Source organism: Mobula hypostoma, chromosome 17, assembly GCF_963921235.1.
Source record: "Mobula hypostoma chromosome 17, sMobHyp1.1, whole genome shotgun sequence".
NCBI classification, from domain to species: domain Eukaryota; kingdom Metazoa; phylum Chordata; class Chondrichthyes; order Myliobatiformes; family Myliobatidae; genus Mobula; species Mobula hypostoma.
This window is the reverse complement of record NC_086113.1, coordinates 66,607,148-67,760,580: the sequence shown is the minus strand read 5'-3', so window position 1 is coordinate 67,760,580 and position 1,153,433 is coordinate 66,607,148. Positions and strand designations below refer to the sequence as shown.

Sequence of the window (1,153,433 nt, the reverse complement as noted above, 5' to 3'; positions counted from 1 at the left end):
GAAGAGAGACGTTAGAACATTTAGTGACAACTGGAAAGCTGGAAGGAAAAAGAAGCAGAGACAGATAGAGAATGAACGACAGATGGAATAACATCATGCTTAGAAACAGGGGAGGCAACAACTACAATTCGGAGAGTCAGGGACCGTGATGGATGGAGAGACATGATTGCCCACGCCGAACGGCAAGGCACCTGATGAATGGCTTTTAGTTGCCTTCTGTCGGTTTTTAAAACATTTTCCAATTCTCTAACTTCCCAATAATTTTTGCTCTATTGTATGGCTTCTCTGTTGATTTTATGTTGGCCTTGACTTCCCTTGTCAGACACAGTTGTGTCATCCAGCCTTCAGAATACTCCTTCTTAGTGATGTATCTTCCCTGTGTCTTCTGAATTGCTCCCATAATCTCCATCCATTGCAGCTCTGTCATCATCTCTTTTAGCCCAATTAACTTTGGCCAGCTCCTCTCTCACACCTTCCTAATTCCCTTTACTCCACTGTAATACTGATGCAACTGACTGTAACTTCCCCCTCTCAAATTGCAAGGTGAATTCTTTCATATTATGATCACTGTCTCCTAAAGATTCCTTTACCTTAAGCTCCCTAATCATTACATAGCACCCACTCCAGAATAGCTGATTACTACAGAGTGTACTCAACCAGAAGCTGCTCTAGAAATTAATCCTGAAGGCATCCTGCATATTCTCTCTCTTGGGATCCAATGCCAACCTAGTTTTGCCAATCTATCTGCATGTTGAAATCCGCTATGATAATTGCAGCATTGCCATTTTGACATGCCTTTTTTTATCTCCCATTGTGATTTCTAGCCCACATCTGGATATTCTTCGGAGGCCTGTATATAACTCTCATCAGGTCTCTTTATATTTTCAGTTTCTTAATTCTACTCACAAGGGTTCTACATCTTCCAATCCTATGTTACCTAAGGATTTGATTTTATTTTTTTTACCAACAGAGCCCTGCAACCTCCTCTGCTACCTGCCTGTCCTTTCAATACACTCTGCATATTTGGATGTTCAGCTCCCAACTATAATCTTCCTTCAGTCACAACTCAGTGATGGCCACAAAGTCATACCTGCTAATCTCTAACTCTGCTACAAGATCATCCACCTTATTTTGTATACTGCACACATTCAAATATAACACTTTCAGTCCTGTATCTGTACCCTTTTTGATGTTGTCTCCCTTTTACATTGCAACTCATCCTGCTGACGGTAATCTTGCCTTATCTGCCTCTCCTTGTAAACCAATAGCCCTATCTGCAGCCCTATTATTTCGGTTCCCATCCCCACTATCAAGTTAATTTAAACTCTCTGCCACAGCTCTAGCAAACCAACCTGCAAGGATATTCTAAACGCAAACACGAGGAATTGTGCAGATGCTGGAAATTCAAGAAACACACATCAAAGTTGCTGGTGAACACAGCAGGTCAGGCAGCATCTCTAGGAAGAGGTACAGTCGATGTTTCAGGCAGAGACCCTTCGTCAGGACTAACTGAAGGAAGAGTTAGTTAGAGATTTGGAAGTGGGAGGGGGAGGGGGAGATCCGAAATGATAGGAGAAGACGGGAGGGGGAGGGATGGAGCCAAGAGCTGGACAGGTGATTGGCAAAAGGGATATGAGAGGATCATGGGACAGGAGGCCCAGGAAGAAGGAAAACGGGGGGGGGGGGGGAACCCTGAGGATGGGCAAGGGGTATAATCAGAGGGAGAAAAAGGAGAGAGAGAGAAAGAATGTGTGCATATAAATAAATAACGGATGTGGTACGAGGGGGAGGTGGGGCATTAGCGGAAGTTAGAGAAGTCAGTGTTCATGCCATCAGGTTGGAGGCTACCCAGACAGAATATAAGGTGTTGTTCCTCCAACCTGAATGTGGCTTCATCTTGACAGTAGAGGAGGTCGTGGATAGACATATCAGAATGGGAATGGGACGTGGAATTAAAATGTGTGGCCACTGGGAGATCCTGCTTTCTCTGGCGGACAGAGCGTAGGTGTTCAGCGAAATGATCTCTCAGTCTGTGCCGGGTCTCGCCGATATATTGAAGGCCACATCGGGAGCACCGGACGCAGTATATCACCCCAGACGACTCACAGGTGAAGTGTCGCCTCACCTGGAAGGACTGTCTGGGGCCCTGAATGGTGGTAAGGGAGGAAGTGTAAGGGCATGTGTAGCACTTGTTCTGCTTACACGGATAAGTGCCAGGAGGGAGATCAGTGGGGTGGGATGGGGGGAACGAATGGACAAGGGAGTCGCGTAGGGAGCGATCCTTGCGGAAAGCGGTGGGGGGGAGGGAAAGATGTGCTTAGTGGTGGGATCTTGTTGGAGGTGGCGGAAGTTATGGAGAATAATATGTTGGACCCGGAGGCTGGTGGGGTGGTAGGTGAGGACCGGGGAACCCTATTCCTGCTGGGGTGGTGGGAGGATGGAGTGAGAGCAGATGTGAGTGAAATGGGAGAGATGTGTTTGAGAGCAGAGTTGATGGTGGAGGAAGGGAAGCCCCTTTCTTTAAAAAAGGAGGACATCTCCCTCGTTCTGGAATGAAAAGCCTCATCCTGAGAGCAGATGCGGCGGAGACGGAGGAATTGCGAGAAGGGGATGGCATTTTTGCAAGAGACAGGGTGGGAAGAGGAATAGTCCAGATAGCTGTGAGAGTCAGTAGGCTTATAGTAGACATCAGCAGATAAGCTGTCTCCAGAGATAGAGGCAGAAAGATCTAGAAAGGGGAGGAAGGTGTTGGAAATGGACTAGGTAAACTTGAGGGCAGGGTGAAAGTTGGAGGCAAAGTTAATAAAGTCAACGAGCTCAGCATGCGTGCAGGAAGCAGCGCCAATGCAGTTGTCAATGTAGCGAAGGAAAAGTGGGGGACAGATACCAGAATAGGCATGGAACATAGATTGTTCCACAAAGCCAAGAAAAAGGCAGGCATAGCTAGGACCCATATGGGTGCCCATAGCTACACCTTTAGTTTGGAGGAAGTGGGAGGAGCCAAAGGAGAAATTATTAAGAGTAAGGACTAATTCTGCTAGACGGAGCAGAGTGGTGGTAGAGGGGAACTGGTTAGGTCTGGAATCCAAAAAGAAGCGGAGAGCTTTGAGACCTTCCTGATGGGGGATGGAAGTATATATGGACTGGACATCCATGGTGAAAATAAAGCAGTGGGGGCCAGGGAACTTAAAATCATCGAAAAGTTTAAGAGCGTGAGAAGTGTCGAACATAGGTAGGAAGGGATTGAACAAGGGGGGATAAAACCGTGTCAAGGTATGCAGAAATGAGGTCGGTGGGGCAGGAGCAAGCTGAGACAATAGGTCGGCCAGGACAGGCAGGTTTGTGGATCTTGGGTAGGAGGTAGAAACGGGAAGTGTGAGGTGTGGGAACTATAAGGTTGGTAGCAGTGGATGGGAGATCCCCTGAGCGGATAAAGTCGGTGATGGTGCGGGAGACAATGGCCTGGTGCTCCTTAGTGGGATCACGATAGAGAGGTAAATAAGAGGAGGTATCCGCGAGTTGTCGCTGTGTCTCGGCAAGGTAGAGGTCAGTACGCCAGACTACAACAGCACCCCCCTTATCGGCGGGTTTAATAATAAGGTTAGGATTAGTGCGGAGGGAGTGGAGAGCAGAGTGTTCGGAAGGAGTGAGGTTGGAATGGGAACAAGGTGCGGTGAAGTCGAGATGGTTGATGTCCCGTCAGCAGTCAGCAATAAAGAGATCCAGAGCAGGTAGAAGACCAGAGCGGGGTGTCCATGAAGAGGAGGAGGGTTGAAGACGGGAGAAGGGGTCATCGGTGGGGGTGGAGGAGTCCTTGCCGAAGAAGTAGGCTTGGAGACGGAGACAGCGGAAGAAGAGTTCCGCATCATGGCGAACACGGAACTCGCTGAGGTGTGGGTGAAAGGGGACAAAGGTGAGGCCCTTACTGAGGACAGAGCGATCTGCCTCCGACAATTGAAGGTCGGAGGGGATGGTAAAGACCCGGCACGGATGAGAGCTGGGATCAGAGGGGGGAGGGGGGAGGCTGGGGGTGTCAGTGGAGAGGGGAGGGTTGGGGTGAGAGGAAGATGGAGCCTCTGAGGGTCCAGGAGCTGACGGTGGGATCAGAGGGAGATGGGATTGCAGAGTGGTGGTGGGGTAAGGGGAGACAGGAGTCACAATAGCAGCACGTGAAGACCCGGCCTGGAGTTCAAGGCTGGAGTCGCAGTTGGTGGTTGTACAATCGCTTTGACGGTGTCCGTGGTTGTTGCTGGAGTCCGGGTTTTGAATATGCCCTGGAAATCCCATCTACTTTCTGGATTAGTTTTTCTTCATGAAGATTCAAAGATTCAAAGATTCAAAAAACTTTATTGTCATTCTAACCATACATCAGCTCTGCAGGGCAGACTGAGACAGCGCTCCTCAGGGGCAGTGTAATCATAACATAACAAACGCATAACTAAATAATAAACATAACAAAAAGTAGTAAAACACAACAGCCACGTGTCAGTTAAAATCAGTTATAAGTGTCCAGCGCAAGTTAAAAGTGTCCAAAGCAGAGTCAGGTAGAGCAGCTATTTAGCAGTCTGACTGCCTGTGGGAGGAAGCTGTTTTGTAGCCTTGTGGTTTTAGTTTTGATGCTCTTGTAATGTTTGCCTGCTGGTAGAAGAACAAACAGTTCATGGAGAGGGTGTGAGGGGTCTTTAATGATGTACCGTGTCTTCTGGAGGCATTGACTCTGAAAGAGGTCTTGGACAGAAGGTAGGGAGACCCCAATAACCTTCTCTGCTCCCTTAACCACCCTCTGCAAGGCTTTTTTGTCGACAGCACTGCAGCTGGAGTACCAGGTTGTGATGCAAAAGGTCAGCACACTCTCAACCACGCCTCTGTAGAATGTAGTTAAGATGTTAGTGGGGAGTGATGCTTGTTTAAGCTTCCTCAGAAAGTGCAATCTCTGCTGGGCCCGTTTCACAATCCCAGTGGTGTTCCTGGACCAGGTGAGATTGTCCGAGATCTGCACCCCAAGGAACTTGATGTTTTCCACTCTCTCCACTGTGGAGCCGCTGATGCTGAGGGGTGTGTGCTCAGGCTGAGACCGTCTGAAATCGATGATCATCTCCTTGGTTTTGATGACATTAAGCATCAAGTTGTTATCCCTGCACTAGTTCGCTAGGTGTTTGACCTCCTCCCTGTACATAGTTTCATCATTTTTGGTGATGAGCCCCACCACTGTGGTATCGTCTGCAAATTTAATGATCAGGTTCTCCTTGAATCTGGCTGCACAGTCATGTGTTAGCAGTGTAAACAGCAATGGGCTAAGCACACAGCCTTGTGGGGATCCAGTGCTCAGTGTGATGGAGTCAGAGATGTTCCTGCCAACACGGACTGACTGTGGTCTCTCTGTCAAGAAATCCAGAATCCAGTGACACATGGCAGTGTTAAGGCCAAGCAGCGACAGTTTCTCCACTAGTCTCTGTGGGATGATGGTATTGAACGCTGAACTGAAATCAATGTACAGGATTCTGGCATAAGTGTCTTTGTTGTCCAAGTGAGAGAGAACCGTGCGCAGTGTGGTGGATATTGTGTCCTCCGTAGAGCGATTTGGACGATAAGCAAACTGTAGAGGATCCAGTGAGGAGAGAAGGCTGGCTGTGATCTGAGGCTTGACAAGCCGTTCAAAACATTTCATCACTGTGGGGTCAGGGCAACGGGAGGGTAATCATTCAGACAGGCTACAACTGATTTCTTTGCTACAGGGATGATTGTGCAGGTTTTGAAGCATCTGGAGACAATAGCTTGACTAAGGGAGATGTTGAAAATGTCTGTCAGGACATCTGCTAATACATCAGCACATTCCTTGAGCACACGTCCAGGGATGAGTTACAGGGAATGGTAGGCCAGTCTATGTCTTTATTCCTTGGAACATAGGAGAATGAGGGATGTCCTTAAAGAGGTGTATAATCTCATAAGGGCATAGATTGGGTGAAAGATCACAGTCTTATTACAGCGTCCAAAACTAGAAGCTATAGATTTCGGGTGAGAGGGGAAGATTTGATAGGGACCTAAGGGGTAACAGTTTATCAACTGTTTTTGAAGTTTTTGAGCTAGATACAATGGTACCACTTAAGTAGCACTTGGATTGCTACATGAAGGGGTGTGGCTGCGATGGAGATGGTCATGGTTGTCAGCATGACTCATTAGACTGAAGGGCCCATGTTGCTCTATGACTCTATAATTCTATTATTGGTATACACACTGTGTCAAAAGAATTCGCTGTTAACATGGTATGAGGCAAGGAAACAAATCATGGGATCACTTAGCTCAAATGTATGCTAACAGCATAGCATTTGCTGGTGTAGGACCATGAACATTAAAGGTCAGGAAACTAACTGCAGGATGACACAAACAGACTAATAAACAGAAATAAGCAATAACTAAAGCTGCAAGGGATGCAGTAATTAGCCATGATTCTCAAAACATAACATTAATTAAATCAATAAAAATGAGGGATGGCCATTGAGGACATGAGCAAGAAAGTAGAGTGGAAAAAAAACCTTGGGTCCAGGATGTGGGACTGACCATGTGAAATCACATCTGCTAGTATGTGGGAGGTCATACATATGAAATCACATATGCTAGTACAGGTATGTGGGAGGTCATACTTTATACTTTTATACTTTATACTTTATTGTTGCCAAACAATTGATACTAGAACGTACAATCATCACAGCGATATTTGATTCTGCACTTCCCGCTCCCTGGATTACAAATCAATAGTAAATATTAAAAATTTAAATTATAAATCATAAATAGAAAATAGAAAAATGGAAAGTAAGGTAGTGCAAAAAAACCGAGAGGCAGGTCCGAGTATTTGGAGGGTACGGTCCAGATCCGAGTCAGGATCCATTCAGCAGTCTTATCACAGTTGGAAAGAAGCTGTTACCAAATCTGGCCGTACGAGTCTTCAAGCTCCTGAGCCTTCTCCCAGAGAAGGGACGAAAAGTGTGTTGGCTGGGTGGGTCGTGTCCTTGATTATCCTGGCAGCACTGCTCCGACAGCGTGCGGTGTAAAGTGAGTCCAAGGACGGAAGATTGGTTTGTGTGATGTGCTGCGCCGTGTTCACGATCTTCTGCAGCTTCTTCCGGTCTTAGACAGGACAACTTCCATACCAGGTTGTGATGCACCCTAGAAGAATGCTTTCTATGGTGCATCTATAAAAATTTGGTCATACATGTGAAATCACATCTGTTAGTATGTGGGAGGTCATACATGTGAAATCACATGTGCTAGTATGTGGGAGGTCATACAATGTAGGATTACAAATGACTAGGGCTGAGACAGCGCAGGAGATTATTAGTTACCATACTAAGTTAAAGAGAAATACATATAAAAGTGTTTAATTTGAGAGGGGGAGGCACCAGGATGAAGAAATCTTGTGGAAAACAGAACAGCAGAGAGATAGAAACTTTGGGGTGAATTGTTGAGAGTGAGAAGATCAGACTGTGACTCTTGTCTTTATCTAGTAATTCTTTGTAATGAATACAGCTCAATGAATTGGTTATAAGCACAAGGTACACACTATAGTTTGTTGTGGTCACAAATAGATCTCTTGAGTTAAGTTAAATTGAATCTTAGAAAAAGAATGAACTTGCAATTGGCAGAATATTACAAGTGGAATTAAAGAAATTACAAATTAACAGAGTTAGTGCATCTAATGCACAGATGTTTATTGACTTGTTTGGAAAAATACAATTAGTCTGTCACTACTCTGCTTGGGGTTGAAATGTCCATCATTCAAAGCGAGTGACTTACATTGGAACATGACCTTAATATGGTTATGTTCCAGGGTAAGTCACTGGATTTACATCACCTGCATTCTTAGAAACATAGAAACATAGAAAACCCACAGCCCAATACAGGCCCTTCAGCCCACAAAGCTGTGCCGAACATGTCCTTACCTTAGAAATTACCTGGATTACCCATAGCCCTCTATTTTTCTAAGCTCCATGTACCTATCCAGGAATCTCTTAAAAGACCCTATTGTATTTGTCACCACCACTGTCGCTGGCAGCCCATTCCACGCACTCACCACTCTGTGTAAAAAAACTTACCCCTGACATCTCCTCTGTACCTACTTCCATACACTTTAAAACTGTGCCCTCTCATGCTAGCCATTTCAGCCCTGGGAAAAAGCCTCTGACTATCCACAAGATCAGTGCCTCTCATCATGTTATACACCTCTATCAGGTCACCTCCCATCCTCCATCGCTCCAAGGAGAAAAAGCCAAGTTCGCTCAACCTATTCTCATAAGGCATGCTCCCCAATCCAGGCAACATCCTTGTAGATCTCCTCTGCACCCTTTCCATGGCTTCCACATCCTGTTCTCTTCTTCCCTTTTTTTTTTACAAAAGACATTGACTCATTGATGGGGAGCATCAAACACCCTCTGTAAACTTTGTATCTTCTAGCTCATTTAGTTATCAGGAATAGATTTTATCTTGGATATTATTGAATCTAAAAATCTCAGCAGTGAAGTCAGTGCACCATGACCAAATCTGAAGTGGGCGACACATTGCTTTTCATGACCGCTGCCTGTACTTCTGATTATCCTCTCAGCTCAGCTTCATTAACTTTGCTTAGTTGAGGCACCAGATTTGAGTTTTCATGATCTCAAAGACTCAATTCTACACTTAGTCAACAAGGCTTGTGGAATCAAAGTCATGTTGAGAAATGAGCAATATTCTCTGGTTGAAAGGCTCCTTCTGATGAAGATTAAAGATTCTTTTAATCAATTTTTCTGACATGTGTAGAAACCCAGCATCACTGTCCCAATAAGCCAGGAATTCTGGTTTTGGAAGGTTCTGATCTAGAGGTTTAGGGAGAGAGTTAAGGATGAACCATTTTGCTTATCAACCCTAGACATCCCCAGCACCGAGAAAGACAAGGGCAGAACGTGGCTGGGAATACCATTGCCTGCAGGTTCCTCTGCAAGGCTCACACCATCCTGACTTGGAAATATATCATTTGTCCCGAATGCTGGGAGTCCCTCCCCAACAACATTGTTAAAACATTGTTAGTTGAGGACTGCAGTAGTTCAGACAAACGGATGCACACGGAAAACTTGGGAAGGCAACAAATGCTGGCCTTGCCAGGCTCCCAGCTTCTGGAAATGAAGAAGGAAAATCCCATTAAGGAATGTTGCTGTTTTTTTCAGTCCAGGAGTCCTGAAACTCTATGTATCCTGTAGTTTCCATCCAAATCCTATAGCAATATCAGTGTAATGTGTCTGGAATTAGAAGGGACAGGAAGAGCATGGACTGACACCCACAGCCAGACTAATGTATGCGAACGTATCTATTCTTGCTGGATGGCATTGTCCACATCCTGGGCTCCAGCCACGGCCTGGAGACACTAGACTGCAGATGCTGGAATCTGGAGCAACACATAAATAAAATGCTCGAGAAGCTCCGTGGATCAGGCTGCATCTATGGAGGGAAATGACAGCTGAAGGGTCCCTCCACAGATGCTGACTAACCTGCTGAGTTCCTCTTCTATTGTTTTGTGTGTGGCTACACCCTCACCAGCCCCAGAATCTTGACTTCCTGTATGTTTGTGCTCAGAATCTCGAGCCCCTATGGGCACAGGAATTAATGACTTTCTCTGCCAGTAGCAGGAGTCCTTTGAAACAGAACTCGTTTGTCTTTCTCCTACAGTACCTTTAAATTGACATCAGACTAAAGGCTGATTTATACTTGTGCTGATTTATACTAGCCTACGCAGGTGGGCTACGTCGTTCTGAGCACTTATACTTGTACGTTGGTGTGTCTGCATTGCTCTGCAATTCACCGCCAAAATGCTAGTTGGCAGTGGGGTTTCATGCCACTGTGTTGGGTTTCTTCCTGTTGAAACTCAACACGAAGAAACTCAAACTTCAAACAATGGCGACTGAAACTGAATGAGGGTGAATTTTCTGTGCTTGTCCGGCCACTGAGAGACATGGACGAGGAAATGCACTTCAAATATTTTCGGATGGCGGCAGGTAGATTTGACGATTTGATTCATCGCCTCCAACCATTTATTTCACATCAGTGTACGCACAGTATACTCAGAGACTGGCAATCACCATTTGAGTTTTAGCTTCAGGTGGAAGTCAACAGGCTGCAGCAGCTAGCTACAAACTGGCGTCAAGCACAGGGTCCTCCATAATTTCGGAGGCCGGGAAAGCTTTATGGAAAGCATTGCAGCCAGAGTTCCTTCCCTGCCCGTCAGTCGCCCAGTGGGAAGCTATTGCAGCGTAGGAGGAAATGCGATGCTACCGAGTGGACCAATCACAGTAGTTGCGGTCTGTGATGCCACGACGCGTAGTTACATTTTGGGAGAGGTGTGCATTAGGCTACGGCGTACGGTTTGGCGTAGAGTACAGCGTAGGGTACGCCGCTACGCCCGTACCTACGGCGTACGGTTTGGCGTAGAGTACAGCGTAGGGTATGCCGCTACGCCCGTACCTACGGCGTACGGTTTGGCGTAGAGTACAGCGTAGGGTACGCCGCTACGCCCGTACCTACGGCGTACGGTTTGGCGTAGAGTACAGCGTAGGGTACGCCGCTACGCCCGTACCTACGGCGTACATTTGAAGCACAAGTATAAATGAGCCCTAATCTGTATTCTATCAATTACAGTTGAGCTGCAATAGCTGTGGGGTTGGAATTACCTGCTGACTAACTCTCCCATGTACCAAATGGATTGAAGTAGTTAACCGAAGCCAATTAAAATGGAAGGCCAAAGCTATTAGCTCAACAAGCTTATGCCATGGTACTTCCAATTCTTTTCACTTGATGCTGCCTGATGCTTTGTGCAGTCAACCAGTGATTGATAAACCTGCCTAAAACTGCTGAGCATGTTAGTATTTAAGTTTGGATTTATGTTGATGAATTTTGCAAGACTTTAAAGAAGTGAAGTAAACGTGAAACCCTTGGGTCCCTTTGTATAAAGGCTGAGCAATTGGAAGACTTTTAAATTGCGATACTAAATAATTGGTAGTCAGGGAGCATTTTAATTCTGTGACAATAATTCTATTTGTTTTAAGATAGTAATGGAAAATGATTAAGGCTTGAAGCTGGGGCAGGGCTTGGGGGAGTTAGGTTGGATCTAGCAGAAGTCAATTTGATGAGCCTGTTTGAAATGAAAGGAGTGCTCTGACAGGCCACATTGCTGTCTGATATTGGGGTGGGGGTGGGGTGGAGTGGTGGCCACTGCACAGGCTCGAAAGGAGCTACAGAAAGTTGTAAAATCAGTCAACTCCATGTCGGGTATTAGCCTCTGAGGTATTCAAGACATCTTAAAGGAGCAGTGCCTTAGAAAGGATATGTCCATTATTAAGGAACCCCATCATCTAGGACATGCCTTCTTCTCACTGTTACCATCAGGTAGGAGGTACACACTCAGCGATTCAGGAACAGCTTCTTCCCCTCTGCCATCTGATTCCTAAATGGACATTGAACCCATGAACACTACCTCGCTTCTATTACTTCTGTTTTTGCACTATTTTTAATTTAACTATTTAATATACATATGTAATTACTGTAACTGGTTTACTTATTTTCTCTATATTACCATGTGTTGCAGTGTACTGCTGCCACTGTCAACAAATTTCATGACATATGTGAATGATATTAAACCTGATTCTGACTCTGACTCTGAACGGTGAGTTGAGGGTTTTAAAAGTCAGACATCAGTAGACAAGGATCAGCATGTTCCTGCTGGGTTGTAAGGTAAACCTGGCAAGTTCAGGGAACCCTGGCTGATGAGAGATGGCTCCTGTCAAGAAAAAACAGGAAACCCAAATTGGATTTAGGAGATCAGGGACAAATGAATTGCCTGATAATTATAAGCAGATTAAGAATACATTGAACAGGAAAATCAGAAGGTCAAAGAGAGGGTATGAGATGGATCTGGCAGCTAGCAGCCTGTCAAAAAAAAGGAAGTCCTAAGAGGTTCGATAGTTATATTAGGAGTACAAGAGTGGTTAGGGAAAGAATAGGTCCCCTCAGAAATTATTAGGGCCACCTACATCTTCATCAGCTGGGAATAGGTGTGATTTTTTAATGACTGTTTCTCTGTGTTCTACTGGGCAGAAAATCATAGTTGCTTAAGAGATAAGGGAGGCAAACAGAGATGTTTTGGAGAACATTCATATTACCAGGGAAAAGGTGTTTGCATCCTTACAATGCATTAATGGGGATAAATCCTAGGAACTAGCTAGACGTCTCAGGTCTCAGACTTTGTGGGAATCCGTGCTGCAGATCTTTCAACTTTCACCCTCTCACCTTAAATTTGCAATGTATAATCATCAGGGTGAAATTTTGGTTCAGTTTTATCCATGACCTCACCACAAAAAAAGGCCTTTAAGTGCATGTGGCAAGACTGAGGCAGCATTCAGACATGGGCTGATAGATGGCATGTAGTTGTCATGTCACTAAAATGCCATCTATTGACCATCTGTGATGAGAGTTCTCCATTGCCATCATTAAGACCCCACTATCAATATCCAGTTACTGTACTGGATATCTTAACTGGATTGACAACACAAATTCCATGGCTACTAGATCAGTTCAAAAGCTGGGTAACTTGTCATTTGGTACCTGCCTCCTCAAATGCTGTGTGTCTTGCAGGTGGCACAAGTCAGGTGTGTGATAGAATGCTGTCCACTCACCTGGATAAAGTTGCCAGACTTGACTGGCATCTTAAATATTTATATCCTCCACCACAGGCACACAGTGGCTGCAAAGGCTACAAAATGCTTGAAGTTATTCTCCTACGCTGATCTGTCTGTAACACCAAGCTCATGACCTCTGTCACCAAGGACAAAGGCAGCAGGTACAAAGGAAGTCGGCCACCAGCTGCAAGATCTCCTCCACATTGCATATCATCCTGACCTGGAAATGTACTTCAACACAACTACACACCATCTGTCCACCCGCAATAAAAATAAAGTCATTATTAAAGCCTGGATCCCAATAAAGGCAAGTGGAACTGGATGAGGTTAATGAAGGCGTGGGCCAAAACAAAATGGAAATTTCCAGTGAGACTAAATCCCTCACAAACTGACAACTTGACTCTTCACCAGAAGAGATAGAGCAGTTCAAGAAGGCCACTCAGTCCCACCTTCTAGTGAATAACTGTTGATGAATGTTAAACGTTCACTTTGATTGGGATTTCCAGATCTCAGAAAGTAGTAAACTTAAAGACCAAAAACCGTTGTTTCTTCCCTGATATTGATTTTACTCTTTGCAGTAGGCACACTATATAATTGAGAAACTTTTGCTGCATTAGGCCATAACATCAGTTATATGTCAGAACAGAAACATAGAAAAATGTCAGATATGTACATAAGCAACACACATCAAAGTTGCTGGTGAACGTAGCAGGCCAGGCAGCATCTGTAGGAAGAGGTGCAGTCGACGTTTCAGGCCGAGACCCTTCGTCAGGACTAACTGAAGGAAGAGTGAGTAAGGGATTTGAAAGTTGGAGGTGGAGGGGGAGATCCAAAATGATAGGAAAAGACAGGAGGGGGAAGGATGGAGCCAAGAGCTGGACAGGTGATTGGCAAAGGGGATATGAGAGGATCATGGGACAGGAGGCCCGGGGAGAAAGACAAGGGCGGGTGGGACCCAGAGGATGGACCCAGAGGTATAGTCAGAGGGACAGACGGAATATAAGGTGCTACCCAGACTGAATATAAGGTGTTGTTCCTCCAACCTGAGTGTGGCTTCATCTTTACAGTAGAGGAGGCTGTGGATAGACATGTTAAAATGGGAATGGGATGTGGAAAATGTGTGGCCACTGGGAGATCCTGCTTTCTCTGGCGGACAGAGCGTAGATGTTCAGCAAAGCGGTCTCCCAGTCTGCGTCGGGTCTCGCCAATATATAAAAGGCCACATCGGGAGCACCGGATGCAGTATATCACCCCAGTCGACTCACAGGTGAAGTGTTGCCTCACCTGGAAGGACTGTTTGGGGCCCTGAATGGTGGTAAGGGAGGAAGTGTAAGGGCATGTGTAGCACTTGTTCCACTTACATGGATAAGTGCCAGGAGGGAGATCAGTGGGGAGGGATGGGGGGGACGAATGGACAAGATAGTTGCGTAGGGAGCGATCCCTGTGGAATGCAGAGAGAGGGGGGAGGGAAAGATGTGCTTAGTGGTGGGATCCCGTTGGAGGTGGCGGAAGTTACGGAGAATAATATGTTGGACCCGGAGGCTGGTGGGGTGGTAGGTGAGGACCAGGGGAACCCTATTCCTAGTGGGGTGGCGGGAGGATGGAGTGAGAGCAGATGTACGTGAAATGGGGGAGATGTGTTTAAGAGCAGAGTTGATAGTGGAGGAAGGGAAGCCCCTTTCTTTAAAAAAGGAAGACATCTCCCTCATCCTAGAATGAAAAGCCTCATCCTGAGAGCAGATGCGGTGGAGACGGAGGAATTGTGAGAAGGGGATGGCGTTTTTGCAAGAGACAGGGTGAGAAGTGGAATAGTCCAGATAGCTGTGAGAGTCAGTAGGCTTATAGTAGACATCAGTGGATAAGCTGTTTCCAGAGAGAGAGACAGAAAGATCTAGAAAGGGGAGGGAGGTGTCGGAAATGGACCAGGTAAACTTGAGGGCAGGGTGAAAGTTGGAGGTAAAGTTAATAAAGTCAACGAGCTCAGCATGCGTGCAGGAAGCAGCGCCAATGCAGTCGTCGATGTAGCGAAGGAAAAGTGGGGGACAGATACCAGAATAGGCATGGAACATAGATTGTTCCACAAAGCCAACAAAAAGGCAGGCATAGCTAGGACCTATATGGGTGCCCATAGCTACACCTTTAGTTTGGAGGAAGTGGGAGGAGCCAAAGGAGAAATTATTAAGAGTAAGGACTAATTCCGCTAGACGGAGCAGAGTGGTGGTAGAGGGGAACTGATTAGGTCTGGAATCCAAAAAGAAGCGGAGAGCTTTGAGACCTTCCTGATGGGGGATGGAAGTATATAAGGACTGGACATCCATGGTGAAAATAAAGTGGTGGGGGCAGGGAACTTAAAATCATCGAAAAGTTTAAGAGCGTGAGAAGTGTCACGAACATAGGTCGGAAGGGATTGAACAAGGGGGGATAAAACCGCGTCGAGGTATGCAGAAACGAGTTCGGTGGGGCAGGAGCAAGCTGAGACAATAGGTCGGCCAGGACAGGCAGGTTTGTGGATCTTGGGTAGGAGGTAGAAACGGGAAGTGCGGGGTGTGGGAACTATAAGGTTGGTAGCAGTGGATGGGAGATCCCCTGAGCGGATAAAGTCGTTGATAGTGTGGGAGACAATGGCCTGGTGCTCCTTAGTGGGGTCACGATCGAGGGGTAAATAAGAGGAGGTATCCGCGAGTTGTCGCTGTGCCTCGGCAAGGTAGAGGTCAGTACGCCAGACTACAACAGCACCCCCCTTATCGGCGGGTTTAATAATAAGGTTAGGATTAGTGCGGAGGGAGTGGAGAGCAGAGCGTTCCGAGGGAGTGAGGTTGGAATGGGAACAAGGTGCGGTGAAGTCGAGATGGTTGATGTCCCGTCGGCAATTAGCGATAAAGAGATCCAGAGCAGGCAGAAGACCAGAGCGGGGTGTCCATGAAGAAGAGGAGGGTTGAAGACGGGAAAAGGAGTCATCGGTGGGGGTGGAAGAGTCCTTGCCGAAGAAGTAGGCTCGGAGACGGAGACGGCGGAAGAAAAGTTCCGCATCATGGCGAACACGGAACTCGCTGAGGTGTGGGCGAAGGGGGACAAAGGTGAGGCCCTTACTGAGAACAGAGCGTTCTGCCTCAGACAGTTGAAGGTCGGAGGGGATGGTAACGACCCGGCACGGATGAGAGCTGGGATCAGAGCGGGGAGGGGGAGGCTGGGGGTGTCAGTGGAGAAGGGAGGGTTGGGGTGAGAGGAAGATGGAGCCTCTGAGGGCCCAGGAGTATGTACATAAATTAGGTAAAAAAGCTCCATTCAGCAGTAACATTTTCTTACACCTGTGAAGAGGGGCACGTTATGAGGCTATATTAGATGTGATCGGTAATGTTCTCTTGCTGAGAGTGACTGGCTGTTAATTCCTTGAACTTGAAGCACTCTGGGAAACGCTGGGTTCCAATGAAATCTCCCTCGATGACCGCTGTAGCTCGAGTTGAGTTTTTGCTCAGTTTTATGCATCACAGTGAAAGTGCTGACCCTGCAAGCACAGATATTGATTCACCAGAGGGCACTTACTGCAAGCTGCTATCTGCAGATCGACTTCTAGCATAACCAATCTACTCTTTTAAATATAAATTCCAAAACTTCAAGAATTGCTAATGTCCTTACAATCTACATACAGGTCCTGGAGTGAATGACTGTTTAGCTCGCTATCTTTTTGTGGCCTTGCACCTTATTGGCTCCCTGCACTGCACTTTCTCTATAACTGTAACACTTTATTCTGAATTCTGTTCTAGTTTTCTCTTGGTATTACCTCAATGTACTAGTGTGATGAAATTAACTATATGGATGGCATGCAAAAGTACTGTTTACTGTACCCTGATCCATATATCAATAATTAACCAATTACAAGTACCAACATGTCCCCTCTGTTTGCTGATCTGGGTTGCTGTTGCCGGAGAGGGCTGTATTCTCAGGAGGAATCACACTGGCATTTTGGCTCTCATGCTGAACCAGAAACCCAGGGGCCTGATGAAGGATGTCAGGTTCAAAAGTTCAAAATAGCTTTATCATCAGAGCACGTAAATGTTACCATATACCACCCTGAGATTCTTTTCTTGCAGGTGTTCACAGTACAGCAAGAAATACAATGGAATCAATGAAAAACTACACACAAAGACTGGCAACCAACAAATGTGCAAAAGAAAACAAATTGTGCAAATACTTAATGATAATAATTAATAAATAATTAGAACATTAGTTTTAGAGTCCTTGGAAGTGAGTCCATAGGTGGTGTTCAGTGATCAATTCAGTGTTGAGGTGAGTGAAGGGTAATAACGGTTCCTGAACCTGGTGGTGGGGGATCTCAGGCTCCTGTACTGCCTTCCCGATGGCAGCAGCGAGAAGAGAGCATGGCCTGGACAGTGGGGTCCTTGATGATGGATGCTGCTTTTTTGTAGCAGCACTCCTTGTAGATGGGCTCAGTGGTGGGATGGGTTTTTCCTGTGATGAACTAGGCTGTATCCATTACTTTATGTGGGCTTTTCCATTCTAAGGCATTGGTGTTTCCATACTAGGCTGTGATGCAATCAATGAGGATACTCTCCACTGTGTATCTATTAGGAGTTTGTCAAAGTTTTCCATGACATACTGAATCTGTGCAAACTTCTTAGAAAGTAGGAGTGCTAACATGTCTGTTTTGAAATGGCACTTGCATGCTGGTTCCAGGACAGATCCTCTGATATCGTAGTGCCATATCAGAGTACAGTTACTAAATCAAAGGAACTGGCTTTCCACACCGCCAATCCCCTAATGAAGACTGGACCTCTGACTTCTTCCTCCTGTAGCTAATAATCAGCTCTTTGCTTTGTTGAGTGAGAGGTTGTTGTTGTGGCACTATTAAACCAGATTATTAATTTCCATCCTATAGGACAATTCGTCACTACCTCTGATTCCGCCTACAACAGTCAGCAAACCAAAATATGGTGTTGGAGCTGTACTTATCCTCACAGTCATAAGTGTGGAGCGGGTCGACAGGGTGATAAACACACAGCCTTGTGGTGCACCCGTGCTGAAGGTGATTGTGCAGGTGTTGTTGCCAGCTGGGGTTTGCATGTGAGGAAGTCGAGGATCCAGTTGCAGAAGGAGATACCGAGGCCTGGGTTTTGGAGCTTACTGATTAGTTTCAATGGGATGAATGTGTGGAATGCCGAGCTGTAGTCAATGAAGAGCATTATGATGTATGGATATTCATGGTTCAGATATTCCAGATTTGAATCCTACAACTGGGAAATTTCCATTCGGTTAATTAAACAAGTGAACTTAACCCGAAGGTAGTGCAGGGTTAAAGCAAAATAATTGGTAAAGACAGTGAAGATGACTATGCAGATTTACAGAGGCATTCTGATTAGCTGTGTAAGTGGGCCGAGGGATGGAAAATGGAGTTTAATTCAGATAAGTGCAAAGTGTTGCATTTTGGGAAGAAAATTATGGATAGGAATTACACAGTGAACAGAGGGTCCTGGGGAGTGGAGGATGGAGAGACCTGGGCATGTCAGTATAAGGCATCGCAGATAGACAGTGTTGGAAAAAAGGCTTTTGAAATGCTGGCCTTCATCAGTCAGGCATTGAGTACAGGTGCTGGGTTGTCACGTTGCAGTTATACAGTGTTAGAGAGGATGCATAAACAATATTGTGTTCAGCTTCTCTCACCCTGCTGTATGAAAGATGCCATTAAGCTAGGAAAATTGCAAAGGGGATTTAAGAGGATGTTGCTAGAACTCAAGGGACTGTGTTATGGAGTGAGGTTGAGCATGTTGAGACATTTTTCATTGGAACCTAGGAGAATGATGGGTAATCACACAATAAAATCATGAAGGTCATAGATAGGGCCAATATGCACAGAATTTTTCCGAGAGTTGGGGAATCAAGAACTAGAGGACATAGGTTTAAGCTGAGAGGGCAGGGATGTGATAAGAATTTGAGGGGCATTAGAAACGGGAATGGTGCCAGAGAATTGGCATATTGCTCATGTGGTTCCATTGTTTAAAAAGGGTTCTAAGAGTAAACTTGGCAATTATTGGCCTGTGAATTTGACGACATTGGTGGGTAAATTGATGGAAAGTATTCTTAGAGATGGTATATATAATTTTCTGGAAAGTATTCTTAGAGATGGTATATATAATTTTCTGGATATATTCTTAGAGATGGTATATATAATTTTCTGGATATATTCTTAGAGATGGTATATATAATTTTCTGGATATATTCTTAGAGATGGTATATATAATTTTCTGGATATATTCTTAGAGATGGTATATATAATTTTCTGGATAGACAGGGTCTGATTAGGAACAGTCAACATGGATTTGTGCGCGGAAGGTCATGTTTGACAAATCTTACTGAATTTTTTGACGAGGTTACTAAGAAAGTTGACGAGGGTAAGACGGTAAATGTTGTCTATATGGACTTCAGTAAGGCCTTTGACAAGATTCCACACAGAAAGTTAGTTAGGAAGGTTCAATCATTAGGCATTAATATCGAAGTAGTAAAACGGATCCAGCAGTGGCTAGATGGGAGACACCAGAGAATAGTGGTGGATAACTGTGTGTCAGATTGGAGGACGCTGTGTAGCGGTGTGCCTCAGGGATCTGTACTGGGTCCAATGTTGTTTGTCATATATATTAATGATCTGGTAAATTGGATTAGTAAGTATGCAGATGATACTAAGATAGGTGGCGTTGTGGATAATGAAGTAGGTTTTCAAAGCTTGCAGTGAGATTTAGGCCAGTTAGAAGAGTGGGCTGAAAGATGGCAGATGGAGTTTAATGCTGAAAAATGTGAGGTGCTACATTTTGGTAGAACTAATCAAAATAGGACATACATAGTAAATGGTAGGGCATTAAAAAATGCTTTAGAACAGAGGGGTCTAGGAATAATGGTGCATAGTTCCCTGAAGGTGGAATCTCATGTGGATAGGGTGGTGAAGAAAGCTTTTGGTTTGCTGGCCTTTATTAATCAGAGCATTGAGTATAGGAGTTGCGATGTAATAGTAAATTTATATAAGGCATTGGTAAGGCCAAATCTGGAGTATTGTGTACAGTTTTGGTCACTGAATTATAGAAAGATGTCAATAAAATTGAGAGGGTACAGAGGAGGTTTACTAAAATGTTGCCTGGGTTTCATCTCCTAAGTTACAGAGAAAGGTTGAACAAGTTAGGTCTTTATTCTTTGGAGTGTAGAAGGTTGAGGGGGGACTTGATAGAGATATTTAAAATTATGAGGGGTATAGATAGAGCTGACGTGGATAGGCTTTTTCCATTGAGAGTGGGGAAGATTCAAACAAGAGGACATGGGTTGAGAGTTAAAGGGCAAAAGTTTAGGGGTAACATGAGGAGGAACTTCTTTACTTCTGGTGGCTGTGTGGAACCAGCTTCCAGCAGAAGTGGTTGAGGCAGGTTCGATGTTGTCATTTAAAGTTAAATTGAATAGATATATGGACAGGAAAGGAATGGAGGGTTATGGACTGAGTGCAGGTTGGTGGGACTAGGATAGGGTAAGAGTTCGGCACGGACTAGAAGGGCCGAGATGGCCTGTTTCTGTGCTGTAATTGTTATATGGTTATATATGGTTATATAGGGGCAAGGATTTCCCCCAGAGGATGGTCAGTTTCTGGAATGAGCTTGTTGACGCAGATAGATTAACAATGTTTAAAAGGTACTTGGACAGAAACTTCAATAGGAAAGGTTTAGAGAGATATGGGCCAAACATGACCACATGGTTCTAGCTTTTAAGGCAAGGTATAATCATGGCCTCTCAGTCTCCATCTCCCCATCGATCATGGCATTCAATATGTTTATTTATTTATTTTATCTAGTGGTACAGCATGGAATAAACATTTCCGGCCCTTCGAGCCACACCGCCCCAATTTAACCCTAACCTAATCATGGGAAAATTTACAATGACCAATTAAACTACCTGGTGTATCTTTGGACTGTGGGAGGAAACCAGAGCACCCTGGGAAAACGCATGCATTCCATGGACTCTTTACTGATGTCACCAGAATTGAACTGTGAACTCCTATGCCCCGAGTTGTATAGTGGCACTCTAATTGTTACATCACTGTGGCACCCAAATTCCCTACAAAAATGCAAGAGATTTGGTCTAGAGTCATACAGCACATACAGCCCAGTGGCCCAATAGATTGCTGATGACCAGGATTCCCATTTTAAATTATGCACCATAAGATGTATGCACTAGGAAAAGATGAATGTGTTGGATCTTTGATTGAAAGAAAGAGGCTGAAGATGATTGAACTGCGATCTATAGATAATGAAAGGTTCTTAAAGAATCACTATGAAGCATTTGCCATTGAGGTGAGGGTTCATCACTATAAGGGGGACACTAAGAAGTCCTAAGAGGCAGAGATTGTGGAAAAATTAAGATGAACCTGGTAAATATTTGGTGAACAATGAGGCAGGAGATAAATGAGAACAATGGCATATGACTGTCAATGTGCACTGATTGAGCTAAATATCCAGTGGTTCTGTGCTGAAAGTTGCATAACTGTTTAGAACTGAACTGTTTGTGTATTTTCAAACATTTAATACAGCAACATGCCTGACTATGCTGCAGACAGCTGAGGAAGATTTCAGTAGCTTTTGTAAATTGACTTCGGCCACTTAACGAGACCCACTAGGAAAGTACTGGAGTCCTTGGAGATGACATCCTCTCTCTTACAATAATGTGATATTAATATATTAACTGTGATTGTCTGAGCCACCGCAATTAAGTACAGTGTGCCAATCTGACTGTGATGATTTCAGATATAATCCTGATTGAGCAGTTTAACAGCTTTTAAACCCCCTGTCAGTATCAGTATAGTACCTTTGCTTTGGAATAATTGGTCTTCTGTGTTTCTTTCATATGGGTTTCATATTTCAACTTATTGTAAAACATGGCTTTTATAATCTGAGTATAATAATTTTAACAGAAGGAACTTTGTAAAAAGCCTTGAATTATTTAGTACTGGCCAATTACTACCTGTGAAATTGTAATTTTCCTGACTGCAAGTGCATCTTTATTCATTTTGCAACATATAAACTGCAAGCTATTACAATTTTGAAATGATTTTCTTTATTGTCTATTGGCGAGTTGTCACTTCAACAACAAACAGGAGGAGCTCAGAAAGCTAAGCAGAATCTGTAGGAGAAAAGGAGTTGAAGCCCAGCATCAGCACTGAAATGGCAGCAGTTCCTTTCCCTCCACAGATGCTGCTTGTCCTCCTGAGTTCCTCCAGCACGTTGACAGTTTCTCCAGGTTTGTTATTCCAATGTCTACAATCACTTGTATCTCCCACATTTCAGAGCAAGATCTTGCTCTGCTGAACTTAAGCAGCAGCTCATGGGTTCTCCCTGTCAACAGTCCCAGGCCTTGGACCACGGGTCTGCCTGACCATCCCAATTTCACTACATTGGATTTTAACTGGATGATGTGGGCATGGGGAGGATTAAGAGTCACCATGAGGTCCTGTACCTTCACTGAAGCCGTGCTGAATCCTGTACCCTCTGCCCAATGTCAAGGCCACCAATCTGAGCCTTCTGCAGGGTGTGAATGTAGATCATTACAGGTGTGCAGTCCACCAAACCTGTGTGGAGGCTCATGCATAAATTCAGGAATTTGCAGAATAATAATATAGAAACATAGAAACATAGAAAATAGGTGCAGGAGTAGGCCATTCGCCCCTTCGAGCCTGCACCACCATTTATTATGATCATGGCTGATCATCCAACTCAGAACCCCGCCCCAGCCTTCCCTCCATACCCCCCGATCCCAGTAGCCACAAGGGCCATATCTAACTCCCTCTTAAACATAGCCAATGAACTGGCCTCAACTGTTTCCTGTGGCAGAGAATTCCACAGATTCACCACTCTCTGTGTGAAGAAGTTTTTCCTCATCTCGGTCCTAAAAGGCTTCCCCTCTATCCTCAAACTGTGACCCCTCGTTCTGGACTTCCCCAACATCGGGAACAATCTTCCTGCATCTAGCCTGTCCAATCCCTTTAGGATCTTATACGTTTCAATCAGATCCCCCCTCAATCTTCTAAATTCCAACGAGTACAAGCCCAGTTCATCCAGTCTTTCTTCATATGAAAGTCCTGCCATCCCAGGAATCAATCTGGTGAACCTTCTTTGTACTCCCTCTATGGCAAAGATGTCTTTCCTCAGATTAGGGGACCAAAACTGCACACAATACTCCAGGTGTGGTCTCACCAAGGCCTTGTACAACTGCGGTAGTACCTCCCTGCTCCTGTACTCGAATCATCTCGCTATAAATGCCAGCATACCATTCGCCTTTTTCACCGCCTGCTGTACCTGCATGCCCACTTTCAATGACTGGTGTATAATGACACCCAGGTCTCATTGCACCTCCCCTTTTCCTAATCAGCCACCATTCAGATAATAATCTGTTTTCCTATTTTTGCCACTAAAGTGGATAACTTCACATTTATCCACATTAAATTGCATCTGCCATGAATTTGCCCACTCACCCAACCTATCCAAGTCACCATGCATCCTCTTAGCATCCTCCTCACAGCTAACACTGCCACCCAGCTTCGTGTCATCCGCAAACTTGGAGATGCTGCATTTAATTCCCTCATCCAAGTCATTAATATATATTGTAAACAACTGGGGTCCCAGCACTGAGCCTTGCGGTACCCCACTAGTCACCGCCTGCCATTCTGAAAAGGTCCCGTTTATTCCCACTCTTTGCTTCCTGTCTGCTAACCAATTCTCCACCCACACCAATACCTTACCCCCAATATCGTGTGCTTTAAGTTTGCACACTAATCTCCTGTGTGGGACCTTGTCAAAAGCCTTTTGAAAATCCAAATATACCACATCCACTGGTTCTCCCCTATCCACTCTACTAGTTACATCCTCAAAAAATTCTATGAGATTCGTCAGACATGATTTTCCTTTCACAAATCCATGCTGACTTTGTCCGATCATTTCTCCGCTTTCCAAATGTGCTGTTATCACATCCTTGATAACTGACTCCAGCAGTTTCCCCACCACCGACGTTAGGCTAACCGGTCTATAATTCCCCGGTTTCTCTCTCCCTCCTTTTTTAAAAAGTGGAGTTACATTAGCCACCCTCCAATCCTCAGGAACTAGTCCAGAATCTAAAGAGTTTTGAAAAATTGTCACTAATGCATCCACTATTTCTTGGGCTACTTCCTTAAGCACTCTGGGATGCAGACCATCTGGCCCTGGGGATTTATCTGCCTTCAATCCCTTCAATTTACCTAACACCACTTCCCTACTAACATGTATTTCGCTCAGTTCCTCCATCTCACTGGACCCTCTGTCCCCTACTATTTCTGGAAGATTATTTATGTCCTCCTTAGTGAAGACAGAACCAAAGTAATTATTCAATTGGTCTGCCATGTCCTTGCTCCCCATAATCAATTCACCTGTTTCTGTCTGCAGGGGACCTACATTTGTCTTTACCAGTCTTTTCCTTTTTACATATCTATAAAAGCTTTTACAGTCCGTTTTTATGTTCCCTGCCAGTTTTCTCTCATAATCTTTCTTTTATAGTATGAGGAAAGCTGAAGTATTAAGTGTGAGAGCAGAAATGTCTCAAAGCCTTATGTTGTAAACCTGAATATTGGGTTTACCATGAAGCCCATTGACGAGTGAGCCTCATCTCAGTACTGACGACAGGTAGCGCCACTTCCTTCAAATGGGAGAGCAAATCTAACTTGAGGAATCAGATTATCAAACACCCTCCTTCTGTTTGAAGGACTGAAACCCACTCCTCAATGCAAACATGAAAATTTTGGCCTTGAATTGTTTTACTAACTGCACATTCTATTTTATGGAATAAGTTCATCCACCAGATTCTCAATCCTTTTGCTGGGCTGGACCGTCACACTGTTGGCTGCTGACACACTCTTTGCTTTATCTAAACCACATCCTCTAAGGGGGATTATTTAATTACCCCTACAGTACATGCCTTTGTTCAGGTTTCAGAACATTTAATAAAACAGTCATGGAAGTTATTTAGTTAATAAGCCCTTTGGCCCATCCATTCTTTGCTAGTACCATCTAAGTAACCATCTAAGCTAGTCCCATTTGCCCACGTGTGGCCCGTATCTCTTTCCCATCCATGTATCTGTCAAATGTCTTTTAAATGCTATTATTATTATTATACTTATAGAAACATAGAAACTTATAAAATAGGTGCAGGAGTAGGCCATTCGGCCCTTCAAGCCTGCACTGCCATTTATTATGATCATGGCTGATCATCCAACTCAGAACCCCGCCCCAGCCTTCCCTCCATACCCCCTGACCCCCGTAGCCACAAGGGCCATATCTAACTCCCTCTTAAATATAGCCAATGAACTGGCCTCAACTGTTTCCTGTGGCAGAGAATTCCACAGATTCACCACTCTCTGTGTGAAGAAGATTTTCCTAATCTCGGTCCTAAAACGCTTCCCCTTTATCCTCAAACTGTGACCCCTCGTTCTGGACTTCCCCAACATTGGGAACAATCTTTCTGCATCTAGCCTGTCCAATCCCTTTAGGATTTTATACGTTTCAATCAGATCCCCCCTCAATCTTCTAAATTCCAGCGAGTATAACCCTAGTCGATTCAGTCTTTCATCATATGAAAGTCCTGCCATCCCAGGAATCAATCTGGTGAACCTTCTTTGTACTCCCTCTATGGCAAGAATGTCTTTCCTCAGATTAGGGGACTTCAGCTACTTCCTCTAGCAGCTTTGTGTTGGCCATGGAGGTCATTGTGATTGCTGCAGAATCAGTGGGACCAGGTGTTGTACTTGATGGCGGTGGGGAGTTACCACCAATACGAGCGTTCATGGACGATCTGACCCTTTTGGGTCCTAGCACGGAGGCAGTGGAAAGTGGACTATCTAGACTCGAGGAGCTAATGGATTGAGGAAAAATGAAATTCAAGACCAAGAAGTCAAGGAGCCTTGTTCTTAGGAGAGAAAAGCTGGTTGACTTTCATTTCACCCTTTGTGGAGAGGAGATTCCATCTATTCAGGACCAACCAGTGAAGAGCCTTGGACGATGGTACACAGAGGAGCTGAGAGACACCAAGTGGGTTCAAGAGACAGGAGAACAGATCAGCAGGGGTCTGATGTCTGTCAACAAGCGTGCCTTACCTGGCAAGTTGAAGTTGTGATGCTTGCAGTACGTACTGATGCCACGGATAATGTGGCCACTAACTGTCTATGAAGTGGCAATGTCCCATGTTGAGGCAATGGAACGGAAGATCAACAAGTATGTGAAGAAGTGGCTTGGAGTACCGAGCAGCCTCACCAATGTTGCAATCCACAGTAGCCAGACAAAGCTTACCATCCCAGTGCAATCCCTTATTGAAGAGGTCAAGGTAGCCAAGGTAAGATCATTCTTGATGCTTCAAGACTCAAAAGACCCTGTCATCAAGAACACCCAGCCGGATGTGAGATCAGGCAGGAAGTGGTCAGCCCATGTAGCAGTTGATGAGGCAGAGTCTAGATTGAAGCACAAGGAGACGGTTGGGGCTATCCAGCTAGGCCGCCAGGGACTTGGATGGACAACCCACAAGTGGTGGTCATCTTCTACAGGTAAGGAGCACCGTGAGCTTGTAACACAAGAAATACGAGAGGGAGAAGAGGAGAAGAGGAGAAGAGGTTAACTAAAACAGCTGGCCTGGCCAAACAAGGGGCTTAGACCCAGTGGGAAAGTGTTGAACAACAACATCTATCTTGGAACGTTCTGTGGCAGATGGAACCGCTCCACATTCCTTTTCTATGCAGAGCAGCGTACGATCTGCTCCCAACACCTGCCAACCTCAGCACCTGGTATGAAGATAAGACAGACAGGTGTGCAGCTTGTGGTGAGAAGGGAACACCTCAACATATCTTGAGTGCATGAAGAGTCAATCTTTCAGCGGCATGTACACTTGGAGACATAACAACGTTCTCAAAGTTGTAACAGAAGCGGTTGAGCAGAGAGTACTGCAACACAACTTATCTCATGCCCCATGCTGCCCAGAACATCGTATATCATTTGTGAAAGAAGGCTCCAAGTCAAGGGTGTACAGCATAGGCTCACGATCAAGCATACTTTCTTCAGCCAACAGTTGGTGTGTCAAGGCTGACCTAGGTGGGAAAGGCAGTTTCCCGGAGCAAATAGCTTTCACCACATTGCGTCCAGATATAATCGTATGGTCTGACACCAGTAGAGAAGTGGTTATTGGTGAACTCACAGTCCCCTGGGAAGACAACATCAATGAAGCCCATGAGCGCAAGTTAACCAAGTATGCAGAGTTAAGATCAGAGTGCAGAGACAGAGGGTGGAAGGTCTCATGCTATCCATTCGAAGTAGGCTGCCGTGGGTTTATTGCATTCACTTTCCAGAAGTGGCTGCGTGACCTTGGCTTCACTAGAAGAGAGATCAAGTCAACCAGCAGGGCTGTAGCTGAGGCAGCAGAGAAAGGATCAGCATGGGTCTGGATCAAGTATGTCCAGAGGGGCAGATAGTCAGACAGTGTATACATATCTTGCAAACCCTTCAGTAGTTGCATAGACACCTGAAGAGCAGACTATCTGTTGGATGGAAGTGACCAACAACTCTGATAGAGGCAGATGCCAAGTTTTTAAGCTCACCAGTGGGAGGTTGTGCTTTAGCACTGCTGGCCCACCACCTCGAGGGAGTCTTGATCATAAGCCAGCAGAAACTCCTGAAGACAGGTGGAAGATCAACTGACGATCCCACTGGTGATAGTTAACATCTTAGTCCATATGTATTTTCAATTCAATTCAGCTACTTCCTCTGACAGCTCATCCAGATATAGACCACCTTCTGGATGAAGAAGGTGCTCCTGAGGTCTCTTTTAAATCTTTCCCTCTCACCTTAAACTTATATCATCTAGTTTCTTTTTTGTTCTCCAACCCCAGGGAACATCAATAAAACTAAAGAGCTGATTGTTGACTTGAGGAAGGGAGAGAATAAGCGTACACCAGTCTACATTGGGAGATTAATTGTGGAGAGAGTCAGCAGCTTCTAATTCCTGGGCATTAATAAATTGGATGATTTGACCTGCACGCAGCACACAGATGTCATTACAAGTAAGGCACAAGTAGGGTGTCTACGTCTTTACTTTCTAAGGAGGATCACCTTGTTACCCAACACTATTTCAAACATTTAGAGATGTTCTGTTGAAAGTACCCTGACTGGTTTCATACAGTGATTAGAATGTGCAAGAACATAAGAAGCTGCAGAGAGAAGTGGACTTCCCCAATACATCATGGATGATACATGCCTCCCCATTATTGCTAATGTCTAAAAGAAGACAATATCCATCATCAAAGATCCCCACAACCATTTTCTCACAGCTACTATCAGGTGTGAGGTACAGAAACCTGAAGTCACATACCACCAGTTCAAAAGCACATGTTTCCCTTCAACTATCTGGTTCTGAACCAACCAGCACAAACCCAGTCATTACAGCATAGCAACACTGTGGCTGCCTTAACCTGTTTACACTGAAAATTGATTTGATTTTTTTTTTCTAAATGTCTTCTTTCCAGTAAAAATTGTGTATCATTTATGTTTAACATGTTTTTGTGAATATTGTTTATATGCTGCTCAACACCTGTGATCCTGTTGCAATTAAGTTTCTCACTGCAATTGTGCATATAAACTCAACTTTGATTTCGATTTTAAACCCTTAATCAATGTCTCACTGCTTTTACTCCATAATCCAGAATGCATCAAACATCTATTGCTCAGAAATGCTTAAAGAGGAGATTCAGATTTTGTTTGAGCCTCACCAAATCATAGTCATAGTCATACTTTATTGATCCTGGGGGAAATTGGTTTTCATTAGTTGCATCATAAATAATAAATAGTAATAGAACCATAAATAGTTAAATAGTAATATGTAAATTATGAAATAAGTCCAGGACCAGCCTATTGAATCAGGGTGTCTGACCCTCCAAGGGAGGAGTTGTAAAGTTTGATGGCCACAGGCAGGAATGACTTCCTATGACGCTCTGTGCTGCATCTCAGAGGAATGGGTCTCTGGCTGAATGTACTTCTGTGCCCACCCAGTCCATTATGTAGTGGATGGGAGACATTGACCAAGATGGCATGCAACTTAGACAGCATCCTTTTTTCAGACACCACTAGAATACTAGAAAATGTTCTTGCTACTGTCCTACATAATGGGCGATTTGGGATCTGGTGAAATCTCTGCTTTTATATGGAGGGAATGCTACTTGGGATAAGCAAAGCAAGTCGGTGAGGCAAAGCACTACCTGAATATGGATTGTGAAGCCTTATAACATGGAAATACACTGAAGGTTTAAAGCTATTAAACATTCTATAGTGTTTCAGAGGTTATAAGGAATATGGTTCTAAGACAAGTAGAGGAAGTGTGCCTGGAGTTGGAGGAGGTATGCAAGGCCCTTAATGCTTACTTTGTTTTAATATTCACCAGTGAGAAGGATCTTAACAATTGTGAGGACAGCGTAAAACAGCCTGATATGCTGTCGGAGGCAGAACGCTCGGTTCTCAGTAAGGGCCTCACGTTTGTCCCCCTTCGCCCACACCTCAGCGAGTTCCGTGTTCGCCATGATGCGGAACTTTTCTTCCGCTGTCTCCGTCTCCGAGCCTACTTCTTCGGCAAGGACTCTTCCACCCCCACCGATGACCCCTTCTCCCATCTTCATCCCTCCTCTTCTTCATGGACACCCCGCTCTGGTCTTCTGCCTGCTCTGGATCTCTTTATTGCCAACTGCCGACAGGACATCAACCGTCTTGACTTCACCGCACCTTGTCCCCATTCCAACCTCACTCCTTCGGAACGCTCTGCTCTCCGCTCCCTCCGCACTAATCCTAACATTATTATTAAACCCGCTGATAAGGGGGGTGCTGTTGTAGTCTCGCGTACTGACCTCTACCTTGCCGAGGCACAGCGACAACTCGCGGATACCTCCTCTTATTTACCCCTCGATCGTGACCCCACTAAGGAGCACCAGGCCATTGTCTCCCACACTATCAACGACTTTATCCGCTCAGGGGATCTCCCATCCACTGCTACCAACCTTATAGTTCCCACACCCCGCACTTCCCGTTTCTACCTCCTACCCAAGATCCACAAACCTGCCTGTCCTGGCCGACCTATTGTCTCAGCTTGCTCCTGCCCCACCGAACTCGTTTCTGCATACCTCGACACTGTTTTATCACCCCTTGTTCAATCCCTTCCGACCTATGTTCGTGACACTTCTCACGCTCTTAAACTTTTCGATGATTTTAAGTTCCCTGGCCCCCACCGCTTTATTTTCACCTTGGATGTCCAGTCCCTATATACTTCCATCCCCCATCAGGAAGGTCTCAAAGCTCTACGCTTCTTTTTGGATTCCAGACCTAATCAGTTCCCCTCTACCACCACTCTGCTCCGTCTAGCAGAATTAGTCCTTACTCTTAATAATTTCTCCTTTTGCTCCTCCCATTTCCTCCAAACTAAAGGTGTAGCTATGGGCACCCGTATGGGTCCTAGCTATGCCTGCCTTTTTGTTGGGTTTGTGGAACAATCTATGTTCCGTGCCTATTCTGGTATCTGTCCCCCACTTTTCCTTCGCTACATCGACGACTGCATTGGCGCTGCTTCCTGCACGCATGCAGAACTCGTTGACTTTATTAACTTTGCCTCCAACTTTCACCCTGCCCTCAAGTTTACCTCGTCCATTTCTGACACCTCCCTCCCCTTTCTAGATCTTTCTGTCTCTGTCTCTGGAGACAGCTTATCCACTGATGTCTACTATAAGCCTACTGACTCTCACAACTATCTGGACTATTCCTCTTCTCACCCTGTCTCTTGCAAAAACGCCATCCCCTTCTCGCAATTCCTCCGTCTCCGCCGCATCTGCTCTCAGGATGAGGCTTTTCATTCTAGGACGAGGGAGATGTCTTCATTTTTTAAAGAAAGGGGCTTCCCTTCCTCCACTATCAACTCTGCTCTTAAACGCATCTCCCCCATTTCACGTACATCTGCTCTCACTCCATCCTCTCACCACCCCACTAGGAATAAGGTTCCCCTGGTCCTCACCTACCACCCCACCAGCCTCCGGGTCCAACATATTATTCTCCGTAACTTCCGCCACCTCCAACGGGATCCCACCACTAAGCACATCTTTCCCTCCCCCCCTCTCTCTGCATTCCGCAGGGATCACTCCCTACACAACTCCCTTGTCCATTCGTCCCTCCCATCCCTCCCCACTGATCTCCCTCCTGGCACTTATCCGTGTAAGCGGAACAAGTGCTACACATGCCCTTACACTTCCTCCCTTACCACCATTCAGGGCCCCAAACAGTCCTTCCAGGTGAGGCATCACTTCACCTGTGAGTCGACTGGGGTGATATACTGCGTCCGGTGCTCCCGATGTGGCCTTTTATATATTGGTGAGACCCGACGCAGACTGGGAGACCGCTTTGCTGAACATCTACGCTCTGTCTGCCAGAGAAAGCAGGATCTCCCAGTGGCCACACATTTTAATTCCACATCCCATTCCCATTCTGACATGTCTATCCACGGCCTCCTCTACTGTAAAGATGAAGCCACACTCAGGTTGGAGGAACAACACCTTATATTCCGTCTGGGTAGCCTCCAACCTGATGGCATGAACATTGACTTCTCTAACTTCCGCTAGGCCCCACCTCCCCCTCGTACCCCATCTGTTACTCTTTTTAATGCACACATTCTTTCTCTCACTCTCCTTTTTCTCCCTCTGTCCCTCTGAATATACCTCTTGCCCATCCTCTGGGTCACCCCCCCCCCGTCTTTCTTCCCGGACCTCCTGTCCCATGATCCTCTCGTATCCCCTTCTGCCTATCACCTGTCCAGCTCTCAGCTCCATCCCTCCCCCTCCTGTCTTCTCCTATCATTTTGCATCTCCCCCTCCCCCTCCAGCTTTCAAATCCCTTACTCACTCTTCCTTCAGTTAGTCCTGACGAAGGGTCTCGGCCTGAAACGTCGACTGCGCCTCTTCCTATAGATGCTGCCTGGCCTGCTGCGTTCACCAGCAACTTTGATGTATGTTGCTTGAATTTCCAGCATCTGCAGAATTCCTGTTGTTGATATGGTTGAACATGTGCAAGAAGTTTTGAAAAATATTAGGATAGATAATTCCCCAGGGCCAGATGGGGTATATCCAGGGTACTATGGGGCGTGATGGAAGAGGTTATAAGGAATATTATAGGTTATTGCTGCACTCTTGGCAATGATTTTTGTGTCTTCACTGGCCACAGGAGTAGTACTAGATGACCGGAGGGTGGTAAATGTTGTTCCTTTGTTCAAGAAAGGGAGTAGGGATAACTCTGAGAATTATAGACCAGTGAGCCTTACTTCAGTGGTGGGAAGATTGTTGGAGAGTAACTGGAGAAGCAGTCTGATTCAGGATAGTCAGCATAGCTGATGAAGGCAGGTCATGCCTCAGGAGCCTAAATAAATTCTTTGAGGATGTGACACAGCACATTGATAAAGGTAGAGCAGTGGATGCGTTATATGGATTTTAGTAAGGTATTTGATAATGTTTCCCACGGCAAGCTCATTCAGAAAGTCGGGGGGCATGGGATACAGGATAACTTGGCTGTATGGATAGAGAATCGACTTGCCCATAGGAAACAAAGGATGGTAGAAGATGGAGGTCAGTAACCAGCGGTGTTCCAACTGGGGTCTGTTCTGGGACGCCCAATCTTTCTGATTTTTATAAATGAATTGGATAAGGAAGTGAAATGATGGGTTAGTAAGTCTGCAGATGGCACAAAGGTTGATGAAGCTGTAGATAGTGTGGAGGGTTGTTGTAGGTTGCAAAAGGACACTGACAGCTGTTCTGAGAAGTGGCAAATGGAGTTCAATATGAAAAGTATGAAGTGATTAATTTTGGAAGGTTAAATTTGAAGGTAGAATACAGGGATAATGGTGGGATTACTGGCAGTGTGGAGGAACAGAAGGACCTTGGGGTTTATGTGCATAGGTCCCTCAAAGTTGCTGTATGAATGGTTTTTTGGTCTTCATTAATTAAGGGACTGAGTTCAAAAGCCTTGTGGTAATGTTGCTGTTCTATAAAACCCAAGTTGGACCATACTTGGAGTATTGTGTTTAGTCCTGGTTGCCTCTTTATAGGAAGGAATGTGAAAGCTTTAGGCAGGGTGCAGAGGAGATTTACCAGGCCCCTGATTGGACTAGATGGCATGTCTTAGGCTATATGAACAAGGGCTTTTCTCTTTGAAGTGAAGGAAGATGAGAAGTGACTTGGCAGAGGTGTAAAAGATAATGCATTAGACAGAATGGATAACCAGAGATGCTTCCCAAGAGTACACATGGTTAATTCAAGGGGGCATAATTTTAAGGTGACTGGAGGAATGTATGGGGGGGATGTCCAAGGTAAATTCTTTACACAGAGATTCGTGGCACATGAAATGCCCTGCCAGTGCTGGTGGTAGAGACAGATAGTTTAGGGATTAAAAAAATACTCTTAGATGGGCTCATAGAAGAATGGAGGGCAATGTAAGATAAGGTAAGGCTGATCATAGAAAATGTTAAAGGGTTGGCACAACATTATAGGCTAAACGGCTTGTGCTGTGTTGTATATCACGAACCAATATCATGGTTTTAGAAGCAGGTCAGAGGCTGTGGATCTTGTGGTGAGTGAATGCCTCAGTTTCTGATGCTATGTTGGTTTTCTACCAACTACATGTTAGTTGGTATGGTTCCCATCTTTGTACTGATGGAATAGTTCCCAGCTGCTTTAGTGAGTACAATTCCAACTATTCTCAGGAAGCTTGACCTAGACCAGGACAAAGCACTGGGCTTGATTAGCACCACATTCTCCTCTCTGAAGACTCATTCTCTCAACCAGAGGTGCACAGTGGCCAAAGAATATACATTCTACACAACCCCCTCTAGACTAGTGTGACAGCACTTGTCAAACCTTTGACCACTACTGCCAAGAAGGCCAAGGACAAGGACTTCAGACTGCAGACCACAGGTAGTGAGTGTAGCTTCTCTTGAAGACCTCAAAGCAAGATAGCAATATCAGAAGGTTATCAGGGACTGCTGTGCTTTGCTTCACAGTGGGAAGGTTCACCCCTAGCATTCTGGACACAGTGTTTCTGCTTGAGGACTTCACCTTCCACAGCATGGACCAGGCAGCAAAGCTGGTGGCGTTTGCTCTATGTGTCTCATTGTGATGGTTCTGACTCAGTCCTGCTCTCCATTCTGGAACATCTGGCGATCGTTTCATCCATTCTATGTACAGAGCAAGTTTTCTGCTGTCCTTCTGGATGCAGTGAACATTCCACCTGTGGCCGACATCAGTCTGTACCTCCCTCTGCAACTGGATCCTTAACATTCTCATTAGGTGAACATAGTCCATGCTGATCAGAAGTAACATCTGGACCTCTGCTGAGAATCGACGCAGGCGCACCTCAAGGATGTGTGTTTATTCTGCTGTTCTGTTCTCACTCTACAGTTGACAATGTGGCTAGGCAGAGCTCAAAGAACTCAAACACTATCTATTTATTCACCAATAACACAACTGTTGGTAGCAGAAAGTCAGGTGATGAGGGACCATACAGGAGTGAGGTAGGTCAACAGCAACCTTGCACTCAACATCAGAAAGACTGAGGAATTGATTGTGGAACGTGAAGTCGAGGGATTACACACCAGTCCTTATTGGAGGTCAGCAGTGAAAAGGGTAATCAGCTTCAACTTCCTGGTGCCAACATCTCTGAAGATCTATCCTGGGACCAAAATATTACAAAGAAGGCACGCCAGCAGCTATATTTCATTAGGAGTTTGTGGAAATTTAGTAGGCTAACAAAGACACTAGCAAATTTCTACTGATATGACATGGAGAGCATTTTAACTAATTACTTTCTTATTTGGTTTGGACATGCCTATACAGGGGATAGGAAAAAGCTGGCTTTCTTTTACAAGCTCAATAGCTTCATTATGGCCAATAGCATCGAGGATATTTTCAAAAAGTGATGGCTTAAGTAGGTGGCATCCATCATTAAGGACCCTCATCATTCATGGCCTCTTCTCAACTACTGCCATCAGGAGCGTGTAGATGCACACTGAACATTTTAGGAACAGCTTCTTTCCCCGCCATCAGATTTCTGACGGACCTATGAATCCATGAATACTACCTCAGTATATTGCTCTCTTTTTGTACGACTTATTTATGTAAGTATATTTCTTATTTTAACACAGTAATTTTTCATGTGCAACATTGCAAAACAACACATTTCATGGCATATGACAGTGATAACAAACCTGATTCTGATTCTGATAAAGAAGGTGGGTGAAAGGGAACACCAGCACCTACAGTTTTCACTCCCAGTCACACACGAGCTTGACCTGGTGATATCTGCATTCTTCATCACCATTGTGTCTAGATCCTGGAAGTCCCTCCACAACAGCATCAGGGGAGGACCTTCACCAGAATGACAACGGCAGTTGAGGAGGTGGCTCTCCCTCACCCTTATCGAATGAGGATTGTCAGTGATGCCCAGATGCTGAAAAACAAATGACATAAATAACCTAGATAATGGGAACAGGATTTGGGAGGAGTGATGAAGAAAGCAGACTTAAAGAATGAGCTATGATATCTGGAGCTGCTCTTCCATCTATTGACTAGAACTTGTAGTATGTCAGGTTTCTAACATGGCTTTGGGTCCTCTTTTTGACAATTGCACAATTTTAGTCCAAGAATGAGTGGTTTGTGGCAGAGATTCCAGTTTCATAAACAATGACAATTTAGAGATTGAGAACAGCTTGAACATTAGAAAGGACATGGAGATAAAAGGGGCAAGGAACCTAGTATTATGGTGAACAGGAAATAGGTAGCATTTTCCTCTGCCCCTGCAATGTGTTACTTAGATCTTCCAGTTCTTGTGCTGTTGACTTTCATTTTCCCACTTCAATGGGAACCTTGGATATTTTCCAGATGGCAGAGCAACCACCTACATTAAAGAATTCTGGTACGTTCTAAATCAGGAAGCAAAAAGCATGATTTTCAATTTGTATATAAATGTTGTGGCAGAACTTGAGATGGTGATGAGAAGGCGCACTGTACACATTCACTTTGTGTGTCTTTATTTCCACGAGGCTGCTCGACATCTTCTCAGCCCACTCTGTCACCTGGCTTAGAGGTTTTATGCACTTGCTCTCATGCTCAGAGTGACAACAAACCACACCTATGTTATAGCTCTCAACTTCAGGCTGGTAAATTAGGCCAGTTTTGGGCAGGCAGTAAATCTTAGACACAAGAGATTCTGCAGATGCTGGAAATCCAGAGCAACACACACAAAATACTGGAGGAACTCAGCGGGTCAGGCAGCATCTATAGTGAGTTGATATTTTGGGCTGAGACCCTTCATTACAATTTGAAATACAAGGAAGAAGCCAGAATAAGGAGGTGGAGGGTGGGTAAGGAGTATAAGGTAGGTGAGTGGGGGAGAAAGGATGAAGTTAGACGCTAGGAGGTGATGGGTGGAAGAAGAGCTGAAGAAGAAGGAATCTGAGAAGAGAGGAGAGTGGCCCATGTGGAGAGGAAGAAAGGAGGGGCACCAAAGGGAGGTGATGGGCAGGTGACAAGAAGCGAAGGAATAGAGCCAGTGTGGGAAATGGAAAAAGAGAGAAGGAAGAAAGGATAGATGGGAGAAATTACAAGAAGGTAGAGAAATTGATGTTCATGCCACCAGGCTGGAGGCTACCCAGACAGAATATGAGGTATTTCTCCTTCAACCGGAGAGTGACCTTATCGTGATCATCACATGTTGGAATGGGAATGAGAATGGGAAGTTGAATTGAAATGGGTAGCCACCGGGATATCTCAGCCTTTATGGTGGATGGCAAGAAGGTGCTCAACAATATTCACACAGTGCTGTGGTATGCTGCCTCCATGCATTGCAGGTCTTTGCTTTGCTTTGTTTTGTGGTACAGGTCTTTGACTTGCTTGGATCTGTGTTACAGATCTTTGACCTACCTGGATCTGTATTACAGGTCTTTGACCTACTTGGTTCCGTGTTACAGGTCTTTGACCTACTTGGTTCTGTGTTACAAGTCTTTGATCCGCTTGGTTCTGTGTTACAGGTCTTTGACTTGCTTGGTTCTGCTCAATATCTTATTTATCCCTGGGCTTTCTTCAGCTGATTATCATTCCAGGACCTATTGAAAATTGCACCCTTTGTAATCAAAGTGATCATCTGAAAAAGCACTCCACAGAAACTGCCTGACCTCTTGAATCCTTTTAGCTTCCATTATCTCTCCCTTTTGTTGTAACCTTATCTTTTTTTTTATCTCCAGCTCCTCCAAAATTCTGATAAAAATTTATTGACCTGAAGCACTGACTCTTTCTATCTCTAATGCTGCTGGCTGACTTGATGAGTATTTCTGGCATCTTCTGTTTTTACTTTGGAGAGCTACAGTATAATTGTTAGATTATATAACTGGCAGATTTCCTGCCCTACAACTGGTGTGAAACAAAAGAATTTCTACAGAAGCCCGGTCACTTAATGGTGTCGTGGTTTCTCGTTTCTCACAAACGACAAGGAGACGCAGAAAACTCGCCAAGACGTTTTAAACTTTAATTTGCAAATCAAAGCTGAGACAATCAGAAAGCTAGTAGCTGACTGCCCATCGAGGCTTGTATACAACATTTTATAGCAATTTCCTATCTTAGCTACATTATCATATCTAGTTGGCCTGTGATTACATATCATCAATATATCCGCTCTTGACTTTCCACTATTATTTTACTCCCCAACTTAATTATGTCCTAGTTTACATTTTAGACCAGGTGTCTCCTCATCCCTAACCACAGTTATTTCTTAATTAGTCTTGTTGTGACATACTACCACGTATTTCATTACCTTACTCGCCAGCGTTATCTTTCTCCTTGGTTTCATTCTAGTTCTCTTCATGAATTAATAGTGATTAGGTCAAAAGTCATGGCTACATAGTGAATACCCTCTATTCAGCTAGCAGTGGTTACATAGTAAATATAGAAAATACAATGTGTGCATTTGAGTGAATACTGAAATACTGTTGAGTAAATACTGTAATACATAGAAAATACAATGTATGCGTTTACATTTTCCAATAATGGTCACTATTTCTGAGAATAGCTTTTTGTTTCAGATTTAATTGTTCATCAAATGTACAGCAAGTTCCCCCAGCTGCTATAATGGGAATTCATGTCCAGAAACATATTCACCATGGTCGAACAATGCAAAAAGCCCTTGGAAGAACTGAATGGGTCAGACAGCATCTATGGAGGGAAATCAGCAGTCGATATGTCAGACTTAAAACACCAATTGTCTATTTACCTCCACCTGCTGAGTTCCTCCAGTAATTTTGTGTTACTCTAGATTCCAGTATCTTCAGTTTCTTGCGTCCACATCCACCACAGTGTCCTGCAAGATGGTAAACCCACAACTTCCAACTTCATTTCAGCTTTTTCTTGACTTCTACCTTCTTTCATTCCACCTTCTTACTGTTCCATGTGTGAAAGGCTCGGATTATGTTTGCGTTCAAGATTTCGAAGATTCAAAGTACATTTATTATCGAAGTATGTATTCTGTATACAACCCTGAGATTTGTCTTCCCCACAGAAAGCCACAAAACAAAGAAAACCATGCAACCCATTCAAAGAAAAACATCAACTCACCCCCCCCATGTGCAAATGGTAACAAAAAATAAAACGAGCGAAAAACACAGAATATAAAACACAAAACTGAAAGAGTCCAGGGATATCCAGTTCAGCTCAGTTACATAAGAACATCAGAAATAGGAGTAGGAGTTGGCTATCTGGCCTGTCAAGCCCGCTCCGCCATTCAATTAGATCATAGCTGTTTTGACCATTGACTCATCTCCACCTAGCTGCCTTTTCCCCCATAACTATTAATTCCCCTACTCTGCAAAAATCTATGCACCTTGTCTTAAATATATTTACTGAGGCAGCCTCCACTGCTTCATTGGGCAGAGAATTCCACAGATTCACCACTCTCTGGGAAAATCAATACCTCCTCATCTCTGTCCTAAATCTACTCCCCCGAATCTTAAGGCTATGTCCCCTAACTCTAGCCTCACTTACCAATGGAAACAACTTTCCTGCCTGTATCTTATCTATCCTTTTCATAATTTTATATGTCTCAATAAGGATTCCTCTCATTCTTCTGAAGTACAGTCACAGGTGACTCAATCTCTCCTCATTGTCTAATCCTCTCATCTCTGGAATCAACCTGGTGAACCTCCCCTGCACCACCTCCAAAGCCAGTATATCCTTCTTCAAGTAAGGAGACTCGAAATGCACGCATTACTCCAGGTGTGGCCTCACCAGTACCCTGTACAGCTACAGCATAACCCCCCAGCTCTTAAATTCAATCCCTCTAGCAATGAAGGCCAACATTCCATTTGCCTTTTTGATAGCCTGCAGGCTACCTGCAGGCCAACCTTTTGTGATTCATGCACAAGCACTCCCAAATCCCTCTGCACTGCAGCATGCTGCAATTTTTAACCATTTAAATGATAATCTGCTCTTTTATTTTTCCTTCCTAAGTGGATGACCTCGCATTTACCAACATCAGCAAATTTAGATGCACTACACATGGTCCCCTCTTCCAGATCGTTAATGTAAATCGTGAACAGTTGCAGGCCCAAATGATTGCCAACCAGAGTAACACCCATGTATCCCAACTCTCTGCTTTCTATTAGTTATCCAATCCTCTCTCCAAACTAATACATCACCTCCAAATCTATGCATCCTTATCTTATGGACAAGTCTTTTATGTGGCAGCTTATCGAACACCTTCTGGAAATCCAAGTAAATAATGTTCATCTGTTCCCCTCTATCCACTGTGCTGGTTATATCCAGTGGTGCAGAGCTAGCCAGAGCGCGTCTGGCACATCTTTAAGAAGAAAGACGAAATAAACAAGCTAATTAATTAGGTGCCGCCCGGGGTGATTTGAGTATCTCAGAAACTGCTGATCTCCTGGGATTTTTATGCACAACAGACTCTGGAGTTTACAAAGAATGGTGCCAAAGACAAAAAAAATCCAGCGAGTGGCTGTTCTCTGAGCGAAAACATCTTGTTAAATCCACTGGCTGGATTTTTTTTAGTTTTTGGCACCATTCTTTGTAAGCTCCAGAGTCTGTTGTGCATAAAAATCCCAGGAGATCAGCAGTTTCTGAGATACTCAAATCACCCTGGGTGGCACCTAATTAATTAGCTTGTTTATTTCAGCTTTTTTCTTAAAGATGCTCCGGCTACCACTGCACCCCTGATTATATGCTCAAAGAACTCCAGTAAGTTTATCAAACAGGACCTGCCTTTGCTGAATCCATGCTACGTCTACCTGATGCATCCATTTCTTTCCAGATGCTTTGCTATTTCTTCTTTAATTTCATTTTCCCAACTACAGATGTTAAACTTTTTGCCTACATCCTTTTTTGAACAGTGGCGTGACATTCGCCGTCTTCCAATCTGCCAGGACCTACACAGAGTACAGAGAATTTTGGTAAATCATCACCAAAGCCTCTCCTATAACTTCTGCCATTTCTTTCAGTACCCTGAGATGGATTCCATCAGGACCAGAGGACTTCAAGCCCACGGGTTTGCTCAGCACTAGCTCTTTAGTGATAGCTATTGTATCGAGGCCCCCTTTCTCTTTAGCATGTTAGATGTATCCTCCACCGTGAAGACTGACACAAAATAATCATTTAAAGGCTCTGCCATTTTCTCATTATCCAATATCAATTCCCCCTTCTAGTGCTCCAAGGGACGTACATTCACCCTTTCCAGCTCTATATGATGATAGAGCCACCCTTTACAGCTCTATATAATTACAAAAACTTTTACCATCCATTTTCTATATTTTGTGCTAGTTTATTTTCATAATCTAGTTTCTCTTTCTTTGTTGTTATGCTTAGTGGTACTTTGTAGTTTTTTAAAGTTTTCCCAATCTTCCAGTTTCCCACTACTCTTGATGACTTTGTATGCAGAGCTTTTAGTTTGATGCCTTCTTTTATTTCCTTAGTTATCCAAGGCTGGTTCTCCCCACCTTTACTGTCCTTGCTTTTAACTGGAATATACTTTTGTTGAGCACTGTGAAAAATCTCCTTAAAAGTCTTCCACTGTTCCTCAACTGTCCCACCATCTAGTCTGTGTTCCCAGTCTACACTAGTCAAGTCTTTCTCATCCCCTTCTAGTCTCCATTGTTCAGGTATAATACACTGGTTTTAGATCGAACTATTGCACCCTCCATTTGTATGAGAAAATCAATCATACTGTGATCACTCTTTCCAAGAGGATCCCTAACTACAAGATCTCTACTTTTACCTGTCTCCTTGCACAGGACCAGATGATCAGATCGAAGATAGCACGTTCCCTTGTAGGTTCAGTAAATTATATCCTCAAAGAATTCCAGTAAGTTTATCAAACAGTACCTGTCTTTGCCGAATCTATGCTGTGTCTGCCTGATGGATCTATTTCTTTCTGAATGCCTTGCTATTTCTTCTTTAATGATAGCTTCAATCATTTTCCCGACTATAGATGTCAAACTAACTGGCCTATAGTTACCTGCCTTTTGCCTACATCATTTTTTGAACAGTGGTGTGACATTCACCATCTTCTAATCCACTGGGACATGCCCACAGTCCAGAGAATTTTGTTAAATTATCACCAAAGCCTCTTCTATAACTTCTGCCATTTCTTTCGGTACCCTGGGATGCCTTCCATCAAGACCAGGGAACTTATCTATCTTCAGGCCCACAAGTTTGTTCAGCACTACTCCTTCAGTGATAGCTATTGTATTGAGGTCCTCACCTCCCATCTCATCCATAACATCTCTCTTTGGCATGTTAGATGTGTCCTCCACCATGAAGACGACACAAAATAGTCATTCAAAGACTCGGCCATTTCCTCATTACCCAATATCAATTCTCCCTTCCAAGGGACCTACGTTCACTTTAGCCACCCTTCTCCATGGTAAAAACTTTTGATAAAAACTGATGATAAAAACTTTTACCATCCATTTTTATATTTTGTGCGAGTTTATTTTCATAATCTAGTTCCCTTTTCTTTATTGCTTGCCTAGTGGTTCTTTGTTGCTTTTTAACCCATGTTCCCAGTTGACACAAGCAAAATCTTCCCTCATCCCATTGTTGTCTTCATTATTCAGGCATAATACACTAGTTTTAGATCGAACTATTGCACCCTCCATTTGTATAAGAAGCTCATTCACACTGTGATCACTCTTTCCATGAGGATACCCAACTACAAGATCACTAATTTTACTTGTCTCACTGCACAGGACCAGAACTAAGATAGCACGTTCCCCTGTAGGTTCAGTAACACGCTGTTCAAGAAAGCCATCACAGATGCATTCTATGAAATCCTCCTCAAGACTGCCCCGACCAACTTGATTCACCCAATCTATGTGCAAGTTAAACTCCCCCATGATAACGGTTGTTCCATTCTTACATGCCTCAGATATTTCTCTGTTTATTGCCTGTGTCACTGTAATGTTATTATTTGGTGGCCAATAGACAACTCCCAACAGTGATTTTTTCCCTTTACTATTCCTAATCTCTACCCAGATGGATTTAACATTCTGCCCCTTCAATATTGTATCATCTTCACTATTGCCCTGATCTCATCTTTAATTAAGAGCACTACCCCACCTTCCTTACTTTCCTGCCTATTTTGCTGTATTACCTGATATCCTTGGATATTTAATTCCCAATCTCCACCCCACAACCACATCTCTGTTATGGCATCATATCCCTTCGTACTGGTTTGAGCCATTGGTTCACTGATCTTGTTTCGAATACTACAGGTATTCAGATAAAATGCCCTTAGACTCGTCGTGCTTTTAAAATCTTGTAATCTTTTTCTCTTTTACACTTGAGTTTTCTTCACTTCATTCCTATGTTTCTCTATTACCTGCAGGCCGAGCTGATCAAAATGATCCAAAATAGCAACAAAAACATGAGCGACCAGAAACCAGAAATAACGTGAACTAGAGTCTCAATCCACAACCACAGCCTGCCCAAGACCCAGAAGTCTGGCACCACCCTCCAACAGCATCAAGGGAGAGAGACCATTCGAATTCTGAGACCTTCCTCTGGGAGCAGCGAGAGAGGCGGGGAGAGAGAGAGACCATCACACCCAGACACCGTCCTCTGGCAGAAATGAATGAGAAGTTGGTAGGTGGCATTGAACATCCCTCATCTTCTGCACTCGCCTTGATGATTTAAATCTTCATTAGCACTTTAATTGGCAAGATCGGTGAGAAATGGAGTCAATCATGGACTCATGCCCCATCTTCAGGCATTTTGGCCTCCAGTCTGCACATTTCATTCGAAGCCTCACAGAACGCCCTCGGAGACAGCAAAATGCCAGTTCACTCTTTTGGCCCAAAAACACTCAACCATAATGTAGATCACATGCTCCAACAGTAGCGGGACATATTTCAAAGAGAAAGAAGTAGTAAACTAAGTGAAAGAAGTAGTTTTGTGAACCTCCTGGAGGATATCACCCTTGGTTGCATTGTTCGCTGGCGCCATCTTCTTCTGGCAATTGAATGGGAAAAATCACTAGGTTTCTTTTCCTTTGCTGCCTTGTTTCATGAACAAGTTTTCATGTTTCATCCTGGAGACAATCCTCATTTTATCTTAATCTTAAGTGCTCTACTTCCAGGGGACTGTGATCGACATCCCCTTGGATTCTCCAGCTGCTGCAGTGGTGACCTGCTTACTCTCAGTTCTTGCTTTATGCTCAGCCTGCACGTCTCAGCATAGGTTGTATCTTTTATGTGGAGCCTATTAATGCTCTTCAGTTGAGTAATTTCATTTCTCTTGAGCTTTTTGGAAATACAATAGATTCAGTTAATTGCAACACATTGGGACAAATACATTTTGGTCCAATTAAGAGGCTTCCCCAATTAGCCGAAGTTTCATAGAGATAGTTAAAATGTATTAAAAAAGACAAACTGCTGTAACAAATTATGTATTTAAATAAAATACAGAACAAATTAGAACACTACCAATACAACACTATAAAACAGTACATTAGTTCCTAGTGATTATCAGCAGAGGAACTTGTCCAGGGTATGCTGCTATATTCTTTTTACTAATTGTCAGTGAACAAAATCAGTGCAGACATCTAATGTAAATAATGGACTGCCTTTATTCAATGCATTTGATGATTGCATTCTCCAAACCTTCATTTTTATTGTAACTTTCAAAATGATTGTCAATACATTCAAATACATTGTGGTTGCTAATTGTTGAAGTAGTGAAATCAATTCATTGTTACTCCCAGCCATTTCTGGCATTTTCAAGCCTGAGTGCTTGAAACCAAAATGAGCAAAACAGTTCCGGATTATCTTACTGCTTATTTATCTCCAGCTATCTGGGAAAATCACTGACTTTTGTACACAAACACACACGGCTGACTCTGTTTAAAATTATTTGCTCTAAGCACAACATAGTGTTCCAACGACCACACAAGTGCACGTGACTGACACTATTTAGAAACTGTTCAGCAAAAGTCTTCTGTCCCAGTTAAGTAATATAGTGTTTCAATAAATGACTACAATTCTGGCTATTTTTTCGATTAGTTTTGTTCTTTAAGAGTTGTCCGAAACAAGTGGCTGCTTTGATTAAACAATGGCCCAATTAACCGGAATCCACGATATCTTTTAATACGTATAGTATGTTCAAGAGTATTCTTCATTGGAAAGCACATAGAGTCAGAAGGACATTCATTTCAGTTTCAATATGTTATAGGGAGGAGGATTAATAGGTTAAGGGGGATAATTAAAATTTATCAACGGTATTCTCTCTACATGATAGTTTTGTCAACTAATGTGAAAATGTGAAGAGTAATCACTGGAGTGCTAGAGTACAACAGCAGAGATAATGCCCTTTGGTGAATAATCTGTCCAACAGCCTCACTTTTGACTAATGTGGTTTGAGGAGAGAAGCTGGCACTGAGACAGTAAATGGCAGAAAGGAAAGAGAAAGGAATGTTGTGCCTGTGGACAGGGCGAAGAGGAAGAAGGCATTTGGCATGCTTACCTTCATCGGTCAGGGCATGGAGTACAAGAGTTGGAATGCCATGTTACAACTACACAAGACTTTGGAGAGAACACACTTGAGGTATGGTATGCAGTTCAGGTTATCCATCTATAGGAAAGATGTCATTTCGCTAGAAAGGGTGTAGAAAAGATTCACAAGGTTGTGACTGGGGCTGGAGGACTTGAGTTACAAGGAGAAGTAAAATCCCCTGGAGTGTAGGAGGCTGAGGAGTCTGTAAGATCATGAGGGGCTGAGATGAAGAGGATGGTCAGTCTTCTTCTCAGGGTAAGGGGATCTAAATCTAGAGAGCATAGATTCAAGCTGAGAGGACAAAGATTTAAAAGGGACTTGAGGATGGTGATTTTTTGGAACAAGTTGCCAAAGGAAGTGGTAAGAGTGGGTATATTTATATTATTTAAAATAGACTTGGACAGGTACATGGATAGGAAGGGTTTAGAGGGATATAGGTCAAATGCAGGCAAATAAGGCAAGTTCAGGTAGATATCTTGGACACTATTGATGAGTTGGCTGAAGGGCCTATCTCTATTCTACACTGTATATCACCTTGACTCTATGACTCTAAATTCAAAATATCCCAAAGACCTTTGCAATTGTTGATGTGGTCATGAAGTGTGGGCAGTAATTTGCAGCTTCTGACTCATTTCTTCTTCACCTCTTGATTTATAGATAATCATTGAATGCTGTAATTGTTCCTTCAAATTCCGGTGAAATTCTTCCTCCCACTGCATTGGTTGTGGTTACCTTTGTGTTCTCTTTAAATAGATACAATCATTGAATTCCTAATGATTATATCTCATATTGGCCAGAGAGACAGAGGTGGAGGTGGAAGGCACTGTTGATGCACTGCCCAGGGCTGTCCCATTCTGGACACAAGCAGTAGTAAAAATTGCCAGCTAATCAGAGATTTGGAGAGCAGGAAAGTGCAGGGTCTACCATGGGATATCATCTTTAGTCAGCAAAGCCCAACAGTAGCTGAACTCTCTTGTGGGAGTCTTGCGTGTCTTTGAGGGACATGACTAAATGGGTGATGAATGGTTCAATTTCTTTAATCACACCAACCCCCACCCAACTTCCCAAAGTGCGGGGTGGAGTTGATCTGTTCAAGTCCACTACACTTATCAATCTTCAGCTGAACCTACCCTCACCAAAATTTGAGTCAAAACACCCTCTCTCTCTTTTTCTGTCTTTCCAACTCCCTGTGAAGAACTTCAGGGCCTGGAATACTTTAAGTAAATTTGGTTAGATATGAAATATGCAGATTTATGCATCTCTCCTGTTAACTAAAAGCCAATGCACCAATATTCGTTTCTGCTTTGGTGTTAATTCCAATGATGGTATCAACAGGTTACTTTAAAAACGACATCTCCATGGATAATTAAAAGACAGATTGAGTAGAAAGTTCAAAAGCAATGAGCTCCATGATTCAGGCAGTGGCTCCCAGAACCCCTCTCAGTACCCTGACAAAGTAATTGCTCAGTACGCTGAAAGGTGTTCATGTCTTCTTGGTCAAACTGTTTCTCCTAATTTTGAAACAAATCTATCAATTTAAATAACTGATAATTAAAATTTCTGATGAAAATGGAACTCAGTGAGAGTTAAAAAAGCAAAGTTATAAAATTGTTCTCATTGCTGAATTGCAGATGCATGGCAGCTAAAACTTAATGTAAAGACATATAAAGTTTAGTGAGAGGAATGATGACTGATGATTAAAAAGGACACAACTGGAGAAGAAGGACCTGGGTTATGGGTACAAAAGTCATTGAATGTGGCAGGACAGTCAGAGAAACTGTTCAATATGATGCACACAGTTCTAGGCTTCATCAGTAGAAGTTTGGTTCTATAAGATGGGTTTCTGGAATGAGCAACAGCATTAAAAGGGATGGAATGGGAAAGCTTTGGCTGTTTTCTTTTTTTTGGGGGGGGGGTGATAGATCAAGGACCTGAGTCACAGGAATTGCACAAAAAAAGAAGAGAGATGGGAGAAATATTTGAAAAAAAATGGTGACCCAGCAAGTCGGTGAATCTGAAATACATTGCCTGTAGATGTGGTGGGGCTGATTCCACTGTGGTCAATCAAATCTACTGATACTGTTGCTGGAAGTAACCGAGATTGATTTAATTCTCCAATTTTGATACAGCTATGTTCCTACCACTGGATTTTACTGGGGAATTGCTTTCCATCTACTGGCAGGAGTTATTGATGCTTTCTGAATGAACTGTCTTTGCTGTAAGAATGGCTGTTGGCTGTGAGATAAAGCAATGTCCCACCGACCTTCAAATCATTAACTGACCTGCTGATGTCAGGAGACACATTTTTTTATGGAGGAACTATTGTTACAATTGTTGTGGGACCTCTTCCTTCAGGGTAACCCACCTGGTACAGCTCCCACTACATCAGAAGCGATTGTTCCGCAAATCTAGCTCCAAGGCTGCATCTTAGAGACAGGTTTGTGCAGACAACTGGGAGTGAGGTTTGAATGTTGGAGAGCTTAGGCAATAAAACACTGGGCTGAAAATACCTGCAGGGAGAAGAATGGGGCAACAACTCACTTTAACAGCACTTTGTGAGATTCTAGTTCAACACCTATTAAAGCAAAGATGTGATGCTGAGGTTTTATAGGACATTGGTCAGATAAAACTTGGAGTATTGTAGGCAGTTTTGGGCCTCTTATTAAGAAAAGTTGTGCTGGCGGTGGTGAGGGTCCACAGGAGTTTCACAGGAGATTTTGGGAATGAAGGGATTACCATATGGGGAGAGTCTGATGGCCCTGCACCGATAGTGTGTGGTCTAGGACTAAAAGATACAGCCTCAGAATACAGGGATGTGCATTTAGATCAAAGATGATGAGGAAGTATTTTAGTCAGGGGTTGCTGAACCTGTGGAATTCACTGCTACGATAGCTGTGGAGACTAAGTCATTGAATATATTCAGATTTGAGGTTGACAGGTTCTTGATTAGTTAGGGCATCAAAGGTTACAGAAAAGGCAGGAGAGTGGGTTTGAGAGGATAATAATTCAGCCATGATGGCATAGAGGAGCGGATTTGATGGACTGAATGGAATAATTCTGCTCCTGTGTCTTATGATCTAACTTCAGATGATATTTCTCCTTTATCCATTCACATCTCTTCAGACAAGTTAAGAAGTGTGGCAGTAGGCCATTCAGTCCCTCTAGCCTTCCCTACTATTCAGTATAATGGTGGCTGACCTTTGTTATCCTCAACTCTTCTGTGCTAATTCCCCATAATGCAATTTGTATTTTCTCTCAAAATTATTTCCCCCCACTTTAAAGACTTATAATGATCAGACCTTTACAACTCTCCAGCAATACACCACTCTCTGCAAAAAAGAAGCTTCTACAGATTTATGTTTCAACTAACTGGTCCCTTGTAAGCATGTCCACTGATTCAAAAGTTCTCCCTTGTTGAAAACATCTCCAAACCTTACATTGTCAAGATGATGATGATCTTTTACGTCTTGACATGATTATGCCCCTTAAACAATACAGACCCAATCTGATTATTTTCTCTTGATAAAACAAAGATCCACCTGTGTTTCTTGCCTTGCCTTATTACCGTACTCATCCTCTGTTAGTTATTGAATATCGTCCACTCTTCACTCCATCACAGACCTTCCCTCTGGTTTTGTCCTCTCTGTTTGCTTTAAACATGATGCATATTCCAGTTCTCACGAAAATCATTGACCTTTCAGAGGTACTTTGTTTCTGTATAAAGGGTTATCTTTTTGATTGCTTTGGTGGCAATGGAAACGTATTTACCTTCTGCTCAATTGCCAATGGAGTACGTTAGGAAGAGCAGCATCTGGTACAGACACAGATTGATTCTGAGGTAAAATCTGTCCTCCGTTTATCTTGTGTCAAGTGTTTACAGTAGCTACTGCAAGATGTGTGCAGTACAACTTGAAGTGAGGACTGAGCTATAGGGGACAGTCTAAGACTACATTCCTTTGACTGTCGGAGACTGAGAGGTGATCGTATAGAGGGGTGTGAAATCAAGAGGAGAATAATGGGCATACAGAGGAAGTTTCAGATACAGTTAGATAGATACTTTGTTGATCCCAAACGAAATTAGTGTCACAGTAGCATCACAAGTGCACAGATATACAAATATTAGAAGAGAAGTAGGAAAGAATAAAAATAAGTTCCCTCAAGCAGTCTAACAGGAGGGGGTCATCACTTCCCTGGCTACAGGTTGACTCATTATAGAGCCGAATGGCTGAAGGTAAAAGTGACCTCATATGGTGCTCTTTGGAGAGTCTAGGATCAGAGAGTACATCCCCAGAAAATAGAAGGCTGTCCCTCTGGAACAGAAATGAGGAGAAATTTTTTAGCCAGAGGGTGGCAAATCTGTGGAATTCTTGCCACAGATGGCTGTGGAGTCCAAGTCATTGAGTATATTGGTTAATAGGTTCTTGGTTAGTCAGGGCATCAAAGGTGATGTGAAGAAGGCAGGAGAAAAGGATTGAGAGGGACAATAAATTAGCCATGTTCGAACGGTGGAGCAGACTTGATGGATGGGCTGAATAGCCTCATTCTCCTCCTATGTCTCATGGTATTATGATGTGAATGAATTCAGTCTTGGGGGAAATTAAGAACTGATAGCATAAGTTGAGGGTGAAAGGGGTAAGATGTAATAATTGAAGCAGCAAATTACTGAACACGATGGATGGCACGTACCTATATATGGTATGAGCTGCCAGAGGAAGTGGTTGAAGCAGGTACAATAACAATTTTTACAATACTTGGACAGGTACATGGATTGAAAGGTTTGGAAAGTTATGGGCCAAATGCTGGCAAATGGGACTGGCTTGGATGGTGCATCTTGGCTGGAAGGAACCAGTTAGGCCAGAGGGTATACTTCCTAGTTATAACTCTATCAACGCAAAATATCAGCCTGAGGGGGCAATCACACGATCCCTGCACAAATATATTCCAATGAGGTGGATGCTTAAGCCACAAATTTGGATACTTTGCCTACGTCATGGGCTCCCCCATCTATCAGAGAGGTGCAAGGTGGCCTGCATTAGCTGCTCTCCTTTGAAATGGCCAGATAGTTTTGAAATTTGCCAGTATATGTGCATTGCAGGCACCTAAAACTGATGCCACTGGATGAGGTGGTTTATTGACACAAGTTCACCTGTCTTGCAGGTGGATGACAGGACTGAAGGATTTTGAATACAATCAGTATGCAGATTATTTTCAAAATGGGGGAAGAATTCAGAAATCAATGGTCCAAAGGCAGTTGGAGATCCTGGTTCAGGATTCCTTTGAGGTCAATTTACAGATTAAATTAGTAGAAAGGAGGTCAACTAATTTGTTAGCATTGATTTTGAGAGCATTAGAATGTAAAAGCAAGGATGTATCTCTGAGGCTTGATAAGGTATTGGTCTGACTGCATTTGTGAGCAGTTTTAGGGCTTCTATCTAAGGAAAGATGTGTTGCCTCTGGAGAACGTCTGGAGAAGGTTCACAAGAATGATCCCAGGAATGAAAGGTTTGATGTATGAAGAGAATTTGATGTTTCTGGGTGAATTCCAAAAAGAATTCAGAAGGATGAGGGGGAAATCTCATAGAAACTTACAGGATAGCGAAAAGTCTGGATTGATTGACATGGAGAGGATATTCTCATTAGTAACAGACCTTAGGATTTATAGGCACAGTCACAGTATAAAAATACACATTTAAAACTGAGATGAGGAGGTACTTCTTCAGCCAGAGGGTGCTGAATACGTGGAATTCATTATCACAAAGGGCCATGGACGCCAAGTCATTGGGTACACTTAAGGCGGAGATCAATAGGTCCTGATTGGTAAGGGAGCTGAGGGTTACAGGAAGAATGAAAGTGGAGTTAAAAAAATACAGCCACATTTGAATGTTTGTTGTAGTACTGAGTGGAACTGAGCATTGTTCTCCTTAGGTTTCATCTTCCGGGTGGGTCCTCAGATGACCTGGATCCACACATTCTGGTGCTGTGTGGGCGGAGGTAAATAGTGGTTGTGGTTAGTGGTTGAATGTTTTGGTTGCTCATTCTTTCCTGTTGTGACTGCCACTTGTTCTTTTGGTTGTTCTCATGCAGCACAGCTCCATCTTGAACAAATTCCCTTCAGGTGAATCTGTTGAGTGTAAGGTCTTCTCAGATTTTAGATGTAATGCTGAATTTCTTCAGGCTGATTTTGATGTTATCTTTGAAGTATTTCCTTTGCCCACCTTCTCTCATCTGGGTGTAAAGGATCTGTTTGGAGAGATGTGAGTTAAGCATCTGAATGACATGGCCTATCCATTGGAGTTGGTATTGCTTTATCTTGGAGGAGATGCTGTTCATGTTGGTCTCATCCAGTGAGCTTGTGTTAGTGGGTCTGTCCTTCCAACCGATCCTTAAAATGCTTTGTAAGGATCTTTGGTGGTGTTGTTCCAGGGTTTCCAGGAGCCTAAGGTAGGTGGTCCATAATTCAGTTCTATACAGTAATGTAGCAAGGAAGACTGCTCAGTAAACCAAAGGTTTTGTTTGGACCTGGTCTTCAAAGACTTTTTTCCTCAATCTCGCATACCTCCACTAGCACTACTCAGATAGTGGTTGATCTTTGAGTTGACATCTGCTTTGAAGAAAGGCATGCTGCTAGGTTAGGGAAAGTGGTCTACGTTTTCATGGACAATATTGTCAGCTTTTATGGAGGGCTGGATAAATAACTGGGTGGATGGTGGCTGATATATTTAAGACAAGATCCAGTTCCCTATATTCTTTGGCAAAGGCATTCAGGATACATTAGATGTCTTATTCTAAGCATACCCATTGTCATCCACATACTGAAGCCCTATGATAGTAGTGGTGGTGACCTTGTTCTTGGCCTTGAAAGGGTTAAGGCTGAAAAGCCTGCTGTCCATTCTGTACATGATTGGGATTCTTCCATCCTTCACCTCGCTGGCCAAGACCTGCCACAGGGAATCCCAGTAGAATTGAATTGTGGAGCAAACCTGATGGGCCAAATGTCTGATTCCACTGATAGATATTAAGCTTTTATGTGATTGCCTTAGAGGAAAGCAGGTTGGAGGGAAGGTGGAGGTGTCTTTAAAGTGGTGATCTTTCCGTATTTCACGAGCCTAGGTGTTGAAAAGTCTCCCTGTATTCTGGGAGTATTTATTCACGGCATTTTGAAGCATTTGGAAGGTAACATATTCTGATTGCAAGGTCTTTAGAAAGGCTCCTCTTCCAAATGGCAGAGTGATCTGAAAATGGACGTTGAGAAATCTCATGATTAAGGTGTTCCTGTAGATGTTCTGACAAGCTTCAGTACTCTGCAGTCATGCTTACAACTCCACAGGGAATCTGTTCCATTTTAAGTGCCTCAGTTGAACAAAAGAAGTGATGTACAATGTTGAGCTGCCAGTCATTTCCAGCACCAACACTCAGTCAAAGCTCTCAGACCCTAACAACACTAATTTAAAATACTTCTGAAGAGTTTTTTAAACAATTTGTAATGTCTGGAGTGCAATTGAAATATTAACTGTCAACTCACAGATTTAGAAAAAATCTATTATTTATGAACTGAAGGCTGTGATGAATTTGGGCAATTAGATTTATCTGAATACTGGCTGGTGCAACATGCAACTTGTAGCAAAGGCTACTTAGCCTGTTCACCCCATCCTGATGTGTGTGTTCCACATGTACCTCCTCCCAGACTTAGAGACGTCCGGGCATTTCTCCCCTTAGCTTACTTTGCTCACTCTTTCCTCTGGGAAAATCCAGTCCATGACTAAAATTTAGACTTTATTTTCACATAAGATCTTTCTGTACAACTAAAGAGATATGTCATGAAGATCTTTGAAATGTGAAGTACACTGAAAGAGAGTATGTGAATGCAGTCAATGTTTGAGTAAATATGTCATCCACTTTCAGGAGAGGGAGGTATACCAAAAGAGCCACAGGTGATTTCTTCATTGCTTAGTTGCTCTGTACTAATTAATTCAGAACTGGTATGACTAAGGATAAAATTAAATTTGTATTGATACTGTATCTTCACTGTCAATGTTAATTGTTAGCTTATGGAACGAGGGAAGTTATAAAACAGTTTCATAGCAATAATGAGGGTAAGAATAAGATGATTTGGCAGATGAATGTGTGGCTGAGGAATTTGTGCAGGGGGCTGGGGTTAAGACTTGTGGATTATTGGGATCATTTCTGGGAAAGATATGCTTTGTATAAAAAGGATAGCTTACACCTGAACTTGAGAGGGACCAGCATCCTTAAGGACCGATGGATTTGCTAGACCTGTTGGGGAGGATTTAATCTAGCTTGGCAGGGGATAGGGACCAGAATGATAGGTCAGAGAATGGAGCATTTGGTGTACAGGTAACATGAGAAACGATGAGCAGTTGATATGGCAAAATTACAGTCAGTGGGATGAGTTGAACTGTATATATTTTAGTGCAAGAAGTATCAGGAACAAGGGTGATGAGGAGCACGGGTCAGCACGTGAAGCTCCGATGTTGTGGCCATTATGTATACTTGGCTATCACAAGGGGAAAGAATGGCCGATGGTTGTTCTGGGGTTTAGATATTTCAAAAGAGACATGTGGGGGGGTAAAAGATGTGAAGAGTGGCATTGCTGATCATGGATAGTATCACAGCTGTAGAAATGGAGAACTTCCTAGAGTCAGTGTTGATGGAGGTCAGAAATAGGAAGGGAGCATTCACCCATTGGGAGTATTTCATAGAAAACTAATACAAACAGAGACTCTGAGGAACATATTGGAGGGGGGACAAATTTTGCAAAGGTGCAAAAATAACAAGGTTGTTGTCATGGGGATTTCAACTTCCCTAAAATTGATCGGAACCTCCTTAGTGAAAAAGTTTAGATGGGACGGAACTTGTTAAGTGTGTCCAAGAAGGATTTCTGACAACGTGTAGACAGGGCAACTAAAGGAGAGACCATCCTGGATATGGTGCTAAGCAATGATCCCTCAATAGCAAACCATTCCGGAAAGTGATCGAAACTCCCTGACCTTTACTGTAGGTTTGGACAGGCATAGGAACAGATGGCATGGGGAGCTAATTAATTGGGAGAAAGGGAATTATAATGCCATTAGGCATGAACTTGGGAGCATCAATTGGGAATGGACATACTCAGGGAAAGGCACAATAGAAATGTGGCGGTAGATGAAGAGGGACTCATATGGAGTTCTGGATGGTTTGTTCCATTTTGACAGGGAAAGGGTGGCAGGGTGAAGGAACCATAATCAATAAGAGATATGGAACAAATAGTCAAGGGGAAGAAAGAAGCTTATTTAAGATTCAGGATGCAAAGATCAGTCATAGCTCTAGAGAGCTACAAGATTGCCCAGAAGGAGCTGAAGAATGGACTTAGGAGAGCTAGAAGGGGGTATGTGAAGGCCTTGGTGAGTAGGATTAAGGAAAACTCCAAGGAATTCTACACCAAAGTGAAGGACAGGAGGATGGCTAGAGTGAGGGTAGGGTCGATCACATGTACCTAGAGTTGGAGGAGGCAGGAGAGGTCCTTAATTAACACTTTGCTTCAGTATTCACCAGTGAGAGGGTCCTTGACAACCTTGACCTTTGTGAGATTGCTGCACCTTTGGTGATGATCGTTGCATACTCGCTGGCCACAGAGTCGTGCCAGATGACTAGAGGGCAGCAAGTGTTATTCTTTTGTTCAGAAAAGGGAGTAGGGATAACCTTGGGAATTATACAGCAGTGAGTCTTACTTCAGTGATTGGATAATTATTGGAAAAAAGTTCCTTAGAGGCAGGATTTATGAGCGTTTGAAGAAACATAGTCTAATTAGGGATAGTTCACGTGGCTTTGGGAAGGGTAGGTTGAATTGAATTGATTGAATTCTGAGGCTGTGACAAAGCACATTGGTGAAGGCAGAGCAGTATATGTGCTGTACAGGAATATGGATTTAATAAGCTGTTTAATAAGGTTCCCCATAGTAGGCTCATTCAGAAAGTCAGGAGGCATGAGATCCAGGGAAATCTTTCTGTGTGGATGCAGAACTGGCTTGCCCATAGAAGGCAGAGCCTGGTTCTAGATGGAATACATTATGCCTGGTGATTAGTGACCAGCAGAGTTCAGCAGGAATCTGTTCTGGGACCCTTCTCTTTGTGATTTTCATAACTGACTCAGATGAGAAAATGGAAGGCTGTGTGAAGTAATTTTGCAGATGACATGAAAGTTGTTGGAGTTTTGGATAGTGTGGAGGGTTGTCGTAGGTTGTAACAGGACATTGACAGGATGCAGAGCTGGGCTGAGAAGTGGTGGCTGTAGTTCTACCTGGAGAAGTGTGATTGAATCACTTGGATCACTTTGAAGGCAGAATAAAGGGTTAATGGCAGGAGTCTAGGCAGTGGAGAGGAACAGAGGGATGGTGGGGTCCACATCCATAGATCTCTCAAAGATGGCATGCAAGATGATAGGGTGGTTAAGTGGACATATACTTAGTGTGTTGATGTTCATTAGTCAGGGGATTGGGTTCAAGAGCCATTAGGTAATGTTGAAGCTTTATAAAACCACAGATAGACCACACTTGGAGTATTATGTTCAGTTCTAGTTGCCTTATTATGAGAAGAATGTGGAAGCATTAAAGAGGGTGCAGAGGGGGTTTACTATGATACTGCCTGGACTAGAGAGTGTGTCTTATAAGTATAGTCTGTGTGAGCCAGGGCTTTTGTCTTTGGAGTGAAGGAGGATGAGAGGTGTCTTGAAAGAGGCCTACAAGATGATAAGAGGAATAGATTGAGTGAACAACCGGAGTAATTTTTTCCAGGGTGGAAATGGTTACTACGGGGTGACAGTATTTTAACATGATTGTAGGAAAGTATAAGGGATTGTCAGAGGTCAGTGTTTTACACAGAGAGTGGTGAGTGCATAGAATGCACTGCTGGAGTGGTGGTAGAGGCTCATACATTAAGAGCATGTATGATTGAATGATGGAGAGGTGTGTAAGAGGGAAGGGTTAGGTAGATAGATAGATATACTTTATTGATCCTGAGGGAAATTGGGTTTCATTACAGCCACACCAACCAAGAATAGAGCATAAATATAGCAATACAAAAACCACAAACAATCAAACAACAAAATGCAAACTATGCCAGATGGAAAATAAGTCCAGGACCGGCCTATTGGTTCAGGGTGTCTGACCCTCCACGGGAGGAGCTGTATATTTGACGGCCACAGGCAGGAACGACCTCCCGTGCCGCCAAGTGTTGTATCTTGGTAGAATATGGCCGAAGTCCAACAGTAAGAAGTTCAATATCCAGTCCGCAAACACGTTCCTCGATCGTAATGTGACCCAGATTGCACCATCTGTTGTTAACCAGAACAGTAAGCACCCAACTCCTTTACGCTTACCGCTCTCAGTGCACTTCCGGTCAGCCGGAACGGTCTGGAAGCCGTCCATGGAGAAGTTTTGATGGGGTATGTCCTCATGCAGCCCCGTTCTGGTGAAACACATAACACTGCACCCCCGAAATGTTCTCTGATGCCTGGCTAGTGCCGTGAACTCGTCCATTTTATTACCCACTGAACTCCTCTTATCCATAAGTCTCTGTTGTCTCGACCTGGTCCTCTTTCCTCGACTTAGTGATCCCCTTCTGCATCCTCTGTGTGTTTTCCTCCAGATTTCAGCAGGGGTGTCCGCCGCTCTGCTCGCTAAACCGGCTGGCATTAGTGCAAGTAGCTGGTCCCTGGAATGAACAATGCGACCATGCTTCTGTCCCGCGTGTTGGGATGTAACTATTTCCAGCGCTAAAAACCCAAATAAAACTCTCTACCAGCATGTTAGAGAGGGTGCAGCTTCAATGTGTTACCGTGAAAAAAAAATACAAAAAATAATGTGAGTTAAAAAGTAAGAAGAAAAAAGTAGGAATACTGATCGGAACGGCTGTAACAGGCTGCATGCACGACCAGCGCATGCGCACTACAGATTAAAAGGTTGGCATAACAAGGGCCCTAAAGTGTTTTCTATGTTATATGAAATTATTTCAGCCATCTATACAGTAGATAGAGGACATTTTCATACTGGATGTTTTACTGACCATCTTTTAGAAATGGTATTAACCACAGACCCTGGACAAGTACAGAAAGAAACACAGAAGACTGGAAATGCTGGAATCAGGAGCAATAAGAAATCTCAGAAGAAGCTCAGCAGGTTGAACAGCATCTGTGGGGAAAGGAATCACAGCGTTTCAACCTGAAAGGTCTAACGCAGAGCCTCGACTCGAAATGTCAACAATTCACAACCAGAATCGGAATCAGTGCTATTAACACTGACTTAGATGAAGTTAAAGTAGTCATTTTGGGGCAGCAGTACTGTACAAAATTTTTCCCCACAAATGCTACTCATCCAACTGAGATTCTCCAGCAAGTTGCTTGTTGTACTGGATGCATTTCCTACGCTCTCAAAATCTACAGGTGCGTGGTAGGGAGCATTCTGACTGGTTGCATAACAGACACGTATGGAGGCCGCAGTGTGGAGGACTGGAAGAGGCTGCAGAAGTTGTGGACGCAGACAGTTCTGTCACAGGCACAAGCACCTTCGAGAGTCTGCACCTTGGCAAGGTGGCACCCATTACTATAGACCAGGGATGGCCAACCTATGGCGCATACGTCAAAGGTGGCGCATTGGATGATTAGTAGTGGTGCATTGCACCCCAGTGATAATAATAAAAAAGTAAGCCTACTCATGCAAGAAGTATTAACCAAAAACCAATTTGTAGAAAAAAGTCTATAACAGGAATTCAAGTAGCTTAGAGCTAGACATGGGTTTTACTGAGAATAAATCTAAAACTTAGCAATTATTTTTAGCGATTTTATAATATCGTGCACATCTTTTGGCGAATGTTATCTTCTTTCACATTAATCTGTTTTCAATTAAAAAAAAATGTTCAATGAGTGAAACTAGGAAAGAAGGACTTTTGTTCTGCAGTTGTTCCATAACTGTTCAATACACGTTTGACACTTGTTTGATCCTGAGGCGCCAGGCGTCTGCACCAGCGGTGTGTCGCAGGTTTTTGCCAGCCAGTTTACAATTGACACTAATGCACTATGGAGTTGTGCTTTGTTCGTCCTTTGTGAACATTTGCAGTTTTGTACTTTTTCGAAAATTAAGCCTTGTTTTTACATTCAGTTACCCATTACAGTGCAAAAGAAAATGAGGAAAAGAAAAGCAGAAAGTGATAGTAATCGTGAACTCAATGAACAGTGGAAAATGAGCTCTTATTTATAGAAGGTACATCAGGAAAACTGTTGTGCATTGTTTGTGAAAACACTTCCTCACATAATAGAAGACATGAACTTAATAGACACTATAAAGCACAACATCAGACTGAAATAGAAGGAAAACTGAAGCTAGTGCTTGGGTCTGAGTTATGGAGAGAATATGTGATTAAGAAAAAGGAAGAAGTCAAAAGAAGACAAATATATTTGTTAAAAGTCTCATTAAGGTAAGTAATGTTTATCTTGTTTTTATATTAAATCAATTTATCATGTAAAAATGCTAAATATGTCTATATTAACATATTTTACAAGAAGCAGCCAATAAGGTGCAATGCCACTGTGAGGTAGACTGAGAGATTAGGAGTTAATCTTCATCATACAATAGGTCTGCTCAAGTCTTATCAGTGAAATAGAAGTTATTCTTCAGCCTGCTGGTGTGTGTTTTCAAGCTTTTGAAGCTTCTGTCCAGTGGAAAGGGGGAGAAAATCCACTGATATTCAGGGGCATTGATTATGCCCAGTGGAAAGGGGGAGGGAGAGGGAAATCCACTGGTGTTCAGGGCGTTGATTATGCCCAGTGGAAAGGGGGAGAAAATCCACTGATATTCAGGGGCATTGATTATGCCCAGTGAAAAGGGGGAGAAAATCCACTGATATTCAGGGGCATTGATTATGCCCAGTGGAAAGGGGGAGAAAATCCACTGGTGTTCAGGGCGTTGATTATGCCCAGTGGAAAGGGGGAGAAAATCCACTGATATTCAGGGGCATTGATTATGCCCAGTGAAAAGGGGGAGAAAATCCACTGATATTCAGGGGCATTGATTATGCCCAGTGGAAAGGGGGAGAAAATCCACTGGTGTTCAGGGCGTTGATTATGCCCAGTGGAAAGGGGGGGGGGGGTGGAGAGGGAAATCCACTGGTGTTCAGGGCGTTGATTATGTTAGTTATTTTCCCTAGGCAATGGGAAGTGTAGGCAGACATTTGTTTTTGTCCAACAAAGATTGTGTCCCAATTCACACTAGGGAAATAAGGGCAAAGGTTTTGCCAAAAGGGCAGGTTTTAAGGAGTATCAGTATGGAGAGAAAGAGTTGTTAGTGGTGGATGATCAAGAGGCCAGATCTGAATGTACAGAGATCTCAGTGAGTTGTTAGGTTGGTGGAGGTTACAGAGTTAGAGATGCTGAATATTATTGGGGGATTTGAAAACAAGCTCAAAAATCTTAGACTCAAGCCATTATCGAGCAGGGAGATGTACATGCCAGCAGATAAGGGTGAAAGACACTGGATATGAGTAAAAACATGGGAAGTAGAATTTCGTATCAGTTGTGAATTACAGACAGCAGGTCTCATTGGGTGGTTGGATTGCTGGGAGGCTTAGGTGAGAGTGGAAGATGTCCACCAGGATGCTGCCTAAATTAGAGGGCATTTGCTGTAAGGAGAGGTTGGAAAAATGTTGGTTGTTTTCTCTGGAATAGCAAAGGCTGAGGGGAGATCTGTTGGAACTTTATAAGATTATGAGAGACATAGATAGTGTAGACAACTGGGGTCCTTTGCCTGGGGTCAAAATATGTAATACCAGAGGGCATGTGTTAATTTGGCACAATATCATGGGGTGACCAACTGTTCTTGTGCTGTACTATGTTCTACATAATCACAACTCGTACTGGAATATTGAACTTTTTAGAATGCTGGAAAATATATTTGCTGTGAAACTGTCATTAAGCAGAGAAAATAACTTCTGGGAAATATTTAGCACACTGATCTCCCTCATCTGAGAAAGAACTAAATTTCAAGGCCATAATGGTAGGGTATTGAGGAATGCAGTGGAACAGAGGGATCTAGGAATAATGGTGCATAGTTCCCTGAAGGTGGAATCTCATGTGGCTAGGATGGTGAAGAAAGCTTTTGGTATGCTGGCCTGTATTAATCAGAGCATTGAGTATAAGAGTTGGGATGTAATGTTGAAATCGTACAAGGCATTGGTGAGGCCAAATTTGGAGTATTGTGTACAGTTCTGGTCACCGAATTATAGGAAAGATGTCAACAAAATAGAGTACAGAGAAGATTTACTGGAATGTTACCTGGGTTTCAGCACCTAAGTTACAGAGAGAGGTTGAACAAGTTGGGTCTTTATTCTTTGGAGCGTAGAAGGTTGAGGGGGGACTTGACAGAGGTATTTAAAATGATGAGGGGGATAGATAGAGGTGACGTGGATAGGCTTTTTCCATTGAGAGTGGGTGAGATTCAAACAAGAGGACATGAGTTGAGAGTTAAAGGGCAAGAGTTCAGGGATAACATGAGGGGGAACTTCTTTACTCAGAGAGTGGTAGCTGTGTGAAACAAGCTTCCAGCAGAAATAGTTGAGGCAGGTTCAATGTTGTCGTTTAAAGTTAAATTGGACAGCTATATGGACAGGAAAGGAATGGAGGGTTATGGGCTGAGTGCAGGCCGGTGGGACTAGGTGAGAGTAAGAGTTTGGCATGGACTAGAAGGGCCGAGATGGCCTGTTTCCGTGCTGTAATTGTTATATAGTTATATGGTTAATGCCACATGACGTTCTGACAACATGTTACCTCCAACACCATTGGATCAATGCTACATAGGAAGTGATTAGAAGCTGTTGGAGTCAACCAATCAAATGTTTGAGTGGTGGGAGGTAGCTGCCACAAGTGTTTGGAATGCTGGACTTCATCGGTCAGGGCACAAAGAATAACATTTGGGATGCTATATCGCAGTTGTACAAGATGTTGGTAAGGCTTCATTTGGAATAGTGTCTGCCCAGTTATCATTAAGATAGAAGGAGTGCAAAGATTTACAAGAAAGTGGCCATGGTTAGATACCCTGAGTTATAGTGAGAGAGCAAAGGAGACTGACAACAAGAATTCTGCAGATGCTGGAAATTCAAGCAACATACATCAAAGTTGCTGGTGAACGCAGCAGGCCAGGCAGCATCTGTAGGAAGAGGTGCAGTCAACGTTTCAGGCCGAGACCCTTCGTCAGGACTGACGTTTGACCTTACAGAGGTGTATAAATAATGAGGGCTATAGAGTGAGTGCACTCAGTCTGTTTTCTTCCCCAGAGAAAAGGAACCAAAAATTAGATGACATCAGTTTAAGGTGAGAGGGAAAGATTTAAGGTGACCTGAAAGGCCATGCAGAGGGTGATACCTATATGGAATGAGCTGCTAGTAGTTTGAGCAGCTACATTAACACTTAAAGGACATTTGGATAATTATCTAGATAGGTAAGATTTAGAGGGATAAGGGCTAACATGGGCAAATTGGATGAGCTTGAATTGGTCAGAGCAGACCTTTTTTCTGAACTGTAAAACTTTATGACTAGAGAAGGCTTGGGACTCAATTGCTTTGTTTTTGATCAGTTCCTACGTACATGCAAAATTGAGACAGAATTTTTTTGTTTGTGAACTGATTATCTGCATGGGGTTTCACTGATGAAATTGTTCACAAAAGTGTTCTTGGTGTCTCCAGTGATGTGTTGGACATCGCTGTGTCATACCCATCATCAGCTAGGCACAGGATTGGAGTTGGATAGTTGCACAGCCTCACACTGGGAAAGATCCCAAAGTTAAGTTCACACTGGGTTCTGGGTGGTCAGAATAGTTGAAGGGAGTGGTTGAGGGACACAAGTCGCTCAAATTAAGGATCTGCAGAGACAACTGGTGAGACAGTAACCTGGGTTTGGCAGTCAGGAGTGTAGGTTAGTGAACTGTGAAGGAGAATTGTAGTGAGGTTGACCAACCCATGCCAGAGTTGGGCTTGCATCTTGGTGCATTGTTGGGATGTGATGTTGGGGGAAGGCTGGCGTGATTCCCATTGAGATTGTAAGCTTTGAGGGAGCTAGGAATTGGGAGATTGGTGCTCAGGACAGTGTTGAGTGACTGGAGAGGAGGTGAGGATAGCTGGAATCTTCTATGCCGCTAGTGAGTTTGCGGCTGAACACGGCTGTTAGATAAGTGTAGCAGCACATGTGTTGGCTCCAAAGGTAGTCATAGCCGAAGGGTGGTAGTGAGGACGAGCTCCCACTGCTAAACAAATGCTTTTCATGGCGTGCGTCTCAAACAGCCTCTGACAACCAAGTCCAACTCCTGGCCTTCATGTTTGGCATGGTTCATATGCCCGGCGGAGCTGTTCTCACTGACAGGAGAAGGGGCAAAAGCGGACCACTGGCACCTTAAAACCAGTTGCTCCAGGCAGATGGAGCTCATTAACCACAGATGGTAGCTCATCTAGGAGAGGGAAAACTCCGATTTCAAACCTCCACTGCCCTGCGGCTATACCCGCTCACGGGAAAGACTTTGGGATAAACCCCAAGGAAAAATCCGGAGTCAGAGTCCTGTTACGTACCCCGTAACTGGGTTGCCAAACCAGCAGAAATGGATCACTCAGTTGGAGTCTGGAGTACTAGAACTAAGAAAGTTTTATTAAAGAAACAAGCAACACAGTAATCGAAAGGATAATAAATGCAACAGTTCAGCGATGATAAACACACATGTGCACAGAATTAAGATAACAGCATCAATCAAGCTCTATCGTTGTCTAGGGGTAAATGACCAAATTTCAAAGTGACTCAAAGTTCAGTCCAGTTTAGTAGTTCAGTTCGCAGTAATCGTTGCCATGGCGATGGACAACGTGGGGGGAAAGAGAGAGAGAACAGGAACAACTGATCATTCAGAACGGCTTCACTCACAGACCGGCGAGATTGCTCACGAGCAGCTTTCGGGCGGGTCCTTTGTGATGTCACCTGAGGTCACCGACTGTGACCCCTCCTCCAGATGTGGTCGATCCTCTGCAGTGAACCCGGCACCCAGGCAAGGGCGGACACACACCGGGTTCCCGCTGATCGTACCTTTCCACCCTTGTCGTTGTCTGGTACTTCTCACCGACTCGTGAGAGGCGTACCGCTTCCAGGGTCTCGTTACCTCGGGTGGCGTGTGTCTCTCTTAGCGAACCTGTCCCTTTTTATCCCCCTGCTGGGGTATCGCCTGTCCATCACTTCAAACAGTTCAGGTTCAAAGCGGGGAGCCGCTCCAGACAGCTCTCTCTCCCCCGTCCCTTCATTACACATCTCCAGACACTGCTCCATTGTTCCTTATCTCTCCTTCCCCTGGGGACAGGTGGCAGACCACTTGCTGATGTCACTGATGCTAACCCAGGCCAGCAAACATCTTAATTTTATGTGTATTCTCGTCACACTTCCCCCCTTTTAAGGATTTTTACCGGGAGGTAAAAATTACAAACATGACTACATTATTTGATACACACACAAATATACATCTTTATCAGTTATTTGGCTAATACAGAGAATTTGAAATTGTCAACACCTTGACAGACAGTCAGCGATCACATTTTCCGTGCCTTTTATATGTCTAATTTTTATATCAAATTCCTGTAGCATCAGACTCCAACTTAGCAATCTTCTGTTTTTATCTTTCATAGTGGCCAAAAACACTAATGGGTTGTGGTCAGTGTAAATTACCAGTGGTTTCCGTGCCGGGCAAATATAAACTTCAAAATGTTGTAATGCCAGTATGATGGCCAGTAACTCCTTTTCCACAGTGGAATAGTTCCTCTGATGGGTATTAAATTTCTTAGAAAAGTAAGCGACTGGGTGCTCAACCCCCTCTTTGTCTGTCTGCAACAGCACCGCCCCGGCAGCTTCGTCGCTAGCATCTGTTGCTAGGGAGAAGAGTTTTGAAAAATCAGGCGCATTTAGCACAGAATGGTGACACAGAATCGCCTTCAGACTCTCGAAGGCTTGTTGACAAAGGTCGTCCTACACAAACTTCGCATTCTTTGGCAAAAGCTTAGTGAGAGGGAGAGTAATATCCGCAAAGTTTTTGCAAAACTTCCTGTAGTACCCCACCATCCCCAAGAACCTTCTCAGGGCTCTCTTGTCTGTCGGGGTGGGGACCTCCGAGATAGCCCGCACCTTAGCCTGCATCGGAGCCAGCTGCCCCTGTCCTACCACAAATCCCAGATAAGTGACCTTTGCGTGGCCGAACTCACTTTTTGCGAGGTTCACTGTCAGGCTGGCTTCAGACAGCCGTTTAAATAGCTCCCCCACCGCCACAATGTGCTCCTCCCACGTGTCACTCCAGACCACCAAATCATCAATATATGCTTCTGTATTCCTGAGTCCCTTTATTACTGAATTAATCATTCTCTGGAAGGTCCCTGGGGCGTTTTTCATGCCAAAAGGTAGAACATTATACTCGTACAAACCGGAGGGGGTGACAAATGCCGAGATTTCTCTAGCCCGGTCGGTTCAAGGGACACACCAGTATCCTTTCAGCAAATCGACCTTGGTGATGTACGTAGCTCTCCCCACTTTATCGATGCAATCGTCTACCCTTGGGATGGGGTAAGCATCAGTTTCTGTGATGGCGTTCACCTTTCTGTAATCTGTACAGAATCGGATGCCCCCATCGGCTTTCGGGACAACCACGCAGGGAGACGCCCATTCCGACTTGGATGGCCTAATAATATCAGTGGCTAGCATGTACTCAATCTCTTTCTCCACTAGCTTGCCCTTCTCCAAGTTCATCCTATAGGGGTGCTGTTTAATAGGCTGGTCTGAGATGACCACAACATCATGCACCGTCCCTTTGCATCGCCTCGGGACATCGGGACATACATCTGTGTGCCGTTTAATTAACTTTATCAATGGCCCGCTTTGTTCGGGGGTTAGGTGAGAGACCTTGTCAGCAAGATTAGCCAGAACAATAGAGTTCTCCAATCGGGTCGGCACCATATTCACCTTTTCAAGATGGGTTTTTCCCGTCTCATTCGACACCCCAGTCTCAGTAATTTCCGTGATAACACCAACCGGGTTTTCTTTCTGATCGTGGTAGACTTTTAACATGTTAATGTGTACCAACTGTGTGGGTTTGCGCCTGTCCGGCGTTTCGATAACATAGTTCAAAGGGTCTATCTTCTTAGTTACCTTGTACGGACCGTGGAATTTGGCCTGAAGGGGGTTGGCTACCACTGGGAACAGAACTAAGACCCAATCGCCCACTTGGAACTCTTTTTCGAGGGCACGCCTATCATACCATTTTTTCATTTTAGTCTGGGAGTGTCGCAGATTTTCTTTGGCAAGGTCACAGATCCTTTCCAGCCTCTCACAAAATTTTAAAACATAATCAATCACATTAACTTGAACTGCCGGACTGGACCATTGCTCTTTCAGTAAGGTCAGGGGTCCCCTGGGCCGATGACCAAAGACGAGCTCGAATGGGCTGAACCCCAATGACTCTTGAACCGTGTCCCTCACGGCAAATAGCAGGAGGGGCAAAGCATCATCCCAGCTCCTAGCGTTTTCTTGACAATAAATTTTAATCATTGTCTTTAAGGTGGTGTGGAATCGTTCCAACGCCCCTTGTGACTCAGGGCGGTACGCAGAGGCCAAAATCTGCTTTGCTCCCATCTCATCCAACATCCGTCGGAAGGTGTGAGATGTGAAGACACTCCTCTGATCCGACTGGATTTCCCTGGGCAGCCCTACCGTAGTGAAAAATTTCACAAGCGCCTTTACCACGGCGGGCGCCTTCACGCTTGCCAGGGGCACAGCCTCCGGAAACCTGGTGGCGGCGCACATCATGGTCATCACATACTCCCGCCCACTCGCAGTTCTGGGCAGGGGACCGACAAAATCCACAATGACTCGGGAAAAAGGTTCCCCGAAAGCGGGTATCGGTCGAAGGGGCGCTTTAGGCAGGACCTGATTTGGCTTCCCTACTACCTGACATAAATGACATCGCCTACAGTATTCAACAATATCTTTCCTCATGTTTGGCCAGAAAAAGTCTTTCATAATTCTGTCGACTGTCTTCCTCACCCCAAAATGTCCACCGAGGGGTACCTTGTGGGCCAGGTTAAAAATCTCGCCCCTATAAATCTTCAGCACTACCACCTGGTGTACAACTCCCCATTTCTCATCTGCGGGCACAGTAGGTGGTCTCCATTTCCTCATTAGTACTCCCTCCTTTACATAATAGCCTACTGGCTCCTTTTTTAATTCTGCCTCGGAGAGAGCTGTCTCTGCCAAATCCATCAGCTCCTCGTCCCGCTCCTGTGCCTGTATAAAGACTCCCTGGCTAATGCTAAGTCTGCCTCAGCTCCCTCACTTCCTCTTGTTTCATTTCGTTCCGTCTTTTCACTTTCTATTTCCCCCCCGTACAGGGTGGGCAGAAACGTTTCAGCTAAATTTATGTCGGCCTCTGCAGCTTTTCTCGCCATCCGCCGAGTTACTGCGCAAACGGGATAAACCTGCGAGTCCATGGGCGGGGCCTGCATGCTGGCAGGCTGACTTGTCAGCCTCACGGCGGGGAACACATTTCCTCCCGCGAGGTCATTTCCGAGCAAGACTTCCACGTCTTTCATTGGTAACTCGGACCTCACCCCGATCGTGACTAGTCCAGAGACCAAGTTGCTTTGTAGGTGTATCTGGTGCAAAGGCACGGTTTCAGTCCCTTGTCCAATGCCCTGTATCACACTGACCTCCCCAGTCTCAGTCTCTGAGCTAAACTCTAATACACTCTTCAGTATTAGTGACTGACACGCTCCCGTGTCTCTCCAGATCCGCACTGGAACTGGTTTTAACCCCTCCTTCACTGACACCAATCCGGCCGAGATAAACCTCTCACGCCCTTCCTGAACTTTATCAGACCTCCTCCCCCTTGGGGGTGGGTTTGCCGGCTCAATGCAGCCAGTCGGAACCCCCGTCCCCGTGCAAAGCACCCGGACGCAAAGTGTCCGACTTTTGGGCAGGTCCTTGGTGATGTCACCTGAGGTCACCGACTGTGACCCCTCCTCCAGATGCGGTCGATCCTCTGCAGTGAACCCGGCACCCAGGCAAGGGCGGACACACACCGGGTTCCCGCTGATCGTACCTTTCCACCCTGTGCGTTGTCTGGTACTTCTCACCGACTCGTGAGAGGCGTACCGCTTCCAGGGTCTCGTTACCTCGGGTGGTGTGTGTCCTGCCTTAGCGAACCGGTCCCTTTTTATCCCCCTGCTGGGGTATCGCCTGTCCATCACTTCAAACAGTTGAAGGTTCAAAGCGGGGAGCCGCTCCAGACAGCTCTCTCTCCCCCGTCCCTTCATTACACATCTCCAGACGCTGCTCCATTGTTCCTTATCTCTCCTTCCCCTGGGGACAGGTGGCAGACCACTTGCTGATGTCATTGATGCTAACCCAGGCCAGCAAACATCTCAATTTTATGTGTATTCTCGTCACAGTCCCGAAGGCTGCTGACTGCTGTACCCAGCACCGGCACGGCAACTCCTGCGATGCTGCTGGCACCAAACTGTATCGACTTTTCTCGTTCCTTTGGACCTGTCGTCAGCATGGGAGGGGGGGGGTGTCCCACTGCATGGGCAACAGACGGATCTCCATATCAACTCTGCCCTGGCTTGCGCCCTGGAGAGGCCACTCCCAGTGACTACCAGAGGCGCAGTACCCATGGTCGACTACGACCGACGAAGGCAACACACACGGTAGTGTGGTTACCTCGCCAGTAACACAGGTTCAATTCCGCCAATGTTTGTAATGAATTGGTGCGTTCCCCCCAAGACCACATGGGTTTCCTCAGGGAGCTTTGGATTTTCCCACATTCTTAGGGCATATAGATTAGTAAGTTAATTGGTCACATGGGTGTCATTGGCTAGCGTGGACTTATTGGGCTGGAAGCGTCTGTTACAGTGGCATATCTCTAAATAAAAACAAATAAATAGATGCCCAACACCAATTGTCCTTGGCACACAATAGCGATCCCAATCAGTAAGAGAGCATTGCACTATGAAATATATCATTATGTCCATACATGCAAAGAGATTCCAAATGAGGAATATCACCCACACACCATTGGTTTGTTTATTTGCAGTACTGACAAAGCTGTGGATGATCTCACATTCCTTCTGCAACTTGAGTTTATACCAAACTTGCAATATGTAAAATCCCCCTTGATGTTTCATAGGAGCATTAATCAAACATGGTCTGACACTGAATTCTGTTTGGAACCACAAGTTCAAAGCCTGGTGACAGCAATCAGCTTCAGGGTGCCTTTTAAAGGAGGAAAAATGTGGAGAGCATCCCGGGGTGGAGGTTCCCGAGCTTGGCACCTTTGCATCAAAAAGCAAGGCTGCAAACAGTGGCGAGATTAAATCCAGGGAAAATTATAGGGGAACAGAGTGTGATCTTGGAAAGTTATAGGGCTGGAGTTGGGGGGGGTGTGCGGGTGAGGTCTGGGCCTGATGTCCCGCTCACCCAGGGAAAGTGCACGCACAATACATCGCCTCTCCTTTCCCGGCGTAGTGATCGCCGCGTGGTCACTGTCTGGCCTGCTAGGCAGGAGGCCACTGCAAATGGCCTCTCCTACATTACTGTGTCTGTAGCAACACCTTCTCGTCGGTGCCCCCAGCTCCCACTGAGCTTGCTACGTCATAGTGTGACCGAGTGTCCGGCGGTATAACTGGATGGGTAGGCTGAGCTCGTTAGTCTTGGCTGGCAGCCAGCCTAAGAGAAGGACAACTCTGAATCCAGACCCGGGCAGATGGCGGACACTCCGACGTAAATCCTACGACCCGAGGACCTCGCTGGCACTGTCCCAGCTTGCTAGGCTATGGCAGATGAACCCTGGGTGTAAAGGGTGGGGCCAGTACTGCACACATTAAAATACCATTGTGCAGGCCGAAGGACACACCCCTGTCCATGACCTTCCTTTGCAGCCACAGCCGGATCTGCCTGTCCCGTATTGGCGTCATCAGCCACCAGCGAGCCTGCAGCAGACGTGGGCAGCCCCCTTCCTAAATCTTCGTTTGCGAAGCCAAGCCATGAATGGATGAATGAATGAAAAATAGGGCTGGAGGGCATTGCAGTGACAAGGCCATTGGTAAAAGGTCATTGACATGACACATCAACTCTGTTTTTTAATGCCTTTTATATTAGTTCAAAGGACATGGGTTTCAGCGGCTGAGCTAGGATTTCATTGCCCATCTTTAAATGGCCTTGAGAAGGTGGTGCTTCTACAGCCTGTGATGTGGGCATACCCACTATGTTTAGAGACAGAGTGTCAGGATTTAGACCTAGTGATAATGAAGGAGCAGCGATATATTTTCAAGTGAGCATGATGCATGACTGGGAAGGGCTGCTTCACCTTCCTGTATAAACAGTCCGTGCCTCACCTGCTGAGTGTTTCTGCCGTGTTTCAGATTCCAGCATCTGCAAAATTTTGCAAACTACTTCCTTGCACTCCAAGTTTAAGCTCTTCCACTAAAATTGATGAAATATTTGGTGAATCTTTTGAAGTTGCTGCAATCCCACAATCCACTTGTGTTCATCTGAACTCAGAACCATGAACTGTGATGCACTGCCTCGCAGCTGTGGAGACCTGGGTTTGATACTGAGCTTGGGTGCCGTCTGTGTGGAGTTTGCAGGCTCTCTCTGTGAGTGCGTGGGTTTCTCTGGGTGCTCTGGTTTCCTCTCACACCCCAAAGATGTGCTGGTATGCTCATTTGGTGACCAAGTAGCAAAGGAGTGGAGGGGCAGGCGATAACAAAGAGGATGCTGGGAGTACAGGAACAGGGAGAGAGTGGATGAGATTGGTTCATTACTGTCACACATACTGAGGTACAGTACCTCATTTTACATGCCATCCATGGGAATCAAATTAAAGAGGCTAGGCGTGAGGAGGTTAGTTCACAACAGAGGGATGGGAACCAGTGTAGAGAGACAGAGGGGTGTAAAGTGAGCATAGAAGCAAAAAGAACAAAGGAGAAAAGTAAAAGTGGCAGGCCGACAAATCCAGGGTAAGCATTAAAAAGGGCCACTTTTCAACATAATTGTACAAGGGCTAAGAGAGTTGTAAAAGAGCGCCTGAAGGCTTTGTGTGTCAATGCAAGGAGCATTCGTAATAAGGTGGATGAATTGAAAGTGCAGATTGTTATTAATGATTATGATATAGTTGGGATCACAGAGACATGGCTCCAGGGTGACCAGGGATGGGAGCTCAACGTTCAGGGATATTCAATATTCAGGAGGGATAGACATGAAGGAAGGGGAGGTGGGGTGGCGTTGCTGGTTAAAGAAGAGGTTAACGCAATAGAAAGGAAGGACATAAGCCGGGAAGATGTGGAATCGATATGGGTAGAGCTGCGTAACACTAAGGGGCAGAAGACACTGGTGGGAGTTGTGTACAGGCCACCTAACAGTAGTAGTGAGGTCGGAGATGGTATTAAACAGGAAATTAGAAATGTGTGCAATAAAGGAACAGCAGTTATAATGGGTGACTTCAATCTACATGTAGACTGGGTGAACCAAATTGGTAAAGGTGCTGAGGAAGAGGATTTCTTGGAATGTATGCGGGATGATGTTTTGAACCAACATGTCGAGGAACCAACTAGAGAGCAGGCTATTCTGGACTGGGTTTTGAGCAATGAGAAAGGGTTAATTAGCGATCTTGTCGTGAGAGGCCCCTTGGGTAAGAGTGACCATAATATGGTGGAATTCTTCATTAATATGGAGAGTGACATCGTTAATTCAGAAACAAAGGTTCTGAACTTAAAGAGGGGTAACTTTGAAGGTATGAGATGTGAATTAGCTAAGATAGACTGGCAAATGACACTTAAAGGATTGACGGTGGATAAGCAATGGCAAGCATTTATAGGTTGCATGGATGAACTACAACAATTGTTCATCCCAGTTTGGCAAAAGAATAAATCAAGGATGGTAGTGCACCCGTGGCTGACAAGAGAAATTAGGGATAGTATCAATTCCAAAGAAGTAGCATACAAATTAGCCAGAGAAAGTGGCTCACCTGAGGACTGGGAGAAATTCAGAGTTCAGCAGAGGAGGACAAAGGGCTTAATTAGGAAGGGGAGAAAAGATTATGAGAGAAAACTGGCAGAGAACATAAAAACGGACTGTAAAAGCTTTTATAGATATGTAAAAAGGAAAAGACTGGTAAAGACAAATGTAGGTCCCCTGCAGACAGAAACAGGTGAATTGATTATGGGGAGCAAGGGCATGGCAGACCAATTGAACAATTACTTTGGTTCTGTCTTCACTAAGGAGGACATAAATAATCTTCCAGAAATAGTAAGGGACAGAGGGTCCAGTGAGATGGAGGAACTGAGCGAAATACATGTTAGTAGGGAAATGGTGTTAGGTAAATTGAAGGGATTGAAGGCAGATAAATCCCCAGGGCCAGATGGTCTGCATCCTAGAGTGCTTAAGGAAGTAGCCCAAGAAATAGTGGATGCATTAGTGATAATTTTTCAAAACTCATTAGATTCTGGACTAGTTCCTGAGGATTGGAGGGTGGCTAATGTAACCCCACTTTTTAAAAAAGGAGGGAGAGAGAAACCGGGGAATTATAGACCGGTTAGCCTAACGTCGGTGGTGGGGAAACTGCTGGAGTCAGTTATCAAGGATGTGATAACAGCACATTTGGAAAGCGGTGAAATGATCGGACAAAGTCAGCATGGATTTGTGAAAGGAAAATCATGTCTGACGAATCTCATAGAATTTTTTGAGGATGTAACTAGTAGAGTGGATAGGGGAGAACCAGTGGATGTGGTATATTTGGATTTTCAAAAGGCTTTTGACAAGGTCCCACACAGGAGATTAGTGTGCAAACTTAAAGCACACGGTATTGGGGGTAAGGTATTGGTGTGGGTGGAGAATTGGTTAGCAGACAGGAAGCAAAGAGTGGGAATAAACGGGACCCTTTCAGAATGGCAGGCGGTGACTAGTGGGGTACCGCAAGGCTCAGTGCTGGGACCCCAGTTGTTTACAATATATATTAATGACTTGGATGAGGGAATTAAATGCAGCATCTCCAAGTTTGCGGATGACACGAAGCTGGGTGGCAGTGTTAGCTGTGAGGAGGATGCTAAGAGGATGCAGGGTGACTTGGATAGGTTGGGTGAGTGGGCAAACTCATGGCAGATGCAATTTAATGTGGATAAATGTGAAGTTATCCACTTTGGTGGCAAAAATAGGAAAACAGATTATTATCTGAATGGTGGCCGATTAGGAAAAGGGGAGGTGCAATGAGACCTGGGTGTCATTATACACCAGTCATTGAAAGTGGGCATGCAGGTACAGCAGGCGGTGAAAAAGGCGAATGGTATGCTGGCATTTATAGCGAGAGGATTCGAGTACAGGAGCAGGGAGGTACTACTGCAGTTGTACAAGGCCTTGGTGAGACCACACCTGGAGTATTGTGTGCAGTTTTGGTCCCCTAATCTGAGGAAAGACATCTTTGCCATAGAGGGAGTACAAAGAAGGTTCACCAGATTGATTCCTGGGATGGCAGGACTTTCATATGAAGAAAGACTGGATGAACTGGGCTTGTACTCGTTGGAATTTAGAAGATTGAGGGGGGATCTGATTGAAACATATAAGATCCTAAAGGGATTGGACAGGCTAGATGCAGGAAGATTGTTCCCGATGTTGGGGAAGTCCAGAACGAGGGGTCACAGTTTGAGGATAGAGGGGAAGCCTTTTAGGACCGAGATGAGGAAAAACTTCTTCACACAGAGAGTGGTGAATCTGTGGAATTCTCTGCCACAGGAAACTGTTGAGGCCAGTTCATTGGCTATATTTAAGAGGGAGTTAGATATGGCCCTTGTGGCTACGGGGGGGTCAGTGGGTATGGAGGGATGGCTGGGGCGGGGTTCTGAGTTGGATGATCAGCCATGATCATAATAAATGGCGGTGCAGGCTCGAAGGGCCGAATGGCCTACTCCTGCACCTATTTTCTATGTTTCTATGTTTCTATCCAGACTGACCATTCCACTGAGGCAGTAAAAGGAAAACAACACTAGAATGCTGAATACAGAACATAGAGCAGTACAGCACAGTACAGGCCCTTTGGCCCAGGATGTTGTGCCATCCCTTTAATCTACTCCAAGGTTAATCTAATGCTTCCCCTCAGTGTACTGCGGCCCTTCGTTCTTCTGTTATCTGTAGTGTTACAGTTACAGAGAGAGTGTCGGGCAGGGAGAGGAGTAAAGTGCACAGGCCATGACAAAGTTCATTAGGAGATCAAGGGTTCACCTTTATTGTATAACAGGTCATTAACAGTGGGACAGAAGCTGGCCTGGACCTTGACGGAATGTGCTTTGTTTTCAATCACTGTCTGACGGAGGAGGGAAAAGGGAGAATGTCCAGGGTAGGTAGGGTATCTGATTATGTCGGCAGCTTTACTGAAGCAGCGAGAAGTACAGACAGAGTCCATGAAGGAGAGGCTGTTTTCTGACATGTGCTGGACTGTGTCTACAAACCTGCAGTTTCTTGTGGACGTGGGTAGAGCAGTTGCCTTTACTGAGGTAATGATGTACCAGATAGGGTGTATCTGTAAAAATTGGTGAGGGTCAACAGGGAAATATTGAATTTCCTTAGGCTCCTGAGGCAGCAGACAAGCTAGAGTGTGTTTTGAATGTAACTTCACATTGTTAGACCACAACAGATTGCTGGTGATATTTGCATGTAGATTCTTGAAACTGCTGGGAGCTGGCAGAGACTGGCTTAGCTAAATGGAATCGTCCTGTCCTGATGTAAGTAGGTAACTCCTGATGTCAAGAGTTGAGACCTAATGCATTTGCTCTGTCAATGTGTGAGGTGCTGGAATATCTCAGAAGAGGCTGGTCAACCTTTGTCAGCCTGGCTGCGCTCGAAGGCAGGTCGCTGACTGTCAGAACCAAAAGGGAATGTGTGGATGTCTGCCCTGGGCTGCAACAGTAAAGCATCATTCTGTCACTATCACTGATCCTTTCAGACAAGCTTCCTTCCCTCCTCAGGCTGCTTTAGCGAGCTGAAGGGGAGAGGTTACTTGTGTAGAGAAATCCTTCACAATCTATATTATTTCGAGTGACAATCAAGGGGAAGCTACTAAGTGACAATATTCTGGATCAGGGTTTGCTTGACTGACGTGTTACACACAGGGATGGATTGCCAGACATCAGCGCCTCTCCCAGGCCCGACCCCCAGATGCACGTCCCCAGGCACTGCTGTCGTTCAGCCATACCCTGGAAGGGAGGTCCTGATCAGGGAGGTGGGGCACTCTGAATTTGTAAGGAGGCGAGAGGAGTATTCTTGGCTTCCCAGTTAGGATTCAGTTCTGCTCTGAACCTCAAAGCAAAGTGGATAAATTGTCTTTTGTGCATGGCGAGGGACTTGTCCAGCTCCTGCTGAACAGGGGCAGTGAATTCGACTCTTGCCGCTTGGTCAGAGTGCAGAAAGTCTCCGGGTCACAACAGGTTACATTCCTGAGAAATGTCTGCAGGAAAGCATGAACAAATACAGTGTATGGGAGAGGATGACAGAAACTGTGTGATGGGAGAGAGAGCGGGTCCGGAATCAACTGCGCCAGCCGGCCTCCCTAATTCAGTGAGTGAGTCTGCTCAGAGCACTCGCTTCGCTTGGCTCCTCTTGGCCCCTGATTGTTGTGGTTTGAAGAGAGAGAAGGAATGTGAAAATGCCCTATTGGAACCCTGTAGAAGGTGTGTCCAGCCTTGCAGCAGCCTGCAAATCCATCCGCATTCATCCCACCAGTGTCCCAAATGTTCTTTTGTGCGTACAAGGTGTTCATAATGCAGAGAGGAGGTGTAAAAAGAAAATCTTTAGATACTTTTATTTGGTCCTCCTTACTTTAGATACTTCCATTTCTAGAATTTTCCTTGGTCCTCCTTAACACAGATAGTTAAAAAATTCTGAATAGACAGACAGCTTTTTTTATAACCTCCTAACGTCCATACTTAAACGTTCAACATATAAGGGAAGTTTGGATAAGTGTGTGAGTGGGAGGGGTATGGAGAGCTATGGTCCAAGTGGGGGTTGATGGGACCAGGCAGAATAACAGTGTGGCAAAGACTAGATGGGCTGAAGGACATTGACCCTATGACTATGATTGCCAGGCTTTGTAACAGAATGGCCTACCTCAGCTACTTGGGTAGCACACTTGTTTCTGAGGAGTGATGGGTCGAAAACCCCTGTCAGGGACTTCTGCACAGCAAACGAGGCAGAGGTGTTCCACCTTACACTCCGACCCTGTCTGTCCTATCAGTGAGTCACTCTGTCACATAGCACAGAAACTTCAGCCCGGCTTCAGTGCATTCTGATCGATTCACCCTTTGTCACTAATCCCATTAGGCTCATATTGGTCTTGTTTCTCAACTTCAAAACACAAAACTAATTGAAAGAAAAAGACGTGAGCCCAGGAGAACATGTATGTTTCATTTTTACTTTTAGTGAGGTGCGCACATTTGACATGGTGATGTAATGATGTACTCCATTCATGTTCTTTTACACATAACCTGTAATGAATTATGCAAACAAGGAATGCTTAATCAAACAATGTATTTAGAATATTACTCAAATATCACTGACATTAGATGCAGAACACTCTTCTATGCTTAGCTATAAACTCCAACTCAATAGAAGATTTTGTACTTGTGTCCTCCAAGAAACAGGGCCCATCTCTGCACTTGTGCTGCTGTTGTTAGGGGAACCCCCTTCCGTGGATTGAAAATGGGCACCAGTGTTTGATGATCAGTAATGAGGGTAAACTCTCTCCCATACAGATACTGGTTAAAATGTTTTACACCCCAAACCAGACTGAAGGCCTCTCTGTCATTTGTGCATAATCTCTCCTTGCAGTGGTAAGGGAACAGAATGCAAAGGCTATGGGGCGTTCACTTCTATGACTCATACCATGTGACATGACTGCCTCTATACCATGTAGCGAGATGTCACAGACAAGCTTCACTGAATGACGTGGATCATAACGTGTGAGCACAGTGTCTGATGTCACCATTTTTGCCTCTTGGAAAGCCATCTCATTCTGCTTTGTCCATTGTTATTTCTTCCTGATTTGTAGTAATGTTCAAGGCACAGAGCACAATAGGTACATTTGGCAGGAACCTGTTGTGGTAATTGACAAATCCTAAAAAATGACTGCAACTGTGACATGTCCTTTGTCCACCAATTGTATTTTCTCAGCACCCTTGTGCCTGGGCAGCCTTGCAGCTCCTGGTCCATGGCTTTCTGCCAGAGTACAGGAGCAGATGCTGCTCCAAAAATAAGCCTATTATAGCAATAAAACCCTCTGTGAGTTTCTATGGTGAGAAACACTTTGGACACTTCTTCCATCTCCATCTGTAGGTAGGCTTCAATTAAGTCTACTTTGCTGAAGTGTTTCCTTCCAGAAAGGTTTGCAAAGATATCCTCTGTCCTGGGCAGATGGTATTGATCTACTTTCAGTACTGAGTTGATGGTGATCTTAAGATCACCACAGACTTTGACAGACCCATTCTTCTTGGCTATTGGAACCATTGGCATTGCTCATGCATTCCAATCAACCTTGGAAAGAATTCCTTCAGCCTCCATGTGACTTAGCTCATTGGTGCTTTATTATGATGGTACAAGGAAATGGATGGGCTTTGTAAGACGTGTGATATTTTCATTTAACACTATTTTACCCTTGATCTGTCTGACTTGTCCAATGCCATTGTTGAAGACTCCTCTGGCATCATCCAGTACCTTTCTTAATTCACTTTCAGTTGACTCTGCTTCAGGGAACGTGGCATCCAAATAGTGGATCGATCTCCAATCAAGTTGTAGTTGTCTCAGCCAATCACTCACCCACAATGCTGGCCCTCCTGCTTTCACCATGCACGAGCCCAGGGTGACTTGTTGGTTGTTGTATTTCACTGTTACAAATGTCATTCCCACAGGAATTATCATTTCTCCAGTATAAGTTCTTAGTTGGATACCTACAGGCTCAGTTCAGTACCTTTGAAATACTGTTGAAACTCATTTTGTGAAGTGACTAGAACAGTCAAGCTAATCCGATTTCATTTTAATTAATGTGCTGTTCACTTCTGGTGTAAGCTATATGCTATGTCTCTTGTTAGTTTTGAAAATCTCAAGGCAACATAGTCATGTATCACTCTCCTCATTATTAGATTTTTAATCAACAATATGCATATTGAAACTTGATTTCTAAAATTTTTACCTTTTCCCTTGCAGTCCATTTATTTTGGTCTGCTGAACATGCTCTTTGTATGCGTTCTACTTTGTTGCATTTTCTGTAAGTTTTGCCTTTAAACCTGCAATGGCCTGGTGTATGTGAGCCCATGCCACAATAATTACACAATTTAGTTCAGCCAGGCATGTTTCTGCTTCGAACATCGCAATTTTGTTCACACTCATTTTCATTCCTGATTGCAACTCAATTGTGTCTCTATCTGTGGTTTCTATTAATACAGCGATTTCAACTGCTCTTTTAAATGTGAATTCAGCTTCTGTTAGAAACCATTTGTGAACTCCTTCTTGTAAGATTCCACAAACTAAACAATCTTTCAGTGCATCATTAAGCCCATCACTGAACTTACAATGTTCAGACAATCTCTTCAATTCAACCATGTACGCTGAAATGGGCTGCCCTTGCTTTTGATTCTGTTTATGAAACCTGATGCATTCTGCATTCAGCAATGGTTTCAGTTCTAACTGTGCCTGTACTACTTTCATGACATCAGCAAAGCTCATTTTGGCTGGTTTGGTTGGAGCAGTTAAGCTTCTAAGCAATCTGTGTGCTATTATACTCCGTAAAACTGGCACTCGTTTCCTCATTGGCTATTCAGTTTGCTTTAAAATACTGCTCAATTTACTCAGTATACAAAAACCCAGTTATCTGTTGTGCAATCGCACACATCTATCTTTCCGATGTGGCCTGCCATTTTGCTTTTTAAAGATTAATTGTTATCACCTAGTACTCACTGTTTATGAACCCATGAACTTGTTCATTTTCTGCCTTTCTTTTTGAACTCAAACGTCTTGCTGCGCTTGGAACAAGTTTGTATCGGGTCAATTTAAAACCTACTCTTGTCGCTGTTATGCTTTGTAACTGCAAAAAATAAAACTAATTGAAAGGAAAAGATGGGAGCCTTGGAGAAGGTTATGTTTTGTGTTTACTTTTAGTAAGGCAAGCGCATATGATGTGGTGGCATAATGACGTATATCATTCACGCACTTTCACATATAAACCTTAATGAATTAGTTATGCAAACAATGAATGCTTAATCAAACAATATATTTGCAATATTACTCAAATATTACTGAAAAATTAACACAACAATATCATGCAATGTCTTGCTGGGTTAAATGTCTGTCTAAATGTATCTTAAATGTGGTGATTGCATCTGATACCACCACCTCCTCTGATAGTGCACATCAACCACCATCTGTAAAAAAAAAACCTATCTCTTAGGTTCCCTTTAAAACTTTTAACTTGCACCTTAAACCTTGGCCCTCTTGTTTTTGATACCCATACCACGGGAAAAATATTCTACCTATGCCATCTAGGTCTCTTCTATAGGTTTTTTCAGGTCACCATTCGGACTCCTTCATGCCAGGGGAATGAGCCCAGCCTATCCAAGTACTCCCCATAACTAAAGTCCTCCAATCCAATTAAAATCTTGGTGAATCTCCTCTGCACTGTCCGCATCACAATCTCATCTTTACAATAGTGTGGTGACCAGAACTGCACACAATACTCTGACTGCCTAAACAGTGTCTAATAAAATTGCAACATAACATTCCCCCCCCCACCTGTCTTCTCTGTCCCTCATCCTTCACTCCTCCTCAGTCCACCTATCACCTATAGCGCCATCCACCCCAGGTCCTGTCACCCATAATTGCTGATCAGCTTACTGAGTTCCTCGAGCAGTTTGCTTATAGTAACTGAGGCTTGATGGAGTTTGCTATTAGCAAATTGGCTGCAATGTTACTTATGTTTATGATTCAGTCTATGGTCCAAATGCTTTGATTATTTGGATGGCACTTTGGGAGATTATGAATACCACTATAGGGATGAGTCCTGATGAAGTGTCTCAGCCCCAAACATCAACTGTTTATTTCCTTCCATAGATGCTGCTTTATTTGCTGAGTTCCTCCGTCATTTTGTGTGTGTTGCTTTGGATCTCCAGCACCTGCAGAATCTCTTGTGTTTACCATAGGAATGTAACTTTGTTGTTTTGTAACATGAGGTGGGAATGGAATAGAGTAGAATGGAATGGAACTAAATTCTGGTTGGATAAATCCCATGGAGATGCCAACACAGAGCTGGTTTTCACTTTGATCATGTGCACAATTCAGCTTACCTGTTACAGTGAGCATAAGAATATCTAGGAGCACTGTGGGGAGAATGAAATGCAAAATGGTTCACTTAACAAAGCACAAGCTTAAAGGAGCTGGTTCAAATTGAACCATCTTAAAAGAGAAAATCAGTGCTGTTTCTATCATCACTGTAAGTAATTTAGCACAACTTCTATTGATATCTCAGTGGTGTTTTTTAGACAGTCAGATCCAGTGGAGAAGGCTTTAATGATGCTGATCTGTCAGTCATAGTTACGGTTCACATCTTTCACTCCACAGCTCTGTATTTATATGATCAAGCTCCTTGCCAGCAGCAATTAAAATAATCTCCTCACAGGCAAAGGAGTCTAGAAAAATAAGAAACCAGTCAGTTATACAAAGCACATTTACATTCTTAGGAGGCTCAGCTTGTCAAAGACACTCTATAATAGATGTACTGTGGAAAGTATCGTGATCTTGTCTGGCAGTACATATGCACAGGGACATAAGAAGCTACCATGAGTAGTGGACTCTGCCCAATACATATTTCCCCATCAATGGCTGTATTATAGGAGATGCTGCCTCAACAAGGCAACATTCATCATCAGAGTTCTCCACCATTTCGGCCCTGTGCCCCTCAGCTATGTGGAGTACTTCGCCATGTATTCAACCTGAGCCTGAGGCTCCGGAGGGTTCCTGTACTGTGGAAGACATCCTGCCTCGTCCCTGTGCCGAAGACGCCATGTCCCAGCGGCCTCAATGACTACAGACCGGTGGCATTGACCTCCCACATCATGAAGACCCTGGAGAGACTTGTTCTGGAGCTGCTCCGGCCTATGGTCAGGCCACACTTAGATCCCCTCCAGTCTGCCTACCAGCCCCGACTAGGAGTTGAGGATGCCATCGTCTACCTGCTGAACCGTGTCTACGCCTACCTGGACAAGCCAGCGAGCATTGTGAGGGTCATGTTTTTTGACTTCTCCAGTGCGTTCAACACCATCCGCCCTGCTCTGCTGGAGGAGAAGCTGACAGCGATGCAGGTGGATGCTTCCCTGGTATCATGGATTCTTGATTACCTGACTGGCAGACCACAGTACGTGTGCTTGCAACACTGTGTGTCCGACAGAGTGACCAGCAGCACTGGGGCTCCACAGGGGACTGTCTTGTCTCCCTTTCTCTTCACCATTTACACCTCGGACTTCAACTACTGCACAGAGTCTTGTCATCTTCAGAAGTTTTCTGATGACTCTGCCATAGTTGGATGCATCAACAAGGGAGATGAGGCTGAGTACAGGGCTACGGTAGGAAACTTTGTCACATGGTGTGAGCAGAATTATCTGCAGCTTACTGTGAAAAAGACTAAGGAGCTGGTGGTAGACCTGAGGAGAGCTAAGGTACCAGTGACCCCTGGTTCCATCCAGGGGGTCAGTGTGGACATGGTGGAGGATTACAAATACCTGGGGAATTGAATTGACAATAAACTGGACTGGTCAAAGAACACTGAGACTGTTTACAAGAAAGGACAGAGCCATCTCTATTTCCTGAGGAGACTGAGGTCCTTTAACATCTGCCGGACGATGCTGAGGATGTTCTACGAGTCTGTGGTGGCCAGTGCGTCATGTTTGCTGTTGTGTGCTGGGGCAGCAGGCTGAGGGTAGCAGACACCAACAGAATCATCAAGCTCATCCATAAGGCCAGTGATGTTGTAAGGATGGAACTGGACTCTCTCCCGGTGGTGTCTGAAAAGAGGATGCTGTCTAAGTTGCATGCCATCTTGGTCAATGTCTCCCATCCACTACATAATGTACTGGGTGGGCACAGGAGTACATTCAGCCAGAGACTCATTCCACCGAGATGCAGCACAGAGCGTCATAGGAAGTCATTCCTGCCTGTGGCTATCAAACTTTACAACTCCTCCCTTGGAGGGTCAGACACCCTGAGCCAATAGGCTGGTCCTGGACTTATTTCATAATTTACTGGCATAATTTACATATTACTATTTAACTATTTATGGTTCTATTACTGTTTATTATATGGTGCAACTGTAACGAAAACCAATTTCCCCTGGAATCAATAAAGTATGACTATGACTATGCCTCCTTTTTGCAGCAGGAGGTGCAGAAGCCTGAAGTCCCACACCACCAAGTACAAGAACAGCTACTTCCCCTCAACCACTCAGTTTTTGAACTAATTGGAAAAACCCTAAAAACCTAACCCTGGTTTAGCAATACCAGAACTACTTCAATCGCTTTACTCTAAAATGGTCTTCTTTTTCTTCCAATTGTGTTGTTTCATAAAAGTTACATATGATTTATGTTTTTCTTGGAATTGCTGTTTTTATCAAGTCAAGTCAAGTCAAGTCATTTTTATTGTCATTTTGACCATAACTGCTGGTACAGTACACAGTAAAAATGAGACAATGTTTTTCAGGACCATAGTGCGACATGAAATAATACAAAAACTACACTGAACTATGTAAAACAACACAAAACTACACTAGACTACAGACCTACCCAGGACTGCATAAAGTACACAGAACAGTGCAGGCATGTACTCGTGCCGGTATATAGTGATGCTATATACCTGTGATGTTTGTCATTACAATGGTGCATACATGTACTTGTGCATATGACAATAAACCTGACTTTAACTGCTTACAGTCCGAATTTGGCCTTCCAGTACACTACAGCATGGGAACCACCTCTTTGCCCCACAATAACTGTGCCGAAAATGATCCCAAACTAAACTAAATCCCCTGGACATGATCCATATCCCTCTATTCTGTACTATCCTTCTATTCCCTGCATATTCCTGTGTCTATCTAACAGCTTCTGAAATGCTTACCTGCTTCTGTCACCATCCTTGGCAGCCCATTCCATGCTCAGTCTAGCCCTGCACATCCCCTTTAAACTCCCCCCCCACTTTAAATGCACGGCTTTATATTTGAATCAAATGGTTTTACAGCCAAACCACCCACAACGGACCCGTAGTTTTGCTTCTTGTAGTGCTAGAGGTTTGTTTCGCATCTATTTTCTTTAATTTATCATCTATTTAAATGACTTGAACATCAGCTTACAGGGATCTGGCAAAACACTGGATGTTATGTTTGATAATATAAAAAAGTTTGAAATCAAACAAATGTTTAAAGGTGATGCTGAAAATGGCACTCTTAAATATTTCTCAAATTTATAAAAGAATTTGACAGATAATAACATTTTTGAAAGGACATACATTCAGAGCTTTCCAATGCAATTTTTGGGCTTATTTGTTTCAGCTATTGAACAATTTTTTTTAAGATTCACTAAGTTCAGGTCACTTGAAGAAATTACAAAATACATAAAAAAAGCGAACTGTGCAACACTAGGGAAACTGAATATGGAAATGTTGCAGTGGATTGATTTTGATAACCATGAGAAAAGTAGAGGATACAGCCCAGTCCGTCGTGCATAAAGCCCTCCCCACCAATGAGCACATCGACATGGAGCTCTGTTGCAGAAAAGCAGCATCCATCATCAGGACCCCACCATCCAGGCCATGCTGTCTTCACTCTGCTGCCATCAGGAAGAAGGTACAGGAAGTGCAACACCAGGTTCAGGAACAGTTACTACCCCTCAACCATCAGGCTCTTGAACTAAAGGGGATAACTTCACTCACTCCAAAACAAACTGTTCCCATAACCTATAGAGTCACCTTTAAGGGCTCTTCATCTCATGTTCTTGATATTGATTGCTGATTTACTTATTGTTATTATTATTGTATTACACAGTTTGTTGCCCTGTGCACTTTGGTTATTTGTCCTTCTTGTGTGTCGTCTTTCATTGATTCTATTGTATTTATTGTGCATTCCCACAAGAAAATGAATCTCAGGGTTGTATGTGGTCGACATGCATGTACTTTGATGATAGATTTACTTACAACGTTGTACTTTGAATTGATTTACAAAGCAGCTGAATTCGGAAGCAAAGATTTGTCAACTTAAGACTTGAACTAGAAAATATTGGCAAAGATCAGCTGGTGACTCGGTCAAAGAATAAGAATACAGACAGTGAGGTGCTAAATATCTGGAAATCCATTCCTGAAACTTTTAACTGTTAAAAAAATCTTGCAATGGCAATATTATAAACACAAGAGATTCTGCAGAAGCTGGAAATCCAGATCAACACGCTCAACGTGCAGGAGGAACTCAACAGATCAGGCAGCATCAATGGAAATAACTAAACAGTTGATGTTTTGGGCTGAGACCCTTCAACAGGACTGGAAAGGAGAGAGGGAGAGGCCAGATTAAGACAGAGGGGAGAGGGGAAGGGATACAAGCTAGAATGTGATAGGTGAAGCCAGGTGGGTGGGGGGGGGGGGATGAAGTAAGAAGCAGGGAGGTGATAGGTGAAGACAGGTGGGTGGGGGGGGGATGAAGTAAGAAGCTGGGAGATGATAGGTGAAGCCAGGTGGGTGGGGGGCGGGATGAAGTAAGAAGCTGGGAGGTGATAGGTAGAAAGAAAAGGGCTAGAGAAGAAGGATCTGATAGGAGAGGAGAATCGACGATGGGAGAAAAGAAAGGAGGAGGAGCACCAGGGCGAGGTGATAGACAGGTGAGGAACAGAGAAGTGGCCGGACTGGGAGATTGAAGAAAAATTAAGGGGGAGGGTAAAAAATTACCGGAAGTTAGAGAAGTCGATGTTCATGCCATCAGGTTGGAGGCTACCCAAATGGAATATGAGGCTTTGCTCCTCCAGCCCGAGAGAGGCAGTAGAGGAGGACATGTCAGAATGGGAATTGAAATTGAAATGGTTGGCCACCAGGAAATCCTGCTTTTTATGGATGGAGTGAAGTTGATTGGCAAAGTGGTCCCCCTGTCTATGCTAGGTCTCTCCAATGTAGAGAAGTCCTCACCAGGAGCACAGTAGATGACCACAATAGATTCACAGATGAATTGTTGCCTCACCTGGAAGGACTGTTTTGGGTCCTGGATGAAGTTCAGGAAGGAGCTGAGTGGCTGGGTGCAGCACTTCTTCCACTTGCAGGGATAAATGGGGAAGCACGAATGGACAAGGAAATCACGGAGGGAGCAATCACTATGGAAAGCAAAGAGTTGGAGGGTGGGGGTTAGTAAAGATGTGTTTGGTGGGAGGATCCTGTTGAATATGGCGTAAGTTGCAGAGAATCATATGTTGGATGCAGAAGTTCACGGGGTGGTAGGTGAGGGCAAAAGGAGTTACCGCTGTCAAGGCAGCAAGAATATGGGGTGAGGACGGATGTCTGGGAAATGGAAGCAACTGCAGATGATGGCAGTATCAATAGTGGGAGAAGGAAAATCCGTTCTTTGGAGGAGGAGGAGGACAGCTCTGGTGTTTTGGAAAGGAAGGCCTCATCTTGGGAACAGGTCTAGCAGAGGTGAAGGAACTGAGAAAAGGCAATGGCATCTTTACAGGTGACAGGGTGGGAGGAAGTATAGTCGAAATAACCACGGGAACTGATAGGTCTTTTAAAAGATAGCTGTAGACAATTTGTCTCCAGAGATGGAGACAAAGAGATCAAGAAAGGGGAGAGAGGTATCAGAAATAGACTACGATGAATTTAAGGGCAAGATGTAAGTTGGAAGCAAAGTTGATGAAACTGACGAGCTCAGTATGGGTGCCTAAAGCAGTACAAATACAGTTGTCAATGTAGTGCAGAAAGTTTTGGGGAGAATTAACAGGGAAGTCCAGGAAAATGGATGTTTCTAGATCGGGTATTGAGCAATGAGGAAGGGTTAATTAGCAATCTTATCGTGAGAGGCCCCTTGGGTAAGAGTGACCATAATATGGTGGAATTCTTCATTAAGATGGAGAGTGACATAGTTAATTCAGAAACAAAGGTTCTGAACTTAAAGAAGGGTAACTTTGAAGGTAGGAGACGTGAATTAGCTAAGATAGACTGGCAAATGATACTTAAAGGGTTGACGGTGGATATGCAATGCCAAGCATTTAAAGATCACATGGATGAACTACGACAATTGTTCATCCCAGTTTGGCAAAAGAATAAATCAGGGAAGGTAGTGCACCCGTGACTGACAAGGGAAATTAGGGATAGTATCAATTCCAAAGAAGAAACATACAAATTAGCCAGAAAAAGCGGCTCACCTGAGGACTGGGAGAAATTCAGAGGCCAGCAGAGGAGGACAAAGGGCTTAATTAGGAAAGGAAAAGAGATTATGAGAGAAAACTGGCAGGGAACATAAAAACTGACTGTAAAAGCTTTTATAGATATGTGAAAAGAAAAAGATTGGTTAAGACAAATGTAGGTCCCCTACAGACAGAAACAGGACAAGGGAACAAGGACATGGCAGACCAATTGAATAACTACTTTGGTTCTGTCTTCACTAAGGTGGACATAAATAATCTTCTGGAAATAGTAGGGGACAGAGGGTCTAGTGAGATGGTGGAACTGAGGGAAATACATGTTAGTAGGGAAGCGGTGCTAGGTAAATTGAAGGGATTAAAGCCAGATAAAACCCCAGGGCCAGATGGTCTGCATCCTAGAGTGCTTAGGGAAGTAGCCCAAGAAATAGTGGATGCGTTAGTGATAATTTTTCAAAACTCTTTAGATTCTAGACTAGTTCCTGAGGATTGGAGGGTGGCTAATGTAACCCCACTTTTTAAAAAAGGAGGGAGAAAGAAACCGGGGAATTATAGACCGGTTAGCCTAACATCGGTGGTGGGGAAAATGCTAGAGTCAGTTATCAAAGATGTGATAACAGCACATTTGGAAAGCGGTGAAATCATCGGACAAAGTCAGCATGGATTTGTGAAAGGAAAATCATGTCTGATGAATCTCATAGAATTTTTTGAGGATGTAACTAGTAGAGTAGATAGGGGAGAACCAGTGGATGTAGTATATTTGAATTTTCAAAAGGCTTTTGACAAGGTCCCACACAGTAGATTAGTGTGCAAACTTAAAGTACACGGTATTGGGGGTAAGGTATTGGTGTGGGTGGAGAATTGGTTGGCAGACAGGAAGCAAAGAGTGGGAATAAACGGGACCTTTTCAGAATGGCAGGCAGTGACTAGTGGGGTACCGCAAGGCTCAGTGCTGGGACCCCAGTTGTTTACAATATATATCAATGACTTAGATGAGGGAATTAAATGCAGCATCTCCAAGTTTGCAGATGACACGAAGCTGGGTGGCAGTGTTAGCTGTGAGGACGATGCTAAGAGGATGCAGAGTGACTTGGATAGATTAGGTGAGTGGGCAAGTTCATGGCAGATGCAATTTAATGTGGATAAATGTGAGGTTATCCACTTTGGTGGCAAAAACAGGAAAACAGATTATTATCTGAATGGTGGCCGATTAGGAAAAGGGGAGGTGCAACGAGACCTGGGTGTCATTATACACCAGTCATTGAAAGTGGGTATGCAGGTACAGCAGGCGGTGAAAAAGGCGAATGATATGCTGGCATTCATAGCAAGAGGATTCGAGTACAGGAGCAGGGAGGTACTACTGCAGTTGTACAAGGCCTTGGTGAGACCACACCTGGAGTATTATGTGTAGTTTTGGTCCCCTAATCTGAGGAAAGACATTCTTGCCATAGAGGGAGTACAAAGAAGGTTCACCAGATTGATTCCTGGGATGGCAGGACTTTCATATGATGAAAGACTGGATCGGCTAGGGTTATACTCATTGGAATTCAGAAGATTGAGGGGGGATCTTATTGAAACGTATAAAATCCTAAAGGGATTGGATCAGGCTAGATGCAGGAAGATTGCTCCCGATGTTGGGGAAGTCCAGAACGAGGGGTCACAGTTTGAGGATAAAGGTGAAGCCTTTTAGGACCGAGATTAGGAAAAACTTCTTCACACAGAGTGGTGAATCTGTGGAATTTTCTGCCACAGGAAACAGTTGAGGCCAGTTCATTGGCTTTATTTAAGAGGGAGTTATATATGGCCCTTGTGGCTAAAGGGATCAGGGGGTATGGAGAGAAGGCAGGTACAGGGTTCTGAGTTGGATGATCAGCCATGATCATACTGAATGGTGGTGCAGACTCAAAGGGCCGAATGGCCTACTCCTGCACCTATTTTCTATGTTTCTATGTTTCACGTAGCCAATGAAAAGGCAGGCATAGCTGGGGCCTATGGATATACCTTGGGGTTGGGTTTTACATATTGGTACCAACAACATGGGTAGGAAAAGGGAGGAGGTCCTGAAAGCAGACTACAGGCAGTTAGGAAGGAAGGTGAGAAGCAGGGCCTCAAAGGTAGTAATCTCAGGATTATTGCCTGTGCCATGTGACAGTGAGTTTAGGAATAGAATGAGGTGGAGAGAAATGTGTGGCTGAGGGATTGGAGCAGAGGGGAGGGTTTCAGATTTCTGGATCGTTGGGACCTCTTCTGGGGCACGTTTGACCTGTACAAAAAGGATGGGTTGCACTTGAATCCCAGGGGGACCAACATGCTGGCAGGGAGGTTTGCTAAGGCTACTGGGGAGAGTTTAAACTATAGTTGCTGGGGGGTGGAAACTGAACTGAAGTGACGGAGGAAAGGGCGGTTGGCTCACAAATGAAGAAAGCTTGGAGACAGTGTGAGAGGGAGGATAGGCAGGTGATAGAGAAGGGACGCGCTCAGACTGATGGTTTAAGATGTGTCTATTTTAATGCAAGGAGTATTATGAACAAGCGGGTGAGCTTAGAGCGAGGATCAGTACTTCGAGCTATGATGTTGTGGCCATGACAGAGACTTGGATGGCTCAGGGGCAGGAATGGTTAATTTGAGTGCCAAGCTTTAGATGTTTCAGGAAGTATAGGGAGGGAGGCAAAAGAGGTGGATCATGGCACTGTTGACCAGAGATAGTTCACAGCTGCAGAAAATGAGGAAATCATGGAGGGATTGTTTACTGAGTCTGTGGGTGGAAGTTAGAAACAGGAAGGGATCAATAACATTACTGGGTGCTTTTTATAGATGTCCAAATAGTAACAGGGACATCGAGGAGCAGACAGGGAGACAGATTCTGGAAAGGTGTAATAATAACAGAGTTGTCGTGGTGGGAGATTTTAGTGCTGAAGTCTGGGGAGTAGAACATTTGTCAGTCTCCAGAGCCAGTTAACCTTTAGTTGTCCAGCAATGGCTCACATCACTGTGTTTAGTCCATGTCCATATACATAAGCAAAGGGTTAAAGGTTAAAGGACACAGAATCAGGCCCTTCAGTCCAACTTGCCTATGCGGACCAGGAACATTTGAGCTAGTCCCACTTACACCATAAGACCATAAGATATTTGAGCAGAATTAAGCTGTTCGGCCCATCGAGTCTTCTCTGCCATTCAATCATGGGCTGATCCAATTCTTCCAGTCATCCCCACTCCCCTGCTTTCACCCCATACCCTTTGATTCCCTGGCTAATCAAGAACCTATCTATCTCTGCCTTAAATACACCCAATGACTTGGCCTCCACAGCCACTCGTGGCAGCAAATTCCACAGATTTACCACCCTCTGACTAAAGTAATTTCTCCACATCTCAGTTCTAATCCTGAAGTCGTGCCCTCTTGTCCTAGAATCCCCTATCATGGGTAATAACCTTGCCATATCTAATCTTTTCTGGCCTTTTAACATTCAGAATGTCTCTATGAGATCCCCCCTCATTCTCCTGAACTCCAGGGAATACAGCCCAAGATCTGCCAGATGTTCCTCATACGGTAACCCTTTCATTCCTGGAATCATTCTTGTGAACCTTCTCTGAACCCTCTCCAATGTCAGTATATCCTTTCTAAAATAAGGAACAAAAACTGCACACAATACTCCAAGTGTGGTCTCACGAGTGCCTTATAGAGCCTCAACATCACATCCCTGCTCTTATATTCTATACATCTAGAAATGAATGCCAACATTGCATTGGCCTTCTTCACAACTGACTCAACCTGGAGGTTAACCTTTAGGATATCTTGCACAAGGACTCCCAAGTTCCTTTGCATCTCTGCATTTTGAATTTTCTCCCCATCTAAATCATAGTCTGCCTGTTTGCCTGGATTTGGCCACATCTCTCTAACCCTTTTATAACGATGTAACACACAAAATTCTGAAGGTCAGGCAGCATCTGTGGAAAGGAATAAAGAATGTTAAGGCTGAGACTTCATTGGGACTGGAAAGGAAGCGGGGGGGGGGCACCAGAATAAGAAGGTGAGGGACGGGAAGGGGAGGAGTGCAAGCTAGATGGTGACAGGTGAAGCCAGGTGAAGGGGAAAGGTAGGTGGGTGGGGGAGGCGGAAAATGAGGTGAGAAGCTGGTTGGTGGAAAAGGCAAAGGGCTAAAGAAGCAGGAGATTGAACCATGGGAGAAAGGGAAGGAGGAGGAGGGACACCAGAGAGAGGTAAAAGGCAGGTGAGGAGAAGGGAAAAAGGGAGCCAGAAATGGGAATGGAAAAAGAGTGTGCAGAGAGAGGGGAAAATTACTGGAAGTTAAAAAGATGGATGTTCATGCCATCAGCTTGAAGGCGACTCAGAATATGAGGAGTTTCCCCTATAACCTGAGAGTGGCCTCATTGTGGCTGTAGAGGAGGCCATGGACTGACATGCTGGAATGGGAATGGGGAAATGGTTGGCCAACATAAAATCTGTTTGTTGCAGATGGAGCGCTGGAGTGGAGCAAATCGGGGCTGAAATGGCTAGCACGAGAGGGCACAGTTTTAAGGTGCTTGGAAGTAGGTACAGAGGAGATGTCAAGGGTAAGTTTTTATGCAGAGAGTGGTGAGTGCGTGGAATGGGCTGCCGGTGATGGTGGCGGAGGCGGATACAATAGGGTCTTTTAAGAGACTCCTGGACAGGTACATGGAGCTCAGAAAAATAGAGGTCTATGGGTAACCCTAGGTAATTTCTAAGGTAAGGACATGTTCGGCACAGCTTTGTGGGCTGAAGAGTCTGTATTGCGCTGTAGGTTTCTATGTTTTTATGTTTTTATCTAAATACTGTTAAAAATAAAATCTGCCTCTATCATTTTCTCATGTAGCCCACATATCCACCACCTTCTGAGTGAATAGGCTGTAATATTTTCCATCACTTTCTAGCAGTACTTGCCAAAGACTGGAGGAAAAGACGAAGATGCAATAAACTTCTGTAGAAACTCACAGGAACACCGAGGGAGATGCAGCAAAGTCTCTGCCAGCTTGAGCTTTATGCAATTTCTCCATAGACTTTTCCATTTATCAGACAGTCAGAGGCTCTTCTTCAAACACTCTGTCCAGCTGTGTGTTCTAGGCACTGGATATAAAAGGTCCCCTTAGATCCTCTCTAAATCTCCTACCCCTTACTTTAAAACTATGTCCTCTGATTTTATGTCCTATAGCTTTGGAGTTACTGCAGTCTACCCCATCTATACACCTCATAATTTTAATTACCTCATTCATGCCTCCCCTCAACCTCCTCAGTTCCAGGGAAAACAAAGCCAACCTTTCCAGCCTCTCGTCTTCACTGAAATGTTCTATCTCAGGCAACATCCTGGGGAATCTCCTCTGCATCCTCTCCAAAGTATCAAATCTTTTCTGTAGCATGGAGACCAGAACTGCATGCAGTATTCCTGCAGACATCTGACTAATGTTTTATAAATAGAGAGCATAATTTCCCTGCTTTTATATTCAGTGTTTTGCCTAATGAAGGCCAGTATCCCAATACTTTCCTAATCATAATATCTACCTGCATTGCCGCATTCAGGGATTTTCGGATTCATAAAGCAAGGGCTCTCTGTTCCTCAGTGCTTCCTAGGAGAAGTTACCATTCATGGTGTATGTCCACACCTAAGGTATACTCCCAAAATGCTTCACCTCACATTTATCAGGATTAAGTACCATCTGACATTTCTCAGTCCATCTCACCAACGCATCAACCTCCACATCATCAACACCTTCATGAGTTGTGTTATCTGCAAACCCTCTGATCATGCTTCCAATGTCCACATCCAAATCATTCACATATATTATAAGCCGCAATTGTCCCAGCACTGATATCCCTGGAACATCATTACTCACAGGCATCCAATAACAAAAGCAATCTTCCACAATCACGCTTTGTCACCCATCACCAACCAATTCTAATTTGCCCTGGATCCCATGGACCTTTCCCCTTTAAAACAATATCCCATGGTAGATTGTCAAAGGTCTTTTTGAAATCAGTGTGAACCACTTTCTTATCTCTTCAAATTATTCCAGTAGATTGATTAGGAAAATTCTTTCCAAGTTATCATTAGAACTGCCCCTCATTTTTTTTTCCAAAAACACCCCTCCTATTGATGTTAGAATTATATGCTACCCATCTTGAAAAGGAGGACCACATTTACCATCCTCCAGTCATCGGTAACTCACTTGTGACCAGCAAAGTTTTAAAGATCTGAACTACAGCCACGCCAATGTTTTCCCTTCTCTCCTCTTGCAACATGGAATATATCCATCTGATCCTGGTAATTTATTCTTCGAAAGGAAACAGCATCTAATTAACCAACTGTGAGCCCACACATGCCAAAGCTCACTGATTCAAAGTTTAGAAGCACTCAGTGGCATGTCAGAGTATAATCAGGGCACGAAAAGATTGTTAGAAGGATTAGATATGGATCATTGTCATTTTCACAAAATTACTGAGCTTTTTCTAATTGCCTCTTGCATCAAAGCGTCAAACACCTCTTTCAGATTAAGCAAGAAAAGCGGAAGTGTTGATCTTGTTTCAGGAAATGATTTCCCTTGTGGCATTTAGATTCAGGGGACAATATTTGCTTCATTTTGTTTTCCATTTCAGGAAGGCTGTGTGTCATCAGAATTTATTTCAAAGGGAAAATTTGAGCCAAAAAGGATTAAAGTAGGAAAGTATTTTTGTCTTCAATTTATTGTTTCAAACTGAGAGTTTGCTCAAGTTTTGTGGGCACTGCAGTTAATCCCAGCACAACTGGGTAAAGAAATTATAGTTGTTGAAAAGGACAGCACAACTGGGTAGAGAAATTGTAGTTGTTGAAAAGGACAGAATTAGCATTATTATCACTGGCTTTTGTTGTGAAATTTGTTGTTTTCTTTAGCAGTAGTACATTGCAATGCATAATAAAAACCTATAGATTATAATAAGAAATATAGAAACCAACACACAATTTCACTGACACTCAGAAGAGTTGCATATACATACAAAGGCACCAAGTAAGGGAAGATTCTGCCGAAGGGTCTCGACCCAAAATGTTGACCGAGCTTTTTCCCATAGATGCTGCCTGGCCTGCTGAGTTCCCCCAGCATCTACAGATTTTCTCTCATTAGGGAAAGATCTTGCCTGTTTTGCTCTTATCCCTATTGGGAGGAATTCTTAGTTACTGTGCAATTTAAACACAGCTGCTCATTCTCTCTTAGCCGTTTATCTAGTAGTATTTATTCAGATGTATATACAATTTCATTAAAAAATCAGTGACATTTGTTTGCATTAAATGTATTGTCACTCATTGGGTTGAGTAATTGCTTACTAAAAAGCACACAATGATTGTTAATAGAATGGACTTGGAAACTGGCTCTGAATTGCAATTGGTTTATTTTGTCACACGTGCAGAGGTACGGTGAAAAACTTATCTTGCATACAGCTCGTACGTATCGATTCATTTACTGAAGTAGCACAAGGTAAAACAATAACAGGATGCAGAATAAACAGCTGCATAGAAAGTGCAGTGCTAGTAAACAATTAAAAGTGCAAGATTATAATCAGGTAGATTGTAAGGTCAAGAGTCTATCTTAATGTACTAGGGAACTATCCAATAGTCTTATAACAGTGTGGTTGAAGCTTTCCTTGAGCCTGGTAGTATGTGCTTTCAGGCTTTCGTAAGGCTTTGATGCCTGATGCTGAATGGGAGAGGGGAAGAATAGGTGGGTGGGGCTTTTGATTATGTTGGCTGCTTTACTGTGTCAGTGAACCCAGTATAAACAAGTATAGACTGAGTCCATGGAGGGGAGGCTAGTTTCCGTGATGTACACAACTCTTTGAAATTACTTGCAGTCATGGCAGAGCAGCTGTCATGCCAATCTTTGATGTATTCAAATAGGATGCTTTCCATGCTGCATTGATAAAAAGACGCTCAGAGTCAACAGGGAAATACCAAATTTCTTTATCCTTCTGAGAAACATAGAAACAAAGAAAACCTGCAGCACAATACAGGCCCTTCAGTCCACAAAGCTGTGTCGAACATGTCCTTACCTTAGAAATTACCTAGGGTTACCCATAGCCCTCTATTTTTCTAAGCTCCATGTACCTATCCAGGAATTTCTTAAAAGACCCTATTGTATCCACCTCCACCACAGTCACCAGCAACCCATTCCACGCACTCACCACTCTTTGTGTAAAAAACTTACTCCTGACAACTCATCTGTACCTACATCTAAGCAGCTTAGAACTGTGCCCTCTTGTGTTAGCCATTTCAGCCCTGGGGAAAACCCTCTGACTATCCAGATGATCAATGCCTCTCATCATCTTATACACCTCTATCAGGTCACCTCTCATCCTCCATTGCTCCAAGGAATAAAGGCCAAGTTCTCTCAACCTATTCTCATAAGGCATGCTCCTCAATCCAGGCAACATCGTTGTAAATCTCCTCTGCACCGGTTCTATAGTTTCCACATCCTTCATGTAGTGAGGTGACCAGAACTGAGCACAGTACTCCAAGAGGGGTCTGACCAGGGTCTGATATAGTTGTAACATTACCTCTCGGCTCCTAAACTCAATCCCACAGCTGATGAAGGCCAATGCACCGTATGCCGTCTTAGCCAGACAGTCAACCTGCACAGCAGCTTTGAGTGTCCTATGGACACAGACCCCAAGATCCCTTTGATCCTCCACACTGCCAAGAGTCTTACCATTAATACTATAGTCTGCCATTAGATTTGACCTACCCAAATGAACCATCTCACACTTATCTGGGTTGAACTCCATCTGCCACTTCTCAGCCCAGTTTTGCATCCTATCAATGTCCCACTGTAACCTCTGACAGCCCTCCACACTATCCACAACAACCCCAACCTTTGTGTCATCAGCAAATTTACTAACCCATCCCTCCACTTCCTCATCCAAGTCATTTATAAAAATCGTGAAGAGAAGGGATCACAGAACAGATCCCTGAGGCACATCACTGGTCACCGACCTCCATGCAGAGTATGAACCATATACAACCACTCTTTGCCTTCTGTGGGCAAGCCAATTCTGATCCACAAAGCAAGGTCCCCTTGGATCCCATGCTTCCTTACTCGCAATAGCCTTACATGGGGTACCTTATCAAATGCTTTGCTGAAATCTATACACTACATCTACTGCTCTACCTTCATCAATGTGTTTAGTCACATCCTCAAAAAATTCAATCAGGCTCGTAAGGCATGACCTGCCTTTGACAAAGCTATGCTGACTATTCCTAATCATATTATGCCTCTCCAAATGTTCATAAATCCTGCCTCTCAGGATCTTCTCTGTCAACTTAACAATCACTGAAGTAAGACTCGCTAGTCTATAATTTCCTGGGCTATCTCTGCTCCCTTTGTTGAATAAGGGAACAACATCTGCAACCCTCCAATCTTCCGGAACCTCTCCTGTCCTCATTGATGATGCAAAGCTCATTGCCAGAGGCTCAGCAATCTCCTCCCTCACCTCCCACAGTAGCCTGGGGTACATCTCGTCTGGTCCCGGTGACTTATCCAACTTGATGCTTTCCAAAAGCTCCAGCACATCCTTTTTCTTAATTTCTACTTGCTCGAGCTTTTCAGTCCGCTGTAAGTCATCCCTACAATCACCAAGATCCTTTTCTGTAGTGAATACTGAAGCAAAGTATTCATTAAGTACCTCTGCTATCTCCTCCGGTTCCATACACACTTTTCCACTGTCACACTTGATTGGTCCTATTCTCTCACATCTTATCTTCTTGTTCTTCACATACTTGTAGAATGCCTTGAGGTTTTCCTTAATCCTGCTCGCCAAGGTCTTCTCATGGCCCCTTCTGGTTCTCCTAATTCCATTCTTAAGCTCCTTCCTGCTAGCCTTATAATTTTCTAGATCTCTATCATTACCAAGTTTTTTGAACCTTTAGTAAGCTTTTCTTTTCTTCCTGACTAGATTTTCAATAGCCTTTGTACAGCATGGTTCCTGTACCCTACCATCCCTTCCCTGTCTCATTGGAATGTATCTATGCAGAATACCACACAAATATCCCCTGAACATTTGCCACATTTCTGCCGTACATTTCCCTGAGAACATCTGTTCCCAATTTATGCTTCCAAGTTCTTGCCTAATAGCTTCATATTTCTTCTTACTCCAATTAAACGCTTTCCTATCTTGTCTGTTCCTATCCCTCTCCAATGCTATGGTAAAGGAGATAGAATTGTGATCACTATCTCCAAAATGCTCTCCCACTGAGAGACTTGATACCTGACCAGGATTATTTCCCAATAGCAGATCAAGTACAGCCTCTTCTCTTGTAGGCTTATCTACATATTCCTAACAAACTCCACTTCATCTGAACTCCTTGCTCTAAGGGAGATGCCAATCAGTATTGGGGAAATTAAAATCTCCCACCACGGCAACCCTGTTATTATTGCATCTTTCCAGATTCTGTCTCCCTACCTGCTCCTCAATGTCCCTGTTACTATTGGGTGGTCTATAAAAAACACCCGTTAAAGTTATTGACCCCTTCGTGCTCCTAACTTCTACCCACAGAGACTCCATAGACAACCCCTCCATGTCTTCCTCCTTTTCTGCAGCCGTGACACTATCTCTGATCAGCAGTGCCATGCCCCCACCTCTTTTGCCTCCCTCCCTGTCCTTTCTGAAACATCTAAATCCTAGCACTCTAAGTAACCATTCCTGCCCCTGAGCCATCCAAGTCTCTGTAATGGCTACAACATCCTAACTCCAAGTACTGATCCATGCTCTAAGCTCATCCGCTTTGTTCATGATACTCCTTGTTTTAAAATAGACACATCTCAAACCATCATTCTGAGAGTATCCCTTCTCTATCACCTGCCTATCCTCCCTCTCACACTGTCTACAAGCTTTCTCTACTTGTGAGCCAACCGCCCCTTACTCTGTCTCTTCAGTTCAGTTCCCAGCCCCCAGCAATTTTAGTTTAAACTCTCCCCAACAGCCTTTGCAAACCTCCTCGCAAGGATATTGGTCCTCTTGGAATTCAAGTGAAACCCGTCCTTTTTGTACAGGTCACTCCTGCCCCAAAAGAGGTCCCAATGATCCAGAAATCTGAATCCTTGCCCCCTGCTCCAATCTCTCAGCTACACATTTATCTCCACCTCATTCTATTCCTATACTCACTGTCACATGGCACAGTCAGTCATCCCGAGATTACTGCCTTTGCGGTCCTGCTTCTCAACTTCCTTCCTAACTCCCTGTAGTCTGTTTTCAGGACCTCCTCTCTTTTCCTACCTATGTCATTGGTACCAATAGGTATCACGACCTCTGGCTCTTCTCCTTCCCATTTCAGGATATCGTGGACGCGATCAAAAACATCCTGGACTCTGGCACCTGGGAGACAAACTACCATCTGCATTTCTTCCCTGCGACCACAGGATCGCCTGACTCACCCCTAACTATAAAGTCCCTTATCACTGCTGCCATCCTTTTCCTTTCCCTACTCTTCTGAGCCACTGGGCCAGATTCTGTACCAGAGGTGTGGCCACTGTTGCTTCCCCCAGGTAGGGTATCCACCACCCCCCCCCCCCGCCAGCAGTACTCAAGCAGGAGTACTTATTGTTAAGGGAGACAGCGACATGGGTACTCTCTAGTATCTGACTCTTGCCCTTCCCTCTCCTGACTGTGTCTCCGCAGGCCCTGGTGTGTCTACTTGCCTATAGCTCCTCTCTATCACCTCCTCACTCTCCCTGACCAGACGAAGGTCATCGAGCTGCATCTCCAGTTCCCTAATGCGGTCCCTAAGGAGCTGCAGCTTGACGCACCTGGCACAGATGTGGCCATCCAGGAGGCTGGGAGTTTCCCAGATATCCCACATCTGACACCCAGTACAGAACACCGACCTCACAAACATACTTCCTATTCCTATTCTTCACAAGTAACTTACCTCGCCTCGACCCGTTATCGCCAAAACCCCGTTGAGCCAAAGCCCTCCTGATCATTCTGACTCCCTCTACTCCGTTGCTCGCTCTATAAAGCTGTCCTCCTTTTAAACTCTTCCCGCCCATCTAACTCGCTGATGTCCACGCACCTGCACAGTCGTTCCTCAATCAAACCACATCTTAGAAAGTAAATGTTGGTGAGATTTAGCCTCTTGTAGTACCGAAAACCTTCAGCAGGTTGGGCAACATCTGTGGAAAGAGAAAGAGAGTTTCATGCCAAGTTCTAGTCACTGCATTGCAGGAAGGATGTGGAGAGCGTTGGATGAGAGGGCAAGTGCTCCAAGGAGAGTTCGGACAAACTTGGATCATTTTCTCTGAAAGATCAGAGGCTGAGAGGAGGGCTTGATAAAAATGTATAAAATAACAAGAGAGATAGATTCTGTTTCCCAGGAGAGAAATATCAAATACTGAAGGACTCAGCTGTAAGGTGACTGGGGGACATCTAAAGGAGATGTGCAGGGCAAATGTTCTTTTTAAAAATAGAGAGGTAGGCACCAGGTACAGGCTACCAGGATAGGTGACGGAAGCAGATATCATCAGTTTTAGAGAGGCATATGAATGTACAGGAAATGGAAGATACAGATCATTTGAAGACAGATGGGTTTAGTTTAATTTGGTATCATGTTCTGCACAATAGCATGGCCACAGAACCTGTTGCCCGGCTGTACTATTCCATGTCCTATTACAGATGAATGACCTGCAATAGAACTGGCGGATTCTGGTAAAGTGAATGAGAAGTACTAGATGGTAAAACTGGAAGGTGATATTTACCAAGGCCTAATAATCTAAATACCATTGTTTTGAAGAAGGTTACTGGAGAGGATTTTCTAGTAAAAAATCTTCCAGGGTTCTATAGACTCTGGATAGTGCCTGTTAATTGGAGGTTAACGAATATAACACCAGTATTTAAAAAGGAGAGGACAAAGAAACGATAAAGGTATTCGGCTAACATCAGTGGTAGAATAGGGGATGGAGATTCAAGTGCAGGATGCAAAAGCAGGAGACATTGAAAAGAATGGTTATAACTGAGCAGAGATGTATGGACTTAATGAAAGGAAAATTATTTTCGATTAATTCCCTGGAGTTTTTTGAGGATGTGCCGGGTAGAATAGATAAAGGGAGAGCAGTAGATGAGGATTTTACTAAAGTCCCTCACAGGACCATTGTCAACAAGGTTAAAGTTCACAGAGGCACAGATTGAGAATTGGTTATTGGACAGAAAGTAAAGAGATGGAACACATGGGTCTGTCTCAGTTTGTCAGGCTGTGACGAGTGGGGTGCCACAGAGAATGGTGCATGGGGCCCAGATCATTAATGTGGTTGAAGGGATCAGATGTCATTTTCAAGTCTAGCAGTGGGATTGTGAGGTGGTAGAAAGGGATATGGACATGATAGAATATAAAGTTTGAAATGTGAAGGTGCACGAAAACAAAGCATGTTTTTTATATAATGGTGAGATCAGGGTGTGTTGATGTTGAAATGAACCTGGGAGTACTTGTAGAGAAGTTACTGAGGACTGACAGCCAGAAGCACAAATGATTTAGGCAGACAAATGGTGTATTACCCTTTATTACTTTTTAAGTTCAAGAACAAAGATGCCTTACTGCATTTATATAGGGCCCCAGTGAGGCTGCACATGGAGAATGATGTAGTTTCACTCTCTGTCAAAAAGGGATGCGTTTTCTCCAGAGAAAGAGCAGTGATAGGTTGCTGATTAGTGGAAGGATATCTACAACTGAGTCACTCCAGGTGAAGCAGTGACATTCCTGTACTTCATCCAGTCTGCAGGGTTAACCCTAACCTATCACTTTAAATTCTCCATTCCCATTCCCAGTTTAATCTAAACACAAAATAATCTGCTGATGCTGGGATCAAAGCAACACTCACAACACGCTGGAGGGACTCAGCAGGTCGGGCAGCATCAGTTGAAACGATGAGTCGACGTTTCGGGCCGGAACCCTTCGTCAGGACTGAAGAAAGAAGGTGGGGGAGGGCTGGAAGAAGGCTGGTAGGTTCAGTTGAAAAACAAGTAATTTGAAAGACAAAGGGGTGGGGGAGGGGAAGCAGGCAGGTGATAGGCTGGAAAACAATGGGTAGTAGAAGGAGGTGGAACCATGAGGGAGGTGATAGGCAGCTGGGGGAGGGGGCAGAGTGAAATAAGGATAGGGGAAAGGAGGGGGAAGGAATTACCGGAAGTTGGAGAATTCTATGTTCATACCAAAGGGCTGGAGACTACCTAGATGGTATATGAGGTGTTGCTCCTCCAACCTGAGTTTAGCCTCATCATGGCAGTAGAGGAGGCCATGTATGGACATATCTGAATTGAATGGGAAGCAGAGCTGAAGTGGGTGGCTACCGGGAGATCCTGTCTGTTGTGGTGGACGGAGCGGAGGTGCTCGACGAAGCAGTCCCCCAATCTGCATCGGGTTTCACCGATGTAGAGGAGGCCGCACCGGGAGCACCGGATGCAGTAGATGACCCCAACAGACTCACAAGTGAAGTGTTGCCTCACCTGGAAGGACTGTTTGGGGCCCTGAATGGTGGTGACAGAGGAGGTGTAGGACAGGTGTAGCACTTACGCATACAGGGATAAGTGCCGGGTGGGAGATTCATGGGGAGGGATGTGTGGATGAGGGAGTCACGGAGGTACTGATCCCTGTGGACGGCAGAGAGGGGTAGAGAGGGAAAGATGTGCTTAGTGGTGGGGTCCTGTTGAAGGTGGTGGAAGTTGCGGAGGATAATGTGCTGGATCCGGAGGCTGGTGGGGTGGTAGGTGAGGACAAGGGGAACTCTGTCCCTGTTGTGGTGACGGGGGGATGGGGTGAGGGCCGAAGTGCGGGAAATGGAGGAGATGCGGGTGAGGGCATCATTGATGACGGCAGAAGGGAAAGCACGATCCTTAAAGAAAGAGGACATTTGAAATGTCCTGGAGCGGAAAGCCTCAACCTGGGAGCAGATGCGGTGGAGACGGGAGAACTGGGAATAGGGAATGGCATTTTTGCATGTGGCGGGGTGGGAAGAGGTATAGTTGAGGTAGTTATGAGAGTCAGTGGGCTTGTAGAAGATGTCAGTGGACAGTCTGTCTCCAGAGATGGAGACCGGGAGATTGAGAAAGGGGAGAGAAGTGACTGAAATAGATCAAGTGAATTTGAGGGCTGGGTGGAAGTTTGAAGTAAAGTTGATGAAATTGACGAGCTCAGCATGGGTGCAGGAAGCAGCACCAATGTGGTCGTCAATGTAGCGAAGGAAAAGTTGGGGAGCAGCACCAGAATAGGTTTGGAGCACAGACTGTTCCACATAACCAGTGAAGAGGCAGGCGTAGCTGGGGCCCATGCGAGTTCCCATAGCTACAAAGTAGTTAGTTAGTTAGTAGTTAGTTCCCAGTCTAATCTATTTGTGTGCAACTTTCTGCTTTGTTACGATGAGGCTAATACAAGCTCAGTGAAAAGCACCTTGACTTCCACCTGGGTATGTTGACTGCAGAAGACTGACAACCTCACATAACTCACTCTGTTTGACCAGTCATGATCTCGGTCATCAACTTACAATATTAGCTCAATATTTCTCTCTCCACCAGCACAGCTCGTCCTGCTCAGCATTCCCTAGAGTGCTGTATTTCACAGCTAATCAAAGTTCAAAGTAGAATTTATCATCAAAGTACATACATGTCACTACATACAACCCTGAGATTCTTTTTCTGTGGGCATATTTAGCAAATCTATAGAACAGTAACTGTAAACAGGATCAGAATCTGTTAAAATCAGGAACTGTAAGCTGTAAACAAACTGTGCAAATGTAGGTGTAAATAAATAGCAATGAATAACAAACATGAAATAACAGAAGTGTCCTGAAATGAGTGTAGTTATCCCCTTTTGTTCAAGAGCCTGATGGTTGAGGGGTAGTGACTGTTCTTGAACTGGTGGTGAGAGTCCTGAGGCACCTGTACCTTCTACCTGATGGCAGCAGTGAGAAAAGAGCATGGCCTGGGTGGTTACTGACTCTCTCCACCTCCGATCCTCTGATGATTACTGGCTCATGGACCTCTGGTTTCCTCTCCTGAAGTCTATAATCAGTTCCTTGGTCTTGTTGACCCTGAGTAGGAGGTTGTTATTACACTACCCAGCCCAGTTTTCATTCTGCCTCCTGTATGCTGATACAGCCCACATCAGCAAACTTGTATATGGTTTTGGAGCTGTACTTAGCCACACAGTCAGGCGTAAAGCTGAGTGCACATCCTGCAGTGCCCCTGTGCTGATGGAGGTTGTGGAGGAGATGTTTTTGCCAATCCAGACTGATGGGTGTACCAGAATCCAACTGCACAAGGGGGTATTGAGGCCCAGAGCTTGGAGTTTACTAATTCAACCTGAGGGGATGATGGTGTTAAATGCCGAGTGGTGATCGATAAAGTTTATCCTGATTTATGCAACTTTACTGCCTAGATGTTCCAGGGTGCCAACGAAATAGCATCTGCTGTACACAGACACAGCCCGTCACTCAGAGTGATGGAGACACAGAGAGGGTCACAGCCCGTCACTCAGGGCAATGGAGACACAGAGAGAGTCACAGTCGTCACTCAGAGTGATGGAGACACAGAGAGAGTCACAGCCCGTCACTCAGAGTGATGGAGACACAGAGAGAGTCACAGTTGTCACTCAGAGTGATGGAGACACAGAGAGAGTCACAGCCCGTCACTCAGAGTGATGGAGACACAGAGAGAGTCACAGTCGTCACTCAGAGTGATGGAGACACAGAAAGAGAGAGTCACAGTCGTCACTCAGAGTGATGGAGACACAGAGAGAGTCACAGTCGTCACTCAGAGTGATGGAGACACAGAGAGAGTCACAGCCCGTCACTCAGGGCGATGGAGACACAGAGAGAGTCACAATCGTCACTCAGAGTGATGGAGACACAGAGAGAGTCACAGCCCGTCACTCAGAGTGATGGAGACACAGAGAGAGTCACAGTCGTCACTCAGTGCGATGGAGACACAGAGAGAGTCACAGTCGTCACTCAGAGTGATGGAGACACAGAGAGAGTCACAGTCGTCACTCAGAGTGATGGAGACACAGAAAGAGAGTCACAGCCCGTCACACAGAGTGATGGAGACACAGAGAGAGTCACAGCCCGTCACTCAGAGTGATGGAGACACAGAGAGAGTCACAGTCGTCACTCAGTGCGATGGAGACACAGAAAGAGAGTCACAGTCATCACTCAGAGTGATGGAGACACAGAGAGAGTCACAGTCGTCACTCAGTGCGATGGAGACACAGAGAGAGTCACAGTCGTCACTCAGAGTGATGGAGAGACAGAGAGAGTCACAGCCCGTCACTCAGAGTGATGGAGACACAGAGAGAGTCACAGCCCGTCACTCAGGGCGATGGAGACACAGAGAGAGTCACAGTCGTCACTCAGAGTGATGGAGACACAGAGAGAGTCACAGCCCGTCACTCAGAGTGATGGAGACACAGAGAGAGTCACAGTTGTCACTCAGAGTGATGGAGACACAGAGAGAGTCACAGTCGTCACTCAGAGTGATGGAGACACAGAGAGAGTCACAGTTGTCACTCAGAGTGATGGAGACACAGAGAGAGTCACAGCCCGTCACTCAGAGTGATGGAGACACAGAGAGAGTCACAGTCGTCACTCAGAGTGATGGAGACACAGAAAGAGAGTCACAGCCCATCACACAGAGTGATGGAGACACAGAGAGAGTCACAGCCCGTCACTCAGTGCGATGGAGACACAGAGAGAGTCACAGCCCGTCACTCAGAGTGATGGAGACACAGAGAGAGTCACAGTCGTCACTCAGTGCGATGGAGACACAGAAAGAGAGTCACAGTCATCACTCAGAGTGATGGAGACACAGAGAGAGTCACAGTCGTCACTCAGTGCGATGGAGACACAGAGAGAGTCACAGTCGTCACTCAGAGTGATGGAGAGACAGAGAGAGTCACAGCCCGTCACTCAGAGTGATGGAGACACAGAGAGAGTCACAGCCCGTCACTCAGGGCGATGGAGACACAGAGAGAGTCACAGTCGTCACTCAGAGTGATGGAGACACAGAGAGAGTCACAGCCCGTCACTCAGAGTGATGGAGACACAGAGAGAGTCACAGTCGTCACTCAGAGTGATGGAGACACAGAGAGAGTCACAGCCCGTCACTCAGAGTGATGGAGACACAGAGAGAGTCACAGTCGTCACTCAGAGTGATGGAGACACAGAAAGAGAGTCACAGCCCGTCACACAGAGTGATGGAGACACAGAGAGAGTCACAGCCCGTCACTCAGTGCGATGGAGACACAGAGAGAGTCACAGTCGTCACTCAGAGTGATGGAGACACAGAGAGAGTCACAGTCGTCACTCAGAGTGATGGAGACACAGAAAGAGAGAGTCACAGTCGTCACTCAGAGTGATGGAGACACAGAGAGAGTCACAGTCGTCACTCAGAGTGATGGAGACACAGAGAGAGTCACAGTCGTCACTCAGACTGATGGAGACACAGAGAGAGGCACAGGCGTCACTCAGAGTGATGGAGACACAGAAAGAGAGTCACAGTCGTCACTCAGAGTGATGGAGACACAGAGAGAGTCACAGTCGTCACTTAGAGTGATGGAGACACAGAGAGAGTCACAGCCCGTCACTCAGAGTGATGGAGACACAGAAGGAGAGAGTCACAGTCGTCACTCAGAGTGATGGAGACACAGAGAGAGTCACAGTCGTCACTCAGAGTGATGGAGACACAGAAAGAGAGTCACAGCCCGTCACACAGAGTGATGGAGACACAGAGAGAGTCACAGCCCGTCACTCAGTGCGATGGAGACACAGAGAGAGTCACAGCCCGTCACTCAAGGCGATGGAGACACAGAGAGAGTCACAGCCCGTCACTCAGGGCGATGGAGACACAGAGAGAGTCACAGTCGTCACTCAGAGTGATGGAGACACAGAGAGAGTCACAGCCCGTCACTCAGAGTGATGGAGACACAGAGAGAGTCACAGCCCGTCACTCAGAGTGATGGAGACACAGAGAGAGTCACAGTCGTCACTCAGACTGATGGAGACACAGAGAGAGGCACAGGCGTCACTCAGAGTGATGGAGACACAGAAAGAGAGTCACAGTCGTCACTCAGAGTGATGGAGACACAGAGAGAGTCACAGTCGTCACTTAGAGTGATGGAGACACAGAGAGAGTCACAGCCCGTCACTCAGAGTGATGGAGACACAGAAGGAGAGAGTCACAGTCGTCACTCAGAGTGATGGAGACACAGAGAGAGTCACAGTCGTCACTCAGAGTGATGGAGACACAGAAAGAGAGTCACAGCCCGTCACACAGAGTGATGGAGACACAGAGAGAGTCACAGCCCGTCACTCAGTGCGATGGAGACACAGAGAGAGTCACAGTCGTCACTCAGAGTGATGGAGACACAGAGAGAGTCACAGTCGTCACTCAGAGTGATGGAGACACAGAAAGAGAGAGTCACAGTCGTCACTCAGTGCGATGGAGACACAGAGAGAGTCACAGTCGTCACTCAGAGTGATGGAGACACAGAGAGAGTCACAGTCATCACTCAGTGCGATGGAGACACAGAAAGAGAGTCACAGTCATCACTCAGAGTGATGGAGACACAGAAAGAGAGTCACAGTCGTCACTCAGAGTGATGGAGACACAGAGAGAGTCACAGTCGTCACTCAGAGTGATGGAGACACAGAGAGAGTCACAGGCCGTCACTCAGAGTGATGGAGACACAGAGAGAGTCACAGTCATCACTCAGTGCGTTGGAGACACAGAGAGATTCACAGTCGTCACTCAGAGTGATGGAGACACAGAGAGAGTCACAGCCCGTCACTCAGAGTGATGGAGACACAGAAAGAGTCACAGCCCGTCACTCAGAGTGATGGAGACACAGAGAGAGTCACAGTCGTCACTCAGACTGATGGAGACACAGAGAGAGGCACAGGCGTCACTCAGAGTGATGGAGACACAGAAAGAGAGAGTCACAGCCCGTCACTCAGAGTGATGGAGACACAGAAAGAGAGTCACAGTCGTCACTCAGAGTGATGGAGACACAGAGAGAGTCACAGTCGTCACTTAGAGTGATGGAGACACAGAGAGAGTCACAGCCCGTCACTCAGAGTGATGGAGACACAGAAGGAGAGAGTCACAGTCGTCACTCAGAGTGATGGAGACACAGAGAGAGTCACAGTCGTCACTTAGAGTGATGGAGACACAGAGAGAGTCACAGCCCGTCACTCAGAGTGATGGAGACACAGAGAGAGTCACAGTCATCACTCAGAGTGATGGAGACACAGAGAGAGTCACAGCCCGTCACTCAGAGTGATGGAGACACAGAGAGAGTCACAGCCCGTCACTCAGAGTGATGGAGACACAGAAGGAGAGAGTCACAGTCGTCACTCAGAGTGATGGAGACACAGAGAGAGAGAGTCACAGCCCTGCGGGAGATACAGAAAGAGAGGGTGACAGCCCTGCACATTGAGCGATGGAGACAGACACAATGAGTCTGCACACAGAACAAGACTGTAAGACATAAGAGCAGTATTAGGCCATTCAGGACATCGAGCTTGCTCTGCCATTCCATCATGGCTGATCCTAGATCCCACTCAATCCCACACATCTTCCTTTTCACTATAACCTTTAATGCCCTGACCAATCAGGAAACGATCAATTTCTGCCTTAAATATCCCCACGGACGTGGCTCCCGCCGCAGTCTGTGACAGACCAATCCACAGATTCACTCCTCTCTGGTTAAAAAATGTCTGTTCTAAAAGGTCGCCCCTCATTTCTGAGGTTGTGCCCTCTAGTTCTGTTTACCCCCACCAGGGAGAACATCCTCTCCACATCCACCATATCTAGCCCTTTCAACGTTTGGTAGGTTTCAATGAGAACCACCACCCCGCCACCCCCCCCCACTGTATTCCAGTGAGTACAGACCCAAAGCTAAAATACACTCCCAAAATGTTAACCCCTTCATTCCCAGAATCATCCTTGTGAACCTCCTCTGAACTCTCTCCAATGACAACATATGATTTCTGAGATATGGGGCCCAAAACTGTTGACAATACTCCAAGTGCGGCCTGACTAGTGTCTTATAAAGCCTCAGCACTATCTCCTTGCTTTTATATTCTATTCCACTTGAAATAAATGCCAACTTTCCATTTGCTTTCTTTACCACTGATTCAACCCGTAAATTAACCTTCTGGGTGTCTTGCATGAGGACTCCTAAGTCCCTCTGCATCTCTGATGTTTGAACCTTCTCTGCATTTAGGTAATAGCCTGCACTATTGTTCCTTTTACCAAAATGCATTATCATACATTTCCCAACACTGTATTCCATCTGCCACATTTTTGCCCATTCTCCCAATTTGTCCAAGTCCTGCTGCAATCGCATTGCTTCCTCAGCACTACCTACCCCTCTACCTATCTTCCTCAGCACTACCTACCCCTCCACCTATCTTTGTAACAACGACAAACTTTGCCACAAAGCCATCAATTCCACTATCAAAATCACTGAAAAACAATGTGAAAAGTAGTGGTCTCAATACTGACCCGTGTGGAACACCACCAGTCACTGGCAGACAACCAGAAAAAGGCCCCCGTTTTTCCTAGTTGTTGTCTCCTGCCTGTCAGCCATTCCACTATCCATGCCAGTATCTTTCCTGTAATACCACAGGATTTTATCTTGTTAAGCAGCCTCATGTGTGGCAGCTTATCAAATGCCTTCTGAAAATCCAAATAAATGACATCCACTGCCTCTCCTTTGTCTGCTTGTTACTTCCTTAAAGAACTCTAACAGATTTGTCAGGCAAATTTCCCTTTGCAGAAACCATACTGACTTTGGCTTATTTTATTATTAGTTTTCAAGTATCCTGAAACCTCATCCTTAATAATAGACTCTGACACTTCCCCAACCACTGAGGTTAGGCTAACTGGCCTATAATTTCCTTTCTTTTCCCTTCCTCCCTTCTTAAAGAGTGGAGTGACATTTGCAATTTTCCAGTCCTCTGGGATCATGCCAGAATCAAGTGATTCTTGAATATAATGACCAATGCATCTGTTATCTCTTCAGCAACCTCTCTCAGGACTCTGGGATATAGACCATCTGGCCCAGGTGACTTATCCACCTTAAGACCTTTGATATAGCCTTGCACTTATTCCTTTGTAATAGCAATGGCACTCACTCCTGCTCCCTGGCACCCATGGACCTCTGACACGCAGCTAGTGCCCTCCACAGTGAAGACAGACCAAAACGTACCCATTAAGTTCATCTGCCTTTCCTTTGTTCCCCCATTACTACCTCATCAGCATCATTTTCCTGTGGTCCAATATCAACTCTCACCTCCCTTTCACTCTTTATATAACTGAAAAAACTTTTGGTATCCTGCTTTATATTGTTGACTATTTGCTCACATATTTCATCTTCTCCCTTCTTGTAGCTTTTTTAGCTGCCTTTTGTTGGATCTTAAAACTTCCCAATCATTCAATTTCCCACTTACTTTTGCTACCTTATATGCCCTTTCCTTGGCTTTTATGCCATCCTTAACTTCCCTTGTCAGCCACGGTTGTCTACCCCTGCCTTTTGAGAATTTCTTCTTTTGCGGGACACATCTATCCTGTGCCTTATGAACTATTTCCAGAAGCTTCAGCCAACTCTGCTCTGCTGTCAGCCCCACCAGGATTGCCCTCCAATCCACGTCGGCAAGCTCCTCTCTCATGCCTCTGTAATTCCCTTTATTCCATTGCGATACTGATACATGTGAGTCATGCCTCTCCCTCTCAAATTTCAGTATGAATTCAATCATATTATGATCACTGCCTCCTAAGGGTTCCTTTACATTAGCTCCCTAATAAGATCTGGGTTATTCCATAACACCCAATCTGAGATAGCCTTTTCCAGAGTAGGCTTAAGCACAAACTGCTCTAAAAAGCCATCTCATAGGCATTCAACAAATTTTCTCTCTTGCAATCTGACACCAACCTGACTTTCCTAATCTCCTTGCATATTGAAATCGCCCATTATAATTCTGCCATTACCCTTATTACATGCCTTTTCCAGCTCCCTTTGCAAAGTCAGCCCCAGATCTTGGCTACTATTTGGAGGCCTATATATGATTTCCATTAGGTGCTTTTTTCACCCTTGTAGTTTCTTAGCTCCACCCACAAAGATTGAACATTCTCTGACCCTACGTTCCTCTCTCTAAAGATGTAATTCCATCTCTTATCAACAGACCCACACCACTGCTTACGTCCTCCTGCCTGTCCTTTCGATACAAAATATATCCTTTGATATTAAGCTCCAAACCTCTTTCAGCCATGATGCAGTGATGCCCACAATGTCATACCGATCAATCTCGAATTGCGCCAGGAGCTTGTTCACCTTATTCCAAATGCTACACACACTTAAATACAGCACTTTCAGTCCTGACTTCTTCATCCTTATGAATTTTGCTTCTGTGGTACAACTTAACTCTTTAGTCTGTCTGCATTTGTAACCAATAATTTGCTTGTCCTTAATGCGTTCATGTTATATCCATCATTTACTTGTTACCCCGCTGGCTCATCCTCTGCAACCTAATACTGGTTCCCATGTCACACTACATTAGTTTAAACCATGCCCAACAGCTCTAGTCAACCAGCCCACAAGAACATTGGATCCCCTCAGATTCAATTGCAACCTGTCCATTTTGGAGACACAGACACAGACATTCCCAGCCCTGCACACAGAATGGTGGAGAACAGACACAGAGATTCCCAGCCCTGTGGCGGGTCATGCAGACACAGACACAGAGAGAGAGATTCACAGCCCTGCACACAGAATTGTGGAGACACAGACACAGACATTCTCAGCCCTGCACTCAGAATTGTGGAGACACAGACACAGAGATTCCCAGCCCTGCACACAGAATGGTGGAGAACAGACACAGAGATTCCCAGCCCTGTGGCGGGTCATGCAGACACAGACACAGAGAGAGAGATTCACAGCCCTGCACACAGAATTGTGGAGACACAGACACAGACATTCTCAGCCCTGCACTCAGAATTGTGGAGACACAGACACAGAGATTCCCAGCCCTGTGGCGGGTCATGCAGACACAGACAGAGAGAGAGAGATTCACAGCCCTGCACACAGAATTGTGGAAACACAGACACAGAGATTCCCAGCCCTGTGGTGGGTCGTGCAGTCACAGACACAGAGAGAGAGAACCACTGCCCTGCACAGACTGACATGGAGACAGAGGCAGAGAGAGTCATAGCCCTGCATTCAGAATGATGCAGACAGAGTCACAGAGAGTCACAAAGCAGAGTGATGGATACAGAGAAACATAAATACAGAGATAAAAGCCCCACGGAGTCACAGATACACAAAAAAACAGAGAGTCACTGCCTGCACACCGAGTCACAGAGACACAGGAACAGAGTCACTATCTTCACAGGGTCATGGAGGCACAGTAACAGTGTCTGCCTGTACCGATTCATGAAGACACAGTGCAGATTGAGAATCTTCAGCCCTTGACTCCATGTTGAAAATAGACCTGTTTTTATAGCACTCATCCTAATTAGTTTCATTTCTAACAATTCTCCCCACAGAATTGTAAACATTCCCCTGGTTCATCCCCATCAGTTGCTTATGACAGCTGACATTTCATCCTACATTGCAGGGGACATGTTTATCCAGAGTGAAGCTGCACAGCCAGAGGGAGGTATTGCCATCTCCACTCCAGCATCAGCCGTGGTCGGCACTCAGCCTAGATTTCTGCAGAGCTTACTTGCTTTGTCATTGCATCTTGCCAGCCCTACTTGGAAATATACCTCTCATCCATCACTTTCACTCTTATAATCCCAGAACACCCTCCCAAAAGCACTATGAAATCAGTTTGGGGCTGCAGTGGTTCGTGCAGGCAGTTCATCGCCATCTCCTTGAGCAGTTTGAGTCAGGCCTCAGTTTGCTTGTGAATATGAAAACCAATGCTCTTTTGTATCATCGATGGCATTGGCTTCATGTTCTGATCATGCAAAGCTGTGTTATCTCTGTTTCTCTGTGGAAATAAATTAGCGTCCTATTTGGGAAGGAAGGAAGGACATAGTGATTTACTAAACACTTTGTGCTCTCTCTGATGTTGTTACATCATAGAATCGAAGTATATCTTTCTGCTCTTTAAAGGAGGTATCTATTAAGTTTCAAATTCATCATGTAGCACGATTTACCACAGCCTTACAGCCTTTTTAATTCCCTGGAAGTGCTTAAAGTGCAGGATAGATTTTGCTTGAAACTGGGCTCTTTATTTCGCTAATGTTGAGGCAGCTATTATCAAACCTATTCCTGATGTCCAACATATTATTCTCCGTAACTTCCGCCACCTCCAACGGGATCCCACCACTAAGCACATCTTTCCCTCCCCCCCTCTCTCTGCATTCTGCAGGGATCGCTCCCTACGCAACTCCCTTGTCCATTCGTCCCCCCCATCCCTCCCCACTGATCTCCCTCCTGGCACTTATCCGTGTAAGCGGAACAAGTGCTACACATGCCCTTACACTTCCTCCCTTACCACCATTCAGGGCCCCAGACAGTCCTTCCAGGTGAGGCAACACTTCACCTGTGAGTCGACTGGGGTGATATACTGCGTCCGGTGCTCCCGATGTGGCCTTCTATATATTGGCGAGACCCGACGCAGACTGGGAGACCGCTTTGCTGAACACCTACGCTCTGTCCGCCAGAGAAAGCAGGATCTCCCAGTGGCCACACATTTTAATTCCACATCCCATTCCCATTCTGACATGTCTATCCACTGCCTCCTCTACTGTAAAGATGAAGCCACACTCAGGTTGGAGGAACAACACCTTATATTCCTTCTGGGTAGCCTCCAACCTGATGGCATGAACATTGACTTCTGTAACTTCCGCTAGGCCCCACCTCCCCCTCGTACCCCATCTGTTACTCATTTTTATGCACACATTCTTTCTCTCACTCTCCTTTTTCTCCCTCTGTCCCTCTGAATATACCTCTTGCCCATCCTCTGGGTCAACCCCCCTCCTTGTCTTTCTTCCCGGACCTCCTGTCCCATGATCCTCTCGTATCCCCTTTTGCCTATCACCTGTCCAGCTCTTGGCTCCATCCCTCCCCCTCCTGTCTTCTCCTATCATTTTGGATCTCCCCCTCCCCCTCCAACTTTCAAATCCTTTACTCACTCTTCCTTCAGTTAGTCCTGACGAAGGGTCTCGGCCTGAAACGTCGACTGTACCTCTTCCTACAGATGCTGCCTGGCCTGCTGCGTTCACCAGCAACTTTGATGTATGTTGCCTGATGTTTATTCGTTTATTCTCAAGGGATAGGCATAGTCTTGCTGAACTTGTACTTGTGAGGACCGTATCCCTGACTTCAGAAATTGCTGAAAGAACAGAATGACCTAATTTTCCTTCCACAGGTTCTATGAAGGAACATTGACCAGGTACTCTCACAGGAGCTTTCGCTGACCAGCCAGTTAATGAATTTGAGTTTAGGTGAGAGGGGGACAGGTAAAAGGAGATGTGAGGGGCAATGTATTTTTACACAGAGAGCTGTAGGTGGCTGGAAAGGACTGCTTGGGTGCATGTGGAAACATATGCAATAGTTGTCTTGAAGAGGCTGTTCGATACATACATGACTTGTGATGATATTGAGTTCTCGCATTTGACAACGCTAACCTTAAGTCAAGATTTTAAGTCCCTTCTGGTATGTTATAGGTTTCCGGATGTTCTCAGTTTAGGGATTTATTGTATCGATCTACATTTCAAGGAATAGTTTGTTTCTCTGTTTTAGTCTCTTTCTGAAGGAACCTACCTGTTAATAATCACTAGTTCAAGCAGTGGGTCACCCTTCACACGAAGGATGAGATACTTGCAGCAGATTAAACAGTTTGTTTTAGTGAAGCATATTTAATTTCTGAGGAGTCATTCTTAACAGAGATTTATAACTTGCAAAGAATTTCCAAGCACAAGTATAATCCTTACCAACTAGAAAAACATACCAAAGCATTGCAGATGAATGCAAAATCCAAGTCTGAGGAATGAATTCTGTATCTTCTCTCTATCACTCTTACCTATCCCAACAGCCTTCTAACATCGATACCAGTTTAATGAGGTCAACATGGACACCATTGTTTCCCTTGCTTAAATCAAGATGGGAGCAAAGAATACTAGTTAGAAGTTTAACTTATTGGACAGCCAACATCTTGAAACTTGGGCAATTTCTGTTGTTATGCTTGAAAGACCTTTTGGGGCCAAGAAAGTGTATATCCATCACAGAATATTCAGGGAATGGAGGGGTATCAATCTTGTGCAGACAAAAGAGATTTAATTTAATTCAGCATTGTGTTCAGCACAAGCATCTGGGCTGGGGCAGACAGCACTGTTGTCCTGTTGTATGTTCTATGCTGCTTGGGGAGAACCTTGCAAAGACTATTGCAAATCCATCACTGCCTTTGCACTGAGGAGCTCACTAGGTATAAGGGGGATTTCAGTGTCAGCCCGCTTGTCAACAACTGTACTCTCTGACTGTACAATAGTGCTTCAGTATTTCATTGACATTTGAATGAGCTCCTATAGAACAGCCGGTTCTGATAGGAATGTATAGTTCTGATAGGCTGCCACACTCTGTAAATTTGGCTATACTGTTTCTCAGCCTCAGAATTTTGTCTACAGAGTGCCAATGCTGCCGGCAATGCTGGTGTACAGTAAATTGTCCATCTGTAGTTGAATTCACACTTCTTGCCATCTACTAGCTGTTGGGTTGGAAGCTCCAGGATTTAGATACAATACTGATGAAGGACCAGCAATCATATTTCAGGATTGTGTGTGATCTCAGATTGAGATTAGGTCCATATATGCACACCAACACTAAGAGCATTGTTCGGTCCTGTGAATAAAGGGATAGACTTCATTTGCTTAGGAATTAGGAATGGAATCGAACATTTACAACCATCAGTAAACCTCACCATTTCGATATAGATTCATGCAACATGGGAACAAGCCCATGGAAAACACCCGACAAAATCATCATTTCACCACACCACCCCCTCCCCCAATAGATGCTCTATCAAATTGGTGCACATTCCATTCATACTGAATTCACACTGACCATCATTCAGCCATTTATTATAATCTTACTCTAATCAATTCCCATCAACCTCCCACAGATTCTGCCCTCTCCCTTGTGCATTCCGAACCTTCAGCTCTATCACTCTAGTTCCCATCCCTTTCTACATTGGTTTAAACCCACCTGAACAACTCTAGTCAACCTGCCCACAAGGATATTGGACCCCCTTGGGTTCAGGTGGAACCTGTTTGTACAGATCTTCTTCTTCTCTTCTTTGGCTGTCCATCGATTTTTGACGTTGACTGAGGCCTGGGCAAGGTTGTATGGAAGACCAGCAGTTGCCCACGCTGCAAGTCTCTCCTCTCCACGCCACCGATGTTGTCCAAGGGAAGGGCACTAGGACCCACACAGCTTGGCACCGGTGTCGTCACAGAGCAATGTGTGGTTAAATGCCTTGCTCAAGGACACAACACACTGCCTCAGCTGAGGCTCGAACCAGCGACCTTCAGATCACTAGACCAACGCCTTAACCACTTGGCCACGTGCCACACTATACACACACTCATACAAACGCACACACACGCACAGATACAGACACATACACACAAACACGTGCGCACGCACACACACACACACACACACACACTCACAAACACACACAGATACAGACACACACACACACAAACACACACACACGCACACAAACACATACACACTCACACACTCACATACAAACACACACGCAGACACACTTGCATACAAACACACACACACACACACAAACACACACACTCACAAACACACACAGATACAGACACACACACACACAAACACACACACACGCACACAAACACATACACACTCACACACTCACATACAAACACACACACAGACACACTTGCATACAAACACACACAGATACAGACACACACACATACACACCTGCACACACACATATACACACATACTCACAAACACATCAGATACAGAGACACACACACACACTCTCGCACACAAACACACACACACCCACACCCACACACATATACACACATACTCGCATACAGACACACACAAACACACATATACACACACACTTGCCCACAAACACACACACTCACACACAAACCACACAGATACAGAGACACACATACACTCATGCACACTAGCACACGCAGAGCACATACACACAACAGCCAAGCTGTAGAGCAAGGCAGAAGTTTGTACATTTTATTCTGAAGAGTTAGTGCTTTATAAATATAAAAACTACTTAACTGATCTTAATCAGTGACATCAGGTTTTAATTTTTATTGAAATTTTTCATTAGACTTTTTGCAATTTACTTAAGACATTTGCGGTTCAATATCAGCTCATTCTGAGCAAACTTTTGTCACAATAGTGAGATCAGAGAATTATTTGGGTTTATATTAAATAATCTTAATGCATTTTGAGTGGCAAGTACCAAAAAACCCTGGCTGTCAGAGTAATTTGTTGCTCTCTCCTTCCCCAGACAAAATATGTCATCTTAAATATCCATTGTCAGGTGTCATCAATCTTGTGATATTGCCAGTAACTGAGAGCAAACAGAATTGTGCGGCAGGGGAAGTCATTTATCTTTCTAACCCAAATGAGTGACAGAGTCGATAGGTGGGGAAGATCATGGTAAGGACAACAAGCAAAATGTAATGTGACAGAATGAAGTTTGATTGTGTGATTTTCTCTTCATAATGACAATTATTTGGAAAGAAACACTCACATTAATAAGAACCAAAATATTAATTTATGAACACAAGAGATCCTGCAAATGCTGGAGATCCAGAGCAAGCTGCACAAACTAATTTTGTTAATATATTAATCCCTCTTTGCACAACATTGACAACAGAGAAATGGCTACCATTTGCTGTCAGATTTTTCTACAGACATTTATGAAAGAAATTTGGCATATCCCTGTTCACCCTCATCAGTTTTTATCCGTGCACCAGAGGAAGCATCCTATCTGGATGCATCGCAGCTTGGAATGACAACTGCTCTGCCTGAGACCGCAGACAACTCAGAGTATCATGGAAACCTTGCTCCCCTCAATGGGCTCTGTCTACCTCTCCTGTTAGCCTCGTAAAACAGCCAACATATTGAAAAATCCCACCCATATTCCTTCTTCTCCCCACCCCCATCATGCAGAAGACACAAAAGCCTGAAATCATGTACTATTAGACTTAGGAACAGGTTCTATCCCATGATTAGAATATTATTGAATGGCCCCTGCTGCAATAGGTTTGACTCTTGCCTCAAATTCTATCTTGCTTTGGCCTTATGCCCTTGGTCTGCATTTTCTCGGTGACTGTAACATTTCATTCTGCATTCTGTTATTAATTTCCCTTGTACCATCTCAATATTCTGATGTGATGAAATAATCAGTATGAACAGTACACTGGCCAGGGTTTTCACAGTACCTTGGTACATCTGACAATACTGAAACAATTTACAATTAATTTCTTTTTAGAGTGTCCCATTCCAATGAATCCGCTGTTAATTTTCCAAGAAACAATCCATATTGATGCAGCTCAGTAATGCACAAAGTCTGCTGTCCACCTCTCAATTGAGTTAGCATCAGTTTGGAACACAGAACACAGAACAGTACAGCACAGGAACAGGTGCGTCAGCTCTCAGTGTTGTGCCAAAATCACATTAGTAATCAAATGGCCATCTTCCACTTATGAAATATCCAAATCCACTCTTTTTCTCACATTCACGTGCTATCTACACGTCTTGTAAAAGTCCCTAATGAATCTCTCTCCACTACAAAGCCAGGCAGTGCATTCCAGCCTCCCGCCACACTGTGTGTACAAAACACCACACTCTGTGTAAAAGTCCCTAATGAATCTCTCTCCACTACAAAGCCAGGCAGTGCATTCCAGCCTCCCACCACACACTATGTAAAAAACTTATGTCTCACATCACCTTTAAAATTACCCCCTCTCACCTTAAATGCATGATCTCTGGTATTAGACATTTCAACCCTAGGTAAAAGATACTGTCAGTCTTATCTATCTAAACTTCTCATAATCTGAAAACACCTATTAGATCTCCCCTTCGTCTCCAACGCTCCAGAGAAAACAGCCCAAGTTTGCCCAACGTCTCGTTATAGCACATGTTCTCTAATTCAGGCAGCATCCTGGTAAACCTCTCCTGCACCCTCTCCAAACCTCGACATCCATCCTGTAATGGGGTGAAGAGAACTGTATGCAGTATTCTGGATGCAGCCGAACTAAAGTTTTATAAAGCTGCAACACAACTTCCTGACTTCTGAATTCACTGTCTTGACTAATGAAGTCAAATATGCATGTGCCTTCTTGACCACCCCATCAAACTGCATAGCCATTTTCAGGGAGCTATGAACTTGGACCCCAAGATCCCTCTGCTCATCAATATTTTAAATGTCTTGCCCATAACAGTGTACTGTCTCTTTACATTTGACCTACCAAAGTGCAACATTTCACATTTGTCTGGGTTAAACTCCATCTGCCATTTCTCCGCCCATATCTGCAACTGATCTATATCCCCCTGTATTCTTTCACAGTTGTCGACCTTATCCACAACACCACCCATCTTTGTATCATCTGCAAACTTACTAACTCACCCATTTACATTTTCATCCAGGCCATTTATGTACATCACAAACAGCAGAGGTTCCAGCACAGATCCCTGAAGGAAATCTGCCAGTCACAGACCTCCAGCTAGAATTAGTCCCTTAAACCTTCACTTTCTGTCCAGTTCAGAATCCAAAAGGCCAATTCACCACGAATCTCATGCATCTTAATCTCCTGGGTGAGCCCCCCCATGAGGGACTTTGTCAAACGCCTTCCAAAAATCCATGTGGACAATATCTACAGCTCTGCTTTCATCCATCATCCTTGTCACTTGGTCAAAAATCTCAATCAAGTTGGTAAGACATGACTTATCCTGCACAAAGCCATGCTGACTCTCCTTAATTAGGCCATGGCTTTCCAAATAATCATAAACCCTATCCCTAAGAATTCTCTCCAGTAACGCCCCTACCACTGGTGTGAAACTCGCCGGTCTATAGTTTCCAGGACTGTACTTGGTCCCCTTGTCATAACCACGGACGGCAGCACAGTAGATACGGCAATTGCACTTGTAAATTTGCATGTGTCAGCTAATTATTATTTAATCATGATAGTATTTAACTCCATTGCTAGTGCTTGTCAAGACCTGGACAGAGCACAGCAACACTTCCCTTTTGTTTTGCATCGACTTTGCCTGAGAAACTGGACTGTGGAGTCAACAGACTCTGAAGACTCGCGGTATTCGTTTAATAATTAGACATCCTTTTCAGCCGCAGTGTAGGCTTGAGAGTTTTAGTTAATGGCCCTATTTGGCCAAGGGTTTATTGTTTTAATTTCTCTTTAACACTGTTCGCGTTAAAGTTTTGTGAACTATCGGCCTGCTTCAGTGTCTCTCACTCCGCACTTGGGCCATATCCAAACCGGGTAACAGCAAGTCTCGAATACACAAAGATGGACCCAGCAGAGAGCGAGCAGCTGACCTTGGCCATGAGGTTCATTGGTCAGGTAGGAGACAAGCTACAGGCAATGGAATCTGTTCTCAGTGAAGTTACAGAGGCAATGAGGCAGATAACCTCATGCCGCCAAGCCCAGTCTCACTTGGAGGAACAGGTATCATCCTGAGCCACAACAGTTCAACAGATAACCAGACTCAGGTGTCTGCGATATCCACACTCACAGCTGCCATCCACGAACTTACTGTGAACAGCCAGCATCAGCTGACAGCCATTGACGTTCTCGCCAGCTCAGTTCAGCAGATTCAGGCCACCTTAGTCTCACTCCCAGCATCTCACAGGTCCTTCTTTTCTGCTGCCATACAATCCCTGCTAATAATGCTCCCGCTCCCAGACCAGAGGTGACTCCCTCATTCAGAAGCCCACAGACTCCCGCGTCTGTACAAGAACCGAGTATTCACCACCAGGCAGATATTCTGGTGATCTCGATGGCTGCAGGAATTTTATTACCCAATGTGAGCTGACATTCCAAGCCCAGCCTGATCGTTTTGGTGATGCGCGAAAACTGACATACATGGTCAATCTTCTTGATGGCCCTCCACTCAGCCTGTTCAACTCTTTACGGGAGCAAGGATACCCCGCAGCCCAATTGTTTCGCCATTTCGTGGTGGAGTTAAGGAGGGTTTTTCATCTTCCAGTACGTGGTCAGGAGGCTGCCCACTGACTCTTGGACCTATCCAAGACAGAGGAACGGTGGGAGCCTATGCAGTCATATTCCGTACTCTTGCAGTAGAGATGGGATGGAATGAGAGATCTCTCATCACTGCCTTCCAGCGTGGACTGAATGCAGGAGTCCGGCAGGAGATCACTGTCCGGGACGAGCAGGATAGTCTGGATGACCTGATTAATCTGGCTATTCGAGTTGACGACCGGGTAACTGAGTGGCGCAAGGAAAGAATGTTTCAAACTTCCTACGCGCCGCCTGATCACCATCTTTCCTCGCCCTCTCCCTCTCCCTCACCTGATCACCGTCTTTCCTCAGCTTCTCCCCTCCCTCACCACCCAGCACCCAGCCCACAGAGGAGCCTATGCAAGTGAGGCGCATGTGCCTGTCTCAGGAGGAACGAGAGCGGTGCTGGAGAACAGGTTCCTGCCCCTTCTGTGGTGATCCAGGACACTTCCGAGCGGCATGTTCCAAGCGTCCGGTAAAAGAGAAAACCTGTCAGCAGGGAGGAGAATCCTCTTCAGTCAGCTTCCCCTGATTCTGTAATGCTCACAGCTTCCTTGTCGTGGAGGTCCAGACCCATGAACTTAAGGCGTTTATTGACTCTGGTGCAGCCGGGAATCTTACGGCCACCTCTCTCGCTCAAGGATGGGGAGTTCCAACTCAGGAATTAAGAGAAAAGATCAACGTCAAGGCGCTGGATGGTCGACTTCTGGGAGCCTGCGAGATCCACCTTTCCACCCAACCCCTCCAACTGGTGCTCGAAGGCAACCACCATGAATAAATATATTTCTATCTGGTTAATTCACCTGAACTGCTCCTGGTACTCGGTCTCCCCTGGTTATCCTGACATAACCCACGGATCGATTGGTCTCTGAAGGTACTCCAAGAGTGGGGACCGTCATGCCTGTCTCCCTGTCTGGGTCCAGCTCAAGCTCCATTCCATGAATCCCTCCTGTGTCAGCTAAGGATGTGGACCTGTCTAGGATTCCGGCTGAATATGCGGATCTCCTTGATGTTTTCAGTAAAAGAAAGGCCACCACCCTGCTCCCACACCGGCCATGCGACTGTGCCATAGACCTCCTACCTGGCACTAGTCCTCCCCGGGGACGGCTCCTTTCCCTCTCTTGTCCTGAAACGGTGGCCATGGAGGAATACATTAAGGAGGCATTGAGCATGGGGTTTGTGAACTTTTATTGCCGCTTCATCTGGAATTTTGGCTCTATCGAGGTTCCAATTAATGCATTCACAAAGAAGACCTCAGCAGGATTTCTTTGGATGGTGTCAACCAAGCATTTTCCGAGCTAAAGCGACGTTTCACCGCTGCCCCGCTGCTGCAACACCCAGACTCATCTCAGCCATTCATTATCGAGGTGGATGCATCCGGTGTAGGCATTGGAGCTGTCCTCTCTCAGTGCTCGTCTGCGGATAGCCGGCTGCACCCTTGTGCCTTTCTTTCCGGTCGCTTGACTCTGGCCGAGAGGAATTATGACATTGGGAACTGGGAGCTTCTGGCTGTCAAAGAGGCTCTGGAGGAATGGTGACACTGGCTGGAGGGGGCAGAGCATCCGTTCTTGGTCTGGACAGATCACAAGAATCTCTCCTATATTCAGGATGCTAGGATGCTAAGAGACTCAACTCTCATCAAGCCCAGTGGGCTCTCTTCTTCACACAGTTCAAATTCATCCTCACTTATCGTCCCTGCAGCAAGAATACAAAGGCCGATGCTCTCTCTCGGCAGTATGACGGATCTGAGGACAATGCCAATCCAGAACTCATTCTTCCTCGCTCGTGTATCGCTGCTCCGGTGAGCTGGGGAATAGAGGCAAAGGTGAGGGCCACCCAGCAATCAGATCCAGGCCCGGATGGGGGACTTCCCAACTGGCTGTTTGTTCCTGCTGCGGTGCATTCCAAAGTGTTGGAATGGGGTCACTCCTCCTGTCTGTTTGGACATCCGGGAATTCAACGGATTCAGGAGTTTATAAAGAGACACCTTTGGTGGCCACCTGTGTCCCAGGATGTCCACGACTTTGTATCTGCCTGTCCCACCTGCACTCGGAACAAGACATCACGCCAGCTTCTTGCGGGTCTGTTATGTCCACTGCCTGTGAACCACTGCCCCTGGTCCCACCACTCAGTAGATTTCATCACTGGGCTGCCGCTGTCTAATGAAAACATTACCATTTTGGTCGTTGTGGATCGATTTTCCAAGGCTGCCCACTTCATTGCCCTCCCCAAGCTCCCATCGGCTCATGAGACTGCCACACTCGTGGTTCAACACGTGTTCAGGCTCCATGGAATTCCTCAAGACATAGTGTCCGATCGTGGGCCACAGTTCACTTCCCGCTTTTGGAAGGCTTTCTGCTGTCTTGTAGGAGCCACGACCAGCCTCTTGTCTGGCTTCCACCCCCAATCTAATGGCCAGACTGAGAGAGTGAACCAGGAGTTGGAGACAACCCTGCACTGTCTTGCCTCTTCCAACCCCACATCCTGGAGCTCCCAATTGTTTTGGGCAGAGATCACCCACAATAACCTCCAGTCGTCCTTCACCGGTATGTCTCCCTTTGAATGCCAGAAGGGATTCCAGTAAGGCCATTCAAGCCAGGAGAGGAGGTCTGGTTGGTATCAAGGGATCTTCCCCAAAAGTCGAGAACTGGAAATTGGCACCGTGCTACGTGGGACCGTTTGTAGTGGAAAAGGCTGTCAACAAGGTGTCCTATAGATTGCGTCCACCAGCATCACTGAAGATCCACCCAGTATTCCATGTTTCCCTGCTGAAGCTGGTTACTACCTCTCTCCTGGCCCCAGTCACCTCCACCTCTTCCCTGCCTGGTAGATGGTTCCCTTGTCTATACTGTGCAGCACCTCCTGGCATCTCGCCGGGTACGTGGTAAGGTCCAGTACCTTGTAGAGTGGGAAGGGTATGGCCCAGAAGAACATACTGGGATCCCGGCGAAGGACATCTCGGACCAGTCGCTGATCCGGGACTTTCAGCGGACACAGGTCTGTGGCGCCTCAGAGGCTGCGCCTAGAGACGGGGTCCTGTCACAACCACGGATTCACCAGTGCAGTAGATACTGCAATTGTGCTTGTGAATTTGCACGTGTCAGCTAATAATTTAATCGTGATAGTACTTAACTCCATACTTGCTGTTGTAGTGCTTGTCAAGACTTGGACAGAGCACATTTACATTTCGCTGCTTGTTTGCATTTGGCCTTGCCTGAGAAATTGGACTGTGGAGTCAACTGACTCTGAAGACTAGCAGTGGTCGTTTAATAATTAATGTTCTTTTCAGCCACAGTGTAGTCTCCGTTTCCCGTTTGAGAGTTTCAGTTAACGGCCCTGTTTGGCCTGGTGTTTATTGTTTTTTTTTCCTTTAACACTGTTCACATTAAAGTTTTGTGAGCTATCGACCTGCTTCAGTGTCTCTCACTCCGCACTTGGGCCATATCCGAACCAGGTGACACTGAGTGTGTGGCTTCAGGCTTCTGTACCTCCTACCTGATGGTAACAGTGAGAAAAGGGCATGTCCTGGGTGCTGGAGGTCCTTAATAATGGACACTGCCCTTCTGAGACACCGCTCCTTGAAGATATCCTGGGTACTTTGTAAGCTAGTACCCAAGATGGAGCTGACTAAACTTACAACTCTCTGCAGCTTCTTTCAGTCCTGTGCAGTAGCCCCTCCCCACCAGACAGTGATGCAGCCTGTGAGAATGCCCTCCATGGTATATCTTTTGAAGTTTTTGAGTGTATTTGTTGACATGCCAAATCTCTTCAAACTCCTAATGAAGTATAGGGACAGTAGAAGAGTTTCAAAGAGATTTTTCACGGTGCTCAACAAAAGTATATTCCAGTTAAAGCAAGGATAGTAAGGGTGGCCATCCTTGGATAACTAAGGAAATAAAAGAAGGTATCGAACTAAAAGCTCCTGTGTACAATGTCGCCCTCAGTAGTGGGGAACACAACAAAGAACCATTAACTGAACAATGAAGAAAAGGAAGCTAGATTATGAAAATAAACTAGCACAAAATATAAAAACGGATAGTAAAATTTTTATCATTATATAAAGCAGAAAAGGGTGGTTAAAGTGAACATATGTCCCTTGGAGGATGAGAAGGGGGAACTGACATTGGGTAATGAAGAAATGGCCGTGGCTTTGAATAATTATTTTGTGTCTGTCTTCATGGTGGAGGACATTTCTAACATGCAAAAGAGAAGTGTTATGGATGTGATGGGAGGTGAGGACCTCGATACAATAGCTATCACTGAAGAGGTAGTGCTGAGCAAACTTGTCAGCCTGAAGATAGATAAATCCCCTGATCCTGATGGAATGTATTCCAGGGTACTGAAAGAAATGGCAAGAAGTTATAGTAGAGGTTTTGGTGATAATTTATCAACATTCTCTGGACTCTGGGCAGTTCCTGGTGGATTGGAAGATGACGAATGTCCTGCCACTGTTCAAAAAAGGATGTAGGCAAAAGGCAGGTAACTATAGGCCAGGAAGTTTAACATCTGTAGTTGGGAAAATGCTTGAAGCTGTCATTAAAGAAGAAATATTGAGGCACCTGGAAAGAAATGGAGCTATCAGGCAGATGCAGCATTGGATTCAGCGAAGGCAAGTCCTGTTTGACAAACTCACTGGAGTTCTTTGAGCATATAATGAGCACAGTGGATAGAGGGGAACAAATGGACATTATTTATCTGGATTTCCAGAAGGCGTTCGAAAAGGTGCCACATAAGACTTATCCATAAGGTAAGGATGCATAGAGTTGGGAGTGATGTATTAGCATGGATAGAGGATTGGTTAACTAATAGAAAGCAGGGAGTTGGGATACATGGATGTTACTTTGGTTGGCAATCACTGGTAAGCAGTGTGCTGCATGACAAGGTTGGATAGATTTTTGCATAGTAGGGGAATTAAGAGTTATGGGGAAAAGGCAGGTACGTAGAGTTGAGTCTATGACCATATCAGCCATGATCTTATTGAATGGTGGAGCAGGCTCGACGGGTCAGATGGCCGATTCCTGCTCCTATTTCTTATGTTAATTTGCAGATTGCGTCTGTAGTGAGGAAGGCAAATGCAATATTAGCATTCATTTCAAGAAGACAAGAATATAAAAGCAAGGATGTAATGTTGAAACTTTATAAAGCACTGGTTAGGTCTCACTTGGAGTAATGTGAGCAGGTTTAGGCCCCTTATCTTAGAAAGGATGTTCTGAAATGGAGAAGCTACAAAAGAAGTTGATGAATATGATTCCAGGATTGAATGGGTTGTCATATGAAGATGGCTGAAGACTCTGGGTCTGTATTCACTAGAATTCAGAAGAATGAGGGGTGACCTCACTGAAAACTGTTGAATGGTGAAAGGCCTTGATAGAGTGGATGTGGAGAGGATGTTTCCTATGGTGGGTGAGTCTAAGACCAGAGGACACAGCCTCAGAATAGAGGGGTGTCCTTTTAGAACGCAGATGAGGAGGAAGTTCTTTAGCCAGAGAGTGGTAATTCTGTGGAATTCATGGGTCGCTGTGGAGGTCAAGTCTTTATGTATATTTAAGGCAGACTTTGATCGATTCTTGATTAGTCAGGGCATGTTGGGATATGGGCATAGGGCAGGAGATTGGGGCTGAGAAGTAAATTGAATCAGCCATGGTGAAATGCCAGAGCAGGCTCGATAGGCTAAATGGTCTAATTCTACTTCTATATCTTATGTTTCAGAAAAGTGGAATACACAGGAAGTGTTTCCAAGGTTATATCGGAAGGGGCTGAAACTGCTACCAGTTGTACAAGACTCCAACCTGAGGATTTAATAAATAAGAACAGATCTGAACTGCTTATTCTGTGGTAAGAAAACCATAAAATATAGGAGGAGAATTAGGCCATTTGGCTCATTGAGTCTGCTCCACCATTTTATCATGGCTGATCCACTTCTGTCTGAGCCCCGATCTCCTGCCTTCTTCCCAAGTCCCTTCGTACCCTGACTAATCAAGAATCTTTCACCCTTGTCCCTAAATAAATCCAATTATCTTCCCTCCACAGCTGCCTGTGGCAACAAATTCCACAGATCCACCACTCTCTGGCTAAGGAAATTCCTCCTCATTTCCATTCCAAAAGGTTGCCTCTCTGTTCTGATACTGTGTCCTCTGGTCTTAGACTTCCCCAGTATAGGAAGCTTTCTCTCCACATTCACTCTGTCGAGCTTTTTCAACATTAGATAGGTTTCAATGAGGTCACCCCTCATTAGAAACATAGAAAAACTACAGCACAATACAGGCTCTTCGGCCCACAAATTTGTGCTGAACATGTCCTTACCTTAGAAATTACTAGCACTCTATTTTTCTAAGATATAGCCCTCTATATTTATATAGCCCATATTTCCCTAAGCCCATAGCCCTCTACTTTTCTAAGCTCCATGTACCTATCCAAAAGTCTCTTAAAAGACCCTATCGTATCCGCCTCCACCACCATTGCCGGCAGCCCATTCCATGCACTCACCACTCTCTGAGTAAAAACTTACCCCTGACATCTCCTCTGTACCTACTTCCCAGCACCTTAACCCTGTGTCCTCTTGTGACAACCATTTCAGCCCTGGGAAAAAGCCTCTGACTATCCACACTATCAATGCCTCTCATCATCTTATATACCTCTATCAGGTCACCTCTCATCCTCTGTCACTCCGAGGAGAAAAGGCCGAGTTCACTCAACCTATTCTCATAAGGCATGCTCCCCAATCCAGGAAATATCCTTGTAAATCTCCTCTGCACCCTTTCTATAGCTTCCACATCCTTCCTGTAGTGAGGTGACCAGAACTGAGCACAGTACTCCAAATAGTCTGACCAGGGTCTGATATAGCTGCAACATTACCTCTCGGCTCTTAAATTCAATCCCACTCTTGATGAAGGCCAATACACTGTACGCTGTCTTAACTACACAGTCAACATGTGCAGCAGCTTTGAGCGTCCTATGGACTCGGACCCCAAGATCCCTCTGATCCTCCACACTGCCAAGAGTCTTACCATTGATACTATATTCTGCCATTGTATTTGACTTACCAAAATGAACCACCTTACACTTATCTGGGTTGAACTCCATCTGCCACTTCTCAGCCCAGTTTTGCATCCGATCAATGTCCCTTTGTAACCTCTGACAGCCCTCCACACTATCCACAACACCCTCAACCTTTGTGTCATCAGCAAACTTACTAACCCATTCCTCCACTTCCTCGTCCAGGTCATTTATAAAAATCACAAAGAGTAAGGGTCCTTGAACAGATCCCTGAAGCACACCACTGGTCACCAACCTCCATGCAGAATATGACCCATCTACAACCACTCTTTGCCTTCTGTGAGCAAGTCAGTTCTGGATCCACAAAGCAAGGTCCCCTTGGATCCCATGCCTCCTTACTTTCTCAATAAGTCTTGCATGAGGTACCTTGTCAAATGCCTTGCTGAAATCCATATACACTACATTGTTATGTACCCCTAGGGTTCATATTTTCTATGGGCTATACCTTTAAAAAGAGAGAGAGAGCTGCACAACACCAACACCTTGCTAATAAGAGAGAGAGGCGAAGATTGCTCACAGTTTGCTTGGAGATGGTGTTATGGTTTCTCTGCAGCATGTTTACACTTTTGCAAGGACACTGCCATCTTCTGTTTTCCTACAGAGAGAGAAAGGAAGAGCTACTTGATGGACAGCTGGTGTTCAGCATGGTGAGATAAATAGAAGGTGAGCTGGTAGACAGACAAACACATGGTTTTGGACACTGGATGAGCTTTGTTGTGCCCATAGAAAGGTGGCTTTTTGGAGGATCAATCAGTGCTCTCCAGTGGCTCTCGCAATGTGGAAAAGGTGTGACCGGTGGGGAGTTATTAGTGTGGCCAACCCTCGCCTGGGTTGATAACTCCACCACAGAAAACAGTCCCCTTGCTGTGGTCACATTCGGTGACTTCTAAAGGATTTCAGAGGACAACGGGAAGAATCAACAGCATCGGCTTCCTCGAACAACAACAACACCTCTCTCTCTCCAACAGTACTCAGCTGAATACCACGAACTAAACTGAACTTTACTCATCACTGTAAGACTGTATCCATTTACCCCTCGGCTTGAAGAAGCTTGGTTTCTATATTTCCACACTTATATACATATAATCTTTGCTAACCTGTTTGATATATCTGAATTTATATTACTGTATTGTGTAGTCACTAATAAATAGTATTAGTTAATAGCAATACCAGACTCCAATGTGTTCAGTCACATCCTTAAAAAATTCTATCAGGCTCATAAGGCACGACCTGCCCTTGACAAAGCCATGCTGACTATTCCTAATCATGTTATACCTCTCCAAATGTTCATAAATCCTGCCTCTCAGGATCTTCTCCATCAACTTACCAACCACTGAAGTAAGGCTTACTGGTGTATAATTTCCTGGGCTATCTCTACTCACTTTCTTGAATAAAGGAACAACATCCACAACCCTCCAATCCTCCGGAACCTCTCCCGTCCCCACTGATGATGCAAAGATCATTGCCAGAGGCTCAGCAACCTCCACCCTCGCCTCCCACAGTAGCCTGGGGTACATCTCATCCGGTCCCGGCGACTTATAGAAACATAGAAACATAGAAAATAGGTGCAGGAGTAGGCCATTCGTCCCATCGAGCCTGCACCGCCATTTATTATGATCATGGCTGATCATCCAACTCAGAACCCCGCCCCAGCCTTCCCTCCATACCCCCTGACCCCCGTAGCCACAAGGGCCATATCTAACTCCCTCTTAAACATAGCCAATGAACTGGCCTCAACTGTTTGCTGTGGCAGAGAATTCCACAGATTCACCACTCTCTGTGTGAAGAAGTTTTTCCTAATCTCGGTCCTAAAAGGCTTCCCCTCTATCCTCAAACTGTGACCCCTCGTTCTGGACTTCCCCAACATCGGGAACAATCTTCCTGCATCTAGCCTGTCCAATCCCTTTAGGATCTTATACGTTTCAATCAGATCCCCCCTCAATCTTCTAAATTCCAACGAGTACAAGCCCAGTTCATCCAGTCTTTCTTCATATGAAAGTCCTGCCATCCCAGGAATCAATCTGGTGAACCTTCTTTGTACTCCCTCTATGGCAAAGATGTCTTTCCTCAGATTAGGGGACCAAAACTGCACACAATACTCCAGGTGTGGTCTCACCAAGGCCTTGTACAACTGCAGTAATACCTCCCTGCTCCTGTACTCGAATCCTCTCGCTATAAATGCCAGCATACCATTCGCCTTTTTCACCGCCTGCTGTACCTGCATGCCCACTTTCAATGACTGGTGTATAATGACACCCAGGTCTCGTTGCACCTTCCCTTTTCCTAATCGGCCACCATTCAGATAATAATCTGTTTTCCTATTTTTGCCACCAAAGTGGATAACTTCACATTTATCCACATTAAATTGCATCTGCCATGAGTTTGCCCACTCACCCAACCTATCCAAGTCACCCTGCATCCTCTTAGCATCCTCCTCACTGCTAACACTGCCGCCCAGCTTCGTGTCATCCGCAAACTTGGAGATGCTGCATTTAATTCCCTCATCCAAGTCATTAATATATATTGTAAACAACTGGGGTCCCAGCACTGAGCCTTGCGGTACCCCACTAGTCACCGCCTGCCATTCTGAAAAGGTCCCGTTTATTCCCACTCTTTGCTTCCTGTCTGCTAACCAATTCTCCACCCACACCAATACCTTACCCCCAATACCGTGTGCTTTAAGTTTGCACACTAATCTCCTGTGTGGGACCTTGTCAAAAGCCTTTTGAAAATCCAAATATACCACATCCACTGGTTCTCCCCTATCCACTCTACTAGTTACATCCTCAAAAAATTCTATGAGATTCGTCAGACATGATTTTCCTTTCACAAATCCATGCTGACTTTGTCCGATCATTTCTCCGCTTTCCAAATGTGCTGTTATCACATCCTTGATAACTGACTCCAGCAGTTTCCCCACCACCGACGTTAGGCTAACCGGTCTATAATTCCCCGGTTTCTCTCTCCCTCCTTTTTTAAAAATTGGGGTTACATTAGCCACCCTCCAATCCTCAGGAACTAGTCCAGAATCTAACGAGTTTTGAAAAATTATCACTAATGCATCCACTATTTCTTGGGCTACTTCCTTAAGCACTCTAGGATGCAGACCATCTGGCCCTGGGGATTTATCTGCCTTCAATCCCTTCAATTTACCTAACACCACTTCCCTACTAACATGTAGTTCACTCAGTTCCTCCATCTCACTGGACCCTCTGTCCCTTACTATTTCTGGAAGATTATTTATGTCCTCCTTAGTGAAGACAGAACCAAAGTAATTATTCAATTGGTCTGCCATGTCCTTGCTCCCCATAATCAATTCACCTGTTTCTGTCTGCAGGGGACCTACATTTGTCTTTACCAGTCTTTTCCTTTTTACATATCTATAAAAGCTTTTACAGTCCGTTTTTATGTTTTCTCTCATAATCTTTTTCCCCTTCCTAATTAAGCCCTTTATCCTCCTCTGCTGAACTCTGAATTTCTCCCAGTCCACAGGTGAGCCACTTTCTCTGGCTAATTTGTATGCTACTTCTTTGGAATTGATACTATCCCTAATTTCTCTTGTCAGCCACAGGTGCACTACCTTCCTTGATTTATTCTTTTGCCAAACTGGGATGAACAATTGTTGTAGTTCATCCATGCAACCTTTAAATGCTTGCCATTGCATATCCACCGTCAATCCTTGAAGTGTCATTTGCCAGTCTATCTTAGCTAATTCACGTCTCATACCTTCAAAGTTACCCCTCTTTAAGTTCAGAACCTTTGTTTCTGAATTAACTATGTCACTCTCCATATTAATGAAGAATTCCACCATATTATGGTCACTCTTACCCAAGGGGCCTCTCACGACAAGATCGCTAATTAACCCTTCCTCATTGCTCAAAACCCAGTCCAGAATAGCCTGCTCTCTGGTTGGTTCCTCGATATGTTGGTTCAAAAAACCATCCCGCATACATTCGAAGAAATCCTCTTCCTCAGCACCTTTACCAATTTGGTTCACCCAGTCTACATGTAGATTGAAGTCACCCATTATAACTGCTGTTCCTTTATTGCACACATTTCTAATTTCCTGTTTAATACCATCTCCGACCTCACTACTACTGTTAGGTGGCCTGTACACAACTCCCACCAGCGTCTTCTGCCCCTTAGTGTTACGCAGCTCTACCCATATCGATTCCACATCTTCCCGGCTTATGTCCTTCCTTTCTATTGCGTTAATCTCTTCTTTAACCAGCAACGCCACCCCACCTCCCCTTCCTTCATGTCTATCCCTCCTGAATATTGAATATCCCTGAACGTTGAGCTCCCATCCCTGGTCACCCTGGTTATCTAACTTGATGCTTTCCAAAAGCTCCAGCACATCCTCTTTCTTAATATCTACATGCTCAAGCTTTTCAATCCGCTGCAAGTCATCCCTACAATCACCAAGATCCTTTTCCATAGTGAATACTGATGTAAAGTATTCTTTAAGTACCTCTGCTATTTCCTCCGGTTCCATACACACTTTTCCACTGTCACACTTGATAGGTCCTATTCTTTCACGTCCTATCCTCTTGCTCTTCACATACCTGTGGAATACCTTGGGGTTTTCCTTAATCCTGCCCGCTAAGGCCTTCTCATGGACCCTTCTGGCTCTCCTAATTTCCTTCTTAAACTCCTTCCTGTTAGCCTTATAACCTTCCAGAGCTCTAACATTACCTCGCTCTCTGAACCTTGTAAGCTTTTCTTTTCTTCTTGACTGGATTTAATACAGCCTTTGTACACCATGGTTCCTGTACCCTAGTATAACTTCCCTGTCTCACTGGAATGTACCTATGCACAGCTCCGCATAAATATCCCCTGAACATTTGCCATATTTCTTCCATACTTTTCCCTGACAACATTTGCTCCCAGTTTAAGCTTCCAATTTCCTGCCTGATAGCCTCATAATTCCCCTTACTCCAATTAAGCGCTCTTCTAACTTGTCTGTTCCTATCTCTCTCCAATGCTATTGTAAAGGAGACAGAATTATGATCACTATCTCCAAAATGCTCTCCCACTGAGAGATCTGACACCTGACTGGGTTAATTTTAAAATACCAGATCAAGTACAGTCTCTCCTCTTGTCGGCTTTTCTACATGTTGTGTCAAGAAACGTTCCTGAACACACCTAACAAACTCCACCCCATCTAAACCCCTTGCTCTAGGGAGATGCCAATCGATATTTGGAAAATTAAAATCTCCCATCACGACAACTCTGTTATTATTACACCTTTCCAGAATCTGTTTCCCTATCTGCTCCTCGATATCCCTGTTACTATTGGGCGGCCTATAAAAAACACTCAATAAAGCTATTGATCTCTTCCTGTTCCTAACCTCCACCCACAAAAACTCCGTAGACAATCCCTCCGTGACGTCCACCTTTTCTGCAGACGTGACACTATCTCTGATCAACAGTGCCCACCCCCACCTCTTTTGCCTCCCTCCCTGTCCTTTCTGAAACATCTAAAGCTTGGCACTCGAAGTAACCATTCCTGTCCCTGAGCCATCCACGTCTCTGTAATGGCCACAACATCACAGCTCCAAGTACTGATCCATGCTCTAAGCTCATCCGCTTTGTTCACAACACTCCTCATTCTTCTGAATTCCAGTGAATACAGACCCAGAGCCATCAAATGATCTTCCTATGACAAGCCATTCGATCCTGGAATCATTTTCATGAGCCTCTTTTGAGCCCTCTCTAGTTTCAACACATCCTCCGAAGATAAGGAGCCCAAACCTGCTCAGAATACTCCAAGTAAGGCCTAACCGGTGCTTTATAAAGTTTCAACATTACATCCTTGCTTTTATATTCTAGTCCTCTGGAAATTAATGCTAACATCACATTTGCCTTCCTCACTATTAACTCAACCTGCAAATTAACCTTTAGGGAATCCTGCACAAGGACTCCCAAGCCCCTTTGCACCTCAGATTTTTGAATCTTCTCTCACCTAGAAAATAGTCCACCCTGTTACTACTTCTACATAAGTGCATGACCATACACTTCTCTGCTTATTCTCCTAATCTCTCTCGGTCCTGCAGTCTCTCTACTACCGTAAAACTACTGCCCCTCCACCTATCTTTGTATCATCTGCAAACTTTGCCACAAAGCCATCAAATCCATCATCTATCATTGACATATAACATAAAAAGAATTGTTCCCAAAACTGACTTCTTTGGAACATCACTAATCACCAGCAGCCAACCAGAAAAGGCTCCCTTTATTCTTCCTGCCAATGAGCCAATTCTTTATCCATGCCTATATCCTCCCTGTAATTGGGCTCTTATCTTCTGAAGTGGCCCTATGTGTGGCACCTTATAAAAGGCCTTCTGAAAATCTAAATACACAACATCCACTGATTCTTCTTTGTCCATCATACTTGCTATTTAGAACCATAGAACCATAGAACCATAGAACATTACAACACAGAAATAGGTGGCCCTTCTTGGCTGTGCTGAACCATTTTTCTGCCTAGTCCCACTGACCTGCACCTGGACCATATCCCTCCATACACCTCCCATCCATGTACCTGTCCAAATTTTTCTTAAACGTTAAAAGTGAGTCCTCATTTGCCATGTCACCTGGCAGCTCATTCCGCACTCCCACCACTCTCTGTGTGAAGAAGCCCCCCCTAATGTTCCCTTTAAACTTTTCCCCCCTCACCCTTAACCCATGTCCTCTGGTTTTTTTCTCCCCTTGCCTCAGTGGAAAAAGCCTGCTTGCATTCACTCTATCTATACCCATCATAATTTTATATACCTCTATCAAATCTCCAATCATTCTTCGATGCTCCAGGGAATAAAGTCCTAACCAATTCAACCTTTCTCTGTAACTCAGTTTCTCAAGTCCCGGCAACATCCTTGTAAACCTTCTCTGCACTCTTTCAACCTTATTAATATCCTTCCTATAATTTGGTGACCAAAACTGCACACAATACTCCAAATTCAGCCTCACCAATGCCTTATACAACCCCACCATAACATTCCAACTCTTATACTCAATACTTTGATTTATAAAGGCCAATGTACCAAAAGCTCTCTTTACGACCCTATCTACCTGTGACTCCACTTTTAGGGAATTTTATATCTGTATTCCCAGATCCCTGTGTTCTACTGCACTCCTCAGTGCCCTACCATTTACATTGGATGTTCTACCTTGGTTTATCCTTCCAAAGTGCAATATTTCACACTTGTCTGTATTAAATTCCATCTGCCATTTTTCAGCCCATTTTTCCAGCTGGTCGAAATCCCTCTGCAAGCTTTGAAAACCTTCCTCACTGTCCACTACACCTCCAATCATTGTATCATCAGTAAATTTGCTGATCCAATTTACCACATTATCATCCAGATCATTGATATAGATGACAAATAACAATGGACCCAGCACTGATCCCTGTGGCACACCACTAGTTACAGGCCTCCACTCTGAGAAGCAGTCCTCCTCTCTGTGGCTTCTTCCATTGGGCCAATGTCTAATCCAATTTACTACCTCTCCATGTATACCTAGCGACTGAATCTTCCTAACTAACCTTCTGTGCAGGACCTTGTCAAAGGCCTTACTGAAGTCCATGTAGACAACATCCACTGCCTTCCCTTCATCCACTTTCCTGGTAACCTCCTCGAAAAACTCTAATAGACTTGTTAAACATGACCTACCACGCACAAAGCCATGTTGACTCTCCCTAATAAGTCCCTGTCTATCCAAATACTTGTAGATCCTATCTCTTAGTAATGTTTCCAATAATTTGCCTACTACCGACGTCAAACTTACCGGCCCAGATTACTTCTAGAGCCTTTTTTAAACAATGGAACAACATGAGCTATCCTCCAGTCCTCCAGCACCTCTCCCGTAGATACCGACATTTTAAATATATCTGCCAGGGCCCCTGCAATTTCAACACTAGTCTCCTTCAAGGTCCGAGGGAATATCCAGTCAGGTCCTTGGGATTTATCTACTCTGATTTGCCTCAAGATAGCAAGATTTCTTCAAAGAATTCCAACAGATTTGTTAAGCAAGATTTTCCCTTTGAGGAAACCATACTAACTACCCTATTTCATCATGTGCCTCCAAGTTTCTAAAACCACATCTTTAACAATTGACTCCAATATCTTCCCAATCACTGAGGTCAGACAACCGACCTATAATTGCCTTTCTTCTGCCTCTCTTCCTTCTTGAAGAATGGAGTGACATTTGCAATTTTCCTCTCCTCTGGAACCATGACAGCATCAATTGATTCTTGAAAGATTATTACTAATGCCTCCACAATCTCTTCAGCCACCTATGTCAGAACCCTGGGGTATATACCATCTGGTCCAGATGACTTATCTACCTTCTGACCTTTTGGTTACCCAAGAGCCTAGCAAAGGGAACTTCACACACTTCTATCCCCTGATACTCTCAAACTTCGGGTGTTTCCTTGCCCCAATTACCATATCTCCAGGATCATTTTCCAGTGTCCCAATGCCTACTCCAGCTTCTCTTTTACACTTTGTGTATCTGAAGAAACTTTTGGTATCCTCTTTAATATTATGGCTAGCTTACCATCATATTTCACCTTTTCCTTCTGAATTACTATTTTTTAGTTGCCTTCTTTTATTTTTTAAAAGCTTCCCAATGCTCTAACTTCCCACTAATCTTTGCTCTATTATATGCCCTCTCTGGCTTTTATGTTGGCTTTGACTTCTCAAGTTAGTCATGGTTGTGTCATCTGGCCTTTAGAATACTTCATCTTTGGGATGTATATATCCTGTGCCTTCTGAATTGCTTCTAGAAATTCCAGCCATTGTTGCTCTGCCGTCATCTCTGTCAGTAATCTTTTCCAATCAATTTACACCAGCTCCTCTCCCATGCCTCTGTAATTCCCTTTTCTCCACTGTAATACTGCTACATCTGAGTTTAGCTTCTGCTTCTCAAGTTATAATCCATTATAATGTGACTTGGCAGATAGCAGTAATTCAATGTAACTACAGCCTCCAACATCATCCTCCTCTGAGTTACAAGTTTAATCATGTACACCCATTGCCGGTGGATCTCGTCATGTCGTGTGGTGACTGTCCGGCTTGTGCTTTTCTGGCTGTTGCTCTTCACAGGTCCTTCTGAAGGGTCTTAGCCGGCAATGTTGACTGTTTATTCCTCTCCATAGACGCTGACTGACTCGCTGAATTCCTCCAGCATTTCGTATGTCATTCATATTCTTTGATTTTCCTAATATCTATAAATCTATCAATGTCTGTTTTAAGTGAAGTCAGTTACTGAAACTCCACAGACCTCTGGGGTAAACAATGCCAGAGGTTCTCCACCCTCTGCATTAAGAAAATTCTGCCTTGTTTTCAAACTGTGTCCCTGATCTGAGAAGCCAGGGAAATTATCTTGCTCTAACCCACCCATCGAACCTTCCAGAGGTTTATAAGTTTTCAATCAAATTTCTACTCAGTTTTGTATATTCTAGAGAATAAGGTCTTAGTCTATCTAACCCTGCCTCGAGGTTCAAACCTGCCATCCTGGGGCAATGTACACAACAGAGGAGGAGATCAACGGGGCAGCCAGCATCTGTGGGCTGATCTGTTCAGTCGACGTTTCAGGGTGGGGTCCTACATCTGGACTGAAAGATTAGAGATAGTGAGTATAAAAAGGTGAAGGGAAGAGCAGGAGCAAAAGCTGGTAGGCAATGGATTTATCCAAGTGAGGAGGAGATGCGTTGTGACATTGAATCCTGTCTGGGGCCAAACTGGGACACCTGGAAGCAGCGTTGGAAACCACATGGAATAATTTATCGATGTAGAAAGGCACCCTGGAAGGGCATATGACTGTAGTAGCAAGTTTGGTGAGCACTTGTCAAAGGGCAGGAGAGCAGAAGAGATCACAGTGGGGAACAGTGAGAGAGCGTCTCATAGAACTCCTGTTGAAGAGAATGAAATTTTCATGTAAGTGGGTGTACCTTGAAGAGATTGTGCAATGGAGTGGCAAAATAGAACATAGAAAATGGAAGGGTACAACATGAGAACAGACCCTTCAGCTCACAATGCTGCACCAAACCAATTAAATTATACAACCAACCTGATCCCTGCTCCCTACACTGTGTCCATATCCTCCATTTCTGCACATTCATGTGTCTATCTAAGAGCCTCTTCAATGCCTCTGGTGTATTTGCCTCTGAACTAACCCCAGGCAGCACATTCCAAGCATCCACCACAAGAAAAAACCTTGCCATACCTGTCTCCTTTGACTTTGCACCTTCTCACATTGAATGCATGAACTCTAATATTTGACATTCCAACCCTGGGGAAGGAAACTGTATGTCTACTCAATTCTATGCCTCTCCTTATCTAAAAAAAGGTATCAGATCTCCCTTTATCTTCGCCACTCCAGAGAAAACAAGCCAAGTTTGTCCACCCTCCCCTTATAGCACATGCCCTCTAATCCAGGTAGCATCTTGGTAAAACTCTTCTGTATCCTCTCCAAAGCCTCTACATCTTTCCTAATAATGGAGCAGCCAGATACTCCAGATATGGCCTAACTACAGTTTTATAAACCTTCAGCTTGACTTCTCAACTCTTGATCTTGGTCCTTGACTAATAAAATCAAGCACGGTATTTGCCTTCTTTCCCTCCCAAAGAAACCGTACAGCTACTTTCAAGGAGCAATGGACTTGGATCACAAGATCCCTCTCCACATCAGCGCTATGAAGGGTTGTGTACATTTGATATTCCAAAGAGCAGCACTTGACCAGTTGAACTCCATCTGTCATTTCTCCGTCATGTCTGAAACTGATCGATATCTATATCCTTTCTTCCACACTATCCATTTTTTTTTTGTATCTAACATACACTTACGTTTTCACCTGGATTCCTGTGGAACATGGACCTCCAGCCAGAATAAGTCCTTTTGACCACCACCCTTTGTCTTCTGTGGGCAAGCCAATTTTGAATCCAAACAACAAATCACTGCGGAACCCATGTACCTTAATCTTCTGAATCAGCCTTCCAGGAAGGAGCTTGTCAAACACCATGATGAAATCCATGTAGACACCATCCACAGATCTACCTTTATCAATCGCATTTGTCTTCTTCTCGAGAAACTTAGTAAGACACGACTTGCTACACATAAAACCACCAATAACTGTACCTAATTATATCATTGTTTTACCAATTACTCATAGATTTTATCCCTAAGAATTCTCTCTAGTAACTTCCTTACCACTGATGTGAGACTCATTGGTCTATAGTTTCCCTATTTTCCCTTCTTGAATAAAGGAACACTAGTTACTCACTAATCCACTGGGAGCTCACCTGTGGTTAAAGAGTACTTAAGGCACAAGCAATCTTATCTCCTACCTCTCTCAATAACAAGGGTATATTTCATCTGGCCCTGGGAACCTACCCACCTTAATTTCTCCAAGACACCCAACACTTCCTCCTTCTTTATCTCAAATAGCCCCAGCAAATTAGTACATTCTACACCGATCTTCCTGTCTTCATATCCTTCTCCTTGGTAAATACTGATGCAAAGACTTCATTTAGGACCTCACCCAATTTTTCTGCCTTTAAGCACATGTACTGTCCTTTATCCTTCTTTGGTCCTGCCTTCTCGCTAGTTATCCTCTTGCTCTTGATTTATGTATGGAATGCCTTGGGGATACAAGAAAATGAAGATGATGTAATCTGGAGCTAAACACAAAATGCAATCTTCACTGTACTCACTCCAGAAAATATATATTTTCTTAAGTAAGGAGATCAAACTGAACCACAATATTCAAGGAATACGTTCACCTCGACCCTGTATAGTTGTGGGAAGACATTGTGTACTCCTGTACTCAAATCCATTTGTAATAAAGGCATTTGCCCTCCTAGCCATTGGTTGGTCCCACAGGTTAGCCTCCAATGACTTTATACTTTATTGTCACCAAACAATTGATACTAGAATGTACAATCATCACAGTGATATTTGATTCTGTGCTTCCCGCTCCCTGGAGTACAAATCGATAGTAAATATTAAAAATTTAAATTATAAATCATAAATGGAAAATAGAAAATGGAAAGTAAGGTAGTGCAAAAAAAACGAGAGGCAGGTCCGGATATTTGGAGAGTACGGCCCAGATCCAGGTCAGGATCCATTCAGCAGTCTTATCACAGTTGGAAAGAAGCTGTTCCCAAATCTGGCCGTACAAGTCTTCAAGCTCCTGAGCCTTTTCCCAGAGGGAAGAGGGACGAAAAGTGTGTTGGCTGGGTGGGTCATGTCCTTGATTATCCTGGCAGCACTGCTCCAACAGCGTGCGGTGTAAAGTGAGTCCAAGGACGGAAGATTGGTTTGTGTGATGTGCTGCGCCGTGTTCACGATTTTCTGCAGCTTTTTCCGGTCTTGGACAGGACAACTTCCATACCAGGTTGTGATGCACCCTAGAAGAATGCTTTCTACGGTGCATCTATAAAAATTAGTGAGGGTTTTTGGAGACAGGCCAAATTTCTTTAGTTTTCTCAGGAAGTAAAGGCACTGGTGGGCCTTCTTGGCAGTGAACTCTGCTTGGTTGGACCTAGTCAGGTCATTTGTGATATTGACCCCAAGGAACTTAAAGCTTTTGACCTGTTCCACTTGTGCACCACTGATGTAAATTGGGTCGTGTGGTCCGCTACTCCTTCTGAAGTCAACAACCAATTCCTTCGTCTTGCTGACGTTGGGGGATAGGTTATTGTCTTTGCACCATGCCACCAGGTTCTTAATTTCCTCTCTGTACTCAAACTCATCATTACCCGAGATACGGCCTACAATTGTTGTGTCATCAGCAAACTTATATATTGAGTTCAATGGAAATTTGGCTACACAATCATGGGTGTACAGTGAGTACAGCAGGGGGCTGAGTACAGAGACTTGTGGGGCACCGGTGCTCAGAGTGATTGTAGAGGAGAGCTTGTCCCCTATTTTTACAGCCTTGGTCCTGTCTGTGAGGAAGTTGAAGATCCAGCTGCAGATCTGAGTGCTAAGGCCCAGGTTCCGGAGCTTAGGAATCAGTTTATTTGGAATGATGGTATTAAAAGCAGAGCTGTAGTCAATGAAAAGGAGCATTACATATTCGTCTTTATTCTCCAGGTGTTCTAAGGAGGAATGTAGGGCCAGAGAGATGGCACCTGCCATTGACCTGTTGCTTGGTAGGTGAATTGCAAAGTGTCGAGGTTGACTGTGGTTGATGTGTGCCATAACCAATCGCTCAAAGCATTTCATAATAATTGATGTCAGAGCCACAGGTCGATAGTCATTCAGGCATGCCACCTTGCTCTTCTTCGGCACTGGGATTATCGTTGCCTTCTTAAAACACGTGGGGATCTCAGACTGAAGCAAGGAGCAGGTGAAGATGTCAGCAAACACTCCAGCTAGCTCACTTGCACAGGCCCGGAGAACCCGTTCCGGGACATCATCTGGGCCCGTCGCCTTCCTTGGATTTATCTTCAGGAAGGCCCTTCTAACATCCTCCTCGGTGACGATGAATCTCGATGCCACCAGGTCTGGTTCATCCAGAGGGAGCAGGACGCTCCTCTTCTGTTCGAATCTTGCATAGAATACGTTAAGTTTGTCAGGAAGAGAAGCGCCACAGTTATTGATATTCCCAGCCTTTTCTTTGCGCCTGGTGATCTCATTTAGACCCTGCCATAGTCTACCGGCATCCCTCTGGTTAGCCTGGGCTTCCAACTTGGCTCGATATTGCCTCTTGGCGCCCTTAATGGCTTTCCAGAATTCACGCCTGGATTCCGTGTAGCGACTGGTATCCCCGGACCTGAAAACCACAGCTCTAGCCTTCAAAAGGAGTTGACCTCATAATTCATCCAAGGTTTCCGGTTAGGGAATACCTGGATCATCTTGCGAGACACACAGTCCTCCGTGCATTTCCAAATAAAGTCCGTGACAGCTGAGGCCTACTCATTGAGGTTAGCTGCCAAGTCCTTGAATACTAACCAGTCCACCGATTCAAAGCAGCCACGGAGGACCTCATCCGTTTCCTCCGTCCAACGCGACACTACTTTTGACACCGTGACCTCCCGCTTCAGTTTCTGTTTGTAAGCCGGGAGGAGGAGTACGGCCTGCTGGTCCGATTTTCCGAAGTGAGGTCGTGGAATGGAACAGTAGGCATCCTTGACTGCTGTGTAGCAGTGGTCAAGTATATTCGGGCCTCTAGTGGGGCAGGAGACATGTTGGTATAACTTTGTCAGCGCCTTTCTGAGGTTGGCCTGGTTAAATTCCCCGGCTGTAATGAGCAAAGCCTCCGGATACTTGGTCTCAAGTTCACTGATGTTGGCATACAGTATGTTCAGAGCACACTCCACGTCCACCTGGGGGGGGGGAATGTTGACCACTGTCAGTATGACCGAGGTGAATTCCCGTGGCAGATAGTAGGAACAACACTTCACCGACAGGTGTTCCAGGTCCGGGCTGCAGGAGCTTGTCAGTGCCACTGTGTCCGAGCACCACGCAGTGTTGATCAGTAGGCAGACACCACCTCCCCTCGTCTTGCCCGAAGATGCCGTGCGGTCCATCCGATGGATCGAAAATCCCTCTGGTCGGATGGCACAGTCGGGGATGGCAGGGGAGAGCCAGGTCTCAGTGAAACAGAATACACAGCAGTACTGCATCTCCCTGCAGTAGGTGAGTCTCCCTTTAAGATCATCCACCTTGTTCTCTTTGGCTTGCACATTAGCTAGTAGGATGGTGGGCATAGGGACCCTGAAGCCCCTCAGCTTCAATCTGACCAGCAGCCCAGTTCTTTTCTCATGCTTCCTCAGTAAATAGTGCATCTTTCCAGGTTTCCATCGATGCAGTGTGTTGTTGTCAGCTCTTTGATGTTGGTGGATGCGTACCGCGGGGATCGATCGGCTGGTCACGTCGTCGGATGCTGCAGGTTGGGTTGAGTAACGGGGGAGGCTCCGCTTCCACTTCCAGCTGCCGGGGGCCCAGGCTGTCAATTGGGTCGGGCCCTGAAATGGACATTTAATCCCGGAGAGCCGGGCTCCTGGCTGAAACAAGTCTGTAAACTGAGTCACTGTGGAGGAGGCCTCCACTCCAGCCGAGCCTCGAGCTCAATTTCCAAGGTCGGCGGCAGAGGCCTCACTTCCGGCAGCTGTGGATGTCCACCAACGGAGCTAGCTTTACGGTGGTCGCTCCGGGGAGGCGTCTGGGGCACCTTGAGGTCTCCGACGTCACTTCTGTGTGGTCGTCTGCTCTGGAGAGGTGCTGGTCGGAATGGGCCGTGTCTCCAAGTGCTCCGGCACGGTAGCAGACCGCGGGTCTCCGGGAACGTGGTGGGCCTCAGAGCAGGCCTCACTGGTCGGGTCCAGGTGCGGTCCAGAGTTTAAGAAGCAATTCTGCCGCGGTGATCTCCAGCTGGGTCAGTAGCTTTGCCAGGGTGTTGTTGATCTTGCTAGATGTAGCAGATTGGAGGTTAAGAAGGGTTTCTCGGGTATAGGATAGTGTAGGGGGGCAGTTTGCTCGGGAGAGCACGTGCTGAGTCGCCAGTTACTGGCGCCATCTTCTGTGCAGGTGTCGCAGATCCCTTTGAACATCTGTGCTTCCCAGTCTCTAACCAATTGATAAATACTTTGGGTATTATGTTTTATTCATCACAGTACTTGAGAGCAGACGGAGCATCTGTTTAATTTCTAAACCAAGAGGTTTCCTCTAAAAGTGCAGCTCTACACTGGTGTTTCTCGAGTAGAATTTGAATTTATGATCTAGTGACATGAGTGAAAGATCTAGCAGTTAAACTGGACAATAACAAATTAACCCAGAGATTTTATTGGCCAATGTCTCTGAATTGCTTGAGTAGATTCATGGTTTGCACATAAATGAATGAGAATTATGAATTGCATAAAAGTTCATCTCACTAGTTGGCATTCCAGAATATCGTGTTTATTGTGAATTCTTTGTACCTTGATAATTATTCTTTCCCTCAACCTTTAGGTGATGTATTACACATTTTACTAGAACTGTACTGGTTCAATAAAGCTGATTGAATGATCAGCTTATTAAATTACAGTATTAATTGTGAAAGCACTGTAGTATAAAGGACGATCAATATTAACAATGTTACAATATACAATCTCTTCAAATATACCATCGACTATGACCTTTTCATAAAGCTCAACCTGAATTCTTGAAGATTATCCTTTGGAAATACTAAATAGATGTAAGTGGTCCAGCTGGCAGAGCTACAGACTCACATCTCCAGTGACCTGGGTTTGATCCTGAGCTCTAACGTTGTCTGTATGCTGTGCGCATAGTCTCCTTGCGTGCTCCTAGGCTTGTTGTGAGATTAATTGGCTGTTCTAAATTTACTCCTAGTGTGTGGGTGACTGGCAGAATCTGTAGGGAGCTGATGGACATATGGAGAGAACATAATTGGATAAGCATAAATTGGTACTTGAAGGTCAGCCTGATACGGTGAGATAAAGGGCAGGTTTCCATGCTGTATGTCCGCGAGTTAAAAATGACAGGTGTTAGTGGTGATCTGTTAGGAGGAGCGACTTTCATGTTTGTGGTCACAAGACAAAGAAAAGCACATCTGAGGGATAGAAGAGCTCACATCAAAGGGAGAGTTGAAGGATTATTTTATATGCTGGTTTGAAGGGAGGAGTTGGAGACTCACCATAGGGATTTCCCAGCACTTACGGATTGGAGCTTTGCTGTTTTGGTGCTGTTATCATTTGCATTGTGATCTGCACGATGATGCCAAATTCATGGAGATCTGGGGTTGAAATTCATCTCCGGTGAAAACCAGCTTTAACATTACCTGCCCTTTCTTCTTTCATCTACTCGAGCCTCAGAACTCTCTGTGCTCTTCCAGTGTCTGAGGTACTCACATTTTATCACCACACTATGCATTCACCTTGTAAGGCTTCAAGATTCCTTCCCTGGGTGTCGTGATAGAAGCTGATATGACAGTAGCATTTAAAAAGCTTTTTGATAGACACATAGATATGCATGGAAGGACAGAAATAAATCATGTGCAGGAAGAAGGGATTAGTTTAATTTGGCATCATGATTGGCACAGACATCATAGGCTAATCTGAGGTCATTAACGTTGATTTCTCGAACTTCCAGTAATACCCCCACCCCTCACTCCCCTTCACCACTTCCCATCCCCTGTTCCCTCTCTCACCTTATCTTCTTGCCATCCCATCACCTCCCTCTGTTGCTCCTCCACCCTTTTCTTTCTTCCATAGCCTTCTGTCTCTTTCACCAATCAACTTCCCAACTCTTTACTTCATCCCTCCTCCTCTGCGTTTCACATATCTCCTAGCCTTTCTCTCTCCCCTCCCCCACCTTTCAAATCTACTCCTCAGCTTTTTTCACTCCAGTCCTGCTGAAGGGTCTCGGCCCAAAACATTGACTGTTTCTTAAAACTTCTCTGATGATCAATATGTTCATAGACTCAAAGATACAAGGAATATGCAGAAGCATTATACTGGCTATATTCCACTTACATTCTCAATCCTGATATAGGGTCTTGACTGGAAACATTGCCTCCACAGATAATGTCTGTCCAACAAAAGTCCTATGAAAGGATGTAACTAGTAGAGTGGATAGGGGAGAACCAGTGGATGTGGTATATTTGGATTTTCAAAAGGCTTTTGACAAGGTCCCACACAGGAGATTAGTGTGCAAACTTAAAGCACACGGTATTGGGGGTAAGGTATTGGTGTGGGTGGAGAATTGGTTAGCAGACAGGAAGCAAAGAGTGGGAATAAACGGGACCTTTTCAGAATGGCAGGCGGTGACTAGTGGGGTACCGCAAGGCTCAGTGCTGGGACCCCAGTTGTTTACAATATATATTAATGACTTGGATGAGGGAATTAAATGCAGCATCTCCAAGTTTGCGGATGACACGAAGCTGGGTGGCAGTGTTAGCAGTGAGGAGGATGCTAAGAGGATGCAGGTTGATAGGTTGGGTGAGTGGGCAAACTCATGGCAGATGCAATTTAATGTGGATAAATGTGAAGTTATCCACTTTGGTGGCAAAAATAGGAGAACAGATTATTATCTGAATGGTGGCCAATTAGGAAGAGGGGAGGTGCAACGAGACCTGGGTGTCATTATACACCAGTCATTGAAAGTGGGCATGCAGGTACAGCAGGCGGTGAAAAAGGCGAACGGTATGCTGGCATTTATAGCGAGAGGATTCGAGTACAGGAGCAGGGAGGTACTACTGCAGTTGTACAAGGCCTTGGTGAGACCACACCTGGAGTATTGTGTGCAGTTTTGGTCCCCTAATCTGAGGAAAGACATCTTTGCCATAGAGGGAGTACAAAGAAGGTTCACCAGATTGATTCCTGGGATGGCAGGTCTTTCATATGAAGAAAGACTGGATGAACTGGGCTTGTACTCGTTGGAATTTAGAAGATTGAGGGGGGATCTGATTGAAACGTATAAGATCCTAAAGGGATTGGACAGGCTAGATGCAGGAAGATTGTTCCCGATGTTGGGGGAGTCCAGAACGAAGGGTCACAGTTTGAGGATAAAGGGGAAGCCTTTTAGGACCGAGATTAGGAAAAACTTCTTCACACAGAGAGTGGTGAATCTGTGGAATTCTCTGCCACAGCAAACTGTTGAGGCCAGTTCATTAGCTATGTTTAAAAGGAAGTTAGATATGGCCCTTGTGGCTACAGGGGTCAGGGGGTATGGAGGGAAGGCTGGGTTCTGAGTTGGATGATCAGCCATGATCATAATAAATGGCGGTGCAGGCTCGAAGGGCCGAATGGCCTACTCCTGCACCTATTTTCTATGTTTCTATGTTTCTATGAAAGCTTGCTTTTGTTTTGCGAATAGAAGTTAGAATAATTCCACTGGTAATTTACTCAAGGAGATAGTTCACACAGACATCACCACTACCTGAAGGGAAAAGACTTCTGGCCAAGATGACACCTGCATCCAATGCTCCCTTGGTCAAAATCTTCATGATAGATGAAAAGAGGATGGCTTCTACAACAGGATAATTATCCTAAACACACCTCAAAATCCACTACCTCTAGAGGCGCAAGGTGAAGGTTTTGCCATGGCCCTCACAGTCCCCTGACCGAAACATCATCGAGAATCTGTGGACAGACCTCAAAAGGGCAGTGCATACAAGACGGCCCAAGAATCTCACAGAACTAGAAGCCTTTTGCAAGGAAGAATGGGGGAAAATTCCCTAAACAAGAATTGAAAACTCTTAGCTGGCTACAAAAAGCGTTTACAAGCTGTGATACTTGCCAAAGGGGGTGTTACTAAGTATTGCCACGCAGGGTGCCCAAACCTTTGCTGCAGGCCCTTTTCCTTTTTTGTTACTTTGAAACCGTAAAAGATGGAAATAAAAAAGTTTTCTTACTTAAAATATTGAAGAAATATGTCACCTTTAACTTCATGCCTTTTGGAAATCAGTTCATCTTTTACTCACTTAGCTAATCACAGTAACAGAAATTTTGACCAGGGGTGCCCTAACTTTTGCATACCACTGTATACTGCATCTGAACTTTGCTTAACCACAGAGTCATGAGTATTGAGAGACAAGAGCAGTGGGCTACGCATGCATCCTTGAGGCGCATCTGGGTCAGCGAGGAGGTGTCGTTATTACTGATCTGAAGTGTCTGTGGTCTCTCAATAAAGAAGCTGAGGATCAAGCTGCAGAGGGAGGTACACAGGCCCAGGTTTTGAAACCTGGTGATTAATAAATTCCCACAACCACCATAACAATTTTGGATTTAAGGATTTCTTCAACGAACTCTGTAATGATATGATGATAGTTAATGATAGCTGTTCACAAAATTTATGGACCCTTTTATAGATTCACTGTAATAGGACAGGGCCATTCAGAATACAACTCCATGGGGAAAAGCTTCCGAAATGTTAAATAATTAGATTTTGTGTCCATTTTGCCCATTTACAACTTTGATCTTTCTTGTGCACCTTCTAATTGTTGTTAGTTTTCCATAAAGCACTAAATCTGGATGATAATCTGATTTCTTTTTAATGTTGGTAACCAATGTATAATTAATGCAATATAATGGGTTGAGTGCACCTGCCTTACACTACCTTCAAAATCGAAACATTGCATGACAGGAAATGATTTACAATTGTGGCACCTGCTATCTGCTGGGACAGGTCCAGTGTCTAAATAAAATTGTTACCTATAATTTATAGCTTCTTATCAGATGATGTTGCTCTTGGTAAAAAGCCAATCTCAACAGAAAATGGGTAATACTATCTGTTAACTAAATTGTCAGGCGACACAGAAAGGAAGCAGGATTATTGAATTGTTCCTGAGGGTCAAGGCTTCCATCCATTGTATGTATCTCCTGATGCATTGGTGGCTGTTTGTTCCCTTCTCTACGATAGTTCCCAGTATATATGTGTTCCCTACACCCATACAGGGAATACAGGTGTTCACTATATGGACTGTATATGTTGCCTGTATCTACATGTTGTCTGTATCCATGTCTCCCCTATATCCATAAACTCCATGTATCCACATGCTCCTTTTATCTGAACAGTCTCGTGTCTCTTAGACAAAGATATAAAAGTCAAAGTCAAAATCATAATCAAAGTCAATGTAAATTTAAAGATCGAAATCTTAATTACACAACATCACTAACTCCCAGAGAATGGAGTAATACTTGCTCCCTTGATCAAGATGTTTATAATTGTAAAAAATATATATAAATACTTGTGCAATTGACAATAAATTTGACTTTACATAGCACAAACTTTGCAAACTTGAAGTCTGCAATATCTGGAACCAGGGGTCACAGTATCAGAGGAAGGGGAATCCTATTCAGGCTCTGAGAGCAGATGTTTCTTTCACTTGATGGTGGTGGATCTTTGAAATGTATTTTCAGAGACTGAGGGGTGCAGGGACCCTGTATCAATGATGTAGAGTGATGCTGAGTAAAAGCACAGTTGAGCAGTCTACCCTTGTTTCTCTTTCCAGAGTTCTTAAGCTGCACTTTAAGATGCCAACAGAAACACACAGGTATTGCCAGCTGGTGGCGTAGTGGCATCAGCGCCAGACTTCGGAGCAAAGGCTCCCGAGTTCGAATCCAACCGACTCCCTTGCACGCTTTCCATCCGTGCTGGGTTGAGCGTCGAGCTAGCAACTCGGCCTCATAAAAATAAGAAAGACTGCTAAAAAAAAACATCACGACAGCGTCCTGATGACTCCACTCCTGTATTTGCCACTGTGTATATGTTTACTGTCTGTCTTGTCCTGCCACTTTGGGCACTCGGTTTAGATAAGTACCTGTAACTGAGTTTAGCTTGAAGGGTTTATTGAATGCTCAATGTATGTTTCATCCAGTAAATAAATAGTTAACCTACTTACTGTTAGTTAGTATCTTCCATCCACACTCACTGAACAAGCAAACCTGATTTCCAACAACATTCACGTCTCTGCTCCCCCAGTAAGCAAAAGAAATTTAATATGTGCCCTTGCACCTACACTAACTTGTATCGAAACACCATAGAAAGCACCCATTTCTGGGAGCAACACAGCTTGAAATGGCAACTGCTCCACCCATGACTCTAATGAACTGGAGAGAATTGTGGACACAGTCCAGTACATCACGGAAGCCACCCTCCACTCCACAGACACTGACTATGATGCTCGCAGCCTCAAGAAATCAGCCTGTATAATCAAACATCCAACTCACACCGGAATTTGTCTCTTTTCCCTACTCCCATCAGGCAGAAAGTGCAAAAGCCTGGAAGCATACAGCACCAAGCACATGGACAGTTTCTACCCTACTGTTATAAAATATTCAACAGATCCAAGTGTGATAAGATGCACTCTTGACTATACAAAATATCTTGTTGCGATCTTGCACCTCATTGACTACCAGCCGTCCCCTTCCTCTACAAATGTAATACCTTATACTGCACTTTTCAGGTTTACCTTAAACTATCTCAAAGCACTGTTGCAATGAATCAATCTCCATGAACAAAAGAAATTACAAGTTATTCAGTGTATCTCAGTACATGTCGCAATAATACACCAACTAATTAATAATTTGACAACAATATCATCTTCGATGCCTTATAATGCTGGACTTGTTTCTCTGCTGCATGAATTGCACTGATGGACCTGTTTCTATTCTGTATGAATTGTACCGATGGACCTGTTTCTATTCTGTATGAATTGTACCGATGGACCTGTTTCTATGCTGTATGAATAGTACTGATATAACTGTTTCTATTCTGCATGAATTGCACTGATGGACCTGTTTCTATTCTGTATGAATTGTACCGATGGACCTGTTTCTATGCTGTATGAATAGTACTGATATAACTGTTTCTATTCTGTATGAATTGTACTGATGGTCCTGTTTCTATTCTGTATGAATTGTACTGATGGACCTGTTTCTATTCTGTATGAACTGTACTGATGTACCTGTTTCTCTGCTGTTTAATTTGTACTGATGGACCTGTTTCTATTCTGTATGAATTGTACTGATGGACCTGTTTCTATTCTGTATGAATTGCAGTAAAAATACTGTTTCTCTGCTGTATAAATTGTAGTGATGAATCTGTTTCTCTGGTGTTTAATTGTACTGATGGAGCTGTTCTGTATGATTGTACTGATGGAACTGTTTCCATGCTGTGGAATTGTACCAATGAATCTGTTTTTATTCTCTATGAATTGTACCAATGCATTTGTTTCTATTCTGTATGATTATACAGATGGACCTGATTCTATTCTGTATGAACTGTACAGATGGACCTCTTTCTATTCTGTATGAATTTTACAGATATGGACCTGTTACTGCTCTGTATGAATTGTATTGATGCACTTGTTTCTATTCTGTATGAATTGACCTGATGGACCTGTTTCTCTGCTGTTGGAATTATACCGATGGACCTGTTTCTATTCTGTATGAATTGTACTGATGGACCTCATTCTCTGCTGTTTAATTGCACTGATGGAGCTGTTTCCATTAAACCATTAAAGAAGGCGCCGGTAGCTGGCGACTCTGCGTGTGCTCTCCCAAGCAAACTGCCCTCTCCACCATCCTATGCCTGAGAAACCCTTCTAAACCAACAATCTAGCAATATCAAGATCAACAACACCCTGGCGAAGCTACTGACCCAGCTGGAGACCACCACGCCAGAACTACTTCTTAAACTTTGGACTGCACCTGGACTCGACCAACGAGGCCCACCTCGTTCCCGGAGACCCACGGTCTGCTACAGTGCCGGAGCACTTGGGGACATGGCCCATTCCGACCAGCACCTCTCTGCAGCAGATGACCACACAGGAGTGACGGTAGAGACCTCAAGGTGGCCCAGACGCTTCCCCGGAGAGACCACTGTAAAGCCCCGTTGGTGGACATCCACAGCTGCCAGAAGTGAGGCCGCTGCTGCCGACCTCAGAAATTGAGCCCGAGGCTCGGCTGGAGCGGAGGCCTCCGCAACCATGACTCGGCTTACGGACTTGTTTCAGCCGGGAGCCCGGCCGTCTGGGATTAAGTGTCAGCTTCGGGGCCCGACCCAATCGACAGCCTGGGCCCCCGGCAGCTGGAAGTGGCAGCGGAGCCTCCCCCGTCACTCGGCCCGACCCGGAGCACATGACGACGCGACCAGCTGATCGATCCCCGTGGTACGCATCCACCAACCTCAAAGAGCTGCCAACACCACACTGCATCGATGGAAACCTGGAAAGATGCACTACTTACCGAGGAAGCCTGGGAAAAGAGCTGGGCTGCTGGTCAGATTGAAGCTGAGGGGCTTCAGGGTCCCTATGCCCACCATCCTACTAGCTAATGTGCAAGCCATAGACAACAAGGTGGATGATCTTAAAGGGAGACTCACCTACTGCAGGGAGATGCAGAACTGCTGTGTATTCTGTTTCACCGAGACCTGGCTCTCCCCTGCCACCCCCGACTGTGCCATCCGACCAGAGGGATTTTCGATCCATCGGATGGACCGCACGGCGTCTTCAGGCAAGATGAGGGGAGGTGGTGTCTGCCTACTGATCAACACTGCGTGGTGCTCGGACACAGTGGCACTGACAAGCTCCAGCTAGCACGTTTGCACAGGCCCGGAGAACCCGTCCCGGGACACCATCTGGGCCCGTTGCCTTCCTTGGATTTATCTTCAGGAAGGCCCTTCTAACATCCTCCTCGGTGACGATGGACCTAGAACACCTGTCGGTGAAGTGTCGTTCCTACTATCTGCCATGGGAATTCACCTTGGTCATACTGACAGCGGTCTACATTCCTCCCCAGGCGGACGTGAAGTGTGCTCGGAACATACTGTATGTCAACATCAGTGAACTTGAGACCAGGTATCCGGAGGCTTTGCTCATTACAGCCGGGGACTTTAACCAGGCCAACCTCAGAAAGGCGCTGCCAAAGTTATACCAACATGTCTCCTGCCCCACTAGAGGCCCGAATATACTTGACCACTGCTACACAGCAGTCAAGGATGCCTACTGTTCCGTCCCACGACCTCACTTCAGAAAATCGAACCATCAGGCCGTACTCCTCCTCCCGGCTTACAAACAGAAACTGAAGCGGGAGGTCACGGTGTCAAAAGTAGTCTCGCGTTGGACGGAGGAAATGGATGAGATCCTCCGTGACTGCTTTGAATCGGTGGACTGGTTAGTATTCAAGGACTCGGCAGCTAACCTCGATGAGTATACCTCAGCTGTCATAGACTTTATTTGGAAATGCACGGAGGACTGTGTGTCTCGCAAGACAATCCAGGTATTCCCGAACTGGAAACCTTGGATGAATTATGAGGTCAAGTCCCTTTTAAAGGCTAGAGCTGCGGCTTTCAGGTCCGGGGATACCAGTCGCTACACGGAATCCGGGCGTGAACTCCGGAAAGCCATTAATGGCGCCAAGAGGCAATATCGAGCCAAGTTGGAAGCCCAGGCTAACCAGAGGGATGCCAGTAGACTATGGCAGGGTCTAAATGAGATCACCGGGTGCAAAGAAAAGCCTAGGAATATCAATAACTGTGGTGCTTCTCTTTCTGACAAACTTAACGTATTCAACGCAAGATTGGAACAGAAGAGGAGCGTCCTGCTCCCTCCGGATGAACCAGACCTGGTGACATCGAGATTCATCGTTACCGAGGAGGATGTTAGAAGGACCTTCTTGAAGATAAATCCAAGGAAGGCAACGGGCCCAGATGGTGTCCCGGGACGGGTTCTCCGGGCCTGTGCAAACGTGCTAGCTGGAGTGTTTGCTGACATCTTCAACTGCTCCTTGCTTCAGTCTGAGATCCCCTCGTGTTTTAAGAAGGCAATGATAATCCCCGTGCCGAAGAAGAGCAAGGTGGCATGCTTGAGTGACTATTCACCTGTGGCTCTGACATCAATTGCTATGAAGTGCTTCGAGAGATTGGTTATGGCACACATCAACCACAGCCTACTGGTCAACCTCGACGCTTTGCAATTCGCCTACCGGAGCAACAGGTCAACGGCAGATGCCATCTCTCTGGCCCTACATTCCTCCTTAGAACACCTGGAGAATAAAGATGCATATGTAAGGCCCCTTTTCATTGACTACAGCTCTGCCTTTAATACCATCATTCCAAATAAACTGATTCCTATGCTCCGGAACCTGGGCCTTAGCACTCAGATCTGCAGCTGGATCTTCAACTTCTCACAGACAGGACCCAGGCTGTAAAAATAGGGGACAAGCTCTCCTCTACAATCACTCTGAGCACTGGTGCCCCACAAGGCTGTGTACTCAGCCCCCTGCTGTACTCACTGTACACCCATGATTGTGTAGCCAAGTTTCCATCGAACTCAATATATAAGTTTGCTGATGACACAACAATTGTAGGCCATATCTCGGGTAATGATGAGTTTGAGTACAGAGAGGAAATTAAGAACCTGGTGGCATGGTGCGAAGACAATAACCTATCCCTCAATGTCAGCAAGACGAAGGAATTGGTTGTTGACTTCAGAAGGACTTGCGGACTGTACAACCCAATTTACATCGGTGGTGCGCAAGTAGAACAGGTCAAAAGCTTTAAGTTCCTTGGGGTCAATATCACAAATGACCTGACTTGGTCCAACCAAGCAGAGTTCACTGCCAAGAAGGCCCACCAGTGCCTTTACTTCCTGAGAAAACTAAAGAAATTTGGCCTGTCCCCTAAAACCCTCACTATTTTTATAGATGCACAGTAGAAAACATTCTTCTAGGGTGCATCACAACCTGGTTCTATTCTGCATGATTCTACTGAGAGACCTGATTCTATTCTGTATGAATTGTTCTGATGAACCTATTTCTTTGCTGTATGAATTGTACTGTTTCTATTCTGTATGAATTCTACTGATGGACCTGATTCTCTGAGGTTTGTTCGTATTGATGGACCTGTTTCTCGGCTGTATGAATTGTTCTGATGGACCTGTTTCTATTCTGTATGAATTGTTCTGATGGACCTGTTGCTATTCTGTATGAATTGTACTGATGGTTCTGTTTGTCTGCTGTATGAATTGTACTGATGTACTCGTTTTTATTCTGAATGAATTCTACTGATTGACATGTTTCTCTGCTCTATGAATTGTACTGAGAGACCTGTTTCTCTGCTGTATGAATTGTGCAGATAGACCTGCTTCTCTGCTGTTTAATTGTACTGATGGACCCGTTTCTATTCTGTATGAATTGTACTGATGGACCTGTTTCTCTGCTGTCGGAATTGTACTGATTAACCTGTTAATATTCTGTATGAATTGTACTGGTCCATCAGTACAATTCATACAGAATAGTAACACATCAATCTGTTTTTATTCTGTATTCCATGTGAATTGTAGTAATGAACCTGTTTCTCTGCTGTATGAATTGTACTGATGGACCTGTTTCTATTCTCTATGAACTGTACACATGGACCTGTTTCTATTCTCTATGAACTGTACACATGGACCTGTTTCTATTTTGTATGAATTGTACCGATAGACATGTTTCTCTGTTGTAAGAATTGTCCTAATGGACCTGTTTCTATTTTGTAGGAATTGTACTGATGAACCTGTTTCCATCCTGTATGAATCATACCAATGGACCTGCTTTCTGCTGTATGAATTGTACGGATCAACCTGTTTCTCTGCTGTATGAATTGTACTGATGGATCTGTTTCTATTCCATATGATTGTACTGATGGACCTGTTTCTAATCTGTATGCATTGTACTGATGGTTCAGTTTCTATTCTGTATGAATTGTACTGATGGACCTGTTTCGATTCTGTATGAATTGTACTGATGGACCTTTTTCTGTTCCATATGAATTGTACTTATGGAGTTGTTTCTATTCTGTATTAATTGTACTGATGGACCTATTTCTATTCTGCATGAATTGTCCTGATGGACATGTTTCTATTCTGTTTGAAAATTACTGATGGACCTTTACATATTTCGTATGATTTGTACTGATGGACTTGTTGCAATTCTGTATGAATTGTATTGATGCACCTGTTTCTATTCTGCATGAATTGTACTAATGCACCTGTTTCTCTGCTGTATGAGTAGTACAGCTGGACCTGTTTCTCCTCTGTATGAATTGTACTGATGGACCTGTTTCTATTCTGTATGAATTGTACTTATGGACCTGTTTCCTGGCTATTTAATTGTAGTGTTGGACCTGTTTCTCTGCTGTATGAATTGTACAGATGCACCTGTTTCTATTCTATATGAATTGTACTGATGGACATGTTTCTATTCTGTGTGAATTGTACAGATAGACCTGTTTGTCTGCTGTAAGAGTTGTACTGATGGACCTGTTTCTCTGCTATTTAATTGTAGTGTTGGTCCTGTTTCTCTGCTGTATGCTGGAACAGGTCAAAAGCTTTAAGTTCCTCGGGATCAATATCACAAACGACCTAACTTGGTCCAACCAAGCAGAGTTCACTGCGAAGAAGGCCCACCAGCGCCTTTACTTCCTGAGAAAACTGAAGAAGTTTGGCCTGTCCCCTAAAACCCTCACTAATTTTTATAGATGCACCGTAGAAAGCATTCTTCTAGGTTGCATCACAATCTGGTATGGATGTTGTCTTGTCCAAGACCAAAAGAAGTTGCAGAAGATCGTGAACACGGCACAGCACATCACACAAACCAATCTTCCGTCCATGGACTCACTTTACACTGCACGCTGTCGGAGCAGTGCTGCCAGGATAATCAAGGACACGACCCACCCAGCCAACACACTTCTCGTCCCTCTTTCCTCCGGAAGAAGCCTCGGGAGCTTGAAGACTCGTACGGCCAGATTTGGGAACAGCTTCATTCCAGCTGTGATAAGGCTGCTGAACGGATCCTGACCCGGATCTGGGCCGTACCCTCCAAATATCCGGACCTGCCTCTCGGTTTTTTTGCACTACCTTACTTTCCATTTTTCTATTTTCTATTAATGATTTATAATTTAAATTTATAATATTTACTAATTTTAACTATTTTAAATATTCTTAATATTTAATATTTGTAATCCAGGGAGTATGAAGTGCAGAATCAAATATCGCTGTGATGATTGTACGTTCTGGTACCAAATGTTTGGTGACAATAAAGTATAAAGTATATCAACCTGTTTCTATGAATTGCATAGATGGACCTGTTTGTCTGCTGTATGAATTGTACTGATTGACCTGCTTCTCAACTGTTTAATTGTACTGATGGAACTGTTTCTATTCTGTATGAATTGCACCGATGGACCCGTTCCTCTGGTTTAGGAACTGTACCAATGGACTCATTTCTATTCTGTAGGAATTGTACTGATGGACATGCTTCTATTCTGTTTGAAAAGTACAATGGACCTTTTTGTATTTCGTATGATTTGTACTGATGGACCTGTTGCAATTCTGTATGAATTGTACTGCTGGATCCGTATATCTGCTGTATGAATCGTTCTGATGGACCTGTTTCTATTCTGTATGAATGGTACTGATTGATCTGTTTCTTTCTGTATAAATTGCACTGATGGAACTGTTTCTTTGCTGTTTAATTGTACTGATGGTCCTGTTTCTATTCTGTATGAATTGTACCGATGTTCCTCTTTCTCTGCAGTATGAATTGCACTGGTGGACCCGTTCCTCTGGTTTAGGAATTGTACCGATGGACCCATTTCTATTCTGTGGGAATTGTACAGATATACTGTAACTGTTTCTATTCTGTATAAACTGTACATTTGGAGCTGTTTCTATTCTGTGTGAATTGTACTGATGGACCTATTGCTATTCTGTTTGAAAAGTACTGATGGACCTTTTTCACTGCTGTATGAATTGTACTGATGGACCTGTTTCTATTCTGTAAGAATTGTACTGATGGACCTTTTTCTCTGCTGTATGAATTGTACTGATTGACCAGTTTCACTGCTGTATGAATTATACTGATGGATCTGTTTCTATTCCGTATGAATTGTACTGATATAACTGTTTCTATTCTGTATAAACTGTAAATATGGACCCGTTGCTATTCCGTATGAATTGTACTGATGGACCTGTTTATCTGCTGTATGAATTGCACTGATGGACCTGTTTCTATTCTGTATGAATTGTACTGATATAACTGTTTCTATTCTGTATGAATTGTACTGATATTGTACTGTTTCTATTCTTTATAAACTGTAAATATGAACCCGCTGCTATTCTGTATGAATTGTACAGATGGACCTGTTTATCTGCTGTAAGAATTGAACTGATGGACCTGTTTCCCTTCTGTATGAATTGTGTCGATGGACCAGTTTCTCTGCTTTTTAAATGTACTGTTGGTCCTGTTTCTATTCTATATGAATTGTACTGATGGACCTGTTTCTATTCTGTATGAATTGTACTGTTGGTCCTGTTTCTCTGCTGTATGAATTGTACTGATCAACCTGTTTCTATTCTGTATGAATTGTACTGATGGACCTTTTTCTCTTCTGTATGAATTGTACTGATTGACCAGTTTCACTGCTGTATGAATTATACTGATGGATCTGTTTCTATTCCGTATGAATTGTACTGATATAACTGTTTCTATTCTGTATAAACTGTAAATATGGACCCGTTGCTATTCCGTATGAATTGCACTGATGGACCTGTTTCTATTCTGTATGAATTGTACTGATGGACCTATTTCTATGCTGTTTAATTGTAGTTTTGGAACTATTTCTCTGCTGTATGAACTGTAAGAATTGAACTGATGGACCTGTTTCCCTTCTGTATGAATTGTGCCGATGATCCTGTTTCTCTGCTTTTTAATTGTACTGTTGGTCCTGTTTCTCTGCTGTATGAATTGTACTGATGGACCTGTTTCTATTCTGTATGAATTGTACTGATATAACTGTTTCTATTCTGTATGAATTGTACTGATATAACTGTTTCTATTCTGTATGAATTGTACTGATATTGTACTGTTTCTATTCTTTATAAACTGTAAATATGGACCCGCTGCTATTCTGTATGAATTGTACAGATGGACCTGTTTATCTGCTGTAAGAATTGAACTGATGGACCTGTTTCCCTTCTGTATGAATTGTGTCGATGGACCAGTTTCTCTGCTTTTTAAATGTACTGTTGGTCCTGTTTCTATTCTGTATGAATTGTACTGATGGACCTGTTTCTATTCTGTATGAATTGTACTGATGGACCTGTTTCTATTCTGTAAGAATTGTACTGATGGACCTTTTTCTCTGCTGTATGAATTGTACTGATTGACCAGTTTCACTGCTGTATGAATTATACTGATGGATCTGTTTCTATTCCGTATGAATTGTACTGATATAACTGTTTCTATTCTGTATAAACTGTAAATATGGACCCGTTGCTATTCCGTATGAATTGTACTGATGGACCTGTTTATCTGCTGTATGAATTGCACTGATGGACCTGTTTCTATTCTGTGTGAATTGTACTGATCGACCTGTTTCTATTCTGTATGAATTGTACTGATATAACTGTTTCTATTCTGTATGAATTGTACTGATATTGTACTGTTTCTATTCTTTATAAACTGTAAATATGAACCCGCTGCTATTCTGTATGAATTGTACAGATGGACCTGTTTATCTGCTGTAAGAATTGAACTGATGGACCTGTTTCCCTTCTGTATGAATTGTGTCGATGGACCAGTTTCTCTGCTTTTTAAATGTACTGTTGGTCCTGTTTCTATTCTATATGAATTGTACTGATTGACCTGTTTCTATTCTGTATGAATTGTACCGATCGATCTGTTTCTATTCTGTATGAATTGTACTGAAATAACTGTTTCTATTCTGTATGAATTGTACTGATATAACTGTTTCTATTCCGTATGAATTGTACTGATATAACTGTTTCTATTCCGTATGAATTGTACTGATATAACTGTTTCTATTCCGTATGAATTGTACTGATATAACTGTTTCTATTCCGTATGAATTGTACTGATATAACTGTTTCTATTCTGTATGAATTGTACTGATATAACTGTTTCTATTCTGTATGAATTATACAGATGGATCTGTTTCTATTCTGTAAGGATTGTTCTGATGGACCTGTTTCTATTCCGTATGAATTGTACTGATGGACATGTTTCTATTCTGGTATGAACTGTACTGATGGATCTGTTTCTATTCTGTATAAATTGTACTGATATAACTCTTTCTATTCTGTATAAACCACAAATATGGACCTGTTTCTATTCTGTATGAATTATACAGATGGACCTATCTCACTGCTGTCAGAATTGTATCGATTGACCTGTTTCTATTCTGTAAGAACTGTACTGATGGACCTTTTTCTCTGCTGTATGAATTGTAGAGGGATAACTGTACGGATACAGTTAATTACAGGGAATGACTACGACCAAGATCTAGGATAAGAGGCTCTGAGTGTCCAGTGTGTTGGTGTGGAAGAGCGTTTTCCAGCATTAAAGGCTTACGAGTCCACCAAGCAAAGTTGGAGCACTATCCCATCCCGGTGGATGAAGATGAGATTACTTCACCAAGCACAGATGATGTGGTCTTTTCAACCACTGGTTCACAAGCCACAGCAATTCGCTCTGGAGAGCATGATCATACTCCAGGTCAGACGTGAGATAACCCAGGTCAGGTTTCAGATCACAGTACCCAGGTAGATCCTTCGCATGATGGCGGTGGTGAGGAGGTAGAGAAGAAGAGGAAGGTCAAGTGGCCAGCAATGGCAGATGAGAAGGCTTGGCGTGTATTTGATGAGGATATCAGTATGATGTTGGAGAACACTCTCAGGGGAACATCAAAGAGAAAGTTGGAAGTGATGGGCGATATGATTTACAATGTTGGAAAGTACAGGTTTGGTTTGGTTGAGTTGAAGAAAGCAAAGCCTACACAGCAACCAAGCAGGCGCCAGAAGGAGATTAGTAGGTTGAGGAGAGAGCTTAGATCGTTGAGACAGAGGTAAAAGGTAGCAAGTGAGGGTGACAAGCCAGGGCTTGCTGATCTCCGAGAGCATTTTTGAATAAAGTTAGCATCACTCCGTCATGCAGAGTCACAACGTAAAAAGAGAAAGAAGAGAGAGAAGGCAAGAAAGTCGTTCTTTGAGAACCCTCACGAGTTCACAAAGAAACTGTTTGAACAAAGTAAGAGCGGGCAGCTTAACATCTCTCAACAAGAACTTAAGGATCACCTGGCAAGCACTTACTCTAACAAACAGCGGGAGGCTCCTTTGCTTGACATTTCAGGGCTTGTGAAGCCTACCAAGCCAGGAGTGAAGTTCGATCTGTCAGAACCCAAAGTGGCAGAAGTTGAACGGTTCGTCAGAAAGGCAAGGTCAGGCTCAGTGCCAGGACCTAATGGAGTGCTGTATAAGGTGTTCAAGAAGTGTGAACAGCTGAGGAAATACTTGTGGAGATTGTTAAAGGTGGTGTGGAGACAAGGTGTTGTTCCTTTGTCATGGAGTGATGCTGAAGGAGTATACATCCCGAAGGAAGAGAATTCTTCTACATTGAATTCAGTTCTGACCAATTTCACTCCTGAATGTAGGGGGGAAGATTATGTTTGGCATTCTGGCAGAAAGAATATCTTCATTTGTGATAGAGAATGGATTAGTAAATACATCTGTGCAGAAGGCAGGAGTACCAGGCTTCCCAGGATGCCTTGAACACTCCAGTGTGATATGGCATACCATCCAGGAGTCAAAAAGGTTGAGAAGAAATCTGGCTGTAGTTTGGCTTGACCTGGCAAATGCATATGGTTCTGTTCCCCATGTCCTGATTGAGTTTGCGATGGAATTCCTATGGATTCCTGCTAAGGTGAGGAACTTTGTTATGCAGTACTACAACGATTTCCGGATGAGGTTTTCCACTCAGCAGTTTACAACTAGGTGGCAGAGCTTGGATGTTGGAATCCCAATGGGATGTGCGATTTCACCTATCCTTTTTGTGTTAGCCATGGAGGTTATTGTGAGGGCTGCAGAATCAGTGGGACCAGGTGTCGCACTTGATGGTGGAGAGGAGTTACCACCAATACGAGCGTTCATGGATGATCTTACCCTTTTGGGTCCTAGCACGGAGGTAGTGGAAAATGTACCATCTAGACTCAAGGAGCTAATGGATTAGGGAAGAATGAAGTATGAGACTAAGAAGTCAGGGAGCCTTGTTCTCAGGAGAGGAAAGCTGGTTGACTTTCATTTCACCCTTTGTGGAGAGGAGATTCCATCCATTCAGGACCAACCAGTTATGAGCCTCGGTCGATGGTACACAGAGGAGCTGAGAGACACCAAGAGGGTTCAAGAGACAGGAGAACAGATCAGCAGGGGTCTGATGTCTGTTGACAAGTGTGGCTTGCCTGGCAAGTTGAAGTTGTGGTGCTTGCAGTACGGACTGATGCCACGGATAATGTGGCCACTAACTGTCTATGAAGTGGCAATGTCCCACATTGAGGCAATGGAACGGAAGATCAACAAGTATGTGAAGAAGTGGCTTGGAGTACCGAGCAGTCTCACCAATGTTGCAATCCACAGTAGCCAGACAAAGCTTACCATCCCAGTGCAATCCCTTGTTGAAGAGGTCAAGAATGCCAAGGAAAGATCATTCTTGATGCTTCGAGACTCAAAAGACCCTGTCATCAAGAACACCCAGCTGGATGTGAGATCAGGGAGGAAGTGGTCAGCCCGTGTAGCAGTTGATGAGGCAGAGTCTAGATTGAAGCACAAGGTGATGGTTGGGGCTATCCAGCTAGGCCGCCAGGGACTTGGGTGGACAACCCACAAGTGGTGGTCATCTTCTACAGGTAAGGAGCGCCGTGAGCTTCTAATGCAAGAAATATGAGAGGTAGAAGAGGAGAAGAGGTTAACTAAAACAGCTGGCCTGGCCAAACAAGGGGCTTGGACCCAGTGGGAAAGTGTTGAACAACGACATCTATCTTGGAATGTTCTGCGGCAGATGGAACTGCTCCACATTCCTTTTCTATGCAGAGCAGCGTACGATCTGCTCCCAACACCTGCCAACCTCAGCACCTGGTATGAAGATAAGACAGACAGGTGTGCTGCTTGTGGCGAGAAGGGAACACTTCAACATATCTTGAGTGCATGCAGAGTCAATCTTTCCAGCGGCATGTACACTTGGAGACATAACAACGTTCTCAAAGTTGTAACAGAAGCGGTTGAGCAGAGAGTACTGCAGCACAACTTATTTCATGCCCCATGCTGCACAGAACTTCGCATATCATTTGTGAAAGAAGGCTCCAAGTCAAGGGTGTACAGCACAGGCTCACGATCAAGCATACTTTCTTCAGCCAATGATTGGTGTGTCAAGGCTGACTTGGACGGGAAAGGCAGTTTCCCAGAGCAAATAGCTTTCACCACATTGCGTCCAGATATAATCGTATGGTCTGACACCAGTAGAGAAGTGGTTATTGGTGAACTCACAGTCCCCTGGGAAGACAACATCAATGAAGCCCATGAGCGCAAGTTAACCAAGTATGCAGAGTTAAGATCAGAGTGCAGAGACAGAGGGTGGAAGGTCTCATGCTATCCATTCGAAGTAGGCTGCCGTGGGTTTATTGCATTCACTTTCCAGAAGTGGCTGCGTGACCTTGGCTTCACTAGAAGAGAGATCAAGTCAACCAGCAGAGCTGTAGCTGAGGCAGCAGAGAAAGGATCAGCATGGGTGTGGAACAAGTATGTCCAGAGGGGCAGATAGTCAGACAGTGTATACATATCTTGCAAACCCTTCAGTAGTTGCATAGACACCTGAAGAGCAGACTATCTGTTGGATGGAAGTGACCAACAACTCTGATAGAGGCAGACGCCAAGTTTTTAAGCTCACCAGTGGGAGGTGGTGCTTTAGCACTGCTGGCCCACCACCTCGAGGGAGTCTTGATCATAAGCCAGCCGAAACTCCTGAAGACAGGTGGCAGATCAACTGATGATCCCACTGGTGATAGCACAAGACAGTTAACATCTTAGCCCACGTGTATTTTTAACACTACTGATCGTCCTGTTTCCATTCTGTATGAATTGCACTGATGGACCTGTTTCTATTCTGTATGAATTGTACTCATGGACCTGTTTCTATTGTGTATGAATTTTACCGATGGACCAGTTTCTCCGCTGTTTAATTGTACTGTTGGTCCTGTTTCTATTCTGAATGAATTGTACTGATGGACCTGTTTCTATTCTGTATGAATTGTACTGATGGACCTGTTTCTATTCTGTTTTATGACTCTGTGTAGAGTAGTGAGAAGTTCTACCTTTTTTAAAAACGATAGACAACCTATCACTCCAAGTTCCTCTGGGCGTTCAGAGCAGGACTTTCCCCTAGTTTGAATCTGAAGTTGAGTGTCTCGCAGGTGTTCAATTGGCCTTATTGTTTCATCCCTCCGTTCAAATCCCTTGCAGACAGTATATCGTGAGTGCTGAGTCTGTGCAAATATATCACAAGAGTGTCACTGTGCGTTGGATACTGTTTTCCTTCAGTTGAACATGGTTAGCAGAACTCAGCTTGCCCTGGTGAAGAGTCTTTGGCCCAAAATGTCGGCTGTTTACTCTTTTCCATCGATGCTGCCTGACCTCCTGAGCTCCTCCAGTATTTTGTGTGTGTTGCCATGGAGAACTGAGAGTAGAAATGGAAAAATGCTACTGTTATAAACTGGGGTGGAATGGATATATATATATATATAGCTGGGTGCAAGTATAGTATGTTTGTTTGGTACTTATACAGTCAATGGTCAGGCACCACACCATATTGATAAACAGAGGGACCTTGTGGTTCAGTATTTATTTCCCTGAAAATGGAACATATACAGTATATAGGGTGGTGGAGAAGGTGTACAGGATGCTCGTCTTCATTGACTGGGGTGTGGAATAGAAGAATTGAAATATTATATCACAACTGAACAAAATACTAGTTAGGGTGCAATTGGAAGTATTGTGTGCAGATCTGTCACCACAACATGCCGTATGTATGGCAAGGATCTATAGGCAGGCGATCACCCCAGGACCACAGGAGACAGAGAAGTGGGTAACAGTTAGGAGAGGGTAGGGCAAGAAGCAGGTACCAGAGAGTACTCCAGTGGCTGTCCGCCTTAACAACAAGTATTCCTGTTTGAGTACTGTAGGGGAGAGACAGCCTACCTGGGAAAGGCAAAAGTGGTCGCGCCTCTGGCACAGAGTCTGGCCCTGTACCTCAGAAGGGTAGGGAAAGGCGAAGGTGGCAGTAATAGGGGGCTCTATACTTACGGGGTCAGACAGGTGATTCTGTGGACGCAGGAAAGAAGCACAGATGATAGATTGCCTCTCAGGTGCCAGGGTCCAGGATGTTTCTGATCGCATCCACGATATTTTGAAGTGGGAAGGAGAACAGTCAGAGTTCGTGGTACATATTGGTACCAACGACATAGGTAGGAAAAGGGAGGAGGTCCTGAAAGCAGACTACAGGGAGTTAGGAAAGAAGTTGAGAAGCAGGACTTCTTAGTATATTTTCTTTTCTTGCTGGCGGTTTGATGTTTATTTTTAGAAGCTTTTTGTATGACGCACGGCTCCGGGGTTGTACACCTAATGGGTTCTTTTTTTTCTCACTTTTCTGCGTAGTAGGTTTTTTCTGTTATCACAAAATTTTTTTTCAATCTTTAAGATAATGTCTTTTTGAGACATTGTAAGTATTGTTACTTCAATGTTCTAATGTTATTTTTTCTGTATAATATAACAATAAAAAGATTTGAAAAGAAGGAGAAGCAGGATCACAAAGGTAGTAATCTCAGGATTACTGCCTGTGCCACGTGACAGTGAGTTTAGGAATAGAATGAGGTGGAGGATAAATGTGTGGCTGAGGGATTGGAGCAGGGGGCAGGGATTCAGATTTCTGGATCATTGGGACCTCTTCTGGGGCAGGTGTGACCTGTACAAAAAGGATGGGTTACACTTGAATCCGAGGGGGACCAATATCCCGGCGGGAAGGTTTGTTAAGGCTACTGGGGAGAGTTTAAACTAGAAATGAACTGAAAGGGCGGTTGACTCACAAATGAGAAAGCTTGGAGACAGTGCGAGAGGGAGGATAGGCAGGTGATAGAGAAGGGATGCGCTCAGTCTGATGGTTTGAGATGCATCTATTTTAATGCGAGAAGTATTATGAATAAAGCAGGTGAGCTTAGAGCACGGATCAGCACTTGGAGCTATGGTGTTGTGGCCATTACAGAGACTTGGATGGCTCAGAGGCAGGAATGGTTACTTCAAGTGCCAGGTTTTAGATGTTTCAGAAAGGATAGGGAGGGAGGCAAAAGAGGTGGGGGCATGGCACTGTTGATCAGAGATAGTGTCACGGCTGCAGAAATGGAGGAAGTCATGGAGGGTTTGTCAATGGAGTCTTTGTGGGTGGAAGTTAGGAACAGGAAGCAGTCAGTAACGTTACTGGGTGTTTTTTATAGACCACCCAATAGTAACAGGGACATCGAGGAGCAGATGGGGAGACAGATTCTGGAAAGGAGTAATAATAATAGGGTTGTTGTCGTGGGAGATTTTAATTTCCCAAATATTGATCGGCGTCTCCCTAGAGTGGGGGTTTAGATGGGGTAGAGTTTGTTAGGTGTCTTCAGGAAGGTTTCTTGACACAATATGTAGATAGCCCTACAAGAGGAGAGGCTGTGCTTGATCTGATATTGGGGAATGAACCTGTTCAGGTGTCAGGCCTCTCAGTGGGAGAGCATTTTGGAGATAGTGATTACAATTCTGTCTCCGTTACCATAGCATTGGAGAGGGATAGGACCAGACAAGTTAGGGAAATGTTTAACTGGAGTAAGGGGAAATATGAGGCTATCAGGCAGGAACTTGGAAGCATAAATTGGAAACAGATGTTCTCAGGGAAACATACAGAAGAAATGTGGGAAATGTTCAAGGGATATTTGCGTGGGGTTCTGAGTAGGTACGTTCCAATGAGACATGGAAAGGATGGTAGGGTACAAGATCCGTGGTGCACTAAGGCTGTTGTTTCTAGTCAAGAGGAAAAGAAGAGCTTACAAAAGGTTCAAAAAACTAGGTAATGATAGGAATCTAGAAGATTATAAGGCTAGCAGGAAGGAGCTTCGGAATGAAATTAGGAGAGCCAGAAGGGGCCATGAGAAGTCATTTGCGGAAAGGAGTAAGTAAAAACCCAAGGCATTCTACAAGTGTATGAAGAGCAAGAGCATAAGACGTGAGAGAATAGGGCCAATCAGTGTGAAAGTGGAAAAGTGTGCATGGAACCTGCAGAGACAGCAGAGGTACATAATGAATACTTTGCTTCAGTATTCACTATGGGAAATGATCTTGGTTATTGTAGGGATGACTTGCAGTGGACTGAAAAGCTTGAGCATGTAGATATTAAGAAAGAGGATATGCAGGAGCTTTTGGAAAAGCATCAAGTTGGATAAGTCACCCAGACCGGACAGGATGTACCCCAGGCTACTGTGGGACGCGAAGGAGGAGATTGCTGAGCCTCTGGCAATGATCTTCGCATCATCAATGAGGATGGGAGAGGTTCCAGAGGATTGGACGGTTGTGGATGTTGTTCCCTTATTCAAGAAAGGGAGTAGGGATAGCCCAGGAAATTATAGGCCAGTGAGTCTTACTTCAGTGATTGGTAAGTAGATGGTGAAGATCCTGAAAGGCAGGATTTATGAACATTCGGAGAGGTATAATATGATTAGGAATGGTCAGCATGGCTTTGTGAAAGGCAGATCGTGCCTTATGAGCCTGACTGAATTTTTTGAGTATGTGACTAAACACATTGATGAAGGTAGCGCAGTAGATGTAATGTATATGGATTTCAGCAAGGCATTTGACAAAGTACCCCATGCAAGGCTTATTGAGAAAGTAAGGAGGCAAGGGATCCAAGGGGACATTGCTTTGTGGACCCAGAACTGGCTTGCCCACAGAAGGCAAAGAGTGGTTATAGAGAGGTCATATTCTGCATGGAGGTTGGTGACCAGTGGTGTGCCTCAGGGATCTGTTCTGGGACCACTACTCTTTGTGATTTTGATAAATGACCTGGATGAGGAAGTGGAGGAACGGGTTAGTAAATTTGCTGATGACACAAATGAACTCGGCCTTTTCTCCTTGGAGCGGCGGAGGATGACAGGTGACCTGATGGAGGTGTACAAGGTAATGAGAGGCATTGATCGTGTGGATAGTCAGAGGTTTTTCCCCAGGGCTGAAATGGCTAGCATGAGAGGGCATAGTTTTAAGGTACTTGGAGGTAGGTACAGAGGAGATGTCAGGGGAAAGGGTTTTTACGCAGGGAGTGGTGAGTGTGTGGAATGGGCTGCCGGTAGCGCTGGTGGAAGTGGAAATGATAGGGTCTTTTAAGAGACTTCTGGATGGCCACATGGAGCTTAGAAAAATAGAGGGCTTTGGGTAAAGCCTAGGTAGTTCTAAGGTAAGGACATGTTCGGCACAGCTTTGTGGGCCGAAGGGCCTGTATTGTGCTGTAGGTTTTCTATGTTTCTAAGGTCAAATATATTGTCATATCTACCAATATATATGGGCATCAAGTGCAATAAAAAAAATCTTACTTGAGTGCGTAGGACATAATGCAAAGGATAATGCCTGGGCAGGAGGACTTTTGTTTTGGGGAACGATTGGATAGGCTGTCACTCACAACACACTGGAGGAACTCAGCAGGTCGGAGAGCATCTGTGGAAACGATCAGTCAAGTCCTGACGAAGGGTTCCGGCCCGAAACATTGACTGATCATTTCAAGGGATGCTGCCCGACCTGCTGAGTTCCTCCAGCGGGTTGTGAGTGTTGCTTTGACCCCAGCATCTGCAGATTATTTTGTGTATTGGATCGGCTGTATCTGTTTCCCTTGAAGACTGAGGGGTGACAGGTTTCTGTCAGTTATTTTTGGCATATGTTTTGTGTGCAGAGATCCAAGAAACCTTGTTTTTGGTGCTTAACTTTCTCTGAAGTTTACTATCATGATGACAAGAAGTACTTAGAATCTGCATACTTATTGTACAATGAGAAACTAGTTCACGTAGGTGTAAAGAGACAGAGTAATGCAGAAAGTCAATGTCGTTGTAGCAAGTGATAATGAAAATATGCAGCATATTTGACTTTTTTGCAAAGACTTTGGAATACAAGAGCAAGGGGCTCTGGCTGAGATTGGGCCCAGCTTTGCTGAGACCTTAGGTGGAGCATGTCATCAGTCTTGTCTCAGGAATTAAACAGGAAAACGTTGGCTTTGGGATCAGTGCAGTATGGATTTATTGGGTCAATTCTCATGATGAGGGATTTGATCGCTTAGGAATGGCTGAATATGGCTGGCCTGTGCTTTCTGGAGTTTCAAAGTCTGAGAGATGGTTTGACTGCAAACTATGTTGCAAGGCTTCCCCAGAATGCTCCCCAACTCTTCTTCTGCTGCACTGATGACTGCATTGGTGCTGCTTCATGCACCCATCAATTTCATCATCTTCGCCTCCAACTTCCACCCTGCCCTTAAATTCACCTGGTCCATCTCTGACACATCCGGCCTCTTTCTCAAACTCTCTGTCTCCAACTCTGGAGAGAAACTGTCGACCCACATCTTTTTAATATACCTATCTTGACTATATCTCTTCCCACCTGTCTCCTGTAAAAATGTTATTCCCTTTTCTCAGTTCCTTTATCTCCACTATATCTATTCCCAGGATGCAGTTTTCCATTCTAGGATGACTGAGATATCCTCTTTCTTCAAAGAATACAAATCCCTTCCTCTACCTGTGATACTGCCGCCACCCACATCTCCTCCATTTCCCGAACCTCTGTGCCCACCCCTTCTTCCAGCCACCTTAACAGTGATGGATACAGTGGCTCATGGGCTGGTAGGTCAGGAACACATGATTCTCTGCAACTTCTGCCATCTCCAAAGGGATCCTACCACCAAACACATCTTTACCTCCTCCTCCCCTCTCTCTGCTCAGGCAGGAAATGTTCCTTTTTCCTCCTCTCTCCACTCTCTCTGCTCTCAGCAGGGAATGTTCCTTTTTCCTCCTCCTCCCCTCTCTCTGCTCAGGCAGGAAATGTTCCTTTTTCCTCCTCTCTCCCCTCTCTCTACTCACAGCAGGGAATGTTCCTTTCACCTCCTTCTCCCCTCTCTCTGCTCAGGCAGGGAATGTTCCTTTCACCTCCTTCCTCCACTCTCTCTGCTCAGGCAGGGAATGTTCCTTTTTCCTCCTCTCTTCCCTCTCTCTACTCACAGCAGGGAATGTTCCTTTCACCTCCTCTCTCCCCTCTCTCTGCTCAGGCAGGGAATGTTCCTTTTTCCTCCTCCCTCCCCTCTCTCTGCTCTCAGCAGGGAATGTTCCTTTCACCTCCTTCCTCCACTCTCTCTGCTCAGGCAGGGAATGTTCCTTTTTCCTCCTCTCTCCCCTCTCTCTGCTCTCAGCAGGGAATGTTCCTTTCACCTCCTCTCTCCCCTCTCTCTGCTCAGGCAGGAAATGTTCCTTTTTCCTCCTCCCTCCACTCCCTCTGCTCTCAGCAGGGAATGTTCCTTTCACCTCCTCTCTCCCCTCTCTCTACTCACAGCAGGGAATGTTCCTTTTTCCTCCTCCCTCCACTCTCTCTGCTCTCGGCAGGGAATGTTCCTTTTTCCTCCTCTCTCCCCTCTCTCTGCTCTCGGCAGGGAATGTTCCTTTTTCCTCCTCTCTCCCCTCTCTCTGCTCTCGGCAGGGAATGTTCCTTTTTCCTCCTCCCTCCCCTCTCTCTGCTCAGGCAGGGAATGTTCCTTTTTCCTCCTCTCTCCCCTCTCTCTGCTCACAGCAGGGAATGTTCCTTTTTCCTCCTCTCTCCCCTCTCTCTACTCACAGCAGGGAATGTTCCTTTTTCCTCCTCTCTCCCCTCTCTCTGCTCTCAGCAGGGAATGTTCCTTTTTCCTCCTCTCTCCCCTCTCTCTGCTCTCAGCAGGGAATGTTCCTTTCACCTCCTTCCTCCCCTCTCTCTACTCAGGCAGGAAATGTTCCTCTTTCCTCCTCCCTCCACTCTCTCAGCAGGGAATGTTCCTTTCACCTCCTACCTCCACGCCCTCTGCTCAGCCAGGGAATGTTCCTTTTTCCTCCTCTCTCCCCTCTCTCTGCTCAGGCAGGGAATGTTCCTTTCACCTCCTCCCTCCACTCCCTCTGCTCAGCCAGGGAATGTTCCTTTCACCTCCTCCCTCCACTCTCTCTGCTCTCAGCAGGGAATGTTCCTTTTTCCTCCTCTCTCCCCTCTCTCTGCTCTCGGCAGGGAATGTTCCTTTTTCCTCCTCCCTCCACGCCCTCTGCTCTCTCCAGGGAATGTTCCTTTTTCCTCCTCCCTCCACTCTCTCTGCTCTCGGCAGGGAATGTTCCTTTTTCCTCCTCTCTCCCCTCTCTCTGCTCTCGGCAGGGAATGTTCCTTTTTCCTCCTCCCTCCACTCCCTCTGCTCAGCCAGGGAATGTTCCTTTCACCTCCTTCCTCCACTCTCTCTGCTCTCGGCAGGGAATGTTCCTTTCACCTCCTTCCTCCACTCTCTCTGCTCTCGGCAGGGAATGTTCCTTTAGCTATTCTCTTGTCCACTTGTCCTCCCCACTCATCTCCCTCCCAGCACTTATGGGCAAAGTGCTACACCTGTTCACTCAACACTATTCGGGGCTCCAAATGGTCTTTCCAGATGAGGCAAATCTGCTAGGGTGGTCTACTGTATCCGGTACTCCTGATACAGCCTCCTCTACATTGGTGAGACCCGTCGTAGATTGTGGACTGCTTTGTTGCGCATCTCCCCTCCATCTGACAAAAATGATTTCACAATGGCCTAACAGTTTAATTCAAATTCCCATTCCCATTCCGACATGTCAGTCCGTGGCCTCCTCTTGTCCCACTATGTGGCCACACTCAGAGTGGAAGAGCAACACCTTATATTCCATCTGAGTAGCCTTCAACCTGATGGCATGAACATCGATTTCTCCTTCCAGTGAGCAAATGTTTCCCTCCCTTCCCCTTTTTTCAAAATTTGCCAGTCTGGCTTCTTACCTCTTCTCACTGACCTATCTCCTCCCCATGGTGCCCCTCCTCCTTCCCTTTCTCCAATGGTCCACTCTCCTCTCATATCTGGTTCCTTCATCTCCAGTCCTTTACCCTTCTCATCCACTTGTCTTCACCTATCATCTTCCAGCTATCATTCTCTCCCTCCTCCCACCTTTTTATTCCCTCTTCCTTTCCAGTCCTGAAGAAGGGTCTCAGCCTTAAACATTGGCTACTCCTTCCATGGACGCTGCTTGACTTGCTGAGTTCCTCCAGCATTTTGTGTGTGCTGCTTTGACTGAGACATAGCCTGCTTCTGAGGGAGAGATGTTGCTGGGCTCGGTCCAGAGTCTGGGACTATTCAGGGGAACATAGTCTCAAGATAAGAGGTTAGATATTTAGAACTTGAGAATCCCTCAAGAAAAGAGTATGTCCTAGAGTGGGGTGAGCCTCTAAGACTCTCTCTTCCTGAGGTTACGGGGGCTCAGTCCCTGAGTGCATTCAGGACTAAAAACAATGGTGGTTTGTTCCCATTATCAGGGGAGATTGGGTGGGCAAGTAAATGATACACAGGATCAGTCTTAATCTCACTCAACAATGGAGGAGCATCAAGTGACCCAATGGCCAATTGCTACTTCTCTTCATGTTTTCTTTATTAACTGTATTTAAATAGCCAAGTTTGTCTCATACCTTATGTTCTCTCGTGACATGGAAGGAGATCATTCCCATCAAGTTTATTTTGACTCATTTGAGTCCCATTCCACTCATTTTCCCTCATGTATGCCAATCAGCCCCAGATTCAAACATTCAAGGGGCAATTTACATTGGCCAATTAACCAATAAACTTACATCTTTTAGTTATGTGCAAGGAATCAAGCGCTAATCATTTTCCCAAATACAGCAGATGAGGCAGGAATAAATTGGTAAACTGCCAGCCAGTGAACCTTATGTCAGTAGTAGAGAAGCAATTGAAAAACTCTTCTGGATAGGATTTATAATCATTTGAAAATGTTGGGACTGATGGGAAGTCCTGCCTCATAAATCTGACCGAGTTTTTTGAAGAGGTTACTAAGAAAATTGACAAAGGCAAGAAAGTTCAGTGGATGTGGTATATATGGATTTTAGCAAAGCTTTTGACGAGGTGCCTAGTTGTAGACTGGTTCAGAAGGTTAAGGTGAATGGGATCCAAAGTGCTTTGGAAAACTCTGTTAAATATTTGCTTGGTGATAGGAGACAAGGGATGGTGACAGAGGGTTGGATTTCTCTGACTGAAAGTCAGTTATCAGTGGTGTACAGCATTGGTTGCTGTCATGTGTAAATGACCTGAATGAGTATGTCTGTGGTGTGCTAAGTAAGGCTGAAAATGGCACAAAGATTGATGGAATTGTAGATGGTGAGAATAGTTGCTGATGGATTCAAAGATTCACAGATCAGCTGGAAGTTGGGCAGAATGGTGGCAGACAGAATTTAATCGGGACAGGAGTTAATTACCATGCCAATTTTGGATCCATTTTGGGTCACATAATAGTGTCCAGGTATATTACAGTGAATGGAGACTTTCAGTAAATAATACAGACTTTAGGAGTACTGATATACAGAGAGATCTTAGAGAACAATTTCACAGCTCTGTGAAAATGGCAACAGGTGGATTATGTAGTGAGGAAGGCACCATCACTTGTTTGCGTTCATGGACAGGTACATTGAGTCTAAGAGCTGGGACATCATGTTGTAGCTGTACAAGACACTGATTAGGATATTGTGAATGGTTCTGCACCATAAAAAGTAGATGGTAGTGCTAACAATCAGTCAAGTCACTGTGCATCTCATGCATCCTGATTTTCTGGATGAGCCTCCTATGCTGGACTATGTCAAATTTTTACTGTTGCCCGACAAATGCAAAGCTGTCCAGTGAGAGATCTGAGGAGAAAACGTCTCTCAAATAATTGAAAACAATTTAATTGTTTTGCCCTTAACCTTTCTTTAATTGTTCAATCTAATTTGACAACTGGATACCCCATCTAGATTCAGGTGATGTTCCAATTGCACAGAGTCTGACCTCGCAAATACAGCCAGGCTGATGGTATTGAATTTCTCAGTCAAGTAAGAAAGTGAATATCATCAACATCACCTTATTTGGGCTGCATTGTCTAGTTGGATGGTTTAAAACTGAAATGTTTGATCTTCTAAATTGACTGAAATAAGGAAAGGAAATGGTTATTGTATTGCTTGTCCATTAAATCAGCTATTTTTGCCATTATCCAAGTCTTCATGTGATATACTTGTTGCAAATTATGTTTACCAACACTTGGGCTGTGCTCCGAATAAGCAAAGAAAAATTGATTCCATTTAACATTACCACATGCTGCTAACACACTTCCTTCACACTCCAGTGCATAATGCTCAGCTTAAATAGCCTTTCAGCAGAAGAAAGTCATTATCAGGTGAGAATAGATATCAGTGGTTCAGGTGCCGGGTTGGTCCCCTGTTGCAGCATCAGTGGAAGCTCAGTGCATAGGGTCAAGAGAGGCTGCAAAGTGCTGTAGCCTCAGCCAGCTCATATGAACACAACCCTTCCCACCGACAAGGGCACCTTCAAGAGCTGGTGCTTCAGGAAAGAGGCATTAATCAAGAAGGGCCATCATCATCTGGGTCATGCCCTCTTATGACCATAAGACATAGGAACAGAATTAGGTTATTCATCCCATCGAGTCTGCTCCACCATTCCATCATGGCTGATTTATTATTCCTTTCAACCCCCTACTCCTGCCTTCTCCCTGAAACCTTTAACGTCCTGACTAATCAAGAATCTATCAACCTCCACCTTAAATATATCCCATGACTTTGCCTGCATAGCATCTGTGGTAATGAATTCCACAGATTCATAGAAACATAGAAAATAGGTGCAGGAGTAGGCCATTCGGCCCTTCGAGCCTGCACCGCCATTTATTATGATCATGGCTGATCATCCAACTCAGAACCCCGCCCCAGCCTTCCCTCCATACCCCCTGATCCCCGTAGCCACAAGGGCCATATCTAACTCCCTCTTAAATATAGCCAATGAACTGGCCTCAACTGTTTCCTGTGGCAGAGAATTCCACAGATTCACCTCATTCTGGCATAAGAAATTTCTGTTCTAAATGGATGTCCCTCAATTCTGAGGTGGTGCCCTCTGATCCTAGACTCGCCCACTATAGGAAACACCCTATCCACATCCACTTTATCCAGACCTTCAATTTTCAATAGATTGCAAGGAGATCCTCCATTCATTCTTCAGTGAATACAGGCCCAGGGCTATAAAATGCTCCTCATATGTTAACCCTTTCATTCCTGGGATCATGTGCCTGTCCAAATGTCTCTTGCTATCATATCTGCTTCCACCACCACTCCTAGCAGTATATTTCAGGTATCTTCCAGTCTCTGTGTAAAAAGATTCGTCCTGCATATCTCCGTAAACTTTCTACCTCAACCCCTCCTGCCTTAAAGCTATGCGCTCTAGTATTGGATATTTTCACCTGGGGAGAAACACTCTAACTGTATATCCCCTCTGTGACTCTCTCAATTTTATAAACTTTTATCAGGTCACTCCTCAGCTTACAATGTTCCAGAGAAAACAATCCAAGTTTGTTCAACCTCTTCTTCTAGTTCCACATTTACAGTCCCACACGAATCGTCATCTGAGTGAACCTCTTCTGCACTCTCTCCAAAACCCTCATATCTTCCTGGAATGCAATGACCAGAAATGCATCCAATAATTCAAATGAGGCCTACACAGCTACAAGATGACTTCACAACACATAGACTCAGTTCCCTAACCAACAAGCAAAAACATGCAATACACTGTCTTTTCCACTTTGTCAACTTGTGTGGCCACTTCCATGAACATTTAGACATATTCCTTTGTATGCTTCTGATAGGCAGAGTGGATGGAGGGATGTAACCCATGTGCAGGCAGATAGCATGAGTTTAAGTTGACATCATAACAGGCTCTGACATATGAACCAAAGGGCCTGTTCCTTTGCTGAACGGTCCTATGTGCTAATATGAATGAATGCTCTCCTGGTGGACACACGTGGTCTCATGGTATTGTTCCAGCGGCAGCTAGAGTCTTGCCAATATTTATCCTTTGGCTAATCACCCTTAATCAATTTATTTAGTTTTACTCGCACCACTGCTTGTGGAAGCTTGCTGTGGCTACCATGTTCCTTACATCACAGCAGAGGCTTTAAAAAATCTTCATTGACTGGAACATGCTTTGGGATGATGGTAAAGTGCTGTGAAAGATGCTGAGTAGATAGAAATCATTCTGTCTCCATTCTTTCATCTCCTTTGGCTTAGTGTCTAGTTTCACTTATGTTGCTATAAAGTCTTGGCTGCTTTTCTTGCTGTAACACCCTGCCACTTAACAGAGTATCTCATCACATTTACAGAGACAGGAGCCAGGAAAGGAAGAATAACAAGCATGCATATCACATCCTGAGTACTTTTGATGGTTTCATTTTGATCTGATGCACTCATGCAGATGTCCATCAGAAAATAAGAGAAAGGAAGAAGGAGAGAGAAGAACTGAATTCTCAAGATTTCTATTTCAGTCTCTCTTCACAGCTGAACCCCTTCACCTCAGGAACAAACACTGAACTGTGACTGAGGGAAGTGTGTTTAACACTGCAATGTGTTACTGTAGTGCAGGTGGGATCAGCCTACACCTCCTCATGACAGAATTGTTGTGTAATTTTTGCCATCAATGTGGAACGGTAATCAACCCTCGTTTTGAATGATGACCCGTGAGAACACATTAAGTTAACATAAGCCATTGTGTTAATGATAAAGAAGGAAGAACTACCTATTCTTAGTATCCTGGCTGATAGTTACACGCTGCAAATGTGCCTCAGATCTCAAATTCCACCACCATTGCAGAGGTCCTCATATATACCGCGTAAGTGCTTGCTCAAATATTCCCTCATCAGCCAGAGACCATCACAATACCACAGGACAGCTGAGACAGGTCGAGAAATTTCACTGGCCGGATTGTGTATTGATGAGTGTTGTTCCTGATTCCTGGTTGTCATCCCAAATTGGTAACTCACAAAAATCTCTGGAGGTGCTGCATTAAAACATTATTGCTAAGTCGTTGTCAGAGGTCATGTCTGTGGCTCATGACATGAGAGACTTGCCAAAGTTTTATGGTGCCTGTGAAAGCATTGTCTTGAGGGCCGTAGAGGTTAATGTACTTTAAGGTGTCCTGCAGACTATGAACTGACTGTAATCAACAGAGGTCAACCTTTTTAGAAGATACTTAGTGAATCAGGGGATACGGGGTCAGTGTGGGCAGTGCTGCTGAGGTGAAAGATGACAGGATTTATTGAAAGATGGGGTACACATGAGGGACTGAATGGCCTGTTCATAATTCTGTTTCTTTGGTTTCTCTCTGTTTTTGCATATGGCCTTGTCTTTCTGATCTGTGCCCTCCTTCAGGACCCCGACTATCTTGTTCACTCTCAGGGACATCCCCGCGCGTTCCACACACTGACCGAAGGACTGGGACTTCTGGTACCACATGCTCATGAAACAGGAGGATAAGGCAGATGAATAAGTGGCTGAGGAGCTGGTGCAGGAGGAACCTCCCACATCCCTGATCTTAGCTTAACGCTACTCACCCTCCTTGAGGAAAGCTCTTGAGACAAAACCTCAGTGCCTGCACCTCAACCAGAACACTGTATGGAACCAAGGAATGGTAGCAAAGAGAAGGATATGGAGGATAGTGAGTTCAGGGAGGGATAGTTTGATGGTCTGGAGTATGTCAGTATTAAGAAGGCGGAGCACACAACACAAAATTATACAGCACAGGAACAGGTCCTTCAGCCCACAATTCCAGTGCTGACCATGACACCGATTTAACTAAGCCCATCTGGCTTCACACGGTCTGTATCCTGTTCATATGTCTGTCCAAATGCCTCTTAAGTGTGCTTTTATATCTACTTCCACCCTGGCAGTGCATTCCAAGCAGGTAGCACTTTCTGCGTAAAAAGAATTTGCCTTACAAATCTCCTCTAAACTTTCCATGCATCACTTTAAACTGATGCTTCCAGGGTTTACATTTGCAGTCTGGGAGAAAAGCTCTTATAACGTTTTGCGCTTGTATCAGGTCACCCCTTGACCTCTAATGCTCCTGAGGAAACAACCCAATTTCTCCAAGCTTTCCTTAAACCTCTTCTGCCGCCCTCCAAATCGTCCACATCCTTTCTATAGTTCGATATCAGAGTTACACATGATACTCCAGATGTAGCCCAACTGGAGTTCTTTTACAGCTGCACATGGCTTCTCAGATTCTGGACTCACCACCCTGACCAGTGAATGCAAGCGGGCAGCACTCTTTACTACCTATCTATTTGTGTTGCCAGTTTCGGGGTGCTACAATATGAGCTTGCACCTCAAGATTCCTTCATACGTCAGTGCTCCAAAGAGCTCTGCCATTAGCTGTATGCTTTCTTTCCTCATAAAATCATAGAGCTATCAAGCATGGAAACTAGCCTTTCTGCCCAACTCATCCATGCAAAATGCCTTCTTGAGATACTCAAGAAGACGGCACCAGTGAACAACACAATCAAAGGTGACGTCCTTCAGACACTTCACCAAACTACTTCTTTTACGTCCTTCAAATGCAGTTCTGCTACTGAGAAGTCTGGTGCTTTGCTGTCTCTGAGGTAGTTCACTGGGGTTTTGAGTGGAGTGTGTGGCCTGGAGGCAAGGCGCGAGGTTATGATCGACTCCATTTCTCACCGATTAAAGTGTTGAGAAAGATTGAAATCAACAAGGATGAGAGCGGAAGGTGAGTGGGTGTTCAGGTGAGGGAGCGCGCGCTCCCACAGGAAGGTGCCTGCACTTGCCTCACTCTCACTCAATGCTGCAGGCGGTGCCAGAGTCTCAGGTCTTGGGCAAGATTTAATTGCCACGGTTTGTGTTTGGACTCTGTACTTCATGTTATATGTGTTTCTAGTTTCTGGTTACTCATTTTTTCATTGCTATTTTGCGCGGTTTTGATGGAGGTGGACTGGCTGGGTGGCCTGCAGTTAATGGATGACACAGCGCTAAATCGAACAGAACAGAACTGAACTGAACAGTCCAAAACTGTTTCAATGGCTCTGTGGTTTGATGTGTTTTTCTGTGTTCTTCATTCATTTTTTGCCACTTGTGCAATTTGTTCCTCTTTTGCATGTTGGGTGTTTGATGTTTCTTTGAACAGATTTCATTGTGTTTCTTTGTTTCCTGACTGTCTGTGGGAAGAAAATTCTCAGGTTTGTATACTGCTTACATACCTTGATAATAAATGTACTTTGAATCTCCTGGAGCATCTTTGAATCCTAGTTTCCTGCATTAGGCTCATACCCCTCTAAACCTTTTTGAACCATGATCCTGTCCAAAAGTCTTTTAAACATTTTATTTTTTGAAATTAGGGTGGTAGGGTGGGAATACGTCTCTACCAAAGAGGTGTAGGGCACTCCTTCCCTCCACTAGCCTGAAACTGCAGCACCTGCTTAGTCCTCCAATTAGGGTCACCTGAAGCCACGGGAACAGGTGGTCGATGGTCGTATCAGCAGCTGGTGCATGTCACAAGTCCTGGTAATGGAACCACTGACGCCAGGTAGACAATCTCTAAAGAGCATTGATAATGGCTGGGGTCACCCGTCTTGTAAAGACACTAGCCGGGAAGCAATGGCAAATCACTTCAGTAGAAAATTTTTCCAAGAACAGTCATGGTCATGATCTCCTACATTGTATGATACAACACATGATGATGATGAAGTACAGGATGTCTGCTACTGCCACTCCCTCTGACATGCACACCATCCACTCAATGAAAAGATTGCTCTTCAGGTCTCCTTTAACTCTTTTACCTTTAACCTTAGACTTATTCCCTCTTGATTTCGACTCCACTCCTCTTGCAAAAAGACTGTGACAATCTGTCTTATCAGTGCACCTCATGATTTTATAAATCTCTATAAAGTCATCCCTCAGCCTCAGCCTCCTTCACTCCAGGGAAAATAGTCCCAGCTTATTCCTCAAGCCCTGCTGTCCTGGCAACATCCTTCACTACACGCCTGCTAGCTTAGTTTTATGATGATCAGAACTGGACACAGAACACAGATGCAGCCTCACTCACATCATGCACAGATGTAACGTGATGTTGCAACTCTTCTACTCAATGCTCCGGCCAATGAAGGTAAGCATGACATATGCCTTACAACAGGAATTCTGCAGATGCTGGAAATTCAAGCAACATACATCAAAGTTGCTGGTGAACGCAGCAGGCCAGGCAGCATCTATAGGAAGAGGCGCAGTCGACGTTTCAGGCCGAGACCCTTCGTCAACGAAGGGTCTCGGCCTGAAACGTCGACTGCGCCTCTTCCTATAGATGCTGCTTGGCCTGCTGCGTTCACCAGCAACTTTGATGTATGTTGATGACATATGCCTTCTTCACTCTCCTCTCTGCCTTGTAACCTTCCAAAATGTATCATATCACTCTTGTCTGCATTAAACTTCATGCCATGAGTCATTTGAAACACATAATACCAAGGGTTGGATGAGATCAATCCCAGAATGCTATGGGAAGCAAGCAAGGAGATAACGGGGATCCTGATGGAGATGCTTGCATCTTTGTTGGCCACAGTCCATGTACCAGAACACTGGGAAATATCTAATGTTTTTCCTTTATTTGAGAAGGGCAGCAGGGATCAGCCAGGTAATTACAGTCAGGTAAGCCCAGAGTCAGTGATAGGGAATTACTGGAAAACATTCTAAGAAATAACATTTATATTCATTTGGTAAGCCAGGGACTGATCAGGGACAATCGGCATGGTTTTGTGTTGGGTAATCCTGTCTCAGTAATTTTCTTGAATCTTTGATGAGGTAACTAAGAAGACTATATGTCTACATGTCCATATGAATATAGACTTTAGTAAGGCATTTGACAAGAAAATGAACAGAGAGACAGTGGTCCAAGTCCTTATTTCCTTGAAGTGCCAATATAGGTAGATAGGATGGAGAAGACGACATATAACATACTTGCCTTCATAGATCAGGCCAGAGTATAAATGTTATGTTGTAACTTCACAAAACACTGGTTAGATCACGACTGGAGTATGGTGTGCAGTCTTGGCCTCTCATGATCATCATTAGGTGCCATGCCCAGTTTGAGCTTTGACTGCCATGGCCCACACACTCCTGTCTCGGGTCAAGTGGATCAATTCATTGGTATTCATTTCCAGTTCTCTGGCTGCTGTCTCCATCATCATTTGTCTTTGCCTTCCTCTTGCTTTCATCCCTTCAATCTTTCCCATAATTACCGTGCATTCTAACTCCTCTTTCCTAATCACATGTCCAATGAAGTCACGTTGCCTTTTCATGATCTCATACGTTATTTCTCTTTTTGTGTTTGCTCTGTTCATGACATCCTCATTAGATATTTGTTTCATCCATGATATTCTTTGCATCCTCCTCAAAGTCATATTTGGCCTCTACTCTATAGAAAAGGTTGCATTGAAGAGAACGTAGAGGCCCGGATATATTTGGTCCACTACTTTTCACATTATATGTTAATGATCTGGATGATAGGATTTATGGTTTTGTGGCCTAGCTTGTGGATAATACAAAGATAGGTAAAGGGCAGGTAGTGTTGAGGAAGTTCAAAGTCTGCTGAAGGACTTAGCTCAATTGGGAAAATGGACAAAGAAGTGGCAGATGGAATGCAGCATGAGGAATTGGGTTATGCACTTCAGTAGAAGTAATAAAGGCACAGGCTGTTTTCCAAATAGGGAGAAAATTCAGAAATATGAGGTGCAGAGCCACTTGGGAGTCCTAGTGCAGGATTAACTAGCAAGTTGAGTAAATAGAGAAGAAGAGAAATGCAATGTTAGCATTAATTTTCAGAAAACTAGAATATATAAGCAATGATGTAATGCTGATGTTTTATAAGACATTGGTCAGAACACTTTCGGATTATTGTGAGCAGCTTTGGGCTCCATACCTAAGGAAGGATGTATTGGTATTTTGGAGAGTGTCAAGAGGAGGTTTATCAGAATTATCTCAGAGATGAAAGGGTTAATATATGAGGGACATTTAATGGTTCTGTGCCCGTATTTGCTGGGGTTTAGAAGAATGAGAAGGGGAATCTCTGTTAAACCTTCTGAATATTGAAAGGCCTAGATAGAGTGGACATGGCCTTTCAATATTCAGAAGGTTTAACAGAAACTTGCCATCTGTGGAGGCAAGTCATTGGGTATATTTAAAAAAGAGGCTGATAGGTTCTTGATTAGTAATGGTGTCCAAGGCTACAGGGAAAGCCAGGAGAATGGGATTGAGAAGGATAATCAAATAGCAGAGAGACTTGATGGGATGAATGGTCGAATTCTGCTCCTATGTCTTATGGTCTTACAAAAGGCCTATTTCTGTGCTAAGAGCAATTCATAATGAACTAAATTGGCTTAAGTTAACTTCCTCAACTGCAAATTACGATATTCCACCAATGTTTTTTTTTCTGACAGGTTGCATCACTGTCTGGTATGGGGGGGCTACTGCACAGGACTGAAAGAAGCTGCAGAAGGTTGTAAATCTAGTCAGTTCCATCTTGGACACCAGCTTACAAAGTACCCAGGACATCTTCAGGGAGCGATGTTTCAGAAAGACAGCGTCTATTATTAAGGACCCCCAGCACCCAGGGCATGCCCTTTTCTCACTGTTACCATCAGGTAGGAGATACAGAAGCCTGAAGGCACACACTCAGCGATTCAGGAACAGCTTCTTCCCCTCTGCCATCCCATTCCCAAATGGACATTGAACATTTGGACACTACCTTACTTTTTTAATATACAGTATTTCTGTTTCTGCACATTTTTTAATCTATTCAATATACATATACTGTAATTTATATATTTATTTATTTATTACTATTATTATTATTTTAATCTTATTTTATTTTTTTCTCATCGATATTGTGGATTGCATTGAGCTGCTGCTGCTAAGTTAACAAATTTCACGTCACATGCCGGTGACAATAAACCTGATTCTGATGTTTTCTTAAAGCAAGAAGTGTCTTCCACAGATAATGTGCCGTCTATGAATTAATGGCTGAAATAATAAATGACAAGTGTGCCCCTGCATGTAACTGGATAAATAATATTACTGGGAAAAAACAATGTGTGCCACTCTGGGTTTACCTCCCCTGAATGCTACTGACAAACCATGTAACTCTGTACAAAAGTATTCATTTAAGCTGCTAGAACAAGTCATATAAAGTAATTCAATGGATACCTTTGACGTACAGAATGCTTGGAAGTTCTTGGCCTCCTGTGATGTTATGGATGGCTTACCTTGGCAGGTGTACACCACACAACTTCCACTGACACTGTTGCATCAATGACCTGAAACCCAGAACACAAGTAGAGGCATAAACTCATCACTTTCTTCCGGAGTTGGCTGCCAGTCAGACATTGATATTGTTGATGGTTAATGATCTATCTGCCTCTGAGCAGACAGCCTATATTGATGTGAGATTGCAGGAGTAGAATTTCATTTCAGAAGCTAAAGTCAATGATAAATTTTGTTTGGCAAAAATATAGACAACTAACTGGCAATAATCAGTATTGTCATTCTTGCCAAATGGATGAATTTTGAGGTTTGTATCTCCTTCTGTTTGATGGGGGTGTAGATAGCTCTTCCCAAGAGACTGTCTGAGTTTGAGGATACAGGCACCATGTGTGATGCTTGCATCTGCCACAGAGAGATGGCAGAAATCATGAAGATTTATTTTTATTCTGGTTTAAAGATGGCATGCTGACAAATTTGATAGCCTCATTATCTTCATCTTTCAAATCTTTGATCAAACTCTTGAGTTCCCCAACTGGAACTGATCACTCTCCCACTGGTTACATAAGGATTAGCACGATAGAAATTAAAAGCCAATGTGGCTGAGTGGTATCTTATGACATCGCTTGTAAATCACCCAACAGCCTTTATATTACCTGTATTGATTGTGGTTATAAATACACATCGAACATTGTAAGCTCCACAATGAAGGAGGGCTTGGGGAGATCACTCCATTTATGATGACAGAGTGATTGTTGTTCCACTCATAAACCATCCTGTTCCTGCTGTGATAAGGTCAGGTCCTCACCAGCCATCATCAGCACTTTGGCACTCGAATCTATCCCGATGAAGGGATCTGACCTGAAATACCGGTAGTCCATTTTACCCCCACAGATGCTGCCAGGCCTGCTGAGTTCCCCCAGCGTCTTGTATGGTTGCTCCAGGGTGTAGCATCTATACTCTCTTGAATCTCCAGATTATCCAATTGTCATGCACCCAGACTTAATGCTGCTTTTCCCACATCACAGCACCGCCAACAGACAGAGAACTTCGGTGGCTGTAAAGCATTCTGGCACAAATAAATGCACAATCCACAGAAGAGGCACATGATCGTGAGGGAAATGGAATGAGATGGACATTGTGTAGAAAGAAGGGATCAGTTTAGTTGGCCATTTTGTTACAAATTGAATTGGTTTGACACAACATTCTGGGCTGAAGGGCCCGTTCCTGTGTGATACTTTTCTATGTTCTAAGTACGTTTGTTCCTTTGGCCTTCCATCAATTTCAGATCCCACAAGTAAAACCCCAAAAGCTCTAGGTAGTTTGTCTTCTGTTAATCAAGTCACACTGCGGTGATGAACGCTGAGACTGTTCTTGTTCAGTGGTCCTTCAGTGAGATCATAAGCCCCATTCTGATGACTGAAGCACGTATTCTATGTGCAGACTTGGTGAAGTAAGAACGAATACTGCATTATTGAAGGAGCATGATATTGTCTCATGCGTTCTCTTGGGTGGACTCAAAAGATTTCAAAGATATTTTCCTGCAATTGCAGCCAAAATTTATAGTCAAACAAAATTATAAAAGAAAGAAATGATGTTCACATAAACAAGCTGCCAAAACGTTGAACTATTGCTGACTACACTTGGAACTTGCAGAAGTACCTTGAGACTGATTGTAAGGACTCAATCCAATATTGAGTTTAGGCTGTGATGGCGATAATAGGCACACATTGTCTAGAGGATTTGCTAACCTCACAGCTTTAACCTTTTCTGTTGTACAATCATTGTTCATCTCCTCAGGCACTGCTGAACATTTCACTCAATCGCACAGGGTGTGTTTTTATTTCGTGTTCTTTGCTGCAATGCAGTGTGACAGACAGTCGAAAATGCACCATTTCAGTAAAACAATATTTGCAGTGTCCCTCTGGCATAGTTGACTATGGCTGGGATCCTCTCTGATTGTGTAAGGTAAGTAGTTGGAAACAGTTCTTCTGGGCAAGGTACAGTGGCGTGCAAAAGTTTGGGCACCCCGGTCGAAATTTCTGTTACTGTGAATAGCTAAGCGAGTAAAAGATGAACTGATTTCCAAAAGGCATAAAGTTAAAGATGACACATTTATTTAATATTTTAAACAAGATCACTGTTTTTACTTCCATCTTTTACGGTTTCAAAATAACAAAAATAACAAAAAGTTCTTTTTTAACTTCATCAGTCCACAGGACTTCTTTCCAAAATGCATCAGGCTTGTTTAGATGTTCCTTTGAACCTTTTGAATATAACTCTTTGGCTGCAATGAGCAAAGGTATGTTTGGAGAAAAAAAGGTGCTGAATTTCATGAAAAGAACCCCTCTCCAACTGTTAAGCACGGGGGTGGATCGATCATGCTTTGGGCTTGTGTTGCAGCCAGTGGCACGGGGAACATTTCACTGGTAGAGGGAAGAATGAATTCAATTAAATACCAGCAAATTCTGGAAACAAACAACACATCATCTGTAAAAAAGCTGAAGATGAAAAGAGGATGGCTTCTACAACAGGATAATGAACCTAAACACACCTCAAAATCCACAATGGACTACCTCAAGAGGCGCAAGCTGAAGGTTGTGCCATGACCCTCACAGTCCCCTGACCTAAACATCATCGAGAATCTGTGGATAGACCTCAAAAGAGCAGTGCATGCAAGACGGCCCAAGAATCTCACAGAACTAGAAGCCTTTTGCAAGCAAGAATGGGCGAGAAAAACCCCAAAACAAGAATTGAAAGACTCTTAGCTGGCTACAAAAAGCATTTACAAGCTGTGATACTTGCCAAAGGGGGTGTTACTAAGTACTGCCATGCAGGATGCCCAAACTTTTGCTTCAGGCTCTTTTCCTTTTTTGTTATTTTGAAACTGTAAAAGATGGAAATAAAAAAGTTTTCTTGCTTAAAATATTAAAGAAATGTGTCATCTTTAACTTTATGCCTTTTGGAAATCAGTTCATCTTTTACCCGCTTAGCTATTCACAGTAAGAAGTTTTAACTAGGGGTGCCCAAACTGTAAAGCAAGTCACACATCCACAGTTTTTGGATAGCAGATTGGTTTTGGTTGCCTGTAATTGCAGCAGAAAATGGCTTCAGGATGATTGGTGAATGCAACAGGCCAGGCAGCATCTCTAGGAAGAGGTACAGTCGACGTTTCGGGCCAAGATGCTGCCTGGCCTGCTGCGTTCACCAACAACTTTTATGTGTGTTGCTTGAAATTCCAGCATCTGCAGATTTCCTTGTGTTCAGGATCATTGGGATGGGCGTGTGGGATAATGGGGTGAGTATCTGGATAGTTTGTTCTCAGCCAATCTATTTGGTTCTAAGCAGGATCCAAACAGGGTTTGTATGGATGTTGGTGTGAAGGGTAACAGACCCCAGGTGAAAGAGAATTTGCAGAAACATGCCCCACCCAACAGGAGCAGCATTCATGAACATGTATAATAAGAAAAAACTGTTTGATGGTTGTCTGTGGTACAAAGGGTAGGTGGGGGGGGGAGGATGCGGAGGTAGAATGCAAGGCAATAATTTGGGGATCAGGAGCCTCATAGACCCTCACTGACAGGGTGAAAGCTGCTGCACATGGATTAAATGATTGTGGAGAGGGAAGTGCAGAATTCCTTCCAATGATCAACTGGAAGACAACAACATAGTCCAGATTAAGTAGTGCCTGCCTGAGAAGACTGAAAACAAAAGGGAGCCTGAACTACACATTATGATCTTCAGATTATTCACTCCAACTCCAGACTTGCCACTTCACTCTCACCCCAGAATGACCACTCCACTCATACCCCCAGACTGATGTCTCCTCCCTCTCACATCCACAGTAACATTGAAAGAGGGAAAATTTGCTGATGACACTAAACTGAGTGGAAAAGCAAATTGTACAGAAGATGTGGGGAGTCTGCAGAGGGATATAGATAGGATAAGTGAGTGGGCCAAGGTCTGGCAGATGGAATACAATGTTGGTAAATGCGAAATCATCCACTTTGGAAGGAGTAATAGAAGAGCAGATTATTAATTAAATGGTGAAAGATTGCAGCATGCTGTTGTGCAGAGGGACTTGAGAGTGCTTGTGCATGAATTGCAAAAAGTTGACTTGCAGGTACGACAGGTTATTAAGAAGGCAAACGGACTGTTGGCCTTCATTGCTAGAGGGATTGAATTCAAGAGCAAGGAGGTTGTGCTGCAACTATACAGGGTACTGGTGGGGCCGCACATGGAGTATTGTGTGCAGTTTTGGTCTCCATACTTGAGGAAGGATATACTGGCTTTGGAGGCAGTGCAGATGAAGTTCACCAGGTTGATTCCAGGGATGAAGGGGTTAACCTATGAGGAGAGATTGAGTCGCCTGGGACTGTACTGTCTGGAATTCAGAAGAATGAGAGGGGATCTTATAGAAACATACAAAATTTTGAAAGGGGTAGATAAGATAGAAGTAGGAAAGTTGTTTCCATTGGTAGGTGAGACTAGAACTCAGGGACATTGCCTCAAGATTCAGGGGAGAAGATTTGGGATGGAGATAAGGAGAAACTATTTCTCCCACAGAGTGGTGAATCTGTGGAATTCTCTGCCCAGGGAAGCTAGTTGAGGCTTCTTCACTAAATATATTTAAGATACAGTTAAATAGGTTTTTACATAGTAGGGGAATTAAGGGTTACGGGGAAAAGGAGCTGAGTTTACGGACATATCAGCCATGATCTTATTGAATGGCGGGGCAGGCTCGATGGGCCGGGTGGCCTACTCCTGCTCCTATTTCTTATGTTCTTATCTCACTCCTGGATTGCCTTCTCAGTTCTCACCCTAGCACCTTCCTCTCACCACTGGACCAACATCTCACCCCTAAACTGACCTCTGCATGTCTCAGCCACATTGAACTTTCCCCTCTCACAACCGCACTGACTTCTTCCCTTTGACTCCTAGACTGATCTTTCCCCTCTCGTTCCCACATATAACTCTCAACCCTGGAATGACCTATCCATTCTCAATCATGTACTGACTTGACTTCTCACCCCTAGACTAACCTCTCCCTTTCACACTGACACAGATTTCTCACTCCCACACTGAGATCGCACTTTACTGACCGCACTCCTAGAATGCTCTCCCACTGCTGAACTCTCACTCCATACGGACCTCACAAATTACACTGACTTTTCCCCTCTCACACCTGAATTTTCTGTTTTTATTTCTGATTCCAGAGTAAATCATGGGGGACAGAGACACCAGGTGATTCAAAAATAAATTTATGATGTAATGAACCTTTTTTATCTCCTAAAAGGGAAAGACACATCTTTCCAAAAAAAGTTCCAAAATGTTAATGACTTTCCTGTGTCCAAAAATGCATGTAGGTATTCTTACTGAGTGGGATAACAAAAACAGCAGCAGATAGCAGAACAGAAAGTGAGTGCCTCACTAAATGGAAGGATGTAATTTGGCCCATCAAGCCTATGCCAGATTTCAGAGTGTTCCCATCAGTCCTGTTCCTCCATATTTCCCTGGAACATACCCCTATCAGATTTCCTCTAATTGTCCTAACATCCATTTACAGTGGAGATGGTAAGTGAAACTCCCGACGCTAGGCACTGGAGCGCCGCTGGGATATGCGACGAAACTGGAGGACCCAGGGGAACAAGGAGAACATTGACAAGGTCGGTGGTCTGCAGTTACTGGAGTTCTGAGCTAGTGGATCTACCAGCTGAAGTTGAACAGATTCAGGGACAATATGGGCTCCCTGAAATTGACACCAATGATACTGTGAATGGAAATAAGGAAAGTGTACACGCTTTAAAAGTAGAGTTTGGCAGACCAGACTTGCTTAACAGAGCAGTGGTTCAGTGATGGCATCCCAAAATTGAAAAATGATGCACTGGTGGAGAAAGTATGGAACAACTAGAGGGTTAAATTCTTGTAGAGAGGTTCGCCCTAGTGTTCCAAAGGAAAACATACCTCGAGGATGGCTACTGTAGTCACCTGCAGCTCTCTCAGCTCAGGAACCATTTTGCTGAATTGAACATTGTTTCTCGTATTTTTAAAGTAGGAGAAAAGAGGAAAGCAGAAATTTGGAGACCTATGAGCCTAGCACTTGCCTGAAATCTGCGACTATCATAATTTCATCCTGGGCAGTAGCACCGAATTTGCGATTTCTGGGAACTGTGGGATTTAAACCAAGGTCCACGTTTTATCAACATTCCTTAGTGCTGCTCATTTATTGAACATGTCCTGCCTCTATCTGACTACTTTGTCTCTACCAGTTTCAAAATGGTTATTTGTAAGTGTGGGATGCAAACGGACCATGTGCAGATAACACATTAGACTTTAATCAGAGGATATGGCCACATCATTATGCCCTCATCAGTTCTTCTGTCTGAGTTTATCAACAAGCACTAAAATAAAGCATTTCCACTAAAAAGGGAGAAAAGAATTTGCATTTAAATGGAGCCTTTCAGCAGCACAGGGTGCCTCAGAAGCTTTTCATTTTCGAAGCAGACATGACTGTTGAATGTGTTTGAAAGCTCCAGGTCTTTACTCTCTGGAGTTTAGGAGATTGAGAGGGCTGTCACTGAAACACACCAAATATTTAACGTCCTAGTTAGAGTGGAATGGAGAGGATATTTCCAATTGTGAAAGAGTTGTGGGGAGAAGGCAGGTGAATGGGGTCGAGAAAGAAAATAAATCAACCATGATCAAATTGCAGAGCAGTCAATGGTCTAAATGGCCTGATTCTGCCCTTATGCTTTTATGCAGCAAGTGGGAATGGATATTAAGGATTTGGTTTGTCTCATTTACCTACAAAGGATTAATTGCCTTTGCTACATTTTAAGTACAGTCCAAGAGCTAGTGGAAGTTATTCTGCAGAGGAAACTTTCAACACCACTAGCTCACGACAGATGTCCTTTCAACTTCTAAAGAAGCTTTTCAGCCCTATCCTTGATTTAAAATTAGATGATCTATCAACATAGCACGGAGTACACAATGTTTCTGAAAAGCAGGAGAGCAGTCACTGTGAAACCGCTCTCACAAATGACTGTGAGAAAAATAGGACAACGTTTGTAGTACAGAGAACTATTGAAGATTCTTACATTAACCATCATGCCAAAATATCAATCACATTATGCATTTATTTAATGCTATTTCTCAGCTCTCTGGAAAGGGTATCTCCACTGCCCACCCAGGTTTACAATGGGGTAGGACTGAACCAGCAATCACCTGTTCTTCAGATAAGACCATAAGATTAAAAGATATAGGAGCAGAATTAGGCCATTTGGCCCATCAAGTCTGCTGCACCATTTTATCATGGCTGATCCATTTGCCTCTCAGACCCCATCTCCTCCTTTCTACACGTAACCTTGCATGCCCCAACTCTGAGAATCTATCAATATCTACCTTAAAAATACCCAATGATTTGGCTTTCACAGCCACATATAAGAATGAATTCCACAGAGTCACCATTCTCTGGTTAAAGTAATTCCTCCTCATCTCTATTCTAAATGACATCCCTCTAATCATAGCCTGTGCCCTGTGGTCCTCGACTGCCCCACCAGAGGAAACATCCTCTCCACGTCCACTCTATCAAGGCCTTCCAACATTTGGTAGATTTCAATGAGATCTCCCTTTGTTCTTCTGAATTCCAGTGAGTACAGGCCCTGAGCCTTCAAATGTTCCTCATATGATAAGCCTTTCAATCCTGGAATCGTTTTCATAAACCTTCTTTGAACTCTCTCTCATGTCAGCACACCCTTTCCTAGATATATATGTATATTTAAAGCACAGGTTGATAGATTCTTGATTGGTCAGGACATGAAGGGATATGGGGAGAAGGAAGGAGATTGGCGCTGAAAGTAAAATTGGATCAGCCATGATTGAATGATGGAGCAGACTTGATGAGACAAATGGCTTAATTCTGATTCTATACCTTATAGTCTTATAGTTCTATAACGGGCCCAAAACTGCTCACAATACTCCAGGTGAGGCCTCACCAATGCCTTATAAAGCCTCAACATTACATCCTTGCTTTTATATTCTAGTCCTCTCGAAATGAATATAAGCATTGCATTTGCTTTCCTCACCACAGACTCAACCGCAAAATTAACCTTCAAGAAATCCTGCACAGGGACAATCAAGTCCCTTTGTGCCTCAGAATGTTGAATATTCTCTCCGTTAGAAAATAGTCTACACTTTTATTTCTTCAACCGAAATGCATGACCATACACTTTACAACATTGTATTCCATCTTCCACTTCTTTGCCCATTCTCCTAATCTGTTTAAGTCCTTCTGCAGCCTCTCTGCTTCCTCAACACTACCTGTCCCTCTACCTATCCTCATATCATCCACATGCATGGCCACAAAGCCATCAATTCCATCATCCAAATCATTGACCTACGAGGGGTGATTGATAAGTTCCTGGCGTAAGGTAGAAGGAGTCAATTTTAGAAAACGTAGCACATTTATTTTTCCTACGTTTACACACTTAGTCCAGCAATCGTGGAGCATACAGATCCCTTCTTTGTAGAAGTCGGCATCTTGGACCTCCAGAAGTGGTCCACAACAGGGGTGATTGATAAGTTTGTGGCCTAAGGTAGAAGCAGATGAGTTATTAACTTCAAACTTTCTGCATAATCACTCAAAGAGTTGAACTGCACATGCATGTAACGAGAGCTGTATATCTCATCTCCTTCTGCCTTAGGCCACAAACTTATCAATCACCCCTGCTGTGGACCACTTCTGGAGGTCCAAGACACCGACTTCTACAAAGAAGGGATCCGTATGCTCCACGACCGCTGGACTCAGAGTGTAAATGTAGGAGGAGTCTATATTGAAAAATAAAGGCGCTAGGGTTTCTAAAATTGACTCCTTCTACCTTAGGCCACAAACTTATCAATCACCACTGGTATATCATAAACAGAAGTGGCCACAACACAGACCCCAGTGGAACACCACTGGCCACTGGCAGCCAACCAGAAAAATCTCCCTTTATTCCCACTCTTTTCCACCTGCCAATCAGTCACTGCTGTATCTATGCTAGTTTCCTTCCTGTAATACCACGAACTCGCACCTTGTTAAGCAGCTTCATGTGCAGCAGCTTGTCAAAGGTGCTCAGAAAATCCAAGTGTATGACTTCTCAGCAGGTAAGTGCAATTGCAAACAAAACACGGCAGCACCTCTATTTCCTTAGGAGTCTGCGGAGGGCTAGCACGACATCTAAAACTTCAAATTTCTATAGATATTCAGTGGATCGCCAGTATCTCCAGTTGAACTCTGTCTTTTTGTGTGTTTTTCCCCCGAGCCATCATTCAGTGTTTTTGTATTGCCATGTGCTCTTGTTTGTTTCCCCACTCCTGCTCTATCCTGGCCCCTGTATCACTGAGTACTCTGCCTCTCACCTGTTTCGCACTGTTACCTGTATTGCTGCCACCTGTGTCTCACTGTGCCCCGCCTATCATCTGCCTCTCTGTTTATTGTTGAGTGTATTTTAGTCCTGTGTTGTCACTTATCTTTTGCCAGATTGTGCCAGTGAGTTTTCCTGAGCCTTTCCAGCATCCATATCATAACTCTGTCCTTCTGAGTATTAACCCTGCTTGTTGCTGACCCTGATTTTGCCTACTTATCTAGATTGTTCTGGTTTTTGACTCTACCTGTTTCCTGATTCTGATTTTTGGATTTCTCTGGACTTTTTGATCCCTGGCTGAACTTTGATACCGACTTTGTTGCCCCTCTGGATTTGTTACTCAATAAATATCACGATGTGCTCAGTACTTGGTCTGCGATTGGGTCCTCGCTCCAGTGTCCGGACAGTGGAAAATATATTGACAGGCTGTATCGTGGCCTGTGGCCTGTGGCCTGGTATGAAAACATCAATACCTTTGAACAGAAAATTCTAAAGAAGGTAGTGGATTCAGTCTTGTACATCACAGGTATAGCTGTCTTGACCATTGAGCACATCCATGTGAAATGCGGTTTCAGGAAAGCAGGATCCCCATTGCCAGGCTATGCTCTCTTCTTGCTGCTGCCATTGGGTAGAAGGTTCTAGAGCTTCAGGACTTGCACCACCAGGTTCAAGAACAGTTACTACCCCTCAACAATCATGCTCTTGAATAAAAGGGCACAACTACACTCACATGCCCCATCATTGAAATGTTCTTACAACAAATGATTTCACTTTGAGGGCTCTTTTTCTCAATATCTCATGTTCTCATTATTTATTGCTATTTATCTACATTTGCATTTGCACAGTTTGTTGTCTTCTGCACTCTGGTTGATCTTTCATTAATCCTGTTATAGTTATTATTCTGTAGATTTGTTGAGTATGCAAGAAAGAAAATGAATTTCGGGATTGTATGTGGTGATATATATGTACTTTGATAATAAAATTTACTTTGACCTTTGAGCTTTGAAATTTGACATCGCTAAACTCTTATCTAACTTCAAACTCCTATAATTTTCTCTGAACTTTTGTAATTTCATTGAAGAATTCCACATATTTACAGTCATAGAAAAGTACAACAGAGAAACATGTCTTCTCCCCTTTCATGAGTTTTTAGTTGCCTTCTGTTGTTTTTTTTAAAGCTTTCCAATCCTTTAAATTACCACTAATTTTTTGCTCTATTATATGCCCTCTGTTTGGCTTTTATGTTGGCTTTGACTTTCCTTGTCAGTAATGGTTGCGTTATCCTGCCTTTAAACTACTACTTCTTTGGGATGTATCTGTCCTATGCTTTCCGAATTGCTCCCAGAAACTCCAGCCATTGCTGCTCTGCTTTCATCCTTGCTAGTGTCCCCTTTTAGTCATCTTTGGCCAGCTCCTCTCTCATATCTTGTAATTCCCTTTACTCCACTGTAATACTGGTACATCTGACTTTTGCTTCTCCCTCTCAAATTACAGGGTGATTTCTATCATATTGTGACCACTGACTCCTAAGGGTTCCTTTTCCTTAAGCTCTCTAATCAATTCTTATTCATTGCACAACACCCAACCCCTTAGTGAGCTCAACCACAAACTGCTTTAAAACGGCATCTGGGGGGTATTCTGCAAATTTCTCCTCTTGGGATCCAGCAACAACCTGATTTTCCCACTGATTTGCCCTCTTCCCACTCTACCTGCATATTGAAGCCCTCATGACTATCGTAACATTGCCTTTTTGACATGCACTTTCTATCTGGGTTGTACCCAAATTTACAATGGAAACTTTCCATCCCAGGTACCATCCTGGTGAATCTTCTCTGCACCTTTTCCAGTGCAATCATATTCTTCCTCTACTGTGATAACCAGAATTACACATATTACTCCAGTTGAGGCTTAACCAGTGTTTTCTTAATTTGTAATATGATTTTGCTGCAAAATGGTTAGGCAGTTTGGAAACAGGCATTTTGGTCCACTTGGTTCATGCTGAACAAAATGTCTGCCAGACAAGGGTGATATGGGTGGTAGTGGTTAACACAATATTTTACAGAGCTAGTGAACCATCTTCATTTTCTGCCTCTGTCTGCAAGGAGAGCTGTTTTAAGAGCGATGAAAACAATTCCGACTGCAGTTAGAGACAGAATTGGATTCACATCAGCTCTGGCAGGATTTGCAGACCGTTACTTCCCACAAGTGATATCTAACATTATGAATGTCTGTGATGCTTCACTCCCTGATGAGCTCAATGCCTTCTATGCGCACTTTAAAAAGAAGAATAAAATTACATCTGTGCAAATCCCTGCAGCATCTGGTACTCTCTGTCTCTGAGGCCAACGGCAGAATATCTTTCAAGAGGGTGAACCCTTGCAAGGCATCAGGCCCTGATGGTGTACCTGGAAGGGCACTAAAAATCTGAACCAACCACCTGGCAGCAGTGTTCAAGGACATCGTCAATCCCTCACTGCTGCAGTCAATGGTTCTCACAGTCATACCAGTGTCCAGGAAGGGTGAGATGCTTCAATGTCAATTACCCAGTTGCACTCACATCAACTGTGATAACGTGCTTTGAGAGTTGGGTCATGGCCAGAATCAACTTCTGCCTAAGCAAGGACCTGGACCTGGTGTAATTTGCCTATCGCCACAATAGCTCTACAGGAGAAGGCACAACAGCGACTCTATTTCAATATGAGTTTGAAGAGAATTGGTATGTCAGCAAAGACTCTCACAAGTTTTGACAAATGTACATTCCAACTGGTTGCATCGCTGTCTGGTATGCAGGGGTCACTACACAGGATCAGATAAAGCTGCAGAAAGTTGTAAACTCAGCCAGCTACTTGCTTCCCCACCACCGAGGACATTTCCAAAAGCAATGCCTCAAAGAGTATGCGTCTATTATTAAGGAATCTCTCAAAGCCCAACTCTACGTCCCTGTTGTGACAGGTGGAAATAGGTAAGGCTGGCCAACAGAGCTCTGGTGAAACTGTGTGGGCTAATACCCTGTACAATGGATACAATAGGTTACAGAAATATTAATGAGCTCCAACTTGATTGACTTTGTGAGAAGTGGCTCATTGAGTGAGCAGGTAACAGAGATAAGGACCCAAGAAGAAGAATCATTAAGGACGCCATCACCCAGGATATGCCCTCTTCTCATTGCTACCATCAACAAGGAGATACAGAAGCCTGAAGACACACACTTGGTGATTTAGGAACAGCTTCTTCCCTTCCGCCATCAGATTTCTGACTGGACAATGAAGCCATGTACACCATCTCACTGTGTATATTGTTATTCTATTATTACGTATTTCGCTGTCCTGCTGCCACAAAACAACAAATATTACCACTTTGCCAGTGGTATTAAACCAGATTCTGATTTTGAGTTTGTACTTTCTCCCCAAGACCACATGGGATTCCTCCGGATGCTCTGGTTACCTCCCAAATTCCAGGGACAAACAGTTAGGGTTAGTAAGTTGTGGACATGCTATGTCGGCACCTGAAGCATGGGGGCTGTCCCCAGCGTATCTTCAGACTGTGTTGGGTGTTAATGCAGATGACACATTTCACTGTATGTTTTGATGAAAATGTGAAAAGTAAAGCTAATCTTCTATTTGCTCCATATCCTTCTAAACCTTCCCTATCCATGTACATGTCTAAGTATCTTACAAACATTGTAATTATAGCCATAAAACTATAAGGCATAGGAGCAGAATTAGGCTATCTAGCCCATCGAGTCTGCTCCGCCATTCAATCACGGCTGATCCTTTTTTCTATCTCCTCCTCAACCCCAGTTCCCGGCCTTCTACCCATAACCTTTGATGCCATGACCAGTCAAGAACCTATCAACCTCTGCCTTAAATACACCCAACAACCTGGCCCCCACAGCTGCATGTGGCAACAAATTGCACAAATTCACCCCCATTTGGCCAAAGAAATTTCTGCGCATCTCTCCATCCTGAAAGGGCAGCCCTCTATCCTGAGGCTGTGCACTCTTTTCCTAAACTCTCCCACCATGGGCAACATCCTTTCCACATCTACTCTGTCTAGGCCTTTCAACATTCGGAAGGTTTCAATGAGATCCCCCCCATCATTCTGAATTCCAGCAAGTACAGACCCAGAACCATCAAACATTCTTCTTATGATAACCCTTTCATTCCTGAAATCATCCTTGTGAACCTCCTCTGGATCCTCTCCAATGCCAGCACATCTTTTCTAAGATGAGGGGCCCAAAACTGTTCACAATACTTAAGGTGAGGCCTCACCAGTACCTTATAAAGCCTCAGCATCACATCCTTGCTCTTGTGTTAGCCACCTCCAATTTGTTACATATATCCACCACCCACTGTGTAAAAATAATTTGCCTGTTAAGTCCCCTTTTAAATATTTCCCCTTTCACCTTAAACCTCTGCCGTCTAATTTTAGACTCCCCAGAGGTGCTTTCGATCTGCTGTCTCCCACGACATACTGGATTGCTGCAGAGACAGCGACCTTCCGTCCCCGTCTCCAGAGCCACGAGATCCCGGAACTCCGAAGACGAGCTAATCCTTGGCATATCGAATAATGGCCCATTCCCGCAAAGACCCGAAGTCAGTGTGTAACTCCAGGTCAGGGTCTTCAAAAGAACCCTGAAAGGGAAAAATAGAGATATTAAAGATGGGACTGGAGCTGTTTCCAAAGATGCAAACAAAGGAGTCGCCATTAGGCATCATTGTCTCCTCCTAAGCTCCATATTTCAGAAAGGATGTGTCACCACTGGAGAGAGTCCAAAGGAGGTTTACAAGAATGATTCCCGGAATGAAGGGAGCATTGAAGAGCACTCGGTAGCTTTGGGCCTGTACTCACTGGAATTTAAAAGAATACGGGGGGAATCTCATTGAAACCTACCGAATGTTGAAAGCACTTGATAGGGTGGATGTGGAGAGGACGTTTCTGTGATGGGCTGTATCCAGGACCAGAGGCCATAGCCTCAGAATTGAGGGGTGACCTTTTAGAACAGAGGTCAGGAAGAATTTTTTTTAGCCAGAGAGTAGTGAATCTGTGGAATGTTCTTCCACAGGCTGTGGTGGAGGACAAGTCCGTGGGGATATTTAAGGCAGAAATTGATTGTTTCCTGATTGGTCAGGGCATCAAAGGATATGGCAAGAAGGCAGGTGTATGGGGTTGAGTGGGATCCGAGATCAGCCATGATGGAATGGCGGAGCAGACGCGATGGGTTGAATAGCCTAATTCTGCTCCTTTGTCTTATCTCATGAGCTTATTATGCTCTGGCTAATGATGGACATTGAATTTTTCACCATCCAATCTACCTGCACTGCCACTTTCAAGGATCCTTGGATGTCCAATGTCAAGGTCCTCTTTTTCCTTCCTGGAGACCTCCTTTCCTTGCTGCTGATATCTTCTGGTGTCCAAACAAGTGACCTAATCCCAAGTGCAGTGCCCTTCTTTGCTGGGAGCTCATTCTTTCAAGGCTAGACCGTGCTGTCTGATACCAGCTGTCCTTGTAGCTTTCTGTTTACTTGAACTTGACCTAAATGCTGAACCCCAGCATAAGCTGCAAAATTGTCTTGTTCACCTTCTGGACTCTCTTGCCATGACATTGCAATCATTCAGTTCAGCTATATCATCCTGTTTGTTTTAGTACAATTCAATCTCATTCCATGTAGTAAGATACCTTGGGTATTTCTACAAGTACTGTTAATTCATTAAAATCCATAGACGGTTGATTTAGTGACCAGACAACTGTCAATGAGAACGACTCCTCTATATGATGTTCAACACTTTCATAGAAAGGTGTTCTGAATATTGTAACAGGGAATTCTGTACATTTCTGAAAGATTGATAGTGGGTTTTAGGGTTAAACATGACACTTACTCTCACAGTGTTTGGAATCTGAAGGGAACAAACCCCGGCAGTCAAGTTGATGAGTAAACCTTGTGGACAACTTTCCAGTGGGATTCCGAGAAGATTAAGTTTGTTCCACTTCAGTCAGTTCCACTCCCTCCCTTTGACTGAATGTCTCTCGACTTTCTCTTTAAAAGTGCAGAGTGTGGGAAGCCACAAAGCTGACATTATTGTACAGCTACAACACATAAAATGCTGGAGGAACTCAGCAGGCCAGGCAGATCTATGGAAAAAAGTACAGTCGACGTTTCAGGCTGAGACCCTTCATCAGGACTGGAGAAAAAAAGCTGAGGAGTAGATTTGAAAGGTTGGGGAGGGGAGAGAGAAACCCCAGGCGATAGATGAAGCCTCACTACCGTTTTACTGACCTTATTGACTCTGGGGAACTCCCATCCACTGCCACCAACCTCATAGTTCCCACACTCTGCACCTCCCATTTCTACCTCCTGCTGAAAATCCACCAACCTGCCTGTCCAGGTAGACCCATTGTTTCAGCTTGTCCTGCCCCACTGAACTCATATCTGCATACCCCGACTCTGTTTTATCTCCCCCTCCCCACCGGTTCAATCCCTTCCTATCTATATCTGTGACACCTCAGACGTCCTTTTGCTTATCTGAGTCACAATCCTTTCGAGACCTCATAGTGTGAAAATACATGACCAACTGGTGGGTTCTGGGGAAGGGTGAATGAAATTCTGATTGGTCTTTGGAGTTTTACCTTGCTGGCCCAGTGGGCTTCAGGGACGGACTGATGGCATTGCAGGTGAGCGTAAGTTGGGAGCTTGGGATGCTGAGGATATCTGGATGTAGATGATTAGATCCCTGGCATCTATCAGCTTTCAAATCACTAACTTCTCTAATATTCTGTTTTAGATATTAGTTATTTTCTTGGATTCCTGACTCTCACTGGACTCTTGATTCTTTTAGCAGATTTAATGTTTCTTCTGTGAAGACAGGCATAAGAAAATCATCGAGTTCCCTTTCCATTTCCTTATGCCTTGTTATAAATTCTGCTATATCCATCATGGCTGATTTATTAACCCTTTCACCCCCAGTCTCCTGCTTTCTCCCCGTGGCATTTGATGCCCTTAATGATCAAAAACTTATCAACCTCTGCTTTAAATAAACCCAATGACTTACCCTCCTCATCCGTGGCAATGAATTCCACAGATTCCTCTGTCTAAGTACCTGTAAATTTCTCATCAATTCTGTTCTAAAGGACATTCTTCTACTCTGAGGCTGTGCCCTTTGTCCTAGACTCTCCTACTATCAGAAACATCCTCTCCATGTCCACTCTCCCTAGGCCATTCAATATTCAATAGATTTCAATTAGATACCCTATCGTTCTTCAAAACCCCAGCAAGTGCAGACCCAGAGTAATCAAATCTTCCTCATATGTTAACCCTTTCATTCCTGGGATCATTCTCGTGTACCTGCTTGGGACATTCTCCAAAGCCAGCATTTCTTTCTTGGATAATGGGCTAAAAACTTCACACAATACTCCAAGTATAGTCTGATCAATGCCTTATAAAACCTTGGCATTACATCCTTGCCTTTATATTCTATTCCTCTTGAAATTAATGCTTACATTGCATTGGCCTTCCTCACTACCAACTCAAATCTGCAAGTTAACCTTTAGTGAATCCTGCATGAGGACTAACAAGTCCCTTTGCACCTCTGATTTCTGAATTTGTTCCCAGTTTAGAAAATAGTCCGCTTCTTTATTCTTTTTACCAAAGTGCATAACCATACATTTCCCTACACTGTAGTCCAGTCCTGCTGGAAGGTTTCTGCCCGAAATGTTGACTGTACTTTTTTCCATAGATGCTGCCTGGCCTGCTGAGCTCCTCCAGCATTTTGCGTGCGTTGTTCGGATTCCTCCAGCGTTTTGTGTGTGTTGTTTGGATCCAGCATCTGCAGATTTTCTCTTTTCGTGATTCTATCCTGCATCATTTTTTTAAAAATGAATTGCTTGGTCCTCCTTTGCTGAGTTCCAAAGCCCTCCGAAGCTGCTGCTATTCCTGCCAACATTTACTCTATCTTCGTTTTCTCTTGTCAGAATGAATCAATTTTCCTATAAGGCCTTTGTACCTCAAAGGAACATATTTCTTTCTGCAGTCAGTGTATCGTATCTCTTCCGTGGGGCTGCTCACAGCTCCCTTTGGTTGCTGAGTTCCTGAAATCTTATAGCTGCAGGTTACTTAATTCGATGAATTTAATTTCCCTAGCTGCCATGGTACAAGTTGAGCTCTCCATTATTAGCTAGGCTTCAGTGACATAACCACTAAGCAGGTTTCCCCAAAAGCAACAGAAATAACCTCTCCCTACAGTTGGAACTCACTCTGGTGATCTACACTGGATACCTTTAAGATTCTGAGGTGTAACTTTCATTAGCTTTTCACTAAGGGCAGCTGCCTGCATTGGTACAGTCGGGCACTCTTCAGCGAGTCCCAATATCCTTGGCTAATGCAACAAGTGAGTTTGTTAAATGATAACAAGCCAAGAGATTATGAACAGAATGCACTAAACCCCTGGGTCGTTAGCAGACGAATGTTCCTGTCATTTAATGCTCTGTAAAGTTTACTGAATACTCAGCCTAACACATTTATTGTGTCAATGGCTCCATCCAAAGAAAAGTAAATATCAGTAGTGCAATATACAAGCACTAACCACACCCACTTGGGGATACTGTCTGGAAAAAGTATCCAAATAGTCAATGGTTGCGGGGAAAAGATGATAAAAGCTCTTCACCAATTCCCCTGTGTAGCTGATCACTAAACTGCAAGGCACAATGATATGATTACAAAACCTTACTGTCAGACCAGAGTGGCAGAATTAAACCATAAACATAGCGTAAGGATCAGTGTAAGCCCCTGGAAACATATGGAATGGAAGCTAAAATGAAACAAAAACCTGCTCTACCATCTAATATCCCGGTTGAACTTTGCTTTCCATACCATGATTATATCTCGTGATTCACTTGCTGCCCTAAAGTCTATGGCCCTTATATACAGACTGATCCTCCACAGCTCTCCTAGACAGGGAAGTTGAAAAATTCACCATATTTTTATTGAAATGCTTTCCTCCATCTCAATCTTAAATGGTCAAGCCCTTACAGTTTCACATCACTGGGGCACTGTTTAGTCAAAGGGGCATTGGAGATTCAGACAGGAAAAAACATGGACTTTCCCAAGTTTATTTCTGAGAACCCCTCAATGAAGCTAAGGAGATGTTTTCCAATAAAGTCTTAAGGGAACTTATACTTAACTAAAAATACAGAAGAGGGTTCCACACAATTTTGCACAGAAATGCGAGCCAACATGAATTTGTAAAATTTATTTATTTAGAGACACAGAATGTAACCGGCCCAACAATCAAACACCTCCCCCCCCAAATGACACCTATCTGACCAACCTGTACATCTTTGGAATGTGGGAAGAAACCAGAGAACTTGGAAGAAACTGACGTATTCACGGAGAGAACGTGCAGATAATGACAGAACTGAACCCCAGTTTCTGGTGTTGTAATAGCATGACACTAACTGCTGTGTTATCATGTTATCAAGTGACAGAAATTTGTAATTGAAGCAAACATTAGCAGTGTTGTAGTGAGAAAGGTTTTTTTAAGGCTGCAGTAGGATGCAGATTAGATAGAAAGTTAGGTGGAGCATTGAGAGATGGAATATAATCCTGGCAAGTGTGAGCTGATGTATTTTGGGAAGACATATAGGACATGTACACTGAATACAAGAGAGCTCAGACATGTTGATGAATAGAGGGACCCAAGATCATAGTTCCCTGAAAGTGGCAACATAGGTGGTTAGAGTGATGAAGGAGGAATATGATATGCTTAGTTATACAGATCAGGGCATAGGATAGAAAAGTGGGAGGTCATGTTGCAATTTTACCAAAAGACCATAAGATATAGGAGCAGAATTAGGCCATGTGGTCCATCAAGTCTGCTCCAACAATTCATTATGGCTGATGCATTTCCCCCTCAGCTCCAATCTCCTGACTTCTTCCCTTATCCCTTCATGCAAAAACCTTTCTAATCAAGAACCTATCAACCGCTGCCTTAAATATACTCAAAGACTTAGCCTCCACAACCACCTATGGCAACAAATTCCACAAAATCACCACTCTGGCTAAAGAAATTAACCAAATTACATGAAGATCTGATCACATTTCAGGTCATAATTGTGCAGAAATAGAGAACATTTTACAGGGTTCACAAAATTTCTACGCCACTGTAAATGAACGTCCCCACCAACATCCTCTCCACATCCACTGTGTTGAGGCCTTTCAATATTCAATAGGTTTCAATGAAATCTCCCCTCATTCTTCTGAATTCCAGTGAGTACAGGCCCAGAACCATCAATCGCAGCTCATTTGTTAACCCTTTCATTCCTGGAGTCATTCTCATGAACCTCCTCTGAACACTTTCCAATCTCAACACATCCTTTCTTGGATAAGGGGAGTAAAACTGCTCATAATACTCCAAGTGGGTCTTTACCAGTGCCTTATACAGCCTTAACATTACATCCTTGCTTTTATATTCTAGTTCTCTCGAAATGAATGGTAACATTCCATTTGCAAATTAACCTTCAGGGAATCCTGCATGAGGACTCCCAAGTCCTTTTGAACCTCAGATTTTTAAATTTTCTCCTTGTTTAGAAAATAGTTTATGCTTTTATTTCTTCTACCAAAATACATAACCATACAACTGCCACTTTTGTCCATTCTTCTAATCTGTCTAAATTCTTCTGCAGCCTCCTTGCTTCCTCAACAAATCTTCACATCGTCCACAAACATGGCCACAAAGCCATCAATTCTGCCATCCAAATCATTGACATACAACGTAAAAAGAAGCTGTATCAATACAGACCCAGTGGAACACCAGTATGCTCAGGCAGCCGACCAGAAAAGACTCCCTCTATTCCCATTTTTTGCCTCCTGCCAATCAGTCAATGCTTTATCCATGCTAGTATAGTTCCTGTAAACTTGTTCAGCAGACTCTTGTGCAGCACCTTATCAAAAGCCTTCTGAAAATCAAAGTACATTTTGTCTTTGAATTGGAGTTTCAATGTCAGGGCTGTGAAAAGACCGCTACCTTTAAATCAGCAGGGTGATCAAATTTTAAAAAGCAGAGCTTTGCGGCAGTTTTCTCTGATTTGGACAATCAACCTCAGAGCTGCGTAAGAAGAGTTACCTTTTAATCTGGAGGACAATCGAGATTTTAAAGGCAGAGTTTTTGCAGCAGCTTCTCTGAGTTGAGGAGTGACCAATCAGCAAGAGGGATTCATTTGAAAGGCCCAGTAAAAAGAGCTTGTGCAAACAGAGTGGCCATTCTTTTGAGTGTGCCAGTCTTTAGAGGGGCTTTGGCTCATCAGACTTGGGTAAGGTGAAGTATCTTGTAAGTTACTCTCTCACTCTGTTCTTATTTGTTCATTCCTCATCTGTAGTTTAGAGAGAACGGCTACAGGGGCAGTGCTCCGTACTCTGTGTGGAATGTGGGAAATCTGGGAGATGTCTGGTCTCCCAGATAAACACATCTGCATCAGGTGCACTGAGCTGTAGCTCCTGAGAATACATATTAGGGAACTGGAGCCGCAGTTCAATGACTTTCCACTAATACAGTATCGGAGAATGAGGAGGTGATAGACAGGAGGTAGTCACCCGTAGACGAAAGGTAACGGGTGACTGTCAGGAGAAGGAAGGGAAATGCACAGCTAGTGCAGAGTACCCCTATGGCCATTCCCCTCAATAGTAAGTATATAACTTTAGATACTATTGAAGGGGAGAAACCTAACAGGGGAAGCCACAGTGATCGGGTCTTGGCACTGAGCCCAGTGCTGTGGCTCAGAAGAGCAGACAGGTGAGGAGGACTGCAGTGTTGATAGGAGATTCCATCGTCAGAGGAATTTAGACAAGGTTCTGTGGGCACGATAGAGATGCCTGGATGATATGTTGGATCAGGGATGTCTCGAATCAGGTCTAATAAACATCCTTAAGGGTGAGGGTGTTCAACCAGAAGTCTTGGTACACATTGGCACCAATGACATGGTAGAGAAGACGAGGAGGTCTTGAAGAGAGATTTTAGGGAGCTAGGTGGGAAGTTGACAAAAGGACCTCCAGGGTAGCTGGATCTCTGAATTCACACACAAGAGGAAATCTGCAGATGCTGGAAATCCAAGCAACACTCACAAAGTACTGGAGTACTCTTTTCCATAGATGCTGCCTGGCCTGCTGATTTCCTCCAGTGTTTTGTGTGCATTGCTTGGATCTCTGGATTGCTGCCTGTGCCACATGCCAGAGAGGGTATGAATAAGATGATTTGGCAGGTGAACGCATGGCTAAGGAACTACTGAAGAGGTCATGGGTTCAGATTTATGGATCGTTGTGATACCTTTTGTGGAAGTTATGAACTGTACCAGTGTGGCGCGTGGCCAAATGGTTAAGGCGTCGGTCTAGTGATCTGAAGGTGTCATAACGGGGGTGCTGGGAGCAGACCCAAATACAGGACACAGACACTGAAGTACTAGGAACAGGACTTGACTAGAGAGCTGGGACCAGAACACAGACTTGGGCTAGGACATTGGCTAGGCAGGTTTGGCCAGAACAAGGAACTGGGAACTAGGAGCCTGGGCTTGGACTCCGAGCCGGAGACTGGGCAAGAACTCAGAACCTGGGTCTTGACTTGGGCTCGGACTCTGGAACTAGGCGAGGACATGATATGGCTACAGGACTGGACATGGCTTGGGTTCTTCGTGGCGAGGACATGACGAGGCTTGCGTTCTTCGAGGCAAGTGCATAACGAGGCTTGGGCTTGAACTCCGAGCCACAGACTGGACAAGGACCCAGAACCTTGGTCTTGACTCGGGCTGGAACTCTGGAACTAGGCAAGGACATGACATGGTCTTGGGTGACAGGATTAAGCGAGGCTACAGGACAGAACGAGAGACTCCTGGGCAAGACGAGGGAACTCCAGCACAAGACGAGGGAACTTCAGCACAGGATGAGGCACATGGACAGGATGAGAACATGAAGCCTTGACTTAGTACTGAGGAACAGCCGAGCCTTGGACTTGGGACAACAGGAATCTCAGAACCTAGGAAACGGGATGACAGGAACGCAGAACACAGAGCCTTGGTCTTGGGGAGGACAGGACCACAGAGCCATGGTCTAGAGCACAGGAAAACAGAGCCTTGGACTTGAGAGACAGGAACACAGGGACATGGAACACAGAGCCGGGACCCCTCCTTGGGAACAGGACTTGGAGCCGGGGCTCTACACAGAATGCTGAACATGACGAGACGGTTCCCAACTCAAGGTAGTGGCAAACTGCCGGACCTACCTAGCAAAGGTGTGGACACAGAGACAGTTCAAACTCAATGATAGACAGTTCCTTATCTTGACACAGCAAGGCTCCAGTCTCACTCCGGTGGTAGAACTTGACAAGGCTGCAGGCAAGGCTCCAGACACAGGTTGCGGGGCAAAGGCTCCAGACACAGGTTGCGGGGCAAAGGTTCCAGAAGGAATGGGAAGGGAAAGGAACAATCCAGCCTCAGGGTAACAGCAAAGACGGCCTGGCTTACCCAACAGAGGCAAAGACAGGATACTGATGAGTTAAACCAGTACCCACACTTGAACCCAGGGCCACTTATATCCCCAGCCCCAAGGTGAGCATCAGTGCCTATGATTAAGCCCAACTGAAGCAAGGGACAGCCGGAAGGCCAGGAGTCCGGAGTCTAAGGACTGGGCCGTGAACCAGAACGTGGACTTCACGGACCGGACCATGACAGAAGGTTGCTAGTTCAAGCCTCAACTGAGGCAGCATGTTGTGTCTTTGAGCAAGACACTTAACCACACATTACTTTGCTATGACACTGGTGCCAAGCTATATCGGCCCTAGTGCCCTTCCCTTGGACAACATCGGTGGCGTGGAGAGGGGAGACTTGCAGCATAGGCAACTGCCGGTCTTCCATACAATCTTGCCCAGGCTTCAGTCAACATTGAAAATGGATGGACAGCCGAAGAAGAGAAGAAGAAGACCTGTACAAATAGGTTACATCTGAACCCAAGTGGGTCCAATATCCTTGTGGGCAGGTTGGCTAGAGTTGTTCAGGTGGATTTAAACCAATATAGAAAGGAATGGGAACTGGAGTGAGAGGGCTGAAGATGAGGAACAGTGAGACTGATGACAGGGCAAGATTGCAATCAACAAGATAAGCTGCAACGTAAAAGGCAGACAAAATCAAAAGGGATAAATACAGGACTGAAGGTGTTGTATTTGTGCGCAGTATAGAGAATAAGGTAGGTGAACTTGTAGCACAGGTGCAGATTGACATATATGATGTCGCAGGCATCACTGATCATGGCTGAAAGAAGATTATAACTGAGCTTAAAGTCCAAGGATACACATTGCATTGAAAGGACAGGGAGAAAGGCAGAGGGGGTGGCGTTGCCCTGTTGGTAAGGAATTAAATCAAATCATCAGAAAGAGGTGATAGAAACATAGAAACATAGAAAATAGGTGCAGGAGTAGGCCATTCGGCCCTTCGAGCCTGCACCGCCATTTATTATGATCATGGCTGATCATCCAACTCAGAACCCCGCCCCAGCCTTCCCTCCATACCCCCTGATCCCCGTAGCCACAAGGGCCATATCTAACTCCCTCTTAAATATAGCCAATGAACTGGTCTCAACTGTTTCCTGTGGCAGAGAATTCCACAGATTCACCACTCTCTGTGTGAAGAAGTTTTTCCTAATCTCGGTCCTAAAAGGCTTCCCCTTCATCCTCAAACTGTGACCCCTCGTTCTGGACTCCCCCAACATCGGGAACAATCTTCCTGCATCTAGCCTGTCCAATCCCTTTAGGATTTTATACGTTTCAATCAGATCCCCCCTCAATCTTCTAAATTCCAACGAGTACAAGCCCAGTTCATCCAGTCTTTCTTCATATGAAAATCCTGCCATCCCAGGAACCAATCTGGTGAACCTTCTTTGTACTCCCTCTATGGCAAAGATGTCTTTCCTCAGATTAGGGGACCAAAACTGCACACAATACTCCAGGTGTGGTCTCACCAAGGCCTTGTACAACTGCAGTAGTACCTCCCTGCTCCTGTACTCGAATCTTCTCGCTATAAATGCCAGCATACCATTCGCCTTTTTCACCGCCTGCTGTACCTGCATACCCACTTTCAATGACTGGTGTATAATGACACCCAGGTCTCGTTGCACCTCCCCTTTTCCTAATCGGTGATATAGGATTGGAAGGTGTTGAATCATTGTGTATAGAGCTAAGGAACTTCAAGGGTAAAAAGACCCTGATGGAAGTTGTAAACAGACTCCCAAACAGTACTAAGGATGTGGTCTACAAATTACAGCTGGAGATAGAAAATGCATGCCAAAAGAGCAATGTTACAATAGTCATGGAGGATTTCAATATGCAGGTAGATTGGGAAAATCAGGTTGGTGCTGGATTCCAGGAAGGGGAATTTCTAGAATGCCTGCGAGATGGCTTTTTAGAGCAGCTCATGGTTGAGTGCACTAGGGGATCAATAATTTTCGATTGTGTGTTATACAACGAACTGGAATTGATTGGAGAGCTTAAGGTAAGAGAACCCTTTAGGACAAGTGATAATATTATGATCACATTGACCCTGAAATTTGAGAATGAGAAGCTAAACTCAGGCACATCATCAGTATTACAGTGTGGAAAAGGGAAATACAGAGGGTATGAGAGAGGAGTCGGCCAGTACTGATTGGAAAGGAACACTGGCAGGGATGACTGTAGAGCAGCAATGGCTGGAATTTCTGGAAGCAACTCAAAAGGCACAGGATATACACATCCCAAAGAGGAAAAAGTATTCTAAAGGAAAGAGACATAGCCATGGCTAACAAGAGGAGCCAAAGCCAACATAAAAGGCAAAGAGAGAGCATATAATAGAGCAAATGTTTATAGGAATTTAGAGGATTGGGAACCTTTTAAAAACCAACAGAAAGTAACTAAAAAGTCATTAAGAAGGTAAAGATGGAATACGAAAGTTCTTGGTTCTTGGTGGCATCCGTTAGTCTCGCGAGACCATGGATCTGCACCTGGAAAGTCTTGCTTCAGTTTGTATGAAAGTAAGCTAGCCAATAATATTAAAATGGATACCAAAAGTTTCTTCAGAGTCATAAAGTGTAAAAGAGAGATCGAACTGTTGGAAAACGATGCTGGAGAGGTGGTAATGGGGGGGGGGGGCAAGGAAATGGTGGATGAACCGAATAAGTATTTTGCATCAGTCTTTACTGTGGAAGACACTAGCTTGGTGGAAGTCTAGATGTCAAAGGTTATGAACTCTGGAGCGAAGGTTCTTGCGAAACAGGTAGGTCTGAAGGTAGAAAAGTCACCTGGAACAGATGGTGTACACCCTAGGGTTCTGAAAGTGGTGGCTGAAGAGATTGTGGAGGCAATTGTAATGATCTTTCAAGAATCACTGGATTCTGGAATGGTTGTGGAAGACTGGAAAATTGCAAATTGCAAATGTCGCTCCACTCTTCAAGAAGGGAGCTACCTTGTTACCTTCAATTAAGGGCTTACTTAAAAGACAAACCGGGTCAAAACCTAATGAAATTGAAATTTTAATTCAAAAAGGAAAAATTAAAAAATTTATTTCTTGTATGTATAATTTGATTCAAAAACAGACAATTAAACAAGGAATCCACAAGTCAAAACAAAAATGGGAAACAGATCTGAATATTAATATTGATGAAACAAATTGGTCAAGACTGTGTCTTGACAGTATGACAAATACAATAAACGTTCAACTTAGATTAGTACAATATAATTTGTTACACCAATTATATATTACACCGCAAAAAATAAACAGATTAAATTCAAACTTTTCTGATCAATGTTTTCGGTGTCATCAAGAAATTGGTACTTTCTTACATTCCACTTGGTCTTGTTCTAAAATTCAACCTTTTTGGGTAAATTTAAGAGTCTTATTGGAGCAAATTACTGGAACTCAACTTCCACATAACCCTGTATTATTTCTATTAGGTGATATTGAAGGGATAAAACCAAAACTTAAACTGAATAAATATCAGAAAGAATTCATAAAAATTGCATTGGTAGTAGCCAAGAAGGCTATAGCAGTTACTTGGAAATCTGATTCGTATTTAAGTATGAATTGTTGGAACAATGAAATGGCTAGTTCTATTCCACTTGAAAAAATTACTTATAATTTAAGAGATAAATATGATACATTTTTGAATATTTGGCACCCTTATTTACAAAAGATAAGATGGCATATTTAGTTGCTCCGATGATAAAGATATTGGTTCCTTGGGGAAAGTAATAAATAAATATACTAAATTTATTTTGAATCCCATGGAGCATGTGGAAACCTTCCAATATCCAGGCGGTTCTCTTTTTTTTCTTTTTTTTTCTTCTTTTTTTTTCAGCTAGGGGGGTAGGGTAAGGGGAGGGGGAGGGTAGTCATTATCTTTCTATGTAATCACTTCAAAAACTCAATAAAAATTATACTAAAAAAAAAGAAGAGAGAGAGGCAGAAGATAGGAAATTATAGGCTGGTTAGTCTGACCTCAGTGGTTGGGAAACTGTTGGAGTCAATTGTTAAGGATGTGGTTTCGGGGTTTTTGAAGGCACATGACAAAATGGGCCATAGTCAGCTTGGTTTCCTCAGGGGAAACCTTGCCTGACAAAGCTGTTGGAATTCTTTCAACAAATAGCAAGCAAGATAGACAAAAGAGAATGGGTTGATGTTGTGTACTTGGATTTCAGAAGGCCTTTGACAAGATGTCACACTTAGCAAGCTATGAGCCCATTGTATTACAAAAAAAAAGATTCTAGCATGGATAAAGCAGTGGTTGAGAGCATGGATAAAGCAGGAGGCAAAGAAGCGGAATGAAGGGAGCCTTTTCTGGTTGGCTGCCGGTGACTAGTTGTGTTCCACAGGTTTGTTTTGGGACAGATTCTTTTTACATTAATTGTCAATGATTTAGATGATGGAATTGATGGCTTTGTTGCAAAGATTGCAGACGATATGAAGATAGGTGGAGGGGCAGGTAGTTTTGAGGAAATAGAGAGGCTACAGAATGACTTAGATGATGAGAATGGACAAAGAAATGACAGATGAATACAGGGTTAGGAAATATATCATCATGTAATTTGGCAGAAGAATTGAAAGGGTTGACTATTTTCTAAATGGAGAGAAAATAAAAAGATTTGACATGTAAGGGGACTTGGGGAATCCTTGTGCTGGTTGATTTGCAGATTGAGTCTGTGGTGAAGAAGGTAAATGCAATGTTAGCATTCATTTCAAAAGGACTAGAATATAAAGCAAGGATGTAATGTTGAGACTTTATGAAGTACTGGTGAGGCTTCACTTGGAGTATCGTGAGCAGGTTTGGGCCCCTTATCTGGAGACGGTTCAAAGCAGTTTCACAAAAATTATTCCAGGATTGAATAGCTTGTCATATAAAGAGCGTTTAATGGCTCAGGGCCTGTATTCCACCAGAATTCAGAAGAGTGAGGGGTGATCTCATTGAAAACTGTCAAATAGCAAAGGACCTTGGAAGAGTGGATGTGGAGAGGAGGTTTCCTATAGTGGGTGAGTCTGAAGCCAGAGGACACAGCCTCAGAGTAGAGGGGCGTCCATTCAGAACGGAGATGAGGAGCAATCTCTTTAGCCAGAGAGTGGTGAATCTGTGGAATTTGTTGCCACAGGCAGCTGTGGAGGCCAAGTCTTTATATATATTTGCCGTGGAGGTCGATAGATTCTTGATTTAGATTATGAGGACACGCAGTCCTCTTTTATTGTCATTTAGTAATGCATGCATTAAGAAATGATACAATATTTCCTCCGGTATCACAAAACACAGGACAGACCAAGACTGGAAAAAACGAACAAAACCACATAATTATCACATATAGTTACAACAGTGCAACAACACCATAACTTGATGAAGAAGTCCATGAGCACAGTAAAAGTTCAAAGTTTCTCAAATGTCCCACATCTCACGCAGACGGGAGAAGGAAGAAAAACTCTCCCTGCCATACCCGACCACGGTCCGACTCTGAGTCATCCGAAAACTTCCAGCTCTGGTCAGCCCTCCGACACCGAGTACTGAGCGCCATCTCTATCCGAACGATTCGACCTCCATCTCGGTTGCCAAAAGCAGGCAAAGTCGGGGATTTTGAGGCCTTCCCTCCGAAAGATTCCCGACCGCGCAGTAACGACAGCAGCGAACGAGCGTTTCAGAAATTTTTCCAGATGTTCCTCTGTGCTTTCACATCTGTCTCCATCAAATCAGAATTTTCCACGGCCCCTGTTTAACGGATACAATATCATTTTTCACCGGAGGGCTGTGCATGTGCAGGCGCGCTGCTCTCTCTCCTCCCGCCGAGGATTTGTCGGGGCATAAAGGGATATAGGGTAAGGAAGGAGATTTTTTTTTATTTATTTACAGGATGTGGGTGTCACCAGCTCAGCCAGCATTTATTGATCATCCTTAGTTGCCCTTGAGAAGGTGGTGATGAACTGCCTTCTTGAACCACTGCAGTCCCTGAGGTGTGGTTTACACCCACAGTGCTGTCAGGGAGGGAATTCCATGATTTTGACCCAGTGACAATGAAGGAACAAGCGTTATGTTTTCAAGTCAGGATGTGAGTGACTTGGAGAGGGATCTCCAAGTGGTGGTGTGCCAGCTATCTGCTATTCTCGTCCTTCTAGATGGTAGTGGTTGTGGGTCTGGAACGTGCTGCCTTAGGAACTTTGGTGTGTTGTTGCAGTGCATCTTGTAGATAGTACACACTGATGCAACTGTTCGTCGATGGTGGAGGGACTGGATGCTTGTGGAAGGGGGAACAATCAAGTGGGCTGTCTTGTACTGGGTGGTCTCAAGCTTCTTGAGTGTTGATGGAGCTGCAGTCATCCTGGCGAGTGGTGAATATTCCATTACACTCCTGACCTGAGCCTTGTAGATGGTGGACAGGCTTTGGGGAGTCAGGAGGTGAGTTACACACTGCAGGATTCCTAACCTTTGACCTGGTCTGGTAGCCACAGTGTTTATATGGTTAGAGCAGTTCAGTTTCCTGTCAGTGGTAACCCTCGGGATGTTGATAGCAGGGGATTCAGTGATGGTGATGCCACTGAATATCAAGGGACATTGGTTACAGCCTCTCTTGTTGGAGATGGTCATTGCCTGGCACTTGTGTGGCTCGAATGTTACTTGCCACTTGTCAGCCCAAGTCTGGACATTGTCCAGGTCCAGCTGCACTTGGGTGTGAACTGCCTCACTATCTGAGCAGTCACGAATGGTGCAGAACATCGTGCCGTCATCTGCGAACATCCCCACTTCTGACCTTATGAAGAAGGAAGGTCATTGGTGAAGCAGCTGAAGATAGTTGGTCCAAGGACACTTCCCTGAGGAACTCCTGCAGTGATGTCCTGAAGATGAGATGATTGACCTCCAACCACCACAACCATCTTCCTTTGTGTCAGGAGAGGGTTTCTCCTTAATTCCCATTGACTCCATTTTAGCCAGGGCACCTTGACGTCATACTCAGTCAAATGCTGCCTTGATGTCAATGACTATCACTGTCACCTCTCCTCTGGTATTTAGCTCTTTGGTCTATGTTTGGACCAAGCAGGTGATGAGGTCAGGAGCTGAGTGGCCTTGACGGAACCCAAACTGGGCTGATTGGGGCTGAGAGGGAAAATGAATCAGCCATGATGAAATGGCAGAGCAGAAGCGATGGGCTAAAGGGCCCAATTCTGCTCCCATATCTTATGGTCTCATGGTCTATCCTGTCTATCCTTATGGTCTCATGGTCTATCCTTATGGTCTTATGGTCTCTATCCTGTCTGTTATTTCTTCAAAATATTCCAACAGATTTGGAAATAAACGGTCAAGGTTTTGGGCTGAGACCCTTCATCAGGTCTGGAAAGGAAGGGGCTAGAAAGCAAAATAAGAAGGTGGAGGTAAGGAGGTAAGGCTGGTAGGTGACAGGTGAGACCAGGTGAGGGGGAAGATGGGTGAATAGGGGAGGGGTATGAAATAAGAGGCTGGAAGGTGATGAGTAGAAGAGGTAAAAGGTGGAAGAAGAAGGAATCGAGTGGACAGTGGACCATGGAAGAAAGGGAAAGAGGAGGCGAGCCCGGTGGAGTTGATGGGCAGATGAGAAGAGAAAGGGTGAAAGATGAACCAGAATGGGGCATGAGAAAAGAAAGCAGGGGGTGGTGAAATTACCAGAAGTAGAGAAGCTGATGTTCACGCCTTCAGGTTGGAGGCTACACAGGCAGATTATGAGGTGTTACTCCTCTAACTTGAGTTTGGCCTCATGGTGGCAGTAGAGAAGGCCATGTCAGAATGGAATGGGAAATTGAATTGAAAGGGCTGGCCACCAGAAAATCTCATCTTTCATGGCGGATGAAGAGAAATGCTCAACAAAGTGGTCCCCTAATCTACATCAGTTCTCATCAGTGTAGAGGAGGACACACCAGGAGCTCTGGATACAACAGATGAGACCAACAGACACACAGGTGAACTGTCAGCTTCACCTGGAAGGATTGTTTGCGGCCTTGAATTGTAGTGAGGGAGGAGATGGAGGGGCAGGTGTAGAATCTGAGATAAGTGCCAGGAGGAAGTGCAGTGGGGAGGGATGAGAGGACCAGGAAGTCATGTAGAGAATGATCCCCATGGAGAATGGAGAGTGGATGGGGGGGGCAGGGAAAGGAACGTTTAGTGATAGGATCCCATTATAGATGTCAGAAGTTACGGAGGATGATGTGCTGGATGTAGAGGTTCGTCAGGAGGGTAAGGACAGAGGGAACCCTATCACTGTTATGGCAGTGGAAAGATGGGGTGAGGGCAGATATGTGGGATTGAAGATGCAGGTGAGGGCAGCACTGATGCTGGTGGAAGGAAAACCCTATTCTTTGAAAAAGGAGGCAATCTCAGATTTACAATTGTGAGACCTAGCTGAACATGAAGAATTTAAAGTACTGCAGGCCTGCCCCATCCAGTGCTCCCAATGTGGCCTTTTATATATTGGCGAGACCCGACGCAGACTGGGAGACCGCTTTGCTGAACATCTACGCTCTGTCCGCCAGAGAAAGCAGGATCTCCCAGTGGCCACACATTTTAATTCCACATCCCATTCCCATTCTGACATGTCTATCCACGGCCTCCTCTACAGTAAAGATGAAGCCACACTCAGGTTGGAGGAACAACACCTTATATTCCGTCTGGGTAGCCTCCAACCTGATGGCATGAACATCAACTTCTCTAACTTCCGCTAATGCCCCACCCCCCCCGTACCCCATCTGTTATTTATTTATATACACACATTCTTTCTCTCACTCTCCTTTTTCTCCCTCTGTCCCTCTGAATATACCCCTTGCCCATCCTCTGGGTCCCCACCCCCCTTGTCTTTCTTCCCGGACCTCCTGTCCCATGATCCTCTCGTATCCCTTTTGCCTATCACCTGTCCAGCTCTTGGCTCCATCTCTCCCCCTCCTGTCTTCTCCTATCATTTTGGATCTCCCCCTCCCCCTCCAACTTTCAAATCCCTTACTCACTCTTCCTTCAGTTAGTCCTGACGAAGGGTCTCGGCCTGAAACGTCGACTGTACCTCTTCCTAGAGATGCTGCCTGGCCTGCTGCGTTCACCAGCAACTTTTATGTGTGTTGCTTGAATTTCCAACATCTGCAGAATTCCTGTTGTTTCCATCAGGGAGTTGCCTGTTGGCAGAGAAACTGAAGGAGCTGGACTTGGTCTGGGTTTGCTCCGGCCTGCATCAGAGAGGTGTCAGAGGTATTGGTGTGTGAGGGCTGACAGGGAGTCATCATCTTGGTCACTGTTCTTGTGATCGTAAGGCTCTGTTGGACATTCGCAATGTGGAGTGCTGCAAGTCTGATGCACTGTTTTTTTGGCGTACAGCAGGGGAGCTGCGTGGCCTTGGTCCGAGTGAGGAGCGTGCCTCAGACCGCTGCATCAGCCGTTTACAGCTGCTCAGGAGAGACAGACATGTCAGAGGCAGTGTGACACAGCATCCATGCTGGTATTGGTGCTGCCCCCCAGTGGTCACTTGGCAGAAGACAAGCTATATTGTCTTCCACCGCAGACTATTGCACCATTCATGGAAATCAGGGTCTTGGACTATAGTTTTTTTCTGTGTGACTGTATTTTACTGATATCTTATCTGAGCTTGCTATCTTATATGTTGTATATATGCCTTGTGCTGTCTGTGACTGTTGGTTCTGTGTTTTGAATCTTGGCTCAGGACTAACATTGTTTTGTTTGACTGTGTTCATGGGTATTCATGTATGTTTGAATGACTATTAGACTTGAACTTGTTCTAGAATGGAAAGCTTCATCCTAATGTGGCAGAGATGTAGGAACTTGAGAAAAGGGAAAGACATTTTTACAGGTGACAGGGTGGGAAGAGGCATAATCAAGATAACTGTGAGAGACAGTAGATTTGTAAAAAGTGTCACAAGGTGATCTGTCTCCAGAGATCGAGAAAGGGGAGAGAGGTGTCAGAGATGAACCAAATGAATTTGAGGGCAGGCAAAGCGATAAAATTGATGAGTTCAGCATGGGTGCAAGAAGCAGTACTATGTGGTTGTCAATACAGCATAGAAAGTGTTGACACGAGGAAATCTGCAAATCTGTCCTGACGAAGGGTCTTAGCCCAAAACGTCGACTGTACCTCTTCCTAGAGATGCTGCCCGGCCTGCTGCGTTCACCAGCAACTTTGATGTGTGTTGATGGAAAGAGTTGAGGAGTGTTGGCGGTGTCAGCTTGGAACTTAGACATTAAAAAGGTAGGCAGAGCTGGGTCCCAAGCAGGTGCGGATGCAGAAAGTGGAAGAAGCCAAAAGAGAAACGTTTGAGGGTGAGAATCGGTTCTGCCAGATGGAAGAGGGTGGTGGTGGAGAGGAATTAGTTAAGTCTGTTCTCCAGAGAGAAACAGAGAACTTTAAGGCCCTCCTGATGAGAAGTGGCAGTGTACACTGGCTGCATCACTGTCTGGTATGAGGGGAATACAGCACAGGATCAAAATCAGCTGCAGAGAGGTGTAAAATTAGTGCACTTCATTATGTGTACTAGCCCCTGTAGTATCCAAGATATTCTCAAGGAAAGGTGCCTCAAAAAGGCAGCGTCTGTTATTAAGAACCCTGCATGCCCTCTTCTCACTGTTACCATCAGGAAGGAGATACAGGAGCCTGAAGGCACACACTTGGCGATTCAGGAACAGCTTCTTCCCCTCTGCCATCCAATTCCTAAATGGACATTGATCCCATGAACAACACCTCACTACTTTTTAATTTCTGTTTTTGCACTACTTATTTAATGTAACTAATATATATATATTAATATAATAACTAATATATACTAATATTTATATATATACTATAATTTACAACTTTTTTCCATATTATTTTGTTTTGCATTGTACTGCTGCCACAAAGTTAACAAATTTCATGACAGTTGCAGATGATATTAAACCTGATTTTGATTTATAAGCAAAAATGAAGTGATCAGGGTCATGGAACTGAAAGTGATTGAAAGGATCAGTTATAGATGTAAGTGGGAAGGGACCGAACCAAGGGGGGAGGAAATAGAGTCGGGGTACGTAGACATGAGTTCACTGGAGCAGAAACAGGCAGACAATAGGTTTGTTCCTTATTAACCAGCTCTTTTATTTCATGCCTTTGCTACCAAAGGAAAACATTCCTGATGTCTTTGCTAGCAATCGCACCCACTTGACCAGCTTCCTCCAGAGACGTAGAGTTCAAGCCAGTCCTATTTGCCAGCATTTGGCCCATAGCCTTCTAACCCTTTTCAATAACTCTCCTTTAGACCTGCCTCTACTTCGGCCACTCAATCCACATACATACTACCCTTTGTATAAAGAAGTTGCCTCTCAAATTCAAATTAAATCTTTGTCCTCTCACCTTAAACCTGTATCTTCTGCTTCCTCATTCCCCAACACTGAAAAAGGCTGAGTGTATTCGTCCTATCTATACACTCATAATTTTGTACACATTTGTAAGATCATCTCTCATTCACCTGCACTCCATGGAATAAAGTTCTAGCTGTCCAACCTCTCCCTATAACTCAGTCCCTCAAGAACAGGCAACATCCTTGTAATTTTTTCCTGTACTCTTTCCAGTTTAATAATATATTTCCTCTGTCAGAGTAACCAAAACTGAGCACAATATGTGGCCTCACCAGCATTCCATACAATTGCAACATGACCTGCTTCTGTACTCAGCACCGAACTGGCTGAGAGAATATCAGTACTTACTGAGGAGGACCAGCAAACCAAAAGCATTCCTTACCACACTGTCTACCTGTGAAACCATTTTCAGGGAACCATGTATTTGCAATCGAAGGTACCTCCATTCTATAACACTCCACTACTGTTCACTGTTAAAGTCCTATGCCAGAATAAAAAGGTGTGGGGAGGGGAAGGAGGGTAGATAGAAGGTGATAGGTGGAGCGAGGTGGACAGGAAGGATAACAGATTGGAGAGGGAAGAATCTGATAGGAGAAGAGAGTGGACCATAGGGGAAAGAAGGAGGAGGGGACCCAGGAGGAGGTTATAGGCAGGCGAGAAGAGGTGAGAGACCAGAGAGGGGAAAAGAAAGAGTAGGAAAAAGAAAGGAAGAAGAGGGGAGGAGCTTCCCTTAAAATTCACCTGCCTCTTCTCTGTCTATTGAACCAGCCTATCTAACAAGTCTTGCAATCTACAGTTCAACATGCTTCTGAGCTTTGTGTCCCATCTAATTCTGCAGCACTCTCAGTGTTGCACAGAGATGCCTAGGAAGTCTCAGATTAACTTGGAACGTAAGGCTTCCAGTAATAGAAACAAAGAAACATAGAAAACCTACAGCATAGTACAGGCCCTTCAGCCCATAAAGCTGAGATGAACATGTCCTTACCTTAGAAATTGCCTAGGGTTACCCATAGCTCTCCATTTTTCTAAGCTCCATGTACCTACCCAGGAGTCTCTTAAAAGACCCCATCTTATCCGCCTCCACCACCGTCGCCGGCAGCCCATTCCACGCACTCACCACTCTCTGTGTAAAAAACTTACCCCTGACATCTCCTCTGTACCTACTTCCAAGCACCTTAAAGCTGTGTCCTCTCGTGCTAGCCATTTCAGCCCTGGGAAAAAGCCTCTGACTATCCACACGATCAAAGCCTCTCATCATCTTGTACACTTCTTAATTTCTTAATAAAGGAAAACTTGCTGAATCCTTTAATGGATTTGTGGATGTCAATAAATGTCATGTGATTGGATAATCCAATGACAAATAGCATCCTATAGATGAACCACGTGGCTGGGCAGCGGCACAACCTGCAGAGGGCTGAAAGGGATTGGGTGGTTGATGTTCCTGGAGCTGGCAAGAACAAGTGGCAGAGATTCAACAGAGGGCCACGACCGTTAGAGTCCGGTGCAGTATTCAGGAAAGCTATAGAGTGGAAATTTTCTGCTGTCAGTTTCCAATGCTCCAAAGAACTTTTCAAAATTCTGCCAGACTTTTAGCAACTGAACCACCAAGGACAAACGAAGCTACAATTCACTTGTGGGGCTCATCCACATCTTTCTATCCATTACTAAGTCTCGCCTTAAATTAATGGCAGTCTGTAGCAACGTATCTAGCAGGTTATGGTCTGACTTTCTCACTAAGTATTCATTGGGGAGAGCGACTCACGTGAAGGCACCAGATGGACCTCCATTCCTGGCGTCACCCCAGACATTACAATATACATTATTGCTGGGCATCAAAGAACAAGCTGATCATGATGACACTTCTCTTTTCAGTCAGTGAGAAGATTATGTAAGCTGAGGAACCATACATATATATTTCATATGTATCTCATATGGATACATATACTCTCCGAAATCTATACGTATAGTTCAGTGCAAACAGAGACCTTGCAGCCTAAATAGTCAGTGTCTGCATCTATGATAATATGGACCCTCAATCACCCAAGCCAGAAATAAAAGTTACTGTCCCTTTCTTTTTCTCAGCACTCCTGACAACATATGCATTAGAGTGGAAATATCTCAGATACTTCCAGTTGAGCGCATGTGTTCTGAAGAGGCAGGGTGTTGGTAACCAGCTTCTGATCTGTTGTGAACTTCCACTATTTTTGCATGGCTTTAAACTGTAAATAGACAAACTCATCACTGTTTATAATAGACAGTAAAGGCAAAACTGGAAATTGTAGCAATTGACCAATTTGCTTGTCATAAAGTAATGTAGGCTGTTCACATTATTGACATGTCTCAATCTCCCTCAAATTATTCAAACATCATGAAAATCACAGCCTGCTTTTACCTGTAATCCTAAAACAAGAGACGCTGAGAAACTGAAGAACAGCATTTCACTCCAATGCATCGTCCCCTTTCTCATCTCTTGTTTGAAGGACATCAGAGTGATCACTGTGCTGTGAAACAGCTGGTTGATTCATCTTTTTAAATAAGATATTACTTTGATAGCAGCTTTCTGTTTAACCGTCATAAAGCCTCTGGAGCTATACTGCACAAAAAAGTCAACAGCTCATAAGTCACTGCACCACAACAGTCTTTACACAATTTCTTCAGGTGAATCGATATTTCAGAAATGTTATATACAGGAATGACAGAAAAAACACTGAAAGTCATCTAAATCAGGACCTCTGCCATGCCACGGACCTCTACCATTAACTGGTTGGGAACCCCTGATCTAAATGATCAAAGATAATTGGAATAATTGGATGATAGGAATTTTGGACTTAAATCATTTGCTCATACTCATTTTAATTTTTAATTTGCAAATGTATCCATTAAATATATAATGATATCAATTAAGGTTTGGCCAAAGTTGTGAGGACAAGTGAAATATTTGAGGATATATAGTATCTGGGCACCGTACTGTTGTTGCGTGAATGAAATCACCAGAGAAAATTACTGTAGATACAAAGCAGCTTCCTTATTCAACAAAACAAGGTACAGCAGGCATCATATGGGTCTGCTGACCCAGTGTGGGGCTCCGTATTTTATGTAACCAACATCAAAGGACAACTCCATATTTACAATGTATGAACAATGTTTTCTTGAAACTACATACAACCTCCAGACCTCCTGATTCACATCCACACCACAGACACCAAAATGAATTTTAATCAGCATTGTCTGGACTGGGACTCACAGCTTTTAGGAACCCATTGTTAAGACTGCACTCCAAATTAAATGCACAACACATTTTCAGATGTGAACACTGGTAGCCAAAGTTAATTGTTAAATGTATATGTCCTAAACCCAAAATTCACTCTAACAGTGCAATCTCACAGATACTGTGTAATGACCACTTGTGACAATTCCAGGTGTTGACAAGGAGTAGGCACAAAGAAATATTTTCACTGACCCCAGTCTTCAGTTTTGATCACTATTGAAATCTCAGAATTTAGAAACCCAGTACTTGCTTGGCTTCAGTTATTCTGAAGCAATAACTCATTGACAAAGGAAACACCTCCCTCCAGACTTAACAATTGTTTAAATGAAGCCTGGTGTATGCCAGGTATGCTGACCTGCGAGGGATGAAATGCTGGAAGTAGCTGGGGCTTTGACAAAGCACATTTATTTGGGAGGCTAAGGAAATTCGGCATGGTCCCTTTGAACCTCATCAGTTGTTGTAAATACACCACAGAAAAAACTACATCCAGATGCTTCACGGCTTGGTATGGTTCTGTCTATACTTTTTACTGCCTCAGTAAAGCAGCCAGCATAATCAAAAACCCCACCCACCCAGAATATTCTCTCTTCTCCCGCATCTCATCAGGCAGAAGATATACAAAAGGCTGAAAGCATATACCACCAGGCTGGAGGACAGCATCGAGGCAGCTGTTATAGGACTATTGAACAGCTCCCTAGTATAATAAGATGGACTCTTGATCTTATAACACACACAAAATGCTGGAGGAAATCAGCAGGCCAGGCAGCATCTATGGAGAAGAGTAAACAGTCGACATTTTGGGCCAAGACCTTTCATCAGGACTCAGCCAGACCAAGTTCTGCTGAAGGGTCTAGGTCTGAAACATTGACTGTACTCTTTCCCATAGATGCTGCCAGGCCTGCTGAGTTCCTTCAGCATTTTGTGTGTGTTGCTTGGATTTCTGGAATCTGCAGACTTTTTTGTCCTCTTGACCTCACAATCTGTCTGATCATGGCCAAGCGCCTATTGTCTGCCTGCACGTGGCTTCCTTTGTAATTGTAACTCTACCTACATTCTGTTATTGTTTTCCTTCTACTACCCAACATACTGATGTGGTGAAATGATCTGTATGGATGGCATGCAAAACAAAGATTTTCACTGTACCTCGGTACATGTGACAGTCTGTCTGTCTGTCTAGGTACCATATCTGATGCGGACGTTGGTGACCATGGTTTTCCATATAGATCTATCCCTCGTTCTTTGGATGACTTCCATTTCCTTGATGTGTAGCCACTTGGCTATGCTTTTGATGTACATAAGCTGAGATCTTCCTCTAGGTTTGCTCCCCTCGATCTTTCCAGAGAGTATGAGTTTTTCTAGTTCATCTTTCTGCATGATGTGTCCAAGGAATCTGAGTTGTCTTTCTCTTATTGTTGGTATGAGTGATCGAACTGCTTGGGCTCTTCTGAGAACTTCTTCATTTGATGCGTGTGTGGTCCATGATATTTTTAACATTCTCCTGTAGAACCACAATTCAGCTGCTTCTAGTCTCTTTTCCATTGCTGGAGAAATGGTTCAGCATTCACTTCCATAAGTCAGGATAGAATAAATGTACCACTGCAGTATTCTGTTTTTAGTGTACGTGCTCATCTTTCTGTCTGTTAATATGGTCTTCATTTTTTGGAAAGCTTCTTTCGGCATTGCTATTCTGTATTTGATATCTGTGTCGCACCTGCCATCACTTGTTATTAGGCTGCCAAGATATTTGAATTTGTTGACTTGTTTGGTGTTTGTATTTCTGATCTTGATCACACATTGTGGGATGTTTGTCTTTCTGGAGATGACCATGCTTTCTGTCTTCTTGGTGTTGATTGAGAGGTCTCTGCAATTACTTTCTGCTGACACTATAGTGAGTAGTTCTTGAAGTTTTGTTTCTGAGTCAGCTATTAGTACGATGTCATCAGCATATCTGATGTTATTTATATTATGGCCTCCAATTGTGAATCCTTTGATGTCTTTGATATTTCTCAAGATATTTTCACTATACAGGTTGAATAAGTCTGGCGAAAACACACAACCTTGCCTCTCATGATATTCACATACTCAAACAACAGGAATTCTGCAGATGCTGGAAATTCAAGCAACACACATAAAAGTTGCTGGCTGGAAATTCAAGCAACACATACTCACTCACTCACTCACTTCTCCTTCTATTCTGATGGATGCTGTCTGGTCCCAGTATAAGTTTCTTAAGAAACGTATATCTTTCCCATCTGTTTCAAGATCTTGAAGCACTTCTAGAAGATCTTGCTGTCTGACAGTGTCAAAAGTTTCTGTATAGTCAATGAAACATAGGTAGATGTCTTTTTGTACCTGGATGGCTCGTTCACAGATCATCTGTAGCGTGAAAATTGCATTTCTGGTTCCAGTGTTTTCCACAAAGCCGCATTGTTCTTTACTGATTTCTGGTTTTATACAGCGTCTTGCTCTCATCACGATTACTCTGAGAATAATTTTTCCCACATGGCTCATCAGGCTTATTGTACGATGTAACTCATTCTGTTGCTCCCTCATTCTTTGGAAGTGTGATGATCACTGATTTACTTAAATCATCAGGTATCTCCCCATGATCATAGATTTCATTTGCTATTTCTGTTATTTTCTCTATTCCAGAATCTTCTAAGGCCAGTATCATTTCAACAGCGATGTTGTCTGGACCAGTTGCTCTGTTATGTTTTGTTTTATTTATGGCTGCTCGATTTCTGATTTTAGAATGCTAGGTCCTTCAAGATTCTTCTTTATGTTCGGTTTTTCTCCTCTTTGGTCTTCAAAAAGTTCTTTTATGTATTCTGTTCATCTGTTTAGGATTTCCTCTTTGCTCATAATTAAGCTGCCATCTTTTGCCTTGATGCATCCACTTGCTGAGCAAGATAATTTCCCCGTTAGTTCTTTAATGTTATTGTGCATCAACTTTGTTCCAGGGTTATGGGTTTGTAGCATTTCTATCTCTGAGCATTTCTCACTTACCCATCTGTCTTTAGCTTCCCTACATTTTCTTTTAATTGTCTTATCAAGTGGTTTGTATTCTTCGCTGTCTCTTAGTTTGATGCTCTGTTTTTGTTGCATCAATTGTATTATATCTTCAGTTATCCATTTCTTCTTACTTTTCCGGTCTTTTCATGGGATGGTTCCTTTTGCAGCTACAACCATGGATTCCTTCAGTATGTCCCAGGAAGATTTGCCTCCTTCATCCTGCAGCAACTGAAAACGGTTTTTCACCTTGATTGTGTATTCTGTTTTCAGATGAGCGTTGTTTTGTAGTTGTTGATAATCCAGTGGTTCTGATATTTTTGGTTTCTTTTATTTTCTCATCTTTATTTTCATTTTGCAAATGACTGGTATGTGGTCGCTTCCACAGTCTGCTCCAGGGTAACTTTTAGATTGAGTTATCACGTTTTTGAATCTGTTATTGATTGTTATGTAGTCAATTTGATTTTTGTTGTTCCCATCTGGGCTTCTCCATGTCCATTTCCTTCTTGGATGTTGTTTAAACCAAGTGTTGGTGATTATCTGATTGTTTGTTTTACACCATGATATACTGTCACCATGTGACAGTGCTACATCAATTTACCAGGCTTATCTTTACTGACCACTGGTGAGGTTCCAGAGAACTGGAGAACTACAAATGTTGTTCCTTTTTCAAGAAGAACAGTTGGTAATAACAGGCAATGGAGTATTATGTCATTTCGAAGGAACAGGACTAATGTACATTTAGAAAGGCAGCGACTCATGTCGAGCCAAAAGAGACTGCAGATACTGCAATCTGCACAGCACACAAAATTCTGGAGAAACCTGAGGAGTCAGGCAACACTTGGGGATGGGGGAATGGACAATCAAAGTCAAAGTTAAGTTTCTTGTCATTTGAACAAGTATATTTGTGAAGGGAATGAAGGTCTGGGTTGGAAATGGAGGGACTAAGTATATCAGGAATGGAAAAAGGATAAAGACAAGCAGTTGGAGAATTCAATGTTCAATTACCCTGTTTCTTTTCCCTCCTTGACCTGCTTGATCTACCCGTCACTCATACACACTGTCCACTGGTTCGCCTCTCCCACTGTTCCTGTCTGCTTTCCCCAACTCCCTCGTTTGATTCCACTCTCAACCTACCTCTCCTACCAGATTCCAAAATCTTCAGCTCTTTGTCACCTCCACATCAAACCCCACCCCCCCACCCAGCCTTTAACTCTTTTCCCACTCTCCCCCTCCTTCATCTGTCCTTCGCCCCTTCTCACTTGAATTAATCCATCACCCGCCAGTTCTTGCCCCTCATCACTTTACACCGTCTATCTTCCCTCTATCTTTCAGTCCAGATGATGGGACTCAAACCAAAATATTAATGTCTATTTCTCTTCAGGGATAGATGAAAGATAGTCATCATGGCTTTCTAAGGAGATCCTGTCTGACTAATCTAATTATGTTTTTCAAAGACAATCCTGATCTTATAGATGAGGGCAGTGCTGCTGATGGACTTTGATAAGGTCTATGGTAAGGACCCACATTCAAGTGGCTAGAGCTCATGCAATCCAGAGTTTGCTTGGTATTAGGAGACAGAGTCATAGTGGATAGTTGTTTTTGTGACTGTAAGCCTGTGTCTCATGGGTTGCCATACAGTTTAGTTCTGAGCTCCTTATTGCTTGTTTTACTTTCCTGACTGAGATGCCAGTGTTGGACGTATAATTAGTAATTTTGCAGATGACATCAAAAATTGATGATGTTATGGATCATGGAGATGATAATCTCAGACCACAGTAAAATATCTATCAGCTAGTAAGTTGGGCAGAGCAATGGCAGGTGGAGTTTAATCTTAATCAGTGTGAACTGAACGTAGGTTAAATAAAGTTAGGAATACACAAGGAATGGAAACACTGAAGAACAGAAGGTTCTTTGCATGCACGTCCAAGGATTTCCGAAGGCAGCAACATAGTTAATTAAGAAAGTGTATGGAATAGTCATAGTCATAGTCATACTTTATTGATCCCAGGGGAAATTGGTTTTCGTTACAGTTGCACCATAAGTAATTAAATAGTAATAAAACCATAAATAGTTAAATAGTAATATGTAAATTATGCCAGGAAATAAGTCCAGGACCAGCCTATTGGCTCAGGGTGTCTGACCCTCCAAGGGAGGAGTTGTAAAGTTTGATGGCCACTGGCAGGAATGACTTCCTATGATGCTCTGTGTTGTATCTCGGAGGAATGAGTCTCTGGCTGAATGTACTCCTGTGCCCAACCAGTACATTATGTAGTGGATGGGAGACATTGTCCAAGATGGCATGCAACTTGGACAGCATCCTTTTTTCAGACACCACCATCAGAGAGTCCAGCCCACAACATCACTGGCCTTACGAATGAGTTTGTTGATTCTGTTGGTGTCTGCTACCCTCAGCCTGCTGCCCCAGCACACAACAGCAAACATGATCACACTGATTGAATACTTACCTTCTTTAATTGTGACATAAAATATTCCAGTGGGAATCTCACGGCATAACTCTGTAAACCCTATTTACAAAGGAAGGACCTATTTTTGTTTTTTTGTTTTGTGAGAACGAAACTCTATGAATGTCATTGCCATCCTTGAGTATCCTATTGTGATTGCCTTAGGGTTCTACACTGACGTGATCAATACATTTTCTAGCTTCCTGAGCAAGTCAGACCTTGAATAACCTGAGGCAAGAACTCATCTTCTGATCCCACAGAGCCTTTCCAATATCTGCAAGGCACAAGATAGAATTGTGATGGAATATTCTTCATTTGCCCAGATGAGTTCAGCTCTATCAACTCTCAGGAAGCTCCACACAGCACCAAACAGCCTGCATGATTACAGCCTTAATTATGTCCACCATTGCAGGTGCCTGCCATCTACAAAATGCATGGCTATTACTCACCCAAGTCACTTCCCAGCAGCATATCCCAAACTCACAACCTCCATCACCTAGAATTTGTTTAATTAAATGCCATTAGCTTCATTAGTTTGGCACAGCATCATGGGCCAAAGTTCCTGTGTTGCACTGTTCTATGTTTGATGTTCTAGAAGGACATATTTAGCAGAAACAGGAGAACTCCAAACATGCCATTTCCCCTCAAAGTCACACACCATCCCCACTTGGAAATATAACATTGTTCTTCATCATTACACAGTCTAAACCCTGGAACTCGCCCACCAACTGCATTGTGTGAGCACTTCACTAGCTGGACTGCAATGGGCTCATTGCCACCTCTCCTTCTTCTTCCTTGAATTTTTACGGCAGTTGGCATCCACACTGTTGCATTAAGACCATAAGACAAAGGAGCAGAAGTCAGCCATTCAGCCCATCGAGTCTGCTCTGCCATTTTATCATGAGCTGATCCATTCTCCCATTTGGTCCCACTGCCCCACCTTCTCACCATAACCTTTGATGCCCTGGCTACTCAGATACCTATCAATCTCTGCCTTAAATACACCCAATGACTTGACCTCCACTGCTGCCCGTGGCAACAAATTCCATAGATTCACCACCCTCTGACTAAAAAAATTTCTTCACATTTCTGTTCTGAATGGGCGCCCTTCAATCCTTAAGTCATGCCCTCTCATACTAGCATCGCCCATCATGGGAAACAACTTTGCCACGTCCACTCTGTCCATGCCTTTCAACATTCGAAATGTTTCTATAAAGTCTCCCCTCATTCTTCTAAACTCCAAAGAATACAGTCCAAGAGTGGACAAACGTTCCTCATATGTTAACCCTCTCATTCCCGGAATCATTCTAGTGAATCTTCTCTGTACCCTCTCCAACGTCAGCACATCCTTTCTTAAATAAGGAGACCAAAACTGCCCACAGTACTCCAAGTGAGGTCTCACCAGCGCCTTATAGAGCCTCAACATCACACCCCTGCTCCTATACTCTATTCATCTAGCAATGAATGCCAACATTGCATTCGCCTTCTTCACTACCGACTCAACCTGGAGGTTAACTTTAAGGGAATCCTGTACGAGGACTCCCAAGTCCCGTTGCATCTCAGAACTTTGAATCCTTTCTCCATTTAAATAATAGTCTGCCCGTTTATTACTTCTGTCAAAGTGCATAACCATACACTTTCCAACATTGTACTTCATTTGCCACTTCTTTGCCCATTCTTCTAATCTATTCAAGTCTCTCTGCAGACTCACCGTTTCCTCAGCACTACCGGCCCCTCCACCTATCTTCGCATCGTCAGCAAACTTAGCCACAAAGCCATCTATTCCATAATCCAAATCGTTGGTGTACAATGTAAAAAGAAGCGGCCCCAACACAGACCCCTGTGGAACACCACTGGTAACCGGCAGCCAACCAGAATAGGATCCCTTTATTCCCACTCTCTGTTTCCTGCCAATCAGCCAACACTCTATCCACGTATGTAACTTTCCCGTAATTCCATGGACTCTTATCTTGTTAAGCAGCCTCATGTGTGGCACCTTGTCAAAGGCCTTCTGAAAATCCAAATATACAACATCCACTGCATCTCCCTTGTCTAGCCTACTGGTAATTTCCTCAAAAAATTGTAATAGGTTTGTCAGGCAGGATTTTCCTTTAAGGAATCCATGCTGATTTCTGCCTGTCTTGTCATATGCCTCCAGGTACTCCGTAACCTCATCCTTGACAATCGACTCCAACAACTTCCCAACCACCGATGTCAAGCTAACAGGTCTATTACTGCCATCTTTGGGATTTATTTTCCCTCATTACTCATTCACTTTAAAGCCGTCTCTCCAGTCCTGTCACCCTTCTCAGTCTACTTATTATTACTTGCTCCTTCCGCTTTACTCCCCTACTTCTTCCCATATCTACTCTGAATGGAATGTCTTCCTTTTATTGCTCTATCCCAATGCTGCTGCCACTATTGATTTATCCTTCTCCACACTATGCTCTTCCCCTCTGATTTTGATAGTTTAATATTGACCTCTATAGATCCTTTTTTGACCGCTGCTTTTGTCAGGCTATCTGCTGTCTCATTTCCCATAATACCCGAATGTGCTGGAACCCACATGAATGCAATATTTTTGCCTTGTCTAGCCAGTCTTGAATTTGCAAACAGGATTTCATAAAGCAGATCCTGGTGACCTCTAGCTGTACCCACCTTAATGCCTGCAAGGGCCGATACAGAATCGCTACATATCACAATATTATTACAGTCAACCTGCTCTCTCCATTATAGTGCTAACAATATGGCAAACATTTCAACTGTATACCCACTCAAGCAATCAGCTGTTCTCTTGCTAATTTCCACTCAAAAACTTGGCACAACAATTGCAGACCCTGTTGCATCTGTGTTTGGATCCTTTGATCCATCCGCAAAAATCTGTATGTCTTTATATTTACATGCCCTATAACTATGATATTCACTGAGTATATCAGCTGTCTTATTACTGTGTTTAATCTTAAGCAATTCCAAATCTACAGAGGGATTTTCTAATACCCGGAAAGGTCTGACAGGCCACACCACACTTGGACAAAACTCTTTATCGTATACACCCATATCTTTTGCTGTTTGCTCTCCTGTCCAGCCAAAACTTTCTTTTTGTGTCCTCTCCTTCTCCCAGTATGTCTGCAACACCTTTTTTGTAGGATGGCTATCACCATACCCCCTTAAATTAATCTAGTAATTGGCCTCCAGCTGTTTACGCTGCATCTCCCCAATGACATTTCATTTGTCTCAACTTGGAGTGCACACACTGGGGAAGTTCTAAAGGCTCCCAAGCCCACCCTTAGAGCCCGAGCTTGCACGATACCCAGTTCTGCTAGCACAGATTTTGCTGCTGACCAATATACAATATTTCCATAGTCTAATCTTGATCTTATTAATGCTACATAAATATACTTCAGTGATGCAAAATCAGCACCCCTTTCCAATCCAGCAAGACACCTCATGAAATTTATCACATTGTTACATTTACTAACTACATATCTAACATGTTGTTTCCATGTTAATCTCAAGTCAAAGTGCACTCCCAAAAACCGAAAACTTTCAACTCTCTCCAAGTTACTTCCATACAGATTGAAATTAAGTCCCCTGAGCCTTTTCCTTGGAAAGAACATGACTTTCGTCTTCTCCACTGAAAATTTAACACCCCACTTTGTCCCCCACTCTTCAACTTGATTAATTCCATCTTGCATTTTCGTAACTATATGTTCAATATTTCTCCCTCTTTTCCACAAAGCCTCATCATCTGCAAACAATGACTTTCCCACTTCCGTTGGAATATTTACGAATATATCATTTATCAAAATGAAGAATGAAGTTGGACTCACTACACTCCCCTGAGGCGTCCCGTTTTCTACAACATACTGGCTTGATAGCTCTGATCCTATCTTCACCTGAATAGCACTCCCATTTAAAAAGTCCTTAACCCAATTGAACATCGCCCTCCCCCCATTCCCATTAAATGTAGCTTGATTAGGAGCCCCTCTTTCCATAACATATCATAAGCTTTCTCAACATCAAAAAAAAACTGCAACCACTGTCTCCTTATTTACTTGAGCTTTTCTTATTTCATCCTCTAGACACAACACTGGATCCATAGTATTCCTTCCTTTCCTGAATCCGCTTTGATACGTAGCCACCATACCTCTACTTTCCAAGAAGTACACTAACCTCTCATTTATCATACGATCCATAAGTTTACTTACATGTGACATCAAGGCAATTGGCCTGTAGTTTCCTGGCCTGCTGGCATCTATCCCAGGTTTCCTTATTGGAATAATTATTACCTCTTTCCAGCTCCCTGGTACTCTCCCTTCATCCCAGACTTTGTTATACAGAGGCAGTAGTTTCTCCAGACTTCCTTCACTCAAGTCACAGAGTAACACAGCATGGAAACAGGCCCATTGGCCCACCTCATCCATGCCGATCAAAATTCCCATCGAAGCAAATCCCATTTACCATGTTTGGCCTTTATTCTTCCATAAATTTTTGTTCTCCAGTTACATGTCCAAATATCTTTTAAATATTGTTAATGTACCTACATTAATGTACCTACGGTGTTTTATCATACTATAACATATTTCATCTTTACCTGGTGAAGTCTTTCCTGTTTTATCTAGTGCCTTTCTTAATTCTCCTATGCTGAAAGGGACATCTCGCACACAGTCAAGGTTAGTTTTCCTACATAAAGCCTCCATATTTTCAGCTTTTGTTCTCTCTCTACCTCTTCTTCCCTTCTCAGACAAATTATCAGAATAATGTACCATAACAAAAGTGTTGCCGACAACTCTGCCTTTTCCTTATTTATTTTCCTTATTTGTCACATTTCCATCAACCAGAACTGGGTACCTCTACTCTCTCCTGTCCCCTCCCATCCTTTTTATCACCCCCCCCCCACACCTCTCTTACTTGAGTTGTGCTTCCGATTGAATCACAATACTTTCTTCGGTGTGTCCTTTTAGCATGTCTTATCATCCTCCTTACTACTGCCTGAGCTCGTTTGTACTGAATCATATGTTGGAAGTTATGAGTTCTTTTAACCAGTTTAAATGCCTTATTTCTGTTTCTCACTGCTTCCTTACAATTATCATCCCACCATGGTATTATTCTCTTCTTTATTCTTCCTTTACTTTTAGGAATGGATTCTAAAACAGCTGATAATGTACCTTGTTTTAATATGCTGTCAAGTGTTTCTATATCCATTCCACCACTGACCTGACTTAGACATCTATCACTTTTTTACAGAAATTTCTCCCAATTGACTTTCTCAAGGATCCATTTCCCACCTGTATTCTCTGTGACCAATGAGGCAGAAATATTTATCTTGCAGCAGATTGGGTAATGATCACTCCCTACAGTTCCTTGTTGGTACACTAACCAATCACACACTGATACAATGGAGTTTGATACTAATGTAAGATCAAGCACAGATTCTTTACTTGTATTAACATCAATTCTCGTGCTACTGCCATCATTTAGGCACACTAAATTCTTCTCATCTAGCAACTCCTCTATTACCCGACCATTGATGTCTGTTCTGTCACTCCCTCATAATACATTATGTCCATTAAAATCACCACACCAAACAATGTTACTACTATTCTGCCCTTCTATCTCCTCAAGCTTGTTTAACTCTAGTCTTTTGCATGGATTACAATAATTCACAATCACCAACTCTTTCCTTTCAGCCCATATTTTTACTACCACATACTCTTGTTCACTTCCTACACCTAGTATTCTATAAGGAATACCTTGTTTTACATAAGTTGCACATCCTTCTCCTCCCCCCTCTCTCCTGTTTCACCTTACTGCCTCATAACCATATAAAACAAAATCTAAATTAGGTTTTAACCAGATCTCCTGGATACACACAACATCTGGCTTTTCTCTCCTACTCGTTATAAACTGCTTGAAATCTTGTCCATTAGCAATCAGGCTTCTTGCATTCCATTGAAGAAGTAGCATTATTGGTAATATCAACCCACACATCCTGTCTCTTGACTTGACTGTACCCTGAGTTCATCGTTTACTTCTTCCCGTTTTAATCCTATCATATCCAAATAGTGCTCTGCAGCTTTCACAATAATCTGAATCCTTTCAGTTTTAGATTTGATCTCATTGACCACTCCTGCTATAAAGGTCACCAATTTCTTCTTCTCTATCCATACATTCTTATCTTGCCTTTCTTTAGCTGCCACTTGCTCTTTGCTACATCCTCCCTCATTCATTTTCTTCTGTCCTGCCAACTTGACTGCCTCAGCATATGAGACTTATTCCTTCACCCTTATCTGCTGCACCTCCACCTCTTTTTCCAACACTTCACATCCCCAGTACGCTACACTATGGTTACCTCCAAAATTACAGCACTTTGGTCTCACCCCTCTCCACATTTTCCGTATTCATGTTCCCCACCACACCTCTCACATCTTCTCTTTCCTTTGCACACTTTGGCCACATGCCCAAACTCCTGGCAATTGAAACACCTTGTAGGTTTTGGCATATATTCTCTTAAACTGTATCTTAGAAATCCAAAATATAACTCCTTTGGAGGCACCTTATCCTCAAACTCTACCAGAACAGTTTCAGTCTCCCTTTTTGCTGCTCCCCTTGTCATTCTTTTCACACTCTTCACTGAACTATTCCTCACCCTCGAGTTCTCCACTAGCTCCTCATATTAACACTGAGGGGAACCCCAGAGATCACCCCCTTGCAACCATTGACCCTTTGTGCTCCAACTCTTACAACCCTAGACACTTTCACTTTCCCAACAGTAGTCACCTTCATTGCCTTCTCCATCTGCTCTTCAGTTTTACATCCTATCAGCAGGTTTCCATCTCCTAAAATTCTCACATGGCTCACTTCCCCTACTTGCCTTCTGATAATTTTTGTTAGCTTAAGCAGATTGATTTTCTTTACTCCACCTTCCCCCTCAAATCTTACCAGTACATTTAGCAATTTTGCTCTCGGCCCCTTCTCCTCAACTTCTCTTCCCTCACTTTCCGATCCACCTACACTAGACCCACCACCTTTCTTTCCATTCCAACCCTTCACCTTCCTATTGTTAGTCCCTCTCCCCACCTCTTCCCACTCACACTCCATGCTGTTGCTGTCACCATCAGTCTCTCTCCCTGCCATGCTATCAAAGTTTGCTAGGAACCGTGTACGAATATCGTCCCGGACCTATACAGGCCGTCGGTCAATATTCCCACAGAATGTCCCCCACAACACCCCAGCAGTTCCAGCACCTCAGTCTCTCCGCTGTCACTCCAGCCAGCCCAAAACCAGCCTATGCACAGCAACCTTGCCACCTTTTCAAGGGCAGTTAGTTATAAATGAACTGCAAGAAAACCACGCTCTGTTGAGTGATATTAAGCACTCACCTGTTTATAATGTTGTAACCACACCCCCCTGCAGGTCAAAAATATGAAAAGACAAGCTCCCAGCTGGATTGCATCTTCAGCAAAAATGTTTCAATTGCTTCTTCTTCTTCATAATATTTTCCAATATTATTTTCAGCGGTTGATGCTTCCGACACCACATGTGAAATTTCTGAATTGTACTTTCAAACCCTTAAATGATTTACACCCCCTTTCAACCAAATACGAAATCCATTGTGTGCATGATTCCTGGAATTAATTACAATGTTTGAGTTACTTACTACAATTGAGAAGGATGCCATTCAGCCTATCAGATTGTGATTGTGCTGATTAATCACATTCCCCTTTACAATGTTCAAAGTTCAAAGTAAAATTTATTATCAGTGTACATATATGTCAGCACATACAACTCTGAGAATCTTTTTCCTGCGGGCATACTTAGCAAATCTGTAGAACAGTAACTATAAACAGGATCAATGAACACAAACTGTGCAAATGCAAATACAAATCTGCGCCAGGTGCGCCGAGCTGTAGCTCCTTGAGGACCGCGTTAGGGAACTGGAGATGCAGTTCGATGACCTTCATCTGGTCAGGGAGAGTGAGGAGGTGACAGAGAGGAGCTATAGGCAGGTAGTCACTCTGGGCCCTGGGGAGACAGATATGTGGGTAACAGTCAGGAGAGGGAAGGGTAACAGCCAGATGCTAGGGAATACCCCAGTGGCTGTCCCCCTTAACAATAAGTATTCCTGCTTGAGTATTGTTGGGGGAGAAGGCCTACCTGGGGGAAGCAATGGGTCATGCATCTGGCACAGAGTCTGGCCCTGTGGCTCAGAAGGATGGCAGTAGTGATAGGGGACTGTATAGTTAGGGGGGGCAGGCAAGTGACTCTGTGGATGCAGGAAAGAAACGCAGATGGTAGTTTGCCTCCCAGGTGCCAGGGTCCGGGATGTTTCTGATCACGTCCATGATATCTTGAAGTGGAAAGAAGAACAGCCAGAGGTCGTGGTACATATTGGTACCAATGACATAGGTAGGAAGAGGGAGGAGGTCCTGAAAACAGACTACAGGGAGTTAGGAAGGAAGTTGAGAAGCAGGACCTCAAAGGTAGTAATCTCGGGATTGCCACGTGACAGTGAGTATAGGAATAGAGTGAGGTGGAGGATAAATGCGTGGCTGAGGGATTGGAGCAGGGGGCAGGGATTCAGATTTCTGGATCATTGGGACTTCTTTTGGGGCAGGTGTGACCTGTACAAAAAGGACGGGTTGCACTTGAATCCCAGGGAGACCAATATCCTGGCGGGCAGATTTGCTAAGGCTTTTGGGGAGAGTTTAAACTGGAATTGCTGGGGGGTGGGAACCAAACTAATCTAATGGAGGAAAGGGAGGTTGGCTCACAAATAGAGGAAGCTTGTAGACAGTGTGAAAGGAAGGATAGGCAGGTGATAGAGCAGGGATGCGCTCAGACCGATGGTTTGAGATGTGTCCTTTTTAATGCGAGGAGTATTATGAATAAAGTGGATGAGCTTAGAGCATGGATCAGTACTTGGAACTATGATGTTTTGACCATTACAGAGACCTGGATGGCTCAGGGACAGGAATGGTTACTTCAAGTGCCGGGCTTTAGATGTTTCAGAAAGGACAGGGAGGGAGGCAAAAGAGGTGGGGGCATGGCACTGTTGATCAGAGATAGTGTCACGGCTGCAGAAAAGGAGGAAGTCATGGAGGGTTGTCTATGGAGTCTCTGTGGGTGGAATTTAGGAAAAGGAAGGAGTCAATAACTCTACTGGGTGTTTTTTATAGACCACTCAATAGTAACAGAGATATTGAGGAGCAGATAGGGAGACAGATTCTGCAAAGGTGTAATAATAACAGGGTTGTTGTGATGGGAGATTTTAATTTCCCAAATACTGATTGGCATCTCCCTAGAGTGAAGCGTTTAGATGGGATGGAGTTTGTTAGTTGTTGACACAATATGTAGATAAGCCTACAAGAAGAGAGGCTGTACTTGATCTGGTATTGGGAAATGAACCTGGTCAGGTGTCAGGTCTCTCAGTGGAAGAGCATTTTGGAAAAAGTGATCACAATTCTATCTCCTTTACAATAGCATTGGAGAGGGATAGGAACAGACAAGTTAGGGAAACGTTTAACTGGAGTAAGGGGAAATATGAGGCTATCAGCCAGGAACTTGAAAGCATAAATTGGAAACAGATGTTCTCAGAGAAATGTACGGAAGAAATGTGGCAAATGTTCAGGGGATATTTGTGTGGTATTCTGCATAGGTACATTCCAATGTGACAGGGAAAGGATGGTAGGGTACAGGAACCATGGTGTACAAAGTCTGTTATAAATCTAGTCAAGAAGAAAAGAAGAGCTTACAAAAGGTTCAAAAAACTGGGTAATGATAGAGATCTAGAAGATTATAAGGCTAGCAGGAAGGAGTTTAGGAATGAAATTAGGGGAGTCAGATAAATGTGAGGTGGTTCATTTTGGTAGGTCAAATATGATGACAGAATATAGTATTAACGGTAAGACTCTTGGCAGTCTGGAGGATCAGAGGGATCTTGGGGTCCAAGTCCATAGGACACTCAAAGCTGCGCAGGTTGACTCTGTGGTTAAGGAAACATACGGTGTATTGGCCTTCATCAATCATGGGATTGAGTTTAAGAGCCGGGAGGTAATGTTGCAGCTATATAGGACCCTGGTCAGACCATTTGGAGTATTGTGCTCAATTCTCGTCGCCTCACTGCAGGAAGGACATGGAAACCATAGAAAGGGTGCAGAGGAGATTTACAAGGATGTTGCCTGGATTGGGGAGCATGGCTTATGAAAATAGGTTGAGTGAACTTGGCCTTTCCTCCTTGGAGCAATGGAGGATGAGAGGTGACCTGATAGAGGTGTACAAGATAATGAGAGGCATTGATTGAGTGGATAGTCAGAGGCTTTCTCCCAAGGCTGAAATGGCTAGCATGAGAGGGCTTAGTTTTAAGGTGCTTGAAAGTAGGCACAGAGGAGATGTCAGGGGTATGTTTTTTACGCAGAGAGTAATGAGTCTGTGAAATGGGTTGCTGGTGGTGGAGGCGGAAATGAAAGGGTCTTTTAAGAAATTCCTGGATGGATACATGGAGCCTAGAAAAATAGAGGGCTATGGGTAAGCCTAGCTAGTTCTAAGGTAAGGACATGTTCGGCACAGCATTGTGGGCCGAAGGGCCTGTATTGTGCTGTAGGTTTTCTATGTTTCTAAATAAATAGAAATAAATACCGAGCATGAAATAACAAGATAAAGAGCCCTTAAAGTGAGTCCATCGGTTGTGGGAACACCAGAAATAGAATGAGTGTAGTTATCCCCTTTTCTTCAAGAGCCTGGTTGAGGAATAATAACTGTTCTTGAACCTGGCAGTCTGAGTCCTGAGGCTCTTTTACTTCCTACCTGATACCAGCAGCAAGAAAGAGCTTGGCCTGAGAGGTGAGAATCTTTGATGATGGATGCTGCTTTTCTACAGCATTGTTTCATGTAGGTGTTCTCAATGATTGGAGGGCTTTACCTGTGATGTACTGGGCGGTATCCACTACCTTTTGTAGGATTTTCCACTCAAAAGCATTAGTGTTCCAACACCAGGCCGTAATTATACCTATATGATGGGTTGAGGACATGTCCTCTGAGATAGTGACACCAGGAATTTAAAGTTAATGACTCTCTCCGTCTTAGATCCTGCGATGATTTCTGGCTCATGGGCCTTTAGTTTCCCTCTCCTGAAGTCTACATTCAGTTCCTTGGTCTTGTTGACAGTTCCTTGGTCTTGTTGACTTTAAGTGGGAGGTTGTTGTTATCACACCACTCAGCCAAATTTTCAATCTCCTGTGTGCTGATTCATTACCACCCACAGCAGCCCACAACACAATGTACCCTGAACATACTGTATATTCCCTCTAAATCAGTCCAAATTGATAAATTGGTAAATTGATTTATTATTGTCACCTATTCTGAGATAAAGTGAAAAGCTTTGTTCTGCATGCCATCCACACTGATCATTTAATCATATCAGTGCACTGCAGCAGTACAAGGCAAAATAATACCAGAATGCAGAATAAAGTGTTAAAGTTACAGAGAAGGTGGAGACAATGAGGTGCAGTGACCATTCTTACTGTTACCAACATCCCCTGAAGGATCTTGGCAATCTCCTCACAGTCCATACTGCCACTCAACTCCGTCTTATCAGCAAACTTAGATATTAATCCATTGATCATTGATCTAGATTATGCCCTCTTAGGATCAAACACCGATCCCTAAGGCACCTCTCCAGTCTCATCTCACCGGTGGAAACTGAACACGAGGAATTCTGCAGATGCTGGAAATTCAAGCAACACACATCAAAGTTGCTGGTGAATGCAGCAGGCTAGGCAGTATCTCTAGGAAGAGATACAGTCGACGAAGCTTTGATTATGTTTAATCATCTCCTTTTTGAAGTTCAAAAACATTGCATTAACTTGTTTGTCTATACCTATTCTTTTGGGTACAATCTCAACAAAAATGATTCATTACACAGACTATCTTGGTGACTTTGACCCATCTATTGTTTTCCAACTGCCCTGTAGCCACTGTCTAATAATAATGGGTCTCAGGTTTTGCCTTTCTACTGATGTCAGGCTCTGCTGTCCTATAGTTGTCTGTCGTCTCACTCTCTCGCACTCCTTCCTTTTACCAGTAGTGGTGTTATATCTGCTACCTTCCAATTTGTGAAACTGTTCTCGTATCAATGAAATTTTGGATGACAAACCCTAAGATGCAATTTCCTAGGTCTTAAAGATCTGTCACCTTTCAATCTCATTAATTTTTGTAATACTGGATTTTGCTGATGATGCCTCCAACTTTTCCCTCAAATCACATACAGTTGTGACTTCAGAATCAGAATCAAGCTGAGTATCATTGGCTTATGTCATAAGTAGAGCTACTAGGACTTGATGTTTCAGTCCCTATGGTAAGTCGGCACTCTCGATGTTGGCAGTGGGCTTGGAGTGGTGACGAGGAGGGAGGGTAAGTACGTCATAGGGGTCATCAGGTGGGCACCCTCCTTCTTTGACATTTTGTTGATAAGCCCACGACATCTCCAGAGGGCTCAATGGTGCTACCTGGCGTCCCAGATACACCCCGCTGAGTTCCATACCCTCCTGTCTTCATCTTGCAGCCCAGTTGTTGTCTTTCCTTTTAATCCAAATCCATTTGCTGCTTTCTTCTGCTGCATTTGACAAGGACTTGATTGCTTGTTGGAGGGAGTAACCCCTCACCCCCATCTTCCTCCACAGACTGGTCATAGATGTAGCAACGAATCCCCTGCATCCCACTTCTACAGGGAAAATCTTGGTCTTCCAGCCATTCTGGGCAGCTTCAGTTGCCAGTTCAGAGTACTTGGTCTTTTTCCTCTCATAAGCTTCTTCGACACCATCTTCTCATGGTACTGTCAATTCCGCAACATATGCCAGCTTGGCTGTTGTGGACCACAGGGCTATGTCTGGCTGGAGTGTTGTAGCTGCAATATCTGGGGGAAACACAAGCTTTTTTTCGAAGTCCACGTCTATTTTCCAATCCCAAGCAATCTGCAGAATGCTTACATCTTTTGATATTATATGGTGCTCTGGAGGTTGGCCTGCTGGTACAAATCGTGTGATGTGGTCATTTCCTGCCGATGTTTGTTGGAGAGCATTTGTGGTGATTCACCTCTGTTCCAAGATTGATGCCAGCTGTCTGAGAACTTGGTTATGCCGCCAAGTGTACCGCCCCTGGGTGAGGCTCGTGGTGCATCCTGTTAAAATGTGCCTTAGTGATCTAGGTGCTTGACAAAGGGAGCAAGCGGGGTCTTCTCCCCACCACTGGTTCAGGTTCTGGGGTGTGGGTAGAGGTCATAAGTGGCTCTGGTGACAAAACTTAGTTGGGATCCCTCCATCTCCCAGATGTCACGCCAGCTAAGTTTCCTTTTTTCCAGGCTCTCCCAATTAGTCCATTGGCCCTGCTTGGCCATTGAGACGGCCCTGGCGTGTCACTCTGCCTCATCCTGTCTTCTCAACTCCTCCACCACAAGTCGTCTCTTCTGCACTGATGTTGCCTTGTGCCATTGAGGAGCCTTTGGGACAAGCTCGAGCCCAGCTCTCCCATTTTGGACTTGGCCAACCACACCCCTGAGGCGAAGAGCAGACTGAGCACTCTGAACAGCTTCAGATGGGGTTCACTTCCTCCCCGGTGCCACACCGGGTGGGCTGCTGTTCGAATAACAGTATCTTCAGATTCAGTGAGGGTCATGACCAACCTTGCTTTGGTGCATTTGAATTCTTCCACAAGACCTGCAATTGGCAATTCCAATTTGCCGTTCCCGTACAGTCCAACAGGACTTAAGCATCGTGGAAGTCCAAGCCACTGTTTTACATGTGTGCTGATCATTCTTTCGAGCTTTTCAACCTTGGTGATAGGGATTTCATACACTGTTAAAGGCCACATGAGTCTCGGGAGTATGCCGAACTGGAAACACCACAGCTTGAGTTTTCCTGGCAGCAAGGTCTTGTTGATGCGAGCTATGTACATGATGGTATCCTTTTTGAGTTGTTCAGACTGCGTAGTGTCCTTGAGCTTAGCATCATACCATCGGCCCAAGCTCTTCACTGGCATTTCTGAAACAGTTGGGACAGGTGTTCCGTCAATATGAAATCTTTTATCCGTGACTTGACCTTTGACGATGGAGATGCTTCTGCACTTGCTGGGATTGATCTTCATGCTCGCCCATGTGATGTTTTGATGAAGCTTTTCCAGACGTCCCTTGGTGCAGGGGAGAGTTGTCGTCAGTATCTTTATATCGTCCATATAGGCTCATATCGATGTAACCGTTGACCAAATTGTAGCCTCTTTCCTCCCGCAACCCATTTTGAGGCTCTGATAATGAGCTCCATTGCCATAGTGAAGGCCAATGGGGAGATGGTGCATCCCGCCATGATGCCTACTTCCAGTGGTTGCCACACTGTGGTGAAGTCTGATGTTGTGAGACAGACTTGCAGATCCTGGAAGTAGTGTTTTACCAGATTTGTTATTGTTGCAGGTACCTGAAAGAATTCAAAAGCAGTCCACAGTAGGGAATGAGGAACTGATCCATAGGCGTTGGCCAGGTCGAGGAACAAGACATGCAGATCCTTTCTTTCTTTCTTAGCCATCTGGATTTGATGCGACATAACGCTGGTATGTTCAAGGCATCCCGAGAAGCCTGCTATGCCAGCCTTTTGGATTGACATATTAATGAAATGATTTTGTTTTAGATACTTTGTAAGTCTTTGCGCCAACACGCTGAAAAAGATCTTGCCCTCTATATTCAGAAGGTTTATTTGGCGAAACTGCTCGATGGTGGACGAATTCTTTTCTTTTGGGATCAGAACTCCCCCCGCTCTTCTCCAGGCTTCGGGGATAATTTGCTTTTCCCACACAACCCTCGTGTTTTTCCAAAGGAATTTCAGAACACCCGGGGTGTTCTTGTAGACACTATACGGAACACCGTTAGGGTCTGGCACTGATACCAATCTTGCCTTCTTCACTGCCTCTTTCACCTCGCTCAGCTTGGGAGGGCTGATGTTAAACTGATGTTGTGGGAGTGAGATTGGTGGGATGTCAGCTGGGACAAATATCGGTTCAGGTTTTCGCTTATCAGTGTGGATGATTCTGAGATGTCTTTCAGTCTCCTCTTTTGATACTTTCAAGTATCCGCTTTTCTCTTTTGTGAAAATGCCTTTCACATATTTAAAGGGATCTTTGTAGAAGTCTGTTCTTGCTTTTTCCTTCTTTTTGCATCGTTTCCTTAAATTCTCTGCTCTGCACGGTTTTGAGTCCTCTTGAAGGAGGTTGATGCCCTCCCTTTCTTCTGCTGTTGCCTTTTTCCACAACTTCCTCATGCCTCTTCTCTCTTTAACAGGTGGTTGGATTTCCTGGAGACGACGGGATTTGGGGGGAGGAGGCATATCTTTCCTGCTGACTTGTTCCTTCACTCCAAATTTCTCCTTTCCATAGCTGTAGATTAGGTCACCCATCCTCTCCAACTTCTTCTCTGCTGATCCCTTGATGCCACTTATGAGTATTATGGAGTATTATGAGCAATTTTGGGCTTATTATCGAAGAAAAGATGAGCTGTCATTGGTAAGAGGCCAAAGGAGGATCAGGAGAATTATTCCAACAATGAATAGATTAACATATGAGGAGTGTTTGATGGCTTTGGGCTTTTACTCACTAGAGTTTAGAAGGATGAGGGAGGATCTCATTGAAACCTATCGAATATCAAAAGACCTAGAGAGAGTGGATGTGGCTTCCTATAGTGGGTGACTAGAGGGCACAGCCTCAGAACAGAGGGCATCCAAATAGAACAGAGATGAGAAGGAATTTCATTAGCCAGAAGGTGGTGTATCTGTGGAATTCATTGACATGGACAGCTATGGAGACACGTCATTGAGTATAGTTAAAGCAGAGGTTGATGGGTTCTTGTTTAGTCAAGGCATCAAAGGTCTTGAGGAGGAGGCAGGAGAATGGGATTGAGAGGGATAAAAAAAATCAGCCGTGACTCGATTAGCCAACTGACCTAATTCTGCTCCTATGTCTTAAGGTCTTATTGCTATTTATTCAAATGCACTATTTATATAAAAAATGTATTCATATTTCTGTGTGAACTTGTAACTGGCTGAGAAGGGCTTGACTTGCAGCTAAATCATTGTTGATATATGGCTGCCAACACAAGCTGTAGGCAGTGCAGTAGACTGGGGAAGTCTGCACACTGTGCTGGTTTGTGGATGCAAGGTCTAATTGCTGTTGAATGATTGCGCCACGGGAACCACTCAGCAAGGCTCAGCTATGAACCTTGTTGCCAAAACTCACGTGTCAACCTCCATCCTCCTGCTGCCAGGCCTCCGTGGATGGCAGCTCTTTCTGTCCCCCATATACCATCTCGGCGTGAAAATCCAGCTCATCCTCCAATCTCAATGATGCTACTTTTGAGATTCAACTCAGCCTATCTGTTGCCTGCAACAGATCAAAATCTGGTGCCATTCGTGTCCTGGGGTTAATTGAAAAGTTCATCCACAGTCTGCCGTGTCAAACGTGTGAAAGGGCAGTCTGGTCTTGTTGCAAAGCACTTCCACCTGGTATCTATTGATGCCTGGGAAATGAGATTGGAGAGTGCTGTATGATCAACAAATACCAGTCATCACACGTTCTGTACAAGCAGTCCAGGCAGCTTAGTGCAACCACCATCTGTTTAGAATGGAATTTTATTGTCATTGCACAAGACAATCAGATTGTGGTGCTACTCCAGTCTGTGTAAAGCAGATATTTACAATGCATGTGGCACAGCTTAATTCTAACATGCAGCAAGTGACTTCCATAGTCCATAACACATGAAGACAATTGGCCTATCATTCAACATTAAGAAGACAAAATAAATGATGATTGACCAGGAAGGCAAGTGCTCCCAAACAAGCCTCACTATTCATAAATGGTGAGGTAGTGGAAAGGATCTCCACTGTAGCACTACTCAGTTGCACAACAGACCCTCGGGAAGAGGCGGTTTTTAGCCTTACCATCTCGGCTAAGATGTTTCCAGATGGCAGGAGATTGAACAGAGAGTGTCTGGGATAGGATGGGTCTTTAATGATGTTATGAGTGCTGTCGACATGAAGAGTTATAGATTGTCTCCAGATCCGGGAGTTGAGTCCCAATATGTGCTGACCCATCCTAATCACCTGTTGGAGTGCTTTGTGACCTGTCTTGCTGCAGCTAGAGTCCCACACTGTCATTCCATATGTCAGTATGCGCTACACACATAGAAAAAAGATGGCCAGCAATTTTTGGAGTGGATTAGCCCTCCTAAGCATCTCATGTAGCATTATCACTCTTGTGCCATCCCTACTATTGAGGTTGTGTTGATGGACCAAGACAACTCCTCAGTAATGTTCTTCCTCAAACTTGAAACTGGAGACCCTTTCCACTACCTCACCATTTATGAATAGTGAGGATTCTGCTGTGTAAAAATCAGCTGTATGTTTTCCACATAAGAACATGGAATGTACATCAGTAGTTCATTGGCTGTAACACAAACTGGAGAAAGTCACAAGTCAGGCAGCCTCTATGGAGGAGAATAAACAGTCGTCAATTATTCCCCTCTTTAGATGCTCCCTGACTTGTTAAATCCCTCCTGCACTTTCTAATGCTCAAGATTATGCAATTCTTCTTGCTTTATTCTACATTTGAAGTTCACTTCCTTTTGTTTTTCCGTCGGATCAATAATATTTAATTTGCTCATTCCAGCAGAGTCAAAAATGCTGCAAATTACCAAGAAAATCAAGAATGTGTCCTGGATAGGACAACTCATGTTATTCAGAAACCACCAGGCTCCTGGATACACAGTCACAAAGCATCCTTCCCCTCTTACTTTGTACTTCCTTCCCCATAAAACCAGTTCCCTTTCCCAACTCCCCCTTCCCCTTACATTAGAACTTTTTCTGATCAGCGCTTCACAGAAAACATGTTTTAGGAAGAGAGGAAATAATTCGGGAAAACTTATCAGGAGGGAACATTGTAGATCTGGGTTGTCTTGTACAGACATAGGAGTCCGAGGTGTAAAAAAAATTATGAGAGGCTTAAGTAGAGGATTAGATTAGATTATGAGGACACGCAGTCCTCTTTTATTGTCATTTAGTAATGCATGCATTAAGAAATGATACAATATTCTTCCGGTGTGATATCACAGAAACACAGGACAGACCAAGACTGAAAAGCTAACAAAAACCACATAATTATAACATATAGTTACAACAGTGCAACAATACCATAACTAGATGAAGAACAGGCCATGGCACAGTAAAAAAGTTCAAAGTCTCTCGAAAGTCCCACATCTCACGCAGATGGGAGAAGGAAGAAAACTCTCCCTGCCATGCCTGACCACAGTCCGACTCTGAGTCATCCGAAAACTTCGAGCTCCGATCAGCCCTCCGACACCAAGTACCGAGCGCCATCTCTGCCGAACGGTTCGACCTCAGCCTCGGTCGCCAGCAGCAGACAAAGCCAGGGATTTTGTGGCCTTCCCTCCGGATATTCTCGATCACACAGTAGCAGCGGCAGCGAACCGGGCATTTCAGAAATTTCCAGATGTTCCTCTGTGCCTTCTCACGTCTGTCTCCATCAAATCAGAATTGTGCACAGTACCCTATTTAACCATACGATATCATTTCACCGGAGAGCTGTGCACGCTGTGTCGCGTCGCCATCTTCTCCACCCGCCCTCCCGAAGAGAGAAGTACTTCTTTGTATAAAACAATAATATCTGGATGGTCATATCTTAAATAAACGAGCAGATGATTTGAGTGATGATTTATTGACTATGCGAGAGGATAGTCAATAATTGTCCACTGCCTGAAAAGCTAGTGAAGAGAAGGTTGCCATTATGACTGAGATCTTTGTAATCCAAAGGGCTGCAATTTGAGAACAGGGATCTGGAATTAATCTCACAGAACAAATTAAAATAGGAGCAGGAGTAGGCCATTTGACCACTTAAATCTGCTGCATCATTCAATATGATGGTGGCTAATCTGTGCTGGTCTTAACTCTTCTTCTCAGCCATTTCCACAAATCTCTCCATTCCCAACCTTTCAAATATTTATATAACTCCTCAATGATTCAGCTCAACCCGCTGAGATCCTCCAGCAGATTATTTGTTGCTCCAGTATCTGCAGTCTCTTATTTCTTCTATCATGACTCTGTGAAGACATTACTACTGATCAGTACCATGTCAACACCTCTCTGGGACCCACCATGCAGTGCCTGAGTACAATCTACACAGCTCAACCAGAGGAAGAGGCTGAGGGAACTATCAACTTCCCTGAAGGGCCAGCAGACCAAATCCTGAAAGGCAAGGCATGTGACGGCTGAGAAATAATTGTCCAGAACTCTTGAATTCTCCCCCTCTGGAAACCTCTGTTACCCTCTCTCCATTTAAAGCATTCCTTAGAACTCACCTCCTCATTTCTGGCATTAACATGTTTTATAAACAGAAAAACAGAACAGTGTAGGAACAGGCTCTTTGTTCCACAAGGTCTGTGCAAACACGACGCCAGAATAAACTCAATCTTTTGCCCCCACATGATCTACATCCCTCATCCCTGCATGTTCATGTTTCTGGTGGGTGGTCAATTAAACACTATCAGCATTGCAGACAAAATAAAGTTACATTTTCATTACATTTCATACATTGAATTCCCTGCTGATTTGCATACTTATGTCATTTCTTTTTGCTTGGTAACACTCCAGTGAAGTTTTTTACAACAAGGGTTCTATGCAAATGGAAGGAGCTGCTACATGTGTTTTGGTTGATGGATCAACCCAGAGGTACTTTTCAACATTACAGTCACTGTATTATGAAGATTGTAGTCCTTTTAATATGTAAATCTCTATTGAAGAATTAAAATTATTTGCTTAGCTTTACTTGCAGTGTTTTTTAGTTTATGATTGATGTTAAACTGCTAAGGAGCACAGTTAAAAGGCGAAGGAAATTGCCCAGTAGGGGTTTCAAAGAGAGGAGATATGAAACCCGCAATTGTCTCACTGTCAAGTAGCCTAATATGTGCAGTGGTTTCCCTTTGCCATGCTGTGAACTGATGAAGGGTATATTCTTAGTTAACCCCCTACTGAGAAGCAAATTGTTTTCCTCTGCTTCTTACTACTAGAAGATTGCCTCAATATATCCTGAATCTTTACTGGAATGGGGAAAGTTGTTCATTGAAGCTGCCACTTGAAATCAAGCCCACGACAACTATGAGGCAAAGTGTGAAAGGAACTTGTTAATGAGGTGGCAATTAATAGGAAAGGCATGAAGCATCAAAATAATCACAGAACAAACGCTAGAATGGTCACATCAAATAGAATGCAAGGTACGGATGAAACTATTTTGGACTCCAGTGTTGATTGCAAGGATGGCAGTGGGCCAATGCAGACATTACTTTTGGCTTTATTGGCTTCAGCTGAAGTGATTGCAATGGACTGTCTCACATGCTTTTGGCAGTCAGAATCAAAGATGAATATCAAGCCTTTCTCACCTGAATCCACCTGTCATCTGCTAGCTCTGCCTCACCTCTACTCCTTTCCTCTTTATACTAACTATCTGCTTTCTACATTCTCGGTCCTGATTCAGGATCTTGACGCGAAAAGCCCAAATGTCAACTGTGCCTTTGCCTCCATCAGATGCTGCTTGACCCACTCAGTTCCTGCGGCAGTTTGTTGGCTGCTCCAGATCTCAGTTTCTGCTGTTTCTTGTGCCTCCATCAATTTCCTTGAGTCGTCCAGTTGGGAGAGTGAAGAGGAATGCAATGTTAATTTTTGGCAAGTTTTTTTGACAGAAGTGATATCTCCATCCTGCCACCCAGTAATAGGCAGTATTGTTACAGAGGTAGATGTCACCTTGCAGTTGCAATCATAAGTTCTTAAGGCTTTCCCAATGTCAGTGTTAAGGATGTCTCTTCAGGGCTGGTGTGGGCAGGGAAAGGCCCAGTTTTCCTGTCTATCTGAAAGCCAATGGAAAAGATGGAAGTGTATTGAAGAAAGATAAACAGCTAGGCTCCAAATTAAAAAGCATAATTATGAGGGAAATAATCTCATGTGTTACCACCTGGGCCCAATGTAATTTGGCATAAAGTCAATAAGACAGTATCAGAGGGGAATGTAATGTTCAAAGCTTGGTCCGGGAGAAACCAGTTTCAATTCCTGACAGCAATGCTAAGGAGAGAAGGAGCTGTCTGCTGTGACAGGTAACTTGGTCAGTATGATCAAGTTTCTGAAGTCTGAAGAACCTGTTTCTGTGTTGTATGAGGCTTTAAATGGATGCCACCAATCTTAAATCTGAATGAAGCAAGCCGTGAAGGCTTGAAGTGTGAGTTGGCTATAGCAGACTGGTAAACAATATGCAAAGGTATTACTGTCAACAAGCAATGTTAGCAATATTCTGGTTTAAGCAATATTCTGGTGTAACACCCTGGGAGAGGTTTCTCTGCTAATGTAATGATCTTTCTGTAGAAGCAGTGTTTGGGGTATGGTTAGCGGTAACAGGTGCTTTGGAACGTGAGCCATCCAATGAATGGAGTGTGCTTTTGTGTTGTGTGTCTGACACAGGTGTGAGCTGGGTCTTTTGTTTAGCAGGAGATGAAGAGAGAAGAGTTCATAGGACTTGACCATGATTTGATGACGCCTGGGGAGATCGAAGGAGGATCAGTGAAGGGGAACCATGAGCTCCAACTTGTACACATTAGACTGTTCTATTAAAATGGGCCCTTTTCTTTTTTTTTTGCTTTTTCTTTACTAACCCTTTAGTCAAGGTTATAATTAAGAATTATAAAGCTAAATCATTTAATTGTATGTATTGTCTGTTATTTTATGACACTTATTTGTAACAGGGTAACGAATCATGCAGGGTCTACACAAACAGGAGATTTCAGGGGGTGGGGGTCTGGCACCTCAATCTCACACGTTTGGTGGGCCAGAGATTGTCTTCCCTGGACTTACGCAGCCTATGGAACCGGAGTGTTTCATTTGTGGGGGTATCATCCGGGATCGATTTCATTGGATGCTGTGTGATTGCCTTGAGCATTGATCCAGTAGGTTGTGTGTTTAAGTCTGTGCTAAACTATTGTCTGGTAAAGTGATTACAGGTCATGGTTGTGGACGCTGCCAGATTTGAGCAGTGGTGCGAATCCACGGGGTTCCTGGTAACGAATGCGTGAGTGTTGAGTGGCATAGACATTCGTATCCCTGATGAATTGTTAATTCAAATTTTAAGTACTGTTAAGGCTGTAGGAAAAGTAACGATTGTGGGGCAGAGGTTTGATAAAATAGTGGGCAAAGACTTTGTTTTAGTCTAGACTAGCACTGATGTAACGGCAGTGGAACTGCCTGGTACTATTGGGCCCTGGGAGAGAGGGGCCGTGGGCTGTCCATACTTTCCAGGAGGAGGGGAATGAAGGTGAGGTACTATTGGGGCCCCGGGAGAGAGGGGCCGTGGGCTGTCCGTACTTTCCGGGAGGAGGGGAGTGAAGGTGAGGTACTATTGGGGCCCCGGGAGAGAGGGGCCGTGGGCTGTCCATACTTTCCAGGAGGAGGGGAGTGAAGGTGAGGTACTATTGGGGCCCCGGGAGAGAGGGGCCGTGGGCTGTCCGTACTTTCCGGGAGGAGGGGAGTGAAGGTGAGGTACTATTGGGGCCCCGGGAGAGAGGGGCCGTGGGCTGTCCGTACTTTCCAGGAGGAGGAGAGTGAACGTGAGGTACTATTGGGGCCCCGGGAGAGAGGGGCCGTGGGCTGTCCATACTTTCCGGGAGGAGGGGAGTGAAGGTGAGGTACTATTGGGCCCCGGGAGAGAGGGGCCGTGGGCTGTCCATACTTTCCGGGAGGAGGGGAGTGAAGGTGAGGTACTATTGGGGCCCCGGGAGAGAGGGGCCGTGGGCTGTCCGTACTTTCCGGGAGGAGGAGAGTGAAGGTGAGGTACTATTGGGGCCCCGGGAGAGAGGGGCCGTGGGCTGTCCGTACTTTCCGGGAGGAGGAGAGTGAAGGTGAGGTACTATTGGGGCCCCGGGAGAGAGGGGCCGTGGGCTGTCCGTACTTTCCGGGAGGAGGAGAGTGAACGTGAGGTACTATTGGGGCCCCGGGAGAGAGGGGCCGTGGGCTGTCCGTACTTTCCGGGAGGAGGGGAGTGAACGTGAGGTACTATTGGGGCCTGGGAGAGAGGGGCCGTGGGCTCTCCATACTTTCCGGGATGAAGGGAGTGAAGGTGATGTACTATTGGGGCCTGGGAGAGAGGGGCCGTGGGCTGTCCGTACTTTCCGGGAGGAGGAGAGTGAACGTGAGGTACTATTGGGGCCCCGGGAGAGAGGGGCCGTGGGCTGTCCGTACTTTCCGGGAGGAGGAGAGTGAACGTGAGGTACTATTGGGGCCCCGGGAGAGAGGGGCCGTGGGCTGTCCGTACTTTCCGGGAGGAGGGGAGTGAAGGTGAGGTACTATTGGGGCCCTGGGAGAGAGGGGCCGTGGGCGGTCCATACTTTCCGGGAGGAGGGGAGTGAACGTGAGGTACTATTGGGGCCCCGGGAGAGAGGGGCCATGGGCTGTCCGTACTTTCCGGGAGGAGGGGAGTGAAGGTGAGCGGGCCGAGTCGCAAGTCGAGTCTCTCGTAGCTGGGGGCAGAGACTTCACAGACAGGGTGCTCTTGCTTTGCGGAGTTGTCTGATTTGAAATGTTTAATGAGTCCTCCAGCGAGGAATGGGAATTCTGAGTTGCTAGCGGCCCTTACCTCCCAGCAGAATAAATGGAAAAATGCCCAGGTTCAAAGTCCCGTGTCGTAGGCTCCGCCTATGCCCACCCCTAAAGGGGAAGAGGAGTAGGAGACTTGGGCGCTGCAGACCTCTCAGTTGATAGATGAGTGACAGTGCTCTGGTGACGTAAAGCGACAGCGATTGGTTGAAAGTTCAAGAGGGCGGGCTGTGACGTAGTGAGAGCCGTAAAGGCACAGAACCCCCTTGCCGCTTTTGCGGCCTACATGCAAGCACTGGAGAAGGTGTTTGGTGTGACAGGAAGCCCAATGGAGCTTACGATGGTGTTTCACAATATGTGTCAGGAGGAGGGGGAGAAGCTTTCTGCCCACATTTTCTGGCTGGAGAGCCAGCTAAATTGTTTGCAGCATAGAGGGGCATTCAGACTGCTGAGGCGGATCAGTAAAGAATGGACCAAATAGCAAAAGACTCCCAGAACCTGATTGCCTGGGGTCTCCGACCATCTCATAAGTTGCCCCCCACCCCCCTGTTTGTTGAGCTGATCAGAGAAGTACGAGAGGAGGAGAATGTGTCAGAGGCGGGAGGCCCCGTCAGCAGGGTACAGTCCTCGGTAGTAGCCCCCTGTGTTGAAGAGATGACGGATAGCCCACCCCGGGGAGTGATAGAGGGGATCGTGGCAGAGTAGAGAACTGGGATGTCCCGGTTGTTATCAGCGGGTGTGGCCACCCCGTATGATACAACTGATAGGGAGGCAGACCCTCTAAGAGGATGGACTATGCAGAGGGCTGCTAGCAGCTGGGGTCCTACAAGAATAGTGCTGAAAGAGGCTTATGAATTAGCTGAGGTCCCGGCTGTCATGCAGAATCAAGGAAATAAGAGAAGCTATCATCAAAAGGTTAGGAGATGGAGTCCTCATAAGGAATTTGGGCCTACCTGGGAAGCATAAGTTGGCAGCCTGCTGGGCCGCTGCACCCTGTGTAGTGGAGAGTCAGATGCCATACCGGTTTTCCAGGTGAAACCAGAGGAGGGAAGGGGCCTGTCAAGATTCTCCATTGGAACCACCTGTTGCCTCTGGGACAAGAGGTGCAGGCTGACCCAGAGCCCGACCTGCAGAGGACTAGTAAGAGGACCCTGTGGCAACATCGAGAGACTGAAGGACCAACAGCAGGAGAGATTAGACTGGCCCCCGTCCCTGAATGGGATACGGATTCGGAGAATGAGGAAGTAGGGTGTGGTATATGCTGCCTTTTGCTAACTCCCCACTAATTGAGGAAGAGATTCCTAACCCTTCTTATGCTGAGTCAGGTGAAATTGGGGGGATTATCTGTGGACAGACTGGGTTTCAGCAGGACCATGAAAGGGGTAAAGTGGCAGAGGGGTCCGAGTTGCAGGAGGACATGAGTGATAGACCGGGGGAGGCCTCGCCATGTAGACCAGAAGTTTCCCAAGGAGTGTCTGAGCCTGAAGATGTAGATGACGGGGTAAGGAGGTCTTAAAAGATCAGGAGACCATTGGATAGGCTGGCCTATGTAGCACCGGGGGACAGAGTGTGGCACCTATTGCCTTGGTGAGCTGTGTCACTGCCATTCACACCTGTATTGGATTTTGTGTTTTGTATGAAGGGGTGGCAAATTATCTCAATGTCATGAGAACATGACTAATTTTGATGGGGGAAGAGTGTAACACCCTGGGAAAGGTTTCACTGCTAACGTAACGGTCTTTCTGTAGAAGCAGAGTTTGGGTTATGGTGAGAGATAACAGTTGCTTTGGAATGTGAACTGCCCAACGAAGGGAGTGTGTTTTCTTGTTGTGTGCCTGACACCGAGGTGAGCTGGAACTTTGGTTCAGCAGGAGATGAAGGGAGAAGATGCCAGAGAGAAGAGGACATAGGATTCGGCCCGGAGCAGGGTGATGATTCGATGACACCCGGGGAGATCGAAGGGGAAACTGTGAGTTCCAACTTGTCCACATTAGACTATTTCATTAAAAAGGGCCCCTTTCTTTTTCTTTACTAACCTTTTAGTCAAATTAAGAATTATAAAGCTAAATCATTTAATTGTATGTGGTATACTCTCTGGTATTTCATGGTAGTTAATTGTAACAGGGTAACAAATCACACAGCATCCACACAGATGGGAGGTTTTGGAGGTGGGGGGGGGGCTCACGCATCATTCTCACATGTTTGGTGGGCCAGAGATTGTCTTCCCGAGACTTACACAGCCGATGGAACCGGAGTGTTTCCCAGTGAGGATATCATCTGGGATCAGGGTGGGCTTGTGCTTCAATCTCACACATTTGGTGGGCTGGAGATCGTCTGCCCTGGACTTACACAGCCAATGGAACCAGAGTGTTTCACTGGCTTGAGATGGTGCTGCTGATGTTGCATGACAGCTTGCTGGTAGTTCAAAAGACAAGAAAGACAACTAAAGACGTCATTAATTACACTTTTTCTGAGGTGAACTGTCACTGCAAACTATAAAGAGGCAAACAGAGGCAAAGCTGACTCGAGGAATGAGCTGTGCTGGTGCTTTGAAAAGTCGAAGCATAACGTGCTTGAGACGGGGTCACAGATGGAGATGGTGTCCCTGTCAGAGATGGAGTTGGAGCCAGTTATTCGGAGAGGAGTCAAGGCAGTGCAGTTTTGACGCCCATTCACCGGAACTGGGTGCCAGGTTGCATCACTCTACACGATGAGCTGATTTGGAGGGGTCAAGAATGGCTTCAGGCTGGGCAGCAAGGTACAGGCCCAGAGTGTATTGCTGGGTGGCAAGGCAAGGTACAGGCCCAGAGTGTATGTCTTGCTGGGTGGCAAGGCAAGGTACAGGCCCAGAGTGTATTGCTGGGTGGCAAGGCAAGGTACAGGCCCAGAGTGTATGTCTTGCTGGGTGGCAAGGCAAGGTACAGGCCCAGAGTGTATTGCTGGGTGGCAAGGCAAGGTACAGGCCCAGAGTGTATGTCTTGCTGGGTGGCAAGGCAAGGTACAGGCCCAGAGTGTATTGCTGGGTGGCAAGGCAAGGTACAGGCCCAGAGTGTATGTCTTGCTGGGTGGCAAGGCAAGGTACAGGCCCAGAGTGTATTGCTGGGTGGCAAGGCAAGGTACAGGCCCGGAGTGTATTGCTGGGTGGCAAGGCAAGGTACAGGCCCAGAGTGTATGTATTGCTGGGTGGCAAGGCAAGGTACAGGCCCAGAGTGTATTGCTGGGTGGCAAGGCAAGGTACAGGCCCAGAGTGTATGTGTTGCTGGGTGGCAAGGCAAGGTACAGGCCCAGAGTGTATTGCTGGGTGGCAAGGCAAGGTACAGGCCCAGAGTGGCGACAGGGCTTAGGTTGTAGTGTGTATGGATGATTTAAACACTGGCCCAGATAGACTGGAAAGTAGGATGTTGGGACTGGAGGCATGGGTAGGGCCAATTTCTCTTGCTCTCTTGCAATGTTCACTCCTCTCTCAGCGGCACTGAGGCAGTGAGACTGCTCCTGCTGCTCTGCACTTCATGTCTACGAGCTTTACAGCCAGTTGAACTGAGATCGAGGCTTTTGGTCCTACTCCAGCTGCTCCAGCTGCTCCAGGGATTCAAGTCTGTGGACTCATTTTGGTTCGGAATGCTGTTGTTCTGCATAATTTGTGATTTTTCTCTTTCTCTGCGCATTGCTGTTAGTCTTTCTTTTTAAACTGGGTCCTTTCCAGTTTCTTACTCTGGCTGCCTGTAAGCCGACAGATCTCAAGGTTGTATAATTTATACATACTTTAATAAAAAAAAGAAATTTGAACTTTGAATCCTTCGAATAAATGCATATACCTTTAAGAAACAAAAGTCAAGTCAAGTTTATTGTCATTTAACTATATACATGTATACCATCAAATGAGTGTCCCTCCAAACCAAGGTGGCAGCACAATAGTACACATAACACATAATAACTTATGAAAGTAACGATGAACTCTATAGACGGAATACTGCCTGTCTGTCTAGGTGCCATATCCGATGTGGACTTCGGTGACCACGGTTTTCCATATAGATCTATCCTTCATTTTTTGGATGACTTCCATTTCCTCGATGTGTAGCCACTTGGCTATGCTTTTGATGTACACAAGCCGAGGTCTTCCTCTAGGTTTGCTCCCCTCCATCTTTCCAGAGAGTATGAGTTTTTCTAGCTCAGCTTTCTGCATGATGTGTCCTAGAATCTGAGTGGTCTTTCTCTCATTGTTGGTATGAGTGATCGAACTGCTTGGGCTCTTCTGAGAACTTCTTCATTTGATGTGTGGTGTGGTCCATGATATTTTTAACATTCTCCTGTAGAACCATAATTCAGCTGCTTCCAGTCTCTTTTCCATTGCTGGAGAAATGGTCCAGCATTCACTTCCATAAGTCAGGACAGAATAAATGTAGCACTGCAGTATTCTGTTTTTAGTGTATGTGCTCATCTTTCTGTCTGTTAGTATGGCCTTCATTTTTTGGAAAGCTTCTTTCGCCATTGCTATTCTGTATTTGATATCTGTGTCGCACCTGCCATTACTTGTAACTAGGCTGCCAATTCAAATATCTTGGCAGCCTAATAACAGATGGAATACACATAAACAAAGTAAATATTATAAGGTACAGAACAGATTAACCAGTAACACTTTGAATGTGATGAGGTAGGGAGTTCAGAAGCCTGAGGGAAGAAACTGTTCCCATCCTGACCGTTCCTGTTTTTATGCATCAGAGTCTCCTGCCTCATGGCAGAAAGGCAAAATGATTCAGTAGTGACAACTGAGAGGTTAATTTCAGATCAAAGGAAACTATTGCCAAAAGAAGGGAAATCTGAAATGAGGGAAAATGTTATGTTTCAGGAAAAGGAGGACTGGGAAATTGATATTTGAAGAAAGGGGAATTACAAGAGTAAGAATTAAAAGAAACAGATTGTTAGACATGCCATCAAGATATAAAAAGGAAAAGATTAGCTCAAGTAGGTGACTTGCAGACTGAGACGGAAGAAACTATTAGAGAGTAATATAGTCACAAGAAAGTTAATCAAATATTTTGTTTCTGTCTTCACAGAGGAAGGCGCTGAAAGGGTCCAGCATATATTAAACATCGACAGATCAAGAGTGAATTAGGAGCCAATGAACTTAGCATTCACACTGAAAAGAGATAAATTACCAGGGCCTAACTGGTTTCTGAAGGGGGTAGATATAGACCATAAGACCATAAGATATAGGAGTAGAAGTAGGCCATTTGGCCCATCAAGTCTGCTCCGCCATTCAATCATGGGCTGATCCAATTCTTCCAGTCATCCCCACTCCCCTGCTTTTACCCCATACCCTTTGATGCCCTGGCTAATCAAGAACCTATCTATCTCTGCCTTAAATACTCCTAATGACTTGGCCTCCACAGCCGCTCATGTCAACAAATTCCACAGATTTACCACCCTCTGAATAAAGTATTTTCTCCGCATCTCAGTTCTAAAAAGATGTCCTTCAATCCTGAAGTCATGCCCTCTTGTTCTAGAATACCTTGCCATGGGAAATAGCTTTGCTATATCTAATCTCTTCAGGCCTTTTAACATTCAGAATGTTTCTATGAGATCCCCCCCCCCCATTCTCCTGAACTCCAGGGAATACAACCCAAGATCTGCCAGACGTTCCTCATACAATAACCCTTTCGTTCCTGGAATCATTCGCGTGAAACTTCTCTGAACGCTCTCCAATGTCAGCATATCCTTTCTAAAATAAGGAGCCCAAAACTGCACACAATACTCCAAGTGTGGTCTCACGAGTGCCTTATAGAGCCTCAACATCACATCCCTGCTCTTATATTCTATATGTCTAGAAATGAATACCAACATTGCACTTGCCTTCTTCACCACCTACTCAACCTGGAGGCTAACCTTTAGGGTATCCTGCACAGGGACTTCCAAGTCCTTTTGCATCTCTGCCTTTTGAATTCTCTCCCCATCTGAATAATGGTCTGTCCATTTATTTCTTCCATCAAAGTGCATGACTATACACTTTCCAACATTGTATTTCATTTGCTACTTCTTTGCCCATTCCCCTAAATTATCTAAGTCTCTCTGCAGACTCTCTGTTTCCTCAACACTGCCTGCTAATCCACCTATCTCTGTATCATTGGCAAATTTAGCCACAGATCCATTAATCCCGTAGTCCAAGTCATTGACATACATCGTAAAAAGCAGTGGTCCCAACACTGACCCCTGTGGATCTCCACTGGTAACTGGCAGCCAGCCAGAATAGGATCCCTTTATTCCCACTCTCTGTTTTCTGCCAACCAGCCAATGCTCCACCCATGCTAGTAACTCCCCTGTAATTCCATGGGCTTTTATCTTGCTAAGCAGCCTCATGTGTGGCACATTGTCAAAGGCCTTTGAAAATCCAACTACACTACATCTGCTGCATCTCCTTTGTCTACCCTGCTTGTAATTTCCTCAAAGAATTGCAGTAGGTTTGTCAGGCAGGATTTTCCTTTCAGGAAACCAAGCTGGCTTTGGCCTACCTTGTCATGTGCCTCCAGGTATGCTATAATCTCATCCCTAACAATCAATTGCAACAACTTCCCAACAACTGATGCCAGGCTAACCGAACTATAGTTTCCTTTCTGGTGCCTCCCACCCTTCTTAAATAGTGGAGTAACATAGACAATTTTCCAGTCATCCGGTACAATGCCAGAATCTATTGATTCTTGAAAAATCATTGCTAATGCCTCCGCAATCTCTCCAGCTATTTCCTTCAGAACCCGAGGGTGCATTCCATCAGGTCCAGGAGAGTTATCCACCCTTAGACCATTAAGCTTCCTGAGCACCTTCTCGGTTGTAATTTTCACTGCAAAAAACTTCACTTCCCTGACAATCTTAAATTTCTGGTATACTACCAACGTCTTCGTCTGTGAAGACTGATGCAAAATATGCATTCAGTTCATCTGCCATCTCTGCATCTCTCATTACAATATGTCCAGTGCCATTTTGTATTGGTCCTATATGGTGAGGGAAGAGATTGCTGAGCCTCTGGCTAGGATCTTTATGTCCTCGTTGTCCATGGGAATGGCACCGGAGGACTGGAGGGAGGCAAATGTTGTCCCCTTGTTCAAAAAAGGTAGTAGGGATAGTCCGGGTAATTATAGACCAGTGAGCCTTACGTCTGTGGTGGGAAAGCTGTTGGAAAAGATTCTTAGAGATAGAATCTATGGACATTTAGAGAATCATGGTCTGATCAGGGACAGTCAGTATGGCTTTGTGAAGGGCAGATCGTGTCTAACAAGCCTGATAGAGTTCTTTGAGGAGGTGACGAGGCATATAGATGAGGGTAGTGCAGAGGATGTGATCTATATGGTTTTTAGTAAGGCATTTGACAAGGTTCCACGCGGTAGGCTTATTCAGAAAGTCAGAAGGCATGGGATCCAGGGAACTTTGGCCAGGTGGATTCAGAATTGGCTTGCCTGCAGAAGGCAGAGGGTCGTGGTGGAGGGAGTACATTCAGATTGGAGGATTGTGACGAGTGGTGTCCCACAAAGATCTGTTCTGGGACCTCTACTTTTCGTGATTGTTATTAATGACCTGGATGTGGGGGTAGAAGGGTGGGTTGGCAAGTTTGCAGATGACACAAAAGTTGGTGGTGGTGTTGTAGATAGTGTAGAGGATTGTCAAAGATTGCAGAGAGACATTGATAGGATGCAGAAGTGGGCTGAAAAGTGGCAGATGGAGTTCAACCTGGAGAAGTGTGAGGTGGTACACTTTGGAAGGACAAACTCCAAGGCAGAGTACAAAGTAAATGGCAGGATACTTGGTAGTGTGGAGGTGCAGAGGGATCTGGGGGTACATGTCCACAGATCCCTGAAAGTTGCCTCACAGGTGGATAGGGTAGTTAAGAAAGCTTACGGGGTGTTAGCTTTCATAAGTTGAGGGATAGAGTTTAAGAGTCGTGATGTAATGATGCAGCTCTATAAAACTCTGGTTAGGCCACACTTGGAGTACTATGTTCAGTTCTGGTCACCTCACTATAGGAAGGATGTGGAAGCATTGGAAAGGGTACAGAGGAAATTTACCAGGATGCTGCCTGGTTTAGAGTGTATGCATTATGATCAGAGATTAAGGGAGCTAGGGCTTTACTCTTCAGAGAGAAGGAGGATGAGAGGAGACATTATAGAGGTGTACAAGATAATAAGAGGAATAGATAGAGTGGATAGCCAGTGCCTCTTCCCCAGGGCACCACTGCTCAGTACAAGAGGACATGGCTTTAAGGTAAGGGGTGGGAAGTTCAAGGGGGATATTAGAGGAAGGTTCTTTACTCAGAGAGTGGTTGTGCGTGGAATGCACTGCCTGTGTCAGTGGTGGAGGCAAATACACTAGTGAAGTTTAAGAGACTACTAGACAGGTATATGGAGGAATTTAAGGTGGGGCTTATATGGGAAGCAGGATTTGAGGGTCGGCACAACATTGTGGGCCGAAGGGCCTGTACTGTGCTGTACTATTCTGTTCTATGTTCTATATCTACCCTTGGCTCTTTTTTACCCCTTATGTACTTAAAAAAGCTTTTAGTATCTTCTTTGATGTTAGTCACCAGCTTCCTTTCATAATTTAGCTTTTCCTTCTGAATGACCTTCTTAGTTTCCTTCTGCAAGTTTTTAAAAGCTCCCCAATCCTCTATCTTCCCACTGGCTCTGGCTTCCTTGTATGCCCTCTCTTTTGCTTTTACTTTGGCGTTGACTTCACTTGTCAGCCATGGTAGTGTCTTTCTTCCCTTTGAAAATTTCTTCTTATTTGGAATATATCTGTCTTGCACTTCCCTCATTTTTCACAAAAACTCCAGCCATTGCTGCTCTGCTGTCCTTCCTGCAAATGTCCCTTTCCAGTCAACTTCGGCCAGTTCCCCTCTCATGCCATTGCAATTTCCTTTATTCCACTGAAATACCAACATATTGGATTTTATATTTTCCATCTCAATTTCAAAGTGAACTCAATCATATTGTGATCACTGTTCCCTAAGGGTTCCTTAACCTTAAGCTCTCTTATCACCTCCGGATCATTGCACAACACCCAATCCAGCACAGCTAATCCCCTAATGGGCTCAGCAACAAGCTGTTCTAAAAAGCCATCCCTTTGACATTCTACAAATTCTCTCTCTTGAGGTCCAGTACTGACCTGGTTTCCCAATCCACTGTCATGTTAAAATCCCTAATGATTATCATGATATTGCCCTTCTGACACACCTTTTCTATCTCCTGCTGCAATTTGTAATCCACACCCGGCTGCTGTTTGGAGGCCTGTATATAACTGTCATTAGGGTCCTTTTACCCTTGCCATTTCTTAACTTAGCTCATAGAGACTCTACATTTTCCAATCCTATGTCATCTCTTTCCAATTATTTAATATTATTTCTTATATACAGAGCCACACCACCCTCTAAGCTATTTTTCTGATATACCGTAGAGAGATAAAGTGTCAAACAAGAGATCACTAAATAGAATTAGAGTGTACCATACAGAGGCTTCTATAGTAGTGTGAACTGACAGAAACAAGGAGATTCCCTGCAGGTGAATCAGTGACACTTCTCCCAGTCTACTCTGTTGCACTCTATGTTTACGATGGGTCTCCTCTGCTTTGAAGAAATTGAATGCAGATCAGGTGACCACTTTGCCAAAACCCTCCATTGGGTTGACAAGCGTGATCTCAGTTTCCATTTGCCTGCCTGTTCGCTGTCCTCCAATGCTGTTCTAAAGCAGCAATGTGCTCCTCGAGGAACAGCATCACATCAGTCTAGACACTTTGCTCAACAACTTCACACCACCATTCTTTCCGGTTTTCCCATTCCTGATGCAAAGGTCATCAAGCTACAACATTACTTATGTTTTTCTCTCTCTACATGCACTTCTTGATCTGTTGGGTATTTCCAGTATTCTTTTACTTCAGAATTTCAACAACTAGTGTTCTGTATCAGATAAATTCGAGCATTTTTCTCTTTCCACTGTTCTCTTCCACTCCTTTGATTTAGCCTCCTCTATGCAGATCAGCCGGGGTTAATCAGCCTCCTCCACCTCTCTCAACCGGAATTTATACGTCTAATCTCTCACGGTCTCCTCCATATCACAGGCTGTCTCTGCCACTCACTTTTAGCTCTCTGCATTCTTCCCCCTTCTCTGTAATTAAAAATAGCTGATTCCTAACTTTCTTCGGTTCTGATGAAAGGTTTATTAACCCAAAACATTAACTCTGTTTCTCTCTCAACAGTGTTTTAAGAATTGCTGAGTGCTTGCAGCTGTCTATTTTTATGAAAGTTCATGGTGACTTTTAGTAATTTAGGTTTATACTAGCCATTGTTTTACTGCAGTAAAGATGATAAATAAAATTCTGAGGACTGCACCTGCAGCTTTGCAGGCACTAACTGACTTGCAGACATTTACCAGCAGTGAGAGCTCATTAGGAAGCCTGTTGCTTCAGCTATTGATTCAATTGCTCCGAACTCATGCTATTTGTAATGCATTCATCCTCTTGTCAGGGATAAATTAGAAACTGAACCTTGAAATTAGGAGGAGATAGTACCAGCACTTCAATTAGTAGAGTGGTGGTGTGGCATCGTAAGAAGTCCATTAAGAAAATTCTTGCTTTGCAGCAGCTACTGTGAACTGACTTGTTTGAAGTTTTTAATCTACAAGATAGTCCGTTCATTTAACAACCTCTCCTTTCACCTGGGCAGACTGTTCCAGTGCATCAAACCAGCACCGAAGTATACAACGTTCTGGCACTGATGAAAAACACAACACTTTTAAATGACTTGACAGATTGCAATCAGGGGAGATGTTTCTGTGTTAATTGGCTGAGGAGTCAAAGACCAAGGAGGGCAATTTCAGAATAATGGCCAGCCAATCAGCAAATGAGATTTAAGAGAATGTCTTTCTGTGGAGGATGGAGATTCTTTGGAATGCTCCATCCCAGAACATTCAGAACAGAGATCAGTAGGTGTCTGGGAATGAAGGGAATTCAGGGATGTGGGCTGTGGGACAACACTGGAAAATGGCCCTGAGGTAGTAGATCAGCCATGATGTTCACACACATTGGAATGCCCTCAAGAACCCAAGTTCACTGCCCGTACTTTGTGAAAACACTAAAACGTTACCCTTTCATGTTTTTATTAAATTATTCACCAGATCTGGACATCATTGGCAGGGCCAGAATTCAGTGCCCATCTGAAACTACCCTTTGAAAGGTGGAGGTGAACTGCCTTGTTCAATCCCTCGGACCCCCTCCTATGTCCCAGGAAGGGTCCCGGCCCTGCATCCTAGGAGGAGTCCTGGCTCCGTACCCAAGCCGAGTCCAAGAGCCGAGCCAAATCTAGTTCAAGAGCCACATCCTGTGCTGGAGATTCTTCACCCAGCCCAGGAATACCTTGCCCAGCTCAGTGCCAGAGTTCCCTCGTCCTGTGCTGGAGTTCGCTTGTCCTGTCCAAGCCACGTCCAAGAACCTCGTCCTATCCAAGCCAAGGCTTTGTATTCTCACCAGAGTGGGACCTGCAGAGAGCTGAGTTTCCGTGTACCTGCAGCTCTTCTCTTTCTAAGTCCTTTTGGATTTTTTCTTGTTTTAATTTTTTTGTAAAAATAGTGTCTAATTATATTTGCATTTTTCTTGTGAATGCTGCCTATCTGCTGTTCTGTGCCTGTGAGGCTACTGCAGGTAAATGTTTGATTACTCCTATGCATACATCTACGTGTGTTTATGACGAGAAGCTCAGCGGGATGGTATGGAGGTTATGAGTAGCCTCAGTGAGTAACAACAGAACCATTGCATCTTTCTGTTTTGATTTCACATTGAACAGAGAAATATACGAGGAGTTATATATTTATATTGACATCTTGTTTCTGAAGGAATCATTAAGGGACATTACACACATTAAGCACACACAAGATCACAATCACATAATAAGATACGGTCCTGACGACCACCTCTCCACCCCCTGCGACATCGCGGCTTGATGCATACAAGTCAGCAAACCCATACAGAATATCAGTAAAAATGCTACAAGCAGAATATACATAAATAAATAAATATGTCATCTGTCAACTGGTCCCTGACGCCCGCTAGGCGACACCATGGCCCACTCCTCGCCCCAGTGTTCATCTCCTACTCGGCGAATCCGTGGCCTTGATTCGACCACAACAGAGCTTGTCTTCTGCTGTGAAAACTCTGGGCGGGCAGCTCCAACTCCATGCCACACTGCCCCAGTGAAGTACAACAGTTTCGTCCCTCAGCCGGAGCAGCTACAAACAAGTGACACGGTGGCTTCAGGCCTTGTCCTCACTATGACCAAGGACCAGGACCCTCCATCTGCCCTGCTCATATCTGATAAATCAGCAAATCGAAGTTGTGGCAGACCAAATTAACAATGTCCAAGAGGATCCTGCGATCACAAGAAAAGCGATCATGACGGCCACTCACTATTTGACTGTAAGCCTTCATCGACTCAGGCAGCAACACGTTCTGCAGCTCCTTCATGATCTCAGTCAGCAAACAACTCACTGGTGGTGTAGACCTGCGGTACTTTGAGTTCTTAACGTATAGCAGGATCTTGCCGTCATGAGAGATACATTTAAGTAGAATGGTAGCACCTTATGTTGACCCCGTAGAAGCCACAATGACCAGTCGTGCCGTCATCTTGCTGGATCTTCTGATCTACTGACCCGGAACAGCTAATGATTGAGTTATAAACACGAGAAAGTCTGCAGATGCTGGAAATCCAAGCAAGACACACAAATGCTGGAGGAACGCAGCGGGTCAGGCAGCATCTATGGAAATGAATAGACATTTGAAGTTTCTGTCCAAAACATCAACTATCTATTCATTTCCATAGATATTGCCTGAACCGCAGAACTCCTACAGCATTTTGTGTGCATTGCTCTAGATTAAGTTGCCAATCATTCTACTTACCAAGAGTTTTCCTCTGTGATCCTGGTGGTAGTTCACACACCACCAAAGGCTGATGTTAAGCAAGCACTTGATGTGTCAAGTACCATGATAAGCATACAAGAAACACAGCCTACCCTGACAGCATCCATCAAGAGGGTGAATTCCTAAAAAGCATCTGCCCCAGACAGTGTTACATAGCCGAGTACTGAAACCTGTGCTAATCAACTGGTTGGAGTGCTTCATCCCTCTCGTCATGAATCTGAGGTACCCAAGCAGGCTTCAATCATACTGGTGCCCAAGAAGAACGTGGTAACCTGCTTCAATGTCTATCATCCAGTAGCACTGACATCCACTGTGATGAAGCACTTTGAGAGGCTAAACGTGAAGCATATCGACACTTGTCTGAGGAGTTACTTGGATTCAGTCCAATTCTTCTACCATCACAACAGGTCGAAGGCAGATGCCATACATTGGCTCTCCGCTCAGCTCTGGAACATCTGGACAGTGAAGATGCATACATCAGGATGCTCTTCGCTGACTGCAGCTCAGCATTCAACACTATCATCCCTCAAAACTAATCAATAATTTCCAAAACCTAGACCTCAATATCTCCATTAACAACTGAATCCTCGATTTCCTCACTTGCAGACTCCATTCAACATGGATTGGCAACAACATCTCCTGCACAGTCACCATCAGCACAGGTACACCACAAGGCTGTGTGCTCAGCCCCTGCTCTACTCGCTTTATACGTATGACCGTGAGGCTAAGCACAGCTCCACCACTATATTTAATTTTGGCTGTATCAAAGGTGACGATGGATTGGCACAGAGGAGGGAGATTGAAAATCTGGTTCAGTGGTGCCACAACAACAACCTCTCACTCAACATCAGCAAAACCAAAGAGCTGGTTATTGGTTACAGGAGGAAGAAATCGGGGTCCATGAGCCAATACTCTCCAGGGGATCATAGGTGGAGAGTGGCAGTAACTTTAAATTTCTGGGTGTTATCGTCTAAGAATATCTGTACTGGGACCAGTACATAAGTAAAGAAGACATGGCCGTGTCCCTACTTTCTTAGAAGTTTGTACAGATTTGGCAAGTCATCTACAGTAAAACTGCAACAAACTTCTATTGATGCACAATGGAAGGTATCCTGACTGTTGCGTCATGGCCTGATATAGAAACGCCAATCCCCAAGAACAGAAATGTGGTGGATACAACTCAGTCCATCACTTTTTCATTGAGGACACCTACAAAGAGTGCAGACTCAAGAAAGTAGCATCCATCAGCAAGGACCCCTACCATGCTGTCTTCTCGCAGGTCCCATCAGGATGAAAGTACAGGAGCCTCAGGTCCCATACAACCAGGCTCAAGAACAGCTACTGCTCTCAACCTTTAGGCTCCTGAACCAGAGTGGACATCTTCATTCATTCACCACAGCCCTGAACTGATCACTGAACACAACCTACAGACTCACTTTCAAGGTCTTTACCACTCATGTTCTCAGTATTATTTATATATACACACACTTCAATAATCAATTTTACTTTGAACTTTGAAATTAACATACAGTCAGTACTGCACAAAACAACAAAACCCTATGGGCCAATCTTACTGTTAAATAATAAATATCAGAGACCAGAAGATTTTGCATTGGATTTTTATGTAAAAATATTCATAGATTTTTAAAATTTTTATTGCCAGACTAACAACAGTCTTGGGGCAAGGTTTTATCAAGCAGTTTGTGAGAGTAGTAACAAAGGCTGAAATCTCTGTCATCAATAATTCAGAAAGGAACAAGGTATATTCAGGCATCACAGATGAAGGTCATATAGTCTATAGAGGCAAGAGCACCACTTTGATTAAGATTAGTCAATTAGTTCCAGTCCATTGCTCTTTCCACAGTTCTGCAAGTGTCTCTTTTCTAAGAATTTGCCCCATTCCTTTGAAAATTCTTATGGAAACTGTCTTAACAAGGACAAACAACAGGAATTCTGCAGATGCTGGAAATTCAAGCAATACACATCAAAGTTGCTGGTGAACACAGCAGGCCAGGCAGCATCTCTAGGAAGAGGTGCAGTCGACATTTCAGGCCGAGACCCTTCGTCAGGACTAACTGAAGGAAGAGTGAGTAAGGGATTTGAAAGTTGGAGGGGGAGGGGGAGATCCAAAATGATAGGAGAAGACAGGAGGGGGAGGGATGGAGCCAAGAGCTGGACAGGTGATAGGCAAAAGGGATACGAGAGGATCATGGGACAGGAGGTCCAAGAAGAAAGACAAGGAAGGGGGGGGAACCAGAGGATGGGCAAGGGGTATATTCAGAGGGACAGAGGGAGAAAAAGGAGAGTGAGAGAAAGAATGTGTGTATAAAAATAAGTAACAGATGGGGTACAAGGGGAGGTGGGACATTAGCGGAAGTTAGAGAAGTTGATGTTCATGCCATCAGGTTGGAGGCTACCCAGACGGAATATAAGGTGTTGTTCCTCCAACCTGAGTGTGGCTTCATCTTTACAGTAGAGGAGGCCGTGGATAGACATGTCAGAATGGGAATGGGATGTGGAATTAAAATGTGTGGCCACTGGGAGATCCTGCTTTCTCTAGCGGACAGAGCGTAGATGTTCAGCAAAGCGGTCTCCCAGTCTGCGTCGGGTCTTGCCAATATATAAAAGGCCACATCGGGAGCACCGGACGCAGTATATCACCCCAGCCGACTTACAGGTGAAGTGTTGCCTCACCTGGAAGGACTGTTTGGGGCCCTGAATGGTGGTGAGGGAGGAAGTGTAAGGGCATGTGTAGCACTTGTTCTGCTTACAAGGATAAGTGCCATTCCTACTACATTCCTACTACAACAACAAATGCAGCTCATTCACTAGCTCTGACCCTTGAAATTTTCTAAAAAGGTTTTAATGAGAGATGGTTTGAGTTTGCAGGCCTTAAAAGTTGCAAAGCAAGGTACTAAGATATTACATTTATGGGTTCTGGGGAAAAGATAAATCAGAAATGCCTAATAATAGGTTGTATAGTGGCAGAGCTCATAGGGTCATGGTCTGACCCTCCCACGTCCCTCAGATAGATACATGAGTTACCTAACAAACCTTTGGACATGATTTTTTGTTACAGCCCACTATTGTCTCCATTTCACTCTAAGGCTTGAAAATCCACTTACTAATGACTGACTCTTCAACAAGTTTACATAGAAACATAGAAACATAGAAAATAGGTGCAGGAGTAGGCCATTCGGCCCTTCGAGCCTGCACCGCCATTTATTATGATCATGGCTGATCATCCAACTCAGAACCCCGCCCCAGCCTTCCCTCCATACCCCTGACCCCCATAGCCACAAGGGCCATATCTAACTCCCTCTTAAATATAGCCAATGAACCGGCCTCAACAGTTTCCTGTGGCAGAGAATTCAACAGATTCACCACTCTCTGTGTGAAGAAGTTTTTCCTAATCTTGGTCCTAAAAGGCTTCCCCTCTATCCTCAAACTGTGACCCCTCGTTCTGGACTTCCCCAACATCGGGAACAATCTTCCTGCATCTAGCCTGTCCAATCCCTTTAGGATCTTATACGTTTCAATCCGATCCCCCCTCAATCTTCAAAATTCCAACGAGTACAAGCCCAATTCATCCAGTCTTTCTTCATATGAAAGTCCTGCCATCCCAGGAATCAATCTGGTGAACCTTCTTTGTACTCCCTCTATGGCAAAGATGTCTTTCCTCAGATTAGGGGACCAAAACTGCACACAATACTCCAGGTGTGGTCTCACCAAGGCCTTGTACAACTGTAGTAGTACCTCCCTGCTCCTGTACTCGAATCCTCTCGCTATAAATGCCAGCATACCATTCGCCTTTTTCACCGCCTGCTGTACCTGCATGCCCACTTTCAATGACTGGTGTATAATGACACCCAGGTCTCGTTGCACCTCCCCTTTTCCTAATCGGCCACCATTCAGATAATAATCTGTTTTCCTATTTTTGCCACCAAAGTGGATAACTTCACATTTATCCACATTAAATTGCATCTGCCATGAATTTGCCCACTCACCCAACCTATCCAAGTCACCCTGCATCCTCTTAGCATCCTCCTCACTGCTAACACTGCCACCCAGCTTCGTGTCATCCGCAAACTTGGAGATGCTGCATTTAATTCCCTCATCCAAGTCAATAATATATATTGTAAACAACTGGGGTCCCAGCACTGAGCCTTGCGGTACCCCACTAGTCACCGCCTGCCATTCTGAAAAGGTCCCGTTTATTCCCACTCTTTGCTTCCTGTCTGCTAACCAATTCTCCACCCACACCAATACCTTACCCCCAATACCATGTGCTTTAAGTTTGCACACTAATCTCCTGTGTGGGACCTTGTCAAAAGCCTTTGAAAATCCAAATATACCACATCCACTGGTTCTCCCCTATCCACTCTACTAGTTACATCCTCAAAAAATTCTATGAGATTCGTCAGACATGATTTTCCTTTCACAAATCCATGCTGACTTTGTCCGATCATTTCACCGCTTTCCAAATGTGCTGTTATCACATCCTTGATAACTGACTCCAGCAGTTTCCCCACCACAGACGTTAGGCTAACCGGTCTATAATTCCCCGGTTTCTCTCTCCCTCCTTTTTTAAAAAGTGGGGTTACATTAGCCACCCTCCAATCCTCAGGAACTAGTCCAAAATCTAACGAGTTTTGAAAAATTATCACTAATGCATCCACTATTTCTTGGGCTACTTCCTTAAGCACTCTAGGATGCAGACCATCTGGCCCTGGGGATTTATCTGCCTTTAATCCCTTCAATTTACCTAACACCACTTCCCTACTAACATGTATTTCACTCAGTTCCTCCATCTCACTGGACCCTCTGTCCCTTACTATTTCTGGAAGATTATTTATGTCCTCCTTAGTGAAGACAGAACCAAAGTAATTATTCAATTGGTCTGCCATGTCCTTGCTCCCCTTAATCAATTCGCCTGTTTCTGTCTGCAGGGGACCTACATTTGTCTTTACCAGTCTTTTCCTTTTTACATATCTATAAAAGCTTTTACAGTCCGTTTTTATGTTCTCTGCCAGTTTTCTCTCATAATCTTTTTTCCCCTTCCTAATTAAGCCCTTTGTCCTCCTCTGCTGAACTCTGAATTTCTCCCAGTCCTCAGGTGAGCCACTTTCTCTGGCTAATTTGTATGCTACTTCTTTGGAATTGATACTATCCCTAATTTCTCTTGTCAGCCACGGGTGCACTACCTTCCTTGATTTATTCTTTTGCCAAACTGGGATGAACAATTGTTGTAGTTCATCCATGCAACCTTTAAATGCTTGCCATTGCATATCCACCGTCAATCCTTTAAGTGTCATTTGCCAGTCTATCTTAGCTAATTCACGTCTCATACCTTCAAAGTCACCCCTCTTTAAGTTCAGAACCTTTGTTTCTGAATTAACTATGTCACTCTCCATCTTAATGAAGAATTCCACCATATTATGGTCACTCTTACCCAAGGGGCCTCTCACGACAAGATTGGTAATTAACCCTTCCTCATTGCTCAAAACCCAGTCCAGAATAGCCTGCTCTCTAGTTGGTTCCTCGACATGTTGGTTCAAAAAACCATCCCGCATACATTCCAAGAAATCCTCCTCCTCAGCACCTTTACCAATTTGGTTCACGCAGTCTACATGTAGATTGAAGTCACCCATTATAACTGCTGTTCCTTTATTGCACACATTTCTAATTTCCTGTTTAATACCATCTCCGACCTCACTACTACTGTTAGGTGGCCTGTACACAACTCCCACCAGCGTCTTCTGCCCCTTGGTGTTACGCAGCTCTACCCATATTGATTCCACATCTTCCCGGCTTATGTCCTTCCTTTCTATTGCGTTAATCTCTTCTTTAACCAGCAACGCCACCCCACCTCCCCTTCCTTCATGTCTATCCCTCCTGAATATTGAATATCCCTGAACGTTGAGCTCCCATCCTTGGTCACCCTGGAGCCATGTCTCTGTGATCCCAACTATATCATAATCATTAATAACCATCTGCACTTTCAATTCATCCACCTTATTACGAATGCTCCTTGCATTGACACACAAAGCCTTCAGGCGCTCTTTTACAACTCTCTTTGCCCTTATACAATTATGTTGAAAAGTGGCCCTTTTTAATGCTTGCCCTGGATTTGTCGGCCTGCCACTTTTACTTTTCTCCTTTGTACTTTTTGCTTCTACCCTCACTTTACACCCCTCTGTCTCTCTGCACTGGTTCCCATCCCTCTGTTGTGAACTAACCTCCTCACGCCTAGCCTCTTTAATTTGATTCTCAGGAAATTATTGATGCTTATTCATGAATTGAAGTTCTACTTTCATTAAATACTGCAAATATGCAGAGAGTCAGGCAGCATCTGTGGAAGTGAAACAGAATTAATGTTCAGGTGAAAGACCCTTTGACTTCATTTGTAGGCACCTGTGGTTTTTTGATTGGCACACACTTGTAGACAGGCATAGATACCTCACACAACTCAACACTCAGAGGCAGATTCAACTGAAGTTGTTGTCATTACCCTGGTAATGGTATAATAGAGGTCGAACAGATGTAGGCACCAGTGGGAGTAGGAGGATCAAGAAGGAAATGACCTGCCCGACAAAGCCTCAGTCAGCCACTGGAACTACACAGGTGAATTTAGCAGCTTGTGGGGGCATGTTCCATGAGAAGAGGCATACGGTCCTGGTGGCACAGCGACACACTGATACAGATATTGCCACTTGTGGAAAAGTGGTAGTGGGAATTTGAAGGGTTAGAAGAATCACCTGCTCGTGTTGATGAGGGCTGGACCTATATCATACAAATGGCAATATACAACAAAGCAATGTTTCCATGGTATGAAAAGAAATTTCTTAAGTGTTGCCTTACAAAGTAACCGACAGCAGTAACTCTAGAGGCCAGCCACTGAAGCAGGTCCTGAGTTACTGTACTGTACTTTATTGTCAGAAAACAATTGATACTAGAGCGTACAATCATCACAGCAATATTTGATTCTGCGTTTCCCGCTCCCTGGAGTACAAATCGATAGTAAATATTAAAAATTTAAATTATAAATCCTAAATAGAAAATAGAAAAATAGTAAGGTAGTGCAAAAAAATTGAGAGGCAGGTCCAGATATTTGGAGGGTATGGCCCAGATCCGGGTCAGGATCTGTTCAGCAGTCTTATCAGAGTTGGAAAGAAGCTGTTCCCAAATCTGGCCGTACAAGTCTTCAAGCTCCTGAACCTTCTGCCAGCTGGGTGGCTGGGTGGGTTGTGTCCTTGATTATCCTAGCAGCACTGCTCCAACAGCGTGCGGTGTAAGATGAGTCCAAGGACGGAAGTTTGGTTTGTGTGATGTGCTGGGCTGTGTTCATGATCTTCTGCAGCTTTTTCCGGTCTTGGACAGGACAACTTCCATACCAGGTTGTGATGCACCCTAGAAGAATGCTTTCTACGCCCTTGTGGCTAAAGGGATCATGGGGTATGGAGGGAAGGCTGGTACAGGGTTCTGAGTTGGATGATCAGCCATGATCATACTGAATGGCGGTGCAGGCTCGAAGGGCCGAATAGCCTAATCCTGCACCTATTTTCTATGTTTCTATGTTTCTACAGTGTATCTATAAAAATTAGTGAGGGTTTTAGGGGACAGGCCAAATTTCTTTAGTTTTCTCAGGAAGTAAAGGCGCTGGTGGGCCTTCTTGGCAGTGAACTCTGCTTGGTTGGACCAAGTCAGGTCATTTGTGATATTGATCCCGAGGAACTTAAAGCTTTTGACCTGTTCCACTTGTGCACCACTGATGTAAATGGGGTCGTGCGGTCCGCTACTCCTTCTGAAGTCAACAACCAATTCCTTCGTCTTGCTGATGTTGAAAATTAAGTTATTGTCTTCGCACCATGTCACCAGGTTCTTAATTTCCTCTCTGTACTCAAACTCATCATTACCCGAGATACGGTTTACAATTGTGGTGTCATTGGCAAACTTATATATTGAGTTCGATGGAAACTTGGCTACACAATCATGGGTGTACAGTGAGTACAGCAGGGGGCTAAGTACACAGCCTTGTGGGGCATCAGTGCTCAGAGTGATTGTAGAGGAGAGCTTGTCCCCTATTTTTACAGCCTGGGTCCTGTCTGTGAGGAAGTTGAAGACCCAGCTGCAGATCTGAGTGCTAAGGCCCAGATTCTGGAGCTTTGGAATCAGTTTATTTGGAATGATGGTATTAAAGGCAGAGCTGTAGTCAATGAAAAGGAGCCTTACGTATGTGTCTATATTCTCCAGGTGTTCTAAGGAGGAATGCAGGGCCAGAGAGATGGCATCTGCTGTTGACCTGTTGCTCTGGTAGGCGAATTGCAAAGCGTCGAGGTTGACCGGTAGACTGTGGTTGATGTGTGCCATAACCAATCTCTCGAAGCACTTCATAGCAATTGATGTCAGAGCCACAGGTCGATAGTCATTCAGGCATGCCACCTTGCTCTTCTTCGGCACTGGGATTATCATTGCCTTCTTAAAACACGTGGGGATCTCAGACTGAAGCAAGGAGCAGGTGAAGATGTCAGCAAACACTCCAGCTAGCTCCCTTGCACAGGCTCGGAGAACCCATCCCGGGACGCCATCTGGGCCCATCGCCTTCCTTGGATTTATCTTCAGGAAGGCCCTTCTAACGTCCTCCACGGTGACGATGAATCTCGATGCCACCAGGTCTGGTTCATCCAGAGGGAGCGGGATGCTCTTCTTCTGTTCGAATCTTGTGTAGAATACGCTAAGTTCGTCAGGAAGAGAAGCGCCACAGTTATTGATATATCCGGCGTTTTCTTTGCACCCAGTGATCTCATTTAGACCCTGCCATAGTCTATTGACATCCCTCTGGTTAGCCTGGGCTTCCGACTTGGCTTCATGTTGCCTCTTGGCGCCCTTAATGGCTTTCCGGAGTTCACGCCTGGATTCTGTGTAGCGACTGGTATCCCCGGACCTAAAAGCCACAGCTCTAGCCTTCAAAAGGGACTTGACCTCATAATTCATCCAAGGTTTCCGGTTAGGGAATACCTGGATCAACTCACCAAGATCGAACCCCAGCCACATTCATCAAGAGTGTATGATATCTGAGTTTGGAAGTTGTGAAAGTAAATTATAAAGTTTTGTCACTAAGAGTTGTATAACTAAATAATTATTGAGTATTAATGTTGTAAAACCAAAGAGTGAAGTAACTGAACTATGTAGTGAATCTTTGAATTGTTTGAACTAACTGAGATCAGTAAAGAAGTATACACTCAGTAGCCATTTTATTCGGTGCACCTGGCCATTAATGTATATATCAGCCAATCACGTGGCAGAACCTCAGTGTAGACGTGGTCATGTGGTTCCGTTATTGTTCAGACCAAACAGCAGAATGGGGAAGAACTATGATGTGATCTAAGTGACTTCGGCTGTGGATTGATTGTTGATGCCAGACATGGTGGTTTGAGTATCTCAGAAACTGCTGATTTCCTAGGATTTTCATACACAACAGTCTCTAAATTTACAGAGAATGTTGTGATAAACAAAAATACATCCAATGAGTGGTAATTCTGTCAATGAAAAGACCCTGTAGTTAGAGAGGTCAGAGGAGAATGGTTCATACTGACAGGAAGGTGACAATAACTCAACTATCCATGCATTACAACAGTGGTGTGCAGAAGAGCATCTCTGAATGCACAACATGAAGTGGATGGGCTACAGCAGCAGAAGACCATGAACATGCAGTCAGTGGGCATTTGATTAGGGACAGAAGGCCAGGAATGCACACTCAGTGGGCATTTGATTAGGGACAGAAGGCCAGGAATACACACTCAGTGGGCACTTTAATAGGGACAGAAGGTATCTAAGAAAGTGACCACTGGATGTAGTTCTTCAGCAAAATCATTGTTCAGTGTGGTTTCCTAAAATCTGGATTTTACAAAAGAAACTTTGTGAAAACATAAATGCTGCTGAAGTAACGGACCATAAGAGTATGTAAAATTTAAGCTGATACACTGTTTACACAGCACCACCACAGGTATGAAAATTAAATATCCAGAGGTGTTGAATTGAATTGAATTGACTTTATTTCTTACATCCTTCACATACATGAGGAGTAAAAACCTTTACGTTACATCTCTTTCTAAATGTGTGATGTGCAATCATAGTAATATATAATAAATAGAACAGTCAATGTAATGTAGAGTACACTCAAATCAGCATGAGTTAATCAGTCTGATGCCTGGTGGAAGAAGCTGTCCCGGAGCCTGTTGGTCCTGGCTTTTATACTGTGGTACCGTTTCCTGGATGGTAGCAGCTGGAATAGATTGTGGTTGGGGTGACTCGGGTCCCCAGTGATCCTATGGGCCCTTTTTTCACACCTGTACTTGTAAATGTCCTGAAATCACGGGAAGTTCACAACTACAGATGCGCTGGGCCGTCTGCAGCTCTCTCTGCAGAGTCCTGCGATTAAATGAGGTACAGTTCCCATACCCGGCAGTGATGCAGCCAGTCAGGATGCTCTCAGCTGTGCCCCTGTAGAAAGTTCTTAGGATTTGGGGGCCCATACCAAACCTCCTCAACCGTCTGAGGTGAAAGAGGTACTGTTGTGCCTTTTCACCACACAGCTGGTGTGCACAGACCACGTGAGGTGGATGCTAAGGAACTTAAAGCTATTTACCCCCTCAACCCCAGAACCATTAATATCAATAGGGGTTAGCTCGTCTCCATTCCTCTTGTAATCCACAACCAGCTCCTTTGTTTTTGCGACATTGAGGGAGAGGTTGTTTCCTTGACACCACTGTGTCAGGGTGATGACTTCTTCCCTGCCGGCCACCTCGTTATTGTTTGAGATAAGGCCAATCAATGTAGTGTCGTCGGCAAATGCAGAACCCTATAGGTGGAATGGGCCTCTCTGTCACACTAGGTAGTAAATACACAAGCCAAAGCACATAGAGGGGTTGGAATACAGAAGAGAAAACTAAAAGCCAAAAAATGCAATTTCTAAATGACATGGAGAACGTAAGGATGGGAACAGAATTTTTGCCTGGCAACACCATACCAATACTTATCAAGGTTGGACAGAGATTCATCATAAGCATCCTTCAAATGGGGGGTTTTCCCTGAGAATCCATCTGCCCTTTCCATGATGCTCTGTATTTCCGAGCCCTGCCTGTGTCTATTGTTTTGTCAACGGCATATTGATGTTTGTGGGAAAATGAGCCACCACTGTTCCAATGTGATGGTGGGTGCCTTCTGAATTACCTAGGGTAATTGACCCTTTGCAAAGGTAATGTTACGTCAGTTACATGTGGATTTACGGACTATAGGCATCAGTGGCACGCCACCATTTATTGTCCATCCCACAGAAAATATCCCTCCTCCATAACTGCCAACTCTTCATCCTTCTTTTGAAGGTCAAAAAGGGATTATTTAAGCTTCAAGACACTGAAAGCAGATCTGGCTTTGTAGTTCTGGCCAGGCAACTCCAAATCTGTCAGGTAGTGATGGGTCCATCCCATCAGTCTCAACCTCCTGCATGGTGAGGGGATACTAGAGAGGCAAAGCTACAGCCAGCTTTGAGAGACTCTTATCATCCTCTATGCAAATTAAGTCTCATAAGCTTACTTGGTATACGCAACATACTTTTTTAAAACAGACTGGATCCAAACAACGGAACTGAATTATTAAAGAAGTTTTACCTAACTAAGGTTTTAAAGATTTTATACTGATGGGCATTAAAAATAATGCTTCCATGATCATTTTCATACATGACCAATTAAAGAGTTACTTAGCTCAAAGCAGAGCAAAGCAACAGCAAATTAGCACGGAGCAAACTACCACCAACCAGGAGTCTGCCTTTTGTTAATGCTGCAGATTCGTCAAGGAAAGGTGGTCTTGGAGTGGAAGCTCTACCATAGCTCAATGGGAAAGAGACATACTGACAGGCACTGAAAACTCACTGATGGTGGAAAGAGAGCAGGAGGCATAGGAAGTCACTGAGAACCATGGCCTATGTGGATCCTTCAGGATGGTCACAGACCAACCACCAAGAATGCAGGAGAATGGCAGGGAGACTTTAGAGAACTTTTCACATATGATAAAATACTTCATATGACTGTTTTTGACTTCATCCAACATTGAACTCAGGAACAGTATCGCTGCCACTGCAGACCAAGGTGTAGTTGAAATGGCACAGGGCAACTGGAAAAGAGCAAATCGTTGGGTGCACATGATATGCATGCTGAAGGCCTGCAACTCGAGAGGAAGTGCAGACACAAATTCACAACCTCATTCTCACATCTGGGATGAGGAGAATAGACCAGGCTATCTTCAAGAAAGAAGGCATCTCTGACAGTGATACCTTCAGAGGTATCTCCCTTCTAACTGGCTGAGAGAAAGTTCCCACCAGGTCCTAATCAACCCAAGGACATAATGACAAGAACGGGGGAAATTGTTGTGAAATTTTGGTGTCATCCCATGTGGGTTAAGGTTTTAAACAGACTCACATTGTTAGGAATTGACTTTCAAAATTGGCCAACCCCTCCCCCACCTGCTTTCAAATCTCTTACTATTTCCTTTTTCCCGTTAGTCCTGATGAAGGGTCTTGGCCCGAAACGTTGACTGTACTTCCTATAGATGCTGCCCGGCCTGCTGCATTCCACCAGCATTTTGTGTGTGTTGTTTCAAAATTGGTTTTCCCTTCAGCTCATCTTATTGCAGCCATAAAGAAGGGGGCGTGATGATGCTTGTTTCAATGTCTAATTCCATGGTGCAGGAAAACACATGGTCCTGACTGATTTCAGAATATTAACAGATTTGGACCAAGTCTGTGTGTGTGGGAGCACCAATAAACTAAACAAGAAAAAGAAATCTTGGCATCTGACATTGTACAAGATGTACTCAGACCACACAAAACGTGACGCCATATTCCGCTGGGTGACAGGGAGGTAAGCACTTTGCATTTCTAGAGACTTAAATATAAAGGGAGATTCACAAACAAGTGATGTGTTTCCTTCAACTTAAATGTGAAGGGATGACATTATCAACGTTTCCAAAAGATTAAGAGGAACATCTGGGGAAGAAAGAGAAAATCTATTCTGATCTAGCACAAATGTAGGAGGCAAGGGAGGAGATTGCTGAGCCTCTGGCAATGATCTTTGCATGATCAATGGGGACAGGAGAGGTTCTAGAGGATTGGAGGGTTACAGATGTTGATCCCTTATTAAAGAAAGGGAGTAGAGATAGCCCAGAAAATTATAGACCAGTGAGACTTACTTCAGTGGTTGGTAAATTGATGGAGAAGATCCTGACAGGCAAGATTTATGAACATTTGGAGAGGCATAATATGATTAGGAATAGACAGCATGGTTTTGTCAAAGGCAAATCGTGCCCTACATAGAACATAGAAAACCTACAGCACAATACAGGCCCTTCAACCCACAATGCTGTGCCAAACATGTACTTACTTTAGAAAATACCTAGGGTTACCACATAGCCCTCTATTTTTCTAAGCTCCATGTACCTATCCAGGAGTCTTTTAGAAGACCCTATCGTATCTGCCTCCACCACCATCACTGACAGCCCATTCCACACACTCACCACTCTCTGCATAAAAAACTTATCCCTGACATCTCCTCTGTACCTACTTCCCAGCACCTTAAAACTGTGCCCTCTCGTGTTAGCCATTTCAGCCCTGGGAAAAAGCCTTTGACTATCCACACGATCAATGCCTCTCATCTTATATACCTCTATCAGATCACCTCTCATCCTTCGATGCTCCAAGGAGAAAAGGCCAAGTTTATTCAACCTATTCTCACAAGGCATGCTCCCCAATCCAGGCAACATCCTTGTGAATCTCCCCTGCACCTTTTCTATAGTTTCCATATCCTTCCTGTAGTGAGGCGACCAGAACTGAGCACAGTACTCCAAGTGGGGTCTGACCAGGGTCCTATATAGCTGTAACATTACCTCTCTGTTCCTAAACTCAATTCCATGATTCATGAAGGCTTTCATGTATGCTTTCTTAACCACAGAGTCAATCTGCCCAACAGTTTTGAATATCCTATGGACTCAGCCCCCAAGATCCCTCTGATCCTCCACACTGCCAAGAGTCTTACCATTAACACTATATTCTGCCATCATATTTGACCTACCAAAATGAACCACCTCACACTTATCTGGGTTGAACTCCATCTGCCACTTCTCAGCCCAGTTTTTCATCCTATTGATGTCCCGCTGTAACCTCTGACAGCCCTCCACATTATCCACAACACCCCTAATCTTTGTCTCATCAGCAGATTTACTAACCCAACACTCCACTTCCTCATCCAGGTCATTTATAAAAATCACAAACAGAAGGGGTCCCAGAACAGATCCCTGAGGCACACCACTGGTCACCGACCTCCATGCAGAATATGACCCATCTACAACCACTCTTTGCCTTCTGTGAGCAAGCCAGTTCTGGATCCACAAAGCAAAGTCCAATTGGATCCCATGCCTCCTTACTTTCTCAATAAGCCTTGCATGGAGTGCCTTTTCAAATGCCTGGCTGAAATCCATATCCACTACCAGGCACTTACGAGCCTGATTGAATTTTTTGAGGATGTGACTAAACAGATTGGTGAAGGTAGAGCAGTAGATGTAGTGTTTATGGACTTCAGCAAGGCATTTGATAAGGTACCCCATGCAAGGCTTATTGAGAAAGTAAGAAGGCCTTTCTATAGATGGAATTTGATGGAGTTTGGACCTTTCTATAGATGGAGTTCACTAGAGGTTTGGATTTTTCTATAGACATAGTTTGATGGATGTTTGATCCTTTCTATAGATGGAGTTTGATGGACGGTTGGTCCTTTCTATAGATGGAGTTTGATGGACGGTTGGACCTTTCTATAAATGGAGTATAATGGAGGTCTGGACATTTCTATCGTTATAGTTTAATGGCGGTTTGGAAGTTCTTCCATAAAATTGCCATTGAAATCTGGGTGAATCACTGTCTCCCTTTGGCAATGGAATAATTGGGGCATAGCACTGTAAGGTCCCATATGACTATACATAGAGGGAGACTGATGTGCATGCATACTGATTCACGCTGTGGAGAGGATCCCACATACCAATTTGCCTGAAAGAATGGGTCCCACAAACACTGATTCACCCTGGGGGTAAGGGGTCCACATACACTGACTCTCCCCAGTAATAATTCGACCTATAATCACACATCAGCCGTGCAGACATTGATTCTCCACATTTGATGATATCCATATACATTTCCCACAACTCTACTCAGTCAATTCAAATGATATCTGATGAATATAACATGGTTTAACATAGTTAATGAAGGTGGAAGACCAGACAACAGTAGTGCACCTATGGAATACAGGTTTTGTCCTCCAAATTTCTATTATACAACTTGCATCCATTTTGGGGAACCGGGGCTTATTGGACTGTGATATGAGGCTCATGTTTTAAGGCTGCATTCTGGTTAACTTTAATGCAGGGGTTCCCAACCATTTTATTCCGTGGACCCCGACCATTTACCAAGGGGTTTGTGGACCCCAGCTTGGGAATCCCAGCTTGCTAATGAATTTTGTTACCCAAATTTGCCAACTGGGAAAGCATAGGTAGGTGCTAAACTACATATTAACAAAGATCTCACTAAATGGTAGTACAAACTCAAGGAGTTCAAAGCCTCCCCCTGCTGTTCAAACAACAGGAATTCTGCAGATGCTGGAAATTCAAGCAACACACATCAAAGTTGCTGGTGAACGCAGCAGGCCAGGCAGCATCTATAGGAAGAGGCGCAGTCGACGTTTCAGGGCGAGACCCTTCGTCAGGACTAACTGAAGGAAGAGTGAGTAAGGGATTTGAAAGTAGGAGGGGGAGGGGGAGATCCAAAATGATAGGAGAAGACAGGAGGGGGAGGGATGGAGCCAAGAGCTGGACAGGTGATAGGCAAAAGGGGATACGAGAGGATCATGGGACAGGAGGTCCGGGAAGAAAGACGGGGGGGGGGGAGCGCGGGGGAGACCCAGAGGATGGGCAAGAGGTATAGTCAGAGGGACAGAGGGAGAAAAAGGAGAGTGAGAGAAAGAATGTGTGCATAAGAATAAGTAACAGATGGGGTACGAGGGGGAGGTGGGGCCTTAGCGGAAGTTAGAGAAGTCGATGTTCATGCCATCAGGTTGGAGGCTACCCAGACAGAATATAAGGTGTTGTTCCTCCAACCTGAGTGTGGCTTCATCTTTACAGTCGAGGAGGCAGTGGATAGACATGTCAGAATGGGAATGGGATGTGGAATTAAAATGTGTGGCCACTGGGAGATCCTGCTTTCTCTGGCGGACAGAGCGTAGATGTTCAGCAAAGCGGTCTCCCAGTCTGCATCGCGTCTCGCCAATATATAAAAGGCCACATCGGGAGCACCGGACGCAGTATATCACCCCAGTCGACTCACAGGTGAAGTGTTGCCTCACCTGGAAGGACTGTTTGGGGCCCTGAATGGTGGTAAGGGAGGAAGTGTAAGGGCATGTGTAGCACTTGTTCCGCTTACACGGATAAGTGCCAGGAGGGAGATCAGTGGGGAGGGATGGGGGGGACGAATGGACAAGGGAGTTGCATAGGGAGCAATCCCTGTGGAATGCAGAGAGAGGTGGGGAGGGAAAGATGTGCTTAGTGGTGGGATCCTGTTGGAGGTGGCGGAAGTTACGGAGAATAATATGTTGGACCTGGAGGCTGGTGGGGTGGTAGGTGAGGACCGGGGGAACCCTATCCCTAGTGGGGTGGCGGGAGGATGGAGTGAGAGCAGATGTACATGAAATGGGGGAGATGTGTTTAAGAGCAGAGTTGATAGTGGAGGAAGGGAAGCCCCTTTCTTTAAAAAAGGAAGACATCTCCCTCGTCCTAGAATGAAAAGCCTCATCCTGAGAGCAGATGCGGCGGAGACGGAGGAATTGCAAGAAGGGGATGGCGTTTTTGCAAGAGACAGGGTGAGAAGAGGAATAGTCCAGATAGCTGTGAGAGTCAGTAGGCTTATAGTAGACATCAGTGGATAAGCTGTCTCCAGAGACAGAGACAGAAAGATCTAGAAAGGGGAGGGAGGTGTCGGAAATGGACCAGGTAAACTTGAGGGCAGGGTGAAAGTTGGAGGCAAAGTTAATAAAGTCAACGAGTTCTGCATGCGTGCAGGAAGCAGCGCCAATGCAGTCGTCGATGTAGCGAAGGAAAAGTGGGGGACAGATACCAGAATAGGCATGGAACATAGATTGTTCCACAAAGCCAACAAAAAGGCAGGCATACCTAGGACCCATACGGGTGCCCATAGCTACACCTTTAGTTTGGAGGAAGTGGGAGGAGCCAAAGGAGAAATTATTAAGAGTAAGGACTAATTCCGCTAGACGGAGCAGAGTGGTGGTAGAGGGGAACTGATTAGGTCTGGAATCCAAAAAGAAGCGGAGAGCTTTGAGACCTTCCTGATGGGGGATGGAAGTATTTAAGGACTGGACATCCATGGTGAAAATAAAGCGGTGGGGGCCAGGGAACTTAAAATCATTGAAAAGTTTAAGAGCGTGAGAAGTGTCACGAACATAGGTCGGAAGGGATTGAACAAGGGGTAATAAAACCGTGTCGAGGTATGCAGAAACGAGTTCCCTGCTGTTCGTTTGTTAGTTCTCTAATTAAGTCTCTAACCCCCCACAGCAGCTTTTCCTGTCATTCTTGTGAAGGAGTCATTGTAAATTGTACTGCTGTGGTAAACTCATTTCAATGATGCAAACCCAGTAAGGTGGCTAAATTCAGCTGAAATTGAATTGCAAAAGTACATCGTCCAACTTTTTGTAATGCAATGGCCTGGTGGGCGTCAGGCACGATCCGCAATTTCATAAAGGTTTTCATTTTTTTAATATACAAATGCAATCCTTGAGCACATTTCTAACCATGGGTAGTTCACAGAACACGGCACATCTTCCATAATGATTTTATTTACACAGAAGAACGTCATTAAAAATTGCATCAGATTCAGCTGCACCTAATGGCCTTCAAATCATGTGTCTGATGTTGAATTCAGTTTAAGAAAAGTCAATTTTGAGACTGTAAAATGCTGCATTTAAAGCCAATGTCCACAGTAACTGAAGCTTGCCACTGAATGATGTTAGATTGCTGAAGACTGAATCAAGTTATGAAAATTTAGATTTACTTTCAGAATCAACCGCTCCATTGGCTGACTGGCAGGAGGGAAAGAGTAGGAATAAAGGGGGCCCTTGCTGATTGAATGTTTGCGACTTCTGATGTTTCACAGGGGTTGGTGTTAGGACCGATTCATTTCACATTATATGTCACTGATCTGGATGACAATTGATGGCTTTGTGGCCAAGTTTTCAAATGATACAAAGAAAGGTGGAGGGATCAGATAGTGTTGAGGAAGCAGGGAGTCTGCAGGACCTGAACAGAGTTGGAGAATTTTGCAAAGTGGCAGATGGAATAAGTGTAGGGAAAATTATGGTCTTGCACTTTGGTGGAAGGATTAAAGACACGGACTATTTGCTAAGTGGAGAGAAAATTCAGAAATCAGAGGTGCAAAAGAATTTGGGAATTCTCGTGCAGGATTCCCGAAAGGATAACTTGCCGGTTGCTTCGCTAGTAAGGAAGGCAAATGCAATGTTAGGGCTAGAGAATAAAGGCAAAGAAGTAATGCTGAGCCTTTATAAGGCCTTGATCAGACTGCACTAGGAATATGGCGAGCAGCTTTGGGCCCCTTATCTAACAAAGAATGTGTGGGATTTGGATAGGGTCCAGAGGAGGTTCATAAGAATAATCCAGGGAATGAAAAAGTTAATGTAGGAGCAGCATTCTTCTAAACTCATTGGAGTTTCTGGCGGGAGGAGAAGATGGCGGCACGACGCAGCTCGCAGCGGCCACTCCGGTGGTGATCTCTGTTATCTGTCAAGTAGGGTGCCGTGCACAATCCTGGTTTGATGGAGACAGACGTGAGAGTACGGAGGAATATCTGGTGAAACTTCTGAAATGCCTTCTTCGCTGCTGCTGCTACTGTGTGGTCCAGAATCTCTGGAGGAGAAGGCCCCGAGTCCTCGGCTTTGCTTGTTGCTCGGCGGCCGGGGTGGGGTCGAAGCGCTCGGCAGAGATGGTGCTCGGAGACACTGTGTCGGAAGCTCGAAGTTTTCGGACGGAGTCAGAGTCCGCTGCGGTTGGGTGCTTCCAATGGTGCTGCATCGGCAAGTTTGCAGCGCTTGGAGGTTCATGGCAGGGAGAGTTTCTCCCTTCTACCGTCTGCGTGAGATGGTGAGGCTATCAGGACTTTGAGACCTTTTTTCACCATGCCCATGGTCTGCTCTTTATCAAATTACGGTATTGCTTTGCACTGTTGTAATTGTATGTTATAATCATGTGGTTTTGTCAGTTTTAGTCTTGGTTTGTCTTGTGTTTCTTGTGATATCATTCTGGAGGAACATTGTATCATTTTTTAATGCATGCATTTCTAAATGACAAATAATGAGGACTGAGTGTCCTCATAATCTAATCTAGTGAGGCAGTCTAGGATCAGGGGTCATGGCTCAGAATAGGACATCCCAACAGAGTTGAGGAGGAATTTCTTTAGCCACAGGGTGGTGAATCTGTGGAATTCTTTGCCACAGGCTGCTGTGGAGGCCCCATCACTGGGTATATTTAAAGTGGAAGTTGATAGGTCCTTGGTTAGTAACTGTGTCAAAGGTCATGGGGAGAAAGCGGGACAATGTGATTGAGAAGGATAATAAATCAGCCATGATGGAATGGTGGAGCTGATTCAATGGGCCGAATGGTCTAATTCTGCTCCTATGTCTTATGGGCTTATGCACGTTGGTTTTAAACTATTATAGTGAAGACAATTGCAGCATAGCTAAGGATGAAAGACATCTAGTTTGAAACTTGCGTAACTTCCAAAGTGGTTTATAGCTAATTGGATATTTTTGCAGTGTGATACTGACCGAAAGTGGAAAATGTTCCGTCCAGTTGGTGCACAGCAACATCCCACAATGTGACAAAATGTTTTTAAGTGACCTTGACTGAAAGTAAAATATCCCACATCACCTGGGAAATGCCCCCTGTTCTTCAAAACAGTGTTGTGAAGGTTTTAACTTCATCCCCCATATCAGGCCATTTCAATATTTGTTGACACAAGTCTAAAATAAATTTTGAAGAGTCAGTTGGAACCAAAGTTTAAGATGAATTATTTTCTTACACCCAAACTGCTTTGTAAATGAAATTAATGAAGTCCCTTGTTAGATGTAACGTAATACCCTGAGTTCTTCTACCCACACTCATTAATGAACTTGCATGGCGAAGTTAAGCTCACAGGCATTACAGATTGTGCACCTTTTAACGTATTCCAAGGCAGTCTTTCCTTTGATGCTGTCAGTCTTTTACACTGTCTTTGACCAGGCTAATAATACTGAATGTGCTAATTATCCCAGGCATTCTATTATTGGACTACCATCACTCAACAACTAATCTGTTGCAAATACATAGTTGTTCAATTCACAGGATGTCAGTGACTATTAATCCATCCCCATCACCTCATTTGCAATATTGTTGTGCCTTATCACAAACAACAGAAAATCTGCAGATGCTGGAAATTGTGTTGTGTGTGTTGTTGGTGTGTCATGTTTACTTACTTCTTTAGTGTTTTGCCTCAATAATCCATCAAAGATAATTTTAAATTGCAATGCTGGAGAATGTCAAGTGCTCATCTCAAATGTTGAGCAAGATAAAAAGCTAGACCTTCATTTGGAATGCTGCTGGGGCAAAGCTGAACAGCCCTGGAGGCCAAATCAAATATTAATTATAATGGGTAATAAAAATTCAGAGGGTAGGATTCAAAATATGCAATGCTCTAACGTATGAAAACGTATCTAAATATTGGAGGCATGTAATGAAGAGAGAAGATTACACAACTTGGCAGTTGCCAATAACAGTTTTCTGGGAAGAGTCTATTGATTATGTTTGAATTCAAAAAGATGATATTGAGGAAGAGTCAGTAAAATTTAAAAACTTGCAAAGAAATTAACCAAAGCTCATCAGTACTCCCAGATTTTAGCAATTACTTTATTTGATAAGAGGTTCAAGATTAACAGGTAAGGACACAGAGTACTGACCAGCAGTCAGTCCAGACATTGGAAGTTTGGAGAGGAGGGGATTTCAATCAGGTCCATTCCTCAAGGATAAAAGGCAGGAGTGTGATGCGGCAGTGTGTCAGAGCTTTGACCAGTGACCAATTGGCACTTGGTACGTATTATATTAGATTAGATTAGATTAGATTATGAGGACACGCAGTCCTCTTTTATTGTCATTTAGTAATGCATGCGTTAAGAAATGATACAATATTCCGCCGGTGTGATATCACAAAAACACAGGACAGACCAAGACTGAAAAACTGACAAAACCGCATAATTATAACATATAGTTACAACAGTGCAAGCAATACTGTAACTTGATGAAGAACAGGCCATGGACACAGTAAAAAAGTTCGAAGTCTCTCGAAAGTCCCACATGTCACGCAGACAGGAGAAGGAAGAAAGCTCTCCCCCCCATGCCCGACCACAGCCCAACTCTGAGTTGTCTGAAAACTTTGAGCCTCCGACCAGCCCTCCCACACCAAGCGCCGAGCACCATCTCTGCCGAGCGCTTCGACCCCAGCCCCAGCCGCCAGCAGCAGGCAAAGCCGAGGAATTGGGGCCTTCCCTCCGGAGATTCTCGATGGCACAGTAGCAGCGGCAGTGAACCAGGCATTTCAGAAGTTTCTCCAGATGTTCCCCCGTGCTCCTCACGGTTGTCTCCATCAAGTCAGAATTGTGCACGGTACCCCATTTAACAAATACGATATAATTTCACCGGAGAGGCAGCGCGCGCTGCGTCGATTTATTGATTAGTAGAATGAAGTAAAAGGAAGGCAGGGCAAGCGCAGTGGTTATCATTGCAGTGGTTATCGTTGCAGTGGTCATTGTCTGAGTGGACATAGTCAGAGTGATAATCCTAAGGTTTTAGCTTTTCAAGGCTTCTGCAAAGAGGAGCTTCACTCTGAAAAGCAAAGGAAAGAAAAGCTCGTTTTTTTTTCTTCTCTTCTTTATATCTGCTCAGCTAGGACAGTAGAGATGTCAGGCAGGGTAGCGGAATGCTCCTCTTGCAGGATGTGGGATGGGGATGGCAGGAAGATGTTGGGTGTTCCTGACCACTACAACTGCGAGAAGCGCATCCAGCTACGGCTTCTAACAAACCGCATTAACGAGTTGGAGCTGGAACTGGATGAAATAGGATCATTTGGGAGGCTGAGGAGATTATAGGTAGGATATATAGAGAGGTAATTACACCCAAGGTGCAGGACGTAGGAAACTGGGTGACAGTCAGGAAGAGGAAAGGGGTTAAGGAGCTATTGCAGAGTACCTCTGCGGCCATCCCTCTCAAAAAGATGTATAATACTTCGGATATTATTGGGGAGGGGAGGGTGATCTAAGAGAGGAAAATCACAGAGATTGAGTCTCTGGCACTGTGTCTGCCTCTGTGAAAGGGAAAGGGGGAGAAGAGGCATTCTCTGTGGTGATAGAAGATTTGTTAGTTAGGAGAGCAGACAGGAGGTTCGGTGGGCTAGAATGAGATTCCCAGATGGTAGGTTGCCTCCCAGGTGCCAGGGTCTGCACTGTTTCGGAACAAGTCCTCACCATTCTTAAGTGTAGAATGAACAGCCAGAAGTCTGCCATATAGTGTAATCTTTCCCATTGTAGTGTAGGTTACATGGTCAGCACAACACTGTGGGCCGAAGGGTCTGTAATGTGCTGTAGATTTCTATGTTCTGTGTTCTATGTTAAATTATGGACCATGTAGCTACCAATGACATGGGTAGGCTGAGTGAAGAGGTTCTACATTGGGTGTTCAGGAAGTTAGGGCAGAACCTGCAGGGTTGTGATCTCAGGTTTGCTATTCGTGCTACATGCTAGTGAGGCTAGGACTAGGAAGATTATACAGTTTAATACATGGCTAGGGAATTAGTGTAGGAGGGAGGGCATAAGATTTTTGGATCATTGGCCTCTCTTCCAGGGGAGTTGGGACCTGTACAGAAGGGACAGTTTGCACCTGAATTGGAGGGGAAACAAGTATCCTTGCGGGAATGTTTGTTAATGCTGTACGGTGAGGTTTAAATTGCATTGCAGGGGGATGGGAACCAGAGCGGCAGAACAGTTAGCGGAGAGGTTGAAGAGGCAGATTTTGGTAAGACCTCAGGCAATGTTAGGAATCAAAAGGTTGAGCATGGTGTGACAAAATGGAAAAGGGTTAATACAGGACTGAAGGAATGTATCTGAATGTGCACAGTATACGGAATAAGATAGATGAACTTGTAGCACAGTTGTAGATTGGCAGGTATGATGTTGTAAGCATCACTGAATCATGGCTGAAAGATTACAGCTGGAAGCTTAATATCCAAGAATATGGCTTGTATTGAAAGGACAGGCCAGAAGGCAGAGGGGTTGGCGTTGCTCTGTTGGTAAAAAATGAAATCAAATTATTAGAAAGAGGTGACATAGGGTCGGTGGTTGTTGAATCATTGTGAATAGAGCTAAGGAATCACAAGGATAAAAAGACCATGATGGGAGTTACTCTTATGGGCAAGAAATCATAATATGATTGAATTCACCCTGAAATTTGAGAAGGAGAAGCTGAAGTCAGATGTATCAGTATTACAGTGGAGTAAAGGGAATTACAGAGCCATGAGAGAGCAGATGGCCAGTGTTGATTGGAAAAGAACACTGGCAGGGATGACGGCAGAGCAGCAATGGCTGGAACTTCTGGAAGCAATTTGATAGGTACAGGATATATATATATATATATCCCAAAGAGGAAGAAGTGCTCTAAGGGAAAGATGACACAGCTGTGGCTAACAAAAGAAGTCAAAGCCAACATAAAAGGCAAAGAGAGAGCATATAATAGAGCAAAAATTAGTGAGAAGTTAGAGGATTGGGAAACTTCTAAAAACCAACATAAGGCAACTAAGAAGTCATTAAGAAGGTAGAGATGGAATAAGAAAGTAAGCTAGCCAATAATATTAAAGAGGATACCAAAAGAGGTAGTAATGGGAGACAACAAAATAGCTGACCAACTGTGAATAAGTATCTTGCATCAGTCTTCACTGCGGAAGACACTAGCAGTACGATGGACGTTCCAGGTGTCAGGGGGCATGAAGTGTGTGAAGCTACCATAATTAGAGAGAAGGTTCTTGGGAAACTGAAAGGTACGAAGGTAGATAAGTCATCTGAACCAAATGGCATACACCCCAGAGTTCTGAAAGAGATGGCTGAAGAGATTGTGGAAACATTAGTAATGATCTTTCAAAAATCACTAGATTCTGGAATGGTTCCAGAAAATTGGAAAATTGAACATATCACTTCGCTCTTCAAGAAAGGAGGAAGCAGAAGGAAGGAAACTATAGGCCAGTTAGTCTGACCTCAGCGTTTGGGAAGATGTCGGAGTCAATTATTAAGGATGAGGTCTCAGGGTACTTACAGGCACATGATAAAATAGGCCACAGTTAGCATGTTTTTTTCAGGGGAAAATCTTGCCTGACAAATCTGTCGGAATTCTTTGAAAAATATCAAGCAGGATAGACAAAGGAGAATTGGTTGATGTTGTGTACTTGGATGTTCAGAAGGCCTTTGTCAAGTTGTCACATATGAGACTGCTTAACAAGCTACAAGCCCATGGTATTATAGGAAAGATTCTAGCACGGGTAAAGCAGTGGCTGATTACCAGGAGGCAAAGAGTGGGAATGAAGGGAGCCTCTTCTGCCAAGCTGCCGGTGACTAGTGCTGTTCTACAGGGGTCTATCTTGAGACAGATTCTTTTTACGTTATATCTCAATGTTTCAGATGATGAAACTGATGGCCTTGTTGCAAAGTTTACAGATGATATTAAGATAGGTGGAGGACAATGGGACAAATTGGCAGATGGAATACAATGCTGAGAAGTGTTTGGTCGTGCACTTTGGCAGAAGAAATGAAAGGGCTGACTATTTTCTAAAAGGATAGAAAATACAAAACACAGAGGTACAAAGGGAAGGGAGTGCTTGTGCAGGAAGCACAAATTGCAGGTTAAATTGCAGGTTGAGCCTGTGGTGAGGAAGGCAAATGCAATGTTATCATTCATTTCAAGAGGACTAGAATATTAAAGCAAGGATGTAATGTTGACACGAGGAATTCTGCAGATGCTGGAAATTCAAGCAACACACATCAAAGTTGCTGGTGAACGCAGCAGGCCAGGCAGCATCTCTAGGAAGAGGTACAGTCGACGTTTCAGGCTGAGACCCTTCGTCAGGACTAACTGAAGGAAGAGCTTCAATCTGATGGCATGAACATTGACCTCTCTAACTTCCGCTAATGCCCCACCTCCCCCTCGTACCCCATCCGTTATTTATTTATATACACACATTCTTTCTCTCTCTGTCCTTTTTCTCCCTCTGCCCCTCTCACTATACCCCTTGCCCATCCTCTGGGTTTTTCCCCCCTCCCCCTTTTCCTTCTCCCTGGGCCTCCTGTCCCATGATCCTCTCATATCCCCTTTGCCAATCACCTGTCCAGCTCTTGGCTTCATCCCTCCCCCTCCTGTCTTCTCCTATCATTTTGGATCTCCCCCTCCCCCTCCCACTTTCAAATCTCTTACTCACTCTTCCTTCAGTTAGTCCTGACGAAGGGTCTCGGCCTGAAACGCCGACTGTACCTCTTCCTGGAGATGCTGCCTGGCCTGCTGCGTTCACCAGCAACTTCCATGTGTGTTGATGTAACGTTGAGACTTTACAAAGCACTAGTGAGGCCTCATTTGGAGTATTGTGAGCAGTTTTGGACCCCTTATCTTAGAAAGGTTATGCTGACGCTGGAGACGTTCACAAATATGATTCCAGGATTGAAAGGCTTGTCATATGAAGAGAGTCTGATGGCTCTAGGCCTGTATCACTGGAATTCAGAAGGATGAGGGGTGACCTCATTGAAACCTATTGAATAGTAAAAGGCTTTGACAGAGTGGGTGTGGAGAGGACGTTTCCTCTGGTGGGAGATGGTTCCTCTGGTGGGAGACGTTTCCTATGGTGGGAGAAGTTTCCTATGGTGGGAGATGTTTCCTATGGTGGCATAGCTTCTGGATAGGTGTCCTATTAGAATGGAGATGAGGAGGAATTTCTTTAGCCAGTGAATCATGTATCTGTGGAATTCGTTATCACAGGTGGCTATGGAGGGCAGGTAATTGGGTTTATTTAAGGCAGAGGTTAAAAGATTGTTGATTAGACAGGACATGGAGGAATATGGGGAGGAGGCAGGAGATTGGGGCTGAGAGGGGAATGGATCAGCCATGATGAAATGGCAGAGCAGGCTCGATGGGCTAAATGACCTAATTCTTCTCCTATATCATATGGTCTTATTATCACAGAATTAGTGGTTCAACTCTGTTATTATTTATTAAATCCCCAGGCTGGAGTCTAGTGCAACTCCTCCTGATTGTCTCCTCTTGCAGACACTCTACTTGTGTGTTCCACTTTACTGAAGCATAAGACCGTAATTGGATCAGCCATGATGGGCCGAATGGCCCATTTCTTCTCCTATATCTTATGGTCTTATTGGTGATAAAAGAACAAAATCAATCAGAAAGCTCAAATTAAATAACTGGTGCATAGCAAGCTCCAATAAACTATAAGTCATAATGATGACATAAACTACTTTATAGGGTATGGGATGAAAATTGACCAGAACATATAGCTTCACAGTGTTTCTCATAATCCTTCAGAGATTGCCATGCGAAAATGCAGTGCTTTTTGCTGCTGTCTGTAACCTTTTTGTGCTCAACACTTTCATTTGGCACATGCATGAAGCTACATTTGTATAAACTCAGTGAACTCAGATCTGCTTGCAGATATCATGTAATCCCCACATTCACACGTACTGAGGCATCATCTGCAAATGTGCAATCTCTTCCCCAGCAACTTCTCTGCATCATTAATGATGGCAGTAAACAGCCACCGACACAACCAGATATTCTGTGTTATGTTTTCTAACTTCAAAACATTAAACTAATTCAAAGGAAGCCATGGAAGTCCAAAATGTGAGTCTAACTTCATGTTTAATTTAAGCGAAATGTGCACATATCACATGGTCGCAATATGTTATATGTAATTCATGTATAACTATAATGAATTATATAAACAACAAAGAATACTTAATCAAGCAATATATTTACAAGATTACTCAAATACACAACACTCTGCCCTGTTTAGCTATAAACTCTAACTCAACAGAGAATGGATCTCCACTGTATAAACAGTATACTATATAATATAACTACTATATACAGACATCCCAGCATAGTCAGTTTTTAAATTGTCTCATTCAGGCCTAAAGAGTTAATGGCTGTGAAGCATTTCTTCCTCTTGTGGGATAACGTCTTTCCTGGCACAGAGGATCGCTCTACATGGTAGGTGTGACTGTAAACAATCGCAGGTTCAGGAGTCTGCTCCATGGTGGTTGTAGGAGTTGATGCTGAGGCTGCAGGAAGTGGTTCTGACAGCTCTGGACACATTTCTTCTTCCTTATTCTTCTTCTAGTTTGTGCATCTTTATCTTGGGAAGGTGCATTTATTTCACTGAAGTGTTTTCTTATTAATCCTTCTATTGCCCCCTTTATGATTTCATCTCTCCTCTTGGTTTACTCAGCCACATCACCTGACAGATCTTCTGTTTTGTACTGTCATTGACTCCTTTCCTTTTGTCCTTCCATTCATCCAGCTGGGTTTGGTCTTTGCATCTATTTTCACAATCAGCTTTTTGTCTCCCACTTGAAGTTTATGCAATAACTTCAATACATGCAGAGTAGATTCTAGTTCTTTATACTTACAAAAGCTGAATGTTTCCAGCTTTCCTGAAGCTCCTTGAAATCTCTTCCAGTTTAAAACGAAGCCACATTTCAAGATAACTATCCGATTCACATATCAGGAGCTTTCTCAGGTACGTGGGTAGCTTACAAAAACGATTGTAGTTAGAGGGCTCCTTTCATTGCTTTCCCGATTCCTCAGAGCGGCATGGTCCTACCTTGGTCCAACTTACTTTCCAACAAGAGGCACAGAGGCTGGCACTAAAGCCTCTTTGAGCACCAGTTCATGGGATACACCATGGAGACAGTTGTGGCGTCATCCAGTACCTTCCTTCATTCACTTACAGCTGACTTTATTGCAGGGGATGTGGCATGAAAATGGAGTTTAGCTGTCTCAGCCAATCACACCACCACGATGCTGGTCCTCCTGTTTTTACCACATACAAATTCAATGTGGCTTTTTGGTTATTGTACTTCACTGTTACGAATAGCATTTCCACAGAAGTTATCTGTTCTCCAGAGTAAGTTCTTAGCTGGGTATTGGCAGGCTTCTGTTTAGTATCTCTGAAATGCTGTAGAAACTCATTTTGTAGAATGACTCAAACAAATGAACCAGCATCCAATTCCATCTTAATTAATTTGACATTCTCTTCTGGTGTAAGCTATATTGCTTGTCTATTGCTACCTTTCACATTGTAAATTTCAAAACTTCTTAGTCCTGCCTCACTCACATCATTATCAGATTTTTCAGCAACAGCATGTAGATTAGTGTTCTTTTGAATCTGCAACCTCACCTTTTATCTTTTCCTCTTGTCTGAGCAGTCCATTTATTTTTGTCTGCCCAACATACTCTTTCTATATGTCCTACTTTGTTGATTTTCTACAAGTTTCGCCTCTAAATCTGCATTGGTCTAGTCTATGTGAACGCCTGCCAAACTGGTAACACAATTTTTTGGCCAGATGGGTTTCTTTTTAGACATTGCAATTTTGTTCATGCTCATTTTTAGCTGCAACTCAATTGTGTTTCTGTGTGCTGTTATCAATGATACAGCAGTTTCAACTGCTCTTTTAAATAAAAGTTATGCTTCAGTTAGGGGACATTATAGAATGCTTTCTTGAGAGATTTCACAAACTAAGCTATCTCTCAGTGCATCATTAAGCCCAGTACTGAACTGATATGCTCAGTCAATCTCTTCATTGCAGCCACGTCCACTGAAATGGACACCCCTTCTTTTTGATTTTGCTTATGAAAACTAAGGTATTCTGTAATTAATAATGGTTTCAATTCTAAATGTCCCTGCATTACTTTCATGAAATCACCAAAGCTAATTTCTGCTCGTTTGGCTGGAGCAATTAAACTTCAAAGCAAACGTTATGCCTTTGAACTCAATGCACTCAGCAAAATTGGTGCTAATTTCTCATGGGGTATTCCATTTGCTTCAAAATACTGTCCAGTTAGCTCATTATTGCAGCTGTATCGCACCCTGGTCAGACCCCACTTGGAATACAGTGCTCAGTTCTGGTCGCCTCACTACAGGAAGGATGTGGAAACCATAGAAAGGGTGCAGAGGAGATTTACAAGGATGTTGCCTGGATTGGGGAGCATGGCTTATGAGAACAGATTGAGTGAACTGGGCCTTTTCTGCTTGGAGCGACGGAGGATGAGAGGTGACCTGATAGAGGTGTATAAGATGATGAGAGGCATTGATCGTGTGGATAGTCAGAGGCTTTTTCCCAGGGCTGAAATGGTTGCCACAAGAGGACACAGGTTTAAGGTGCTGGGGAGTAGGTACAGAGGAGATGTCAGGGGTAAGTTTTTTACTCAGAGAGTGGTGAGTTCCTGGAATGGGCTGCCGGCAACGGTAGTGGAGGCGGATACGATAGGGTCTGTTAAGAGACATTTAGATAGGTACATGGAGCTTAGTAAAATAGAGGGCTATAGGTAAGCCTAGTAATTTCTAAGGTAGGGACATGTTTGGCACAACTTTGTGGGCCAAATGGCCTGTATTTGGCTGTAGGTTTTCTATATTTCTATTATACATGAGCCAGTTACCCAATGAGCAATCAAATGCTTCTGTCTTTCCAATGTAGGCAACCATTTCTGCTATATTTTTATTATCACCAGATACTCACTGGTTATGAACCTGTGAATTCCATATTCTGACGTTTTAAAAAACTTCCAAAGTATGGCTGCTCTCCTTTTTTTTTAATTTGACCTTTCAATGCTGCTCTTCAACAGGTTGGTAGCCATTCGGGTTCTTTTTAAAAATACCTCCTTGTCACTGTCGTATATTGTAACTTCAAAACATTGAACTAATTAAAAGGAATCACGGGAGTCTGAAATGTGAGTCTAACTTTGTGTTTACTTTAAGTGAAGCCTGCACATATCACATGGTAGCATCATGGCATTTGCAATTCATGTATTTTTACATATAAACATAATGAATTATAGAAACAGGAAAGAATGATTAATCAAACAGTATATTTACAAAATGACTCAAATATTAAATACATGGCACTCCTGAAACAGAGGGAATATTTGTGGGGTAGACATCAACACATAAACACACACACACACACACACATGCACAGCTAATGGCTGTTTGCACCACTTCAAAAAGATTTCCAGCATCTGCCATGTTCTGTAGCTCACATATGCAGCGTGTTTTTTCAAACCTCTCTCTTCTCTGTTATCTTTCATCTCCAGCTGGGTCGGCTACAATTGACAAACCTACATTGCCTCTCTCAGCCAGCACCTGAGAAAATCAGTAGTTAAAGATCCAGCATCAAACCTGACATCAAACTGATAGGTGAGCACGCAGCACTGATCACTGTCCACTCGAACATTCTTGCCACTCTGTCCAGGGGAATCAGAGACACACAATAAGCACAGGGTCAGAGAGTCATAGAAAAGTACAGCAGAGCATCAGGCCTTTCAGCCCATCTAGTCTGTGTTGAACCATTTAAATAGCCTACTTCCATCAACTTGCCACACATATCCCAACCATCCATATACCTATCCAACCTTATCTTAAACATTGAAAGCGAGCTTGCATGCACCACTAGTGCTGACAGCTCTCACAATCCCCTGAGGGAAGAAGTTTCCCCTAATGTTCCCCTTAAACTTCTCACCTTTCACCCTTAACCCATGAATTCCAGTTGTAGTCCCACTCAACCTCAGCAGAGACATAGCAGAGTGCAGATGTTGGAATCTGGAACAACAGGAAACGGTGTTGGAAGAACCCAATGGGGCAGGCAGGATCTGTGGGGGAAATGGACAATCATTGTTTTAGTTCGAGATCCTTAATCTGGACTGTAAGATCGAGCAGAGGCAGCCAGTGTAAAGAGGTGAGGGGAAGGGATGGAGCAAGAGCAGGAAAACAATAGGTGGATCCGAGTGAGGAGGGAATATCGGCAGATGGAGGTGAGGAGAGTGAGAATAACGACAGGAGCAGGGAGATGGTGGGTGGAGGTGACAAAGGCCGGAAGGTAATGGAATCTGATAGATGGGGAAGCTGGGACATGGAAGGAAAACATGGCAATAAATGTCACAAATCCTGAAAATGAATAAATAAAGCAAAAGTCTCCCCCTAGATCAGGGTTTCTCACCCAGAGTTCTGCAGAACCCAAGGTTTCCGTGAAAGGTTGCTAGAGGTTAATGAGAGATCATGATTAAAATAAATAAACATGGTTTGTGGAACTTTGTGCGATGCTAGCACCTGCATGCTTGGCAGTACTGAGCATCCCCATTAGCAACCTTGTTAGAGGTCCCTTGTTTACTTAGCTAAGTCCATTCTCCGTTTTTGACGCAAGATAGGGGAGGCCAGTGGTAATTGCACAGAGGGGAGGACGGTAGGCTGATAATTGGTGAGCGCTGTATTGCACAGAGGGAGGACGGTAGGCTGATAATTGGTGAGCGCTGTATTACACAGAGGGGAGGATGGTAGGTTGATAATTGGTGATCACTGTATTGCACAGAGGGGAGGACAGTAGGCTGATAATTGGTGAGCGCTGTATTGCACAGAGGGAGGACGGTAGGCTGATAATTGGTGAGCGCTGTATTGCACAGAGGGAGGACGGTAGGCTGATAATTGGTGAACGCTGTATTGCACAGAGGGAGGACGGTAGGCTGATGAGGAGCGTGAAGTGCGTTTTCCAAGCATTGAATAGACTCATCCAACTTGGGCTGTGACGTCAGCCTCTCCCTTCCGAATTATCCAGGTTGATGAGTCAACAGATTTCACTAATAAATGTCATGTTGTAGCATTTTCAAGATTTGTAAATGATGTGAAATTCAAGAAAACTTTTTCCGTTGCAACATCAGTAAGACGAAAGAGCTGATTGTGGACTTCAGGAAGGGTAAGGCAAAGGAACATATACCAATCCTCATAGAGGGATCAGAAGTGGAGGGAGTGAGCAGTTTCATGTTCCTGGGTGTTAAGATCTCTGAGGATCTAACCTGGTCCCAACTTATAGACGTAGTTATAAAGAAGGCAAGACAGTGGCTATATTTCATTAGGAGTTTGAAGAGATTTGGTATGTCAACAAATACACTCAAAAACTTCATAGTAGTATGGAGGGGCTACTGCACAGGACTGAAAGAAGCTGCAGAGGGTTGTAAATCTAGTCAGTTCCATCTTGGGTTCTAGCCTACAAAGCATCCAGATATCTTCAGGGAGTGGTGTCTCAGAAAGGCAGTGTCCATTATTAAGGACCTCCAGCACCCAGGGCACGCCCTTTTCTCACTGTTACCATCAGGTAGGAGGTACAGAAGCCTGAAGGCACACACTCAATGATTCAGGAACAGCTTCTTCCCCTCTGCCATCCGATTCCTAAATGGACATTGAACCCTTGGATACTACCTCACTTTTTTTAATATACAGTATTTCTGTTTTTTGCATGTTTTTTTAAATCTTTTCAATATACGTATACTGTAATTTATTTATTCATTTTTTAAAATTTTATTTATTATTTTTTTTCTCTTCTGCTGCTAAGTTAACAAATTTCATGTCACACGCCAATGATAATAAGCCTGATTCTGATTCTGAACCAAGTGAAGGGCAAGATATATTTAATGTTTTGTCTTCATATCTGGAAACAGAAGATCTGTCTTGGAGGAACTGTGTTGGTATCTGTACTGATGGTGCCCATTAATGGTCAACTCTGTGAGAGGTTTTGTTTCTCTTGTACAAAAAGGGAACTCCTGGCGTTGTCACCACACACTGCTTTCTTCACAGAGGGGTGCTGATGTCAAAAACTCCTGGACATTAAATGAAAAAGCTTTGGATGATGCTACAAAAATGGTTAACTTTATTAAACCTCTCCACTTCCCCCACTGGGAAGGTCAGATCACAGCCTGGTGCATCTAAAACCCTGCTACGTGCCTCTGGTGAAGAGTAAACCTGCAACCTCGAGGACAGTGAGGAAATGGTCGGAGGAGGCTTATGAGACGCTCCAGGGTTGTTTTGGGGTGACAGACTGGCAGGCACTCTGTGAGCCACATGGAGAGGATATTGATGGACTCACAGAGTGCATCACTGATTACATCAACTTCTGTGTGGACTGCAATGTTCCGACAAGGACTGTCCTTTGTTATTCAAATAACAAGCCATGGGTGACAAAGAACATTAAGGACATCCTGAACGCTAAAAAGAGGGTGTTTAGAGATGGAAATAGGGAGGAGCTGAGGGCAATGCAGAGGGACCTGAAAGCCAGGATCAGGGAGGCTAAAGACAGGTACAGGAGGAAGCTTGTGTGGAAACTCCAGCAGAACAACATGAGAGAGGTCTGGAGGGGGATGAGGACCATCATTGGGTTCTGGCAAACCAGCAACAGAGGAGCTGAAGGCAGTGTGGACAGGGCCAATGAACTTAACCTGTTCTTTAACAGATTTGACATTGTGGCCCCTGCCCACCCCCCCACATGATTCATCTGTTGTTGGCCCCCAACCAATACATATTCCACTCTCCCCTCCTACCCCTCCTCATAGCCCCCTACCCTGCTCTCATGACTATACCCCTTCCCCACACGAAACCACCACAGTGGGCTTCACAGCTGAACAGGTGAGAAGACAGCTGAAACGTCTCAACCCAAGCAAAGCTGCAGGACCGGATGGTGTCAGTACCAGGGTGATCAAAGCCTGTGCCCCTCAGCTATGTGGAGTACTTCGCCATGTCTTCAACCTGAGCCTGAGGCTCCGGAGGGTTCCTGTACTGTGGAAGACATCCTGCCTCGTCCCTGTGCCGAAGACGCCGCGCCCTGGCGGCCTCAATGACTACAGACCGGTGGCATTGACCTCCCACATCATGAAGACCCTGGAGAGACTTGTTCTGGAGCTGCTCCGGCCTATGGCCAGGCCACACTTAGATCCCCTCCAGTTCGCCTACCAGCCCCGACTAGGAGTTGAGGATGCCATCGTCTACCTGCTGAACCGTGTCTACGCCCACCTGGACAAGCCAGCGAGCACTGTGAGGGTCATGTTTTTTGACTTCTCCAGTGCGTTCAACACCATCCGCCCTGCTCTGCTGGGGGAGAAGCTGACAGCGATGCAGGTGGATGCTTCCCTGGTGTCATGGATTCTTGACTACCTGACTGGCAGACCACAGTACGTGTGTGTCCGACAGAGTGATCAGCAGCACTGGGGCTCCACAGGGGACTGTCTTGTCTCCCTTTCCCTTCACCATTTACACCTCGGACTTCAACTACTGCACTGAGTCTTGTCATCTTTAGAAGTTTTCCGATGACTCTGCCATAGTTGGATGCATCAGCAAGGGAAATGAGGCTGAGTACAGGGCTACAGTAGGAAACTTTGTCACATGGTGTGAGCAGAATTATCTGCAGCTTAATGTGAAAAAGACTAAGGAGCTGGTGGTAGACCTGAGGAGAGCTAAGGTACCTGTGACCCCTGTTTCCATCCAGGGGGTCAGTGTGGACATGGTGGAGGATTACAAATACCTGGAGATACAAATTGACAATAAACTGGACTGGTCTAAGAACACTGAGGCTGTCTACAAGAAGGTTCAGAGCCGTCTCTATTTCCTGAGGAGACTGAGGTCCTTTAACATCTGCCGGACGATGCTGAGGATGTTCTACGAGTCTGTGGTGGCCAGTGCGATCATGTTTGCTGTTGTGTGCTGGGGCAGCAGGCTGAGGGTAGCAGACACCAACAGAATCAACAAACTCATTCTTAAGGCCAGTGATGTTGTGGGGATGGAACTGGACTCTCTCACGGTGGTGTCTGAAAAGAGGATGCTGTCCAAGTTGCATGCCATCTTGGACAATGTCTCCCATCCACTACTTAATGTACTGGGTGGGCACAGGAGTACATTCCCCCAGAGACTCATTCCTCCAAGATGCAGCACAGAGCGTCATAGGAAGTCATTCCTGCCTGTGGCCATCAAACTTTACAACTCCTCCCTTGGAGGGTCAGACTCCCTGAACCAATAGGCTGGTCCTGGACTTATTTCCTGGCATAATGTACATATTACTATTTAACTATTTATGGTTCTATTACTATTTATTATTTATGGTGCAACTGTAACGAAAACCAATTTCCCTGGGATCAATAAAGTATGACTATGACTAAACAAAGACCAGTTCACACGAGAATGTTTAAAAAAGCTGTGTGAAAATCTGGACAAAGAGCACACCAGTCTCCTGCCAATCTCTGGTGGCTTAGCAGAGGAACAGTTCTCAAAAGAGTGTTTGAGCTGAAACGTGAATTGTAGGAGTACTTTCCAGAGAATAGTAGGCCAGATTTTGCTGTTTACTATTCTGAAGATGAAGAATGGCTGCAGAAATTAGCCTACTTGGCAGACATTTTTCATCCTAGGAACCAGCTGAACATGTCTCTGCAAGGCTCTGGAGAAAATGTTTTGAGTTTAAGTGACAAGATTCTTGGATTTAAAAGGAAACTGAAATTTTGGAAATATCATGCTGCAAAAGGAAACCTTGAGATGTTTCCACTGCTGCTTGGGCTTGAGAGTAAGAAAGGATGTCAGAAAGTCTCGACTCTTGTTGAAAACCACCTGGAAGATCTGCAGAACAAAATGATTTTTCCTCCCTTTCAGCACATGTGTATGACTGAGTGAAGGACCCTTTCTCTAAATCTTCTGCTCAGCCTGACAACCTGACTTTGAGAGGAGAGGATGAACTTTGCGAGCTGCGGTCTGATTGTGCACTGAAGATGAGATTTACTGACCTGCCCCCAGACAAGTTCTGGATTTCTGTGAGAAAAGAGTATCCTGCCATTCATTGGAAAGCAATGAACATTTTGCTGCAGTTTTCAACTTCTTACATGTGTGAGCAAGCTTTTTCTTATTTAACAAGCTTCAAGAGAGGGATAGAAATCATCTTATTTTAGTTGAGGGTGAAATCCGTGTGTGCTCATCTCAAATTTGACCCAGAATTGAGTATTTGTGCAACATAAAACAAACACGTTTCACATACTAAGCTTATATTTGAGCCTGATCATGTCACTTAATAAGAAAATGTTTTTTCAAAGTTTTGTATAAAGTTGTGACTATATTTTTATTCATGTTGCTTTGGCTTATGGTTTTTGGTAACTTTACTATTCAAAATTGTCAATAAATTTTCATGTTGTAACTAGCATTAATTAATATCAATTTACAACATTTTTACAAATTAAATCTACTGAGCCTACCTTTAGAAAAATTAAATCCCACTTTGGCTTAAACCAGTTATTTAACACAAATTTATTATGTTTGCCTAATGAGTTTAAAAAATTTATGAAAGGGAAAGAAAGAGATTAATTTTAAGAAAGGTAAGCTAAGCTTAACTACCTTTTTTTCCCGAGAAACATTGCCTAAAAATTCATTCTCTACTCAGAGGAGCATTGACAACTATTTTTGGATTATTATATCTACAATTTACTGATCATACTACGTATTGTGAGCTGTAGATATAATAATGCTCCCTGAGACCTGAAAATTATTTCAAGGGTTCTTCCAGGGCAAAAAGATTAAGAAAGGCTGGTCTAGATGTTTGAGTGAAAATTTCAAGCCTGGTAGTGCTGCAGTATTTTGGGTGAAATATAAGACTGAGATAGGGAACAGCAGTGCCACAGAAGGAAACAAACTCAAAAAAGATTATGTTCTTGCTTTTTCAAAGTTGAAATAAATTACACCATTAAATTACGTAGAAGAGGAGCAGGAGAGTTTTCCTTGTTGTTCAGTTTGATATTTAAGTCTCAGCCATGACTGTTATTTGTTTGCTAATTGCTGGTGGGAACTCAGTTATGGTCGCGTTCTCTGTATTACAAGAGTGGCAGCAATTCCAGAAGGATGTAAACAGCTCTAGTCAATAAAAAAAAATTAAAACTTACTTAATTCTCAGAGGAAGTTTGCAAATATGCAGATTTGGCAAAATCTTTCAAATCTCCAGCATCTGGGGAGTCTGTGGTTAAAGGGAGTCACTGGCACAGAGCTCACGGTGCTCGCTGAAGCAGGAGCGCCCTCTGCTGTACAGACAGCTGAGGTTCAGACAGCACTTTTTCACCAGAGCAGCCTCAGGCAATCAAGGTCTTTATAGCTTCTGCCTCCCAGCTTCATACTTCATCTTCCATTACCTACCCACCTTCCCCCTCACCTGTCTTCACTCATGACCTGATAGCTTGTCCTCCTACTTCTGGCTACTTCCTCCTTTCTTTCCAGCCCTGATGAAAGGTCTTAGTCTGAAACGTAAGAGTATTTATTCCTCTGCATTGATGCTGTCTGAACTGAATTCTTCCAGCCTTTTGTGTGTGTTTCTCTGGGTTTCCAGAACCCCTTGTGTTTAAATGTTGTTATTGTATCTGTCTCTACCACATTCTCATTAAGTAAACCCAGCAATTTTGATGAAAGTTTTCTTTAAATTGTGCTTAATATATTTTTTGCACTGATTGACAGTGTTGTCTGTATTTCCATTAGACATCACCACCAAAATTAAGTGAAGTAGCAAGAAAATCTACTGATCCAGAGCTGCCCTTCTGCAGTGTCTATGGGTTTATTTGAGCTATGGATGGAACAGTCTTCATTAAAGACAGCATTTCACAACTAAAACAGCGATCAATATCAATATCTGGTACAAGATCTCTCCAGGTCATGTCATACTTAGCTCTTACAATTAGAAAGTCACAAAACCAAAACTGGCTGCAAATCAAATAAAGGATATTAGGCAGAAAATAAGAAACTTGGACTTGAGGACTGAAGAGGAGGAAGGAGAGACTGGAAGACAGAGGGGCTCGAAGATAAAACTCAAGCACCTAAAGCAGAACTGTCAATGACAGAGTGATTGAGAACATAAAACAGAACAAGACAGCACTGGAACAGACCTGTAGGCACACAATGCCTGTGCCAAACATGATCTAATCCCTTCTGCCTGCATGCAATCCATTTCTTTCTGTTTCCTGTCTATCCATGTGTCTATCTAAAAGCCTCCATCAACATTTTCACATTTGCCCCCACTACCACCCTAGAAGCCCCTTCCAGGCATGCATCACTTACCCTGATCCCTTTTAAACTTGCCCTCCCCACCTTAAAGTTACACCCTTTATACCTTGAGAAAAAAGACTCTGCCTACTCTATCTATGACTCTCATGATCTTATAAACTTCTATCAGATCTCCAGCACACCACAGAAAACAACCCAAGTTTGTTCAGTCTAACAGCACATGCCCTCTACTCCAGGCCGAATCTTCACAAACATCTTCTGTACCCTCTCAAAAGCCTCCACAGCCTTCCTCTAAAAGGCTGACCGGAACTACATGCAGAACTCCAAGTGGAAACTAACTACAGTCTTACACAACTGTAGCATTATTTTCTGGTTCTGATACTCTAAGCAACCATGCCATCAGCTTTCTTTATCACTCTATCTATTTATGTTATCTCTTTCAGGGAGCTATAGACTTGGACCCCAAGATTCCTCTGTACATTTGAACAGAGGAAAATGCAGGAATGATAACGGAGTCGACTGTGGAAGATGCAGGTCTGTTGGTGTGGGCAGCAGGTAGATAGAGTGGAATTAATTAACATCAGTTACAATCACAGACAGCAAGGTGGACATCAGCAGCAAGGATAAGGCCGGTTATTGAGAGTTTGAGCTGCCATTTACTATTTGTAAAAGTGAAGTTGCTCTTTCTACGATCATTCTACATTAAGTTACCCCCTATATTGGCTACTATAAGTTACCCCCTGTATAGGGGATGGTGGGAAGAGCAGAAGGCAGGAGTTGATGGGCCTGTGAGAACAAATAAGTAGGAGAATGGAAGTGATGAGATTTCCCTGATAGGCACACACAAAATGCCGTAGGATCTCAGCAAATCAAAATGTCATCTGTTTATTCCCCTCCACAGGTGCTGCCTGGCTTGCTGAGTTCCTCCAGCACTTAGCAAGTGTCGTTCAAGATTTGCAGCATCTGCAGAATCTCACGTGTTTAAAATTTCTGAGTGCCAGCATAGACTCCATGGGCCAAATGGTCTCTTTCTATGTCATAAAGAAACAGAAAATTCATCGCAGTGTTGACCTTTGCCTCAGTCAACTAACTTAGGGTCAATAACTGCACAAGTCTTAATTAATTCAAACAATTAACTGATTCAATTTTGTTATATCCAATGGAAATATTAACTTAAATTATATTGTCACAAACAAGGGAAATTCTGCAGATGCTGAAAATCCATGTAACACACACAAAGGAGGAGGATGTTATGAGAATGCAGGGTGACTTTAACAGGCTGGGTGAGTGGGCAGATGCATGGCAGATGCAGTTTAATGTGGATAAATCTGAGGTTATCCACTTTGGTGGTAAGAACAGGAAGGCAGATTATTATCTGAATGGAGTCAAGTTAGGAAAAGTGGAAGTACAACGAGATCTAGGTGTTCTTGTACATCAGTCACTGAAAGCAAGCATGGAAGTACAGCAGACAGTGAAGAAAGCTAATGGCATGCTGGCCTTCATAACAAGGGGAATTGAGTATAAGAGCAAAGAGGTCCTTCTGCAGTTGTACAGGGCCCTGGTGAGACCACACCTGGAGTACTGTGTGCAGTTTTGGTCTCCAAATTTGAGGAAGGACATTCTTGCTGTTGAGGGAGTGCAGCGTAGGTTCACGAGGTTAATTCCCGGGATGGCGGGACTGTCATATGTCGAAAGATTGGAGCGACTGGGCTTGTATACACTGGAATTTAGAAGGCTGAGGGGGGATCTTATTGAAACATATAAGATTATTAAGAGATTGGACACCCTGCAGGCAGGAAGCATGTTCCCGCTGATGGGTGAGTCCAGATCCAGAGGCCACAGTTTAAGAATAAGGGGTAGGCCATTTAGAACGGAGTTGAGGAAAAACTTTTTAACCCAGAGAGTGGTGGATATATGGAATGCTCTGCCCCAAAAGGCTGTGGAGACCAAGTCTCTGGATGCTTTCAAGAAAGAGATGGATAGAGCTCTTGAAGATAGCGGAATCAAAGGTCACGGGGATAAAGCAGGAACTGGATACTGATTGTGGATGATCAGCCATGATCACAGTGAATGGCGGTGCTGGCTCAAAGGGCCGAATGGCCTACTCCTGCACCTATTGTCTATTATAAAATGCTGGAGGAACTCAGCAGGCAAGGGGCATCTATGGAAAGAAAGCACAGTCGACATTTTCAGCCGACACCCTTTATCAGGAAGTTTGATATTTTTCCTTTTTCACCTGTACTCCCACAACAACGGGTTAGGGAATCTCCCTGACCCAGGCATGGGAGGTCTTCCTTGCAATAGTCAGTGTCCTGAGTTCTCATTGCAACTCTTCAATTTTATTCTTATCAGTTCTGTACTATTGGATTTTTATTCTGTCGGTTCTGGTCTCTCTGGCTCAGCTGTCACCACTTTCCACTGGCTCTAGCCCAGGGCTACAGGTAGCATTACCTCCTTGCAATTTTTCCAAAGAAGATATGTCTCTGACGTCACTTCTGTGCTTTTTGCTGAATCAGTCTATTTGTAACCCCACAAGTAGTCTCTTATTTGGAAATCTGATTGACAGATTAGCAGTAGGACCTTCTTTATGCTCACTTTCAAGTACTTCAAAGTTCAAATTAATTTATTATCAAATTACATTTATATCACCACATAGTACCCTGAGATTCATTTTCTTGTGTGCATTCACATAAATACAAAGACAAAATAGCATCAATGAAAAACTGCACACAAAGACACACAAACAACCAATGTGCAAATACAACAAATTATTCAAATGCAAAAAGGGAAAAAAAAGTAGAAAATAATAATAATAAACAAATTATAAATATTGAGAACATGAATTGTAGAGTCCTTGAAAGTGAGTCTATGTGGTATCAGTGCAGAGTTGAGATGAGTGAAGTTATCCACTCTGGTTCATGAGCCTAATGGTTGAAGGGTGATAACTGTTCCTGAACACGGTGGTGTGGGACCTAAGGCTCCTGTACCTCCTTCCTAATGGCAGCAGCGAGAAGAGAGAATGGCCTGGATTTTGGTGGTCCTTGATGGATGCTGTCTTCTTGTGACAGCGCTTGTAAATGTGCTCAGTGCTGGATCAGCTATGCTGTAACAACTACATTTTGTAGGTTTTTTTCCATTCAAGGATCTTAGTGTTTGCACACCAGGCTGTGATGCCATCTGATGCTAACTTTCCACCATGCATCTACAGAGGCTTGTCAAAGTTTGAGATGACATTTCAAATCTCCGTAAACTTTTAAGAAAGTAGAGGCACTGTATGCCTTCTTTGTAATGGTACACAAGACAGGTGCTCTGAAGTGATAACACTAAGGAATTTAAAGTCACTGACCCTCTCCATCTCTGATTTCCTGATGAGGACCAGCTCAGGGACCTCTGGTTTCCTCTTCCTGTCGTCAATAACCAGAATATGACAGCCTCGCTTCCTCTAATCACCTGGCAAGAACTAAGACATTCGGTGTGTCTACTCATCCACTGCCCTTGACTTGTCCCAACCAGCTGTTCCACAGGTTTTTAATTTCTTCAGGTTAAGGGCAGACGACCCCACTACTCCAAATTGAGGAAATGCTTCTACATATTCCCCATGTGTGGACTTAAAGTTATCAACTGCCTTCAGCAGAAATGGGCCAGGTCCAGGGCCAGGTATTCCCAGGAGAGCTTGGGGATGTTGCTTTGTTTTTTAAAGTGGCATCACCCTTTGTCCATGGACTCCCTTATCTATTTATCCCACCTGATCTTTCTCCTGACACCTCACACCTCCCCCCTCACCAATTATTACTTCCAGGTGAGATGACACTTTATCTGTGAGCCTGTGAACTTTGAGATTGTCTGGGTCATCTGCTGCATCTTGTGCTCTTGGTGCAGCCTCCTCCATTTTGGTGAGCCCTGATGCAGGTTGGGAGACCACTTCATTGAGTGCCTTTGCTCTGTTCACTGCAAAAGGCAGAATCTCCCAATAGCTGGTCAATCCAATTCTGATTCCCGTTCCCATTTCATCATGTTGGTCCATGGCCACCTCTACTGCCACGATGAGGCCAAACTCAGGTTGAAAGAGCAACAACTCATTCTGTCTGGGTAGTCTCCATCCTGATGACATGAACATCGATTTCTCTAACATCTGGTAATTTCTCCTCCCCTTCTCTTTCTTCCATTTCCCCATTCTGTCTACCTTCTCTCCCCTCTTCTCCTCACTGGCCCATCACCTCCTTGTGGTTCCCATCTCCCTCCCTTATTCCATGCTTCACTCATCTCTATATTAGATTCCTTCATCAGCCCTTTACCTCTTCCACCTATCACCTTCTAGCTTCCTATTTCATCTCCCTCCCCCACCCACCCATCTTCCCCCTCACCTGTTCTCACCTGTCACCTCCCAGTGTCTCACTTCATCCCCCTCCCCCAGCCACCCACCTTCCCCCTCACCTATTCTCACCCATCACCTGCTAGCTTCCTATTTCATCACCCTCCCCCACCTACCCACCTTCCCCCTCACCTGGTCTCACATATCACCTCCCAGTGTCTCACTTCATCCCCCTCTCCCCACCCACCTTCCCCCTCACCTGTTCTCACCTGTCACCTCCCAGAGTCTCACTTCATCCCCCTCCCCCAGCCACCCACCTTCCCCCTCACCTATTCTCACCCATCACCTTCCAGCTTCCTATTTCATCTCCCTCCTCCACCCACCCACTTTCTCCCTCACCTGTTCTCACCTGTCACCTCCCAGAGTCTCACTTCATCCCCCTCCCGCAGCCACCCACCTTCCCCCTCACCTATTCTCACCCATCACCTGCTAGCTTCCTATTTCATCACCCTCCCCCACCTCCCCACCTTTCCCCTCACCTATTGCCTCCCAGTGTCTCACTTCATCCACCTCCCCCAGCCACCCACCTTCCCCCTCACTTGGTCTCACCTGTCACCTCCCAGTGTCTCACTTCATCCCCCTCCCCCAGCCACCTTCCCCCACACCTGTTCTCACCCACCAGCTTGTACTCCTTTCCCCACACACACCTTCTTATTCTGCATTCTGCCCCCTTCCTTTCTAGCCCTGATGCAGGGTGTCAGCCTGAAACATCAACTGTTTATTCCCCTCCATAGATGCTGCCTGATATGCGAGTCCTTTTAACTTTTTGTATGTGATGCTCAAGATTTCCGGCATTTCTAGAGTCTCTTGTGTTACCCTTTGCCACTCTGAAGTGATCTCACCATTTTACATATGTAAATGGGAAGAAATGAGATCATTTTGCAAACATAACTGTGAATATGTCATTGCACCCCACACAGATTAGCTGTAGAAATAAACAGTCCATCTGCAATTGCCAACCACAAGTCTCAATTTACCAAGTGCCAGATGAGCTTCTGGCTTGGTTAAATATCTGAAGATAAAGGTGCAGAAAATGAGCTACTCAGTCACTGTCACGAACAAGAGAAAATCTGCAGATGCTGGAAATCTGAGCAACACACCCACACACAAAGTGCTGGAGGAACTCAGCAGGCCAGGCAGCATCTACGGATAAAAGTAGAAAAGTGGCCTTCCATCCTCACCTATCAGACTCCCCCTTCTCCAGCCCTGTATCTCTTTCACCAGTCAACTTCCCAGCTCTTTGTTTTCTCCTTCCCCTTGTATTTCTCTCTCCCCTCCCCCACATTTTAAATCTACTTTTATCTGTTTTTCTCCAGTCCTGCTGAAGGGTGTCAGCCCAAAACGTCGACTGTACTTTTCTCTATAGACACTGCCTGGCCTGCTGAGTTCCTCCAGCATTTTGTGTGTGTTATGAAATCACTGTTTTCTGTGCAATTGTGAGGGCAGGTTAATTGACGGAGATGTGAATATTTAATTCAGTAGGCTACTCAGAGACTGGTCTGGAAGCTTGTGAAAACAATGCAACAGTTCAAGGACAGTGGCCAAAGAAACAGCTATCTTCAAAGGACATCACCTTTACCACCAACTCAGCATTACAGCAACCCCCTGTTTCAACCCAGTCATTGTGTTTCCAGGGATGGAGTAAAAAAGTATATTGTATTTCTGTAGTGCCCTTCATAGCCCTTTATTAGTCCCTTAGGATCAAGAAAAGCTTCTTTCCACTCAAGATCTACATTCTTTTTAGGTACCTGATAGGGCAGAAATGGGTCATGTAAAGTGATCCATTCCTCCTGCTGATGAAACTGAACTTCTGTCTGCTCCCAATGCACAGACTTGAGGCTCCCAGTGCCGTCTCAAACGTTCCTTCTCCAGTTTAAGTGCTCATGGACTAGAGGGGGTGTTGGATTTCTTCATGGAGGTTTGAGCACATCATCGAATCTGCGGACCTGGACCTGGGAGGTAGACCCTGCTCTTCAAAGACAAGCCATTTGCTTATTAAATAATCTTGACAGGACACAATGGGTCCTTGATTTAACTTCATTTCTGTACTGGCACATAGTCAAAGTTTTGCACACAAGCTATATTCAAATGGCAGAATAGTACAACCATGGCTGACAAGGGAAGTCAAAGCCAATGTAAATGCAAAAGAGAGGCATACAACAAAGCAAAATTAGCAGGAAGATAGAGGCTAGGGAAGCTTTTAAAAACTCACAGGGAGGACCTAAAAGAATCATTAGGATTGAAAAGATGAAATATGAAATTAAGCCAGCAAACAGTATCAAAGTAGATAGTAAAAGGTTTTTCAAGTATGTAAAAGATAAAAGAGATGAGAGTTGACATAGCACTGCTGGAAAATGAGGCTGGAAAAATAATAACAAGGGACAAGGAGATGGCAGATGAACTAAATGAATACTTTGCATCAGTCTTCACTGTGGAAGATGCGAGCAGTGTGTCAGATGTTGAAGGGTGTGAGTGCAGTTACTATTACAAGGGAGAAGGTGCTCAGAAAGCTAAAATTCCTAAGGGTACATAAGTCACCCGGACCAGATGAACTGCACCCTAGGGTTCTGAAAGAGGTAACGGTAGAGATTGTGGTGGCATTAGTAATGATCTTTCAAAAATTATTGGACCCTGGCATGGTGCCGGAGGACTGGAAAATTGCAAATGTCACGCCACTCTTTAAGAAAGGAGGAAGGCAACAGAAAGGTAATTATAGACCAGTTAGCCTGACCTCAGTGGTTGGGGAGATGTTGGAGTCAATGGTTAAGGATGAGATTATGGAGTACTTGGTGACACAAGACAAGGTAGGACAAAGTCAGCATGGTTTCCTTCAGGGAAAATCCTGCCTGATGAACCTGTTGGAATTCTTTGAAGAGATTACAAGTAGGATAGATAAAGGGGATGCAGTGGGTGTAGTATATTTGGACTTTCAAAAGGCCTTTGACAAAGTGTCACACACGAGGCTGCTTACCAAGATAAGAGTCCATGGATTACAGGAAAGTTACTGGCATGGTTAGAGCTTTGGCTGATTGGTAATAGGCGGTTGAGTGGGAATAAAAGGATCCTTTTCTGGCTGGCTACCAGTGACTAGTAGTGTTCCACAGGGGTCGGTGTTGGGACCACTTCTTTTTATGCTGTATGTCAATAATTTAGATGATGGAATGGATGTCTTTATTTTTAAGTTTGCAGATGATGGAGGGGCAGATGTTTTTAAGGAAATAGGTAGGCTACAGGAGGATTTGCACTGATTAGGAGAATGGGCAAGAAAGGGGCAAATGAAATACAATGTTGGAAAATGCATGGTCATGCACTTTGGTAGTAGTACTAAATGCACAAACTTATCTAAACCGGGAAACGCTAAGGGATTTGGGAGCCCTTGAGCAGAACAGCCTAAAGGTTAACTTGCAGGTTGAGTTGGTGATGAGGAAGACAAATGCCATGTTAGCTGTCATTTCAAGGGGTCTAAAATACAAGAGCAGGGATGTGATGCTGAGGATTTATAAGGCACTGGTGAGCCCTCACCTTGAGTATTGTGAACAATTTTAAGCTCCTCATCTAAGAAAAGATATGTTGGCAGTGGAGAGGATTTAGAGGAGGTTTACAAGGATGACTCCAGGAATGAAAGGGTTATCAAACAAGGAGCATTTGATAGCTGTGTCTGAACTTGCTGGAATTTAGAAGGATGAGGGGGATCTCATTGAAACCTTTCGAATGTTGAAAGAGCTAGACAGAGGTGATGTGGAAAGGATATTTCCCACAGTGGGGGAGTCTAGGGCAAGAGGGCACAGCCTCAGGATAGAGTGGAGTCCATTTAAAACAGATGGAGAGAAATTTCTTCAGCCAGAGGGTGGAGATTTGTGGAATTTGTTACCACAGGCAGCTGAGGAGGCCATGTCTTTGGGTGTATTTAAGGCAGAGCTTGATAGGTTCTTAATTGGACACAGCATCAAAGGTTAAGGGGAGAAGGCCGAGAAGTGGGGCTGAGGATAGGAACAAAGGATCAGCCATGATTGAATGGCAGAGCAGACTCGATGGGCCAAATGGCCTAATTCTGCTCCTATGTTTTATGGTGTAAGTGTTAGCAGCGGATTGAAGCTACAGACCTTGCAAAGCAGTGACACCAAAGGAGATGTGAACCACTCCTGACCTGTGTAGCTGAATGCCTCCAGAACTCACTGCCCACAGGGCCGACTTCAGTCTGTTAACCAGACTCTGTTGCTGTGAGTTTAACAAGGTGTATAAAATGCAGGATTCTTTAAAGAAACAACCTTTAAAATGTATACAAAGTAATGATGTTGTTGATTAATAGCAATCAAAAGTATACCTATTGTTTCTGAAACTATTGATCTTAAAGCACAGGCACTAATAGTAACTATAATTTACTTGACCGTGTTCGAGACTCCCTACTTATAGTTGCTCAGATGTGGACTCACCTCCAGAAAGGAATCAATTATTCCTGCAGGAAGTGCTTTAATATCAAAAACATGGAACAGTATGTTAATTACATGACAAATGCAGAAACCACAACTCTAGCCTCAGCAGTGTTTCCTCTCTGGTAGCATTTGACTTGGTTTCAAGTTGTCCTTGATGCCACACATAGTTAAATGCAGTTCTCATCTGTTCTCATACGTGCTCCAGAAGAAGGGTCAACGTGAAACACTCTCCCTCCACAGATGCAGCCCGACCCACTGAGTTCCTTCAGCAGTTTATTTACTCCTTCTCACATCAGCTCTGCAGTCTACATGTCCAAATCTGAACCAAGGCTGTGTGAGATCTGGAACAAAGAAATCTTGACAAAATTCAGCTAAGGCAATAGCTAGCAGGAATCTATGCATTAAAGTTACTGAAACAGCATTATCAAACATAATTTCCATCATCATGGGCTGATGACTGAGATTTGACTAATTTAAATCAGAATCTGTTTTATTATCACTGATTCAAGTAGCATGAAATTTGTTGTTTTGCAGCAGAAGTACAATGACATAGAGTTTCTATAAATTAATAGTGCAAAAATTGGAATAATGAGGTAATGCTCATGGGTTCATAGACCACTCAGAATGTCTGATGGTGTACTGGAAGAAGTTGTTCTTGTATTGTCGAGTGCATATCTGCTCACCAATGGTAGCAATGAGGAGAAGGCATATCCCATATCGTGAGGGTCCTTACTATTAGATGCTACCTTTGATGCGGCAGTTCCTGAAGATATTCTTGGAGAGGAGTATTGTGTTGATATGGAGCAGGACGTGTTGACAGACCTTGGCATCCTCTTGCAGTTCTACGCATTGAACCCACACCATACTGTGGTGCAACCAGCCAGAAAACTGTCTACTGTACATCTTTAGAAAATTGCAGTGTAGTTAAATAGATTGGACTAGTAAACATACCCGGGAAAATTTTCACAGTGCTGGGTGGAGCTTACAATGGGAACAGTAGATGCACAACCTGTTCTGGAGCTCAGGAGGTTCAGTATTACAACATAGATGTTGTCTTGTTCCACAGCACTTGCTGCTTCCAGTGCTCCCAGGCATCGGTGGAGTACTGTATACTTAATCAGCCGAACACTCATTTTCTGTTTTAGTGGAGACTTTGGCGGCAGCTCAGATAAATCATCCACTCCATATTTCTGGCTGAGTGTGTCATTCTTGTCTTCAGTTCTCACTCGCAGGACCCAGATATCATTTAGGAATGGGATGATATTGAAGGAGCCTCCTTTCAGTGATAGTTTAATATCCACTAACATTCACGACTCAGTATGATAGGACTGCAGAGACACGATGAGATGGTTTAGCTCTGACCACTGCATGTGCTTTTGCTGTCCAGTAGACATATAGACTTGTGTTTCATCTCCACCAGCTTAGTGCTTCACTTTGGGCACAGCTGCTCCTTCTCCCAATGTGCCCCCTGGCATACTTCAGGGCTGATAACAGTGACAAAATGAAGGAATATATGTGATTATGTACATTTCTGATGCAGTTGATAGTCACTGTTTGAGGCAATAATGTCTGTTCCAAACTTGAGTAAGAAACAGGTGAAGGACATGACTATCCAGTCCTTCAAACCTGCTCCACTCTTCATCCAGATCACGGCTGATCTTCCATCTAAACGTCACTTTGCTGCACCATCGTCATTCTCTTCATTCCCTTCATACCCAGATATCTATCAGGCTGTGTTTTCAATTAACTCAGTGGTTGAGTTTCTACAGTCCTCAGGGGTATTGAATTTAACAGCTTCTTTACCCTCTGAATGAAGGTGTTTTTCCTCATCTGTCCTAGACTCAATCCTTAAAAATGAGGAGTCTCATAATAGACTACCAGTCTGAGTACACACGATAAGATAAAAGGAGTGCTAGCTGTGAAGATAGGATTGTGACTACAACAGGACTATATCATCATCACTTCTACCATTCTCCTCTTCAGTGTAGCTGAATTATGAGCTATTCAGAGGGCAATTCAATGTCAACTACATCAATAGCTCGTTTGTCTTACATTGAGTAAAGGTGACTGTTTCTTACTATATAAAGGGTATCAACCCAAAATCTCAACTGTCCATAGATGCTGCCTGCCCTGCTGAGTTCCTGCAGTGTGCAAAGATTGCTGATTTCCTTTTCTGAAGAACATTTGAAGAACCAATGACAGTGAGCTTAGAGACCATTGATGTTAGGCTAGTTTATTTTAGTTAACTTCCACAGCTGCCATGGTAGGATTAGTGTTCTATGTTGTTCATCCAAATTCTGTGGAATGCACAGTATACCTTCTGAAGTCAGCAACTGTTATGTCTCTCCTAAGTTTATGCAATGGAATATGTTTGTCAAATCCATCCCTCTATAGCATGGGAAGGGTGGAAACTGAGCCAACGGCCAAACTGTACACTTACAACTGTTCCTTCATTAAATTCCATCCAAGATTCAAGATCCCCCTGGAGCTCACAGACTAGGATGTATTTCCATAATAGATGGGGACCTGCAGCCGCCAATATTCGCCTTGGCTGCAACAAATCAATCTTTGGAAATACGTTAAAATAAACTTAATGCTTGGAAATGGCATTTTTGCCACTCCTTGATTCTTTATAAATTGAAATTAGCCAATATTACATTAGTATGCTTTTACTGCACACTGTTAACTGGAGATTAATGGTGACCAGTTAATTGGATAATGGTTTTGCCTTACTATGATGTGTATGTGTACAGGAAAGAGTTTATAAATGAGAAGTTCCACACTTACCAACATTTTACATCTTATGATAAAATCAGAAAAGCAAAATTGCAGTGGCATCAAGATTGCAAAAACCAGGGAGAAGATACTTACTGCCTTACATTTGTAACACGGTTCACTATAGAGACCTGGCAAGAGAGGTGCCAAGGTGAAGCTATGTCTATACCAAAGGAGGTGTAAGGCATTCTTTCCCTCCACTAGCCTTCAGGTCACCCTTGGGCAAGGTGTAGCGCCTGCGTAGCCCCATGGTCACATGAAGCCAGGAGAGCAGGTGGTGGATGATCGTATGAGCAGCTGATGCAAATCACAAGTCCTGGTTATGTGACCAGTAAAGCCATGCAGACAATCTCTGAAGAATATTGATAATGGCTGGAGTCACCTGCCTTGTAAAAGACACAACCCATAAGGCAATGGCAAACCACTTCTGTAGAGAAATTGCCAAGAACAATCATGGTTATGGAAAAACCATGATCGCCCACAACATACGACACGGCAAATAATGAATGAACAAATGGCAAGCGAGGAGAGACCTAGTAGCACAATAGGAAAGACAGGGCTTATGGAGGGTTTCGAAACGTGAAGGGATAGGAGAGAAGCGGGGAAACTAGGATCAGACAGCATCTGTGAATGAGGAACAGAATTAATGCTACAGGTCACAAACGCAAAGCATTAACCGTTTCTCTCCACGGACGCTGAGAATCTCCATTTGGTTTGCTTGGTTACACTGGCTCACCACTCACCAGCAATTTCAGTGAGCTTCTGCTCACCACCCTGCTCAGTAAAGGACACTTTGAATTCTTCATGGAATAAAAAGGCAAGACGACGAGTTGAACAAGTGTCATAGAGTCACTGAGTTTTACAGACAGAAACAGATCTTTAGCTCAACTGATCCATGACAACCAAAATCCCCATCAGAACTTGTCCTATTTGCTCCAGTATGGCCCATAGCGCTCGAATCTTTCCATCCATATACTGTACCTATCGAAGTACCTTTTAAATGTTGATAATGTATTGGCCGCAACCACGGTCTCTGACAGCTCATTCCATATATGACCATACTCTGGTGAAAAAGTTGCACCTCAAATTCCTATTTAATCTTTCTCCTCTTGCTTTAAACATTTGCCTTATAGCCATTGTTTCCCCATCCCTGAGGAAAAAAAAAGATTGAGTGCATTCATTCATTCTATGTTCCTCATGATTTTATACACCTCTATTAGATCACCCCTCTTTCTCCTGGGCTCCAATGAATAAAGTCCTAACCTGCTCAACCTCTCCTGATAACTTATTGCCTCAAATAGTCATCTTACTTCTCCTTTCGGATGGGCTCCTCAAGGAGGAAATATTCTCTTCTATCCGGCACTTTTTAAAAACACAGGAGCACACACAAAATGCTGGAGAAACTTATCCGAAGTCATACTTTCTAAAATATATCCACCCTTGTAATGGAGACAATATCATCATCTATTTGGTCTAAACAAGCTTCTACAAACACCAAAACAACAATGAGCAGTCAATCTGCTTTAATAAGTCTGGTTGAGAGTTAAACTTTGAATTCTCTTGCTCTTCTCTACATTCACTGGGATGGTGCCACAGTTAAATATTACATTTGTAAGACATCAGCCCCAGCAATACAGCACTCTCAGCATGCTGTTCTAGATTGTCAGCCCAGATTTCTGTACATACAACCTGGGATTGCAGAGTGAAGGTTGTACAGCCAACTAGATCCCAGCTAACATAGTCACTGTCACTTACAGTATGCTTTCCAAAACAAAGCAAAATTACTTGGAATAAACTCACTCCCCCACCATTTACACTTGCCTGCATTAGTTCCCTAGCAATGGGAGAGACTTGATAGTAAATCTTTATTCATTAATGCACATCAACATTGCAAAATAGTACAGTATTCATCATCGTCATGCAAATTTTTCAACAGAACACAGCCTTACATGATAACAATGTGTTATATATAATGAGTGTCTTTCAAGAAATGAATTTTCAGTAATCAAAGCAGCAATAAATTACGAGTCAGGAAAAGGATTAAAGAAGCAGTAGTTTTGATGGCTGACAGACAGGCTGCTGCCCTCACTTGCAATGGAGAGCGGTGGGAGAGTTTATGGTCTGCTGCAGTAGCTGTAAAGTTTTGATTTCCAGTGAAGGAATGCTGTGTCTTTGCTGTGATGATAACAGAGGTTTTTATTGTTTCCAATTACATTACCTACTTTATCTAAATTCCTGCATTCATTTATTAATGACACATCAGTTCTAAACCCAATTTCATTCTCTCTAAAAGCTTTCCTCATTACTTGCCAGATGATATTATGGTAAATGTCGAGCTGGTGTGAACACAAATGTATTCAAAGATTATGCATAATTAAAAAATGTATCCAGTCATTAATGAATACATGAAATATAATATTAATGGCTTGAGAAATGCTTTAAAACTGCCTGGGACAGTTTCCATAAGGTCAGAATTCCATAAGTCAGATCATCTGTAACCTGGGGAGCTTCTGCATTGTTAAATGCTCACTGATTTCTCTGATTTAAACTATGTGCTACATTACTACTGCTTGTGGGTGTATACGAAACTCCCACTGATGGTTTTTTATATCTCTGGATCTGCAGAGATCCGACGATTTTTAATGCTGTGAACCTCCTTCCTTTAACTCATTGCTTAAGACTTCAGACTGCCCCACCTTTCAAATTCTGCCTCTCTCTGCCAAAAGTTTAGTGCCTTGGAATATTTAATTCCTAACTTTCACTTTCCAATCACGTCCCTCTAATGTCTATTCGTTTGTTCCCAGAATCCCCTCTTGTTTTGAAGATGTCTGGTTTCAGATAAAGAATCTTTATTGAATTTTGTCATTGTTTTCATTTTCCCTGCCCTGACTTTAATTGAAGATATATTCTAAAGTTTGAATCTTCATCTCCTTCCTGCCACATTATGATGATCAGTACCCATATCTTTCTCCTTGTCCCTAGTCTCTAACTTTCTAAATTTCACCTCGTTAGACAGTTGACGAGTTGAAGATTATTAGAATAGTTATGACAAAACAGAACAGCAAGGACATAAAAGGTTTGAAAAATAAGTAGGCCACTTGGCCCTTTCAGATAGCCCTCTTTATCTCTGGAATTAGTGAATTCCTTTGGACGACATATATTCTCTCTCAAACAAGGGACCACAACGGTGCACAGTTCTCCAGCTGTGACCTCAAGAGCAACTTGTACAACTGTAACAACTATACTTGCCCATTTCTTAACTCCAATCCTTCTCCAAAGGCCAAGATGACATTTGCCTTTCATACTACTTACTACACCTATCACCCATTTTGTAATTCATGAACTAGAATACTTGGAACCCTCTTTACATTGCTCATCTGCAATCTTCTCCCTCTTAGCCAACTGTCTGTTTTTAGATTAGGTTCAGCTGCAATGGAGGCCAAAGGGTGAGACTAGTGGATGGTGACATTCTGTCAAACTCCATTCGGCAATTACTTGCTCAAACTTCTATACTTGGTCACATAGCCACAATATCCACATGACAACTTGCCCTCCCACCTTATTTTTCTGTCATTGGCAAACTGGAAGGAAGTCATTTGGACAAGTTTCTGGCACAATGGGGTGCTGGGAATGGAACCAAATGCAGACACAGACACTGAAGTACAAGGAACAGGACTTGACTAGAGTAGGGACATGACAGGTTACAGACAAGGAGCAGGGACAAGAATGCAGACTTGGGCTTGGACCCCGAGCCAGAGACTGGACAAGGACCCACTACCTGGGTCTTGCCTCGGGCTCGGGCCCCAGAACCAGGCATGGACATGACATGACTGCAGGACTGGAGGCTGGGGTCTTGAGGCTTGGGGCTCGGAGACAGGCTTGGGGTCTTGAGGCCTGCAGGCTGGGGTCTTGGTCTTGAAATGCAGAGGCTTGGGTATGGACTCCAAGCCAGAGACTGGGCAAGGACCCCAAGCCAGAGACTGGGCAAGGACCCAGAACCTGGGACATGACTCGGGCTCAGACTCCAGAACTAGGCGAGGACAAGACAAGGCTACAGGACTGGACATGGCTTGGGTGTGGAACTCCTGGGTAGGGCGAGACACAAGGACAGGTAAAGGCATATGGACAGGACTTGGATAGGACTGGACTAGGCACAGACTGGATGAAGGCCTTCAGGAACACAGAGCCTTGGACTAGAAGAGACAGGAGCATGGAACACAGAGCCAGGACCCCTCCTTGGGAACAGGACATAGGGCTGGGACTCACACACATAACAGAACCAGGACCCCTCCTTGGGAACAGGCCATAGGGCCAGGACTCATACACAGAACACTGAACATGAAGAGACAGATCCCAACACAAGGTGGCAGCAAATAGCCAGACCCACCTAGCAAAGGCATGGACACAGAAACAGATCCCAACGCTAGGTAGCAGCAAATGGCCAGACCTACTTCGCAAAGACATGGACACAGAGAGACAATTCCACACAACAAAAGACAGTTCCTTATCTTGACCTAACAAGGCTCCAGTCTTGCTCCGGCAGTAAGACTTCAGCAATACAGGCGGGATATCCAGGCTAGGTGAGCAGGCAAAGAGTCAGGCAAGGCATCCAGGCAGAGAGTCAGGCAAAGGGGGAAAAGACAGGGAGGGGAACAGGACAGTCCAGCAGGGAATCCCTGATTTGCAGAGGTATTTATGTCTCAGCCCCAAAACGAGTAACATGTGCCCACAACAGAAACTGGGGAAAACCAGAAACTTCGGAACCAGAAACCATGGACCGGACAGTGAACCGGAACTGGACTTCACAGACCGGACTATAACAGTTTCACCTTCCTTCTTCAAGGCCTTGCAGATTTCTGTTACTGTAGTTACAAAATCCATTTTAGGAACCATTGTTGAAATATTTTTGACCCTCTCTAAAGACCTCATACCTTTACCATAATGAGGTGACCGGAACTGAACATTATACTCCAAATGAGGCCAGATAAGTGGTTTAGAATGTTTTAGCGTTACTTCCTGGTTTTTAGATATTAAACCCAGAATTTTATATACCGTATTCACTGTTTTTACAACTTGCCCGTAATTCCTTTAATTCCTCTACTCCTGACCGCCAACCATCCCACCCCACACACATTTTAGAACAACACTCTTCAATTGATACTCTCCGTCCCCATTCTTCCCAAAGTATCACTTCCCATTGTTCCACATTAAATGTCACCTGCCACACAACTGCCTGTCCTGAAAGACTGTTTATATCCTGATGCAAATTAGCACCATTCTCTTTATATCTTTATATTACTGCCAAGCATTGAGTCACCAGTAAATTCCCCATTAATATAGATCAGAAAGCATAATGGTCCTAATGTAGGTTTCCACAATTAAAATGAAGTGAGGTGTTTTATGTTCAATGAAACCTGTAACACATTTCATTAAACTCCAAAAACCTACACAACAATAGCGCGCTAAAAACCTTTTTCATAATAACATCATCTCATCGGACCAGCCTCTTAGAGCGAAACCCCAACTCAACATTGGTGGTTGTGAATTATGTACGTTTCTCCCAATTACACTAATAACAGACCCTGAGTAACACCACTATATATTCTCCTTCGGTCCAAAAAGCAACTCAGCGCTTCCTCTGTCACCTATCACTTAGCCAGCTTTCTATCTAATCCATCTATCTATCTCTCCTTTAAAATCGTGTGTTTCAGTTTTGCTGATCAGCTGTAATGAGATTGTATTACTCTCACCAGCTCTACCCATTATTTCTCCATTATTTCCAGAGCACTTCTAAGCATTCAGTTAACACAGACATTACTCATAGTCTGTTTCAACTGAGGCCAGTCCCATGCAGCAGCTCCCTCTTTCCAAATACCTGTTTCGATGCCCCATGAAGAGAAACCCATTTCAACCACACCAGCGTTTGAGCCATACCCTCAACCCAGTTAGATCCTATGCTAAATAGCCTATGGCTTACTGATTATATGCTGGATGTTCTGCTTTAGTTTGGACTTTGGCTGCCCATGGTCCTTTTACAGAACCACATGCTTTGTCCCTTCTTTTGCTTTCAGATAGACCATGCCAAACTACATTAGCCTTTGCTGTTCCTTTGGGTTCATCAGATGCATGGAGAGGGGGAGCTCGCTACATGGGCAACAGCTCGTTCTCCATGTTGTACTGTCCTGGCTTGCATATCTAAGACAGCTAGTATGCAACATCCGTGCAACACACATCAAAGTTGCTGGTGAACACAGCAGGCCAGGCAGCAACTCTAGGAAGAGGTACAGTTGACGTTTCGGGCCGAGACCCTTCGTCAGGACTAACTGAAGGAAGAGCTAGTAAGAGATTTGAAAGTGGGAGGGGGAGGGGGAGATCCAAAATGATAGGAGAAGACAGGAGGGGGAGGGATGGAGCCAAGAGCTGGACAGGTGATTGGCAAAAGGGATACGAGAGGATCATGGGACAGGAGGCCCAGGGAGAAGGAAAAGGGGGAGGCGGGGGGACCCAGAGGATGGGCAAGGAGTATAGTCAGAGGGACAGAGGGAGAAAAAGGAGAGAGAGAGAAAGAATGTGTGTATATAAATAAATAACGGATGGGGTACGAGGGGGAGGTGGGGCATTAGCGGAAGTTAGAGAAGTCAATGTTCATGCCATCAGGATGGAGGCTACCCAGACGGAATATAAGATGTTGTTCCTCCAACCTGAGTGTGGCTTCATCTTCACAGTAGAGGAGGCCATGGATAGACATATCAGAATGGGAATGGGATGTGGAATTAAAATGTGTGGCCACTGGGAGATCCTGCGTACCATCCGTTATTTATTTATAGACACACATTCTTTCTCTCTCTCTCCTTTTTCTCCCTCTGTCCCTCTGTCTATACCCTTTGCCCATCCTCTGGGGTTCCCCCCCTCCCCCTTTTCCTTCTCCCTTGGCCTCCTGTCCCATGATCCTCTCATATCCCTTTTGCCAATCACCTGTCCAGCTCTTGGCTCCATCCCTCCCCCTCCTGTCTTCTCCTATCATTTTGGATCTCCCCCTCCCCCTCCCACTTTCAAATCTCTTACTAACTCTTCCTTCAGTTAGTCCTGACGAAGGGTCTCGGCCTGAAACGTTGACTGTACCTCTTCCTAGAGATGCTGCCTGGCCTGCTGCATTCACCAGCAACTTTGGTGTGTGTTGCTTGAATTTCCAGCATCTGCAGAATTCCTCGTGTTTACGTTATCTATGATCACACTGTCTTGTCCCTCCAATCTGACTATCTTTTCAGTACTTCATGATGGAGTCACACACCCTTTGGCCTAACTCATGCATGCTGAATAAGATACTCATTCAAACTAATCCCATTTGCTAGGCCCATATCCCTCCCAAACCTTTCCTATGTTCGATTGGATTACTGTGCAGACGCAACAGAAGAGTTCCCGCACAGGTCCGGTGAAGAGCTTTAAGAACCCAGTCTCTATAAAAGAGAGGTACTGCCTAGTGTACCGGTCATCGTGCGAGTAGTCGTCATCAGAGAAGTCTGAGCCAGACTAGTAAGGCTTTGGCAAGAACAGGCAGAGGCAACGTAATTAGGTAAACTCATTCCTTATTTCTTCTTTTTTCCTGAATTAACTCTTGAGAGAATAGGCAGCATGTCTGCCGAGTCAGTTTTTTTGTTCTGGGTGTCAGAGGTGGGATTTCTGGGAGACAACCAGCCTCCTCAATGGCCAGATCTGCACGAGGTGCATCAAGCTGCAGCTCCTTAGAGACCAGATTAGGGAACTGGGGCTGCAGGTCGATGACCTTCAGTTTGTTAGGGAAAGTGAAAGACAGCAGCTAGAGGCTATCCCAAGGCTAAAGAAGACAGATAAATGAGTGACTGGCAGGAGTGGGAAGGGAGAACATCAGATAGTAGACAGCACCCTGTAGACAACCCCTCAACAATAAGTGCTCCATATTGAGTATATTTTGGGGGAGCAACCTACCTGGGGGAAGCAACAGCGGCCATGCCTCTGGCACAGAAGGGCAGGGAACTGAAGAGGATGGCGGCAGTAAGAGTTTGGGGGACAGGTAGGCAATTCTATGGACATGAAAAAGAAACACGGATGGTAGTTTTACAGGGTTCACGATCTTTCTGAACGTGTCCACAATATCCTGAAAAGGGAGGGTGAGTAGCCAGAGGCTGTGGTACATATTGGTAAAGCCAAGGAAAGGGCATATAAGGTAGCAAAAGTGAGTAGGAAGTTGGATGATTGGGAAGCTTTTAAAACCCAACAAAAGGCAGCTAAAAAAGCTATAAGAAGGGAGAAGATGAAGTATGAGGGCAAACTAGCCAATAATATAAAGCAGGATACCAAAAGTTTTTTCAGTTATATAAAGAGTTAAAGTGATGTGAGAGTTGATATTGGACCACTGGAAATTATGCTGGAGAGATAGTAATGGGGGACTAAGAAAGGGCAGATGAACTTAATAAGTACTTTGCAATAATCTTCACTGTGGAAGGCACTAGCAGTTTGCCAGAGGCCCGTGACTGTCAGGGAGCAGGGTGAGCTCCATTGGCACAAAGGAAAAAGTGCTGGGCAAACTCAAAGGTCTTAAGGTGGAGAAAACCCGAAGGGGACCAATATCCTGGCGGGGAAGTTTAATAGAGCTGTTAAGGAGGGTTTAAACTAATTTGGCAGGGGGATGGGAACCGGAATGATAGAGCGGAGGAAGGGGAAAACAGAAATAAATCTAAGATAGTGAGCAGTAAAGATGTCAGGAAAGACAGGCAGGTGATGGGGCAAATGTGTAGCCATTGGGGTGAGTTGCAGTGCAATAAAGTTGCAGTGAAATCAAAGCAAAAAGTATCAAATACTGGTCTTAAGGTGTTGTACTTAAATGCACGCAGCATAAGAAATAAGGTGGATGATCTTGTTGTACAGCTACAGATTGGCAGGTATGATATTGTGGCCATCACTGAGAGCTGGCTAAAGGATGCATGTCTCTGGGAGCCGAACGTTCAAGGATACACGGTGTATCGGAAGGATAGGAAGGTAGGCAGAGGGGGAGGCGTGGCTTTATTGGTAAGAAATGATATTAAATCATTAGAAAGAGGTGATATAGGATCGGAAGGTGCAGAATCTTTATGGGTTGAGCTAAGGAATAGCAGGGGTAAATGAACCCTGATGGCAGTTATTTATAGGCCTCCAAACAGCTGCAGGGATGTGGACTACAAATTATAACTGGAAATAGAAAAGGCTTGTCAGAAGGGCAGTGTTATGATAATTGTGGGGGATTTTAACATGCGAGTAGATTGGAAAAATCAGGTCAGCACTGGATCTCAAGAGAGAGAATTTGTAGAATGTCTGTGAGATGGCTTTTTAGAACAGCTTGTTGTTGAGCCCACTAGGGGATCGGCTGTACTGGATTGGGTATTGTGTAATGAACCGGAGGTGATTGGAGAGATTGAGGTGAAGGAACCCTTAGGAGACAGTGATCATAACATGATTGAGTTCACTGTGAAATTAGAAAAAGGGAAGCCGAAATCTGATGTGTCGGTGTTTCAGTGGAGTAAAGGAAACTACAGTGGCATGAGAGAGGAACTGGCCAAAGTTGACTGGAAAGAGACACTGGCGGGAAAGACGGCAGAGCAGCAGTGGCTGGAGTTTATGCGAGAAATGAGGAATGTGCAAGACAGGTATATTCCAAAAAAGAAGAAATTTTCGAGTGGAAAAAGGATGCAACCGTGGTTGACAAGAGAAGTCAAAGTCAAAGTTAAAGCAAAGGAGAGGGCATACAAGGAAGCAAAAATTAGTGGGAAGACAGAGGATTAGGAAGTCTTTAAAACCTTACAAAAGGAAACCAAGAAGGTCATTAAGAGAGAAAAGATTAACTATGAAAGGAAACTAGCAAATAATATCAAAGAGGATACTAAAAGCTTTTTCAAGTATATAAAGAGTAAAAGACAGGTGAGAGTAGATATAGGACCGATAGAAAATGATACTGGAGAAATTGAAATGGGAGACGAGGGGATGGCAGAGGAACTGAACAAGTATTTTGCATCAGTCTTCACTGAGGAAGACATCAGCAGGATACCGGACACTCAAGGGTGGCAGGGAAGAGAAGTGTGCGCAGTTACAATTACGACAGAGAAAGTACTCAGGAAGCTGAATAGTCTAAAGGTAGATAAATCTCCTGGACCAGATGGAATACACCCTCGTGTTCTGAAGGAGATTGCGGAGGCATTAGCGATGATCTTTCAAAAGTCGATAGATTCTGGCATGGTTCCGGAAGACTGGAAGATTGCAAATGTCACTCCGCTATTTAAGAAGGGGGCAAGGAAGCAAAAAGGAAATTATAGACCTGTTAGCTTGACATCGGTGGTTGGGAAGTTGTTGGAGTCGATTGTCAAGCATGAGGTTACAGAGTACCTGGAGGCATATGACAAGATAGGCAGAACTCAGCATGGATTCCTTAAAGGAAAATCCTGCCTGACAAACCTATTACAATTTTTTGAGGAAATTACCAGTAGGCTAGACAAGGGAGATGCAGTAGATGTTGTATATTTGGATTTTCAGAAGGCCTTTGACAAGGTGCCACACATGAGGCTGCTTAACAAGATAAGAGCCCATGGAATTACAGGAAAGTTACATACGTGGATAGAGCTTTGGCTGATTGGCAGGAAACAGAGAGTGGGAATAAAGGGATCCTATTCTGGTTGGCTGCCGGTTACCAGTGGTGTTCCACAGGGATCAGTGTTGGGGCCGCTTCTTTTTACATTGTACATCAACGATCTGGATTTTGGAATAGATGGCTTTGTGGCTAAGTTTGCTGATGATGCAAAGATAGGTGGAGGGGCTGGTAGTGCTGAGGAAACGGAGAGTCTGCAGAGAGACTTGGATAGATTGGAAGAATGGGCAGAGAAGTGGCAAATGAAGTACAATGTTGGAAAGTGTATGGTTATGCACTTTGGCAGAAAAAATAAACAGGCAGACTATTATTTAAATGGGGAAAGAATTCAAATTCTGGAATGCAACGGGATTTGGGAGTCCTCATACAGGATTCCCTTAAAGTTAACCTCCAGGTTGAGTCAGTAGTGAAGAAGGCGAATGCAATGTTGGCGTTCATTTCTAGAGGAATAGAGTATAGGAGCAGGGATGTGATGTTGAGGCTCTATAAGGCGCTGGTGAGACCTCACTTCGAGTACTGTGGGCAGTTTTGGTCTCCTTATTTAAAAAAGGATGTGCTGACATTGGAGAGGGTACAGAGAAGATTCACTAGAATGATTCCGGGAATGAGAGGGTTAACATATGAGGAACGTTTATCCGCTCTTGGACTGTATTCCTTGGAGTCTAGAAGAATGAGGGGAGACCTCATAGAAACATTTCGAATGTTAAAAGGCATGGATAGAGTGGATGTGACAAAGTTGTTTCCCATGATGGGGGAGTCTAGTACGAGAGGGCATGACTTCAGGACTTCAGCGCCCTTTCAGAACAGAAATGCGAAAAAATTTTTTTAGTCAGAGGGTGGTGAATCTATGGAATTTGTTGCCACGGGCAGCAGTAGAGGCCAAGTCACTGGGTGTATTTAAGGCAGAGATTGATAGGTATCTGAGTAGCCAAGGCATCAAAGGTTATGGTGAGAAGGCAGAGCGGTGGGACTAAATAGGATAAAATGGATCAGCTCATGATAAGATGGCGAAGCAGACTCGATGGGCCGAATGGCCTACTTCTGCTCCTTTGTCTTATGGTCTTATGGTCTAAATCACCTGGACCAGCTGGACTATATCGCAGAGTCCTGGGAGAGATTGCTGAAGAGAAAATGGATGCATTTAGTCATAATCTTTCAAAAACCACTTGATTCTGGCATAGTCCCAGAGGACTGGAAAATTGCAGATGTCACTCCACTCTTTAAGAAGAGAGAAAGACAAAAAAAAGGAAATTATAGGCCAGTTAGGCTAACCTCAGTGGTTGGGAAAGTGTTGGAGTCTATTATTAAGGATGAAGTTTCACGGTACTTGCAGACTAATGACAAAATAAGTCAAAGTCAGCGTGGTTTCTGTAAAGGGAAATTTTGCCTGACGAATCTGTTAGAGTTCTTCGAGGAAGTAACAAGTGGGATGGACAAAGAAGAGGCAGTGGATGTTATATACTTAGATTTTCAGAAGGCATTTGATAAGGTGCCTCACATGAGGCTGCTTAACAAGATAAAATCTTATGGTGTTACAGGAAAGATACTGGCATGGATAGAGGAATGGCTGACAGGCAGGAGGCAACGACTGGGAATAAAGGGGGCCTTTTCTGGTTTGCTGCCAGTGACTACTAGTGTTGCTCAAGGGTCAGTATTAGGACTGCTACTTTTCACATTGTTTGTCAATAATTTAGATAGTGGAATTGATGGTTTTGCGGCAGATTTGCGGATGATATGAAGATAAGTGGAGGAGAGTGCTGATGAAGTAATGCGATTGCTGCAGGATGGACCAATTAGAGAATGGGCACAAAAGTGGCAGATGGAAGACAGTGTTGGAAAATGTATGATAATGCATTTTGGTAAAAGGAACAAAAGTGCAGACTAATATCTAAAACGGGAGAGGGTTCAATCATCAGAGGTGCAGAAGGACTTAGGATTTCTCATGCAAGACTCTCAGAAGTTTAATTCACAGGTTGAGTCTGTGGTAAAGAGGCAAATGCAATGTTCCAGTTATTTCAAGGGAAATAAAATATAAAAGCAATAAGATAATGCTGAAGCTTTATAAGGCACTAGTCAAGCTGCACTTGAAGTATTGTCAACAGTTTTGGGCCCCATATCTCAGAAACAGTGTACTGTCGTTGGGGAGAGTCCAGAGGAGGTTCACGAGGATTATTTCCGGAATGAAGGGGTTAACACATGAGTGGTGTTTGGCAGCTTTGGGCCTGTACTCACTGGAATTTAGAAGAATGAGTGGGGATCTCATTGAAACCTGCTGAACGTTGAAAGGGTGAGATAGGGTGGATGTGGAGAGGATGTTTCCTATGGTGGGGATATCCAGAACTAGAGGGCACACCCTCAAAATTGAGAGGTGACCTTTTAGAACAGAAGCAAGAAGGAATGTTTTAGCCAAAGAGTGGTGAATCTGTGGAATGCTCTGTTGCAGACTGCGGTGGAGGCCAAATCTATGCGTATATTCAAAAGCAGACGTTGATAGTTTCCTGATCCGTCAGGGCATCAAAGGATATGGGAGAGAAGGCAGGTGTACGGGGTTGAATAGGATTCAGGATCAGCCATGATGGAATAGTAGAGCAGACTCGATGGGCTGAATGGCCTAATTCTGCTCCTATGTCTTATGGTTTTATAGTATTATCCATGTACTCAAACCAAGTGTCTTTTAAAATGTATGAAACCCCTTTTTACCAGGTGTCTCTAGAAACACAGTTGGTTAACCCCTCACTAACAAGCCAATGGACCCAGCAGTGAGAACGCCACCTCTCTCGAACCCAGGTGTCTGGGGTTGATTTGACTGGGAGAGCCGGGATGTTTCCACCACCCACACCCCAATCTGAGCGAATACTGTGTAAATGCTGCCCAAATGCAACTACCTGTCAGCAAGAAATAACAGATTGTATGCTGCATACAATTATAAAGAAAGTATATTTTTAAAATTTCCGTTTCATGGAACAGATAGTGGTAAAAAGAAAAGAGAATACCAGTCAGTTCCCTGGTCACTCAATAGCAGTCCTCACCTTGGCACGTCCCACCAGTGGGTCCCGCTTGGTGGCAGTGGCAACCGATATCACCCGAGGTACCTCAGCCCTCCCTCAGATCTTTCACAACATCCTGCAAAATTCCCACTTGCTTGACTTTAGGGGTCGTTTTAGCAACCAAGGCTACTATTGAGGACTTTGTCCTGCTGACAGAGGCCTCCCAGTCCTCGATCGCGTTTTCCTCCTCTCTAACTTCCCTGAAGAACTCGGTAAAAGATGGAGGAGGGCGCATCTTGCAAGTCATTCGAATACGCAGAGCAATCAAGTCATGTGACAGTGCGCCCTTCACAACTTGCTCCCTCCTTAAGCGATTTCTCTCAGACAGTTGAATGCCCCCTTTGTGGCACCAACAACGCAGCAGCTTCTCCAACCTGTAAATGTGGACAGACAACTTCTCTCCTTCCTTCTGGAATGTGTGCCTAAACTTCATCCTCAGATGGGCTGTGCTTCCTGCAGTGCCAAAAGCATCTTCTAGAGCTTGCAGATAATTAGCTGCCTTGAGGAACCTCACTATATCAGCCGCTGGGCCCTTTAAGCTCTCTACCCATCTCTGTTTTTAATCATATTATCTGAGCACTGCCATTCATCCGGTAACTGAGACGTCTGCTCATCCTAAGCCTCATTTCCTTCTTCCCCACTGGGTGTGGGCTTGACCCCAGAGTACACTCCCAGCCTGCAATAACTTTGGCTCTCTGCAGATTTTCTTCTGCATTTATCAACCCGTGATGTAATTGCCAAAAGGAGCTCAGAATTTAAATCAATTGCTGAATGACTCATTAGACCTTTCCCATCAGACAAGTCCTTCCTGTCATTCTGCAGAAACAAGAGCAAATGTCTTTAAATTCTCTGCCCTCAGATACGGGAAACTCGTCTCCCAATTCTTCACCCTTTGCTCCACTCCCCACTTCTCTAAAGGTATGGACAGCCCTTGGTGTTCCTTCTCCAGGCGCCCCAGTCCGACCAGGCAGATCCACTCCCGTCAGATTTTTGCTGATCTGGACTATCACAACATCCTTACCAGCCATTTGATCAAAATGCCATTCAATGAGGGTAACTTTCCCTAATATTTTAACAGTACTTAAACCCCTAATCACCAATTCATCTGGGCTGCAGATTTCCACTCCGCTCAGAACACAAGCCTTAGTTGTGGATAATCTCTCTGAATTGCACCAAAGCTTAATCTCTGCGGCATCCATCTGTTAGTCTTACAAGACCATGGATCTGCGCCTGGAAAATCTTCACTCTCCAGGGCGCAGGCCTGGGCAAGGTTGTATTGAAGACTGACAGTTGCCCATGCTGCAAGTCTCCCCTCTCCACAGCACTGATGTTGTCCAAGGGAAGGGCATTAGGACCCATACAGCTTGGCACCAGTGTCATCACAGAGCACTGTGTGATTAAGTGCCTTGCACAAAGACACAACACGCTGCCTTGGCTGGGGCTCAAACTCGCGACCTTCAGGTCGCTAGTCGAATGCCTTAACTACTTGTCCATGTGCCCACATAATCACGGCATCCATAATCACGTATATTAATCACTTTCTTGGGCACCAGTTTAAACACAGGCTTACACTCACAAACCACTTCATCAATTCTTACTGCAAATACACAGTATTAGCAAATCAGATCGCGGACGATAGCCCACACTAACAAGCCAATGGAATCAGGGTTAAAAAACCACTTTCTCAAACTCCATATGTCTAGGGTCAATATGACTTAGGTCGCACCAGACCAGAAGAGCCGGGACATTTCGACCACCTGCATCACAATCTGAGCGAATACTGTGTAAATGCTGCCCACCAGTCAACAAGAAATAACAGATCATATGCTGCATACACTTATAAAGTAAATTTCAGCTTTATCAAACAGTTAGTAGGAAAAAGAAAAGAAAAAAATAAAAGGGTCCATTACAGTTACAATGCTGAGCCGAGCATGTACTTACCTTAGAAATTACCTAGGGTTACCCATAGCCCTCTGTTTTTCTAAGCTCCATATACCTGTCCAGGAGTCTCTTAAAAGACCTTATCGTATCTGCCTCCACCACCGTCACTGGCAGCCCATTCCACACACTCACCACTCTCTGCGTAAAAAACTTATCCCTGACATCTCCTCCGTACCTACTTCCAAGCACCTTAAAACTGTGCCTTCACATGCTAGCATTTCAGCCCTGGGAAAAAGCCTCTGACTATCCACATGATCAATGCCTCTCATCATCTTATACACCTCTATCAGGTCACCTCTCATCCTCCATCGCTCCAAGGAAAAAAGACCGAGTTCACTCAACCTATTCTCATAAGGCATGCTCCCCAATCCAGGCAACATCCTTGTAAATCTCCTCTGCACCCTTTCTATGGTTTCCATATCCTTCCTATAGTGGGGCGACCAGAACTGAGCACAGTACTCCAAGTGGGGTCTGACCAGGGTCCTATATAGCTGCAACATTACCTCTCGGCTCTTAAACTTAATCCTACGATTGATGAAGGCCAATGCATTGTATGCCTTCTTAACCACAGAGTCAACTTGTGTAGCAGCTTTCAGTGTGCTATGGACTCGGACCCCAAGATCCCTCTGATCCTCCACACTGCCAAGAGTCTTACCATTAATACTATATTCTGCCATCATATTTGACCTACCAAAATGAACTACCTCACACTTATCTGGATTGAAGTCTATCTGCTACTTCTCAGCCCAGTTTTCCATCTGATCAATATCCTGTTGTAACCTCTGACAGCCCTCCGCATTATCCACAACACCCCCAACCTTTGTGTCATCAGCCAATTTACTAACCCATCCCTCCACTTCTTCATCCAGGCCATTTATAAAAATCATGAAGAGTAGTGGTCCCAGAACAGATCCCTGAGGCACACCACTGGTCACCGACCTTCATGCGGAATATGACCCGTCTACAACCACTCTTTGCCTTCTCTGGAACAGCCAGTTCTGGATCCACAAAGCAAGGTCTCCTTGGATCCCATGCCTCCTTACTTTCTCAATAAGCCTTGAATGGGGTACCTTGTCAAATGCCTTGCTGAAATCCATATACACTACATCTACTGCTCTACCTTTATCAATGTGTTCAGTCACATTCTCAAAAAATTCAATCAGGCTTAATTCATGACCTACCTTTGACAAACCCACGTTGGCTATTCCTAATCATATTATGCCTCTCCAAGTGCTCATATATCCTGCCTCTCAGGATCTTCTCCATCAATTTACCAGCCACTGAAGTAAGACTATAATTTCCTGGGCTACCTCTACTCCCTTTCTTCAATAATGGAACAACATCTGCAACCCACCAATCCTCTGGAACCTCTCTCATCCCCCTTGATGAGGCAAAGATCATCGCCAGAGGCTCAGCAATCTCCTCCCTCGCCTCCCACAGTAGCCTGAGGTACATCTCGTCAGGTCCTGGTGACTTATCCAACTTGATGCTTTCCAAATGTTCCATCACATCCTCTTTCTTAATATCTACATGCCCAAGCTTTTCAGTCTGCTGTAAGTCATCACTACAATCGACGAGATCCTTTTCTATAATGAATACTGAAGCAAAGTATTCATTAAGCTCTCTCCTCCAGTTCCATACTCACTCTTCCCCTGTCACACTTGATTGGTCCTATTCTCTCACGTCTTATCCTCTTGCTCTTCCCATACCTGTAGAATGCCTTGGGGTTTTCCTTAATCCTGTCCGCCAAGGCCTTTTCATGACCTCTTCTGGCTCTCCTAATTTCATTCTTGTCACACTTCTTCCATACGTTTCCCTGAGAACATCTGTTCCCAATTTATGCTTCCAAGTTCCTGCCTGATAGCCTCATATTTCCCCTTACTCCAATGAAGCGCTTTCCTGACTTGTCTGTTCCTATTCCTCTCCAATGCTATGGTAAAGGAGATAGAATTGTGATCACTATCTCCAAAATGCTCTCCTGCTGAGAGACCTGACACCTGACCAGGTTCATTTCCCAATACCAGATCAAGTACAGCCTCTCCTCTTGTAGGCTTATCTACATATTGTGTCAAGAAACCTTCCTGAGCACACCTAACAAACTCCACCCCATCTAAACCCCTTGCTCTAGGGAGATGCCAATTGATATTTGGGAAATTAAAATCTCCCACCACGACAACCCAGCTATTATTACACCTTTCCAGAATCTGTCTCCCTATCTGCTCCTTGATGTCCCTGTTACTATTGAGTGGTCTATAAAAAAGACCCAGCAGAGTTATTGATCCCTTCCTGTTCTTAACTTCCACCCACAGAGACTCCATAGACAATTCCTCCATGACTTCCTCCTTTTCTGCAGTCGTGACACTATCTCTGATCAACAGTGCCATGCCCCCACCTCTTTTGCCTCCCTCCCTGTCCTTTCTGAAACATCTAAAACCCAATACTTGAAGTAACCATTCCTGCCCCTGAGCCATCCAGGTTTCCGTAATGGTCAAAACATCATAGTTCCAAGTACTGATCCACACTCTAAGCACATCAGCTTTATTCATAATACTCTTTGCATTAAAATAGACACACCTCAAGCCATTGGTCTGAGCGCGTACCTTCTCTATCACCTACCTATCCTCCCTCTTGCACTGTCTCCAAGCTTTCTCTATTTGTGAGCCAACTGCCTCTTCCTCCGTCTCTTCAGTTCAGTTCCCACCCCCCAGCAATTCTAGTTTAAACTCTCCCCAATAGCAAACCTCCCCACCAGGATATTGGTCCCCCTCGGATTTAAGTGCAACCCATCCTTTTTGTACAGGTCACACCTGTCCCAGAAGAGGTCCCAATTATCCAGAAATCTGAACCTTTGCCCCCTGCTCCAATCCCTCAGCCACGCATTTATCCTCCATCTCATTCTATTCCTATACTCACTGTCACATGGCACAGGCAGTAATCCTGAGATTACTACCTTTGAGGTCCTGCTTCTCAACTTCCTTCCTAACTCCCTGTGGTCTGCTTTCAGGACCTCCTCCCTTTTCCTACCTGTGTCGTTGGTACCAATATGTACCACAACATCTGGCAGTTCTCCTTTCCACTTCAGGATATCATAGATGCGATCAGAAACATCCCGGACCCTGGCACCTGGGAGGAAAACTACCATCCTTGCTTCTTTCCTGTGTCCACAGAGTCGCCTGTCTGACCCCCTAAGTATAGAGTCCCCTATCACTACTGCCTTCCTCTTCCTTTCCCTACCCTTCTGAGCCGCAGGGCCGGACTCTGTGCCAGAGGCACGGCCACTGTTGCTTCCCCAAGGTAGGCTGTCCCCCACAAAGTACTCAAACAGGAGTACTTATTGTTAAGGGGGACAGCCACAAGGATACTCTCTAGTATCTGACTCCTGTTCATTGCAACAAGCACAATAACAAACAGAGCGCAACAGCTCGGTGACAACTACTCAGTCACCTACAGATGGAGGAGGTGATTATCACCTACAGATGGAGGAGGTGATTATTACACACCTCGATTACATTCAGGGTGGCTCACAAACTCACAAGCGAGCAACTCAAGCTAAAGTAATTGAACTTGAACATCTCACCATAATTCTACTGAACACGCACACCATGAATGCATTTTAAAACAAGAGCAATAAGTAGCACTGGCTGCTAGGAATACTGGGGCGAGCTGTTGATCATGCCCCAGAGTGCCACAACATCGAGGCCTCAGAAGTTGACTCTACTGAAATTGTAGGACTTACTGCAGGAATATCTGTCATACTTCACAGTAATGAAGTGATTTTGGAGAAAGTTCAGTAAAATTTTACCACATTGATAGTTCTTACAGGCTTGACAAGTAGATGTGCAGCTAATGTTTCCTCGAGAAACACAGATTAAAGTACCAAATATAACAGATCACCATCAGAGAGGAAAATATATTTCTTCACTTAAGTGTGGTGTGGCATTGAAATTCTCCACTCAGGTGGGCTGTAGAGGCTCACCTTCAGGGCAGAAGATTAAATATATTTGGATAATAAGAGAATTGAAGGAAATAGGGTCAGTGCGGGAACTTGGCATTAACATAAAAGATTGCCGTGGTCTTACTGAGTAAGCACAAAGTCCACCCCTGCTCCTGTTCACAGGAAGACAAATCATCACAATCCCAAGCAAGGAGAAAGCTGGAGTCTTTAAGAAGTTAACTTCTTGCAAATATGTTAATATTCCATGCAATAAACAATGAACCCACTCTCTGTAAACAGTTTTGGAGTAGTTTGCCCAGCCTCTGTATGAATTGCTCACTGTAAATTCTCAAATGCTTACTGGGACTTCAAGTGAGTGTTCAAGCCCTGCACGTACTCCCATACTCCAGCCTTAAATCCTTAAGAGCCCTGTTCTTACATGGGTGAATGAAATGTATGTATGTCTCAAGATGGTGTAAAAGGGAGAAGGATAATATCTTATATACACAGATAGATAATTAAATTTCTTGGGGTAAGATGAGACGGCAAATGAGGTAATTTTCCAAAGAAGCAAGAAGAGCAATTCATCGTGAAGTATCTATGACCATACGACGATATCGTTCGTGTATTTCAGTTACCATCAGCACGGTTCCAATTATTAAAAATATCTGCATCAGCTTCAGTTCCCTTGTGCACTGAAATGCCTTTGTCTTTTCAAAAGTTTTAAACTTGCTTTAAGTTGCAGTCTGAACTAAATTAAATCCATCTATGGAGATAACAACACAGAAACTACCCTCACTCAGTGAAGTGGATTGATGTTACAGGTTTAACCCACAGGGTTGGTATAATGCAAATTCTTTAGTTGCCAAACAATAAATCAGGAAGAAACTAGACCAGGCTATTCAGCCCCTTCAGCTTCTTCTACTATTCTTTCAGCTCAGATCTTCTCTCATTGCCCTGTAGGTCTGTGAGACCCTTGCTCAATGAACATAGAAGATGGAATGTAGAAATTTACAGCACATTGCAGGCCAATGTTCTGCCGACCATGTAACCTACTCTAGAAACTGCCTAGCACATAGCTCTCTATTTTTGTAAACTCCATGTATCTATCTAAAAGGCTCTTAAAGACACTATTGTACTGCTTTCACCATCACCACTGGCAGCCCATTCCATGCCCCTACCACCCCCTGTGTGAAAAGCTTACTCCTGACATCCCCTCAGTACAAACACCTTAAAACTATGCCCCTAGTGTTAGCCATTTCAGCCTTGTGAAAAAGCCTCTGGCTATCCACACGATCAATGCCCCTCATCATCCTATATACCTCTATCAGGTCACCTCTCATCCTCCATCACTCCAAAAACAAAAGGCCAAGTACACTCAACCTATTCTCATAAGGTACACTCTCCAATCCAGGCAACATCCTTGTAAATCTCCTCTGCACTCTCTCTATGGTATCCACATCCTTCCTGCAGTGAGGTGACCAGAGCTGAAAACAGTACTCCAAGTGAGGTCTGACCAAGATCTTACATAGCTGTACCATTATGTCACTGTTCTTGAACAATCCCACGGTTGATGAATGTCAACACACCATACGCCTTCTTAACAACAATGTCAACCTGCAGGGCAACTTTGAGTGTCTTATCGACATAGACCCCAAGATCTCATAAATCCTCCACACTGCCAAAATTCTTACCATTTTTATTATATTCTGTCTTCACATTCGACCTACCAAAATAAACCACTTCACACTTATCTGGGTTGAAGTCCATCTGCCATTTCTCAGCCCAGTTTTACATCTAATCGATGTCCCACTGTAACCTCCGACAACCCTCCAGACTATTCACAACACCCCCAATCACTGTGTCATCAGCAGATTTATTAACCCACCTTTCTACTTCTTCATCCAGGTCATTTATAAAAATCACAAAGAGGAGGGCTCACAGAACAGATCTCTGCAGAACACCACTGGTCACCGACCTCCATGCAGAATACGAACCATCTACAACCACCCTTTGCCTTTTGTGGGCAAGCCAATTCCAGATCCACAAAGCAAGGTCTCCTTGGATCCCATGCCTCCTTCTTTCTGAAGGATCCTTGCATGGGGAATCTTATCAAATGCCTTACTGAAATCTATGTACATTATATCCACTGCTCTACCTTCATCAACGTGTTTTGTTACATCTTCAAACACTTCAATCAGTTTCGTAAGGCACGACCTGCCCTTGACAAAGCAATGCTGACTATTCCTAATCAGTCTCTCCAAATGCTCATAAATCCTGCCTCTCAGAATCTTCTTCAACAACTTGCCCACTACTGAAGTCAGACTCACTAGTGTAAGGGGTTTCTTCTTTTATGTTACTGCGTATGTTAATTAGAATGGCTTCTTTGTTATGTTAAATGCTGAGAAAGTCTCCAGCTAGCACTTTGCTTGGGTTATAACAGGTAATAGAGTAAATGAACCAATGGGTGTCCATGTTATTCTTTCTTGGGCTGATAGTGCTGTCTCATATGACTGGGAACCAGGGGCTTTTGGCGGGGAGTCGGAGGAGAGACCGTGAGGATGATCATATGACTGGGAACCAGGGGTTTTTGGCGGGGAGTCGGAGGAGAGACCGTGAGGACGATCATATGACTGGGAACCAGGGGTTTTTGGCGGGGAGTCGGAGGAGAGACCGTGAGGACGATCATATGACTGGGAACCAGGGGCTTTTGGCGGGGAGTCGGAGGAGAGACCGTGAGGACGACGGTCGTGCAGGAAAGCTCAAGTTGATCACTATGTGTGGGCCTGAGCTGCGAGTCGACGGGGTCAGAGGGGTCCCGAAGAGGTCCCCGAGTTCCAACATGTGCACAAAGAAATTGAACTTTGATATGTCTGGCACCATTTCCATTCCGTTTTTGTATTGAACTTCTATTAATCTCACAGAATTAGTAATATCTATAAAGTATAATTGGTAAAACGTACATTGTCTGCTGGCTGACAATTGATGTTTGAAGCTGAATCAGGTCGCAGTGGTACAGCAACCGACATAACCGGAGACAAGGTGTGCGGCGGATGGCGTTTCCCCTAGATAACTACGAGCCAATATAGCTGAGCGTTACACTGGTCTATAATTTCCTGGGTTATCTCTATTCCCTTTCTTGAACAAGGGAACAATATTTGCAACCCTCCAATCCTCCGGTACTTCTCCCATCCCTATTGATGATGCAAAGATCTTTGCAAGAAACTCAGCAATCTCCTCCCTCGCTTCCCACAGTAGCCTGAGGTATATCTCATCTGGTCCTGGTGACTTATCTAACTTAATGCTTTCCAAAAGCTCGGGCACATCCGCTTTCTTACTGACTATATGCTGAAGCATTTCAATCTGCTGTAAGTCATCCCTACAATTGCCAAGGTCTTTTTCCCTAGTGAATACTGGTGCAAAGTATTCATTAAGTACCTCTGCCACCTCCTCCGACTCCATGCACCCGTTTCCACTGTCACACCTGATTGGTCCTATTCTCACACGGCTCATCCTCTTACTCTTCACATACTTGTAGAATGCCTTGTTTTCCTTAATCCTGCTCGCTAAGGCCTTCTCATGGTCCCTTCTGGCTCTCCTAATTTCATTCTTCAGCTCCTTCCTAGTAATCTTGTAATTTTCTAGAGCTCTAACAGTACCTAGTTTCTTGAACCTTTTGTAAGCTTTTCTTTTCTTCTTAAATAAATTTTCTACATACTTTTTACACCATGTTTCTTTAACTCTACCATCCTTTCCCTGCCTCAATGGAACATACCTATACAGAACCCCATGCAAATGTTCCCTGAATATTTGCCACATTTCTGCCATGCATTTCCCTATGAACATCTGCTCCCAAGTTCCTGCCTAATAGCAATATATTTCCCCCTACCCCAATTAAATGTTTTCCCAAATTGTCTACTCCTATCCCTCTCCAGTGCTATGGTGAAGGAGATAGAATTGTGGTCACTATCTCCAAAATTCTCTCCCACTGAGAGACCTGACACCTGACCAGGTTCATTTCCCAATCCCAGATCAAGTACAGCCTCTCCTCTGGGTGGCTTATCTATGTATTGTGTCAGGAAATCTTCCTGAACACACCTAACAAACTCCACCCCATCTAAACCCCTTGCACTAAGGAGATGCGAATCAATATTAGGAAAGTTAAAGTCTCCCATCACAACAACCCTATTATTATTGCACCGTTCCAGAATCTGCCTCCCTATATGCTCCTCGTTACTGTATATCCCTGTTACTACTGGGGGGTCTATAAAAACACCCAGTAGAGTTATTGCCCCTTTCCTGTTTCTGACTTCCACCCACACTGACTCAGTAGACCATCCTTTCATGACTTCCTCCTTTTCTGCAGCCGTGACACTATCCCTAATTAGCAATGTCCCCACCTCTTTTGCTTTCCTCCCTGTTTTTTTTTGAAACTTCTAAAGCCCGGCACACTCAGCAGCCATTCCTGCTCCTGAGACATCCAAGTCTCCATAATGACCACAAAGTCACTGTTCCACGTATTGATCCATGCTCTAAGTTCACCCGTCTTGTTTATGAAGGAAACCCATCAATGTGAATTTCAAATATAAAACTAGTCCAGCATCTATTACCATTAACACAGGAAATGTAAAGCACAGGAATAGACTTGTCAGCCAATGACATCTGTGCCAAACATGATGTCAATTTAAACCATACATGGTCTATATCAACCCCTCCCTGTCTGTTCAAGCAACTGTGCTAAATACCTCTATCATATCTACTTCTACCACTTTCCCAGGCAGCGTATTCCAGGCACTCACCTGTCTCTGTGTAAAAACAAGATAAATCTCGTTTAAACTTTCCCCATCTCACCTTAAACTATGGCCTCCAGTATTTGACATTTCCACCCTGGGAAAAAGATGCCATCTGCCCTATGTACACCTCTCATAACTTTATTTACTTCTTTCAGGTTTCTGCTCAGCTTCTAACACTCCAGAGGCAACGATGTAAGTTATTCCAACTTCTTATAGCTAATAGCCCTAATCCAGCTGGCATCCTGGTGAACCTCTTCTGCACCCTCTTGAAAGCCTCCTCATCCTTCAAGCATGCGACAACCAGAAATTCACAGAATATTCCAGAAGTGGCCTAACAAGCTTTATACAGCTGCAACATGAGTTCCAGATTTTTATGCTCAATAAAGGCAAGATCCCAGATACCTTCTTTATCACCATGTCCACTTGTGTTGCCATTTCCACTCCAAGATCCCAATAAAACTCAAGCTATTGTATTGTACATAATGCGTATCAATACTCCTGAAGGTCCTGTCAATTACTGTATACTTTCCCCTTATATTTGGCTTCACAACATAGAACAGATCACATTTGTCTGGATTAAACCACATCTAACATTTCTCGACCCTTATTTCCAACTTGACTATATCCTATTGAATCCTTTGACAACTTTTTTCACTATGCACAACTCTACCAATTTTCATGTCATTTATAATTTTGCAAATTGGTTTACACAAAATTTTCATCGGAATCAGCAATATAAATTGCAAACAAAAGGTCACAGCACAGATGCTTAAGGAACACCAAAGGCCACAGACATCCTGTCAGAAAGCACCCCTCCATCGCTACCCTCTGTCTTCCATGGCCAAGCCAATTTTGAATCCAGTCTATGAAGTCTGGATGGATCCCACATATCTTAATCTCCTGGATCTGCCTGCTCTGAGGGCCTTGAAAGCTTTACGTCAACAATCTCTACTGCCTTATCCTCATCAATCACCTTTGTTCCCTTCTCAAGAAACTCAATCCAGTGTATAAAATATGACATTCCCTGCACAAAGACATGATGACTATCCCTAATGCAATAAGTCCATGCTTTTCCAGAAGTGTGTAGATCATATCCCTGGTAATCTTTTCCAATAATTTCCCTCTCCCTGATGTAAGGCTCACCAGCCTATCCTTCCTGCTCTGTCTCTATTCACCTTCTTAAATGGAGGAACAACATTGGCTCTTCTCCAATTCTCTATCACCTCACTTGTACAATACAAGTACTCTGTTAAGGACCCAGCAATCTCCTTTCTTACCTCTCTCATAATTTGCCATAGATTCCACCAAGTCTGGGGACAGCCATGTTGATGTTCCTCAGGAGTCCCAATAGATTTGAAATAGATTTCCAAGTCCCAATGTGCAGAAGTGTCTCCTAACCAGCAGAACCTGGGTGCATTTTGCAGATTCTATTGCCCAGGTCCAGGTCTCCCCATGCAGTGGAATCAGCTTCTAGTAATGGTAAATCAGTAATTAAGTCACTTGGGTACCCATTCACCTTCAAATACTCCTAGCCATTGGAAAGCAAATTCTTTTCTGGAGAAGAACTCAAATTACTTAGTCGTTCCAATTAAACAAAAACCTAAGACGACAATGGTTCACCGGTCCCTTACGGTTTGACGAAGTTCTGCATGGTAGCCTCAGCCAGAAGAATAAAGAAAATAGGACCCATGGTGAGTTTGTCATTTAGATTTAGAATGGTCTTACCCATAGAAGACAGAGAGTAGTAGTTAATGGAGCTTCGTCTGGCTGGCGGTGTTCCACAGGGATCTGTACTGGGACCTCTTCGATGGGTACGTTAGAAAGTTTAGTGGCAGTCTAGAAGATTGCCAGAGGATAAAGGATTATAATTCAGTCGCATACATAGGCAAAGAAATGGCAGGCGAGTTGTAATCTGAGCAAGTGTGAGGTGTTGTACTTTGGGAGATCAGAATTAAAGGGAATGTACAGAGTTAATAGGAGGATCATTAACAGCGTTGATATACAGGGGGATTTGGGGTCCAAGTCCACAGCTCTCTGAACATCACACGATTTGACATAGTGGTAAAGAAGATGTATGACATGCTTGCTTTTATTAGTTGAGGCATTGAGTTCAAGAGCTAGGAAGTTACACTATGTTGCAACTTTATAAAATTCTGGTTAGGCTGCTCTCTAATACGAAGGATGTGGAGGCTTTGGAGGAGTTTACTAAGCTGCAACCTGGATTATAGGGCATGATTTGACAAATTAGGTATGTTTCTCTGGAATAGTGGTGACTGAAGGGAGACCTGATAGAAGTTTATAAAAGTCTGAGAAGCACAGATAGAGTGGTTTGAAATGGATAACACGAGAGGACATGTTTTTTAAAGTAGGTCTGGGCAGAGGTTTTTGTGAGCTGTAGCAGACTTTTTTGCAAAGTGTGAGATAGCCGTCTGGGATGCACTTACAAGGATGGTGGTGGAAGCTAATATGATGGAAGTGGTATGATAGAGGCTTTTAGATAGGTGCCTGTCCATGCAGAGAATGGAGGGATATGGGCTGTATGCAAGCAGAAGAGATTAGCTGTCATTAGCTTAATTAGATTAGCACTAGGTTGAAGGGCCTGTTTCTGTGCTGCAGTTGTCTATGTTTCTATTGACTCTGTCAAAGACTAGGTGACGTGGTGCCTTCATACAACACAAAATCACAATACACAGAAGCCCTCTTTGTTCCTCTACCAGTTCCTTGTGTGAGCTGACCGGCACATTGTGGCCACTGTGAATCTGCACAGTAGCCATTTGTACTTTACACTGGCAATGAGAGAGATTGTGCCAAGCAATTTGAGGCTCCAGTCTCCACTGGCACTCAGCAGTAGGGCTCCAAGGTAAAAACAGCACGGATACAACATAATCCAAAACCAGGGAAATGAGAAAACCAGACCTAAAGGATTTTTGGAGCCAATCACAGTCTCCCCACTGCACTGTAAACAGCCAAGCAAAATAGCTACATATTTTGACTAAACAACAGTGATCGTAAATCTTTGATTGTTTGGCTAAATATTTGTATGTATTTTTCTCCACCATAAACACAAATCAAGGCAAACGATCTCAGGATCCTGAGAAAGTTTTCCATGATTCCTGAGGAATTTGTCTTGTGAAGTTCAGGAACTTGATAAGTAAAATAATTGCACTGGAAATTAGCAGACAAATTGTAATAACTGGATGATTAAATCTTACAACCTTGTTTAATTTAACACAGAAATTTTTTCAGTGCGATAAGAAACATAGTCATAGTCAAAGTCATACTTTATTGATCCCGAGGGAAATTGGGTTTCGTTACAGTTGCACCAACCAAGAATAGAGTATAAAATAGCAATATAAAACCATAAATAATTAAATAATAATATGTAAATTATGCTAGATGGAAATAAGTCCAGGACCAGCCTATTGGCTCAGGGTGTCTGACCCTCCAAGGGAGGAGTTGTAGAGTTTGATGGCCACAGGCAAGAATGACTTCCCATGACGCTCTGTGTTGCATCTCGGTGGAATGAGTCTCTGGCTTAATGTACTCCTGTGCCCACCCAGTACATATCTAGTGGATGGGAGACATTGTCCAAGATGGCATGCAACTTGGACAGCATCCTCTTTTCAGACACCACCGTCAGAGTGTCCAGTTCCATCCCCACATAATCACTGGCCTTACGAATGAGTTTGTTGATTCTGTTGGTGTCTGCTACCCTCAGCCTGCTGCCCAGCACACAACAGCAAACATGATAGCACTGGCCACCACAGACTCGTAGAACATCCTCAGCATCGTCCGGCAGATGTTAAAGGACCTCAGTCTCCTCAGGAAATAGAGACGGCTCTGACCCTTCTTGTAGACAGCCTCAGTGTTCTTTGACCAGTCCAGTTTATTGTCAATTCGTATCCCCAGGTATTTGTAATCCTCCACAATGTCCACACTGACCACCTGGATGGAAACAGGGGTCACCGGTACCTTAGCTCTCCTCAGGTCTACCACCAGCTCCTTAGTCTTTTCCACATTAAGCTGCAGATAATTCTGCTCACACCATGTGATAAAGTTTCCTACCGTAGCCCTGTACTCAGCCTCATCTCCCTTGCTGATGCATCCAACTATGGCAGAGTCATCCGAAAACTTCTGAAGATGACAAGACACTGTGCAGTAGTTGAAGTCCAAGGTGTAAATGGTGAAGAGAAAGGGAGACAAGACAGTCCCCTGTGGAGCCCCAGTGCTGCTGATCACTCTGTCGGACACACAGTGTTGCAAGCACACGTACTGTGGTCTGCCAGTCAGGTAATCAAGAATCCATGATACCAGGGAAGCATCCACCTGCATCGCTGTCAGCTTCTCCCCCAGCAGAGCAGGGCGGATGGTGTTGAACGCACTGGAGAAGTCAAAAAACATGACCCTCACAGAGCTCACTGGCTTGTCCAGGTGGGCTAGACACAGTTCAGCAGGTAGACGATGGCATCTTCAACTCCTAGTCAGGGCTGGTAGGCGAACTGGAGGGGATCTAAGTGTGGCCTGACCATAGGCCGGAGCAGCTCCAGAACAAGTCTGTCCAGGGTCTTCATGATGTGGGAGGTCAATGCCACCGGTCTGTAGTCATTGAGGCCGCCAGGGCGCGGTGTCTTCGGCACAGGGACGAGGCAGGACGTCTTTCACAGTACAGGAACCCTCCGGAGCCTCAGGCTCAGGTTGAATACATGGCGAAGTACTCCACATAGCTGAGGGGCACAGGATTTGAGCACCCTAGTACTGACACCATCCGGTCCTGCAGCCTTGCTTGGGTTGAGACGTTTCAGCTGTCTTCTCACCTGTTCAGCTGTGAAGCCCACCGTGGTGGTTTCGTGTGGGGAAGGGGTATAGTCATGAGAGCAGGGTGGGGGACTGTGAGGAGTGGTAGGAGGGGAATCATCCAGCATATGAGGCAGCATCTGTGTAGAGATATCGAGTCAACCCTGCAAAGCTATGAAAGTTTGAAATTAAACAATTTCTAAATTGCAGGAGGAGGACATATGTGAGATAGAGGAAGACCATGAGAGGTTGACTGCCACAAGTGGAGGTGCTGGCTCAGAAAGAGGGCAAGAGGAAGGTCCAGAAGAAGGAAGCAAGGAAAAAGAGAATGAAATATGAAATATGATAGAGGAGGCTGAAAATGTCAGGTACAAAATTGGAATGGTGAATGATGTGAAATTGTTGAGTTCAAAGCTGAGCTTTGAGGGGTGTAACATGCCTAGACAGAAGGTGTCATGCTGTGCTTTGACTTTGTGCTGAAATAGTGGAGGAGGCCAAAGGTAGATCAAAGGAAGAGTGGGATGCCTAATGTGACAGGTGACTGAAGATTTGGGCTCACCTTAGAAGGATTAATGGTGCCTAACAGCAACTCCTTTGCTTGCATCTTCAGAAACAGCTCTATTTCTATCTTTAGTATCTCTATTTTTCCCTTTCAGGGTTCTTTTGAAGACCCTGACCTGGAGCTACACGCTGACTATGGTTCTTTTTGGGAATGGGATCTGCTCTCGGGCTTTCACGACTGGCTGTTATTCGACACGCTAAGGGCTCAGCCTAAGAGCTCAGCTCGCCTTCAAAATTTCGCGATCTCATGGCTCTAGAGTTGGGGGGGATCGAAAGTCGGTGTCCGGGCAGGAGATCGTTGCGTTGTGCGAGATGGAAGATCTCTGGCTGTGTGCTTGGAGACCCGAGATCTTTGGGCACAGAGCTTGGAAAAAGCAATCCAATGGACCTTTAACATCGTAAACCAGCGAGTTGTTTGTTATGTCTCCCCTTTCGCTGTGAAAAGGAGAAACATCTTTCTCACTTATTTGGGAGAGAGAGAGCCTGTGGTATGTCGAATACTGGGTGAAACACAAAGTTTCTGGGGTAAATGCAAGTCTGTGTCTTTGCTGTTGCTTTGCTCACGCTTGAGTGCTCGATGCTTTTTTTTGCCGGTGGGGAGGGGGGATTGTTGCTTGCTGCCGTTTATGCACGGGAGGGAAGGGAGCTGGTGGGGGAAGCTGTGGGGTTCTAACATTTAACTGTCATTCATTCTTTGGGGCACTCCTCTGTTTTTGTGGATGTTTGCGAAGAAAAAGAATTTCAGGATGTATATTGTGTACATTTCTCTGACATTAAATGTACCTATCGTAACCTTCACACATTGAATGGGGATGTTCAGTGAAACAACCACCAAATCTGCTTTTGGTTTGTGCAGAATGAAGGAAACCATATTCCAAACACTGATGCAGTACGCAAGACAGGAAAAAGTGCAAATGAATTGCTGGTTTGCCTGGAAGGACTGTTTGTGGTTCTGCTTGTTGGGAAGGGAAGTGCGAGAGGGCAGGGCTGCAGATCCAGCAGTCGTGCAGGAAGGTGCTGTGAGGAGGGGAACAGAGTTTCAGAGAGGTAGAAGTCAGAAAGGGAAGTGCCCTTTGGAATGCTGAGAGGATGATGTGCTTGCAGACTGACTGAGATGGCAGAGGTGATGAACAATAGAGTCTGGTAGACTGGAGATAAGGCCCACAGTAGCTTATCCTTACTACATCTCTCCTTTTGCCAGCTAGTCTTCATCCTTAAGTCAAAGCTGTGTTAATGTTTTTGAGACTTTATTCCTATACCTTAAGATCAGCTGGCCTTCGAAACACCTTTTACGAGGGGTGATTGATAAGTTCGTGGCCTGAGGTAGAAGGAGTCAATTTTAGAAAACCTCGCACATTTATTTTTCAACATTGTCTCGTCCTACATTTACACACTTAGTCCAGCAGTTGTGGAGCATACGGATCTTGGACCTCCAGAAAGTGTCCACAGCAGAGGTGAATGATAAGTTCATGGCCTAAGTTAGAAGGAGATGAGTTATAGAGCTCTCATTACATGCACATGCAGTTCAATGCTTTGAGTGATTGTGCAGAAAGTTTGAAGTTAATAACTCATCTCCTTCTACCTTAGGCGGTTATCAATCACCCCTGATGAGTTATGTGTTGTTTAGCCATTAGTAAGACTTGGTTGCAGGATGGGCAGGACTAGCAGCTCAATATTTCGGGGTTCCATTGTTTTAGATGCAACAGAGTGGGAGAGATTAAAGGAGGAGGACTGGCAATACTAATCATAGAAAATGTCACGGCAGTGCTCAGTCAGTACAGACTGGGAGAACTCGTCTAGTGAGGATTTAGGGGAAAACTGAGGAATAAGAAAGGTATGAACATGTTAATGGGGCTATACCACAGAACCCCTCAACATTCCGAAGGACTTAGATGAATAAGTTTACGAGTGACCTCAGAGTGTGGCGTAAAACATAAGGTTACTATAGCAGGTGATTTTAACATTCCACATATTGACTGGGAATCTCATACTGTAAAGGGACTAGATGGGGTAGAGTTTGTCAAATGTGTTCAGTATGTAGAGGTCCCAACAAGAGACCGTGTGGTACTTGATCTGGGAATGAGACAGGGCAGGTGACAGAAGTTTGTGTAAGGGATCACTTTGCATTTAGTGATCAAAATGCCGTTGGTTTCAAGGTAATTATGGAAAAGGATAGATCTGGTCCTTGGGTTGAGATTTTCAATTGGAGAAAGGCCAATTTTGATGGCATCAGAAAGGATCTGGCAAATGTGAATTGGGATGGGTTGTTTTCTCGCAAAGGTGTACTTGGTAGGTGAGAGGCCATCAAAAGTGAAATATTGAGAGTACAAAGCTTGCATATACTTATCAGAATAAAAGGTAAAGATTACAGGTGTATTGTAGGGAACATTGGCACTCAAGACATATTGCGGCCCTGGTTAAGAAAAAAAGGAGGTGCATTGCAGGTATAGGCAGGCAGGAACAAATGAGGTGCTTATGGACTCAGCACCAGGGTACTCAAAGCTTACGCCCCCCGCCCCCCCCCCCCCGGCTATGTGGAGTACTTCGCCATGTCTTCAACCTGAGCCTGAGGCTCCGGAGGGTTCCTGTACTGTGGAAGACGTCCTGCCTCGCCCCTGTGCCGAAGACGCCATGCCCCAGCAGCCTCAATGACTACAGACCAGTGGCATTGACCTCCCACATCATGAAGACCCTGGACAGACTTGTTCTGGAGCTGCTCCGGCCTATGGTCAGGCCACACTTAGATCCCCTCCAGTTCGCCTACCAGCCCTGACTAGGAGTTGAAGATGCCATCGTCTACCTGCTGAACCGTGTCTATGCCTACCTGGACAAGCCAGCGAGCACTGTGAGGGTCATGTTTTTTGACTTCTCCAGTGCGTTCAACACCATCCGCCCCGCTCTGCTGGGGGAGAAGCTGACAGTGATGCAGGTGGATGCTTTCCTGGTGTCATGGATTGTTGATTACCTGACTGGCAGTCCACAGTACGTGTGCTTGCAACACTGTGTGTCCGACAGAGCGATCAGTAGCACTGGGGCTCCACAGGGGACTGTCTTGTCTCCCTTTCCCTTCACCATTTACACCTCGGACTTCAACTACTGCAGAGTCTTGTCATCTTCAGAAGTTTTCAGATGACTCTGCCATAGTTGGATGCATCAGCAGGGGCTATGAGGCTGATTACAGGGCTACGGTAGGAAACTTTGTCACATGGTGTGAGCAGAATTATCTGCAGCTTAATGTGAAAAAGACTAAGGAGCTGGTGGTAGACCTGAGGAGGGCTAAGGCACCGGTGACCCCTATTTTCATCCAGGTGGTCAGTGTGGACATGGTGGAGGATTACAAATACCTGGGGATACGAATTGACAATAAATTGGACTGATCAAAGAACACTGAGGCTGTCTACAAGAAGGGTCAGAGCTGTCTCTATTTCCTGAGGAGACTGAGGTCCTTTAACATCTGTCGGACGATGCTGAGGATGTTCTACGAGTCTATGGTGGCCAGTGCTATCATGTTTGCTGTTGTGTGCTGGGGCAGCAGGGTGAGGGTAGCAGACACCAACAGAATCAACAAACTCATTCGTAAGGCCAGCGATGACTATATAATGTACTGGTTGGTCACAGGAGTACATTCAGCCAGAGACTCATTCCACCGAGATGCAGCACAGAGTGTCATAAGGAGTCATTCCTGCCTGTGGCCATCAAACTTTACAACTCCTCCCTTGGAGGGTCAGACACCCTGAGCCAATAGGCTGGTCCTAGTCTTATTTCCTGGCATAATTTACATGTTACTATTTAATTATTTATAGTTTTATTACTACTTAATTATTTATGGTTCAACTGTAACGAAAAGCAATTTCTCCCGGGATAAATAAAGTATGAATATGATTATGAGTATAGGAAGTGCAAGGGAACACTTGAGAAAGAAATCAGGAGAGTTAAAAGAAGGCATGAGGTTGCCCTTGCAGACAAGGTGAAAGAGAATCCGAAGGGCTTCTAAAGATAAATTAAGAGCAAAAGGATTGCAAGGGAGAAAACTGGTCCTCTGGAAGATTGCAATGGTAATCCAAAAGAGATGGGCAAAATCTTAAATGATATTTTTGCATCTGTATTTGCTGAGGAGATGGACAGAGCCTGCAGAAGTGAGGCAAAATGCCATTAGCTTCACGGACCCTGTACTGATTAGAGAGGAGGAGGTGTTTGCTGACTTCAGGCAAATTAGGGTGGATAAATTCCAGGGTCTGACAAGGTGTTCCCTTGGACCCTGCAGGAGCCAAGTGCAGAAATTGCCAGCGCCTTAGCGGAGATATTTAAATCATCCATAGCGACAAGTGAGGTACTAGAGGATTGGAGGATAGCCAATGTTGTTCTGTTGTTTAAGAAAGGCTCTAAAACTAAACCAGGAAATTATAGGCCCGTGAGTCTGACATCAGTTGTAGGAAAATTATTGGAAGGTATTCTAAAGTACCCAATATATAAGTATTTGGATAGACATGGGCTGATTAAGGATAGTCATCATGGCTTTGTGCATGGTAGGTAGTGTCTAACGAATCTTATAGAGTTTTTATGGAAGTTAAAGGAAAGTTGATGAAGGCAAAGCAGTGGTTAGTGTCTGCATGGACCTTTGCAAGGCATTTGACAAGGTCCCGCTTGGGACATTGGTTGAATAGGTTCAATCACTGGACATTCAAGATGAGGTAGAAAATTAGATTAGACATTGGATTTGTGGAAGCAGATAGTCACCTCTGACTGCAGCCCTGTGACAAGTGCAGTGCCACAACGATCAGTACTGGGTCTGCTGTTGTTTGTCATCTACATCAATGATCTGGATGGTAATATCGTTGACTGGATCAGCAAATTTGGGGGTGACACCAAGATTGGGGTGTAACGGACAGTGGGGAAGATTATCATGGCTTGCAGCAGTATCTGGACCAGCTGGGAAAATGGGCTGAAAAATGGCAAATGGAATTGAATGCAGATTAAGTACAAGGTGTTACACTTCGGTGGACCAGCCAGGGTGGGTCTTACACAGAGAACGTAGGGCACTGAGGAGTGCAGTGCAACAACAAAATCTGGGAATATAGGTCCAGAATTAATTGAAAGTGGTGTCACAGGTGGATAGGGACAGAAAGAAATCTTTTGGCATATTGGCCTTCATAAATCAAAGTACTGAGTGCAGGACAACACACACAAAATGCTGGAGGAACTCAGAAGGCCAGGCACCAGTTGATGTTTCCGGCCGAGGCTCTTCAGCAGGATTGGAGAAAAAAGATGAAGAGCAGATTTAAAAGGTGGGGGGAGGGAGGGGAGAAACACAAGGTGATTGGTGAATCTGAGAGGGGGAGGGATGAAGTGAAGATCTGGGAAGTTGACTGGTGAAAGAGATATAGGGCTGGAGAAAGGGGAGTCTGATAGGAGAGGACAGAAGGCCATGGAAGAAAGAAAGGGGGGAGAAGCACCAGAGGGAGGCGATGGGCAGGCAAGGAGGTAAGGTGAGAGAGGGAGAGGGAGATGGGGGGCATTACCAGAAGCTCAAGAAATCAATATTCATGCCATCAGGTTGGAGGCTACCCAGGCGGAATGTAAGGATGGTTTTTTGAACCAACATGTCGAGGAACCAACTAGAGAGCAGGCTATTCTGGACTGGGTTTTGAGCAATGAGGAAGGGTTAATTAGCAATCTTGTCATGAGAGGCCCCTTGGGTAAGAGTGACCATAATATGGTGGAATTCTTCATTAAGATGGAGAGTGACATAGTTAATTCAGAAACAAAGGTTCTGAACTTAAAGAGGGGTAACTTTGAAGGTATGAGACGTGAATTAGCTAAGATAGACTGGCAAATGACACTTAAAGGATTGACGGTGGATATGCAATGGCAAGCATTTAAAGGTTGCATGGATGAACTACAACAATTGTTCATCCCAGTTTGGCAAAAGAATAAATCAAGGAAGGTAGTGCACCCGTGGCTGACAAGAGAAATTAGGGATAGTATCAATTCCAAAGAAGTAGCATACAAATTAGCCAGAGAAAGTGGCTCACCTGAGGACTGGGAGAAATTCAGAGTTCAGCAGAGGAGGACAAAGGGCTTAATTAGGAAGGGGAAAAAAGATTATGAGAGAAAACTGGCAGAGAACATAAAAACAAACTGTAAAAGCTTTTATAGATATGTAAAAAGGAAAAGACTGGTAAAGACAAATGTAGGTCCCCTGCAGACAGAAACAGGTGAATTGATTATGGGGAGCAAGGACATGGCAGACCAATTGAATAATTACTTTGGTTCTGTCTTCACTAAGGAGGACATAAATAATCTTCCAGAAATAGTAAGGGACAGAGGGTCCAGTGAGATGGAGGAACTGAGTGAAATACATGTTAGTAGGGAAGTGGTGTTAGGTAAATTGAAGGGATTGAAGGCAGATAAATCCCCAGGGCCAGATGGTCTGCATCCTAGAGTGCTTAAGGAAGTAGCCCAAGAAATAGTGGATGCATTAGTGATAATTTTTCAAAACTCGTTAGATTCTGGACTAGTTCCTGAGGATTGGAGGGTGGCTAATGTAACCCCACTTTTTAAAAAAGGAGGGAGAGAGAAACCGGGGAATTATAGACCGGTTAGCCTAACGTCGGTGGTGGGGAAACTGCTGGAGTCAGTTATCAAGGATGTGATAACAGCACATTTGGAAAGCGGTGAAATGATCGGACAAAGTCAGCATGGATTTTGAAAGGAAAATCATGTCTAACGAATCTCATGGAATTTTTTGAGGATGTAACTAGTAGAGTGGATAGGGGAGAACCAGTGGATGTGGTATATTTGGATTTTCAAAAGGCTTTTGACAAGGTCCCACACAGGAGATTAGTGTGCAAACTTAAAGCACACGGTATTGGGGGTAAGGTATTGGTGTGGGTGGAGAATTGGTTAGCAGACAGGAAGCAAAGAGTGGGAATAAACGGGACCTATTCAGAATGGCAGGCGGTGACTAGTGGGGTACCGCAAGGCTCAGTGCTGGGACCCCAGTTGTTTACAATATATATTAATGACTTGGATGAGGGAATTAAATGCAGCATCTCCAAGATTGCGGATGACACGAAGCTGGGTGGCAGTGTTAGCAGTGAGGAGGATGCTAAGAGGATGCAGGGTGACTTGGATAGGTTGGGTGAGTGGGCAAACTCATGGCAGATGCAATTTAATGTGGATAAATGTGAAGTTATCCACTTTGGTGGCAAAAATAGGAAAACAGATTATTATCTGAATGGTGGCCGATTAGGAAGAGGGGAGGTGCAACGAGACCTGGGTGTCATTATACACCAGTCATTGAAAGTGGGCATGCAGGTACAGCAGGCGGTGAAAAAGGCAAATGGTATGCTGGCATTTATAGCGAGAGGATTCGAGTACAGGAGCAGGGAGGTGCTACTGCAGTTGTACAAGGCCTTGGTGAGACCACACCTGGAGTATTGTGTGCAGTTTTGGTCCCCTAATCTGAGGAAAGACATCTTTGCCATAGAGGGAGTACAAAGAAGGTTCACCAGATTGATTCCTGGGATGGCAGGACTTTCATATGAAGAAAGACTGGATGAACTGGGCTTGTACTCGTTGGAATTTAGAAGATTGAGGGGGGATCTGATTGAAACGTATAAGATCCTAAAGGGATTGGACAGGCTTGATGCAGGAAGATTGTTCCCGATGTTGGGGAAGTCCAGAACGAGGGGTCACAGTTTGAGGATAGAGGGGAAGCCTTTTAGGACCGAGATTAGGAAAAACTTCTTCACACAGAGAGTGGTGAATCTGTGGAATTCTCTGCCACAGCAAACTGTTGAGGCCAGTTCATTGGCTATGTTTAAGAGGGAGTTAGATATGGCCCTTGTGGCTAGGGGGATCAGAGGGTATGGAGGGAAGGCTGGGGCAGGGTTCTGAGTTGGATGATCAGCCATGATCATAATAAATGGCGGTGCAGGCTCGAAGGGCCGAATGGCCTACTCCTGCACCTATTTTCTATGTTTTCTATGTTTTCTATGTAATCCTCCAGCTTGAGTGTGGCCTCATTGCAACAGTAGAGGAGGCCATGGATTGACATGTCGGAATGGGAATGGGAAGTGGAATTAAAATGGGTGGCCACTGGAAGATCCCCCTTATTCTGGCTGATGGAGCGTAGGTGCTTGGTGAAACAGTCTCCCAATCTACATCGGGTCTCACTGATATACAGGAGGCCACACTGGGAGCACTGGACACTGTGTATCACCCCAGCAGACTCACAGGTGAAGTATCACCTTAGCTGGAAGGACAGTTTGGAGCCCTGAATGGTAGTGAGGGAGGAGGTGTAGGGACAGGTGTTTCACTAGTTCACCCTGCAAAGATACTACTGTCTTTTTTCCATGGATGCTCCTGGCCTGCTGAGTTCCTCCAGCATTTTGTGGCTGTTGCTTTGTTTTCCAACATCTGCAGATTTTCTCTTGTTTGTACCGAGCACAGGAGATGGGATGCTATGTTGAAGTTGTGTAAGACATTGATGAGACCTAATTTGGAGTATTGTGTGCACTTTAAGTCACCTTCCTACAGTAAAGATGTAAATCAGGTTGAAAGAGTGCAGAGAACATTTACAAGGATGTTGCTGGGTTTGGAGGACCTGAGTTATAGGGAAAAATTGAATACGTTAGGACTTTATTCCTTGGAATGTAGAAAGCTGAGAGGAGATTTGATAAAGGTATACAAAATATACCTTTTCCACTGAGTTTGGATCGGTCTGCAACGAGAGGTCATGGGTTAAGGGTGAAAGGTGAGCATTTCAAGAGAAACATGGTGAAGTTTCCTCACTCAGAGGGCCCTAAGTGTGTGGAACAAACTGCCAGCACAAGTAGTGCATGTGAACTCAATTTTAACGTTTAAGGGAAGTTTGGATAGGCACATGGATTGTCGTGGTTTGGAGGCCTATGGTCAATTGGTGTAGACAGATTAAATGGTTCACATGGATGAGATGGGCCAAAGGGCCTGTTTCTATGCTTTACTTTTCTGTGACTCTAATTAGTAGAATGGTCACGTGCTCAAACGTCAATAATAAAACTTAAACAAAGGTGAACATATGAACAAGGAGAACAGGAGAGACCATACTGCAGGGTTGGTCAGGGTATTGCACCTGAGTGAGTTTTGTTGTGAAACTGGATAGCTACAGGAAAGAAACTTCAGAGATGATGTGCAGTCCTGGTGGAAACGGACTTGTAGCATCTCGAATAGTTGACTGCTAGGATTGGTGGAGTCAGCAATAATTGTTTTCAGCTTTTTTCTTCGTTGACAGCCAAAGATCTTCTCCACTGAGTGGACCACTCACTGCAACCTAGACTTGGAGAGTACAATGGGATTATACTACAGACACCACCCTTATCCCCAATTGCATTTGGGACATAGAAGAACAAATATGAAGGCAATTTAGGGAAAGCTGTAAAAACATCATGTTTTTCTAGTGATTGGTTTCAAATTCCCTAATCAAGACTGGGACCTTCTCAATACAAAAGGTTTAGACGACAAAGAATTTATTAGGTGCAACCAAGTGGATTTCTTAAATCAGTACTTGATAGTCCAATTAGAGAAGAGGCAATATTGGACCTAGTGTTGGGAAATGAGCCTGGCCAGGTGACTGAGAGTAGGAGAACAATTCAGGAACAGTTACCATCCTTAAATTTATTTTCTTAATTAAACTCTTTAAATTTTAGGATAGCTATAAAGCAGAATAAATATTGAGTTTGCAGGAGTATTTAAATTGGAGAAGAAAAATTACTGAGGACAAATGGGGAATATTTGTTTTTGGGCAATCCCACTTCTGACATGTATGGTGTATTTAAACACCAACTACACAGAGTTCAAGATAGGTATGTTCTGGTAAGAAGGAAGGACAAGGATGGCAAGGTAAAGATGAGAAGAGGTGACGAATTTGATTAAGAAGGAAAAAGAAATGTAATATTTTGGAAGCTGAAATCAAGTCACGGCTTTGAGAACATAGAACAGAATAGTACAGCACAGTACAGGCCCTTCAGCCCACAATGTTGTGCCAACCCTCAAACCCTGCCTCCCATATAAGCCCCACCTTAAATTCCTCCATATACCTGTCTAGCAGTCTCTTAAACTTCACTAGTGTATCTGCCTCCACCACTCACTCCACGCTCTGAGTAAAAAACCTTCCTCTAATATCCCCCTTGAACTTCCCACCCCTTACCTTAAAACCATGTCCTCTTGTATTGAGCAGTGGTGCCCTGGGGAAGAGGCGCTGGCTATCCACTCTATCTATTCCTCTTATTATCTTGTACACCTCTATCATGTCTCCTCTCCTCCTCCTTCTCTCCAAAGAGTAAAGCCCTAGCTCCCTTAATCTCTGATCATAATGCATACTTTCTAAACCAGGCAGCATGCTGGTAAATCTCCTCTGTACCCTTTCCAATGCTTCCACATCCTTCCTATAGTGAGGCGACCAGAACTAGACACAGTACTCCAAGTGTGGCCTAACCAGAGTTTTATAGAGCTGCATCATTACATCGTGATTCTTAACCTCTATCCCTCCACTTATGAAAGCTAACACCCCATAAGCTTTCTTAACTACCCTATCCACCTGTGAGGCAACTTTCAGGGATCTGTGGACATGTACCCCCAGATCCCTCTGCACCTCCACACTACCAAGTATCTTGCCATTTACATTGTACTCTGCCTTGGAGTTTGTCCTTCTAAAGTGTACCACCTCACACTTCTCTGGGTTGAACTCCATCTGCCACTTCTCAGCCCACTTCTGCATCCTATCAATGTCTCTCTGCAATCTTTGACAATCCTCTACACTATCCACAACACCACCAACCTTTGTGTCGTCTGCAAACTTGCCAACCCACCCTTCTACCCCCACATCCAGGTCGTTAATAAAAATCACGAGAAGTAGAGGTCCGAGAACAGATCCTTCTGGGACACCACTAGTCACAATCCACCAATCTGAAGAAAGGAAAAAAGCTAGAAAACAACTCAAGAAGGGAATTAGCAGAGCCAGGAGGGGCTATAACAAGACCTTGGCAAGTAGGATTAAAGGGAAACCCAAAGCATTCCATACATACATTGAAACAAGAAGATAACTAAGGAGAGGGCAGGACCATTCAAAGATAAAGGAGGGAATGGCAGAAGACGTGTCATGGTCCGGAATAAGTACGTTGCATCTGTACTGAGGAGAAGGATGTGGAGGAATGTAAGAAAAGTGTGGAGTGTGCTCGTACACTAGGGCATTTTGACATAAAGAAAGCAGTAGTGCAGGATCTTGAACAAGAATCAGATTTATTATCAATGATTTAAATGATGTGAAATCCATTGTTTTGTGGCAGCAGAACAGTGCAATAATATAAAATTACAAAAAAAATCACGTAACTAAAGAGTGTGACAAAAAATGAATAAAGTAGTGTACATAGATCCACGGACTCTTCGAAAATCAGATGGTAAGGGAAGAGCTGTTTCTGAATCACTGAGTCTGCACCTGGACTCCTCCCTGACGGTAGGAACAAGAGGAGGGTGTGGCCCAGCCTTGGGTATTACTCTCTTGAGACACTGCCTCTCGATGATCTCCTCAATAGTGGGGAGGGTGGAGCTGGCTGTGTCTGCAAACTTCTGCAGCCTCTTGTGATTCTGTGCATTGGAGCATCCTTAGCAGACTGTGATGCAACCAGTGATAACACCCTCCACCATGCATCTACAGAAATTTGTAAGCACCCTTACTAATATACTAAATCTCTCAAACCCCACGCTAAATAGAGACACTGGAGTACTTGCTTCATGATTCCATCAATCGGTTTCCGCAAGAAGCGAAAGAAGTTCATTATGTCCGCAGCCTTCTTCACTAATGGTTATCTCTGCACTTTAGGAAGCTTTGGGGAGCATTTCTGTACTACATTGATGACTGCATTGGTGCTTCTTTCTGCACACATGCTGAGCTCTTCAATTTTACTTTGCCTCTAACTTCCAATCTGCCCTCAAATTCACTTTCTCTACCTCTGTAGGGCACCTATCTCCCCTTTCTTGCTATCTCTGTCTCCATCTGTAGAAAAAGACTGTCTACAGATATCTTTTATAAACCTCCTGACCCTCACAGCTTACCCTTGCTCCACCACTTATGCTAACCTTACTTGCATCTCATCCATTTCCTGGGTATCTGCCCTCACCCCAATTTCCTGAAGCCATAACGGGGATAGAGTTTCCCTTGTCCTTACCTACCACCCTCCAAGCCACTGCATCCAGCACATAATTCTCCAGAACTTCTACAACCCTCACTGGGATCCTACCACTAAGCACATGCCCCTGCCATTTCCAATTTCTGTAGCGATCACTCCTTATGTGACTTTGTCCATTCATCGCTCCCCACTGACCTCCTTCCAGGCACAATGAGGACAAACTCAGGTTGGAAGAACAACACCTTATATTCCAACATAGAAACATAGAAAACCTACAGTACAATACAGACCCTTCAGCCCACAATGCTGTGCCAAGCATGTCCCTACCTTAGAAATTATTAAGCTTACCCATAGCCCTCTATTTTCCTAAGCTCCATGTACCTATCCAAAAGTCTCTTAAAAGACCCCATCGTATCCGACTCCACCACTGTTACCGGCAGCTCATTCCACGCACTCACCACTCTCTGAATAAAAAACTTACCCCTGCCATCTCCTCTGTACCTACTCCCAAGCACCTTAAAACTGTGCCCTCTTGTGGCAGCTATTTTAGCCCTGGGAAAAAGCCTCTGACTATCCACACGATCAATGCCTCTCATCATCTTATACACCCCTATCAGGTCACCCCTCATCCTCCATCACTCCAAGGAGAAAAGATCGAGTTCACTCAACCTGTTTTTTCGAAATCTTACGCTTTAGTCATATTATACTAACCGTGAGGACTGTCCGATATGGGTTTCTTTAGAAGCTAACTCTGTTAATAAATTTTCTATCATTTCTCTTCTTGAATCCTCACTTCCTTTTTCCTTAAGTAAATTAACTGATAATTTGGTAGTTAAACATACTTTGAGGATCTGGGTACAATTTAGCAAATATTTTGGTTTAATAGGATTTTCTCTTTCACAACCCATTTTTTTCTATTTTTTTTTAAACCCTCTATGACCGATCCAGTGTCTAAAGAATGGGATAGATTGAATATTAAATGCTTCCAGGATTTGTTTGTTCCAGGAAGTCTCCTTTCGTCTGAGCAATTGTCAGCTAAATATAGCTTACCAAAACCCACTTTTTCCGATATCTACAAATTAGAGGCTTTCTGCGTTCTCAATTATATACATTTCCTAATAGTCCTGATCAGGACTTATTAGATGTAATTTCTAATTTGAAACCCTTTCTTAATGGTTCAATATCCAATCTTTATGGTATGTTGTTGGGAATGAGAAATGCTCCTTTAGACAATATTAAAAATCTCTGGGAACAAGATTTACAGATTTCAATTTCTGAGGAAACTTGGAATGAAATTGTTTAATTAGTTAACACTGCTTCATTATATGCCCGCCACTCCCTCTTACAATTTAAAGTGGTCCATATGGCTTATATGACTAAGGATAAGCTATCTCCCTTTTGTGATAGATGTAACAATGGAGAAACTTCATTATTTCAAATGTTTTGGACATGTCCAAGTCTTGAAAGATATTGGAAGGAAGTATTCCAAATTTTCTCGGTACTTTTTAAGGTAAATTTTAAGCCTAACCCCTTGACCACCTTATTTGGTATTGTTGGAGGAAAAGATATTATTTTGGAGACAAGCAACATACATCAAAGTTGCTGGAGAACGCGGCAGGCCAGGCAGCATCTCTAGGAAGAGGTACAGTCGACATTTCAGGCCGAGACCCTTAGTCAGGACTAACTGATGGAAGAGATAGTAAAAGATTTGAAAGTGGGAGGGGGAGGGGGAGATCCAAAATGATAGGAGAAGACAGGAGGGGGAGGGATGGAGTCAAGAGCTGGACAGGTGATTGGCAAAGGGGATATGAGAGGATCATGGGACAGGAGGCCCAGGGAGAAAGAAAAGGGGGAGGGGTGGAAAACCCAGAGGATGGGCAAGGGGTATAGTGGGAGGGACAGAGGGAGAAAAAGGAGAGAGAGAAAAAGAATGTGTGTATATAAATAAATAAATAACGGACGGTGTACGAAAGGGAGGTGGGCATTAGCAGAAATTAGAGAAGTCAATGTTCATGCCATCAGGTCGGAGGCTACCCAGATGGAATATAAGGTGTTGTTCCTCCAACCTGAGTGTGCAGGACTCCCCCTTTTCTTTCTCCCTGGGCCTCCTGTCCCATGATCCTCTCATATCCCTTTTGCCGATCACCTGTCCAGCTCTTGGCTCCATCCCTCCCCCTCCTGTCTTCTCCTATCATTTTGGATCTCCCTCTCCCCCTCCCACTTTCAAATCTCTTACTAGCTCTTCTTTCAGTTAGTCCTGACGAAGGGTCTTGGCCTAAAACGTAGACTGTACCTCTTCCTAGAGATGCTGCCTGGCCTGCTGCATTCACCAGCAACTTTGATGTGTGTTGCTTGAATTTCCAGCATCTGCAGAATTCCTCGTGTTTGCGTTATTTTGGCGGCATCTGATTTGCACATTTTGACGTTTACTTCTCTTACAGCTAGGAGGGCGATCTTGTTTAAATGAAAGGATGTCATTCCGCCTACTCATGCTCAATGGTTATGTGATGTTATGTCATGCTTAAATTTAGAGAAGATCCATTGTTCAATTTCTTAATCTAGCCAAGACTTTTAACATTGTGGGGACCATTTTTTGAAGTACTTTCAAAACCTTTGACTTGCTGTTAAAGTACAGATGGTGACTAATAACATATTTTATGATAAGGACTTTTTTTTCCTTTTTTCTTTCTTTACCAAACAGCTTTGATCTTGGTAGTGGGTTTAGAATTTTTTTCTGTATAATAAAATTATTACATTTTGATATTACGATTTAATTTAATTTACATGAATATAGGGTAATGTGATTGCAAGTGTGATTCTAATATAATGTATTTGGTATTATTTTATCTTTTTTATGATTTACAACTTAGGTTCTTTCTCTTTCAATATTTTTATTAGTTTCTACGTATAAGAATACAGAGTACAAGAAGATATGTTTTCATAAGCCATGCTCCCCAATCCAGGCAACATCCTTGTAAATCTCCTCTGCACCCTTTCTATGGTTTCCACGTCCTTCCTGCAGTGAGGTGACCAGAACTGAGCACAGTACTCCAAGTGGGACCTGACCAGGGTCCAATATAGCTGCAACATTACCTGTCGGCTCTTAAGTTCAATTCCACGATTGATGAAGGCCAATACACCACATGCCTTCTTAAACACACCATCAACTTGTGCAGCTGCTTTGAGCGTCCTATGGACTCGGACACCAAAATCACTCTGATCCTCCATACTGCCAAGAGTCTTACCATTAATTCTATATTCTGCCATCATATTTGACCTACCAAAATGAACCACCTCACACTTATCTGGGTTGAACTCCATTCTGCCACTTCTCAGCCCAGTTTTGCATCCTATCAATGTCCCGCTGTAACCTCTGACAGCCCTCCACACTATCCATAACACCTCCAACCTTTGTGTCATCAGCAAATTTATTAACCCCTCCCTCCACTTCCTCATCTAGGTCATTTATGAAAATTATGAAGAGTAAGGGTCCCAGAACAGCTCCCTGAGGCACACCACTGGTGACCGACCTCCATGCAGAATATGACCCATCTACAACCACTCTTTGCCTTCTGTGTGCAAGCCAGTTCTGGATCCACAAAGCAATGTCCCCTTGGATCCCACACCTTCTTACTTTCTCAATAAGCCTTGCATGGGTTATCTTATCAAATGCCTTGCTGAAATCCATATACACTACATCTACTGCTCTTCCTTCATCAATGTGTTTAGTCACATCCTCAAAAAATTTAATCAGGCTCGTAAGGCATGACCTGCCCTTGACAAAGTCATGCTGACTATTCCTAATCATATTATACCTCTCCAAATGTTCAGAAATCCTGCCTCTCAGGATCTTCTCCGTCAACTTACCAACCACTAAGGTAAGACTCACTGGTCTATAATTTCCCGGGCTATCTCTACTCCCTTTCTTGAATAAGGAAACAACATCTGCCACCCTCCAATCCTCCAGAACCTCTTCCATCCCCATTGATGATGCAAAAATCATTGTCAGAGGCTCAGCAATCTCCTCCCTTGCCTCCCACAGTAGCCTGGGGTACATCTCACCTGGCCCCAGTGACTTATCCAACTTGATGCTTTTCAAAATCTCCAGCACATCATCTTTCTTAATATCTACATACTCAAGCTTTTCAGTCCCTTGCAAGTCATCACTACAATCACCAAGGTCCTTTTCCACAGAGAATACTGAAGTAAAGTGTTGGCGCATGGCCAAGTGGTTAAGGTGTTCGTCTAGTGATTTGAAAGTCGCTAGTTCGAGCCTTGGCTGAGGCAGTGTGTGTGTCCTTGAGCAAGGCGCTTAACCACACATTGCTCTGTGATGACACTGGTGCCAAGCTGTATGGGTCCTGATGCGCTTCCCTTGGACAACATCGGTGGCGTGGAGAGGGGAGACTTGCAGCATGGGCAACTTCTGGTCTTCTCTACAACCTTCCCGAGGCCTGTGCCCTGGAAACCTTCCAAAGCGCAAATCCATGGTCTCATGAGTCTAACGGATGCCTATATATATAGAAGTGAGGTATTCATTAAGTACCTCTGCTATTTCCTCCGGTTCCATACACACTTTCCCAATGTCACACTTGATAGGTCCTATTCTTTCACATCTTATCCTCTTGCTCTTCACATACTTGTAGAATGCCCTGGGGTTTTCCTTAATCCTGCCTGCCAAACTTTCTCATGGCCCCTTCTGGCTCTCCTAATTTCCTTCTTAAGCTCCTTCCTGTTAGCCTTATAATCTTCTAGATCTCTAACATTACCTAGCTCTCTGAACCTTTTGTAAGCTTTTCTTTTCTTCTTGACTAGATTTATTACAGCCTTTGTACACCATGGTTCCTGTACCCTAGCCTAACTTCCCTGTCTCATTGGAACGTACCTATGCAGAACTCCACACAGATATCCCCCCTGAACATTTGCCACATTTCTTCTGTATTCTGTCTGGGTAGTCTCCAGGATGATGGCATAAAAATCAATTTCTCTAAATGCTGGTCATTTATCTCCCCTCCCTTTCTCTTTTTTTTCCATTCCATATTCTATCTCCCCCTTACCCCTCTTCTCACCTGCCTATCACCTCCTGCCGGTGCCCTCCTTATTCCCTTTCTCCATGGTCCACTGTCCACTCCTATCAAATTCCCTCCTCTTCACCTATCACCTGCTGGCTTCTCACTTCATCCACCCTCCCCCACCCACCCACCTTCCCCCTCACCTGGCTTCACCTATCACCTGCCTGCTTGCCCTCCTTCCACTACCCCATATTCTAATTCTGCTTTCTCCTCCCCACTTTCAAACCAGTCCTGATGAAGGGTCTTGGCCCGAAATATTGACTGTTTATTCCTCTCCATAGATGCTGCCTGACCTGCTGAGTTCCTCCAGCACTTTGCATGTGTTACTCGGAACCTCCAGCTCCTGCAGAATCTCTCGTGTTTATGGACGATATGCTTTTCACTGTACTGCAGCACCTGCGATGATAATAAACCAAGTCACAGAGGTATCTTGGGGTCCAAGTCCATAGCTTGTCTGAAGCGGCTGCTCAGGTTGATAGGGTGATAAGGAATGTTTATTACACATTTGCCTTTAGTAGTTGAGGCAGCAAAGTGCAGTATTTAAGAAGTCTGTTGCATCTTTATAAATCTCCGTTTCAGACACAGCAGGGGTAGTGCATTCCACTCTGATCACCACATAGGAAGGGTGCAGAGGAGGTTTACTAGGGTGTTGCCTGAATTCAAAGTAAATGTATTATCTAAGTATATATATGTCACCATATACAACCCTGAGATTCATTTTCTTTCAGGCATACTCAGTAAACGCAAGAAACGTAAATGAAAGACCGCACCCAACAGGACAGACAAGCAACCAATCAAAAGACTACAAACTGCAAATATAAAAGAAGAAAAGTAATGATAAATTAAAAAAAGCATTAAATATCAAGAACATGAGATGAAGAGTCCTTGAAAGTGAGTCCATGGTTTAAGGAAGAGTTCAGTGATGGGTCGAGAGAAGTTGAGTGACGTTATCCCCACTAGTTCAAGAGCCTGATAGTTGAGGGGTAATAACTGTTCCTGAACCTGGTGGTGTGGGCCCTGAGGCTCCTGTACCTTCTTCCTGATGGCAGTAGAGAGGTGAGAGCATGACCTAGGTGGTGGGGCTCCCTGATGATGGATGCTGGTTTCCTGCAACAGTGTACCATGTAAATGTGCTTACCAGTGAGGGACTGGGACGTAATCACCACTTTTTGTAGGATTTTCCATTCAAGGGCATTGGTGTTTCCATACCAGGTCTAATGCAACCAGTTAACATACTTTCCACCACATCAAAGTTTTAGATGTCATTCCAAATCCTCGAAAACTTTAAGGAAGAAGAGGCACTGCCGTGCTTTCTTCATCATTACACTGAGGTGCTGAGTGCAGGATAGGTCATCTGAAATAATAAAATAGAGGAGTTTAAAGTTGCCAATACTCTCCACCTCTGATCTCCCAATGAAGACTGGCTCATGCACCTCCGTTTTCCTTCTTCTGAAGTCAATAATCAGCTCCTTTGCCTTGCTGACATTGAGTGAGAGATTGTTGCTGTGGTACCACTCACTCCAATATGTTGATGCATCGCCACCTTTGACACGGCCAATGACTATGGGTGACATCAGCAAACTCACATGTGGCATTGGTGTGGTGCTTAGCCACAGAGTCCTAAGTGGAAAGGTAGAAGAGCAGGGCCTAAGCACACAGCCTTGTGGTGCACCTGTGCTGATGGAGATTGTGTGCGGCAGACGTGCTGTCAGGAGAGGTTAGATGTTACAGGGTTGTTTCCTTTCAAACAGCAGAGGCAGGGCGGACATCTGATGGATATTTATAGGAGTAGAGTAGTATAGATAGATGGTGTAAACACGAGGAATTCTGCAGATGCTGGAAATTCAAGCAACACATATCAAAGTTGCTGGTGAACGCAGCAGGCCAGGCAGCATCTCTAGGAAGAGGTACAGTCAACATTTTGGGCCGAGACCCTTTTTCCTGATGAAGGGTCTCGGCCTGAAACGTCGACTGTACCTCTTCCTAGAGATGTTGCCTGGCCTGCTGCGATCATCAGCAACTTTGATGTGTGTTGCTTAGATAAATAGTGAATAGCTTTTTCCCAGGATCAAAATGACTGATGCCAAAGGTCATGCCCTTAAGCAAAGAGGGAGCAAGTTCAAAAGAGATGCAGGAACTGAAATGCATTGTAGGTCACAGTAGTGGAGTCAAATACAATAAAGGTGTTTAAAAGACTTTTGGATAGAGACATAACTGCAAAGAATGGAAAGATATAGATGTTGTGTAGGCAGAAGGGATCAATTTAGTTAGGTGTTTATTTTTAGTTTAATTAGTCAGCACACCATTGTCAGCTAAAGGGACTGTTCCTGCATAGTACAGTGGAATGTTCCATGAGTCTGTTCCTGAACGGTACAGTGGAATATTCCAACGATCTGTTCCTGCATTGTACAGTGGAATGTTCTAATGGTCTGTTCCTGCACTGTACAGTGCAATGTTCTAATGATCTGTTCCTGCACTGTACAGTGGAATGTTCTAATGATCTGTTCCTGCACTGTACAGTGGAATGTTCTAATGATCTGTTCCTGCACTGTACAGTACTATGTTCTACGAGTCTGTTCCTGAACTGTACAGTGCAATGTTCTAATGATCTGTTCCTGCACTATACAGTAGAATGTTCTAATTATTAGTTCCTGAACTGTACAGTGGAATGTTCTAATGGTCAGTTCCTGCACTGTACAGTGCAATGTTCTAATGATCTGTTCCTGCACTGTACAGTGGAATGTCCTAATGATCTGTTCCTGAACTGTACAGTGGAATATTCTAACGATCTGTTCCTGCACTGTACAGTGGAAGGTTCTAAGGGTCTGTTCCTGCACAGTACAGTGCAATGTTCTAATGATCTGTTCCTGCACTGTACAGTGCAATGTTCTAAGAGTCTGTTCCTGCACTGTACAGTGCAATGTTCTAATGATCTGTTCCTGCACTGTACAGAAGAATGTTCTAATTATTAGTTCCTGAACTGTAGAGTGGAATGTTCTAATTATTAGTTCCTGAACTGTACAGTGGAATGTTCTAAGGGTCTGTTCCTGAACTGTAAAGTGGAATGTTCTAAGGGTTTGCTCCTGAACTGTACAGTGGAATGTCCTAATGATCTGTTCCTGAACTGTACAGGGGAATATTCTAACGATCTGTTCCTGCACTGTACAGTGGAATGGTCTAATGGTCAGTTCCTGCACTGGACAGTGCAATGTTCTAATGATCTGTTCCTGCACTGTACAGTAGAATGTTCTAATTATTATTTCCTGAACTGTACAATGGATTGTTCTAATTATTAGTTACTGAACTGTACAGTGGAATGTTCTAAGGGTCTGTTCCTGAACGGTACAGTGGAATATTCTAACGATCTGTTTCTGCACTGTACAGTGGAAGGTTCTAAGGGTCTGTTCCTGCACAGTACAGTGCAATGTTCTAATGATCTGTTCCTGCACTGTACAGTGCAATGTTCTAAGAGTCTGTTCCTGCACTTTACAGTGGAATGTTCTAATGATCTGTTCCTGAACTGTACAGTGCAATGTTCTAAAGTCTGTTCCTGCACTGTACAGTGCAATGTTCTAATGATCTATTCCTGCACTGTACAGTAGAATGTTCTAATTATTAGTTCCTGAACTGTACAGTGGAATGTTCTCAGGGTCTGTTCCTGAATTGTACAGTGGAATGTTCTAAGGGTCTGTTCCTGAACTGTACAGTGGAATGTTCTAAGGGTCTGTTCCTGAACTGTACAGTGGAATGTTCTAAGGGTCTGTTCCTGAACTGTATAGTGGAATGTTCTAAGGGTTTGTTCCTGAACTGTACAGTGGAATGTTCTAATTATTAGTTCCTGAACTGTACAGTGGAATGTTCTAAGGGTCTGTTCCTGAACTGTACAGTGGAATGTTCTAATTATTAGTTCCTGAACTGTACAGTGGAATGTTCTAAGGGTTTGTTCCTGAACTGTACAGTGGAATGTTCTAAGGGTTTGTTCCTGAACTGTACAGTGGAATGTTCTAATTATTAGTTCCTGAACTGTACAGTGGAATGTTCTCAGGGTCTGTGCCTGAACGGTACAGTGGAATGTTCTAAGGGTTTGTTTCCGAACTGTACAGTGGAATGTTCTAAGGGTCTGTTCCTGAACTGTACAGTGGAATGTTCTAAGGGTCTGTTCCTGAACTGTACAGTGGAATGTTCTAAGGGTTTGTTCCTGAACTGTACAGTGGAATGTTCTAAGTATTAGTTCCTGCACTGTACAGTGGAATGTTCTAAGGGTCTGTTCCTGCACTGTACAGTGGAATGTTCTAATAATCTGTTCCTGAACTGTACAGTGCAATGTTCTAATTATCTGTTCCTGCACTGTACAGTAAGTACTATGTTCTACGAGTCTGTTCCTGAACTGTACAGTGCAATGTTCTAAGAGTCTGTTCCTGCACTGTACAGTGGAATGTTCTAATGGTCTGTTCCTGAACTGTACAGTGGAATGTTCTAATGATCTGTTCCTGAACTGTACAGTGCAATGTTCTAACGATCCGTTCCTGCACTGTACAGTGGAATGTTCTAATGGTCTGTTCCTGCACTGTACAGTGCATTGTTCTAACGATCTGTTCCTGCACTGTACAGTGGAATGTTCTAATGGTCCGTTCCTGCACTGTACAGTAAGTACTATGTTCTACGAGTCTGTTCCTGAACTGTACAGTGCAATGTTCTAAGAGTCTGTTCCTGCACTGTACAGTGGAATGTTCTAATGGTCTGTTCCTGAACTGTACAGTGGAATGTTCTAATGATCTGTTCCTGAACTGTACAGTGCAATGTTCTAATGGTCTGTTCCTGCACTGTACAGTGCATTGTTCTAACGATCTGTTCCTGCACTGTACAGTGGAATGTTCTAATGGTCCGTTCCTGCACTGTACAGTGCAATGTTCTAATGATCTGTTCCTGCACTGTACGGTAGAATGTTCTAATTATTAGTTCCTGAACTGCACAGTGGAATGTTCTCAGGGTCTGTTCCTGAACTATACAGTGGAATGTTCTAATTATTAGTTCCTGAACTGTACAGTGCAATGTTCTAAGCGTCTGTTCCTGCACTGTACAGTGGAATGTTCTAATGGTCTGTTTCTGCACTGTACAGTGCAATGTTCTAACGATCTGTTCCTGCACTGTACAGTGGAATGATCTAATGGTCTGTTCCTGCGCTGTACAGTGCAATGTTCTAATGATCTGTTCCTGCACTGTACAGTAGAATGTTCTAATTATTAGTTTCTGAACTGTACAGTGGAATGTTCTAATTATTAGTTCCTGAACTGTACAGTGGAATGTTCTAAGGGTCTGTTCCTGAACTGTACAGTGGAATGTTCTCAGGGTCTGATCCTGAACTGTACAGTGGTATATTCTAAGGGTCTGTTCCTACACTGTACAGTGGAATGTGCTAAGGGTCTGTTCCTGCACTCTACAATGGAATGTTCTGAGGGGCAGTTCCTGCACTGTACAGAAGAGACTATGGAGCTGTCTTCAACTGCCACACATACCCCAAGAGGTCACATCGCCTTCTTGTGACTAGCATCAGGGCAGGAGGCCCGGCACTACCGGATTTAGGAAGTTATAACCCTACAACTATCGGGCTCCTGAACTGGTGTGGATAACTTCATTCACCACAGTGAACTGATTCTATGACCTACAGACTCACTTTAAAGGACTCTTTACAACTCTTATTCTCAGTATTATTTTTATTTGTAGAGTTTGGCTTCTTTTGCACCTTGGTTATTTAACTGTCTTTGTTTATGTTTTGTTTCATAAAATTCTATTGCATTTCTCTTTCTCTGTAAATGTCTCCAAGCAAATTCAGGGAGTATACGATATCATATCTACTTTGAACATTCACTTCATCCTGCCTGGGGATTTCAGTAAGTGCGAGATTTAAAAACCGAGCGGAGCCTGTCAGGACTTTCAGCAGATCAGTTGGATTATTAGACACTTGGCAAGGGTCAATAAAAACAGGTTTAAGTGGAGCAAACATTGTGGGAGCAGCCATACTTTCAGTCAGCCAATGTTAGAGTAGAGAGCTGAGGTTATGGCTCAACAGGCTTCAGCAAGAACAAACAGAGGCTGCTGGTAAGTTTCTTTCTTTCTTATCACACAGTTAGAGCAGTGGGAACAACAGTTAGGACAGTAGGGTGCTCCTTTTGCAGGATGTGGGAAGACAGGGAGACCTTCTATATAGTATTCCTGACAAGAGGTGAATATAGCTGTACCTCCTTGTAGGGAAATAGAACTAATAGTTATTATGGAGGCTGAGGGGTTGATTGACAGGAGATACCAAGGTTCAGTTACACCAAAGATGCAGGACACAGGTAACAGGAGAGGGAAAAGAGATAGGAGCGAGGGCAGGATATGTTCATAGCTGTTCCCCTCAGTAACAAGTACGTTAGAGACATAGAGCACTACAGCACAGAAAAAAAGCCTAGTCCCATCAACCTGCACCTGGGTGTTGAGTGACAGGTAGGCATATTTACTAGTCAAGTGCTTAATTTGTTCCTTACTGCCCATATCTACTATGGCATCTCCTTTTTCTTCTTAACCAGGGTCTCAAATCCTCTCAAAATTCAACGTTCTCTAAACCTGTTAATTATGTATTTCTTTGACAATAATATACAAACTCTGTACTCTCAAAATTTCACTCTTGAAGCTTTGCACTAACAAAGAATTGCTTTTTGTTTTGGATACTATAGGGGAGATGGAAATGAGATCTGGCAGAAGGAAGCCACAGTAATCAGATCTCTGGCATTGAATCTAGCTCTTCATAAAGAAAGTGTTTAGAAGAGGAGAATAAAAGTGATTGGAGATTTATTGGTTAGGGAAACAGACAGAAGGTTCTGTGGACAAGAACCAGATGCCTATATGGTATCTGCCAGGAAGGCCTCAAAGCTCTCCATTTCTTTCTGGACACCAGACCCAACCAGTTCCCCTCCACCATCACTCTCCTTCACCTAGCAGAACTTGTCGTCACTCTAAACAATTTCTCCTTTGGCTCCTCACACTTCCTTCAAACGAACGGTGTAGCCATGGGCACTTAAGTGGGTCCCAGCTATGCCTGCCCTTTTGTTGGGTTATGTTCCAAGCCTACACTGGTGCCATCCCCCACTTTTCCTGCACTACATTGATGCTGCATTGGTGCTGCTTCCTGCACCCATGCCAAATTCATCTACTATATCAACTTTGCCTCCAACTTCCACCCTGCCCTCAAATTTATCCAGTCCATTTCCAACACCTCCCTTGATCTCACTGTCTCTCTCTCTGGAGACAGCTTATCTGCTGATGTCTATTATAAACCCATGGACCCTCACAGCTACCTGGACTATACCTCTTCCCACCCTGTTACTTGTAAAAATGCTATCCTCATCTCTCAATTCCTCCATTTCCACCACATTTGCTCTCATTCCAGCAAAAAGAGATGTCCTCCTTTTTTCAAAGAAAGGGTTTCCCTTCCTCCATCATTAACATTGCCCTCAACTGCATCCCTTGCATTTCATGCAAGTCTGTTAATATGACATCCTCCCGACACCCTAACAGGGACAGAGTTCCTTTTGTCCTCACCTACCACCCAGCACATAATTCTCCGGAGCTTCCACCATCTCCAACGGGATCCCACCACCCAGCACATCTTTCCCTCCCCCCCAATTTTTGCTTTTCACAAGGATCGTTCCCTATGCAAATCCCTTGTCCATTCGTTCGTCCCCACTGATCTTCCTCCTGGCACTTATCCTTGCAAACGGACCAAGTGCTACACCTCCACCCTCGCTATCACTCAGGACCCAAAGCAGTCCTTCCAGGTGAGGTGACATTTCACCCGTGAGTCTGTTGGGGTCATTTACTCTGTTTGGTGCTCCTGATGTGGCCTCCTGTATATAGGTGAGACCCAACGTAGATCAAGAGACCATTTCACCAAGCCCCTACGCACAGTCCATCAGAAGAATTGGGATCTTGCAGTGGCCACCCATTTTAATTCCACTTCCCATTCACATTCTGATATGTCAATCCATGGCCTCCTCTACTGTTGTGATGAGGCCACACACAGGTTGGAGGAACATCACCTCATATTCCGTCTGGGTAGCCTCCAACCTGATGGCATGAACATTGACTTCTTGAATTTCCGGTAATGCCCCCACCCCCTTCACCATTCCCCACCCCTTTTCCCTCTCTCACCCTATCTCCTTGCCTGCCCATCACCTCCCTCTGGTGCTCCTCCCCCCTTTTCTTTCTTCCATGGCCTTCTGTTCTCTCCTGTCCGACTCCCTCTTCTCCAGCCCTGCATCTCTTTCAACAATCAACTTCCTAGCTCATTATTTCATCCCTCCCTCTCCCGGTTTCACCTGTCACCTTGTGTTTCTCTTTGCCCTCCCGTCCTTTTAAATCTACTCCTGATTTTTTATTCTCCAGTCCTGCTGAAGGGTCTCAGGTCAAAATGCGACTGTACTATTTCTGTAGATGCTGCCTGGCTTGTTAAGTTCCTCCAGCATTTTGTGTGTGTTGCTTGGATAAATAGTGCAGATTTTCTTTTGTTTGTGAGTTGATTCCCTTATGGTATATTTTCTCCCAGTTGCCTGGGTAAGGAGCATCTTGGATTGAGTCCATAGCATTGATAAGAGGCAGGGTTTGCAGCCAGCGGTCCCAGTCCACATCAGTACCATTGACAGAGACAGGAAGGGTGATGAGGTCCTGCAGACTGAGTTCAGAGAGTTAGGTGCCAGTGATAGTGAGGCTAGAAACATAGAAAACCTTCAGCACAATACAGACCCTTCGGCCCACAAAGTTGTGCCGAACATGTCCCTACCTTAGAAATTACTAGGCTTACCTATAGCCCTCTATTTTTCTAAGCTCCATGTACTTATCCAAAAGTTTCTTAAAAGACCCTATCATATCCGCCTCCACCACCGTCGCCAGCAGCCCATTCCACGCACTCACCACTCTCTACGTAAAGAACTTACCCCTGACATCTCCTCTGTACCTACTCCCCAGCACCTTAACCCTGTGTCCTCTTGTGGCAACCATTTCAACCCTGGGAAAAAGCCTCTGACTATCCACACAATCAATGCCTCTCATCATCTTATACACCTCTATCAGGTCACCTCTCATCTCCGAAATAGGAAGATAATACAGTTTCACATGTGGCTAAGGAGGGGGTGCTTCAGAGTTTTGGGTCACTGGGCTCTTCCAGGGAAGGCTGGAGCTGTACAAGTTTGAACCTGAACTGGAGGGACCAATTTTCTCGTGGGATGGTTTGCTAGTGTGACTCCAAGGGCTTTAACCTGAGTTGCAGGCGATGGGAAACAGAATACCAGAGCAGCTAGTGGAATGGTTGTGGGGAAAGTAGATGTTTAACCTACACACAAAGAGAGGAACCAGAAGGAACCGTTGTTTCTCTTTCAAAGCAAGAAGCATTGTAAGCAAGGCAGGGGAACTATGGAGCATGGATCAACATGTGGAATTATGATATTAGCCATTGGTAAGACTTATTTGCAAGACAGGCAGTACTAGCATCTCAATATTCCAGAGTTTTAGACACGATAGATGGGTGGAGTTATGAAAGGAGCAGGAGTGGCATGACTAGTGAGGAGAAGTGTTACAGCAGTGCTCAGATAGGACAGACTAGAGTGCTTGCCTACTGAAGCTACATGGGTGGAACTGAGGAAAATGAAAGGGATGACTACAGTAATGGACCATACAATAGTCAACGAGATTTAGAGGAGCAAATTTGTAGTGAGACAGCAGACAATTGCAAGAAAAATAAGGTTATGAGGTAGTAAATAAATATCCACATGTGGAATGTGATTACTAGACTGTAAAAGGACTGTATGGGATAGAGTCTGTCAGATATGCTTAGGAAAGTTTCATTAATCAATATGGAGAGGTCCCAACTCAAGAGAGTGCAATACTGGATCTCCTATTAAAGAACGAGACTGGGCAGCTGACGGAAGTGTTAGTGATCATATTTCCATTAGTTTTAAGGCAATTAGGGAGAAGTATAGGACTTGTTCTCAGGTTGAGATTCTAATTGGAAGAAAGGGTGATTTTGATGGCATCAGATTAGGATAGGTTGTTTTCTAGCAAAGGGATTCTTGGTAAGTGAGAGGTCTTCAAGGGTGAAATATTGAGAATTTGTACGTTTCTTTTAGAATAAAATGCAAGGTTAACAGCTTTAGACAGCCTTAGGATTCAAGGGATATTGAGACCCTGGTTAAGAAGCACAAGGAGGTGCATCGCAAACATCAGCAGCAAGGAACAATGAGGTGCTTGAGGAGTATAAGAAATGCAAGAGAACATTTAACAGGAGAATCAAGAGTGATAAAGGAGTACATGAGGTTGCTCTGGCAGATAGGGTGAAGGAAAATTCATAGAGCTTCTACAGATATATTGAGCAAAAGGGTAGCAAGGGACAAAACTGTTTCTCTTGAAGACCATCGTGCTCACTGATGCATGGAGACAAAGGAGATAGGAGTAATCTTAAATTGATCTGCATCTGTATTTACTTGGGAGATGGACAGAGTCTACAGAACTGATCACAACCAGTGAAACATAGAACACTGTTGCACAGTATAGGCCCTTCACCCATGATACTGTGTCAGCCTTAGAGGTTAAGTCATAGACAGTGTCCAGATTACAGAAGCGGAGGTGATTACAGTCATGGAGCAGATTCCGCTGAATATGCCCCCAGCACCTGACAAGATGTCTCCCTGGACCTTGTGGGGAGTTAGTGTAAACAATACAGGGGCCTGGTCAGAGGCACTTAAAACATCCTGAATGAGACAAATAGTTTAACTAGATTAGGATTGTTTTCCCTGGAACACAAGAGATGAGGGGAGATTTAGTAGAGGTAAACAAAATTCTGAGGGGTATATCCTATTGGCAATGTTCTTTACATACTCACTGGCCACAGCAGTAGTACCAAAAAATTGGAGAGTGGCAAATGTTATTCCTTTGTACAAAAAAGGGAGTAGCTATAACCCTGGGGATTCTAGAATAGCGAGAGTTACATCAGTTGTGGACAAATCATTGGAGACAGGACTTACAAGCTTTTGGAAAAGCATATACTGATTAGGGATAATCAGCATGGCTTTGTGAGGGACAGGTCATACCTCACAAGCCTGATAGAATTCCTTGAGGAAGGTAGAACAGTGCATGTGGTGTATATGGATTTTAGACAAGGTAATGTATTTATTTTATTTATTGATTGATTGATACAGCTCAGAATATGCTCCTTGATCTGCACCACCCCAGAAACCCCTGCCTACCTCAGTTTAACCCTAACCTAATCACTGATCAAACAGCAATTCACCAACTGGTGTGTCTTTGGACTGCAGGAGGAAACCAGAACAGCCGGGGAAAACCCACGTTTCCACTGTAGGCTCATCCAGAAAATCATCCAGGGAAGCTTCAGAATTAAACTTTCAATTTACAATTGGCTTACTCACAGAAGGCAGAGAATGGCAGTTAATATAACAAATTTTGCCTGGAGGTCAGTAACCAATCGTGTTCTGCAGGAATCTGTTCTTGGATGTTTGTTGTATGTGATTCTTCTAAATGAATTGAATGAAGAAGTGGAAGGGTTTGTTAGTAAGTTTGCAGTTGGCATGAAGGTTGGTGGTATTGTGGAAGGTTATTAGCGGAGCAGCCATTGTTGGAGTGAGGAGACTGGCTTTGGCTCATCAGACTTGGGCAAGGTAAATATCTGGTAAGGTTCTTCTTCCTCTTTATTCTTCATGTCTCATCTGTTATGTATAATTAGAGCAGTGAGGATGACTCCAGGGTGTTATGTTCTTTGTGTAAGATGTGGGAATTCTGGGAGACTCACAGCCTCTCAGATAACCACATCTGCACCAGGTGCACCGAGCTGCAGCTATTCAGAGAACATGTTAAGGAACTGGAGCTGTAGCTCGATTAAATTGGGCTCATATAGGAGACTGAGCAAATCATAGATAGGAGATACAGGGAGGTAGTCACCCCAAGGTTGCAGGAGGCGGGTAACTGGGTGATTGCCAGGAGAAATAAGGAAAATGAGCAGCCAGCACAAAGCACCATGTGGCTGTTTTGAATACTGTTGAAGGTGACAACCTACCAGGGGGAAATCACAGCATTCAGGTCTCTGGCACTGAGACTAGCACTGTGGCTTAGAAGAGAAGAGAAGTGGAGGTCAGCTGGACAAGATGGACTCCACCCCAGGGTTCTGAAAGAGGTCACTGAAGAGATCGTGGAGGCATTAGTGATGATCTTTCAAGAATTAATAGATTATGGCATGGTTCCAGATGATTGAAAAGTTACAAATATCACTCCACTTTTCAAGAAAGACAGAGAGTCATAAGAAAGGAAATTATAGGCCAGTTAGTCTGACCTCAGTTGTTTGGAAGATGTTGGAGTCGATCATTAAGGATGTGGTTTCAGGGTACTTGGAGGCGCATGATAAAATGGGCTGATGTTAGCATGGTTTCCTTAAAGGAAAATCTTGCCTGATGAATCTGTTGGAATTCTTTAAAGAAATAACAGGCAGAGTAGACAAAGGAGAATTGACAGATGTTGTGTACTTGGATTTTCAGAAAACCTTTGATAATTTGCTGCACATGAGGCTGTTTAACACATTAAGAGCCTACAGTATGGTATTACAGGAAAGCTACTAGCATGGATAAAGCATTGGCTGATTGGCAGGGAGCAAAGAATGGGAATAAAGGGAGACTTTTTTGGTTGGTTACTAGTGATTAGTGGTGTTCCACTAGGGTCTGTGTTGGTGCCACTTATTTTTACGTTATATGTCAATAATTTTGATGACAGAATAGATGGCTTTGTGGCAAATTTTGTGGATGATACGAAGATAAGTGGAAGGGCAGGGAGTGTTGAGGAAGCAGGGAGACTGCAGAAGGACTTAGACAGATTAGGAGAAAGGGCAAAGAAATGGCATATGGAATACAGTGCTGGGAAAAGTATGGCCATGCACTTTGGTAGAAGGAATAAAGACATTGTCTATTTTCTAAATGGAGAGAAGTTTCAAAAATGCAAAGGGACTTGGGAATTTGCAGGTTGAGTCAGTGGTAAGGAAGGCAAATGCAGTGTTAGCATTCATTTTGAGAGAACTAGAATTTAAAAGCACAAATGTAATGTTGAGGCTTTATAAGGTACTGGTGAGATCTCACTTGGAGTATTGTGAGCAGTTTTGGGCTCCTTATCTAAGAAAGAATGTGCTGACATTAGAGGTTCAGAGGAGGTTCGCAAGAATGATTCCGGGAATGAAAGATCTTCCATGTGAGGACCTATTGATAGCTTTGGGCCTATACTCACTGGAATTCAGAAGAATGAGGAGGGATCTCATTGAATCCTATTGAATGTTGAAAGGCCTTGACAGTGTGGATGTTTCCTATGGCATGGAACTCTAGGAACAAAGGGCACTGCCTCAGAATAGAGGGGTGTACTTTTAGAACAGAGACAAGGAGGAATTTCTTTAGCCAGAAAGTGCCACTGGTGGTTGTGACGGCCAAGTAATTGGGTATATATAAGGCAGAAGTTGACAGGTTCTTGATTAGTCAGGAGGTGAAGAGTTACAGGAGAAAGTGGAAAATTGTGGCTGAGAGAGATTTGGATCAGCCACGATGAAACAGAGCAGATGGGCCAAATGACCTAACTTTGCTCCTATATCATATGGTTTTATGTCCATAGATCTGTCAAAGTTGCCACACAAGTTGATAGGATGGTTGAGAACGAGCATGGTGTATTGGGTTTCATTAGTTGGTGTATTGAGTTTAAGACCGACAACGTAATGTTGCAGCTCTATAAAACACTGGTTAGAGCACACTTGGAATATTGAGTTCAGTTCTGTTCACCTCATTATAGGAAGGATATGAAAACTTTAGAGAGGGCCTGCAGAGAAGGTTTAACAGGGTGATGCCTGTTTAGAGGGCATGTTTTATGAGGATAGGTTGAGCAATGTAGGGTTTTTCTCAAGAGCGAAGGAGGATAAGAGGTAATTCGATAGAGTTTCACTGAGGTTGGGTAAGTCTCAAGCTATAGGTCACAGATTAAGGGAGATCAGTCAAATATTGAAGGGCGACCTGAGAGGTTTTTCTTCACTCAGGGGCTGATGTAAATATGAAATGAGCTATCAGCAAAGTGGTGGATGTGAGCTTGACTGCAACATTTCAGAGACGTTTGGATGGTGCATGGACGGGGCTGAGGTATGGAGGGCTATGGTTCAGGTGCAGGTCCATGGGATTAGGCAATTCCACACATACTAGATAAGTCTAAGGGCCTGTTTCTGTGCTTTAGTGCTGTATGATTCTATTACCAGAGGTGAACAACAAAATAAAAGCTTTTTGTAAAGAGCTGCTCTCAGTCCCCATCCCTGAGCATGGAGTGGCATCAACATCTCAATTCCCACTCTTACACTGCCCCTCTGTTCCAACAGCCGCTTCAGAATGTCTGCTGCACTTGAACCTACATTATTTTCTCGGCTGCTCTTAATTTGCCCGTTAGCTAAGCGACTATTAAGTAACAATTTGAAAATGGCCCTCTTTTAAAGTCCTATTAAGTGAAACTCATGTCCCAACTCCTGTCTCCTGTTATTGTCCCAAAAAAGGTACATGGGCGGGAGTGATATGGGGGGCTATGGTCCCAGTGCAGGTCGATGGGACTAGACAGAATAACACTTTGGTGTAGCCTAGATGGGCTGAAGGGCCTATTTCTGTGTTGTTGTGCTCTATGACTCAGACTCTATATCCTGGGCTTTGGGACAAGGGTAAAAGCTGCTAGTTAAGAGGCTATTAGACACATGATAGGTTGAGATAGGCTGAGAAAGCTAGGCTTTTCTCGTTAGAGCAGAAGAGAATGAGAGGTGACATGATAGAGCTCTATAAGATGATAAGAGGCATGGATAGAGTGGACAGCCAGAGATGCTTTCCCTGGGCAGAAATGGCTAATAGGAGAGAGGGGAGAATTTAAGGGAAATATAGGGGAGATATCAGAAACAGGTTTTTCTTAAATACAGAGAGCAGCTAGTGCTTGCAATGTACTACAGAGATGGAGGCAGCGGTAGATGCACTAAGGACATTTAAGGGGCTCTCAGATAGGCACTTGGATCAAAGAAAAATAGAAGACAACATGGTTAGAGTGATCTTCATGTAGAAAGGTCAGCACAATATCGTGCACTTGAACACGGGACAAAATTAATATTCTGGGGTTCTGTTCTCTTAGACATGATAGAGCAGGAGGGGTTAAAGAGGAAGGCATGGCATTTCTAGTCAAGGAAAATGTCATGGCAGTGTTCAATCAGGACAGACTGGAGAGCTCATCTAGTGAGGCTTTATGAGTAGAACTGAGGAATAAGAATCACATGACCACGTTAATTGGATCATATTATAGACCACCCAACAGTGTGGAATTTAGAGGAAAAAATTTGCAGAGAGATCACAGACTGTTGCAAGAACCATAAGGTTGTGATAGTAGGTGAGTTAAACTTTCCACATATTGACTGTGACTCTCATACCGTAAAAGGGCTGGAAAAGAGTTTGTCAGATTTGTTCAGGAAAGTTTCCTTAATCCGTACAAAGAAGTCCCAATAAGAGAAAGTGCCATGCTGGATCTACTAATAGGGATTGAGACAGGAAAAATGACATAAGTTTGTGTAGTTTTACATCTAGTGATCATAATGCCACTAGTTTCATGGTAAAGGATAGGCCTGGTCCTCAGGCTGAGATTCTAGACTGGAGAAAGGACAATTCTGATGGATTTGGCAAGTGTGGATTGGGACAAAGGTTTACTTGGTAAGTGGGAGGCCTTCACAAGTGAAATTTTGTATCTTACAGTCAGAATAAAAGTTAAAGATAACATGTTTTGGGAATCCTGTTTTTCAAGAGATATAGAGTTCTAGAGTCATAGATAAGTAAGCACAGAAACAGAGCCTTTGGCCCATCTAATCCATGCCGAACCATTTAACCTACATAGTCCCATCGACCTGCATCCGGCCCAGAGCTCTCCATCCATCCATATAGCTATTTAAGCTTCTCTTAAGCATTGATATCAAGCTCACATGCACCACTTGTGCTGGCAGCTCATTCCACATACTCACCGTCCTATGTGTGAAGAAGTTTCTCCTCATGTTCCCCTTAAACCTTTCTGGATGTGACTCAGCCCTCAGCAGCTTTCTGTACAGCCAGGGCAGCTCCTACAAAACAGCGCAGCTAATGCTTACCACGAGGAACCATTAGCTGCATACCTCCTGTAGGCTATGTCCTCGGTGCAGAAAGTGCACCTCCAGCACATTCCATTTTGGAGGGTGGTCGTATTCAGGTATCTCTGCAGGGTCCTGAGGCAGAGAGGCACCAGCTAGGTATGTACGCACACCAGTGGCTGACTCCCCTCTGCAATCAGAAGACTCAGGACCACAGCAGACACCCAATGCCTCTTACCTCCATATTTAATCTTTTCTCTCGTCTTTTTTTAAAAGTTGCCTTCTGTCGGTTTTTAAAAGCTTTCCAATTCTTTAACTTCCCACTTAGTTTTGCTCTATAATATGCTCTCTCTTTGGCTTTGACTTCCTTTGTCAGCCACAGTTGTTTCATCCTGCCTTTAGAATATACTTCTTTGGGATGTATCTATCCTGTGTCCTTCAAATTGCTCCCAGAAATTCCAGACATTGCTGCTCCGCCATCATCCCAGCTAGTGTCCCTTTCCAATCAACTTTGGCCAGCTCCTCGCTCACGTCTATCTAACTCCCTTTACTCCACTGTAATACTGATACATCAGACTTTCCCTTCTCCCTCTCAAATTGCAGGGTGAATTCTATCATATTATGATCACTGGCTCCTAAGGGTTCCTTTACCTTAAGGTCTCTAATCAAATCCAATTCATTACACAACATCCAATCCAAACTTATTTTTTCTCTGGTGGACTCAACCACAAGCTACTCTAAAAAGGCATCTCGCAGACATTCTACAAATTCCGTCTTGGGATCCGACATCAGCACCAACCTGATTTTCCCAATCTGCTTGCTTACTGAAATCCTCCATGACTATTGTAAGATTACCCTTTTTCTAATCACTCCCATTGTAAGTTGTAGCCCACATCCTGGCTACTACTCAGAGGTTTCTAGGTAATTCCCATTAAGGTCTTTTTACCCTTGCAGTTTCTTTACTCACAAGAATTCTACTTCTTCTGACCCTGTATCACCTCTGGATTTGCTTTAATTTTCCACTAAAAAAGCCACCCATCCCCTCTGCCTACTTGCCTGTTCCCTTCAATTCAAAGTGTACCTATGGATGTTTAGCTTTCAACTATAATCCTCTTTCAGCCATGACTCAGAGATGCCCACAACATCTTACCTGCCAATCTTTAAATGTGCTACAAAATCATCTACCTTATTTTGTATACTGTGTGCATTCAAATATAGCACCTTTAGTCCTGTATTCATCACCCTTTTAAATTTTCTCCCCATTACATTGCAACTGACTGCAATTTTGCCCATCATCTGCCAGTCCTTCCTGACAGTCTCACTATATACTGCCTCTGCTTGTACACCAACTGCCCCATCCTCAGTCATATCACTGTTTCCCAACCCACAGCCAAATCAGTTTAAACCTTCTCCAACACTTCCAGCAAACTTTCCCCGAAGGATATTGGTCCCCCTCAGATTCTGATGTAACCCATCTCTTGTACAGATCATACATTCCCAAGAAGAGATCTCAATGATACAGTAATCTGAAACCCTGCCCTCTGCACCAGATCCTCAGCCACACATTCATCTACCAAATCAATCTGGTCTTACTCTCACTGATGAGTTGCACGGGCAGCAATCACTATCCTGGAGGTCCTGTTTTTCAGCTTCCTACCTAACTCCCTAAATTTGCACTTCAGGACCTCCTCTCTTTTCCAACCCATGTCATTAGTGCCAATATGTACCAAAACTTCTGGCTGCTCACCCTCCCCCTTTAGAACGTTATGGACCTGATCTGAGATGTCCTGACCCCGGCACCTGGGATGCAACATAGCAATAAGGTGTTTCTTCACATTCCCAGAATCTTGTGTCTACTCCTCTAACTATGGAATCCCCCACCACTACTGCAGTCCTCTTCTCCCCCCTTCCTTTCTGAGTCACAGTGCCAGAGATCCAGTCGCTGCAGCCTCCCCCAGTAGGTCATCACCTCCAACAATATTCAAAGTGATATATTATTGAGGAACAGCCACAGGGGTACTCTGCATTGGCTGCCCATGTGGTTTCCCTTTCCTGACAGTCACCTACATACCTGCCTCCTGTAACTTAGGGGTGACCACCTCCCTGTAGTTCCTATCTATCACCTCCTCAGTTTCCTCTATGAACCGAAAGTCATCGAGCTTCAACTCCAGTTCCTTAATATATTCTCTGAGGATCTGCAGCTTGATGCACAGTGCAGATGTGGTTATTTGGGAGGCTGGAGCACCTGAGGCCAGTCCCACTGCTCTACCTATGCACTTACAGATGGAGAACAAAGAAAAAAAAAAGAAACTTACCAGATACTTACCTCACCCAAGCCTTTCCACAACAACACTGGTCCACTCACACAATGACCTCTCCACTTATCCCTGCCTTATTTTTATTTGCCTTTGCTAATGAATCATGATTTGATTGGGCCACCAGAAAATGCTAAAAGCCCAACAAAATTTTTAAAAATCTCACTCGTGGACCTGTGAGTAGCCTCCTCTCTCATTCCCAATTCAACTGGGATTAAGGATAATTAAAAAAAATCTCACTCGTGGACCTGTGAGTAGCCTCCTCTCTCATTCCCAATTCAACTGGGATTAGGGATAATTAACATGGTTTTGTGCATGGTAGGTTGTGTCTAACCTATCTTAGAGATTTTCGAGCAAGTTACCAGGAAAACTGCATGGCAATGGATGTTATCTATATAGACTTTTAGTAAGGCCTTTGACAAAGTCTTGCATGAGAGGTTGATCAAGAAGGTTCAGTTGATTGGCATTCAAGATGAGGTAGTAAATTGAATTAGACATTGGCTTCACTGGAGAAGTCAGAGAATGGTAGTAGATGGTTTCCTCTGTGACTGACAAGTCTGTGACTAGTAGTGTGCCACAGGGATCGGTGCTGCGTTTATTGTTGTTTGTCATCTATATCAATGATCTGAATAATAATGTGGTAAACTAGATCAGCAAATTTGCAGGTAACATCAAGATTAGGTGGGGTGTAGTGGACAGTGAATAAGACTATCAAAACTTGACAGCAGGATCTGGACCAGCTAGAAAAATGACAGATGGAATTTAATGCAGGCAAGTACGTGGTGTTGCATTTCAGGATTAACCAAGGTAGGTTTTACATGGTAGGTGGTAGGGCACTGAGGAGTGCGGTAGTATAGAGGGATCTGGGAAAACAGATCCATACTTCCTTTCAAGTGGTGTCACAGGTACATAGGGTCTTAAAGACAAGTACATTGGCCTTCAAAATCAAAGTACTGAGTACAGGAGTTGGGATATTATGTTGAAATTGTATAAGACGTTGGTGAGGCCTAGTTTGGAGTGCTGTATGCAGTTTTGGCCACCAACCTACAGAAAAAATGTGAGTAAGATTGAAAGTGCAGAGAAATTTTCAAGAATATTTTTGGGACTTGAGGACCTGAGTCATAGGGAAAGGTTGAATAGGTTAGGAGTTTATTTCCTAAAACGTAGAAGATTGAAGGGAAGTTATTGATAGAGGTGTACTATATTATGAGGGATATACAGTAGATAAGTTAAATGCAAGCAGGCTTTTTCCAGAGGTTGGGTGAGACCACAACTAGAAGTCATGGGTTAAAAAGTGGAAGTTGAAATGGTTAAGGGGAACATGAGGGGAACCTTCACTTAGAGGGTGGTGAGAGTGTGGAATGAGCTGCCTGCACAAGTGGTGGTTGTGTGTTCAATGGAGGCCTATGGTGCTGGTCATCTCAGTTTCTATACCTTCCCTATAAACAGCACATTATTAGTTGTATTGTTTAAGCAACACATACAAAATGCTGGCAGAACACAACAGGCCAGGCAGCATCTATAGGAAGAGGTACCTCTGCTCAATACAAGAGGACATGGCTTTAAGGTAAGGGGTGGGAAGTTCAAGGGGGATATTAGAGGAAGGTTTCTTACTCAGAGAGTGGTTGGTGCGTGGAATACACTTCCTGAGTCAGTGGTGGGGGCAGATACACTAGTGAAGTTTAAGAGACTACTAGATAGGTATATGGAGGAATTGGGGGGCTTGTATGGGAGGCAGGGTTTGAGGGTCGGCACAACATTGTGGGCCGAAGGGCCTGTACTGTGCTGTACTTTTCTATGTAGGTACAGTCGTTTTGGGCCGAGACCCTTCAGGAGTCCTGATGCAGGGTCTTGGCCCAAAACGTCGACTGTACCTCTTCGTATAGTTGCTGCCTGGCCTGCTGTGTTCACCAGCATTTTGTGTATGTTTCTTGAATTTCCAGCATCCGCAGATTTTCTCCTGTTTGAGTTGTATTGTTTGCTGGATTATTCCTCCCACTGCAATCATTTATGAACTGTTAATTACCATTGTCCACCTGGTAATGACGCTCAATGATCTGATTCTCTGAATCTCACAGGTTTGAAAATAGTAGTAATAGATACAATGGATGGAACGGTTACCATCTTCTTAAGTTCAATAGATCCTGGAATTGTTCCAATGGAATGGATGGTGGAAAACGTGACCCCATAAATTAAGACAGTAGGTACAGCAAAAACAGCTCAATGTTAGAAAAAAATTGGGGGATCCGGTAGATGTGGTGCATTCAGATTCACAGGAGGTTGGTTCGTAAAGTCCAAGCATATAGAATTGGTGGTAATGTAGATTGAAAATTAGTTATCGGACAACAAGCAACACTGCAAGGCTAAGAAATAAACCTTCCTTTGTTTTTTTTGTCCTGAGTACAGAACACAAGAAGTGTACACGTCAGCTTTTATCTCTTTTAAGTACTTTTGTCTTCAGTTCAATCCCCAGCAATCAGGCACACACTTATAACACACTGCCATTAAAACTGTTTTAATTAACCATTATTATTTTTAATCAAGTCCCAAATGAAAGCATCAGTTCAACTGATTCGATTCCTGCCCAGCCTCAATGTCAGGATCATTGACAAAGTTCCTCTTGTAATCCAGAAATGAAGTTAAATGCAATCTGTCAACTAATACTCCTGACAGGAAGTCACTTAATTCAGCATCTTTGTGTATTACTATTAGATCATCTTAGTATTCCAGTGTATCTTAGTAGGCCTTGTATCATCATTAACTTCTTAATAAAACTACTAAATCAATGGGGATTTAACTAGTTTTAAAAAATTGCTGTAGTGTATTCAAGTGTGGGTTTTGTGTGTTCCTGGATTCACACTCGAACTCGCATATACAAAGCAGTCACCCAATCCCTAAAACTTGCTCTATGTGCGTTATCATCATATGACTTAATTCCACATTCATTTATTTGTAATACACTTGACCAACTAAAATCCCACATTGAAAGTTAACCGGTGACCTAGCATTAATTGATATTTGTGAAATAGATCTAGACTACTATAACCTTTATCTTAAATTCAGAACACGGCGTATCTGGCTGAATTTTATCATATTGAATGAATGCTATTAAATTATCAGAAAATAATCTATATTTGGAACAGAGTTAAGGCGATGACTCTAAAAATAATTGCAATTTCAGACTTTTATTGGCACCCTGATGGTTGGAAGCATTTAATTCCTTGTAAGCATTTGGCTCCACAGCCACGCAAAACTAATTTTTCTCTGAAATTTGTAAATTCAGCAGGATGGTCAGCAAGAGTTTCTCTCCTCTGTAGATCTGAAGGAGAAAAACCATTAACAGCAGTAAATGGACCAGTAGCAAAATAGATTAATGTGGTGTGATTGAGGCATAGGATGGCGAGGGCTCATCTTAGTTTTCTGACAACAGATGAGCATGAGGCTTTGACATCCAGTGTGCCCTGCAGCGCCAGAAGCTGATATTGTGCCCCATATGAGGTTTCTAACCAGTTTGGAAACATAGTCAAAATTTGTGATTCTGGGTCTAATTGGTCCTCCAAATCTGGAGGTGATCATGAGCGCATTCATATTTTTTTTGGTTTTACTTCTTCAGAATCCTTTAGATCATGTGAATTACTTTTGCCTCAAAGTGTGAAAAGGTCCTATCAGTCAATATGTGGTCCACTGTACAAATAAAATTCCATAGAACCATATACAGTGGATTCTGGTCAATTGGGCCATCAGTTCACCAGGGCAGCCATTTATTTGGGACAACTATTAAAAAAAAACACAAAAACTACGTTGTTAAAATAGCTGAGATCCCCTTTTTGGACACAATGCCGCTTGCTCGGGCCAGGAGACTGTTGCTGAACAGTTTCTAATTTGCGCCAGTTGCATGCACTTGTAAAGCCGTTAAAGACCTACACCGTGTTTAGAGCAATCAGTTTTTACGTGGCATTAGTTATATGGGTTTGTGTTCAAAATGCAATCATTTTTGTCACTTATAGTTGGTGAGAAATAAGCAGCAAGAAACCCATTTTGCTCATCAGTTTCATGTATTCAGGTTTGGAGATGCCAGAAATGGCCGGGAGAGAAAATGAAATGATTTTACTACTTCGACAAGTTAGGAGTACCAAGATTTAAAGATATCAATAATCATCTTTTAATATTACAAACAAAATGAAGATTTGGAAGATGCAACTGTCTAAAGCATTGTATGAAGGCAATCATTACCTGCACTAGGTGTCTGTGCTGATTTTGTTCATTTACAATCAAAAGAACACGGCAGTTGAATTCCTCCATCATTAACTGTTAGGATCTAATATGCAGTTTTATAGTACAGTAGGTATTGGTAGTGTTCTAATTTGTTCCGTATTTCATTCAAATACATAAATTGTTAAGCTGTAGTTTGTATTTTTAATTCCTTTTAACTATTTTTATGAAACTACATGGGGCAGCCCCTTAACTGGGCCAAAATGTGCTGGTCCTGGTACCCCAATTACCAGAATTCACTATATAGTCATATAAAATACAGTTGGCTCTTTTTATCCGCGAGGGATTGGTTCAGGGACCCCTCGCGGATACCAAAAAACACGGATGCTCAAGTCCCTTATTCAGCCTGACTAAATGAGGTGGACCTTAGGACCCAGCGGGACCCTGGACCTTATTTAAGCTGTCTGAGTGCAGTGGACATTAGGACCCAGCGGTGGAGCTCTGAATCTGCAGTGTTTCTGTTCACGAAAATAATCACGATCACGATTTAAAATAAAGTGGAAATAATAAAGCAATCGGAAAAAGGTGAAATGCCATTGGTTAGGCTGCAGTCAATGATCGGAACAATTTTAAAGGATAAAGTGAGAAAAGCCCTGCCCCGATTAAAGCTACAATTATTTTTTAAGCAATGCAGTGGTTTAATTATTGGGTTTTGGATTTTTGATCCTTCACATCAACCCAGCGTCTGTCACTGGATCGAACTCGGGAATTTCCGTTCCCAAGCCCAGCGCTGAAACATACGTTTCTTAAGTGTTTGATATGCATAGAAAGGTAAAATATATATTAGATACTAAGACAAATGTTTGATTAACTGACGCTAAATAGTACCAGATGTATCTGTTCCGACTTACTTTGTAAGATAACTTGTTTTTTTTCAATCCTGATCCATGATAACCTACGCACATCCTCCCGCATACTCTAAATCATCTCTAGATTACCTAAAATACCTAATACAATGTAAATGCTATGTAAAATAGTTGTTATACTGCATTGTTTAGGGAATAAAGTCTGTACATGTTTGAACAACAAGTGCTGGACGAGCACTTCCGGGTTTTCTCGATTCACGGTTGGTTGAATTCGCACATGCAGAACTTGCGGATAAGGAGGGCCGATTGTACATAACTATAAGCTGCTATCTTTGTGCTTAGGAGGGCATTGAACCTCAATACCCTTTTGTTAAGGAGCAGAATTTCACGTCTCCTCAAAACATCTGCTTATTGTGCTACATTAACAGATTTAGTCTTCATATGGCTTATTCAAAAATGGAACCTCATCTCCATATTTTGAGGCCTCTTGATTAAACTTTGCACTGTTAATAAGTAATTAACCCTGGTTTCTGAACACGTCAATTTGTGTATGACACGACCAAAAAACCACGGTTGATTAATCATTTAAAACACTTCAGTGATAAAAAAGGGTAAACTCTCTAATCATAAAACGTACAGACCACATAGGCTGTTCCATTATTTACAGAAACAATGAATGAGCTGTTAACCTTATTGCTCATCACTTGGCGATCCATTACCAACCATTGGTATAGTATTGAGCAGAAATGCCAAAGCTTTGGAGTCGAAAATATGGCAACAAATGGCTAGAGTGAAAGGCCGCTTGAGGTATCTGGATCATCCAGTTTGATTCTGGGATAAATGGGAGGTTTACAAAGGCAGGTTTGTTCCTTGCAAGAAAGATTTGTTTATGATACTCAAGGTGGTTTAAACTGGAGGGATGGGAAACACTAGTAGCATAGTAGGTTGGGAGATCAATCCAAAGTACGAGGTCAAGAGGGTCCTGAATAGGTAGCAGACAACTGCTTTAACTATAATGTAAAGGGGTCATGCACAAGGCAGGTGAGCTTAGAGCATGGATCAGTATATGGAATTATGTTATTGCAATCACAGACATGTTTTAATGAAGGGACAAAAAGGCAGCAATGCTGACGGGTACTGATTAGTTTCAGGCCTGACGGAGGTCACTCACACTGCTTACAAGGGAAAGCATCACAACATAATGTAGACTTCCTGCCAGGACTGTAAACAAGACCAATACGGCAAGAAAGGGAGCATTCAGCAGGTATTTGAGGGATTATGGAAGCAAATCATATAAACATACATGGTGGGAGATATTTTATTTCCCCCATGTTGATTGGGATTGTTTTAGTTTAAGCCAGGGAATGCTTAGATTGAACAAAATTTAAGTGCATCCAAGATAGTTAGACAATTTAAGTAATCCGACCAGTGAAGGGGCTGTACACGATCTCATCTTGGTAAATCAGAGAAATTGATTTAAGGCTGTATGGGGGCACACTGGAAAAAAAGTGACCACAGTTTCTGGTCAAGTTAGGTTTTGAATTTGGGGGGGCAGAGGCTGAAGGAAGGCCAATTTCAATGGAGCAAGTGAAACCTAGCAAAGGTCCAATTGAGAGCAGGTGACTCTGGGGGAAAACATGCAAGAGTCTTTGAGGAAATTTGAAAGCGTTCAGGTAGAACATTAAGGTAAGGGTGATATGATGGCAGGATTAGGGAAGGTTGGGTGATAAAGGTCTGATCAGAATAAAGAACGCGGCAATGCCACAGCTATAATGAGGTAAGCAATATGTATGGTGCAAGAGTACTTAAGGAAATTATAAGGGCAAAGCAACTTATTAAATATTCTTGACAGTCAATGTTAAGGGCAATCCCAAGTTGTGTGATCTGCACAAAACTGCGGACCGAATGGCCTGTACAGTGGTGTATGTACCGTTCTACATTACAAATATATTAGGATCAAGAATGTAGCAAGAGGTGCCATTTCTCCCATGTGACCAAACGAAAAAATTGTGTAGAGCCAGGGAACGTACACCTATCACCTTCTAGCTAGACCCCCTTCCCCCCACCACCTTTTTAACCTGGCATCTTTCCCCCTTTCTTTCCAGTCCCAATGAAGCGTCTCGGACAAAACGTTGACTGTTGATTCATTTGCATAGACGCTGCCTGATTCGCTGAGTTCTTCCAGCATTTTGTGTGTTGCTCCTAAATTAATACTTCGTCTACATTCATCAAGGTGAACAATATGGAGGATGATATGTTCAGCAACAGATGTAGTGATTCTCCAGACCAAGTAAGTATTAAGTGGTTATGTTGCAAGCCATCCTACAAAGACTGTGGTAGGTCTCCCCAAGGAAAGAGAAGCCCATAAATAGGGGGCCTATACTAGGATGAGAGGAGAGTATATGGAATAAGCTGCCGACAAAGTGGTTGAGGCCCTTTCTAGCTTGTCGCACCAGTCAGCCCTTCTTGTCTGGCGCAGTGTCAGGATTGGTCTTCTTTCGGATTAATCGGGTTACAATATGAACGCTCCTAACTCGACCCTTGTTTTATTTACGAGGCCAAGTGGCAAGCTTGACGCTGAACCAGGCACGGATGAAAAGCGTGCTTGGGGGTTTGGGGTGGCCCAACTTGGATTCAAACTCAGGAGCCTTCACTCCGAAGGCTGGCGCTGATGCCACTGCGCCATCAGCCGGTCAGGTTGAGGCAGGTACAATAGATAATTTAAGCACATGGATGGATACATAGTTCATCAGTTCAGTATCAGCAAACAAGAAAATCCATCTGAAATAGGAAAATCTCAAAACCCACACAGCCCTGGGTATTGTTCTGGCAAAGTCTTTCAATATCCAAACTATATTTAGACAACATGGAGTTTAGAAAAACAGAGGGCTATGGGTAAGCCTAGATAGTTCTAAGGACAGGACATGTTCAGCACAGCTTTGTGGGTCGAGGGGCCTTTATTGTGCTGTAGGTTTTCTGTTTCTACAACATATCAGAATATTAAATCAAATTTGACCAAATCTGCATGAACTAATTATAAAAGTAACTCCTAACAATTCAATTGGTTCAAAATACAGGTCAACAGATGAGATATGTAAGAAAATTTCATTTGAAAGCAGAGAAACAGTTCCAATCAGTTGTAGTGAGCCACTGGGAAGCATATACAGATCCGATCTTCTTTACAGTTTTGTGTTGCAGTGAAAGCTCAACCGGTTAAATCTGGTGGTTTCTCCTTCGAGGGAATAGAGCTGTCCTTAACTTTAGAATAAGTGATTTCATTGAAACATGCAAAGTGCTTAACGTACTTGAGGAAAGGAGTTACTATCTCCCAATGCCAGTCTGGAAACACTGAAACCATCCAGGACAGGAATAAAAATTCTAAATGAACACACCTTTAAGAATTATGATTAGTAATTATTAACCTGTACTGACAGAACATGCCAGCATAACATGCACTATTCAGCAGTCTACCAGAAACTCAAAAGCAAGCAAATTAAATTTGAAAATGTTACCATTCCAGCTACTATTTACATTCATTAGGCCACTACATAACAAACCAAATCAAAATGTCACCTGACTTCACCCATTTTCCTGCCCCGTCAACTTATTGTTTTCTCTACATTACAGGATATGACCAACAAAAAGGGTTCAACTTTAAGCACTTGTCCCAATTAACCCCCAAACACATTTTCATCAAATTCTTTATGATGTGTTTAATATGGCTGTGTTTAGATATTGTAATGGAATCAACTTCATTCAGGTCAAAAAGACGACAATTCCACAGGCCAAACTGCATGTGTTGAAAAGGGATAGTTTATGAACTGGTTACTACAATGCATATCATGTTTAGTAAATCCCCATGGCCAACAGTAAACAATAATGCTAAAATAAATAATCAGAACACACTAGTCAGTGTTAGAAACTCTACACTCACTTCACATTAACAAATTACATGTCAGAATACATAGCTGGTTTATTGTTAATTGCCTTATACAACATACATGGTTTTAATACAACAAAAACTCAATCAGGAAAGTTTAAGTAGAACAATTAGCACTAAACATTTCCATTGGAAATGTGCTAAATATACATGTCTGGCATTTTAGTTACCATCTTATAGTGGTTTTCTTATGAGTTACCAGCCTAAATAGCATACTTTCTCTGTCATCATGCATATCAGAGTTAAATTCTGAAGTTCCAATCACATGGGAAGTCCACTTACTGCAGTAATTCATTTCTGCATAGTATACGTACATGTGTGTGTGCATCTATATATAATTAGCTAACAAATATAAAGAGAACCAGCCATACAAGAAACCTCAGCTGATAAACACATCCTTTAGAAGCCGTGGACTTTCAACTGCTCCTCCTTCACAATGCCAACCTGTAGGCAAAATACGAAAGAAACCCATTAGAATGCTGCAGGCGACGTAATATAGCCACACAGCTCTAACAGCGCTATTTTCTAACCTACAGAATGCCTTCCTTGCTCACTGGGCATGAAGCAATTTCAGCAATCTTGCCAGTAAATAAAGGAAAAGACTATGGAGAACAATCTAGACAATGGGTCTAATTATTTCTTCTTACGTGCCATAAAAATATGCAGTTTCAATTTGTTTTAAATCAATGATGCACACTTAAAATCATGGGCTCAGTCATTACAAGAAATATAGATCCACTGCATACAAACTACAATGGAACCAATGGCCACTGAAAACAAAAACTGCGGAGCTTTAAAACGGATTTGCTGATTTCAGTTGATGAAACACGTGAACACCACATACCTGGACATTTCAAGCAACATCCACACCCTATGCTTTCACAATTAACTATAACAAAATGTACTAGAAGTACAGCAAACTGAAGCTGATGAAATGCCAAACCTGACTTCAGACATTTCTTTTACAGTACAGTTTCTCACCTCCAGTAGAAATTGGCAGATATTCTTCCGCTGATCACCCTGAAGCTGGATTACCTCACCGTATTCAGGGTGCTCTATCACAGTACCATTGCAAGCAAATTTCTGCAAAGAAAAAAGTTGAATCATTAATTCCTGCAAATACTTCGAGACTATTTAAATACATGTAGTTTCTGAAATAAAACCACGATATTTTCTCCTCCACTGACAAGAACAGCAATAATTATGCATTAAATGATCACTTTAAAATATTCTTCGTACTAAAACTAGGTGCTCCCAGTTAAGTTTCCAAGAGATAACTAACACAAAATGCCTAATTTAGCTTGAATACTTTGATAAGAAACTCAACGGTACCACATTAAAATACTCCAAGTTTCCTGGCATTGGAACACATTCAAGTCACCTAGCAGATTTCATTTGGAAAGGCAAATGTCACAGAAATTCACACCTAAACTACACACACAAGAATACAAGATGAACTTGAACCATAATCACAAATATATCTTATCTTGCTACCACAATCGTAGCCCTAAAATGCTTCACTCAGTACAGAAGCCATCAATATAGTGCAGCCACCAAACACTCAACTGTACCGACCTTCATTTATCTCCACATTGACATCAACTCCTCACCCCCCCCCCCAATTCCACAACTCACCTACACTTGAGGAAATATACAGCATCAATCAAGCTGCCAACCCACAAGGCTTTGGGACACAAAAAGAAACTAGAGTCACGCAGAATATGCAAACTCTAAGATCTAGAATTGAACCTATTTGCTGGAGCTGAGACAGGAGCTCTACTAGCTAGCCAAGGTGTGTATATCTCACAATTATTTCCAATTTCTGTTGAAGTTGCACCCTCTCTAACATGCAAGTGGAGAGTTTTATTTGGGCTTTTAGCACTGGAAATAGTTACATTTGGACACGTCTCATTAGCGGGGCAGCAGTATTGTCGCACTGTTTATTCCAGGGACCAGCTGATTGTGCTTATGCCGACCAGTTTAGTGAACAGAGCAGCAGACACCCCAGCTGAAATCTGGGAGGGAAACACACAGAGGATGCAGAGGGGGATCACAATGGCAAGGAAAGAGGACTGGGTCGAGACAACAGAGACTTATGGAGAATTGGAGTTCAGTGGATAATAAAATAGACAAGATGACAGCGCTAGCCAGGAGTCAGAGAACATTTCAGGAGTGCAGTGTTATGTGTTTTACTGAAATGGGGCTGCACGAGGACATACCCAATCAAAACTTTTCCATGGTGGGCTTCCAGACCGTTCGGGCTGACCGGAAGTGCACTGAGAGCGGTAAGCGTAAAGGAGTTGGGGGCTTGCTGTTCTGGTTAACAGGAGATGGTGCAATCCTGGTCATATTACGATCGAGGAACGTGTTTGTAGACTGGATATTGAACTTTTTGCTGTTGGACTCCAGCCATATTCCACCGAGATACAACACCGGGCATCATGGGAGGTTGTTCCTGCCTGTGGCCATCGAACTTTGCAGCTCCTCCTATGGAGGGTCAGACACCAATAGGCTGGGCCAAGACTTATTTCCATCTGGTATAGTTTGCATATTGTTGTTTGGTTGTCTGTGGTTTTAGTATTGCTATATTTATGGTCTATTCTTGGTTGGTGCAGCTGTAACGAAACCCAATTTCCCTCAGGATCAATAAAGTATATCTATCACAAGACATTCAGAAAGTCCACATTTATCAAAATTACAAAAAATCCTCACTTGCCAGCTCCATATCCAATCTGACATCCCCCAGAGTTTGAAGTCTTTCTTCAAAAAGAAGCAAAACCACTTTCTACAATAAAGCAAACCAATCCTTGCAAAAAGACTTGTGGATCAAACAGTTTACATCAAACCAAAGCCAAGATAATTAGAATGAAACAAATAGACTTCTAAATTAATAATTTACAGAATCTGAATTTGAGTGTGGGTGCCATAAAAATCATCATAAATTACTGGAGATGGTTTTGAACTGGCATAATACTCCACAGCATTCTTTCTAAAAGAATTCCCAAAAGTTGGTTAAGAATCAAGGATCCTGAACTACCATTTTATCAAGTTCATTATGGTGAAGATCTGCAGTCTTGCTGCCCTTGTCCATTTCTTAAAATAAAGCCAACAATTATAATATTTCAAGTATAACTGCAACAATGTAGAAATGATACCTTTTTAAAGGCTTTCACAAGCTTCTTCTTGTCATAATCATCAGCAATGCCTTGGACTGTGGTCAGTGTTTTCCTGCCGTTACGTTGCTGAATTCTTATATGGATGTACTCTTCAGTCCCTGCCGGGAGGCGGTCGTCACCCTTAGTTGCATCAGCAAAGGGGTCTGCAACATGGTAAGGGCCACAAAAGAAAACCACATGTCACAGGGCACAAGACAGGAAATAAACTTCAAAATAGTAAAACTACTGCAAATTACAAGCAAATAACTATTTTATCAGGCAACAAGTTTCATGAATCATGAACTTCCAAACTGGGGAACGAACACTAACGTTTCCAGTATTTTTGAACATGAGGACAAACACTCCTCAGCCCACGCACCCGCCCGCCAACTGCCTAGTCAAGCTATGCTACCCGCATTCCTCTTCCTCCTACCCCAACTAACCACCCCTGCTCCTGCCTTTCCCACCCCAAATATATCCCCCAACCCCAACTGTGCCCGGGCGCGCAAAAGCCACCTCCCTACCCTTCCTCCCACCCCGCTTCCAGCCCCGACGACCGGGCGCGCTCACGCCGCTTCCCTACCCTCCCCCACCCGCCCGGTCGTCGGCCAGGCGCGCTCACGCTGCTTCCCTCCCCTCCCCCACCCGACCCGTCGACGGCCAGGAGCGCTCACGCAGCCTCCCTACCCCACCCCCCCAACGTCGTCGGCCAGGGGCGCTCACGCCGCCTCCCTACCCCGCCACCCCCCACCCCCGGTCGTCGGCCCAGGCGCGCTAACGCTTTCTTTTCCCCCACCCCGATTCGCTCTTTCTTCCATCCACCCCCCCGTCTTACTATGGCTCGGGTGCACTCTCCATCCTCCAACCCGGCTCCTTCTCCGGTCACCCGATCCGTTCCCCACCCTTCCCTCCAATCTCCCCCCTGTAGCGCGGACGCGCTCGTCCACCCCGTCCAGACGCCGCCATTTTACGCAGCTCTGTGAACAAAGGCCGGCTTGGGCCGGCGCCGCTCTCCTGTCGCCCTGTCCCCGGGCGAGACCACCGATCCCTCCCCCGTAGCCCTCAGTCAGTTAACCAGCCACCCGCCGGCGCGCAGGAAAGCGAACCGAGCGAACGGTCAACTCACCAAAAGATTGGAGGTTCTGAATAGTGGACATGCGATATTAGTAGAAAGACGTTTGGGGAACGAAAAGCTGTTGGCGCTGCCGCTGCTAACCGATGAACAGTATGTCCGAGAGCGGGAGGGAGATTGAGAGCGACTGAACACGGAGCGACCGCGCAATACCACAAAATGGCCGCTGCCCGCCTGCCCCTCCCTGTGCAATGTACGCCGGGACCTTTAGGCCGATTTATGGGAAATGTAGTTCATTTAGACGCATGGTACCGATGAATCATGGGAAGTATACTGACCCGAATTGCAGTTGTGCAGCGTGGGTAGGGATCCGCAGTGCAGAGTCATAGCGCGAAGAAAGTTCTCTCACCCCTATTTCTTCAAGTGCTCCTGCAGATACTTTCTAAACATTGTCATCGTTTCAGTCTCCACCACTTTCTCATTTTGCAGCATTCAAATTCAAAATCACTCTACGGGTGAAAATAAATTCTTCCTTTTACAGCATCCCAACTCTCCCGGAAGTTCCGGGAATCTCCCCCCCCCCCCCGCATATTGATAGCGGCTCTCTGACGCCCGCAAATTTTATATATATATATATATATATATATATATATATATATACACACACACACACACACACACATATATACATTTATATATATATATATGTATATGCCATGGCGCTGCAGGACACTAAACTGAACTAACTGATGTACAATGAAAGCGAGAGGTCGACTGTAAAGCCCACCCACAGAGAAAACTAATAGGTCTACTTAGCACAAAGAGACCTATCAGGATTCATTCATTCATTCTCATTCATTCATATTCATTCTCTCTCTCTCTCTCTCTCACACACACACACACACACACACACATATATATATATAAATGTATATATGTGTGTGTGTGTGTGTGTGAGAGAGAGAGAGAGAATGAATATGAATGAATGAGAATGAATGAATGAATCCTGATAGGTCTCTTTGTGCTAAGTAGACCTATTAGTTTTCTCTGTGGGTGGGCTTTACAGTCGACCTCTCGCTTTCATTGTACATCAGTTAGTTCAGTTTAGTGTCCTGCAGCGCCATGGCAGAGTATTCAAAAAAAAAGAAAGAAAATATAAAACGTACGTCACCCCAGACTAAAGTGTACCCCTGCCTCATAGGGGTCAAAAATAATGACAGAGATGCTCGCTGCATTGTTTGCAACAGTGACTTTTCTATTGCCCATGGTGGGTTAAATGACTGTTAAAGACATGTTGAGGTGAGTTTAACAGGTGTCATTCATTCATTAGCATAGCTAACTTTATTTAAACTAGCTGGCTAGCTGTGAAGGAGCTACTCTATTGATCTCTTATGTGATGAGGCCAATCTCCCTGTAAGCTTGCTTAAAGTTGTAATAGAATAAAGAAATGACTCCATGATAACATAATTTAATATAATTATGATTCTTGTAAATCTGATGTCTTGCAAAATTAGCAAATTCATTGACACAGACTGCTATGAGGTTGAGACTACCGGCAAAATGCTGAAATCTGCCAAGCAAGTCACATAACAGTACAAGGAGAGTTTGCAAAAGGAATAGAAAAGCTATTTGCATTAGCATTTAGCTATTAGCATTGAGACTTCCAACAAAATAATCATAAAATACATATATATATGTATGTATACATGTAAATACAGTGGCATGCAAAAGTTTGGGCACCCTTGGTCAAGATTTCTGTTACCGTGAATAGCTAAGCAAGAAAAAGATGAACTGATTTCCAAAAGGCATAAAGTTAAATATGACACATTTCTTTAATATTTTAAGCAAGAAAACTTTAGTATTTCCATCTTTTATAGTTTTGAAATAACAAAAAAGGAAAAGGGCCCGAAGCAAAAGTTTGGGCACCCAACATGGCAGTACTTAGTAACACCCCCTTTGGCAAGTATCACAGCTTGTAAATGCTTTTTGTAGCCAGCTGGTCTTTCAATTCTTGTTTGGGGGTATTTTCACCCATTCTTCCTTGCAAAAGGCTTCTAGTTCTGTGAGATTCTTGGACCATCTTGCATGCACTGCCCTTTTGAGGTCTATCCACAGATTTTCAATGATATTTAGCTCACGGGACTGTGAGGGCCCCTTCAGCTTGTGCCTCTTGAGGTAGTCTATTGTGGATTTTGAGGTGTGTTTAGGTTCATAATCCTGTTGTAGAAGCCATCCTCTTTTCATCTTCGGCTTTTTTTTAACAGACGATGTGATGTTTGCTTCCAGAATTTGCTGGTATTTAATTGAATTCATTCTTCCCTCTAATTCATTCTTCCCCGTACCACTGGCTGCAACACAAGCCCAAAGCATGATCGGTCCAACCTCATGCTTAACAGTTGGAGATAGGTTCTTTTCACGAAATTCTGCACCCTTTTTTCTTCAAACATATTGCGGCCAAAAAGTTCTATTTTAACTTCATCTGTCCACAGGACTTGTTTCCAAAATGCATCAGGTTTGTTTAGATGTTCCTTTGAACCTTTTGAACCTTTTTAATGAAGTTACCAGAAAATCGATGAAGGCAAGACAATGAATGTTGTCTAGTAAGGCATTTGACAAGGTCCTACATGGGAGATTGGTCAAGAAGCTTCAGTTGCTCAGAATTAGATTATGAAGACACACAGTCCTCTTTTATTGTCATTTAGTAATGCATGCATTAAGAAATGATACAATATTTCCTCCGGTGTTATATCACAAAACACAGGACAGACCAAGACTGAAAAAACTGACAAAACCACATAATTATAACATATAGTTACAAACAGTCCATGAGCACAGTAAAAGTTCAAAGTCTCTCAAATGTCCCACATCTCACGCAGAAGGGAGAAGGAAGAAAAACTCTCCCTGCCATGCCTGACCATGGTCTGACTCTGAGTCATCCGAAAACTTCGAGCTCTGATCAGCTCTCCGACACCGAGTACTGAGCGCCATCTCTATCCGAATGATTCGACCTCCTTCTTGGTCGCCAACAGCAGGCAAAGCTGGGGATTTTGAGGCCTTCCCTGCAAAAGATTCCCAACCATGCAGTAATGACAGCAGCGAACGAGTGTTTCAGAAATTTCTCCAGATGTTCCTCTGTGCTTTCACGGCCATTCTCCATCAAATCAGAATTGTCCACAGCCCCTATTTAACAGGTACAATATCATTTTTCACAGGAGGGCCGCACAGGTGCAGGCGCGCTGCTCTCTCTCATCCTGCCTTTTCTACCTTATTCGGGATAAGGTAGAAAACTGGATTAGACATTGGCTTCGTGGGAGAAGTCAAAGAGTGGTAGTAAAGGGTTGCCTCTCACTGGATGTCTGTGACTCGTAGTGTGCTGCAGGGATCAGTGCTGGGTCCTCTGTTGTTTATCACTAACATCAGTTATATGGATAACAATGTGATTAATGGGATGAACAAATTTGTAGATGGCACCAAGATCTGGGGTGAAGTGGACAGTGAGGAAGGCTACCATGGCCTGCAAAGGGATCTGCACCAGCTGGACAAATGGGCTGAAAATAGCAGATGGAATTTAATGCAGACAGGAGGGAGGATTTTCGCTTCAGTAGGACAAACCAGAGTCGGGATTACATAGTGAATGGTAGCGCACTGAGGGGTGTGGTAGGATAAAAGGATCTGGGAATACAGGTCCATAATTAAAGTGGCATTACAGGTAGATAGGGTTGTAAACAAAGCAGTTGGCACATTGGCCTTCAGAAATCAAGTGTGGAATACTGGAAATGAGATGTCATGCTGAATTTGCATAAGACATTGGTGAGGCCCGATATGCAGAATTATGTGCAAATTTGGACACCGGCTTACAGGAACAATGTGGACAAGGTTGAAAGAGTACAGAGAAAATTTACAAGGATGCTGTCGGATCTGAGTTATAAGGAGAGATTGAACAGATTATGACTGTATTCTTTAGAATGTAGGATACTGAGAGGAGATTTCACAGAGGTTTACAACATTATGAGGGGTATAGATAGGGTAAGTGCAAGTAGGCATTTTCTACTGAGGTTGGGTGGTACTATAACCAGAAGTCATGGGTTAAGGGTAAAAGTTGAGAAAATTAAGCAGAATATAAGGATTATCATCTTCACTCAGCTGCTTGTGAGAGGGTGAAATCAGCTGCCAGCACAAGTGGTATATACGAGCTCAATTTCAAAGTTTACAGAAGTGTGGATAGATACATCAATGACAAATCTAAGGAGGGATGTGGACCCAGTGCATGGAGAAGGCAGTTTAAAAGCCTATGGTATAGACTAGATGAAACAAAGGGCCTATTTCTCTTCTATACATCTTGGTTACTCTAAAACAACCCAGACCTGCTTGCTTCCAGAGCTATGATCTTCAAGGCTGTTCAAAGACAGGATTTGAATATATTCTTCGGTCCACTACCACAAAGAGCTGCCATATCGGAGCTCCTTTGGTAGTGCATCATCATAAAATATTCAAACATGCAATACCAGCATCTTTTCATCTGTCCTGCAAACCACAGGCATCGAAAACAGTTCAGTGACATCTGTCAACATTCCTCATAATGTTCATCAAATCGAACAGGAAGTCACTCGGTACCTTTTGCTCCAGGAATATCAGCAGGCTCGTACAATCAGGTTAAATTCAGGTACAAGTCAAAACAGACATCGTGGGCCAGTTCAATGTTCCCGTGATGTACTGATCAGTGTTCCGTGTTCCCGTGCTGTACCGATAAGTATTTCATGATCCCCTGCTGTACTGATCAGTGTTTCGTGTTCCCATTCTGTACTCATCAGTGTTCCGTGTTCCCGTGCTGTACTGATCAGTGTTCCATGTTACCGTGCTGTACTGATCAATGTTCCATGTTCCAGTGCTGTACAGATCAGTATTGCATGTTTCCACGCTGTACGGATCAGCGTTCCATGTTCCCGTGCTGGAATGATCAGTATTTCATGTTCCCGTGATGTACTGATTAGTGTTCTGTGTTCCCGTGCTGTAATGATCAGTGTTCCGTGTTCCGATGCTGTAGTGATCAGTGTTCTGTGTTTCCGTGCTTTACTGTTCACTGTTCTATGTTCAGGTGCTGTACAGATCAGTGTTCCGTGTTCCCGTGTTACACTGATCAGTGTTCCCTGTTCCCGTGCTGTACTGATCAGTGTTCCATGTCCCCATACTGTAATGATCAGTGGTCCGAGTTCATGTGCTGCACTGATCAGTGGTCCATGTTCCCGTGTTGCACTGATCAGTGTTCCCTGTTTCCATACTGTACTGATCAGTGGTCCGTGTTCCCGTGCTGTAGTGATCAGTGTTCTGTGTCCCCGTGCTGTAATGATCAGTGGTCCGTGATCATGGGCCGTGCTGAGCAGTGTTCCATGTTCCAGAGCTGTACTGATCCGAGTTCATATTCCCGGGCTATACTGATCAGTGTTCCGTTTTCCCGTGCTGTACTCATCAGTGTTCTGTGTTCCCGGGCTGTACTGATCCGAGTTCATATTCCCGGGCAGTACTGATCAGTGTCCCGTGTTCCCGTGCTGTATTAATCAATGTTTAATGTTCCCGTGCTGTACTGATCAGTGTTACGTGTTGCCGTGCTGTGCTGATCAGTGTTCCATGCTTTTGGGCTGTGCTGATCAGTATTTCATGTTCCCGTGCTGTACTGATCAGATTTTCCTGTTCCCGTGCTGTACTGATCAATGTTCAATGTTCTCGTGCTGGACTGATCAGAGTTCCATTTTCCCAGGCTGTACTGATCAGTATTCCTTGTTCCTGTACAGTACTGAGCAATGTTTCGTGTTCCCATACTGTACTGATCAATGTTCAATGTTCCCGTGATGTACTGATCAGTGTTCCATGTTTCTGTGCTGTACTGATGAGTGTTCCTTGTTCCCGTGCTGTACTGATCTGTGTTCCATGTTCCCGTGCTGTACTGATCTGTGTTCCGTGTTCCCATGTTGTACTGATCCGTGCTCCGTGTTCCCGTGCTGTAATGATCAGTGTACCGTGTTCCCATGATGTACTGATCAGTGTTCATGTTTCTGTGCTTTACTGTACTGTGTTCTCTGTTCAGGTGCTGTAAAATTCAGTGTTCCGTGTTCCCGTGCTGCATTGATCAGTGTTCCGTGTTCCCGTGCTGTACTGATCAGTGTTTCGTGTTCCCGTGCTGTACAAATCAGTGTTCCGTGTTCCCGTGCTGTACTGATCAGAGTTTCATACCTCCCCGACTGTACAGAACAGTGCTCCATGTTCCCATACTGCACTGATAAGTGTTCCATGTTCCCGTGGTGTACTGATCAGTGTACCATGTTCCCGTGCTGTACTGATCAGTGTTCCGTGTTCCCCTGCTGTACTGATCTGTGCTCCCTGATACCCTGCTGTATTGATCAGTGTTCGTGTTCCCGTGCTGTACTGACCAGTGTTCCGTGTTCCCGTGCTGTACTGATAAGTGTTCCGTGTTCCTGTGCTGTACTGATCAGTGTTCCCTGTTGCCGCACTGTACTGATCAGTGTTCCGTGTTCCTGTGCTGTACTGATCTCTGTTCAATGTTCCTGAGTTGTACTGATCAGTGTTCCGTGTTTCCGTGCTGTCCTGATCTGTGTTCAATGTTCCTGAGTTGTACTGATCAGTATTCAGTGTTCCTCTGCTGTATTGATCAGTGCACCATGTTCCCACGTTGTACTGATCACTGTTCTGTGTTTCCATGCTCTACTGATCAGTGTTCCTTTTTCCCGTATGGTACTCATCATTATTAAGTGTTGCCGTGCTTTACTGATCTGAGTGCCATATTCCCGGGCTGTACAGATCAGTGTTCCGTGTTCCGGTGCTGTACTGATCAGTGTTCTGTGTTCCCGTGTTGTACTGATCAGTGTTGCATGTTCCCGTGCTGTACTGATCACTGTTCCATCTTCCTGTGCTGTACTGATCAGTGTTCCATGTTCCCGTGCTGTACTGATCAGTGTTCCATGTTCCCGTGCTATACTGATCAGTGTTCCATATTCCCGTGCTGTACTGATCTGTGTTCCGTGTTCCCGTGTTGTACTGATCAGTGTTGCGTGTTTCCGTGCTGTACTGATCAGTGTTCCGTCTTCCTGTGCTGCACTGATCAGTGTTCCGTGTTCCCGTGCTGTACTGATATGTGTTCCGTGTTCCCGTGTTGTACTGATCAGTGTTGCGTGTTCCCATGCTGTACAGATCAGTGTTCTGTGTTCCCGTGCTGTACTGATCAGAGTTTCATATTACACGGCTGTACTGAACAGTGCTCCGTGTTCCCATGCTGTACTGATACGTATTACATGTTCCCGTGCTGTACTGATTAATGTTCCATGTTCCCGTGCTGTACAGATCAGTGTTCTGTGTTTGCACGCTGTACGGATCAGCGTTCCATGTTCCCGTGCTGTACTTATCAGTATTTCATGTTTCCATGATGTACTGATCAGTGTTCCGTGTTCCCGTACTGTACTGATCAGTGTTCCGTGTTCCCGTACTGTAATGATCAGTGTTCCGTGTTCCCGTGCTGTACTTATCAGTATTTCATGTTTCCATGATGTACTGATCAGTGTTCCGTGTTCCCGTACTGTAATGATCAGTGTTCCGTGTTCTGATGCTGTACTGATCAGTGTTCCGTGTTTCTGTGGATTACTGTTCTGTGCTCTCTGTTCAGGTGCTGTACAGATCAGTGTTCCATGTTCCCGTGCTGCATTGATCAGTATTCGGTGTACCTGTGCTGTCCTAATCAGTGCTCCATGTTCCTGTACTGTACCGATCAGTGTTTCGTGTTCCCGTGCTGTACAAATCAGTGTTGTGTGTTTCCATGCTGTACGGATCAGCGTTCCGTGTTCCCGTGCTGTACTGATCAGTGTTCCGTGTTCCCGTGCTGTAATGATCAGTGTTCCGTGTTCTGATGCTGTACGGATCAGTCTTCTGTGTTTCCGTGCTTTACTGTTCAGTGTTCTATGTTCAGGTGCTGTAGAGATCAGTGGACCGTGTTCCCGTACTGCACTGATCAGTGTTCTGTGTTCCCGTGCTGTACTGATCTCTGTTCAATGTTCCTGATGTGTACTGATCAGTGTTCCGTGTTTCTGTGCTGTCCTGATCTGTGTTCAATGTTCGCGAGTTGTACTGATCAGTATTCAGTGTTCCTGTGCTGTATTGATCAGTGCACCGTGTTCCCGCGTTGTACTGATCACTGTTCCGTGTTTCCGTGCTGGACTGATCAGTGTTCCTTTTTCCCGTGTGGTACTCATCAGTATTATGTGTTGCCGTGCTTTATTGATCTGAGTGCCATATTCCCGTGCTGTACTGATCAGTGTTCCGTGTTCCAGTGTTGTACTGATCACTGTTGCATGTTCCTGTGCTGTACTGATCAGTGTTCCATGTTCCCGTGCTGTACTCATTAGTATTAAGTGTTGCCGTGCTGTACTGATCTGAGTGCCATATTCCCGGGCTGCACAGATCAGTGTTCCGTGTTCCCGTGCTGTACTGATCCGTGTTCCGTGTTTCCGTGCTGTACTGATCAGTGTTCCATGTTCCCGTGCTGTACTGATCAGTGTTCCGTGTTCCCGTGCTGTACTGATCAGTGTTCCGTGTTTCCGTGCTGTACAGATCACTGTTCCGTGTTCCCGTGCTCCATTGATCAGTATTCGGTGTTCCTGTGCTGTACTCATCAGTGTTCCGTGCTCCCGTACTGTACTGATCAGTGTTCCGTGTTCCCGTGCTGTACAGATCAGTGTTCTGTGCTCCCGTGCTGTACTGATCAGAGTTTGATATTCCGTGGCTGTACTGAACAGTGCTCCGTATTCCCATGCTGTACTGATAAGTGTTACCTGTTCCCGTGCTGTACTGATCAGTGTCTCATGTTCCCGTGCTGTACTGATCAGTATTTCATGTTCCCGTGATGTACTGATCAGTGTTCCGTGTTCCGATGCTGTACTGATCAATGTTCCGTGTTCCGATGCTGTACTGATCAGTGTTCTGTGTTTCCGTGCTTTACTGTTCAGTGTTCTATGTTCAGGTGCTGTACAGATCAGTGTTCCGTGTTCCCGTGCTGCATTGATCAGTATTCGGTGTACCTGTGTCGTACTAATCAGTGCTCCATGTTCCTGTACTGTACTGATCAGTTTTTCGTGTTCCCGGGCTGTACAGTTTAGTGTTCCTTGTTCCCGTGCTGTACTGATCAGTGTTCCGTGTTCCCGTGCTGGACTGATCAGTGTTCCGTGTTCTGCTGCTGTACTAATCAGTGTTCCGTGTACCCATTCTGTACTGATCAGTGTTCCGTGTTCCCGTGCTGTACTGATCAGTGTTACGTGTTTGCATGCTGTACTGATCAGTGTTCCATGTTACCGTGCTGTACTGATCAATGTTCCATGTTCCCATGCTGTACAGATCAATGTTCCGTGTTTCCATGCTGTACGGAGCAGCGTTCCATGTTCCCGTGCTGTACTGATCAGTATTTCATGTTCCCGTGATGTACTGATCAGTGTTCCGTGTTTCCGTGCTGTGCTGATCAATGTTCCCTGTTCCTGTGCTTACTGATTAGCGTTCCGTGTTCCCATGCTGTACTGATCAATGTAACGTGTTGCCGTGCTGTGCTGATCAGTGTTCTGTGTTCCCGTGTTGTACTGATCAATGTTCCGTGTTCCCATGCTGTACTGATCAGTGTTCCGTGTTCCCGTGCTGTACAGATCAGTGTTCTGTGCTCCCGTGCTGTACTGATCGGAATTTGATATTCCGTGGCTGTACTGAACAGTGCTCCGTGTTCCCATGCTGTACTGATAAGTGTTACCTGTTCCCGTGCTGTACTGATCAGTATCTCATGTTCCCGTGCTGTAATGATCAGTGTTCCGTGTTCCGATGCTGTACTGATCAGTGTTCTGTGTTTCCGTGCTGTACTGTTCAGTGTTCTATGTTCAGGTGCTGTACAGATCAGTGTTCCGTGTTACCGTGCTGCATTGATCAGTATTCGGTGTACCTGTGTTGTACTAATCAGTGCTCCATGTTCCCGTGCTGTACAGATCAGTGTTCCGTGTTTCCACGCTGTACGGAGCAGCGTTCCATGTTCCCGTGCTGTACTGATCAGTATTTCATGTTCCCGTGATGTACTGATCAGTGTTCCGTGTTTCCGTGCTGTAATGATCAGTGTTCCGTGTTCCCATGCTGTACTGATCAGTGTTCCGTGTTCCCGGGCTGTACTGATCCGAGTTCATATTCCCGGGCTGTACTGATCAGTGTTCCATGTTCCCATGCTCCACTGATCAGTGTTCCCTGTTGCCGTGCTGACTGATCAGTTTTCCGTGTTCCCGTGCTGAACAGATCAGTGTTCTGTGCTGCCGTGCTCTACTGATCAGAGTTTGATATTCCGTGGCTGTACTGAACAGTGCTCCGTGTTCCCATGCTGTACTGATAAGTGTTACATGTTCCCGTGCTGTACTGATCAGTGTTCCATGTTCCCGTGCTGTACTGATCAGTGTTCCGTGTTCCCGTGCTGTAATGATCAGTGTTCCGTGTTCCGATGCTGTAGTGATCAGTGTTCTGTGTTTCCGTGCTTTACTGTTCAGTGTTCTATGTTCAGGTGCTGTACAGATCAGTGTTCCGTGTTCCCGTGCTGCATGATCAGTATTCGGTGTACCTGTGTTGTACTAATCAGTGCTCCATGTTCCTCTACTGTACTGATCAGTGTTTCGTGTTCCCGTGCTGTACTGATCAGTGTTCCATGTTCCCGTGCTGTACTGATCAGTGTTCCGTGTTCCCGTGCTGTACTGATCAGTGTTCCGTGTTCCCGTGCTGGACTGATCAGTGTTCCGTGTTCTGCTGCTGTACTAATCAGTGTTCCGTGTAACCATTCTGTACAGATCAGTGTTCGGTGCTCCCGTGCTGTACTGATCAGAGTTTCATATTCCGCTGTTTACTGAACAGTGCTCTGTGTTCCCGTGCAGTACTGATAAGTGTTCCGTGTTCCCGTGCTGCACTGATCAGTGTTCCCTGTTGCCGCACTGTACTGATCAGTGCTCCGTGTTCCCGTGCTGTACTGGTCGGTGTTCCGTGTTCCTGTGCTGTACAGATCAGTGTTCCGTGTTCCCCTGCTGTACTGATCAGTGTTCCGTGTTCCCGTGCTGTACTGATCAGTGTTCCGTGTTCCCGTGCTGTACTGATCAGTGTTCCGTGTTCCCGTGTTGTACTGATCAGTGTTCGATGTTCCCGTGCTATACTGAACAGTGTTCCATATTCCCGTGCTGTACTGATCTGTGTTCCGTGTTCCCGTGCTGTACTGATCAGTGTTCCGTCTTCCTGTGCTGTACTGATCAGTGTACCGTGTTCCCGTGCTGTACTGATCAGTATTTCATGTTCCCGTGATGTACTGATCAGTGTTCCGTATTCCCGTGCTGTAATGATCAGTGTTCTGTGTTCCGATGCTGTACTGATCAGTGTTCCGTGTTCCCGTGCTGTACTCATCAGTATTCCGTGATTATGGGCTGTGCTGAGCAGTGTTCCGTGTTCCCGAGCTGTACTGATCCGAGTTCATATTCCCATGCTGTACTGATCAGTGTTCCGTTTTCCCGTGCTGTACTGATCAGTGTTCTGTGTTGCCGTGCTGGACTTAGCAGCGTTCCGTGTTCCCGTGCTGTACTCATCAGTGTTCCGTGTTCCCGTGCTGTGCTGATCAGTGTTCCATGCTTTCGGGCTGTACTGATCAGTATCTCATGTTCCCGTGCTGTACTGATCAGATTTTCCTGTTCCCGTGCTGTACTGATCAATGTTCAATGTTCTCGTGCTGGATTGATCAGAGTTCCATTTTCCCAGGCTGTACTGATCAGTATTCCTTGTTCCTGTACAGTACTGAGCAATGTTTCGTGTTCCCATGCTGTGCTGATCAATGTTCAATGTTCCCGTGATGTACTGATCAGGGTTCCGTGTTCCCGTGCTGTCCTGATATGTCTTCAGTGTTCCCGTGCTGTACTGATCAGTGTTCCATGTTTCTGTGCTGTACTGATCAGTGTTCCGTGTTCCCGTGCTGTACAGATCAGTGTTCTGTGCTCCCGTGCTCTACTGATCAGAGTTTGATATTCCGTGGCTGTACTGAACAGTGCTCCGTGTTCCCATGCTGTACTGATCAGTGTTCCCTGTTCCCGGGCTGTACTGATCAGTGTTCCATGTTCCCGTGCTTTACTGATCAGTGTTCCGTGTTCCCGTGCTGTAATGATCAGTGTTCCGTGTTCCGATGCTGTAGTGATCAGTGTTCTGTGTTTCCGTGCTTTACTGTTCAGTGTTCTATGTTCAGGTGCTGTACAGATCAGTGTTCCGTGTTCCCGTGCTGCATGATCAGTATTCGGTGTACCTGTGTTGTACTAATCAGTGCTCCATGTTCCTCTACTGTACTGATCAGTGTTTCGTGTTCCCGTGCTGTACTGATCAGTGTTCCGTGTTCCCGTGCTGTACTGATCAGTGTTCCGTGCTCCCGTGCTGTACAGATCAGTGTTCCGTGTTCCCGTACCGCACTGATCAGTGTTCTGTGTTCCCATGCTGTACAGATCAGTGTTCGGTGCTCCCGTGCTGTACTGATCAGAGTTTCATATTCTGCTGTTTACTGAACAGTGCTCTGTGTTCCCGTGCTGTACTGATAAGTGTTCCGTGTTCCCGTGCTGCACTGATCAGTGTTCTCTGTTGCCGCTCTGTACTGATTAGTGCTCCATGTTCCCGTGCTGTACTGGTTGGTGTTCCGTGTTCCTGTGCTGTACAGATCAGTGTTCCGTGTTCCCGTGCTGTACTGATCAGTGTTCCGTGTTCCCGTGTTGTACTGATCAGTGTTCGCTGTTCCCGTGCTGTACTGATCAGTGTTCCGTGTTCCCGTGTTGTACTGATCAGTGTTCGATGTTCCCGTGCTATACTGAACAGTGTTCCATATTCCCGTGCTGTACTGATCTGTGTTCCGTGTTCCCGTGTTGTACTGATCAGTGTTGCGTGTTCCCGTGCTGTACTGATCAGTGTTCCGTCTTCCTGTGCTGTACTGATCAGTGTACCGTGTTCCCGTGCTGTACTGATCAGTATTTCATGTTCCCGTGATGTACTGATCAGTGTTCTGTGTTCCCGTGCTGTAATGATCAGTGTTCCGTGTTCCGATGCTGTACTGATCAGTGTTCCGTGTTCCGATGCTGTACTGATCAGTGTTCCGTGTTCCCGTGCTGTACTGATCAGTGTTCCGTGTTCCCGTGCTGTACTGATCAGTGTTCCGTGTTCCCATGCTGTACTGATCAGTGTTCCGTGTTCCCGTGCTGTACTGATCAGTGTTTCATATTCCACTGCTTTACTGATCAGTGTTCCGTGTTCCCGTGCTGTACTGATCAGTGTTCCGTGTTCCCGTGCTGTACTGATCAGTGTTCCGTGTTCCCGTGCTGTACTGATCAGTGTTCCGTGTTCCCGTGCTGTACTGGTTGGTGTTCCGTGTTCCTGTGCTGTACAGATCAGTGTTCCGTGTTCCCGTGCTGTACTGATCAGTGTTCCGTGTTCCCGTGCTGTACTGATCAGTGTTCCGTGTTCCCGTGCTGTACTGATCAGTGTTCCGTGTTCCCGTGCTGTACTGATCAGTGTTCCATGTTCCCGTGCTGTACTGATCAGTGTTCCATGTTCCCGTGCTGTACTGATCAGTGTTCCGTGTTCCCGTGCTGTACTGATCAGTGTTCCGTGTTCCTGTGCTGTACTGATCAGTGTTCCGTGTTCCCGTGCTGTACTGATCAGTATTTCATGTTCCCGTGATGTACTGATCAGTGTTCCGTGTTCCCGTGCTGTAATGATCAGTGTTCCGTGTTCCGATGCTGTACTGATCAGTGTTCCGTGTTCCTGTGCTGTACTTATCAGTGCTCCGTGATCATGGGCTGCGCTGAGCAGTGTTCTGTGTTCCAGAGCTGTACTGTTCCGAGTTCATATTCCCAGGATGTACTGATCAGTTTTCCGTGTTCCCATGCTGTACTGATCAGTGTTCCGTGTTCCCGTGCTGTACTGATCAATGTTCAATGTTCCCGTGCTGTACTGATCAGTGTTACGTGTTGCCGTGCTGTGCTGATCAGTGTTCCATGCTTTCGGGCTGTACTGATCAGTATCTCATGTTCCCGTGCTGTACTGATCAGATTTTCCTGTTCCCGTGCTGTACTGATCAGTGTTCAATGTTTCCGTGCTGTACTGATCAGTGTTCCATTTTCCCAGGCTGTACTGATCAGTATTCCTTGTTCCTGTACAGTACTGAGCAATGTTTCATGTTCCCATGCTGTGCTGATCAATGTTCAATGTTCCCGTGCTGTACTGATCAGTGGTCCGTGTTCCCGTGCTGTACTGATCAGTGTTCAGTGTTCCCGTGCTGTACTGATCAGTGTTCCATGTTCCCGTGCTGTACTGATCAGTGTTCCGTGTTCCCGTGCTGTACTGATCAGTGTTCCGTGTTCCCGTGCTGTACTGATCAGTGTTCCGTGTTCCGTGCTGTACTGATCAGTGTTCCGTGTTCCCATGCTGTACTGATCAGTGTTCCGTGTTCCCGTGCTGTACTGATCAATGTTCCAATTTCCCGTGCTGTACTGATCAGTGTTCCGTGTTCCCGTGCTGTACTGATCAGTGTTCCGTGTTCCCGTGCTGTACTGATCAGTGTTCCGTGTTTCCGTGCTGTACTGATCAGTGTTCTATGTTCCCGTGCTGTACAGATCAGTGTTCCGTGTTCCCGTGCTGCATTGATCAGTATTCGGTGTACCTGTGCTGTACTGATCAGTGTTCCGTCTTCCTGTGCTGTACTGATCAGTGTACCGTGTTCCCGTGCTGTAATGATCAGTGTTCCGTGTTCCCGTGCTGTACTGATCAGTGTTCCGTGTTCTGATGCTGTACGGATCAGTCTTCTGTGTTTCCGTGCTTTACTGTTCAGTGTTCTATGTTCAGGTGCTGTAGAGATCAGTGGACCGTGTTCCCGTGCTGTACTGATCAGTACTCGCTGTTGCCGTGCTGTACTGATCAGTGTTCTGTGTTCCCATGCTGTACTGATCAGTGTTCCGTGTTCCCGTGCTGTACTGATCAGTGTTCCGTGTTCCCGTGCTGTACTGATCAGTGTTCCGTGTTCCCGTGCTGTACTGATCAGTGTTCCGTGTTCCCGTGCTGTACTGATCAGTGTTCCGTGTTCCCGTGCTGTACTGATCAGTGTTCCGTGTTCCCGTGTTGTACTGATCAGTGTTCATGTTCCCGTGCTGTACTGATCAGTGTTCCATATTCCCGTGCTGTACTGATCAGTGTTCCGTGTTCCCGTGCTGTACTGATCAGTGTTCCGTGTTCCCGTGCTGTACTGATCAGTGTTCCGTGTTCCCGTGCTGTACTGATCAGTGTACCGTGTTCCCGTGCTGTACTGACCAGTGTTCCGTGTTCCCGTGCTGTACTGATCAGTGTTCCGTGTTCCCGTGCTGTACTGATCAGTGTACCGTATTCCCGTGCTGTACTGATCAGTGTTCCGTGCTCCCGTGCTGTACAGATCAGTGTTCCGTGTTCCCGTGCTGCATTGATCAGTATTCGGTGTACCTGTGCTGTCCTAATCAGTGCTCCATGTTCCTGTACTGTACCGATCAGTGTTTCGTGTTCCCGTGCTGTACAAATCAGTGTTGCGTGTTTCCACGCTGTACGGATCAGCGTTCCATGTTCCCATGCTGTACTGATCAGTGTTCCGTGTTCTGATGCTGTACGGACCAGTTTTCTGTGTTTCTGTGCTTTACTGTTCAGTGTGCTATGTTCAGGTGCTGTAGAGATCAGTGGACCGTGTTCCCGTACTGCACTGATCAGTGTTCTGTGTTCCCATGCTGTACAGATCAGTGTTCCGTGTTCCCGTGCTGTACTGATCAGTGTTCCATGTTCCCGTGCTGTACTGATCAGTGTTCCGTGTTCCCGTGCTGTACTGATCAGTGTTCCATGTTCCCGTGCTGTACTGATCAGTGTTCCGTGTTCCCGTGCTGTACTGATCAGTGTTCCGTGTTCCCGTGCTGTACTGATCAGTGTTCCGTGTTCCCGTGCTGTACTGATCAGTGTTCCGTGTTCCCGTGCTGTACTGATCAGTGTTCCGTGTTCCCGTGCTGTACTGATCAGTGTTCCGTGTTCCCGTGCTGTACTGATCAGTGTTCTGTGTTCCCGTGCTGTACTGATCAGTGTTCCGTGTTCCCGTGCTGTACTGATCAGTGTTCCGTGTTCCCGTGCTGTACTGATCAGTGTTCAATGTTCCCGTGCTGTACTGATCAGTGTTACGTGTTCCCGTGCTGTACTGATCAGTGTTCCATGCTTTCGGGCTGTACTGATCAGTGTTCCGTGTTCCCGTGCTGTACTGATCAGTGTTCCGTGTTCCCGTGCTGTACTGATCAGTGTTCCGTGTTCCCGTGCTGTACTGATCAGTGTTCCGTGTTTCCGTGCTTTACTGCACTGTGTTCTCTGTTCAGGTGCTGTAAAGATCAGTGTTCCGTGTTCCCGTGCTGCATTGATCAGTATTCGGTGTACCTGTGCTGTACTAATCAGTGCTCCATGTTCCGGTAATGTACTGATCAGTGTTTTGTGTTCCCATGGTGTATTGATTAGTGTTTCGTATTCCCGTGCTGTACTGGTCAGTGTTTCGTATTCCCGTGCTGTACTGATCAGTGTCCCATGTTTCCGTGCTGTACTGATCAGTGTTCCGTGTTCCCGTGCTGTACTGATCAGTGTTCTCTGTTGCCGTGCTGTACTGATCAGTGCTCCGTGTTCCCGTGCTGTACTGATCAGTGTTCCATATTCCGCTGCTGTACTGATCAGTGTTCCGTGTTCCCGTGCTGTACTGATCAGTGTTCCGTGTTCCCGTGCTGTACTGATCAGTGTTCCGTGTTCCCGTGCTGTACTGATCAGTGTTCCGTGTTCCCGTGCTGTACTGATCAGTGTTCATGTTCCCCTGCTGTACTGATCAGTGTTCTGTGATCCCGTGCTGTACTGATCTGTGTTCCGTGTTCCCGTGCTGTACTGATCAGTGTTCCGTCTTCCTGTGCTGTACTGATCAGTGTACCGTGTTCCCGTGCTGTAATGATCAGTGTTCCGTGTTCCCGTCCTGTACTGATCAGTGTTCGGTGCTCCCGTGCTGTACTGATCAGAGTTTCATATTCCGCTGTTTACTGAACAGTGTTCCGTGTTCCCGTGCTGTACTGATCAGTGTTCCGTGTTCCCGTGCTGTACTGATCAGTGTTCCATGTTCCCGTGCTGTACTGATCAGTGTTCCGTGTTCCCGTGCTGTACTGATCAGTGTTCCGTGTTCCCGTGCTGTACTGATCAGTGTTCCATATTCCCGGGCTGTACTGATCAGTGTTCCATGTTCCCGTGCTGTACTGATCAGTGTTCCGTGTTCCCGTGCTGTACTGATCAGTGTTCCGTGTTCCCGTGCTGTAATGATCAGTGTTCCGTGTTCCGATGCTGTAGTGATCAGTGTTCCGTTTTCCCGTGCTGTACTGATCAGTGTTCTGTGTTGTCGTGCTGGACTTAGCAGCGTTCCGTGTTCCCGTGCTGTACTCATCAGTGTTCCGTGTTCCCGGGCTGTACTGATCAATGTTCAATGTTCCCGTGCTGTACTGATCAGTGTTACGTGTTGCCGTGCTGTGCTGATCAGCGTTCCATGCTTTCGGGCTGTACTGATGAGTGTTCCTTGTTCCCGTGCTGTACTGATCTGTGTTCCATGTTCCCGTGCTGTACTGATCTGTGTTCCGTGTTCGCATGTTGTACTGATCCGTGCTCCGTGTTTCCGTGCTTTACTGCACTGTGTTCTCTGTTCAGGTGCTGTAAAGATCAGTGTTCCGTGTTCCCGTGCTGCATTGATCAGTATTCGGTGTACCTGTGCTGTACTAATCAGTGCTCCATGTTCCGGTAATGTACTGATCAGTGTTTTGTGTTCCCATGGTGTACAAATCAATGTTCCGTGTTCCCCTGCTGTACTGATCAAAGTTTCATATTCCCCGGCTGTACTGAACAGTGCTCCATGTTCCCATACTGTACTGATAAGTGTTCCGTGTTCCCGTGCTGCACTGATCAGTGTTCTCTGTTGCCGCACTGTACTGATCAGTGCTCTGTGTTCCCGTGCTGTACTGATCAGTGTTCCGTGTTCCCGTGCTGTACTGAACAGTGTTCCGTGTTCCCGTGCTGTACTGATCAGTGTTCCGTGTTCCCGTGCTGTACTGATCAGTGTTCCGTGTTCCCGTGCTGTACTGATCAGTGTTCCGTGTTCCCGTGCTGTACTGATCAGTGTTCCGTGTTCCCGTGCTGTACTGATCAGTGTTCCATGTTCCCGTGCTGTACTGATCAGTGTTCCGTGTTCCCGTGCTGTACTGATCAGTGTTCCGTGTTCCCGTGCTGTACTGATCAGTGTTCCGTGTTCCCGTGCTGTACTGATCAGTGTTCCGTGTTCCCGTGCTGTACTGATCAGTGTTCCGTGTTCCCGTGCTGTACTGGTCAGTGTTCCGTGTTCCCGTGCTGTACTGATCAGTGTTCCGTATACCCCTGCTGTACTGATCAGTGCTCCCTGATACCCTGCTGTATTGATCAGTGTTCGTGTTTCCGTGCTGTACTGACCAGTGTTCTGTGTTCCCACGCTGTACTGATCAGTGTTCCGTGTTCCCGTGCTGTACTGATCAGTGTTCCGTGTTCCCGTGCTGTACTGATCAGTGTTCCGTGTTCCCGTGCTGTACTGATCAGTGTTCCGTGTTCCCGTGCTGTACTGATCAGTGTTCCATGTTCCCGTGCTGTACTGATCAGTGTTCCGTGTTCCCGTGCTGTACTGATCAGTGTTCCGTGTTCCCGTGCTGTACTGATCAGTGTTCCGTGTTCCCGTGCTGTACTGATCAGTGTACCGTATTCCCGTGCTGTACTGATCAGTGTTCCGTGTTCCCGTGCTGTACAGATCAGTGTTCCGTGTTCCCGTGCTGCATTGATCAGTATTCGGTGTACCTGTGCTGTACTGATCAGTGTTCCGTCTTCCTGTGCTGTACTGATCAGTGTACCGTGTTCCCGTGCTGTAATGATCAGTGTTCCGTGTTCCCGTGCTGTACTGATCAGTGTTCCGTGTTCCCGTGCTGTACTGATCAGTGTTCCGTGTTCCCGTGCTGTACTGATCAGTGTTCCGTGTTCCCGTTACCTACTGATCAGTGTTCCCTGTTCCCCTGCTGTACTGATGAATGTTTCCTGTTCCAGTGCTGTACTAATCAGTGTTCCGTGTTCCCGTGCTATACTGATCAGTGTTCCGTGTTCCCGTGCTGTACTGATCAGTGTTCCGTGTTCCCGTGCTGTACTGATCAGTGTTCCGTCTTCCTGTGCTGCACTGATCAGTGTTCCGTGTTCTCGTGCTGTCATGATCTGTGTTCCATGTTCCCGTGCTGTACTGATCAGTGTTGCGTGTTCCCGTGCTGTACTGATCAGTGTTCCGTGTTCCCGTGCTGTACTGATCAGTGTTCCGTGTTCCCGTGCTGTACTGATCAGTGTTCCGTATTCCCGTGCTGTACTGATCAGTGTTCCGTGTTCCCGTGCTGTACAGATCAGTGTTCCGTGTTCCCGTGCTGCATTGATCAGTATTCGGTGTACCTGTGCTGTCCTAATCAGTGCTCCATGTTCCTGTACTGTACCGATCAGTGTTTCGTGTTCCCGTGCTGTACAAATCAGTGTTGCGTGTTTCCACGCTGTACGGATCAGCGTTCCATGTTCCCGTGCTGTACTGATCAGTGTTCCGTGTTCCCGTGCTGTAATGATCAGTGTTCCGTGTTCTGATGCTGTACGGACCAGTCTTCTGTGTTTCTGTGCTTTACTGTTCAGTGTGCTATGTTCAGGTGCTGTAGAGATCAGTGGACCGTGTTCCCGTGCTGTACTGATCAGTGTTCTGTGTTCCCGTGCTGTACAGATCAGTGTTCGGTGCTCCCGTGCTGTACTGATCAGAGTTTCATATTCCGCTGTTTACTGAACAGTGCTCTGTGTTCCCGTGCTGTACTGATAAGTGTTCCGTGTTCCCGTGTTGTACTGATCAGTGTTGCATGTTCCCGTGCTGTACTGATCAGTGTTCCGTGTTCCCGTGTTGTACTGATCAGTGTTCGATGTTCCCGTGCTATACTGAACAGTGTTCCATATTCCCGTGCTGTACTGATCTGTGTTCCGTGTTCCCGTGCTGTACTGATCAGTGTTCCGTCTTCCTGTGCTGTACTGATCAGTGTACCGTGTTCCCGTGCTGTAATGATCAGTGTTCCGTGTTCCCGTCCTGTACTGATCAGTGTTCCGTGTTCCCGTGCTGTACTGATCAGTGTTCCGTGTTCCCGTGCTGTACTGATCAGTGTTCCGTGTTCCCGTGCTGTACTGATCAGTGTTCCGTGTACCCATGCTGTACTGATCAGTGTTCCGTGTTCCCGTGCTGTACTGATCAGAGTTTCATATTACGTGGCTGTACTGAACAGTGCTCCGTTGTCCCATGCTGTACTGATACGTATTACATGTTCCCATGCTGTGCTGATCAATGTTCAATGTTCCTGTGATGTACTGATCAGGGTTCCGTGTTCCCGTGCTGTCCTGATCTGTCTTCAGTGTTCCCGTGCTGTACTGATCAGTGTTCCCTGTTGCCGTGCTGACTGATCAGTTTTCCGTGTTCCCGTGCTGAACAGATCAGTGTTCTGTGCTCCCGTGCTCTACTGATCAGAGTTTGATATTCCGTGGCTGTACTGAACAGTGCTCCGTGTTCCCATGCTGTACAGATAAGTGTTACCTGTTCCCGTGCTGTACTCATCAATATCTCATGTTCCTGTGATGTACTGATCAGTGTTCCGTGTTCCCGTGCTGTAATGATCAGTGTTCCATGTTCCGATGCTGTACTGATCAGTGTTCTGTGTTTCCGTGCTTTACTGTTCACTGTTCTATGTTCAGGTGCTGTACAGATCAGTGTTCCGTGTTCCCATGCTGTACTGATCAGTGTTCCGTTTTCCCGTGCTGTACTGATCAGTGTTCCATGTTCCCGTGCTGTACTGATCAGTGTTCCGTGTTCCCGTGCTGTACTGATCAGTGTTCCGTGTTCCCGTGCTGTACTGATCAGTGTTCCGTGTTCCCGTGCTGGACTGATCAGTGTTCCGTGTTCTGCTGCTGTACTGATCAGTGTTCCGTGTTCCCATGCTGTACTGATCAGTGTTCGGTGTTCCCGTGCTGTACTGATCAGAGTTTCATATTCCGCTGTTTACTGAACAGTGCTCTGTGTTCCCGTGCTGTACTGATCAGTGTTCCGTGTTCCCGTGTTGTACTGATCAGTGTTCCGTGTTCCCGTGCTGTACTGATCAGTGTTCCGTGTTCCCGTGCTGTACTGATCAGTGTTCCGTGTTCCTGTGCTGTACTGATCAGTGTTCCGTGTTCCCGTGCTGTACTGATCAGTGTTCCGTGTTCCCGTGCTGTACTGATCAGTGTTCCATGTTCCCGTGCTGTACTGATCAGTGTTCCGTGTTCCCGTGCTGTACTGATCAGTGTTCGATGTTCCCGTGCTATACTGAACAGTGTTCCATATTCCCGTGCTGTACTGATCTGTGTTCCGTGTTCCCGTGCTGTACTGATCAGTGTTGCGTGTTCCCGTGCTGTACTGATCAGTGTTCCGTGTTCCTGTGCTGTACTGATCAGTGTTCCGTGTTCCCGTGCTGTACTGATCAGTGTTTCATGTTCCCGTGCTGTACTGATCAGTGTTCCGTGTTCCCGTGCTGTAATGATCAGTGTTCCGTGTTCCGATGCTGTAGTGATCAGTGTTCCGTGTTCCCGTGCTGTACTCATCAGTATTCCGTGATCATGGGCTGTGCTGAGCAGTGTTCCGTGTTCCCGAGCTGTACTGATCCGAGTTCATATTCCCGGGCTGTACTGATCAGTGTTCCATGTTCCCGTGCTGTACTGATCAGTGTTCCGTGTTCCCGTGCTGTAATGATCAGTGTTCCGTGTTCCCGTGCTGTACTGATCAGTGTTACGTGTTGCCGTGCTGTGCTGATCAGTGTTCCATGCTTTCGGGCTGTACTGATCAGTATCTCATGTTCCCGTGCTGTACTGATCAGATTTTCCTGTTCCCGTGCTGTACTGATCAATGTTCAATGTTCTCGTGCTGGACTGATCAGAGTTCCATTTTCCCAGGCTGTACTGATCAGTATTCCTTGTTCCTGTACAGTACTGAGCAATGTTTCGTGTTCCCATGCTGTGCTGATCAATGTTCAATGTTCCCGTGATGTACTGATCAGGGTTCCGTGTTCCCATGCTGTCCTGATATGACTTCAGTGTTCCCGTGCTGTACTGATCAGTGTTCCATGTTTCTGTGCTGTACTGATGAGTGTTCCTTGTTCCCGTGCTGTACTGATCTGTGTTCCATGTTCCCGTGCTGTACTGATCTGTGTTCCATGTTCCCGTGCTGTACTGATCAGTGTTCCGTATACCCCTGCTGTACTGATCTGTGCTCCCTGATACCCTGCTGTATTGATCAGTGTTCGTGTTTCCGTGCTGTACTGACCAGTGTTCTGTGTTCCCGTGCTGTACTGATCAGTGTTCCGTGTTCCCGTGCTGTACTGATCAGTGTTCCGTGTTCCCGTGCTGTACTGATCAGTGTTCCGTGTTCCCGTGCTGTACTGATCAGTGTTCCGTGTACCCATGCTGTACTGATCAGTGTTCCATGTTCCCGTGCTGTACTGATCAGAGTTTCATATTACACGGCTGTACTGAACAGTGCTCCGTGTTCCCATGCTGTACTGATACGTATTACATGTTCCCGTTCTGTACTGATTAATGTTCCATGTTCCCGTGCTGTACTGATCAGTGTTCCGTGTTTGCCAAGCTGTACTGATCAGTGTTCCGTGTTCCCGTGCTGTACTGATCAGTATTTCATGTTTCCATAATGTACTGATCAGTGTTCCGTGTTCCCGTACTGTAATGATCAGTGTTCCGTGTTCTGATGCTGTACTGATCAGTGTTCCGTGTTTCTGTGGATTACTGTTCTGTGCTCTCTGTTCAGGTGCTGTACAGATCAGTGTTCCATGTTCCCGTGCTGCATTGATCAGTATTCGGTGTACCTGTGCTGTCCTAATCAGTGCTCCATGTTCCTGTACTGTACCGATCAGTGTTTCGTGTTCCCGTGCTGTACAAATCAGTGTTGCGTGTTTCCACGCTGTACGGATCAGCGTTCCGTGTTCCCGTGCTGTACTGATCAGTGTTCCGTGTTTCCGTGCTGTACTTATCAGTATTTCATGTTTCGATGATGTACTGATCAGTGTTCCGTGTTCCCGTACTGTAATGATCAGTGTTCCGTGTTCTGATGCTGTACTGATCAGTGTTCGGTGTTTCTGTGGATTACTGTTCTGTGCTCTCTGTTCGGGTGCTGTACAGATCAGTGTTCCATGTTCCCGTGCTGCATTGATCAGTATTCGGTGTACCTGTGCTGTCCTAATCAGTGCTCCATGTTCCTGTACTGTACCGATCAGCGTTCCGTGTTCCCGTGCTGTACTGATCAGTGTTCCGTGTTCCCGTGCTGCAATGATCAGTGTTCCGTGTTCTGATGCTGTACGGATCAGTCTTCTGTGTTTCCGTGCTTTACTGTTCAGTGTTCTATGTTCAGGTGCTGTAGAGATCAGTGGACCGTGTTCCCGTGCTGTACTGATCAGTGCTCGCTGTTGCCGTGCTGTACTGATCAGTGTTCTGTGTTCCCATGCTGTACTGATCAGTGTTCCGTGTTCCCGTGCTGTACTGATCAGTGTTCCGTGTTCCCGTGCTGTACTGATCAGTGTTCCGTGTTCCCGTGTTGTACTGATCAGTGTTGCGTGTTCCCGTGTTGTACTGATCAGTGTTGCATGTTCCCGTGCTGTACTGATCAGTGTTCCGTGTTCCCGTGTTGTACTGATCAGTGTTCGATGTTCCCGTGCTGTACTGAACAGTGTTCCATATTCCCGTGCTGTACTGATCTGTGTTCCGTGTTCCCGTGCTGTACTGATCAGTGTTGCGTGTTCCCGTGCTGTACTGATCAGTGTTCCGTGTTCCCGTGCTGTACTGATCAGTGTTCCGTGTTCCCGTGCTGTACTGATCAGTGTTCCGTGTTCCCGTGCTGTACTGATCAGTGTTCCGTGTTCCCGTGCTGTACTGATCAGTGTTCCGTGTTCCCGTGCTGTACTGATCAGTGTTCCGTGTTCCCGTGCTGTACTGATCAGTGTTCCGTGTTCCCGTGCTGTACTGATCAGTATTCGGTGTACCTGTGCTGTCCTAATCAGTGCTCCATGTTCCCGTGCTGTACTGATCAGTGTTTTGTGTTCCCGGGCTGTACTGATCAGTGTTCCGTGTTCCCGTGCTGTACTGATCAGTGTTCCATGTTCCCGTGCTGTACTGATCAGTGTTCCGTGTTCCGATGCTGTAGTGATCAGTGTTCTGTGTTTCCGTGCTTTACTGTTCACTGTTCTATGTTCAGGTGCTGTACAGATCAGTGTTCCGTGTTCCCATGCTGTACTGATCAGTGTTCCGTTTTCCCGTGCTGTCCTGATCAGTGTTCTGTGTTGCCGTGCTGGACTTAGCAGTGTTCCGTGTTCCCGTGCTGTACTGATCAGTGTTCCGTGTTCCCGTGCTGTACTGATCAGTGTTCCGTGTTCCCGTGCTGTACTGATCAGTGTTCCGTGTTCCCGTGCTGTACTGATCAGTGTTCCGTGTTCCCGTGCTGTACTGATCAGTGTTCCGTGTTCCTGTGCTGTACTGATCAGTGTTCCGTGTTCCCGTGCTGTACTGATCAGTGTTCCGTGTTCCCGTGCTGTACTGATCAGTGTTCCGTGTTCCCGTGCTGTACTGATCAGTGTTCCGTGTTCCCGTGATGAACTGATCAGTGTTCCGTGTTCCCGTGCTGTACTGATCAGTGTTCCGTGTTCCCGTGCTGTACTGATCAGTGTTCAATGTTCCCGTGCTGTACTGATCAGTGTTCCGTGTTCCCGTGCTGTACTGATCAGTGTTCCCTTTTTCGGGCTGTAGCGATCAGTGTTCCGTGTTCCCGTGGTATACTGATCAGTGCTCCCTGTTCCCCGTGCTGCAATTTTCAGTATTCCCTGTTCCCGTGCTGTACTGATCAGTGTTCCGTGTTTCCGTGCTGTACTGATCAGTGTTCCGTGTTCCCGTGCTGTACTGATCAGTGTTCCGTGTTCCCGTGCTGTACTGATCAGTGTTCCGTGTTCCTGTGCTGTACTGATCAGTGTTCCGTGTTCCCGTGCTGTACTGATCAGTGTTGTGTTCCCGTGCTGTACTGATCAGTGTTCCGTGTTCCCGTGCTGTACTGATCAGTGTTCCGTGTTCCCGTGCTGTGCTGATCAGTGTCCCATGTTCCCATGCTGTACTGATCAGTGTTCAGTGTTTCCGTGCTGTATTGATTAGTGTTTCGTGTTCCCGTGCTGTACTGATCAGTGTTCCGTGTTCCCGTGCTGTACTGATCAGTGTTCCGTGTTCCCGTGCTGTACTGATCAGTGTTCTGTGTTCCCGTGCTGTACTGATCAGTGTTCCGTGTTCCCGTGCTGTACTGATCAGTGTTCCGTGTTCCCGTGCTGTACTGATCAGTGTTCCGTGTTCCCGTGCTGTACTGATCAGTGTTCCGTGTTCCCGTGCTGTACTGATCAGTGTTCCGTGTTCCCGTGCTGTACTGATCAGTGTTCCGTGTTCCCGTGCTGTACTGATCAGTGTTCCGTGTTCCCGTGCTGTACTGATCAGTGTTCCGTGTTCCCGTGCTGTACTGATCAGTGTTCCGTGTTCCCGTGCTGTACTGATCAGTGTTCCGTGTTCCCGTGCTGTACTGATCAGTGTTCCGTGTTCCCGTGCTGTACTGATCAGTTTTCCGTGTTCCCGTGCTGTACTGGTCAGTGTTCCCTTTTTCGGGCTGTAGCGATCAGTGTTCCGTGTTCCCGTGGTGTACTGATCAGTGTTCCGTGTTCCCGTGCTGTACTGATCAGTGTTCCGTGTTCCCGTGCTGTACTGATCAGTGTTCCGTGTTTCCGTGCTGTACTGATCAGTGTTCTGTGTTCCCGTGCTGTACTGATCAGTGTTCCGTGTTCCCGTGCTGAACTGATCAGTGTTCCGTGTTCCCGTGCTGTACTGATCAGTGCTCCATGTTCCCGTGCTGTACTGATCAGTGTTCCGTGTTCCCGTACTGTACTGATCAGTGTTCCGTGTTCCCGTGCTGTACTGATCAGTGTTCCATATTCCCGGGCTATACTGGTCAGTGTTTCATGTTCCCGTGCTGTGCTGATCATTGTTCCGTGTTCCCGTGCTGTACTGATCAGTGTTCCGTGTTCCCGTGCTGTACTGATCAGTGTTCCGTGTTCCCGTGCTGTACTGATCAGTGTTCCGTGTTCCCGTGCTGTACTGATCAGTGTTCCGTGTTCCCGTGCTGTACTGATCAGTGTTCCGTGTTCCCGTGCTGTACTGATCAGTGTTCCGTGTTCCCGTGCTGTACTGATCAGTGTTCCGTGTTCCCGTGCTGTACTGATCAGTGTTCCGTGTTCCCGTGCTGTACTGATCAGTGTTCCATGTTCCCGTGCTGTACTGATCAGTGTTCCGTGTCCCCGTGCTGTACTGATCAGTGTTCCGTGTTCCCGTGCTGTACTGATCAGTGTTCCGTGTTCCCGTGCTGTACTGATCAGTGTTCCGTGTTCCCGTGCTGTACTGATCAGTGTTCCGTGTTCCCGTGCTGTACTGATCAGTGTTCCGTGTTCCGATGCTGTACTGATCAGTGTTCCGTGTTCCCGTGCTGTACTGATCAATGTTCCATGTTCCCGTGCTGTACTGATCAGTGTTCCGTGTTACCGTGCTGTACTGATCAGTGTTCCGTGTTCCCGTGCTGTACTGATCAGTGTTCGATGTTCCCGTGCTGTACTGATCAGTGTTCCATATTCCCGTGCTGTACTGATCAGTGTTCCGTGTTCCCGTGCTGTACTGATCAGTGTTTCATGTTCCCGTGCTGTACTGATCAGTGTTCCGTGATCCCATGCTGTACTGATCAGTGTTCCGTGTTCCCGTGCTGTACTGATCAGTGTTCCGTGTTCCCGTGCTGTACTGATCAGTGTTCCGTGTTCCCGTGCTGTACTGATCAGTGTTCCGTGTTCCCGTGCTGTACTGATCAGTGTTCCGTGTTCCCGTGCTGTACTGATCAGTGTTCCGTGTTCCCGTGCTGTACTGATCAGTGTTCCGTGTTCCCGTGCTGTACTGATCAGTGTTCCGTGTTCCCGTGCTGTACTGATCAGTGTTCCGTGTTCCCGTGCTGTACTGATCAGTGTTCCGTGCTCCGGTGCTGTACTGATCAGTGTTCCGTGTTCCCGTACTGTACTGATCAGTGTTCCGTGTTCCCGTGCTGTACTGATCAGTGTTCCATATTCCCGGGCTGTACTGATCAGTGTTCCGTGTTCCCGTGCTGTACTGATCAGTGTTCCGTGTTCCCGTGCTGTACTGATCAGTGTTCCGTGTTCCCGTGCTGTACTGATCAGTGTTCCGTGTTCCCGTGCTGTACTGATCAGTGTTCCATGTTCCCGTGCTGTACTGATCAGTGTTCCGTGTTCCCGTGCTGTACTGATCAGTGTTCCGTGTTCCGATGCTGTACTGATCAGTGTTCCGTGTTACCGTGCTGTACTCATCAGTATTCCGTGATCATGGGCTGTGCTGAGCAGTGTTCCGTGTTCCCGAGCTGTACTGATCTGAGTTCATATTCCCGGGCTGTACTGATCAGTGTTCCATGTTCCCGTGCTTTACTGATCAGTGTTCCGTGTTCCCGTGCTGTAATGATCAGTGTTCCGTGTTCCCGTGCTGTACTGATCAGTGTTACGTGTTGCCGTGCTGTGCTGATCAGTGTTCCATGCTTTCGGGCTGTACTGATCAGTATCTCATGTTCCCGTGCTGTACTGATCAGTGTTCCGTGTTCCCGTGCTGTACTGATCAGTGTTCCGTGTTCACGTGCTGGACTGATCAGAGTTCCATTTTCCCAGGCTGTACTGATCAGTATTCCTTGTTCCTGTACAGGACTGAGCAATGTTTCATGTTCCCATGCTGTACTGATCAGTGTTCAATGTTCCTGTGCTGTACTGATCAGTGTTCCGTGTTCCCGTGCTGTCCTGATCAGTCTTCAGTGTTCCCGTGCTGTACTGATCAGTGTTCCATGTTTCTGTGCTGTACTGATGAGTGTTCCTTGTTCCCGTGCTGTACTGATCAGTGTTCCATGTTCCCGTGCTGTACTGATCAGTGTTCCGTGTTCCCGTGCTGTACTGATCAGTGTTCCGTGTTCCCGTGCTGTACTGATCAGTGTTCCCTGTTCCCGTGCTGTACTGATCAGTGTTCCGTGTTCCCGTGCTGTACTGATCAGTGTTCCGTGTTCCCGTGCTGTACTGATCAGTGTTCCGTGTTCCCGTGCTGTACTGATCAGTGTTCCGTGTTCCCGTGCTGTACTGATCAGTGTTCCGTGTTCCCGTGCTGTACTGATCAGTGTTCCGTGTACCCGTGCTGTACTGATCAGTGTTCCGTGTTCCCGTGCTGTACTGATCAGAGTTTCATATTACCCGTGCTGTACTGAACAGTGTTCCGTGTTCCCGTGCTGTACTGATCAGTGTTCCGTGTTCCCGTGCTATTGTGATCAGTGTTCCTTCTTCCCGTGCTGTACTGATCAGTGTTGCGTGTTTCCACGCTGTACTGATCAGTGTTCCGTGTTCCCGTGCTGTACTGATCAGTGTTCCATGTTCCCGTGGTATACTGATCAGTGCTCCCTGTTCCCCGTGCTGCAATTTTCAGTATTCCCTGTTCCCGTGCTGTACTGATCAGTGTCCCGTGTTTCTGTGGATTACTGTTCTGTGCTCTCTGTTCGGGTGCTGTACAGATCAGTGTTCCATGTTCCCGTGCTGCATTGATCAGTATTCGGTGTACCTGTGCTGTCCTAATCAGTGCTCCATGTTCCTGTACTGTACCGATCAGTGTTTCGTGTTCCCGTGCTGTACTGATCAGTGTTCCGTGTTTCCGTGCTGTACTGATCAGTGTTCCGTGTTCCCGTGCTGTACTGATCAGTGTTCCGTGTTCCCGTGCTGTACTGATCAGTGTTCCGTGTTCCCGTGCTGTACTGATCAGTGTTCCGTGTTCCCGTGCTGTACTGATCAGTGTTCCGTGTTCCCGTGCTGTACTGATCAGTGTTCGGTGTTTCTGTGGATTACTGTTCTGTGCTCTCTGTTCGGGTGCTGTACAGATCAGTGTTCCATGTTCCCGTGCTGCATTGATCAGTATTCGGTGTACCTGTGCTGTCCTAATCAGTGCTCCATGTTCCTGTACTGTACCGATCAGCGTTCCGTGTTCCCGTGCTGTACTGATCAGTGTTCCGTGTTCCCGTGCTGTACTGATCAGTGTTCCGTGTTCCCGTGCTGTACTGATCAGTGTTCCGTGTTCCCGTGCTGTACTGATCAGTGTTCATGTTCCGTCTGTACTGATCAGTGGACCGTGTTCCCGTGCTGTACTGATCAGTGTTCCGTGTTCCCGTGCTGTACTGATCAGTGTTCCGTGTTCCCGTGCTGTACTGATCAGTGTTCCGTGTTCCCGTGCTGTACTGATCAGTGTTCCGTGTTCCCGTGCTGTACTGATCAGTGTTCCGTGTTCCCGTGCTGTACTGATCAGTGTTCCGTGTTCCCGTGCTGTACTGATCAGTGTTCCGTGTTCCCGTGCTGTACTGATCAGTGTTCCGTGTTCCCGTGCTGTACTGATCAGTGTTCCGTGTTCCCGTGCTGTACTGATCAGTGTTCCGTGTTCCCGTGCTGTACTGATCAGTGTTCCGTGTTCCCGTGCTGTACTGATCAGTGTTCCGTGTTCCCGTGCTGTACTGATCAGTGTTCCGTGTTCCCGTGCTATCCTGATCTGTGTTCCGTGTTCCCGAGCTGTACTCATCAGTGTTCCCTGTTACCGTGCTGTACTGATCAGTGTTCCGTGTTCCCGTGCTGTACTGATCAGTATTCGGTGTACCTGTGCTGTCCTAATCAGTGCTCCATGTTCCTGTACTGTACCGATCAGTGTTTCGTGTTCCCGTGCTGTACTGATCAGTGTTCCGTGTTCCCGTGCTGTACGGATCAGTGTTCCATGTTCCCGTGCTGTACTGATCAGTGTTCCGTGTTCTGATGCTGTACGGACCAGTCTTCTGTGTTTCTGTGCTTTACTGTTCAGTGTGCTATGTTCAGGTGCTGTAGAGATCAGTGGACCGTGTTCCCGTGCTGTACTGATCAGTGTTCCGTGTTCCCGTGCTGTACTGATCAGTGTTCTGTGTTCCCGTGCTGTACTGATCAGTGTTCCGTGTTCCCTGCTGTGATTGTATGAGATCAGTGTTCCGTGTTCCCGTGCTGTACTGATCAGTGTTCCGTGTTCCCGTGCTGTACTGATCAGTGTTCCGTGTTCCCGTGCTGTACTGATCAGTGTTCCGTGTTCCCGTGCTGTACTGATCAGTGTTCCGTGTTCCCGTGCTGTACTGATCAGTGTTCCGTGTTCCCGTGCTGTAATGATCAGTGTTCCGTGTTCCCGTGCTGTACTGATCAGTGTTCCGTGTTCCCGTGCTGTACTGATCAGTGTTCCGTGTTCCCGTGCTGTACTGATCAGTGTTCCGTGTTCCCGTGCTGTACTGATCAGTGTTCCGTGTTCCCGTGCTGTACTGATCAGTGTTCCGTGTTCCCGTGCTGTACTGATCAGTGTTCCGTGTTCCCGTGCTGTACTGATCAGTGTTCCATGTTCCCGTGCTGTACTGATCAGTGTTCCGTGTTCCCGTGCTGTACTGATCAGTGTTCCGTGTTCCCGTGCTGTACTGATCTGTGTTCCGTGTTCCCATGTTGTACTGATCCGTGCTCCGTGTTTCCGTGCTTTACTGTACTGTGTTCTCTGTTCAGGTGCTGTACTGATCTGTGTTCCATGTTCCCGTGCTGTACTGATCTGTGTTCCATGTTCCCGTGCTGTACTGATCAGTGTTCCGTGTTCCCGTGCTGTACTGATCAGTGTTCCGTGTTCCCGTGCTGTACTGATCAGTGTTCCGTGTTCCCGTGCTGTACTGATCAGTGTTCCATGTTCCCGTGCTGTACTGATCAGTGTTCCGTGTTCCCGTGCTGTACTGATCAGTGTTCCGTGTTCCCGTGCTGTACTGATCAGTGTTCCGTGTTCCCGTGCTGTACTGATCAGTGTTCCGTGTTCCCGTGCTGTACTGATCAGTGTTCCGTGTTCCCGTGCTGTACTGATCAGTGTTCCCTGTTCCCGTGCTGTACTGATCAGTGTTCCGTGTTCCCGTGCTGTACTGATCAGTGTTCCGTGTTCCCGTGCTGTACTGATCAGTGTTCCGTGTTCCCGTGCTGTACTGATCAGTGTTCCGTGTTCCCGTGCTGTACTGATCAGTGTTCCGTGTTCCCGTGCTGTACTGATCAGTGTTCCGTGTTCCCGTGCTGTACTGATCAGTGTTCCGTGTTCCCGTGCTGTACTGATCAGTGTTCCGTGTTCCCGTGCTGTACTGATCAGTGTTCCGTGTTCCCGTGCTGTACTGATCAGTGTTCCGTGTTCCCGTGCTGTACTGATCAGTGTTCCTGTTCCCGTGCTGTACTGATCAGTGTTCCGTGTTCCCGTGCTGTACTGATCAGTGTTCCGTGTTCCCGTGCTGTACTGATCAGTGTTCCGTGTTCCCGTGCTGTACTGATCAGTGTTCCGTGTTCCCGTGCTGTACTGATCAGTGTTCCGTGTTCCCATGTTGTACTGATCCGTGCTCCGTGTTTCCGTGCTGTACTGTACTGTGTTCTCTGTTCAGGTGCTGTACTGATCAGTGTTCCGTGTTCCCGTGCTGTACTGATCAGTGTTCCGTGTTCCCGGGCTGTACTGATCAGTTTTCCGTGTTCCCGTGCTGTACTGGTCAGTGTTCCCTGTTTCGGGCTGTAGCGATCAGTGTTCCGTGTTCCCGTGGTATACTGATCAGTGTTCCGTGTTCCCGTGCTGTACTTTTCAGTGTCCCGTGTTCCCGTGTTGCACTGATCAGTTTTCCCTGTTCCCGTGCTGTACTGATCAGTGTTCCCTGTTCCCGTGCTGTACTTTTCAGTGTCCCGTGTTCCCGTGTTGCACTGATCAGTGTTCCCTGTTCCCGTGCTGTACTGATCAGTGTTCCGTGTTCCCGTGCTGTACTGATCAGTGTTCCGTGTTCCCGTGCTGTACTGATCAGTGTTCCGTGTGCCCGTGCTATAATGATCAGTGGTCCGTGTCCCCGTGCTGTACTGATCAGTTTTCCGTGTTCCCGTGCTGTAATGATCAGTGTTCCGTGTTCCCGTGTTGTACTGATCAGTGTTCCCTGTTCCCGTGCTGTAAACATAGAAACATAGAAAATAGGTGCAGGAGTAGGTCATTCGGCCCTTCGAGCCTGCACCGCCATTCAGTATGATCATGGCTGATCATCAAACTCAGAACCCTGTACCAGCCTTCCCGCCATACCCCATGATCCCTTTAGGCACAAGGGCCATATCTAACTCCCTCTTAAATATAGCCAATGAACTGGCCTCAACTGTTTCCTGTGGCAGAGAATTCCACAGATTCACCACTCTCTGTGTGAAGAAGTTTTTCTAATCTCGGTCGTAAAAGGCTTCCCCTTTATCCTCAAACTGTGACCCCTCATTCTGGACTTCCCCAACAGCGGGAACAATCTTCTTGCATCTAGCCTATCCAATCCCTTTAGGATTTTGTACGTTTCAATCAGATCCCCCCTTATTCTTCTAAATTCCAACGTGTATAAGTCTAGTTCATCCAGTCTTTCTTCATATGAAAGTCCTACCATCCCAGGAATCAATCTGGTGAACCTTATTTGTACTTCCTCTATGGCAAGAATGTCTTTCCTCAGATTAGGGGACCAAAACTGCACACAATACTCCAGGTGTGGTCTCACCAAGGCCTTGTACAACTGCAGTAGTACCTCCCTGCTCCTTTATTCCAATCCTCTTGCTATAAATGCCAGCATACCATTCGCCTTTTTCACCGCCTGCTGTACCTGCATGCCCACTTAAAATGATTGGTGTATAATGACACCCAGGTCTCGTTGCACCTCCCCTTTTCCTAATCGGCACCCGTTCAGATAATAATCTGTTTTCCTGCTTTTGCCACCAACGTGGATGACTTCACATTTATGTACTGATCAGTGTTCCGTGTTCCCGGGTTGCACTGATCAGTGTTCCCTGTTCCCGTGCTGTATTGATCAGTGTTCCGTGCTCCCGTGCTGTACTGTTCAGTGTTCCGTGCTCCCGGGGTGTGCTGACCAGTGTTCCCTGTTCCCGTGCTGTACTGATCAGCGACCCGTGTTCCCGTGCTGTACTGATCACTGTTCAGAGTTTCGGTGCTGTATTGATTAGTGTTGCGTGTTCCCGTGCTGTACTGATCAGTGTTCCGTGTTTCCGTGCTGTAGCGATCCGTGTTCCGTGTTCCCGTGGTATACTGATCAGTGTTCCCTGTTCCCCGTGCTGTAATTTTCAGTGTTCCCTGTTCCCGTGCTGTACTGATCAGTGTTCCGTGTTCCCGTGCTGTACTGATCAGTGTTCCGTGTTCCCGTGCTGTACTGATCAGTGTTCCGTGTTCCCGTGCTGTACTGATCAGTGTTCCGTGTTCCCGTGCTGTACTGATCAGTGTTCCGTGTTCCCGTGCTGTACTGATCAGTATTCCCTGTTCCCGTGATGAACTGATCAGTGTTCCGTGTTCACGTGGTGAACTGATCAATGTTCCGTGTCTCCGTGCTGTACGGATCAGTGTCCCGTGTTCCCATGCTGAACTGATCAGTGTTCCCTGTTCCCGTGCTGTACTTTTCAGTGTCCCGTGTTCCCGTGTTGCACTGATCAGTGTTCCCTGTTCCCGTGCTGTGCTGATCAGTGTTCAATGTTCCCGTGCTGTAGTGATAAGTGTTCCGTGCCCTGTGCTGTACTGATCAGTGTTCCGTGTTCCCGTGCTGTACTGATCAGTGTTCCGTGTTCCCGTGCTGTACTGATCAGTTTTCCGTGTTCCCGTGCTGTACTGATCAGTGTTCCGTGTTCCCGTGCTGTACTGATCAGTGTTCCGTGTTCCCGTGCTGTACTGATCAGTGTTCCGTGTTCCCATGCTGTACTGATCAGTGTTCCGTGTTCCCGTGCTGTACTGATCAGTGTTCCGTGTTCCCGTGCTGTACTGATCAGTGTTCCGTGTTCCCGTGCTGTACTGATCAGTGTTCCGTGTTCCCGTGCTGTACTGATCAGTGTTCCCTGTTCCCGTGCTGTACTGATCAGTGTTCCGTGTTCCCGTGCTGTACTGATCAGTGTTCCGTGTTCCCGTGCTGTACTGATCAGTGTTCCGTGTTCCCGTGCTGTACTGATCAGTGTTCCGTGTTCCCGTGCTGTACTGATCAGTGTTCCGTGTTCCCGTGCTGTACTGATCAGTGTTCCGTGTTCCCGTGCTGTACTGATCAGTGTTCCGTGTTCCCGTGCTGTAAACAAAGAAACAAAGGAAATAGGTGCAGGAGTAGGCCATTCGGCCCTTCGAGCCTGCACCGCCATTCAGTATGATCATGGCTGATCATCAAACTCAGAACCCTGTACCAGCCTTCCCGCCATACCCCATGATCCCTTTAGCCACAAGGGCCATATCTAACTCCCTCTTAAATATAGCCAATGAACTGGTCTCAACTGTTTCCTGTGGCAGAGAATTCCACAGATTCACCACTCTCTGTGTGAAGAAGTTTATTCTAATCTCGGTCGTAAAAGGCTTCCCCTTTATCCTCAAACTGTGACCCCCACGTTCTGGACTTCCCCAACATCGGGAAAAAGCTTCTTGCATCTAGCCTACCCAATCCCTTTAGGATTTTATTCGTTTCAATCAGATCCCCCCTTAATCTTCTAAATTCCAACGAGTATAAGTCTAGTTCATCCAGTCTTTCATCATATGAAAGTCCTGCCATCCCAGGAATCAATCTGGTGAACCTTATTTGTACTGCCTCTGTGGCAAGAATGTCTTTCCTCAGATTAGGGGAACAAAACTGCACACAATACTCCAGGTGTGGTCTCACCAAGGCCTTGTACAACTGCAGTAGTACCTCCCTGCTCCTTTATTCCAATCCTCTTGCTATAAATGCCAGCATACCATTCGCCTTTTTCACCGCCTGCTGTACCTGCATGCCCACTTAAAATGACTGGTGTATAATGACACCCAGGTCTCGTTGCACCTAATCGGCACCCATTCAGATAATAATCTTTTTTCCTGCTTTTGCCACCAACGTGGATGACTTCACATTTATGTACTGATCAGTGTTCCGTGCTCCCGGGGTGTGCTGATCAGTGTTCCCTGTTCCCGTGCTGTACTGATCAGCGTCCCGTGCTCCCGTGCTGTACTTTTCAGTGTTCCGTGTTCCCGTGCTGCACTGATCAGTGTTCCCTGTTCCCGTGCTGTACTGATCAGTGTCCCGTGTAACGTGCTGTACTGATCATTGTTCAGTGTTTCCGTGCTGTATTGATTAGTGTTGCGTGTTCCCGTGCTGTACTGATCAGTGTTCCGTGTTCCCGTGCTGTACTGATCAGTGTTCCGTGTTCCCGTGGTATACTGATCAGTGTTCCCTGTTCCCCGTGCTGCAATTTTCAGTATTCCCTGTTCCCGTGCTTTACTGATCAGTGTCCCGTGTTACGTGCTGTACTGATCAGTGTTCCGTGTTCCCGTGCTGTACTGATCAGTGTTCCGTGTTCCCGTGCTGTACTGATCAGTGTTCCCTGTTCCCGTGCTGTACTGATCAGTGGTCCGTGTTCCCGTGCTGTATTGATCAGTGTTCCCCGTTCACATGCTGAACTGATCAGTGCTCCGTGTTTCCGTGCTGTACTGATTAGTGTTCCGTGTCTCCGTTCTGTACGGATCAGTGTTCCGTGTTCCCGAGCTGAACTGCTCAGTGTTCCATGTTCCCGTGCTGTACTTTTCAGTGTCCCGTGTTCCCGTGTTGCACTGATCAGTGTTCCCTGTTCCCGTGCTGTGCTGATCAGTGTTCAATGTTCCCGTGCTGTAGTGATAAGTGTTCCGTGCCCCGTGCTGTAATGATCAGTGTTCCGTGTTCCCGTGATGAACTGATCAGTGTTCCGTGTTCCCGTGCTGTACTGATCAGTGTTCCGTGTTCCCGTGCTGTACTGATCAGTGTTCCGTGTTCCCGTGCTGTACTGATCAGTGTTCCGTGTTCCCGTGCTGTACTGATCAGTTTTCCGTGTTCCCGTGCTGTACTGATCAGTGTTCCGTGTTTCCGTGCTGTACTGATCAGTTTTCCGTGTTCCCGTGCTGTACTGATCAGTGTTCCGTGTTCCCGTGCTGTACTGATCAGTGTTCCGTGTTCCCGTGCTGTACTGATCAGTGTTCCGTGTTCCCGTGCTGTACTGATCAGTGTTCCGTGTTCCCGTGCTGTACTGATCAGTGTTCCCTGTTTCCCGTGCTGTACTGATCAGTGTTCCGTGTTCCCGTGCTGTACTGATCAGTGTTCCGTGTTCCCGTGCTGTACTGATCAGTTTTCCGTGTTCCCGTGCTGTACTGGTCAGTGTTCCCTTTTTCGGGCTGTAGCGATCAGTGTTCCGTGTTCCCGTGGTATACTGATCAGTGTTCCCTGTTCCCCGTGCTGCAATTTTCAGTATTCCCTGTTCCCGTGCTGTTCCGATCAGTGTTCCCTTTTTCCGTGCTGTCTTGGTCGGTGTTCTGTGTTCCCCTGCTGTACTGATCAGTGTTCCCTGTTCCCGTACTGTACTGTTCAGCGTTCTGTGTTCCCGTTCTGTATTGATCAGTGCTCCATGATCCTCTGCTGTACTGATCACTGTTCGGTGTTCCCGTGCTGTACTGATCAGTGTTCCATGTTCCCGTGCTGTAGTGATCAGTGTTCCATGTTCCCCTGCTGTACTGATCAGTGTTCCGTGTTCCCGTGCTGTACTGATCAGTGTTCCGTGTTCCCGTGCTGTACTGATCAGTGTTCCGTGTTCCCGTGCTGTACTGATCAGTGTTCCGTGTTCCCGGGCTGTACTGATCAGTGTTCCGTGTTCCCGTGCTGTACTGATCAGTGTTCCGTGTTCCCGTGCTGTACTGGTCAGTGTTCCGTGTTCCCGTGCTGTATTGATTCGTGTTCCCTGTTCTCCGTGCTATACTGATCAGTGTTCCCTGTTCCCCGGGCTGTACTTTTCAGGGTCCCGTGTTTCCGTGTTGCACTGAGAGTGTTCCCTGTTCCCGTGCTGTAATGACCAGTGTTCCGTGTCCCCGTGCTGTAATGATCAGTGGTCCGTGTCCCCGTGCTGTAATGATCAGTGTTCCGTGTCCCCGTGTTGTAATGATCAGTGGTCCGTGTCCCCGTGCTGTAATGATCAGTGTTCCGTGTTCCCGTGTTACACTGATCAGTGTTCCGTGTTCCCGTGTTACACTGATCAGTGTTCCCTGTTCCCGTGCTGTAAACATAGAAACATAGAAAATAGGTGCAGGAGTAGGTCATTCGACCCTTCGAGCCTGCACCGCCATTCAGTATGATCATGGCTGATCATCCAACTCAGAACCCTGTACCAGCCTTCCCTCTATACCCCATGATCCCTTTAGCCACAAGGGCCATATCTAACTCCCTCTTAAATATAGCCAATGAACTGGCCTCAACTGTTTCCTGTGGCAGAGAATTCCACAGATTCACCACTCTCTGTGTGAAGAAGTTTTTCCTAATCTCGTTCCTAAAAGGCTTCCCCTTTATCCTCAAACTGTGACCCCACGTTCTGGACTTCCCCAACATCGGGAAAAAGCTTCTTGCATCTAGCCTACCCAATCCCTTTAGGATTTTATTCGTTTCAATCAGATGCCCCCTTAATCTTCTAAATTCCAACGAGTATAAGTCTAGTTCATCCAGTCTTTCATCATATGAAAGTCCTGCCATCCCAGGAATCAATCTGGTGAACCTTATTTGTACTGCCTCTGTGGCAAGAATGTCTTTCCTCAGATTAGGGGAACAAAACTGCACACAATACTCCAGGTGTGGTCTCACCAAGGCCTTGTACAACTGCAGTAGTACCTCCCTGCTCCTGTACTCGAATCCTCTTGCTATAAATGCCAGCATACCATTCGCCTTTTTCACCGCCTGCTGTACCTGCATGCCCACTTAAAATGACTGGTGTATAATGACACCCAGGTCTCGTTGCACCTAATCGGCACCCATTCAGATAATAATCTTTTTTCCTGCTTTTGCCACCAACGTGGATGACTTCACATTTATGTACTGATCAGTGTCCCGTGTTCCCGTGTTGCACTGATCCGTGTTCCCTGTTCCCGTGCTGTATTGATCAGTGTTCCGTGCTCCCGTGCTGTACTGATCAGTGTTCCGTGCTCCCGGGGTGTGCTGACCAGTGTTCCCTGTTCCCGTGCTGTACTGATCAGCGTCCCGTGTTCCCGTGCTGTACTGATCACTGTTCAGAGTTTCGGTGCTGTATTGATTAGTGTTGCGTGTTCCCGTGCTGTACTGATCAGTGTTCCGTGTTCCCGTGCTGTACTGATCAGTGTTCCGTGTTCCCGTGGTATACTGATCAGAGTTGCCTGATCCCCGTGCTGTAATTTGCAGTGTTGCGTGTTCCCGTGCTGTTTTGATCAGTGTTCCGTGTCTCCGTGCTGTACTGATCAGTGCTCCGTGTTCCCGTGCTGTACTGATCAGTGTTCCGTGTTCACGTGGTATACTGATCAGAGTTGCCTGTTCCCGTGCTGTACTGATCAGTGGTCCGTTTTCCCGTGCTGTATTGATCAGTGTTCCCCGTTCACATGCTGAACTGATCAGTGCTCCGTGTTCCCGCGCTGTACTGATCAGTGTCCGTGTCTCCGTGCTGTTCGGATCAGTGTCCCGTGTTCCCATGCTGAACTGATCAGTGTTCCCTGTTCCCGTGCTGTACTTTTCAGTGTCCCGTGTTCCCGTGTTGCATTGATCAGTGTTCCCTGTTCCCGTGCTGTACTGATCAGTGTTCAATGTTCCCGTGCTGTACTGATCAGTGTTCCGTGCCCCGTGCTGTAATGATCAGTGTTCCGTGTTCCCATGCTGTACTGATCAGTGTTCCGTGTTCCCGTGATGAACTGAGCAGTTTTCCGTGTTCCCGTGCTGTACTGATCAGTGTTCCGTGTTCCCATGCTGTACTGATCAGTGTTCCGTGTTCCCGTGATGAACTGATCAGTGTTCCGTGTTCCCATGCTGTACTGATCAGTGTTCCGTGTTCCCGTGCTGTACTGATCAGTGTTCCGTGTTCCCGTGCTGTACTGATCAGTGTTCCGTGTTCCCGTGCTGTACTGATCAGTGTTCCGTGCTCCCGTGCTGTACTGACCAGTGTCCCGTGTTCCCGTGTTGCATTGATCAGTGTTCCGTTTTCCGGGGCTCTACCGATTAGTGTTCCCTGTTCCCGTGCTGTATTGATCAGTGTTCCGTGTTCCCGTGCTATACTGATCAGTGTTCTGTGCTCCCCGGTGTGCTGACCAGTGTTCCGAGTTCCCTTGCGGTACTGATCAGTGTTCCGTGTTTCCGTGCTGTAGCGGTCAGTGTTCCGTGTTCCCGTGGTACACTGATTAGTGTTCCCTGTTCTCCGTGCTATACTGTTCAGTGTTACCTTTTCCCATGCTGATCTGATCAGTGCTCCGTGTTCCCGTGCTGTACTGATCAGTGTTCCGTGTTCCCGAGCTGAACTGATCAGTGTTCCATGTTCCCAGTGCTGTACTTTTCAGTGTCCCGTGTTCCCGTGTTGCACTGATCCGTGTTCCCGTGTTGCACTGATCCGTGTTCCCTGTTCCCGTGTTGCACTGATCAGTGTTCCCTGTTCCCACTTTTCAGTGTCCCGTGTTCCCGTGCTGCACTGATCAGTGTTACCTGTTCCCGTGCTGTAATGATCAGTGGTCCGTGTTCCCGTGCTGTACTGATCAGTGTTCCGTGTTTCCGTGCTGTACTGATCAGTGTTCCGTGTTCCCGGGCTGTACTGATCAGTGTTCCGTGTTCCCGGGCTGTACTGATCAGTGTTCCGTGTTCCCGGCTGTACTGAACAGTGTTCCGTGTTCCCGTGCTGTACTGATCAGCGGTCCGTGTTTCCGTGCTGTATTGATCAGTGTTCCCCGTTCACATGCTGAACTGATCAGTGTTCCGTGTTCCCGTTCTGTACTGATCAGTATTCAATGTTCCCGTGCTTTACTGATCAGTGCTCCGTGTCCCTGTGCTGTTTTGATCAGTGCTCCGTGTTCCCGTGTTGTGGTGATCAGTGTTCTGTGTTCCCGGCTGTACTGATCAGTGTTCCGTGTTCCCGTGTTGTTGTGATCAGTGTTCTGTGTTCCCGGCTGTACTGATCAGTGTCCCGTGTTCCCGTGTTTACTGATCCGTGTTCCGTGTTCCCGTGCTGTACTGATCAGTATTCAATGTTCCCGTGCTTTACTGATCAGTGTTCCGTGTCCCCGCGCTGTACTGATCAGTGTTCCGTATTCACGTGGTATACTGATCAGAGTTACCTACTCCCCGTGCTGTAATTTTCAGTGTTCCCTGTTCCCGTGCTGTACTGATCATTAGTCCGTTTTCCCGTGCTGTATTGATCAGTGTTCCCCGTTCACATGCTGTACTGATCAGTGTCCCGTGTTCCCATGCTGAACTGATCAGTGTTCCCTGTTCCCGTGCTGTACTTTTCAGTGTCCCGTGTTCCCATGCTGAACTGATCAGTGTTCCGTGTTCCCGTGCTGTAATGATCAGTGTTCCGTGTTCCCAGGCTGTACTGATCAGTGTTCCGTGTTCCCGTGCTGTAAACATAGAAACATAGAAAATAGGTGCAGGAGTAGGCCATTCGGCCCTTCGAGCCTGCACCGCCATTTATTATGATCATGGCTGATCATCCAACTCAGAACCCCGCCTTCCCTCCATACCCCCTGACCCCCATAGCCACAAGGGCCATATCTAACTTCCTTTTAAACATAGCTAATGAACTGGCCTCAACAGTTTGCTGTGGCAGAGAATTCCACAGATTCACCACTCTCTGTGTGAAGAAGTTTTTCCTAATCTCGGTCCTAAAAGGCTTCCCCTCTATCCTCAAACTGTGACCCCTCGTTCTGGACCTCCCCAACATCGGGAACAATCTTCCCCCATCTAGCCTGTCCAATCCCTTTAGGATCTTATACGTTTCAATCAGATCCCCCCTCAATCTTCTAAATTCCAACGAGTACAAGCCCAGTTCATCCAGTCTTTATTCATATGAAAGACCTGCCATCCCAGGAATCAATCTGGTGAACCTTCTTTGTACTCCCTCTATGGCAAAGATGTCTTTCCTCAGATTAGGGGACCAAAACTGCACACAATACTCCAGGTGTGGTCTCACCAAGGCCTTGTACAACTGCAGTAGTACATCCCTGCTCCTGTACTCGAATCCTCTCGCTATAAATGCCAGCATACCGTTCGCCTTTTTCACCGCCTGCTGTACCTGCATGCCCACTTTCAATGACTGGTGTATAATGACACCCAGGTCTGGTTGCACCTCCCCTTTTCCTAATCAGCCACCATTCAGATAATAATCTGTTTTCCTGCTTTTGCCACCAACGTGGATAACTTCACATTTATGCACTGATCAGTGTTCCGTTTTCCGGGGCTGTACCAATCAGTGTTCCCTGTTCCCGTGCTGTACTGATCAGTCGTCCGGGTTCCCGTGCTGTATTGATCAGCGTTCAGTGTTTCCGTGCTGTATTGATCAGTGTTCCGTGCTCCCGTGCTGTACTGACCAGTGTCCCGTGTTCCCGTGTTGTATTGATCAGTGTTCCGTTTTCCGGGGCTCTACCGATTAGTGTTCCCTGTTCCCGTGCTGTATTGGTCAGTGTTCCGTGTTCCCGTGCTATACTGATCAGTGTTCTGTGCTCCCGGGGTGTGCTGACCAGTGTTCCGTGTTCCCGTGCTGTACTGATCAGTGTTTCGTGTTCCCGTGCTGTACTGATCAGTGTTCCGTGTTTCCGTGCTGTAGCGGTCAGTGTTCCGTGTTCCCGTGGTACACTGATTAGTGTTCCCTGTTCTCCGTGCTATACTGTTCAGTGTTACCTTTTCCCATGCTGATCTGATCAGTGTTCCGTGTTCCCGTTCTGTACGGATCAGTGTTCCGTGTTCCCGAGCTGAACTGCTCAGTGTTCCATGTTCCCGTGCTGTACTTTTCAGTGTCCCGTGTTCCCGTGTTGCACTGATCCGTGTTCCCTGCTCCCGTGCTGTGCTGATCAGTGTTCCTTGTTCCCGTGCTGTACTGAACAGTGTTCCGTGTTCCCGTGCTGTACTGATCAGTGTTCCGTGTTCCCGTGGTACACTGATTAGTGTTCCCTGTTCTCCATGCTATACTGTTCAGTGTTCCCTTTTCCCATGCTGATTTGATCAATGTTCCGTGTCTCCGTGCTGTACGGATCAGTGTTCCGTGTTCCCGAGCTGAACTGATCAGTGTTCCATGTTCCCGTGCTGTACTTTTCAGTGTCCCGTGTTCCCGTGTGGCACTGATCCGTGTTCCCGTGTTGCACTGATCCGTGTTCCCTGTTCCCGTGCTGTACTGATCAGTGTTCCGTGTTCCCGTGCTGTACTGATCAGTGTTCCCTGTTCCCCGTGCTGTACTTTTCAGTGTCCCTTGTTCCCGTGTTGCACTGATCAGTGTTCCCTGTTCCCACTTTTCAGTGTCCCGTGTTCCCGTGTTGCACTGATCAGTGTTACCTGTTCCCGTGCTGTAATGATCAGTGGTCCGTGTTCCCGGGCTGTACTGATCAATGTTCCGTGTTTCCGTGCTGTACTGATCAGTGTTCCGTGTTCCCGTGCTGTACTGATCAGTGTTCCGTGTTTCCGTGCTGTACTGATCAGTGTTCCGTGTTTCCGTGCTGTACTGATCAGTGTTCCGTGTTCCCGGGCTGTACTGATCAGTGTTCCGTGTTCCCGTGCTGTACTGATCAGTGTTGCGTGTTCCCGTGCTGTACTGATCAGTGTTCCGTGTTCCCGTGCTGTACTGATCAGTGGTCCGTGTTCCCGTGCTGTATTGATCAGTGTTCCCCGTTCACATGCTGAACTGATCAGTGTTCCGTGTTCCCGTTCTGTACTGATCAGTATTCAATGTTCCCGTGCTTTACTGATCAGTGCTCCGTGTCCCTGTGCTGTTTTGATCAGTGCTCCGTGTTCCCGTGTTGTGGTGATCAGTGTTCTGTGTTCCCGGCTGTACTGATCAGTGTTCCGTGTTCCCGTGTTGTTGTGATCAGTGTTCTGTGTTCCCGGCTGTACTGATCAGTGTCCCGTGTTCCCCGTGCTGTAATTTTCAGTGTTCCCTGTTCCCGTGCTGTACTGATCAGTATTCAATGTTCCCGTGCTTTACTGATCAGTGTTCCGTGTCCCCGTGCTGTTTTGATCAGTGTTCCGTGTTCCCGTGTTGTAGTGATCAGTGTTCCGTGTTCCCGTGTTGTAGTGATCAGTGTCCCGTGTTCCCGGCTGTACTGATCAGTGTTCCGTGTTCCCGTGTTGTACTGATCAATGTTCCGTGTCCCCGTGCTATACTGATCAGTGTCCCGTGTTCCCGTGCTGTACTGATCAGTGTTCCGTGTTCCCGTGCTGTATTGATCAGTGTTCCCCGTTCACATGCTGAACTGATCAGTGTTCCGTGTTCCCGTTCTTTACTGATCAGTTTTCAATGTTCCCGTGCTTTACTGATCAGTGTTCCGTGTCCCCGTGCTGTTTTGATCAGTGTTCCGTGTTCCCGTGTTGTAGTGATCAGTGTCCCGTGTTCCCGTGTTGTAGTGATCAGTGTTCCGTGGTCCCGTCCTCTAATGATCATTGTTCCCTGTTGCCTTGCTGTTTTGATCAGGGTTCCTTGTTCCCCTCCTGTGCAGATTCGCGTTCCATTTTGCGGTGCTCTGTGGATCAGTGTTGTGTGTTCTGCAGCTGCACTGTTCAATGTTCCTTCTTCCCTTCCTATACTGATCAATCATCCTTGTCCCGTGCTGTACCGTCTGTATATGTGCGCCAACTGCCCCATCCTCCGCTTCTTCAGTTCAGCTCTCAAATATTTTTAAATTCCTCGCGAAAGGCATTCACAAACCTCTTTTGCAGGCTATTAGTTCCTCTCTATTTCAGCAGCACCCCGTCACACTTGTACAGGTCACCCCTTTCAGTGGTCTAAGGACTTGAAGTCTGCCCGTTTTCCCATCTCCTCAGCCGCTGATTCATCTGTGCTTTCCTCCGGTTATGGCGTTCGCTATCTCGTCGCAGCCGGAGTAATTTTGAGATCACCACCTCAGATGTCCTGCTCCTCAGCCTTCTTCCGCACTCCCTCAACTTACTGCGCAAGACCTCTACCCCTCTCCTGTTTATTTCATTGGCAGCACTATGTAGTGTGACTTTCGGCTGCTCACCCTCCGCTTCAAACCGCTCAGAGACTTCCTGGAACCTCATACCCAGGAGACAACACATTATCCTGGCATCTCTTTCGCTGCGCCGAATTTCCTCTCTGTCTCCCGCACTGGCGAGTCCCCTTTCTGACTATTTCTCCACCTGACTTCACTCTCCTTTTCTGAGGCTCGGAGCCAACCACAGTGCTATTGGTCTGGCAGCTGCTGCATTGCCCAGATAGGGCATTCCCCCTCATCAGTACCCAAAGGGATAAATCTGCCACTGAGGGGAATGGCCACGGGGGAGTCTGCACTGTCTTGTTTCTCCCTCTACCTCTCTCGATGTTCACCCATCTGGTCCGCGAGTTTTCACTCTGGGTGTAACCACCCGCTCATCAACTGCTCTGCCACCCAGGTGATCCTTAGTTCATCCAGCTCCTGCTCCTGAATGGGGTCTTTCAGGAGCTGGAGTTGGCTGCACTTCCCGCGGGTGTAGCCATCAGGTTCCACGAATTCCCACATCCTGCAGGAGGAGCACTCCACTGCCAAATCCGCCATCCTGTCTACACTGTCCAATGGGCAAGCAGGACCAAATCAGCAATAACGAAACAACCCTTCTTACCCGTTTCTTTGGCCTCAGCCTCTTGACTCTGACTCCAACCCCACTCTGACGATGACCGTTCCGCTAGACCCTATCTCTCTTTTATGGTTTAAAAATATGAAAAAAGACACGCAAAGAAAGAAAAAAATCATCGCGTTTGGTGGCGCTCAGCCTGCCTTCTGCTGCCGCTGATACCGCTGGCTCTTCCCACGCCTGCGCACATAGTGGCGACACACTTCACAAATTCCTCCACATACCCGATACCTTTTATTTGCGTTAATATGTGCTGCCACAGCCAATTTCCCCACGGGAGACCTTCAGTGGGCCTGGCGTATAATGCCGCCCAAGTAGCAGGGGACTCCGCTGTTTGGTACATCGCAGTGCGAAGCTCAGGGACCTTCTAATCAGGTAGCTCAAGAAACAACCCTCCAGGGGTGCAGTGGAAAACAGCGTTTAACTTTCGAAGGGCCTACCGGCCTAACCGATTTACAGGTGAAATATTAGCAATGGCCAAAGTGTCCTACATCTTCCTCCCATTTATTTTAACCTCCACGGAATCAGACGCCGAGTCGACGATTGGAACTCCCTCAATGACCTTTCCTAACCTTTTGGGATTGCCACTGAAAGAAAGGCTTACATTCGATAAGGTGGCGCCAGAATTAATCAGCGCAGATACTCTTGTTGTTACTTCGATGTCCAGGAGGGGGTCCTCTCGGATTTCCCGACGGCCTGATCATAGCCGCTTGTATTGTCCCCGCTTGGCTGCCCTATTGGTGTCCGAAGGAAGTGTAGAAAGAGGGGACATGGGCCAAAGATTGCAGCTCTGCAATCACAGAGAAGCGTAGTGTCCTGGCCGCTACTATGCTTCTCTGTGATTGCAGAGCTACAATCTTTGGCCCATGTCCCCTCTTTCTACACTTTCTGCAATCATTAGCCCAGTGCCCTCTTCTTCATCACCATCTGCACTGATTCTGCAACCTCTTTTTCGGTTCTTGCTCGGGACCCAAACTCTGTCTCCTGACTACCGGTTCTCCGCGCAAATTGTCCCTTTTCCAGATTCCCTTAGCGAGTCGATTGCGCTCCATATTAATCAGAATTTCGGTCACCTGGGGCCAGGTCTTGGTCTGCCAATTGAGATGAGTTAACTTAAAGGAGTGGGCAGTCTCGGGTCTGAGGCAGTTTAGAAAAATCTACACTGCGAGGCCATTCTGATCGTCTGGGGATATACCGGCTTTGGACTCCTAAGTATCCTTAAAACAAGCTTTAAAGTCCGCGAGGGATTCCCCTTTCTTCTGTAGATATCGGGTCACCTCGTCACAACCCGTGTAGTCGGGCTGGCATTAAAACGGGTTCCCTTACCTCAGCGACACACCGCGCCTTGGCTTGTTTTACATGCCCACCGCCCCCACCCCCCGTGGTTCCCAGTCACCTTCGGGGATCTGTCTGGGAAGGATGAAGCTACTCTCTGTCCCTGCCCAAGGAGTTCCGTATATGACCCCGAGGAGCAGTGAAATCTGTACATAACCCCGAGGAGCAGTAAATCTGGAAAATCTGGCAAGTCTGTGTGAGCCAATTGTGGAACGTCACTGGTTTTCTTAGCAGGTCGGGGTATCACTAACCAGATTCTGTACTCCCGCCGGGGTCCAGGGGCTAGAATTGGGATTTCTCTCAATGTTATTCGGGGAAACTGACTGATATCTTCCCCGGCAGAGCTACCTTATTCCCTTTGACTTTGCTGTCTGTCGCCGGCTAATAGGTGTTAATTCGGGGAACCGTTCCGCGCCCCTCCCGCCCGGAGCGCGGAAATAGTAGCCGACGCAGAATGGTTGGACGGCTGCAGCTACTTCAACGACCTCTGAGAGGTTTTGAGATGGATCATACGGGGAAGGCGAAGGAGCAGCTCTGGGTGCAGACCATTAGCTGGTCCCGAAGCGCGGCCGCCGGAATTTGTTAGAAGTAGGTTCTTCGGCTGATTTCGCTTGGCCACTTCTTCCCATTTATTAATATATAATCGAGGTCCCAAGTGAGATCCCAGCTACCTAAATCAGTCGTCTCCTTCCGGTATTTTATTTTTGCCTTGTCGAAACAGCCTGCATTAGGCCAATCCCCTTGTCTCCAACCGCACAAATCACTAGAAAATGTAACCGAGTACCTGCTGTCCACTGTTTCCAATCAAACCTTTTCGGCGGACAATCCGGATGAACCAGCCGGTCGCCCAGCAATTTCTTTGTCTTCTTGCACTTTTCGATTTTTCTTCATCGTGGTGTCGTTTACCGGGATTTTCGTTCAAGGGTCTCTGGGACGTCGCTCGTGAGGCGCCGTTGTCATCGGTTTACCTGGAGACTTACTTACCAGGACGGTACCCATTTTTTTTTTCAGTCTTAAATCTTACTTAACAGATGTTAATATATTCCCGCGCCCCAGTTATCACCTAGTACAATCAGCTGATTATGACAGCAAGCATCTGGGTCCCAAAAAGGATCGGATTTATTTTAATGCCATTTTAAATTTCAAGGTGTCATCTCCCTTCTCCCAGTTCCCGTCTTGTTCTTACCGGAACGCAGGAACACTGGTCACAGACAGATAAGGGACACAACCTTGTCTGAGACAGTCCCTGTGAGTCTTGAATCCCGACTTTCAGGGCAATCTCACGGGCGGCCTCTTTCACTTCCGATGGCCCAATTTCTCGGTCAGGGTTTCGCTATATCCCGTTTAAAGGGATCCCATCCGCATTGCCAATATTGTCAGGGCAAATCAAATAACATTCAGACTCAACTATTGATATTGTCAGCCAATTCAAACCAACACTCGGATCCAGTGATAGAGACATAACGTAAAGATCTTTACTCCTCATGTATGTGGAGGCTGTAAGAAATAAAGTCAATTCCATTCAGCTATTCACTTGCTTTTATTTCAGCGGCCGCGTCGGAATCATCTCTCAGAGAGCGGCGATTCTGAATTATACTGCTATCTCCTAAGACAGCTCCAGACTTCAAGTCAAGGTTTCTCGATAGGTAAACAGACGCAGCAATCCAAGCATTAGTGAGACTGAATAAAGTAGCTTCTCAACACAAGCCCTGCAGCTGGGGGAGAGTTCCTCCAGCGTGTTGTGTCCACGGATGCTGCCCGACCTGCTGAGTTCCTCCAGCGTGTTGTGAGGGTGGCTGGCAATCAGCTCAGCGTCTTGCTGATGTTTTAATAATACCTACTCGGTTTTCCACAATCACTTTTACCTTATTGATATTTTCTGTTTCCTTCTACTAGAACATTTAGCAGTGACAAACTATCATTAACCCTCTAAATTCCCTCACAGGTACAATCCAGAGGTGTTACAGAATGATCCCAGGAAGGTCTCCAGTTACAGTCTGTTTCTAGGGAACTGAGTGGTGGTAAATCCATGATCTGGGCAAAGCTTTCCATGAATCAAGGCACTCTATGGACAACCATAGACAGTGAGTGGGTCAGCATGCTGTCCACTTCTCAGTACAGTACCGACTTCTGTAGCAGAGAACAGAAAAACAATTTGTTCACTCATTAAGATTTAATAGGAGAAACCTTAAGCCTTTTATAATCATGTTTACAGGATTGATCACCATCTTTCACAGACTCATCGGGATGTACCGCACAGAAACAGGACCTTTGGGACAACTCATCCACACTGGCCCAGGTACCTTCTTGAGCTCCTCCCAATTACCTTCATTTGCCCCATATCCCTCTAGAACTTTCCTAGCTGTGGACCTGTCCAAACGCCTTTTAGATGCCTCCGAAAACTTATTCCATCTACATACCCTGTGTGAAAAGTTGCCTCTCAGGTCCCTTTTAAATCTTCCTCCTCGCATTTTAAACCTACACCCACTAAAAATAAAAGCCAAAGGGAGGTCATATAATAGAGCAAAAAATAATGGAAAGTTCGATGATTGGGAAGCTTTTAAAAAGTTACAGAAGGCAACAAATAACATCATTAAGAAGTTAACGAAGGAATGCAAATGTAAGCTAGCCAATAATATTCAAGAGGATACCAAACATTTCTTCAGATACACAAAGTGTAAAAGAGAAGCGAGATTGGATATCAGATCGCTGGAAAACGATGCTGGAGAGATAGTGATAGGGGACAAGGAAATAGACTAGTAGGATGTTCCAGATGTCAGAGATCATGAAGGGTGTGAAGTTACCATTAATATTGAGAAGGTTCTCAGGAAACTGAAAGGTCTGCAGGTAGTTAAGTCCCCCGGACCAGATAATGTACACCTTAGGGCTCTGAAAGAGGGGGCTTAAGAGATTGTGGAGGCATTAGTAATGATCTTTCAAGAATCATTCTGGAATAATTCTGGAAGACTGGAAAATTGCAAATGTCACTCCACTCTTCAAAGATGGAGCGAGGCAGAAGGAAGGAAACTATAGACCCGTTAGTCTGACCTCAGTGGATGGGAAGATGTTGGAATCGATTATTAAGGATGAGGTCTCAGGGTATTTGGAGGCAAGTAATAAAATTGGCCATAGTCAGCATAGTTTCCTCAAGGGAAATCTTGTCTGTTGGAATTCTTTGAAGAAATAACAAGCAGGATAGAAAAAGGAGAATCAGTTGATGTTGTGTACTTGGATTTATCAGAAGGACTTTGACAAGGTGCCACACACGAGGCTGCTTAACAAGCTAAGAACCCATGGTATTACAGGAAAGATTCTGGCATGTGTAAAGCAGTGGATGATTGGCAGAAGGCAAAGAGTGGGAATAAAGGGAGTGTTTCCAGGTTAGCTGCCAGTGACTAGTGGTGTTCCACAAGGGTCTATGTTAGGACTGATTCTTTTTATGTTATATGCCAATAATTTGGAGGATAGAATTAATGGTCTTCTTGCAAAGTTGGTAGATGATGTGGAGATAGGTGGAGGGCCAGGTAACTTAGAGGAAATAGAGAGGCTACAGAAGGACTTCCACAGATTTGACTCTATTAGCACCCCTGGCAGTGCACTCCACGCACCCCACACGTGTCATGGTCCGGTCCGTGAAATCCGCATTACAGTTCACGTTCCGGTCTGTAGACTCAGGACTCCGGGAATTCCAGCTGTCCCTTGTTTTGATTGAGTTAATCATTGGCAACTGATTCCCATCTTGGGGCTTGGAATATAAATAGCCTTGGGGTTGAGTGTGGGCTGCTGGTTTGCCTTGTCAAGATCCCCTGGGAGCAGCCTGCCAGTGGAAGGCTAGAGCGGCCTCTTGCCATCTTTAGACCATGATGGAGAACCATCGCTTCATGGAGCCTTACCGTCGGTAGTCGGAGCTGTCTTTGTGGTATGGATTCGGCTGTTTCCCGGGCCAGCTGAGTGGCTGCCAGCCACTCCGAGCTAGGTAGAGATCCGACTGTTTCCGTAGCCAGCTGAGGGTGCTGGCCATACTGAGACTCAGAGCACCTATTTTCTATGTTTCTATGTTTCTACCCTGGAGCAGAGATGGAACTGTCTGTTGTTCTTCGGTGTTTGTCCTTCTTGTCCTCGCCTCCGTGACGTAAGCCAGGCCGTTTTGCCGTTGCCCTGCGGGGGAGCTGTCTTGTCTTGTCCTCGCCTCTGTTGGGTAAGTCCGGCCGTTCTGCTGTTACCCAACAGGTGGACCTGTCCCACCTTGGTGTGGGGATAAAGTTGAGTACCGGCTTGTCTATGGATGAGTCCCGGCTCTATGTCTAGGTACTGTCCTATCTCATGTTGGTGTCGTGTTAAAGATCAGTCCCAGCTTTTCAAAGGATAAGCCACGGCTCTATGTTGATGTGCAGTTCCTAGTCTGTCTCCGAGCTCCAGCTTCCGACTTATCAGCCTGCAGCTTCAAGATCCAAGACCTCAGAGTGTCTCCAAGCTCAAGCCTCAAGACCCCAAGCCTGCAGTCATGTCATATCCATGCCTGGTTCTGGGGCCCGAGCCCGAGGCAAGACCCAGGTTGTGGGACCTTGCCCAGTCTCTGGCTCGGGGTTCGAGTCCAAGTCTGCGTTCTTGTCCCTGCTCCTTGTCTGTAACCTGTCAAGTCCCTACTCTAGTCAAGTCCTGTTCCTTATACTTCAGTGTCTGTGTCTTGCATCTGGGTCTGCCATCAATGCCCCCATTGTGACAACACGTCTTCTTTGAATGTACCTCCTCTCATTCTGAGTGCATGACCTCCAGATATTATATATTTCAATGCTGGGAAAAAAATGTTGTACATCTAACAATGTCTCTCATTATCTTATAAACTTCTCTGTGGTGTCCAGTAAGCCTCGGCTACTGTTAGTATGAGCAATTTCTTCCAATAGCACATACCATCTTATTCAGGCAGAATACCGGTAAAGCTCTCCTGCGCCTTTTCCAAAGCCTCTACATCCTTCCTATGATAGGGCAACCAAAACGGAATGCAATAGTCCAAATGTGGTCTAATCAGAACTTTACAAATCTGCTACATAATTTCTTCACCAATAACCTTTGTTATTATGTGATTAATAAAGGCAAGTATTTCATAAGCCTGTTCTCTGTGTTCTCCAGGTTTTGATTCCCATTCCCGAGAAAAAGGCTATGTGCATTCCCCTTTCTATGCCTTTCATGATTTTATGCAGCTCTGTAATTTCAGCTCAATAAGGTGATATTTATGTGCAATGTATGCTTTTCTTGTGACTGTTGTGTCTCTAATGCTGTATGATGCTGCTATAAGTAAGTTTTTCATTACATCGATGCATACATGTACTTGGGCATACAGTATGACAACAATCTTCTTACACTCCAACGAATTAAATTCTAGCCTACCCAAATGCTTCATTTACAATGGGACATTGATAAGATGTAGAGTTGGGCTGTGAAGCGTCAGATGGAGTTGAACTGAGAAAAGTCATAGTCATAGTCAAAGGGCTCTAAAGCAGAGTGGGGAGCCTGTGAGATGTTGGACCTGCTGTGACCATAGGCAAACTGCAGTGGGCCCAGGTCCTTGCTTGGGCAGGAGTTAATTATTGCGATGACCAACCTCTCAATGCACTTCATCACAGTAGTTGTGAATACTTCTGAGCAACAGCCATCAAGGCAGCTCACCCAGCTCTTCCTGGGCACTGGTATGACTGACGCCCTCTCGAAGCAGGTGGGAAACTCTGACTGCCGTAGTAAGGAATTGCAGGTGTCCTTGAACAATCCTGTCAGTTGGTTAGCACAGGGTTTCAGAGCTTTATACTTTATTGTCGCCAAACAATTCATACTAGAACGTACAATCATCACAGCGATATTTGATTCTGCGCTTCCTGCTCCCTGGATTACAAATATTAAATATTTAAAATAGTAAAAAAAATTAGTGAATATTAAAAATTTAAATTATAACTCATAAATAGAAAATAGAAAAATGGAAAGTAAGGTAGTTCAAAAAAGCTGAGAGGCAGGTCTGGATATTTGGAGGTCGGAGCCCAGATCCAGGTCAGGGTCCGTTCAGCAGTCTTATCACAGATTAAAGAACATGACTAATGAGGAAAAGTTGCGTGAGCTCGGGTTGTATAAGGTGATAAGAGGTATTGATAGTGAGGACACCCAGAGCCCTTTTGCCAGGTCAGAAATGACTAATATTAAGGGGTATCATTTTAAAATGATTGGAGGAAAGTATGTCAGAAGTAGTTTTTTTTTGCACAGGGAGTGGAGAGTGAGTGGAATGTGTGGTCAGTGATGGTGGGAGAGGCAGAAAGATGAAGAACATTTCAGAAACCCTTAGGTAGGCACAAGGATGATAGAAAATGAGAGGGCTATGCAAGAGAGCAGGGTTGGACTGATCTTGGAGTAGGCACAGCAACATGAGCCAAAGAACCTCTATGGTGCTGTATTGTTCTGTGTTCTATGTTCCTCTTAGGCTCTGAGGTCCTGGCAACATTCTCATACCTAACGCTGATGCTGAGCATCTCAATTAAAACAACAAATTTCTGGTAACATTCATCAGTTGAACCAGCAAATGTAGAAAGAAGTAATGTTTCAGGGTGATCACAAACAAACAAAGCAAGATCAAGGAATGCATTTCCCATGGAATTGGGGCAACAGGTCATTTGATTCCTAATAGATTAAAATCCCTAACTCTAAAAATCAGAGTGTCAAAAGAGGATCAAAATAGGGTGACCACACACAGAGAGATCCGATTGATCCTAAGTAGAAGAAAATATAAATAAAAACGTTGCTCAGATCAATGAGAAGTTTGAAGATCAGAATCCATTGCCTGAAATAATTGTGGCGCGTGGGCTGCCGGCAACGGTGGTGGAGTCGGATATGATGGGGTCTTTTAAGAAACTTTTGGATAGGTACATGGAGCTTAGCAAAATAGAGGGCTATTGGGTAACCCTAGTAATTTCTAAGGTAAGGACATGTTCGGCACCACTTTGTGGGCCAAAGGGACTGTATTGTGCTGTAGGTTTTCTATGTTGCCACGTTTTCTGTGTTTCTATGATCCCTTTCAGCTATTTATAGCCTAGTAACTAATGTCTTTTTCTTTTGTCTCTCTCTGAATCTGTTTTTTTTCTAAATGCTATTCCTCTTCTTGTTCACCTGTCACCCCGGCTCTGATAAAGTGCCGTGTTACGTGTCACAAACACGAAGTTCCAGCCTCATTAAGTCTCTCGTAATTGGGCGCAGTGGAAACTTCAACCATTGAGCTGACGTATGAGGCCCACCCCCGAGCAGGCGGCTTCGCCTATAAAATGCCCCTGTACAGATCAACTTGGACCTCCAGCTCCGACATCCCCACCTAACCTGTCTGGAAAAAGGTGAGTTCGAGAGGCATAACGCGTCTCTCTTGGGAACGGGGGAGCTGAGTTGGATCCGGTAAGGTTGCGTTCTAATCCACTTTTTCTAATCGCCCCTTTGCCAACCATTTCTGTTTTATCTGCAGGCTGGAGGAAATAATTGGAGCATTTTCGCATTCCAAAGAGTTATGGATTTTAACCTACTGAATCAAAGCGATTAATTGTAATGAGAGTAAGACTGAAGTTGTTCGAACCGAATTTTACTTGCGTCTTTGCGCCTGTCCCTTACACAGCTGAGATCTCATGTTAGGACCTGAATACAAGTCGATCTCTCCACCAACGGCGGTATTCGCCGTTCAAGCCTTTACACTAACTCTGTAGGAAGTGTTTGTGTGGGTTATGTCTCAGAGTCTGGGCTTCACTTGTCCGTTGTTCGTTTAACTTGCGCTGTCCGTTTTCTGTCAGCTTGTCCTAAAACATTGGAGGCAGACGAGATTATTCTTCAGCTAGGAATTGCATGTTAATGAAGTTAGTTCTTGCTAATGTTACCTGTGGAGACCTGATACTTTAGAATTCCTGTAACACGATGGAGAAGGTCGGCTTGTTTCATAATAGTTCTTCACTGTGGAGTTGGTAAAGAAGAGGCGTACTGACTGGAGTTACCTCACAGGACAAGGATTTGCCACCTTCTTAACGACCTGTTGATATTTTTGGATTAGTTCAAAATTATTTTGAAACACTTTGAGACGAAAAACAAACACTAGGTCCACTTTATTGGAATATAAGCAGTAAATACAAGGATTATACTGCGGGGGAGACGGGAGTGTCTGGTCGATGGTAACAGTTCTGATGGTAACAAATCTGATAACCAATTGGTAGCAATAACTGAGGATATGTATTGTGATCACGCTGCATTGGAGAATAGGGTTCTCTCTGCGCTGTACATTTGTACATTTGTACATTTACGGTAAATGTTACAGAACTTTATTGTTTGAAACTAAATAGAAAACGTAACAAAGTTAAGCGCACTTTCCTGGCGTGGATATTCTTGAGTATTATAAAGTATAGATATCATTGGGAAAACGGCGAGAGCTAACAAATCAGTTTCCATTCTCTAACATTCCCGACGGCTGCGGATTGGAAAGCCAGTCCGGGTGGTGGACTCCTAGCTCTAGACGGCTGATTCTCGCTCAGCAGTCCCAGCTGGAGTTTTGCGGAACGCTCCGCGCACTGACGCCCAACTCCAAAAGAAGACACATAGACAGATAGGAGCTTTATGATCCGGAGATATCCTTCACTGATAGACTTAATTTCCGCTGGAGCAACAAATAATCAGCTAGAGAATCTCAGTAGGATTAACAGCATCGGAGGGAGCAAATAAATTGTCGTCATTTCGGTCGAAACTCTGTTGCAACATCACCGACCTGATTCGGAATTCCGACTCGAAAACGAAGCGATTAATGTCTCAGGTCCAGAACTCAGGAAGTGGCAAAGGAGAGAAAACCGCTGGTTTAAATCGAGAGGAATTTAAGATTAACCCTGATTTCTCTTTTTCAGTTCTGACCTGAAAAGTTAACATTTTTTTCTCCATTTGTGACATCCAGCTTGCTGATTGTGCAGCAACTTGCTTCATCCCCCTCACAGATTTTTGACAAATATTTCGGAAACATGAAACAGCTCAGCAGTGGATTGGCGAAACGATCCATTCTAAACTATCACACTTTATCTTTAGAATCAGAAGTATGATTACAGAGCAAACGTGCACGGTTTAAGATATCATAGAAACATAGAAACATAGAAAATAGGTGCAGCAGTAGGCCATTCGGCCCTTCGAGCCTGCACCGCCATTTATTATGATCATGGCTGATCCTCCAACTCAGAACCCTGCCCCAGCCTTCCCTCCATACCCCCTGATCCCCGTAGCCACAAGGGCCATATCTAACTCCCTCTTAAATATAGCCAATGAACTGGCCTCAACTGTTTCCTGTGGCAGAGAATTCCACAGATTCACCACTCTCTGTGTGAAGAAGTTTTTCCTAATCTCGGTCCTAAAAGGCTTCCCCTTTATCCTCAAACTGTGGCCCCTCGTTCTGGACTTCCCCAACATCGGGAACAATCTTCCTGCATCTAGCCTGTCCAATCCCTTTGGGATTTTATACGTTTCAATCAGATCCCCCCCTCAATCTTCTAAATTCCAACGAGTACAAGCCCAGTTCATCCAGTCTTTCTTCATATGAAAGTCCGGGTATGTCGCTTTTGGTCCAAAGAGCTCTATAATTACTGCTGAATAACACAAGCTATTGGATATCTGTCGAGAATGTACATTGTTAGGATGTTGGGAGGGTGCGCTGATTTGATTTTTCTGTAATTACCAGAAGAACAACTGTTGAACTTATTGCTGGGTTCGCTGGTCCATAAGCGGCATCTGTTTGCTGATGGTCATTTTATGCTGCAATGGCAATGTTCTTGTCTCTTGTTCCTGAAGAAGACCAAGTGAAAGCGAGATGGAGAATTGAAGTGAAAGGCAACTGAAAATTCAGTAACACTTGTTAGTTCTGCAAAGTGATCACTTAATGGTGCATTTAGCTTCTCTTTGTAGAAGAGACCACATTGTGGGCTTTGAATGCTATAGACTGGTTGAAGTGCAAGTGAATCGCTGCTGACCCGGAAGGAATATTTCGGTCCCTGGAGAGTGGGATGGGAAGGGGTAAAAGGAAAGTTATGCAGGAGGTTTTACGGGAAGTAGTAGGCAATGGAGGAAGTCTTTCAATAGAAAATTAAGTAGACTGCAATGCAGCTTTGTGTGTTGCTTGACGCTACAAGAATTGCTTCAATAGGCTACTACATTAATGGACTAAAGTTCTGACAAAATATTACTCAGGTGACAAATTCTGTATAGGCGTAAGCGGCTTTGCATATGCATATATATCGAATTAAACATGTCCAATTACACACTCTATGGAGATATGTAAATCTTTGTTTAATGCCGATCAATAATGTACAGCGATTCTGGAGTGTGATAATTACGTTGGATTACTTCTTCATCGTTCAGCTGTTTGAAGCAATGTTTTAAAGGAATGGTGTATGTCAGTAAGTAGCTGCCAAAAATTTGTGTTGAGTTTACTTCATATTTCACTGCATAATCTGTCCAACACCTCAACTTCCTAGTAGCCTGAAAATAAGCAGCCATTTTCAAAAGACACCTTCATATTTTAGGGGTTATATTTTTCTACAAAGAACGACTTGACCATTATCTGGTTATTTGCCAGCAACTTATGATTTGTCATGCTAATTGAATTAATTGGATCTCACCACCAGAATGATACACAGTCTTTGAGGATTTAGCTATGGGATGGAATATTGTGCTATCTGGAATTCCAGAGTTTGAGGGGTGCTAAGGCAATGGAGGAAGGACTATGTGTGCTGGATAGGGAGCCCAGAGATCTAGTATTATGTAAACACTGGTACATGCCTTTCAGTGAAGTTAAAAAAACATACCTGCAGAGTGCCAGATGTTCAGAACTTTCTTCAAAGAGCAATTAATGCATATTAATTGATAATTTACCTCTGAAGTTAATAGATTTTTTATTAACCACAAGTATCTAGGAATTTGTGGAAAAAGCAGTTAGATGCAAATGGGGTCTTAGTGAATGACAGAACTGGCTCAGTGGATTGAATGGCTTTCTCTTATTTCTGTTGGGCACATTGATGACAACACAATTTGAATTCTACTTTTTCAGAAAAGAAAACCATAGATTGCAAAATGTGCTGTCAATTTACCTCATAGTAACACAAATCTATTATAAAGACAGTGCTTAGCAAATACTTCAGTGTAAAGCCAATGGCTATTTTCTGAAAATATTTTTTCAACGTCTACCTCACAAAATAGGAGGAGGAGTAGGCCTTCAGGATCTTCAAGCTTGTCCCATGTTCAATATGAACATGGCTGATACACTGTTCTGTACCAGGTGTCACTGGGGCCTCATGACTTGGGGTACCGTGACAGCATATTGGTTAGTGTGATGCTATTACAGCTCAGGCCACTGGGGTTCAGGATTCAAACCTGGTGTCCCCTGTAAGGATTCTATTCATCCTCTCCTTGGAATTTGTGGGCTTTTCCTAGGTGTTCCGGTTACCTCACACAATCCAAAAACATACCGGATAGTATGTTAATTGGATATTGTAAGTTAACCTGTGGTAAGGTTGGGGTTAATCAATGTTTGTTGGGATTTGCTGGGAGGCATGGCTTGAAGGGGCAGAGGGGCCTATTCCATGTTTTATCTCTAGACAAATTCCCATCACCCTCAATCAACTGATCTTTCAAATATTTATCTACGTATTCTAATAATCCATCATTCCAGGGACTGGGCTCAACTTTCCAACAAGAAACTTAAACACCCTGAAGTTTTAAATGACTGGCTAAGTTAACAAAGAGTAATGTCTGAAATGTACTTTTTTTTGCACAGCCTGCCCACAGATTCCAATAATGCAGAGTGGAGCCTTTTGTGGTCCTTCGTCTTTCCTGAATCAGCAGCAAGGTGTGCAGAAGAAAGTTCAGCTGATAACTATCTGCATTTTGTTACTGGTTGTGTCCATGTGTGCCTCCACTGCCCAGAGCAGAGGGCTAACCCATCACATCGATAATAGAAGTACGTAACTCAGTTTTCAAGTGTGCTTGACGATCTCTCAGTCATACTGAATGTGTAATGCAGTAATGCTGGGATGGTGGGGGGGGGGTGTTTCTTGCCCTAGCACCCTCACAGGTGTAATGTCTATAAGAATTTTCTTTTCGATCACTTTCTGATACTTTGGACATCCCCACTCTTCCAAAGGCCTGTTGATATTCAGTTTGCATCATTTTCTGTTCCTAAATCATGTCAGTGATGTTTGAAACATCCACCTGGGGTTTCATCGAATACCTTATAACACTGCTCAGTCAGGTATGTCTACCAGGAAGTCATTGAGTGAATAATTGATTGATAATATGCTTTTTTTATCCTCAGGACTAGGGACTTCAACTAGTGTCAGTCTTAACCTGTTTCTCAAATTAATACAGTACATTCAAACAGCTTTGAATCCTTTGCATATCTCTCTCCAAAGCTGTTCAATATTTTTACCAACATGGATGCAAGTCTTGACTCAGCTTTGCTCTGCATTGGAGAGATATGGCAGCAAATTGGCACCAGCTGGGTAGACAATGTGGTCATTGTGGACTGGTGAGGTTCTGTGTTCGATTGCTCTTTGACTCTATATTTTACACACAGGAAGTAAACCCAACTAATGCTTGACCTTCTAAATATCTACAGAAGTTTCTACTTTAGATTTCCAGAAACTACATAATTTTGCTTTGTTTGTTGTCTCCTAATGTTGCTTATCTCCTAGGGCAATGTTTGCAGGATTTTTCCTGAGGATTACCTGAGAAAATGCATAACACACTTTCTGTGGTGTCATTCAACAAAGGGAAAAAGGTCTTTTGAGTATTTCAGATTCAAACAATCAGCTATACATGAAATTCCCATAATTCATGGCAACTTTCCTTAATATACACTCAGTGGCCACTTTGTTAGGCACACCTATACTCCTGCTCATAAATGCAAATATCTAAACAGCCAATCATGTGGCTGCATCTCAATGTAACAGCATGCAGACATGGTCAAGAGGAACAGTTGTTTTTCTGTCTGAATATCAGAATGTGACCTAAGTGACTTTGACTGTTGAATGAACGTTGGCTCCAGACGGGGTGGTTTGAGTATCTCAGAAACTGCTGATCTCCTGGGAATTTCATGTGCAACAGTTTCTAGATTTTACAAAGAATGATGTGAAAAACAAAAAAAAAAATCCAGTGAGAGAGTTCAGAGGAGAATGGCCAGAATGTTTCAAGGTTACAGGAATGCGACAGTAAGTCAAATAACGTTGCATTACAACAGTGGTGTGCAGAAGAGCATCTCTGAATGTACAGCATATTGAACCTTGAAGTGGACGGGCTACAGCAGCAAAGGGCCACAAACATACACTCAGTGATCATTTTATCAGGTCCAGGAAGCATCTAACAATGTGGCCACTGAGTATGCACTCTCCTAATAACAGCATTTAGATTAGTGTAGATTGTTTTTCTTTCACTAGCATGTATCTACTTTGGATTTATTATGAGCTTTGCAATGCAAGGTCACACACAGAGCAAAAGCATTCATTGTGGGAAGAAGAAATACATTTCTTTAAACTGAGCTACACTTTTGGAACAGAGCATACATGTTTAGGGTAAGAGATAAGATAATTATGGGGATTTGAGGGAGAACTCTTTCACCCAGAGGGAAGTTAGAATCTGGAACATCCTGCCTTAGTCTCACAACATTAAGTATCTAAAATGCTAAGCTATAGAAGATTATGGATCAAGTGCTGGAAAATAGAATTAGTATAGATTGTTGCCATGATTGTGGTGGACTGAAGAGCCTTTTTTCCGTACTGTATAACTCTCCTCACAAAACAAGTGGTTGTTTTTCAGTGAATTATGCCTTGCCAGAAGAGTTAATTAACCAAATATATTTCCTAGATGTCACAGAGATTTCAAGATATCTCCAGGTTATGAGTGCAGGTTTCATGTTCTGTATAACCACACTCCTTCTGCCATTATGTGTTTAATCCTCAGCCATGTCAGATATGTTACCAGTTAGACTTTGTACAGTCAGGTCACTTCATGTGGGCTTGGTAAAAGCATGGGGAAGAGACCAAGTTTCTGTATTGGGGATCACTATGTGTTTTTTTCAATAACCATCTTCAATCTATGATGTATTCTCTCTCAGATTCCAACATTGACCCATACTGGTATGTGGATCGAGGAGTGCGACCAATAGGCCGTTTTGGGAAGAGGCAAATGACGAGCAGCAGCAACGCAAGACCTGCTGACAATCTGGCTTTGATCCTAAATATGCTGAGAGAACAGAATGCAGTTGAATCCAACAGAAAGCAGGACGGGGAGCTCATGTACTGACAACGTCTGTGGTTGGGTCACAGCTGGATAAACAACTGTGACTCTCTCTCTACCTTGCTCTGTGAAACTTTGAAATTACCATCAGCAACTCTGCGAGGCTTGTAACCACCACTGTCACTCATTCAATGCACCCCTGTATTTTCATACTGTGTTATTTTGTTCCAAGAAACATTTCTGTCATTTAAATGACTGCTTACAGTTTTAAAAGCATTTGTAACAATGCAAATCTCTAAAGATAAAATGAACTGCTTTAAATAAAAATGAATTTCCACCTCAGCATTATCATGTATTTGTTTTATTTTAACATGCTGAAGTCCGACCTTCTGTCCATCCTCACAGGTTTTTGTCAGACCTACATTGCAGGGAAGGAGGAAGGTATTGGCATGTACACATAGATAGTATAATGTCTAGAATTCTTTGCAAATAAGTGTGGAATAGTTTACACTGTTAATGTTAATTACTATACAGATCTACCATACAATTGGAGATCAAAATTGGAGAAAAGTCTTGCAGATTGAGATTTAAGGAGGGACATGATTTTACCTGGAGTGTGAACACACTGTCTGAAACATTGCTGGAGGCAGACTCTCACAGTGTTTAAGTGAGCACTTGAGAAATACCATGGAATGATGGGAAATTAATGGCCAAGTGGCAGGAATACAATAAGTATAGAAATATAGAAACATAGAAAATAGATGCAGGAGTAGGCCATTCGATCCTTCGAGCTTGCACCGCCATTCAGTACAATCATGGCTGATCACCCAACTCAGAACCCTGTACCTGCCTTCTCTCCAAACCCCCGATCCCTTTAGCCACAAGGGCCATATCTAACTCCCTCTTAAATATAGCCAATGAACTGGCCTCAACTGTTTCCTGTGGCAGAGAATTCCACAGATTCACCACTCTCTGTGTGAAGAAGTTTTACCTAATCTCGGTCCTAAAAGGCTTCCCCTTTATCCTCAAACTGTGACCCCTCGTTCTGGACTTCCCCAACATCAGGAACAATCTTCCTGCATCCAGCCTGTCCAATCCCTTCAGGATTTTATACGTTTCAATAAGATCCCCTCTCAATCTTCTAAATTCCAACGAGTATAAGCCTAGCCGATCCAGTCTTTCATCATATGAAAGTCCTGCCATCCCAGGAATCAATCTGGTGAACCTTCTTTGTACTCCCTTTATGGCAAGAATGTCTTTCCTCAGATTAGGGGACCAAAACTGCACACAATACTCTGTGTGGTCTCACCAAGGCCTTGTACAACTGCAGTAGTACCTCCCTGCTCCTGTACTCGAATCCTCTTGCTATGAATGACAGCATACCATTCGCCTTTTTCACCACCTGCTGTACCTGCATGCCCACTTTCAATGACTGGTGTATAATGACACCCAGGTCTCGTTGCACCTCCCCTTTTCCTAATTGGCCACCATTCAAACAATAATCTGTTTTCCTGTTTTTGCCACCAATATGGATAACCTCACATTTATCCACATTAAATTGCACCTGCCATGAATTTGCCCATTCACCTAACCTATCCAAGTCATCCTGCATCCTCTTAGCATCCTCCTCACAGCTAACACTGCCGCCCAGCTTCGTGTCATCCGCAAACTTGGAGATGCTGCATTTAATTCCCTCATCTAAGTCATAAATATATATTGTAAACAACTGGGGTCCCAGCACTGAGCCTTGCGGTGCCCCACTAGTCACCGCTTGCCATTCTGAAAAGGTCCTGTTTATTCCCACTCTTTGCTTCCTGTCTGCAAACCAATTCTCTATCCACATCAATACCATACCCCAAATACCGTATGCTTTAAGTTTGCACATTAATCTCCTGTATGGGACCTTGTCAAAAGCCATTTGAAAATCCAAATATACCACATCCACTGGTTCACCCCTATCCACTCTACTAGTTACATCCTCAAAACATTCTATGAGATTCGTCGGACATGATTTTCCTTTCACAAATCCATGCTGATGTTGTCCGATGATTTCACCGCTTTCCAAATGTGCTGTTATCACATCTTTGATAACTGACTCTAGCATTTTCCCCACCACCGATGTTAGGTTAACCGGTCCATAATTCCCCAGCTTCTCTCTGTCTCCTTTTTTAAAAAGCGGGGTTACATTAGCCACCCTCCAATCCTCAGGAACTAGTCCAGAATCTAAAGAGTTTTGAAAAATTATCACTAATGCATCCACTATTTCTTGGGCTACTTCCTTAAGCACTCTGGGATTCAGACCATCTGGCCCTGGGGATTTATCTGCCTTTAATCCCTTCAATTTACCTAACACCACTTCCCTACTAACATGTATTTCCGTCAGTTCCTCCATCTCACAGGACCCTCTGTCCCTTACTATTTCCGGAAGATTATTTATGTCCTCCTTAGTGAAGACAGAACCAAAGTAGTTATTCAATTGGTCTGCCATGTCCTTGTTCCCCATAATCAATTCACCTGTTTCTGTCTGTAAGCGACCTACATTTGTCTTAACCAATCTTTTTCTTTTCACATATCTATAAAAGCTTTTACAGTCATTTTTTTATGTTCCCTGCCAGTTTTATGTCATAATCTCTTTTCCCTTTCCTAATTAAGCCCTTTGTCCTCCTCTGCTGGACTCTTAATTTCTCCCAGTCCTCAGGTGAGCCGCTTTTTCTGGCTAATTTGTATGTTTCTTCTTTGGAATTGATACTATCCCTAATTTCCCTTGTCAGCCACGGGTGCACTACCTTCCCTGATTTACTCTTTTGCCAAACGGGGATGAACAATTGCTGTAGTTCATCCATGCGATCTTTAAATGCTTGCCATTGCATATCCACCGTCAACCCTTTAAGTATCATTTGCCAGTGTATCTTAGCTAATTCACATCTCATACCTTCAAAGTTACCCTTCTTTAAGTTCAGAACTTTTGTTTCTGAATTAACTATGTCACTCTCCATCTTAATGAAGAATTACACCATATTATGGTCACTCTTACCCAAGGGGCCTCTCAGGATAAGATTGCAAATTAACCCTTCCTCATTGCTCAATACCCAATCTAGAAGGGCCTGCTCTCTAGTTAGTTCCTTGACATGTTGGTTCAAAAAACCATCCCATATACATTCCAAGAAATCCTCTTCCTCAGGACCCTTACCAATTTGGTTCACCCAATCTATATGTAGATTGAAGTCACCCATTATAACTGCTGTTCCTTTATTGCACACATTTCTAATTTCCTGTTTAATGCCATCCTCAACCTCACTACTACTGTTAGGTGGCCTGTACACAACTCCCAACAGTATTTTCTGCCCCTTAGTGTTATGCAGCTCTACCCATATCGATTCCACATCCTCCCGGCTAATGTCCTTCCTTTCTTTTGCATTAATCTTCTCTCTAACCGGCAATGCTACCCCACTTCCTTTTCTTTCATGTCTATCCCTCCTGAATATTGAATATCCCTGAACGTTGAGCTCCCATCCTTGATCACCCTGGAGCCATGTCTCTGTGATCCCAACTATATCATATTCATTAATAACAATCTGCACTTTTAATTCATCCACCTTATTATGAATGCTCCTTGCATTGACACACAAAGCCTTCAGGCTTGCTTTTACAACACTCTTGGCCCTTATACAATTATGTTGAAAAGTGGCCCTTTTTGATTTTTGCCCATGAGGCACATGATTGCTGGTGTGGATACAGTGAATAAAGGGCTTGTTTCTGTCCTGTCTGGTTGGAGCGATTGCTTCCCACTTTTACCACTGAGTGAGCCAACAGTGTGATTCAAATCCCTGGCATAAAGTTACAGAAATGTATGATTCCATTTCATTCCTTAGAAGTGCAAGGATAAAGGCTTTTTTTCAGGTGGCCAAATTGAATTGAGAGAGCAAGCTACACAAAGGTCTGGGAGAGAGATTTAAAAAGGAGCGTTCATGGGCTTTTGGCTTTTTCCAGTGGTCCAATTGAATCACAATTCTTCAGGAAGGACAAATTAAAATAAGGTGGGGACAAGTCGAGTGGCTATTTTGTGAGTGGACCTGTGGTAGAATGTTGAGGCTCTGGTTCAACAGGCTTGAGTGAGGTAATTGTCTGGGAAGATTTTTCTGCGTTCTTTGTTAGTCGGTGCAGTGAGAGTGGCTCCAGCAGCCGTGTTGTCTTCTTTATGTGAGATGTGGGAGGTCTGGGAGATCTCCAGCCTCCAGGATCAACACATCTGTACCAAATGCACTGAGCTGCAGCTCCTCAGAGAATGTGTTAAGGAATTTCAGTTGCAGCTGCATGACCCTGCACTCATCGGGAAAACTAAGGAGTTACAGGGTAGTCACCCCTGAGATGCAGGAGACAAGTACCTGGTTGACTGTCAGGAGAGGGAAAGGAAATGGGTAGCCCTGTGGCCATTGGTAGTGTTGAGGGTGATGACTTACAGTGAACGGCTCTCTGCCACTGAATGTGGTGCTGTTGTTCAGAAGGGAATGGAGAAGAAGAGGCGTGCAGTAGTGACAAGGGATTCCATTGTTAGAAGAGTAGACTTGAGACTCTGTGGATGTTAAAGAGACACCTGTGTGGTATGTTGCATCCCAGGTGCCAGGGCCAGGGACATCTAGGATCAGGTCTACATTCTAAACGGGGAGGGTGAACAGCTAGAAGAATTAGCACATACTGGCACCAATGACATAGGTAGGAAAAGGGAGGAGGTCCTGAAGCGAGAATTTAGGGAGCTAGGTAGAAAGCTGAAAAGTGGGACGTCTGGATTTCTGGATTGCTGCCTGTGCCCCTCACCAGTGAGGGTAAACATAGGATGATTTGGCAGATGAGTGTGTGGCTGGGGAACTGATGCAGGGGGCAAGGCTTCAGATTTTTGGATCTGGTGAAGGTGTGACCTGTACGAAAGGGATGAGTACACCTGAACTTGAGGGAGACCAACACTCTTCCTGGCAGATTTGCTAGAGCTGTTGGAGAAGGTTTCAACTAAATTGGCAGCGGGATAGGAGCCAAAGTGATAGGGCTGAGGATGGGGTAGTTGGTATACAATTAGATGCAGTGCACAATGAGACTGACAGGAAGCACAAGCAGGTGATAGGGCAAAATTGTAGTCAATGGGATGAATTGCAGTGTATCATGGTGACAAAATCGAAAAGGATTTCAAATACAGGGCTGAAGGTTATATTTGAATACACACAGTATACAGAATAAGGTAGATGACCTTGTGCAGTTCAAGATCAGTAGATATGGTGATGGGGCATCACTGAGCCGTGGCTGAAAGAAAATCATTGTTGGGAACTTAACATTGAAGGATACACGTTGTATCAAAAGGACAGGCAGGTACGCAGAATGGATGGGGTGTACTCTGTTGATAAAAAATGAAATCAAATCCTTAGAACAAGATACATAGGATCAGAAGATGTAGAGCCCTTGTGTGTAGAGTTAAGAAACTGCAAGGGTAAAAAGATCCTTATGGGTGTTATACACAGGCTTCCGAACTGCAAGCCGAATTTAGGCCACAAATTACAACAGGAGTTAGAAAATACATGTCAAAAGGGCAATGTTATGATAGTCATGATGGATTTTAATATGCATGTAGATAGGGAAAATCATGATAGTGCTGGATTCCAAGAAAGAATTTGTAGAACACCTATGAGATGGCTTTTTAGCCATAGTCATAGTCATACTTTATGGATCCCGGGGAAATTGATTTTCGTTACAGTTGCACCATAAATAATTCAATAGTAATAAAATCATAAATAGTTAAATAGTAATACGTAAATTATACCAGGAAATAAGTCCAGGATCAGCGTATTGGCTCAGGGTGTCTGACCCTCCAAGGGAGGAGTTGTAAAGTTTGATGGCCACAGGCAGGAATGACTTCCTATGATGCTCTGTGTTGCATCTCGGTGGAATGAGTAGCTTGTGGTTGAGCCCACTATGGGAAAGCCTCTTCTGGATTGGGTGTTCTCTGATGAACTGGGTTTAATTAGTGAGCTGAAGGTGAAGGTGCAGTTGGGAGGCAGTATCATATTATGATAGACTCTGCAGTTTGGGAGGGAATCAAATTAAAGAGGCTAGGCGAGAGGAGGTTAGTTCACAACAGGGGGATGGGAACCAGTGCAGAGAGACAGAGGGGTGTAAAGTGAGCATAGAAGCAAAAAGTACTAAGGAGAAAAGTAAAAGTGGCAGGCCGACAAATCCAGGGCAAGCATTAAAAAGGGCCACTTTTCAACATAATTGTATAAGGGCTAAGAGACTTGTAAAAGAGCGCCTGAAGGCTTTGTGTGTCAATGCAAGGAGCATTCGTAATAAGGTGGATGAATTGAAAGGGCAGATTGTTATTGATGATTATGATATAGTTGGGATCACAGAGACATGGCTCCAGGGTGACCAGGGATGGGAGCTCAACGTTCAGGGATATTCAATATTCAGGAGGGATAGACATGAAAGAAAAGGAGGTGGGGTGGCTTTGCTGGTTAAAGAGGAGATTAACGCAATAGAAAGGAAGGACATAAGCCAGGAAGATGTGGAATCGACATGGGTAGAGCTGCGCAACACTAAGGGGCAAAAAACGCTGGTGGGAGTTGTGTACAGGCCACCTAACAGTAGTAGTGAGGTCGGAGATGGTATTAAACAGGAAATTAGAAATGTGTGCAATAAAGGAACAGCAATTATAATGGGTGACTTCAATCTACATGTGGATTGGGTGAATCAAATTGGTAAAGGTGCTGAGGAAGAGGATTTCTTGGAATGTATGCGGGATGGTTTTTTGAACCAACATGTCGAGGAACCAACTAGAGAGCAGGCTATTCTGGACTGGGTTTTGAGCAATGAGGAAGGGTTAATTAGCAATCTTGTCGTGAGAGGCCCCTTGGGTAAGAGTGACCATAATATGGTGGAATTCTTCATTAAGATGGAGAGTGACATAGTTAATTCAGAAACAAAGGTTCTGAACAAAGAGGGGTAACTTTGAAGGTATGAGACGTGAATTAGCTAAGATAGACTGGCAAATGACACTTAAAGGATTGACGGTGGATATGCAATGGCAAGCATTTAAAGGTTGCATGGATGAACTACAACAATTGTTCATCCCAGTTTGGCAAAAGAATAAATCAAGGAAGGTAGTGCACCCGTGGCTGACAAGAGAAATTAGGGATAGTATCAATTCCGAAGAAGAAACATACAAATTAGCCAGAAAAAGTGGCTCACCTGAGGACTGGGAGAAATTCAGAGTTCAGCAGAGAAGGACAAAGGGCTTAATTAGGCAGGGGAAAAAGATTATGAGAGAAAACTGGCAGGGAACATAAAAACTGACTGTAAAAGTTTTTATAGATATGTAAAAAGGAAAAGACTGGTAAAGACAAATGTAGGTCCCCTGCAGACAGAAACAGGTGAATTGATTATGGGGAGAAAGGACATGGCAGACCAATTGAATAATTACTTTGGTTCTGTCTTCACTAAGGGGGACATAAATAATCTTCCAGAAATAGTAGGGGACGGAGGGTCCAGTGAGATGGAGGAACTGAGCGAAATACATGTTAGTAGGGAAGTGGTATTAGGTAAATTGAAGGGATTGAAGGCAGATAAATCCCCAGGGCCAGATGGTCTGAATCCCAGAGTGCTTAAGGAAGTAGCCCAAGAAATAGTGGATGTATTAGTGATAATTTTTCAAAACTCGTTAGATTCTGGACTAGTTCCTGAGGATTGGAGGGTGGCTAATGTAACCCCACTTTTTAAAAAAGGAGGGAGAGAGAAACCGGGGAATTATAGACCGGTTAGCCTAACGTCGGTGGTGGGGAAACTGCTGGAGTCAGTTATCAAAGTTGTGATAACAGCACATTTGGAAAGCGGTGAAATCATTCGACAAAGTCAGCATGGATTTGTGAAAGGAAAATCATGTCTGACGAATCTCATAGAATTTTTTGAGGATGTAACTAGTAGAGTGGATAGGGGAGAACTAGTGGATGTGGTATATTTGGATTTTCAAAAGGCTTTTGACAAGGTCCCACACACGAGATTAGTGTGCAAACTTAAGCACACGGTATTGGGGGTAAGGTATTGATGTGGATAGAGAATTGGTTAGCAGACAGGAAGCAAAGAGTGGGAATAAACAGGACCTTTTCCGAATGGCAGGCGGTGACTAGTGGGGTACCGCAAGGCTCAGTGCTGGGACCCCAGTTGTTTACAATATATATTATTGACTTGGATGAGGGAATTAAATGCAGCATCTCCAAGTTTGCGGATGACACGAAGGTGGGTGGCAGTGTTAGCTGTGAGGAGGATGCTAAGAGGATTCAGAGTGACTTGGATAGGTTGGGTGAGTGGGCAAATTCATGGCAGATGCAATTTAATGTGGATAAATGTGAAGTTATCCACTTTGGTGGCAAAAATAGGAAAACAGATTATTATCTGAATGGTGGCCGATTAGGAAAAGGGGAGGTGCAACGAGACCTGGGTGTCATTATACACAAGTCATTGAAAGTGGGCATGCAGGTACAGCAGGCGGTGAAAAAGGCGAATGGTATGCTGGCATTTATAGTGAGAGGATTCGAGTACAGGAGCAGGGAGGTACTACTGCAGTTGTACAAGGCCTTGGTGAGACCACACCTGGAGTATTGTGTGCAGTTTTGGTCCCCTAATCTGAGGAAAGACATCCTTGCCATAGAGGGAGTACAAAGGAGGTTCACCAGATTGATTCCTGGGATGGCAGGACTTTCATATGTAGAAAGACTGGATGAACTGGGCTTGTAGTCATTGGAATTTAGAAGATTGAGGGAGGATCTGATTGAAACGTATAAAATCCTAAAGCGATTGGATAGGCTAGATGCAGGAAGATTGTTCCCGATGTTGGGGAAGTCCAGAACGAGGGGTCACAGTTTGAGGATAAAGAGGAAGCCTTTTAGGACCGAGATTAGGAAAAATTTCTTCACACAGAGAGTGGTGAATCTGTGGAATTCTTTGCCACAGGAAACAGTTGAGGCCAGTTCATTGGCTATATTTAAGAGGGAGTTAGATATGGCCCTTGTGGCTACGGGGATCAGGGGGTATAGAGGGAAGGCTGGGGCAGGGTTCTGAGTTGGATGATCAGCCATGATCATAATAAATGGCGGTGCAGGCTCGAAGGGCCGAATGGCCTACTCCTGCACCTATTTTCTATGTTTCTATGTTTCTATGAGAAGCTAAAGCCAGATGTATCAGTATTACATTGAGTAAAGGGAATTCTAGAGGCATGAGAGTGGAGCTGGAGAAAGTTGATTAGAATGGGACACTAGCAGGGATGATGGCAGAACAACAATGGCTGGAGTTTCTGGGAATAACTTGGAAGGTGCAAGATAGATACATCGCAAAGAAGAATAAGTATTCTAAAGGCAAAATGATGCAACCATGGCTGACAAGGAAAGTTATAAACAACATAAAACCAAAAAAAGGGAGAGACAAATGTCAAGGTTGTACATAGTATACATTCTTTGATAATAAATGTACTTTTAATTTTGATCTTTAAGAGGGCATATAATAGTGCTAAAGTTATTGGGATGTTAGAGGATTTGAAAGCTTTTGAAACCAATAGAAGGCAACTGAAAAAGCCAAAAGAAGGGAAAAATGAAATAGAAGGTAAGCTAACCAATAATATCAAAGAGGGTATGAAATGTTTTTTTCACATATATAAAGAGTAATAGAGAGGCAAGAGTTGAAATTGGATTGCTGAAAAATGATGTCGGGGCAGAAGTGATGCAATTGGTCTTACTAGGGAGAAGGTGCTTGATAAGCTAAAAGACCTGAAGGTAGATAAGTCACCAGGACCAGATGGACTACACTTTTTGAAAGAGATATCTGGGGAAATTGAGAAGGTAATGATCTTTCAAGAAACATTAGATTCTTGCTCCGGAGGACTGGAAAATTGCAAACATCACCCCATTCATTAAGAAGGGAGAGCCAACTGGCCTGACTTCAGTGGGTGGAAGGATGTTGGAGTCCATTATTAATGACGGGGTTTCGGGGTAATTGGAGGCACATGACAAAATAGGCTGAAGTCAGCATGGTTTCCTTAAGGGAAAATCTTGTCTGACAAATCTGTTGGAATTCCTTCAAGAAATGAGAAGCAAGATAGACAAAGGAGAATTGTTCAATGTTGTGTACATTGATCTCCAGAAGGTCTTTGATACGGTGCCACACATGAGGCTGGCTAACAGGATAAGAACCCGTGGTATTACAGAAAAGATACTGGCAGGTATAGAAGATCGGCTGATTGGCCAGAAGCAAAGAGTGGGAATAAAGGAAGTCTTTTCTGGCTGTTTGTTAGGTGACTAGTCATCTTCCATAGGGTTGTGTGACAGACTGCTTCTTTTTATGTTATATCAGAATCAGAATCATGTTTAATATTACAGGCATACGTTGTGAAATTTGTTAACTTAGCAGCAGCAGTACAAGGCAATGCATAATATATATACAAAAAATAAGTAATTCAATTACAGTGAGTATGTATATGTATACTCAATACTTCAATTAAACCTAGTGCAAAAACAGAAATAATATAAGAAAGTGAGGTTGTGCTCAATGATCATTTAGGAATCGGATGGCAGAAGGGAAGAAGCTATTCCTGAGTCACTGAGTGTGTGCCTTCAGGCTTCTGTATCTCCTTCCTGACAGTAGCAATGAGAGGAGGGCAGGTCCTGGGTGATGGGGGTCAATGATTTGGATGATGAATTGATGTCTTTGTGGCCAGGTTTGCAGATGATATGAAGGTAGGTGGAGGGGCAGGTAGTGTTGAGCAGAGAAGCTGCAGAAAGGCGTAGACAGATTAGGAGAATGGGCAAAGAGGTAGCAGATAGAATACAGTATCCGGAATGTGTGGTCATGCACTTAGGTAGAATTTAAGAAAACAGTAGACTATTTTCTAAATGGAGAAAAAAATCAATAACCCGAGCTACAAAGGGACTTGGGAGTCCTTATCCAGGATTCCTTGAAAGTTAAATTGCAGGATGAGTCAGAGGTGAGGAGACAAATGCGATGTTAGCATACATTTCGAGAGGACTAAAACATAAAAGCAAGTTTGTAATGTCAAGGCTGTATAAGGCACTGTGAGGCCTCTTGGAATATTGTGAGCAGTTTTGGGCCCCATATCTGTGAAAGGCTTTACTGACATTGGAGAAGGTTCACAAGAATGATTCTGGGAATGAAAGGGTTATCAGACAAACAGCGAATGAAGGTTCTGGGCCTGTACTCACTTGAATTTAGAAGAATGAGGAGTAATCTCAGTGAACGCTATTGAATGCTGAAAGGCCTAGAGAGAGTGAATGTGGTGAGGATGTTTACTCTAGTGGGGGAGCCTAGGATAAAAGGACATCCATTTACAATAGAGATGGCGGGGAGGGGATTTCTTTAGGTGGTGAATCTGTGCCATTCATTGCCACAGGCAGCTGTGGAGGCCAGGTCATTGGGAGCATTTAAGGTGGAGGTTGATAGGTTCTTGATTGGTCAGGGCATGAAAGGTTACAGGGAGAAGCAGGAAACTGAGATTAAGAGAGTAAATGAATCAGCCATGATGAAATGCCGGAGAAGATTCGAAAGTAGACAAAATAACCCAAAGGTGTAATTCCACAGATTATTCTCCTTGAAACTGAAGCACATAGCACTGTCTGTGTGAATGCCACGTCTAATCACTTTTGTAGATAGGATCCAACTCTCATTTCTGGCGGAAATCCTGTCCTTTGGAGAATTAGGGGGGAATTCCAGAGGGCAGTCACCACAGCATGAATGACCTCTCTCCACCCTTACTCGGTGACATCAATGTGTCTGGGGATAAACTCTGCCTCACCAGCGTACACTGAAGTATAATCACCAATAAACTGAACCCACAGCTATAATGCACTGGAGTATTGTCTGTAAAAGTGATATGGATCCATTGCAAATTAAGCACAACAATACATACACAGTTGACAGTCTCTTATACATCCACTTTATTTTTCAAACTTATAGATATTTTAAAACATGTGACAATACTTGATTCTTAATGCATATTTTGATTAGAAAGATATGGCACATTATTAAAACAGTTTTTTTTATTTAAAAGAATATAATTCCATCTATTCATTTTCCACAGGGATGCTTTATTACAGGAGATGAATACCATCATTCTATTTTTATTAATTTCCCTGGAAGCAACATTACCCCTGACAAAATACATATACCAAAGCAGGCTTCAGTTACAGAGGAATACTTTGAAAGGTTTTGAAATTCACTGTGATGTCCCAGTCTTAAAAGCAAAGTACCACAGATCTGAAATAAAGCAGAGAATACTGAGCAAGTGTGGAGAGAGAATCAGAGCTAATGTTTGAGATGGCAGACGTTCCATCATGGAGAGAGAGAGGCCCGGTAGAGACTGGATTAATCCACCAGAACTCTGGACCATCAGTCAGAAACTTCAGGCCTGAATACCATCATGGCTACTAGAAAATGTATAATTCAAATCATTGAATAGATCTGGATTTTAAAAAATGGACCCAGTAACAACAATAATGAGACTACTGGACTGCTGTGAAACCCTTCAGGAAGGAGACCTGTTACCATTCTGGCTTTATGTCACTCAAGACACATCAATGTGATTATCATTTGTTAGACATTCAAGGATTATGGAATTGAATCAGTGGTGAGGAAGGCAAATGCAATTTTAGCATTAATCTCGAAAGGACGAGGATACAAAGATAAGGATGTACTGCTGAGAATTTATAAGGCAATTGTCAGACTGTACTTGACTATTCAGAGCTGTTTTGGGACTCTCACCTAAGAAACGATGTTCTAGGATTGGAGACGGCCCAGAGGAGGTTCACAAGAATGATTCCAGGAATGAAAGGGTTAATGTATGAGGAGTAATTGATGGCTCTGGGCCTGTACTTGCTGGAGTTTAGAAGAATGAGGGGTGGAAGTCTCACTGAAACCTACAGAATATTGAAAGGGCTAGACAGAGTTGATGTGGAGAGGATGTGCTTCCTATAGTGGGAGAGCCTAGAATCAGAGTGCAGTGTCAGAATAGAGGAACATTCATTAGAACAGAGATGAGGATACATTTCTTTAGACATAGGTTGTGAATCTGTGGACTTCACTGACACAGGCAGTTGTGCAGCCCGTTTTTGGGAATATTTAAGGTTGAGGTTGATAGATGTTTGATTAATCAGGGCATCAACGGGTACAGGAAGAAGGCAGGAGAATAGAGTTGAGAAGGATACTAAATTAGCCATGATGGAATGGTGGAGCAGACTTGATGGACCAATGGCCTAATTCTGTTCCTATATCTTATTGTCTTATGTAAATATATCAGACAGTAATAAAAACTGGAACCATTCTTCAGTTCTTAATATAAATTGCAAGCAGTAATCAGTCTGAAGTTAAAAGGACAGCTTTGCAAATGAACAACAGTGTCTACAGGCTGTTGGCCCATAGCAGGGGGCTGGCTGCTAAAAGATATGCTTTGTAAAGTGAAGTGACCATGAGCAGTTCTCCTATGCATCAGCAAATTGTAAGACAATGGTGTTACATCAATTGGCCCGCATCAAACCAGGCAAAATAATGGTCTATGTTAATCTGCACCATTAGATCCATAGAGTCATAGGAAATTAGAGCACAGAAACAGGCCCTTCAGCCCATCTAATCCACATTGAACCATTTAAACTGCCTAGTCCTATCGATCTGCACCTGGACCAGAATCTTTCATACACCTCCCATTTATGTCCCTATCCTAACTTCTCTTAAACTTTGAGGTTGAAATCTCATACACCACTTGCGCTGGAAGCTCGTTTCACACTCTCAACGCCCTCTAAGTGAATAAATTTCCCCTCATGTTCCCAGTAAAATTTCAAATTTCACCCTTAACTCATGACCTCTAGTTGTAGTCTCACTCAACTTCAGTGGAAAAAGCCTGCTTTCTTTTACCCTATTTATACCCCTCATAATCATGTATAATTGCATCAAATCTCCCTGCAGTTTTCTGCTTTCTAGGGAATAAACCTATTCAATCCTTTCTTATAACTCAGGACCTCCAGACTTGGCAGCACCCTTGTAAATTTTCTTTGTACTCTTCCAATTTTAATTACATACTTCCTGTAGAGAGGTGACCAAAACTGCACACAATACTCCAAATTAAGCCTCACCAACGTCTCATACAACTTCAACATAACATTCCAACTCCTGTACTCAATACATTGATCAATGAAGGTCTATGTGCTGAAAGCTTTCTTTCTGACCCTATCCACCTGTGACAGCACTTTCAATGAATTGTGGACCTGTGTTCTCAGATCCCTTTTACTGCACCTCTCAGTGCCCTACTCTTCATTGTGTAAGACCTACCTTGGTTGGTCCTTCCAAAGTGCATTATCTCACACTTATTTACATTGCGTTCCATTTGCCACTTATCAGCCCATTTTCCCAGCAGGTCCAGATCCTGCTGAAAGCTCTGATAGTCTTCCTCAATTTTTGTTCTGCAAGTTTCCTTGAACTCAGCCACAATAAACCAGGAAATTATAGGCCAGTGTGACATCAGTCATTGGAAAGTTATTGGAAGATATTCTAAAAGATCATATATATCAGTTTTTATATAGACAGGGAGGGATAGTCAACATGGCTTTGTGCTTGGCACATCATGTCTAACCAATCTTATAGAGCTTTTCATGGAAGTTATCAGGAAAGTTGATCATCTGCAAATTTGCTGACCCAGTTAACTACATTATCATCCAGATCCTTGATATAGATGACAAACAACACCAGACCCACAACTATCACTATGGTACTCCACTAGTCACAGGCTTCCAGTCAGAGAAGCCACCATCTACTACCTCTGGGGCTTCTCCCTCAAACCCAATGTCTAATACAATTTACCACCTCATCTTAAATATCAAGTGACCAAACCTTCTTGACCAACCTCCCATGCGCCATCTTGTCAAATGCCTTGCTGAACTCCATGTAGACAACATCCACTGCCTTGCTTCATCAACTTTCCTGGTAACTTCCACAAAAAGCTCTATAAGATTGGTTAGACATGATGTGCCAAGCACAAAGCCATCCTGTCTATCCCTAATCAGTCCATGTCTATATAAAAACTGATATATATGATCTTTTAGAATATCTTCCAATAACTTTCCAATGACTGATGTCAGCACACTGGCCTATAATTTCCTGGTTTATTGTGGCTGAGTTCAAGGAAACTTGCAGAACAGACTGACATTGCCAGTTAACACATCAAACTTGATCACAGGGATATTTAATCAATCAGTAGTTGGGATATTTGTGTACTCCAAGAGTTAGTCACCATGGCATTATTTTGGGTACCTGGGATCTCTGTCCCCAACATCTGTGTGGACTACCTTGACTCAGCAATGGCACAGTATTTGTACATTCAAAGGTTTCTCCCAACACCAGGTGCTGTGAGTCACCAAGGTCAGCATTTCTTGTCCATCCCGAACTGCCCCTGGGGAGGTGGTGGTGAGGCATGTGCCAAGCTATTTAAATTCTGTTGGGCAGCATGTTAGTACAGCTAGTAGAGCCACTCTGTTGCAGAATCACAGACTCAGGTTCAATCCTGACCTTGGGTGCCTCTGTGTGGAGTTTGCACGTTCCCCCTGTGATCAGCTGGGTTTCCCCAGATGCTCCACTTTCTTTCCACATTCCAGAGACATACAGGTTGGTAGATTATTTGGTAACTGTAAATTGGCTCTAGTGTGTGGGTGGTGTTAGAATCTGCGAGGAATCGATGAAAATGTGCGGTGAATAAAATTAGATTGATGTGGGATCAGTGTAGACATGATTACATGGGATTAGTGGTCACATGAAGTCAGTGGGCCAAAGGTCCTGTTTCTCTGCTTCAGTGCACTCTCTCTCCGACTCTAATTCATTAAATCATAAAACCATAAGATATGGGAGCAGAATTGAGCCATTTGGCATTATGTCTGCTCCGCTATTTCATCATGGCTGATCCATTTTCCCTCTCAGCCCCAATCTCCTGCCTTCTCCCCTTACCCCTTCATGCCCTGACTAATCAAGAATTTATCTACTTCTGCCTTAAATATACCCAATGACTTGGCCTCCACTACACCAGTGCCTGTGGCGACAAATTCCACAGATTCTCTACTCTCTGGCTAAAGAAGTTCCTCCTCTTCGCCATTCTAAAATGATGCTCCTCATTCTGAGGCGGTGTCCTCTGGTCTTAGACTCCCCCACTATAGGAAACATCCCCTCCACATCCACTCTGTCAAGTCCTTTCACTATTCGATAGGTTTCAATGAGGTCACCCCTCACTCTTCTAAGTTCCAGTAAGTACAGGCCCAGACTCATCAAATGTTCTTCATATGACAAGCCTTTCAATCCCAGAATCATTTTTGTGAACACTCCCCAATGTCAGCATATTTTCTCTTAGATAAGGGGCTCATAACTGCTCCCAATACTCCAAATGAGGTCTTAGCAGTTCTTTATAAAGTCTCAACATTACATCCTTGCTTTTATATTCTAGTCCTCTTGAAATGAATGCTAACATTGCATTTGCCTTCCTCACCACCGACTCAACCTGTAAATTAACCTTCAGGGAATCCTGCACAAGGACTTCCAGATCCCTTTGCGCCTCAGATTTTTAAATTTTCTCTTCAGTTAGAAAATAGAGTGCGCTTTTTATTTCTTCTACCAAAGTGCATGATCACATACTTCCCGACACTGTATTCCATATGCCACTTCTTTGCCCAGTCTCTTAATCTGTTCAAGTCCTTATGTAGCCTCTCTACTTCTTCAAAACTATCTGCCCTTCCACCTATCTTCATGTCATCCACAAACATTGCAACAAAGCCATCAATTCTGTTATTCAAGTCATTAACATATAAGATAAAGAGAAGTTGTCCCAACATGGACCCCTGTGGAACACCACTAGTCACCAACAGTCAACCAGAAATAGCTCCCTTTAGTCCATAGAACCATAGAACATTACAACACAGAAACAGGCCTTTTGACCCTTCTTGGCTGTGCCGAACCATTTTTCTGCCTCGTCCCACTGACCTGCACCTGGACCATATCCCTCCCTACACCTCTCATCCATGTACCTGTCCAAGTTTTTCTTAAATGTTAAGAGTGAGCCCGTATTTACCACTTCATCTGGCAGCTCATTCCACACTCCCACCACTCTCTGTGTGAAGAAACCCCCCTAATGTTCCCTTTAAACTTTTCCCCCCTCACCCTTAACCCATGTCCTCTGTTTTTTTTCTCCCCCCTGCCTCAGTGGAAAAAGTCTGCTTGCATTCACTCTATCTATACCCATCATAATTTTATACACCTCTATCAAATTTCCCCTCATTCTTCTACGCTGCAGGGAATAAAGTCCTAACCTATTCAACCTTTCTCTGTAACTCAGTTTCTCAAGTCCCAGCAACATCCTCTTCCCATTCTTTTCCTTCTGCCAATCAGTAGCTGTTCTATCCATGTTAGTATTTTTCCCGTAATACCATGGGCTGGGCTATTAACTAGTTAATTCACCTCATGTGTGTCATTTTGTCAAAGATCTTCTGAAAATCCAAGTACACAACATCCCTCAATTCTCTTTTGTCTATCCTGTTTGTTTCTTCAAAGAATTTCAACAGATTTGTCAGCAAGATTTTCCTTTCAGGATGTCATGCTGACTACAGCCTGTTTTATCATGTGCCTCCAAGTACCCGAAAACCACTTTCTTAACAATCGACTCCAACATCTTCCCAACTACTGAGGTCAGACTAACTGGCCTGTAATTTCCTTTCTTCTGCCTCTCTCCCTTCTTGAAGAGTGGAGTGGCATTTGCAATTTGCTGGTCCTCCAGAACCATGCTATAATTAATAGATTTTTGAAAGACCATTACTAATTCCTCCACAATCTCTTCAACCACTTCTTTCAGAACCCTGGGGTTAATACCATCTGGTCCAGGTGATTTACCTAACCTCAGACCTTTCAGTTTCCTAAGAGCCTTTTCCTCAGTAATGGCAACTTCTCACAATTTTGCCCCTGGATGCTCTCGAACTTCCAGTATACTGCAAGTGTCTTCCACCGTGAAGACTGATATGATAGTTATTGATTGTACTCTATTACTACCTCTCCAGCATCATTTTCCAGCAATCTGATATCCACTCTCACCTCTCTTTTACTCCTTATTTATCAACTCAGTCTGGAATTGAAAAGCTGGACTCAGTAACATCAAAGACCATCTGATACAATAATATGCTCCAGGGAAGGTAATCTCTGGTGCTTACCCAGTCCGAGGCCCATGAAACAACATTTCTTAGTTAAAGTGGTTGATCTATAACTATCCTCTGAAAGATCCTGGAAAAGGAGTGTTCAAGGCAAAGCAGGGATGGGCAATGAAGTCTGATGTAGCACTCCTCCACTGAAAATGCTGTGCAATCGGCAGTGATCAAATCCGAGAGATTTGCTTGATGCAGCATTACTAGGGCATTTGATCTATTTATTACTTGACCTTTATGTCCAAAAATCACATCAGCTCACAACACCCTTAGTCCCTGCAGGGATTGCTTTATGTGAAGTGTACACTATAAATGCAAGGTGTTCTGACAAGTATTTTTGAAAGTGGGTGCGTCAGAGCAAAGTTGCAAGTACCTGTCTCCCCAGGTTATGACAGGGCTCCATTCCTGAGAAATGCTCATCGTGTCAGCAGTTCACAGTTTGGAAATGCAGCCACTAATGATATAGATAAATAAAAACATAGGCCAAGCCAGGGTAATATCATTGAACTAGGGTGTTTAACTCAACTATTCAGGTAGTACCATGAACAGTGTTCTTCACAGCAGCTAGCAAATCCATACCACTCCCTGGTACTTTCTCAAGTCTGTGCATAACCTGGCGAAGACCTGGGCATCTGTTTTTCTTACACTTGTCCAGTTCAGTTTCCCTGACCAGGCTTCTTTGAATGTATCACAGACCTCCACAGTATCACTGCAGAGACTGAAACCCATACATGGTCCATCCAGCACGTGCTGTGAAATCACAAGGTGCATATACCATCCAAGGTCCTATGTCCCAGCATTAAACACAATGAGGCATTCAGTAGCATGTAATTCACACTAAATTGTTATTGCTGAGTTACAACATTCCAAATTCATCTAGAGTATGAATCTTTACCACTTGCTCTCGTTAATGTTCTGAAGCTAAATATACTTTTCCAACGCAAACACGAGGAAATCTGCAGATGCCGGAATTTCAAGCAACACACATAAAAGTTGCTGGTGAACGCAACAGGCCCGGCAGCATCTCTAGGAAGAGGTACAGTCGACGTTGCGGGCCAAGACCCTTCGTCAGGACTAACTGAAAGAAGAGCTAGTAAGAGATTTGAAAGTGAGAGGGGGAGAGGGAGATCTGAAATGATCGGAAAACACAGGAGGGGGAGGGATGGAGCCAAGAGCTGGACAGGTGATTGGCAAAAGGGATATGAGAAGATCATGGGACAGGTGGTCAAGGGAGAAAGAAAGGGGGAGGGGGGAAGCCCAGAGGATGGGCAAAGGGGTATAGTGAGAGGGACAGAGGGAGAAAAAGGAGAGTGAGAGAAAGAATGTGTGTATATAAATAAATAACGGATGGGGTACGAGGGGAGGTGGGGCATTAGCGGAAGTTTGAGAAGTCAATATTCATGCCATCAGGTTGAAGGCTACCCAGACGGAATATAAGGTGTTGTTCCTCCAACCTGAGTGTGGCTTCATCTTTGCAGTAGAGGAGGCCGTGGATAGACATATCAGAATGGGAATGGGATGTGGAATTAAAATGTGTGGCCACTGGGAGATCCTGCTTTCTCTGGCGGACAGAGTGTAGGTGTTCAGTGAAATGATCTTCCAGTCTGCGTCAGGTCTCGCCAATATACAGAAGGCCACATCGGGAGCACCGGACGCAGTATATCACCCCAGCAGACTCACAGGTGAAGTGTCGCCTCACCTGGAACGACTGTCTGGGGCCCTGAATGGTAGTGAGGGAGGAAGTGTTGGGGCACGTGTAGCACTTGTTCCGCTTACACGGATTAAGTGCCAGGAGGGAGATCAGTGGGGAGGGATGGGGGGGACAAATGGACAAGGGAGTCGCGTAGGGAGCGATCCCTGCGGAAAGCAGAGAGAGGGAGGGAGGGAAAGATGTGCATAGTGGTGGGATCCCGTTACAGGTGGCGGAAGTTCTGACTCTGTCCGCCAGAGAAAGCAGGATCTCCCAATGGCCACACATTTTAATTCCACGTCCCATTCCCATTCTGATATGTCTATCCACGGCCTCCTCTACTGTAAAGATGAAGCCATACTCAGGTTGGAGGAACAACACCTTATATTCCGTCTGGGTAGCCTCCAACCTGATGGCATGAATATTGACTTTTCAAACTTCTGCTAATGCCCCACCTCCCCCTCGTACCCCATCTGTTATTTATTTATTTATATACACACATTCTTTTTCTTTCTCTCCTTTTTCTCCCTCTGTCCTTCTCACTATTCCCCTTGCCCATCCTCTGGGTTCCCCCCCTCCCCCTTTTCATTCTCCCTCGGCCTCCTGTCCCATGATCCTCTCATATCCCTCTTGCCTATCACCTGTCCAGCTCTTGGTTCCATCCTTCCCCCTCCTGTCTTCTCCTATCATTTCGGACCTCCCCCTCCCGCTCCCACTTTCAAATCTCTTACTAACTCTTCCTTCAGTTAGTCCTGACGAAGGGTCTCGGCCTGAAACGTCGACTGTACCTCTTCCTAGTGATGCTGCCTGGCCTGCTGTGTTCACCAGCAACTTTGATTTGTAATACTTTTCCAAAAATGTTTTGATCTTTGTTTGTCTCTTCTGTTTAGTATCTTGGCCCCAGTAACTGAGAGAGGTGCTTGATGGCCCTGCTGACTTTTGCAAAAAAACAATAAAAATATATCACTCAGAGGCCCTGCTCTGCAATCCATTCAGTCTGGATGAAAGTTTGATGTGCTCAACATAAAAATAAAATCAATGAACATTTCAGACCCAAATTATTTATCTGAAAACAAATATGCACTTCAAAATAATGATTATAAATTGGTTCAATAATGTTGTCACGCCAGCGAATTGAAGAAGAACAGCCAGTAACCCAGGATTGGCAGAAGTACAGTATACCCCGGGATTTTTTTTGGCTACTTGGACAACCATTTTGCATTTGAGTAAGATTATACAGTGGACAAGTCACTTACAAATAAACCTGCCTCCAAATACATTGAGCTTGTGCTATCATATAAAGACAAATCACATACATGAACACCACAAATTCTGTACATCAATACGCCAAAGTGCTTTTCATTTAATGTGGACCAATGTTAGAGAGACGAGTTGCCATTCAGAAAAGGTCTCTTTCGAAATTAAGGCAAAACATTTGATTTACCAAAGGAAAGGTACAATCCAGAAGTTATTACAGAATGATCCCAGGAAGGTCTCCAGTTACAGTCTGTTTCTAGGGAACTGAGTGGTGGTAAATCCATGATCTGGGCAAAGCTTTCCATGAATCAAGGCACTCTATGGACAACCATAGACAGTGAGTGGGTCAGCATGCTGTCCACTTCTCAGTACAGTACCGACTTCTGTAGCAGAGAACAGAAAAACAATTTGTTCACTCATTAAGATTTAATAGGAGAAACCTTAAGCCTTTTATAATCATGTTTACAGGATTGATCACCATCTTTCACAGACTCATCGGGATGTACCGCACAGAAACAGGACCTTTGGGACAACTCATCCACACTGGCCCAGGTACCTTCTTGAGCTCCTCCCAATTACCTTCATTTGCCCCATATCCCTCTAGACCTTTCCTAGCTGTGGACCTGTCCAAACGCCTTTTAGATGTACCACTGCCTCTGACAGCTTATTCCATCTACATACCCTGTGTGAAAAGTTGCCTCTCAGGTCCCTTTTAAATCTTCCTCCTCTCATTTTGAACCTATGCCCTCTACTTAAAATAAAAGCCAAAGGGAGGTCATATAATAGAGCAAAAATTAATGGGAAGTTAAAGGATTGGGAAGCTTTTAAAATCCAACAGAAGGAAACTAATAAGATCATTAAGAAGTTAAAGATGGAATACGAATGTAAGCTAGCCAATAATATTCAAGAGGATACCAAACATTTCTTCAGATACACGAAGTGTAAGAGAGAGGTGAGAGTGAATATTGGACACTGGAAAATGATGCTAGAGAGGCAGCAATGGGGGACAAGGAAACAGCGGATGAACTAAATAAGTTTTTTGCGCCAGTCTTCATTGTGGATGATACTAACAGTACGGTGGAAGTTCCAGGTGTCAGGGGAATGAAGGGTGTGAAGTTACCATTATTAGCGAGAAGGTTCTTGGGTGACTGAAAGGTCTGAAGGTAGATAAGTCACCTGGACCAGATGGTGTACACTCAAGGGCTCTAAAAGAGACCATAAGACAAAGGAGCAGAAGTCGGCCATTCGGCCCATTGAGTCTGCTCCGCAATTTTATCATGAGCTGATCCATTCTCCCATTTAGTCTCACTCCCCCGCCTTCTCACCATAACCTTTGATGCCCTAGCTACTCAGATACCTATCAATCTCTGCCTTAAATACACCCAATGAATTGGCCTCCACTGCTGCACATGGCAACAAATTCCATAGATTCACCACCCTCTGACTAAAAAAATTTCTTTGCATTTCTGTTCTGAATGGGCGCCCTTCAATCCTTAAGTCATGCCCTCTCGTACTAGACTCCCCCATCATGGGAAACAACTTTGCCACATCCACTCTGTCCATGCCTTTCAACATCCAAATATTTCTATGAGGTCTCCCCTCATTCCTCTAAACTCCAAGGAATACAGTCCAACAGCGGACAAATGTTCCTCATATGTTAACCCTCTCATTCCCGGAATCATTCTAGTGAATCTTCTCTGTACCCTCTCCAATGTCAGCACATCCTTTCTTAAATAAGGTGACCAAAACTGCCCACAGTACTCCAAGTGAGGTCTCACCAGTGCCTTATAGAGCCTCAACATCACATCCCTGCTCCTATACTCTATTCCTCTAGAAATGAATGCCAACATTACATTCGCCTTCTTCACTACTGACTCAAACTGGAGGTTAACTTTAAGGGTATCCTGTACGAGGACTCCCAAGTCCCGTTGCATCTCAGAACTTTGAATTCTTTCCCCATTTAAATAATAGTCTGCCTGTTTATTTTTTCTGCCAAAGTGCATAACCATACACTTTCCAACATTGTACTTCATTTGTCAAGAGGTGGAGGAAGAGATTGTGGATTTATATTGATCTTTCAAGAATCACAAGATTCTGGAATGGTTCTGGAAGACTAGAAAACTGCAAATGTCTTCAAGAGGGGAGCAAGGCAGAAGGAAGGAAACAGTTTGGAAGCTATAGGCTAATTAGACTGACCTCAGTGGTTGGGAAGATACTGATTGTTAAACTTGAGGTCTCAGGGTACTTGGAGGCACATGATCAAACAGGCCATAGTCAGCATGGCTTCCTCAAGGGAAAATCTTGCCTGACAAGTCTGTTGGAATTGTTTGAAGAAATAATGAGCAGGAAAGACAAAAGAGGATTGGTTGATGTTGTGAACTTGGATTTTCAGAATGTCTTTGACAAGGTGCCACACGTGAGGCTGTTTAACAAGCTATGAGCCCAGGGTAATACAGGAAAGATTCCAGCATGGCTAAAGCAGTGGCTGTTTGGCAGGAGGCGAAGAGTGGGAATAAAGGGAGCCTTTTCTGGTTGGTTGCCGGCAAGTAGTGGTGTTCCACAGGGGTCTACGTTGGGACTGATTCTGTTTATATTATACATCAATGATTTGGATGATGGAATTGATGGCTTTACTGTAAAGTTTGCAGATGATATGCAGATAGGTGGAGGGGCAGGTAATTTAGAGGAAATAGAGAGGCTAAAGAGGACAGACAGATTGGGAATGGGCAAAGAAATGGCAGATGGAATGCAGTGTTGAGAAGTTTATGGTCAAGCACTTTGCTAGAAGAAATGAAAGGGTTGACAATTTTCTAAATGGAGAGAAAATACAAAAACCTGAGGCGCAAAGGGCCGTAGGAGTCCTTATGCAGGCTGAGGATGGGAAATGCAATGTTAGCATTCATTTCAAGAGGACTAGAATATACGAACAAGGGTGTAATGTTGATAATTTATAAAGCACTGGTGAGACCTCAGTTGGAGTTTTGGCCCCTTATCTCAAAAAGGATGTGCTGAAACTGGAGTGGGTTCAACAGAGATTCACGTAAATGATTCCAGGATTGAATGGCTTGTCATATGAAGAGCATTTGATGGTTCTGGGCCTGTATTCACTAGAATTCAGAAGAATGAGGGGCGATCTCATTGAAACCTACAGAATGGTGAAAGACCTTGATAGAGTGGATGTGGAGAGGATGCTTTCTATGGTGGGGGAGTCTAAGGCCAGAGGACAGAAGCTCAGAATAGAGGTGTGTCCTTTTAGAATAGAGACCAGGAGGAATTTCTTTCTTTGCCATAGGCCGCTGTGGAGGCCAAGTCTTTATGTGTATTCAAGACAGAGGTTGATAGATTTTTGATTGGTCAGGGTATGAAGGGATACGGGGAGAAGGTAGGAGATTGGGGTAGATAGGAAAATTTGAATCATTCATGATAAAATGGTGGAGCAGACTTGATAGTCCAAATGTCCTAACTCTGCTCCTATATCTAAAGGTATTATGGTCTTTAGGACTCCCCTACCCTGTGGAAAAGAGTCTGGCTATTCATCTTTTCTATGCCCCTCACTGATTTTAGAACCTCTGCAAATTCACTCCCCAGCTTCTGATTCTCCAGGGAATAAAGTCCAAGTGTATCTAAGCCTGCCTTATAACCCAAGCTCTCCAGTGCTGAGAACATCCTTGTGAAACTTTATTACACTTCCTTTAGTTTTGTGACATCCATACTGAGATATCTTTTATCGGGCACATGATCTTTTTCGTAATGTGGTAACTGATATGACATTGCACTTTTTCAAAATTCCACTGAAATTTCTACATTAGAAAAGTGTGCAAGGGTATGGGTAACAACATTATCCCAAAAGTAATGAGGAATAGATTGGAAGATTTGGGCATTTACAGTCGAGGAGGCCATTCCATTTTTTTTTGGTCTATGAAGAAACTCCCATTCTAACTGCACTCTCCATTACTAAAAATGGGTGTAATGCCTGGTTATTGATCTTTTGAATTTTATCTATTACTATGGTGCATTGTCACATAAAAGATCACTGATCAAACATCTACGTAAGGATTAGCTGATAACTGAATGCCCAATGTTGCATACATTGACACTTTCAATATTTTGGCACCTTTTTTGGCCATATTCATGTTTTGAAAAGACACAGTAAAGGCTTAACAGCATGGGTAAGAGACTACGGGTATTCCTAATTGTAACAACTGTCAGTGTATTCAGTTATGTAACAACAGCTGGCTGCAAAGCACTCTGAGATGTCTCCGGGTTATGGAAATGCCATGGAACTGCCATGGAACAAAAAGCTTCTTTTGAAAAAGGAGTCTGCCTTAAATATTAGTCACAACACTGGTGTAAATGTTTGTGTATTTGTCCTACACACTGTAAAAGGAATCTATGTGTAATTACCCAGCATTTAGCAATTACTGTTTAATTTATTAACAAGGCGTAAACTGAAAGAGGAAAGAAACTTACTGCAGGACTTTCGATTGCGATTGCGGGTTCCTTTTGGCTCTGTGTTTTTGTGTTATCTTGAAACAAACCATTCCTGCTGATTGTTCCCATGTTGTCAAATCTCTCTCCTACAAAATTGACACATAAATTAAAGAGACAAGAGCAAGCCAAAAAGGTGTTAGCTATAGTTCAAGTGTAAAACCTTCATCTGCAGATCAGGACATTGTTGGTTCAAGCCTTCTCTAGAGACTTGGTTGACACATACTGTGAGACTCGTTCTCAACTGTGAGAAAGTCCTTGTGAGTATCTTGGAGCCAATGCTGCAGCTGTATTCAGTCAACATCCCACCTGCATTTCTGAAGCTTTGTGGCAACAGCAGTAATGACCACAGAGAGGAAACAAGGTCAGGTATCTTGAGTGCAGTTGGCCACAGGTACCTGTGTCCACTCTACATCTGCTTCACTTGACCATACAAACCACAATAATACAAGGTCAGACCGATATAAGACAAAGGTGCACTTGTCCCAGTGCTTTACCACACATTACACTGCATCTCCAAATCTTTTGCAGGGGTGAAATTTCAGCACTAACGTCAACCAAGTTGTAGTTACAGTACATTTGACAATAAAGCATAGAATTCATGGTGACCATCACTGTGAGTCTTGCTGTCATTAAAGGTAAAGTGGTAAATTGTTCATTATTGTCACAAGTACTGAGCTACAGTGAAAGACTTTGTTTAACATGCCACCCACACAGGTTATTTTATTACTTCATTGTATTAAGTTAGCCCAAGAAAAAGCCATAACAGAACATAGAAGAATAGCATGTGAGCTCCATGCTGAACAGACAGCACCAGCTGCAGTAGGATGTAGAACATTCTACAGTACAGCACAGGGACTGTCCATTCTGCCCTCAGCTAATTAAACTGGTAATTAAATGCCAAACTCATCTAATCCTTTCTGCTTATAAAACCCAATCTCCCTGCGTTCTCTGTAGTTTCATGTAGCTACCTAAGAGGCTCTTAAACATCTTTATCATATTAGACTCTACTGGCACCCCTGGCAGAGCACTCCACACACCCCACACGTGTACCTCCTCTCACTCTGAGTGCATGACCTCTAGGTATTGGATATTTCAATCCTCGGAAAAGATGCGCTCCCATTAGTATGAGCAATCTCTCTGAATAGCCCGTAACATTTTATTCAGGCAGATTGCTGGTAAAGCTCTTCAAAGCCCCATTCTTCCTATGACAGGGCAAGCAGAACTAAATGCAATACTCCAAATGTGGCCTAATCACATCTGCTACATAACCGTTGAACATTAAATATTGGTGTTTACTTCTAGGGACTTGACACTCTCAACCCTTCTGAGCTCAGCACTGTTGATGCAAATAGGAGCGTATGCACTGTCCCCTTCATGAGGTCAATATCCAACTCAGGAGGCAACAAGTAGCAATGGTAATGCTTCCTAGGTTCAAGGGTAAGGACATAACTTATAGGCTTGGATGGGGGAGAAAGGGAAAATGAAATCCTTGGGTACACCGTTAGGAGATGAGGGAATGAGGATCCCGCAGTCAGACATTTGGGAACTGCAGAGCAAGCTGAAAAGCAGGGAATTGCAAGTTGAAACATTTGTATTTTTGCCGATACCACACACCAACAGTAGAAGAAAAGGGGAGACATTAAAAAAGAGCTTTGACCGGCGGCCAATCTGAACATTCGAGGCTTTGAGAGGAGGGAACTTCGATCAGGTCCACTGCCTGAGTACGAAAGGCAGCAGTGGGTCGTTGCAGCGAAAAAGAGCTTTGACTAGTGGCAGATCCGGACATCGAAAGTTCTGAGAGGAGGGGACTTCAATCATGTCCACTGCCCCAGTATAAAAGACAGCAGCGGGACAGTGCAGTGAAGAAGAGCTTGGACTAGCAACCAATTGGCATTTACAATTGATTAGCAATGGCAAATAAAAGGAAGTCGGGGCAGGCCCAGTGGCCATCGACTGAGCGGACGAAGTCAGAGTGATGATCTTGAGATTTTAGCTCTTCGAGGCTTTTACGAAGAGAGGCTTCATCCAGAGAAGTTATTTTACCTTCTCTTCTTTATATCTGCTCAGCTAGGACAGCAGAGATGCTACGTAGAATAGTTGAATGCTCCCCTTGAAGGATGTGGGAAGGCAGGAAGATGTCCAGTATCCCTGACGACTGCAGCTTCTAACAATCTGCATTAAGGAGTTACAGATGGAAATGGATGAACTCTGGATCATTCAGGAGGCTGAGGGGATGATAGATAGGACACAGAGCGGTAGTTACACACAAGGTGCAGGACACAGGAGACTGGGTGACAGTCAGGAAGGGGAAAGTGGTTAAGGAGCCAGTGCAGAGTAGCCCTGTGGCCATCCCCGTCAACAACGGGTATATCATAAGACCATAAATATAGGAGCAGGAGTAGGGCATTCGGCTTATCGAATCTGCTCCACCATTCAATCATGGGCTGATCCAATTGTTCCAGTCATCCCCACTCCCCTGCTTTCACCCCATACCCTTTGATGCCCTGGCTAATCAAGAACCTGTCTATCTCTGCCGTAAACACACCCAATGACTGGGCCATTCCAGTCTCTTGTGGCAACAAATTCCACAGATTTACCACCCTCTGATTAAAGTACTTTCTCCGCATCTCTGTTCTAAATGGACGCTCCTGAAGTCGTGCCCTCTTGTCCTAGAATCCCCTACCATGGGAAATAACTTTGCCATATCTAATCTGTTCAGGCCTTTTAACATTCAGAATGTTTCTATGAGATCCCCCCTCATTCTCCTGAACTCCAGGGAATACAGCCCAAGAGCTTCCAGATATTCCTCATATGGTAACCTTTTCATTCCTGGAATCATTCTCGTGGATCTTCTCTAAACCCTCCTCAATGTCCGTATATCCTTCCTAAAATAAGGAGCCTAAAACTGCACATAATACTCCAAGTGTGGTCTCACGAGTGCCTTATAGAGCCTCAACATCACATGCTCATTCTTATATTCTATACCTCTAGAAATGAATGTCAATATTGCATTCACCTTCTTTACCACCGACTCAACCTAGAGGTTAACCTTTAGGGTATCCTGCACAAGGACTCCCAAGTCCCTTTGCATCTCTGCATTTTGAATTCTGTCCCCATCTAAATGATATCAGTTTGGATACTGTTGGGGGAGATGACCTAGCAGGGTCAGGGGTCAGACCTCTGGCACCGAGCTTGCCTCTGTGACTCAGAAGTGAAGGGGATAGAAAAGGCAGTCTGTGCCGATAGGGGTTTCATTAGTTAGGGAACGGACAGGAGGTTCTGTGGGCAAGAACAAAATTCCCAGATGGTATTTTGCTTCCTGGGTCCAGGATAACTCAGACCAAGCCTTTAGCATTCTTAAGTGGGAGGGTGAACAGCCAGACATCTGAGGGTGAACAGCGAGATTCGGCATATGGAGTTCAGAGAGTTCGGTGTTAAGTTAAAGGTCAGGACACCAGGGTTGTGATCTCAGGATTGCTACTGTTCCACATGCTGAGCGAAGCTAGAACTCGGAAGATTATACAGGTTAATATGTAGCTAAGGAGTTGATGTAGGAGGGAAGGCATAAGATTTTTGGATCATTGGGCTCTCTTCCAGCGAAGGACTGTTTGGACCTGAATTGGAGGGGGACTAATATCCAAGCAGTGAAGTTTGTTCATGCTGCACGGTGGGATTTAAACTAGAGTTGCAAGGGGATGGGAAGCAGAGTGCCAAACAGTTAGTGGAGAGGTTGTAGAGGCAGATGTTGGTAAGACATTAGACAAAGTTAGGAATCAAAAGTTTGAGCATGGGGGAAACTAGTGTCCTGAGCTGCGCATATTTCAATGCAAGAAGCATCGTAGGAAAGGCGGATGATAGTGCTGAAGATGAAGCAGCTGGTTTACAAACAGAGGCAATGCGTAGTGAGGAGAGGCAGTTGATAGGGCAAAATTGTAGTCAACAGGATGAGATGCAATGTAAAAGGTGGACAAAATCTAAAAGGGTGAACACAGGATTGAAGGTGTTATATTTGAATGTGCACAGTTTACGGAATAAGGTAGATGAACTTGCACCATAGTTGAAGATCGGCAGGTATGATGGTGTAGGCATCACTGAATCATGGCTGAAAGAAGATTATAGCTGGGAGCTTTACATCCAAGAATACATGTTGTATCGAAAGAATGTAAGATTCAAACAAGAGGACATGAGTTGAGAGTTAAAGGGCAAAAGTTTAGGGGTAACATGAGGGGGAACTTCTTTACTCAGAGAGTGGTGGCTGTGTGGAACGAGCTTCCAGCAGAAGTGGTTGAGGCAGGTTCAATGTTGTTGTTTAAAGTTAAATTGGACAGATATATGGACAGGAAAGGAATGGAGGGTTATGGGCTAAGTGCAGGTACGTGGGACTAGGTGAGAGTAAGACTTTGGCATGGACTAGAAGGCCAGAGATGGCCTGTTTCCATGCTGTAATTGTTGTATGGTTATATAGTTAATATGCAGGAAGGCAGAGGGGGTGGCGTTGATCTGTTGGTAAAAATGAAATCGAATAATTAGAAAGAGGTGACATGGGTTGCAAGGTGTTGAACCATTGTTGATAGAGCTAAGGAACTGCAAGGGTAAAAAGACCCTGATGGGAATTGTATACAGACCCCCTCCAACCTATAGTAAGGACGTGGCCTACAAATTACAGCTGGAGATAGAAAATGCATGTCAAGAGGGCAGTGTTACAATAGTCATGGGGGACCTCAATATGCAGGTAGATTGGGAAAATCAGGTTGGTGCTGGATTCCATGAAGCTAAAGATGAAATAGTCAGTCAATCAGAGCTTCCATCGTGAAACAGGATGGGCACGTAAGACAAAATAATTTACACGACTGTGAGGAATGATGTTGATGGGATTCCTTTACCAAGAATCGTTTTATGATTGGCTTAGTGGCCTCTTTTTTTTACCATATCTCTGCTCATATGCATGACCTTGCTCTGGAGGCAATTAGAATTCATTTTTCCACAACTTTTGGGGATTTTAAGATTCCAGGAAGGGTAGAGAGGAGGGCCAGAAGATGTGATAGCAATTTTAAAACATTTCACTTGAAGTTTTTAGAGTGTGTACCAGTTCAGGAATTGCTTGATTCAAGGTTAATTTTAAACAAGGACTAGACCCTGCTTAATTAATTTTTTGTTTCAGTCTGAATCTTAGGCAGGAGTAATAGTAAGTGTACCATATAAATAAGTACAGAAAATCACCCTGGTCCTTCTTTGAGAAAACTGTTCTGTTTCTGGTTAGGTCAGAGCCCACCTCGAATAGGAGGCAGATATCTTTCAGCAGAGTAGGTGTTAATGCCATTCAGTCACCAAATGAGATCAGAAAGGAAATTCCCATCATCCAATATCCAATTGACCTGGGCTCATTGCTGACATGTTAAGTGGGGCTTAGTATGAGTGTGGCTGATGACTGTCTATCAGTTGTAGACATAAGTGACTTAAGCTGCTGTAATCTGAAGCAACGCATAAATTGCTAGAGGTCAGGCAGTATCTATGGAGGGAGACGGACAGCTGAGATGAAGGGTCTCAATCCAGAACATCAACTGTCCATCTCCCACCGCAGATGCTTCCTGACCTGCTTCCAGACGGCTTACATTTTAATGATTTATCCTCATGGGTACCAAGATACACAAGTACAGTAAACTAGGAAAAAGAAGAAAGGTCTGCAGAATATTGTGTCGCATTTATAGAGAAAGTGTAGTACAGGTGGACATATAAAGTGGAAAGATTGTGATGAGGTAGATTGGGAGATCTAAAATTTACCTTTTAGCGTATGAGAAGCCCGTTCAAGAGTCACATAACAGTGCATTACATGAAGTGCCACGACCTTATGGCACAGGGATAACTAAGGCTTTGTAAAGTCCACATTTCCCAGTCTGATATTTCTGAATGTCTGCATTAAAGCAGAGTCATAAACTAATATAAAAGGTACTGGAGGAGTTGAGCAGAGGAAATGCTAAACGGAGTATCAGCAACATGAAATCGGGGCTGCACATGTACCTGAACCTGCGTGGTGTGAATCTCCTACCCCTGTATGCTAATTCTCCAATTTCCCAATAGTGTATTGGCCTTGTTGAGATTCTTGGTTGCTTTTGCAGGCATCAGGTGACATGGCCAGAAAGCCTGATAAGAGTTGATATCAACAGGCATAGAGAAAAAATGAAATGGAGTTGAGAGGCAGCAAGAAAGCAGAGAACATGTAACCCCTCAGTCTTTTGTTCCAGTCTGTCATCTCCAGACAAAACAAGATCAGTAAAGACACGGGCTTATGCTTGGAATTAATAAAGTTAGATCTAGCTGTTCTAGCTGAGCTCTGAGCCACCCGAGCGGCAAATGCACTATCAATGTATCATTACATGGGGAGGGAGCTTGACAAAAGCTGAAATGACAGATCTTCTTCAGACATCATTAATTTTGATGAAATAGCTTGTTATAAAAGGTGGCCTATTTTAAGCGGTGATTCAAAATCCACACTCAACACTAGCAAAAAGCATCTTAATTAATTGTTAACAGTAAGGACGCTCTTCAGATTCTGAGGAATGTCTAATTAATCATTGTAAGTTTGTAAGTTCCATTTACCAAAAAAAAATCATTTAGAATCATCAATAATCAAATGTCAAAGGAGTAGTGAGGTGGATATTAGTCTTGTTAACTGAAAGTTGCAGGATGCATTTTTAAATATCTACTGAATTTTCAAAGTCTGGAGCTTGCTGTGATGATCAAAGACTGGTTTCCGGAAGGAGACTTCATCTTTATTACATAGAAATTGTACATTTCCTAGTCTGTTGGAAGATAATGGGTTTAAGTTTCACTCCTGTTAAGTTGAACACAACTGTCAAAGCTGATACTCTAGTGTAGTCCTGAGGTAGCAGTGCACCCATTCTCGTTTAGCTACCCAGAGAACCCCATTATGCACCTTCAATATAAAAATATATGATCTGTAATACAACACAGGGAGTGCAAAAAAAGTTAACGGAATTCCTAATAATATCACCAAGTTTCAAGATGCCTTGGTAAAATTAATTAATAATAGAAATGGGATTCACAGAAACTTCAGAAATATTTAATTTCTGCATAGGCTTTAATCTAATTTTTAAAAATGCAGGGACCAACTCTCAAGTTGTTGTGTGAACCTCCCACCTATACACCGAACGATGCCTCTGTTTGCATACCCAAGCACAAGAGCCAGGAGCATCCCCATCAGGCTCTGTAATGATAATCCTCCTGCTCTTGATGACAGCAAAAATGAACCTTATTTATGAGTATCATATAAAAATCTGCAAGTCTTCCACTAACCACCAAACCCATTTTAAATTTTCAAAGCAATATTCCAGGCATGCTCCTGTGAGAATCACAAAGGCCAAAATGTGCAACTTGGATTACCAATAGCTCAATCAGAACTACACTTTAACAAGCAAACAGAAGGCTAAATATGATAAGAGAAAGCTGGTGATGCTGCTACCACAGCACAGCGCTGGAATGCAGGCGTTGTTCTCTGGATGAAGCCTTGTACTAGAACCCTATTTGTTCTTGTGAAGATACAAAAGATGCAAAGACAAGGAGGAGAAGAGGAATTCTTCTCAGTAGCCTGTGCTCATATGGCTTTAGGAACTAGGTGCATCTAGGCCTGCTGCGTTCACCAGCAACTTCTATGTGTGTTGCATCATGTGGCGTGTCTTTGGTATCAGCCACCTTTGTTGGTTGGGCATTGTTCACCATCAATAGAAGAAGTTTGGCTGCAATCTCCATCCTTGCTGTTACCTTAACAAACAGCAGCACAGAAGAATCTATAACAATAACATTCATCTCTCACTCTGGATCAATAAAGCGGTCAAGTACATCAGTGTCTGTGGAGGCTGCTGCATACAAATCACTGCACTGTTTACTGCTGATGTGAGTACATTTCAGTAGCTCGCTGTCAGTAATATGTCTGATGAGGATACAAGAAAAGCTGCAGAAAAGGAACGTAATCTCTTACACTTGACGTAGCACAGGTGCTAACAAATACCCTTCTGTTTGTTCAGTTTGCAAAGTTCTGCAACACACAACTTAATCCTTATTATGGCATACATGTCAGACATCATTACAGTAGACACTGCAGAAGTATATTTCTTTAATTACAATTCACAATTAAAGGGCTGCATAGGTATTATTAATCATAAAAAATAATGAAAATATTAGAAGTAGAAGCCGAACCAGACCATTTGATCTCACAATCTTTATTCAATAAGACCATCCCAGAGCTAATCCCTATACTTGCATTTCCCTTGGTGCAAATATTTCCATTCAGGAATCTGAAAATATGGATTGATTCCACGTGTTCACTTCTGAGGTACCATCGAAAGGCGATTCATTTGAGCAGCACTGATGGATACCATCAAATACTTCTGTTTTAGTCTGCTACAGCTGAGAACCACAACTACGTCTGAGTCTGTACAGTTAGTAAAGTCATTTTAATGCAATTAAACAACCTATTACTACTTAAAATGGACGCAACTGTAACAGACTCTTCTGGTCACTGGCACGATTCCCCTTTAAGATGGCGTAAGAGAGGATACTGAGCTGGGCTAAAAGTTCATTTAAGAATTAGTGGCTTTCGAATCCCAATACAGACCACCTTGCTGGGAAACGTAGAGTCTCTGGTAAATAAAAATGAAGATCTCAGTGCTAGGGTGCTGTGTCAGTGGGACATCAGGACCACCTGTACCTTTTGTTTCACAGAATCTTGGTTAACTCCTTCCATTCTGGATGCAGTGATTCAGATCGATGAGTTTACTACACACCACCAAGGTAGGACTGCTGAGACTTTCCAGGGCAGAGTAGGAGGAGTGTATTTCATGATCAACTCCTTGTGATGTAGCTGCTGTAGGAGACCCAGCAATTATTTTGGTTGTGGTGTACATCCCACCACAAGTCAATGTCAAACAGGCTCCAGACAAACCGAGTGATGTGATGAACAGGCATGAAACAGCATACCCTGACACCTTCCCCAACATTCTGAGGGATTTTAATCAGGTCAGCTTGAACAACTGTCTAAATAATTATTACCAACAAATCACCAGAGGAACCAACACAATGAACCACTATTACACCACCAGCAAGACTGCTACCATGCTATACCACACCTACACTTTGTTAAGTCTGATCGCCTGGCTCTACTTCTACTCCCTGAGTATAGGCTGAAGAGAGGACCATAAAGATATGGACAAGAGCAGTGCAGGAGTGTTTACTGGACTGCTTTGAACCACTGGACTGGACTATACTCAAGGAATCATCTTTGAGTCTGAATGAGCACGCCACAGTTGTCACCGACTTCATTAAAACCTGTGAGGATGAGTATGTGCCAATAAAAACTTATTGTACATACCCAAACCAAAAGCCCTGGATGCACCTGGAGGTTTGAGTCTGCTGAGGGCCAGATCTGTGGCATTGAAGTTTGGTGAGCCAGTCTGCACAAGAAAGTGAGGTATGACTTTCAGAGGGTATTTGAGAGCTGAGGAACCCAGGTTTGGTAGCTTTTTGATCAGGCCTATAAGAATGTTTGTGTGAAACACTGAGCTGTGGTCAATAAGCAGCATCCAGACATAGGTTTTTGTATTGTTCAGGTGATCCAAGGCTGCGTGGAGGACCAGTGAGATGGCATCTGCCATGGACCTATTGTGGTGGCATATTGCAGTGGGTCCAGGTCCTTGCTGAGACAGGACTTTATTCTAGCCACAACCAGCCTGTCAAAGCACGTTGTCACCATAGATGTGAGTGCTAGATGTGAGGGGTGGAGAGAGTGAGCAACTTCAAGTTCCTGGGTGTCAGTATCTCTGAGGATCGAACCTGGACCCAACGTGTCAATGCAGCTATAAAGAAGGCAAGGCAATGGATATCTTTCATTAGGAATTTGAGGAGATTTGGTATGTCACCAAACACTCACAAATTTTTACAGACATACCATCGAGAGCATTCTAACTAGCTGCATGACTGTCTGTTATGGGCTACTGTACAGGACTTAAGTAAGCCGCAGAGAGTTGTAAAATTAGTCAGCTCCATCATGGGCACTAGCCTCCCTACTACCCGGGACACCTCCAAGGAGCGGTGCCTCAGAAAGGTGGCGTCCATTTTTAAGGTCCCCACCACACAGGACATGCTACCTTCTCACTGTTACCATCAGGAAGGAGGTACAGAAGCCTGAAGGCGCACACTCAGAGATTCAGGAACAGCTCTTTCCCCTCTGCCACCTGATTTACGAATAGGCATTGAACCCATGAACACCATATCACTACTTCTTTTATTTCCTACTTTTTTGCACTTTTGCACTGTTGTTGCAAAGTTAACAAACTTCACGACACATGGTCTGTATAGTTGGAAGCTAGTGGGCATGAATGTTCAGACCAATTTGGGAAGTGCTCTGGATGAAGATATTTTAAGTTGGGTTTGGAACTGAAGTAGGAAGAGTTAAATGTAGTAGGCATTGGGTAGGGAATTGGAAAGCAGATCAGTGAGAAAGATGGAGGCTTTGGAAGAGAAGTGGGGTTGAGGTCAAAGTCAGATGGGAACTGAGTCTTTAGCCTATGTGACAGCAGGAGGCTGATACAAGTGAGAAGTAGAGCCCTGATTGAGAGCTGACAGAAGCCTCCTAACTTTAATCTAATAGCTCACTTAATGCAGAGATTCACACGGATTCTCAACAAGTGTTGTAATTACATATCCAGTTAACAGGAAGAGATAACAGCCACAATGACACATTGGAAGATAACAATATTTACCAAAGTTTGATAATGTTTACTAATAGTCATAGTGAGAAATACTGCTACTAATTAAATGCAGGAAGTGCATCAATTTCATTTTTATATCAAAGACTTTCATCATTTTACAACTATATCAACCAATTCAAACATCCATTGCAGGACCATAACTGGTGCTGGGATACAGAGGCACCAGGTATCTATGACTCTGTATGGCTCATTTCATTACCTGAATGATTTCCTGTAATTCAGAAAACAAACATTTCGTAGATTCCCTGTAGAATTTCAATATGACCAAAATGAGAGTTTATGTTATTAGATGTATAACTTTGTCTGCTTTGTCACCTGCATTAATGACTGATATCCCATTAATAATTACATCAGGAGATGGATAAAGATGCTTAATTATTAGTACAGGAGTTGATATGCATCTGTCACCAGAAATGTGAGAGAAAATCTCACAATTTAGGAGATCACTGCCCTGCTTTGTTTCAGTGAAGTTACAATACAGTAAAGTTCCTGTTTTAAACCAGCAGAATCTTCATAGGAAGAAACAGAGGCTTCTATAAAACTTTCCTCATAATTTATTGAATAAATGTCTGATGATGTTGAAAGTCCTGTGGAATTAGATTGAAGCTAGATTATGTAAGTTTGATAAACTGAAATATTCAAACAGGTTTAAATTATAGCACAAACAGCATTAGGAAAGTTGTTTGTAATTTCATGTGAGTCTGTTAAAAATCTATAATACGTTAACAAAGCCAGCGATACCCACAGACTGACAATAGGTTACCTCTCCTACCTCTCCCCTGGACTAAACCCTAGCTTCAGGGTGGGCATAGATTACACCTTTACCAATGATGCTGCAGGAAATATGTCAAATGTTGAAACTATCAGTAGTTTAAAATTTACGGTCTGGACATCAGGCCTAAACAGTTTATTCAATGGATGCTCTTCGGGCTAATCTGTATATCCTAATTCCCCTTGGTGCAAGCATTTCCAATCAGCGTACCTGAAAAGAATTATTGCTAACATCATTCCATACGGATTGATTCTACTTTATACTGGGGGGAAACGATGAACCATGCAGTCATAGATATGAAATGGATTGGGAATTGTGCTAGGGTGGAAAGGGACAACATGTGGTGGCAACATTAAACAAAGATCATGGATTTGGATTGTTTGGAAGCTAGTGGGCATGAATGTAGACAGTGATGTTCAGAAAAATGGGGGAAATGCTCCAGATGAAGGTATTTAACTTTGGGGCCAGATCTAAAGTAGGAACATTTGAATGCAGCGGGTATTGGATAGAGAGAGCATTCTGATTAGTTGCATCACTGTCCAGTATGGAAAGGCCACTGCACAGGATTGGAAAAGGCTGCAGAGGCTTGTAAGCTCAGATAATTCCATCATCCGCACGAGCCTCCCCATCATTGGAGACACCTTCAAAAGGGTTCACCTCAGAAAGGTGGCATCCATCATTAAGGATCCCTACAACCCAAAGCATGGCTTCTTCTCATTACTACCATCAAGGAAGAGGTACAGGGGCCTGAGAACACACAGGGAGAGCTCCTTTCCCTCCACCAATAGATTTCTGAAAGGTCGATAACCTATGAACACTGCCTCACTATTTTTGCACTCTTTTTACATGATTTATTTAATTTTAAATATGTATTTCTTTATAGCACAATGTATTCCAGTTAATTGGGACACATTGGTACCAGTATATTTTGGTCCAATTAAATGGCTGCCCCAATTAGCCGAAGATTCATGGAAAATCATAGATAAAAAGGTATTAAAAAGACCTGTTTAACCTGTTTATCTGTTTAATTGTTTAATTGAGTAACAAACTATGTATTTAAATGAAATACAGAACAAATCAGAACACTACCAAAACCACTACAGTACCGTAAAGAATAAGGGGTAGAGAATTTAGAATGGAGTTGAGGAAAAACTTTTTCACACAGAGGGTTGTGGTTCTGTGGAATGCCCTGCCTCAGAACGCAGTGGAGGCCAATTCTCTGGATTCTTTCAAGAAAGAGTTAGATAGAGGAGTGAAGGGATATGGGGAGAAGGCAGGAACTGGATACTGATTGTGGATGATTAGCCATGATCACAGTGAATGGTGGTGCTGGCTCGAAGGGCTGAATGGCCTACTCCTGCACCTATTGTCTATAGTAAAACTTTGTATCAGTTCCTAATATTTATCAATAGTGGAATTTATGCAGTGTATGCTGACATGTTCTTTTGATTGACTGTACTAGATACATGGGTTATGACCAAAGGAAAAAATGGCTGGAATTGCTTAGCACTTCAGTGCTGGGTTATTTATTCAACACTCACAACATTCTGGAGGAACTCAGCAGGTCAGGCAGCATCCATGGAAACGAACAGTCAACGTTTCGGGCCGGAACCCTTCCTCAGGACAGTAGAGGGAAGGGGCAGAGGCCCTATAAAGAAGGTGGGGGGAGGGTGGGAAGGAGAAGGCTGGTAGGTTCCAGGTGAAAAACCAGTAAGGGGAAAGATAAAGGGGTGGGGGAGAGAAGCAGGGAGGGGATAGGCAGGAAAATTGAAGAAGGAATAGGAGAGAACACAATGAGTAGTAGAAGGAGGTGGAACCATGAGGGAGGTGATAGGCAGCTGGGGGAGGGGGCAGAGTGAAATACGGATAGAGGAAGGGAGGGGGAGGGGATACTGGAAGTTGGAGAATTCTATGTTCATGCCAAGGGGCTGGAGACTACCCAGACGGTATATGAGGTGTTGCTCCTCCAACCTGAGATTAGCCTCATCATGGCAGTAGAGGAGGCCATATATGGACATATCCGAATGGGAATGGGAAGCAGAGTTGAAGTGGGTGGCATCCGGAAGATCCTGTCTGTTGTGGCGGACGGAGCGGAGGTGCTCGATGAAGCGGTCCCCCAATCTGTGTCGGGTTTCACCGATGTAGAGGAGGCCGCACCGGGAGCACCGGATGCAATAGATGACCCCAACAGACTCACAAGTGAAGTGTTGCCTCATCTGGAAGGATTGTTTCGGGTCCTGAATGGTGGTGACAGAGGAGGTGTAGGGACAGGTGTAGCATTTGCGCTTACAGGGATAAGTGCCGGGTGGGAGATCCGTGGGAAGGGACGTGTGGACCAGGGAGTCGCGGAGGGAATGATCCCTGTGGAAAGCGGAGAGGGGTGGAGAGGGAAAGATGTGGTTAGTGGTGAGGTCCTTTTGAAGGTGGCGGAAGTTGCAGAAGATAATGCGTTGGTGGGTTGGTAGATGAGGACAAGGGGAACTCTGTCCCTGTTGTGGTTGCAGGAGGATGGGATGAGGGCTGAAGTGCGGGAAATGGAGGAGATGCGGGTGAGGGCATCATTGATGACGGCAGAAGGGAAACTACAATCCCTAAAGAAAGAGGACATTTGAGATGTCCTGGAATGGAAAGCCTCAACCTGGGAGCAGATGCGGCGGAGACGGAGGAACTGGGAATAGGGAATGGCATTTTTGCATGTGGCGGAGTGGGAAGAGGTATAGTTGAGGTAGTTATGAGAGTCAGTGGGCTTGTAGAAGATGTCAGTGGACAGTCTGTCACCAGAGATGGAGACCAAGAGATCTAGAAAGGGGAGAGAATTGTCCAAGATGGACCAAGTGAATTTGAGGGCTGGGTGGAAGTTTGAAGTAATGTCGATGAAATTGACGAGCTCAGCATGGATGCAGGAAGCAGCACCAATGTAGTCATCAATGTAGCGAAGGTATTTATTCAGTGTGTGTAAAATCTAGCTTACAAAAATTAGTGGAAATAATGAAAAGAAAATTGCCAATATTTACAAAAAGATAACTACCAGAAGACAGTAAAAGTTCTGTACAAATACTTGCCCAACGTGAATTCCTGCCAGCCCCGATCTCTCCCTCTCACTGAGAATGAAAATCTCCTTTTTACACTGGGACATACCATCTTTAATTACCAACAAAGTTAACTTAAGGCTACACATGAATGAGAATATGATGCACCTCACAGTGTACTTACAATCATATTATAAAGGAAACAGAAATACCTACATTAAATACAGTAAACAAACAACATTTATACATTTGCCCATCCCCATTGCTGATGGAAGAAATGGAATATTGCACTGTGTGTGGTGGTAAAGGCACTATAAAGCCAATCCAAGCACATCAGCTCAGTTTAAGACCCACTATGAGAATATACCGGGGAAGACATTGAAGTGCGCACACTCAGCGCAACGGCGCAAGTGACAAGGCATTGCTTGTGTGTACGCGTGTGTAAATGCGCATGTGTAGGAAGTGTGTTTACTGAGTGCTCTCCGTCACAGACTGTAAAATGAGCAAAATCAGTGCAGACACCTACTACAAATAATGGACTGCCTTCAAACAATCTTTTCAATGATTACATACTCCATATCTTCATTATCATTGTAACATTCAAGATGATACTCAATAACTTTAAGTTCTTCATAGTTCCTAATTGATAAAGCAGTGAAATAATTTCATTTTCACTCCTGGATGTTTCTGGCATCTCCAAGCCTGAATGCTTGAAACCTCAGGGAGCAAAATGGTTCCAAATTGTCTTACTGCTTATTAACCACCAACTATCAATGATAAAACTCATTGCTGTTTGAACACAAACACATGCAAGTGACACTATTTAAAACTGTTCGCTTTAAGCACAGTGTGGGGTCTAACGGCCACACTACGTGTATGCACCTGATGCAAGTTAGAAAAAATTTCAGCAAGTCTCCTGTTGCAATTAAGTACCATAGTGTCCCGAATAAACAAGGGAGCCCCAGCTATTTTCTCAATTGATTTTGCTCTTTAAGCGTTGCCCCAAATAAACAGCTGCCCCGATTAACTGATGGCTCAATTAACTGGAATCCACTGAATATTTTACGTATTGCACTGTACTGCTGCCACAAAACAACAAATTTCATGACAAAAGGTATGTCAGTGATATTAAATCTTATTCTGATTCTAATTCTGAAGTACAGCAATGAAAGAGAAGTGGGACTTTAGATGAGAAATGGGGCTTTGGATGAGAGGTGGGGTTTTGGATGAGAAGTGGGGCTTTGGATGAGAAATTGAGCTTTGGATGAGAGGTGGGGCTTTGGATGAGAGGTAGGGCTTTGGATGAGAAATTGAGCTTTGGATGAGAGGTGGGGCTTTGGATGAGAGGTAGGGCTTTGGATGTGAGGTGGGGCTTTGGATGTGAGGTGGGGCTTTGGATGAGAGGTGGGGCTTTGGATGAGAGGTGGGGCTTTGGATGAGAGTTGGGGCTTTAGATGAAAAGTGGGGCTTTGGATGTGAGGTGGGGCTTTGGATGAGAGTTGGGGCTTTGGATGAGAGTTGGGGCTTTGGATGAGAGTTGGGGCTTTAGATGAAAAGTGGGGCTTTGGATGTGAGGTGGGGCTTTGGATGTGAGGTGGGGCTTTGGATGAGAGGTGGGGCTTTGGATGTGAGGTGGGGCTTTGGATGTGAGGTGGGGCTTTGGATAAGAGTTGGGGCTTTAGATGAAAAGTGGGGCTTTGGATGAGAGTTGGGGCTTTAGATGAAAAGTGGGGCTTTGGATGTGAGGTGGGGCTTTGGATGAAAAGTGGGGCTTTTGGATAAGAAGTGGGGCTCTTACTAAGGTCAGATAGGATCCATGTCTAGTCTGTGTGACAGCTAGAAGCTGATATAAGAGTGGAGCAGAGCCATCACAGGAAGCTGTTGAAACCCTCTTAATTTTAACCTAATGTCTTACTTAATGCAGAGAATCACATGGAGTCTCAATAAGCATTGTAATTACACAATCAATTAACAGGAAGTGATAGCCACCACAGTGAATACGTTGGAAGATAACAATATTTACAGAAGTTTGATAACGTTTACTAAAATTCATCGTGAGAAACACTGCTACTAATTAAATCCAGGAAGTGCATCAATTTAATTTTTATATCAAGAAGTCTTATTGCTATGTGACAATATCAGACAATTCAATCTTTCATAGCAGCACCGTAAGTGGTGCTGCTCATCCATACAGACAATGATATGGATGCACGTAGGGTCAAAGAATTTTACCCCAGTGCTAACAGGACAAGTCATCCTACCCCATCCATGCCAAATGCCAAGTATCTAACTATGATAGTCCTATTTAGCAGCACTTGTCTGTAGTCTTTGAAACCTGGGTGATTCAAGTGCTCATACAGATTGTTTTAACTGAAAGAATAGATCAGCTCTATTTGTCATATGTGCATCGAAACATACAGTTTGATTACGATGAAAGCATGGCAGCACCTCTACTTTCTTAGAAGTTTGCAAAGAATTGGCATGTTATCTAAAACTGAGAAATTACTAAGATGTGTGGTGGAGAGTATGTTGACTGGATTCAACATGACCTGGTATGGAAACATCAATGCCCTTGAATGGAAAAGCCTACCAAAGGTAGTGGATATGGCCCAGTCTATCAGCAGAAATGCCCTCCGCCCTCTCCACCATTGAGCACATCTACATGGAGTGCTGTCTCAGGCAAGCAGCATCCATAATCAAGCACCTCCACCACCCAGGCCGCACTCTCTTCTCATTGCTGCCATCTGGAAGAAGATATAGGAGCCTCAGGACCCAGACCAACAGTTTTAGGAATAGTTATTACCCTTCAACCATCAGGTTCTTGAACAAGAGGGGGTAACTGTTCTCAATTTCACTTGTCCCATCACTAAGCTGTTCCCCCAACCTATGGACTCACTTTCAAGGACTCTTCATTTCATGTTCTTGATATTTATATTTTATTATTATGATTTTCTTTTTGCATTTGCACAGTATGCTTTCTTTTGCATGATGATTATTGGGAGGTGTTCTTTCATTTATTCTGTTGTGTTTCTTGTATTTACTGTGAATGTCTGTAAGAAAATAAATCTCAGGGTTATATATATATTGGTAATACATTTCCTTTGAAGTTTGAACTAACTGGATGACTACTGGAATGCCAAAGCATTTAAGGCTATGAACCAATTGCTAGTTAATGGGACTGGTATAGATGGGTCCTTAATGGTTGGCATGGATGGGGCAGGTGGAATTAATTATCCTGCTATTGTGCAGTTTGAGGAGTCCAGGACTGTACTTCTGCTTGGCTGGTCTTCATTATTTGATAAAATTTACTGTAATTCAGAAAGGGTGGCAGAGTGGTGCATCTAATGAAGTTGTTGCCTCATAGCGGCAGTGCACAAGGTAGAATACAGACTCCAGAATCCAGAGCTGCATGTTCTCCCTGTGACCATGTCAATTTCCTACAGGTGCTCTGCTTTTCTCCCACATCCCAACGATGTGAGGGTTGTTCCGTAAATTATCCCTAGCATGTGGTAGAACCTGGGGTAGTTCATGAGAATTAAAAAATGGGATTAATGGAGAAGTGTAAATGGATAGTAGATGGCCGGTGGGCTGATGGTCTTGTTTTCCTGATGTATTTCTTTATGCTTCAATGACTCTAAGCAAACAATCTTAGATTAATGTTAGAATTTCAGCTTGGATGAAATGAGGTTTTATGTTAATGGGTGTACAGCTTTTCCTACTTAGTCTTCTACATCACTGAACAATATCCCATTAATCATCACATCATGTAGGTTGGCTAAAGAAGTTCATTGATTAGTAGTCAAGCTGATGTGCATCTATCATCAACAGAGAAACTCATATGTTAGGAGATCCCTGCTTTGCTCTGTTTCAACACCAAGAAGCATTGCAGTAAAGTTCCTCTGTTTGAAACCAGCATAGTCTCAATGGGAAGAAATACAGGCTCCTATAACTCCTCTCTCATGATTTATTAAATGAAGGAATGATAATATTGAAAGCTCAGAAGCACTATATTGAAGCTAGTTTACAGATGTGAAACATGCAAATAGGATTTAAATCTTAGCACGTACAGCACTGGGAAAGTGGTTTGTAATCTCATCTGAAAGTGTTATAGATCTGTAATCTTAGCCAGTACTTTCTCCCTATGATCCGATGGCAGGTCAGGCCTAGCTCTTCCCTGGATTAAACCCTACCCTCCGGGCCTCTGTCAGCACGGGTTCTAATCCCACCATTGCAAATGGCGCCACTGGAAATCTGTCAAATCAGGAACGTCACCTGTTCCTAGGATTTTATTGTCCAAATATTGAGCAGTATACAGCTGTTCTTCCAGTTCCTTCCCAATACCAGCTGTGGCTCACCCAGGGACCAAAATTAATGGCTTCACCCCCCACTCTGGCCAGGAGCACAGAAGCTGGGTTGACCCTTTAAAGAGACTGCTGTACTGTTAGAAGGTGATGTCTTTTCAATGAGATGCAGAAGTCAGAGGCCGTTGCTGCTCTGAAGTACAACCATCCTGTCTCAACCACTTCCTCTGGCAGCTCATTCCATATGTTCACCAGTCTCTGAGAGGGAACGTTGCTCTGCAGATCCCACGTCATTCTTTTCTTTCACCCTGAACCTGTGCTCCCCAGTTCTCTTGCTCTGGGGAAAACACCTTATTTATGCTTCTCATAATTTTAAACAATTCTATATAGTTGTCCCTCATTCTGCTGCATTCCAAGGAATAAAACCTAGCCTGGCTAACCCCTTCCCAAAACTCAGACCCTCTAGCCCCAAGTCTTATATTAATGACTTGGATGAGGGAATTAAATGCAGCATCTCCAAGTTTGCGGATGACACGAAGCTGGGTGGCAGTGTTAGCTGTGAGGAGGATGCTAAGAGGATGCAGAGTGACTTGGATAGGTTGGGTGAGTGGGCAAATTCATGGCAGATGCAATTTAATGTGGATAAATGTGAAGTTATCCACTTTGGTGGCAAAAATAGGAAAACAGATTATTATCTGAATGGTGGCCAATTAGGAAAAGGGGAGGTGCAACGAGACTTGGGTGTCATTATACACCAGTCATTGAAAGTGGGCATGCAGGTACAGCAGGCGGTGAAAAAGGCGAATGGTATGCTGGCATTTATAGCAAGAGGATTCGAGTACAGGAGCAGGGAGGTACTACTGCAGTTGTACAAGGCCTTGGTGAGACCACACCTGGAGTATTGTGTGCAGTTTTGGTCCCCTAATCTGAGGAAAGACATCCTTGCCATAGAGGGAGTACAAAGAAGGTTCACCAGATTGATTCCTGGGATGGCAGGACTTGCATATGAAGAAAGACTGGATGAACTGGGCTTGTACTCGTTGGAATATAGAAGATTGAGGGGGGGATCTGATTGAAACATATAAAATCCTAAAGGGATTGGATAGCTAGATGCAAGAAGCTTGTTCCCGATGTTGGGGAAGTCCAGAACAAGGGGTCACAGTTTGAGGATAAAGGGGAAGCCTTTTAGGACCGAGATTAGGAAAAACTTCTTCACACAGAGAGTGGTGAATCTGTGGAATTCTTTGCCACAGGAAACAGTTGAGGCCAGTTCATTGGCTATATTTAAGAGGGAGTTAGATATGGCCCTTGTGGCTACGGGGATCAGGGGGTATGGAGGGAAGGCTGGGGCGGGGTTCTGAGTTGGATGATCAGCCATGATCATACTGAATGGCGGTGCAGGCTTGAAGGGCCGAATGGCCTACTCCTGCACCTATTTTCTATGTTTCTATGTTTCTATGTTTCCTATAACAGTGTGACCAAATCTGTACACTGTACTCCAAGTGCAGCCTCACCAATGGCTTATACAACTGCAACTTAATGTCCCAATTCCTGTACTCAATTCCATTACTGATGAAGGACGACATGATCACTGCCTTTTTCACCACCGTCTACCTGAGGTGCTGCTTTCAATGAACTCTGCTCTTGTTCTGCTCTGTCACACTCTTCCATTACACTCACGAGTACCCTACCTTTCAAAGTGCACAGTAGTCTGCAATACTCCAAGGTATGTATGTATATATTTAGTGTGATTAAGACTTTTGAGCAGTACTATAATTGTCAGTGTGGAGTGGAGAGTGCATTTGTAAATCTGGCAGGACAAAGGATGTGGGAATGCTGAGGGTGGATGGCCGCAGTCGGGGTGTGGGATAGGTGGCAGAGAAGGAGTGTCAGGGGTGGTGGGTGGTGCAGGTGCAAGCACACCCAGCCCTCAGACCATAAGACCATAAGATATAGAAGCAGAATTAGGCCATTTGGCCCATCAAGTCTGCTCCACCATTTCATCATCAATGATCCAGTTCTTCTCTCAACCCCAATCTCCGGCCTTCTCCCTGTATCTCTTCATGCCTTATTAATCAAGAATCTATCAACCTCAGCCTTAAATATACATAAAGACTTGGGCTCCACAGCTGCTGTGGCAAAGAATTCTACAGATTCACCACTCTTTGGCTAAAGAAATGTCTTCTCATCTCTGTTCTCAAATGATGCACGTCTATTCTGAGGCTGTGTCCTCTGGTCTTACACTCCCCCACCACAGGAGACATCCTGTACATATCCACTCTATCCATTTGATAGGTTTTAATGAAGTCACCCCTCATTCTTCTGAATTCTACTGAATACAGGCCCACAGCCATCAAACACTCTTCCAATGACATGCCTTTGAACCCTCTCCAGTTTCAGCCATAAGAGAACCAAAACTGCTCACAATACTCCAAGTGAGGCCTCACCAGTGCTTTATAAAGTCTCAACATTACATCCTTGCTTTTATATTGTAACCCTCTTGAAATAAATGCTAACATTGCATTTGACTTCCTCACCACAGACTCAACCTGTAAATTAGCCTTTAGAGAATCCTCCACGAGGACTCCCAAGTCCCTTTGCGCCTCAGTTTTTTGTATTTTCCCTCCATTTAGAAAACAGTCAACCCTTTCATTTGTTCTACCAAGGTGCATGGCCATACACTTCCCAACACTGTATTCCATCTGCCATTTTTTGACCAGTTTCCTAATTTGCCTGTCCTTCTGTAGCTTCCCTTCTTCCTCAAAACTACCTGCCCCTCCACCTATCTTCATATCATCTGTAAACCTTGCAAAAAAGCCATCAATTCCATCATCGAAATCACTAACATATAATGTAAAAAGAATCGGTCCCAACACAGACAACTGTGGAAAACCACTAGTCGCTGGTAGCCTACCAAAATGTTTACTTTATTCCTACTCTTTGCCTCCTGCCAATCAGTCACTGCTTTATCCATTTTAGAAGCATTCCTGTAATACCATGGGCTCGCAGCTTGCTAAGCTGCCTCATGTGTGGCACCTTGTCAAAGACCTTCTGAAAACCCAAGTACACAACATCAACTGATTCTCCTTTGTCTATACTGCTATTATTTCTTCAAGGAATTCCAACAGATTTGTCAAACGAGATTTTCCCTTGAGGAAACCCTGCTGACTACGGCCTATTTTATCATGTGCTTCTAAATAACCTGACACCTTATCATTAATAATTGACTCCAACATCTTGCTAGCTACTGAGGTCAGACTAAATGGCCTATCATTTCCTTTCTTCTGCCTCTCTCCCTTCTTGAAGAGTGGTGTGACATTTGCAATTTTTCAGTCTTCCGGAACCATTCCAGAATCCAGTGATTCTTGAAAGATCACTACAATTGCCTCCACAATCTCTTCAGCCACCTCTTTCAGAACCTTAGGGTGTACACCATCTGGTCCAAGTGACTTATCTATCTTCAGACCTTTCAGTTTCCCTAGAATCTTCTCTCTGGTTATGGTAATTTTGCACACCTCATGACCCTAACACCTAGAAGAAACTTTTGGTATCCTCTTTAATATTATTGACTAGCTTATTTTCCATCTTTTCCTTTTTAATTACTTTTTTCCTTCTTAATTACTTTCTGTTGGTTTTTAAAGGCTTCCCAATCCTCTACCTTCCCACTAATTTTTGCTCTATTATATGCCCTCTCTTTGGCTTTTATGCTGGCTTTGACTTCTCTTGTTAGCTACAGTTGCGTTATCTTTCCTTTAGAAAACTTCTTCCTCTTTGGGATGTATATATCCTGCAAGGCAAAGTCATTTGATTCCAAACAACTGGTTTATTGACCACTGCTTATTGTCTGTCTACTGCTTCCCGCTCCCTCCCCTTTCCCTTTCCCTTTTCCCAACAACGATTCTCCTCCCTCTGTCCCCTTCCCTCTCTCAGTCCACAACAGAGACTCATATCAGAATCAGGTTCATGAAATGTGTTTTCTTGTGGCAGCAGTACAGTCCAATATCTCAAATTACTACAGTACTATGCAAAAGTCTTTGGCACTCTAGCTGTATACAATATATGTGCCTAGGACTTTTGCACAGTACTGCAAGTCCTACACTGGTTTGACTTTCCAAAATTTTCCAAAATCTCACACTTATCCATATTGAAGTCCATTTGCCAGCCACCAGAACACCTCCCCAGCTGATCAAGACCCCCTTCCCCCACTCCGTAATCCAAAATAACATTCTTTACCAGCAAAATACCTCCTAATTTTATGTCATTCACAGTCTTGTGGATTTGTATAAAAAACAAACAATAACAGACCCAACACTAAACCCAATGCTTCCTGCACGCATGCAGAACTCGTTGACTTTATTAACTTTGCCTCCAACTTTCACCCTGCCCTCAAGTTTACCTGGTCCATTTCCGACACCTCCCTCCCCTTTCTAGATCTTTCTGTCTCTGTCTCTGGAGACAGCTTATCCACTGATGTCTACTATAAGCCTACTGACTCTCACAGCTATCTGGACTATTCCTCTTCTCACCCTGCCTCTTGCAAAAACGCCATCCCCTTCTTGCAATTCCTCCGTCTCCGCCGCATCTGCTCTCAGGATGAGGCTTTTCATTCTAGGACGAGGGAGATGTCTTCCTTTTTTAAAGAAAGGGGCTTCCCTTCCTCCACTATCAACTCTGCTCTTAAACGCATCTCCCCCATTTCACGTACATCTGCTCTCACTCCATCCTCCCACCACCCCACTAGGAATAGGGTTCCCCTGGTCCTCACCTACCACCCCACCAGCCTCCGGGTCCAACATATTATTCTCCATAACTTCCGCCACCTCCAACGGGATCACACCACTAAGCACAACTTTCCCTCCCCACCCTCTGCTTTCCACAGGGATCGCTCCCTACGCGACTCCCTTGTCCATTCATCCCCCCCATCCCTCCCCACTAATCTCCCTCCTGGCACTTATCCGTGTAAGCGGAACAAGTGCTACACATGCCCTTACACTTCCTCCCTTACCACCATTCAGGGTCCCAAACAGTCCTTCCAGGTGAGGCATCACTTCACCTGTGAGTCGACTGGGGTGATATACTGCATCCGGTGCTCCCGATGTGGCCTTTTATACATTGGCGAGACTCGACGCAGACTGGGAGACCGCTTTGCTGAACATCTACGCTCTGTCTGCCAGAGAAAGCAGGATCTCCCAGTGGCCACACATTTTAATTCCACATCCCATTCCCATTCTGACATGTCTATCCACGGCCTCCTCTACTGTAAAGATGAAGCCACACTCAGGTTGGAGGAACAACACCTTATATTCCGTCTGGGTAGCTTCCAACCTGATGGCATGAACATCGACTTCTCTAACTTCTGCTAAGGCCCCACCTCCCCCTCGTACCCCATCTGTTACTCATTTTTATGCACACATTCTTTCTCTCACTCTCCTTCTTCTCCCTCTGTCCCTCTGAATATACCTCTTGCCCATCCTCTGGGTCACCCCACCCCTTGTCTTTCTTCCCGGACCTCCTGTCCCATGATCCTCTCATATCCCTTTTGCCTATCACCTGTCCAGCTCTCGGCTCTATCCCTCCCCCTCCTGTCTTCTCCTATCATTTTGGATCTCCCCCTCCCCCTCCAACTTTCAAATCCCTTACTCATTCTTCCTTCAGTTAGTCCCGACAAAGGGTCTCGGCCTGAAACGTCGACTGTACCTCTTCCTAGAGATGCTGCCTGGCCTGCTGCATTCACCAGCAACTTTGATGTGTGTTGCTAAACCCAATAGCACACCACGAGTCAACAGCCTCCATTTCAAGAAGCAACTTTCAACCACCACCCTTTGCTTCCAACCTCTGACTCTGTCTAATCAGATTTTGCTATCTATATTCTGGATCGATTCTGCTGTCAGAATTCTCTCCAGTAACTCCTCCATTACTGATATCAGGCTGACCTGTCAATCTTTCTTAAACACTGGCTTAGCCATCTTCCAGTCTTCAGGAACTTCACCAGTGGCTAACTATGAAGCAAATACATTCACAGATGCTCTCTTTCTACCGTTCCACAAAATACAAATTCCTCCCTGCCACTTCAAAAGAGCAGCAATCATCGTGGTACCCAGGAAGAGCAGGCAGGGCTGCCTCAACAACTACTGCCCAATAGAATTCACATCTACCGCAATAAATTGTTTCAAGAAGCTAGTTGTGGCCAGAATTAATTCCTGTCTCAGCAAGGACCTGGACCCTGGACCTGCTGCGATTTGCCTGCGCCTCAGTATGTCTTTACCAGTATGTTACCATTTCTCTACTCTGGAGCATATAAACAACAGCAGAACACACTCCATGCTCTTATTTATCGATTGTAGCTCAGTATTCAACACCATCATCCCCTCAGTATTAATCACCAAGGTTCAAAACTTGGGCCCCTGTACCTGCATCTGCAAATGCATCCTTGACTTCCTCATCAGCAGACCACATAGAGTGTAGGTCAGTAATAGTATCTCTTTGCTGAACATCAACACATGTAGCACTCCAAGATGTGTGCTTGGCTCACTGCTCTTCACTCTCTACCCCAGTGAATGTCTGGTTCAGCATAGCCCAAATGTCATCTATACATTCACACACGACAACACTATCGTTGGTGAGTCTCTGACGACAATGAGGAAATCAGCTGTTTGAGTGGCGTCGCAACAACAACTTTGCACTCAATGTCAGCAAGTCCAGGGGGTAACTGTGGACTTTAGGAAGGAGAAGATGAGAGATCACACACCAGCTCTTGCTGAAGGGTCAGCGTTGATAAGGGTAAGCAGTTTCAAGTTCCTGGGCATTGATATCTTGGAGCATCTACCCTAGATCCAAAATATTGATGCAATCTTAGAAAGCACACCAACAGCTCCACTGTGCTCGGAGTTTGAGGAGAACTGCTATGCAGCAAATACACTTACAAATTTCTATAGATGTACAGAGGAGAGCATTCTGACGGCTTAAAAGACAGCATGATATGGAGGCTTCAATGCACAGAATCACAAGACATTGCAGAGGCTTGTGGACTCAGCCAGCTAAAAAATAAAAACAAGGATGTAATGCTGAGGCTTTATAAAGCACAGGTGAGGCCTCACCTGGAGTATAGAGAGCAGATTTGGGCCCCACACCTAAGAAAGGATGTGCAGAGTGTGTTCAAAGGAAGTTCACGAAGATGATTCCAGGAATGAAAGGCTGAGAGCCCGTACTCACTAGAATTTAGAAGAATGAGGGTGGATCTCAGTTGAAACCTATTGAATGTTGCCAGGCTTAGATAGAGTGGATGTGGAGAGAATGTTTCCTATAGTGGGGGAGTCTAGAGGACACAGCCTCAGAATAAAGGAACATCCATTTAGGATGGAGATGAGGAGGAATTTCTTTTGCCAAAAGTTGGTGAATCTGTGGAATTCAATGCCACCAGTGGCTGAGGAGGCCACGTCATTGGGTGTATTTAGGTCAGAGGCTGATAGGCTCTTGATTAGTCATGACATGAAAGGTTATGAGGAAAAGGCAGGAGAATGGAGTTTAGAGGGAAATGGATCAGTCATGATGAAATGGGGGAGCAGATGTGATGGGCCGAGTGGCCTAACTCTGCTCCAATATCTTATGGTCTAACTTCTCGGGCAAAACCCTTCCCAGCACTGAGGACATCTTCAGTAATTTATTGTAATTTACTGTCGCCACAAGTACCAAAGATCATGACAAGCTTGGTTTTACCATAAAACCAGGACGAACCAAAAGGGTCAGACCAGTTACGCTCACAGATCTGGATTTTGCAGATGACATAGTCCTGCTCTCTGACCAGATGGAGGAAGCACAGCAGCTACTGACAAAAGTAGAAATTGAGTTCAATAAAGTTGGACTTCACCTAAATGCTAAAAAGACAGAGTACATGGCGTTTATCTGCGACAAAGGTACTCTCAAGACCATAAAGAAAGATACCATTAAGAAAGTCTTTGACTTCAAGTACCTCAGGTCAAGAATGATAAGTTCGGAGAAGGACATAAAGGTACGGAAGGTGCTGGCGTGGCTATGAATGACATGAAGGAAATCTGGAAGTCGAACCTGACCAGAGGGCTTAAAAAGAGGATCTTCATAGCAGTCATAGAGTCCATTCTCACGTACGGATGCGAGATGTGGACACTCACCAAGACTATGTGAAAGTCTCTAGATGGTTGCTATACACGAATGCTCCGGATGACTCTTGACGTGAGTTGGCAACTGCACATGACGAACGTTGAGCTCTATAACAACCTACCGATGCTCACCATTAAAATCAAGGCGAGAAGACTGCAACTAGCGGGGCACTGTCTACGCCATCCCGAGCTACCTGCCAGCCTAGTCATCATATGGGAGCCCAAGCACGGGAGGATGAACCCTGGGCGCCCTCCCAAGACTATGGTCAACATGCTCCTAGAAGACAGCAGCACGGCTAATGTAGATGAACTGAACACACTGATGAGGGAGAGGGAGAAGTGGAGAGTCCATCATCGTGCCCGACGCCGGCCCCCTAGGCCTGAGTTGTCGTATTAGTAGTAGTCACCAGAAAACAACAAAGTTCACGTCATGTACAGTAAGCCAGTGATAATAAATCTGACTCTGAGTCTGTCCTATCCCTTTGCATCACCACCGTAAAACAATTAGAATTATGGTCACTAGAATCAAGGTGCTCCCTGACTGCCAGATTACTCTGTCTCCTTCCCAAAGAGCAGGTCCAGTATTGCACCCTCCCGAGTAAGACCCTCAAGAAACATTTTTTGCTGGTCCAGTCAATACTGGTAAAATTGTAATTTCTCACTATTACTACCTTTTTATTCTTACATCTATTAGCAACTTCTCTATACACTTGCTTAAGTTCTACTCTCAAAGCTGCATTTTCCACAGAACGTCATCTCTAATTGATGAAGTCCGTGTGCTGGTTTAGACTGAACAATGGTAATTGGATGAATCTGACTCATAATGGCACCGCAATTCTCATAACTCGGGTTACTGAGTAAGGTACTTGTCCTTGATACCTTGTTTTGGTGGTGCAGGAAGCTTTCTCCTCTGTTGCCTTGAAGAATCAATCGTCTCAGCCTGGAATAAAACACAAGAGGTACACTCCACCATCAAGCCAGCACTTTAACAGGAAATGTTATCTGACAACAGTTTCAACACAAACTCTTTCTCACCGTCGCCTCGGGCAGGTTACGTTTCTTCAGCAGTCGTTCACAGGGGACCACGTTCAGACCTGCTACATTCAGGGCTGAAATTCTGCGCTCTATGTCCGAAACCTGTTCAATGGATGATTAAACATAACATGAAACTCACTGTTGAAAACAAATCAAACAGAGTCACTGCTGACAGCTGACAAAGACTTGCTGTATTCTATTGTCACTCCCTTGCATTCTGTCTCTCCTATGAAGTCCTGTGAGAAGCTTTACTGGAAAAACAGAACTTGCATTAGATGTACAACACTAACTTACAGGCCACACTGTAAAATAAGGTTTTCTATTCATTTGTGGCTGCAATAAGAATTAAAATGTGTAGGAAAACCCAGACTGATTAAAAACGACACTAAAATTTGTGGTTAAAGATAGAATCTACTTCAACACATTCAACAGCAGCTTAAAAGGACATGGATATATACCTGAAAGTGACAAAGTTTCAGATATTTGGTGCAAATTAGTGGAACTAACCAAATTGTTCATTGAAGAAGAGCATGGAGACTTCCCTCTGTGGTGTGCTGTTTTATAATTCATGAAAGAACACAAGCAGTACGTCCCTGTTACATCTCCTTCAGATGGAAGAGCATGGAGACTTCCCTCTGTGGTGTGCTGTTTTACAATTCATGAAAGAACACAAGCAGTACATCCCTGTTACATCTCCTTCAGATGGAAGGGATTGGGTTCAGTGGGATTCAATCAATTAATCAATCAATCAATTAATTAATTAATTAATTCGATTCAATTCAGTCCAATTCAGTTAATTGGGACACATTGGGACCTGTACATTTTGGCCCAATTAAGTGGCTGCCCAATTATTCAAAGTTTCATGGAAATACTTCGTACGTACTTAAAAATGTATAAAAAAGACAAACCACTGTTTAATTGAGTAACAAATTATTTATATAAATGAAATACAGGTTAAATTAGAACAGTAACAATACTATTGTAGTACTATAAAACTCTGTATTAGTTCTAATATCAATGGAGGAATTCATCCAGGTCGCATTCCTTTGACGGTAAATGAACAAAAACAGTGCAGACAACTAGTGTAGATAATGGACTACATTCATACAATGCTGTTGATGACTGTATCGTCCAAGTCTTCATTTTCATTGTAACATTCAAGATGATTGTTGATACCTTCAAATTCTTCATAGTTCCTTATTGAACTGAATCCCATCACTGAACTGTTCCCACAACTTATGGACTCACTTTCAACACTCTTCATCTCATATTCTCAATATTTATTGCTTGCTTCCTTGTTTGTTTGGTCATTTGTTTCTTGTTTATTTATTAATTATTCCTTTTCCCCTTTCTTTTTGTATTTGCACAGTTTGTTTTATTTTGTACCCTGGTTGTCTGCCCTGTTGGTGCGGTCTTTCATTAATTCTATTATGGTTATTGGACTTATTGCGCATGCTCACAAGAAAGTGAATTTCAGGGCAATATATGTTGACATATGTGAACTTTGATAATAAATTTACATTGAACTTTGAACTTGTGGAATAATGAAATTATTTCCAGCCATTTTTGGCATCTTCCAGCCTGAATGCCTGAAACTGCAGTGAGCAAAGCAGTTCTGACTTGTCTTACTACTTATTACTCGCCAACTAACAGTGAGAAAAATAATTACTTGTTGAATACAAACACATGAAAGTGACACTATTTAAAAACTGTTCACTCAAAATACAGTGTAGTGTCTAACAACCATGCACGTGCACGCGACTGGTGCTAGCCAGAAACTGTTCGGCAATTGTCTCCTGTCCCAATTACATGGCGTAGTGTCCCAAATAAATGAAAGGAATCCCAGCTATTTTCTCAATTAGATTTTGTTTTTTAAGAATTGTCCCAAATAAGTGGCTGACCTAATTAACCGATGGCCCTATTAATCAGAATCCACTGTACTTTATTTTGGGTTTCCTGTCAGAACTATGCAGCAGATGGGACTTCTCTGAATTCCTCCTGCAATGAATCTTTTTGCCACAATCTTTTATTAAGGGCTTCTTTTGGTCAATTTGATAGTGCATAGCCTTAACACTTTGGTTAACCCTGAGGGGAGCTAAGTGCCTGGACAACACATCAATTACTCATTACAAGAGAAAGAATTTCCTGGTGAAGTTTTCTTAATTAAAAAAAGTACAAACTGCTGAAGACACAGATCACACCAGGCGGGAACAGTATTAATGTTCCAGTTTCAAGAGTCTTGGACCTGAAGTCTTAATTCTGCTTCTCTTTGATCTTCTGAGTATTTTAGCATTCCTTGTTTTTATTTCAGAGTTCCAGCACCTACAAGCTTTTCAATCATTTTCATCTACATTTTCTTTTTGTTGGATTGATCAGAACCCCAGCATTCTCCTATAATATACATAATTTTCCAAGTTCTGTTTCCACTTCCCAATCCATCTTATATAACTTACTATACATGCTTCTTTCCAATCTGTGTCCTTCAAGAGATTAATTTCAACTTTCCCATCAAAGCACAAATTAGAACAGCAAACAGGCTCCCAGTGATTTTTCACCCAAATGACTCCCATTAGTTCTTGACTTAAAAAAGATGCAAAGCCACAACTGTGTGCATTGGTGCTAGTGCACGGAGGCTGACCCTGCTTGATCACAAGTACCCTGTTAAGTACCGAGGCCATAGTGTACTGTTGGAGTCACTGGGAAGTGTAAGAGCTGTCCCTGAACGACCCATGGCTATGCTCGACGCACAGCAGGGCAGCACTTCTCAATGTCCCATGGCCAGTGTTTATCCCCAAACCCACATCAAAGTCAAAGTCAAAGTATAGTTATAATCAAAGTACATATACATTATGTCACTATATACTACCCTGAGATTCATTTTCTTGCAGGGATTTACAGGAAAATAAACGGATGCAATAATATTTGTGAAAATCTATACAAAAGTACTGACTGACAAACAGCCACTGTGCCAAAGAAGACAAACGGTGCAAATAAAATATAAATAATACTGAAAACGTGAGTTGTAAAGTCCTTGAAAGTGAGTTGGTAGGATAGAATAAAAGAATCAGAGAACACTATGACTATGACACCAGAACACTATGGCTATATTCGTCAACGTTTTAGGTTGTAGGATCAGTTCAGAGTTGAGGTGAGTGAAGTTATCAATGCCATTTCAGCAGCCTGATGACTGTAGGGTAATAACAGCTCCTGAAGCTGGTGGTGTGGGACCCAAGGCTTCTGTACCTCCTGCCCAATGGTAGTAGTGAGAAGAAATGGTGGGGTCTTTCATGATGGTTGCTACTTCCTTGTTGCAGCACTTTTCATAGATGTGATCAAATCTGTCTGGGCCTTTCAACATTCGAAAGGTTTCGATGAGATTCCCCCCTCATCCTCCTAAATTCCAGCAGATACAGGAACAGCGCCATCACTCGTTCCTTGTATGATAACCCTTTCATCTCCAGAATCATCCTTATGAACCTCCTCTGGACACTCTCCAATGCTAGCACATTTTATCTTAGATAAGGAGCCTAAAACTGTTCACAATATTCAAGGTGTGGTCTCACTAGTGCCTTATAAAGCCTCAGCATCACATCCCTGCTCTTAATATTTTAGAACTCTTGGAATGAATGTTAACATTGCATTTGCCTTCCTCACCACTGACTTAACCTGCAAGTTAATCTTTAGGGTGTTCTGCACAAGGCCTCCCAAGTCCCTTTGCATCTCAGATTTTTTGATTTTCTCCCTGGTTAGAAAATAGTCTGCACATTTTTGTTACTACTAAAGTGCATGATCATGCATTTTCCAACATTGTATTTCATTTGCCACTTTCTTGCCCGTTCTCCCAATCTGTCCTTCAGAAAATCCATATACACAATACCACTGCATCCCCTTTTTCTATCCTATAATCTCCTCAAAGAATCCCAACAGGTTCGTCAGGCAAGATTTTCCCTTAAGGAATCCATGCTGAATTTGTCCTATCTTGTCCTGTGTTGCAAAGTACTCCACAGCCTCATCCTCAGCAATTAACTCCTAAACACTGAGGTCAGGCTAGCAGGTCTATAATTTCCTTTCTGCTACCTTCCTCCTTTCTTAAAGAGTGGAGTGACATTTGTAATTTTCCAGTCCTCTGGAACCATGCCACCTCTCTCAGAACCCTAGGGTGCAGTTCATCTGGTCCAGGTGACTTATGTACCCTTAGGTCTTTCAGCTTTCTGAGCATCTTCTCCCTTGTAATAGTAACTGCATCCACTTCTCTTCCCTCAACACCTGGCACATTGCTAGTGCCTTCCACAGTGAAGACTGATGCAAAATATTCATTTAGTTAATCTGCCATCTCCTTGTCCCCCATTATTATTTCTCCAGCCTCGTTTTCTAGTGGTCCTATATCCACTCACATCTCTCATTTATTTTTTATATACTTGAAAAAGTTTATTCTATCCACCTTGTTTGCTAGCTCATTTTCATATTTTATCTTTTCCATCCTAATGATATTTTTAGTTGCTTTCTGTAGGTATTTAAAAGCTTCCCAATCCTCTATCTTCCTGCTAATTTTTGCTTTGTTGTATGCCCTCTCTTTTGTTTTAACATCAGCTTTGACTTCCCTTGTCAGCCATGGTTGTACTATTTTGCCATTTAAGTATTTATTTGTTTTTAGAATACACCTATCCTGCACCTTCTTCATTTTTTCCAGAAACTGAAGCCCTGCCAGCATCTTCGTCCATCTTACTTAGGCCAACTGCTCTCTCATACCATTGTAATTTCCTTTACTCCACTGAAATACTGCTACATTGGATTTTACTTTCGCCCTATCAAGTTTCAAGTTGAACTCGGACTTCCAGTAGAGCTCATGGAGTGAAGTCGTGTTCTTGACTTGCTCCATTACCTCTGAGCTTTACCCTATGATCAGCTACATTTAAGCTAACTTTTAAGGCAACGATTTTTACAATACCTTGCAGCAGATTGCTATTATATATTTGGATGCTTTTAAGGTCTGCTATGTCTAAGAACGGGAAAGACGGCAAACCTCCAGTTAGACCGAAAGTTACCGACCCCCCTCTGATTGAACCAGCGGTAACTATGCAAGCTATATCGGATCTGATTCGTACAGAAATCTCAACTACTATATCGGATCTGATTCGTGCGGAGATTTCAACTAAACTGCAGAAAATTATCGATGAAATTGATGAAATGAAAACATCTATCACGGAACATCAGACTGCTATATCTAATCTCCAAATACCCACGCAACAAAATGAACTCAAGATGGGGAAAATTGAAGAAACAATTACTGTAATGAAGAAAAAACTTGACTTTCTGACCTTTAAAAATTCTGACTTAGAATGCAGAATGCGACGACAGAACATGCGAATTATTGGTATTCGTGAAGCTGCTGTATCTGATGACCCTATAAAGTTTTTCTCTCAACTATTAAAAGATTCATTTCCCACCTTATTTCCTGATCAACCACCACTATTGGATCGGGCTCACAGAGTCCCATTATATTTGCCTAAGTCAGATAAACTTCCGCATGTTATTTTACAATTTCATTATTTTCAAGACAAGGAGAAGTTGCTTCGCTTTGCTCGACCTAAAGGTTACAATGATTTCTCGGATCTTCGCTTTCGATTGCTGGAAGATTTTAGCAAACAGGTGTCCGTTACAGATCTGTGATGTCGGAATTCTACAAGATGGATTTAAAACCAGTGTTGCTTTATCTCGCACGTTTGAGGATTCGATTGTCTGATGGGTCTTCCCATTTTTTTGACTTTCCATCTGGAGCCCAGAGTTACCTGGATCAACTCTTGCCTTCAACATCTTAATCGCACTATTAAATCATCTCTGTTTGATCGGAGGCAGTTAATCTGTTGGGTTTAATTTTTTTTGCTTTATATGAGGGCAGAAAAGATTTTTTTCGGTTTAATTAATATGGTTGCCAAACTTTTTTTTTTAACTGCGTCATTCCTTTCTTCTTCCCTGGGGATTCTGAGTGGCTATTCCCTCAGCATCATTTTACGTATATCCCTAGAGGCCTTAAACTTTGTAGTTTTCAAACGTACTTTTTGTAGTTTTCTTGGCTAGTCTATGCTAATATTTCATTTTCTTATTTAATTATACGGTCTGTTGTAGGTTAACGGTTTTCTTCATATGTACCTGTTTTTTCTTTGTATTATATCGTTTTCGTTTTAATCGGTGTACTTTTTTAAAATTCCTTTACTGTTTTATAACTTTAGCTGATCTTTTTATATATACACTTTTTTTTTAGTGAGCGTCTATTGGAAGTCATGGGGGTAGTTCTAGTGCTCGCTTCCTTCCGGCTGGTCTATCTTAGATTTAGCTTTGGGGTTACAGGGTGGGGGGGGGTGGGGGAGGCTTCACTTTTTAGTTTTTCTTTCTTCTTGGGCTACTTATATTACCGAAGTATTGGTCACGTTCTCTTTCCTGTTATCTCTTGTTTATTCTGTTCCCTTTCCGGGTTCGTGGGTCGAACCTATTGTCAATCCTCCTTTATTTGAGGGTTGACTTTAGGGATTATGGAGTCTACTATTAATTTTGTCTCTTGGAATACTAATGGTCTTAATCATCCAATAAAAAGGGAAAAAGTCTTTAAAGTATTCCGGAGACTTAAAGCACATATTCTATTTTTTACAAGAGACCCATGTGCGGAGGGGGGACAGACTACGTTTTTTTAAGTTCTGGAAGGATCAACACTTCCATTCGAATTCTAACACTAAAATTCAAGGAGTTTCTATTTTTATAGATCCCTCAATCACTTTTGTACAACACGATATTATTTCTGATCCGAATGGTAGATTTCTATTGGTTAGTGGTTTACTCTTTAATAAAAAGGTAGTTTTGGTTAACGTCTATGCTCCCAACATGGACTGTCTGGAATTTTATAAATCATTATTTAATTTGTTCCCAAATTTGAATGAGTTTTCACTAATCTGGGGCGGGGATCTTAATACTTGTTTATCCCCATTATTGGACCACTCGGCTCCTTTACGGACTCTACCCAATCTGCAACCTTAATTAATTCATTTCTCTCAGATTCTGGGTCAACGGACATTTGGCGTTTTTTGCATCCTCAGGAAAAAGATTTTTCTTTTTTTTCACATGTTCATCATTCCTATTTGAGAATTGATTATTTTTTTTATTGACTCTCATCTTATTTCTTCAGTGGTTAAATGTGAATATGACTGTATAACCATTTCGGATCATGCTCCACTTAAGCTTTCTATTAAAATATTGGCCAATACACAAAATAATAGAGAATGGCGTTTTAATTCGCTGCTGCTTCAGGCCTCGGATTTTGTTAACTTTATGAATGAACAGATTGATCTCTTTTTTACAATCAACTGTACAGAGGATATATCCATGAACACCCTTTGGGATACTTTTAAACCTTATATTCGTGGTCAGATCATCTCGTACTCTGCTGCTTTGAGGAAGAGGTTGAAGGAGGAGGAGCTGGTTATTGTGGACAAGATTAAGGAAATTGATAAGAAATATGCTACAGCTCCCTCTGAGGAGTTGTATAAACAAAGAACTGAACTTCAAATGGAACACAGTTTATTACTTTTGTCCTCTATTGCAAATCAATTAATGAAAACAAGAAGCAAATTTTATATACATAGTGACAAAGTTGGTAAACTGTTGGCTAATCAGTTGAAGACTAACTATACTAAATTTCAAATTAATCAGATTTATAATCAAAAAGATCAACTGATATTTGATCAAGCTGAGATTAATCAATCCTTTTTTGACTTTTATTCCTCCTTATATCAATCAGAGTCTCCAGGAGACTCTAAACATATGTATGACTTTTTAGATAACCTAGATTTCCCTAAGATTTCACATGATATATCTTCTATGTTAGACACTTCCTTTACCACTGATGAGATTAAGAATATTATTTTTTCTATGAACCCGGGGAAAGCTCCTGGTCCTGATGGGTTTACCGCAGAATTTTATAAATTTTTTGCATCCTCATTAATCCCTTGGTTATTCAGGGTTCTGGATGCCTTATTAAAAATTGGTAAACTTCCCAAATATTTTTATAGAGCATCGATCTCTTTAATATTAAAGAAGGATAAAGATCCTGCTCAATGTGCATCTCATAGACCAATATCTTTATTAAATGTTGACTCTAAAATTTTTTCTAAATTATTAGCAAACAGATTAGAAAAAGCACTTCCTTATATTATTTCGGAAGACCAAACAGGTTTTATTAAAGGTCGTTACTCTTCTTATAATATTCGTACACTGTTAAACATTGTCTATACCCCGTCACAAAATGATCCTGAATGCGTCATTTCCTTAGACGCTGAAAAAGCCTTCGACAGAATCAAATGGCCTTAGTTATTTAAGGTGCTTGAAATGTTTAATTTCAGCCGGAAATTTATATCCTGGATCAAATTGTTATATCATTCTCCTATGGCCTCAGTTCGTACTAACTCTTTAAACTCACCTTTTTTTCCTCTTTTTCGAGGTACCAGACAAGGTTGTCCTCTTAGTCTTTTATTATTTGATATTGCATTAGAACCTCTTACAATTGCTATTCGAGAATCTCCAAATATTATTGGTATAACTCGTGGTTTAAAGTCTCATAAAATATCACTCTATGCTGATGACTTACTTTTATATATTTCCAATCCTCAAAAATCTATTCCTACTGCTTTAGATTTATTAGCACAATTTAGTCTTTTTTCAGGTTATAAATTAAATCTCAGTAAGAGTGAACTTTTTCCGATTAATAAGCAAGATCCCTTATATCAGAACCTCCCGTTAAAATTGGCTAATAACCATTTTTCATATAGAAACATAGAAAGATAGAAAATAGGTGCAGGAGTAGGCCATTCGACCCTTCGAGCTTGCACCGCCATTTATTATGATCATGGCTGATCATCCAACTCAGAACCTCGCCCCAGCCTTCCCTCCATACCCCCTGACCCCTGTAGCCACAAGGGCCATATCTAACTCCCTCTTAAATATAGCCAATGAACTGGCCTCAACAGTTTCCTGTGGCAGAGAATTCCACAGATTCACCACTCTCTGTGTGAAGAAGTTTTTCCTAATCTCGGTCCTAAAAGGCTTCCCCTCTATCCTCAAACTGTGACCCCTCGTTCTGGACTTCCCCAACATCGGGAACAATCTTCCCGCATCTAGCCTGTCCAATCCCTTTAGGATCTTATACGTTTCAATCAGATCCCCCCTCAATCTTCTAAATTCCAACAAGTACAAGCCCAGTTCATCCAGTCTTTCATCATATCTTGGGATTAAAATTACCTGTAAACATAAGGATTTATTTAAGACTAATTTCCTACCCTTAATTGACCACATTACTCAACTTTCATTTAAATGGTCTCCACTTTATTTAAATATGATTGGTCGTATTGATGCTGTTAAGATGTTTATTCTGCCAAAATTTTTATATGTATTTCAGGCACTACCGATTTTTGTTACCAAATCCTCTTTTGACAAAGTTGACTCTAAAATGTCTTCATTTATTTGGAAAAATAAAAACCCGAGATTGGGTAGAATACATCTACAGAAAGCTAAGAGAGATGGAGGTTTGGCATTACCTAACTTTAGATTCTATTATTGGGCAATTAATATTCGACACATGAAATTTTGGTTACTTGACCAAGATACATTATCCATTCCTAAATGGGTAGTATTGGGATTACAATCTGCTTGAGGTTATGCACTTGGCTCCATTTTAGGTTCTTCTGTTCCTTTCGATTTGAAACGCCACAAACAGATTTGTAACACGATAGTTAAATATACTTTACGTATTTGGTTTCAATTCCGAAAATGTTTCGATTTTAATCAATTTGGGCTTGTGATTCCTATTTTAGGCAACATATTCTTTCCCCCCTCCTCCGCGGACCGTGCCTTTCAAATTTGGAAAACTAATGGTATATCGTGGTTTTTGGATTTATTTTTAGATGTCTCCCTTATGTCTTTTGAACAATTATCTAACAAATATAACTTACCAAGAATACAAACAACAGGAATTCTGCAGATGCTGGAAATTCAAGCAACACACATCAAAGTTGCTGGTGAATGCAGCAGGCCAGGCAGCATCTGTAGGAAGAGGCGCAGTCGACGTTTCAGGCCGAGACCCTTCGTCAGGACTAACTGAAGGAAGAGTGAGTAAGGGATTTGAAAGCTGGAGGGGGAGGGGGAGATGCAAAATGATAGGAGAAGACGGGAGGGGGAGAGATAGAGCCGAGAGCTGGACAGGTGATTGGCAAAAGGGGATACGAGAGGATCATGGGACAGGAGGTCCGGGAAGAAAGACAGGGGCGGGGGGGGGTGACTTCTGCCTGCTCTGGATCTCTTTATTGCCAACTGCCGACGGGACATCAACCGTCTCGACTTCACCGCACCTTGTTCCCATTCCAACCTCACTCCTTTGGAACGCTCTGCTCTCCACTCCCTCCGCACTAATCCTAACATTATTATTAAACCCGCTGATAAGGAGGGTGCTGTTGTAGTCTGGCGTACTGACCTCTACCTTGCCGAGGCACAGCGACAACTCGCGGATACCTCCTCTTATTTACCCCTCGATCGTGACCCCACTAAGGAGCACCAGGCCATTGTCTCCCACACTATCAACGACTTTATCCGCTCAGGGGATCTCCCATCCACTGCTACCAACCTTATAGTTCCCACACCCCGCACTTCCCGTTTCTACCTCCTACCCAAGATCCACAAACCTGCCTGTCCTGGCCGACCTATTGTCTCAGCTTGCTCCTGCCCCACCGAACTCGTTTCTGCATACCTCGACACTGTTTTATCACCCCTTGTTCAATCCCTTCCGACCTATGTTCGTGACACTTCTCACGCTCTTAAACTTTTCGATGATTTTAAGTTCCCTGGCCCCCACCACTTTATTTTCACCATGGATGTCCAGTCCTTATATACTTCCATCCCCCATCAGGAAGGTCTCAAAGCTCTACGCTTCTTTTTGGATTCCAGACCTACTCAGTTCCCCTCTACCACCACTCTGCTCCATCTAGCGGAATTAGTCCTTACTCTTAATAATTTCTCCTTTTGCTCCTCCCATTTCCTCCAAACTAAAGGTGTAGCTATGGGCACCTGTATGGGTCCTAGCTATGCCTGCCTTTTTGTTGGGTTTGTGGAACAATCTATGTTCCGTGCCTATTCTGGTATCTGTCCCCCACTTTTCCTTCGCTACATCGACGACTGCATTGGCGCTGCTTCCTGCACGCATGCAGAACTCGTTGACTTTATTAACTTTGCCTCCAACTTTCACCCTGCCCTCAAGTTTACCTGGTCCATTTCCGACACCTCCCTCCCCTTTCTAGATCTTTCTGTCTCTGTCTCTGGAGACAGCTTATCCACTGATGTCTACTATAAGCCTACTGACTCTCACAGCTATCTGGACTATTCCTCTTCTCACCCTGTCTCTTGCAAAAACGCCATCCCCTTCTCGCAATTCCTCCGTCTCCGCCGCATCTGCTCTCAGGATGAGGATTTTCATTCTAGGACGAGGGAGATGTCTTCATTTTTTAAAGAAAGGGGCTTCCCTTCCTCCACTATCAACTCTGCTCTTAAACGCATCTCCCCCATTTCACGTACATCTGCTCTCACTCCATCCTCCCACCACCCCACTAGGAATAGGGTTCCCCTGGTCCTCACCTACCACCCCACCAGCCTCCGGGTCCAACATATTATTCTCCGTAACTTCCGCCACCTCCAATGGGATCCCACCACTAAGCACATCTTTCCCTCCCCCCCCCTCTGCATTCCGCAGGGATCGCTCCCTACACAACTCCCTTGCCATTCGACCCCCCATCCCTCCCCACTGATCTCCCTCCTGGCACTTATCCGTGTAAGCGGAACAAGTGCTACACATGCCCTTACACTTCCTCCCTTACCACCATTCAGGGCCCCAAACAGTCCTTCCAGGTGAGGCATCACTTCACCTGTGAGTCGACTGGGGTGATATACTGCGTCCGGTGCTCCCGATGTGGCCTTTTATATATTGGTGAGACCCGACGCAGACTGGGAGACCGCTTTGCTGAACATCTACGCTCTGTCCGCCAGAGAAAGCAGGATCTCCCAGTGGCCACACATTTTAATTCCACATCCCATTCCCATTCTGACATGTCTATCCACGGCCTCCTCTACTGTAAAGATGAAGCCACACTCAGGTTGGAGGAACAACACCTTATATTCCGTCTGGGTAGCCTCCAACCTGATGGCATGAACATTGACTTCTCTAACTTCCGCTAGGCCCCACCTCCCCCTCGTACCCCATCTGTTACTCATTTTTATGCACACATTCTTTCTCTCACTCTCCTTTTTCTCCCTCTGTCCCTCTGAATATACCTCTTGCCCATCCTCTGGGTCACCCCCCCCCCCGTCTTTCTTCCCGGACCTCCTGTCCCATGATCCTCTCGTATCCCCTTTTGCCTATCACCTGTCCAGCTCTCGGCTCTATCCCTCCCCCTCCTGTCTTCTCCTATCATTTTGCATCTCCCCCTCCCCTTCCAGCTTTCAAATCCCTTACTCACTCTTCCTTCAGTTAGTCCTGACGAAGGGTCTCGGCCTGAAACGTCGACTGCGCCTCTTCCTATAGATGCTGCTTGGCCTGCTGCGTTCACCAGCAACTTTGATGTGTGTTACCAAGAATACATTTTTTTTAGATAACTCCAAGTTAGAAATTTCCTAAGTACTATACTCTCTTCCTTTCCTACATTACCTCCTACATATATTTTAGATATATAATTAACAACCCATGTCAGAAAGGTGTAATGGCTATTATTTATAATACTATCATGAAATTTAGGAAAGCTCCATTCGATAAGATTAGGTCAGATTGGGAAAAGGAATTGGGTTTTATTATCTCGGCAGATGACTGGGCGCTTATTTTACAACTAGTCAATACTTCCTCTATCTGTTCCAAACATTCCCTAATTCAATTTAAAGTTGTTCATAGAGCACATATGTCTAAAGATAAATTAGCTCATTTTCATTCTCATATTAACCCTCTTTGTGACAGATGTCATGGAGAGATAGCTTCCTTAACTCATGTTTTGGTCCTGTCCTACTTTGGAAACTTTTTGGAAAGACATTTTTAATATTATTTCAAAGGTATTGAATATAGATATTTCTCCCCATCCTATTACTGCTATCTTTGGATTACCTAAAATTTCCAGTAATCTTTCCCCTTCAGCCCATAGAATGATTGCATTTCTTACTTCGAATACTTATCTTGACACGGAGAGACTGAGTTTCATGGGTAAATCTCGGTACTGAAACAAAACTGAGAACACACAATCCTAAGCGGCCGGGAAACGTTAATTACCACACTGGCAAAACCAATGATCTGGCAACCAGTGGGTGCAAAGCCAGGGTTCTTATGCTGCAGGTCTTGATGAAAACCAGGTGTGCCGCCGTCAGAGGAAATTCGGAGAAAATGGGGAATTAACGGTCAGAACCGTGGCACAATCAAAGGAAATTAGGAGAAAATGGGGAATTAACGGTCCAGACCGTGACAGCTCTAAAAAGCCATCTCATAGACATTCAACAAATTCACTCTCTTGAGATCCATTATCAACCTGATTTTCCCAATTTACCTACATGGTGAAATCTCCTATGACTATCATAACATTGCCCTTTTGATAAGCCTTTTCTATTTCCAGTGTATTCAGTGTATTCTGTAGTCCACATCCCAGCTACTGTTTGGAGGCTTGTATATACTTGGCATTAGGGTCCTTTTTACCCTTGCAGTTTCTTAACTGAACCCACAAGGATTCAACATCTTCTGATCCTATGTCACAACTTTCTAACCATTCTTTACCAGCAGAACCATGCCACCTTCCCTGCCTCCCTACCTATCCCTCCAATACAAAACTCCAAATACAACCATCCTTCAGCCATGATTCAGTGATAGCCACAACAGCATATCTGTGATGGCCAGTGCTATCATGTTTGCTGTTGTGTGCTGGGGCAGCAGGCTGAGGGTAGCAGACACCAACAGAATCAACAAACTCATTCGTAAGGCCAGTGATGTTGTGGGGATGGAACTGGACTCTCTGATGGTGGTGTCTGAAAAGAGGATGCTGTCTAAGTTGCATGCCATCTTGGACAATGTCTCCCATCCACTACATAATGGACTGGTGGGCACAGGAGTACATTCAGCCAGAGACTCATTCCACCGAGATGCAACACAGAGCGTCATAGGAAGTCATTCCTGCCTGTGGCCATCAAACTTTACAACTCCTCCCTTGGAGGGTCAGACATCCTGAGCCAATAGGCTGGTCCTGGACTTATTTCATAATTTACTGGCATAATTTACATATTACTATTTAACTATTTATGGTTCTATTACTATTTATTATTTATGGTGCAACTTTAACTAAAACCAGTTTCCCCTGGGATCAATAAAGTATGACTATGACTATGATTATGACTATATCTAACAATCTGTAGAAGTGCAACAAGATCAGCCACCTTATTTCTTATACCCTGTGCATTGAGATAGAACATAGAAAACCTACAACACAATACAGGCCCTTCAGCCCACAAAGCTGTGCCGAACATGTCCTGACATTAGAACTACCTAGGCTTACCAATAGCCCTCTATTTTTCTAGGCTCCATGTATCCATCCAGGAGTCTCTTAAAAGACTCTATCGCTTCCGCCTCCACCACCGCTGCAGGCAGCCCATTCCATGCACTCACCACTCTCTGCGTAAAAAACTTACCCCTGACATCTCCTCTGTATCTACTTCCAAGCACCTTAAAACTGTGCCCTCTCATGCTAGCCTTTTCAGATCTGGGAAAAAGCCTCTGACTACCCACACGATCAATGCCTCTCATTATCTTGTACACCTCTATCAGGTCACCTCTCATCCTCAATCACTCCAAAGAGAAAAGGCTGAGGTCACACAACCTATTCTCATAAGGCATGCTCCCCAATCCAGACAACATCCTTGTAAATCTCCTCTGCACCCTTTCTATGGTTTCCACATCCTTCCTGTAGTGGGGTGACCAGAACTGAGCACAGTACTCCAAGTGGGGTCTGACCAGGGTCCTAAATAGCTGCAACATTACCTCTTGGCTCCTGAACTCAATCCCACGATTGATGAAGGCCAATGCACCGTATGCCTTCTTAGCCACAGAGTCAACCTGTGCAGCAGCTTTGAGTGTCCTATGGACTCGGACCCCGAGATCCCTCTGATCCTCCACACTGCCAAGAGTCTTACCATTAAGGCTATATTCTGCTATCATATTTGACCTACTAAAATGAACCACCCCACACTTATCTGGGTTGAACTCCATCTGCCACTTCTCAGTCCAGTTTTGCATCCTATCGATGTCCTGCTGTAACCTCTGACAGCCCTCCACACTATCCACAACACCCAAACCTTTGTCTCATCAGCAAATTTATTAACCCATCCTTCCACCTCCTCAACCAGGTCATTTATAAAAATCACAAAGTGTAGGGGTCCCAGAACAGATCCCTGAGGCACTCCACTGGTCACCGGCCTCCATGCAGAATATGACCCATCTACAACCACTCTATGCCTTCTGTGGGCAAGCCATTTCTGGATCCACAAAGCAATGTCCCCTTGGATCCCATACCTCCTTACTTTCTCAATAAGCCTTGCATGGGGTACCTTATGAAATGCCTTGCTAAAATCCATATACACTGCATCTACAGCTCTACCTTCATCAATGCGTTTAGTCACATCCTCAAAAAATTCAATCAGGCTTGTTAGGCACCATCTGCCTCTGACAAAGCCATGCTGACTATTCCTAATCATATTATACCTATCCAAATGTTCATAAATCCTGCCTCTCAGGATCTTCTCCATCAACTTACCAACCACTGAAGTAAGACTCACTGGTCTATAATTTCCTGGGCTATCCCTACTCCCTTTCTTGAATAAGGGAACAAGATCCGCAACCCTCCAATCCTCTGGAACCTCTCCTGTCCCCATTGATGATGCAAAGATCATTGTCAGAGGCTCAGCAATCTCCTCTCCTGCTTCCCACAGTAGCCTGGGGTACATCCTGTCCAGTCCCGGTGACTTATCCAACTTGATGCTTTCCAAAAGCTCCTGCACATCCTCTTTCTTAATATCTACATGCTCAAGCATTTCAGTCTGCTGCAAGTCATCCCTACATTGGCCAAAATCATTTTCTGTAGTGAATACTGAGGTAAAGTATTCATTAAGTACCTCTTCCATCTCCTCCGGTTCCATACACATTTTTCCACTGTCACACTTGATTGGTCCTATTCTCTCACGTCTTATCCTCTTGCTCTTCACATACTTGTAGAATGCCTTTGGGTTTTCCTTAATCCTGTCTGCCAAGCCTTCTCATGGCCCCTTCTGGCTCTCCTAATTTCCTTGTTCAGCTCCTTCCTGCTAGCTTTATAATCTTCTAGATCTCTATCATTACCTAGTTTTTTGAACCTTTCATAAGCTCTTCTTTTCTTCTTGACTAGATTTACAACAGCCTTTGTACACCACAGTTCCTGTACCCTACCATTCTTTCCCTGTCTATGCAGAACCCCACGCAATATCCCCTGAACATTTGCCACAATTCTTCCGTACTTTTCCCTGAGAACATCTGTTTCCAGTTTATGCTTCCAAGTTCCTACCTGATAGCATCATATTTCCCCTTACTCCAATTAAACATTTCCCTAACTTGTCTGTTCCTATCCCTCTCCAATTCTATGGTAAAGGAGATAGAATTGTGATTACTATCTCCAAAATGATCTCCTACTGAGAGATCTGACACCTGACCAGGTTCATCTCCCAATGCCAGATCAAGTACAGACTCTCGTCTTGTAGGCTTATCTACATATTGTGTCAAGAAACCTTCCTGAACACACCTAACAAACTCCCCCTATCTAAACCTCTCACCCTAGGGAGACGCCAATCAATATTTGATATTGACTTTGAGATTGAGATATGAGATATTTGATATTGAGATATAACACTTTGAGTACTGTATTTGCTACCCTGTATTCTGCACTGATACTCACCTTGCTGACTGAATTATGTCCTATCACCTGCCTGTCCTTCCTGACAGTCTGACTGTAAGCTATCTTTGCTTGTTTACCGTTCACCCTGTCCTGAGTCCCTTCACTCTTGTTTCCATCTCCTTGACAAATTAGTTTAAACCCTCCCCAACAGCTCTAACAAACCTGCCCCCGCTTGGGTTCATGCCAGGCTCTGATGCAACCAGATGGTACACTCTCCGCTGTGAATCTATAGAAGTTTGTCAAAGTTTCAGGTGAGATGCTGATTCTGTGCAGACTTCTAATGAAGACACACTAGACCACTGTATCTGTCCTTTACACTCTGCAGTTTGGGATCTTGCTGTGTGTGTGACTGCTTGAATTGGCTCGCTCTTATGAAGCTATGAAGGTACTCCTGAATTTAACCATTTTTTTGGACCACCTGGATTTTCCTAACACATTCTAACTCTGATTGTGATCATAGATTAATAGAAAACCTCACATTTTAAGTTGTTTCCCAACAAGTCTTGGCCTTGATGTTAATGCTGTAAACGTAATGCAAACATTGTCCTTCTGTAAGGGAGGGATGTCAATGGGGGCGGGGCGGGGACAAAAACTATTAACGTAGTACCCTTCGTAAAGCCTACCAAAACACTTTATAGGAGTATGGTCAAATGCATACTTGGACATGAGGAGGTATTGAGACAGATGACAAGCAGCTATCAAGGGGGTGGCAGAGACAAAACGAGAGGTGAATGAGACGATGAGGCTTGGGAGGAAGTTCCCATGTTTAGAGCTTAGCATTATGACTGACAGTGATTACATTCAGAGATCACCAAGAGGCCAGAACTGAAGGAGAGTAGAGGAGGACATGGGGGCTGGAGGTGGAAACTGAGATACAGAGATAAGAGCAACTCTATCAGCATCCTACAGAAACAAAATACTGCACGTGAAACAAAACAAAAGCTGGGAAATCTCAGCAGAACTCAGGTCCCCATGGAGAAACACAGTTAACATTTCCAGTCAAAGAGCATTCATGGGTTCTGATGACACTTCACCATCTCCAAACAATAAAAGTAAGCAACTATCATTCAGAACTGAAGTTGACGATAGTGAGTCCACAGCCATGAAGCCAGCCACAGTCAGTCTAGGAGGCTGCTAGTTGCAGGCCACAGCATTAGTTCAACGCAAGGATCAGTAAATATCACAGAGCAGTAAGCTGATCCCCGGCCCATCTCTGGCCTCGGACCCCGACACCCTGACCGTTTCAAACCAACCCAGTGCTGAAATCAGTCAAACTGTGGGTTGTTCCTTGTTCTCGTACCAGGGCTCCGTCACTTCGATATGTTCTCAAGCTCAGAACCTGCCACCTCAATTCAGTTCATGTCGACCTTTCCAATTCAGCCTGGTGCTTAAATCAGGTAAACCACGGCTTGTTCCTCACTCCTCGGCCTGAGCCCTGCTGGGTCGACTCTGCCGCATTGAATCACCTCCAAGTCTGCTCCAGCAGCCAAGCATTGGCTTGTTCCCTGCTCTCGGGCCTGGGCCCACTGCCTCGATTCAGCCCATACACACCACACCGCAATCGTCCTGCACCTTCGAGGCCCAAAGATGCAGGGTCGTACAGGTGGTTCCAAAGCTCGACTCCAAGAAGGAAGTTTCAGGCTTCCGTGTGATCATTTTCAAGAAAAGGTGTGATAAAGGAAGAAGATAATAGTTGTTTTTTGCTGCAAGTAAGTCATCGCTCTGCTTAACCAGTGCCATGTTAAACCGATTGGGTGGCCTCTGTGGCCTGATCTTGCATTTGCCACTTACCTGGAGTTCGGCTTGGTGAACCTGAGCAGCTGCTGTTGCCACCTGATCTTCCAGATCTGCCAGCTTGGTTTCAGTGGTTACACTGTGAATACTACGAGCACAGTCCTCGAGATCATTCAGCTGGCCCTCAAGACTGTACACAGTGCCGGCTGTTATGTAAACCTGTTAACAGAGACAGTCACCAAGTTAAGTCTTTTATGAAGACAATTTCAGAAAATATTTGTAAATATTTTGGGTATAACCATTATTAGATGCACGAGAAGAAATCAGTTCTTGCAACAGCATAGAGCCATAGAGCTCAGAAACAGCTGCTTCAGGCCAGCAAGTCTACATGACCTATCAAACATCCATGGGCACTAATCCACTCCAATCCCATGCATGTCCACTGATGTGAATGGAGGCCAGTGAGCTCCAGTGAACGTAAATTTGTTTCTCCACTACGACTACAATTAAACACACAGTAATAGGCAGGAGGTTGCAATGACAAATACACGCATCCCATGCAAGTTGGAGGCAAAGTTTGAGAGTATGCAAGAATGTGAGAGGGGAAATGATGATATACTTTTTTACATTGGCCCTTTTCGTTATTCTGTATGGTGTACCCCTCTGTCTGTTCTAGCCACTCAACACAGCTCATGTATCTTGGTTTATAAAACACAGAACATACAACAGTACACACAGGAACAGACCCTTCGGCCCACAGTGTTGTGCTGAACCAGTTAAATTAGTCATCAAATCATTAACTGAACTAATTTCTTCTGCCCACACAATGACCATATCCTTCCATTCATGTGCCCATATAAACATCTCTTAAAGGTGTCTAACATCTAATGAAAAGACTCTAATAGAAGTCTCTGAGGGGCGTGGTTTTAAGGTGCTTGGAAGCAGGTACCTGTCAGAGGCAAGTGTTTCACACACAGAGTGGTGAGTGTGTGGAATGGGCTGCCGGCATCGGTGGTGGAGGCGGATACAATAGGGTCTTTTAAGAGACTCTTAGATAGGTACCTGGAGCTTAGAAAAATACAGGGCTATGCAGTAGGGTAGTTCTAGGCAGTTTCTAGACTAGATAATATGGTCGGCACAACATTGTGGGCCATGGGGCCTGTAATGTGCTGTAGGTTTCAATGTTCTATGTCCTATTTCTGCCTCTACAAGCACACCATACAGCACATTCCAGCCACCCACCACTCTCTCTGTAAAAAATGTGCCCCACACATATCCTTTGAAATTACCTCCTCTCACCTTAAATGCATGACCCCTGGTATTTGACTTTTCAACTCTTGGGGAAAAGATATTATCTTTCTACCCTATCTGTGCCTCTTATAGGCCTGTATCAGATCTCCCTCAGCCTCTGCCGCTCCTGAGAAAAGAACCCAAGTTTGTCTAACCTATTGTTAAGGTCATGTTGTGGTGACCCACTTTCCAGCACACTCGAACCGGCTCATAAAAACGGCGTGCACCGGCAGAGAGGCCGGCCCCAAAAAGGGGCGCCAGGCCATCTTCACCAGCAGGAGGAAAATCCCGTGTGCGGAAAGGGTCTGCGAATATGCATTCCCCACAGCAGTCCTGCCCGGGGAGGGCTTTAAAGCAGGCCGCGAAGTTTGAATAAATCTCTTTTCTCGCAACTACAACTCACCAACTACGTGTTGTTATTCTAGCGCTGTGTATAGCACAATGCTACAATGTCTTCAAATCCAGGCAACATCTCTTCTGCACCCTCTCAGAAGCATCGACATCTTTAATGGGGTGACCAGAACTGCATGCAATACTCCTGATGCAGCTTAACTAATTTTTTGTAAAGCAGACATCCCACCTCTCCCGGAAGTTCTGGGAGTCTCCCGCATATTGATAGTGGCTCTCTGATGCCCGCAAATTATATACTGTGACGAGAATACACATAGATAAGATGTTAGCTGTCCTGTGTGATCAGCAGTTGGTCTGCCACCTGTCTTCAAGAGAGAGATAAGGAACACAATGAAACAGCATCTGGAGATGTGTAATGAAGGGACGGGAGAGAGAGAGCTGTCTGGAGCGGCTCCCCCTTTGAACCCTGAACTGTTTGAAGTGATGGACAGGCGATACCCCAGCAGGGGGATAAAAAGGGACCGGTTCACTAAGGCAGGACACACGACACCCGAGGTAACGAGACCCTGGAAGCGGTGCGCCTCTCACAAGTCGGTGGGAAGTATCGGACAACGCACAGGGTGGAAAGGTACGATCAGCGGGAACCCGGTGTGTGTCCGCCCTTGCTTGGGTGCCGGGTTCACTGCAGAGGATCGACCGCATCTGGAGGAGGGGTCACAGTCGGTGACCTCAGGTGACATCACCAAGGACCTGCCCAAAAGCTGCTTGTGAGCAATTATCGCCGGTCTGTGAGTGGAAGTTGTTTCTGAATGATCAGTCGTTCCCGTTCTCTCTCTCTCTCTCTCCCCCCACGTTGTCCATTGCTATGGCAACGATTACTGCGAACTGAACTAGATTGGACTGAACTTTTGTGTCACTTTGAAATTTGGTCATTTACCCTTAGACAACGATAGAGCTTGATTGATGCTGTTATCTTAATTCTGTGCACATGTATGTTTATCATTGCTGAACTGTTGCATTTATTATCCTTTTGATTACTGTGTTGCTTATTTCTTTAATAAAACTTTCTTAGTTCTAGTAATCCAGACTCCAACTGAGTGATCCATTTCTGCTGGTTTGGCAACCCAGTTACGGGGTACGTAACAATACAATATCCCAGAAATCGATTTTTTGAGAGCGAGCGAGGGATAGAGAGAGAGAGCATGAGAGAGAGAGAGAGAGAGAGATAGAGAGAGAGCACCATGGCAGAGTGTTCCAAAAAAAGAAAATATAAAACATATGTCATCCCAGTGTACCCCTGCCTAATAGGGGTCAAAAATAATGACAGTGTTGCTCGCTGCACTGTTTGCAACAGTGACTTTTCTATTGCCCATGGTGGGTTAAGACTGTGGAAGACATTTTGAGGTGAGTTTAACAGGTGTCATTAATTCATTAGCATAGCTAACATTATTTAAACTAGTTGGCTAGCTGCTAAGGAGATATTCTATTGCAGACGTCCCACCTCTCCCGGAAGTTCCCGGAGTCTTCTGCAAATTGATGGTGCTACCTCCCTGAAATGAGTTTTTGCAGGGTGGGATGTCTGTATAAAACTGCAACATAACTTCCTGACTTTTGAACTCAGTGCTCTGACTAATAAACACATGCGGGCCATATAGCTTCTTAACCACCCTATCAACATGTGTAGCCACTTTCAATGAGCTATGTACTTGGTTCCTAAGATCCCTTTGCTCATCAACACTGTTAAGGATCTTGCCCTAAACAGTGTACTGCCTCTTTACATTTGACCTACCAAGGAGCAATGGGTTAAATTCCATTTGCCATTTCTCTACCAATATCTGCAAATGATCTATATCCCACTGTATTCTCTACCAGTCTGCTATGGCATCCACAAGACTACCAATCTTCATATCATCTGCAAACTTACTAACCCACCCATCTCCATTTTCATCCCGGTCATTTATATACATCACAAGCCGCAGAGGTCCCAGTATAGATCTCTGTGGAACACCACGAATGACTGACCTCCATCTCAAATAAGTCCCTTTGACCACTACCTCAGTCTTCCATGGGCAAGGCAGTTCCAAATCCAAACCGGCAATTCACCACGCATCTCAATCTTCTGGATGAGACCCCCATGAGGAATCCTGTCGAGCAGCTTACTAAAATCCACGTAAACAACATCCACAACTCTGCCTTTATCAGTCAGCCTTGTCACCTCATAACAAAACTCAATCAAGTTAGTAAGACACGGCTTGGCCTGCACAAAGCTATGCTGGCTTTCCCTAATAAGGGCATGGTTTTCCAAATACTCGGAAATCCTATTCCTAAGAATTCTCTCCAGTAACTTCCCTACCAGTGACCAGTCTATAATTTCCAGGATTATACCTGGTTCCCTTTTAAATAATGGAACAACATTGACAGTCCTTTGGGACCTCACCTGTGGCTAGAGAGGACACAAAGATATTGGTCAAGGCCCCAACAATTTCTTCTCTTGTATCTCTCAATAACCTGGGTTATAGGTTATGGGACTTATCCACCTTAAAGCTGTTTAGGAGACCCAACAGTACCTCCTCCTTTACCTCAAAATGCCAATGCACATTAATGCTCTCAGCACTGACCGCCCTGACCTCCACATCCTTTTTCTTGAAATACTGATTTTAAAGTACTCATTAAGGACCTCACCCATATCCAAGCAATTGTTCCCCTTTATCCTTGAATTGTCCCACTCTCTCCCTAGATATCCCCTTGCTCTCAATGCATGTGTAGAATGCCTTAGGATTCTCTCCCTAATCCTACTTGCCAAAGAATTTTCATGGCCTCTCCAGGCTTTCCTAATTCCCTTCTGGAGTTCTTTTCCAGCTGCTTCATATTCCTCAAGGGCTTTGTTTGATTTTCTTATTGCTGTAAAATATTATGGCTGTACTTAAATAATAGTCAGAAATAAGAGTGATGGAAATCAAATCCTCCACAGGGCAGGCAGCACCCATGGAGGGAGGTGCAGATTTATGATCTGATGGAGTCACAAAAGACCACAGATGCCATGATGACAAACAATTTGCCACAGATGACAAACCATCCACTGGAGGAACTCAGCAGGATTAGCAACGTATGTAGTGGGAAAATAATGGTTCAAGTTTTCAATATGAAATGCTGACCGAGAGGACATGCAGTTAAGGTGGGGTGGGGGGGGGCGACTGGAAAGAGATGTGTGGGGCGAGGTTTTTTACACAGGAGGTGGAGCTGGATACCTGAAATACACTGCCAGGAGGGGTCGCAGAGGCAAGGGCACTGGTGCTCTTTAAGGTGCTCTTAGATAGGTCCATGAGTACGCAGACAATGAAAGAGTGTGGGCATTGTGTAGGCAGTAGGAATTAGTTTAGCCAGGAAGTCAATTACTACTTTAATTAGTTTGACACAACTTCATGGGCCAAAAAGCCTTTTCCTGTGCTGCACTGTTCTATAATCTCTGGGTGGGGGAATAAAAGACACTGTGCTCTTCGAAATCAACATCCCAGGACTGAGGTCTGCTTGCCTGACACCACCCTGCTGAAATAGATCTACTCTGTCATGGGAGGAGATTACAGGACAGATAGAGGAAAAGATGAGATAATGCAACATCTCCAGTGGCTCCAACTTCTGATCCACTCAAAAAGGAGCAGGGGCACTTGAGATGATATTGAAAAATCAAGATCATGTATCATGAACATACTGTGCGAGCGGAGGATGGATGAAACATCCACTCACCCTGCTAAACACCTCTTGCCCATCAGTGTTCCTATCGAGTCTCAACTGCCATCTCAGAGCTCACAAAATCAGAGATTTTTCAATACCCATGATAACAGTTGCCAGCGTACACATCACAGACCCACTCAGTCCACATCAGGGAAAACAACCTCCTTTCCCCAGACTCTGTCTGTACCTCTCACTGCCCCAGCAAAGCAGCCAAGCATAATCGAAAATGGCACCCACCCTGGTCATTGTTCCCTCTCTCTTCAGGTAGGAGATACAAATGCCTGGAAGCGTGTACAAGCAGGCCTAAGGACAGCTTCTATCCCACTGTAAACAGACGATTGAACAGCTCCCTCATACAATAAGCTGGAGTTTCGACCTCATAGCCCACCTTGTTATTCATTTAGTGAGATACAGTGAGGAAACTGCAGCACCCAGAAATCCCCCGATTTAATCTGAGCCTAATCACAGGACAATTTACAATGACCAATTCATCTATCAACCTGTGTGACTTCAGACCATGGGAGGAAACAGGAGCACCCAGACAAAATCCACACGGACACTGGGAAAATGGACAAACTCCTTACAGGCAGTGATGGGAAATGAACCCACGAGGCTTGTATTGTAAAGCATTGTGCTAACCAATACAGGGCCGTGACCTTGCACCTTACTCTCCACCTGCCCTGCACTTTCTCTGCAGCTGTTGCACTGTAGTCTGTAATTGTTTTACCTTGTTCTACCTCAAAGCACTGTGTAATGAATTGTAATGATCTGCATGAACAAAATACAAGACAAGCTTTTCACTGTATCTCAGTACATGTGACAATAAACCAATTCCTATTACAATTCAAGTTCATTGCTCAGCTCATCAATGATGCACCATACACGGTTCACTTTTCACAATAGCTGTGTAACACATCTGCTGGTATATATAGTTTCTGAGTATTATGCCTCCTACTACTGCACTGCCGATGTATAAGTCTTTGACAGCTTTGTAATATTGCTGCGAACATTAACCTTAGCTTCAAGGCTGTTACTCCTACAGCATTTTGCCACTTCCCTGAGTTGCAACAAGATTTATACCTTGTTGTCTGAGTGATGCTGTCCATTCAAAATGATTGCCTCATTACAGCAATGCACACGACTGTGAAATCATTAGACGTGCCATGGCTGTCATGATGTTCTGACAATGATTGTGTACACCGTCCATTGTGAATGTGATTACCAGTTTTGAGATTCCCTCACTACCTGCTCCTCTTATCGAAGGAGACTCCCAGGAGAGTTTATGAAATTTGAGGGAAGTTGTATTCTCTAAGCCGTCTGTTTTCCAGCCCTCCCCACCCCTTTTCGTAAGGAATTCAAAAAGGCTCAAAGTTCCAGATAAATTTATTATACGTCACCATTTACAACCCTGAGATTCATCTCCTTGCGGGCATACACAGTAAATCCAGTACCCATAACCGAACCAGTGGAAGACTGCACCCCAGCAGGTTGGGCAACCAGTGTGGAAAAGACAACAAATTGTTCAAATATTAAAGAAAAAAAAAAAAATAAATAAATAAGAAATAAATGTTTCTCTTTCTTGTGCAGTGCCTGTATCAGTCTGAGCTGCTATAAGGAACCACAAGAGCAGAGGGGAAGCCTTGTTCTTCAGGATCCACCCTTCTCGAAATACTTACCCACGTAGATTCCCTTGAGATGAAGGCGTGGTGTCTGCTGTCTGGAAACTTGACCCTGACCATCACAACAAAACACACAAAATGCTGGAGGAACTCAGCAAGTCAGGCAGCATCTATGGAAGGGGACAAACAGTTGATGATTTGGACCGAGACCCTTCAGCAGGACTGGAAAGTTTAGGAGGACGATGGCACCTAATGGCGACTCCCCTGCTTGCGCCTTCGAAAACAGCTCTCTTACTGTCTTTGATATCTCTTTTCCCCTTTTCAAAGTACTTTTGAAGACCCTGACCTGGAGTTACACGGCGACTTTGGTTCTTTGCAGAAATAGGACCCACTCTCAGGGCCTCACGACCAGACGCTTTTCGATATGCCAAGGACGCGGTCAGGAAGACTAGCACGCCTTCAGGATGGCGGATTTTCGTGGCTCTGGAGGTGGGCAGATTCAGGGCTGGGGCCGCCATTGCCTGATGCGTTGTGCCAGATGGAAGATGATAGGCAGCGAGCTGGCTGCTGGTCGTGTGCCCAGAGACCCAAGTTCTTTGGGTGTAGTGCTCGGAAGAAGTGACGCACGACTTTTAACACCATAAATCAGCGGGTTGTTTTGTTATGTCTCCCCTCTCGCTGTGAAATGGGGACACCTCTTTTCCATTATCAGGGAGGCAGAAAGCCTGTAGTATGTCGAATTACCGGGTGAATGAGTAGTCTTTGGAGTACTGCAAGTCTGTGTCTTTATTGAAGCTTTGCTGCACGCTCGAGTGCTCAGTAGGGGGGGCGGGGGCAGATGGTTTTTTGCTGGTGGGGGTGGGGGGTCGTTGTTTTGCTGCTGCTTATGCATGGGAGGGGGAGTTGGCGGGGTTTGGGGTTCTAACATTTAACTGTCATTTATTCTTTGTGACGCTCCTCTGTTTTTGAGGATGTTTGCGAAGAAGAAGAGTTTCAGGATGTATTTGTATACATTTCTCTGACATTAAATGCACCTATTGACCTATTGAAACCCTATTGAAATGAAGTCTGCAGAAGTCAGAATTAGAAGGTGGGGGGGGGAGCAGAAGGAGGTGATAGGTTAGACCAGCTGAGAGGGGGAAGTGTATGAATGGAGGTGAGGAGATGAAGTAAGAAGCCGGGAGGTGATGTGGAAGAGGTAAAGAGCTGAAGAAGAAGGGATCTAATGGAAAAGGTCAGTGGATGGTAGAAAAACGGGAAGGAGGAGGAGATGAAGGTGTGGGAGAGAAGGGGACAGAGGCTAATTAGAAAGATGAATGAAAAAGGAGAAGGAGGAAGGGGGGAGAAATTACCAGAAGCTAAAGAAATTGATGCTCATGCCATGCAGAGGCCACCCAGACAGAATATGAGATCTTGGTTCTCCAGCCTGAGGTTGGTCTCATTGAGGCCAGGGACAGATATGTTAGAATGGGAATGGGAAGTCAAATTGAAATGGGTAGCCACTGGGAAATCTTGCCTTTTGTAGTGGACAGAGCGAAGGTGTTTGATGAATCGGTGCCTCAGTCTGTGCTGGGTCTCATTGATGTAGAAGACACTGTACTGAGAGTACCAGATACAATAAATGACTTTGCCAGACTTGCAGGACCCGTGAAGGGTGGTGAGAGAGTAGGTATAGGAACAGGTGTGGCACTTGTCATTCTTGGAGGGATAAGTGCCCTTGTTGGACAATCCACAGCAGGGACTGTGCTAGAGAGCTACTTTTTAAACAGCAAAGATTCTAGCATGGATAAAGCAGTGGTTGATTGGAAGAAGGCAAAGAGTAGGAATAAATGGAATCTTTTCTGGTTGGTTGTCAGTGACTAATGGTGTTCTACTTGTTGCAATGAGTGGTGACTGGAAGTGGAGGAAGCGGACGCAAGTGCAGAACACAGGCACGGAGACTTGACACAGAGACGGACTTGGACTTGACTGGAACACAGAGCCTGGACTTCGACACGGAGAGACAGAATTCCCACCTTAGACTAGCAGCAAATGGCTGGACCTACTCAGCTGGCAACGAGACGACTAAACCAAACAATAACAGACGATATGTATCTTTACATGGAGAAGCTCATGAAGTGGCAAACGGCCGGCAATCACTTGACTGGAGACGAAGACTGGACTGGGACTTGGAGCCTTGACTCATTCTGGGGCTCAGAGCCTTGACTTGTACTGGGACTCGGAACCTTGACTTGTACTGGGACTCGGAACCTTGACTTGGACTGGAATTCGGAGTCTTCAAAACAAAACAATGACAGACCACTCGCACCCCAGCTCGGAGCAGCGGCAAAACAGCCGGCAACACTCAGCTGGACACGAGACAGCTCGGAAGACGGTCCCTTATTATTGGCAGCTCAGAATATTCATTGCTGCCCTGGCTACGGTGACAGACCAGCCCTGATTAGCTGTAAGCCAGGGTTTTTATCCTGCCAGTTCGGATGAAGATCAGATGCCCTAATCAAGGAGCCTGGTGGAACACGGGGAAAAGGAAATTAACTGAAATGAGTAGTTAATGGACCGGACCATGACACCACTAGGGTCTGTGTTGGGACCGATTCTTTTTACGTTATATGTCGATGATTTGGATGATGGAGTTAGTGGCTTTGTTGCAAAGTTGCAGCAGGTATGAAGGTAGGTGGAGGGGCAAAAGTTTTGAGCAAGTGAAGAGGCTACAGAGGGACTTAGACAGATTAGGAGAATGGGCAAAGAAATGACAGATGGAATACAGTGTTGGGAAGTGTATAGTCATGAAATTTGGTAGAAGAAATTAAAGGGTTGACTGTGTCCTAAATGGAGAGAAAATACAAAAAAACTGAGATGCAAAGGACTTGGTAGTCCAGCTGCAGGATTCCCTGAAGGTTAATTTGCAGGTTGAGTCTGCGGTGAGGAAGGCAAATGCAATGTTAGCACTCTTTTCAAGAGGACTAGAATATAAAAGCAAGGATGTAATGTGGCGACTTTATGAAGCACTGGTGAGGCCTTACTTGGAGTATTGTGAGCAGGTTTGGGCCCCTTATTTTAGAAAGGATGTGTTGAAGCTGGAGAGAGTTTAAAGGAGGCTCATGAACATGATTCGAAGATTGAATGGCTTGTCCTATGAAGAGCGTTTGATGGCTCTGGGCCTGTATTCACTAGAGTTCAGAAGAATGAGGGGTGACCTCATTGAATCCTATTGAATGTTGAAAGGCCTTGATAGAGTGGATGTGGAGAGGATGTTTCCAATGGTGAGAGAGTCTTAGACTAGAGGACACAACCTCAGAATAATAGAAACATAGAAAACCTACAGCACAATACAGGCCCTTTGGCTCATAAAGCTATGCTGAACATGTCCTTACCTGAGAAATTTCCTAGGGTTACCCATAGCCCTCTATCTTCTAAGCTCCATGTACCTGTCCAGGAGTTTCTTAAAAGACCCTATCGTATCCGCCTCCACCACTGTCGCTAGCAGCCAATTCCATGCATTCACCACTCTCTGCATAGAAAACTTACTCCTGACATCTCCTCCGTACTTACCTCCAAGCAGCTTAAAACTGTGCCCTCTCGTGCTAGCCATTTCAGCCCTGGGAAAAAGCCTCTGACAATCCACACGATCAATGCCTTCATCATCTTATACACCTCTGTCAGGTCACCTCTCAACCTCCATCGCTCCAAGGAGAGAAGGCCAAGTTCACTCAATCCATAAGGGCGTGCTCTCCAATCTAGGCAACTCCTCTGCACCCTTCCTATGGTGCATCCTTTTAGAACAGAGATGAGGAGGAATTTCTTCAGCCAGAGAGTGGTGAATCTATGGAATTCTTTGCCACAGGCAGCTGTGGAGGCCAAGGTTTTATTTAATTTAAGGCAGAGGTTGATAGATTCTTGATTGGTCAGGGCATGAAGGGATACAGGAGAAGGCAGGAGATGGGGGCTGAGAGGAAATTTGGATCAGCCATGATGAAATGGAGGAGCAGACTCGATGGGCCAAATGGCTTAATTCTGCTCTTATATCTAATGGGGTTATGGTCTAAGTGCCAGAAGGGAGATCCGTGAGAGTGGACAATAAAGTCATATGGAGAGTAATCCCTATCGAAACTATAGAGGTACGTTAGGAGCAAAAGATGTGCCTGGTGGTAGGATCCTGTTTAAACTGGGGCAAGTTCATGGATATTCTCAAGCAGGTTAGTTTTAGGAAGGGGAAGGTATTAGATGTCAAGGGATACATAAGTCCGTATAGCTCTCTTGGGCTGGATGAGATCTATCCCCGGCTTCTATGTGAAAGAAGGGAGGAGATAACTGTGGCACCTTAGTTACTACAGATGAGGTGCCAGAAAACTGAAGGATAGTTAATGCTGTTCGTCTATTTAAGAAGAGCAGTAGGAATAAGCTGGGTAAATCAGGCCAGTGAGTCTTACTTCATTGGAAGTATGATGCTTTGAATGCACAGGATTGCAAGAGGCTGCACAGGGCTGTAAACTCAGCCAGCTCCCTCGTGGGTGCGATCCTCCCTGCCATCGAGGGGATTTTCAAGGGGCAGTGCCTCAGGAAGATGCCCATTACGAAGGACCCTCAACCTATCTGTCCTCTTCACATTCGCACTGTTAGGGAGGAGGTACAGGAGCCTGAATACACACACTCAACATTTCAGAAATACCTTCAACCCCTCCATCACCAGATTTCTGAACAGTCCATGAATCCATGAACACAGCCTTGTTGGAGTATTTATTTAATTTTGTAATGAATTGTATGGCAATTTTATGTCTTTATACTGCACTGGTGCTGCAAAACAACAAACTTCATGTCATATAAATCAGTGACAATAAATCTGATTGCAATTCTAATATGGGCATTAGGATTAGAACAGATAAGCATTGTGTAAACAGGGAATAAAACATGGATGCTGAAGACAGAACGGTCCTTTGTGAGCTGTATGACTCCACGTCTCTATAACATACCACTTGCCTTCCTAAATGCATTGAAGTATTTCCTCATTTTAAAGTTAAGATCAAATCTTTAAGATTAAACCAGCAGAAAAGTGTACCAAACTGTATCTACACCAATGTTATTGATGGTTCTTACATTTTCCTCAAGTTTGGAGAGATGTGCCTGAAGTTTGGCTGCTTCTTTCTCTGAGGGTATCCTCCCCTCACAAGAATCAGGCAGTGAACGATCTTCCTGTGTGGCCTCAATTAGGTCCTCCGTGGCACCAAGGACTTTCAGTGCCTCTGTCGTAATGCTGCAGAGCGAGATGGCTGAGTACTTCTGCAAGGTAAGAATAGAGACGGTACAAAGATTGGTCGTAGCAGTAAATCAATGTGCCTGCAAATTATAAATGAATGCATCTGCTGTCATCCACTCAGATAAATAGGAATGCTCTGAGGCAGTATCATGAACTGGCTAGATCTAATTAGTACCTGAAAGCAGGCATGCTTATTACTGAATCAATATTTCTCCCATGGCATGGTGTGTGGGTTATTGTAATACATCTGTTGTCCTTCCTCAATAACGTCTGCTGTATCAAATTCAGCAAACGACAAATAACCAAATTCAGATGCTACAATTGGACAAAGATATTCAATTCTTTCCAACACTGAAGACTAACTCTCAAGAAATCTGTGGGTGTGAAAATGGCTGAGGAGGATTCTACTGCAATTGTGCTGTGGATAACATAGGCCTCAGCTGTTAATCTGTTCCACAATACACTGTTAGAACATAGAACAGGACAGCATAGAAATAGGCCATTCAGCCTACCATGTATGTGACAACCACAATACCAATCTAACTAATTCCCTCTCCCTGAACACCTCTCCATTACACACACCTGCCTAAATGTCTCCCAATGGCACTATAGCATCTGCTTCCAGCACCTCCCCTGGCAACGCACTCCAGGCAGCCACCACTCTCTCTGTAAGTAATAGACATGTCCCATAAACTTTTTAAAATGTTCTCTTACCTTAAACCAATATCCACCCTGGGGAACAGACTGACTACCTACTCTACCCATGTCCCACAAGTTCAAATTCAAGTTCAGTTCCAATTCCACCACGCACGTGTATACCACCAAATGAAACAAGGTTCTGCACAATGCAGTACCTACAACTCTCACACACAACACATGGAGTAACGTTACCACAAATAAATGAACAAATAATAAGGTGCACTTACAGCAAGTTAAAAAGTAAAGAGAATGACATTACAGGTGCTTCATATGTGGGAGGTGGCAGGGAGCTCAGTCCCTTTGTCCTGAGAGAAGAAGCTGTGTCCCATCCTAACAGTCCTCGTTCTAATGCTGTGGTGTCTCCCGCCTGAAGGTGGTGCGGGCGGAGGTGTCCAAGAGATTGTTAACTTAACTTCTATTAGGTCGCCCCTCAGCCTCCAACACTCCAAAGAAAACAACCCAAGTTTGTCCAATTTTTCATACAGCCAAAGCTCTCTAGTCTAGGCAGCAACCAGGTGAATCTTACACACCTCTCCAAGAACTTCTACATTCCCAGAGACTTAGAATTTTCACACTGTAGCTGATCCTCAGTCCTTCCAGAAATGGTCCTGGACAAAATTCTGGAGTTGAAATAATGCAGCTATCAGTGAAACACTCTACTATCCCTTAGGTTTGTGAGCTCAGGTAATAAAAGATGGAATAGGCTCTTTATCTCCTCGTGCCTGCTATGCCTTTCTTTGAGATCGTGGCTGAACAACACACAGAGAAAGCTGGAAGAACTCAGCAGGTCAGTCAGCATCTATGGAGAGGACAAGGTATCAGGTGATATGTGAGCCAGGTGGTGGGGGAGAGAGGTTGAAGTAGGAAGCTGGGAGGTGATAGGTAGAAAATGTATAGGGCTGGAGAATAAGGAATATGACGTGTTGCTCTCCAACACTTCTGAGCTGAAGGGTCCCAGCCTGAAACATTGACTGCTGATCCCTCTCTACAGATGCTGCCTCGGCTGCTGAGTTCCTCCACTATTTTGTGTGTTACTCTGGATTTCCAGCATCTGTAGAATCAGTTGCATTTAGATCATGTTTGATCTACCTTCATGCCACTACCTCTGTACCCTTTAATTCCTTTAATATCCAAAAACCTACTAGTTTTTGCTTTAAATTTCCCCAGTGACCTAGCCTCCACAGCCCTCTTCAGTAGAGAATTTCAATTATTACCCAGACTCTGGCTGAAAAAGATATCCTCCTTCTCTGCGCTGACCACTAATTCTGTGTCTGATACCCCAGTCAGGTGAAAGACTATCCCTGCATCCATCCTGTCAGGCTCAAAAGAACTTTGTAATTTTCACTTTGAACCCCTTTCATGCTTCTAAACTTAGAAGAGTACCTGCCCTCTCTTCTTGGTCTCTCCTCAGACAAGAACTCTGCCACCTCAGAGATCAGCTGGTCAACCTTGCACTCCAATTGCGACAAGAACCTTCTTCCTAAGTTGAGAAGCTGGATCTGTACACAATATTCCAGGTATGTTTTCATCTGGGCCTGCAGTACATATTTGGAGCAGGACAATTCTGTACTTTAACACTGCTCAGTTCAGTTATTCTCTACTGCCATTGAAGATGGCCTTCATAAGTTGCTTGAGAATGGTACTGTAGATTGTTTCTTCTAACTTTATCAGCGACTTGTAAGTATCCTGCATTCATATCTTTGGAATGGACACCAACACTATGTGAAATGTCTGAAATGGCAGCCATTCCTATCTCAACAGAAAAATTATTAGGAAATTAGAACAGCTTCTGACCCTCTGGTCACAAGACTGAAACAGCACTGCTCACACCTGAAAGCTATCACATTGCTTCAAACTTCCATATATTAAATACTGGCCTCTGTATTATTCCCGTGTACTATTTTGGAGGTGAAAGTACCTGAGTACTGTCGGCTGTAATGCTAAATTATGTGCCCAAGTCTTCACTTCCAACAGCAGAAAAAATTTCTTTTGGAAATCATGGCTTGAGGTTGCCTGTTTCTTTCTGTCATGAGTTGAGATATTTCCAGATTGCTAGATTTCACCAGGAGGCCTTCAGAACAAATGTGCATGAGGCGTTATGAATCGTAGCCTGAATGGGATGGTAGCAGCAAGGAGGCGCTTGGCCATCTCGGCTGATGCTTTATTGCTCTTCCTGCCCCTTTGCCTGGGTTCTGGAGAAACTGTAGAAAAGAAGCTATCTGGAACATGTGAATGAAGTCCTTGGTTGTACAGAGCACCGTTGTAAAGTACACATCATACAGTGGTGGAGAAGAGTAACTGAGAAAGCTTCATTACAACTGACTGCCAGAGATTCTGTAAACACAGTAAAGGCGATTGTAGCTCCCTCACAATATTTGTGGAATGTGGGAAGGCAGGGAGACCTTCAGTGTCCCTGACAACTACAACTGTGAGAAGTGCTTCCAGCTGCAGATTCTAACAATCTGCATTAAGGAGTTGGAGCTGGAACTGGATGAACTCCGGATCATTTGAGAGGCTGAGGTTTGACAGGACATAGGAGGTGTAGTTACACCCAAGTGCAGGACACAGGAAACTGGGTGACAGTTGGGAAGGGGAGAGGGATTAAGGATCCAGTGCAGAGTACCCCTGTGGCCATCCTACTCAACAACAGGTATATCACTTGGATACTGTTCAGGGGTTGACCTAACAGAGGAAAGTCACAGTTGTCAGGTCTCTGGCACTGAGTCTGGCTCTGTGACTCAGAAGTGAGGGGAGTAGAAGAGGCACGCTGTGGTGACAGGGGATTCATTTGTCAGTAGAATGGGCAGAGGTTCTGGGGGCGTGAACGAGATCCGAGATGGTATGTTGCCTTCTGGGTGCTGGGCTCCAGGATATCTTGGACTGAGTCCTCATCATTCTTAAGTGGGAGGGTGAACAGCCAGAAGTCGTGGTCCATGTAGGTACCAATGACATGGGTAGGATGAGTGACAAAGTTCTGCATAAAGAGTTCAGGGAGTTAGGTGCTAACTTGAAGGGAAGGACCTCTAGACTTGTGATCTTAGGATTGCTACCTTTACCACGTGCTAGTGAGACCAGAACTAGGAAGACTTTTCCATTTAATATGTGGCTAAGGAGTTGGTATAGGAGGGAGGGCGTAAGATTGTTGGATCACTGGGCTCTTCCAGGGAAGGTGGGAGCTGTACAGAAGGGACAGTTTGTAGCTGAACCAGAGGGGGACTACAATCCTAGTAGGAAGGTTTGTTAATGCTGCATGTTGGGGTTTAAACAAGAGTTGCAGGAGGGTAGGAACCAGAGTGCCAGAACATTTAGTGAAGAGGTTGTACAGGCAGATGTTGGTAAGACCTCAGACAATTTTAGGAATCAATAGGTTGAGCTTGGTGCAACTAGATGTCCTGAGCTGCATATATTTCAATACAAGAAATATTGTAGGAAAGGTGGATGGTAGTGCTGAAGGTGAGGTAGCAGGTTGACAAACAGAGGCAATGTGTAAGTGGGGAGGGGCTGCTGATATGGCAAAATTACAGTCAACAAAATCAAAAAGTGTGAATACAGGACAAGGTGTTGTACTTGAACATGTGCAGTATACGGAATAAGGTAGATGAAGTAGCACAGCTGTACATTACAGGTACGACATTGTAGGCATCACTGAATCATGGCTGAAAGAAGATTATTGCTGGGAGCTTACTGTCCAAGGATACACGTTGTATCAAAAGGACAGGCAGACACGTAGAGGGGGTGGATTTGCTCTGTTGGCAAAAAATGAAACCAAATCATTCGAACAAGTGACCTAGAGTTGGATGGTGTTGAATCACTGTGGGTAGAGCTAAGGAATTGCGAGGGTGAAAAGACCTTGATGGGAGTTGTAGACAGACCCCCAAACAGTAGTAAGGATGTGCCCAGCAAATTACAGTGGGAGATAGAAAATGCATATTACAATAGTCACGGAGGATTTCAATATGCAGGTAGATTGGGAAAATCAGGTTGGTTCTGGATTCCAGGAGAGGGAATTTCGAGAGTGTCTACAAGATACTTATTAGAGCAGATCATGGTTGAGCCCTTTAGAGTATCAGGATCATCTATTCTGGATTAGCTGTTGTGCAATGAACCAGAATTGATTAACGATCTTAAGGTAAAATAAATCTTAGGGGCAAGTGCTCATAACATGATTGAGTTCACCCTGAAATTTGAAAAGGAGAAGCTAAAGTCAGATATATTAGTATTAAAGGGAATTACAGAGGCATGAGAAAGGAGCTGGCCAAAATTGATTGGAAAAGAACACTGGCAGGGATGACTGTACAGCAGCAATGGCTGGAATTTCTTGATGCAATTCAGAAGGCAAAGGATATATACATCCCAAAGAGGAAGCATCCTAAAGGCAAGATGATACAACTGTGACTGACGAGAAGTCAAAACCAACATCAAAGCCAAATTAGTGGGAAGTTAGAGGATTCAGAAGCTTATGAAAAAACAACAGAAGGCAACTGAAAAAGTCATTAAGAAGTTAAAGGTGGAATAGGACAGTAAGCCAGCCAATAATATTAAAGAGGATACCAAAAGTTTCTTCAGATACATACAGTGTAAAAGAGAGGCAAGAATGGGTAATCGCACCACTGAAAAACAATACTGGAGAGGTAGAAATGGGGGACAAGGAAATGGTGGATGAACTGAATAAATATTTTGCATCTGTCTTCACTGTGGAAGACAGTAGCAATATGCTGGAAGTGCCAGATGTCAGGGGTCACGAAGAGTGTGAAGTTACCATTACTAGAGAGAAGGTTCTTGGGAAACTGAAAATTCTGAAGTTAAGACACCTGGACCAGATGGCGTACATCCCAGAGCTCTCAAACAGCTGACTGGAGAGATTGTGGAAGCATTAGTAATGATATTTCAAGAATCACTAGTTTCTGGAATGGCTCTGGAAGACTGGAAAATTGAAAATGTCACTCCACTCTTCAAGAAGGAAGAGAGGCAGAAGAAAGGAAACTATAGGCAAATTAGTCTGACCTCAGTGGTTGGGAAGATGTTGGGGTCGATTATCAAGGTTGAGGTACTTGGAGGCACATGGTAAAATAGGCCAAATCCACATAGTTTCCTCAAGCGAAAACCTTGCCTAACGAATCTGTTGGAATTCTTTGAAGAAATAACAAGTAGGATAGACAAAGGAAAATCAGTTGATGTCGTATGCTTGGATTTTCAGAAGGCCTTTGACAAGATGCCATGGTGGAGGCTGCTTAATATGCTATGAGCCCATGAGAGAACATAAAACATAGAACATAGAAATCTATAGCGTATTACAGGCCCTACGGCCCACAATGTTGTGCCAACCATGTAAGCTACTCTAGAAACGGCCTAGAATTTCCCGCCCTATGGTATTACAGAAAAGGTTCTAGCATGGATAAAGCAGCTGCTGATTGGCAGGAGTCAAAGAGAGGGGAAAAAAGGAGCCTTTTCTGGTTGGCTGTCAGTGACTAGTGGTGTTCTACAGGGGTCAATGTCGAGACCAATTCTTTTTACATTACATGTGAATGATTTAGATGATGGAATTAATGATTCTGTTGCAAAGTTTACAGACAATATGAAGGTAGGTGGAGGGCAGGTGGTTTTCAAGAAATAGGAAGGCTAGAGAAGGACTTAGACAAATTAAAAATGGGCAGATGGAATACAGTGTCAGGGAGTGTCTGGTCATGCACTTTGATGGAAAAATGAAAGGTTCGATTCTTTTCTAAATGGAGAGAAAATACAAAAAACTGAGATGCAAAGGGACTTGGGAGTCCTTGTGTAGGATTCCCTAAAGATTAATTTGCAGGTTGAGTCTGTGGTGAGGAAGGCAAATTCAATGTTAGCTTTCAATTCAAGAGGACTAGAATATAAAAGCAAGAATGTAATGTTGAGAATTTATAAAGCACTGGTGAGGTCTCACTTGGAGTATTGTGAGCAGTTTTAGGCCCCTTATCTTAGAAAGGATGTGGTGAAACTGGAGAGGGTTCAAAGGAGGTTGATGAAAATGATTCCAGGATTGAATGGCTTGTCATATGAAGAGTATTTGATGGCTCTGGGCCTGTATTCATTGGAATTCAGAAGAATGAGGGGTGACCTCATTGAAACCTATTGAATGGTGAAAGGACTTGATAGAGTGGATGTGGAGAGGATGTTTCCTGTGGAGGGAGAGTCTAAGACCGGAGGACACAGCCTCAAAGTAGAGGGGCATCCTTTGAGAACAGAGATGAGGAGGAATTTCTTTAGCCAGAGAGTAGTGAATCTGTGGAATTCTTTGCCACAGCAGCTGTGCAGGCCAAATCTTTATGTATATTTAAGGCTGAGGTTGATAGAGTCTTGATTGGTCAGGGCATGAAGGGATACGGGGAGAAGGCGGAAGATTGGGGCTGAGAGGAAAATTAGATCTGCCATGTTGAAATGCCATTGTAAATTGTCCCCTGATTTGACTAGGGTTAATCAGTGTTGTCGGGTGTTGCTGGGGCAGTATGGCTTGAAGGGCAAGAAGGGCCTACACCATGCTGTATCACGAAACAAATAAATAAATATTGAGTTAGGACAAAATATACTGGGCAATTTGGAAAACATGCATAATTAATCGTATGCTGTATATTGCATCTATCATTATAAAAGACGAAAATATAAACTTCTGGGTCTGCCTGTGAAACAATGGTATAGAATGAATGAAGAAATTGGCATTATTAAAAACAAAGCTATTGAGGAAAATAATGGGACTGAAAGCCGATAAATTTCCAGAAAGTGATAGCTTCATCTAAGGGTTTGAAGAAGATGAGGTGACTATGGAGGCAGTGAAGGCTGTCATTTTCCAACATTTCATGAATGCTAGAATTGTCTATACAGTCTAGAAGACAGCAAATGTAATTCCGCTACTTAAGAAAGGAAGGGGAGAGAAATCAAGATATAAATGTATATGGGGGTTCATGCAGGAATGTGGTCCTGAGATTGTAATCTTAATAACTGACAGAGCAGATATATATAGCCTGAGTATTCACAACAATCTGAGGTCAAAAGTGCTGAATGGATAATCCATCTTGGCTTTGTCCTGAGATTCCCCATCATCACCGAAGCCAATCTTGAGCCAATTCGATTCATCCCATGTGATACCGAGAAGCAGGTGGGAGTTTGGATACAGTGATGGCTTTGGGATGAGACGACATCCCAGCTGTTGTACTAGAGATCTGAGCTCCTGAGCCAGCTGTGCAAGAGCGGCTGCCACACTGCTTCTGTTTGATGGTGTAGTAGAAAATTTCCCAGGTGTATCTTGTGGATAAAAAGATGGACAGATCCTACACAGTAATTACTGCCCGAACTATGAAAATGAAATGCGAAGAAATTTTTTTAGCCAGAGGGTGGTACTATGGTACTTGTTGCCACAGGCAGAAATGGAGGCCAAGTCATTGGGTGTATTTAAGGCAGAGATCGATAGGTATCTGAGTAGCCAGGGCATCAAAGGGAGTGGGACTAAATGGGAGAATGGATCAGCTCATGATAAAATGGCAGAGAAAACTCGATGGGCCGAATGGCCGACTTCTGCTCCTTTGTCTTATGGTCTTATTGGTAAAGGGATGGAAGGTATTGTCAAGAGGGCTACTGTAAAACTAATGATACATCCTCACCAACACTCTTTCTTTGTATTGCTTGAATCACTTCTCATCTCTGCCTCGGACCAAAGGGCCAAATTCCAGAGACAGAGTAAAAGAGAAAGGTACCAATATAGCATTTGAATGAGTGTGGCATCAAAGAGGCAATGGCCAGAATGCATAAGGAGGTGGGGTCAAACATCAAAAGCTGATGGCCGTGGTTGTCAGAAGTGAATCACTCCATTTCCAAGACATTGCTGCAGGAGTCCCTCAGGGCATCATCAATGGGCTCAAGAATGACCTTCCTTATAACATAAAGTTGGAAGTGGGGATATTCAATGACTGCACAATATTCAATTCCATTCACAATGCCTCAGCAGGTAAAACAGTCCAGGCCTGTATGGAGCAAGGTCTGGACAACATTCAATCAGGGACTGATATATGACTATTAACGTTATGCCACAAAGCTGCCAGGCAATTTTCCATCTCCAACAATCTGCTTCTGACATTCAATGGCATCACCATTGCAGAGTTCCCAGCATTAGTATCCAGAAGGTGAGCATTAACCAGAATCTCAATGGGACCAGCCACACAAATTACGTGGCAACAACAGTAGCTGGTATCCTTTGGTGAGGGACTTCCCTCCTGACACCACAGCACCTTTGAGGCTCAGGTCAGGAACATAGTGGAAAATAATCCAATTGCCTGGATGAGTGCAACACCAACAAAACTAATGAAGCTTGTTATAAAATATAGGTTTGGCTTCAGATTGAATATTTATAGTTCTGGTTGCCAGACCAGGAAGGATGAAATTGCACCCAAGATGGTGCAGAGGAGATTTAACAAGTGTTGTCTGGGATGGAACGTTTCAGTTATGAAGCAAAGTGGATAGGTTGTCCTTGCAGCACAGGAGGTTGAGGGGGCCCTGATGGAGACATAAAACTTTAGGAATACAGTAAAGTCAGATAGAGGCATCTAAAATCAAATGGCACAGGCTGATGGTCAGTGGCGAGAAGTTTACTGGGGATCTGTTTCACTCAGGGTGTGGTTAGACTCTGGAAACAATGCCTAGGGTGGGGCGGAGGCTAGTACACACAATATTATGACCAACACTACATGGGATGGTCTGCATGGACAGGGTATGCCGAAAGATCTGTTCATGAGCTATTAAGTCCATTTCAATTCCATTTCCATTGGCAAGAACGGTAGCCAGCAAGAAAGAACGACTCCGTCAAACATCAGATGAGAGGCACCCTCTACATGGTCACACACCTACACCCAGCCACCTAAAGTCAAGGAAGAGCTTCATGAACGGTGTTGTTCCATTACAATCAACCCCATCTGAAGCCCACAACGCCTTGTGGGAAGACCGGCTCGCCAGTCTCAAACAACGCCAAGCGATGGAAATTCCACCGGATGAAAGCCTTCCCCCAGGAGCTAATTGCCACGGGGCAACCTGGAAGTGCCTTAACAGACTTAGGACTGGAGTAGGTCGTTCAAAGGTGTCACTAAGCAAATTGGGATATCCAACCAGCCCGACAATTTGTGAATGTGGAACTGAGCCACGAACAAAACAACATCTCCTGCAATGCCCATCGCCAGAAGAACCCTGTACTGTTGCAGATCTTGCCAAATTCAACAACAAGGGGCAAAAATGTGTCAGTTCTGGCTGGGCCATGTATAGACTGTCCGTGGACAGGATAAGAAAGAAGAACTACCCAAAACATTCATTCCCTCCACTGTGACTATAGTGCAAACTATCTACAAACTGCACTGCAGTTACTCACCAGGCACCACCCAAACCCTCCACCATTACCTCCACAACAACAAGGTGCAGGGCAGCACCAGCATCTACAGATACCCCTCCAGCCTGCCCACCATTCTGACTTGGAAATGGACTGCTATAACTTCATAAAAGACAGCAAATGCCAGAATCTGGAACAACACACAATATGCTAGAGGAACTCAGTGGGCCAGGTAGCATTGATGGAGAAGGTAACCCTTCATTTGGACCGACTCACCACCACAGCCATACGTCTTCCCTGAATGCTCAGACCAGATCTGACCATTCTGCCAGTTGGGAGATAGAAGAGAGAATGACTAGGGTGGAAGCGATAGGGTGAACTAGGCCTATATTCACCTGGGAGCACAGTTTCAGGGTACACTGCAAGATAGTTAGGACTGAAATGAGCAGATGACACTGGTAAAAATATGGAATTCTCCTGCATGGAAAGCTGAGGAGGTCAAGTTTCTGTACATATTTAAGAAGCACTTAGATTTCTAGATAAAAAGTCATCAAGCTGCACTGGGAAAGAACAGAAATACTGCATGGGGTTGAGAAATTAGATCAGCTGTGATGGTATTGAATGGGACAGCAGGCCTGAAGCAATGAATGGCCAACTCCTACTTTCCATCCAACAATGTGATAGTGACCAGACCAGCTAAACATGAAGGACACATCACTTCCCCTGACGTAACACCACTAGTTCATCTACACACCGAGAGAGGAGACAAGCTCTCAGTTTAACAGCTGACCTCTAATGACACAGCAGTCAACCAGTGGTGTTGCCATGGCCAGATGTTGTGCTCAGGTCCCTAGGGTGGGATAAACTAAGACACTTCTGACTGAGAGGTGTGCAGCTGGAGTTCCATTGGGTAAATAGAATGGGGACTTGTTTCCCCTTTGTGTCCAAATCTCTTGGATTCCTGGATAGGTACATGGAGTTTAGGAAAATAAAAGGCTATGGGTAACCCTAAGTAATCTCTAAGGTAAGTACATGTTTGGCACAGCATTGTGGGCCAAAGGGCCTGTATTGTGCTGTAGGCTTTCTATGTTTATGTTTCTAAGTCTAGATAGGAAAGGGAATCCATCAAAGACCACACTTTGCTCTCCTGCTGCCTCCATGTCTCCGTTCATTGCTATCTTGTCAATACCCTGTGAAAAATAATGACCTCTCCGTGTACAAATAGGAAATTATTCCAACTAAAGAGACACAAGACAGTACAGGTGCTGGAAACTGGAGCAACATGCAAAAAGCACTGAAGGAACTCAACGGATCAGACAAGTCAAAGGGTCAATGTGAAGTATTCCAGACAAAGGGTCTTGACCGGAAACGTTGACTGTCCACTTCCTTCCACAGATGCTGCCTGGGTTTCTCCGGTGCTCTGTGCGATTCTAAGATCTAAGATCTAAAATCGAACCTGTAGCTAATTATAGACTTATGTTTTGTATAATTTTTATCTTGTATGCTGTCTGTACCCTCATGCCTGTGATGCTGAATGTGTTTATGACAATAAACTTGACTTGACTTCACTAATTAAATTATCAGTGCAACATTTACAATCTCAGTGGAGAGCATTTCTGACTTTGGGTTACAGATAGTTCTCGAGCCCTTATGTGACCTGGGCAGTGTCTATACTTAAAAAGAACAGTTTGCCTGCCCAGAGGAAGATAATTGGGGCAATTCCCATTGTCTGGATTTTCTGTTGTCTGGCACCAGTCAAGTTTAACACATGGTGGATCAGAGAACTTCAAACTGCAGTGACTTGCATTTTTACTGGGCAGGCTACCAAGATTATTTAATGTCATTTCCAGTACACTAGTGTAAAGGAGAGTAAAATAATTGTTACTGCAGATCTGACACAGCACAAAAATACACAATAAGATAAAGAACACAATAAATATAAATACATAAGATAGCTTGCAGTATACATATATGCAGATTGAGTATATGTACATAAATTGACGGTAGGTACAGGAATGACTCTGACAGGATGCTAGCCTAAGAGACTGCCTGCTTGGACAACCAGCTAGAGGCCACTGATGGGAACAATCCTTCTTTAATCTCAGTCGAGGGCCAGGTTTCAGATAAGAATAAAATCGAAGCCCCTTTCTATTTCGGAATTGCCTGGAATCTATTTGGGTTTTATCCAGAATAATTGGTGAAGATTTATAAGATCTTACAAGAACCTATCCACAGATGAGCATTCTGCTCCACTACACAGAATACATGTGCTGCTTCATTAAGATTACTGGTACAAGACGTGAGCAATGTTCTCTCGAACATTCAATTGCTTTCAAAGAAAAACAGCAGAGAATTGTCCCTGAGATGGAAATGACATTCAAGTCACAGGTAACAGGAAAATGGACTCTTGAGTCTGAAAAGAAGACACTTCACAGACAAAGAGTTATGGACAAGTTTCTTTCAATAGCCACTAGAAAAATCCATGTCGACCTGAAGTTCAGAGTAGGAGCTGGGAACATCAACGAAATCAATGTTAATCAACAATACCTTTCTGAACACGTAATTAATTTCTGCCCATAATGGACTGAAGAGAGATACTTGAAAATAGTTTATGTTTTGTTCATTTTCACATGTAGCTTTAAAGATAATGTGAGAACAAGTGTCACGGACATTATGATTCATCTCCTGCATTACTTACTGCGCTATAACTGATTTTCCATTCTTTCTCATGCTGTGTGATTAATTCCCTGTTAAATTAATAACATGCTTGTCAAAAATACCTTTAACTTTCAGTGGCATCCAACGAGTTATGTGTTTTGTGTGAGCTTAATAGATTGATGGATAAAGCACAAACTAAAATTCAGTGGTAGGATCTTGATCACTATCTGCACTGATGCTTAATGAGTCTATGGTATTTTACACGAACATTAACCTATTAAATGTTCGCACAGCTGATTAGAATTTTAACTCTGTGAGTTGCGAGAAAAAAGTTAGAGCATGCGATTCTGGACAGAACACTGGATAAGAGAGTGCATTTTCGGCAGTTCTCAGTACAGGTAGAGACTACTTTTTTTTACCACCTGCAACAATTTGATTCATTGATCAGCTATGCATGGAAATAAAGAAACCATCAGGTTCAATCTCCTGCAGTAGGTTACTTTGACCAAGTTTGTACCAAAGACTGTAAAGAATATTCATCCTAGGGTTCCTCTGCCCTTTCTAATACCACATTACCCTGGGCGGCTCTGGGTCCTTTCTTCCCACAATTCTGCTTGACCTGCTAAATTTCTCCAGATTCACCATCTGCAGTTTCTTGGGTCTCCACTAAACCATTGGTAACTGCAATGCTGACAGAAAGACAGAGAGTAGGGTCTTGAAAGGTTTTGAAAACAAGAACAAGGATGAGGTAATGGATAACCCCTGGGCCAACAAAGGGTGTATTCACAGAAAAGTGAAATTACTCCCACAGATGCTAATGGGATAACTACAGGTAAGTGTAAGGTTCAGTAACCTGCCTGAGTTGCCCTTTCCTACTGTGTGACATCAGGTGGATACACAGTAAATTAAGTCAATGTGGAAAGAAATTTATCTTTGGTAACTAATGTTAAATATGGGCAAGGGTACTAGCCATCTGCTGTAGCCTCTCCTCTATGTTTGATTGCACTAAGGTCAATAGAGCCCTGGTAAGGGAAGTACAGATGCTAATTCTATTTAAAGTCAGAATACACTTATCATCTGCACTATCTGTACCATAATTTCAGAACTGTCTGTATCTGTAAATTATTGCAATCAAATTTGAATTTTGATCCCACTGCCTTATAATCATTGCTGGGTTCTGATAATTCCCTGTGTTTTTGGGCAGAGATTCTGATTGTTGGTCATTTTCAAGAGAGTGCAGAAGCAGAACCCTAACCGGACACTGTCATCGTATCATAGGACACAATGGCCCAAGACTCAACCATTGGAGGAATTGCTAATGCATGGTGCCTTAGAGTTGAATGCAGTAAACTTAGTCAACGCATACACACACAGAAACAGCTGCAATTACTTTATACTACTGCAGTCTATTGTACTAAATACAAACTATAGACTTACCCTCACAAGTTCATCCTGAATGTGCTTATGGTCTTCTTCACAAGAGGAGGTCTCCTGAGCTCCCTCGATTGACTCTAGATCTAGCTCATCCCCAGACGATGACTCCTTGTCACTTAGCTTCATAATTAGCCGAAACATCTTTGACTTCAGTTCCTTTTCCACCATATCTGCCTGGCTTCTCGAGAGCGAAGCACCACTGTATGCATCCAGGTCGCTTTTACCCTCAGGGGCTTGGATCTTGTCCACGGGAACTGGTGATTTCTTTAAAACAGCTCCAGAATTAAACTATGCTTAAAAATGCACTACCTTTATTTAGTTTGCACATGATCAATCTCCTTCACCTGCCTCTCTGTACCCGATGCTTGGGATAACTGACTACTGAAAATGATACAACAAAAATACTAATGAGACGAGGACTACAGGTGCAATAATATGAAAATGTGGCCACATTACTAAACTGAGATTGATATAGGTAGTTTCTGGAGGGAAACTGAGCAGTGAGAGACTGGTCAGTTTTTGGGTGATGAATGTCTATGTCTGAGGATGAAAGGATCTAGCATCGGTTATAAATGACAAGACAAGGAAGAATAAGGTGGATTTGGACCATAGAAGGGTCTGGATGAAAATACATAGTGTATTCCAGAAAGATGACCAATTACATTTAAAGGCAGAATATATTTTGTTTAGGAACCGCATGCGTGCAGACAAACACAAAGATTACCTCTCTGCTCCAGGTTTCCAGGCTGATTCTCCTCTCTAGCCGGGCAAGATTCTGCTCCATGGCCAACATGCATCTGCTCAGCTCCTTAAGGTGAACAAAAAGAGGTAAGATAAGGGACAGTGAGAGGCAGACAGCTCCAAACATCTGCCCATTACTCGGTAAACACACCTCCCAAACCAGCGAGGACCCACAGATTGAACAGGTTGGGCTTTGCGGCGCCACAACTATTTGTTGGAGGAACCCAGTGCAATCAAGCAGCATCCATTGCAGGGTGGGGGGGGGGACAGGGGTAGAGAAATCGTTAACATTTTGGATGTAAACCCTGCAACGGGACTCAGAATAGTGAGGGGACATAGCCAATGTGAAGTGGACAAAGGGAGTGTGAGACAGGAGCCTGAGGTGATTGGATCGGCTGGTCGGGGAGGTGAGCGGTGGTGAAGTTGGGAGACTGTGGTGGGTGGATAATAGATAGAGGAATACAAAGACAGAGAATGAGAAAAGGAGAGGCAGATGTACCGAGGTTGCATGAGGGTTTCATAGTCCGGTCCGTGAAGTCTATATTCTGGTTCATGGTCGGTCCATCGACCCTTGCTCCAGGTTTTCCTGTCTACCCTGTTTCTGTTCTTGTTGAGCACTAATTGAGGCAGCTGATGCTCGTTGAGGCTGGCTGCATAAATACCTCCAGAGACCAGGGCGTGGCTGCTGGATTGTTCTTGTCCTTACTCCTTGTATCCCTTCCCCTGCCTTCTGTTTCCTCACCTGAAGCCCCACCTTGCCTTGCCGTTAACTCTCACCTCGCCTGAAGTTCTGTCTCGCCTTGCTTTGCCTGTAGCCTTGCCTTATCTTGCTGTCTGGTCCTGGAGCCACCCTGTACCTAGCTCCCTTCCTGTCCCTTGCCTCCGCCAAGGTAAGCCAGGCCGTCTTGCCGTTACCTGGGGTTGGTTCTGTCCCTTCCTGTCCCTTGCCTCCGTCGGGTGGTGATCCGCGCCCTGCCCAGGAGATCCGCGCCCTGCCCAGGTGATCCACGCCCTGCTCAGGAGGAGCCAAGCCTCGCCTCAAGTCTCCAGCCTCCAGCCTCGCCTCGCCTTGTCTCCAGCCTCCAGCCTCGCTTCGCCTCAAGTCTCGCCTCCAGCCTCACCTCCAGCCTCAGGCATCCAGCCTCTAGTCTCCAGCCTCCAGCCTTGCTTCAAGTCTCCAGCTTCCAGCTTCACCTCACCTCAAGTTTCCAGCCTCCAGCCTCGCCTTGCCTCGTCTCCAGCCTCCAGCCTCACCTCGCCTCAAGTCTCCAGCCTCCAGCTTTGCCTCGCCACAAGTCTCACGCCTCGCCTTGCCCCAGGTCTCCAGCCTCCAGCCCCCTGCCAAGCCTCAGTTCTCCAGCCTCCAGTCTCCTGCCAAGCCTCGCCTCGTCTGTTGCCAAGCCAAGCCAAGTCTCTAGCCTCGAGCCTCTTGTCAAGCCAAGCCAAGTCCCTAGCCTCTAGCTTCTAGCCTGAGGACTCCAGCCTCATCCTGCCTCTCTGCCAAGCCTCATTCTTGCCTAGTTCTGAGGTCCGAGCCAGAGGCAAGACCCAGGTACTGGGTCCTTGTCCAGTCTCTGGCTTGGAGTCCAAGCCCGGGATCCTAGCTCTCTTGTTCAGTCCTGTTCCAGGTTCCTGGTTTTCCTGTCCATGTCCTTGCCATCGCCCTGTATCCTAGTCCTGTCCCTAGTACTTCAGTGTTTGTGTCTTGCACTTGAGTCCGTTCCCAGCCGTGCTCTTATGACAGAGGGGAGGGTGAAGCTCGAGGAAGATAAGCAGGAACACCAGTGCAGGACTCTGAGAGTGGGGAACATCAGAGAAGACACGAATGGCATATGGAACCAGGGCACGATGGGGGGTGGGAACAGGCAGGAACCAGTGGGTGAACTGTATGTGCACTGGGTAGATGGAATCAGGAGGGGAAGGGGAAATGATGGGAGTCAGAGGGGGGCATGTGTGGGAAAGGGGCCAAAAATGGGAGGACAGTACAGGAGGTGGTTTTGGGGGGTGGTAGGTAAACAATTCATGGGTGGAAGGGTGATTTGAAATTGGAAAGCTCAGAGTTTGTGCCACTGGGTTGTGGACTACCCAGGTGGAACATGTAATAATGTTCCTCCAGCAGATTATTTGTTGAAGCATCAGCATTCCCTTGTAACTCCTGGTTTTGAGGCTGCAAGTTCTGTTGTTATCGTTTTTTTCTCTGCGGGGTGTGTGGATTTGGCGGTTGATGATCGTGCTGCCTTTCTTTTCTTCCTTGGTTTCATGGCTACTCCGAGAAGAATTTCAGAGTCGTATACATTGATACAAGGTAATAAATGAACCTTTGAACCTTTTAGATACACGACCTCCAGTTCACCATGCGCCAACTGTCGCAAGGAGGAAGCCAGAGTCGCTCGGGTGAGGCTATCGATTACACTGCGGAGTCAGTCATCTTCCAACCCCAGAGAGATCCAGTGGTGACCCAGCTTCTTGCCACGGCTTCTTCACTCAGTGTCCACTGGTGTTTGAACTCCAGCTGTCTGATTGAGCGTAGAAAGGTGACCTTCATGATCTCCCTCCTGACCAGGAGAGCTCTGACCTGCGCCATCGCGCATTGGGTCAGAGGTGGGAGATCTGCTCAGGTGCAGAAGGATTCATGAACACCACGAAGAGGGTGTTCCATCATCCCACTGGAGATAACAGAGCCTCGGACCACCTGATGAAGCTGCATCAAGGTAGTCAGTCAGCAGCTATTGAGTTTCAGACTTTGGCTGAGGAGCATGGCTGGAATTGGGACGTCTTGACCACTCTGTGCTACCATGGACTCTAAGGCAAATTAAAGGACACCCATGCCTTGGGAGAGCTGGTGGAGACCTTAGAAGCTCTGATCGATCAGACCATCTGGCTCAATAATTGCCTGGCTGAGTGTAAATTAGACTATCTCAACAGGTGAAAGAGGGCTAGCCCAAGCTTGGCCTCAACGCATCATAGTTGTCCTTTCTGACCTTGGATATTGACCAACCCATCTCCTGCACAAGATCCTGTTGAGCCAATGCAAATCAACTGCACAAGACTCTCTGCCAATGAGAGGTCCTGGTACCGCGTCTGCTGCTAACGCAGGGAAGCTGCAACAATCAGAAACTGCTAAGACCATCCAGTATCAGGAGGACTGTAATGGTACCAGAATCAGAATCAGGTTTATTCTCACCGACATGTGTCGTTAACCTAGCAGCAGCAGTTCAATGCAATACATGATAATATAGAAAGGAAAATAATCAATCAATCAATTACAGTAAGTATATATGTATAAACAAGAGAACATCTGCAGATCCTGGAAATCCGAGCAACACACACAAAATGCTGGAGGAACTCAGCAGGCCAGGCAGCATCTATGGAAAAAAGTACAGCCGATGTTTCGGGCCAAAACCCTTTGGCAGGACTGGAGAAAAAAAGCTGAGGAGTAGATTTGAAAGGTGGGGGGAGGGGGAGAGAGAAAGGGCAGGTGATAGCTGAAACTTGGAGGGGGAGGGATGAAGCAAAGAGCTAGGAAGTTGATTGTTGAAAGAGACAAAATGCCATGGAAGAAAGAAAGAAGAAAGGGGGGGTGGTGAGGAGCACCAGAGGGAGGTGATGGGTGGACAAGGAGATAACATGAGAGAAGGACAAGGGGCTGCGAAATGGTGAAGTGGGGGGGAGGAGGGACTACTGGAAGTTTGAGAAATCGATGTTCATGCCATCAGGTTGGAGGCCACCCAAACGGAGTATAAGGTGTTGTTCCTCCAACCTAAGTATGGCCTTATCCCGACAGTGGAGGAGGCCATGGATGGACATATCGGAATGGGAATGGGAAGTGGAATTAAAATAGATGGCCACTGGGACATCCCGCTTGTTCTGGTGGACAGACCGCAGATGCTCGGCGAAGCGGTCTCCCGATCTATGTTGGGTCTCACCAATGTACAGGAGGCCACACCGGGAGCACCAAACACAGTATATGACCCCAGCAGACTCACAGGTAAAGTGTCACCTCACTTGGAAGGATTGTTCGGGGCCCTGAGTGGTGGTGAGGGAGGTGGTGTAGGGACAGCTGAAGCACTCGTCCAGCTTGCAAGGATAAGTGCCAGGAGGGAGATCAGTGGGGAGGGACGAATGGACAAGGGAGTTGTGTACAGAGTGATCCCTGTGGAAAGCAGAAAGTGGGAGGGAGGGAAAGATGTGCTTGGTGGTGGGATCCAGTTGGAGGTGGTGGAAGTTTTGGAGAATTATGTGCTGGACGTAGAGGCTGGTGGGGTGGTCGGTGAGGACCAGAGGAACCCTATCCCTGATATACTCTGACTACGTTGATGGTGGAGGAAGGGAAGCCCCTTTCTTTGAAAAAAGAGGACGTCTCCTTTGTTCTAGAATGAAAAACCTCATCCTGAGAGCAGATGCAGCAGAGACGGAGGAATTGAGAGAAGGGGATGGCATTTTTACAAATAGCAGGGTGGGACGACATATAGTCCAGGTAGCTGTGAGAGTCTGTTGGTTTATAACAAATATCAGTGGATAAGCTGTCTCTGGAGATAGAGACAGTGAGATCGAGAAAGGTAAGGGGAGTGTCGGAAATGGGTCAGGTGAAGTTGAGGGCAGGGTGGAAGTTGGAGGCAAAGTGAATGAAATCAATGAGTTCGGCACAGATGCAGGAAGCAGCACCAATGTAGTCATCGATGTAGCGTAGGAAAAGTGTGGGATGGTCATCAGTGTAGGCTGGTAAAATAGACTGTTCCACGTAGCTGACAAACAGGCCGGCCCAGCTGGGATTCATGCAAGTGCCCATGGCTACTCCTTTTGATTGAAGGAAGTGAGAGGAGCCAAAGGAGAAATTATTTAGAGTGAGGACAAGTTCTGCTAGGCAGAGGAGAGTGATGGTGGTGAGGGGAACTGGTTGGGTCTGGTGTCCGGAAAGAAATGGAGAGCTTTGAGGCCTTCCTGGTGGGGGATGGAGGTGTATAGGGACTGGACATCCATAGTGAAAATAAGATGATGGGGGCCAGGGAACCTTAAATCATTGAAAAGATCAAGAGTGTGTGAAGTGTCACAGATGTAGGTCAGAAGGGACTGAATCTGGGGGACATAACAGAGTTGAGGTATGCAGATATGAGTACAGTAGGGCAGGAACAGGCTGAAACAATGGGTCTATCTGGACAAGCAGGCCTGTGGATTTTGGGTAGGAGGTAGAAACAGGTGGTGTGGGGTGCAGGAACTATGAGTTTGATGGCAGTGGATGGGAGATCCCCAGAGTCAATAAGGTTGGTGATGGTGTGGGAGACGATGGCCTAGTGCTCCTTAGTGAGGTCCTGTTCGAAGGGTAAGTAGGAGGTGTCTGAGAGTTGGTGCTGGGCCTCAGCAAGGTAGAGGTCAGTACGACAGACTGCTACAGCACTCCCTTTATCTGTGGGTTTGATGGTGAGGTTAGGATTAGTGCGGGGGGAGTGGAGAGCCAAGCATTCGGAAGGAGTGAGGTTGGAATAGGTGAGACTAGTGTTGAAGTATAGATGGTTAATTGCCCATTGGCAGTTGACAATGAAAAGGTCCGGAGCAGACAGAAGTATATATGTATATTGAATAGATTAAACATTGTGCAAAAACAGAATAATATATATTTTTAAAAAGTGAGGTAATGTTCATGGGTTCAATGTCCATTTAGAAATTGTATGGCATGATCATAATCTACTTGTAACAGTCATTACTCCCAACACTACTGATTCTGGTGTCATGCTGAAGGTGGAGTTCTCCGGGGGAAGGAACCTGCGACAGGATGCCTTTGTCGTCTTGGGGGCAGCTGGTAATTTCCTGGACTTGGGGGCAGCCCATCGGCTCAACATACTTGCCCTCCACAGGGTCGATTATTAGATTAGATTATGAAGACACGCAGTCCTTTTTTATTGTCATTTAGAAATGCATGTATTAAGAAATGATACAATATTCCTCCGGTGTGATATCACAAAACACAGGACAGACCAAGACTGAAAAACTAACAAAATCACATAATTATAACATATAGTTACAACAGTGCAACAATACCATAACTTGATGAAGAACAGGCCATGGCACAGTAAAAAGTTCAAAGTCTCTTTGTATGTCCCACATCTCACGCAGACGGGAGAAGGAAAAAAACTCTCCCTGCCAAGACCGACCACAGTCCGACTCTGAGTCGTCCGAAAACTTCGAGCCTCCGATCAGCCCTCTGACACCGAGTACCGAGCACATCTCTATCCAAACAATTCGACCTCAATCTCAGTCGCCAGCAGCAGGCAAAGCCGGGGACTTTGGGGCCTTCCCTCTGGAAGATTGTCGATCGCCCAGTAACAGCGGCAGCGAACCGGCGTTTCAGAAATCTCTCCAGATGGTCCTCTGTGCTTTCAAGTCTGTCTCCATCAAATCAGAATTGTCCACTGCCCCTATTTAACAGATACGATATCATTTTCACCGGAGAGCTGCGCGTGTGCAGTGCGCTGCTATCTTCTCCTCCCGCCAATATACGTGCTTTCAGGCTCGGAGAGAATCTCTACGGAGGAGGACATAAAAGAGGCTCCTGCAATAGGATTCATTCGGTCCTCCACCTCATCTGTGGGCACAGGCTTCTTTTTGGTAGAGTAAAAGGATGGAAGCCTGCAGTCGTGCATTGATTATAAAGAGCTGAATTGCATAATGGCCAAGAATCATTACCCCCTTCCACTCATGAACACTGCCTTTGGGGTTCTCCAATCTGGTCCTCATAAAGGATAGTGACGATTGGAAGACTGCATTCAACACACCGGCATAGCACTCTCAGTACCTGGTCATGCCATTCGGCCTTGCTAACATGCCAGCAGTTTTCCAGGTCTTTATAAACAACGTACTCTAGGATGCTCTCCATAAGTACACCTTCGTCTAATTAGATGACATCCTAATTTTCCCGAAATCCATGGAGGAGCAATCCGCTCACATCCGAGATATCTTAAAGAGGCTTCCAGATCATGGACTTTATGCCAATCTGGAGAAGTGTGAATTTCAAGTGACCAGCGTTTCATTTTTGGGTTTTATCATCTCTAACGGCAATCTCAAGATAGACCCTACTGAGACACAGGCAGTCAGAGATTGGCCATTAACCATCCAGTGTGAAACAAGTCCAGCAATTCCTGGGATTTGTCAATTTTTACAGAAAGTTCATCAGGAACTTCAGATCAGTGGCAGGTCTGCTAACGGTACTAGCTAAGAGATCCATGGGCCCTTTAGTTCAGACTACTGAAGCGGAGGCTGCTTTTGCAGAACTCAAGCAGCAGTTCACAACAGTTCCCATTTTGGTCTCGCCTAACCCGGACCTTCGCTTCATCGTGAAGATAGATGCCTCCGACTTCGGAGTGGGTGCAGTTTTGTCTCAACGGACCCCATTGGTCAACAAACTCACTCGTGTGATCTTCTCCAGGCGGCTACTTGCACCAGAGGTGAACTATGACGTCAGAAATAGAGAGCTGCTCACAGTCAAGCTGGCTTTGGAGGAATGGTGCCACTGGCTTGAGGGGGTGAAGAAACCTTTTATTGTATGGACTGATCACAAAAACCTGGCTTATATTCAGTAGGCCAAAAAAACTGAACCCCAGGCAGGCCAGGTGGTCTCTTTTTTTTAACCATTTCAATTTTGTTCTGACCTATCGACCAGGGTCAAAGAATCAAATACCAGATGCCTTGCCTCATTGATTCCCCAGCTACTGGGCGCATGGACTCCTAAATCTTCCGCACACACATACACACACGCACACGCACACACGCACACACAGACACACGCACACACTCAAAGAAGCAATAAAGATTGGGTGAGAAACACAGAATGCAAAAAAAACTATAAGACTAAAAAATACTCGATAGTCCAAATCCACAACCAAAACGCAGAAAATCTGAGCAACATTCAGGGTCAGAATCAGAATTAGGTTTATTATCACTGGCATGTGTCGTGAAATTTGTTAACTTAGCAGCAGCAGTTCAATGCAATACATAATAAAGAAGAAAAAATAAATCAATTACAGTATATGTATAATGAATAAATTAAAAATTGTGCGCAAAACCAGAAATATATATTAAAAAAAACTGTGGTAGTGTCCAGGGGTTCAATAGCCATTTAGGAATCGGATGGCAGAGGGGAAGAAGCTGTTCCTGAATTGCTGAGTGTGTGCCTTCAGGCTTCTGTACCTCCTACCTGATGGTAACAGTGAGAAAAGGGCATGCCCTGGGTGCTGGGGGTCCTTAATAATGGATGCTGCCCTTCTGAGATGCCACTCTTTGAAAATGTCCTGGGTACTTTGTAGGCTAGTACCCAAGATGGAGCTAACTAAATTTACAACCTTCTGGAGCTTCTTTTGGTCCTGTACAGTAGCCCCCCGCCCCATACCATACAGTGATGTAGCCGGTCAGAATGCTGTCACAGTACATCTATAGAAGTTCTTAAGTGTTTTTGTTGACATAACAAATCTCTTCAAACTCCTAGTGAAGTATAGTCACTGTCTTGCCTTCTTTATAACTACATTGATATGTTGGGACCAGGTTAGATCCTCAGAGATCTTGACACCCAGGAACTCGAAACTGCTCTCTCTCTCCACTTCTGATCCCTCTATGAGGATTGGTATGTGCTCCTTCATCTTACCCTTCCTGAAGTCCACAATCAGCTCTTTTGTCTTACTGACGTTGAGTGCCAGGTTGTTGCTGTGGCACCATTCCACTTGTTGGCATATCTCACTCCTGTACACCCTCTCGTCACCAACTGAGATTCTACCAACAATGGTTGTATCATCAGCAAATTTATAGGTAAGCTATGCCTAGCCACACAGTCATGAATATAGAGAGAGTAGAGCAGTGGGCTAAGCACACACCCCTGAGGTGCACCAGTGTTGATCGTCATTGAGGAGGAGATATTATCACCAATCCGCACAGATTGTGGTCTTCTGGTTAGGAAGTCGAGGATCCAATTGCAGAGGGAGGTACAGAGGCCCAGGTTCTGCAACTTCTCAATCAGGATTATAGAATGATGGTGTTAAATGCTGAGCTATAGTCGATGAACGGCATTCTGACATGTGTTTGTATCGAAAGCCATGTGGAGAGCCATTGAGACTGCGTCTGCTGTTAACCTATTGTGATGATAGGCAAACTGCAGTGGGTCCAGGTCCTTGCTGAGGCAGGAGTTCAGTCTAATCATGAGCAACGCCTCAAAGCATATCATCACTGTCGATGTGAGTGCTACCAGGCGACAGTCATTAAGGCAGCTCACATCATTCTTCTTACTCACTGGTATAATAGTTGCCTTTTTGAAGCAAGTGGGAACTTCTGCCATAGCGGTGAGAGCTTGAAAATGTCCTTGAATGCTCCCACCAGTTGGTTGGCACAGGTTTTCAGAGCCTTACCCTCCTCCTTGTGAGGATTCACCCTCTTTAATGGCAGCCTAACATTGGCCTCTGAGACAGAGATCACAGGGTCATCGGGTGCAGCAGGGATCTTCACAGCTGTAGTTATATTCTCCCTTTTAAAGCGTGCATAGAAGGCGTTGAGTTCACCTGGTAGTGAAGCATCGCTGCCATTCATGCTATTGGGTTTCGCTTTGTAGGAAGTAATGTCTTACAAACCCCACCAGAGTTGTTGTACATCTGATGTCGCTTCCAACCTCATTTGAAATTGTCTCTTCGCCCTTGAAATAGCCCTCCGCAAGTCATACCTGTTTTTCTGATACAGACCTGGGTCACCAGACTTGAATGCCACAAATCTAGCCTTCAGCAGATGACATACCTTATGGTTCATCCACAGCTTTTGATTTGGGAATGTACAGCAAGCCTCCCCCGTGCACAGCAGCAGGATCTCCCCTCTCCAGTAACGCTGCAGAGCGATCTTCACTGAACAAAAGGCAGGCAACTGGTGGCTCACCTTCTGCATCCACTGCGATGTTTCAACCTCCCTTGTCACTTCAGTCTCCAAACAGCGAATAACAACCTCCAACTGTATACAAGATGAAAATCAAACGTAAAAGACATGAAACCCTTTGGCAGGACTTCTGGCCTGAAACATCGACTGCACTTTTTTCCATAGATGCTGCTTGGCCTGCTGAGTTTCTCTAGCATTTTGTGTGTGTTGCTAGGATTTCCAGCATGTGAATATTTTCTCTTGTTTGTGGTACCATCTACAAGATGAACTGCTGCATCTCACCAAGACTCCTTAGACAACATCTTCCAAACCCACCACCTCTACCAGCTAGGAGAGGAAAAGCATGGGAAGAACACAAATGGAGTTGCCCTCTGAACCATACACTATTCTGAGCTGGAAATATATTACCATTTCTTCACCGTTAATCGGTCAGAATTCTGAAACTCCCTCCCTAACAGCATACTGGGTCTACACGCACCTCAAGTACTGCAGTGGTTCAAGAAGTCAGCTGACCAGTACCTCCCTCCTCAAGGGAAACTTGGAATGGGCAAATAAATGCTGGTTCAGCATGTGAAGCCCTCATCCTTTTAATAAATATTAAATAAATATTGCCAAAAGCTAATTTAAAATGTGCCTGATGTTTATAACTAATTCCAAGGGATATTAATAAAAATCTGTAAATAATAAAATTACTTACAAACACAATTAATTGAAATTAAACAAATAAGATTGTTATCTTTTTAAAAAGGAAGTTACTTCTTTGCACTAATCTTTAGATTCAGAGTCTGACTCCCTTCAAGTGAATCTGCAATGTCATTTTGACCATAGCTGGGAGTCAGGGTGTGTACCCAGTCCTCGATGGGACAGGAGTCACACGAAGGCAGCGATTTCTTCTCTCCACACTGCCTTGTGCAGGGAAGTTGAGGGTGAGGTGACAATCTCACTGTGTTTGTGGAACCACCAGCTAAAGTCAGCACACTGTAGCCAAGTTTGTCAAGGTGAGCTGAACCAGAAGGTCATTGCAAACAACTTCCTTTGTAAGGATGAAGTGGCAGTAAAACTACACCTATTTGATACAGGTTTAAAACACGGCATTTTGCATCTCCTACCTTACTCTATCGCACAAGTTGCCAGCTCATTGACAGAGATAAATAAATGTCTGTGATGAATGCAAGACTCTACTTCCAATTATCAGATGGACATCTTTTGAACAGCCAAGCTGATTGCTATTCTGACAGCACCGGAAACCCAGTGCCACTTTAGTGAAGTGTTGGTCTCTGTAGTCTGATGAGGGATGAGGCATCCTGAGCACCCGGAGTCAGCAAGCGTGACAAAGACCCACTGGCCCACTGAGCCTGCACCCAGCCAACCACACTGGCATTGATTGTTTTACTTTGAGATCCATCATTAGCATGTTTGGAAGAAAAGACAAGTGAAAATAGACAAAAAAGACAAGTGCACAATTCTGATTTGATGGAGACGGACGTGAGAGCACGGAGGAACATCTGGAGAAACTTCTGAAATGCCCACTTCGCTGCCGCTGCTACTGTGTGATCCAGAGTCTCCGGAGAAGACCCAGAGTCTTTAGCTTTGCTTGTTGCTCGGCGGCTGGGGCGGGGTCGAAGCGCTCGGCAGAGGATGGTGCTCGGAGAGGCTGTGTCGGAGGGACTGGTCGGAGGCTCAAAGTTTTCAGACGGACGTAGAGTCCACTGCGGTCGGGTGCTTCCAATGGTGCTGCATCGGCAAGTTGGCGGCGCTTGGAGGTTCATGGCAGGGAGAGATCCTCCCTTCTGCCGCCTGCGTGAGATGATGAGTCTATCAGGACTTTGAGACTTTTTTTTACCGTGCCCATGGTCTGCTCTTTATCAAATTATGGTATTTCTTTGCATTGTTGTAACTATATGTTATAATTATGTGGTTTTGTCAGTCTTAGTCTCAGTTTGTCCTGTGTTTTTCTTGTGATATCATTCTGGAGGAACATTGTATCATTTTTTAATGCATGCAATTCTAAATGACAATAAGCGAGGACTGAGTGATCTCATAATCTAATCTAATCTAAATAAGGTCAAATCTCAACTGTTACAAAACTGTATGATTCCGCAATGCAGCTCTTCCAACCACAGTCTCAGCCGAGGACAGGTTGCTCAGCTCTCCTCCGTGCTGACAGGTACTTTGTCACTGGCACTGAGACCAATCTGTCCAACAGCTTCTGCCTCCTCTTTGTCAAAAAGCCCAAACCTCCCAGCCTAATCCAGCCCTCTTTAATTTCCTCCTAATGTCTCATAGCTTGTCCAGGTGTATCCTATTCTGCTTCCTGGGCTCTTGGCAACATTCCAAAAGACCAATGGAGACAAGTGTGTGATGATCACTTTTATGGGTCCTGATTTTAAGTCTGTGTTTTTCCCTAACCACTCAATCTACCATTTCTCCAATCAACTGACCATTTGACAATCATCTTCGTCCATCTGCTTCACCTCATCTCTATCACCCACTGTCCCATACACATTAGACTGTCAGCTAAACATATGCCCATATTTGGAGCTTGGCATTGAATCAGCAGTCCTGACATTGAATGAAGCAGTCACTATACCTCTCTAACCTCCACACCACCTTCACAGAGGAGTATCTGGCAGAGTTCCCACGACACTACCCTTCACTGTAGTATAACTGGTAGAGTAGCCTCCACACTACCCTTCACCGTGGTGTGTCTGGTGGAGTTAACGCCACACTACCCTTCACCGTGGTGTGTCTGGTGGAGTTAACGCCACCCTACCCTTCACCGTGGTGTGTCTGGTGGAGTTAACGCCACACTACCCTTCACCGTGGTGTGTCTGGTGGAGTTAACGCCACACTACCCTTCACCATGATGTGTCTGGTGGAGTTAACGCCACACTACCCTTCAGCGTGATGTGTCTGGTGGAGTTAACGCCACACTACCCTTCACCGTGATGTGTCTGGTGGAGTAAACGCCACACTACCCTTCAGCGTGATGTGTCTGGTGGAGTAAACGCCACCCTACCCTTCACCGTGGTGTGTCTGGTGGAGTTAACGCCACACTACCCTTCAGCGTGATGTGTCTGGTGGAGTAAACGCCACACTACCCTTCAGCGTGATGTGTCTGGTGGAGTAAACACCACACTACCCTTCACCGTGGTGTGTCTGGTGGAGTTAACGCCACACTACCCTTCAGCGTGATGTGTCTGGTGGGGCTAACACCACCCTACCCTTCACCGTGATGTGTCTGGTGGGGCTAACACCACACCACCCTTCACCATGATATTTACAGCCTCTCAGCTCTCAGTGATTTGGATTCAATCCTGCCCTCTGGTGCTATCTTCATCATTGTGGATGTAAGTGCCACTGAGCGATTGTCAGCTGAATTGACTGTGTTTTGTTGCATAGTCCGGAGATCCTATCAGACACACCAGCAATAACATTCCTCTTTGTCATTATCTGCCTTCATCTCTGCTGCACCGCACTTCGTCATTCCTGCACTTACCTGTTGTCTGCTCACCATAATCATAGCTCATCCAAACGCTGGCCCAGAGTCTCAGTATGCAAGACCATCGCCCCAGTTTGAATATTTGCACCTTTGGTTAAAATCTCTTAAAGTCTTCGTCCCTGTCCCATCTGAATGATGTTCCTGGGTTCTGCAGCTCAGGGCTGCTTTCTTGTAAACCTTTTTTACACCCTTTGCAGGTTATTGATAATCTTCCTGTAACTGTACGACCAGAACAGCAAACAACACTACAAGTATGGTCTCACCAATGACTTGTACAGCGGTAACATGACATCCCAACTCCTGTCTGATGAGGGGAGGGGTGCCAAATGCCTCCTTCACCCCTCTGTCTTTCTGTGTCAACAATTTCAGGGAACTGAGTGCCTAAACCCCTCATCTCTTTGTTCTACTGCACTCTCCAGGGCTCTGCCATTTACTGCCAAAGTCCTCCATGGTTTAACTTATCAAAATGTAGTACATCGCATTAAATTATCCCGCAATTTCGTCGCCCACTTTTCGAGTTGATCTGGCTCCTGTTGTAACCTCAGACAACCTTTTTCACTTTCTACTGCCCCACCTGCATCATCTGTAAACTTAACAACCCTGTTAATAACACTTTCATCTAAATTTTTAATAAAGATGATAAAGCCCCAATCCCTGCACCACACCACTGGGCACTGTTTTCCAGTTTGAGTAGCAGTCTTCCACTGTCACTCTCTGTCTCCGACCACCAAACTATCTGAAGGATCTCTCCAGCAGGTGTACTCATGAACACATTCACTGCCCTGTACAACAGTTTTTTTAGTACACCAGTACTTACCTGCATTAGGCCTAGAACCCTGGTGTGTTGATCGAAGTACTTGTCTAAATGCTTCGTAAATGTGTGGAAGTCTCTGCTTCCACTACCTCCCTGTGCACCTTGCTGCAGACTACAACCACCCGAAACCAATAATCGATTATCCTCTTGTTTAAGACACCTCCACCAAAGCAAAAGATTCTTTATTATCTACCCAATCAAACCCTTATAATTCTGTGTGCTCTTAACTTTTCATGCTTGATCAATTTGCTGGGGATTTTCTTTCACTCCAAAAAATGTGGCACTGTTAACAAGCTAGTGTTGAGTGCCATCTTGTGGTAGAAAGAAAACTCAACCCTCTACAATCTTTCAACGAGAAGGAAGACCTGTGCTCTGCCTGCTCCCTTGTACAAACTTATCGAGGGAGAGGAAACGAAAACACAGAGGGAGACATTTAAACATGGTCTTTACAGCAGTGTAATAAAAGAGAAAAGAGTGTAGAGAAGGAAGCCATAGAGACTCTACGCTGTTTCTCTGTTTGAGGAAAATTCTGCATTAGGCGGTCGCCACCTGCTCTGAAAGGGTGACAATCATACCAGTGCTCAAGAAGAGCAGGGTGAGAAGCCTCAGCGACTCCACAGATGTACCACGGAGAGCATTCCAACTGGTTGCATGTCTGGTATGGAGAGGCTACACAGGATGGCAAAAAGCTGCAGAAAGTTGTAAATTCAGACAGCTCTATCATGGGCACTAATCTCTCTGCACCAAACACACCTTCAAAAGGCAATGCTGCAAAAAGGCGGCATCCATCGTTAAGAACCCCCATCACCTTGGACAGGCCCGCTTCTCATTGCTACCATCAAGGAAAAGGTACAGGAACCTGAAGATACACACTCAACATTTCACACTCCACCATCAGATTTCTGAATGGACAATGAACCCATGAACATTTCCTCAGTATTCTTCTGCTCACTTTTTGTACTACTTAATTAATTTTTTTTAAAATCTATACTTTTTATCGCAATTTATATAGTTTTTTTTATTGTTATGTACTGCAATCTGCTGCTGATGCAAAACCACAAACTTCATGATAAGTGTAAAAGTGAGGCCAGAGTGGACATCGGACAGCTGGAAAATGATGCTGAAAAGGTAGTAATGGAGGACAAGGAAATGGCAAACGGGCTGAACAAGTATTTTGCATTAGTCTTCACTGTGGAAGACACTAGCAGTATGGTGGAAGCTCCAGGTGTCAGGCGTCATGAAGTGTGTAAAGTTACCACTACTAGGGAGAACATTCTTGGGGAAACTGAAAGGTCTGAATGTAGATAAGTCACCTGAATCAGATGGCGTGCACCCCAGGGTTCTGAAAGAGGTAGGTGAAGAGATTGTGGCAGCATTAGTAATGATCATTCAAGAATCACTGGATTCTAAATGGTCCCGGAAGACTGAAAATTGTAGATGTCACTCCACTTTTCAAGGAGGGAGAGAGGCAGAAGAAAGGAAATTATTGGCTACTTAGTCAACCTCAGTGGTTGGGAAGATGTTGGAGTGATTGTTAAGGAAATGGTTACAGGGTACTCGGAGGCACATGATAAAATAGACTGTAGTCAGCATGGTTTTCTCAAAGGAAAATCATGCCTGACAAATCTGTTGAAATTATTTGAAGAAATAACAAGCAGGAAAGAAAAAAGAGAATTGGTTGATGTTGTGTACTTGGATTTTCAGAAGCCCTTTGACAAGGTGACACACATGAGGCTGCTTAACAAGCTATGAACCCATGGTATTACAGGAAAGATTCTAGCATGCAGAAAGCAGTGGCAAAGAGTGGGAATAAAGGGAGCCCTTTCTGGTTGGCTGGCATTGACTAATGGTGTTCCACAGGGGTCTGTGGTTGGGAGCAAATCTTTTTACGTTATAAGTTAATGATTTGAATGATGGAATTGATAACTTTGTTGCAAAATTTGCAGGCAATACAAAGATAGGTGGAGGGTCAGGTATCTTTGAGGAAGTAGAGAGGCTACAGAAGGACTTAGATAGATTAGGAGAATTAGGAAAGAAATGGCAAATGGGATAATGTCAGGAAGTGTAAGGTCATGCACCTTGATAGAAGAAATGAAAGGGTTGACTATTTTCTAAATGGAGAGGATATTCAAAAAAAAAAGGAGGCACAAAGGGACTTGAGAGTCTTTATGCAGGATTCCCTAAAGGTTAACTTGCAGGTTTCTGTTGAGGAAGGCAGATGCGATGCTAGCATTCATTTCAAGAGGACTAGAATATAAAAGCAAGGATGTAAGGATGTAATGTTGAGACTTTATAAAGCACTGGTGAGACCGCACTTGGAGTATCTGAGCAGGTTTAGAAACATAGAAACATAGAAAACCTACAGCGCAATACAGGCCCTTTGGCCCACAAAGCTGTGCTGAACATGTCCCTACCTTAGGACTTACCTAGGGTTACCCATAGCCCTCTATTTTTCTAAGCTCCATGTACCTGTCCAGGAGTCTCTTAAAAGACCCTATCATATCTGCTTCCACCACCGTTGCCAGCAGCCCACTTGGGATGGGCCCTTGTGCTGAAACTGGAGAGGCTTCAAAGGAGGTTCACAAAAGTTATTCCAGGATTAGATGGCTCATCATATGAAGAGCGTTTGGTGGCTCTGGACCTGTATTCACTGGAATTCAGAAGAATGAGGGCTGACCACATTGAAACCTATCGAATGGTGAAAGGCCTTGATGTGGAGAGAATGTGGAGAGGATGTTTTTCTGGTGGGAGAGCCTCAAGATAGAGGAGCGTCCTTTTAGAATGGGGATGAGGAGGAATTTCATAAGCCAGAGAGTGGTGAATCTATGGAATTCGTTGCCACAGGCAGCTGCGGAGGCCAAGTCTGTATGTATATTTAAGGCAGAGGCTGATTCTCGACTGATCAGGGCATGAAGGGATACGGGAAAGAGGCAGGAAATTGGGGCTGAGAGGAAAATTGGATCAGCCATGATGAATTGGCAGAGCAAACTCGATGGGCCAAATGGCCTAATTCTGATCCAATACCTTACGGTCTTCTATGCCAGCACTAATAAACCTGATTCTGCCTCTGATCCTGGAAGTGTTGACGAACAGAGGGATCTTGGTGTCCATGTCTATAGCTCCCTGTAAGTGGCTTCACCGGATGATAGGGTAGTAGGGGAGGCCTAGAGCATGTTTGTTTTTATCAGTTGAGGCACTGAGTTCATTAGTTTAGAAGTCTGATAGTTATGTTTCAGTTTTATAGAACTCTAGTTAGGCCACTTCTGGACTATTGTATTCAAATCTGGTTGCCCCACTATAGGATGGACGTGGAGACTTTGGAGAGGGTGCACAAGAGGTTTACCCAGCTGCTGCCTGTATTAGAGAGCGTGTGCTGTGAGGAGAGGATGGACCAACTTGGGTTGTTTTCTCTGAAGTGGTGAAGACATAGGAGAGACTATCAGAAGTTTAAAAGGTTATGAGGTTAAACCCAGTGTCAAAATGTCTAATACTAGAGGAAACGCATTTAAGGTCAGAGCAGTTATGTTCAAAGGTGATGTGTAGGCCAAGTTTTTTTTTAAAACACAGAGAGTGGAGATTGCCTGGGATGTGCTAACTGTGGTGGTGGTGCAGGCAAATATGATAATGGCACTTCAGAGGCTCATATTACTGAAAGTGAATATGCAGAGAATGGAGGTATATGGACATTGTGTTTGCAGGGATAAGTTCAGATAAGCATGTTGGAAACCACTGTTTTTTAAATACTTTTGAAAGATGAATTATTGTAAGACTAAAGTTGTAATTGAATTATTTGTAGTTTTACTAAAGTCGTATTTTACTCATTTGTACTTTTTAACAAGCATGTATTTTTCACAGTATGTGGTGGTGCTGGCAGGAAACGATATAGTAACTAAACTAACAGTTTATCACCTCTCTCATTTTTCATTGGCTAAGTATTAGCATATTACCCACATGAGGTAATTGTGCAACCATTGACTGAATGAGTTTATGTAAGGATTTTCTCTTATTTCGAGTACAGAAGTGATGGATTTTTCAGAGACACCATCTTACTCCCTTATTCACTTTTTCCTCTCCACCTCCCTTGCTGTTTATTTATTTTAGCTTTGTTTCTCAGCTCTTTATTTCGTTTGTTTAGTATTTGTATGTTTGTCTGTACTTTAAAATAAACAATTGTTAAGAATTAAGATTGACTCCCGGAAGAACCCAAACGATCAGAAAGTAAACATGGGTCCAACAATTTGAACGTGGGATGATTGCTTAAAAAAATGGACAAAGAAAGGAAGTTTTAAGCATGCAGTTGGGAGGTAAGACAGCTTTCTTCTTACCTTAATTGTCCGAGAATAAATATCTTCAGTACATCATTTAAAGGGAGTTTAACAGTGAGCGGAATCTGTATCATGGTATCACTTACATTGAAAGGCAGCCAGTACTGACTGGTAACCAGAAATAGTGGCATCTTGGGAACTCCAACGAACTGCAAAGTGACCCCTAGTGGTTCAAGTGAGGATGACAGTAATGAAGTAATTGATTTGGCAGCCACAGCAGGACTTAACCCAGTAAAAACTAAGAGAGTGAGAACATGCAAGATTGATGATGGAGATTATATAAAGAGACAGAAGGTTTATCGCCGATTACCAGAACCAAAAAAATTGACAAATTGGACCAGTTGTTCAGGGATGTTCTATATCCTAAAAAAGGAAGCTTAAAGACTTGAGCTGAACTTCAATGAATTAAGAACGTACACAAATTACATCTATATGATGGATTCAAATCTTAGCTACCATGCTAACAACTCAGCAAATAAACCAGTTGAGGATAGAATAGGGAATGACAAACAGAATTCACCAGATGGTTGGGAAGCAATTAAGAAATGGTTGGAAAGACAATCCCCGACACAGGATGATTGCAAACAATAAGCTTCAGATGATGTTTCTGAATATGATGACCACTACACAACAGTTTGGCTCAGCTACTCAGGACATCAAGAAATAACTGAAGATTTTATGGAGGAATCCACATATGGCTCTCTAAGTTGAGCTTCATGTTGCCAAAATTGGAGTGCAACTGCTGTATCCTACAGTGACCAGGTGCAAACAAGATACAGAAGTCTGAATGAACCGCTATCTACACCTGCTAACCAACAAAATTCACAGCAATATGTTAATTTACTAATTGAGGTATTTTCTTTGTTCGATTATCTAGCACAACTGCAACAAAAAGAAGTGATTTACTTAGGACAGAAAATTTCCCAAGGCAAACAGGAAATCACTTAAAATCATGCAAAGGCTGTTAAATTAGCAAAACTGCCTACAACAGTCCAGCAACTTCGATCATTGTGTAACTACAAAAGAGCATGGGTCGATTCATATTAGATTATGAGAACACTCAGGTCCTCTTTTATTGTCATATTGGGATACGGCAGGGTTCAGTGCTGGGACCGCAGCTGTTTACAATATATATTAATGATTTAGATGAAGGAATTAAAAGTAACATTAGCAAATTTGCCAATGACACAAAGTTGGGTGGCAGTGTGAAATGTGAGGAGGATGTTATGAGAATGCAGGATGACTTGGACAGGCTGGGTGAGTGGGCAGATGCATGGCAGATGCAGTTTAATGTGGATAAATGTGTGGTTATCCACTTTGGTGGTAAGAACGGGAAGGCAGATTATTATCTAAATGGAGTCAAGTTAGGAAAAGGGGAAGCACAACGAGATCTAGGTGTTCTTGTACATCAGTCACTGAAAGCAAGTATGCAAGTACAGCAGGCAGTGAAGAAAGCTAATGGCATGCTGGTCTTCATAACAAGGGGAATTGAGTATAAGAGCAAAGAGGTCCTTCTGCAGTTGTACAGGGCCCTGGTGAGACCACACCTGGAGTACTGTGTGCAGTTTTGGTCTCCAAATTTGAGGAAGGACATTCTTGCTGTTGAGGGAGTGCAGCGTAGGTTCACAAGGTTAATTCCCGGGATAGTGGGACTGTCATATGCTGAAAGATTGGAGCGACTGGGCTTGTATACCCTGGAATTTAGAAGGCTGAGAGGGGATCTTATTGAAACATATAAGATTATTAAGGGATTGGACACGCTGGAGGCAGGAAGCATGTACCCGCTGATGGGTGAGTCCAGAACCAGAGGCCACAGTTTAAGAATAAGGGGTAGGCCATTTAGAACGGAGTTGAGGAAAAACTTTTTCACCCAGAGAGTGGTGGATATATGGAATGCTCTGCCTCAGAAGGCTGTGGAGGCCAAGTCTCTGGATGCTTTCAATAAAGAGATGGATAGAGCTCTTAAAGATAGCGGAATCAAAGGTTATGGGGATAAGGCAGGAACGGGGTATTGATTATGGATGATCAGCCATGATCACAGTGAATGGTGGTGCTGGCTCGAAGGGCCAAATGGCCTACTCCTGCACCTATTGTCATTTAGGAATGCATACATGCATTAAGAAATGATACAATGTTCCTCCGGAGTGATATCACAGAAAACAGGACAAACCAAAGACTAACATTGATAGAACCACATAATTATAACATACAGTTACAGCAGTGCAAAACAATACCATAATTTGATGAAGAGCAGACCATGGCACGGTAAAAAAAAAGTCTCAAAGCGCCGAGTCGATCAACTCCAGAGTCCCCAATAGCAGGCGGCAAAAGGGAGAAACTCCCTGCCATAAACCTCCAAGGTAACGACAACTGCTGATGCCTTGGAAGTAGCCGACCACAGCCGACACCGAGTCCGTCCATCCGAAAACTTCGAGCCTCCGACCAGCCCCTCCGATACAGCCTCCCGAGTGCCTTTGACCTAGCCTCGGCTGCCGAAACAAGCAAAGCCGAGGATTCGGGGCCTTCTGCTCCGGAGATTCCGGTTACCACACAGTAGCAGCAGCAGCGAAGCGGGCATTTCAGAAGTTTCTCCAGATGTTCCTCCATACTCTCATGTCCGTCTCCGTCAAATCAGAATTGTGCACGGTCCCCTACTTGACAGATTACGGATATCATTCACCGGAGAGGCCAGACATGCTGCGTCATGCCGCCATCTTCTCCTCCTCCTCCAAATATGCTCATGTGCTGAAATTATCAACCCCTCACTCGTCTGCAAGCACTCTGACGATCCTGTGATTCTTAATGAAGAACACATGGAAGCTTTTTAATCTTTAAAGGTGATAGATACTAAGTACTGCACCTGCATTGGGAATCCCTGATATGGGGAGACCATTTACCCTGTATGTCAGTAGGAAGCCTGGCTGCATGACACCCGTCTTAACTCGAGAGCCTGGAGACCAACAGTGTCCTGTTGGTTACTACCCTGCCAGATTGGACAATGTAGCATTCGGATGGCGCTCATGTCCACAAGCAGTGCAAGCAGATTATCTAGCAATCACGACCATTTCTAACATCATCCTGGATCAAACTTTAAATGTTCAGTGTCTGCACTCAGTGCATACTTTACTGACTATGAACAGGGCCTCTCAAGTAACAACAGCTTAGTGATCCACGTGGTCCACTGCTCTTGAAGCATCTAGTATCAGCACCCAACAAGCAAGTCCAGCTACACTGTTGCCAGAGGACCTGGAAGACTATGATGATCTATGTAAGAACTATGTAAGTCTATTTAAGAACAATAGCATGCCAAGAAGATGCAAATTACCATAAATTTGCCTTTGTTGAACACTATACACAATGGCTCCTCAATTATTGAGGGAGGAATTTGAATGGTTTTTGTCCCAGAAAATGAACTGATGGCCTCAGGAAAGCTGGCTCCTGGGATCTCTGCATAACAGGCAGAACTGAAAGCTTTCATTGAAGCCTGTAAGCCGGCAGAAGGAAGATCAGCTAGCATCTACACAGGTTCTCAATATGCTTTTGGAGTCATCCATGACTTCGGAAATTTATGGAGACAAAGAGGATTTCTTACAGCCTGGGAACTCCAATCAAGAATGGTCAACTAGCATCAGAACTTCTGGAAGCCATGCAACTACCATCAGAAGTTGTAGTATTAAAATGTAACGGTCACTCCAACATGAACACAATGGAAAGCCGTGGAAATGCATTTGCAGATGAAAAGGGCAAAAAGGGAAGTGAAAGAAGGAATAAAGAAAATCAGGGAATAGGAAGAAAACCCGATAACTGAAACCATGGAAACAAGTTAAACGTTATGTCACAGATGAACATGCAAGAGAAGACCTCCTGGATGGAAAATGGTGGGTTATTAAGCATCGAGGGAGGATGGAGAAATAGCACTAGTCATAGACTGGTAACCCATCTGGCACTACAGGTACACTCTTTGGGGCACATTGGAGTGCAAAAGATGGTCGGCAGATTCTCTCAAAGTTGGTGGAATTCAAAATTCAAGATGCAACCTCGACAAACAATTGAGAGATGTCTGACATGCAAGAAAAAAACCCTGGATCAATGGAGAAGCTATCTCGACTAAGTACACCTGCCCCACCTGGTCCATTTTTACATCTAGAACGAGACTACATTACTTTACTGAAGTGCCAAATATATTCAGATGTCCTGGTAATAGTGGACAAATTTTCAAGATGGGTGGAAGCAATCCCTGCAAGGATGGCTACGGCCACACACACAGCCAAAACTCTGATGGGGATCACCATGCCACATTGACTCTGATAAGAAGCACATTTCACTGGAAATGTTTGTTAACGATTATGCCAGCTGATGAATATTAAATGGTCTTTTCATTGCCCACTTCATCCTGAATCATCAGGAGAAGCAGTGGCACAGGGCCTGCGGTGCCCCCTTTGGTTTTATGCAGCATCAGGGCAACTCCAAATAAGAAAACAGAACTGAGTCTATCTGAAGGGCTGACACGGTGACCTATGACACTACTGGAAGCTCTCAATCTCAGAGAGGCTGATATACACATTATGGGTGATTGTTTAATTGTTTATTGTGTGAAACTAACCCAAGCTGTTCAGCCCGTTTCCCAACAGGTTAGTGCTTGTTGAAGTGGTCCATCAGAAGGAGGACACTGTAAGTGGATACACACCAGCCACTGCGAGTGAGCTAAAGTGACTCCAGATTAAGACAAGTACTGTGGGAAGACTTTAAGCACAAGTAGAAGTATTGGATATTATTATCATAATCTACATTTTTTGTGTTTGTTTAAATGTGATTATTACCAGATTAGCTCAAACTCGTATAAGCATTGCAAACGTATCCAATCATGATGCAGTACTAGAAGAGCTTTTGAGAAGTAGTTTTTGATTACTCTGTAATGTAGATAATTTAAGATTTTCCACCTCTGAATTTTCAGAAGTGATTCTGCCAAGATCCATATTGGTTCCAATGACACAAGAAGGAAAAGCAAAGAGATCCTGAAAAGAGAACTTAGACAACTAGGAAGAAAGCTGAGAAGCAGGACCTCCAGGGCAGTAGGATGATCTGCTAGATAAATGTGTGCCTGAGAAGCTGGTGCAAGGGGCAGGAGTTCAGGTTCTTGGTTCATTGGGATCTCTTCTGGGGGAGGTGTGACGTGTACAAAAGTGATGGGTTGCACCTGAACCCGAGGGAGACCAATATTCCTGCAAACAGGTTTGTTAGAGCTGGTGGGGAGGGTTTAAACAAAATTGGCAGGGGGATGGGAACTGGAGTGAAGAGACTCAGGATAGGACAGATGGTGAAAAAGCAAAGATAGCATGCAGTCAGACTGTCAGGAAGGGCAGGCAGAGGATAGGACATAATTGCAGTCAGCAGGGTGAGTATCATTGCATTATGGATGCAGAATCAAAAAGGGTAGCAAATACAGTACTCAGAGTATCATATCTCAATGCACAGAGTATAAGAAATAAAGTGGATGATCTTGTTGCACTATTACAGATTGTCAGGTATGATGTTGTGGCCATCACTGAATCATAGCTGATGAATGGTTGTAGTTGGGAGCTGAATGTCCAAGGTTACACGTTGTATTGGAGGGATGGGAAGGTAGGCAGAGGGGGTGGTGTGGCATCAAATCAGTAGGAAGGTCTGACATAGGATCGGAAGATATTGAATCCTTGTGGGTTGAGTGCAACAGGGGGATCAGCTCTACTGGATTGGGTGTTATGTAATGAATGGGAGGTGATTAGGGAGCTTAAGGTAAAAGAACCCTTAGCAGGCAGTGCTCACAGTACGATTGAGTTCAACTTGAAATTTGATGGGGAGAAAGTAAAGTCTGATGCAGCAGTATTTCAGTGGAGTAAGGGAAATTACAGTGGTATGAGAGAGGAGTAAATTGGAAGGAGATGCTGGCAGGAACGACAGCAGAACAGCAATGGCTTGAGTTTCTTGAAAACAAAATGCAGAAGGTGCAGGATAGATGTATTCCAAAAAATGAAGAAATGCTCAGATGGCAAAATAGCATAACCGTGGCTGACAAGGGAAGTCAAAACTAATGTAAAAGCAAAATAGAGGGCATTCAACAAAGCAAAAATTAGTGGGAATATAGAGGGTTGGGAAGCTTTTAAAAATCTACAGAGAGCAATTAAAAGAATCATTAGGAGGGAAAAGATGAAATACGAAAGCAAACTAGTAAACCATATCAAAGTGGATAGAGAAAAGATTTCTCAAGTATGTAAAAGATTTAAGAGAGATGAGAGAGGGTATAAGACTGCTAGAAAATGAGGCCAGAGAAATAATAATGGGGACAAGGGGATGGCTAATGAACTAAATGAGTATTTTGCATCAGTCTTCACCGTGGAAGGCACTAAGCAGTGTGCCAGGTGTTGAAGGGTGGGAGGGAAGAGAAGTAAGTGCAGTTACTATTATGAGGGAGAAAATGCTCAAAAAGCTGAAAGACCTAAAGGTACAAAAGTCACCTGGACCAGGTGAACTGCACACTGGGGTTCTGAAAAGGATAGTGGTGGAGATTGTGGAAGCATTAGATATTATCTTTCAAAAATCATTGGTTTCTGGCATGGTGCTAGAGGACTGAAAAATTACACATGTCACTCCACTCTTTAAGAAAGGAGGAAGGCAGCAGAAAGGAAATTATAGATGAGTTAGCCCAACCTTGGTGGTTGGGAAGATGTTGGAGTCAATTAAGGGAAAATCTTGCCTGATAAACCTGTTGGAATTCTTTGAGGAGATTACAAGTAGGATAGATAAAGGGGATGCAGTGAATGTTGCACATTTGGATTTTCAAAAGGCCTTTGACAAGGTGCCACACATGAGGCTGCTTACAAAGTTAAGAGCCCACGGCATTACAGAAAAGTTACAGGCAATGGTTAGAGCATTGGTCTAAATCTGCACCAACGTCTTATGGCATTATGGTCCCTTATAGAATCAAAGGGGGGAACTGTTCAAGGCCACTGTGTTTTATACTTTTTATAAGATGAATTAATGTAATATTAAAGTTGTACTTCAATCATTTGTACTTTTAACAGATTATTTTTCATAGTGTGTGATGGTTCATCCCCATGCACTGGCAGAGAACGGTATAGCAGCAAAATTAACGGTTTATCACCTTTCCCATTTTTCATTGGCTAAGTATTAGCACATTATCCATGTGATGTAATTGTGCAACCATTGACTGAATTAGTTTATGCAAGGATTTTCTCTTATTTCAAGTATAGAAGTGATGGATTTTTCAGAGACACCATCTTACTCCCTTACTCACTTTTTTATCTCCACCTCCCTTGCTGTTCATTCAGCTCAGTTTTGTTTCTCAGCTCTTTATTTAGTTTACCTGGTACTTGTATGTTTGTCTCTACTTTAAAATAAACAATCATTAAGAATTAAGACTGCTCAAGATTCTTGATTCCCAGAAGTACCCTGAGGATGAGAAAATAAACAGAGATCCAGCAGGCACTTAATTTCTCCTTTAATTAGTTCAGGCAGAGTCATGGGCTGAGGGCCTGTTCTATGTTCTATATTCTAAACTGCTGAGGAATCTATTTGAAGGAAAACAACATTCAAGCTATGATAGAAATCAGGAAGCACACATCTGGTGCTGGGAATGTTTGCTCTTGCAATATGCTTAACTCAAATGTTCAAAGCTGGGTTTGAAGTGGTGGCTAAGTGGTTGTATAAATATCTTTCATAGACTGTGAGCCGGGACATTGTGAGGTCATGGAAAATGTTGAAGAAGAACAATTCTTCCTTTGTTTCAGTTTCACAGACCAGTTGCAGTATGGAAGGAGTCCATCTTGCCCAGTGATTTTATGCAACAGCAATTCAGCTGGCCACAGTCACTCTCCTCACAGAGACTCCTTCTCTTCGGGGACTTATCTAATTCCCCTTTGAACACTACAATTAAGTTTATATCCATTAGTTCCAAAGGCGGTGGACTCCACACTGCTACCACTGGCTGTGTAAAGTGAAGTTCTTTATGTCGCTCTTGGGAATCCCCTCATACCCTGTCTCCCAGCTACTGACCTCGCTGCCAATGGTGCAGTTGCATCTCGGTCTATACCTAGGATGAATTTAAATGTCTATCAGGTTGCCTTGCGACCTCCTCTGTTCCCAAGAGAATAAGCCTACAGTCTCCACTTAATGGAAGTCACTTTAATAAATCTCCTCTGCACTCTCTGTGAAGCGTTAATATTCTTCCTGAAGTGTGTGCAGAGAAACGGGCATAATAATCCAGCAGTGGTGAATTAGTGATTTATACAGGATTGTCATGAGCTCCTTGCTCTTGTAATTTCTGACTCAGTTTTTAAAACCCAGGATCTCCATGTTTTTTTAAAATTACACCCTCAGCCTTCCCTTCTCACAGTAAGCATATATGACCAAATCTCACTGGTAAGAACTGTGCAGCTAAACTGGCCTCATGAGATTTTTCCCACCGTAATGTAACACTTCACAAGTTTCAGCATTAGACTTCAGTTGCTGCCTACACAACCATTCCTCGAGCTTTATTAGAATCCTCCTCATGGCTAAGTGTGCCCACGGGCTCTGTGTGTCATTAGACAGGAGTAACACGGGTTAAATAGGTTAATACAAGAATCTCTTAACAGTTTGGACAGCATCGGTGGAGAGAGAACATGTCCTTCAATGCAGAATGTTAACATTTCTTTTACCACAGATACTGTCAGACCTGCTGAGTGTTTTTCCAGTATTGTCTGTTTTGATTTCAGATTTCCAGCATCTGCAGTTATGTTAATTTTCAGGGTAAATGTGTTACAAGTTCGCCAGAACTTCTGGGAGAGGTGGGATGTCTGTAAATGTGTTACAAGTTAGCTAGAAACTAAGGAATGGTGGGTGGTTCAATGGGATGACTGTCCGCGCACTCCTAAACTGTGATATTTTTAGACTGTAACAATACCATTAATCACAAGCTTTGGAAGCATTGTGCCGACAAAGGCAAGGCCAGTCTTCATGATGTAGAAAATGCTTTCTCATCGTGATCCATTGTACACATTTTCAGTTCTATTTGCCTCATTAACCTCATTTGTGTTCATAAACTTTTCTATCTGACCCCCACCTCTCAAACCCCATTTGTGTCTACAAAACTTCTCATCTGACCCCCACCACTCCAACCCCATTTGTGTGCATAAACCTTCCCTTCCGGAACTCAAACCTTGCACATACTCAGTAATCAAGCATTGGAAAAAAAAGCACAGTTACTACCCTCTGGGTAAAAAGACCTTCCATCTGCACAACAATTTCTCTTTGTGGGGTATCTTTTGTGATTTAAAATGCCTCTAACAAATGTTCTCTCCACCTTGAAAGGCTAAGAATGCAAATATTGAAATAAGAGAAGAAAATATTGGAAATGCTCAGGGAGTTGGGCAGCATCTGTGGTGAGAGAAACAGGTAATGTTGCAGGTCAATGACATTTCAGCAGACCCTCTCCACCCTCTTCAGAATGACCCCCCCCCCCAGCACACAGCTCCACCCTCAGCAGAAGGTTGAATTTTTAAAGTTTTTATATGAAACCAGAGGAAATGTAAACATGAACTGAGTACCAGGCTGAGGAAATCTGATTGATAATTCAGATTTGATGGCTGAGCAGTTATGACGTTACCTGGCAAGTGTTTTTGGGCGTTGACTGCTGGCTTCTGAATGGCCCTTCGGTTTCGAACAGTTTCTCATGGGATGAGCTTTTGCTTCTTTTCCGCTGTCTGTACTTCCTGCCAGACGTATCAGGAAGATCTTCATCATCACTGCTGTCAAGGGTCCCTAAGTCTGGGGTCTGTGCGTTGTAGTTTAAGTCCAGCTGCCCCAAATAGTGGGGGCTGGGTGCCCTGTGGTCCCCCATCTGCGGTCCTCTTTCATCAACCATCACTTGGCCATCTGGGCCCCTCACAGATATCCGTATGGAACTCAAGGGGGATGGTTCGGAGTCTGAGCGCATGGTCTCCGTGTAATGGCCGGATAACGGCGATGTGACGGATTGCTGTTTCCCTTCAGCATACATCGAGTCGTTGTCCTGCTGGGAACCCATGAAGCAGGTCTCATCAGATAACTTTCCAGAGTGTGGCCTGAACTCTGTGAAGGCCGAACTCCAGCCAGTGTCATCATCATTGTCTTCATCTGTTCCCATCTCATCGTAGGCAGATACCACGTCTGTCTCTTGCTCCAGGGCGACAAACACTCGGCTTTTTGGCTTAGTCAGCAGCTGAGGGGGCGCAGAGGGTCTACAAGGCATCGCCATCCAGTTGCCGTCAGGACTGTGGAGCACAGCTGAAGAACCTGCAGCACAAGCACATCAAAATCAGAACATCAGTAGGCTGCAATACATACCGAAATGCACAGGAACAGGAGGCCATTCAGCCCTTCAGTTCTGGGGCATCTACTAGATCCCATCTTTCTTTGTTTCATATCCCTCAATACACATATAAAATGTCAAACAGGACGGCACGTGTACAGACTCTTTTGTCCACTATACATCAGACAGGACAGCACACGTACAAACTCTTTCATTCACTATACATCAGACAGGACAGCACACGCACAAACTCTTTCATTCACTATGATTCTGCCAGCCATGATGCCAAATTGAACTACGATTCTTCTCTGGGTACTTGTGTTTACTGTGGAGTGTTTGCAGAATCACTCTTGGTCAAAACTGAATCAGATTTATTAACCCTTTTACACAGGATCCATATCCTTATGTAAAAACCTCAAGCAACACTAACATATCTGCTTCCACCACCACCCATCAGAGCCTGTTCCAGGTTCCCACACTCTCTCTTTTGTTCCGCATATCTCCTTTAATCTTTCCCCCTTTTGTTTTAAATTAAAATTCACTAATATTTTTCATTTCTATCCTGCAGAAAGAAAGCTCTACTCTATCTATGTCTCTCAAAATGTTATAAACTTCTTTCAGGGCTCCTCTCAGTCTCGGATGCCCCAGAGAAAACACACAAAGTGTGTGCAGCTTCTCTTTGTTGCTAACACCAGGCAGCACCCTGGTGAACCTCTTCTGCATCCTGTCAGGTGACCAGAACTTCAAATGATTTGTACAGATGACATGTAAAACAAAGTCTTTCACAGTACCTCAGTAAATGTGACAATAATAACCAGTTTACCAATTTACCTCTCTGCAGGCTCAGCTTCTTTTGTGACATTGCATCCCTACAGCTAGAGCTAGGATGATGCCGTTTCCTCTCCCACTTTGCTCTCCAGCATACTTCTGGCAGCCACACAGACCAGCTGGAAAAGCAGGGAGTCAGCAAGGGGCAAAGTTGTAAAAAAACATTTGTTTGCAATGTTCAAATCAACTTCAAATTTCCAAAGATTGAGTTAATCACAGAATCATGGGTCCTTCAGCCTAACCCATCTGTGCCCTAATTTAAGGCAGAAGCAAGTTCTGAATCGTACAAATTTTTCAGAAAGGCTGAGTCATTTATTCAGTGGTTTTGGATTGGGACTGGGCATTTTAAGACTCAAAGGATAATGTTATGTTCTTCCTGACTCCCAATCTTACCTTCTCACCTCTGTACACTATACCGCTCTCACCCATCATCGATCCTGTCATCAGCAATCCATACCACTTACCACTCTATCTCAAACGAGTCCATGGCTCGTCATTAACCTTTCCTCCATTTGTCAAAATACTTCTTATTTGTATTCCCATTTCAAACATTGTGCACTCTTCCTCTTTTCCTAGTCTCCTTTCATTTATATTATCATTTCCTCATCACCCCGCCCCCCAAGTTTTCTCTGTTTCTGCTTTAAACCACTTCCAGTGTGAGTTTTGCAAATTAGTAATTCACAGCATGGGAAGACAGCGTGCTGCCCATCTGTTCCAGCCACAAAGGAGTTAAACCCAGTTCCCAGCCTGTGCCCTTCCAGTGCATTTGCTGGTAGAGTTTCAATGTGGCAAGCTATCTGCCTCCACTACTCGTTCAAGTCTATGACATGCAAAACAATTTTCACCATACCTCTTCCCATCAATTACCTTACATTATCTTACATTGATAGCCTCTAGTTATTAATCTCTCTGTTGGGTGAAGCATGTTCCTCACATCTTTTCTAAGAGGCTTTGGATAAATCAGAGAATAACTAAAGCATAAAGGTAAATCATTTGGCCCACTGATGATGTACCAGAGTGTTCATGCTGTGCCACGCCCCGATGTTCTCTCCATACCCTAAAAATTCTTGCCTGTCAGATACGTATTTCAATTCAATTCCAATGCTCCAAGTAAACCTTCATCCACTGCTGTGTGAGGGAAGTTATACCTCATGTAACCTATGGTTTCCTTGACAACCACCTTCATTCTATGGCCACTCACTCTTGGCCTTGCAGAGTCATGAAGTTGTACAGCACGTAAACAGGTACTGGGCCCAGGTGGCCCATTATGACCAAGATTTTCATCTAAGACAATCTCATTTAGCCATCACCCTCTAAACTTTTCGCAATCATGTTCCAGTCCAAGTACCTTTTGAATATTATTAATATACCTGCCCCGTCACTTCCCACTGGCAGCTCAATACATATACCAACTACCCATTGGGTGGAAAAAGTAGCTCCTCAAGTTCCTATTGAATATTTCTCCTCTCACCTAAAACCTATGTACTAGAGCTCTTAATTCTCCAGATTTTTTTTCCCTGTGAAAAAGATCATGTGCATTCACCCCCTATTTATGCTACTTGTGATTTTATGCTTGTCTGCTTGGTTACCCTTCAGTTTCTTATGCTCCAGTGAATGAAGTCCTAAAATGCTCAACCTTTCTCCATAACCTTATGCAAAATAATGGGAACAGTTTCTCTTTGTCTGCGCTCTCCATGACCATAAATCTAACATAAGCCCTCACAAATTCCTCTGTTCCTAGCAGAACAGCCCCAAATTCTCCATTCCTTCAACAGAACTAAAGCCTCTGTAATCTTCTTGACATTTTTCCGTAAGTGCAGCACTCATAACTGGATGTAATACTGTGACTGACCCGGTATAAAATTTTATCACTGCTTCTTACACCCTTAAATGTTGTGTGGTTTTAAACAGCTCTTTCCTAACATTCCTGACCTCTCTATACTCTTTTTTAGCATTAGACCCTCCACTTTTGGTTCCCCCTTCTCATCCTTTGCATCAAAGTGTAACACTTCACACTTCTCTGCATTAAACTTCAAATGCCATCTATTTGCACATTTCACCAGCCTGTCTATAATCTTCTTGAAGTCAATTACTACCTTTCTAAAAGTTCACGATGTTTATGCTATCAGTGAATTTTAGAATCATGCCTTGTACGTATAATCTTTCATTAACAGAGGCCAAGAAGAACGATGGCTTTTGGGAAAAGCACAGTACTCTTCTCTCTGGTCTAAAATCACATTCCTACTACTGCCCTCTGCTTTCTGGTACTCAGCTAGGTTCCTGTCAAAGGTACTACAGTCCCCGTGTTTCCTCAGTTTTCAATCTTCATGACAGATACATAATATGACATCAAGTACTCATTGGAAGTTCACATATATCACCTCAACCATGCTTCTCCCATTAATGTTCTAAGCTACTTCATCAAAAAATACCAATATAAGTTTAAGAAATCTCTTTGTCTAATCATTCCAGGTGATTGTAAATTCTGCCCAGATTACTGATTCAAGAAATTGCTCCATACATTGAATTTTAAAAGTTTGATCTGTCATTATTAGGTTCACGTCTTGATGAAAGTCCACCTTTGGTACTCACACTAAATTTCATGGCAGCTTCCCTTACTCCGGAGAAAGTAACCCAAGCTGTTGAAGTTTAAAGCTGCAGAAGTTCCATGACTTTGGACATGTATGCAATTTTGACTTTCCCAGTCATATCTTTAGTGGAAGCACCAAATGAACATACAGTAGCACTGTATAATGCTGTTTACACAAAATTTACACCAGCATTTTGCTTAGGCTATTTGAGAGACCTCTCAGGAAAATGCTACCCCATTGTCGGACCAGCAGATCCATAACTTCGCCATTTAATATTGTCATAAGGTATCAGGTAGGATTACTAATAGTATTTTCTTGAAGGTTCCTGTATGCCTTTGCTTTTGTTCCGTGTCTAGTATTGTTAATACTGAAACTCTTATATATGTAATGACCCGGTTCAATTTTTTACTGTTCTGCTGTATGTATTTCATTTAGCAATTCTGTAAGAGCAGTCTGTTCTCTTTTCAGCTTGTTTGGGTTATTGTTGAAGATGAGGGATGATGAGGAATATCTGCCATCCAGTTATGATGGCAGTGCTGAGAGGAGGTGTCTCTGTTGAGGGACACTAATGTTGGGCTTGAGGCTTTTGTTCGCGGGGAGATGAAGAGAGTGATGCAGGGGAGAACTGGTTGTAGGATACGACCCGGTGGGAGACCCATTTGTTCAAGGTGGATTGCCAGCAACGCTCGGAAGGTGGTGTGACCAAGACCCAGTGCATGAGTGACAGGGAAGTTCAAAATGACTCCAACTTGTGCACATTGGACTGTTTAATTAAAATTGGCCCTTTTCTTTTTATTTTTCTTTACTAACCCTTTAGTTAAGTTAAGATTTATAAATATAATTCCTTTAATCATATGCAGTGTACTGTCTGTTATTTCGAGGCCCTAATTTGTAACAGGGTAGTAAATTACACAGCATCCACACAAACCGGGGTTTTGGGATGGGAGAGCTGTCTCAATCTCACAGGTTCGGCGGGACCGGTGAGTGACTTTCCTAGACTTGCACAGCCAAGGAAACCACGGGGTTTCATATATTTTTCTCTGTGACTACTGAAGCCCCATCCATTGGGGATGTGTATCTGGTAACATTCCATCATCAACATTTTGGAACTGGCAACTTGTAACAGCCTGTCACTGGCCTGGTACCTGCATTATCCAGCAGCTCCATGCTTTTCCATGTTGGCAGTGAGTAGGGGCGGATATCCGTACTTTGAGAGGGTTGGAGCTGTCCCTGGCCCCACGTGGCCTCTGCAGGTTTAAGGCTGGCTTCAGCACTCTCCTTGGGTGGGATATCTGCATTAGTCAGTGAGGAGTCAGAGTGAGACCTCTGGAAAGGAAAAAACATACAGCAGTTTAAGTGTGAAAATATACCTTCAATTGTTCTGTGTTAACCCTATGATTGATTTAGTTAATTGAGAACTTGGGGTTCGGGAAACATCACCCCAGCCAGAGGGATCTCCATCTTCCCTGCAACTTCAAATTGCCATTTTTCATCTCACTTTCCCAGTCCTAATGATGGTTCTGAACTATTGAGTCTGTTTTTCCCATCTACGATGTAGCCTCAGTCGCTGACCACTTCTAGTGGTTTCTGTTTTTATGTCTGAGCAGTCGATTCAGCCCAATAGGTCATGGCACACCCCCTCCCACCAAGAGCAGTTTCTACATGAAGTACTGCCTCGGGAAGGCTACACTGGCCATCAGCGATCCCTACCATCTAGGCCAAGTTGCCTTCTCACAGCTACCGTCAAGCAAGAGTCATAGAAGCCAGAAGTCCCACACCATCAGTTCAAGCACAGCTACAACCATTCCATTCCTGAAGCAACATGCACAATCCAAATCACTACTTTCCTGTAACACTTTGTCCACTTTAATCACTCTGCATTAAAATAGACTTATGCGATTCTTTGTGCTAATTGTATTCTTTCTTGTAGAAATTGTGCACAATTTATACTTTCTTGTGAATGCTGTTGATATGATGCTTCATGCAGGTGAGGCTGCCGTGAGTACTTTCTTCACTGCGTGTACTTGTGCAGATGACAATGGACTCAAATATGATTTCAGATTTCCGGCATCTGCATTATCTTTTTGATTTTCATGTTATAGTTGTGAAATGAACTAACACATTGGAGCCTTAAGATGCATCAGGACAATTTTGTTCTTTATTGTCACTAAGCCCAAATTCTGGAACTCCCAACAGCTCTGGGGGATGAGGGGCAAGTCCATCACAAGAAGTGCAGTGGTTCAAAAAGGTGGCTCACTATTACCATAGTGACAAAGTCATAGAGACATACAGCACAGAAACAGGCTCTTCAGCCCATCTAATCCATGCTGAAATCATTTCAACTGCCAAGTCCCTTCGACCTACACCCGGACCATAGTCAACCACTTCCCTGCCATCCATATACCTATCCAAACTTCTCTTATATGCTGAAATCAAGCTTGCATGCATCACTTGTGTTGGCAGCTCATTCCACACCCTCACGACCCTCTGAATGAAGAAGTTTCCCTTCATGTTCCCCTTAAGCATTTCACCTTTAACCAATAACCTTAGTGGAAAAAGACTGCTTGCATTTACCCTATCTATATCCCTCATAATTTTGTATACCTCTATCAAATCTCCTCTCAATCTTCCAGGTTTCAAGGAATAAAGTCATAACCTATTCAATCTTTCATTATAACTTAGGTGCTCCAGTCCCAGCAACATCCTTGCAAATTTTCGCTGCATGCTTTCAACTTTATTTACATCTTTCCTGTGGGTAGGTGACCATAACAGCACACAATACTCCAAATTAGTCCTCACCAATGTCTTATACAATTTCATCATAACATTCCAACTCCTGTACTCAATACTTGGATTTATGAAGGTTTTTTCAATATTTTTATTAATATCAAAATCTCAAACATTACAAAAAATTGATATAAAGCTTTTGGGATTACATTGTTAATAATTAGTATACATTGATATAAACACAGTTAATACACAGGTATTAACCTCCCAAAATCTTACAGAGTACAAATATAGAAAAAAATACAAGAATATCCTGGAAAAAGCAACAAAAAAAAAGCTCCAATAAGAAAAAAGAACCCCAACCTAAATCAAACTAATCAACTAACCTAAAAAAAAGAAAAAGAAGAAATGGGCTATTATATTACATCAGATAAAACCATTAACTCTGCTCCTCTCTCCATATATTTGAAAGTAGCAGAATAGATTTGGAGAGGGTCAAACTACATCATATGAAAGTATTGAATAAATGGCCTCCAAGTCTCTTTGAATTTAATAGAAGAATCATAAATGACACTTCTAATTTTTTCTAAATTTAAACATGACATAGTTTGAGAGAACCATTGAAATGTAACAGGAGGATTAATCTCTTTCCAATTTAAAAGTATGGATCTTCTAGCCATTAATGTAATGAATGCAATCATCTGACAAGATGAAGAGGTCAAATGAGTTTGTTCCATCATTGGTAAACCAAAAATTGCAGTAATAGGGTGAGGTTGTAAATCAATATCCAAAACAGTTGAAATAATATCAAAGATATCTTTCCAATATTTCTTCAACAGAGGAGATGATCAAAACATATGAGTTAAGGAAGCTATCTCAGAATAACATGTCACATATAGGATTTATATGAGAGTAATAACGAGCTAATTTATCCTTGGATATATGAGTCCTGTGTACTACTTTAAACTGTATCAATGCATGTTTAGCACGTATAGAGGAGGAGTTAACTAATTGAAATGTTTTTCCCATTTCTCTGTAGGTAACACAAGGTTAAGTTCCTTTTCCGAATCGATTTTAATTTTATTAGATACATCTGGATTAATTTTCATAATCATATTACAAATAATTGCTATTTAACCTTTTTGAGAGGGATTTAAATCTAAAATTTTTTCCATAATATCCACTGGATATAGATTCGGAAGGGTATTAAGAACAGTATTTAAAAAGTTTCTAATCTGTAAATATCTAAAGAAATGGGATCTAGGTAAATCATATTTATTAGATAATTGTTCAAAAGACATGAAACAATTATCTAAAAATAGATCACAAAATCATATTATACCTTTTGCTTTCCAGACCAAATAGGCTTGGTCCGTAATAGAGGGTTGAAAAAAAAATTAGATATAATAGGGCTTACTAAAACAAATTGATTCAACCCCAAAAATTTTTGAAATTGAAACCATATTCGAAGAGTATATTTAACTATTGGGTTATTCATTTGTTTATTCAATTTTGAAAGAGCAAAGGGAAGCGAGGTCCCTAAAATAGAACCCAATGAAAACCCTTATAACGGATTTACATTCAAGATTTACCCAATGTGGACTAGAAATTGTATACAAGTTCCATGTCCAAAATTTTAAATATCGAATATTAATTGCCCAATAGTAAAATCTAAAGTTAGGCAATGCCAAACCACCCTCCTTTTTGGGCTTCTGTAAGTATCTTTTACCTAATCTAGGATTTTTATTCTGTGATTCCTTGTAATTTTGACCCCTAAATAAGTAAAGCAATCAGTAACCAATCTAAGTCGTAAACATTCATGACTTGGAACCTGCATGTTTAACGGAAAAAGTTCACTCTTATCAAGCAACACACATCAAAGTTGCTGGTGAACGCAGCAGGCCAGGCAGCATCTCTAGGAAGAGGTGCAGTCGACGTTTCAGGCCGAGACCCTTCGTCAGGACTAACTGAAGGAAGAGTTAGTAAGAGATTTGAAAGTTGGAGGGGGAGGGGGAGATCCAAAATGATAGGAGAAGACAGGAGGGGGAGAGATAGAGCCAAGAGCTGGACAGGTGATTGGCAAAAGGGATACGAGAAGATCATGGGACAGGAGGTTCGGGAAGAAAGACAAGGGGGGGGGCCCAGAGGATGGGCAAGGGGTATATTCAGAGGGACAGAGGGAGAAAATGGAGAGTGAGAGAAAGAATGTGTGTATAAAAATAATCCCCCTCCTGTCTTCTATCATTTTGGATCTCCCCCTCCCCCTCCAACTTTCAAATCCCTTACTCACTCTTCCTTCAGTTAGTCCTGACGAAGGGTCTCGGCCTGAAACGTCGACTGCACCTCTTCCTACAGATGCTGCCTGGCCTGCTGCGTTCACCAGCAACTTTGATGTGTGTTGCTTGAATTTCCAGCATCTGCAGAATTCCTGTTGTTTGTTGTTCACTCTTATTAAGGTTCAGTTTGTAACCAAAAAATTTACTAAACTGAGCCAACAAGGAGAGAACTGCAGGAATGGATTTCTCTGCATTAGAAATATATAATAATAAATCGCCTGCATATAATGATAACTTATGTATCTCATTCCCACAAGTAATATCAAAAATATTTGGTGAATCTCGAATAGCAATTGCTAAGGGTTCAAGAGCAATTTCAAAAAATAATGGGCTAGGAGGACAACCCTGCCTAGTACCATGAAATAATTGAAAAAAGGGAGATCTTTGGTTATTAGTAAAAACCGAAGCTACAGTGGTATGATATTATTCAATTTAATCCAAGAAATAAATATCGGACTGAAATTAAACTTCTCAAGCGTATTGAATAAATATGGCCATTCAACCCTGTCAATAGCTTTCTCAGCATCCAATGAAATGACACATTCTGGAGTCTTAAGTGAAGGAGTACAAACAATATTCATTAATCTCCTAATATTAAAGGATGAATTGTAGCGGTGTGCTACACACAGCGCTAGAATAACCACACAGAGTCGGTGAGTTGGAGTTGGAATGAAAGAGACTTATTCAAACTTCGCAGCCTGCTTTAAAGCCTTCCCGTTCCCGCCCTCCCTGGGCGGGACTGCTGTGGGGAATGCATATTCCCAGACCCTTTCCGCGCGCGGGATTTTCCCCCTGCTGGCGAAGATGGCCTGGCGCCCTTTTTGTGGCTGGCCCTCTGCCTGCGCGCGCTGTTGTGAGCCGGTTCGTGTGTGCTAGAAAGTGGGTCGCCACATAACCCCCCGCTCCAGAACCGGCGATATCTCCCCCAATGTCCACAGTCTGGATCGGCCTCTGTTTGGGAGGTCTGCCCCTGCGCCGCAGTGCCTGAGCCTGGACCGGCTGCACCAAGTCCACATGGGCCGGTTTGAGTCGGTCCACCATGAAAACCTCCTCTCTCCCCTCAATGTCCAGAATGAACATGAACCCGTTGTTCCTGATCACCTTAAACGGCCCCTCATCGGTGTCCGCCCCGTCGTACAAAAAGAAACTTACAGTTCTGCAGGTCTTTGGGTATGCAGGTCGGGCTCTGTCCGTGCTGTGAAGTGGGCATGGGGGCCAGGTTACCGAGCCTCTCCCGTAGTCTGTCCAGGACTGCTGCGGGTTCTTCCTCTTGCCCTCTTGGGGCTGGTATGAACTCTCCTGGGACGACCAGGGGTGCGCTGTACACCAACTCGGCCGACAAGGTGTGTAGATCCTCCTTGGGCACCGTGCGGATTCCGAGCAGGACCCAGGGAAGTTCGTCCACCCAATTAGGCCCCTCCAGGCAGGCCATGAGAGCCGACTTCAGGTGACGGTGGAAACGCTCCACTAGTCCACTCGACTGTGGGTGGTAGGCAGTTGTGTGGTGTAGCTGTGATCCTAACAGGCTGGTCATAGCCGACCACAGGCTGGAGGTGAACTGGGCGCCCCTGTCGGAGGTAATGTGGGCCGGTACCCCGAAGCGGGCTACCCAGGTCGCAATCAGTGCTCGGGCGCAGGATCAGTGCTCGGGCGCAGGATTCGGAGGTGGTGTCGGTGAGCGGGACCGCCTCTGGCCATCTCGTGAAGCGGTCTATCGTAGTTAGGAGGTACTGCGCTCCTCGTGACACTGGCAGGGGCCCCACGATATCCACATGAATGTGGTCGAACCTCCGGCGGGTGGGTTCGAACCGCTGCGGTGGAGCCTTGGTGTGCCGCTGCACCTTGGCCGTTTGGCACTGCATACATGTTTTGGCCCATTCACTGACCTGTTTACGAAGTCCATGCCACATGAACCTGTTGGCGACCAGCCGGATGGTTGTTCTGATGGAGGGCTGTGCTAAGTTGTGAATGGATTTGAAAACCTGCCGGTGCCAGGCTGCTGGGACGACGGGGCGGGGTTGGCCGGTAGCTACGTCACATAGTAGGGTCCTCTCACATGGGCCTATGGGGAGGTCTTGAAGCTGCAAACCGGAGACTGCAGTCCTGTAACTGGGGATCTCAGCGTCTGCCTGCTGTGCCTCTGCCAGTGCTGCATAGTCCACCCCCGGGACAGGGCCTGTATAGTCGGTCTGGATAGTGCGTCCGCCACAACGTTGTCCTTTCCAGAGACATGCCGGATGTCCGTCGTGTGCTCGGAGATGTAGGACAGATGTCGCTGCTGGTGGGACGACCAGGGGTCGGACACCTTAGTGAACGCAAAGGTAAGCGGTTTGTGGTCAGTGAACGCGGTGAAGGGCCTACCTTCTAAGAAGTACCTGAAATGTCGGATTGCCAGGTATAGTGCCAATAGCTCCCGGTTGAAAGCACTGTATTTGAGTTCAGGTGGTCGTAGGTGCTTGCTGAAGAACGCCAGGGGTTGCCAGCGACCCTCGATGAGTTCTTCCAGCACTCCACTGACTGCTGTGTTGGATGTGTCCACCATGAGGGCAGTAGGAACGTCCGTTCTGGGGTGCACTAGCATCGCGGCGTTTGCCAAAGTTTCTTTGGTTTTAACGAAAGCGGCTGCGGCCTCTTCGTCCCAGGTAATGTCCTTGCCCTTATCCGACATTAGAGCGAACAGGGGTCGCATGGTTTGGGCTGCTGAGGGGAGGAAACGGTGGTAGAAATTCACCATACCCACGAATTCCTGCAGGCCTTTGATTGTGTTGGGTCGGGGGAAGTGGCGGACCGCGTCTACCTTGGCGGGCGGAGGGGTTGCCCCGTCTTTAGTAATCCTGTGGCCCAGGAAGTTGATGGTGTTGAGTCCGAACTGGCATTTGGCTGGGTTGATTGTAAGGCCGAATTCACTCAGGCGGGAGTAGAGCTGGCGGAGGTGGGACAGATGCTCCTGCCGACTACTGCTGGCTATGAGGATGTCGTCCAAATAGATGAATGCAAAGTCCAGGTCACGTCCCACCGCGTCCATTAGCCGCTGGAAAGTCTGTGTGGCATTCTTTAGACCAAACGGCATTCGGAGGAATTCCAAAAGTCCGAACGGGGTGATGAGTGCTGTTTTGGGGATGTGTCCGGATGTACCGGGATCTGATGGTATCCCCGGACGAGGTCTACCTTGGAAAAGATTCCTGCGCCGTGTAGGTTTGCTGCGAAGTCTTGAATGTGCGCCACAGGGTAGCGGTCTGGCGTTGTAGCCTCGTTCAGTCTGCGGCAGTCACCGCATGGTCTCCAGCCCCCCGTTGCCTTGAGCACCATGTGCAGGGGGGAGACCCATGGGCTGTCGGACCGTCGTATGATCCCCAATTCTTCCATCTTCTTGAACTCCTCCTTCGCCAGTCGGAGCTTATCCAGGGGAAGCCTTCGAGCACGGGCGTGGAGGGGTGGTCCCTGGGTCGGGATGTGGTGCTGTACTCCGTGTCTGGGCATGGCTGCCGTGAACTGCGGGGTCAGTACTGATGGGAAATCCGCCAGGACCCTGGTGAATTCATCGTTGGACAGCGTGATGGAGTCCAGGTGTGCGGCTGGCAACTTTCCTTCACCCAGGGAGAACATTTGAAAAGTCTTGGTGTGGACTAGTCGCTTCCCTTGCAGGTCGACCAGCAGGCTGTGGGCTCGCAGAAAATCTGCCCCCAGGAGTGGTTGGGCCACGGCAGCCAGTGTGAAGTCCCACGTGAACCGGCTGGAGCTGAACTGTAGCCGCACCGTGCGGGTGCCGTAGGTTCGTATTGTGCTGCCATTTGCGGCCCTCAGGGTAGGTCCGGGTTCTCTGTTGCAGGTGTCGTAACTCGTTGGAGGTAAAACGCTGATCTCCGCTCTGGTGTCGACCAAAAAGCGGCGTCCCGACTGCTTGTCCCAGACGTACAGGAGGCTGTCCTGATGGCCAGCCGCTGTAGCGATCGGCGGTGGCTGGGCCTTGGCGTTTCCCGGGAATTTGCAGGGTTGTCTACAGCGGCGGGCCTTTGTGCCCCACCGCTGGTGGTAGAAGCACCATTGTTCGTTGGGCTCTGCTGCCGGGCCTGGTCTGGTCTGTTGTTGGGCATGTGGCTTGCTGATCTGTGCGACGGATGCCCCTACCTCCTTCTTGGCATTCCACAGCACGTCTGCTCGGGCCGCCACCTCCCAGGGGTCGCTGAAATCTGTGTCGGACAGCAGCAGGCGTATGACCTCGGGCAGTTGCTCTAGGAACGCCTGCTCAAACATGTGGCAGGGTTTGTGTCCTTCAGCCAGGGCCAGCATTTCGTTCATTAATGCCAACGGCGGCCTGTCTTCCAAACCATCCAGGTGCAATAAGCGGTGTGCTCATTCGTGCCGTGAGAGTCCGAAAGTCCTTATGAGCAGGGCTTTGAATGCTGTGTATTTGTTGTTCTCCGGGGGCGACTGTATAAACTCCTCAACTTGTGCAGCAGTCTCTTGGTCGAGGGAGCTCAGCACGTAGTAGTAGCGAGTGGACTCCGAGGTTATCTGCCGAATGTGGAATTGTGCTTCTGCTTGTTCCAACCACAGACGGGGTGTCAGCGGCCAAAAGCGTGGCAGTTGTAACAAAACTGCGTGAACAGATGAGGTGTCAGTCATCTCTGGCCCAAATATCGTTTGGGTCGTCGGGGTCACCAAATGTAGCGGTGCGCTACACACAGCGCTAGAATAACCACACGGAGTCGGTGAGTTGGAGTTGGGATGAAAGAGATTTATTCAAACTTCGCGGCCCGCTTTAAAGCCTTCCCGTTCCCGCCCTCCCTGGGCAGGACTGCTGTGGGGAATGCATATTCCCAGACCCTTTCCGCGCGCGGGATTTTCCCCCTGCTGGTGAAGATGGCCTGTCGCCCTTTTTGGGGCCAGCCCTCTGCCTGCACACGCTGTTGTGAGCCGGTTCGTGTGTGCCAGAAAGTGGGTCGCCACAGAATAACGATTTTTAATAAATCCAGTTTGATTCACAGAGATAATTTGAGGCAGAACCTTCTCTAACCTAGATGCTAATATTTTAGAGAAAATCTTAGAATCTACATTCAATAAGGATATCAGTCTATATGATGCACATTCAGTAGGATCCATATTTTTTTTAAAAAATTAGAGAAATAGAAGCTCCATAAAATGATTGTGGTAACTTACTTATTCTAATCGAATCTTTAAAAACTCTACACAACCAAGGAGAAAGAATAGAAGAAAAAGACTTTAAAAATTCAGCTGTATACCCATCTGGACCAGGTGTTTTGCCAGAATTCATTGAGGAAATAACACCCTTTATTTCTTCATCCGTAATAGGTGTTTCTAACTTTAATCGGTCCAAATAATAGATTTCTGTTAATTACTGGTTTACTTTTTAACAAAAAAGTTGTTATGGTTAATGTTTATGCTCCAAATGTGGATTATCCTGAATTTTTTAAGCAATTATTTACCTCTTTTTCTAATTTAATTGATTACATGTTGATAATGGGTGGTGATTTTAATTGTTTAAATCCTTCGATGGATAGATCTATATCTAGGCAGGCATTACCGAATAAGTCGGCTACTCTTATCAGTTCTTTTCTGATTGATTCTGGAATTTCAGAAATCTGGAGATTTCTACACCCTAAGGATAAAGCGTTTTCGTTTTTTTTTCTCACATGTACATCGTATGTATTCTAGAATTGACTACTTTTTATTGACTCTCATTTAATTCCATCTGTGGTTGACTGTAACTATGACATTATTGCTATTTCTGATCATGCACCATTGACACTTTCTATCAAGTTCATGGATACATCTCCTAACACTAGACGATGGCATTTTAATTCCAATTTGCTTCAAGATTCGGATCTTGTTAAATTTATCAAGGAACAGATTGATTTCTTCTTTTCAACTAATGCTACGGCAGAAATTTCCAGCGGGGTATTATGGGACACTTCTAAAGCATACATCCGTGGACAGATTATCTCCTATTCTGCTGGATTGAAAAAACATATTAAGAATGAAATACTTGTGTTAATTGACAAGATTCTTAATGCATGCATTACTAAATGACAATAAAAAAGGAATGCGTGTCCTCATAATCTAATCTAAATCTAATCTAAAAGATTAAAGAACTTGATAAGAAATATGCCACTGCTCCTAGTGAGGAGTTTATAAACAGAGAGTTGAACTTCAAATGGAATATAGTTTACTGTTAACATCTTCAGTTGAAACTCAGTTAATGAAAACAAGAAGCGAGTTTTGCATACATAGTGATAAATCTGGTAAATTATTAGCTAATCAATTAAAAACTGCTTTGGTTAAATGTCAAATTATCAAGATTCGTAAACATGATGGCACTTTGACAGTTGATCACGATGAGAGAAACAAATCTTTTCAGGAATTCTATATCTCTCTATATCAGTCAGAATTTCCTCAGGATCCCAACAAAAAGCATGACTTCTTAAGGAAATTGAACTTTTCGAAATTAATACCCGAAGACTGATTTATGAAGGTCAATGTGCCAAAAGTTTTCTTTACTATCTTGTACCTTGTACCCTATCTACCTGTATCACCATTTTCAATGAATTGTGAACCTGTCTTCTCAGATCTCTCTGTTCTACTGCACCGCTCAGTGCTCTACTGCTCACAATGTAAGACCTACCCTGGTCGGTCCTGCCGAAGTGTACCACCTTGCAACTATCTGCATCAAATTCCATCTGCCACTTTTCAGCACATTTTTCCAGCTGCTCCAGATCTAGATTTTTCCAAAGCTCCGATAGTCTTCCTCGCTGCCCACTACACCTCAGTCTTGGTGTCATCCACAAATTTGCTGATCCAGTTAACCACATTATTATTGAGATCACTGATATAGATGAGAAACAATAATGGACCCAGCACCAATCCCTATAACACTCCACTAGTCACAGGCCTCTAGTCAGAGAGGCAACCATCTACTACCATTCCCTAGCTTCTCCCATAAAGTCAATGTCTACTCCAATTTATTACTTCATCTTGAATGCCAAGTGACTGAACCTCTTGACCAATCTCTTGTCTGGGATCTTGTCAAGTGCCTTGCTAAAGTCCGTGTAGACAACATCCACTGTCTTTCCTTCATCAACTTTCCTGGTAACTTCCTTGAAAAACTCTATAAGATTGGTTACACATGACCTACCACACACAAAGCCTTGTTGACCATCCTTAATCAGTCCACGTCCATTCAAATATTTATATATCTGGGCCCTTTAAATACCTTCCAATAATTTTCCCACGACTGATGTCAGACCTATAATTTCCTAGTTTATTTTTAGAGCCTTTCTTAAACAGCAGAACAACATTGGCCATCCTCCAATCCTCTGGTACCTCAGCTGTCACTATGGATGATTGAAGTATCTCTGCTAGGGCCTCTGCAATTTCTGCACTTTTCTCCTGCAGGGTCCAAGGGAATGCCTTGTCAGGCCCTGGGGATTTATCCACTGTTATTTGCCTTAAGACAGCAAACACCTCTTCTTCTATAATCTCTACAGTGTCCATGACCTTGCTTCTGCTTTGCCTCGCTTCGACAGGCTCTGTGTCTGTCTCCTGAGTAAACACAGGTGTAAAAAATCCATTTCAGTTCTCCTCCAACTCTTCGGGGTTCACATATAGATTATCATTCTGAACTTCCAGAAGACAAATTTTGTCCCTTTCAATCCTTACGGTCTATCTATCGATTCCCTTATGATTCACATTCACTATGTCTGCTAGGGTCTCCTCGCCCCTTCTTTTATCCCTCCTGATTTCTTTCTTAAGTGTTCTCTTGCATTTCTTATACTCCATAAGTATCTCAGTTGTACCAACCTGCCTACACCTGCAATGCAACTCTTTTCTCTTCTTCACCAAGGCCTCTATCTCTCAAAGAAAACGAGGTTCCCTAAACATGTTTTCTTTACCTGTTATTCTGACAGGTTTTCATTCTCTAAATTTCACATTTGAAGGCCTCCCACTTACCAAGTACACTTTGCCAGAAAACAACCTGTTCCAATCTAGACATGCCAGATCATTTCTGATACCATAAAAAATGGCCTTTCTCCAATTTAGAATCTCAACCCAAGGATCAGACCTATCAGTTTCCATGTTTTCTTTGAAACTGATGGCATTACGATCATCAGATGCAAAGTGTTTTACTGCACTAACTTCTATTGCCCGCCCTGTCTCATTCCCTAATAGGAGATCAAATATTGCACTTCCTAATTGGGATATCTATTTACTGATTAAGGAAACATTCCTCAAACAAGAGAAAAGCTGCAAATGCTGGAAATCTGAGCAATACACACAAAATGCTGGAGGAACTCGGCAGGCCAGGCAGCATTTATGGAAAAAGTACAGTTGATGTTTCTATCCTGCTGAAGGGTTTCGGTCTGAAACATTGACTGTACTTTTTTCCATAGATGCTGCCTGGCCTGCTGAGTTCCTCCAGTGTTTTGTGTGTGTTGCAAGGAAACATTCCTGAGCACATTTGACAAACTCTATTCCATCTTGTTCTTTTACAGTCTGGGAGTCCAGTCAATTTGTGAAAAGTTAAAATCACCTACTATAATAACGTCATGTTTCTTGCAATACTTCTTGCATTGAAATATATGCAGCTCAGCACATCAGTCCCACCATGATTACCTTTTGATTCTTGACTTCGTCTGAGGTGTCTCCAAAACCTTCGCATTACCTGTTCTGGCACTCTGTTTCCTAGCCCGCTGCAACTTTAGTTTAACCCCGCTCCCCACCATGCAGCACCAGCAAACCTTCCTGTTAGGGTATTAGTCCCCATCCAGTTCAGGTACAAACCATCTCTTCTGTACAGGTCCCACCTTTCCTGGAAGAGAGCTCAACGATCCAAAAATCTGGGGGCTGTAGCTATCTGTTAAATTGTATAATCTTCCTATTTCTGGCGTCAGTAGCACATGGCATGGGTAATAATCCTGAGATCATGACCCTGGCGGTCTTGTCCTTTAACTTAGCATCTAACTCCTGAATTTACCTATGTCACTGGTACCTACATAGACCATAACCACTGACTGCTCACCCTCCTGCTTAAAAATGCTGCAGACTCGATCCAAGGTGTCCCAGATCCTGGCATCCAAGAATGTGGCCATAAGAAATAGGAGCAGAATTAGGCCATTTGGCCCATCAAGATGACACTGCCATTTTATTTTGGCTGACCCATATTTCCTCTCAGCACCAGTCCCACCCCCCCCCAATATCTCTACATGCCCTGACCAATTAAGAATCTATCAACGTCTGCCTTAAATACACACAAAGACTTGACCTTCACAGCTGCCTGTGGCAACAAATTCCACAGATTCACAACTCACTGGCTAAAGAAATTCTTCCTCATCTCCGTTTTAAAAGGGCATCCCTCTATTCTGAGGTTCTGTCCTCTGATCTAAGACTCACCCACCATTGGAAACATCTTCTCCACATCCACTCTGTCAAGGCCTTTCACCATTCGATAGGTCTCAATGAGGTCACCTCTCATCATTCTGAATTCTAATGAAAACAGGCCCAGAGCTATCAGATGTTCTTTGGATGACAAATCATTCAATCCTGGAATCATTTTTGTGAACCTCCTTTGGACCCTCTCCAGTTTCAGCACATCCTTTCAAAGATAAGGGACCTAAAACTGCTCATAATACTCCAAGTGAGGCCTCACCAGTGCTTTATAAAGTCTCATCATTATATCCTTGCTTTTATATTCTAGTCCTCTTGAAATGAATGCTAACATCACATTTGCCTTTCTCACCACAGACTTAACCTACAAATTAACCTTTAGGGAATCCTGCACAAGGAATGCCAAGTCTCTTTGCATCTCATTTTTTTAAATTTTCTCTCCAATTTGGAAATAACCCAACCCTTCATTTCTTCTGGCAAAGTGCATGACCATACACTTCCTGACACTGTATTCCAACTGCCACTTTTTTGCCAATTCTCATAATCTGGCTGTCTCCTTCTGTTGCCTTTCTACTTCCTGGAATGTACCTGCCCCTTCATCTATCTTCATATCATCTGAAAACTTTGCAACAAAGTCAGCAATTCCATCATCCAATCATTGACACATAACGTTGAAAGAAGTGGTCCCAACACAGACCCACTAGTCACAACAGCCAACCAGGAAAGGCTGCCTTGATTCCCACTCTTTGCCTCCTGCCAATCAGCCACTGCTTTATCTATGCTAGAACCTATCCTATAAAACCATGGACTTGTAGCTTGTTAACCAGCCTTATGTATTGGCACCTTGTTAAAGACCTTCTGAAAATCCAAGTACACAACATCAACTGATTCTCCTTTGTCTGTCCTGCTTGTTATTTATTCAAAGATTTTAAAAAGGATTGTCAGGAAAGATTTTGCCTTGAGGAAATCATGCTGACTACGGCCTATTTTATCATGTGCTTCCAAGTACCCTGAGATCTCATCCTTAATGACCAACTTCAATATCTTCCCACCCACTGATGTTAGCCTATAATTTCTTTTCATCTGCCTCCTTCCCTCCTTGGAGTGACATTTGCAACTTTCCAGTTTTCCGGAACCATTCCAGAATCTGGTGATTCTAGAAAGATCATATCTAGTGCCTCTACGATCTCTTCAGCCTCCCTTTCAAAATGGCGCAGTGTTCACCATTTGATCCAGGCAACTTATCTAACTTCAGACATTTCAGCTTCCCAAGAACCTTCTCCCTAGGAATGGTAACTTCACACACTTCATGACTCTGATACCTAGAACTTCTGCCATACTGCTAGTGTCTTCCACTGTGAAGACTGATGCAAAATACTTATTCAGTTTGTCTGCCATTTCCTTGTCCCTATTACTATCTGTCCAGCATCATTTTCCAACAGTCCAATATCCACTCTCGCCTCTCTTTTACACTTTATGTATCTGAAGAAATTTTTGGTATCCTTTTTAATATTGTTGATTAGCTTACTTTCGTATTCCATCTTTACCTTCCCAATGACTTTTTAGGTTGCCATCTGTTTGTTTTTAAAAGCTTCCCAATCCTCGAACTTCCTACTAATCTTTGCTCTATCATATGCCCTCTTTTTGGCTTTTATGTTGGCTTTGACTTCTCTTGTCAGCCACAGTTGTGTCATCTTGCCTTTAGAATAGTTCTTCCTCTTTGGAATGCATATTTGCTGGGCCTTTCTAATTGCTTCCAAAAAATCCAACCATTTTGCTGTTCTGCTGTCATTCCTGCCAGTGTTGTTTTCCAATAAATTTTGGCCAGCTTCTCCCTCATGCCTCTGTAATTTCCTTTACTCCACTGTAAAATTGATATATCTGATTTTAGCTTCTTCTCAAATTTCACGCTAAATTCAATCATATTATGATCATTTACTCCGAAGGGTTCTTTTACCTTAAAGTCTCTAATCAAATTCTGGTTCAGTGCACAACACCCAATCCAGAGCTGCTCTAAAAAGGCACCTCATAGGCATCCTATAAATTCCTCCTCTTGGAATCCAGCACCAACCTGATCTTACCCAATCTCCCTGCAGATTGAAATCCCCATGACTATTGTAACAATGCCTTTTGGCATGTATCTTCTATCTCCCATTGTAATTTGAAGACCACATCCTTACTACTGTTTGGGGGTCTGTATACAACTCCCATTAGGTTCTTTTTACCTTTGTAGTTACTTAGCTCTATCCACAATGGTTCAACACCTTCCGATCCTTGGACATTAAACTCCCAGCTATAATCTTCTTTCAGCTGTGATTCAGTGATGCTCACCTGCTACAAGTTCATCCATATACTGTGCACATTCAAATATAACACCTTCAGTCCTTCAGTATTCACACTTATTGATTTTGTCCACCTTTTACATTGCAACTCTTCCTGTTGACTGCAATTTTGCCCTTTTGTCAGCTTCTCATTGCTAGGAGTCTCTGGTTGTAAACCAACTACTTCATCTTCAGCACTATCACTCCAGTTCCCATCCCCCTGCCAAATTAGTTTAAGCCCTCCTGAGCAACCCCAGTCAACCTATCTGCAAGGATATTGCACTCCCCCTCTGGTTCAGATGTAACCCAGTCCTTTTGCACAGTTCATACCTTCCCCAGAACAGATCTCAATGATCCACAAATCTGAACCCCTGCACCAATTCCTCAGCCACGCATTCACCAGCCTAATCATCCTATTCTTAACCTCATTGGCATGTAGGTGCCAGGGAGGTAGCATACCATCCCGGTGCTCTGTTGCACCCCCAGAACTTGGTCTCAGTTCCTCTGGCTATGGAATCTCCTATCAACACTGCAGTCCTCTTCAGCTCCCTTCCGAGCTACAGTACCAGACCCAGTGTCCGATCACTGTGGCTCCCTCAGTTGGTATTCTCCCTCAATAGTATCTGAAGTTATATAGTCACTATTGAGGGGAATGGCCACAGGGGTACTCTGCACTGGCTGTGCATTTCCCCTCCTTCTCCCGACAGTCACACAGTTACCTGTCTCCTGCAGTCTACGGGTGACTACCTCCTTCTCGCTCCTGTCTATCACCTCCTTATTCTCCTGTATGAGTTGAAGGTCTTCAAGCTGTAGCTCCAGTTCCTTAGTATGTTCTTTCACAATGTACAGACTTCCCTCATCCCACACACAGTACAAAACACTGCCCCGGAGCTATTTTCTCTAAACTACTATGCCCTAACAGATGAGGAATGAACAAATAAGAACAGAAAGAGTGTACCTTACCCAATTACCTTGTCCAAGCCTGATGAGCCAAAGCCACTCTAAGGACTGGCACTCTCCACAACTATGCTCACTCTGCTCTGCTTGCACCTGCATTATTTTTACTGGGCCTTTCTAACGAATCCCTCTTGCAGATTGGTTGTTCCTGAACTCCGAGAAACTGCCGCAAAAACTCTGCCTTTAAAATCTCGATTACCGCTCTGATGCAAAGCTAGCTCTTTTTACGCCAGCCCTGACTAGTGAGCAGCTTCAGGTTCCTGTGTATCAGCAGTTTGGAGGATCTGTTCTGGCCCAACAAGTTGATGCAATCAGGAGCGAGGCACGCCCGTGGTGCTACTTCATTCAGGGTTGGAAGACATTTGGTCTGTTACCAAAGGCTCCTGTGAACATACAGCATCCTGACTGGCTGCATCACAGCTTGGTATGGATATTCCAAGGTCAAGGACATCTTCAATAGACTGTGCCTCAGAGGGTAGCATCCATCATAGAGGGTCCTCACTATTCAGGTGAGCTCTCATCTCAGTACTACCATCAGCAGGAGGCATTGCAGATTAAAGACTCACACTTGGTGATTCCGAATCAGCTTCTTACTCTCTGCCATCAGACATCTGAACAGTCCTTCCAGATGAGGCAGAACTTCACCCGTGAACCTGCTGGGGTCATATACTGTGTTCGGTTCTCCCAGTGTGGCCTCTTGTATATCGGTGAGACCCAATGTAGATTGAGAGATTGTTTCGCTGAGCATCTATGCTCCGTCCACCAGAACAAGCAGGATCTCCCAGTGGCCACCCATTTTAATTCCACTTCCCATTCTCATTCCAATATGTCCATCCATGTCCTCCTTCTTTGTTGGGATAAGGCCACACTTAGGTTAGAGGAACAACACCTTATATTCCATTTAGGTAACCTCCAACCTGATGGCATGAACATTGATTTTTCAAACTTTCAATAATGCCTCCCTCCCTTCACCATTTCCCATCCCCTTGTCCCTCTCTCATGTTATCTCCTTGCCCACCCACTGCCTCCCTCTGGTGTTCCCTCCCCCTTTCTTCCTTCTTCCATGGCCTTCTGTCTCTTTCACCAGGCACCTTCCCAGCTCTTTACTTCATCTCTTCCCCTCCCAGTTTCACCTATCGCCTGGTGTTTCTCTCTTCCACCCCCCCCCGCCATCTTTCAAATCTACTCCTCAGCTTTTTTTTCTCCAGTCCTGCCGAAGGGTTTTCAGCCCGAAACGTTAACTGTACCTTTTTTTCATAGGTGCTGCCTGGCCTGCTGAGTTCCTCCAGCATTTTGTGTGTGTTGCACAAACACTGACTCAGCATTTATTTTGTAATTTATAGCAATTTTATGTCTGTGCTGCCTCAAAGATACAAATTTAATGTAATCTAAGACAGTGATAATAAACCTGATTCTGATATTTAGTATGTTGTAGATGAAACAAACTGGCAGGATTTACATGCCTCAGTAAAGTGATCTGTAACCATGCAGCACACATTTAAAGTAAACAGGGAAGAAATTTAAACATGAGGAATTCTGCAGCTGCTGGAAATTCAGGCGACACACATCAAAGTTGCTGGTGAACGCAGCAGGCCAGGCAGCATCTCTAGTAAGAGGTACAGTCAACGTTTCGGGCTGAGACCCTTGGGAAGAAATTTAGATGGGATAGTGCAGGAATCTTTTTCTGTAGAACGAGCACTAGGGATCTAGAACTCACAGCCTGTAAAGCGGTGGAGATAGAGACAGAGCCCCTGACTGCTTCTATCGATACAGGGATGTACACCTGATTATCTTCAATCCGCAGGACTAGGGCTCAAGAACTAGGAACTAAGTTCGGTCCGAATACTTCGGCTAACCCCTGAGCCATAAATATTTATCAGTCTATGCTTTTTAATCAGTAAAATAGACTTGGGCCCGAGACATTCAGCAACCACAAGTTTTGTCATTAGAACTTAATACTTCCAACTACCAAATGGCAAGACACGCGGGGTATAAATGCATAAGTGGAGCAGGTGTGAAACAGCAGAAAGAGGTTGATGCAATCTGTCCCCATTTCACACAATTATAAGTCATAATCACACATGAATTAACATTCATTAAACGTGCTAAAAATATAATTTACATTAATTGTGCTCAGCATAGATGTAAATGCCTCTTGAGGAGAGTGTTCAAGCAAGGCACACAAGTGTATTTAAAAGAACAGTCCTATGACTGGCAGACAGTTGGCTTCATTGCCGGACAAAGACTCAATATCTGTTTTTAAATGGAAGAGATGGTAGTCTGTGCCAGAGAAGATGGTTATGGTATTTCAAAGGTGCACAATATTTAAAGGTTATTTCAAAAGTAAATGTTCAAAGTTCAAAGTACATTTATTATCAAATTATGTAAACTGTATCCAACCTTGAGATTGTCTTCTTGCAGGTAGCAACAAAATGAAGAAACACAATAGGACCCATTAAAAAAAAACACACAACAAAGACTGTCAAACACCCAATGTGCAAAAATAAAACATACAAATGACAAAAAAGTTCAGAAGAGTGAAGCTAGTCCAGGAGCCCAATGGCTGCAGGCCACAGTCACTGAGCTAGTTCAGTGCTGAGGTGTGACAATGGCTGCAGACCACAGTCACTGAGCTAGTTCAGTGCTGAGGTGAGTGACAATGGCTGCAGGCCACAGTCACTGAGCTAGTTCAGTGCTGAGGTGAGTGACAATGGCTGCAGGCCACAGTCACTGAGCCGGTTCAGTGCTGAGCTGAGTGACAATGGCCGCAGGCCACAGTCACTGAGCCAGTTCAGTGCTGAGGTGAGTGACAATGGCCGCAGACCACAGTCACTGAGCCAGTTCAGTGCTGAGCTGAGTGACAATGGCCGCAGGCCACAGTCACTGAGCCAGTTCAGTGCTGAGGTGAGTGACAATGGCCGCAGGCCACAGTCACTGAGCCAGTTCAGTGCTGAGGTGAGTGACAATGGCCGCAGGCCACAGTCACTGAGCCAGTTCAGTGCTGAGGTGAGTGACAATGGCCGCAGACCACAGTCACTGAGCCAGTTCAGTGCTGAGGTGAGTGACAATGGCCGCAGACCACAGTCACCGAGACAGTTCAGTGCTGAGGTGAGTGACAATGGCCGCAGACCACAGTCACCGAGACAGTTCAGTGCTGAGGTGAGTGACAATGGCCGCAGGCCACAGTCACTGAGCCAGTTCAGTGCTGAGGTGGGTGTGCTGATGGCTGCAGACCACAGTCACTGAGCCAGTTCAGTGCTGAGGTGAGTGACAATGGCCGCAGACCACAGTCACTGAGCCAGTTCAGTGCTGAGGTGAGTGACAATGGCCGCAGACCACAGTCACTGAGCCAGTTCAGTGCTGAGGTGAGTGACAATGGCCGCAGACCACAGTCACTGAGACAGTTCAGTGCTGAGGTGAGTGACAATGGCCGCAGACCACAGTCACTGAGACAGTTCAGTGCTGAGGTGAGTGACAATGGCCGCAGACCACAGTCACTGAGACAGTTCAGTGCTGAGGTGAGTGTGCTGATGGCTGCAGACCACAGCCGCCAAGCCAGTTCAGTGCTGAGGTGAGTGCTGATGGCTGCAGACTACAGCCGCCGAGCCAGTTCAGTGCTGAGGTGAGTGCTGATGGCTGCAGACCACAGCCGCCGAGCCAGTTCAGTGCTGAGGTGAGTGACAATGGCTGCAGGCCACAGCCGCCGAGCCAGTTCAGTGCTGAGGTGAGTGCTGATGGCTGCAGACCACAGTCACTGAGACAGTTCAGTGCTGAGGTGAGTAAACCTTGCAGAGTAGTGAGTTGAACATCGGTTCGTCCTTCACCCACAGCCTTGATGGTTCAATCAAATGGTGCTGATAATAAAAACAAACAAACAAAAACACATGGAACATGAACTGCAGAGTCTCTGAAAGCAGGTCCACAGTTGGAGAGCCTGTTCAACACCTAGGCAAGCGAAGCCTGATGGCTGCAGGGCCACAACTGCTCCTGGACCTGGCAGTGTGGGACCCAAGACTCCTACACCTCCCACCTGACACTAGTCGTGAGAAGAGAGGGAGACCAGTCAAACACAGGCAGATGTCGCTGAACAGCTGTTTGCTTTCCACTCTCATCCACTATGATTGTAACCTTGCTTGATGCTTTAATTGGCATGGAGTAATAGAGCTGAACATGGGTTTGTCTTCGACCATTGGGAATCAACACAGCATCTACTCACAGGGATGACTGCCCAGGCAGCAACTGCACCCTCAGGAGTCTCGGTCACCAAATCACCAGGAGATTGCAAAAGCACTAGATTGTTTAGTTGGTTCAAAAGAACATCCTTAAAAGGAAATTACATGCTGCAGACTGCAGCAATCGTAGTTCAGTAGGGAAGTATGTCTGCTAGAGTATCTAGTAGCTTTGTGAGTTGTCTGCAGAACATTGCCAACGGTCATTGGCAACAGACAGATGGCATTATTTCTGACTGAGTCCAATATAGTCAGATGTTACATCAATACTGGCAATGATACACCTCTTCAAACACAATAACTACAACAGTGTAATGGACTGGAAATTAGGAAGCACTGAGTAAGGACAACAGTATTCACTAACTACTGAAATCAAATACAGAACTGTGACACAGACAGCCACTAAAGGAGGAAGCTTCAGCAAATCTAACACTACAGTTGAGTGACAATTTATCAGCTGACAAACACCAATGATGATTCATTGCAAAGAAATTATCAACGACTAATGTTATTTTGCACTCTGATTCCATGCACATTGATGGACCTGCAGAAATGAGTAGAAACATTTTAGAAAAACAGCCACAACGTTCAGTTGGATTTTCTGCAGTATCCAGTAGATAGTTTTGATTTGAATTGTGGGATTTACTGATGAATTACATCCAATCCATGTCACACAAATATGCTATTCAGTTTACAGTGCCTTGTAAAAGTACTCAGCCCCTAACCCTTGTTCACATTAATGAATATTGCAACCAGGGATTTTGATCCATTTAACTGAGAATTTTTATTTCTGAATCACATGATCTTTTTCACAGCAGAGCACCTCCCCCTGACAAAAGAGAAAATTATAAAGCATGTAAAACTAAAAATTCAAAAACTGAGATGTGAGCAGTTTGAAAGTCTCCACCTCCCTTTGCTCAGTACTTAATTGAAACACCTCTCACAGTTATAACAGCCAGTAACTCTTTGGGTAAGTCTCTTTTAGCTTTGCTCAATGCAATGGAGAAAGATTTGCCCATGACACAAGAGGTACTGCAGATGCTGGAAATCTACAGCAATACACACAATGTGTTGGAGGAGCTCAGCAGGTCAGGCAGCATCTATGAATGGAATAAACAATCAATGTTTCAGGCCAAAACCCTTCATCATGACTGGACATTTGCTCAGTCCTCCTCGGAAAATTGCTCAACCTGTGCCAGGTTGGGGAGTGACAATGGACAGCAATCTTGAGGTCTTATCGGATATGTTTGATCAGGTTAAGGTCAGCACTCTGACTGGACCAATCAGAGATATCAATTTTCTTTATTTGAAGCCACTCCATGGTTGCTCTGACAGTGTACTTTGGACTGTTGTCCTGCTGAAGGATTAACTTCCTCCCTAGTTTAACCTTTCTGGCAGAGCCAGCAGGTATTTATCTAGGATCTCTCTGTATTTAGCAACATTCATCTTTCCATCAATCCTGATCAGATTTCCAGTCCCTGCTGCTGAAAACCATCCCCACAGCATGATGCTACCTCCACCATACTTTACGGTAGGGATGGTGTTACCTGGCTGATGTGCAGTATTAGATTTACTCCACATGTATTGCTTAGAGTTGAGGTCAAAAAGTTCTATTTTAGTCTAATCCGACCACAGGAACTTCTTCCACATCTGTACGGTATCTTCTAAGTGACATTTTTCAAAGTCTTTATTGGCAAGGATGGACCTTTTTCTTACCCAGGGCATTTTCCTTGTCACTGTTTCATAAATATCCTTTAAATGCAAGGCTTTAGACATTGTGAAACCATGAACTTCATCTCCAGTTGCAACCGCTGATTTCTGCAGCTCAGTCAGAGTGACTGTTGGTGTTACAGTAGCCTCTGTTCTATGTGCCATTCTTCTCCAGCACTTACATTTAGAAGGTTAGTTGTGGTTTCATATTTTTTCCACTTTTTCATGATGGACTACACTGAGCTTCGAGGTATGTTCAGTGCTTTTGAGATTGTCTTTTACGCTTCCCCAGATTTGTGCTTCTCTATTATCATTTCCCTGACTTGCATTGAATGCTCTTTTGTCTTCATTTTGGTTCATAGTCATAGTCATAGTCATAGTCATAGTCATACTTTATTGATCCCGGGGGAAACTGGTTTTCGTTACAGTTGCACCATAAATAATTAAATAGTAATAAAACCATAATTAATTAATTATTCAACTGTTGCATATCTACCTTACAGAGAGAGGGGGTATTTACTCAGGCATTCCTCCAATTTTATACATCAACAGACTGGGTGAGTTGGTAAGGTAATATACAGTATCACAGCTGGGGAAAGTTAGCATAGTAACTTTTCTTTTGATTTGACAGGAAGCACAATGTTTGGTAGCTTAGTTCAAAACATCTTACTTCACTATATTTTAAATTTAGAAAATGAGACAGTAAAACGTGAAAATGGTTGTGGGGGCTGAATTGTTTGTTGTCCAAGGTCCTGTATCAAATTTGCTGACATCAATATACAGCACAGGTCATCTTATTAGTAATTGGGAGGCACACATTTAAATCCCATAGGAAGTTGGGAAAATTAAATGCAAGTAATGAAATCTGGAATAACATGTTGGAATCAATTTTGGATTCATCAGAAACTCATTCAGGAAATGAATTTTCCTGTCAATCTCCACAATAATATGTCTGCAATTTTAGACCCACAGGAAAGTGGTTGATCTTAAAATCCTTCTGCAGCCTGCTCTGCTATTTCAATAAGTCAGACTGGAAAGTATCCTGACTTTTGCATCACAGCTTGATATAAAACTTCAGTACTCAGGAATGCAAGAGAGTACAGACAATGGATACAGCTCTCACCACCTTTCAGGACATCTGCATGAGGCGATGGCTCAGAAAAGTGGTACCCATCGTCAGAGACGCCCACCACCTGGGTCATGCCCTCTTCTCAGCGCTGCCACCATGGAGGAGCTACAGGGTCCACACCACAAAGTTCAACAACAACTTCTTCCTCACTGTCATCAGGTTGTAGAACTGACATGAAGAATCCTAACACTACCTCATACTACATTTCCCTTTTCTCTCCCTCCCTCAACTTGCATGAGTGTTGTTACATTGTTACGTTTACATTGTTGTAAGTCCTGTATAATTATGTATAGCAGTTTATGTTAATTTTAATACATGTTAACTTATGTTTGTGCTGCTATTGCAAAACGTTAACTTTCATGGCATTTGTACTTTGTGTGTGTGTTTATATATATACATACACACATACCTAAGACAATAAGCTTAATCCTAATCAGAATTTGGCCTCAACTCTACTTTTCTGCCCATATTCCTTTACTCCTCTGACTATTAAAAATATGTTCCTCTCAGTGTTGAATACATCCAGTGGTTTTGTCTTCACAGATAGAGGCAGAGATCTGCAAAGATTCACAATCTTCATAACACAAATTCCTGCTCATTTCCCTCTTAACTCATTACCCTTAAATCTTGAGACCATGTCCTTCCCACAGTTCTAGATCCCCAAAAGGGGAATCTCTTCTCAGCATCTATTTACTGAAGCCACCTCAGTATATTGTTTCTTTGAAATTAGACTTACCTTTCTAAATTCCAATGAGTGTAGGCCTGCTTACCACTTTCTTATAAATCAAGCCCTTCCCAGGAATTAACTAAATACCAGCAGCGCAGACGTCTTTCCTTAAATAGAGACCAAATTGTACATAGTGGTCCAGGGTGAGATCTCACTCTCCCTGATCCCTTCACTACTTTTTTACTTCATCCCCCTTTCAACAAAAGGCCAATAGTTTGATTTTGTCTTCCAGATTATTTTCAGAATGTACATGCCAACTTTGGGTTTTGATTGTGTCCACAGAAAATAGAAGGTGGTCTTCAACAATATTTAATATAATAATTAACAACTGGCATGTGAATGTAGGTGGTTTTTGAATGGCACAAACACTGGTGGTGCTCCAGGTAGAGCGAATTAGGTGGACTGAAAATCAGCTCAAATGTAGGAAGAGGAGGGTAGTGGCTCAACATTGTTTCTCAGAATGCAGACCGGTGACTCTTGGTGTGCCATAAGGGATGGTGTTGAGACTCAGTTACTTAGAATTGGAACAGGAATTGGGTTATGACTGTCACAATAATTGATATACAGTAAAAAAAAAGTTTATCTTGCTTGCTGTTCATGCAGATCAGATCATTACACAGTGCACTGAGGTAGAACAGAGTCAAACAATAACAGACTGCAACATAGAATACAACAGCTGCAGGAAATGTACAGGCAGGTAGAAGATAAGGAGTAAGGTCATAACAAAGTAGGTGTGAGATTAAGAGTCCAATTTAAAATACTAGGGAACTATCTGACAGTATCATAGCAATGTGGTAGAAGTCATATTAAAGATTTTCATGTACATACACAAGGTATGATCTGCAAATTTGCAGGTGAAATAAAATCAGGAAATTTTGTTGATAAGGAAGAAGATTATTGTACATTACAGTGAGGTCTGGGTCACTTATAAAAGTGGACCAAGTGGTAACAAATTGGTTTCAATTCAGATTAGTGTAAAATAATTTATTCTGGGAAGTCAAACAAGAGCAGAACTTACACAATGAATGGGAGTGCAATGGCAGAGGAACCCAGGAGTACAAGGAGAACATTGAAAGCAGCAGCGAGGTAGATAGGTGGTGAAAGAAGGTGTTTAACATGCTGGCCTTCATCAGTCAAAGTATTAAGTACAGGAGTTGCGACTTCACAGTGGAGTTATACAAGTTGTTGGTCAGACCACACGGAGTATGTGCACAGTTTGTATCACCCTGTTATTGGAAAGATATAGTTAAACTGGAAAGGATGCTGAAAAAATAGCAGAAATGTTACAGAACTAGTTATATAGAGAAGTTGACCAGTTTAGGTCTTCATTCCTTGGAATGCAGGAGAGTGATAGGCGACCTTACAAAAGTGCTTAAAAGTAAGGATGGCATAGATAGACGGTGGGAGGAGAAGATAGCGGCGCGACACAGCTCGCAGCAGCCACTCCGGTGGTGATGTCTGTTATTTGTCAAGCAGGGTGCCGTTCACAATTCTGATTTGATGGAGATGGACGTGAGAGCACAGAGGAACATCTGGTGAAACCTCGGAAATGCCTGCCTTGCTGCTGCTACTACTGTGTGATCCAGAATCTCCGGAGGGCAAGGCCCCAAGTCCTCGGCTTTGCTTGTTGCTCGGTGGCCGGGGCGGGGTTGAAGCGCTCGGCAGAGGATGGTGCTCAGAGAGGCTGTGTCGGTGGGACTGGTCAGAGTCTTGAAGTTTTCGGATGGACTCAGAGTCCGCTGCGGTCGGGTGCTTCCAATGGTGCTGCATCGGCAAGTTTGCGGCGCTTGGAGGTTCATGGCAGGGAGAGTTTCTCCCTTCTACCGTCTGCGTGAGGTGATGAGGCTATCAGGGCTTTGAGACTTTTTTTTACCGTACCCATGGTCTGCTCTTTATCAAATTATGGTATTGCTTTGCACTGTTGTAACTATATGTTATAATTACGTGGTTTTGTCAGTTTTAGTCTTGGTTTGTCCTATGTTTTCTTGTGATATTATTCTGGAGGAACGTTGTATCATTTTTTAATGCATGCATTTCTAAATGACAATAATCGAGGACTGAGTGTCCTCATAATCTAATCTATAAGGCAGATGGTAACAGTCTTTTCCCCAGGATAGAGGTGTCCAACACAAGCAGGCATAGATTTAGATTGAGAGAGAAAATATTTGAAAAGGACCTGAGGGGAAAATGTCTTACACAGAGGATGGTGCCTATATGGAATGAGTTGCCAGAGGAAGTGGTTGAGGCAGGGACAATCGTATCATTTAAGAAGTACTTGGATAGGTACATCGAGGGAAGAGCCTGGAACGCCATAGCCAAACACAGGAATTGGGACTAGTTAGGTGGACAACATAGTTGATAAAGAATTGCTGAACCAAAGGGCTTGCATCTGTGCTGTATTGTTCTATGAATCTATGACTCTGTGAGGAAGGGTGTCTACGGTTATATACAACATGACATAGGTCATTTGGAAGGTTGGTGAAATTCAGGTGGTACATTTTGGGAAGGCATCAAGGGTGGACACAGACAGTAAATTATACGTTCCAGGGAGTGTTGCTGAACAGAGAGACCTTAGGATATAAGTTCATAGGTCCCTGAATGTGATGGCACACATGGTTAAGGTGTTGAAGGAAGCATATGCAATGTGTGCTTCCATTGACCAAGGCATCGACTATAAGAGCTGGGATGACATGTTACAATTTTATAAAATATTGGTTAGGGCACACCTAAAGCATTGGGTGCATCTGGATACCACACTGGAGAAAGAATGTGATGGTGTTGGAGAGGTGCAAAGGAGCTTCTCCAGGATGTGCTGGATTGGTGCATTTCAGGTGTAAGAAGAGATTAGACGGGCTGGATTTGTTTTCCTGAGAGTGGAAGAGGCTGACGGTGACCTGACTGAATTTTATAAAATTATGAAGGGTAAAGATAGTGAAAATTCATTTCCCATGGCCAAAGGTTGAGAGGGAAACTGAGGGATATTTTTCACCCAAGTGGGAATATATCGAAGTGAAACTTAAACAGATTCATGAGTAAAATTGACCTGGCAGCTGCTGCTTGCAATACGGTTCACTCCTATTGCTGGAAAAGAGCTACCTTTACCTGCTTTGTTCCAGTTGTGACTTCAGAGTCACAGAAATGTGATTGATTCTTAAATGCCCTCAGAAAATGCTCAACAAACCACTGTAACTGGGAATGGAGATACAACAGCATCACCAAACATGGCTGTGTAGATTGTCTCCATTCAGTGGTTAGGAAAGAGTGCAAGCTTCCACTCTCTTGTCACTTTACTTTTCCATCCCAATCTGCCCTCTGCGGTTTTAGTCCTAGCTTGAGGGACAACATTTCATCTTCTGACTCGGCAATCTATAGCAGCCAGGATTTAATGTTCAGCTCAGCAATTTCAGATAACAAGTATTTCCTGCAGTTCCTATTCCTATTTCAGATCTGCACACTTGACTGTATTTGCCTTTGATAATTTCAGGTATTGACTGAACACATACTTCTTCACCTGTCCCATTACCAGCCTGTTTCGCCTTGCTCTTCTTCAGCATCCTATGTTCCCTATCTTTCACTGGCCTTCCCCTGCATCTTGAATCTAGCTATCCCTTAAACAAGACAGAAAAAAAACTAATCCATCCATGGAATAGCACACAAATACAACCACCAGAAAGGAGCACTCTCGTTTTCCAGCACCTTCCACACCCTCCAGCACATCTGAAAGCACTCTACAGGAACACTGAACTGTTGCAATTTATGAAAATAACTGCCAATTCACACTAAACAAAACTCCACAAACATTAAAAAAACAATGGTCAAATAATCCGTTTCTAAAAAATGATTGATTTAGGTAGGGACCAAAACTGCCGCAGATGCCAGGAAGTACTTCCCAGTTCTTCTTTAAATCAGTAGCACAGTATCTTCAATCCCCACCGGTGACAGAGTGAAGACCTTGTTTAATATCAGATGCAAAGGACAATGGAATGCAGCACTCTGTCAGAACTTCACAGGACTGTCAGAGAAACATGAAGACTGAGATGAGAGCAGAGGTCTGACTGACATGGGGCAAGGATGCTACAGAGGGCACAGCTCAGGCTTGGTTTGACAACTGCTTTCTAGGGCAGGTGCTATAACACAGACATCCCACCCTGCAGAAACTCATTTCAGGGAGGTAGCACCACCACCCCCGCCCCCCCCCCCCCGCAACCCCATATCCACCCCCCCCCATCGGCCACCAAGGGTGAATGAAAACAGGACAATTGATTATGAAAGAACACAATTTATTTGATCACATATTGAAACTATTTACACACACACACACACACACACACACACACACACACACATATATATATATATTCCTTGTTGAGTATTTTGTTGGCAGTCTCAATGCTAATAGCTAAATGCTAATTCAAATAGCTTTTCTATTCCTTTTGCAAACTCTCCTTGTACTGTTATGTGACTTGCTTGGCAGATTTGAGCATTTTGCTGGAAGTCTCAACCTCATAGCAGTCTGTGTCAATAAATTTGTTGATTTTGCAAAACATCAGATTTACAAGATTCACAATTATATTATATTATCTTATCATGGAGATTTTTTTTATTCTATTAGAACTTTAAGCAAGTCTACAGGGAGTTTGGCCTCATCACGTAGGACATCAATAAAGTAGCTCCTTGGCAGCTAGCCAGCTAGTTTAAATAACGTTAGCTATGCTAATGAACAAATGACGCCTGTTAAACTCACCTCAACATGTCTTTTACATTTAACCCACCATGGGCAATGGAAAAGTCACTGTTGCAGACAGTGCAGCGAGCAACAGTGTCATTATTTTTCACCCCTGTTAGGCTTTAGTGTGATCTGGGGTGAAGTACGTTTTATATTTTCTTTTTTTTGAACACTCTGCCATGGCGCTGCAGGAGACTAAACTGAAATGATGGACAATGAAAGAGAGAGAGAGAGAGATCAACTGTAAAGCCTGCCCACAGAGAAAACTGATATCTCTCCCTCTCTATCTTTCTCTCTCTCTCTAATACACACACACATCGATTTCCAGGATATTGTATATAATTTGCGGGCATCAGGAAGCCACTATCAGTATGCGGGAGACTCCCAAAATTTCCGGGAGAGGTGGGATGTCTGTATAATACCTCGGGCCTAGATTTTAGTTTAATACTTCCCCAGCTATGAAATAAGTGAATTGATTTTTTTCAATCCAGGGTCAATGAAGGGTCCCAAATAGAGTCGAATTCGAAAGATTCAATATTTCTGGGAAAAGTTATGATCCCATAATGCACCCTTCTGGCATGAGTCTTTGCAGGGGTGCCCTCCTCAGATGCCAACAGAGAACAGATTGCAAAATGTAGCTAGAGGTGCAAGAGTTTTATGTGAAGATCTCCAGTAAGGGCTGGAATATGTTTCATAAAGTAGTTTCACAAAGAGGTGCTTTAAACTACGGGGTTCCCCTTATTCTTACTTACCATCTCAGGAGCCTCCATATCCAGCACAAAGTTTTATTTCATTGCAGTCATGGTTCAGCTGATCAGATTGTAACCTCAGAATAAATTAGCTAAATTGTAGGATTTGAACTCAAAGCTCAGACTTGTGGGAACTGGTCCAGTAGCAACCACAGATAAGGACAAAAGATGGTGACATACACAGACTCTTTCTCATAGAACAAAGTAGCTGTAAATTCATTTTGACATCTCACAATGTTTCCAAGTAAATTTATTGGTTCATTTATGGTGAAAAAGCTTTATTTCTTCCAGGAATGCCTAAAGTTATTACATTAAAAAAATTGCCAAGCATACTCCAGCAGAAATGTACAGTGTCTGGACAGGAGGCTTCATCCCTGATGTGCTTACAACTATTTCCCTGAGAGTAAAATGTTCCAAATGTGTTTTTTTTTGTTCTTTCCAGGAGCTGACCTACATTGGCCTATGGTCATAAGGGCTACACTAAAAGGACCTTTGGCCAAAGTTACACAGAATGGGGTGTGAGCCAGATGAAGACAGTGGAAGAGGAGGCAGGAGCTGGATGAATCTTGTACAAAACCGGTCAGGACAAATGCACCGAGAGAACTTATGAGCATAGAAATCACTGTCTTAGTTGTAGATTAAAGAGTGGCTGCTACGTTTATCTGAAATGATGGAGTAGGTTCATTTAGATAAACCCCACAATAAATCAGTGATGCACTAAGAGGACTAGTTGATGTAAAACTAACCCGAACTTTTCCTTACATTCCTAAGAAGAAGGTCGTCAGTGTTTATGAGATTATTAATATGGAAATTGCCAATTTACCAAATACTGGTAACTTAATTGGGATGGATTTGAACAAAATTATCAAGTATAGCCTCGTTTACATTAAAGGTAAACAATACTGCATGACTACATGTAATGATCAGGCTGACTAATTCAGTAAAACTTCATTTTGCATTTTAAATTTGGTGAACAGAGCTATTACATTGATGTAAATAGACATATCAAAATACTCAGGGCAAATGTGTCTAGTTTAATTAGCATAATAAATAATGATAAAAGCAACGAATTTTATATTACAGTGATACACTTAAACAGGTAATTCTCAATGTCCACACAGTGGTCTTGCAGTGGGAATCATCAGCAGAGCTCCTGAGTCTTGATGGCCGCTCACAGCAGCCTTAGGGAAGTTCTCGATTTAGAGGGACAGCACAGAAGAGACCCTTTTAGCCATTCAAGCCACACCACCCAGAAGCCCTGACAACACTGATTTAACGCTAACCTAATCACAGGACAATTTACAATGGCCAATTAACCTACTCAGTACGTCTTTGGACTGAGGGAGGAAACCGGAAGACCTGGAGAAAACCCCAGCATTCTACGGTAGGACACACAGATTCCTGACAGATGATGCCAGGATTGAACTCTGAACTTTGATGCCCTAAGCTGTAACAGCGCCAAGCTAAATGCTGTATCACCGTGGCAACCACTACTAAACACATCAGCATTGTCAGAAAGACTTGTCCAAAGATATTAATCCAAGAAAGCTCACCAATGCCTCTACTTCCTCAGGAGGCTAAAGAAATTTGGCACGTCTTAGTTGACCCATCAATTTTTATCAATGCACCACAGAAGATGTGCGATTCTGATGCCCAATGGCTGGGTATGACAAATATTCTGCACGTGACACAAGAAACTGCAGAGTTGTGGACACAGCTCAGCACATCATCAAACCAGACCCCCTCCCCTCCAAGGATTCAGTCTATACTTCTCGAGAGATGGGTTCCTGATTAGCCAGGGTGTCAAAGGGTATGGAGTGAAAGCAGGGGAGTGGGGATAATTGGAAGAATTGGATCAGCCCATGATTGAATGGTGGAGCAGACTCAATGGGCCGAATGGCCTACTTCTGCTCCTATATCTTATGGTCTTAGGGAATTTTAAACAGGCCAGCTTGGAAAAAGTCACTAAGTAATTGCCATCAACAAATCATTTGTAGTATCAGAAGAAACAACACACTGCACCACCACCAAGAATGCCTACCCACACTTTGGGAAGTCTGATCACCTGGCTGGTCTTCTACTCCCTGGGTATCGGCAGAGTCTGAAGACTGCAGCACCTGTGGTGAGGACCAGGAAGGTATGGACAAGGGAAGCACAGGAACACTTACAGGACTGGACTGTATTCAGGGATTCATCTTTGCGACTAGGTGAGTATGCTGCAGTTGTCACCGACTTCATTAAAGTCTGTGCGGATGAGTGTGTACCTACAAAGACTTACTGTACATTCCCAAACCAAAAGCGATGGATGAATCAGGAGACACACACAAAATGCAGGAGGAACTCAGCAGGCCAGGCAGTATCGATAGAGAAGAGTATGGTCGACATTTTGGGCCGAGACCTTTCAGCGGGACTGGAGAAAAAAAGGTGAGGTATCAGACTTGAAAGGTGAGGGGAGGGGAGGGAGAAACACAAGGAGATAAGTGAAACCGGGAGAGGAAGGCTTGAAGTAAAGATCGGGGAAGTTAATTGGTGAAAGAGATACAGGGCTGGAGAAGGGGGAATCTAATAGGAGAGGACAGAAGGCCATGCAAGAAAGAAAAAAGGGGAGAGGACACCAGAGGGAGATGATGGATAAGCAAGGAGATAAAGTGAGAGAGGGAAAAGGGATGGGGAATGGTGGGGGAGGGGTGGTCCATTACCAGGAATTTGAGAAATCGATGTTCATGCCCTTAGGTTGGAGGCTACCCAGACAGAATATAAGGTGTTGTCCCTCCAGCCTGAGTGTGGCCTCATCGCAACAGTGGAGGAGGCCATGAATTGACATGTTGGACTGGGTATGGGAAGTGGAATTAAAATGGGTAGCTTCTGGGAAATCCTGCTTTGTCTGGTAGGTACTCAGTGAAGTGGTCTCACCAATATACAGGAAGCCTCACCGGGAGCACCATTTTTCTCCTGTCTGCTGAAGGGTCTCAACCCGGAACATCGACTGTACTCGTTTCCACAGTTGCTGCCTGACCTGCTGAGTTTCTCCAGCATTTTGTGTGTGCTGCTCAGATTTCCAGCATCTGCAGATTTTCTCTTGTTTATGATTGGATAAACTAGGAAGTTCGTCATCTGCTGGGGGTTAGATCTGTGGCTTTTAAGTCTGGCACCCCAGGTCTGTACAAGAAAACCAGATATGACTTGCAGGGGGCTAGTTCAAGAGCGAAGAAACAATTTCTAGCAAGGTTGACAGGGTCTGCAGGCCATTACTTCTCACAAAGCAAAACCCAATAGCATGAATGGCAGCGATGCTTCACTGCCAGATGAGCTCAATGCCTTCTATGCTCACTTTGAAGGGGCGAATATAACTGCAGTTGTGAAGATCCCTGCTGCACCCGGTGACCCTGTGATCTCTGTCTTGGGAGGCCAACGTCAGGCTGTCTTCAAGGAGGGTGAACCCTTGCAAGGCGGCAGGCCCAGATGGAGTACCTGGTAAGGCTCTGACGACTTGTGCAAACCAACTGGCGGGAGCATTCAAGAACATTTTCAACCTCTCACTGCGACAGGCAGAAGTTCCCAGCTGCTTCAAAGAGCAACAATTATACCAGTGCCTCAGAAGAGTAACGTGAGCTGCCTTAGTGACTATCCTTCAGTAGCATTCACATCTACAGTGAAGAAATGCTTTGAGAGGTTAGTCGTGACTAGAATGAACTCCTCCCTCAGCAAGGACCTGGACCCACTGCAACTTGCCTATCATCACAATAGGATAACGGCAGACACAATCTCAATGGCTCTTCACACAGCCTTAGATCACCTGGACAATACAACACTTATGTATGCCAGGATGCTGTTCATTGACTATAGCTCAGCATTTAACACCATCATTCCCTTAGTCCTGATCAATAAGTTACCTCCCTCTGCAAATGGATCTCTGTCTTCTTAACTGAAAGACCGTGATCTGTGTAGATTGGTGATAATATTTCTTCTTTGCAGATAATCAACACTGGCACACTGCTCTACTCTCTCTATACCTATAACTGTGTGGGTAGGTACAGCTCAAATGCCATCTATAATTTTGCTGATGATGCAACTATTGTTGGCAGAATCTGTCACCATGGTTCGGACATGGCCCAAGTGCGGAGAGAGAGACACTGAAGCAGGTCGATATTTCATAGACTTTAATTCGAAAAAGGGAAATAAAACAATAAACACTAGGCCAAACAGGGACACTAATGAAAACTCCCAGAAGGGAAACGAAGCCTACACTGCAGCCGAAAAGAACATCTAAATGTTAAATGAACACCGCTAGTCTTCAGAGTCGGTTGATTTTGAAAGTCCAATGGCTCAGGGAAGGCAGAATGCAAAACAGCAGCGAAGCTTTGCTATACTCTGTCCAAATCTCAACAAGCACTATGACGACAAGAATGTGGTTAAATACTATCACGACTGAATAATAATTACCTGACATGTGCAACTGCCGTATCTACTGCAGTGCCAAATCCGTGGTTGTGACAGAATCTCAGATGGAGACGAGAGTGTACGGGAATGAGATACAGCAGAATCTCAGATGGAGACAAGAGGGCGTACAGGAGTGAGATACAGCAGAATCTCATATGGAGACAAGAGGGTGTACGGGAATGAGATACAGCAGAATCTCATATGGAGACAAGAGGGTGTACGGGAATGAGATACAGCAGAATCTCAGACGGAGACGAGGGTGTACAGGAGTGAGATACAGCAGAATCTCAGATGGAGACAAGAGGGTGTACAGGAGTGAGATATAGCAGAATCTCAGACGGAGACGAGGGTGTACGGGAGTGAGATACAGCAGAATCTCATATGGAGACAAGAGGGTGTACAGGAGTGAGATACAGCAGAATCTCAGACAGAGACGAGGGTGTACGGGAGTGAGATATAGCAGAATCTCATATGGAGACAACAGGGTGTACAGGAGTGAGATACAGCAGAATCTCAGACGGAGACGAGGGTGTACGGGAGTGAGATATAGCAGAATCTCATATGGAGACAAGAGGGCGTACAGGAGTCAGATACAGCAGAATCTCAGATGGAGACAAGAGGGCGTACAGGAGTGAGATACAGCAGAATCTCATATGGAGACAAGAGGGTGTACGGGAATGAGATACAGCAGAATCTCAGACGGAGACGAGGGTGTACAGGAGTGAGATACAGCAGAATCTCAGATGGAGACAAGAGGGTGTACAGGAGTGAGATATAGCAGAATCTCAGACGGAGACGAGGGTGTACGGGAGTGAGATACAGCAGAATCTCAGATGGAGACAAGAGGGTGTACAGGAGTGAGATACAGCAGAATCTCAGACGGAGACGAGGGTGTACGGGAGTGAGATATAGCAGAATCTCATATGGAGACAACAGGGTGTACAGGAGTGAGATACAGCAGAATCTCAGACGGAGACGAGGGTGTACGGGAGTGAGATATAGCAGAATCTCATATGGAGACAAGAGGGCGTACAGGAGTCAGATACAGCAGAATCTCAGATGGAGACAAGAGGGCGTACAGGAGTGAGATACAGCAGAATCTCAGACAGAGACGAGGGTGTACAGGAGTGAGATATAGCAGAATCTCATATGGAGACAAGAGGGCATACAGGAGTGAGATACAGCAGAATCTCAGACGGAGACGAGGGTGTACGGGAGTGAGATATAGCAGAATCTCAGACAGAGACGAGGGCGTACAGGAGTGAGATATATCAGAATCTCAGACGGAGATGAGGGTGTACGGGAGTGAGATATAGCAGAATCTCAGACGGAGACGAGGGTGTACGGGAGTGAGATATAGCAGAATCTCATATGGAGACAAGAGGGTGTACAGGAGTGAGATACAGCAGAATCTCAGACGGAGACGAGGGTGTACGGGAGTGAGATATAGCAGAATCTCAGACGGAGACGAGGGTGTACGGGAGTGAGATATAGCAGAATCTCATATGGAGACAAGAGGGTGTACAGCAGTGAGATACAGCAGAATCTCAGACGGAGACGAGGGTGTACGGGAGTGAGATATAACAGAATCTCATATGGAGACAAGAGGGCGTACAGCAGTGAGATACAGCAGAATCTCAGATGGAGGCAAGAGGGCGTACAGGAGTGAGATACAGCAGAATCTCAGACGGAGACGAGGGTGTACAGGAGTGAGATATAGCAGAATCTCAGACGGAGACGAGGGCATACAGGAGTGAGATATAGCAGAATCTCAGACGGAGACGAGGGTGTACGGGAGTGAGATATAGCAGAATCTCAGACGGAGACGAGGGTGTACGGGAGTGAGATATAGCAGAATCTCATATGGAGACAAGAGGGTGTACAGGAGTGAGATACAGCAGAATCTCAGACGGAGACGAGGGTGTACGGGAGTGAGATATAGCAGAATCTCATATGGATACAAGAGGGCGTACAGGAGTCAGATACAGCAGAATCTCAGATGGAGACAAGAGGGCGTACAGGCGTGAGATACAGCAGAATCTCAGACGGAGACGAGATTGTACGGGAGTGAGATATAGCAGAATCTCAGACGGAGACGAGGGTGTACGGGAGTGAGATATAGCAGAATCTCATATGGAGACAAGAGGGTGTACAGGAGTGAGATACAGCAGAATCTCAGACGGAGACGAGGGTGTACGGGAGTGAGATATAGCAGAATCTCATATGGATACAAGAGGGCGTACAGGAGTCAGATACAGCAGAATCTCAGATGGAGACAAGAGGGCGTACAGGCGTGAGATACAGCAGAATCTCAGACGGAGACGAGGGTGTACGGGAGTGAGATATAGCAGAATCTCAGACAGAGACGAGGGCGTACAGGAGTGAGATATATCAGAATCTCAGACGGAGATGAGGGTGTACGGGAGTGAGATATAGCAGAATCTCAGACGGAGACGAGGGTGTACGGGAGTGAGATATAGCAGAATCTCATATGGAGACAAGAGGGTGTACAGGAGTGAGATACAGCAGAATCTCAGACGGAGACGAGGGTGTACGGGAGTGAGATATAGCAGAATCTCAGACGGAGACGAGGGTGTACGGGAGTGAGATATAGCAGAATCTCATATGGAGACAAGAGGGTGTACAGCAGTGAGATACAGCAGAATCTCAGACGGAGACGAGGGTGTACGGGAGTGAGATATAGCAGAATCTCATATGGAGACAAGAGGGCGTACAGCAGTGAGATACAGCAGAATCTCAGATGGAGGCAAGAGGGCGTACAGGAGTGAGATACAGCAGAATCTCAGACGGAGACGAGGGTGTACAGGAGTGAGATATAGCAGAATCTCAGATGGAGACGAGGGCATACAGGAGTGAGATATAGCAGAATCTCGGATGGAGACAAGAGGGCGTACAGGAGTGAGATATACCAGCTAGTAGAGTGGTGTTGCAGCAACAATCTGGCACTCAACGTCAGTAAGATGCAAGAGCTGATTGTGGACTTTAGAATGGGGAGAACGAGGGAATGCAAACCAATTCTCATAGAGGGATCAGAAGTGGAGAGGGTGAGCAATTTCAAGTTCCTGGGTCTCTGAGGATCTAACCTGGACCGCACATATTGATGCAACTACACATGTACTGTGGAGAGCATTCTGACAGACCACATCATTGTCTAGTATGGGGTGGGGGGGGGGTGCTGTTGCACAGGATCGAAAGAGGTTACAGAAAGTTCTAAAACTAGTCAGCTTCATCTTGGGTACGAGCCTCCATAGTATCCAAGACATCTTCAAGGAGCGGTGTCTCAGAAAGGTGGCATCCATTATTAAGGACCTCCATCACCCGGGACGTGCCCTCTGCTCACTGCTACCATCAGGTAGGAGGTACAGAAGCCTGAAGGCACACACTCAGTGATTCAGGAACAACTTCTTCCCCTCTGCCATCCGATTCTTAAATGGACATTGAACCCATGAACACTACTTCACATTTAAAACAATTATTTCTATTTTTGCACCGTTTTAAATTTAACTATTTATTTATTTATCTATTTATTTTGTATTTATTATATATTGCATTGAACTGCTGCCACTAAGTTAACAAATTTCACGACACGTGCCAGTGATATTGAACCAGATTCTGATGCTGAATCTGCTATATGGTTCCCTAGTGTGATAAGATGGGCTCTCGACCTCACAGTGAGCTTGGACCTCATTGTTTACCTGCACTGCTCTTCCTCCGTAGCTGTGACACATTATTCTGCATTGTTATTGTTCTTCCTCGTAGTACTGTAAAATGACTTTATCTGTATCAGCAGTACACAGACCAGCTTTTCACTGTACCTCATTACAAGTGGCAATAAATAGCCAATTCCAGTTTGTCCTGGGGGCCGCACTCACAGTCTGCTCTTTGATTCGGCTGCTCTGCATTTGACTGAGACTCCACGAAACTTCACTGCAGACCCGGCACTGCTTGTCACCAGGGTCCGAGCCCTTGCCCTGGATGCCCCAGACATCCAATCCCAACACCTTGTGGCTGGCTGCAATCGCTGCGTAGGGAGGAGATGTTTGCACTACGTGGTATAACATGGAAATTAGGGAGCGCTAGTGCTTTATGTGAGGTGGGGTTAGGCCTCCCTCAGTCAGAGTGGACCATGGATACTGCATCCTAGCTGTCTAGATACACGAGCCTGGGCAGTACGATGTGGAGAGCAGGCTGTTGCCCATGTAGAAAGTTCCCCCTCTGCACGCATCTGATGAATCCAAAGGAACGGCTTTGGTACCAGCAGCATCACAGGAGTTACCTGTCAGCACTGAACTCAATGTAGGACTGCCTTAGGGACTTCAGCTCTGGCTTCTTCCCTTGGGATTTACTCCTGAAACCTTCCCGTGAGTGGGTTTAGCTGCAAGGCAGCGGAGGTTTGAGATCAGAGTTTTCCTTCTCCTAGGTGAATTGCCAACCACAGCTGATGAGGCCCATCTGCCCAAGATGCTTTATGACAGCCCACCAAAATGTACTTTCTTGTTGGGGATTAAGTTGCATCGAGAACAATTTAACTTTATCCTGAGAACACCATCATAGCATCTTCCCATATTTGATAACCTTGCACCTGTGCACATCTGAATATTTGAAATGAGGACAAAGGGGATATAAGAAAGAATGTCTTTTCACTGAGACAGTAGCTGGAGTTCAGAAACATAGAAAACCTACAGCACAATACAGGCCCTTCGGCCCACAAAGCTGTGCCGAACACGTCCTTACCTTAGAAATTACCTGGGTTACCCATAGCCCTCTATTTTTCTAAGCTCCATGTACCTGTCTAGAAGTTTCTTAAAAGACCCCATCATATCTGTCTCCACCACCATTGCCAGCAGCCCCTTCCACGCACTCACCACTCTGCGTAAAAGACATCTCCTATAGACTACAGTATCTGAGGGGATGGTGGAGGCTGAGACTTGTCCAACGTTTAAGAAACATCTCGATGAGCACTTCAGTCAGCAAGGCATTACAAGTGCTGGCACATTGGCTCAGCACAGAAGGGCAATGATATTATGAGTATAGAATTGTACTATATAATAGTATAGAAGGCTGGCATATAGAGTTAGTACACTGGATTAGTATAGAACAATATGATGGTCAACAATGACTTTGCAGGCCCAAGGCCTATTTCTATATTTCAAGGATGTAACGTTGAGACTTTATAAAGTACAGGTAAGCACAGGTGAGGCCTCACTTGGAGTATTGAGAACAGGTTTGGGCCGCTAACCTTAGAAAGGACGTGTTGAAACTGGAGAGGGTTCAAAGGAAGCTTATGAAAATGATTCCAAGATTGAATGACTTGAAGAGTGCCTCTTCGCTCTGGGACTCTACTCACTAGAATTCAGAAGAATGGAGGGGTGACCTCACTGAAACCTACCGAATGGTGAGAGTGGATGTGGAGAAGATATTTACTATGGTGGGAGAGTCTAAGTCCAGAGAACATAGTCTCAGAATAGGGGAGTGTCCTTTTAGAACAGAGATGAGGAGGAAATATTTTTAGCCAGAGTGTGGTGAATCTGTGGATTTCTTTGCCACAGGGAGCTGAGGAGGCCAAGTTTCATGCATATTTAAGGCAGAGGTCGATAGATTCTTGACTGGTCAGGGCATGAAGGGATACGGGAAGAAGGCAGGAGATTGGGGCTGAAAGAAAAATTGGATGGCCATGATAAAATGGTGGAGCAGACTCAACGGGCCAAATGGCCTAATTCTGCTCCTATATCTTATGGTCTTATAAATCCCAAGGAGCTGATCTGTATCCCAAGGTATCAAAAGAGACAGCACGAGAGATGGTCAAATGGCCCCTACAGACAAGAAGCTGGAAAGTGATCAATGACCATACCACAGGTATTCAGGGAAACCTGTTTGAGTTTGCATAAAACAAAGACAGAAACTGCTGGAAGCACTCAGCAGGTCAGGTTGTGTCTATTGAGGTAGAAACAGAGATAATGTGGAAAACCTTTTGCCAGCTAATTCATTCTGAGTTCATGAGATGGATTTTAATAAAGAAATTTTTCTTATGGGATACAGAGACAGGGAGAGAAAATGGAATAACAGGAGGAGTATTTGAGAGTGAAAATGGAGGCAATGAAAAAGAAACGAAATGCAAGGCTGTGTGAGACACTGAACAGATCAGGTGGTACTCAAGGAGAAGGAAAATTTGAGCTAATGTCACAAAAAAACGACCAGAGAAAAAAAACAATATACCTAAAGCTGGAGAAAATCAAAACAAGTTTTGATGGCTCCAATGAATTCAGGTGAATGATGAGGTACTGTTCTTCAAACTGGGTCTCATAAAAATAGGACAGGAGGCCACAGACAGATGGGTTAGAAACTACTGCATCCGTGACTTCCTCACCGGGAGACCACAGTCTGTGGGGTCGTAAATAACGTTTCCATCTCGCTGACAATCAACAATGGCGAACCTCAAGGATGTGCGTGTAGCCCGCTACTCTACTCGCTGTACACCTACAATTTTGTGACTAGGCACAGCTCGAACACCATCTATAATCCTGACGATGACACAACTATTGTTGGCTGAATTTCAGGTGGTGATAAGGTGGCGTACAGTAGCAAGATAGGTATCTGCTGGTCTCGTGAGACCATGGATTTGCACCTTGGAAGGATTCCAGGGCGCAGGCCTGGGCAAGGTTGTATGGAAGACCGGCAGCTGCCCATGCTGCAAGTCTCCCCTCTCCACGACACCAATGTTGTCCAAGGGAAGGGCATTAGGACCCATACAGCTTGGCACCGGTGTCGTCGCAGAGCAATGTGTGATTAAGTGCCTTGCTCAAGGACACAACACGCTACCTCAGCTGAGGCTCGATCTAGCAACCTTCAGATCACTAGACCAACGCCTTAACCACTTGGCCACGCGCCAACGATAGCAAGCTAGATCAGCTGGTTAAGTGATGTCACAGCAACAAGCTTGCACTCAATGTACTTTTTCCGACATTGACAAATACAATGATGATTATCTGTCTACATCACATGAAATTCTCTGCAATAATGGATCAAAATTTACCTTTACGAAATCCTTCAGTTGAGGGAGAAAATTAATACCTAAATATCGTATACCCTTCTTTGGCCAGTGAAATTGGCCTGGGTAAAAAGCAGATGCAGGGCAATATGCAGTCAATGGTAGTGCTTCCGATTTTGTCCAATTAACCTTATAACCTGAGAATCTAGAGTAAGACTTTATAATGTTAAAAAGACATGGCACCGATCGACTAGGGTCAGACACAAGTAATGAAATATCATCTGCATAAAGCGCAAACACGAGGAAATCTGCAGATGCTGGAAATTGAAGCAACACACACAAAAAATGCTGGTGAACGCAGCAGGCCAGGCAGCATCTATAGGAAGAGGTACAGTCAACGTTTCGGGCTGAGACCCTTCGTCAGGACTAACTGAAAGAAGGGTCTCGGCCCGAAACGTCGACTGTACCTCTTCCTACAGATGCTACCTGGCCTGCTGCGTTCACCAGCATTTTTTGTGTGTGTTGTTATCGGCATAAAGCATCAGTTTATGAGCCTGTCCTCCCACAGATATCCCTGTAAAGTTCTCATTCTCTCTGATAGCTGCTGCCAGGGGCTCCAAAGCTAGACAGAACAACATTGGAGAAAATGGGGAGCCCTGCCGGATATCCCTTCTAAGAGAGAAGTAAGGTGAAATGTAACCATTAGTTTGAACCGCTGCTTCAGGGTTATTATATGACAGTCTAATCCATTTTAAAAAGATGGGTCCAAATCCAAAAAATTGAAGAATCTTAAAAACAGATAGCCCCATTCCACTCGATCAAATGCTTTTTCAGCATCGAGTGAAATAGCTGCTAGGTGACTGATTATCGGCCACCGACCACATAATATTCACAAGACACCTTATGTTATCATGTTTGCTGTTGTGTGCTGGGGCAGCAGGCTGAAGGTAGCAGACATCAACAGAATCAACAAACTCATTCGTAAGGCCAGTGATGTTGTGGGGATGGAACTGGACTCTCTGACGGTGGTGTCTGAAAAGAGGATGCTGTCCAAGTTGCATGCCATCTTGGTCAATGTCCCCTATCCACTACATAATGGACTGGTTGGGCACAGGAGTACATTCAGCCAGAGACTCATTCCACTGAGATGCAACACAAAGCATCATAGGAAGTCATTCCTGCCTGTTGCCATCAAACTTTACAACTCCTCCCTTGGAGGGTCAGACACCCTGAGCCAATAGGGTGGTCCTGGACTTATTTCCTGGCATAATTTACATATTACTATTTAACTATTTATGGTTTTATTACTTTTTAATTATTTATGGTGCAACTGTAACGAAAACCAATTTCCTCCGGGATCAATAATATCTATGACTAGATGAGCTGTGGCCCCTGATAAATCCCACCTGATCACTATGTATCAGCCATGTTATTACTGTGTCTAAATGGTTTGCAAGGATCTTTGATAAAATTTTCACATCTATTGGGATTAGGGCAATTGGTCTATAATTCTTACATTCACACAGGTCTTTACCCTCTTTCAGAATCAATGTAATTAGCGCTTGTGATAAAGTAGGGGGTAAATTACCCCGCTCGATAGACTCATTGTACATATTCAGCAGTGGTGGAGCTAGCTCCTCCGCATAGCATTTAAAAAATTCCGCTGTAAACCCATCTGGGCCAGGAGCTTTCCCAGTAGGTAAGGTCTTAATCACTGATATATTTTCTTCCAATGTTATAGTGGAATCAAGGTATTGTTGCTGTTCTTTTGTCAACTTAGGTAACCCTAATAGCCTCAGAAAGCTATCAATTTCTTCCTCACTAGAGTTGGAGGTTGATGTATATAGGTCCTTTTAAAACTCTTGGAATGCATCGTTAATATCTTTAGGTGGTGTCAAAGTATCACCTGTTGCTGATCTAATAGCTGGGATGATAGATATTGATTTTCTCTGTTTTATACACCTTGCCAGCTTTTTCCTCCGATTCAAATTGCCCTTGTCTTGCTCTGAAAAGATAAAATTCTACTCTCTAGGATAATAGTAGATGGTATTGATATTTCAGCCGTGTTAGTTCCCTCAAATCTTTGGATGACATCCGCTGCTTCAATTTTGTCTCAATCTCTTTGATTTTATTTTCTAAGTTTGTAATTTTCTGATTATTCTGTTTTTTATTATAAGAAGTATGTTGAATAGTATATACCCTCAAAACTGCCTTCAGGGCTTTCCAGTTAGTCCCTGCTGAGGGGGCCGTAGGTGTATTTATCTCTAAATACTCCGTGATTTGTTGATTCATAGCTTGCCTAGACATTAAATCTTGTAACAAGGATGAATTAGATCTCCATCTATGTGGCTGCATTCTCTTATACTGAGGTATTGTCTCTAGACAAACCCAAGCATGATCTAATAATATAATATTACCAATTGCACATGGAGACACAGACTGAATAAGTGACTTGAATATAAGGAAGAAATCAATCCTTGTGTATATTTTATGAACTGCAGAAAAAAATATGTAATCCCTCCCATTGGGATTCATAAGGCGCCAAACATCCACAAACCTGAGGGCTTTACACATTTTTTGCACCATCACAGTGAGTTTTGAGGTTCTATATGACAACATCTTACTACAGTCGATGACTGGATCCATTACCAAATTTAAATCTCCCCCAAGTATGATATCATAAGCTCCAACAGAATGTAACTTCCCTTCAAGATCAACAAAAAATCCTGCATCTTCTATATTGGGTGCGTATATGTTTGCTAAAATAATATGTTGCTTCTGTACTTCTGCCAAAATAATAAGAATCCTCCCTGCTTCATCTTTGATCTAAACTTTGATCTGACATCTAAACTGCAGCCGCCTATGGGTGAGTGTTGTAACGCCCCTGCTCTTAGTTGACCCTGCACTGTAAAAAACATGATCTGTAAAACCCCCCAGTAGCTTTACTGATTCCTCTGCTGATAAATGTGCTTCCTGTAGAAATACCACAACCCAATTTTGTCTCTTAAGCTTATTCGTTACTTTTCTCCTTTTTATAGGATTCCCCAGACCGTTAACATTCCATGTGGTGAAACATATTTTGTCTGAACTAAGAGAAGTCATAGTTAGGACAAACAAACAAATACACTACAATGTTTTGACACTGACTCATAAACCCCCATTTAAACTGAAAAGTAACAAAATGGCACGTAAAACTCTCCCGCGCACAACAGCGGCCACAGAACACAGCCAAATGTCCCTTCCACAAAGGATTATGGTCCTTGAAACGCCCAGACCAGTTTTAACTGCTCAGAAACAATGTCGGTGCAATTTCACAGTCAACACAGCACACTAACAGTATGTCAGCCCTAGTGAGATTAAGGTAGCTTCAGTACAATACGATCTGGCAAGATTTAAAAAAATAACAAACACAACCCGACTCACATCTTGCTCGATTTAACTAGCGTAGTTAAACTCCCCCATCTCCTCAATAAATTTTCTTGCTTTACGTGGGCACTCAAAAAACTTGAAACCATCTCCAGTCTCTATTCTTAGCTTGGCCGGGTAAAGCAGCGCAAAGCTCTCATCCCGCCCCAAAGCATCTTCTTACATTCTTTAAACTTTCCTCATTTTACTTGTGTGGGTCTGGAGAAGTTCAGGAAGATCATAACATGATTGTTGTCCCGGGAAAACTTGCCCTTAACCCTTGCCGCTCGCAGAACAAAATCTCGATCCTTTGACCTGAGGAACCTTGCTAGGATAGGCCGAGGCCTATCTCTGATACTGGGTCTAAGGCCCAGCACTCTGTGTGCACGTTCTATTTCAAGCTTTTCCTCCCGATTGCCGACAAACTCCGAGACTAGCTTATCCATGAACGCGATAATATCCTGCCCCTCTTTTCCCTCTGGAATGCTGATGAATCGGAGATTGTTGCGCTAATTACGGTTCTTCATGTCCTCCAGTTTATCTGTTAGCTGGTCAATATCCGCTTTGGTAGCCAATGGGTTGACTTCTCGTTCCCTATCCACCGCTTCTAGATAGTCAACCCGCTTCTTGACGTCAGCAAGCCTGGTTATCAGCGATGACAGCTTTGACTCCACTAATTATACAGATCGGCGTATATCTTCAAGACCTACCAGGTCGTCCAAGATTTTTTTCAAAGCCGCATATATGTCAGGCAAGTCATGACTTGCCTCATGTTGGTCTCCCTCAGATGATAGTCCTCTGCCATTTTGATCAGAGGCCATCTGCCCAGAGCACAGGGACCTCAAATTGCTCTTAATGTCTCCAGAAGCCTTTGCTTTAAGTTGTTTTGGCATCTTACATGGACAGTAACACTTTAAAGCTGCAACAGTGATAAAATAGACTGTGAAAGCGAACCTTTAAAGGATAATTATATACCACCAGTGTGGAGCACTGTTCTAAGCAGCCATCTCTGTCATTGCGTCACGTGACTCCCTCGGATTGGAGATTTAAAATGACAGGCAATGGTGAATTCTGAGACACCACTGTGCACTGAGAGTAGGTATTTTACAAAGCAATTACTCATGGAGGGTCTTATCCACAGATGCTACTTGAGCTTCTGAGTTCCTTCATCAGTCTGTTTCCTTTTTGGTCCAGGTTCCAACATCTGCAGATTCTCGTGTCTCTATATGTACCCCATGTGTGTTTGGTTTCTCCAGTGCAGAGGAAGCCACTTTGTGAACACAGAATGCAGGATAACAGATTGGAAGGAAGTCCCATCTTCTTCAACTTAGCCCATGGTTTGGCCGTATTTCTTCAGTGCAAAGGTCTGCCCAATTCTTCAGTTGCCTGAAACTCAGAATATAAGATTGCCACAGCATGACTTTGGGAGGTTAATATGAGACAGAAACCAGATAGCACAATCCTGGCCAATCTGTATGGTGTTTGTGTGTTCTCTCTGCATTTGCATAGGTTTCTTCTGGGTGCTCTGATTTCCTCCTACATCACAAAGACCTGCAGGTTGGAGGTTAGCTTTCTCTATAAATTGTCCCTAATGTGGAGCTGAGTAGTGCGATCCTGGGAGAGTTGATAGGAATGGGTACTTCAGCATAGAACATAGAATACTACATCACAGTACAGGCCCTTTGCCCCACGATATTGTGCTGACACTTAAACCTACTCTAAACTCAATCCAATTCATTTCTACATAAGTCTCCATTTTTCTTTCATCCATGTGCTGATCTAAGAGTGTGTTAAATCTCCCTGGTGTATCTGCCCCTACCACCACCCCTGGGGATCCATGCACCCACCACCCTCTGAGTAAAAAAAAACTTATCCCTTAAACTTCCCTGCAATTCACCTTAAAATTATACATCCTAATATTTGCCGTATCCACTCTAGCAAAAGGTCTCTGGCTATCCACCTGATCTACAGCTCTTATCATTCTGAAAGGTGATACAGACTTGATGAGACAATGGACCTGTTCTTGTGCTATAGAGTTATATGTCTACTGACAAGTATACAGCTGAAGAAAGACTTACGTTAATATCTACTTTTCATGAACTGTGAAAGAACTCTGAAGCCAATTAAATATTTTTGAACTGTTCTGTTGCATTATAGAAAAGTAATCACGTAAACTGACATTTTTGATATGAGATTCAATGTTATTGTATCCAACTGGGATTCAATTATGTGGCGAGCATTTGAAAGACAAAGAAGCTCTTTAACTCAACAACTGTTTTAATGTGTTAGACAAAAAACAGACCGGGCACCATGACCCGGAGAGTGAACCCAAACAGTCTCACACCAACGGGGGAAGTGACCATCACACATCCCAGTTACAGTTAGTGTGGCCCACAAATACACAAGCAAATAACTGTGTAACCCAAGCTAAAATGTAACAATAAACAAACTGGAACTTCCCACCATAATCCCACAAAAGCACTTTAACACAAGAACGATAAACAGTACTGGTCATTAGAAATGTGGGGTCAGGCTGTTGACCACGCCCCCACCCAGAATGCCACAATACGATTGTGTCCAACTGGGATTCAGTACTATTGTATCCAACTGAAATTCAATGGTGTTGTATTCAACTGACATTCAATGGCGTTGTTTTCAACTGAGGTTCATTTGCTATTGTTTCCAAATAAGATTCATTGCTATTGTATCAAACTGAGATTCAATGGCGTTGACACCCTGAGCCAATAGGCTGGTCCTGGATTTATTTCCATCTGGCATAGTTTGCATATTGTTGTTTGATTGTTTGTGGTTTTTATATTGCTATATTTATGCTCCATTCTTGGTTGGTGCAGCTGTAACGAAACCCAATTTCCCTCGGGATCAATAAAATACATCTACCTATCTATCTATCCAACTGAGATTCAATGGTGTTGTATCCAACTGGGATTCAATGCCTTTGTATGCCAATGAGATTCAATATTGTTATCTGTCTTTCTGTCTAGGTACTGTATCCGATGCGGACTTGGTGACCATGCTTTTCCATATAGATCTATCCTTCATTTTTTGGATGACTTCCATTTCCTCGGTGTGTAGCCACCTGGCTATGCTTTTGATGTACACAAGCCGAGGTCTTCCTCTAGGTTTACTCCCCTCAATCTTCCCAGAGAGTATGAGTTCTTCTAGTTCATCTTTCCGCATGATGTGTCCTAGGAATTTGAGTTGTCTTTCTCTTATTGTTGGTATGAGTGATCGAACTGCTTGGGCTCTTCTGAGAACTTCTTCATTTGATGTGTGTGTGGTCCATGATATTTTTAACATTCTCCTGTAGAACCATAATTCAGCTGCTTCTAGTCTCTTTTCCATTGCTGGAGAAATGGTTCAGCATTCACTTCCATAAGTCAGGATAGAATAAATGTAGCACTGCAGTATTCTGTTTTTAGTGTACGTGCTCATCTTTCTGTCTGTTAATATGGTCTTCATACAGATGTATCCAATTGAAATTCAAAGCTACTGTATCCAACTGAAATTTAATGCTATTGTCTCCAGAGTGTTCAAACAAAATCATCGATCTGAGCTTAAGGAAAACCAAATAAATCTTCTCCATGCAATACTTAAACCATCAGTATTGAAGATAAAATAATTATTAACAGCAAGTATCCTTAATTGAGTGCCAGTCATTCATGATTTGGAACTCAGCAGGAACATTCATCAACCTGTTTGATTGCTTCATTCGCAGGTACAAAGTCAGCAATTTTAGAGAGATGCAGTGTCTGAAGTTTGACAGCTTCCATTATTAAAGCAACTGTTCTGCCTTCTCTCAATGTTTCTCACATGGTATTACATCTGGCAAGTCTTAATGCTAATCATTAACTGCTCCTTCAGAGGGCAGTTAAAATGCCACATAGAGGCTGTTGACTATAGATTTTCTTCCCCAAACCAGTTGGGGTTTACAGCAATCCAGCTGTTTCACGGTTACTACAAATGTGTGTTATATGTACAAATCTAATGGTAATATCAATATAAGAATTAGATTTGTTATCACTAACTTTGATGATGTGAAATTTGTTGTTTTTCAGGAGCAGTGCAGTACAAATTACTGTACCTTTTCCAGTTCCTCTGTATATTAGTTGCACCTTGAATGCCAATGGACAGACAGCAGCCAAAACACCTCTGTGCATTTAGTGCAGCCAAACAATGACTATCCTCACACTTCTACAGCCTGATGATGACTTCTACTGGTGGGCTTTTTACCACTTCCACCAGAAACCCCGGCCCCACAAACACCGGGTTTTGGGAATGAGGAACTAGCAAGTCAAAGACATCAAGAGTAAATCAGGAGTACAGCAACACACCTCTCAGTAATGAAACCATAGAAACACACACAAAATGCTGGAGGAGCTCAGCAGGTGACATATCAGAATCAGGTTTAATATCACTGGCATATATCGTGAAATTTCCTCACTTCGTGGCAGCAGTACAATGTAATACATGATAATATCAAAAACAGATAAATAAGTAAATCAATTACAATAAGTATATAGATGTACATTAAATAGTTAAATGAAAAAATAGTGCAAAAACAAATAATTTTTAAAAAGTGACATAGTGTTCATGGGTTTAATCTTCATTTAGAAATTGGATGGCAGAGGGGAAGAAGCTGTTGCTGAATTGCTGAGTGTGTGGCTTTAGGCTTCTGTACGTCCTTCCTGACTGTACTGATGAGAAGAGGGCATGTCCTAGGTGATGGGGGTCTTTAATAATGGATGCCATCTTTCTGAGACACCACTCCTTAAAAATGTCTTGGATACTACGGAGGCTGTTACCCATGATGGAAGCTGACTAATTTTACAACTTTCTGTAGCTTCTTTCAATCCTGTGCAGTAGCAACCCCCCCTCCCCATACCAGATAGTGATGCAGCCTGTCAGAATGCTCTTCACGGTACATGTGTAGAAGTTTTTGAGTATTTTACTGTAGGTGTCAAAACAAATCTCTTCAAACTCCCAATGAAGTATAGCCACTGTCTTGCCTTCTTTATAGCTGCATCGATATGTTAGGACCAGGTAAGATCCTCAGAGATCTTGACACCCAGAAACTCGAAATTGCTCACTCTCTCTATTTCTGATCCTTCTATGAGGATTGGTTTGTGTTCCCTCATCCTCCCTTTCTAAAGTTCACAGTCAGCTCTTTCATCTGACATTGCATGCAAGGTTGTTGCTGCGACACCATTCAGCTAGCTGAACGAGAAAGCGTACCTCTGGGGTGAAGGTGCAAAACATTCAAAAATAGCAAGCAAATATTTAAAAATAGCGAGTAACGTGACAGCAAATTTATAGATGACATTTGAGCTATACCTAGCCACACATTCACAGGTATAGAGAGAGTACAGCAGTGGGCTAAGCACAAGGTGTGCCAGTGTTGATCGTCAGTAAGGAGGAGATATTAGTACCAATCCACACAGATTGTGGTCTTCCGGTTAGGAAATTGAAAATCCAATTGTAGAGGGAGGTCAGAGGCCCAGGTTCTGTAGCTTATCGATTAGGACTATGGGAATAATGGTGTTCAATGCTGAGCTATAGTCAGTGAACAGCATCCTAACATTCAGAAGTGTTTGTATTGTCCAGGTGATCTAAGGCTGTGTGAAGAGCCATTGAGATCGTGTCTGCCATAAACCTATTGTGACGATAGGCAAATTGTAGTGGGTCCAGGTTCTTGCTGAGGCAGGAGTTGTTTCTGGCCATGACCAACCTCTCAAAGCATTTCATCACCACAGACGTGTGTGCTGCCGGATGATAGTCATTGGGGCAGCTCACCCTGCTGTCCTTGGGCACTGGTATAACTGTTGCCCTTTTGAAGCACTGCTTACTGCTACCTTCTGACCGTAGCAGTAAAAGGTCACGCAGCATCTGTGGAAATGAATAGATAGTTCATATTTCAGGCTTTGACCCTTTTTCTGGAATGATAAGAAAGGGGGAAGATGCCAGAAATTAAATGTTGGGTGAGGGGGAGGAGACTATCTGGAAGGTGATAGGTGAAGCTAAGTGGGGGAGGAAGGTCAAGGCTGGTAAAGAAGTAATCTGATAGGAGAGGAGAGTGGGCCACAGGAGAAAGGGAAGGAGGAGGTCAGTGTAGGGAATAGAGGAGGAGGGGGGAAATTTGTTTACCGGAAGGAGGAATTGATATTCATGCTAGCAGGTTGGAGGATACCCAGATGGAATATAAGATGTTGCTTCTCCAACCTGAGGGTAGCCACACCATGGCACAAGAGGAGGCCATGGAGTGACATGTCAGAATGGGAAAGGGGATCAAAACTAAAACGTTTGGCCACCGAGAAGTTCCACCTGTTGCAGATGGTGCGGAGGAGCTCGGTGAAGCGGTCCCCTCCATTTACACCGGAACTCACCAGCGTAGAGGAGATGACCCCAGCAGATTTGTGTGTGAAGTGTTGCTTCATCTGGAAGAAATGCCTGAGGCCCTGAATGGAGGTGATGGAGGTGGCATGTGGGCAGGTGTAGCACTTCAGTCACTATTTATTTCCAAAGACGCTGCCCTTCCAGCATTTTGTCTGTGTTATTTTCGATTTCCAGAATCCGCAAACTTCTTTGTGTTTATGTCATACTGAAAACATACCTGGCAGAAATTAATTCTGACCAATTCAGCCTTTCACGGGGTTTATGATGAGTTAATGTTACATGTAGGACAGGTAGTTTAACAATGGAGACTTCCATGTTAGCCAGCAGGACGTGACCATCGGGCTGTTACCTTCACCAGTCCTGTGTTGAGACCAAACCAGAGCGAATCTGATCCTGAACAACTCTGGTGTAAATTGTAAGGGACTACAGCATAAAACCGAAAGACCAAATCGAGGTTTACTCGAGATGCATTTCCTTTGCATCACATGCCACAGTTGCACAACTCCTGCTTTCACACTAAAACTCCATTAATCAGCAGCACAGATGCAGGTTCTGTCTTTATTTCCTGACAACCGTGGTCAACAGCTAGTGGCAGTGCACTTCAAGTCATTTCCCTGTGATCTGTGATAAAGTCATGGAGTTATAGGAGTAACAAGGGAAGGGCAGCTGAGCCTGTAAACCTAGCCCCAAAATCATGGCTGAACAAAAGATGAAGATTAAAGATCAGCTTTATCTGCCACATACATTGAATAATCAAAACATACAGTGAAATGAATCTTTATATCAATGACCGACAGAGTCCGAGGATATCACAGGGCAGGCCAAAGATGTTGCCGTGGTTTCTGGTGCCAACATAGCACGCCCACAACTTACTAACCCTAACACACACATCTTTGGGAGGCAGGAGTAAACCGAGGTACCTGGAGGAAAACCATGTGGTTGGAGGGAGAACGTAAAACAGACAGTGGTAGGAATTGAACGCTAGCCGCTGGCACTGCCAATCATTGCATGAACCACGATGCCACTGCACCACCCCAGAGCTCATTTTCTCTTTTGTGCCAGTTCCAAGGAGTCCTCAGTTCCCTGATCTTTCACACAGTTATCTACCTTTACTGTATTATAAATACTCCCAGAGGTCCAGCCTCTCTTTAAACAACGGGACAGAAACAGTGCTCAGGACTTCATGTATGGCCTCATCAAAACCCTATAAAATTGTAAGACTACTTTCCTATTTCTTGACTCCTACCTTCATGACATAAAGACCAACATTTGCTTTCCTAACCACTTGATGCACCTGTCTGCTAATTTCTTTGTAATTCATGTGTAAGAGAACATAGAACATTACAGCACAGTACAAGTAGAAGGAGGCAGAATCAGAAGGGAGGTATTAGGCAGCTGGGGGAGGGGGCAGAGTGAAGCAGGGATAGGGGAAGGGAATTACCGGAAGTTGGAGAATTCAATGTTCAAACGTTTCCCTCATGGTTCTGCCTCCTTCTACCACCCATTCTGTTTTCCCTTATTCCTTCTTCAGCTTTCCTGCCTATCCCCTCCCTGCTTCCCCTCCCCCACCCCTTTATCTTTCCCCTTCCCCTGGAACCTACCAGCCTTCTCCTTCCCACCCTCCCCCCAACGTCTTAATAGGGCTTCTGTCCCTTCCCTCTACAGTCCTGACAAAGGGTTCTGGTCCGAAACATCGACTGATCATTTCCATGGATGCTGCCCGACCTGCTGAGTTCCTCCAGCGTGTTGTGAGTGTTGCTTTGACCCCAGCATCTGCAGAGTATTTTGTGTTACGGAACAGGCCCTTCAGGCTCTTTGAGCCATGCTGCCAGCAATCCCTGATTTAATCCGAACCTAATCAAGGGACAACTTACAACGACCAATTAGCCTACCAATCAGTACGTCGCTAGATTGTGGAAGGAAACTGGAGCTCCCAGAGGAAACTCACAAGGTCACAGGGAGAACATACAAACTGACAGATGGTGGCGGTGGGAACTGAACCCAGGTCACCTGTACTGTAAAGTGTTGTGCACTATGCGAGCACGCTGCCCCGGTCTGGCCTCATCGATACTAACATTTTTCAAAAATTCCAGCACATCCTCTTCCTTAATATCGACATGTTCACGTATAACAGTCTCTTATATTGTGCTCTCAAATGTCAAGATCCCTCTCAGTGGCGAATATTGAAGCAAAGTATTCACTTCCTCCTTCAACTCCAGACACATGTTTTCTGTACTATCCCTGATCAATCCTACCCTCACTCTGGCCATCCTACATACAGTATGTGCAGAACACTCGGGGTGTTCCTTACTCCTACTTGCCAAGGCCTTCTCAAGTCTCCTTATAGATCTCCTAAGTCCATTCTTCAGCTCCTTCCTGGATATTTTGTAACATCTCTAGAGCCCTGATCTTTGCTTCCTAAACTTTAAGTAAGTTTTTTTCTTCCACGACAAGATGTTCCACATCTCTTGTCAACCACAGTTCCTTCACCTTATCATCCTTTTCCTGCCTCAGTGGGATAAACCTGTTCAGAAACCCATGCAAGAGCTCCCTGAATAACCTCCATATTTCTGTTGTGCATTTCCCTAAGGCATCTGTTCCCAATTTATGCTCTCTAGTTCCTGCCTAATAGCATTATAATTCGCCCCCCCCCCCCATATAAATACTATAAATACGTTTCCATACCTTCTGCTCTTGTCCCTCTCCAAGGCTATCATAAAGGTCTGGGAGTTGTGATCACTGTCTCTGAAATGTTCTCCTTAGGACCTGACCTGATTCACTACCTGGCACCAAATCAAATATAGACCCCACTCTAGCTGGCCTGTCTATATATTGAGCTGGGAATCCTTCCTTGACCCACTTGACAAATTCTGCCCCATCCAAACCTTTTGCACTAAAGAGGTGCCAATCCCCCATGGAACAACCTTATTATTTTTTCACTTTTCCAAAATCTGCCTCCTGATCTATTCATCTGTGTTTCTGTTGTTATTGGGAGGGGGGGAATGGAGTCTATAGAGTTCTCCTGATAGTGATTGCTTCTTTCTTGGTTGGGACTTCCACTCACACTGACTCAATAAGTAATCCCTCCATGGTGTCCTCTATTTCTGCAGATGTGATACTATCTCTGATTAACAATACCACTCTCCCACTTTTTTTACCTCCCTCCCTGTACCCTTTTGAAACATCCAAACTCTGACCATCCAGGAACCATTTTTACCCTTGTGACCACCAAGTCTCTGTAATGGTTAAAACGTTGTAGTTCCATGTAGTTCCATGTAGGCCCATGCTGTAAGTTCAACACCCTTGTTCCTGATACTCCTTGCATTAAAATAGACACACTTCCCCTATTGCCATTTACTACAATTTTGTCCTATCAACTGTCCATCCTTCTTCATGGACTTTCTACACACTGCACTGACCTGTGCACCAACTGTCCCACCATTCTGTTTCCCATTCCCCTGCCAAACTAGTTAAATCTTCCTGAATAGCTCTAGCAAATCTTCACATTATTCAAAGAGTAATCAAAGTATTCAGTATTCAAAGTGATATACCTGTTACTGAGGGGAATGGCCTCAGGGCTACTCTGCACTGTCTATATATTATTTTTTCCCTCTCCTAATAGTCATCCAGCTACCTGCCTTCTGCAGCTTGGGGGTGACTACCTCCCTGTAGATCTTTTCACCTCCTTATTCTCCTGTATGAGTCGTTGGTCATGCAGCTGTAGCTCCAGTTCCCAAACACTGTTTATAAGGAGCTGCAGCTGGATGCACCTCATACAGATGTACTTATCAGGACACTAGACCCCTCTGCGTTTTTTCTCTTCTGTAATCTTGCACCTTTTAGATCTGTCTTGAGTTTTTTCTTACTGAAGTGCATGATCTCACACTTGCCCAAGTTAAACTCCATTTGCCAAGTTTTAGCTCATTGACTCAACCTAACTCTATCATGTTGCAACCTAACTCTATCCTGTAGCAGAGTCACAATATCCTAACTCTAACTCTATTGTGTTGCAACTTAACTCTACCATGTTTGAAAACTAACTCTCTCGTGTTGCAGAGTCACAATATCATAACTCTAACTCTATCGTGTTGCAGGATCACAATATCCCAACTCTATCGTGTTGCGACCTAACTCTATCCTGTAGCAGAGTCACAATATTTTTTTTTAAATGCCTTTGCACCTATTTTCCTGTCATCAGCACACCTTATACTCTGCTCCCTCCACCAGGTGATTACTATAGATAATAAATAATTGGGGGACAGGAACTGATCCTTGGGATGCTCCACAAGATACACCTTCCCCTGCTGAAAAGGACACATTTATTCTGTGTGTCCTCTCTATGATCTTCACACCAGCGCACTTCCCCTATTACCATGCCCTTTTATCTTCTGGACCAGTACATGTGGCACCTTGTCATATGCCTTTCAAATCTCCCAGGGTTTCCTCCATTGACTCTGTCTGATATATACACAAAGAACTGTAGCGAATTTGTGTAATTGGACTTCCCAGGCCCAAAGCGTATCAATTCAGCGTGGGGGATGACCCAGTGTTTGGACAATTTCAACAGCGGGACAGATGGGTGAAAAGGCAGGGTATCAGGATAGAAGGCAAGGGTCAGGCTGGTTCTGCTTTCTGTTCCGTGACTTATATCCTGCTCTCCTTAACACTGAGGCTCCGGCTGCTCTGGGCTTTCGTGGCTGCGAGCTGGGCGACGATTTGCCCCGCTGTGTGATGAACTGAGGTTGAGGCTGTGAGCCTGATCTGGTTGCTGTGGTCACTGGCTCTATGGATTCAATTGCATTTTGAATGCTTTTGCTTGCTTTCATTGTTTGCACGATTGGTGTTTTTTTTGCTCTGTGCATTGGGTGTTAGTCTTTATTTTAATTCGGTTCTTTTGGGTTTCTTGTTTGCAGACAAATCTCAAGGTCGTATGATTTATACATACTTTGATAATAAATGTACTTTGAACTTTGAACATAAAACTGACTTGATTTAATCATGAATGACTATTTCTTCTTTGATTAACAGATGTTAAGCTGACAGGCCTATAGTTTCCTGCTTCTTGTTTCCCTCCCTTCTTGAACAATGAAGCCACATTTACAATTTTCCAATCGACTAGTACCTTCTGGAACTCAATGAGTTTTGGAAACCTCGAAGAATGTGCCTACTGTCTCTACAGACGCTTTCTCTAAACCCTCTAGGACTAGTTGATTTCCCTGACTTTAGTCATATTAGTTTTTCTCTTGGTTGTGATTCTTACAAGTTCTTACACAATGTCTTAAACTAGCCCATCAAAAATCATTGGGATGATTGCAGTCTTCCACAGTGAAGAGAGATGCAAAGTACTGATATAACACTGCCAGCAATTAATTCCTCAGTCTCACTACCTCTGGGTCCCACACTTACCCTAGCTGTCCTCTTCCTTTTTCATAGTCACTGAAGCCATTGTTTTGAGAAAATTAGCAAGTGATATCAATCCATTTTCTCCCTCATTATTAACTCCTCAGTCTTCTGCTGCTGGTTCTTGTAAAATTCCCAGACATCAGATCCACCACCAGCCTTTTCCAATTCCTATGTTCTCTTCGATTTACTGTTTTCCTTTCCTAGCTTTATTAACTGCAGTTAAGACCATAAGACATAGGAGCAGAATTAGGCCATTCAGCTCATCGAGTTGGCTCCGCCATTTCATCATGGCGGATCCGGGATAACACTCAACCCCATACAGCTGCCTTCTCACCATATCCTTTGATGCCCTGACCGATCAGGAAATGATCAACTTCCACCTTAAATATACACACGAACCTAGCCTCCATTGCAGTCTATTGCAGAGTATTCCACAGATTCACTACTCTCTGGGTAAAAAAATCCTTATTACCTCTGTTCTAAAAGGTCACCACTCAGTTTTGAGGCTGTGCCCTCTAGTTCTGGATATCCCACCATAGTAAACATCCTCTCCATATCTACCCTTCCTAGTCATTTCAACATTCGGTAGGTTTTAATGAAATCCCCTCGCACTCTTCTAAAGTCCAGTGACCTCCTCTGGACTTTTTCCAATGACAACATATTCTTTCTGAGATATGAGGCCCAAAACTGTTGACAATACTCCAAATGCGGCCTGACCAGTGTCTTATAAAGCCTCAGCATTATCTCCTTGCTTTTATATTCTATCCCCCTTGAAATAAATACCAACATTGCATTTGCTTTCTTTACCATAGACTCAACCTGTAAATTAATCTTCTGGGAGCCTTGCATGAGGACTCCCAAGTCCCTCTGCACCTCTGCTGTTTGAATTTTCTCCCCATTTAGATAATAGCCCACACTATTGTTCTTCTTACCAAAAATCATTACCATACATTTTCCAAGACTGTATTCCATCTGCCACTTTTTTGCTCATTCTTCCAATCTAAGTTCTGCTGCAATCTCATTGCTTCCTCAGTGCTACCTACCCCTCCATCTATCTTCATATCATCTTCAAATGTGCCACAAAGCCATTATCTAAATTATTGACAAACAATGTGAAAAGTAGCAGTCCCAATACTGACCTCTGAGGAACACCACTAGTCACTGGCAGCCAACCAGAAGGAGGACCCTTTTATTCCCACTTGCTGCCTCCTGCCTGTCAGCCATTCCTCTACCCATGCCAGTATTTTCCCTGTAACACCATAGGATTTTATCTTGTTAAGCAGCTTCATGTGTGGCACCTTATCAAATGGGACATCTTTCTCAAGGGAATCCTCTAATTGGGACAAATTTCTGCTTAAAGTTACGAACTTAACTGTTTAAATATGTGCCCCTGATCATTCACTGTCCTATCTACCTAGTCAACTCTAGGCTACATAACGGCTTTTAATTAAGTTGAAGAGTTACAGATATCAGGTGTTTGCCCTCAAACTGTATCTGGAATTTTACCCTCTTATGATCACTACTGTCTTAGAGATCTTTAACTGCAACAGAGGCAGATTATGATCTCTGCTCCCTTGGAGATCTTCAACCACAGCAGAGGCAGATTCTTTCACAACATTTAAAAAGTAGATGGAATGTCAAAGGCTGGAAAGTAGGATTAATACTGACGGATACTCAGTGACTGGTGCAAATATGATGGGTTAAAACCAAGAATATCGACAGGTTACAACCTGGAACAGTGCAGGCTCTGTTTGCTGCCCTATGTAAACCTTGTCTATGATCCCTTCCCTCCTACACAGCCCATATCCCTCCTCTATATACCTATCTGAAACCCTTTCAGATGTCCCTATTGTATCAGCCTCTGCCACCAACAGCAGCAGTGAATTCAAAGTACATACTGTGTAAATTCTGATACTCTGTCATCTCCCTTATACGTTCCTTCATTCACCTTAAATGGGTGACCACTGGTATTGGCCACTGCCACCCTGAGAGAAAGGCACTGGCGGGCCACTTGTCTGTGCCCCCCATCATTCTGTACAGCTCTATCAAGTTGCCTCTCAGTCTCCTGTGATGAGAGTCCTTGATGAGGATGGTTTGGACACAGATGTTGAAGTATCCAAAGCAAGCATTGAGACATGGTACCAAACTGGATTGAGAACTGAGCATAAAACAAACGCTAGACGATATCACTAGCACGGCTTACGGTTGAGCACTGAACCTTAATTCAGGTGCTCAACAATACTCAATTATTAGCACCCAACCCATGATTGCCAATTCGTGACACCATTCTGAACTCTTAAAGGGGCTGTGCCAGCTATCCATACTCTGGAGAGTTAGAGTGCCTAAATTCTGGGGGCTGGTGCAGTGGGGAGCCTCTCTCTACACCTTCACTCCAAAGAGAAATGACCTAGCTCACTTAACAGAATTAGGCCATTCAAACTTTCAGGTCTACTCCATCATTCCATTCAGAGCTGACTTATTAGCCCTTTCAACCCTATTTTCCTGTCTTCAGCACGTAACATTTGACGCCCTACCTAATCAAAACCCTATCAACGTCCGCTTTAAATACAGTGGATGCCGGTTAATCAGGACTCACCAGGATGAGTACATTTTGACTCAATTAAGTGGCTTCCCCAATAAGTTAAAATACATATAACCGGGTAACAAATTATTGATTTAAGTGAAATTCCTAATGATTTTGAACACTAACAATATTACTGCAGCACTATAGATTAGATTATTGTCATTTAGAAATGCATGCATTAAAAATGATACAATGTTCCTCCAGAGTGATATCACAAGAAACACAGGACAAACCAAGACTAAAACTGACAAGACCACATAATTATACCATATAGTTACAGCAGTGCAAAGCAATACCGTAATTTGATAAAGAGCAGACCATGGGCACGGTAAAAAAAAAAGTCTCACAGTCCCGATCAACCCATCATCTAACGCAGGCGGTAGAAGGGAGAAACTCTCCCTGCCATGAATCTTCAAGCACCGCAAACTCACCGATGCAGCACCATTGGAAGCACCCGACTGCAGCAGACTCTGAGTCCATCTGAAAACTTCGAGCCTCCGACCAGCCCTTCCGATACAGCCTTCCGAGCACCATCTCTGCCGAGCGCTTCAACCCCGCCCCGGCCGCCGAGCAACAAGCAAAGCCGAGGACTCGGGGTCTTCTCCTCCGGAGATTCTGGACGCACAGTAGCAGCAGCAACGAAGCAGGCATTTCAGAAGTTTCACCAGATGTTCCTCCGTGCTCTCACGTCCATCTCCATCAAATCAGGACTGTGCACGGTACCTACTTAACAAATAACAGACATCACCACCGGAGTGGCCGCTGCGAGCTGCGTCGCGCCGCCAACTTCTCCTCCCACCTATAAAACTAGTTCCTAATAGTTATTGATGGAGGAATTCATCCAGTGTGGTGGCTGCCCATCGTGTCCAATGATGACGGTAAACCTGTGCGGGAGAGTTTTTAAAGTGGAAAAGCTGTTACACTGGGGCAGCTCTATCCCGATCGCAGAGGTCTGAGTCCAGTGGTATAAACTAGTGTCACATCTGGGGTCTTCCTTGGTTGCAGTGGATGATCATGACCTCTTCTGTGTCCTGTTACGCCCTTCACTCTCCACAGACTGTTGCAAAGCCATCTGTTGGATTTCACTGTAGATCTCATCTGCCCAGTCTGCTGGAGCTGACTTCGTGTGCTAGGACAGACATGTCCTGATCTCACCAAGGTATGAGGCCTGCAGATACCTTCACCTGATCTAGACTGCCTGTGGAAGCAGTGTGTGGCCGCTGTCACATGCTAACAGCTACTTGGAGCCGCTGGTGAGAGCTGAGTGTCCGGTAGGGACAGTTACTCAGAAATGGACAGGACAATCCACTTCACCAGAGGTGCTAACCCTCCCTGGACACACATATGTCCAGTGTATAGGGGCGTGCTTTTTTTGATTGACTGTAAATGAACACAATCCACACAGACATCTAGTGAAGGTAATGGACTGCCTTCATACAATACTTTCAACAATTATACCTTCCAAATCTTCGTTTTCATTGTAACATTCAGGATTATTGTAGATACCTTCAAATTCTTTGTAGTTCCTAACTTGCTGAAGTCGTGAACTCATTGCATTTTCATTTCTGGCTGTTTCTGGAATTTGCAAGCATGAATGTTTGAAACCACAGTGAGTAAAACAGTTCCAAATTGTCTTACTGCTAATCTCTCACTAATTATCGGTGACAAAAATTACTGCTGTTTGTACACAAGTACATGCAACTGACTCTATTTAAAAACAGTTTGCTCTAAGCACAGTGTAGTGTTTAATGGCCACACAAATACATGCGACTGACACTAGTTAGAAACTTCAGCAACAACCCCTGTCCTAATTAAGCGGTGTAGTGACAGGTTCAGGAACCGCTGCTACCCTTCAACCATCAGGATCTCGAACCAGAAGCGATTGCTTAACTTTACATTACTTACCCAAAACCAATCTGTTCCCACACGCTAAGGACTCACTTTCAAGTACTCTTCATTTCATGTTCTTGATAATTATTTCTTATTTATTTATTTTCATTATTTTTTTTTCTTTTTGAATTTGCACGGTTTATTTTCTTTTGTATATTGGTTATTTGTCTGTCTTGTTTTGTGAGGCTCTTCATTAATTCTATCGTGTTTCTTTGGATTTACTGTGAATGCCCACAACAAATGGATCTCAGGGTAGTATACAGTGACATATATGTACTTTGATAATAAATTTACTTTGAACTTTGAACAATGGACCTGGCCTCCACAACTGTCTGTGGCAACGAATTCCACAGGCTTCTCACCATCTGGCTAAAGAAATTTCTCCTCATTTCTGTTCCAAATGGATGTCCCTCAATTTGGAGGCTGTGCTTTCTGGTCCTAGACACCCAACTATAAGAAACAAATTCTGCACAAACACTCTATCTAGGCCTTCCAATATCTGATAGGTTTCAATGAGATTCCCCCTCATTCTTCTGAACTCCAACAAATGCAGGCCCAGAGACATCAAACACTTCTCATATGTTAACCCTTTAATTCCCAGAATCATTTTCATGAACCTCCTCTGGACCCTGTCCAATCCAGCACATCCAAAACTGCTCACAATACTCCAAGTGCTGTTGACCAATGCTTTAAAAAGCCTCAGCATTACATCCTTGCTTTTATATTCTAGTCCTCGCAAGAAGAAAGCTAACATTGCATTTGCATTCTTTATCACCAACTCAACTTGCAAATTAACGTTTAGGGATTTCAGAATTTTCTCCCCATTTAGAAAAACAGTTGATGTCTTTATTCCTTCTATTAAAGTGCATTACTGTACACTTCCCTATACTACATTATATCTGCCACTTCTTTGCCCATTCTCCTAATCAGTCTAAGTCCTTTTGTAAACTCGATACTTCCTCAACACTACCTGTCCCTCCACCTACCTTGGTATCATCTGCAAACCTGGCCACAATGCCATCAATTCCATATCCAAATAACTACATACAATGTAAAAGAAGCTGTCCCAACACTGACCCAAGCAGAACACCACTGGTCACTGGCAACCAACCAGAGACAGCCCCTTGTGTTCCCACTCTTTGCCTCCTGCAGTGAGCCAATCTTCTATCCACGCTAGTATGTGTGGCACTTTGTCAAGGCCTTCTGAAAATCCAAGTAAACAACATCCACTGACTCTCCCTTGTCTATACTGCCTGTTATTTCCTCAAAGAATTCCAACAGATTTGTCAGGTGAAATTTCCCCTTAAGGAAACCATGGGGACTTTGGCCTATTTATCATGTTCCTCCTAGTGCCCCAAAAACTTATTTTTAAGAATAGACTCCAACACCTTCCCAAACACTGAAGTCTGGCTAACAGGTCAATAATTTCCTTTCTTGTGCCTCTCCCTATTCTTAAACACTGGAGTGATATTTGCAATTATCTAATTCTCTGGAACCATTCCAGAATCAGTGATTCCTGAAATATCATTACTAATGGCCTCACAGTCTCTTCAGCTACCTCTTTTAGAACCCTGCGGTGTAGTCCATCTGGTGCAGGTGACTTATCCACCTTCAGACCTTCCAGTTTCACAAGCATCTTCTCCTAAGTAATAGCAACTATACTCTTGCTCCCTGGCACTCTTGAATTCTGGGTGTACTGCTAGTGTCTTCCACAGTGAAGACTGACACAAAATACTTCTTAAGTTTTCCCACTCTTTCTTTATCCCCCATTACTACCTCTCCAGTGTCATTTTCCAATAGTCCGATATCCACTTTCATCTATTTGTCCCCCATTACTACCTCTCCAGTGTCATTTTCCGGTAGTCCAATATCCAGCGGTCCGATATCCAGCAGTCCGATATCCAGCAGTCCAATATCCAGCGGTCCGATATCCAGCAGTCCGATATCCAGCGGTCCGATATCCAGCAGTCCAATATCCAGCGGTCCAATATCCAGCAGTCCAATATCCAGCGGTCCGATATCCAGCAGTCCGATATCCAGCGGTCCGATATCCAGCAGTCCAATATCCAGCGGTCCGATATCCAGCGGTCCGATATCCAGCAGTCCAATATCCAGCAGTCCAATATCCAGCGGTCCGATATCCAGCAGTCCGATATCCAGTAGTCCGATATCCAGCAGTCCAATATCCAGCAGTCCAATATCCAGCGGTCCAATGTCCAGCAGTCCAATATCCAGCAGTCCAATACCCATTCATAACTATTTCATTCTTTATGTTTCTGAAAAACCTTTTGACATTGTCTCCTATTTTATTTTCTTTTTTACCTTCAGATTTCATCTTTTCTCTGCTTATAGCTTTTTAATTGCATTCTGTAAGTTTTTAAAATCTGCCCAATCCTCTAACTTCCTAAAGATATATTATATATCCTTCGTTTTTCTTTTATTCTCTTTGATTTCCCTTGCCAACTCATCCTCCTTTTAGAATACTTCTTCTTTGGGATGTATCTATCCTGTGCCTAACAAATTGCTCCCAGAAACTCCAGCCATTGCTGCTCTGTTATCATTTCTGATAGTGTCTCTTTCCTATCGATTTTGGCTAGCTCCTTTCCTGCCTCTGCAATTCTCTTTACTCGATGTAATACCGATGCATCTGACTCTTATCTTCTCAATCTGTTGGTTGGAATCTAACATATTATGATTAATGCTTCCTAAAGGTTCCTTTATTGTAAGCTCTCGAATAAAATCTGGTTCACTGGGGCCCTCCATTGGCCAGGGTTGATCATAGATGTTGCGTCCCAATTGTCTATGTGATATTCAAGTCAGAACAGAAGCCAGGGAACAGAATCCCTTGATATGGAGAGCAAGCTATTCCCTATGCAGCAGGCTCCCACTTTCCAAGCAGCTGATAAATCCAAAGGAACTGCAGAGATCGATAGTTCGGTACCAGTCGTGTCGCGGGAGTTGCCGGTCAGCATTGAACTCAATGTAGGACTGTCTTAGGGACTCCAGCTCTGGATTTTTCCTCGGGGTGTACTCCCAAAGCCGCATGGCAGTAGGTGTTTGAAATCAGAGTTCTCCTTCTCCTAGATAAACTGCCAACCACGATAGATGAGCCCTGTCTGCCGAAAATTCAGGTTTTTATGGTGCCACCAACCCAGTCTTGCCCCTCCTGGGGTAATCCTGGAGCTGGACTTGGTTGTCAGAGGGTACTGGAGATGCACAGCATTTGGAGAATTTAATAGGTAGTGGGAGCTTATCTTCACAACTGCCCCCAGCTATAATAACATTAAGGAACCATTACACAACACCCAATCAAGAATTGCCTTTTCCCTAATAGGCTCAAACATAAGCTGTATCAGCAGTTGTTCCTGGCCCATTTAATTTCTGCCTCTTTTACACTAAGGAGGTGCCAATCAATATTAGGGAACATGAAGTCACCAAAGCCTATAGAATACTCCCAGCAGTGTCATTACTCCCTTCTTGTTTTATCTGCCACCCATATTGGCTCAGTAGACAATCCCTCCATGACGTCCTCCCTTTCTGCAGCTGTGATATTATCCCTGATTAGCAATACCTCTGTTTTTACCTTCCTCCCTGTTCCTTTTGAAAGACCTAAACCCCAGAGGAGGAAGTAGCCAGTCCTGCCCTTTGACAGCCAAGTCTGTAATGGCCACAACATTGTGATTCCTTACACTGATCCATGCTCTAAGTTCATCATCCTTGTTTTCACTAAAGTGAACATATTTCAACCCATGCAGCTGACTGCATTTCTGCCATCTCCTCTGCTTGTCCTGAGGGCTTCTCATGTTCTCTGACTCTGTTAACATAGTACCCCAGCTCAGCACTATCACACATTGTTGAACCATCTAGTTGAAGCACAATTGCCTTACTGTGCTTCAGCTAATAAAGAAGAGCATTTCATATCTTCTTCACTACCCTTTTTACCTGAGCAGTTATCTTCAGGGGTGCCTGGACTTGTCCCTCCACTCCTTGCCACTCTATAGGTCCACACCATTCATGGTGTATACTCTGGTCTTATTAGCCATGCCAAAATATACCACATTACATTTCACTTGTCATTGCTCCACCTGTATCAGTAATTCATCAATATAACCAAATACAATCTTACATTTTCATCAATATTCTTGTTACAATGAATTAGGTAAACATACCTCTTCCATTCAAATCCAAATGGTTAGTTTATATATGGATCCCAGTCTGAATGACACGGTGGTGTGGGGGACGGGGTGCTGCTCCAGAGACACAGGTTCAATGCTGACTGCCACTACTGTCCATTTCACCATGTGTATTTTTTCTGAGCCCCCCGGTTTCTTCTCACATTCTAAAATACCCCCTAAACTGCCCCTCATGCGTGGGTGCATGGTAGAATACAGGGCAAGTTGATGGGAATGTGGGAATAATAACGGGATCTGTGCAGAGGGAGATGCAATTGGGTGGTTGATGGACAGCATGAACCTGATGTGCACAAATGCCTGACTCCATGCAGCAGTGACTCTATGATCCCTGATATACAAGCACAAAAGAATCCTCACCATCATCCTCAAGCCAACTCGGATTAAAGTTCCCAATTTGTCCTGGATCTCAAAGGTATATTCGCATATGGGCCAACGTCAAAGACCGTCCTGAAGTTCGCAGACACTACACCAACCACACTGCAAATCTGGCACATTGGCATCTGTGCTCATTGTAAGAACAATTACCCATGACTATGAAGTAATTCTGAATCAGCAATACACAAACAATCCTTTGGTGTCCCAATGAAACACACTGAGTGTTGGAAGCCTAAAATCAGAATCAAAAATGTTGTTAATAGAGATACAGAGAAAACATTCTTTTGGGCTTTATATCTGAACAATTTCAGTTTTGTTCCCTTTTCAAAATCAGTTTGCAAAGCTTTTTTTCCTAAAGGTAGAAGACTGATGCCCTCTGACCTTCATGTGAAGGTGAGATAATTTTATAACTCACCCATAGGTTTGACATCTCCTGGTGGCTTTCAAGAAGAGGTCGAGCAAAATCCTTGGTGGAAGTCTTGCGCTGGGAGTGTGCCAGTTCTGACTCAGAGTCAGTGAAGCTGCTCCCAGATTTCCTCCTCTTTATCACCTGCAACAAATGGAAGGAAATGCCTTGTACCTCTTAATATATACACTGCAATATTTCAACACATTAATAACCATAAAACTGTAAGATATAGGAGTGGAATTAGGACATTTGGCTCTATGAGTCTGCTCCGCCATTTCATCATAGCTGTTCCACTTGTCTCCCTCAGTCCCAGCTTCCTGCCTTCTCACCAAATCCCTTCATGCCCTAATTAATCAATAATCTATCAACCTCTGCCTTAAAGATACTCAATTACTTGGCCTCCACAGCCATCTGTGGCAATGAATTCCACAGTTTCACCACTCTCTGGAAGAAGAAATTTGTCCACATCTCTGACCTAAAGGATGCCCCTCTATTCATAGGCTTTGTCCTCTGATCTTAGACTCACCTAACATAGGAAACATCCTCTCCATATGCACTCTATTGAGGGCTTTCAACATTCAGAAGGTTTCAATGAGGTCACCCCTCATTCTTCGGGATCCCAGTGAGTATAGGCCCAGACCCATCGAACGCTCTTCATATGACAAACCCTTCAATCCTGGAATCATTTTTGTAAACTTCCTTTGAACCATCTTCAATGTCAGCACATCCTTTCTTAAATAAAGGGCTGAAAATTGCACACAATACTTCAAGTGAGGCTTCACCAGTGTTTTATAAAGCCTCAACATTACATCCTTGCTTTTATATTCTACAGCTCTTGAAATGAATGCTAACATCGCATCTGACTTCCTCAACACAGACTCAACCTGCAAATTAATCACAAGGACTCCTAAGTCCCATTACGTTTCAGTTTTTTGTATTTTCTCTCCAATTAGAAAATAGTCACCCTTTCATTTCTTCCACTAAAGTGCACACTTGGCAGTGTGGAGGATCAGAGGAATCTTGGGGTCCAAGTCCATAGGACACTCAAAGCTGCTGCGCAGGTTGACTCTGCGGTTAAGAAAGCATACGGTGCATTGGCCTTCATCAATCGTGGGATCGAGTTTAGGAGCCGAGAGGTAATGTTGCAGCTCTACAGTACCATGGTCAGACCCCACTTGGAGTACTGTGCTCAGTTCTGGTCACCTCACTATAGGAAGGATGTGGAAACCATAGAAAGGTTGCAGAGGAGATTTACAAGGATATTGCCTGGATTGGGGAGCATGCCTTATGAGAATAGGTTGAGTGAACTCAGCCTTTTTTCCTTGGAGCTAAGGAGGATGAGAGGTGACCTGATAGAGGTGTATAAGATGATGAGGGGTATTGATCGTGTGGATAGTCAAATGCTTTTTCCCAGGGCTGAAATGGCTAGCATGAGAGGGCACAGTTTTAAGTTGGTATAGAGGAGATGTCAGGGGTAAGTTTTTTACGCAGAGAGTGGTGAGTGCGTGGAATGGGCTGCCGTCAACGGTGGTGGAGGTGTATACGATAGGGTCTTTTAAGAGAATCCTGGACAAGTACATGGAGCCCAGAAAGTAGAGAGCTATGGGTAACCCTAGGTAACTTCTAAGGTAATGACATGTTTGGCACAGCTTTGTGGCCCGAAGGGCCTGTACTGTGATGTAGGTTTTCTATGTTTCTATGTTTCTATGTTTCTACGTACCCCAAATGCTTATCCATGACAATCGACTCCAACATCTTCCCAACCACTGAAGCCAGACTAACTGGTATATAATTTCCTTTCACCTGCCTCTCTCCCTTCTTGAAGAGTACAGTGACATTTGCAATTCTGCATTCCTCCGGAACCATGCCAAAATCAATTGTTCCTTGGAAGATCATTAATAATGCCTCCCCAGTCTCTTCAGCCACCTATTTCACAATTCTGGATTGCATACCATCTGTTCCAGGTGACTTATCTACCTTCAGACCTTTTAGTTTCACAAGATCCTTCTCCCTAATAATGGCAACTTCACACACTTCTGCTCTTTGACACTCTTAAATTTCTGGCATACTACTCTTGTCTTCAACAATGTACATTGATGCAAAGTACTTATTCAGCCCATCCGCCATTTCCTTGTCCCCCTATACTACCTTTCCAGCATCAATTTCCAATGGTCTGATATCTACACTTGCTTCTCTTTTACACTTTATGTCTCTGAAAAAACTTTTGGTATCCTCTTTAATATTATTGGCTAGCTTTCCCTCACATTACATCTTTTCCTTCTTATTGACTTTTTTGTTGCCTTCTGTTAGTTTTTAAAAGTTTTCCAATCTTCTAACTTCCCACTAATCTTTGTTCTGTTATATGACCTCTCTTTGGCTTTTATGTTGGCTTTGAATTCCCTTACCAGACACAGTTGTGTCATCTTGCCTTTGGAATACTCTTTGTAAGTTATATAGCCTATGCCTTCCGAAATGCTTCAAAAAATCCCAATCGTTGCTTCTCTGCCATCATTCCTAACAGTGTTCTTTTCCAATAAAATTTGGCCAGCTCTCATGCATCTGTAATTCCCTTTACTCTACTGTAATACTGATATATCCGACTTTAGCTTTTCTTCTCAAACTGCTGGGTGAATTCTATCATATTATGATCACTTACTCCTTAGGGTTCCTTTACCTTAAGCTCTCTAACCAATTCTAGTTCACTGTGCAACATCAAATCCAGAATTACTGATCCCCTTGTGGGATCAACTATGAGTTTCTCTAAAATGCCATCTTGTACATACTTGAAAAATTCTCCCTCTTGAGATCCAGCACTAAACTGATCTTCCCAATCTACTTACGCATTGAAATCCCCCATGACTATTGTAACACTGCCATTTTGGCATGCATTTCCTATCTCCCATGGTAATTTGTACACCACATCTTTACTCCTGTTTGGGAGGGGGGGTGGTCTGTATATAACTCCCATCGGGGTCTTTTTTACTCTTGCAGTTCCTTAGCTCTACCCAAAACCGTTCAAAAGGTTTTCTTGGGGGAATAGGTGGGGGCGTCAAACTTACTGAGAGATGAACAACTTCGCCATCATAATATTCTGTGAGCAGGATGACTGTGTATCCACTTCTCTTTTTTCTAGAACATCGTACACCACTACACCATTCAAATTCTTCAGCCCATTATGTTGCACCAATCTTTTAAACTACTCAAAACTAATCTAACTCTTCCTTCCTACAAAGCTATCCATTTTTCTTTCATCCATATGCCTATGTAAGAGTCTCTTCAATGTCCCTAATGTATCTGCCTCTGTCACCACCCTTGCCAGTGTTCCCAGGCATCCACCACTCTCTGTGTATAAACCCTACCTCTGACATCCCCTCTATACTTCCTTCAATCACCTTAAAATTATGCCCCTTCATATATCCTTTTCAGCCCTGTGAAAACATCTCTGACTGTCCACTCGATCTGTACATCTTATCTTCTCGTATGATTCTAGTAAGTCATCTCTCATCCTCCTTCACTTCATGGAGAGAAGTCCTACCTTGCTCAGCCTTTCCTCACAAGGCATGCTCTCTAATCCAGGCAGCATCCTTGTAAATCTTCTCCATACCCTTCTAATGATTTTACATCCTTCCTAAAATGCGATGATTACAATATTCCAAGTGTTGTTTAACCAGAATTTTATAGAGCTGCAACATTAGCTCACAGCTTTTGAATTCAATCCCCTCATTAATGAAGGCTAACACATGTGTTCTTAGCCACCCTATCGCCTCATGCGGAACCCAAGATCCCTCTGTTGGTCCACACTGCTAAGAATCTTGTCTTGTAGGAACTCCTGGATTTCGCCTTCATATTTGATTTCGCATGATTCCTGACTTGCTGAATAAGCCGACAATGAGAAACATGGGAAGAGTCTTCCTAAAATCCATACATTCCACATCCACTGCACTACCTTCAACAATTTGTTTTGCACTCAGGCTCATGAGGTATTACCTACCCCTCATAAACCCATGCAGACTATGCTTAACCATCTTGCAAATCCTCACCAATAATTTGCCTAGAACTGACGTAAGACCTACTGGTCTATGATTTTCAGGGTTATCCCTATTCCCTAGTTTTAACAAAGGTATTACATTTGCCACCCTCTAATCCTCTGGTGCTACTCTAGTGAGGACACAAAGATTACTGGCAATGGTACTGTGGTCTCTTCCCCATAGTATCCTGGAATATATCCCGTATAGCCCAAGGGTCAAGTTATCTTAATGTTTTTCCAAAGTTCCAGCACATCCACTTTCTTAATAACAACATGTTCCAACATATCCATCTGCTTTATACTGTGGGATTTTTCTTAATCCTACTCACCAAGGCTTTCTCATGTGTCCTTCTAGCTCTCCTGGGCCTATTCTTAAGCTCCCTTCCTGGCTACCCTGTAATGTTTTAGAGGCCTGTCTGATCCTTGTGATTAGATTTTCCACATCTCTTGTCAAACATGGCTCCTTCACCATACCATTCTTTCCCTGCATCAGTGAGACAGACCTCTCCAGAAAGTCCATGCAAATGCTCCCGAGACACCCTCAACATTTCCAGTGTGATTTCCCTGGGTATATCTCTTCCTAATTTATGCCCCCAAGCTCCTGCCTAACAACATCATAATTTCCCCCCACAACCAATTAAATACTTTCCCATACCATCTGCTGCTATGCCTGTCCAAGATCATGGTAAAGGTCAGCAATTGTGGTCACTGTCTCCGAAATGCTCACCATCATCCAAAAGAGTGATTGCTCCCTTCAGATTATTGACATCCACCCACTCTGACTCAGTAGACGATTCCTCTGGAACATCCTCCCTTTCTGTCGCTGTGGTGCTATCCATGATTAGCAATCCACTCCCCCTCCTCTTTTACATCCCTCCTTGTCCCTTTAGAAACATCTAATCCCCAGAATAAGAAACAGTCAAGTCTCTTTAATGATCACAATTTTGGAGTTGCATGTACTGACTGACCCATGTTCTAAGTTCATCACTTGCGAACCTGATTCTGAGTTCAAGGTTCATATTTGTTCAAAAGATGATGCAGCATTAGAAATACACAATAAATATAAATACGTCATGTACAAGTAACTGCAGACGTATGATTATCTTATATCGGTGACTGATTTCGTGTACGCAAGAGATGCTAGTGCAGGAGTATCTGAACATAAGGTGACTCTGACAGGAAATGATAAAGTGACAAAGGAACTCTTGGCAAGAGAAACTCTTCTCGTTGGCAGCAGGGCACAGAATACAAAGACAGCGACTGTGTCAGTGTAGGCAGGAGATGTGGAGTGTAAGTGTAAAGTGGCAGTGCATAGGTGGGGGTTGCTGAGAGATTGTGGAGACAAGTGCCTGATGTGGATGCAGTTCTTGCAAAAAATAGATACACATCAACCCATCCAACTAACTGTAATTATGCCTTTCCACTGCCTGACCTTCCTCACAGTCTCTCTACACACTGCATCTACCTTTAAAACAACTGTCCCATCCTCTGGCCTATCTCTATGGTTCCCATCCCCCTGCCAAACAAGTTTAAACCCTCCACAACAGCTCCAGAAAACCTGCCCACAAGGATATTTGCTGCCTTCAAATTCAGGTCCTTTTTGTGCAGGTCATACCTTCACAGGAGAGAGTCAATGATCCACAAATCTGAAACCCTGCCCCCTGCACCAATTCCTCAGCCACACATTTATCTTCCAAATCATCATATTCTTATCCTCATTGGCACATGGCACAGGCAGCAATCCAGGTGTTACTACCCCTGAGGTCCTACTTATCAGCTTCCTACCTAGTTCTATATATTCTGTCTTCATGACCTCATCCCTTTACATACCTATGGCCTGTAAAAGTCGAACTTTTCCTTTTCCACCTATATCAGACTTCCCAGTGTCCAGGATACACAAGAGAACAGATACTGGAATCTGGATAAACAAACAAGCAGCTGAAGGAATCCAACCTACCCTCTACAGATTCTGGGTTGGGCACCATGATTCGCTGGAACATTGCCTTGTTTGGTGATGTACATGTGTACAGTCAAATGACAATAAACCTGACCTTGATATTTTGGGACAAGACCCTTTATTGAGACACTTGAATCTTGATATTGCTATCCTGGATGTGATCATATATTAGGAATTTTGGCTGATCGTATGACAAACCCCAGAATGAAGATCAGTTCCTGTATTAGTGTAGAGTCAGGAAAAGATAATATACACAACATCTCAGGTTGTATTTGTGCAGAGCCCTGAGGCCACAGGCTTGTGTCTATTCAACATTCTCCCTTTGCATCCTTCATTGTCACTGGCTCTAAATCCTGGAACACCTCCCCAAAAGCACCGTGAGGGCAGCTTCACCAAAATGGCCGCAGCAGTAGGAGAAGGCGGCTTACAGTCACCTTCCCGTCAGTTAAGGGCGATCAGTCATTGTCGACCTTCCAGCAATATCTGGAAGTGAATTGAAAAGAAAATCACTCAAAAACATATTTTCCTTGAATTGGTCTGGATTGGAATTGCTGAAGTCAATCAGCGAGGAAACTAAAGGGAACCATTCCTTTGCTCTGTCTTTGCTGCATATATCAGCCACTCTATGTCTCTATTTCCCCTTTCTGAAAAAACATGTTCAAATGGAAGGAGGGGAAGGATAAGGTCTAACGAACAACAGTAGATTCTTACATTATTTCCTTAAAGGAGAACGACCTTTGGACCTTACTGAAAGTCTAATTCCAACCCCTATGAGAACCAAACTCTGGCATAGCTGGTAGAAATTCTGCCTCACAGCCCAATATTCCAAATACAATCCTCACCTTGGCTGCTACCTGAATAACATTAGCAAACACTCCAAGTGACTGCCTGGGTTTCCTCTGGGTGCTCTGGCTTCTTTCCACTGCTCAAAGACATGAGGGTTGGTGGGTTAATTATCCCTGGGCTGGGGCTGAGTGATAAATTAAGTGAGGTCACTTTGTGAACAAGCAGAGATGTGGTAGATTAAAATGACCCCTTTCTATGCTGTAAAAATGATAATATTTGGGGAAATAATCAGAAATCCTCTTCAGGGCAGCTGGTTTAAAGAAGCATGTTAAATGTAAAAAGATCAGTCGAAGCAGAACTCACTTGGGCAGATACGTGCTGGGTTTAGAGGGAAGTGGGTCAAACGTAGGCAAATGGGACTAGATCAGATGGGAATCAGTGGCGCCAAAGGGCCTGTTTCCATACTACGGCTCTAAGTTCAGGCAAAAGAATTCCAGAGTTTAGCAATTAGGCAGCCGAAGGTGCAATTGCTATGTTGTGATTTTTCCTACGAATATTGAAGAAGGCAGAATGAAAGGAGTGTGAGGTGTTGTGTTGTAGAGGTGCAGAGCGCAAGGCCAGGGAAGCTGTGCAAATAAAATTAAAGACTGTTTTGGTGGAAGTCAGCTTTGGTCAGCCAGCACCAGGGTGATGGGAGACTGGGGTTTGTGCTGCCTACAGCATGGGCAATAATCAGAAATAACTTCACCAAACAATTTGTTATGAATCATTTTAAAAGATAATAATCCAGAGAAGTATTATCAGTATTTGACTGTTTGCTACTGTTGAATCCGGGAAGGAATCACATCTTAGAGTTGATAGTGCTTTAGTCATTGAGGTCCTTTGTGGTATCGCCCACACACTGAGATATTATAAGATTCAGGTTTTGCAGTGGAACCGAGCTCACAGACCTTCTGCAGTATAGTAGTGGCGAGCTCCTCTATCAACTCCTCTTTGTGCTCTTGTAAATATTGGCTCTCGCTCTGTTTTTCCTACAATAAAGAGAGGGATAATTACCTGCAGAACACATACAACAAGAGTCAATCACATACAAGGCTGTGATTATCTTCTCGAGCTGGGAGTGAGAGGGGGCTGCAGTAACAGGACAAGATTGGTCTAATCTGCCGCTGACCCCAAAGGAGGAATGACCTGCTTCAGAGCAAAGAGACTCATGTATCGCCCATGAGTTCTTTCACACACGACATACAAATGAACTCAGCTTTATACTGACATCCTCATTAAAGTATAGGAACAGGAGTAGGCACTTTCGCTCCTCATAGCTGCTCTGTCATTCAACAAGGTCATGGCAGAATCCCCATGACCCTTGATTCCCCTAATCTTTTGATCTCTGTTTTGCAAAGAACAATAGCAGAGTCTCCACAGCCTTCTTTTGGAGTGATTCCCAAAGATCTACCACCCACTGAGTGAAGACATTTCTAATCTCAGCTCAACATCTGTGAAGCCCTCTATTCGGAATTCCTTAGCCGGGGAAACAGCTTCCCTGTGTTCACACTGCCATGTCCTTCAAGAATTCGGTACAGTTCATTTTCAGCATCCACACATCATGGCAAGACAGGGCTAACTGAATCAGAATCAGAATCACTTTATTGCCAGTACAGCATGTGAAACAGACCAGAATTGATTGTGTTTCGGTGCCAAGCAGAGAACCCAGGACAATACCATTAAAGAGAACACAATAGCAACTAACAATTTTCCAGACAATCGTGCAAACAGCCATGAGCAATCAACAATTAGCAGAATGGTCACATGCTCAGACATCAGTAATCAAACAAATGAATGTGAACATGTGAACAGACTCAACAATTACCAATGGAGGGAGGAAGCAGGAAGGAGCATTTGGGAAGTAGGGTAATACATCTGTGTCAGTTTTGTTGAGAAGCTGGATAGTGACAGGAAAGCTTGGGAGATGACTATGGTCCTGGTGGTGATGGTCTGCAGTGCTTCCACAGGAAGTGTCCTCACGTTACTGTTGGGGAGGGAGTTCCACGATTTAGACCCAGTGATTATGAAGGATCAACAGTATATTTTCAAGCCAGCATGATGTGTGAGGTGGTTATGTCCTCTGCACCTTCTGCCCTTGACTTTCTTGGCTGTGGAGGCTGCATTTTTGGGAGGTGCCATTACAATAATCTGAGAGAGGAAATGTAATGCATTTTGTAGGCAGAATACACGGCAGCCGTGTGTGCCAGAGTCACAGAGTCGCAGGGTCATAAGTCAAGGAAATGGGTCATTCGGCAGATCCCGCCCATGTTGACCAGTGGGCTCCCACCTATAGTAATCCCGTTCTCCAGTACTTGGCCCATAGTCCACAATGCTTGGCAATTCAAACGCTTGTCTGGGCATTTCTCAAGTGCTGACAGTGACTCTGTTTCCACTACGTTCTTTGGTAGTGTGTTATTCCTCTCTGACTAAGAAATTTACCCTCTATATCTCTTCCCCCTTATTTCAATCTATGTTACCTATGTTATCTACATTTGATAGGGGGAAAAGTTTCTTGCAGTCTGCCTTATCTACAGCTTTCATATTTTTTATACAAACGTTTGTATATACAGTATCTCAATCACATCAACTTTTAATCTCTTCTACTCCAGGAAAAAAAAACTGACTCATCCTCACCAATCTCTTCTCATAACTGGAACCCTTACTTCGAAGCAACATCCTGGTGAATCTTCTTTGCTCCCTGTCCAACACAGTCAAACTTTTCCTGCTGTGTGGTGACCAGAAGTGTCTGCTGTGCCCCAAATGAGGTCTGATCGATGTTTTACAAAGTTGCAGCATAACGTTCCTGATCTTGCATTCAATGCCCAACTAATGGCCAATATCGCAAGAGTTTTTTCAACTAATTTATCCACCTGTGCTGCCACTTTGAAGGATGTTTGAACATGTATACAGATCCTTCAATATTTCATAGGACTATACCAATCATGTTGTATCTTCTAGCCTCATTAGTAGTCTCAAATTGTATCAACTTACTTTTATCAGAATTAAAATCCATCCACCTTTTCTCAGTCTATTTCACCAACTCATCAGTACCATTCTGCGGTTCAAAACTACTCTCCATATTGTCAACAGCTCTTTCAGTCTTTGTGACATCTGTTAACTTACTGATCGTGCTTCCTGCAGCCATATTCTAGTCATTCATGCACTTTAGAAACAGCAAGGGAGCCAGGACCCAACACCCATCCCCACAGAACACGTTAGCCATGCATCCATTCACAAAAATAGACTTGTACCATCACTCTCTCTCTCTCTAGTCGCAAGTCTATATTAGACAGACTTAGCAACTTGCCGTGGATCCCCTGGAAGGGGGTGGGGGTGGGAATGTAAGCTTAGGGTGGTGGATTGGGGGCCAATCTAGGGTCTGCTTTGTCATGGATGGTTTCGAGCTTCCTGAGTGTTCCATTAGGCTCCCCTTTTGTCTTGTAGATGATGGAAAAGTTTTGGGTGTCAGCTGGTAAGTCACTCATTGCAGGCCACCCAATCCCTAGTCTGCCCTTGTAGGCACAGGGCTTTTGTGGCTGGTCCAGGTGAGTGTCTGGTCTTTACTGACTCATAGGATATTGATGGCGGAGGATTCAATGTAGGAATCCCAGTGAATGGTAAGGGTTGTAGTTAGAATCTCTCTTGTTGGAGATGACCATTACTTGGTTCTTTTAAGGCACAAATATTACGTGTCATTTATCAGCCCACACCTGAATGTTGTTCAGGTCTTGCCGCATGAGGACACGGGCTGCTGTTTTATTTGCTGAGGAAGTGTGAACAGAATGAACATTATGCAATTTTTACTTAGCATCATCACGTCTGACCTGTAGATGGAAAGAAGGACACTGATGAGGCAGGCCGAGGGACAAGCAGATATTCCTGGAGTGATGACCAGATATTAGCCTCCAATAACCACAACCAACTTGGAACAAGAAATGACTTGTCATTTAGATCCTTTCTCATTTAATGGATCTAGGAGCAGGGGCCTCTGGAATTCAACCCTTTTATATTTATCTCTGATGAGGCAAATGCTCCTGATCAAGTCTAAATTGGGCATCGTGAAACTGGTTATTGGTGTGACAATGCTCCTTGACAGCACTGCCAACCTTGTAGCAGCTTGATGATCGAGTCGCTGGATTGGGTGTGTCCTGCTTTTTGTAAATGTGCAACTGTAACGAAAACCAGTTTCCCTCGGGATCAATAAAGTATGACTATGACTATGACTATACCTGGGCAATTTCTCACATACCACATTCAATGTCAAACACCCATTCTTCTAAACTTTGGAGAATAGGCTAGTCTACCTAGCCTTTGTCACCCGAGGAAACACCAGTCAATCTTTGCTGTAAATCTATTTTTTAGAGTACAAATCCAAAATTGTATATTGTTCTCTCGCACCAAGCATCTGTGTGTCTGTAACAAGACACCTTTACTCTTCTACTTAAATCCCTTTGCAATAACATTTACTAATTGCCCCATTGTCTGTAATTATAGGTACAGTACACAGACAGTAGCTTCAATTCACCACAGAGATTTATCAGTCAGTTTTTAAAATCAATGGTATTTTCATAGTAATCTTTATTCATTAATCCTCAATTACTTTACTAATAGAATTTTACAAATAAAATTATGCAAGTAATCTAATTGGAGTCATGGCTCTATATCCTAGAAACAGGCCCTTCCTTCCCCCGCCCCCGCACAATTGAATTATTTACAATAATTCTACTTAATCACATTTAGGCCAATAACCTGCTTTACACTGGCAATACACAGACTTATCCGGATGTTCTTTAAATGTTTTTAGAGTTTCTGCCTCCACCACCTCTTCAAGCAGGGTCTTCCAGACTCCAATTCCCATCAGATCTCCTCTAAACTCCCAATCTCACCTTAAACCCATGCCTCTGGTTTTTGACAGCCCATCATAGAAAAAGATATTTACTTTCCACTCTATCTGTTTCCCTTGTAATGTCATATACCTCAGTCAGGTTACCTAGCATCCTTTAGGGAAAACAAAACCAGTCTATACACTCTCTCCTTATGTTTTAATCTGGACAATGTCTTGGTGAATATCCTTTGCTTCCTCTTCTCTGCAGTGGGAGAGGGTGCAGAGTGTCAGTGCGCAGAGATAATTAAGCCAATGCCTTGGGGAAATTCTAGCTCAATCCTCATTGGATCTGCCACGAGAACTCACCAAACTATCACTGTAGGAGTCTGCCTTGGTGATTGCCTCTTCAATTGCTTCCTCAGCCACTCGAAGAGCCACAGCTAGAGTTTCATTGAGAGTGTGACCTTTAACACAGGGAGTAGAATTACTTTTCACATTATTCACAGAAATTCCATTTACACAGGGACTTTAATATCAGAAAAACATCCTAAAATGATTCCCAGTAGAGATATGATATCAGTACACAAAAAGAAACGTGGGGAAAATTACTTCACGCTTGGTCAAAGAAAGGTCGTCAGGGCCTTGTTAAATGAAAGGAAAAGGGAGAGTAAGGGTCATAGTCATGCAGCACAGAAACAGGGACTTTGGTCCACCAACTCCATGCTAACCATCACCCACCAATTCAATTCCAAAACAAATCTCATTTTTGGTGGGCTGCAATCATTGCGAGGAGTCATTCATTGGTGAGTGGTTTAAAAAGAGCTCGACCATTCGGAACTTCCTAGCAGACTGCAGTCGTTCGTTGGTGATACAGCACAAGGCTTAAAAAGGTCGCTTGGGCACCCGGCAGGGTCATTGTTAGAGTGGACAGGCTTTGGTTCACAGGGTTCGGTGAGAACAGGGCGCAGGAAAGATGTGATGTGATGTGATGTAAGACTCAGTTGCTGGGGAGACAGGAGACAGGAGATTCTGCGACTGCAAAAGAGACACCAGGATAGTGTGCTGTCTCCCAGACACTCCTGCTTCCAGACACCAGGATAGTGTGGCATCTCCCAGACACTCCTGCTGGAATTTCTGGAAGCAACTTGGAAAGCGCTGTATAGATATATCCCAAAGAAGAATAAGTATTCTAAAGGGAGGATTAGGCAACTGTGGTCGACAAGGGGAATCAATGACAGCATAAAAACAAATGAGAGTGCATATAATATAGCAAAAAATAGTGGGAAGTTAGAGGATTCAGAAGATTTTAAAAAAGCAACTAAAAGAGCCATAAGGAGAGAAAAGATGAAATATTAAAGTAAGCTAGCTCATAATATAAACGATCATACAAAAAGTTTTTCAGATATAACAGAGTAAAAGAGATGTGAGTGTAGATATTGGACCACTGGAAATGATGCTGCAGACAAAGTAATGGGGACAAAGAAACGGCTGATGAACTGAACAAGTATTTTGTGTCAGTCTTCATTGTGGAAGATACCAGCAGTATGACAGAAATTCGAGTGTCAGGGGGCAGATTACCAAGCAGTTGAAAGGTCTGAAGGTAGATAAGTCACCTGCACCAGATGGACTACACCCCAGGGTTCTGAAAGTGATCGCTGAAGAGATAGTGGAGACATTAGTAAGCAGCTTACAAGAATCACTTGATTCTGGAATGATTTGGAGAAATGGAAAATTGTAAATGTTACTCTACTCTTTAAAAAGGGAGGGAGGCAGAAAAAAAGAAATTTATAGGCCCGTTAGCCTGATCTCTGTGTTTGAGATGTTGGAGTCCGTTATTAAGAATCGAGTTTCAGTGAACTTGGAGGCCCATGCTAAAGTCTGCATGGAAAACCTTGCAGGGAATTCTATGGGGATTTCCCTTGAGGGGAAATCTTGCTTGAGAAATCTGTTGGAATTCTTTGAGGAATATCAAGCCTCACATGAGGCTGCTTTTGAATTTAAGAGCCCATGGTATTACAGTAAAGTTACAAGCATGGATAGAAGATTGGGTAACTGGCAGGAGGCAAAGAGTGAAAATAAAGAGGGGGGCTAATGTGATTGGCTCGTGGTGTTCCGCAGGGGTTGCCATTGGGACCGCTTCTTTTCACATCATACGTCAATGGCTTGGATGCTGCAACTGACGGCTTTGAGGCTAAGTCTGCAGATGATGCAAAGATAGGTGGAGGGGCAGGTAATGTCGAGGAAGCAGGGTTTCTGCAGGAGGACTTAGACAGATTGAGAGAACGGGCAAAGAAGCGGCAGATGGAATATAGTGGAGGGAAGTGCATGGTCAAGCACTTCCACAGAAGGAATAAAGGCATATGACAATTCTCTAAATGGGGAAAAAATTCAAAAATCGGAGGTGCGAAGAGACTGGCAAGTCGTTGTGCAGATTCCCTAACGGTTAATTTGCAGGCTGAGTTGGTGGTAAGGAAGAGAAATGCAATATTAGCATTCATTCTGAGAGGACTAGTGTATAATATCAGGCTTTATAAGGCACTGGTCAGACCGCACTTGGAGCAGTTTTTGACCATTTAACTGAGAAAAGATGTGCTGGCATTGACAGGGTCTGAAGGAGGTTCACAAGAATGATTTCAGGATTGAAAGTGTGAACATATGAAGAGCATTTGATGAGTTTAGAAAAATGAAGGCAAATCTCATTGAAACCTATTGAATATTGAAAGGCTTAGATAGAGTCAGTGTGGAGAAGATGTTTCCTGTAGTGCACGAGTCCGGGACCTGAAGGCCCAGCCTCAGAATAGAAGAACTTCCATTTAGAACAAAGGTGAGGGGGAATTTCTTTACCCAGGAAATACTGAATCTGTGGAATTCATCGCCAGGGATGGCTGTGGAGTCCAAGACATTGACACATTTAAAGCAGAGGTTAATAGCCTCTTGATTAGTAAGGGCATCAAGGGTTACAGGGAGAAGGTAAGGTACTGGGGATCAGATGGGTAATAAATCAGCCATGGTGGAATGGTGGATGAGATCTGATGGGCTGAATGGTCTCATTCTGCTCCAATGTCTTATTGTCTTATTGTCTTATTCTATTTACATTCACTTCAGCTCTCAATGGATTCTACAACTCACCTGCACAGCTCTATGATCCCACCACCTGACAGACAGAGCAACAGCAGGGCAGCAGAATGCTGGGCAGGAAGATAGAAATTACTCCCAACAACTTTAGACAATACCACACTGCCTCTACTCAAAGCTATCAACTCAGCCTCCCCTCTTCGGGTATTGTTGATTGAATTGATCCAGCGCCTACAGTCACAGTATCTAAGACTGAGCCACAGGAGTTCATGGCTCTGGTGACTGAGCTTTATCTCCTCCATTAATACCTCTCTCCCTCTGGGCCACCTCATAGTGCCAACCCCGTGTTGAGGGAAGAAGGCTCGAAATTCATTATAACATCACTTGAAGAACCCAACATGAAAAGAGATAAATCAGGATTTTCAATCCATTTACAACTTATCACTAACTATATAAACTCACCATCTGTCTGTCTGCACCCACTGCCACAGGTCTGCTCTTCATTATCTTGGCTGCCATCAAGAACATTGTCTCCTGCACAGAACAGAATATTCAGACACCGAGTGAGGGAACAGAACATTCAGACACCGAGTGAGGGATCGGAATATTCAGGCACCAAGTGAGAGAACAGAATATTCAGGCACCGAGTGAGGGAACATTGTCTCCTGCACAGAACAGAATATTCAGACACTGAGTGGAGGAAGCTGACTCAAGAGAATGTAAATGCTGGAATCTGGAGCCGTGAACAAATTGCTGCCACGTCAGGCAGCACCTGTCGCGGTGAAAGGATTGTCGAAGTTTTGGGATGAACTCCTGCGTCAGGATTAACAGGACTAGGAGTGGAAAGGAGTGGAAGCCAGAGTAAAGAGGAGAAGTGGAGTTGTGGAGGATGATGAGCAGAGGTCTGTGGTTTCCACATTGATCTCATTAGTCACCTCCACAATCCCAAGAGAATGCTTCAGTAACAATCAAATAGAGTTCGATGCTAGGCAGCCGAGGCAGGTGACCTCAAACAGGAAGGATTTACAGACTGCCTTCAATAAAAAGGTGGAGATGTTTTATTTCAGAACAGTTGTCAGTGGTGGAGTGATTAAATTCAGGAGTGAGCAAGAGGCCTGGATTAGAGGAACACAGATAGCGAAGTGCAGGAATTTAAATTTGACTGGTTTTGGAAGTGCACATTAATCTGTGATGTCATTAATACTTAAAGTCAGCCCTCTAACACCCTGCTCCCCATCGCAGGGCCCAGGCCTGGGCGCGGAGATATCGGGGGTAGCAGGGTGGAGAAAATGGTGAAGCATCATAGATTTAAAATTAAGGCATTTGCTTAATTTACCACTGGAGTGAGTCAGCAGGCTCAGAGTTCTGGGTGAATGTGACAGTCCATGCTAGGTCAGCAGAGGCTTAGATCACTGTTCAGGAGGTTTGACACATGCCAGGTACATATTGTAGTATTTAGGTCTAGAAGATGAAACAACATCCTCATCCTACCTGTGTTCTTTGGAGTGACTGGGAGCTTCAGTGAGCCAATAGAAGACAGTAGTGTGCTGTGCCTCCCTGAGGTGAGATGACAGAACTATTAGAGCGGTAAATTTTCATAGCACTTTTCATCCCATGCTGAGTGCAGTTCCACTGAGGCCACTGTGCATAATAGGTCCAGCAATGCTGGACGTGCAGCTGTGAAAAGTATTAGACATGCACCAAACCTCAGTGGAGGGTCTGCAATGGAAAGGGTGAGCAGCTTTGACTGCTTGGTTGTCAACATTTCGGAAGATCAATCCTGGGCCCAGGATGTAATGACAAACAAGTTGCAGAAGCATCTCCACTCGTTTTAAAAGTTTTGGGATATTCAGCATGTCAACAAAGACTCAAATAAACTTCTAAAGATATAGACTGGAAAGCTTTCTGACTGGTTGCATCACAGAACACCCCAAAGGAATGCTACAGAGAACGGTGGACTTGGCCAGTTCCATCATCAAGGACATCTACCAAAGGCAATATCTCAGGAAGACAACATCCAGCATTGAGGACTCTCACCATCTGGGCCAAGCCTTTTTTCTAGTGCCGCCATCAGGCAGAACGTACTGGGTCCTGAACACCCCACCTCAAGGTTCAACAAGAGCTCCATCCTCACTGCCATCAGGTTCTTGAACAAACCTCCAAACTAACTCAGATTAGATTTCTTTGTTTCTTTCTCTCAACTATTAGTAATGTAATTGCACTTATTTTTTCCGTGTTGGTGTGTAAATCTATAATTTAAGTTTATGTTAACTTATGTTTGTCATGTTTGTAATATACTTCGCTGAAAAGAGAAGACTTTTGTAGCATTTCTATCCTGTGTATCTTTGCCAATGACAATAAACTTAAACTTATTACACAACAACACATGAACAAGCTCTTTGGCCCAAGTCGTCTTGTTGACCAAGTTGCCTACCTAAGTTAGTCACGTTTCCCTATGATTAGATGTGGATATCCATGGAAGAGAGAAGGGATAACAATCTGCCTCACAGGCAGCGACTAATCAAAGAAGCAAAAATATGCAGATGTTGGAAACTTACACCATTGATTCTGTTTCCAACCCCATTGGTGATGTCCAGTCTGTTGAGCATTTTGAGCATTGAAATTTTTATATTACAGGGAGTGAGTAAAATTTTTATAAATACCTAGTGTAGCGGACTGGCTCCCTCTGCCTGCTAGGCGTCGCTTGTACAATGTGTGAACCACCTTGGCGCTGCCAAAGTGCTTGAACCTGCACTTGACATTATTGTAGTACCATTCCAAAGACTGGGTCCTCAGGAGCCTGGAGAAACAGGGAGAGATTCAGCCAGCTGAACAAACTAGTCAAAAAACATGACGAATACATGATTGTGTTCAATACAATCAAACACAAACAAGTTAAATCAAAACTCACAAAATGAAAGGAACTATTTACTCAATCCAAGTAGGTGCACTCAATGCGCATTTGTCTGATGATCAGATGACCCAAGTGCCATTTCAACCAACACTGATGAATGCAGGTGAGATAGTGTCTCAGCCGGCCACATCAACAGGGAGAGTTAACAATTCACAAGGATGTGACCGAAGCATGTGAGGAATTTGAGGTTGGGGGAGTCGAGCATTGCTGCAGAGATGGGAAAGGTTGTGTCATGAGATGGGGGCAATATGGAACCTCACAAAGAGCTCAGATAGGCTCAATCACAATGAAACAATGTATTCATATCAGTACATCAACTCACATTAATTCCTTGTCACTCCAGGGGCAAATGGAGATGAGGATTGGGTAGGGAAATGGAGTTTATGTACATTGAATGGAGGAACAGATTCAAAGGGCAAATGCCTCCATCATGACACTTTTAATTTACTGCTGCATACATCCTGCTATCACAGAATGATGAGATGGACTCATGACCTATCTTGTTATGGTCTTGTATCGTATTGTTTGCCGACACTGCACTTTCTCCATACCTGTAAAACTTCATTCTGCATTCTGATATTGCTTTTATTTTACTGCGTCAAACTACTTTTGTATTAGAATTATCTGTATGGATGGCATGAAAAAGAAAGCTTTTCATTGCATTGGAGTACATGTGACAATAATACATCAACTTACCAACTTATCTGCAGAGGAGATTTACAAGGATGTTGCCTGGATTGGGGAGCATGCCTTATGAGAATAGGTTGAGTGAACTCGGCCTTTTCTCCTTGGAGCGACGGAGGATGAGGGGTGACCTGATAGAGTTGTATAAGATGATGAGAGGCATTGATTGTGTAGATAGTCAGAGGCTTTTTCCCAGGGCTGAAATGGCTAACACGAGAGGGCACAGTTTTAAGGTGCTGGGGAGTAGGTACAGAGGAGATGTCAGGGGTAAGTTTTTTATGCAGAGAGTGGTGAGTGTGTGGGATGGGCTGCCGGTGACGGTGGTGGAGGCGGATACAATAGGGTCTTTTAAGAGACTTTTGGATAGGTACATGGAGCTTAGAAAAATAGAGGGCTATGGGTAACGCGAGGTAATTTCTAAAGTAAGGACATGCTCAGCACAGCTTTGTGGATCAAAGAGCCTGTATTGTGCTGTAGGTTTTCTATGTTTCTATGTTTTTATCTTGTAAAAACAGACAAAACCCTGATATCACATAACTTGAGGCTAGTAATCCTCTCTACCTTGTGTAAAATGCAACTAGCACATGATGTGGGTCGTTTTATGATGATGTCTGTGCAGAACAGTACGTAGCACACAGGAGGCTAGAGGTGCAGCATGATGAATCTTCACTGAACTAGCACCAGTTCATTAATCACGACAATCACCACCACAAATATAGCAGCAAACAGGTTCCCACAGACCTATACAAAACAGGTATGAAACTGGTACGACACAAAGTGGCTGCTCTTTGGGTTTGCAGCTTCATCCAGACAAACTGATCGTAAAGTGTGTGAAAGCTGAATAAAATGAAAGGACTAATAAAGGGGAAATAAAATGATAATTTGAGAAGTGACCCTTCTTGTGGGGAAAAGATGATAAATAAGTGCCTGTGCATGGATGATTTAATGATAGTCACAGTGTTAAAGAGAAAGAAGCTATCCTTCCTCATCTCCAGATAATCCAAATCTTATCACGGAAATCTTGCCTGATCAGTTTGTTCAACTTCTTTGAGGAAATAACAGACAGGATGGACAAAGGAATGGCCGTGGATGCTGCTTATTTGAGGAAAACCAGGCCATTCAGCCCATCTAGTCTGCTCCTCCATTTGATCATTCTCATCATGTGCGTCCAAGTACACTGAAACCTCTTTTTTAATAATAGACTCTAAAATCTTTGTAACCACTGAAGTCAGGATAACATACGTATACTTTCCTTTCTTTTGCCTCCTGCCCTTCTTAAAGAGTAGAGTGACATTTGGAATTTTCCAGTTCTCTGGAACCATTCCAGAATCTAGTGATTTTTGAAAGATCTTTACTAATGCCTTCACAATCCCTTCAATAACCTTTTTTGAGCCCTCAGGTGTAGTCCATCTGGTCCAGGTGACTTATCTACTTCTAGACCTTTCAGCTTCCCGGGTGTTCTATCCACCGTGTGACTGTTTTTTGGTCTGTCATGTTACATCTCACACAGCCATGTTTCTGGCTCCACTTAACGCTCTATTGTAGAAAGATACGATGTGGCATTGGGAACGAGCAGAGGAATCTGCTTTTCAGAGAGAGAAACAAGTGCTCACTCAATCCCAAACATGACCAGGGATGCCAATAGTTTGTACTCTGATACCTCCCCTTATGGTGTTGGTGCAGTGCTAACCCAGAGGAATACAGATGGTGATGAAAAGCCTGTTGCTTTTGCATCATGCACCCTCAACCCACCCGGACGAAGCTAAGCAAGCAAGCTGTTGTTTTTGGGGTCGTGTGTTTTCACCATTACCTGTACAGCCAATGTTTCGAGGCTCATACAAATCACAAACCATTGGTGGCATTGCTAGGTGAGAGCAAGGTTGTGTCACCAATGGCATCACCAAGGATGCAACGGTGGGCTGTATAACTGTCTACTCATCAGTACACAACATCTTATGTTCCTGACAGAAACAATTACACCGCACATGTCTTAAGCCATCTTTCGATACGAGAATATCCTCGACAGTGAGTACCACCGGGTGAACTAGTACGACTGATGGATTAGGTCAATGCATCTTCATTCTCCACATCTCAGGCAGTAATCACAATATGACCGAGTTCACTTTGAAATTTGAGAAGGAGAAGCTAAATTCTGATGTGTTGGTATTTCAGTGGAATAAAGGAAATTGCAATGGCAGTTGAGGGGAACTGGCCAAAGTTGACTGGAAAGAGACACTAGCAGGAACGACAGCAGAGCAGCAATGGCTGGAGTTTCTGCGAAAAATGAGGGAAGTGCAAGACAGATATATTCCAAATAAGAAATTTCCGAAGGGAAGAAGGACACTACCATGGTTGACAAGTGAAGTCAGAGCCAAAGTAAAAGCAAAAGAGAGGGCACATAGGAAGCCAAAGCCAGTGGGAAGATAGAGGATTGGGAAGATTTAAAAACTTGCAGAAGGAAACTAAGAAGGTCATTAGGAAGGAAAAAATGAATTATGAAAGGAAGCTGGCGACTAATATCAAAGAAGATACTAAAAACTTTTAAAAGTATATAGAGGGCAAAAGAAAATTGAGGTTAGATATAGGACCGATACAAAATGACACTGGAGATATTGTAATGAGAGATGCAGAAATGGCAGAGGAACTGAATGCATATTTTGCATCAATCTTCACAGTGGAAGACTTCTGCAGTATACCAGACATGCAAGAGTATCAGGGAAGTGAAGCTTGTGCAGTGAAAATTATGACTGAGAAGTTGCTCAGGAAGTTTAATGGTCTGAGGGTGGATAAATCTCCTAGACCTGATGGAATGCACCCTCGGGTTCTGAAGAAAGTAGCCCGAGAGATTGCAGAGGCATTAACAATGATCCTTCAAGAATCAATGGGTTCTGGCATTGCACCAGTTGACTAGAAAATTGCAGCAGAAAGGAAACTATAGGCCTGAAAACCTGACATCAGTGGTTGGGAAGTTGTTGGAATCAATTGTTAGGGATAAGATTATGGAGTACCTGGAGGCACATGACAAGATAGGCCAAAGCCAACATGGTTTCCTCAAAGGAAAATCCTGCCTGACTAACCTGCTGCAATTTTTTGAGGAAATTACAAGAAGTGGAGAAAATGAAGATGCAGTAGATGTGGTGTACTTGGATTTTCAGAAGGCCTTTGACAAGGTGCCACACGTGAGGCTGCTTAGCAAGATAAGATCCCATGGAATTACAGAGAAGTTACTAGCATGGGTGGAGCATTGGCTGATCGGCAGAAAACAGAGAGTGGGAATAAAGGGATCCTATTCTGGCTGGCTGCCGGTTACCAGTGGAGATCCACAGGGGTCGGTGTTGGGACCGCTGCTTTTTACGATGTATGTCAATGATTTGGACTATTAGATTAATGGATTTATGGCTAAATTTGGAAATGATACAAAGATAGATGGAGGAGCAGGTAGTGTTGAGGAAACAGACAGTCTGTAGAGAGACTTAGACAGTTTAGGGGAATGGGCAAAGAAGTGGCAAATGAAATACCATGTTGCAAAGAGTATGGTCATGCATTTTGGTGGAAGAAATAAACGGGCAGACTATTATTTAGATGGGGAGAGAATTCAAAATGCAGAGATGCAAAGGGACTTGGGAGTCCCTGTGCAAGACATCCTAAAGGTTAACCATCATGTTGAGTCGATTGTGAAGAAGGCGAATACAATATTGGTATCCATTTCAGGAGGTATAGAATATAAGAGCAGGGCTGTGATGTTGAGGCTCTATAAGGCACTCGTGAGACCACACTTGGAGTACTGTGTGCAGTTTAGGGCTTCTTATTCTTAGAAATATATTCTTAGAAAGAATATACTGACATTGGTGTGAGTTCAGAGAAGATTCACAAGAATGATTCCAGGAATGAAAGGGTTACCGTATGACGAATGTCTGGCAGCTCGTGGGCTGTATTCCCCGGAGCTCAGGAGAATGAGGGGGGATCTCATAGAAACATCCCGAATGTTTAAAGGCCTGAACTTATTAGATATGGCAAAGTTATTTCCTATGGTAGGGGAGTCTGGGACAAGGGGGCACGACTTCAGAATTGAACGATGTCCATTTAGAATAGAAATGTGGAGAAATTACTTTAGTCAGAGGGTGGTAAATCTGTGAAATTTGTTGCACGAGCAGCTGTGGAGGGTAAGTCATTGTGTGCATTTAAGGCAGAGATAGATAGGTTCTTGATTAGCCAGGGCATCAAAGAGTATGGGGAGAAGATAGGGGAGTGGGGATGACTGAAAGAAGTGAATCAGCCCATGATTGAATGGCAGAGCAGACTCGATGGGCTGAATGGCCTACTTCTGCTCCTATATCTTATGGCCTTATGGTCTAAAAGAAGAAATTAAGCAAAATGTAACATTGGAACAAATAAATGGGTATGTAGAAGATGGATGGCCAGTTTGTGTGCCCGAAACTGTGCTACATTAAAATGAACTTCGCATCTACGATGGTTGTCTACTGTGGGGAACATGAAATGTAATTCCTAAACAATTATGGTTCCCACCTTAGGAGAGTTACATTGCGTACATCCCGGAATATTATGTATGAAGGCACTAGACTGGAATTGCATTTGATGGCCCAACATTGAGCACATTGATTGTGCATACAACCTCATGCCAGGGACCTCAACCTTTAACACTCCCATACCTATGTTCCATACCATTAGCCCAACAAACACTGGACACATTTACACGTAGACCACGCAGGTCCATTGGATGGTCATATGCTATTGGTAATTGTCAATGTGCATTTTTAACCAACCGAGGCCAAACCGGTAAAGACTGTGACCAGCGAGACGATGATGAACATTGTACCCACACTATTTTGTACGCATGGAAACCCCGATACTGTGGTCTGTGATAACGTCCCTGTGTTCACTGGTGAGGAATTCAAACTATTTTACAAGGCGATGAGTTTGATTGCAACATCTTGTCACCTATCATCAAACAGCATGGCTGGAAGAGTTGTTGACACTGTCAAGCAGGGGATCCAAATGTAGAATGGGGACATTCACACCAGGATCAACCGGCTTTGGTTCTGGTACCCAATAACCCCACAAACTGTCACAGGTTTCTCTCGGTCTGAGCTTCAGATGGCCGCAGCTTACGTTCCCAATCAGATTTATTGCGTCCCGTCTGGAGGATCGAGTAAGAGACAGACAAGAGACAATGAAAGTGCGGTACAATTCAAATATGGAACATCGAAACTTTGAGTTGGGAGATCCAGTTAGTGTTTGTCCAAATCCTGAGAGCTGAAGGTGGATGAAATGGGAAGTTGTGCTGAAAGAGGGCTGATAAGTTAATTCAGCACTTGAGGATAGTCGTGTATGTTGCAGACATCTAGACCACATCAGGAGATGGCCGAGTGAACCCCTTGTTCCAGAACGTGCTGGTGAACAAGATGGGTTAGCACTGCAACCTAGCGAAGTAGAATCCCCAGTTTAAAGCACTGGATCCAGACAAACACTCCAGTCTGGGGTTACAGGAATGCACCCATCAGAGTGGACCAGATAAACACTGGAATAATATCAAGCTGGTTTCAACCAAAACCTTACAGGTGACAGATGTCTTATCCACCAGGTGACATCACAATATTAGTCGATTTGCGGGATTATCCATCTATCAATTAACATCAATCAAGTGAATGTGACTCTGTTCATTGCTTCCTGCATGACTATGAGTCAAACAAACCTATTTGGCATACTGTACACAGCAAACTATCTGCGTCACTGTACACGGTAAATGTTTTCTGCATCACTGTACACAGTAAACGATCTGCATCACTGTATATGGTACATGCTCTGTGTCACTGTATATGGTACACGCTCTGCGTCACTGTATATGGTACACGCTCTGCGTCACTGTACATGGTAAACATTCTGCGTCACTGTATACGGTAAGTGTTCCATGTCACTGTACACAGTAAATGATCTGTGTGACCTGTCATGTAACCCGTAATGGGTTAAAGAACCAGTAGAAATGGAAAACACCTGGGAGTCTGGTATTGCTGTTTATTAAAGCTGGTTTATTAGTAACTACGCAATACAGTAGCATAAAATCAGATAAATCAAACAGGTGAACAGTGTTACGTGTATATATGTATGTGAATATAACTCCCAAACTATTGAGCTCGGGGGAAACAAGGCTTAGAGTCTTGAGATGGTAAAGTATAAAAGTTCAGTTCATCCACAGAATAGGTGATGAGAGAGAGATATTTGTAATCCAGGGTAAATGTCGAGAGAGGGCAATTAAGTCAATATTCCACAGATTCCATGACAGCAATACAAGTTAACAATAGTAGTAGGTTTTATCTCCCAAGTTGTTCAACTCCACACAAAAAGTATCACCGGCAGTGATCTTCAACGAATATCCTTTCAACACAAGTGGCACCACACCCGAATTCAGCTACGGATCATCCCAAAGTGGTGGCCACAGGATACTCAAACAGAATCCACATATGGATTATCACCAACAGTAGCTTATCTCTAAGGGGACCCTCTTCAAGGGAACCACCACCCAGGCAAGGGTCGACACACCGGTAGATTCCACAAGGTTACCCCAAACATACAATGTGATGGCCACTTATCCAGTTCCACAGCATATGAAATAACTCCAACAGTGATTTGCCACAGAGGTGCCTTTCTTCAGTGAACTAGCACACCCAGACAAAGGGTAAACACACACGTGGTGTTCACAAACGATCTGTGTCACTGTACACAGTAAACGTTTTCTGCATCACTGTACACGGTAAACGATCTGCGTCACTGTACACAGTAAACAATCTGCTCCAATTGCCAGGTTTCTCTTTATTTGTAACACCGAGCACCTTCGCTTTAATAATAACAACTACACTCGTGTGTAATCCTGACTCTCAAATTTCTGGCATGCTGCTGGTGTTTTCCACCGTGAAAACTTGCACAAAATACTGACTTCTGTATTTTTGTCCTCCACTCCCACCTTTCTAATGTCATGTTCCAGACTTCATTCTTGCCTCCTTTTGTATATATCAGGAAAAAACTGCACCATGGATGCTCCCAACCAACGTTCCCTCTAGTCAGTGTGAGCAAAAATCTTATGCTGTGCAGTTTTTTTCCTGTGACAAACGAATGCATACATTGCACAGTTTATGTAGGTTTACAAAATATTTGACATAAAACTGCATAGAATAACAACAAAATAACATACATTTTTAAGTCACTCAGTTATTTTTCTCTCTCCTGTCTTTGGCATTTACCCATTCTTTGTCAACTCTATCTAGACTAAAAGAACTTCCATCCAATTGATAGCTTTTGATTCTCATGAACATATCCAAATGACATTCACCTAAACGGTTTCTCGGCTTGTTTTTGAGTTGATTCATTTGGATAAAACCTCGCTCACAGTCCGCACTAGACACCAGAAAGGTTCCCCCAATGTCCATCAACTGTGCAAGGTCGCAAAACTGTTCATTTTGAAGTATAAATGCCACCATTTGAGCAAAGTTTAAAATCAGTTTGGATTTAATTTTTTCTTGCACGGAAAATTTGAAATCATTAAACTGTCTAACTATAACAGTATTTTCAGCTTGAAAATCATGATATTTTAGACATAAGGCATTAATTTGTTCATCGCCAAGTGTGAAGTCACAATCTGCAATTGCGGAGAAATCAAAAGCTGACCATTCTTGTACCTCATCTTCAGGAAACCTTTCTTCTAAATGAACACGAAGACTATTTATAAAAGTCAACAGCGAACTTGTATCTACTGTGATGTTTTCTTCATGTATTTGACTTAGCAAAACTTTAACTTTGTAACTCCTTGAAACATTGTCTCACAAATCCTCCTTTCCTACCTTGTTAATTTTGCCTCGCGCAAAATGAAGTGAATCAATCGGTGTCAGGCCACTCTTTTGCAGAATCTTGCACAGTGCAGCCAGTTCATCAAAGACACCACTTAAAACCTGTAAAGCTACTTTGTATGAGATGTTTATCAATTTCTTGTGACAGTATTTAGCTACAGGGTCATTTGACTGATCTTCTTCAAAGTATGTGATCAGTGCCTCATAATTTTTTATTATTGCCTGCAATGCAAAGTGTCTAGATAACCATCTGACTTCATTAAGTGGTCTGAACGCAACAGCTTTATTTTCAGAGGCCTCTGCAATTTCTTTAAATTTGCATCTTTTAACTGCAGATCGAGAAAACATTGTATAGATTGTACTCATCAAAGTTTTAATGTCTCTGATTAACTTGACTTCTTTCCATGCATCACATATCCGCAGATCTTCACGGTGTGCTACACAGTGTTGCTGCACTAAGTGTGGAGTGCCCAGTTTAAGTCTTGCTGCAAAACCATTAACTCTGCCCAACAGTACTGACGCTCCATCAGACATAAACGTCACCAATTTATGGAGGTCAAGTTTCTTCTCTTCATAAAACTGCTTGATCGTTGAAACAATAGAAGAAACATCACACGCCTGCAGCTGAACTATTTTGCCAAAAAACGTTTTATAAACAGTACAATCTTTCGGTCTGAATTTGAAGTACAGAATGAGACATTTGTTGACAGATATGATTGTGGTTTTATCAACCGCTAACGTATGAAAATCTGCTGATGCTATTTCTTCAAACATTTCTTTCTGAACAATATAGTTGATAATCTCCAGAAATTCGAACACATAATTTTTGCTTCGCCAGCTGTCTGGGAGTTGAACGTACTGTTACGTACCCCGTAACTGGGTTGCCAAACCAGCAGAAATGGACCACTAGTTGGAGACTGGTTTAACAGAAACTAATAAAGTTTTATTAAAGAAATAAGTAATACAGTACTCTAATCGTAAGGATATAAATGCAACAGGTTAGCAATGATAATACACACGTGTACACAGAACTAGGGTAACAGGAATTAACCAAGCTCTATCGCAGTCTAGGGGTAAAATGATCAGTCTTAAGTGACGCAGAGTTCAGTTCAGCTTAGTACAGTTCGCAGTCATCGCTGTTGTGCTGTTGGAGAGAGAGAGAGAGAGAGAGAGAGAAATGCAAATTGGATTCAGGCAGACCTTTGATGTTCACAGGTGGTTTCGGGTGGACCCTTTTATGTCTTCTGTGGTCACCGACTGTGACCCCTCCATTCCGGATACGACCGTTCTTCCATGGTGAACCCGGCACCCAGGCAAGGGCGGACACACACACCAGGTTCCCACTGATCGTACCCTTTTCACCCTGTGCGTCTATAGTCGGTTCCCGTGAACCAGACATCCAACTCCTACCAACTTGTGGGGGCACACCGCTCTTCCAGGGTCTCGTTATCTTGTGATTTCATGGTGTGTTGTCATGCCTTAGCAAACCTGTTCTTTTTATCCCCCTGCTGGGGTATCGCCTGTCCATCAAACTTCAAACAGTTCAGGTTCAAAGCACCGGTCTGTCAATACTCTGAATTGTGTCTCTTTTCGTTATCTCTCTCCTCACTTATTAACATTTTGAACGTTTCTCCATTTGTCTCCCTTATCTCTCTCATCAGCATCAATTGTCTGATAACTTGGTTTGTCATCACACCGCTATCCTTCAAAGGATTTTTACCGGGGTAAAAATTATGAGCATGAATACATTATTAGATACACACTAATATACAGGGTCATCAGCTATAAGGCTAATACAGAGAACTTTAAGTTTTCAACACCTTGACAGACAGTCAGCAATCACATTGTCCATTCCTTTTATATGTTTTATTTTAATACCAAATTCCTGTAAGACCAGGCTCCAACTTAGCAACCTTTTGTTTTTATCCTACATAGTGGCCAAAAACACTAATGGGTTGTGGTCAGTGTAAATTATCAGTGGTTTCCATGACGGGCAAATATAAACTTCAAAATGTTGTAATGCCAGTATGATGGCCAGTAATTCCTTCTCCACAGTGGAATAGTTCCTCTGATGGGTATTAAATTTCTTAGAAAAATAAGCCACTGGGTGGTCAATCTCCTCTTTGTCTGTCTGCAACAGCACCACCCCGGATGCTTCATCACTAGCATCTGTTGCTAGGGAGAAGAGTTTTGAAAAGTCAGGCGCATTCAGCACAGGATGGTGACACAGAATCTCCTTCAGACTCTCGAAGGCTTGTTGACAAAGGTCGTTCCACAAAAACCTCGCATTCTTTGGCAAGAGCTTAGTAAGAGGGAGGGTAATATCTGCAAAATTTTTGCAAAACTTGCTATAGTACCCCACCATCCCCAAGAACCTTCTCAGGGCTCTCTTGTCTGTTGGACTGGGAACTTCCGAGATAGCCCGCACCTTATCCTGCATCGGTGCCAGCTGCCCCTGTCCTACCACAAATCCCTTATAAGTGAACTTTGCGTGGCTGAATTCACTTTTTGCGAGGTTCACTGTCAGGTTGGCTTCAGACAGCCATTTAAACAGTTCCACAATGTGCTCCTCCCACATGTCACTCCAGACCACTAAATCGTCAATATACGCTTCTGTGTTCTTTAGCCCTTTTGTCACTGAATTAATCATCCTGTAGGGGTGTTGCTCACTAGGCTGACCTGATATGACAACAACACCATGTACTGACTCTTTGCATCGCCTCAGGACATCCAGACATACTTTTGTTAACATACGGTTAATTAGCTTTATCAGCGGCTCACTCTGTTCGGGGGTTAAGGGAGAGACCTTATCAGCAAAGCTGGCCAAAACAATAGACTTCTCCCATCTGGTCGGCACCATACTTGTCTTTTCAAAATGGGTTTTCCCCTTATCAGATGGCACCCTAGCCTCATTAATTTTCGTGATAACACCGACTAGGTCTGCTCTCTTATCGTGGCAAGCTGTTAGCATATCAATAGCCTGTAATTGTGTTAGCTCACATCTACAATAGTCAATAGCATCCATCCTCCTGTGCGGCCAGTAAAACTCTTTCATGATGCTATCGACTGTCTTCCTCACCCCAAAATGTCTACCGAGGGGTATCTTGTGGGCCAGGTTAAGAATCTCATCCCCATAAATTTTTGGCACTACCACCTGGTGCACCACCCCCCATTCCTCATCTGCGGGCACGGTACTTGGTCTCCATTTCTTCCTTAGTACTCCCTCCTTCACATAATAGCCCACTGCCTCCCTTTTTAATTCTGCTTCAGAGAGAGCTGTCTCCGTCAAAACCATTAGCTCCTCGTCTTGCTCCTGTGCCTGTATAAATTCCTTCCTGCTGATGATAAGTCTAACTCAACTCCCTTACTTCCTTCCGTTTTACTATGCTCCTTCTTTTCACTTTCTAACCCTTCCTGGTACAAGGCTGGTAAAAACATCTCAGCTAAATCTACATTCACTTCGGCAGCCTCTCTGGACATGCGCTGAGTCACTGCGCAAATGGGATAAACCTGTGAGTCCAGGGGCGGGGCCTCAATGCTGGCAGGCTGGCTTGTCAGTTTTACTGCTGAGTACACATTTCCGCTGGCGAGGTCATTACCGAGTAACACCTCCACGTCTTCCATCGGTAGTTCGGGCCTCACCCCGATCGTGACCGGTCCGGAGGCCAAGTCATTTTTTAGGTGTATCTGGTGCAAAGGTACTGCTTCAGTCCTTCTCCCAATGCCTTTTATCACACTGACCTCTCCAGTCTCGGTCTCTGAACTAAAGTCTAAAACACTCCTTAAGATCAGTGACTGACAAGCTCCAGTGTCTCTCCAGATCCGTACTGGAACCGGGTTTAACCCCTTCTTCACCGACACCAATCCGGCTGAGATAAACTTCTCGCGCCCTTCCTGAACTTTATCAGACCTCTTCTCCCCTAGCGGTTTGTTTGCCAGCTCAATACAGCCAGTCAGAACCGTCATTTCTCCTTTCCCCGTCTCTTTCTTTGGGGCAAAGCACCTGGACGCAAAGTGACCGGCTTTCCCACAATTATAGCATACGACCCCAGGAGACTTCCTACCAAATTGCTCCCGGTCTTCCTTATCCTTCTCACTAGTCCCTGGCTTACTTTCTGACTTTTCTGGCGGACTCTCTCCACCCTCTTGACTACCTTTCTGGTAGCATTTACTCGGGGTAAACTTCGCTTTGTGCATTAACGCGTATTCATCCGCTAACTTAGCAGTTGCGGCTAAGGTTTCTGCCTCTTTCTCATCTAGATAGGGCCTCATACCTTCAGGGACACAACTTTTAAACTGCTCAATCAGTATTAGCTGTAGCAGTCTGTCATAATCCCCATTGACCCCTTTCGAGGAGCACCAACGCTCACAATACATCTGCATCTCACAGGCCAACTCTAAATACGTGCGGCCCCACTGCTTCCACACATTCTGGAACCTCTGCCAGTATGCCTCCGGGACCAACTCATAAATCCTGAGTATGGCCTCTTTCACCACCTCATACCTCTGGGCATCTTCTGCGGACAATGCTTGGTAAGCTTGTTGAGCTTTTCCTTTAAGTACGCTCTGAAGCAAAACAGCCCACTTATCCCTCGGCCAGTCCTGACTTGCAGCGACTTTTTCAAAATGTAGAAAGTACTGATCAACATCGACCTCCTCAAATGGGGGGACCAGCTTAACCTCCTGGGTCGCCTGAACCCTCCACCTTGGTTCAGCATGGGCCCCTGCGCTAGCGTCATCCTTAACTTCTCCAGTTCAAGTTCCCTGTCCTTCTGCTTCTCGTTCCAACTGCCTGTCCCTCTCTCCTTGTTCCAGCTGTTTTACCCGGAACATGCGCTCGAGTCTCAATTTTTCCATCTGCAGTTGTACTGCTTCTCCACCAGGTTTTCCAGTAGTTATCACCTCCAGCTCCCCTTGGGGAAACACAGCTTTAGATACATAGTGCTCTATGATAGCTCTGTGCATCTCCGCTCTCCTCATTGTTGACTTCCCCTTAATAAGATTCAATCGTTTGGCCACAGTTGCCAATTCTGATTTCCTGGCAACCTCTAATGCCTCCAAGGTTGGCGCCTTTAGAAATTCCTTAATCTCCATTTCTGCTGTTTGGCCTTTCTTTCTTTCGGGAATTTTAACCCAATCAATTTACCCAGTCCCAAATCTGGCGTTCAAAATCGCGGATGAGGTCCCCACTTATGTTACATACCCCGTAACTGGGTTGCCAAACCAGCAGAAATGGACCACTAGTTGGAGTCTGGTTTAACAGAAACTAATAAAGTTTTATTAAAGAAGTAAGTAACACAGTACTCTAATTGTAAGGATGTGAACGCAACAGGTTAGCAATGATAATACACACGTGTACACAGAACTAGGGTAACAGGAATCAACCAAGCTCTATCGCAGTCTAGGGGTAAAATGATCAGCCTTAAGTGACGCAGAGTTCAGTTCAGCTGAGTACAGTTCACAGTAATCGCTGTTGTGCTGTTGGGGAGAGGGAGAGAGAGAGAGAGAGAGAGAAATGCAAATTGGATTCAGGCAGACCTTTGATGTTCACAGGTGGTTTCAGGTGGACCCATTTATGTCTTCTGTGGTCACCGACTGTGACCCCTCCGTTCCAGATACGACTGTTCTTCCGCGGTGAACCCGGCACCCAGGCAAGGGCGGACACACACACCAGGTTCCCACCGATCGTACCCTTTTCACCCTGTGCATCTATGGTCAGTTCCTGTGAACCAGACATCCAACTCCTACCAACTTGTGGGGGCACACCGCTCTTCCAGGGTCTCGTTATCTCATGATTTCGTGGTGTGTTGTCGTGCCTTAGCGAACCTGTTCTTTTTATCCCCCTGCTGGGGTATCGCCTGTCCATCAAACTTCAAACAGTTTAGGTTCAAAGCAACCGGTCTGTCAATACTCTGAATTGTGTCTCTTTTCGTTATCTCTCTCCTCACTCATTAACATTTTGAACGTTTCTCTATTTGTCTCCCTTATCTCTCTCATCAGCATCAATCGTCTGGTTTGTTGTCACAATACTTCTCCATATATTCATTAATGTGTTGAGCTGAATGTAAAGAGTTACTCACTTTAACAGCTAACAACACACTGTCGATAAGAACTTTGATCTCCTCTGGGTTTGATTGTTTTCGCTCTTGCTCATCTGCACTCAACCGTAACATGTGTAGCACTCCTGTAACGGGTAATGACGGGTTCTGTTGCCTGAGCTTTTGTATACTGTCCAAATGCGATTTACTTGCCAAATGACGCTTCAAAAAGCCAAGTTTCCAAATATCATCCCACTTCTTTCCACTAGCAAATTCTCCAGCAACTTTCGCATCACGACAATATAAACAGGTAACTCCAGTTTCCGAATCGTACATAAATATTTCTCATAGCTGCACATTTATGACCTCAAGAGCTTTCGGTGTAGCAGTTTCTACTATTTTGTTAAGCCATTCAACTTTAAAGAAATTTGCAGTTCTTTTGTGCTTCATGCCCTTCGCTTCTTTTGAATTCAATATTTTTTTCAATAAAAACTTAGTAAGCTATCTACAGGATTTGAAACAGATCTTTGTAAACTTTACGATATGGACACTGTCCGCTAAAGATGGCTGCCGCCGTGATGCAGCTGTACAAACCGGAACAGGAGAGGTGAGGTGACGTAAATTAGTGACGTGCATTCTGGTGTTTGAAAAACCAACTAACTAGTTAACAGAATCATTTACTTAAAAGATTATTTTCAATAAGTATAATTATTAATTATTGGTTATTAATTACCACGTTATTTTAGGTAACTAACCTTTTAGAACCATAGAATGGTTCCTTTCCTTTGTGCACTGGTTGAAAAACGTGTGTGCGCAGACACACGCACAGCTTAGAGGGAACATAGCTCCCAAGCCTGGCTGTGAAAGGAGGGGGTTTGAGCTGTACCTGGTCATACAATCATAAATGTAGAGAGAGTTAAGCACTAGGCTAATCATGCACACTTGAGGTGTATCGGTATTGATTGACAGTGAGGAAAATATTGTTAATTTGAATGTACTGACTGTGATCTCCTAAAGAGGAATTCAAAGCTCCAGCAGTAGAGGGAGATACAGAGGCCCGGGGTTTGAAGCTTGTCGGTTAGCACTGAGGGGATGACTGTGCTGAATGCCAAGCTGTAATCAGGAAACAACAGACTGACGTTTGTATCACTATTATCTAGCTGCAGCAAAGCTGAGTGGACAGCCAGTAAGATTTCTCCACAGTAGACCAGTTGTGATGGGAGGCAGATTGCAGCAGGTCCAGATTCTTGCTTCGGCACTAGTTCATTGTAGCCATGACCAACCTCTCAAGAGTACATCAGCACAGTCGGTGCGATTACCGCTGAGGATAGTTGTTGGCTCAACACACCCAACATTTCAGGAATAGCTTCTTCACCTCCGCTATCAGATTTCTGAATGAACAATTAACTCATTTTCCACTCTTTTTGCCTGCTTATTTAATTTAATTTTTAGATATACTTATTCTAATTTATAGTTTTTTTAAAATTATTATGTATCGCGATGTATTGCTACTGCAAAGCAACAAATTTCACAACATACGCCAGTGATATTAAACCTGAGAGGGTGAAGATGTCATGGTCCTTGAACACTCCAGGGAGCTGTATCACTGCCTGGTGTGGGAACTGTACCTCCCTCCATCACAGATCTCTACAGAGAGTGCTGCAGACAGCCCATCACATCTGCAGATGTGAACTGCCTACTGTTCACAACATTTACAGCAACAGGTGTGTAAAAAGGGCCGGAAGGATCATTGGGGACCCGATTCACCCCAATCACAAACTGTTCCATCTGCTACCATCCGGGAAATGGCTTCTTCCACCAGGCCATCAGACTGATTCATTCATGCTGTTATAATTGTATTTCTATGTTAATATTGACTGTCCTGTTGTGCATATTATTTATTATAAATTACTATTAATTGCAATTGCACATTTAGACAGAGATGTAAAGTAAAGATTTTTACTCCTCACGTACATGAAGGATGTAAGAAATAAAGTCAGTTCAGTTCAATTCAATTCAGCCTGCTGCTTGGCACAGGTTTCTGTACATGGCTAGGTAAGTCTGGTGCCTGACGCCTTGCGAGGGTTCACCATCTTGAAAGATGTTCTGACTTCTGACCAAGACAGAGATCACAGGGTTACCGGATGTTGTTAGGATTCATGCAAGTGTAGTTTTAATATCCTTTTCAAAACATATTTCAAAGGTGTTTAGTTCACTGGGGAGTGAAATATCACAGCCATCCATGATGTTACGTTTTGCCTTATAGGAAATAATGGGAAGCAAACCCTGTCAGAGCTATGGTGCAAACAACAGGAATTCTGCAGATGCTGGAAATTCAAACAAAACACATCAAAGTTGCTGGTGAACGCAGCAGGCCAGGCAGCATCTCTAGGAAGAGGTACAGTCGATGTTTCAGGCCGAGACCCTTCATCAGGACTAACTGAAGGAAGAGTGAGTAAGGGATTTGAAAGTTGGAGGGGGAGGGGGAGATCCAAAATGATAGGAGAAGACAGGAGGGGGAGGGATGAAGCCGAGAGCTGGACAGGTGATAGGCAAAAGGGATACGAGAGGATCATGGGACAGGAGGTCCGGGAAGAAAGACGGTGGGGTGGAACCCAGAGGATGGGCAAGGGGTATAGTCAGAGGGACAGAGGGAGAAAAAGGAGAGTGAGAGAAAGAATGTGTGTATAAAAATAAATAACAGATGGGGTACGAGGGGGAGGTGGGGCATTAGCGGAAGTTAGAGAAGTCGATATTCATGCCATCAGGTTGGAGGCTACCCAGATGGAATATAAGGTGTTGTTCCTCCAACCTGAGTGTGGCTTCATCTTTGCAGTAGAGGAGGCCGTGGATAGACATGTCAGAATGAGAATGGGATGTGGAATTAAAATGTGTGGCCACTGGGAGATCCTGCTTTCTCTGGCGGACAGAGTGTAGGTGTTCAGCAAAGCGGTCTCCCAGTCTGCGTCGGGTCTTGCCAATATATAAAAGGCCACATCGGGAGCACTGGATGCAGTATATCACCCCAGTCGACTCACAGGTGAAGTGTCGCCTCACCTGGAAGGACTGTTTGGGGCCCTGAATGGTGGTAAGGGAGGAAGTGTAAGGGCATGTGTAGCACTTGTTCCGCTTACACGGATAACTGCCAGGAGGGAGATCAGTGGGGAGGGATGGGGGGGATGCATTGACAAGGGAGTCGCGTAGGAAGCGATCCCTGCGGAAAGCCGAGGGGGGGGGAGGGAAAGATGTGCTTAGTGGTGGGATCCCGTTGGAGGTGGCGGAAGTTACGGAGAATAATATGTTGGACCCGGAGGCTGGTGGGGTGGTAGGTGAGGACCAGGGGAACCCTATTCCTAGTGGGGTGGCGGGAGGATGGAGTGAGAGTAGATGTACGTGAAATGGGGGAGATGCGTTTGAGAGCAGAGTCGATGGTGGAGGAAGGGAAGCCCCTTTCTTTAAAAAAGGAAGACATCTCCCTCGTCCTAGAATGAAAAGCCTCATCCTGAGACCAGATGCGGCGGAGACGGAGGAATTGCGAGAAGGGGATGGCGTTTTTGCAAGAGACAGGGTAAGAAGAGGAATAGTCCAGCTATGGTGCATTCGATTGTGACTCTCATTTCATCTTTTTGCCCCATCATTGAAATATTCCCACAACCAATGGACGCACTTTCAAGGGCTCTTCACCTCATGTTCTATTGCTATTTATTTATATTTGCATTCGCACAGTTTGTTGTCTCCTGCACCCCGGTTGATCTCCCTTCTTACACAGTCTTTCACTGATCCTGTTACACCTACTACTTGATAGATCCATTGAATATGCCCACAAAAAAGTGGTGACATGGTAATAAATTTTCTTTGAATTTTGAAGTACAGCCAAGTGATCAAAGGCAAGGCAAGGGAACGCATTCTTGATGGTGGTCTAACAGTGGTCAAGTGTGTCAGCTCCTGGCTCCACAGGTGAGGTGGTGGCAGTTTATCAGAGTTGTCTTGAAGCTGGCTGAGTTGAAGTTGCCAGAACGTACTGTCTTGTGACTGCCGATCATGGCGCTGAGCTCCTCAAGAGCCCGCAAGGGTGGGATGCAGATCTCCGAGAACGTCCTTGGCAGGAAGAACTGATGATATGTGACCACTGGAGATTCCAGGCTGGGGGAGCAGGTCTGAGACAGAACTGCCACATCTGTGCAACGCAGTGAAACAACTGTCGCTCTCTCTGCCTTTATCTGATGCTGCTATCCTGTCCATGTGGTGAAAGGTGAAGCGCTTGGGCTGAGTTGCATTCACTTTATTTCTTACATCCTTCATATAACACGAGGAGTAATAATCTTTATGTTACATCTCCATCTAAATGTGCAATGTACAATTATAGTAATTTATAATAAATATTATGCACAACAGGATAGTCAGCATGAATTAATCAGTCTGATGGCCCAGTGGAAGAAGCTGTCCGGGAGCCTGTTAGTCCTGGCTTTTATGCTGCGGTACCATTTCCTGGATGGTAGCAGCTGGAATAGTTTGTGGTTGGGGTGACTCAGGTCTCCAATGATCCTTTGGACTATTTTTACGTATCTGTCTTTGCAAATGTCCTGAATAGTGGGAAGTTCGCATCTACAGATGCGCTGGGCTGTCCACACTACTCTCGGTTGAGATCTGCAGTTGAGGGAGGTACAGTTCCCATAACAGGTAGTGATGCAGCCAGTTGGGATGTTTTCAATCATTCCTCTATAGAAAGTCCTTAGAATTTGAGGGACCATAGCAAACTTCTGAAGCAGTTTCTAGAGTGCTGGGCTGAGCCATGTCTCTGTGAAGCAGAGTGGACAACAGTCTTCAGGTGTCTCTGGTACTGCAGCCTTGCTCCAAGGCTATCAATTTATTTTCTAGCATCTGTACATTAGCTGGGAGGACGGTGGGGATATGGCGGGGGGGTTGGGAGCTTAGGACACTGGGAGCTCAGTTTTACCTGGAGCCACGTTTCCTGAGACAGTGGAGATTTTTTCTGAGCTTCCAGCAGCTGTGCTCACTCCTGGACTGGTTTGAAGTCTACAGTAGATGAGTTCTCATAAATGACTGGAAACAATGTTACTTACTACAGTGTTTTTGGCGACTGATCTCAGCTGTAGTAGTTCTAGACGAGAGTATTTGGGAGCCGAACACAAAAAGTCACCATTGTCTGATATCATTTTTACTGTCTGTCATGTAGATAAGCTCTCCAGCTCCCTCCAACTCATCGCTATTTGAGGTACAGTCCACTATGTGGTACCACAGCAAACTTGTAGATGGAATCTGCCCATCATTGCCCATTATTTTCCTCCGCACTCATTAACATATAGTATGTAAGCAGGATACAATTTACAACCTGATCCATGCTCACTTCGGTTGTAATACTTCCATAAATTTACCAAAGCTCTTTCCCACGAAGCTTTCCAACTGCTGCAAACAACACTGACTATGAGTTTCTGATTCATAGTAACTTTCCAAGTGTTAATGATTTTATCAAGGTGATGGACACAAATTTTATTTTGAATTAAGTTAACTGAATTCCATTCCAAGAGCCTGTTTTTTTTCGGCAGCATAAACTTCAAATGCCACATCTCATTATTTGGTCATCTGTTTCCCTAATCTAGTTCAGAAATAGGCTAAATGAAAATTGGTGATAACCTGATTCAATAATCTACCACTGTTGAACTGTTTTTTCTGTTTCTCCTGTTTTTCTCCCATTGAACAGATGTTTGTCGGATATTTTAATACTTCTGTTTTCTTCCCAAATGAAAGTCATCAATCATAGTTTCAGTAACTCTATAACTTCCATTATAAGCTTTCAAGAAAGAGATTCCGATTTCTGTGCTCTTTAGCTGAAGGAACCCCACTACCATCTAATGGGAAATTATTTTTTTTTTTACTTAACTCTCTATGTGAGGAGAATAACAGTCACTGGAGCAGAATGGACAACCATGCAAGGATCCCTTACAAGATGTCCCAGATTGAGCTTGGCAGAACTGGCTACCTGTAGAATGAGAAAAGTGGTTCAATGCTCATATTACCTGTCAGAACAATAATGAAAGGAACTTTACCTGGAAGGCTACTCACCCCCCCGTTTCTCAAGGTCAATTAGAGATGGGCAGTAAAAGCTGGTTTGGCCATCAATTCCAAGATCCCAAGATTATAGCAATGAATAAAATTCCAATAGAATAGGTTATGTCAAAGGAAAGGTGTCACCTGACAGCATCTTGGATCGGTCTTGGAACCTGTGTTGTTTGTGGTATAGAGCATATAAATAACTTGAATGAAAATAAAAGTGACTCACTTAGTAGATTTACAGACAACACAGAAAGTGTGTGGAAGTAGTGAGGAAGGTTGCCAAAGGATACAGTAAGATATACAGGTGAACATTCCTTTATCCGAAATTCTGAAATCCAAAAAGCTCTGAAAAGGGAAGTTTTTTTTCGCCGACAGCTGACGTCACTCAGGTGTGATGTGGCAGCACGAGCAGAGGCCGCCAGACGTCAGTTGTGGCTCAGCACATCGTACTGGTTACACCTGCATTTGCTGTTCACTGATACTTTGTGTTCACTGTTGACTTTGTATTTAATTTCTCTGTGAAAATGTCAAAAAGTGCTGCAGATACACCGATGGGTAACAATGAGAAAAAGAGAAGGAAGCATCTATCATTATCAATAACACAGAAAGTGGAGTTGTTGCAGAAGCTTGATCGTGGTGTGTCTGTGTGGCATCTTACTGAAGAAAATAGTGTCGGAACTACCACTGTATATGATTTAAATAAACAGAAAGACAAGTTACTGAAGTTTTATCGTGACAGTGACGTTCTACATTTATTCCAATAAGGCATTTACCATGTGTTTGATTAGGTTCGTTTAAAGCTGTATATTTTCATGTTTTATTGAAAGTTTTTGTTGGAAATAAAAAATTTTATTGTCATTATTCCCTAAACAATACAGTATAACAAGTATTTACATAGCATTTTCATTGTATTAGGTATTATAAGTAATCTAGAGATGATTTCAAGTACTGTATACGGGAGGATGTGCATAGGTTTGGTGCACCGCCAGGTCCTAAAGTCCACCGCACAGAAACAGGTTAAGTAAGGGACTTGAGCATACGTGTTTTTTTTGGTATCCCGGGGTGGGGGGGGGGGGCGGTCTGAAATCCAAAATATTCTGAATTCCGAAATGCAACTGGTCCCAAGGATTTCGGATAAGGGATTGCGGACCTGTAGTTCAGTAGCAATGTTAGGCAGAGAAATGCCAGACAGAGTTTAACCCAGACCAGTGTGGCATTTTGTAAGGTTTAATATAAGAGGTAAGTATATAGTTAATGACTGGACCCTTAGAAACATTGATGGAGCGAGAGATCTTGGGGTGTAAGCCCATCACTCCAGAAAAGCGACAGTACAGTATGCATGCCATCTTATTTGGGCACTGAATAAAAAAGTTTACAAGTCATGTCACATAGAAACATAGAAAATGGGTGCAGGAGTAGGTCATTCGGCCCTTCGAGCCTGCACCGCCATTCAGTATGATCATGGCTGATCATCCAACTCAGAACCCCGCCCCAGCCTTCCCTCCATACCCCCTGATCCCTTTAGCCACAAGGGCCATATCTAACTCCCTCTTAAATATAGCCAATGAACTGGCCTCAACTGTTTCCTGTGGCAGAGAATTCCACAGATTCACCACTCTCTGTGTGAAGAAGTTTTTCCTAATCTCGGTCCTAAAAGGCTTCCCCTTTATCCTCAAACTGTGACCCCTCGTTCTGGACTTCCCCAACATCGGGAACAATCTTCCTGCATCTAGCCTGTCCAATCCCTTTAGGATTTTATATGTTTCAATAAGATCCCCCCTCAATCTTCTAAATTCCAACGAGTATAAGCCTAAGCGATCCAGTCTTTCATCATATGAAAGTCCTGCCATCCCAGGAATCAATCTGGTGAACCTTCTTTGTAATCCCTCTATGGCAAGGATGTCTTTCCTCAGATTAGGGGACCAAAACTGCACACAATACTCCAGGTGTGGTCTCACCAAAGCCTTGTACAACTGCAGTACAACTCCCTGCTCCTGTACTCGAATCCTCTTGCTATAAATGCCAGCATACCATTCGCCTTTTTCACTGCCTGCTGTACCTGCATGCCCAGTTAAAATGACTGGTGTATAATGACACCCAGGTCTCGTTGCACCTCCCCTTTTCCTAATCGGCCACCATTCAGATAATAATCTGTTTTCCTATTTTTGCCACCAAAGTGGATAACTTCACATTTATCCACATTAATTTGCATCTGCCATGAGTTTGCCCACTCACCCAACCTATCCAAGTCACCTTGCATCCTCTTAGCATCCTCCTCACTGCTAACACTGCCGCCCAGCTTCGTGTCATCCGCAAACTTGGAGATGCTGCATTTAATTCCCTCATCCAAGTCATTAATATATATTGTAAACAACTGGGGTCTCAGCACTGAACCTTGCGGTACCCCACTAGTCACTGCCTGCCATTCTGAAAAGGTCCCGTTTATTCCCACTCTTTGCTTCCTGTCTGCCAACCAATTCTCTATCCACATCAATACCTTACCCCCAATACCGTGTGCTTTAAGTTTGCACACTAATCTCCTGTGTGGGACCTTGTCAAAAGCCTTTTGAAAATCCAAATATACCACATCCACTGGTTCTCCCCTATCCACTCTACTAGTTACATCCTCAAAAAATTCTGTGAGATTCGTCAGTCACGATTTTCCTTTCACAAATCCATGCTGACTTTGTCCGATCATTTCACCGCTTTCCAAATGTGCTGTTATCACATCTTTGATAACTGACTCTAGCATTTTCCCCACCACCGACGTTAGGCTAACTGGTCTATAATTCCCCGGTTTCTCTCTCCCTCCTTTTTTAAAAAGTGGAGTTACATTAGCCACCCTCCAATCCTCAAGAACTAGTCCAGAGTCTAAAGAGTTTTGAAAAGTTATCACTAATGCATCCACTATTTCTTGGGCTACTTCCTTAAGCACTCTGGGATGCAGACCATCTGGCCCTGGGGATTTATCTGCCTTTAATCCCTTCAATTTACCTAACACCACTTCCCTACTAACATGTATTTCCCTCAGTTCCTCCATCTCACTGGACCCTCTGTCCCCTACTATTTCCAGAAGATTATTTATGTCCTCCTTAGTGAAGACAGAACCAAAGTAGTTATTCAATTGGTCTGCCATTTCCTTGCTCCCTATAATCAATTCACCTGTTTCTGTCTGTAGGGGACCTACATTTGTCTTAAACAATCTTTTTCTTTTCACATATCTATAAAAGCTTTTACAGTCAGTTTTTATGTTCCCTGCCAGTTTTCTCTCAATCTCTTTTCCCCTTCCTAATTAAGTCCTTTGTCCTCCTCTGCTGGACTCTGAGTTTCTCCCAGTCCTCAGGTGAGCCAATTTCTGGGTAATTTGTATGCTTCTTCTTTGGAATTGATACTATCCCTAATTTCTCTTGTCAGCCACGGGTGCACTACCTTCCTTGATTTATTCCTTTGCCAAACTGGGATGAACAATTGTTGTAGTTCATCCATATGATCTTTAAATGCTTGCCATTGCATATCCACCGTCAACCCTTTAAGTGTCATTTGCCAGTCTATCTTAGCTAATTCACGTCTCATACCTTCAAAGTTACCCCTCTTTAAGTTCAGAATCTTTGTTTCTGAATTAACTATGTCACTCTCCATCTTAATGAAGAATTCCACCATATTATGGTCACTCTTACCCAAGGGGCCTCTCATGACAAGATTGCTAATTAACCCTTCCTCATTGCTCAATACCCAGTCTAGAATATCCTGCTCTCTAGTTGGTTCCTTGACATGTTGATTCAAAAAACCATCCCGCATACATTCCAAGAAATCCTCTTCCTCAGCACCCTTACCAATTTGGTTCACCCAATCTATATGTAGATTGAAGTCACCCATTATAACTGCTGTTCCTTTATTGCACACATTTCTAATTTTTCTGTTTAATACCATCTCCAACCTCACTACTACTATTAGGTGGCCTGCACACAACTCCCACCAGCATTTTCTGCCCCTTAGTGTTATGCAGCTCTACTCATGTTGATTCCACATCCTCCCGGCTAATGTCCTTCCTTTCTATTGCGTTAATCTCCTCTCTAACCAGCAATGCTACCCCACCTCCTTTTCTTTCATGTCTATCCCTCCGGAATATTGAATATCCCTGAATGTTGAGCTCCCATCCTTGGTCACCCTGGAGCCATGTCTCTGTGATACCAACTATATCATATTCATTAATAACAATCTGCAGTTTTAATTCATCCACCTTGTTACGAATGCTCCTTGCATTGACACACAAAGCCTTCAGGCTTGCTTTTACAACACTCTTAGCCCTTATACAATTATGTTGGAAAGTGACCCTTTTAGATTTTTGCCCTGGATTTGCCAGCCTGCCACTTTGTGGCGGTATAAAACTTTGGCCAGATCATATTGGAGTACCACAAGCAGTTCTGATAACTGCAGTACTGGGAGCATGAGGAATTTTTGGAGAGAGTGTAGAAATGCTTTATCAGGACACTCCCTGGTTTGGAGGGTATTGGCTATGAGAGGTTCAATGAACTTGCATTGTTTCCTCGGGAGTGTTAGAGGCTGAGGGCTGAGGGCTGAGGGCTACCTGATGGAAGTATATCAAATGACGAGAAGCATAGCTAGGGGAGATAATCAGGGTCTTTTTCCCAGAGGTTTGGGAGAGGCGGCAAATTTAAAGGAGATTTATGACTCAAGTTTTTTTACACAGAGAGTGGTTGGTGTCCACAAACACACTGCCAGGAAGGTGGTAGGAAGAGCTGAGGAACAGAGCAACCTTCCTGTTCAAGTCCTGTAGATGACAACAAAAGTAGGTAGGGTGAAGAAGAAATATGGCAAAAGATGGGAAGATATAGGAGCAAAATTAGGCCGTCAGCTCTGATATTCAATCCCATTCTCCCCCTTCTCCCCATAATCCTTAACACCCTTACCAATCAAAAAGCTATCTCTGCCTTAAAGGCACACATAGCCTCCATGGCCCTTTGTGGCTACGAATTCCAGAGGTTCATCACCCAATTGTCTGAATAAATTGCTCCTCATCTGAGTTCCAAACGGCCATCCCTTTATTCTGAGCCTGTGTCCTGGACTCTTCTACTGAAAATATCCTCTGCATCTTCATTCTCTCCAAGCCTTTCTGCACCTGGTAGGTTTCAATAAGATCCCTCTCTTATTCTTCTGCGCTCCTTCGAGCCATCAAACTTTTTCCATAAGTTAAGCGTTTTATTTTTTGAACTTGCTCTGGACCAGCAAATCTTTCATCAGATACAGGCTCCAAAATTACTCATAATATTCCAAATGCAGTCTGACCAACACCTTATCAAAAGTATAAAGTAAATTTATTATCAAAGTACAACAATATCACCATATCTCCATGGAGGTTGGTGACCAGTGATTTTCTTCAGGGATCTGTTCTGGGACCCCTCCTCTTTGTGATTTTTAAAAATGAGCTGGATCAGGAAGTGGAGGGATGGGTTAGTAAATGCTCTGATGACACAAAAGTTGGGGGTGTTGTGGATAGTGTGGAGGGCTGTCAGAGGTTACAGCGGGACGTCGATAGGATGCAAAACTCGGCTGAGAAGTGACAGATGGATTTCAACCCAGATAAGTGTAATGTGGTTCATTTTGGTAGGTCCAATTTGAAGACAGAATATAATACAGATGTTAAGACGCTTGGCAGTGTGGAGGGTCTGAGAGATCTTGGGGTCCATGTCGATAGGACACTCAAAGCTGCTGCGCAGGTTGACGGTGTTGTTAAGAAGGTGTATGGTGTGTTGGCTTTCATCAACCATGGGAGTGAGTTCATGAGCCATGACGTAATGTTACAGCTGTATAAGACCCTGGTCAAACCCCACTTGGAGTACTGTGTTTAGTTCTGGTCACCTCACTAAAGGAAGGATGTGGATACTATAGATAAGGGTGCAGAGGAGATTTACAAGGATGTTGCCTGGATTGGAGGGTGTGAGAATAGGTTGAGTGTACCTGGCCTTTTCTTCTTGGAGCAAAAGAGGATGATCGGTGACCCAATAGAGGTATATAAGACCATGAGAGGCATTGATGGTGTGGATAGCCAGAGACTTTTTCCCAGGGCTGAAATGGCTAACACAGGCGGGCATAGTTTTAAGGTGCTTGGAAATAGGTACTGAGTGGATGTCAGGAGTACATTTTTCACACAGAGAGTGGTGGGTGTGTGGAATGCACTGCCGATGGTGGTGGTGGAAGCGGATACAATAGGGTCTTTTAAGAACCCTTTAGATAGATACATGGAGCTCAGAAAAATAGAGGGCTGTGCGGTAGGAAAATTCTAGGCAGTCTCTACACTGTAATGTGCTGTAAATTTCTATGTTCTACGTCGAACCCTGAGCTTCATTTTCATGGGGGCCTTCGCACCAGATACAAAGAAAACACAGAATCAATGAAAAACTGCACCCAAGCAAAGAAGGACAAATAACCAATGTGCAAGAGATGACAAATGCAATATATGGAATAAGGTAGATGAGCATAGCAGAGTGGCAGATTGGCAGGCATCACTGAATCAGGGCTGAAAGAAGATTATAGCTGGAGCTTAATGTCCAAGGATACACATTGTATTGAAAGAACAAGCAGGAAGGCAGAGGGGGTGGCATTGCTCTGTTAGTGAAAAATGAAATCAAATCATTAGAAAGAGGTGACATAGGGTCGGAAGCTGTTAAATCTTTGTGGGCAGAGTTAGGGAAATGCAAGGGTAAAAAGATCCTGATGGGAGTTGTATACAGATCCCCAAACAGTACTAAGGATGTGGCCTACAAATTATAATGGGAGATAGAAAATGCACGCCAAAAGGGCAATGTTACAATAGTCACGGGGCACTTCAATATGCAGTTGAATTGGGAAAATCAGGTTGGTGCTGGATTTCAGGAGAGAGAATTTCTAGCTAGCCTGTGAAATTACTTTTTAGAGCAACCCGTGGCTGAGCACACTAGAGGATCAGCTATTCTGGACTGGGTGTCCTGCAATGAACCAGAATTGATGACAGACCTTAAGATAAAATAATCCTTAGGGGCAAGTGATCATAACTTCTTCAAATTCACTCTGAAGTTTGGAAAGGAGAAAATAAAGTCAGATATATCAGTATTATGAATAGAGAAAAGGGAGGTATGAGAGAGGAGTTGGCCAGAATTGATTGGAAAGGAACACTAGCAGGGATGACAGCAGAGCAGCAAGGGCTGGAATTTCTGGAAGCAATTTGGAAAGCATCCCAAAGAGGAACAAGTATTCTAAAGGCAAGATGACACAACCTTGGCAACCAAGGGAAGTTGAAGTCCACATAAAAATTAACGAAAGCATATAATAGAGCAAAAATTAGTAAGAAGTTAGAGGATTTGGAAGCTTTTAAAAACCAATAGATGTTAACTGAAAAAAGTCATTAAGAAGGTTATGGTGTACATGGAACTGCCATATGAACTGATTAAGTGGTTTGCATTAGCTTTTACTGTGGAAGACATAAGGAGTATAATGGAGGTTCCAGGTATCAAGGGTCATGAAGTGTGTGAAGTTACCATTACTAGGGAGAAGGTCCTTGGGAAACTGAAAGATCTGAAGGTAGATAAGTCACCTGGACCTGGAAGACGTGGCTGCAGAGATGGTAATGATTGTTCAAGAATCCCTAGATTCTGGAATGTTTCCAGAAGATTGGAAAATTGAAATTGTCACTCCACTCTTCAAGAAGAGAGAGAGACAGAAGAAAGGAAACTATAGACCAGTTAGTCTGTCCTCAGTGGCAGGCAAGATGTTAAGAGTCAAATATTAATGATGAGGTCTCAGGGTACTTGGAGGCACATGCTAAAACTGGCCGTAGTCAACATGGTTTCCTCAAGGGAAAATCTTGCCTGACAATTTCATTGGAATTGTTTGAAGAAATAACGAGCAGGATAGACAAAAGAGGATTGGTTGATGTTGTGTACTTTGGTTTTCAGAAGGCCTTTGACAAGGTGCCACATATGGAGCTGCTTAGCAAGCTATGAGTCCAAGGTATTGCAGGAAAGATTCTAGCATAGATAAAGCAGTGGCTAATTGGCAGGAGGCAAAGAGTGGATCTGGAGGGAGCCTTTTCTCGCTGGCTGCCGGTGACTCGTGGTGTTCCACAGGAGTCTGTGTTGGGACCGATTCTTTTTATGTTATACAGTACCTGTAAAAATTATTCAGCCCCCCAAGAAGCTTTCATGTTTTATTATCTTACAACATTGAATGGATTTAATTTGGCTTGTTTGACGCTGATCTACAGAAAAAGACTCTTTTGTGTCAAAGTGAAAACAGATCTCTACAAAGTGATCTAAATTAATTATAAATATCAAACACCAAATCATTGATTGCATAAGTATTCACCTCTTTCAAGTCAGTATTTAGTAGATGCACCTTTGACAGCAATTACAGCCTTGACTCTGGGTGGATAGGTCTCTATCAGCTTTGCACATCTGGACACCACAATTTTTTCCCATTCTTCCTTACAAAACTGCTCAAGCTCTGTCAGATTGCATGGGGATCATGAGTGAACAGCCCTTTTCAAGTCCAGCCATAAATTCTCAATTGGAATGAGGTCTGGACTCTGACTGGCCACTCGAGGACATTAACTTTGTTGTTTTTAAGCCTTTCCTATGTGACTTTGGCTTTATCCTTGGGGTCATTGTCTCAGTGGAAAACAAATCTTCTCCCAAGTTGCAGTTCTCTTGCAGACTGCATCTGGTTCCCCTCCAGGATTTCCCTGTATTTCACTGCATTTATTTTACCCTCTACCTTCACAAGCCTTCCAGGGCCTGCTGCAGTGAAGCATCCCCACAGCATGATGCAGCCATCACCATGCTTCACGGTAGGGATGATGTGTTTTTGATGATGTGCGGTGTTTGGCTTACACCAAACATAGTGTTTAGTCTAATGGCCGAAAAGCTCAATTTTGGTTTCATCAAAGCATAAAACCTTCCTCAAACTGACTGCAGTGTCTTCCACATGCCTTCTGGCAAACTCTAGCTGAGATTTCATGTGAGTTTTTTTTCAACAGTGGCTTTCTCTTTGCCACTCTTCCATAAAGCTGTGACTGGTGAAGCACCCAGGCAACAGTTGTTGTATGCGTAGTCTCTCCCACCTCAGCCACTGAAGCTTGTACTCCTCTAGAGTTATCAAAGCTGTCTTGGTGGCCTCCTTTTCTAGTCCCCTTCTTGCATGGTCACTCCGTTTCTGAGGACTGCCTGCTCCAGGCAGATTTACAGCTGTGCCATATCCTTTCCATTTCTTGATGATTGACTTAACTGTACTCCAAGGAATATTCAGTGACTTGGAAATTTTCTTTTATCCATCTCCTGATTTGTGCTTTTCACTAATCTTTTCACAAAGTTGCTTAGAGTGTTCTTTTGTCTTCGTAATGTAGTTTTTGCCAGGATACTGACTCACTAGTAGTTGGACCTTCCAGATACAGGTGTATTTTTACTGCAATCAATTCAAACACCTTGACTGCACACAGCTCTCCAAAATCAGATCTCCATTTCGGTAATTATGTGACTTCAAAACCAATTGACTGTACCAGTGATAATTTGGTGTGTCATATTAAAGGGAGGGGGGTGAATACTTATGCAATCAATTATTTTGTGTTTATATTTGTAATTACTTTAGATCACCTTGTAGAGATGTGCTTTCACTTTGACATGAGTCTTTTCCTGTGTCACTGTGCTCCACTGTGATTCAATGTTGTAAAACAGGAAAATATTGAAAACTTCCAAGGTGGATGAATACTTTTGATAGACACTGTATATCAACGACTTGGATGATGGAATTAATGGTTTTATTGCAAAGTTTGCAGATGATATGAAGATAGGGGGAGAGGCAGGTAGTTTTGAGAATGTGACGAGAATCCTTTACAAGGATGGCTTGGACCCAAATGCTGGAGTATCTGAAGTAAAGATTGAGATATGCTATCAAACTGGATCAAGAACTGAGCACAAAACAAACTCTAGATGAAATTACAAATAAGGCTTGCAATTAAGCCCTGAACCTCAGTTCAGGTGGTCCTTAAATGCTCAATCCTTAGCACCCAAAATATCATTGCCAATTAATGGGGCCCCTAATTGGTTGGGGTCCCTGTGGCTGAAGATCTCATCCAATGTTGCAAGCAAAAATGGATTAGGGCAAGAGAGATTTTGAAGGACTCTGCCCAGAAAGTGGAGACCAAGACAGACCAAAAGAGAAGGGACCTACTTTACAGCCTGAGCAACACGTCTGGCTGTTCACTCTTGATTAGCCTCTCCAAGTGGAGTCGAGGAAATTGGTGCCAAGTTCGTTGGACCCGTCAGGGTTCTCAGGAAAGTAAACCCGGGGTGGCGTACACCTTGCAGCTCCCCAAGACCTGTAAGATCAATCACACTTTTCATGTTTCCAAGTTAAAGCTTGTGAAAAACAGTCCGTTAGCCCCAACATCATCAGCACCACCGCCAGCTAGGTTTGTTGATGGAGGTAGGTTTTCACCATGAGCAGAATTTTGGAATCACATACTGGTCGAGGTGTTCAGCAATGTCTGGTGGACTGGGAAGGATTCAGACCAGAGGAAAGGCGATGGGTGCCTAACAGAGACATCTTGGATCTGGCTCTTATCCACAACTACAATCATTGTCTCTCTGAGCAGCCAGGGCCGTCAGGAGTTTGCCATTGGGGAGGGATGTCCTGTTATGACATGCATCCATCCGCGCAGGCTTCGAGGTTTAGGTGCCCTAACTCCAGGGAGTATGGATAGCTGGCATGGCCCTTTTAAAAATTCAGGATAGTGCTGCTAATTTGCAATCATGTTTTGGGCACCAAGGCTTGAGCATTTAAGGAGCAGCTGAACAGAGCTTCGCTGCTCAATCGCAAGTCTACCCGTGATTTTGTCTAGTGTTTGTTTTGTGCTCAGATTCTTGATCCAGTTTGAAACTGTGTCTCAGTCTTAGAGTGGATATTCCAGCATTTGAGTCCAAGCCATTCTTGTCAAGGACTCTCATCACAATCTTCACCACCCAGGCCATGTTATCTTCACTCAGCCACCATCATAGAGGAGGTACGGAATTTGAAGTCGCACACTACCAGGGTTCAAGAACCAGGTGTTGGGAACAATTCATTTCAAATTATATGTCAATGATTTGGATGATGGAATTGATGCCTTTGTGGCCAAAATTGTGAACAATACAATGATTTGTGGAGGGACAGGTAACGTTGAGGAAACAACGAGTCTGCAAAAGAATGTTGTCAGATTAGAAGAATGGGCAAAGAAGAGGCAGATGAAATATAATACAGTGGAGTGTATGGCCATGCACTTTGGTGGAAGGGAAAAAAGGCAAGTCTATTTTCTAACCAGGGAGAAAATTCAAAAATCTGAGCTGCAAAGGGATTTGGGAGTCCTTGTACAGGATTCCCTGAAGGTAAGCTTGCAAGTTGAGTCAGTGGTAAGGAAGGCAAATCCAATATTAGCATTCATTTCCAGAGGACTAGAATAAAAAGCAAGGATGTAATACTTAGGCTTTATAAGGCATTGGTCTGACCACACTTGGAGCAGCTTTGGAACCCTTATCTAAGAAAAAGATGTACTGACATGTATGAGGACCGTCTGGTGGCTCTGGGCCTGTACTCACTGGAGTCCCATTGAAGCTGACTGAATATTGAAAGGCTTAGATTGAATGGATGTGGAGAGGATATTACCTAGATTGGGTGAATTTAGGAGCAGAGGGCACAGCCTCAGAATTGAGTAATGTCCGTTTGGAACAGAGATGAGGAGGAAATTCTTTAGCCAGATGGCAGTGAACCTGTTGAAGTCATTGCCACAGATGGCCGTGGAGGCCAAAACATTGTGTATATTTAAAGTGGAGGTTAATAGGTTCTTGATTAGTCAGAGTGTCTAAAGCTTCAGAGAGAAGGAAGAAGAATATGGTTGAGGGGATAATAAACCATCCATGATTGAATGATGGAACAGACTTGATGGGCTGAATGGCCTAATTCTGCTCCTATGTCTCATGGTCTTACGGTCTAAGCGTAGTGACTTCACCCCCCAACCCCCACCCTGCCTCCCACTACACTTCTGATGAATGGCTGTCTGCGGAAAAGCCAGATAAGATGCATGGCAGACTGCCAAAGCAAGCAGGAAAAGAAAATGCAGAAGCTGTGACTACAACTATTCCACTCATCGCAGAGCGAGAGACTTATAGCCTTAGAATGATGCACCAATGTTTAAACAGGGGGTAATTAATAATTAGCTTTGAGGACAGTACAAACCTTTGCCCAGAAAGGCACAGTTTACCTCAGCAGCATCATTGTGGATTCATTGTGGCAATGTTGTATCTGATTAAATCATGATTTAATTTTTTGAAGAAATAACAAGGACGGTTGAGGAAGGAAGTGTATTTGATGGATGTTAGCATTCTTTCAATACAATCCCAAATGGTAAACTGGTGAAATAAATCTTGTGAAGGAGAAGATATCAGAAATCTGAAATAAAACCAGAAAATGCTCTAATACCTAACAGGACAGGCAGTTTCTGTGGAAAGTGAAACAGATTAATGAAAGAGATAGAGAGATAAAGTGAGAGGGAGAGAGGGAGGGGGAGAGGTGGGGGAGAAGGAGGGGAGAGGGGGATGGAGGGGGAAAAGAGAAACTGAGAGAGACAGAGTGGGAGAGAGAGAGATGGAGAGAGAGAGATACTGTATATTGCCCTTAGTTTAGAAAGACACACATGTTCTATTGGAGAATAATTGAATTGAATTTCTAGGCTACTGAACCTTTCAGAACATCTGAAGCAAGTGTAAAAACTGTTACTGCAGAGGGTAATAGTTAATAATTTATTGACCCAATATGAACATTTAAAACAGCCGTCTCTAAAGGCATGAGGCTCAGAGATTTAGGGATCTCTCCTTTAATTGACTCTTGGGTTACTTCATAAAACATCACCACCTAATTATTGAGATGATCTATTTTGACACAAGCTGGTGTAAGGCGTTGGCATCTCTATGGCCAATAGGACAGACAGTGAGCTTGTACTACAGGGGAATCCTTAACTCAATCATCTCTTGCTCTTCCATTCAGATATCAAGGTATTTTTTCATTGGATTATATCAGTATTTTAGATTTTATAGTAGTTTCTAATATAAGAAAGATATTATCTTTAAAAGAAAGGTATCATCTTTAATTACTTATCCTTCAACTGACTCATTGTGGTGGACAGGTTTTTCATTCACCCAGACCTTTGGATATACTCGCCTAGAGGACATGGATTGGTTTATATATTTTCAGAGACTGTGGTCATCATTACTGATTTTATTCCTGATTTATTTAATTAACTGAACGTCATTTCTTCATTTACCTTGGTAGGATCAGAGTTTGAGTCTCCAAACCATCTAAACTTAAACAACTATATTGTTCAGCTTTATCCAACAGTTAAAGTTAATTGAGCAAAGTTAAATATTCTGCTTTTGGTGAAACAGTTGAAAGCATTCATTACTTGAACACTTAAGGTTGGATCAGTGCTCTTGAACACTCAATCTAAACTCAAAATACATTCCAAGGTAATGATAATTAAAGAAATGTGGAGCAGTTGCCCCGAACAATTTTACAGCTCATTAACAATAAAAGTGAGGTGTCGGAGGAACTCAGCAGGTCGGACAGCATTAGTGGGAGAAAAGGAATGGTCAATATTTCAGATTGAGACCCTGCATCAGGGTCAGCGTCACTCCTGATACAGGATTTTGACCCAGAACGTGGATAATTCCTCCCCTTACTCCCCCCCACCCCCCCATCCGCAATAAGGCTCAGCTCCACCTGCTGAGTTCCTCCCGTAGCGAGATCCCAGCATCCGCAGTCTCTTCTGTCTCCATTTTCTGTAAACCAAACAACGGGGTGACCCGTTGGGGCACCCTTTGGGAGAAAGGTAGTGCAGTCTGATGTGATGTGCTTTGGAACTTAAAGAAGAAAATCTCAGTTTATTAAAGAAGAGAGACGCGTAGCAAGACAAATATAGCTCGTCCTCATTTAACGAAGGACACTTTTTTTTGGCGTATGCCTGCGTGCGTGCGAGTCTGTGCATGTGCGTCTGTGCGTGTGTGTCCGCGTGTGCGTGCGTCGTGATGATATCTTTTTCATGGCTTTTTACAAGGCGCGAAGCGAGAGAGAGAGAGAGAGAGAGAGAGAGAGAGACTGTGTGGCACGTCACTCCTCACACAAACATTTTCACAGTATTTTTCCCTTTATTTTACGAGGTCGTGATGCGATCTCCACACTCAACCTGGCACCGATGGAAAGCGTACTCGGGAGCGGACCCGGCTGGTTTCGAACCCGGGAACCTCCGCTCCCAGGTCCGGAGCCAATGTCGTTGTGCCAACAGCCGGCCCAACGAAGGACACTTTTGATGACAACATTTCTGGTTGATCTGCCACCTTTCAAGAGTACACTAACATTTTCATTTCTTTTTCCCCAGCTTAAAGCCACATACAGCTGACCATGCTGGAATACCGGTTTCTCCAGATAAATCAACACATTCTCCATGGTTTGGCCTTGCTCCTTGTGTATAGTCATAGCAAAGCATGACTGTTTCGGGAACTGGCTCCACTGAAGAGGGACATCTTCCCCTTCTGATAAACTGAGAGTCATTCTTGGGATCATGACAATGTCATTTTTGAACGCACCAATGTGTATCTTTGCTATAATGCGATTGTCGTGCAGTTCTTCTAACATCATTCAGGTTCCATTGCAAAGCCTTGGTGGATCCAAGTTCCTCATTGAAATGATGGGAGATCCCCACTTCAATTCCAGTTTATGTGATGGCAATCCAGAGAGTTCGACCGAATCAAGGAATTCTGTTGGAAAATGAGTGGCGTTAGCTCCTTCACTTACGGCATTGAAGGAACAATATTCTTTCATGATTCCAGGGAAGCGTCTAATGCATGTGAAGTTTATTTTTCGCATCATTTCATTAAGAGGAACCAAGATAGAATTCCCCGAGAACAGTTCTGTAGGACTGTCGAATGTCAGGTAGATGAAATCAATACATTCTTCCATAGTTTTTGCTGGCAGAATCATATTTTCAGGTAATTCGATTTCATTGTTTTAATTTTTCTCAATCTTGACTTCTCCAACATCCAATAAGAACTCAGAATATCGTCATTCTCCCATACTCAATCGCATGTTTCTCTTCAATTGAAACGATGAAGCTTCTCCATAAGTAGGATTTTTTTAATGCATGAATTCTGCACATCACCGCCATTTCTGCGTTTCACAACTTCCAGAAGCTGACGGAAATCGCCACAGCAAATGGTTAAAATACCCCCGAAGGCCTCATTCTTGCGGCATACATCACCAAGAGTCCGGTCCACCAGCTCTCCCTCTTAATCATGGGGCACTCATCCCAGACAATAAGCCTCTCATTTTGGAGTAAATTTGTCGTATTGGTGTTTTTACCGATGTTACAAAGGGCATCTTCATTAACTTTGAGGGGCACTTTGAATCTTGAATGCATTGTTCAATCACCAGGCATAAATGTTGCTGCAATACCTGGTGGTGCTACAGCAATAGCAACACCTCCATCTCCCTTAACTTTAGAGAGGATCAAGTTGATGATAAATGTCTTGCCCATTCCTCCTGGTACATCAATGAAAATCATTGAAGAGGGATTTCTTTCCAAGCAGTCGCTCACATATTCATATACTTCTTTGCTCATTATTCAGTAGGGTACTCTTTGCCGCATATTTTCAAGTTGATCTTTCCTTTTCTCCTCTGTCTCTTCCTCTCTCCTCCTTCTCTGCCTGTTTTTGTCATTCTGGAGACGTGCAGCCCTTTCATCCTTCATCTCTTCATCTCTTCTACCATTTGTTCTTTCTCTCTGATCCTGGAGTCGTGCAGCCCTGGCCTGATCCGATTCTTGCCCTCTCCTCCTTCTGTGCCTATTGTTGTCATTTTGGAGACGTGCATGCCCCTCCTCCTCTGTCTCTTCTCTCATCTTTTTTGTCCTGACTCTTTGATCCTAGAGTCGTGCGGCTCTGGCCTCATCCGAATGTTGTTCTCTCCCTCTCCTTGCCGCTTCCCGACGACGTTTGGCATCATCTCTTGACCATAATGTCCCCCTTCTCTTTCCATATGGCATAATTATGCTGTCAATATTTTTTTACCCGAACGCTTGATAGAAGATACAAAGCAGTAACACCAAACTCTCCAGGATGCTGATTTTTCTTGATGATGTGGTTGGCGCTCTCCTAAACGGACGTGATAGCCCTGCCCTTTTGCTGCGTTTGGTGTCGCTGCTGAGGCTGGCCGTGTGCATGCGTTGTGGTGTCATGTCGTGGTTTCCATTAAAGCTGGAATCGGCTCTGTGAGTATCGTAAGGCACTGCTGAGGCTGGCCGTCCACATGCATTGTGGTGTCGCGTCGCGGTTTCCATTAAAGCTGGAATCGGCTCTGTGAGTATCGTAAGGCACCACTGAGGCTGGCCATCCACATGCGTCGTGGTGTCGCGTCGCGGTTTCCATGGAAGCTGGAATCGGCTCTGTGAGCACCATGAGGTGCTGCTGAGGCTGGCCGTCCACATTCGTTGTGGTGTCATGTCGCGGTTTCCATTAAAGCTGGAATCGGCTCTGTGAGCACCATGAGGTGCTGCTGAGGCTGGCCGTCCACATGCGTCGTGGTGTCGCATCGCGGTTTCCATTAAAGCTGGAATCGGCTCTGTGAGCATCATGAGGTGCTGCTGAGGCTGGCCGTGCGCATGCAGCACGGTGTTACGTCGCGGTTTCCATTAAAGCTGGAATCAGCTCGGGTTGTGGAAGGTGGGGCCTGTTGATTGATGACTGAGCAATTTTATACGAATATATAACCCTGAACTTTGCCTGCATTCCGTAAGTTAGCGCATTTTAAGTCGACTTAGTCAAAAAAAGTGCTGCTGTAATGCACCGTTTGGGCTAATTGGAGGTCACAAACAGACAAACAGAGCAAGAGAATTCTAGTAGTATATAGATTAAACCTTCTGTCTCTATATTGATGCTAGTTTGATTTATTCTTCAACAGATTTTCCCTAATCTCACAGAAGTAGGCTGATGATAAAGACTACTGTCAGAACGACAAATGGCCAGACTTTGAAGGTATTGTTTTGTACTGCTGCCGCAAAGTTAGCAAATGTCACGACATATGCCAGAGTTATTAAACCTGACCCTGATTCTGAACCTCTGTCAGTTTCTCACCTAACTCTCTTGAGGGTCTCTACAAACCCAACACCACACCTTTCTCTCCAAACAGAAAACCAGCTCTCTCAACCACAAGAAAATTACAGATGCTGGAAATTTGAAGCAATACATACAAAATGTTGGAGGAACTCAACAGATCAGGCAGCATCTATGGAAAAGAGTAAACAGTCGACATATCTTGGTCCAAAATGTCGACCATTTACTCTTTCCTATAGATGCTGCCTGGCCTGCTGAGTTCCTCCAGCATTTTGTGTGTTGCAGCAGCTCTGTCAATCCCCGCTCCACTAAACCAGTGAGTACATCTTCTTCTCCTTACCACCTCAGTATATACAGTCAATTCCTGTTAATTGGGACACATTGGGACGAGTATATTTTGGCCCAATAATGCGCCTGCCCCAATTAGCCACAGTTTCATAGAAATAGTTAAAAAGGCATAAAAAAGACAAACTGATCAACAAATAATGTAGTTAAATGAAATACAAAACAAATTACATCACTACTAATAGTACTACAGTACTATAAAACCATGTATTACTTCCAAACAGTTATCAATGGAGGAATTCATTCAGTCTACGCAAAGAACAAAATTGGTGTGAATACCTAGGGCAATTAATGGGCTGTCTTCATGCAATGCTATCAATGATTGCACTCTCCAAATTTTCATTTTCATTGTAACATTTAAGATAATTGTCAATACCTTCAAATTCTTGCAACACACATAAAAGTTGCTGGTGAACGCCGCAGGCCAGGCAGCATCTCTAGGAAGAGGTGTAGTCAACGTTTCAGGCCGAGACCCATCCTGATGAAGGGTCTCGGCCTGAAACGTCGACTGCACCTCTTCCTAGAGATGCTGCTTGGCCTGCTGCGTTCACCAGCAACTTTTATGTGTGTTGCTTGAATTTTCAGCATCTGCAGAATTCCTGTTGTTTACCTTCAAATTCTTTGTAGTTTCCAACTTGTTGAAGTAGTGAAATGTTTTCATTTTCATTCCCAGCCATTTCTGGCATCTCCAAGCCTGAATGCTTGAAGCCACAGTGAGCAGAACAGTTCGGAATTGTCTTACTGCTGCTTTCTCACCATGTGACAAAAATCACTGTTTTCTGAACACAAACACACACAACTGACACTAATTACAAACTGGTCACTCTAAACGCGGTGTAGCGTCTAACAGCCACACAACTGCGCGTGACTGACACGAGACAGAAACTGTTTGAAAACAGTCTCTCACCCCAAATAAACAAAGAGAATCCCAGCAATTTTCTCAATTAGTGTTTGTTCTTTAAGAGTTGTCCAAAATAAGTGGTTGCCCTGATTAACTAATAACCCAATTAACTGGAATTCACTGTAAATAAAAAAGTGTCTTTAATGAAGTATACTGATTTATGCATCTGAGTACTGGGCAGTGATGCTGTACTGATGTGAAATCGTGATTTAATTTATGTTTTTTAGATATTTAAAGAGAAAAGACGTAAGAAGTAGAAGCAGGAGTCGGCCTTTCAACTCCTCATACATGGTCCACCATTTTACAAGATCATGGATGACCATCTACCTCAAAGCTATTTTCACACTGTCTCTACTGCAGGTGATTCCTCTAAATCTCTAAATCTATCTAGTAATGTTTGAATATGACTTAGCCTCCAGAGAACTCTCAGATTCACCACCTTCTGAGTGAAGAGGTTTCTCCTCCCTCTGGAACATGAATGAGTTACTCTTGTTTTAAAGCTGTGACCCCTAGTTCTACACTCTTCAGCCAGGGAAAACATGGTCCCTATTTCTACACTGTTGAGTCAGCTAAATATGTTGTATGTATCAAAGAGACCAAAGTCAGAATCTATAGCAAAGTAGACCCTTCAGCTCACCATCTCTATACTGACCATCCAGTATCCATCCATATTAATTGCATTTATCAGCACCTTGTCCTTAGCCTTCTAGCCTAGGCCAGTCAAGTGCTTGTCCAGATACTTAAATGTTGTAACTTTACCCATTTCCTGCACCAGCTCAGGCAGTGAATTCAAGATTCCAGACACATTGGGGGTGAAAAAAATTCTTCCTCACCTTCTCTCTAAACCTTGTCGCTCTTACCTGAAACCTATGTCCTCAAATATTTGACACCTCTGGCATGGGGAGAGGTTTCCTGTCATCTGCTTCATGAGCTACATTACTCTGCATGCCTCTATTAGGACCTCTGCAAGCATCTCTACTCCAAGGAAACTAAACACCCTCCCAGTTGTATGATTAAAAGAAAGCAATACAAATTGGTCATTTGTCTGACAAGGAAGAGGAAAACCTTAGACTGGTCCAATCAGGTGAGCAGAAAATTGCCAAATGAAATTGAGTACAGAGAAGTGCAAGGTAATGTTACTGGGGAAGTGAAGATAGTACAATAAATGGATAGGGAGGGATATTGAATGGTTTGGAGAATCTTGGAGTATGAGCCTTTAGATCCTTAAGGCAGCAAAACAGGTTAATAAGGTGATTTTTTAAAAAGGCACAAGGTTTGATTTCCTTTGCTAGCCAGGCACTTCCTCCTGGTCACCAAACGACCACTTTGTACGGCCATTTTAAATTATGCCCCTGAGGGGGTGCATGGATTGAGATGCCATGGAAGATTGAAGAGATAAGTTATATCCATTGGAGAAAGGATGAGGCTGTTATAATTGAGGCATTCTTCAACATCCAAAAGCATCCTGAAACTTCCACAGAGCAAAAACTAATGTGTCAATGAAGAGTCAAAGAGATGGCTAAAAATCAGAAGGGTAAAACAGTAGTTTTTCATTCCTGTATGGCTCCAGAGGTCAGTAACCAGGGCAGCATTTATAGGTCATCTTCAGTTTGAGAGGTCCTAATCACAGCACTGATAAGAATCAACTGTGGATCAACTGTTTTGCCCACGTCCAGAGTTGTGATTGGATCAGAACTTGTTGGGATGGCAGATTTTTTTCCTAAAGAATATCAATAAACCAGTTAGCCATGGCATACAAAATCGAGTGCTGTTGGAAAAGTGGACACTAGACCACAGCTTGAACATTGCCTGCAGTTCTAGTCACCATATCGCAAGAACGATGTGTTTGCACTGGAGAGGGTGCAGAGTAAATTTAGAAGGATGCAGAATTGTAGCAATTAAGAAAGATTGGAAAAGGTGAGGGTTACTTTTCTGGGAACAGAAGGGGGACTTAATTGAGGTATATAAAATAATGAGGGGTCTAAACAGAGGGAAAAAAAAGGATTTGCCTCCTGTAGCAGATGGAACAAACCAGGCAGCACATACAGTATTTATTGGTAGAAGGATTAGAGGGGAAATGAAGAAAATGTTCTCAACCAGAAAATACTGGGGCAGCACTCGGGCTGCTGAGGAGCTCGGCAGTTCCAGGTCAAAACCCAGTATCAGGACTGGGAGTGGAGAGGCAAGATGGCCGGAATATGGAGGGGAAGCCGGGCGGCAGGAAAGGCTGATTGGTGGACTGAGGAAAAGTACAAGATGACAGGCAACTCTCTACAAAACAAGATCTGGATGGTCTTGTCATAAATGCAGGAGACTTCAATCACGTTAACCAGCAGGATTTAGTACTCAAAATCCACCAACATGTCGTCATGGCCATTAGGGGAACAAACAAACTGGACCATGTCTATACAAACAGATACAGTACTTACAAAGCCATCCCACGCCCACATCTTGGCCTATCTGACCACATCTCCTTAATGTTAATCCCAGCGTACTGACCACTGCTGAAAATTGAGAAACCAGTCAGGAGGACAGTCACTGTATGGCCTAAATAGGCAATCTCTCTGCTTCAGGACTGTTTTGAATGGACCAAGGTGTTCAAGGAGGGCTCCAGAAACAGAGTAGACACACAGCTTGAGGACTATGCCCCATTTGTCATTGACTACATCAGTAAGTGTGTAGATGATGTTGGTACCTCAAAATCGGTCATCTCACAGCCCAGCCATGGCCTGGCTGAACGTAACCGACTAAAAAGCCTGGATACTGCCGTCAAGTCCAGCGACAGAACAGCTTTCAAAGCAGCCAGGAGAACCCTCAGCTTCAGCATCGAGGACAAAGATCGCCTTCTGATCATGATCCCAGGCATCAATGGCATTACTGACTCTGCAAGGAAAAGCAGTGTCAACTGTATGCCAGGGAGCGATGCCTCCGTCCCGGATGCTCCAAACAATTGTTATGCATGCTTTGAGGCATGCAACACAATGCCGGCCATGGAAACTACCCACCTCCCGGGGAGCTGCCACTGTCTGCAACAGCAGCAGACGTGAGAAGGACTCTGCAGAATTAACCCTCACAAAGTGGCCTGGCCAGAAAACATTCAAGGCTGAGTACACAGGGAGTGTGCATAGCGGCTCCCTGACGTCTTCAACACTTCACTCATCCAGGCTACTGTCCTCACATGCTTCAAATCAGCCAGTAGCATCCTTGTACCAAAGAACCATAGAACACTACAGCACAGAAAACAGGCCATTTGGCCCTTTTAGTCTGTGCCGAAACTTTATTCCGCTAGTCCCATTGACCTGCACACAGTCTATAACCCTCCAGACCTCTTCCATCCATGTACCTATCCAATTTATTCTTAAAACTTAAGAGTGAGCCCGTATTTACCACTTGGAGAACTTTACGCCTTCAGAACCAAACGTCTACAGCCCAGTGATACTGACATCATCGGCATGAAATGGTTTGAGTGGCTGACAAAGGCACATTCCTGTCACATTGGACACTCATCAGTATGCTTACCAACAGAGCAGTTCTTTGACAGGTGCCATAACATCTGACATGCACCTGGCCCTGACACACCTAGAAAACAGAGGAACTTACGTCAGAATGCTGTTTCTGTATATCAGCTCAGTATTCAGCACTATTGTCCCACAGACTTTGGTGAACAAATACATACTCCTCAGTCTAAATACACTACTCTGCAACTGCATGTTGAACAAACAGACCTCGATACTCAGAATGCACAACTGCTTCTCCCTCTCAGTCATCCTCAACGTGTATGCCTGACCCCCAGGTTAACATGCTTTCTTTCTTTCCAGAGATGCTGATTGACTTAGCGTTCCTCCAGCAGATTATGTGTCACTCCAGAGCCCAGTAACTGCACTCTCGTGTCTCTAGAAAGTACTGGGGTTTGGAACATTCTCTGAGAGGTTGCGAGAACCAGAATCCCGCTAATCGGTGATGCCATCAGGCTCGAGATACAGAAGCCAAAGACCCACATCTTCAAGTTCAACAACAGATTCTTCCCAACTGCTATCAGATCCTTGAACTGACATGAAAAAACTGAACACTACTTAGGACATTTTGTTCTCGCTGAATCTTGCATTGGTATCATTAGATTGGTTTTGTTATTTATTTTGCACACATTTAAGTTATGTTTTTAAGTTTATTTAAGTTTATGTTAACATATGTTTGTCCTCATCTCGTATTATACTATGCTACCGCTGCAAGCAACTATTTATCACAGCATTTACTGTATCCCCTGGGAACGTATCCTCATGACAACAATAAACTTGAATGTGAATGGATTAAAGCCCTACCTTGTTGTGTAGGAACAAGGGCCCTGCAGGGCCCCGGTTACAGTATGGGAAGGTGAGATTAGGTAGGTATGTCTTTTACAACTGACACAACCTCCTTCAATGTTGTAAGTGCTCTTTGATTCTCGATGCTCTACAGTACTAGCTGGAATTAGTTGTGGAGGGGTGGGGAGGTGTGGAAGATCTGGCAATGGATGAAATAGAGAATAATTGCTTTGTTCTAATTGCTTTTGCATTAATTACCATCTGCTGAACATGTTGGTTTGTCAATAAATTGACCTGGAAGGAAAGCAACAAAACAGATTGCTAGGTTTTGTTTGTCCTGCTATGAGAGTTGACTTATAATATCTGCTTCCGAGATGATCCCGTTACATCGATGGGACAAGATACATAGTTCTTTTGAAAACAATCAGAATGGAGACCATAAGCAACATGGGTCAATTATACCTCCAGCAAATGATTAAGCATCACCAATTTTTATTGCTACACCATGGAAAGTATCTTCTCAGGAGTATCCTGGCTTGGTATTACAAATGGCTCTGCACAAGACTATGAGAAACTGCAGAGCTGTGGACACTGCTGAGTAGATCATGGAAACCGGCCTCCTCTCCGTGGACTACACTTCTCACTGCCTCGATAAAGCAGCCAGCATCATCAAAGACTGCATCCATCCTAGATATTCTCTCCACCCCTCCTTCCCACTGGGCAGAAGATACAAAAGCCTGAAATCACATACCACCAGGTTTTCTATTCGGTTTCTATTCTGCAGTTACGTTCAAAGTGCAAATTTAAGTTCAAGTTTATTGTCATCTGACTGTACATGTGCACAACTGAACGAAACAATTTTCCTCCAGATCATGGTGCACACAAAAATCATACATCACACAGCACATAAACCAAAATATTATCACAAATATGTTAATGAAATATAATCTAAAGTGCATATAATGGGCAGCACAGGGAAACAGTAAACAACTTGCTGTCCTAGTGACGAGACCTCGGTGGTGGCAGGGTATTCATTAGTCTCACACCTGAGGGTAAGAGCTGTTACCCAGTCTAACAATGCTTCAGAAAACCTCAAGCAAGACTACTGAACTGCCCCGTAGTATGATAAGATGGACTCTTCTAGTCAAGATGGCATCAGTCTGTGATGTTGGTCAATGTTGTGGCTCAGATTTACAGTTAGTTGTTTTTAGATTTATAGCAATGGTTTTGTGGAACTCGTGGGGGGGTGAGGGTCAGTGTAGGCTTTGGCGATGGGGATGAGGGAGAGTTCAAAGTTAGTGGTCGTAAATGAAGATTCATGAGCAGGAAGTAGTTTTGAGTCAAGTTGGCGTTAAACTATGATGTCCATTAATGTTGTGGCTCAGGCGTGTTTTTAGGGTCATAGACATGGTTTGGGACACAGCACGGGGAGTTAGGGGTCAGGATAGGGTTTAGGGACATGGATGAGAGAGAGTGAAGAGTCAGGGCCAGAAGCCTGTGTTCAGAGAAAGTTCTGTGATTTGAAGCTTGGGTCAGGTTGAATAGTGATCCCCAGGTCATCAAATCCTGAGGTAGAGGGTGGGAGTCACGAGGGCTGATGAACCCCCTCCCCTACTCCAGGCCACAGAGATCGGAGGTCTGTGTAAGTACAGAAGTTGAGGTTCAAGGCACTCTGGAGGTGTATGTAGATCAATGATTCTGGAGACTGAGTTAGTCGAGGCCCGAAGGTCAAACCTCTCATTGTGAGTCCTACGGTCAGAGCCCAAAGCTAAAACCTGTGATCAGCAAGCCCTCGTGTTAATACCCAGAGGTCGACGAAGACTGGAGGACAAAGCCAAAGGTCAAAGTCAGGAGCTCAGTGTGCCGCAAGATAGAAAGCCCAAATGGTCGAAGACCACTGTCAGTGAGTCCGGAGGTTTAGGGAAAGTGCAGGCCAGAGACTGGACACTGGAGGCCTGATGTCTGCGAGTTAAAGAATCCGAGACCAAAGACTGAAGGCCTGGAGGTAGTTTGCCCTGGGTTTGAAAGCCTGTGTGTGTGAAGGGCGGGAGAGTGGGAAAGGGGGTTGTGTTGCTGTCTGGTTTTGTTCTGTTGTTTTTGTTGTTGCTACTTGCATTGATCTACGTTGTGTGATAACTGTTTTGAAGTTGTGTTGAACATTGGGGGACTGGTACTGGAATGTGTGGTGATACTTATGGGTTGCCTCCAGCACATCTTTTGGTGTGTTTGTTGTTAAGCAAATGACGCATTTCACCGTATGTCTCGATGTACATGTGATGAATAGAAATGTGACATCACAAACTATCTTATTACAATCTCTGTAGCATTTTATTCTGCCTTTGGTTTAGCTTTCTCATGTACAAATTCAATGCACTGACGTGAGGAAATGATTTGCATATGGATGAAATGCAAAACAAAGATTTTCACTGTGCCTCAGTACAAGCGAATAATAAACCAATTCATAATTCATTTTCAGCTGCTATGTCGAACCTTTTTGAATCAATGAAGGTTTCAGATCTTTTGAAAGTTACAACTCATTTATTATTCAAGAGAAAAATAGTGAATCACCTGATAGTGTGTCAACGTTTAGACCAGAAGATATAGGAGCAAAAGTAGGCCATTCAGCCCATCAAGTCTGCTCCACCATTCAATCTTGGGCTGATCCATTTCTTCCAGTCATCCCCACTCCCCTGCCTTCATCCCATACCCTTTGATGCCCTGGCTAATCAAGAAACTATCTATCTCTACCTTAAACACACCCAATGACTTGGCCTCCACAGCCACTCTTGGCAAAAAAATTCCACAGATTTACCACCCTCTGACTAAAGTAATTTTTTCACATCTCAGTTCTAACTGGATGTCCTTCAATTCTGAAGTCATGCCCTCTTGTCCTGAATCCCCTTCCATGGGAAATAACTTCGCTATATCTAATCTGTTCAGGCCTTTTAACATTCGGAATGTTTCTATGAGATCCTCCCTCATTCTCCTGAACTCCAGGGAATACAGTCCAAGAGCTGTCAGACGTTCTTCATACGGTAACCCTTTCATTCCTGGAATCATTCTTATGAATCTTCTCTGAACCCTCTCCAATGTCTGTACATCCCTTCTAAAATAAGGAGCCCCAAACTGAACACAATGCTCCAAGTGTGGTCTCACGAGTGCCATATAGAGTCTTGTGACGGGGTCCTGAATTACCCCTATGAACTGTGCTTTTAAAAGAGAGAGAGTGAGTTGTGGAACACAGACACCTTGTTAAAAAGAGAGAGAAAGAAAGAGAGAGAGGCGAAGACTGCTCACAGTTTGTTTATACTTTCTACAAGGATGCTGCTTGCCCTTAAGTTCTTACAGAGAGAGAAGGGCGGAGCTACTTGAGAGACAGTTGATATTCAGCACGGTGAGATAAACAGAAGGTCAGATGATAGACCTACAGACACATGGTTTTGGACACTGAATGAACTTTTTTGTGCCCACAGAAAGAGTGGGTTCTGGAGGATCAATCAGGGGCTCTCGCAGTGTGAAAAGGGTGTGACTAGTAGGGAATTATTCGTGTGTCCAACTCTCGCCTGTGTTGATAATTCCACCACAAAAGTATGGTCCTCTTTGTTGTGGTCACATTCGGTGACTTCTAAAGTATTTCGGAGGACAATGGGAAGATCGACAGCATTAACTCACTTGAAGACTCAAACCTCTCCCTCTCTCTCTCTCCATCCCTACTCAACTCAATACCACGAACTGAACTGAACTTTACTCATCATCGTAAGACTATCTATTTACCCCTAGACTTGAAGAAGCTTTGTTTTCATATATTTCCACATTTACTTATATATATAAAATCATTACTAACCTATTTGATATATCTGCATTTATATTACTGAATTGCGTAGCTACTAATAAATATTATTAGTTAATAGCAATACTGGACTCCAAAGTGTTTTCCATCTCTGCTGGTTCTTTAACTCGTCACGGGGTACGTGACAAAATTGGGGTCTGCGTCCATGATATGAACAGATTGGTTGGGGGGCTTGTTTGATTTGATTGGGGAAAATCCCTTTTGATTTGGGTGTGTGGAAAAACAGCAGAAATGGATGTCAGGGAATTTCTGAGATCACCAGACCCAGTGACTTTGAAGAAAGCTAAAAAGGATGATATGCAGGACATTGCTAAAGAATTGAGAATTGAGCTAAAGAAGGGTACGACGAAGGTAGAAATTCAAAAGAAAATAACTGAATATTATGTCTCTATACAGGAATTTGACGAGGTTTCCTATAGGGAAAGAGGAGGCCCAAGTACAACTGGAACAGATGAAGTTAGAGAGATTTAAATTAGAGATTGAGGAAGCAAAGAAACAGAGAGAAGAGGCAGACAAACAGAGAGGATTCGAGAGGGAGAAATGGCAACGTGACGATCAAGTGGTAAACCGTGGTGAGCGATTTAGTGTCAGTCGAGAAATTAAGTTAGTGCCTCCATTTGATGAAGCAGAAACTGATTGGTATTTCCTACATTTCGAGAAAGTGGCCCGTAATCGGAAATGGCCAAGGGATCAGTGGGCGGTGTTACTACAGAGTGTGATTAAGGGGGAGGCTCAGCAAACATATGCAGCCCTGTCTCTTGAAGACGCAAATGATTGTGATGCAGTGAAAGATTCTGTGCTTAAGGCTTATGAGCTAGTTCCGGAGGCGTACAGACAAGGGTTTCAAGGTTTGAGGAAGTCCTGGAACCAAACGTATGTGGAGTTTGCCCATGAGAAACGTGTGTACTTTGATCGGTGATGTGCTTCAAAAGAGGCGGATGAGGATATTGACAAGTTGAAAGGGTTGATGTTGATTGAAGAGTTTAAAAACTGCGCCTCGGCTGAAATAAGGACACACTTAGACGAGAGAGCAGCAGTGACACTGTCAGAGTCTGATAGGTTAGCAGACGAGTATGCCTTAACTCATAAGGTTCGTTTTTTTCCGAATAGGAATTACCAAAAGGGTAATAGAGATAACCCACTGGCTAAACCAGAAAGTAAGTCATGGACTAGTGCAAAAGTAAGGAGGAAGGGAAGCAGTGGGGGGGGGGGGAATTTCCCAGTTTCAAGTGTTACTTTTGTGGGAAGCCTGGTCATGTGGCGTCCAATTGTTTTGCTATGAAAAGGGAAAGAGGAAAAGAGAACAAGAAAACCCCAAATGCCTGCGTTCAGATGGTTAAAACACCACTGAAGGAGGGGTCTGACTGAGTTCAAGAGGGACTCGAGAGATTTATTTCAAACGGGTTTGTGTCTGTGAAGGAGGAGTCAACCCCGGTTCCAGTGAGAATCTGGAGAGATACTGGAGCTTTTCAGTCACTGATAGTAAAGAGTGTTTTGGAATTTGGTACTGAGACGGGGACTGGTGAAGTAAATATCCTCAAAGGCATTGGAAAGGGAACTGAGGCCGTGCCTTTGCATAAGATAATTTTGGAATGCGTCTTGGTATCCAGATCAGTTACAATAGGGGTCCGATCTGAGCTACCGATAGACCATGTTGATGTTTTACTCGGTGATGACCTTGCAGGTGGAGATGTTAATCCAGCAGTTCAGCTCACAAGCAAGCCTGCTGCTGCTCACGACCCTCCCGTAGATGCTGATGTGTATCTCGCATGTGTAGTGACACGAAGCATGTCCAAAAAGGCTGCTGATGCTAATGTTGATTTATCTGAGACTTTCCTACCGTCCCTATACCAACAGGACTTAGAGGGTAGTACGGCTGAGGAGAGTAAGGAGGAAGGGAAAGACTTGTCCTTATCGAGGAAGGAATTTATAAAGGAACAAAATAAAGATCCTGAAATTGTGGCTTTAAAAGAGACAGCTCTCTCTGAGGATGAAATTCAGAAAGAGACAGTTGGATATTACCTTAAAGATGGGGTATTGATGAGGAAGTGGAGACCAGCCACTGTGCCTGCAAGTGAGGATTGGGCTATTGTGCATCAGGTGGTGGTTCCAAAGATTTACAGCGCTGAAATTTTAAATCTGGCCCACAAGATGCCTTTAGGGGGACATTTTGGAGTAAAGAAGACAGTGCACAGGATTACAAGGAAATTTTATTGGTGAGGAAAGATATTGTCAAATACTGCAGAGGGTGTCGTATGTGCCAGGTGGTGGGAAAACCTAACCAGGCCATCCCAAAGGCACCACTTCGGCCGATACCTGCTTTTGGTGAACCATTTTCTAGGGTCATAGTGGACTGTGTAGGCCCGTTGCCAAAAACTGCAGCTGGTCATCAGTACTTGTTAACAATTATATGTGCTGCATCTAGGTTCCCTGAAGCCATACTTCTCAGAAACGTCCAGGCTAAGACTGTGGTAAAGGCACTCAGCAAGTTTTTCACACTGGTAGGTTTACCTAAAGGAATTCAATCTGACCAGGGTAGTAACTTTACTTAAAGAACATTCCAGAAAATAGATTCTGAGCTGGGGGCTAAACAAATTGTGTCATCTGCCTACCACCTGGAGTCTCAAGGGGCTTTGGAACGGATTCATTCCACTTTAAAGAACATGATTAAAACCTGCTGTTATGAGAATGACAGGGACTGGGATGAAGGGATACACTTATTACTTTTTGCCGTGAGAGACACCATTCAAGAGACCCTGGGGTTCAGCCCATTTGAACTCATTTTTGGCCATAGGCCCAAAGTACCTCTGACCTTGCTCAAGGAGCAATGGTCTAACCCAAAGGTGTGTGGGGGCGAAAGACTTAACAAAGCTTGTGACCTTGCCATGAAGAATCTGCAAAACTCCCAAATTAAAATAAAACACTGGTTTGATAAGAGAGCGAGGGAGCAGATGTTCGAGGTTGGAGATAAAGAGCTGGTGCTGTTCCCCCTTGTGACCAACCCCCTCCAAGCACAATTCCATGAACCATACCACATAATTAAGAATCTTTGAATTATGTTATTGAAATTCCTGACAGAAAAAAGGTGACCCAATTAGTACATGTAAATATGCTGAAGCCTTATTATGACTCTGAGACGGTACCAATAAGTACTGCTATGAAAACAAATGGGGCTGTGGAATTTGATAATGAGGTGCAAGATCATTTTAACAAACTGAATATCATTTCAACCAGACTTGAGAATTCCACTATTTTGACAGACCTTGCTGATACAAGTCTATCATCTGGATCCTACACAGCAAAAACAATCAAAAGAATTAATTATCAAGCATAAAGATTTATTTCCTGACATTCCAAGATGGTGCAGAGTTGCAGTGCATGACGTCATTATAAATTCAGCCCAACCCATTAAACAGTATTCTTACAGAATGAACTTAGAGAAAATCAAAATGGTTGAAAAAGAAATTGGCTACATGCTGACAGCCGGTATCATAAGGCCCTCTACCTCAGACTGGGCGTTGCCCTGCGTCCTAGTCCCTGAGCTGGAAGGTAGCATGAGACTCTGTACTGACTACAGGAAAATCAATGCAATAACCAAGACAGATGCTTATCCTATCCCGAGAGTGGATGACTGTATTGATAAAGTGGGAAAGGCTAAGTACCTCACAAAAATTGTCTTGCTAAAAGGATATTGGTGTGTTCCTTTGACCGACAGGGCCAGAGGAATCTCGGCATTTGTTACACCTTCGGGGTTGTTTGAGTACAATATTTTACCCTTCGGGATGAAAAATGCTCCAGGGGCATTTCAAAGAATGATCAATTCTGTAATTAGAGGTTTAGAAAACACAGGGGCTTATATTGATGATTTAGTAGTGTGGAATGACAGGTGGGAAGAGCATATTGCAGTGGTAGAAAAGCTGTTTGACAGACTGTCCAAAGCCAATCTTACCGTGAACCTCGCTAAAAGTAAGTTTGGCCATGCCACAGTTACATATCTGGGCTCCTGTACAGGCCAAGGTTCAAGCTATTGCTGAGGTTTCTGTTCCGACTGGCAAGAAAGCTTTAAGAAGATTTTTGGGAATGGTTGAGTATTATCGTAATTCTTGGAAGAACTTTGCTGACATCGCTCTCCCCGTAACAAAACTTCTAGGGAAGAATGAAAGATCTGTATGGAGTGATTTTTGCCAGGAGGCATTTGAACGCCTGAAAATCATCCTGTGTTATCATCCTGTGCTCAAAGCACCTGATTTTTCATTCTCTATAGCAATAGATGCTAGTGACGAAGCTGCTGGGGCAGTACTGCTACAGAAGGGTGTGGATGACATTGAACACCCAGTAGCTTATTTCTCAAAGAAATTTAATGGGCACCAGAAAAATTATTCCACTGTTGAAAAGGAATTGCTAGCACTTATTCTGGCTTTACAACATTTTGAAGTCTATGTTTGTCCTGCCCAGAGACCACTTGTGGTTTACACGGATCACAATCCGTTGGTGTTTCTAACTAAGATGAAGGATAAGAATAGACGGTTATTAAATTGGAGTCTGATATTGCAAGAATATGACTTAAAAATCAAACATGTGAAAGGTACTGACAATATTATAGCTGATTATTTATCCAGATGTTAAGTCAGGAATTGTACACGTTCTGCTCTGTTAACTGATGGTTATACATGTATTGTTTCAAACTCTATAATTTACATTTAAACTAAAAAAATTTTGCCTGAGTCAAAATTTTTTTTTGAAGGAAGGGGGTGTGACAGGGTCCTGAATTAACCCTATGAACTGTGCTTTTAAAAGAGAGAGAGAGAGGGTTATGGAACACAGACACCTTGTTAAAAAGAGAGAGAAAGAGAGAGAGAGAGAAGCAAAGACTGCTCACAGTTTGTTTATACTTTCTAAAAGGATGCTCCCTGTTTGTAAGTTCTTACAGAGAGAGAAGGGAGGAGCTACTTGAGAGACAGTTGGTATTCAGCATGGTGAGGTAAATAGAAGGTCAGATAATAGACCTATAGACACATGGTTTTGGACACTGAATGAGCTTTGTTGTGCCCACAGAAAAAGTGGATTTTGGAGGATCGATCAGGCGGATTGATCAGTGGCTCTCACAGTGTGAAAAGGGTGTGACCAGTGGGGAATTATTCGTGTGTCCAACGTTCGCCTGGGTTGATAATTCCACCACAGAAGAACGGTCCCCTTTGTTATGGTCACAGTCGGTGACTTCTAAAGGATTTCGGAGGACAACGGGAAGATCGACGGTGTCAGCTCACTTGAAAACTCAACTCTCTCCCCCTCTCTCTCTCCATCCCTACTCAACTCAATACCATGAACTGAACTGAACTTTACTCATCATCGTAAGACTATCTATTTACGCCTAAACTTGAAGAAGCTTGGTTTTCATATATTTCCACACTTACATATATATATAAATAATCATTGCTAACCTATTTGATATATCTGCATTTATATTACTGAATTGCGTAGTTACTAATAAGTACTATTAGTTAATAGCAATACTGGACTCCAAAGTGTTTTCCATCTCTGCTGGTTCTTTAACCTGTCACGGGGTACGTGACAGCCTCAACATCACATCCCTGCTCTTATATTCTATACCTCTAAAAATGAATGCTAACATTGCATTTACCTTCTTCACACCAACTCGTTAGGGTATCTTGTACAAGGACTGCCAAGTCCCTTTGCATCTCTGCATTTTGAATTCTCTTCTCATCTAAATAATAGCCTGCCCGTTTATTTCTTCCACCAAAGTGCATGACCATACACTTTCCAACATTGTATTTCATTTGTAGAGAATGAAGTCGGGAAAGCAACCTCCTAAGCAGTTAACAGCTACTGTTGAATAATAAGCATCTGAGAGGTTAATAAGCTGACAATGTTGTGCCAAAACCAGCTAAAAAGCAATTCAAAAACACCCAAACACTAATCCCTGTATTTACACCATGTCCATATTCCAAACAAAAGAAAATCTGCAGATGCTGGTAATCTAAGTAAAACACACAAACAAAATGCTCGAGGAACTCAGCAGGCCAGGCAGCATCTATAGAAATGAGCACAGTCAACGATTTGGGTTGAGATCCTTCAGCAGGACTAGGGAAAAAAGGCCTTTTTTTCTCTAGTCCTGCTAAAGGGTCTTGGCTCGAAACATTGACTGTTTACTCTTTACCATAGATGCTGCCTGGCCTGCGGAATTCCTCCAGTATTTTGTGTGTGTTGCTTCCTGTCCATATTTCTCCATCTTCCTTACATCTATGTGCCTATCCAGAAGTATCTTAAAAGCCTCGAATGTATTTGCCTCTACCACCATACCAGGCAGTGCATTCTAGCCATCCAGCACTCTCTAAATAAAAATTTACCCCTCACATCCCCCTTGAATGTGCCCCTGTTACCTTCAATGCATGCCCTCTGGCATTAGACATTTCACCCTTGGGAAACAGCAGAGTTTCCAATGTTCAAGGTTCATTTCCTGCCACTCTCTGTAAGGGTTTTGTACGTTCTTCCTGTGACTGCATTGATTTCCTCCATGTGCTCCAGTTTCCTGCCACAGGCAAAGACACATGGGTTAGTGGATTGTGGGTCTGCCATGTTGGTGCTGGAAGCATGGCGACAGTTGTGGGCTGCCCCAGTACATTGTGTTGGTCATTGATGCAAATGGCACATTTCACTGTATGTTTTAATGTACATGCAACAAACAAAAATAATCTTCAATCCTTGATAATTAATCTTTAATCTCACTACCGACCTAACAGCTAAATGTCAGATTGTTTAAACTAATTTATTGGAATTTATTCCTGTTGTTGATTCCTGAATGTTGTTATTTCTCTATTGCTTCTCTGAACTTTTCCCAAGTTTGACCTTGAACCTACTGTATGTCAGTGGGAAGAGCATGATAGGTTGGATGGATTTTAGTCGCAAGGCCACAAAGAAAGTGAGCCAGCATCTTTACTTTTGTGTAAGGTGAAGGAGGTTTGCTATGTCACCCAACACTCTAACAAACTTTGACAGATGTACTGCTGAAAGCCTCCTGACTTACTGCATCATGGTCTGGCATGGCAATTTGAATGTAGGAGGCTGCAAAGAGCAGTGGGCTCAGCCTCCACTATCGGTGGTATCTACAAGGGGTGCTTCCTCAAGAGGTCACGGTCTATCATTAAAGATCTCCAACATCCAGGCCATGCTATCTTCTTATAGCTACCATTAGGAGAAGCTAGAAGTCCAAGAACAGTTACTTCCCTTCAACCTTTTGGTTCTTGAACCAACCTGCACAACCCTAAACACTACGTCTGAATAGCAACACTACAACCACTTTGTACTAGAAAGGGCTTGCTTTTAATTTGTTCTAATTGTGCTTTTGTATAACTTACGTTTCTCTTGTGAGTGTTCTCTTTCTGATGCTATACACCCGTGGTACTTCTGCCAAGAATTTTTTCACCCCACTTGTGCTTGTGGCAGTAAACTCGATTGAGTTTGACTGCTCTTGTGAAGAGTGGTTCTGGTCTGAGAACATGAATTTGCAATCTCATCTCTATGGTACCACACCTAACTCATGTCAGCAAGTTTCTAATTGTATTTCTGCCAGGCTTTAGAACTACTGCTATGTGTTTTATTTCTTATAGTTCAGCTGGGAGGAAGCACACAGTGCAGACACCTCAGGAGATTCACATTCCCCATGCCATCTGACCACTACTCTCAACATTCCCCATGCCATCTGACCACTACTCTCAACATTCCCCATGCCATCTGACCATTACTCTCAACATTCCCCATGCCATCTGACCATTACTCTCAACATTCCCCATGCCATCTGACCATTACTCTCAACATTCCCCATGCCATCTGACCATTACTCTCAACATTCCCCATGCCATCTGACCACTACTCTCAACATTCCCCATGCCATCTGACCACTACTCTCAACATTCCCCATGCCATCTGACCATTACTCTCAACATTCCCCATGCCATCTGACCACTACTCTCAACATTCCCCATGCCATCTGACCACTACTCTCAACATTCCCCATGCCATCTGACCACTACTCTCAACATTCCCCATGCCATCTGACCACTACTCTCAACATTCCCCATGCCATCTGACCATTACTCTCAACATTCCCCATGCCATCTGACCATTACTCTCAACATTCCCCATGCCATCTGACCACTACTCTCAACATTCCCCATGCCATCTGACCATTACTCTCAACATTCCCCATGCCATCTGACCACTACTCTCAACATTCCCCATGCCATCTGACCACTACTCTCAACATTCCCCATGCCATCTGACCACTACTCTCAACATTCCCCATGCCATCTGACCACTACTCTCAACATTCCCCATGCCATCTGACCACTACTCTCAACATTCCCCATGCCATCTGACCACTACTCTCAACATTCCCCATGCCATCTGACCATTACTCTCAACATTCCCCATGCCATCTGACCATTACTCTCAACATTCCCCATGCCATCTGACCACTACTCTCAACATTCCCCATGCCATCTGACCACTACTCTCAAAAGGAGAAAGGCACGAGAAAAACAGGCGCACATGAAATGTTACCTCTTCAGTCTGTGGGAGTTTGCTGTGCACCATTTGACAGCAGCACATCTTACACTGTACTGCAACTGTACATTGTCGACTGCACAATGTACCAAGACATTCTGAGGAATTTTATACAAATTCAGGTATTTATTTTCTATGTTGATTTAGGTCTTAGAGCAGTTTTCTGATAGACAATAAGTTTAGTTAATTTATCTTAATCTACTTCCATCAGCTAGACCAACTAGTTGAGAAGTGTCACAATAACAACGTTGTGCTCAACGCCAGTAAGACCAAGGGCTGACTGTGGACTTCAGAAAAGGTAAGATTGACACAAACCAATCCTCATAGAGGGTTCAGAAGAGGAGAGAGTGAGCAGTTTCAAGTTCCTGGGTGTCAATACACCTGAGGATCTAACCTGGTCCCAACATATCGATGCAGCTGTAAAGATGGCAAGACAGTGGCTGTATCTCATCAAGAGTTTGAGAGATTTGGTTTGTCACCTAAAGCACTTGAAAATTTCTACAGGTGCAGTGTAGACTGTCTGGTATGGGAGGGGTTGTGGGGGGAGGGCTACCGCACAGCATTGAAGTACACTGCAGAGAGTGGCAAAATTAGTCAGCTCCATCATGGGTACTAGCCTCCATAGTATCCGGGATATCTTCAAGGAGCGGTGCCTCAGAAAGGCAGTGTAAATTCAATAAGGACCCCCAACACCCAGGACATGCCCTCTTCTCATCGTTACCATCAGGAAGGAGGTACAGGAGCCTGAAGGCACACACTCAGCCATTCAGGGTCAGCTTCTTCCCCTCTGCCATCCGATTCCTAAATGGACATTGAACCCATGAACACAGCCTCACTAGCCTTTTTTAAAAAAAATTCTATTTTTGCACTATTTACCTTAATTTAACTATTTAATAGACATTTATAAACTTAGTTTAATTCAGTTTTTCTCTATATTTATCATTTATTGCATTGTACTGCTGCTGCAAAGTTAATTGATTTCATGGCATACTGTATGTCAGTGACATTACACTTGATCCTGATTCTGCACTGATTTACATCAACGCTAGCTATCACAATCCAACCAAGGTAATAACATTATATTCTTTTTGCAGATATTGGGTTTAACACCTGAACTGTGATGTAATAAAACTATATTGTGGTGAGTGCAGTTGCATCGCAAAATGAAATTCTGGCCTAATAAATTTCTACAGTGAGACTTGATGCCTCATTGCAAAAATAGGAGCGGTTACTTTGCACATAATGGAGCAAACGATCTGTACAGGCCCCTGGATCATGCCCTCTTCTTGCTGCTAACGTTGGGCAGGAAGTCCCATAATACCATGCTAAGGAATGGCCACTTTCCTACAACCAACAGCCCCAAAGCCATCAAATGCTTCTCATATATTAACCCAGGATCATTCTCCTGAACACTGTCTGGACCCCCTCCAATGCCAACACATCCTTTCTTAGGTAAGGGACTCAAAACTGCTCATAAGATTGCAGGTATAGTCTGACAAGGTTGCATAAAGGCTTAGCTTTTATATTCTAGTCCTTTCAAAATGAATGTTAATACTGCATTTGCCAGTCAGCAAGGGAATAGATTTTAGATCCAAAAACTATGAATTCTAATGTCTCCTCTCCCTTTAGGTTCCTAACCTTCTACATGCCAAGGACCAATACCATTAAGCAAGGGGTCTGTGGACCCTAGGTTGGGAACCTCTGATTCCTTTGAAGTGCCTCTCCACAATACTTCATTCATCCTAACAAACTTTACCACCATTCTCCCTCTGTAAAGGATTTTCTGCTTTGCTAGTTTAGCACAAGTTTTGCCATCCTCAGTGTCCCTCAATCCTGCATGGTCAGCCATTTTTCTTTAAATGCCTCTACCTGAAAATTGATATTCTCCTCCAATCTACATTTTAATAGTTGTGTCATGTATTTAAATGTAAACCTGCCGAAGTTCCAGAGAAGCTTTTGGTATAATTATGTAATGGATCATGTTAAATTTGTTGACAAGGCTGAAAATAAGAGTACAGTTTGATGCCCAGGAAATTCATTATCTATGATTAAGAAGATCAAGCAATGAACTGAGGTCAGTAACACCGTGAATGTGGCTGGAAAAACAGTCAGTGTCTTGTGGGGAAGGTACTTCAAAGCTTGAGGCTACAACCAGTGGACTGTGCATGGGTCATTTCCTTATAACTCTGAACCAAAACATTGGGATTTGTCAGCTGATGGAAATTACAGAACTTTCCTGGTGTAGGGTCACTTAAAAACAGATAACAGTGTATACTTTGTACCTTAGCTAAAAACAATCTACCACAGACCCACTTTGTGCATTTAGACGGAGACTTAACGTAAAGATTTTTACTCCTCATGTACATGAAGGATGTAAGTAATAAAGTCAATTTGATTCAATTCACAGTCCACTATTCGTCAATTTGGAGAAATGATGATTTAATGGTATTTTCCATAGAGTCCAGTATCCAGCTTGGATGCTACCAGCTGAAATATCTGTGTAGGGACCCACTAAGAATGCAAAAATGATTTCAACTGCCTTGAAGAATGCAACTACAGGCATATTGTTTTGTGTTCCAAATGGAGTAATGGAAGGCTCTAGAAAATTTCACACAGCTAAAGCTGAAACACTCTGCAAAGAACACTGGGTCTATTCTCAAATAATGAACTAATTTACACAGCTGACAATGATCCAATTTTTATTTCAGATGAGTTGAATGTATGGTATAGCCTGGTGAATGATCTCTGACAGCCAAATGAGGATTCTTGATCTACATTCTTGATTCGAAGAAGGAGGTCTGAGAATCGGAGCGGGAGTGCAAAAATATTTTTGAATTTCTCGGTTTTTTTTTCCATTGGCGTTCAGAGAGGCGGGACTGCACAGGCGTGTGATGTCGGGCAGTGAAGCACGGAAGATTTAAAAGGAACACAGCCTCATACAGCGGGCAGCGTAGTTTGCGGGCTGCGGAGTTTGCGGGCAGCAGAGTGAAGGCTTAAGGGCTTCGGCTCAACGGGCTTAGGCGGAGACGGGCGAGGCAAGGAAGGTTTGGTATTCATTTTTTGTTGTTATTTGAGGAGAAGGGCAGTATGAGTGTGAGGGCAGTTTGTTGTTCTCGGTGCCAGATGTGGGAGGCCCTGGAGTCTCCAAGCCTCCCAGACGTCCACATCTGCGCCAGGTGCGCTGAGATGCAGCTCCTAAGGGACCACGTTAGGGAACTGGAGCTGCAGCTCGATGACCTTCGTCTGGTCAGGGAGAGTGAGGAGTTGGTAGAGAGGAGTTACAGGCAGGTGGTCACACCGGGGCCACGGGAGGCAGACAAGTGGTTCACGGTTAGGAGGAGGAAGTGGAAGAGTCAGGTAATAGAGAGTACCCCAGTGCTGTGCCCCTTGACAATAGGTACTCCTGTTTGAGTACTGTTGGGCGGGGGGGACAGCTTACCCGGGGGAAGCGACAGTGGCCGTACCTCTGGCACAGAGTCCGGCCCAGTAGCTCAGAAGGGTAAGGAAAGAAAGAGGAGGGCAGTTGTAATAGGGGACTCGATAGTAAGGGGGTCAGATAGGCGAGTCTGTGGACGCAGTCCAGAGACCCGGATGGTAGTTTGCCTCCCTGGTGCCAGGGTCCGGGATATTTCTGATCGTGTCCAAGATTCCCTGAAGTGGGAGGGTGAGGAGCCAGAGGTCGCGGTACATGTAGGTACCAATGACATAAGTAGGAAAAGGGAAGAGGTCCTGAAAGGAGAATATAGGGAGTTAGGAAGGGAGTTGAAAAAAAGGACCGCAAAGGTAGTAATCTCGGGATTACTGCCTGTGCCACGCGACAGTGAGAGTAGGAATGCGATGAGGTGGAGGATAAATGCGTGGCTGAGGGATTGGAGCAGGTGGAAGGGATTCAAGTTTTTGGATCATTGGGACCTCTTTTGGCGCAGGTGTGACCTGTACAAAAAGGACGGGTTACACTTGAATCCTAGGGGGACCAATATCCTGGCGGGGAGATTTGAGAGGGCTACTGTGGTGACTTTAAACTAGAATGGTTGTGGGGTGGGAATCATATTAAAGAGACTAGGAGAGAGGAGGTTAGTTCACAACAGGGGGATGGGAAACAGTGCAGAGAGACAGAGGGGTGTAAAATGAGGGTAGAAGCAAAAAGTAGTAAGGTGAAAAGTGAAAGTCGCAGGCTGACAAATCCAGGGCAAAAATCAAAAAGGGCCACTTTTCAACATAATTGTATAAGGGCTAAGAGTGCTGTAAAACCAAGTCTGAAGGCTTTGTGCAAGGAGCATTTGTAACAAGGTGGATGAATTAAAACTGCAGATTGTTATTAAAGAATATGATATAGTTGGTATCACAGAGACATGGCTCCAGGGTGACCAAGGATGGGAGCTCAACATTCAGGGATATTCAATATTCAGGAGGGATAGACATGAAAGAAAAGGAGGTGGTTAGAGAGGAGATTAACGCAATAGAAAGGAAGGACATTAGCCAGGAGGATGTGGGATCGATATGGGTAGAGCTGCATAACACTAAGGGGCAGAAAACACTGGTGGGAGTTGTGTACAGGCCACCTAACAGTAGTAGTGAGGTTGGGGATGGTATTAAACAGGAAATTAGAAATGTGTGCAATAAAGGAACAGCAGTTATAATGGGTGACTTCAATCTACATATAGATTGGGTGAACCAAATTGGTAAGGGTGCTGAGGAAGAGGATTTCTTGGAATGTATGGGGGATGGTTTTTTGAACCAACATGTCAAGGAACCAACTAGAGAGCAGACTATTCTAGACTGGGTATTGAACAATGAGAAAGGGTTAATTAGCAATCTTGTCGTGAGAGGCCCCTTGGGTAACAGTGACCATAATATGGTGGAATTCTTCATTAAGATAGAGAGTGACATAGTTAATTCAGAAACAAAGGTTCTGAACTTAAAGAAGGGTAACTTTGAAGGTATGAGACGTGAGTTAGCTAAGATAGACTGGTAAATGACACTTAAAAGGTTGACGGTGGATATGCAATGGCAAGCATTTAAAGATCGCATGGATGAACTACAACAATTGTTCATCCCAGTTTGGCAAAAGAATAAATCAGGGAAGGTAGTGCACCCGTGGCTGACAAGAGAAATTAGGGATAGTATCAATTCCAAAGAAGAAGCATACAAATTACCCAGAAAAAGTGGCTCACTTGAGGACTGGGAGAAATTCAGAGTCCAGCAGATGAGGACAAAGGGCTTAATTAGGAAGGGGAAAAAATATTATGAGCGAAAACTGGCAGGGAACATAAAAACTGACTGTAAAAGTTTTTATAGGTATGTGAAAAGAAAAAGATTGGTTAAGACAAATGTAGGTTCCCTACAGACAAAAACAGCTGAATTGATTATGGGGAACAAGGACATGGCAGACCAACTGAATAACTACTTTGGTTCTGTCTTCATTAAGGAGGACATAAATAATCTTCCGGAAATAGTAGGGGACAGAGGGTCCAGTGAGATGGAGGAACTGAGGGAAATACATGTTAGTAGGGAAGTGGTGTTAGGTAAATTGAAGGGATTAAAGGCAGATAAATCCCCAGGGCCAGATGGTCTGCATCCCAAAGTGCTTAAGGAAGTAGCCCAAGAAACAGTGATTCATTAGTGATAATTTTTCAAAACTCTTTAGATGCTGGACTAGTTCCGGAGGATTAGAGGGTGGCTAATGTAACCCCACTTTTTAAAAAAGGAGGGAGAGAGAAACCGGGGAATTATAGGCCAGTTAGCCTAACATCGGTGGTGGGGAAAATGCTAGAGTCAGTTATCAAAGATGTGATAACAGCACATTTGGAAAGCGGTGAAATCATCGGACAAAGTCAGCATGGATTTGTGAAAGGAAAATCATGTCTGACGAATATCATAGAATTTTTTGAGGATGTAACTAGTAGAGTGGATAGGGGAGAACCAGTGGATGTGGTATATCTGGATTTTCAAAAGGCTTTTGACAAGGTCCGTCACAGCAGATTAGTGTGCAAACTTAAAGCACACGGTATTGGGGGTAAGGTATTGATGTGGATAGAGAGTTGGTTGGCAGACAGGAAGCAAAGAGTGGGAATAAACGGGACCTTTTCAGAATGGCAGGCAGTGACTAGTGGGGTACTGCAAGGCTCAGTGCTGAGACCCCAGTTGTTTACAATATATATTAATGACTTGGATGAGGGAATTAAATGCAGCATCTCCAAGTTTGCGGATGACACGAAGCTGGGCGGCAGTGTTAGCAGTGAGGAGGATGCTAAGAGGATGCAGGGTGACTTGGATAGATTAGGTGAGTGGGCAAATTCATGGCAGATGCAATTTAATGTGGATAAATGTGAGGTTATCCACTTTGGTGGCAAGAACAGGAAAACAGATTATTATCTGAATGGTGGCCGATTAGGAAAAGGGGAGGTGCAACGAGACCTGGGTCTCATTGTACACTAGTCATTGAAAGTGGGCATGCAGGTACAGCAGGCAGTGAAAAAGGCGAATGGTACACTGACATTCATAGCAAGAGGATTCGAGTACAGGAGCAGGGAGGTACTACTGCAGTTGTACAAGGCCTTGGTGAGACCACACAGAGTATTGTGTGCAGTTTTGGTCCGCTAATCTGAGGAAAGACATTCTTGCCATAAAGGGAGTACAAAGAAGGTTCACCAGATTGATTCCTGGGATGGCAGGACTTTCATATGATGAAAGACTGGATCAACTAAGCTTATACTCGTTGGAATTTAGAAGATTGAGGGGGGATCTTATTGAAACGTATAAAATCCTAAAGGGATTGGACAGGCTAGATGCAGGAAGATTGTTCCCGATGTTGGGGAGGTCCAGAATGAGGGGTCACAGTTTGAGGTTAAGGGGAAGCCTTTTTGGACCGAAATTAGGAAAAACTTCTTCACACAGAGAGTGGTGAATCTGTGGAATTCTCTGCCACAGGAAACAGTTGAGACCAGTTCATTGGCTGTATTTAAGAGGGAGTTAGATATGGCCCTTGTGGCTAAAGGGATCATGGGGTATGGAGGGAAGGCTGGTACAGGGTTCTGAGTTGGATGATCAGCCATGATCATACTGAATGGCGGTGCAGGCTCGAAGGGCCGAATGGCCTACTCCTGCACCTATTTTCTATGTTTCTGTGTTTCTACATGTAACACTCTTTGCCCTGACGACAGACTGAGTTCTAGTGCCATTTTATTGATAAGTTGGTAAACCAAGAAAGTGCTCAAAAGGCTTCAGATTGTTTTTTGAAATGTAATCATTATACTGTTATCAGAAGCAACAGCTGCAAGCTTCTGCAGTGCAAACAAATCAAATACTGTGAATAAATGGAGTATTACAGTGGAGTGAAGAGAACTTCTGGGCGGATAGGGCTCATCAGCCGTGGTTGACAGCTCATTATAAGGAAAACTCTGATCTCAAACCTCTGCTGCCTTATAGCCATTTGTGTGGGGAAGGCTTCAGGAGTAAACCTTGAGGAAAGATCCTGAGCTGGAGTCCCTTCGGCAGTCCAACGTTGAGTGCAAAGCTGACCGGCACCTCCTGCATGCCACTGGTGCCGAATTGTATCGGACTTTGCTGTTCCTTCGGATCCATCGGCTGCATGGAGGTGGGGAGCCTGCTGCGTGGGCAGCAGCTTGCTCTCCATATCGTACTGCGCTGGCTTGAGTATCATGTGGACGGAACACTCATGGTCAACCCCAGGCAACACAGGGCCTCACAAACAGAACAACAGAGGCATGAGAGAAGAGCTGGCCAAAGTTGATTGGAAGGGGACATTAGCAGGGATGACAGCAGAACAGCAATGGCTGGAGGTGACAAAAGATAACGGTAAGGTAGCCAATAATATGAAAGAGGATACTTAAGATTTTTCAGACATATAAAGAGTAAAAGAGAGGTAGTAGTGGACATTAGACCACTGGAAAATAATGCTGGACTGTTAGTAATGGGGGACAAACTCAATAAGTATTTTGTGTCAGTCTTTACTGTGGAAGACACCAGCAGTATGCCACAGTATCAGGAGGCAGAAGTGAGTGCAGTCACTATTATTGCCTGAAAAGCTGAAAGGTCTAAAGGTCACCTGGACCAGATGGTCTACACCCCAGGGTCCTGAAACAGGTAGCTTAAGAGATTGAGGACGTATGAATAATGATCTTTCATGAGTCTCTAAATTCTGGAATGGTTCTGGAAGACTGGAGAATTGAAAATGTCATTTCACTCCTTGAGAAGTTTGGGAAGCAAAAGATAGGACTGGCTGCTGGTGACTTGTGGTACTCCATAGGGACTGGTGTTGGGACCACGTCTTCTCACGTTACATGTCCATAATCTGGATGATGGAATTGATGAATTGTGGCCAAATTTGCAGACAATACTAAAAGGTGGAGGGGCAGGCAGTGTTGAGAAAGCAGGGAGTAGACTCAGTGGGTCGAATAACCTAATTCTGCATTAATGTCTCATGGTTTATGTAGGAGGCAGGAAGCAAGAGAACAACTCTTTCTTCAAGGAGTGAATAACTTCCATATGAGTGAGCAGATCAATGCAATTTCCTACCCAAAGGACAGAAACTCCAAAACTGCAACCCAAAGCATTTTAATAGAATAATCGAGATCTGAGAGAGTCTTTCAAAAGACTGTACTGCCCTTCCATGAATCTAGATAACTGTTCAGACCCCAGTATGAAATTGTAGAATGCATATTGGCTTCACTTCACAATCCAGGCACACTGAGGCTGGATCTTTCCCACCCCAATTAAGGAGAAAGACCACAAAGCTGCTTGCTTCACAACAACTAAGGTAACACTCGGCATGCTTGAGATCTGAGAATTTTTTCCTTCCCATCTTCTGAGCTGATATACTAACGTTGGAACATTACCTGCAATTATTTCTGAGAGAATAATGTGAGTTGCATTAGCTCTGGGTTGAAAAAGTTGTAAGATTTCAGTTTGTACACTATGTCAACAACATGTCTACATATATTGGCTTCGTTAAGACACAGGAGAAGCATTAGGCCACTTGGCCCATCGAGTCTGCTTCACTTTTCCACCTAGGCTGATTTATTATCCCTCTCAACCCCGTATCATTTGACAACCTAATTAATCAAGAACCTACCAACTCTGCTTTAAATATACCCAATGAGATAGCCTCCACAGCCATCCATGGCAATGAATTCCTCTCATTCACCACACTCAGATTCAGGAAATTCCTCCTAATCTCTCTTCCAATTGATGTCCTCACATTCTGAGGCTACACGCTCTGGTTCTAGTCTCCCCCACTATGGGAAACAACCTCTCTATCTTATCCTTTCAATATTTGATCCCCCCAAATTCTTCTAAACTCCAGTGAATACAGGTCTAGAGCCATCTAATGCTCTTCATATACAAAGACCTTTCATTCCCAGGATCATTTTTGGGAACCTCCCCTCTCCAAAGCCAGCAGATCCTTTCTTAGATAAGGGGTCCAAAATTCTCACAATACTCTGAATGCAGTCTGACCAATGCCTTATCCAGTTCAAATTGAACCAAGTTCGCTGACGACACAGAGTGGTTGGCCTCATCGACGAGACAACATACAGAGAGGATGTAGCATAGCTGGAAGAACGGTGTGAGTATAACAACTTGAGACTCAACGTGCACCACATCAAAGAGACAATTTTGGCCTTTAGGAAGGTGCAGGCTGACCACCTTGCACTGCACGTACACAGCTCCTCTGTGGAGAGGTTTGGGAGCACCAAGTTTCTGGGAATGCACATAACAGACAATCTCACCTGGTACCTCAACACCACCACTTTGGTCGAGAAAGCACAGCAGCATCTTCACCACTTGAGGACATTGAGGTGACTGAACCTCCCTCCCCCCATTCTAACCAGTTTTTATAGGTGCACCATCAAGAATGTCCTGACCAGTTACATCACTGTCTGTTATTTCCTCCAAGATTTCAAATAGATTTGCCAAGCAAGATTCCCCTTAAGGAAACCATACTGATTTCAGCCCATTTTATCATGTGCTTCCAAGTACTCTGAAACCAAATCCTTAAACCACATCTTTAATAATTAATGTCAACATCTTCCCAACCACTGAAGGCAGGCTAACTGGTCTATAACTTCCTGTCTTTTACTTCCCTCCCATCTTAAAGAGTTGAGTGACATTTGCAATTTTCTAGTCCTCTGGAACAATTCCAGAATCTAGTGATTCTTGAGAGATTATTAATAATGCCTCCACAATCTCTTTAGCTACTCTTTCAGACCCTGGGGTGCACACCATCTGGTCTGGGTGATGTAGCTACTTTCAGACCTTCAGCTTCCCAAGCACCTTCACCTTAGTAATAAACAGCTACATACACTTCTGCATCCTGACACTCTCCATATCTTTTGCCATATTGTGGTGTCTTCCACAGTGAAGACTGTAGACCAGATCTACAGTCATGCCACTCAGGGTTTGGGCTATATTATTTTTATACTTTTCTTTTCTTTCTGCATGTTTTTCTGAAATCATAACTAAATGTGCCAATTGTGTTTTGTGTCATTGGTAATGTGTGCCGCATCTTGGCCCTGGAGAATTGCTGCTTCTTTCGGCTATATTCTGTATGTTGGATTGATAATTAAACTTGAACTTGAAAATACTTATTGTATTATTCTGCCATTTCTTTGTCCCTGCACTGCTATCTCTCCAGCATCATTTTCCAGCAGTTGAATATCGATACTCGACATTCTTTCACTCTTCATATATCTGGAAAACTTTTGGTATCCTCTATTACAATATTGGGTAGCTTACCTTTTTTGTCTCTCCTATTGCTTTTTTAGTTGTCTTCTGTTGGTTTATAATATTCCCAATCCTCCAGCTTCCCACTATTGGTATATTGTATGACCACTCTTGCTTTCATGCTGTTTTGACTTCCCTTGCCTCATCGTCCCTTTAGAAACTTCTTCTTTAGAATGACTCTATCCTGACCCTCCTGAATTGCTCACAGAATCTCCGGCCATTGCTGTTCTGCGGTTATCCCCATCAGTGTCCCTTTCCAATGAACCTTGGTGAGTTCCTCTCTCATGCCTCTGTAATTCCCCTTACTCCACTGTAATACCGATATGCCTGATTTTTAGCATTTTCCTCACAAACTGCAGGGTGAATTCTATCATATCCTGATCACTCCCTCCTAAGTGTCCTTTTTCCTTGCATAGGAGCAGAATTAGGCCAGTCTTCTCCACCATTCCATCATGACTGATCCTTTTTTCCTCTCAACCCCATTTCCCAAACCCATAACCTCTCACACATTGACTTATCTAGAATCTATCCACCTTGCCTTAAATACATCCAATGACCTGACCTCCACGGCCCCCCATGGGAAGGAACTCCATAGACTCACCACTGTCTAGCTAACAAAATTCCTTCTCACCTCTGTTCTAAATGGATGCCTCTCTCCTCTGGGTTGTGCCCTCTGGTCCTACACTCCCCCATTATATGAAATTTCCTCTCTACATCCACTCATTTCGGAGTTCAACATTCGATAGGTTTCAACTAGATCCCCTTTCATTCTTCCAAATTCCAGCAAGTACCGGCCCACAGCTATTAAAAACCCTTTTTTCATCCCAGGGATATTTTTTGCGAAACTCCTTTGAACCCTGTCTAATGTCAGCACATCCTTTCTTACATAATGGATACAAAACTGCTCACAATACTCCAAGTAATGTCTCACCAGAGCCTTATAAAGACTCGGCATTACATCCTTGCTTTAATTATACTAGTCCTCACGAAGTGAATGCTAACATTGCATTTGCCTTCCTCACCACCGTCTTAACTAGCAAGTTAAACTTTAGAGAATCCTACACGAGGACTCCTAAGTCCCTTCGCACCTTGAATTGTTGAATCTTTTCTCTGTTTAGAAAATAGCCTATCCTTTCATTCTTTTCAGCAAAGTACATGACCATATACTTCCTGACACCATATTCGATCTGTCACTACTTTGCCCATTCTCCTAATCTGTGTAGGCATCCTCACTGCTTCTTCAGCACTATGTGTGTCTCCACCTATCTTAGTACCATCTGCAGTCATCAGTTCTGTCATCCGAGTCATTAACACACTATGTATAAAGAAGTGGATACCACACCGACCCCTGCAGAACAGCACGAGTCACTGGCAGGCAATCAAAAAAGGTGCCCATTCCAACTCTTTACCACCTGCCAATCAGCCAATGTTCTATCCATGCTAATATCTTTCCTGTAATACCATGGCTCTTATATTGCTAAGTAGCCTCATGTGTGGCACCTTGTCAAAGACCTTTTGAAAATCCAAGTACGCAATATCCCCCAACTCTTCTTTCTGCCCAGAATGGCTGGAAGACCAAGATTTTCCCTGTAGAAGTGGGATGCAGGGGATTCGTTGCTACATCTATGACCAGTCTATTGAAGAAGATGGGGGCGAGTGGTCACTCCCTCCAACAAGCAATCAAGTCCTTGTCAAACACAGCAGAAGAAAGCAGCAATTGGATTTGGATTAAAAGGAAAGACAACAACTGGGCTGCAAGATGAAGACAGGAGGGTATGGAACTGAGGGGGGTGTATCTGGGATGCCAGGTAACACCGTTGAGCCCTCTGGAGATGTTGTGGGCTTATCAACAAAATGTCAAAGACGGAGGGTGCCCACCTGATGACCCCAATGACGTACCTACCCTCCCTCCTCGTCACCACTCCAAGCCCTCTGCCAACATCGAGAGTGCCAACTTACCATAGGGATTGAAACATCAAGTCCTAGTAGCTCTACTAGGATTGTTAATTATCCTGATTGTTACTTCCTCAAAAATTCAAACAGATTTGTCAGGCAAAATTTTTTCTTAAGGAAGCCACGCTGACTTTTGCCTAATTTACCATCTGTCTCCAAATATCCCAAAAGCTCAACCCTATCAATCGACTCCAATATCTTCCCAACCACTGAGGTCAGACTAACTGGCCTATAGTTTCCTATCTTCTGCCACCCTCCCTTTTTGAAGAATGGAGTAACATTTGCAATTTTCCAGTCCTCCGGAATCATGCCAGACTTTAAAAATTCTTTAAAGATCATAATGCCTCCACAATCTCTTCATCTACCTTTCAGAACACTAGGGTGTAGTTCATCTGGTCCAGTGACTTATCTGCTTTCAGACATCTCAGCTTCCCAAGCAGCTTCTCCTTAGTCATAGCAAATGTATTCACTTCTCCTCCTTGAAACTCTCGAACTTCCAGCATACTGCTGGTGTCTTCCACAATGAAGATTGACACAAAATACTTATTCAGTTCATCTGCCATTTCCTTAACCCATTACTACCTCTCCAACGTCGTTTTCCAGCAGCCAGATGTCTACTTTCAGCTCTCTTTTACTGTTTATACATCTGATTTTTTTTGGTATTCCCTATGATATTATTGACTAGCTTTATATTTCATCTTTTCCTTCCTTATGGCTTTTTAGTTTCCCTCTGTTGGTTTTTAAAAGCTTTCCAATCCTCTAAGTTCCCACTAACTTTTGTTCTATTATATACCCTTTTTTCACTTTTATGTTGGCTTGATTTCTCTTGTTAATCATGGTTGCACCATCCTTCCTTTAGAATACATTGTCTCCTTTGGAGTGTATCTATCCCATGCCTTCCAAATTGCTCCCAGAAACTCCAGCCATTGCTGCTCTGATGTCATCACTGCTGATGTCCCTTTCCAGCTCCTCTCTCATGCTTTTGTAATTCCCTTTCCTGTACTCTAATACTTATACCTTTGACTTTTGCTTCTCCCTCTGAAATTGCAGGGTGAATTCTATTAAATTATGATCACTGCCTGCTAAGGGTTACTTTACCTTCACCTCCCTAATCGAATCTGGTTCATTACACAACATCCAGTCCAGGACAGCTGATCCCCTAGTGGGCTCAACCACAAACTGCTCTGAAAAGACATCTCGTAGGCACTCTGCAAATTCTCTCCCCTGGGATCTAAAATCAGCACCAACCTGATTTTCCCAATCTTGAAATCCCTCATGACTATCACAACCTTGTCCTTTTAACGTGCATTTTCTATAACCCATTGTAATTTGTTGCCAAACATCCTGGCTACAGTTCAGAGGCCTGTATATAACACCCATTAGGGTCTTTTTACACCTGCAGTTCCTTAACTCTACCCACAATGATTCTTCCTCTTCCATTCCTATGTCACTTCTTTCAAAGGATTTGATTTCATGTTTTACCAACACAGCCAACCCCCTACCTATCTGCCTGCCTTTTGTTACAATGTGCATTCCATTATAATTTTCTTTCAGCCATGGCTCAGTGATGTCCACGACGTCATACATGCCAATCTCTAACTGGTCTACAAGATCATTCACCTTATTCTGTATACTGTACGCATTCAAATATAACATCTTCAGTCCTGTATTCATCACCCTTTTAGATTTTGTCCCCATTAAACTGCAACTTATCCTGTTGACTGCAATTTTTCCATCTCACCTGCCCGTCTTTCCTGACGGTCTCACTACACTCTGCTTCCGACTGTATGCCAACTACCCTATCACTCAGCTTCTTATCCCACTGCCAAACCAGTTTAAACCCTCCCCTACAGCTCTAGCAAACCTGCCTGAAAGGATATTGGTCCCCCTCGGGTTCATCTGGAACACATTCCTTTTGTACAGGTCATAGCTGCTCCGGAAGAGATCCCAATGATCTAAAAATCTAAACCTTGCCCCCTACACTAGTTCCTCAGCCATTCATCTGCCAAGTCATTCTATTCTTACCCTCACTGACACGTGGCACAGGCAGCAATCCAGGGATTACTACCCTAGATGTCCTGCTTTTCAGCTTTATACCTAGTTCCCTAAATTCTCCCTTCAGGACCTCCTCTCTTTTCCAACCCATGTCATTAGTGCCAATATGTACCAAAACTTCCGGCTGCTCACCCTCCCCCTTTAGAACGCTATGGACCTGATCTGAGATATCCGGACCCCGGCACCTGGGATGCAACATTGCAATAAGGTGTCTCTTCCCGTTCCCAGAATCTTGTGTCTACTCCTCTAACTATGGAATCCCCCACCACTACTGCAGTCCTCTTCTCCCCCCTTCCCTTTGGAGCCATAGTGCCAGACTCAATGCTGGAGATCCAATCACTGCAGCTTCCCCCTGTAGTTCATCCCCCTAATATTCAAAGCTATATGCTTATTACTGAGGGGAATGGCCACAGGGGTGCTCTGTACCAGCTGTCCAGTTCCTTTCCCTCTCCTGACAGTCACCCACGTATTTGTCGCCTGCAACTTCGAGGTGACAACCTCCATGTAGCTCCTACTGATCACCTCGACAATTTCCCATTTATGCCAAAGGCCATCAAACTACAGCTCCAGTTTCTGAACCCATTTTCTGAGGAGCTGCAACTCGCACCACCTATTGCAGGAGTGATCCAGCCTCACACCCAGGGGCGAGTTGTACGGGCATCGGAACTCCTCTGTGACCAAGCCCCGACTGCTCTCAGTGCCCAGAGAAATCCAGCCTCACACCCAGGAGCGAGCTGTACAGGCATCAGAACTCCTCTGCCCAGGCCTTGACTCCTCTCAGTGCCCAGAGCAATCCAAACTCACACCTGGGAAAGTTGTACGGGCATTGAAACTCCTCTGCCCAGGCCCTGATTCCTCTTCTTGGTGCCCAGAGCAATCCAGCCTCACACCGAGGGGCGAGTTGTACGGGCATCGGAACTCCTCTGTGACCAAGCCCCGACTGCTCTCAGTGCCCAGAGCAATCCAGCCTCACACCCAGGAGCGAGCTGTACAGGCATCGGAACTCCTCTGCACAGGCCCCGACTGCTCTTCTCTCACTGGCTCACTCCATCTGCATCAATTCTGCAACACACCGTCTCGGCTCAACACCCGAACTCGCCTCACCATCACTGTTTGTGGCAATAACAACACAATTTCCCTCAGAAAAGGTGTTCTTAGTGATGCTTTCAGTCGAATTTCCTGCCTTTTTCACTACCAGTGAGCTGTGGTACACATTTGGTAGCAGCATCTTAACTGGAAGTTAAGACTTTAACACTGGTCCTCTGACATAGTGGCTTCTCCAAAAATGGTCACTTCGCTTGTCCCTGCCTGCTTTTTTTTATTTGCCCTTGCTAATCAATTGTGATTTGACTGGGCCGCCAGAATAAAAAAATCACCTTAATCAAATCTAGTCCATTATACATCACCTAACCCAGAGCTGCCTTTTCCATAGAGGGTTCAACCACAAGCTGCTCTGTAGGTTTTCTACAAATTCCTTCTCTTGGGTTCCAGCACCAGCCTAAATTTCCCAACCTAGCTGCATATTAAATGCATATCTCCTATGACAATTTTAACATTGCCCTTTTTACATGCCTCTTCTATTTCTTTTGTAATTTGTACCCCACATCCGGTTGCCCAACAAGATTTTATACACTTGAAGAGCTTGGACTAGAATGCACCTACCTTCCTGTTGCTGACTGCTTCCCTTGCTCTACGGAGGGACTGCTTAATGTTACTGATCCATAACTTGCCTTAAATGTAAGCTCACAGAAACTGTATATATTGGAAATGCCATTACACTTTGTGTTCTCTCCAAGTAGAAGTGCTTCTGACCCCAGCCTGCCCTCTCCAAGTCCGTTCTCACTGGCTAATCTGGGCAACTCTGACTGCTCCTCATGCACTTCCAGTAAAATCAGCAAGAGAGTTGATGATGAGAGAGAGAGATGAAGGATTTGCAGAATTATTGTTTTTTTTTAAATTGCACTGTATCTCAGACATCCCACCCTGCAAAATCTCATTTCAGGGAGGTAGCACCATCAATTTACGAAAGACTCCCGGGAGAGGTGGGACGTCTGCAATAGAGTAGCTCCTTAGCAGCTAGCCAGCTAGTTTAAATAACGTTAGCTATGCTAATGAACGAATGACACCTGTTAAACTCACCTCAACACGTCTTTTACAGTCTTGACCCACCATGGGCAATGGAAAAGTCACTGTTGCAAACAGTGCAGCGAGCAACACTGTCATTATTTTTGACCCCTATTAGGCAGGGGTACACTTTAGTGTAATCTGGGGTGACGTACGTTTTATATTTTTTTGGAACACTGCCATGACGCGCTATCACTCGCTCACTTTCTCTCCCTCTCTCGCTCTCTCTCACTTGCTCTCTCTTGCTTTCTCTCTCGCTCACTCTCTCACGCTCTCTCTTGCTTTTCTCTCGCTTGCTCTCAAAAGAAATTGATTTCCGTGATATTGTATATAATTTGCGGGCATCAGGGAGCCACTATTAATATGTGGGAGACTCCCGGAAGTTCCTGGAGAGGTGGGATGTCTGGTATCTGACAGGAATGCACAGAATCCATAAAGACATCTGACACCAGACCAATTCAAATCAAGTGTGGAAGAATTCTGTTCACTTTCCCAGGAATGTCAAACAGAAACTCCCAACAGCAATAAGGAAGTGAAAGCAGGTTTCCCAGAGCCAACACTTAACCTTCAGCTAATGATATTAAAAAAAGATCATTAAGCTGTTTCTGGAAACTGTTTTGCTCAAATTGGCTTCTGAATTGCTCACAAAAAGAATGCAGTTAGTCACAAAACAGATTGTGAGTAAACGCAAGTATTTCGAAGAATGTGGTAGAGTAACTATTGAGCTTGTTCCTTTCCGCGCCCTGTGCTGCATCGGGCAGCAACAGCCGTTCCTTTAGCACCGGGACCACTCGCCTTGAAGTCCGGTGCAGACGCCACAACAACAGCGATGATCTTACTGAGTTTGTGCTGCAGTTTAAAAACCATTCAATTTACTGGTTTCTGGCAGTGTTGTGTACGGGTAGAGTACTCCTCAAATGAAAGTGCATGCTAGAAACATTCAATGCAATGTCACAGAGTTCACGGCCAGAACCAGGCCCTTTGGCGCAACTGATCACTGGCAAGCAAGATTTCCATCTAATCGAGTCCCAATTACCTGCTGTTGACTAATATCCCTCGAAACATTTCCTATCCATGTACCTCTCTAAGTACCTTTTAAATGTTGTCAATGTAACTGGCTCAACCACCAGCAAGAGGAAATCTGCAGATGCTGGAAATAAGAGCTCCACACAAAACGCTGGAGGAACTCAGCAGGCCAGGCAGTATCCATGCACAAGATCATAATCATGTGTCATGAAACTTGTTAACTTCACAGCAGCAGTTCAGTGTAACACATAATATAGAAAATAAAAAAGTAAAAATAAATTATTAAGTAATCAATTACAGTATATGTATATTGAATAGATTAAGAATCCAGCAAAAAAAGTACTGTAGTGAGGTAGTGAGGGAGTGTCCAAGGATTCAATGTCCATTTAGGAATCGGATGCCAGAGGGGAGGAAGCTGTTCCTGAATCGCTGAGTGTGTGCCTTCAGGATTCTGTACCTCCTACCTGATGGTAACAGTGAGAAAAGGGCATGCCCTGGGTGCTGGAGGTCCTTAATAATGGACGCACAACGCCGCTCCTTGAAGATGTCCTGGGTACTTTGTAGGCTAGTATCCAAGATGGAGCCAACTAAATTTACAACCCTCTGCAGCTTCTTTCGGTCAGTCCTGTGCAGTAGCCCCCCCATACCAGAGAGTGATGCAGCCTGTCAGAATGTTCTCTATGGTGCATCTATAGAAGTTTTTGAGTGTTTCTGTTGATATACCAAATCTCTTCAAACTCCTAATGAAATAGTCGCTGTCCTGACTTCTTTATAGCTGCATCGATATTTTGGGACCAGGTTAGGTCCTCAGAGATCTTGACAGCAAGAAACTTGAAACTGCTCACTCCCTCCACTTCTGATCCCTCTATGAGGATTGGTATGTGTTCCTTCATCTTACCCTTCCTGAAATCCACAATCAGTTCTTTCGTCTTACTGACATTGAGTGAAAAAAGTATAATCGACGTTTCAGGCCGAAACACTTCAACAGGCCTCAATCCCAGTGCATTTTATACACTGACCACCTTGTGAGTAAACAGTTACCCTCAGGTTCCTATTAAATCTTTCTTCTCTCACCTTAGTTTTGTGCCAAGTTCTTGATTCCCCAATCCTGGAAAAAAGGACAGCATATTCACCCTCTGTATGCCTGTCATGGTTTTATAAGTGTACGTTACTACTTGATTCATCCTGGAGGACGATCTTTCACTGCAATCCAGGAGCACAAACTGAGCTGAATCAGATCACCTTCTGTTGGTTTCTCTCACTCTTCATGTGTCTGCTCTCTCTTCACTGGCCTGATCCTGTAGCAATACTTCACTTTGGGCTGTGTCCACTCCCTAATGCTAACACAAAGGTTTAGAGGACAGTGCAGGACTGGAGGGAAGGGTCATAGAGTCACAGAATCATAGAAAAGTACAGCACAGAAACAGGCTCTTCATCAATCTAGTCCTTGCCAAACCATTTAAACTACCTACTCCCATTGAGCTGCACCAGGACCATAGACCTCCATATCCCTACCATCCATCTACCTATCCAAACTTGGCTTAGACATTGAAACTGAGCTCGCATGCACCACTTGTGCTGGCAGCTCGCTCCACACTCTTACAACCCTCTGAATGAAGACGCTTCTGCTCATGTTCCCCTTAAACTTTTTACCTTTCACCCTTAATCCATGACTTCTGGTTATAGTCCCACCCAACCTTAGTGGAAAATTAAAATTTGACGAAGAGTAGTTTGGAATCTGAAGTTCACTCCATGCAGGGAGGTAAAGACCAAAACTCTTACCATATTTAAACGGCATGTAGATGAACACTTGAAAAACTGTGACCTATAGGTAATGGTGGGATCAAATAACCTTTATTAACTAGCCATGGATTGGCGGGCTGAATGGCCTTATAGGCTTGCAAATTACAGTGATCCTGAGCCTCTATACTTCCCTCTTCAACTGGATCCTCAGCCTCCGCATTGGGAGACCACAATCAGTGCAGATCAGTAGTAACATCTCCTCTGCACTGACCTTAACGATGCAACTTTTCTACTGTCACTACACTCATGACCGTGGCCAATCACAACTCAAATACCATCTAGAAGTTTGAAGATGGTATTGCTGTTGTTTATAAAATCCCAGGTGGTGTCGAAGAGGTGTACAGGAGTGAAATAGATTGGCTGGTTGAGTGGTGTCACATGACAACCTTGCACTCAACATCAGAAAGACCAAGGAATTGATTGTGGACTTTAGGGGATGAGGTAACCTGAAGATGCACAAACACCAACTCAGAATTAGATTCTTCCTCTCTGCCATTAGACTTCTGAACCACCTGTGAGCACACAATGCCTCTTCTTCCCAGGGAAGCTGAAGAAGTTGGGTGTACCTTGACCACTCCTACCAATTGTTACTGATGCACCATGGTTGGCATTCTATCTGAATGCATAACAGGTTGTTATCAATCCTACCAATTGTATCATCTTACCAACCTGGTATCACTCTTACCATTTGCTACCGATGCACATGGTTGGCATTCTGTCTGAGTGCAGGTTGGTATAGTATGCTCTGCACTTGGCTGCAAGAATCTGCAGAGTTGTGGACACAGCCCAGCACATCAGAGAAACCAAACTCCCCTATACGTACTTTGTCTATACATGTCACTGCCTTGGTAAAGCAGCCATCATCATCAAAGACCCCACCCACCCAGGGAATTCTATTTTCTGCCCTCTCCCATTGGACAGAAGATGCAAAAGCCTGAAAGCACATACTCCAAAGATCAAGAATAGTTTCTGTTCCACTGTTATCAGACTCCTGAATGGACCTCCTGTATGATAAGATACATCTTGGCCTCTCAGTCTACCTGGGTATGAGGTAGCTGCACTGTCCTTTATTAGCAGCTTATATGCATTATCCTACATTGTTATTATTTTATTTTATTCGAGCTCAATGCACTGTGTAATGACTTGATCTGTATAGACAGTATACAACAAGCTTTTCACTGCATCCTAGTACATCTGACAATAATAAACCAATATACTGCCTCATTATTGTGCACTGCTTATGGATCTGTGTGATTTATAGCAATGTTATGTCTTCACACTGCCACAAATTTCACTTTATACAAATCAGTGGCAATAAATCTGATTCTGGTTTAAATACATGATACATTAAACTATGGCGGGTGGGTGGTGGGGGGGGAAGAGCTCTTTGGTTGCTAGTGCTACTGTAAATGCATGCAAAAGTATTGACAGTGTGCTGACATTAGATTGCACAGGAAACAAGTACGCAGAGGCAAGCACGGCCAGAGGCCTCCCCTTCCGCAAGCATTTAGTATTGAAGGCGTTATCATGAACTTCCTAGCTGTTTGCCTTTTTCAATTCAAATTTGTTACATTTCCACCTTCCCACTCAGTCAGGTAGATGTAGGCTGTTACTGAGAATCTTTTCTGTATATTAAATGAAGTCTCCACTCTCCAAGGAGAATAAAAAATAGGTCAGGTGCTGATGCAGAGGATCCAGATCTTTGCAAATAAGGTATTGTACAGGAAACTGGCACACATTGTGTATAGATGGCTATCATGAAAACGCTGACTGTGAATGCTTTTCTAGGTGTTCTACTTTAGATTGGGAATTGCAGTAGGCGCTGTTGGCAATGGAGACCCAACTATTTGGCCACGGTGTAGAAATCACTGCAGTGGTTGGCAATAGCTCACGCCACTTCTTTACTTACTTATTACAAAGTAACGGCTGCAAATTCTGATTTACAATGATGCTGATAAATATAATCATTTTGAATCTCGCAAGAATTTACTGTACTCCACTGCATCAAGTTGTGCTTCCAGCTCCATCATATAATGCTTCGTGTTCTAATACCACCCAAAAGCAGCATTCGCCTATCCAATGTGTAATCACTCCTGCCTTCCACCCAATTCTACCCCCATGCTCTCGATCCAATTTGATTATCCAATGTATAATCACTCCCGCCTTCCACCCAATTGTACCCACAAGCTCTCGATCCAATCGTGATTATCCAATGTGTAATCACTCCTGCCTTCCACCCAATTCTACCCCCATGCTCTCGATCCAATCGTGATTATCCAATGTATAATCACTCCCGCCTTCCACTCAATTGTACCCACAAGCTCTCGATCCAATCGTGATTATCCAATGTGTAATCACTCCCGCCTTCCACCCAATTCTACCCCCATGCTCTCGATCCAATCGTGGTTATCCGATGTGTAATCACTCCCGCCTTCCACCCAATTCTACCCCCATGCTCTCGATCCAATCGTGATTATCCAATGTGTAATCACTCCCGCCTTCCACCCAATTCTACCCCCATGCTCTCGATCCAATCGTGGTTATCCGATGTGTAATCACTCCCGCCTTCCACCCAATTCTACCCCCATGCTCTCGATCCAATCGTGATTATCCGATGTGTAATCACTCCCGCCTTCCACCCAATTCTACCCCCATGCTCTCGATCCAATCGTGATTATCCGATGTGTAATCACTCCCGCCTTCCACCCAATTGTACCCCCATGCTCTCGATCCAATCGTGATTATCCGATGTGTAATCACTCCCGCCTTCCACCCAATTGTACCCCCATGCTCTCGATCCAATCGTGATTATCCGATGTGTAATCACACCCGCCTTCCACCCAATTGTACCCCCATGCTCTCGATCCAATCGTGATTATGCGATGTGTAATCACTCCCGCCTTCCACCCAATTGTACCCCCATGCTCTCGATCCAATCGTGATTATGCGATGTGTAATCACTCCCGCCTTCCACCCAATTCTACCCCCATGCTCTCGATCCAATCGTGATTATGCGATGTGTAATCACTCCCGCCTTCCACCCAATTGTACCCGCATGCTCTCGATCCGATCGTGATTATGCGATGTATAATCACTCCCGCCTTCCACCCAATTGTACCCGCATGCTCTCGATCCAACCGTGATTATGCGATGTATAATCACTCCCGCCTTCCACCCAATTCTACCCCCATGCTCTCGATCCAATCGTGATTATCCGATGTGTAATCACTCCCGCCTTCCACCCAATTCTACCCCCATGCTCTCGATCCAATCGTGATTATCCGATGTATAATCACTCCCGCCTTCCACCCAATTGTACCCCCATGCTCTCGATCCAATCGTGATTATCCGATGTATAATCACTCCCGCCTTCCACCCAATTGTACCCCCATGCTCTCGATCCAATCGTGATTATGCGATGTGTAATCACTCCCGCCTTCCACCCAATTCTACCCCCATGCTCTCAATCCAATCGTAATTATCCAATGTATAATCACTCCCGCCTTCCACCCAATTGTACCCACAATTCTGCACGAAGATTCAATTTCCTGCCCCTGGCTGCCTCAAGGACAGCACAGTAGTAATAAATTTTCACCATGGTTGTTCAGTCCCTATACACTTCTATCCTCCATCCAGAAGCTTCTTAATCCTCTCCACTACTTTCTCAATAAAAAAACCAACCAGTTCCCCTTCACTTTCCTCCTTTGTCTGGATGAACTGGCCCTCACCCTCAACAATTTTTCCCTCCACTCCTTCCACTTTCTTCAGACTAGAGAGGCAGACATGGGCACCCACACGGGCCCCAGCTATGCCCTCCCTTTTCACTGGCTATGTAGAACAGGCCACGTTCCAAGCCTTCCCTGGTAATACCCCGTAACTCTTCCTCTGCTACACTGATGACTGCATTGGTGCTGCTTCATGCACCCATGCTAAACTCATCAATTTCACAAACTTTGCACCCAGTTGCACCCTGCCTTTAAATTTACTTGGGCCAATTTGGACACCTTTTGCCTCTTTCTCAATCCCTCTGTCTCTATCACTAGAGACAAACTGTCGACCCAAATATTCTATAAACCTCTCGCTTCCCACAGTTAGCTTAACGATACCTCTTCCTACTTTGTCTTCTGTAAAAATGCTGCTCCCTTTTCTCAGTTCCTTTATCTACACTGCTTCTGTTCCCAGAATGCAGCTTTCCTTTTCAGGACATCAAAGATGTCCTCCTTCTTCAAAGAACAATGTTTCCCATCCTCACCTGCATCTCCCCCATTTCCCAAACGTCCATGCTCACCCACCTTCTTGCCGCCCTAACAGTGATAGAGAGTTCCTCTTGTCCTTATCTACCACCCCACAAGCCTCTATGTCCAACTAATCATTCTTGGCAACTTCCGCTATCTCCAAACGGATCCTACCACCAAACATATCTTTGCTTCTCCCCCCTTTCCGCAGGGATTTCTCTCTCCATGTTTCCCTTATCGATTTGTCCCTCCCTGCTAATCTCCTTCCTGGCACTTATCCTTCATGTAGCCAAAGAGCCACACCTGCCCATTCACCTCCTCCCTCACCTCCATTCAGGGTCGCAGACAGTCTGCCCAAGTGAGGCAACACTTCACCTGTAAATCTGCTGTGGTCATCTATTATGGCCACTTCATTGGTGAAACCCGTCACAATTTAGGGGACACTTTCATTGAGCACCTCCGTTCCATTTACCAAAAGCCCAATATTTTAATTCCCATTCCCATTCTGACATGTCAGTCCATGGAATCCTCTTGTGCAACGATAAGGCCACCTTCAGGGTGGAAGACCAACACCTCATATTCCATCTGGGTAGCCTCTAACTGATGGCATGAATATCGCTTTCTCCTTCCAATAAAAACTATTTTCCCTTCCCCTCTCCTCTTCTTCTATTCCCCACTCTGGGCTCTTATCTCTTTTCATCTGCCTATCATCTCCCCCAATCCCCTCATTCTTCCCTTTCTCCAACAGTCCCTTCTCCTCTCCTATCAGATTCCTTCCTCTCCAGCCCTTTATCTGTCCCACCCACCCGGCCTCACCTTTCACCTTCTGGCTTACTTCCCCATCTTCCCACTTTTTATTCTGGCATCTTCCCCTTCCTTTCCAGTCCTGAAGAAGGGTCTTGGCCCAAAATGGCATCATTACCATAGATGCTGCTGAGTTCTTCCAGCATTTTGTGTGTTGCTGTTACACACCTTAATTTTTATCCCCAATTCCCTTTTGTTTTAACCCTACATTCGGTTAACTTGTCTCTGACTTGTCCCAGTTCTAATAGAGACCAGTGTGCAACCTGCCCCTGTGCGTCTGGTGCATTTGATGTTAAGAGCAGTTTGCCATGTTATTGTAATAAAATTTATATTTATATTTTATACTTTATTGTCGCCAAACAATTGATACTAGAACGTACAATCATCACAGCGATATTTGATTCTGCGCTTCCTGCTCCCTGGATTAAAAATATTAGAGACATAGAGACATAGAAAATAGATGCAGGAGTAGGCCATTCAGCCCTTCGAGCCTGCACTGCCATTCAGTATGATTATGGCTGATCATCCAACTCAGAACCCTGTACCAGCCTTCCCTCCATAACCCCTGATCCCTTTAGCCACAAGGGCCATATCTAACTCCCTCTTAAATATAGCCAATGAACTGGCCTCAACTGTTTCCTGTGGCAGAGAATTCCACAGATTCACCACTCTCTGTGTGAAGAAGTTTTTCCTAATCTCGGTCCTAAAACGCTTCCCCTTAACCTCAAACTGTGACCCCTCATTCTGGTCTTCCCCAACATCGGGAACAATCTTCCTGCATCTAGCCTGTCCAATCCCTTTAGCATTTTATACGTTTCAATAAGATCCCCCCTCAATCTTCTAAATTCCAACAAGTATAAGCCTAGTTCATCCAGTCTTTCATCATATGAAAGCCCTGCCATCCCAGGAATCAATCTGGTGAACCTTCTTTGTACTCCCTCTATGGCAAGGATGTCTTTCCTCAGATTAGGGGACCAAAACTGCACACAATACCCCAGGTGTGGTCTCACCAAGGCCTTTTACAAATGCAGTAGTACCTCCCTGCTCCTGTACTCGAATCTTGCTATGAATGCCAGCATACCATTCGCCTTTTTCACCGCCTGCTGTACCTGCATGCCCACTTTCAATGACTGGTGTATAATGACACCCAGGTCTCGTTGCACCTCCCCTTTTCCTAATCGGCCACCATTCAGATAATAATCTGTTTTCCTGTTTTTGCCACCAAAGTGGATAACCTCACATTTATCCACATTAAATTGCATCTGCCATGAATTTACCCACTCACCTAACCTATCCAAGTCACCCTGCATCCTCTTAGCATCCTCCTCACAGCTAACACTGCCGCCCAGCTTCGTGTCATCTGCAAACTTGGAGATGCTGCATTTAATTCCCTCGTCTATGTCATTAATATATATTGTAAACAACTGGGGTCCCAGCACTGAGCCTTGCAGTACCCCACTAGTCACTGCCTGCCATTCTGAAAAGGTCCTGTTTATTCCCACTCTTTGCTTCCCCTCTGCCAACCAATTCTCTATCCACATCAATACCTTACCCCCAATACCGTGTGCTTTAAGTTTGCACACTAATCTCCTGTGTGGGACCTTGTCAAAGGCCTTTTGAAAATCCAAATATACCACATCCACTGGTTCTCCCCTATCCACTCTACTAGTTACATCCTCAAAAAATTCTATGAGATTCGTCAGACATGATTTTCCTTTCACAAATCCATGCTGACTTTGTCCGATCATTTCACCGCTTTCCAAATGTGCTGTTATCACATCCTTGATAACTGACTCCAGCAGTTTCCCCACCACCGACGTTAGGCTAACCGGTCTATAATTCCCCGGTTTCTCTCTCCCTCCTTTTTTAAAAAGTGGGGTTACATTAGCCACCCTCCGATCCTCAGGAACTAGTTCAGAATCTAAAGAGTTTTGAAAAATTATCACTAATGCATCCACTATTTCTTGGGCTACTTCCTTAAGCACTCTGGGATGCAGACCATCTGGTCCTGGGGATTTATCTGCCTTTAGTCCCTTCAATTTACCTAACACCACTTCCCTACTAACATGTATTTCCCTCAGTTCCTCCATCTCACTGGACCCTCTGTCCCTTACTATTTCTGGAAGATTATTTATGTTCTCCTCAGTGAAGACAGAACCAAAGTAATTATTCAATTGGTCTGCCATGTCCTTGCTCCCCATAATCAGTTCACCTGTTTCTGTCTGCAGGGGACCTACATTTGTCTTAACCAATCTTTTTCTTTTCACATATCAATAAAAGCTTTTACAGTCAGTTTTTATGTTCCCTGCCAGTTTTCTCTCATAATCCTTTTTCCCCTTCCTAATTAAGCCCTTTGTCCTCCTCTGCTGAACTCTGAATTTCTCCCAGTCCTCAGGTGAGCCACTTTTTCTGGCTAATTTGTATGCTTCTTCTTTGGAATTAATTTCCCTTGTCAGCCACGGGTGCACTACCTTCCTTGATTTATTCTTTTGCCAAACTGGGATGAACAATTGTTGTGGTTCATCCTTGCGATCTTTAAATGCTTGCCATTGCATATCCACCATCAACCCTTTAAGTGTCATTTGCCAGTAAAACTTAGTAAATATTAAAAATTTAAATTATAAATCATAAATAGAAAATAGAAATTGGAAAATAAGGTAGTGCAAAAAAACCAAGAGGCAGGTCCGGATATTTGGAGGGTACGGCCCAGATCCGGGTCAGGATCCGTTCAGCAGTCTTATCACAGTTGGAAAAAAGCTGTTCCCAAATCTGGCCGTACGAATCTTCAAGCTCTTGAGCCTTCTCCCGGAGGGAAGAGGGACGAGAAGTGTGTTGGCTGGGTGGGTTGTGTCCTTGATTATCCTGGCAGCACTGCTCTGACAGCGTGCGGTTTAAAGTGAGTCCGAGGACGGAAGATTGGTTTGTGTGATGTGCTGCGCCCTGTTCACGATCATCTGCAGCTTCTTTCGGTCTTGGACAGGACAATTTCCATACCAGGTTGTGATGCACCCTAGAAGAATGCTTTCTACGGTGTATCTACAAAAATTAGTGAGGGTTTTAGGAGACAGGCCAAATTTCTTTAGTTTTCTCAGGAAGTAAAGGCGCTGGTGGGCCTTCTTGGCTATTCTGAACTATTCCTGTTCCACCTTCACTGAAAGTCAGGGGAAAGTCTGACTAAATATGGACATTGGAGGGCCTTGATCGTCTGTGACTAGACTTGTAAAACTGACCTATTAATAACTTCTCAAAAGGCAGCAGGAGTGGCAAAATGAATGTACATATTCTACAACAGCAACTAGTACATTTGCTTATATGTTTGATGAAATTATTATGATATCTGCATACACAATTCCCTTACATTTTGGCATACAAACATATACACCACTTAGAATCATAAAGTATTAGAGATATACAGCATGGAAATAAGCCTTTTGGCCCACTTGTTTGAGTTGAGCACATATCCAGGGGTTCCCAACCTTTTTTTATGACATGGAGCCTTGCCGTTAACTGAGGGGTCCAGACTCCTGGTTGGGAACCCCTGTTCTAAATCTTTCCTATCCATGTAACTGTCAAAGACTTTTTAAATGCTGTCAATGTATCTGCCTCAACCCCTTTCTCTGGCAGTTCAGTAGACACACGGGCCACCTTCTGGAAGAAAAAGTTGTCCCTTAGCTTCCTAATAAATCTCTCCCACTCACTTAATTCTATATGGTCTAGTTCTTGATTCCCCCAATCCTGGGGAAAAAGACTGTGTACATTCACCCTGTCCATACCCCTCATAATTTTATATGTCTATATAAGATTCTCCTATGGCCCCATTGGACAAGGTCCTAACCTGCACAACCTCTCTCCATAACTCAGTCCCTTGAGTCCTAGCTATATTCTTGTAGATCTTCTCTGCAGTCTCTCCCGATTACTGGCATGTTTCCGGTAACAATGTAACCAAAACTGAACACAATATTCACCCACATTTTGTACAACTGCAACATAATATCCCAACTTCAATTTTCAGTGCCCTGGCTAACAAAGGCACGGGAACCAAAAGCCTTTTTTTGAACAGTGTCTACGTGTGCGGCAACTTTGAGAGAATATACAGTATTTGTACTCGTAGCCCCTTGTGTTACATCAGTAACTCCAAAGGGTCCCACTGCTCACTGTGAAAGTCATAACCTCATCTGTCTCCAAGAATGCAACACCTCACACTTATCAAAACTAAGCTTCATACACATATGATTGTGTAGCTCAATGTAGATCCAATGCCATAAGTTTGCTGACAACACCACTGTTGTTGGCTGAATCAAAGGTAGCAACAAATTGCCATATAGGAGGGAGACTGAAAATCTGGTTGAAAGGTGCCACAACTACAGCCACTCATGCAACACCAGCAAAACCAAAGAGCTGATTATCGTCAAAGAGAGATCGAAGCTGGGATCCATCAGCCAATCCGCATTAGGGGAACGGAGGTGGAGAGGTTCAGTAGCTTTAAATTCCTCGGTGTTACTGAACACTGTAGGAGAGGATCTGTCCTGGGAGCTACACATTCGGTGTCAGCTCAAAAGCAGCACAGTAGTGTCTATACTTTCTTAGAAGTGTGTGTAGATTTAGTATGTCATCTAAAACTTTGTAAACTTCACTTTATCATGGAGGTGGACACCTCAGACATCGGAGTGGGTGCAGTGTTGTCTCAGTGGACACCTTTGGACAGTAAACTGTGTTCTTTTCCAGGCAGCTACCCCCGGCAGAGGAACCATAACATTGGAAATAGAGTGCAGCTCGTGGTCAGGTTGGCATTGGAGGAATAGCGTCATCGGCTTGAGAGGGCCAAGAACCCTTTTTTCGTATGGACAGACCACAATAACCTGGCTTATATTCAGGATGCCAAGATCCTCTTGCTCTTCACAAACTTGTAGGATGCCTTGGGGTTTTCCTTAATCCTGTCCGCCAAGGCTTTCTCATGGCCCCTTCTGGCTGTCCTAATTTCATTCTTAAGCTCCTTCCTGCTAGCCTTATAATCTTCTAGATCTCTATCATTACCTAGTTTTTTGAACCTTTCGTAAGTTCTTCTTTTCTTCTCGACTAGATTTACAACAGCCTTTGTAAACCATGGTTCTTATACCCTACCATCCTTTCCCTGTCTCACTGGAGCCTATCTACACAGAACCCCACGCAAATATCCCCTGAACATTTGCCACATTTCTTCCATACATTTCCCTGTTTCCAATTAATGCTTCCAAGTTCTTGCCTGATAGCCTCATATTTCCCCTTACTCCAATTAAACATTTCCCTAACTTGTCTGGTCCTATCCTTCTCCAATGCTATGGTAATGGAGATAGAATTGTGATCACTATCTCCAAAATGCTCTCCCACTGAGAGACCTGACACCTGACCAGGTTCATTTCCCAATACCAGATCAAATACAGCCTCTCCTCTTGTAGGCTTATCTACATATTGTGTCAAGAAACCTTCCTGAACACACCGAACAAACTCCACCCCATCTAACCACCTCATTCCAGGGAGATGCCAATCAATATTTGGGAAATTAAAATCTCCCACCACCATAACCCTGTTATTATTACACCTTTCCAGAATCTGTCTCCCTATCTGCTCCTCGATGTCCCTGTTATTATTGGGTGGTCTATCAAAAACACCCAGTAGAGCTATTGACTCTTTCCTATTCCTAACTTCCACCCACAGAGACTCAGTAGACAATCCCTCCATGACTTCCTGCTTTTCTGCAGCCATGACACTATCTCTGATCGAGAGTGCCATGCCCCACCTCTTTTGCCTCCCTCCCTGTTCTTTCTGAAACATCTAAAGCCTGACACTTGAAGTAGCCATTCCTGCCCCTGCAACATCCAAGTCTCTGTAATGGCCAGAACATCATAGCTCCAAGTGCTGATCCATGCTCTAAGCTCATCCGCTTTATTCATAATACTCCTTGCATTAAAATAGACGCATCTCAAACCATCGGTCTGAGTGCGTCCCTTCTCTTTCACCTGTCTATCCTCCCTCTCGCACTGTCTCCAAGCTTTCTCTATTTGTGAGCCAACCTCCCTTTCCTCCATCACTTCAGTTCGGTTCCCACCCCCCAGCAATTCAAGTTTAAACTCTCCCCAATAGCCTTTGCAAACCTTCCTGCCAGGATATTGGTCCCCCTCAGATTCCCTCAGAGGATTTGTCACAGCTGGCCTAGGGTTTGAACCAAACCAATTTTAATTTTGCCATTGGAACTTTAAGTATAGCAGCTAGTTTCTACTTAATCTAAAAGAAATTCAGCTCATCCTCAACAGCATTCATTCACAATTGTTAGCCCTGGTTCTTGTACAATGGTTTGACTTGCAGCATTGGCAGCTATAGAAACCTGGGTCTTCAACATGGAATATGTGATGCTTCGTTGCTCAACAGTAATAACACTCCCCAATTGGTGTAGCTGTACATTCTCCACTTATCCTATAAATCAGCAATTCCCATCTGTTCATTACAGAATTAACTAACACACAGCTCAGTAGAAGAGAGATGCCCCCAGTTTAGGCTGCTTGGAAGGCAGACTGATAAGAAATTGGACAGGCTGCTTGGAAGGCAGACTGATAAGAAATGCAATAGGCAATCAGATATCTCTGTCAAGGCGCTGAAGCGGGGACCCATTCGTAGACCCAGTACTGAGCGCACTGTGATATTTACTGAGTAGCAAATCCAGAGGGGCAACAAAGTCAGTGTCAAAGTTCAGGCGGAGATCAAAAATTACGGAGAAATCTAAAAACCAGAATCGGGAAATGGGCACATTCAGAAACAAATACTGGAAGGGCTCAGGAAAACTCACTGGCACAAGCTGGCAACAAACAGGTGAAAACACAGGACTAAAATACACTGAGCAATAAACAGAGAGGCAGATGATAGGTGGAGCACAACAAGACAGAAGTGGCAGCAAAACAGGTAATAATGAGAAACAGGTGAGAGGCGGAGTATTCAGCAATACAGGGGCCGGAGCAGAGCAGGAGTGGGGACAGGAGCACGAAAACAAACAAGAGCACATGGCAATACAAAACCACAGACTGACGGCTAGGGGGAAACACATAAGACGACAAAGTTCAACTGAAGGTACTGACAATCTCATTCATTTGTGCAGTTTATAATAGCCATTGCTAAGTGTTGCCCGGCAAGGAAGTGACCACGACCAAAGAAGAGCTAGTCTGTATTGGTCTGTCTTTTTATTGATCTTATACTGAGAAAATGAAACATTTCAGGGGATGGAAATAACCTTGGAAAGACATAGCACTCTGCCGCAATACTCTGCATCAATAACCACGCTAATTCAGTGAAATTAACGTTGCACACTTTCAGGCCACTGAATGTGTGAAATAAAGCAAATGCACATTTCAGCCATCTTTGAGAATACAATACTTAAAACTCACAGATAATCATGTATGTTGCTACATGATCTAGTGGTCATTTTACCAAATGAACAACAATTTGCACAAACATGTTAGCAGTCTCTATTACATTTAAGATTAACAGTTCAAAATAGCACAGGAGAGTACCCCCATCTTGTTCCACTACTCAATGTTACTGTGTTTATCAGTATCCTAACATTCTCCTGGACATGATCCAGCCTCTCTCCTGTAAGGCTTAGTTCTCAGGGAGATGAATGTTAGGCTCTAGGGCTAAAGACATTGGAACAGAATTAGGCTGTTCTGCTCAATTGGTTTTCTCTGCCACCTGAACAGGGCTGATTTATTATACCCTCTCAACCCCGTTCTCCAGCCTTCTCCCTGTAACCTTTGACACCCTTACTAGTCAGGAACCTATCAACTCTGCTTTAAATATACCCAATGACTTAGCCTCCAGTGTCTGCGGCAATGACTCCCCACCCTTTGGCTAAAGAACTTCCCCCTCATCTAAAGGGATGTCTTAAAGAAATCAGGCTCACCCTAAGCTGCATTCATTCCCCTCATCCCCCTCATCTAAAGGGATCCTTAAATACAGGACCCAAAACTGCTAACAATACTCTGACCAATACTTCATAAAGCCTAAGCATTACATTCTTACTTTTATACTCCTGTCCACTCAAAATGAATGCTAACATTCCATTTACCTTCCTTACCACCAAATCAACCTGCAAGTTAACCTTCAGATACACCTACACTGAGATTCCCAAGTCCCTTTGCACCTTTGATTTCTGAATTCACTCCCTATTTAGAAAGTAGTCTATGCCTTTATTCCTTCTACCAAAGGACATGACCATACAATTCCCTGCACGGTATTACAAATGCCAGTCCTTTGCCCATTCTCTTAATCTGTCCAGGTATTCTGCACACCACCTGAATCTTCAACACTACCTGTCCCTGCAGCTATCTTTATATCATCCACCAACTTGACCACAAAGCAATCAATTTCGCTGTCCAGATTGTTAACATATAACGTAAAAAGCAGCAGTCCCAAAACTAGAAAACCAGTTGTCACCAGCAGCAAACCAGAAAAGTCTCCCTTTATTTCCACTCAGCAAATCTTTTATCCCTGCTAGCTCCTATCCTGCAACATGATGGGCTCCAATATTGTTTAACAGCCTCATGTGTAGCACCTTATCAAAGGCTTTCCGAAAATCCAAGTAAACAACATCCACTGACTCTCCTTATTTCCTCAAAGTATTCCAACAGATATGTCAAGTAAGCTTTCCGCTTAACGAAACCATTCTGACTTTGGCCTGTTTTATTGTGTGCTTCCAAGTATCCCAAAACCTCGTCCTTAATAATAGACTCCAAAATCTTATCATCCACAGGTCATCCTAACTGGTCTATAATTTCCTGTTCTTTGCCTCCTTCTCTTATTAAAGAGAGGAGTGATATTTGTGATTTTCTAGTGTTACATACCCCGTAACTGGGTTGCCAAACCAGCAGAAATGGATCACTCAGTTGGAGTCTGGAGTACTAGAACTAAGAAAGTTTTATTAATGAAACAAGCAACACAGTAATCGAAAGGATAATAAATGCAACAGTTCAGCAATGATAACCACACATGTGCACAGAATTAAGATAACAGCATCAATCAAGCTCTATCGTTGTCTAGGGGTAAATGACCAAATTTCAAAGTGACTCAAAGTTCAGTTTGCAGTAATCGTTGCCATGGCGATGGACAACGTGGGGGAAGAGAGAGATAGAACAGGAACAACTGATCATTCAGAACGGCTTCACTCACAGACCGGCGATATGGCTCACAAGCAACTTTTGGGCGGGTCCTTGGTGATGTCACCTGAGGTCACCGACTGTGACCCCTCCTCCAGATGCGGTCGATCCTCTGCAGTGAACCCGGCACCCAGGCAAGGGCGGACACACACCGGGTTCCCGCTGATCGTACCTTTCCACCCTGGTCGTTGTCTGATACTTCTCACCCACTCGTGAGAGGGTCTCGTTACCTCGGGTGGCGTGTCTGTGTCCTGCCTTAGCGAACCGGTCCCTTTTTATCCCCCTGCTGGGGTATCGCCTGTCCATCACTTCAAACAGTTCAAGGTTCAAAGCGGGGAGCCGCTCCAGACAGCTCTCTCTCTCCCCCGTCCCTTCATTACACATCTCCAGACGCTACTCCATTGTTCCTTATCTCTCCTTCCCCTGAGGGCAGGTGGCAGACCACTTGCTGATAACCCAGGCCAGCAAACATCTTAATTTTATGTGTATTCTCGTAACACTAGTCCTCAGAACTCTTAGAGAATATAGTGGTTCTTGACAGATCATTACTAATGCCTCCACAATCTCTTCAGCTACCTTTTTCAGAACCCTGGGGTGTAGTCCATCTGGTCCGTGTAACTTATCTACCTTCAGACCTTTCAGCTTCCCAAGCACCTTCTCCTTAGTAAAAGCAACTATGCTCACTTCTGCCCCCTGGTTCTCTCAAATACCTAGCATGTGGTGACTTCCACAGTGAGGACTGATACAAAATACTTATTCAGTACTTCTGTCATTTCTTTATTCTCCATTATTACCTCTCCACAGTCATTTCTCAATGATCTGATGTCCACTCTTTCTTCACTTTTACTCTTTATATATCTGAAAAGAAAAACTTCTGGTACCCTCTTTTATATTATTGGCTAGCTCACTTTTCTATTTTTTTTCCTCCCTGTTTTAGTTACTTTCTGTGGGTTTTTAAAAGCTTTCCAATTCTGTAGATAGCTGTTAATTTTTGTTATATTGTATTTTATGCTGTCTTTGACTTCCCTTATCAGCCACGATCCCTTTAGAATGTTTCTTTGGGATGAACTGCTGCTGCATCTTCTGAATTACTTCCAGAACCTCCAGCCATTGTTGTTCTAGTGTCATTGGTGTGCATTTAATATTTCAGTAATATTGTAAATATATTGTTTGATTAAACATTCTTTGCTTACATAATTCATTACAAGCTATGTGTAAAAGTATGTGAATGGCGTACGTCGTTAAGCCAGCACGTCATATGGACGTGCCTCACGAAAAGTAAAACTAAGCGCATACATTCTCCCAGGCTCCTGTGTTTATCTTTTGAATAATTTCTGGAGTTAGAAAACTTAACAGTAGTGACAAGCAAGTTAAAAATGAACTACCTAACATTTGACCCGAGTGAGATGTTTGAGATTAAAAAAGCTCAGCAAAGTTTTTTCATCAGAAGTGGGAGAGAAATATGGTTCAGTTTAAAGAAAACAGACAAAATTCATGGGTTCGTGAACAATGAATACCGAATAATCATAATCATAAATTTTAAAAAGGAAGAAACGGCTGGCTACATGAGAAAGATAGGTATGTTCAATTGCACAACAGTCAACTAGCTGATGTATACTGAATGAACTGAGCATTATCTTAAAGCAAATGGAATAGCCAATGAGAAACGAGTGCCTGTTTTGCTGAGTGCAATTGACGGAAATGCATATGGTTTACTTAGAAGATTAACTGCTCCAAGCAAACCAGGAAACAATGAGCTTTGCTGATATTGCAAATGAAATGCAGGAAAACATTTACAACTGAAAACATTGTTGTCTGAAAAACGTTTTAAGTTTCATATGCAAAATCAAAAGGTAGGAGTTTCTGTGGCTGAATTGAAGAAATTGTCTGAACATAGTCAGTTCAGTAATGGATTAATGACACACTGAGAGATCTTGGTTTGTGGATTCTAACAAGAAACCTGCCTAGCCAAACAAATCAGGGCTGACATCAGACCAATGCAGGTTGATAAGTGAGACCTGCAGAAAATGCAACAAAGTAGGACACACATGAAGTGCATGTTGGGCAGGCAAAAATAAATGGACTGCACAGGGAAGAGAAGTGAATAAAAGTCAAGTTGCAGTTTTCCAGTCCTATGGAATCATGCCAGAATTTATCGATGCCTGACTTTCATTACTAATGCCTCCACAGTCTCTTAGCCACCTCTTTCAGAACCCTGGGGTGTAGACTTTCTGGTCCAGGGGATTTATCTACCTTCAGGATATTCAGTTTCCCAAGCACCTTCTTCCTAGTAATAGCAATTTCACTCACTCTGCCACCTGACTTTCCTGAAAGAGGCGCTGTTGTGCCTTTTTCCCCACACAGCTGGTGTGTACAGACCACATGCAGTCCTCGGTGCTGTGGATGCTGAGGAACTTAAAGCTGTTTACCCTCTCAACCCCAGAACCATTGATGTCAATAGGGGTTAGCCCGTCTCCATTCCTCCCGTTATCCACAACCAGCTCCTTTGTTTTTGCGACATTGAGGGAGAGGTTGTATTCTTGACACGATTGTGTCAGAGAGATGACTTCTTCCCTGTAGGCCATCTTGTTATTGTTTCAGATAAGGCCAATCAATGGCCACAGGGTACTCTGTACGGGCAGTCCATTCCCCTTCTTGACAGTCACCCAGTTACATGCTTCCTGAAACCGAGGAGTCACTACCCCCCTGTAGCTTCTTCTTATTATTTCCTCAGCTGCCCGTGTGAGCTGAATGTCAACCAGCTGCAGCTCCAGTCCTTAACACATTCACCGAGGAGCTACAGCTTGGTGGAACTGGTGCAGATGTAGGTCTCCAAGAATTCCCCCATCTTACAGAAGGGACATAATACTGCCCCTGAAGAGAAGAGACCTACCTGATACTTGCCTCGCCCAAGCCTGATGAGCCAAAGTCAAGGCATCCCCACTCGAGCACTGGCCACTCACACAATGGCCTCTGTAACAATGGGTGCTCCGCTTTCCCTGCCTTGTTTTTATTCCCCCTTGCTAATAAATCCCGTTCACTGATCGGCCATGGTTAAAACTTCACAAGCTGCCACAAAGCGTTCCTTCTATAATCTTCAATCGCGGACCTTTGTGAAGCCGTCTCTTCTCACGCAGTCATACGTGTGGAACAGGAGTGGGTCAACTGGGGAGGAGATGGTGGTCTTCTGGTTGGTTTGCTCCAAGGCCTGGCCAAGATCACCATTCATAGGTCCGGGCAGCAGGCAGACCAGAGGCATGCCCCTCCGCCATGTTTACATACGTGCCCATATGATGATGAGAGGCATGATCGTGTGGATCGTCAGAGGCTTTTTCCCAGGGCTGAAATGGTTGCCACAAGAGGACACAGGTTTAAGGTGCTGGGGAGTAGGTGCAGAGGAGATGTCAGGGGTAAGTTTTTTACTCAGAGAGTGGTGAGTGCGTGGAATAGGCTGCCAGCGACAGTGGCGGATGCAGATACGATAGGGTCTTTTAAGAGAATTTTGGATGGGTACATGGAGCTTAGAGAAATAGAGGACTATGAAGAAGTCTAGTAGTTTCTAAGATAAGGACATGTTCGGCACAACTTTGTGGGCTGAAGGGCTTGTATTGTGCTGTAGGTTTTTCTATGTTTCTATATGTGCCCATATGTCCCTGGCATGGATGTAACCCCAGAAGACAGGCAAGTATATCCACAGCTACACTCAGGCTCTTTCAGGTCAGTGAGTACACAGAAGTTCATGAGTGTTTTGCACAGATATAACGGTGCAGTAATTTGAAGCTATTGATTGAAAATAGAATGAATTGTGGATCATTACAGTATTGTAATGATGTGATGATGTAAACACAGATTTTTAAATGATAAAAAAAAACTGCTGATGCGTGCACTCAAATGAAATTAATTAAACCGAAGATAATTAAAACCTGTGATACTTTGTCTGAAAGTTAATCCTTTGATGGATTTATAAAAGCAACTGTAAAGTGAAAACTCCCTGTCCCTAATCTATCTAAACTCTGACTTGGGAGAACGCAGTACTGTGTCTACTAAACCATCAGTCTCCACAATGGCACGAAAATAGATTCTGCCCCGATTCACTTCACAGTCATTTAAAAAATACTGGCATTTTAAGGAAATATTAGTAGGTAATGTCAGGTTGTAATGAAATTCTCCACACTTTGATCTTCTCTATGGTTCACAACTTGATATAAAAATCTTCATAACAACCAATATGGAAATAAGTGCTGTCTGAAAATATATTGATCAGCAAGAAACCAGCTCCGTGATGGCAAGAATCAATTCCAGGCTTCTTGCACTGCTTTGACAGAAGCAGCAAGATAAATGGGCTCACCTTAAAATGTTTCCTCGGGTCAAGCCCCCGAGTTGTGGAGTTTTAAAGCAGATTGTCAGGCACCAGTTATAGATGCATCAGAGCCAGAGGTATTCTCACAGGGTGTTCACTCTGGAATTATTCCGTGCACTCAGGTATGTCGGAGATTCAACCCTTCCTTCTTCTACTCTGTTAGCCACTGATGAGTAAGGTTAGCATCAGTCATAGGCAGCCATGTAGTTCCACAGTGACTGGAGTGGCTTAGCTCAGATCCAGTACACGTTGTAAAGACAGCAACACGCCGCAGTGCAGTGTGCAGTAATGAATGGTGGGGCTCCACAGGCACGTCATCCTTGACAAGTATCCGAAAACTACGTGTGTGCATTGCTCCATCAGTATTATGCTGTTCGCTGGGAAGTCTGCAGGCTCTAACGAGATCTGGCCAGTGGTTCTAGCCGTCCAAGGTTCATCATACTGCATGTTCTGCCTCCAAGTACCTCAGTTTCAGAGTTTGCCTGGAGAGGTTCGGGGGACAGGGGACGGGGGACGGGGGACGGGGAGGGGGTAGGTATTGTAGCGAGTGGTTAAGGTAAGGCTAATCACAGACAAAAAGCTACATCTCGTTGCAAGACAGCATTCAGGTTTTCACATGAGTTGCATTAATCTTTTCAAATCGCATAGGAAGGTTTTGATATTTAACAACACTTCAAATAAATGTAGGATTGGTATCGAACCTGGTTTAGATAACCGGTAAAACCCTGGTATCTCACTATCCCATTCTCCAGAAATCCTGATAGTCAAGATCTGGCTCACTCTAATACTCTGCACTCCGATAACTGGTTCAGTGGAACATTTTACAATATCGCATGCAATATTCTTCCAATCTCAGTGTCAGAGCTATATATTAAACTTCAAGTTTCCCATTTAAGGATTTATTATTAATGTAATATAATGATACAATGTTATTATTAATAATTTATCTGTGACATTGGAGGGCATTCAGACCACTGGATCTGAAGCAGTCCCATTAATCTCATTCCCCCACCAACTCCTGGTAAACTATTTTCTCTTGTATGTCGGTGAACATTGACAAGGACATTGCCAGGACTTGGGGGTTTGAGTGAAAGGGAGAGGTTGGGCAGACTAGGACTTTATTCCTTCGAGTGTAGGGCACTGAAAGGCAACCACGTAGAAAATCATGTGAGGCACAGAAAGGGCCAATGCACACTGATTTTCTCCCAGGGAAAGGAAATTATAAACTAGACTGCCTAAGTTTAAGGTGAGTGGGAAAAGCTTCCAAAGGGACCGAAAAGGCAACTTCTTCACGCAGATGGTGGTATAAGGATGGAATAAACTTCCAGGGGAAGTGGTTGAGGCAGATACATTAGCTTCATTTGGACATGTACATGGATAGGAAATGTTTAGAGGGGAATGGGCCAATCACAGGCAAAGGGACTAAATTAGCTGGGCATTTGATTGGCATGCACAAGTTGTGCCAATCCTATTTGTTTCCATGCCGTATAACTCTATGACTAACTCCCACTTACTCTCCTACCACACACCTGCACATTATAAGATACTTACAGTGGAGGGAACATCAGGGGAAATCACTAGAAAACAATTAAAGCTCATCTATTCTGCATTCACTGCTTCTATCAAGGCTGCAAAAAACAGCAAAGCTTTTACCAGTAATGGCCTAATCAAACCCAGGGAATTAGATGTACATGTCTCCTGTAATTCCAAAATCTATTCTCGATTCTCATCAAGCCCATTATTTGATTCGATAAGCCCATTAAAGCCAGGGTCAACATTAATACATGGGAACCTGCCAAGTTTGCAAGGCCAAACTTCCCTGCTGAAAATGTTTACAAATCCACAAGGATTCAATGTCCTCCTGCCAGCAGAAAGCACAAAGAGAGAGGGCCAATTAGTACGAGAAATAACTCAATGCAAAATTTACAAGAATGAACATAATTTTGACTAACAATACAGTATGTGATGGTGACGCCACCATTGCTGGACAATTTGCAGGTGTAACAAGTCATTGTACAGGAGCGAGGCAGGACATCTAGTTGAGTGATCCTCCAACAACAACATTTTGCTCAATATCAGTGAAATTAAGAGCTGGTTGTTCACTTCAGGAAGCGGAAGGAGTGTGAAAATGCACCAGTCTACATTGATGAACCAGCAGTGGAGAGAGTCAGCAGCCTTACACTCCTGGGCATTAACATACTGAATGACCTCTCCTGGGTTCAGCACATACATACAATCACCAGGAAGGCGCACCAATGTCTTTACTTTTCAGAAGGTTATGAGGTCTGGCATATAACTGAACACTACTATATATCATTGAACTTACCCTGAATGGTTGCATCATCGTTGAGTACGGCAATTAGAATGTGCAGGAACATAAGAAACTGCAGAGGGTAGTGGACTCTGAACAATACAACATGAACACATCCCTTCCCACCACTGGTTGTATCTCCACGAGCTGCCACCTCAAGAAGTCAGCATCTATCGTGTATTTGGATTTCAGCAAGGCATTTGATAAGGTAGCCCATGCAAGGCTTATTGAGAAAGTAAGGAGGCATGGGATCCAAGGGGACTGCTTGTGGATCCAGAACTGGCTTGCCCACAGAAGGCAAAGAGTGGTTGTAAATGGGTCATATTCTGCATGGAGGTCGGTGAACAGTGGAGTGCCTCAGGGATCTGTTCTGGGACCCTTACTCTTCATGATTTTTATAAATGACCTGGATGACAAAGTGGAGGGCTGGGTTAGTAAATTTGCTGATGACACAAAGGTTGGAGGTGTTGTAGAGGGCTGTCAGAGGTTACAGTGAGACATTGATAGGATGCAAAACTGGGCTGAGAAGTGGCAGATGGAGTTCAACCCAGATAAGTGTAAGGTGGTTCATTTTGATAGGTCAAATATGATGGCAGAATATAGTATTAATGGTAAGACTCTTGGCAGTGTGGAGGATCAGAGGGATCTTGGGGTCTGAGTCCATAGGACGCTCAAAGCAGCTGCGCAAGTTGACTCTGTGGTTAAGAAGGCACACTGTGTATTGGCCTTCATCAATCGTGGAATTGAATTTAGGAGCCGAGAGGTAATGTTGCAGCTATATAGGACCCTGGTCAGACCCCACTTGGAGTACTGTGCTCAATTCTGGTCGCCTTACTACAGGAAGGATGTAGAAATCATAGAAAGGGTGCAGAGGAGATTTACAAGGATGTTGCCTGGATTGGAGAGCATGCCTTAAGAAAACAGGTTAAGTGAACTTGGCCTTTTCTCCTTGGAGCAACGGAGGATGAGAGGTGACCTGATAGAGGTGTATAAAATGATGAGAGGCATTGATCGTGTGGATAGTCAGAGGCTTTTTCCCAGGGCTGAAATGGTTGCCACAAGAGGACACAGGTTTAAGGTGCTGGGGAGTAGGTACAGAGGAGGTGTCAGGGGTAAGTTTTTACTCAGAGAGTGGTGAGTGCGTGGAATGGGCTGCCAGCAATAGTGGTGAAGGCAGGTATGATAGGGTCTTTTAAGAGACTTTTGGATAGGTACATGGAGCTTAAGAAAATGGAGGGCGCTGGGTAAAACTAGTAATTTCTAAGAGAGGGACATGTTCGGCACAACTTTGTGGGCCAAGGGGCCTGTATTGTGCTGTAGGGTTTCTATGTTTCTATTATCAAAGATCTTCACCATCTGGTCCATGCCATCTTCTTGCTGCTACCACTGGGCAGCAGGTATGGAAACCTGAAGTCCCACACCATCAAGTTTAGGAAAAACTACTTCTCTTTGACCATTTGGTTCTTGAACTCTAAACACTACTTCAGTATAGCAACACTATGACAACTGTGAGCACTACAATGGATTTTGTTCTTTGCTCTAATTCTGGTATTCCTTGTGAAAATTGTGGGGAATTTATGTTTTCCTTGTGAATGTTGTGTCACTGATGCCATGTGCCTGTGATATTGTGGCAAGGATGTTTTTCAGTGTACCTGTGCATACATCTACTTATGCAGATGGGAATATACATGACTTTCAATCAAAATGACATTGCAGATACATACCACCTGGAACATGAGGAGAATTCCTCTGATAGGCTTTGACATGATGCCTTGGTATAGCTTTATGCCCTCTGAGAGAAAATGAGATTTAGTTTACTACCCCTTCTGAAAGATGAAATCTCTAACAGCGGAGCACTCCCACAGTATTCCACTGGAACATCATCCTAGATGGTAAATGCAGATCCTTGCATTGTAATCCTTACTCAGTCCCTGTGAATAGTCTATCTGACTGCACCTACAATGTTTCAACAGAGTCTACACTTCATGATGAAGGGTCTTAGCCAGAAACGCCAACTGATCGTTTCACTCCATAGATGCTACCTTACCTGTTGAATTCCTCCAGCATTATGTGTGTGTTGTTCAAGATTTTCAGCAATGCAGTATCTCTTTGCTTCTACATTTAACAATACAGGGGATTCTGGTTAGTGACCCATCAGTAAATTGAGCAGCTGCTTATTTGGGACAACTCTTCATGAAGAAAAACTAACCCAGAAAATAGATGGGATTTCCAGGGCATATTTAAAACCCGGACTCCAGCAACAACCACGGACACCTTCAAAGTGATTGCACAACCACCAACTGCGACTCCAGCCTTGAACTCCAGGCCGGGTCTTCACGTGCTGCTATTGTGATCCGTCTCCCCTTACCCCACCACCACTCTGCAATCCCATCTCCCTCAGATCACACCGTCAACTCCTGGGCTCTCAGAGGCTCCATCTTCCTCTCACCCCAACCCTCCCCTCTCCACTGACACCACCAGCCTCCCCCCTCCGCCCTCTTATCCCAGCTCCCATCGTGCCGGGTCTTTACCATCCCCTCCGACCTTCAACTGTCTGAGGCAGAACGCTCTGTCCTCAGTAAGGGCCTCACCTTTGTCCCCCTTCGCCCACACCTCAGCGAGTTCCGTGTTCGCCATGATGCGGAACTCTTCTTCCGCCGGCTCTGTCTCCGAGCCTACTTCTTCGGCAAGGACTCTCCCACCCCCACCGATGACCCCTTCTCCCGTCTTCAACCCTCCTCCTCTTCATGGACACCCCGCTCTGGTCTTCTGCCTGCTCTGGATCTCTTTATTGCTAACTGCCGATGGGACATCAACCGTCTCGACTTCACCGCACCTTGTTCCCATTCCAACCTCACTCCATCCGAATGCTCTGCTCTCCACTCCCTCCGCACTAATCCTAGCCTTACTATTAAACTGGCCGATAAGGCGGATGCTGTTGTAGTCTGGCGTACTGACCTCTACCTTGCCGAGGCACAGCGACAACTCGTGGACATCTCCTCTTATTTACCCCTCGATCGTGACCCCACTAAGGAGCACCAGGCCATTGTCTCCCGCACCATCACCGACTTTATCTACTCAGGGGATCTCCCATCCACTGCTACCAACCTTATAGTTCCCACACCCCGCACTTCCCGTTTCTACCTCCTAACCAAGATCCACAAACCTGCCTGTCTTGGTAGACCTATTATCTCAGCTTGCTCCTGCCTCACCGAACTCGTTTCTGCATACCTCAACACTGTTTTAAACCCCCTTGTTCAATCCCTTCGTACCTATGTTCGTGACACTTCTCACGCTCTGAAACTTTTCGATGATTTTAAGTTCCCTGGCTCCCACCGCTTTATTTTCACCATGGATGTCCACTCCCTATATACTTCCATCCTCCATCAGGAAGGTCTCAAAGCTCTCCACTTCATTTTGGATTCCAGACCTAACCAGTTCCTCTCTACCACCACTCTGCTCCGTCTAGCGGAATTAGTCCTTACTCTTAATAATTTCTCCTTTTGCTCCTCCCACTTCGTCCAAACTAAAGGTGTAGCCATGGGCACCCGTATGGGTCCTAGCTATGCCTGCCTTTTTGTTGGCCTTGAGGAACAATCTATGTTCCAAACCTATTCTGGTATCTGTCCCCCACTTTTCCTTCGCTACATAGACGACTGCATTGGCGCTGCTTCCTGCATGCATGCTGAGCTCGTTGACTTCATTAACTTTGCCTCCAACTTTCACCCTGCCCTCAAGTTTACCTGGTCCGTTTCTGACACCTCCCCCACCCCCTTTCTCGATCTTTCTGTCTCTGTCTCTGGAGGCAGCTTATCTACTGATGTCTACTATGTCTACTATAAGCCTACTGACTCTCAAAGCTATCTGGACTATTCCTCTTCTCACCCTATCTCTTGAAAAAATGCCATCCCCTTCTCGCAATTCCTCTGTCTCCGCCACATCTGCTCTCAAGATGAGGCTTTTCATTCCAGGACGAAGGAGACGTCCTCCTTTTTTAAAGAAAGGGGCTTCCCTTCCTCCACCATCAACTCTGCTCTCAAACGCATCTCTCCCATTTCACGCACATCTGTTCTCACTCCATCCTCCCGTCACCCCACTAGGAATAGGGTTCCCCTTGTCCTCACCTACCACCCCACCAGCCTTTAGGTCCAACATATAATTCTCCGTAACTTCCGCCACTCCAATGGGATCCCACCACTAAGCACATCTTTCCGTCCCTCCCCTCTCTGCTTTCCGCAGGGATCACTCCCTACACGACTCCCTTGTCCATTCATTCCCCCCATCCCTCCCCACCGATCTCCCTCCCAGCACTTATCCTTGTAAGTGGAACAAGTGCTACACATGCCCTTACACTTCCTCCATTACCACCATTCAGGGCCCCAGACAGTCCTTCCAGGAGAGGCGACACTTCACCTTTGAGTCGGCTGGGGTGATATACTGCGTCCGGTGCTCCCGATGTGGCCTTCTGTATATTGGCGAGACCAATGCAGACTGGGAGATCATTTTGCTGAACATCTACGTTCTGTCGGCCAGAGAAAGCAGGATCTCCCAGTGGCCACACATTTTAATTCCACATCCCATTCCCATTCTGATATGTCTATCCACGGCCTCCTCTACTGTCAAGATGAAGCCACACTCAGGTTGGAGGAACAACACCTTATATTCCGTCTGGGTAGCCTCCAACTTGATGGCATGAACATCCACTTCTCTAACTTCCGCTAAGGCCCCACCTCCCCCTCGTACCCCATCTGTTACTCATTTTTATGCACACATTCTTTCTCTCACTCTCCTTTTTCTCCCTCTGTCCCTCTGAATATACCTCTTGCCCACCCTCTGGGTCCCCTGCCCCCCCTCCTTGTCTTTCTTCCCGGACCTCCTGTCCCATGATCCTCTCGTATCCCCTTTTGCCTACCACCTGTCCAGCTCTCGGCTCCATCCCTCCCCCTCCTGTCTTCTCCTATCATTTTGGATCTCCCCCTCCCCCTCCCACTTTCAAATCTCTTACTAGCTCTTTTTTCAGTTAGTCCTGTCGAAGGATCTCGGCCCGAAACGTCGACTGTAGCTCTTCCTAGAGATGCTGCCTGGCCTGCTGCGTTCACCAGCAACTTTTATGTGTGTTGCTTGAAATTCCAGCATCTGCAGATTTCCTCGTGTTTGGGATTTCCTTTGTTTATTTGATACACTATGCCGCTAATTGAGACAGGTGACCGTTGCTGAACAGTGTCTAACTAGCAGCTGCCAGGTGTTAGGCATTACACCATACCCAGAGCCAACAATTGTTAAATAGTGTCAGTTTTGTGTGTTTGTGTTCAAAAACAGTGAATTTGTCACTGCTAGCTGGTGAGAAGTAAGCAGTAAGACAATTCAGAACTGCATTGCTCACCATGGTTTCAAGCGTTCAGGCTTGGAGATGCCAGAAATGGCCAGGAGCAAAAAGGAAACAATTTCACTATTTCAGCAAGTTCAGACCTATGAAGAATTTGAAGGTATTGACAATCATCTTGAATGTTACAATGAAAATGAAGATTTGGAGGATGCAACCATCAAAAGGGTTGCACTAGGTTGCATCTGCACTAGGTATCCGCACTGATCTTGTTCATTTACAGTCAAACAAAATTAGACAGCAGCATACACTGGATAAAGCCTCCAATGACAACTAATGGGAATAAGTACCCAGTTTTACAGTACTGTAGAGGTATTGGTGGTATTCTAATTTGTTTTTTATTTTATTTAAATACATAAATTGATTCTGAGTTAAATGATTGTTTGTATTTTATATACCGTTTTAAGTATTTCCATGAAACCGGCTATCTGAGACAGCTGTTTATTTGAGCCATTAGAGTGTACCAGTTCCAATGTGTCCTAATTAACTAGAATCCATGACAGTATTTTTCAAAATGTGAACAGGACCCTCTGATTGGGTTTGAGGTAATGCCAATACAAAATGCCATTCTTATGTTTGTAGGTGACTTATCTGCTGCCTGACAATGCAGATTTACAAATATATATATACACACACATACATACAGGTGCCCCCCACTTTTCGAACGTTCGCTTTACGAAACCTCACTGTTACGAAAGACCTACATGAGTACCCTGTTTTCACTTTCAGAAGGTGTTTTCACTGTTACAAAAAAAAAGCAGTGCGCGATAAAAAAAATCAGCGCGCGATAAAAGGCAGTGCGCGCCCCGAGCAGCCGCTGTCCACCGGATTCGGAACTGCGTTCTCGCTGGCATTGCTTTAACACGTGCCTATGAGCAGCCATTTGCAAGATGAGTTCTATGGTGTCGGGAAAGCCTAAAAGAGCTCGTAAGGGTGTTACACTTAGGGCAAAACTAGACATAATTAAGCGTTTCGATCGTGGTGAATGAAGTAAGGACTAAGTGAGTTTGGCTTGTGGAAGCTGACGAAGATGATGTTGAAGAGGTTTTGACATCCCATGACCAAGAACTGATAGATGAAGAGCTGATGCAATTGGAAGAGGAAAGGATAACAATCGAAACCGAATGCAGTAGCGAACAGACCGAAAGTGAAGTCGTCCAGGAACTGAACGTGAAGCAACTGAGTGAGATTTTCGCTGCAATGATAAAGTACGACTTTAATTTTGACAGGGTACTTAGGTTTAGGGGATATTTGCAAGATGGTTTGAGTCCTTACAAAGAACTGTATGATAGAAAAATGCGCAGGGCTCAGCAGTCAAGCAAGCCTTCCACATCAGCCACAGCAGACGACGAACCTCGACCTTTGACATTGAGGCAGGCAGTCATAGAAGAAGATGACCTGCCTGCTCTGATGGAAACAGATGACGACGAGATGACACCCCAGTGACCCACCACCCTAACCTGCAGGCCATGGACAGATACCGATTGGCGAAGAATGCAGCAGTAGCCGTGAGGCACACAGCACATCTTTAAGAAAAAAGCCAAAATAAACATGCTAATTAATTAGGTGCACCCGACACGTAATTGTCAGCCCAGATCAGAGTCAACGCAATCGGAAATCGGCACTGATCTGGGCCGACAATTACGTGCCGGGCGGCACCTAATTAGCATGTTTATTTCCACTTTTTTTTTAAAGATGTGCTGTGTGCCTCCCGGCTACTGCTGGACCCCTCCGTGCCTTGCGGCAATGTATTGGTCGGCAGCCCGGAGGGTGGGGGCCACTGCACACCCCAACCTGCGACGACTCAGTCTAACACACCACCATCAGTGTGCTCTGCGCTGTCTTCCCAGTTCCAGTAAGTGATACTACACTGTACATACATTATTTCTACTTTATATAGGCTGTGTATTTTTACGTGTTATTTGGTATGATTTGGCAGCTTCATAGCTTAAAGGTTACTGGAGAGAGTGTTTTTGCCAACAGCGCTTACGTGAGGTTTTCTGCCGACGGCGCTTGCGAGAGATTTTCGTTACGGAGAACAGTTCAGTAATGATTGTGGAAAAGTATTTCTACTTTATATAGGCAGTGTATTTATCATATCATTCCTGCTTTTACTATATGTTACTGTCATTTTAGGTTTTATGTGTTATTTGGCATGATTTGGTAGGTTATTTTTGGGTCTGCGAACACTCACAAAATTTTCCCATATAAATAAATGGTAATTGCTTCTTCGCTTTATGACATTTTGGCTTACGAACCATTTCATAGGAACGCTGTACCTTCGGATGGTGGGGGAAACCTGTATATATATATAAATTTTTACAATTGCAATGTAGGATGCAATTCTAAATCAAATCACAAACATTTTCTCACAGTGGTGTTTAATCTTCTTTGTCAATACCACTGAATCCAATAGTCTTCAAATAAGACATGTGGGGTTTAATGCAGTACAAGCCCACCTTAGATCAAGGCCACTAAATCAGGAATTTCTTTGCCCTGTAGGCAACAATGTCCAATTATTCTGTAGTAACAAAAATAAATCGTAAATGGAACATCACAATTAACTTTACCAATGTTCATTATATCTATGAAACTTGTAGTTAATCATTCTTATCCATTCTTGTACACCATTCTATTAACCATTCTTAATTAGGCCAAAGCTTTGTGGTTAGTGATGATTTTCTAGTCAAGATAGTGCCAGCAAACAATGACTCTATGGTCAACATCTTCCAGATAGCCAATCATTTCAATTATTTTCTCTTTTTCGACATGTTCTGCTTGTTCTTTCTGACTTGTTTGTGTTTCAGAAATTGTTGGAGCATATGATAGAAACATAGAAACATAGAAAATAGGTGCAGGAGTAGGCCATTCGGCCCTTCGAGCCTGCACCGCTATTCAATATGATCATGGCTGATCATTCAACTCAGAACCCTGTACCAGCCTTCCCTCCATACCCCCTGATCCCTTTAGCCACAAGGGCCATATTTAATTCCCTCTTAAATATAGCCAATGAACTGGCCTCCACTGTTTCCTGTGGCAGAGAATTCCACAGATTCACCACTCTCTGTGTGAAGAAGTTTTTCCTCATCTCGGTCCTAAAAGGCTTCCCCTTTATCCTCAAACTGTGACCCCTCGTTCTGGACTTCCCCAACATCGGGAACAATCTTCCTGCATCTAGCCTGTCCAATCCCTTTAGGATTTTATACGTTTCAATCAGATCCCCTCTCAATCTTCTAAATTCCAACGAGTACAAGCCCATTTCATCCAGTCTTTCTTCATATGAAAGTCCTGCCATCCCAGGAATCAATCTGGTGAACCTTCTTTGTACTCCCTCTATGGCAAGGATGTCTTTCCTCAGATTAGGGGACCAAAACTGCACACAATACTCCAGGTGTATGGTCTGGAGCTCGAATGAATGATCTAGCACTCTGCGTTCCTTGAGAGGATTCCAGGGGAGAACTGTAAACATGAGCTGCCTCATGGAGAAGACCAGAAATGGGGAGCAGGGCCATTTCGAAGCATCGACGAAGATTGAAGCACGAAGGCGAATGCAGAGGAGATCAGCGGTCGCTCTCCATGGAGGCCAAGGGCCAGTGGGGGTCTGGGGGTGGGGGGTGTGGAACCATGGGATCGCTAGTCATTCTCCATGGATGCTGAATGGAAGGAGCTGGTGAGATCATGGGATTAGCGGTCGACGAAGCTGTGAGATTATCGGTCGCTCTCCATGGAGAACTTGAGTTCGAGCGGTAGCTCTCCTCAATGCTGAATAGGAGGATTTTCTCGAAATACTGAGATTTATGTGATCATTGGACTGTAGCTGATTTGACCTCCTTCAGTTTCCTGTGTTTTCTTTCTTGTTGCCCACTGGAGGGTGGGGGGCTTGGGGTTCTGCCTGGACGATATGATAGTTTTCGTGCAAGAGAGAGGTTGGGTATTTGGGGTCTGATGTCCTTGTCGGTGTTTTTGTGTGCGCTGAGAGGGGGTTGGGCCTTGATGGTATTGTCCGTTTGTTTGCGAGGGAAAAGGTTGGGGATGTGGGGTTTTGATGTGTTAGCTGCCGTTTTCCGTGTTGGTGATCTATTAGATTTTTGCGCGAGGTAGGGGTTGGAGGTTTGGGGTTAGCGAGTTTTTCTTTCTTTTTCTTTTTCTTTTTCATTTGTGGGGGTTGATATCTTTTCTTTCAATGACTCCCATAGTTTTTTTTTTCTGTATCTCATGGCTATCTGGAGAAGACAAATATCAGAGTTGTATTGTACATGCATACTGTGACAATAAAGTGAACCTTTGAACCTATATACATACAGAATGGCAAATCCTTCAATAACACACGATTAAACTGACATGTCAGTGGTGGAATGTCCAGAACATGAAGGGAACACTTCTGATTGGCCCTGAGCTAATGCCTCAAATTATAGTCCAGTGAGGATCACTCTAGTGTGAGCAAAGTTTTTGGAGAGGATTCATGGTGGTAGGATTTATGAGCATTTGGGAAAAACCCGCAATCATCACTTCCACTGGCAGCTCATTCCACAGGCTCACCACCCTCTGAGTGAAGATGTTTCCCCAAATGTTCCCCTTAAACATTTCACCTTTTATCCTTAACCCTTGACCTCTAAGTTCTGGTCTTATCCAACTTCAGTCAAAAAGACCTGCTGGCATTTACCCTCACTAATACCCTCATAATTTTGTTCACCTCTATCAAATTTACCTGCATTCTTCTCTGCTCTGGGGAATATAATCCTAACCTATTCAACCTTTCCCTATAAGTCAGATCCTCAAGTCCTGGCAATGTACTTGTAAATTTCTCTATACTCTTTCAATCTTATTTACATCTTCCCTGTATGTAGGTGACCAGAACTGCACACAATACTCTAAATTAGGCCTCAGAAGTTCAACATAACATCCCAGCTCCTAGACTCACTACTTTGATTTATAAAGGCCAATGTGCCAGAAGTTTTCTTTGTAAACCTATCTACAAAGGAGTTTGTATTTGTGACACCATTTTTAAGAAATTATGGCTCTGAAGTCCCAGACCCCTCTGTTCTACTACACTCTTCAGTGCCCTACTGTTCACTGTGTAAGACTTACCCTGGTTGGTCCTCCCAAAGTGCAACAACCTCACACTTGTCTGCATTAAATTTTTCAACCCATTTTCCAGATAGTCCAGATTCCACTGCAAGCATTGGTCGTCCTGCTTGCTGTCCACTACACCCCTAATCTTAGTGTCATCTGCAGGTATGTGCTTCCAGGTTACAACCTCTCCATCAAATCATGGATATAGATGAGTTGAAGATGAGGGGTAATGTTGCAGCTATATAGGACCCTGGTCAGACCCCACTTGGAGTACTGTGCTCAATTCTGGTCACCTTACTACAGGAAGGATGTGGAAATCATAGAAATGGTGCAGAGGAGACTTACAAGGATGTTGCCTGGATTGGGGATTATGCCTTATGAGAATAGGTTGAGTGAACTCGGCCTTTTCTCCTTAGAGCAACGGAGGGTAAGAGGTGACCTGATAGAGGTGTATAATATACACCTGATAGAGGTGATGAGAGGCCTTGATCATGTGGATAGTCAAAGGCTTTTTCCCAGGGCTGAAATGGCTAGCACGAGAGGGCACAGTTTTAAGGTGCTTGGGAGTAGGTACAGAGGAGATGTCAGGGGTAAGATTTTACGCTGAGAGTGGTGAGTGCGTGGAATGGGCTGCCGGATGCGGTGGTGGAGGCGGAAACGATAGGGTCTTTTAAGAGACTCCTGAATAGGAACATAGAGCTTAGAAAAATAGAGGGCAATGGGTAGGGACATGTTTGGCACAGCTTTGTGGGCTGAAGGGCCTGTATCGTGCTGTAGGGTTTCTATGTTTCTATGACGAACAATAATGGACCCAGCACCGATCCCTGCAGTACTCCTCTGGTCACAGACCTCCATTCAGAGAGGAAATTGCTTCTCCTGTGAAGCCAATTAATTACCCCATCTTGAACGCCAAGCAACTGAACCTTCTTGATGAATGTTCCATGAAGGACAGAAAACATAGAACATAGAAAAATACAGACAGGAACAGGCCATTCAGCCCACAATGTTGTGCCGAACCAGCTGAAAAGCAATCCAGTACCGTCCAAACAGTAACCCTCCGTCTTTCTTACATCTGTCTGCTTATCCAAACATTTCTTAACTGCCTCCAATGTATTGGCCTCTACCACCATGCCAGGCAGGGAATTCCTGGCATCCACGACTCTCTGAGTAAAAACCTTACCCCTCACATCCCCTTTGAACCTACCCTTCAAAGCATGCTCTCTGGTATTGGACATTTCAACCCTGGGAAACAGATACTCTCTGTTCACTCTGTCTGTGCCTCTCAGAATCTTGTAACCCTCTATCAGATCTCCCCTCAGCCTCTGGTTCTCCAGAGAAAACAACCCAAGTTTATCCAGCCTCTCATGATAGCACATGCTCTCTAAACCAGGCAGCATTCTGATAAAGCTGCTCTGCACCCTCTCCAAAGTCTCGACATCTTTCCTATAGTGAGGCGACCAGAACTGTATTGTCCAACTCTGTGCTGAAACTGGGTCTCAGACTCTCTTATGGACTTCAGTTCAGAAACAATATTTGCTTGCAGTTACTGTTTTCATGATGTGTTTTTTTTTCCCATTGCATATTAAGTGTTTTTTTATGGGTTATTTTATTCTTTTATTTTCTTATGGGCATGATATGCTTCTTTTTATCCTCTGCACAGTGGGTGCTAGACTGTCTCTTTTTCACATACATGGAGTTTGTTTTGGGGTTCCTTTGTTTCATGGCTGCCCGCTAGGTGATGAATCTCAGGCTGTATAATGTATACATACTTTGATAATAAACATACTTTAAACTTAGATGTTGATGGTGATGAGTCTACCAGGACGCCCGAATCTTTCTCATACGGTATATCTTCTAACCCAAGACCCCCTTTGTATGTTTATATCAAATATTTCTACTTCCTGTATGTAATACTCTACATTTACGTACATTACATTTGATCTGCCATTTATCTGCCCACATCAGATTTTGTTTCGATCTAACTGTATTGATTTTGCTGCCTGAATGTTATCAAACCTGTCCCCCTAATTTTGTGTCATCTGCAATACTTTCTAGTTTATTTGTTATGTGCTTATCCAAAATCATTAATGTAAATTAAAAACAGCAACAGCCCCAAAACCAATCCCAGTTGTTTTTCATCCTATTCTCACCTATTTTTACATCTTTGACATGAATGTTTGGGAGAATTTTTACTGTTTGTAAATAAATAATGAATATACTTATTCACAGTTAGTGTTTTCTGTCCCACTCGCCAGACCCTTGAACCTAATTCAATGTTACACCATTCTGCTATCTGTTCTGATACTCTGGTTCCCACCCCCCTGCAACTCTAGTTTAAACCCCCTCCCATGCCATGCAACCCCCAAAGTCCACATCTCCTATAAGTGTAGGCTCATCCAGAAGATTAAGATGCATGGGACTCATGATAAGTTGGTTATTTGGAATCAGAACTGGCATATCCATGGAAGATAGAAGACAGTGGCTAATGGGACTTATTCTGGCTAGAGGTCTGTGACTAATGGTGTTCTTCAGGGATCTGTACTGGGATCTCTACTGTTTGGCACATATAAATGTGCTGGATGAAGATACAGATGGTTGGGTTAGTAAGCTTGCAGTAGAAAGATTGGTACTGCTGTTGGAAACAAATTTAAAAATTGGCCTATTTACAATGTGACAGAGATCAGTTGTAGATAAGGGTGGAGAAATAGCAGATGGGAGTTTAATCCCGATAAGGGTGAGGTGTTGCACTTTGGGAAGTCACATACAAAGGGCCAATACACTGTCAATAACAGCATTGACATACATGGGGATCCTGGCATACAAGTCCGTAGCTCCCTGAAAGTGTCAGTACAGGTTGATAGGGTGCTAGAGAGGATGCATGTTATGCTTGCTTTTATCACTTGAGGCACTGAGGTTAGAAGTGAGAAGATAAGCTGCAACTTTATAAAACTCTTGTTACACTGCATCTGAAGTTTCACATTCAAGTTCTGGTCACTCCATTATATTAAGAATGTGGAGAGGGTTTAGAAGATGTTTACTGGATGTTGCCTGCATTAGGGGGCACGTGCTTATGTGGAGAGGTTGGTCAAACTAGAGTTAATTTCTTTGGAACAATGGAGGCTGAGTGGAGACCTGAGAAATTTTATAAGATTATGAGATAGACAGATAGCCAATACCATTTCCCAGGATGGCAATGTCTGGTACTGAGGAAGGAAGAGTTCAAAGGAGATCTGTGCGACATGCTTTCTTTTTACAGAGAGTAGTGGGTGCCTGGAATGTACTGTCAGGTTGGTGGTGGTGACAGCTAAGATAGTGGCTCTTAGATATACACATCAATATGTAGAATACAACGATGTGGACCACGTGCATACAGAAGGGATTAGCTATAATTAAACACAATAAAGTGGGCAGTAAGACATGTCCCTGCACTGTACTGTTCTCCATTCCATGTTCCTGCACCGTGCTTCTGAATACTTCTGATATTCATAAACTTGAACAACAGACTCTGAGCTGGAAGGTGGGATGAGGACAAATGGCACTACTTTTGACTGGCACACTTGTGATGGGCTGAAGAATCTCTTTACGTTGTGAATTGTCTCTGATTCAATGTAAAGCATTAATATCAATCCAACTGTTATTTTTGTCAAATGACTTAAAAACACTTCAGCACACTCAAAAGCACTGAAATGGTTTGAAATGCTTTATAAAATAGTTAATAAATTAAAGCTTAACATGGGTCCCTGCAGCCACTTCTGCACTGGGTCTGACGGTGTGGATTCAGTGGAGTAGGAGTTGGGGAAAAATCCCAGGCGCAGGCTCACCAAACTCAAAGACGTCCAACAACGAGCATTTCACACACCCGACAGTGGCTGGATTCAGTGTGTCCAGTTTGTGACCATCACCAGAAGAGCTGGGAGAAAGCTGTTGGGATGTTGGGAACTTCACTGTCCATACACTCAGCTGGCCTCAGTAATAACACTGTTGTAACATTGTCCTCGATGTCTGGACCAATCTACTCTTTTCCATCCCCACCACAACGTAATTGCCAACAACCTCTTGTGTACTATTTTCCTGGGGCATTGCTGCCTCTTCAATGTTAGCCCCACGACATGGATAAGTAGCAATGAAACTGCATTATGACCCACAGCTACGTCAATAATGACTCTGGTGAGGCTTCACCAACCTTTGGATGGAGGCAACAACGCAAGCAGCAACAAAAGCTGACACTTTGTGTTCACTCAGGCACTCTTTACCTTGATCTAGTTTCTTGGTAAGATAAGTGAACTTTTCTTCAATTTCTGAGTTGAACTCCCAGTTAATAACATCTGTTACATAACCGGCAACAATAAATATCAATCGAGTCAGGTTATATAAAAACAACCAAACATTTATTAAACACGGATAAACAATAAAAAACCTTAACCGGAAGTTAACCGCTATGCGGCCGTTCAACAAACCGTCACTCGGTGCTGGTTCTTAAAGCGATAAATGCGAAAACAGTTCTTAAAGTGGTAAAGTCAAACACAGTTCCTCAAATAGTAAATTTGAAAGTCCAACAGATTTATACGTTCAATTGGGAGAGACTTCTCTGGAGAAGGATTTCTTCATAAACGCGACTTTCCTGCTGGTTCTGTCCAAAGGATTCACGATGAAGGAAATAAACGGCTTAAAACAACTGACCTTAATTCCTAGAGAGCAAATCCTACATGAACTACCTTTCTCTTTTGGCAGGAGTTATCTCCGATGCAGGTCGCTACTTCTTCAACGAAGACTCAATAAGGTCGATCCTTTATTAAACTGCTGAACGATACCAACTTCTCTTAATCCTTCAGGTCCTGTACTTCGATAAAGTCTTCACTCTCCAATACTACTGAAAAGGTACATCAACAAATCTAGCAGAAATTGCCAGTCCAGCACTATTGTACCTTGAAACAGAACGTAACACTCCGTTTTAAAAATGAAACTGCGTCATAAAACAAATACGCAACGGAACAGAGACACTGATGAACGCTCCAGCTGGAAAACTAACTGCATCACCAGAGGTCTTCCCTTTTATACCCGTGGTGAACATGTCATCACATGACCTCACATTGGGGGGAAAATTACATCAGGTGACCTCCAAAAGACCATTACATCATTCCTACAAGAAAGTCACAAGATCTCCTCGAGGAATGTAACACATTAAACACATTTGAATTTGAAAAATGTAATATTAGCACAAAACGGTATCTGCCTTCATTGCAAACATCCTCTGGAGTCCTGAATCTTCCAACAATGTACCCCGAGAAGCAAATATTATGTAGGACACTAAAGGAAAAAAATACTCTAGCTGGCACCTTTGTTTACTGTCAGAATGGCCTATTCACGCAAATCACTCCAATCTTCTTCTCCAGGTTGACTGTAACCAATCTCAGGGATTTCTGTTGAAACTCTCCACAGGTGCTACAGAAACGTAACTGATCACTAATATGCATGCAGTACATTCCAAGTCGGCATTATTGATACTAAGTTCAAACATTTATATCCTTGAAAAAAACAGCACAAGGAGGTAAGGAGTTTCAAAAAACAATCTGGACATCAGCTCTTTTTCACTGAGAGTCAAGGAATGGAATGTGGACTTCAGGCAGAAGAACACATACTAGCTCTTACTGAGAGGTCAGCAGTGGGCAGGTTGAGCAGCTTTAAGATCCTAGACACAACATCTTGAAGGATCTATCTTGTTCCCAACACACTGACGTAATCATGAAGAGGGCACCCAACAACTCCTCTTTGTTAGAAGTTTGAAGAGATTCAGCAAATCACCACAGACTGTTACAAATTTCTACGATGTCCGGTGGAAACCATTCTGACTAGTTGTATCATAGCCTGGTAGGGCACAGGGTTGTAAGAGGTTGCAGAGGGTTGTAGGCTCAGACAGTTCTGTCGCAGACATGTCTCCCAATCATTGAAGACATCTTCAAGTGGTGGTCCCTCAAATGGGCAGCATCCATCACAAAGGACCCTGACATTCTCAAACATCTGGCACAATGCCAGCAACTTCCACAGTGAAGACTGATGCAAAATATTTATCCAATTTATCTGTAATTTCCTTGGCCCCACTACAACTTCATTCCAGTGTTATTATCCAGTGGTCCAATTTTTACTCTCACCCTTTTTTATTTTTCATTTATCTGGAGAAACTGTTGGTATCCTCTTTGATATTGTTGGCTAACTTACTTTCATATTTCATTTTTTCTCTCCTTGCGGCTTTTTTGGCTGCCTGCTGTTTGTTTTGAAAAGCTTCTCAATCCTCTAACTTCCCACGAAATTTTACTCTATTATATGCCCTCTCTTTGCATTTATGTTGGCTTTGATTTCTCCTGCCAGCCATGGTTGCATCATCCTGCAGTTAGAATACTTTGTCTTCTTTGCGATGTATCTATCCTGGGCCTTCCCAATTGCTCCCAGAAACTCCAGCCTTTGCTGAGCTGATGTCGTCGCTGCTAAGTCCCCTTCCAATCAGCCCTGGCCAGCTCCTCTCTCATGCCTCTGTAATTCCCTGCACTCCACTGTAATACTCATACCTCTGACTTCTGACAGGGAAGCTGCAGGCTATTGTTGACAGTGATCCTTTTTCAGAAAAAGTCGAATGAATAAAGTATTTAGTTGTTTTCTTTGTTTTCTTTGCCACCAGCAAAATAAGGTGCTAAACTTCACCAGCACCATCTTAAACCGGTTTGAGATGTTAAAGGTTACACAACACAGTAGGGCAGACCCTCCAGCCCAACTTGTCTATGCCGAACAAGGTGCCTCCCTAAGCTGGCTCCATTTTCATTGCATTTCATGTCCATGTACTTATGCAAGTCTTTGTATCCAGCTCTACCACTTTCTTTGGCAGCCTCTGTATGAAAATTTGCTTCACAAGCCCCTTTAAACTTTTCCTCTCTCATTTTAAGCTTATTACCTTGAGTGTCCTGCCACATGCAGTATTTTCCAATACAACTTTAGCAGCCCAAGTGTTTAATTGATTGGAAGAATTAACAAACAAAAATCTATTGATTAATCAATGATCCAAACTCAAAAATTCTTTAATGCACAAGTACGAATCCACTCCTCATAGTTTAGAAGAATGTATTAAATTGACTGAATCATGTATGTTCTGAAAGGAGAGAACAGTAACTGTTGGACACCCTCAGAAGGTGAGGCAGCATCTCATCTGCTTTCAGACAGAACTCGGAGTCTGTCTCGGAACATGGAGCAGCTTGCTTTGACTGTGATATTTCCTTTTCAAGGATGGTTTATATTTAAAGTTCAGCCTTTGGAAGGCAAAGAGGATCAGATTGATAGATTTTTGAACTATAAGATTTGATGAATAGGGTATATCGAATCCAGCCACCAGTTACATCTTCCCCCTCACTCTTTTCTGTTTTCAGCAGAAACCACTCCCTTCATGACTCCCTAGTCCACCCATCCCTCCCCACCTTACCTTTCCCAATCCCTGGAACCTGCCCTGTAACTATAGGAAGTGTAGCTCTGGCACTTTACCTCCTCCCTCACCACCTAAACAGCCCTTCCAGGCGAGGCAGAGGTTCACATACACTTTCTCCAACTTAGCTGATTATATCTGGTGCTCCTGATGTGGCCTCCTCCACATCAGTGAGACCAGATACAGAGCACTTGCAACATCCATCTGGAGTTCCCAATTGTGAGCTACTTCAACTCCCTCCCCATTCCCATTCCAATCCATCCACCCTCTGCCTCCTCCCCCACCAGGCTGTGTGGCTAAGTACAAATGAGAGGAGAATTACCTCATACTCCTCTTGGGTAGTCTACAGCCTAATGGCATGAACATTGACTTTTCCGGTTTCGGGTAACCCACTCCCAATTCTTGCATTACAATCCTTGTCCCTTTCTGCTGATTTTTTTTACTTATTATGACATGCAAGATGGCACCAGAGTATGTTAACTCATTGCAAGCTGTTCTCTGTAGTTATCTTTGTACTCTGCATGCTTCATGCAAGCAAGGACATTTAGTACACACTGGTGTATATGTTAATAAGTTAATCTGTCTCACAAACTCCTTCAATAATTTTCTGCCTTCCATGTGCAGTACTGCTTTTCTACATTCGCATCTCCATTCATCTTCTTGTTCCCTTGCCAATCTAGTATAAACAAAAAATGGCTGGAGATGCTTGTCAGGTCAGGTGGCTGCTGTAAAGAAAGAAACAAAGTCCACACTTCACCAAGGCTCTTGCTGTAACTCCGGTATCAGGTATAAACCGGAACAAATAAGGACAGCAGATTTAAACGATTAAACGCGCATGACTGTTGAGTGATTACCATCATCAATATCATTTTCTTTCAATATTTATAAGATATTAAATAACAGCAATTAAATTGCATGGTAGGGCTTGAACTCATGCCTGGTCCAGCTCAGGTCTGGGAGTCTGAACCAGCATTATACATAAACACAAATATACTTTTGCAAAAACGTGATTGACCTGAAATATTGACTCTGTTCTCAGGTTTTCATCACCTTCATGACTTTGCTTTACAATTACAACCACAATTCCAGAAATCCTCTGAATGCTTCCATTACAAACCTTAATTGAAAACAATTTGGTGCTTCTTCCAATGTTCTGGCAAAGAATCAGCCATGTGCATCTGTCAAGAACCATAGGACTCAGATGGATAGTAGCTAATCCAACCAACATGAATGTTTTCACATTGTAAGTATGAGAATAAAACTAGGTTGGCTTACTAGAGACCATGGTGGATTATAATGCATCACGATTAACTCTTGGGTTAAATCCAGAGCAAGGAGCAAGGCAAGTACCTTCCTGTAATACCAGTCCTGATCCACCCTGTCAAATGGAATCATTATTATTAGAATTAATATGATCCAGGTCTCTGTTACACCACAGCACCTCAGGAACTGATCTATCGCTGAAATTCATCAAGTACAAACAGACAGTTGCAATCCTGCAGAAAAATCTAATTACCATGAGAAAAAACAAGTAAGAGAGTAGCTGTATTTCTTTAAAGTACAAGGGGTGATTGATAAGTTCGCGGCCTAAGTTAGAAGGAGTCAATTTTAGAAAACCTAGCACATTTATTTTTCAACATAGTCCCGTCCTACATTTACACACTTAGTCCAGCAGTCGTGGAGCACACGGATCTTGGGTGATTGATAAGTTCATGGCCCAAGGTAGAAGGAGATGAGTTATACAGCTCTCATTACGTGCACGTGCAGTTCAACTCTTTGAGTGAATATGCAGGAAGTTTGAAGTTAACAACTCATCCCCTTCTACCCTAGGCCACGAACTTATCAATCACCCCTGCTGTGGACCACTTTCTGGAGGTCCAAGACGCCGACTTCTACAAAGAAGGGATCCGTATGCTCCACGACTTCTGGACTAAGTGTGAAAATGTAGGAGGGGAAAAATAAATATGCTAGGTTTTCTAAAATTGACTCCTTTCACCTTAGGCCACAAACTAATTAATCACTCTTCGTATGTTGGCCAGGAACATTAACCCCTTAACTGCTGCCTGCTTTGAGAATTTTCTGTTTCTAGTTTACTTTCACAGTACTCTGACATTTGGCAATGACAGAGTTTCAAAGAAGCAATTTGATTTGCTTTCCATTGATGCTGCCTAACCTGCTGAATTCCTCCAGCATTTTGTGGGTGCTGTTTGGATTTCCAGCATCTGCAGGTTTTCCCTTGTTTGTGACTGGAGAACAAAGCTGGGGTCAAGTCTCAGAGGATTGTACAACTATAACAGGGTCAGGGAAAGGTGCCACGAAGGACAGATTTTAGAATTTGAAAATCGAGAAGGGACTAATCAGTGTGATTAATAACCTTCACCGTTACAGCAAATCATTCCTCATCCAATTTAACCCTACACACAACACTGCTCACAACACAGTTATCAACACCTCTTTTAATGGTGTGGCTTCGTGTTCCCATGACATGTTGATTAGCAACTCAACATTGTAATCAACCCGTTCTGCTTTATTTCTTATCTAATTCAGTTTTTAACTCCTTGAAATTTTCTCCGGAATTTGTGCACATTTATTACCAGTTTGAAAGAGGAAACAACATGCCCGAACAAAATACTTCACAGTCTGAAACTATCTGTATACTATAAAGAAAAAAAATAAACTTTTCTTTCAAACTTCAGCCCAGGCAACACACTAATAAACTTACCGCATTCTTTGTTATATTTCTTTGATGCTTTTTGTGCAAATTGTAGCCAAAACCTTGTACACATCAACTATAAATATGGCACCATAACTAAAAATATAAAGAAAAACTGGAGACGTTGGAAATCTAAAATATACAGAAAATGCTGGAAACACATAGCAGGCCAGGCAGCATCTGTGCAGAAACGTTTCAGGTCAGATTCCCAACATCATCATAACTGAGCATTGCCAGTTATGTATCTATTTTTACAGAGAACATATACACGGAACATATACTCCTTGATATTATATATCTATATACTACTAAAACTCTCATGCTCTGTCTGTCTGTTTGTCTGTTTGTGACCTCCAATTGGTGCAAACGGTGCATTACAACCGCACTTATTTTGGCTAAATCGAATTAAAATGTGCTAACTTACAGAATGCAGGCAAAGTTCAGGGTTATATATGGAGGGGATAGAAAATTACAAATGTCTCTTCACTCATCAAGAAGGGGGAGAGGCAGAAGAAAGGAAGTTATAGGCCGGTTGGTCTGACCTCAGTAGCTGGGAAAATGTTGGGAGTTGATGTTAAGGATGTGGTTTCGGGGTACTTGAAGGCACAAGACAAAATAGGCCATAGTCAGAATGGTTTCCTTATGGGAAAATCTTGCCTGACAAATCTGTTGGAAGTCTTTGAAGAAGTAACAAGCAGGATAGACAAAGAGGAATCGGTGGTTGTTATGTACTTGGATTTTCAGAAGGACTTTGACAAGTTGCCACACATGAGGCTGCTTAACAAACTAGAGTTGCAGGGGGTTAGAAATGACAGTGCTAGAGCAGTTTGTGGAGGCAGATGTTGGTAAGACCCCAGACCAAGTTAGGAATCAAAAGGCTGAGCATGGTGCGACTAGTGTCCTGAGCTGCCTGTACTTCAATGCAAGAAGTATCGTAGGAAAAGTGGATAATAGTGCTGAAGATGAGGTAGCTGGTTTACAAGCAGGAAGGATGGGTAGTGAGGAGAGGCTATTAGTAAAAATTGTAGTCAACAGGATGTTTTGCAATGTAAAAGACAGGTGACATTGGAAAGGGTGAAGACAGGACTGAAGGTGTTGTATCTGAATGCGCACAGTATACAGAATAAGGTAGGTGAACTTGTAGCACAGCTGTAGATCGGCATGTATGATGTTGTAGGCATCACTGAATCATGGCTGAAAGATTATAGCTGGGAGCTTAATGTCCAATGATACACATTGTATTGAAAGGACAGGCAGGAAGGCAAAGGGGTTGGCATTGCTCTGTTGGTAAGAAATGAAATCAAATTATTAGAAAGAGGTAATATAAGGTCAGAAGGTGTTGAATTATTGTGCACAGAGCTAAGGAACTTCAAGGGTAAAAAGACCCCAGTGGGAGTTGTATACAGACCCCCTAACAGTATTAAGGATGTGGCCTACAAATTACAATGAGAGATAGAAAATGCATGCCAAATGCAGCTCATGGTTGAGCCTACTAGAGGAACAACTATTCTAGATTGGGTGCAGTGCAATGAACCATAATTGATTAGAGAGCTTAAGGTAAAAGAATCCTTAAGAGAAAGTGATCATAATATGATCGAATTCACCCTGAAATTTGAGAAGGAGAAGCAAAGGTCAGATGTATCAGTGTTACAATGGAGTAAAGGGAATTACAGAGGCATGAGAGGGGAATTGGCCAGCATTGATTGGTAAAGAACACTGGCAGGGATGATGGCAGAGCAGCAATGCCTGGAGTTTCTGGGAGCAATTTGAAAGGCGTTTTGTATATATGTAATGCCCTGGTTCACATCTTTACTGTTATGCTGTAGGTATTTCATTTAACAGCTCTGTAAGATATTCTGCTATATAATGGATATTCTGCTGTCAGCTTGTTTGGGTTATTGTTGAAGATAAGGGATGATGAGGAATGTGTACCATCCAATTAGGATGGTGGAACCGGAGAGGTTTTTTTGGTGAGGGACAGCAAGGTTGGTCTTGGGTGTTTTGTTTGGTGGAAGATGAAGAGAGAAGATGCTGGGAAGAACCAGTCGTAGCCTATGATCCGGTGGGAGACCCGTTTGTTCGAGATGGAATGCCAGTGATGTTCGGAAGGTGGTGTGTGCTTCACGCAGATCGAGGGCCCAGCGCGTGAGTGACAGACAAGTTCAAGATGAGCTCCAGTGTAACCCTTTTTTTTCTTTCGTTTCTTGACTATCCCTTCAGCTACGTAAGATTCATAGATAGAATTCCTTTAATCATATGCAGTGTGTTGCCTGTTATTTCTCGGCACTGAGTTGTAACAGGGTAGCAAATTACACAGCATCCACAGAGACCGGGGTTTGGGGTGGGAGAGCCGTCTCGGTCTCACGGCTTTGGCGGGACCGGAGAGTGTCTTCCCTAGACTCATGCAGCCAAGGAAACCAGTGGGGTTTCGCTTGTGGGGGTATTGTCCTGGATTGATTTCGTTGGATGCTGTGTGACTGCCCTGAGCATCAATCCAGTGGGTTGTGTGTTCAAGCCTATGTTAAACTATCGTCTGGTAAAGTGATTAACATACGTGGTTCTGGATGCTGCAGGGGTTGAGCACTGGTGCGAATCCACGGGCTTACTGGTAACAAGTGCATGTGTATTGAGTGGGGTGGACATTTGTAGCCCCAATGAATTGTTAATTAGGACTCTGTATACCGTTAAAGCATTAGGAACAGTTATGATCATGGAGAAGGTTTGACGAAATGGTGAGCAAACACTGTTCTAGCTCAGACTAGCACAGACGTAACGGCAGTGGAACTGCCTGGTACTACTAGGGCCCTGGGAGAGAGGGGCCGTGGGCTGTCCATACTTTCCGGGATGAGGGGAGTGAAGGTGACGTACTATTGGGCCCTGGGAGAGAGGGGCCGTGGGCTGTCCATACTTTCCGGGAGGAGGGGAGTGAAGGTGAGGTACTATTGGGGCCTGGGAGAGAGGGGTCGTGGGCTGTCCATACTTTCCTGGAGGAGGGGAGTGAAGATGAGGTACTCTTGGGGCCTGGGAGAGAGGGGCCGTGGGCTGTCCATACTTTCCGGGAGGAGGGGAGTGAACGTGAGGTACTATTGGGGCCTGGGAGAGAGGGGCCGTGGGCTGTCCACACTTTCTGGGAGGAGGGGAGTGAAGGTGAGGTACTATTGGGGCCTGGGAGAGAGGGGCCGTGGGCTGTCCATACTTTCTGAGAGGAGGGGAGTGAAGGCAGGCGTGCTGAATCGGACGGCTGAGTTTCCCGTAGCGGGGGACGGAGACGTTAAAGACAAGTTGCTCTCGTTTCTGTGGAGTGAGGGGAAGGTGTGGCCTGATGTAGAGGTTGTCATGAGGCCTCCAGTGAGGGCTGGGCATTCTGAGTTGGTTGCGGCCCTTACCTCCCTGGGGAATAAATGACAAGGTGCCCAGGTTCAAAGTCCCAGCTATCGTAGGCTCAGCCTGGTCTCGGGAATAATGCCCACCCCCGAAAGGGAAGAGGAGCATGAGACTTGGGCAGAGCAGACCTCTCTGTTGCTGGTTAACTGGCGGTATTCAGGTGGTGAAAAAAGACAGCGATTGGTTGAAAGTTTGAGGGGGCTGTCTGCTGACGTAGTAAGATCCGTAAAGACACAGAACCCTTTGCTACTTCTGTGGGTTACATGCAAGCGCTAGAAAATGCTTTTGGTGCGACGGGAAGCCCAATGGAGCTTACGACCGGGTTTCAGAACATGTTTCAGGAGAAGGGGGAGAAGCTTTTCACCTACATTTTTCAGCCAGAGAGACAGCTGAATTGCTTGTGGCGTAGAGGGGCCATTCAAACGGTGGAGGTGAATCAATTAAGAATGGAGCAAGTGGCAAAAGGCGCCCAGTCACAGGACCTGATCACTTGGGATCTCCGAATGTCTAGTAAGATACGCAGCATCCCCCTCGCTTGCTGAGCTGATCAGAGAAGGAAGAGAGGAGGAGAATGTGACGGAGACACGGGAGGTCTCCATCAGCAGGGTACAGTCCTCAGTAGTAGCCCCCTTTACTGAACTGATCACTAATAACCCAGCAGAGAGTGGGTAAGGGGCTTGTGGCAAAGCTCAGGGACTGAAATGTTATCGACGGGTGCAGGCACCCCCCACAATAAAGCCGACAGGGAGTCAGACCCCCTGAAAGAACGGACTAAGCAGACAGCTGCAAGTGAACGGGGTCCCACGAGAGGTGGAGCGACCGCTATGGTCTGTTGTAACTGTGGTGAAGAGGGACACGTTAGGTGGGAGTGTGAAGAACAGGAAGACCCTCAGAGAGTGAGCACCCAGGTACCGAAGCGAGAGACCCAGCGAGGGAATGGCCTGGCATCTCGGGGGGAAACACGTTCCCTGCAATATATCAAGGAACACGCGAAAGTGAAAAAAAACCTATTCCTGAAGGCTCAGTGGGGCCAATCTCCAGTGTATCACTATGGATTGAGGTATTTATACTGGAGTCATACTTGACACCAGCTCTCAGGTCACTCTGCTGTACTATTCATTTTACAACCGGTATTTGATGCATTTACCATTGACGTCACGCAGTGCGCCAGAGATCTGGGGTCTCAGTACGGATGACTATCCATACGATGATTACTTGTCATTGAAGCTGGAGTTTTCGGAGGCAGATGTGGGAGTGGCTGAGGTCCTTGATATATAGTGCTGGTTTGTCCAGATCCGGTCGAGAGGGATGAAGCTCCAATTCTCGTGGGGACCAATACTCCAATTGTCAGGAGCTAGTGGGAGCCTGCAAGGAGAATTTTGGAGAGAGCTTTCTGAAAACATTGTCCATTCACCCTGTGTTCTCAGCTGCTTTTGAGGAAGTGTGTGGCCACACTGGGCTGGATATTGAGCATAAATGAGGGACTGTGTGGTTCACCCAGTCCAAAGTTATGGCCTGAAGAAGTAGCTAGAGTGACAGTGAGTGTCAGAAACACTTTAGAGGGGAGGTCACCCTCAGGCGATGGCTGCCAATGGCTCACCTCTTTCCAGTGACAGTAATGTCTGGTGTCTCAGTGAGACAAGCCGGGGAGAAACTCTCTCCAGAAAAGGGAAAGTTTACTGTTGAGTCATTCAACTTTGGGGACTCCCCAGATCTGGAGGTTAGAAGAGGTTGATAGGGAAGATATTAAATCTGGAAGATGCCTTTTCTACTGATGAGTTTAATGTGGGTCATTCCAAGAGAACTCGCCACACCATCTGGGTGACAGAGGACACCCCATTTGGAGAAAGGTCACAGCGACTGCCGCCTGCAGAGCTGAAGGACGTTTGGCAACATCTGTGTAAGTTGAAGGAAGCTGGAATCATCAGAGTCCAAAAGCCCTTATATGTCTCCAGTAATGGTAGCTAGGAAGAAGAATGAGAAGATATGGATATGTGTGGACTATTGGACTCTGAGCAGGTGTACAGTCTCTGACCAGTATACGAGAATGCGCTGGCCTGCCTGAGTGGTGCAAAGTGGTTCATTGTGCTGGACTTTGAGGAGTGGATATTACCAGATCCCCATGAGTGAGGCTGACAAAGAGAAGTTGACACTTCTATGTCCACTGCGATTCTTCCAGTTTGGAAGGATGCCCCAGGGAACATCAGGAGCCCCTGCGACTTTCCAGCCTGTCATAGAGAAAGCGGTGGGAGATATGAACTTGCTCGAGGTACAGGTGTATCTGGATGACCTCACAGTGTTTGGGTCCAGCTTGGAGGAACATGAAACGAGGCTATTTAAGGTGCTGGGCTGCCTGAAAGCTGAAGGGTTAAAACTTTCCCTGGACAAGTGCCAGTTCTGCAAGATATCTGTCAACTATGTTGGGCGCATAGTCTCACAGGATGGAATAGCTACAGAGGGGTGCCTGAGTAAACAAAGCCCAAGACTGTGAGCACTTTGCGTTTGTTCCTTGGATTTTGTGGGTACAATTGCAGGTTCGCGAAGGACTACTCCAAAGGGAGTCACTCTTTAAATCAGCATCTGTGTGATTACCCTCCCTTGGGGAAGAAAGGGAGGAGAACAAAAGGAGAGGAGGGTAAAGATTATCTTAGCCCTTCGGAGCCTTTTGGAGTGAGATGGGATGTGAAATGTGAAGAGGCCTTTCAGTTGCTGAAGGAACTGCTGATGAAAGTGCCTGTGCTGGCTTTTGCAAGCCCCTGATTGTCGTATGTACTGCATACGGTTGCCAACAGAGAGGGCTTAGGGGGTTGGCCCTGTTGCGCTTACCAGCTGGAGTCTGTCACCCTCTGACTGAAACTACCCCACATACAAGTTGGAGTTCCTGGCATTGAGTTGGTCTGTGGTGGATAAGCTAAATGACCATCTATATGGTGCCAAGTTCGAGGTGAGGATGCACAGCAACCCCCCAACTTATATCCTGACCTTTGAGAAATTGGATGCTACAGGTTATTGGTGGATGGCGGCGTTGCCTGTCTATGATTTCAGCTGAAGTACCAGCCTGGAAGTTGGAAGACTGATGCTGATGCTTTGTCCCGATGTGCGCATGAAGGGCTGGACAGCGATGGAGAGTGGGAGAGCATTCCTGCCTTGGGATTCTCGCACGGATAAAGCAGTGGCTTATTCGCAGTAGGCAAAGAGTGAGAATAAAAGGAGCCTTTTCTGACTGGCTGCTGGTGACTCGTGGTGTTCCACAGGGGCCTGTGTTGGGACAAATTCTTTTTACATTTTATGTCAGTGAATTAGATAATGGAATTGATGGCTTTGTTGCAAAGTTTGTAGATGATATGAAGATAGGTGGAGGGACAGGTAGTTTTGAGGAAGTAGAGAGGCTACAAAAGGACTTAGACAAATTAGGAGAATGGGCAAACAAATGGCAAATGGAATACAGTGTTGGGAAGTGTATGGCCATGAACTTTAGTAGAAGAAATGAAAGGATTGACTATTTTCTAAATGAAGAGAATATACGAAAAACTGAGATGCAAAGGGGTCCTTGAGCAGGATTTCCTGAAGGTTACTTTGCAGGTTGAGTCTGTGGTGAGGAAGACAAATGTTAGCATTCATTTCAACAACATGAGAAGATAAAAGCATGGATGCAATGTTGAGACTTTATAAAGCTCTGGTGAAACTTCACTTGGAGTACTGTGAGCAGTTTTAGACTCCTTATCTTGGAAAGGATGTGCTGAAACTGGAGCAGGTTCAAAGGAGGTTCACAAAAATGATTCCAGGATTGAAAGGTTTGTCATATACACAGCGTTTGATGGTTCTGGGCCTGTATTCACTGGAATTCAGAAGAATGAGGGGTGACCTCATTGAAACCTATTGAATGGTGAAAGGCCTTGATAGAGTGGATGTGGGGAGGATGTTTCCTCTGGTAGGAGAGTCTAATACTCTCAGAATAGAGGGGTGTCCTTTTAGAACAGAGATCAGGAGGAATTTCTTTAGCCAGAGAGTGGTGAATCTGTGGAATTCTTTGCCACAGGTATCTGTGGCGGCCACATCTTTTTGTATATTTAAGGCAGAGGTTGATAGATCCTTGACTGGTCAGGGCATGAAGGGATACAGGAGAAGGCAGGAGAATGGTGCTGAGGGGAAAATTGGATCAGCATAATGAAATGGCGGCGTAGACTTGATTGGCCAAATGGCTAAATCTGCTCCTAAATCTTAAAGCCGAAATTCTTATTGACAAGTTAAGAGGCTGTGGTATTAAATGAAAGATTGTAGCATGTATAGAACATTGGCTAATTGGCAGGAGGCAAAGAATAGGAATAAAGGGAGCCTTTTCTGGTTGGCTGCTGGTGACTAGTGGTGTTCCACAGGGGTCTGTGTTGGGACAACTTCAGTTTACTTTACATGTCAGTGATTTGGATGTTGGATATCGGAATCAGAATCAGGTTTAATATCATCGGCATATGTCATGAAATTTGTTAACTTCACGGCAGCGGTACAATGAAATACATTATAAATAAATACAGACAAAAAACAAAGTTACATTAAGCATATATATGTCTATTCAATAGTTAAGTTAAAATAAGTAGTTGATAAAAAACAGAAATTAAAAAAAAGTAGTGAGGTAGTGCTCATGGGTTCAATGTCCATTTAAGAATCAGATGGCAGAGGGGAAGAAGCTGTTCCTGAATTGTTGAGTGTGTGTCTTCAGGCTTCTGTATCTCCATCCTGAATGGGGGAGAAGAGGCGAGTTGTGGTGATTGGGGATTCGTTGGTTAGGAGAACGGAAACGAGGTTCTGAGGACAAGAACAAGATTACCGGATAGTATGTTACCTCCTAGATGCCAGGGTACGGGACAGCTCAGATCAAGCATTCTCAAGTGAGAGGTCCACACCAGTACCAATGACATGGGTCGGAGAAGTGATAGGCCCATAAAATCAGTTCAGGGAGTTAGATACTAAGTTAAAGGACAAGGTTGTGATCTCAGGATTGCTGCCCATGCCACATGATAGTGATAGTGGTTTGCCATTGCCTTCTTCTAGGTAGTGTCTTTACAAGACAGGTGAAACCAGCCATTATCAATACTCTTCAGAGATCATCTGCCTGGTGTCAGTGGTCGCATAACCAGGACTTGTGATGTTCACCGGCTGCTTTATGACCATCACCCACAAGCTCCCATGGCTTCATGTGACCCTGATCAGGGATGGGGAGAGCTAAGCAGGTGGTACAACTTGCCAAAGGGTGACCTGCAGGCTAGCAGTGGGAAGGAGCACCTTACACCTCCTCTGGTAGAGACATATCTCCACCCTGCCACCCGTACACCTGAACTGGAGGGGGAGAAATATTCTTGCAGAAGAGTTGCACGGGGAAGGGGAGGCTGGTTAAGCTAGAGTTGCAAGGGGATAGGAACCAGAGTGCCAGAGTAGATAGTGGAGTGATTGTGGGGTAAGATGTTATTAAGGCTACATATAAAGTCAGGAATCAAAAGGCTAAGCATGGTGGGACAGATGTTCTGAGCTGTGTATCTTTCAATTCAAGGAGTCTTGTTGGAAATGCATATGAATTAGGGCATGAATCAAGAACATGGAATTTTGATATTGTAGCCACTAGTTGCAGGAGGTGCAGGACTGGCAGCTCGATGCTCTGGGTCTTCGACGTGATAGAGGGGGAGGGATTAATGGGGAGAGGTGGTATTACTAGTTAGGAAAAACGTCTCAGCAGTGCTTAGTCAGGACAGACTGGAGAGCTTATTGACTGGGACCCACATACTGTAAAAGGGCTGTCAAATGTGTTCAGGAATGCTTTCTTTATCAGTACATAGTGGTCCCAACTAGAGAGCGTGTGATACTAGATCTCCTGTTAGTGAGCGATGCAGAGCAGGTGACAGAAGTTTGTGTGGAAGATCACTTTGCATCTTGTGATCAAAATGCCATTAGTTCCAAGGTAATTATGGAAAAGGAGAGGTCTGGTCCTCGGGCTGAGATTCTCAACTGGAGAAAGGCCAAGTTGGATGGCATCAGATAGGGTCTGGCAAGTGTAGATTGGGACAAATTGTTTTCTGGCAAAGGTGTACTAGGTAAGTTGGGGGGGGCCTGGAAAGTGAAATTTTGAGAGTGCAGGGCTTGTGTGTTCCTTTCAGAATAAAAGGCAAAGATAGGTTTAGGGAACCTTGGTTTTCGAGAGATTTTGAAGGAATAAGGAAGAGTTGCACAGCGGGTATATCCGGGTAAGAGCAAATGAGATACTTGGGGAGTATAAGAATTACAAGAAAACACTTAAGAAAGAAATCAGGAGGGCTAAACGAAGGCCTGAGGTTACCCTAGCAGGCAGGGTGAAGGAGAATGCTAGGGGTTTCTATAGATACTGTATATTAAGTACAAAAGGATAGCAAGGGATAAAATTGGTCCTCTGGAAGATCAGAGTGGTAATCTATGCATGGAGCTAAAAGAGATCGGAGAGATCTTAAATGGATTTTCGGACATAGAGCCTACTAACGTAAGGTAATGCGGCAGTGTGGTGTTGGACCCTATGCAGATTACAGAGGAGGAGAAGGTGTTTGCTGACTTGAAGCAAATTAGGGTGGACAAATGCTCGGGGCCTGACAAGTGTTCCCCTCGACCATGTGGGAGGTTAGTGCCGAAATTTCAAGGGCCTAACAGAGATATTTAAAACATCTTTAGCCACAAGTGAGGTGCCAGAGGTTTCAAGGACAGCTAATGTTGCTCAGTGTTTAAGAAAGATTCTAGGAATAAACCAAGAAATTATAGGCGGGTGAATCTGACATCTGTAGTGAGAAAGTTATTGGAAGGCATTCTAAGGGAATGGATATATGAGTATTTGGATAGATGGAGACTGATTAGGGATAGTCAATATGGCTTTGTGCATGGTAGGTCATATCTCACCAACCTTTAGAGTTTTTAAGGAAGTTATCAAGAACATTGACGAAAGTAAGACAATGAATGTTGTCTACGTGGACTTTAGCAAGGCCTTGACAAAGTTCCACATGGTAGTCTGGTCAAGAAGGTTGAATCACTTGGCATTTAGGATGCGGTAGTAAATTAGATTAGACATTGGCTTTTTGAAAGAAGCCAGAGAGAGGTTGTAGACAGTTGCCTCTCTGACTGGAGGCTTTTGACTAGTGGCATCCATTGTTGTTTGTCATTTATATCAACAATCTGTGTGATAATATGGTAAAATGGATCAGCAAATTTGAAGGTGGCACCAAGATTGGAGGTGTAGTGGAGAACGAGGAAGACTATCAAAGTTGCAGCAGGATCTGCACCAGCTGGAAAAATGGGCTGGAAAATGGCAGATGGAATTTAAGGCAGGTAAGTGTGAGGAGTTACACTTTGGGAGGACCAACCAGTGTAGGTCTTGCATGGTGAGTGGGACGGCACTGAGGAGTGTTGTAGAACAGAGGGATCTGGGAATACAGATCTATAAATCCTTGAAAGTGGCATCACAGGTTGTAAAGAAAACTTTTGGTCTTCATAAATCAATGTATTGAGTACAAGAGTTAGAACGTTGTGTTGAAATTGTGTAAGACATTAGGGAGTGATCATTTGGAGTATTGTGTCCAGTTTTGATCATCTACCTAACATGTAAGATTGATGGCAAACAACAGGAATTCTGCAGATGCTGGAAGTTCAAGCAACACACATAAAAGTTGCTGGTGAAAGCAGCAGGCCAGGCAGCATCTCTAGGAAGAGGTGCAGTCGACGTTTCAGGCCGAGACCCTTTGTCAGGACTGACAAAGGGTCTCGGCCTGAAACATCGACTGCACCTCTTCCTAGAGATGCTGCCTGGCCTGCTGAATTCACCAGCAACTTTTATGTGTGTTGCATGTAAGATTGATGGGAGTCTTGATAGGAGCATACTAAATTATGTTGGGTATAAATATAGTAAATGCAAGCAGGCTTTTTCCACAGAGACTACAAGTAGAGGTCATAGGTTAAGAGTGAAAGGTGAAATGTTTAAGGGGAACATGAGGGAAATATTCTTCACTCAGGGGGTGGTGAGAGAGTGGAATTAGCTGCCAACGGAAGTGGTAGATGTTGGTTCAATATTGATGTTTCAGAGAAATTCCAATAGATATGGGAGGGGTATGGAGGACAATGGTCCAAATGAAGGTTGGTGGGCTAGGCAGATTAATTTGGGTATTGACCCAAAAGTTAACTATCCCTTTTCCATTGGAGATGCTGTTCAACCCATAGTATTCATCCATTCGTATTCTGTGCTCGAGATTCAAGCATCTGCAGTTTCTTGTGTCTTCATTCCATAAGTACATCTGGTGAATGTTTTCTGCATTTCATCGACTGCACGTACATCTTCCCTTTTTTGTCTGGGAGACTACTTAAAGCAAAAATCCTCTAATCATGCATGCAATTCTCTTCTAGCAGAGGCTAACATGTCCACTGCCTTCATAATTACTTTCAGTATCTGTGGACAAGGACACTTGGGTTCCTGTCAATATCCCACCATTTAAAAAAGTGCCTTGGTTTTCTACTGAAGTAAATGACCATACTGTTTGACATAATATTTTATCTGCTGTGTTGCTGCCTACACACTTTATCTGTCTCTTGCCCCCTGAACTTCCTCGGCATTTTTCTTACAGGTCACACTGCCAGCTTGCAGTGTATTATTGACATCCAGATCATTGACCTAAGCTGTGAATAGCTGTGTCCCCTTTACTGATCTCTGCAGCATCCACTGACTGCAGCTTGTAAATGATCCACCCACTCCTCATCACTATTTTCTGTCCATGGACATTCTTCAGTCCACACCAATGTCTTGTTGAAAGCCTCTGGAAGTACAAATACACTACTGGTTTATCCCTACCTATCACATCCTCAAAAAACTCTTAACAGATTCATCAGATTACAGGGCTGACTCTGTCAAAGCAATTATTATGGTATAGAGCAACACACAGACAGTGCTGGAGAAACTCAGCAGGTCGGGCAGCATCTATGGAGGGAAATGAACAATCAATGTCTTGGGCTGAGACCATTCGCTGAGTTCCTCCAGCACTTTGTGTCTGTTGCTCAATATTTCCAGCATCAGTAGATTATGTCATTGTGTCCTTCTACCATTTCTGATTAATAAATTTCACCATCTTCCCTTGATTCATTGTCAGGCTAATGGAAATCAAACACGAACTACAGGCTCCAGAAATTTGAACTGAACACAGAAAATGTAAATACTCTGCAGTTCCAGCAGCGTTTATTAGAAGAACAAAGGAGTTAACATTTCTGGTCAAAGACCCTTCATCAGAACTGGGAAGGAGACTAAAGAAGCTCGTTGAGCTGCAGGGAGGGCAAGGAAGTGGCTGCCTCTGGTAGAGTAAGTATCAGGCTAACCATTTCCCTTTCCTCCATGGTAATTAGATTAGATTAGATTATGAGGACACACAGTCCTCTTTTATTGTAATTTAGTAATGCATGCATTAAGAAATGATACAATGTTCCTCCAGTATGATATCACAGAAACACAAGACAACCCAAGACTAAAAAAACTGACAAAAACCACATAATTATAACATATAGTTACAACAGTGCAAAGCAATACCGTAATTTGATAACAGACCATGGGCACAGTAAAGAAAGACTCAAAGTCTCTCGAAAGTCCCATCATCTCACGCAGACAGTAGAAGGGAGAAACTCTCCCTGCCATGAACCTCCAGCGCCGCAAACTTGCCGATGCAGCACCCTGGAAGCACCCGACCACAGCCGACTCGAGTCCTTCCAAAAACTTCGAGCCTCCGACCAGCCCTCCAACACCAAGCGCTGAGCACCATCTCTGCCAAGCACTTCGACCCTGCCCCGGCAACAGACAACGCCGAGGACTTGGGGCCTTCCCCTCCAGAGATTCTCGATCGCACAGTAGCAGCAGCAGCGAAGCGGGCATTTCAGAAGTTTCTCCAAATGTTCCTCCGTGCTTCTCACGTCTGTCTCCATCAAATCAGGATTGTGCATGGCACCTACTTACAAATACCGATATCATTTCAGAGCAGCCACGCGCGCTGCGTCACACCGCCATCTTCTCCTCCCCTCCTCCCAATAATTGGTCAAGTATTGTCACATACATCATGATATAGTGAAAAGCTTTGGTTTGGATATCATCCAGACAGACTGTTCCGTACTAAAGTACATCAAATTGGTACAAATCAGACAAAAAACAGAATCCTGAATTTTGTGTTAAAGTTAGAGAAAGTACAATGCAGGTAGACAGATAAAGTGCAGGGTTGATTGGGAGATTAAGAGTTCCTTTTTAGCATGTAATTCAAGAGTATTATAACAGAGGACTGTTGTTATCAAGCCTTTGTATCTTCCACCCGATGAAAGTTTGGAAAAGATTAGTGCGCTTACAGAAGGGAAATGGATAGGATCTGAAGACACAGGAGACTGTTGGTGTTGGAATCTGCAGCAAAACACAAGATACTGGAGGAACTTAGCATATCAGGCAATATCTAGAGAGGAAACTAGGCAGTTGACTTTTCAGATAGAGACCTTTCATGTGGACATGGTTGACATTGCAGGTTGGGACATATCAGAATAAGCATCTGAACGTGAAATACTGACTGAGAGTGTTGCCTGACTCACTGAATTCTAGCAAGAAACTGCACCTGTTTGTAGGTGTTTTGAAGAAATTGAAAACTGGCTGACAACTCAGAGGTTATGAGGAGCATTTTTCTTGTGTGGTGAGCACTGGTCTGCTTCCTTGAATGGCCAGGGATTACAGTGGCATTCCAGGGGAAACAATTTCAGCTCTAGGGAATGAAGCTAACTAAGTTACACTAAAATAGGGACAGAATGCATGTAATGGCCCCTGTAGTTTTATTCTGCATCATACTAATATATTAATTCAATGTGTGGTTGCTGGAGTGACGCATTGCCAGAGTTTAGTCTGCCAGTCCTGTGTCAGCTGTGTCTCATTGTTTGGCCCTTTCTTCTCAAAGTCAAACAATTGTGTGTTAGAGTTAAGAAACTTGAAGATGTAGAGTAAATGACAGGTGAGTGGGAGTATTGGTTCAAAGCAAATACAATCTGTTCTTTTTTGAGTTAGATTGGAATTCCGGGCTATTTGCCATTTCTGTGGCCTGGAAGAATCCATTTTCCATGTACAGCTCTTCCTTGAATAATTCGTCATGTTGCTCATGTCTGGCTACACTTGAACTCCAGACGCTGGAGCTTTGTACACCATATGTAAGCAGGGGTGGGGGTGTCAGGATCTCCTCAGACTGAGGGATCTCGTCAGTCTGAAAAAACGGAGGGTTATGTAGGAGGAAAAGGTTAGATTGATCTTGGAGTAGGCTAAAAATTTGGCACAAGATCATGGGCTGAAGGGCCCGTAGAATGCTGTAACGTTCAATGTTCTGTGCTCCTGGGACTGGCTGAGGTAGTCATTCACAGATCCAGGCAGCAGGCCGTCAAAAATCTCACCCAAGCTGAATGCCTACTCATCTACCACGAGTACATCTGTGCCGAGAGTCCATAGAGAAGAAGCACGTGATGTCCACTGACACTCTGGAAGAGGATGGTAATGCTTCATCTTTTTATTTCATCCATATTTATAATTAATGTAACATAATAAATTTGCAAATAAGCCTTTCTATATAAAATAGTTGATCTTGCACTAAAAAGGCAGGGAATTCAAATATGAATAACTGTATTCTTTCCAACCCCATAAATGCACATCTGTGACCTTTAAGAGCTACCATTAATAGTGTGTGTTTGTAATTTATAAAGATGAAAGGGTTTAGTTCTTCCATCTTCTACCTATACTCAGGTTCCCTGTGTTCAAGTGGCACAATTATCAAACACATTATCTAATTAGCCACCAGGCCCCCATTCCTGCAATAGTTACTGATCCTTCAAATGGATATCTATTCTTCATTAAACTGTAATGTTTTAAAGATGCAAATTATGATCTTTTCAATTTTTAATTGACTATTTAGAGTAAGTGATCAGGCCACTGTAATAATAGACACTTAAAGGAGACACAAGAGACTCCAGATGCTAGAATCTGGAGCAAACAACAACCTGACAGAGAAGTTCAGTGGGTCAAGCAGCAAACAGAAACATAGAAAACCTACAGCACAATACAGGCCCTTCAGCCCACAATGCTGTGCCAAACATGTACTTACTTAGAGATTACCTAGGGTTTCCCATAGTCCTCTATTTTTCTAAGCTCCATGTACCTATCCAGGAGTCTCTTAAAAGACCCTAAATGTGCAAGGAAAGAAAATGTCAATGTTTCAGGTCAAGGCTCTGAGCTGTATTTGTACAAAAGCACGTGGCACATTTAGCAGAGGAGGATCACCCACCTCTTGCAAACAACAGATTTCCGAAGAGGATGTAGAGAAGGATTCAAAGGTCCTTGATTCAAAGGTTCATCCCAAGCACTGCACAATGGAGAATCTCTGATCTATGCCCAGGATCACACACCAAGGCAGATATCAAATGCTGCTGGAACAGCATTAACTGAGTGAAGGATGCCCTTGTTTTGCCCACAAACTGCTCATCTTCCAGCCTGGCGAGGTGTCTATAAGGGGATGCTCCACTTGGGTGCAGGAGTAGGTGCTGAGAGGGAAGCACTGCTGTTCGCTGCAGTCAATGCTAAGCCTCTGGGAGAAAGAACCACAGTTTAGGGTCATTCATTATCACGCATGAAGGGGCTGAGTCAGATGGGGAAGCCCTCAAGCATTGAAATAGAGGAGACCACAGGACCATAAGACATAGAAGGAGAACTAGACCATTTGGTCTGTCGGATTAGGGTGTAGAATTGTTCTTTTCCTAATATTTTCCTTGTGGTTTAACTGTCCTTTGCTTGCTTATAATTCTTATATAATCACTTATGTATGTGTAACTGTTCAGCAAATTTGCTAGTAATTGTAGAAGCTTCTCAGATTTTCAGCAGCAGAAGTCATGCCATTTGAATCTGGCTATCTTATAGGTGAACTGCTATCACTGCAATGTTGTTATCTCTAGTCTGAGTACGAGATGACCAAAACTTCTTTTTGTCTTCCATTATTTGTTCTTACAACACTTACAGCATTAAAACAGCTATAATCACCAAGTTTTTGCCTCATTCTTGACTTCCAAAGAACCGCTGGATCAATATCACCAAGTTCCAAGCGGCCATTGAGTCTGGTCCACCATTCAATTACGATTGATTTATTATCCCTCTCAATCCCATTCCACTGCCTTCTTCCTACAGCCCTTGACATCCATATTGATCAAGAACCATTCAACCTCTGCTTTAAATATACCCAAAGACTTGGCTTCCACAGCTGCCTGTGGCAATGAAATCCGCATATCTTCAACCTCTGGCTAAGGAAATTCCTCAACTCTGTTTAAAGGGATTTCCTTCTATTCTGAGGCTGTGCCCTCTGGTCCTGGACACTCCCAGTATTGGAAACATTACCTCCACATCCACTCTACTTAGGCCTTTCAATAGGTTTCAGTCAGACCTCCCTCATTCTCTTAACTCCAATGAGTACAGGCCGAGAGCCATTCATTATACATCAACCACTCATTTCCATGCCTCTTTTTACGTTATATGTCAATGACTTGGATGATAGAATTGATGGCTTTCTTGCAAAGTTTGCAAAGATAGGTGGAGGGGCAGGTAGTTTTGAGGAAGTAGAGAGGCTGTAGAAGGACTGAGACAGATTAGGAGAATGGGAAAAGAAGTGGCAGATGGAATACAGTGTCTGGAAATGTGTAGCCATGTAATGTGGTAGAAGAAATGAAAGGGTTGACTATTTTCTAAATGGAGGGAAAATACAAAAATCTGAAGTACATAGAGACTTAGGAGTCCTTGTGCAGGATTCCTTAAAGGTTAATTTGCAGGTGAAGTCCATGGTGAGGACAGCAAATGTGCTGTTAGCATTCATTTCAAGAGGACTAGAATATAAAAGCAAGCATATAATGTTGAGACTTTATAAATCACTGGTGAGGCCTCACTTGGAGTATTGTGAGCAGATTGGACCCCTTATCTTAGAAAAGATGGAGAGATTTCAAAGGTGGTTTACAAAAATTATTCTAGGTTTAAACGGCTTGACAAATGCAGAGTGTTTGATGGCTCTGGGCTTGTATTCACTAGAATTCAGAAGAATAAGGGGTGACCTTATTGAAATCTATTAAATGGTAAAAGGCCTTTATAAAGTGGATATGGAGAGAATGTCTCCTAGGATAGAAAAGTCTAGGACCAGATTAGAAGGACATCCTTTAATAAAGGAGATGAGAAGGAATTCCTATGAGTATTTAAGGCAGAGGTTGATTGATCAGGGCATGAGGGATACGAGAAGGCAGGAGATTGGGGTTAAGAGGAATAATGGATCAGACATGATGAAATGGCAGAGCAGACTTGATAGGCCAAATAGCCTACTTCTGCTCCTATATCTTATGGTCCTCATACATTAATCCTTTCATTCTGAGAATCATTCTCATACATCTCCTCTGGGCCCTCTCCAATGCCAGCACATCCTTCCCTAGATATAGGGCCCAAAACTGCTCACAATGCTCCAAATTCTAGTCCCCTGGAAATGACTAATAACATTACATGCATCTTCCTGACTCAGCCTGCAAGTTAACCTTGAGGAAGTCCTGCACTAGGGCCCTCAGGTACCTTTGTGCCTCTGATTTCTGAATTCACTCCCTGTGTAGAAAATAGTTTACACCTTTATCCCTTCTATCAAACTACATGACCATATACTTCCCTACACTATATTCCATCTTCCACTTCTTTGTCCATTCTCCTAATCTGTCTAAGTCCTTCTGCAGACTCTCTGCTTCCTCAAAACTACCTTCCCCTCCACCTATCTTTGTATCTTCCACAAAACTGACCACAAAGTCATCAGCTTTGTCATCCACATACAGTATAACACGAAGAGGCAGTTCCAACATTGACCCCTGCAGAACACATCCAGTCACCTGCAGCCAACCAGAAAGGGCCCCCCTTATTCCTAATCTTTGCCTTCTGCTAATCTTCTGTCCCTGCTAGAATCTTTCCTGTAATACCATGGACTCTTGTTTAGCATCCACATGTGCGGCATTTTGTCAAAGGCCTTCTGAAAATCCAAGTAAACAATATCAACTGACCTTCCTTTGTATATCCTGCCTGTTATTTTCTCAAAGAATTCCCATAGAATTGTCCAGTAATATTTTCTCTTAAGGAAACCATGCTGACTTCGGACTACTTTATCATGTGCCTCCAACTACCCTGAAAACTCACCTTTAATAATGGACTTTAACATCTTGCCAACCACCAAGGTCGGACTAACTGGCCTATAATTTCTAGCCTTTTGCCTCCCTCCCTTCTTAAAGAGTAGAGTGACGTTTGTGATTTTCCAGTACTTACTACGTTTAAAAATGAATCTAGTCCTTTCCTGGTATATATGACCCACATAAGCTGTGATTTGAGCTTCCTTACAGCTTTGTGGATGGTATTAAACTGGTATTTCTTCCAGAAACCGTGGAAATATAGGGGAAACAGGTGGCACCAACAGGTTCCTCCTCATTGTTTAGTTTCCTGTTTTTTCTGTCAGTCCTTCTAAGGGCCCAATTGACTTCCTTCACCTTGTAGCCATTCTATAGGAAGTTCATGTGTAATTATCTTATTTCCTTGGGGAGACTCTCTGGGTCTGAAATCATTTTTGCACAGTTAATCAAGTTGGAAAGAAACACTCTAAGTTGGGAGGCATGATGGTGGCTGTTATTGTTGAGGAATAAATCCGTGTGAGTGAGATTCCATCTGGTTTCTGTCGTATTAGGAACAGGAGGCAACCATTCTTCTCCATCTCCATCAGAAATTCAATGTTTGGATGGATGCTGGTCAGATGGTGGTGGAACGGTTCATGAGAGTTCCCATTCAGGACAGCTTGGTCCTTCTGTGGCCAAGGCTTGATTGGCCTTTTTGAACACACCCTTACATTGGCGTACTTCCTCTATAAGGGGAAATACTCTAAACAAACAGACGGATTGGCCATGGGATCGCCCTTGTCACAGGCTATTGCTAATTTCTATGTGGAGGACTTTGAGGAGAGGGCTCTGAGTTCATTGCCCTTACGCCCCAAATACTTCTTCAAAGATGACACCTTTGTAATGTGGCCTCATGGACTCCAGCACTGCAACAGTGAAATCGGAGCAGCGTATATCAGCCAGATGGGACACACATTGGAAACTCACATCAAGAAACCCAGGAGATGTATCCGTTTGGGTTACCCGGAGAAATCGGCAGTAGCAGAACACCTCATTCACAATAGCCATAGGATTGACTTCGACGGCACAAAACTACCGTGCCGTGCCAATGGCTTTTGGGACCGTCTGGCAAAGGAAGCCATTGAAATAAAACTAGAGAAAAAGAGTTTGAACCAAGACAAAGGTCTTGCTCTAAAAAAGAATGAGAATTCAATTGTAAACAAGGTAGAAGAGTGGAAACCTGACTGGATGAGGACTAAGCAATCAAGAGGGATGGACTATTGGTGCTTAAATACTAGTGCACCAGACATGCCCAGGCATCTTCCCTAATGAAGATGGCAGAGTTTGTCATCAAAACATCAGTTACCTGGCTGGAAGCCTGAGAAGAATTTGTTTAACTTTGTCTGCCATTTCTATGTTCCTCATTACTACCTTCCAATGTCATTTTACAACGTTCCTTTGTCATTTCCTGTTTCTCTTTTATTCTTTATATATCTGAATAAAACATTTGGTATCCTCTTTTATACATGTACACACACCAAGTTCAAGAAAAATTTTGGTCCCTCGGGCATGAATGAATTAAAATGTGGGCATGCTCAATAGTTTGTCAGTAATTTGTATGTAAGGATGTATTTGGAAATCACTCCAAGCTATATTTTAAACTTCAACGTTCAAAATAAATTTATAATCAGAATACATTTACAGTAGATACAACCCTGAGATTCATTTTCTTGCGTGCATACTCAATAAGTCCAATAACCATAATAGAATCAATGAAAAACCACATCACTCAGTGTGCAAAAGACAACAAACTGGCAAATATAAAAAGAAAGAAATAATAATAACAAATAAATAGATAAGGAATATATCAAGAACTTGAGATGAAGAATTCTTGAAAGTGAGAGTCCATTGGCTATGCAAACATTTCAGTGTGCAATAAGTGATGTTGAGTGAATTCATCTCCCGTGGTTCAGGAGCCTGATGGTTGAGGAGTAATAGCTATTCCTGAACCTGGTGGTGAGAGTCCTGAGGCTCCTGTATCTTCTTCCTGATGGTTGAGGAGTAATAGCCATTCCTGAACCTGGTGGTGAGAGTCCTGAGGCTCCTGTATCTTCTTCCTGATGGTTGAGGAGTAATAGCTATTCCTGAACCTGATGGTGAGAGTCCTGAGGCTCCTGTGCCACCTTCCTGATGGCAACAACAAGAAGGGAACATGACTTGGTGGTGGGGTCTCTGATGATGGAAACTGTTTTCCTGTGACAACACTCCCTATAGATGTGCTCAATGGTGGGGAGGGCTTTACCCTGATGGACAGGGTCATATTCACTACTTTTTATAGGATTTTCTGTTCAAAGGCATTTGTGTTTCCATACCAGGTGGTGATGCAGCCAGTCTATATTCATCAAAGCTTGTCAAAGTTTTAGGTGTCATGCCAAATCTTTGCAAAACCCTAAGGAAGTAGAGACACTGCCATGCTTTCTTTGTAATTGCACTTACATGCTAGGCACAAGACAGGTCCTCTGAAATGGTGACACCAAGGAATTATAAGTTGCTGACTCTCTGCACTTCTGATCCTCTGATGAGGACTGGCTCATGGACCTCTGGTTTCCTCCTCCTGAAGTCAATAATCAGCTCCTTGGTTTTGTTGACATTGAGTGAGAGGTTGTTATTGTGGGACCACTCAGCCGGATTTTCAATCTCCCTCCTATATGATGATTCGTCACTACCTTTGTTTCAGCATACGACAGTGGTGAAATCAGAAAAGCTGAATATGGTTCTTAGCCGTACAGTCACAAGTGTAAAGAAAATAGAGCAGGGGCCTAAGCATTCAGTCTTGTGGTGCAACTATGCTGATGGAGATTGTGGAGATGTTGTTGCCAATCTGAACTGATTGGGTCTGTCAGTGAGGAAAGCAAGGATCCAACTGTCCATGGAGGTACTGTGACCAATGTCTTGACTCGTATTGAGGGGATGATGGTATTGAATGCCAAGCTGTAGACAATAAGGAGCATCCTGATGTATGCATCCTTGCTGTTCAGATGTTCAAGGGTTGAGTGAAGAGCCAATGAGAGGGCACCTGCAGTAGACTTGTGGTGCTGGTAGGCAAATTGGAGCGGATCGAAGTCAGTACTCAGGTAGGAGTTGATATGTTGCATCACCAACATCTCAAAACACTTCAACACTGTGGATGTATGTGCTACTGGATGATAGTCATCACCAACCTCTCAAAATACTTCGTCACTGTGGATGAGAACAATGGAGACACGTTACCACATTCTCTTAGATGCCAGGATAATTGAAGCCTGCTTGAAGCGAGGCATTGGGGGTACCTCAGACTGTAGAAGAGAAAGGATAAAGATCTCAGTGAACATTCTAGCCGGTTGACCAGCACAGGTCTTTAGTACTTGGCCAGGTACCCTACCTGGGCTAGATGCTTTTCGTGGGTTCACCTTCCTGAAGACCGCTCATATGTCAGTGTCAGAGATTGAGACCACAGGATCATCGGGGGCTGTGGGAGTTTGTGATGATTCCTCCATGTTTTGACAGTCAAAGTGAGCACATTGATATTTGGCAGGGAAGCCCTGTTGTTACCTATGGCATCTGATTTAACTTTAACTTCATTCAATCCCTGCCATAACTGTCGAGCATCCTTCGCTGATTCAAGTTTAGTCCAGAATTGCCACTTTGTCAATGAGATGGGTTTCGTACCTGGACCTTTTGTAACTTCCTTGGTTGCTGAACTTGAATGCTTCTGATCTGACCCTTAGCAGATTGCGGATCTCCTAGTTCATCCAGAGTTTCTGTCTGGGGAAGATTCTGAATGATTTTTGGGGAAACAGTCATATACAGCTGCTTTAACAAAGTCTGTTACAAACACAGTGTATTGAATCAGATCTAAAGGTGAGCCCTGAACATGGTCCGGTCCACTGACTGAAATCGATCGTGCAGCTGCTCCTCTGCCTCCCGTGATCAGCTCTTTGGTGTCCTTGTCTTTGCAGCCTTGCTCTTTATGGCCGTATGCAGGTAGGGGAAGCACAGCCAAGTGATCAGATTTCCCGAAGTGCAGTCTGTGCTTGGAACAGTAGTCAGTCCCTGTTGTAGTACAGTGGTGATCTAGTGTGTCAGGACCGCTGGTGCTACAGATTATATGCTGATGATAATTTGGCAGGGATTTCTTCAAACAATCCTGATTGAAATCCTTGACTACAATATGAAATACAATGGGGCGGACTGTTTCTTGTTTGGAGACAGCATCATGAAGTATCTCAAGCGCTTGATTATAGTGGTCACTGGTGGTATGTAAACTGTGCTCAGATTCACAGAGGAGGACTCCCTTGGTACATAGAACAAACGGCATTTGATCGTTCGGTGTTAAGATCGGGGTTAAACAAGTTTTCAAATCTTCAAACATTTTTTACAAGTTATCAGTATGAATTTACCCCTTCTATCACCTGGCATGATTAACATTTCTGGATAACTTTCAAATAGCCAATCCACATGTGTCAATTTGGGGTTGGAGTGTTTGCTAAGTGACAATAATGGTGGAATACACTCTGTAATGTAAGGATCTATTTCTTTTAGCACAATGATTCCCCTCAGCACTGATTACTGACTGACATCTTACACATGCACATTGATTTGTTGCTCTGTCTGCAAAGTGAATCTACCAGTTAACTTGTACTCTGAGTGTGTACCTTTATTTATTTGATATGTCATTGTATGGACACAACAAATTGGCTATGAGTGTGAACCTGAATGTCAGTGATTATTACCAACTGCACCAACAGTTAAGAGATGACCGAATTCGGAAGAAGGGAGAGAGACAGCGTGAGGAAAGAGTGAACTGAACCAATACAGAGAAAGCAGTCACGGACGCTAGAAAAGGGTATGTGAATAACTGTGCATATTACACAGTGAGGGCACACAACTAGTAAAACATAACGAGACAATGGCTTTCGTTGGGAAAGTTAACAAATTTGACAGTGCTAATGAGGACCAGGAATGGTACATCGAGAGGTTTTAACTCTATTGTAATGCTAATCATGTGGATGAGGTAAAGAAAGTTTCCACACTTCTTAGCTTAATGTGTGATAAATGTACAGTCCCTTACACAACTGAGTAACTCCTGAAAAGCCAGTAAGAAAGACGTCTGACGAAATTGTTGCAATTTTTGCAAAATCACTTTAGCCTAAAACCACTGGTAATGGCTGACACATTTAGATTTCACAAAAGGAACCAGTCAAAGAATGAAAGCATTTCTGAATACATTAATGAACAGTGCAAACTTTCCCAATACTGTGACTTCAGAGATGGACATTCTGATGCATTTACAGGCTTGTATGTGGCATGCATAGTCAAAGCACTCAAAAGAGGCCACTGTCAGAAATGGTGGCTGGTGGCGCAGTGAGATCAGCGCTGGACTCCGGAGCGAAGGTTCCCAAGTTCGAATCCAGGTTGGGCCACCCCCAAGCACGTTTTCCATCCGTGCCTGGTTGAGTGTCGAACTAGCCACTTGGCCTCATAAAAAATACAAGGGTCGAGTCAGGAAAGGTTAATCCTGACACCACATGCCAGACAAGAATGGCTGAATGTCTGGTACGACACGCTTAAAAAAAACTGTCAGAAAGAGACCTAACCTTAGAATAGGCATTGATCATAGCAATATGATTAGAGACTGCAGCAAAGGATGTGGCAGAACTACAGAAAAAGAGTTTATGAAACACACAAAATATCCTTCAATGGTGCAAAATGCCAAAAATGTTATTGATGTGGCAAACCCTCCCATGTTGCAACTGACTGTTGGTTCAAAATAAAAGTTTGCAGGAAGTTTACAGACAAGACCACATAAAGAGAGTATGCAAGTCAGACAAAAAGCACAATGAAAGAGAAAAACCGCAGAGGGAAAAGTTTCAAACACAAAACCAAACAAATGCATAAAATGACTAAATGTGAAACTGAATCAGACAACACAGAGTCTGTCAAAGGTGAGCTGTCATGCCTAGAACTGCAAAGCATTACTGAAGCAGATTTCAAAATTATATGTATCATAATAGATGTGTCTGATGTAAAACTGAAAATGGAGCCTGATACAGGGTTAGCTTGTCTATTATTTCAGAGGCTGACTACAACAGACTGTTTTCTTAACTACCTTTAGAAAAGATCTCTGTGATGCTAAGGAAGTACAAAGTTGAAAAAGTGTCTCCCAAGGCAAACTGAAAGTGAATGTGACATACGCAGGCAAAACACAGCAGCTCGGTCTTCATTTATTGAAAAGTGGAGGGCCAGCACTTCTCGGATGTGAAAATCTAACTAGACCGGGACACAATCAAAGATCTTAATGTGTCATCAACAGACAACTGTAGCCCAATTGGCAGTGCAGAGACTGTCACAGCTGCTTACTGCACACTGTGGCCATCAAACTTTACAACTCCTCCCTTGGAGGGTCAGACACCATGCGCCAACAGGCTGGTCCTGGACTTATTTCCTGGCATAATTTACATATTACTATTTAATTATTTATGGTGCAACTGTAACGAAAACCAATTTCCCCCGGGATCAATAAAGTATGACTATGACTATGACTTAATGCTAAGAAGAAGGTGTTTGAGAAGGGTATTGGTAAACTCAAAGGCATGAAGGCCAGAATTGAATTGGATGAAGCAGCAACACTGAGATTCCATAAAGCACGCCCTGTACCTTATGTACTACATCCTAAAGTGGATGTTGGACTTCAGAGTTTGCAGGCATCTGCCATTCTCTCCAAGGCTGAGTGGAGTGATTGGGCCATGCCCATTGTCCAGGTGATCAAGAAAGGGAAGATTGGAGCTGTTCGCATATGCAGGGATTTCAACGTGAGCATCAACCCTGTGCTGTGTAGTGTGCAGTATTCCCTGCTATGAATAAGAAGACATGTCTGCATTTTTGTCAGGCAGGGAGAGGTTTTCAAAGATTGACTTGTCACAAGCCTCTCTGCAAATGGAGATTGAGGAGTCTGGTAGGAAGCTCCATGCAATCAACACTCACAAGGGACAGTTTCAGTATAATTGTCTCATGTTTGGCGTCACATCAGCTCCAGCAATTTGGCAAAGAGCAATGGACCAAGAGCTCCAAAATATTTCAGGAACACAATGCTACTTCGACGACCACATTGTGACTGGCAAGAATGATGAAGAGGACCTCCAAAACTTTGGTTAAGTGCTTACCAGGCTGAGTGAGTATGAACTGCGTGCAAAGAGAGAGAAATGTGAGTTTTTCAAGAATGAAATCTCAGTTGTGGACAGGTCATTGACAAGCATGGCTTACATAAGTCACAAGAGAAGACTGAAGCAGTGCTACAGGCACCCAAACCAGAAACTGTGTCACAACTCAAGCCATACTTGGGTCCTGTAAACTACCACCACCGGTTTCTCCCAAACATTGCTACAGTGCTACATCCATTGGACATACTGTTACAGACAGGAGCAAAGTGGGAATGGTCAGAAAGATGTGAAAGAGCATTCAAGGAAAAAAGAAGACTAATAACATCAGATGCTCACCCACTATGACTTATCTCTGCCCATCAGACTGGCATGCAATGCGTCCCCTTATGGCATTGGACCTGTTTCGTTGCACACTATGAAAGATAGATCTGAACGCACAATTGCGTTTGCATCAAGATTACTGATGAATGGAGAATGCAACTACGCACAAATCGACTGAAAGGCCCTTAGTCTAGAATGGTGAAAGAATGTACCACTATTACCTCTATAAACAAAAGTTTACGCTAGTGACAGATCACCAGCCCCTTGTGTCCATCTTCAATCCTAGGATGGGAATCCCAACGATGCCTGTTACCCGGTTGTAACGTTGGGCACTTTTCCTAGGAGCTGACTCTTATGACATAGATTTCAAGGGTACCAAACATCACAGCAATGCTAACAGCTTGTCACGTCTTCCACTGCTGGCAACTGAAGAAGAAAAGTCTTCATACTGTGACCCCGCAGAAGTGATCCACACCGCATTGGTGTACCAGCTGCCGGTAACAAATTCTGAAATACAAAGGGAAAGAAGGAATGACCAGTCTATGACATCACCATGCAGGGATGGCCAGCTCAGGGTAATCCTGTGTTTCCGGAGTTCTCAGTGAGATGAGACCAACTGTCTGTATGTTAAAGAATGCTGATGTATGAATCTTGTGTTGTGTTTCCTTCTAAACTGCATACCAGAGTGTTAGAGAATGTGCATGAAGGACACTTGGGTACGGTCAAGGTGAAGAGTCTCTCCCAGAGCTACGTTTGGTGGCTGGGAATAGATACACAGATTGACAACTTGACCAGAACCTGTTCACGATGCTACAAAGTTCAAAATGCACTTGCACAGGCAGTGTTACAGACATGGGAGTGACCATCTTCACCATGGTAAAGAGTGCATATTGACTCTGCTGGGCTATTCATGGACTCTATGTTCTTGATTGCTGTAGATGCTCATTCGAAGTGGCTGGAGGTCGTACCAATGCAGTCAACCGCATCAGAACAGACTGTTTCCACTCCGAGGACAATCTACTCTAGAAGTAGCTTACCTGAACAAATTGTGAGTGACAACAGACCACAATACATGTCAGAAGAGTTCAGGCTATTCGTGAAGGAAAAAGGCATCAAACATTTCAAGTCAGTTCCTCACCACCCAGCAAAGAATGGGTTATCGGAAACTTTTGTCTAAACGTTCAAGAAGTCCATTAAAGCTATGGACAAGGAGGACATTTCTCTTCAGAACAAGGTGGACAACTTCCTTATTGTGTATTGGAACTCCATGCGACGACAATTCAAACACCTGCAATGCTGTTCATGAGCAAGAATCTGCGATCTCGCAGAGACCTCCTGAAACCAGATCTACGAAGGGAAGTGCAGAATAAACAGTTCAGACAGTTGCCAAGTAAATCAACAATGAGATTCGAGGTTGGACAGGAAGTCCTATTGCGTGATTACTGAGAATACAAGAGGAGACCTAGCAGGATGGTTACAAGAACTGGACCATCAATGTACACAGTGGATGTTGGAGGTCAGACGGAGAGATCATGTGGACCAGATACTGGATACTCAGCCAAAGAACACACCTGAGTCAACAGTATCCAACACGGTGGACACATTACAGCCACCGGAATTACCTCTCTATGTGTGTGTGTGTGTGTGTGTGTGTGTGTGTGTGTGTGTGTGTGTGTCTGTGCATATGGGTGTGTGTTTGTGTGCCTATGTGTGTATCTGTCTGTTTGTGTCTGTGTGTGTCTGTGTGTGTGTCTGTGCGTATGGGTGTGTGTTTGTGTGCCTATGTGTGTATCTGTCTGTTTGTGTCTGTGTGTGTCTGTGTGTCTGTGTGTATGGGTGTGTGTTTGTGTGTGTATGTGCACGCGCTTGTGCAGCTGTGTGTGTTTATGTGTCTGTATATGTGTTTGTATGTGTGTGTCTGCCTCTGTGTGTGTGTCTGTCTGTCTGTGTGTATGGGTGTGTGTTTGTGTGTGTGTATCTGTCTGTGTGTGTGTGTGTCTGTGCATATGGGTGTGTGTTTGTGTGCCTATGTGTGTATCTGTCTGTTTGTGTCTGTGTGTGTCTGTGTCTGTGTGTGTGTCTGTGCGTATGGGTGTGTGTTTGTGTGCCTATGTGTGTATCTGTCTGTTTGTGTCTGTGTGTGTCTGTGTGTCTGTGTGTATGGGTGTGTGTGTGTGTGTGTGTGTGTGTGTGTGTAAGATTGGACTGCAGGTATTAACTTAATTCCTACCCTAAGCCTTAAGGATTTGATGCAGCCCAGTGGGGTGATGATATTATTTTAAGAAGAAGTGTTTTATTCGAAGTACCTAACTCCACACAAAAGGCAATTCACTAGCTGTGAGGAAGTGATGTGGAGATAATTAAAATCCGTGCTCTGAACGACTGCTCAAGTGTTTGATGCCTACAGACAACTCAAACCTCATGAAGTAACAGTGGGAACTTTCCATTTCTTGAGTTGGAATCCCCTTCAAACTCCACATAAGATAACTTTTTTTTAGCTGTTAAGTGTACGGGGTCTTTCTTTTGTTACATTTAAAATGGCGACTTTGTTATGTTAATCTGGGGAATGCGGCTTAGTTGTGCTTTAACACTGAAGAGAGTTTGGCTAGCAGTTTGTTTTACTTTAAATTGAGATAGCAGCGTTCTATTAGCCAATGGGTGGTTATGTCTCGTTTTGTTTTCGGATACCATGCTGTATGATATGCCTGTGGACTGGGTTTTGGCGGGGAGTCGGAGGGGAGACGAGGAAGACCGCGGACGTGTGGAAAGGCTCTGGTCGATCACTTCGGGTGGTCCCGAGCCGTGAGTCAACAGGATCCGGGTGGTCGTCCGGATTCGATTGAGCTCCAACGGTAGCGCGCGAAGAACTTGGACTTTGATAAGTGTTGGCGCCTTTTTTTTCCATTACTTTCCTCTCTGTATCAAATGTATATTAATGTCATAGAATTAGTAATATCTATAAAGTGTACCTGTTAAAATTTACTGGGTGTGCTGGCTGATGATTGATGTTTGTGATTGATTCGGGTGGCGACCGACCCTGTGAGGAATGTTGAGGTGGGTGCTGGGCGGGATTTCCCCTAGACATATACGAGCCAACATAACGGAACGTTACATAAGTAATGGACTAAACATTGAGGCTTTCAGTATCTATTATCATTGTAGGTTCATAGTCACTTTGGGATTTATTTAATAATTTTTTGCGATGTAGCTGTACTTTTCCCAAAATCCTAAAATTAAAATAATTGATTTTGTGTTCCCTCACTAGACTTTACAGTGGAATCAAGCAAAATTCTTTGTATTATATCAATATAGACTTTTCAACTAATATTTTGATAAACCTACCCTGCAAATCTTACACTTTACTGCATGGAGTGTGTTGTGTCTGTACAACTACATATTAAATAAATAAAGGCCTGCACTCGGAAGAGACTTTTTGTTATTTATTCATTTACAGGATGTGGGCATCGCCAGCTCAGCCAGCGTTTATTGCCCATCCCGAGCTGCCCTTGAGAAGGTGGTGACGAGCTGCCTTCATGAAACGCTGCAGTCCCTGAGGTGTAGGTACACCCAACAGTGCTGTTAGCGAGGGAATGCCATGATTTTGACCCAGTGACAATGAAGGAACGGTGAAATGTTTCTAAGTCAGGATGTGAGTGACTTGGAGAGGGATTTCCAAGTGGTGGTGTTGCCAGGTTTCTGCTGTTCTCGTCCTTCTAGATGGTAGTGGTTGTGGGTCTGGAAGGTGCTGCCTGAGGAACTTTGGTGTGTTGTTGCAGTGCATCTTGCAGATAGTACACCCTGATGCAACTGTTCGTCAATGTGCATGTTTGTTTGTGTGTGTTTATGTGTATGTGTGGGTGTCTGTGAGTGTCTGTGTGTGTGAGTGTCTGTTTGTATGTATATGTGTGTGTGTGGTGTGTGTCTGTGTGTTTGTGTGTGTGTGTGGCTGTGTATGTGTGTGTGCATGTGTGCTTATGTGGTTGTGTGTGTGTGGTGTGTATGTGTCTGTGTGTATCTGAGTGTGTGTGTGTGTGTGTGTCTGTGTGTGTGTCTCTGTGTGCGTGTGTCTCTGTGTGTGTATGTGTGTCTCTGTGTCTGTCTGTCTGTGTCTGTCTCCCTGGTTTGTGTGTGTGGTGTGAGTCTGTGTGTTTGTGTGTCTGTGTATATATGTGTGTGTGTGAGTCAGTGTGAGTCTGTGTGTCTGTCTGCGTGTGTGTCTGTATGTGCGTGTGTCTCTGTGTGTGTATGTGCCTGTGTGTGTGTGTATGTGTGCGTGTGTGTCTGTGTTTGTGTGTGTATGTCTGTGAGTGTGTGTCTGTGTGCGTGTCTGTATGTGTGTCTATGTATGTGTGTGTTTGTGCGACTGTGTGTATATCTGTGTGTGTGTGTTTGTGCGACTGTGTATATCTGTGTGTGTGTGTTTGTGTGTCTGTGTGTGTTTGTGTGTCTGTGTGTGTATATGTGTGTGTGTCTATGTGTTTGTGTGTCTGTGTATGTGTGCATATGTGTTTATGTGTTTATGTGTCTGTGTGTGTGTGGTGTGTGTATCTGTGCCTGTGTGTTTGTGTATGTGTGTGTTTTTGTACATGTTTATGTGTTAGTCTGTGTGCATATGTGTGTGTGCATGTGTGTGTGTATGTGCGCGTGTGTGTGTGTGTGCGCGTGTGTGTGTGTGCGTGCGCGTGTGTGTGTGTGTGCGCGCGCGCGTGTGTGTGTGTGTGCGCGTGTGTGTGTGTGTGCGCGTGTGTGTGTGTGTGTGTGTGTGTGTGTGTGTGTGTGTACACACCAGTAACAATCATGTGCAAACAGCGAGCTCAGGAACAAAGTACAGTCAGTAATAATGATGCACATTTCTTGTTAGAAGCCATAGACTGACTTGTCCCTTTATTCCTGGTGCTACATCTATTAAAGAATAGCTCCACAAAAATAGTAAGACTTCATTCTGTTCCCTTTCAATTCTCTTGACAGGATCTCCAATTAAAGATACACACTAGCAAAATATTCTTAAGATCCAGTTCCTGTCAGAACTGGTGCTGGGTCTCCTTTCTTTGTCTAAAGTAAGAGAGCAACACTGCCTGATAGTGCATGGACTAACGGGCTTCTGAGCAACACTGGATCCATGAGGAGACACTTCCAAAAATGCCTGTGATATCTTGCACCATACCTGTAAATGTGCCTATGTACCATAAACCCTGTGGTAGGCAAATGATAACACTCACTGCTTATAAAGAGACTGAAGATTCCTAATAGCTAACAGCAGTAATCTGCAAAAACACAAAAGTAGCAGACGATGTTGTTCCAAATGTGGCTGCAAGGTGGAAAGGATATCGGTCGAATGACTTGAGTAGCCTGATTAGTCATAAGTACAAATAGGCTGTTACAAACCTGCTTAAGATCAGACGTTATTACATTAAATTACTGCCATGGGACACTGTTAGCTTTCAAGTTTCTGACAATAATTTTAAAAATGAGGTACATATGCTAGGTTAAGGACAAGCACCAGCTGGCAGGAGTCAACCTACCTTCCCAATAGTGATGTGGAAGTTACACACATTCACTGTTCACATAAAACATAGTACAGCACAATACAGGTCCTTTGGCCAATGACCCTTTAACCTACCAGAAATACTTGTCCCTCAGGTTCCTATTTAATCTTTCCCCTCTCACCTCAAACCTATATGCCCACTAGTTCTTGATTCTTCAACCCTGTAACTGTATGCATTTATCCAATCCATGCCCTGAATGATTTTATATATCTCTATATGATCATCCCTCCAGATTGCTCCAGATTCCGACATCTGCAGTCTCTTGCATCTCCCTCTTGATCAATTTTTGTTAAAGTTTAAGGAACCAAGGCTGCGACCAAATTCAGTGGCACTATTGTGTCAAACAGCCAAATACGTTTTCCTGTCCTTATGTTCCTCGGCTTGAATCTTTACAGATGCAGTGGAGATTAAATGCACGAAGATGTGGGTCATATCCATCCTTGGAAAGCTTGAGATAAGGCTCCACATCGAAGATTTCCAATTAAATTAACAACCACAGGATTTTGGGATGAAAAATGGGAAGAAAGTAAAACCCAGTTGCATACAGGAGAGCTGTAATAACATAAGCCTAGGGATGTGTCAAACTGACTCTCCAGCACAGGAAAATTATAGGACACTTGGATTCTCAAGAGGCATTGGGCAACATGCTAGGAAGTTACTCCATGAGATTAGGGTTCATAGGATTGAGGGTTGAGTGTTGGTTAACCAACCAAAAGTAGAGGCAGGACTAAACATGTCATTTTCAGAACGACAAGCGATAACTAGTAAATAGATGAGGAGACCAAGTAAAGAAATGACACAAAGCTGGTGTGAAAATGATCTTCAAGGTTGCAGGGAGGGTAAGGCGGGGAAAGAAGGCGGCAGACAGACATGCCTTGATGCCCAGAGAGAGAATACAAAATAATCTTAAAAGGTGAAATACCAGTAAGTAAAAATTTAGGCCCACTGAGTCAATCAGGGAGCAGTGGAGAAAGAAACAGGGTCAGCATTTCAGAGAAGTGACTTTTGAATAGACAGTTCACCCCCGCACCCCCCTGAAACATAAGCTCTGTTTCTCTGACGCCGTCAGACCCCTGAGTACTTTAGGTTGTTTCTATTTTTTTACATTTCCAGTATCTATGGTGTTTTTTTTTGCTTTGAGAAACTGGTAATCAGAGCAATATATACCGATGAAGAAAAGTTAATTTGCAGTACTGTAACAATCAGAAAATGGAGGCACTCACATTTGTGACACAAACTTTCAGTAGTAAGGCAGATTGAAATACAGGTTAAACTGTTTATTTTGCCTTTAAAAGATCACTGCTCATGAAGTATCCCCAGACTAAAATTTTCTAACACGCACGTTCCCTGACCCATTGAATTTTTTAAAAATCATAGCACCAGCATTTATTACTCATCCCAAAATGTGGGATGATTTCTGTTGGTCCATTTCAGAGGGCATCAAAAATCAAGGAAATTAGCTCTGGACTCACATGTAGACGTAAGGTCCCTGAAAGTGGTGACACTGGTAGACGGGATATAAAGATGATATATGGCATGCTTGCTTTCATTGTTCAGGGCATTGAGTACGTAAGTTCGAACACCATGTTACAGCTGTCCAAGTCACTGGTGAGACCAGACGTGGAGTATTGTGTATATTTCTGGTCACTAAGCTGGAAAGGATGTCATTAAGCAAGGAAGGGTGCAGAAAAGATTCAGGAGGATGTTACTGAGATTGCACGGTTTGAGTTACAGGGAGACATCAGATAGGCATTTTTTGTCCTGGAGAGTAGGATGCAGAGTTGTGATCTTATGGAGATTTCTAAAATCATGAGGGGCACAGATAAGGGGCCTGGTCACAGTTTTTGTCCAGGATAGGAGAGTGTGAAAATCAGAGGGCATAGGGTTAAGATTTGAAGGGTCTGATTTAAAGGGAGTCAATTCCCTTTAAATCAAAGGGAATCTGAAGGTCATATTTTTCACACAGAGGGTGGTGGGTATACAGTATGGAACGAGCTGCCAGAGGAACCTATAGAGGCAGGTCCAATTACAATATTGAAAGGGCAATTCAGTAGGTACATATACAGCAGAGATTTGGATCAATCTGGTCAAACGCATGCAAGTGGTATAAAGTCAAACAGTAGCTTGGTCTACATGGGTGATTTTGGCCAAAGAGCTGGTTCTGTGCTCTGTAACTAGGAATCTATGATAGAATATTTTCAATACACAAAAGGCAGCAATAAACTGTATGGATTTGTAATGCAATCTGGTGTCGTTCTGGCCACTATAACCGATTTTGGGTTTTATACAGATCTTTGTAATTAATTGAATTTAATTTGATCAGCCACTTTGCTGGAGTAGCGTTCACCCCTTTCAGGTCTCCAGATTGCTAGTTTATTGATCTACCTACTGTAAAGTAACACTACTGAAAAAAGAGGAGGCTTTGTGTCACTAAAAGATAATTGTTTGTGAAACACAGTGTGAGAAGATCAAGAGTTATCGTTTTCTAATTACAATTCACTGTGCCACATTTTTGTGGATAATTTCAGGCATTTCAAGGTTTAATTCTGAATTAATGCAAACGGTCTCAACAAACAATTACAGCATGTAGTGGTTAACAAACAAAGAAACCGAAAAGCTAAGTACATGGAAACCACTCAGCCAGCTCCGCTCTGCTTCCTACTCTCCTCAGCAGCTTGTTTCCATTAATAACTCGTAGGATTTCCTGCTGTTCACAGCATGAGAATGCAACTTGAAATGATGTAGAAAAAAATTAATCTCTATTTGTGACAACCCACCAGGTACCTGAAATTATTTTTGTTATGAAGGGTATACGATGCTAATGGTTAAAGCCCCACGGATAAGAATGCCTATCTGCATGCTGGAATTAGCTTCTGCACCTATGATAGCTGAAGCACTCCAGATACAGCAGAATCCTTTACCTCCTCAGTCCCAATATCCAGACCCATCTGGAGATCGCAAGGTGAGGTTAGGTGTGATGGCTTCTCCCTGTCCCTGACAGAGAATTCCATCAGCTATTGAGGATATTTGTTAGTGGAGCTACAAGAGACTGCAGGAACAAATGACAAAAACGCATGGCATTATAAGCAGGATTGAGTCCAGGTGAAGCGTCTTGACCCAAAACGTTCACTGTCTATTTTGCTCCACAGATGCTCCCTGACCACCTGAGCTCCCACAGCATTTGTCAGTTTATTTCAATATTCATTTAAGGGATGTGGGCTTCACAGGCTTTTAATTTTGCCCGACCTGAACTGCCCTTAAGCAGATGGCGGTGAGCTGCCTTCTTGAGCCAGTGCATTCCTTGAGGTGTAGGTATATTCACAGTTCGGATAGAGAGGGAGTTCCAGGATTTTGACAAGCAATGATGAAGGAATACTGAGTTAGGATGGTGTGTCATTTGGAATCCCGGGTGGTGGAATTTCCATGCCATTGTTGCCCTTGTCTTTCTAGCCAGTAGATATGGTGAGTTGTTTGGAAGGTATCGTCCAAAGTTTCATGGAGATTACTGCAGAGTATCCTGCTACTACTGTGCATCGGTGTTGGAGAAAATGGTTGTGGATGAGATTGTTCAAGCTGCATGCCACCAGGCAAGTGGACGGTGCTCTGATTTGAGCCTTGTAGATGGTGGATAGTCTTCGGGGAGGTAAGAGGTGGTAACAACCTTGCCTCTGGATTCAATTCTCCCAAAATTTTTGAAGCTGAAGAATAGTTGCACCGCCCAAGAGACCTCCTTTCTGACCATACTTCTTGTTTATATTTTAAAAATATACTCTATTCATAATAAAATATATTGAAGTTTGAAAATTTAAAGAAACAATGCAAAACATTTATATTTGTAGTCAAGACATTCAGTAGTGTTAATTTATTGTTTTAAAAAACCGAGTCTCCATTGGCATTTACATAGCCCCCTGGGGTGATACACTATTTCAATATTTGAGGAGCTTTCCCACCATGCACTGTAGTGGGCAGAGCCTAGACCACAATCCCTTCCCTACACAACCTTTGTACGAGCTGCTACAGCCTTCAGTGCCTCACTAAGCACGTATGCCTGAAGCCAGAGATGTGCCATCAGCAGCCACCCCTTACGGGAATCTTGCTGTGCTGGAGGGCTAACAACTTCAGGCAGAGTAAAGAGTACCCTTCACCGAGTTGATGCTGTTCTAGTGGCACTTGTTCTCTGTCCTGTGCATGCTCCTGGGATCAGCTGCTAGGTCAGAGAGTCCTCTGCTGTGCGCTTGCTTGTAATGAGCTGAGCCAAAGGCTCTTGCATTCATCTCCACCATCTCTCAGCAAACCTACAGTCTGCAGAGGTGGCTGACCATCTCTTCCCCACAAATCATTCTGATGGTAGCATATGTTGGAGTGAACGGGAAAGCTCTGACTAGGGAGTCCCCTCTCATCACCAGCCAAGCAATGTCTAGGTGCTTGTTGGTGATTTCTGGTGGTTGGGTGTTCTGCCAGATGATTTAGACAGTTTGCTCAGGGAACCACCCCACAGAATCATTAGTGTCCCTGTCCCACAGTATCTGCAGGGCATTTTGCATTGTCCACTGCCTAATGGACTTGTGGTCAAAGGTGTGTGATTGGAAGAACTCTTCCACAAAAGAAATGGGAAGTATGGCAACATCCAGCTGAGCAGGCCACTGCCTGGCAATGGAACCAGACGGATCCTCGGCAATGCCCGGCACAGGCACTGTAGGAACTGAGCACATAGTGAGACTAAGTGCCCAGGTTCTTCGGTTATACACAGGGTCTGATGCAGACATACTGCAGTGTGGCCATCAGGACAGGGCAACTCTGGGTGAACTGCTGTCCCCATTCTGCAGCATTGTGATAAACATCCTGGTGATTATCCAGGAGGAGAAGCAGCGAGAAGGTCACTCCTGAGAATCAGATTCGGATTTAGAATTATTTATCACGTGTATATTGAAACACACAGTGAAATGCGTCATTTGCGATAACAAGCAGCACACCCAAGGATAAGCTGTGAGCAGCCCGCCAGTACGCCACAGATTCTGGTGCCAACACAGTATGCCCACAACGTTCCACTGAGCAATACAAACAGCAACATCAACAATAATAACAAACAAGACAACAGCAAAGCAAACCCTTTTCCCAACCTGCCTACCCTCCCAACCATCCACACACGAAGAGGCTCCCTCTGGGCCTCCAGTCCTTGTCCCCGGATACCCAGACTTGCAGACATCAGGTCTCCAACTTTAGACTTCACCCAGGGACTGGCCGATCATGGGACTGACCTTCAGTCTTTGACATCGGGACTTGCATGGAACTCTGACCCCAGTGACCCAGGTCCTCATAATTCCTTTGGACCTTTGTGATTCCTTCAGGCCTCTACCTTTGGTCTTTAACCTTCAGCTTTACCCTCCAGATTTTGCTAGTTTTTACCTTTAGGACTCCACTTCGAGACTCGCACAGGCCTCTGAACATGGTGCCCTCATAACTCCTTACTGAACCCGTTACTTCCGGGACTTGCCTTTGAAATGGACTTCCAACCTGGAACCAGTCTCTGACCTGGGGATCACTGGTCTCCTCAGTGACTGGATCACTGCCGCTCGACAGTGGAGAGCTTTGACCTGGACTCGAACTCCTGCCCAGACTCTTCATTTGCTACTCCTGATCCTCCTATCACTTGATCTAAACCCTAACCTGACCCCTAACCCCTCCCCTTGTGCCCAAAACCATCCCTACGAACCTTAAAAAAGTAAGAAGTCTCAGATAAGTCTGAGCCACAACATCAATGGTCAAAGCTCAGTGCCACCTTGATGCACCTGCGCCTAGTCCAGCTGACTCGAAAACATCTGATTTTCATTGTTATTTATCAAGGGAATCAGTGCGGAATAGGCCCCTCAAGCAGTGTCACCCCAAAAACTCTGATTTAGCCTAGCCTAATCATAGGACAACTTACACTGACCAATTAACCTACAAACCTGAACTCCGAACTCCAATGCCCCGAACTGTAATAGTGTCGTGGTAACCACTACTCTAGCAAAGTCTTTTTTTTGTGATTGACAAGTCCAATCATTGCCTGACTTTTTCAGTCTGCTCTAGCCAGTTCTCAGTACATGCTTCAGCCCCTCAGAACCACATTCGGATAGTCATGAGAAGGGGACATTAAATTAGTCAGGCCTGTTGGCAAAGAAAGGGGCCTCACTTTTACTGCATAGACACTGGTTCCTGATGCCAACTGAAAATGGTTGCAGATGGATCCAAGCAGAAGGCAGCAGCATCCATGTACAGGGGGGTTTTGACCTGGGTACCTCCACTACCTGGCAAGATCACTTCTCTCTTGTTCCTGTCCTTCCTAATGCAAGGACCTGACTTTCTCGGCAATCCTTGCAATCTGTTACGGGTCCTTGCAATTCCCATACCAGACAGTGAAACAGCTGGTTAGGACACCCTTGATGGTGCTGCAGTAGGATGTAGTTAGAATGGGGGTGGGGATCCTTGCTTGCCTCAGACTCCTCAGGAAATGGAAGCACTGCTCTGCTTTCTTGACTAAAGTGGTGGCATTGAAGGACCAGGTGAGATCATCCATGATGTGCACTCCAAAAAACTTTGTGCTACTGACCATCTCCATGGAGGATATATTGATGGGCAGTAAGAAGTCACCTTCACCTTCCTGGTCCACAATCATCTCTTCAGTGAAAGTCACGTTTACATTGAGACTCAAGTTATTGTGTTTCTTTCCTTTGTTTTTGTTACCTTCATCAAGACCAGAGACAATTTCGAAGGAGGTTGGAGGTGACATCGGATGCACAGCAACTCTGGCAGGATTTGCAAGACATAACTTCCTACAAAGCAAAACCCAATAGCATGAACGGTAGCGATGCTTCACTACCAGATGAATTCAACGCCATCTATGCCTGCTTTGAAAGAGAGAACACAACTACAGCTAGAAGATCCCTGCTGCACCCGATGACCCTGTGATCTCTGTCTCAGAGGCCAATGTTAGGCTGTCTTTAAAGAGAGTGAACCCTCCCAAGGTGGAAGGTCTCGATGAAGTACTTGGTAAGGCTCTGAAAACTTGTGTCAACCAACTAGCAGAAGTATTCAAGGACATTTTCAACATCTCACTGCTACAGGCGGAAGTTCCCACTTGCTTCAAAAAAGCAACAATTATACCAGTGCCTAAGAAGAATAATGTGAGCTGCCTTAATGACTGTCACCCCATTAGCACTCACATTGACAGTGATAAAATGCTTTGAGAGATCAGTCATGACTAGACTGAACTCCTGACTCAGCAAGGTCCTGGACCCACTGCAATTTCCCTATCGCCACAATAGGTTAATGACAGACGCAATCTCAATGGCTCTCCACATGGCTTTAGACCACCCGGACAACACAAATACATCCGTCAGGATGCAGTTCATCGACTATAGCTCAGCATTTAATACCATCATTCCCACAATCCTGATTGAGAAGTTGAAGAAGCTGGGCCTCTGTACCTCCCTCTGCAATTGGATCCTCGACTTCCTAACCGGAAGACCACAATCGGTGTGGATTGGTGATAATATCTCCCCCACGCTAATGATCAACACTGGCGCACCTCAGGGGTGTGTGCTTAGCCCACTGCTCTACTCTATATATACACATGACTGTGTGGCTAAGCATAGCTCAAATACCATCTATAAATTTGCTGACGATACAACCATTGTTTGTAGAATCTCAAGTGGTGATGAGAGGGCGTACAGGAGTGAGATATGCCACAGCCACAACCTGGCACTCAACATCAACAAGACGAAAGAGCTGATTGTGAACTTCAGGAAGGGTAAGACGAAGGAAAACATACCAATCCTCACAGAAGGATCGGAAGTGGAGAGAGTGAGCAGTTTCAAGTTCCTGGGTGTCAGAATCTCTGAGGATCTAACCTGGTCCCAACATATTGATATAGTTATAAAGAAGGCAAGACAGCAGCTACATTTCATTAGGAGTCTGAAGAGATTTGGCATGTCGACAAAAACACTCAAAAACATCTATAGATGTACCATGGAGAGCATTCTGACGGGCTGCATCACTGTCTGGTATGGGGGGGGGGTGGGGGAGCTACTGCACAGGACTGAAGAGGGTTGTAAATGTAGTCAGCTCCATCTTGGGTACGAGCCTACAAAGTACCCAGGACATCTTCAAGGAGAGGCATCTCAGAAAGGCAGCATCCATTATCAAAGACCTCCAGCACCCAGGGCATGCCCTTTTCACACTGTTACCATCAGGTAGGAGATACAGAAGCCTGAAGGCACACTCTCACTTTTTTTTTTAATATACAGTATTTCTGTTTTTTGCACATTTTAGTCTATTCAATATACATATACTGTATTTGATTATCTTATTTATTATTATTATTTTTTTTTCTCTTCTATATTAGGTATTGCATTGAACTGCTGTTGCTAAGCTAACAAATTTCACGTCATGTGCCGGAGATAATAAGCCTGATTCTGAGCATTCTACTCCCAGCCGTCTGAGCCAAAGTCATTTCTCACCACTATACTAGTCTATAATGATCCTTTTTCTTTCCATCTATCCCGCCCAAAAATCAAGCACCCTCAAGTATTCAGGATCCATACCAGATAATGATACAGCTGGTCAGGACCCAGTTACGGTCAGCTCTAGTCACTTTTGTCAAACCATAACATTTATCTGTTTCTACCTTTAACTCAACTATCTTGTCATGAGTGCTTCATCTAGGAACTTTGAGGCACAAAAATCTGCCACACCATTGGCTAGCCTTCAACCATCCTGGAAGTCATATAACATTGGCATTAAAATAAAAAAAACCTTGTTTGTCCTCCAAAAAAAGCAAAACTTCAATTGCTCAGGTTTGCAGCAAGAGGATTCTGAGAAGACCCAGGACAATCCAATGCCCACAACACATAATCAGAAACTAGTATCAGAGACTCAGGTAAGTTAATGTGAGTGAGAGGCCTCTCCGTCAACATTCTGCTGTGAAATGAGGCTAGGAGTTAATCACATGCATGATTACTCGTTCCCTCCAGAACCGGCCCAGTAAACCATAGCAAGCTGAAACAATCTCCCATCAGACATTCCACAGCAGGTATTAGTGAAGTTAGGTCAGGCATTAAATGAGCAGCAAAACATGACAGCTGCAACAGTTGAGATCCACAAGAATGTGACAATGGTGAAGGGATTATAATTAGGAAGAGAAAAACTAAATCTGGCAAACATGACTGACTAGAGGTTTGAAAAATCATTGAAAATCAGACTGTTGCAATTAGGGACAGATTGTTTATTCTGGTAAGGCAAAAGAAAGCGTAGAGAAATTTTAAATAATTGCAAAGAATTAAAGGGAAGACACAAAGTGATTCAGTAGGAATTAGTCGTGGCCTAGGTGTGATAAATGTGATGAACATAACAGAGGCTACTGCACTTCTGAACTTAGACCCAACTGACTTCCACGGAATCAAATTTTTGAAGAGGAAGTCAACACGAAGGTACCACCACAACCTCCTGTACATTGGACAAATTGCACCCGTTCTAAAGTTACTCAGGAAGCCACAGAATAAGAGCTACAAGATTAGATTGATCAAGATAGCTCTTTTCATTAGAGTCACACCATTACACAGCACAGAACTTCAGCCCACTGTGACCCATGACAACCTTTACAGCCAACAACACTAATCTCATTTGCCCAGACTAGGAATGCATCTTTGTAATCCTTGTCTATTCAAGCGCCTGTGTTGAATAATAGGGATTGCATCTGATTCCAGCACCTCCTCTGACAGTGAGTTCCAGATATCAACTATTGAGTGTAAAAAGATGACCCTTCAGATCCCCCTTACACTCCTTCATTTCACCACAAATAAGCGGGCAGAGTGACCTTCTTCTGTGCCATTAACTTCACATTCAATGATTTATATTCTCTATACAAAGAGCTTTAGATAGTTTGCGAGAAATTGGAAGCACACCAGGAATAAAGTATTGATAAAGATCAGATCACATAGCCCATGTATTGGAAGTTCTTAGAGTTTAAGCTAAGGTGCCCTTTTTCAGTCTTGTAATCCCTTAAATTCTCACCTTGGGTAAGTGAAAAATCAGAAAAGGTGCATTACAGTTGAGACAATGGTTGACTTCTAAACTTTCATCCAAAAGCAAGAATATTACATACTTCCCCTGCCCGCTTCCATTTGGCAAAAGGTATGAAAGTCTGAAAGCACCTTCCACCAGGCTCAAAGACAACTTCATCCCATTGTTATAAAACTATTGAATGGTTTCCTAGTACGATAAGATGGATTCTCGATCTCACAACCTGCCTCGTTGTGACCATGCACTTTAATATCTCCCTGCACTGCACTTCCTCTGTTACGCCTCATTCTGCACTCTGATATTGTTTTACCCTGTACTATCTCAATGCACCATTATAATGAATTGATCTTACAGACAAGAAGTTTTTCATTATACATAATAATAATCTAGTTTATTGATTTTCCCCATAAATATGTCATGCACTGTTTTTCATGTCATTGGATCCCAAATTACAATGTAAAGATACATTGAGAGAGTTCAATCTAATTTTTATGATATCCATTAATCCTCACTGGAGTTGGGCAAGTGAATTTGAAAGTATTGCAAATAAAATACAAGTTTAGTGCAAACACAATTGATCTTCTACTTAGGCAGTCCATTGGGAATGGAGGATGGCTTGTTTCTATTCTGGTTCTCTAGCTGATGAGGCCAGTGTTGGAACCATGGGATAGAAGGTGTCAGATGAATATGTGGTAGCCTGTGAGTTGGTGCCTACATTCTGCCCCTTATGCTGTTTTTTGGTGTTCTCCTAGATTTTGTCCCAACACAGGATACATCCATGTGTCCCAACAAGTCCATGCAGGTCCTCAAGTAACATTCATCCATCCCATTGCATACTATTCCCCCCATCCCGCCACCCATCTCGCTGTAATCTACATGTGCACTCCAAATTCCAAAAAAGCACCCCAAATGTTCCTGCTTCACTTCGTGCAGTCAGGGCCAAAAATTCTCCAGAGTCAATGAGGACATTGAATTTTTTATGAACGTTTTTAGCACGTCCTTGAATCTTTTCTTCTGTCCACATGGTAATTTCTTCCCGTAAAACAGCTTAGAAAACAGAATTTAGGGAGTGTGATGCCTGGCATCTGAATAACTGAGTGTGATTATAGTCTTAGTGCTGGGAGTTATCCTGAAGTGAACTCTGTTGCTGTTTTACTGAACCTGCCAGATGGGAGATTTTGCAAAGACGTTTGGTAGCATTTTGCTCGTGCCCAAGGAGTCTCCATTAATACAAAGGTACTTAGACATAAATCACAGCAGGATGTGATACCTAGATTGACAAGGCCTGCTGGTTTAACTCTCCAAAATTTCCCAGATTCTGATCATCAAATTGGAAAATTATGAATGTAACTCCTTTGTTCAAATAAAAGGAGGTGATAGAAAGGGGGGAGACAGAAAGCAGTAAATGAAGCCAGTTAGCTTAATATCTTCTTTGGGATAACATTTGAAGCTAATATGAAAAGTGGAATTAAGAAAACTTTGAGCTAATCAGAAATGTGAAAGGGAAATCATGATTGACCAGTTTATTGTTCCATGAAGAACAGTGTGCCAGAAGGGATATGATAATGCTGCATCAAAGGTTTTGAAGGAAATTAATTTGTGGTGTAGAAAGTAACACAAAGGTGTGGATAGAAGACTGGCTGACAGGAAATAGTAAGACATTTCTATTGGCAAGATGTAACAAGTGGCGTGCCACAGTGAGCTGTGTCAATTTAAACTTTTTTCAATTTGTATAAATGACTTGAATGAAAGTTCCAAAGGTATTAGTGCCAAATTTACTGTTCTCGGTACTTGATGGCCTGATTCATGGTGAGAGGTTGAGAAGGAGATACTCAAGAGCACAGGAGATTAAAGGGTGACCTTATAGAGGTGTATAAAGTCATGAGAGATATAGGTAGGAATCAAGAACTAAAGAATTCCTAGGGTTGGGATTTCAGAACAATTGGTAAACTATGGCCTAATTAGGGACAGTCAGCAAGGGTTAAGTCATGTTTTATAGGTTTGATTGAGGCTTTTTCAGGAGTTGATGAGGGTGATTGATGAAGGTAGAGCTGTGGATGTTACCTACATAAATTTTAGTAAGATATTTGACAAGGTCCCTCATGCAAGGCTCATCCAGAAGATTAAGATACATGGGATCCATGGTGAATGGCCATTTTGGATTCAGTGTTGGCTTTCCCATAGATGTCAATGGGACTTACTCTGGTTGGTGATCTGTGACTAATGATGTTCTGCTGGGATCCATACTGGATATCTGAGATATCAATACTGAGATATCATATCTATATATGATAGATATGGCGAAGTTATTACCGATGGTAGGGGTGTCCAGGACAAATGGGCACAAATTCAGGATTGAAGGATGTCCATTTAGAACAGAGATGCAGAGAAATTAATTTAGTCAGAGGGTGGTAAATCTGTGGAATTTGTTGCCACAAGTGGCTGTGGAGGCCAAGTCACTGGGTGTATTTAAGGGAGAGATAGATAGGTTCTGGATTAGCCAGGGCATCAAAAGGTATGGGGAGAAGGTAGGGAAGTAGGGATGACTGGAAGAATTGGATCACCCCATGACTGAATGGCAGAGCAGACTCGATGGGTCGAATGGTGTGCTTCTGCTCCTATATCTTATGGTCTTATGGTCTATATAAATGACCTGGATGAAAACATAGATGGGCGAGTTACACACATAGTACAGTCCTGATGAAGGGTCTCATCCTGAAATGTTGACTCTTTGGTCCTTTCCATAGATGGTGCCTGAGCCGCTATGTTCCTCCAGCATTTTGTACATGTTACATTGGTTTTCCAGCATCTGCAGAATCTCTTGAGTTTATGATGGATGGGTTAGTAAGTTTGCAGACAATATGTCAGGCATAGGATACAGTGGGATTTTGATCAGTTTCAGATCTAGGCAGAGAAATGGCAGAAGGAGCCCCTGTGAAATATGAAGAGCTGTGGTTTGAGAAATCAAATGTAAAGGGACAGTGTACTGTTCATGGCAAGACCCAACAGTGCTGATGTGCAGAGAATGTTAGGGTCCAAGACTATAACTCCTTGAAAGTGGCTGTATAGGTTGATCTGGTGGTAAAGAAGGCGTGCAGCATGCTTGTCATTATTAGTTGAGTTACTGGGTTCAAGCATCAGGAAGTTATGTTGCAGCTTTATAAAACTCTAGTTAGGCCACACCTAGAATACTGCAATCAGTTCAGATCGCCCTATTACAGGAAGAATGTTGAAGCCTTGGAGATAGTGCAGAGGAGTTTTACCAGGATGCTGACTGGATTAGAGGGTATATGCTATGAGCAGAGGTTGGACAAACTTGAGTTATTTTCTCTGGGCCATTGGAAGCTGAGGGAAATTCTGATAGAGTTTTATAAGATATGAGAGGCATAGATTCTGTTGGTCAGAAAAACCTGCAATTGACCTATCAGTGAACAAGCAAGGAAGGAATGAAGCAAGGGTGGTGGAAACAGACAAAGGAAAAGTCTTCGTTCTTGCCATTTGTTGGCAGAAATGGAGGTTGCCACTTTGTCAGACTGCCCTTGCAGCTGCCATTTTGTGAAATGTTTGGTGAATTGATTCTTGTTCCAGGATAACTTAATCAGAGCAATTAAATGTGGACACAAGGAGTTTTTGTTAATGATCTGTTAAACCTGAAACCATTCTCAGGCTACATCCACACTACGCCAGATAATTTTGAAAACACTCGTTTTGAGTAAAAACGACAGGCGTACACACTAAGCGTTTTTCAAAATATCTCTGTCCACATTAGACATCTATTTGGGCGAATCTCCTCCTACTGGGCATGCGCAGGACACACAGAAAACAAGCGAAGAGGAAACGATATACCTGGTGCGCGTTTGTCCAGTTACAGAGTAGAAAAACTTAAAAGGAATTGCTCTTGGCTCTCGTGCAGGAGGACTTAAAACAAATACTGGAGCATATGGAGGCAGCCAATAGGGAGTTCACGGACAGTATGACCCAGCTGACGACGAACATTGAAAAACTGACTAACTCTGTTGCATTAATAAAGCACCTTGTCAAATGTATGTGTTATCTTGTATTTCCGAACAATGTTACATTAGGCTGTTACACATCTATTGTCAGAGAAGTACTTGCATAAATAGGTAAACCACCTTCATACAAGCAAGGACAGAAAACAGGGCGAAGTGAGTATATTTATTTATTCAGTAAGCTATGGGTCAAAGTATTTGGTGAGTACATTTCTAACTCTTCTGGCTTCAGTCTCGTTACCGTCTGTTCTGAAATTGTTAGGTTCTGCGGAGCGCAGAATCAAATATCGCTGTGATGATTGTACGCTCTAGTATCTTTGGCGACAATAAAGAAGTAATAATAAGAAGAATAAGAAGAAAACAATGAAATGGCGCACTGCTGCCATCTGTTCCGGCACGTCATGACAGTGGTTTTTAAAAGCTCCGGTTACCCCATACACACTGCAACGGATATTAGGCATTTTCAGATTTATTCACTCTGGAGACCGTTTCTGAAAATCTCCATTTTCGGGGGCTGAAAACACCGTTTCAGTGTGGACGGAAGGTCAAAATGAAGAGAAAAAGCTTTGTTTTCAAAATTATCCGGCATAGTGTGGACGTAGCCTCAGACAAGAAGCTGTTTATGAGGTAAAATAAGGGTCCCAGCCTTATTTTACATTGACTGTATCCCTTTCCATGGATACTGCCTGGCCTGCTGAGTTCCTCCAGCATTTTGTAGGTGCTGCTTGTGTAAGGGTTTCTTCTTTCATGTTACTTGCTAAGGTTAATAATGAAACGGCTTCTCTGTAATGTTAACTGATGAGTTAATGTTCTCTGTAGCAGCATGTTTGGGTTATAATTAGTGATAACGGGACTTATATTCATTTGTTAACCAATTGGGATAGATGTTATTCTGTCTGTGTGAAAGCTGTTAGTTTGCGCGGGCTTGGGGGAGAAGGCGCGAGGAGGATGAAGAGAGAAGAGGTGGCTTGAGGAGACGGTTGCTGGACCCGTTGGGCCTGGGCTCGGGGTGGGAGCCCAGGGGTCGACAACGAGTGAAGGAGGATCAGCGAAAGGGAATCCGTGAGCTCCAACGTTGTGCACGGGACATGTTTATGAGATTATTGGCACCTTTTATTTGTTTTCCTTTTCTTTTGTTTCTCTACTACCCCATACTTAAATATGATATCTTAAACATTGTAGACTGAATGTTATTTCGGGGTACTGATGTTACACAGGGGACACAACACACAGCATCCGCCCAATCAAGAGTGCTAAAGTTTGGCCAGGTAGGGAGTGTCACCCCCGAGATCATGCCACTTGGCAAAGTGAGTCTTACACTTGGATTTCCAGCATCTGCAGACTTTCTCGTGTTTGTAATAGGTAAAATAGCAGGTTTGCAAAAGAAACAGTATGTGATCTGGTCAGCTGGGCCCAGTCAATTCAAGTGACCCAGTTTGAAGCAGTCTGAGTTGGATAAAAGGAAAATCGTCTTGGGCACAAAGCTGAAGGAAAAAGCCATAAATCAATACTGCTTGTAGACCTGAGCTACATCCAATGAGATCTGACACAGGTCAGTCAGATAACCGAGCCAATGAAATCGAAACATCATTGATTGATCTGATAAGGAAAAGGATAAGATTGAGGATTTTGGGAGCATAGACAGCAGCAGCTCTCCAGAGACTAACCATGTCACCAGGTTCGATTATGGCCCAAGTGCGGAGTGAGAGACACTGATGCAGGACAATAGTTCACAGACTTTAATACCAACAGTGTTACTGGGAAAAAGAAAACAATAAATACTAGGCCAAACAGGTCTGTTAACTAAAACTCCAAATGAAAAACGAAGCCTACACTGTGGCCGAAAAGAACAACTAAACATAAAACAAATACCGCTAGTCTTCAGAGTCAGTTGACTCGACAGTCCAATTTCTCAGGGAAGGCTGAAAGCAAACAGGCAGCGAAGCATTGCTGTGCTCTGTCCAAGTCTCGACAAGCACTACGACAACAAGTATGGAGTTAAATCCTATCATGATTAAATAATAATAAGCTGACGCGTCCAAATTCACAATTGCAATTGCCATATCTACTGCGCTGCTGAATCCGTGGTTGTGACAAACCACTGTGGATGTGAAGGTTCCAAAATCACTTACTATTTCTCTCTGCCCAGCAGGTTGGCCCTGTTGCTTGCGTATCTGCTTTAAACACTTGAAATGCTCTCCAGTGTTGGTTTCTCCCAGGTACTGCATACTCTTTTCTGTTACTGTTCATGGAGGGCCAGGGAAGCCTAGTAGGTGTGCGCACGGGTACGCAGTTGTGTAAAGTCATGTGCTGTAAACTCCGCCAATAAAGTTACTTGTCAGTAAATACTGATCCTCTCCCTGTGCCCAACTGATCATTATTATTGAAGGGTAACCCTTGAAACAACACAGTACATAGCCTCTCTCTTTTTTTCCCTAAGAGCAGAGGGCACTCAAGGTGAGAGTAGTAAGTTGAAATGAAATCTGTAGGGCAAGTTTTTTTGACAGAGGGAGTGATGGGTGTCTTGAAATTGCCGCCTGACAGGGTAGTGGAGACAAATACAATAGGCATTCAAGAGGCTATTACATAGGCATGTGAATGTGCAGGAATGGAATGGACATGGACATTGGTTAGGTGGAAGGGATTAATCTAACTGGGCATTTAATTACTAGTTTAATTAGATCAGCACAACATCGTGGGCTGAAAGGTCGCTTACTCTGCTGTATTTCCTATGGTCCATCTAGGAACATATTTTCAACGTAAACAGTTGAGTGATTTACTGTATCGATTTCTGGATTGCCTGGGTTGTCTCAGAAGGAAAAGTGAGACAGTTTAGGTTTGTATCTGTTATGTTTTGTAACTCTATGGGAGCCAGGAAACCATCTACTTACTTTTTTTACTTTCTTTTTCTTTAATGAGGCATGTTCACATATGCTGTGGTGTCATAATGACATATTCACAGACTTCTTACATAATTAATGATGTAAACAAGCAAAGAATATTCAATATATTCACAATATTTCTCAAATATTATGGAAAAATTAAATACATTACAGTTTCTGTTGGAATGCCTGACCAAGATGGTGCTGGCACTATACGTTGATGCTTTGCAGGCAGCTCACAAAACTACTAGATATTCTATGAGATATACTTTTTCTGAACTGCTAATGGTGCCATCTGCAACCTGTAATTTCTCTTAAAGAAACATCCTTTTGAACCAACTAAACAAACTAGCAATTTTATGCTCTCCTGAAGGATTTGGCAAAAGTTGTTTGTAAGAATGCAGGTGGAGCACCTTGAAGCAGATGAAGGTCGGCCATCACAGGGTGCCAAGGCAGACTTCAGGTTAGACTGAAGCACCAGGATATAAGATTACCTCTTCCAAGCATTCTCCTGCCTAACGTGCAGCCACTGGACCCAAGTCCAAGATTGCTGTATTGGAGGGGAAATGAGGGATTGTTGCATTCCATTTCGCTGAGACACAGCTCGCTCCTGACACTCCAGACATAGTGCTCCAGCCTGAGGGATTCTCAGATTACCAGATGGATTGAAATGCAGAATATTTGTGGATAGCAAGAAGCAGGGGGCATTTCATGATAAGTTCTTTATCACAAGATCACAAGACAAAGGAACAGAAGTAGGCTATTCGGCCCATCGAGTCTGCTCCACAGCTCCCCCATGAGCTAAACTAGCTCCATCTAGTTCCAATTTCCGGCTTTTTCCCCATATCCCTTGATACCTGACTCATTAGATACCTGTCAATCTCCTCCTTAAACACCCTCAATGATCGGGCCTCCACAGTTGTATGTGGCAATGAATTCCACAAATCCACGACCCTCTGGCTAAAAAAATTTCTCCTCATCTCTGTTTTAACTGGGTACCCTCTAATTCTAAGACTATGGCCTCTTGTCCTGGAATCACCCACCGAGGGAAACAACCTTTCCACATCTACTCTGTCCAAGCCTTTCAACATTCGAAGTGTTTCTATGAGATCCCCTCTCATTCTTCTATACTCTAATGAATACAATCCAAGAGCCGACAGACGCTCCTCAGATGTTAGCCCCTGCATTCCAGGAATCATCCTCGTAAATCTTCTCTGAACTCTCTCCAACATCAGTACATCCTTTCTAAGATAGGGGGCCCAAAACTGCACACAGTATTCCAAATGAGGTCTCACTAATGCCCCATAGAGCTTCATCAACACCTCCTTACTCTTATACACTATTCCTCTTGAAATGAATGCCAACATAGCATTCACTTTCCTTACCGCCAATCCAACTTGGTGGTTAACCTTTAGGGTATCCTGCACGAGGACCCCCAAGTCCCTTTGCATTTCTGATTTTTGAATTTTCTCCCCATCTAAATAATAATCTGCCCAATTATTTCTTCTTCCGAAATGTACAACCGTACATTTGTCAACGTTGTATCTCATCTGCCATTTTTTTGCCCACACTCCTAAACTAACTAAGTCTCTCTGCAACCTTTCTGTTTCTTCAACATTTCCTGCTCCTCCACCTATCTTGGTGTCATCCGCAAACTTAGCCACAAAACCATTTAATCCATAATCCAAATCATCGATATACATCGTAAAAAGAAGCGGCCCCAACACCGACCCCTGCGGAACACCACTAGTAACCGGCAACCAATCAGAATAAGATCCCTTTATTCCCACCCTTTGCTTTCTGCCTATCAGCCAATGCTCCACCCATTTCAATATCTTTCCTATAATTCCATGGGCTCTCATCTTATTAAGCAGCCTCATATGCGGCACCTTATCGAAGGCCTTTTGAAAATCCAAATACACAACATCCACAGCCTCTCCCTTGTCAATCTTATTCAAGATTACCTCAAAAAATTCCAATAGGTTGGTGAGGCAGGATCTTCCCTTCATGAAACCATGCTGGCTTCAGACCATCTTGTCATGCACCTCGAGGTATTTCATAACCTCGTCCTTGAGGATTGACTCCAATATCTTTCCAACTACCGATGTCAGACTAATAGGTCTGTAATTTTCTTTTTGCTGCCTCCTTCCTTTCTTAAATAGTGGAGTCCTCCGGAACCATGCCAGAGTCTATTGATCCCTGGAAGATCATTTTGAATGCTTTCACAATCTCCAAAGCCACCTCCTTCAGAACCCTTGGGTGCACCTCATCCGGACTGGGAGAATTATCTATTCTTAGTCCACTTAGCTTCCCAAGCACTTTCTCTCTAGTAATCTTGACTGTACCTAATTCTATTCCCTGATACCTCTGGCTATCAGGTATATTGCTCATGTCTTCCACTGTGAAGACTGATGCAAAATACTCATTCAGTTCCTCCGCCATCTCCTTGTTATCCATTATAATTTCTCCAGCATCGTTTTCAATCGGTCCCATATCTACCCTTGTCACTCTTTTACTCTTCATATATTTAAAAAAAACTCTTAGTATCCTTTTTTATGTTAATCGCCAACTTCCTTTTATAATTCATCTTTTCTTTCCTAATGACTTTCTTAGTTTCCTTCTGTAAGTTTTTAAAAGTCTTCCAGTCCTCATTTTTCAACTAATTTTTGCTTCCTTGTACGTCGTTTCTTTTGCTTTTATTTTTGCCTTAACCTCTCTGGTTAACCACATTTGTGCCATTTTTCCATTCATAATTTTCTTTTTTCTTGGAATATATTTTTCCTGCATTTTCCTTATTTCTTGTAGGAATTTCATCCAATTCTGCTCTGCCGTCCCTCCATTTAGCTTACTTTTCCAATCGACTTGGGCCAGTTCCTCTCTCATACCACTGTAATTTCTTTTATATCGATACACCTGATACCAGCTTCTCCTTTTCAAATTTGAAACTGAACTCAATCATATTATGGTCACTACTTCCAAGGGGTTCCTTTACCTCCAGCTCCCTGAAGCTGGTGCTTGGATGTACTGCTCCTGTCGCACTCTTGTTCTCTTCCTGACCTGGAACATCTAATGATTAACTGCTGATCTTTCTACTTTCCAAGAGAGTTTGCTACCATGATCCTGACCACAGTTTACATACTGCCAAAGGCAGATGTTAAGCAAGCACCTGATGTATCGAGTGCCATAATTGGTATAAAAGAAAAAAGCCTATCCTGTCACCTTTCTCAGCTTTGCCAGGGATTTCAGTCAGGTTTTCTTAAAGAAATCACTGCCCTATTACTATCACCACATCACCTGCAGCACCAGAGGCCCCAACACACTTGATCACTGCTATACTACCATCAAGAATGCTTACTGTTCCATAAATTATAATGGATCACCGGACTTTATGTCGGTCAATCTGATCATCTGGCTGCCCTCTTCCTACCTGCACAGAGAGGCAGAAGGTAAAGAGCAAAGCACCAGATGTGAGGACAGTAAAGAACTGGTCAGAGGAGACAAAAGAACTGGTACAGGACTGCTCGGAGTCAGGAGTCAGTGGATGGGGCTGTGTTCAGGGACTCAGAGGACCTGAATGAATATGCCACGGTTGTCTTGGACTTTCTAAAGCTATCATGGATGAGTGTGTACCCACAAACTCATTCAGTCTTCCCCAACTAGAAACCCCAGATGAACCAAAAGACCCGCAATCTGCTGTGGGCTCGACTGGTGGCCCAGGAAAGTACAAGAAGTCCAGGTATGACTTCCAGAAAGCCATCTAACATGTAAAGTGGCAATTCTGGACCAAACCTGAGAGACAGAAGGATGCTTGACAGCTGTAGCAGAGCTTGAACGTTATCAGCTCTTACAAAGTAAAACCAAGTGACATACAGTATATGGCAACAACGTTTCACTCCCAGATAAGTTCAATGCCTTTATGTTCGATTTGACCAACAAAATGTGGGGGCACCTTAGCAAACTTTCAAAGCCTCCAACGACCCCGTCTCTGATGTCAACATGAGACTATCCTACAGAAAGCATCTGGCCCAGATGGTGTACGTGGCTGACCCATCCTAATAAACTGGCTGGTGTACAGCTCCAATGCTATATTCCCGTTTGCTGATAACACCACTGTTGTTGGCCTATCAGATGGAAATTGATAATCTGGTTGGATGGTGCCACAACAACAACCTCTCATTCAATGTCAGCAAAACCAAAGAGCTGATTATTGACTACATGAGGAAGAAATCGTGGCTCCATGAGTGACTTCATTAGGGCATCAAGGAGGAGAGGATCAGTAACTTTAAATTCCTGGTGTTATCATCTCAGAAGCTCTGTCCTGCTATCACCACATAAGTGTCATTTTAAAGAAAGCAGTGCTTCGAATTTCTTAGAAGTTTGCACATTCAGCATCTCATCTAAAAATGGACAGCATCCTGACTGGTTGCATCATAGCCTGATATGGAATCACCAATGCTCAGGAATAGAAACACCTCCAAAAAGCAGTGATACAGCCCGTTCCATCATTGGAAAAGTACCTCCTCCCCCACACCGTTGAACATATCTACAAGGATCATAGCTACAAGAAAGCAGCTTTAATTGTAAAGGACTCCACCATCCAGGCCATGCTCTCATCTTGCTGCTGCTATTGGGAAGAAGGTGGAGGAGCCTTAGGTCCCAGACCACCAGGTTCAGGAACAGTTATTACCCTTCAATCATCAGGCCCCAAAACCATTGTGAATAACTTCAGTCACCTCAACAATGAAGACAAACTACAGACTCACTTCCAGGGTCTCTGCAGCTCATGTTCTTGGTATTACTTGTTTGCTTGCTTGCTTGTTTGTTTTCTAACTTAATTGTTTTTGGTATTTGCACCGTTTGTTTTCTTTTGCACATTGGTTGCTTGTCAATCTGTGTGTGTAGATTTTAATTGATTCTACTGTATTCCTTTCTTCTACTGTAAATACCTGCAACAAAATGAATCTCAGGGTTGTTACGGTAACATATACAGTATGTACTTAGATAGTAAATTTACTCTGAACTTTGAATGTAGCAGAGTGCGTGGAACACTTTTTCTCAAAGTCTAAGAATGTCTTTAAGGCTGGGATTAAAAGACTTTTGAGGATAAATTGCAAGGAGAAGGCAGGAATGTGGTATTGAGGTTATAGTCAGACTATTATACATGAAGGATTGAATGGGCTACTTTTGCAACTAATTCATGTTTGCAAACCACTTAAAGAAACAGATACAATTTTATCCCCTTATCCTACTTCATGGAACAAAGCTTGTTACTGCCGAGGAAGTTCCTTTGAGGTGGAATTACTGTTGTGGGTAAATTGACAGCCAAATAGTGCAGAGCAAGTTCTGATGTTTTGCCGAATGATCATCGTTTAGCGATAGCGAGTGAAAAGTAAATATTGGTCAGGACAGCATGCGGTATACACTTGCTCTTCTTCAAATTTACATTTGTAGAAGCAGATCTCATCCAGAAAACACAATGTTTTTCACTTCCATATATGTCAATCAGCAAAAAACATTAAGTATTGAAAGTGGAAATCTGAACCCTCATTATCTTCCCTGGCATGGTCCTTTATCAGCTCAGCTGGTCAGATTACTCCAGGATAACATGGGTGGCTGTCTTGGTTTCAACCTGATGAATGAAAATGGAATCTTCATTTAATGGAAGCTTTGGATATTCTCTTTGCATCTCATGTTTTATGCAACAAAAATGGCCAAGAGGCTCAGCGAATTGAAAGATCCATTAAAAAGAAAAGAAAACCTATTAACTCAGTCCCAGAGTAATAAACAGCAAATCCGATAAATTACCAGTGTCAATTTCATTCCATCCATGAATCATATATATATATGGGAAACAATGAACCCCTCAAACTATGCGGACATTTATTACAGAATTTTAATCAGGTGCATCTGTGTAAGCAGCACTGCAATAATGAGGGATGAATTCCAACTAGACGGTAAACCTGTGTCAGTACCAGAACAAACAAACTACAAAGGGTTACTTCTTCAAATCTGATCTTACTTTGAAATATGTAATGAAATGGCTCTGTTCAATATTTTCACAAACAAGAGAAAATCTGCAGATGTTGGAAATCTGAGCACTGAGTTCTTACAGCATTTTGTGTGTGTTGTCAATATTTTACCCAGTAAACCAAATATGACACTTCATAACCTTTTGTAAACTATTTATGAAGAACTCTTAAAATAAATTAATTATTGTTCAATGAAACCACAATATTATATTAAATCAATTGCGACTTATTTTTATTACAGTTTTATATAACTCATAACCAAACTCCAGACCCAGGGAGTTAATGCCTCTCTGTCCAACTGGATCCTTGACTTTCTGACCAACAGACACTATCAGTAAAGATAGGCAACAACATCTCCAACACAATTATTCACAGCACTGGAGCTTCATAAGGTTCTGGGTGATAAGCTGATACTATCAATGATCTGGATGATAATGTGGTTAACTAGAACTGCAAATTTGCAGATGACAAGAAGATTGAGGGTATGGTGGACAGAGAGGGAGGCTATCAAATCTTGCAGCAGGATCTGGACCAGCTGGAAATGGCAGAAGGAATTTAAAACAGCCAAGTATGAGGTGTTGAGCTTTGGGAGGGGACACAGGGTAGATCTTTCACAGGGTACACCGAGGAATGTGGTAGATCTGAGGGATCTGGGCATACAGATCCATAATTTCTTGGAAGTGGTGCACAGGTAGATAGGATCATAAAGAGAGCTTTTGGCACAATGGCCTTTGTAAACCAAAGTACTGACTACAGTTGGGAAGTTATGATAAAGTTGCATACGACATTGGTGAGGCATAATTTGGAGTATCGTGTGTGATTCTGGTCACCTACCTACAGAAAGATTAGACTGAAAAATGATAGAAAGAGGGCAGAGAAAGTTTACAAGGATATTGCCAGGACCTGCCGACCTGAGGTATAGAAAGAGGTTAAATAGGTTCAATAGGCTAGGACACAATATCATCCAGTTCACATTGAAATTTGAGAGGGAAAAAATAAAACCCGATGTGCCAGAATTTCAGTGGAATAAAGGAAATTACGTTGGCATGAGAGGGGAACTGGCCGAAGTTGACTGGAAAGGAACTTCATCTGAGGTGGGTGTGCTAACCGTCCCCAGGGTCAAAACTAAACATGGTGAAGCAGTTTTTAGTTACTAGGCTCCATGCATCTGGAATAACCTTTCAGAGTATCTGAAGTTTGCCCCACATTTAAGCTCTTTTAAATTGAGGCTTAAACTTTGTCTTTTCACTGTAGCTTTTAATTAGAATCTCCTGCACTGTAACTGTGATGCCTTTTTAATCTATTTATCATATCTATTTTTATGTGATTTTATTCTCTTTTATATGGTCTGAAATTTGGTGCTTGATTTTGATATCTTGTTCTATGTAAAGCACTTTGAACTGCTTTGCATTTGAAAAGTGCTATACAAATAAACTTAACTTGCCTTGTGTTAATGATTGTCTGAATTATTTATGTATTTTGGATAAAGGAGGTTAACAGGAGAAAAACTGTTTAATGGGATAAAAACAAAGAGGACAAGCAGCTTTGGTAGCAAATGGGGACTGGGAATGTTCAAGAAATAATGGAAAGAGTTGCAAGAAATGAAAAACAATAAACAAAGCAGAAAACTAAATAAGAACCACTAAAGTAAAATACACACACCAGTTGTTCAATATTAGTTACCTGCCAACATGCTGGATAATCTCAAGGACAAAAGTAAAAGAAAAATCCACTGGATTATAGGAAAATACAGAGGCAGCTTGTTCTGGTCACACTATGGAAATACAAAAGGGCGAAGGTTTACTCCCATATTACCAACGAATGAAAATCAAAATTGTAGCAGCCAAACATCTGAGATAAGACCCGTAAACACTGGAATACTCAGCAGTTTGGGCAGTGTCTATCGAGCGAGTGTTAGCTTTGAATCAGAATAAACTTAGTTCTCACTGATACGTTTTGTGCAGTGTATTGTTTTGCAGCAGCACTATAGCACATTACACAGTAATTACTAACCAGTGTCTTTACTTTTCGGAAGGTTATGAGGTCTGGCATATAACTGAACACTACTATATATCATTGAACTTACCCTGAATGGTTGCATCATCGTTGAGTACGGCAATTAGAATGTGCAGGAACGTAAGAAACTGCAGAGAGTAGTGGACTCTGACCAATACAACATGAACACATCCAGGTCGTATCTCCACGAGCTGCTACCTCAAGTACTCAGCATCTATTATCAAAGATCTTCACCATCCGGTCCATGCCATCTTCTTGCTGCTACCATTGGGCAGCAGGTATGGAAACCTGAAGTCCCACACCATCAGGTTTAGGAAAAACGACTTCTTTGACCATTTGATTCTTGAACTCTAAACACTACTTCATTATAGCAACACTATGACAACTTTGACCACTACAATAGATTTTGTTCTTTGCTCTAATTCTGGTATTCCTTGTGAAAATTGTGGGGAATTTATGTTTTCCTTGTGAATGTTGTGTCACTGATGCCATGTGCCTGTGATATTGTGGCAAGGATGTTTTTCAGTGTACCTGTGCATACATCTACTTATGCAGATGGGAATATACATGACTTTCAATCAAAATGACATTGCAGATACATACCACCTAGAACATGAGGAGAATTCCTCTGATAGGCTTTGACATGATGCCTTGGGATAGCTTTATGCCCTCTGAGAGAAAATGAGATTTAGTTTACTACCCCTTCTGAAAGATGAAATCTCTAACAGCAGAGCACTCCCACAGTATTCCACTGGAACATCATCCTAGATGGTAAATGCAGATCCTTGCATTGTAATCCTTACTCAGTCCCTGTGAATAGTCTATCTGACTGCACCTACAACGTTTCAACAGAGTCTCCACGTCATGATGAAGGGTCTTAGCCAGAAACACCAACTGTTCATTTCTCCCTATAGATAATATCTATGAATATTTTAATGAATAATGAACATCAGTGAATAATTCAGGAGATCAGCAAACTGGGCAGATTTTACTCAAACGTTCAATTATTGTATTTAAACAGATCCATCTGTCACATTGGACTTGGTAAATCATTGAATTATAATATAATTGAATCAAGAGCACTGATTCATTACGTCAGATGTGTTTAACCTTTGTAACAAATGGAATTCAAATGTGGTATCGAATGCACCAAATGCTGGCATTAAGCACACATCACCAAATCAAAGACAAAAGGCATAGGATTATATGAGTGGGAATAGGACTGGCAAGTAGACATAATGGGGATAAACATTGAATTGCCCAATCAAAAGCAGAAAATTATCACTCCAAGCACCGTGAAACTTCGCATCAAAATTATTAAGTTGTTACATCACATCAAAATATGTTGATTTAATGCATCAAATGTCACATCATCCCCATGTTGAATCACAGATTCCTAAGGACTGGATTTTTTAAATCATATGCAATCAATCACTTCATCAAACATATTGACTTGTAGCATCAAGTGCATTCAATCCATGAAACCAAGAATTAAATGGTCATGTCAAGTATATTGAATATTTCTATGTGATATCCCTTCAATTAATCCATCCTATTGTCATTTCATCCTTTATCAATCACTTTCAATGCATCCACAAAGCATATCCAAGCCTTCAATCCATTGCAATCAATCATTTAACATCAAGCAGGGTCAATCTGATGCCACAGAAGGAATCAAGGAAAGCTAAGCTTCATTTTGCCTAAATCTACAGACTCTGTATAGGACAGTAGAAAACAGTGATCGCAACTGTAATCCTGAAAAAGAGATTCTTCCTTTTGCAGCCTAATAAGTCTTACTTATGGGCAGTCCCCAGCTTATGATGGGTTCCGTTCCTGAAAGCTCAGTTTGCAAGTCAGAAATGAATGCACATAGTGTGTGGAAGAGGGTCGCAGAAAAATCTGTGGTGGGACAGTGACCATATACAGGAAGAATGGCTGTTCAGCACTCCTAGCCTTGCTCAACCCACTTGTTACAGGTCATAGCTGGGGTGGAGATGGTGGGGATAGAAGGTACATGGAAATGCCCTGGTCCCACTGGCTGAACTTGCCTGCAGCCTACAGCAGGCAGTAAATCCATCCCACCTGTCTCCCAGATGTTCTTCATAACCCAGGGAGGGCCAGCAAATTTATGACAGATAAATAAAGGCAAAATAATATTTCAAATTATCTTCACTGGAATAATTTCTCTGCCAGGAGGAAACTGAGAAATATGTTCTTCAGCCTTTCTACCTGCTTCAGCATTCAATAAGATCCTCAACGTCAGCACCACTTTCCTGCACCAATCATAATACCTAAAAATCTATTGGCCTTTGTCTTGTCTCCACACCCACCCACTCTCTGGGCACCTCAGTTCTGAATGGCTGGTCCTGTGTTTTGTTCTCCAAACCCCATCTGGGAAACTTACCCTGTATCCAGCCCCTTCAGCCCCGTTTTTGGTGGCTCAGTGAGAGTATCTCACACTGGCACAGCTGACTCACATTTCTAGCAACTCTGCTTCAATCCTGGCCACAGGTACAGTCTGCGTGGAGTCTCCCTGTGCATGCTTGGCTTCCTTTGGGAGGACCAGGTTCCTCCCACATCTCAAAGGAGTGTACAGGCTGATTGGTTAATCAGCCACTATAAAATGACCCCCAGTATGTAGGTAAATAATAGAGTCTGTGTCACAACCACGGATTCGGCAGCGCAGTAGATACAGCAATTGTGCTTGTGAATTTCCACGTGTCAGATAATTATTATTTAATCATGATAGTATCTAATTCCATACTTGTCTTCGTAGTGCTTGTCGAGACCTGGACAGAGGACAGCAATGCTTCGCTTTTGTTTTGCATCGACCTTGCCTGAGAAATTGGACTGTGGAGTCAACTGACTGTGAAGACTCGCGGTATTCATTTAATAATTAGATGTTCTTTTCAGCCACAGTATAGGCTCTGTTTTCCGTTTGAGAGTTTCAGTTAACGGCTCTGTTTGACCTAGAATTTATTGTTTTATTTTCCCTTGAACACTGTTCGCGTTAAAGTTTTGTGAACTATCGACCTGCTTCAGTATCTCTCACTCCGCACTTGGGCCGTATCTGAACCGCGGTGACAGTCTGGGGGTAATTGAGGGGAATGAGGGTAGAATAAAACTAATCCTGCACTAATAGTTGGCATTGACTTGGTGAACCGTTGCCATACCATGTGACTCCATAACCTCTCTTCCCTTTAAACTGAAGAGTATAGACTCAGTGTGCTTGATCCGTCCTTGCAAGATAACCTCTTCCCTCCCTGTCAATCAAGTATATCCTTCCTTAGGTATGGAGACCTGAGCAAGTGACTCAATTGTCCAGGTGCAGATCTACCAGGGCCCTGTGTAAGTGCAGTAAAATATCTTCATTCTGATACTCAAATCCCTTCAAACTCCTGTGCAATAATAGTCAAATTTCCATTTTCCATTTTAATTGGTTTCCCCACTTACATGAGAATATTCAGTGATTGGTGTCCAAGGAATCACAGATCCTTCTGAACGCCTATGTCTTTCATTCTCTCAGTGAACGTAGTTCAGTGTAGTGTTTGCATTGTTTCATGTAGCACCATGGTCCTGAAAAACGTTGTCTCATTTTTACTGTGTACTGTACCAGCAGTTATGGTCAAAATGACAATAAAAAGTGACTTGACTTGACTTGATCTTGTATTGTTTTGCTTCCAATCATGTTGTTATTGTTACATATTAAGAGAGAACTGCTTGAACTGATAGAAATCACATTGTGTTTATGCTGAGACATATTCTCTCAGGGAAACTTGATTTAAGAGAACTACAAGAAACGCAGGGAATTTGGAGAACAGGTTACTACAGATGGTACATCATTAAATCCTGTTTTGCAACGTTGCAATCTAAATTCAACTCATTAAACATAGCCCAAGTCAATTTGTTCTATTCCTAGGCCTATTACTTATTCTAAAAGCTGGATTTCCCATAAACAATGCCAAGGGAATTATATATCTCAATAAATATAGTTCAATAAATAAAGGATAAAATATCTGTTAGAGATCTGTATTTGTTTTACTCAAGACAGTATAGCAATGAAATGACATGTCTAAAAAGCCTTCAAGTCATCAGTTGACATAAGGTGTCAACCCTTCGAAAGAACCTCATTGACAATGGTCCTTTGCCGCATCCAGAAGCTGCTGTAAAGAACGAGAAAGGATCTGTCTGAACTTTCTCAGTTTCTTCAAGCTTCCAAAGGCTTTACATTATCAGCACATTATTTTTACAATTTACAGAAGCTGCTGGAAAACTTGCTCAGGTAAATTTTGTTAGAGCATCTGAAAGCTTGACAAGGTGGCAAGGCTGCAGATTTAACAGTACATTGCTCTATTGACTCTTTAATCAAGTGCCAGAATTCAATGCTGCACACATTCATAGATATGAAAGTTTTGTGACTATAGTTGGTGATAAAATTTGACAACAGCAGCCACTGTTGTCTAAATCTAATTAGATTGGAGATGTGCATCATTGTGTCTTTCAACGGCATGAAATTCAGATGTTTCATTATCTGTTCACAATATCTTGGATTCACTACTCTTATCAACAGAGTTCGTAAAATATTACTATTACAGAGTCAGATAATTTTACAAACATGGACACCTGGCCAACAATGAAGCACTTCCCAGTCTGGACATTGAATCTAACTTGTTGCATGAAGAGGGGAGAGACAGGTCAAGATCGATTCAACAGTTTATTAGCATCAGAAGCAAGATGTAGTTTTACAGCACCCTTTCTGCTCCAAAACATCCCATTGCTTTCCATTGGCTCAACAATCAAACAAGAGGCACACTGAGCCACACAGGGGTAATACTGTCAAAAACTTGGGTAACGAAGCTTCAGAAAGGAATGCCAAATTCCTTAGCACATAGGGGTTGGAAGGCACTGCGGCTAATCATGAAGTGATTAAATATTGCTTATGTGATGGAGACTGAGAGTTAGCTGAACTTAACTAGAGAAGATAAATGAAGACTCAAGGCCATTGAACCATTTGGAAACAAAAAGAAAAAATTTAAATCCAATGCTGTTTGACCAAAAACCATTTCAGGTCAAGGAAATCAGGTGAAGTAGAGTTTAATGACTTCAAGGGTACGCAAAGATGGGCACGAGCATGAACGTGGTGTACTGAAGGGCCGCTTTTTATGCTCTATTGTTATGATTTATGGTATAAAAAAGGGTAGAGTTGGGCAACTTAACAGGCAGGAAGCTACATCTGGAACATGTGACTATAAGCTGTATCTGGGTCAGTTTGATATTAGGACTCAGAAGTGTACAAGGAAGTGTTTTAATCACACTAATCACATCAGATCCATCGAAATATTATGGCATCTACTGCCATTACCAGGACAATATTCCTGAGAGTTACAATTTTTATTTCACAGTATTAGCAGTGAATAACTGAATTAGCCAGCATAAACTCTTGAGCAAAGAAACATCATCCAATGCACCTTTGAAAAGAATGTTTAAAGTTTTCGCAGTAAACTGGTAAGCCCCAAGCTTGGCATGGACGACAATGATGGAATAATTGGGGACATTCACAGAGGGAGAGCTAGAGGAATGTCAAAGTCCAGAGAGTGTAAGTTACGGTGATGATCATCGTGAGAGGCAGGGGTGAGACAATGGGCAGAATTCACCCTGGGTGAAGAGCACATACCTGGCCTGATGACACACGGTGCAGATCCAGGCCTTCTCCTTCTTGCTGTAGGCACCGCAGTTCTTGCAGATGTTGAACTTGCAGTCAGAGCATGGGTGCTTGCTGTTGATTAGGAATGTAAAAGCACTGCAGCAGCGAATGCAGCAGTTCTTGTTGAACTTTTCCTGCTTGGAGAGGATGGTGCACTTGTTGCCCTCTTCATTTAGTTTCTGCTTCAGCTCACTGAAAAACAAAGACGCAACCCGTCAAAGGTAAAGAAGTGATTTAATTCTGCAAACACTGCCCAGTGCTTCACTGAAGCCACTTCCCAAAGTCACACTTGCACAAGACATCTGTGAGGTTGCATTAGGAATATTGCATTCAGTCTTGGTCACTCTGATATAGGAAGGATGCCATTAAGCTGGAAGCAGTGCAGAGTAGATTTATAAGGACTTTGCCAGGACTGAACGATGGAGAGAGGTTGTGCAAGTTGAGACAGTTTTCATTGGTGAAGAGAAGTGTTGTACCCTGGTTCACATCTTTACTGTTATACTGTAGGTACTTCAATTAACAGCTCTGTAAGATCAGTCTGTTCTGCTGTCAGCCTGTTTGGGTTATTGTTGAAGATAAGGGACGATGTGGAATGTGTGCCATCCAATTAGCGGGAGGTTTTCTTGTTGAGGGACAATAAGGTTGGTCTTGGGCTTTTGTTCGAGAGGATATGAAGAGAGAAGATGCTGAGGAGAACCAGTCATAGCCTATGATCCAGTGGGAGACCTGTTTGTTGGAGATAGATTGTGAGTGACGTTCGGAAGGTGGTGAGGGTGTTCACACTGACCCAGGGCCCAGTGCGTGAGTGACGTTTGGAAGGTGGTGAGGGTGTTCACACTGACCCAGGGCCCAGTGCGTGAGTGACGTTCGGAAGGTGGTGAGGGTGTTCACACTGACCCAGGGCCCAGTGTGTGAGTGACAGAGAAGTTCAAGATCAGCTCCAACTTTTGCACATTTCACTGTTTAGTTAGAATGGGCCCTTTTCTGTTTGTCATTCTTTACTAACCCTTTAGTTACGATTTAATAATATAATTCCTTTAATCGTATGCAGTATACTTCTGGTTATTTCATGGCACTAATTTGTAACAGCATCCACACAAAGCGGGGTTTGGGGTGGGACAAACCGTCTCGGTCTCACGAGTTTGGTGGAACTTGAGACCGTCTTCCCCAGACTTACACTGCCAAGGAAACCAGGGGGTTTCAGAAGAATGAAGGATGATTTTATACAGCTGTGTAAAACCACAGGAGGAATTGATTTGATCAATGCACACAGTTTTTTTCCAAGGGTTGGGGAATCAGAATTAGGGGGAACTAGAATAAGGTAAGGTGGGAGAAATTTAGTAGAAATTTTTCACCCGGGGGTGGTCAGTATATGAAATGAATTGCCAGAAGATGTGGTTGAAGCAGACACATTGACCACATTTAACCAGTCCTTGGACATGTACAGTACGTGTGTAGGAAAGGTTTGTGTGCCAGGTACAGGAAAATTGGAGAAGATTAGATGGGAATCTAAGTTGGCATAGACCAGGTGGGCTAAAAAAGCCTGTCTCCATGCTGAATGACTCAAATCCCTCTCTAAACAAACTCAAAATATCTGCAACAATAACAACAAAGAGAAGCAGCTGTACATTTAAAAAGCTTGTAATGGATATTCACTATCCAGCTCAGGAGGCTCTGCACTAAACTGAACTTTTTAGCACTTCTGTATAAACTGTCCAAGGTCGAAGATGCTCACTGTTAATCTTTAGTATTTACCCACCTCCTTGACCCCCTTGAGAAACAATGCTGTCCAGGCTCATGAAACCTACCATTGACTTAACTGATATTGTCTGTGTTAATATGATGCTCCTGCATGCAGATGTGAAAACAGCACATGCAGGAGATTTCATCATCAATATCTATAGAAGTGGAGAGGAGTTATGGAGATGGACAGAGTCCACTCTGCAACCTCATTCCAAGAAGATTCCTTTCCAGAATATTCTTTCTACAATGGACAGCTGGTTCATCTGCTACTCACTAATATGGTTTTCCAGTTTGTAAGAATTGTTCTTATGCTTAGAAATCCTTTGTAGAATTATAATGTTAGAATTTACTCCTCAGTATAAATGTGTTTCATTTCAACTACAGTAACTTCATTTAATCTATTTCAATAGCTGGAAGCATTGCCCCCTCAGTTGGGAGAGATGACCCATCACTTGAAATAGTGATTATTGAAAAACTACACCAGTTCAGAAAAGAGACTAAAGTAATTAAATAAGTTAGTCTTTGCATTACAGGTTGATACAATATAATCTCCCCAAAGTGAAGGCACAGAGAGACTGCTTCAAAAAGTAGTGATCCTACAAAATATATGGAATATGGCCCAGTCTCTTACAAAAAGTAGTGGATACAGCCCAGACCATCATGGGTAAAGCCCTCCCAACCATTGAGCACATCTACATGAAACATGATTGTAAGAAAGCAGCATCCAGCGTCAGGGAACCCATTACCCAGGTCACACTCTCTACTCGCTGCTGCCATCAGGAAGGAGGTACAGCAGCCTCAGGACTCACACCATTTGGTTCAGGAACAGTTATTACTCCTCAACCATCAGGCTTTTGAGCCATCAGGCTTATTTATTTATTATTATTTCTTCTTTTTGTATTTGCAGTTTGAACATAGAACATAGAACAGTACAGTACAGTACAGGCCCTTCGGCCCACAATGTTCTACTGACCTTCAGACCTTGCCTCCCATATAACCCCCCACCTTAGATTCCTCCATATACCTGTCTAGTAGTCCCTTAAACTTCACTAGTGTATTTGCCTCCACCACTGACTCAGACAGTGCATTCCACACACAACCACTCTCTGAGTAAAAAAACCTTCCTCTAATATCCCCCTTGAACTTCCCACCCCTTACCTTAAAGCCATGTCCTCTTGTATTGAGCAGTGGTGCCCTGGGGAAAAGGCGCTGGCTATCTACTCTATCTATTCCTCTTATTATCTTGTAAACCTCTATCGTGTCTCCTCCCATCCTCCTTCTCTCCAAAGAGTAAAGCCCTAGCTCCCTTCATCTCTGATCATAATGCATACTTTCTAAACCAGGCAGCATCCTGGTGAATCTCCTCTGTACCCTTTCCAATGCTTCCACATCCTTCCTATAGTGAGGCAACCAAAACTGGACACAGAACTCCAAGTGTGGCCTAACCAGAGTTTCATAGAGCTGCATCACTACATCGCGACTCTTAAACTCTATCCCTCGACTTACGAAAGCTAACACCCCATAAGCTTTCTTAACTACCCAATCCACCTGTGAGGCAACTTTCAGGGATCTGTGGACATATACCCCCAGATCCCTCTGCTCCCCTACACTACCAAGTATCCTGCCATTTACTTTGTACTCTGTCTTGGAGTTTGTCCTTCCAAGGTGTACCACCTCACACTCCTCTTGGTTGAACTCCATCTGCCACTTCTCAGTCCACTTCTGCATCCTATCAATGTCTCTCTGCAATCTTCGACAATCCTCTACACTATCTACAACATCACCAACCTTTGTGTCGTCAGCAAACTTGCCAACCCACCCTTCTACCCCCACATCCAGGTCGTTAATAAAAATCACGAAAAGTAGAGGTCCCAGAACAGATCCTTGTGGGACACCACTAGTCACAATCCTCCAATCTGAATGTACTCCCTCCACCATGACCCTCTGCCTTCTGCAGGCAAGCCAATTCTGAATCCACCTGGCCAAACTTCCCTGGATCCCATGCCTTCTGACTTTCTGAATAAGCCTACCATGTGGAACCTTGTCAAATGCCTTACTAAAATCCATATAGATCACATCCACTGCATTACCCTCATCTATATGCCTGGTCACCTCCTCAAAGAAATCTATCAGGCTTGTTAGACACGATCTGCCCTTCACAAAGCCATGCTGACTGTCCCTCATCAGACCATGATTCTCTAAATGCCCATAGATCCTATCTCTAAGAATCTTTTCCAACAGCTTTCGCACTACAGACGTAAGGCTCACTGGTCTATAATTACCCGGACTATCCCTACTACCTTTCTTGAACAAGGGGACTACATTCTCCTCCCTTCAATCCTCCGGTACCATTCCCGTAGACAACGAGGACATAAAGATCCTAGCTAGAGGCTCTGCAATCTCTTCCCTCGCCTCGTGGAGTAGCCTGGGGAATATTCGGTCAGGCCCCAGGGACTTATCCGTCCTAATGTATTTTAACAACTCCAACACCTCCTCTCCCTTAATATCAACATGCTCCAGAACATCAACCTCACTCATATTGTCCTCACCATCATCAAGTTCCCTCTCACTGGTGAATACCGAAGAGAAGTATTTATTGAGGACCTCGTTCACTTCCACAGTCTCCAGGCACATCTTCCCACCTTTATCTCTAATTGGTCCTACCTTCACTCCTGTCATCCTTTTGTTCTTCACATAATTGAAGAATGCCTTGGGGTTTTCCTTTACCCTACTCGCCAAGGCCTTCTCATGCCCCCTTCTTGCTCTTCTCAGCCCCTTCTTAAGCTCCTTTCTTGCTTCCCTATATTCCTCAATAGACCCATCTGATCTTTGCTTCCTAAACCTCATGTATGCTACCTTCTTCCTCCTGACTAGATTTTCCACCTCACTTGTCACCCATGGTTCCTTCACCCTACCATTCTCTATCTTCCTCACCGGGACAAATTTATCCCTAACATCCTGCAAGAGATCTCTAAACATCGACCACATGTCCATAGTACATTTCCCCGTAAAAACATCATCCCAATTCACACCCGCAAGTTCTAGCCTTATAGCCTCATAATTTGCCCTTCCCCAATTAAAAATGTTCCTGTCCTCTTTGATTCTATCCCTTTCCATGATAATGCTAAAGTCCAGGGAGCGATGGTCACTGTCCCCCAGATACTCATCCACTGAGAGATCTGTGACCTGACCCGGTTCGTTACCTAGTACTAGATCTAGTGTGGCATTCCCCCTAGTCGGCCTGTCCACATACTGTGACAAGAATCCGTCCTGGTCACACTTAACAAACTCTGCCCCATCTAAACCCTTGGAACTAATCAGGTGCCAATCAATATTAGAGAAGTTAAAGTCACCCATGATAACAACCCTGTTATTTTTGTACCTTTCCAAAATCTGCCTCCCAATCTGCTCCTCTGTATCTCTGCTGCTACCAGGGGGCCTACAGAATATCCCCAATAGAGTAACTGCTCCCTTCCTGTTCCTGACTTCCACCCATATTGACACAAAAGAGGATCCTGCTACATTACCCACCCTTTCTGTAGCTGTAATAGTATCCCTGACCAGTAATGCCACCCCTCCTCCCCTCCCCCCCCCATCCCTTTTAAAGCACTGAAATCCGGGAATATTGAGATTCCATTCCTGCCCTGGTGCCAGCCAAGTCTCTGTAATGGCCACTACATCATAATTCCATGTATGTATCCAAGCTCTCAGTTCATCACCTTTGTTCCTGATGCTTCTTGCATTGAGGTACACACATTTCAGCCCTTCTACCTTACTGTCTTTACATCGTTTATTCTGCTTCGCTTCACTACACTCCAGTTGAACACACTCGTTGGTTGGTCTTTCACTGATTCTGTTATGGTTATCATTCTATAGATTTATTAAGTATGTCTGCAAGAAAATGAATTTCAGGGTTCTTTATAATGACAAAAAAAGTATACTTTGATAATTAAATTTAATTTGAACTTTGAACTATAAGATTCCTGTCAGCTTATGTTTAGGATGCTGGAATGGGTACACTCAATGTCACAAGCTCCAGAGTATCTTTGTAGAGCACCTATTATTTTTAATAATTCACTTAAGAATTATTTTTCATTTTTAAATAGCTTGACAGCATTATTGTAGAGTGACAATTACTATAGAGTAATTTTTGAAGAACCTATCAATCAGGCAGTATTCACAGCAGGGAAGTACTTCACAGTTTGCTGCCTTATTTCCTTGCCACTTGGATAAATTGGTGATGCAACAATAGTTATTTCATTATCTTTTGTTGCAAAGGTTATAGATTTGGGTGGAGTTTGATAATCACACATCCAACTGTCTCTTTCATTCATTGTGTGGAAGTGGCACTACAAACCTACCACATGGACAGACCTGGCAGCTCACACACAATGCTGGAGGAACTCAGCAGGTCAGACAGCATCGATGGAAGGGAATAAACTGGAGACTTTTGGGGCCGAGACCCTTCACCAGGACTGGAAAGAAAGTGGGCAGAAGCCATAATAAGAAGGTAGGGATGGTAAAGATTATACAATGGCAGGTGATAGGTTAGACAAGGTGAGAGGGAAGATGGATGGGTGGGGGAAGGGAGAAGTACGAGGCTGGGAGGTGAAAGGGCCGTAGAAGAAGGAGTCTAGCAGGAAAGGAGAGTGTTTCATGGAAAAAAGGGAAGTGCAAAAGTAGAGGGGAAGGATAGGCAAGCCAAGAGGGCAAGAGAAGGAAAGAGAGCTGAAAAATTCACAGAATGGAAATGGAGAAAGAGAGAAGAGCTGAGTGGGGAGAAGGGGAATAGAGGGGAATGATTACTGGATGTTTGAGAAATCAATATTCATGCCATCAGGTTGGAGTCTACCCAGATGGAATATGAGGTGATGCTTCTCCAACCTAAGTTTGGACTCATTGTGGCAGTAGAGGAGCCTGTGGACAAACATGTCGATATGTGAATGGGAAGTCAAATTGAAATGGGGGATATTGACTGTTGTGGTGGATGAGCTCGACAAAGCGGTGCCCTGATGTACAGGAGACCGTACCAGGAGCACTGGATATACAATAGGTGACCCCGGAAGACCCACGGGTGAAGTGTAGCTTCACCTGGAAGAAGTCTGGGGCCCTAACAGTGGTGATGGAGGAGGTGTAGCACTTGTCATGCTCACAGGGATAAGCACCAGGGAGGGGATCAGTGGGGATGGACAAGGGAGTCACGTGCAGACTAATCCCTATGAGAAGCAGCTGGGGGGAAGGGAAAGTTGTGCCTAGTGGTAGGATCCTGTCAGAGATTGCAGAAGTTGCAGAGAATAACATGCTGGATATGGAGTCTCGTACTTACACAGACAACCCTATTCCTGTTACAATGGGAGGGGAGGGGTGAGGCAGGAGTGTGGAAATTGGTTTTGGGTCAGGGGAGCATTGATGGTGGTACAAGTTCATATCTGGGCATCTCCACAATCAGTAGACCACAATCCCTCATTCTGCCATCGTCGTCAGGCCGGGTTCAATAAAGAGTACTGCACGGAATGCTGGGAAGCAGCACCAGATCTACCTCAACACAGAGGCCCCAACACAGGGCTATGTGTGTGCTCAACAGCATAACCAGCGTGCGGTCGATAAAGAGAGATGATCTGACAGCAGCTGGATCCTCAGCCATCATGAATGGTGATGGACACATAAACAGTACAAGAGGAGGCTGCAAGAACACCCTCATCATCAACACCCTCAAGTTCCTGCCAGAGATCAGGCTAAAGAATTCATAATCACGGTCAGCAGGATGTGCCAAGTAGATAATCTCCACTTCCTCCTGAGATCCCCACCATTACAGACTCCAGTCTAGAGCCAACTTAATTCACTCTACTTGATATCAAGAAAGACTAGATGCAGCAAAGGCTGTTGGAGCAGACAACGTCCTGGCTGCAGTACTGAAGACCTGTCCTCCAGATACGGCAGCACCATCAGTCAAGTTGCTTCACTGTAGTCACTTTGTCTGATGATGCATGGTTACTAAGGACTGAGATGGAGATGTTCACGGAAGATTGTGCAATGCTCAGTTCCATTCACAGTAATACAGGCTGTGCTTGCATGCAGCAAGGCTTGAATAATATTCATGCATGAGCTGATAACACGGTGACATTTGTGCACTACAGTGTCAAACCATAAACCCTGGACATTCTGCAGTGTTACTATTGCAAAGTCCCCCCACCATCAACATCTGGGAACTTACCATTGATCAGGAAACTGGCGACAAGAGCAGCTTAGAGGCTGGATACCCTGTGCTGAGAGAGTGAGTCATTTATGATATCCTGTAGGCTGTACTTCAAATCATCTTCAGGATCTAGGCATCACTGACAAGGCCAGCATGATTTACCCTTTCCAAGTTGCCCTTGAGAAGGTGGGTATGAGCAACCTGGACCACTACAGCCCTTCTGAAGGGAAGGGATTCCAGGATGCAGATCTAGTGATGATGAAAGACTAGCAACGTATTTCCAAGTCCAGATACTAATTAACTTGGAGGGAACTTGCAAGTGGTAGTGTTCCCATGCTGCCCTTGTCTTTCCAGGTGGAAGAGATTGCAAGTTTGGGAAGTGCTGTCTACAAAGAACAAGACAGCAATGCGATGGAACACTCCACACAAGTCTGGAAGAGTGCAGCTCCAGTAACTCCCAAACTCAGCACCATACAGGACCAAACATCTCACCTGGTTAGCAGTCCATCCAGCAGCCTGAAACGTCCATTCCCCTCACTGGCAGCACAGATGGCTGGAGTATGTACAACCTACAAGCACACTGTAGTTGCAAACCAAAAGGTGAATTACCAAACCAAAGGTGGTGATGGATTAGTGTCTAGGAGGGAGATCAGACTACAGGAGCAGGAAATCGGAGGTCCATCAGCTAGTCCTCATCAGGGGATCAGAAGTGCAGGTGGTCAGCATGTCATCTAAAACTCAGAGAAACTTCTATAGATGCACAGTATCTTGGCCGGCTGCATCATGGCCTGGCCAGAAACACCAATGGCCATGATGGAAAAGCCTACAAAAAGTAGTAGATACAGCCCAGTCCATCACTGGAGAAGCCCCCCTACCACTAAGCACCTTTGTAAGGAGTAATGCCACAAGAAAGCAGCATCTACCATCAAGGTCCACAACCATCCAGGCCAAGCTCTCTTCTCGCTGCTATCTTCAGGAAGGAGGTACAGGAGCCTCAGGAACAATTATTACCTTCAACAATCAGACTCATAAACCAGCATGGATAATTTCACCCACCTCAACACTAAACTGATTCCGCAACATTTGGACTTACTTACAAGGACTCTACAACTCATCTCCACAATATTATTTATTTTTTTTAATTTTTGTTACTAGGTTTTTTTGGTTGCACAGTTTGTCTTCGTTATCAAATTGGTTGTGTGTCCATTTTTGTTTGTGTGCAGTTTTTCATTGATTTTTAAACTGTATTTCTTTGTTCTACTGTGAATGCCTGCAAGAAAATGAATCTCAGGTTAGTATATGGTGACATACAGTGGTGTGCAAAAGTTTGGGCACCCCAGTCAAAATTTCTGTTACTGTGAATAGCTAAGCGAGTAAAAGATGAACTGATTTCCAAAAGGCGTAACATTAAAGATGACACATTTCTTTAATATTTCAAGCAAGAAAACTTTTTTATTTCCATCTTTTACAGTTTCAAAATAACAAAAAAGAAAAAGGGCCCAAAGCAAAAGTTCAGGCACCCTGCATGGCAGTACTTAATAACACCCCCTTTGGCAAGTATCACAGCTTGTAAATGCTTTTTGTAGCCAGCTAAGAGTCTTTCAATTCTTGTTTGGGGGAATTTTCACCCATTCTTCCTTGCAAAAGGCTTCTAGTTCTGTGAGATTCTTGGGCCGTCTTGCATGCACCGCTCTTTTGAGGTCTATCCACAGATTCTCGATGATGTTTCGGTCAGGGGACTGTGAGGGCCATGGCAAAACCTTCAGCTTGCACCTCTTCAGGTAGTCCATTGTGGATTTTGGGGTGTGTTTAGGTTCATTATCCTGTTGTAGAAGCCATCCTCTTTTCATCTTTGGCTTTTTTACAGACAGAATGATGTTTGCTTCCAGAATTTGCTGGTATTTAATTGAATTCATTCTTCCCTCTACCAGTAAATGTTCCCCGTGCCACTGGCTGCAACACAAGCCCAAAGCATGATCGATCCACCCCCGTGCTTAGTTGGAGAGGGGTTCTTTCCACGAAATTCTGCATCCTTGTTTCTCGAAACATACCTTTGCTCATTGCGGCCAAAAAGATCTATTTTAACTTCATCAGTCCACAGGACTTGTTTCCAAAATGTATCTGGCTCGTTTGGATGCTCCTTTGAACCTTTTGAATAGAACTTTTTGGCCGTAACATGAGAAAAAGCTGCCTTTGGTTTTATAAATTCTTAAACCAGCAAGAGGTTTCTGCTCCTGGGCCCTCAGAGGCTCCATCTTCCTCTCACCCCAACCCTCCCCTCTCCACTGACACCCCCAGCCTCCCCCCTCCCCCTCTGATCCCAGCTCTCATCCGTGCCGGGTCTTTACCATCCCCTCCGACCTTCAACTGTCGGAGGCAGAACGCTCTGTCCTCAGTAAGGGCCTCACCTTTGTCCCCCTTCGCCCACACCTCAGCGAGTTCCGTGTTCGCCATGATGCGGAACTTTTCTTCCGCCGTCTCCGTCTCCGAGCCTACTTCTTCGGCAAGGACTCTTCCACCCCCACCGATGACCCCTTCTCCCGTCTTCATCCCTCCTCTTCTTCATGGACACCCCGCTCTGGTCTTCTGCCTGCTCTGGATCTCTTTATTGCCAACTGCCGACGGGACATCAACCGTCTCGACTTCACCGCACCTTGTCCCCATTCCAACCTCACTCCTTCGGAACGCTCTGCTCTCCACTCCCTCCGCACTAATCCTAACATTATTATTACACCCGCTGATAAGGGGGGTGCTGTTGTAGTCTGGCGTACTGACCTCTACCTTGCCGAGGCACAGCGACAACTCGCGGATACCTCCTCTTATTTACCCCTCGATCGTGACCCCACTAAGGAGCACCAGGCCATTGTCTCCCACACTATCAACGACTTTATCCGCTCAGGGAATCTCCCATCCACTGCTACCAACCTTATAGTTCCCACACCCCGCACTTCCCGTTTCTACCTCCTACCCAAGATCCACAAACCTGCCTGTCCTGGCCGACCTATTGTCTCAGCTTGCTCCTGCCCCACCGAACTCGTTTCTGCATACCTCGACACTGTTTTATCACCCCTTGTTCAATCCCTTCCGACCTATGTTCGTGACACTTCTCACGCTCTTAAACTTTTCGATGATTTTAAGTTCCCTGGCCCCCACCGCTTTATTTTCACCATGGATGTCCAGTCCCTATATACTTCCATCCCCCATCAGGAAGGTCTCAAAGCTCTACGCTTCTTTTTGGATTCCAGACCTAATCAGTTCCCCTCTACCACCACTCTGCTCCGTCTAGCAGAATTAGTCCTTACTCTTAATAATTTCTCCTTTTGCTCCTCCCATTTCCTCCAAACTAAAGGTGTAGCTATGGGCACCTGTATGGGTCCTAGCTATGCCTGCCTTTTTGTTGGGTTTGTGGAACAATCTATGTTCCGTGCCTATTCTGGTATCTGTCCCCCACTTTTCCTTCGCTACATCGACGACTGCATTGGCGCTGCTTCCTGCACGCATGCAGAACTCGTTGACTTTATTAACTTTGCCTCCAACTTTCACCCTGCCCTCAAGTTTACCTGGTCCATTTCTGACACCTCCCTCCCCTTTCTAGATCTTTCTGTCTCTGTCTCTGGAGACAGCTTATCCACTGATGTCTACTATAAGCCTACTGACTCTCACAACTATCTGGACTATTCCTCTTCTCAACCTGTCTCTTGCAAAAACGCCATCCCCTTCTCGCAATTCCTCCGTCTCCGCCGCATCTGCTCTCAGGATGAGGCTTTTCATTCTAGGACGAGGGAGATGTCTTCATTTTTTAAAGAAAGGGGCTTCCCTTCCTCCACTATCAACTCTGCTCTTAAACGCATCTCCCCCATTTCACGTACATCTGCTCTCACTCCATCCTCCCACCACCCCACTAGGAATAGGGTTCCCCTGGTCCTCACCTACCACCCCACCAGCCTTCGGGTCCAACATATTATTCTCCGTAACTTCTGCCACATCCAACGGGATCCCACCACTAAGCATATCTTTCCCTCCCCGCCTCTCTCTGCATTCCGCAGGGATCGCTCCCTACACAACTCCCTTGTCCATTCGTCCCCCCCATCCCTCCCCACTGATCTCCCTCCTGGCACTTATCCGTGTAAGCGGAACAAGTGCTACACATGCCCTTACACTTCCTCCCTTACCACCATTCAGGGCCCCAAACAGTCCTTCCAGGTGAGGCATCACTTCACCTGTGAGTCAACTGGGGTGATATACTGCGTCCGGTGCTCCCGATGTGGCCTTTTATATATTGGTGAGACCCGACGCAGACTGGGAGACTGCTTTGCTGAACATCTACGCTCTGTCTGCCAGAGAAAGCAGGATCTCCCAGTGGCCACACATTTTAATTCCACATCCCATTCCCATTCTGACATGTCTATCCACGGCCTCCTCTACTGTAAAGATGAAGCCACACTCAGGTTGGAGGAACAACACCTTATATTCCGTCTGGGTAGCCACCAACCTGATGGCATGAACATTGACTTCTCTAACTTCCGCTAGGCCCCACCTCCCCCTCGTACCCCATCTGTTACTCTTTTTAATGCACACATTCTTTCTCTCACTCTCCTTTTTCTCCCTCTGTCCCTCTGAATATACCTCTTGCCCATCCTCTGGGTCACCCCCCCCCCCGTCTTTCTTCCCGGACCTCCTGTCCCATGATCCTCTCGTATCCCCTTTTGCCTATCACCTGTCCAGCTCTCGGCTCTATCCCTCCCCCTCCTGTCTTCTCCTAACATTTTGGATCTCTCCCTCCCCCTCCAGCTTTCAAATCCCTTACTCACTCTTCCTTCAGTTAGTCCTGACGAAGGGTCTCGGCCTGAAACGTCGACTGCGCCTCTTCCTATAGATGCTGCCTGGCCTGCTGCGTTCACCAGCAACTTTGATGTATGTTGCTTGAATTTCCAGCATCTGCAGAATTCCTGTTGTTAGAGGTTTCTGAGCTAAGTTTGAAATCACATTGATTACACTTCTGTGTCAGCCAAAGGAATGATCAGCATCTGCACCAACAATCCAAAACCTCTTTGAAGAGTCCTGACCTAAAATGTCAGCTGTCCTGTTTTCCCTCCATTGCTACCCGAATTGCTGAGTTTCTCCAGCTTTTTGTGAATCTGTAGTCTCTTGTGTCATCCCTTTGAAGGAATCTGCATTTGATTTTGTCAATGATTTGGAACACCTATCATATAATATGTGACTTTTCAGTAAATACTCAAGGAGGAACAGAAAATAGTTGATGGACATTAAGTCAAATTGAGATTGTTTAGGAGATGCAGCCACAAACAGTACCTCCCAAAACCAGTGACCTGCACACCAGCAGGGTTGAGGCAGTGAGTGAAGGGGAACATAACATGTAGGTAGCCCCATAAGGCATATTAAATCCCAACTTGGAAAGATTTTGTTGGTTCCTTCAAAAGCATTAGATCTAAACCCTGCAACTTCCTCCCTAACAGCACTGTGAGTCCCTTCACCAGAAGGACTGCACTAATTCAAAGACATGTCCCACCATCAACTATCTTCACAAGGGCAATGAGGTGTAGCAATACATGTTGGCCTTTCTAATGATGTCCACGTTCCCTGACCCATCCTGAGTGAACATCTCTTTTAAGAAAATATATTTCTGAAAGCTTTCTTCTGCAAGTGATCATGCTGTCTTCTTTGAACCAGATGATAAATAACTTATAGAAGTGTGTAATGAGCTAGCTATTAAGCTCCCGATTTCTGTGAAATTTAATTGATGTAAGGTTTTGATTTGAAACAGCAACAAGTCCTCCCCCACCAACTGACCCCTCCCCAACCCCACAAATATTGCATGACTCTCTGAGTTCTTCCAGCAGATGTCTGTTGCTCCAGATTCCAGCATCTGCAGTCCCTTACGTCTTCTGTGAAATTTAAAATTATCAGTGATTCCACATTAAGCTGCTGGTTTATGCTGATCCAGTGCTGACAGGGGAATTCAAAAATAACTTGCAAAAATAAACCAGCTCCACACTGTTTAATTCCCCCTCCTCTGATCAATTGGAACAAAATGCAAGATTATTTGAAGCAGAAGCTTTCAAATCTCCAAGAGCATCCTGAAGGAATGTGAACTTGTCAACAATTCAGGGGTCAAAGTTGCTGGTGAACGCAGCAGGCCAAGCAGCATCTATAGGAAGAGGTGCAGTCGACGTTTCAGGCCGAGACCCTTCGTCCTATAGATGCTGCTTGGCCTGCTGCGTTCACCAGCAACTTTGATGTGTGTTGCTTGAATTTCCAGCATCTGCAGAATTCCTGTTGTTAACAATTCAGGGGTAATGAGGGAAGGGAGGGAGGGAGGGACGATGGGCTCCTACTCCAATAGCGCCACCCACTATCACTTACATATAACCAGTGAGACAGCAAAGCACACCAGGAGTGTCGTAATCAAAAACTGAAGAACCGATTAAATAATGCAGCCTTAGTGCATAAGACGAATAACTTGATCAAAGTCATTGGTTATAAGGAACATCTCAAAAGGTTAGAGATTGAAAGGTTTGAGAGCCACGTGAGCTGGTGGTGTGTCCCTCTCTGCTGGGGCTGGTGATGATCAACAGATCAGGAATTCAAGGAGCTCAGGGACCTTGATAAAGAGGTGGAACCAGGGTGACAAGGGAAGGAGATCACAGAGGTTTGAAAACAAAACACAGAAATCTAAGTAAATAACCCATTACTTAACCTGGAGCCAGGACTCTCAATAATGCACAGACTTTTGTGGATGTTGGTTTTGTGAACAAGCATTCCCCCTTCCAATTTGCTTTCAATTGAAAAGCATGGCTCATTCATCAGGCAGATCTTTCTACACTTTATTCCAAACATGTTTCATTCATGACTGACTGCATTGATAAAATATGCACAATCCTGAAATTCCAATTCATCATTAAACACCACTGCTTAATTTGACGATGAACGGAAACACACTTCGGAACAGGCATTGCACAGAAATGGTGCAATTAGGCTTAACCCAATATGATTATTTCACAACATACAACACTCACAACTTTGAATAAGAATAAGACCAAGCCTCATGAGACGTGTCCTGAAAGGCAAAGAACCTGTGTGGTGGCCAACTCAAGCAGAACATTCAAATCTGGAAAAGTGAATAGAGCACAATGTAAAAGCTGTTATCGACCAGGGAAAGGAACAAAAGAAATCTAGGCATGTACAAGTGAAATACAACAGACCTGGCCCATAGGCAAGCTAACATTTACCCCATCAGGGTGCCGATGATGTTTAATGTGAAATTTCAGGATTTGGAAAAGCGAATAAGAAACTGACTTGAGGCCAGACAGCAAACAGCTGGAGACACAAAAGGGACAGCAGACGTTGGACTGGAGCAACAAATTTACTGCTGGAGAAACTCAGAGGGTCAAGCAGCATCCGTAAAGACAACGGTAAGCTTGATGTTTTGGATCCAGTACATGCATAAGACCATTAGATATAGGAGCAGAAGTAGGCCATTCAGCCCATCAAGTCTGCTCCGCCATTCAATCATGGGCTGATCCAATTCTTCCAGTCATCTGCACTTCCCTGCTTTCACTTCATACCCTTTGATGCCCTGGCTAATCAAGAACCTATCTATCTCTACCTTAAATACTCGCAATGACTTAGCCTCCACAGCCGCTCCTGGCATCAAATACCACATATTTACCACCCTCTGACTAAAGTAATTTCTCCTTATCTCAGTTCTAAATGGACGTCATTCAATCCTGAAGTTGTGCCTTCTTGTCTTAGAATCCCCTACCATGGGTAATAACTTTGCCATATCTAATCGGTTCAGGCCTTTTAACATTCAGAATGTTTCTATGAGATCCCCACTCATTCTCCTGAACTCCAGGGAATACAGCCCAAGAGCTGCCAGACGTTCCTCATTCGGTAACCCTTTCATTCCTGGAATCATTCTTGTGAATCTTCTCTGAACCCTCTCCAATGTCAGTACATCCTTTCTAAAATAAGGAGCCCAAAACTGCACACAATACTCCAAGTGTGGTCTCACGAGTGCCTTATAGAGCCTCAACATCACATCCCTGCTCTTATATTCTATACCTCTAGAAATGAATGCCAACATTGCATTCGCCTTCTTCACAACCGACTCAACCTGGAGGTTAATGTTCAGGGAATCTTGCACAAGGACTCCCAAGTTCCTTTGCAACTCTGCATTTTGAATTCTCTCCCCATCTGAATAATAGTCTGCCCGTTTATTTCTTCCACCAAGGTGCATGACCATACACTTTCCAACATTGCATTTCATTTGCCACTTCTTTGCCCATTTCCCCTAAACTATCTAAGTCTCTCTGCAGTCTCTCTGTTTCCTCAACACTACCCACTCCTCCACCTACCTTTGTATCATCGGCAAATTTAGCCACAAATCCATTAATCCTATAGTCCAAATCATTGACATACATCGAAAAAGTAGCGTCCCTGTGGAACTCCACTAGTAACTGGTAGCCAGCCAGAATTGGATCCCTTTATTCCCACTCTCTGTTTTCTGCCAACCAGCTAATGCTCCACCCATGCTAGTAACTTCCCTGTAATTCCATGGGCTCTTATCTTGCTAAGCAGCCTCACGTGTGGCACCTTGTCAAAGGCCTTCTGAAAATCCAAGTACACCACGTCTACTGCATCTCCTTTGTCTACCCTGCTTGTAATTTCCTTAAAGAATTGCAGTAGGTTAGTCAGGCAGTATTTTCCCTTCAGAAAACCATGCTTGCTTTGGCCTATCTTGTCATGTGCCTCCAGGTACTCCGTAATCTTACCCCTAACAATCAATTCCAGCAACTTCCCAACCACTGATGTCAGGCTAACAGGTCTATAGTTTCCTTTCTGCTGCCTCCCACCCTTTTTAAACAGCAGAGTAACACTTGCAATTTTCCAGTCATCCAGTGCAATGCCAGAGTCTATAGTTTCTTGAAAGATCATTGTTAATGCCTCCGCAATCTCTCCAGTTACTTCCTTCAGAACCCGAGGGTGCATTCCATCAGGTCCAGGACATTTATCCACCCTCAGACCATTAAGCTTCCTGAGCACCTTCTCAGTCGTAATTTTCATTGCACATACTTCACTTCCCTCACCCTCTTCTAATTCTGATATTCTGCAGGCATCTTCCACTGTGAAGACTGTTGCAAAATATACATTCAGTTCCTCTGCCATCTCTGCATCTCTCATTACAATATCTCCAATGTCATTTTGTATTAGTCCTATATCTATCCTTGACTCTCTTTATGTACTTAAAAAATCTTTTAGTATCTTCTTTGATTTTAGTTGCCAGCTTCCTCTCATAATTCATCTTTTCCTTCTGAATGACCTTCTTAATTTCCTTCTGCAAGTTTTTAAAAGCTCCCCAATCCTCTGTCTTCCCACTGGCTCTGGCTTCCTCGTATGCCCTCTCTTTTGCTTTTACTTTGACTCTAACTTCACTTGTCTGCCACGTAGTGTCCTTCTTCCCTTTGAAAATTTCTTCTTATTTGGAATATATCTGTCTTGTACTTCCCTCATTTTTCGCAGAAACTCCAGCCATTGCTGTTCTGCTGTCGTTCCTGCAATGTCCCTGTCCAGTCAAATTCGGCCAGTACCCCTCTCATGCCATTGCAATTTCCTTTATTCCACTGAAATACCAACACATTGGATTTTATTTTTTCCCTCTCAAATTCAATGTGAACTCGATCATATTGTGATCACTGTTTCCTAAGGGTGCCTTAAGCTCTCTTATCACCTCTGGATCATTGCACAACACCCAATCCAGCACAGCCGATCCCCCATTGGGCTCAACAACAAGCTGTTCTAAAAAGCCTTCCCTTAGACTTTGTACAAATTCTCTCTCTTGAGGTCCAGTACTGGTCTGGTTTTCCCAATCCACTCTCATGTTAAAATCCCCAACGATTATCATGACATCGCCTTTCTGACATGCCTTTTCTATCTCCTGTTGTACTTTGTAATCCACACCATGGCTGCTGTTTGGAGGCCTGTATACAACTGCCATTAGGGTCCTTTTACACTTGCCATTTCTCAACTCAACCCATAGAGACTCTATACCTTCCAAACCTACGTCATCTCCTTCCAATGGTTTAATATTATTTCTTATACACAGAGCCACACAACCCCCTCTGCCTGCTAACCTATCTTTCCAACATACCCGATATCCTTGGACATTCAGCTCCCATGTCATATATATAGTTGTAGAGTAGAGACTGCAAGAAGGCTGGCTGAAAGGCACGTATGTGGAAGGTGAAATGTGAAGATAAACCAGGTGGCACAGTTCTAAAGGAGAGGCAGAACACAGCAGCCCGACTACTGAGTCTGCAAACTCACGCTGTGACCACTTGGGACTCTCCAGGAGCTTAGATTCTTCTCGCATCCCAAAAATGTGCAGACTTGTGGTTTAATTGTCCCTGGAAATTATCCCTGGTGTATAGGTAAGTGAGGGAACCTGATGGGACATGGGGAGAAAGTGGATTAAGGGAACGATTCATGTAAAACTGATGCTTGCTGATCAGCATGGGTTCAGGGGACTGAAGGGCCCGTTTCCATTTGTGGGACTTCCCATGAGCGGACAAACACCGTGGAAAAGTCTTTTCAAGGTGCTGATTCAGAGAGTAGACTGTAAAGCAGGAAGTGCTAGAAATAATCTGTCATTATGTCAGAGAAAATTGGAGTTAATATTGCAGGCAGAAGATCTTTCATCAGGAATCGATTTATTTATTGAGATGAAACGGTAACAGGCCCTGCCAGCTCCTCAAGCCACAGCGCCCAGCAGTCCCCCGAGTTCTCATCCTGGCCTACAATGACAAACCGGAACGTCTGTGGACTGTGGAGGGAATTGGAGCAGCCATGTGGTCCTGGGGAGAACATACAGGCAGTGAAATCCCTGTCCAACACAAAGAGAAAGGCTGGTTATCTGACCCTTTCAGCCTGAAGAGCCGTCAGCTGCAGACTGGTCACCCAAGCTACATTTAACTCTTTCAATGTGTTGGAGACCAAACTATGAGCAGCATTGAATGTGGATAAACCAAAGTAACTATTGCTAAGCAGGTTCTACACCTTGTACAGTGAGCTGCAGGCTAGCAGAAAGACGAAGTGCCATTCACCTCCTTTGGCAGAGCCATATCTCCACCCTGTAAGCCATTAAATAAAGTACTGAACATGAAACTGTGGGCTGGGGAGCAATCAGAGGTCTAGAGTGTGGCAGCAACACCATCGGTTATGATTGTCAGGTGAACACGAGGGTAAAGCTGCGAGAGAGTGCGGGAAGTGTAGTAACTCCTCTGACGATATACAGCCAGGCGGCTCTCTGCCACACCTTGCATTCCCCTCTAAATAGGAATGTAAGGAAGTAGAAGGCAAATCACTGGACAAAATAATATCTTGCATGTAACTAGTATGTAAATAATACTCAGTGTATTGATTCAGGGCTGAGAGAGAATATGTACTGGAAGTCACAAGTCTCAAAAAATCTGGAGGCGAGTTCAAATATTATGTTTTCCAGTGGGGGCTATCCCCACTGTTCTGACTTGTCCCTCAGATCAGAAGCAAACTGTGTGTGAGAACCAGTGGGGCTGCGTAACATACAGAGAACCAGAGCTTGTTCTCCAATTGTACATTCCTTCAGTCCGTGGCATCGGCACTCCAAAATTACAGACACAGTACTTAAATACGGTGGTTTGAGAAGCATTGGAATCAAAGGCACTGGAACCTACCTAAGAAAAAAACACAGGAACAAACCTAAAGAAAACAGACACTGAGAAATACCGACAGAAAACAGACACTGGGACACAGAAGGAAAACAGAGACACTGGGACATACAGACAGAAAACAGACACTGGGACACACAGAAAGAAAATAGAGACGCTGGGACACACAGACAGAAAATAGAAACACTGGGACACACTGACAGAAAACAGAGACATTGGGACACAGAAAGAAAATAGAAACACTGGGACACACAGACAGAAAACAGAGACACTGAGATACACTGACAGAAAACAAACCCTGGGACACACAGACAGAAAACAGACACTGGGACACACCGACAGAAATCAGGCACTGGGACATACCAACAGAAAACAGAAAATGCAAAAGTTTAATGCTCTATTACTAAAGGGAATGAAGTTTATAGATGAAAGCAGGGTGGCGGTGTTTAACAATATGCACAACATTGTGCTGCTCCCAATATGTTTACCAACACTGCACCTATTCCACTTTTGAGAAATGCAATGATATAGATATTCCCAGAGAGGCAAAGGTCTACTTGATATCAGAAAGGAAGGGTCAGAGGAATCAGCTATCACAGTCATAGGGTTCCAACAGCAACCAACCCATATGCCAGTGGATTGCCACTAAAAGTAGCACAATAATTTTAATAAATCATCGTGAATCAGAAAGAGTGTTTGGGCCTCTCCACCCTAGAAACCAAGTCACCAAGCCCTCACAAACCTTCCCCAACTCTACCAGTTGGTAGAATAGATTATGAAGTCTGTTCATCAGATATATAACTGCAAATACATTACACACAAAACAGGCACATTGAATGCTCTATAACATCAACAACACACTGAATTCATACAACAGCTTTCATACAGCCAAAACATCACGACATTCACAGTTGTATAAGAAAACAAAGTTTAACCTCAGGCGAGTCATAAAGAGATTGGGTCAGAAGCTTGAAGGAACAACATCAAGCAAGAGAGGCAGAATGTTAAGGAGCAAATTCCAGAGCTCGGGGTCTCTGCAGCTGAAGACAAGTCTGCCAGTGGTGGGCAATTAAATTCAGGAGATTTCAAGAGTATAGAACAGAACAAATCTGGGAGGAGTAAGGCTAGAGTTAGGAAAGGGCAATACCAAAGAAGAATTAGATAGGAAGCATCAAGATCTGAACAAGTGGGATTGCCTATTGCAAGGCTATATTTACACTGATAATGGGTGAGTGGGGCTAATTATCAACTATGGTGTCCCCTGCCCAAGATTTCTGCAGTCATCAAAGAGGTAGTCGTGGAAGGCAGAGGAGTGGCTACGGGGTTGCTTCGAGTCAGTGGACTGGGCTGTGTTCAAGGACTCATCTGTGGATCTGAATGAATACACTATGGTTGTCATGGACTTTATTAAAGCACGTGTAGACAAGTCTCCCCCAACCAGAAGCCCTGCTGAACCATGAGATGCACAATCTGCTGACAGCCAGGTCAGAGGCATTCCGGTCTGGTGACCATGCAAGTCACAAGAGGTCCAAGTACGATCTCCAGAAAGCCACCTCACAGGCAAAGTGACAATTCCAGATTTAACGTGAATCAGTGAAGGATGCTTGACAGCTGTATTAGGGCTTGAATACTATTATCTCCTATAAAGTTAAATCAAGCGACATAGCCAACAACAGGGCTTTGCTTCCAGATGAGCTCAATACCTTCTACCCTCAAGCATTTACCCTCAAGATACGGAGAGACCATCACAACTCGCACAGCCCCCATTGATGTTGTGATTTCAGTTTCTGAGGCCAATGTGTGAGCAGCCTTCATCAGGGTAAACCCATGAAAGGCATCTGGCCCAGATGGATACCTGGTCAAGTACTAAAGACCTGCGCTGATCAACTGGCTGGAGTGTTCACCGAGATCTTTAACCTCTTGCTTCAGCAGTCTGAAGTACCCACCTGCTTCAAGCAGGTTTCAATTATACTGGTGCGGCAATAGAACGTGGTAACCTGCATCAATGGCTGTCGTCCAGTCGCACTTACATCCACTGTGATGACACAGGCAGCATCTGTGCAAAAGAGTAAACAGTTGATGTTTTGGGCCAAGAAGTGTCTTGGCCCAAGACGACGACTGTTTACTCTTTTCCACGGATGCTGCCTGGCCTGCCGAGTTCCTACAGCATTTTGTGTGCATTGCTTTGATTTCTAGCATCTGCAGATTTTCTCTTGTTGGTGATTCCACTGTGATGAAGTGCTTTGAAAGGTAGGTAATGAAACAAATCAACTCCTGCCTGAGAAGCGACTTGGATCCACTGCAATTTGCCTACTGCAGCAACAGGCCCACCAGGCCATCACGTTGGCTCTTCACTCAACCCTGGAACATCTGGACAGAAAAATGCTGACATCACGATGCACTTTATCGACTGCAGCTCGGCATTTAGTACCATCATCCCTCAAAGGTTATCAATAAGCTCCAAGACCTTGTTTCAATACCAATTGGATCCTCGGAGATGCCAGTCAGACCAGATTGGCAACAACATCTCCTCAATGATCTCTATCAGCACAGGTGCACCACAAGGCTGTGTGCTTAGCCCCTGCTCTACTCTCTGTACACTTGTGACTGTGTAGCTAAGCAGAGCTCCAATGCCATATTTAAGTTTGCTGGCGGCTCCACTGTTGTTGGCCGAATCAAATGTGTTGATGAATTAGCATATAGGAGGAAGATTGAAAATCTCACTGAGTGGTGTCATACCAACAATCTCTTAATGTCAGCAAGACCAAGGAGCAGATTACTGAAACAACAGGAATTCTGCAGATGCTGGAAATTCAAGCAACACACATCAAAGTTGCTGGTGAACGCAGCAGGCCAAGCAGCATCTATAGGAAGAGGCGCAGTCGATGTTTCAGGCCGAGACCCTTCGTCAGGACTAACTGAAGGAAGAGTGAGTAAGGGATTTGAAAGCTGGAGGGGGAGGGGGAGATGCAAAATGATAGGAGAAGACAGGAGGGGGAGGGATAGAGCCGAGAGCTGGACAGGTGATAGGCAAAAGGGGATACGAGAGGATCATGGGACAGGAGGTCCGGGAAGAAAGACGGGGGGGGGGGTGACCCAGAGGATGGGCAAGAGGTATATTCAGAGGGACAGAGGGAGAAAAAGGAGAGTGAGAGAAAGAATGTGTGCATAAAAATGAGTAACAGATGGGGTACGAGGGGGAGGTGGGGCCTAGCGGAAGTTAGAGAAGTCAATGTTCATGCCATCAGGTTGGAGGCTACCCAGACGGAATATAAGGTGTTGTTCCTCCAACCTGAGTGTGGCTTCATCTTTACAGTAGAGGAGGCCGTGGATAGACATGTCAGAATGGGAATGGGATGTGGAATTAAAATGTGTGGCCACTGGGAGATCCTGCTTTCTCTGGCGGACAGAGCGTAGATGTTCAGCAAAGCGGTCTCCCAGTCTGCGTCGGGTCTCACCAATATATAAAAGGCCACATCGGGAGCACCGGACGCAGTATATCACCCCAGTCGACTCACAGGTGAAGTGATGCCTCACCTGGAAGGACTGTTTGGGGCCCTGAATGGTGGTGAGGGAGGAAGTGTAAGGGCATGTGTAGCACTTGTTCCGCTTACACGGATAAGTGCCAGGAGGGAGATCAGTGGGGAGGGATGGGGGGGACGAATGGACAAGGGAGTTGTGTAGGGAGCGATCCCTGCGGAATGCAGAGGGGGGGGGGAGGGAAAGATATGCTTAGTGGTGGGATCCCGTTGGAGGTGGCGGAAGTTACGGAGAATAATATGTTGGACCCGGAGGCTGGTGGGGTGGTAGGTGAGGACCAGGGGAACCCTATTCCTAGTGGGGTGGTGGGTGGATGGAGTGAGAGTAGATGTACGTGAAATGGGGGAGATGCGTTTAAGAGCAGAGTTGATAGTGGAGGAAGGGAAGCCCCTTTCTTTAAAAAATGAAGACATCTCCCTCGTCCTAGAATGAAAAGCCTCATCCTGAGAGCAGATGCGGCGGAGACGGAGGAATTGCGAGAAGGGGATGGCGTTTTTGCAAGAGACAGGTTGAGAAGAGGAATAGTCCAGATAGCTGTGAGAGTCAGTAGGCTTATAGTAGACATCAGTGGATAAGCTGTCTCCAGAGACAGAGACAGAAAGATCTAGAAAGGGGAGGGAGGTGTCGGAAATGGACCATGTAAACTTGAGGGCAGGGTGAAAGTTGGAGGCAAAGTTAATAAAGTCAACGAGTTCTGCATGCGTGCAGGAAGCAGCGCCAATGCAGTCGTCGATGTAGCGAAGGAAAAGTGGGGGACAGATACCAGAATAGGCACGGAACATAGATTGTTCCACAAACCCAACAAAAAGGCAGGCATAGCTAGGACCCATACGGGTGCCCATAGCTACACCTTTAGTTTGGAGGAAATGGGAGGAGCAAAAGGAGAAATTATTAAGAGTAAGGACTAATTCCGCTAGACGGAGCAGAGTGGTGGTAGAGGGGAACTGATTAGGTCTGGAATCCAAAAAGCGTAGAGCTTTGAGACCTTCCTGATGGGGGATGGAAGTATATAAGGACTGGACATCCATGGTGAAAATAAAGCGGTGGGGGCCAGGGAACTTAAAATCATCGAAAAGTTTAAGAGCGTGAGAAGTGTCACGAACATAGGTCGGAAGGGATTGAACAAGGGGTGATAAAACAGTGTCGAGGTATGCAGAAACGAGTTCGGTGGGGCAGGAGCAAGCTGAGACAATAGGTCGGCCAGGACAAGCAGGCTTGTGGATCTTGGGTAGGAGGTAGAAACGGGAAGTGCGGGGTGTGGGAACTATAAGGTTGGTAGCAGTGGATGGGAGATCCCCTGAGCGGATAAAGTCGTTGATAGTGTGGGAGACAATGGCCTGGTGCTCCTTAGTGGGGTCACGATCGAGGGGTAAATAAGAGGAGGTATCCGCGAGTTGTCGCTGTGCCTCGGCAAGGTAGAGGTCAGTACGCCAGACTACAACAGCACCCCCCTTATCAGCGGGTTTAATAATAATGTTAGGATTAGTGCGGAGGGAGTGGAGAGCAGAGCGTTCCGAAGGAGTGAGGTTGGAATGGGGACAAGGTGCGGTGAAGTCGAGACGGTTGATGTCCCGTCGGCAGTTGGCAATAAAGAGATCCAGAGCAGGCAGAAGACCAGAGCGGGGTGTCCATGAAGAAGAGGACGGTTGAAGATGGGAGAAGGGGTCATCGGTGGGGGTGGAAGAGTCCTTGCCGAAGAAGTAGGCTCGGAGACGGAGACGGCGGAAGAAAAGTTCCGCATCGTGGCGAACACGGAACTCGCTGAGGTGTGGGCGAAGGGGGACAAAGGTGAGGCCCTTACTGAGAACAGAGCGTTCTGCCTCCGACAGTTGAAGGTCGGAGGGGATGGTAAAGACCCGGCACGGATGAGAGCTGGGATCAGAGGGGGAGGGGGGAGGCTGGGGGTGTCAGTGGAGAGGGGAGGGTTGGGGTGAGAGGAAGATGGAGCCTCTGAGGGCCCAGGAGCTGATGGTGGGATCTGAGGGAGACGGAGTTGCAGAGTGGTGGTGGGGGAAGGAGAGACAGGAGTCACAACAGCAGCACATAAAGACCCGGCCTGGAGTTCAAGGCTGGAGTTGCAGTTGGTGGTTGCGTAATCACTTCGAATGTCTCCATGGTCGTTGCTGGAGTCCGGGTTTTGAATATGTCCTGAGGTGTTGGAGCCGCCGAGATCAATGGCAGGGGCCGCAATTGAAAGTTCATGCCTGCTAGTGTCGGCAGGCTCTGGAGTCCGTAGATGTAAGATCTTACGATCTTTGCCTAACATGACAAAGTCAAAAAAACGGCGATTGCAGGCGTGGATCCGACGGAGGATGAAATAACGGGTAGGACCATTACAGACGGCGAAGAAAGTGTCCCGAAGGTGTGGAAGGGTCTGGGATAGGGACAGCAAGTACCTCCTCATGGCGGAGAGCGTCGCCTTCAGAGCTTGACGGGAGAAGCGGCGAGAGGCAGAGTCAATAAAATGTGAGTACCTGGGATCCTCAGAAGGTCCAAATTGAGAGGCTTGGAAACGAATCCTAAAGCCAACTGGAGTAAGCAGATTACTGACTTCGGGAGGAGGAAACCAGAGGTGCATGAGCCAGTCCTCATCGGAGGATCAGTAGAAAGAGGGTCAGCAACACTAAATTCTTTGGTGTTATTATTTCAAAGTGCAGTTATGAAGAAAGCACATCAATGCCTCTACTTCCTTAAGGGTTCACAAATGTTCAGTGTGACATTGAAAACTTTGACAAACTTCTACCTTGTGTAGCAATCAGTATATTGACTGGCTGCATCACAGCCTGGTATGGAAACATCAATGCTTTTGAATGGAAAAGCCTAGAAAAAGTGGTGGATACGGCCCAATTCATCACGTGTAAAGCCTTTCCCACCACTGAACACATCTACATGAAGCACTGTCACAGAAAATCAGCATTCATCATCAGAGAACCCCACCACCCAGCACACGCTCTCTTCTCACTGATGCCATCAGAAAAGGTGATACAGCAGCATTAGGATTCACCACAACGGGTTCAGGAACAACTATTACCCCTCAACCATGGAATCAAACTCTTGAACCAAAGGGATAACTTCACTAGCCCCATCATTGAAGTGTTCCCATAATCAAATGGACTCACTTTCGGGAATTTTTCATCTCATATTCTCAATATTTATTGCTTTATTTCGTTTCCTTTCTTTTTGAATTTACACAATGTAGCCCCCCTGGTAAGCCCCAGGCTCGCTCAATTCACTCTCGGTCTAGCGGGAGCAGTCTTCAGCCCCACCAAACTGGGTAATCAAGTTTGTGTAGATGCTGTGTGATGTACCTCACCCTGCCAAATAACAGACAATACACCATATGTGATTAAATGATTACGCTTTATAGATCTTACTGGAACTAGGTAATTAATAGAGATAAAATATAAAAGGTGCCAAACTTATCAAAGTTCACCCACTTTGTGCACAACAATTGGAGCTCAATTAATGGAGTCTTCTTTCCACCATTCGATCCCCTCCGACCCCCTCGACCCGTCGTCTGGGACCAACCACTGTGGTCGACCAGACGCTCCACACGAGTCTGTCTTCGTCTCCTCTCCTCACCGAAGACCCTGGGCCTCGGACTCCTGCTCGGGGCCTGTCCCACCGCCCAGCTTACAGCATCACGTCTCCTCTCCCTGTCCCCATCCCTCTCCTCCGAAGCCCGCGAAACAATAGCTTACAGACATACAAGAAAGAATAACATCTATCCCAATTGGTTAGCAAATGAATACAATGCTCTTATCAGTAATATAATCCAAACAAGCTGCGAGAGAAGCACTTTCTCAGCAGTTAACATAACAAAGAAGCCATTTTCATTGGCCTCAGCAGTAACATAAAAGAAGAAACCCCTTAAACACAGTTTGTTGTCTTTTACACACTGGTTATGAACCCAAATTGGTATAGTTATTGATTCTGTTATGGCTATTATTCTATTATGGATTTATTGAGTATGCCCACAAGAAAATGAATCTCAGGCTTGTTCTTGGTGCCTTGCAATCTCAAAAATGAATCTCAAAAAATTAAATCAGTTTGATCAGACACAACCTTCCCTGATCAGACATTCCTCTCTAATAGAGTAGTACAGCACTAGAAGGGTCATTTGGCCCAGAATTTTATACCGACTCTGGTACCTATTCACACTAAAATGTATTTATACTAAAGTATATGACCCATATCTCACCATTCCATAGAACCATAGAAACTACCGCACAGAAATAGGCCTTTTGGCCCTTCTTGGCTGTGCCAAACCATTTTCTGCCTGCACACGGACCATATCCCTCCATACACCTCCCATCCATGTACCTGTCCAAGGTTTTCTTAAATGTTAAGAGTGAGCCCGCATTTACCGCTTCATCTGGCAGCTCATTCCACCCTCCCACCACTCTCTGTGTGAAGAAGCCTCCTAATGTTCCCTTTAAACTTTTCCCCCTTCACCCTTAACCCATGTCCTCGTGTTTTTTTCTCCCTTTGCCTCAGTGGAAAAAGCCTGCTTGCATTCACTCAATCTATACCCATCATAATTTTATATACCTCTATCAAATCTCCCCTCATTCTTCTACGCTCCAGGGAATAAAGTCCTAACCTATCCAATCTTTCTCTGTAACTGAGTTTCTCAAGTCCCGGCAACATCCTTGTAAACCACCACAGCACTCTTTCAACCTTATTAATATCCTTCCTGTAATCTGGTGACCAAAACTGCACACAATACTCCAAATTCGGCCTCACCAATGCCTTATACAACCTCACCATAACATTCCAACTCTTATACTCAATATAAAGGCCAACGTACCAAAAGCTCTCTTTACAACCCTATCTACCTGTGACACCACTTTTAGGGAATTTTGTATCTATTCCCAGATCCCTCTGTTCTACTGCACTCCTCAGTGCCCTACCATTTACATTGTATGTTCCACCTTAGTTTGTCCTTCCTAAGTGCAATACCTCACACTTGTCTGTATTAACTCCATCTGCCATTTTTCAGCCCATTTTTCCAGCTGGTCCAAATCCTTCTGCAAGCTTTGAAAAGCTTCCTCACTGTCCATTACACCCCCGATCTTTGTATCATCAGCAAATTTGCTGATCCAATTTACCACATAATCATCCAGATCATTGATATAGATGACAAATAACAATGGCCCCAGCACTGATCCCTGTGGCACACCACTAGTCACAGGCCTCCACTCAGAGAAGCAATCCTCCACTACCACTCTCTGGCTTCTTCCATTGAGCCAATATCTAATCCAATTTACCACCTCTCCATGTATACCTAGCGACTGAATTTTCCTAACTAACCTCCCATGCGGGACCTTGTCAAAGGCCTTACTGAAGTCCATGTAGACAATATCCACTGCCTTCCCTTTATCCACTTTCCTGGTAACCTCCTCCCTTCCTATTCATGCATCTATCTAAAAGGCTTTTAAATTTAAGATGTTATTCAGGACTGAACTGCCTGACAGGCGATAGGTGAATGCAGGTGAGGGTGGGGGAAGCAGAGGAGATGGGGAAGGAAGATCCTGTGAGAACCTGCAAAGTGGCCGGAGGAAGAGGCAAAGGCTGAAGAAAAAGGCATCTGGTAGGAGAGAACAGTAGGCCATGGAATAAAGTGAAGGAGGTGGGGGACAAAGAGAGGAAGTTGAAGGTGACAGCCAGTTTGTGAGGGCATGAGATGGGAAAGACAGAGGCCACAGGGACTAGGGAAAACAATAGTGGGGGCAAAGGGGGGCTTTGTTCCCAATTTTCTCACTGAAAGGTGGGTACAAGGAGGAGGAGAAGATGGCGGCGCGAGGGTAGCGCACGTGGCCACTTTGGTGGTGATGTCTGTCATCTGTCAAGTAAGGGACCGTGCACAATTCTGATTTGATGGAGATGGATGTGAGAGTACGGAGGAACATCTGGAAAACTGCTGAAATGCCCGCTTCGCTGCCGCTGCTACTGTGTGGTAACCGGAATCTCCGGAGCTGAAGGCCCTGAAATCCTCGACTTTGCTTGTTTCAGCGGCCGGGGAGAGGTCGAAGGCGCTCGGCAGAGGATGGCGCTTGGGAGGCTGTATCGGAAAGGCAGAGGCTGTCCGGAAGCTCAAAGTTTTCAGATGGATGGACTCAGTGTCGGCTGTAGTCAGCTGCTTCCAAGGCATCGGCAAGATGATGGTGCCTGGAGGGTTAAGGCAGGGAGTTTCTCCCTTTTGCTGCCTACTATCGGGGACTCGGGAGTCAATCGACTCAGGGACTTTTGAGACTTTATTTACCGCGCCCATGGTTTGTTCTTCATCAAATTATGGTATTGTTTTGCACTGTTGTAACTATATGTTATAATTATGTGGTTCTGTCAGTGTCAGTCTTTGGTTTGTCCTGTTTTCTGTGATATCACTCTGGAGAAACATTGTATCATTTCTTAATGCATGTATGCATTTCTAAATGACAATAAAAGAGGACTGTGTGTTCTCATAATCTAATATGCTCCTCCATCCAGAAATTGTGGCTGATACAACCTTGGCATTAAACAACATGATCAAGCACTCATTGAGCCCATTGTAATTAAAATATCTGTCCATCATCTCCTGAGTATATTCAATGACCAACTTAGGCCCAGAGCTCCCTAGGGTAGAGAATTGCAAAGAGATACAACCCCAAGAGAAGAAATTTCCTTGTCTTAAATGAATGACTCATTTTAAACTTTCACATAACTTGTTGTGAAAGCATTCTCTCGGCATTGCCCTGTCAATCTTGTATGCTTCAGGAAGATTAACTTTCATTCATCTAAAATCTTCAATGTGCAGAGGCCAAACCTCTCAAACTTTATTCATATGTCATCTCTTTCAACCTTCTCCAATGTAATGTATCCTTCCTTAAATTCAGACCGGAAGTGCTCATAATGCTCCAGCAATGGTCTCACCAATGCTCTGTACATTTGCATCACGGATTCCCCACATTTCTGCTCCACATCCCACTGAATTAGGCCCATGTCCCATTAGCCTTCCCAACTTCTTGTCCTGCCACACTTAAGGTTGATTTATACTTTTGCGTCAAATTGACGCCATAGGTACGGCATCGCCGCTAACCCTACGCAGAGCCTACGCAGATCCCTACACCGTAGCCTGACGGGCACCTCTCCCAAAATGTAACTACACGTCACGGCAACAACTGTGATTGGTCCACCTGGTAGCATCGCATTTCCTCCAACACTGCAATATAGCAGGCAGAAGGGCAGGGAAGGAACTCTGGCTGCAATGCTTTCCATAAAGCTTTACAGATCTCCGAAATTATGGAGGACACATTTCGCTTTTACGAGAAAAGACGCTCACTTTAAACTTGTTTACCCCGAGAAAGACTACCATGACGATGAAGCCTTGCATGGGCAGGTGTGTGCACATGCGTGACATGCCCGAATTGCAGAGCGACGCAGATACACCAATGTACAGGTATAAATGTTCACAACGCATGTAGACCACTTGCGTAGGTTACGGCATCGATTTGACGCAGAAGTATAAATCAGCCTTAACTCTTTGTAATATGTACACTAGTGTCTCGATATCCCATTGATCTAAATTTCACTCAAAACTATTAATAATTTGTGTTGTCGTTCTTCCTTCCCAATTAAATAACCTCTCATTGCCCCACATTATAACCACTCTGCCAAATTCTTGCCTAATGACTAAACCTACTGATATCCTGTGCTGGCTCCATATCCTACACACAACTTGATATGCCAAATATCTATACTCCAGGACATCTGGCAGCAATATGTACATCCCCTTCAATGTAGTTTATAAATATTTGAGGCTTACCACTACTCATTATCAGACCACACAGTCCCCTGGCATCTGCAGTCACAGATAACTCAAACTAGTTACACCTTTGGCAATTTTATCTCTCACTTCTACTAACTTATAGAGAAAATCTGCAGATGCTGGAAAACCGGACAGCACACACAAGCCACTGGATGAACTCACCAGACCAGGCAGCATCGATGGAAAAGAGTACAGTCGATGTTTCGCGTCAACGTGAGAAGTCTCAGTCCAAAATGTGAACTGTACTCTTTTCCATAGATGCTGCCCAGCCTGCAGAGTTCTATTAACTGATGGATTTCACTCACACGTGGCAAAGTATCAACAGTCAAAGCCAATGAATCAAAGGTAATTAGGCAGAAACACTGGCATGTCCTCTTCGTGATCCTCTGTAACGTTGACACCCAGCAACCTGAAGCTGCTCACCCTTTCCACAGTTGTTTGTCAATATGGACTGGTGTGCATTCTCCTGGACTGTTGTGTGTTCTCCTTGTGAGAGTTCCACTGCACTGGTGTACATTTTCCTGGACTGGTGTGAGTTCCCATGGACCGGTGTGAGTTCCCATGGACTGGCGTGAGTTCCCATGGATGCTGTGAGCTCCCCTGGACTGGTTGGTGTTCTGCAGGATTTCCCTTTAAGAAAGCTGTTTCTTTCTCTGTGCATAGGCCACCCTTTGGATCCTAACTGTTCCTATTTCTTATGTACAAAAGATAGTTGTACCATTTCTTTGTTATAACTTGCCTATCTTTTTTCAGGAATATAGACTTGTAAAACCAGTGAAATACCAGAAGAAATGGCAGGTAACTGCCCAGGTTCAGAATCTAGACCACAGTTACTCAACCGGGATTCCAACAGACCTTTGGGTTCCGTGAGAGGTCGCTAGTGATTCAGCGAATGATGGCCATTACAAAGTATATATATCGTTTCTTGAACTTTGTGCAATGCATGATTGCTGGCACTCGCGGTGATGGGCAGTGACTGAGCAACCTCTGTTAGCAATCTCATTAGTGGTCTCTCAGTCCATTATGGCAGTGTGCAGTAGGACCATGCTTACTTGGTTGCATCCACTCTCAGTTTCTGACGTGAGGTAGGAGAGGTCGTTGATAATTGATGAATGCTGTACTGCACGTTGGGGAGGATGGTAGGCTGATGAGGAGCATTGAATGGTCTCACCCAACTTGGGCTGTGACGTCAGCCTCTCCCACCAAATTCTTCCCCCAATTTCTCCTTATGCGCCACCAACTGACTTTGGAAGCGAACAAGCTCTATCAGTGTTGTAGAAATTGCAGGGAAATTTTTATTCTAAAGAAGGTATTTTTTACACGCCACAACTCAGCTGCTGGCCTGACGCTTTGTTGTTTTTGTAAACATTGTAAAAGTTGGATTGTGTACGTTAAAAATAAATCATGTTGTGAAAGGAAATCTTGAAATATTTCCACTGCCGCTTGGGCTTGAGAGTGAGGAAGGATATCAGAAAGTCTCGAAAACCACCTGCAGAACAAAATTTCCTCCCTTTCAACACACGTGTATGACTGGGTGAGGGACCCATTCTCTGAATCTTCTGCTCAGCCTGACAACCTGACTTTGAGAGGAGAGGAAGAACTTTGCGAGCTGTGGTCTGATTGTGCACTGAAGATGAGATTTACTGACCTGCCCCCGGACAAGTTCTGGATTTCTGTGAGAAAAGAGTATCCTGCCATTCATTGGAAAGCAATGAACATTTTGCTGCAGTTTTCAACTTCTTACATGTGTGAGCAAGCTTTTTCTTGTTTAACAAGCTTCAAGAGAGGGATAGAAATCATCTTATTTTAGTTGAAAGTGAAATCAGTGTGTGCTTTTCTCAAGTTCAACCCAGAAATGAATACTTATGCAGCAAAAAAACAAGCACAGGTTTCACATGCAAGACCGAGTTCTGAGCATGATCATGTCACTTAGTACAAAAATGCTCTTTCAAAGTCTTGCATGAAATTGTGTCTTAGTCCATATTTTTATTCATATTGCTTTGGCTTATGATCAATCATTTACGTTAGACAACCTCTCCTCCTCCACTCTCACCCTGAACACTGGCGTGCCTCAAGGCTGTGTGCAGAGCCCTCTTCTGTATTCCCCTTTCACCTATGACTGTTTTCCTGTACATGGTTCTAACTTCATAATCAAGTTCGCAGATGACATCACGGTGGTTGGCCTGATCAGAGGGAGTGACAAGACGGCCTACAGGGATGAGGTCCGGCACCTGACCACGTGTTGTGCTGAGAACAAGCTGGCCCTTAACACCCAGAAGACCAAGGAGATCATTGTGGACTTCAGCCATGCTGGGAGCCACACTCACGTCCCCATCTACATCAACAGATCTGTAGTGGAGTGTGTATCAAGCTTCAAATTCCTTGGTGTCCACATTTCCGAGGATCTCACCAGGTTCCTGAACTCCTCCATCCTGATCAAAAACACATAACAGCACCTTTATTTCCTGCAGAGCATCAAGAAAGCTCACCTCTGTCCCAGGATACTGACGGACTTTTACCGTTGTACCATTGAGAGCATACTCACCAACTGCGTCTCAGTGTGGTATGACAATTGTCCCGTATCGGACCACAAAGCACTCCAGTGTGTAGTGAAAACTGCCCAGTGGATTATCAGCACCCAATTGCCCACCATTGAGAACATCTATCATAAATGCTGACTGGGCAGGGCGAAAAGCGTTATCAAGGATGCATCTCACCCTAACCATGGACTTTTTACTCCCCTCCCATCCGGTAGGCACTACAGGAGCCTCCGCTCCCGCACCAGCAGGCACAGGAAGATCTTCTTCCCTGAGGCTGTGAGCCTGCTGAACCTCTCATCACAGCGCTAAGCAGTATTGCACCCATATTGTACTGTCTCAGTACTTCTATATTCGTGTGTTGTAGCGCATTTTATTCACAGTTATTTTGTAAACAACACTATTCTTTGCATTTCTGGTTAGATGCTAACTGCATTTCATTGGCTTTGTATCTTTACTCGGCACAATGACAATAAATTTGAATCTAATCTATCTAATCTAATCTAATCCAATCTAATCTTATACACGAGGAATTCTGCAGATGCTGGAAATTCAAGCAACACCCATCAAAGTTGCTGGTGAACGCAGCAGGCCAGGCAGCATCTCTAGGAAGAGGTACAGTCGACGTTTCGGGCCGAGACCCTTCCTCAGGACTAACTGAAGGAAGAGTTAGTAAGAGATTTGAAAGTGGGAGGGGGAGGGGGAGATCCAAAATGATAGGAGAAGACAGGAGGGGGAGGGATGGAGCCAAGAGCTGGACAGGTGATTGGCAAAGGGGATACGAGAGGATCATGGGACAGGAGACCCAGGGAGAAGGAAAAGGGGGAGGTGGGGAAAAAACCCTGGAGGATGGGCAAGGGATATAGTCAGAGGGACAGAGGGAGAAAAAGGAGAGAGAAAGAATGTGTGTATAAAAATGAATAACGGATGGGGTATGAGGGGGAGGTGAGGCATTAGCGGAAGTTAGAGAAGTCAATGTTCATGCCATCAGGTTGGAGGCTACCCAGACGGAATATAAGGTGTTGTTCCTCCAACCTGAGTGTGGCTTCATCTTTACAGTAGAGGAGGCCGTGGATAGACATCTCAGAATGGGAATTGGATGTGGAATTAAAATGTGTGGCCACTGGGAGATCCTGCTTTCTCTGGCAGACAGAGCATAGGTGTTCAGCGAAACAATCTCCCAGTTTGTGCCGGGACTCGCCAATGTATAGAAGGCCACATCGGGAGCACCGGACGCAGTATATCACCCTAGCTGACTCACAGGTGAAGTCTTGCCTCACCTGGAAGGACTGTCTGGGGCCCTGAACTGTAAGGGAGGAAGTGTAAGGGCATGTGTAGCACTTGTTCCGCTTACAAGGATAAGTGCTAGGAGGGAGATCAGTGGGGTGGGATGGGGGGGATGAATTGGCAAGGGAGTCGCGTAGGGAGCGATCCCTGCGGAAAGCGGGGGGGGGGGAGGGAAAGATATGCTTAGTGGTGGGATCCCGTTGGAGGTGGCGGAAGTTACGGAGAATAATACGTTGGACCTGGAGGCTGGTGGGGTGGTAGGTGAGGACCTGGGAACCCCATTCCTAGTGGGGTGGCGGGAGGATGGAGTGAGAGCAAATGTACGTGAAATGGGGGAGATGCGTTTGAGAGCAGAGTTGATGGTGGAGGAAGGGAAGCCCCTTTCTTTAAAAAAGGAGGACATCTCCCTCGTCCTGAAATGTAAAGCCTCATCCTGAGAGCAGATGCAGTGGAGACGGAGGAATTGCGAGAAGGGGATGGCATTTTTGCAAGAGACAGGGTGAGAAGAGGAATAGTCCAGATAGCTGTGAGAGTCAGTAGGCTTATAGTAGACATCAGTGGATAAGCTGTCTCCAGAGATAGAGACAGAAAGATCTAGAGAGGGGAGGGAGGTGTCAGAAATGGACCAGGTAAACTTGAGGGCAGGGTGAAAGTTGGAGGCAAAGTTAATAAAGTCAACGAGCTCAGCATGCGTGCAGGAAGCAGCGCCAATGCAGACGTCGATGTAGCGAAGGAAAAGTGGGGGACAGATACCAGAATAGGCACGGAACATAGATTGTTCCACAAACCCAACAAAAAGGCAGGCATAGCTAGGACCCATACGGGTGCCCATAGCTACACCTTTAGTTTGGAGGAAATGGGAGGAGCAAAAGGAGAAATTATTAAGAGTAAGGACTAATTCTGCTAGACGGAGCAGAGTGGTGGTAGAGGGGAACTGATTAGGTCTGGAATCCAAAAAGCGTAGAGCTTTGAGACCTTCCTGATGGGGGATGGAAGTATATAAGGACTGGACATCCATGGTGAAAATAAAGCGGTGGGGGCCGGGGAACTTAAAATCATCGAAAAGTTTAAGAGAGTGAGAAGTGTCACAAACATAGGTAGGAAGGGATTGAACAAGGGGGCATAAGACCGTGTTGAGGCCCCAGACAGTCCTTCTAGATGAGGCGACACTTCACCTGTGAGTCGGCTGGGGTGATATACTGCGTCCGGTGCTCCCGATGTGGCCTTCTATATATTGGCGAGACCCAAAGCAGACGGGGAGATCGTTTTGCTGAACACCTATGCTCTGTCTGCCAGAGAAAGCAGGATCTCCCAGTGGCCACACATTTTAATTCCACATCCCATTCCCATTCTGACATGTATATCCACGGCCTCCCCTACTGGAAAGATGAAGCCACACTCAGGTTGGAGGAACAACACCTTATATTTCGTCTGGGTAGCCTCCAACCTGATGGCATGAACATCGACTTCTCTAACTTCCGCTAAGGCCCCACCTCCCCCTCGTACCCCATCTGTTACTCATTTTTATGCACACATTCTTTCTCTCACTCTCCTTTTTCTCCCTCTGTCCCTCTGAATATACCTCTTGCCCATCCTCTGGGTCAACCTCCCTCCTTGTCTTTCTTCCCGGACCTCCTGTCCCATGATCCTCTCGTATCCCCTTTTGCCTATCACCTGTCCAGCTCTTGGCTCCATCCCTCCCCCTCCTGTCTTCTCCTATCATTTTGGATCTCCCCCTCCCCCTCCAACTTTCAAATCCCTTACTCACTCTTCCTTCAGTTAGTCCTGACGAAGGGTCTCGGCCTGAAACGTCGACTGTACCTCTTCCTAGAGATGCTGCCTGGCCTGCTACAATCTAATCTTATGTTTTTTTAGTAACTTCACTATTTAACATTGTCAATAAATTTTCTTGTAAATATCTTTATTTAAAATCAATTTACAACCTTTATTTAAATTAAATCTACCAAGCCTACGCTTAGAAAAATTATTTAACATAAATTTATGTTATATTTGCCTTATGAGTTTTTAAAATTTATGAAAGGGCAAGAGAGATTAATTTTAAGAAAGGTAAGCCAAGCTTAACTACATGCTTTTTTTCAAGAAACATTGGCTAAAAGTTCATTCTCTACTCAGCTGAGCACTGACAATTATTTTTGGATTATGATATCTACAACTTACTGGTCACACTAACGTATTGTAAGTTGTAGATACAGTAATTTTTATTCAGGGGTTCCCTGAGATCTGAAAATTATTTCAAGGGTTCCTCCAGGGCAAAAAGATTGAGAAAGGCTGACGTGGAGTGTCGCCTTCTTCTACGCTCAAAGCTCAAAGATCAAGTAAATTTATTATCAAAGTACATTCATGACACCATATATAAACCTGAGATCCATTTTCTCTTCGGCATTCACAGTAAACACAAAGAAACACAATAGCGCCAATGAAAACTGCCCAAACAAGGTGGACAACCAGCCAGTGTGCAAAAGACAACAAACTGCAAATAGAAATAAATAAGCAATAAATATTGACAACATGAGATGAAAAATTTTTGAAAGTGAGTCCATTGATTGTGGGAACATTTCAATGATGGAGCAACTTCAATGATGAAGGTGAGTGAAGTTATCCCCTTTGGTTCAAGAGCCTGATGGTTGAGGGGTCGTATCTGTTTCTGATACTGGTGGTGTGAGTCCTGAGGCTCCTGTACCTTCTTCCCCCGATGGTAGCTGCGAGAAGAGAGCATGAGCTGGGTGGTGGAGGTCCCTGATGATGGATGCTGCTTTCCTGCGACAGCGTTTCATGTAGATATGCTCAATAGTTGGGAGGGCTTTTCTGGTGATGGACTGGCTGTATCCATTACTTTTTATAGGATTTTCCATTCAAGGGCATTGATGTTTCCAAACCAGGCTCTGAATATACACCCCACTACACATCTATAGAAGTTTGTCAAAAATTTAAAAGTCAACCCGAATTTCCAGAAATTCCAAAGAAAGTAGAGGCACTTCTGAGTTTTTTCCTCAAATGAGCTTACTTGCTGGGCACAGGACAGGTCCTCTGAAATAACAACACTGAGGAATAGTTTGAAGTGTGTATATTTTAATGCGGAGTATTATGAGTAAGGGTGATGAACTTAGAGCATGGCTCAGGACATGGAACTACGATGTTGTAGCCATTTCTGAATTTGGTTGAGGGGCAAGAATGGCTGATTAATATACCAGGTTTTCTAAGTTTTAGAAAAGATGAGGGAGGAGTTAAAAGAGGGGTAAAGTTGCACTACTAATCATGGACAATATCAAAGCTGCACTCAGGGGAGACATAATAGAGGGGTCAGATGCTGAGTTCATTTGGGTGGAACTCGGGAATAGGAAGGGTGCAATCACATTGATAGTGTGATAGGGGTACTATAGACCGCACCCCCCCCCCAGCAGACACCGGGATATTGAGGAACAGATATGTAATCAGATTAAGGTAATGTGTAAAAATAATATGGTTGTTGTCATGTGGGATTTCAACTTCCCCAATATAAACTGGGACCTTCTTAGAGTAAGGGTTTAGACAGGACAGAAATTGTGACGTGTATCCAGGGAAGTTTCTTAAATCAATGTCTGGATGGTCTAACAAGAGGAGAGGCTGTACTGGACCAGGTGCTGGGGAATGAGCTTGGCCAGGTGACTGACCTTTCAGTGGGTGAACAGATAGGGAACACTGACCACAACTCCTTACCTTTCAGATAGCTTTCAATAAGGATAGGCATGGTCCTTGTGGGAGAGTTTTAAATTGCAGTAAGGCAAATTACGACAGCACTTGGCAGGAACTAAGAAGCATTAAATGGGAACACCTTTTCTCTGACAAGTCCACATCAGATAAGTGGAGGGTGTTTAATGATCAATTGCACAGAGTACAGGAAAGGTATGTTCGTGTTATTAGGAAGGACAGGATGGAAAGATAAGCAAACCTTGGATGTCCATAGAGGTGATGATTTTAGTCAAGAAGAAAAAGGAAAAGTATGTAAAGGAAAAAGGAAAAGTATGTGGATTAGTAAGTATGCAGATGATACTAAGGTGGAGTTGTGGATAATGAAGTAGGTTTTCAAAGCTTGCAGGGACACTTAGAAGAGTGGGCTGAAAGATGGCAGATGGAGTTTAATGCTGAAAATTGTGAGGTGCTACATTTTGGTAGGACTAATCAAAATAGGACATACATGGTAAATGGTAGGGCATTGAAGAATGCAGTAGAACAGAGGGATCTAGGAATAATGGTGCATAGTTCCCTGAAGGTGGAATCTCATGTGGATAAGGTGGTGAAGAAAGCTTTTGGTATGCTGGCCTTTATAAATCAGAGCATTGAGGTCCTGGAGGACTGACGAGTGGCCAATGTTATACCTCTATTTAAGAAGGGAACAAATGAAAATCTTGGGAACTATAGACCGGTGAGTCTCATGTCAGTTGCAAGGAAATTACTGGAGAAAATTATTAGGGCTAGGATATATGAGCATTTGAAAACGCATGGCCTAATTAGGGAGAGTCAGTACGGCTTTGTGTGGGGCAGGTCGTGCCTTACCAACTTGACTGAATTTTTTGACAAGGTGATGAGAGAGATTGATGAGGGTGGAGCAGTGGATGTTGTCTACATGGGTGTTAGTATGGCATTTGACAAAGTCCCTCATGGGAGGCTAATCCAAAAGATTAAAATGCATGAGATCAGTGGCAAACTGGCTGTTGGGACTCAAAACTGGCTTGCACAGAGAAGACAGAGTGCAGTGGTTGAAGGGTCTTATTCGAGCTGGAGGTCTGTAATTAGTGGTGTTCCGCAGGGATCTGTACTGGGACCTCAGCTGTTCGTGATGTATATAAATGACCTGGATGAAAATATAAATGGGTGGGTTAGTAAATCTGTAGACTATACCAAAATTGGTGGAGCTGTGGATAGTGTAGAAGACTGGCAAAATATACAGCAGGTTATAGATCAGTTGCAGATATGGACTGAGAAATGATAGATGGAGCTTAACCCAGATAAATGTGAAGTGTTGCACCTTGGTTGGGTAAATGCAAGAAGATGGTCACTGTTAAGGGCAACATCCTTCATAGTGTTGCTGAGTAGAGAGATCTTAGGATCCAAGTTCATAACTCCTTAAAAGTGGCTACACAGGTTGATGAGGTGGTTCAGAAGGCTTATAGAATGATTGTTTTTATTAGTTAAGGTATGGAGTTGAAAAGTCAGGAGGTTACGTTGCAACTTTATAAAGCTCTGGTTAGGCTTCATCTGGAGTACTGCATACAGTTCTGGTCACCCCAGCCCCTACAGGAAGGAGGTTGAGGCTTTGGAGAGGGTGCAGAAGAGATTTTCCAGGATGCTGCGTGATTTAGAGAGCATGTGCTATCATGAGAGGCTGGATAAACTTGGGGCGTTTTCTCTGGAGCACTGGAGGCTGAAGGGAGATCTGATAGAGGTTTATAAGATTATGAGAGCCATAGATAGAGTGAACAGAGAGTATCTGTTCCCCAGGTTTGAAATGTCTAATACCAGGCGGCATGCATTGAAGGTGAGAGGGGGTAAGTTCAAGGGGGATATGAGGAGTAAGTTTTTTTATTCAGAAAGTCGTGGATGCCTGGAATACGCTGCCTGGTATGGTGGCAAATACATTAGAGACTTTTAAGAAATATTTGGATAGGCAAATGGATGTAAGGAAGATGAGGAGATATGGACGGTGTAGGTAGGAGGTGTTTTTGATTTGCTTTTTAGCTGGTTCGGCACAACATTGTGGGCCGAATGGCCTGTTCCTGAGCTGTACTCTTCTATGCTCCATGCATTTAAAATTGTTGACCCCCTAATCCTCTGATGAGGACAGGCTCATGAACCTCTGGTTTCCTCCTCCTGAAGTCAATAATCAGCCCCTTGGTCTTGCTGACATTGAGTAAAAGGCTGTTGTTATGGCACCATTCAGCCAGATTTTCAATCTCTCCCCTATACACTGATTCATCACCACCCTTGATTTGGCCTATGACAGTGGTGTCAACAGCAAACTTGAATATGGCCCTGGAGCTCTGCTTAGCCGCAGCGTCATAAGTGCAAAGCTAGTTGAGCAGGGGCTAAGCCTTGTGGTGCCCCTGCGCTGATAGAGAACATGGAGGAGACGTTGAGGCCAAGGACTTGCAGCTTATTGATTAATTTGCAGGGGTGATGGTTATATATGTTGAGTTGTCGTCGATAAAGAGCATCCCGGTGTATGCATCGTTGCCGTCCAGATGTTCCAGGGTTGAAGAGCAAATGAGACGGCATCTGCTTTGGGCCTCCTGAAGATTGTTCGCAAGTTGGCCTCATGGACTGAAGCCATAGGATCATCTGGGCCTATGAGAGTTTGTGATGGTTCCCCCATGTTCTGACAGTTACAGTGAGCATAGAAGGCATTGTGCTCTGGGAAATTGCTTTCCTGAGATCATAGCTGGACCTCTTGTAACTTTCTTGGTCACCAGACATGAATGATCTGGTTCTCAGCAGATTACAGATCTCGCGGTTCATCTAGGGCTTCAGATTGGGGAAGACAAATGATTTTATGGGGATACACTCATCTACAGTTGTTTGAATGAAATCTATTACCACCGTGGTGTATTTATTCAGATCCACAGATGAGTCCTTGAACACGGCCCAGTCCACCGACCGAAGCAATCCTATAGTCACTCCTCTGCCTCCTGCTACTACCTCTTTGTTGTCCTAATCTCTGGAAATTTGCTCTTTACCCTCTGCCTGTATGCAGCAGGAAAAGGACAGTCAAGTGATCTGATTCACCGAAACATGGTCTGGACATGGAACTAGAGGCATTCCTTACCTTAGTATACGTCAGGGAAATTAATTTGCTATGGGATTTCAATTAAAATTGGTCACTAATAAATTGAACATGGACTTCGAAGTGACTAGAGAATATCATTATTCATGAATAAGGGAAGAGTGTCTCTCTACTCTTCCAAAGAACAACAGTAACAGTCTTTTTTTATACATCAGTCAAAATTTAAAAAGTTAATCCTATGCGTCTTATCAATTCCCATGGAAATGCCGGAGACAGTCTCTTTTCTGCCCACAACACACAGAGAGAGGTTGTCAGAACATCGCTGAAACTAAAATAGATTATTGCAAGCGTGCTGAGAACCCAGGCCAAATGTTCAGTCGTTGTTATCAATAGCAAGAAGGTTCATTAAGTCCTTAAACCCAGTAAGTCATTAAAGTACAAAAGTATAATTTGTTTTATATGTTAGTACCAGACAGGTGAAAGAAAACCAGACACACTGTAATTGTCAGAAACTTGACAGCCCACAGGGTTCTCCCTACCATTTATGACCTTCACTGTCTCCATCTTGTTTATGTTGCTGTGTTATCCACTAAAATCAGCAAAAGGCACTTTGCTAATTAAAGGAAGGTGCAGAGTGTTAACAACTCAGATATTTGAACCAATTATTCAGCATTTTCTTCCACAATTAAGTCATGTAGCCTTGTGTGTACATCAGATATATTAATGACTTGGATGAGGGAATTAAATGCAGCATCTCCAAGTTTGCGGATGACACGAAGCTGGGTGGCAGTGTTAGCTGTGAGGAGGATGCTAAGAGGATGCATGGTGACTTGGATAGGTTAGGTGAGTGGGCAAACTCATGGCAGATGCAATTTAATGTGGATAAATGTGAGGTTATCCACTTTGGTGGCAAAAACAGGAAAACAGATTATTATCTGAATGGTGGCCAATTAGGAAAAGGGGAGATGTAACGAGACCTGGGTGTCATTATACACCAGTCATTGAAAGTGGGCATGCAGGTACAGCAGGGAGTGAAAAAGGCGAATGGTATGCTGGCATTCATAGCAAGAGAATTCGAGTACAGGAGCAGGGAGGTACTACTGCAGTTGTACAAGGCCTTGGTGAGACCACACCTGGAGTATTGTGTGCAGTTTTGGTCCCCTAATCTGAGGAAAGACATCTTTGCCATAGAGGGAGTACAAAGAAGGTTCACCAGATTGATTCCTGGGATGGCAGGTCTTTCATATGAAGAAAGACTGGATAAACTGGGCTTGTACTCGTTGGAATTTAGAAGATTGAGGGGGGATCTGATTGAAACGTATAAGATCCTAAAGGGATTGGACAGGCTAGATGCGGGAAGATTGTTCTCGATGTTGGGGAAGTCCAGAACGAGGGGTCACAGTTTGAGGATAGAGGGGAAGCCTTTTAGGACCGAGATTAGGAAAAACTTCTTCACACAGAGAGTGGTGAATCTGTGGAATTCTCTGCCACAGCAAACTGTTGAGGCCAGTTCATTGGCTATGTTTAAAAGGAAGTTAGATATGGCCCTTGTGGCTACAGGGGTCAGGGGGTATGGAGGGAAGGCTGGGTTCTGAGTTGGATGATCAGCCATGATCATAATAAATGGCGGTGCAGGCTCGAAGGGCCGAATGGCCTACTCCTGCACCTATTTTCTATGTTTCTATGTTTCTATGTAGCCTTGTAGCTTTGTAGAGGGCAGCACCACGATTCCCTGCCGATCCAGGCATTAAACAACACAGACGCACAATTCTACAGTCTCACAAAGGTATTCACCCGACACATTGACCAAAATCCTCCTCAGTATAACAGTGGTTTGGCATGTTAGGACTTCTGGTGCTACAGGTTATATGCTGATGGTAACTGGGCAGGGATTTCTTCAAACAAGCCTAGTTTGGAGATGGCATCTTGCACTGTCTCAAGTACTTGATCATAGTTGGCCGCTGGTGGTATGTGCAGTCTGGTGAGGATCACGGATAGGAACACCCTAGGTAAATCGAACGGATGGCATTTGGTCATTAAGGTGTTCAAGGCCAGGGGACACAAATTTGAGAAAACTGCCAAATTGCAGCACCACAGAGAATTTATCATGAGGTACATACTGTACCTTCAGCTTTTGCTTTATCCAAATCAGCAGTTCAATCCATACAGAAAAGTCAAGCCTTCTGGTTTTACCACTGTTTCAAGCGTGCTGCCATAATGAATCTGTTGAAACTCCTCCTCCAAGATCGATGTACTTTCAAATACTGGCTTCCAGTCCACTCCTGTTAAATCACTCCTCAGCTTAGTAACACAAGTCTTTTCCCAAATTGGAACTTTTATCCTATTTTATCTTTGCCTTCCTCCATTACTGCCTGACAGAACTTAATATTGATCACTCCCGTGACTGTATCTCACACTGATATGTCTATACAACTGTCCAGCTTCATTCCTGAAAGCCAAATCCAGAATCGACCCCATCTCTTCCCTTCCCATAATGCTTGTTCAGTACTGGTGGAAAATACACTTGGGAATGTGTTGAGGAATTCTGTAGAACACGCCCTGAGCCAGGTTAATATTAATATAATTGCAGCACCCACCACTACAGACCCCATGTGTTTTTTTTTGCTTGCAATTATTTTCTCATCTCTATCCCTTGGACTACTGTAAACGCTCAACAGTGTGAGGTGAGTGTGTGTGTGTTTTTTTTTCTCCGTTCAATCCTCATAAACATCCTGGTCAAAAGTGGAGGTTACATAATCTACAATTTTACTCTACCTACTCAGCAAATAAGCCAGCTGGTTGCATACAAGATGCAAACATCTTTCAGATGTGGGCTGACAGTGGTACACGACACTCATCCTAAACAAAAACTCTCCCATAAAGGAGAGCGCGTATGTTTAACATTCTAACGCGTTAACATGGCCCAGCTCCACCCACAACCTGGCAGAGCCTGGATATCCTGTGCAAGAAACTCACCTCCTGACATCTCAAGGCCTTTCTGCCATCTCTGACAGCTCCATACAATCTCTCAACTACCAAGACCAAGCACCGCAGGCACATGAGAAAACTACCATTTGTAGGTTCCCCTCCAAGTCACACAATACCCTAACGTCACCAGTCCTTCATCAAAATTATGTCCAACTCCAGCAGCAGCACCTTCACCAGCAGGGCTCCATTGCTTCAAGGTAGCAGCTCCTGCCCACCATCTCAAATGCAGTTAGAGTTAGGCAATAAATGCTGAGCTGGCCAAGATCCCAAATATTCTAAAGAATTTGAGGATCCTTTCTCACAGCATGATAATCTGTGAATATTTCCATCCGCCCTTCCATTCCTTTAACTCTATCTCATCTAGCGACTATGACCAGAAACCCTCTCACCTCTCTTTAAGCATATGTCGAGCAGCGTCTATAATGGAGCACGCACCCAAGTACCTTCTGTTATGGGGAAGCAGCCTCACTGGTTTGATACGTGAGATGAATGTAGGGCTCTCAGTATACGAGATGGAATGTTAACTATTGATCGCTTATTACCAAAATGGCTTCTCTGAAGTGTTATATTAAAATGGCTTCTCATAACTGCTGAGCAAGGGGTTCTCAGTAACTGCAATGTTTGGGTTATACAGGGAGATAATGGAAATTGTATTCATTTGTTAGCCAATGGAAGTCATGTTCTGTTATCTTGTATATGTGTGCTGAGTTGAGGAGTACGGGCTTTTCGGGAGGCAAGCGGAGAGGACGGACGTGTGTGGAACGAACAGCGGTTCCAGGGTGGCGGACACCGGACCTCGGGGGTTTGGAGGGTGGCCGGAGTCTCGGAAGGACATGTAGAGGGAGTGGAGGCGTGAGCTCCAACGTATTAAAATCCTATGTGCACAAGACTGATAAGTTACTTATGTGGCACCTATTTTTTTGGTAGTTATTTCTACTAACCCATCACCAAAAATTTGCTATAAAGTATAATTCTTCACTCGCACTTTGTATATTGTTTCATATTTGTGTTGTGGCTGTTCATTGGGTGACTCACACCTTATCTGCACCAAAGCAATTGCACTGTTTGGCGGGGTCGACGGCTATTTACCCTAGGCAACGGTGGGTCAGTGGGGCAAAGACCGTTACACGAAGAACTCCGATTACAAATAAGCACATTATCCATTTATTTACAGACAAACAGTTAAACATTTGACCAAACATCTTAGCCAGACAAGTACTCATGTAAGCCAGCCTAAGTTACAAAAACTAGTAAACCTTCAGTACACTTCAAACTCAACAGAAACTTCACTTTGTCTCCCCAGGTTCTACAGCTACATTCAAGAAACAGATACTTGGCTAAGTGGGCCCTCCTATGTCTGCAGTACCACTTCAGAATGAAGACGAGTCCCTGGAGACAAAGAAGAGCTAGTTAAGTCTCTCGCACGTGCTATTCCTAAACCCCAGAGGTGCCCAGAATAGAAAACCGGTAGCGTGGCACTCCAGGCAACCAATGGGAAAGAACTACTGCCTCCTTCGAATGGGCCAATCAATGGCTGGCACGGCAGAAGCGGATTTCGACGGGCAAGTAAACTAACCCTTCACATTACATTCCACCCTCAAAAGATGCAACACCGTGACAATCTGGTCCTCAGACTAGTATGATCCCCGCGAACACTCCACTAAACTGCATATACATAGAACATAGAATAGTACAGCACAGTACAGACCCTTCGGCCCACAATGTTGTGCTGACCCTCAAACCCTGCCTCCCAGATAAGCCCCCACCTTAAATTCCTCCATATACCTGTCTAGTAGTCTCTTAAATTTCACGAGTGTATCTGCCTCCACCACTGACTCAGGCAGTGCATTCCACGCACCAACCACTCTCTGAGTAAAAAACCTTCCTCTAATATCCCCTTTGAACTTCCCACCCCTTACCTTAAAGCCATGTCCTCTTGTATTGAGCAGTGGTGCCCTGGGGAAGAGGCACTGGCTATCCACTCTATCTATTTCTCTTAATATCTTGTACACCTCTATCATGTCTCCTCTCATCCTCCTTCCCTCCAATGAGTAAAGCCCTAGCTCCCTTAATCTCTGATCATAATGCATACTTTCTAAACCAGGCAGCATCCTGGTAAATCTCCTCTGTACCCTTTCCAATGCTTCCACATCCTTCCTATAGTGAGGCGACCAGAACTGGACACAGTACTCCAAGTGTGGCCTAACCAGAGTTTTATAGAGCTGCATCATTACATCGCAACTCTTAAACTCTATCCCTCGACTTATGAAAGCTAACACCCCATAAGCTTTCTTAACTACCCTATCCACCTGTGAGGCAACTTTCAGGGATCTGTGGACATGTACCCCCAGATTCCTCTGCTCCCCTACACTACCAAGTATCCTGCCATTTACTTTGTACTCTGTCTTGGAGTTTGTCCTTCCAAAGTGTACCACCTCACACTTCACCGGGTTGAACTCCATCTGCCACTTCTCAGCCCACTTCTGCATCCTATCAATGTCTCTCTGCAACCTTCAACAATCCTCTACACTATCTACAACACCACCAACCTTTGTGTCATCTAAAACACAAAAGTAGAACACCCAGCACTATAAGGCCAACAGTCACCACCCCCCCCACCACCATGTACTACCAGTAGTCCACCAGTTTATCACCCCAAAAAGCCACCAGCCTCTCCCCAGAGTGGAATAGCTACAGAACTGCCCCTGCACTTAATCTTCTGCAGCAGCTGTCAGATGTGATCGGCCAGGTGAGTGATGTTCCCCAGCTAGTCTGCACTGCAGATGCAACACTCTTGACCGACAACAGCACAAGTGCCACCTTTCCTTGTAAACCATCCGTATCGGTTCCCAGGACAGTGCCATACTGGGAAAGGCTATCGTCCGAAACCCTTCTGTCTCTGTGATAGCCCCCCTGCTACACCAACCAACATAGGCAGGGTACTGAGGTGGTGTATGTATACATACCCCAAACAGCAGCAGCCTTACCACCCCGTGGGGAGCTATGGGCATATCCAATGAGGGCCCAGCAGTATCCAGTCATATGACATTTAGTGTCCAGTTAGTGCCCACCTCCACAGCAACAGTCAACATAGACACAGTCATCACAGGATTCTGTTCCTGCTCACTCTCACTGTATGACACCGACTGGTTAGACCTGTGCCTACAGTACCACCTACACAACCATTCCTTTCCCTTTCCTCAGCTGGGGAATCACTTACAGAGTCAGCACCTTTGAGTTAAACAAGTCATACATAGGGAAATACCAGCCCTTAGAGCACTTACTCTCCTGGGGGTTACTAAGACTTAAGTTCCCCAAGGCTGCTACCATAGACCACTCGCTCCCAGTTTCCACCAAAACAATGCCAAAATCCAAGAAGGTAGACAATCTCCCCTAAGTCTTTTTCCTGGTTATCAAAAGGGATCAGCATTAATGGCACCCCTTCTGCGCGTGTGGTTAGGAGGCCTCATACAAATCCAGCAATCCGACATGTTGGTTCTGTCTGCATATTCATATGCCATCTGTAGGAATGTATTATAGGACCTCACACCACCAGTCAGTGTCATCACCACTGCTGTCAGCATCCACCAATTTGCTATTCTGTAGGGCATGTAGGAAAACACAAACTCACTCACGTCTGATTGGTCACTGGGTATTTAGACATAACGAGGTCTGTGTTAGCAAAAACTATAAATTTTAAGATTGCTCCTCAAATCTCTCAATCTTCCAAAAATTAAATTCCAAATTTCCCAACTTAATTATCCTCCAATGAGCAATTTCCCCAAATGCCCATTTCCCTCTGAAATGTGGGCATCTCCTACCTGGAATAAAGATGCACAGATTTCCATCACCTTAACCTGGATTCCACATGGCCAGTGTGGAATCTGGGTACTTCCCTGAAACCAATTCCATGGAAAACAGATAAAGTAATGGACTGAAAGCACAGACAGGACAAACAAAAACCCTGGCTTCTACTTCTTTTCCTTCAGAACCTTCATCAGTAGCTGCAAAACTTAGACAAATAGTTAATTCCCTCAGTGAAAAACTAACACATTTTAAAAGAACAAGGGGAAATAAAAGACTTCTGGTAAGACATTTGTGGAAGTTGTTGCCATGAGCGACTGTGGAGGCCAAGTCATTGGGTGTATTTAAGCAGAGATAGATAGATTCTTGATTAGCCAGGGCATCAAAGGGTATGGGGAGTGGGGATGACTGGAAGAATTGGATCAGCCCATGATTGAATGGCAGAGCAGACTCGATGGGCTGAGTGGCCAACTCTGCTCCTGTATCGTGGTCTCATGGTCTTATAGACCCCTGACGCATTAACACATACACACAGTGCTTAAAGGCACAACCCTCTTAAAAGATAAAAGCTCCAGCAAATTCACTTCACCAAGTAGTAAAATCAGTCACCTTTTCCACTGAAACACAGGCTTAGTTCCAACACCCTGCAGATATAGATTTAACAAACAATGACAGACTTTGCTCTCACAAACACTCAAGTAAGGTCACGCATGGCCACACCTCCTGCAACATTTTTCAAACTCAAACCATTCAGTGGGTCTACAGGGTGAATGATCCCTTCCTTGTGGGGTGGGGCAGGAAGACACCACCCACCCTCTAACCCCTGCTCCCACTGAAGGCCTACCAATACCTTTTCCAGAGCCTCCGACAAGGGATGTGGGGAATCCTGAATGGAATGCTGGGAATCCAGAAGGAGCCCTTATTGGGAAAGGGCTTGAAGAATGCCCCTTCCTCCTTGATGGCCTTCTGATCTCTCTTCCCTGGCAGTACTCCCTCCACACTGCATCAAGGGTGGGAGCAGGAACCCCATTTACCTCATGCTTCATGACCCCGGCTCTGAGCAACTGCAAACAGATCTCCTTACGGGTCATCAGGAACCCTTTACTCCCTGCCTGCTTATCCAACTTGTACCCAGCTATGTGCACATTGTTCTACAAGGCATTCCAACCCTTCTAGCAACTGAATGGCTGCATTGATGATACACCTGAATGCTGGTCCCATTAAAGAGAGCACCATTCCTTTCAAGTGGGAAGCTGCAGCTGTAACCAAATGTCCCATCATGGCAGGGCTTAGTATAGAAACCTCTGGCCAAAGTCAGCATATAAACCTGTAATTAGAGCCCACTGGTGAAGGACTCTGGTCCCTTTCTCTGCTGTGTTCCACTTCGCCTGGAGCTTTAAATCCCTCTCAAGGAGGAAAGGGTAACAGACCCTGACGACTGCTGCCACCCGATCCTGTAATGACGCATTATGGTCATAGGAAGCGAGCAGCGTCCTCAGGGTGTCACTGATCATGTGACAATTGACCTCTATTAGATAAGCTCACTGCAGTACTCTCCTCACCCCATATCCTTAATAACCATATGGCCAGAGGCTCTCCTGGCTTCTGTCTGTACCTGTCTCTTAATCTCGGCAACCCCTTAGCAGAGAATCCCCGGATCTCTGTTGTCATGAAGGGGCCACTCCCCACAAGTTCCTGCTCTTCTTCCTACTCTTCCTCCTGTGAGGAAGAGGCCACAGGGCCGATGCCTCTCATGGGGGGTATGGGTCTGCATGGTCATCGGCCTGGCCTGTACTGTTTCAGTTGTGTAAGGGAGAAGTTAATCATTGCGAGGAAGAACCATGACTTCACTCTACCCCCCTCTTCCCTATTCTCACCATCCAGTCAGACATCCACATCTACACATTGGGATCATCGCCCCACCACATCAAGGCTCGGACCTCAGTGGAATACAGTTGCCAATTAGCCCGTTGGGCCACCTCTAATTGCTGCTCCTTCATCAGCCTATCTAACAGACCATCTGTAGCTTTGTGGCCCAAGTCTATGTCGACCAGCTGACTTCCTCCATGATGGTACAGCTCCTAGTGCCTTACGATGGCTGCCATCAGCCTGAATGCATAACTCCAGCTTCCCATGGGGGACCTTGCCTTCGTAAGTACAAACACAATACCGTGTCCAATTTTCACCCCGCTGGAGTCCAACATCTGACCAATCAACAGGCATCCAGTAGGTTGTCGAGACTCCCAAATCCCACAATGACATCAATCCACCTCGGGACTTGGGACTGCTGACACAGGGGGTTCTCTCTCTTATAGAACTTTCTAAAGATATTCATCTCCCATTCAATCACCAGACACTGATCACAGCGCCAACTGTTGCAGGGAAGCTGGTTCACAAGCTTGGTAAGTGAGACAGAAAACATTGATTACGAATAAGCATATTAACCATCTTCTTTTTACAGACAAACTGTCATACATTCAACCAAACATCTAAATCAAACTAGTACTCATCTAAGCCATCCCAAGTCACAAAAACTACAACACTAAATGTTCAGCAGCACTTCAAACTTAACAAGTACTTCGTTAAGTCTCTCGAAGTTACACAACTACAAACTAAGCATTCAACAAACAGGTACTTAGCGAAGCTTGAGTGTAGGCCCTCCTATATCTGCAGCAGACGTTCCCAGTGGGTTTTCAGCACTGGTCACAACCTCCGTGTGAATATGAGCCCCTGGAGACAAAGGAAAGAGTCTGAGTCTCTCACACGTGCTATTCTTATACTCCTGAGTCACCCAGAATCAGAAACCGGTGCCATGGTACTCAAGACAACCAATGGGAAAGAGCTGCTGCATCTCTTGAATGGGTCAATCAACAACTGGCATGGCGGAAGTGATTTCGACCAGCAAATAAATTAACCCTTCACATTACACCTTCAGCTAACCTGCCTGGTTCACTCTATTCCCTGCATTTAGATGTCCACCAGTACAATGTAAAGTCCATTGCTGTCCAAATGCTCATTAATTTGCTGCACTCATTTTCAATCATTCATTCCTTGATTTTGAATCTTTTCCAGCTATCCCACCTCCAATTTTTTTTAAACCTTTTCCCAAGAGCTATAGCAAGCTTGTCAAAGAGCACATTGGTCTGGACCCATCTCTGTTAAGGAGCATCTCTTCCAACCTGTAAAGATCTCATCTTCCACTGAACCTATCCCAATGCCCCAGGAGAATGAAGCCGTCCCTCCAGCCGCATACTCATTTGTTCCCATCTCTATTCTCAATGGTGCGAGGCACTGGGAGTAGGCATGATTGGAACCAGTGGTTTGGCTTTGTAATCTTCCCCAGACAATTTAAAACAGAAGGAATAAAAGTACCACTGAAACAGTGGAGGAAATACTTTTGATAAGGAAAAGCAGACACCATTATTCATTGTTTGTGCAAATATTAGCTGGAACAAACACATCATCATACGGATTGTCACAAAGCCCAAAGGAAGGCTATTCAGCTCACCTGCCTACACTTAATTTGAGAAGCTAAATACGCACAGAGCAAGAACAGGGTAGTGGGATTACAAGTTTTTACTGAGTCATGTTAGGCATGGTACACGCTGGGCAATTTACAGTGCAGGGGCAATGAACTGGTCCCGCCCAGATGAGAACACGTCACTCAGAAGTCTGCGCAAAAAGAGAGGACCTCCTGTGCATCAAAGACTTAATTGATTTACCAGGTGATCAATAGCCAGGCTCACACAGACACATCTGCCATATTCTTGTAATCAATTCACTACGGTTCATATTGAAACACCACTTGACTATTCATTCCACAATTTTCAATTTATTTTGGATTATTAGCATCTACGTCATCTTGCTTTTCCATTATTGAACTAAATGACATTTTATACTAAGTGGTTTCATGGTCATTATTACTGATTAATACTTCTATTCCAGATTTACGTCATTTACTGAATTCAAATTCCCCGTGTGGTTTCGGTATCATACATTCAATCATCCAAATCTCTGGATTACCTGTCTACTGGCATAGTTATGTCAGATTTGTTGGCCACAGGCAGGTCAATCCTGATATTTAATGGTTGTATTAAAATAAGGAGACTGGGATTAAGCACAAGTGCAGAAAAACAGTAAGCTCCATAATTTGACCAGAGTCTGAACTTGAGTAGCAATATACACAACATGGCTACAAGAACAGGTGAGAGGATAAGAATTGCAATGAGAAACTGGCCGCCTAACTCTCCAAAGCCTGTCCACTGTCTAAAAGGCTCATCAGGAGTGTGATGGAATACCCTCCACCATATCTTGGATGAATGGAGTCAACACACAAGCTGAACATCATAGAGGACACAGCAGCCTTTCAGTCACTCCACCCCCAACACACAGATCAGTGGTTGATGCTGCCTACACGGGGCACCGCAGCCTCTTACCAAGTCCGCACCTTCCAGACTGCCAACCGTTACCAGACAGAAGGACAAAAGCAATAAAAGTGGGGGATCAACACCACTAAAAGTTGCCGTCCAAGATACCCACCATTTTGACTTGGAAATATATCGCTGATCCTTCACAGTCACTGTGGGGGTAAAAAGGGATCCTATTCTGGCTGGCTGTCAGTTACCAGTGGAGTTCCACAGGGGTCGGTGTTGGGACTGCTGCTTTTTACGATGTATGTCAATGATTTGAATTGAATTGAATGATCTTTATTGTCATCATACATAGGTACAATGGAACTCTGTTTGGCTTCCTCTCAGGCAATTAAATATAGTGGTAGATAAAAACAAGACAGTAATAGAAAAACAGTATTAAATAGATAAGTAGCAGACAACAAGTTGCAGCAGCACCAGAATATCACAGTAATGCACAAATACTTGCACGGTTAGTGCAAGTATTTGAGTCCCTGTGTGTGTGTGTATGTGTGTGCTCACAGTTTCAGTCATTGTTCTGTGGGAGTGGTGTGATGGAGGCCACAGCTCTGGGATAGAAGCTGTTCCTCAGTCTATTTGTTCTGGCTTTTAGGGTCCTGAACCTTTTGCTGGACGGCAGCGGGTCAAATAGGGAGTGGCCGGGGTGAGTGGTGTCTCTGGTTATGCTGATTGCTTTCCTCCTGAGTCTGCTGGAATAGATGGTGTCCAGTCCTGGGAGCTCCATCCTGACAATTCGCTGGGCCACCTTCACCACGCGGTGCAGGTCCCGTCGCTCAGCGGCCGTGCAGCTGGCATACCACACGGTGGCGCTGTCGGTCAGCATGGTTTCAATTGTGCTTCTGCAGGAGTAAAGCAACAGCTTTTGCGGAAGTTTGGCCTGCTTTGGATTAATGGATTTGTGGCTAAGTTTGCCGATGATACAAAGGTAGGTGGAGGAGCAGGTAGTGTTGAGGAAACAGAGAGTCTGCAGAGAGACTTAGATAGTTCAGGGGAATGGGCAAAGAAGTGGCAAATGAAATACAATGTTGGAAAGTGTATGGTCATGCACTTTGGTGGAAGAAATAAACAGGCAGATGAGGGAGAGAATTCAAAATGCTGAGATGCAAACAGACTTGGGAGTCCTTGTGCAAGATACCCTAAAGGTTAACCTCCAGGTCGAGTAGGTTGTGAAGAAAGCGAATGCAATGTTGGCATTCATTTCTAGAGGTATAGAATATAACAGCAGTGATGTGATGTTGAGGCTCTATAAGGCACTTGTGAGACCACACTTGGAGTATTATGTGCAGTTTTGGGTTCCTTATTTTAGAAAGGATATACTGACATTAGAGGGGGTTCAGGGAAGATTCACAAGAATGATTCCGGGAATGAAAGGGTTACCCTATGAGGAACGTCTGGCAGCTCTTGGGCTGTATTCCCTGGAGTTCAGGAGAATGAGTGGGGGGTTCTCATAGAGACATTCCGAATGTTAAAAGGCCTGAACAGAATAGATATGGCAAAGTTATTTCCCATGGTAGGAGATTCTAGGACAAGGGGTCATGACTTCAGAATTGAAGGACGTCCATTTAGAAAAGAGATGCAGAGAAATTACTTTAGTCAGCGGGTGGTAAATCTGTGGAATTTGTTGCCATGAACGGCTGTGGAGGCCAAGTCATTGAGCGCATCCAAGGCAGAGATAGATAGGTTCTTGATTAGACAGGGCATCAAAGGGTACGGGGAGAAGGCAGTGGAATGAAGATGACTGGAAGAATTGGATCAGCCCATTATTGAATGGTGGAGCAGACTCGATGGGCCAAGTGGCCTAATTCTGCTCCTATATCTTATGGTCTTAACTTACGATCTTATGTTATGGTTACTGAGTTAAAGTCCTGGAACTCCCACCCCAACAGCGCAGTGCATCTTTCCACATCTCAAGGACTTCAGCAGCTCACCACCACCTTTTCAAAGGCAACTGGAAATGGACAATTAAATTCTTCCTCAGCATATGAAGCTCACATCTTTTGAATGAAGGAAGTAATGCACTAAGCCCACTTTTAGAATAGCTTTCTCAAAGGGAACACATTGGCACAACACAAATATCCTTTTAGCTATAGTATGTTGTATTATTTTAGCTGAGTACCCCTTACCCAAAATTCTAAAATCCGAAAACCCCTGAAATCCAAAAATTTTTGAAGGCTGGCATATGTCACCTCCAAGAGGACCACAACCTTGTCATAGGGTTTGGAGGCTGCATGCAACGTTGGCTGGAATCAGGGCTTTATGCTTTGGCTCTTGGTAAGGTCATCCATGCCAAACAGGGTACAGTCTGGACTAAGAGAAGTCCACCAGTCCTCTAGGTTCAGAAGTCCAGCTCAGGCTACCAGCCTTGACTGGTAAAACAAAATTGTTACGGAAACAGCAATGAAAAATCCTTCTACAACTGAATGCGATGATATTCCTGAGTCTCCACCCAGAATGTGCATGACTGACGGATGTGAAAACCCAGCTACTGACACGATGAAGGAAACCCTGAACACCACCAGAGATGGAGGACCTTCACTGCTGTACTGAACACCTGTGGCTTAATGGCCATTAGAGAGCAGAGAGACATGAAAATTCCACACGGCGCTGGGAAAGTGCCCAGGCAACGTGCAGGTCTCTGCGCACCACAGACAGCGCTGAGAAGTGATCTCACGTATGTATGAAAGTGCCCAGGCAACGTGCAGGTCTCTGCGCACCACAGACAGCGCTGAGAAGTGATCTCACGTATGTATGAAAGAACAGCAATTAATGAAAAATAGAAAACCACTGCATAGTGAAAAATGAAGATCTCAAACGTGCATTGAAAGAGTGTATTCGTCAGCATCAGAGTGAATATATGCTGCTTAACGATATGCTGATCATGAAACAAGTAAAGATCTATCATGACAAACCAAAAATTAGAGGTAATTGTGAATATTCAGCGGGCTGGTTACAGAATTTTAAGAAAAGGCACAGCATTAAATTTTTAAATATTTGTGGTGATAAAGCATCTGCTGATCACGAAGAGGCAAGAAAACTGATTGATGAGTTTGCCAAGATTGTCACTGTTGAAAATCTAACGTGCATGAACACACGTGTGTGATGAACACGCGCAAGACAAAGACTGCTTACTGGTAGCACATAAATTCAGAATCGGAAATTACGGTGATCCCAAGCTATCTCAATATATAATCCAAAGTATGAAATCTGAAACACTTCTGGCCCCAAGCACTGCGAATACGGGGTACTCAACCTGTAATTCAATACATCTCTAAAAACCTCTTGTTAAATTTTGCTCCCTTTTGTTCCCTTCATATATTGTACACACAGAATATAAAAAAATACTTCCAATCATAAACCAGTAACAAACAAGTATTAGAATCTCAAATCACGAACACCACAGCAAAAGAGAATTTAAACCTCCAGGTGGATTTTCTCAAGTGTTTATAGAAAAAACTGCAGAGTTGCTGTTCCACTGTCACAAATCCTTTAGGGCAGTACATGATCAGCACATCAAGTGTACTCCTTCCAAAGTCATCTGCAATTTATGCTGCACCCTGACCAACATCTTCCTGCATTCATTTCATCATTCATCGATACACCATCCCTAACCAGCCCATTCATTTATCACAGTGAATTTAAATCTGTGACTAAGATTTGTAGAGACATATAGGTAAGTCACAGATTAACTGTGATCTAAGCAAATAAATGACTGAATGGCCTATTCAAATGCTTCTGCAACATTGATCAGGGATAAATATTAGCCAGAACACGTTACATAATTGAAATCCTGTTGTCCTGTCTGGTGGGTATAAAAAACAAAGCTAAAGACAGAGACGAGAAATTCTGCAGATGCTGGAAACCGAAAGCAACACATATAAATTGTGGGAGGATCTCAGCAGGTCAGGTAGCATCCATGGAAATGAATAAATATTCAATGTTTCGGAACAAGAACTTTCTTCAAGACTGAAAAATAAGGGGAAGATGCCACAATAAAAAGGTTGGGGGAGGGGAAGGAGGCTAGCTGGAAGGTGATAGGTAAAGACAGATGGATAGGGCTGGAGAGGAAGGAGAAATCAATATTCACGCCATCAGGTTTGAAGCTACTGGACGGAATATAAGGTGTTGCTTCTCCACCTTGAGGGCTGCTTCATCATGGCACAAGAGGAGGCCAGGGACCAACATGGCGGAAGGAGAGTGGGAATCAGAATTCAAATTGGTCACCGGGAAGTTGTGCTTTAGGTGGATGGAGTGGAGGAACTTGATGAAACAGTCCCCCAATTTACAACAGGTCTCACCAATATAGAAGAGGCTGCATCAGGAGCGTAGAACACAATAGACGACCCCAGCAGATTCACAGGTGAGGTGGTATCTCACCTGGAAGGACTGTTTGGGGCCCTGAATGGAGGTGAGGGAGGAGGGGAATGGGTAGCTGTAAAGATAGTATTGTGATAGTCACTCAGCACTATGGACTCAGCCTAGAATTTAAATTCCACTGATCCAACCTGTAGAACTCTCCAGGATACAAAATGTCCGAGTCACCAACCTTTGCAGTTCCTACATCCATCAGTTTTAAGTGACCACAGACTTGCACTGTAACTATGACATCTGCAATCTTCCAGTCCTCCAGAACCATGCCAGAATCAAGTGATTCTTGAAAGATCATGACCAATGCATCCATTATCTTTTCAGCCAATAGAAATCTACCATTCGGATCAGAAATAATATCACGTTGTATAAAAGTAACTGAGGAGTCTATAAAAATAGAGACGCCTTGAATCTTAGCATTGGAGTTCGAATGAAACTGTTGTTCCTTCCAGAATTTAAAAAAACGTAGTCTGTCCCCCCTCCGCACATGGGTCTCTTGTAAAAATAAAATTTGTGCTTTAAGTCTCCGGAACACTTTAAAAACTTTTTTCCTTTTAATAGGATGATTAAGACCATTAGTATTCCAGGAGACAAAATTAATAATAGACTCCATAAACCCTAAAGTCAACCCACAACAAGGAGGATTGATGATAGGCTCGACCCACGAACCCGGAGAGGGAACAGAACAGATAAGAGATACCGGGAAGAAGAACGCAACCAATACTTCAATAACATACATAGCCCAAGAAGAAAGAAACTAAAACGTGAAGCCCCTCCCACCATCCCCACCCCATGACCCCAAGGCTAAATCTAACGCAGACCAGCCCGAAAGAAGCAAGCACTAAAACTACCCCCATGACTTCCGATAGACGCTCCCTAAAAATAGTGTAAATATAAAAAAGGTCAGCTAGTTATAAAACAGTAAAAGAATAAAAAAAATAACTCAATTAAAACAAACACATAATATAACAGAGTAAAAGCCAGAAAATATAAAAAAACACAACAAACCCCAGACCCATGAGTAAACAAAACAAAAAAAATGAGATTATTAACATAAACTAGTTATGAAAACCTACAAAACAAAGTAGATTTAAAAACTACAAAATTTAAGACCACAAAGGAAATACGTAAAATGACGGTGAGGAAATAACCACCCAGAATCCCCTGGGAAAAAGAAAGGAATGACGCAGTTAAAAAGAAAGTTTAGCAACCATATTAAGTAATCAAAAATAAACTTTTCTACCCATATAGGGCAAAAAAAAATTAAGACTGACAAATTCACAACCTCCGATCAACAGAGATAGTTAAAAATTACGATTAAGATGTTGAAGGTGAAAATTGATCCAGATAACTCTGGGCATCCGATGGAGATTCAAAAAAACGGGGGCTCCATCCGACGTACGAATCCTTAGACGTGCAGGGTAAAGCAGCGCTGGTCTTAAATCCATCTTGTAGAGTTCCGACATCACAGATCTGTAACGAACCCGTTGATCCCGGATTGGTTTACTGAAATCCTCCACGAATCGGAAATTAAGATCCAGAAAATCAATGTAACCTTTAGATTGAACAAAACGAAACAGTTTCTCCTTGTCTTGAAAGTAATGAAAACGTAAAATGACATGTCGAGGTTTATCTGACCTAGGCGAGTATGATGGAACTCTGTGAACACGATCCAATAACGGTGGTTGGTCAGGAAATACAGTAGGAAATGTATCTTTTAAAAGTTGAGAAAAATACTTCATAGGGTTATCAGATTCAACAGCTTCACGCACCCCAATCATTCGAAGATTCTGCCGTCGCATTCTGGATTCTAAGTCAGAGTTTTTAAAGGTCAAAAAGTCGAGTTTCTTCTTCATTACATTAATTGTTTCTTCGATTTTCTCCATCTTGAGCTCAATTTGTTGCGTGGATTTTTGAAGATCAGATATAGCCAACTGATGTTCCGTAATAGATATTTGCATCTTCTCGATTGAATCGGCAATTTTCTGGAAACTAATTGAAATTTCCTCACGAATCAGCTCCGTAATAGAGGTTGAAATTTCCCTTTGAATTAGCTCTGATATAGCTTTCAAAGTCACCGGTGGTTCAGTCGGAGGGAAATCGGTACCTTTCGGTCTACCCAGAGGTTTGCCGTCCTTCCTGTTTTTCCCATTCTTAGACATAGCAGACCTTAAAAACATCCGATTATTGAAGAGCCCAATTTGTTTCAAAGTATTGTAAAAGTCGATGCCTTAATGGTTAATTAAAATATAACTGATCATAAGAAGAAAAACTCAGAGGTAATGGAGCGAGTCAAGAACGCGACTTCACACCATGAGCGCTACCGGAAGTCCCCTCTGAATGTAATTGAGAGTGTGTTTGGGCATTGTGAGGGTTGATGTCAGGTGGAATTAGCTTGGTTTGTTGCCTTCCAGGGCAAGATATTCTACCACTCAGTACTGAGGGTCAGAATGAAGAAATATTCCAGGTGATCACTCATTCTACAGGTGCAAATGGTTCAAAGTTCAAAGCACATTTATTTTCAAAGTATGTATACATTACACAACCTTGAGATTCATCTCCTAGCAGGCAGCCACGAAACAAAGAAACCCAAAAGAAGACATAAAAAAGACCTACAAACACCCAATGTGCAAACAGAAAAAAAAACAAATTGTGCAAAGAATAAAACTGGGCAAATAGCATTTAGAACAAAAGTGAGTCCACAGACACGAAGCCCGGGGCAGATGGAACAGGCCATAGCCTGAAATTCAGTTCAGCGCACAGGACAGTAAGCATTGCAGAACCCTCAGACACGGAGGCTGAAGCAGCCAGAGTAGGCCTCAGCCTGAGTTCAGCACGGAGCAGTCAGCAGAATTAGCTTGACCTTTGTCCGTTGAACTGACACTCTGCCTTTTCAATTCCTCTGGCCCAGCATTTAAATCATCCAAACATTATGTCACTCCTCACACTAGGACCTGTGCCCTTACCCATCGATATACTCTAAGCCTGGACCACGTTGCCATGTTTTGGCCTGCATCTGACCTTTCCAAATTGGTCAGGAGTTTAAAGTGATCAAACCTCACTCACAGTTCAGGTGGACAGGCCTTAAATCTGCCTCTCCTCTGCTCTGACTTTGCCCCACTCCGTTCGCCCCAACTTGGCCTCAAATATGCCTCAGCCTTGCCCTGACTTTGCCTCAAACATGCCTTGCCCTCACCTCGACCTCGCTTCACACCCACATGCTTCGACCCTTGACTCAGCCTCATCTTTGCTTGCCTTCCATTGTTTGTGGTGATCATTTACCATAAATTTTACCAGGAAAAGTGTTTTTACTAAAACATTTTGTTGTATTCCTTGTTTTGTTTGTCACTAGTAAATAATCAATGGGCTTCACCAACACCATCTTAAACCAGAAGCACGGAATTATCATTCCCAGGGCAGAAACAAACAAACAGAGTTAGAATGCACCAGCACTGTTACAACACAATCGGAAATGTAACATGTGATACGTGGTTCTGATTTATTATCACTGACATATGACGTGAAACTTGCTGGGGGGTTTTCAGCAGTATACTGCAAAGAAATCTATACAGCAGAAAAATAAATAATGCAAAAAAAAGGAACAATGAGGTTGTGTTCAAGGATCATTCTGAGTTCTGATGTCAAAGGGGAAGAATATGTTGCCGAAGACCCCTCATCAGGATTTCATCAATCATGAACCGTCTCCTCCCTTCCATAGATGCTGCCTGACCTGCTAAGTTCCCCCAGCACTTGTGTATGTTGTTCAAAATTTCCAGTATCTACAGAATCTCTTGCATCTATAATTTGCACTTGCCTATTTTCTCCAGTTGCTACAAAGACATTCATGTAGTCAATAAATTGTAATCACAAGTGCATTGCAAGCAACCTGGCTGCCAATGTAATGATGTTCAAATCTTCTGGTTGGACAATAAGAGGTAGGAGCAGAATTAGGCCATTCAGCCAATTGCGTGTGCTCCACCATTCTATCAACGCCCAGAACTCACCCAACCCCATACACCTGCCTTGTTATATGGTTATCCACTGATGCCCTGACCAATCAGGAAGCAATCTACTTCCACCTTAAATACGCCCACAGACTTGGCCTCCACCGAAGTCTGTGGCAGAGCATTCCACAGATTCACTACTCTCTGGCTAAAAAACTTGCTCCTTAACTCTGTCGTAAAAGGTCACCCCTCAATTTTGAGGCTGTGCCCTCTAGTTCTGGATACACCCACCAGAGGAAACCTCCTCTCCGCATCCACCCTATTTAGTCCTTTCAATCTTTGGTAGGTATCAATGCGATCCCCCTGCATTCTTCTACATTCCAGTGAGTACAGGCCCAAAGCTGCCAATCAGCAACCTCCCTCATATGTTAACCCCTTTATTCCCGGAATCACCCTTATGAACCTTTTTGGACTCTCTCCAATGACAACACATCCTTTCTGAGCTAATGGGCTCAAACCTGTTGACAATACTCCAAGTGCAGCCTGACTAGTGTCTTAAAAGGCTCAGCATTTTCTCCTTGCTTTTATATTCTATTTCCCTTGAAACAAATGCCAACATTGCATTTGCCTTCTTTACCACACACTTAACCTGTAAATTATTCAGACAATAGTCCACACTATTGATCCTTTTACCAAAATGCATTATCATACATTTCCCAACACTGTATTCCACCTGCCATTTTTTGCCCATTCTCCCAATGTGTCCAAGTCCTGCTGCAATCACATTGCTTCCTCAGCACTACCTACCCCTCCACCTATCTTCATTTCATCTGCAGACTTTGACACAAAGCCATGAACTTCATTATCCAAATCACCAACAAACAACGTGAAAAGTAGCGGTCCCAATACTGACCCCTGAGGAACACCACCAGTCACTGGCAGCCAACCAGAAAAGGACCCCTTTATTCATACTCGCTGCCTCCTTCCTGTCTGCCAATCTGCTATCCATGTCAGTATCTTTCCTGTGAAGCAATAGTATTTTACCTTGTTTAGCAGCCTCATGTGTGGTACCTTATCAAATGCCTTCAGAAAATCTAAGTAAACAACATCCACTGCCTCTCCATTGTACACCCTTCTTGTTACTTCCTTGAAGAACTCTAGCAGATTTGTCAGGCAAGATTTCCCTTAACAAAAACCATGCTGACTTTGACTTATTTTATCATTAGTCTCTAAGTACCCCGAAACCTCATCCTTAATAATAGACTCCAACACTTTCCCAACCACTGAAGTTACGCTAATTGGCCTTTAATTTCCTTTCTTTTGCCTTTTTCCCTTCTTAAAAAATGGAGTGACGTTTGTAATCTTCCAGTCATCTGAGACTATGCTAGAGTCAACTGATTTTTGAAACATCATGACCAATGCATCTGTTAACTCTTCAGCAACCTCTCTCAGGAGTCTGGGATCTAGTTGGTCCAGGTGACTTAACCACCTTAAGACCTTTGAGTTTGCCTAGTGCTCTTTCCTTTCTAATAGCAATGGCAATCACTCCTGCTCTTTGACACTCATGGACCTCTGCACAATGCACAGTGAAGACTGATGCAAAGTACACATTAAGTTCACCTGCCATTTCTTTGTCCCCCCATCACTACCTCACCAGCATCATTTTCCAGTGATCCAATATCAACTCTCACTTCCCTTTTACTCTTCATATAACTGAATTAACTTTTAGTATCCTTCGTTATATTATTGGCTAGTTTGCCCTTATATTTCATTTTTTCCCTTCTTATAGCTTTTTTAGTTGCCTCTTGTTGGATTTTAAAAACTTCACAATCATCCCACTTCCTTCTCATTTTTGCTTCCTTATGTGCCCTTTTCTTGGCTTCTATGAAGTCCTTAACTTCCCTTGTCAGCCACGGTTGCCCTTCCCCTGCCATTTGAGAACTTCTTCCTCTGAGGGACATATCTATCCTGTGCCTTGTGAACTATTCCCAGAAACTTCAGCCATCTCTGCTCTGCCATCAGTCCCACCAGTATCCTCCTCAAATCTACCTGGGCAAGCTCCTCTCTCATAGCTCTGTAGTTCCTTTTATTCCATTGCAATACTGATACATGTGACTTATGTTTAATGGTGTTAATTGAGGCCTTAGCAAGAGCTACCAACCCTTCCTCATAAAAGTGTCATGGAAACTTTTACAGAGAGCATGCAGGGCCTTGGCTTGCCACTTTAGGACACCACATCCAGTATTACAGCCCTCACATCATACTGTAATCAATATGATGTGTTACACACAGATCAAGTGTGACTTGAACCCAAAATTTCTGATTAGAACAGCCATTTCAGACAACACCCATTCATCACCCATATAGCTCTTGATCTTCCGCAGGTCTTATATTCTTACAATGATGTTCCCGTTGCTGTGTACGCCAGTTTCTCCCTTGTATCTCTGGGGGAAGTGCCAAGATGTTTTGAAATAATTTTGTTTGGCCCTGGGAACAGCAAGTTCAGCTTCACAGAATAGTCCAGAAGATCTATTAACTTCACTGAAGTTCCTTGAGTGAAAGATTCTTTCATCTAACAAACAAAAATTCTACTATCAAATAATCTAAATTCACATACTGCTGAAGGCTAGGAAGGAGCTGGATTCCTGCCTAAATAGCAGATGGGCATTTCAAGCACTTTCCCACATTCTCCCCAAGGTAAAGTTGCCCTTGATGCAGTTAAGGGAAAAGAAACCACTGTCAAATTCCCAAACACCAGAAAATCTGCAGATGCCGTAAGTCCAAGCAACACACACAAAATGCTGAAGGAACTCAGCAGGCCAGGCAGCACCTATGGGAAAGAGTGAACAGTTAACATTTCAGGCCGAGACCCTTCTTCAGGCCAAATTCAACTGTACTGACTGGCTTGGTGGTAATTGTTCTTCTGCTCAGAAAAGCTCTTTAGCATGATCTGCATTTTCATGACCTGAGCAAAGCCTCTTAATCTATCGACACTCTTCCCTCTTATTCATCCAACCCAGCCATTGCCTTCTCAGCAAATGAAAGACCACATAGAATTGTGGCATGATATATGAAATGTGCCTGAAATGTGTCTAAGCTGACTGGTGAATTTGCAGGGTTAGCTCAAAGGCTCTGGGCAATAATATGGTCAACAAAGCTTACTTAGTACATTAGACAAATGTCTATAATTAGACTTTTGCACCATTGTACTCAATAGCAGTTTAGAGAGTTTCATTTCATTGACAACTTAGATCAACACCAGAGAATTTATTCTCCACATTAATGCCAGTCCTGATCTTTTGGCTAATATTTACCTCCTATCCTTTAAAGCTTTGTTCCATCAACAGCAATTACTTGTATTTATATAGTTTCTCAACCTAATAAAAGCATCCAACGCCCTCTACAGAATCAACCTTTGGAACCACACATGGGAATTTTACTGCACGAGAGGCAGTCAGTCAAAGAGAGATTTTATGGAACATCTTAAAGGGGAGAAAGATGAGTGGAGAAGTTTTAAGAGGGAATTCCAGAAATTAAGTTCAAAGTTCAAAGATTATAGCCAGGCAGCTAACATGGCAAGGAATGGTGGAGCAGTCAAATTTAAGGATAACGATAAGTACTTACTTACTTATTTATTTTTTCTTCTAAATTATGTATTGCATTGAACTACTGCTGTTAAGTTAACAAATTTCACGTCACATGCCGGTGATAATAAACCTGATTCTGATTCTGAAGCAACAGAAATGGAGAGTTGCAGAGGATTATTGAGTTGGAGATTATGAATGGACGACTGCTGAAAGTGAAGAGTGATTTGAGGAGTGTTGAGAATCTTAAAACTGAGCAAAGTTTTTCACTGTATCTGAGTACAGGTGACAATAATAAACCAACTACCAGCCACTGGACAGGGAACCAATGTAGGTCAGAGGCAATAGCTGAACTACATATTCAATCCATTTTATGTTAACCTGATGTCCGCTCCAGCACCAAGTCATGGTCTGCTCTCACACAGCATCAGTGAGACTTCTAAATCACATTTAATTCAAGCCCCCATCTCTCATCCCACACTTACATTTGAGGTTGGCTAGAATAGACTACTCCCTCCCAGCTTCCCCAAAGCAGAATGCCAAACCCGCGAAGCCAGGATGGGACGAGCCTGAAGGGACGAGCCTTGATAGCCCCTGTGGATGGAGTAAGTGTTTCAAGGGCTGGTATTTTTCCACGTACCATCTGTTTAATTGGAAGGACCTGACTCCCCACCTGACAGAGTGTTGGTATAGCTGGTATGTTGAGTACAGGTGCAAGATGGATGGGAAGTGTGAACAGGAGCAGTATTCTGGGATGGTTGTGCCATGCCACACAGTGTTGTGAAGGTGGACACCCACTGAATGCTGAATGACACATTGGATATGCCATTCCTTTGCCAACCCGTGGTTCCCACAGTGTAGTGTGGTGTGGTTGAAGTACGTATAGCACCTCAGTGCCTTGCATGAGCACCTTGTCCATGCTGGTCAGTAAGAGAGTTATTACAAAGGAAGATAGGTTTTGAATGATAGCCTTTTTCAGCATGGTATGGCCAGGCTGTTCCCAGAACTGATTCTGATAGCCTTCTCACAAAGGAAAGTGGCACTTGCACTGCTATTGGTGAAGAATTCTGCTCCTACATTCCTGACTGGTTGGAGAACATCACTCACCTGGCTGATCATACCTGAGAGTCCATATATAAGATCACGTGGAAGATCAGCTCATTAGCTAATACACTCTGGGGTGGGGTTGGTGGCCTTTTGGGGCACAGGGAGACTGGAGGACTGCTGTAGTATACAGGGTGACTATGGGTATTGTACTCTTGTGTGTTATATGTGACTTGGGGAGTTCAGAGGAGTCATACCACTCTGAGGGTTGAATCATAATGAGGGGTGAAGTGTCCTATGGGGGGCATAGCTTATTCCGATTGTCGAAAGTCACTTCAGTTGTGTTTAAATGGTTTAGAAACTGCAGTTACTTTTACATAAGAACATAAGAAATAGGAGCAGGAGTAGGCCATCTGGACTGTGGAGCCTCTCCATCATTTAATAAGATCATGGCTGATCTGGCCATGGACTCATCTCCACCTAACTGCCTTTCCCCATAACCCTTAATTCTTCTACTATGCAAAAATCTATCCAATCTTGTCTTAAATATATTTACCGAGGTAGCCTCCACTGCTTCATTGGGCAGAGAATTACACAAGTTCACCACTCTCTGGGAAAAGCAGTTCCTCCTCATCTCCATCCTAAATCTACTCCTCTGGATCTTGAGGCTATGTCCCCTTTTTCTAGTCTCACCTACCAATGGAAACAACTTTCCTAGCTCTATCTTATCTATCTCTTTCATAACAGTATATGTTTCTATAAGATATCCTCTCAAACTTCTGAATTCCAGTGAGTAAAGATCAGGTCACTCAATCTTCCTTCATAGTCTAAACTCCTCATCTCTGGAATCAACCTGGTGAACCTCCTCTGCACTGCCTCCAAAGCCAGTGTATCCTTCCTCAAGTAAGGGGACTGGAACTGCATGCAGTACTCCAGGTGCAGCCTCACTATTACCCTGTACAGCTACAGCATAACCCCCCAGCTCTTAAATTCAATCCCTCTAGCAATGAAGGCCAACATTCCGTTTGCCTTCTCGACAGCCTGCTGCACCTGCAAACCAACCTTTTGTGATTCATACACAAGCACCCCCAAGTCCCTCTGCACAACAGCATGCTGCAAAATTTACCATTTAAATAATAATCTGCTCTTCCATTTTTCCTTCCAAAGTGGATGACTTTACCAATATTGTACTCCATCTGCCAGACCCTTACCCACTCACTTAGCCTATCTATATCTCTCCATTTCTTCTGCACAATGTGCTTTTCCACTCAATTTTGTATCATCAGCAAACTTAGATACACTACACTCAGTCCCCTCTTCCAGATCGTTAATGTAAATCGTGAACAGTTGTGGGCCCAGCACTGACCCCTGTGACACACCGCTCACCACTGATTGCCAACCAGAGTAACACCCACGTATCCCAATTCTCTGCTTTCTATCAGTTAACCAATCCTCTATCCATGCTAATACATCACCCCCAACTCTATGTATCCTTATTTTATGGATGTCTTTTACGCAGCACCTTATCAAATGCCTTCTGGAAATCCAAGTACATAAGTTCCATCTGTTCATCTCTATCCACTGCGCTAATTATATCCTCAAAGAATTCCAGTAAGTTTATCAAACAGTACCTGTCTTTGCCGAATCTATGCTGTGTCTGCCTGATGGATCTATTTCTTTCTGAATGCCTTGCTATTTCTTCTTTAATGATAGCTTCAATCATTTTCCCGACTATAGATGTCAAACTAACTGGCCTATAGTTACCTGCCTTTTGCCTACATCATTTTTTGAACAGTGGTGTGACATTCACCATCTTCTAATCCACTGGGACATGCCCAGAGTCCAGAGAATTTTGGTAAATTATCACTAAAGCCTCTTCTATAACTTCTGCCATTTCTTTCGGTACCCTGGGATGCCTTCCATCAAGACCAGGGAACTTATCTATCTTCAGGCCCACAAGTTTGTTCAGCACTACTCCTTCAGTGATAGCTATTGTATTGAGGTCCTCACCTCCCATCGCATCCATAACATCTCTCTTTGGCATGTTAGATGTGTCCTCCACCATGAAGACGACACAAAATAGTCATTCAAAGACTCGGCCATTTCCTCATTACCCAATATCAATTCTCCCTTCCAAGGGACCTACGTTCACTTCAGCCACCCTTTTCCACGGTAAAAACTTTTGATAAAAACTGATGATAAAAACTTTTACCATCCATTTTTATATTTTGTGTGAGTTTATTTTCATAATCTAGTTCCCTTTTCTTTATTGCTTGCCTAGTGGTTCTTTGTTGCTTTTTAACCCACGTTCCCAGTTGACACAAGCAAAATCTTCCCTCATCCCATTGTAGTCTTCATTATTTAGGCATAATACACTAGTTTTAGATCGAACTATTGCACCCTCCATTTGTATAAGAAACTCATTCACACTGTGATCACTCTTTCCATGAGGATACCCAACTACAAGATCACTAATTTTACTTGTCTCACTACACAGGACCAGAACTAAGATAGCACGTTCCCCTGTAGGTTCAGTAACACGCTGTTCAAGAAAGCCATCACAGATGCATTCTATGAAGTCCTCCTCAAGACTGCCCCGACCAACTTGATTCACCCAATCTATGTGGAAGTTAAACTCCCCCATGATAACGGCTGTTCCATTCTTACATGCCTCAGATATTTCTCTGCTTATTGCCTGTGTCACTGTAATGTTATTATTTGGTGGCCAAAAGACAACTCACACCAGTGATTTTTTTCCCTTTACTATTCCTAATCTCTACCCAGATGGATTCGACATTCTGCTCCTTAGATCTTATATCATCTCTCACTATTGCCCTGATCTCATCTTTAATTAAAAGCGCTACCCCACGTTTCTTACCTTCCTGCCTATCCTTCCGTATTACCTGATATCCTTGGACATATAACTCCCAATCCTCTCTACCCTGCAACCACATTTTTTCCACTCACTTTCAATCTTTATTTTATTGACTTAAAAGAATAAGGATAAATACAAACCAGAGGAGAGGTTATCTCAAATATGTATTTCAATAGTACAAACAAAGGAATATACACTGTCAAAATCATATATAGTATTAAGCTAATATAAAGAAAGAAAAGAACCACTTCACCTCTTAACAGTTCACAGAAAAAAAGGCTCAAAATTTCTGTTATTGAGAAAAAAAACACTAAACTAACCCAAAACAAAAAGAAAGGGACTGGGCAGTCCATTTTGAGGATACAGTTATAAAAAAGGAAGAATCCTTCTGGTCAAATCTAAAACTCCGCAGAGAAGTAAAAAACATATTAACTGAAAAAGAACAAGCAACCATATATTTGTAATGGCCACTAAATCATACATCTTTGTACTGATTTGTGCCACAAGTACACTGATCTTGTTTTGAATACTATGGGCATTCAAATAAAGTGCCCTTACATTCATTGTGCTTTTAAAATCTTGTAATCTTTTTCTCTTTTGCACTTGATTTTCTTTTCTCCACTCTTACGTTTCTCCTTTTTATCTTCTGCTTTTACTTTATCTTTATCCACAATTTTCTCTTCAACTTTATCCATAATTCTACAATCTGTTGGATCAACCCCCTACTATTTAGTTTAAAGCCCTATCCACAGCCCTAGTTATGTGATTCACTGGGATCCAGGTTCCATCTCGGTTCAGGTGGAGCCCATCCCATTGGTACAGTTCTTCCTTCCCTAATAATGGTGCCAATTTCCCATGAATTCAAACCCACACCAATCCTTGAACCATGCATTTAACACTCTAATCTTTTTGACCCTCTGCCAATTTGCACGTGGCTCAAGTAGTAATCCAGAGATTACCACCTTTTTGGTTCAGCTTTTTAATTTAGTCCCTAGCTGCTCAAATTCCCTCAGTAGAACCTCTTTCTTCATTCTACCTATGTTGTTGGCAGACCATGACAACTCGATCTTTCCCCTCCCACTGCAAATTCCTCTGTAGGTCGGATAAAGTATCCTGAACCCGGGTACCAGGCAGGCAACACAGCCTTCAGGACACTATCCTCGTGACAGAGAACTCTGTCTATTCCCCTGACTATACTATCCCAAATTACCACTCTATTCCTCTTTTCTCCCCCCTCTTGAATGGCTTCCTGAACTACAGTACCACAGTTAGGTTGGTCATCCTTCTTCCAGCCCCACTCTCATCCACACAGGAGCGAGAATCTCAGACTGCTTGGACAAGCTCAAGGGTTGAGGCTCCTCCAGCACTGTCTCTTGGATCCCACTACCCACCTCACTTGCAGTCACACCTTCTTGTCTCTGACCACAGACCAAATTTGAGGCAGCTAATCTAATGGGTGTGACTGCCTCCTGAAACAGAGAATCCGGGTAACTCTCCCCCTCCCTGATGTGTTGCAGTGTTTGAACCTCAGATTCCAGCTCATCAACCTTGAGCCTGAGTTCCTCGAGCAGCCAACACTTGCTGCAGATGTGGTCACCAGGAACCACAATGGGGTCCACCAACTACAGCACATCACCCGATCCTGAATCATCACTTTATTTAATTAGCTGTAATTTAGTGACTTTTTATTCCACCACTACAAAAGCCTTATCTGCTACTTACCTATGTCTCCTCTCCAAAGCCTCAAGTTCCCACTCCTACACTGGTTCACTCACACAATGACCACTCTGCTTTGACCCTGCCTGACTTTTATTTGTTTCTGCCAATGAATCGTGAATCAATTGGTCCGCCGCTAATGCGTTGACCCCTGCAAAATGCTCCTTTCTTAAACTCTTCTCCCCGACCTGTGTGAAGTTCTCTCTCTCTGCGAATCAAGCACTACAGCACAGAAATAGGCTCTTTGGCCCATCTGTTCCATGCTGAACTGTTCCTCTGTCAAGTCCCATTGACCTGCATCTGGACCACAAATCATCCAGTCTCTGTTGAGATCATTATTAAAATCTGCTAAACTCTCTGAGAGTGGCCATACAGTTGGTAGAGTGTTAAAGAGGATATATAGAACAACTGCCTTTACTGTTTGAGGCACTGAGATTGAGAGCAGGGAAATTGCATCATGGCTTTATAAAATTCTTGTTTAGCTACATTTGCAGTACTGCATTCAATTATAGTCACCCTATGAGAGCAAGGAAGTGAAGATTATGGAGAGGGTGTAGAAGAGGTTTGCCAGGGTGCAGAATTGGTATATCGAAATTAGAGGGCACATTGGACAAAGTAGGATTGTTTTCTCTGGACCGTCACAGGCTGAGGAGAAATTTGATGGAAGTTTATAAAATGATGAGAAGCATATGTGTGTTATGGGTACTAACATTTTACACCTTGGTTCAGAGAAATGTTGGTCTTATTTGACGGTATACAAGTATATAGGTAAATGATAATAAACTTGAAAAATTAGGTATAGACAGTCAGCATCTTTGTCCCGGCATTGAAATGTCTAACACGAGAGGGAATGCACTTAAAGCTGTGAGGGACAAGATATTTTTTTAAAACAGAAGAGTGTGCTAGAATGTACTGTCCCAGTAAGTGGTGGGAGCAAAAATGAGACAGGCGTTTAAGGAGTTCTTAGCATGACAGAAACAATGGACGCACATAAGCAGGCAGAAATGAATAATTAATTAAGCATCATTTGCTTCATTAGTTCAGCACAATATTGTGGGACTGTTCCTGTACTGTACATTCTCCGTTCTATATAAATATCTGCTAACTCTCCTAGCTCTGACACACACTACAGGATTCCCCCTCCACAAGCAATTTTCATTTATTTTCTATTTCTGATCCAGCACGATAGCAGGTCCTTCTGGGCCAATGAGCCTGACCTGCCTAATTATGTCCATGTGACCAACTAACCTACCAACCTACACATCTTTGAGATATGGGAGGAAGGCAGAGCGCCCGGAGGAAATCCACATGGTCATGGGGTGTACAGGTGAATTGCTCACCGACAGTGCTGGGAGTTGAACCCGGAGTGCCGATGCTGTAACAGCACAACTCTAACTGCCCCTGATTAATTATTAATACCTGGATATGGTCAACTCTTTCATTTGTGAATATTACATGTATTTAAATACAGCGCTTCAGTCCTGCATTCTTCAACCTTTTGAAATTTTGCCTCTTTGTGGTATAATTTAATTCTTTGCACTGTCTGCATTTGTACCCAATCATTGACTTGTCCTTCCTTACATTCATATTACACCCATCACCTACTTGTAAACCTGCTGGCTCACCCTTAGATCGATCACATCGGTTCCCATTCCCCCTGCTGTATCAGTTTAAACCACTCCCAATAGCTCTGTTGGGCTGAATGGTCTACTTCTGGTCTTATAAATCCCCAGGGTCTGACAGAGCACATGTTCAGACTTTATGGGCTAGAATAGAAGCTTCAGAAGTCCTTGTGGAGACAGTTGCTTCACTTGAGGCCAAAAGCACTAATATTGAGCGTACCCCACATCCCCACAGGGGAAGCCTACTCCATGTCAGGACTTATAGACGTGGCGAGAACGACAACTCTCCTTTCGGGCCAGGCGGTCTTCCAAGTGTGCCCAGAGGAAATCAGTTCCCTTCAAGCCCACTCCAGGATTCCCTGTACTCACCCAGACATAGCCACTTTAACTTAAAAATTTGCTAAGAGGAATGGATAGCAGTGTGGTTAAAAAAGCCCACACCCTCCTCAGAATCCTACGAGCTAACATCTGAGGACAAAGTTGATAAACAAAGAGAACTGAGGGACCACTGTGCTCTAGGTCACAGAAACATGAGGTGCAACACAGAAATGTGGTTACACCTGTTGCACCGGACTGTGCCAAGTGAAGCAGGTGTAAGCCACAATTCAATTCTCAGTTCTCCAGATGGAGTGTTTGGTGTCTATGGGGGAAGACAGCCTGCTTGTTAATCAGCACCTCATAAAGCTTGGATGTGACAGTCCCGCCAAATTCTTGCTCACCCATCTTGGAATAACTTCAAAGTCAGAGTCTTCAAAATAATTGTATTATGAAAGTACAAATGTCACTATATACTAATTTGAGATCCATTTCCTTGTGAGCATTCACAGTAAATACAATAGAATCATTGAAAAACTGCACACAGGACAAACAACCAATGTGCAAAGACAACAAACTCTATCAATACAAAAAGAAAAAAAACAAACAAAATAACAATAAATAAATAAATAAACAATAAATATTGAGATGAAGAGTCCTTGAAAGTGAGTCCATGGGTTGTGGGAGCAGTTCAATGTTGGGGTGAGTGAAGATGAGTGAAGTTATCTCTTCTCTTTCTCCTGTCCCATGAGGGGCCCAAACACCAAGAAAGTCACCTACTGCGTCACCCACCACCCACATTTTGGTCAATCAAATCACCAAGCTGCATTACTTATCCCTGCATACAAACAAAAGCTAAAACATGAGGGTCCAATACACATCATTCAGTACTGGTCTAAGGAAGCAGCTGAGCTTCTGTGCAACTGCTCTGAGTCCGTAGAATGGTCTACATTCAGACTCAACTGCCAGCCTAAATGAGAAAGTCGCCTCTATCATGGACTTTGTTAGCAAGGGTGCGGAACACTGTGCAGCAAAGAGAAAATTCCAGGTCCACCAAACCAGAAACCATAAGTGAACCTAAAGAACCACTCCATACTTAAGTCCATGACTGCAGCGTTCAAATCAGGTGACCTTGACCTTTACAATAAGATGACCAAAGCTAAAGTTATCAGGAATGCCAAGAGACAGTACCAGTCCTCAGTTGTGGCAGGGTTTACATGCCATAGAAAAGAAAGTCAGAAGCATCACGGATACGCTCAGTGGACTCTGTACACATTTTTAACAGAAGAAGATTGGACTGTTACCACCCACCTCAATAACCACCAATGCATCTGACCCCATGGTCACTGATAAAGACACAATGTCAGTCTTCCAGAGAGTGAATCTGGTGCTGATGATGTCCCTGGGCATGTCCTTAGATCAGCTGCTGGGAATATTTGCCAACATTTTTAACACCTTCCTGCTTCAATCTGAGGTTCTTACTTGCTTTAAGACAGACTCCCACCTCTCCCGGAAGTTCCGGGAGTCTCTCGCAAATTCCAGGAGTCTCCCGCACATTGATAGCGGCTCCCTGACGCTCAGAAATTATATACAATATCCCGGAAATCGATTTTTTTTGAGGGGGACAGCGAGAGCGAGCATCCTGATTGGTCTCTCTTTGCGCTAAGTAGACCTATCGGTTTTCTCCGTGGGCGGGCTTTAGAGTCAACCTCAAAAATAATGAATGTTGCTCGCTGCACTGTTTGCAACAGTGACTTCTCTATTGCCCATGGTGGGTTAAAATATAAAAGATATGTTGAGGTGAGTTTAACAGGTGTCATTCATTCTTTAGCATAGCTAACATTATTTAAACTAGCTGGCTAGCTAGTAAGCAGCTACTCTATTGATGTCCTACGTGATGAGGCCAAACTCCCTGTAGACTTGCTTAAAGTTGTAATAGAATAAACATGATAATATAATACAAGTACATATTTTAATGTCACATTTTCTGCATATACCCAACTTGGTTTACAGATTATACAAAATCACTAAACAAAGTATTACATATGCCCTTGGAGGTGGGGGATATGGGGTTGTGGGGGGTGGGGGTGCTACCTCCCTGAAATGAGTTTTTGCAGGGTGGGATGTCTGTTAAGAAGACAACTATTGTCCTTGTACCAAGAGAAACAAGGTAACGTTCCTTAATAACTACTGCCCAGTGCTCAGCTATTCACCATCATGAAGTGCGTTGAGAGTCTGTTACATGGCATGCATGAATTCCAGCCTCCTAGACTACCTCGATTACTGCAATTCATCTACTGCTGAAGCAGGTCTACACTGCAAATGTTATCTCCATGACTCTACCCTCACCTCTGGAGGATCTGGACAGCAGACACCAAGGTTAGATTGTTTACTGACTACAGCTCCACCTTCAATACTCTAATTCCAAGCCAACTCATCACCAAACTCCGGACACTGGGAGTCAATGTCTTCCTCTGCAAATGGACCCTTTGCTTCTTGACCAACAGAGCACAATCAGTAAGAATAGGCAGCAACACCTCTGCCATGATTACTCTCAAAGTTGAGTCCTCTACTCCCTGTACACTCATGACTACGAGACCAGGTTCTGTCCTTCCTCCAGCTACAAGTTTCCAGATTATATCATTGTATTGGGTCATATACCAAATAGCAGGTCTGAGTACATGACAACAACCTTTCCCTCAAAAGTCACAGAACAAGAACTGGATACCGACTTCAGAAAAGGGGGAGGGGATTGTGCACATGCTCCTGGTTACAAAAGTTAAAATATTAACTGGTTGGTAGGTCATTGTACACTGTCCTGTGATTAGGCTGGGGTTGAATCGGGGGACTGCTAAATGGTGTGGCTCAAAGTGCCAGAAGAGCTGATTCTGCACTGTATCTCAATAAATAAATAAAAGTGCTAAAGTCAAGAGCATCTAGAGCTTCAGGTTCCTAATACTGAATATAATTAATAGCTTGTCCTGGTTCAAGGATAGTTTCTATCCTGCTGTAATAAGACCACTGAGTGTTTCCCTAATACGAAACCAGTTGATGCAAGCATCAGAGCTGAGGACCCGCCCAAGGAAAAGCCCACACACCCAACTGCTGTGTGAGGCCCAGAGTTCAAAATGTCCTGATTGCCGACAACTGAAGGTTAAAGCTCAAAGCCCAAAGCCAGCGAGTCTGAAAGTTGAGACTTGATGGTAGAGGCTCCTTGGGTCAGCATGCCTGGAAGTCTGGGGCCTGATGTCGGTGAGTCGGGCCCATACAATAGAGGTTGGTGGCCTGGAGGTGGCTTTTCCTGGGCTTGGAGACCTGCCTGTGTGTGTGTGTGTGTGAGCGAGTGGGTAGGTGGGAGAAAAGGAGCTTGTTTTGCTGCTCTGTGTTAATGTTGCTGTTTTTGTTGCCTGTGTTGTCTGATGAACATTGTGGACATGTAGTGTTGGCAGTTGAATGTGGGCTGATACTTGTCCCCAGGACATCCTTAGTTTGTGTTGATAATGCAAGCAACACATTTCACTTTGATGTACGCGATAAATAAATTAATCTTAATCTCAATCTGGTCCAATTATGTTCACACCAGTCAGGAAAGCTGGCAGGGCTTCTACTTCCTCAGCAGGCTTCAGTACATCTATATACTACACGATGCATTCTATCCAGATAGCTCCAAACTGATGGCATAAACATTGATTTCTGAAACTTTCTGTAACTACTACTTTCCTTTTCCCCTTTCACTTTCTCTTCTTTTTTATCATTCCCCATTGTAGTTACCCCCTTGCCCCTCTCTTCTCCTCTCCCACCCTGATGCCCTGTCCATCACCTCCCTCTGGTTTCCCTCCCACTTCTCTTTACTCCTTGGTCTACTCTCCTCTCCTATTAGATTCCTTCACCCTGAAACCTTTACCTCTTCCACCGATCACCTCCCAGATTCTTAACCATCCGCCCATCCCCATCTTCCTCAGCTGGTCTCACTATTATCTGTCAGCTTGTTCCCCTGTTCCTCCAATCCTCCCCCTTCTTATACTGGCTTCTGCTCTCTTTTTTTCCCCATGAAGACCATAAAACCATAATATACAGGAGCAGAATTAGGCCACTCGACCCATCAAGTCTGCTCCGCCCATCAAGTCTGCTCCGCCATTTCATCATGGCTGACCCATGTTTCCTCTCAGCCCCAATCTCCTGCTTTCTCCCCCTCTCCCTCATGCCCTGACCAATCAGGAGTCTATCAACCTCTGCCTTAAATATACATAAAGACTTTATTTACATATTTATTGACATAGAGCATGGAGTAGGCCCTTCTGGCCTCCCAAGCCATGCTGCCAAGTAATACACATCAAAGTTGCTGGTGAACGCAGCAGGCCAGGCAGCATCTATAGGAAGAGGCGCAGTCGACGTTTCAGGCCGAGACCCTACGTCAGGACTAACTGAAGGAAGAGTGAGTAAGGGATTTGAAAGCTGGAGGGGGAGGGGGAGATGCAAAATGATAGGAGAAGACAGGAGGGGGAGGGATGGAGCCGAGAGCTGGACAGGTGATAGGCAGAAGGGGATACGAGAGGATCATGGGACAGGAGGTCCGGGAAGAAAGATGGGGGGGTGGGGGTGACCCAGAGGATGGGCAAGAGGTATATTCAGAGGGACAGAGGGAGAAAAAGGAGAGTGAGAGAAAGAATGTGTGCATAAAAAAGAGTAACAGATGGGGTACGAGGGGGAGGTGGGGCCTAGCGGAAGTTAGAGAAGTCAATGTTCATGCCATCAGGTTGGAGGCTACCCATACGGAATATAAGGTGTTGTTCCTCCAACCTGAGTGTGGCTTCATCTTTACAGTAGAGGAGGCCGTGGATAGACATGTCAGAATGGGAATGGGATGTGGAATTAAAATGTGTGGCCACTGGGAGATCCTGCTTTCTCTGGCGGACAGAGCGTAGATGTTCAGCGAAGCGGTCTCCCAGTCTGCGTCGGGTCTCACCAATATATAAAAGGCCACATCGGGAGCACCGGACGCAGTATATCACCCCAGTCGACTCACAGGTGAAGTGATGCCTCACCTGGAAGGACTGTTTGGGGCCCTGAATGGTGGTAAGGGAGGAAGTGTAAGGGCATGTGTAGCACTTGTTCCGCTTACACGGATAAGTGCCAGGAGGGAGATCAGTGGGGAGGGATGGGGGGGACGAATGGACAAGGGAGTTGTGTAGGGAGCGATCCCTGCGGAATGCAGAGAGAGGGGGGGAGGGAAAGATATGCTTAGTGGTGGGATCCCGTTGGAGGTGGCGGAAGTTACGGAGAATAATACTTCACCTGTGAGTCGACTGGGGTGATATACTGCATCCGGTGCTCCCGATGTGGCCTTTTATATATTGGTGAGACCCGACGCAGACTGGGAGACCGCTTTGCTGAACATCTACGCTCTGTCCGCCAGAGAAAGCAGGATCTCCCAGTGGCCACACATTTTAATTCCACATCCCATTCCCATTCTGACATGTCTATCCACGGCCTCCTCTACTGTAAAGATGAAGCCACACTCAGGTTGGAGGAACAACACCTTATATTCCATATGGGTAGCCTCCAACCTGATGGCATGAACATTGACTTCTCTAACTTCCGCTAGGCCCCACCTCCCCCTCGTACCCCATCTGTTACTCTTTTTTATGCACACATTCTTTCTCTCACTCTCCTTTTTCTCCCTCTGTCCCTCTGAATATACCTCTTGCCCATCCTCTGGGTCACCCCCCCCATCTTTCTTCCCGGACCTCCTGTCCCATGATCCTCTCGTATCCCCTTCTGCCTATCACCTGTCCAGCTCTCGGCTCCATCCCTCCTCCTCCTGTCTTCTCCTATCATTTTGCATCTCCCCCTCCCCCTCCAGCTTTCAAATCCCTTACTCACTCTTCCTTCAGTTAGTCCTGACGAAGGGTCTCGGCCTGAAACGTCGACTGCGCCTCTTCCTATAGATGCTGCCTGGCCTGCTGCGTTCACCAGCAACTTTGATGTGTGTTGCTTGAATTTCCAGCATCTGCAGAATTCCTGTTGTCTGCCAAGTAATGCCCTATTTAATCCTAGCCTAATCATGTGACAATTTACAATGACCAATTAACCTACCAACAGGCACACCTTTGGATTGTGGGAGGAAACAGGAGCACTCACAGGAAACCCACACAGTCATGGGAAGAACGTACAAACTCCTTACATTTGACCTCCACAGTGCCTGTGGAAAAGAATTCCAGATTCAACACTCTTTGGTTAAAGAACCTCCTCCTCATCTCAGTTCTAAAAGGAAGCCCCTCTCATTTGAGACTATGTCCTCTGGTCTTAAACTCTCCCACCACAGGAAATATCTACTCTATCAAGACCTTTCACCTTATGATAGGTTTCAATAACATTTCTGCTGATTTCTAGTGAATAAAAGCCCAAAGCCATCAAATACTCTTCATATGACAAGCCATTCAATCCTGGAATCATTTTTACAAACTTCCATTGAACCCTCTCCAGTTTCAACACATTCTTTCTAAGATAAGTGGCCCAAAACTGCTCACAATACTCCAAGTGAGCCCTCACCAGTACTTTATAAAGTCTCAACATTACATCCTTGCTTTTATATTCTAGTCCTATTGAAATGAATGCTAACATTGCATTTGCCTTCTGCAACACAGATCCATCCTGTAAATTAACCTTTAGGGTATCCTGCACAAGGTCTCCCAAGTCCCTTTGCACCTCAGTTTTTTTGTATTTTCTCTCCATTTAGAAAATAATCAACCCTTTCAGTTCTTCTGCTAAATTGCATGACCATAGACTTCCTGACATGGTATTCCATCTGCCATTTCTTTGGCCATTCTCCTGATCTAAGTCCTTCAGTAGCCTCTCTACTTCCTCAAAACTACCTGTGCCTCCACCCGTCTACATATCGTCTGCAAACTGTGCAATAAAGCCATCAATTCCATCATCCAAATCATTGACATATAACGTAAAAAGGATCTGTCCCAACACAGACCCCTGTGGAACACCACTCGTCACCAGCAGCCAACCAGAAAAGGCTCCCTTTATTCCCACTCTTTGCCTCCTGCCAATCAACCACTGCTTTATCCATGCTAGAATCTTTCCTGTAATACCGTGGGCTCTTAACTTGTTAAGCACCCTCAGGTGTGGCATGTTGTCAAAGGCCTTCTGAACATCCAAGTGCATAATTTCAACTGATTCTCCATTGTCTACCCTGCTTATTGTTTCTTCTAAGAATTCCAACAGATTTGTCGGGCAATATTTTTCCCTTGAGGAAACCATGCTGACTACAGCCTATTTTATCATGTCCCTCCGAGTACCCTGACACCTCATCCTTGACATCGACGCCAACATTTTCCCACCTACTGAGGTCAGACTAACTGGTCTACAATTTCCTTTCCTATGCTTCTCTCCCTTCTTGAAGAGTGGAGTGACATTTAATTTTCCAGTCTTCCAGAACCATTCCAGAATCTATTGATTTTTGAAAGATCGTTACTAATGTTTCAACAATCTCTTCAGCCACCTCTTTCATAACCCTGAGGCGTACGCCATCTGGTCCATGTGACTTATTTACCTTCAGATCTTTCAGTTTCCCAAGAATCTTCTCTCTAATAATGGTAATTTCACACACTTCATAACTTCTGACACCTGGAGCTTCCACCATACTGCTGGTGTCTTCCATAATGAAGAATGTTGCAAAATACTTATTAAGTTCGTCCACCATTTCCTTGCCCCCATTACTACCTCTTCAGCATCCTTTTCCAGTGGTCCGATATCCACTCTAGCCACTCCTTTACACTTTATCTACCTGAAGAAACATTTGATATCCTTTTTAATATTATTGGCTAGCTTACATTCATTTTCCATCTTTAGCTTCTTAGTTGACCTTTTTAGTTGCCTTGCATTAGTTCTTCAAAGGTTCTCAAGCCTCTAACTTCCCACAAATTTTGCTCTATTATATGACCTCTCTTTGGCTTTATGCTGGCTTTAACTTATAAGATCATAAGATATAGGAGCAGAAGTAGGCCATTCAGCCCATTGAGTCTACTCTGCCATCCAATCATGGGCTGATCTAATTCTTCCAGTAATCTCCCCATACCCTGCCTTCTCCCCATACCCTCTGATGCCCTGGCTAATCAAGAACCTATCTATCTCTGCCTTAAATGCATCCAATGACCTGGCCTCCACAGCCATTGTGGCAACAAATTCCACAGATTTACCACCCTCTGACTAAAGTAATTTATCTGCATCTCTGTTCTAAATGGGCGTTCTTCAATTCTGAAGTCATGCCCTCTTGTCCTAGACTCCCCTACTATGGGAAATAACTTTGCCATATCTAATCTGTTCAGGCCTTTTAACATTCAGAATGTTTCTATGAGATACCCCCTTATAAAGTATATTATAAAGTATTAAACATACTAACTATGATAATACAGATAATACCAAGGCATAATTCTGTTTTCCTACCCTCTCCCTAGTTATCTTCTTGCTTTTATAGTAACACATTGGAACTCTTTAATCCTACTTGCCAAGGACATTTCATGGCCCCTTTTGGTATTCCTAACCCTTTGCTTGTATTCTTTCCTACTATTTTTATATTCCTTAAAAGCCCTGACTGATTTTAACTTCATAAATGTTACATATGCTTTCATTTTCTAGTTGACTAAATTCATAACCTTTCATCACCTTAACCTGCCATCCTCATCCTTCATCCTTACTGGAACACGCAGTCCTGAGCTCTGACTTAATGGTCTTCAGACAACTCCCACATCATACGTGTACTTGACAACACCCTAGGAGATCATACTCAACCTGAGTGATCACACTACCACTACTAGCCTAATAACGGCTAATTCCCCATAGTTCCTGTCTAACAACATCATGATTTGTCTTCTCCCAATTTAGTATTCCCCCACAGGGTCCAGACTTATGAGGAGGCCAGGGCCGACAATGGATATTGCATCCATGTTGTCTATGTGATACACAAGCCAGGGCAGTACGCTGGTGCCCATTTAGCACGCTCCCCCTCTCCATGCAGGTGATGAAACCAAAGGAACGGCAGAGACCAATATAGTTTGGCACCAGCTCATCACAGGAGATGCCACTGTTGAATTCAACATAGGGTTTCTCTTGTTAGCCACAGTTGTGTCATCTTTCTTTTGGGATGCTTTCCGAATTGTCTCCAGAAATTGTAGCCATTGCTGCTCTGCCATCATCCCTGCCAGTGTTCTTTTCCAATCAATTCTGGCCAACTCCTGTCTCATGTCACTGTTATTCTCTTTACCCCACTGTAATACTGATACATCTGACTTTTGCTTCTCCTGCTCAAATCTCAGGACGAAATTGATCATATTATGATCACTTGCCCTTCAGGGTTCTTTTACCATAAGCATTTTAATCAAATCCAGTTCATTCCACAACATCCAATCAAGAATAGATGGTCCCCTAGTGGGCTCAACCACGAGCTGCTCTAAAAAGCCATTTCATAGCCACTCTAGAAATTCTCTCTCCTGGAATCCAGCACCAACCTGATTTTCCCAATCTACCTGCGTATTGAAATCCCCATGACGATTGTAACATAATCTCCTGTTGTAATTAGTAGACCACATCCATAGTTCTGTTTGAGAGTCTGTATACAACTCCCATCAGGATCTTCTTACCCTTGCAGTTCCTTAACTCTATCTACAAGGATTCAACACCTTCCAACCCTATGTCACCTCTTTCATAGTAATAGTCATAGTCATACTTTATTGATCCCGGGGGAAATTGGTTTTCATTACAGTTGCACCATAAATAATAAATAGTAATAGAACCATAAATAGTTAAATAGTAATATGTAACTTATGAAATAAGTCCAGGACCAGCCTATTGAATCAGGGTGTCTGACCCTCCAAGGGAGGAGTTGTAAAGTTTGATGGCCACAGGCAGGAATGACTTCCTATGACGCTCTGTGCTGCATCTCGGTGGAATGAGTCTCTGGCTGAATGTACTCCTGTGCCCACCCAGTACATTATGTAGTGGATGGGAGACATTGTCCAAGATGGCATGCAACTTGGGCAGCATCCTCTTTTCACACACCACCGTCAGAGAGTCCAGTTCCATGCCCACAACATCACTGGCCTTACGAATGAGTTTGATGATTCTGCTGGTGTCTGCCACCCTCAGCCTGCTGCCCCAGCACACAACAGCAAACATGATAGCACTGACCACCACAGACTCGTAGAACATCCTCAGCATCGTCCGGCAGATGTTAAAGGACCTCAGTCTCCTCAGGAAATAGAGACGGCTCTGACCCTTCTTGTAGACAGCCTCAGTGTTCTTAGACCAGTCCAGTTTATTGTCAATTTGTATCCCCAGGTATTTGTAATCCTCCACCATGTCCACACTGACCCCCTGGATGGAAACAGGGGTCACCGGTACCTTAGCTCTCCTCAGGTCTACCACCAGCTCCTTAGTCTCTTTCACATCAATTCTAATGATTTGATTTCATTTTTTACCAACAGAGCAATGCCAACCCCTCTGCCTTCCTGCCTATTCTTTCCATACAATGTGTATCGTTGGACATTAAGCTCCCAGCTATAATCTTCTTTCAGCCAACAATCAGTGATGCCTACAATGTCATAGCTGCCAATCAGCAACTGTGCTACAAGTTCATATACTGTGCACATTCAAATACAACACCTTCATTCCTGTATTCACTCTTATCAATTTTGTCTGTCTTTTATGCTGCAACTCATCCTGTTGACTGCAATTTTCTCCTATCAACAGCATCTCTTCAGTATGCATTACCTCTGCTTGTAAACCAGCTACCTCATCTTCAGCACTATCATCCGCCTTTCCTACGATACTTCTTGCATTGAAATATACGCAGCTCAGGACACTAGATGCACCATGCTCAATCTTCTGATTCCTAAGTTTGTCTTACTGATATCTGCCTCCAGAACCTCTCCATTGACTGTTCTGACACTCTGGTTCCCACCTCCTTGCAATTCTAGTTTAAACCCCACCATGCAGCATTAATAAGTCTTCCTGCTAAGATATTAGTCCCCTCCAGTTCAGGTCCAAATTATCTCTTCTGTACAGGTCGCACCTTCCCTGGAAGACTGGCAAATGATCCAAAATTCTTCTAAAAAACACCAACTCCTTAGCCACGTATTAAACTGCATCATCTTCCCAGTTCTGGCCTCACTAGCACGTGACACTAATAGCAATCCTGTGATCGCAACCAGGAGGCGGAACGAATGGATGATGGCGCTAAATGGCAACTCCTTTGCTTGCATCTTCAGAAACAGCTCTATGTCCATCTTTAATATCTTTATTTTTCCCTTCCAGGGTTCTTTTGAAGACTCTAACCTGGAGTTAATGCTAACGACAGTTCTTTGCTGGAATGGGACCCACTCTCGGGTTTTCACAACTGGCCGTTGTTCAGCACGCCAAGGGCTCGGCCTAAGAGTTCTGCTCGGCTTTGCAGGCCTGGGATCTCGGGGCTCTGGAGACGGGTGGATCGAAGGTCGGTGTCCTGGACCGGTGTGTCGTGGGAGCTGGAACACCTTTGGCTGTGTACACAGAGACCTAAGATCTTTGGGCACAGAGCTTGAAAAAAGCGATGCAGTGGACTTTTAACATCGTAAACCAGTGAGTTGTTTGTTATATCTCCCCTCTTGCTGTGAAACAGAGACATCTCCTTCTCCCTTATTAGGGAGCAAGAGAGCCTGTGGTACGTCAATTGCCAGGTGAACGATGTAGTCTTTGGAGTACTGCAACTCTGTGTCTTTACCGTTGCTTCCACTGCACGCTTGAGTGCGCGGTGACAGGAGCCAATGCTTTCTTTTTGCCAGTGGGGGGAGGGGAGGGATGTTGCTCGCTGCTGCTAACACACAGGAGGGAGGGGAGCTGGGGGGGACTTTGGGGTTCTAACATTTAACTGTCCTTCATTCTATGGGGGACTCCTCTGTTGGAGGTCAGATCATTAAATAAATTTAAGCCAGAGACAGATAAGTATTTTAAATCGATTAGCTTAATTAGTTTGGTACAACATTGTGGGCTGAAGGACCTGTTTGTGTGCCAGACGATGCCATGTTCCAGAGGGGGGAATTGGGGCTACGGGGAGCTGGCACAGATGAGAAGTTAAGGCCAGTACAGATCAGCCAGGATCATACTCAATGACAGGGGAGGTTCAAGGGGCAAAGTGGCCTACCCCTCTTCCTATTTTCTGATGTTCTGAGAATATCTGAGTATCCCACAAATGTAGTGGAAGATGCCAAGTAATTTACACTAAAAGCAAGGATACCAACCTGAAGGGTTAATCATTTTTCTCTCTGCACAGATGTTGTCTGACTGAGTAGCTCCATTACTAAGGAACAAGTGTCTTTATTTAAAACAAAGCACAGCTTTCACACTATATGGATACTTGCAAACAGGAATACAAATACTAACCAATTTTTCAATAAAAATATAATTGAGATACCAAGCAACTGTCAATCACACTGTCCTAGGTTTTGCAAGTTCTGACTGCCAAAAAGCATTTTTTTTTTAAAGCAGGCTGCAGTTTCCATGCAAAAAATGCAAACAATTGTGTTCAGACCCAAGCTCTGGCCATTCCATTGTGTCCACATTTTATCTCAATATCTGCCGCTGTTGCTCTTGAAAAGCTGAAATTATCCCAAAATTTAATTCCTACCTAAGTCGCTCCTGCTCCTTCTTCCGAAGGTCAAAATCCCGCTGAACCACCTGCAGCACATGTTCCGCTTCATCCTCCGTTAAAGCAGTCAGGTCCAGCTTCTTCCCCATACTCTCTTTGGATGTGTATATGCACTCAGCAGGCTGTCTCAACCTGAGAACAGAGTTTTCACAACATTAGTCCACAAGACCAAAGATATGGGAGCTGAATTGGGCCAATCAACCTATCTAGTCTGCTCCACCACTGACTCATGCATGACATTTTTTGTCTTTCAATCCCATTCTCTTACCTTCTCTCCATAACTTTCGACTAGTTACCAATCAAGAGCCTATCAATCTCTGCCTTAAATTCATCCAATGACTTTGCCTCCAGGGCAAGAAATTTCACCCTGAAGTGGACAAAGGTCAGCCATCACTGGGGCAGACTTCAAGCTAGATTAAAGCGTTGAGGCCCGAGAATGGAACACAAATGTTCAGCCCCTCTACCTCGTGCCAGCCAAGATCCCCTCACCTGAGCCTGTCCCCTCTGCCTGAGATTGATCTATCTGCCTCTCTTCAGTTACGACCATTGAGCACGAATTGCAAGAGTCTTGGGTTCCATGCCGACAGGTTAATGACAGTTGTTGCCCTAGAACCTTCAGGCTCCTGGATGGCATAGGTGGCTTCACTTGCGCCAGCAGCTAACTGACTACACAGCCTGTAGCCTCACTTTCTGCCTTTATTATGTATCAGTTTCATGGATTCTGTTGTATTTATTTTCCTCTGGATGTCTGCAGAAAAATTAATCTCAAAGTTTTACATAGGATACATACTTTGAGAATAAATGTACCTTGAACTTTGAACTCCAGTTGAAGAAATTTCTCCTCACCTCTGCTCCAAAGGAATATCCCTTTATTCTGAGGCTGTGCCATCAGATCCTAGACTTCCCTACTAATGGAAACATCCTCTCCACATCAATGTTCCCTCTAAGGTGTGCACATGTGCACACACTCACATCTTTTGCTACTAGTGCTCAGAGGAATTTAAACTGCGCACAACAGGTCCACCCTCCACCTCGTTGGCATGTTAACTATATTTCACAATCATACACAATCACATGTCCTTTTCCAGTTTCTGATGCAGATGGTGTTGACAACGTGGAGTTTACAATGATCTGTCTGCAGAATTTAGAACTGGCTCACTTATACCATTTTGAAGAAATTATCGATTCACTATGTCAAATTCCAAAGAAGCAAAGAGCTGAAGTGCAAAAGAACTGCTAGTTCATTTAAAGCAGAATGGCTTAATGAAACAGTAGAAACTGCTACACCGGAAGCTCATGAGGTCAGGAACGTGCAGCTGCGAGAAATATTAAAGTACAACACAGAAACTGGTGTTACCGGCGTGTATTGTCGCAACGCAATAGTTGCCGAAGAGTTTGCAAGTGGGAAGAAGTGAAGAATATTTGGAAACTTGATTTTTTAAATCGTCATTTAGCAAGCAAATTACACATGGGCATTGTGCAGAAGCTGTAGCTAGAAAATCCTTCATTACCCGCTACAGGCCTGCTACATATGTTTTGTGAGAGTGCAGATGAACGAGACCAAAAACATTAAACCAAGAGGAGATCAAAGGTCTTATTGACAGTGTTTTGCTAGCTGTTAAAATGGAGACCTCTGAATATAAAATTCAGTGTGCATATATTGTTGTCACTGGGCAAAAAACTGCACAGCACAAGATTTTTGTGTGCACTGGTCATTACACATTAGAGGAAACATTGCTCCACATCCACCATCCAGACTTTCCAGTATTCAGTAGTTTTCAATGTGATTTCCTCATTCATAGTTCTGAACTCAGCATACAGGCCATCAAACGCACTTCAAACACTAAGCAGGACGGAATTTTGATCTTTCCATATCCAAGAATGACACATCGAAGCGAATTGCTATCTCTTATTTAAAGCCTTGGTTGCTCCCTGTAGCTGTGTGAAGTTATTGCCCAAGTTTAGCAACTTCAGCTGGTAAGCAAGTCTTTATCGTGTAAGGCAGCAGATGCTGGCAAGGAGTGTACCGTTCCTGTTTATATTCCTCTGAACCCAGTCTCTTCATTTCCCACATTGCCACTCAGTAAGTCTTGCACTGCCTTGACGTAAGGCCCCTTCATTTCACACCTACCACAGTGTCGACTGTTACCCTTAGTTCTGGGTCTGAGTTTCGAAATCGCATCCAGGATTGTTTTTGAAACAATTGTACATAATCTAACCAGGAAAGGAGCCATACTGGATCTTGCATTGGAAACAAGCCGGACCAGGAGAGTGGGTTCTCTCCCAGCAAATCATATTCACTGATCACAGTCGATGAGTGATTCTCATTGAGGGGTCAGCTTCAAGTTTGCGGGTGGGAACATCTCAGAGGATCTTTCCTGGGCCCAACATATTGATGCAATCACAAGAAGGCATGCCAGCAGCCACACTTCAGTTTAGGTACATCACCAGCTTTCTAAGGGTGTACCATAGAGAACATTCTAGCAGGTTGCATCACCGTCTGGACAGAGGTTCCAATGCAGAGAGGCTGCGAGGGGCACAGACTCAGCCACCTCTATGACGGGCACAAGCCTGCCCATCTTCCAGGACATCTTTGAGAGGCGGTGTCTCAAGAAGGCAGCATCCATTATAAAGGACCCTTGCCATCTGGGACATGATTACTACCATCAGGAGATGGTACAGGAGTCTCAAGACCCACACTCAAAGTTTTAGGCACAGCTTCTTCCTCTCCGGCATCTGATTTTTGAATGGTCCTTAAGCCATGAACACTATTTTGCTATTAATCTTTTGCATTATTTTATTTTGTATAGTAACAGACAGCAATTTTTATATCTTGCTCAAATTTCACAACACATGTCAGTGATAATTTAAATGAAATCTAATTCTCAACTTTATTCCCAAAGTTTTCAGATAGTTATGGATAGGGTAAGACTGGTTCTCTGCTTAAAATGTTAATTTGGAGGCTAATAACAACAGTATCAGGCAGGATCTGAAGACAGTATGCTGGGAGCAATTTTTGAGGGCAAGACCACATCCGACATAAGGGAATCTTTTAAAGGTTATACATCTAGAGTCCAGGATCAACACTTTCCTGTGAAAATGAAGATATCAATAGCAAGGGTTGGAAACCCTAGATGACAAAAGATTGTGAATTCAGATAAAAAGAAAAGATGCCTATTAGATATTCTGCACCTCCTGTGTTCCTTTCTCTCTCCCCTCCTGGTCCACCTCGGCCCTTTCAACCACCCATCTACCCCTTTGCAAATCGCTTTGCAGCCCTTGCCCTGCCCAGCTCTGCCACAAGCGGGCACCTTCTGCCCATCACGCCCCTCCACACCTAGCTTCACCTATCCCCTGAAAGTTTCTACTTAACCCCTCCCCTTCACCTCTTTATACTGGCCATCTCTCCTCTACACACTCAGTCCTGATGACTCAAAATGTCAAAAACCCCTCTGCCTTCACAGATTCTCCCTGACCCACTGAGTTCCTGCAGCAATCATTTTCTTTGCTCCAGATTCCAGAATCTGCAGACTCTTGTGCAAGGAACGTTAAGGAAGCAGGAAGGAACTTAAACAAGAAATTCGAAGAACAAAAGAGGCCATGAATTGTCCTTAGCAAGTGGGTTTAAGGAGAATCCCCAGGCATTTTACATATCTTAAGAGCAAGAGCTAGGGAAAGAGTAGGTCCAATCAGGGATAAAAAATGTAGAGAGGTGAGCAAAATCCTCAATGACTGCTTCATGTCAATATTCACCAAATAAAAGGACATGGACAATGGTAATATTAGGAAGGGTTATGTGGATATATCTATAGCATATTGTTATTAAGGTGATCATGTTGCGTCTCTTGTAGATCAAAAGTAGATAAGCCTTCAGAGCCTATCACAGGGAAGGCAATTGCTGGGGCCATGACAGATCTCTGCATCCTTTCTAGCTACTGCCAAAGTACCTGATAACTGGAAAACAGCCAATATTGTTCTTTAAGAAGGGCAACATAGACAAACCAGGAAATTAAAGGCCAGCAAACCTAGCGTCTGAGGTAGAGAAATTACTGAAGAATTTTAGGGGCAAGCTCTAATTGCATTTGGAAAAGCATGACTTATTAGGGATAGTCCACATTGTTCTGTGAGGGGAGGTCCTGATTGATTTTTGTTTGAGGAAGTGACAAATATGATTGAGAGTAGGGCATGGATGTTCTCTACATGGACTTGTGCAAATCCATGTAAGGTTTCTCACGGTAGGTTAACCTAAAAGATTAAGGCACATGGGATCAACAGTGAGCTGGCAAATTGGAACCAAAATATTATATGTCATGGAAGACACGAGATAGCAGTAGGGGATGTTTTTCTGATAGGACGTCAGTGACCAATGCTCTGCATGAAGCAGCATTAAGATGTCTTGTTTGTAATTTTAAGTAATGATTTGGCAAACTCAATGTTTATCGAACAAATTCTCCTCTTCTGGCATAATGGAATATTCAGGAGATGGACGAGGGCAACCGGCATTGCTATTGGTACAGACACAGTGGGACGGAGGGAATTCCCAAGCCCTATGTTGCTCTTCCTTCCTTCGCTCCCCACTTCAATCAGGAAATGCTGGAATCACTCAACAGGTCAGCCAGTACCTGTGGCAAGAGAGGAAGTTAACCTTTCAGGTCAAAGACTATTCCTCAAAATTGGAAAAAAGGAAAACAAGTACACGTTGTTGAGAAGGTACAGGAGGGGATGAATATCTCTGATAGTTAAAATGGGTAATTGGAGAAAGAATACAGATTGCAAAAGCAGCAAGATGCAGGGTCATAGGAAGTGACCATATCAGGCTATACTAGAGAACTAAAGGAAAGGCCAGAGATAGATGGATAACCTCCAGTAGAACTGGCTGCTTCTGACGCAAAATGGAAGTTACTTGAAGGTGAACTTCATAGAGTACTCAGCTTCAAAAATCGTCTGCACTTTGCTTTCCCTGGTTCAGAAGGTGAAGCGATAGAAACTGCCATGGGCCCACACTATAGCCATCGGCTTTCTGTGGGACATACTGAACAGTTTGATGTAGTCTACTCAGGGCTCCAGCTTTATCAGACAGATCAATGATTGCATTGGGTGCCACTTCCTACACTCATACAGAACTCACACTTCATTACTCTTGTTGACAATTACCACCCTGCTCTCCCCTTCACATGGTCCTCCCTTCTTTCCTGGATCTGTCTCTTCACCAGGGTAGGTTCATGAGAACCACCCTCTGGGTGCTATAATAATTCCATTCCATCTCCAAGTTCCTTCTGTCACATTTTCCACATAGGTATATTTGAAAGGATTTCCTTCCTGGATTATGACTTCTCCTTCTCTATAATCTTGCTGAGTTGAGGAGGAGAGGGGCTTGAAAGGAGTAATAAATCTCAGTTTAGGCTGCGTCTGGAGTATTGCAACAAACTCTGGTCATCCACTTACAGGAAGGATGCGGAAGCTTTGAAGAAGGTGCAAAAGAGTTTTAGCAGGAGGCTGCTTTAATTACAGGACGTGTGAAATAAGAACAGGTTAGACAGACTTGTTATCTTCCCTGGAATAGTGAGCTCTGATGGTGGTTTATAAGAGCGAGAGGCAGAGATAGAGTACAGAACTGGATCTCTTCCCAATACTCGGGTGAATGCACTTAAGGTGAGAGAGAGAGCGAGTTCAAAGATAACCACATGGCAATATATATTTTTAATTAAATGGGGAGTGATGGGTACACTACTGGGGCAGTAGTGGAGATAAGTTCGATTGAAGTATTTGAAAGACTCTCAGATACACAAAGGGATGTGCAGAGAAGGAAGGGATGTGCAGAGAGGGTTAGTCTAGTGAGCTATTTAATTAGTCCAGTGCAATATCATGGTCTAAACAAGGGCCTGTGTCTGTGCCATACTCTTCTAATTTCTATCTAAATGCAAGAAAGAGTCCTCCTCTCTCCACTTCCCACCCCATAAGCTCTGTATTCAGATTGTGCATTTTCTGCCAGCTTTGAGATTTCACCACCAGACTCGACTTCCCCTCCTTCACCCTCAGCATTGGAAAGTGATTGCTCCTTTGCTCAGCTCATTCATCTCTCCTTCTTACAGCACTTCCCATCAAACACAGGTACTGAGCACCTTGTACCTCATCTCCTTTCTTTCCACCAGGTGGTAACTTTTTAAGTTGGTGTTGTGATGAGAATACACATAAAATTAAGATGTTTGCTGGCCTGGGCTAGCATCAGTGGCATCAGCAGTTGGTCTGCCACCTGCCCTCAGGGGAAGGAGAGATAAGGAACAATGGAGCAGCGTCTGGAGATGTGGAATGAAGGGACGTGGGGGAGAGAGAGCTGTCTGGAGCAGCTCCCCCCTTTGAACCTTGAACTGTTTGAAGTGATGGACAGGCGATACCCCAGCAGGGGGATAAAAAGGGACAGGTTCGCTAAGAGAGACACACGCCACCCGAGGTAACGAGACCCTGGAAGCGGTGCGCCTCTCACGAGTGGGTGAGAAGTACCAGACAACGCCCGGGGTGGAAAGGTACGATCAGCGGGAACCCGGTGTGTGTCCGCCCTTGCCTGGGTGCCGGGTTCACTGCAGAGGATCGACCGCATCTGGAGGAGGGGTCACAGTCGGTGACCTCAGGTGACATCACAAAGGACCCGCCCGAAAGCTGCTCGTGAGCAATCTCGCCGGTCTGTGAGTGAAGCCGTTCTGAATGATCAGTTGTTCCTGTTCTATCTCTCTCTTCCCCCACGTTGTCCATCGCCATGGCAACGATTACTGCGAACTGAACTACTAAACCGGACTGAACTTTGAGTCACTTGGAAATTTGGTCATTTACCCCTAGACAACGATAGAGCTTGATTGATGCTGTTATCTTAATTCTGTGCACATGTGTGTTTATCATCGCTGAACTGTTGCATTTATTATCCTTTCGATTACTGTGTTGCTTGTTTCTTTAATAAAACTTTCTTAGTTCTAGTACTCCAGACTCCAACTGAGTGATCCATTTCTGCTGGTTTGGCAACCCAGTTACGGGGTACATAACAGTGTACTGCACTCAGAGCCCACAATGTGGCCTCCACTGCATTAGAGGAGTCATACACTGATAGCTAACAACAACGTTGCCAGGACTTGACGGCCTGAACTATAGAGAGAATAAAGTTAGGACTTTATTCATTGGAACATAGGCGACTGAGGGTTGACCTTATAGATCAAACATTGGGTAGGTATGGAGTCTTTTTCCCAGGGAAAGAGAATCACAAACTAGAGGGCATAGTTTTAAGATGAGGGGGTGATGTTTAAAATAAACTTGAGGATCAACATTTTCCACATGAAGGGTGGTGGGTATATTGATTCATAGAGCAATACAGGACAGACACAGGTCTTCATCAGTCCATGCCAACCACATTGTTCACACAGCTAGTCCCAATTTCTTCAATTTACCCTATATCCCTCCCGCTATTGCCCCTCCTTCTACCTACCCAAGTGCTTCTTAAATGATACTATTGTGCCTGCATCAACCACTTCCTCTGACAGCTCATTCCATACACTTACCACCCTCTGTGTGAAAAAGTTGCCCCTCAGGTCCCTTTTAAATCTCTTCACTCTCACTCTGAACGTTCGCCCTTAGTTCTGGGCTCTCCCTCTTAGGAAAAAGATTGTTACAGTCCGCTTTATCTATGCCATGTGGAATGAGCTGCCAGAGGAAGTAGCTGGGGCAGGTACATTGACATTTGGACAGGTACATGATAGGAAAGGATTGGGGATATGGGGCTCACTTAGATAACTGTGACCCCTTTGCAGAGAGGTTGTGCTCAGTCTGCAGGGGTAACCAACACTCCTGTCATCCAGTATCTCATATCTTCTTGCCATTCTAAACCATACGTCTGTGGTCTCCTACATAGTTGCAATAAAGCCCAATGTCAGCTGAAGGAAGAGCATCCCATCTTCTGCTCAACCACACTGCAGTTTGGGGACCAAGTGTTAAAATTCAGAATCAGAGTCAGGTTTATTATCACGGGTGACATGAAATTTGTTAACTTAGCAGCAGCAGTTCAATGCAATACATAATATAGATTAAAAAATAAATAAAATAATAATAAGTAAATCAATTACAGTATATGTATATTGAATAGATTTAAAACATGCAAAGATCATAAATACTGTATATTAAAAAAAGTGAGGTAGTGTCCAAGGGTTCAATGTCCATTTGGGAATCGGATGGCAGAGGGGAAGAAGCTGTTCCTGAATCGCTGAGAGTGTGCCTTCAGGCTTCTGTATCTCCTACCTGATGGTAACAGTGAGAAAAGGGCATGTCCTGGTGCTGGAGGTCCTTAATAATGGACACTGCCTTTCTGAGACACCGTTTCCTGAAGATGTCCTGGGTACTTTGTAGGCTAGTACCCAAGATGGAGCCAACCAAATTTACAACCTTCTGCAGCTTCTTTCAGTCCTGTGCAGTAGCGCCCCCCCCCTCCATACCAGTCAGTGATGCAGCCTGTCAGAATGCTCTCCATGGTACATCTAAAGAAGTTTTTGAGTGTATTTGTTGACATACCAAATCTCTTCAAACTCCTAATAAAGTATAGCCGCTGTCTTGCCTTCTTTATGACTACATTGATATGTTGGGACCAGGTTAGATCCTCAGAGATCTTGACACCCAGGAACTTGAAGCTGCTCACTCTCTCCACTTCTGATCCCTCTATGAGGATTGGTATGTGTTCCTTCGTCTTACCCTTCCTGAAGTCCACAATCAGCTCTTTCGTCTCACTGACGTTGAATGCCAGGTTGTTGCTGCGGCACCATTCTACTAGTTGGCATATCTCACTCCTGTACACCCTCTCGTCACCACCTGAGATTCTACAAACAATGGTTGCATCATCAGCAAATTTATAGATGGTATTTGAGCTATACCTAGCCACACAGTCATGTGTATAGAGAGAGTAGAGCAGTGGGCTAAGCACACACCCCTGAGGTGTGCCACTGTTGATTGTCAGCGAGGAGGAGATGTTATCACCAATCCACACAGACTGTGGTCTTCCGGTTAGGAAGTCGAGGATCCAATTGCAGAGAGGGATACAGAGGCCCAGGTTCTGCAACTTCTCAATCAGGATTGTGGGAATGATGGTATTAAATGCTGAGCTATAGTCAATGAACAGCATCCTGATGTGTTTGTGTTGTCCAAATGGTCTAAAGCCATGTGGAGAGCCATTGAGATTGCATCTCCCGTTGCAAAATTCTATAACTTCCTGCAAATTGTTTATCATGTGTATGTAGCTGTCCTTCAACCAACAACACCAAGACTAGGACATGATCTCATGGGCATTTTGTACAATTCTGTATTTTACAGTTTACAGTTCCACTGTGCAAGTTCTCTCCCTTTAACTTTCATATTTACCGGTCAACTAGGTAACTTCAGCAGCTTCGGAGACAGAAGACAGTACAAATACTGGAACCTGGAATAACGAATGACCTGCTGGAGGAACTCAGTGTGTCAAGCAGCATTAATGGGGAGAAAATGGTTTTGACCGGAAACTTTGACACTTCCATTCTTCCACAGATACTGCTTGAACGACTGAGCTCCTCTAGCAGGCTGTTCAGAACTTTAATGCCTTATTCCCAAAGCAAACCTGACCTCACCCTCTTATTAATATCTCCTTAGTCCTACCAATTCTTTCCTCACCCTTTCTGCAACTTAAAACATGTTTTCCCTTCTTGCTTCTCAGTCATATAATCTTCAACCCAATTTGCCAGTGGCAACCAAGCTAATCCCATTTGTCTGCATTTGGCTCATAACCCTTGACAACTTTCCTATCCATCTCTTCAAGTGTTATTATACAAAAGGTCTTCAACCATTTTCAGATTTTTGACATTTACATATTTTTGACTATAATTCCGTTTACTTTGAAAATTTATTCCAGAAACTACCGCTTCACCCTAATTTTGCTTACCTTGGTGCAAGGTACTGCATGTGTAATCAGCTGGAAGAGTTTTGTCAAAGAGACAAAAAGAGCATTATCAAGCCTCATCATTTCCACGCTCCCTCAACACCACAGTAGAACACAAGATATAATCTATTGCTTGAATCTCTGGAGCAGGATTTGAACCCATACCACCTCCACCACCCCCCCCCCCATTCAAAGGAGAGAAGCCCCTGTGAGACACTGCCAAACATCAAGATTTGCAAAGGACATTGGTAAGTCAATTCGTAAGATGTGTACTTATAGTCTTTCCTAGTTGACAGTGACCAATTATTACACACAATGTCATTACAAAGTGCAGACCTCAAAAAGAACAGGTCAACTAAACCAGAAACCTTGCAGGGGAGTGAAGTAGCTGGGGAGTGAACCTGCTAAAATTCCTTTTATCACCAACCAGTGCTTCAAGCATCAATACACATCACCAACTTGTTTTAATATCGCAACAACAAAATTCTTAAAATGTTAACTCTGGTATTAAATCTTTACACCACTCTCAAGTGCCACATTGGAAAACCGAACAGTATTACGACTTGCATCAGCAACGTTTTACAATTGTTGTTGCTTTTAACCAATAAAAAAGAGTAAATAAAATCCCAAAAGGGCCATGTGGAAAATTGGTTTTCTCCCTCCAGTATTAACTCTGCCAATAAATGTCAACCAAACAAAATTCACACTTTCTTTCACCTTGCTTCAGGAACACTGCGTTTTCTCTCAATGCTCAAAGGCACTACCAACCAGACTGGCTCATCTACAGACCACACCGCTTAGGCAAAAGGGCAGAAAGAACCAGAAAAATAAATGTATGGCTGGCTGGATTAAATGGCATGTACCAAAAGGAACGGCTGCACAACCGGGAGCAGACAGAAATTTATAACATTGCGGGAGGCATAAATAACACGGACAGGGTCAAAATATTAGAGGACAAGCTTTCAAGGTGAGAGGAAAAAAGTTCAAAAGGAAATATATGAAAATACATTTCTTAAACCACATGGAAATATATTTCCAAACATAAGGAAATATATAATACAGGGACAAGATCCAGACACAACTTTCCACCAATAACACACGCAGCTTATGGCAAGGTCTGTACACCATCGCAGACTTTAAAGCTAAATGCAATGGAGTTTCCAACATCGTTGCCTTTCTCCCAGACGAGCTAAATCTTTTTTACACTCAATTCGATGTTGCTGACACTGAGCCCCTGAGGAGACCTACAGATGATACAACCATCAGCATGGTCTTCACTGAGGCCAAAGTACACAGGTGTTTCCAACCAGTGGACAGTCGCAAGGCTGTGGGACCGGACTGGCATCCCAGGACGGGTACTCAGGATGTGCACGGCACAACTGGCAGGTGTGTTTACAGACATTTTTAATCTCTCCCTCTCCCAGTGTAGAGTGCTCTCCTGTTTTAAAACATCCACCATGGTTCCTGTAGCTGAAAAGACCAAAGTACCATGTCTGAATAACTAGCGTCCTGTCACACTCACCTCAGTAATAAGCAAATGCTTTGAGAAGCTGGATAAGGATTACATCTACAGCTTACTACCACCCACACTGGATCCCCCTACAATTCACCTATCAACACAACTGATCGACAGATGACACAATAGCCGCAGCTCTACACACCATTCTTACACATGTGGAGAAGAGGGATGCTTATGTGAGAATGCTGTTCTTGGACTATAGTTCAGCATTCAACACCATAATTCCCTCTAGGCTCGACAAGAAGCTCAGAGACCTCGGCCTTCACCCTGCCTTGTGTAGCTGGATCCTGGACTTCCTGTCAGATCGCCGGCAGGTGGTAAGAGTAGACTCCCTCACCTCTGCCTCTCTGACCCTTAATACAGGTACCCCTCACGGCTGTGTACTAAGTCCTCCCTTTTACTCCCTGTATACCCATAACTGTGTCGCCACCCATAGCTCCAATCTGCTAATTAAATTTGCTGATGACACTACACTGATTGACCTTATCTCAAACAATAACAAGGTGACCTACAGAGAAGAAGTCATCACCCTGACACAGTGGTGTCAAGAAAACAACCTCTCCCTCAATGTCGCAAAAACAAAGGAGCCGGTTGTGGATTACAGGAGGAATGGAGACAGGCTAACCCCCATTGACATCAATTGATCTGGGGTTGAGAGGGTGACCAGCTTTAAGTTCCTCAGCATAAACATCACTGAGGATCTCACATGAACTGTTCATACCGAATGTGTGGTGAAAAAGGCACAACAGCACCCCTTTCACCTCAGACGGTTGAAGAAGTTTGGTATGGGCCCCCAAATTCTAAATACTTTTTACAGGGGCACAATTGAGAGCATCTTGACTGGCTGCATCACTGCCTGGTATGGGAACTGTACTTCCCTCAGTCGCAGGACCCTGCAGAGAGTGGTGCGGACAGCCCAGCACATCTGTAGATGTGAACTTCCCATTATTCAGGACATTTACAAAGACAGGTGTGTAAAACGGGCCCAAAGGATCATTGGGGACCCGAGTCACCCCAATCATTAACTGTTCCAGCTGCTACCATCCGGGAACTGTATCGCAGCATAAAAGCCAGGACCAACAGTCTCCGGGACAGCTTCTTCCACCAGGCCACTAAACTGATTAATTCATGCTGCTACAACCGTATTTCGATGTTATATTGACTATCCTGTTGTACATAGTATTTATTATAAATTACTATAATTTGTACATCGCACATTTAGACAGAGATGTAACGTAAAGATTTTTACTCCTCATGTATATGAAGGATGTAAGCAATAAAGACATTTCAATTCAATATGGAGTGAGTTTGTCACAGAAAGTGGTGGGTATTTTGTATGCACTGCCGGGGTGATGGAGGAGACAAATAGTGGTGTCTGAGAGGTTCTTAGATTGGCACATAAAAATGCAGAGGATGGAAAGGATATGTACATTGTATAGAAAGAAGGGGTTAGAAGTCACATCCTGAGGTCTTAAGGTCCCAAGGCAGATCATCAGCTCATTGAATAAAACCTTCTAAAAAAAATGAGGATATACAACTCAAAGTTCAAGGTAAATTTATTGTGAAAGTTCACATATATCACCATATACAACCCTGAGATTTGTTTTCTTGTAGGTATACTCAGCAAATTCAAGAAACGTAACAGAATCAGTGAAAGGCCACATGTAATAGAGTACCACACAACAAATATGCAAAAGACAACAAACTGGGCGAATACGAAAGGAAAAAAGAAATAATAAATAAATAGGCAATAAATATCGAGAACGTGAGATGACGAGTCCTTGAAAGTAAGTCTGTGGGTTGTGGGAACAGTTCATGATGGGGTAAGTGAATTTGAGTAAAGTTATCCCCTCGGGTTCAAGAGCCTGATGGTTGAGGGGTAATAACTGTTCTTGAACCTGGTGACATGGGTCCTGAGGCTCCTGTACCTTCTTCCCGATGGCAACAGCGAGATGAGAGCATGGCCTGGGTGGTAGAGGCCCTCGATGTTGGATGCTGTTCTTCTGCATCAGTGCTCCTTATATATGTGTTCAATGATGGGGAGGGCTTTACCTGTGATGGACTGGACCACATCCAATACTTTGTGGACGCTTTTCCAATCAAGGGAATTGGTCTTTCCATACCAGGCGGTGATGCAACCAGTCAAAATACTATCCACCACTCATCTATAGAAATTTGCCAAAGTTTTAGACGTCATGCCAAAACTTTGCAAGCTTTTAAGGAAGAAGAGGCACTGCCATGCTTTCTTCACAATTGAGCTTATACGCTGGGCTCAGGACCCATACCCTGAAATGATAAGACCAAGGACCCTCTTTACCTATGATTCTCCCAATTCCCCCTGATGAGGACTGGCTCATGGAATTCCAGTTTCCTCCTCCTAAAGTCAATATTCAGTTCCTTGGATTTGGCGTTGCTGACATTGAGTCAGAGCCTGTTGCTGTGGCACCACTCGGTCCAAAACTGAAAATAACTCAAAAAGAAATCGTAAAATAATTGAAAGAGCGGTGCTAACCAGCAGAAACATAGCAGTGTGTCCCATCCCAGGACAGCTATTGCCTCCGTCCCCAAGACCAGCTCGATACCTGGTCTGATCCCATCAACACCTCCACAGATAACCTGCACAAGCCACATTTCCTTTTGCCGATGTAGTTCGGTAACAATCTCCATCAATGGCTTCCCATAAATAATTAACAACTGAAGGTCAGATCCTAAATATAGGATTAAGTCTTGACGATAAACTAACACATAGGGAAGAAAGATGGTAACAGGTCAGAAGGATTACTTCCAACTGCCTTTCATCAAAGAGTGTGGGTTTAGAGTGATATACTTAAACAGGTGTGGCAGAAATAAACTGACCTTCAGCTGGCATTTATTGTCCAAGCCCCAATTACAGCAAGGCAGAGGCAGAGGGAGTAGCAAAGGATCAGTCATACTGCTGGATGTTCCAGAGCAGTGTGAAGATTAGGCCAGGTGAGGGCTGCAAGTTTTCTCCTTTGGATCTAATAGAGGGGCAGGAGTCAGCGGTGGCAATTGGAGCAGGAGGCAGGTCGATTCCAGCAGAAAAATGATATTGGTATTGGTTTCTCATATGTTCTGCTCTACAGTGAAAAACTATTTTGCAAACCATCCATACAGATCATTCCAAAAGGAGGTGTTGCATGAGAATAAAAGATAATATCCCAGTTACAGAGAAAGTGCAAGTAGAAAACAAAGCACAAAGGACAAGAGTTCATCCAAGAGTCTGATAAACAGCAGGGTAGAAGCTGTTCCTGAGCCTCTTGGTGTGTGTTTAAAAGCTTTTGTATCTTCTGTTTGATTGGGTGGTGGAATAAGAAAGAATATCTGGGTGTGAGGGGTATTTGATTATGCCAGTGGCTTTTCTGAGGCAATTAGAAGCGCAGACAATCCATGGGGGGGGGGGTCGGGGAATAGGGTTTCTGTGATGGACTAATCTGTGTTCACAACTCTGCAGTTTCTGGGCAGAACGGTTGCTGTATCAAGTCATGATGCACTCTATGGTGCATCGATAAAAAACGGTGAGGACATGGGGCACAGCTACCCCCGTGCGGTCTCTTTCCCCTCTCGCCTCACAGTCCTCAGTGAACTATTGCTGACAGGACCTGTCTTGTCTCCCAGCTGAGGTCCCTTCACTCCAATAGCAGCTGAAAGCACAGCCTGGGTACATGCTCCCAGCTGCAAGTTTAAATGACTCCACCAACACAGTCTGAGAAAAACACCTACTAGTCATGCTTAATCTGATTTGCAGACAGATTGTCTCTTTCTCTCCCACTGACAAGGTGTCTACACCAATGTGTAGAATCGTAACAAACCTCAGCCATAAAGTCAGACTCACAGATTGTTTTTTCTTTGTTTTTATGGCCACACAAGAACCTTTATTGAAAAGGTAGTCAGACAGATGCTTTCAGTCCATTTAGGCAACATTTGTTCTGATCCTAACGTGTGCATTTTTGGTAATACAATATGCAGAGAAAAAAATTCAACAATTAATTCATTCAACTTGTAATAAGTTCCCATGACAAACTATTCCATAAAATCTCAAAAACTCATCCCTCACCAGGGCCTCACCTGAAATACAATTATCCAAATTTTAGCAATAATTGCAAAGAAATACAGAGAAGAAAAGGTAAAATGGAGAAATCAAAGAGATGATACCAAGCTATACCTAATAAAATAAAGCTTGTGAACAACTATTTACAAGCATAATTTACTATGAGAATTTAGAGCATTAGTGCATTTGTAAAACTCTCGAACAAAATGCAAATTTTTTTTCCACACAAGTTTGCTTGCTTGGGTCTTGGAGTTGAAGCACTGCATGGTACATGAAGCATGTCTGCGGTCACTGTGACATTCACTCAGATCAGAAGCAGAACTCCGGTATTAGTCCAGGCTGCTTTTGGAACTGACCGATGCAGTAGTTTGTATTTCTCTTCCCACCCCCACAAACCCAATTAGCAGTGAAGAGAAAGACTCATAAGGTATACCTCTGCAGCTAATAAAGTGGCCGTTGATTGTATGTTCGTGGTCTTCTCTTGCTGAGGCACATCCACTTCATGGTTGAGATGTTTGTCGTTCAGAGATGCTCTTCTGCACACCACTGTTACAACATATGGATATTTGAGAATCTGTCACTTTCCTGTCAGCTCAAACCTGTCTGGACATTCTCCTTTGACCTCTCATTAACGAGATGTTTTTGCCCACAGAACTGCCACTCACTGGATGTTACTTAGTGTTTATCCCACCATTCTCTGTAAACTCAAGAGACTGTTTTGTGTGAAAATCCCAGGGAGTCAGCATTTTCTGGAGATACTCAAACCACCCCATCTGGCACCAATAATCATTCATCAGTCAAAGTCGCTTAGATCATATTTCTTTCAAATTCTGATGTTTGGACTGAACAACAACTGACACTATTGACCATGTCTGCATGTTTTTATGCACTGAGTTGCTGCCATGTGATTACATTAATGACAAAAGTACAAGTATACCTAATAAAGTGGTCACTGAGTGCATTTGAAAACTGAACTGTAGAAAGCAAGGATTTACTTTGGACCTAGATTCGGTAAGTCACCAGAAGCATTAACAAAGCTCTATAAATGCACAGCAGAGCATATTCTGACTGGTTGCAACACAGACTGATACTGGAAAAGCTGCAGAAAACGGTGGATACATGCCAGGCAAAGCCCTCCCCAGCACTGAGCACAGCTACATGGAGCATTACCATGGGAAATGCAGCAGCCATCAAAGACTCCCACCACCTAGGTCATGCTCTCTTCCTGCTGCTATCATCAGGTAGGAGGCACAAAACGTTAGGCCTCACACCACCAGGTTCAGCAGTAGTTATTACCCTACAACCATCAGGCTCCTGAACCAGACTGGATAACTTCATTCACCTCAACTCTGAACTGATTATATAATCTGCAGTGAATCATAAACACAAGAGATTCTGCAGACCTCGGAAATCCAAAGCAACACACAAGAAATGTTGGAAGAAATCAATAGGTCAGGCAGCCTCCATGAAAATGAATAAATGATCATTCAATGTTTTGGGCTGTAGGATCTGTAATATTTCTATTTTTAATCTCAAAGTAACATATATATAGTTCAATAATTAATTTATTTTGAGGTTTGATCCCAAATTCTCACAATACTGATTAATCTTGAGAGACAAAACAGCAACACATCTTCAGTTATTCTTGGGCAGCTGGGGAAAATCAACTTGTCAAATTAAATCCCCAAACTTCTTCACAGCTAGAGTGGCATTTGGAATTTTCCAGTCCTCTGGAGCCAATGCAGAATCTAGTTATTCTTGAAAGATCATTACTAATGCCTTCACAACCCTGAGGTGTATAGTCCACCTGGCAAAGGTGACTTATCTACCTTGAAAGCTTTCAGCTTCTCCTTAGTAACAGCAACCACACACACTCGGCTCCCCAATACTCTTGCATTTCTGGCATTCTACTCCTGTCTTCCACAGTGAAGGCTGACACCAATTACGTTTTAAGTACATCTGCCATTTCTTTGTCCCCTATTACCACCCCTACAGTATCATTTTCCAACGGTCCGATATGCTCTCTCATCTCTCTTTTACTTTTTACACAGTACTGTGCAAAAATCTTGGACGCAGACATATAGCTTGGATTCCTCAGCCTTCTTCACACTTTATTTGTCAATGTGGAGCGAGTTTGTGAATCTGACAGGAGCAAAGGATGCTGGGAATGGCAAGGGTGGAGTGCCACGGGAGGGGTGTGGGACAGGTGGCAGACAGGGAGTGTCAGGGGTGAGGGGCTGGCACGGGTGCAGACACACCCAGTCCTGAGACACCAGGCAAGGTCATTTGGTTCCAAACAATTGGTTTATTAATCATTACAGAATGTTTCTCTGGTGCTTTCTGCTCCCTCCCCTCTCCTTCCTCTTTTCCCCACCATGATTCTCCTCTCCCTACCCCCTTCCTACCCTCAGGCCCATAGCAGAATCACTCATATATGTCATGAAATTTGTTTTTTTTTATTTCGCAGCAGTGCAGTGTATTATATAAAATAACTACCTTGCTGTGCAAAAGTTTTTGACATCCTAGCTACATATGTGCCTACAACAGGAATTCTGCAGAAGCTGGAAATTCAAGCAACACACATCAAAGTTGCTGGTGAACGCAGCAGGCCAGGCAGCATCTCTAGGAAGAGATACAGTCAACGTTTCAGGCCAAGACCCTTCGTCAGGACTAACTGAAGGAAGAGTGAGTAAGAGATTTGAAAGTTGGAGGGGGAGGGGGAGATTCAAAATGACAGGAGAAGACAGGAGGGGGAGGGATGGAGCCAAGAGCTGGACAGGTGATTGGCAAAAGGGATACGAGAGGATCATGGGACAGGAGGTTCGGGAAGAAAGACGGTGGGGGGGGAACCCAGATGATGGGCAAGGGGTATAATCAGAGAGACAGAGGGAGAAAAAGGAGAGTGAGAGAAAGAATGTGTGTATATAAATAAATAACAGATGGGGTACGAGGGGGAGGTGGGGCATTAGCGGAAGTTAGAGAAGTCGATGTTCATGCCATCAGGTTGGAGGCTACCCAGACGGAATATAAGGTATAAGGAATATAAGCCTCTGGGTCCAACATATTATTCTCCGGAACTTCCACCAGCCTCCGGGTCCAACATATTATTCTCTGGAACTTCCGCCACCTCCAACGGGATCCCACCACTAAACACATCTTTCCCTCCCGCCACCTCTGCTTTCCGCAGGGATCGCTCCCTACGCGACTCCCTTGTCCATTCGTTCCCCTCATCCCTCCCCACTGATCTCCCTCCTGGCACTTACCCGTGTAAGCGGAACAAGTGCTACACATGTCCTTACACTTCCTCCTTCACCACCATTCAGGGCCCCAGACAGTCCTTCCAGGTGAGGCGACACTTCACCTGTGAGTCGGCTGGGGTGATATACTGCGTCCAGTGCTCCCGATGTGGCCTTTTATATATTGGTGAGACCCGACGCAGACTGGGAGACCGTTTTGCTGAACATCTATGCTCTGTCCGCCAGAGAAAGCAGGATCTCCCAGTGGCCACACATTTTAATTCCACATCCCATTCCCATTCTGACATGTCTATCCACAGCCTCCTCTACTGTAAAGATGAAGCCACACTCAGGTTGGAGGAACAACACCTTATATTCCGTCTGGGTAGTCTCCAACCTGATGGCATGAACATTGACTTCTCTAACTTCCACTAATGCCCCACCTCCCCCTCGTAACCCATCTGTTATTTATTTTTATACACACATTCTTTCTCTCACTCTCCTTTTTCTCCCTCTGTCCCTCTGAATATACCCCTTGCCCATCCTCTGGGTTCCCCCCTCCTTGTCTTTCTTCCCGGACCTCCTGTCCCATGATCCTCTCGTATCCCTTTTGCCAATCACCTGTCCAGCTCTTGGCTCCATCCCTCCCCCTCCTGTCTTCTCCTATCATTTTGGATCTCCCCCTCCCCCTCCAACTTTCAAATCTCTTACTCACTCTTCCTTCAGTTAGTCCTGACGAAGGGTCTCGGCCTGAAACGTCGACTGTATCTCTTCCTGGAGACGCTGCCTGGCCTGCTGCGTTCACCAGCAACTTTGACATATTTGCCTAAGAGTTTTGCACACTACTGTATATGAAAAAACTTTTTGTATTCTCGTTTAAGTTATTGGCTAGCTTAACTTCATATTTCACCTTTTCTCTCGTTATGGCTTTTTAGTTCCTTTCTGTTGGTTTTTAAAAGCTATCCCATTCTCTACTAATTTTTGCTATATTATAATGCCCTCTCTTTTGCTTTTATGCTTTGACTTCCCTTGTCAGCCATGGTTGCCTCATCCCTCTTAGAATATTTCTTCATCTTTGGGATGTACCTTTCCTGCACCTTCCGTATTGCCCTCAGAAACACCAGCCATTGCTGTTCTGCTGGTGTCCCCACCCAGCTACTCTCAACTTCGGCCAGCTCCTCTCTCACCTTTCTTTATTCCCCTTTACTCCACTGTAATACTGATACATCTGACTTTGTGTTCTCCCTCTCAAATTGCAGGGTGAATTCTATCACATTATGATTAGTCTTCTACGGGTTCCTGTACCTTAAGCTCCCTAATCAAATTTGGGTCATTACATAACAGCCAATCCAAAACTGCTGTTCCCCTAGTGGGCTTCTCTCGAAAACCATCTCATTAGGCATTCTACAAATTCCCAAATGGATTTTCCCAATCTTTCTGCATATTGAGATCCCCCATGATTATCACAACATTGTCCTTTTTACATGACTCTTCTATCTCCTGTTGTAATCTGTAGTCCGTCTCCTGGCTACTGTTCAGAGGCTTGTATATAACTCCCATCAGGATGTTCTTACCCTTGCAGTTTCTTAACTCTTCCCACAAGGATTCTACATTTTCCAATCCTATGTCACCTCTTTTTAAGGATTAGATATTATTTTTTACCAACAGAGCCACCTCACCCCCTTTGCCTACCTGCCAATCTTGTGATGCACTGTGTATCCTTCGATGTTATACTCTCAACTATGATCTTCTTTCAGTCATGACTCAGAGATACCCACAACATCATACCTGCTAATCTTTAATTGCACTGCAAGATCATCTACCTTATTTTATATACTGCTTGTATTCAAATGAAACACCTTTAGTCCTGTATTCATCACCCTTTTTGACTTTGGCCCCCTGTTATACTTTAAGTCATCCCATTGACTTCAATTTTGCTTTATCATCTGCCTGTCCTTCCTCACAGTCTCACTACATACTGAATCTAGTTGCATACCAACTGATCCCTCAGCCCTATCACTCCAGTTCCCATCCCCCTGACAAATTAGTTTAAACCCTTCTCCACAGTTCTAGCAAACCTGTCAGCAAGGATATTTGTCCCCATTGGGTTCAGGTGTAACCAGTCCTTTTTGTACAGTCATACCTTCCCCAGAAGAAATCACAATGGTCCAGAAACCTGAACCCCTGACACCTGCACCACTCCCTCAGCCAGTCATTCATATGCCATATCATTTTAACATCAAAGGCTCTACTTTCTACCAAAGGGACAGGCGGAAAGGCATAGGCGATGATGTGGCTCTGTTAGTAAGAGATGGAGCTTTTGGTTATTTTCAAGCAGTATCCAAAGTGGCATACTTATAGAGGGAATGGCCACAAGGGTACTCTGCACTAACTGGCTAGTCTCCTTCCCTCTCCAGGCAGTCACCCAGTTATCTTCATCCTGAAACTTAGGGGTGACGACACCCCTGTAGCTCCTTTCTATCACCTCATTTTTCTGTACGAGCCAAAGGCCATTCAGCTGCAGATCCTGTTGCTTATCACGGTCTCTTCATGGAGCTTCAGCTCGGTGCACGTCGTGTAGATGTGGTTATCAGGGAGTCTGGAGGTCTTCCAGAGTACCCCACATCTCACACAAGGAACATACCACTACCTCCAATCCATTCTCAGTACACTATATTAACAGAAAAAAAATCTTACTAGAAACTTATTCATTTACTTAGAATCTGCACCTTCTTGCCCAACCCTGCTGAGCAAAAGCCTGACCACTCTAACACAGGCCTGCTCCAACAGTGGCTGCTCAGCTTACACCTCCCTTCTTTCTATTGGCCCTATGCTGATTGGAACCCCCTGAAAATAACCAAAAGCTCCATCTCTTACTAACAGAGCCACACCACCGCCTATGCCTTTCCGCCTGACCTTTTGGTACAAAGTCTAGCCTTTGATGTTAAGCTCCCAACATAGGCCCTCTTTCAGCCACAATTCAGTGATGCTTGCAACGTCATACCGGCCAATCTCTAATTGCACCACGAGTTTGTCCACCTTATTCTGAATGCTTCAAACATTTAAATACCACACCTTCAGTCCTGCATTCTTTGCCCTTCTGAATTTTGCCTCTGTCTGCATTTGTACCCAATCATTGCTTGTCCTTCCTTACATTCGTATCACAGCCATCATCTACTTGTAAACCTGCTGGCTCACCCTCAACTGAATCTTACTGGTTCCTATCACCCTGCCATATTAGTGTAAACCAGTTAGTTTGAAGACAGGGAATGGCTCCTACTCTGCAGCAGCGTTATGTCATGAGGGAGCATAAAGTCAGGAAGCATGATGGTACAAGAGGTAATGGTAATCCTCCCATGGTGGAATCTTCAGATTTCATAGCAACATGGTGTTAAGTATCTCGGACAACAGTGTATTCCCCCCTACCCTACTCCCCAGCACCATCTGCCTGCTCTGGCAGAAATTATGTGACCTAACTCGTAACTGAATTATCTTGGATGGTGCTGAGACAAAATTTGCAACAGTTCATTAGGTGGAACACTTATCACACTTTTTGCATGAGTTGTACATGAGTCAGGACACCTCTGCTGCAATCTACCTTTTCTCTGCTCATGACCCACCCTGCCTGTTCTTCCTAGTGCTGTGGAATCTGCAATATGTTAACTAGAACAGAGCCAAGATGCTCTGAATGAATAATAAACCTTTCTTACACTTTACCAAACTCAGAAAAATGGGTAAAATATCCTCACAACGAGAGAAAGTACGTACATTATTCATGGACTGAGGGACCTTATGGTTTAAATCCACAGCTTCCTGGAAGTAAGGGCTCAGGTTGACAAGTGGATTAGGCAGCGTATGACATGTTCGCCTGTATTAGTTCAAGAGTCAGGAAGTTATGTCACAGCTTTATAAAACTCTGGTTTAGTTACATCTGGACTAGAAATGCAAAGGTAAATTTCAAAGCTCCCTAACAGTGCAATTCATAGCAAACGTAATGTCCAGGGTGTAGCACAGCAAAGAGCCTACTACATACACAGTCTGTAGCTCTGATCAATGAGACACGTGGGAAACAGTCCTGAACATATTGATATTCCCACAGCAGTTCATCGTCAGTGCAGATATAGTAAGAATCTGATATATTATCACTGGCTTAAGCTACATGAAATTTGAAGTTTTGCAGCAGGAGAATAGTGCAAAGATGTAAGATTACTGGGAAGTTCAAAAATAAAGAGTGCAAGGAGGAATAAGATGGTATAGTTAATGTGTTTTCGGTCCAATTGACAGGTCAGTAAAGTGAGAGTAGTAGAAGTTGAGCAGAGTGAGGTATTAGTGGAAATGGGGGTGGGGGGGCAGTGCTCAGCTGCTGACGGGGAGGGGAAGGGAGGGGAAAGTGGGAGGGAAGGAATAGTGCTGACAAAGAATTTGAAGAGATTGCAAGAGAGCTCCTGTGAGGCACCTCACAGCACACTGGCTGAAGGGGTTTCACACGCTAGGCTCCAGTTTGGAAAGTGCTCCCTTATAACTACACTGAAAGAGGACTTGCCGTCTACACGGCAGTAACATTTACTGAAGTGTTTAGCATGCTGTTACACACAGTCATTCAGATTCAGACACACAATCTCCCTCCTTGTCCTACGCTTCAACACACCAATGAAGAAAATTACTGATTGCACAGTCATTTGCCACCACATCAGTTTCTGCAACAAGATATCAAGGGCAGGATTCCTTCATGCTAAATTAAATGATTCCCAGTGCAGGTTTTATATAACAAAAGCAATTTAAAACAGTGATCGATCATTGCACTAACAGTACATGGGTACACGTGTGAGCACCCACATACACTTACGTTGCAATTTCAAAAAGAAACTCCTTGTGTCTGGCAAAGGCAGTTCATTGCTATGGCAACTGGTGTGCAATACTAGAGATATTCCAGAATTCATGTCACATCAGGAGCACCTGATTAGTTATTCTGACAGAAAATATATAATCATCATCATGATTATAAATATCTTAAAAAAGGTAAAAGACAGAAACAAACAACTGGGGTAGCTCAATATGTCAGGCAGCAGCTGTGGAGGCAAAGGGACAGTCGAGGCTTCAAGTCCTTACAGCAGGGCTGACAGTGGAGAGGGGATGTGGCCAGTATTAAGCTGTGAACAGGAGAGGCAAGGTCAAAGCTAGCAACAGGTGGATTCAGGTAAGGAGGGGTTGTTGGGCAGATGAAGCCAAGTAGAAGAGGGTGTGGAAACAAGAACAGAGTTAATGGTGGAAACAAAGGTCTGCTGATTGGCATTGATATATTATTGTCAAGTGTACTGAGACACAGTGGAAAGCTTGTCTTGCATACTGTTGACACAGATCAAATCATTACACAGTGCATTGAGGCAGAACAAGGTAAAATACAACGATAAGGCAGAATAAAGGCAACAGCTACAGATAAAGTGCAGTGCAGAGAAACAATAAGATGCAGAACAACAAGGTAGATTCTGAGGCCAAGAGTCCATCTGTCATACAAGTGGTCCATTCAAGCGTTTGATAACAGAAGTTGTTCTGGAGCCTGATGGCACTTGCTTTCAGGCTTTAGTACCTTCTGTCCAGAAGCAGAGGGGAGAAGGGAGAAGGGAAAATGCCCAGGCTAGGTGGGCTCTCTGATTATGCTGGTCACTTTACAGAGGCAGTGAGAAGTGTAGACAGAGTTGACAGAGGGATGCTGGTTTCTGTGATGTGCAGAGCTGTCCAGATCTCTGGAGTTTCTTGTGGTCATAAGCAGAGCAGTTGCCAAACCAATCTGTTATGTATCTCCATAGGATGTTTTCTATGGAGCATCCATAAAAAATGGTCTGATGCATGTACCTCAGCCAGGGCTACCACACTTTCTTTTCTCTAACTTCCCACTGTGTTGTCACCTGATCAGACCCTGGAGATTTATCTACCTTCATATGCATTAAGATATCCAGTATCTCTTTTTCTCATTAGCTATCTCAGGTTCCAGAGTTTTTATGTTCTTCTCCACAGTAAAAACAGAGAATTGTTCATTGAGGACTTCACTCATCTCCTGTAGCTCCACAGAAATGTCCACTTTGGTTGTTGACAGACTCTATTCTCTCCCTCTCATTGCTCTTTGGCTGCTAGCCTAGGATTCGATCCACTATCACATAATGCACAGCCCACCGACTAACTTTGCTCATTGATGGGGTGTTGCATCGGTCACAAAGTTGCAGTTGTTGCCCATTCTCCTCAAGCCAAGGGCTAGCTCAGCTATCACAGAACCAACCATTTCAATACCGCTTCATTTACCAGAACAACGGGGAAGGACTCTTCCAAACAGAAGACAATGGGAATCAGAATCCCAATGATCACTGGCATATATTGCGATACACAGTAATTAAAAAAAACTAAATTACAATGATATATATAAAACTAAGCTAGTGTGAAAAGAGAGCAAAAGAGAAGAAACAGTAGTGAGGCAGTGTGCATGCATTCATTGTCCATTCAGAAATCTAATGGTAGAGGGAAAGCACTCATGTTCCATGGTCACTAACAGATAAGGTTTTACATTCCATATATGTACATTTAATCAACAGTACTGACGTGGTGAGGTTTCATTTGCTGCTTTTAGATCATGAATCAAGAGCTCAGCCATTGGCGGACAGCACACTGTATAGTTCCAGCTCTGAATTCAAAGCAGCACTTCCTGTCCGTGCCCAGGGAGAGGAACTGATCCCAGACAACCACTTGGAGCATGGATGCTTGGAAGGTTTTGTTTTCACTCACCAGCCAGTTCAGCCAGAAGAATTTGATGAGTTATTATTGCAAACACTTCAGCTGATGCAATACTGCTCACTTTATTACACAAGCCTACAAAGACCATGAAAACGCTGAAGCAGAACTGAACTGGATCTGCTTTTCATCTGTCAGGAGACCTTCTCCAGGCTCCCAATTCTGCTCCACCTCCTGCTGGGATGATCCTCTCTCAAACATTTCTCTTTTGACTATAATTATTTGAAGAACTGGGATGGGATGACCTTTCCCAGTCCTTCCCTCACCAGACCAGCCCAGACCAGACACACGCTCAGGACAACTGCTGTCCTCACACCAAGCATGTTACACTGTTGGCTAAAGATGGCACAGGCTGGAAATAGATGGACAACAATTCATCTTCAAAGTTCAAAATAAAATTTATTATCAGACTACATATATGTCACCTCATACAACCCTGAGATTTCTTTTTCAATGGGCATACTTAGCAAATCTATAGAACAGTAACTGTTGTTACGAGAATACACATAAAATTAAGATGTTTGCTGGCCTGGGCTAGCATCAGTGGCATCAGCAGTTGGTCTGCCACCTGCCCTCAGGGGAAGGAGAGATAAGGAACAATGGAGCAGCGTCTGGAGATGTGTAATGAAGGGATGTGGGAGAGAGAGCTGTCTGGAGCTGCTCCCCCCTTTGAACCCTGAACTGTTTGAAGTGATGGACAGGCGATACCCCAGCAGGGGGATAAAAAGGGACAGGTTCGCTAAGGCAGGACACATGCCACCCGAGGTAACGAGACCCTGGAAGCGGTGCGCCTCTCACGAGTGGGTGAGAAGTGCCAGACAACGACAAGGGTGGAAAGGTACGATCAGCGGGAACCCGGTGTGTGTCCGCCCTTGCCTGGGTGCCGGGTTCACTGCAGAGGATCGACCGCATCTGGAGGAGGGGTCACAGTCGGTGACCTCAGGTGACATCACCAAGGACCCGCCCAAAAGCTGTTTGTGAGCCATATCGCTGGTCTGTGAGTGAAGCTGTTCTGAATGATCAGTTGTTCCTGTTCTCTCTCTCTTTCCCCCCACGTTGTCCATCACCATGGCAACGATTACTGCGAACTGAACTACTAACTGGACTGAACTTTGAGTCATTTTGAAATTGGTCATTTACCCCTAGACAACGATAGAGCTTGATTGATGCTGTTATCTTAATTCTGTGCACATGTGCGTTTATCATCGCTGAACTGTTGCATTTATTATCCTTTCGATTAATGTGTTGCTTGTTTCTTTAATAAAACTTTCTTAGTTCTAGTACTCCAGACTCCAACTGAGTGATCCATTTCTGCTGGTTTGGCAACCCAGTTACGGGGTACGTAACACTGTAAACAGGATCAATGAACAAACTGTACAAATGCAGATATAAGTAAACAACGAGCAAAGAGTTAAAAGATTGCTTAAATGTGTAGTTATCCCCTTTTGTTCAAGAGCTTGATTATTGAGGGGTGGTAACTGTTCTTGAACCTGGTGGTTCAAGTCCTGAGGCTCTTGTGCCTTCTACCTGATGGCAGCAGTGAATGAATCCACATCTCCTTGTAGGTAAATACATTGACAGCTCCCGTACGCCTTTCCTTCGTCTCAGGAGCTTGTTATACAGTTAAACTTCAAAAGTTCATCATGGAAAGCTTTTGTTAAATAAATTAATTGAGAGAAGCTCAACTCTGTGGGGTTCTAACATTTAACTGTCATTCATTCTTTGGGACACTCCTCTGTTTTCGTGGATATTTGCAAAGGAGAAGAATTTCAAGATGTATATCGTATACATTTCTTTGACATTAAATGGACCTACTGAAATCTATTGAAACTCTTGAGAATCTCTACACATTGGCTTTAAACTCAAGGACATTGTGCAATAACACAAGAGTTCATTGCATTAAATTCAGCCTAAACGACCTACAACTTCATTGTACAGCTTTCTACATTCAGAGCTGCACTGGCCAGTTATTGGACAAGTTCAAGGGAAATGCTTTTGCTGAATTAAATGTTAGGTGATTTTGCAAAGGCATTGCAGGGCTGCAAGTGAATTGCAAAAACATCAGGTCTGTGGTATACAATGATAACCCTCAGTAGTCAAGCTTACCCTCAGTAGAAAGCTGAGATATTATTACACGGCCTTGCAGAGCAACAGCTCCAGTCCAGTCATTACTGTGTCTCATCTCCTACTGACCAAACTATTAAGAAAACATGTAGCCAGCTCACTGCCAATCCTACAAGTTCCTTTCTGTTCATTAAATATTTCAGTAAGTCCATTCAGATACCAATCACTGACACTTTACAAGAAAGTAAGAAATTATCAGGAGTAGGCTACTGGTCTTTCAAGCCTGCCCTGCTATTTGATATGATCAAATACAGATGATATTTCTTTCTTTCCATCTGTCTCACTTTTTTGTCTTCCTCCAAGCAGATAATAAGAAATATAATTTCCAGTATTTAGCCTTAACTATTCCACATTATCAAGGTAGCTACTAGCAACAGAATCCAGCTGTTGTTTTTGGAGCAGAGGGAAAATTAAAAGTAAAAATCACGTATGAAGGGGACAATATCGACATGTGAAAGGCAAGTTATAATGTTCCAACCCTTGGCAGTGTTTTGCCTCCACTTCCTTGCTCCAGTGCCAATATGATTTGGAGCAGAGGAGAGAACTCTGGAAGATAGCAAGATTATGTCCTACTCTGCAGACCGGAGAAGAGAATCTAAGCTGACACTACAGCATATTATGGTGCCATTCTTTGAAAGTCAGAGGCACCATCTTTCTAAGATACAGTAATTGGAATTGGTTTATCATTATCACATGCACTGACGTACAGTGAAAAGCTTATCTCGCACATTGTTCATGCAGATCAAATCATTACACAGTGCATAGAACGACGAAATGCAACAAGCAGTACTGTACAGACTGACAATAAAATGTGAGAAAATAACAAGACAGCTTATGAGGTTAACAGTGCATCTTATTGTACAATTCAGTAGTATTATACAGTGGGACAGCAGCTGTCCTCGAACCTGTTTTCAGGTATATATGTGCCTGATGGGACAGGTAAAGACAGAATGTCTGGGCTGGGTGGAGTCTTTGATTATACTGACTTCACTGGTGCAGCAAGAAGTCCGTGGAGGGATGGCTGAATTCTAATATACACTAAGATGAGTCCAGAACTCTCTACTGTTTCTTACAGTCACGGGTTCAGCAGCTGCTATACCAAGTTGTCAGACATCCAGATGGGACGTATTCTGTGGTGCATTGATAAAAATTAGTAAGGGGCGACGAGGAAATGCCTCCTGAGGAAGTAGAGGTGTTGGTAAGCATTTTTGGCCATAATGTCTACAGTGTTGAATTAGGACAGGCTATTGCTGATGCGAACTCCTGACAACTCGAAGCTCTGTACCCTCTGAGCCTCAGCATCACTGATGACGATAGAAGGACATGCACCACCTACACCCCTCCCTCCACTCCTTTCTAAAGTCAAGGCATTGAAAGCAATGTTTTTGTTTGCACTAATGAATGGATTTAACTTGAAGGACAAGCAGGAAACTTCCCATTTATTTTCCATGATTTTAAACCTATAAATTAACAAGAAATGTGTCTAAGAAATGATCCATTTTTCAGTGTTCCTGAAGGTAATGCATTTGTAAGTTAATTGCTTAGTATGAAAATTCTAAATTGTTCATATGAAAATAGGTTTTAATTTATTCAATAATGATTTTATTGTCTTTTACAATCCTAATAGAGGATTTAACCTAGTGACCCAGTCAAGGCTCTTAGCAACCTATTTAGAGTACCTTCCAGATGCTTCTACACTTCTCTCCATTGCCAGCTGCTGAGAAACAGTGTGGATCTTGCTTTATAATTGTAATTTGGTTCACCAATTCCATATTTTATAAACTGAGATAGCAAGACGCTGGACTTTGATGTACAGGTTTCATTCAGCGGCAGAGTAGATTTGCCATATTGCTGAAGGCTGAGAGAACACTTGGACCTGACCCACTATGCTTGGCATGATTACTCACACTGTTAACCTCTCTTAATTGCAGTGGTACCAGCTCAATTAATAAATGACAACACAAAAGGCAGCCATTTGGACCCTGTGTCTGTGCTAGCTTTTAAAAGAGCCTTTCAACAACGCTACTCTCTCCTCTTCCTCAGCCATGAATATTTCCTGTTAATTAAAGCAAAATTTCTGCTTTACATGCAACCTCATTAAATCATGACATTTATTAATTATTCTGAACTTAAAAAGATTGGATATAGAACAAACACAGTTGGCTGTACAACATGGTACAGTGAAAAGTTATTCATTTTAACTAATTTAAAATAAGTTAGCATTTTGAAGGATTATATAAATATGAAAAATTATTTACTCAGATGTTGATGTTCCGTTTTCAGAAAGTGCTTTCAAATCTGATTTGGAGTGTTGGATTACAAGTATTGCCTGTGTGTGACTGTGACTGACTGATTAAACTGTAGCTGAGACCAAGTTCAATAAAGACAAAATGGTAAACCATTTGGGGGAGGTAAGAAACACTCACTGCGAACAAATTTGCAGTGTGTCTTAGGTCATAGTAATATAAACCAGCTTCTGAAAAAATGGCTCAGGGGGAAGATGGTCTGAAATTGGAAACAACAATCTCCAGATAGCTGTTGAAAGGCAGGAATCAGTGCCCTTTGTTTCCTGGTGTTTCAACAAGACAGATTCACCCCATGTCATTTTTGTTTTCTCTCCGTTTCCAAACCAAAAAGTGTAATCACAAATTCAGCAATACCTGTTCTGCAAATACTTTCTTTATCCTAATGATCGTCAGCTCCCAGGTCAGTGGAAACAACCGTCTCTCTGGCGGACCTCCAGGTGTAAAACGGCAGAGTAACAGCGCTGCTGCAGGGCTCGAGCGACCCCAGTTCAATCCTAACTTCGGGTGTCCTTGTGACTGCGTGGGGTTCCCTGCGTGCTCTGCCTTGCTCCAGCATGCCAGGTGGAAGGTTAATGAACTGCTGTCACTGTGTAGGTGCACGGTAGAATCTGTGGAGAGTTAGTTGGAATTTGGGGGTGGGGGGGGTACAGCAGATGAATGGAATCAGAATATAGATGGTGGAAAATGGAGCATCATATCTCCTTAGACTCATTGTGTAGGAGGATCCATTTCCATACTACATGACTGACACATTTCCATGATAATGAGACCATTGGTCCTGCCCTACCACTGGGAAAGATCAAGATTGATCAGGATCATCTTCCTGAAGTATTCCCCCACCATTCAAAAAGTATTAAAATATATTTTTCTCATACAGTATATGAAATAGCATGGATGGAACACCTCCACTTCTAGGGAAGACAGTTCCAAGGTATGTCAATCCTTTGAGAGAATGCAATGACACTTCAAGTACCATTTTTAATACCAAGGCTTCTCAAGTCCAGATACAACCATGTGAAAATACACCGAGGCACCTACAGATCAAATAGAGGACATCGTGATACATATTACTCAATATCAAAGTGATAAAAGCATCATCGACAGCACTCATCTCTAACACCCGAGCCTTCCTACAGCGCCCATCAGTAACACCAAAAATCTCTCCCACACCAACCATCTCTAACACCTAAAAGCCTTCCCACAGCACCCATCACTAACACCCAAAACCCTTCCCACACCAACCATCTAACACCTAAAAGCCTACCCACAGTACCCATCACTAAAATCAAAACCCCTCCCACACCAACAATTTCTAACACCCAAAACCCTTCCCACACCAACCATCTCTAACACTTCAAAGCCTTCCCACAGCACCAATCTGTAACACCCAAAAGCATTGGCACAGTACTCATCCCTAACACCTAAGAGCTTTCTCACACCTCATCTCTAACACACAAGTGCCTTCACACAACACCCATGTCAAACACCCAGAAGTCTTCCTACAGCACCCACTTCTAACACCCAAAAGCCTTCCCATGGCACTCATCACTAACAGCCAAAACCCTTCCCACAGCACCTATTTCCAACACCCAAAAGACATCCCACAGCACCCATCTCTAACACCCGAGCCTTCCCACAGCACCCATCTCTAACACCCAAGCATTCCAAGAACACCCATCTCTAACAGCTAAAGTCGTTTACTGAGCACTCATCTCTAATACCCAAAATCCTTCACACATTACTCATCTCTAACACCCAATCCTTCTCACAGCACCCATCTCTTACACCCAATCCTTCCCACAGCACCCATCTCTTACACCCAATCCTTCCCACAGCACCCATCTCTTACACCCAATCCTTCCCACAGCACCCATCTCTTACACCTAAAGACCATCCTACACCTTACCCCTAACACCCAAGTGTCTTCAAACAGCATGCATCTCAAACACACAAAAGTCTTCCCACAGCACCCATAGGTAACACCCAAAAGTCTTCACACAGCACCCATGTGTAACACCCAAAAGGCTTCACACAGCACCCATATGTAACACCCAAAAGGCTTCACAGAGCACCGATCTGTAATTCCCAAAAGTCTTCCAATGACACCCACCTCTACCACCCAATTCTGCCCACAACATTCATCCCAAACACCCAAAAGACTTCCCACAGCACCCATCTCTAACACCCAAATGCCATCCCAAGCACTCATCTTTATCACTCTAATGCCTACCCACAGCACCCATTCCTAACATCCAAGCCTTCCCACAGCACCCATCCCTAACATCCAAGCCTTCCCACAGCACCTATCTATAACACACAAAAGCCTTCCCACAGCACCCATGTATAACACCGAGCAGCGTCCCCACAGCACCCATCAACCCTTCTAACACCCAAGAGCATTCCCACAGCACCCATCTCTAACTACGACACACAGAGGGGCATAATAAAGCGTTCAACTAATCTCTGGCTCAGTAATCGGCACCCATCAACCAGCAGTCATCCTTGGCAACTAGTGGCTTCTGTGCAAACTCTTGGCCATTATTTGCCCAGGCTACTCTGACAGCAGCTCCCAAACTTGCTACCACCAAACAGGGAAGGACAGCAAAGTCATGAGAACACCATCACCTGCAGATTCCCATCCGGTTGACATATCACATCACTTGGAAATATCTTACCTGTCCTCCACCCCAATTGAATCTAAAACCCAGAGCTTCCATCCCAAAGGTACAATATTTACTTGACACGGCCTCAGAAGCAGCAAGGATGGGCAATACGCACTCATCTTACAACAGCAGTGCATAAACAAACCGAACCAAAGTGAGAGTTAAACACAGGTATGATGTTGTGGGCATCACAGAGTCATAGCTGAATGCAGATCACAGCTGGAAACTTAACATCAAAGTATATGCACAGTATCGAAAGAACAGGCAGGTGGACAGAGGTGGTGTGTGCGTTTGATGACAAAAGTGAAATCTGATGATTAGAAAGAAGGGGAACATAGTACTGTGCAAGTTAGACATACTGTATATGTAGCTAGGGTGCTTAGGACTTTTGCACTGTACTGCATATCATGTCTTTCCAGTTACCAAATAACACTTAATTCTACTGAGCTAATACACAGCTAAGTATTCTTATTTCTGTTTCCCAACCACCTTCCTATTTAAACCAGCATACAGTACTGTGCAAAAATCTTAAGCACCCTAACTATATACAGGTGCCTAAGACTTTTGCACAGAACTGTAGGATCAGCAGATGTACAATACTTATAGGCAGGGTTAATAGACTGCAAGGTCAAAAAGCCCTGATGTGAGTTATATCCAGGCCTCTGAAGAACAGCCAGGATGTGGGCTACAAACTACAAAGGGAGATAGAAAAGGTATGTCAAAATGGCAGTGTTACAACAGTCATGGGGGATTTCAATATGCAGGTACATTGAGAAAATCAGGTTAGTCCTGGATCCCAAGAGAGGGAATTTGTAGAACGGCTATGAGATGGTTTTTCAGAGCAGCATGTGGTTGAGCCCATAAGGGCAATTCTGGATTGGGTAGCTGTTGCATAACAAACCAGTTTTAATTGGGATGTTTAAGGAAAAGGATCCCTTACGGAGGCAGGAATCATAATGTGATAGAATTCACCCTCCAGTTTAGAGGAAGAAGCTAAAGTCAAATGAATCAATATTACAGTGGAGTAAAGGTAACCACAGAGGCATGAGAGAAAGCTGTCCAAAGTTGATTGGAAGGGGACAGTAGCAGGGATGTCAGCAGATCAGCAATGGCTGGAGTTTCCGGGAAAATTCAAAAGATGCAGGATTGCCTCACCCAAAGAAGAAGCAGTATTCTAATGGGAGGACGACGCAACCGTGGCTGACAAAGGAACTCAAATAGAGCTTAAAAGTAAAACAGAGGGCATATGATATAGCAAAGAAATGAGTGGGAAGTTAGGGGATTGGGAAGCTTTTGAAAACCAACAGAACCAACTAAAAAGCAATAACTATTTTGCATTAGTCTTCACTGCCAGACATTGAAGAGTAACAGTGCTGAGAAGTAACTGTAGTCACCATCACTAAAGAGACGGCTATTAGGAAGCTGAAAGGTCTGAATGTAGATAAATCACCTGGACCAGATGGACTACACCCCAGGGTTCTGAAAGAGATAACTGAAGAGATTGAGAAGGCATTAGTAGTTAACCTTCAAGAAACACTTGATTCTGGAAGGCTGGAAAATTGCTAATATCATTCAATGCTCTAAGAGGAAAGAAAGGCAAAAGGCAGGAAGTTGTAGTCAAGTTAGCCGAACATCAGTGGTTGGTGTCATGTTAGAAACCATTATTAAGGATGAGCTTTTGAGTTACTAAGAGCACATGATAAAATAGGCTAAAGTCAACATTGTTTCCTTAAGGGGAAATCTCACTTGATGACTCTGTTGGAATTCTTTGAGAAAATATCAGGCAGGAAAGACAAAGGAGAGTAAATGGGTGTTATTTACTTGGACTTTCAGAAGGCTAGAAACCTAGAAAACCTACAGCACAATACAGGCCCTTCGGCCCTCAAAGCCGTGTCAAACATGTCTTTACCTGAGAAATTACCTCGGGCTACCCATAGCCCTCAGTTTTTCTGAGCTCCATATATCTGTCCAGGAGTCTCATACCTGCCTCCACCATTGTCGCTGGCAGCCCATTCCACACACTCACGTAAAAAACTTACCCCTGTTATGTCCTCTGTACCTGCTTTCAAGCACTTTAAAGCTGTTCCTTCTCGTGTTAGCCATTTCAGCCCCGGGAAAAAGCCTCTGACTATCCACACGACCAATGCCTCTCATCACCTTATACACCTCTCATCCTCCGTCACTCCAAAGAGAAAAGGCCGAGTTCACTCAACCTATTCTCATAAGGCATGCTCCCCAATCCAGGTAACTTCCTTGTAAATCTCCTCTGCACCATTTCTATGGTTTCCACATCCTTCCTGTAGTGAGGTGACCAGAACTGAGCACAGTACTCCAAGTGGGGTCTGACCAGGGTCCTATATAGCTGCAACATTACCTCTCGGCTCCTAAACTAAATCCCACAGTTGATGAAGACTCTCTGCCTTCTTAACCACAGAGCCAACCTGCGCAGCAGCTTTGAGTGTCCTATGGACACAGACCCCAAGATCCCTCTGATCCTCCACACTGCCAAGAGTCTTACCATTAATATTATATTCTGTCATCATATCTGACTTACCAAAATGAACCACCTCACACCACCTAGGTTGAACTCCATCTGCCACTTCTCAGCCCAGTTTTACATCCTATCAATGTCCCGTTGTAACCTCTGACAGCCCTCCACACTATCCACAACACCCCCAACCTTTGTGTCATCAGCAAATTTACAAACCCCTCCGTCCACTTCCTCATCCAGGTCATTTATAAAAATCACAAAGAGTAGGGGTCCCAGAACAGATCCCTGAGACACAGCACTGGTCACCAACCTCCATGCAGAATATGACCCGTCTACAACCACTCTTTGCCTTCTGTGGGCAAGTCAGTTCTGGGTCCACAAAGCAATGTCCCCTTGGATTCCATGCCTCCTTACTTTCTCAATAAGCCTTGCATGGGGTACCTTGTCAAATGCCTTGCTGAAATCCATATACACTACATCTACTGCTCTGCCATCATCAATATGTTTCGTCACATCCTCAAAAAATTCAATCAGGCTCGTAAGGCAGGCCTGCCTTTGACAAAACCATGCTGACTATTCCTAATCATATTATGCCTCTCCAAATGTTCATAAATCCTGCCTCTCAGGATCTTCTCCATCAACTTACCAGCCACTGAAGTAAGACTCACTGGTCTATAATTTCCTGGGCTATCCCTACTCCCTTCCTTGAATAAAGGAATAAAATCCGCAACCCTCAAATCCTCCAGAACCTCTCCTGTCCTGATTGATAATGCAAAGATCATTGCCAGAGGCTCAGCAATCTCCTCCTTTGCCTCCCACAGTACCCTGGGGTACATCTCGTCCAGTCCCAGTGACTTATCCAACAAAATGCCTTTCAAAATGGAGATGCACATGAGGCTGTTAAACAAGCCATGGTATTGCAGGAAAGATACAAGCATAGAGAGAAGACTGGCAGAGTAGTAGAGGGCAAAGAGTGGTAATAAGGGGGCCTTATCTGGTTGGCTGCTGGTAATTAGTGTTGCTCCATTGGGGTTGGTTTGGTTCTGCTATTTATACGTTAATGATCTGGATGCTTACATTACAAGGCCGTATATCTGGGAAACGCGGTACAGGAAGGCAAAGAAGAAAATATATGGACAGTGTGAAAGAACTAACAGGTCTAAGTGTGCGAGATATCATTGACGCTGCGAGGGATCGTTCGATGTGGAGAGCCATGATCACCCAAGCGTGTAACGCGTAAGGCACATGAAGAAGAAGAAGCTGGAATTGATGGCTTTGTGGCCAGGTTTGCAGATGATACAAAGGTAGGTGGAGGGGAAGGTAGTATTGAGGAAGCGGGTAGTCTGCAAAAGAACTTGAACAATGAAGTAACAGATTGAATATTACATGGTCATAAACTTCAGGAGAAGGAATAAAAGCATTAACTATTTTCTAAACTGGGAGCAAATTCAGAAACCAGAGGTGCAAAGGAGGCCTTATGCAAGATACCCTAAAGATTGAGTTGGTAGTAAGGATGACAAATGCAACACTGTTAGCAGCCATTTCAAAAGGACTGGAATATAAAAGCAGGAAAGTAACGCTGAATACAAGTATTTAATGCTAATCCCAGGCATTGGTCAGACAACATTTGGAGTATTGTAAACTGTTTTGGGCTCCATATTTAAGAAAGAACGTGCTGGACTTGGACAGGGTCTAGAGGAGTTTATAAGGATAATCACGGGAATGAAAGAGTTAGCACATGAGCCTTTGATACCTCTGAGCCGGTACTCACTGAAGCTTAGGAGGATGAGGGGGAAGGGAGGATCTCATTCAAACTTACTAAGTAATGAAAAGCCTAGTTAGGATGTGGAGAGGATGGAGGATATTTCAAATAGTGGAAGAGTCCATGACAGAGGCCACAGCCATAAAATAGGCAGATGTCCCTTTTGAATAGAGAAGAGGAGGAAGTTCATTTGAGAGGGTTGTGAATCTGTGGAATTCATGGCCACAGACAGCTGTGGAGGCCAAGATATTGTGCATATTTAAAGTGAAGGTTGATATGTTGTTGATTAGTAAAGGCATCGAAGGTAACAGAGAAAAGGCAGGAGAATGGGGTTTGAGGGGGAAAATAAATCAGCCATGATCAAAGAGCAGCACAGACTCTATAGCTGAATAGCCCGAATCTGCTCCTATGTCTTACAGAATTATGTACACATCAAAATCTTATAAACAATAGATGACTAGGCAGTTAGAGCATTGCTCACATTACAGGTTGGTGGGGCCAGGAAATTCCAGACTCACCTTTGCATAGTGCTGAAACGTTGAACTGAACATTAAGACTAGACTTCAACAATTCCGTGCAGAAGAATGAATCTCCAGAACAGCGGTACCACTTCAGTTCCACATGGACAGGCTTGTATGTTGCCTTCCAGATTAAAGCTGCAACTAATCTTGTATAGTACAAGATGAGCCAATCCAGGTGTTCCCAAAGCAGAAACAATGGATGAACCAGGAGATCCACTCACTACTGAAGTCGAGGTTTGCAGCATTCAAATCAGGTTACCATGACCTTTACAAGAATACAAGATACAACCTCTGTAAAGCTATCAGAGATGCCAAGAGAAAATACCAGAGACCTGGACCAGCTGTCAGTTCTGGCAGGACTGGGCTGCAAAGTGAAGACTGGCAGCACTGGCAACAGCACATACCTTTCCCTTGAGCTTGCTGCATTCTGTGTACATTTGGACAGAGGAGAGCTGGTACGTCACAACAGTCTCCAGTGTAGCAATGCAGATGTCAGATCAGTCTTCTGGAGGAAACCCACGGAAAGTATCTGACCCAGAGGGTGGCCCTGGCCGCATCCTTAGATCCTGAGCAGATCAGCTGCCAGGGATACTTGCAGACATTTTTAACCTCTCCTTGCTTCAATCTGTGGTTCCCACCTGCTTTAAGAACACCACTATCATGCCAGTACCTAAGGAAAACAAGATAACATGCCACAATGATGACTGCCTGGTGAATCTGATATCCACCCTCATGAAGTGCTTTGAAGGGCTAGTCATGCAACTCATTAACACCAATCTTCCAGCCAACCTCCGTTCCCTATAATATGCCACTGAAACAGGTCTACAGTTGATGCCTTCTCCCTGGCACTCCACTCATTTCTAGAGCATCTGGACAGTAAAGATGTCTACATCAGACCACTGTTTATCGACCACAATTTCACCTCAATATGATAAACCCAAGCAAACTCATCACCAAGCTTTGGACCCTAGGAATCAATGTCTCCCTCTGCAAATGGATCCTTGACTTCTGGACTAACAGACTACAAGCAGTAAGGACAGGCAGTAACACCTCCTCTGCTTGCACCCTCCCCTACTCCCTGTACACTTCTGACTGAGAGGCCAGATTCTGCTCTGACTCCATCTACAAGCTGCAGAATAATCCACTGTACTGGGCCACATCTCAAATAATGGTGGGTCCGATTTCAAGAAGGAGAAAAAAAGCTCAGTGACATGGTGACATGATAGCAGCCTTTCCCCTCAAAATCACAAAACAAAAGAGCTGGTCATTGATTTCAGGAAGTGTTGTGCGGGGGGTGGGGAGGGGACAGTGCACATGGCCCTGTCTACATCAACAGGACTGAGGTTGAGAGCGTCAAGTTGCTAGGACTGAAAATCAACGATGACTGGCCCTGGTCCAACCAGGCCACGAAAGCTCACCGTGCCTCAGCTTCCTCCAGAGGCTGAAGTAATGTGGCGTATTCCCATTGGCCCTTACCAATTATTTCAAAGCACCATAGAAAGAACCCCCTCAGGATGCATATGGCTTTGAATGGCAAATGCTCTGCACACGACCACAGCAACCCGCAGCAAGCTGTGGACTTAGCTCAGTACACCATGGAAGCCATCCTCCCCTCCAAGGACACAATAAAGCAGTCAACATAATCAAAGACCCTACCCACCCCAAACATTTTCTGTTCTCTCCTCTTCCATCAAGCAGAAGAAACAAAAGCTTGCAACTACGTACCACCATGTTCAGTGACAGTTTCTGCCCTGCTGCTATTAAATGGTTTCCTCATTCTACAAGATGTATTCTTGCCTTACAGTCTATCTCCTTCTGTCCTTGCAGGTTACAGATTACCTGCACGACACGCCTTTCTGCAGCTGTTACACTATTCTGTATTACTTTAGTGTCTCACCTTGCTCTACCTTAATGCACTGTGTAATCAATTGATCTGTACCAATAGTATCCTGGAGGCAAGCTTTACACAGCACCTCAGTGCACGTGATAGTAATAACCAAATTCCTATTCCACGCCAACTTCTGAGAATAGAAACATAGAAACATAGAAAATAGGTGCAGGAGTAGGCCATTCGGCCCTTCGAGCCTGTACCGCCATTCAGTATGATCATGGCTGATCATCCAACTCAGAACCCTGTACCTGCCTTCTCTCCATACCCCATGATCCCTTTAGCCACATGGGCCATATATAACTCCCTCTTAAATATAGCCAATGAACTAGCCTTAACTGTTTCCTGTGGCAGAGAATTCCACAGATTCACCACTCGCTGTGTGAAGAAGTTTTTCCTCATCTCAGTCCTAAAAGGCTTCCCCTTTATCCTCAAACTGTGACCCCTCGTTCTGGACTTCCCCAACATCGGGACCAATCTTACTGCACCTAGCCTGTCCAATCCCTTTAGAATTTTATATGTTTCAATAAGATTCCCCCTAAATCTTCTAAATTCCAGCGAGTATAAGCCTAGTCAATCCAGTCTTTCTTCATACTGAAGTCCTTCCATCCCAGGAATCAATCTGGTGAACCTTCTTCGTACTCCCTCTACGGCAAGGATGTCTTTCCTCAGATTAGGGGACCAAAACTGCATACAATACTCCAGGTGTGGTCTCACCAAGGCCTTGTACAACTGCAGTAGTACCTCCCTGCTCCTGTACTCGAATCCTCTTCCTATAAATGCCAGCATACCATTTGCCTTTTTCACCGCCTGCTGTACCTGCATGCCCACTTTCAATGACCGGTGTATAATGACACCCAGGTCTCGTTGTACCTCCCCTTTTCCTAATCGGCCACCATTCAGATAATAATCTGTTTTCCTATTTTTGCCACCAAAGTGGATAACTTCACATTTATCCACATTAAATTGCATCTGCCATGAGAATAGTTTTGATTCTGTGATGAGAGTGAACTAGCTCTTTCTTATTTTGATCAATTGAAAGATCAAGATAAATTTTTTAAAATTAGAAGCTCATTCTATTCAATCACACAAGTTCAAAATCTATTCCTAAGGCTTTATTCGAATATATTCTTAACCAGGACTTCAATCCTAAATCTGAGCTGTCTGAAATTTATGGGAAATCTCAACATCCTCACAATTTTATATTATTGTGTTCTTCTTGTGCTACATCAGACCCAGAGTAACAATTATTTTGTTCTTCTTTACACTTGTGTACTAGAAATGGCATTAAACAATCTTGGTCCTTGATCCTGAACTCCCAGCTTCTTACCTCAGTCAGGTGTTCTTTAACCTTGAGTCTTGACCTCCATGCCCAAGGTTGTAAAAGAAGTGATGATAGTGCAGGCTTTTCTTTCCTTCCCAAATACTATTCATCAGTTAGACCAAAGAGCTGACTGTGGACAAGGGTAAGTTAAGGGGAAACACACCAATCTTCACAGAGGGATCAAAGGTGAAGGCAGTAAGCAATTTCAGGTTCCTGGGTGGTAATATCTCTGGGAATCTAACCATGTCCCAACATATCGATGCAGCCTTAAAGAAAGCAAGACAGCAGCTATATTTCATTAGGAGTTGAAGAAGATGGGGTGTGTCATCTGAAACACTAGAAAATTCCTATAGAGAGCATTCTGGCTAGTTGCATCATGGGGGGGGGGGGCTACTATACAGAATGGAAGTCAGCTGCAGCTCCATCATGGGTACTAGCCTCCACGCTATCCAAGTTATCTTCAAGAAGTGGAGCCTCAAAAAGGAGGCATCCATTAGTAAGGGCTCCCACCACACAGGACATGCCTTCTTTTCATTGCTACCATCAAGGAGGAGGTATAGGAGGCTGAAGGCACATTCAGTAATTCACAAACAGCTTCTACCCATGGCCTCCTCCACTGTTGTGATGAGACCATGCTTAGTTTGGAGGAATAACATCTTATATTCCTTCTGGACAGCCTCCAACCTGATGGCATGAACACCGATTTCCTGAACTTCCAGTAATGCCCCCTGCCCCTTCACCATTACCCATCCTCTTTTCCCTCTCTCGTCTTACCTTCTTGCCCACCCATTGCTTCCCTCTGGTGCTCCTCCCCCTCTTCTTTCTTCCATGGCCCTTTGTCCCAGTCTATCAAATTCCCCTTTCTCCAGCCCTGTATCTCTTTTACTAATCAACTTCCCGGCTTTTTACTTCATCCCTCCCCCTCTCGGTTTCACTTATCACCTTGTGTTTCTCTCCCCTTCCCCCACCTTTTAAATCTACTCCTTGGCATTTTTTCTCCAGTCCTGCCAAAGGGTTTTGGCCCAAAACGTCAACTGCTGCCTGGCCTGCTGAGTTCCTCCAGCATTTGGTGTGTGACAGCTTCTTGCCCTCTGCCACCCGATTTCTGAATGGACGTTGAACCCATGAACACTGCCTCACTACTTCTGTTTATTTTTGTGTTTGCAGTACTTATTTAATTTACTATTTAACATACATATATAAACTTACAGTAATTCACAGTTGTTTTCTATATTTATCATGTATTGTATTGAACTGCTGCTGCTAGGTTACCAAGTTTCACAACATATGCTGGCGATATTAAACCTGATTCTGATTCTTGACAATCCACTCATCTCATTGCACAGCTAATTGTGAAAACTCTGTACACTGAGGTTTTCAATATTCAGCTTCACTTTCAGTTACTCGCTAAAATGCTAAGCTTTTCCAGTTTGACATTAAGGTTTTACAACTACCGATAACTGCCTGGTTAAACATAATAAACCTATTAGTGGCTCCCATAGCTAATTGCAGTCTCAGAATCTCTTTTTGGCAGTGCATAAACTAGGTTGGACTTGAGTGGTGATACCTGGCCTAAAATGACAACAAAAACCTCTGTCAACTTACCAAGTCCGAAAATCAATGCTCAAAGATAATGTAGGAAATGAGGTGGATAATCAGCACACAGCTAACTCTCATGAAAGTGACACGTTTGGCAACATTAATTGACCCTTTTTGACCAGAACTACTGTGCTCCTCTTTAAAAATAGCAGCAAGTGACCTTTATTTTCACTTCTACCTAACAGAGCAAACAGCTTTAACGTTCCATATCTCACCTGAAGAGTATTACCTGTCAATGAAGAACTTTCTCAGTGCCACACCAGCTTAGATTTTGTTGCCAAAATCCCCGAAGGGCAACCTTCAAACCCCTAACATTATGTCTTAGGGGCAGAGACGCTGCTGCAACAAACAAGATGCAGGAAGACCTAAACAAGTCTGGCAGTATCTGTGGAGGGAAATGTAGAGTGGAGCTGTAGATGCTAAGTGAACTACAGCTGACGTACACAATGACCTACTAAAATTCAGATACGTAAACAGTCACACGAGTTCTTGGAAACAATAAACACCCACTTCACTGCTTCCTCGGATAACAGAGGGAACAAAAGAGATTTCTTGTAACACACATCAAAGTTGCTGGTGAACGCAGCAGGCCAGGCAGCATCTCTAGGAAGAGGTACAGTCAACGTTTCGGGCCGAGACCCTTCGTCAGGACTAACTGAAGGAAGAGTTAGTAAGAGATTTGAAAGTGGGAGGGGGAGGGGGAGATCCGAAATGATAGGAGAAGACAGGAGGGGGAGGGATGGAGCCAAGAGCTGGACAGGTGATTGGCAAAGGGGATATGAGAGGATCATGGGACAGGAGGCCCAGGGAGAAGGAAAAGGGGGAGGGGGGAAAAACCCAGAGGATGGGCAAGGGGTATAGTGAGAGGGGCAGAGGGAGAAAAAGGAGAGAGAGAGAAAGAATGTGTGTATATAAATAAATAAGGGATGGGGTACGAGGGGGAGGTGGGGCATTAGCGGAAGTTAGAGAAGTCAATGTTCACACCATCAGGTTGGAGGCTACCCAGACGGAATATAAGGTGTTGTTCCTCCAACCTGATTTCAACTTAGGCTCTTTTAAGATTAGTATATACTCTATAATCAGATATTCCTTTGATGGATTTGTTGTTTTAATCAGTTTTTGTTTGTTTCAATAAATGGCTTCTCAGAAGAACAAACTGAGATGTGAAGTGGATGAATGCTACTAACTTACTGTAGGGGACAGCCTAGTTGTTACAAATGGATATCCATATCTCTGCAGCTTGCAAGGCTCCAGCAGCATGCCTGCTATCTGCATACAGTTTGCCTCTTCTCCCAGTGACTCCCATCCCAAAGAGGTGAGTAGCAGTGGGTTAACTATAGTAATGGGCTGCTGTAAATGGTTGTGTGTGAGTGGAGATTACAGAGGAGAACGCACAATGGAATTAGTGTCACTGGGTTGGACTCAGTTTGAGTGGATGCTCTATTGTTATGGTATCAAAGAGATGTCACCAGACCCAGTAAACCTTCATCCAAACTGTAGCAAAGATCAGAGAACAGCAGCAAATACTTGTAAGTACAAATTGGCTCTTAACCATGATTCTAATCAGGACTTTTTTCTAGATACAAGAGTGGGTTAACACTTTCTGTTTCTGACCATCAAGATCAAACATTCTAATCTAAACAATTGATTATAGCAGAACTACCACAACTCAAACCACATAAAGGGTCCTCCTTAATGCACCAATACAAAATGTAAAGCAACACACACACACAAAATGCTGGAGGAACTCAACAGGCCAGGCAGCTTCTATGGAAATGAATAAACAGTCAACATCTCCAGCCGAGATCATTCTTCAGTAGAAAATGTTGCTGCTCTAACGACTAATCCCACCGCAGTTGTTTACTATTAGTCTCCGGCCGCAGAGTGGAATTCAGTCTGATAAATGTTGTGGGTTCACACCTACTCCACTTGAGCAGGGGAAGCAGAGACGAACACCAGTGCACAAACGTCCCAAGAGGCTCCCATCAACGTGAGTCACTATGCCACCGGGTCCATGCACACATGACAAACAGGTACGATTTTGAGGAAGAGTGCTGACAATGTCATAAAGATAAAAGATTTCAGTTCATTTGCTTGGTAGTTATCATTTACACAGGTTATAAAATAATCCGAGGAAGAATGAGTTGGGAGTGGTTCAGGCCAAGTTAGTACAGTACTGAAAATGCAATGTTGTAAAATATTAGTTTATATTCACGATAGGCGACAGGAATATGGAGCCACCACAAGGAGGAACGCCTGCGTCTCATTCACAAATAAGGGAACACATTCAGTACACGCTTCTGGAGGTTCAGGTCATTTCCAGATAATTCTCCGATGTTTCCAATCCAAGGTCCTGTGAGGTCATTCTGCGGCCGGCCACAGAATATTGAAGGAGCGGGGTGCAGGTGTCAGCCGTGCCCCTGTCAGGAAGATGCGGGCAAATGTGCAACTGCAGGATACTGAATCACCGGCCAGCTTCCTTGACAAGAGGGTGGGGTGGGGTGGGTGGGAGAGGCGGGGGCACTGGCTGGAATCCCCGGACAGTCTGAGTCAGGTTAACTGTGACCAGCAGCCCGGGGCTGGAAGTGACCTCTGGCAAAGACTTGACAAGCTGATGCGGTAGCCCAGCGCTGTCGGCGCCTTCACCTGACGCTGCCACGGTTCCAGCTGGGACTCCCTGCCCCAATCCAGCTGGAATCATTGCCCGTCTCTCTCCCCATCAGCCGCCGCACCGGCCGCTTCTCAATGTGTACATTCCCCGTTCTGCACTGCGCTACGCACCGTCCGGCGTGAATCCTCGCATTGGGGTGACACGCCAACCCATCAGCTTGTGTGTCGGGTTCTCTTCTAAATCTTACAGTAAGGCAAATAAGGTTATTAACATATGTCAGCGCTATCTGAAAACCACAACACGTACAGGTGACTCTATCCAAACCGTATGCAACAAAACAACCCCATCCTACCTCTCCAAGGGCTGCAAATGAGGACAGTTTCTCGGATGATCCACTCGCCCAGATAACGGCCGTGATCACCAAGAGTAGGGTGAATCAAAACCCTCACTCCCCGGGAGCCGAGGCTAGGAGAACGAGCACAGGACACGTGACGAAGATGAATTTGTATGCTTGCCTATCTCCACATGCAGATGTGGACCGCTATTCACTGAAGTTGCCTGCACTTTCCTCCGGGTTCAGATCCTGTGCAGCACCAGGAGTTGGCGAGTTCCAGATGTGACTGAGCCTGGATATCAATTGTCAATCAACACCTGGTTTAGCGGCGCCGCCACACAACCAATCAATGCTGGACCACAGGACGCAGCTGCGCCCGTTGCAACCAATCAAAATGGGCGATCGAACAATTGGTCGTTGCTGGAATAGCCTATCGGCTATTGGTCGAGGTAAAAGCAAACACGTTCGTGGTTGGTTGATTTAAGAACCTCCGGCTTGACGAGGGAAAAGGGGGAAATGTTTTTACGATGATTGGGGATCTAAAAAACTTTGGTTAGGTTCCTTTATGCAGTTTAAGACCAGCATGCAGTTTAAGTTCATCCGTGAGATGAGATAAATTACTCGTGAGAAGGTGGTGATAAGCCATTGCGCCGACCCACTGCAGTCCTGGTGAACGTGTTCTCACAAATGGGAGTTTCGGGATTTAGACACAGAAGGACCTGCAAAACATTTCTAAATCAGCGTGGTGTGCGCCTTAGAGAAAAAAAAACTGCATTCTGTGTTGTTCCCATTTGCCTGCTGTCCCTGTCCTTAGCTGAGAAATGTTGGGAGATTGCCTAAATGAGTAACTGCGAGAGATTAGTAACTGGTACAAACTCATCCGGATTATTGCTGATATTCTGGCATAGTGCCACGTTTCTGACATATCCTAATGTCTCTTCACCCTTTTAGTTTTGAAAAAATCCGTCAATGCCAGTTTTGAATGAACTCTGCCAAGGAGTCTTTATGGAGCTTCGAGGGTAGACAATTCCAATGGTTACACACCCTGCATGAAGAGGTTTCCTCATTTCACAATCCCACACAGCACACCGTTTATTCTGAGCCTGTGTCCATGGTTCCAAACTCATCAGCCTGGACAAACTCCTGGCTGCACCCATGAAAAAAAACATGCTGAAAATCTGAAATAAGAACAGGAAACCTGCTGAGTTCCTCCAGCATTTTCAGAATCAGAATCGGGTTTATTATCTCCGGAATGTGTCATGAAATTTGTTAACTCAGCAGCAGCAGTTATAATATAGAATGATAATAAATAAATAAATTACAGTATACCTATATTGAATAGATTAAAATTCATGCAAAAAGAAGAAATAGTGTATATTTAAAAAGTGAGGTAGTGTTCATGAGTTCAATGTCCGTTTAGGAGTCGGATGCCCTGGGTACTGGAGGTCCTTAATAATGGACGTCTTTCTGAGACACCGCTCCTTGAAGATGTCCTGGGTACTTAGTAGGCTGGTGCCCAAGATTGAGCTGACTGAATTTACAACCCTCTGCAGCTTCTTTTGGTTGGTCCTGTGCAGTAGCCCCCCCCCCCCCCATGCCAGACAGTGATGCAGCCTGTCAGAATGCTCACCACGGTACATCTATAGAAGTTTTTGAGTGTATATGTTGACATGCCAAATCTCTTCAAACTCCTAATGAAGTATAGCTGCTGTCTTGCCTTCTTTATAGCTGCATCAATATATTGGGACCAGGTTAGGTCCTCAGAGATCTTGACACCCAGGAACTTGAAACTGCTCACTCTCTCCACTTCTGATCCTTCTATGAGGATTGGTATGTGTTCCTTCATCTTACACTTCCTGAAGTCCACAATCAGCTCTTTCGTCTTACTGACGTTGAGTGCCAGGTTGTTGCTACGACACCACTCCAATAGTTGGCATATCTCACTCCTGTACGCCCTCAAGTCACCACCTGAGATTCTACCAACAATGGTTGTGTCATCAGCAACTTTATAGATAGTATTTGAGCTATGCGTAGCCACACGGTCATGGGCATAGAGGGAGTAGAGCAGTGGGCTAAGCACACACCCCTGGGGCGCACCAGTGTTGATCGTCAGTGAGAAGGAGATGTTATCACCAATCTGCATAGATTGTGGTCTTCCTGTTAGGAAGTCAGGGGTCCAATTTCAGAGGGAGGTACAGAGGCTCAGGTTCTGTAACTTCTCAATCAGGATTGTGGGCTGCTCTACTCTCTCTATATACCTATGACTGTGTGGCTGGACATAGTCAAACACCATCTATAAATTTGCTGGTGTTGGTAGAATCTCAGGTGGTGATGAGAGGGCATACAGGAGTGAGACATGCCAACTAGTGGAGTGGTGTCACAGCCACAGCCTGGCACTTTTGTGTGTGTTGCTTTGGATTTCCACCATCTGCAGATTTTCCATGTTTCTGAAAAAGGGAAAATGCTGGAAATATTCAGCAACTCAAGCTGTAACTGTGAAAAGAAAAAAGAATTAACACTTCAGCTGGAAGTATCTTGTCTGAACCTTCACTCTCTGTAGCCAAAGGGTATTGGAGGCAAATTAGGCCATTCAGCCCATCGAGTCAACTTCAGTGAGCCCTGTAATTCCTGACTTGCAGCTTGTGAGTTTGGGATGTCAGGATGTGAGTCTGTCACCACAGGATCCCCACCCTCTGAGAGGCTGAGATCGCCGCAGTGAGGCAGGCTTATCTGAGTTTTGAGTTAATGGTAGATCTCTACCCGAAAACACAGGCAAGACTCTAACAACATTTACAAAACACCCGGAGGTGCCCTTGAATCATGAAGGTGCAGTAGGCTATGAATCGAGTGCTGATAATTGGGATTTGTATAGGTTGTTGATGGTTGGCCAAAGAGCCTATGCAAAGTGCCATATGATCAGAATCAGAATCAGATTTATCATCACTGATGTGGAAATCAATTCTTGCGGCAGCAATACAATGTGGAGGCATAAAGTTAGCCCTGTTGTCTTGCTCTTGCTGCATGCGGCTATAAGCCGCTTCATTTCCTGAGGAGTTGGGAATCAAATTCAGCACCATGCAATCATCAGTGAGCATTGCCCCTTCTGCCTTTATGATGAAAGGAACGTCACTGATGAAGCAACAGGTTTTGTCTAGCTTGCCCAGAATTACTGCAGTAGCCCTGGGCAGGGATTATTGAATTCTGATGGCCTCAACCTATCATTGTCTGTATCAGCATGACCCCATCTATGAAATTGTTTTTTTTGTGAGATGAGGTGAGGGTGAGAGATATTCATGCATGTTGTGTCCTAGCTGTCTGGATATGCAAGCCTGGGCAGTACGATACGGAGAGCAAGCCGTTGCCCAGGTAGCAAGCTCTCCCTCTCCACACAGCTGATGAACCCAAAGGAACAACAGAGACCCATACAGTTTTGTACCAGCGACGTCGCAGTAGTTGCCAGCCAGCAATGTAGGACTCCTGGTTTTTTATTGTCTATTTATTTCAGTTTATCACGGGATCTCAATGCCAAACTTCCTTGATGCTAAGGACAGCCACTCTCGCCTCTGGAATTCAGCTCTTTGATCAATGTTTATACCAAGACGATGATGAACTGGATCTAGATCGTCCTGCTGGAGCCAAAAGCTGCTTATCATTGATTGTGCAAGTGCTACATGAGAGAATAAGTGGCATCCAGTAGCTCTACTGATGGCTCTTACCTTCATGGTGCTGCTGATGGACATAAGGACAATTGAGCAGTTATTAGCTGAAGGTGAATATGTAATGCTTTTTGTGAAGAGGGAATATCTGATAGATTTATCACTTTGCTGAGCAGATGTCACAATTTGGTTGGAGTTACAGATAGTTATGGAGAACAATTCTGCAATGCTCCAGTCAGGATGTTGTTTTCACTATACCCAATGCTGGATATCAAATAGAATGTATCTAATTGGTTGGGGAAACATAGAAACATAGAAAATAGGTGCAGGAGTAGGCCATTTGGCCCTTCGAGCCTACACCGCCATTTATTATGATCATGGCTGATCATCCAACTGAGAACCCCGCCCCAGCCTTCCCTCCATAACCCCTGATCCCCGTAGCCACAAGGGCCATATCTAACTCCCTCTTAAATATAGCCAATGAACTGGCCTCAACTGTTTCCTGTGGCAGAGAATTCCACAGATTCACCACGCTCTGTGTGAAGAAGTTTTTCCTAATCTCGGTCCTAAAAGGCTTCCCCTCTATCCTCAAACTGTGACCCCTCGTTCTGGACTTCCCCAACATCGGGAACAATCTTCCTGCATCTAGCCTGTCCAATCCCTTTAGGATCTTATATGTTTCAATCAGATCCCCCCTCAATCTTCTAAATTCCAACGAGAACAAGCCCAGTTCATCCAGTCTTTCTTCATATGAAAGTCCTGCCATCCCAGGAATCAATCTGGTGAACCTTCTTTGTACTCCCTCTATGGCAAAGATGTCTTTCCTCAGATTAGGGGACCAAAACTGCACACAATACTCCAGGTGTGGTCTCACCAAGGCCTTGTACAACTGCAGTAGTACCTCCCTGCTCCTGTACTCGAATCCTCTCGCTATAAATGCCAACATACCATTCGCATCTCAGGAGGAAACGGAGATGGGTCATTTATGAGGCACGTCTGGCTGAATGTGGCTGTGACTGCTTCAACCTTTAGCAATCTCGTGCTCGGCTCTGACACCATTCAGAAGAATTGGAACCAGATGTACTATCACTGTCTTGTATATCGTGAAATGTCTTGTTTTGCCGCAGTGGGGGACAGTGCAAAGATATAAAATTACAATCAATTGCAAACACAAATAAATAGGACAGAGAAAAGGAATAATGCGGTCGTGTTCATGGATCAGTCAGAAATCTGACAGCAGAGGGAAGGCAAACAACACGAATTCTGCAGATGCTGGAAATTCAAGCAACACACATCAAAGTTGCTGGTGAACGCAGCAGGCCAGGCAGCATCTATAGGAAGAGGTGCAGTCGACGTTTCAGGCCGAGACCCTTCGTCAGGACTAACTGAAGGAAGAGTGAGTAACAGATTTAAAAGTTGGGGGGGGAGGGGGAGATCCAAAACAATAGGAGAAAACAGGAGGGGGAGGGATGGAGCCAAGAGCTGGACAGGTGATTGGCAAAGGGGATACGAGAGGATCATGGGACAGGAGGTCCGGGAAGAAAGACGGGGGGGGGGGGTGACCCAGAGGACGGGCAAGAGGTATAGTCAGAGGGACAGAGGGAGAAAAAGGAGAGAGAGAGAAAGAATGTGTGTATAAAAATAAATAACAGATGGGGTACGAGGGGGAGGTGGGGCATCAGCGGAAGCTAGAGAAGTCGATGTTCATGCCACCAGGTTGGAGGCTACCCAGACGGAATATAAGGTGTTGTTCCTCCAACCTGAGTGTGGCTTCATCTCTACAGTAGAGGAGGCCGTGGATAGACATGTCAGAATGGGAATGGGATGTGGAATTAAAATGTGTGGCCACTGGGAGATCCTGCTTTCTCTGGCGGACAGAGCGTAGGTGTTTAGCAAAGTGGTCTCCCAGTCTGTGTCGGGTCTCGCCAATATATAGAAGGCCACATCGGGAGCACCGGACGCAGTATATCACCCCAGCCGACTCACAGGTGAAGTGTTGCCTCACCTGGAAGGACTGTCTGGGGCCCTGAATGGTGGTAAGGGAGGAAGTGTAAGGGCATGTGTAGCACTTGTTCCGCTTACACGGATAAGTGCCACGAGGGGGATCAGTGGGGAGGGATGGGGGGGACGAATGGACAAGGGAGCAGAGGGAAGGAGCTGTTTCTGAATCACTGAGTGTGAGTCTTCAGGCTCTTGTACTTACCCCTCATAGTAGTAACAAGAAGAGGCCAATCCTCAAATAGTAAGGGACTGTAGTGATGGATGTCACCTTCCTGAACCATTGCCTCTTGAAGATGTGCTCAATCATGGGGTGGAGACATTCTTGCACATATGGATGTTCTCTGAGCAGTCTCGTTCCATTTTCATTTTAGTTGTCAATCACTATTTCCTATGGATGGGACTGGAGAGCTTCAATCTGACCTTTAGTTCGTGAGGTTATTTGGCATTGTCTATTGCATATATACCATGACTGGGTCCAGATTTGGATTCTGTATTCTAACCTAGGACCATTGTTAGGCATGATGTGGGAGGTCAAATATAAAGGGACTATACAGAGTTAATGGCAGGACCCTAAACTGTGGGATAGTACAGTGGAACCTTGGGGTGCAAATCGATAAGTCTCTGCAAGTGGCTGTACGGGTTGATAGAAAGCGTGTGACATGATTGCTTTTACTAGACAGCACACTGAGTTCTAGAGTCAGAAAGTTATGTTGCAGCTTTATTAAAGTCTTGTTCAGCCGCATCTGAAGTTTTACTATCAATTCTTGTCATGCGATTGTAGGAAGGATATTGAGGATTTGGAAGGAGTGCAGAAGAGGTTTACCAGGATGCTGCCTGGAATAGAGAGCAAGTGTTAAAAGGAAATTTGGACAAATTGAACTTGTTTTCTCTGGGCGGTAAAGGCTGAGTGAAGGGAGATTTAATGGAAGGTTATGAGAGGCATATGTACAGCTGTCAGCAATTCACAATGACTACTAGTAGGGGTCACGGTATGACGGACTGGAGTGACCGGAGTGTCATGATATACACTGCACTCTCTGCGTGGAAGGTGATGGGTAGGTTGTCAATCAAGCGATTTGTGCCTTGTTGATGGTGCAAAGGCTTCAAGCTGTCAATAGGTGAGTCACTTACAACCGTGCTTGTAGCCATGGTACTTATGTGGCTGTTCCAGTTCTGGTGGATATGAGAAACTGACACCTGCAGTCGGAGCGATAGAGCAGTGAAAGAGGTGCATGGAGCAAAGTCAGATCTAACATATAGAGAGGCTTTGAGGAAAGAGAAGCAGAATAAACAGTGTAAAGGTAGTAAAGTAGAAGGGCTAAAGTGCATGTACTTCAATGCAAGAAGCATCAGGAACAAAGGTGATGAACTGAGAGCTTGGATACATTCATGGAATTATGATGTAGTGGCCATTATAGAGACTTGGCTGGCACCGGGGCGGGAATGGATTCTCAATATTCCTGGATTTCAGTGCTTTAAAAGGGATAGAGAGGGGGGAAAGGGGGAGGAGGGGTGGCATTACTGGTCAGGAATACTATTACAGCTACAGAAAGGGTGGGTAATGTAGCAGGATACTCTTTTGAGTCAGTATGGGTGGAAGTCAGGAACAGGAAGGGAGCAGTTACTCTATTGGGAGTATTCACAGTATGTTGACAGGTCGACCAGGAGGAATGCCATACTAGATCTAGATCTAGTACTAGGTAACGAACCGGGTCAGGTCACAGATCTCTCAGTGGGTGAGCATCTGGGGGACAGTGACCACCGCTCCCTGGCCTTTAGCATTATCATGGAAAAGGATAGAATTAAAGAGGACAGGAAAATTTTTAATTGGGGAAGGGCAAATTATGAGGCTATAAGGCTAGAACTTGCGGGTGTGAATTGGGATGATGTTTTTGCAGGGAAATGTACAATGGACATGTGGTCAATGTTTAGAGATCTCTTGCAGGTTGTAAGGGATAGATTTGTCCCGGTGAGGAAGATAAAGAATGGTAGGGTGAAGGAACCATGGGTGACAAGTGAGGTGGAAAATCTAGTCAGGTGGAAGAAGGCAGCATACATGAGGTTTAGGAAGCAAGGATCAGATGGGTCTATTGAGGAATATAGGGAAGCAAGAAAGGAGCTTAAGAAGGGGCTGAGAAGAGCAAGAAGGGGGCATGAGAAGGCCTTGGCGAGTGGGGTAAAGGAAAACCCCAAGGCATTCTTCAATTATGTGAAGAACAAAAGGATGACAGGAGTGAAGGTAGGACCGATTAGAGATAAAGGTGGGAAGATGTGCCTGGAGGCTGTGGAAGCGAGTGAGGTCCTCAATGAATACTTCTCTTCGGTATTCACCAATGAGAGGGAACTTGATGATGGTGATGATGGTGTTGATATTAAGGCAGAGGAGATGTTGGAGTTATTAAAATACATTAGGACAGATAAGTCCCCAGGGTCTGACAGAATATTCCCCAGGCTGCTCCACGAGGTGAGGGAAGAGATTGCCGAGCCTCTGGCTAGGATCTTTGTGTCCTCGTTGTCTACGGGAATGGTACCGGAGGACTGGAGGGAGGCGAATGTTGTCCCCTTGTTCAAAAAAGGTAGTAGGGATAGTCCGAATAGTTATAGACCAGTGAGCCTTACGTCTGTGGTGGGAAAGCTGTTGGAAAAGATTCTTAGAGGTAGGATCTATGGGCATTTAGAGAATCATGGTCTGATCAGGGACAGTCAGCATGGCTTTGTGAAGGGCAGATTGTGTCTAACAAGCCTGATAGAGTTCTTTGAGGAGGTGACCAGGCATATAGATGAGGGTAGTGCAGTGGATGTGATCTATATGGATTTTAGTAAGGCATTTGACAAGGTTCCACATGGTAGGTTATTCAGAAAGTCAGAAGGCATGGGATCCAGGGAAGTTTGGCCAGGTGGATTCAGAATTGGCTTGCCTGCAGAAGGCGGAGGGTCCTGGTGGAGGGAGTACATTCAGATTGGAGGATTGTGACTAGTGGTGTCCCACAGGGATCGGTTGTGGGACCCCTACTTTTCGTAATTTTTATTAACGACCTGGATGTCGGGGTAGAAGGGTGGGTTGGCAAGTTTGCAGACGACACAAAGGTTGATGGTGTTGTAGATAGTGTAGAGGATTGTCAAAGATTGCAGAGAGACATTGATAGGATGAAGAAGTGGGCTGAGAAGTGGCAGATGGAGTTCAACCCGGAGAAGTGTGAGGTGGTACACTTTGGAAGGACAAACTCCAAGGCAGGGTACAAAGTAAATGGCAGGATACTTGGTAATGTGGAGAAGCAGAGGGATCTGGGGGTACATGTCCACAGATCCCTGAAAGTTGCCTCACAGGTGGATTGGGTTGTTAAGAAAGCTTATGGGTTGTTAGCTTTCATAAGTCAAAGGATGGAGTTTAAGAGTCGCGAGGTAATGATGCAGCTCTATAAAACTCTGGTTAGGCCACACTTGGAGTACTGTGTCCAGTTCTGGTCGCATCACTATAGGAAGGATGTGGAAGCATTGGAAAGGGTACAGAGGGGAATTACCAGAATGCTGCCTGGTTTAGAGAGTATGGATTTGATCAGAGATTAAGGGAGCTAGGGCCTTACTCTTTGGAAAGAAGGAGGATGAGACGAGACATGATAGAGGTACACAAGATATTAAAAGGAATAGATAGAGTGGATAGCCAGTGCCTCTTCCCCAGGGCACCACTGCTCAATACGAGGGGACATAGCTTTAAGGTAAGGGGTGGGAAGTTCAAGGGGGATATTAGAGGAAGGTTTTTTACTCAGAGAGTGGTTGGTGCGTGGAATGCACTGCCTGAGTCAGTGGTGGAGGCAGATACACTAGAGAAGTTTAGGAGACTACTAGACAGGTATATGGAGGAATTTAAGATGGGGGTTATATGGGAGGCAGGTTTTGAGGGTCAGCACAACAATGTGGGCCAAAGGGCCTGTACTGTGCTGTACTATTCTACGTTCTGTGTTCTATGTATAATAATGCATATTTTTACTGGAGGTAATAAATGCTTTTCTGACTAATCTAGATAATATTATCCAGCTCAAAACTTGTCATAATAATAAAATATTTTTTAAAAGATTCCTGAACGCAGGTTAAATGGCAAACACATGTGGTGAGATGCAGGGCATGCTGAAACAGTGGCTAATGATGCTGATCCAGCATTGCCATAAGGTTAAGGCAAACCAGTAACAGGGTTGGTCTCCTTTGCCAAACTTGCTTCTGTTCCGCTCCTTATTCTCACTCTGTCATTTTGTTCTGTTGTGAGTGTTGGCTGTACAGTAGGAGTGGTCAATGCCTGAGGGGTCTTGCCTAAGACAATGCCGAGGGTCTTCAGACTGTTACATCGTCTTCCTTCCTTCTCTCTACCATTACCTCCTGTTGCTTCTCTTCTCCCTTCTCCTTCCTACCATTCCCTTGCTCCCATTCCATCATTCCTAACAGTATGTCTTCCCTGATTGTTTCAACCTCAAGCAGAGCCTGGACAGTGGTTAGAGTTACTAGGTAGACCCTTAACATTGCCATAAAATGAGGTTCTAGTATAAAATTCCTATTCAACCATAGGAACTTCTAGCACTGGCATTGATTCCTGTACTCATTCTTTTATTCAACACTTCACTTCGCTCCCTCTCCTGCAAGAATAAATAAAGAACATTTAACTTGGCAATTATCCAACAGAGAATGTGATCTGCCTTTTATTTGTTGTGCTTAAAAATCATCGGGCAGGTTCTGTGGACAAATAATCTAAACTGCCAATTACTATGCTGATGCCGAGGATAACTATTAATCTATACAACTATAGTCATAATGCTAAGTATCTCAGAAATAGGCCCTTCAGCCCAACTTGCCCATGCTGACCATGATGGCTTTCTATGTCATTCCCAAATACCTGTGTTTGATCCATATCTCTCTTAACCATTCTTATCCATGTACCTCTCCAAATGACATTTAATCTTTATAATCGTACCTGTCTCTATCACTTCTTCTAGCAGTCTGTTCCATATACTCAACATCCATTCTGTGGAATAAATTTCTCCTCAGATCCCCCAAGACCTTTCCCCATTTCAATGTCCTCTACTTTGAGACTCCACCACGCTGAGAAAAAAAGGCTATCAAAGTCCTCATGATTTTATATCTCTACTAGACAACAGGGTGACCCATTGGGGCACCCTTTGAGAGAAGGGTAGTGCAGTCTGATGTGACCAGAATGAACATTAAATTTTCCTGAATGCTATTGGTATCGCTTTGCTTTGGAAACTGAAGTAGAAAACCTCAGTTTTTTAAAGAAAAACGAGGCATAGCGAAGTATATATAGCACCCCCTCGTTTAACAAAGGACACTTTTGATGGCATAATTTCTGGTTTATCTGCCACCCTCATGCCTCTCGTTGTCATTCTGGAGACGTGCAGTCCTTTCATCCCCCGTCTCTTCATCTCTTCTGCTGTTTGTTCTTCGTCTCTGACCCTGGAGACGTGCATTTCTCAGCTCCTTTGTCTCTTCCTCTCTCCTCCTTCTGTGCCTGTTTTTGTCATTCTGGAGACGTGCAGTCCTTTCATCCCCTGTCTCTTCATCTCTTCTGCTGTTTGTTCTTCGTCTCTGACCCTGGAGACGTGCATTTCTCAGCTCCTTTGTCTCTTCCTCTCTCCTCCTTCTGTGTCTGTTTTTGTCATTCTGGAGATGTGCAGTCCTTTCATCCCCCGTCTCTTCAGCTCTTCTGCTGTTTGTTGTTTGTCTCTGATCCTGGAGACGTGCATGCCTCTCCTCCTCTGTCTCTTCTTCTCTCGTCTTTTTTTGTCCTGACTCTTTGATCCTGGGGTCGTGCGGCCCTGGCCTCATCCGATTCTTGTTCTCTCCCTCTTCTTGCTGCTTCCTGATGACATTTGGCATCATCTCTTGACCATAATATCCCCCTTCCCTTTCCACATGGCATAATTATGCTGACCATTTTTTTCCCCCTAATGCTGGATAGAAGATTCGAAGCAGTAACGCCAAAGGATGCTGATTATTCTTGATGATGTGGTTGGTGCTGTCCTAAATGGATGTGATATAGTCACCGCTGTCCTTTGACTGCAGCAAAGGGTTTTATGGGTGTCTCCAAGTACGTCATTACAATAATATTTAATTATCTCTTATTGACGAGTGGCAGTTAGATCTGTCCCAATCACATGCTGATGGTGATTAGCAGAATGTGACCCCTTGAAATAGAGCTGCCCTACCCTTTTGCTCCAGTAGGTGTTGCTGCTGAGGCTGGCCGTGCGCATGCGTCGGGCTGTGACGTCCCGATTTCCATGATGGCGGATCAGCTCTCAGGTGAAAGCGAGCCTGTTGATTTTGGTGAATGAGCAATTTTATACGAATAAATAACCCTGAACATTGCCTGCATTCTGTAAGTTAGCGCGTTTTAATTCGATTTAGCCAAGAAAAGAGCCGCTGTAATGCACCGTTTGCGCTAATTGGAGATCACAAACAGACAAACAGATAGACAGAGCATGAGAGTTTTAGAAGTATATAGATAATGCTCCCCTCGGCCCCCTTTGCTCCAGGGAAGTAAATGTCAGCCTATCCAATCTCTCCTTACAACTCAAGACCTCCAGTTCAGGAAGCATTCCTGTGAATCTTCTCTGATCTTTTCTGTTCTCTCTCTAGCTTGCAACATCCTTCCTATAGTGAAGCATCAGAGTGGCACGGGTGGCCTAGCCAAAGATTTGTACATGCCAATTCTTCTGCTCCGTGCCTCAGATGATGAAGATAATCTTCATAAGATAGGATGCAGAGGTGGGCTGAGAAGTGGCAGATGGAGTTCAACCCAGAGAAGTGTGAGGTGGTACACTTTGGAAGGACAAACTCCAAGGCAGAGTACAAAGTAAATGGCAGGATACTTGGTAGTGTGGAGGAGCAGAGGGATCTCGGGGTACATGTCCACAGATCCCTGAAAGTTGCCTCACAGGTAGATAGGGTAGTTAAGAAAGCTTATGGGGTGTTAGTTTTCATAAGTCGAGGGACAGAGTTTAAGAGTCATGATGTAATGATGCAGCTCTATAAAACTCTGGTTAGGCCACAATTGGAGTACTGTGTCCAGTTCTGGTCGCCTCACTATAGGAAGGATGTGGAAGCATTGGAAAGGGTACAGAGGAGATTTACCAGGTTGCTGCCTGGTTTACAGAGTATGCATTATGATCAGAGATTAAGGGAGGTAGGGCTTTACTGTCTGGAGAGAAGGAGGATGAGAGGAGACATGATAAAGGTATACAAGATATTAAGAGGAATAGATAGAGTGGACAGCCAGTGCCTCTTACCCAGGGCACCACTGCTCAATACAAGAGGACGTGGCTTTAAAGTAAGGGTGGGAAGTTGAAGGGGGATATTAGAGAAAGGCTTTTTACTCAGAGAGTGGTTGGTGCATGGAATACACTGCCAGAGTCAGTGGTGGAGGCAGATACACTAGTGAAACTTAAGAGACTATTGGACAGGTATATGGAGGAATTTAAGGTGGGAGGTTATATGGGAGGCAGGGTTTGAGGGTCAGCACAACATTGTGGGCCAAAGGGCCTGTACTGTGCTGTACTGTTCTATGTTCTATAAGCATACTTCACTATTCTTTCTACCCGTATAGCCACTTCCAGGAAACTATATACTTGTACCCCATAGTCTCCCTATTCAGTAACACTCCCCGGTCCCTGCCATCCACTGTGTGTGTCCATGCCTAGTTTACTTGCTCAAAATGCATCACTTTGTACGTGTTTGAGTTAAATTTCGTCTTCCCTTTCTTTTGTAACTACTGTAGTTGACCTAGACCTTCTAGTAATTCTCAGCAACGTTCTTCCCTGTCCACTACAGCACCAGAGATCAATAATCTATTGATTGTCGTAAAGGAGCAAGTTACACAACTTCCCACATAGTCTACTTAATCGCCATTTATAAGGGCTACTATACTGTCAACTCGAACCTTCAGAATGCAGCTCTAAAGATCATTGGAAGCTGCTCACACATCTCCGAAAGTGCTCAAGCTGAAGTAATTCCTGGGGCAAGAATCAAACGGATGTCTCAGTGGTCTCATTTTTTCATTGGGGCATCAGGGAGGGTCAGGGACTGCAGAGGAGAAACAACGGAACACCAACTGCTTTCAGAGACACAAGGTCCAACCTGACATTGCCTGTGATTTGCAGGCTCTGACTTTCACTGACATGCGTAACATTCTGCAGACAAGCTCGAAGGACTCAGACCCAGACAGTTGTCACACTCCAAGACACAGTATCATTCCAGGCAACACAGTTTGCTACTCATCCCTACTTTAGAGAGGACACCCAAGGTCTGTAGACAGTGAAATTTCACTGAGGAGCAAGTGTCAAGGTGTGCATTAGGATTTGCCAGCACAGCGGGCTTCCTCAAAGTGCAGATGGCCATGGCCAGTACTCATAGGCAGGGGAATTCCCCTCGAAAATGCTGGGGTTTTCATCAGCTGAGATACTGCCTCAGGAATATCCAGGCAGGATGGTATAATACTGTAGGTACCACTATACTGTCAGGTAGAACTGTAGCACAGCTCCAAAGACCCAAGTTCAATCTCAACCTTGGGTGCTGTCTATCTGGAGTTTGCATGCTCCCCCAGTAACTTCACAGTCAGTGCCACAGTGCTGCTCACTGTGTCACCATAAGACAACAGCTTTATCCATGTGCTTCGGTCTTTCATAGAAAACAATTCCTGTATTAAAAATCTCAGTAGGTAGGCGTGAAAAATCCTGAGAATCATCAAGGTAACAGGATCAAGTTATGTGTTCGGACAATATGTTATGTCATAAATATGCTGAGCAAGTAATGAGGCACAGATTATTTGTTAAAAATATCTCCAGGAATATACTCAATCCGTTACAGCAGCATTTGAATTTAAAAGCGTAACACTTGCAGCTTTACTGAAGAAGGGATCATCAGCAACATCATTCTGCATAGAATAATTTCACCATTTGTACAACTCACAGTGTGAACAGCAATGTTATCAAGTCTGTAGCCATGGAGTCAGAGTAATAGAGCACAGAAATGGGCCTTCTGAAGTTTTACCCACTGTTCTAACCTCTCTGCCTGCATGAGGACCATAACCTTCAATGCAACACATACAAAATGCTGAAAGAACTCATTGGTTCTGACAGTATCTGGAGGGGAATAAACAGCAGATGTTTCAAGCCAGGACCCTTCATTGGGGCTGGAAAGGAAGGGGCAGAAGTCAGCATAAGAAGCTGTGGGGGGGGGGAGGTGTTGTACAAGCTAGCTGGTGATAGGTGAGACCAGGTGAGGTGGAAGGTAAGTGGGTGCAGGATCACCCAGATTTCTCCACCCCCTCCTACTCCTTCGTGACTTATAATTTATTGTATATGCCCTAACCCTCTTTGACCTCCCAAAATGCATCATCCCACACTTATCAGGATGAAATTCCATGTGTCTGAGCTCTGCTCAACTTTCCATTTGACCAATACAGAGGGTGACATATACAGCACTATCTCACTGTATACCATCACATCACTGTGCATAGAGAGATACAGTGACATTTATACACCAACTCAAACTCACTGAGTACACCATTGTCTACACAGATTCAGATAAGCTAGCATGTTAACCCAGTGACCCAGAAGCACAACCATTGAGGCCTCTGAATAGTTACACAGTGGATTTTCACTGTCTAACTATTTAGAACAGAGGAATATCATCACACGAACAACAGTATTGTCATGTGTACAGTAATATTACCATGAACACTGCAATATCACCACATGTACAATAGTGTTATGACAGGTACAATATTAGAATGGGTTTACAGCAGTGGTCACATGAATACAGCAAAGTGGTCATTATACAACAAGGTCACCATGAATACAGCAGTCAATGTACATTGTAATGTAACTGTATGTGTTCCAATGTCTCTGAATATATCAATGTCACTGTGTAACTATAATGTCAATGTGTAACTGTAATGTCACTGTGTGTCCTGTAATGACACTGAATATATCAATGCTACTGTGTAACTGTAATGTCACAGTGTAACTGTAATGTCACTGTGTGTACTGTAATGACACTGTGAATGCAGCAATGTAAATACAGAGAGTCATGGACTAAGATACATAGACTATACAGCATCATAGAAAGCCTATTGATTGATTGCATTTAAACTAAACATCAACCACCTATTCACACTAATCACACTTTTCCCACATTACCATCAGTTCCCCCAGATTCTTCCGCTCACAATCATAAGACCATAAGACCATAAGACAAAGGAGCAGAAGACTGCCATTCAGCCCATCGAGTCTGCTCTACTATTTTATCATGAGCTGATCCATTCTCCCATTTGGTCCCACTCCCTCGCCTTCTTACTGCTTTCTCACCATAACCTTTCAGACCTATCAATCTCTGCCTTAAATACACCCAGTGACTTGACCTCCACTGCCGCCCATGGCAACAGATTCCACAGATTCACCACCCTCTGGCTAAAAAAATTTCTTTGCATCTCTGTTCTGAATGGGCGCCCTTCAATCCTTAAGTCATGCCCTCTCGTACTAGACTCCCCCACCATAGGAAACAACTTTGCCACATCCACTCTGTCCGTGCCTTTCAACATTCGAAATGTTTCTTTGAGGTCCCCCCTCATTCTTCTAAACTCCAAGGAGTACAGTCCAAGAGTGATCAAACATTCCTCATATGTTAACCCTCTCATTCCCGGAATCATTCTACTGAATCTTCTCTGAATCCTCTCCAACATCAGTACATCCTTTCTTAAATAAGGAGCCCAAAACTGCCCACAGTACTCCAAGTGAGGTCTTACCAGTGCCTTATAGAGCCTCAACATCACATCCCTGCTCCTATACTCTATTCCTCTAGAAATGAATGCAAACATTGCATTCGCCCTCTTCACCACCATCTCAACCTGGAGGTTAACCTTAAGGGTACCCTGCACGAGGATTTCCAAGTCCTGTTGCATCTCAGAACTTTGAATTCTCTCTCCATTTAATTAATAGTCTGCCCATCTATTTCTTCTACCAAAGTGCATAACCATACACTTTCCAACATTGTATTTCCTTTGCCACTTCTTTACCCATTCTCCTAATCTATCCAAGTCTCTCTGCAGACTCTCTGTTTCCTCAGCACTATTGGCCCCTCCACCTATCTTTGTATCATCAGCAAACTTAGCCACAAAGCCATCTATTCCATAATCCAAATCATTGATGTACAACGTAAAAAGAAGCGGCCCCAACATGGACCCCGTGGAACACCACTGGTAACCGGCAGCCAACCAGTATGGGATCCCTTTATTCCCACTCTCTGTTTCCTGCCAATCAGCCAACGCTCTATCCACGTATGTAACTTTCCCGTAAATCCATGGGCTCTTATGTTGTTTAGCAGCCTCATGTGTGGCACCTTGTCAAAGGCCTTCTGAAAATCCAAATACACAACATCCACTGCATCTCCCTTGTCTAGCCTACTTGTAATTTCCTCAAAAAATTGCAATAGGTTTGTCAGGTGGGATTTTTCTTTAAGGAAACCATGCTGAGTTCTGCCTATCTTGTCATATGCCTCCAGGTACTCTGTAACCTCATCCTTGACAATCGACTCCAACAACTTCCCAACCACCGATGTCAAGCTAACAGGTCTATAATTTCCTTTTTGCTTCCTTGCCCCCTTCTGAAATAGTGGAATGACAGTTGCAATCTTCCAGTCCTCCGAAACCATGCGAGAATCTATTGACTTTTGAAAGATCATCGCTAATGCCTCCACAATCTCCACAGCTACGTCCTTCAGAACACGAGGGTGCATTCCATCTGGTCCGGGAGATTTATCTACCTTTAGACTATTCAGCTTCCTGAGTACTTTCTCTGTCGTAATTGTGACTGCGCACACTTCTCTTCCCTGCCACCCTTGAGTGTCCGGTATACTGCTGATGTCTTCCTCAGTGAAGACTGATGCAAAATACTCGTTCAGTTCCTCTGCCATCTCCTTATCTCCCATTACAATTTCTCTAGCATCATTTTCTATCGGTCCTATATCTACTCTCACCTGTCTTTTCCTCTTTATATACTTGAAAAAGCTTTTAATATCCTCTTTGATGTTATTTGTTAGCTTCCTTTCATAGTTCATCTTTTCCCTCTTAATGACCTTCTTGGTTTCCTTTTGAAACCTTTTAAAAACTTCCCAATTGTCTGTCTTCACACTAATTTTTGCTTCCTTGTATGCCCTCTCCTTTACTTTAACTTTAGCTTTGACTTCTCTTGTCAGCCACGGTTGCATCCTTTTTCCATATGAAAATTTCTCCTTTTTTGGAATATACCTGTCTTGCACCTTCCTCACTTCTTGCATAAACTCCAGCCACTGCTGCTCTGCTGTCCTTCCCACCAGTGTCCCTTTCCAGTCAACTGTGGCCAGTTCCTCTCTCATGCCACTGTAATTTCCTTTACTCCTCTGAAATACCGACACATCAGATTTCGGCTGCTCTTTCTCAAATTTCTCATACTGGAGAAATTTACACAGTCAATTAACCTACCGACACATACGAATTAGGATGTGGGAGGAAACTAGATCAGCCAGAGGAATCCTACACAATTGCAGAAAGAACATGCAAACTCCACAGAGACAGCACCAATGTCAGGATTGTAGCTGGGTCTGAAGCTATGAGACTAGCTGTGACACTATGCTGTACTAGTACACAGCAACAACACTAGTATACATCAGTAAAGTAATGTCACCATATCACATCACTCTCTCCACATATAAACAAAGTTACAGCAAGTTAACTTGTATCAGCAATTCACCACATACACAGCAATGTATACTGGTAAGTCAATTGGCCTCATAAATTGCCCCAGTTGTCTAAAGGAATGGTAGAATATGCAGGGAGCACATGAGACTGTGGGGGTGGGGGGGAGGGGGCTATTTTGGAATTGGTGCTTGTTTGATTTTCAGTGTGAACTGAACAGGCTGAAGGACCTGTGCTGTAACTCTCTTTGACTATCTTCAGTTTTACCCTTGAACTCTTGCCTCTGGCTATAATGCAGGAAGTAGGCTGCTGAGTACAGAATCCCTAATGGCAGCTTTAGGAATTCTACATTATACTGTTCTTACAAACAGTTTCTTCAAATGCCAATAGTTTCATCATTATTCCCATATCAAATTCAAGGCCCATGGCCCTCTTCAATTTGTACCCATCCAGGGCAGGTGCATCACTGAAAGATTCACCTCACCCTGCTGCACATTTCACAGACCCATTCAGTTGTTTTTTTAAAAATTAAAAATGTTAATAATTTATTTCTCAATTTAGGCATAATGGTAAATGCTTTGTATATTTATAGCAGGGGCTCTTCGGTCCACTGATAGATAAATGCATTGTCAAGAAACAATTATGAAGATTTAGTGCTCATCCACAAACTATAATTCAAGGCATGTACAAGCTTATCTGTTTGTCCCACATCTAATTTAACTCATACCAAAATCACAAGTAGTAGTTTCCAACTAATAGGATTTGATTTTGGAACAGAAGGGGGAATTACTGAGAGTTTAATGGGGAAGAGAGATAACGCAATTCACTTCAGATAACTGAGGCAATGAATCAAGTCCATGATGCAAGTGTGAGATGAAAGGGTAGGTTAGAGAAACCTGTAAGCAAGTATCATTTCTGAAAACAAGCACAAGAATGTGCAATCTGAGATCTTCTTAGTCAATCGACTGTCTCTTGCACTCATTAAAGCAGCTGCTGTGCAGTTTGATAGCCCGCACTTCACCCTCACCCTCTAGTAACCAGCAGTCAGAGAGCTGCACCCTGTCACTTTCAGATCACAGAAATGACACAGCACCTGTTGGTGGTGTGGTGTTTCTCTGAAACATGCCAGGAGACACTTGTCAAATCTAAGGGATCAGGAGTGTTTTGTCGTGGATGTGTTATTATACAGGTTGAGTACCCCTTATCCGCAATTCCAAAATCCAAAAACCTCCGAAATCTGAATTTTTTTGAGCGCTGACATGATGTCACAAATGGAAAATCCCACAAGGCGCTGGGAAGTTTCGCAGACAGTGCCCAGGTCTCTGTGTGCTAGACAGTCCTGAGAAGTGACCTCACAATTGTAATGAACAGAAGTTAATGAAAAATAGAGAAGTGCTGCATAAAGCAAAAACTAAAGATCTTGATTGTGAATTGAAAGAGTGGATTTGTCAGCATTGATGCAAAGAAATGCAGCTTAAAGGTAAGCTGATCATGAAACAAGCAAAGATCTATCACAATGAACTGAAAACGAAGGCAATTCTTCCATGTACAAAATTATTAACAATATTATATAACTACCCCCTCCCATTGTAGTTGCTGTGGAAGTGGTGGCTGTTTGAACTCGATGGCAGATATGAAGCTAATCACAGCACAGGAACCTAATAATAGATGAGGTCAGGGGTGGTCATTCACCTCTGACTATCTGTGGAAGATCCAGTTCCATCACCTCAGACTGTGGTCCGATGGCAAACTGATCACCCTGAGAGCTTCACACCAGCTGTACATAAGCTGTATATGTAATGTAAATGAATTTCCATGTTTAGACTTAGATCCCACCCTCAGGTATCTCATTATATACATGCAAACGTTCTAAAGTCTGAAATCCAAACTCTAATGGCCACAAGCATTTTGGATAAGGGGTGCTCAACCTGCATAACACGTTTGGTCTGGACAAGAACTTGGGGGCAAAGAAAGCAGTATTGGAACCTTTCTCCGTTGCAGTATAGGATCTCCCTGCTCCTCCAAATCCTCCCCAGCAATAGTTTTAAGGATATGATCCTTGATTCTTGAATTATGCTGCCGTCTTTTGCTATGTGCTATTCATCCCCAACTTTAAACGGGTCGAGCAACACACATCAAAGTTGCTGGTGAACACAGCAGGCCAGGCAGCATCTGTAGGAAGAGGTGCAGTCGACGTTTCAGGCCGAGACCCTTCGTTAGGACTAACTGAAGGAAGAGTGAGTAAGGGATTTGAAAGTTGGAGAGGGAGGGGGAGATCCAAAATGATAGGAGAAGACAGGAGGGGGAGGGATGGAGCCGAGAGCTGGACAGGTGATAGGCAAAAGGGGATACGAGAGGATCATGGGACAGGAGGTCCGGGAAGAAAGACAAGGAGTGGGGGGGGACCCAGAGGATGGGCAAGAGGTATAATCTGTCCCCCACTTTTCCTTCGCTACATCGATGACTGCATTGGCGCTGCTTCCTGCACACATGCAGAACTCGTTGACTTTATTAACTTTGCCTCCAACTTTCACCCTGCCCTCAAGTTTACCTGGTCCATTTCCGCCCCTTTCTAGATTCTGTTGTGTGCTGGGGCAGCAGGCTGAGGGTAGCAGACACCCTTACTCACTCTTCCTTCAGTTAGTCCTGACGAAGGGTCTCGGCCTGAAACATCGACTGCACCTCTTCCTACAGATGCTGCCTGGCCTGTTGCGTTCACCAGCAACTTTGATGTGTGTTGCTTGAATTTCCAGCGTCTGCAGAATTCCTGTTGTTTGCGTTTAAACGGGTTGATATCTGCTTCGCATTTTTAGGTTATTCACCAATCAGAACTAATCTTGTATACCGAAAGCCATGTTTCATCAATAAGGACTAATCTTGCATACTGAAAGCCATGTTTCAAGCAGGCAAATTTCCTTAGACTAACACGGTTAATGGTTCTCACTAGAATCACATGCTCCATTATTTACACAGCAAGAACTTAGTGAGGACAAGAGCAGTTTCAGAAATGGAGGCAGAACCCATTCATTCCATTACGGTGAATTGGTTATGGGGAGCCAGGACATGGCAGACCAATTGAATAACTACTTTGGTTCTGTCTTCACTAAGGAGGACATAAATAATTTTCTGGAAATAGTAGGGGACAGAGGGTCCAGTGAGATGGAGGAACTGAGGGAAATACATGTTAGTAGGGAAGTGGTATTAGGTAAATTGAAGGGATTGAAGGCAGATAAATCCCCAGGGCCAGATGGTCTGCATCCCAGAGTGCTTAAGAAAGTAGCCCAAGAAATAGTGGATGCATTAGTGATAATTTTTCAAAACTCTTTAGATTCTGGACTAGTTCCTGAGGATTGGACGGTGGCTAATGTAACCCCACTTTTTAAAAAAGGAGGGAGAGAGAAACTGGGGAGTTATAGACCGGTTAGCCTAACATCGGTGGTGGGGAAAATGCTAGAGTCAGTTATCAAAGATGTGATAACAGCACATTTGGAAAGCAGTAAAATCATTGGACAAAGTCAGCATGAATTTGTGAAAGGAAAATCATGTCTGACGAATCTCATAGAATTTTTTGAGGATGTAACAAGTAGAGTGGATAGGGGAGAACCAGTGGATGTGGTATACTTGGATTTTCAAAAGGCTTTTGACAAGGTCCCACACAGGAGATTAGTGTGCAAACTTAAAGCACACGGTATTGGGGGTAAGGTATTGGTGTGGGTGGAGAATTGGTTAGCAGACAGGAAGCAAAGAGTGGGAATAAACGGGACCTTTTCAGAATGGCAGGCGGTGACTAGTGGGGTACCGCAAGGCTCAGTGCTGGGACCCCAGTTGTTTACAATATATATTAATGACTTGGATGAGGGAATTAAATGCAGCATCTCCAAGTTTGCGGATGACACAAAGCTGGGTGGCAGTGTTAGCAGTGAGGAGGATGCTAAGAGGATGCAGGGTGACTTGGATAGGTTGGGTGAGTGGGCAAACTCATGGCAGATGCAATTTAATGTGGATAAATGTGAAGTTATCCACTTTGGTGGCAAAAATAGGAAAACAGATTATTATCTGAATGGTGGCCGATTAAGAAAAGGGGAGGTGCAACGAGACCTGGGTGTCATTATACACCAGTCATTGAAAGTGGGCATGCAGGTACAGCAGGCGGTGAAAAAGGCAAATGGTATGCTGGCATTTATAGCGAGAGGATTCAAGTAGAGGAGCAGGGAGGTACTACTGCAGTTGTACAAGGCCTTGGTGAGACCACACCTGGAGTATTGTGTGCAGTTTTGGTCCCCTAATCTGAGGAAAGACATCTTTGCCATAGAGGGAGTACAAAGAAGGTTCACCAGATTGATTCCTGGGATGGCAGGTCTTTCATATGAAGAAAGACTGGATGAACTGGGCTTGTACTCGTTGGAATTTAGAAGATTGAGGGGGGATCTGATTGAAACGTATAAGATCCTAAAGGGATTGGACAGGCTAGATGCGGGAAGATTGTTCCCGATGTTGGGGAGGTCTAGAACGAGGGGTCACAGTTTGAGGATAGAGGGGAAGCCTTTTAGGACCGAGGTTAGGAAAAACTTCTTCACACAGAGAGTGGTGAATCTGTGGAATTCTCTGCCACAGCAAACTGTTGAGGCCAGTTCATTAGCTATGTTTAAAAGGAAGTTAGATATGGCCCTTGTGGCTACAGGGGTCAGGGGGTATGGAGGGAAGGCTGGGTTCTGAGTTGGACGATCAGCCATGATCATAATAAATGGCGGTGCAGGCTCGAAGGGCCGAATGGCCTACTCCTGCACCTATTTTCTATGTTTCTATGTTTCTATGTTACAGGTAATGACAGGAGAGAAGGGACAGTATTACAGGTAATGACAGGGAGAGAAGGAACAGTGTTACAGGTAATGACAGGAGAGAAAGGACACTGTTATAGACATTGACAGGGAGAGAAGGGACAATGTCACAGGTAAGAACAGGAGAGAAGGGACAGTGTCACAGGTAATAACAGGAGAGAAGGGACAGTGTCACAGGTAATGACAGGGAGAGAAGGGACAGTGTCACAGGTAATGACAGGGAGAGAACGAACAGTGTCACAGACAACGACAGGGAGAGAAGGGACAGTGTTACAGGTAATGACTGGGAGAGAAGGCACAGTGTTACAGACAATGACAGGGAGAGAAGCAAGAGTATCACAGGTAATAACAGGAGAGATGGGACAGTGTCACAGGTAATGACAGGGAGAGAAGGGACAGTGTTACAAGGTAATGACAGGGAGAGAAGGGACAGTGTTACAAGGTAATGACAGGGAGAGGAAGGACAGTGTCACAGACAATGACAGAGAGAGAAGGGACAGTGTCACAGACAATGACAGGGAGAGAAGGGACAGTGTCACAGACAATGACAGGGAGAGAAGGGACTGTGTCAAAGACAATGACAGGGAGAGAAGGGACTGTGTCACAGACAATGACAGGGAGAGAAGGGACAGTGTCATTGGTAATGACAGGGGAGAAGGGAGAGTGTTACAGGTAATGACAGGAGAGAACGGACAGTGTTACAAGTAATGACAGGGAGAGAACGAACAGTGTCACAGACAACGTCAGGGAGAGAAGGGACAGTGTTATAGACAATGAAAGGGAGAGAAGGAACTGTCTTACAGGTAATGACAGGGGAAAAGGGACAAAGTTACAGTTAATGACAGGAGAGAAGCGACAGTATCAAAGACAATGACAACGAGGGAAGGGACAGTGTTACAGGTAATGAAAAGAAGAGAAGGGACTGTCTTACAGGTAATGACAGGGAGAGAAGGGACAGTGTCACAGGTCATGACAGAGAGAGAAGGGACAGTGTCACAGACAATGACAGGAGAGAAGGGACAGTGTCACTGGTAATGACAGGGGAGAAGGGAGAGTGTTACAGGTAATGACACTAGGGAAGGGACATTGTTACAGGTAATGACAGGGAGAGAACGGACAGTGTCACAGACAACGACAGGGAGAGAAGGGACAGTGTCACTGGTAATGATAGGAGAGAAGGGACAGTGTTACAGACAATGACAGGGAGAGAAGGGACAGTGTTACAGGTAATGACAGGAGAGAAGGGACAGTATTACAGGTAATGACAGGGAGAGAAGGAACAGTGTTACAGGTAATGACAGGAGAGAAAGGACACTGTTATAGACATTGACAGGGAGAGAAGGGACAATATCACAGGTAATAACAGGAGAGAAGGGACAGTGTCACAGGTAATAACAGGAGAGAAGGGACAGTGTCACAGGTAATAACAGGAGAGAAGGGACAGTGTCACAGGTAATGACAGGGAAAGAAGGGACAGTGTCACAGGTAATGACAGGGAGAGAACGAACAGTGTCACAGACAACGACAGGGAGAGAAGGGACAGTGTTACAGGTAATGACTGGGAGAGAAGGCACAGTGTTACAGACAATGACAGGGAGAGAAGCGACAGTGTCACAGGTAATAACAGGAGAGATGGGACAGTGTTACAGGTAATGACAGGGAGAGAAGGGACAGTGTTACAAGATAATGACAGGGAGAGAAGGGACAGTGTTACAGACAATGACAGGGAGGGGAAGGACAGTGTCACAGACAATGACAGAGAGAGAAGGGACAGTGTCACAGACAATGACAGGGAGAGAAGGGACAGTGTCACAGACAATCACAGGGAGAGAAGGGACAGTGTTACAGACAATGACAGGGAGAGAAGGGACTGTGTCACAGACAATGACAGGGAGAGAAGGGAGAGTGTCATTGGTAATGACAGGGGAGAAGGGAGAGTGTTACAAGTAATGACAGGGAGAGAACGAACAGTGTCACAGACAACGTCAGGGAGAGAAGGGACAGTGTCACAGACAACGACAGGGAGAGAAGGGACAGTGTCACTGGTAATGGTAGGAGAGAAGGGACAGTGTTACAGACAATGACAGGGAGAGAAGAGACAGTGTTACAGGTAATGACAGGAGAGAAGGGACAGTGTCACAGGTAATAACAGGAGAGATGGGACAGTGTTACAGGTAATGACAGGGAGAGAAGGGACAGTGTTACAGGTAATGACAGGGAGAGAAGGGACAGTGTTACAGGTAATGACATGAGAGAAGGGACAGTCTTACTGGTAATGACAGAGAGAGAAGGGACAGTGTCACAGGTATTGACAGGGAAAGAAGGGACAGTGTCACAGACAATGACGGAGAGAAGGGACAGTGTTACAGGTAATGACAGGAAAGAAGGGACACTTACAGACATTGACAGGGAGAGAAGGCACAGTGTCACAGACAATGATAGGGAGAGAAGGGACAGTGTCACAGACAATGACAGGGAGAGAAGGGACAGTGTCACAGACAATGACAGGGAGAGAAGGGACAGTGTTACAGGTAATGACAGGAGAGAAATGACACTGTTATAGACATTGACAGGGAGAGAAGGGACAATGTCACAGGTAATGACAGGAGAGAAGGGACAGTGTCACAGGTAATAACAGCCCTTGTGGCTAAAGGGATCAGGGGATATGGAGGGAAGGCTGGTACAGGGTTCTGAGTTGGATGATCAGCCATGATCATACTGAATGGTGGTGCAGGCTCGAAGGGTCAAATGGCCTACTCCTGCATCTATTTTCTATGTTTCTATGTTTCTATATTATTAGGAGATGTACTCAGAGAAGAACAAGCAGGTTCACCCTGTCTCCCAAATCCATGAAATAAATTAATGATAAACATGTTTATGCACAATGCATCTGGTCATTCATTTATATTAGCTAGGTGAAGTTAGTAAGGAGTTTATTTCACTCGTAACTAAAAAGAGAAAAAAGACCTGCATTTTTACAGCACATTTCACCAAGTACAGAAAACACCTCTGTGACTGTAGAAAATGCAGCAGCCAGTTAAGAAGCACAAAAGCCAATGAATTGTCAGGAGATATAACCTGGTAATCTGCTACAAAGTAAAACCAAGCAATTTATGTGACAATAAGGTTTTCTTCCATCTGAGCTCAGTGCATTTTATGCTTGCTTTGACCAACCAAACCTAGAGGTACCTTCATGATCTCCCATAGCCCCCGATGGCCCTGTGCTTTGAGTCCCGGAGGCCAATGTGAGAGCACCCTGCAGGAGGTGAGCCCAGGGAAAACACCTAGCCCAGACGGTATACCTGGCCAAGTACTGAAGACCATGCTAATCAACCGACTGGAGTGTTCACTGAGATCTTTAACCTCTCATTTCAGCAGCCTGTGGTATCCACGTGCTTCAAGCGGGCTTCAGTTATACCCGTGCCCAAGAAAAATGTGGCAATACACCTCAATGACTGTTGCCCAGTAGTATTTACACTGTGGTGAGATGCTCTGAGAGGTTAGTGATGAAACGTATCAACTCTTGCCATCTCATTGGCTCTCCTCTCAACTCTGGAATATCTGGACAGTGAAGGTGCATACATCAGGATGCTTTTCATTGACTGCAGTTCTGCATCTAACACCACCATCCCTTCAAAACTGAACAGTAAGTTCCATGACCTAGGCCTCGATACCTCCTTGTGTAAATGGATCCTCAATTTCAGAGCCCAGTCAGTTTGGATTAGCAACAACATCTCCTCCACAATCACCATCAGCACTGGTGCACCACGAGGTTGTGAGCTTAGAACCACTGTTCTTCTCACTTTATACTTATGACTGCGGGGCTAAACACAGACTACCTACTCACCACACATACACAGAGCTACAGTTGTACTCTGACTACACACTCACAGCACACACAGAGCTACAGCTGGAGGTTTGGGAAGCTTTTAAAAACCAACAGAAGGCGACTAAGAAAGTCTTTAAGAAGGTAAAGGTGGAATTGAAAGTAAAGTAGCCAATAATATTAAAAAGGATACCAAAAGACTCTTCAGATACATAAAGTGTAAAAGAGAGGTGAGAGTGGATATCGGACAGCTGGAAAACGATGCTGGAGAGGTAGTAATGGAGCACAAGGAAATGGCAGATGAACTTAATAAGTATTTTGCATCAGTCTTCAATGTGAAGTGTGTGAAGTTACCACTACGAGGGAGAATGTTCTTGGAAATTGAAAGATCTGAAGGTAGATAAGTCACCAGGACCTGTCCTCCCAGAGTACTGAATTAGGTGTCTGAAGAGATTGTGGATGCATTAGTAATGATCTTTCAAGAATCACTAGGTTCTGGAATGGTTCCAGAAGACTGGAAAATTGCAAATGTCAAAAAGGGAGAGAGGCAGAAGAAAGGAAATTATAGGGCAGTTAGTCTGATCTCAGTGGTTGGGAAGATGTTGGAGTCAATTGTTATGCATGTGGTTTTGGGGTACTTGGGGGTACATGGTAAAATAGGTTGTCGTTAGCATGGTTTACTTAAAAGAAACTCTTGCTTGACAAATCTGTTGGAATTCTTTGAAGAAATAACAAGCGGGACAGACAAAGGAGAATTGATGGATGTTGTGTACCTGAAATTTCAGAAGGCCTTTGACAAGGTGCCACACATGAGGCTGTTTAACAAGCTATGAGCCCACGGTATTACAGGAAAGATTCTAGCATGCAGAAAGCAGTATCTGATTGGCAGCAGGCAAGGAGTGGAAATAAAGTGGGCCTTTTCTGACTGGCTGCCAGTGACTAGTGGTGTCCCACAGGGGTCTATGTTGGGACTGATTTTTTTTACATTACGTGCCAATGTTTTGGATGAAGGAATTGACAGCTTTGTTGCAATGTTTGCAGACAATATCAAGATAGGTGTAGGGGCAGGTAGTTTTGAGGAAGTAGAGAGGCTACAGAAGGACTTAGACAGATTAGGAGAACAGGCAAAGAAATGTCAGATGGAAGACAGTGTCGGGGAGTGTATGGTCATGCACTTTGGTCAAGAAATGAAAGGGTTGACTGTTTTCTAAATGGACAGAAAATGCAAAATTGAGGTGCAAAAGGACTTGGGAGTCCTTGTGTAGGATTCCCTGATGGTTAATTTACAGGTTGAGTCTATGGTGAGGAAGGCAAATGCAATGTTAACATTCATTTCATCAGGACTGGAATACAAAAGCAAGGATGTAATGCTGGGACTTTATAAAGGACTGGTGAGGCCTCACTTGGAGTATTACGAGCAGTTTTAGACCACTTATCTTCAAAAGGATGTGCTGAAACTGGAGAGGGTTCAAAGGAGGTTCACAAAAATGATTCTAGGATTGAACGACTTCTCATACAAAGAGCGTCTGATAGCTCTGGGCCTGTATTCACTCGAATTCAGAATAATGAGGGTGACCTCATTGAATAACGAGAGGCCTTGATAGAGTGGATGTGGAGAGGATGTTTCCATGGTGGGAGAGTTGAAGACCAAAGGACACAGCCTCAGAATTGAGGGGCAGCCTTTTAGAATGGAGATGAGGAGGAATTTCTTTAGTCAGAGAGTGGTGAATCTGTGGAATCCTTTGCCACAGGCAGCTGTGGAGGCCATGTCTGTATGTATGTTTAAGGCAGAGGTTGATGGATTCTTTATTGATCAGGGAGAAGGCAGGAGATTGTGGCTGAGAGGAAGATTGGATCAGCCATGATGAAATGGTAGAGCAGACTTGATGGGCCAAATTGCCTAATTCTGCTCCGATATCTTATGGTCTTCTAAAATGGTCAGTATGAGTGTGAGGCCTGAGGGGTCGGTTTCTGTGCTGTACAACATTATGAATTTAAAAACCATCCTTTCTGGTCTCTGAATATCAACTGTGACAATGCTTTAAATTAATGCGAGGGGTTTTCTTCTGCTGTCTTTGATCAGCATTACCTCCCAGGCAATATTTCTGTAAATGGACAATCTGCTGAGGTGCATGGATAGATTGAATGCTCACTGTCTTCTCTCCAGGGTTCAAGAATAAAGAACTAGAGGGCATAGGTTTAAGATGAGAGGGGAGAGACTTAAATGGAACTTGAGGAGCATATTTTCACCAAGGGAGTGGTCAGTATATGGAATGAGCTGCCATTTGAAAGGTACTTAGTCAGGTACATGAATAGCAAAGGTTTAGAGGGATATGGGCCAAATACAGGCAAGTTTTACTAGTTTAGATGGGAATGCTGAGTGGGCCGAAGAGCTTTCTCTGCTATATGACTTGGTGACTCTATGCTCACTGTCACAGAGCTGTTTGTGGAAGTTTACGACACAGAAATTGCTTGTTGACTAACTCAGCTTTCAACTATGATTCATTGGCTGCAAGATGTAATCGATGGCTTTGAGGTGTACATAAAATACTGTAGAATACAATCTTTACTTTCTTTCCAATAACAACTGATTGAAATCCTTAATTCAATCACAAAACTAAAGTGTTTGAGAGAATCACCAGTTTCTGCAACCATGTTCATGAGGAACGTGTGCTGTTTTAATTGTCTGTCAAAGCTGTGATGGTTGAATTTTGTGTAACTGAAAGAAGAAAGCAGAACACCTTAATTGAAGACTTTTTCTGCACTGGTATGAATGATTGTGCTGAAGTACACAGTCAGGTGTGTGTAATTCTGAACCAGCGACAGCAGTGTTTGAAATCCCAGCAGCTTTCAGCTGACAGAGATCAGCCGCTTCCTGCAGTGGTGATATTGCCAAGTGCAAAATAGTGTTGATAATAGCAGCATCGTGGCATGAGATCACAGCAGCAGTGTATCGGCAACAGGTTACTAGGTCTGTCACAGCAGCTGCAGCGTGTGGGTGAAGCATCTTGGATGAAGGGGCGGTGGTTCAGTGTAGGTGTGAACCGAAGTAGGAGTTACAGAAAGATAAAAATGAAATTACTCAGATACCTAAATGCTATCATTAAATGGAAGTCAAGGGTGAACAGCAGTTTAGCAGTGGCACATCTGTCCAGGATTACTGGTAATCGACTGGACACATTATACCTACAATGACAAGGACAGGGAATGGAAATTAAAACTCTTCATTTTTCTATGTTTTTATTAGAAATGTCTTGGTCCCTTCAGCAGAAAGTATTCCACCAACAGGTCCTTTGGAGCTTACGTACTGGGAAAAGTAACTGTGTGCAAATGAAGGCAAACTATCAGAGCCACAAGGGACTGCAGAAGCTTAAAACTAGAGCACCAGACAATCAGCAGGTTGAGCAGCACCTGGGGCCTGGGGTGCAGGGGAAGGGATTGTTGATACATCGGTAACGGTAACGAGGCGAGGTAGGTTTACCTGTGTTCATTGTTGATACATCGGTGATGAGGCGAGGTAGGTTTACCTGTGTTCATTGTTGATACATCGGTGACGAGGCGAGGTAGGTTTACCTGTGTTCATTGTTGATATATTGGTAATGAGGTGAAGTAGGTTTACCTGTGTTCATTGTTGATACATCGGTGACGAGGCGAGGTAGGTTTACCTGTGTTCATTGTTGATATATTGGTAACGAGGTGAGGTAGGTTTACCTGTGTTCATTGTTGATATATTGGTAACGAGGCGAGGTAGGTTTACCTGTGTTCATTGTTGATATATTGGTAATGAGGTGAAGTAGGTCTACCTGTGTTCATTGTTGATACATCGGTGATGAGGTGAGGTAGGTTTACCTGTGTTCATTGTTGATATATCGGTAACGAGGTGAGGTAGGTTTACCTGTGTTCATTGTTGATATATTGGTAACGAGGCGAGGTAGGTTTACCTGTGTTCATTGTTGATATATTGGTAATGAGGTGAAGTAGGTTTACCTGTGTTCATTGTTGATACATCGGTGATGAGGTGAGGTAGGTTTACCTGTGTTCATTGTTGATATATCGGTAACGAGGTGAGGTAGGTTTACCTGTGTTCATTGTTGATATATTGGTAACGAGGCGAGGTAGGTTTACCTGTGTTCATTGTTGATATATTGGTAACGAGGTGAAGTAGGTTTACCTGTGTTCATTGTTGATACATCGGTGATGAGGTGAGGTAGGTTTACCTGTGTTCATTGTTGATACATCGGTGACGAGGCGAGGTAGGTTTATCTGTGTTCATTGTTGATATATCGGTAACGAGGTGAGGTAGGTTTACCTGTGTTCATTGTTGATACATCGGTGACGAGGTGAGGTAGGTTTACCTGTGTTCATTGTTGATATATCGGTGATGAGGCGAGGTAGGTTTACCTGTGTTCATTGTTGATACATCGGTGACGAGGCGAGGTAGGTTTACCTGTGTTCATTGTTGATATATCGGTGACGAGGTGAGGTAGGTTTACCTGCGTTCATTGCGGAAAGGTAGTAGTATGCGTGTGAGGCCAGTTTTCTGTGCTGGATGTCAGATATGGGAGGTCCTGGAGTCTCCTAGCCTCCCAGACGGCCTTATCTGCACCCGGTGTGTTGAGCTGCAGCTCGATGACCTTTGTCTGGTCAGGGAGAGCGAGGAGCTGATAGAGAGGAGTTATCAGCAGGTGGTCACACCTGGGCCACGGGAGACAGACAAGTGGGTCACAGTCAGGAGAGGGAAGGGGAAGAGTCAGGTACTAGAGAGTACCCCTGTGGCTGTACCCCTTGACAATAAGTAGTCTTGTTTGAGTACTGTTGGGGGGGGGGTCAACCTGTCTGGGGGAAGCCACAGTGGCCATGCCTCTGGCACAGAGTCCGGCCCTGCGGCTCAGAAGGGTAGGGAAAGGAAGAGGAAGGCAGTAGTGATAGGGGACTCTATAGTTAGGGGGTCAGACAGGCGATTCTGCAGATGCAGGAAAGAAACTCGGATGGTGGTTAGCCTTCCAGGTGCCAGCGTCTGGGATGTTTCAGATCGTGTCCATGATATCCTGCAGTGGGAGGGAGAACAGCCAGAGGTCATGGTACATATTGGTACCAATGACATAGGTAGGAAAAAAGAAGAGATCCTTAAAACAGACTACAGGGAATTAGGAAAGAAGTTGAGAAGCAGGACCGCAAAGGTAGTCATCTCCGGATTACTGCCTGTGCCACGTGACAGTGAGTATAGGAATAGAGTGAGGTGGAGGATAAATGCGTGGCTGAGGGATTGGAGCAGGGGCAGCGATTCAGATTTCTGGATCATTGGGACCTCTTTTGGGGCAGGACAAAAAGGACGGGTTACACTTGAATCCCGGGGGACCAATATCCTGGTGGAGAGATTTGCTAAGGCTACCGGGGAGAGTTTGAATAGAATTGTTGGGGGGTGGGAACCGAACTGAAGAGGCTGGGGAAGAGGCATTTGGCTCACAGATAGAGAAAGCTTGGAGACAGTGCGAGAGGGAGGATAGGCAGGTGATAGAGAAGGGATACGCTCAGACTGATGGTTTGGGATGTGTCTATTTTAACGCAAGGAGTATTGTGAACAAAGTGGATGAGCTCAGAGCGTGGATCAGTACTTGGAGATATGATGTGGTGGCCATTACAGAGACTTGGATGGCTCAGGGACAGGAATGGTTACTTCAAGTGCCGGGTTTTAGATGTTTCAGAAAGGACAGGGAGGGAGGCAAAAGAGGTGGGGGCGTGGCACTGTTGATCAGAGATAGTGTCACGGCTGCAGAAAAGGAGGAAGTCATGGAGGGATTGTCTACGGAGTCTCTGCGGGTAGAGGTTAGGAACAGGAAGGGGTCAATAACTTTACTGGGTGTTATAAGCAGCCCAATAGTAACGGGGATATCGAGGAGCAGATAGGGAAACAGATCCTGGAAAGGTGTAATAATAACAGAGTTGTCGTGTTGGGAGATTTTAATTTCCTAAATATTGATTGGCATCTCCCTAGAGCGAGGGATTTAGGTGGGGTGGAGTTTGTTAGGTGTGTTCAGGAAGGTTTCTGGGCTGTAGATATGTAGATAAGTCTACAAGAGGAGAGGCTGTACTTGATTTGGTATTGGGAAATGAACCTGGTCAGGTGTCAGATCTCTCAGTGGGAGAGCATTTTGGAGATAGTGATCATAATTCTATCTCAATTACAACAGCATTGGAGAGAGATAGGAACAGACAAGTCTGAAAAACTTTTACTTGGAGTAAGGGGAATTATGAGGCTATCAGGCAGGAAATTGGAAGCTTAAATTGGGAACAGATGTTCTCAGGGAAAAGTACGGAAGAAATGTGGCAAATGTTCAGGGGATATTTGTGTGGAGTTCTGCATGGGTACGTTCCAATGATGCAGGGAAGTTATGGTAGGGTACAGGAACTGTGGTCTACAAGGGCTGTAATAACTCTAGTCAAGAAGAAAAGAAAAGCTTTCAGAAGGTTCAGAGAGCTAGAGATCTGGAATATTATAAGGCTAACAGGAAGGAGCTTAAAAAGGAAATTAAGAGAACCAGAAGGGGCCATGAGAAGGCCTTGGTGGGCAGGATTAAGGAAAACCCCAAGGCATTCTACAAGTATGTGAAGAGCAAGAGGATAAGACGTGAAAGAATAGGACCTATCAATGAGTGACATTGGGAAAGTGTGTATGAAACCGGAAGAAATAGCAGAAGTACTTAATGAATACGTTACTTCAGTATTCACTATGGAAAAGGATCTTGGTGATTGTAGTGATGACTTGCAGCAGACTGAAAAGCTTGAGCATGTAGATATTAAGAAAGAGGATGTGCTGGAGCTTTTGGAAAGCATTAAGTTGGATAAGTCGCCAGGACCGGATGAGATGTACCCCAGGCTACTGTGGGAGGCGAGGGAGGAGATTGCTGAGCCTCAGGTGATGATCTTTGAATCATCAATGGAGACGGGCGAGATTCCAGAGGATTGGAGGATTGAGGATGTTGTTCCCTTATTCAAGAAAGGGAGTAGAGATAGCCCAGGAAATTATAGACCAGTGAGTCTTACTTCAGTGGTTGGTAAGTTGATGGAGAAGATCCTGAGAGGCAGGATTTATGTACATTTGGAGATGTGTAATATGATTAGGAATAGTAAGCATGGCTTTGTCAAGGGCAGGTCATGCCTTAAGAGCCTGACTGAATTTTTGAGGATGTGACGAAACACATTGATGAAGGTAGAGCATTAGATGTAGTGTATATGGATTTCTGCAAGGCATTTGATAAGGTACCCCATGCAAGGCATATTGAGAAAGTAAGGAGGCATGGGATCCAAGGCGACGTTGCTTTGTGGATCCAGAACTGGCTTGCCCACAGAAGGCAAAGAGTGGTTGTAGATGGGTCATATTCTGCACGGAAGTCGGTGACCAGTGGTGTGCCTCAGGGATCTGTTCTGGGACCCCTTCTCTTCGTGATTTTTATAAATGACCTGGATGAAGAAGTGGAGGGATGGGTTAGTAAATTTGCTGATGACACAAAGGTTGGAGGTGTTGTGGATAGTGTGGAGGGCTGTCAGAGGTTACAGCGGGACATTGATAGGATGCAAATCTGGGCTGAGAAGTGGCAGATAGAGTTCAACCCAGATATGTGTGAAGTGGTTCATTTTGGTAGGTCAAATATGATGGCAGAATATAGTATTAATGATAAGACTCTTGGCAGTGTGGAGGATCAGAGGAATCTTGGGGTCTGAGTCCATAGGACACTCAAAGCAGCTGCGCAGGTTGACTCTGTGGTTAAGAAGGCATACGGTGCATTGGCCTTCATCAATCATGGAATTGAATTTAGGAGCCGAGAGGTAAAGTTGCAGCTATATAGGACCCTGGTCAGACCCCACTTGGAGTACTGTGCTCAGTTCTGATCACCTCACTACAGGAAGGATGTGGAAACTATAGAAAGGGTGCAGAGGAGACTTACAAGGATGTTGCCTGGATTTGGGATCATGCCTTATGAGAATAGGTTGAGTGAACTCGTCCTTTTCTGCTTGGAGTGACGGAGGATGAGAGGTGACTTGATAGAGGTGTATAAGATGATAAGAGGGATTGATCGTGTGGATAGTCAGAGGCTTCTTCCGAGGGCTGAAATGGTTGCCACAAGAGGACACAGGTTTAAGGTGCTGGGGAGTAGGTACAGTGGAGACATCAGGGGTAAGTTTTTTATGCAGAGTGGTGAGTGCGTAGAATGGGCTGCCGGCAACGGTGGTGGAGGCGGATAGGATAGGGTCTTTGAAGAGAATTTTGGATAAGTACATGGAGCTTAGAAAAATAGAGGGCTATAGGTAAGCCCAGTAATTTGTAAGGTAGGGACATGTTCGGCACAACTTTGTGGGCTGAAGGGCCTGTATTGTGCTGTAGGTTTTCTATGTTTCTATGTTTCTATCAGCTCAAAACCTGATGCAAGGCTTCGACCCAAAACATCAACAACTCCCTTTGTCGCACAGATGCTGCCTGACGCACTGTGTTCTTCCGATAGATTGAGCATTGAAGCATCCAGAGACTTCACCACAGCAACAGGTTCAGAAAAGCTTTATCAATAATTTATGGAAGTCACAACAATACCAGATTGAAGTACATAAAAGCCAAGTGGTTGTGATCTGTCTGAAATCAATAATAACATGGGCATCTTTGAACAAAGGCAGTCATTTACATAATGTCTTCTCTTTCAGAATATACTGAGTTGCTTGAATCAGGGAAATATTTTTGGCATACAGTCACTCACATGTTGTGACAGCCTCAGCAGCCAATTAGTTCAAAGCAAGATTCCACAATCAGCATCCTGAACTGATGCTCAGAGGAATGATTAGTAGAGAAAGTGCCTCTGTTTTTCCCTTGCATAGTAACAAAGAATATCTCATATTGCCTCATCTCTGACAGATATTCATTCCTTTAGGATGATACTGGAATGCCAGTCTAGATTAATATTTTCAGACAAAACTTTTGGACCCCAAGGCAATGGTGCATGACACAAATCAACACCAGACGCTGATCTTGACTGTGAGAGGGGACATTGTCACCTCTGGTCTGTAGTGAATTTGAGTTGAGGACTGCGAGAGGGGACACTGTCAGCTCTGGTCTGTAGTGAATTTGAGTCGAGGACTGCGAGAGGGGACACTGTCAGCTCTGGTCTGTAGTGAAATTGAGTCGGGACTGCGAGAGAGACACTGTCAGCCCTGGTCTGTAGTGAATTTGAGTTGAGGACTGCGAGAGGGGACACTGTCAGCTCTGGTCTGTCGTGAATTTGAGTCGAGGACTGTGAGAGAGACACTGTCAGCTCTGGTCTGTAGTGAAATTGAGTCGGGACTGCGAGAGGGGACACTGTCAGCTGTGGTCTGTAGTGAATTTGAGTCGAGGACTGCGAGAGGGGACACTGTCAGCTCTGGTCTGTAGTGAAATTGAGTCGGGACTGCGAGAGGGGACACTGTCAGCCCTGGTCTGTAGTGAATTTGAGTCGAGGACTGTGAGAGAGACACGGTCAGCTCTGGTCTGTAGTGAATTTGAGTCGAGGACTGTGAGAGGGGACACTGTCAGCCCTGGTCTGTAGTGAATTTGAGTCGAGGACTGTGAGAGGGGACACTGTCAGCCCTGGTCTGTAGTGAATTTGAGTCGAGGACTGTGAGAGAGACACTGTCAGCTCTGGTTCTGTAGTGAATTTGAGTCGAGGACTGTGAGAGAGACACTGTCAGCTCTGGTTCTGTAGTGAATTTGAGTCGAGGACTGTGAGAGAGACACTGTCAGCTCTGGTCTGTAGTGAATTTGAGTCGAGATTAGAGAGATTAGAGCAAGACCAAGACTGAAATTACAACCCAGACACAAGACATTTGGCAAATGTTGTAAATCCAGAGAGACACGCACTAAATGCTGGAGGAACTCAGTAGGTCGGGCCACCTCAATGGAGGGGAATAAACAGTTAATGTTTTGGGCTGAGTCCCTTAATTAGGTCTGGAAAGGAAGGCCGAAGAAGCCAGAATAAGAAAGTGTGGAAAGGAAGGGGTACAAGCTGGTCGGTGGTAGCTGAAAGCAGGGGAGGGGGGAGGGGGTGGGTAGGGAGGAATTGAAAAGCTGGGAGGTGATAGGTGGAAAAGGTAAAGGGATGAAGAAGAAGGCATCTGATAGGAGAGGAGAGTAGACCATGGAGAAAGTGGAGGAGAAAGTGCACCAGAGAGGGACGATGGGTAGATACGGAGAAAAGTAAAGGTAAGAGGGAAGCCAGAATGGGGATGAGTAAAAGAGAAACGGGGAGGGGTAGAAATTACAGGAAGTTAAAGAAATTGATGTTCACGCCATGAGGTTGAAGGCTACCCAAACAGAATATGAGGTGTTGCTCCTCCAACTTGAGTCATCTTCAATTACGTCCAAGGTTTGACAAAGTGGGTCAGTATCATAGTCATAGTCATAGTCATACTTTATTAATCCCGGGACAAATTGGTTTTCGTTACAGTTGCTCCATAAATAATGAATAGTAATAGAACCATAAATAATTAAATAGTAATATGTAAATTATGCCAGTAAATTATGAAATAAGTCCTGGACCAGCCTATCGACTCAGGGTGTCTGACCCTCCAAGGGAGGAGTTGTAAAGTTTGATGGCCACAGGCTGGAATGACTTCCTATGACGCTCTGTGTTGTATCTCGGAGGAATGAGTCTCTGGCTGAATGTACTCCTGTGCCCACCCAGTACATTATGTAGTGGATGGGAGACATTGACCAAGATTACATGCAACTTGGACAGCATCCTCTTTTCAGAAACCACTGTCAGAGTGTCCAGTTCCATCCCCACAACATCACTGGCCTTACGAATGAATTTGTTGATTCTGTTGGTGTCTGCTACATGAAGATGCTTAGAAATCCTAATAGTTATTCTTAAACTGGTTGAAATAATTATTTATAACTATGCAATCTAATCAAGGAACAGGCTGATTGCTTCACTAATAGATCTAGTTTAACAGTGCAAGTGTACAAGTGTAGCTTCCACATGTACAGCGGGTATTGGAAAATTCCCAACTCAATCAATACGGCAAGATTCAGCAGTATATGAGAACATTAATTATTCTGAAGCATTAGCCAATCTTGTTAACAAAGAAACCAATAATGATTGGTGTCCTACATTCAATGGCCATTTTATTAGGTACACACCTGCTCATAATGTAACTATATAATGCAAATAGCCTCTGACAACCGAGTCCTGCTCCTGGCCTTCATGTCTGACTTAGCTACTAAGCCCAGCGGAACCACTTTGACTGACAGGAGAAGAGGCAAGGCGGGTTAGTAGCGCCTTAAAAACAGTTTCTTTGGGCAGATGAGGCTTGTCAGCTGTGGTTGGCAGCTCATTTAGGAAAAGGAAAACTTTGATCTCAAGCCTCCTCTGCCTTGTGGCTATACTCACACCTGGGGAAGGCTTCAGAAGCACATCCCAAGGGAAAAATCTGGATTTGGAGTCCCAAAGGCAGTCCCACATTGAGTTCAATGTTGACTGGCAACTCCTGTCACTCTGCTGATACCAAATTGGATCAGTGTCTGTTGTTTCTTTGGATTCAGCAGATGGGTGGGGAGGGGGAGCTTGCTCTGCATTTCGTACTGCCCAGACTAGGACACAATATCTATGGTCAACTCTGAATGAGGGAGACCTCAGCAGCAGCTACAACGCAACTATCTAATCAGCCAATCATGTGGCAGCAACTCAATACATAAAAACATGCGTACGTAGTCAAGAGGTTCAGTTGTTGTTGAGGCCAAACATCAGAATGGGGAAGAGATTCAAGGGGAGATTTGGCGTAGTGGTAATTACTACTGGATCAGTAATCTAGAAACCTAGTTATATGCTGGGTACATGAGTTCAAATCCCACCATGGCAGATGGAGACTTTAAATTCAATAAAAATATCTGATGACCATGAAACCATGTTGATTGCCTTAAAAACCCGTCTGGGTTTTTGTCCTTCAGGGGAGGAATGCTGCCGTCCTTACCTGGTCTGGCCTATATGTGACTCCAGACCCACAGCAATGTGGTTGACTCTTAAATGTCCTCTGAAATGGTCGAGCAAGCCACTCAGTTGTATCCATCTGCTAGAAAGGAAATAATAAGGAATGAACCTGGACAGACAACTCAGCATTAACCTAGGCAGTGGAAACGACAACTGCAAAACCAGCCCTGTTGACCCTGCAAAGTCCTCCTTACTAACATCTGGGGACTTGAGCCAAAGTTGGGAGAGCTGTCTCACAGACCAGTCAAGCAACACCCTGACATCGTTGTACTGACAGAATCAGACCTTACAGTTAACATTCCAGACTCCACCATCACCATTCCTGGGTACGTACTGTCTCACTGGCAGGACAGACCTGGCAGAGGTGGTGGCACACAGTGGTATAGAGCAGAGAGGGAGTTGCCCTGGCAACTCTCAACCTCGACTCTGGACCCCATGAAGTCTCATGGCACCAGGTTAAATACGGGCAAGGAAACCTCCTGCTGAATACCACGTCCCGTCCTTCCTCGGCTGATGAATTAGTACTTCTCCACGTTGAGCAGCACTTGGAGGAGGCATTGAGGGCGGCAAGGACACAGAATGTACTCTGGGTGGGGATTTCAATGTCCATCACCAAGGGTGGCTCAGTAGTACCACCACAGACCGAGCTGGTCGGGTCCTACTGGACAGAGCTACCAGACTGGGACTACAGCCGGTGGTGAGGGAACCAACAAGAGGTCATTCTCACCAACCTGCCTGCGTGGAAGCATCTGTCCATGACAGCATTGGTAGAAGTGACCACTGCACCGTATGTGTGGAGACTAAATCCCATCTCCACATTGAAGAAACCCTCCACTGTGTTGTGTGGCACCACCACTGTGCTAAATGGGAGAGACTTTGAACAGATCTAGCAGCCCAAGACTGGACATCGATGACACACTGTGGCCCATCAGCGGCAGCAGAATTGTACTCAACTACAATCTGTAACTTCATGGCCTGGAATATCCCTCACTCTAACATTACCAGCAGGCCAGGGGATCAACCCTGGTTCAACGGAGAGTGCAGGAAGGCATATCGTGAACAACACCAGGCATACCTCAATATGAGGCGTCACCCTGGTGAAGCCACTCGCATTGCCAAAGTAACAGACAGAGCCAAGTGGTCCCACAACCAACGGATCAGATCTAAGCTCCGTAGTCCTGCCACATCCAGCCATGAATAGTGGTGGACAATCAAACAGCTCACTGGAGGAGGAGGCTCCACAAATATCCCCATCCTCAATGATAGAGGAGCCCAGCACCCCTGTGAACAAGGTAAGGCTGAGGCATTTGCAGCAATCTTCTGTCGGAAGTGTCGAGTAGGTGATCCGGTTTGGCCTCCTCAGAAGTCCCCAGCATCCCAGATGTCAGTAGCAGACAATCCGATTCACTCCACGTGATATCAAAAACGACTGAAAGCACTGGACACTATGAAGGCTATGGGACCAGACAAAATCCCGGCAATAGTCCTGAAGACTTGGGCTCCAGAACTTGCTGTGCCACTAGCCAAGCTGTTCCAGAACAGTTACAACACCGGCATCTACCCGGCAATGTGGAAAATTGCCCAGGTATGTCCTGTACACAAGAAACAGGACAAGTCCAACCCAGCCAATTACTGCCCTGTCAGCCTACTCTCAATCATCAGCAAAGCAATGGAAGGGGTCAGCAACAGTGCTATCATGCAGCACCTACTCGGCAATAACCTGCTTACGGACGCTCAGATTGGGTTACGTCAAGGCCTCTCAGCTCCTGACCTCATCACCTCCTTAGTCCAAACATGGACCAAAGAGCTAAATACCAGAGGAGAGGTGACAGTGATAGTCATTGACATCAAGGCAGCATTTGACTGAGTATGACGTCAAGGTGCCCTGGCTAAAATGGAGTCAATGGGAATTAGGGGAAAACCCTCTCCTGACACAAAGGAAGATGGTTGTGGTGGTTGGAGGTCAATCATCTCATCTTCAGGACATCACTGTAGGAGTTCTTCAAGGAAGTGTCCTCGGACCAACCATCTTCAGCTGCTTCATCAATGACCTTCCTTCTTCATAAGGTCAGAAGTGGGGATGTTCACAGATGACGGCACGATGTTCTGCACCATTCGTGACTGCTCAGATAGTGAGGCAGTTCACACCCAAGTGCAGCTGGACCTGGACAATGTCCAGACTTGGGCTGACAAGTGGCAAGTAACATTCGAGCCTCACAAGTGCCAGGCAATGACCATCTCCAACAAGAGAGGCTGTAACCAATGTCCCTTGACATTCAGTGACATCACCATCACTAAATCCCCTACTATCAACATCCTGGGGTTTACCATTGACAGGAAACTGAACTGGTCTAACCATATAAACACTGTGGCTACCAAAGCAGGTCAAAGGTTAGGAATCCTGCAGTGTGTAACTCACCTCCTGACTCCCCAAAGCCTGTCCACCATCTACAAGGCTCAGGTCAGGAGTGTAATGGAATACTCACCACTCACCTGGATGAATGCAGCTCCATCAACACTCTAGAAGCTTGAGACCACCCAGTACAAGACAGCCCACTTGATTGTTCCCCCTTCCACGAGCATCCAGTCCCTCCACCATCGACGAACATTGCAGCAGGGTGTACTATCTACAAGATGCACTGCAACAACACACCAAAGTTCCTAAGGCAGCATCTTCCAGACCCATGACCACTATGTGAACAGCAGACACTTGGGAACACCCCTCCTAGTCACTCACATCCTGACTTGGAAACATATCGCTGTTCCTTCATTGTCACTGGGTCAAAATCATGGAATTCCCTCCCTAACAGCACTGTGGGTGTACCCACACCTCAGGGACTGCAGCGTTTCATGAAGGCAGCTCGTCACCACCTTCTCAAGGGCAACTAGGGATGGGCGATAAACGCTGGCTGAGCTAGTGACACCCACATCCTGTAAATGAATAAATAAAAACGTGATCTAAGTGACTTGGACCATGAAATAAATGTTGGTGGCAGACGACGGTTTGAACATTTCGGAACACAGATCTCCCGGGATTTTCTCACACAATAGACTCCAGAACTTACAGAGAATGTGTAAGAAACGAAAAAGCATCCAGTGAGCGAGTGGCAGTGCTGTGGATAAAAGTGCCTTGTTAATGGGATGGCCGGACTAGCTCAACCTAACAGGGAGGTAACAGTAATTCACATAACTACACGTTACCATGGCGGTGTGCAGGAGAGCATCTTTGAATGCACAACCCTTCATACCTTGAAGTGGATGGACTACAGGAGCAGAGAACCATGAATGTACATGAGACATCTAATAAAGTGGCCACACAATGGTATATATTCAGTAAAAATTAAACACAGAATTAAATTATGTTCATGTGATATCTAGTAGCAACTGCTTGAAATTTGGTTTAAATAATTTCAAATGACAAGATTATAAAAGACAGTGCTTTCATTAATAAAATATTTTAAGATTTCTTGCTTCAAAAGTCTCAATTATACAAATTAGATCAAAATATAGTCCTATGGACAAAAGCATCTGACTACTCTGGTTAGCTCTTGCTTGCTCTTTAGACCACAGAGTATTCACCACCTTGTTTCCTTGAAGAAGTACGTGTTTTAAGCTAATTACAACGAAGTAGTGTTCCATCATTTTTATATGTCACTTCTACATCAGACTCAGAATCAGATTTAATACATTGACGTATATTGTAGAATTTGTTGTTTTGTGGCAGCAGAACATTGCAATATATAGTAACAAAAACTGTAAATTTCAGTAAGTATATATATATAAATTAAATACAGTCAGTGGTGCAGAGAGAGAAGGAAGAAATGGTGACAAGGTGTTCATGGGTTCATTGTCCATTCATCAATCTGATGGAGAGAAGAAGCTGTTCCTGGACTGTTAAGCGTGAGAAAGCTGTTAGAACACCATCAAATATTCATTGCTTACTTCCAACTGTAGAGCTCTCAGAAGAAATAAACACCTATTCCACATTTAAATGTAATTTAAAAAAATCATCTATGGGGTGAGGATGTTACGTGTATTGACTCGAGAAGCTGGTGTCAAGCCATGTCCTGAATGGCTGCAGTTAATACGCATGAGATGCTCCCATAGTGGATGGAGCTCCAGGATTTATTGATCACATTTACTCACCTGTGACTCACAATGTGGTAAAAAATTCAGAGGGACCCAGAATTCAGGACATCCTGAACCACTTTACAGCCAACGATGTCCTTCTGAAATCAGGCCACTGGAAAAGGGCAGCGAAATTGCACAGTAAGCTCGCACACAAAGCAACAAGATAACTAGCTTTCTCCATTTCAGAACAGTACTCAGGACATTATATATTCACCGAATAGATTGGATACAACCTCGCTTTAAACATCTTATCCAAGCGAGCCTCCTTCAGTGCAGCACTGCAGTGTCAGTCTAGATCTTTGTGCTGAAGTTAAAACAACAGCCTTCACAATGTTGCTGTCTTTTGAATCTTGGCACACACTGGGCATTATATTACATGGCATTCACTGTGATTTACATTACATATACACTGGGCATTACATTACATGGCATACACTGTGCATTAAATTACATGGCACACACTGGGCATTACATTACATGGCATAAACTGGGCACTTACGTTAAATGGCATACACCAGTGGTCCCCAACCACCGGGCCGCGGACCGGTACGGGGCCGCAAAGCATGTGCTACCGGGCCGCCAGGAAACAATATGATTTGGTGATATGAAACAATATGAGTCAGCTGCACCTTTCCTCATTCCCTGTCACGCACTGTTGAACTGGAAATAACCTACCAAATCATACCAAATCACACATAAAACCTAAAATAACACTAACGTATAGTAAAAGCAGGAATGATATGATAAATACACAACCTATATAAAATAGAAATAATGTATGTACAGTGTAGTTTCACTTAACAGAATCGGGAAGATCAAGCCAAAACCGATTTGTAGAAAAAAATTGGCACATACGCACGTCATGTATGTGCACCGTCACGCATGTGCACACAAGTGCCCGCGCAAGGTTTCATGATCATGGTAGTCTTTCTCGGGGTAAACACAAGTGTCCCGTATTTGACTGCTACTTTTGTCCCTTATTTGGGAGTGAGAAAGTTGGCAACCCTACTTGAACACCACCACCAACCCCCGCCCCCCCAGTCGGCCGGTCCATAAGAATATTGTCAAGATTAAACCGGTCCGCGGTGCAAAAAAGGTTGGGGACCCCTGGCATACACTGAGCATTATATTACATGGCACACACTGGAGATTACACTACATGGCATACACTGGGTGTTGCACTACATGGTATACGCTGGGAATTACACTACATGGCATACACTGGGAATTACATTACATGGCAAACACTGGATATCATACTACATGACATACACTGGGAATTATATTACACAGCATACACTGGAAATTACACTACATGGCATACACTGGGAATTACATTACATGGCATATACCGGGCATTACACTACATGGCATACACTGGGCGTTATACTACATGGCTACACTGGGGAGTACATTACATGGCATACACTGGGCATTACACTACATGGCATACACAGGGCATTACACTACGTGCCATACACTGAGAGTTCCATTACATGGCATACACTGGGAATTCCATTACATGGCACAGACTGGGCATTACATTACATGGCACACACAGGGCATATGCTACATTGCATACAATGGGCATTACACTAGAAGGCATAAACTGGGAATTACACTCATGGCATACACCGATGATTACCCTACATGGCTAAACTGGTGTTTACCTGGACATTACACTACATGGCATATATTGGGCATTTCATTATGGGGCACACACAGGGCATACACTACATGGCATACACTGGGCGTTACACTATATACATACACTCAGAATTATACTACATGCCATACACTGGGCATTACATACACTGGGTATTTCATTACATGGCACACACAGGGCATACACTACATGGCATATACTGGAAATTCCATTACATGGCATAGACTGGGCATTACATTACATGATATACACTGGGAATTACGCTACGTGGCATACAATGGGCATTACACTATATGGCATAAACTGGGAATTACACTCATGGCATACATTGGTCATTATCCTACATGGCTACACTGGGGAGTACATTACATGGTATACACTGGACATTACACTACATGGCATACAGTGGGTATTACACTACATGCATACACTGGGAATTATATTACATAGCATACACTTGGGCATTACACCACATGGCATACACTGGGCATTAAATACACTGGGTATTTCATTACATGGCACACACAGGGCATACACTACATGGCATATACTGGGAATTCCATTACATGGCATAGACTGGGCATTACATTACATGGTATACACTGGGAATTACGCTACGTGGCATACAATGGGCATTACACTATATGGCATAAACTGCAAATTACACTCATGGCATACACTGGTCATTATCCTACATGGCTACACTGGGGAGTACATTACATGGTATACACTGGACATTACACTACATGGCATACAGTGGGTATTACACTACATGCATACACTGGGAATTATATTACATAGCATACACTTGGGCATTACACCACATGGCATACACTGGGCATTACTACATGGCATACACTGGGCATTTCATTATATGGCACACACAGGGCATACACTGGGAATTCCATTACATGGCATAGACTGGGCATTTCATTACATGGCATACACTGGGAATTACACTACATGGCATACAACGGGCATTATATTACATAGCATACACTGGGCATTACACTGCATGGTATACATTGGGTATTATATTACATGGCATACACTGGACATTACACTACATGACATAAACTGGGAATTACACTTCATGGCATACACTGGGAATTACATTACATGGTATAGGATAGGCAATACATTACATGACATAAACTGAGCATTACACTACATGGCATATCCTGGGCATTATACTACATGGGACACACTGGGCATTACAGCACATGGCATACAGTGGGCATTACACTACATGGTATACACTGGGCATTACACTACATGACATGCACTGGTATTTATACTACATGGCATACACAGGAGATTCCATTCCTTGGCATACATGAGGCATTACAGTACGTGACATACACTGGGCATTACACTACATGGCATACACAGGGCATTACACTACGTGCCATACACTTAGAGTTCCATTACATGGCATACACTGGGAATTCCATTACATGGCACAGACTGGGCATTACATTACATGGCACACACAGGGCATACACTACATTGCATACAATGGGCATTACACTAGAAGGCATAAACTGGGAATTACACTCATGGCATACACCGGTGATTACCCTACATGGTTAAACTGGTGTTTACCTGGACATTACACTACATGGCATACATTGGGCATTTCATTATGGGGCACACACAGGGCATACACTACATGGCATACACTGGGCGTTACACTATATACATACACTCAGAATTATACTACATGCCATACACTGGGCATTACATACACTGGGTATTTCATTACATGGCACACACAGGGCATACACTACATGGCATATACTGGGAATTCCATTACATGGCATAGACTGGGCATTACATTACATGGTATACACTGGGAATTACGCTACGTGGCATACAATGGGCATTACACTATATGGCATAAACTGCGAATTACACTCATGGCATACACTGGTCATTATCCTACATGGCTACACTGGGGAGTACATTACATGGTATACACTGGACATTACACTACATGGCATACAGTGGGTATTACACTACATGCATACACTCGGAATTATACTACATGGCATACACTGGGCATTACACTACATGGCATACACTGGGTATTTTATAACACGGCATAGACTGGGCACTACATTACATGGTATACACTGGGAATTACGCTACGTGGCATACAATGGGCATTACACTATATGGCATAAACTGGGAATTACACTCATGGCATACACTGGTCATTATCCTACATGGCTACACTGGGGAATACATTACATGGTATACACTGGACATTACACTACATGGCATACAGTGGGTATTACACTACATGCATACACTGGGAATTATATTACATAGCATACACTTGGGCATTACACCACATGGCATACACTGGGCATTACTACATGGCATACACTGGGCATTTCATAATATGGCACACACAGGGCATACACTGGGAATTCCATTACATGGCATAGACTGGGCATTTCATTACATGGCATACACTGGGAATTACACTACATGGCATACAATGGGCATTATATTACATAGCATACACTGGGCATTACACTGCATGGTATACATTGGGTATTATATTACATGGCATACACTGGACATTACACTACATGACATAAACTGGGAATTACACTTCATGGCATACACTGGGAATTACATTACATGGTATAGGATAGGCAATACATTACATGACATAAACTGAGCATTACACTACATGGCATATCCTGGGCATTATACTACATGGGACACACTGGGCATTACAGCACATGGCATACAGTGGGCATTACACTACATGGTACACACTGGGCATTACACTACATGACATGCACTGGTATTTATACTACATGGCATACACAGGAGATTCCATTCCTTGGCATACATGAGGCATTACAGTACATGACATACACTGGGCATTACACTACATGGCATAAACTGAACATTACACTACATGGCACACACTGGGCATTACACTACATAGCATAAACAGAGCATTACACTACATGGCATACACTGAGCATTACACTACATGGCATAAACTGGCATTGTACTACATGGCATAAACTGAGAATTGCATTTCATGGCATTCACTGGGCATTACACTACATGGCATACAGTGGACATTCAATTACAGGGCATACACTGGAAATTACATTACATGGAACATGCTGGGCATCACACTACATGGTACACACTGGGAATTGCACTACAGGGCATACACAGGAGATTTCTTTCCATGGCATGCACTGGGCATTACATTACATGGCATACACTGGGATTTACACCACATGACATAAACTGGGCATTATATTACATGGCATATGCTGTGAAATACAACACATGGCACACACTGGGCATTACACTACATGGCATAAACTGAGCATTACACTACATGGCATAAACTGAGCATTACACTACATTGCATATGCTGGGCATTACATTCCCACATTATCTTAGTCAGCTCTTCTATTCCATCCCAGATTTCAGCGCATTCATATGAAACCCATCTCCTTGTAACCTATTCCATCTCACTTGCTCATCAATATCCCCCGATTCTAATGCCCACACATTAAGGAGAATTTATAGCAGCTAATTAACTTACCAACCCACACTCCTTTGTGATGGGGAGGAGGAAGGGGAGCTGCAGCAAGATGCAGCCGCAGAGAAAGTAAGGAAACTCCTGACAGACAGTCCAAGAGGGCAGGATGAAACCTGGATCCCTGTTGCTGTGTGGTATCAGCATTACCTGCTGCATGATTGTCATTTCCCTTATAATCAATACAAGATCTACTTTGCAGAGCTGCTATGAGCCTAATGCTGAAATTTCTAGCAGAAAATCAAAATTGCCATTATGTTGTAACATAGAAACATAGAAAATAGGTGCAGGAGTAGGCCATTTGGCCCTTCGAGCCTGCACCACCAGTCAGTATGATCATGGCTGATCATCCAACTCAGAACCCTGTACCTGCCTTCTCTCCATACCCCCTGATCCCTTTAGCCACAAGGGCCATATATAACTCCCTCTTAAATATAGCCAATGAACTGGCCTCAACTGTTTCCTGTGGCAGAGAATTCCACAGATTCACCACTCTCTGAGTGAAGAAGTTTTTCCTCATCTCGGTCTTAAAAGGCTTCCCCTTTATCCTTAAACTGTGACCCCTCGTTCTGGACTTCCCCAACATCGGGAACAATCTTCCTGCATCTAGCCTTTCCAATCCCTTTAGGATTTTATACGTTTCAATCAGATCCCCCCTCAATCTTCTAAATTCCAGGAAGTATAAGCCTAGTCGATCCAGTCTTTCATCATATGAAAGTCCTGCCATCCCAGGAATCAATCTGGTGAACCTTCTTTGTACTCCCTCTATGGCAAAGATGTCTTTCCTCAGATTAGGGGACCAAAACTGCACACAATACTCCAGGTGTGGTCTCACCAAGGCCTTGTACAACTGCAGTAGTACCTCCCTGCTCCTGTACTCGAATCCTCTCGCTATAAATGCCAGCATACCATTCGCCTTTTTCACCGCCTGCTGTACCTGCATGCCCACTTTCAATGACTGGTGTATAATGACACCCAGGTCTCGTTGCACCTCCCCTTTTCCTAATCGGCCACCATTCAGATAATAATCTGTTTTCCTATTTTTGCCACCAAAGTGGATAACTTCACATTTATCCACATTAAATTGCATCTGCCATGAATTTGCCCACTCACCCAACCTATCCAAGTCACCCTGCATCCTCTTAGCATCCTCCTCACTGCTAACACTGCCACCCAGCTTCGTGTCATCCGCAAACTTGGAGATGCTGCATTTAATTCCCTCATCCAAGTCATTAATATATATTGTAAACAACTGGGGTCCCAGCACTGAACCTTGCGGTACCCCACTAGTCACCGCCTGCCATTCTGAAAAGGTCCCGTTTATTCCCACTCTTTGCTTCCTGTCTGCTAACCAATTCTCCACCCACACCAATACCTTACCCCCAATACCGTGTGCTTTAAGTTTGCACACTAATCTCCTGTGTGGGACCTTGTCAAAAGCTTTTTGAAAATCCAAATATACCACATCCACTGGTTCTCCCCTATCCACTCTACTAGTTACATCCTCAAAAAATTCTATGAGATTCGTCAGACATGATTTTCCTTTCACAAATCCATGCTGACTTTGTCCGATGATTTCACTGCTTTCCAAATGTGCTGTTATCACATCCTTGATAACTGACTCCAGCAGTTTCCCCACCACCGACGTTAGGCTAACCGGTCTATAATTCCCCGGTTTCTCTCTCCCTCCTTTTTTAAAAAGTGGAGTTACATTAGCCACCCTCCAATCCTCAGGAACTCGTCCAGAATCTAACGAGTTTTGAAAAATTATCACTAATGCATCCACTATTTCTTGGGCTACTTCTTTAAGCACTCTAGGATGCAGACCATCTGGCTCTGGGGATTTATCTGCCTTCAATCCCTTCAATTTACCTAACACCACTTCCCTACTAACATGTATTTCACTCAGTTCCTCCATCTCACTGGACCCTCTGTCCCCTACTATTTCTGGAAGATTATTTATGTCCTCCTTAGTGAAGACAGAACCAAAGTAATTATTCAATTGGTCTGCCATGTCCTTGCTCCCCATAATCAATTCACCTGTTTCTGTCTGCAGGGGACCTACATTTGTCTTTACCAGTCTTTTCCTTTTTACATATCTATAAAAGCTTTTACAGTCCGTTCTTATGTTCCCTGCCAGTTTTCTCTCATAATCTTTTTTCCCCTTCCTAATTAAGCCCTTTGTCCTCCTCTGCTGAACTCTGAATTTCTCCCAGTCCTCAGGTGAGCCACTTTCTCTGGCTAATTTGTATGCTTCTTCTTTGGAATTGATACTATCCCTAATTTCTCTTGTCAGCCACGGGTGCACTACCTTCCTTGATTTATTCTTTTGCCAAACTGGGATGAACAATTGTAGTTCATCCATGCAACCTTTAAATGCTTGCCATTGCATATCCACCGTCAATCCTTTAAGTGTCATTTGCCAGTCTATCTTAGCTAATTCACGTCTCATACCTTCAAAGTCACCCCTCTTTAAGTTCAGAACCTTTGTTTCTGAATTAACTATGTCACTCTCCATCTTAATGAAGAATTCCACCATATTATGGTCACTCTTACCCAAGGGGCCTCTCACGACAAGATCGCTAATTAACCCTTCCTCATTGCTCAAAACCCAGTCCAGAATAGCCTGCTCTCTAGTTGGTTCCTCGACATGTTGGTTCAAAAAACCATCCCGCATACATTCCAAGAAATCCTCTTCCTCAGCACCTTTACCAATTTGGTTCACCCAATCTACATGTAGATTGAAGTCACCTATTATAACTGCTGTTCCTTTATTGCACACATTTCTAATTTCCTGTTTAATACCATCTCCGACCTCACTACTACTGTTAGGTGGCCTGTACACAACTCCCACCAGCGTCTTCTGCCCCTTGGTGTTACGCAGCTCTACCCATATCGATTCCACATCTTCCCGGCTTATGTCCTTCCTTTCTATTGCGTTAACCTCTTCTTTAACCAGCAACGCCACCCCACCTCCCCTTCCTTCATGTCTATCCCTCCTGAATATTGAATATCCCTGAACGTTGAGCCCCCATCCCTGGTCACCCTGGAGCCATGTCTCTGTGATCCCAACTATATCATTAATAACAATCTGCACTTTCAATTCATCCACCTTGTTACGAATGCTCCTTGTATTGACACACAAAGCCTTCAGGCGCTCTTTTACAACTCTCTTTGCCCTTATACAATTATGTTGAAAAGTGGCCCTTTTTAATGCTTGCCCTGGATTTGTCGGCCTGCCACTTTTACTTTTCTCCTTTGTACTTTTTGCTTCTACCCTCACTTTACACCCCTCTGTCTCTATGCACTGGTTCCCGTCCCCCTGTTGTGAACTAACCTCCTCTCGCCTAGCCTCTTTAATTTGATTCCCACCCCCCAACCACGCTGCTCAACCCCCCGAGTTCTTTTTGAAGCTTGTCTGTTGCTGCCAATCCCAGGGTCACAACCACGGGCTTGGCAGTGCAACAGATTCGGCAATTGCACGCGTCAGCTAATTACTTCATTATGGTGGTATTTAACTCCCTCCTTTTCATCATAGCGCTTGTCGAGATGAGCAAATCACTGCAATGTTATGCTGCCTGCTTGCATTCAGCCTTGACTGAGAAACTCTCCTGTCAAGTCACTGACAATGAAGACTAGCAGTCTTCATTTTATATTTAGATATTCTTTTCAGCCTGTGTTGGCTTCTAGTTTTCTATTTTGAGAGTTTTAGTCATTGGCCTGTTTGACCTAGTGTTTATTTTTTTGCTGTCCTTTAAAACACTATTTGAATTAAAGTCTGTGATCTATTGACCGACTTCAGAGTCTCTCTCTCTCTCTGTCCGCACTTGGGCTGTATCTGAATGTAGTGACATCTGTGTCTCCAACAGGAACAAGAGTCGGCCAGTCTGATCCTTCTCTCTTAATCTATGCGATCAACACTGACCTGCTCCAGGCCTTATATCCTTTCTGTGGCAGTCCAAGCGGCTCTCAAAGATTGGCATACCTCCTCTGGCCTACCAGCATGTGTGGTTCACTTTGGCACTAACAACATAGGGACAATTAGTAAGCAGGTTCTTTTGAGGGATTATGTTGAACCTGAAGAAAAATTGAAGAGCAAAGATTAATTCTCAAAATGGTCACTACAACGCCAAATTATTTATTTATAACTATGAAACCTAATCATAGTTGCACCAACATATCTGATTTTACTGTGTAGCCAAAGCCTGCATATTTATGCCAGGTATTGGAAAATTCCCAACTCAGATGATCTCTGGACAGTAATGTGAGCTACTTGCAAACTGCGAAGAGTTAAAAGGGTTGTAGACTCAGAGCTTGCTGTGGAATAAGTGTGTTCTGATTTATTAGACACTCAACCAATATTAAGAAAGAGAGAGATGTTCCATTGGGATGGGTGTCACATGCTTCATGCTGGAGCCAATGTCCTGGCAAATCACATATCAGTATCACAAATGAGAGAAATCCTGCAGATGCTGGAAATCCGAGCAATGCACACAAAAAGCTGGAAAAACTCAGCAGGTCAGGCAGCATCTATGGAGAAAAGTACAGTCCTGCCAAAGGGTCTTGACCCAAACCATCAACTGTACTTTTTCCCATAGGTGCTGCCAGGCCTGCTGTGTGTGTGTTGCACATAAATAACATTGTGCAAGAGCTTTAAACTGAAGAGGAGTGAGTGTGCGGCAAGAACAGGATGTTTAATAAATCAGGGTGAAATGAGACAGCAGTGACATTGGGAGGAAATTACAAGGCGTGATAAGGGACAGGAAATATAAAGTAAAAACAACTGAAAAAAGTCAAAACTTAATAGCCTTTTTTGGATGCACACAGCATATGGTAGGTGATGAACAGCAAATCATGTTACTCCAATGTGGGAGAATAAAAATGGAAATTATTGTAGGATTACTGTAAGGAGGTGGTTGATGGTAGGTTTAGAGTAGATTAGATTAGATTCAACTTTATTATCATTGTGCTGAGTACGGAAACAAAGCCAATGAAATGCATTTAGCATCTGATCAGAAATGCAAAGAATAGTGTTATTTACAAAATAACTGTGAATAAAAAAAGTGCTACAGCACACAAATATAAAAGTAATGAGACAGTACAATATGGGTGCAGTACTGCTTAGCGCTGTGATGAGAGGTTCAGCAGGCTCACAGCCTCAGGGAAGAAGCTCTTCCTGTGCCTGCTGGTGCGGGAGCGGAGGCTCCTGTGGCGCCTACGGGATGGGAGGAGAGTAAAAAGTCCATGGTTAGGGTGAGATGCATCCCTGATAATGCTTTTCGCCCTGCCCAGGCAGTGTTTATGATAGATGTTCTCAATGGGCTGATTTACGTTCTATATCTCTCTGAGACTCTGTAAATAAATGTTGCTGAATATACCAGGGAGAACTTCTTTGTTTTTCCAGAAAACAGTGTCACACAACCTTCCTTTCAAGAAGAGAGTAAACATGTACTTGCTTCAAGCAGTTAGTGGCTAAAATGTCAGTCTGTGCCTTTTGTGCTTCAGTGAGACAAAGGCGTTGTGCTCTACCACAACAGTATAATGCTCCCATTGATACAGAGGAAGGGTTATGTGCTTTGCAAGTGGAGACTAAAGGCATACTGATCTTCATCCCATCCTCCCACTATCCTTTACAATTGACCTTCCCTGGTGGGGCAAGTGCTTCCCCAGTGCAGGAGGCCTGAGGGGGCAGAGCATCCTGATCTGACACTCAACCACCTCAAGAGGTGTTTAGGCAGATGATCAAAAACAGAGTCAAAGAAACGGCTCTTATGGAGTGCTTCAGAACAGGAAGAAGATAAGAGGGAGAAAAGTTCTGGGACAGAATTCCAGACCTTTAGGATCATGGCAGCTGAAGGCACAGCTGCCAAATGTACAGAAATTAAATTTAGATATGTGTCTGAGGCCAGAGTCACAAGACTGGTGCTACCCCAGAGGCTTGTCTGGCTGGAACAGATGGCAGAGAAAGAGAAGGGTGAAACAGCAAATCTTCAGACGACTTGAAGTTTACTAAGGTTTCTGAGAGATGCTGACCAGGAACCACCAAAACTGGAGAAAATGTACACAATTACTAAAGTTTTTTGAAGCAAATGAGATGAGCCAGGGCATGGTAGACATGTTAATATAGTTCTTTACTTAGAGTTCATCTTGGGGACAAATATCAGACAGAAGTTCTAAATAGAACATCTTTTCACCAAGAGGTTGAAGTGTGTGTGTGTATATATATATATATATATATATATATATACACACACATATAAGTTTTATATTTTCTGTAAAACACTTTATCCTTGCAGACAAGTGGGCAGAACAGAACAGTTCACTGAGCATAGTTGATGGATGATGGATGATTATCTTGAGGACACAAACAGAGCATGGGAAGATAAAATACACTGGGTAGTAACTATTTGCAAGTTTCCATTTTGATCATAAGTAGAAAAATTACCAGAAGGGTTATAACAATAACACAGTGAGTGATGACCTTTTAACTAAAGAACATCCAATTCTGTCACTCCATGAAAACGTACTGATGTGAAAGGCTATTTAATTCCATGCACCTAAATCTGTAGCAGAATTCCAATTATTTCTAATGTTGCTTTTGCAATTTAGCTGTATGTTTTCTCCTACCAGATTCTGAGCTTAATGCTGTCTTCCCCCTCTCTCTCAGCATGGAGTCTTATAAAATATGCTTGGACTGTTCTTTTCAAAGATCATCAGCTTCATTGAACAATATCTCTTCTGACAACTTCTAGCACAGAACCGATGAACAAGGTGAAAAGATGGAATTGAAATATCAGATTTCTGCATGATAATTTATTATCTGTGATCAAAGCAATATCTTATAATATGACAATAAGGCAGTAACAGCAGGCAGAGGTAATTTATATGCATGGATATAATTTAGGGTCCATCATAGATAAGTACTGAAAGTAATCAATGGATGATATCCAGGGTCGTGGAGTTCAATGGAGACTGATGTCAAGCTCCAGAGATACATAACACTGGATGGCCCACTGGGTCAGGTTCATCTCAGGATCCCACCCCTGGAATGCTGGGAGCAGCTCTGGCTCCCACCTCTGGAATGCTAGGAGCAGCTCTGGCTCCCACCCCTGGAATGCTGGGAGCAGCTCTGGGACCCTCATCTTGGGAAAGATGCGCAGGCTTTGGGTATATTAGTGTAGAGTTACAGGGTGATTTCAGTTTCTTTTAAATATTAAATTTCAGGAAGGATGTAACTTCTAGGGAAGTTATGGAAAAACGCTGAGGTGCAGGACCAATCTACACTTGATCAAGGATAGTCTGGGTAGGTGGCAGAGGCTAGCGATCCAGTCCGATCAGTTTGGCTGAATTTTTCAGAGACAGCTAAGTACAGATGAAAGTTATGCAGTTAATGTGGTCTACCTGGACTTCAGTAAGGCCTTTGACAAATGTCAAATGGGTGACTGATTCAAAAGATTACTGCCCATGAAATCCAGGGCAAATTGGTCAATGGAATTCAAAATGTTATTTGTGATGGGAAGCAGAGGGCAATGGAGGAAGGTTGTTCGTGTGATTGGGAGCCTGTAACATATAGTAATCCATAGGACTGGTACTGGGATCGTTACTATTTGTTAAAGATTTGAATAAGAATACAGGCGGTATGATTGGTAAACTGCGGTGTTGGCAGTGAGGATAGTCACAGGACAATGCTCATCATCGGTAAAATCAATCAGCAATGGCAGATGGAATATAAACCTGATAAAAATGAGGGGGAAGTAACAAGGAGAGAGGTGAAAGATTTAAAAGGGACCTGAGGGGCCACCTCTTCACAAGTGACCTGCCGGAGGAAGACTGTAGGCAGGTACAATAACAAACCTTAAAAATGTGTTTGGATTAGTCCATGGATGGGAAAGGCTTAAAGGAATATGGACCAGGTACAGGCAAATGGGATGAACTCAGTGGGCACCAAAGTTGACGTGGATGAGTTGGGCCAGAGGGCCTGTTTTGTGCTGTGAGACTCTAAGGCTCTCTAAGGGTAGGACATACACAGTGAAAAGCAGGATATTAGGAAGTATTCAGGGACAGAGAGAACTTGGAGGATAAGTACAATGATCCTTCAAGGTGGCAAAACAGGTAGGTAAGGTGATGAAGAATGATTCAAGATACTTGCCTTCATTAGCTGGGGTAAGTCATATGAGTGCAAGGATGTTATGGTGCAACTTTGTAAAACTTTGGTGTAGTCATAGCTGGAGTATTTTGTATGGCTCTGCTTACTGCACTATAACAAGGACATGATTGCACTGGAGAAACCATAAGATATTGGAGCATAATTAGGCCATTCAACCCATCAATTCTGCTCTGCTATTCAATCACGGCTAATATTTTTCAACCCCATTCTTCTGCTTTCTTCCCATAACCTTTAATCCCTTAGCAAACAAGAACATTTCAATCTCTACTTTAATTGCAGCCATTGTCTTGGGCTCCACAGCCCTCTGTGGCAATGAATTCTATAAATTCACCATCATCTGGCTGAAGAACCCCGCCCCCCCATCTCAGTTCTAAAGGGACGTCCTTTTATTCTGAATCTATTGTCTGTCTTGGATCCTAAACTCTCTTACTAACAGAAACATCCTCTCCATGTCTAGTCTCCAGGCTCTTCAGTATTCAGTAAGTTTCAATGTGAAACTCTTCATCCTTTCAGAATCCATCAAGTATAAGCCCAGAACTATCAAACATTCCTTAGTTCCAGGATTATTCTTTGAACTTCCTCCAAGAACAGCATACTTCGTTAGGTAGAGCCAAAAATTGCTCATAGTCTTCCAAATGTGGTCTGTCCATTGCCTTATAAAGGCTCAGCAGTACATACTTGTTTTCATACTCGAGTCCTCTCATAAGGGTGTCAAAGGATACAGAGAGAATGCAGGAGAATGGGGTTGGGAGTGACAATAAAATAAGCCATGATGGAACGACAGAGCAGACTTGATTGACTGAATGACCCAATCCTTCTCCTATGTCTTATGGCTTAATATTGCATTTGTCTTCATTACTACTGACTCAGTTTACAATTAATCCTGAAGGATTCCTGATCTAGGCTTCCTAAATCCCTTTACATCTTCAATTCTACTGCCTTTTAGAAAATAATCTACAACTTTATTCTTTCTACCAAATTGCATAGCCCCACACTTTCCTATACTGGACTCCATCTGCCACTTCATTGGCTATTCTCTCAACCTTGATTGTGGCGAGGGTGCAGTGCAGACTGACCAGGATGTTGCCTGGGATGGAACATTTCAGTGACAGAGAGAGATCTCATCTCTGAGCTCCTCCTTGTGGTAGCCTGTTCTCTCATTTCTCTTCTGGAGTTTTCTTGCAGACAGCAGAGTGCTAACTCACTCGATCAAACTATGGACGGTGTAGTTCAAAAACAAAATTAAGATAAAATGAATAAGTAGAAGATGTAGAAAAACTGAAATGATTGACTAACTGGAAAATGTTGCCTGAGGAATCGTTGTTCACTGGCTCCATCTTTTCACAAAGGCAGGAGAATCCTCTCAGTAAGTAAAATGAAAAGCACTTAATCACTAGATGTTCCAGACCAGGAGAACCAGATTGTGACAAGACCACTACATCTGAGTGCCACAACGAGTCTATCATGAAACATAGACCCCCACCCCTTGCCTTCTCTGAATCAGCAGTTTGATCTATCTGATGGATCGATAAACACTCTGTCTGGAGCATTGTATCCAGCGTGTCCAAATGAGCCATGTCCCCGTGCAACAGAGAATGCAGCAATCCCACATTTCCCTCCAATTCAGAGAGTCTTGATCATAGGAACTCTATCTTGTTCTTCACTGATTGTACATTTACTAACAAGATGATGGATAGAGGAAGTTTTACACTCAGACGTTTTACTCTGGCTTAGAGTCCTCCACCTCATGCCTCACTTCCAGGTATGACAATTGACCATCATCCACTTCCGAATCAGAATCAGAACCAGGTTCATAATCACGGGCATGTGTCATGAACTTCGTTAACTTAGCAGCAGCATTACAATGCAATACATGATAATTTAGGAAAAAGATAAATAAATAAACAAACAGACAAACAGATCAATTAATTAAGTATGTATATTAAATAGATTAAAAATAGGTTCGAAACTAGAAATAACATATTAAAAAAGTGAGGCAGTGTTCATGTTGAGTGCCCATTTAGGAATGATATGACAGAGGAAAAGAAGCCATAAATGAGCTGTACCAAGTCCACCAGGTGCTTCAGGAGATCATAAATTGCTAGTTCAATCAGACAGTTCAAAAGTACATTACGTAAAGAGAACTTACAGGCTACGTATTGCAAATATTCAGTTGTTTTACAACAGCGGGATAGAAGGTTTCCTTGATCATGGTGGTATATGCTTTCAGGCTTTCATATCTGCCCACTGGGAGGGAGCAGAGAAGGGAGACTGTCTGGGGTGATTAGGCTCTTTGATTATGTTGGCAGAGTATAGACAGAGTCCTTGGAGGGGAGGCTGGTTTCCGCAAAGGACTGAGCTGTGGCAACATCTCTCTGCAGTTTCTTGTCATCTCAGGCTGTTGCTGTAGCAAGCTGTGAAGTACCTAGATAGGATGTTTGCGCTGGTGCATTGGTGAAGGTCAAGAAAGACCATTGACTTCATTGACTGATCATCCAGATAGGATGTTTTCTATGGTGCATTGGTGAGGGTCAAAAAAGACCATTGACTTCATTAGCCTGCTAGGCAAAATGTTTAAGGGGGTTTTTTTCATTCAGAGGATGGTGAGAGTGTGGAATGAGCTACCAGCAGAAGTTATGGATGTGGGTTTGATTTCAGCATTTAAGAGAAGTTTGGATAGGTACATAGATGGGAAGGGTATGGAGGGTTATGGGCCAGGTGCAGGTCGATGGGACTAGGTGGAATAATAATTTGGCACCGAATACGTTTTCAGTTTCTGTGCTGTAGTACTCTATGACTCCTGAGGAAGTAGAGGCTCTGGTATGCTTTTATGGCCGTGGCCAGACCAGGAGAGACCACACAAATACTGTGGCTCAGAGGCTGAGCATCCTGCAGTGGAAGTCTCACACCACTGTCACACAAATGTCATTTCACTATCTAGACGGCACAAGTCCTGTCTTCCATAGATGCTGTATGCAGAGGATGGAGGGATAGGGACCATGTGCACCAGAGGGGATTTGGTGTCATTCACCTCACTAGTTCAGCACAATGTTGTGGCTGGAGGGCCGGTTCCTGTTCTATGTCCCATGTTCCAAGTCAGAAGCTCCACTTGCCTGAATGAATCGAGGTCCTACAACTCTCAAAGCATGACAATGTCCAGAACACACCAGGTTATTAATTCACACCCTGTCTACCATTGTAAACATGCAGAATACACTTCTTACCTATTCTACTTACACACCACCCCCAAAACCTTGACATTTACCACCAAAAATGACAAGGACAGCAGGTGCAAGGACCTACCACCACCTGGATGTTCCCTATCATGACTTGGAAAGATATCACTGTTTCTTAATCGTCAGTTGATTTTAATCCTGGAGTTCTCTCCCCAACAGCACCGTAAGAGGGTTTTCACCAGACTTGATGGGCAGAGTGGCCTATTTCCAGTCTTCATGATCTCATGGTCTAACTTGTGTGTTGTCAGGGCAGTGATCCAATCAAAATGAGTCCTGTGCAGAGTCCGGTTGTCGGTGGCTATCAGCACCTGAAAGGATTCATTGGGAGACGCTCAGCCACATCTTTGTGATATACAGAAACTCACAGCCAAGACTTTGAACTGGACAGAGTGCAGAGGAGGTTCTCCAGCGTGTTGCCTCAGCTGGAGGTCTTCAGTGATGGGGAGAGATTGAATGAGCTGGTTATGTTTTTCCTGGAGCGAAGGAGACTGACTGCTAACCTGATTAAAGTACATGGGATTATGACAGGAATAACTAGGGGAGAAAATGAAAACCCATCTCTCCAAGCTGAGGTATTCAAAATAAGAAAGCAGAGGTTTAAATTGAGAGGTATCAGAGATAAAGTGGACCTAAAGGGAAAGATTTTTTAAACAGAGAGTGATTGGTATCTGGAACTCGTTGCTAGAGAAGGTGGGGGTGGAAGGAGCAGAAACATAAATAGCTTATGGTCCTAATGGAGTCAAATAGGGTTCATGTAGATGGGCTCGAAGGTTGGCATAGATATGGTGGGCTAAAGACCCATCCTTGCCCGTATTTGTCCCTTAACCAATATCACAAAAAAATGTAATCTGGTTATTGTAGCTGTTTACAGGAGGGAACTCGCTGTAGACAATCTGGCCTGCTGCGTTTACCAGCAACTTTGATGTGTGTTGCTTGAGACAATTTGGGTGTTGTGTTGAAAATGCAAAATAATCTGGAAACCAGAGCAAAAATAGAGAATGCCAGAAACACTCAGAAGTTCAAGCATCATCTGCTGAGGGAGAAACAGAGTCAATGTTTCAGGTGCAATCCATCGAAATTGAAAAGGGTGATGAATACAGAACTAAAGGTGTTACATTTGAACACATACACTATATGAAATAAGGAAGATGATTTTGTAGCACATTTAAGATTGGCAGGTATGATGTGGGCATCACTGAGTTGTGGCTGAAAGAAGGTCATAGTTGGGAGCTTAACATCCAAGGATACACTTGTATCAAAAGCACAGACAGGTAGGCAGAGGGGGTGGCATTGCTCTGTTGGTAAAAAATGAAATCAAATCATTAGAAAGACTGGAAGATGTAGAATCCTTGTGGGTAGAGTTAAGAAACTACAAGAGTTAAAAAAAATCCTGCTGAGTGTTATATACAAACCTCTGTACAGTAGCCGGGATGTGGGATACAAGTTACAATGGGGGGTAGAAAAGGCATGTAAAAAAGGCAATGTTACAACAATCATGGGGGATTTCAATATGCAGGTAGATTGAGCAATTCAGATTGGTGCTTGATCCTAAGAGAAAGAATTTGTAGAATGCCTACAAGATTGCTTTTTAGAACAGCATGAGGTTGAGCCCGCTGAGGAAAAGGCAATTCTGGATATGGTGTTGCATAATGATGTAGATTTGATTAGGAAGCTTAAGCTAAAGAAACCTTAGGTGACCGTAATGATAATGATAGAACCCACCCTGAAGTTTGAGAGGGAAAAGCTAAAATTAGACATGGAAATCATTTGAAAGATGTGCAGCTCAGGGGGTCAATGGTTGGGTTGAATTGTTCTCCGATCTTGCTAATTTACTTACAACTGTTTCTTCACCATGCGAAGAGTCATCATTAGTGCATTGCTGATCGTGATGTGTCCTCCGAATGCTTGGCCTTTATATACTTCTCAATCAGCTGATGGGACATCATTTCAGAAACTCAATTATGATGTGTGGAGGAAATCCCTTCACTGTATGGTGAGCTGTGGTATGGAATCTTGCCCTCATTGGCTCATAAATAGGATCAAAGTCTAAGTGTTTTTTTTTATATATAGAATTGTGTGTGGAAAACAAAACTTCTAGGAATTCTCTTGCATGTTGTATGTTCACTTGCATCATGAGTTTCACTGATGCCCAGCCAAATTTGTGTGCCTCTCGATCTTCATTGGTAGAGATGAGGGAGCAGAACATAAAATTTCAGCCATGCACAAGCCAACAGCAATGCTGAGGAGAGTACCTTGCAACCCAAAAGAACAAAACAAATTATTTGACAAGGTCAATGTGCTCTACAAAATCCAATGCAGGGACTGCAGCAGAAGAACGTCATATCAGGAGAACGGGCAAAGAAATGACAGATGGAATGTAGTGTAGAGAAGCGTATGGTTATGAACTTCAGTGAAAGGAATAAAGGTGTGGACTATTTCCCAGATGGGGAGTAAATTCAAGTTCAAGTTCAAGCTTAATTGTCATGTAACCATGCTTGAATACCCATGAATACAGCCAAACCAAATAGTGTTACTCCGGGGTCAAGGTGAAAATCACAGTACCAGCAGTCTTACACGGCACAAGGCACATATAGCACATATAAGATAACAGTAAAATACAATCGTACAAAAAAAATTGTCCAAGTCCCTGATTCCATAAATGTTGCTGTTGAACACAATGCAACTTGTTTTCTGCCGAGCAAACACTCGAGGGCAACACTGACTCCAGTGTGAATATTTACACCTCCAACACTCCAGTGGAGCACCCAACTCCTAAGCCTTCCCCTCGGAGGCTGCAAACAGGTGACACCACGGCCTGAGGCCGAGTCTTCGCCACAGCTGAGACCACACAGCTTCCCCACCATTCACCAATAAACCAATGAATTGATCAGAAATCAGAGGCAGCATTCCCTAAAGGTTTACTTGCAGGTTGGGTCTGTGGTGAGGAAGACAAATGCAAAGTCAGCAGTCATTTCGAGAAGACTAGAATGTAATGCTGAGGCTTGGTAGGGCATCGGTCAGATTGAACTGGAGTATTGTGAGCAGTTTCCGGATGCAGTATATCACCCAGCTGACTCACAGGTGAAGTCAGTGAAGTCATCTTTCCCTCCCCCCCCCCCCGCTTTCCGCAGGGATCACTCCCTACATGATTCCCTTGTCCATTCGTCCCCCCCCATCCCTCCCCACTGATCTCCCTCCTGGCACTTATCCTTGTAAGCGGAACAAGTGCTACACATGCCCTTACCCTTCCTCCCTCACTACCATTCAGGGCCCCAGACAGTCCCTCCAGGTGAGGCGACACTTCACCTGTGAGTCAGCTGGGTGATATACTGCGTCCGGTGCTCCCAATGTGGCCTTCTATATATTGGCGAGACCCGACGCAGACTGGGAGACCGCTTTGCTGAACACCTATGCTCTGTCCGCCAGAGAAAGCAGGATCTCCCAGTGGCCACACATTTTAATTCCACATCCCATTCCCATTCTGACATGTCTATCCACAGCCTTCTCTACTGTAAAGATGAAGCCACACTCAGGTTGGAGGAACAACACCTTATATTCCGTCTGGGTAGCCTCCAACCTGATGGAACGAACATTGACTTCTCCAACTTCCGCTAATGCCCCACCTCCTCCTCATACCCCATCCATTATTTATTTTTATACACACATTCTTTCTCCCTCTCTCCTTCTTCTCCCTCTGTGCCTCTGACTATACCCCTTGCCCATCCTCTGGGGTTCCCCCCCCCGTCTTTCTTCCCGGACCTCCTGTCCCATGATCCTCTCGTATCCCCTTTTGCCAATCACCTGTCCAGCTCTTGGTTCCATCCCTCCCCCTCCTGTCTTCTCCTATCATTTTGCATCTCCCCCTCCCCCTCCCACTTTCAAATCTCTTACTAACTCTTCCTTCAGTTAGTCCTGACGAAGGGTCTCGGCCTGAAACATCGACTGCGCCTCTTCCTATAGATGCTGCCTGACCTGCCGCGTTCTCCAGCAACTTTGATGTGCATTGCTGGAAGTTTGAGATTAGTGTTTTCTGTCTCCTAGATAAGCTACCAACCGCAGCTGATGAGCCCCAGCTGTCTGAAGTGACTGGTTTTAAGGCACCTGTAACCCAACTTTGTCCCTTCTCCTGTCAGTAGAAATGGTTCTACCAGGCTTAGAAGCCAAGCCACACCTGAAGGCCAGGAGCTGGAGTTGATTGTCAAAGGCTATACGAGGCGCACGCCATTAGGAGCATTTAATAGGTAGTGAAAGCTTGTTCCCATTACCACCTCTGGTTATGACAACCTTGAGGAACTGATGGGATTGAGTGGGATAATAAATAGCCGCGATGGAATAGTGGAGCAGTCTCAGTGACCTGTTTCTGCTCCTATGTCTTATGGTCTTAGTGTGTACAATCATAGATTGCATAGTATAAAAGATAGCCTTTGGCCCATTACTGATCAAAAAAATAATTCTTCTCCCTAATCTTACCTTCCAGCACTGTACCTTTTTCTCTGCGGGTCACTGCTTTTCAAACACATGTCCAAGAGTTCCCTATCTGTGATGAGAGAATCTGCTTCTTCTAATTTTCAGGAAAGAGAATTTATGTCACCTAACTAAATAAATGTACTATATCAACTTTAGTTAGGCTGCATATGGAGTATGGTTTGCAATTCTGGCCCTCCAGTACAGGAATGATGTTGAGAGAGTGTAGAAGATACTTTACAGGATGCTCCTGGATTAGAGGGCATGAGAGAGGACAAATTTCGGTTGTTTTTTTCTGCAGCAGCAAAAGCTGAAGGGAAATGCAATAGAACTCAACGGGATTATGAGAGGATAGATATATCATGCAGCCAGTCTTTTTCCCAAAGTACAAATAACAAACACATGTAAGGTGTGAGGAGCAAAGTTTAAAGGGATATTCAGCGCAAGTCTTTTTTTTAAAGCAAAAAGAGTGTCACGATCTTCTGATGAGCGGACCCAGTTGCAGAGTAAACTCAGGACTCTATATTGCTAATAGAAATTAAAAATAAAGGTTTGGAGAATAAGACAGAATAATCAAACTAAAAGCTCTCTGACTCAGGACTTGAGCACACACAACAGTGGTTCATATAGGACTGCGATGAGTACTAGTCCAGAATAGCCTTGAATAGAACACAAAACAGGAAACCCATGTGGGCCACCATCAAAAACTTAACACTTAAGAAGGGGAAAGATGAGGAAACCGTATTCACATAACAACCATCAGGAAAAACAGTGACAGCTTAATGACAAAAGTAGTCATCACACAACGCAAATAAATGACGTTCAGGCGGATAGAGACTACTTGGCACCCCTCACTGGTCCAAAGGGTTCATGACTAAGAGCAGTAGATGCCAGGAACAAGGTGCCAGAGGTAATGGTGAAACAGACATAAAAATAGTGTTTAAGAGATTGTTATTGACACACGGGTATGCAGGGAATGGAAGGATATTGATTATGTGCAGGGAGAAGGGATTCAGTTTAATCTGACATTGTGTTCAGTGCAGATACGGGTCTGTGTCTGTGCTGTACTGCTCTATGCGCCATGTAGATCTGTAATATTAATAATAAAACTGATCTCATTAGTGGCAGCTGCCAACTACTGGATTCTTTAAAAACCTACATAGTATTGTAAACTTATCTACCAGTCGCACTACCAGGTTCGGATATGGCCCAAGTGCGAAGTGAGAGACACTGAAGCAGGTCGATAGTTCACCAACTTTAATGCGAACGGTGTTAAAGGGAAAATAAACAATAAACGCTAGGCCAAACAGGGGAAACGAAGCCTACACTGTGGTTGAAAAGAAAATCCAAACGCTAAACGAATACCGCTAGTCTTCGAAGTCAGTTGACTCAAAAGTCCAATTTCTCAGGGAAGGCCAAAAGCAAACAGGCAGCGAAACGTTGCTGTGCTCTGTCCAAGTCTCAACAAGCACTACGACGACAAGTATGGAGTTAAGTACTATCACGATTAAATTATTAGCTGACACATGCAAATTCACAAGCACAATTGCTGTATCTACTGCGCTGACGATTCCGTGGTTGTGACAGGACCCCGTCTCCAGGCACAGCCCCTGATGCGCCACAGACCTGTGTCCGCTGGAAGTCCCGGATCAGCGACTGGTCCGAGATGTCCTTCGCCGGGTTCCCAGTACGTTCTTCTGGGCCATACCCTTCCCACTCCACAAGGTACTGGACCTTACCACGTACCCGGCGAGATGCCAGGAGATGCCGCACAGTATAGACAAGGGAACCATCTACCAGGCGGGGAGGTAAGGTGACTGGGGCCAGGGGAGAGGTAGTAACCAGCTTCAGCAGGGAAACATGGAATACTGGGTGAATCTTCAGTGATGCTGGTAGACGCAATCTATAGGACACCTTGTTGACAGCCTTTTCCACTACAAATGGTCCCACGTAGCGCGGTGCCAATTTCCTGTTCTTGACTTTCAGGGGGAAGATCCCTGGATGCCAACCAGACCTCCTTTCCTGGCTTGAATGGCCTTACCCGTTGACGGAGCCGATCAGCCTGCCGGGAATGCTGTTTCTGGGCGTGCAGCAGAGAAGCCCTGGCTCGTCTCCAGGTGCGCTTGTAGCGCTGGATCAGCTGTTCAGCAGCAGGAACTCCTACGTCGATCTCCTGATCAGGGAAGAGCAGGGGCTGGAATCCCTTCTGGCATTCAAAGGGAGACATACTGGTGAAGGACGAATGGAGGTTATTGTGGGCGACCTCTGCCCAAAACAATTGGGAGCTCCAGGATGTGGGGTTGGAAGAGGCAAGACAGTGCAGGGTTGTCTTCAACTCCTGGTTCACTCTCTCAGTCTGGCCATTAGATTGGGGGTGGAAGCCAGACAAGAGGCTGGTCGTGGCTCCTACAAGACAGCAGAAGGCCTTCCAAAAGCGGGAAGTGAACTGTGGTCCACAATCGGACACTATGTCTTGAGGAATGCCATGGAGCCTGAACACGTGTTGAACCACGAGTGTGGCAGCCTCATCAACTGCTGGGAGCTTGGGGAGGGCAATGAAGTGGGCAGCCTTGGAAAATAGATCCACAACGACCAAAATAGTGGTGTTTTCATTAGACGGGGCAGACCAGTGATGAAATCCACTGAGTGGTGGGACCAGGGGCAGTGGTTCACAGGCAGTGGACATAACAGACCCGCAGGATGCTGGCGTGATGTCTTGTTCCGAGTGCAGGTGAGACAGGCAGATACAAAGTCGTGGACATCCTGGGACACAGGTGGCCACCAAAATTACCTGTTTATAAACTCCTGAGTCCGTGAACTCCCAGGTGTCCAGCCAGGCGGGAGGAGTGACCCCATTCCAACACTTTGGAACACACCACAGCCGGGAGAAACAACCGGGCTTGAAGGAAGTTGAGTCTTTCAGCATCCTGAATATTGGAGAGATTCTTGTAATCTGTCCAGACAAGAATGGATGCTCTACACCTCCAGCCAGTGTCACCATTCCTCCAGGGCCTCCTTGACAGCCAGAAGCTCCCGGTTCCCAACGTCGTAATTCCTCTCGGCCGAGTCAAGCGACGGGAAAGAAAGGCACAAGGGTGCAGCCGGCTATCCGCAGACGAACTTTACTAGGGTCCATTTGAACACTGGATGGGGTAAGTATATAGCCCAAAAATGACACCTGGTCTTTATGGAATTTACATTTTTCAGGCTTGGCGTACAGGTTATTTTCCAGAAGGCATCTGAGTAGTCTCCGGACATGCTCCTGATGAGAGTGGGAATAGATAAGGATGTCACCTAAATACACGTGTCCTTGAGCACGTCGTTAACCAAGGCCTGGAATACGGTTGGCCAGACCTAAAGGCATCACCAGGTATTCATAGTGGCCATTAGAGGTGCTGAAAGCCGTTTTCCACTCATCCCCTTCTCTTATGCGAATCTGATTGTAAGCATTGCGCAGATCAATTTTGGAAAATATGTTGCTCCCTGGAGATGTTCAAACGCAGACACCAGCGAGGGAAGAGGGTAGTGGTTCTTCACAGTGATGTTGTTCAGGGTCCGATAATCGATGCAGGGATGGAGCTTGCCATCTTTCTTGCTCACAAAAAAGAAGCCCGCTCCTGCCGCCGAGGTTGACGGACGGATAAACCCCATGCTCAATGCCTCCTTAATGTATTCCTCCATGGCCACCGTTTCAGGCCGAGAGAGGGAAAGGAGCTGGCCCTGGGGAGGTCTATGGCACAGCCGTATGGCCGATGTGGGGGCAGGGTGGTGGCCTTTCTTTCACTGAAAACCTCAAGGAGATCCGCATATTCAGCCGGAATCCTAGACAGGTCCACATCCTTAGCTGACACAGGAGGGATTCATGGAATGGAGCTTGAGCTGGACCCAGACAGGTAGACAGGCATGACGGTCCCCACTCTTGGAGTACCTTTAGAGACCAATCGATCCGTGGGTTATGTCAGGATAACCAGGGGAGACTGAGTACCAGGAGCAGTTCAGGTGAATTAACCAGATAAAAAGATATTTCTTCATGGTGGTTGCCTTCGAGCACCAGTTGGAGGGGTTGGGTGGAAAGGTGGATCTCGCAGGCTCCCAGAGGTTGACCATCCAGTGCCTTGACGTTGATCTTTTCTCTTAATTCCTGAGTTGGAACTCCCCATCCTTGAGCGAGAGAGGTGGCCGTAAGATTCCCAGCTGCACCAGAGTCAATAAATGCCTTAAGTTCATGGGTCTGGACCTCCATGACAAGGAAGCTGCGAGCATTACAGAATCAGGGGAAGCTGACTGAAGAGGCTTCCCCTCCCTGCTGACAGGTTTTCTCTTTTACTGTAACATGCCACCCGGAAGTGTCCTGGATCACCACAGAAGAGGCAGGAACCTGTTCTCCAGCGCTGCTCTCATTCCTCCTGAGACTGGCGCATGTGCCCCACTTGCATAGGCTCCTCCATGGGCTGGGTGCTGGGTGGTGAGGGAGGGGAGAAGCTGCTGAATTGAGCTGGCGAGAACGTCAATGGCTGTCGGCTGATACTGGCTGTTCACAGTAAGTTTGTGGATGGCAGCCGTGAGTGTGGATATTGCAGACACCTGAGTCTGGTTGTCTGTGGTGAGCTGTTGAACAGTTGTGGCTCGGGATGATACCTGTTCCTCCAAGTGATACTGGGCTTGGCGGCACGAGGTTATCTGCCTCATTGCCTCCGTAGCTTCACTGAGAACAGATTTCATTGCCTGTATGTTGTCTCCTACCTGACCAATGAACCTCACGGCCTAGGTCAGCTGCTCTCTCTCTGCTGGGTCCATCTTTGTGTATTCGAGACTTGCTGTTACCAGGTTCGGATATGGCCCAAGTGTGGAGTGAGAGAGAGTGAAGCAGGTCAATAGTTCACAAAACTTTAATGCGAACAGTGTTAAAGGGAAAATAAACAACAAACGTTAGGCCAAATAGGGCAGTGGTCCCCAACCTCCGAGCCGTGGACTGACACTGGGCCGCGAAGCATGCAGGGGTGCAGCGGTGGCCGGAACGCACCCAGCACATCTTTAAGAAAAAAGCTGAAATAAACAAGCTAATTAATTAGGTGCCACCCGGCACGTAAATGTCGGCCCAGATCAGAGGCGATTGCTGATTTCGCTTGCTGTACGCGATGTTCACTCCTCTTTCTAGGGCGCTGGAGCCTTTAGCTGTTCCATTATTTAGTCAATTTAAACGCCAGCCCAGACAGGCTGAAAAGACAGGGCTGTTAGGATCGAGGTGACATGTTGAACCTACACAAACTTCTAATAAAGTATAGGCGCTGCCGTGCTTTCTTTGTAATGACAGTTACGTGCTGGTCCCAGGACAGATCCTCTGACACTTTTCAGAGAGAGAAACGTCAATCCTTAATACCGAAGAATTTAAAGTTATTGACCCTCTCCACCTCAGTTTCTTTAATGAGGATTGGCTTCTGGGAGGTACCTAATTAATTAGCTTGTTTATTTTGGCTTTTTCCTTAAAGATGTGCTGGGTGCGCTGCGCTCCAGCTACCGCTGCACCCCTGCATGCTCCGCGGCCCGGATGTTGGGGACTGCTGAAACAGGGCCGTTAACTAAAACTCTCAAATGGGAAACCGAGTCTGAAAAGGAAAGTCTAAACATTAAACGAAGGCCAAAAGCAAACGGGCAGTAAAGCGATGCTGTGCTCTGTCCAAGTCTCGACAAGCACTATGACAACAAATATGCAGTTAAGTGCTATCAAGATTAAATAATTAGCTGACACGTGCAAATTTACAAGCACAATTGCCGTATCTACCTCACTGCCGAATCCGTGGTTGCGACACTACCAGACTCTTAGTGTAAGTTTTATCCCCTTCTGATCTCACTACCAATTACTTCAAATCAATGTCCCAGTTCAAGTTCTAGTTTAAATGTCATTCAAACATAGACATTTATACAGCTAAACAAAACAGCGTTCCTCCAGTGCCAAGGTACAAAATACAGTGCATACAGTCACACATGGCACATATAGTTACAATAGCACACACCGTCATAGAAAAATAACATTAGCACAAGTTCCTAAGTGGCGTGACCTGAAGATTGATGGTGCAAGAGATGTTGTCCTGGAGCCAGGTTTCTGCATGAACAAGTATGCAGCAGTTCCTCATCTCATGCTGGTTCAGCAGATAAAGGCAAAATAGCTTTGTCTTGCACTGGGTCAGCCACAGGCAATCCAGCTTCTCTTCCTGGGAATGAACATAGGAGAGACGCACCAACCGGAGGGGCCAACCCCAACCAGGCATGGATGATACTTCTAATACGCCTGCCACACCTCTGTTCTTTCCCACATCACTCAGTTCGATCCCACAGTGCCTCCAGACAGCTAAGTGTTGCACCTCCTCTCCATCTCCATTCAGAGCCTCAAATAGGTGAGGCATCACTTCAGTTGTGAATGGAAAGAGTACAGGGAGCTGCCCAGATTCGAACTCGAGACCATTTGCCTCCAAGTCTGATCCTGATGCCACCACACCATCGGTCAGTTAGAGGTTATTGAGAACGGCCAAATAACCTACCAATCTATGTGCCTTTGGGATGTGGGAAGAAAATAGAACAAAGAATATGCAAATTCCACACAGGCAGCCCCCGATGTCTGTATCAAATCTGGGTCAGTGGAGTTGTGAAGCAGCAGCGCTAGGCACACTTCATCTTTCTAGGTGCTTGAACGTCAATACTAGTCTCGAGTTTTAACTTCAAATGACACGTCCTTCTCATTACTGCCACTGGGGAGGTCATACGGGGCCTTATGACCCTGTACAGGGTACAGGGAGTGAAGTTTAAAAGGGGAAAGTTTTGTGGGAACTCGGCTATAACTGGGTCACCAGTTATGAGTTGGAGAGCTCCGAGAGAGGAGGTGACACACAGGTCCGGGAGTGAAGTTTAAAAGGGGAAAGCTTTGCAGTAACTCGGCTGTAACCGGAGCACCAATCGTGAGTTGGAGAGCAGAGAAGGTTCAGGCATAAAAGGGAGACATTGCCTAACGGAGTGGTCATCAAAGGAGTGGTCTGAGGCAGAGTAGGAGGGCTTTGGCTCATTCGGGCTTCGGCGAGTTAGGTGGACTTCATTTTCTTTTCTTGCAATTTTTTTGGAGGAATAGAGAGCATATTCGTAGGGTTAGTACTTTGCTCTGAGTGTCAGATGTGGGAATCCTGGGAATCTTCCAGCCTCCCAGATGGCCACATCTGCACCAGGTGCACGGAGATACAGCTTCTGAGAGACCATGTTAGGGATCTGGAGCTGCGGCTCGATGACCTACAACTTATTCGGAAAAGTGAGCAGGAGATAGAGAGGAGCTACAGGGAGTTGGTCACCTCGAGGCTGCAGGAGTTAGATAAGTGGGTGACGGTCAGGGAAGAGATAGGAAGAGCTCAGATAGTACAGAACACCCCTGTGGCCATCCCCCTCTCAGTAATCGTTAGCTCGTTTTGGATGCTGTTGAGGGGGATGACTTGACAGAGGATGACCACAGCGATTGGATCTCTGGCACTGAGCCTGGTTCCATGGTGCAGAAGGGAGAAAAGAAGATGAGGAATGCAGTAGTCCTAGGGGATTCCATAGAAGGGGAACAGACAGGAGGTTCTGTCAGCCTGACAGAGATACCCACATGGTGTGTTGCCTCCCACGTGCCAGAGTACAGGATGTCATGGATCAGGTGCAGAGAATTTGGAAAGGAGAGAGTGAACAGCCAGAAGTCTTGGTACTCATTGGTACCTGTTGTGTATGTGGCCTGGTTACACAAAAATGCTGGAGACGGGAGCTAAGGTTCATGGTTCTTTACTGGCAGAAACTGAACTCGGCACACACATACAGATCAATAGCCGCCCAATAGCACATGCAATGACGTGTTACTAAAACATAAAATAATCCCTTATTATAAATGTAAGCTATACGGTACACTCCTCCCCTTTTATTTTAATAGTGTATCAACTTTTTTTTAACTGGGGCATTATGCTAAACAAATATGTTTGCCCTTAACATACAAACGCCTACCATCTGTTTACTTAGCAACTTAGTAATATTAAATTGCAACAAAGTAACATAATAATATCAAATTATAACAAGCCATTTTTTTTACTTTTGGTCTAAGACCCATTTATAACTCAAATCTCTGGGGGGGGTAGGGTCTTCTAGATTGTCCGGCACTGAAGCAAATAGGTCTTCACTCTATTGTCTGGGATAAGTTGAACAATCCACAAATTGGCAGGTTCCAGCCATAAAGCGTGGTCACCTCCATCTTGTAAAGATGATGAAAGCAAAGTGAAATCCGTGAAAATGATCATTATTCTTAAAAATATGTACCATCATCAAAACTGATCTGGCATTGGAAAGTGTCTTCAAATAGTGTGTTCTTCAGTTTGTCAATAAACTTGTTTGTTTTAATACAGATTTCCATATAAAAGTCATGAACAGTTGACCTCTGAGCATAGGGAGTTAAGAAGATGTGCGCCTCCAACTTGGTAAGAGTTCTAGGCAGCAGATCGCCTCTGTATAATGAAGACTCCTCCATGCAGCTGTCCTAGATATATAATGCATCTTTGTGCTATCACTTGTCTTCCTTACCCATATCTCATTTGTTTCAAATGATCTAATTACACAGCCAATCTTCGTATTCTTCTTAGATTCCAAGTAGGTAACCTGACCTTTATGATACCATCTCTTATTGTAATATAGCTTTCTATCTTCTATTCATGCTTCATATCTTTGTACTGGAGGTTTTCTTCATCACTGGAACAATAGGCATGGCCCATTCACTCCAATCCACCTTTGACAGGACCCCAGTCTGTTCCAGATTTTTCAGCTCTGCCTCTACTGTAGGATGGATTGCATATGGCACAGGTCTGGCATTGTGAAATTTTGGACATGCATGTCCCTCAATCTTAATCCTTGTCTTCATGCCCTGAAGTGTTCCTATTCCTTTCATGAATACTTCCTCAAAGTCAGCAAGTACTTGTGACAGTCTCTCAGACGTAGCCTTGCTGCCTTCCTTTACTGACACATCTAGTGCCTTGATAGTGTGCCAATCCAACTGGATTTTCCTGAGCCATTCACGTGATCCTCCATTTTTCAGTACATAGAGCTTCAGTTGCTGTGTTTTATCTCTGTAGGTCACTGTCACTTTAATTTTGCCTTCGGGATGCACTTTCTGTCCTGTGTAAGTCTTTAGCAGAAATTTTGTTTGTTTCAGAAGTATGTGCGAAAACAGTCGTTTGTAGTCATGTACAGTGATCACTGTTAAAGTAGAGCCTGTGTCCAACTCCATTTTCAGTCTCACGCCCGCCACTTGTGGAGTGATCCATATTACTGTATTACTGTTCAATCATCTGTCTCTTTCATGTTGTGAAGTTGCCAACAAGACAATTCACTTTCATCTGAGTCATTTTCATCAGAACTGCTTTCATCAGAAATGCCTTCTTTCATTTTGTGTACCTTGTTGTGTTTTCCTTTCTGGAGTTTGTTGTTTCTCTGTATTTTGCCCTTTTTCTGCTGCTGACTAGCTTTGCATACTCTGGCAATGTGGCCCTGTTTGCCAGTTTCTGCATTCTTTGTCTTTAAACCAACAGTCATCCAGGTCATGTGACCTGGTCCCACAAGGATAACATTTCTGTCCTTCATTCCTGTTCAGTGACATTTTACTTGTGGCAAATTCCAGAGATTTTTGTTGTATCTCAGAAGCAGCCCGTGCTGCTGTTTCCGTTGATGTTGCAATGTTTAGCGCTTTCTCGAATGTAAGGTCTCTTTCACACAGAAGCTTCTTCTGGATGGTTTCACAGTGCATGCCACACACTAACCTGTGCCTCAATGCGTCCAATAGACCAGCTCCAAATTGACACTGTTCTGATAATTTGTGCAATTCAGCACAATATTCAGAAATGCTTTCATTTTTGCTCTGATTCTGTTTGTGAAATTTAAATCTTTCAGCAATGACCAGTGGTTTGGGGTTTAAATGTTGTTGGAGAGTGTCTACTATTTGCTTGATTGTTTTGTCAGCTGGCTTTTCAGGGGTTAACAAGCTCCGTAGCAGGCCGTATGTTTTTGTTCCCGTAATACTGAATAAGACGCTGGCTGTCTTTTCATCATTAACACCGCTAGCCTTACAAGATAACTCCACTCTCTCAATGTAAGTTGCCCAGTCTTCAATGCCACTATTAAATGCTGTAATGGTTCCAATCATCGCCATCTTTGCTATGTTAATTAAGCCCCGTTCTCCCCTTATTTTCCTTTTTGACTCATGTGTCCTTTTTGCTAGCGCCACAAGCGCACTCCGTCTAGGCGTGTATGTCGCCCTTTTTATCTTCCTTCTGGGGCAGGCAGACCCTCAGCCCCTGGGGGTCAGAGCCGGCTGTGGTCTTGCCTGGACGTGCTGCGGCTCCGACTGCATCTCTTGGTCTCCCAACATTCCCGACCCCGGCTGTGCTCCCGCTTCCTTTCAGACTCATGGCCTCGCTCTGCCTCCTTCTCCCGCTCCTTGGCTTGTTCCTTGCACTCTTCTTCCAAGTGTCGTTATCAATTAAAACACGGTGTTCCGATATGATGTAGGTTCATTAACCTCGTCGCCAATTTGTTGTGTATGTGGCCTGGTTACACAACAATACTATTAATAAAAATGCTGGAGACGGGAGCTAAGGTTCATGGTTCTCTACTGGCAGAAACCGAACTCGGCACACACATACAGATCAATATGCACCTAATAGCGCATGCAATGATATGTTACTAAAACATAAAGTAGTCCCTTATTATAATGTAGGCTATACGGTACAGTACCAATGATATGCGTAAAAAAGGGGAGGAGGTCCTGAAGAGAGAATTCAGGAGTTGGGTAGGAAGCTGAAAAGCAGGACCTCCAGGATAGTAACCTCAGTATTGTGGCTTGTGCCACGTGCTAATGAGCGCAAGAATAGCATGATCAGGCATATTAATGTGTGGGTGAGAGACTGGTGTAGGGGGCAGGGCTTCAGGTTCCTGGATCACTGGGACATCTTCTGTGGGAGGTACGACCTGTACAAAAAGGACAGGTTACACCTGAACCCAAAGGGGTCCAATATCCTAGCAGGCAGGTTTAATAGAGCTGTTAAGGACGGTTTAAACTAATTTGGCAGAGGGATGGGACTGGAGTGATAGGGCTGACAAATGGAAAAACAGATATAAATCAAAGCTAGCGTGCAACAGAGATTATAGAAAGAACAGGCAGATGAGGCTTAATCACAGACAGTGGCATGAGTTACAGGGCAATAGAGACGTGGTGAAGTTAAAACAGAGAAAGCAACAAATATTGGCCAGAAAATGTTATATTTGAATGCACACAGCATAAGAAATAAAAGGTGGGAGGAGAAGATGGCAGCACACCACGCGTGCGCAGCTCTCCGGTGAAAAATTATGTCGTATCTGTTAAACAGGGGCCGTGGACAATTTCTGATTTGATGGAGATAGACGTGAAAGCACAGAGGAACATCTGGAGAAATTTCTCAAATGCCCATCCACTGCTGTCATTACTGTGTGGTTGGGAATCTTTCAGAGGGTAGGCCTCAAAATCCCCGGCCTTGCCTGCTTTTGGTGACTGAGAAAGAGGTCGAATCGTTCGGACAGAGATGGCGCTCAGTACTCAGTGTCGGAGAGCTGATCAGAGCTCGAAGTTTTCGGATGACTCAGAGTCAGACCGTGGTCAGGTATGGCAGGGAGAGTTTTTCTTCCTTCTCCCGTCTGCGTGAGATGTGGGACATTTGAGAAACTTTGAATTTTACTGTGCTCACGGACTTCATCAAGTTATGGTATTGTTACACTGTTTGTAACTATATGTTATAATTATGTGGTTTTGTCAGTTTTTTCAGTCTCGGTTTGTCCTGTGTTTTTATGATATCACACCGGAGGAAATAATGTATCATTTCTTAATACATGCATTACTAAATGACAATAAAAGGGGACCACGTGTCTTCATAATCTGAAAAAAGAATGGACAATCTTGAAATTCAGCTACAGGTTGGCAAGCATGACGTTGTGGCCATCTCTGAAACTTGGCTAAAGGATGGCTGCCATTGGGAGCTGAACATCCAAGGATATACGGTGTGTCGGAAAGATAGGTCAGTAGGCAAAGTGGGTGGTGTGGACCTGCGTATAAGAAATAATATTAAATCATTAGAAAGGGATGACATAGGATCAGAAAGTGTAGAGTCTCTATGGGTTGAGTTAAGAAATGACAAGAGTAAAAGGACCCTAATGGCATTTGTATACAGGCCTCCAAATAGCAGCCGGGATGTGGATTACAAATTAGAGCAGGAGATAGAAAAGGCGTGTCAGAAGGGCAATGTCATGATAATGGTTGGGGATTTTAACGTGAAAGTTGGAAAGCCAGGCCAGTACTAGACCTTAAAAGAGAGAATTTGTAGAAAGTCCAAGGGATGGCCTTTTAGAACAGCTTGTTGTTGAGCCCGCTAAGTGATCGGCTGTTCTGGACTGGGTGTTATGCAATGATCCGGAGGTGATAAGAGAGCTTAAGGTTAAGGAACCCTAAGGGAACAGTGATCATAATATGATCGAGTTCACTTTGAAATTTGAGAGGGAGAAACTGAATTCCAATGTGTCAGTATTTCAGTGGAATAAAGGAAATTACAATGGCATGAGAGGGAAATTGGCCAAGGTTGACTGGAAAGAGACACTTGTAGGAAGAACAGCAGAGCAGCAATGGCTGGAATTACTGCAAAAAATGAGGGACGTGCAGGACAGATATATTCCAAATAAGAAGAAATTCTTGAATGGAAGAAGGACACTACCGTGGCTGACAGGTGAAGTCAGAGCCAAAGTAAAAGCAAAAGAGAGGGCATATAAGGAAGCCAAAGCTAGTGGAAGATAGAGGATTGGGAAATTTTGAAAACTTGCAGGAAGAAACAAAGAAAGTCATTCGGAAGGAAAAGATTAATTATGAGAAGAAGCTAGTGACTAATATCAAAGAAGATACTAAAAGCATTTTTAAGTATATAAATAATAAAAGAGAGTTGAGGGTAGATATAGGACCAATAGAAAATGATGCTGGAGATATTGTAATGAGAGATGCAGAGATGGCAGAGGAACTGAATGGTATTTTGCATCTGTCTTCACAGTGGAAGACATCTGCAGTATATCGGACATTTAAGAGTGTCAGAGAAGTGAAGTATGTGCAGTGAAAATCGCAACTGAGAAGGTGCTCAGGAAGCTTAATGGTCTGAGGGTGGATAAATCTCCTGGACCTGACGGAATGCACCCTCAGGTTCTAAAGGAGGTAGCTGGAGAGATTGCGGAGGCATTAACGATGATCTTTCAAGAATCAATAGATTCTGGCATTGTACCGAATGACTGAAAAATTGCAAATGTTACTCCGCTATTTAAGAATGCTGGGAGGCAACAGAAAGGAAACTATAGACTTGTTAGCCTGACATCAGTGGTTGGGAAGTTGCTGGAATCGATTGCTAGGGATGAGATTACAGAATACCTGATAGGCCAAGATAGGCCAAAGCCAGCATGTTTTCCTGAAAGGAAAATCCTACCTGACTAACCTACTGCAATTTTTTGAGGAAATTACAAGCAGGGTAAAGAAAGGAGATGCAGTAGATGTGGTGTACTTGGATTTTCAGAAGACCTTTGACAGGGTGCCACACGTGAGGCTGCTTAGCAAGATAAGATCCCATGGAATTACAGGGGAGTTACTAGCATGGGTGGAGCATTGGCTGGTTGGCAGAAAACAGAGAGTGGGAATAAAGGGATCCTATTCTGGCTGGCTGCCAGTTACCAGTGGAGATCTACAGCTGTTGGTGTTGGGACTGCTGCTTTTTACAATGTATGCCAATGACTTGGACTATGGGGTTAACGGATTTGTGGCTAAATTTGCCGCTGATTCAAAGGTAGGTGGAGGAGTGGGTAGTGTTGAGGAAACAGAGAGCCTGCAGAGAGACTTAGATAGTTTAGGTGAATGGGCAAAGAAGTGGCAAATGAAATACAATGTTGGAAAGTGTATGGCCATGCACTTTGGTGGAAGAAATAAACAGGCAGACTATTATTTATATAGGGAGAGAATTCAAAATGCAGAGTTGCAAAGGGACTTGGGAGTCCTTGTGCAAGATACCCTAAAGGTTAACCTCCAGGTTGAGTCCATTGTGAAGAAGGCAAATGCAATGTTGGCATTCATTTCTAGAGGTATAGAATTTAAGAGCAGGGATGTGATGTTGAGGCTCTACGAGGCACTCGTGAGACCACACTTGGAGTATTGTGTGCAGTTTTGGGTTCCTTATTTTAGAAAGGATATACTGACATTGGAGAGGGTTCAGGGAAGATTCATGAGAATGATTCCAGGAATGAAAGGGTTACCGAATGAGGAACGTCTGGCAGCTCTTGGGCTGTATTCCCTGGAGTTCAGGAGAATGAGTGGGGATCTCATAGAAACATTCTGAATGTTAAAATGCCTGAACAGATTAGATATAGCAAAGTTATTTCCCATGATAGGGAGTCCAGGACAAGAGGGCACGATTTCAGGATTGGAGGATGTCCATTTACAACAGAGCTGCGGAGAAATTACTTTCGACAGAGGGTGGTAAATCTGTGGAATTTGTTGCCACGAGTGGCTGTGGAGGTCAAGTCACTTGGTGTATTTAAGGAAGGATAGATAGGTTCTTGATTAGACAGGGCATCAAGGGATATGGGGAGTAGACAAAGGAGTGGGGATGACTGGAGTAATTGGAACAGCCCATAATTGAATGGTGGGGCAGACTCGATGGGCCAAATGGACTACTTCTGCTCCTGTACCTTATGGTCTTATCTTATGGACCCACACTCAATGGTTTAGGAACATCTTCTTCAGCTCCACCATTATATTTCGGAATGGTCAATAAAACCGGGAGCATTACCTCACTTTATTTGTGTGTTTATTATTGTAATTTATAGTAATTCTTATGCCTCATACAGTACTGCAGCCATGACATGTGTCAGTAATAATAAACATGATTCTTATTCTGTCAGTAGAACTTCCAACGCATCAATACACAAGAGGTTCTGCAGATGCGGGAAATCCAGAGCAATACACAAAATGCTGGAGGAACTCAGCAGATCAGGCAGCATCTAAAGAAGGGATTGAATGGTTGACGCTTTGAGCTGAGACCCTTCACCAGGACCTCTTCATAGGTAAACACCCAACGAAGGGTCTCAGCCTGAAACATCAACAGTTTATTCATTTCCATAGGAATACATGACCTGTTGAGTTCTCCAGTATTTTGTGCGTATCTCCAGTCCTTCTTTTATGTACTCCAGACCTCAGCATCTGTAATTTCCTGTGTCTCCTGATGGTTTTTGGAATTTGATTCTCAGTTAATCAAAAAAAGAATTTAGTTTTTATCTGTATGATTCTCTGGTCCGCTGAGTTCACACAGCTTTCTGTACATTCTTTCAGATTCCAGAATCTAGCAGGATCTTTAGTCTACATTAATTTTGCTTCTCAAACTTTCTTTTCTCTCTCAGCTGAAGCAACTTGATCAGCTATTCATTTGTGACATCTTCCTTTGCCAGGTGCTGGAGACTAAAGGGTACGATGAGTCAGGAGACTGTACCATATCACCCCCATGAAATGCAGAGATCCTCTCCTTAGTCATATCAACCATGTCCTTCTCGCTGACACTTGTGGAAGAATGATCATGTCGACATTTTATTTGCAGCAAACTTTGCAAAAGAGAAGGAATTATAGACTATCTTGGTTTTCAGGCTGTGTACAATTTGCCAGCAAAGCTGGTGTGCATTTGTCTTATCGAGTTCCTGTGATTACCACCATCTGGTCATTAAGTAATGGTTCTGTTAATTCGTCTTTGGGGACTTCTGGCCATTATCTGTTGCATTAGTCCACCTGATCACATAGCTCATCCTATGCAAAGCAGTGAGTGTGCAGGTTTTAAATGAGCACAGGCTGCTGGGCATCAATGATTTTGGGGATGGTAGCTGGTTTATTGAAATACAACCAAATTCAAATTTAATTCAGATCAAAGGTGGTGAATGCAGGAGTGTCCAGCCTCATCTCCTACCCCTTTGTAAATATTTTCAACCAAAACCTTTGAACATCCTTGGATTAGGCTTAAAAACAACAGTGCAAATGAAAAAAACAAAGATGGGTGGCAGCTCATAAAGCAAGAAATACAACCAACTTCTTTACTAATGTCAGGTTTTCTGCGGTAAACTATCACCACAAACAATGAAGAGGCGAGTGAAGGTGAGGCTGACACAAAGGTCGAGGCTTGTGGGTGTGATGCGAGGTTGGAACAAGGTCGAGGCATGTTGGAGACAGAGTTAGGGTCAGAAACGATGCTGGAGTGAACGGACTGGAGAGAAGTCAGAGTGGAAGAGTGTTGGAGCCCGTCCACCTAAACCGAGGGTGAGGTTGGATCAGTCTAAGCATGGGGCTGATTTGGAAAGCTCGGTTACAGCCAGACGTTGTGGTGGGGTCCAGGCCCACAGGGTACTGCTGCAACAGGGTCTGGGTCCTAGTGTGGGGGAATGGCCCAGTGTCTGGACAATTCAAACGCCAGGCCAGATGGACTGAAAAGGCAGGGTACTGGGATTGGGGGTGAGGGTCGGGCCATTTCTGCTCAGAGCTCCGCGAGGTTTACTCTGCCGAGGCTGACGCTGTGACCTGCTCCGGCTGCTCTGGGCTTCATGCGACAATTTTCCCTACTGTGTGATGTAGCGATGCAGAGGCTGTGTCCTGCCTGAGCTGCTCCTGGCTTGTGCCTGCGAGCTTCACAACGATTTGCCCCATTGCGTCACGAATGGAGACTGAGGACCTGCTCCGGGAACGAGTCTATGGACTCACTTTCATTGCGAATACTGTTGCTTCCTCTTATTGTTTGCATGAATTGTGCTTTCCTTTCTACCCCTGTGCATTGGGTGTTGGTTTTGTTTTTTACTGGATTCTTTCGGGTTTCTTGCTTTGCCCTGCCTGTAAGCAGACAAATCTCAAGGTTGTATAATTTAGACGTGCTTTAATAATAAATGTACATTGAACTTTGAAATTCTCATCCGATTAACCAGTGGATTAAGAAACAAACAGCATTTCTGGTCAATGACCTGTCTTCATTCCGGTGAAAGGTCACCAAGCTGACCATTACAGTCTTACTGGACTCATCAAACAGTTCAGCAAACCAGGTCATCAGTAGTCCAGTGTTGTCTGCCTTTACTTCACTTTTTTCGGCTTTGAAAGGTTGACACAATATTGTGGCTGAGTGGCCTGTACAGCACTGTGCTGTAGTGCTGTATGTTTTAAATTCTATTTTCAGCATTCACATTTTCCTTTGTTAATGGCTGATAACAATTCAATCTCACCCACTTTCACTCCTCCAGAACACCCTAGAAACATTATTTGTTGTTCTCTCACCTCACTGTTTAGTTTCTCCTGTCTCCACCATGCTTCACGCCTTCTCGTCTGTTCTTTGTTCCCTCTCCTTTCCCTTCCAATGTCTAGTAAAATTCCTGTAGTCAGCACAGAAAGATTGTCCAGACACAGGGTGTAATGGTGTACCGATTGTCCAGACATAGGATGTAATGGTGTAGGACAGACAGGTTGTCCAGACACAGGATGTAATGGTGTAGGACAGACAGGTTGTCCAGACACAGGATGTGATGGTGTAGGGCAGACAGATTGACCAGACACAGGGTGTGATGGTGTAAGGCAGACAGATTGACCAGACACAGGGTGTAATGGTGTAGGGCAGACAGATTGACCAGACACAGGGTGTAATGGTGTAGGGCAGACAGATTGTCCAGACACAGGGTGTGATGGTGTAAGGCAGATAGATTGACCAGACACAGGGTGTGATGGTGTAAGGCAGATAGATTGACCAGACACAGGGTGTAATGGTGTAGGACAGACAGGTTGTCCAGACACAGGGTGTGATGGTGTAAGACAGATAGATTGACCAGACACAGGGTGTGATGGTGTAAGGCAGATAGATTGACCAGACACAGGGTGTAATGGTGTAGGGCAGACAGATTGTCCAGACACAGGGTGTAATGGTGTAGGGCAGACAGATTGTCCAGACACAGGGTGTAATGGTGTAGGGCAGACAGATTGTCCAGACACAGGGTGTAATGGTGTAGGGCAGACAGATTGTCCAGACACAGTGCCTAAGAAGAATAATGTGAACTGCCTGAATGATTATCGCCCGGTTGCACTCATACCTACAGTGATGAAAGGCTTTGAGAGGCTGGTCATGACTAGGCTGAACTCCCACCTCAGCAAGGACTTGGATCCATCGCAATTTGCCTATCACCGCAATAGGTCAATGGCAGATGAAATCCCGGTGGCTCCTTCCATGGCTTTAGTCCACCTGGACAACACAAACACCTACATCAGGATGCTGTTCATTTACTATAGCTCAGCATTTAACACCATCATTCCCACAATCCTGATTGAGAAGTTGCAGAACCTGGGCCTCTGTACCTCCCTCTGCAATTGGATCCTCGACCTCCTAACCGGAAGACCACAGTCTGTGTGGATTGGTGATAACATCTCCTCCTCGCTGACGATCAACACTGGCGCACCTCAGGGGTGTGTGCTTAGTCCACTGTTCTACTCTGTCTATACACATGACTGTGTGGCTAAGCATAGCTCAAATACCATCTATAAATTTGTTGATGATAGAACTATTGTTGGTAGAATCTCAGGTGGTGATGAGAGGGTGTACAGGAGTGAGATATGCCAACTAGTGGAGTGGTGTCGCAGCAACAACCTGGCACTCAATGTCAGTGAGACGAAAGAGCTGATTGTGGACTTCAGGAAGGGTTAGACAAAGGAACACATACCAATCCTCATAGAGGGATCAGAAGTGGAGAGAGTGAGCAGTTCCTGGGTGTCAAGATCTCTGAGGATCTAACCTAGTCCCAGCATACCGATGCAGTTATAAAGAAGGCAAGACAACGACTATACCACATTAGGAGTTTGAAGAGATTTGGTATGTCAACAAATACACTCAAAAACTTCTTTAGATGTACCATGGAGAGCATTCTGACAGGCTGCATCACTGTCTGGTATGGAGGGGCTACTGCACAGGACTGAAAGAAGCTGCAGAAGGTTATAAATTTAGTTGGCTCCATCTTGGGTACTAGCCCAGGACATCTTCAAGGAGCAGTGTCTAATTAAGGACCTCCAGCACTCAGGGCATGCCTTTGTCTCACTGTTACCATCAGGTAGGAGATACAGAAGCCTGAAGGCACACACTCAGCGATTCAGGAACAGTTTCTTCCCCTCTGCCATCCAATTCCTAAATGGTCATTAAACCCTTGGAGACTACATCACTTATTTTAATATATATTATATCTGTTTTTTGCACAACTTTTAATCTAGTCAATATACGTATACTGTAATTGATTTACTTACTAATTATTTTTTTCCTTCTATATTATGTATTGAATTGAACTGCTGCTGCTAAGTTAGCAAATTTCACGACACATGCCGGTGATAATAAACCAGATTCTGATTCTGAGGACAGACAGATCACCCGACTATTCAATGTTATTCTAATTAATGCTACAATACACATTTAACTTTTTTTTGGACGTTACAAATTTATAAATTTGACAGTGAATCCGGTGAGTTTGAAGAGAGCCATTGTCCATAACTGGTATGAAGGAATGGGACCCGGTTTGCTTAGAGGGAGTGTGGGAACTGGAACCTCAGTGATTTAAAGAGGAATCTGGGATGTTTAATGGGAATGAGGGAAACAGGAGCCCTGTGAGTTTAAGAGGAGTGGGGGATTGAAACCCTGTGTGTTTAAAGGGAGAGTGAAAACCAGGCTTCTGCTGTGCTTAAAGTGGGTTGCTTTTGCAGAATCAGAATCAGGTTTAATATCAATAGTATTATGAAATGTGTTGTTATGCTGCTGCAGCACATAATAAAAACTGTGAATTGCAATCAGTGTATAAATATATAAATCTATATATACATATTTAAAAAATTTTCTCACCCCTTCTGGGTGGTGTTTGTATGTATTTTTCCCTCATTTCTGGGTCCTGTACCAGAGGCCCTGGGAGCTTGAGTGTTCAATACTGTGTCCTTGCTGTTCCTAGTGGTGCCCTCTTCTAGACCGAGATCTCAGATACTGTTCCTGGGAATCGTTGGGGACACTCTCCCAGCCCAGCAGTCATGCCACAAAGTGCTCCTATCACCAGCAGGACTTTAGAAGAACATTAGAAAATCAGAAATAGGAGCAGGAGTCGGCCATCTGGCCAGTCGAGCCTGCTCCGCCATTCAACAAGGTCACAGCTGATCTGACCATGGACTCATCTCTACCTACTTGCCTTTTTCCCATAACCTTTAATTCCCCTACTATGCAAAAATCTATCCAATCTTGTCTTAAATACATTTTCCACTACTGCATTGTGCAGAGAATTCCACAGATCCACCACTCTCTGGGAAAAGAAGTTCCTCCTCAACTCTATCCCAACTTTACTCCCCCAAATCTTGAGGCCATGTCCCCTAATTCTAGTCTCACCTACCAGTGGAAACAACTTACCTGCCTCTATCTTATCTATTCCTTTCATAATTTTCTATGTTTCTATAAGATCTCCTCACCTTCTTCCAGCCAGTGAATACAGCCGCAGGCGACTCAATCTCTCTTCATAGGTCTAACCCCCTCATCTCTGGAATCAACCTGGTGAACCTCCTCTGCACCGCCTCCAAAGTCAGTATATCCTCCCTCAAGTAAGGAGACCAGAACTGCACGCAGTACTCCAGGAGCGGCCTAACCACGACCCTATACAGTTGCAGCACAACTTCTATGCTCTTAAACTCAATCCCTCTAGCAATGAGGGCCAACATTCCGTTTGCCTTTTTGACAGCCTGCTGCACCTGCAAACCAACCTTTTGTGATTCATGCACAAGCACTCCCAAGTCCCTCTGCACAGCACATTTACCAATATTGTACTCCATCTGCCAGACCCTTGCCCACTCACTTAATCTATTTATATCTCTCAGCAGACTCTCTGTATCTTCTACACAATTTGTTTTCCACTCAATTTAGTGTCATCAGCAAACTTAGATACATTACACCCGGCCCCCTCTTCCAGATCGTTAATGTAAACCATGAACAGGTGCAGGCCCAGCACTGACCCCTGTGACACACCACTCACCACTGATTGCCAACCAGAGTAACACCCACATATCCCAACTCTCTGCTTTCTATCAGTTAACCAATCCTCTATCCATTCTAATACATCACCCCCAACTCTATGCATCCTTATCTTATGGATACGTCTTTTATGCAGCACCTTATCAAATGCCTTCTGGAAATCCAAGTACATAACTTCCATCTGTTCATCTCTATCCACTGCGCTAGATATATCCTCAAAGAATTCCAGTAAGTTTATCAAACAGTACCTGTCTTTGCTGAATCCATGTTGTGCCTGCCTAATGGATCCATTTCTTTCCAAATGCCTCGCTATTTCTTCTTTAATGGAAGCTTCAAGCATTTTTCCAACTATTGATGTGAAACTAACTGGCCTATAGTTACCTGCCTTTTGCCTACATCATTTTTTGAACAGTGGTGTGACATTCACCATCTTCTAATCCACTGGGACATGGCCAGAGTCCAGAGAATTTTGGAAAATTATCATCAAAGCATCTACTATAACTTCTGCCATTTCTTTCAGTACTCTGGGATGCCTTCCATCAAGACCAGGGGACTTATTTATCTTCAGACCCACAAGTTTGCTCAGCACTATCTCTTTAGTGATAGCTATTGTATCGAGGTCCTCACCTCCCACTGCATCCATAACATCTCTCTTTGGCATGTTAGACGTGCCCTCCAGCGTGAAGACTAACACAAAATATCCTTCAAAGCCTCGGCCACTTCCTCATTATCCAATATCAATTCCCCCTTCTTGTCCTCCAAAGGACCTACATTCACTTTAGCCACTCTTTCCTGTTTTGTATGATTATAAAAGCTTTTACTATCCATTTTTATACTTCGTGCTAGTTTATTTTTGTAATCTATTTTCCCTTTCTTTACTGCTCACTTAGTAGTCCCTTGATCCTAGTGGTGCCCTCTTCTCAGTTTTCTCAGTTTTCCAGTTTCCCAGTACTCTTGGCAACTTTGTATGGACAAGTTTTTAGTTTGATGCCTTCGTTTATTTCCTTCGTTGTCCAAGGCTGGCTCTCCCCACCCCTACTGACCTTGCTTTTAACTGGAATATACTTTTGTTGAGCACTGTGAAAAATCTGTTCAAAAGTCTTCCACTGTTCCTCGACCGTCTCACCATATAGCCCGTGTTCCCAATCTGGACTAGCCAAATCCTCCCTCATCCCATTGTTTAGGCCCAGGGACCCCAACCTTTTTTGCACCGCGGACCGGTTTAATATTGACAATATTCTTGCGGACCAGCTGAGCGGGGGCGGGGGTTGCTCAAGTAGGGTTAAACTTACATCAACAGGTCTTTTACAGTTAGGGTTGCCAACTTTCTCACTCCCAAATAAGGGACAAAAGTAGCAGTCAAATACGGGACACTTGGGTTTACCCTGAGAAAGAATACCATGACCATGAAGCCTTGCACGGGCACCTGTGTGCACATGCCCGTACGTGCTGATTTTTTTCCCACAAATCAGTTTTGGCTTAATCTTCCCAACTACACTGTACATACATTATTTCTACTTTATATAGGCTGTGTATTTATCATATCATTCCTGCTTTTACTATATGTTAGTGTTATTTTAGGTTTTATGTGTCATTTGGTATGATTTGTTAGGTTATTTTTTGGGTCTGAAAACGCTCAAAAATTTTCCCATATAAATTAATGGTAATTGCTTCTTTGTTTTACGCCATTTTAGCACGAAAGGTTTCATAAGAACGCTCTACCTTAGCGGGGGAAATCAGGAGAAGGGCAGTCCTGTATGGGACAAACCAATTTAGCCCAATATACGGGATGTCCCGGCAAATACGGGACAGTTGGCAACCCTATGTTCAAGTTCAACAGTGCATGATAGGGAATGAGGAAAGGTGCAGCTGACTCATATCGTTTCCTTGCAGCCCAGTAGCACATGCTTTGTGGCCCGGTGGTTGGGGACCGCTGGTTTAGGCATAATACACTGGTTTTAGATCGAACTATTGCACCCTCTATTTGTATGAGAAACTCAGTCACACTGTGATAACTATTTCCAAGAGGATCCCTAACTACAAGATCACTAATTTTACCTTTCTCATTGCACAGGACCAGAACTAAGATAACACATTCTCTTGTAGGTTCAGTAACATGATGTTCAAGAAAGCCATCACGGATGCATTCTATGAAGTCCTCTTCAAGACTGCCTCGACCAACTTAATTCACCCAATCTGTGTGCAAGTTAAAGTCCCCCATGATAACTGCTGTCCCATTCTTACATGCCTCAGATATTTCTCTGTTTATTTTCTGTGCCAGTGTAATGTTATTATTCAGTGGCCGATAGACAACTCCCACCAGTGATTCTTTTTTTTCCCTTTACTATTCCTAATCTCTACCCAGATCTTATATCGCTTTTATATCTGGCTTTAACCTTCCGATTCCTTTCCACCTGCTCTTCAAGCCCTGGTATTTCTCTAGCTTTCTTCCTGGTGTTACTGTCGTTCCAGATTGCTACATCTATTACTATTGCTTTCTTCTGTTCCTTGTCCAGTATTACTGAGTCTGTTCGGCTGGCCAGTATCTGCTTATCAGTCTGTATTGGGAAATCCCACAGGATCTCAGCTCTGTCATTCTCCACTCCCTTCTCGGGTGTTTCCCATTTAGACCTGGGAATGTCCAATCCATACTCAACGCAGATGTTTCTGTACACGATTCCTGTGCCGATCAGTGTATGCTGTTCCTGACTGCATCTTGCACCTTGCTACTATGTGCTGGATGGTTTCAGTGGATTCCTTGCACAATCTGCACCTTGGCCTCATCTGATGTCAGACTCCTGATCCTACTGCTTTTGTGCTCAGTGCCTGTTCCTGTGTAGCCATGAGCAGTGTCCCCGTGCTGGCCCTCAGCCCTGCCACTTCCAGCCATTGGTAGAACTTTCTTAAGTCAACCACCTCTGCTACCTCACGACGGTACATCCCGTGCAGTGGCTTGTCCAGCCATGGCCTCTGGTCCTCGCTCTGCTTCACCCGCTTCTATTTCCAGACCCCTGCCTGCTGCCTGGGGTATTCTCCTAGCAGGTCATCCTGAAGGGCCATCTTCCTGACATACTCATTGATGTCTCACTTTTCTTTTAGGACTCTGGCCTTGACACTTCCAAGTCTTGTCCTCCTGGCGGGTGTACAGTCACTTGACGTTGGACTTTGGCTGGAATCCTCCTTATATTGTTAGTAGCTTCCAGGACTTGATCTCAGCGGCTTCCAGTTCATTCCTTGGCCAGCACACTATTGTGGCTGGGTTTCTGATGCCTGGTAAGGCAAATGTGTTGATAGCTCTGATCTTGCTCTTCCCATTCAACAGGCTTTTTATCAGCTGCTTCACTCTTCGCAGGTACTTGCATATTGCAGCGCTCCTTGTGGCTCCCATGGGACTGCAGGATCCCCAGATATCTGAAGTTGTCCTGTGCACCTGGTATGTGGCCTTCAGGTAACTCCATTCCTTCAGCCTTGATGAGTTTGCCTTCTTCCCCACCATCTGGCCTGCACTTGTCCAGTCCAAATGACATCCTGATGTCTCTGCTGTATACCCTTGTCAGGTGGATTAGTGAGTCAACGTCGCGTTCATTTCTGGCATACAGCTTAATGTCTTCCAGGTGGATGATGGTCACTGCACTCTTGAACCTGTACCCACATCCACTCTTTGAGATGATCTGGCTGAAAGGATTCAAACCTATGTGGAACAGCAGTGGGGATAGTGCATTATCCTGGTATATTCCACACCTGATGGTCACTTGTGCTATCGGCTTTGAGTTAACCTAGCATTTTTCTCCAATAACCCTACGAGTCCTTGCTGAAGATCCTTAGTGTCTTATTGACCTTGTACAGAGACAGGCATTCCAGGATCCTTGTGTGGGGCACTGAGTCATATGTTGTCTGGTAGTCAATCCAGGCTGTCCTTAGGTTTGATTGCCTAAGCAAGAAGATGAGGAATGCGGTAGTCATAAGGGACTCCATAGTGAGGGGAACAGACAGGAGGTTCTGTCAGCCTGATAGAGATACCCGCAAGGTGTGTTGCCTCCCAGGTGCCAGGGTCCGGGATGTCTCGGATCAGGTGCAGAGTATTCTGAAAGGAGAGGGTGAACAACCAGAAGTCCTGGTACACGTTGGTACCAATGACATAGGTAGGAAAAAGGGAGGAGGTCCTGAAGAGAGAATTCAGGGAGTTGGGTAGGAAGCTGAAAAGCAGGACCTCCAGGATAGTAATCTCAGGTTTGCTGCCTGTGCCAAATGCTAATGAGCACAAGAATGGCATGATCAGGCATATTAATGCATGGCTGAGAGACTGGGGTAGGGGGCAGAGCTTTGGGTTCCTGAATCATTACGGCCTCTTCTGGGGGAGGTACGACCTGTGCAAAAAGGACAGGTTACACTTGAACCCAAAGGGGTCCAATATCCTAGCAGGCAGATTTAATAGAGCTGTTCGGGAGGGTTTAAACTAATCTAGCAGGAGAATGGAAACCAGAGTGACGGGGCTGAGGAAGGGGAAAACAGAAATAAATCAAAGATAGCATGCAACAGAGATGATAGAAAGGACAGGCAGGAGATAAGGCATAATCACAGCCAGTGGGATGAGTTACAGGGCAATAGAGGTGTGGTGCAGTTAAAACAGAAAGCAACAAATACTGGACTGAAAGTGTTGTATTTGAATGCACACAGCATAAGAAATAAAATGGACGATCTTAAAATTCAGCTACAGGTTGGCAAATATGACATTGTGGCCATCTCTGAAACTTGGCTAAAGGATGGCTGCCATTGGGAGCTGAATGTCCAAGGATATACGGTGTGTCGGGAAGATAGGTCAGTAGGCAGAGGGAGTGGTGTGGCCCTGTGTATAAGAAATAATAAATCATTAGAAAGGGATGGCATAGGATCGGTAGGTGTAGTGTCTCTATGGATTGAGTTAAGAAATGACAGGGTAAAAGGACCCTAATGGCAGTTGTATACAGGCCTCCAAACAGCAGCCAGGATGTGGATTACAAGTTACAGCAGGAGATAGAAAAGGCTTGTCAGAAGGGCAATGTCATGATAATTGTTGGGGATTTTAGCATGAAAGTGGATTGGGAAAACCAGACCACTACTGAACCTCAAGAGAGAGAATTTGTAGAATGTCTAAGGGATGGCTTTTTCGAACAGCTTGTTGCTGAGCCCATTAGGGGATTAGCTGTGCTGGATTGGGTGTTGTGCAATGATCCGGAGGTGATAAGAGAGTTTAAGATTAAGGAACCCTTAGGGAACAGTGATCACAATATGATCAAGTTCACATTGAAATTTGAGAAGGAAGAACTAAATTCCATTGTGTCAGTATGTCAGTGGAATAAGGGAAATTACAATGGCATGAGAGGGGAACTGTGCAAAGTTGACTAAAAAGGGACACTAGTGGGAAGGACAGCAGAGCAGCAATGGCTGGAGTTTGTGCGAAAAATGAGGGAAGTGCAAGACAGATATATTCCAAATAAGAAGAAATTTTTGAATGGAAGAAGGACACTACCGTGGCTGACAAGTGAAGTCAGAGCCAAAGTAAAAGCAAAAGAGAGGGCATATAAGGAAGCCAAAGCTAGTGGGAAGATAGAGGATTGGGTAGCTTTTAAAAACTTGCAGAAGGAAATTAAGCAGGTCATTAGGAAAGAAAAGATGAATTATGAAAGGAGGCTGGCGACTAATATCAAAGAAGATACTTAAAGCTTTTTTAAGTATATAAAGGGTAAAAGAGAGTTGTGGGTAGGTATAGGACCAATAGAAAATGACACTGGAGATATTGTAATGAGAGACGCAGAGATGGCAGAGGAACTGAATGCATATTTTGCATCAGTCTTCACAGTGGAAGACATCTGCAGTATACCGGACATTTAAGAGTGTCAAGGAAGTGAAGTTTGTGCAGTGAAAATTACAACTGAGAAGGCGCTCAGGAAGCTTAATGGTCTGAGGGTGGATAAATCTCCTGGACCTGATGGAATGCACCCTCAGGTTCTGAAGGAAGTAACTGGGGAGATTGTGGAGGCATTAACGATGATCTTTCAAGAATCAATAGATTCTGGCATTATACTGAATGACTATAAAATTGCAAATGTTACTCCGCTATTTAAGAAACATAGAAACATAGAAACATAGAAAATAGGTGCAGGAGTAGGCCATTCGGCCCTTCGAGCCTGCACCGCCATTTATTATGATCATGGCTGATCATCTAACTCAGAACCCCGCCCCAGCCTTCCCTCCATACCCCCTGACCCCTGTAGCCACAAGGGCCATATCTAACTCCCTCTTAAACATAGCCAATGAACTGGCCTCAACAGTTTTCTGTGGCAGAGAATTCCACAGATTCACCACTCTGTCACCGCCTGCCATTCTGAAAAGGTCCCGTTTATTCCCACTCTTTGCTTCCTGTCTGCTAACCAATTCTCCACCCACACCAATATCTTACCCCCAATACCGTGTGCTTTAAGTTTGCACACTAATCTCCTGTGTGGGACCTTGTCAAAAGCCTTTTGAAAATCCAAATATACCACATCCACTGGTTCTCCCCTATCCACTCTACTAGTTACATCCTCAAAAAATTCTATGAGATTCGTCAGACATGAGTTTCCTTTCACAAATCCATGCTGACTTTGTCCGATCATTTCACCGCTTTCCAAATGTGCTGTTATCACATCCTTGATAACTGACTCCAGCAGTTTCCCCACCACCGATGTTAGGCTAACCGGTCTATAATTCCCCGGTTTCTCTCTCCCTCCTTTTTTAAAAAGTGGGGTTACAAAGAAGGGTGGGAGGCAACAGAAGGGAAACTATAGACCTGTTAGCCTGACATCAGTGGTTGGGAAGTTATTGGAATTGATTGTTAGGGATGAGATGACGGAATACTTGGAGGCACATGACAAGATAGGCCAAAGGCAGCATGGTTTCCTGAAAGGAAAATACTTCCTCTCCAACCTACTGCAATTGTTTGAGGAAATTACAAGCAGGGTAGACAAAGGAGATGCAGTGGATGTGGTGTACTTGGATTTTCAGAAGGCCTTTGACAAGATGCCACTCATGAGGCTGCTTAGCAAGATAAGAGCCCATGGAATTACAGGGAAGTTACTAGCATGGGCGGAGCATTGGCTGATCGGCAGAAAACAGAGAGTGGGAATAAGGGGATCCTATTCTGGCTGGTTGCTGGTTACCAGTGGAGTTCCACAGGGATCGGTGTTGGGACCGCTGATTTTTATGATGTATGTCAATGATTTGAACTATGGGATTAATGGATTTGTGGCTAAATTTGTCGATGATATAAAGATAGGTGGAGGAGTGGGTAGTGTTGAGGAAACAGAGAGCCTGCACAGAGACCTAGATAGTTTAGAGGAATGGGCAAAGAAATGGCAAATGAAATACAATGTTGGAAAGTGTATGGTAATGCACTTTGGAGGAAGAAATAAATGGGCAATCTATTATTTAGATAGGAAGAGATTTCAAAATACAGAGATGCAAAGGGACTTAGGAGTCCTTGTGCAGGATACCCTAAAGGTTAACCTCCAGGTTGAGTTGGTGGTGAAGAAGGCAAATTCAATGCTGGCATTCATTTCTAGAGGTACAGAATATAAGAGCAGGGCTGTGCTGTTGAGTCTCTATAAGGCACTCATGAGACCACACATGGAGAATTGTGTGCATTTTTAGGGTCCTTGTTTTAAAAAGGATATACTGACTTTGGAGAGAGTTCAGAGAAGATTCACGAGAATGATTCCAGGAATAAAAGTGTTACCACATGAGGAACATCTGGCAGCTCTTGGGCTATATTTCTAGAGTTTAGGATAATGAGGGGGATCTCATCAAAACAGATTAGATGTGGCAAAGTTATTTCCCATGGTAGGGAGTTAGGGCAAGAGGTCATGACTTCAGGATTGAAGGACGTCCATTTAGTCAGAGATGCGGAGAAATTACTTTAGTCAGAGGGTGGTAAATCTGTGGAATTTGTTGCCACGAGTGGCTGTGGAGGCCAAGTTATTGGGTGTATTTAAGGCAGAGACGGATAGGTTCTTGATTAGCCAGGGCATCAAAGGGTATGGGGAGAAGGCAGGGGAGTGAGGATGACTGGAAGAATTGGATCAGTCCATGATTGGTCTTGGAGTCGCACATTCCTGCTTTGTCTACCAATAGTTGGTGCTTGAAGCCTCTGGTTCCTTTACCAATCCCATGTGAGAAAGGCTCAGGAATTTACACACATGTTCCTTCAACTTGGTGGCTCTGATGCCTGACAGGAGCTACAAGCAGGTTATAGGTTGGTAGCTTTGTGGTTTGTTCCTTTGTGAGGATTCTTCATTATGAGTACTGTCCTTTCTTGAGTTAGCCAGTCAGGGTAGGAACCTGCTTCAAGCAGCTGTTTCATTTGAGCTGCCATCCTGTTAGGTTCTTCTGCCAATAGTTATGGATCATGTCAGGCCCTGCTGCTGTCCAGTTCTTCATACTTGCTACCCATTGCTGGACGTCTACTGCTGTGATGGTGACTGGTTCTTCCTCAGGGAGGTTACAGAGGTTCGCTTGCAGCTATATATCAATTACTTTCAATAAGTAGGGCAAAAAAAGTAGCGGGGTAGTGTCCATGGGTTCAATGTCCATTTAGAATGGTAGAGGGGAAGATGCTGTTCCTGAATTGTTGAGTGTGTGCCTTCAGGCTTCTGTACTTCCTCCCTGAAGCAACAAGAAGAAGGCATGTCCTGGATGATGAACCTGCTCAAAGATTGTGAGGGGCGGGGGCCTGATAATAATTAAAGAATAATTAGTTAAATTAGATGTTTGGAGTAAAACAGTCCTGGCACCAGTGATTGCCTAATTGAACATTAATGATATGAGATGAAGAGTATTTGATATTAATGTTTGAAGGGGAGTTTATTATCAATCAAAGAGCTTTGCTTCACTTTCTTGTTTCCCAAATTTATAAAGCACTTTCTCTAGGTCCTTGGGTTTGGTGACCCCTGACTTTTCTATTTACTGCCATATAGAATAAAGAATTTAGACAGACTTTAATGTTTACCTACATTGATCACTGGTGGTGGTACCAAGCTACACAGGTGATGACTATTGAATCCCCCAGCCAGACTGTTCTGGGCCTTTTTGTTTCCAGTTCTTCTTCCAAACATTATTGAACACGGTGGAAAACTGATTTATCAGCCAAGAAATGATGATATGTAGGGATGAAAATAGCCTCTGAAAGTCTGACCCTATGTCCCCATCATGAGAGGGAAAGAGGTGTGCCCAGCCCCCAGGGCTCTGGTGAAGCTATCCAGGGGATACAGTGCATTACAGAAGCATTGATGAACTCCAACCATACCGTCGACTTTGGACGATGAAGACCGGAGGTCATCAATGGCCTATGCTCCACTACCTCAGGGGCCAAGAAGAAGAGACATGATCAAAAGGAGACTTGGATTTCTCATCTAATGCCAAGAGCCTTTATGAGGCTTGGAAAATATTGAGGACACCATGAATCACTGCTTCCTGCCCGTTCAGCTCTGTGTTACCATTTTAGTTCTATCTGTCCTGGTTGGGAGGAGTTTGGCACATTGTCTATGAGGTATGATTTTTTTCAAGCTGTGGCTGAACTGCTTTGAAGGACAATTCTCCCAGTATATACATCCCAGCTGTTTGTAAGAAGTAATTGGTAAGATTGACTGAACTGGGTGACAATTGTGGCAGGATGATCTGCTGGTATTGTTTTTCCATATTTCAGCATTACAGTTTTATACCTCTGATGGGCTAAGAGAGGGTAAGAAACCTACTGTGGGACTGATTGTCTAAATGGGTGAGAGGTAATATGAATCACAGTGGTGACTGGATTGTTATAAAAACCCATTGGGTTCATTAATAGCTTCTGGGAATGGAGCTGTGCCATTGTTACCCAGCCTGGAATGTACATGAAATTCATGCACGTGGCAATGTGCTGTTCTTTATTGGCCATTCAGTCACTTCGAAGGCTTTCTCACAGCAGCGAACGACACTTATCAGAAAAGGACAGATGTACGCTTTTGTCTTGTGACATCCCTCAATCATGTCTCAAAACACAGAAAATGTTTTGTCAACAAAAGACTCACAAGAACAGCAGGGAGATTTGTAACTGGTTAATTTCATTAGGCTGGCGTTGGTTCAAGGATGAATATTAGCCTAACTATCTTTGATTGGTGTCATGAGATCCTCTGCAGAGATTAATTGAAGCCCTCAGGATTGTTTCCTGATCTGAGAATGTAGCGAAGCGCAGATCCGAGGAAGTGTTTGTTTAGGTGTGTGTGGCAGCAAGCATTCAAAAGCTGCAGCACTGTAACAACCAGCTAAGTGGGTGTTTAGTGATATTAACATACAGAACAGTATGTTCCGAGAAAGAAATCCTAGTATGAAACAGAATGCTGGAAAGACTCAGCAGGTCCGGCAGCATGTGTGGCCAAAGAAACAGAGTTAATGTTGGATCGGAAAAATTAGCTCTCTTTCTCTCGCCACAGATGCTGTCTGGCCTGCTGAGTGCTTCCAGCACTTTTTATTTTTATTTCCAATTTCCAGCCTCTGCTGTGTATTTTAAAATGTTACCATGGAAACTGTTACTTGCACCCAAGAAGGGGGCTCCCGCAGCGCTACACTTGAGTGCCACACATAATCTCTCAGCTCAGTTCTCCCGTCTGGGTCCTGAATCTACAGCCAAAGTAAAGATGTTTACCTGCTGAGATACTTTTAACTTGATGTGAATGTTACCTGCTGTTTACTGATTACACCATCATTACCCACTCAATACTGATCAGCAAACTTCAAGACCTGCTTCTCTGTGCCTCCATCTGCAACAAGATCTTCAGGGGACCACAGGCAGTGTGGTAACCAGTAATAACATCCCCTTCTTGCCAACAATTAACATCGACACACCTCAAAGACAGTGATGGAAGAGCTCGAGGCCTTGTGCCAGGCAAATAACCTCCTCCCCCATGTCAGCAAGTCAAAGGAGATGGTTATCAGCTTCAGAAAATCCCACGCCACTCACATCCCTTGTCACATCAAAGGCACAGCAGTGGAAACTACAAGCAGTTTCAAATTCCTGAAGGTGCACATCTCACACAACCTTGCAAGGACCCAGACACATTCTCCACAGTCAAGAAAGTTCAGCAATGCCTCTATTTTCTGAGGAGGCTGAAGAGGGCTGGACTTTGCATATTAATAGTGATGACCTACTATGAACGCGCAGTTGGGAGCATCCTAACATGATACATGACTGTGTCTTACGGAAGCTACAGTGCGACAGACAGAGGGCTCTACAATGGGTAGTTAAAACTCCCCAGTGCATAACCAGCACCAACCGACCCACCATTAAGAATATATATACAGAAAGGTGATGGGGAAAGGCCAGCAATCATAGAGGATCCCACCCACCCTGATGGTGGACTGTTTGTCCCACTCTCATCAGGGAAGAGGCTGCACGGCACCCACACCAGTTAGTAGAGGAGAGCAATAATCAGAGTCCAGATCTCTTTATAGCAACTATGGAAATTAAACTCAGCTAATGATCCTAACTCAGGAGTTGGGAACAGGAGGAGATTAGCAACGATGACTGTCCGACAACTGGAATGTTATAATGTGTAATACGCCTAATCTGCTGATGTCCTGCAGGAGACAGAAGGAACCATTCTTTCCTCACCTGGCCTCTGAGTGACTTCAGACCTTCTGATGTGTTTGATGACTAAGCAGACCAATTGGTTCAAGGCAAGGAGAGATGGGGCTTACATGCTGGCCTCTGCAGTGAAGCTCAGTCCATGACAAAAAAATACAAATCTTTTCTCTGTCATCAAACCGCTGACTAGTTCTCACACTGACTCCTGCATCATTTGAACTTTAATGCTATTTCTCCTACTGAACCAAAGCAATGGAGGATTAATTTGTCAATAATAAGGCAGAATAACAGTTCACATTGACCAGATGACGGGCCAAAAGGCCTGTTTCTGTGCTGTAGTACTCTATGACTCTACCATATAATGCTGCCTTGCACTTGTGTGTCGATTGTTACACAACGATAACATACTCTTCATCATTTGGAAGATTGTGGGTTCAAATCCCTCTCCAGAGACCAGTTCACTCCAGGGAATTTTTGAAGGACAGCCATTTTGTCAAGGATGCTGCCTTCTGGCAGACACAAAACTGAAGCCAAATGTATTTTTCTAGGATTTATCTGCTCTACTGTTAGAAGCAGTGCCAGAAAAAAACTCTTGAATGTCCTCTCTCTTCTCTTTTAAAAGGTTCCTTCCAAATGAGCTTCAGGTCAACTACCCTAATGTATTTATAATGGCAACTTGATAGTTACAGATGGTCCTGTCAAACCTTTGGAGGATTTCCTTTTGTTACTGATACTCTGTCAACAGAAGGGATGATTGTTGCATTTAAAGTTTGCCTCACAGCCATCAAAGGAATGCAAAGGGCTGCCAGCGACGGTGGTGGAAGCGGATACGATAGGGTCTTTTAAGAGACTCCTGGACAGGTACATGGAGCCAGAAAAACAGAGGGCTATGGGTAACCCTAGGTAATTTCCAAGGTAAGGACATGTTCGGCGCTGCTTTCTGGGCCGAAGAGCCTGTATTGTGCTGTAAGTTTTCTATGTTTCTATGTTTAGAACCGAAGGATAATAGTGAGTTGAGGCCAGACAGCTGTATGACTGATGAAGCTCACAGAAGTGGCAAGGAACATGACCATGAAAGGATCTGAAAACAAAGAGAATTTTAAAATCATGATGTTGCTTCACTGAGATCCATTGTGGGATAGGGACGATCGATGAACATGTTTGATGTAAGTTAGGGCAGGGGGTAACTGGGTTTTGATTGAACTGCAGTTTACCAAGGTTGGACATAAAGAGGTATATAATGGACAGCTAAATCCATTTGACATGATTTATTCCTTTGACACAAAGTTTTGATCGCTCATGGGGGGGGTGGGGTTAGCTTTTTTTCACTGTCCTCCATGAATCAAATTCACCAGACATTTTCTGCCTGACACATTATTTCCTCCATATCATGAGTCACACATAGTACAACCTAAATTGTGCAACTCATCTGGAGAAATACTGGGTGAAGATGCACAGCAACTCGACTAGAAAATGGGCATGAGAAGTATTGTTAGGCTTACTCACTTGAAGTACAGTATATGTCTTACATAAATTATCTACTCAAGTTAACAAAGTGAATTCATCTTGATTCAAGTAAATTGACATTAAATGCTGTGCATTGATATTCAGTAAAAGCATTTGGTACAAGTAACTGAAAATTTGCCAGTCTTTCATCAACTTAAGGAAGGTATTCGAACTAAAATTGACACATCTAGACAGTGATATAATATTACAGAGAAACTGACATGCAGATGTGGCTCTCAAAAGAGTCCACGTTTCAGGCTGAGACTCTCCATCGGGACCGGAAAGAAGGGGAGAAGTCAGAACAAGAGGTTGGGGGAGGGGAGGAAGATAAGTGAAACGGGAAGAGGGAGAGGGCTGAATTAAAGAGCAGGTTGAAGAACTGTAAGTTTTCGACTGTACTCTTTTCCATCGATACTGCCTGGCCTGTTGAGTTCCTCCAGCATTTTGTGTGTTTTGCTTTGGATTTCCAGCATCTGCAGATTTTGTCGTGTTTGTGCTGCTGGCATTGTGGTGCAGTGCCAGAGGGTGCTGTGCCTCGTCTCCAAGTGAGACGTTGGACAACGAGCCTCTGGGTATAAGTAATACCATGGCTCTTGCTTTAAAGAAGAACAAGTGAGTTAAAGCTTTATTTGTCAGATGATCATCAAAACATAAAGTGAAATGTGTCACTGATGTCACAAATGTGCTGGAGGCAGCCTGCAGGTGTCAGCATGCTTGTGGCGCCAACATAGCCTGCCCACAACATACAAACTCCTTATGAACAGCAGTGGGAACTGAACCGCAAATATACATCTCTGGCACTGTAAAGTCTGCTAACTGCTAACCTACCATGCTGATCATTTTCAGATAATTACTTGACCAAGAACTTCATCAGGGAGGTAACTGTTAAAGAGCCTTTAAAAGCGGGCAGCAAAGATTGAAAGGGTTTGAATCAGAATCCGATTTATTATAAATAACTAGGTGATGTGAAATTCATTGCTTTGCTGCAGCAGTACTGTACAAAGAGATAACAATACCACACGAGATAAATAAATTGTACAAAAAAGAATAACAGGGTAGTTCATGGATTCAGGAATCATTCAAAATTCTGATGGCAGAGGGAAAGAAACTGTTCCTGAATAATTGCGTGTGGGTCTTTAGGTTCCTGTCTCTCCTCCCTGATGGTTATAACGAGAAAAGTTTCAGAAAAGTATTTCTATACTTTAGCTCTCAGCTGTTGAAACTGCAAGTTGTAGGGCAGAGAAAGCTATGATTAGTAGTCTTGGTTAGTAATTTTGGATCAACCAAAGCATGGAGGCTGGGCTGATAAATTAGGAAGCACAAAAATAAAGCTGAACCTCATTCAGTGCCTCGTTTAAGTGATGGCTTCCCTTTCTTGCCCTGAAGCCCACCTTAATTTATGGGTATTGGTTTACTGGTATTTGTAGGCTGTCACCGAGGTACAATGAAATTCTTTGTTTGGCATGCTATCCATACAGATCATTTCATTGCGTCAGCACTTTGAGGTAGTACATTGGAAAAGCAATAACAGAATGCGGAGGAAGGCCATCAGTTACAAAGGAAGTCCAGTTCAGGCAGATGATAAGGTGCAATGTGTAATGAGGTAGATTGTGAAGTCAAGGGTCGTTTTCTTATATTCTATGTTTATATTATTTAATCCCTAAATTTTCCATTGAATTCCTATCAGTAACCCCATGAGAGATTGAGAGGCTATTGTGCAGCTAAGGCTGTATGATTGTATGTAATCTTTCATGAGGAAAGGCTGCATAGACTATCTTCTCCTGTACTGGATCTGCCAATGCAGTGATCAAAAACTCCGCCGTCTTTATTCTTCAAAATCTCTGTGTTCATGCATTCCAGTTATCTGCCACGTGCCACCTGAAACAATCTCCCATGCATTCATTCGGCTTAACCTTCTTCTCTGAAAAAACTAAATTTAGGCAGGAATGTGGAGCATTAACCTGGATTTCGCAGGAAATTGTACGAGAGAATCTGTGATTCCAGAGGGGTTTCCTTCTCCAGTAAATATTCACAAAGCAATTTCATAACTTTTTTCAGGTGATAACCACCAAAAAATAGATAAACCGTTGTCTACTGTCATTTCAGGTAGTGAAAATGTAGTTGTCCAGTAATGATCCTTCCTTAAATGTTGATATTTTTCCATGTTAAATGTGCAGCCCCATCTCCTGAAAGCTTTCTTTCTCTTTGTTGAATTAGTGTCTTGAATAACTCATAAGACCATAGGAGCAGAATTAGGCCATCTGGCCCATCGAGTCTGCTCTGCCATTCAATCGTGGCTGATCCTTTTTTCTCTCTCCTCCTCAACCCCAATACCCGGCCTTCTCCCCATAAACTTGATGCCATGTCCGATCTTCTTCTTCATGTGCCTTACGCGTTACACGTGGCTCTCCACATCGAACGATCCCTCGCAGCGTCAATGATATCTCGCACACTTAGATCTGTTAGTTCTTTCACACTGTCCATATATTTTCTTCTTTGCCTTCCTCTTCCGCGTTTCCCAGGCATACAGCCTTGTAATGTAAGGCATTCTATTTCTCCCGTTCTGATGACATGGCCCAGGAATTTAAGTTTCCTCTCATTTAGTGTTCTCATTAAAGATTTTGTTGTATGGGCACGTTGGAGTACTGTCTCATTAGTTACCCTATCTCTATATGATATTTTCAACATTCTTCGAAGAAACCATATTTCTGTTGCTTCTAAGTTTCTTTTGGAGTTCTGGTGTCATAGTCCATGTTTCGGAAGCATACAGCAAGGTTGACCAGATACAACATTTTAGTAGCCGAAGCCTTGTTGTTATAGAAATGTGTCTGTTGGTAAAAATGGGTTTCATTTTTTGGAAGTTGGTTTTGGCAATGGCAATTCTTCTTTTTATTTCTACTTTACTTCTAGCATCTTGTGATTATAAAGCTACCAAGGTAATTAAAGCTAGTCTTTTGTTCAGTCTCTTGGTTACTGATGTACAATTGGCTGTTGGGAGTATCCTGCTGTTTTGATATTACCATACATTTGTTGTTTTATTTTACAGTTGATGGTTAGACCAAAATCTGCACATGTTTGTACTACTTTGTCTAGGAGGTTTTGTAGGTCTTTTGCAGCACATACTGTTAGGGTGGTAGCGTCTGCATATCTTATATTGTTGATGTTAACACCTCCAATTTTTTATCCCACCTAGGTCTTCTATTTCTCTGACAATCATTTCACTATAGATATTAAACAATTCCGGTGAGGCAATGCATCCCTGTCTAACTCCTCTTTGAATTTTAGTCCACCTGCTTATATTATCATCAATTTTTACCGCCATCGATTGGTTCCAATATAAATTTTGAAGCAGTTGTTGGTCCCTTCCGTCTATGTTTAGTTTAATGAGAATTTGACATAATTTTTCATGTTGCACTTTGTTGAATTCTTTAGAGAAATCAATAAAACATAAAAAGACATCATTTTGATATTCAATTGCACTTTCTGAAAGCATTCGTAGTATGAAAATTGTGTTCCTAGTTCCTCTATCCTCAATAAACCCATATTGTAGTTTAGACTTCTGGCCTTAACTTGTTTTTAATTCGACTGAGAACATGAGAGCACAGAGGAACATCTGGAGAAACTTCTGAAATGCCTTCTTCACTGCTGCTGCTACTGTGTGATCCAGAACGTCTGGAGGAGAAGGCCCCGAGTCCTCGGCTTTGCTTGTTGCCTGGTGGCCGGGGCAGGGTCGAAGCGCTCGGCAGAGGGTGGTGCTCGGGAGGCTGTATCAGAGGGGCTGGTTGGAGGTTCGAAGTTTTCGGGCGGACTCAGAGTCGGCTGTGGTCGGGTGCTTCCAATGCATCGGCAGTTGTCAGTGCCTGCAGGTTTATGGCAGAGAGAGTTTCTCCCTTTTGCCACCTGCTAGCGGGGCTATCGGGAGTCGATTGGAACTTTGAGACTTTTTTTTACCGTGCCCATGGTCTGCTCTTTGTCAAATTATGGTATTCCTTTGCACTGCTGTAACTATATGTTATAATTACGTGGTCTTGTCAGTGTTAGTCTTTGGTTTGTCCTTTTTTTTGTGATATCACTCTGGAGGAACATTGTATTATTTCTTAATGCATGCATTTCCAAATAATAATAAACGAGGATTGAGTATCCTCATAATCTAAATCTAAAAAAATATACCCAACAAACTGGCCTCCACAGCTGCATGTGGCAACAAATTCCACAAATTCACCACTCTTTAGCTAAAGAAATTTCTCCGCATCTCTGTTTTCAAAGGGCGCCCCTCCATCCTGAGGCTGTGCCCTCTTGTCCTCGATTCTCCTACCATGGGAAACATCCTTTCCACATCTACTCTGTCTAGGCTATTCAACATTCGAAAAGTTTCAATGAAATCACCCACATCCTTCTGAATTCCAGCAAGTACAGACCCAGAACCAGCAAACGTTCCTCGTATGGTAACCCTTTCATTCCTGAAATCATCCTTGTGAACCTCCTTTGGACCCTCTCCAATGCCAGCACATCTTTTCTAAGATGAGGGGCCCAAAACTGTACACAATACTCAAGGTGAGGCCTCACCAGTGCCTTATAAAGCCACAGCATCATTTTCTTGCTCTTGTATTCTAGACCTCTTGAAAGGAATGCTAACATGGTATTTGCCTTCCTCACCGACTCAGCCAGCAAGTTAACCTTCAGGGTGTTCTGCTCAAGGATTCTCAAGTTCCTCTGCATCTCAGATTCATGGATTTTCTCCCCGCTTAGAAAATAGTCTGCATAATTATTTCTTGTAGAGAGCAGAGTTGGGTGTGTTTGTTGTAGGGAGCAGTGAGAATTGGGTGTGGTTATTATTGCAGAGAGCAGAGTTGGGTGTAGTTATCATAGAGAGCTGAGATTTGGGTGTGGTCTTTGCTGCAGAGGACAGAGAGAGTTGGATATGGTCATTGTAAAGAGTAGATAGAGTTGGGTGTGGTCATTGTTGTAGAGAACGCAGTGTGTTGGATGTGGTCATTGTAGAGAGCAGAGAGAGTTGGGTTAAATTCCTTGGAGTCAGTATCTATGAACAGCGGTGTGACACTGATACCTTATACTTTATTGTTGCCAAATAATTGATACTAGGACATACAATCATCACAACGATATTTGATTCTGCGCTTCCCACTCCCTGGAGTACAAATCGATAGTAAATATTAAAAATTTAAATTATAAATCATAAATAGAAAATAGAAAATGGAAAGTCAGGTAGTGCAAAAAAACCGAGAGGCAGGTCCGGATATTTGGAGGGTACGGCCCAGATCCAGGTCAGGATCCGTTCAGCAGTCTTATCACAGTTGGAAAGAAGCTGTTCCCAAATCTGGCTGTATGAGTTTTCAAGCTCCTGAGCCTTCTCCCAGAGGGAAAAGGGACGCAAAATGTGTTGGCTGGGTGGGTCATGTCCTTGATTTTCCTGGCAGCACTGCTCCGACAGCATGTGGTGTAAAGTGAGTCCAAGGACGGAAGATTGGTTTGTGTGATGTGCTGTGCCGTCCTCATGATCTTCTGCAGCTTCTTTCAGTCTTGGACAGAACAACTTCCATACCAGGTTGTGATGCACCCTAGAAGAATGCTTTCTACGGTGCATCTATAAAAATTAGTGAGGGTTTTAGGGGATGGCCAAATTTCTTTAGCTTTCTCAGGAAGTAAAGGCACTGGTGGGCCTTCTTGGCAGTGGACTCTGCTTGGTTGGACCAAGTCAGGTCATTTGTGATATTGACCCCGAGGAACTTAAAGCTTTTGACCTGTTCCACTTGATGTAAATTGGGTCGTGCGGTCCATTACTCTTTCTGAAGTCAACAACCAATTCTTTCGTCTTGCTGACGTTGAGGGATAGGTTATTGTCTTCGCACCATGCCACCAGGTTCTTAATTTCCTCTCTGTACTCAAACTCATCATTACCCAAGATACGGCCTACAATTGTTGTGTCATCAGCAAACTTATATGTTGAGTTCGATGGAAACTTGGCTACACAATCATTGGTGTACAGTGAGTACAGCAGTGGGTGAGTACACAGCCTTGTGGGGCACCGGTGCTCAGAGTGATTGTAGAGGAGAGCTTGTCCCCTGAATTGTAAATATTTCCCAGTGCAGCGCAAGAATTCTGAATGATCTGAGTATTATTATCTGTGTGTATGGAACAAGAACGTACAACACCAATGAACACAATGCCAAATTTAAACTGATCCCCTTGGCCTGCACATGATCCATTTACTGTAGCTCTAAAAGCTCCTTAAACACCACTGTCAAATCTGCTTCCACCTCTACCCACTCCAGGCACCTATCACTCTCTGTGTCAGAAACATGCCCCACACATCTCTTTTAAACTTTTAACTCCCTCTCATCTTAAATGCTCAGCTTGTATTTGACCGTTCTGCTCCTGGGAAAAAAAGGCTGGCTACATGCCCCATCTATCCTCTCATGATCTCATAAACTTCTGTCAACTCTTCACTCAGCCTCTGCTGCTCCACAGAAAACAATCTATGTTTGTCCAACCTCTCCTTACAGCTCATACCCTCTAATCCTGGCGTTGCTCTTCTCCACATCCTTCCTGCACTGGACTGAGCAGAATTGCTCACAGTACTCCAAGCGCAGCCTAACTAATGTTTTCTATAGTGTATTTATTTAGTTAACTTCCCTAGCTGGAAAGGATGGGAGGTGACTAGACCGTATCTGAAGAACAACACCTTCAGTGCTGCACTAAAGTGTATCGTGCTAAGTCTCTGGACCACAGCTCTAGCTTTAAGTGGGAAGAATGAGCAGAGTCAACAAACAAGTTAAGTTTGCGTGCTTCATACTAAATGATGTTAAACAAGCAATTAGCAAGCGGCAAAGCTTGCTAATTCAATATTTTGGAAGTAATCCAAAAGCAAGATTCCAGTCTGCTCATTAATGCCATATCACGGATTACTGTCCTTTATGCATATGCATAAACTCTAATGTCCAGAGCAAGTTAAGCCCACAGAGTTCACAGCACAGTCACAATGGACTAATCCCATTTAACAACCCTGGACACATCTTGCATGCTCAGTTAACATGAGATTGGTTTAATACTGAAGAGGCCCACCATGATTCTGCAAAACGAGCAGGTATGATTTAAGATGCACGCACAGCTTGAAATTATAATGTAATAGTCTGCTGCCTGCAAGGCTACCATACAGGGTCATAGATTTATAGATCTGCCATAAGCAAATAAAAGCAGGTAAACAGCAGGACACAGAATTTACCATCTGTTACTGTTTGATATAAAGTCTGCACTGCTCTGATCACAAACAAAAGTAGCTAACTTTTCAATTTGTCTTCGAGAAGGTGATAATTTAAACACTTTTTAAATTCAGTCAATATCGTATCATTCGATTGCTGTATTATCCAGCATGAGGGAGTCCTGGTGGTGATGATTTGTAATGCCAGTGCAGGCCTCCTTTGGTCATGGAGAGGAAGCTGAAGCAGATGCCGCAGGATCAATGAGACGCAGACTGGCTATTCATTTCTGGACGCAGGATATCATTCACCGAACTACCCAGGCCACAGCTGGTCAAGCATCAACTTTATCAGCCATATTTATTAAACATATATTAGGAACTTGCTGTGGTGTGTTGATGCGACATGCAGCAAAATAATATGAACATTCAATAATTATTAAGAATGAATAATTATGTAAATTACAGTTATGGAATAAAATAAGCATAAATACCAGCTTGTATTTACAGTGTTATGAGAAGTGGTTTAAAGTGTTTCCTGTGCAGTGCAGTGACTGGGGTAATAGATGGGGTGGAGGGTACAAATTATAATGGCTGATCAGACTAACTGGCTGGGGAAAGAAACTTTCAAGATGGAAGGAGGTTTTTGTTTTAACAGCCCGGTAATGCTTCTCAGAAAAGGCAGTTTGCTGGGTGGGTAGGTTCACAATGATTTTTACTGCTCACACATGTATCCTGCAGTGATGGCAGACTATTACCTTTTCTGCTGACCTGACAGCTTGCTGTAGTTTTCGTACTTTGTGAGGGGGTGCTGCACCAAACCAGACAGTGATGGCTGATATGAGCACGGTCTCTGATGGCAGTGTAGAATTTCACTAGCTGGAATGTTACCAGCTGCTGCAAGAATTACACGCATCCTCTGCCAAGTCTTTTTGTTCATGATGGAGTTATGGTTCTCCCAAATGAGGTTCTGCAAATCAATGATGCCTGGGAATTTAAGTGTTAAAATGGGGCTATCTGTAACATTGTTGATGATGAGTGGGTGGACAGGAGACACATTTCTCCTGGTCCATGTGCATCTCTACAGCTTTGAAGACATTCAGCTTCAAGTTGTTGTGATTGTACTAGGTCACTAGTTTGTTTACTTCCCAGTCACTTCTGCTGACTGATCCGATGACAGTGGTGTTGTCGACAAACTTTATCAGTTTAACTGACAGATCACTGGAAATACAGTCATTGATGTATAGAGAAAATAAGAGAGAGGAGAGAACGTACCCTGTAGCACACCAGCACTGAGTGAGCTGGATGTGGAGTTGTGCTTGTCCTGTCTTACGTATTGCCTCCTGTCAGAGAGGAAGTTTGTGATCCACCAGCCCGTGGGTTCTAGAACATTAAGTTTGGATAAGCTCAGGAACTGAACTGAGAGTCATTTTCTCTTCTCCTTCTTCTGTTAGGAACATGAACCACTGGACTCAAGGACAATTTATCTGAGAATAACAAACCAATGTCAAGACTAAAGTACCATTGCCAGATACATCCTGAAATGCTGGAGGAACTCAGCAGGCCAGTCAGCATCTATGAAAAAGAGTGAACAGTCGACGTTCCAGGCCGAGACCCTTCATCAGGACTGGTCCTGCTGAGTTCCTCCAGTATTTGGTGTGTGCTGATTTGGATTTTCAGCATCTGCAAATTTTCTCTTGTTTAGAATTCCTTGATGCATCTTGAACATTGAACCTGAATGTTCAAAGCGATCCCCCTCTAATAATTGTTTTATTCTGCTCAATTAGTGCCAAATGCTAAGCAAGACATTGCACAAAAGCATGCGACGAATAAGATACCTGACTAAGCCATTTGGTTTGCCTTTTCATTTAGGACTCCAATTTGGTAAACGGATAATTATATTTACTAAGTTGATATAAAAAATTAACAGTTTTCAGAAAGGTAAATAGTCACAAGTTTGAATCACCTTCACTTAAACATGGCAGGGTTAGTCTTAAAGCAAGATTGTGCTGGAAACAGAGAGGCAAGAATAATTTTATTAGTTTTATTCATTATACTGGGAAATTCAGTTTAGCAGAAGCAACTCAATTTTATTCACAGAATCAAAAAGGAAGACAGAGGCTCAAATACTGATAAATGATTACACCATACAGGTATTGATTATCACACTGCTTGAGTTTAGATACTGCTTTGTCTGTTGTGAATGTAAATAAATATACTAATTAAATCTGCATGTGTTTTCAGCCACAATAAATTAACTGGGAGGAAAATAACCAGTTTCTACAAACTAACAGTCAAATCTTACAGTGAAATAATTGTAAAAGCTCTCATTGTAACTTGTTACTGGTGGAAATCTAATCCTGCACATGGAATGAGGACCAGAAGCAAGAGTAGACCAGTGGGTCCCATCACTCCATCAGTCCCCATGATCTGGCACAATCCCCATACATCTCAACCTCTCCTCAGTCCAAACAACCAAGATGTTGGAAGAAAACATTTCCAAATACAACCATTTTCAGTTTATTATTATTATCAGATGTACCAAGGTACACTGAAAACTTCCTTCTGCGCCTTATTCCTAGAGATCATTTCATTACAACAGCGCACTGGGGTAATACAAAAAAAGCAATAACGTAATGCAGTTTGATGTCACAGTGACGGAGAAAGTCCAGTGTAGGCAAACAGTAAATTGTAAACCACAACGAGGTAGGTCATGAGGCAAGAGTCCATCTTGTCATACAAGAGGTCAAGTTCATATTCTTATAACCATGGAATAGAAGCTGACCTTAAGTTTGGTGGGATAAGCATTTGTATTGTCTGTTCAATGGGAGGGGGTAATGTACAGGGTGGGTGAGGTTTTTAATTGTGTTGACTACCTTATCGAGGCAGCGAGAAGCGTAGACAGAGTCTTTGGAAGGGAGGCTGTTTTTCATTATGTGCTGAGCTGTGTCCACAACTTCCTGCAGTTTCCTGTAGTCTCAGGTTGACCAGTTGTCATGCCAGGCTGTGGTGCATCAGATAGGATGCTTTCGATGGTTCATCTGTAAAGAACGATGAGGGTCAGTGGGAACATGCTGAGTTGCTTTAGACTCCTGAGGAAGTAGAGGGACTGGTGCATTTTCTTGGCCATGGTGTCAACATGCTTAGAGTAGGACAGGATATTAGTAATATTTACACTGAGGAGCTTGACGCTGTCAACTATCTCCACCTCAGCACTGCTGATTAAACAGGAGCATGTGCCCTGCCTGCTCCTGAAGTCAAGGACCAGATGATTTCTTCTGCCGATATCGAGGGAACAGTTGTTGCCATTAACCACGCCACTCAGTCTCTACTGTCTCATCGTTCTTTGAGATACGGCCCACAATCCACAATCCGATAGGTGGAGCTAGAGCAGAGCCTGAGCACATAATCATGAATGTAAATTAGGGGACTGAGGACACAGCCTGGGGTGTGGGGGTGGGGGTGCACAAGTCATTCAGTAAGCTGCGGACTCATTTTCAGCTGTGGTTCAAATGGCAGCATTCCCGTAAAAGGTTTTTATTAACAATAAGTTTCCCCATAGAGACTGAAGCACTGAACTGAAGTCTGGTTCTACAATAAAGTGCCAAAGGAGAGCTGTCTGGTCAGAGGCTCTGTCCTTCAGACTACATGCTAAAATGAGACTCTCTTTCGGCTGAATGTAAAGTGCTCCCTTATTTAAAGTGCCCAATATTTATCCTTCCCTCACTCTCAGAAACTATGATTGGGCTGAATCACGATAACTGAGAGCTGACACTGGCTGTTGGCCATTTGTGGCTTGCTTCTTTACTGGCATCTGAGCATGTTTAGAGGTCTGAAACCAGGCCATCTCATCCTTTACTTCACACTGTGCACAGTCACTGGAGAATGGGACAGCTCATGCACCAGCCCAGACAAGAAAGGGTGGAAAACTAGCTGGTACAGCTGAAAGCTGCCATGACATAGTAGAGAAAAAGATAAGTGCAGATTAGTGTTTGAGTTATTTCACATCACTTAAATACTAACTTTTCCTCGTTTTCTTAAATCCGAAATAATTCTTTGTTTTAGTATCTTCCCCCTTCATTTTCAGTCCTGAAGAAGGGTTTCTGCCCGAAACATTGACTGTTAATTCATTTCCATAGATATTGCCTGACCTGCTGAGTTCCTCCAGCATTTAGTGTGCGTAGCTTTGGATTTCCAGCATCTGTAGGATTTCTCATGTTTATAATTCTTTGTTAGCTATTTGAATCTAATTGAGTGTCTCTGACTATCAGATTGGAAGCAGCCAGAACCCAAAGGCTGTCAGAGTATCCTGGGAGATGGGGCATTCTCATTCTCACTATGTAAAACACACACTGTCTCCAGTCTACAGAGAGCCTTCTCGCCGGGCAAGTCCACCTCCGGAAAGAGACCTAGCTATGTGTAGCATCTTGCCATGTACAAATTGAACTTGCACGAGTGTTGTTGTGTAAGTTCTGTATAATTTATCTTAATTTAAGTTTATGTTAACTGGTGTTTGTCAGGTTTGTAATGTACTGTGCTGCTGCTGTGAAAGCTACTTTGCATGGGCATTTATACGTTATGTATATTTGCCTCGATAATTAACTTGAACTTGAAGGCTGTTATGCCTACATCAGTGGCGGTGCTTTGAGAAGCTTCTCACTGCTATGAATCACTGAGATGTGCCTGGAGATTGTGAGAAGCACTGTAGAAATGTGCACCTTGAAAATTTCAATCAAATCATCCTTCAAATTCTAAACTTCACGGACTACTTGCCTAGTTTGTGTAATCGCTACTTGAAATTTAACCCTCACTCCCCCCAGGGCTACTGCATCCTTCCTTTCAATCGTGGGATTGAGTTTAGGAGCTGAGAGGTAATGTTGCAGCTATATAGGACTCTGATCAGACCCCACTTGGAGTACTGTGCTCAGTTCCGGTCGCCTCACTACAGGAAGGATGTGGAAACCATAGAAAGGGTGCAGAGGAGATTTACAAGGATGTTGCCTGGATTGGGGAGCATGGCTTATGAAAATAGGTTGAGTGAACTCAGCCTTTTCTCCTTGGAGCGACGGAGGATGAGAGGTGACCTGATAGAGGTGTATAAGATGATGAGAGGCATTGATCGTGTGGATAGTCAGAGGCTTTTTCCCAGGGCTGAAATGGCTAGCATGAGAGGGCACAGTTTTAAGGTGCTTGGAAGTAGGTACAGAGGAGATGTCAGGGATAAGCTTTTTACTCAGAGAGTGGTGAGTGTGTGGAATGGGCTGCCGGTGATGGTGGTGGAGGCGGATACGATAGGGTCTTTTAAGAGACTCCTGGACAGGTACATGGAGCTTAGCAAATTAGAGGGCTATGGGTAACCCTAGTAATTTCTAAGGTAGGGACATGTTCGGCACAGCTTTGTGGGCCTGTATTGTGCTGTAGGTTTCCTATGTTCTATGTTTCGATGTTCTAAACTGCGGGACCCACAGCTGATCCCAGTGCTACAGGAGTGGGACCCAGAGCTGATCACAGTTACAGGGGTAGTAACCAGAGCTGCTGCCAGTGCTAACAGGGTGCCATTCCAGTGCTACAAGTATGGGAGCAGAGCTGATCTCATTACTACAGAGCTGGGCATGAGATTAGGCCACTTGGGCTTCTGTCTCCTGGATATAAAGGCCAGTGTTTCCAACAGACTTATGATTATTTTCCCTTCTAGTATTTGTCTAATAAGTTTTTGCAATGGAAAATCTGGCTAACTAGCAAGCCCTAATTGTTCATGTGACATATACTGATGACCCACCTTTCTCTGACCTGTCGAGCTCAGGCAGGCTAATAATGTGGACAGAAACTAATTTGTTCATTATGAGATATATCAATCAAATTAATTAAAGTTTTCTTGTCATGCAAGCCCCTCACAGTTCTTAAATTTGCTTTACAACCCACCTTCCACTGAATGTTTTAATAACTGCAGCTGGCTGAGGTTGTCTGATATTGCTGTCAGTTTTATGCTTTGTTCTGATTCAGTGAAAGAGTTAAGTGGCACTCTGTCAGATGAGTAATTTATCAGTTGTCAAATGTATTTATGAAGAGTGACAGCAGCTAACTACTGCTAAGTTAACATTCTGACCCAATAGTGGAGCATATTTAAATAATGTGGTGAAGTATCAAACTATGATGTGCTAATAATTGCAGGTTTCCTTCTTAAACACTGAAGATGAGGGAAGTATTCTCAGAACAGAGCAAGTTGACAGCTTGAAATTAACATTGTATAAGCCTCCCTTTGCAATTTGCATTGTTAATGTGCACAGTATTGAACTGATAAAAATACAGATAAGTTCCTTAACTAGACAATACAAAGCAAAATGCTTTCAATAATTATTTCATTTTATTATCAGACTGGAAATTTTTGTTTCTTCAGAATAAAAAGGAAATTATTCCCCGTCAGGCTTGGCTCAAGTTTTTGGGTCAATGTCTTGCTCTGGAGACTCGAACACCTCTATGTGGTAGTAAGGTAGTTTCAGGCAGTGCCTTTTAGATAACATAACATCAGTGACTACACCCAAAAAGCTGTAAAGTGCACTTTGGAGTATCAATGAGTAAAATTTGAAGTGACATTCCACAGAGTGAAGGTGAACCACATTCCCCTTTCAAAGGAAAGAACAGTTTGCGAGTGACACTAAAATTGGGGGTATGGTGGGCCGTGAAGAAGGTTGCCAATGATTACAAGAGGATCGCGATCAACTGGGAAAGTTGGCCAAAGAATGGCAAATAGAATTTAATTTGACAAGTGTGAAGCGTTGCATTTTGGGAAGCTAACAGGGTAAGGCTTACACTGTAAATGGCAGGGTCCTGGAGAGAGTTGGAATGAAGACACCGAGGGGGGCAAGTGCCCTGAAAGTGGCAACACAGATATACAGGGTGGTGAAGAAGGCAATTGGTACACGTGCCTTCAGTGGTCAAGGCAATGAAAACAAGACTGGTGTGATAATGGGACTGCTATTGTCTGCAGTTCTGGTGGACGAGCAACAGAACAATATCAGCAAGCGGGAAAGGGCGTAGAAAACAACCACGGAGCCGCTGCTGGGACTGGACGGTTTGACTTACAAAGATAAACTGGACAGGATGAAACCTTTTCTCCAGATCAGAAGACCGAGAGTGGTCTTGTTCAAAGTTGAAAGTAAATTTATAATCAAAGTACATATATGTCACTATGCACGGCCGTGAGATTCATTTTTTGTGGGCATTCACAGTAAATACAAGAATCAATGAAGGACCACACCCAGCAGGACAGAAAGACAACAAACTGTGCAAATACAAAGAGAAAAAAAGAAATAGTAACAGTAGTAATAATAATTAAATAAGAATTAAGAGCAGAGTTGAAGAGTCCTTGAAAGTGAGTGAAGACAAGATGGCAGCACGACACAGTGTGCAGCGGCCACTCCAGAACGAATATCTATTACTTGTTAAGTAGGAGGCCGTTCACAATCTTGATCTGATGGATATGGACGTGAGAAGCACGGAGGAACATCTGGTGAAACTTCTGAAATGCCTGTTGCACTGCCGCTCCTACTGTGTGATCCAGAATCTCCGGAGGGGAAGGCCCCGAGTCCTCGGCTTTGCCTGTTGCTTGGTGACCGGGGCTGGGGTCAAAGCACTCGGCAGAGATGGTGCTCGGTGTCGGAGGCTCGAAGTTTTCAGATGGACTCAGAGTCGGGCTGTGGTCGGTGCTTCCAGGGTGCTGCATCGGCAAGTTTGCGGCGCTGGAGGTTCATGGCAGGGAGAGTTTTTCTTCCTCCTACCGTCTGCGTGAGATGTTGGGGCTATCAGAACCCTGAGACATTTTTTTACCGTGCCCGTGGTCTGCCATTATCAAATTATGGTATTGCTTTGCACTGTTGTAACTGTATGTTATAATTATGTGTTTTTTGTCAATTTTAGTCTTGGTCTGTCTTGTGTTTCTGTGATATCATACTGGAGGAACATTGTATCATTTCTTAATGCATGCATTTCTAAATGACAATAAACGAGGACTGAGTGTCCTCATAATCTAAATCTAAATATGTTGTAGGAACAGATCAGTGATGGGGCAAGTGAAATTGAGAGAAGTTATCCCCACTGGTTTAAGAGCCTGAGGGCTGAGGGGTAATAAATGTTTCTGAACATGGTAATATGGGTCCTGAGCCTCCTGTATCTTCTGTCTGATGGCAGCAGTGAGAAGAGCCTGCCTGGGTGGTGTGGCTCCTTGACGATGGATTCTGCTTTTCTGCGACAGCGCTCCATCTAGATGTGCTCATTGGTGGGGAGGGCTTTACCTGTGATGGACTGAGGCTTTTCTGTTTAAGAGAATTGGTGTTTCCATTCCAGGCCATAATGCAACCAAGCAATATATTCTTCACCACACATCTTTAGAAGTTTTTAAAATTTTAGATAACATGCCAAATCTTTGCAAACTTCTTAGAAAGGAGAGGCATTGCTGTGGTTTCTTTGTAACGCTACTTACGTGCTGGAGCCATGATAGATCCTCTGAAATCATAACATCAAGGAATTTAAAGTTACTGACCCTCTCCACATTTCATTCCCCAGATGAGGATAGGCAAATGGACCTCCAGATTCCTCCTCCTGAAGTCAAAAATCAGCTCCTTGGTTTTGCTGGCATTAAGAGAGAGGTTATTGTTGTGGCACCACTCAGTCGGATTTTAAATCTCCCTCCGATATGCTGAGTCATCAACGCCTTTGATTCAGCCTATGACAGTAGTGCCATCAGCTAATTTCAGAATGGCACTGGAGCTGTGCTCAGCCTCACACTCATCAGTACGAAGTAAGTAGTCTAAGCACACAGCCCTGTGGTGCGCCTGTGCTGATGGAGACTGTGGAGCAGACGCTGTTGCCAATCCGAACTGACTGGGGTCTGCACCGCAGGAAATTCAGGATCCAGTTGCACAAGGAGGTATTGAGGCCAGGGACCTGAGGCTTATTGATTAGTTTCAAGAGGATGGATGTGGAATGCTGATCTGCAGTCAGTGAAGAACATGCTGGTGTTTGGACCTACACTGTCTGGATGTTGAGTGGAGAAGCAGAGAGATTGCATCTGCGGTTAACCTGCTATGATGGGAGGCAAAGAGCAGCAAATGGAACATGCTCCTCGGGCAAGAATAACACAGTTCATCACCACCAACCTCTCCAAGCACTTCATTACAGTTAAAGATGGTCATGCCAAATAAAATCCAGACCGGCCCAGGGAGAGAAGGGACAGTGTTACAGGTAAGGACAGGAGAGTAGGGACAGTGTTACAGACAATGACAGTAAGAGAAGGGACAGTGTTACAGGTAATGACAGGGAGAGAAGGGACAGTGTTACAGGAAATGACAGGAGAGACGGGACCGTTTTACAGACAATGACAGGTTACAAGGGACAGTGTCACAGACAATGACAGGAAAGAAGGGACAGTGTTACAGGTAATGATAGGGAGAGAAGCGACAGTGTTACAGGTAATGACCAGGAGACAAGGGACAGCGTCACAGACCATGACAGGGACAGAAGGGACAGTGTTACAGGTAATGACAGAGAGATAACGGACAGTGTTACAGACAATGACAGGAGAGAAGGGACAGTGTCACAGACAACGATGGGGAGAGAAGGGAGAGTGTCACAGGTAATGACAGGGAGAGAAGGGACAGTGTCACAGGTAATGACATGGAGAGAAGGGACAGTGTCACAGGTAATGACATGGAGAGAAGGGACAGTGTTACAGGTAATTACGGGCAGAGAAGGGAGAGTGTTACAGGTAATGACCGGGAGAGAAGGGACAGTGACACAGGTAATGACCGGAAGAGAAGGGACAGTGTCACAAGTAATGACCGGAAGAGAAGGGACAGTGTCACAGGTAATGACAGGAGAGAAGGGACACTGTTACAGGTAATGACATGGAGAAAAGGGACAGTGTTATAGACCATGACAGGGACAGAAGGGACAGTATTACAGGTAATGACAGAGAGAGGAGGGACAGTGTTACAGGTAAGGACAGAGAGAGAAGGGACAGTGTCATAGGTAATAACAGGGAGAGAAGGGACAGTGTTACAGGTAAGGACAGGAGAGTAGGGACAGTGTTACAGGTAATAACAGGGGGAGAAGGGACAGTGTACAGACAATGACAGGGAGAGAAGGGACAATGTCACAGGTAATGACAGGGAGAGAAGGGACAGTGTTACAGACAATGATAGGGAGAGAAGGGATAACGTCACAGGTAATGACAGAGAGAGAAGGGACAGTGTCACTGGTAATAACAGGAGAGAAGGGACAGTGTCACAGGTAATGACAGGGAGAGAAGGAGCAGTGTTACAGGTAAGGACAGGAGAGTAGGGACAGTGTCACAGACAACGATGGGGAGAGAAGGGACAGTGTCACAGGTAATGACAGGGAGAGAAGGGACAGTGTCACAGGTAATGACATGGAGAGAAGGGACAGTGTCACAGGTAATGACATGGAGAGAAGGGACACTGCTACAGGTAATGACAGGGAGAGAAGGGACAGTGTCACAGACAATGACAGAGAGGGAAGGGACAGTGTCACAGGTCATGACAGGAGACACAGGACAATATCACAGACAATGACAGGACAGAAGCGACAGTGTTACAGATAATGACAGGGACAGAAGGGACAGTGTTACAGGTAATGACAGGGAGAGATGGGACAGTGTCACAGGTAATGACACGGAGAGAAGGGACAGTGTTACAGGTAATGACAGGGAGGGAAGAGGTAATGTTACAGATAATGACAGGGAGAGAAGGGACAGTGTTACAGGTAATGACAGGAGAGAAGGGACAGTGTCACAGACAATGACAGGAGAGAAGGGACAGTGTCGCAGGTAGTGACAGGGAGAAAAGGGACAGTGTCACAGGTAATGACACGGAGAGAAGGGACAGTGTTACAAGTAATGACAGGGAGAGAACGGACAGTGTCACAGAGAATGACAGGGAGAGAAGGGACAGTGTTACAGACAATGACAGGGAGAGAAGGGACAGTGTTACGGGTAATGACAGGGAGAGAAGGGACAGTGTTACAGGTAATGACAGGGAGTGAAGGGACAGTGTTACAGAAATAGTAAGGGACAGAGGGGCCAGTGAGATGGAGGAACTGAGTGAAATACATGTTAGTAGGGAAGTGGTGTTAGGTAAATTGAAGGGATTGAAGGCAGATAAATCCCCAGGGCCAGATGGTCTGCATCCTAGAGTGCTTAAGGAAGTAGCCCAAGAAATAGTGGATGCATTAGTGATAATTTTTCAAAACTCGTTAGATTCTGGACTAGTTCCTGAGAATTGGAGGGTGGCTAATGTAACCCCAATTTTTAAAAAAGGAGGGAGAGAGAAACCGGGGAATTATAGACCGGTTAGCCTAACGTCGGTGGTGGGGAAACTGCTGGAGTCAGTTATCAAGGATGTGATAACAGCACATTTGGAAAGCGGAGAAATGATCGGACAAAGTCAGCATGGATTTGTGAAAGGAAAATCATGTCTGACGAATCTCATAGAATTTTTTGAGGATGTAACTAGTAGAGTGGATGGGGAGAACCAGTGGATGTGGTATATTTGGATTTTCAAAAGGCTTTTGACAAGGTCCCACATAGGAGATTAGTGTGCAAACTTAAAGCACACGGTATTGGGGGTAAGGTATTGGTGTGGGTGGAGAATTGGTTAGCAGACAGGAAGCAAAGAGTGGGAATAAACGGGACCTTTTCAGAATGGCAGGCGGTGACTAGTGGGGTACCGCAAGGCTCAGTGCTGGGACCCCAGTTGTTTACAATATATATTAATGACTTGGATGAGGGAATTAAATGCAGCATCTCCAAGTTTGCGGATGACACGAAGCTGGGTGGCAGTGTTAGCAGTGAGGAGGATGCTAAGAGGATGCAGGGTGACTTGGATAGGTTGGGTGAGTGGGCAAACTCATGGCAGATGCAAATTAATGTGGATAAATGTGAAGTTAACCACTTTGGTGGCAAAAATAGGAAAACAGATTATTATCTGAATGGTGGCCGATTAGGAAAAGGGGAGGTGCAACGAGACCTGGGTGTCATTATACACCAGTCATTGAAAGTGGGCATGCAGGTACAGCAGGCGGTGAAAAAGGCGAATGGTATGCTGGCATTTATAGCGAGAGGATTCGAGTACAGGAGCAGGGAGGTACTACTGCGGTTGTACAAGGCCTTGGTGAGACCACACCTGGAGTATTGTGTGCAGTTTTGGTCCCCTAATCTGAGGAAAGACATCTTTGCCATAGAGGGAGTACAAAGAAGGTTCACCAGATTGATTCCTGGGATGGCAGGTCTTTCATATGAAGAAAGACTGGATGAACTGGGCTTGTACTCGTTGGAATTTAGAAGATTGAGGGGGGATCTGATTGAAATGTATAAGATCCTAAAGGGATTGGACAGGTTAGATGCGGGAAGATTGTTCCCGATGTTGGGGAAGTCCAGAACGAGGGGTCACAGTTTGAGGATAGAGGGGAAGACTTTTAGGACCGAGATTAGGAAAAACTTCTTCACACAGAGAGTGGTGAATCTGTGGAATTCTCTGCCACAGCAAACTGTTGAGGCCAGTTCATTGGCTATGTTTAAGAGGGAGTTAGATATGGCCCTTGTGGCTACAGCGGTCAGGGGGTATGGAGGGAAGGCTGGGGCGGGGTTCTGAGTTGGATGATCAGCCATGATCATAATACATGGCGGTGCAGGCTCGAAGGGCCGAATGGTCTACTCCTGCACCTATTTTCTATGTTTCTATGTAATGACGGGAGAGAAGTGACAGTGTCACAGACAATGACACAGAGAGAAGGGACTGTGTCAAACACAATGACAGGTAGAGAAGGGACTGTGTCACAGGTAATGACACGAAGAGAAAGGGCTGAGTCACAGTCAATGACACGGAGACAAGGGACAGTGTTACAGACATTGACAGGGAGAGAAGGGACTGTGTCACAGACAATGACACGGAGAGAAGGGACAGTGTTACAGGTAATGACATGAGAGAAGGGACAGTGTTGCAGACAATAACAGGGAGAGAATGGACAGTGTTATTGGTAATGACAGGGAGAGAAGGGACAGTGTCAGAGACAATGACAGGGAGAGAAGGGACACTGTTACAGACATTGACAGGGAGAGAAGGGACTCTGTCACAGACAATGACACAGAGAGAAGGGACAGTGTCACAGGTAATAACAGGAGAGAAGGGACAGTGTCACAGGTAATAACAGGAGAGAAGGGGCAGTGTCATAGGTAATGACAGGGAGAGAAGGGACAGTGTCACAGGTAATGATAGGGAGAGAAGGGACAAGTTACAGTTAATGACAGGAGAGAAGGGACAGTATCAAAGACAATGACGAGGGAAGGGACAGTGTTACAGGTAATGACAGGAGAGAAGGGACAAAGTTACAGTTAATGACAGGAGAGAAGCGACAGTATCACAGACAATGACAACGAGGGAAGGGACAGTGTTACAGGTAATGAAAAGAAGAGAAGGGACTGTCTTACAGGTAATGACAGGGAGAGAAGGGACAGTGTCACAGGTCATGACAGGGAGAGAAGGGACAGTGTCACAGACAATGACAGGAGAGAAGGGACAATGTCATTGGTAATGACAGGGGAGAAGGAAGAGTATTACAGGTAATGACAGGACAGAACGGACAGTGTTACACGTAATGACAGGGAGAGAACGAACAGTGTCACAGACAACGACAGGGAGAGAAGGGACAGTGTTACAGGTAATGACAGGAGAGAAGGGACAGTGTCACAGACTGACAGGGAGAGAAGGGACAGTGTCACTGGTAATGACAGGGGAGAAGGAACACTGTTATAGACATTGACAGGGAGAGAAGGGACTGTGTCACAGACAATGACACGGAGAGAAGGGACAGTGTTACAGGTAATGACAGGAGAGAAGGGACAGTGTCACAGACTGACAGGGAGAGAAGGGACAGTGTCACTGGTAATGACAGGGGAGAAGGGAGAGTGTTACAGGTAATGACATGAGGGAAGGGACAGTGTTACGGGTAATAACAGGGAGAGAACGGACAGTGTCACAGACAACGACAGGGAGAGAAGGGACAGTGTCACTGGTAATGATAGGAGAGAAGGAACACTGTTATAGACATTGACAGGGAGAGAAGGGACTGTGTCACAGACAATGACACGGAGAGAAGGGACAGTGTTACAGGTAATGACAGGAGAGAAGGGACACTGTTACAGACATTGACAGGGAGAGAAGGGACTGTGTCACAGACAATGACACGGAGAGAAGGGACAGTGTTACAGGTAATGACATGAGAGAATGGACAGTGTTACAGACAATAACAGGGAGAGAATGGACAGTGTTACTGGTAATGACAGGGAGAGAAGGGACAGTGTCAAAGGTAATAACGGGAGAGAAGGGACAGTGTCACAGGTAATGACAGGGAGAGAAGGGTCAGTGTCACAGGTAATGACAGGGAGAGAACGAACAGTGTCACAGACAACGACAGGGAGAGAAGGGACAGTGTTACAGACAATGACAGGGAGAGAAGGGACAGTGTCACAGACAGTGACAGGGAGAGAAGGGACAGTGTCATTGGTAATGACAGGGGAGAAGGGAGAGTGTTTCAGGTAATGACAGGAGAGAACGGACAGTGTTACGAGTAATGACAGGGAGAGAACGAACAGTGTCACAGACAACGTCAGGGAGAGAAGGGACAGTGTTATAGACAATGAAAGGGAGAGAAGGAACAGTCTTACAGGTAATGACAGGAGAGAAGGGACAAAGTTACAGTTAATGACAGGAGAGAAGCGACAGTATCACAGACAATGACAACGAGGGAAGGGACAGTGTTGCAGGTAATGACAGGGGAGAAGGGACAGTATCAAAGACAATGACAACGAGGGAAGGGACAGTGTTACAGGTAATGAAAAGAAGAGAAGGGACTGTCTTACAGGTAATGACAGGGAGAGAAGGGACAGTGTCACAGGTCATGACAGAGAGAGAAGGGACAGTGTCACAGACAATGACAGGAGAGAACGGACAGTGTCACAGACAACGACAGGGAGAGAAGGGACAGTGTTACAGGTAATGACAGGAGAGAAGGGACAGTGTTACAGGTAATGAAAGGGAGAGAAGGGACAGTGTCACAGACAATGACAGGGAGAGAAGGGACAGTGTCACTGGTAATGACAGGGGAGAAGGGAGAGTGTTACAGGTAATGACACGAGGGAAGGGACAGTGTTACAGGTAATGACAGGGAGAGAACGGACAGTGTCACAGACAACGACAGGGAGAGAAGGGACAGTGTCACTGGTAATGATAGGAGAGAAGGGACAGTGTTACAGACAATGACAGGGGAATTATAGGCCGGTTAGCCTAACGTCGGTGGTGGGGAAACTGCTGGAGTCAGTTATCAAGGATGTGATAACAGCACATTTGGAAAGCGGTGAAATGATCGGACAAATTCAGCATGGATTTGTGAAAGGAAAATCATGTCTGACGAATCTCATAGAATTTTTTGAGGATGTAACTAGTAGAGTGGATAGGGGAGAACCAGTGGATGTGGTATATTTGGATTTTCAAAAGGCTTTTGACAAGGTCCCACATAGGAGATTAGTGTGCAAACTTAAAGCACACGGTATTGGGGGTAAGGTATTGGTGTGGGTGGAGAATTGGTTAGCAGACAGGAAGCAAAGAGTGGGAATAAACGGGACCTTTTCAGAATGGCAGGCGGTGACTAGTGGGGTACCGCAAGGCTCAGTGCTGGGACCCCAGTTGTTTACAATATATATTAATGACTTGGATGAGGGAATTAAATGCAGCATCTCCAAGTTTGCGGATGACACAAAGCTGGGTGGCAGTGTTAGCAGTGAGGAGGATGCTAAGAGGATGCAGGGTGACTTGGATAGGTTGGGTGAGTGGGCAAACTCATGGCAGATGCAATTTAATGTGGATAAATGTGAAGTTATCCACTTTGGTGGCAAAAATAGGAAAACAGATTATTATCTGAATGGTGGCCGATTAAGAAAAGGGGAGGTGCAACGAGACCTGGGTGTCATTATACACCAGTCATTGAAAGTGGGCATGCAGGTACAGCAGGCGGTGAAAAAGGCAAATGGTATGCTGGCATTTATAGCGAGAGGATTCAAGTAGAGGAGCAGGGAGGTACTACTGCAGTTGTACAAGGCCTTGGTGAGACCACACCTGGAGTATTGTGTGCAGTTTTGGTCCCCTAATCTGAGGAAAGACATCTTTGCCATAGAGGGAGTACAAAGAAGGTTCACCAGATTGATTCCTGGGATGGCAGGTCTTTCATATGAAGAAAGACTGGATGAACTGGGCTTTTACTCGTTGGAATTTAGAAGATTGAGGGGGGATCTGATTGAAACGTATAAGATCCTAAAGGGATTGGACAGGCTAGATGCGGGAAGATTGTTCCCGATGTTGGGGAGGTCTAGAACGAGGGGTCACAGTTTGAGGATAGAGGGGAAGCCTTTTAGGACCGAGGTTAGGAAAAACTTCTTCACACAGAGAGTGGTGAATCTGTGGAATTCTCTGCCACAGCAAACTGTTGAGGCCAGTTCATTAGCTATGTTAGATATGGCCCTTGTGGCTACAGGGGTCAGGGGGTATGGAGGGAAGGCTGGGTTCTGAGTTGGACGATCAGCCATGATCATAATAAATGGCGGTGCAGGCTCGAAGGGCCGAATGGCCTACTCCTGCACCTATTTTCTATGTTTCTATGTTACAGGTAATGACAGGAGAGAAGGGACAGTATTACAGGTAATGACAGGGAGAGAAGGAACAGTGTTACAGGTAATGACAGGAGAGAAAGGACACTGTTATAGACATTGACAGGGAGAGAAGGGACAATGTCACAGGTAAGAACAGGAGAGAAGGGACAGTGTCACAGGTAATAACAGGAGAGAAGGGACAGTGTCACAGGTAATGACAGGGAGAGAAGGGACAGTGTCACAGGTAATGACAGGGAGAGAACGAACAGTGTCACAGACAACGACAGGGAGAGAAGGGACAGTGTTACAGGTAATGACTGGGAGAGAAGGCACAGTGTTACAGACAATGACAGGGAGAGAAGCAAGAGTGTCACAGGTAATAACAGGAGAGATGGGACAGTGTCACAGGTAATGACAGGGAGAGAAGGGACAGTGTTACAGGTAATGACAGGAGAGAAGGGACAGTGTTACAGGTAATGACAGGGAGAGAAGGACAGTGTCACAGACAATGACATGGAGAGAAGGGACAGTGTCACAGACAATGACAGGGAGAGAAGGGACAGTGTCACAGACAATGACAGGGAGAGAAGGGACAGTGTCAAAGACAATGACAGGGAGAGAAGGGACAGTGTCACAGACAATGACAGGAGAGAAGGGACAGTGTCATTGGTAATGACAGGGGAGAAGGGAGAGTGTTACAGGTAATGACAGGAGAGAACGGACAGTGTTACAAGTAATGACAGGGAGAGAACGAACAGTGTCACAGACAACGACAGGGAGAGAAGGGACAGTGTTACAGACAATGACAGGGAGAGAAGGAACAGTCTCACAGGTAATGACAGGGGAGAAGGGACAAAGTTACAGTTAATGACAGGAGAGAAGGGACAGTATCAAAGACAATGACAACAAGGGAAGGGACAGTGTTACAGGTAATGAAAAGAAGAGAAGGGACAGTCTTACAGGTAATGACAGGGAGAGAAGGGACAGTGTCACAGGTCATGACAGAGAGAGAAGGGACAGTGTCACAGACAATGACAGGGAGAGAAGGGACAGTGTCACTGGTAATGACAGGAGAGAAGGGACAGTGTTACAGGTAATGACACGAGGGAAGGGACAGTGTTACAGGTAATGACAGGGAGAGAACGGACAGTGTCACAGACAACGACAGGGAGAGAAGGGACAGTGTCACAGGTAATGACAGGAGAGAAGGGACAGTGTCACAGACAATGACAGGAGAGAAGGGACAGTGTTACAGGTAATGACAGGAGAGAAGGGACAGTGTTACAGGTAATGACAGGGAGAGAAGGGACAGTGTTACAGGTAATGACAGGAGAGAAGGGACACTGTTATAGACATTGACAGGGAGAGAAGGGACAGTGTTACAGGTAATGACAGGGAGAGAAGGGACAGTGTCACAGGTAATAACAGGAGAGAAGGGACAGTGTCACAGGTAATAACAGGAGAGAAGGGACAGTGTCACAGGTAATGACAGGGAGAGAAGGGACAGTGTTACAGGTAATGACAGGGAGAGAACGGACAGTGTCACAGACAACGACAGGGAGAGAAGGGACAGTGTTACAGGTAATGACTGGGAGAGAAGGGACAGTGTTACAAGTAATGACAGGAGAGAAGGGACAGTGTCACAGGTAGTGACAGGAGAGAAGGGACAGTGCTGTAGGTAATGACAGGGAGAGATGGGACAGTGTTGCAGATAATGTCAGGGAGAGAAGGGACAGTGTTACAGACAATGACACGGAGAGAAGGGACAGTGTTACAGACAATGACACAGAGAGAAGGGACAGTGTCACAGACAATGACAGGGAGAGAAGGGACAGTGTCACAGACAATGACAGGGAGAGAAGGGACAGTGTTACAGACAATGACAGGGAGAGAAGGGACAGTGTCACAGACAATGACAGGAGAGAAGGGACAGTGTCATTGGTAATGACAGGGGAGAAGGGAGAGTGTTACAAGTAATGACAGGGAGAGAAGGGACAGTGTCACAGACAATGACAGGGAGAGAAGGGACAGAGTCACTGACAATGACAAGGAGAGAAGGGACAGTGTCACAGGTAATGACAGGAGAGATGGGACAGTGTCACTGACAATGACAAGGAGGGAAGGGACTGTGTTACAGGTAATGACAGGGAGAGAAGGGACAGTGTCACAGGTAATGACAGGGAGAGAAGGGACAGTGTTACAGGTAATGACAGGGAGAGAAGGGACAGTGTTACAGGTAATGACAGGGAGAGAAGGGACAGTGTTACAGGTAATGACATGAGAGAAGGGACAGTCTTACTGGTAATGACAGAGAGAGAAGGGACAGTGTCACAGGTAATGACAGGGAGAGAAGGGACAGTGTCACAGACAATGACGGAGAGAAGGGACAGTGTTACAGGTAATGACAGGAAGAGAAGGGACAGTGTACGGACAATGTCAGGGAGAGAAGGGACAGTGTACAGACAATGACAGGGAGAGAAGGGACAGTGTCACAGACAATGACAGGGAGAGAAGGGACAGTGTCACAGACAATGACAGGGAGAGAAGGGACAGTGTTACAGGTAATGACATGAGAGAAGGGACAGTGTTATTGGTAATGACAGGGAGAGAAGGGACAATGTCACAGGTAATGACAGGAGAGAAGGGACAGTGTCACAGGTAATAACAGGAGAGAAGGGACAGTGTTACAGGTAATGACAGGAAAGAAGGGACAGTGTTACAGACAATGACAGGGAGAGAAGGGACAGTGTCACAGACAATGACAGGGAGAGAAGGGACAGTGTCACTGGTAATGACAGGAGAGAAGGGACAGTGTTACAGACAATGACAGGGAGAGAAGGGACAGTGTTACAGGTAATGACAGGAGAGAAGGGACAGTGTTACAGGTAATGACAGGGAGAGAAGGGACAGTGTTACAGGTAATGACAGGAGAGAAGGGACACTGTTATAGACATTGACAGGGAGAGAAGGGACAATGTCACAGGTAATAACAGGAGAGAAGGGACAGTGTTACAAGGTAATGACAGGGAGAGAAGGGACAGTGTTACAAGGTAATGACAGGGAGAGGAAGGACAGTGTCACAGACAATGACAGAGAGAGAAGGGACAGTGTCACAGACAATGACAGGGAGAGAAGGGACAGTGTCACAGACAATGACAGGGAGAGAAGGGACAGTGTTACAGACAATGACAGGGAGAGAAGGGACAGTGTCACAGACTATGACAGGAGAGAAGGGACAGTGTCACTGGTAATGACAGGGGAAAAGGACAGTGTTACAAGTAATGACAGGGAGAGAACGGACAGTGTCACAGACAATGACCGGGAGAGAAGGGACAGTGTTACAGACAATGACAGGGAGAGAAGGGACAGTGTCACAGGTAATGACAGGGAGAGAAGGGACAAAGTTACAGTTAATGACAGGAGAGAAGGGACAGTATCAAAGACAATGACAACGAGGGAAGGGACAGTGTTACAGGTAATGAAAAGAAGAGAAGGGACAGTGTTACAGGTAATGACAGGAGAGAAGGGATAGTGTTACAAGTAATGACAGGAGAGAAGGGACAGTGTCTCAGACAACGACAGGGTCGGAAGCGACAGTGTCACTGGTAATGACAGGGGAGAAGGGATAGTGTTACAGGTAATGACACGAGGGAAGGGACAGTGTTACAGTTAATGACAGGGAGAGAACGGACAGTGTCACAGACAACGACAGGGAGAGAAGGGACAGTGCTACAGGTAATGACAGGGAGAGAAGGGACAGTGTTACAGACAATGACAGGGAGAGAAGGGACAGTGTTACAGGTAATGACAGGGAGAGAAGGGACAGTGTTACAGGTAATGACAGGGAGAGAAGGGACAGTGTTACAGGTAATGACAGGAGAGAAGGGACAGTGTTACAGACAATGACAGGGAGAGAAGGGACAATGTCACAGGTAATGACAGGGAGAGAAGGGACAGTGTCACAGGTAATAACAGGAGAGAAGGGACAGTGTCACAGGTAATGACAGGAGAGAAGGGACAGTGTCACAGGTAATGACAGGGAGAGAAGGGACAGTGTCACAGGTAATGACAGGGAGAGAAGGGACAGTGTCACAGACAATGACAGGGAGAGAAGGGACAGTGTTGCAGGTAATGACCGGGAGAGAAGGGACAGTGTCACAGACTATGACAGGAGAGAAGGGACAGTGTCACAGGTACTGACAGGGAGAGAAGGGACAGTGTCACAGGTAATAACAGGGAGAGAAGGGACAGTGTCACAGGTAAGGACAGGGAGAGAAGGGACAGTGTTACAGGTAATGACAGGGAGAGAAGGGACAGTGTCACAGACAATGACAGGGAGAGAAGGGACAGTGTCACAGACAATGACAGGGAGAGAAGGGACAGTGTCACAGACAATGACAGGGAGAGAAGGGACAGTGTTACAGACAATGACAGGGAGAGAAGGGACAGTGTCACAGACAATGACAGGGAGAGAAGGGACAGTGTCACAGGTAATGACAGGGGAGAAGGGACGGTGTTACAGGTAATGACAGGAGAGAAGGGACAGTGTCACAGACAATGATAGGGAGAGAAGGGACAGTGTCACAGACAATGACAAGGAGAGAAGGGACAGTGTTACAGGTAATGACAGGGAGAGAAGGGACAGTGTTACAGGTAATGACAGGGAGAGAAGGGACAGTGTTACAGGTAATGACAGGGAGAGAAGGGACAGTGTTACAGGTAATGACAGGGAGAGAAGGGACAGTGTCACAGGTAATGACAGGGAGAGAAGGGACAGTGTCACAGACAATGACAGGGAGAGAAGGGACAGTGTCACAGACAATGACAGGGAGAGAAGGGACAGTGTCACAGACAATGACAGGGAGAGAAGGGACAGTGTTACAGGTAATGACACGAGGGAAGGGACAGTGTTACAGACAATGACAGGGAGAGAAGGGACAGTGTCACAGGTAATGACAGGAGAGAAGGGACAGTGTCACAGACAATGACAGGGAGAGAAGGGACAGTGTTACAGGTAATGACAGGAGAGAAGGGACAGTTACACTGACAATGACAAGGAGGGAAGGGACAGTGTTACAGACAATGACAGGGAGAGAAGGGACAGTGTCACAGGTAATGACAGGGAGAGAAGGGACAGTGTTACAGACAATGACAGGGAGAGAAGGGACAGTGTTACAGGTAATGACAGAAGAGAAGGGACAGTGTTACAGGTAATGACAGGGAGAGAAGGGACAGTGTTACAGGTAATGACAGGGAGAGAAGGGACAGTGTTACAGACAATGACAGGGAGAGAAGGGACAGTGTCACAGGTAATAACAGGAGAGAAGGGACAGTGTTACAGGTAATGACAGGGAGAGAAGGGACAGTGTTACAGGTAATGACAGGGAGAGAAGGGACAGTGTCACAGACAATGACAGGGAGAGAAGGGACAGTGTCACAGACAATGACAGGGAGAGAAGGGACAGTGTCACAGACAACGACAGGGAGAGAAGGGACAGTGTCACAGACAATGACAGGGAGAGAAGGGACAGTGTCACAGGTAATGACAGGGAGAGAAGGGACAGTGTTACAGGTAATGACAGGGAGAGAAGGGACAGTGTCACAGACAATGACAGGGAGAGAAGGGACAGTGTCACAGACAATGACAAGGAGAGAAGGGACAGTGTCACAGGTAATGACAGGAGAGATGGGACAGTGTCACTGACAATGACAAGGAGGGAAGGGACTGTGTTACAGGTAATGACAGAAGAGAAGGGACAGTGTCACAGGTAATGACAGGGAGAGAAGGGACAGTGTTACAGGTAATGACAGGGAGAGAAGGGACAGTGTTACAGGTAATGACAGGGAGAGAAGGGACAGTGTTACAGGTAATGACATGAGAGAAGGGACTGTGTTACAGGTAATGACAGAAGAGAAGGGACAGTGCTGTAGGTAATGACAGGGAGAGATGGGACAGTGTTACAGACAATGACAGGGAGAGAAGGGACAGTGTTACAGGTAATGACAGGAGAGAAGGGACAGTGTTACAGACAATGACAGGGAGAGAAGGGACAGTGTCACAGACAATGACAGGGAGAGAAGGGACAGTGTCACAGACAATGACAGGGAGAGAAGGGACAGTGTCACAGACAATGACAGGAGAGAAGGGACAGTGTTACAGGTAATGACAGGAGAGAAGGGACAGTGTTACAGACAATGACAGGGAGAGAAGGGACAGTGTCACAGACAATGACAGGGAGAGAAGGGACAGTGTTACAGGTAATGACAGGGAGAGAAGGGACAGTGTTACAGACAATGACAGGGAGAGAAGGGACAGTGTCACAGGTAATGACAGGGAGAGAAGGGACAGTGTTACAGGTAATGACAGGAGAGAAGGGACAGTGTCACAGGTAATGACAGGAGAGAAGGGACAGTGTTACAGGTAATGACAGGGAGAGAAGGGACAGTGTTACAGGTAATGACAGGGAGAGAAGGGACAGTGTTACAGACAATGACAGGAGAGAAGGGACAGTGTTACAGGTAATAACAGGGAGAGAAGGGACAGTGTACAGACAATGACAGGGAGAGAAGGGACAATGTCACAGGTAATGACAGGGAGAGAAGGGACAGTGTTACAGACAATGACAGGGAGAGAAGGGATAACGTCACAGGTAATGACAGAGAGAGAAGGGACAGTGTCACTGGTAATAACAGGAGAGAAGGGACAGTGTCACAGGTACTGACAGGGAGAGAAGCGACAGTGTCACAGGTAATGACATGGAGAGTAGGGACAGTGTCACAGGTAATGACAGGGAGAGTAGGGACAGTGTCACAGGTAATGACAGGAGAGAAGGGACAGTGTTACAGGTAATGACAGGGAGAGAAGGGACAGTGTCACAGACAATGACAGGGAGGGAAGGGACACTGTTACAGGTAATAACAGGGAGAGAAGAGACAGTGTCACAGGTAATGACAGGGAGAGAAGGGACAAAGTTAGATTTAATGACAGGAGAGAAGGGACAGTGTTACAAGTAATGACAGGGAGAGAACGGACAGTGTCACAGAGAACGTCAGGGAGAGAAGGGACAGTGTTACAGACAATGACAGGGAGAGAAGGGACAGTGTTACAGACAATGACGGTGAGAGAAGAGACAAAGTTACAGTTAATGACAGGAAAGAAGGGACAGTATCACAGACAATGACAACGAGGGAAGGGACAGTGTTACAGGTAATGAAAGGGAGAGAAGGGACAGTGTTACAGGTAATGACAGGAGAGAAGGGACAGTGTTACAGGTAATGACAGGAGAGAAGGGACAGTGTTACAGACAATGACAGGGAGAGAAGGGACAGTGTAAGAGGTAATGACAGGAGAGAAGGGACAGTGTTACAGGTAATGACAGGGAGAGAAGGGACAGTGTTACAGGTAATGACAGGGAGAGAAGGGACAGTGTTACAGGTAATGACAGGGAGAGAAGGGACAGTGTTACAGGTAATGACAGGAGAGAAGGGACAGTGTTACAGGTAATGACAGGGAGAGAAGGGACAGTGTTACAGGTAATGACAGGGAGAGAAGGGACAGTGTTACAGACAATGACAGGGAGAGAAGGGACAGTGTTACAGGTAATGACAGGGAGAGAAGGGACAGTGTTACAGGTAATGACAGGGAGAGAAGGGACAGTGTTACAGGTAATGACAGGGAGAGAAGGGACAGTGTCACAGACAATGACAGGGAGAGAAGGGACAGTGTTACAGACAACGACAGGGAGAGAAGGGACAGAGTCACTGACAATGACAAGGAGAGAAGGGACAGTGTCACAGGTAATGACAGGAGAGATGGGACAGTGTCACAGGTAATGACAAGGAGGGAAGGGACTGTGTTACAGGTAATGACAGGGAGAGAAGGGACAGTGTCACAGGTAATGACAGGGAGAGAAGGGACAGTGTTACAGACAATGACAGGAGAGAAGGGACAGTGTCACAGACAATGACAGGGAGAGAAGGGACAGTGTTACAGGTAATGACAGGAGAGAAGGGACAGTGTTACAGTTAATGACAGGAGAGAAGGGACAGTATCAAAGACAATGACAACGAGGGAAGGGACAGTGTTACAGGTAATGAAAAGAAGAGAAGGGACAGTGTTACAGGTAATGACAGGGAGAGAAGGGACAGTGTTACAGGTAATGACAGGGAGAGAAGGGACAGTGTCACAGACAATGACAGGGAGAGAAGGGACAGTGTTACAGGTAATGACAGGGAGAGAAGGGACAGTGTTACAGGTAATGACAGGAGAGAAGGGACAGTGTTACAGGTAATGACAGGGAGAGAAGGGACAGTGTCACAGACAATGACAGGGAGAGAAGGGACAGTGTTACAGGTAATGACAGGAGAGAAGGGACAGTGTCACAGGTAATGACAGGGAGAGAAGGGACAGTGTCACAGGTAATGACAGGAGAGAAGGGACAGTGTTACAGGTAATGACAGGGAGAGAAGGGACAGTGTTACAGGTAATGACAGGGAGAGAAGGGACAGTGTCACAGACAATGACAGGGAGAGAAGGGACAGTTTCACAGGTGATGAGAGGAGAGAAGGGACAGTGTTACAGACAATGCCAGGGAGAGAAGGGACAGTGTCACAGACAATGACGGAGAGAAGGGACAGTGTTACAGGTAATGACAGGGAGAGAAGGGACAGTGTTACAGACAATGACAGGGAGAGAAGGGACAGTGTCACAGACAATGACAGGGAGAGAAGGGACAGTGTTACAGGTAATGACAGGAGAGAAGGGACAGTGTTACAGACAATGACAGGGAGAGAAGGGACAGTGTTACAGGTAATGACAGGGAGAGAAGGGACAGTGTCACAGGTAATGACAGGGAGAGAAGGGACAGTGTCACAGGTAATGACAGGGAGAGAAGGGACAGTGTTACAGGTAATGACAGGGAGAGAAGGGACAGTGTACAGACAATGACAGGGAGAGAAGGGACAGTGTTACAGACAATGACAGGGAGAGAAGGGACAGTGTCACAGACAATGACAGGGAGAGAAGGGACAGTGTCACAGGTAATGACAAGGAGAGAAGGGACAGTGTTACAGGTAATGACAGGAGAGAAGGGACAGTGTTACAGGTAATGACAGGGAGAGAAGGGACAGTGTCACAGACAATGACAGGGAGAGAAGGGACAGTGTTACAGACAATGACAGGGAGAGAAGGGACAGTGTTACAGGTAATGACAGGGAGAGAAGGGACAGTGTTACAGTTAATGACAGGAGAGAAGGGACAGTATCACAGACAATGACAACGAGGGAAGGGACAGTGTTACAGGTAATGACAGGGAGAGAAGGGACAGTGTCACAGACAATGACAAGGAGGGAAGGGACAGTGTTACAGGTAATGACAGAAGAGAAGGGACAGTGCTGTAGGTAATGACAGGGAGAGAAGGGACAGTGTCACAGGTAATGACAGGGAGAGAAGGGACAGTGTCACAGACAATGACAGGGAGAGAAGGGACAGTGTCACAGACAATGACGGAGAGAAGGGACAGTGTTACAGGTAATGACAGGGAGAGAAGGGACAGTGTTACAGGTAATGACAGGGAGAGAAGGGACAGTGTCACAGACAACGACAGGGAGAGAAGGGACAGTGTCACAGGTAATGACAGGAGAGAAGGGACAGTGTTACAGGTAATGACAGGAGAGAAGGGACAGTGTTACAGGTAATGACAGGGAGAGAAGGGACAGTGTTACAGACAATGACAGGGAGAGAAGGGACAGTGTCACAGACAATGACAGGGAGAGAAGGGACAGTGTTACAGGTAATGACAGGGAGAGAAGGGACAGTGTTACAGACAATGACAGGGAGAGAAGGGACAGTGTTACAGGTAATGACAGGGAGAGAAGGGACAGTGTCACAGGTAATGACAGGGAGAGAAGGGACAGTGTCACAGGTAATGACAGGGAGAGAAGGGACAGTGTTACAGGTAATGACAGGGAGAGAAGGGACAGTGTCACAGACAATGACAGGGAGAGAAGGGACAGTGTTACAGACAACGACAGGGAGAGAAGGGACAGAGTCACTGACAATGTCAAGGAGAGAAGGGACAGTGTCACAGGTAATGACAGGAGAGAAGGGACAGTGTTACAGGTAATGACAGGGAGAGAAGGGACAGTGTTACAGGTAATGTCAGGGAGAGAAGGGACAGTGTTACAGACAATGACACGGAGAGAAGGGACAGTGTTACAGACAATGACAGGGAGAGAAGGGACGGTGTTACAGGTAATGACAGGGAGAGAAGGGACAGTGTTACAGTCAATGATAGGGAGAGAAGGGACAGTGTCACAGACAATGACAACGAGGGAAGGGACAGTGTTACAGGTAATGACAGGGAGAGAAGGGACAGTGTCACAGACAATGACAGAGAGAGAAGGGACAGTGTTACAGGTAATGACAGGGAGAGAAGGGACAGTGTTACAGGTAATGACAGGGAGAGAAGGGACAGTGTCACAGGTAATGACAGGAGAGAAGGGACAGTGTCACAGACAATGATAGGGAGAGAAGGGACAGTGTCACAGACAATGACGGAGAGAAGGGACAGTGTTACAGGTAATGACAGGGAGAGAAGGGACAGTGTTACAGGTAATGACAGGGAGAGAAGGGACAGTGTCACAGACAATGACAGGGAGAGAAGGGACAGTGTCACAGGTAATGACAGGGAGAGAAGGGACAGTGTTACAGGTAACGACAGGAGAGAAGGGACAGTGTTACAGGTAATGACAGGGAGAGAACGGACAGTGTCACAGACAACGACAGGGAGAGAAGGGACAGTGTCACTGGTAATGATAGGAGAGAAGGGACAGTGTTACAGACAATGACAGGGGAATTATAGGCCGGTTAGCCTAAGAACTGCTGGGGACAGTGATAACAGCACATTTGGAAAGCGGTGAAATGATCGGACAAATTCAGCATGGATTTGTGAAAGGAATGTCTGGAATCTCATAGAATTTTTTGAGGATGTAACTAGTAGAGTGGATAGGGGAGAACCAGTGGATGTGGTATATTTGGATTTTCAAAAGGCTTTTGACAAGGTCCCACATAGGAGATTAGTGTGCAAACTTAAAGCACACGGTATTGGGGGTAAGGTATTGGTGTGGGTGGAGAATTGGTTAGCAGACAGGAAGCAAAGAGTGGGAATAAACGGGACCTTTTCAGAATGGCAGGCGGTGACTAGTGGGGTACCGCAAGGCTCAGTGCTGGGACCCCAGTTGTTTACAATATATATTAATGACTTGGATGAGGGAATTAAATGCAGCATCTCCAAGTTTGCGGATGACACAAAGCTGGGTGGCAGTGTTAGCAGTGAGGAGGATGCTAAGAGGATGCAGGGTGACTTGGATAGGTTGGGTGAGTGGGCAAACTCATGGCAGATGCAATTTAATGTGGATAAATGTGAAGTTATCCACTTTGGTGGCAAAAATAGGAAAACAGATTATTATCTGAATGGTGGCCGATTAAGAAAAGGGGAGGTGCAACGAGACCTGGGTGTCATTATACACCAGTCATTGAAAGTGGGCATGCAGGTACAGCAGGCGGTGAAAAAGGCAAATGGTATGCTGGCATTTATAGCGAGAGGATTCAAGTAGAGGAGCAGGGAGGTACTACTGCAGTTGTACAAGGCCTTGGTGAGACCACACCTGGAGTATTGTGTGCAGTTTTGGTCCCCTAATCTGAGGAAAGACATCTTTGCCATAGAGGGAGTACAAAGAAGGTTCACCAGATTGATTCCTGGGATGGCAGGTCTTTCATATGAAGAAAGACTGGATGAACTGGGCTTGTACTCGTTGGAATTTAGAAGATTGAGGGGGGATCTGATTGAAACGTATAAGATCCTAAAGGGATTGGACAGGCTAGATGCGGGAAGATTGTTCCCGATGTTGGGGAGGTCTAGAACGAGGGGTCACAGTTTGAGGATAGAGGGGAAGCCTTTTAGGACCGAGGTTAGGAAAAACTTCTTCACACAGAGAGTGGTGAATCTGTGGAATTCTCTGCCACAGCAAACTGTTGAGGCCAGTTCATTAGCTATGTTAGATATGGCCCTTGTGGCTACAGGGGTCAGGGGGTATGGAGGGAAGGCTGGGTTCTGAGTTGGACGATCAGCCATGATCATAATAAATGGCGGTGCAGGCTCGAAGGGCCGAATGGCCTACTCCTGCACCTATTTTCTATGTTTCTATGTTACAGGTAATGACAGGAGAGAAGGGACAGTATTACAGGTAATGACAGGGAGAGAAGGAACAGTGTTACAGGTAATGACAGGAGAGAAAGGACACTGTTATAGACATGACAGGGAGAGAAGGGACAGTGTCACAGGTACTGACAGGGAGAGAAGGGACAGTGTCACAGGTAATGACAGGGAGAGAAGGGACAGTGTCACAGGTAATGACAGGGAGAGAAGGGACAGTGTCACAGGTAATGACAGGGAGAGAAGGGACAGTGTCACAGACAATGACAGGGAGAGAAGGGACAGTGTTACAGGTAATGACAGGGAGAGAAGGGACAGTGTTACAGACAATGACAGGGAGAGAAGGGACAGTGTCACAGGTAATGACAGGAGAGAAGGGACAGTGTCACAGGTAATGACAAGGAGAGAAGGGACAGTGTTACAGGTAATGACAGGAGAGAAGGGACAGTGTTACAGGTAATGACAGGGAGAGAAGGGACAGTGTCACAGACAATGACAGGGAGAGAAGGGACAGTGTCACAGACAATGACAGGGAGAGAAGGGACAGTGTCACAGACAATGACAGGGAGAGAAGGGACAGTGTCACAGACAATGACAGGGAGAGAAGGGACAGTGTCACAGACAATGACACGGAGAGAAGGGACAGTGTTACAGGTAATGACAGGGAGAGAAGGGACAGTGTTACAGGTAATGACAGGGAGAGAAGGGACAGTGTTACAGGTAATGACAGGGAGAGAAGGGACAGTGTCACAGACAATGACAGGGAGAGAAGGGACAGTGTTACAGACAATGACAGGGAGAGAAGGGACAGTGTTACAGGTAATGACAGGGAGAGAAGGGACAGTGTTACAGTTAATGACAGGGAGAGAAGGGACAGTGTCACAGACAATGACAACGAGGGAAGGGACAGTGTTACAGGTAATGAAAGGGAGAGAAGGAACAGTGTTACAGGTAATGACAGGGAGAGAAGGGACAGTGTTACAGGTAATGAAAGGGAGAGAAGGGACAGTGTCACAGACAATGACAGGGAGAGAAGGGACAGTGTCACTGGTAATGACGGAGAGAAGGGACAGTGTTACAGGTAATGACAGGGAGAGAAGGGACAGTGTTACAGGTAATGACAGGAGAGAAGGGACAGTGTCACAGACAATGACAGGGAGAGAAGGGACAGTGTCACAGGTAATGACAGGAGAGATGGGACAGTGTCAGAGACAATGACAAGGAGGGAAGGGACTGTGTTACAGGTAATGACAGAAGAGAAGGGACAGTGCTACAGGTAATGACAGGGAGAGATGGGACAGTGTTGCAGATAATGTCAGGGAGAGAAGGGACAGTGTTACAGACAATGACAGGGAGAGAAGGGACAGTGTTACAGGTAATGACAGGGAGAGAAGGGACAGTGTCACAGGTAATGACAGGGCGAGAAGGGACAGTGTGGCAGGTAATGACAAGGAGTGAAGGGAGAGTGTCACAGCTAATGACAGGGAGAGAAGGGACAGTGTCACAGGTAATGACAGGGAGAGAAGGGACAGTGTCACAGACAATGACAGGGAGAGAAGGGACAGTGTTACAGGTAATGACAGGAGAGAAGGGACAGTGTTACAGACAATGACAGGGAGAGAAGGGACAGTGTCACAGGTAATGACGGAGAGAAGGGACAGTGTTACAGGTAATGACAGGGAGAGAAGGGACAGTGTTACAGACAATGACAGGGAGAGAAGGGACAGTGTTACAGACAATGACAGGGAGAGAAGGGACAGTGTCACAGACAATGACAGGGAGAGAAGGGACAGTGTCACAGACAATGACAGGGAGAGAAGGGACAGTGTCACAGACAATGACAGGGAGAGAAGGGACAGTGTTACAGACAATGACAGGGAGAGAAGGGACAGTGTCACAGACAATGACAAGGAGAGAAGGGACAGTGTCACAGGTAATGACAGGGAGAGAAGGGACAGTGTTACAGGTAATGACAGGGAGAGAAGGGACAGTGTCACAGACAATGACAGGGAGAGAAGGGACAGTGTCACAGACAATGACAAGGAGAGAAGGGACAGTGTCACAGGTAATGACAGGAGAGATGGGACAGTGTCAGAGACAATGACAAGGAGGGAAGGGACTGTGTTACAGGTAATGACAGAAGAGAAGGGACAGTGTCACAGGTAATGACAGGGAGAGAAGGGACAGTGTTACAGGTAATGACAGGGAGAGAAGGGACAGTGTTACAGGTAATGACAGGGAGAGAAGGGACAGTGTTACAGGTAATGACAGGGAGAGAAGGGACAGTGTTACAGGTAATGACAGGGAGAGAAGGGACAGTGTCACAGGTAATGACAGGGAGAGAAGGGACAGTGTCACAGACAATGACAGGGAGAGAAGGGACAGTGTTACAGGTAATGACAGGAGAGAAGGGACAGTGTTACAGACAATGACAGGGAGAGAAGGGACAGTGTCACAGACAATGACAGGGAGAGAAGGGACAGTGTCACAGACAATGACAGGGAGAGAAGGGACAGTGTCACAGACAATGACAGGGAGAGAAGGGACAGTGTTACAGGTAATGACAGGAGAGAAGGGACAGTGTTACAGACAATGACAGGGAGAGAAGGGACAGTGTCACTGGTAATGACAGGGAGAGAAGGGACAGTGTCACAGGTAATGACAGGAGAGAAGGGACAGTGTTACAGGTAATGACAGGGAGAGAAGGGACAGTGTCACAGACAATGACAGGGAGAGAAGGGACAGTGTCACAGACAATGACAGGGAGAGAAGGGACAGTGTCACAGGTAATGACAGGGAGAGAAGGGACAGTGTTACAGACAATGACAGGGAGAGAAGGGACAGTGTTACAGGTAATGACAGGGAGAGAAGGGACAGTGTTACAGGTAATGACAGGGAGAGAAGGGACAGTGTTACAGGTAATGACAGGGAGAGAAGGGACAGTGTTACAGACAATGACAGGGAGAGAAGGGACAGTGTCACAGGTAATGACAGGGAGAGAAGGGACAGTGTTACAGGTAATGACAGGGAGAGAAGGGACAGTGTTACAGGTAATGACAGGGAGAGAAGGGACAGTGTCACAGACAATGACAGGGAGAGAAGGGACTGTGTCACAGACAATGACAGGGAGAGAAGGGACAGTGTCACAGACAATGACAGGGAGAGAAGGGACAGTGTTACAGACAATGACAGGGAGAGAAGGGACAGTGTCACAGACAATGACAGGGAGAGAAGGGACAGTGTCACAGGTAATGACAGGGAGAGAAGGGACAGTGTCACAGGTAATGACAGGGAGAGAAGGGACAGTGTACAGACAATGACAGGGAGAGAAGGGACAGTGTTACAGGTAATGACAGGGAGAGAAGGGACAGTGTCACAGGTAATGACAGGGAGAGAAGGGACAAAGTTACAGTTAATGACAGGAGAGAAGGGACAGTATCAAAGACAATGACAACGAGAGAAGGGACAGTGTTACAGGTAATGACAGGGAGAGAAGGGACAGTGTTACAGGTAATGACAGGGAGAGAAGGGACAGTGTTACAGGTAATGACAGGGAGAGAAGGGACAGTGTCACAGACAATGACAGGGAGAGAAGGGACAGTGTTACAGGTAATGACAGGGAGAGAAGGGACAGTGTTACAGGTAATGAAAGGGAGAGAAGGGACAGTGTTACAGGTAATGACAGGGAGAGAAGGGACAGTGTCACAGACAATGACAGGGAGAGAAGGGACAGTGTCACAGGTAATGACAGGGAGAGAAGGGACAGTGTTACAGGTAATGACAGGGAGAGAAGGGACAGTGTTACATGTAATGACAGGAGAGAAGGGACAGTGTTACAGGTAATGACAGGGAGAGAAGGGACAGTGTTACAGGTAATGACAGGAGAGAAGGGACACTGTTATAGACATTGACAGGGAGAGAAGGGACAATGTCACAGGTAATAACAGGAGAGAAGGGACAGTGTTACAGGTAATGACAGGGAGAGAAGGGACAGTGTCACAGGTAATGACAGGGAGAGAAGGGACAGTGTCACAGGTAATGACAGGGAGAGAAGGGACAGTGTTACAGGTAATGACAGGGAGAGAAGGGACAGTGTCACAGACAATGACAGGGAGAGAAGGGACAGTGTTACAGGTAATGACAGGGAGAGAAGGGACAGTGTTACAGACAATGACAGGGAGAGAAGGGACAGTGTCACAGGTAATGACAGGGAGAGAAGGGACAGTGTTACAGGTAATGACAGGGAGAGAAGGGACAGTGTTACAGACAATGACAGGGAGAGAAGGGACAGTGTTACAGACAATGACAGGGAGAGAAGGGACAGTGTCACAGACAATGACAGGGAGAGAAGGGACAGTGTCACAGACAACGACAGGGAGAGAAGGGACAGTGTCACAGACAACGACAGGGAGAGAAGGGACAGTGTTACAGACAATGACAGGGAGAGAAGGGACAGTGTCACAGACAATGACAGGGAGAGAAGGGACAGTGTCACAGGTAATGACAGGGAGAGAAGGGACAGTGTTACAGGTAATGACAGGGAGAGAAGGGACAGTGTCACAGACAATGACAGGGAGAGAAGGGACAGTGTCACAGACAATGACAGGGAGAGAAGGGACAGTGTCACAGGTAATGACAGGGAGAGAAGGGACAGTGTTACAGACAATGACAGGGAGAGAAGGGACAGTGTTACAGGTAATGACAGGAGAGAAGGGACAGTGTCACAGGTAATGACAGGGAGAGAAGGGACAGTGTTACAGGTAATGACAGGAGAGAAGGGACAGTGTTACAGGTAATGACAGGGAGAGAAGGGACAGTGTTACAGGTAATGACAGGGAGAGAAGGGACAGTGTTACAGGTAATGACAGGGAGAGAAGGGACAGTGTCACAGGTAATGACAGGAGAGAAGGGACAGTGTCACAGACAATGACAGGAGAGAAGGGACAGTGTTACAGGTAATGACACGAGGGAAGGGACAGTGTTACAGACAATGACAGGGAGAGAAGGGACAGTGTACGGACAATGTCAGGGAGAGAAGGGACAGTGTCACAGACAATGACAGGGAGAGAAGGGACAGTGTCACAGACAATGACAAGGAGAGAAGGGACAGTGTTACAGGTAATGACAGGAGAGAAGGGACAGTGTTACAGACAATGACAGGGAGAGAAGGGACAGTGTCACAGGTAATGACAGGGAGAGAAGGGACAGTGTCACAGGTAATGACAGGGAGAGAAGGGACAGTGTTACAGGTAATGACAGGAGAGAAGGGACAGTGTTACAGACAATGACAGGGAGAGAAGGGACAGTGTCACAGACAATGACAGGGAGAGAAGGGACAGTGTCACAGGTAATGACAGGAGAGAAGGGACAGTGTCACAGACAATGACAAGGAGAGAAGGGACAGTGTTACAGGTAATGACAGGGAGAGAAGGGACAGTGTTACAGGTAATGACAGGGAGAGAAGGGACAGTGTTACAGGTAATGACAGGGAGAGAAGGGACAGTGTTACAGACAATGACAGGGAGAGAAGGGACAGTGTCACAGGTAATGACAGGAGAGAAGGGACAGTGTTACAGGTAATGACAGGGAGAGAAGGGACAGTGTTACAGGTAATGACAGGGAGAGAAGGGACAGTGTCACAGACAATGACAGGGAGAGAAGGGACAGTGTCACAGACAATGACAGGGAGAGAAGGGACAGTGTTACAGACAACGACAGGGAGAGAAGGGACAGAGTCACTGACAATGACAAGGAGAGAAGGGACAGTGTCACAGGTAATGACAGGAGAGAAGGGACAGTGTTACAGGTAATGACAGGGAGAGAAGGGACAGTGTCACAGACAATGACAGGGAGAGAAGGGACAGTGTTACAGGTAATGACAGGGAGAGAAGGGACAGTGTTACAGACAATGACAGGGAGAGAAGGGACAGTGTCACAGGTAATGACAGGAGAGAAGGGACAGTGTCACAGGTAATGACAGGGAGAGAAGGGACAGTGTTACAGGTAATGACAGGGAGAGAAGGGACAGTGTTACAGGTAATGACAGGGAGAGAAGGGACAGTGTCACAGACAATGACAGGGAGAGAAGGGACAGTGTCACAGACAATGACAGGGAGAGAAGGGACAGTGTCACAGACAATGACAGGGAGAGAAGGGACAGTGTTACAGACAATGACAGGGAGAGAAGGGACAGTGTCACAGACAATGACAGGGAGAGAAGGGACAGTGTCACAGGTAATGACAGGAGAGAAGGGACAGTGTTACAGGTAATGACAGGGAGAGAAGGGACAGTGTTACAGACAATGACAGGGAGAGAAGGGACAGTGTTATAGACAATGAAAGGGAGAGAAGGGACAGTGTCACAGGTAATGACAGGGAGAGAAAGGGACAAAGTTACAGTTAATGACAGGAGAGAAGGGACAGTATCACAGACAATGACAACGAGGGAAGGGACAGTGTTACAGGTAATGAAAGGGAGAGAAGGAACAGTCTTACAGGTAATGACAGGGAGAGAAGGGACAGTGTTGCAGGTAATGACAGGGAGAGAAGGGACAGTGTCACAGACAATGACAGGAGAGAAGGGACAGTGTCATTGGTAATGACAGGGAGAGAAGGGACAGTGTTACAGGTAATGACAGGAGAGAAGGGACAGTGTTACAGGTAATGACAGGGAGAGAAGGGACAGTGTCACAGACAATGACATGTGGAGAAGGGACAGTGTTGCAGGTAATGACAGGGAGAGATGGGACAGTGTTACAGACGATGACAAGGAGAGAAGGGACTGTGTTACAGGTAATGACAGAAGAGAAGGGACAGTGCTGTAGGTAATGACAGGGAGAGATGGGACAGTGTTACAGGTAATGACAGGGAGAGAAGGGACAGTGTTACAGACAATGACAGGGAGAGAAGGGACAGTGTCACAGGTAATGACAGGAGAGAAGGGACAGTGTCACAGGTAATGACAGGGAGAGAAGGGACAGTGTCACAGGTAATGACAGGGAGAGAAGGGACAGTGACACTGGTAATGACAGGGGAGAAGGGAGAGTGTCACAGACAATTACAGGAGAGAAGGGACAGTGTTACAGGTAATGACAGGGAGAGAAGGGACAGTGTCACAGGTAATGACAGGAGAGAAGGGACAGTGTTACAGACAATGACAGGGAGAGAAGGGACAGTGTTACAGGTAATGACAGGGAGAGAAGGGACAGTGTCACAGGTAATGACAGGGAGAGAAGGGACAGTGTTACAGGTAATGACAGGGAGAGAAGGGACAGTGTTACAGGTAATGACAGGGAGAGAAGGGACAGTGTCACAGGTAATGACAGGGAGAGAAGGGACAGTGTCACAGACAATGACAGGAGAGAAGGGACAGTGTTACAGGTAATGACAGGGAGAGAAGGGACAGTGTACAGACAATGACAGGGAGAGAAGGGACAGTGTCACAGACAATGACAGGGAGAGAAGGGACAGTGTCACAGACAATGACAGGGAGAGAAGGGACAGTGTCACAGACAATGACAGGGAGAGAAGGGACAGTGTTACAGGTAATGACAGGGAGAGAAGGGACAGTGTACGGACAATGACAGGGAGAGAAGGGACAGTGTCACAGGTAATGACAGGGAGAGAAGGGACAGTGTCACAGGTAATGACAGGAGAGAAGGGACAGTGTTACAGGTAATGACAGGGAGAGAAGGGACAGTGTTACAGACAATGACAGGGAGAGAAGGGACAGTGTCACAGACAATGACAGGGAGAGAAGGGACAGTGTCACAGGTAATGACAGGGAGAGAAGGGACAGTGTTACAGACAATGACAAGGAGAGAAGGGACTGTGTTACAGGTAATGACAGGAGAGAAGGGACAGTGCTACAGGTAATGACAGGGAGAGATGGGACAGTGTTGCAGATAATGACAGGGAGAGAAGGGACAGTGTTACAGACAATGACAGGGAGAGAAGGGACAGTGTCACAGGTAATGACAGGAGAGAAGGGACAGTGCTGTAGGTAATGACAGGGAGAGATGGGACAGTGTTGCAGATAATGTCAGGGAGAGAAGGGACAGTGTCAAAGACAATGACAGGGAGAGAAGGGACAGTGTCACAGACAATGACAGGGAGAGAAGGGACAGTGTCACAGACAACGACAGGGAGAGAAGGGACAGTGTTACAGACAATGACAGGGAGAGAAGGGACAGTGTCACAGACAATGACAGGGAGAGAAGGGACAGTGTTACAGACAATGACAGGGAGAGAAGGGACAGTGTTACAGACAATGACAGGGAGAGAAGGGACAGTGTCACAGACAATGACAGGGAGAGAAGGGACAGTGTCACAGACAATGACAGGGAGAGAAGGGACAGTGTTACAGGTAATGACAGGAGAGAAGGGACAGTGTTACAGACAATGACAGGGAGAGAAGGGACAGTGTTACAGGTAATGACAGGGAGAGAAGGGACAGTGTCACAGGTAATGACATGGAGAGAAGGGACAGTGTACAGTAATGACAGGAGAGAAGGGACAGTGTTACAGGTAATGACAGGGAGAGAAGGGACAGTGTTACAGGTAATGACAGGGAGAGAAGGGACAGTGTTACAGGTGATGACAGGGAGAGAAGGGACAGTGTCACAGGTAATGACAGGAGAGAAGGGACAGTGTCACAGACAATGACAGGGAGGGAAGGGACAGTGTTACAGGTAATGACATGACAGGAGAGAGAAGGGACAGTGTTACAGGTAATGACAGGGAGAGATGGGACAGTGTTGCAGATAATGTCAGGGAGAGAAGGGACAGTGTTACAGACAATGACACGGAGAGAAGGGACAGTGTTACAGGTAATGACAGGGAGAGAAGGGACAGTGTTACAGACAATGACAGGGAGAGAAGGGACAGTGTCACAGGTAATGACAGGAGAGAAGGGACAGTGTCACAGGTAATGACAGGGAGAGAAGGGACAGTGTCACAGGTAATAACAGGAGAGAAGGGACAGTGTTACAGGTAATGACAGGGAGAGAAGGGACAGTGTCACAGACAATGACAGGGAGAGAAGGGACAGTGTTACAGGTAATGACAGGGAGAGAAGGGACAGTGTTACAGACAATGACAGGGAGAGAATGGACAGTGTTACAGGTAATGACAGGGAGAGAAGGGACAGTGTCACAGGTAATGACAGGGAGAGAAGGGACAGTGTTACAGACAATGACAGGGAGAGAAGGGACAGTGTCACAGGTAATGACAGGGAGAGAAGGGACAGTGTTACAGACAATGACAGGAGAGAAGGGACAGTGTTACAGGTAATGACAGGGAGAGAAGGGACAGTGTCACAGACAATGACAGGGAGAGAAGGGACAGTGTTACAGGTAATGACAGGAGAGAAGGGACAGTGTTACAGGTAATGACAGGGAGAGAAGGGACAGTGTTACAGGTAATGACAGGGAGAGAAGGGACAGTGTTACAGGTAATGACAGGGAGAGAAGGGACAGTGTCACAGACAATGACAGGGAGAGAAGGGACAGTGTTACAGGTAATGACAGGAGAGAAGGGACAGTGTTACAGGTAATGACAGGGAGAGAAGGGACAGTGTTACAGACAATGACAGGGAGAGAAGGGACAGTGTTACAGGTAATGACAGGGAGAGAAGGGACAGTGTTACAGGTAATGACAGGGAGAGAAGGGACAGTGTTACAGGTAATGACAGGGAGAGAAGGGACAGTGTTACAGACAATGACAGGGAGAGAAGGGACAGTGTTACAGGTAATGACAGGGAGAGAAGGGACAGTGTTACAGGTAATGACAGGGAGAGAAGGGACAGTGTCACAGACAATGACAGGGAGAGAAGGGACAGTGTCACAGGTAATGACAGGAGAGAAGGGACAGTGTTACAGGTAATGACAGGGAGAGAAGGGACAGTGTTACAGGTAATGACAGGGAGAGAAGGGACAGTGTTACAGGTAATGACAGGGAGAGAAGGGACAGTGTCACAGACAATGACAGGGAGAGAAGGGACAGTGTTACAGGTAATGACAGGGAGAGAAGGGACAGTGTCACAGGTAATGACAGGGAGAGAAGGGACAGTGTTACAGGTAATGACAGGAGAGAAGGGACAGTGTTACAGACAATGACAGGGAGAGAAGGGACAGTGTCACAGACAATGACAGGGAGAGAAGGGACAGTGTTACAGACAATGACAGGGAGAGAAGGGACAGTGTTACAGACAATGACAGGGAGAGAAGGGACAGTGTTACAGACAATGACAGGGAGAGAAGGGACAGTGTCACAGACAATGACAGGGAGAGAAGGGACTGTGTTACAGGTAATGACAGAAGAGAAGGGACAGTGCTGTAGGTAATGACAGGGAGAGATGGGACAGTGTTGCAGATAATGACAGGGAGAGAAGGGACAGTGTTACAGACAATGACAGGGAGAGAAGGGACAGTGTCACAGACAATGACAGGGAGAGAAGGGACAGTGTTACAGGTAATGACAGGGAGAGAAGGGACAGTGTTACAGACAATGACAGGAGAGAAGGGACAGTGTTACAGGTAATGACAGGGAGAGAAGGGACAGTGTTACAGACAATGACAGGGAGAGAAGGGACAGTGTTACAGACAATGACAGGGAGAGAAGGGACAGTGTTACAGACAATGACAGGGAGAGAAGGGACAGTGTTACAGACAATGACAGGGAGAGAAGGGACAGTGTTACAGACAATGACAGGGAGAGAAGGGACAGTGTTACAGGTAATGACAGGGAGAGAAGGGACAGTGTTACAGGTAATGACAGGGAGAGAAGGGACAGTGCTGTAGGTAATGACAGGGAGAGATGGGACAGTGTTGCAGATAATGTCAGGGAGAGAAGGGACAGTGTTACAGACAATGACAGGGAGAGAAGGGACAGTGTTACAGACAATGACAGGGAGAGAAGGGACAGTGTTACAGGTAATGACAGGAGAGAAGGGACAGTGTTACAGGTAATGACAGGGAGAGAAGGGACAGTGTCACAGACAATGACAGGGAGAGAAGGGACAGTGTCACTGGTAATGAGAGAAGGGACAGTGTCACAGGTAATGACAGGGAGAGAAGGGACAGTGTTACAGGTAATGACAGGGAGAGAAGGGACAGTGTCACAGACAATGACAGGGAGAGAAGGGACAGTGTTACAGGTAATGACAGGGAGAGAAGGGACAGTGTTACAGACAATGACAGGGAGAGAAGGGACAGTGTTACAGACAATGACAGGGAGAGAAGGGACAGTGTCACAGACAATGACAAGGAGAGAAGGGACAGTGTCACAGGTAATGACAGGGAGAGAAGGGACAGTGTTACAGGTAATGACAGGGAGAGAAGGGACAGTCTTACAGGTAATGACAGGGAGAGAAGGGACAGTGTCACAGACAATGACGGAGAGAAGGGACAGTGTTACAGGTAAGGACAGTGAAAGAAGGGACAGTGTTACAGGTAATGACAGGGAGAGAAGGGACAGTGTTACAGGTAATGACAGGGAGAGAAGGGACAGTGTCACAGACAACGACAGGGAGAGAAGGGACAGTGTCACTGGTAATGACGGAGAGAAGGGACAGTGTTACAGGTAATGACAGGGAGAGAAGGGACAGTGTTACAGGTAATGACAGGGAGAGAAGGGACAGTGTTACAGGTAATGACAGGGAGAGAAGGGACAGTGTTACAGGTAATGACAGGGAGAGAAGGGACAGTGTTACAGGTAATGACAGGGAGAGAAGGGACAGTGTTACAGACAATGACAGGGAGAGAAGGGACAGTGTCACAGGTAATAACAGAGAGAAGGGACAGTGTACAGGACAGGAGAGAAGGGTGTACAGGTAATGACAGGAGAGAGGGACAGTGTGACAGGCGTATACAGAAGACATATACAGAGGAAGGGACATTTACAGCAATGACAGGAGGGAAGGGACAGTTCACAGAATACAGGAGAAGGGAGAGAAATGGGACATGTCTGAATGACAGGAAGAAGACAGTTAGAATACAAGACAGTGTTACAGGTAATGACAGGGAGAGAAGGGACAGTGTTACAGGTAATGACAGGGAGAGAAGGGACAGTGTTACAGACAATGACAGGGAGAGAAGGGACAGTGTTACAGACAATGACAGGGAGAGAAGGGACAGTGTTACAGACAATGACAGGGAGAGAAGGGACAGTGTCACAGACAATGACAGGGAGAGAAGGGACAGTGTCACAGACAACGACAGGGAGAGAAGGGACAGTGTCACAGGTCATGACAGGGAGAGAAGGGACAGTGTCACAGACAATGACAGGGAGAGAAGGGACAGTGTCACAGGTAATGACAGGGAGAGATGGGACAGTGTTGCAGATAATGTCAGGGAGAGAAGGGACAGTGTTACAGACAATGACACGGAGAGAAGGGACAGTGTTACAGACAATGACATGGAGAGAAGGGACAGTGTTACAGGTAATGACAGGGAGAGAAGGGACAGTGTTACAGGTAATGACAGGGAGAGAAGGGACAGTGTTACAGGTAATGACAGGGAGAGAAGGGACAGTGTCACAGACAATGACAGGGAGAGAAGGGACAGTGTCACAGGTAATGACAGGGAGAGAAGGGACAGTGTCACAGGTAATGACAGGGAGAGAAGGGACAGTGTTACAGGTAATGACAGGGAGAGAAGGGACAGTGTTACAGGTAATGACAGGGAGAGAAGGGACAGTGTTACAGACAATGACAGGGAGAGAAGGGACAGTGTCACAGGTAATGACAGGGAGAGAAGGGACAGTGTCACAGGTAATAACAGGGAGAGAAGGGACAGTGTTACAGGTAAGGACAGGAGAGTAGGGACAGTGTCACAGACAATGACAGGGAGAGAAGGGACAGTGTCACAGGTAATGACAGGAGAGAAGGGACAGTGTCACAGGTAATGACAGGGAGAGAAGGGACAGTGTTACAGGTAATGACAGGAGAGAAGGGACAGTGTTACAGGTAATGACAGGGAGAGAAGGGACAGTGTCACAGACAATGACAGGGAGAGAAGGGACAGTGTTACAGACAATGACAGGGAGAGAAGGGACAGTGTTACAGACAATGACAGGGAGAGAAGGGACAAAGTTACAGTTAATGACAGGAAAGAAAGGACAGTATCACAGACAATGACAGGAGAGAAGGGACAGTATCACAGACAATGACAACGAGGGAAGGGACAGTGTTACAGGTAATGAAAGGGAGAGAAGGAACAGTCTTACAGGTAATGACAGGGAGAGAAGGGACAGTGTTACAGGTAATGACAGGAGAGAAGGGACAGTGTTACAGACAATGACAGGGAGAGAAGGGACAGTGTTACAGGTAATGACAGGGAGAGAAGGGACAGTGTTACAGGTAATGACAGGGAGAGAAGGGACAGTGTTACAGGTAATGACAGGGAGAGAAGGGACAGTGTTACAGGTAATGACAGGGAGAGAAGGGACAGTGTTACAGGTAATGACAGGGAGAGAAGGGACAGTGTTACAGACAATGACAGGGAGAGAAGGGACAGTGTTACAGACAATGACAGGGAGAGAAGGGACAGTGTCACAGGTAATGACAGGAGAGAAGGGACAGTGTTACAGGTAATGACAGGGAGAGAAGGGACAGTGTTACAGGTAATGACAGGGAGAGAAGGGACAGTGTTACAGGTAATGACAGGGAGAGAAGGGACAGTGTTACAGACAATGACAGGGAGAGAAGGGACAGTGTTACAGACAATGACAGGGAGAGAAGGGACAGTGTTACAGACAATGACAGGGAGAGAAGGGACAGTGTTACAGGTAATGACAGGAGAGAAGGGACAGTGTTACAGACAATGATAGGGAGAGAAGGGACAGTGTCACAGACAATGACAGGAGAGAAGGGACAGTGTTACAGGTAATGACAGGGAGAGAAGGGACAGTGTTACAGGTAATGACAGGGAGAGAAGGGACAGTGTCACAGACAACGACAGGGAGAGAAGGGACAGTGTTACAGGTAATGACAGGAGAGAAGGGACAGTGTTACAGGTAATGACAGGGAGAGAAGGGACAGTGTTACAGACAATGACAGGGAGAGAAGGGACAGTGTTACAGGTAATGACAGAGAGAGAAGGGACAGTGTTACAGACAATGACAGGGAGAGAAGGGACAGTGTACAGACAATGACAGGGAGAGAAGGGACAGTGTTACAGGTAATGACAGGGAGAGAAGGGACAGTGTTACAGGTAATGACAGGGAGAGAAGGGACAGTGTCACAGGTAATGACAGGGAGAGAAGGGACAGTGTTACAGGTAATGACAGGGAGAGAAGGGACAGTGTTACAGGTAATGACAGGGAGAGAAGGGACAGTGTCACAGACAACGACAGGGAGAGAAGGGACAGTGTCACTGGTAATGACAGGAGAGAAGGGACAGTGTTACAGGTAATGACAGGGAGAGAAGGGACAGTGTTACAGACAATGACAGGGAGAGAAGGGACAGTGTTACAGGTAATGACAGGGAGAGAAGGGACAGTGTTACAGACAATGACAGGGAGAGAAGGGACAGTGTTACAGGTAATGACAGGGAGAGAAGGGACAGTGTCACTGGTAATGACAGGAGAGAAGGGACAGTGTCACAGGTAATAACAGGAGAGAAGGGACAGTGTCACAGGTAATGACATGGAGAGTAGGGACAGTGTCACAGGTAATGACAGGGAGAGAAGGGACAGTGTCACAGGTAATGACAGGAGAGAAGGGACAGTGTTACAGGTAATGACAGGGAGAGAAGGGACAGTGTCACAGACAATGACAGGGAGGGAAGGGACACTGTTACAGGTAATGACAGGGAGAGAAGGGACAGTGTCACAGACAATGACAGGGAGAGAAGGGACAGTGTTACAGACAATGACAGGGAGAGAAGGGACAGTGTTACAGACAATGACAGGGAGAGAAGGGACAGTGTCACAGACAATGACAGGAGAGAAGGGACAGTATCACAGACAATGACAACGAGGGAAGGGACAGTGTTACAGGTAATGAAAGGGAGAGAAGGGACAGTGTTACAGGTAATGACAGGGAGAGAAGGGACAGTGTCACAGACAATGACAGGGAGAGAAGGGACAGTGTCACAGACAATGACAGGGAGAGAAGGGACAGTGTTACAGGTAATGACACGAGGGAAGGGACAGTGTTACAGGTAATGACAGGGAGAGAAGGGACAGTGTTACAGACAATGACAGGGAGAGAAGGGACAGTGTCACAGGTAATGACAGGGAGAGAAGGGACAGTGTCACAGGTAATGACAGGAGAGAAGGGACAGTGTTACAGGTAATGACAGGGAGAGAAGGGACAGTGTCACAGGTAATGACAGGGAGAGAAGGGACAGTGTCACAGGTAATGACAGGGAGAGAAGAGACTGTGTCACAGAGAACGTCATGGAGAGAAGGGACCGTGTTACAGACAATGACAGGGAGAGAAGGGACAGTGTTACAGACAATGACAGGGAGAGAAGGGACAGTGTTACAGTTAATGACAGGAGAGAAGGGACAGTATCACAGACAATGACAGGAGAGAAGGGACAGTATCACAGACAATGACAACGAGGGAAGGGACAGTGTTACAGGTAATGACAGGGAGAGAAGGGACAGTGTTACAGGTAATGACAGGGAGAGAAGGGACAGTGTTACAGGTAATGACAGGAGAGAAGGGACAGTGTTACAGACAATGACAGGGAGAGAAGGGACAGTGTTACAGGTAATGACGGAGAGAAGGGACAGTGTTACAGGTAATGACAGGGAGAGAAGGGACAGTGTTACAGACAATGACAGGGAGAGAAGGGACAGTGTTACAGGTAATGACAGGGAGAGAAGGGACAGTGTTACAGGTAATGACAGGGAGAGAAGGGACAGTGTTACAGACAATGACAGGGAGAGAAGGGACAGTGTTACAGACAATGACAGGGAGAGAAGGGACAGTGTCACTGGTAATGACGGAGAGAAGGGACAGTGTTACAGTTAATGACAGGGAGAGAAGGGACAGTGTTACAGACAATGACAGGGAGAGAAGGGACTGTGTCACAGACAATGACAGGGAGAGATGTGACAGTGTTACAGACAATGACAGGGAGAGGAGGGACTGTGTCACAGACGATGACAGGGAGAGAAGGGACAGTGTTACAGGTGATGACAGGACAGAAGGGACAGTGTTACAGGTAATGACAGGGAGAGAAGGCACAGTGTTACAGACAATGACAGGGAGAGAAGGGACAGTGTCACAGGTAATAACAGGAGAGAAGGGACAGTGTTACAGGTAATGAAATGGAGAGAAGGAACAGTCTTACAGGTAATGACAGGGAGAGAAGGGACTGTGTCACAGACAATGACAGGGAGAGAAGGGACAGTGTTACAGGTAATGACAGGAGAGAAGGGACAGTGTTACAGGTAATGACAGGGAGAGAAGGGACAGTGTCACAGACCATGACAGGGACAGAAGGGACAGTGTTACAGGTAAAGAGAGAGAGAAGGGACAGTGTACAGACAATGACAGGGAGAGAAGGGACAGTGTACAGACAATGACAGGGAGAGAAGGGACAGTGTCACAGGTACTGACAGGGAGAGAAGGGACAGTGTTACAGGTAAGGACAGAGAGAGAAGGGACAGTGTCATAGGTAATAACAGGGAGAGAAGGGACAGTGTTACAGGTAACGACAGGAGAGAAGGGACAGTGTTACAGGTAAGGACAGGAGAGTAGGGACAGTGTCACAGACAACGACAGGGAGAGAAGGGAAAGTGTCACTGGTAATGACGGAGAGAACGGGCAGTGTTACAGGTAATGACAGGGAGAGAAGGGACAGTGTTACAAACAATGACGGGAGAGAAGGGACAGTGTTACAGGTAATGACAGGGAGAGAAGGGACAGTGTTACAGACAATGACAGGGAGAGAAGGGACAGTGTTACAGGTAATGACAGGAGAGAAGGGACAGTGTCACAGACAACGACAGGAGAGAAGGGACAGTGTCACAGGTAATGACAGGGAGAGAAGGGACAGTGTCACAGGTAATGACAGGGAGAGAAGGGACAGTGTCACAGGTAATGACAGGGAGAGAAGGGACAGTGTCACAGGTAATGACAGGGAGAGAAGGGACAGTGTTACAGGTAATGACAGGGAGAGAAGGGACAGTGTTACAGACAATGACAGGGAGAGAAGGGACAGTGTCACAGGTAATGACAGGGAGAGAAGGGACAGTGTCACAGGTAATGACAGGAGAGAAGGGACAGTGTCACAGGTAATGACAGGGAGAGAAGGGACAGTGTCACAGGTAATGACAGGGAGAGAAGGGACAGTGTTACAGACAATGACAGGGAGAGAAGGGACAGTGTCACAGGTAATGACAGGGAGAGAAGGGACAGTGTTACAGGTAATGACAGGGAGAGAAGGGACAGTGTCACAGACAATGACAGGGAGAGAAGGGACAGTGTTACAGGTAATGACAGGGAGAGAAGGGACAGTGTTACAGACAATGACAGGGAGAGAAGGGACAGTGTTACAGACAATGACAGGGAGAGAAGGGACAGTGTTACAGACAATGACAGGGAGAGAAGGGACAGTGTCACAGACAATGACAGGGAGAGAAGGGACAGTGTCACAGACAATGACGGAGAGAAGGGACAGTGTTACAGGTAATGACAGGGAGAGAAGGGACAGTGTTACAGGTAATGACAGGGAGAGAAGGGACAGTGTCACAGACAATGACAGGGAGAGAAGGGACAGTGTCACAGACAATGACAGGGAGAGAAGGGACAGTGTTACAGGTAATGACACGAGAGAAGGGACAGTGTTACAGGTAATGACAGGGAGAGAAGGGACAGTGTTACAGACAATGACAGGGAGAGAAGGGACAGTGTCACAGGTAATGACAGGGAGAGAAGGGACAGTGTCACAGGTAATGACAGGGAGAGAAGGGACAGTGTTACAGGTAATGACAGGGAGAGAAGGGACAGTGTTACAGGTAATGACAGGGAGAGATGGGACAGTGTTGCAGATAATGACAGGGAGAGAAGGGACAGTGTTACAGACAATGACAGGGAGAGAAGGGACAGTGTTACAGACAATGACAGGGAGAGAAGGGACAGTGTTACAGACAATGACAGGGAGAGAAGGGACGGTGTTACAGGTAATGACAGGAGAGAAGGGACAGTGTCACAGACAATTACAGGAGAGAAGGGACAGTGTCACAGACAATTACAGGAGAGAAGGGACAGTGTTACAGGTAATGACAGAAGAGAAGGGACAGTGTTACAGGTAATGACAGGGAGAGATGGGACAGTGTTACAGGTAATGACAGGGAGAGAAGGGACAGTGTTACAGACAATGACAGGGAGAGAAGGGACAGTGTTACAGGTAATGACAGAGAGAGAAGGGACAGTGTTACAGACAATGACAGGGAGAGAAGGGACAGTGTCACAAGTAATGACGGAGAGAAGGGACAGTGTTACAGTTAATGACAGGGAGAGAAGGGACAGTGTTACAGACAATGACAGGGAGAGAAGGGACAGTGTTACAGGTAATGACAGGGAGAGAAGGGACAGTGTTACAGGTAATGACAGGGAGAGAAGGGACAGTGTTACAGACAATGACAGGGAGAGAAGGGACAGTGTTACAGACAATGACAGGGAGAGAAGGGACAGTGTCACAGGTAATGACAGGGAGAGAAGGGACAGTGTTACAGGTAATGACAGGGAGAGAAGGGACAGTGTTACAGGTAATGACAGGAGAGAAGGGACAGTGTTACAGGTAATGACAGGGAGAGAAGGGACAGTGTTACAGGTAATGACAGGGAGAGAAGGGACAGTGTTACAGACAATGACAGGGAGAGAAGGGACAGTGTTACAGGTAATGACAGGGAGAGAAGGGACAGTGTTACAGGTAATGACCGGGAGAGAAGGGACAGTGTTACAGACAATGACAGGGAGAGAAGGGACAGTGTCACAGGTAATAACAGGAGAGAAGGGACAGTGTTACAGGTAATGAAATGGAGAGAAGGAACAGTCTTACAGGTAATGACAGGGAGAGAAGGGACTGTGTCACAGACAATGACAGGGAGAGAAGGGACAGTGTTACAGGTAATGACAGGAGAGAAGGGACAGTGTTACAGGTAATGACAGGGAGAGAAGGGACAGTGTTACAGACAATGACAGGGAGAGAAGGGACAGTGTTACAGGTAATGACAGAGAGAGAAGGGACAGTGTACAGACAATGACAGGGAGAGAAGGGACAGTGTACAGACAATGACAGGGAGAGAAGGGACAGTGTCACAGGTACTGACAGGGAGAGAAGGGACAGTGTTACAGGTAATGACAGGGAGAGAAGGGACAGTGTCACAGGTAATGACAGGGAGAGAAGGGACAGTGTTACAGGTAATGACAGGGAGAGAAGGGACAGTGTTACAGGTAATGACAGGGAGAGAAGGGACAGTGTCACAGACAATGACAGGGAGAGAAGGGACAGTGTCACAGGTAATGACAGAGAAGGGACAGTGTTACAGGTAATGACAGGGAGAGAAGGGACAGTGTTACAGACAATGACAGGGAGAGAAGGGACAGTGTTACAGGTAATGACAGGGAGAGAAGGGACAGTGTTACAGACAATGACAGGGAGAGAAGGGACAGTGTCACAGGTAATGACAGGGAGAGAAGGGACAGTGTCACAGGTAATGACAGGGAGAGAAGGGACAGTGTCACAGGTAAGGACAGGGAGAGAAGGGACAGTGTCACAGGTAATGACAGGAGAGATGGGACAGTGTCACAGACAATGACAAGGAGGGAAGGGACAGTGTTACAGGTAATGACAGGAGAGAAGGGACAGTGTTACAGGTAATGACAGGGAGAGAAGGGACAGTGTCACAGACAATGACGGAGAGAAGGGACAGTGTTACAGGTAATGACAGGGAGAGAAGGGACAGTGTTACAGGTAATGACAGGGAGAGAAGGGACAGTGTTACAGACAATGACAGGGAGAGAAGGGACAGTGTTACAGACAATGACAGGGAGAGAAGGGACAGTGTCACAGACAATGACAGGGAGAGAAGGGACAGTGTCACAGACAATGACAGGGAGAGAAGGGACAGTGTTACAGGTAATGACAGGGAGAGAAGGGACAGTGTTACAGGTAATGACAGGGAGAGAAGGGACAGTGTCACAGACAATGACAGCGAGAGAAGGGACAGTGTTACAGGTAATGACAGGGAGAGAAGGGACAGTGTCACAGACAATGACAGGGAGAGAAGGGACAGTGTCACAGACAATGACAGGGAGAGAAGGGACAGTGTTACAGGTAATGACAGGAGAGAAGGGACAGTGTTACAGGTAATGACAGGGAGAGAAGGGACAGTGTCACAGACAATGACATGTGGAGAAGGGACAGTGTTGCAGGTAATGACAGGGAGAGAAGGGACAGTGTTACAGACGATGACAGGGAGAGAAGGGACAGTGTTACAGGTAATGACAGGGAGAGAAGGGACAGTGTACAGACAATGACAGGGAGAGAAGGGACAGTGTCACAGGTACTGACAGGGAGAGAAGGGACAGTGTTGCAGGTAATGACTGGGAGAGAAGGGACAGTGTTACAGGTAATGACAGGAGAGAAGGGACAGTGTCACAGACAACGACAGGGAGAGAAGGGACAGTGTCACTGGTAATGACGGAGAGAAGGGACAGTGTTACAGGTAATGACAGGGAGAGAAGGGACAGTGTTACAGACAATGACAGGAGAGAAGGGACAGTGTTACAGGTAATGACAGGGCGAGAAGGGACAGTGTTACAGACAATGACAGGGAGAGAAGGGACAGTGTCACAGGTAATGACAGGGAGAGAAGGGACAGTGTTACAGACAATGACAGGAGAGAAGGGACAGTGTCACAGACAATGACAGGGAGAGAAGGGACAGTGTCACAGGTAATGACAGGAGAGAAGGGACAGTGTTACAGGTAATGACAGGGAGAGAAGGGACAGTGTCACAGACAATGACAGGGAGAGAAGGGACAGTGTTACAGGTAATGACAGGGAGAGAAGGGACAGTGTTACAGGTAATGACAGGGAGAGAAGGGACAGTGTTACAGGTAATGACAGGGAGAGAAGGGACAGTGTCACAGACAATGACAGGGAGAGAAGGGACAGTGTTACAGGTAATGACAGGGAGAGAAGGGACAGTGTTACAGGTAATGACAGGAGAGAAGGGACAGTGTTACAGGTAATGACAGGGAGAGAAGGGACAGTGTTACAGATAATGACAGGGAGAGAAGGGACAGTGTTACAGACAATGACAGGGAGAGAAGGGACAGTGTTACAGACAATGACAGGGAGAGAAGGGACAGTGTCACAGACAATGACAGGAGAGAAGGGACAGTATCACAGACAATGACAACGAGGGAAGGGACAGTGTTACAGGTAATGACTGGGAGAGAAGGGACAGTGTTACAGGTAATGACAGGGAGAGAAGGGACAGTGTTACAGACAATGACAGGGAGAGAAGTGACAGTGTCACAGACAATGACAGGGAGAGAAGGGACAGTGTTACAGACAATGACAGGGAGAGAAGGGACAGTGTCACAGACAATGACAGGGAGAGAAGGGACAGTGTTACAGACAATGACAGGGAGAGAAGGGACAGTGTTACAGACAATGACAGGGAGAGAAGGGACAGTGTTACAGACAATGAATGGGAGAGAAGGGACAGTTTCACAGGTGATGACAGGGAGAGAAGGGACATATTACAGTCAATGACATACAATACCACTGATACTAATTAAAAACTGTTCACTCTGAGTCTGGTCAGGGTGACTTGGATAGGTTGGGTGAGTGGGCAAACTCATGGCAGATGCAATTTAATGTGGATAAATGTGAAGTTATCCACTTTGGTGGCAAAAATAGGAAAACAGATTATTATCTGAATGGTGGCCGATTAGGAAAAGGGGAGGTGCAACGAGACCTGGGTGTCATTATACACCAGTCATTGAAAGTGGGCATGCAGGTACAGCAGGCGGTGAAAAAGGCGAACGGTATGCTGGCATTTATAGTGAGAGGATTCGAGTACAGGAGCAGGGAGGTACTACTGCAGTTGTACAAGGCCTTGGTGAGACCACACCTGGAGTATTGTGTGCAGTTTTGGTCCCCTAATCTGAGGAAAGACATCTTTGCATAGAGGGAGTACAAAGAAGGTTCACCAGATTGATTCCTGGGATGGCAGGTCTTTCATATGAAGAAAGACTGGATGAACTGGGCTTGTACTCGTTGGAATTTAGAAGATTGAGGGGGGATCTGATTGAAACGTATAAAATCCTAAAGGGATTGGACAGGCTCGATGGGGGAAGATTGTTCCTGATGTTGGGGAGGTCCAGAACGAGAGGTCACAGTTTGAGGATAGAGGGGAAGCCTTTTAGGACCAAGATTAGGAAAAACTTCTTCACACAGAGAGTGGTGAATCTGTGGAATTCTCTGCCACAGGAAACAGTTGAGGCCAGTTCATTGGCTATGTTTAAGAGGGAGTTAGCTATGGCCCTTGTGGCTACAGGGGTCAGGGGGTATGGAGGGAAGGCTGGGGCGGGGTTCTGAGTTGGATGATCAGCCATGATCATAATACATGGCGGTGCAGGCTCGAAGGGCCGAATGGCCTACTCCTGCACCTATTTTCTATGTTTCTATGTTTCTATACCAATAAGAAACTGTACAGCAACAGTCTGCTGCCCTACTTAATGGGCATATTTTTTCCAGTAAATGAATGGAATCATGGCTATTTACTCAATCTGTTTTTGTTTTTTTAAGTGTTGTCCTAAGTAAGCTGCACTGAATGACTAATGACCCAATTACCTGGACTCCAGTAACATATATAAATTACACACATACTGTGGCGCAAAATAAGAAAAGGATAGTGATGTGTTGTTCTGGGTTCATTGTGCATTCAGAACTCTGATGGCAGAGGGGAAGAAGCTCTTCCAAAAACACTGAGTGTGTGCCTTCAGGCTCCTGTTCCTCCTTCCTGATGGTAGTAATGATAAAAGGGCATGTCCTCGGTGATGAGTTCCATAAACGATGGACACAGCTTATTTTGTGGCAAATCCTTTTGGAAATGCCCTCAGTGCTGGGGTAGCTAGTGCCCATGACGGACTGACTGAAGCTGTCACCTTCAGCAGCTTTTTTTCACCCTGTGCAGTGGCCCCTCCATACCAGATGGTGATCCAACCCGTTAGAATGCTCTCCACTGTACCTCTGGAGACATACCAAGTCTCCTCAAATACATAACAAAATATAAATGTTGTCATGCTTGTAATTCCAGCATTATATGAAAGGTCTTCAAAACCTGCTTGATGGCTTTGTGGCCAAGTTTGTGAATGGCGAAGACAGGTGACGGGGCAAGTAGTGCTAACAAAGTGGGGGTCTACAGAACGACTGAGACAGATGGGGAGAATGGGCAAAGAAGTGGCAGATGCATATAGTGTAGGGAAAGAAATCAGAGATGCAAAGGGACTTGGGAGTCCTTGTGCAGGATTCCCTAAAGGTTAACTTGCAGGTTGAGTTGGTGGTGAGGAAGGCAAATGCAATGTTAGCATTCATGTCGAGAGGACTAGAATACAAAAGCAAGGATGTGATACTAAGGCATTGGTCTGACCACACAGAGTATTGAGAGCCGTTTTAGCCTTCTTATCCACAAAAAGATACGCTGGCATTGGAGAGGGTCCAGAGGAGGTTCATGAGAATGATTCTGGGAATTAAAGGGTTAACATATGCATAGTGTTTGATGGCTCTGGGCCTCTACTCGCTGGAAATTAGAAGAAAGAAGGGAAATCAGATTGAAACTAGTCGAATATTGAAAAGCCAGGACAGAATAGACAGGGAGAGAATATTTCCGATAATGGGGAAGTCAAAGCCAAGAGATCAGCCTCAGATTAGAGACACAAGCGAGTAGAACAGAGAAAGGAGTTTTTTTTTAGGCAGAGGGTGGTGAATCTGTATTTAAAACAGAGTTTGATTGGCTGTTGATCAGACAGGGAACAAAGATTATGGGAAAAGGCAGGAGACAATGGAATGGTAAACAGATTCAATAGGCCAAAAGGTCTAATTCTGCTCCTATATCTCATTATGGACTCACCTGACACCAAGGAGCTTGAAAATGCTCACACTTCCTACTGCGGATCACTCAATGAGGACTGGTGTATGTAAATTCAGGGTGTGAGTGAAAGATTTAACGTGTATATTTTCTCCACAAAATAGCAACAGAAACATGGAATGAATTGACTGGAGAAGTGGAGGACATGCAAAAATTTACAGTGTCTAAAAGGGTTTAGACCAGAACAATCCCCAGTGAGGATTTACACAGACACCCCGGTGAGGTTTCACAGAGATACCCCGGTGAGGATTTACACGGGGGGGGGGCAGACCTCGGTGAAGATTTACACGGGGGGGGGGCAGACCGCGGTGAGGATTTACACGGGGGAGCAGGCCCCGGTGAGGATTTACGGGGGGGGGGCGCAGGCCCTGGTGAGGATTTACACGGGGGCGCAGGCCCCGGTGAGGATTTACACGGGGGCCCAGGCCCCGGTGAGGATTTACACCGGGGGGGGGCGCAGGCCCCGGTGAGGATTTACACCGGGGGGGGCGCAGGCCCCGGTGAGGATTTACACCGGGGGGGGCGCAGGCCCCGGTGAGGATTTACACTGGGGGGGGCGCAGGCCCCGGTGAGGATTTACACCGGGGGGGGCGCAGGCCCCGGTGAGGATTTACACCGGGGGGGGGCGCAGGCCCCGGTGAGGATTTACACTGGGGGGGGGCGCAGGCCCCGGTGAGGATTTACACCGGGGGGGGGCGCAGGCCCCGGTGAGGATTTACACGGGGGGGCGGCGCAGGCCCCAGTGAGGATTTACACGGGGGGGCGCAGGCCCCAGTGAGGATTTACACGGGGGGGGGCGCAGGCCCCAGTGAGGATTTACACGGGGGGGGGGCGCAGGCCCCAGTGAGGATTTACACAGGACCATACTCTATGTGGTTTTACACAAGGACACGCAGAAGTGAGTTTCAACAGGAACACAATCTCCAGCATTTACACAGGGACACACTCAGCAAGGACTTACAGACCAACACAGTGAGGATTTACATAGGATTACACTCAGTGAGGTTGTGCACAGGGACACACTTGGTGAGGATTTACACAGATACACGGTGAGGATTTACACAGGATCACGCTCATTGAGGATTTTCACAGGGACACACCCAGTGAGGATTTACACAGGAATACAGTGATAATTTACACATGACCAAACTCAGAGAGGATTTACACAGGGACACACCCCGTGTGGCCTTACACAGGGACACACCCCGTGTGGCCTTACACAGGGACACGCAGCCCTGAGTTTCAACAGGAACACAATCTCTAGCATTTACACAAGGACACACCCAGTGAGGACTTGCACAAGGACACACCCAGTGAGGACTTGCACAAGGACACACCCAGTGAGGACTTGCACCGGAATTGATCCCCATGACAGGTATGAGGGTGGGACCGATTGGAATGTGTACAGGATCCCACCCCCCCACTCCCTGAATGTGTCCTAAGTCCCCTCCTGTACTCCCTGTATATCCATGACTGTGTCGCCACCCACAGCTCCAATCTGTTAATTAAATTTATTGATGACACTACACTGATTGGGCTAATCTCAAATAATAATGAGGCAGCCTACAGAGAAGAAGTCATCACCCTGACACAATGGTGTCAAGAAAACAACCTCTCCCTCAATGTCACAAAAACAAGGGAGATGGTTGTGGATTACAGGAGGAATGGAGACAGGCTAACCCCCATTGACGTCAATAGATCTGGGGTTGAGAGGGTGAACAGCTTTAAGTTCCTCAGCATAAACATCACCAAGGATCTCACGTGGTCTGTACATACCGGCTGTGTGGTGATAAAAGCACAACAGCGCCTCTTTCACCTCAGACGGTTGAAAAAGCTTGGCCTGAGTCCCCAAATCCTTTCAACAGGGGCACAATTGAGAGCATCCTGACCGGCTGCATCACTGCCTGGTATGGGAACCGTTCCTCCCTTAGTTGCAGGAGTCTGCAGAGAGTGGTGTGGACAGCCCATCACGTCTGTGGATGTGAACTTCCCCCTATTCAGGACGTTTACAGCAACGGGTGTGTAAAAAGGGCCCGAAGGATCATTGGGGACCAGAGTCACCCCAACCACAAGTTGTTCCAGCTGCTACCATCCGGGAAATGGTACCACAGCATAAAAGTCAGGACCAACAGGCTCCAGGACAGTTTCTTCCACCAGGCCATCAGACTAATTAACTCATGCTGATACAATGGTATTTCTATGTTATATTGACTGCCCTTTTGTACATATTATTTATTATAAATTACTATAAATTCTACATTGCCCATTCAGACAGAGACATTATGTAAAGATTTTTACTCCTCGTATATGAATGATGTAAGTAATAAAGCAATTCAATGGAACTGAGGATGCTCAAAAGCCAAGTTCAACATTAAATGCATTGACTTTGAGAGCAAAGTCAGGGCACTTCACCGTGGCTAATAAAAACGTCATTGAAAAACTTGGCAGACATGTCACAATAGAGTGAAGAATTTGACAAAAGAATCAAAGAGACAGATGGGATGTCAGAGTGGAGTAATTAGACCATTAATCAAGTCTGCAGTCTCTGTTGTCAAATGTGTTAATTCTTATCAAGGACACTGCTGAAGTCCACAGATTTTCCTTGAGAATATTGTTATTGGGACCCGATGTGTAGCCCTCGGGAAAGACCTGATGTTTATTCTTCTTAAAAAAAAACTCAGGATGCTAAAAATTTGAAATTAAAAAGGTGTAGTTACTCATAGGTACATGGAAAACCTACAGCACAATACAGGCCCTTCGGCCTACAAAGCTGTGCCAAACATGTCCTTACTTTAGAAATTACCGAGGGTTACCCACAGCCCTCAGTTTTTCTAAGCTCCATGTACCTATCCAGGAGTCTCTTAAAAGACTATCGTATCCACGTCCACCAACGTTGCCGGCAGCCCATTCCACGCACTCACCATTCTCCTCTGTACATACTTCCAAGCACCTTAAAACTGTGCCCTCGCGTGCTAGCCATTTCAGTCCTTGGAAAAAGCCTCTGACTATCCACACGATCAATGCCTCTCATCGTCCTATGCACCTCTATCAGGTCACCTCTTATTCTCCATCACTCCAGGGAGAAAAGGCCAAGTTCACTCAACCTATTCTCATAAGGCATGCTCCCCAATCCAGGCAATATCCTTGTAAATCTCCTCTGCACCCTTTCTATGGTTTCCACATCCTTCCTGTAGTGAGGTGACCAGAACTGAGCACAGTACTCCAAGTGGGGTCTGACCAGGGTCCTATATAGCTGCAACATTACCTCTCGGCTCCTAAACTCAATCCCACGATTGATGAAGGCCAACGCACTATATGCCTTCTTAACCACAGAGTCAACTTGTGCAGCAGCTTTGAGTGTCCTATGGTCTCGGACCCCAAGATCCCTCTGATCCTCCACACTGCCAAGAGTCTTACCATTAATACTATATTCTGTCATCATATTTGACCTACCAAAATGAACCACCTCACACTTATCTAGGTTGAAATCCATCTGCCACTTCTCAGCCCAGTTTTGCATCCTATCAATGTCCCACTATAAACTCTGATAGCCCTCCACACTATCCACAACACCCCCAACCTTTGTGTCATCAACAAATTTACTAACCCACCCTTCTACTACCTCATCCAGGTCATTTATAAAAAGCACAAGGAGTACAGGTCCCAGAACAGATCCCTGAGGCACACCACTGGTGACCAACCTCCATGCAGAATATGACCCACCTACAACCACTCCTTGCCTTCTGTAGCCAAGCCATTTCTGGATCCACAAAGCAATGCCCCCTTGGATCCCATGCCTCCTTACTTTCTCAATAAGCCTTGCATGGGGTACCTTATCAAATGCCTTGCTAAAATCCATATGCACTACATCTACTGCTCTATCTTCATCAATGTGTTTAGTCACATCCTCAAAAAATTCAATCAGGCTCATAAGAAATGACCTGCCTTTGACAAAACCATGCTGACTATTCCTATTCATATAATGTCTCTCGAAATGTTCATAAATCCCGCCTCTCAAGATCTTCTCCATCAACTTACCAACCACTAAAGTAAGACTCATTGGTCTATAATTTCCTGGGCTGTCCTTAGTCCTTTCCTTGACTAAGAGAACAGCATCTGTAACCCTTTGATCCTCCAGAACCTCTCCCTTCCCAATTGATGATGCAAAGATCATCACCAGAGGCTCAGCAATCTCCTCCCTCACCTCCCACAGTAGCCTGGCATACATCTCGTCCAGTCCTGGTGACTTATCCAGCTTGATGCTTTCCAAAAGCTCCAGCACATCCTCTTCCTTAATATCTACATGCTCAAGCTTTTCAGTCCCCAGTAAGTCTGTCACAATAGGGTGTTAGGAACAGACCCAAATGCAAGACACAGACATTGAAATACAAGAAACAGGACGTGACTAGAGTAGGGGCGTGACAGGATACAGACAAGGAGCAGGGACAAGAACACGGACTAGGGCTTGGATGCTGAGCCAGAGACTGGACAATGACCCAGAACCTAGGTCTTGCCTCGGGATTGGGCCCCAGAACCAGGCATGGACATGACATGACTGCAGGACTGGAGACTGGGGTCTTGGTCTGGAGGCCCGAGCTCGGAGACAGGCGGGGCTCTTGGCCTGGAGGCCCGAGCTCGGAGACAGGCGGGGCTCTTGGCCTGGAGGCCCGAGCTCGGAGACAGGCGGGGGTGTCGGTCTTGGGTCTAGGGTACTTCGAGGCTTGGGTATGGACTCCGAGCCAGAGACTTGGCAAGGACCCAGATCCTGGGACTTGTCTCGCGCTCGGACTCCAGAACTAAGCGAGGACAAGACGAGGCTACAGGACTGGATATGGCTTGGGTGTGGAACTCCTGGGTAGGGCGAGACACAAGGACAGGTAAATGCACATGGACAGGACTCGGATAGGACTGGACGAGGACCTTCAGGAGCACGGAGCCTTGGACTAGAAGAGACTGGAGCACAGAACACAGAGCCAGGACCCCTCCTTGGGAACAGGACGTAGGGTCGGGACTCATACACGGAACACCGAACATGAAGAGACAGATCCCCACACTAGGTGGCAGCAAGCGGCCAGACCCACCTAGCGAAGGCGTGGACACAGAGAGACAATTCCACACAACAAAAGACGGTTCTTTATCTTGACCTAACAACGCTCCAGTCTTGCACCGGCAGTAAGACTTCAGCAATACAGGCGGGATATCCAGGCTAGGTGAGCAGGCAGAGAGTCGGGGGGGGGTGGAGGGAAAGACAGGGGGGGGTGGAGGGAAAGACAGGGGGGAGGAACAGGACAGTCCAGCAGGGAATCCCTGATTTGCAGAGGTATTTATGTCTCAGCCCCAAAACGTGAAACATGTGCCCACAACAGAAACTGGGGAAAACCAGAAACCCCGGAGCAAGGAACCATGGACCGGACCATGAACCACAACACGGACTTCGCGGACCGGACTGTGACAGTATCCAACCCTCCATGGGAGCCTCCTGGCGACCCAAAAGTCTTTCCCAGACTATGGACGACACGGGCAGGTTGGGGGTCATTGAAAAGGAGGGAACCAGCAAGGCGAGAGTAAAATGACAGTGTCTGTGTCGCTGGGTCCAAGTCTGTCTGGGCTGTTCTGTCACAATGGGGGGTGTTGGTAGCGGATCCAAATGCAGACACAGACACTGAAGTACAAGGAACAGGACTTGACTAGAGTAGGGACGTGACAGGATACAGGCAAGGAGCAGGGACAAGAACGCAGACTTGGGCTTGGACCCCGAGCCAGAGACTGGGCAAGGACTCAGAACCTGGGTCTTGCCTCGGGCTCCAGAACCAGGCAAGGACATGACATGACTACAGGACAGGAGTCTGGGGTCTTGAGGCTAGAGGCTTGGAGAGAGGCTTGGGGTCTTGGTCTTGAGGCTTGAGCTTGGATACAGGCTGGGGTCTTGGTTTTGAGGCCTGAGCTTGGAGACAGGCAGGGGTCTTGGTCTTGAGGCCTGCAGGCTGGGGTCTTGGTCTTGGGTCTAGGGTACTTCAAGGCTTGGGTATTGGCTCCGAGCCAGAGACTGGGCAAGGACCCAGATCCTGGGACTTGACTTGGACTCGGACTCCAAAATTAGGCAAGGACAAGACAAGGATATAGGACTGGACATGGCTTGGGTGTGGAACTCCTGGGTAGGGCGAGACACAAGGACAGGTAAATGCACATGGACAGGACTTGGATAGGACTGGACTAGGCACAGACTGGACGAGGGCCTTCAGGAGCATGGAGCCTTGGACTAGAAGAGACTGGAGCACAGAGCACAGAGCACAGAGCCGGGACCCCTCCTTGGGAACTGGATGTAGGGCTGGGACTCACATACATAACACAGAGACAGGACCCCTCCTTGGGAACAGAACATAGGGCCAGGACTCATACACAGAACACAGAACATGAAGAGACAGATCCCAACACAAGGTGGCGGCAAACAGCCGGACCCACCTAGCAAAGGAGTGGACATAGAGACAGATCCCAACGCTAGGTGGCAGCAAGTGGCCAGACCCACCTAGCGAAGGTGTGGACACAGAGAGACAATTCCACACAACAAAAGACAGTTCCTTAGCTTGACCGAACAAGGCTCTGGTCTTGCTCTGGTGGTAAGACTTCAGTGATACAGGTGGGGTATCCAGGCTAGGTGAGCAGGCAGAGAGTCAGGCAAGGGGGGAAAAGACAGGGAGGGGAACAGGACAGTCCAGCAGGGAATCCTTGATTGGCAGAGGTATTTATGTCTTAGACCCAAAACGAGAAACATGTGCCCACAACAGAAACTGGGGAAAACCAGAAACCCCAGAACAAGGAACCATGGACCGGATCGTGAACCAGAACATGGACTCCATGGACCGGACTGTGACAAAGTCATCCCTACAATCGCCAAGGTCCTTTTCCGTAGTGAATACTGAAGTATTCACTTAGTTCCTCTGTTATCTCCTCCGGTTCCATACACACTTTTTCACTATCACAGTTGATTGGTCCTATTCTCTCACGTCTTATCCTCTTGCTCTTCACATACTTGTAGAATGCCTTGGGATTTTCCTTCATCCTGTTGGCCAAGGCCTTCTCATAGCCACTTCTGGCTCTCCTGATTTCATTCTTAAGCTCCTTCCTGCTAGCCTTATAATCTTCTAGGTCTCTATCGTTACCCAGTTTTTTGAACCTTCCGTAAGCTCTTTTCTTCTTGACTAGATTCACAACAGCCTTTGTACACCACAGTTCCTGTACCTTACCATCCTTTCCCTGTTTCATTGGAACGTACCTATGCAGAACTCCACACAAATATTTGCCACATTTCTTCCATACGTTTCCCTGAGAACATCTGTTTTCAATTTATGCTTCCAATTTCCTGCCTGATAGCCTCAGATTTCCCCTTACTCCAATTAAACATTTCCCTATCTTGTCTGTTCCTATTCTTCTCCAATGCTATGGTAAAGGAGATAGAATTGTGATCACTATCTCCAAAATGCTCTCCTACTGAGAGATCTGACATCTGACCAGGATCATTTCCCAATACCAAATCAAGTACAGCCTCTCCTCTTGTAGGCTTATCTACATATTGTGTCAAGAAACCTTCCTAAACACACCTAACAAACTCCACCCCATCTAAACCTCTCACTCTAGGGACATGCCAGTCGATATCTGGGAGATTAAAATCTCACACCACAACAACCCTGTTATTATTACACCTTTCCAGAATCCGTCTCCCTATCTGCTCCTTGATGTCCCTGTTACTATTGGGTGGTCTATAAAAAACAACCAGTAAAGTTATTGACCCCTTCCTGTTCCTAACTTCCACCCACAGAGACTCCGTAGACAATCCCTCCATGTCTTCCTCCTTTTTTACGGCGGTGACACTATCTCTGATCAACGCCCCCACCTCTTTTGCCTCCCTCCCTGTCCTTTCTGAAACATCTAAAGTCAAGCACTCGAAGTTACCATTCCTGCCCCTGAGCCATCCAAGTCTCTGTAATGACCATAACATCGTAGCTCCAAGTACTGATCCACGGTCTAAGCTCATCCACTTTGTTCATAATACTCTCTGCATTAAAATTGACAGATCTCAAACCATTGGGCTGAGTGCGTCCCTTCTTGATCACCTGTCTATCCTCCCTCTCGCACTGTCTCCAAGCTTTCTCTATTTGTGAGCCAACTGCCTCTTCCTCCGTCTCTTCAGTTTGGCTCCCACCCCCAGCAATTCTATTTTAAACTCTCCCCAATAGCCTTAGAAAATCTCCCCGCCAAGATATTGTTCCCCTGGGATTCAAGTGCAACTCGTCCTTTTTGTACAGGTCATGCCTGTCCCAAAAGAGGTTCCAGTTATCCAAAAATCTGAATCCTTACCCTCTGCTCCAATCTCTCAACCATACATTTGTCCCCCACCTCATTCTATTCCTATACTCACTGTCATGTGGCACAGGCAGTAATCCCAAGATTACTCACCCAAACCAGCTGACATTTCCTCCTAAATGTAGTCTGTCCATGGACAAGACCTTCCAGTCTCTAAGGTCTCTGTTTTTTAACTGACATCTGCAAACTTTCAATTTGTGTGCATTTCTGGGGACATTGTGATTTATAAAAAAACGTACTTTGTTAAAGCATTGGAAAAAACCATTGTATATTTGTGCTTTTCTCCATCCCCTGCTATGCTTATTGTCCTGAAATGTCTGCAGTGAGCCAGTGGATAGCTGGTCTTTCCTCTCCAGAATAACCTGGGCATGAATGCCATGGCAAAGGTAAGGTGAGATGCTATCCTGCATAGACCTCTGATAGTCCGCTGCTCAGATCTGTGGATGGTCTCCTTGCCAGTACCTGGAGTAGAGAGACAAAAATGTCCTGGCAACACTCACAACATGCTGGAGGAACTCAGCAGGTCGGGCAGCATCTGTGGAAAAGATCAGTCGACGTTTTGGGCCGGAACCATTCGTCAGGATGGGCCCGAAACGTCGACCGATCTTTTCCACGGATGCTGCCCGACCTGCTGAGTTCTTCCAGCGTGTTGTGAGTGTTGCTTTGACCCCAGCATCTGCAGATTATTTTGTGTTCAGAAATGTCCTGGAATGACCCACCCAATCTGCACAGGACAGCCCCAGGTCAGGTCTGTGAGTGAGGTGCCAGATGGTGAAAAGTAGCCCCCTCAAATACACAAAGCGGATTTACACCCTCACGCATTCTGTGCGGACTTGCCCTAGTTACAAAAATAACAAGTAGCTTCAGAAATCATGAATAAACTTAGGAATCCCTTCCAGTTGTTCACCATCCTTACCTGGAAATAGATCATCATATGTTCCTTCATCACTAGTGCTGAACCATGGTTCTCCCAGAAGGGCTGAAGTGTCTTCACTAGAGATACTGCATTTTAGATATAGGTATGTCTACTATAAGCCTACAGACTCTCACAGCTACCTGGACTATTCCTCTTCCCACCCTGTCTCTTGCAAAAATGCCATCCCCTTCTCCATCTCCGCCACATCTGCTCTCAAGATGAGGCTTTTCATTCCAGGACGAAGGAGATGTCCTCCTTTTTTAAAGAAAGGGGCTTCCCTTCCTCCACCATCAACTCTGCTCTCAAACGCATCTCTCCCATTTCACGCACATCTGCTCTCACCCCATCCTCCCACCACCCCACGAGGAATAGGGTTCCCCTTGTCCTCACCTACTACCCAACCAGCCTCCGGTCCAACATATAATTCTCCATAACTTCCGCCACCTCCAAACCTCCAATAGGATCCCACCACTAAGCACACCTTTCCCCCCGCGCCCCCCCCGCTTTCCGCAGGGATCGCTCCCTACGCAACTCCCTTGTCCATTCGTCCCCCCCATCCCTTCCCACCGATCTCCCTCCTGGCACTTATCCTTATAAGCGGAACAAGTGTTACACATGCCCTTACACTTCCTCCCTCACCACCATTCAGGGCCCCAAACAGTCCTTCCAGGTGAGGCGACACTTCACCTGTGAGTCGGCTGGAGAGATATACTGCGTCCAGTGCTCCCGATGTGGCCTTCTATATATTGGCGAGATCCGAGGCAGACTGGGAGACCATTTCACTGAACACCTACGCTCTGTCCACCAGAGAAAGCAGGATCTCCCAGTGGTCACACATTTTAATTGCACGTCCCATTCCCATTCTGATATGTCTATCCACGGCCTCCTCTACTGTAAAGATGAAGCCACGCTCAGGTTGGAGGAACAACACCTTATATTCCATCTGGGTATCCTCCAACCTGATGGCATGAACATTGATTTCTCTAACTTCCATTAATGACCCACCTCCCCTTCGTACCCCATCCGCTATTTGTTTATTAATTATTATTTTTTTTAATTTCTCTTTCTTTTCTCTCCCTCTGTCACTCTCACTATATTCCTTGCCCATCCTCTAGGCTTCCCTCCCCCTTTCTTTCTCCCTAGACCTCCTAGCCCATGATCCTCTCCCTTCTCCAGCCTCGTATCCCTTTTGCCAATCAACTTTCCAGCTCTTAGCTCCATCCCTCTCCCTCCTGTTTTCTCCTATCTTTTCAGAGCTTCCCCTCCCCCTCCCATTTTCAAATCTCTTACTCTCTTCTTTCAGTTAGTCCTGATGAAGGGTCTCGGCCCGAAATGTCAACTGTACCTCTTCCTATAGATGCTACCTGGCCTGCTGAGTTCACCAGCATTTTTTGTGTGTTGCTTGAATTTCCAGCATCTGCAGATTTCCTCATGTTTGCGTACTGCATTAAATTTCCCAGTTGCTAACTGTCCCAGTAAATCATCACTGACATAACACATTATCTCTGTCTCTCATTCGAGACTCATTCCCGTACAGCAATGGGTAAAGACCAAATACAGAAGGAAAATGAAATAAATCAGTGGGCAGAGCAGACATAGACATAAGGCACTTAGGAGGAATGAGAGGTTGGACTGCACCCATTTTAATGAAAGGTGAAGCACCTTCAATAACTCCAAAAGACAGAGGTTGGGTAAAATACTGAAAGGCTTTTATTCGCTGTACAATACGACCTCCATGGTGAGTGTCTGCCCCCAGACTGAGGGGGAGAGGCAAGGCGAATTCACCTTTATTCAGGAATCTGCAGGAGGAGCCACAGGGGCAGTCAGCAGAGGGGTGTGTCCAGACAGCTAGCCCGGTTATGACATATATATGGTTTACCACAAAAGGAGTCCAGCAGGTTATGTTGTAGCTTTAGAAAACTTTGACAAGGCTGCCTCTGGAGTATGACATTCCGTTCTTGTCTCCGAATGTGGAGGTTTCAGAGTGAGTGTAGAAAAGGTGTACCAAATTGGTGCCTGGGATAGAAGGTATTGGAGTGTTGGCAAAAATCGACACAAGTGTAATTACTACTAACATACACTTTAATCCTCAGCAAACAAATGGCGATGTCATATATCAGAAAAAACCCTGCCCCCAAAATGTTATAATGTACAATGTAGCACGTAACATACATGGTGAACTTAACCCTTAACAGTCTGGGTGAATCCTGCCTCATGAAATTAAGGAGTGGCCACAGTATGCAGAATAAGCTAGGCAAATTTGTGTTGTTTTCTCTGGAGAAGTGAAAGCTGGGACGAGACCCGATAGAAGTATACGAGTTATGGGGCATAGATAGAGTAGACAGCCAGCATCTTTTTCCCAGTGTCAAAATATCTAATACTAGAGGGCGTGACTTTTAAGTGAGAGGGGGTAGGTTTGAAGGGAGTGGTGGGTTCCGGGAATGTACTGCCAGAAATGGTAGGGGAGGCAGATACATTATAGGTGTTTAAGAGGCTCATAGATAAACACATGAATGTTGAGTGAATGTGGTGGGGGGGCTAGATATTGACTTTTGTAGATAGAAAAGACTAGTTTAGTTAGTTGAATCAGTTGGCAGAACATTGTGGGGCTAAGGACCTGTTGCAGGTACAAGTAGAGCAGCAGAACTGAGTGCATCATTTAGCACATTGGTGACTTCCTATTGACATATTAGAATAGTGGGTATGACTGCGAGGCCAGTTTCTGTTCTGGGTGTCAGATGTGGGATGTCCAGGAGACGTCCAGCCTCCCTGATGGCCACATCTGTGCCAGGTGCATCGAGCTGCAGCTCCTTAGAGACCAAGTTAGGGAACTGGAACTGCAGCTCGATGACCTTCGGCTTGTGAGGGAGAGTGAGGAGGTGACAGACAGGGGCTGCAGGCAGGTAGTCACCCTGGGGTCAGAGGAGACAGAGAAGTGGGTGACTGTCAGGAGAGGGAAGGGAGGGCAACAGGTAGTGGAGAGCACCCCTGTGGCTGTCCCTTTTAACAATAAGTACTCCATTTTGAGTGCTGTTGGGGGTGATGTCTCACCTGGGGGAAGCAACAGTGGTCATGCCTCTGGCACTGAGTCTGGCCCTGTGACTCAGAAGGGGAGGGAAAGGAAGGGGAGGGCAGCAGTGATAGGGGACCCTATAGTTAGGGGGACAGACAGGTGATTCTGTGGACGCGAAAAAGAAACAACGATGGTAGTTTGCCTCCCAGGTGCCAGGATCCGGAATGTTTCTGAGCACGCCCGCAATATCCTGGAATGGGAGGGTGAGCAGCTAGAGGTCGTGGTACATATTGGTACCAATGACATAGGTAGGAAAAGGGAGGAGGTCCTGAAAACAGACTACAGGGAGTTAGGAAGGAAGCTGAGAAGCAGGACCTCAAAGGTAGTAATCCTGGGATTACTGCCTGTGCCACGTGACAGTGAGTATAGGAATAGAGTGAGGTGGAGGATAAATGTGTGGCTGAGGGATTGGAGCGGGGGCAGCGATTCAGATTTTTGGATCACTAGGACCTCTCCTCGGGCAGGTGTGACCTGTACAAAAAGGACAGGTTGCACATGAATCTGAGGGGGGCCAGTATCCTGATGGGGAGGTTTTCTAATGCTATTGGGGAGGGTTTAAACCAGATTTGCATGGGGGTGGGAACCGAAGTGAAGAGGCAGAGGTTGGGGAAGTTGGTGCACAAGTAGAGACAACTTGTAGGGAGTTTGTGAGGAAGGATAGGCAGATGTTGGAACAAAGATGCACTCAGCCTGATGGTTTGAAATGTGTCTATTTTAATGCAAGGAGTATCATACACAAGGCGGATGAACTTAGAGAGTGGATCTATATGTGAAACTGTGACATTGTGTCCATTACAGAGACTTGGATGTCTCAGGAGCAGGAATGGCTGCTGAGTGTGCCAGGCTTTAGATGTTTCAAAAAGCACAGGGAGGGAGGCAAAAGAGGTGGGGGTGCAGCATTGCTAATTAGGGATAGTGCCATGATTGCAGAAATGGAGGAAGTCATGGAGGGATGGTCTACTGAGTCAGTGTGGGTGGAAGTCAGAAACAGGAAAGGGGCAATAACTCCACTGGGTGTTTTTATAGACCCCCGATAGTAACAGGGATATACAGTAACGAGGAGCATATAGGGAGGCAGATTCTGGAATGGTGTAATAATAATAGGGTTGTTGTGATTGGAGATTTTAACTTTCCTAATATTGACTTAGTGCAAGGGGTTTAGATGGGGTGGAGTTTATTTGGTTTGTTCAGGAAGGTTTCCTGACACAATGTGCAGATAAGCCAACTAGAGGTGAGGCTGTACTTTATCTGGTATTGGGAAATGAACCTCATCAGGTGTCACTTCTCTCAGTAGGAGAGCATTTTGGAGGTAGTGACCACAACTCAGTCTTCTTCACCAGTGTTGGAAAGGGATAGGAGCAGACAATTTGGGAAAACATTTAATTGGGGTAGAGGGAAATATGATGCTGTTTGGCAGGAGGTTTGGAGCATAAATTGGGAGCAAATGTTCTCAGGGAAATACACGGCAGAAATGAAGCAAATGTTCAGGCAACATTTGCATGGAGTTCTGCATAGGTATGTCCATTGAGACAGGGAAAGGATGGTAGGGTTACAGAATAATGGTGTACAAAGTATGTAGAAAATCTAGTTAAGAAAAAAAAGAAAAGCTTACAAAAGGTTCAAGAAACTAGGTTCTGTTAGAGCTGTAGAAAATTACAACGTTGGAGTTTAAGAATGGAATTCAGAAAGCCAGAAGGGGCCATGAGAAGGCCTTGGTGAGCAGGATTAAGGAAAACCCCAAGACATTCTACAAGTATGTGAAGAGCAAGAGGATGAGCCGTGTGAGAATAGGACCAATCAGGTGTGACAGTGGAAACGTGCATGGAGTCAGAGGTGGTGGCATAGGTCCTTAATAAATACTTTGCATCAGTATTCACCAGGAAAAAAAGACCTTGGCAATTGTGGGGATGAATTACAATGGACTGAAACACTTCAGAATATAAACATTAAGAAAGAGGATGTACTGGAGCTTTTGAAAAGCATCAAGTTGGATAAGTCACCAGGACCAGATGAGATATACCCCAGGCTACTGTGGGAGGCGAGGGAGGAGACTACTGAGCCTCTGGCGATGATCTTTGCATCATCAATGGGGACGGGAGAAGCACCAGAGGATTGGAGGTTACAAATGTTGTTCCCTTGTTCAAGAAAAGGAATAGAGATAACCCAGGAAACTATAGACCAGTGAGTCTGACTTCAGTGGTGGGCAAGTTAAGATCCTGAGAGGTAGGATTTAGGAGCATTTGGAGAGAATCTGATTAGGGATAGTCAGCATGGCTTTGTCAAAGGCAAGACGTGTCTTATGAGCCTGATTGAATTCTTTGAGGATGTAACAAAACACATTGATGAAGGTAGAGCAGTGGATATAGTGCATATGGATTTCAGTAAGACGTTTGATAAGGTTCCCATGCAAGTCTCCTTCAGAAAGTAAGGAGGCATGGGATCCAAGAAGACCTTGCTTTGTGGATCCAGAATTGGCTTGCCCACAGAAGGCAAAGGGTGGTTGTAGATGGTTCGTATTCTGCATGGAGGTCAGTGACCAGTGGTGTTCCACAGGGATCTGTTCTGGGACATCTCCTCTTTGTGATTTTTTATAAATGACCTGGATGAAGTAGAAAGGTGGGTTAGCAAGTCTGCTGATGACACGAAGGTTAGGGATGCTGTCAGAGGTTACAGAGGGACATTGATAGGATACAGAACTGGGCTGAGAAGTGGCAGATGGACTTCAACCCAGGTAAGTGTGAAGTGGTTCATTTGGTAGGTCCAATTTGAAGATAAAATGCAAGATAAATGGTAAGACTCTTGGCAGTGTGGAGAATCTGAGAGATCTTGGGTCCATGTTGATAGGACACTCAAAGCTGCTCTGCAGGTTGACAGTGTTGTTAAGAAGGCGTACGGTGTGTTGGCATGCATCAACTGTGGGAATGAGTTAAAGAGCCGTGTGGTAATGTTACAGCTATACAAGACCTTGGTCAGACCCCACCTAGAGAACTGCATTCATTTCTGGTCACCTCACTACAAGAAGGATGTAGATACTACAGAGAGATTGCAGAGGAGATTTACAAGGATGTTCCTTGGATTGGAGGGCATATCTTATGACAATAGGTTGAGTGTACTTGGCCTTTTCTCCTTGGAGCAACAGAATGAGAGGTGACCTGATAGAGGTGTATAAGATGATGAGAGGCATTGATCGTGTGGATAGCCAGAGTCTTTTTCCCAGGGCTGAAATGGCTAACATAAGAGGGCACAGTTTTAAGGTGCTTCAAAGTAGGTACAGAGGAGATGTCAGGGGTAAGATTTTCCACACACAGTGGTGAGTGCATGGAATGCACTGCTGGCGGCAGTGGTGGAAGCAGATACAATAGTGTCTTTTTACAGCCTCTTAGATAGGTTACTACTACTACATCGACTAAGGCCTAGGGGGCTGGCATCGGGCAAAACATCTTGCCTTACAAGGTGCGAAACGAAAGACTGTGTGGCGCGTCACTCCTCACACAGACAGTTGGTGGCTGTTGACTCACAAAGAGTTCATCCGCCCTTTGACAGGTTTTGTCTTTAGTCCTGCTGGGTGCCTACACACCCTCCTCCCTGGTTAGCCGAAGTGCACCGGGGGTGTGCCGGTTGAGTTGCTGACAACCCGACCAGAGACAGGTTGTACTGGGCTACATGGTACCAGTAGCAAGGCAAGGCCTTGGAGCTTAGAAAAATGGAGGGCTATGCGCTAGGAAAATTCTAGGCAGTTTCTAGAGTAGGTTTCATAGTCAGCACAGCATTGTGGGCTGAAGGGCCTGTAATGTGCTGTAAATTTCTATGTCCTACGTTCTGTGATTGAGTTCAGGGCTGGTAACTCAACACTGCAGGGTATAGATCTTGTGGCACCAACATACAAGGTGTAGAAGAGGAAGAGGCATTGCAATATTAATCAAGAAATGCAATCCTACAGAAATTAGGGGGATATCCTCAAAGTTACTTGAAGTTTTTTTTCCCCACTGGGTCTACAACCAGAGGTCATGAGTTAAGGGTGAAAGGTGAGAAGTTTAAGGGGAATATAGGAGACTTCTTCAATCAAAGGGTTGTGAGAGTGTGGAATGAGCTGCCAGCACAAGTGGTCCTTGCAAGTTTGATTTCAACATTTAAGAGAAGTTTGGATAGCTACATGGATAGTAGGGATTATGGAAGGCTATGGTCCTGGTGTAGGTCAATGGGAGTAGGCAGTTTCAATTGATTTGGCATGGACTAGATGGGCCAAAGGGCCTGTTTCTGTGCTGTACCTCTCTATGACTCTAAGGTCATATGAGTGGAGCCTTGAAGCACAAAGGGGGTGATCATTTGGGTATACTACTGGTCTCCAAGCATTTGCTAAGAGGCAGAGAAGCTGTAGACCAATCCTAGAGAGGTATGAAAATTAAAGGGTAGTATAAGTCAGGGATTTCAACTCCCAAATTTAATTAGGAAAGACTCAGAGTGGGTGGAAGTTTGAGTGCAGACAGAACTTTGAGTCAGTACGTAGACAGTCCTGCTCATGAAGGACCGAGTCTTTGTGAATGCAACTGGAGGAGAATTTAAGAAATGTGATAGTAATTCTGCAACTCTTAAGGTAACTGGTGGAATGTTCAATGATTAGAACATGAGGAACTGATTTGGAGAAAGGATTGCTTTAAAATTGGTGCACACGATTTGACAAAGGTTAACCAGGAGCAGCTACTTGTAGGTATGTTGATATTTGATGTGAGGGGAAACTCACAAAAGTGAACATATTTCTGTAATTTAATTGGTAGTTGGTTTACTATGGTCACATGAACTGAGATACAGGGAAAACATTGTTTCACATGCTATCCATACTGATCATTTCAACACATCAGTATATCAACATACCTCTCAGAGTCCAACCCCACGCCCCTGCACTGAGAGGTGGAAACGGGCAAGGCTGGCCAACAGGGCTCTGGTGAAGTGGTACAGACCAATTCCTGTGCAGTGGATACAGTGGATTGCAGCAACACTGGTGAACTCCAACGGCCTATGCTCCACTGACAGCTAAGGATCCAAGAAGAGGTATATTGAAGTAGTTCAAGTGGGAAAAATCACAGACCAATGTTACAATTACAGAGAAAGTGCAATGCAGGCAGAAGGGTAAGGTGCAAGGCCATAACAAGATGGTTTGTAAGGCCCACCTCATCATACAGACTGTATTTGAGCCTGGTGCTATATGCTCTCCAGCTGCTTTATCTTCTGCCCAATGGCAGGAGGGAGAAGAGTGCATCTCCCAGAGGTGCGGCTGGGGCCTTTGACTGTGTTGCCATGTAAAGCCAATAGGTGCAGGCAACCCTGGATATCCAGGGAGTTCAAAACAAAAGGCAAGTATGGAGATTAACAGAGTGAAAGGGACCAACAAGAGAATAGAAGCAAAAGGTCAGCCAGGGTTCTAAGAGAGCTTGAACAGACGTGGTATCTCACTGTCCAGTAATGCCAATGAATTTTACTAGTATAGTAATGGCAAGAGGACAACAAGGGAAAAAGCAGAAATTATGAAGAATCCAAACAGCAAGCTGAACGTGGGATCAGAGGGTATAAATCAGTCAGTCATTGGGTCAGACAATTCGGCTTACCAATGGGGCACTATCTATATTCATCTCATCTTTCAGCCCCTGGCCTGTAGTCTCTACGCCTTGGTGATGTGAGTGCCTTATCTAGAGACTTCTTAAACGTTGTCAGTGGCTCTGCTGTCAGCACTCTCTTTGGCAGTGTATTCCAAGTATTCACCAATCTGTGTGGAAAATGTCCTCCTCATGTTCCCTCTAAATCTATGTCCCCTAGCTTTACCTACTTCTAATAAGGGAAGGTTTTCCTGCACTCCGCCCTAATCTCTACCACTCTTCATATTAAATGTTAATCATGCTCCCTCTTAACCTCTAACACCTCCAGTCTTTCCTCATAACTGAGACTCTCCATCTCAAATAACATCCAAACAAACCTCCTCTACACCCTCCCCTGCACTATCATATTCTGTAGTGTGGTGAGCAAAACGACTCACTATACTCCAGTTCAGATATGACCAACGCTTTGGAACACAAACTCCCTGCTCTTGTATTCAGAGCCCCAATTAATGAAAACCAGTACTGTACACAATATGCCTTCTGAATCATGTGACCTACTTACACAATCACCACCAAGATTTTTGGTGAGGTATTAAATGAATATTTATCATCTGCTTTCACTAAGGAGGAGTGTACTGTGATTGAAGAATTGAAGGAGGAGAGTAGTGAAATTCTAAAGCAAGTTAACGTTAAAAAGCAGCTGATATTAGGAATCTTAGCAAGTTTAATGATTGATAATACCACAAGCCTGCTATGGGGTGAAAGAAAAGATTACTGGGGGTCCTATGCAGTTTCTCAAATCTTCTCTGGCCACAAAAAAGGCACCAGATGACAGGAGGACACCAAGAGCAGCAAGGTTAAGCCAGGCCATAAGTCTCAAATCAGTTTATTTGAAGCATTTATAAGGGAGAGAATTAGTCTGCACTTGAAAAAAATGGGATTAATTAAGTATAGTCAGCTCAGCTTTGTTATGGTGAAATCCTATTTGACCAATCTGAATCATTCAAGCAGTTAACCATATAGCCATATAACAATTACAGCATGGAAACAGGCAATC

General features: G+C 44.3%; 3 protein-coding genes and 1 long non-coding RNA gene across 5 annotated transcripts; 2 read left to right on the top strand and 2 right to left on the bottom strand.

The window, feature by feature from the left end:
- Nucleotides 1-384,521: 384,521 nt before the first annotated feature.
- Nucleotides 384,522-388,981, bottom strand: LOC134358099 (eukaryotic translation initiation factor 1b). Its single transcript, XM_063070071.1, has 4 exons — nt 388,795-388,981; nt 387,669-387,832; nt 385,495-385,596; nt 384,522-384,957 (listed from the first exon to the last, which is right to left on the bottom strand). Exons 1-4 carry the CDS (start codon nt 388,823-388,825, stop codon nt 384,913-384,915), a joined length of 342 nt encoding a protein of 113 aa, XP_062926141.1. The 5' UTR covers nt 388,826-388,981; the 3' UTR covers nt 384,522-384,912.
- Nucleotides 388,982-446,882: 57,901 nt separating this feature from the next.
- On the top strand, nt 446,883-449,674 carry LOC134357765 (prolactin-releasing peptide-like). The gene is made up of 2 exons (XM_063069394.1): nt 446,883-447,065; nt 449,217-449,674. The coding sequence occupies exons 1-2, from the start codon at nt 446,903-446,905 to the stop codon at nt 449,402-449,404; spliced, it is 351 nt and encodes a 116-aa protein (XP_062925464.1). The 5' UTR covers nt 446,883-446,902; the 3' UTR covers nt 449,405-449,674.
- Nucleotides 449,675-470,115: 20,441 nt separating this feature from the next.
- Nucleotides 470,116-975,844, bottom strand: myripb (myosin VIIA and Rab interacting protein b). Of its 2 annotated transcripts, XM_063069391.1 has the most exons (18): nt 975,591-975,844; nt 930,388-930,540; nt 845,387-845,608; nt 665,763-665,899; nt 663,562-663,633; nt 660,391-660,488; nt 656,108-656,188; nt 648,394-648,528; nt 582,401-582,581; nt 577,153-577,820; nt 548,955-549,038; nt 548,234-548,494; nt 533,940-534,122; nt 521,911-522,072; nt 503,090-503,191; nt 502,934-502,994; nt 475,013-475,119; nt 470,116-470,925 (listed from the first exon to the last, which is right to left on the bottom strand). In XM_063069391.1, exons 2-18 carry the CDS (start codon nt 930,495-930,497, stop codon nt 470,908-470,910), a joined length of 2,682 nt encoding a protein of 893 aa, XP_062925461.1. In that variant the 5' UTR covers nt 930,498-930,540; nt 975,591-975,844; the 3' UTR covers nt 470,116-470,907. The 2 variants fall into 2 exon arrangements, with proteins under 2 accessions (XP_062925461.1, XP_062925462.1); XM_063069392.1 differs by lacking the exon at nt 548,234-548,494.
- Nucleotides 683,015-705,370, top strand: LOC134357764 (uncharacterized). The gene is made up of 3 exons (XR_010020722.1): nt 683,015-683,045; nt 703,701-703,774; nt 705,326-705,370. It is a non-coding gene; the product is annotated as an uncharacterized LOC134357764 (long non-coding RNA).
- Nucleotides 975,845-1,153,433: the final 177,589 nt, after the last annotated feature.

Coding starts and splice junctions, on each gene's coding strand:
- LOC134358099 (XM_063070071.1), bottom strand. CDS start 388,825: ATGTCCACTATTCAGAACCTCCAATCTTTTG. Junction 387,833..388,794: donor TCAGAACCTCCAATCTTTTG/GTGAGTTGACCG, acceptor ACCATGTTGCAG/ACCCCTTTGCTGATGCAACT. Junction 384,958..385,494: donor TCTGCCAATTTCTACTGGAG/GTGAGAAACTGT, acceptor TTTTGCCTACAG/GTTGGCATTGTGAAGGAGGA.
- myripb (XM_063069391.1), bottom strand. CDS start 930,497: ATGGGGAAGAAGCTGGACCTGACTGCTTTAACGGAGGATGAAGCGGAA. Junction 648,529..656,107: donor CCACTACTATACTGCAGAAG/GTCTGTGAGCTC, acceptor CATTTGTTGCAG/GTGATAAAGAGGAGGAAATC. Junction 548,495..548,954: donor TGGAAACCTGGAGCAGAGAG/GTAATCTTTGTG, acceptor GCTGTTTTAAAG/AAATCACCAGTTCCCGTGGA.
- LOC134357765 (XM_063069394.1), top strand. CDS start 446,903: ATGCAGAGTGGAGCCTTTTGTGGTCCTTCGTCTTTCCTGAATCAGCAG. Junction 447,066..449,216: donor CCATCACATCGATAATAGAA/GTACGTAACTCA, acceptor ATTCTCTCTCAG/ATTCCAACATTGACCCATAC.